Below are 1,137,411 nucleotides of genomic sequence, written 5' to 3' on the forward strand. Positions count from 1 at the left end.
ATGGGGCCATTAAGATCCACCTTAAGATCCGTCGTGTGTATCTTAGTTGACCTCTGGGGTTCCAAGTCTCAGAGGCACTGAATTTTAAACACTCACCCCTGACTCCCCGGGGTGTTATCTAGGGTGCTGCACAATAGGTTCAGCCCTCTCCTGAAGAGCTTTGCCACGTCACAAGGGTTGTAGACAAGCCTACGCATCTCAGCCCCCAAAGCAGGCCCCAGCCTAACCTTAACCCCACCACTGTAAGACACAAATGCAGGCTGGAATTGACCTCAGGATTTGTTTGGCTTGAGGATTTTTTTTCCAAGACCTTAACTAGTGGTTAGAAATTCAAGAGATTCTACACACCAGCCCGACAACTCCTGGACAGCCAGGTGAGCAGAGCTGGTGTTTGTGGAATGCCCTGGGAGCTGTGTGCTAGAAGGGGTCAGGTCCTCTGCTTCTTAACTGGTAGAAAAATGTATGCTTTCCATTAGGAGTTTGCTTGGGTGTGACATTGTGAAACCTATTATTTCTACAGAACCTCTCGCATGAGCTTATAGACTGTAGGTTAGGAGCCGGTGACCCTTTTAGCAATGAAGAAAGTGCACAGAGGTACCTTGCACAATGAGAAGTAGTTCAGACCCTGCCACCAACTCCATCTATAGACTCCAGACAGCATCTCTTCTGGTGCTGTATTTCCTTACTTAAAAAAAAAAAGAAGTAAAATGAAGCCATTACCTTCCCTTCATACCTTCATAGTCTATGAAGGTCTGGGGAGGACACAATAATTAAGTCCAGCACAGTCCAGTTTCAACTCCAGCTCAAGCCCCAAGGGTGTTTGATGACCACACTTGGCTTCCTCAAGGCTCCAGATCTGATGCTGTCAGCCTGCTTGTCTCTATTATTAGGGCTGCTGTCGACCTCACGTGCTGTTCTGTGCATTTGTATCTCTATTTGCCCAGAGCCCCTGCGGTCTCCATAGGTGGAGCCTTAGGGTCCGAGGCCCCTAGCTGGGTTCTCTCATTATTTTGTCTTATATAGATATCCATTTGGTAAAGAACTGTAGGCATCTGGGTTGGGATTGATCATCAACTCTTGCTTGAAGGTGGTTTGTTGTTGTCTGACTCTTTTGGTTTTTTTGAGGGGCCTACCACCCAGCTCCCAAATAAATCACACACAGAGGTTTACTCTTAGTTGGAATGCCTGGGCTTGTTTCTTGCCAGCTTTTCTTAACTTAAGTTGCCAGACTACCTTTTTGCCTCTGGGCTTTCATCTTTCTCTATTTCTGTCTACCTTTCTTTACTTCTTTATGGTTTGCTATGTAGCTGAGTGACTGATCCCTGACGTCCTTCCCTCCTTGCTCTTTTGCTGCTGCTTCTTCTCCCTCCTTTCTCTTATTTATTTTCTCTGCCTGCCAGCCCTGCCTATCCTCGCTCCTGCCTTGCTATTGGCCGTTCATCTCTTTATTCGGACCATCAGGTGTTTTAGACAGGCACAGTAACACAGCTTCACAGAGTTAAATAAATGCAGCGTAAACAAAACTTACATACCTAGGCTCACGCCTTTAATCCCAGCACTCGGGAGGCAGAGGCAGGCGGATCTCTGTGAGTTCGAGACCAGCCTGATCTACAAGAGCTAGTTCCAGGACAGGCTCCAAAGCTACAGAGAAACCCTGTCTCGAAAAAAAAAAAAAAAAAAAAAAAAAAAAACCTCACATACCTGAAAACAATATCCCCCAACAGTGTCTTTTGGAAATTGGACCAGTGGCATTAAGGTGTGTGCTGTGGAGATCATTGCTACAAGTGCCAGCTGAGGGTGCCTGCTGCCTGACTGCCACATGCATCTCATTTAGGATACTGCCTCTTTCCTGGCAAGATGCACCATATTATAAGAATCTCATTCCCTTCTCTCCCGTTCTTTATGAAACCTTATTACCCAAAGACCACTTAGGTCATTTCCTTTGTTTCTTTAATTCAGCTCGTTCATCTTTTGGCTTTACTCCTAGAGCTTTGCCCTCTCCTGTTGGCATTAGAGTATCCAAGGAGGACATTTGAGACATGTATTTCATAGCTTCAGTGTCCCCTGGAGTTATTGTCCCTTTCTTTACCTACCCAAAATCCATCCTGAGTTGTGGTATGTCCTGGCTTTGAGGACAGGGACCAAACAGCCACACCCAGAGTGATGTTGACCAGATGGAATGGTGCTGTTGATAGTTGTTCCAAGGGCTCAGCTGCTGGCTGATGTGAATGCCAGGTGATGCTCATGAACATGACTTGTCTGGGCTCTGGGGCCACATCCAGCCTCCCAACTCTTCCTGTGACTCACTCACTGGAGTCTGTTGAATCACCACAATCAGAAAAAGGTACTAATACTTGGCACTGAAATTTAATAACCCTGCTAGCCTTGGGACTTCATTAGCTGGAGGGAGAATGATGACAGGCTCTTTATGACCCTGGGCTTCCTATGCACAGCTCCCTAGACCCCATCAGCTGAGATGAGTGGTCATCGCATGTTCGGATGGACATCGGGGGAGAAAACTTTCCTTTTGTGGTTATACATCCCTAAATGTCATTGTTCTTTTCCGTAACCCAAACCCACACCTTCTCTGCAAAGGTGATTAGAATTTAGCCTTTGGGAGATGGGAAAGGAATCAATTATAGATATTTGGTAAAATCTGATCCAAGAAAGCTAATAGCCACAGCAGTGGAATCCTCTGTCTTTCTCTGTGTCCCATCCTGTGTTTCTTTGCTAAGCTGCACCCCGGAGCCAAGCAGTGTGAGTAGAAAGTACGCCTTTGTTTTCTGGGTCAGTTTAATATTTGTCCGGAACTTTTCTCTCTTCTAAACGACTAAAAGAATTCCTGGTTGGAATTTTGTTTGGAAGGGGCTATTTTCTGAGGTAAGAGCTCTTGCCACACATGCAGGAGGACCTGTGCTCAGCCCTAGCACACACATATGCCTGTAACATGAGCATCGCCGAGTATGGCTTGGACTTCACTGGCTGCCAGCTTAGCTGAAATGACTAGCTCTCAGCTCAGTGGGAGGCTCCATCTCAATTCAATAAAGGTGATGGGCAGAACACTGGCATCCTCCACTGGTATCTGCATACATACTTTGAGTGTTCCTTTCATTCCATGCATAAGTATTCCACATGTATAACACACACACACACACACACACACACACACACACACACACAATAATAGTTCTTTTTTATTTTGGAAAATTAAATTGTGATTTTAGATTCAGATCACCTGTGTTCTAAACCTCGCAGGCCAATAACTCACAGTGTGACCTTAACCAAATAAGCTCAAATGGTGGCTCATAATCACCGTGTCTACCTCTCAGCATCAGAATAAAAACTCATCAGAAGTTGCTTTGCTTTGTTGAGTTGGAACTTAAATTTCGGGGGTAGTATAATCTAGGCCCGTGGAAGAGACAACCGTAAGTTCAAATCCCAACAAAACCTCAGGTTAACTATGTGGTCTTAGGCCAGAGTGTGCTCAATTTTCCTTTTCCTGGGAAACATTGGGAGAGTATTAACCCATGGCTTTATGTTGGAGTTCTGAGATGTTATTAAAGTATAATATGCATCATGTCATACGCCCTGCAGCACGGTAGTACATCCTGACCTCTTCTATTGTTTTTGTAGAACTCACTGAATTTGAGATCCCAGATGAGATTCCAGACGATCTCCTGTTTGTTTAACACACTCCCATATACACCATACCCACAAGTTTTGTAAGGATCCAGTTTTGTGTATTTTGTGCACTCTTCTGTCGTTAGTATCTGGCAATAGTTAGCATTCGGTAAATACTTGTAGGCTGAATGTTGTTCCTGTAGACTTGTGGTTAGGAGACTTTTGCTATGAACAGCCAGCTAGTAAATATTTAAGGCTATGCAGGCTGTGAAGTCTGCTACAAGTGTTCAACCTGGCTGTCATAGTGAGAAAGCCCTATGGAGACTCCCTACACAAATGGAGGCGGTAATGTCCATACAAAACAGCGTAAAACAGGCCCTGAGCTAGACCCAGCTTGCAGATGGTAGGTGGCTTCTCCTTGCTGTAGACCTGCAGAATAGAGCTGAATTCTGATGCGTTACTCCTGGTAAGCTATTCTAATTCAACGTCACAGATATTTGGATTTACATAGGATGAAGAAAGGAGAAAAGCAATCTAAGGCACCTCCTCCCCTTTACCCATGCTACTCCTGTTCTGAGAAGCCAGGCAGGGGCTTTCTCCAGGTCCTGTGCCCTTTGCTTGATTTCGATACCTGAGGAATGCCAGCAGGTTCAGAGCTAGAAGCTGAAGCATCAGCTGTTCCTTTAAAGCCCCATCTTTACTGCCCATGATTTTGGGACTGTGTTCTTTATAATCTCAGAATTTTACTGTCTCTAATACCATCATTTTTAGATTCAGGAAGCTTTATTCCTTTTTCGGTGAGTTCTTGTTTTCTAACCTTTTCCATGCCTTTGTGAACAATCTTACCCACTTTAGATGGAGCCATCTGGTTTCTACCAGTTCCTAGTCTCCCGCTCTGCCCAACGGTCGGATATGATGGAGGAGAGTTATCTGTCTATGTTTCTTTCATTGGTTAATTAATAAAGAAAACTGCCTTGGCCCTTTAAGAACAGAAAATTAGGTAGGTGGAGTAGACAGAACAGAATTGTGGGAACAAGGAAGTAGAGTTGGAGAGACGCTTCAGGCAGTCGCCATAGGGGTCTCCATGCTTCTCCTCTCCAAGATGGACGCTGGTTAAGATCTCTCCTGGTAAGCCACACCTCGTGGTGCTACCCAGATTACTAAATATGGGTTAAAGGAAGATGTGAGAATTAACCAATAAGAGGCTGAAACTATGGGCCAGGCAGTGTTTTAAAAGAATACAGTTTCCGTGTAATTATTTCGGGTGTAAAGCTAGCCGGCAGCCGGGTGGCGGGACACAGCCCCGCCTCTTCACACTACACGGATAGGTCCTGGGAAGACAGTGGTGGCTCTCCTCACTGGCCAACACACAGCGGCCACTGATTGCAACCTCCCAGCCTCAGCCTTGGTGGTCCATTCTGTAGATTTCTCTCCCCCCCTCAGAAAAAGCCGAGGAAGAAGCACAAAGCTTCCTGCAATGGCAGGGCTGCTCAGCATTGAGGTTCGTCCGTGTTTTTAAACTCATTTACGTGGATAAGAGTGTCAGTCTGGTGATTCCAGATCCAGCTTTCCCACTCGATATTTCTGTGACACTGGACACGTTCCTTTACTCCCTGGAGCCTCCCATTACTTGTCTATAAATAGACATGACAAACTCTGCTGTACAAATCTATATATTCAGGATAATTAGGTCCCAGTAAGGAAAACCAGCAAAATGAGTTGGTAGATCGTGAACCACTACCAAACATGTGAAGTGTGATCATTTAGAGGGGGCTTTTCCCCTTCTCCTACTTCCTAAATTTCACAAATGCTAGTTGTTTAATTAGCCTCTGCCAATTTTATAAAGAGGCTCAAGAAATATAGCAAAATACTATATCTGAGTGTGTTTGAGAACCAGAAGGAGCCCCAAGGATGAGTTTTGGCATTGCTAACTAACTCACCTTGTGCTTAAGGAGATCCCTCCTTGCTTCTCTGGAGGTGACTCTTTCTGTCACTCTTTGATGCCGTGAGATGACTTCAGATGGCTGGCAGAGGCCCTGATGTGCCCTACAATGCTTCAGTAGCACCCACCCCTAGTGCTGATCCCATACCAGCTACTCCACAGAAGTTAGGGGTTTCCAGAAGCACCTTCTACAGTGGCAGCCCTGATCTTCTAGAGTGTTGCTTGGGCTCTTCCCCTCCTGGTTGGACACAGTGGATCCCAGACCTCCACTCACTGCATTCCTTTCTCTGAGCAGCTCTGGTTCTGTGGCCATGTTACCAGGCCCAAGCTCTCCTCTCTGAGAGGACAGCGAGAGAAGTGAGTATAGAAGTTATTTTCTTATTTGTGTGTGTGTGTGTGTGTGTGTGTGTGTGTGTGAGAGAGAGAGAGAGAGAGAGACAGAGAGACAGAGAGACAGAGACAGAGACAGAGAATTGAAGTTCCATTTTTTCCTCTTTTAGAGTCGGCTCCTGTCATGCAATGAATTGGGGTTGATCTTTTATATTAATATTTTCTGATTTAGGAATGATATACTGTGTTCCTTTAATTGCTGCCATTAAAACGTAAAGAGAACACTTTAAAGACAGTGTAGCAGAAACTGTAAAGCCCTGCATGTGCAGTTTGCTGTGTTGTCTTAGGGGGTTAAGGACAGTTCACCCCAGCTTCAAGCAGCAAGGGGATTCACCACAGAGAAGGTTCCCATGGAGGAAGGTGTCAGTCAGTTTTCCATCAGCATAGTGCCCTGGGCATGTTAAATATCAGTGATAAAGCACAAACTCACTGCCCACCATTTCCCACCCTCGAGAATAATGTGAATTTCTTCCTTGGTAATTTCATGCATGTATACAATGTATCTTGATCATATCCACTCACAGCCCACCCCCCTCCCCACTCCTTCTGGACACTTTCAGACACAGCCCCTCCCTTTGTTAATACCTTCCTCTATGACTCGTTGGGGCTCCCACTTTTGTATTCTGCTCTAGCTTAACCAATACCACTGCAAATGCTTCTGTGTGACCACTATGGACCTCTGCAAACGGAAGAGGAGGAGCACGCTGGGAGATTCCCTTGCAAAGCCGAAGATTCGTCTTGCCAGTATTTGAGTGTGGCGCGCCATGAGTCACGTAGTCTGCACCCTTCCAAGTCTAGCTTTTCTTGCTGAGTGTCGTTTTGTGAGACACGTCCATTTAGTCACAGGTAGCCATGGTTTCTCACTTCGGTCGTTTTGCCGTGTTAGAGCGAAAGTGCCAGTTTGTATATTCTTTGGTGGATGATTATCTGGGCTAAGTGTATTGGGCCTATTAGGAGCAGCACTGCGAGGACAGTCTTTGTTCTTGGGGTGTATCAGTCAGGGTTCTCTAGAGGAAGAGAACCGGTACAATGCATATATAGTAAAAAGGGATTTATCAGGTTGGCTTCCATGATACAATCTAGGGGAATCTAACAACAGATGCTGATGTCCTGGAAGATTCCTTACAAGGCCACCGCTCCTCAGTCCATGTTGGCTTGAAGTCACTGGCTTCTGATGTCAGCAAAGCCATGCAGCAGCAGAGGCAGCAGCTGTGGTGGTATCAACAGGGTTGGTGAACTCACAAGCAGGACAGTTAATCACTAGTGAGGCACAAAGCAGAGCCAGCGAGCAGCAAATGTGCATAGACTTTCTGGGTCTGAGTTATTTCACGTAACACAATGACCTTCAGGTCAATTTTCTGCAGATGCATGTTTTTACTCTTTACAGCTGAATAAAGATTCCATCGTGTATATAGACACCACACTTGCATCTGTTGATGGATGTATAGGTGGCTCTTTATCTTGGCCATGATGAAAACCCCTGCAATAAACATGGATGTGCAAGTATCTCTGCTTACTTAGACCCCTTTGGGTGTGTACCAAGGAGCAGCCTAGCTAAATCATTTGGTAGTCCTAGTTCTAGTTTTGGGGGAATCTTGTACTGATTTACAAAGTGGCTATAGTAGTTAACATTCCTACCTTCAGTGTTCTAAGGAAACAATGTATACTTGCTTCCTCCAGTCCTAAGGACTTTCTTTATGATAGCTCTCCTGACTAGGGTGAGACAGAACCCCAAAGCCATTTTAATTCTCATTTCCCCTATGTCCATGCATGTTGAGAACTTCAGAAGGGTATTTGTTAGGTGAATGGAGCAAAGCAGTGGTTAGGAACACTGGCTGCTCTTGCAGAGGACCCGGATTTGATCTCCAGTACTCAGAGCAGCTCACAACAGTCTGTCACTCCAGCCTCATGGGATCTGCTGCCCTCTTCTGCCCTCTGGGGGCACTGAATTGATGTGGTACACAGACGTGTGTGTACCACAAATATAATAACATAAAATAGTTAAAAATATTTGTTGGCCTTTTCTATTTCTTCCTTTAAAGTATCTGCTCACTTTATTAGGCCTTTTATTGACTGGGTGTTTGGTTAATGCTTTAATTTTTGCAGTTCTTTCTAGATTTTAGACGTCAGTCTGCTGTCAGAGATGTAGCTGGCAAAGTTTTCCCCCACATTCTGTAGACTGTCTCTCCGCTGAGTAATTGCTTCCTTCGCTGTACACAATCATTTTGGTTTCATGGAATCTCATTTTTTAGTTCTTTGTATTATTTTCAGTGCTTTGGGGGAAAATTCAGAAAGTCTTTGCTTATGCCTCTCTTTTGAAACTGAAAAAAAATGCACTTTTTATGAGAACAGAATGTTGTTTCTTTCCATATGAGTCACAGAGAACACCACTTGTGAGAAACCCTTTGGTGAGGGCAGCTCCCGTGCCTTGGCTGATGGTGTTCACTGTGTGCATGAGGTAATATTCCTCCAGTGCTTTGCCTTTGGTGTTGTCTAGAACGTCCAGTTCCAGGTCTTACATAAAGGTTTTGATCGAGTTCAAATTGATTTTTTGGGCAGGATGAGAGATATGGATTTCCTTTGTACTCTTTCATATGGGAAAATCTAGTTTTCTTAGCACCATTTGTAGAAGAGACTATTATTTGTAGTGATGGGAGTGTTCCTCCATCAATTATTTTTATATTTTTTTCCTCCAGCATATTCTTTCTTATCTTATTGCTAAAGATTAGGTGGCTACAGCTGTATGGGTTCCTATTCTACTCACTGGTCTGTGTATCTGACTGTGTGTGTGTGTGTGTGTGTGTGTGTGTGTGTGTGTAATGTCTTTCTGGTTTTGTCACTATGGCTCTGTAAGTACAGTTGGAGATATAGTATTCTGATATTTTTATTAATCATCTCTCTACCTAATTGTTTTAGTAATTCAAGATCTTTGGTGCTTCCATGTGAATTTTGGGATTTTTTTCCCTGACTCTGTGAACTGTGTCAATGAGATTTTGATGTTTTTGCCTTGAATATGTGGGCATTTTTGTAATAGTCATTTTTTTTTTTACAATCCACAAGAATGGAAAATCTTTCCATCTTAGGTATTTTCTTCAATTTTTTTGATATCTTATATTCTGTCTATAGAGGTCTTTCATCTTCTTGGTTAGTTTGTTTTTTTAATTTTTTAGTTTATTCTTTCTTAGCTTTACTTATATTTAGATTTTTAATTTAAATTTTGACACTGTCATGAATGGTATATTTTTCTTTCTTGGAAAGTCTGATATTTTTACACAGAAAAGTTACAGATTTTTGTATGTTGACTTATGTTGATATTTTGTTGAAATGGGTTATTATCATATCTCAGAATTTTCTGATGGAGTTTTTAGGCTTTCGCAAGTATGGTATTATTTTGTCTGTAATCATTGACTTCGTTTCCTTTTTATATGTTTTGGTTTTTCTAGTTTTGCTTTTCTACCTAAGACTTTGAGCATTATTTTGTACAACAGAAAAGAGACCCTCATTCCTGGTTTTTCAGAAAATGTTTTCATTTCCTTTAATGATATCTACCGTTGTGTTGTGTATAGCCTGTTTTATGTTGAGGCATGTTCCTTTTATTAACGGTTTCTTTGGGGCTTTTATCATGAAAGACAGTTGAAATTTGTTACAAGATTTTCGGCATTGATTGAGATGATCATGTGGCTTCTGTCTTTAAGTCTATTAATATACTGTATTGGACAAATCCTTGGAATGAAACCAACTCGTTCATGATGCATGATCTTCTAAATGTATTCTTGGATTATGTTTACAAGTGTTTTATTGGGGAATTTTGTCACTGTTGTAGATGGAGTGGCGGGCTGTATCCCACCGCCTGACTAGCTTACACCCGGGCTGGCGAGCTGTTTGTCATCTAGGCCACGGGGCTAGCTTATGCCCAAAATAATCACACGGAGATCTGTATTTATTAAATTGCTACCTGGCCCATTAGCTCTAGCCTCTTATTAGCTAACTCTTACATCTTGATTCAATCCATTTCTAATAATCTGTAGGTCACCCTGAGGCAGTGGCTTACTGGGAAAGATTCAGCATGTTTGACCTGGCAGCTTAATGGCAGGCAGCTCTCTCCCTGCCTTCTTCCTCCCAGAATTCTGTTCTGTCTACTCCACCCACCTAAGGGCTGCCCTATCAAAAAGCCAAGGCAGCTTCTTTATTCAACCAATGAAATCAACACAAATGCAAAAGGACCTCCTACACCATGTCACTGTGTTTATCAGAGAAGTTTTTAGGTAGTATTATTGTTGTGTCTTGGTCTGACTTTGATATCAGGGCAATTCTGACTTAGTAAAATGAGCTGCAAAACATTCCTTCACTTTCTGTTATACTGGTCAGTTGGAAGAGCTCCTGCATAAGTTTCTCTTTAAACGTCTGATGCAGTTTGACAATTACTTGGTCAGGTTTTTGTCTTTTATTGGTTGGATTTTCACTTTTATTACTGCTTCAGTTTCATTGTTGATTCCAATCTGTTAATATTCTATTGATTTAAATTTGGTCACTCATTTGTATGTATGAAAAATTTGAGAATTTTTTTTCAAATTTCCCAGTTTTCTCAGAGTACTATTTTTTAAACAACAAACTTGGTGTGTTGTTCTTTTGAGTTTTGGGATTTCTTGTCATCAAGTCGTTTTGAGTTTGTCTTGTTTTTGTTCTTGCTTTTCTAAGACCTGAGGTGTACTGTTACGTTGGTTACTTGAGATCTCTACGGCTTTTTTGTTTTTATGAATTTTTCTCTGCCTTTGAACCATCATAGCTGTGTCCTAAAGATTCTGGTAAGCTGTTGTGATGGTTAATTTTAATCGTCAACTTGAAACACTCTAGAATCACTTGTGAAGTAAGTGTGGGTGAGGAATTGTGTAGTGGGTGTTATGGGTGTGTCCATGAGGGATTATCTTAGTTGGGGAAAAGCCTGTCCTCTGTGGGTGGCACCTTTCCCTACTCAGAGAACCATGAACTATGGAAGAGTAGATAAAGACTGCTGAGCACAGCGTGCATTTATTCTCTCTGCTCCTGACTAAGGGCATGACTAACTGATTTAAGATCAAGCTGTCATGACTTTACTACGATAATGTACTGTAACATGTAATTGTGAACCAAATAAACACCTTCTCCTTTAAGTTGCTTTTCTGAGGATATTTTGTGACGCAATAGCAAATGAAACTAAGACGCCATGTTTTCATTTCCATTTGACTTTCAAAAGTTTTGTAGCCCCCTCCCCCAATTTCTTCATAATCTAGTAGTCATTCCGTAGTTTATTGTTCAGTTTCCAAGATCTGTGTAATTTCTATAGTTCTTCTTGCTATTGGTTTTAAATTTTATTCCATTCTTATTCGATAAGATATAAGACATTTCATTTCTTTTTTTTTATTTGTGAATGCTTACTTTATGGCCGAGAATATGGTCTATTTTAGACAAGTTTTATGTGCTGCCAAGAAGAATTTGTGTTCTAATCTTTTGGGTAGAATAATCTATAGATATTTGTTAAGTCCATTTGATGTAAAAGATATTTTTATTTTGGAAGTTTCTTTTTTTCTTTTCTTCCTTTTTTTTAAGGGGGAGGGTCTCTGAAATTTCTCTGCTACTTTTTATTTTGGATGACATATCCAGAAATGAGAATGGGATACTGAAATTCCTCACATTTATTGTATCAGCACCTATTTGACCTTTTAGGTCCAGCTCGTTTGTTTTACAAAACTGGGAGCTCCATCATTCAGCACATACATATTTATAATTAGTAATCTTCTTGATGAATTGTTTCCTCAGTAATATATAATGATTTTCACTGTCTCTTCTGATTAATTTGTTTGAAGTCTTCTTCATCATATATCAGTAATAGTGACACCAACTTGATTCAGCTTCTATTTGCCTGATACTTTGGCTTTCGTATTTTGACCCATAGTCTGTGACTTTGTCAGTGAGATTTGTTTCATGGAGATATTAGATTGTTGGGTCTTATGTTTTAATTCAGTTAGTGAGTCTGCATCCTTATTGGTAAGTTGACACGATTTATATTTAAAGTTATTGCTGAGAGATGTTGACTAATTACTTTGATTTTGTTTTTTATTTGGTTGGATTATTGTTTTCTTTTATTTATATTTTTTAATGTTCTAGTCTTTGTTCATTTATTTGTATTGATGATTTCCTAGTTTGCTATATTATACATGATAGAGTCTTCACTCTATTTTGTTAATCTGGTCTTCTCTTAGAATTTATTCATGGTTGAGACATTTGACGATCCAATATATATATTCCTTTAAGTATCTTTTATAGCTCTGACTTGGTAGTTGTGGTAGTTTGAATGTGATTGGCCCCCAAAACTCAGAGAGTGGCGTTATTAGGAGGTGTGACTTTGTTGGAGTATGTACGGCCTGGTTGAAGGGAAGTGTGTCACTGTGGAGGCGGGCTTTGAGGTTTCTTATTCTCAAGATATTGCCAGTATTACAGTCCACTTCCTATTGCCTTCTCCTTAAGATGTAGCCAGCACCATTCATCCTGCCATGCTTCCTGTCATAATGATAACATATGGAATCTCCGAAACTGTAAGCAAGCCACCCCAATTAAATGTTTCCTTTATAAGGGTTGCCATGATCATGGTGTCTCTTCACAGTAATAGAAACCCTAAGACAGAAGTCATGATCTTCCTGATTTTGTTCTTGTTCTGAAATATCCTGCTTTCTGTTTCAATTGTAAACAATAGCTTCACGAGACATAGCACTCCTGATGAGCAGGTATTTTTACAGTTTAAAAATGTCATTCTATGCTTATCTGAATTTTAGGGTTGTTGATGAAAGATCTGATGTTATGCTGATGTATTTGCCTTTATAAGAGAGTTGGCCATTTTTCTTAAGTTTTGATATTTTTTTGACTTGTGTTTTTAATGTCTTGATTATAATGTTTCATGAGAATTTCTTCTTTGGTCATGACTGTTTAGGGTTCTAAATGTCTCATATGCTTATATGTCCAACTCTCTTCCTTGATTTGAAAACAAATTATGTTACAGTTTTGTAAAATAAATTATATAAACTTTGCTTTGTCTATCAGCTCCTGTTTATATCCCATAGCCTTTTAAAGTTTGGTTTCATGACAATAACCCTTCTTTCTCCTAAGTTTTTAAAAATATGATAAAGTAAAAATACTACTAAAATATAAAGAAAAAAGAAACACAAGAGCCAAGAACAGATAAGAAGAAGAAGAAGAAGAAAGTGTAGAACAGCTCCCTCCTTTGCCAGGAATTTGAAAATTGAAATGGGCCCATGCAGGTAATAGGGTTCGTGGAACTTGTGGACTCTTGTCTTTCCTAAGGTTTATGCTGGTGTGGCGCCTGCACAGGACAGGAGTTCAGTGCTCTCCAGACTTCGTTCACTTCAGTACTTCCTCCCTTTGCACACCCAGGGGTTGGTTCTACTGGACACACGTAGGTTGCGGTCTGTGCTGGGCAGTTTTCTCACTTTCTCAAGAGTCCCCAGATCATAACTCCCAGCATGGCTAATGGGCTGTGTGTGTGTGTGTGTGTGTGTGTGTGTGTGTGTGTGATGTCTCCTAAGTACACTGAAATTAGAGAAAGCAACTACAGCACTCAGGTCTGTCTTTGTGCCATTAAAAGCCCTTAACTACCCTGCTAGAGATGTGCAGTTGTGAACGGCCTTCTGAAACCCAGTGAACTTCATGGCAGATGCGACAGCTACAGAGGTTGATCACTCACCAATATCAGGATCAGGGCTTTTAGACACTAGCCTTCTCCTCAGTTGATGAGATCTGCTCTTGGACATCAAGGGCAGACCTACATTTTCCTAGACCCTTCAGTCTGAACTAAGCCTTCTGCCACTCTTACATTTTTTTCTTTTGAGTCCTACTGTCTGCAAGAGTTTTCTGGAAAATTCAGGAAATGTGGCAGATTGACGTCAGACTCATTAAGTTGTGACTGTCCCTTGTTCTCAGGCGTCTGAGCCGGGCATTTCTCACCACCGTTGACCTTACCAGCCAGAGAAGTCACTATCTCAAAAAATCTGTGGCTGGATTTAAGTCTTGGGCGGACTGTGAGATTGTCCCATTGTAAGGCAGTCTCTCTACACCAGGACAACCAAGCTTTCCTTTCCGATGAGTCTTCTGCCTTTCCTCCCCTCCCCTTTGCTTAGCAGCAGTCATGTGACTAGAGATGTTTTGGGCTCGGCTTTCTTCTTTCCTTCGTTGCTATTCTGTTTCTGTGCACTTTTCAGCTGTTCTGTTGCTCATTTTGTGCATTCCCCAAGCTGATTTTTAATTTCTTTCTCTGGATAGAGTTTAGCCTTTCCATATCCTCTAGGTCACAGAGTGTCAGCATCGTGTGTGTGTGTGTGTGTGTGTGTGTGTGTGCGCGCGCGCGCGCATGTGTGTGTGCAGGCGTGTGTACAGGTGCATGTGTGTTTCCATGTATATAGAGGCTGAATATTGACATCCTCCTCAGTTGCCTTCTCTCTTGTGTTTTGACACAGACTTCTTCACTGAGCCTGAAACTCACTGATTATACTGGGGTGCTTAGCCAGTCCAAGGGGTCCTGCTCTCTCTCCCTCCCCAGAGCTGGGTTGAAAGCTTGCACTGCCATGCCTGGTTTTCTGTGTGTTGTTGGGGATCCTATCTCAGGTCTTCACGCCTGTGCAGTAGACAGTTTACCAACTGAGGCCATCACACCAGCTCTCAATCTGGCATCTTACCCAGAAGTCTTTGTTCTTGTGTGTGTCTTTTGGTATACACACACCTGTATTTTTATTGGTCTTGTGCCTAGAAAAAGAATCACTGGTTCGCGAATCTGTGTCTGCTTATCTTGAGTGGGTGTTTCCACTTTCTTAAAACGAATATCCTGGTTGGCACCTTTGCCAGCAATTCAAGAGAGATCCAGATGGTCCACATGTGCACCAGTATTTGGGAGAATCAACTCCAGACTTAAGGAGGAAATATGGCTCGAATGTGCATTTCCTTGAGTTTTACTGAATTTAAGAAAATTTTATATGTTTGTTGACCATTTGGGTATTTCTTTTGTAAGATGATCATTTGTTGTGGAACTCTGTCCTCTGGGTATGACGTGTCCTTTGCTTCAGTGTAACCGTGATTTACTTCAGGAGACCCTGGTAATGCTGGGATCGCCATCATTCCCTCATGGAGAGTAGAAAGGGATCATGAGACAGCTCATTCAGTAGCCAACCAGGTGGCCCGTGTAGTACACGAGGCTCCTCCCCTCCACAAGGATACATAGTAGTTATCACCTGGTATAGGAAAGAGCCCCTGCTTCAGTGTGTTGCTGCTCATGGTCCTGTAAGCACACCCTTTCTCCTTGTTTCTGTAATGACTCCATTTAAACTCACTGCTTCTCAGAGGTAGACTTGGGTGAATTCCTTACTCTGATATGTCACCACTGGGGTCTTCTCTGGATAATAATTGTTCATCCCTTCCTTAGAAAAGTCCTATAACGCCGTTCAAATCTTTTGCTTTTTATGTTGAGTTGTCTATGTAACCGACTTGCAAAGGTTGTTTATATAGCTTGGATAAGCTTTTTTTTTTTCCTGGTCATATATGATGTCTTTGCCTCTAACAATGTTGTGTTTGGGCACACAGCAGCTTCTGAAGCAGATCAGTTTACCCTTTTCTGTCCATCATGGACAGGGCTGTTTTCCTCTTGGAACCATTAGGGTTAATTCTCAGGGTTGCTTAGAAGCTTTCTTGTCTCACTTTTCATATGCAGACCCATGATGCACCTGGCCTTGACTTTGTCGTTAGTGAGAGTTAGAGGTTGTTTTTTTTCCCTTTCCAATACCATTTTCCAGTCTCCTCAGAAGACAGAAAGGGCGGATGGTGTTCCCTTTGGCTTTGCTTGCAGTCTCGGAAGGAAATGCCTTCATCCGTTCACCCCTCACAGGGTGTGTGGGGTTCTAAGTCTCCACCTTTCATTGGCTCCATTCCTAGTTTACTACTTTCCGGTAAAAATGTTATTTTTTTTTCCTTTTCGGTTATGAATTGGCATTGGGTTTTAGCAGTTGGTCCTTCCTTCAGTTAGTAAACCAACTATACTTGTTTTGTTTTTGCTTTTGTTATTTTAAATTGGCAAACTATACAGATGTTTGTTTTTTTTTTGTTTTTTTTTTTTGGTTTTTTGAGACAGGGTTTCTCTGCAGCTTTTTTAGAGCCTGTCCTGGAACTAGCTCTTGTAGACCAGGCTGGCCTCGAACTCACAGAGATCCATCTGCCTCTGCCTCCCGAGTGCTGGGATTAAAGGCGTGCGCCACCACCGCCCGGCTCTATACAGATGTTTTTAAATGTTAAAACAGCCTTCTTTGGCTGAGTGACCTTAACTTGGTTGTGATGACTTCTAACATTCTTACATCTTTTTATTTTTTTTTTATTTTCTCGATTGATCGAATAAGCCAATTTAAAATATTTATTTTATTTTGTATCTTTCTGTCAAATATTCTATGAGATATTTTAATTTTTTGTTCTTTGACAATTTTTAAATGCATAAAGTGTATTTTGATCATTTCACCCCTCATTTCCTCCTTTTATTCCCTTCTCACTCATGCTGAGCCCTTCTCAAAAGTCCCCTCCTGTTTTCATGTCTTTGTTTTCTGTTGTTGTTTTGCTTCGTTTTATGGACACACTGAGTTTCATTAGGGTTGTTTGCGTGAACATGAGTGGCATTATTTATTGGTAAATGAACAACTTAACAATGGCTACACCACTGAAGAAAATGATTGTTCTTTCCACTTGCATAATGAATTTCGTTCCACGCTGTGGGTCTTGCTCCCATCCCCTTCAGGCTAGGAGTCTGCCCTACATGGATTGATGCCCTCTTGCCGAAGTGCTGAGCTGCTCGCTGGAGGTTAAGTGCTGTTAATCAAAGCGTCGTCCTTTTTCCATTGTGCAGGAGGGTGGGTTTGACAGTCCAGGTGGGGTGATTCTCCCCCTGACTAATAAGCAGCTGAGGAATGCTAATGAAGGACTTCCTTTGGCTGTCTCTTGTGAGTCAGCAAATGAGCTCTGTAACTCTCGGAGAGCCAGAAGTTAATTAGCGACCTGTTAGAGACGGACCCTGATGGAAACAGGAGAATTTAGGTCTGTCAGAGCAGAGAGCTCTGAGACGCTTTGAAGGGGAGGCCATGATTTAGGACCCGAGGTTGCAGAGCAAAGGGAAAGAGAAGCCCGGGTTTGTGAATGAATGGTAAACCGGGAGAGATGCATGCGGCCTGCCTGGGTAGAGGGGCCGCCCAACATCTGACAGTGGCCTGCACCATGGTAGCTGTCAACTCAGAACTTTCCCTTGTCGCAGAATAAAGGAGAGGAATGGAGAGCTGTGTACCGTGTGAACTGTGTAACTCAGATCACCTGCCAGCTGAGGATGATGGAGGAGATGCGTAGGTGTCTTGTATCCCTTGTTCATTTTTCTTTGAGACAGGAGAGAAATCTAAAATCCCATCTGCTTACAAGTTTCCTACAATAACCCAATGGATAAGTAATTTGCCAGGCAATACCGTGGATAATGTCCTGCAAAGGAAATCCAATAGGCTATAGCTATCAGGCCAGGATGAAAGATTGGCGCCGTCCTTGTCACGCTGCATAAATGATGTCCACCATATGCACTGCACTGGCTCAGATGTGCTGGACAGGCTTGCGGTCCTGGGAAGCCAACTTGGGCCAGGAAAAAAAAAAGAGTGTCACTCCCTTGGCTTAGGCAGGTACCTAATTAGGTTAGGAGAACTGCCAAAAAGCAACCTATTGAAAGCTAAATGGCTGCAAGGAATTGTGGGTAAAATATGCAAAATGTCACCGAGGCAGAAGTAAGGAAGCCTTTAGAACAGGTGTGACATAAAACTACCCTGCCAGGGAAATTGTTAGTTCTGATGCCTCCTGAACCCCTTTTATTGTTTTATTTCTCCACTATGGAAGCTCTGCCCTTCTTTACCATTGGAGACACATGCTCCTGTCATCCCTCCTTCCGAATTTTAATAGACTGAGAATGGAAATCGGCTCCTGAGTCTACCGTACGTGGGGCCAGAGGCTTAGCCATTCTGTGCTCATCGGGAAACTGTGCAGAATGAGATGCTGTATCAAGATGCCTCTGCCTGTTGGAGCCTGTCCTTTGGAAGGTTAACTGTTTGAGTGTGACAGTTCCTAATTTGTCATGCTTTCCTCTTTATCCCAACACTCATGTCACTGTTGGTGCCACCGAGGGCCTCTGCGGCTCAGGGAGGCCGTCTGTCTCCATGGTTTCTGTAGGCTCCTGTTGGCTCACCCTCTTCATCTTCTAAAATAGTGTTGGAATGGCCAGGTGGCATGCAGCCTCAGCACACACCCCCAGGTAAAGCCACCCAGGTGCGTTTCAGTTTCATTGACTTTCCTAGTGAGGAGACTGGGCAGTGGGGAGAGGGCGTCCTGTTCATGCCAGCTTCTCACCTGCCCCCCCCTCTTTTGTCCCTCATGATTTCCTTCAGAGAAGTTAGATTTATTTCCCTGAGCCTGCAGTACCTTCCCTACAGACTATACATAATTTAGGTAAGTTTCTACATTAGGTAAGTCTCCTACAAAGGACACTGTCCCTAACAGGAGATTTGGGACCCAACCCTTTTAAACTCTTGGAACGAGGCACCATGACCTCTACCTCACACTGTAGGAGACTGAGGCTTAAGATATACAACAGGGCCAGGACCCCAGAGGAGATTGGTGCTCCCAAATGCCACGCTGTCTCTATTGTTTAGTCTGCTGTTTTTATGGATCTCTTGTGAGGATTTCAAAGCCCTTTGCTGACACAATTTCTCTCGTGGTCAAGTGTGTCCATTTTATCTGTTTTCAAAGCATGCTGCATGCCAAATCCATATGCTTTATTTAATGTTCCCAACAAGACTTGAAGTGATAGTGGTGTGTGTATGTGTGTGCCCATGGATGCACACACATATGTATGGAGGCCAGAAGTGGGTAGGTGTCTCCCTCAATCATGCTTTACTATATTCTTTTGAGATAGGGTCTCTCACTGATCATGGATGAAGCTTGGTGATTTTGCTAGGGTGGCTGGCCAGCGAGCCCAGGGAATCTTCCTGTCTCTGTCTCCTCAGAACTTAGATTGCAAGTACACACTGCTATGCTTGCATTTTACGTGGGGACTGGGGATCTGAACTCAGGTCCTTAGGTTTGTTTGGAAAGTGCTTCATTGACTGAGCCATATTCCCTGTTACATGAAGCCAATTTTAAGGACGAGAAGGTTGGAGTTCAGAAGGAGAAGTGCCTTGGCTAACACTGTACGTCCAGGAGAGATTAGATTCCCACCTCAATCCCAAACTCCTACTCCTACAGACATCAGTGTTCTCTGTACACCAAATGGCCTGCTCAAGGGGAGAGCAATCAGGGTTCTGGAGGATCTTGGTGAGTTTGACTTGGCTTCTCAAGACAGTGTTTGGCTGGGGCTGGAAAGGATAATTAGCTCAGCCATGGATTTGGACTTATCCTGCGCCTGCCTATGGCATCCAGCGCTGGGCTGACGCCAGTTCCCATCCAGGAGCAGCCAGTGAGCCAGGAGAGAGCTGAAATGCTTGGGCCCTCACACTTATTCCCCCACTTCCCTCGGCTTTATGTGGAGCTGAGCCTATCATTAATCAGGCTGGGAGGCAAAGAAAATAAAAAGCTGCCTTGGAAAGAGGTCTTATTTATTTAAAATTGAAAAAAAAAAAAACCCAACCCAGAATAGACTGAAACAATGTTTCCAATATACTGAATTTGATTACCTGGCTGTGAACAGCGGCACCTAGTCATTTAAAATTAAAGTGGAGATATCTAGCAAGTTTGTTTGATGAATCAATCTCTGAGAGAGAAGCCCCCCCCACCCCCCCAGCCATGACGAGGTTTCCTTCATCTCTCTCCACAGACTCAGGGCACTCTGCTAATTGCTCTAATTGTTTAGTACCATTGTTGTACAAGCCCCTCGCTGGGGAGGTGGGGAGTCTGAGAAGTCCAAAATGGCCCCACTGTGAAGGCTCCAAAGAGAGAGTCTCCAGTCTCTGTAGTGGTGCCTGTTAAACCACCCAGCTCTCCAGAACAGCTGCTTTGAACTTTGACGGTGAGTCTTGGTCAGAAATATGAGTTTTATCCTTCAAGGGCCAAAGCCACATCACTCAGATACAGAACTGAATGGAGGCCAGTGGGAAGCAGAGGGCAATATTGTCCTCCAGGGCTGTTCATTGCGTAGAAACTGGCAGCGAGTGTGCAGGAAGCCATAACTGGCGGATATAATCTTGGTAATGAGAACACTGGGGCATATTGTTGACTTCTTTAGGTCTTAATTACAAAGTACAGACTCAGTGGCTAGGAGACCCTCGTCCCTTGGACACATGTTTTTTTCTTTCTCGTATGGCAAACTTCTAATAGGTTTCTTTTGTTTGTTTGTTTTTGTTCTTTTAGATTTAGTTATTTTATATGTGTATATGCCTATTGGATACATGTATATATATATATATGTCTATTGTCTATATGTATATGTATACCTGTTGGATACATGTGTATATATTTCTGTTGGATACATGTGTATATATTTCTGTTGGATACATGTGTATATATTTCTGTTGGATATATGTGTATATATGCCTGTTGGATCAGATCCAGGGTTATGGATAGTTGTGAAACACCATGTGGGAATTCAGAATTGAACGTAGGTTCTCTAGAAGAGAAAAAAGTGTTCTTAGCCACTGAGCCATCTCACCAGCCCCGACAATGGAACGTTCTGATTGTGCTCTGTCTTGCTTGTAGTTTCTGGGGTTCCTTCTATGTATAGAAAGACTTAAGTTTCCATTTGAATTCATCTTACCACTCTACTCCTCAGTTTTGTCTGCTTGCCTTTTCTTCTGTTGCTGGCAAGTCCCTTCTTGTACCTGCATTTTAGCCAGATAGATGGTCCTATGTTCCCAAATCTATTTCTGTCTTACTTCCTTCATGCCTTCTCCTGCATCAAATGCGTGAAATTCCATCCCTGCATCTTCCATGATTTCAGAACCCCAGTGAGATGATGTCACCCTCCTTGGTCCCTTTCTTCTTCTAACATTAGTGTCACAGTGTGGCAGCACCATAGCCATCACCCACTGCCATCCTAGGTATGGTAATGCCTTAGTAGGGCTTCTTTTCTGCAGGACCTTACTCTGTGTGCTCTTTGAAAGCAAGAGTAAGTGATTCCTTGTTGGGTAGAATTTGGGGGTGTGCAGGATACTGTGGGTAGAAAAGGTACCCACCGTGTGTGATGAGTGTGGTATGAGCAAGGCTGAGTCCTTTGGCTCAGACTGGCTTCATTGGTTTTTATCTCTTCATTTCCCCTTCTCTCACACGCCCCCTTTCTTTTATATTTTATCATTTCCTTCTTCATAGTTTACTCACTTCCAAGACTTGATATTTTAAAAGCTCTTCCATGGATGCCCTGATTCTCCTGACCTACTCCAGGTGGATCTTGATCTTGTCTCTTGCCATAAACTCACACAAATTGCACGTGTGTGCGTGCGGGGTGTGTGTGTGTGTGTGTGTGTGTGTGTGTGTGTAGGTCAGAGGTCAACACAGGTTCTTTTTTTCAGTCTCTCTCTGCCTCACTGTTGGAAGTAGCATCTCTCACTGAACCAGCAGCCCATTCCTTCCACTCTACTTGCTGACCATCGAGCCTTGGAGAGCCTGTGGTCTCCACCTCCTTATTACAGGCTAGCACCATTGGACCCGTCAGACTCAGGCTTTTCATCTTCCATTATTTAGAGAATACTCTATTAGTTTCTGTAATCAAACACACATAGATAAGACCTTACATGTTTAATGTTTAATGTTGTGCCTTACCCCTGTACTACAAATGGAAAAAAAATAAGTTTAATGTTTCCAGACCAACAAGGCTGTTATTTTATTTCTGTACAATGCCAACTCAACACAGCAAGCCGGAATAGTTTTTCCCAAAGTTGACTGCACAGCTAACATGTAAAAACATCTTTTTAAAATATGGGTGCTGCAGATCAATCTCGGGTACCCATGTTTGCGTGGCAAGCACTTTACTTAATGGCCAGCAAGTCTGCTATTAGGGAAGCAGAAGCTGTTTTCTGTTTGATGCTTGTTTGCTTTGGATATCTCTGGTTGGAAATATTTCTCTAGGACATGTTTGTTTTCTCCTCTGAGAGATGACAAGTCCTCTTTCCTGGCTGCGCCTTTGTGGCCTTCAAAAGAGGGCTAAGCCTTGAGGAAGTCAAGCTGGCCCAGTCCTGAACGGCACCCAAGGCTCTCGACTCACAGAGATCCTGTTACAGACCCCATTTCTCCTTTGCCCGGCCAAGATGATTGGATCAGAGCAGTTTGGTTGGAAGAAATAGGAAGCCAGCAAGGTACTAGAGAAAGAGCCCTGGGACGAACATGATCCGGCTCCACTGTGTGTCTGAGATGTGGGTGCAGTGATTAAGTTTTAATTGTGAATTCAACACAATCTAGAATGGCCTGGGAAGAGAATCCCAATGAGGGATTCTAGATCAGGTTGAACTGTGGGCATGTCTGTGGAAAATTGTCTTTATCACATTAGCTGATGTGCAATGACATAGCCTATGTGTGGGTGGCACCTTCCCCTGGGTTTAAGTATTGAAAAGGAGACGGTGGGCTGAGCACAGACATGCATGTGACCATTGCTCTGTTCCTGGTTGTGGTTGTGATATGACCAGTTCTCTCAAGCTCCTCCCACTGTGACATCATTGTTATACCGACTATGACATGATAAGCCAAAACAAACGCTCTTTCTACTAAATCATGTTTGCCAGTTTTCTTTTCTCACAGCAATGGAAAATAGACTATGGAGCTTAGTTTCCTCTCCGCACAGTGGATTGGCACCCAGCTTCACTCTAGAGCCTTCCTGCTTCTCAGCTCGGCCCTCCTGCACTTTCTACCTTTATCCACACTTCTCAGTATGTGCAACTAAGGCCAAGACAATCTCTGTGGGTTCATTGTTATTATTAATATTTTAGGGGAGGTGGGGATAGACCTTCCAGAATTTCTACTTTGAGATTGCAGGCCATCCAAATAGATGTGGCTTAAACCAGCTGGAGCCAGGAGATGGCAGCACACGCTCCACTCTGAGCGCAGCCTGGGTTTGGGCTGTCACTCCAGTGGGGCTGAGCATCCATCACTGCCTTCCAGGCATCCTCTTCCATTATGCTCCCAGGTCAGGAGACGGGCCTCAGACAACTGCTAAGCCTGAACATGGGAGACACTTACACTTCCTTGCTGTCTTCTTCTGACTTTATTTGACATGACGCAATCAGGTTAGGTCACACCCATCCCCAGTGAGGCTCTAGTGACTGGCTCATATCCTGGCTGCTTGCTGGCCCTCCTTGACACAGGCTGGGTTCTCACCTAAGGTGGAAGATGGCTGCATCTATGAGTAACTGAATGTTTGTCTGTTTCGAATGCGCCCTTCTGTCTTCATGCCTCCTGTGCTGTCTCTAACAGCTGCTTTTGCTCAGGGCAAAAATGGAAATGTCTAATGGGTGACAACTGAGTCCAGCACAGAGAAAATGACGTGGAGGTTGTCCATTAAACTTTCAGGAAACTCTGCCTGAGGAGAGACGGACATGGATATTTCATACGCAATAAAATGTTGGAAGAGCAAGAACCTTTGGCATAATCCGGCTCTGTGGTTCTCAGCCCCTCAGGACATCCCCTTAGAAGTGTATAAATAGCATAACGCTCCCAAGCCCTGCTGCAGCCCGGCTGAATAAGAATTTCTAATGCTGAAACCCAGGCATCTGCGTTTTGAATGATCTTCTCAGATGCATTAAATGTCTGTAGAAGGTGTGCACTCCTGACCTGTGCTGTTGAGTCTACACCTGTGCACACACTCTTGGATCCCATTCTGTGGACTTCAAGAGTGCACCTTAGGGTGGGAGCGGCACTCTGTTTGATCTGACCCTCCAGAAGTTTGCTTGGCATCGTTGACTCCAACATCCCAGGAGCTGCCTTCATTCTGAGATTACTGGGTTGGGTGGTCACCTTCTGGCTTTGTGCATGTTGAAGTTTAAGAAGCACTAGAAGTGGTTCATTTTATTGTTGAGGCAATGGGGCCAGTGGTGTGCAGAGAGTTAACGACAGGCAGGAGGAGGCTCCATCCCTACGTTCTTGTTGCCCCTGGAAGCATTTTGCTCTGTGAGGTTGCCTCCTTTCTCCCGTTCTCCATTAGGAGCCGGTCCTGGAGGAGCTCATTAAGGAGTGGCCATATTTGAGACAGATAATCTGTATGCAGTGGCCTCTCTGCAGTGAGGTGTGCAACATTGGCAGGTGCCATTATACTTTAATGAATCCTTCCAGGGCTTCTTTCGGCTCACATGGGAGAGGTGATTTGCAATTTAATGTATTTCCAGTTGGCCATAATCCCTGGATAGCAGAATCACTGAGATGGAGAATCTTCAAGAAGTGATTATAGCCTAGGAGCTGTGGGTACAAGTGAGTCTGTGGTGGTTCTGCTGCTTCCAGCATCATCTTCCCCGGGCCCTGGGAGAGATCCTAGCATATCTCTGTTCTCTCACCATTGGCCACCCCAAATTTCCAGGTTATGATGGATCATCCGCTCAAAGTTTGGTTTGTTTATCCCAGGGCGTCGTTGCTTTATCCAAGAAAGGCATTAGGGATCAGAAGACTCCTGTAACACAGAGCTTTGCAAACTAGAGCCTGCACAAGAATCGCTGGAGAGCTTGTTAAAGTACCCAGTTTGGGGCCCATTCCCAGAGCAACCATAGACTATTACTTGGTGAGCTTCTGCACTCCAAGTACGAGACTCATATTGATGCCACCAGGCTGGACACTCGATGATTTGTAAGGGTTCTCCTAGCAGCCAACTTCTTTCTGTTTGGATTTAAGCCCTCTATATAAGATGGGCTCCATGTCTGTCACCATTAACTGGGCGCCAAATCCATGGCTGGCTAGGCCATAGTCCCTAGGGGAGAACCTAGTACTAGTATTCTATTAACTACTGCACATAAACTGCTCTCATAGTCCATATGCTTATACCCACAGATTAGTGAATATCTCAACTCTCATCAGATAAACTTCTATTGCAGTAGATGGTAGTTAATACTGAGACCAGCAAACAGCTAATGTACAAAGAATGAGAGACTGTGAAGGGTTCATCTCTAAATGGGACATTTGTAAAATTCCTCCCACCCAAGGGTTAAGGCTCTTGGGAGAAGAGAGGGCAGAAAGAGTGTAAATGCCAAAAGGGGTGAGTGTTTGTAGTGAGACGGTTTTTGCTGACCATGGCAATCCTGTTGCACGTATGCACTCATTGTGGCTAGAACTGCATGCATGTGCAAGACTTGCACAAGATTAAGCTAGTCAGAATCTCAGCATGGAGTCTCCCTGTGTCCTCCACATCTCCCCTGGCCATCCTTCTTATCCCTGCTTCTCTAGCTCCTTGTCTATCTGCCACACTTGATATCGGTGCGGTGAGGTCTTGGTTCTGGGCTTGTATTTCTTTCCCGGAACTACAGCATTGCTGCTCTTAGTTCAAAACCTCATTGGTATGCTTATGACTCTGAACTTCCACCTCCTGTGTGGTTTCTCCACGGTCCAGCTACCTGGCAGCTTCATTTCAGCATCCACAGAAATGTCTCAAACATGTCTAGAGCCGTGCTATCCACAAAATCGAGGCAAAAGAGTAGGGTAGAGAATGAGATCTAGAAGTCCTTACAAAATCAGCATTATGAAAAAAAAAACAAATAGGCAAAAAGGAAATCCTGAAACCCTCAACCCCAGTGGCACAAGAGCAGAGGCACCCCACATTGTTTGAAAGGGACCTCTGTCTCTTTATACTAAAGTCCACACTCCTGGATGGAGATTTAGTATCCAGAGGCATGTAATGCATGGTTATTACATGTGACATGCAGAACATGTTTAGAAAAACCCACTATGAAAATGATCTAAGACACCCATGCTAGGGTGACCGGGATGCTCCTGCTTTTGGGCAGTAGAGGCTTTCTCTGCTCTAACTTTCTTTCTTCCTTGGAGCTATTTCCCCTCTTAATATACCATCCCTGCTTGAAAATGCATCCCCTTTTAATAAATAAATCCTTTGCTTTGTTTCCTAGTATTTATACGTCTGCATTCAGTTCTTTGTTCTGGCGAAGCTAGAAGCTAGATAAATTTTGTAAATTTATATTTACCCTGTCCCATGTCTAATCTAGGTCACAGAAATTATCAGGGTGACACTCTGATCTCTTATTCCTTTATTCCGCACAGTGGTCAGAATAATATCCCTGAGTAGACTATCTCTTGCCTTCTGGAGACCTTCCAGAGGTATCCCATCAAATTCCCATCATGACTTACACGACACTGCGAAGGCTGCTCTACCCATGTCCCTTGTCCCATCAGGTTACATTTTCCCAAGGCCTTCATTCTCCATCCATGCGCTTTCTTTTGATTCCTGGGGTACAGAAAGCATTGTTCCCCCTCTGCACCTGCTGCTCCCTTTTACTGCCATCTATGCTTTTCCATCATCTCAGCTTGGCTGGTTCCTTGGCATCCTCCAGGCTTCAGTCCAAACATTACACCTCAAGACACCTTGCTCTGACCAACCTTGCCACTCTTTTCTATATACATTTATTTTTGATCATAGACTCTGAGATTGTTTTCTGCGTCTAGTCTGACTCCTCCTCTCATTCTCCCATTGGGTTACGAGCTTTGAAAGGGTATTGATGCCTTGCTAGGCTCTGCTCTGCTGTTCACCGATGGTACAGAAGATGCCGACTATCTCGGTGTACACAGCAGTTCCTGGTGAATGTATGTATTTCCCTTTGGAGGATTAATAACCTTGCACAGGTGTATCACCAGAGCCAGAAAGGAAGGAGAGAGGTGGAGAAAGAAAAAGAAAGTTTAGACTTGAGAAACCGTGAAGACTGATGGCAGACAGTGCTGGGGGAGGATTCTGCTTCAGTCTGGCCTGACCTGCCTATCACATGGAGAACACCCAAGACGTGATAGCTCTCATCACTACCATTGTAGTAGATTTTATAATTGGCTTCAATTAGTTTCATCTCCCTTCCCAGCATGCTAATTAAGCATCCTCTGTCATTGCCATGTAACACAGTGACATCAGAGATGAAGAAATAAACATCACACCATCATTCCAACAATATCAGGGCTGGCCCTGTGATGTACTTTGGTTAGCAGAGGGGGAGAGGGTGTGATATGTGTCTGGTCCAAACAGAAGCTTTAAGGGCATCCCATATTTCTGCCGTGAGAATGCCGTGTCACAGACTAGAGATGCTCTATCAGCCTGCATCCTAAAAGGAGAAGGGACGCGGATCAGAGCTGGCCTGTAGCTGCTGACATGTAACATGGAGAAAAGTAGGGGCTCACACACCACAGAGACTTGGGGATTATTTGCTATGACAGCAGAGGTGACTAGCAATATCTTCGTTATTTCACAGGAGGAGAGAGTCTGGAATTTTTGTTGTTGTTGTTGTTATTGGAGGGAAATCTTCTAAGTTGACCCCTGATGATCATATAACTATTTGATGATAAATATTGATAAGATAATGTAGATTTGGGTGGGTGATATTCCAGGTAAAGGAGAAAAATTATGCATTCAAGAGAAAATGTTGCTTGTTAGAAGGATCAAAAATAAGTCTGGAGGGACTGACAGAGGTTGAAGGGAGAATGATCCCGGGCACAGCTGGAGAGATGCTTAGGGCAGACCATGAAGGGTCTTGCAAAGCAGGCGGAGAACATTTCACTTCATCCAAGAAACAGTGTGAAGCCATCTTAGGGTCTGGTTTTGTCTGTTAAAAGGATCACGGCTGGCTGGCTGCAGACTAGGTCAGAGGGGCAAGAAGCCCCCTAGAGAACGCAGGTTAGAGTTCAGGTAAAGACAGAAAGTGGACATGTGTAGGAAGGTGTTGGGGAAATCTTGACAGCCCCCTTCATGAGGTTTGAGGACAAGAAATCAGTGCAAAAAGCTGACCTGAGACTCAGGTGGGTGTGTTGATGGAGGGCATAGGAGGGCACAGCTCAGGGGATGTAGATGAAGAGCATGTTTTGGCCATTTGTGCCTTCAGTGCCTGAGAATGTTGTGACATTTCTTCTAATGACAGCATGCCCAGCTAACATTGCCCAGCTTCCTTTGTAGCTCAGGGAAACTGCTGTGGAATGTTTGTTTAACTAGGCAAAGCTGCGCTAAGTTTGTTTATACTGCATTTGTTTAACTATATAAAAACATGTTGCCTTTGCATTAATTAAATAAAATTAACCTGGGCTCAGAGAGGCGGGGTTAGCAACTAGTTGACAGGAAGTCGCCGGTGGAAGGAGAAAGGCTTCAGAGGAGGCCAGCAAAGAAAGCTAGTTGCTTCTCTAACTCTCTCAGTTTAAGGGTTTCACCCCAACCTTTGCATTAGAATGATAGTGATTTAGTGGAAGCTGCCTTAGCAGCAACAGAGCCCTTGTCTGGGGGACAGAAAACCCCCCAGGCTGTGGCCTTTGTAGCCCTTAGGAGTTTAAAGCCACCACCTTGAGGGAGGTAAAACAGCAGGAAACCACCAGAATCTTGCGACCAATAAGAGAATCAGGATTTCCGGGGCCTTGAGGAAAACATTTATTCTTGTCATAGGACCCACCACCATTTCTTCTTCCGCTTCCTGTTTCCTGGAAAACTATTGAACAAAGACAACAGGAAAAACGCCAAGAGCATTTCAGAAACCTGGGCCTGCCATCTTAGAGTTACTCAAACATAAACTGAATTGGAAATACAGAGTTTAGATTCATCAGCCTATCGGTGATCTGTAATTTTAGAAGAGCGGGCACGGGGGAGGGCAGAACCCCGACAGTCGTCATCATAGAACATAGGAATAACATAAGAATATGCTTTTTGTTTATTTTATTCTTACAAAATAAAGTACTATAAAAACAAAGCTGGGGCCGGGGAGACGGTCAGTAGGTTAAGTGAGTTCCCGCCAAGCACCTCTGAGGACCTGAATAGCTCCTGGATTAGAAGCTGGCTAACCTCAGAGCTGGAGAACGGGAAGCTGGTGGATCCTGAGAGCTCACTAAGCAGCCAGCCTCACCTAAGAGATTATCTCTGGTTCAGCGAGAGATCTTGTCTTAAATAAGGTAAAGCATGGTGGAGGAAGACATTATATCATTGGCCTCCAGCCTCCCCACATATGTACACATGCATGTATGTGTATTCACACATATGCGCGCATGCGCGCGCGCGCGCGCGCGCACACACACACACACACACACACACACACATAAAGGGCTTTCAATTACCACCCCAGATCTTAATCATCTAACTTGATCCTTAGTTTTAGTTAAAATATGTTTTAAAAATGTTTTATTTTTATTTTATGTATTTGAGTGTTTGCCCATATGTATGTCTGCAGTACATGTATGCAGCACCCGAGGAGGCCAGGAAAGGTAGGCTCGGGAACTGGGGATACTGACTGTTGTGAGCTGCCATGTGGGTGCTGGCCATTGAATCCTTGGTCTCTGGAGCCAGCGCTCTTAACCACTGAGCCATCTCTCCAGCCTGGGGTTTGTATTTTGTGATGACGATGAGAAGCGGGGTTGTGATTTTAGCTCAAATGGTATACTGTTTGTGTTAGGAAACATGTCCTTAGACTCTATCTATGCTGTCACACACAGACTAGATCATTTCTTTAAGTTGCTTCCTAATCCTCTAGCATGGCATGTATCCATCCATCCCCTTCCATGGCATGCCCCAGGGATCCAGTTCTTCCAACTAGGCCAAACTTCCTAAAGTTTTTCCATCTCCCAGTACCACCACCACTGGGGTACCAAGCCTCTATCACACACATCTTGGGGAGACAAGATCTTTCAGGTCCATTGTCTGTCCCTTTTCTTCCTGCCGATGGTCGTGCTGTTTGGACTATGAAAAATGCACTGAGACACACTCCAGCACTTGGGCTTCTCAATGAGGGCTTGAGAATGGGGGTACTGAGATGTTTGCATTCCTGACTCTGCCTGCAGAGTCACTTTGGGTGGGCTGTGTTCCTCTGCTGAAGGTACATGTCTTTATAACATCTCTCGACTTCCCAGTATGGCATAAGAAGAAACGTACTAACCTCCTTGAATCTTCCTCATCCCAGCATGCTGTTAGTTTCCCACTGGGAGACCAACCGATAACACATTGAGATTTTGATTGAAATTGTATAGAATAGATTGTTTGGGGGGAAAATGAATACAGCATTGAATATCTCCCCTTATGGTTTGTTCATGTCTTCTTAAGAAATCCTTTCAGGTAGTACATGGTGGCACACACCTGTAGTCCCAGCTGAGGCAAGTGGGGTTTTTGAGGCTAGCCTGGGCCACATAGCCAGTTCCAGGAGAGCCAGGATGGTAAGGATGGTAACCTTTATTCCCGGAAGCAAAACAAAACCAGACAGGAAGCACAGTGACGTTTGATGCATTTTTATAGTTATTGTGTTTTTTGCATCTTTGCTAGATTTAGTTATCGATTTTGTTTTTATAATATATAAAAACTGTCTCTTCTGTGTTTTTTGTAGGTAATGCTAGTTGGTGGGAAAGTCATGATTTGGGGAGATGTGTGACTTTGCCTCTGCCTGCTTCGCAGAGTGCTAGGCGTTTCCAGAGGATGTCCTCCAGGCTTTTGGGTGGGCAGTCTCATCTGTGGGTGACGACAGTGTCACTTCCTTTCTAGTAGCTCTCCTAACTCATATTGTCAATATCTTGTATGTATATTCTTTCTCTCATTGCTCAGGCTATGCTAAATAATTCTGGTGAATGTGAATTTGTTTTGTTTTATTTTTTTGCTTTCCCTGATACTGATAGGTGTCTGGACCACATTAAATACTTTAGCTTCTTATATCCAATTTGCTAAAAGTTTTAAGAATAACAAATAGCTGTTGGAATTTTATCAAATGCCTTTTCAGCAGTTTTGGGGCATAATCATATGTTTTAATTTTAATTCTTATCGAGGTTTTGCACACACATTTGTTAAAAAGAAAAATGGTCCATAAAGCTTTTAATAGAAACTGGTCTAACTTCTCTCTCTCTCCTTACTCTCCTGACTCAGCCACTTTCAATCACTTTCTCTTTTACTTTCTAGATTTATTTATCCATGAGTGTTTTGCCTGCACGTGTTTTGTGCACCCCATGTGTGTCTGGTGCTCTCACAGGTCAGAGGAAGGCATGTGGTACTCTAGGACTGGGGTAGCTGATGACTGTGTGCCACCGTGTGTGCTGGGGGATAAACCTGCATCTTCTCTAAGAGCGGCAAATGCTCTTAACCTCTGAGCCATCTAATCTGAGCAGCTCCAATTTTATTTATTTATCGGATATTTGCCTTCGAAATTTTAATTTTGCACACAAATGGTTGCTTTCAGTTTCTTCTACCTATTAGAGACTAATGCATTTTATTTTGATTTTTCTAGACTCTTCTCCCAACTGTGGCATGATACATAAGGAAATGTTTTTCTAATGAAGTTTGGGAATAATTAGTATTTATATTATCTATCTATGTAGAACAGAAACCGCGTGGCCTTATTCGTCTTTCTATTATCTGAGCCCCATGTCGCTATTGACTCAAACTTCATATTCAGGTTTTATTAAAGACTTTCTTTATTTTTTAAAATCAATACATATTGAGGTCTAATGCTAAACTTTTTTTGATTTGTTTCCTTGCTCTTTTTACTTTTTAAAACATTATTTAAAGTTTTTATTAAATATTAAATATTAAGTATATACTCAATAATACTTATAAAATATGTATAAGGTACAAAAGAAAAAGCCAATGAAAGTCTAAGTGTCCCGGATCTAGCGTGGGGAAAGGAACATTACGTTACGTTTGAAGTCTCCTTCGGAACTTCCCTTGTTCTTTCTCTTTTCTGATGCACGTTCTTTAATTAGTACATTCAGCTTTTCCCCTCTCAGCTGCACTGCCTTATTCAAGCCAGTGTTAAGTGACTGCTACTTTTATTTTACTTTTAAAACCTGACACATAATATTGGCACATACATACAGGGCAGAGTATGCCTTGAACTCAGTATTCAGTATGCCATGATCAAAGCTGGGTAGCTAGCAGTTCCAGATCGAGCATTTATTATTATTATTGTGTATAGGGAGCTTTCGGAGTCCTCTCCTCCTTGTCTTGAAATACATACACTGACATCCAAAGGGGCTGTAACAAGTTGACTCCCACCAGCAATGGAGGAGCATTCCCTTTAACTCACATCCTCTCCAACATAAGTTGTCATCAGAGTTTTTTTTTTTATCTTGGCCATTATTACAGTTATGCCAGCACCATTTATTAAGTTGCTTTCTTTTTACATTTTATACTTTCTGCTTCCTTGTCAAAAATCAGGTGTTTGTAGGCGTGTGGCTTAATATTTGGGTTTTCAATTTGGTTCCATTGGCCCTCCTGTCTGTTTTTATGCCAATACCAGGTTGTTTTTAGTACTGTGACTCTGTAGTAGTGTTTGAAGTCAGGGATTGTGATGCCTTCAGAAGTTCCTTTATTGTACAGAATTGTTTTGGCTATCCTGGGTTTTTTTTGCTTTTCCATTTGAAGTTGAATACTGTTCTTTTGATGTCTGTGAAGAATTTTTCTGGAGTTTTGATGGGAGTTGTATTGAATATGTATATTGCTTTTGGTAAGATTGCCATTTTTACTTTATTACTTCTACCTACCCAAGAACACAGGAGATCTTTTCCATTTTCTGGTGTTTTCTTCAATTTCTTTCTTCAAAGATTTAAAGTTCTTGTTATACAGGTCTTCCACTTGTTTGGTGAGAGTTACTCTGAGATATTTTATGCTATTTTTGGCTATTGTGAAGGATGTTGATTCTCTTATTTCTTCCCCAGCCCGTTTATCATCTGTGTAAAGGAGGGCTACTGAATATTTTTTTTTTAGCTAATCTTGTACCCTGATACATTACTGAAAGTGTTTATGAGTTGTAGAAGTTTCTTGGTAGAATTTTTGGGGTCGCTTATGTAAACTATCATATCATCAGCAAACAGTGAGAGTTTGACTTCTTCTTTTCTGATTTGTAACCCCTTGATCTCCTTTTGTTTTCTTATTGCTCTAGCTAGAACCTCAAGAACTATATTGAATAGATATGGAGAGAGTAGACAATCTTGTCTTGTTCCTGATTTCAGTGGAATCGCTGGGAGTTTCTCTCCATTTAGTTTGATGTTGGCTGTTGGCTTGCTGTATATTGACTTTATTATGTTTAGTTATGTTCCTTGTGTCCCTGCTCTCTCCAAGACCTTTATCATGAAGGGATGTTGTATTTTGTCGAAGGCTTTTTCAGCATCTAATGAGATGATCATGTGGTTTTTATTTTTCAGTTTGTTTAGATGGTGGATTACATTGACAGATTTTCAGATGTTGAACCATCCCTGCATCTCTTGAATGAAGCCAACTTGATCATGGTGGATGATGGTTCTGATGTTTTCTTGGATTCAATTTGCCAGTAATTTATTATTTTAAAGTCAATGTTCATGAGTGAGATTGGTCTGTAATTCTCTCTTAGTAATGTCTTTCTGTGGTTTTCATATCAGGATACTTATAACCTCATAAAAAGAGTTTGGCAATGTTCCCTCTGTTTCTATTGTATGGAACAATTTGAGGAGTATTGGAATTAGTTCTTCTTTGAAAATCTTGTAGAATTCTGAGCTGAAACTATCTAGTCCTGGGCTTTTTTTTTTTTTTGGTTGGGAGACTTTGGATAACTGTTTCTATTTCTTTAGCAGTTATAGGTCTATTTAATTTTCTCATCTTGTCTTGATTTAATTTTGGTAAGTGATATCCAGAAAGTTGTCCATTTCCTTTAACTTTTCCAATTTTGTGGAGTACAGGTTTTTGAAATATGACCTGATGATTCTCTGTATTTCCTCCAGGTCTGTTGTTATGTCCCCCTTTTCATTTCTGATTTTGTTAATTTGGATATTCTCTCTCTGCCTTTTGGTTAGTTTGGATAAAGGCTTTGTCTATTTTGTTGATTTTCTCAAAGAACCAACTCTTTGTCTCATTGATTCTATTGTTTTCTTTGTTTCTATTTTGTTGATTTCAGCTCTCAATTAGATTATTTCCTGATGTAGGTGGGTCTTCTATCTATCTGTTTTTTCATTGGTTAATTAATAAAGAAAACTGCTTGGCCTGATAGGTCAGAACATAGGTGGGTGGAGTAGACAGAACAGAATGCTGGGAAGAAGGGAAGTGAGTCAGATGCTATGATTCTTTGACCCGAGATGGATGTAGGCTAGGATCTTTCCTGGTAAGCCACCACCTCGTGGTGCTACACAGATTATTAGAAATGGGTTAATCATGATGTGAGAGTTAGCCAATAAGAGGCTAGATATAATGGGCCAGGCAGTGTTTAAAAGAATACAATTTGTGTGTTGTTATTTTGGGTGTAAAGCTAGCTGTGTGGGAGCTGGGTGGGTCAAAAAGCAGGCCTGCTCGCCTCTTCTCTACAATTTCCTGCTTGTCTAGTCCCGCTGAGTGACTTTGCTTCTTTTTGTGCTAGAGTTTTCAAATTATCTGTTAATTCACTAGTGTGGGATTTTTCCAGCTTCTTTATGTAGGCATTTAGTGCTATGAACTTTCTTCTTAACACTGCTTTAAAAGCATTGTTAAGGCTAGCTGTGGTGTTGCCACCTGTAATCTCTGCACTCAGCTGGAAGACTAGGAATTCAAGGTCATCCTTGGCTACAGAGAAAGTTTGAGGCTAATCTGGGCTGTATGAGACCTTGCCTCAGCAACATCAAAAACATTCCATGGATTTTAAGTTTGTCTAGTAAGAACAAAATATAATATGCTTTTGCCTGACTGACTTTCTGCTTACTCTTTGTATACTTAATTATAGTGATTTATTATAGATATATAATTTCAGAGTTGTTTTATTCAACATCTGACATAGGAAAATTAATTTTCAACTATTAATTCATGCTCACATGATAAAAAGATTAAACTTTTTCCGAGAAGGATGTCTCAGTTAGGGTTTCTATTACTTTGAAGAGACACCATGACCATGGCAACTCTTATACAGGAAAACATTTCATTGGAGTTGGCTTACAGTTCAGAGGTTTCATCTATTATCATCAGGGCAGAAAGCATGGTGGCATGCAGGAAGACTAGTGCAGGAGAGGTAGCTGGGAGTTCTACATATGTACCAGCAGGCAGTAGCCCTGCTAAGCCATTAAGCCTGGCTTGAGCTTCTGAAACCTCAAAGCCCATGCCTGAGTGACACCCTTCCTCCAACAGGGCCACACCTCTTTATGGTGCCACTTCTAATGAGTCTATGGAGCCGGTTTTATTCAAGCTACCACAGTGTTTCCCTGTAGAGTTCTAGTTAGCCTGGAACTGTGTACACCAGGCCAGAATTCAACTCACAGAGGTATATACTTGCCTCTTTGTCTCAAGCACTGCGATTAAAGGAATGTGCCACCATATCCCTGGCCTTTTCATTTTTTAAAGGTTTTTCTTCATGTTTATGTGTTTGAGTGTTTTGTTTACATGTATGTCTGTGTACCACTTTTGCATACAATACCCACAGCGGCCAGAAGAGGGCATCTGATTCCCTTGGACTAGTGTAATGGAAGAACAGCCAGTTCTGAGCCATCTCTCCATTCCCTAAACATTCATTCATTCATTCATTCATTCACTGTGTTGAGGGGTAGGGGTGGCAAGCATGGCATGGCACATGTGTGGGGGCAGTAGACACTTAGCAGAAGTTGATTCTTTTCTACTATGTGGGTCCCAGAGATTGAATTTAAGTCATCAGGTTGGCTGGTGAGTGCTTTTACCCCAAACCATCCCAAGAAGATTAAATCTTATTATAGGCATTGGTACAATTTGGCTCATGCATTAAAGGCTTGCTCCCTGGAGGGTCACGCTTGACTACAGAAATTTAGGAACCGGAAAGTCCTTAGGCTATTGGGAGCAGTCCTTGCAGGAGACTGTGGGGTGTCAGGTACCCTCTTTTGGCTTTCTGGCCATGGACTAAGCACTTTTTGCTCTTCTGTGTATTCTGTTGTGATATGCCACCTCACCACCCAAAGCGGCAGGACCAAGTAATCACAGATGGGAACATATAGATCTGTGATGCAAATTTACCTTTTCTCTTTGTGTGTTAATTATCTCGAGTATTTCATCACAGTGTTAGCTGACTAATAGTATGTATATATAGGGGAAATAATAGTGTCATAGCATTGGGTACTACCTGCAGCTCTTGGTGTTAACTGAAGGTCTTAGAACACATATGTCATAAATAAAGAGGATTAGAGTTTGTTGTAAGCGTTGCATAAATATAGATGTTTTTTGTACAAGTAAACCACTTGTTTATCCATTGAACAGTTGATAAATACTTTTTATTATCTCAGTGCTCTTCTGAATGTCCCTGAAAACGTCCCATGGTCTACATACATGTACTGAATCATAGGACCGAATATTTTCAACTCTTTTAAGTTATCTTTTATGCCAGTCTTTTATTTAAATTTTTTCATCTTTTTTAAACTATGTGTCACAACCTCATAAAACTGAATGTGGGCATCAGAAATAACTTGGCATCGGTAAGTTTCTGAGCTTGCTGTGTCTAAAGTTAATTTCCTACAGGTGTGTGATGACTCCGAAGCATCTCTGGGTGTGCTCGTCTGTGCGGCACCATGTGGCTTTATTGTGGCTTCGGTATTGAATGGACATGTGCACTTTGTATGACATTGTGCCACAACAAATGCTTCCAGCATCTTAGTCCAGATGACTGATTGACTGTTTTTGTTTGTTGTTTTGAGACAGGGTCTCACTATGTAGCTCTAGCTGGCCTAGAAATCACAGAGATCTGCCTGCCTCTGCCTCTCAAGCACCTTAATTAGAAGTCTGCTTCTCCACGCCTGGCTACCTCATTCAAGAATATCATGTGCTATGAATTCCAGTGTTTTTAGTGTATGTGTAAATTTTTTGCTCTTATATACACATAATAGTTTAACCATGGAAAACAAAGACTTTTTAATACGTTTCCCTCAGCATGTACTTATCAAATTAGTGTATCGTTGAATTGTATTATGTTAGAATGTTTGAATTTAAAATTTGCTGTTTAAATTGCTGCCTTGAATCTCATAAAAAATCTATTAAATGAATCTTGGCTTGGGATTAGCATAGACTTTCCAACAATTTCTGGAATGGCCCTAACCACACCTGTCATTTGTGCTGTGTATTTATGTAAAGCAGCATTCTCAGCTTTGATGATTATAAAACGAAAATACCCACCAAACTCTGACAAACATCCAAGATGTCCTGCATCCAGTGGAACCAAATATTCAACCAAGATTTAATAATTCCTTTTTAATAACTTAACAAAAATATAATCACATCATCTCCCCATCTTCACCCCTCCCTCCGGCCACTCCCATGTCCCTTCCTCCCAAACCACAGCTTCCCCTTCTTCAACCATTGTTGTTACATATACATATACACAACAAATATATAAATACAACCTGCTGAGCCTGTTCTGTGTTGCCTGCACGTATCTGTTTCTAGGGTCAGCCTCTTGGTAGTGGATAACCAATCAGCTGGCTGGCTCATCCCTGGGGCAGACTAGTTCTCCTCTCTCAGTAGTTGTTAATTGTGTGTAGCTTTTCCACTAGGTGTGGGGCCTTGTTGAGATCTCCTCCTTCTATGCTGGAATGCTTTAACGAGGGTGAAACCTGTAGTCACCTGTGGGTGTGAGTATTCAGAATGTAGTTGGGAGTCATATTGACTTAGGAAGTGGCAGTAGTAGGCTCTTCTCTTAGGCCTGTGACCTCTCCAGCCACAGATAGTTGGCTAGGTTCACAGTACAAGACGTGATTTCCTTTCTGTTGAACGGGCCTTAAATTTCCCAGATGCTGGTTAAGCCCCTGATCAAAGAATCGCTATTTCATCCTTGTGGGTATATTTCCAGCCCAGTTGTTGCTGTGGTCCATAGCCTTTGCAGCTGTGTGGAACTACCGAATGCTCCTCTACCTTGTCAACTTGCACAGTACCTTTGGAAACTTCGAGAGCCACTTGCTTCTCAGAGATGAGGCTTCCAGGTTCGATTGCTCCAAGTCCTGTGTCCAAAGTGCATCGTGTCTTCAGCAATAGGGCTTACCTTTACATTGACAGAGGCGGTAATGGGCAATGGAAATAGCCTATATTGTTTTGGGGTCTTTTAAATTCCCCAGCCAACAACTCGAAATGAGGTTTCTTAAGCATGGTACTGGTAGTTAATAATAACAGTATTGTTAGATAGTTCATGGCTTTTGTGGGGAGCGTTATCCTCCCAAGTGTCCTAAAAATGTATGTATGCACATACACTTATGTATAATTATATGTAATTTTAGGTAAATATAAAATGGGATTCCTTTATCCTCTTCAAGCATTCTTAGTGTTATTTTTCCTCCCTCCTTTCTTTCTATATTTATGTCTCTCCTCCCTCCCCAGCTAAAAGCCTCACATTTCTCTCTTCTTAGCGCTTCTGTCCTATGCCCTACCATTCTCTGGAGTCCACACCCCACCCGTATCTTGATTTCTTTCTTTGTAATGTACTGGGCATTATTCTAAGAGCACGTAATTTTAGGTATCCAGAAAAGTTTCAATCTAGTCTATTTTAAATCATAGTTTCTCTAAGTGTTAACATTGGCATAACCATAGTGCAATTGTCAAAACATCAAAGTAAGGGCCAGAAAGTAAAATCAACAGGTAAAGTGCTTGCTGGATAAGCCTGATGACCTGAGTTCCGTCCCAATTGCGCATATAAAGAAAGAAGGGGGCAACTGTCTCCACCAAACGCAACACTGCCTCCCACTGTCTACTATGCAGTACTACTGGCTAACACAGTGCACTGCTAACACGGCCAACCAGGCTGTAGACCTTGCTTTAACTTCAGCATTCTCATTGCTGCTATCTTTTCTCCAGCCTAGGATCCAGGATTTCTTGTTTTTCATGGCTTTCATACTTTTTGGGAAAAAAAAAACAATAAGCCAAATATTTTGTAGAGTGTTACTTAATTTAAATGTATCTGATTTTTTTTTTTCCTGACTGGATTGAGTTTAGGCATCCCTGTGAACAACAGCACAGAAGACATGTGCTTTCCTTAGTGCACCATGAGGGGTGGGAATGGGGATGTAGTACTGATTTTATCCTATAACCAGTAATACTAACTTTGACTGTGTAATTAGTGCCATCTCTCGGGCTTTTCTTTGGTCAACTCATTATTTCTGCCCTTGTAATGAAAATAACTGTATTTATCAGTTAATTAATAATGAATAGACAATTTTAGTTGTCAAATACTTTCTTTCTCATTATAATTAACCTGTCATACTCTTAAATTTCTGTTTTCTCTAATCTCTCCTGGCTTAATTTTGAGTAAAATTTACTGTTTTCCCATTCATTTCTCTAATTCTCTCTTTAGTTCTGTCTATTCTACTAAGAATACCAATTCTAATTTGAATTGTGTAAACCTCTAATTCATTCACGAAATTATCTGGTTAAATATTTCACTTATATAACTTTTTATTTAAGAGGATTTTAAATGCATATGTTAGATTTATTCATTTTATTTTGTGCCTGACTCTTTTGCCTGCATGTGTATATGTGTATCACGCGTATGCTGATTTTAGCTATACCTTTAAAAAGACATTTAAACATTTTCCCGAAAATATTTCCGTCATGGAAGGTCTTTGATTGGGGAGATACCGTGTATCCTTGTGCTCCCTGACATTTAGCAGCTCTTGGCCAATATTCATTTGCTGTTTCAGGGTCCTCCCTGAAACGCTGGGACGTGCTAGTTTGTCCTCCAGGGGGTTGGTGCTGTCAGCTGTTTGCTGGTGCCTTAGATGAGAAAGTTGCCCTGGCACAGTGCCGCCTGCAGCAGTTCCTTTGGTTTGGGGGCAAGGATGAGCCATCTGCTTTTCGTGTAGCTCTTACATTGTCTTCCCAGAAGGTGCTGGATATTCTGGAATCCTAAAGAATGTCAAGCTTTCTTCTTAACGTCTTCCCCTCCCAAATACGATTCATGGCTTCAGATCCACAAAGATTTTATTTATTTGTATTTATTAAAAAAAATAACATAGGCATTTGGCATAATATTTGAGAGAGTCAACATCAAAAAGAACTTTGGCATGTGCCAGGCATAATTCTAAGGGCTTTACATACATGAACTTACCTGTTCCTCGAGGACTCCTATGAGGTAGGTAACTACCACCGTTGTCACTGTATTGTGCAGCAGAACGAGGCCCAGAGCTAGGCAGCCGGGTCCTGTTTTCCATTCTTTGGCTGTGATGAAACACCCTGGCAGACAGCAGCTTCAGGAGAGTAAGGGTTTGTCCAGCTCACAATTCCAGACTAAAGTCCATCATTGCAGGGAAGTCAAGGCAGAAACTTGAAGCCCCTTGCCCATGATCAGGAACACACACACACACACACACACACACACACACAAAATGAACATATGTCTGCGTACTACTTAGATTGCCTGGTCTACTCAAACCTGGGGAATAATACCATACTATAATGTGCTGGGTCTTCCCATCTTAGTTAAGCCAAATTGAGAAAAAAAAAACACCCTCCTGGGTATGCCCACCATGTATCCTAAGCTATGAACCCTTCACCATGACTCTCTTCCCAAGTGAGTCTAACTTGTATCAAGTTGTCAGTTAGAATTAAACCCTGAGAGCTGCCTCCTCAAGATCCCAGCACCAGGGCACCTCTGAAGGAAAGCCCCAGCTTTTGTCCGTATACAAAACGACCCCAGCATGTCTCTCCTCATCAGTAGGCCTGGGTTCAGCAAACACGACTCCCTGGAGCACCATCCCACCACTCAGTGGGGAGCCTGTACTATGGAGACAGCCGCTGCAGAAGTAGCCATTAGTTCCTCTAACAAGACCCTTGTGGCCCTCAGCACACAATGAGAGAGAGAGAGAGAGAGAGAGAGAGAGGATTCTTTTCCCAGATCGACATCGGTGTCAACCATCACTACAGGACTCTGCTGTTGACAATTCTGAGCAACAGTCCTCGGGAATATGTAGGGCCAGCAGTTTCTCCTCCCCGACATGCGTCCCCCACATGTAAATACATAAAGGCCTGCGGGTGAGCTAGAGAAGAGACCAGCTAGATTCTTTTCTAATTCTAGGGAGTCTCTCAATCTCTAATTCATGGGCAAGTGGAGTTTCAACTTCTTTTTAATCACTCTTACTTACTTTTCTTCTTGTTTGACTCCACCTGAAGAAATAAATCAGTGCACACGGTCAACAAATTGAATAATACACAAGTATTCAGAACAAAAGAGAGAGTGCCCTGTGGTCCAGCTCCTGTCCTGTGTAGTGTTCCCTGAAGGCAAGCACTCACGCTGTCTCTGGCTTTCGTTCGCCGTTCACCTGGAGTTTTTTGCATGCCTTTAAATAATGCCTGGGTTACTGCTCCCTGATTTATGTGCATCAGACGCCATCCATTGACTCCTGCACTGAACAATGAACAGAGATCTCACCTATTATGTTCTGCGGCGAGAACCCTTGCACCCGCTCTGTGACCTCAGTTCAATCCCATGACCACAGGGCATCTCCGTAAGGGAGGAAGTCAACTCAGGATGGCTGCTCTTCATTACAGTGACTTTATTCATGTCTGTGGAATTGAAATTGGAGCTCAGAGGGCTGCTGGCAATGGTTCATGATTTACTTCAAGACGGGGCCTTGCTACTCCTGGGGACAGTGGCTTGGGTTTTAAGGAGGTTAAGCAGGAGGGAGTGAGGTGATTGTCTTAGATGAACACACAGTTTACTGCTCCCGAGAGGGTCTTGTGGCTCTGGGGAGCCAAGAAATTGGAGCTATTTTGCTATAATTGATGCATTCTATTGTTCCAAGCAGTGGGAAATAGCAAGGTCACTTGAGACAGGAAGAGTCGTGTGCCTAGAAGACCTGTGGCCATGTCCAGTAATTGGAAAGGAAAAAATTGGGAAATGGCCTATATTGTTACATCATGGAAATTTCTCTTTCTGGGGATCAGGGGAGACTCATCTGAAATCCTTGGGGACAGGGCAGTGGATGAGAGGCGAGGAGCAGGTGGCTTCTCCCCAATAACTTGTGCCATGGGAGAGGCCTTCAGGGAGCCAGGAGCGGGAAGGGAAGGCCACACAGCTCTCATCTGTCTTTCCGGGTGGCTTTGGAGTTCACAGAGAATGCTGTCATGTGTGTTCACCTTTAAGAGCACACACAGAGGGGCAGGGGAGCTTAGAGGGATAAAGACAACGTGGGGTAGGCATTCCAAGATATGACGTCACTGGGGATCTTTCCATCAATGTGAAAACAGGTTCTCTCTCTCTCTCTCCTCTGTGTGTATGTGTGTATGTGTGTGTGTGTGTGTGTGTGTGTGTGAGAGAGAGAGAGAGAGAGAGAGAGAGAGAGAGAGAAAGAGAGAGAGGAGAGAGAGAGATTGAGAGAGAGAGAGAGAGAGCTATGCGTATGTGTGCAGGTGCCTACACGTGTGTGTATGTTTGTGCAGGTCAGAGGACATCATTAGATGTCACTCCTTAGAAACAATCCATGTGATTTTGATTTCTAAAACTTTATTTACTTATTTTCAGGGTGTGTGCATGTACATGTGTACATGTGTGTTTGTGTGTTGTAGACACCTGTATGCATGTGCACATCACAGCCCTCAGAAGACAACTTGCAGGACCTGACTCTTTCCTTATACCACAAGGGTCCCAGGGATCAAAATCAGGTTGTCTGGCTAAGTGGTAAGTGCCTGTACCCGCTGGGCCATCTTGCTAGCCTAACTTGGTTTTCTGAAATCCAGGATCCTGCATAGCCCTGCAGCTTGTCAATCAGGCTAGGCTGATTGGCCAGTGAGCCCTAGGGATCCACTTTGCTCCATCTCCTCTGTGCTGGGATTACAAGAGCAGATTAGCAAACTGAACTTTTCCCTGGGGCTGAGTTCAAGTCCTCATCCTTGTGTAGCAAACGCTTTACTGACTTAACGACCTCTCCAGCCCCAGCCCCCCTTCTCTGTTTCTCCAGTTTTTTAGATTATATAATCATATAACTTCTCCTTTCCATTCCTTCCTCCCTACCCTTCCATATACCCCTCCTTGCTCTTTTAAACTCAGGTCCTCTTTTTACACACATATATATATATGTGCATATACATGTATTCCTGAATTTAACCTGCTCCGTCTGTATAATGTTACCTGTATGCATGTTTTCAGAGCTGACCATTGGGTACTGGGTAGCCAGTTGGTGGGCTCTTCCCTGGAGAGGACTATTTTCTCATTCTCAGTGTTCCTTAGCCGTCCAGGCCTCTCCTTTATTCCCGACTCTCAGACACACACACAGTTGAGGAGAGCATACAGTGCTAAACGTTCTTTACCGTTTTCCGTGTCTCCCAGACTCATCTGTGTGTGTGAGTGTGCATAATCATGGGGGCGGGAAGGGGAGTGGGCACATGAATAACACCACAGTTACGCGGAGGTCCTAGAACAACTTTTGGGCATCAGACCATTCCTTTCCACCTTGCTTTGAGACAGTCCCTTTGCCAACACATGAACCAGGCTGGCTGGCCTGTGAGCTTCTGGGGGCCCTCTTGCCTCTGCCTCCTGTCTTCCTAGAGGGGTATGTGCTGTGAACTCTTTGTGTTCCTGCTTTTATGTGGCTTGTATGTAGGCTCCAGGGACCTGAACACAGGCTGTCAGACTTTCTTGACAGACAACTTCAATGCATGGAGTCACCTTCCAGCTCCAGGCTCAAGATGGTCAAAGAGCCTGAGACATTAGAAATATCACCTTTTCTGCTTTTTGTCCATACAGAGACAAAGCTCCTCTTCTTTGATCTATGGTGATCTTCCACGTGACAGAGGTGCTAAGGGCAGTTCCCATGTATACAGAGGACAGCGCTGGTCACCACAGTGGGCCTGCGAGGGTGAACCCATTACCCACATTTTCGATACCAGAATAGGGTTTAAAAGGCCTTTGGGAGTTCCCAAGTCAAGCATGGCTGAGCTAGAATGTAACCTAGATGTCACAAGTCTAGGCTTATAACTCTTTCTTTCACATTAGCATAGCAAAGAACACGGCGAGGAGAGGGTTCAGTCGACAATGTCCCTGTCCTGCAAACACAAGAACCTGAGTTACACCTCCAAAACCCATGTAAAAATACCCCAGATACAGTGGTGCATACTTATAACCCCAGTGTTGGGGAGGCAGACAGGCAGGTGCTCAGGGCTCACTGGTCAGTTAGCCCAGCCTGGTCGGTGAGTTTCAGATCACTGGGAGATCCTGTCTTAATGGCACCCAAGGAACAATGGGTGAAGATGTCCTCTGGCCTACATATGCACACACAGTAAGTATCCAAGGGAGCCTGAGGAAGAAGGGTCCTTTCTCTAGTCTCAGAAGTCTTATTTTTATACTTTCGTAAAACTTTCAATCAAAAACTTCAAGAGGATCCTAGGTTTTTCATCTGAAGATTAGAAAGGTTGGCTGCTGCTTGTCCTTCCCGACTTGAGCCTCCGGTATAGAAAAGGTCCATGGGACATGTGGTGTGAAATGAGGTGGATGGCTTCCTTTGTCACACGTCAACTTGGAATTGGCCTCAGCAGAACCTCACAATCAAGCTTCTGACCACACCGCCAGGCCATCGAGTTACCCTGCCTCTCCAGCTGGAGTAAGGCATGCTGGAGTCTGCCACGGTGGGGGGATGATTGGCCATTATCAGGAGCAAAGAACTCATATCAGATTCTCTGTGAGGTTAAACACATATTCAAACAAGACACTTAGCATGTAAAAGAAGGCCTAAGTGGGTAAAAAAAAAAAAAAAAAAAAAAAAAACTGGTGTCAGCTGATACCAGAGAACTCAAGGGGGTCAGACAGCTGTGTGGAGAGGGGCTCACCATCAGCAGGACGGATGGAAATTTGAAAAGGTCAGAAATTGGGTTTGTACAAATGGGCAATTATCTGTGAGGGCGATGACTGGGGACTGAAACTGAGATGAAAGAACAGACTCATTTTGAGAGCGGAGGGAAGTTTCTGTGGCAGTCGTGCTGTGCATTTGATGAGTGATCAGACAGAACCACTCGGAAATTTAGGGACATCTTGAGCTACTTTGAACGCTGGCCTTCCCTGTCTTGCATATCCTTATAGTGGCTGCTGCTTTGCCAGTGCAATAGTGTGTTTTGAAAAGTTATGTATCCAAGGGTGTTCTCTGCTATGGGGTGTGTGTATGTGTGTGTGTGTGTGTGTGTGTGTGTGTGTGTGTGTAACCAATGTTCGAGTGGAAACCACAGGGCAGCTTGTGGGAGCTGGTTCTCTCTGACAGTGTGGATTCTAGGAACCCATCTAAGGTCACCAGTCTTGTTGGCAAGGACCTTTTCCTGCTGAGCCATCTGTGGGCCCCACAATTTTTGATTTGGAAGTGCTTTTCAGAAAAGTGTTAAATCTCATAGGCCATTGCTGAGAAGAGGTGATGCCCATAAAGATGTTGGCAGCTTGAAAATTTCTCAACTCAGGTTATACACGTATTTTAGAAGTGAAAGGAGTTGAGCAGCAGAGTGGCATCCTGGGCAGAGCTGTGTAACTGGAACTCAGCTGGTCTGTGGGTGTGGTTCAGGCCTAGCATGCTTATCCAGCATGTACCAGCATGTATCCCACTCTGGGCTAAGTCCCTATTATCACAAGTGAATAAAACAAAACAAAACAAACAAACAAAAAACCACAAACCCTCTCTCCTTTAATGAGACTGTATGGGATCTAAGTCCTTCTTTGCTACCCGAAGATGAATTATGTTATTCCCAGAGTCTCGGTTTTCTCATCTATAAAATGGGAACTCCAGTGCTCACCTCATACATGTGTGTGATATAAAGCCAAAATTAATAATGAGTGGTAAGACCTTGTGACTGCTCCCGCTGCAGCCTTAGAGCGTGAGGAGACATGAAGGAGCTTGTTACTGCTTGGGTCTCCAGCTACGGGGCTGAAATGCAGCTGCGCCTCTATGACAGCTGCGTGGGAACACATGAATAATTACCTCCAAAGTATACTTTCTTCCTTGTCACCTTTCACCAATAAATATTTAATTTACATTTGAAATCTGGCAGCTCTGAAAGCCATTAATCCAAATAAACACCGGGTGTTCTGCAGAGTGGCGTGTCTCCCAGCCACAGCCCCCACCTGCTCTGGGATGCAGAGAGACCCGCTCACCAGGCTGACTGGCAGTGGGCACTCCCTGTACTTGCACGACTCGCACGGTGGCCACCGTGCAGGGGCAGGCCTCAGCGGTCTGTGTCATCTCGCAAGGGAACAGAGAGAAGGACACGCTAAAGGCACAGCAACACAAGAAAGCTGTAGTGGACGGTGCTCGGCTCTGCCTGTGCAGCCTTCGTCTGTCGTCTTCTGGCGAAAACGAAACAGCGATTATAGGAGACAGCAGAGCCTTCTGTTTTTCTGATGTTACTCTCTTTCCCCATCGCTGCCTGCATGGTGTTTTGGTGGGACTGGCATTAGCTCCCTGCTCCAGGAGTAGGCACACAACCCGGGGCCTCCTAATTAAAACCATAACATCTGGTTCTGAGAAAGGCATGTCATTTGGACCAGGTCTGGAGATCTTGCTTATGTATTAAGGAAAAGATCTCCTTAAGCTTCAAGATGACGATCAGTAGCTTCCCCAGGATACTTCTGAGATCTCCCATCTAGATGCATGGAAGCTTATTTGGATTTCTCTATAGCTCAACTGATGCATTTCTTTCTTTCTTTAGTCTATTCAAGGACTAACTAGTGCTGGTTACAGCCGTGTTTATTCATTCCAGCTGAGCAGGGCTATGGGCACCCTCTTGAGTTAGGACCTGAGCTGGTGAGGAAGACACAGCTTTTTCTTGCCCTGAGCTCGGAAGCTAGTAGGAGACACAGATTATTAAAACACAGAGATGGGGTCTAAGGAATATGTGTAAGGTTTTAAGGAGAATGAAGTGGAACTTCTGTGAGTGGATCAAACATGGGGGATCCAGGAAGAAAACATATAAAGCCTTCCACTTCAAAAGAGATTATACACAAGCAATACACACACTAATCTTAAAGCATACTTTTTGTGTATAGTAGAAAAGAAAGGAAAGTGGACTAGAAAGGGAAAGATATAAAAGCAAAGCAAAAGTAAAGAGGCTTTGGGACAAAAAAAGAGATGGAGAGCAAAATCTCACGAAGATCTCTGTCTTAAGAGGAGGCAAGAGTCATCTGTCTGCAGACAAAAGGAGCAACTTACGGTAGAGAGGAGCAGGAGGCAAATGAGCTGAGTAATACACCTTAAGCGAGATGCCAGGCAAACAGTCAGCTGACCAGAGGTGTGAGCAAGGGATGGTCTCACCGTTGCAATGGCAGGCCACTTACCAAACCAAGGCACAAAAATAATGGCATCTCTTGCTGTTTTCCCAGAGGCTGGTAACCAAATAACACTCAGAGAGCCTGCAGTCAGCCAAGGAGGACTGACCTTGTGTGTTTGAGCAAAATCCTAGTTCCTCTGGTCTTCTTTGCATAGCTCAATGGAGAGGTAAATCTATTTTCTGGATTCCTGGTCATATGTCATGAGTTGGGCTCAGGAATTCTTAATGGGTCTCCACCAAATCCCCTAATCCATTAACTCTAAGACTTGAATCACAATACTCAGTTGTCACTTCATAGATGAGGAAATACGTACAGTTGTCCAGTTATAATAAAGATGACAGCAGGTTTGTAAACCGAGGGCTGGTATACATAAGGCTTGCTCGTGTTCCCCATTTTGACTTCTATTTCTGCTGTATATTGAGAAACTAACCCTACATCAGAGATGGGACACAAAGGATGGAAAGCAAAATAAGGTGAATAAGCCCCGGACCAGCTGTGACAGTCAGCAGCTACCATGTTCAGAGGGATGGATATCTCTAGGATGGAGTCCAGGCCCAGCCCTTGGTTCTTTGCCTCACAGTTGGGGTTCAAGGGTGGTGCTACAACAAGGATGAAAAATGTGGCTTGTGAGGGGAAAATCCTCTATTGTCAAATGGCATCAGTAGAATCTGTTTCCCAGTGTGAATGCAAGCTAGGATCCCAGTGATCAACGTACCAGTGTGGTTTTGTTACTGTTGTTCTAAGATATGTTCTCACTGTCCCAGGCTGGCCTAGAACTCGCTCTTTTTCTGCATCAGCCTCTTGAATACTGGGATTGCAACCACTATGTCCAACGTGGCTGTGTGGCTTTGATGTACCTACTCCCCTCTCCTGCCCTTGAGAGGCAGAAGCACCCTTTGTGTGTGTGTGTGTGTGTGTGTGTGTGTGTGTCTGTGTGTGTGGTGGGGGGGCAGGATAAGGGAAAAGCCAGAGCATCTGGGGCTTGGTTTCTTTTTCTTCTCCCAGATGATTGACACACAGGACTGCAGAGCTGGGGACAGTTTCTTTGCTTCAGGGAGGAGCTGGCGAATTTAAACATAGAGAAAGGGGGAATAATTAAGACATTCAAACCGCCAGAGCCATGGAGGGAAAAAAAGTGGGCAGAAACATCTGGAACTGTCATTTCTGTGTAGGCTGAGGGGACAGAGCCATCACAGGGTCACTCACTTAAAGGTCCTTAGGGCAGGTCACGGTGAGAAAGGCAGGCAAGCTAGAGAGAGCATGTTGTAAACTCTGTCTCACTTGTTTCCTTCCCTACTTTCCCCATACATAGACTGGCAAAGAAGTTCCTGCCTTTCTTCTCTTCAAATAAATAAATGAATAAATAACGGAGTGAGTGTGCCGATGTGTGGAAAACCAGTGGGGTGCTGCGGGCTGGAAGATCTGGGTTTGGGAGAGAGCAGGTGTTTGGCTTGCAAGGGAGGAAAGGCCTGTGCGTGGCAGGTGCGCTGGTTTTGGCAGCATGCTGACTTGCAGAAACTCGGGCCCAGTTTTTCCCAAAATCTGATACTTCAGGAGAAGCTGAAAACCCAGATTTTAATGTAAAAAAAAAAATCACTCGATTTTTATGCGTAGGTGCCCAGTTAAAGTTTTAAAGATGAGGTATTGGTCTGCAGGCCAAATAAGGTAAGTCAATAAGCCAGGAGATACAATCCTTGCCAAATCATTTTGAGGCCAAGTCCTAGCTACATTCTGTCTTTGGGGACCAAAGTCTGCTGGTAGAAAAAAGCCTTAGAGACCTGTGTTCCTTTGGGGTGTGAGAACCCTGTGCTGGGATTGGAGGGGTTCTTTGTAGTAGGTATGGTCTCATTTGCTCTTCCTAACTCCTGCGGGCCCCACATGATTTATGGTTCTTGTTTCTTCAGAGAGCCTTTCCTTCACTTGCTCATAGACCTGAGGTAGGAAGCTCAAGAATAGCTAGATTCGTCCAGAGCCAGGCCATCCTTTAATGCTGGCCATTGCATACATGTGGCTTAATATCACACAAGCACAATGAAGTTCCATGACAAGTGAGTTGACATGCAGCATGAGTGTAAATATAGACAGGATTGGCCCTTTCTAGGAAAAAAAACCTCAAGATATTTCAATTTCTGTGTTGTTTATGTGTTGAAACCATGATATCTTGTTATCAAGTTAAGTAAAATACCTTGCTATGATTAATTTTTCTGAAACAAAGTTGGGATTTATTAAGGAAAAAGACAGTAGTAAATGCCCAAGGGTAGGCATGGGCTTCTTAGGAAAGAGTTTTGCAGATTAACTTTATATATTTATATTTTTTAACATAGCTGTTGTAAACTTTTAAATTGCATTTGGGACTCAGCTTCTGTTTCTGCTGGATATTGCTTCCCTCGCTCCTGCCATCCCCAGGGCAAGGTGGGTAAAGACATCTACTACTGCTCCTACCAGCAGCCTATTCTAGGGAGGGTGGCGGGGATGAGTAAAGAGGCCTGTAAACCCTGAGCATCGGCTCAGGGAGCTGCCCTTTAAAACAGGTGAGTGTGTACTCATAGACAGGCCATTGAACTCCCAGAAGACTCCACGGAAACCAGAGCAGGCACTTGGCTTGTCATTTCCTGTAAATCTTACCCCGGCTTGAGATTCTGCTCGGTGCACTTTCCTTACGATGAGCGTCAGTCTCGGGCACATGTGTGTGGACTGATGTATGTGGCCGGGGTCATTTCACTGTGCAGAACCAGATTCAATGCGGTCCTTCAAGCAGCTCTTTCACTGTGGTTCGGACCCCAGTACTGGATGGAGTCTCCTGTCCTGGCTGGTGTCGGAGGCTGGGTAGTAACCTCTAGCCCTCACGGCTCCGATGTGAGAATAGTATTCCCTTGCAAACCTGATGGAAGCCAGGGGTCTGTGTAGAAGAGGCCCTACTTGCTCTCATCATCAGGGACAAGGTGTGACCTGCAGCGAGTCTGTCTCATGGCTAATGGGTCGTACCCGCTGCGCATGATGGCTGGGCGTAGGATTGTGCCAGCAGAGAAGCCAAGTCGGTAAGGATGAGGTGCGGGCGTTGGGTGAAAACAGCAGAATTCACTCAAAGGAGCAATGTGTCACATGTTATAAGCGGTGGTACCACAGAAAGCTCTTCTGTTCCCTCTGTCCCCTTCTTTCCTTTTTCTTCCCCTTCCCTTCCTCCTTGCTTACCCCCTACCCTTATCCCTCCTTCCTCTTTTTTTCCTCCCTGCTCTGCCTTTTAACTTTCTTTACACTGGGGCATGAACCTGCCAACCTGTCTTTGTATCTATCAGCACCCTGATTTATACCACTTTGAAGTTTTGCATGGCTGTCACTTCATTAAGGTATTTATGTCCTGGCAGCACCTGAACTTGACTCTACCTTGAGGGTGTAATTGTGTGTTGCTAATGTAATGGCTGGAGTTGCCCATGCAAAGAGCAACATGAGAAAGGTCACCAGGAGGAACGCAAGGTCACAGAGCCACCTGAAGCGTGCTCAGGGTTGATTTGCCCATTTCCTCCAATCCTACGGAGGGAAGCCTCCACCCAGCAGGTGAGGCCTGGGGAGGAATGCCTCCAGCGTGGGCTGGTGCAGATGGCAAGGGAGAGTTTATTGTGCTTTCCAAATGGCTAAAAGCCTCGCTGACAATCTGAGCGCCTGCGCTGCAGCAGTTCTGGCCCAGATGCCCGTAAACGTGAATGGACCAATGAGAGAGCTGGCTGCCCCTCCTTTACAAACAGCTTGCTGTTTCTCCCACACTATCAAATTTACCTGCTGCAAACCAATGTAAGTAGAAGATTTCCTTTGCAGGAGCAGAAAACCACATTTTCTCTCTAACATTTAATTCACTTCCAGATTCTGAGGGCATGAGAATCCTAGCTGGATCAACTACTGCAATGTTTCTCTGCTCCCATTGTGTGGGGGAAGGATGGCTGGCTGTACCCAGGCGCTTTTGACCCTAGAATTAAATCACATTTGTAAATTCAACCCATTTTTAAGAAGTAAGCTCAGGTTCTGGGGTTACAGCCAAGGAACAAAATAACATGACTTTACCCTAGTGGAACCAGCAGATTGGGTGACGAAGACAATGCAATGTGACAAGCACCATAGGGGTCATGCAAAGAAGGAATAACTCACCCAGATCTAGTGGGACAAGGAAAACTCCCCAGAGGCTAAGGATCCCCCAAATCCCAGGCCTTAGGTTCTTGGGATTTACCTGGATCAGTATTTGTAGCAATAAAGACAGAGCTGCGAAGCAAGATGCCTAGTTCACACAGTGAGCAAATGGAAAACAGCACAGAACTCAGGCCTCTTTGCTTTCTAAATTCCTTTGAAGTGAGGGGGGCTTCTGGGGATGATGTTTGCCTTACAAGCACAAGGACCTATGTTTAAGTCCCAGAACCCATGTACACATACCTGTAATCCCAGTACTAGGGAATGGAGACAGGAGGATCCCTACAGGCTGCTGGTTAGCCAGCCCAGACTACTTGGTGAGTTCCAGAATAATGAGAGATCCTGTTTAAAAAAATATAAAAAGGTGGACAGCAACCAAGGAACTATAGAGCAGGGTATAGGCGGTTTTCCCTCTAGACTACCAGTCATGTCTGTGCAGCCTTACCCAATAACCACACAGAGGCTTCTTATTAATTATAAATGCTTGCCTGATAGCTTAGGCTTATTTTTTTTAGCTAGCTCTAATAACTTAAATGAACCCGTTTCTATTAATCTATGTGGTTCCCAGAGGCTTGTTTACCTCACCTATGCATTTCCCAAGCTGCTTCTTTTGCTTCTGGCTGGAATCTCCTCTTGACCTTGAGTCTTTGTCCTTCTTCTTCCAAGCATTCCCTCTGTCCTGAAAATTCTGCTTAGACATCAGCCAATCAGCTTTTTGTTAACGACGAGAGCAACACATCTTCACAGTGTGCAGGATTATTCCACAGCGTCTCTGGCTTCTGCTTGCATATACATACATACATGTTCACGTGCACATGAACAGGCACATACATGCTATGTCATTGGTTTTTTATAGTGGAGGAGGGTAATCTCATTTAAGACATAGAAAAGTAATCCTTCTCTTGTGAGGGACAAATGTCAGTGGATAAAAGCTTGGTTTGCTTCTCCTCAAGTTTAATTCTGGCACGTGTTGTACAAGGGCTGTCTCAGAGGGTCCCAGAGGGATAGAGCCCAATGCCCAAAGCAAGTCACTGGCTTATTAGCTTTCCACTGGGTGACTTGGCTCTTCTTGTGGCTCCCTTTCCACTTTCCTTTTGGTGCATACTGGAATTACCACTCAAATAAACTACTTGCATCTATTATTATTATTATTATTGCTATTATTTGATGGTACATAGTGGGTTTTGGTCATTTCCTCCCATTACTGTCTCTTCTGCCCCTCTTCTTCCCAGAGTAAAGCTGTTCTTCTTCCCCACAGCTCTCTCTGACTTTCATGTCCTCCCTAAATTTAGTGCTAGGTTTCAGGAATACCAATACACACTAAGGCTAATACTCAGTTATTCAGAGTCCCTTCCAACCTCAGAGACCTGTGATATCAGTCAAATACGTTTTGAGAAAGAGCCTTGGGGTTTGGGACGCGATAAGGAAAAGCCTGGTGGCCTTTATTGGGAAAGATGAAGAACAGACGCTGCGTACCACAGTTGGAACAGGAGGGACACAGGACGTGGCTGTGTAAGGGGACTACCTAGCAACCATAAAGATGAGAGAAACAACTAATTGTTCCCTTCTCTCCAACAAAGACGACTCAGTTCCTTCTCAGCACCCCAGGGTGGTGATTAGGACTGTGCCCGACTGGGGGACAGGCACGGTTAGAGCAAAGTGATGTCACCTATGGGTTTTCTTCACCAGACTCGAAGGACAGGAAGAGGCACTTTGTAGATGGACGGATGCTCTTGCTTCGGATCTGTGTGAAATCACGGAAATCATGCCTCCTCTCGTAACGGTAAGCTCAGGAAGCTGTAACTACGTTCACTACCGAGGGGATGATTTCTGTGAGAACCAAAGCCCCATCTTCATTCATTTGTGAATCACCTAACATGGGGTAGAGGGGTTCAGCACTGTGCTTGATGAGCAAATAGGTGTGCAGCATGTATGTGTATGCTGGGGGCTACCCCTCCCCTGCTGGTTCTCTCTTGTGGCTCCGTTGCAGCCTCTTCTCTCTGCTCCTTCACTGTACCCAGGGGAAGGCGTGGCCCACCTGAGTGATTTGTTTGAAAGAACTTGGGTCAGGCAGACTAGTTCTATCCTCTACCCATAGTGCACTTGTGCACCCAGCACCTCTGGGAGAGGGCAGGCAAGTCTGCTGAACTCGGAGGCTCAGCTTCCAACTACTACCACAGTTACATTCTCCACTACTAGTTTTATTATGAAGATTAGCAATGTCTTCCTTCCTATCAACTTTCCTGACTCCAGGCCGCTTCCAGAGTGGAGGCCAGAAAATGTCTCAAATCAATCCCAAAAGCCCTCTTCTGTTGGTGGAAAGAGCTGAGGAGGTCGGGAGGACCCCTTTCATCATGTCTCTGAGTTTCTAATGTCACTCTTAAAAAGATTACTATATTAAACCTTTCAATTTTACATTAGTTTATATGCCTGATATCTATCTCATTATATCTAGTTCTATATCTGTCTGTCTGTCTATAGCTTGATATGCCTTGATCCTAGGAAAGGCTTAGTAATAATTTTTATGCCTATGACCCAAAGCTTGGGTGAGAAATTCTGCATCCCAGAAGCATCTTCCCACTCCTGGAGCATGTCTGGGGCTACTTCTCAGGCTTCACTTGTTAGAAGGAGGGGAGGAGCAAGACTGGGTTCTAGGTGGTTCTGTCCCTGAGAAATCTCTATAGGAACCAGACATGGCTGGTGCTTGATCACAGCGCTCTCTTAAAAAGTTTGGCAATGGCTCGCTTGCCTATTTGACAACTATCAAGTGCCCATGTGGCCATCACACAATATTAATAAAAGTGTACAAGATAAAACCTTGCTTGAACAGAGTTTACAGTCCAGGTCCAGGCTCAAAATAACCCATGCTAGTTGCAAAAAAGCCTATAATCAAGCAGTAGAGTGGGTATCTCACACCGCATGTTTGTAGGGGTCAGAATGCTGAGCCATTCGTGGTGGCAAAGGGAGGCGAGGAGCAGGCTGTGGACTTGCAGTGAAATGTTGCCTTGTGCAAGGCCCCTTTTGTCGTGTTCGGACTGAGAGACTCACAGGGCAGAGCTGTTTTAGGAGGAGGCAAGGACTTCACAGTATCCAGAGCCCATACAGGCTACGGGAAGCTTGGACAGAATCAATACCCACAGCCTCAGGCCTGGTTGGGTTTGGCCAGTGAAGAGTCTAGTGGGAGAGTGACATTTCACTGACCCTGCCCCGCCCTGCCCCGCCCCTCAGATCATGCTAGCTTGGTGTTCGTCTCTTTGCCAATCATTCCTTCTGGGTGCTATTACCCTGACCCTTTGCTTCTTCCGTCTCTGCTAGCTCTGGATGCTCACGCTCTCCCCTGCCTCCTTCCTACACCTTTGTCCTTGTAATAGCCCCTCTGCCAACAACGAGTTTACATTACCTGATTTCATTAACCCGTCTGTCTCCTGTTGGGACCTGACTTCTACAGATAAACTCAGACCCTGCGCTTAAGAAATCCACAGTCTAGTAAGAGAGCAAGGCCCAAATGAACCCACTCCTAACAAGAGGAAGAATGAAGGTTTGTGGGTAGAAGGGCTGAGATGGCTAAGATCTCGGGCCACCAGAGGGCCTTTCCAGTCATCCTGTGGGAGAAAGGGTGATGGGAATACTTAAAGCAGAACTTCCCTCCTGCCGCTCTAGTAGTTTGGCCGTGGCAGTATGAGTTACTGAAATAGCGTAGCAATGGCGTGTGCACCAAACCCATGCAGTTAGTGCTTTCCTCCCCCTTACCCCGGGGCCTCTGTTCCCTCACCCCGGAGCTTTTGCAGGAAGCAGCAGTCTCGGGCCCCCAGGAGACAATGGTTCTCTCCGTTTTTGCTTTGCTAGAGGGTGATTGCTGAGCTGCCTGGGAAAAAACGTAAGTGCTCGGCATCCAACAGACTCGAGATATTGCAGCTGGTACAGGACAAAGAACATCTTCAAGGACAGAAACTGGGTTTAATGGATGGCAGACAGAAGAGCCTCATCCCTGAGGGTTCTGTAAGAAGGTGTCAGGACCTCAGCGGAGAGCGACTGATGATGTATCGAAGGGACTGGACCTGGTCTCTAGTCACGTAGCCTTGACCATGAGCAGGTCTGAGTTGGTGCCCACCTATTCGGTCTGAACAGTCTTGTTAGTGATGGCCCACGGATGTGAAAGCCATCCCCAATGATGCATAGTGTGTCATATCCTGGGGAACTAAGTCAACCCCTGCTTGAAAACAGGATGCCTCATTAGTGACTAAACTTAAATTTGCCAGTAACACAGTGAGGTGGGGACTGAGCAAAGATTAGGATTCCCAGTGGAGCACATGTTGGTAACACAGATTGATAACTGTGCTAGCAGTGGGGCCAATTGGTTCTGACTCAATAATTCTTTCTCTTTTGGAACACTGGTGGGCTGAGATTAGCGTGAATGGCCTGAAGTCATAGCTGATAGGGGACCATCGTGTTCTAGTGATGAAATCAGTTTTGAAAGAGTTCTGAAGAATGCTTTTAAACCTCTGGCTTGATACCAGAAGACGTAGGCAGTGTTTGGAAAGAGAACACAAGTATGGCCTATTTATATCACCAACAATGATAATTTCTCTGAAAATCTAATAAATATGAAGAAAATGGGTTTATAAAAGAGGCCTTCAAGACAGGCATGGTGGTGCATGCCATCAATCCCAGCAATCTGGAGCAGAGGCAGGTGGATCTATAAGTTCGAGGGCAGCCACGTCTGCAGAATAAGTTCCAGGATAGCCAGGACTAGACAGAGAAACCCTGTCTCAAAAACCAAAAAGGAAAAAAGAAAGAAAGAAAGAAATGAAGGAAGAAAGAAAGAAAGAAAGAAAGAAAGAAAGAAAGAAAAGAAGACTTCAAAGCCTCAAAGCCTGTGTTCAGTTTTATTTCTAAACATAAACAGATGAACAAACAAAGCTGAAGAGAGAAAGAGCAGAGCCCAGGAGTTCCACAGTCCCCACTGAGAATGCTCTATTACTCAGAGGTCATGGTGGTTCTTTACAGTTGGGGTGCAGGGAGCATTAAATCTGAACACACTGCTGGAGAGAAGAGGGCTATACCTGCTTGATGAGGCCACTGAGAGAAGAACAGAATGGTTATGCCTATGTGGGAGTGAGTGTGGCAGAGGTCATTAAAACAGAGAGGGGACCGTGAAAGAATGAAAAGCAGGTTTTAAAAGAATGAGGTGTGTGTGTGTGTGTGTGTGTGTGTGTGTGTGTGTTGGGGCAGGGGCAGGGTGGAAAGATGGCTTAGCAGTTAGAAGCACTGTCTGCCCTTCCAGAGGACCTGGTTTCATTTCTAGCATACACACTGTGACTCACAACCATGTCTATCTCTATCCTCAAGGGACCCAACAGTCTCTTCTGACTTCTGTGGGCACCAAATACATGTGATACAAATACATACATACAATTAAAACACCCACATACATAAACAAAGGAACTTTAAAAACCAAATAAATTAAGAAGCAAAGCCTAAAGAAACAGGAGATTTGGAGAGAATTAGAATACATGGGATATGAAAATGGAAAGCAGCATCTGGGGGTAGAGGGTATAAGCAGATGGTGGGGGAAAATGGGGATTGATGGGGGGAATCAACCAAAACAAAGTTCCTATGAAAGTACGTAAGGAAATTTGTTATTTTGTATCTGAACTGAAAAGAAGTCTTCTATGTTTCTTGTAGACTGCAACAAATTATGGAGGCTTAAACCGTCACTAATTATTTCTTTGGCTCTGAAGGTCACTGCTGTGGGTCAATGGTCTTTTATCCTGTTCCTTGTATTATTTTTAATAAAACACTGATTGGCCAGTAGCCAGGCAGAAAATAGAGGTGGGGCGACAAGAACAGGAGGATGCTGGGAAGAGGAAAGGTCAGTCTGTAGACATCACCCAGACACAGAGGAAGCAAGATGAGAATGCCTCTCTGATGAAAGATACCAAGCCACATGGCTAACACAGACAAGAATTATGGGCTAATATAAGTTATAAGAGTTAATAAGAAGCCTAAGCTAATAGACTAATCAATTTATAATTAATGTAGACCTCTGTGTGTTTATTTGGTACTAAACGGATGTGGGACCTTGTAAACCTCAGTCAACAAATGGTGCCCAACATGTGGACAACTGCATCCACAGAAAATCTGAATGGCTATGGGACCGGGCGGGACAGAAACATCAGTCAACAGGTCACATATCCCAGAAGGGTTGAACTGGACTTAAAATAAAGGTGTCAGCAGTTTTACCCCCTCTAGAGACTCTAAAAAGAATCTATTTTTCTTGACATTTTTGTGCTTTTTTTATAATTGTATATGCTTGGCTGATAGCTTAGGCTTGTTGCTAACTAGATATTATAACTTAAATTAACCCATATTTCTTATCTATGCTCAGCCACATGGTGGTACCTTTTTTCAGCACAGCATGCTCATCTTGTTTCTCTCTGTGTCTCCTGGCAACTTCCACTCTCTGCCCTTCTTCTTCTCAGGGTCCTCTTGGTCTGGTTCTCTCTCCTAAACTTATCCAGTCAGCTCTTTATTAAACCAATACGAGCAACAAATATTCAGTGTTCCAAAACAATGTTCCAAAAACATTGTTCCACAGATTTCCCCCTTTTTATCTAATTAAAAAGGAATGTTTCAACTTTAACATAGTAAAACTATATATAACAAAAACAGTTATCAAGTAAGAATTTCAGCTATAATATCCAGTTTATTTGTACTTGGCAAAATTAGAGAAATTAGAGAAAATATTATTTATCTCGTCTTTGTGAGTCTAAAGTTTTATACTTAATTTATCATAACTAAGGAAAATTTTAAGTTGAATTATGTAGTCTTTAACTTTATCAAAGACCCCAGAAGGGTGTAATGTTACCTAATGAGAGGAACCTGAAGAGTCACCCAAAGTTCATCTGTAACATTGGGACATCCAACTTTGGGTTACAGGCCTAGTATACCTTACAGATATTTCTGAGAAGCAGGAAATGTTGAAGGACTGTCCTACTTTGTCTTGGCAAAAAAAAAATATTTTTCTTGTAATATGCTTATCCAGTTTTGACAGTAACTTTCAGTAATTGAAGCAAGGGCAGTTTCTTGCCCAGATAGCTGAATTTTGCCATAAAGAACGCAAACTCCATATGTAGGTTCTTTGATGTCCATCATCTTCTTTTCTTTCTTTCTTTTAAAATGATTTTATTTATTTATTATGTATACAACAGTCTGCCTCCATGTATGCCTGCGGGCCAGAAGAGGGTGCCAGATCTCATTACAGATGGTTGTGAGCCACTATGTGGTTGCTGGGAATTGAACTCAGGTCCTCTGGAAGAACAGTCAGTGCTCTTAACCATTGAGCCATATCTCCAGCCCCCATCTTCTTCTTTTGGAGTAAATTGGTGTTGTCAAGAACAAATGTGTTTCACTGTCATGAAAAGCCTTAGGTTATTAAATGTTTTAAATACTATATTCTGCAGGTCTTTGGAGTATTTGAAGACCATCTGCTTCTTAAGGCTGCCCAATTCTCTGGCTCAAGACCATCTTTCCTGCCATCTTCAAAACCAACGATACTGGGGCCTCATATTTCTTACATAGTCATTTCTCTGGTGACTCCTTCCACACATCAGGATCTTGAGATCCTATTGGGCCACTTATTATCTGTTTGTCTGTCCATCCATCCATTCATCTATCCATCCATCCATTCATCCATCCATCCATCCATCCATCCATCCATCCATTTATCCATCCATCCATCCATCCATCCATCCATTTATCCATCCATCCATCCATCCATCCACAGGCAACAGGATCCTTTCCATCTTCTCCCATCTCAGGGCATCTTGTTAGCAGACTTCATTTTGTCTGAAAACTCAATGCTTCTTTTCTGTAGAGATGTCTCTCTTCACAGGTTCTGAGGACTAGGATGCAGAGGCTTGGGTAGATTCTTCTGCCTGCTAAACTCTCAAAGTAGCTTTACTGTCAAGGACAGGATGAGAGTGGAGTTATGATGTATTTTCATTTCATTTTTCACAGTGGTTGAGAATGTCTTATAATTTTGTACTTTTTGTCTAGTAGAATCTCAAGAAACTTCTGTTACTTGCTCCTTACCTTTAGGATAGTCCATTCATAGAAGAAAGCAGTGTTACACACCAATTGTATTGTTCTCCACCCAGTGAGAAAGACAAATTAAATTGGCAGGCAGAGCAATCTTAATTTCGCTAGTGAAGTAATCACCTGTCCTTCCTATTCTGGTTTACCTCACTGAACTCTTAGGCAGCACTGTGAAGGAGTTGGAATGAAGTCTGTGTAGTGAGAAGCGGCGGGGCTGCGTCCCGCCACCTGGCCACCGCCTAGCTTTACACCCGAAATAATTACACGGAAACTGTATTCTTTTAAAACACTGCCTGGCCCATAGTTTCAGCCTCTTATTGGTTAATTCTCACATCTTCCTTTAACCCATATTTAGTAATCTGGGTAGCACCACGAGGTGTGGCTTACCAGGAGAGATCTTAACCTGCGTCCATCTCGGAGAGGAGAAGCATGGAGACTCACTATGGTGACTGCCTCAAGTGTCTCCCCCACTCTACTTCCTTGTTCCCACAATTCTGTTCTGTCTACTCCACCTACCTAATTTTCTGTCTCTTAAAGGGCCAAGGCAGTTTTCTTTATTAATTAACCAATGAAAGAAACATAGACAGATAACTCTCCTCCATCATTTCCCCTTTTTCTGTTTAAACAAAAAAGAAAGGCTTCAACTTTAACATAGCAAAATTACATATAACAAAACAGTTATCAAGCAAGTATTACAGTTACAATATTTAAATCTATTTTATCTTTTATCATAACTAAGGAAAGCTATAACTATCTATTTATTCTTCAACTCCATCAAAGACTCCAGAAGGATATAATGCTACCTAAGTAAACAAGAAATAAGTAACTTATAAAACTCTAGAAATGACAGAGACAACTCGCTGCCTGGACAGTCACCCAAAGTTCCTCTGTACCGTTGGGGCATCCATCTTCGGGCTTCAGGCCCACAGTATCCAGCAGACATTTCCATGAAGCAGAAAAATTCCAAAGACAGTTCAGTCATTTTCTGCTGTGTCCTGCAGAACGTCTCGCAGACTCTTTCACGAATCAGGAACCCTGAGAGACCATCTCACCTTTAGGCAAGTTCAGCAGTCCTCTCTCTGCAGGTTCTTTGTGTCCAGTTTATGCAACAGTCCAGCCAAGAGCAGTTTCTTGCCCAAATGGCTAACAAACTCCATAAGTAGCCTCTTTGATGCCCATCTTCCTAGCTCAGTCGGTAGAGCATGAGACTCTTAATCTCAGGGTCGTGGGTTCGAGCCCCACGTTGGGCGCCAGATGTACCGGCAAAGGTACCAGCGGTTATAGGGGTTAGGGAAATAACCACGATAGTCCTTTATAATAAATCAGTTTTAATACAAGGGAAAATAAGGAAACTTACAGAATCAAGGGTCCAGCGGAGCAGAAGGTACGCAGGGGAGAATCAAACGGGGCTCCTTCCGGCGCCCCGATCCTATTTAAGGGGTATGCTACTCCGCTGGGGCAGCCACGCCCCTGAACGCAGGGATTGGGCCAGCTGCCCCAACAGTCTGTTGTCTGTGTTTTGTACAGAGAAAAAGAATGTGCTCTCTTGTGTCACCCACAGGTCACTAGAGACTCAGCCATGGGCACATTGACCCAGGTTGCCAACCCAGTACCCTTCTACTCCGTGCTGACTATATTTCATTTCTTATTAGGCAGGTGAGGTTCCTGAATGTGAAGAAACCTTCTTTCTCCATCCCTCCCTTTCTCCCTCCTTCACTCCCTTTATTCTTCACTTACTTTTCTGGTCTAGGAGGTTCTTTTGGTACCTATTTTATCCTGTGATTTCATTTCTAGCTGATTCTGAGAAAGAAGATTAATTCTTTAGGTTTCACTCTGGCACCAGCCAGGGACAGTCCTCCCAGAGCCGAATAGTCCTCTGAGCTTTGACTCTCCTGCAGGCAGGTATTCTAAACTCTGGGCTTTTTAGTGTTAGTAACTGGGCTAGTCAGTTAAGACCTTCATTAAAGTCCAAGTACCTTTAAGATTATCAGATGCAAAGAGAACCAAGTAATCAACAGGGTCCTCCACTGAGTGTGCAATTATCTATCCACCCATCAACTTAAGACTCTCGTGAGTGTGCTCTGAGAAGTGGGGTTGTTCAAGGTCACTTGGCCAGATAGTGACAGCTGGTGCACCAAAAGCACTCATTTCCCAAGCTGCATCTGCCACAACCATCAAGTCTTTAACAGAGGACACCCCAAGAAGACAGGACAGCCAGGCCACAAGGGATGCTGAGCTGCAGCTTTTCCAAGATGTGGTTTCCTAAGCACTCAAGTCCCTGGAACTGTTGACACTAAGAGATTCAATGGCAGGAAGGCTGGGGCAGAGTTAGGGTTGAGGATAATGTTTAACTCTCAGTTTTGCTGTTATTATCCCAGGGCAAGTTAGATATATACTTTCAATTGTACATTCTTCTCTTTTTTTTCTTATTTCCTTTTTCTGGCAGGGGGCGGCAGTAACTGGGGATAAAACCCAGGGTTTTGTATATGCTAGGCAAAGGTTCTACCACTAAGCTATATCCTAAACCTTCTATTTAAAAAAAAATATTCTGCTCTTTCATAATTTTATAAACACACATGCATGTACACACAACACTTGGTTAATATTGTCACAATTACCCTCTCTTATTATTATCCCTTTCTCCTTTCCATTGAGTCCTCCCCACAATAGGTACCCCCTTCCTGTTTTCTGTTGTTGTTTCCCATTGCATTTAATTAGAATTGCCTGCATGAGCATGGCTGGGGGTTTATTTACTAGAACAAGGGCCACTTACTAGTGACTGTACCACGGATGAATATTATTCCTTGGCCCTAGCAACCACTAAATGAATAATATAGCTCCCCAGGGAGGGGTGGGGCCACATGAGTCCCCCTCCCACTCATGATAGGACATTGATGAACCCTGTCTTGTGCAGGTCTTGTGCTGTGAGTTCATGGGGGCAAGAGCCTATCATCCCTAGAACACAGCATCCCACTACACTTCTTCCAATTTCCTGGCTCTGACATTTGTTCTACCCCCTCTACTGTGATGCTCCCTGAGTCTCGGAGGGGTTGATATAAATGTCCTCTTTAGGCCAGCTCCCTATTTTCATTAATGCATTTTTTTTTAACTTTTTAAGACAGGATCTCACACAGTTGCCTGGGATGGCCTAGAACTCACTCTGGCACCCTAGTAAGCTTTAGGGTTATCATCCTCTTGTCTCAATCTCCCCTGTAGCTGGGATTATAGGCCTATATCACCAGACCAGACTCTTTTGTCTTTTTCTATTTCTGTATAAGGAGAATAATGATAACTGTCTAAGACAAGAATTAACAGTTTAGTTCTCAAGAAAACCTGTGACCACACACATGGCGTAGCAAAGGCTCAGCAAATCTCCCCTCCCACCCCTCTTCTTGCCTGCTGTGCACACAGATCCTCCTCACCTCTCCCTTCAGGAAGACACTGATGATAGAAGGAAACCCAGGAGCGCAGGCAAAGGTCACTGAGAAACTGAAATGCAGGTTTTGTTCTGCTCTTGCTGCCCTAGATAATGTATTTTGTATATTGTATTTTTCCATCCATTAAAAGGTGGGTAGCAAAACCAACTCCCTCCTAACCTCATGAGGCTTAGGAAACATCTAAACTTCTAAGACTAAGAAAAATCTATAGAACAAGGAGAAGCCCAGTTGCTCCTCTTACTGTACAAACAAGCGGAAAATGAGCAGCTAAGCAACTTGCCTCTGATTGAGCACTATAAATATTTCAGGATGAAATGAATTTAGAAGTAGTCAAAAAGCACTTGATTAACAACTCCAGGGATTGGAACCCTTCCTCAATGTAGCTACTATTGTTAATAGATATTATTGAACAAAAGCTATGCTGTAGACTGACTATAAATAAGAATATTTAAAGACAGCCCCTCCCTAGTGTCTACCACGGAAGCCAGTTGAGAGCAAGCTGAGCATGAATAAATGAAAGATGTGCCAAGGAGAGAAGAAGTTGAATTGGGAACCTTTAGAGCACCACAGATGTCAAAGGGTTCAAAGTCTGAGAAAAAGAACAGAGAAGAAGGTTCTGATCCAAAGGGATTGGGAAGAAAATAAAACAACTTTTCAAGGAGCAGCCAGAAGTTGGGGCTGGAGATCTACTGGAGACGACATAGTGGAAGAGCCTGTTTCTGGCTTCTGAGACCATGTATGACTGCTGCACACATTGCATCCCATTTTCTCTGAGCAAGTGCCTCCTCCTTCCTGACACAGTCGTCATGGTCATTTGCCAGCTCCACCACTGCAAGTCTTCTGGAGACCAGAATGGCATTGTATTTGCTTTGGAATGTCAATCCAGTGGAGCTCACGTGTGGTAGGAATTTTGTTTGTTTGCTTGTTTTTTCAGTGTCTGTTGGATGGCTGTGTGATTGGAGAGAAGGAAGGAAGGATGCTGACTTGTCAGGCCATGGCTGGTTCAGAGGAAGGAGCAAACGAGGCTGTTGGCTGCTACTCAAGAGAGCCCTGGCACTTTTGTGGTGTTGGTGGGGATATAGTGGTTCGGACGTCCTAGTGTTGGTTACACACCTAGGATCGCTCCATTCTTCTCTCAAACAACACCACATTCTCTGCGTGTGGTGCAGCTGAGGTGCAGACAACCAGTGTAATCAATTTCCTCTTCTTTGCCTGGGTGTTGTATAGGGCCGGGAAATGACCCTAGCCTACAGTAACCAATGTGTGACCAAATCTTGACCTCCTCTTGGGTTGGTCTGATTGAGAACGGATGGAATTTCCTAGTGTGCCCTAGGTTCCGGAGGAGATTTATCTCCCCCTTTCCTCTGTAGGAGCTTGGATATGAACATTCTGTCAGATTCTTTAGCATTATTTTTTCTCCATGAGGGAAGCCAGACTGAGATGCAACCGACTCATGAATAAGAACAGATCTAGAGAAATGGAACAGAAATATGAGCCCAAATCATTGAAGACGCTTTGACAGAAGCTCTTCTGTCTCGGATCAGTTCATGCCATCACGTCTGAGTCTACTTGGCTTGGCTTGTATTAAGATTCCATGGTAAACTATGTAGCTACTGCTCTTCCACCAGAGAAACAAGTGGGAGATGGTGGTGCAGTGGTGAAAAATTAAGTCTGGCTACACCATTCCATCACCAACTCTGTGTCAGCAGGTAAGTTATTTGAATTCCCTAAGACCTGGTGTTTCCAAGGCGAGGCTAGGGCAGAGAACAGATAACAATAGGCTTGGGAGGATTAAGTGGGATCACGCATGCGCACTGCTGAGCACAGAATGAGGGCTCGGAGGAGAGCTGAGCAACTGCTGAGCTAAACCGCACAGCCCTGAGGGATCCTGCTTGGCAGTCAAGTGTGAAGCCACATGCGGAACTTCTCCTTACATTTGTCCCACTTTCCCTCAGTTTTAAGTTCTGTATTGTTATTCTTTAATCTCATTGTATTGTGTTTATTGTGAGAAATAGGATAGGATCAGCAGATGGATGATCTATCTGTCTGTCTGTCTGCCTGCCTGTCTCTATCTATCTATCTATCTATCTATCTATCTATCTATCTATCTATCTATCTATCTATCATCTATCTATCTATCTATCTATCATCTATCTATCTATCTATCTATCTACCTACCTACCTATCATCTATCATCTATCTATCATCTATCATCTGCCTATCTATCTTTTAGTATAAAGAATTGGCTCACATATTATACAGCTTGAGAACGCTGAGAAATTGTCCAAATCCAAAGGCTTGAGACTTAGGAGAACGGATGGACAAAGTTCCAGTCTAAGGGCAGAGGGTGACGTCCCAGCTCAATTAGTCAGATAGGTCAAGTTTCTTCTTACTCAGTTACGCTCTGTTCAGGTCCTCAACTGATTGGATGGTGGCCTCACTCTCTGGGAGAGCAAACCACTTTACTCTGCTAGTCAAATACTAAGATCACCCAGTATCACCCCCTCAGGCATACTCAGAATAATATTTGATTGGATATTTGGGCATCCTATGACCTAGTAAAGTTGATGCATAAGACTGACTATAGAGTTTCACAATAAAAAGCAACAATACCGGCTCGTTTTTGTTCTGCACACAGGTGATATGCAAATGAAGAAGAGAGAAAGATTGAAAGAAAGCAAGAAAGGGAGAGAAGGGAAAAGAAAGGAAGGTTAAGGGAGGGAAGAGGGAAGAAGGAATCCTGCTGTTTATGACAGTGCCTTTGTGTTTATGGTTTAACACATTCTTTCTTTCCATTGTCTCATCTAATCCCCATGGTAATCCCAGGATGTTATTTTGACACATGTACCATATTAATCACAGCACAGAACCAGTGTCATTGTATTGTGTATTGTCAAGGTCATGTGGCTCAGAAGCAATAGTAAGAAGACCAGAACTGAAATCACCCAAATCCAGTGTCCTGTTTCTTTGCTGCACTGGATTTTTAGGTACCTGTTTACCTGCAGACAGCTACAAAGTTGGGAAGAGTCCAGTTACAGGTTTATCCTCCCTACACTGTAATGTGTCCTGGATGGGGGGGGGACACAGTTTAGTACAAAAATCATCACATGTTCTAACTATATTACTCATTTGCCAACACACATAACAGCTTTTCCTTCTTTTTTATTTTTTATTTTTATTTTTATTTATTTTTTGCCTTGGATCAATGGGGAGTACTTTTTGGAAACACTGCCCAGCTTGGCATAGGTTGATCACTTAATTCTCAACCAGAGAGGACTCGTGCTTTGTTTAATGGCTCCTGAAATGTTGACATCCAAGAGAGCTTGTTTGTTCGCCTCCTTCTAAAGCCACCAGAAATTATTTAAGGAAGTTGTAACGAAATGTGACTGTCACTTATTAAGATGGATAGCTGGAGTGTAGTTTCCCATTACTGGAAATGGCAGAATCAAATTAGGAAATAACAGTCCTCAGCATCTTCTCCAACTTGTTTTTGCATAATGTTTTGGGGAAAATGCCACTTCAACAGAAAACTGCCATTGTTGAGGGCCAGGGAGCTTTCCCCAAAGGAGCTGTGTTTACCAGCCAGCTTTCTCAGCCCTTTTGCAGGTGAAGTGACTGGCTTGGGAGTGGAGCCTCCTTGTGTGGGCTCTTTCCTGGAGTTTGGAGGATAGAGGCATGGGTTTTATATTTCATGGAGTTCAGACACCTGTTCTTGTGCTATAGACATTTCTAAGTCAGATTTTCTGCTTTGGAGTTAGTTCTGTGAGGTTCACATTTCTTACTTTATATTGGGCCAAACTGGATCCATTCTATAAGCAGTGACTTCAGTGAGCCCAGACTCTTGCTAGGGTGGCTAGCCAGAATGAAGAATTATGTCTGCTTCATCTTGTTACAGTGTTAGATGGGGACACAGAAAATAAATCTCAGGAAGTATTTCACACCATCAGGATAATAAGAGAATCAACAAAGTAAGGAGTGGATGGGGGAAGGGTTTATTTGAAAAGATAAAATACCTTTCACAAGCCATGAAGCATGGGCCATCATTTCCAGATTATCATTGTGTTTTTATATCTCCAGGGAGGAAACTGCATAGACAGAAAGAAAAAAATTGTTCCCATTAAAAAGGACATTTGACTCACTTAGTTTGTCTTCCATCTAAACAGAGGAATCTGATTCTCAACATCCTGGTAGTGGGCTAGACTTCTTTTCCTAATAACACCGAGGGTCAGCTTCGGTTGTCCTCAGTAAGAAATCAGATCAACTCACCGTTCTTGTGTGTTAGTGATTTTGACTTTGCTATAAGCTTACAAGCAGCTTAAGGGAGGAGAGAGATTCATTTTGGTCCATGGCTTCAGTCCATTGTGGTGAAGGTGTGATGAAGTTCATGGCACTGGGAGTGTCTTACATCTTGGTGGCCAGGAAGCACAGAGCCTCACCAGAGACCAGAAACAGGTATCACCTTCAGAGTTCTTTCCAGCAATCCCCTTCTGCCACTGTCACAAGGGCTCCCAACCACCCCAAACTGTGCTACTAACTGGAAACCAAGGATCCAAACACATGATCTTATGGAGGATATTTGACAGCCAAATTGTAAGAGCTTGTTAAGCTGCATATTCTTTCTGCAAACATTTACAAAGCCTCTCATTATACTAACTGTTGAAAGATGAGGCATTCCCCACATCAAACACACTGCGTACAGGGAACTGGGTGCTATCTGAGGGGGGTAAGCAATCAACACATCCTCACTAGGACCACCATGCCACTCCCCACCCTGCCAGAGTGCTAGGACTCTCTTGAGTCACCAGTAGCCTTTGTTTGTCCTTTCCTCTGAGCTAGATGTAGCTACCCAGTCAACAGCATGGAACTAGGTCCCCAGAGATCTGTGAATGAGATGCAAGAGGCCATTGGCGCCCATTCATTTTATTGCTTATGAATCTCTTCATGCAACCAGTGGTATTCTCTTGCAACGTAGGCAGGGCACACATTGTCAGAAGGATGAGGTGGGTGGTTGTCATTATGTTCTGTTCTGATTATGTGTGGTGTTTTGCTTGAGTACCATTGTTTTAAACACTGTTCCTATGAGAGGTGCCCCGGCCATTGCCACGTATGGTGGAGGGATCACTTTTCTTGGAAATAGAAGCTTCAAGAGGGCCTCCTCAGTGGAGGGCATAGATGTTCATGTCTCCACCACTGTCACGCTGCTAAGCACAGGGATCAAAGGCTGCCATTGCCCCACCTTCAATATACAGTGTGAGTGGCTCACACTCCTCTATGTTAAGCTATTGACATTCTACGCTCTTCCATTTTTACCCCAAGTAATGGAAGTTTCCCATGAGTTGTTTGTTCTTTCTTATTGGCACCTGCTACCGTGTGGGGAAGCTGGGCGGGCGGGGAGCCTTCACTGCGGAAAGGGTTTTGTTAGGAAGTTCTCTCTTCTAAACTGAAATAAAAATCTGCATTTCTGCCACCTCCCCAAATTATTCATTTCCCCCTCTGGAAAATCAGGGGCTAAGACAACACCTCCTCTACATGTCACATGCCGTGACAGCTGTCATGGGTCCCCTCTGAACGCTCTTCTCCAGGCAAAATGTGACTGGTACCCTCAGATGGGTTCTTGGATGACACGGTTCCCAGATGCCTCATTATTCTTCTTCCTAGTCTCCAGATCCACTCTGACTTGCCAGTGTAACCTAAATGGGGCATCAGTGCTTCCCTGCTGTATCTACTACAATGCTATAATGAAGCCTTTGCCGTTTTATGCTCAGGAACTAAACTGGAAACTATGTAAAACGATTTAGTAATCTTTCAAGGCAAAAATCAATCATCGGCTTCCATCTTGAAACATTTCAATGGATCCCAATTAGGCTAAGATGAAGAACCTAGAAGGCCTTGGCTGACCTGGTTGAGGATCCTTTTTCTGGTGTTACCTTCCCTGAGGACTCCTGTGCAGTTTGCCCATTTGCTCCCCCATGTTTTCCTTCTCTGACTTTGCTTGGTCGCAATCAGCATCATCCCGAAAGACGCATTGCCAGACTCCCACATCAGTCAGGCTCCAGTAGGGTTGGCTCACCAAAGTCACTGATGAGACTGCAGAGTAGGAGGGTATTACCACGCACGTTCCCTACCCCGCCTCAGACAGTGCCTTTTCCTGTTCCTTCTGTGGTTTCACCTCCCATCCCACCAGGAAGTCATTGCGGCAATGTGGCCCTAGTCATATGAGTTCAGCGTGGACTCTGATTCTTCTCCTCTGGCTTCCTGCAATCCTGATGGCTGAGTGAAACACATTGTCCCCTGGTTGTCTTAACTTTTCCACTGTAGCTGTTAAAAATTACATCCATTAAGCCTCCTTGATTTGAGATGCCTTGAGAGGTTTCTGTTTTCCTGATTCTATCAGCCATCAAGGTGAGAAGCTTTCAGTTCTTGGAATGAACCAGGTTTTCTCCTGCATGTCTAGTATAGTTTCCTCTTCTCTAAACATTGTCTTCTGTTCACATTTCGCTCCTCAGTGGAGAGGTGTCTCTTGTTCACCTTTGCAGTACCATTTATTATGCCCCCTGCCCCTTGTTGTTGTAATTACCCGGCCTTGTGCCTGGCTTGTAGAAAGTGCTCAATGAATAACTTTAATAACATTAATCAGCTGTATATGGGAACTGTATATGGTGAGGGTCCCAGTATTATACACTTGGAGAAGTCAGACAAGTGCCTTGGTTGCCATTGGCAATGTGTCGAACTCTGGGATAAGAAGGAGTATTTTGCTGAGGCTTAGCTTGTGACTGTAGTGGATGCAGTGGTCTGTGTTTTCTTGGTTTATCGATTGCATGTCTGCGAGCTCCTTGAAATCAAGTGATCAGAAAAAGAAGTCTTCCTGGGGTTTCCACCCACAAAGTATGAAAACGTTGATTGTATCAGGAACCCACACACTGGGTAATGGCCCAGTGTTCTTTAAAAATTGATGGAGGACTCTCATTGGTTAATAAAGAAACTGCCTTGGCTTTTTGATAGGGCAGGATTTAGATAGGTGGAGTAGACAGAACAGAATGCTGGGAAGAAGGGAAGTTAGTCAATCACCATGCCTCTCCTCTCTGAGTCAGTAGCCATGAAGCCAGCCACCAGGTCAGACATGCTGAATCTTTCCTGGTAAGCCACCACCCTGTGGTGCTATACAGATTATTAAATATGGGTTAAAGCAAGATATGAGAATTAGCCAATAAGAGGCTAGAGCTAATGGGCCAGGCAGTGTTTAAATGAATATAATTTGTGTGTTGTTATTTCGGGTGTAAAGCTAGCCGTGCGGGATCCGGGCGGGATGAAAAGCAGACCTGCTCACCTCATCGCTACAAAAAATATTGATGAGACAGGTTGTCAGTCAGAGCATTCTCTGGTATTGAAATAACCCTGGAGGTTTGGCCACTTTCACTGGCTTGATCCTCCCCACTTCCCCGGATGTCAGGTACTCCCCGTAAGGAAATGGAGACAAACAGCTTTGCAGTAGGTTCTGTCACATTTACTATCTGTAAAGTATATAAGAACTTGTTTTTGTTTCCTTCTCGATAACTTAGTTAATTCCAGTGAAAAGTTGGTCTTTAAGAACAGGTGAAGTTTCCTGAAACCAATGCTTCCGTCAAAGGGTTGAGGATAAGGGAAATCATTTTTCCTTGCATACAGGATGTACCAGGGTTCCTAAGTTGTGTTTTATCAATTATGTGCCCTTTCCCCTTCCAATAAGGAGGCCTCCTGTGACTATTCTGGCCCTGTGTTGCTGCCCCCAAACTCTAAGGCATAATGGCATCTGGGTAAATGCTGAGCTGATAAATCTGGATCAAGTCTGAGCTTAGGAAAATTTGAAAATTCCCATCCATCTCAGAAGATTCCAGCAAGCAGCAAGAAATTCTGAGTCTAAATGTGTGTAGTAGGAAACTCTGTATCTTTGGGCCCTGGAAAACGCACAGAAGTCCTTGTCATCAACAGTGGTTCTGAGCTTCAGGAGGCATGAAAGGAGGTTGCTAATGCCTCTACAGAGAAGGGATCCCTGGTGAGCATTAATGAAATAACCACTTTTATTTGGAAAGATGTTATGGTCCTTTACAAAGAGGAGTCCCATCCAAAGTAATGTAGCTGGTGATGAGAATCTATTGCTACCAAAATCTGAATAGGAGTAGTGAATGTTAGCTCTACCTCAAAGCAGATGGGGCTGACAATATGAGGAATTTGATTCCATCCCTTTTCAGGTCAAATAAATCCCAGACATTTTGCTGAAGTGGTAGAATCTTGAATCTTTTGAGATGAGATGGCTCAGTCACTATTGGAAATAGGTGTGCATATGTCCTTTAAATGTCCTTAGAGGATGTAGTCATTGTAATGTCTCACCTATGTTCCTGGAGGAAGTTGAGGATGGTTAAGAGCTTGCCTGAAAAGACAGAGTGTTCTGGAAGGAATTCTGAAACACTGCACAGGGAGTCAGGTAAAGATGCACTGTGCTCCTTGGAAGGTGAAGGAAAATTGTGGCTGAGAGGCCATCAAAATAGGTACCAAAGGTAATATATTAGTCAGAAGTATAAGAGAGCAAAATGCTTTGCAGGTGCTATTCCATAGAGGCAATGATGTCCATGGTATTAGATATGGGGACCTTATTGAAGGTATCAAAGCAGTAAGACTGAGGTACAATTTTTAGGCAAACTGTCTACTGGTTTGTACAATGACCAAACTGGACTACTGTAAAAGGTTATAATTGGATTTAGCACCCTTTCCTTCAGTAAATTTTGAATAATGATGCTTAACTCTTGTTTGCTTTATTTCAAAGTGTATCAGACTATAGCTATTTTAAATGCTGGAAGGGTGTACATGCATGTATGTGTGTGGGAAGGGTCCATAGGATACTATTTTGAGGAATGAATTAGGGTGACAAAGGCCAGCTTTATTTTAATTTATTATTCATTGGATCAGGTCCTCTTGACTATCCAACTATGGGAAATTTTGTGACAGTGAATTCTGTAATCAAGGAGAGTTTAATGTAAGCTAACCATTCTGATAGCAAAGATAATTTGCTGTTTTATTTCTGTTAATTTTTCTAAAAGTTCAGGGGTGCCGTAGTTAATGTTTCTAGGATCCTGTGTATAAGTTGGGGTTACCTGAAGACCATGAATACTTACCAGTTTTAAGGAGACATGTGAGTATAATGAGGGAGATAACACCTCCTCTAGGCATCTTATACAATAAAGTCAAACTTCTAGTGCCAAGAATGGGTTACATCTTGATGAGTCACTGGCGAAAGGGGTCATGAGTATTGCCAAGGCTATTGGTTTCTTTTTACAGTGTGATGGTAAGCCACTATTACTAATGATACAACTCACTTATATCATTGAGCATAGAAAAAAAATTGAGCTTTTTCCCAATTGGAAAGCTTCACGACTACTAACTAGTTTCATGGTGTTGAAAAGTACTGTATGTGCGTGCACCGGAGTCTGATCAGCAATGCTTCCCAGCTGCAAGCTTGTGCCCTACAACAGCAACTTGCCAATATGATGCTGGTGCAATAGTGGTGTAAACTTTATGGGAATAAGCAACACCTTAATTTTGGGGTGTGGGGGTTCAGTGCCAACTCTGTGAGATTGAAACCGTGTCTCACATAGCACAAGTGCCAGAATAATTCAAGAGGAGACAAGTCATGGGCCCGGTGTGGAAACCTGCTGTTATTATTCTGCTAAAGGAAGACAGCAATAAAATGGTTTTTTTGTGTTGTGGTTTAAACGAGAATGGCTCTCACAGCTTCATATGTTTGAAGAGTTGGTAGTCAGTTTGTGGAACTGTTTGGGAAGGATTAGGAGGCATGGCCTTGTTGGAGGAGGTATGTCACTGGAGGTAGGCTTTTGGGTTTAAAAAATTCATATTAACCCGGGGCAGTGGTGGTGCACACCTTTAATCCTAGCACTTGGGAGGCGGAGGCATGGTGCAGGAGGGTCTTCTTTCTGTGTGTTGCTTTCATTGGTTGAATAAAGAAAACTGCCTTGGCCTTTTGATAGGACAGCCCTTAGATGGGTGTGGTAGACAGAACAGAATTCTGGGAGGAAGAAGACAGTATGGCAGACACCATGGCTCTCCTCTCTGAGATGGATGCTGGTTAGATCCATCCTGGTAAGCCACAGTCTGATGGAGGAGAGTTATCTGTCTATGTTACTTTCATTGGTTAATTAATAAAGAAAACTGCCTTGGCCCTTTAAGAGACAGAAAATTAGGTAGGCGGAGTAGACAGAACAGAATTGTAGGAAAAGGGGTAGCAGGAAGTGGGGAGACGCTTCAGGCAGTCGCCATAGTGAGTCTCCATGCTTCTCCTCTCCGAGATGGACGCAGGTTAAGATCTCTCCTGGTAAGCCACACCTCGTGGTGCTACACAGATTACTGAATATGGGTTAAAGGAAGATGTGAGAATTAGCCAATAAGAGGCTGAAACTATGGGCCAGGCAGTATTTAAAAGAATACAGTTTCCGTGTAATTATTTGGGGTAAAGTTAGCCGGGTGGCGGGACACAGCCCCCCGGCTTCCTTCTACAACAGTCAAGTAGCAATACAGATTATTAGAAATGGATTAGATCAATATGTGAGAGTTATCCATTAAAAGGTTAGAACTAATGGGCCCGGCATTGTTTAAATTAATACAGTTTCCATGTGATTATTTTGGGGGTTAAGCTTGCTGGGTGGCGGGACACAGCCCACTGCTCCTTTTACAACAGAGGCAGGCAGATCTCTGGGAGTTTGAGGCCAGCCTGGTCTACAAGAGCTAGTTCCAGGATAGGCTCCAAAGTTACAGAGAAACCCTGTCTTGAAAAACCAAAAAAAATCCATATTATTCCCAAAGTAGCTTGTTCTCTGCCTCATGCTTGTGGATTGAGTTGTGAGCTCTCAAATACTACTTCAAAACCATTCATGCCTGTCTTCTGCCATGGTCCCTTTCATGATGGTCAAGGATTCTAACCATCTAGAACTGTGAGTCCCAATAAATGCCTTGGTTATAGTATTATGTCATGGCAATTGAAAAGTAATTAAGTAATAAGATATCATTCCTAATGACATATTGCTGTACCCTTAAATTAGAGCATTAGTCAACCTTCTTCAGAGAAGCTGCTCTTTGAAATAGATGGGAATTAATGCAGAGACCTAAAACTGAACAATGTGCAGAAAGTGAGAGACTTTAGAACATTCTGCACTAAATAAGATGTATTTTTAAAATTTTTATCTATCTATCTATCTATCTATCTATCATCTATCTATCTATCTATCTATCTATCTATCTATCTATCTATTTTTTTTGGTTTGTTGAGACAGGGTTTTTCTGTGTAACTTTGGAGCCTGTCCTGTAACTTGCTCTGTGTACCAGGCTGACCTTGAACTCACAGAGATCCACCTGCATCTGCCTCCCACATGCTGGATTAATGGCATGAACCACCACCACCCTTTGGTAACACATTACTAAATAAGATATCTTTATCAAACATCTCTCTTCAGGGCTCAGGGATCTATGTGACAGGGGAAGTATAAAGATTGTAAGACCTCGAGAGAATGATACCTCCAAGGAAGCAGCATCTTCCAGATACAACAAGACTGAAGCACACGAACTCACAGAGACTGTGGCAGCACACACATGACCTGTACATGTTCAAACCAGACAAAAGTCTCAGCACTGAGAAAGGGAAGTTGACACAAAGTCCCACCATTTGCAATTGAGGCATGCAGGTAGTGGGCTGACAACAACCAGTTTTCTCCAATAAGATGTTCCTGGGTTTATCAACTCTACTCCAGGGCAGCAGTGGTACAAATGTTATGGGAGTAATCAATCCCTTAGTAGCATAAGATGGACTTCATGCTTTTTGTGAGTTTTGTTTAATTGTTTTTTGTTTGTTTTGATTTTTCTTCTTTCTTTCTTGAGAGAGAAAGAACATAAAATTTGATGGATATTGAGGTGGGGAAGATCATGGAGGAGTTGGGGAGGGGAGAGCATATGATCAAAATATATTGTATGAAGCAATTTTTAAATAAAAATTAAACAACAAAGGGAGATCCCTGAACCAACAGAGAGGTAAAGAGGAAGAGGTAAAGAGGAAATTGTCCCTAGTTGGTGGCCATTGTCCCTGGAAGTCCTTAGCAGACTTGTGTTGGTTATGATCCCCTCCCATCAGAATACTGGGTGACAAGCTTTGGCATAGTGAGCTTGGGAGTCATGTAGCCTGGACCCATCTTGTCTACATTTCATGTGATCTGGTTCTGGGGTCCCTAGCTTTCCCCATAGTCTGCTGAAATAAAAAGTATTACTCTTCAAGTGTTGTTCCCAAAATCAAATGATTTGGGAAATTCAGATTTTGGAGTCTCTAGTATCAAGTCTTTCATCCAGGCATGGTGAGCCATGCCTATAATTCCAGAACTTTGGAGGTAGAGGTAGATAGATCAACAACTTTTCACGGTCAGTCTCAGCTACATAGCAAGTTCAGGTCTATCCCGGCACAAGGCTCTGTCTCAAAGAGCCACCACCACTAAAATATACAGTATCAGGTTTTGTGGTTGGATCTTGCTTTTGGAAGGCTGGCTGCTGAATGATCTCTTGTGAGGACCTTTATCTCCTTTATAACTCTTATCCCGTGGATTATTTCACTGATTGGTGAACAGCTGAGTTTCATCTCATCCTTCATGAGAAACTAATAACTCTTCTTAAAAATAATTGCCTTATGTTATCATCAAAGTTCCTCCTTGAGGATGGTAAGGGTTTCTGGTCTATTGACATGTTCAACATAATATCAATAAACCCACCACACAGGGACAGCTCTCCTGAATAGCTGTCATCCTTCCTCAAGGTTTTGCAGCTAGGAAAGGCACAGACATTTCTGTTGCCCTGGTGGGGTAAGGTGTTTCCATGTCACCAACACTGACTAGATGAGGCAAAAGATAACATGAGCTTGAGAATGCTGCAGAGTACATGTTTAATGGGCCCATTTTAATAAATTAAATGGGTTTCTTAATAAATTATTAATATTGGGATCACAAGATATGCCTACCAATTGGTCCCTCTCAACGGAAGCTGAGCTAGAGTTATAGAGGCACAAAAGCCAAGTGACTCCCTCTTCATCTTTCTGTTGAATAAATTCTTTTAGTCAATTTTCAATCAGTTCATACCACACACCTCTGCTTCCATTGCTGCTCTTTTTTCTGAAGGGAAGTTTGGTGAGCAGTTATGAGAAATGTTTCAGAAAAGTTTTTTTCTCATCTCACTTTTAGACGTCTCAATCTAAGGAATCCCAGTGAGTTTTATAAGGGTTAAGCATTTTACCTCCCACCCTCTATATAGCCACACTATGATACTACCTGTGCTGATATGCTAGAGACCTTGGATTCCAGAGTAGCTGGGATGGTCACCTAGATGTTCTTATAAGATGTCCCCAGAATTTTTGGTGACTTCCTTTCAGCCTTTCAATAAATGTATAGTTTCTTCTGTCCCCTTTGGGAAGACAGGGTAAAATATTCTGGGCTAAAGTTCATTAGGGTCTATGCCTCGGGGCATTGAGTTCCCCACACCATAATGCTGGGATCGGGATCTATTTCTGTAGCAGTCACAAAGAAGTGGCAAAAAGATTGCCCCTTTGTCTTACAGAGGCCCAGTAAGCTGACTGTACTTGGACCTTGAGTTTCAGCTCATCTCAAGTCTTTATATGAGCAAAGCCCCAATGGGCCCATATATTACATGTGGTGCTGGCTTTTCTCTTGGAGTTCTATAGGACAAAGGTCAACTGGTGGTTGATGGACATAAACTACAATCAGAGTGTAGGAGTCATTCCCTGAGCCTGGCATCTACTAGCCTTTGTAATTGTCAGAATAAAAACATATAGTTTAATCCATGACATTTAGGTAGATCTAGACCACAACATACTTACATCAAAGGTAGTAACCTCATTTGGGGGCCCCCTGTTTCTAAAGGACAATTATCTAGGCCATTTAAATCTCCAGTGGAGTTTCTGGGAGATGGAGCACAGATCAGCACAGCTCCAAGGAGAAATCGGTCCACAGGCAGTAACCTAGCTTGAAGATAGATGGCCAGCAGGCAGCAGCTTCAAGAGCAGTGGCAGAAGGCAACAGAGCTGTTGGCAAGCCAAAGGCCAGAGAAGAAAGACCTCTGACTTGTGCTCACTACCTAGAGCATCCTACCCATGGGGCCTTGTCTATGGTTGCTCTCAGAAGGCAGGACCAGCCCCTCATGGATGTCAAAAAGATGGCACAGCGCATGCAGTAAGGAAAAAGCAGGTATGAAATTCCTTGAATGAAATAAAGGGAGGGTAACTTTGATTTTTATTGTGGGTAGGAGCAGGAGAGGATATGTGTTTGTGTGTGGCTAAGCTTTGTGCGGTTTCAACTTCTGTTGGCACCAGGGAGAGAGTACATGGATTTCCTTGGCTTGCTTACCAGTTTTAACAATGTAGCACAAGAGAAGAAAGACAGGTGGGGCTTGTCAAACATCAAAAGAAGTCTGTGTCTTCAGTACACTGACTGATAAAACATGTTTAACAAAATTCTAATTTGGACTTGAAAGCTCAAAGCATATCATTAGCTACAAGGATTGTCAGGTGTTTCCCTATGTGTGACAGTCTCTGCTTGGTTTTGACAAAGTGTCTGCCAAATACAGAAATCTGAATACCATAGTTTGTTAGTGATTCTTTCAAGTAAAGAGGATACTCTCTGACTGGCATAGCTGGTTCAGCTTACAGGTCCACCTCACAAGAACCTTTCCTTGAGACAGCCCCAGTATTTGGGGGTGTGGCAGAAAGAACTGGAGTTTTACTTCCTGTTTCCTTACATGGAGTATTGAACAGCTGTTTTCCCAAGATCCAAGACCTTTAGTTCCACCTACTACCTCACCAGGAAAATTTCTAGAGACAGACATTCTCCTTTACTATAAGTGGAGTAAATATTCCATGGTTCACCTGTGTCATTGGGTAGTCTGGCCTTGATTCATGCTAAGATGCTAGCAATTTTCACAATACTTGGTGACAAAGTCAACTTAGTGGAAAGCATACACAGTTTTTTTAAATATTATTATGAAAATAATTTTGATCTCACAGTCTTCCTCAAAATGTCTCTGGGACTCTTCCATTAGACGTTTGCATCATATACTTTGAAATCAAGCCATGGACAAGACAGTTTCTTTTCTCTCATGCCATAATAAAACACGGGGTACTGCTGAAGAATTAGGACCAGTCTTACTTACAATCCACCACACTGAATGCCTTACCAATCTTTGTTTTTCTCTAACTAAACCTATTCTGTTAATTGACAGTATGTTCCACGCAGTAGTGATAGACACAGCAATAAATAACCAAAAATCACTCACTGAAAGCTTCTATAGTAGAAATATATACCGTGGTCTGTATGTGACACCGCAGCAAGGGGAAAGTGGCCGAAGTGGAGAAAAGGGAGAGGAGCTGTATGCTGAGGCCATGACATGTGTGTTGACATGGTGTCCCTAAAGATTGACGGCTGCTATTTGTTCAAAACCAGTTGCATCTCCATACTACAAGGTGCGATTTACTCCCGAAAATTCCTTAAATTGCCCGTAAGGTACAACCTACAGTTTTGTGAAAGGACAAGAACAATGTGGAGACCCGTGTTGCGTATGAGAAAGGACCCTTACGCATTAGATTTCCATAGCCCTGCTGAGTGTTCACATCTGAGCTCCCAGCTTCCTATTGACTGGGTCCTAGGGGAGCAGCAGATGAAGCTGGGCACGCTTACCCCCCTCCACATCATTGTCCCTCTTTGCTCCCACTTCCGTGTTTAGATCTGAGAGAATATGACATGTGCATAATCAGATAGGCTCCAATTTTATCACTGTTCAGTGGGCACGCATTGATTCATCACTCCTCTCTGTCACATCTGTTACCTCTTCACCCCAGACTCCGGGCACAATCCTAGTGAACCGGCCCATCCCTGTGCCGTATGCATATTCCCTTCTACTATTGGCATAGAGGTAGAGGGAGCCCCTAAACACCCCTTGATTAAAGACTCCAATACGGTCTCCCATTGCCAACTGATGACTCGGAAAAGAGGACTCCACACTGTGCAGTTGGTAAGGTATCTCTTTGATTTCTTCCCCTAGATAGAATGTCATGTCTTTGGAGGTAATTATCTCCTCCATAGTCTCAGGCTCACCTTGTAGTGGGTTCCCTAGGAATTCTGTTCCTCTTTAATGATGCTGAAGAAGACACTAAAATGTCTATGTTGCCCACTGCATGCAATTTGATGTGCACTTGCGTGTGTTTTCCTTTTCTCCTGTGTCTACTTGGTTCCCCCTTTCCCCTGCTTTAAGATATTCAGTTTGCGAGCTTTCCATCTAAGAAAACTAAAGCTGTCAGTCATTTCATCTTTTGCAGATCCCCGCCCCCACCTGATGCTGTAAAGTCCCCACAATGAGCACAACCAACTTCTAAGCACTTACAGGCTGTTCTCCCTTCTGGGTACAATTGCTCCCTGCTGAGTGAAATTCTTACCTCTGCTGGGAGGCAGGTCTCAAGCTAGATGTGGAATAGAACACCTAAGGCCTTGGGAGAGCTTTGAAACTGCCTTGTATGGGTGTATGAAAGCATCCAGGGGGCCCCATACCCATACTGCCCTGCAAAATGTGGGTTTAACAAATGTTTCCCATGGTTTTTGCCCAGCTTCCTTTTAAAAGAATTTCAAGTAGTTTACAAAGAAAAATAAGTTAACCATAGGGGATGGGAGAGGAAGCAAGGAGAACGAAGTTCCTGTCTAGGAGGTGGAAAAGGTTAATAGCAAATGCACATTCAAAGGTCCGTACGTAGGCCATTCGATCGCCTCCTGCCTTTCTTGCAAGTGCCTGCAATGACTACTGGGGTGGGGCACACCTTTAATCCCAGCACTCAGGAGGCAGAGGCAGGCGGATCTCTGTGAGTTCAGGACCAGCCTGGTCTGCAGAGCGAGTTCCAGTTTAATCTGCATTGCATAGTGAGATCCTGTCTCAACAAACAAACGATGAAACTACCAATCACAGCGGCCATATTTAGAAATAATCCTGCTGGCTGAAGGAGGTGTGAACTGTGATACCTACTACCAAGTTCAGAGAGGTTCTTCTCCTGGGGCCTTTCATCAAGAATCACATATAGTGAGCATGTTCTAAGAGATCATAAGACAGTGTCTTAAAGTATCTAGTGGAGATTTGTCGTAAGAGCTCACGTGGTGACCATGTCTTAAGGGATTATGTAGTAACAGTGTCCTGTGAAGTTCTCATAGGAACAATATACTAGGAGATCAAGTGATAGCATAAGGGGACCCTGTCGTTTTATTTTCCCTGAGACAGGGTTTCTTTTGTGTAGCCTGGCTGTCCTGGAACCAGCTCTGTAGATTAGGATGACCTTGAATTCAGAGATCTGCCTGCCTCTGCCTCCAGAGTTCTGGGATTAAAGGCGTGCGCCACCACCTCCTCCTCACTGTTACCCCACTTAAGAGATCATAAGATAACAAAGACCTAAGAATACATAGTAAGTGTCCTAAGAAAATTACATGGTGACCCTGTACTAAGGACCATATGATGGCTGTGTCCTAAAAGGTTCTATGGTGATTATCCTGAGAGAACATATAGTGTCCACATGCTAAGAGACAATGGGTTGACCATGTCCTAAGAGATTATTATATAGTAACTGTGTTCTAAGGGATCATATGGTGACCTCTCCTTAGAAGCTTACATAGTGGCCTGTCCGAACAGACCTTACAGTTGCTTCCACAGAGTGTTTTCCTATAGTGTCCCCCCAAGTACAGCCTTAGAGAGGGAAAAGGCATCTTTGTTAAAGAAGGCTTCCATTAAGGAAAGATTCCTGCCCCAGACACAGGCAGGACATCATGGAGCAGAAAACCAGGCAGAACGAGACAGACAGGACAGGGCAGCATGAGGCCAAGCAGGAATGGACAGGACGAGCTGATGAGAGACTGAACCTGCCAGGTAGGATGAAACAGGACAAGAATTGGTCATTCAGGGCTTAGCCAGTAAACAGAGTTTAGCAGGAAGGGAGGAAGTGGGCAGTACAAGGCATGGCTCTGCTGTGCTGACAGGACGGGGCAGAAGGCAGAAGAACTGGGCAGAGCCTGGCAAGACTGGGCAGAATTGAGCGGGGCTTCTAGAGTGGGATAGAACAGGCAAGGCTTGGCAGGACTGGGCGTGGCTGGGCAGATTTGGGCAGAGAACAGAGCATAGCAGGACAGCATTACAGGGTCTCAGTTTCTTCCTTCCTTTCTTTTTACATTTTTTCTTATATTGAAAATAATTTTTTAAAAAATATGATATATTCTAATTATGTCTTCCTCAATTCCTTCCAGTTCCTCCCCAGATCCCTTCCATCCATAGCCACACCATTTCTGTCTCTCATTAGAAAACAGACATTTAAGGATTAATAATAAAACACCATAAAATAAGAGAAAAAAATCAGAATATAACAAAACAACCAACAAGAAAAAGCCTAAGGAAGGCATATAGATGCAGAGACATACACATTTGCATACTTGAGAACCCATAAAAACTCCAAACCAGAAGCTGTAGTATACATTCTAAGCACCTGTAAGGTTTCAAAAACAAAGAAATGCCCCTACTTAACATTATGGGACAAAGAATCTCCAAAGATGCTGTTAAGTTAATTTTGTGTTTGTCATCTACCATTGGACATGAGGATACCTGTAAGAGTGGCTTGTTTTCCCAGTGAGACGCTCTTGGAGAAAACTGTGTTTATTTGTAAGCATCTATCAGTCGGAGGTAGCTTCTGGGTTAGGGTTGGGTGTCTGTGTCCGTTTCTCCTTTCAGCCCTAGGATCCCATCTGGTGCAGACCTGTACAGGCCTGTGTGTGCTGCCTTGGTCTCTGTGAGTTCCCACATACACCAGCCCTGCTGTGTCTAGAAGGCTTTAGTTCCTTGGTGCCGTCCATCCCCATTGGATCTCTTGACACTCTCTCCACCTTCTCTTTCACAGAGTTTCCTGAGCCTAGGGCCTAGAGTCTTGAGTTCTCTCTCTCTCTCCCTCCCCTTCCTTCCCTTCCAGTCCCTCTCCCTCTCCCCACGTCCCCTTTGCCTCCCTCTCTCCCAACCCCTTTCTCCTCTGTTTCTGTTCAGAAAATGGCAAGCTTCCCAACAAAACATATGAAGTTGTACTAAGACTAAGGACCTCACCCACAGTTGAACACTGGGCCAAACTCGGGGAACCCTGCTGAAGAGAGGGAGGAAGGATGGTAGGAGCCAGAGGGGTCAAGGACATCCAAGAAAACCCAGAGAATCAACTAACCTTGTCTCATGGGAGCTCAGAGAGGCTGAACTGACATCGAGGGAGCCTGCATGAGACTGACCTAGGCCCTCTGCATATGATATTTGCGTCGCTTGGTCTCCTTGTGGGACTCCGAATAGTGGGAGCAGGGGCTGTCTCTGACTCTTTTGCTGGCTTTTTGAACCCTTGGGTTCCTCAAGGAGTTACTGAAGGAAGGAGAATATCCCCTGCTCCCAGCAGTTCCTAGAAATATCTACCTTAGAACCTGTCCTTCCTGGGTATTACAAAGCTGCCTGCCTGGGTTCATTGTGCGTTGGGAACCCTGGCAAGGTTAACCAACCTTCAGACCTCCCTCGAAGGTGCTGGAGGTGTGGCTAGGTTGACTTGTATTGTCATGGTTGGCAAAGACGTTTTGTCTAGACTGTGTCCTGTCCGGTAGTCTTTCTCCTCCTTGTCTTTCAAGATTGAACACAAATGGCACTTCTATGCCATCTGCCTACCATCTTGTAACTGTCTGTCCCTTTACCTACTCTTACCTGGGATCACCAATAATTGGTATTTGTGCCAGCACTAGCTTTAGTTGGCATTTCTTCCTTCTTCCTTTCTCATTTTGAGTGAGGGATGTTACTTAAATGGTGTTGCCTTAGGTATATCTAATATTAATAACAAACTATTTGCAGTGTGCTATCCAATCAGTGCATCAGGACACTTTCCTGGGAGTCACAACCCAAAGGCAGCTTTGATACGGAACCAGAAGAACGTGGTGATGGGGGCTTTCAGCAGACTTCAGGAAGTGGAGACCCTAAGTCATTCAGCCTTAGAGGAATGATGTGGGAAAGTCTTCTGTTTGAGTTGATTTCATTGGTTAATGAAGAAACTGCCTGGCCCATTTGATTGGCCAGCCCTTAGGTGGGCAGAGTAGACAGAACAGAATGCTGGGAAGGGAAGTTAATAAATCGCCATGCCTCTGCTCTCTGAGCCAGACTGCCGTGCCTCTCCTCAGGGAGACAGTCGCCATGAAGCCAGCCACCAGGACAGATGTGCTGAATCTTTCCTGGTAAGGCACCACTTTGTGGTGCTACACAGATTATTAGATATGGGTTAGTCAAGATGTCAGTAAGAGGCTGAAACTAATGGGCCAGGCAGTGTTTAAATGAATACAGTTTGTGTGTTGTTATTTCTGGTGTAAAGCTAAGCATGCGGGAGCTGGGAGGGACAAAAAGCCGGCCTGCTTGCCTCCCCACTACAGAGGAGGAATATAAGTGAAATTTCTGACTCTTCATTTGTCCCTCTTAAAACCCATGTGACTTCAGGTCTCCGGGCTAATGGCCCTGAAAGAGATTCTCAGATGTGGGTCAGCAGCGCCCAGGATTTGGAGGCTTTGCGGAGACTTTTCTGGAATGTAACTGCCTAGTTGGGGCTGATTTTGTATCTCTTTAATCTCGTGGCATTCTCAGGGCTGACCCTCCTTCTAGCAGACTCTAGAAACAGAGCGAGAACCCCCAACTCTCAGGTATCAGCCTAGAGGGGAGAATGCAGCGCCAACCCAGCAGATGCGGGTTCAGATCCCAGGTTGATGCCCCTCAGCTCATTTATGGTCTCTGAGTCTCAGTGTTCTAGTCTGTAAGCAGGAAGGGGAGTGCCTGACCGAGTAGGAGATAACAGATCCTGAGCACACAGTAGATCCTCAGGAGAGCCTGTGTCTGGGAGAGTGCCTGACCGAGTAGGAGATAACAGATCCCGAGCACAGAGTAGATCTTCAGGAGAGCCTGTGTCTGTGGCCGTCCTCCTAGAGGGCCTCCAGACTGCAGTTAGCCAAACCTGCCTGTGTGAGGAGGCTGGGAGCGCAGATTCTGGAGCCACACCCCAGACCCGCGACAACTGTGTTCTACTCACAGGCTGTGTTCCGGTGAGCCTGTCTCCTTATCCTCTCCCACGATGTCACAGGATACCTGGGAGGGCTAGATGAAATGCATGTAAATAGGCTATCACCTCAGGGTCTAGTGCTAGTCGGTGCCAGCCCCACCAGACCATTTCAGACAGTTGACACAGAGACATGTTCCTGGGCCCGGGTTCCTTGCAGCTGCCTTGTGGCGCTGACTTGGAGCTGACTCTCAGGACAGGAAGAGATGCAGAGACCTGCAACTCCAGCTTCTTCTAGGACGTATTATGAAAACAAAAGGGGCCTCCAGGTAGCTGTCATCCTCACCCTGTGTGTCTTGTGATCTCAGACACTCAGGGAACTGTCAAGGGCTCAGAGGCACATCTGAACCTGTGCAGGGTTCCCCTTTCTACCCTTGCCTCAACTCAAGACCCCACCCACCCACCCATTTCCCCTTTCCTTGCAACGGTTTAGGATCTCAGATTTGTCGGATTCCATTAACTCTGCAGATTTCTAAGACTAGGACTGCTCTCTGTGTTTGAAGCTTTAACCTGATAAACAGTTAATGAATTAGGAGCAATGCTAAGGGCTCCGTCCTGAGGATGTGTGCAGGAAGGGGAGCAGGCCCAGGGATCTGATATGGAGAAGAGCAGCAGCTTGGAGATGCCTCTTCCAGATGCCACCCATCCACCAGGCACACTTAGGAGTAGTCACTACTGAGCATGCTCCAGGGCTGACTCATTGAAAACCAGCTCTCACACACAGGAGCTATGGCCACAACTTTCTCAGGTTGTTGATGGTCCCTTGCTGAGACAGAACAAAGAAGAGACCTGACCTGTGACCTAACTGGGGAACCTCTGGCAGGGCTGGGCTGACAGGCAGGAAGCTGTCTCTGGGGAGCAGCCTCCTTGGCGGATCCCCAGGATGAGGTCAGGGAACCAGGTCCAGCGCCAGATGGTCCCGCTCTGAAGGATGCTATTCCCCAAGACAAGGCATCAGGGGAGGGCAGTTATAGGGACACGAATGGGATGTCAGCTTAGAAACCACCTTTGTGGGCATAGGCGGTCCTGTTGTATTACCTGTGTGCCTAGGAATGGGCACATTAATACCCCAGGTGTGGGCAAAGGTGGAGCCCAAGGCAACCTGAGCAAAATGTCTGGGGTTGCTCTGTGAGTCAGGCAGAGCCAAGAACAGAACCAGAATATCGGTCTCCAGAATGCCATCAGGACGTTCCTGAGGCGCCCTTGGTACTAGAAAGGTCCTCAGAGATCCTTTATGAGGCAGCTGTGTGGCTGGAGAGTAAGGCACAAGGAGATGCATCCAGATTAAAACACTAATGAAACACAAAGAGACAGACAGAGAGAAAGACCTAAAACCTTCCACTAGGGGCCTCCATGCAAAGGACAGACAGTTTACAGATGCCCCAAGGGGATGCTCTGTTAATGTCTAACAGGGTCACAACTCTCATGACCCTGGCCATCGAGTTTAACCTCCCCAGCTCTCCGGCTCACTTCTTCCTCTCTGTCGCTGCTCTTATCTCTTTCCACTTCCTGCTCCAGGACAGACTGCTCCGTGCCCTCTGGACCTTGGTCTCCACCTGTACCTAACAAGGATGTTAGCAATTATGAGATCAGTGCAGAGCAGACTGACTAGGGGAACAAAGGCCTCTGGCTTCCCTCTCTGGCCAGGCAGCAGGAGTAGCCACTCATTCCACGGATCCTCTTTCCTCCTCAGAAGAAATGGATATAAAGAAGGCTGTTCCCTGTAGGTTGGGCGATTATTGTGAGGGTAAAATAAAATGAGACAGGCATGAAAGGGATGTGTACACAGCAGTCAGAAAAGCACCTGGCATAGTTAACACAGAGTCAAGCTGACAGGGACCAGATAAGGAGAAAGGGAAAGTTTATTGTCGTTTACGCCTCGTCTTCTGTATACATTCTCTCTCCTGTCTCCCTTCTCACCATGGAATTGCTAACTCACCACCCCCCCAATCTAGAAGTTTCAAAATGAGTTTTAAGATGAAAATGAGTTCATGAGCCTAACTTTCCCTCAATCTCAGATTTTAAGCCTGTTATAATATTGATATTTTTAATACCACTTTCTCCAGCCCCAAGAATTCAGATTGGATTTTTATCTGTTTGACACTACGCATTAAGGTAAAAACAATTTAATTTGGATGCACTAAAGTCATTTGCACACAGCTACCACTTACAAGTCATGTCCTAAAAATGTCTGCCTTACCTTGAGTAAGTTTTAGTGGGGATAGATTCCAAAGCAGATGCAATAAATGCATCATAAAAAAAGGTATAAAATTCAAAGACCTTAATCAATTGCAAGTACAGGTTTAGACATAAAGGAATGAATAATTTCTTTAAATAGAGTTGTAGCTGAGATTGCATTTTGGCTCACAGAAAACATTGTCAGGCACACACACACACACACACACATACACACACACACACACACACACATATATATATATATATATATATATATATATATATATATATATGAGACCCCATTGTGATAGAATGTTACAGAAGGAAGGAAGATGCCTGCTACTGACTGCATGGGAAGACCTCAGGGGATGGGCCAATAGCATTAACCAGGCCTCAACCAGAAACCAAAGCCTGGAGAATCCCTGTAATCCTCAAGGTCATGCTGTGGTTGAAGGAAGGGCAAGGGAGGATGGTGAGCCTTCAGTTTCACGACTTCATTGCTTTCTGAAGTTTTAATGTGTCTCTTTGTTGGGTTAGGAGTGTCCTCTAGTGTTACAGCCTCATGGTTTTCTTTTGAAACCTCATTTACAGATCCAAATAGGTTTTTTTTCTTTCCTGTGTTAATTTTCAGGTTATGTAGCAAAGAGCCTCAGGGTTCTATGGCTGTTGATCCCACTGTCTGAGTGCTTGGGGGATGGGTTAGGAGGTGTAGACCCGCCACCACACCACCATATCTTGAATGTGCTTGTTGCTGTTTGTCTTTAAGTCCTGGATTCAGAAGAAAACCTAATTTAAGATGATTCCATAGCCAAAAAGGTAACATGAAAGCTACATCCAGAGGAAATCTGGGTCACCAGATTTGTGCAGCTCTGGGTGAGTGCAGAGTGGGTGCATGGGGAAGCTGTTGTTTTTCCAGTTGTGAGCTTGGAAGCCTCAGGCCAGTGAAGAACAAGCCCTGGAATGGGCTCTGTTCTTGCCCCAGGTATGAACCTGCCCCAGGTGTGAACCTGGAGTTGCTGGAAGCACCTGCATGCCCAGCTGCTCCGGGAAGTTTTGTTTGGCTCAGAGAATCTGGAGCAACACCAAGGGCTGCCTCGGCAGCGCCCAGGCTCTTTTCTGAAAAGAAGACATTAGGAGTCTTGAAAGGCAGCATGTCCCAAGCTCCTTACATGGTACATGTACTTTTAAAGGGAGGATTTGCAACATTGCTCAGTGCTGAATGAAGGCTCAGAGATGTGCACCCTCCCACCACCCAAAGTCCACATGGAAGGATCCGAATCCTCTAGTCTTAGGGTTTCAAAGCACCTCGCCTGGCATTACAGATGATTCCTTCAGAAAATCGAGCCGGAAGAACAGAGCTTGCTGCACTGAGATAGCGAGGAGCCTGTGAGTCGTGAACGAATTCCCAGGCTGCAGGAGACCTTGAAACGCTGTTAGAAATTTGATGGGATTTCTTCCCAGTTCCACCTCAGGGAGCCTGGAAAGAGAGGGCAGGTTTTGTACTTTTTGAATCAAATTTTCATCGCAAATAGACTAATCCTAAAGTGGGGGTTAAGTAATTACTAGAGAACCCAAAGAGCAATCACGCTTCACGTATGTGAATGTTTCCTATATTAAGAGAATAAATAATACAGTTTCGTTGTGTACCCACAAGTCCCCCTGCAGTCTACCAGTAAGGTTTCACCAAGAGATCCCAGGCAGGGCTGCAAGACGGAAACAGACGTGCAGTTCTTAACAGTAAACACTCGGAGTCCGGTAACCAGCGACCACACCATGAAAGAATAGTGGCGACAATTTTAAGTGGGGTCATTTTACTTTATTATCTTCTGGAACTCGACCGCAGTTACTTTATTTGTAACTGCAGGATGACGATCATTTTCAGACACTGCGAGCATGTAAAACAGATCCACAGAATTTTAAAAGCCAAAGAGATCATAAAGATCACTTCGTTTGACCTTCCTGACAAAAATGGGGAAACTGAGTCTTGGCAGTTAAGGCACATGTTACTCTTCCAGAGTGCCTGTGTCGGTTCTTAGCATCATGCGGGGAGGCTCACAAACATTTCAAACTCCAAAAACTTTTTTAAAATGAGGAAACTTAAGCTTAATCACTTTATATGGTACAATCTAATTTGTGTTATCAATTAAATACAGCATCAAGCAGCGCTCCAGAGCCTGCCTGGATTCCCATTCTCTCTGTATAGACTGAGGAATGCTTTTGTTCAGTTAAACGATGATAAACTTTGTTAACTAAGAGTCCTAAACTTCCTTTCCCCTGATTAGGCAAATGTCTGGTGATTCTGTCTGACACAACATAAAGCCGCCATGCACTGATTAAGAATTTTCTCTCTCTTGCTTTCTTCTGGCTTTCCCATGCCTTCTGTTCCATTCTCACAGTGGTAAGGACACAGACGTAGAGCTGTGTACACAGCATGGACTCAGCGTTAAGCACCCGGTAAGCGTTTTAAAAGTTGCATCGATGTATCTGTGTGCTGGGGAGATGGTATGCACATGTCATAATGCACGTGTGGACATCAGAGGACAACATATGGGAGTCAGTTCCCTTCGTCCACCCGTGGGTCCTGGGGATGGAACTCAGGTGGTCAGGCTTGGTGGCCAGCACCGCCACTCACTGAACCATCTTGCCAGCCCTAAGATGTAGTGTGGAGCTGCGGGCAGGCCTGCTTTTCGTCCCGCCCGGCTCCCGGCCGCCTAGCTAGCTTATGCCCCGAAATAACAACACACAAACTGTATTCATTTAAACACTGCCTGGCCCATTAGTTTCAGCCTCTTACTCACATCTTGACTAACCCATATCCAATAATCTGTGTAACACCATAAGTGGTGTCTTACCGGGAAGATTCTAGCCTACGTCCATCTTGGGTCGGAGCTTCATTGCATCTGACTCACTTCCCTTCTTCCCAGCATTCTGTTCTGTCTACTCCACCCACCTATGTTCTAACCTATCAAGCCAAGCAGTTTTCTTTATTAATTAACCAATGAAATCAACAGATTGGTAGAAGACCCTTCTCCATCACTAAGAGAGCTTTTAATCTGATCCTCCCAGCACTGCTATTCTAGAGATTTCTACTGATAGCTTTAAATCTTCTCTTTACCTACCCATTATCATGACGTCACTTAAATGTTCACATCATAGGGATCCTTCCCTTTCCTAACAATCGTACAATGCTGTGAACATGACAACCCTTGTAGACTTGTGCAGGGAAAGGATAATACAGTGCATTAGGGGTGTGGGGGCCATTTCATGAGTCCCTCTTACTCAGCTCATCCTTACAGTGCCCTTCAGGGCCGTACAATATGCTCTCCCATTTTTCAGGAGAAGACACTGGGACTCAGAGAGGTTAAGGTTATAATGTATTGAAGGTCAGATGCTAAACAAGAGGCAAGGCTGGGGCTTGAACCTAGTGAGTGTAATAGATTCTGACAGCTGTGCTCTTTCAGTCTTGCCAGACCTGACTTGAAGCCAAGGGTTGCTAGCATTGTAAGTATATTTAAATGAATAACAATAACAAAGATATGTTAGGATAAATAGTAAGAAACATGGGAATCCCGTCTGAATGAAGCCATGAAACACACCTGGGAGATACAGGCTTGAACAAATAAACAGGCATCCCTTGGCCTTAGAAGATTTCAATGTCGTCAGTTTGCTGGTTCTGCTTAAGTTCATCTAGAAATTGAATGCAATCCCAGTGGAACCAATGCTATGCCTTTCATTCTGAAGCAAACCAAAAGGATGCTAAAAGTTCATGTGGAAAATAGTCATGGAACGGTAGAAAAGTATCTATCTGCGAGTAGGGCCAGGAGATGTTAAAGCACACCGAAAACTCCTGGCACTTGAAATAGTGCCGCACTCAGTCACAATAGACAGACTGCAAATAGAAGTTCAGAAAGCAAATCCACATGTTTAGCGTATGTCAAAGGAAACATCTTTCATCATCAAGGAAAAGATAGATATTTGAATGATGTGAGAGCAACTGGACAGCTACATAAAGTGATAGAATTTGGTCTGTATCAGTGGTTCTTAAACTGAGGTCTCTTCATCCCTGGTGGGCAGGGGGAGGGTCAAATGACTCTTTCAGAGGGGTCGCCTAGAGACCATCGAAAAACACGGAGAGTTATGTTAGGATTCATAGCAGTAGCAAAATTGCAGTCATGAAGCAGCAATGGAACTAATTTTATGGTTGGGGTCACCACAACATGAGGAACTGTACTAAAGGGTTGCGGCTTAGGGAGTTTGAGAACCACTGCTCTCTGTGATCTTCAGAATAAACTCCAAGTCCATCAGAGAGGGTTGAATTTCTGGCTTCAGGTTTTAAGAAGTTAAGATTTACTCTTTCCCCAGTCTAAATCTGCACAACAGTCCTCTCAGGGCTCTGGAGATCAACCAGAAATGGATGAAAAGGGAGGTCCTGGAAGGTAAAGTTGAGCAAGCTTTGAGTGCTCATACACAGACAAGTCAGGAGAGGAGAGGTGGGAGCCCAGGGGCTATGGTGCTGGAGACTGAGCTCAGCACAAGTCATTGACTGACCACACTAAGTGGTGCAATTCCTAGAAAGCCAGATTATTTTTTAAGTGAAGGTAAGGATAAAACAGCCAAGCAGAAAAACCAGTAGCCACTCACCACAGTGTATGCCAGCGGTGGTATCTGAAGTTTAAGGTTGGTTAACTTGCCCCCTTCCACTCCTAGGAAATGCCAGGGGCAGGGAAGGGGAATTTGAATCCATGTCATAGTGTGTTGCCTGTGGTGTCCATTTCTAACCCAAAGCACAAGCCATTGGGAGAAAAGAAAACCCAAACTCAGTGAACAACAGCTGGAAAGGGCGAGCCCCAGGGTGAGGGTAGCAAAGACGGCAAACAGCACCTAGTACAAACGTGTTCCAAGACGTGCAAGAATGCCCAGAGAGTCAGCGGATAATGTTGTGGACAAACAGGGATTTGCCACAAGAGAAAGGGGAGCAGAATGAGGGAACTGGGTTTCTAGTATTGAAAATCTAGTGTCATCTCAGATGATTACCAGTTGGTTCAATAGAATAAAGACAGCAGAAAATGTCAGCAGGTTCAGAGAGTTCCATAAACATATAGCAAAGCTACCTCCGACACTGCAGTCATAAGTAAACCTCAAACAAACCCAAATGGAAAGGGGGAACAATGGGGAGAGCGGGAGACAGGAGGGAGAAGAAACTGGGATTGGTATATAAAATAATATTGTTTAAAAAAAAAGAATCAAAACCCACTATTCCAATAAAAATCGTGTGAGATATATGCCCCGTGTTCTTCCAAAATATCAATTTCCTGAGTGACAAAGATTGAAAAATGCTTTCAATTAAACGAGACCAAAGAAAAAACAATGTAACGTTATGTTGTCTCAGACTGGATGGATCCCTTTGTAAAGAAAAAGCAATTCCTATAAAAGACATCGGGACTGGGAGATAACCTATCACCATCATCATTTATGGCCTGGCAATGATTAAGCATGATTGGGCTGCCCGTTTATGGCGGTTCTCCAGTTGTCTCTATCCTGGGCAGTCCTAGATGCTTGTGTTACTGTCATACCCAAGGTTCCAGTCTTCCTTTATGCTGTATGTCCAGTGTTTTGGGGACCTTCCTTTTTGCCTTATCCTGTGCACTCCTCCAACCAGTGCTATCTTCAGGTATCTGCTATCATTCATTCTCATAACATGGCCAAAGTATCTCAAGCGCCGTTGCTGTATCCTGTAGTTTGCTTCCTTCTGTAGATGGAGATGTTTCTGAGTGTCATTGTTGCAAAGGCTATCTCTTTGTGTATTGCCTTGAACCCTCCTGAGACACGCCATCTCAGACACATTCAGCCGCTGTTCTGAGGAGCGTCTCATTGTCCAGGTTTGGGAGTTGTAAAGAAGGCAGCTCAAGACAAGGGTTTTTTGTTTGTTTGTTTGGTTGGTTGGTTGGTTTTGTTTGGTTTTTCGAGACAGCATTTCTCAGTAGCTTAGGCAGGGCAATAGTGCAAACACAAGCAAGCACATGCAAACACACAATGAATAAGCAAAATTGGCCAAGACAATCTGTCAGCAGACCAAAAGCACGGTAGCTAATGATGCGGGCTCCTAGCCAATCACAGCACACCAGCAGTGACCGCCAGTTTCAAAAGGACCAACCAGAAAAGTTTCTGCAGCAGCTTTATTTCCTTAATCTTATAAAACCCCCAACCTGTTTACAATAAAGAGCTTCTGTATTGGAATCTTCCGGAGTCTGGGCCGTTCCCTCCATGTCTTCTCATCCCCTGACCCCCCAGGAAACGGGACTGCACAACAGGCTGTGGCAACAAGCCCACAAAAACTACAACTGGTGCCCAATGTGGATAGACCTTTTCGTTCACTGTTTTGGTCTTCCTTAGCCTCTTGCTTGCTGCCCTGGTTGCCACCCCTATCCCGACTCTCTGCCAGCATCTTGAGTTCATCCTCTTTGGCTGTTCGGTGAGTTGACACCTATTTTTGTTTTCTAAGTTCTTGGTGAGTTGGAACTTTCTTTCCTATCCTTACATTTTCTTTTCTTTCCCCTGTTTGTCTTCCTGGTTAGGAACTCTCCATTGTGACTCGGTTCATCCTGGTACCTCCACATAAGGGCTGATCACTTAGGGGGTGGAACCAATAAAACACCCTCTGACCCGTCGTTTTCTCTCAGAGACGCTGTGTGAGTATATGGCCTAACAATACAAACCATTCAAACCACGGAAGTCCCTTACTATAAGTAGCACACTTGGTCCATGAACACTACTTTCCCTTCTCTACTTGTCCTGGCATGGACTACCTCAAGGCCTGAGAGCAACTGATGCCTTTTGCCTGGGGCCACTCCCTGGGATTATCTGAAGGCTCTCTTGCTTTATGGGGAGTCCTGACCTGTCTTGGACTATGGACTGCTGGACTTCCTTTCCTAGTTTTTCTTCTCAACTAATCCGATTGCATGACCACCTATTAAAGAGCCATCAGGGCGGTGGCTGGTGTCTTAATTCACAGAAGGCTTTGGCCACTTGGCTGTGGTTGAATCCCCTTTCCCTCTCGGGATTGGAACATTCTCCTCAGAGGGCAGCTACTTCCACTAACTTGACCCTGGAGCTGAGCATGGGGACCGAGATGCAGTTGTTGCCACTCTCCCCTTGTCTTTTGGTAGCGTTCTTCTTTGCTGCCCCCCATAGGCTCCTCCTGGGGCTCATCATGGGGTGCTCCTTCCCCAGAGGGGATGCTTTGACCTGATTTACCCTTGCCCCACTGTAAGCATTTAACTAGAACTTGCGCCACATGGGCCCCATGGTCCCCACTGGGACCTCTGAATAAGGCAGGAGTAACCACAGAGGATTAGTTCCCAGTGTACTTTGGTAGACGGATGTCACTCATTATGCACTCTTTGTCAAGCTTAAATATATACATGTAATTATTGACACCCATTCTTCCTTTGTGTATGCTTTGGCTTGAAGACCACACAAGTTATCAAGGTATTAAAGACAGCTATATTGGCTATGGGGGTAACCTGGGCAATAAAAGCTGACAGTGGTCCAACTTACACTTCTCAAACCTTTAAGAGTTGGAAAAATCAAACACCCAATAGGGATTTCCTATAATCCCCAAGGCCAGGCTATTATAGAAAGAATAAACCATTCCCTAAAAGGAGAGCTGGCCAAGGTCTCCTCAGAAAATAAAAAGGATCCTCACCAAGCCTTGGTGGAAGTATTCTTTAAAAAAGTAATTTCTTGGCCTTTGATGAGGAAGGCCTTAGCCCTGCTTATAAACACTGGGCTTCCCTCCACAGGGAAGCTCCGGTCCCACTAGTAAAATAGAGGGACCCCCCCAACTAAAGTCTGACAACCACCTACCCCCTGTTAACATGAGGGTGAGCTTATACTTGTGTGTTTCCATAGAACCAAACCAAACCAATATGGGTGCCGAATTGAGATATTCAGCCAGCCATAGACCAGGAAAACATCCCAGATGACTCCTTACTATGCTAATGCTACTACCCTACAAAAATTGAACTGCCCATATTCTGAGATCACTGTATGTCCCATATAGTGTCGTTTGTTGTTAGGGGAAAAAGGAATTTATTCATTTGGATGAGAGCATCCTGGGCTAATAAACCCTAACAAATTTTCCTAGAAAATCCCACTCAGGTCAATAGACCCGTGTTTGGCAATTGCCCCCTCTGTGGAAATCATGCTTGCATAGACTTTGGACCCCTCCTATTCTTACGAGGAGGCAATTACCATAATGGAGGAACCTTTAAGGGTAATAAATCATTTGAGGAATCTGTCCAAATAACACCAAACACAAATTTTGCTTTCAAAGGCACGCCCGTCTGTGTCAAGCCCTCCTCTTCCTTTCACTAACCCATGCTAGTACAGCAGATGTAAACTGCACAGCAAGCCTCTGCATGCTGGGTGCCTGCTGGAATCCTAAGGAAGCTTCTTTTGCAGTCCTGGTGTGTATTCCCGCATTTCTATGGGTGCCTGTTGCCAATGCTACCCATTACTACAAGGTAGAGCTTATGAGTCCCACTAGAATAAAGAGAGACCTTGGTCACTGCAGCCACCTTGATTGCAGTAGCAGGAGGAGCAGTTGCTACAGCCTGTCTTATTCAAACAGGAGCCATGGCCAATGCCTTAACCACAGCCATAGAACAATCAGCTGCAGCCCTCAGCACACAACAGTTAATTAATGCTCATACTCATATGGCTATTATAAATTTACAGCAACAAATTGATTTATTAGATGAAAAAATACAAACCTTTCACTATTTGGTAAGGACCAATTGTGATCCTCAATTTCAGTCCCTTTGCTTAACTCCATATCGAGTTTCTAATTTGTCCTTGGCCAGATGGCAACTAAGAGATAGCTTATTGGGACCATGGAATCAAAAGTTTGTTAATTCTATACAACTTATCCTACATTTTTTGGCCAGTATGAGAGGACATGAAATCCCTGCTAGACCCCTCTAATGTTGCATGGTGTCTTATGGAAGGAGTGGTGGTGGCTCTAATATTTCTGCTTAAGTGTCTCCTACAGCTGTTTCTCTGGCCATGCTTAATTTCCAAGGCAGCTGCAATCCTGCCAGACAAGCTAGGCACCTAACAAAGACTCAGGATGTATGGCTCCTTCTCTTTTGTTAATATGTAGATGGCCTGGTCCCCTGGAAAAAGAATATTAATGAGTTTCCACCTTGGTTTACCTGGGGGATAAAAGGTGTTTGAATAATAAATGCAGGTAAATCTTCAGGAATGGATGAAGCCTGAGATACAGTGTGAACTGTGTCTCATTATTTCCCTGCACCTCTGTACCAGTCCAGTGAGGGAAAAATAGTTTTTATGTTGGGGCCACGGACCCTGACATACAGCTAAGATCCTGACAACAGTGGGTGAATAAGGCAACACTCCAGTTGCTAATGGCTATGGAGCATGCTGAACCAAAACCTCAAAGGGAGGTAGTCCATGCTTGGCTAATGCAAATACAGGAGACCATTTAAAGTCATAGTTTTCCTAAAAGTTTCCCCTTGCTTCTGACTTCTTGGGACCTTTTAGGGAACCAACCCTTCAAGGATTGGTAGTCAAAGATGGGTAAGAGCCTATCTGGCATGCCAACCTAAGACAGGCACAGCCCAAAATGTGGGGGGAGGGGTGTCTGTGAGGTGGTGAGATGAAAATCCATAACTCCCACTAGGTTGCTCAATAAAAAAATAAAAATAAAAAGGGTGAGATGAGGCAGAGCAATAACACAAGCACAAGCAAGCACATGCAAACTCACAATGAATAAACAAACCTGGCCAAGACAACCTGTCAGCAGACCCAAAGCATGGTAGCTAATAATGCGGCTCCTAGCCAATCACAACACACCAGCAGTGAGTGCCAGTTTCAAAAGGACCAACCAGAAACGTTTCTGCAGCAACTTAATTTCCCTAACCCCACAAAAACCCCCAACCTGTTTACAATAAAGAGCTTCTGTATTGGAATCTCCCAGAGTCTGTGCCATTGCCCATATCTTCTAACCCCCTCCCCCCCCCCCCGGGGGGGAAATGGGGACTGCACAACAGGCAGCAGCAACAAGCCTACAAAAACTACAAGTAGCTATGGAATCAGTCCTGTAACTCTCTCTTTGTAGACCAGGCAGGCCTCAAACTCAGAGATCTGCCTGCCTCTTCCTCCCGAATACTGGGATTAAAGGCGTGCACCACCACTGCCTGGCAAGACAGGGTCTCATATACTTGTAATTTTGTTGTTGTCGTTATGTCTCTTACTGACCAAACCTTTCCTAGTGCCTGGAATGCAGGCCTTGCTATCCCTATTTGTTTTTTGACATCTTAAATAATTCCCTACTTTGAACTGAGGTTTTCTCCCAGATAGACAAAGTTGACTGTTTGCTGGAGGTTCTGCTTCTTTATTACAATGTTAAAATCTTTGTGTGTCCTCCCCATGTGTTGTATCTCAGTCTTCTTGAAGTTTTCTTTCATACCAAAATTCTCACTGACTTCCACCACTCTGTTTACCATGGCCTGCAGCTCTTTCAGTAAGTAGTGTTGTATTGTTGGCAAAATGCAAGTTGTTGATCGCATACCACCTATCTGCACACCTGTCTCCTCATCCTCCAGGGCTGTTGCTATTATTAATGCAAAGGTATCTCTATAGGCATTTTCTAGTATTCTTATGATTTTCTCTGGGTACTTGTAGAAAACCTCATTGTTTCCCAAAGTCCTTTTTTCCAAATGCTATCCAATACCTTCCTGAAGTCAATGTAACGAATATAAGTCTTTCCCAAATTCTTTGTATTATTCTGCCAGTTGCCTCAAAGTGAAGATCTGATCAATTGTGCTCCTGTTGGCTCTGAATCTGCACTAGGATTTTCTCTATTCTGCCCTTGATCCCTTGCAGGACAATGGAGGAGAATATCTTGCTGCTATGGCACAACAAACTAATGCCCCTGTAATCTGAGCAGTCAGTTTGTCCTTCTTGTGTATGGGAGTTATGACTGAGTGCTTCCATTCCGTGGGAATCACTTCATGTTCCCACATCTCTCTGAAGAGTCTGAGAAGCGCCTCAGCCCCTGAGTCTATTGTAGCCACCTACAACTCCTCCACCGTGATGTCATCCACTCCTGGGGCCTTCCTGTGTTTGTTCTCTTGATAGATTCCTCTATCTCACTCCTGTCAGTATTTAATATTTCCTCATTGTCTCTGGTGTTTGAGTGGCTGCTGATGTGTTTCTCATTGTAGTCTACATTGACAGCATTAGGGCCATTGTGTAGGGTGTCAAAGTATTGTCTCCATCTTTGCTTTACTTCCTCTGGTTCTGTTAATAAATGACCTTGCCCATCTTTAATCACCAAAATCTGAGGAAAATATCTGGCAGTTATCCATCTGATGGCTTCAGAGACAAGATGTGTTTTATTATGGCATCTAGCCTCTTTAATTTCTTTGCATATACCTTGTATGTACAGCTCTCTATCCTTTTTTACTGTTCTTTTGACATCCTGCACAGATAGTTGTGGTGTTTTGCTGCCCGCAGATTGCCTTTTCACTTGCTCTTTAGCTTCCTTCTTCCTTCCGCCAAGTTGATCATCTCTGCAGTAAGCTGTTCTACTGGTGTTGCCCTTTTTGCATAGCCTCCTGTGCAGCTCTTTTGATTTTCTCCCATTCACTTTTTCTGTATTTGTAAAGAGTTGTTTAGTGATTTGCCTCATCTTTTTTCATCTCAGTACAGCTGGGTTCATCAGTTGTTTATAAATGATCTTCCCGTTCATCTTGCCTGGCATGCATCTCTAAGTTTCAGCTGAATGTTGGCCATAATAAGTTGGTGATGTGTCCCTAAGTCAGCCCTAGGAAATGATCGGCTGTTTTGGATGCTACTAGGATGTAGTTTGTCTGTATGTGCGTTTGTCAGGGGATTCCCACATCAAGAATCTTGATGTTTGTCCTGCTTGAATTTTGTTTGGATATTTATAAATCATTTGCATAGGAGAGGTCAAGCAATTGTTCCCCTTCATTGTTCCTTTGTCCAAATCTACATGTTCCCATGACACTATAGTCCGTTCTTTCTCTGGATCCTACTCTTGCGTTGAAGCCACCCATAATGATTAGTATGTCATTCTTTCTTTTTTTTCTTTTTTTTTTTTTTTTTTTTTTTTTTTGGTTTTTCGAGACAGGGTTTCTCTGTGGCTTTGGAGCCTGTCCTGGAACTAGCTCTTGTAGACCAGGCTGGTCTCGAACTCCCAGAGATCCGCCTGCCTCTGCCTCCCGAGTGCTGGGATTAAAGGCATGCGCCACCATCGCCCAGCTAGTATGTCATTCTTTTGCACCCTACTGACCTCGTTCTGTAGATCTGTGTAGAAACTGTTGATGCTGTCCTCTTCTGCCTCTGCTGTTGGCGCATATACCTATGTGATAGTTATTGGATGTGTCATTGTCTGAACTCTGACTGATATAACTTGGTCATTTACAAGATAACTTATAGTTAGACAAAAATATATTACTGCTGAATTTCTTGAATTTAATCCTACTAGTTTTTTTTTAATGAAAGGTCATCTCTGTTTTTAGGAAGGATATGTTGACAGATTAGAGGTAAAAGGACAGTGTGTGTGTGTGTGTGTGTGTGTGTATGCATGTGTGTGCATTTGTGTCTATGTGTGTGTATGTTTGCATATGGGTGTGCATCTTGTGTGAGTACGTGTGCATATTGTGTGTATGTGTTTGTGTGTACCAGTGATTTGGGGGCTAGAGAGTGGGCTCAGTGGTTCAGAACACAGGCTGCTCTTTCAGAAGACTCTCACCACCTACAAGGTGGTGCACAACCATCCATTAACTCCAGTCCCAGGAGCTTTGATGCCCTCTTCTGGCCTCTGCAGGCACTGCTTTCACGTGCTACACAATCATGCACACGCATAAATTAAAAAAAATTAAAATGCTGTTAAGGCCTCTGCTATATTGTCTATGAATTAGATTGTTTCTTAGTAAGAACTAAGACATATTGCACTTTCATGGATTCTGTATTTTAAGATTTTTAAAATGGTTTTAAAAATAATATTTTAACACAATATAATATATATACATATATGGTTTATAACCGACTCTAGCACCTCATTCCTACTGCCCCAATCTCACTTGAGCCCTCCTCCCCAGAAGCAATTGCTTCAGACTTTTCCTGCCCCTTGCTTGCTGCCAAGCACGTGCTATGTGCTACACCGTTACCATGTTACCATTCTTAGCTGGGACGCAATCATCTGACTTCCACTGATCACAGCTCCCTTCCTGTCCTCTCTTTTTCTTTCTTCTAAAGAATGACATCACCACTTCCGAGCTCCTGGAGCTTTGAGGTTTTACTTAGCATTTGTGTCTCGGGACATCATGAAACGGCACTCAAACTTCTGTCTTAAAGCGGCAAAGACAAACCTCTTGACTCTCGAGTTGAGAAATGAGAGCATCAAACTGGTCCCTCCCCTCCCCTCCTCTCCTCTCCTTTCCTTCCTTCCCCCCTCCTCTCCTTTCCTCAACTTCTTAGTTTCCATGAGCTGAACATTTGTACTTCTGAGGCTGGGGGATTTTACCTTCTGTTTTGGATGGCAGTTAAGTTTTTTGTTTGTTTGCTTGCTTGTTTTGATTCTAAAGTTGTTCTAAGTGTGGAACCAGCACAAAGATTTCATGTGATCGAGAGGAGGTGCTGTTTATTTTGCAGTCAGTTAATAACGATGCTACAATTATATCCCCCTCATGGTTGCAAAGTCTTTGTTTGTGTGTGTGTGTGTGTGTGTGTGTGTGTGCGTGTGCGTGTGCGTGTGCGTGTGTGTGTGTAACTCTTAAGATAAACACCCAAGCTGGAGCTATGGTTCAGAGGAAAGGAGTGTTTGCTGTTTAAGTGTGAGGACCTAAGTTTGGATCCCAACAGTAGTGTCAAAAAAAAAACCAAACCCACAAACAAGCAAACAAAAAAATTCCAACAACAACAAAAAACCTAGTTGGGAGTGACTGGTCATGTCCCTAACCCCAGCACTGTTGGGAGAGGTGGTAGGATGGTCACAGGCTGCCAGTCTAGCTCCAGACTCAAGAGACTAGGGAAGAGTGATAGGATCGAACACCTGATGTCCCTCTTTGGTCTCTGCATGTGTGTGTAGGTGAACATACCTGCACACACATGTGCATATATACCACACAGACTATGTACACACATGATCATACCCATATTCATACACAAAGAAAAATCTTTAAATAGACAATTCTTTCTTAAACTTCATCAATTGTTCAAAAATAAGCCTCTTTTTTTTTTTTTTTTGCAAATTTCACATTTTGAGGTCACCTTTCTTGTACCTGCCTTCTCCCTCAGCACCATCTATGATCCAATTATGAATAGCTTCGCATTTTTCTTGTTAATTGAAGAACTTGTTATCTTTTCACTTCATTCCCTTTACCACTCAATCTCTTTATTGTTCAGAATCCATTTCGTTTCTTCCTCAAGGACGATGATCTCCTGTTCTTTTGTTGAGCCAGCTGTTTCATACTTGAGAGTTTTTCTTTCTCCCTTGGGGTGCCCAAGCACCTTTTTTTATTCACCCCCACGCTTACCAAGCTTTTAGCATTCTTCAAGTGTTCTCAACCCTGAGCCTCACCCTGTCCCTTCTTCAGTCCTTCCTCCCACTCCTGGGCTCCGCTTAGAGCCTTCTGAGCTGCTCTCCACTGCTTGCGAGGTCTGCTTTGTGCTAGCATGCCAGGACTTTTTGATATCATTTCCTGCATCTTATACTTCCCTCTGTTTCCAGCTCCCATTTTACAGAAATATATCCTAAAATAAGTTTCCAAGACAGATACATGGAACCCAATTGGCTTTATCTGTATGAGAATCTTTCGTTCTTTCTCATTTGGTTAATCAGTTGCTTGGTTTTAGTTTGCTAATAGGCTTTCCTCGGCTGATCATAGTCTAGCCAACAGTTGTGATGATGAGAAGGAATGGGGTCAACCTAAATTATATTTCTTGTGTAGGTGGTTCACACATACCCATACCTGCCTAGTAATTTTGTTAGTTTCTATTTAGGTGTTATGACTCTAGATATGGGGATGTTTCTTCGTTCTGTTTAGCACTATGTTTCTCACTTAGGAACTCTTGCCATTGAATATATACTTTGTTTAGCATCAGGGATCAAATCAGGATGATCAAATCCCTGTGCATGCTAGGTAAGGGCTTTACCATTGAGTTGTATACCCAGCCTGAATCTAGACTTTCTGGGTCACCTATTCTGTCTTTCTCTCACAGTGTGTATCTCCTTTCTTCTGAACAAGTCCTTGTATTATTTTTATTTTTATTTATTCATTAATTTTTGCCTTAGAGAAACTTCATTTTTGATGTTGAGAAATCTATATTGTTGTCTGGTATTTAAAAAGTGGCAGCCTGTGTAAACTATTATACCATCAGCAAACAGTGAGAGTTTGACTTCTTTTTCAATTTGTATCCCCTTGATCTCCTTTTGTTGTCTTATTGCTCTGGCTAGGACCTCAAGAACTATATTGAATAAATATGGAGAGAGTTGACAACCTTGTCTTGTTCCTGATTTCAGTGGGATCGCTGGGGGTTTCTCTCCATTTAGTTTGATGTTGGCTGTTGGCTTGCTGTATATTGCCTTTATTATGTTTAGGTATGTTTCTTGTATCCCTGCTCTCTCCCAGACCTTTATCATTGAAGGGATGTTGTATTTTCTCAAAAGCATTTTCGGCATCTAATGAGATGATCATGTGGTTTTTATTTTTCAGTTTGTTTATATGGTGGATTACGTTGACAGATTTTCATATGTTGAACCATCCCTGCATCTGTGGGATGAAGCTGACTTGACCATGGTGGATGATGGTCTGATGTGTTTGACTGAAGAATGGATAAGGAAAATGTGGTACATTTACACAATGTAGTACTACACAGCAGAAAAAAATAACAACATCTTGAATTTTGGAGGCAAATGGATGGAGTTAGAAAACATCATTTTGAGTGAGGTAACCCAGACACAGAAAGACAATTATCACATGTACTCATAAGTGGTTTTTAAACATAAAGCAAAGAAAAGCAGCCCACAAATCACAATCCCAGAGAACCTGGACAACAATGAGGACCCTAAGAGAGCATACCTAGATCTAATCTACATAGGAAGTAGAAAAAGACAAGATCTCCTGAGTAAATTGGGAGCATGGGGACTTTGGGAGAGGGCTGAAGGGAGGAGGGGGAGAGACAGGGAGGGGATCAGAGGAAAATGTAGAGCTCAATAAAAATCGATTTTAAAAAAGTGGCAGTCTGAGCCAGATGTGATGTATTTGCTTATAATCTCAGCACTGTGGAGACTGGGGCAGGAGGGTTATGAGTTAGAACCCTCTATGAGCTATATATTGGAAACCCTATCTCAAAAGCCAAACCAGCTCCAGTCATACCAAAACAATACAAAATGAGCATATGATACTGTTTAACTGGTGTTTTCTCTTTCTTTCTTTCTTTCTTTCTTTCTTTCTTTCTTTCTTTCTTTCTTTCCTTCCTTCCTTCCTTATTCCTTCCATTCCTCCTTCCTTCCTTTCCTTTCTTCCTTCCTTCCTTCCTTCTTTCATTCATTCTTTCTTTCTTTCTAATTCTGATGGAGGTATGTTTGTTTTGCCTTTTTTTGTTTTAAACCCTGTGTTGTTGCTGTTTTTTTGATTGTTTTGTTTTGTTTTGCTATGCTGTACTTAGTTTGTTCTTTTCCTTTGTTTGTTTGATTTGTTTTGGTTCAGGTTGGGCAAAGACTGGTTAGAAGCTCTACATTTGGCTGAGATTCTTGACTGTCTACTTTTCTTCAGACTTGAAGACCAGGAGTCCTTGTCCCAAGGGCTCCTCTAATGCCCTCATATAGAAGATTTTGCCTGGGGAAACAAGTCATCACAATAAGGGGAGTAAGGGGAACACTCATCCATTGCTGGTGGGAATGCAAACTTGTGCAACCACTTTGGAAATCAGTGTGGTGGTTTCTCAGGAAACTGGGAGTCAACCTACCTCAGGATCCAGCAGTTCCACTCTTGGGAATATATCCAAAACATGCCCAATCATACTACAAAAGCATTTGTTCAACTATGTTCATAGCAGCACTATCTGTAATAGCCAGAACCTGGAAACTACATAGGCGCCCCTCAATAGAATAGATAAAGAAGGTGTGGCACATATACACATTAGAGTTCAACTCACTGGTAAAAAACAATGACATCTTGAATTTTGCATGCAAGTGGATGAAAATAGTAAACACTTTACTGAGTGAGATAACCCAGACCCAAAAAGAAGAATATGGTATGTACTCACTCATAAGTGGATTCTAGCCATAAACAAAGGACATTGAACCTATAGTTCGTGATCATAGAGAAGCTAAATAAGAAGGTGAACCCAAAGGAAAACATATATTTATCCTCCTGGATATTGGAAGTAGACAAGATCACTGGGCAAATGTTGGGAGCACAGGGGTGGGGGGTTGAGGAAAAGGGGATATGGGGAGAGAAATGGGAGAGGAGGAGGATTGGGGAGAGCTTGGGGGAGTAGGATGTTTGAGATGGAGGAAGGGTGGATATGGGAGCAGGGAAGAAGATATCTTAACTAAGGGAGCCATTTTAGGGTTGGTAAGAGACTTGGCTCTAGAGGTGTTCCCAGGTGTCCAAGGGGATTTCCCCAGCTAGGTCCTTGGGCAGCAGAGGAGAGGGTGCCTGAACTGGCCTTGTCCCATAGCCACACTGATGAATATCTTGCATATCACCATAGAACCTTCATCTGGCAATGGATGGAGATAGAGACAGAGACCCACATTGGAGCACTGAACTGAGCTCCCAAGGCCCAGATGAAGAGCAGAAGGAGGGAGAACATGAGCAAGAAAGTCAGGACCGCGAGGGGTGCATCCACCCACAGAGACAGTGGGACTGATCTAATGGGAGCTCACCAAGGCCAGCTGGACTGGGACTGATGGAGCATGTGATCAAACCGGACTCTCTGAATGTGACTGACAATGAGGGCTGACTGAGAAGCCAATGATAATGACACAGGGTTTTAATTCTACTGCATGTACTGGCTTTTTGGGAGCCTAGTCTGTTTGGATGCTCACCTTCCTAGTCTTGGATGGAGTGGGGTGGCTTGAACTTCCCACAGGGCAGGGCACCCTGACTTCTTTTAGGACTGGGGAGGGAGGGGGAGGGGGCGTGGAGGCAATGGGAAGGTAATGGGGGGATGGGAGGAGGCAGAAATTTTTAATAAAAAAAATTTAAAAAATAATGCCCTCATATATAGAAGATTTTACTTGGGGAAACAAGTTATCACAATAAAGACCCACATTGTGCCTAGATATTTTTTATGCACACATGTATGTATTAATGTGCATGTAGTACAGGTACACATGTGTGTTGCATGCTCATATAAATGTGTGTGCATGTGTGTGTGTGTGGAGGCTAGAGGCCAACCTTGGATAGAAATAATTCCTCAGGATTCATATGACTTGTTTATTGTGACAGGGTCTCTCTCAATGACTTGGAACTCAGAAAATATATTATGAGGCTTCTCAGTGAGCCCCAGGGACCCACCTGGCTCCTACTTGGCAGTACTGGGACTACATGCAGACACCATATCTGATGATTTTTAACTCAGTTTCTCTTGCTTGCAAAGCAGGCGTTTTACCAGCTATAAAGTCACACAGATTGGCAGTTTGTTTTAATTCATTAGAAAAAGACCCCTTTTTCCCTGCCTGGGGCAAATGGCTAGGAACTGGCTAGTACCTATGACTGTGGAGGTGCCTAGGCACATCTTTATTCCTTTTAATGACTCTAGCTTCTGTTGTACTTGCCCCACTCCCCAGCTCTGCCCGAGGACATGACTCTCTTCCAGCAACCCAGCTGTTTTACCTGTTGTCTCTCAGTTCTTCCCCAACAACTTCCTTTTCTCTTTGTTGAGCTCTCAGATCTGCTAATGGCCGCCTCTGATTCTGTTTGATGTCTAATGAGGCCTTTTGAGGAATAAGACATGCACCAGTCCACTGTCTTTGGGAACTAATTACAGCTGTCTTGAGAACAGGTGTGTGAGGTTATGCTCTCTGCCTCCAGGCCTTGCTCTCCTGTGTGCTCCTGGAGAGAGCTCACTCATTCTTGGTTTAAATATAGAGGTGGCAGTTCTGCAAAGGCCCTTCAACACTCCATTGAAATATTCTGTTTTCCTGCTTTCCAAGGAAGAAACATACTTGTTCCTGAATGGGGATTCTCCTTTCACCAAAGTCAATATTTGTCATTTGATAGTCTTGGTTCCCTTGATCCTTTTCAACCCTGCCAAACCGAGATTCCATCATGTAGAGCAGTGATTCTCAACTTGTGCATTGTGACCCCTTTGGCAAACCTCTAGCTCCAATATTATTTATATTACAATTTATATTTATATTATAGTTATATTACAATTCATAGCAGTAGCAGAATTATGAAGTAGCGTTGAAAATAATTTTATGGGTGGGGGCCACTACAACGTGATTAAAGGGTTGCAGCATTACGAAGGTTGAGAACCACTGATGTAAATAATTTTGTTCTGACCATTGCTGTCACCAACACTTGGCCTATCCTGCCGCCCCCCCCCCGCCACACACACACATTGGAATTCTTGCCTTCCCCTCTTTTTCTCCCATTCCCCACATATTATCTCTTTCAATAAGAACCAACCAAAGCTGTAGAAGGAACGGCGGGCTATGTCCCGCCACCCGGCTAGCTTTACCCAAAATAATTACAAGGAAACTGTATTCTTTTAAACACTGCCTGGCCCATTAGTTTTAGCCTCTTATTGGCTAATTCTCACATCTTGCTTTAACCCATATTTAGTAATCTGTGTAGCACCACGAGGTGGTGTCTTACCAGGAGAGATCTTAACCTGTGTCTGTCTCAGAGAGGAGAGGTAAGGCATCTGCCTGAGGTGTCTGCCTGACTCTGCTTTCTTTCTCCCACAGTTCTGTTCTGTCTACTCTGCCTACCTAATTTTCTGTCCTATTAAAGGGCCAGGACAGTTTCTTTATTAACCAATGAAAGTAACACATAGACAGAAGACCCTCCTCCGTCACAAAGCTCTAAAGTCCCATTTGGACAGGCCATTGAAGTTCAGATCTCATCAGTGTTCTCCTATAGGTTCTCCCCAGAACCTTGCCTAGGGAGGGGTCCTCGACAGTGCTGTAAATAACATATACCATATGGTACCTTGTGACTCCCTCCCCTTTCCCATCATATCTGACTGGATGAGGGTTGGACACAAACCAATAACATGGCAACAGCCTGTAAAGACCCTATGCCTTGTTTTACCTATTTATTAATATATTACTTTCAGTTGGACAATGATCTGGGAGTTGAGAGGATGGGAAAATCAGGAATATACAGAGGAGAGCAAACACAGGGTCAGGCTGCATCACATGCTTGGAAATAGAGTGGGTAGATTTTAGACTCAGGGTAGTGTAATCCTGTTCCAAGGTCATGTGCTCTGTGAGGACGCATGAGGATGCTGATGCAAGCATCCCTTTGAACCCATAGAGTCCTTTGAACACTACAGGCACACCTTACAGTACGCAGTCCATATTGCCTGCAGACCTATTCCAGTACTCATATGGGACTAGAGGGTGATGGGGACCTCCTGTATCACATGTCCTCCACAGTGCCTGGAGGGGGATGACACTTGTGAACTATTCAACCAACATTTGCTGAATCGGTGAAGGAAAATGATGGTGGACCAGTGGAGGAAAAGATAAATTAATTAAATGCATGTTAAGATTTCTAGATTCCACCAATCACATGGATCTACGAGTTCATTTAACAGGTGTGTTTGCTGTGCATTAGGTTTTAGATATACAAAGAGAGATGAGAAAGAAACTGCCTTGCTGCTTAAGAGATTCTAAATCAAACAGACAAAAAGGGACTCATGATTTCAGTTTCTGTTCTATGTTCATTGGTTCACTGCACCATGATCATAGTTACGTGATCATAGTTACGTGCAAAGGTTCACTGAGCCATGATCATAGTTGCTGTTGTGTTCACTGGTTCACTGAGCCATGATCGCAGTTGCTGTTATGATCTAAGATTCACTGAGCCATGATCGCATTTATTGAGACCTCAGCCAGTTGGAGATTTTCTTCACCGCCACTAGGGGAAAACAAGAGGTGAACTACCCTACAAGAACTCTCCCTTAGGGAATCCTCTTTTAGTGTTTTCTTCCCATCCCACAACATAATATTTTTATTAATTATTTGGAACAGGATAGCAAATGCCAGTGGTATTATTCCTTTCAACTCCTGTGTCTTTAAACTTTCTGGATCTCTCCAGTGCTGGGCACTTGACCAAGGTAACTGTCTTCCAGAATTGTACCCTGCTCAGACCTAAGACTAAAAAGGAGAAAACACAGAAATTGACCTAAGAAGATTATCCTGACTGTAACTGACACCCTAGGGTCTTTAGGAGAAAACACACTGCTTAATGGCCTTACAGGACTTGGCCCCAGCAGCTGGCTTTCATGCCAAGAAGACGTGGTTTTCCCATCTTGCACCTGGCCCTCAGACTGACTCCTTTGGGCCCCAGTTGCTGGGCCCAAAGGGAGGTGCAGACACAGGCTTCAACTTGCAGTTCCCCTGCCTTGCATTGAACCTGGGCTTTGCATCAGTTCTGACTTTAGGACCAAATAGTTACCATCCCCTCCCCTCCCAAAAAACTCTGTTCTTTCTGTTTTTGTTTTATTTTATACTTTAAAGTTCTGACTACTCAGGATCTTTAAAAAGCCTAGGTAACACAAAGCATTTGTCCACCATTATCTAAGCAGCTAGCCGGGTCTGGACAGAGAAGAATGGAGACAGATACAGGCGTACTGGGATCTCTGAGTGATTGCAGAGGCCTCTGGTCCTAGCAGCCATCAGGCATGTAAACACAGCAGCCAGCCTTACGAGACAAGGAGTGGGAACCTCCCAAAGCAGGAAGAGACTTGCCTGTCCCATGTGCCAGCCTTGAGGGTCCTGGTGGAGGAGCAGGGGAGAAGCCAGCCTTTACAGAGCAGGGCAGGAAGGGCAGAGCATAAATAAGCTCCCACATAGATAAGAGTACCTGGAATGGCACGTGCCTTTTTAGTAGCACCCCTGGGCAGAGAGAGCACCTTGCTCCTGAGAGACACAAATTGTTCATGCTCTTTCAGCTCAGGGCTCATATGACCCTCTCTGTGGAGATGACATTGTGGTCAGCTCCAACTTTTATGAGTACTTTGAGCTAAAGGAGGCTTTTAGTGTCTGGGTAGGGACAGGCTCACACTGGCCAGGAGCTCATTCCTCTCGTTCTAATAGGTTAGGGACAAGAGGATCCACAGTGGGGAAGAAGTCTGAGGAGCTGTGTCTGGGCTATGTCCCTGCTCAGGACCTATATGTGTTCATCCTTTGGACCCTGCATCTGGGGCCTGGAACGGTCAGCCTGAGAACCAGTAGAATAGGAATGCAGGTGAAAATTCAGAGTACAGGCATGGAAACCGGGACTAGTACTTCCAATCCCTCTATTACTTCTGTCTGCATGAAGTTGGACAAGGAACTCTTTCTCTAAGCATCTATGATCTGTGCAGTGGGACTATGCTGCCTATCTGCTAGTCTGTGGATACTGAGATAATTGTTCAAAGACCCAAGATGCTGAAGAAGCAAGAGCTCCCTGCACGGTGGGTGCTATATGAGTTGAGGACTCTTGCAACAGGAGTAGGTTCAAGTAATTTCTCTGTCCTCAGTGGGTATAGACTTCTCTCCCACCTCTTTTTAAATGGGTCTTACTGATCCTAAAATACTCAGCTCAAATATTTTTCTTTCTGGAACATTCCCTGACCTCACTAGGTTGACCAGTGCCCCAGTCCCAGGCTTCCTAGTGTGCTTTAGGTTTCACATTATATTTCAAATTACTTGTTAATACATTTTTCTTTCTACAAGGTCATAAACCCCAAAGAGGGCAGGAGCTATATTTTTTCTTTGTGTTCCCACATCATTCGTACTGCGCTACAGAAAAAGTCCAGTGTTAGTGGAGCTGAATTCAGGGTCCAAGCTGGTTTCTTTCTACAAGTTGGGGCAAATGCCCATGGAAGGGGACAGAAGTGGTGGCATCAACTGTACCTTCAACACAATGGGAATCTGAAGGGGGCAAGCTGTTCCTGTATGGCCAGCCTGAGCTGTCCAGACCTTTGAGTATTTGTAGGTCTAAGCCACTTAAAGGAAGAGAACAAAAGAGCACAAAGGATACCAGAATAGTAATGGATCCATTATCAACCTTTGCTGATTGAGCAGAAAGCCATTGCTTGATTGAGCAAGAAAGCAGACATATATCTGATAGAGAAAGAATGGACTCCGCAATGCTGTAGACCAGTTGAGCGCAGCATCTATTAGTGAGAGGCTGAAGGAGCATGAGGTAAGAGATTCCAGTTTTGGTTTGTGATCCCATTTCTACCAAATGGACACTCTAAACTTTAAAGTTTAAAGTTTTAAAGGACACTTTAAAACCCCAGTTCCTCATTTATGCAATGGAAATAGTTAATTGTCTCAGCTGTGCTGGAGTTGTGAGAGGTGAACTCACAATCGGTGTAGAAGCCGTTCTTGGCGTGCTTGGACATAGCTGAGTGCTCAGTCAATTGTAGTAAGTGTGTCCATTCTACTGGTTATTTTCCCCATTGTTTGTGACAAGGCACAAGACAAAAGTAGCTGGAGGGAGGAAGAATTGTTGGGCTCACGGTTTAAGGAGGATGTCAGTCCATCATATTGGGGAAGGTATGTCAAAGATCATGGCGGAGCCGGTCTGTGGCCAAGGTTCTTCACTTGGCAGTAGACCAGGAAGAGAACCTAGTGACCTATGTCTGTTAGCCAGGCCCCACCTCTTAAAGGCTCTACAGACTTAGAAATACCAGCAATAAGCTGGGAAACAAGCATCAAAGCATGTATTTTAGGGAAAATATTTGCATTAAAACACAGCACACACCTTAGTCCCTTTTTTTCTGAGCATGCAGGGCCTAAATCTGGGATCTCAGAGAACGAGGAAGGGAGTTGGAGGAAGGGGATTCATGAAATATCAGATGGCTGTGGGCTAGAAAAATGTCCACTTCATTACCTTACGATTTTAAGGCTCTCAATGCTTGTCATCTGTGGTTCTAAAGGAGTTAGTCACAAGGAAAGAAAACAACAGCGGAAAACGGGATCCCAAAGTCAGGACTCCTGCTTTCTGATTTAAATCCCACCAGTTCCGGTTTTTCTTTTTTCTTTCTCTGACCCTAGGCAAGTTCCACAAGCTCTTTGGGACTCTGCTCGCTCATCTGTCAAATAAAGGAATTGCTCTGCAGCTCCTTTTTAGCTACAACAATCATCGATTCTAATACTGGCCAAATTGAGTTGAAACTATTTCCCTCCTCGTCTGCATTTGCTTGCTGCCCTGCCCAGTTGGCTGGGGGCGATACATTGATTAATAGGGCCAAGCAAACCTCACTAGATAGGCTTTTCCTAAAGAAAACTGATGGTTGAATAAGTACAAGTTACATGGAAGTTTAAATCGAGTTTAAGAACCCAGGGATTTCTGTAGTGACGACAAGCTGAGGGTGGCCGTAAGAAATCTATAGCTCCCCCCCCCCCCCCCCCCCCCCCCGCCAACCCTGCCAGAAGACAGAGAGCATCACTGAGCCTGTGTGGCTATTGTCCTCTTCCAAATGTAAACATGTAAATAGAGGTGGAGTAAAGACGGGGTCTCCATTTTGGCCAATAGAAAGCCCAAAATAAATCACTGCTCTTGGGTACAAACAACCAGGAACTGTCTGCTGGAGGTGGGGGCTGTCTTCTGGAGGTGGGGGCTGTCTTTTGGAGGAGGGAGGGACTGTCTTTTGGAGGAGGTGGGGGCTGCCTGTTGGAGGAGGGTGGGGCTGCCTTTTGGAGGAGGGTGGGGCTGCCTGTTGGAGGAGGGTGGGGCTGTCTGCTGGAGGAGGGTATACTTAGCTTTGTATGGCATTCAGAGGGAATTAGGACCACCATGGCAGATCAGATTCCAGTGCAATGGAAGGAAAGCTGTCAGTAGCAGAGGCTGGACGCTGTCTTTGAAGGAGAAGCCGGAGAGTCTCCACTTTGTTCTGCATCTAGTCCTGTAAATGACCTCTGACATTGTAGCATGAAAGTGTCCATAGATCGTCTTCTAATTTGCATAGCCATGCACAGTAGGACATTTCCAAATGCAGGAGACTGGGCCACCATTTGTAGATATAAGAACTCTGTAAATTGATGTCTTTCATCACCATCATAGGAAAGACAGTATCTGGATAGAGGATCAAAATCTCTCTCTATATATCTTTATCTACCTATCTACATCTACCTATAGATAAATAGAGATATATTTTCCCCCTTTGAGGAATATAATTTTATTATATTCACCCCTCCCTCATCCATCCCTATTCCATATCCATCCAACTTTATGTCCTCATTAAAAAGCAAAAACTAAACAAAACAAAAAACCAAAGCAAAACATCTGGGCAATGGTGGCTAATGCCTTTAATCCCAGGACCAGGGCCAGAGGCAGGCAAATCTCTGAGTTTAAGGCCATCCGCGTCTCTAGAATGAGTTCTGGACAGTCTGAGAACTCTGTCCTGAAAAACAAAAACAAACAAACAAAACAAAAACCCATGTTGAAAGATCTCCTAAGAAAATTGGGAGCGGGAGCGAAGATGGAAGGGGAGGAGGAGAGGAAAAGGGGAGGGGGAAGGAGAACCAGAGGGAACAGGATAGTCGAGATGGGGGAAGGACAGAGACAGAGAACAAGGAAAGAGATATCTTGATTGAGGGAGCCATTATGGGGCTAGTAAGAAACCTGGCACTAGAGAAATTCTCAGGAATCCACAGGATGACACCAGGAAGACCCTAAGCAATAGTGGAGAGGGTGCCTGAACTGGACTTGCCCTGTAGTCAGATTGATGACTAACTTAAATGTCACCATAGAACCTATATTCAGCAACTGATGAAAGCAGATGCAAAGAATCACAGCAGAGCTGAGTTCCCAAAGTCCAGTTTAAGAGAGGGAGGAGTGAGAATGTGAGCAAAGAGGTCATGACCATGGTTGGGACACCCACTAAAACAGCTTATCTGGGCTAATGGAAGCCTTCCACCTCTGGCCTGACAGCGAAGGGACCAGCATAGGACCAAACTAGGCCCTCTGAATGTGGGTGACAGTTGTATGGCTGGGGCAGACTGTGGGGCCACTGGCAGCGAGACCAGGATTTATCCCAACTGCATGTTCTGACATTTTGGAATCCATTCTCTTTGGAGGGATACTTTCTCAGCCTAGATATAGTAGGGAGGGCCTTGGTCCTGCCTCAAATCAATGTGCTAGATTTTGTAGACACCCCATGGGAAGCCTTACCCTCTCTGAGGAATGGATGGGGGTTGGATGGGGAGGTGGGAAGGGGAAGGTGGAAGGAGCAGGAGGAAGGGAAGGAGTGGGAAATGGATTTGGCATGTTAAATAAGAAAATATAGGTTTTTTAAAAAAAGAATAAATAATAAATTTAAAAAACATGTTGAATTACTCTTGGGTGTGTTGCTATGCACCATTACAGGTTCAACCCATGAGGAACTGCACCCCTGGTAAAACCAACTCCCAGCAGCTATTAATTACCAATAGCTTTTCAGCTAGGGGTAGGGTTTCTCTTAGTGGTGCTAGATTCTGTATCTCTACTCTGAGTAGGATCTCTTGTTAGCTGGTCCGGTGGGGCCCTTCAAATAGTGAATGCCATAATACTACTAAACAGTAAATCTAGGGATAGGCCATGGGGCCCCTACCTGTCTACAGAGAACAAAAGTCTCAGTAGGAGAAGCTGGAGCTCACAAAGCTTTTCAGTTAGCCTGGGCATGCTGCTGCCTCTTTTAACACCCTTCTACTTGGTGTCCCTCTTTCTGTGAGGGACATAGTTTTGGAGGATTTTCTGTTCTTGCAGTTTGAAATATCTCAAAGTGGATCTCATAGAGATAGTTTAGCAGTGTAAGGTAGGGAGAGGGTCTTTTCTTATTTCTTTCAATGCTTTGGTTCCTTCTTAACCCTGTTTGTCCAACATGTGCACTTACACATATGTGAACATGTGCACGCTCACGCACACACACACACAGAGAGAGAGAGAGGTTATATACATACAAATAAATACACATGTAAGTATGTATGCACACACATAATACAGATACAGGGATACACATTTTCATGTGGATGTGTTGAATGCTGAACAGACATCTAATAATCCAAAAATATCATTCAGTAGAATACAATGTGGTCCATCAGTTTGCCCATCTATCCGTCTGTCTGTCCTTCTATCCCTCCCTCTGTCTCTCCCTCCCAGGGTTTCCTGTTTGGTTCTCCAGAATACCATTGCTTTCTATTTGGTTTCTCCATTAATCTGTTCAGTCTTTATAGACAACTCAGCAAGGCTGGGAAAGCGGAGGAGAGGTCTGGGGCTGCTGGAGGGAATGTCAGACGTGCACAAACTCAGCTGCTTTCAAGCAGCTCTAGGCTTCCAGGCACTGCTGCCTCTGGAATTTTAAGATGCTGGACTCCTCCTGGGGCTGCCACCATCTCAATTCAGATCCTGCTGTGGGCCCTGGATAAAGTTCTCATAAAGCCAAGTTCCAGAGGATCCAGGCAAGATCTGGGTCCTTCTCTGGCCATTCATTCTCTATGGTCAGGAGCCCAGAGAGGCATCCTCGTTGACTTGTGCTGAGTTCTCTTTTACTCTGTGCCATAGCCGGCTGTAGGTCTCAGAGGCCTGGCCTGAGGCCCATTAATAGTTTTGCTACATTAGCATCTGCTGTGTTTCAGGGAAGAAATATGAGGGGAGTGAGAGTCAGAACATTTGTGTTCAAGTCGTGGCCCTGACACTTAGGAAGTATGGTGCCTTGGGTAAGTCTCGGTCTTAGGAGAACCAGGCTCCCTCTTTGTGACGTGTACATTTTAAAGTAAAATAAAATGATGCTGTTTCAAGTACAGTTAGTTCTCATTCCTCATGGTAGCTGTGTTCTGTGCAGTTGTGAGAGCTCTGTTAGTAAATATTGAGACGCTGCTCCCCAGGGGAGCACAGGGTTCGGTTCCTGCAAGCCTTAGGCCACAGCAGTTTCTCCATTCTGTCAGTATATGCTGTGTATGTGTGTTTGTTTAGACCTGGTGTTTAGCACAGGTTGTTGATTCATTAACATCAAACTCACAGCTAACGGCGTGTAAGTCATGCTTGAATGGCACCTCTCTGGCCCACAGTTTCTCTGTAAGGCAGGCCACGCCTTCTTGACTCACAGCTCAACACGGTGCAGGAGCTATTTTGAACAGTGGAATCACCAGCAAAGACACAGAAATGTGAGAACCACGGCCTTAAGTTGACTGTCAAGAGGCCCTGGTGTGGGAGCTGAAACAGAGGCAGAACACACGCATGCACAGAGACTCTATTTCTCCTGTGTCTGTGAAGGACCCCAAAGCATTCATTGCAAGTTTGGATTTGGAGCTTAAATTTCAGCAAATAGCAGAATAGGCCAATACCAAACCTGTGAATGACAGGACAAGCTGTACTTCAGAGACCTCTTGAGAAGCTGTGGCAAACAAAGCTCTAATTCCTCCATCTTTTGTGCACCTCTAAACCTGCCCCTAGCTGAACATTATGACACAGGCCTGTAATTGCTGCTACCTGGGAGACTGAGGCAGGAGCATAAGGCCTGCTTATGCTTACAAAATATATCCAAGGCAGACATGGGCGACTTAGTGACACCCTGTCTCAAAATAAAAAGTAATAGAAGTTCTGAGGATTTAACTTTGTGGTAGATCGCTTGCCTAGCGAGAGTGAGACCCACATTCAGTCCCAGGCATGGGTGGAGTGTGAGTAGATACCTGCTTCCCATCCGTTCTTGTTACAGTTCTGGACACACGCCCATTCCCTAGCTGATTCTGCTGCCTTTGGATAACAGATGCTGCTCTTGCCTCCACTCAATGCAGATGCCGAGCCTGCTGCTGAGCTGCCCTTGTCACCCTCACAGAGACAACCTGTCATTTTTCTCAAGAGATGCCGAGAAGCAGGTGTTATAGTCCATGCGTGTTGCAAACTGGGACAGTGGAGGCTGGGCAGCTTCTCAGCAACAGGAATTTGCTTCTCTCAAGCGTTAGAGGCTGGGGTAGCTGAAGTCATCACGGGGGTGTGGGGATGTGATGTTGCTGTATCATGGTCTGCTTTCCACTGTCATCTGATCCAGTGAGAGGTAGAGGAGCCCACCCCCCAGCTGGTGTCACAGAGATGCTATTCTATCAGTGTGTGGTGGGGGTGTCTGCATTCCCATTCGGTCACCCTTCCAGAGTCTCCTTTCAGAATACCCATTGTGGGTGTCACAGCACAGGTGCGTGGGTTCATGTGGATCTGTGAAGACTCAGAGACACTTTGAGAATGAACTTAGCCTTACCAGCTGCAGGGGTCCTCAGCCTCAGTGGACTGAAGCACTTTTGCTTCGCTCATGGTATTTTTTATTTTTCCCTATATTTACACTCTAGCCAGTAGATTTCCATATTTCAAAACAATGTGAATGAAGCTCCCAAAATGTAATGCCAAGTGCAAATACCCAATTCATGACATACTATGGTTTTCTGGGGTGCCCCAACCAAGTTTTGCATAGATTTTGTATCCACGGGAAACTCTCAGATAAGATTCACATAGGGCAACAAAAGGTATCTGTAACAGAAATTATGGATAAGGGCTGGGAGCTAATTCCAGAGCTAGGCCAGGTATGGCTCAGTGGGGGTTTATGGCTAGCTGCAAGAAGAGGTTGCTTGTTAATCCTCTGGCTCTAGGTTGGCAGGAATTTGCTGTGGGACAATGATCTTGTGCTCTGTAAAGTTTTGCCACTTGTGGTTTAATAAAATGATGATTTTGGCCAGTAGCCAGGCAGGAAGTATAGACGGGCTGACCAGAATATGAGAATTCTGGGAAGAGGAAAGGTTCAGTCTGTAGTCATCTCCCAGACACAGAGGAAGCAAGATGAGAATGCCTCACTGATAAAAGATACCAAGCCACGTGGCTAACATAGACAAGAATTATGGGGTACTGTAAGATGTATGAATTAGTTAATAAGAAGGCCTGAGCTAACAGGCCAACCAGTTTATAATTAATGTAGGCCTCTGTGTGTTTCTTTGGGACTGAACAGCTGAGCTGCCGGACTGGGTGGGACAGAAACACCTGTCAACAGGAATTTCTGCCACAAATACCATTATTTTAGGGGTCAGGATTTCAATATAGAAGCTTAGTGGGGTACAGAGATCAGCATCCATGAGAAATGTTTCTGACAATGTATGTCTTTGCCTCAGAAGGAAAGGATTTGCTTTATAAAAAAAATCATTTGCAACAGTTTTTGTGTATGTTCATGTATGTGTGTCTGCGGGGTCATACACATGAGTGCGTGTGCATGTGGGGGCCAGAGGCCAACAATAGTACTTTTTCTCTATCACTCTCCATCTTGGCTGGGCATATATATATATTTGTGTGTGTGTGTGTGTGTGTGTGTGTGTGTGTGTGTGTGTGTGTACTGATTGGCTAGATTAGTTGGCTAGTGAGTTTCGGGGATACATCTGTTTGCCTCCCCCATTATAGAGACAATATATGTGGGTACTAGGAATCTAAACTCAAGTCTTCATGCTTTCACACCAAATACCCAAGAATCATTTTTAAAAGTGAACCTAAGTCATGGGACAAACTGAAGAAATAGTTGTTTTTGTTTTTTGCTTTTTCCTATTTAAAATCTGCTTCTTTTGTTTTTCTTAATAACCCCCAGTCCCTGAGTGAATGCTGTCAGTTATTAGAGTTTAAGAGAAGTTTTACATTTTTTTCCAATTTAAAAAGATTCAACATTTTGGGAATATTCATTCCTAGGGTATGGTTTCTAGTCTGGATCTATCCTTTGATTGAATTCAACCCTTTAAAATGTTGAGATTGGGGCATCCACCATCAAAATGACACTTGAAATCTGAGCCAACTTTGCTATGTTTGAGAATGTAGGCCCAGTGTTCAACCCTGGTCACCCCAGGTCGAGACTGAATTTCTTGGACACAGAGGAAGCAGTGTTGCAAGGAGAGCGAGCCCTTTGTTTGTCCTAGCTGCCCAACTAGCTTACACCAGAAACAATCACACAGAAACTGTGTTCATTTAAACACTGCCTGGCCCATTAGCTCTAACTTCTTATTGCCTAACTCTTACATATTAGTTTAACTCATCTCCATTAATGTGTATTGCCAAGTGACTGTGGCTTACTGGCAAGATTCTAACCAGCGTCCATCTCAGGCAAGAGAACCATGGTGTCTGCCACTCTGCCCTTCTTTCCAGCGTGCAGTTCTGTCTACTATGCCTACCTAAGTTCTGCCCTATCAAAAGGCCAAGGCAGTTTCTTTATTCAACCAATGAAAGCAACACATAAACAGAAGGACCTTCTACACCAAACCAGTAAGTACCATGAGGTTGTCTTCTGAGGAATTGCTGGGTTATCTAGATGTCCCTGATGGGTGTCAGGACCCATCTGTTTGATCACATCTTGATCATGCTTGCTCCCTTTCTGGCCCGGGTCGTCCCAGCCTCTCTGTGGTTCTGGGGCTCATGTCCATGTTTGTCTCGTCTTCACCCCAGCTGTTCCTGGCTTCTTTTACTACACACACTGCCTTTCCTCCGCCACAAGCTGTCCCCAGAGGTGCCATCTAACTCCAGAAGAGAGAAGTGGGAATGCTACTCATTGCCACATACACCCCGCATTTTTCTGTGCTCCGATCTCCCCATCTTCAGGAGGAAAGCTCTGGCTCAATTGCTTCAGGCTTTCCCAGTGCTCTAGTTCTGTGGTGCCATCACTCTTTGGACGGTGACTTGGTGCACCTCATTTCTTTTCAGATGGATAAACTGCCTCTGCCTGGCTCGAGGCTCATGGAAAAGCTGCTCTATACCTGCTCTGTTGAGAAAAGTTTAAGATGTACACTTCCCAAGGCTTGATGAGAAAACACCCAGGCAAAAGCTGTCAACAAAAATGAAAGGCCAAAGCAAGGATCACACACAAGAGCTAGGATCCACTTAAAAGCAATCTCGGATTCATTTGTGACTCACCTTTGGAGAAGAGCCTCTCAGAGTATCAGGGAAAGCTTCGCTATGTTGTTGTTGATGTTGATTGTTGGCTTAAAGACTCAGAAAGGCAAAAGAAACGGCCAAATATCCACGGACCACAGAAGAGAACGGTTTTTGGTGTGGATTCATTTATCATTTGAAACAAACTGGAAACTGCAGAGATGGCACAGCATTTAAGAGTGCTTACTGCTCTTCCAAAGGACCAGAGTTCAATTCCCAACACCCATGTCAGGTAGCTCATAACTGCCTGTCACTCTAGTCCCAAGAAATATGATACCCTGTTCTGGCCTTTGACACATCTCCATGTTAAATATAATAAATGAACCTCATAAGGTGATAATATTGTGGTGCTGATGACAATGTTTAAAGTGATGCTAACTGTGATAGCGATGGTGATGGTGATGATTGTAATTATGATGCTACTGATAATCGTGATGGTGGTGATTATAATGGTGATAGTGGTGATGGTAAAGGGTGGGATAACAGTAGTCGTTATACACGGAGAATATATTGTGAACAAAGTTTATGGACAGTAATAACATATACTATATGTACGATATTATTTATACAAATCACTTTATGTTATCCAAAGTTATGCCAATAAATAAAAACCATGCTATATAAGCCAAAAGAAATCAAACATGCTAAGGGACAATGGTAATGTATTTAATAATCACAGTTTTACTTGCATCTCCAGCTCGCATACTGCTCCTCATTTATGACAGTTTTTTACTGTGACTTGGGCAACAACCCACAGGTATTGAAAAGGTAGATGTATCTCATGCTATAATGAAATTGGGACTTGTAAGGGTGAAGGCACAGATCATCAAATAACCAAGAAATAAACAACAAAATTAACTCTGGAGGGATTGCACCTGGGCTTCTAGAGCGACAATCTCATTATTGCAATGTGTAGAACACAAGGAAAACAGGTTGCTTTCTCTTACATAGAAATGCATTTGTTTACTTTCGTGACCTTTGGCTATGTTAAAACTTAATTTGGAAATATTTAAGACTGTAAAACTTACCCCAAATACTTTGAATCAAAAGCTTTCTCAATTTCTCCTCCATGCCCCTGGACTCACCATTTCCCCGTTTCAGTCAGACTCTGCCCTGCCTCTCCAAAGCTCAGTCCCTGGGTCAGCTGGGGCAGGGCTGCTGCTCTCTGGCCCTCAGTGATGGCTGTGTTTGCCCTTGAGTTGCGCTTTGAAACCAGTGACCTTTGAAATTCTAGGCTCGCCAGGCAAAAATTGGAAACTGGGGGGTGGGGATGGGATGGGGGTAAGGGAAAATGGGGAGAAAAAAAGTGAGAAGGGGAGGATGGGGAGAGCTTGGAGGAATGGGACGGTTGAGATGGAGAAAGGGTGGATATGGGAGCAGGGAAGTATATATCTTAAGTAAGGGAGCCATTTTAGGGTTGGTAAGAGTCTTGACTCTAGAGGTGTTCCCAGGTGTCCATGGAGATGTCCCCAGCTAGATCCTTGGGCAGCTGAGGAGAGGGAGCCTGAAATGGCCCTATTCTATAATCATACTGATGAATATCTTACATATCACCATAGAACTGTCATCTGGTGATGGATGAAGCTAGAGACAGAGACCAACATTGGAGCACTGAACTAAACTCTCAAGGTCCGAATGAGGAGCAGAAGGAGGGAGAACATGAACAAGGAAGTCAGGACCGGGAGGGGTGCGCCCACCCACTGTGACAGTGGGGCCAATCTAATGGAAACTCACCAAGGCCAGCTGGACTGGTCTGATGGAGCATGTGATCAAACCGGACTCTCTGAACATGGCTGACAAGGAGGGCTGACTAAGAAGCCAAGGACAATGGCACTGGGTTTTGATCCTACTGCATGTACTGGCTTTGTGTGAGCCTAGTCTGTTTGGATGCTTACCTTCCTAGACCTGGATGGAGGGGGGAGGACTTCTCACAGGGCAGGGAACCTTGACTGCTCTTTGGACTGGAGAGGGAGGGGGAGGAGGATAGGAGGAGGAGGGAAATGAGAGGAGGTGGAAATTTTTAATTAAAAATTAATTACTTAATTAAACCTAAAAAAAAAAAGAAATTCTAGGCTTGCTTAGTCTCCAGTCTGTGTTGCTGTGGCTATAGCTACCCCTGTGCAGAGCAGAGACATGGGCAGTTGCTCATGAAGAGGAGTCCCAAGTCTTGGGTCCTTCCTCTCCCCTCTCTACATTATTTTCACCACCCCCCAAGGTCAGCCAAGGGCTTGGAGGAGAATAAAGGTGAATCTCAATGTTCTTTTCTTCCTTCAGGTTTCCACACTTAGGGACTTTATGAACTCTCTCTTTTAATCTTCCTTTCCATTTCTGCCTGTCTCAGCTTGCTACCACATGCCCATCTGAGGAGCTCCCTGCCTATTTCATCTTCTAGGTCATTCAGAAGGTTGTTAATCATTTAGAAGGATGGGAGCTTTCTCTACCTGGAGAATGCTTTTTCCCGAACTCATTGAAAGTCTCTTTGATTTTCCCAAGAACTAAAAAAATAATATCTAGACTAAGTGGGAGAATACTCTGTGTGAGTAACATATTTATAAGCTCTGGGTGTTGTGTCAAAATCCCCACATTGTGGGGAGGCCCGCAGGCTGCTCTCTGTTGACAGAGTGGGAGTCTGCCTGGATAGTGTTTTCAGATTTGCTGGGGTGGGGAGAAGCCTCCCATCTCTTAAGAGAATGCCTTGCAGTTTTTGGCTGCAGACATGCAGGTTAGTGTCAAGTAACTCCCTGCTAATGTGATGAAGTGAGAACCTCTCTTACAATGGGCTCTTTCCAGGGTGGAGTTCAGCTGGGATTGTATTTGCCTAGGGTAACAGTCTGGGATGAGATTTCCCAGATGTTGCAGATGTTGTTGCTATTGCAGCCCTGCTGTTTTGCCTACTTCTTCATGCTAGCGCAGGTCCTCCTAGTCTCAACCTAAGGTTTTCTGTGTGTAGAGGAGGCAAGCCAAAAATGCTGAATAATTAGCATGCCCCAGAGGCTGAGCTCCCCCAGGATGGCTGGGATTTGGTGGCCACATCCCCACGCTGTACCTGCCTCCCCCATCAGCGTTCTGGTTCTGATGCACTGTCTGCTTCCCAGACTTGCTCAGAGATTAAACCACAGTTTCCCACGGTGGTAATTGACTTGATGACACACAGTCACTGCTTCCTTTCCTTTCCTGTGTCACTTCCCATCCTCCCACTGATGCTACCTAGAGATATCTCCCAAGCAACCTATTTGCAGTTTAATTCTTGTCTTGGGGCTGTTTGTGGGAGAAACTCAAATGGAAATACCAGACAACAGCAAAAAGAGAAGGGTCAGTACAGTCCTGTGGGCCTGAGAGGACACAGGTTCATCCCTCCAGCTCCAGGAGGTGGAGACCTGTTTTCAGAACCGTGGCAAGGACTTAGAGGCAGTCAGTGGTTTACTAGGTAGAAGCGGGACTCGTGGGGTCTCTATTCCTCCTGAGAGGGCAGTTAACGGTTGCTGGGGGAAAGGAGAGACATTTTTCAGTGGCCAGCTAAAAATATCCCCCTGGTCTTATTCTTGTAAGCATTCCTAATTAAACTAATTGACTCCTCATAAAACAAACGAACAAACAAAAGGCATGAAAATGGAATCGGGGCTCGTGGAGATGAAGAAGGGGTGAGTGGGAGTAAGAAGGGGACCAAAGAGATGCTGAGGTTGACTATGATCAAAACACATTCTATCCATGTGTGAACATACAATGAGACCTATTATTTATTATATAATTAATATATGCTAATTGCCTTAGTTTGGTTTTCTTTGCTGTGACAAAAGTCCCCTGATAAAAGCAGTGTAGAGCAGAGAGTATTTATCTGGCTCACACTTCCCAGACTCCACCCTCGATTGTAGGAAAGGAAAAGCCATCAGAACTGGAAGCAGCGAGCCACATGGTATCCTTAGTCAAGAGAAAAAAGCAGTGAATGAAGGCATGCATGCTTCCTGGTGCTCAGCTCACTTTCTCTAATCTTCAACCATCAAAGATGCTTTGCCCAGGGAATGGTTACACCCACAGGGGGTTCATCTTCCTACTTCAATTAATGTCATCCAAATAATGTTCATAGGACAACCTAGTGAGATTCCTCATAGAGACTCTTTTTTCCAGATGATTGTAGATGGTGTCAAGTTGAAAATTAGAACTATCACAATGATTAAAATAAAACTAAAAAAGTAAAGTACTTTAAAAGATCATTGCAATGTTGTAGCACCTAAGAGATGAGGTCAGACTTTAGGTGGGAAAGAGGGGAAAACCTCAAAAGCCAAGATGAAGGCCAGACCTTCCACCACAGATATCTCTTTTGCTAGAATTAATGGTATGCCTACCCCTGTCCCAGCTCTAATGAGGAATTAAATGGTTCTAGCTGAGATACCTCCTTTGCCAAACAAACTAGCTCCTAATAGCAAAATAAAAAAGGAATACATATTAGGTAGGCAAATCTCAGTATTAGTCACTGCCTCCAAATGTGTTATTACACTTGGCTGTTCATGGGTTTATTTGGTACGTGATGCTCAACATCTATCTGGCAGGCAGCCAAGCATCACCTGGGAACTTGCTAGAAATGGAGAATGTCAAGCTAACCCCAGATTCTGCTGAGTTAGAATCTGCTTTCCAGCAAGAGCCCCTTGCCAGGTGGTCTGGACAGACAATTCAGTTTGAGAAGCACTGCCTTCCACCACTGTCCATAATGTCAATGTGAACAAGGGAAACCCCCAATTCTCAGGATCCTTCCCATGGTCTTCGAGAGCTATGTCGGTGGTAAACTTCTGCTGAGTGACTAAATAGGTCATATCAGCTCAGGGTTCCTCTCTAGTCTCTAAGATCAAAGTGACACCCATCCTCTCAACTAATGTCATTCGCATCTCTCTTTTATGTACCCCAGCCAGCTTTGAATGCAATTTTTCTCTTGAAGCAAAGAGGACTCATTCTTATTCCATCCTGCCCCCTGTGCTTTGTGTCGTTGAGCTAAGTTAAACTTCCCTGCTCGTCTCTACCCACTTTTGACTTTCTTCCTCCTTGACTATCCACAATCAAGGCAGTGCCACAGCCTATGGGATCGCATTTCTGGAGTTTTCTAACATCACTTTACTTATTTATTTTACATTTTTTTTATTTTTTTTTCTAGCATTGTTTGAAATGGTTATCACCATTTGAAAAGGTAGGAAAGGGTAATGCTGACATCTAAATGTTTTCAGACAGCAGGTTTCCTTCTGAAAATAGAGAAGTGCACCGAGTACCCAGGAAAAAAAAAGGGCATGCTGCAATGTCTAAGTGAAGTGCTGGGGGTCTGGACCCTTGGCTACTTGTCCTCCTCTCCAGTCCCCCTCTCAGCTCTTACAGCCCTTCAATGTGTTTTTACTGCAGTCCTCGCGATGAGAGAGAAGTTCCCTGAGCTGCCACTGACTCCTGTCAGTAGCTGATAGGAGTCAGAGGAGTTTAAAAAATAAACCGGAGAAGAACAAAGCCAGTACAAAGCAATAAACTTGTATTTTTTTGATCTGTTAAAGAAGAAAGCAAGCCCATCTGAGAGCCTATATATGCAAAAACAATGCTGAGAGATCTTAAAATAACCCACTGATTTTATTATGCTCTCTTTGACAAGAAGGTTCAAAGTGTTCAAGTAGTACAAATTCCGAAGCAACACATAACAAATTAAATGGTCTTAGAACGGCATAATAGCACAAGGATATTAAGAATTAATATTGAATTTCAATCAGAAAATTATAGGTTCAAAATTACAGGCCACTGGTAGTCACAACACACTTCAGGGTTAACCAAATAATTGATAACAATAAAGCTAAATAAGCTGCAGTTTGCATTTTAGGAAGGCAAAAGCCACAACTCCTAAGATCCTCACCAATTCATAGTAACTGCAATAATCTTGTTTTAATCAGCAATCTTTTGAAAGGCTAGAAAGATGTCTCAGTGGTTAAGAACACTGGGTGCTCTTACAGAGGACCCAGGTTCGATTCCCAGCACTCACTCGTTGATTCACAACTGCCTGTAACTCCAGCCCTAGGGGATCTGACAACCTCCTCTGGCTTCCATGGACACCAGGCATTTATGTGACACACAAACATACATGCAGGCAAAACACCCATACACATATAATAATGGTGACGGTTATGCTGCTAGTGCGGATGGTGCTGATGAAAGAATCCTGTGGAGGGCTGTGTGCATTCAAGAGCATCGCTCATCATATCGCTGAAGACCCAGTGACAAGGATGCTTCTTTGTCCACGTTGCCAGAGTACGGATGTGTCAAGTTACGCATGCACAGTAGGACTGCAGCAGGCACAGAAGATAACCCAACGTTCCTGTCACTAAATGAGGCTCCTCTTCCAATGCTCACCACGGGTTATTTTTAGTGTAAGAATACCACACTGTAAGGAGGTGAGTAGCTCACATTTGAGTTGTTCCTGTTACCGGGGAAACTACAGTTCCCTTTTCGAGTTCTTAGTCTCATTAATAAAAGAATTTAGAAAGGGACCCAGAAGGAAGTTTATTAGAGTCTTTGAGAAAAATGTAGGCTAGGTAAAACTGGCAGCTGCCACGAGGAGTCGTGTTTCTTTAGGGAAAGAGTCATTTTTTTTTTTTTAAAGCTAGGCATGAGATGGAAAGACAGCTTATTAAGAAAGGAAAAAGTACTCTCAAGTATGGAAGTGGGCTAGTGAGCTAGGAAGACGCCCCCAGAGCATTGTGCTGTGCTGGTCATGTGTGATATTTTTATAGCCCCCATCCTCCCTCCCGTTTGTGTTTCTCAGGCTTTGTGTCACCCAGTGCTTTGTTAGATGATGCCAGGAGCTTCCTGGCCACCCTGGCATAGTAATCACCCTGCAGCCCGATTTAGGTCCCACCTTCCTATCAACTGGATCCGGAATTACACCTCTCTTCAAACACTAATCCTATGTTTTAAGTTTGCCATTAGATAGTAGGGGGGGCTAACTCAGGTCTGAGGTGTTGCTAAGTAGCCAAAAAGCACAACTTCAGGAAGGAAATCTAGTGCCCCTGTAAGACAGAAAGGCAGATCTTTTGATTTTTGCCAGGCTTTGGAAATCGTAACTGTAGGGGCCACAGAGGCAGGCTGGAAAAACGCTCTGCCTTCCTGAGAGGAGCTTCCTTCATTATGTCAGGCTGCTGGAGCCAGACACAGAACTCACCAGGTGAGATCCCTCTGTGTGCCCGTGCTGCCAGTGTGCTTGCTTCTCTGCAAACTTGCCTTGAGGTGATGTGACTTTAAGGCAAGAAACTGCAGTGATGCCCAAGGTTCATTAGCTGAGTCTCTGCAGGCCCCAGGGTGGTAGTGGGGGTGGCAGTGGAACAGGTTCCTAGAGAATGTTCCTTAATGGGCTGGGCTGCTTCACTCTTTGTCCTAAGGGCCACTTTAAAAGCAGTTCAGTGTTTCTGCCTCTTCACACCGTCCTTGGCTTCCCTACAGGAGGCTGCCTGCAGATCTTCAGTGTTCCTGGACCGCCGTTCTAAGTGTCTTGCTTTGAGCAGTGAACAATGAGCCGTTTGTAACGAGGGGCATTGGTCTGCGACCATACTCTGGGCTCTTGGGGAAGGTCTGCTCACATGGTTAAGTGTATGGGTCAGTGGAGAGGAGCTGGAAGCAGGGCAACTCTCTCTCACCAGAGTAGGAACTAGTGAGCAGATGTAGCCTCTACCCGTTGGCCATTGTGCTAGGCAGCTCAAGTGTAGTCATGGCTTCCCAAGGTCTGTGGGCCTTGAGGCAGACTTGCCGCCTGTAAGGGATTCCAGTGTTGTCCTAGCACGGGCCTTCGTAGGTAGAAAGAGCTTGTCATTACAGTCTCATGTCTTTTCCTTAGCAGACTCATCAGTCTGTGGAAGTTTCCAAAGTTCTCCTTCTAATTCCAGGCTTAACATGTACATAGTATCTACTTCCTTCAGAATATCTTCTATAATCTACTCAGAGATAGTCATTCTAGCCCCACTGTCAAAAATGCATTGGTACCTTGAAGATTCCAGATAGACACAGTTTAGTACGGTCTGTTCTCCTAGGCTCTTTGTACACGCACATTTAAGTAGTCATAGGGCCAGCCTGGTGACTGATCAGTTGTTCAAGCCAACCCTGACCACCGGATTCTAAGCAATAAACTTCTGTCTTCCATTTGAGATGTCTGCATGGCCCGGAAAGTGCATGGTGTGTCATGAGAACTGATTGGGAGACCTGACCCAGCGTGGAAATATGAATCTTAGCAATGTAAGTGTTGTAGTTCAATTAAAAGACGTATTTCTCAAGGGAAGTTCTAGCGTCAGGCTCTAGTGTCAATGATAAGTGTCTTGGTGATTTTCTTACTATTAAAATAAAATACTCGGGAAAAAAAGCAACTTAAGGAAGACAGAGTTTATTTTGGTTCATAGTTTAAAGATAAAGTCCAGCATAGTGGATGAGCTGAGCCGGTAGGAGCTTGAAGCGGCTGCTCATGATGTATCCACGGTCAAGAGGTAGAGAACAAGGAAAGCGTGCTAGTCCCCATGTCACAAAGTTCAGGGTCTACTGCTCAGTGTGGTCCATACTTTGTATGGATCTTCCTGTACTGATCACTGTAGTGTGAGCTGCGGGCTGCGTTCCCGCCGCCCTGGTCCCAGCTGCCTGGCTAGCTTATGCCCCAAAATAACAACACACAAACTGTATTCATTTAAACACTGCCTGGCCCATTAGTTTTAGCCTCTTACTCACATCTTGATTAACCCATATCTAATAATCTATGTAGCACCATGAAGTGGTGCCTTACCGGGAAGATTCTAGCGTATGTCCATCTTGGGCCAGAGCTTCATTGCATCTGGCTCAGAGAGGAGAGGCATGGCATCTGTCTCACTTAGGAGAGGCGTGGCATCTGACTATCTTCCCAGCATTCTGTTCTGTCTACTCCACCCACCTAAGGGCCGGCCTATCAAATGGGCCAAGGCAGTTTATTAACCAATGAAATCAACAGATAGATAGAAGACACACCTACATCATTCATTATCAAGCTAGTCTTCTCACTAGCCCCTTTCTCACGAGACTAGAGATTCCGTCAGGTTGGCAACGCTGATCATCACAATGAGGTATTAGGACCAATCTCATAAAGTCAGAATCAACACAGGATTTTACAATGTCCTTTCTACGATGCCACTGTTTTGGAGATGCAAGCCAGTGACGAGCTGAGGAAGAAAGTCTGGGGATTCTTGGTCGACCAGCAGCCCCTTCAGCAGAGTGCTCTTCCCAGACACTGCCCCCCAGCATGAGCAACTTTGGGTCTCTGGTGCCAGCTCTTCTAAAGCTCTAAGCCAGCATCACGACTGTTCTTACGCTCTCTGGGAAACCCTACTGTGAACTCTGGTTTTTACTGCCTTTGAGGTCAGTGGAGATGCTGTGTGTCAGGATGGAATGTCCAAAGGGATGCTGAGCTCGGGCTCAGCTGTGCTCTGTGAATCAGAGAGTCAGAGACAGGCATGGACTTAGGGGGCTCAGGGGAGAAACTACTCAGACACAGAAGCAGTAAGCTTCTGAAGGTGTTTGTAGATATTCCCTCCTCTCCCAAAATGGTTTTTGAAAACTAGTCAGACCCTGTAGCCTTCTGTTGAAATTTATGTCCTTAAAAAAAAAACCTCCTTTAAAGAAAAATGTTTTTAAAAACCTAATGTTGCCGTGCCACCCGGGGCTGACAACCCTATTCTGAGCAGCGAACTCATGTCTTCAATTTGAAGTGTCCATATATTATTGCCTGACAAGGGCAGGGCAAGGCATAAATATTGGTTGGGAGATCTGACCTCTTGATGGAAGCATGGAGCTGAGAAATGCAAAGTGTGGTTCAATTAAAAGGTTTATTTCCCAAGGCAAATTCCACTGCTGGCTTCAATGATAGGGTTTTCGGACCCCTCCCATGAAATTGGAACGACACAAGTCTTTGCAATCCTGATCCCCTCGCTATGATCGTTTTGGGAGAAGCTGGCAAATACATGTAATAAGAGATGATAATAAGGAGGCACAGAAATCAGAGAGAAGAATGGTTATTTATTTATTTATTTATTACTGGTGATATAGTTATGGACTCGGGAAATCCAAGGCGAACCACGGTAAAATAGTTACAGCAATGAGAGTTTCCAAAAGTGAAGGCTGGATACGAAATTAATACAGGAAAAATCAATAGCACTCTGATATATAATATGAATAACCCCTTATAAAATAAAATGTATTTGACAGGAAAAATCTCATTTACAGTAGCAAAAGAAATAATATAAGCTTTATAAGAAGTACTCAAGGTCTATATGAATAAATTATTAAATGTTACTTGAGAACATTGTTTTAAAAAAGGCTTCCTGTGTTCTTAGGTAGAAAGACTTGGTGCTGTGAAGCGGGCCAAGCTCTATGTTATGCGTTTTATTCCCTACACAGGATAGCTCCTGTTTAGAAGACTTACTCCAATGGGCAGATGGCCTCAGCACTGGCCACAGGTATTACAGTATTATAGCCCTGCATCCTGGATGCCTTGAGTCAGCCATGCTCTGTCTTCATCACCTACATAGCATAGCAATAGCTACACAGCACAAACACCGCAGCATCTGAACTAATTCTCCCAAATAGCTTCCTGTGTGCTTCTTTACACACCGAAATCCTACCTGTATGTTCTCATTGGTGGCTCTGTAAAGATGTCACTGTGGACATAGGTTTCCCCAGGGCTAGGGAAGTCCCCATGAACTGAGAGGAGGGGACACTGAAGTTCTGCCATTGCAGGGTGAACAGGACCAGCCCCAGATGCCAGTGTGGATGGGTGCAGACGCTCACAAAACAATGTCGGTGAAGCCTACATTGGGAGTAAGTCAGGAAGTAGCAGTGAGAGGGATAGGGCAAGGTTAGCTTGTTTTGGTTTGATTTGCTGAGAGGAAGGCCCATCCCAAGTTTGCTCAGAAAGTGAGGTGTTGGTTAAGAGCTCAGAGGTCTGGTAGAAAGTATCAGTCCTCAGGAGAGAGGGCACACGCGGGCACTCTGCTCTCACAGTCTGTGCGCTTCACAACTCAAAGATGGGAAAGATAATCTAGTTGATTCCCTCTGGACTGGGATCAGGTCCTGTCTTGAATTTGCTCAGACCCGTCATGATGGTGACCTGGGCCTCCCACAGTAACTACCGATTACCACCATCAGCTATGAACACAGTCAGAAAGGGAAAGGGAGGAAAGGATGAACCCTGATTCCATATTCCTAAGAGTGAAGACCAGGATTCTGTGTGTTCAGAGCATGGGGTCAAGGAAAGTGGTCAACGCACAATAGGTCTCAGGGGAAGAATTACGCCTGGGGCAGGAGTCTCATAAGAGCAAAGGTAGGATATTTCCTTTTGAGAAATTTAGGAGCGAGAACTGAGATTTGTTTGCTGCACAAGGGTGAAGACCAGAGTTTGGAAGACCTAGAAACTGGTCATAACATGCACTGGTGGTGTAGGTAGATTTCTGATGCTAGAAATCCAGCTGGATCAAAGAGCTGCAGGCTCAATGAGAGACCCTGTCTAAAAATATTAAGTGTAGAATGTGCAAGAAAAAAAACTCAACATCAACCCATGGACTCCATACACACGCACATTTGGCTCTATGCACATGCATGCACGCACGCACGCATGCACGCACGCACATACACACGTACGCACACACACGAACACATAGGTACACCTTCTACTCCACCCTGACACAAAGAAATTTAGAATCAAGTTATGTCACTGCCACAGAGGCAAGACAAAATAGGATCCGTCACATTAAAAGTAGGATTCAGAGTGAGAAGGGGTTAGTAAGACAACTGAGTTGATGCTGAATATCTGATTTCAATTTTCCAAAGTAGAACTAAGATTGGATTCCAAACCTGCTTTGGGACTAGTCAAAGACTGTCAATCATCCCGGGTCTGGATAAGAAAGCAAGGTAGGCATAGAACAGATGTGAAATGATGGATCAGATCAGACTAGCTAGCGGGAACTTTATTTGATCGCTAGGATGGCTAGAACAGGTCAATTGGATTTAGTTCATTGCTCAGAGATTGACTTGCTTACTGTCTGTCTGATCCATCATGTAGACACAGAAAGCTCCAGGGCTCTAAAGCCTTCTTGATGCCACTGAAAGTCACAGGCTGGGGCCCTCACCTTTCTTGTCTGGAAATCAGAGAGAAGTAAATAGAAGGGATTCTGTGTGCTGATTTGGGGGGCCCTTTGAAAGACTCTCAAGGAGGTTATGTTGATAACCAAATTACCCCCAAAGGTTTCTCTTTCATCTTTCTCAACCAAAACAGACATTTTGAGAAGGTGAGAACACATTAGGATAGGAGAAAGTGATAAGACCAGCACTCAGGAATTACAATAATAGCGTGCTCCCTTCTTCCCTAATGTATTGGTCTTCTAAGAATCAGGGATTACTGAGAGAGGCACAGTGAATGCTGTTTGCTTTTATCTCGTTGTTTCCCTTCTCTTCTGTAGATGTGAGGCTGTTTGTAGTTTCCAAGGGAGTGCTATTGTTCTGGTGTTTGGAAAAGGCTTTCTCTGCCTGTGTCATCTCTGGGTGCTATCTTGGGAGAGATGACACCACGGTGACGTGTGTAAGATGGCAAGCATGCTTGAGAGGCTGCACTTTGCCATAGTGGCTGTGCTCTTCAGATTGGCCGTGGATTCACAGTGAATCAATTAAGGGCATTTTTCTTCTCTGGATAGTTTGCCTTATGGACCCTTCCTAGTGTATATTAGCCTCTTTCATACAATCATCATATTTTACCATTCTCAGGGGCCAGTAAAGTTATTTGCTAGCTATTTCTGACTCTTCAATAGCACTGGCCACCTTAAATAGGTTAGGATTGTGTGTGTGTGTGTGTGTGTGTGTGTGTGTGTGTGTGCGTTTCATTTAGAGTTTATGAGTGGATAGGACATTTGCTATTTATGGGCTGTTGTATCTGCTTGTTGGTGCATAGCCCTTCACAGCTTTGCGGTCGTAGTTGCTCCATCAGCCTGGATCCCTAAGTGACTGGTGATTGGAGCCCAGAAGTGGAGGGCAGGGACTATGAGATGAACATATTCCATTGCTTTTTTAGCTACTGAAATTTGGGTGTTTTGTAGGGGACGGTCAAAGCCTATAAAATTATTAAAAGTCATCTCTGAATGAATGAAAAATAAGTCTATCTTTTAGTATTTTCCGCCAATGCTTTTGGATTATTTGTAATTTTTGCTTAGTTGCAGCATAGGCACAGGTCATTGAAATTTAATATTTGAATGGTCCCACAGTAGCAGGAATCTAGACTTGTGTGTGTTCATTTGTGCATCTGTATACAGAGGCTAGACGTCAACATGGTGTCACTTGAAGGCCCCCTCACAGGCTTCTCAACTGCTCTATTAAAGACTATGCCATCTTCTTTTCCTAATTTGCCAGTAGCCCGGCTAAATCAAGGCTTCTCAAGGTCCTTCAGCCTCTAAAAAGCAAAGCTGTGTTTCCAGTCTGGTTTCTTGCACACAAATTGTTGCTTTGTTTGGACATATCCTCAGGGTCCCGAGTCCTCGTTTTGAAAGTTTATTCTTTGACAATTTCAAATATGTATATAATAAATTTTGATCATATCCACTGAAGTTGCCCTTGCTTACCTCATCCCGTTCTCTCTGGACTCCTTCTTCCCAAGTCTCCCTCCAACTTTCATATCTTTCTTTAACGACTCCCCAATTCAACCACCTAGTGTCCCCTTGCAGCAATCAGACGTCAGCGTTCTTTATTGCCATGTTCTCTGAAACCCTCAAGGAAGTGGACCCTGGTTCACCCTTTCAGCTTTTATGTCTTTTATTTATTATATCCCAACCCTACTGGTCTTGTACTGCCTTTTGAATGTGCAAACACGTTATAATTTCATAGACTTGCAGTGATATTGCTGAGACCATTCTTTTTTAGCATATTTGCAAGATCACTCCTCCCAACAAATGAGGACTTCCGGGCCATTTAGCTTTTTCAAAGACCACTCCTCTAGCTAGTTACCTAGATCTCTTGCCGTATCCCAACCCACACCCCATTGCAAGGCTTTATTATATTCTCTTTCTGTCTCTCATTATCTTTGCCTCATGGGAATGTGAGCATCTGGAGATGAAGGACTCAGTGTGTCTTCTTCAAGGCGATACCCCGCGATACGGGCAGCATCCTGTATACATTAGGTCCTCAAGAAATGTTTGTTGAGTACATGAATGTCCAAGGTCTGTAGATCCCAATCAGATTTTATGGTTGTGAGATGTGCTTACTTTAAGTATACCGCCTGTATTTAAAATGCTGCTGTGATTATCGCCTTCCTTATAGAGAATTCGAAGCCCACCTTGACTGAATTGCCCATTTCTTTGTATAGAAAAATTGGAAATTCCATGAAAAGGATGCTGTCTCTCCTTTAGTCACCAAAGCTGTCTGCAAGGTGACCACAGCAGCGCTCCTTCCTCGATCGTCTCCTCAGATCCTCTACACCGGTGTCCGCCCTCTCTGTCATCCTCACCTCCCTGTGTCACTCCTGCTTTGTCTTTGGGCTTCTTTATTTCCTCTGTCCGCATAAGTCCATTAGCGCATTCTGCCACATTTACCTTCTGTGGTAAACTAAGACGCTGGACTGCCTGTCGGATATCTAGGTCAACTCAGAGGATAAATCTTGACACCTAAAGAGACTCAATGAAGAGTCGCCCTAACTCAGCTGCCATTTGCCCTCTATAAATAGGGACCTATAACACCTGCTCCCCATAGAATAGAGTTACTGGGAATGTCTTTTGAGCTTTGAGAATTGAACGTAGGTCTTGTGAAAGCTAAGTACGGTTTATACCACTGAGCTGCACTCCCTACCCCATTAAATGAGGATTATTTGGAAAAGTACTGGGGTCACACTATGTGCACAAGATACATTGGCTTTCAATGCTCGTGCATTTCGGCTTTTTGTCTCTACTTCTCCCACTTGTTTTAAATCCCTCTTCCCTGTAAGCTTACTTTTCAGTGGTAATGAACAGAATAACGATGTCAAAATTATAGTTGTAGTCCTGATGAGAAGGCCTAATTTGTCTCAGTGGGATGTGTGATTTTTTTTGGAGCAGAAAAACCACTTATTTAAATTCTAACTCTGTTACTTACCTGCTGTTTGACCTTGGACAATTTATTTTGCCTCTCTGGGCCTTCAATGGAAATAATAGTAATAATAGCTATCTCCCCCTAAAAGGCTACTTGTGTGATGTGAGACACACAGGCACATGCATACACACCTGTAAATGCAGATGCTCAGTGCCTGGTAGATTATCAATAGCCTTTCCGGACTCATTTACAAAATTACCTAGCAAATAGGGAACATTTTTGAGTTAGTCTAATTTAACCTACAGGGAAAGGCACTTGTCTCTCCTTGGGATACATGAGCGAATGTAATAAGGCTAAGAGTTAATTGAGACCCTAGTGTCCATGGGATACAAAAGCAATGTTCGGAGCCATTGTCAGGGAGTTCAGAAAACCTTGATGGCTCATCCTCATTGAGTTTCAAGTCTCTGCAGCCCCCTAGTGGCCACTGATATCATAGGCCTGTTCATAATCATTGACAAACGAGGGAATCAATTTGCCTTTGAACAAGAGTTATATAGACAGGAAGGAGGTGGAGTAGGGTGTGAAGGGGCTGGTGTTTTGCCCCTTTTCAGGTTTCAGATAGAAAGATATTCTTCTGAGGGTTTACACACCAGGAAAATTGATCTGAATCTGAACATACTAGGGGAATATTTAACTTCACACTCCTTCCTTTTTCTCCCTTTCCTCCCTTCTCTTCCTCCCTCCCCAAGATAGGAACATCCTTTCTTCTCCTGGTGTCAAATAATTTTTGTCACTCAAACAATTAAGTCAGTACAGTTAAGAATTTCAAATGTACATAGAAGCTGAAAGTCCCTGAGACGTAGTGGTGTTTTTTGTTTTGTTTCTTTTCTTAGGGTTTTCACTGGCCAATATGATAGCATAGTGCTAGAAAAGACCCTGGCCATGGAAGAGCAGAAGCTCCACTCGGCAATTGTCTTATGTGGGGCTGTAAGATATTGTGTCTCTCAGAGATGGGCGAGGGAGGGTCCACGAGACAATGTACTCAGATATTGGGAGAGCTCGCCCAAGGAATGCCAGTCAACCTTGGAGAGAAGGAACTGAAAAAATTTGTGTGAACTGAAGATTTGTCTTATGTGGCATTTGATGAACCTTCTCTTGAAACACAGCCATTGTCTGAAAGGAGAGGAGACTGGAGGGAGAACCCAAGCATTTTACGTGAGTAAATGAAAGGCCCGGAGTCTGTGCACAGCTGTCCCACACTTGCGTCTTTCACTGGGCGACACCCACATCCTCTGGCCTGCTATTCATGGAAGCGTAGCAGGCAAGAGGGCATGAGGATAGGCTTGGGAGTCTCTTGTCATCTATGACCCAGAATTGAAATTAAAAATATTTGTCTTAGGTATGATGGCTTACACTTGTAATCTCAGCACTTGGGAGACTGAGACAGGAGGATTGCCAAGAGTTTTCTGTCAGTCTAGGCAACGTAGTGAGTTCAAGTCCAGTCTGAGCTATAGAACAATCTCTTATTTCAAAAAGCTAAAATAATGAATAAACAAAGGATCGCACGCTAGCGTGTTTGGCTCCACAGTAAGAACGTTTGCCTGTCTTGCAGAAAGCTCTAGGTTCCATCTCTGGCACCGCAAATTTACCCTGAAAACCTGTTCAGACACCTTTCTGAGAAAACGAAGTAGCTGACAGGTCTGAATGGCATTTGGTATGGCTGAAGAACAGCTCGGCGATTCCGGAGTACCGGACTCTCAGGAATGCTTTTAAACAACTTAAGTGTCGAGGCAGAAGGTTCCCCTTCACGGCCCCAAGAAAAGCTGTTCTTGGATATTGCAGGGTGACGCTATCCCTGCCTCCTCCTTTGCCTCCAGTTTTATTCCGGAATCTGCTCTTCTGAAGTCGGACACGTTTAATCTGTTAAATACATAATTAGAGAGAGAGCTTGGTTGCAAAAATCACTTTCAGTCTTCCCATTTGTCCAAAATACTCCCTTGCTCGCACAGCGGAGAAATAGGGCAGACAATCCGGAGGAAGGACTTAGAACCAACAGCGGGAGGCGGGGCGGGTTTGGTGCTTTTCTCAATGAATACTGAGGCCTCTGCAGATTTGCATAGGAGCGGATCTCTTAGCACCATTGGTTGGTAGACCAGGGAGGAGGCGGGGCCGGCCTTGTGGGCTGGGCTGCTGCGCGGAGTTCACTCAGGAGTCCCGCCCTCGCCGAGGCCCCGCCCCCTGTCGGCGCGCGCTCACGGCTCTGCCAGCTGCTAGTGGCGGGCGCCCAGGCAGATGCGATCCAGCGGCTCTCGGGGGCGGCAGCGGCAGCGGCAGCGGCAGCTGGCACCTCCCGCTACTTCTGTCCAAGGGGTCTCAGGGCAGCGAGACTCCTTCCGGCCGCCCCCTGGCCAATTAACAAAACCGCGGGCGCTGCTGGTAGTTGAGCAGGGGGCTAGATTGTGGGCTCCCCTGCCCGAAAGGCTTTCACTCCTTGGCTGTTGCCGGGGCTGCTCTGGTGCTTGGGAAGTGAACTCCTAGGAGCCAAGACGTTGGTGACAGCAAGGACGCTGTAAACTTACGCGGAGGCAGCAGGAGCCTCCTCTCCGCAACGCAGAGCTTGCGTTCACGCCCAGAAGTTCAGCTTGCAGGGTGATCCAAAGACTTCCTGCAGCGGAGGTCACTTGAGGGGGCGCTAGAAAGCAGCCCCCTCCGGTGGTCCTTCCCTAGACCTTCCTAGGGAAGGAGCGCGGAGGAGGTGACAGGAGCGGAGGACGTGGGCAAGACATTGACCAGCCCTGAGCCAGGGTTCTCAGCCTGGAAAGTTGCGGAAGATTGGAGGCTGCGAGGAGAGCTCCGGTCGCCCAGGGTTCCTAGAACGGTAACTAATTGCCTTCTCCCTTCAATGGTAGTAGTTTCTCTGGTCCCTAAGTGAAGGCCACTACAAACAGGGGCACAGCACTCAGAGCAGCTGCGAGAGGCTCAGGGTCCAGCTATTGAGCCCAGGGTGTCTCACGGTCTCTGGACTCGCCCCTGACTTCCAGATCGGTTGTGCTGAGAACCCTTCTTGTCTGCTTGCGGCTTGGAAAAGCAGAAGAATCGAGCTTACTCACAATCCCTGAGATCAAGAAGAAGGAACCTTTCAGGACTAAGGACTGTTTGGAACCCCTTCCTGTCTTGGAGAGAGTGAAGGGCGAGCGAGGCTGGACCAGCGAGGAAAAGGAGACTAATATAAACTCTAGCCCTCCAGCGGGATGGGAGCCCTTGGGCTTCTGTGGCTCTTGCTGCTTTCGGCAGCAGCCTTGGACTTGGGAGCTGCAACAGATCAGCAGGCGAGTTCCCCGGCCCTAGGGCCGCCTCTGCAGCCCAGGGAGCCACTCAGCTACTCCCGTCTGCAGAGGAAGAGTCTAGCCGTGGACTTCGTGGTGCCCTCTCTCTTCCGTGTCTATGCCCGAGACCTACTGCTGCCGCAGCCGCCGTCCACCTCGGAACCCGGGGCTGGTGGGCTGGAGGCGCGGGGATCACTAGCTCTGGACTGTGCCCCTCTACTCAGGCTGCTGGGGCCGCCATCTGGGGTCTCCTGGGCAGAAGGAATCAGTTCGCCCAGTCCCGAGGTGGGTTCGACGCTGTCCAGGGTGCTGAAGGGAGGCTCTGTGCGCAAGCTCAGGCGAGCCAAACAGCTGGTGCTGGAGCTGGGCGAAGAGGCAATACTTGAAGGCTGCATCGGACCGCCAGAGGAGGCCACGGCTGTGGGGATACTCCAGTTCAACCTCAGCGAACTGTTCAGCTGGTGGATTCGCCACGGAGAGGGGCGTCTGAGGATCCGCCTAATGCCCGAAAAGAAGGCATCGGAAGTGGGCAGGGAGGGAAGGCTATCCACCGCGATCCGAGCCTCCCAGCCCCGCCTTCTCTTCCAGATCTTCGGGACCGGTGAGCAGCTCCCACTAGAGTGTGGTGGGATTTGCATTTTTAGTTACACCAACTTGTAGCCACTATTAACGAACTCTTGTGCTTCGTAGGCTTTTCTCATCATTCTTGAAATTATGACCACAGTTTCTCACTGTGTGTTTGAACATAGTCACTTCCCAATAGAGCCGTCTTCCCTCTTTAGTAACTAAGTTGGGAGAAAAGTTTCTCAGTGTTGGCAGAATGCCTTCCCTCGACTTACACATGATTTAGTTGTATCATAATTGAATGCCCTCTGTCCTGGGCTCTGAGAATGGCTGAAATGCCTCCCCCCATAACTCCTAAGCTCCTAGTTAGTGTGGGACTTCAAATTATCTCCCTTTCTTTCAGACTCTTATTCCTTTCATAGGCCACGGCCTATTTGGAGAATGCGCTAGAGTTTCCCAGAGAATATAGAATTCCTCTTTATATTGAGTCTCAGCCAACCACCCGGCCCTGGCCCTCGTCCCCAGTCCTGGCTAGCCCAGAGGTTCCCTCTTCCTTAATTATTCATTCTGGACTCCTGTCCCCACTCTGTTCTGCCATCTCAGACTCTCACTCTTCCCAGATGTCCTGGAAAAGTCCCAGGGGAACCTAGGAACAAGGGGCGCGAGAGTTGTGGAGAAAGGGATGAAAACCGATAAGGTTGCCTTGATTTGGGGAAGAAGCAATAAATGTCGTCCCTGCTGTCCTCCCCCACTCCCTCCGTCTTCCCTGGGAGTCTCAGCCTGCATGGATGTAGCAGCTGCTCCTGATGATAGTCTCTGGTGGGCCAGTTTCCCTGCAGACCAGACTGCCGGAGGCTCCTGGAATGAGGTTTCTGTTTCATTTACTCCCTCATTTCTTCCCACATTTATCAAGTTAGGGCTGTGTGTGCAAGCACTTACTTCTAACTCTTCCACTAGTATTTTTTGAATGGCAAACCAGCGGTTTTGAATGAATGTTTCTCTCTTGAGACCATGGGGGAAGGACTTGTGAATGAATCGAATATACAATGTAAATGAATGAGAAAATCACAGAAAGAGAAATCATGTTTTTTTAAAAGAAGCCCACACTGATTCTATTGGGCAAAACTAGCTTCCTTTCTATCATTCTCATTCTCAGAAATGAATGAAGTTCTTATGCTCCATTGGTTACTAATGTTTAGTATTAATTGAATGGAAAGCATTGAATGGGGTTCATTGTAGATGTACAACTTCTCCCATGCTAATACATACGCACACCACGCCCACTTACACTCAGTACTCTCCTGAAGCAGAGCTCCCGAGAAGCTGAGGGTCCCCAGTCACTGCACAGAAACTGTGCTGGCATGTGGTTCTCAAGGAAAACAGAGGGCGGATCTGCATTTCAGTGCTGGCATTAGTGACTTCGGCACTACTTAAAACAACCCCTTATGATCAGTGCTGGGATTTGTATTGTGCCTGGTGAAAGGCAGGGTCTGATGAGCTTGGCAGTGCCTTCAGTGAAATGAGAGGAGAGAATGAAACTGTTGTCCCACTAAGGACACTTTTGTGAAGAACAGCTGGGCTTTAATGGCATTGTGGCTTCTGTGGTTTATGCAGGCAGCATCCTCTTTTAGTGCCCAACGCTTCTGTAATGGATGTAAAAATGACTCTCTGGGAAGACAGTTTTCTTCCCCTTTCCTGTCTAAGCATTGCTGGAGCTTCCTCATCGCCTCTTGTGACATGATCATATGCCCCAGCAGTCTCTATCAACTGTTGTCATATGTTGACGGCAGGCAAAAGGGGGTCGTTTTCCAGCCCTGAACCTGCCAACTACAGACAGGCTGCAAAGAAACTATCAGTGGATGGCTTGAGTCACATAATGCATTCAAAGAGCATACTACTGTAGTCGAGCCCTATGTGAAATCAAACCATGCTCGGGGGAAGCTTCATGTAGAAGGAGTGTCTCTCAAGAGCTGCTCTGCTACTGGCTGCAGGGAAGCAGTGAGCATCCCAAGCCCTCCCTCTGGAGTGCAGTCCATTTGGCAGCGGGGCCAACACTTATGCATCATTTGACACATATAGAAGTGCTGGCTTCAGAAAGAGCCAGGATTCTGCCATTAAAAGACTAGAACTTTTGGCCAAGCATTTTTTTCGGAAGGATTGAGATCAAATGGTTATTGATGGGATCAAATAAGACACTAAGTGTAACTGGATGAGCTCCCTGTGACCTCCAGAGAGACAGACAGCTTATTCAAAAGCACTTCAGGCCTTGTGCTCACACTTGAACAGGATAGCCTCTCTCTTGTCTCTGAGGACATATACAATCCACAGTTAGGCAGCTAGCCACGCAGGACTTGCCTCACCTCACTGCCTGCCCACGCCCCCCCCCCCCGACACAGACTCCACTACAGACCTTTCCGTGGAGTGGGCACATCCTCTTGCAACACACCACATTCTGTGTTGGAGGCAGCACTCATTTTATGTGGAAATTCTGGTTTACATTCTGCTACTGGGGTTGATCTTTCTACTTCTCTTGTTGGGTGAAATAGATGAGTTTATTATTTTTATACGGGTTCTTATTTATAGAATGGGGCATTTACTCTTTTGTGACATAGGATCTTCAATTAAATGCAAGGAATATGGACAATTCACTTTCTTGTTTCCTGACCGAGGGGCTGTGGTCCTGCCTAGAGGGGAGCATTGGTGCTGATGGGTCTATGTGTGTGGGGATATTGTTCTGCCACCCCTTGTTGTCAGTGTTCTGCAGGAACCCACTTGTCATAGACTGAAGATAATTTCCTAAACTTAAGCAGGACCATGTCTAGGGAGGTGAGAAAATGGAAAAGAACCCAGTAAGAACAAAGCTAAACCATGCATTGTATTGCTTGTGGTTTGGGCTGCCTGAAAGGACAAAAGGATATCTGAGAGTCTTTGTAGTGAATGACATGGTTGTGGTTTTTCTTTGTGGATTACTGTGAATTCATAAGCGGGATCAATGCCTGCAGCAGTTCCTGGGAGAACCCATTCAGAGAGGCAGTTGCTGGGATTCCGTGAATGGTGATGTACTATCCAGAACAGTCCAAAGCTCCCAAAGAGGTCTGCTTGGATGTTACCCACACAGCTCTGGCTTCCATCCTGGCTTGCAGGTACTTTGAGATCAGCTTCTGTGATCTCACAAACAGAGCTGTAGGGAGCATTATGGGATGGAAGGGTCTGTTTCCCAGACCCTTCCCATACTCACTTCAGGAAAGGAGAGACACAGCCTGGGACATTATATGTACCACAGAGGAATGTGGGCGATTTAGAGTAGATGCATGCAGTGCAGTACACCTGACCCTTGATCTGACATATTGTATATCCATTCTCGTTTCACTTCTGAAAGGGGCAGAGAGAGTAAAGGAAGATCGAGAGGAAATTGGAGCTCCCAGGAGGGATATCAGTTATTTGAGGTGAATTGGGAGAATTGGAACCAGTCCAGAGAAAAGCAGAACACTGATTTAAGAGCCAAAAGGAGTGATTTATGATGAAAGATGAAAAGAATTAAATATATATGGCTGGGTTAAATGGCGATGAAGGGAAAGCCATGGTAACAATCTACAAATCTCTGAAGAGAGCGACTGTCAGTGAGGATCCGGAGTTATTTAGTGTAGCCTTTAGAAGTAATAGGATGGGCCTTCCAGAAGGCAACTCTAGGCTACACATCCAGAAATCTTATTTTCTGAAATAGAGAGTCCTCTGACTGTGGAATGGAATCTGAAGGGAGCAAGTGGGGAGTCAGGTGAGATGTGGGCCAGACAAGCCACCGCATTTGTAATTAATAAGTTCTGATCTTTCCAGATCTCATTCCTGGGAACTTCTTGAGTACTGGTGTTTCTGGGGGATGGGGGGAAGAATCACTAGAGTGATCTTTAAAATTGGGAAACTTTTACAAGATTGTGAGTAAATAAAATTGAAATCACTAGGTTTGTTTGTTATTTTCCTCAGTCCCCCACACTAAAGCTTTTCTCTGGGGGATAGTCTGGTGGTGCACTGGGGGAAGGCTCATTCACCAGAGGACTGGGTGTCCAAGCCATAGGTGTGTGTCAGCACGGGGCTGAGTCATTGGAAAAGGTAGAAGGTGACCAGGGTTTTAAAAAGATGAGATCAGTTCTAGGTTGAGTAAGCCTCTACTGGCTACTTCAAATTCTTTAAAATGTTTCCATTGGATTAAAAACTATTATTTTTTTGTGTGTGGATGTTTTACCTGCCCGTGTTGTCTGTTTACCATGTACACACAGAGGCAAGGAAAGGAAGTCAGATTTCCTGAGGCTGGAGTTACAGACTGTTGTGAACTTGGTGCTGGGAATTGAACCCTGGTCCTCTGGAAGAGCTGCTGGTCTTGCAACCACTGAGCCAAGTCTTCAAAATCAAGTAGATTTTTGAACAGTCTTCAAATTACAATGAGAGAGGGGTGGAGGGAGGGGAGAGAATACTTAGGAGAGGTTCATATGCAGGAATCAGAGAGAATGCTATCTTTGATAGTGGACATGTTTAGGAGAATGTTGGTATGTTGAAGGGCAAGAGCGACTGGCCTACACGTATAGGGAGAGAGTAAGAAAAACATTGGCAGAAATTTCCAATGCTCTCCCACCTTTAAAGGTTGCTGACTGGTGACCTCATTTTATGGGAATTTGCCCAGTCTGGTAAAGGACAGTTCTCCTTCCATTATAACTGCTGTTAATATTCTCGTCTAGTTGTTTGAGACTTTACGACTCATAAATCACTTTCACAGTTATTATTATTTTTATTAATTGCACAGTAGGCAGGAAAAGTAACTGCTCTATTTTGTGAACGGACTGACTGGAATCCAGACACTTGATGACACACTTTCAAGGTCATGTAAGTACAAAGCCGTAGGCCTGGAGACTTGAGTCTACATGGTGATAGGCTATGGGATCTTAAATACTGTACTAGGTGCTGACTAGAGCCACACTTTCCCTTGTCTTCAAATCAAGACATCATCTCAAGGTGCATGTTATAAACTAGGAAGACACGTAGAACAGTGAACTGTGCTTGTCCAAAGGCAATATTTGTGGCCAATAGCCATTACTTGGAGACATACCTGAAAATCTGAAACTCATTGTGGAAGTGGGGAAAGTGGCGATCGTTTCTATGTGATTCTAAAGGTAGGAGGTGACAATTCAGGGTATTAGTCTAGAGATTAAATTGGATGGTGCATGTGAAACCTTAGGTTCATGGCAAATGAGTTATAGAGTATTCCATCAATATGAGTCACAGGTTTTCCTCACAGCGGCATCACTCCAGCATCTGGTGATCTACACTGAAGATCCACATGCATTGGTGCTTGTCTGAATGGTGCCACTTGGAGCCATGTGATCCCCATGTGTGGCCATATGTGATGACGCTGATGACACTGTAGGTTCTCCTGCGATGAACTTCTGACTTCCCAGAGAGGCAAGGGACCAGAAAAGAGTGACCATCATGGTAGCTTCTGTTGCCCCAATCAAACTCTGCCCTTTAGAAGAGAAGGAAGATCAGGTTGTGGGGTGCATCAACATGTGTCCCCTCATCTGCATCAACATGTGTCCTGTAAGAGGTCTTTGGACCTTGGATTCAGTCCAAGCACATTCACAGCCTGATTATTTGTTCTACAGAAACATCTTGGTCTTAATTTTAAGGAAGCATGAGAGCAGTCCTAGGGATGAACAAGACGGCGATCACACAGGACAGCAGTTTCCTAGTGAAGATATCCCTAACAGAGTCCCCTGTCCAGCTGGTTCTCTGTCATGTCCAGAGGGGCGAAGGACCCCTGGTCTCAGGCGTCTCTCTTATTCTGGTTAGCTGGAGCTGTGCTCTTCTCTTCCATTGTCTGCCTCAGCTTTTGCACTGATGACTGGGGAGGATGGGAAGAGAACCAATTGGTTACTAGACCTGAGCACATCAAGAGCAGCTAAACCTTTGGGGTCCCATGGGCACCTATAACCCAGGGTCTCGGGTAGGCTTCCTCAGGAAAATAGCACAGCCTTTAAAAGTCTATTCAGTGACATCTGGTAGGTGATGGTTTTCATGGACCACGACTGAGCCATCACTTTGGAAGATGCTCATGCTTATGATCTTTACTTCCTGGCTGTGGCTAGAATATAACCAGCTGCCAAAAGCTTCTGTTGCCATGACTTTCCTGCTCCAATAGACCACACCCTCAAACTGTGAGCTCCAAGCTGCACTGAACCCCTCCCCTCCCTAAGTTATTTCTGTCATGATGAGGAAGGATCACCGACACAGATGAGGAACTGAAGTCCATTGCTGGCCTCGTGCTGAGACAATGAGGGGTGGGCAGAATCCCTCAGGAACTTTTTTGGTGAGCTGGATTTCTCAAAATCATTTCCCCCCCCCCTTCAGAAAAATTTTGATGACTTTCCAGATGGCTGTTCTGAGCGTGAGTCCACACCCAGGGAAATTCTATCAGATTCACTGGGAGATATCATGTACATATTTTACAAAGCCTGAGACTGGAGAATGGGCTAGGAGAGCTCCCTTAGGACAGATCGACCCAAACACTTGGCTAATTAAGTCTTTGCCTTTGCTCCCTGCCTTCCTGGCTAAGCAGCAGCAGGTATGTGGAGGTCGGTGGCTAGAACCCTTTAGAGAAAAGGAAAGGCTAAAGGGTACAAGTGAAAATGGTATGAGCACAGAGGACACAGAACCTGCCAGCAAGCCTAGGGGATTCAGGCAGTTAGCCAGGGGAGACCTGAGGGTGATTTAAGACACCAACTCTTCTTTTCCTTTTTTTTTTTAAAACTGAGTTTTTCTTGGAACATGGGTTCATGAAGGTAGGCATAGACAAGGCTCTTTTGTAGACTTTTCCACATTATCAGCCTACATAATTAAAGTTAGTGTTCTGTGATGGAGAGAACTCTCCAGCAGAAGCCGGAGGACCTAGAGCCTGTTATGGTAGTCATGAGTAATTGAATTTGAAGTCCTGAGCAATTTATTTTAGATGGCTGGTCCTTTGGGTCTTTAGGGAAGGCATCATGAGGTCTTCACTACCTCATGGGGTCATTATAAACAACAAATGTGATGAGCTGGATGAAACACTCCAGACTGGATCAAGCAATGAGAAGATGTGACTATCAGATTTTTTTTTTTTGGATTTGTTTATTATGTATACAGTACTCTGCCTGCATGTATGGCTGTGTGCCAGAAGAGGGCACCAGATCTCAGTACAGATGGTTGTGTGCCACCATGTGGTTGCTGGGAATTGAACTTAGCACCTCTGGAAGAGCAGCCAGTGCACTTAACCTCTGAGCCATCTCTCCAGCCCCAGATGTTTTTAAATGCTAAGTTCCTACTTCCCCAACCTTTGTTTCAACCAAGCCCCGACACTAGGAGCAGCAATACAGGGTCTGAGATTTTGAGTCTGGTTTGGGTTCAGTCATCAGCATGCCATCCTTACATCCTTGCAGAGGTTCTGTGTCCCCTGCCCAGAGTTTCTCAAAACAGTGGCCCTGCACTGAAGTCCTTCCAAGTTCCAGACTTTATTGTGTGATAAGAGATGTAAGAGTCTTCCTTTGAATAATAGGGATTTTTTTAAAGCACAGGGATGAGAAAAATATCTCTTGAGAGTATAAACCTTGTGTAGTGATTGATAACTGACATATGAATGAATCACTGCTCCTGATAAAGACAGAAAATCCCTGGCGTCAAGAAAGTTCTTTTGGATCCTGTTTCAACCATACCCACTCTCCATCCAAAGTAATGATTTTTTTCCTGATTCATGTCTTCAAATGGCTGTGAAGATTCTTGAACATCTTTACACAGATGGTCTCATGCCACATGTGATGGTTAGTGTTTACTGGCTACTTCCCGACTCTAGAATCACCTAGAGAGATGGTCCTCTTGGCATCCATGTGGGGGATTTTCTAGATTATATTAATTGAAGTGAGAGTCCCATCTTAACTGTGGGTGGAACCAATGCCTGGGCAGGGGATCTTGGATTGCACAAAACAGAGACAGTGAACTGAGCATGCCTTTGTCCATCTCTGCCTCTGCATTGTGGGTGTGATGTGAACAGCTGCTTCAAACGCCTACCACCCTGACTTCCTCATGATGGATGCACCCCAAGTATGGGTAAAAACAAGCCATTCCTCAGCTACATTGCTGTTGTCAGGGCATTTTATCATGAGAGGCAAAGAATCTGAGATGCCTTTTGTCCTTTCTGTATCTGCCTTCTTTTACTGATTTTTGTACGATTTTTGTAAGATTCACCCACATTGTTAAAACTGTTCTCCTCTGCTTTTCTTGGTTTGTGTTTTGAGATAGAGTCTCACTGTATGTCAAGCTGGCCACAACTCACTGTGTAGTCCAGGCTGACTTTTAACTTGTGATTTTCCTGCTTCAGCCTCCTGAGTGCTGCTGTCATGGAGATATGTTTCCACATCTGCTCACAATGTTCTTTCTTTCTTTCTTTCTTTCTTTCTTTCTTTCTTTCTTTCTTTCTTTCTTTCTCTCTCTCTCTCTCTCTCTCTCTCTCTCTCTCTCTCTCTCTCTCTCTCTCTCTCTCTTTCTTTCTCTTTTTGATGGCTATGTTATATTCCTATGAATGAACATATTATTTATTTTTTCCCTTCGACGGTGTTGTCTCTGCAGGAGTCTCAGGTATCAAATAATCTATCACAAATAAAATGTAGAATATATCACAGGTCTGGGGTGGGAGATCTGCTTTATCATTTATCGGACCAAAGCTATTTATTTTCCTCTCTGTATACTTTAGCCTTTTCTCTGTAAAGTGATAAAAATAAAAGCTACTTCCAGGATTATTGTGAGAATTTTATAATGTACAGCCTGTAGAAAGGGTCCCCATGAAGAGTTATATCTCACAAATGCTAATCCTTTCTCCAGCTCTTGATTGTGCTTCTTCCCTTCATGGCCATGCATGTTTCAAAGATGCTTCCTGAAGTAGGGAAGCGACATCTTTAATGGGGAGACTGTTAGCTCATGGAGGCGACACAACAGCCGAAGATATGCAAGCTCTGTAGCCATTTCAATAAATAATTCCACTTATAAATAAAACCGCTTCCAATAAGATTCTTATGCCTTATTCCACAAATGGCGCTGGCATAACTGGATATCAACGTGTAGAAGAGTGAAAATAGATCCATATCTATCACCATGCACAAAACTCAAGTCCAAATGGATCAAAGACCTCGACATAAAGCCAGCCACACTGAACCTCTTAGAAGAAAAAGTGGGAAGTACACTTGAACGCATTGACACAGGAGACCACTTACTAAATGTAACCCCAGTAGCACAGACACTGAGAGAAACAATTAATAAACAATTAATAAACAATTAACCCCTGAAACTGAAAAGCTTCTGTAAATCAAAGGACATGGTCAACAAGACAAAACGGCAGCCTACAAAACAGGAAAAGATCTTCACCAACCCCACATTGGAATGAGGGCTGATCTCCAGAATATACAAAGAACTCAAGAAATTGGTAATCAAAAGAACAAATAATCCAATAAAAAAATGGGGTACAGACCTAAACAGAGTACTTCAAAAGATGAATTTAAAATGGCTGAAAGACACTTAAGGAAATGGTCAACTTCCTTAGCCATAAGAGAAATTCAAATCAAAACAACTCTTAGATTCCATCTTATACCTGTAAGAATGGCCAAGATAAAAAACATTGATGACAACTTGTGCTGGAGAGGATATAAGGTAAAAGGAACACTTCTGCATTGCTGGTGGGAGTGCAAGTATGGTTATTTCTCAGAAAATTAGGAAGCAATCTACCTCATGACTGAGCAATACCACTTTTGAGTATATAAAAGGAGGCTCAATCATACCACAAGACCATGTGCTCAACTATGGTCATAGCAACATTGTTTGTCATAGCCAGAACCTAGAAACAACCTAATGCCTCTCAACAAAGAATGGATAAAGAAGATGTGGTACATTTATACAATGGAGTACTACAGAGCAGAAAAAATTAATGACATCTTGAAATTTGCAGGCAAATAGATGGCGCTAGAAAACATCATATTGAGTGAGGTAACACAGACCCCAAAAGACAAATATAATACTCACTCATAAGTGACTTTTAGACATAAAACAAAGAAAAACCAGCCTACAGTCCACAATCTCAGAGAACCTAGACAACAAAGAGGACCCTAAGAGAGACTTACATGGATCTAATCTACATGGGAAGTAGAAAAAGATAAGATCTGATTAAACTGGAGGAGTGGGGATCATGGGAAAGGGTAGAAGGGAAGTGGGGAGAAAAGGAGGGGAGTGGAGAAAAATGTATAGCTCAAAAGATTTTTATTCTTAATTAGAACATTAACAAATAAAACAAACCATTTAGTCAGTGTGTGATTTTGCAAATTCTTTGGTTTTATAGTTGATGAGACAGAAAACATTGGGTACAAATATGATTATATTTACAAGAGAAGACAAAGACCAAAATGGCTGAGAATGAGAGAAACATGAGTAAAAAAATTGAGAGAGGGGGGTGCAAGAGGCAAATCAGGAAAACAGCGGTCAGGAATCACTTTCTGGACACAGGGATGCTTGGACACAGGGATGCCTGGATACAAGAAAAGACCCAAACGACGATTGGTGTAGAGTGGTGAGCAGAGCGGGTGAAGGAACAGAGAATTGTTTCCGTCCTGGAAGGATTCTGACCACATGTCACGATCTGCACTCCAAATCGAGGGTGTAGAACATACAATGATGATCATCTCTACCTGTATTGAGGTGTAAGTCACAAATACAAATGCGCCTTTGTATTTATTCAAAGTGCAGTTGAATTTGTTTGAGAAACACACACGTGCAATTACCATCCTAATTAGGATCTATAGCATTTTGATCCTATTCACCCTCAACTCCTTCCCTTAACTCCTTCCAGATCTACCCTACCCCCACCTCTGCATCTGTACATGGCCTTGCATTCTTTCTGCTCCAAGAAATTTCTGAACTGATTTCTGTCCTCAGCAGTTTAGTGTATCCTAGAAGTTCCCACGGATGGGGCACACAGCCTATATCTGTGGAGTTCATCATCTTTCACTTCAAAGATTTAGCTTATCATATGCCTTCTTATGTGTTAGTGGCTTGTTTCTTTTCATTACTGAGTAGTATTCCATTGTAAGAGCATACAGTGGTGGGTTTATCCCAGGCATCACTTGATGGACGTCTCCTGTCTGGCGCTCTCATGAATACAATTGTCAGGAATATTTTACGTACAAGTGATTTTGTGGCCATCACTTCTTTCCCATTCATTGCAGAGTTGCTGGAGCACATGGTAAATTTATGTTCATCAAAACACATCTGCCAACTTGTTCTCAAAGTGGTTATATCACCATAGCGTCTCACCAGTATTGAATGTATTCCTGAGATTCAGAATGCTGTATGGTTTGTTCTGAGACAGATGTGGAACCTCAGTCCTTTTCTAAGGGTCTTTACTTTGAGTTTGTCTGTAGAGTTGCCACTTGGAGGGACTGGACGCAGAGGCCAGTCTATTCAGAATGACCATGTTTACCATCATTCTCAAGATTTCTCCTTAAAGCCAGAGCCTTGCTTGTGTTGTGCTATAGTAAAGGTTGCCTTTGGCCTTTGAAGAGAGGCAACAGTGATTTTCTATGTTCTGCTTGGCGTGGAGGAGCCCATGACTTGTTGCTATTGGAGTCTTAGCTTTTGACATCCCTGTGAGGCTGATCCTGCTAGAGGCTTATTATCATGAAATTAGAAGAAAAAGAGGAGAAGAGAGAGAGTGGGGGGAAGAGAAGAGAAGAGAAGAGAAGAGAAGAGAAGAGAAGAGAGGAGAGGAGAAGGGAAGAGAAGGGAAGGGGGGGGGAGAAAGGGAAGAGGGGAGGGAGGGAGAGAGAGAAGAGAGAGGAAGGAGAGGAGAGAGAAGGGAGGGAGGGATAGAGGAGGAAGGAAGGAGGGAGGAAGGAGGGAAGGAAGAAGGAATGAAGGAAGTAAGGAAGGAAGGAGTGAAGGAAGGAAGGAAGGAAGGAAAGAAGGAAGGACATGGAGGTTTCTCTTCACACTTTTGGATGACAAGTCCCATTTCTCTGATCTCCTGGACAGGAGAGAGGATCTCTGAGTGTTTTAGCCCCCTGATGTCACCACCACAGCTCTTCAGGGACTTGCTTTGGATCACAGAGACAAGAGAAGAGAGATAAAAAGAACACTTACCTCCAAGTATGTTGCCTGTCCAGAGCTCGGCTTTCTTCTTTAGTATTCTTTGTTTTATTTACTTTTCAGAGCTCTGAACAGTTGCTTTTTATATGCTGTCCTGCAGTTTTAGGTTGTAAAAACCAGGATAAATACAGTTTAGTGGGTTTGTGCCACTTTGGCTGTGTATTGTTTTGTTGAGAACTTCTATCTGTGATTTTTTTTTAATATTTAATGCATGTTAGTCCCTGTTTAAATCTTCATGCTTTTGTTTTCTGAAAGTGTCTTTGATGTCCTTTCATTTCTGATGACCGTCTTCACTGCGTACGTTCGGACTGGGCACACGCCAATGTTGCTCTTCTATTGTTATTCTTTGTACATAGCTTCTAAGGAAAAGTCAGACCCTAGCCCAAGTTTCCTGTGATGTCTCCTCTACCCTTCGGTTCCCTTAGGATTTGTTTTTCATGACAGTATGTCCACCATTTGCTTAATAAGGTGGCTTGGTGATTTTTGGGGATTTATTGAGAGACTGAATTTGGAGGTTTATATTTTTCATTACATTGGGAAATCTTTTTGTAAGTGCAGTGGAACATTCCAGCACTGCACTGTTTCCCCAATCCCCTATTTATTATTGATTTTTAGTTTGAGATACGGTCTATAACTTATTAAGTTACCTTGAACTTTCTCTGTGTTCCAAGCAGTCTTTGGATTTGTGATCCGCCTGCCTTGGCCTCCTGAGTAGCTGGGATTATAAATGTGAAACACAGTTTCCAAGCTCATATTTGAAACTTTTTCTAATATTTTTCCTGCTTCTACCTTTTAGAAATCCATTGATAATCCTACTGCACAATATATGTTGCTACATTATATAAAGGATCTAAGTAACTTTTTGATGTTTTCTTTTGTTTGGTTTGGTTTTTCAAGACAGGGTTTTTCTCTGTGTAACATTCCTGGCTGTCCTAGAACTTGCTTTGTAGACCAGGCTGGCCTCAAACTCACTGAGATCCGCCTGCCTCTGCCTTCCAAGTGCTGGGGTTAAAGGCGTGCGCCACCATCACATGGTTTATTTCCCCAGTTTTGTTCTTCCCGTGTCTGGTTATTTTTTTTTTTTTTTGCATGTCTTAGGATTTATCCTCTGATGTTCAGGGCTGTTTGATCAGCTGATGGAGTCAGTCCACTCAGTGCTTGAGACACTTACTCATTCCCAGTTCTAGATCTTACTTTAATTTTCATTCCTTCCCCCTGTGCTTATGTTTTGCTATATTCTTGAGCATATTTATTATAGTGATTTTGGAGTTCCTTCTCTTAATTATTTCAACTCTACATCTCTACGTCAGTTCATATTGATTCTCTTTCCTTTGGTTGTATGTCACATTTCTTGTCTTTATAGCAGACAATTTTGTACTGGGTTTTATTCACTGTGAATATTACATTGTTGAGTATGGAGAGTTTTCTGTTTTCATTTAAAGACCATTGAAGTGTTTATGACAGTTTATTTTTTGCCCGTCAATCTGATTCTAGCAAAGATGATCAATCTCTTACAAGGTAAATACTTAAGCCTTTGTTTTATGGTTAATTTAGACCTAAAATTGATGCTTTGGAAGTCTTTAACAAATGTTCCAGGTGTGGTGAGGTCTGTGTGCTGGATATTGGGAACTCGAGCCTTTACCAAGTGTTTTAATTAAGGTTGCTATGCTGTGAAGAGACACCATGATCTGGCAACTCTTATGAAGGTAAAGATTTAATTGGGTCTGACTTACAGGTTCAGCATGGCAGGTAGCGTGGTAGCGAGCAGGCAGACATGGTGCTGGAGAAGGAGCTAAGAGTCCTACATCCGGATCAGCAGGCAACAGGGAGAGAGAGACACTGCGCCTGGCCTGAACTTCTGAAACCTCAAAACCCACTTGTAGGGTCACACTTTCTCCAACAAGGCCACCCCTCTTAATCCTTTCAAATAGTGCCACTCCCTGTGAGCTTATGTGGGCTATTTTGATTTAAACTACCACAGCAACTTTGTGTGAGCTGTGGTAGAAAGTGTTCTGCCTACAGTTCCCTGGAAGTAGGTTTACACCCCGTCCATCCCTCCTTCCCCCTCCCCCCCTTCTTCCCTCCCGCTCTCTTTTCCTTCCTTCCTCCCATCTTTCCTTCCTCTCACCCTCCTTCCTCTCTTCTCACCCATCCCATTCTCCATCAGTTGTTTTTAGCTCACACTGTGGTAGCGCACCCGTAAACACATGGCTTCCTATTCAGCCAAAGACTCGTGGGAACTCTTCTTATACAATTTTATGGAAGAATCGCTTTCTCTCTCCTTTATCCTTCTTCAGATTTTATGAATGCCTATAGCTTTTGGAATATTTCCTGAGAAAATACTTATTCATTAGTTATTCTGTTTAACTGAGCGATTACCAAGTTGCATGAAGAAAAATCTCTTCCTCCCTGGGGGATTTCACAAATGAACTGAGGAGAAGAGCAGACAAAGCATGCTCCTAAATGCCCCTAACTAAAGGCATCTGCCTCTCGAAGGCCAAAGGAATGGTGAAGCTGGCTATCGTGGTTCAGTGGGGACCTGAAGGTTGGTTATTACTGGGGTGAAGGTCAGGACTGTTCTGTACCTTCAGATACCAGAAAGCCCACTCTGCTAAAGGCAGATACACTCTGCTTCCTCAGTGTGTGCTGAGAGAAGTTCTGTTCCTCTGAGACAGGAAATTATAGCCTTGTAATTTAATAAACAATAAGCTGGTTGCCTTGGGGCAGGGAATCAGGTCAAAGGGTATCTGTCGAAAATGATGGATTTCTTTGGGGACTGAGACCGAAGTTGAATTTAAAAAATACCCCTAGGAGTAGGTGATCTGAGAACAGTCTTGGAAGGAATGCAGCATTTTACTTAAGAAAAGCTAATCACTGGGCCTTGCAATATGGGGTAATAGCAGAATATGCTGTCTAGAAGAGGAATGGTTGGCTGGACAGAGAAGAGAGGAGAAGGGAGAAAGAGACATCCAGACAGCAGAGTCAGACAAACTCTGTGTGTGTGTGTGTGTGTGTGTGTGTGTGTGTGTGTGTGTGTCTAAGAAAATAGAACTATTCAGGGGCTGAGAAGTCTAAGGAATGTTGGGGGGTTCTGAGAAACTGCTGTGCCATTTTTATGAATTATATGTGGGGATGGCTCGTTTAGTCTATAATTTAGATTTGTTGTGGAAGAAATAAAAAAGTATTTAGGTCTGGAGTTGGGGAAGTTCATATTGATTGCAAGCTGAAGATCCCTCAGGCAACATATTTTCAGACTGAGTCTCCTAATCACAGGGAGGCCTGGTGCTAGATTGGAACCCTGAGAAGCTGTCGTACTATCTCAGAAGTGAAAAAAAAAATCACAGATGGGTCCGGATATACTAACTACAGGAGAAACAGGAGGAAGGAATTCAAGCCTAAGATTTTCATATGGTTTCCCTGAAGTCTGCGACATTGGTGATGAAGACAATTGGAAAGAGGATGTGTCTCGGGGGTACAGTGGTTGGCATGATTGCAATTTAGTGGGGCATCTGTCAAAGACGAGGTTTTCTGGTATGCACAAGACTGTATGGGCCCGAAGTTGAGACAGGGGAGAATTCAAGTAGCTATAGTAGCTATTTACCTGAACTTGGTCGTTGAATTATTGAAAGCAGATGGGTTTTCCAGAAGGAAGAGGAGGAGAAGGAGGAGGAGGAGGAGGAGGAGGAGGAGGAGGAGGAGGAGGAGGAGGAGGAGGAGGAGGAGGAGGAGGAGGAAAAAGGGAAGCAACAATTTGAGTTTTAGCAAAGTTCATAATTACGAAGTGGAGCAGAATTAGTGCTGCCTCCTGCAAGAATGTTCTTAAGAAAGGAAAAGAGGCTCCCTTGGTCGGGTACAATGGAAAGGCCATTTTCTTGTATTGGTAGAGCTGTCTTTGCACACTAGGGTAGAGAGACATTTAGTCTTTGACATTTAGTCCTGAAGGCCGAGAAGAGAAAGATGCTGAAACAAATCGTTCATGGAGCCTAACTGTGAAAGGAAGGAAAAGGAAAGGGAAGAGAATGAAAGACCAGGTTGAAGTCTGTCGGAGTGAAGCAAAGATGTATTGCAGGCAGACCAAACTCATGCTGAAATCAGGGGGACAATGACTAAAAGGAAGGACTTCGGGAGTGGAAAAGTAAAAGGAAACTTATGTAGCAAAATCACTTAGCATGGCTATTATAGAATTTTGTTGTTTGTTTTTGTTCAGTTAATATATAAAGTAATAGGCTTCATCATGGCACTCCATAATGCTACACATTTGTGTCATTATACTTTGTTCTTCTTTTCTGTTCTTTTTTGGGGGGGTGCATTGTCTTGCCAGGCAGCTCAAGTTAGCTTCAAGCTTGAGTTCGCTCTGCTTCATCCTCCTGAGTACTGGCTTTTCAGATATGTGGCACCATGCTTGGCTCATTGAAAAATCTCACTGAGTTCTTGGGTACCATTCCACCTAGATCCCTGTCTGTTTCTGGAGTCTTCCATCAAGATGAAATTCATGCATCCCATTTGCTCTGTTTCATGAGGTCGTGACTGCTGCACGGAGTAGCTGGGATGAAGTTTAGCAGCAGAATCCTACTCCTTTGTCATTTTCCTATTAAGCACAGCAGCCAACAGATTTCTTAGTGTAATCCTTCCTGTCACATAGTAAGGTTGGCTTTAGTTTCTTGTCACTTTTATTTCCTTACTTAAAGAAGCTAAGGCTCAGAGAAGTTGAGCAGCATGCCCCAGATTACAGTGAGTGTAGAATGGAGTGTTTGACCTCAGCCTGTTTAACACATGTAATAAATAAACATATTATATAATAGCTACATATATAAACTCAACATCATTGCTCTCACTTGTGGCTATAGGTCTACCCACAAGTACTGTCTTCTCTCCAATATAGGGCCCTTAGAATGTCTCAAGTTAGTTATTCTACATAATCCTGTTTTGACCTTGAGGGTAGGGATGTGTCTAACCATGGGCAGGAAAACTGCAGATAAAAAAGCACAACAGCCTTCTCTGAGATGAAGCTGAGTGTGCAAAGAGCCATGTAGAAAGGCAGGGTGGGGACCAGATGGTTTTAGTCTGTTCCATGAGGTATGACGACCGTAGGTCATGCTAAGTAGATCACGAACCCATGCATATTCTTCCTTTCCATGGCTTCTGCCTTCCCTTCATGCTCCAACCTTCTGGTGCCCACACATCTGCTAGACACACACAGCCATTGGGAACAGTTCAGAAGTTTACTAAATGTGCCTGTGTCATGGTGGGCGGGCAAGGTGAGCAATGCTTTGAAGAAAGATTTCCCTCCCCATTCTCCCCTTCTTCTTCCCCCCTCGTCTTCCTTCTCCCCTACCCCTCTCATAGTATTAGCCCCAATGCTATAATTTGGGAAAGTATGAAAAGAAAAAAATGGCATGAAGCAGAAATGCAGATTTGCTACATCTGACCTTTCTTTTCCTCAGAACAATAAATGTCAAATAGCTAAAAATGACAGCTAGCGTGCTCAGACATTATTTATGTTCTTAAATATTTAGGCAAGAAACATCATTTTGACTTAAGCTTCATTTGCATGAGGATTCCGACCTCTGAGAGCCATGAGCCTTTTTAAGGATCTATCACAAGCACTGATGTTTACATTGCAGAGAAACAGAAAATGGGAACTAGAAAACATGAAAAATCAGGGCAGAACAGGAGTGGTAAATGATTCCTGGTAGGTAATGAGAACATTTGATAACATCAAGCAAGCATTTTGCAGCCCAAAATTGTGTTTGCATTTTTCATATCTGAGTAATGTGGTGTGGTGGCATCCAGAGACAGGCTCACAATCAGTATGTCTTCTCTTATGATTAAATACAAAGAATTTTAAGGTGTGTGTTTACTGTGTTTACTTGTATTATCTATCCTCATTTCACTAAAGATGTCTTATTGTTAAAAAGAGAGGGAGAATTATTTTTGCTCCGGCTGCCTAAATCCTGATAGAAGTCTAATCCTTGAGTGTAATGCTCTACTCAACCTCGTATTTAATTATCATCAAAAGCAGCAGCAGCCTCTCCAGTCTGCGAGGTGAAGTTTTGTGGGTTTTTAGAACTGTGAGCAAGAGTTAACTCACATACTTCTGAAAGGAGACAGTATTGCTTTGTGTTTTAAAAGAACCTAGATTTCTGGGCTGGGAAACTAGCTGCACTCTACTGTGGGGGAAGTTCTTACTCTAGAAAGACAAGAGCCTAGATAAGAATGAGGGAAACTTAATAGTTTTGTTCCACACTTGGTGTATGGTCAAAACACTGAACATGCCACTCTGGGCTTTGTAAGCCCTAGTTGTTAATAGATACATTTTCTTGCTTTGTGGATTCCTTTCCATATAATCTCCTAGGATCTCACCATCTTTACAATTAGAGTTTATCTCATAGAAAAGAAATAAGAGACCCCTCCGGGACATATTTTTCCATCAATAGCTTTTTGTTTTGCCAAAGAGTTAAAAGTTGTTTTAAAAAAATCATCTCTGGGGGGCTGGAGAGATGGCTCAGAGGTTAAGAGCACTGACTGCTCTTCCAGAGGTCCTAAGTTCAATTCCCAGCAACCACATGGTGGCTCACAGCCATCTATAATGAGATCTGGTGCCCTGTTCTGGCATGCAAATATACATGGAAGGAATGTTATATACATAATAAATAAATAAACCTTTAAAAAATCAGCTCTGTCCCATTGTCCATCCCCTCAGGATTCCACAGGGAAGCAGCAGGTCCAGCTTTATTCACATCAAACGAGCTGAAATTGTGAAGATAGTTTTTACCTCTGAATGTAGTCCACCTTCATAGCAGAAAATGCTGCTTATTTCAATAATTAATTGTGAAGTCCGAGGCTCTGTAATTTGATTGACAGCAGTAGAAGGAAAGGGGCGTTTTGTGCTGGGAATGTCGGGATCTGGTTTCCTTCTGAAGATGTGTACACTGTCCTGTTTGCACCTTGGCAAATCACCTAAACGTCCCGAGTCTCCGTTTGTGTCTTATCAAGTAACTGAGTTCTAATCTCTTCTCATTTCATATCAATATTGTGCATCAGTATTCTGTGATTCTAACCTATTTCCTGGACAGATGCAATAGCATCCCCTGGAAGATACTGTCCCCCAAATCAGGTGTAGAATCAATTAGAATTTCACAGATAGTGGTGAGAGATGAGATAGATCCTCCTCTGACTGTCATGTAATTGGTAACTAATAAGTAATGATAAGCACTCCTTACTTCTAATACGCTTCACAGACTACAGCAAGAGGAAAGATATTTAAGACCGTACCTACCCCACAGGAGGTGCTTTTCTGGTTATATAGTAAACTAGTTCAAGCGTCTGTGTTCTGATTTTCTATTCTAATATTTACAGCTTGTCAGATACTAAATATGTGAACAGTGATGATTGATAGACGAGTTATTGGTTAGTCAATAAGTAGCTATATACTTATGTATATACATACAATTGTAAGTCTTCTTTATGGGGATGAGGTTTCTTTCTACCTGTGTCAGGAATGCGGGCTGGAAACGTCTGATTCATCCATCTCTGTGATGGATTCTAGAGGCACTCGCGATTTGTTGACTCGATGAGAGAAAGGATAATGAATGAAAGAGGGGTGTAAACATCGTGTGTGCATGAGGCTACTTGAACAACCCATGCCCCGGCGAACCCAGCATGTGTCTGACAAACTCCCTCACTAACATCTTAATGGCTCATTGACTCCTTCCTTAGCTCCGCTTCTCCATTCGGCAAATAGCCATCAAGACTTTCGGATGTTCAGAACTTTGTCATCTTTCATAAAAATTGTATTTATTTTTATTTTATGTATGTGTTTTGCCTGCTTATAGGTCTGTGCCTCACATGTGTGCAGTGCCCATGGAGGCCCAAAGAGGGAGTGGGAAACTTGGGAACTGAAGTCACAGAGAGTCGTAAGCCACCATGTGCATGCTGGGAACAGAACACGAGTCCTCTGCAAGGGAACTTAACTCTGCAAGTGCTTCTAACTGCTGAGATGGCCCTCCAGCCTGATGTTGAGAACTTTGAAAAGTTCTGTGTTAGTCAGTTTCATTGTAACAAGAACAGACACCAGAGAAAATCAACCTAAAGGAGGGAAGGTTTAAGTTCATGTTTGTAGAAGTTTCCATCCCCAGCCCTTGGCTCTGTTCATTCTGAGTGGATGGTGTGACAGGTCATTATGGTGATGGAAGTGGCTCACATTATGATTGGTGGGAAGCAGAGAGAGACAGAGAAATGACAGAGACAGAGAGACAGAGATGGGGAGAAATATATAGAGAGAGAAACAAAAGAAGAAGATGGAGAGAGAGAGATACACACACAGAGAGATAAAAAGAAAGAAAAAGACAGAAAGGGGGAGGCCAGAGCAAGAAGAGGAGGAAGAGGAGTAAACTCAATTGGAGCAGAAGACAGATCAGAAGCTAGTACGAAGGTTAATCTTAATTGGCAATTTGATTGCACCTGGAATCAGCTAAGAGCCACGACTGCGGGCAGGCCTATGAGTGAGGGCATTTCCAGGTAAGATTAGCTGAGGGAGTTGGGTAACCTAGTTTCCAGGAACAGTTGTGCGTGCCTGCCTGCTTTTGCTTCTTGTTCATACGTGTGTCTGTCCCATTGCCACTGCCACTGCCACCTGTTGCTGATCATAAGAACTCAGCTCCAGCTTTCCAGCAAGGTCTTAAGAGTGACATCTCTCTAGGAATTGCCCAGGCTTTCAGGGCATCAAGATTTGAAGGCCGAACAGTTAGAGAGTGCTCAGTCTCTGCGTGCGGATAGGCACTATGGGATTACCTAGCCCCTATTATGCCAGCCACACTCATAAATTCCCCTTTGTAACATATAGTCATTCTCCTGCTTGGACCAACACAACCAGTGTTGTATCGCATCACCTTCAACAGTATGGGTTCAGTGGCTTATTTCCTACAGCCAGACCCCATCCCCTAAAGTGTTCGCCTCTCCCACAAACAGCACCAGAAGCTGGAGGACAAGTGTTCAATACACAAGCCCGTGAGAGAGACTTTGCACTCAGATCGTGAGAAGTCTGAAAGAGTAATAAACAACAGACTGTGCTCCCTGACTTTAAAGAGCTCAGGGTCTAATAAAAACCATGGGAGTTGGAGTCAGAAGTTGGAGGTTCAATACTTGACACTACTATTGGTTTTGCAATCTTAATTTCAGTTCTCTGAGTCCTCAGGAAGTGTAGGGATGTGGTAAGGTCTATTGGGAAGATCAGATAAAACCATGCTGAGAAATCAAAAGGTCACAAGCATTGCATAACTGTTTAATTAAAACTCATTCAATGTAGTGTAGACTTGGGGCTAAGTGTCTTGGGGGCAAAGACTAGTATCTGGGGGAGAAGAGATTCCTGGAGGGAGTTGAGTCTGGTTCCGGGAAGATGGGTAGGATTTGAACGGTTGATGTGCAAGAATAGGGTTCCTTCTTGGGGAGTATGGAGTGCAGAACAATGTGTATAGATAGGGAGCAGGCAGGGTTGTCAGTTCGAGATGAGTGAATCACAGTCTTGTTAGAGTAACCACAATGAGCTCCTGAACCCTCTGAGTGGGTGGAGATACTTCAGATGGACAGGATGAGGTCAGGACCTTGAAGAGCAAGCAGGGGGCACTTAATCTCCTCAGAACAGGAAATAGGCAGCCTTTGGTGACCCGATGTGAGCAGCGTGTTAGGAAGATGGAACTGTAATGGTATGTGGTTTGGATTAGTGTGGACCTACTAAGGTTGGGATGCTGTGTTTGAAGTGGGAAGACTTTTAAGGGAGTAGATTCAATGGGCTGGGAGGGAAAGGGGGCTTCTAGGAACCCTTCGTAGACCATGGTATCAGAGGCAGAAGAGGAAGAATCCAAGTGTTTCTAGAATTTTCTGCCATCAAGATTAGAATAGCAATGGGAAGGAGAGTCTTAGGAGGAGGAAGGATTTAGGAGATGAATTGAGCTCCCTTCCCAGCTGAGGAGTGAGATGGTAGCCCTGCTCCAGGCACCAGGTCTTGCTTAGAGACTGACTCTGGGAAGCGGGAGAAGTTGGTGAGGCCTGGGGACTCGGGAGCCAACACAGACTTCTCACAAATCACGCTCTTTACTTAGAACTTGATTTTGTGCTTGTTAGAAGATGAGAGAAAATGAAAAGCTTGCTGAATTATGGATTATGCAACTGCTTTAAAAGTAATTCTCTCTTCCCCTCCTCCACGTCTCCCTGGCGAGTTCTCCGTTCCTCCTTCTGATCTACTTCTTTCCCTCTTTGTAAACGGAGGGACACAATAACCTCTCTTTCTGTCAGATCAGAAGATTGGCAGCGAAGGGATCAGCAATGTTCACCAGAAGACGTGACAATCCCCTCTGCGTCCTCACCAGTGCAGTGTAGATCAGAGGGCTGGGGCTTCCTCTGGAGAAAAGCAACCATTTATATTTATAGGAGGAAATGTTTAAAGAGCTAAATCCTCAGTTCCCTGGACAGCCCTGTTGTTTGATTTGCAGCTTTTCTTAAGCAAAGAACCGATTCCCAACAAGAGACGAGCTGCTTGGGAGATAATGTGATTAAATGAAGTAGGCCTTCCAAACCTGGTAGACGTGGGCTGGAGGCCAGGTCTCCTTCCCCTTCCGTGGTTCCAAACTTAGCCCGTGGCTTGATGAAAGTTCTCAAAAATGGTGAATGAAGTGCTCAGAAGTTGAGTTTTCTTTGCTCCCCTTCTTTCCCTCCTCCCCTTCCAAAAGAATCATTTTGTTTTTGCCTAGATTTCCTTAAACATTCATCAGTGCCGAGAGCATCGGTCTTACTTTAGATAAGACGATGTTGGGAGAAGAGGAAGGGCACGAGACGCTGATATTACCTCACCAACTGTCTCATACCAGGCCCTCGAACAGGCGTTCTTGTTTAACTTCATAGCTGCAGTAGGTAGGCCTTTTCATCTCTGTCACATATACGAGGCTCTGAGGGGTGGAGAGGCTTGCCGAGGTTGTGGGACCAGCAATTGGCTAAACCAGGATGTGGTTCCAGGTTTCTCTGTCCGAGGATGCCTTTCTTGTTCCAAACTTGTGAGGCCTTCTCATTCCCATTAGAAGGGATTTTTTTCTTTTCTAAAAAGACACCCCATCACCACCACCTCCAAGTTGGGGTTGGGTGAGGATCTAGTCATTTTCTATCCGCTGTCGCCCATTCCCTTTGCCCCTCTGCCCTTTGCGGTGATCTCTCTTACTTCTTGCCATCCTTTCCACACAAAATGATCTGTCTTTTCTAATGCCTCTCTGTCCTAAGGGGGGCAGAGGAGCACGAAGCAGTGAGCATTAAGTCTTTTCTCTATGTTCTGTGACCTTTCCATTGGCCTTCTGTGAGTCCCTGTTGAGGGCAGGAGAACATACACTCCATTTTCACTGCATGCACTTCCGGTTTTCATTTTGGTTGTAGAAAGACAGTGGATGAAATTACTACTGTATGCAAGTCTTCACAGTGGGTGTTAGCGTCAGGCATCCGTACTGGCCTGCCCTTGGGGTTCTGACAGGATGCATCCCCAGCTGTAGTCACTAGGAGTGCCTCCTGTGACTACATAGTAAATATACATTTACTATGTTCCCTGCCCACATCCCATCTCTCTCTTTTGTCTGTCTGTGTCTCTCTCTCTTTTCTCTGTCTGTCTCTCTGTCTCTCTCTCTGCCTCTCGCTTCTCTTCTGCTGCCCTTGTCTCCAGAGGCCTGTCTCCTCCCTCCCCTTTCTCTCTTTTTATGTTCCCTTTCCCTGAATAAAACTCCCTCCACATGAACTCTGTTGCGTGGAACTTTTCTCTCATGTGCCGCTTTTTCTAAATTACAGCAGTAGGTCCTAGGGAAAAAATTATTTTTGGTGGCTACTTTGAAAGCTCCTTCAAGTGAAAATAAAAGTGTTTCAGTTTTGCCTATTTAGATGCCATGGCCAAGAAGAAAGAAATCAGTAAGAAAAAGAACAGGGAGCGACCTTGCTCAGAGGTTAGCAGGTTCTTGGTATAAAAGGCAGGTAAGTGTGTCTTGCTGTGTGGACCTTGGTCCACAATGTGTTTATTGCCTCTCCTGTAGCTTTTATATGTCCAGGATTCCCTCATATGTGGCCATTTTCACTGACTTCCCTCAGGTGGCTCTTCATGAAGACTTTGCTCCCTTGACATTCATCTCTTTATCCCCTCTAGAATATGAATGAAAAGGTGAGTTGGCTTCCCACAGGGAAGATGTATCTATAATTTTCAAGGCTTGCTACTCTGGACAAGTCAGGGAATTTGCATGGCCATGGGTCCTTCAACATCCTTCAGTCGGTTCAGCCTTTCAGAGGGATGTCGCTAATAGTGGTGATTTAGACTAAAGAGAAGCCAGCTGTGAAGATAAACTGAACTGGTACACACGGAACAGCCACTAGCACTTGGCACATGGCTAAGCGCATCATAGATGTTATTGGATTTATGGTAGCTGTACCCAGCTCACTGCCTATCACAGAGCATTAGGCTGCACGTAACAGACCCAGTTGAAAGTGGGTATTCAGTAAGCAGTGTGCTGTTTCACCTCTGAGGTTGGAGGTCATGTAATTTTGTTCAGTAGCACATGACAAGTCTAAATACCCAGAGCCGTGTGTTTTCCCACTCCCTCGGGGGTGCTGGCTCCCCCAGGGCTACAGATAACTAACGGCAGAAACTTCAGTCACCTTTGCTTTCGGCCACTAACAGAGTCTAAAAAGGAGCAATTGTTTGTCCCCTGTCCCCTTTTTAAGAAAAAGGAAAACACCCCCCTCCCAGTGTATTTTCGCTCATGGCCCCTTTGTTCAGTCTGCCTCACAGAAGGGTGACAAAATCGGTTCCTAGGAGAAATAATAGAATTTGCTCAGATTCAAATGTGAGCATGCAACAGAATTGCCAAGAGGACTTGTTAAAACAAGACATGGCTGGGCTCCATCCCAGAGATCCTGATTCAGTAGGCCTGGGGTGGGGGCTAGGTATTTGCAATTCTAACAAACTCCCTTCTGGTTTCAGGACAACACTTGAAAATATATTGGCTTAAACCTGTCAGTCGTAGGGCAGCTCAGGGATGCTCCAAGGCAGAACAGAGCAGAAGGTATACTGGCATAAAGGGGGGGGGGGATGAAGACAAAAGGTTCTATGCAGGGACTCTGGTCCCCCCTGGCTCTTACCTTCTTGCAGCTCTCTCTTCATTGAAAAGGATCCTAGTAAGAGTCTGGATTACAAATTTGTCAGAACTGGAAATAGCAGGAATTTCTTTATCCTTCTGGTACACACATTATGGACATCAAACATTTTGAGTAACTGACCATGAGGCGGTGGAGGTGGCTTCTCCCTGCCTTTATATCTCATTCTTCTCTTTTCTTTACCAGAAATGTCAGTGCCATCTGTAACATCTTGTCTTTGTGTGTGTGTGTGTATGTGTGTGTGTGTGTGTGTGTAGGTCAGAGGGCAACTTTGTGGAGTTGGTGTTTTCCTTTCTTCCTGGGTTCTGAGGATTGAACTCAGGTCATCAGTCTTATATCACTGGGTAGCAAGCGCCTTTACCTGCTGAGCCATTTCACCAGCCCCTGCAACATCTTACCCTCGGAAGATCAAATCTTTCATACTCCTGCAATGGGAATGCTCAGAGCTTCCCATCTGGAAGACATTCAGTATCTTGGGCAGAAGGTCCCCATGGCCTTTCTTCTGGAAGCTGAGCAGCCACAGCCTCAGCCATCAGAGAGCTTGGGGCTGTGGTTACTTCTAAATGAGCGCTCATTATTGATGCTAATTGAACTTGAAGTTAATGAAAAAGGATTATTTTACAGGGCTTAAGTCGAGGCCAAAATTGTTATTACAGGTTAATTATTCTCCTTAAAAGGGACCATTACAGCCGTGATTGTTTTTATCAGCATTTTCGCTGGTGCAGAGAGAGATTTCTTCGAAAGCAGATTCTTGATATAATTAGTCACCTCATCTAATTCTTAATCACCAATCATTTCTCTTCAGATTAAGGTTAATCAAAGGTGTATGGGTTGGATACTCTGCCTTAATTGCATTTGATCAGTTTCAAAGAAACTCTTCTCCTTTGGTCAGATGTGTGGTCTATCCCTGTTTCTAAATCTAAGATCTGGCAGAGACAGCCTAATAGAGAAAATCGCCTTGTGTTCTTACCCAGTCCTCCAGGCAGCGGGAAATGAGAACCTCTGGGGAGTCCCTGAGACTGTGTGGTGGAAACCCGCAATGCAGAAAATGGGTCCTCTGTTCTCCTTCTTTCTCAGTCCATTCTCTTTTTCCTTTTCTTCCTCTCCCTTTTCTCCTTTCCTAGCCTGTCTCCTTCTTTCCCATTCTTCAGTCTTATTATCTCTTAAGTTCTTAATTCTGTCTTTAGGTCAATCTTGGTTCATCTTCTTTCCCCCTTTCTTCCTCCATTTCTCTTGAGTACAAATTTGCCCTCCTGACTAGATGGAAGTGTGTATGTGGGGGGGGGGGTTGCTCCCAGATGCTGCTCTGGTAAGTCAACACAGACTGAGAGATATGCACTCACTGCACGGGGGAAGGGAAGCAGGAGGGAAGAAGAGCCCTTGATTCCTGAGGAGAACCTACGGAAGGACAAGCTTCTTGCTGACTGAAAGAGAAGGCTGTGGGATAGAACTGGGCTACCATACATATAAAATGAGGAGGGATTTAATCAGCAAATCCCAGGATGTTCCGGAGGACAAGTCTCTAAGCTTGAGTAATACACGCCTAACATGGTGGTGCTCCTGACTGGTACAGGAATCACCAAAGCAACATGCTAGAAAGCCTCAGGAAGAAGCGTGATTTTAGAGGCCCTCAACCTTTCTTGCTACCTGTGTGGCCTGCAGTGATGGTCCCCATAGTTAAGAAGGACAGAACAAATACACAGCTTACTTCCTTTTTCCAAACACTTTAAAAGTAAGTAAGCTTCATTGGTAAGTGAATGTTTATCCTTTCTTTGTTTTGCATGCAGTGTGTGTGTGTGTGTGTGTGTGTGTGTGCACATAGTGAGAGGACAACCTTGAATATTCTTCCTCATGCATTGTCTACCTTCTTATACCTTATTTTATATTACTTTTATAATAAAGTTTCAGTGGGCTAAAACTCAGCCGGTAGTCTAGACTGACCGATGTTGAACCCCAAGCATTCACCTGTCTCTGCCTTCTCAGTGCTGGGATTGCAGCTCATACCATCATGTAAAGCTTCCCAGGGATTCTGGGTACTGGGCTTGTATCCACATGCCCAGAGAGCTCTTTCCCCAGCCCTCCTAACTTTGTAAAGGTCACTAGTTCTCTGCCTGTGCTTATTTATGCTTGTTTCCCTTTGTCCAGAACATTCTCTAGGCTCCTCCCCCTTCTTTAGAGGTAGTTGCTATTGTTTATGGGTGTTCTTCCAAATATTTTCCATGATTTGATGTAGGACTTGTAGAAAACTCTTTATATGATACAACAATGACCGCACATTGAATACCCACAGCTGTTTTTTATTCTTTGCAGGATAGGTTGGGGGTAAGCAAGTGTGTTCCCGAGAGATCATGCATATTAGCTTGGCAGGGCTAGTGTAATCAAATGCGACAGAATGCGTGGTGTAAGCACCAGATTCTTATTTTCTTATAACTCCCAATGCTAAGAAGCCAAGATCAACATGCCAGCAAGGTTTATTTCTTCTTAGACCTCTCTCCTTGTCTCACAGATGCCCCCCTTACCACAACATCCTCACATGGCCTTTGCTCCTCCCACGAGTATCGCCGGCATGTCTTATGAAGGCATGAATGCTACTGGGCCACTCATTTCACCTTAATTATGACTCTGACATTCTTATCTCCACATATGCTTCTGTAGAGGATTAGGGCTTACACTGATGTATTGGGACAACACAATTCAGTCCATAACAACACCCAGTCTGTCCCCCTTCTGAGGTGTATGAAGGCATTTCCTCTTTTCTACTTGGGGGGTAAAGTTTCCTCTTGTTCCTTCTCTAACTTGAGAAAAGCTCTCTATACCTCATATTTATGTGAAGTTCTAAACTCTCCTATGCTGCGTTTCCTATACCATGCCATAACTCCTTTACAGACACCCATTTCCTCTTTCATGCTTCCCAAGGACTGTAAGCTCCTGCCTGGGAGGAGCTTATGACCTCATGCTTCATAAAAGCTTATGAAGACAGGTCTAGTGGACCAAAAATGTAATCCCAGCTACTCAGATTGCAAGTTTGAGGTCTGTCTGGGCTAAAGAGTTTGAGGCCAGCCTGGACATTTTAGCACAACCCTGTCTCAAAATACAACATAAAAAGACAGCTGGAGTATAGATCCATAGCAGAAAGCTTGCCCCCCCACACTTCCTTGTACGGAAAGAAGAGCCGGTGAGCCCAGCGTGCCTTGTCTGAACTCTCTGTGTCTACCTGTATTTCCACTGCCACTCCCACTTTGCAGCTGCACAGAACTGTTTATGAACCCTGTAGGAACATTTAGTCAGTATCCCTTACTTCAGGATACAGATACCCATGCTAGAACATTCTGGCACCAAAACAGATTGTTCCAGATATTTATATAAATCCAGAAAAAGATGCAAAGCCCTAACCAGTACCAGCGTCATTTTTTCTGGTCCCCCGAGAACGTGGGTCACCATGGCATCACTCCGGTGGTCTTCCTTTTCCAGAGCCCTGTTGGCCAAAAGAAAGCTGGCTTAGGAGAACTGATGGCTAGCTGATAAGCTGGTAATTGACCAGACTGAAGTTCACAATTAATTGGTGAATTCAGATGGTTAGGGCTGCCCTGAATTAAGCTACTAAAAAGACTATTAAAATGCAAATATTATGGAGAAAGAATAAAATAAGAAACTATAGTTAGTGAAGCAGTGTTCATTTACAAAGCCCATGGATTCTTTTCTACATTATTTAATCAGTTGTGCACTCTGTCTCTGAAGACATCAGTTTAGAGCACAGCCAGGCTGTGGTGTAGCTAGCTCAAAGCCGTACAAAGATCCTGGAAGCTCCCCGCTCCTGCTTCCATTTTCCATTCCTGTCTCCTTGCCAAGCCATTCGGTCTTAATAACTTCCAATTCACAGCCCATTCCCTTTTAAAGGAACGCATTGTCTCTTAACCCTTGTTCACTTCTGGAACCTTCCACCATGAAAAAAGATTTTCTAATGGAATCCCCATTCCCTCCAGAGTGGGCTGCCTTCTGATGTCACCCGTCCTCAGTGCAAAATGCCAACGAGGGGGCCATCCCAAGAAATAATGTCTAGAGCCAATTAAGGCTTTAAATCACGTAGGAGAATTAGAATCAACCAGTGGCCCTGGTGTGTACTGCAGTAGCTTTCATACTGAAGTCTTGCCCATCCCCAGGCGTAAGTGCTACATTAAGTTTTAAGACCTGATCAAAAATGCTTTGTGAGTAATGATGGCACCTGCTATTGAGACTAAACATAGGACAGGACATATCAAGATCTCACCATAGATGCAAATGGTAGGGTTTGTGTAGTTCCCCTAGCTAAATAAATATATATTCTCTGTAGAGAAACATTTAACACCCCACAGTGCATTTGATGAAGACTGAAGAAGTATAAGTAAATGGATCGTGTGTGTGTGTGTGTGTGTGTGTGTGCGTGTGAGGCATCACTATTCCTCACAGATATTGGCATTTTCTCCATAATGTAAAATCAAGATGTTTGACAATTGAAAGGAAGCCTGAAGTCAAATAAAATACTGCGTTTCAAAAAGTGCTTAGAAATAAGAATACAACATTAATACCACCCTTTCACCATGATTTGTAAATCTTATTTTTTTCTGGAATAGAAGGAAAAAGCCCTGGCTCAGAAGTCATGTCCCTTGGCTTCTTGATGGTCTCTTAGCTGTGTTATTGATACTTTAAAGAGAGAAACACTATCAGCAAGCTGAACTTTCATTTAGCATATATATATATATATATATATATATATATATATATTCCTACCAACGACCCTTTGAAGGGAGCAGAGTCGCTAGTTTATCATTTCACAGAGGTTTGCAGAGGTTATCACATGCCTAGGATCTTACTGCTCCGGATGGAGTTGGAACCTGTGCTCCAGACACAGAGACTCCTGGCCTCCGCTGATGGCCAGCATGCTGGTCAACAACAGCCACCAGCACAGCCACAGAAACTCTGCTGTGAGTCCCAGAGTGTGCACACCAGGCCATCCGCATGGCTTTCCTAGATGCCCTGATCTTCTGTACTGTGAGAAAGGCATTCGGATCCTTGACATCACTTCCAGTCTGAATATTTGTGATCATCTGAACTGTTTGCATCACCTTCTCCCCTCCATTTTTTTTAAAAACCATTATTAGTCACATCCTTTTATTAGAGAACCGCAATGAGCCAGGCATTCTGCTTAGGGCTTTTATGGGATATTTGAATTTAAAATCCAGTTCAAGAGAGACTAGAAGATGGAATGGAGGGGCAGTAGTTACTTTGGCTGCGTTTATTCATCTTGTAAATGTTGGACTGGGATTTGAATCCAGCTTTGCCAGCCTTGTGCTGTTTCTCATGTTAGACAACTCCTTCAGGTTCTGCTTGTGACATTTCAAAACTTCTGGTCATTTAAATCAGATACCTTCTTATCATTACAGATGTCATGGAAAGAAACCTATGTTACCCGCTATGCTGAAGCGCATATAATCCTCTGTTTATAATGATCATGACTGCATGCAAGAGTATTTAGACCTGTAGAGATCATAAGCCCTGGTGCTTGGTGTCTTTGAAGCAGAGGATGCGTATTGGAATCTTCCTAGCATTGAGAGTTAGTGTTTTGCCACGGTGAAGTCATAGTGAATCTAACTCAGGAAGATGTTAGTGACAATAGCAAGCTCAAAAAGAGCTAATATTGAACTCTTTATGGTTTCCCAGGACGGTCTGCATCCCCTATCTTCATTTGATAAGAAGGGAAGCATAACAGAGTGAGTTGGAAGCCTGAAAATATACAAAACGATACTGAGCCTGCGAGGAGATACTCGGAGCTGCAGGAACAAGGAGCAGGGTCACTGGTTCAGAAGCAGACAGGCTTATCTTTAAAGACGTGATCAGGAAGGCAGCTGAGCAGTAGATGAATGTAAAAAGGCCCATGAAGCTGGGGATAAATGGAGCAGTATTTCTCTGAATGAAAAGTAGCTCCAATTCTGGGGCTAGGGGAGGAGGGTAAGGGCAGAAATATTCAGATGTGATGGCCTGAGAAAAGTCCCCAAAGCTGTCAGTAGCAGGGACAACAGTGGCACATTAGGAGTGTCCCAGAATAGATGAGGCAGTAAATCAAGGAGGGGGGGTGTTATGGTCACTGGAAGGCACTGCTGTGCCCTAAAGGAAAATGGGCCAGAGGAGGTTGTGAAGCTTGGTCAGCTGGGCTCTGGGCACAATGAATCTGACTGTGTTACCTGTAGAATGGCTCAAAAATTCAACATATTCTTCAAAATGGGCTTGTGGTCGCTTACATCATTCTGAAGATTCACAAGTCATTCTCTCCACCCCCAAAAGCTCATTTACCTATTTTCTGAGAGGTAAGAATGCGTGTGAAGGAAGGCAGAGGCTATCTCTGATTTCGTCAGTGTACACAGAGGCCGCCCGGACGCAAGCGAGCCTGGATGCTGGCTGGCAGAGATGGGCTGGTTCTCACTCTCACTTCTGTCACCTGTCAATCATGTCGTGAACCTGCAGTTCTTAGCTTCCAGGTTGGCTCAGGCTCAGTTCTGTCATCTGCAAGGTGGAGACAACAGTAGCCCAATAATTGCCTGTTGTCTAGATCAAGCGATCCGCAACAGTCAAGCTCTTAGCACAGTCTGTGTAGGGCCAACAATGGTCAGGGCTGGTCATCCAGGAACCACAGTCCGACAGAACGAGCGTGGCCCTCAGTTTTCTCATGGGTGTCGTTGCTCAGACAGTCAAGTTCTTGGTCTTTAGCACTAGTTTCTTGTATTAGCTTTCATTTGTTTATATTGCTGGTCGACGCTGTGGGGAGTTGCTGTCTCATTCTGTGAGTCAGAAGAAGAGTAACACCTTTTTATTTTAATTGATGGATTGATTGATTTATATTGAGTTTTCTGTGTGCACAGATACGTGTGAGTGCTAGCACACCTGTCCTTGCATGCATGTGGAATTCAGAAGGTAACCTCTGCTGTTGGCCCTCACCTCCTACCTTATTTTGAGACAGGTCTCCATTGTTTTTCTATTGCATGTGCTATGCTAGCTGGATTGTGGGGTTCTGGAGATTCCACTGTCTCTACCTCGCATTTATCGTAGACATGTTGGACTTGCAAATGTGTGTACGATTTGTCCAACTTTATGTATGTTCTGGAGATGGGAATTTAGGTGCTCAGGCTTACATGGCAAGGACTTTTCTCCACTGAGCATCTCCACAGTCTTCCTAAGACTCAACATTGTCATGGCAAAAGGAAGCAATGCAAGGAAACCCAGAGGGTCTCTGCATGGACCTGGTACATTGTCTCCTGTGCACACAGTCCAGCGGGAAAAAGTGGAGAGGCCAAGGCCACCATCAGAAAGACAGTGAATAGCATCCTCCTATGGGAGATGTTTGGGGAAGAGACTGATTGTTTTCGGGGCAGTGAGAAAACCTACGTTAAGAGTTCCGTGTATGAACATGACTGTATGTAGACCATCAGGTAACAGGAACAGGTTAACTCTGACCAAACTGCTGTTTTCTGAAGCAATGAATGGGATCAGAGAACAAGCTGTTGATAAATCTTCTTGACCTTATCATGAAGAGAAGAGCAGGCTGTCAGGATGCTCTCTACCCCTATGCTCTCAGGTTTAGTTCCACTTGAGCCTTTACCTATTGCTTGGTACCAGCCTCGGGTAACTTGGAGTCTGAACTGATGGCAAGCCGGTGTCTCCCAAAGCGGTTGGATGTAACTGCTAACACTTGTTTCTCCAGCAGCACCAGCATTCAGTACTTTCTTATAGTCCTTACGGTTCTCCACAGAACCATAAGATGTTCTTTATGGGCCTTAGATTTGTCCATTTAAAAGTGAGATATGGTAGAGGGCTCTCTAAGGCTATTTCTAGTTCCTATGGTCTATGGCCATAATGATGGGACTAGTGGATGATAGGAGGTGTGCCTGAAATACTCGGTCTGAAACTCACTAATGTACTGAAGTGTTAATCCCAACATTATATTCACTTAGGACATTACTCCTATTATTACAAATGGACAATTGCCATTCAACATCTTCTCCTTGTCTTCTCTTATCCCAGGGTACTCATTTCTCCTACCCTAATCCATTTAAAATGTCTAATGCAAGGACTACAAGGCATGCTTAGAGTTTGCCTGGCTGGTTCTTCACGTTCTTGAAGTAGATGAATCTTTACCCACCACAGACAGATAAACAGTATGATGTGACAGGTGCATGGAAGAAGATGTTGAAGGGTAAGAAGTCCTGTCTTCTAGTGCACCAGGATCTGGGAAGGTAGCTCGGTCTGTAAAGTGCTTGCTACTTAAGCTTGAGGACCCAAGTTCAGGTCCTGAGAGAGGCCGGTGTTGCAGTTTATGCTTCCCATGCCAGCACTGGGAAGGCAGGAAGATCTATGGCACTCGCTGGCCAGTGAGGCTGGCCTCCTGGGTGAGCTCTAGGCCAGCGAGAGAGCCTCTCAAAAATGAAGGTACAGGGGGTCTGAGGAATGACACTTGAGTTTGAGAGCCAGCTCCTACACATACATGCATACATGTGTACCTATATAAGAACACATATATACATACATATGTATACATACATATATACAAGGAAAGAAAGAAGGAAGAAAAGAAGGTAGGAAGGAAGAAAAGGATGGGAAAAAGAAGAAAAAAGGAAGAAAAGGAGGAAGGAAGGAGAAAAGGAAGGAAGGAAGGAAGGAAGGAAGGACGGACGGATGGATGAACCTAGCTAGCTTGTAGAAATGCATGTTTCTACCAGAGCATTTAGGAATCTAAGTGTTCATGCTTGTTTGCCTAGGTTAAACCCAATTGTAAGACACAGTCCTCTTCTAACAGCATAAGAGCCTGACTACGTGGGACAGAAATAAACAGCTAGACCGGAATGCAATGGGGCAGAGGGCATAGCTCATGGAGTCTGAAGACGGGGAGCAGCTTGTCTTTTCTCCTCAGTGTAGATAATCGGTGCTCAGCTGCGAGTATGAATGGCCTGGAATTCCTTGTTTGGGAGACCAGAAGTTTCTGGCCGTACATTTTCCCCCCTAGCCTTTCTCTGTAACATATTGTAAGCATCCCGCTGCCTTGTTTTATCAGATGGTTTTCACAACACAGTCCGCAGGAGCCATTTGTTCTTTTCTTTTAACAAGCTGGGGCATGAAGGAGGAGAAAGGAAAGAACTCCTCGGTCTTCCAGGACTAGGCATGCTAGAGTCTGTCCTCTGCAGGGGTCCCTCCCCACCTCCCCCACTGTCTCGGCCCTGCTTTTATTCTTTCTCTCTATTATCTCCTTCCAGATTTTTCTCTCTTCCCTCTGCAAAGAAGCCATTGTAAGGCTCTGGAAACATTTTGTTCCTTTCAGGGCTTTAAAATGTTAATGAAGCAAAAAAGACAGAACTTTCAGGAAGGAGGCCACCAGACTCATTTTCTATTCAAAGTTATCTTTCGGTTCGAATTAGCCCCTGCCCATGGGTCTTCAGACTGTGCAGAGATGTGGATGTCCCCACCTTTGATTCCACTGCAACTGCTCACTTTTATTGGCTTGATGTATTGAGACTCTCCTTAGGGATTCCCTTGGCAGAGCATCTCAATCAAAACAGCTAGCATGGAAATCTACTTTCATAGCAACAATGAGTTCGCAGAAGTCTGAAGTCAGATGCCCTGAATGACGCAGCCATGGCTGCCTCCTTCCTTTCTTCCCTACCCTTCCCTCCCTCTTTCACCCTTCCCCTTTCTTCTCTTTGGTTTGTTTTAAGGTAGGGTCTCATGCCATTCAGGTTGGCCTCAAGCTTGCTAAGTGGCCAAGGATGGCTTTGAACTCCTGATGCTCTAGCCTCTGCTTCCTGAGTTCTGACGTTCCAGGTCATGCTGTCATGCTTAGCAGAACGATTTTCTGATCATGAAAAAGCCGTCTTAGGAACTTGCTTTTAACACAGTATTTTTTTAAAAGTGGTTTTTGAATGGAAGGTAAAAGACTTTAAAATTGTGGGTAAGAGGGACCTCTTTGGGGGAAATTAATAGGAATTCACAGCCACCTTAGGTTTGACTTCCATGAAATTAGAGTGCACGCGAGCTAATTAGGCACACTGAAAGGAAGGCTTAATGATTTAGCTCAGGCAAATTGCCATATAGATTTCAAGACCACTGCTACCCATGAGCCTCTGCGTTGGGAGGGTGGTTCAGAAACTGAGTGGCAGTCTTTGAAGTTGGACACAGGGGGAAGCCTGCTCTCATTTTGTGTCTTATGAGGATAGTTGTCTATGACACGTGATCAGAATTCTGGAACTGCCATGTTGCACCTAGGGACTTGTATCTCCTCAGCCCCTGTTCTGGTTTGCACAGCTCCTCAGATCAGCAAGTAAGATTTCATAAGTAAAGTTGCATTAACACTGGTGGTTAGTTAAAACAAAAGACACCTTTTTTTTGTTTTGTTTTGCTTGGTTTGGTTGGTTTTTTTTTTTTTTTTTTTTTGTTACTAAATTGGACCATGTGCTCCATGTCCCCAGGTCTCGCTTCATATGTAGGAACAACGATGATGGCTTACCTTGTTTCACCAGAAACCTGGCCCATAGTTACTGGCCAGTCACTAGGTGAGTCACAGAGCCTGTCTATAGCCCTTCTCACAACCGTCTGCTTTGCACTCAGTGTCTACCTAAAGCAGATATTATGGTGGAACGTACCCGGAAGACATTCCGATTGCCTGACCTGATGTCCTCATTTGCCAACGGTTTCCCCCTTGGAGCCATTTTGGAACTCCCTTGTGACATCTAAACACAGAGAGTTGGCTTTCTTGAAATGAAGGTCTTTGAACACAGCAGCCCTTCCTGGAAGGATGAGAAAAGATGGGCTGGCTCAACTTTAAATGAAAAGGCTTCTAGAGAATAAGATAACCAACAGAAACAGAGAGACGGGTTATTTATTTATTTGTTATTTGATACAATGGAAGATACAGTATGATGGCTTGGCCAAAACAAACCCTTCCTTATTCAAAATGTAAGTGATAAGATGGTGATGTTAATATCAGCATTATTGGGGAGCTGGCTGAGATGTAGAAACCCAGGCTCAACCTCGGACCTATGGAACCAGGTCCTGTAGAGGGTCCCATGGTCGCTCTTTAGTAATATAGCCTCTACTTTATTTTGCTAGTCCTCTCATTGAGAGGCAGTGAGCTCTCCATTATTTCTCTCCTGGAATCTATCTGAATAGACTTGTGACTATCTGACCCATGGTGTGTGTGACAAAAGAGAGCCTGAGTGACCTTGGACCCAGGTCAGAAAAGGCCGTGCAGCTTTCTCTCGGCTGCTTAAGATAATTGCCTCAGCAGAATTCAGCAGTCACGTGAGACATCTGAGTAGTCCCACTTGGGAAGATGGTTTCGGTTCGTAGTCCCAGCTAAAGTCCCGACTTCTAGACATCTTGGTAAGATGAGCAATCCGATGAGTGAAGCTGCCTCGTGACCCTGGTGGACGCCACATGAAACAGAAGATCAGCATCACCAAGCCCTGCCTGGATTTTAGAACCACAAAAATGCATGAGAGAGAATTAAGCAGAGAAACGTTGATCAGGAAGCAATATACCAGGTGAAGCTAAATGTCCAGGGAAAGCCCTGGATGAACTAACAGTAGCATCCATGGAGGGAGGCAGAGGGCAGGCTGAGATGAGGACGCTGTCCTCTTTCAAATGTGGGTGCCCCACCGCAGTCCCCCTCCTGTCATCATGACTGTCACCACAGGATGACTTCCGATGAGAATTTTGAAACTCCATTAAGCCCCGCCACATTCTGAACTCAGTGCCTCCTTGCGCTCTATCGGCTAATCGTCATCTTCGTGTGTTGTAAATGTGGCACTGAGATCAAGGGCTATAGAACACGTCTAAGAGGGACCAGGTGGGAGCAAACGTGAGTCTTCTTTTGGTGGCAGGAGGCTGAGGTGTTTGTGTCCTTAGACCTGACAAAGGGCTGTTAGCTGAACACACTCTCTTCCTCCCTTCCCTCTGGGAGGAAATGGGCATGGCTAGTGCAACCAGCCCGAGTTTCCCCCCATGTTTACTTATTGATCAAAGGGATGACGAAGACTAATTTACAGATGACTAGAGATGCTCTAGGTTTTCAGGCAAAGGACTCAAGATAATTTTGGCCTAAATTGAAAATTCCATGCTGTTCTGGAAGGAGTGGGTGGGTGGTCTGGACGTTACCCCTCTGAGCTTTAATTACTCAGCTTCTCTGTTTTTGGGTTTTGGAAGAGAGGTGGACTTCAGCTAAGCCCCCGTGAGTCTGGCTCATGCTGGACATTTTCCTGGGGGGAATGCAGGGCAGACATATTGTAGTTCCCTCTCTTAGGAGCTCGCTTTGATGTGTTTGTGAACATCACAAGGCAAGGGCCAGGACTGCATGTGGGAGAAGTTCAGGGGACTTCTCAGGAGGTGACTTAATGTGGTCGTTGAACAGTCCAATAGGACTGAAGGCTCAGTAGTTAAGATCACTTGGTCCTGTAGCAGAAGAAATGGGTTTGTGTCCTGGTACCCACATGCTGGCTCACAACTGTTTGCAACTCCAGTTCCAGAGGCTCCACACACCCTCTTCTGATGTCAGTGGGCACCAAGTATGTGCATGGAACACATACAGACATGCAGGCAAACACCCCTGCAGATGAAATAAAAATAAATGAATATAAGAAGAAAGTAAAAGAAGAGAAAGAAGGCATTCGACAAGACAGGCGAGGTGAAGACATTTAAAGGGAAAGCCCAGAGAGAGACCAGGCTGCGGGTGATTTCTAATTGGATGCTTGATTTCTTTTTTTGACCTGCTTCTACCTCTTTCTCCCATCCATTTCTTCCTCTCCTTCATCTTTATCCCTAGAGTCCTTCTTTTTCCCTTTTCTTTCCTGTCTCCTCTCCTTTTGTAGCACCAGGAATCAGGGCTTCTACCTGCTGTTCAAGTTCTGTACCACTGAGCTGTATCTCCTTGGTCTTTTGAGATAGACTCTTACTGTACAGCTCAGGCTGCTGTGGGACCTTCTTGCCTTATGCCCTGTATTACTAAGATCCAATGGTTTTACTTATGCCCAGCGTTAGTCTTCTTATTGCCATACTTTTGTGTCTGACTCCCGCAGTTCCGGAAGGTGTTTTCCCTCAAGCCAAGATTTGTATAAAACTTATAATCTTTCACAGGCCTCTTCTGCTTCATGCAAACTAAGACATGCTTATGCTGTAGCTTCACGAAGAATCCCATTTCATGCACAAATCGGGTAGCGCTGTGGTAGCATGAACACGAGTCTCCACCCAGCGGCAAAAGGACTGGGGATCAGGATGAGTGGGTGTAGCAAAACATGGTGTTCCTGTCTCCTAGGACTCCTGTGACATCTGGGTTAAGGAAGAGAATCTCCATTGTTTGTCCAAATTGGTGGGAGTGAAAATGACAGGAGTTAGAGAGTTAAGAGGAGGGGAAGTGAAATGCTGAGAGGGTGATAACTCATTGGGACCTGGAGAAGGTGAAGGAGCTAGGGCTAGGGAATGGGGAAAGTTTCACAGAGACTTAAACAAAAGGTAGGACTCCCCGCTCCCGCCCCCAACTTTGCCTTTGTGATCTCATCTGCTCTTCCAGTCCCAGCCTGCTCTTTTGTAAACCACAGATCAGCCTGTGGCGAAGGAAGGAGGTGGTGAGAGCCTGTTGTATCTGGATGAGCAGAGAGGACAGACCTGCCTGTGGACCCCAAAGTGTGATGAGTCCCTCAGTGTGCGCCATGCCTGTTGCTCCAAAGTCAGAACCATTCACCCTCTCTATCTTTCCTATTTCTTATATGACATAGGACTCCTGCTCTTTGAAACCTGGTGAAAGCACCAACCCACCATTCCGAAGAAGGAAGAGCATAATTAATGATAATAGCCCGGTTTTAATTATAACAATTTAGCAAGTTAGCAGAACAATTCCAGTAACACAGTGTGGCACTGAATGGGTTGGGAGCAGCCTGCTGTTTCCTGGAGAATTCGCAGTGTGTCCCTGGAACTTTGCAAGACTCAGCTCCCTGAACTGGAAGCTTTGCAAGCAAGTGAGGGCTAAGAAGGCTACACCCCCCTTTCCAACAAGGGCTTTCTTCTTTGCTTTGCTCTGCATCATTTGCACGTACTTCTCCCAGGAACCAGTAGATCCCGAGGCTACACTCTTAACTTTGGCCGTTTATTCTCATAGGATGCCGGCAAGATCCAAGGCATGCTTGCATAATGGCTTTAATGTGAAATGACCACCTGGAGATGCATGTGTTCAATACCTGGTTTCTAGCTGGTGGCTCTGGTTTGGAAGGCTGTGGGACCTTTAGCAGGCAGAGTCTTGATGAAGAAGTGGATCATTGACAGTGGGTTTCATAGCACAGCCCTGCTTCCTCTCTGTTCCCCGACTTCACAATGACCCAATGTAACCGACCAACCCAAAGATCTTCTCTGCCTTCCTTGCTATGTTAGACTATAACACCTTGAACTGTACACCCAAATAATCCCTTTCTTTTTTAACTTGTTTTGTTTCGTGTACAGCAACAAGAAAAAGAAACTAAAATAGCTTGTGACAGGCCCCTTCGTGGAGCTGCCCACCTGTCTTTGGCTCATCTCTCTGTTCAGGCCCTATCTGGAGTACTGGTAAATTAGCGGTGGAAGGGACCTTGTGAACTGAAAATTCAAACAATTTTCCAAACATTTTGAAGTCAGAAGAACTGTTTTCACTGCCAGGGAAGAGTGAAAGAACAGTCACAAAGCCCTGTTTCCTCGTTTGTCCCAAATCATTGTTCCAGAGAACCTTTAGGCCCCTTTAAAAGGTTGTTCATTACTCATTTTTGCTTTATGAGACAAGGGTCTCTGTGGCCTAAGCTGTCCTCAGAGTCATTTGTAGCCAGGATGACCTTGATTTGTTTAAAGTCCTGTCTCTCTCTCCCAAGGGCTAGGGTTATAAGCATGTGCCACCATGACCGGTTTGTGTGGCTTCAGGGAATCAAACTCAGAACCTTGTGCGTGCTAGGAGAACATCCTATCAATCGAGCTCTAGCCCCAATCATCTGAAGTTTTTATTGGGTGGAACACAGGGAAAATGCGGCCAATTAGATGTTATGGGAATTGAACTACTGTTCTTCCTTCCCACGCATGTGAACTCATAAGCCCACTTAGGCCATTCTTTAAACACTGAAACTCGAAATCTATCTGTAGACGTCTGGAGATCCACAAAGTAGGTGTTAGGCATGTCTTGGGATTGGGAAGAGCCAAGAATTTACAGGCTTTACGTTCTGGTCTACAAGTAGAGTCTTGCTGCCTGGGGACCAGCCTCCAGCAGCACAGGGCTGGAAGGGAATCCACAGAGTATGCATCCAATGACCTTTTCATCTGAGGGGTAAGGAAAAGACACCCCCACACTCTCTCGATGGTTTCCTTTCTCTGTATTTCTGGATAGAGATAAGAAAAGAGAATATAGAACACAGAATAAAGATGTTTTCCTCCTATCTCTATCTTTATTCTTCCTTATTCTCCCTCTTTATTTTTCCTCTACAGCTTATATGCTCCAACAAAATCTTTTCGGCAATATAGAAATTACAATGTGGTTACATTCTATTTTCCAAGTAAATGATTACAGTGAATACAAGAAAAAAAAAAACAAAAAAAAAAACAAAAAAAAAAACCAAAAAAAAAAAAAACCAGGTATTTCATTTCCCTTCCACGATTTAACATTTTACATATTACAGGTGAAAAACAAATTATCCCCAAGAACCCACATATATTCATACCCAAGCAACTTGTTATGGATTAACAGAGTGGAAACAGTCAAGTTATTGTTCTCAGACATTTCTTTTACTGTCAGGCTGCATGGTGCGCTTACAAAGAAAGGACCAATCACTTTATTACTTATCTTGGGAGGTAATCGTATAAGATATCTTAAAGGAATCACGGACCTGAATCACTCAGCTCTACTTTAAATCTTTCAGGTACACACCACTCATCAATATATATATATATATATATATATATATATATATATATATATATATATATATAAATCAGGAGATTGAGGGCAGAAATGGATATAAGGAATGGATCATCTTTGATCACTAACCAGTCTTCACATGAAAAATATTAGCTAGTAATAACTGGGCTGCTTTGTTTTCTGATCCCTAACCTCAAAGTAATTATCAAAATATCTTAATCTAACCTGAGGTCACTTTAAGGCTTTGCTTGAACTATGATGCACTCCAAAACCTGTGAATACATCTCCCAACATTAAGATGAAAAGAATTTGAGCCCACCTGGCTCCTTGAGCTCAACTTTTTTCTTAGTTATTAACCCAAACCTATATGACTTAGTCTATGCGGCTGGCTCCTCAATAGAAACTCATGTGTTCTAGCTGTGTGACACTTCCTTGCTTTATTTTTTATCTCCTGCAGCTTCTGCTTTATCAGGTGCAGGGGTAACATTTTATCCTACCTTTACCTATGTTAATTTCTTCACTAAACTAACCTCTATCATAATTCCTTAGTATATTTATTGAAAACCCTCAATCAACAAAATTCTACTTAAACTAACACTATTATTGTATAAAACATTGCTTTAGCTAAGCAGTCCAGCTTAGCAGGAAATCATCTTCATAAGAATTCATAGGTTAAAAATGCCCACTAGGACGGGATATTCCCATGAGATAAGCACACTACATTATAGGCAGTGGGGAATCTCCCCACACCCATCCACACCATGCCAGATATCAGAGAAAGATGGCAGCAGCAGACATGAAGGCACAGAAGACACAAAAGACACTTAGGGGTCTGTGGTCTCAGGGCCTTGTCTACCCGAGTTTCACCCACCAGGGTTTTGTTTGCTAGTGGGGCCGATCCCCTAAAGTCGATTGCCATCTGCTGCTTCTCTGACATGGCCACAGGCAGTAGAGAGTCTAGAGCTTTCATCGACTTCCTAGCAGAGTCTGTGACCCATAGTATTTAGGAATCACTGCCATGATTACTCATGGCAATGACTCAGCAAGTCAGTGAGGGACTCTGGCTCCTCCTACCCCAGGCTAGCAGATTGACACCATCCTCTTGACTTCCCCTAAGCTTTTCCAATGATTTCTACATCACAGCTCATTCTGAAATGGGCACAGACAGGTTCAATATAGAAGCTGGCCGGAAGCAAGAGCACAGAGCAGACAGGAGAGGAGTAGGTGGGTCCTTTTGCCATAGCCAGAAGATTTTCTCTGAGCAATGACTAAGTGGCCTTGTCATTAATGAGGCAGACTTCTCCCTAAGGATGGGCTGGCAGAGAAGATGGCATTTTCCTGTCCTCTCTCTGACAAGACAGCAGCCCTGAGTAGATGTAGAAGAAATTTGCAAGATAGAGTTCTCAGATGTGCCTTAAACCCACCCTGGGACACTGGCTGTAAGAGAAAACCATTTTGGGTGAAAGAGTTGGATTAGCATCCAATGACAATGGAGTGATAACTCATCCCTTTGAACTACCTCAGATGGCCTTTCTTCTCTGTGACAGATCATTCCACGTAGCTTCAGTCTGACATCCTAATGGGTTTTTACAGGGAACTGGTTGCTTCTTGACACAATAGAGAAAGTTTTCCCTAGAAGAATAATAACTCAGGGTGTGGCAACCATCCTTCTTCTGACTCATAAGTAGGCTTGTTGTCTTTGTTTCAAAGAATGGTAACTCTGTGCTTTGTAGGCAGTGGGGTGAAACAAGTACCCCATCCTTTGAGACAAGTCGGATGGACCGTTCTCTGGAAGACGTCCCTTTGAGGGTGGCCAGGATGCAAGTAGAAGTGTGGGACTGGTTTGGGAGGGAGGAGGTGTTAGAATAAGGACTTGAAGCAATAGTTTAGAGCAGACTGCAAACTCATAGAGTGTCTTGGAGTCAAGGGTGAGAGGAGGATTCCTCACAGAGCTAAAGTCCTATCCCAGCCACGTTTTCAGGTAGTTGAGTGACACCCTGGGGCCAGCCCCACCTCAGTGGAGGAGCTGTGTGTTAGGACATGATCGTTGTAAATGCCATACCTTGTCAGCGACAGGAATATTCCCTTAAACCGTCTTGTCTAAAGAGGGGAAGTTTTCCCTGTCAGATTATATACAACCCAGGCTTGTGGATCAGAGGAGGGATTCTGTTCTCTGGATCAGGTCTGCATCTTTTAGCAACCTTAGATTGTTTGTGGTTGGGTCACCTATATGCTCCCAGCAAGAGAGAGCTCAATGTCCTGGTTCTGAGTTCATAGTGTCTGTGATTCTAGAGTTCAGGGATGCTGGGTGGAGTAGTGCCTGTGATTCTAGAGTTCAGGGATGCTGGGTGGAGTAGTGCCTGTGATTCTAGAGTTCAAGGATGCTGGGTGGAGTTGCCTTTCCTGAGGGCCTGCTTCCTGCCCAGTGGTGCTTCCTACCATCAACCTTGCTTCCTTTCTACTAGGTTTTGGCCTGGCCTCTCCCCAGCCAGTCTGCTGTTCCTGTGTGGCCTTTAGCTCTGGCCCATCTTCCTGACCTGCTCTTCAGCCTCCTCACTACATTCTTGACCACTGGCCAGGGGTATTGCCTGATGTCACCTTCCACTTAGACCTGGTAGTCCTATATCTCACATCAACCTGCCATAGGGCTCCATAGTCACCTAGCTATATATTCTGCTCTGCCTGTGGTCGCTAAGCCAACCAAACTTCATCCTTTGAGGGCTTTTCTCTTTAATACCATGAAAATTGTGCTCCTTCATCACTATGACTGGAAACTCATTCAACTCATTGGAACTTTCCAGGCCTTGATAATGATCTGATCCCAATGTATTTTATCCAGTTTGTCTCCTACAGCTGGGGCATAGTTAGGAGAATGGTAGTAAACCACTGGGTCCACCATTTTCTGATCTGGTGCCTGTATCTCTCTTCTGAGTCTGGGAAGGAACCCAGAACCCCACTGATACTATCAAAAGCAAAGCCAACTGCGGTTGTATTAGAAAAATGCCTAGAAGGACAGTCCAACATGTTTGCCTAGGAACAATGGTTAGTAAACAGAACTAGGCTTGACGTTTATAGTTTGTAGACTATTGAAGCTCAGACGAGCCATATGACAGCAGAGCCTCTCCTCTGTGCCTTAATATATAAAGTAGAACAATTGCAGTTTTCTAAGGTTAACCCATACAGTTGACACTGTACTTCCTGCAAGGCCTGGCTTGTCAGAGTTTCCATTGTTTTCATGAGTCTCCGGGAGACCTAATTCCCAAAGCCTCTGACTTCCTCCTTTGTCTTTTCTCCGATTTCTGTGCCTCGCCCTTCTCCATCCTGTATAGAATGCTGCAGCTCCACACTGATATTTCTCAGAGGCAATCAAGTCCCTTTACAAATGGTAAACAGGTGGTTTCTTGGTAAACAGAAAGCTGTGGGCTTGATTTATCCTGCAATCTAACAAAATCAAAGAGACAGCTTTTGATTCCGTACAATAGCAGCCGAGCCTTTCTTGCTGAACAATGTTCTTCTCAGCGTGTGTCCCAAGTTGGGATGGTTGGGATAATGGGCCTACAGATTCTAGTAAACAGGTGGGCCCCCTAGCATTCTGTTCTAGTGGTCAGGTCTTTTTTGGATCAGGAAGGATCCAGAAGCCCAGGGGCTAGGCAGAAGGAAGAGGACCTTCCTTTCCAGTGCTCCTCTGGGGGCCACGTGTCAGCCAGTCATTCTATTGGGGAGACTATCCCCTGGATTCTTCTCTAAAAGTCACAAGCAGCCCTATGGGACTCAAGGCCTTGTTTATAAGCCAATGACAGTTAAAATAAAGTCAATATATACCTGGGAGTGGGAATCTACCTAATTTGCTCTTCATTCTGTGAAGCTGTGTACCTTGTGAGGCCTTGTGAATTCATCCCATAAACAATGGACTTGCTTCCCCGCTGAACGATCAGATGAGCGGTTATTTATTCAATAGCTACTGTGTGCCAGGCATCGTTTGAGGCGAAAGGGAGAGAGCAGTGAACAAAACAGAAAAAAAAATTTCCTGCTGTCGTGGCATTAACGTTCCTTAGGGAGTGCCAGCAATAAGCCAAGAGATTCATAGCAGGTGGTGATAAGCATAGAGGGGCACAAAGCCTGGTGGAGGACAGCAGGTGATAAGGGGTACTCGCTTACAGAGGCTGAGTAGGGCAGGCTGTTGTGACAAGCTGACTTCTGTGCAGGTAACAGGAATGGTGTAAGTGACAGAGCCTTGTAGATATGTAGAGGAAGCGAGCTTTAGAGTAAGGGGTAGCAAGTACAAGGGAATCGATGCAGGAATCTATTTGGCCCACATCAACATTCAGCTTCACCTTATGGTCAGGATAAGAACACTGGGTATTTATTTCTGATCCATAAATGTGATTGATGCTAGGGGAGCCAAAGGAGGCAGTGATCCTAAATAAAAGATTTCTCTGAGCTTCATCTTGCTTACTTAAGAGATAAAGGTGCTGGGTTAGATTAGTGCTAAGCTTTCTAACCTCAAGACCCCGAGTTTTACTAGGAGTGCCGGGAAGGTAGGTGGTGCAGAAGGTGGAATCAAGGGTCTGGGGAAGCTGGAAGCACAGATGAGAAAATCTTATCCAAGAGGTGCAGCCTGAGAGCCAGTTCAAAGCAAGGTGAGGTGTACTTCCGTTGAGTGCTCTGAAGGAAGACCTGGCCACTTTGTCACCATCACTATCATGTGTGTCATCATTAGGTTAGTTACTTGTCTTGTTGCTGTGACCAAGTCCTGGACAAGCAACCACTTAAGGGAAAATGGTTTATTTTGGTTCACAGTTTGAAGGTATATAGTCCATCATGGTTTGAAGGTATATAGTCTATCATGGTGGCGAAGGCTTAGCAGTATGGTTCCACAGTGGCAAGAGCCTGAAGTGACTTTTATATCTTCAAAGACAAGGAATCCGAGAGACTCAGGCTGGGCTATAACCTATAAACTCTGCCTCTATGCCCCTGCTTCCTACCCTATTCCTGCCAGATAGATCCCATTTAAAAATTTCTATAACCTTTCAAAAGAGTGGTACCAGTTAGGAATCATGTGTTAGACATGAAACTGAGGGGTACATTTTACATTCAGTCATCATCTCTGTCATCACCATGGTCACCATCATCCTCTTCACGTCCATCATGAGCACCACGGCAGCCAGCACCATCATCACCATTATCCTCATATCCTTCACCACCACCACCATCATCAAATTCACCACCGCCATCGCCTTCATGTCCATCAGCATCACCATTACATTTATTCCCCACCACTGTTAGCACCAACATCATCACCTTTACTATCGTCACCATCTTGCCCGTCATCGTGGCCTTCATCACCATTGCTAGCATGTAATAGAAGTTTATCATGCTCTAGATGTTATTCTAAGCAACATCTGTATTTATCTTCTTTAATACTGACTACAGTGTCAGAGTTCAGACCATTTTAAAGATTAGAAAACGAAGAATTAGGAAGGTTAAGCAACCCCAAAGGCCATCTAGTGTATAAAGTCAAGGGAAAGGTGTTGGAAAATATTATATCCGGGCATGTTACTTTTGTCTATGCTGCATTTGATTAACTGTGAAGCTGTGATTCTTTGCCTGTCTAAAACACCTGATGGTCTTAATAAAGAGGTGAATGGCCAATAGCGAGGCAGGATAGGCAGGGCTAGCAGGAAAAGAATAAAAAGAGAGTATGAAAAGCAACAAGGGAGCAAGAAGAGGAGGATGTCAGGGGCCAACCAGCTACACAGCAGGCCCAGAGAAAGAAGCAAAGAAAGGTATACAGAAATAGAGAAAGATAAAAGCCCAGAGGCAAAAAGTAGTTGAGTTAATTTAGGTTAAGAAAAACTGGCAAAAAACAAGCCAAGCTAAGGCTGAACATTCATAACTAAGAATAAGCCTCTGTCTATAATTTATTTGCGAGCTGAGTGGAGAGCCCTTCAAAAAGAGCCAAAAGAGTAAAAAAGTTCACACAATAGAAGGGAAAAAAAGAAAACAGTCTCAATAAGAAAACACTGTAGAGTGATCCAGAAGTCTGGAACGAGATCTTCATGAGTGTGTGGGGCAAGCAGAGCCCTGAAGAGGACAATCGGTGTGGTATCAAGCACAAAACTGCCTTGCTCTTGAGCTGGGGTCAGCTATGCAGAGGGAAGCAAGCTGGTGTGAAGTATGAAAAATAATGAGTTCTTGGTCCTCAGCCACCCGTGACAGGGCTGAGTGGAGACACCCTGTGGTTCCCATATTGGATGTAGCACCATACTGTGATAGGTCAGGAGCTGAGCCTGCAAGATGCTGGTAACCACCCTGGCAGCTGGCCAGGAGAGAGGATTGACAAGATTATCTTCAGTGTGTGCTACTTCCAACATGTCATTAACCTGTAGATTGGAAAGCCCCCCCACCCACGCAGAAGGAGCTGGGGAAGGCAGGTGAGCTATACATAGGCAGTCAGGCATCACTCACGATTTGTGATCCCACTTTGTGGCTTCCTTTCATACCACACACTAGTTTGCTCTTCCAAGTCAGGAACCCAGGAATTGTCTAACCTCTTCTACCTTACCCTAAATATTCTATTTAAATATTCTTTTCTTCACTTCATCTCCTTCTTTTCATTCATTCCATCTCTGTGAAGCTTGCCTCTTTCTTCCTGTGTGCCTGGACCAAGACCAGGAAATGGTAGAATCTTATTTGTTCTTCTGTGGCATCCTCATTTCACGTGTGTGTGTGTGTGTGTGTGTGTGTGTGTGTTTGTGTGTGTGCGTAGGTGCATATGGCATAAAGTGTGTGTAGAAGTCAGAGGACAACATAGATGTCAGTCCTCATCCCTTACCTCGTGTTTTGAGGAAGTGTCATGTTTATTGAAATACATACCAGGCTAGCTGAGCAATAAGCTTTGTCATGTGGCAAGGGCAGGGGAGCTCTTGTCTCTGCTTCCCATTTTGCAGTAGGAGCATCAGGATTGTAGATCTATCAAGCTTTATATATGTCTTGGGGACCTGAACTTAGGTCCTCACAGTATAGTCAAAGCATTTAACACACATCTCTCCAGCACACTGAACATGCTTTAAAGTTTACCAGTGTTGTAGATGTACCAATATTTCATTCTTCTACATCCAAATGACATCCTTGATCTATGTCTATATCTCATTTTGTTTGTCCATTCATTAGGTGATGGACATCTAGGCTGTTTCCATCTTTTGTTTACTGAAAATAATTCTGCTCTAAACATTTGCACACATGTCCCTGAGTCATTTTTTCCAATTCTTTATCTATATAGTTATTATTTTAGTTTCACTTTGTGTCTGTGATAAATACCCTGACATAAAGCAATTTAAGGAGAATGAGTTTATTCTGCTTCTAATTCTGACTAACTGACAACAAGCAAGGGCTTCTAAAGAGGTCCACTTCTCGGAGAGGGATGTTAAGCTGAGTCCACAGGTGTTTGCTTCTGCAAATGCTCCTCCAGTGTCATTCACAGAGACTCATATGACGTGGGAATTGTGTACATTTGAATGCAGAGTCTACACTTTGTTTCTCTTAGGCTTTTTTTTTTTTAAAAAAAATGATCTCGTCTGCATCTCTCAGTTCACTCGTGGGAGAACATGCATCATGCATGCCTCTCTTTCTTCTCAGCAGGTTGAGGAATAACATTGGATGCACAAAGTATTGGGAGAGTGTTTGCACAATATCAACAGCACGTCCTCTGAAAGCAAGCTGGTGGTGAGGCTCTTCTGTCCATGGCCTGGCAACTGCCTTAGGCAAGGGCTCTAGCAATGTCCCAGACTTAAAACGTCTGACTTTTTGTTGATTTTGGAATTGCTCTCAAGGGGGAGAGAAATGTCTGATCTGATGTGTCTGATATTTCACTTAGTCCCTTTGGGTTCAGTCTGTCATTGGTGAGGTTTATTTCAAGCGTGTCAGCCTTTGTCAAAGGAGCAGAGGATTTTCCGTACTGAGCTTAAGCTGACAGTTGTCAAGTGTTGCTTGGTTCTAGGTGATGGGGGAACAGTGGGGGCCAGTGAAGGAAACCACAGAGAAAGAAATAATTTTACGAGCATCCAAAGTTAAAATGAGAATCATGCAAGGTATTTTTGTGTGCTCAGATCCCTGTGCCGTGGGGACTCATGTCTGCTCACACCCTCTTTGGCTGGGATCAGTAGATGCAAGGTTTTGTGCTGGGCAATGTCTTAGAGACATTATTAGTATTACAGTAGAAATGATTGGTATTAGAGGACTCCTTGCAAGACTGACCCTTTATGGAACTGGTACTTTTCCTTCTGTTCAGTGTGGGTCACACCCAAAGGATGTATTCCACTGCAAACCAGACTCCCAGGATGCACAGGGAACCTGCTTTGCTACCCAGTGGCTGTTATTTCTGGGAGACACTGCAGGACCTAAAGATACGTTGAGGCTTAGAGGGGAGGTGACTGTTAGGGAGAGCCACTACTCTCTGTGTATTGAGGAAGCAATGGGTGCTTTTGTTGTGTTGGTGATGGATCTGTATCATGGAGCACAGGAAGAAACGTTGGCTCCTTGCACCCCTTTCTTAGTTCATCTGGAGTTCCCTGGGGCTCACCTGATTCATCCATCTGGCTTCCTTTAAGACTGCGTTGAAACAGAGTTCTCTCCCTAAACCTCAACTTTAGGTTCCTTCTGGATTTTTTTCTGGACTGATCTCTGCCACCTTGATCTGCATCACTGACTTTTGCTTCCCCTGTACCTTTTGCCTCTGACTTGCAATAAACATCCAAGCCCAGTGCTCATTTGGTGTCTTCATTACCACTGAGGGTTTAACATTCCCTACTTCTACAGCTGCCAAGTGCTGGGGGCTAGTTCCGCCTCAGCGTCTGCTGCTCCCAGGGCATGGGCTGACCTAGCATCAGACATTGTCAGGATCCCAGCACCCATCTTCCCTCCTGTCACTCCCTCTACCCGCTCCACATGTCATCCTGGCTCCAGGTACAATTTTTGAAGTGCGGCAGGGAAGAGGCAGCTGAAATCATGTCATCAGATTCTGGGCTTCTTATCATTAATCATGACAAATGATCCTTGGATCTCTAGCCTGTTTGAAATGGGAGCTCATAGCGCCAAACTGTCACTTTGATGAACCGTCAGTATCAGTGGCCAGAGCCGCAGTGCTGACTGGCCAGCGTGAGGGCCCTGATTTTTGAAGAGCGTGTGGATTCAACAAGCGAAAGAGTCCATGTAGTCTGAGCCACCGTCAAAGAGGTCCTTGGGAATTCCCTGGGGCCCTTCCAATGAGAGATGCTCTACACCTCTTAAACTGCTTACTGAAGTGGGAACAAACCTATGTCAGAAAGGAAGAAGAACCATAAAGCAATGTGTGGCCATCAAAATCCTCAGTAACTGGCTGGTCTGCCACCTTTCCACCTGCACCTGAGGTCTGGAAAGACTACAGGGTGGACTAGACGTCACTTTTCTCCACTGTGTCCTCGGCCCAGAACTACACTTGACAAACAAAAACGAAAAAGGCATCCGCTCCTCTGAATTGAGGTGCGCTACGACCACGTTAGTTAGTCCCTTGTCATTGCTCCGAGGTTTCTTTTCTGAAAAGAGCTTTGTCAAGAAGTGAGTAGGTGGCGGAGAGTGAGATTTTCATGTGTAGGTGGGCAAGTGCATCCAGCAAATCACACACAGCTTTCCTGCGATGTAATTAATGATGCTCAGTGTAGGAAGGAGGACAGGCTCAGGGCTTCTTTGACAGGAGGGCAAATCAGAAGGTACAACTCTGCTGGGTGTGTTTACTGCTCTTCAGCTCATTAAAGTTAGTACTCGACTGCATGTCGATCCCTTTAAAGGTTTTTTTTTTTAATTTACTTTATTGATTCATCTGTGTGTGTATGTGTATTGTATATGTTATGTGTGTGTTGTGTATATACCTACCGTAGTACGTCTGTATACGTATAGATATCAGAAGACAACCTTCAGAAGTTGCTTGTCTTCTACCGCTTAGGTTCTGGGGAAGCGAACCTTGGTCATTTGGTTTCGCAACAAATGTCTTTACCCACTAAGCTCTGGTTTCTTCTTTTGTTTTCACAAGAGCCAAACAACAACAACAACAACAGCAACAACGACAAAACCCTAAGAAATGTATAAAGTAGAAATTCACCAGTAATTCCTAGAGATGTTTATGGGTGCATTTGTCTCGGATGTTTTTCTTTAAAGAAACATAAATATATTTGCATACATTTATTTACTTAAAATTTGACTACATTTTCCACATCATTAAGAACTCTTTGTAAACAAGACTTAAATAGATACATAATGTGTCTAAAATGAAGATAACATGATTTGTTCGAGTATTCCTCTAATGGTATGAATTTGCTGTAAATGGTTTTCAAATACTTTTGCTTTTCATGTTGCCAACTTACTTCATCAAAGGTTTGCAAAAGTAAATACTGCCAGCAGTGCGTGAGGCTGCTTTGGCCAGCGCACGCCTTCATTATCATTTTGGCTATTATTACAGATGGAGATCATTATTACCTCATTAGTATTGTAATTTGAATTTCTCTGATAACTCACCGGCTCAATATTTACCATTCGGATTTTTCTCATTTAGAATTTTTCTGCTTGTGTCCGTTGCCCATTAGTCAATTGGGATCCTATTGTTTTTGTGTTGTGTGTTTGCTTTTTGCTATTTGCTCTTTGGTTATAATCTCTGCGGCAGATATTACTCTTCATTCATTGTCTTTTAATATTGCTTATGATTTTTGTCACATAACCCAATCTATTAATATTTCCTTTTGTAATCTTTTGCTTCTGAATATGCAAAATCTTTCCCTGCAAGAAACAAAATCTACTTTGAGCCCTGGTTCCCGCACTGCTTTGCTTCTCACATTTAGCTCTTTGGATCACACTGAACTTACTTAAGTGCTGAATCGAAATTCTCTTCGGAATAGTTAGCAGTTGTTACAATATCCACTTTAGGTAACTATGCCCTTCCTTACTACCATGTGAGACTTAAATATTACCTAGGTTTTCTTCTGTCTGTTTCATTTTGATGAGCTCTTTTGAGACTATTGGAGAGATAATAGTTAGGAACCCTATAGGTACCTATGGAAGATGGACCGTGAGACACATGGAAATCAAAATAGCCCTTGATTATTAGCTGGGGCAATGACTACTCATAGTCATTGCTTACAAAGTGGTTGCATAATAAACCACTTGAACTTAGAAGCACCAGTAAACATTCTGTTATACCTATGGACTATGTATATCAGAAATTTGTTAAGTGCACAGTGAGCATGTTTTGTTTCTGTTCCATAACGTTTGGGACTTGGGTTGGGAAGACCCAATAGCTGAGGCGATTGATGGCTGAAAGCTGAACCACCTTCAGGTTAGCTGACTCTTGTTGGTTGATGACAGTTGTCTGCCAGGACCTCAGCTGGAGCCAAAGAACAGAGTTCTTCTCTGTATTCCTTTGCCTGGGTTTCTTCACAATGAAATGTCCAGATGTCAAGAATAAATGTCTAAGGATCACCAGGGAGATGTTTTCTGTCTCAGCCTCAGCAGTTATGCAGGACCACTTTAGTCATAGGGACAAGTCTGACTAGAATTCAGCGTGAGGAAACGCTGAACTCTCTGTTTGATAGAAGGAACATCAAGGTAGCATTGGAGGGAGAAGGCATGGGATAGGAGATACTGTCATGGCTGTCTTTAGATCCGAGGTCCTCAGCCTGTGGGTCACAACCCCTTCAGGGATCAGATGGTCCTTTCACAGGGGTCAGATACCAGACACCCCACAGATCAGATATTTATCTTACAATTCATAACAGTAGCAAGACTAGGCTTAGACTCCTTCTGCTTAGTATTTTATTCTTGCAGATAGTCACATGGCTAACTGTCTCAGTAACTTCAAATCTTTGCTTAACATTACTTTCTCAGTAAGCTCTCATTCTTCTCCACTATTCAGATTTGATCTTGTTTACATTCTGAAGCTCTATGAGCCTTTCTTTGCCTTTTTTCAATAACCTTTATGCGACATGCAGTGTATATCTGACACGTCATATAGCTTACTATGTGTGCATTGTATGTTATTAATAACATGTATCTGTTTCTCCTCTATAATCTTTACAAGGGAAGAGTCTTGGGAGACTAGATCATTAGAACATCCCTAGGGACATGAAAATCAGGTTTAGGGCCTCTTGTTTTACGTATGCGATGCTTGAGGGGCCCATAATAAAACATATCATCCAAAGTCATATATCACTATGACTGCATCCAAGATACCCTAACTTGGAATCCAGGAAGCTGCATTTACAGACCTCCATTCCCTTCCCATGTAGCAGTCATGTTATTTTGTGGCTCTGGGCCACTTTCAGACTCTTTTGTCTTTCCATTTTCCCCAGATGAATAAATAAAAATCCCAAGTTGTGAGACACCCGAGAGCCCTCAAGCTGTCAAGGACAAAGCGACCTTATTGCAATTCATGAATCAGTTAAATAGCAGGAATGTCGACAAAATGGTCGAAGATCTCTTTGGGACAAGTGAACCTTGTAATTTGATCAAATTCTTGCCCAGAAACACCATTTCGACTATTTCCAATGTAGAAGTTACACAGTGAGCAAAAGACTGTTTGATATGGTTCTTCCACTCCACCTCCCTCAGCTCCTGAGGAAGACATTTTGAGAGTCTCAAACTCTTCCTTTAAGGACCAAACTTCCTTGAAGGGACATGCAGGCAGAGAAAAGAACTTTATTTTACCATGTTTGAGATGCTCATTTGCACTCTGAGCCTAGACAAAATGGGGATTAGCTTTCTAGAAGATTCCCCTCAAATAGTGGTATGCTGTTGTGGAACAGGGAGTCTCGCAGAAGGTGGAGTGGGCCGGAGGCTTTCTTTATGGAAACCTATTAATCCTTCCACCACCCTGGAAGCTACTATCCAGTGCCAACCGGATCATGAATTTTATCCTTCAAATATTAAATATATTCTATGCATTTCAGCCAAAAGGTAGAGATAGGCTTGCCTATAGGTTCCTGAAAGGAGTAGCTGTGCATAATTTGGATAGACATTTTTGGGTTCTGTGCACACTGCTGTCTGTCAACCACTGATTAGTTTAGCAGGGTACCCTGAGGAGTCTTCAGGGGATACTTGCCTTGTCCCCTTGGCTCAAATAAGACTTTTGGAGTTTCCAGTGGTTGAATTGGACTCCACCTGGCTCCTTTTCAACAGGCCTTTAAGGCCTTTCCCTTCAGTCCTGTTCCTGTTTCAGTATCTTTCAATGCCTTTAATCACCGAGTTCTTTTTATCTCCTAACTGTAATTCCTCCTCATGTAGCTTCTCTTCAGTCACAGCCAGGCCCCGGGAAATCTGCATATCATAGCGATCAGCCTGGGGCACAGGGATAGAGCGCAAAAGTTTAGCCTGTAAATAGAAATGGAGTTTAAGCTCCTTATTACCATAGAAATTAAAAATTCTTCCACTCACAAGCAGGTTCGGTCCTTAGACAGGGTCCACTAAACCTGCTGGCTCCTAGTAGGCTGTGAGAGCTTTGTGCCTGCCACACACTGAGTTGGCACCGTGCTCCGAGAAACTGTGGATGCTGCCAGCTCCTCCTGCTCCAGCCCCCAGTGTGTTGTGTATTGTGCTCTCCAGTATTGCTGTGCAAACGCTCACAAGGCTCACTGCCCATCCTTTCCCTCCGGTTTCCAGAGCCAATGGGAGTGAGTTTGGTGTCTGAAGCTATACTAGAGATGAGAGATGATGATGATGATGATGATGAGGAGGAGGAGGAGGAGGAGGAGGAGGAGGAAGATCTTCTCTAGGGTTGGGGGAAAGATAAAAAGCCTCATCTTTCTTGAGAGGAATCTTTTCCTGAACCAGACAGTCTCTCCATGTCTGTCTGTCTCTCTCTTTCTCTGTGTGTATGTGTATGTGTTTACACGCCCATGTGGAGTCCAGAGGTCAACAGCCTTGGCTGTCATCCCATCTTGGATTTTGAGACAGGGTTTCTCATTGCCCTGAGTCTTGCTTACTAGGCTGAGCTGACTGCCTGGCTAGTCAGTGCCTGGGATTCACCTGTTTCTGCACTGGGACTATAAGTGCCTCGTCCACGCTGGGCTCATTTACCTGGGTCCTGGGGATGGCATTCGGGTCCTCATTCTTGCATGGCAAACAGTGTATCCACGGAGTCATCTTCCCAGTCCATGTTTTTGTCTTTCTTTGTCCTGGAAGCAAAGATACTAATGTTCTGTCATTCCAGACATTAGAGACAACCACTGACTTAAACCACCAAACTGCCAAGTCCTTGCCATGCATAAGGATAAATGCCGGAGACAAACCTTAATAGGCAGAATACAGGCTTTGTCCAGGGACCCTAGGGCCCTATGAGAAACACTTTGAGCATCTGGGAAATGGGTTTCAGGTTCTGACTCTTGCCTGCAAAATAGTCTCAGGCAATAGCAACAACATCAACAGTGCTACTAAGCCTATGAAGTAGTATATGCCACATAGAATCTTAGATGAAGTCCCACATCATCCAAATAAATTTGTCATTGCAGTTTTTAAATTGTCAGACTAGATGGACTTTTTGTCAGCTTAGTTTTTCCTATACCACAAACCCAAGCCCTATCTTTACTTAGGTAGCAGGTAGAGGGAACCTAAGAGCGGATCTCTGAGCAAATATGAGCCAATGGTTCTCTGCGATCTTGAGACAGGAGAAAGTAGTGGGAGGGTAGGAGAGGGCGAATATAAAAAGAGAGGGTGAATCCGTGAGTGTCTGGACATGCAGGTTTACATGGCACTCAGGAACAGCTGAGTGTCAGAGGAAGCCAATCAAATAATGAGAAATTGACAAAGGCAGCCTGCAAACATAGGAAGGCGATGGGGTCTCCGGGGCTGCCAAGGCCCGGATCCTGTATGCTGTGGATGCCTGGCTCATTGCCTGTTCTTATGTTCTGTTAGACAATGTGGATCCTAGCCAGTCTTTCCTTTCGGCTGGAACTGGTGTGAAATGGATTCTAAACCAGTGTGACCAAACTCTCAGTAATACATTTGTTTTGTTCAGAGTGGGGCAGTAGACATCAGAATTAAATGATCCTGGTCTTCAAAGGTGCTTAGTGAGCTGTTAAAGTTTTATTTAAAACCTAGGACAATGATAATGATGACAATGACCATGGTGATTTTAATTAATATAATCACACACCAGTAAGAAATCTATATCATCTAGAAAATATACGATGAGAATTTCCCAGTAGAGGCCAAATGATACTGAGCTTAGCTGGTGTCAGATGGAGTCCTGGGTTTGGTGTTGATTTACATCACTTTAAGATGACCTTAGCGCTAGCCTAGAAACCTGAGCTCAGGGAAGATTGAACCTGAGCAAAAGGATGTGCTGGGTTCCCCGTTTCCTCTTAACAGAACCCCACAAAGTATTTCCCTAGGTTTTACAGAATGGCTCTCTCCTTGGTCTTTGTCTCCTTTCTGTTCCTGGCAACCTCACCCTAATGCTGACACCGCTCCCCGAACCAGCTCTGGCCGCCTGCTCAGAGAGAACAGGGTGCTAAAATAGAAAGTATATATGCCTGGAGCAGGTTGCCTTAGAGTGGCAAGGAGGTCCCGGCAATGGTGGAAAGATTCCATTGAACATGACCTCTCCACCTCCCCAGCCACCAGCTCTGTGGACTTAATCGTCGGCTGTAGAGTTCTGCCTTGGGCTGACAGGGACAAAGCCATTGAACTCTAGCGATTGGTCAGATACGGCTGAGACAACTTGGCTGGCATCTCTGACACCTTTGATGGATGTCATCCCTGCCTGATCTCTAGTGTCCTTCAGGGGAGAGCCTGAAGGTGTTTGTCATCGCCGAGTGACTGGCATGGTGAACTGCTATTTCTACACACATCTCTTATAGGAAAAACACTGCTCTGTCTTTAAGAGGATATGACCACACAGGCTGTACACCCTCTTGTCATTAGATACCCATCAATGGGGCCCTTTCAGTAATGCGAGGAGTGATCACTTTTTCCCATCTTGTAGATGTAACCTTTCTTCCCTTTTCTTTGCGTTCGTTGCCTTCATCATTAAATGAGATTATACAGTGGAGAAACACAAGGTGATTGCATGCACTTACCCATTTATTCAACAAATGTGTACTGACCATATGATAGAAACTGTAGCAGGATTTATCAACAAAATGGTAAAAGAGTGTATGGTTCGCGCTACTACATGTACTACAGTCCAGTAACACCTTACTCTTGTGTACTATGGTACTACACCTGTAGGTACAGCCTGCAATATGGGGACCTTTGTGAGCCAGGCAAGGGCCTGGAGATTTACACACCCACACAAACACACAGAGACATGGGTTATCCTTGAATACCCCAAGAATGCCCCCTTTATTGTGTTTCAGGGCAGCTTATATAGGGATCCTTAACTGATAGCTATGCCCCAGCCAATCCCACCAGAAACCACTCCCCTGCCATCAGGAACTCCTGAAGGTCTCCTGCTCAGAGCAGCTGCAAACACAGAAAAACAAGTTGTTTTGCCCAGAGCAACTGCAAGCATAACACGTTGTTTACAGGAAATCCAGGGTCTGGGGCTCCACTGTCCCCAAAAGAGAAAGTTATGATGTCAGGTATCATGATGGTATGTATCAATGGGTAGGAAGAGACAGACACACTTGCTGCAGAAAAGGACATAACTATGTACTGAAGTGAATGCTGTAGAGGAAACAGACCAAGACAGAGGAAGGGAACAAACAGGAAGTTCTCACTTAGAAAAAGCAAAGGGTACTCTCTCACCAAGGCCCCACACAGGGGGATCTGGGCCTTTCAGAGACAAATAGCCTAGGGCAAGGATATGGGAGCAGGTTAGACACTCACTGTCAGTTACCATGATTGTAGTGCAGTAGACATGGGAATAGATATGATGCCTGTGTGGGTAGCCAGGGATAGAAGAGACAAGTTGGACAGGCATGGGTTCGAATCCCAGCTCTTCTGTATGATCATGGACAAGCACTTCATTTCCTTTGTCTGTAAATCTGGAAGTGGAACTGTGGGGTCATCCATGCACCAAGCTTTAGTATTTTGAGGAACTTCTCCGTCTACTTGGTGTAGTTGCTGAACTAGTTTACATCCCATCCTACAGTGCATATAGCCTCTCCCCGCTCCTCACTGACATCCTGTCTTTTCTCATTTCTGGAAGAGCATTACGCGTCATTAAGTTTGCTGCTTCAGAATATACTGAAGTTGACCTAGCTGTTTCTCCATACATAATGAACTGTACTTAACTTGATATGTAGGCTGCTGCCTAGTTCTGTAATAGGTAGTCCTGCTTCAGCCATCCACAGAAAGCCATCCATTCAATCCCTGTTCAAATAAGACAAACTCAGTTGTTACCCATCAGCTACCTTTGTAGCTCACTTCCAGTTTCTGTCCATACACATGATTCACCCATATGGACGCCTCTGAATTGCTCTGTGTCTCTTATTGGTTTGTAGACTCTCCAACTCTCAAAACTGTTCCTTGTCCAGTTCAATTATATTCAGTGCAATAGGTCTAAAGTTTTTCTCTTAACAGTAGCTAATCCTAAAAGGCAGGAGGTGATATTTCATTGTGACTTTCATGTGCATTCTTTGGCGGTTAGTGATGTTGAGTGCTTTTTCTTATCCCAATGGCCATTTGCATGCTGTCTTTTGAGAAATGTCTCTTCAGGTCCTTTGCCCATTTTTAAATTGGGCCATCTATTTTCTTGCTATTAAGTTGGTCGACATCCTTAGATATTTGCATATTAACCCATTATGGGACACATGGTTTATAACTATTTTCACAACTCTTCATTATGTTTATGGTTTCCTTTGCTGTCTGTCAATTTTTATTCTGGTACAATCTAATTTATTTTTATTTTTTGCTTTTGTTGCCTGTACTTTTGGGATCACATCCAAATACTCCTTCCTTAGACAAATGTCACAAAGCTTTTTCCTTGGTGTTTTCTTCCATGAGTTTTATAGTTTTGGGTCTTGGATTTAAGTCTTCAATTCTATTTGAGTTGCTTTTGAAATGAAAGAGGTATTTTTCCCTAACCCTGTGGTTGTGATTGTACTTTTTCCCACCGTAGATTCTCAGCTACAAGTGTAGTTTTATTTCTGAGCTTTATCTCTGCAGAGCTGGTCTGTGTGGTTTTGGGCCGTATCATGCTCTTCAGCCACTTGGAAGCTCATGAGAGTGTGGAACAACTCAAAATGATTGTTTTCTTGGTTCCGACTCCTGTATCAACCCATACCCCTCCTTTCATCCGTGCATACATTCTTTCTAACGCCTTCTTCGCTCTTCATGTGGAACTGTAAGCCCTTAGCCTTTTCCTCTCAGAAATCCCCTCAGACACCAACTAGGAGTGAGACTGCCAAATCGCTGCCTAGTGCTTACCTTTCCCAGGCTGCACACTACATCTCTCAAATCTATGTTCACGTCATGGTTTGAATATGAAATATCTCCCGGAATTCCTCTGCTAAACACCTGGTCCCTGGCAAGTGGCAGTATTTTGGCAGGTGGAAATTTTGGGCCGTGTGTCATGTATGAAAGAAGCAGGTCACTAGGTTCGTGACCTTGAATGGCATCACTGGCCGTTCCATAGTCCCCGCTTTTGCCCCGCCCTCTTTTGCTGCCACGTTTCTGTTGCTCTAATAACAAGTGATAGGTAGGCCATGCAGTGGTCGAGAATCTCTGAAGCTGCGAGCCGAAAGGAACCTTCCCTTCATTAAGCTGATCTCGCGCTATTTTGGTCACAGTTGTGGCCAATCAATTGTCCGTTCCTACTTGAGAAAGTACTCTGGGAACTCCCACCCCGTCCACGTGACAAACCACCTTCTCCTGGCTCTAGGCTTCCTTTTCACTCAGGCTAGAAATCTGGGGTGCAGGATAACGTCTCTCACGTTCTCTCGCACATGCAGAAACTCCTGCTTTGGATTTGAATAGAAATCGTATGTGTGCGTGTGTATGTTGTGGTGTGTGTGTGTGGGGGGGGGGAATGCATGCATCTGCGTGACAGTGCAGCTGTGTTCCTGCTGAAGCACATGTGTGGGGATCAGAGGGCAAGCTCTGGGTCAGTCCTCATTTTCCACCCTGTGGAGTAGGGTCTCTTGTTTGTCACTGTCTGTGTGGGGCTAACTGGCCCACAAAAGTCTATGGATTCTCTGGTCTTTACCTCCCGTCTCCTGGTAGGAACACTGGGTTTGCAGAAGCCTGCTCCTGTGGCCAGTTTTACATGAGGTTTGAACTCACTGCTCCTGATAGTTGTATGTCCAGCGGTTTTTCCCCTGAGCCAACTTCCAAGGTTCTATTTCTGTTTTGCAAATCCCTTTCTCTGAAATGAACCTGTCTCGGGTCCTTTCCTCCAGCCTGTGGTTTTGAGGCAATCTCATCATTGGACTTTCATGTCTGCCCTGATATGAAATCATATGAACTACACTCGGACGGTGACATTAAGGTATTTTTAGTGTTACCTGAGAATGATTTGTTTTCCATTTCAGCCTCTAGTGAAGTCTTTATAGACATCACTTAAGTCTGGTTCTCACCTGCAAGCACGGGTTCATCTCCTGAGTCTTTCATTCTTTTTTTTAATTTCAATATATTTTTTTAAAAAATTAATTAATTTTACATCTTGGCTGCAGTTTCCCCTTCCTCCCCTGCTCTCAGTCCCTCCCTACCACCCCTTCTGTTCCTATCCCCAGTCCACTTCTCCTCCTCTGTTTAGGAAAGGGCGGGTCTACTATGAGTATCAACAAAACATGACGTGTAAGTTGCAGTAAGATTAAGCACCTCTCCATGTAATGAGGCTGGGCAAGGTGACCCTCTATGAGGAGAAGGGTTCCAAACTCCAGTAGAAGAGTCAGAGAAAGCCCCTGCTCCCACAGTTAGGAGTTCCCACATGAGGACCAAGCTACACAATTGTAACATATATGCAGAGTGTCTAGGTCAGTTGCATGCGTCTTTTATTCTTCCATCTGTTCTGGTTTGGGTGGTTGTTGCTTTGTTTTGAGACAGTCCTCCACAGACACTGACTAAGTCCGTGCTGGTCTTGAACTGATTGTATAAATGAAGATGGCTGTGAGCTTCTGCTTTCTCGTATCTACGTCCTGTGTGCAGAGACCACAGGTGAGTACTACCATACTGGTTCCCTAGGTTCTTTCAGGTCCATGCCAGATCTGATCACTCGCTGAACAAACAGTGTCTGAACCTGACTTTCCACACGGTGTCTTCCTGCCATACCTGCCATCTACATTGGATGCTGTCCCCAGTACATTCCCCTTCCAGTGGAACAAATCCAATTTCTAACTGACTCCCCTCCTCACATCCTTCCTCATTATCCATACTCAGATTTTAAATGAGACGAAGTAGCCATTTTCTGAGACTGTCAGAAAGTTCAACTGCATGGGGCCCATCCTCCCTTCAGCCTCCTGTTAGAGCATGAGATGTGCTTTGGGGTCTCAATTATCACCTCAAGGGATGCTCCTCATCCATAATTGCGTGCTGTTATCCATGAAACGCTACAGCACCTATGATTCCATTTATATAACATGAAAGATGACAAAATTATAGAGCTGAGAATAGATTAGTGGTTACTGGGTGTTACAGATGGGGGTGGGAAGGAGGCAAGTGTCTTTGTTAAAGGGCAGCGTGTAGGTTCTTAGGGTGGCAGAAATGTGTGTCTTGGCTGTGGTGGAGGGTACAGAAAGTGATTCACAGGATAAAATTGTACCGAACTAAACACAAACACGCATGGACATATAAGAACAACTAAAAGTAGGGGATTCTCAATAAGGTGGTTGGATTGTCTGTGCCAGTGGCCTGGCTGTGCTATTTTAGTATAGTTATCTAAGATGTCACTGTTGGAAGGAAATGGGTAAGGGGGGGGCATCATAGGATCTCTGGATTATTTCTTAAAGCTGCATAGGAAGCTACATTTGCTCAAGACAAAAGTTTAATTAGGAAAACGGTAACGCTGTCGTTCTAACATTTAGTGGTGGTTGTTGAGCTGAACCATTTCATCTTTCAGCCAATTAGTATCAAGTATCATCAGTTAGTAGCAGTTATTAGACACTTATTATCCACGCAGTAGATTTCATGGGAGTCCTGTTCACTTTAATGACAGCATGTTCCCACTTAATTTCCAGAATGTACCCACGGCCTCCGCTTCTCCCATATTCCTCTCTCATGGTGTGGGCATGGGTCTGTGGGCATCAATTATATGCCCAGGGTGCTCTAGTCTGTGGATTGAAGAGTCTCAATCATTTTGATGGAGTTACGGGGTCCTATGACTGTGTTAAGGGCTCTTCCTGGTCCCTCGCCATGAACTTTTGCTTTCTTTTTTTTTTTTTTTTTTTTCGAGACAAGGTTTCTCTGCAGCTTTTCTCTGCAGCTTTTTTAGAGCCTGTCCTGGAACTAGCTCTTGTAGACCAGGCTGGCCTCGAACTCACAGAGATCCGCCTGCCTCTGCCTCCCGAGTGCTGGGATTAAAGGCGTGTGCCACCACCGCCCGGCGAACTTTTGCTTTCTAAAGCTCATGGGATAGAAGCATACTCATCCACAGCCATCAAACATCAGCACAATCAGAATGGGATCATTTGTTTGGTTTGTATTCCCGTATTCTTTCCTTTGAAATTTTCTCCCCCAAGTTTTTAATGCGGAAGCACATGATATAGGAGTCTTCCAGATCTGGGCTGAGAAAAAGTCCCAGGTGACTTCTTTGGCTCTTGAATGATAGCTCATCCCTGGATTCTGTAATCGAGGGGCATAATGGTCATATCCTCACGGCATCAGCCACCTCCCCTTTTGAAGACCAGACACCGGTCAGCCATTGCTCAGGGCCACATAGCTGGCAAGTCATGGAGCCAGAATTCAACCCCCAGATATTTCTGAGCTTGGTGGCATAAGTCTTAAGCATGACTCAGTTCCCCATTTTTCTCCTTCCTCATTTGAAGAACTTCAACACATTAATCATGCAGTCACCTCACACCTCAGTTAAGAAGAGACGTCGTAGCAGGAAAGAGAATATGCATATTTCAATTGGAAGGATCTACAGTACTGCTTACTCAATGTTTATGTAATTATCATGAATTTAAAATTAATGTCATTGGAATAAATGGGGTCATATATTAAAGAAACAAAACATGATCACTAGGGTACTTTGGGGTTTAAAAAATTGATGATTCTATATACATAGTCAATCACAGGGAAATAAACAACTGAATAATTGAAGAAGACTAGATTCGATCAGGAATGTTCTCAGCACCCAAAAGCCAGACCTTCGTTAAGACAACACAGGCCGTATGTATCTCTATCTGTCCCATCTTCTCTGACCTTGTGGCTCTAATGCAAGAACCACATCCCTCCTTGTACACACGGCATGAAGGGAGATGTGGAGACAGCTGTCAGTACGTTGACTCCTACTCCTTAATTTTTAGGAGCTCTTCTGTTAATTTTTCCTAAAGTTCAAGGGTGTAATCCTTGGGTGCTGACCAATTAATTAAAGGTTATATATAGACCTGTTAATCAAAGTTCTCATCATTTCCATATCCCTAGGGGTGTTAGGCAGCCATCTTTTGATAGAAGGAAGAGAAGGATGCTCTGCCCCTGTCATCCTCCACAAACGATCGCAGTGCTGCATAGACAGGAACACCCGTGCCTCGGGGTGGTGGCGCTGAAAAACAGGACCAGCATAGCCCAGGGTTTTTGTAGGTTCGAAGTCCACTCTCGTGACATGTTCTTTACCTATGGGTCTCTGTGTGTTCAGTTAAAAAAAGAAGAGAGTGTTTTCTTCAGGGTGTTTGAGAGATTAAATTAAGAGACCATGGAAGCAAGAGACCAAGGTGCTTGCCCATTGCCTGATTAATTACTGAGTTCCTTTAAATGCCAGACTCAGACCCACACACCAGGAACACAATGGACTGTGTTGTTTACAGTGGAAACAAGAAATACATCATTCCTGCTTTCACAGAGTTCATGTTTAGTGGAGAAGGTAGATACTATATTATACATTTGTCAAGAGGATGGACCTTAAGGGGGGAAGAGGAGGATCGTTCTCACATTGAGTGCTTTTACCATAATAAAATGGACACACAGTACATTTAACCACAAGACCTGTATTCGATATTGATGTAGATATTAGAGAAGCATTTAGAATACCTTGTGGCATAGAGGTACTATGTAAATAATACGTATATAAATAAAAAATGAATTCAAATGTTATTGGTTTATTTTAAGGGAATATCTGCAAGATGCTGGAAGATTCAGTTGAGACATTTAACTTTAGGATTACTATACTAAAGTTGGAAACTGCCGAAGATGTCTCACAGTATGTGAGCAGGAAAACAAATTATATTAATCCCCAAATGACGATGTGCACAGAAAATATTGTACAAGTAGCATGCACAGTGAAGGCCTCTTTGGAGAGGCAATTAAATTGACCAGTGAAGAGGAAGAGAGACCAGTTCTGCACTGGGTGGAGAAGGGTAGGGTGTGGGCAGAAGAGGGTACGGGCCATGCAGAGGGGCTCAGCAATCTGAACAGTGAGCTTCAAGTGAGAAGAGACTGAGGGAAAAAAGAGGAGTAGGAGTCAGGCCCCTCACTTCATCTTGGTCCCTAGGGCCATGGGAAGGGGCACGATTTTATTCAGAGTTCAAGGGAAGACTTTAGGGAAGATGAAGTGGGTAGGTGACATACGGAGACAGCGGGAGGACCTATAGAGGAATGGAGTGCAGGTGGGGTGGAGAGCAGAGGTGGGAAGGAGGGTTCTGGCGAAGAATGATGGGGCTGCATGGCTGGCAGAAGTGAAGAGGACGTGGTGAGTGGTTGAGACGGGGCTGGCACGTATCCTTACAACCAGTATCACTTGCTTCCAGATTAGTAGCCAGTGGAGAAAAAAAGCATTAAGGATGAAGCCTAGGTTTTTGGTTTGAGTAACAGGAAGGATCGAAGTGTCATTTGCTAGGCTAGTTGGTGGAGCCAGGGTGCTTGGTGTGGATGGAGGGAGCCAGGGAGAATGAATGGATGTGAGTGGGAGAGGAGGGGCCCAGTAAGCCAGTGTCGCTGCAAGTGCTGTGGCCTTTTTCCTTTTGTGGAGGCATGTCCCTGTTGACGAGGACCCCACCCTCATGACCTACCTCTCGAGGTTTTAGCTTCAGCAGATAACCTTCTCAGGGGCATGGTCCATTCCTAACAGCAGTCAGAAACATCCATTGGGCCGGGCACCCCCAGGAGCCGTAAGCAGGTGACTTGAGTGAAGGGAACATTTGTCAGGGAGGGTCTCAGAGATACTAGACTCCCTGCTGCCCGGGCTGCTCATCCGATGCCAATCCCTGCCCCTGGGGTTGACAGTTCTGTGTCGGGACCTTCTCCACACTCCTGAACAGAGCAAGGGCAGCTGCCATTGTCTGATAGCTGCCTGGTAGGGCCCGTCTTGGGTGATGATGATTTTCAAACCTTCCCTCTGTCTTTGGAGCTGGTGAAGCTAAAGGTCCTGGTGGATTCCAGCTGAGAGAGAGAGAAGCTCCGGTCATGTTTCTACACAGCCCACTCATACCTGCCAGATTAGGGTCACCTGGGGAAGGCTGAGAACTGCAGACAGTTAAGCTTTTATGTGCTTTTATCAATCCTTGATAAACTAGCTACCTTAGCATACCTTCTCCAAGGAACCTGGAGTTGGGCCTGCTGCCATAGGCCATGGGGTAAATGCTGCAGAGAGGCTACATTTCTCAGTCCTGGATGGTCTCCTAGGGGAACAGGAATGAAAAAAAATCAATGAGAGTTTCATTCTGTTCTCTCTCTTCCCCTGCGGGCAGATATGGCCAGGACACAGTAATAATAAAGTTCTCTTGTGTTGAAACACGCGAAGATGCAGGTCTCCCTTTCATAACCCTGCTTACTGCCCATCTGAGCTTACTCTACACGTTCCTGACCCAGTCGAATCCAGATGGACTGATGGCAGAACAGAAGCCTCTGTGCCTGTTCCACCCCCACTCCTAGAGGTGTCTTAAAGTTCAAACAAGACAGGGGCAAAAGTACTTTGGTGACACTAAGTGGCAGGGCATGAATAGAAGACATTTCTTTCACGCATTTGGCCGCGTCCTTGCCCTCAGGAAGTTAGTATGGTGAGGCTGATAATAGGGGCCCCATGGTCTAAGTCATGGTTTTCAGCATGGTCCCTATGCCAGGAGCAACCAGTCAGGAACAAGATGGAAGCAAAGCCTTTCACACTCTGTCCTAGACCGGCTGAAGCCGAGAGCCCTAGTGTTTTTGACACACACCCAAGTTTGAGAACCACTGGACTTGGCATTTGGAAAGATGCTTCTTAAAGAGATGCGTTGAATGGCCCCTGAGAAGTCACCAGAATCAAGGCAGACAAAGCAGGGAGGAGTGTGGGGTTTGGAGTACTATTCCAAAGGAAGATTCCGCCACCGCCACCGGTGTGGGCTTCTGGGAAACTAAAACTGCCGCAGTGGCAGAGTGCTCTGCATGCACAAGGCTCCATCTCCACCGCCCACGGAAACAGTGGCTCAGCTGTGGTCAGAGCGAAGGGAGAGCAGGTGTAGGAATGAATGCCGGAACACAGCTAGGTGCTGTACCTTGTAAACCTGGAAAAGACTTGGGAGTTTATATTCAAGTCAATTGGAAACCATTAAAGGGTTTTGATCATGGAAGGCCCTTTTCTGGTCAATAACATGCCATTGTAATTTTAAAATGTTCCCTTACAACCCAATAAAGGCAGTTAATTGTCTTAATTAGAGCTTACACTCTAATAAGGGGAGGAAAAGTCAGGCTATAAGTGCCGGGCTAATCCAGGAATGCATGTTAAACACTCATTATGCGTTTGCCTCTCTGCTAGGCACAAAAGGATGGGAGGAGGGAGTCTCCTTCTTCTGAGGGGCTGAGCGATAAGACCAGCGGAAGGCACGTGCAGGAGCACCTGGGAGGGACGGCAGATGTTTTCACGGTACACATCCAGTTGGAGGAGGATGTAGTGAGGAAGAAGGCAGAAGCAGGGAATAGCCTGGAACTTTTCTGTATCCTAGGAGAATTAGAAAAGCAACCTTGCTGGGAACCGCAGTTCATTCTGGAAAGGACTGGAGTTACACCAGGCAGGTGGGTCAAGAGGAATTTGTCCAGAAGGCCTCAGAAGAGGAGACCCCTAACCTGGATCCATAGGCTGCAGTTTATTTTGACTTAAATGAAGCCATCCTGGAGGTTCTGGCCAATGGCATTGCTAGAAGGGCACAAGCAGGGTACGGGTTGATGCCAACTTTCTGCAGTTATTACCGATGATTGTCCACTCTCCTGCTTAGACTCAGGTTTATCGCTAGAGGCAAGTTTGCTCTTGGTCTTCAAGGCTTCTTGAATCATAATAATCATAGAAAAGAGTTCTCACAGCTTGAACGTACAGTGCAAGCTTTCCCCAAAACGAATGTCACTGTGCCACTCTGATGATGGTGAAGACCGAGGATTTATCTGGCACCCAGTTCTCTACTGGTCTCAGTCCTTCTGCCAAGAGAATCACCATGTGGCTCTGATTCCATCGTTTTTGCGGTTTCTAGCTTGCCAACACTGTGTGTGTGAGGTTGATCATGTCCATGCCCTCGGTTGGCACTTCTCCATTCTCACTGGTGTTAGTATCCCCTCCGTGAATGCATTGCGGTTCTTATCTGTCCGAGAGTCACCAGACAGGTTTGGGTAGCTTCTAGTCTGGGGCTATAATTTCGTTCTGTTTTGACCTTTAACTCGGGGCTTCCTTTTCAGTTTGCTCATACTCCCCTTACTGTTGCTAAATTCACCCCTAAAATTAACTGCTCGATTGCATGTACATTTGGCAAGAGAAACAAGTAGATAGCAATGTTGAATTAAAGCAGTTAGAGGAAGCGGAGATGAATCAGTGAGAAAAGCACCTTGTGTGCATGAAGAGCGCCTGAGTTTGAATCTCCAGTACCTCCATTAAAAAATAGTCCATGGCAGTGCAGGCCTGCAACCCCAGGATTGGGAGGCAGAGCAGGTGGATCTGGAGAGGTCACTGGACAGCCCTCCTACCAGAAACAGTGAACTTCAGGTTGAGTGAAACTGTCTCAGATCAATAATGGGGAGAGAAACAGGAAGACAATGAACAATTTCCTCTGACCTCTTCATGTGTACATTGACATGGGTACATACACACACACATACACACACACACACACACACACACACACACACACACACACACACACACACCTTCTCGTACACTGGAAATCCAAACAGATAAGATGGTAGGGCAATGCCTATACCAGAAAGGCCCCTTTCTCCTCCTTCTCCTGCCTTTTCTCCCTGTTATCAATCCTGCCCCACCTCCTTGCTGAGAACGCAGACTAAGGGAGTCTACTGCAACCAGGTTCAGTTGCTGACAGCTAGGTACCAGCAAAACTCAGCAAAGTGGATTGCTCTCAACAGCCCACGGAGGGTGGAAATGAATCTTACTCATTTTAATAAATGACTTGGTGTAGGCACTTGGTAAATGTTTCTTGAATGAATGAGTTTCAAATAAAATAAAGCTTACATGCTGCCTCTGAATCTATGACACGTCAGGCAGGCCCTGAAAGCAACGTGTTATGAAGTCTGTCTGTGGAGGAGCTTTTGGAAAATGTTTGGTGGAGCGCTTTGGCAGGAGCCTAGCATCTCGGTGATTTTCATATAACCTTGTTAGGTAACATGCCCAGCTGGACTGAGTGAGCATCTCAGGAAATCATGAGTCCTAGGATAATAGGGGACATCCAAATCGAGAAGCCAAGCTCTATTCCATGCTTCTAACAACCACAGGACTGGTGTCAAATGGGCGTGGTCACTAGGAAGTGCTGTAGAGAAGCAGGCAGCTGTCTTCCTGATGGGGCCTGGTGAGAGAGCAGAGGTGTCAGAGCTGAGGAAGGTGGGGCTTAGGCAGGTGGAGAATGTAGGGTGGTCCTGCATGGTGAGGTACAGTGGAATCCCCTCCTCTCACCATCCTGGTAAAGAGAATGCAATAGGGAGGCCTGTAGGCTTTCTGAGGAGAGGAAGGTGGGAGGCCTGGTTATACAAGCTTCAAGGATCCTCCTGTGGCAGAGAAATCCACTCAGGGCTTCCGAAAGCAATGCTACACACTCCAGGATCTCGGCCAGCTGAGCTGCTGCTGAACTTTCCAGCAGCCTTAACCTAGACATTCATGTGAACTCAGCGTCCCTCCCGAGATAGCGTCGTAATTTGGGCTACCGACAATGGTCCCTCAGGATAGAGGAATTTCACCTAGACCCTTGGGGCAAGGCTGGCCCTTTCTCATTCTCTCAGCACCTATTGCAAGTGGAGCCCTAAGCAGCACATTCTTGAAAGTGTCCTTTCACAAACTGGAGAGCTTAAGCCGTGCTCCCCAACCTGGGTATCCCCAACAACATGTCCATTAACATTTATTGCGATTTTTAGCAGCTAGATATGAAAACACCGCACAGAAATCACTGCAGGCTGGCAACCAGGCTTTGGCATTCTGCCGCAGCCTGGTGATTATCTTGAAGACATTACAGTTTGAAAGCCCACATCTGCACGTATGTGTTTTATGTCTTCTGTTAAGCTTAGCCCAGTGGTTTCAAGCTTGCTGTGAAAAGCCTTTCCGAGGAAGATGTTGACAGGAAGCAAGCGGGCTGTACTAGGCAGTCAGGTTCAGGGGTTGGGTTATGGGGTGGGGATTAGAGATGGTTTAGAATCTCTGTGGTTTCTGCTCTCACACCTCTCAGATAATCAGAAAGATGTGCCTGACTCCTATCCCTCATCCCTGCCACCCTAGGGACCCAGTAGCACTGCACATTGTGTAGGCTCAGCAGGAGCTTAGAGGGTGGGCTAGCTTGGTGCTTTTAAACTTCTCAACTGATGAGCTGATCCTTTCTGTGGGAGCCGGGAGTCTGTCTCCCCAATAGGCAAGACAGCCCCCTTCCTTGGTCCTCTTACTTTCCTCCCCCCCTCCTCCTCCTCCTCCTCCTCCATCCCTCTTCCCTCATTCTTTTTCATCTCCATCTGCCTCGTTGTCCCCTTTCCCCACACCCCAGTCTCTGTAACTCATCTTTTCTCAACCTCATCCAACCCCTGCCTTACTTGTTCCCCACTCCATGTCGGTCAGTCTATCCATTGAGGTTTGAAGTCTTGGTTCCCCCCGCTGGTAGTGCTGTTTGGGAGGGTCCTGACACATTTTTGGAGAGGATCTTTGGTGGAGGAAGTACATCGCTCCAGGGGGACTCGATGTATTTATAGGCTGGCCCATTTCCTGTCCCTTGTCCGCTCCATGACTGCAGACACAATGTGAGCAGCTGCCTCCAGCTCCCTCTGGCTTTCTTCCCTCCCAGGATGAACTATAGCTATAGACTTTTTAAAATTAAGCCCTGATAAACCCTTTCTCCCTCAAGTTGCTTATTGTCAGGTGTTTGGTCACAACAATGAGAAACAACAGTGGTCACCACATAACAAATGTGGCATGTTTGAGCCCAATTCCGGGCACAGGACACTAGGTAGAAGGTTCATTATAAATGGATGGATACTATTCTTTGGCTGCACAGAAACATTTGCCTGCTTTTCTTTCTCCCCCTTTTTTTTCAATTGGAGGCACTTGGAAATAGATTGTCATGTTCACCTTTCTGTCTTTTTCATTATTCCCTGAAAGTACAAACTCAATTTAGGCTTTTGTGAAAAATGAAGAGCATTAGCCCAACCTTTGAAAATTGCTTGGTCAGTACTTCCTGCTTGCCTGTACTTCACGGTGCTGTCATCAGTGGGTAATTATAACATTAAGTATGTACCTGATCAGCAACTTGCTTTTAATTAAAACCCTCTGTTGGTTTCCTAGCACCTCATGACTTCTGGAACATTTGTTCATCTCTTTGGGCTGCTGGAAAACATTCCAGAGTCAGTGGGGAGCAGCCACCCAGGGGCCCAGTCTCAGCGTATCCCTGCCCACCATCTCCCCTAACCTTCTCAGCCGCATCTTGCCAACAGTGTCCTGAGCCCTTGTCACATTACCTCTAAAGGGAGGGGGCTGCCTGTCCATAGGTGACAAGGCATCCCATGCCCAAGTCTGAGACTGGAGCGCTTGGAGTCATGGGCTGAGTGTGTGGTCCAGGCCATAAGCACTATATATAAAGCCCCAGAGAAGTCTTCTTTCATGAGGCAGATTTTGCATGAGCCTGGAATGAGAAACTAGGTTTTGTCTTGTGCTAAGGGAGCTCTGGCATGAACCAGGTGGCAGATGCTCTATCAGAGCTCTTAGGAGAGTCATGTGCCCCCAAATCTGCTCTGACGCTTTGTTACTGGGAAGTTCCCCTCGGCCAAAGACTTCTGAAAACCTTTGAAAAGTCTGAAAGAAGTTTAAACTATGTTTAATTCTCCAAGGTTAAAAAAAATGCCACGAAGGACTGGCAAACTCTAACAACAGAAGCAATTTCAATGATGTTCCAAGTTCATTTAGCACTGAAACTTTGTCTTCAGAACTCTGGTCAGCATGCTCCGGAATCAACATGATAAGGAACGCTCTTTGGGAGTCCCCAGAGAAGAGCAAGCAGGGGCTTGGACACATGAAGGGCTCAGTTGCTTTAGGCTTGGATTTCCGCTGAGGTGATAGACCACTCGTGTCCTCTGTATTCATGCTGATGATCCCCTCCCATGACTCAGGCCACACTGAGTGTCAACTAGCTGTATCTTTGTTGACTCTGATCCACTTTGCTTTGTCTTCCCCTTTCCTAGCAGGGCAAGTGAGCACCTGGAGAGAGGAGGCACATAGACATGATTCATAACCCCAGATGTGGCTAGGATGAGCTGCTTACAGGGCAGCACAGTGTGGGCCCCCAGTGTGGATCTTTTGAAAGGATCAACAGCCTACATGGGGGCCTTCCTAGGGGATATAGTGTGTATGCATAAAGGCAAGGGCAGGCTTTCCTTAGGAGAGCGCTCTCTCTCTCTCTCTCTCTCTCTCTCTCTCTCTCTCTCTCTCTCTCTCTCTGTGTGTGTGTGTGTGTGTGTGTGTGTGTGTGTGTGTGTAAGGGAGAACGAGAGAGTATCAGGGCAAGAGTGATGGGATTTTCAGCTCTAGTCTGCTGCTAGCAACATAAAGACATATTTTCTAACTTTGGGTTCTAATTTCTATGCTGATGACAGTGAACTTAATTGTCAATCACTTCAATGGTTCTAAATTTGTCTTAGACTCATGGTTCGTAGAGACAAAGGACCTTGGTGAGAAATCATCTTTCCCACTAAGGACCAGGACAATATTTCTTCTACTGGAAGATCTTGATTCCTTTGGGAATCTAGTGACCACTAGGGGCCTACCTCAGGGGAAAAAGCAGAGATGGGTATTCAAGTAACATTCCACTCCTGACATCAATGATTTCCAGGCCTTTTAGTCCCTGGTCTCTTTTAGACATAATATATTCAGTAACATTTCTCTGGATCTTACTTAACCCCCCTTCATTTCTCCCATTGCTCTTAGGATAAGGTATAAGCATTCCTCAAAATGGCATGCCCAGCCTGGAATGACCAGCTCCCAGGTCCCTCCCTCTAGCCTGCCTGTCATTCCTCAGTCTTTCTGCCCCTGATTGCTGCCAATCAAGCTGGGCTGTGTTTCCCTAGAACATTCTTATATCTTCACCACACTCTGGCTTCCCTTGGGGCCTCTTTCTGTGCCATTCCCTTTGGCGTCCTCCCCTACATAGTATGCTTCATGAGGGCGTGGAATTGATCACTGGTACCAACAGATGTGCTTGGCACTCTGTAGGTGACCAGTGGTAACCATGCGTGGTTTGAGTGGTGATATTTGGTCATGAGTACTCTCATATTTCTCACAACTACCCCTTATGGTCCCATGGCTTCTGTTGGCTTTTGGTTTTGATTGGTGACAATTTACTGTTCCTGTCTATTATACTGGCAAATTATGTCTGTTATATTGGCTTTATCCTTCTGTGAGTAAATCAGTGGCAACTTCAGTCTTCATGAAGCTGTTGGCCAGGCCTCTCCAATGTAAATTCCTGTACTGAATCCATCCACTGTAGACTGGGACTGCATTTGGCCACCCTCAGCTTGTAGCGCTACATGATAGCTATATCCATCAGCAACCATACTCATAATTTCATTTCCATTTCCTTATGCCAACTTTTAGGCCCCTCAGAAGTTAAGATGTTGAAGATATGAATACACTTAGACACATACCACTCTTATTTAAACTTATGATTAAAATTTCATTGCAATGAAATTTTACAAATTAGATACAGCTAAAGGAAAAGATAATGTGGCAACTGGGAGTGGGCCAAGCATGCAGCGTTTGAGTATTATAATACTAATGTGTATTAAATGTACATATTAGGATGTTAAAATGTGATATTTCCATATATGTACATAACATGCCTTTGCCATATCTACATGCCATTCACCCAATTTTACTTCCCACTGGTACCCTAGTCTGTTGTCTTTTGCCAGTGGTCTGTCTTCTAGGCAAGGCTGTCTTCCCCCTCCTTTCAATTTTAGTTTCTTCACATGCAAGAAAGTATTCAATAATTATCATTCTGAGTCTGGTTTATTTTGCTCAAAATGGTGACCTCTAGCTCCATCTATTTTCCCGCAGCTGCCATGATCTCATTCTTTTTCATGGCTGGAGAATATTCCGTTGGCACAGATCCATTTTCAGGTGAATGTAGATATTATTTTATTTTGTGTATGTGTGGATGCCTACGTGAGTTTGCGTTCCACATACAGGCAGGTACTGGCATAGGCCTGAAGAGGACATCAGATTTCCCGAAGCTAGAGTTAAAGGTGGTTGTGAGCCACCATGCAAGCAGCAGGAGATGAACCCAGGGCCTTTGAAAAGCAATGAACTTAATCACCATCCCTTTTTCTAGTCCCCCACACTACTTTTGAAATGAAGTGTGTGTGTGTGTGTGTGTGTGTGCATGTGTGTGTGTGTGTATGTGTTTACTTGGTTGAGTATAAGCAGGATAAATTGATACTAATTTCATTTTACTCTATCTGGTAAGGAGGGGCACAAGGACCCCAACTGTGAGCTCCTTTTCCACCCTGCTCCACTTCCATTTGCCTCCTATTGAAGAACACCACCTCACAATATCATCATTATTTGAGTGTTAAGCCCAAACATCTTTCTCACAGTTTCCCCATACCTCTTCACCCAGTGCTTGCCATGTGAGCACACAGCAGTGAGAATCCAGGAGCCCTCCCTCCGTTGCTGTACCCTTAGTGCTGGAGCGTTAGTCCATTCTTCCGAGTCCCCCCAGCATCCTGTGACTCAAACACCATTGAGCTCCTAATTCCCAAGAAGCAACTCACTTTGCACCTGCAACAGAAATATCTGAGTAGAAGGTGGCCTGAGAAGGGAAGTTCCTGCATCCCCAGAAGCTCAGAGGATACCACCCTGTAGTTGAGATCAGCATGAACTCTGGGCAAGACTGCTTTGGCAAAGATGAACTCTGGTTGTCCATGGCTTCCTTGGTGATGTGGTAATCTCCGGTGTGTGTTCCTTATTGTGGGGAACACTATAGAGGATGATATAATTAGTTGTTGCTTTGTTGCCATGGACAGTGTTCTGAGTTTCCCTCCTCCCTATAATCACAACTAATGCAGGAGACTCCTCCCATCAGCCTGTCTGTTACTATACATTCTCTCTGTCCCTACTGCCTGCCAGTCTAGTGGGCTGTGCTTCCCTAAAACATCCCTATGCTCACCATGCTCTTGTACTTTTCAGGACCTCTTTCTACTGTTTCCTTTACTTAGAGAATGGAAATTTGTATGGTGGTGGTGGTGGTGGGGGGAATCCATCATCATGTGAGACAAGGACAAAGAAAATGGATGTGATTGGGTGGCTTGGAGCCCCAGAATCCATAGGATCTATAGATCATAACCGTGCTTAGATGCACTGCCCAGCTTCTGACTTCCTGCGATGTAATGCAACTTCCTGAGGAATCCTTCCAATAAGCCTCTCCTACTCAATACAAGTGAATCTCTGTATATCATACCCGTAATAACTTAGCTATGTTGCCTGTAGCATTTCAGATGCCTAACATCAGATACAAGTATTTGTCTGCTAACATCTGATGAAAATTCACTGGAACAAAGAGAGGAGGAACGAGGGAAAGGAAGGAGGAGGAGGGATTTGAAAAAAGAGGGATGGGTTGGGGAAGACACGACCTCTATGATTATGATTGACATCCTCTGTTCACCGTGCCTAGGGTTAGAGTAAGGGACAAGGTGAGTCAGTACCTGCATAGAAACAGTTACTGGCTGAGGTTTTCATGAAGAAAGACCAGACAAGCCTTTGATTCTGAGCAGAGTTTTGTTTGGGGATTAACTAGCGTTGATGTGTATTTTTGGAAGCTAAGAAAATGGAAGTATATTTCCCCCGCCAGCTCTGCCTGTTTGAATTTGGCAAACACAGACTTCTTCCCTCCCCTTTTGTGCTTCAGATGGCACTTGAAATGAACAGCCTGTGTTGTTCAGTACAGCTCCCCAGGACTCCCTGAGCACAGACCCCAGCAGAGGCAAGCAGCCTGTTATTACCCAGAAGGCCAAGAGAGGGCTCCCAAGAACATTGAGCAAAATTAGGTGGAAGTCACCCCCCCAGGAGGTTCTGATGGAATGGTAGTCTCTCATATGGTTATTTCATATGCTGAAGGGTGGGGCTGGACTCAAAAGGAAAGGCACACAGAGGAGACCTGCCTTCTCCATGGGAGGAGACTTGGATTAGAATGTCTTTAAGATTCCTGCTGCACCCAAGCCAGTATATGGATCATTCTTCTGGAGTTAGCTGACAGGGCTTTCTAAAACACATGCGTGGTGGATATGCTAGAGTCCTGACTGTGTTCTCGATGGCATCTTAGAAAAACAGTTACCTAATGTTTCTAGCAATCATTTTGCCTAGTTTCAAAAGTTCTAGAATGAAGCTGGGTGGTGGTGGTGCATGCCTTTAACCCCAGCACTTGGGAGGCAGGTGGATCTCAGTGAGTTTGAGGCCAGCCTGATCTACAAAGCGAGATCCAGGACAGCTAGGGCTGTTACACAAAGAAACCCTGTCTTGGAAAACAAACAAACAAACAAACATCTAGAGTGAGGCTGGAGTCGTGAGTCTGGCTTTCTGCTTTGCTTTGTGAAAATGCCGTCTTATTATTTGTGTGTGTGTGTGCATGTGTCAAGGTCAAAGGACAACTTTGTAGAGTTAACGTCTATCCTTTTGCATTAGTGTGGGTTTCAGAGATCAGATTTAGGTCATCAGGCTTGCATAGCAAGTGCCTTGATCATTGTGCCTTCTTGCCAGCCCCTCTAAGAGCTTTTAAGTCATAACCTTTGGTTACTACAATTTATTGTGATTAGATTCAGGAAAATGCATCTCGATTATCACTAAAGGAGTTAATCCCTATCCTACGATACCAGCCTAACAAAATTATTCTGTTATTCTAGCAATGGTGGGAAGGAGCATGAGCTTTGATGACCAGTGAGTTAAGACAGAATGGAGGAGGTGAAAGGCAATGGTAGTCTGGCTGGCAGGCATATTAAAAGCTTACTCTCACCCTCTACACACCTACACTGCTCCAAGTCTCTGTTTCTATATAATGCCAGGATAACCCACATGGCCTTGCCTGCTCGGCTTCATTCAGATCAGCTAAGAGAATGCAATAGAAATGCTTTGCATACTCTGAGGTGTCCACCAATGTCTATCTGTTAATAGATGCAGTAACATAGTGACCCACGCTCATTGGCATGATGCGTGTGGATGTCTTAATTTCCTTCTTTCCTGTACTTAAGATTCTACATAAACCACGTTGTTGGCCACCATTTCTCTTGAAATTCTTCAAGAGCAAACAAGTTAGCAAAGAGATATAGAAATGTTTCTGAGGCTTGGGTTTAGAATAGAGGGCTGTCCAGGAGTCTGAGCAGGGTCAGGTGATGTGTCAGCAACCCTGCAATGATGTTTGCAGGAAGAACAAAGACTTCACATGATTCATTCTGCCTGTGACTTGTTGCTGGAAGGTTTAGGAATACAAATTTCAGAACTGAGAGAAGAACCAGAGTCATGCAATCGGGTTAGGTAGTCATGTCTTCAAGCATACGCTGACACGTACCTATTTGCCAAATGCGGTGTCAACTGCGAGGAGGCAATAAAAGATGTCTAAGACATTATTCCTCTCTTCAAGGAACACTAAATATCCTGCCTGTTGTTTAGCAAACAATTTAAAAGACAGGGACAGATAGATGCTGGTTCTGTTTGTTACATGTGATGTGTGTTGAGGAGACTGTGTAACACAGTGGTTATAATAAAAGCCATGCAGTCAGACAGCCCACCAGTCAAGCCCAAGATTGGCATTATCTTGAGCAAGGTTTCTTGTTTTGGTTTTTTTGCTTGTTTGCTTTTGTTTACTGAACCTTGGTTTCTTCTATCAAATTTGCCTACATTGAAGAGTGCTCTAAGAATTAAATGAGCTCTTGGTGCCAGGTGTGTGTGTTCTGAGCAGCATGAAGGAAAACTCAGAATTATCTTTACCATCATCATGGCCGAAGCACAGCACCAAGTCATGTTGTGTTTCACAGGGGAGGTGCCAGGAAGCTGGCAGTTCAGAAGGAGCATCCCCAAAAGGCTTGCGGGAAAGGGTCCTTCAATCTCTTAAAGGCTAAGAGGATTTGCCATTGGCAGAGAAAATGAAAAAGGTCATTCAAGAGGGACACGCACAGCAGAGAGAAGGGGCAGAGAATGTGGGAATGTTGGGAATGGCAAGACAGCCATTTTTGCTGTGAACAAAAAGCTCACGTTATGATCTACTTAATGTATTCATCTTGACTTGGAAATTTCCATAAAGATATCTTGCCATGTCTCTCTGTGTAGGAAAGTGACTCAATTATCCTAATGCATTTGCTGGGCTGAATTGGAAGGCAGTTATGTGGAATCTTGACGGTGGTAAAATTTGTTTTCTAGAGTTCTCAGCCACTTCTAACTGGTTTTCCATCTCACTGAGGTCTCCTACCCAACCCATACCCCAGGCACCCAGGATCTCTATATATGTAAAAAAGACTTGTTCATTTTTTTAAAAAAACTTTATAGCTAATGTTTTGATTAAAGAGAATTTAGGACACATGAGAAAAATCTAGCTTCCATAAACTGCCAACCCCCCATCATGGTATTTGAGCCAGCCATCTCTCAAAAAAACAGTCTTAGAAAATGAATTTGTGCTGCAGTGGGGGGAGTTTTCAATGTGACGTCATTCAAAACCCTCTCCAGTATTTCCGGTACAGGACTTCAAGATAACTGAATGGAGAACTATAAGGAGAATTGTAGGCATCATCAAGCACAGATGGAAGTCATTTTGCGAGACAAGAGTGATGCCAGTATGCCCTTAAGACACCGAAGTCTGTCACACACAAGGTGCTGGGTTCTGGGTTTTTAAAATATTACGTAAAACTAATTTTAATGAAAAATAGTTTTTAGTCCATGAAAAGCACTTTTATTGGTGACTTAAACCTTGCGGTACCTGTATGACTCTCCTAGAGACAATATTTCTGATAGCACAGAAAAGTTCCTTGTCTATCATCCATCCGCTCTATGCAGGCAACTGTAGGTTCCACACACCTGTTCTAGAACTTTATTTAGTAGGGTACGTAGCAGGGGCGGTCCCTGTGTGGCTTCCCTCACTCACTGTGACACCTGGAAGGTTATGTGTTGTTCTATCAGTAGGTTTCTCTTGACTGCCGAGTAGTATGTCACCGTGTGACTGACTAGTCCACATGTTGACACACTTATGCTACTTCTGCCTTGTGTATATTAGGAATAGCACGGTTCTGAGTGTTCATGTCTGTTCTCTTGTCTCTATGGTTTCTAGTGCCTGTATTCTGATCTGTCCTGGTAGAGTTGTTGTTGTATTTATCATGCTTAGTTCACGTTGAGTTCCCTAGATCGGCACATTTGTATTTCTCATCACATCTGGAGAAAGACCTCAATATTACATCTTTACATATTCTTTGACTCAACTTTGCCTTTCTGTGGTTTGTGTGTGGTGCAGGAGAGTGAGCTCAGTGCTTTCCATGGGCTAGGCAAACACGCTCCTAATGACCACATCCCTAGCCTGGTTGACTTTTTTCTCTCTTTCTGTTAGTGTTCTTGTGCATGATCCACTATTGAGTAGTCCGTTGCTATGAACCACCATAGCTCTGCACATGTTTAAGTCCCACACCTTCCAGCTCTAGCCTCGCTACTTCCCATCACCATTTCTGTGCTCATGGAACAATTTCCTCTGCAAGCCTGCCCATTGTTAAGTCTGTTCAGGATGCTCTTATTCTAGGTACTGGGTTTTTCTCCTGTGGAATTGCAGTTTTCTTCCTTTTTCTATGCTCAGTCTTTATCTATCACGATTCCTCTTTTCTTTCCCATTAAGTTCATATTTTTCTTCAATATTTGAATATATTGTAATACTACCTAAAGTCGTTGGCTATTAGCTCTTTCTTTTTCATCATTTCTGGCTTGGTTCTGTTAGCTGACGTCCTCTGGTGATGGACCACATTTTCTTACTTTGCCTATCTGACAATCTTAAAATTATGTGCTGGATATCACTGATGCTGCATTATTGCATGTCTGCTTTGTTATCTTTCTTGGTAGATAGATGGATTTTGTTCTGAGAAGCAGTTCATATATTTGTGAATCAGTCTGACCCTTTGAGACTTATCTTTGAACTTTGTTAGATATGGCCTAAGAAAGAGTAATTGAGGCTTTCTCCTACTATGGACTTCCCGGGATTTGTACTACATCTATTGAGGACTCTCCACTGTGGTGTGGCAACACTGTTTCCCAGTCCCATGTAGTCAGCTGTAAGAGATACAAGCTATAACATGTAGGTGAAGTTTTCTGTCCCACCAGCCAATTCCCAAATAACCAAACTGAGACTTATTATTAATCATAAATGCTTGGCTGATCGCTTAGGCTTATTACTAACTAGCTCTTACATCTTAGTTTAATCCATATTTCTTATCTATGTTCTACCATGTGGCAGTAACTTTTTCAACTCAACATGTTCATCTCCTGTTTCCTCTGCATTTTACGGGTGACTCCCCACGACTCCGCCTCTTAGTTTGACTTTCCCACCTCATCTCCTCCTGCCTAGCTAGCTATTGGCCAATAATCTCTTTATTAACAAGGAGAGTAACACATCTTCACAGCGTGTAAAAGGATTATTCCACAGCAATAATAGATATAGAAACTGTTACCTTTCACGTATATTTTCCCCACTACAAATGTTCATATTAAGGCAGAGATCTCCCCATGTTGCAGCTGTTTTTGCATCTTGGCCAAATAAAGTAAGCTGTAGATTCCTTTGGTGAATAGAGAAACCAAAGCATTGACTACAGGTTGCCCAGACTCTCTCTATTACAAACCCATGGTAAAACTGGCATAACAGCTATGATCATCAGTTCCTGGTTTCCAGACAACAGCATAGTCTCTAACAGAAAGCACCTGTGATCAGATTAGAGAAATAGGTTGAGGGACTGGAGAGATTGCTAAGTGGTTAAGAGCATTGATCTTGCAGAGGATCTGTGTTTGGTTCCCAGAATCCACATGGCAGCTAACAATGGTCTGTAACTCCAGTTCTAGAAGACCTAATGCCCTCTTTTGACTTCCTTTACTGGACACATGTACTGCACTTATAGGCAAAACATTGATATAATAAACATAAATATCAAAAAACAGATAACTTGATGGTCAAGGAAACCAGAGACAAGAGAGGAATTCCAGGGATTTAGGCTTTGGTTCGTCTCAGTTGTCACTAGTGGATTCTGTCCCTACCCAGGGATTAAGACAGGATCACAGTGCTTTCCATGGCTGGATGGGCCCCCTACTAGTTGACAGCAGATGGAAGCCATTTCTAACTGTTGAGTTATGAACAGGAGAGCTGTGTGCCAATTCTGGATATATACCCATTACTTGCAGGAACATTCCAGAGGCTTTATTTCGCCTTGGCAACCATCAGTGTTGAAGATGGTGACTCTCAACCTGAGAGTCTGGGTGTCTAGGATGAGAAGAGACCTCTATTCTTTTCTTTTCTTTTCTTTTCTTTTCTTTTCTCTCCTTCCTTTCCTTCCTTCCTTCCTTCTTTCTTTCTTTCTTTCTTTCTTTCAAAAGAAAACAAACTATCTTTTTTTTATTTTACCAACCCCAGTTCCCACTCCCTCCCCTCCTCTCAACTCTTCCACCTCCCCCCTCCTCCCATCCACTCTTCACAGAAAATAAGGCACATTGCTTTGAGGAAGAACCAAGGTCTTCCCTACTATATCTGGGTTGAACAAGGTATCCATCCAAAGGGAGTAGGTTCCCCAAAAGCTAGTACAAGCAGTGGGGATAAATCCTGGTTCCACTGCCAGTGGCCCTGCAGTCTGCCCTACCCATGCAAACTGTCAGCCACATTCAGAGGGTCTAGTCTGATCCTATGCTGGCTGGAGTTGGTAAGCTTCCATTAGCCCAGGTAAACTGTTTCAGTGGGTATCCCCATCATGGTCTTGACCTCTTTGCTCACATTCTCACTCCTCCCACTCTTCAGCTGGACTTCACTGTGGGTCTCTGTCTCTGTTTCCATCAGTTGCTGGATGAAGGCTCCATGGTGACATGTAAGATATTCATCAATCTGACCCAGGGCCAGTTCTGGCACGCTCTCCTCTATTGCTTAGGGTCTTAGCTGGGGTCATCCTTGTGGATTCTTGGGAATTTCTCTAGTGTCAGGTTTCTTGCTAGTTCCTTAATGGTTCCCCCAATCAAAATGTCTCTTTCCTTGCTCTCATCTCTGTCTTTCCTCCATCTCGACTATCCCATTACTTCAAGTTATCCTCCCTCCTCTCCTTCTCCCTTCCTCTTTCCCTTCTGCCTTCACTTCTCCCCCAACCCCCATGCTCCCAATTTTCTCAAGAGATCATGACTATTTCCCATTTCCAGGTGGATCTATACATGTTTTTCTTTGGGTTCACCTTGTCACTTAGCTTCTCTGGGGTCATGGACTATCGGTTCGCTATCCTTTGTTTTATAGCTAGTATCCACTTATGGGTGAGTACATACCATGTTCACCTTTCTGGGTGTGGGTTAACTCACTCAGGATGTTTTTTTTCTAGTTCCATCCATTTGCATGCAAATTTCTAGATGTCATTTTTTTTTTCTGCTGACTAGTCCTCCATTGTGTAAATGTACCACATTTTCTTTATTCGTTCTTTGGTTGAGGGGCATCCAGATTGTTTCAGCATTCTGTTTATTACAAAGATTGCTGCTATGAACATAGTTGAACAAATGTCCTTGTAGTATGATTGAGCATCCTTTGGGTATATGTCCAAGAATGGTATTGCTGGGTCCTGAGGTAGGTTGATTTCTAATTTTCTGAGAAACCGCCATACTGATTTCCAGAGTGGTTGTACAAGTTTGCATTCCCACAAGCAATAGGGGAGTGTTCCCCTTCCCTACATCCTCTCCAGCATAAGCTATCATTGGTGCTTTTGATCTTAGCTATTCTGACTGGTGTCAGGTGGTATCTCAGAGTCGTTTTGATTTGCATTTCCCTGATGGCTAAGCATGTTGAACATTTCCTTCAGTATCTTTTGACCATTTGGGCGTCTACTGTTGAAAATTCTCTGTTTAGTTCTGTACCCCATTTTTTAATTGGACTATTTGGAATTTTGATGGAGAGACCTCTTTTCAAGCAATGGACGGGTAATAAGGAATAGCAAGAAATCACCACTGTCTTTTAGTCCCGCAGGGATTTGGAAGGAAGTTGTGTATATTCACAGCTTTGACTTAGTCTATCCCCAATGTGATACAGGTAATTATGATGAACCTTTTCTATCTTCAGTTGGTTCCTCAGAAGCTGAGCCCGAGATGAGAATCAACGGATGTGTGAATTTGTTACAGAAATGTTCCCAGGGGAAATAGCTAACAGAGTGAAGAAGCAGAAGAAGAAAGGGAAGAAGTTGAATGAACACAGAATCTTAAGAAGACAGGATCTTAAGGAACTCCGGCTGCAGCTTGCATTCCTTACACAGCAAGGGAACCCTTGGAGATGAGTTGTCCTTGGTGTGAACTCAATGCTGCAATGGCTCACAGCAAGATCAGTGCAGGGGTGGTGCTGGGGAGAGGGCTCAGTATGTAAAGCACCAGCTGCACAAACAACGATTGGAGTTCAGGTCCCCAGCACCTGTGTAAGGGTGGCAGCATGCACGTGATCTCAGGCTTGGGAGGAAGATACAGGGGACCCACAGATAGTGAAATCCATAGATCGAGCAAGCTAGCCAACTGGACTTGCCAAATCAGCAGCTCCTAGCTCAAGAGAGAAAACCTGGATATATAGGGTGCAGATCGATCAAAGAAGACACCCAGCATAAATCTTTGGCTTCCCCACACAAACACACATGTGCATATACTTAGACCTGTGTGCCCTCACACAGGCAAGTATGCATACACCCACACCCCCCCACACACACACGAGAGGTGTAGTTATTCTCTTCATCAGCCAAGGTTAAGGAGGGAGGGTGTTGCACACAGAACGGAAAGGGTTAACCCTCCTCAGAGAAGCATTTGCTTGGTCTACACTAGTAGAGGAGAAGAAACAAAGTCTGCACTTTCTGTGTACTGGGGAGAGACACACAGCTTCTCATCTCGTGTAAAGATACCATAGAGTGGATGTATGGCAATGTTGAGGATTCAAATACTAGTGGTTGTGTGAGTCTACACGCAGCGTCGTGTCTCCCTGTACCGTTCTATCTTAACTGTCCATACAAGCTCTACAGACTGAGTTTTACCCCCAAACGTTTCCATTTTCTCCCACATGATTGGCCTCTGAATCAACTCAGAGCCAAAGAAAGCTTTAAAATTTATCTTTGGCTCTTGCTATTTATGATTTTGCTGGCAGCCAACAAGGTACTTAGACCTGTTTGCTATCCTTTTGTATAGACATGGGTCAAAATTGCTGGTTTCCTTGTCACCGCTTGATTTACCCACTCACCAGCCAGCCTGAGTGATGGCTGCCTCTTGATTTGGTGAGATTGCCAGGCTTTGGGGAGCCGGTCTAATGGGGCTGAATGGTAACTGAGTAACTCACGCTGTCTTTGTGTTCTTTTGAAAAGTGAGGCAAATGGAATTCCACTTGCCACGGTGTGGAGGGAACTGGTGGCTCTCTTTGCTGCAGCCGATGGTCACGTTTGTGCTGAGAGAAGACAGGAAAGCTCTGAGCTTTGTGTGTCTTGCTGTGAATATTGCTACAGGCCTTCAAAATGAGCGGCACTAAAGTGGTTTGGAAGGAGTCGCCAGCGAGAAGCAGAGAGTCATGCCGGTTCTCTTCCTCTGCTCCTCCTGTGCCCCGACTCCCCAGGCTTACACACACCTTTGCTTTGTTGACATCTCTGGATGAAGTATGTCCCGTGGCAGTCTTATTCCTTCCTTGGGACTTTTAACTGATAGGACGTCTATTATATTGGCATTGTAGTTGATGCCTAAACAGACTTCCCCGCTAGCTTTGGAAAATCTTTACTGTGCCCGCCCACCCTGTCTAGTTACCCCATTTTAGCAGGGCCCTCATTCTGCACAACCACTTCCTCTAGAACATTCTGCCTCCAGCTCTGTCAACCCATTTCCGAAGATAACTTGTACAATCTGGTGAAAGAAATGGAGAAGTTTAGATACTCTGGCACTGTGTCAAGCTCACAAAACATGGCGAATTACTTGCCTCTCTTTTCTTTTCTGAGAGAGTAAGCCCCATGCAGGCAACAGAGCTGATGTGTGCTTGACTCTTCCAGGCAGGAGGCAGCATTTTCAGATTGGTTCCGAGCAACACTGAATCAGAAAACAGGGGTTTTGTCCTCAGAGAGGTGAACTGGCTGGGTAGAGGACCTAATGGCCCTGGCTTCTGGATGGAACACTCCAGGTTTATATCTTAGGATGACTTTGATAATGCCCCCAACTTCTGTTTGACCCTGTACAGTTTGCAAAGTGTTTTGACATCTCTGTCCTGATTTTCTCTTCCTACCTACATGTCCTACTGACATTTCAAGATTAAAGTGGGCTCTCTAACTTTCGAGAGTGAGGGCTGGGTTGGACTGAGAAGGTGAGGAAATCTATGGGGTCTCTGGGGACAAAGGCCTCAAAATACCTCCAGCTGGAACTGTGAAATGGGTTTGTAATTTTTCTGGAAAGCCAAGGTGCTGCAAGGAAGTGCTTGTTTTTCCCGGCCACCCAGAACCGAAATAATCACACAGAAACTGTATTATTTAAATCATTGCTGCTTGTCCCATTAGTTCTAGCTTCTTATTGGCTAACTCTTACATCTTAATTTAACCCATTTCTATTAATCTGTGTATCACCACGAGGTCGTGCCTACCAGCAAAGTTTCAGCACATCTACCTCCAGCGATGGTGGCTCCATGGCGTTCCCCTGACTTGGCCCTTCTTTCTCCCAGCATTGAGTCCAGTCCTCCCTGCCTACCTAAATTCTGCCCTATCAATAGGCCAAGGCAGTTTCTTTATTCATTAATGGTAATTACAGCACACAGAGGGGACTCCCACATCACCAAGGCCGTGTACTGTTTTTTCTGCTTGGAGGATGCATTGCAAACCTGGATTGTGGACCCAAGACTCTGGTTTACTAACCCTCTCATCCTGGCTGCATTCTGCATCATTATCAGGTTCTTCATTTATAAAATGGGGTTTACACATCAAGAACAGCAGGCTGGGAGGAGAAAATGGCACAGTCAGCTCAGCCTGACCTGAGTTCAGATCCCTAGCATGCACATAAAAAGCTAGGCATGGTGATGTGGATCTGTAAACTTCCCAAAGAGGAGGCAGAGACAGGAAGATACCTGTGGCTTGCTGCCACTGAGTCCCACAGACTGGCAAACTCTAGGCTTAGTGGGAGTCCCTGTCTCAAAAAGTTAAGGTGGAGAGCAATGGAAGATTATCCCGGACATTGCCCTTTGCCCTCCATGTGCACCTATGCACGTAGGAAGACACACACATAAAAATCACCCCAATACATGCAAGATGGCTGTAGCGGTTAGATGAAGCAGTCATGTGAAGTGCATGCACAATTCCTGGCCCACAGTAAGTGCTTGATAGAAAGCAGCTGCTATTCTGTGGATGGCAAGATTGTTGAGAGTAGGGTACCTTTCCTATGTCCAATGTCGGGATCCTTTAGACAGTTCCGGATGCAGAATTATCAGTGACACTGGCTTCTCCACCCGAACCAGCGCAGAGCCACACTGGAAAGCTTGGAAGCCCATTCCGTCTGGGGGCTGAGCGTGTGGAGGCAGCCAGACTTCTTTTCTCTTCTAGATCCAGGGCCAAGTGTCCATCCAGTCTGCTACCTTATTCAGGTAGAGCTGTTTCTTACACAGTTTCTTACATGGAGGGTGATGGAGGGAGACATGGGCATCAGGGATACAGGGTAGCACTGTCTTTCCATCCTTCCTGGGGAGTCCGTGTCCCCCAGTCAACCTCCCCTCCCCCGCCAACACACACCACCTACACACCGATTTTCTCCCGGCCCTCTTTCTTCCTCTGTTCCCTGCCTCTGTTGAGCATGTTCTTCTGAGTGTCTCATGGCCAAATCAATTCTGGAATGTCTTCCAGACCTGAGCTCAACTGCTCCTGTCTCAGAAGAGAAAGCCTCCCTAGTCCCCACAGATTCTCACACATGCTCTCGGAGTAAAGCCACAAGTGTGCATTTATTTCTGTGTGTATTTGATTCAGCTTCTAGGCTTTGAGGTCCGTGGGAGTGGGCACTGCCTCACTCAGAGCCAAACGTTTGTCAGATGCTCTCCAGGTGTTGGCAGGGTGAATGGATAGACAAGGGCGTGCGTGAATATTGTGAAGCAGGCATGGTGGTCTCGGGGATGGCAAGGTGCTAGAGAAAGAAGAATTAGCTTCTTCCCGGCTCCAGGTCGCTGTACACAGAAACTCTTGATCTCTAGGCAAAACACCCCCAGAGTGTGATGATGTAAACGGGAAAAGGTTAGGTAGAGTAAGCGTGTGTGTCCTTGTTTGCACACGTGAAAGCGACATATCCCACGCCGCCCCCAAATACAACCCAGCTCGCACTTCTCGGCTGCTGTTGTTTGGTTTGCCCTTGTGAGAGACTTGATCCTCTCTTCTCCGTTTACTTTGGTTCCATGGACACACAGGCTCTGTGTGCCTCTTGTACAGCTGTGTAAGAGACTTCCTGTCAGGGGCCAATGTTACAGGACTCCCGCTCCCAGCTTTCTGGAGATATCACCCGCTAGCTCTATATTTTTGCTTTCTGGACCGCCCACCCATTCCTTTTCTGCCTCTAGTCCTATGGAGCTGATGTCTAAGCATCCTGGTTTCCAACCCAGGCTCCTTACCACGCTGAACAAGATGAGCTACAGAACCATCTCTTGCTTGTCTGTCCCCACTGAGATGGCAATGCAGAGAAGAAGGCCTCCCTCGCAGTGTGACGGTGAGTGCCGTCTGCTCTCCTCCATGCAGGATGTCTTCCCTGTTGTTGGGGGTACATGGTAAACTTGCTAAGCACACCGAGATCTTGGAATGATGAGGTGCCCAGACAGAGTATGTAAAGTCCAACTTTGCTAACATTGCCAGAATTAAGCGTGTAATGAAAATGGTTAGCCTACTCAGGAGATATTGGCCATTAACTCAGACAGATGCTCACAAATAATGCCTTTGCACTCACTGTATAATAATGAGTGCTATTAAATATGAATGACCTCATTTGTCCTCCTGGCATGTATGTCCCATAGAGAGTGACACATATGTATATCACCATTTAGCATCTGGGGAAACGATAACCCAGACAGGTGAAGTGATTTTCATCCACTCCCAAGGTTAACTATTAAATAGTGAACCTTGAGAAGGCATTGTCTTCAGAGAACTTGTGCTATAAAAGTTGTAAGTTAGTTTGAGGGTAGGACTAAAAGCCAAAATTCCAGGACTGATCAGCGTCAGCAGTGCTGGTGTTGGGTCAGGATGGCCCACAGCAACACACTGAAAGGGAGAGAAGCTGCGGAGCAACTAGATGCTTGACCCGTGGTCATTCCCCAGCAGGGAAGAAAACAGCTCTCAGTTTGATGTAGGAATCTCCTGGGGGTCTGGTCCATATGCAGATCCAGTTTCAGAGGCTGGTTTGAGGCCTGAAACTCTGAATCTCTATGGTGATGCTAATGCCACTGAGCACTAAGTCAGGCAAGGCTTCAGGGGCCTTGGGATAAGACTGGAGAAGGCCTTGAGCCAGCATGGCTTTTCTGCCTGGAGTCTCCGCTGACAGCCCCAGATCTTCTTCAGCGAGTTCTTCCTCCACACGGCGCTGGCAAGAAATTCTCTGCTATGCCTAGGTTCTGGAAACTGACTAATGATTTTCTTTCTTTTTTTTTTTTTTTTTTTTTTTGGTCTTAGTTCTTGTTAGGTACATTTTTTTGAAGATTAGGAAATTTTCTTTCCTCCAATGATTAATTCCATCGAAAGGGAAGAGAACTCTTTGCTGCGGGTGTCTTTGTGAAGGATAAAGCATGTGTTTGTTCACAGTGTTGAAAGAAATGATTGAAAATAAGCTTTCCTGGAGGTGTTTACAGCCAAGAGCTTCGCTAAAACATCCACTTCACAGTGAATACAGGGGGCGATAGGCCACACAAACACTCTGTCTTCAGCGTGCCAGGGCCAGATCTACATTGAGCTTCTCGGCAGCTCGTGGCTCCATGCCACTTCAGTTTGCCAAGGGAGTGATGAAGGATGCCCAGCCTGGAGAGCAGAACCTTGGGAGAGACAGAAAATTATGGCATTGACTTAATGGAAATCTCATCTCTTCACGCAGAGCCTGACAGCTCCGCTACTCCCATCATCCCAGAGCACTGGCTGAGATAGTAGGCCCTGAAAGGAAACCAGAAGTCAAGCAGAAAGAGGCAGCCTCAGAGACGAGGACCACATCATCCATGTACCGTCCTTGGGACAATAGTCTTCAGTGAATCTGGCACAGTATTGCCGGGTACTTGAAGATTTTGGTAACACTATAACTGAGTATTGTTAAAATGGATCCACTGTTTGCTGAGAATTATGTATTAGCTGTCATAGGGAAGAATTATTTTGGCTCTAGGGCTACTGCATTGATAGAAATGCGTGCCTATATTCTGACCCTCTAGAAACCTGGGACAACTCTGAAGTATATAAACTTGTTTGTTCATAGTCTGAGACTTCATGGAGTAAGACGCAGAGTAAGGCATGTTCTTGTTCTCTTTACAACCACCTGGAATGCTCCCCACAGAGCTTCCTGTTTTGGGAAGGGACATTAGCATATATAAACTCAGGTTCGAGTCCCTGTGAATACAGCTACATTAATCCAACCTCTTCCATCTTTCATCATGCAAAGTGGAGGGAAGTTGTCTTGGGTTATGAAACCAGCTTCTTAGAAGAAATATTAAATTATCTTATGTAGGGCTTGAGCCCACCAATTAAATCCCTGACTTTGCCTTGAGCCCACAGGGCTCACTAAACAGATTGGATTGTGGAGGGGAAATAATAATCTGAAAATATCTTGTATATGTAGGCTTGACAAAGAACTCATCACTCCAGAACAGCGTCTAAGATGAACATTTAGAGAGCAACGTGTCACCACCGTGAACTACAGAAAGCAAGTGTGTTTCTTGTTGGCAGTGTTGGTCTGACCTTCTTTGAAGGTCAGTGAGATTCTGCATCAGACAAGGGACCACCATCAAAGAATCATGAATAATTCTATAGCCCCTCTGCGCCTTAATTGCTGGCATATAAAATAGCCTTACAGGCCTTCCCATCCAGCCCTGATAGTTCAATTTTTCTGGGCTTGGCAAGCCATGCATGCAGTGCTGCCCCTGAGCTGTGTGCTGTTCTGAGACCATTACTTGATGTCTCTAAGCTGCTCTAGTTTCCCTCCAGCAATATTTACTCCATAGAACATCTTAAAATCATTACTGGATTGAGTCTGATTTTCTTTCTCAGTCCTCTACACTTGGATTTAGATTACTGTGTTTAGAAACCAATCTCTTGAAAGCAAATCTCCCCTAATGTTGCACCATTAACATATTGGTTAAATAGCTTCACAGTTTGACATCTGACTAATACTAGAATGGCAGGTATGCTGTGGAATTGTAGCCCTATACTTAGGTCAAAGCATTCCAAGTGCCAGTCCACTGTTCTGTTCCTCAAGGCAAAGAAAACACGTGCCACTCACTGCTTAGTAGACATTGCATGGGGTTCTTAAAGAGTGGAGGGAAAAGCTGAGGCGAGTGAGGTCTGAGTGATTGCTCTAATTAATCATGGAGGGCAAGACAGACATTGCTCTAGCACTGGACTCTCTCTGGGGGAAGTGTAAGAACATTATTCTCTTCATTGCTTGCACACCAGGAGCATTGGCTGCTGCTTCAAGCACAGGAAGAGTTGCATAAACATTTTAATATTGCATGAAGCTTGTATAAGACTGACTGAGTGTGTGAATGCTAAGCCCTGACATATAAGGAGACAAAGTGAGAGAGGCGCGCGAAGACCCTTTCTTGCTTATCAATCGGAGAGGCTGTCTGGAGAAAATCAGAGTATCTTGGTTACCCTCATTGTAGAATTTGTGTGTGTGTGTGTGTCATGGTGATATATCAAAGCCCATCATATATCAAGCCTAAACACCAAAAAACTGCAGGCATATATCCTGTTTTTAACTTGATCCCCTACAAACACACACACACACACACACACACACACACACACACACATGCTCAAGTCCTAAAACCATAGCTACTCCATTTTTATTTGCCTCTAAAAGTCTGAGGTTTCTCTGTTGGATTTCTCTTACACAGCAGGAAAGACTGACTTTGTGGCAGTTTCATAGTTACGGTCCCGATGTTCTTCCTGCAGAGCTCTCAGTCTCCCTGGAGCCACTGGGAAGATGACAGTAGGACAGGGTAGTCACAGGTGAGCACTTCTCACCTGGAAGGGCCCCTGGGCACAGTTATATAGAGGAAACATACCTTGTTTAGCATGCAGTGAGCCTCAAGACCTAGCCAGCAGTCCCCGGCCAGCCTTAGTGGTAATTCTACACACAGCCTCTGGAGCATCTTTTGCTCAACTTCTCTCGTCTAACTCCCATTTTCCAGGAAAAACCAATGCTTTTTTGTTCTAATTCTGACCTCTCAATATTTCCCAGATGCTTCTCATTTCTTCATCTCCATCCTGATCAGGTTCATATCATGTCCTGTCTAGACAGCCACACAGACCTTCTATCTAGTTACCTATATTTTCATCAGTCAGATACTTGGTATATAACAGTGATTAGATCAAATAAAAATATAATTATATCACAACAATGCTTAAAGTTATTAAGGTGAATTCTTTTTTTTGTTGTTTTGTTTTGTTTTTTCGAGACAGGGTTTCCCTGTAGTTTCTAGAGCCTGTCTTGGAAGGTGAATTCTTTAAGAACTTCTTTATATAGAAAACATTGTCCTTAACCTGGAGTCCCAAGTCCTCCTGATCGGCTTTCTGTCTTCTCTTTGACTTCAGCTGGAATGTTACCAACTCTCTTACCGTTCTTTGAGTGTAGCAAGACCTCTCATCCCTCTGGATCTTCACGCACCCTTTATGATATTAATTACTTTTTTGTTTCTCTTCCTTGAATGGAATTTCATTAGGGCAGGGTCTGAACCAAGTCCCTCTTGCTTTTTGTTTTGGCTCTGCTCCTAACAGAAAACCTGGGCAAATAAGAGATGATTCATATGTGGTAACTGAATGGCTGGACAGATAAAGATGTCAAAAGCCTCTTTCTATTATACATCAATCCATGTGGAATTATTGATCTAAGGATAGAGACCACATTTAGGAGAGACCTCAGAATCATACAGCAAACAGCTTTCTTTTGGAGATGAAGAAACCTAAAGTCTGATACTTCTCTTCAGGTCATCCAGCATCATAGGCATTCTCTAGACTAGAACTGGAAGCCACTCCTCTCAAGCATCTATTCCAATAATTTTGTTTCACTCACTAGGTCCCTGCAGCCTATATTTATTGGATTTTAATCTGTAAAGACGAGAGAGACCCTTTTAACATTTTCTAAGCAATTAACACGTCAGAGACAAAAGGGTTTGCTTCAGGTTGGATTTTCCAAACAGAGCAGAGTGTGGAGAGCAGGAATGTGCACTGCCTGGCTGGTGACACCACGGCCAAGCTCTGATAAGGTGACCCTTTGCCTTTTGATTGCACAGGAGTCGAGATGACACTCCCAGCAGGGCAGACGGCAACAGGCCATGCCACATTTATGCTTCTGTCACTTTCCCCAGCCCAATGCTGCTTCTCCTCTCTCTGCCCTTAGTCTAATTACCCCACGGGTTTAGTGCTCTAGGTTAGTTCTGAAAACTGCCAGGAGACGATAGGTAGCTTTGGGATCCATGACCTCAGGATTCTAGACTTCCTTTGGTAGGGGAGACTTTGAATCATCCGCCATTCTGTGCTCTTGCTTCTCCCTCTGCTGAAACAGGAGACCTCCCGAGTCTGGGAGCTGACTTGACTGGATTATTAGGGGAATGCGCATAAAATCCTTTGGGCTCCGTCAGGAAAGGACCATGAAAATTCCAGATATCATTGCTTTCTTTTCCTCGGCAGAAGGCCTGATTTCAGCTTTAGAAGCCGAGAAATGGGGCCCAGCAAAGCTTCCTGAGATCTTCTTAACTTCCAACAGACCCCATGGGCTATGAGGATGGCATGTGAGATGGCCACTTTGGAGTGCTCACTGCTCCCCAAGCCCCCTCTCTTTTCTCATCATCTGGGGGCATGACTGTGGGAAGGGCAGCTCAGACAAGACAGATTTCCCACGTAATTGTGGATGACAGGCAGGAGATCAAGTTTCCCCTCCCTCCTCCCCAGGCCTGAGGACTGGGGACAGCAAAGGAAGGTCTGGGACAATTCAATTTATGAAATGCATTCCAGAGGTCTTCCAGTGAGTGCCAGGAAGATGTCAGGAGCCAAGCGGTCTGGAGTGACTGAGTATACCCCTGAACCCTACAGATGCACTTCATCAGGACAGATGGCTAAGGGCTGGGGTAGGTAGGGCCACCTCCCTTCTCACACTCATTTGCAGGGTTGATGAGCCCTCCCAGGACAGGAGAATTGAGCCTCATGGATCTGAACTCACAGGGGAGCTGAGAACCTCCTGGTCTTAGGTTCAGACTCTCTTCTGTAAGTTTGACCTCCTTCCTTAAAGAAATTTGCTAAGTTTATTGTCTCCAGAGTCAAACTAAGAGGTCGCTCCTAAGGAGAGAGGCAGAGCAGGGCAAACCAAGCTAGATCCTGGGTTAGGAAAGGCCTGTTCCTTGAGGCTCAGTGGGCAATCTCCATACCAACCTTTCCCCTGAGAATAGGAGGGTGGTGAGATTCGAGCCCCATTCACCGTTTTCTTCCTCCACCAACGAGTGCAAGAACACAATCTATGCTTGGGCCTTTCCCCAGAGTTCCCACTGTGGCTCGGTTTGATAGCATTCTTTACTCACTTCTCTGCTGGCGCACAATCCCCCTGCCCCAGCACACCCCATATAGCACTGGTATGCCACCTCTTTCTCCTCCACCACACATCCTCACTCCCTCAATGCTCCTGTTCCGTGAGGCAATGTCTGCCTTGAAGGTAAGCATGCTGCAGTTGAAGGCTGTGTGGTGGTCCAGAGAGTAGAACAGAGAGAAGGAGAGGAGGAGAGTATTGTAGGAACAGCTCTAACTTTTGATTCCCCTTGGAAGTGCTGGTCAGGTCTTTCACATCATACCAATCTCTGTTATTCTAAAAGGAAGGTCTATTAAAGGACCCATCCATCCAAGGTCACAGAACCAGTTAGTGACAAAGCTAGGATCAAACGCAGCATTTTCGGGCTTTAAAGTCTGTGAAGATTTCATAGGTCCTTGTCATCTCTCATGGTCCAGGCCTTGCTTCTTTCTCAGCTCAGTCCCCACAGTTGGGCGTCTCAGAAGAGAGGAAGTGAGGATTTCAAGGCTAATATGTGAGTTCTCTGCCGCTGCCAAACAGAATGCCTCAAATTTATGTGGTTTAAAACTTAGAACTTTCCTCACCTCCCAGAGTGTTGGTGGGTAAGGTACCTGGGGACAGTTTAGCGGGACAGCTTTCATAAGGTCGTAGGCTTGCCCTTGGTCAGAATTACAGTCATTAGGATCTGGTTAGAGAGGGAGAAAACACTTCCACCGTGACTCCTGCACATGGCGTCAGTTCTGCAGCGTGCGCTGAGTTCAGGGCAGAGCAACTGTTCCTAGCCTCAAGCCTTCTATTACCCAGTTCTGCAAGTGACACCCTGTCACAACCACTATATTCTAGTCATTAGGGGCCAGTCACAAAATATTGATGACTTTCACGGAGAGAGGAATAAGTGCCTCCTTTTGGAGAGAGAGCTATGAAATTATTTGTAGACATTTAAAGAACCCCGCGTGTGCCAATATCTGAGATAGTCTACTCTTAAGGAGAGAGGTTCTCCACTTCCATGTTTGGCCAGTGTGGGCTTTAGAATTGTCTATTGTCCACCTATGTCAGGGAATAAGTCCAAGGAAGACACTTTTATCTGGGCACTTTATTGGCTGTGAATGGAAGCAGGCAAACAGTCTCTTCTGGAAATTTCTTCAGTGGATGACTGAGTGTGAGAAGTCTAGTTGCAGGAGCTAACATTCTTAGAAGTGAGCCCTTTTATCCATCAAAACCATCAGTGACAAAAAAATACTCAAATGTTTTAAGTGTTTTGTTTTAACCATTTTAGCTGTCTTGACATACACGTATTTCCAGTCCATTGGTAAGGTGCATTTGGTAGGTAGCTTTTCATAGCCATGGCCTTTTCCCTCGGCCCTATATGGAGATACAGTTAGGACTAAAATCCCCAGATAAAAGAGTCATCTCATCGGGCCCTGTGTCAGGCAGTAGGGATGATTTTTATTCACAGAAAGTCCTATGGAGGAAGTGGTGGTTCCTGGTCCAGATGAGGAGACTGAGTCAGGAAGAAGTTAGAGATGGATTCAACTTCAAACACGCAGCCAGATGCCGGTGACTGTCTTGCTCGTGCATAAGTCTTAATGACTTCACGCGTTGCTCTGAATGGAAATAAGCAACCTTTCTTGATTTGGGGGCATGAATAAGAATCTTCTGGAATCTCAAGAACTTGTTAAGATGCCAGTTCTGAGTCAGAGGTACTGGGGTCTGAGAGTCTGTCCATCTTTCACACGGCTCCTAGGTGCTGCTAATGGAGGATGCTACACTCAGAGAAAATGCCCTTCACGCCCCCCCCCCAATTTCTCTTCCTGAAGGGGAGAACTTTCCACTCCTACAGGACTTTAGAATCATGCAGGGCTGACCACACCTCACACTCAGAGCTTTTCCCATTGCCTTTGCGGGGGTTCAATGGTTTGCAAAACATCCCAGGTCCAATTCTCTGCAGGTAGGGTATAAGAATAATAAAGCCCAAGGGCATGACTCTGCATAGCAGTAAGGCCTTCCCTGCAGTTCACCCTCTCTAGAACACCACAAGCTCCAGCGCCCACTCTAGATACCAGGATACCCCTCTGCCCAGACTTACCAAACCCCGAATCTGCAGCTGGGCTGCTGACAGCATGGGGGACAGAAACATTGCTTAAGCGACAGCATATTCTTCGGGTGCTAATGGACTGCCTTGCTTTGGGGGAACAGCAGGTGCTGAGGATTCAGGCTCCCAAGCTGGGCCCCTGTGGGAAACATAAACTGATCTTGGCCAGTGTGCATTGAACATGCAGTGCACGCGCAGCCCGGGCTTCCTCTAACGTCTCATTTCGCATAACACTTTTTGTTTTCATTTTGCCTAAATTTGGTCTGCCCAGAGAGTGTGATTAAAATGAAAACCTTGTTCTAATAGAGCTGGGTGCATGGAAGAGGAAATCTAAAAATAGGCTAAGGAAAAAAAACCTCAAGTAATATAATGACCAAGTTGGTTCAAACACATTCTTGCAGTCATTTCTCTCCGAGAGACAAAACAGCAGAAGCATCCACGCAGGTGTTTGTATAATCCAGGTCACACCACAACTCCTCGTCTATTTTACAAATTCAAAAACCCTGAGGAAAAAAATGGAAGCAAACAGTAATAGGAGATAATAAAGGGAATAATAAGGCTGCCTCCCTGCCTCGCACAGAGGTGTCTGGTGAGCCAAGAAGGCATGTGCAGTGTGCTTTGTTCTCTGTAGAGAAATGCTGAAGGACAAGAGATGAAATACCGCCGTTGTATCACAAAAGCCCAACAAGGGCGGGCCGTCCACAATGTGGAATTTACTCTTTGCTTTCTCTGTAATCAGATAACCCCATCTGAAGGGCTCATCTCAAACTTAGAAGGTGTCCCTGTTCTAATCCCTCAACCCAACTGAAGTTCTCCAGATGAAAATTCGAGAATTCCCTTCAGTACCCATCAAGACACCCCTTTCTCCGTATTATTTTAAGTTTTATTGGTTTTGTTTAGTATGACATCTTCCCTGGCTTTGGGCAATGCCTAGGAGATGCAATGAATGAATGAATGAATGAATGAATGAATGAATGAGAGTACCTCAGGAAGTCACAAATTCCTTGAGCTTCTGTTTCTAAACCAGTGAATCGTAGGGAAGAATTTGGGCAGATGGTCTCATTTCATTGATTGATTGATTGACTTATTGATTTATTGCGACAGAATAGCCAATAGAAATCTGGTTTGAGAAGATTTAGTCTATCATAGTAGCTAGGGGCAGCATGGCAGAAGAGATGGCTACCAAGAATGTGTATCTGGGACAGGTACACATTCAGCAGATTGGGCAGCAGAGAGCTTATCCAGTAGGGGAGCCAACCTCAAGCAGCACCCTGCGTTTTGCATCAGTCAGCTAGGCACCATGTGAAAAAGGGCACACAACTGTGCAAGACAACGCCACCAGCTGAGCGCTGTATGTAAAGATTCTAGTCCCTGGGGGACATTTCACAAGCAAATTCTAGTGGTCTCTAACTGCCCTTCCTGTTTGTCCTCTCCACCAAGGCAGTGTGTCTGTCTAGGCAGACAGCGGTAAAAGACATGGCCTTGCTTTGATGCCCAGAGTTCCAGAGAGGAAGAAGCCCCCGGAAAATACATCCTCTTGCAGTTGTGTTGTTTGTTCTGCCCTGGCCTTGTCCCCTAATCACACCCACGCAATGGGATTTATAATTTGTCCTAGTTAAAAGTGAGACCCGGAAAAGCTGAGCTGTCCAGTTGAAGCAGGGAAACTACTGAAGTTATTAAGATTAGAATGTGGGTCATCCCCTCCACCAAGGGTGACATACCTCCTTTTTTAGAGGAGTCTTGAACTCCCATGGGAATGGAGTAGAGCAATGAGTGGCAGTGTCATAATGTGATTGGATGGGCATGTGTTAGACCAACGACCTTTACCAAACTCTGTGACCTTGGGCAAGCTACTAAGTAACCTTCCTTTGCTCCCATCTTGTCCCCTATAAAAAAGGGCTGATCATTTCTCCACTTCCTAAGATGTGAGAGTGTAATGAGTTAATACACATCAAGTCCTTAAAACAGGGCCCAAAGCTTACGCTCAATAAATGTCAGCTCCTTATTACTCCCTCGCCTTCTTCCTCTTGCGTATTCCTGTCTCTAAGTCTGTGCCTTTATTCATGAGCTTCCCCTTCTCTATTGAAATCGGATTCAGCTTTCAAGGTTCAGCCCCTCGTAGACCATAGATCACAGCCTGTCAGGCAGGGAGGAGCCATATGGATAATTGAATCCAAGACCCTAATTTTACAGATGAAAAATCGGAGGCACAGAGAGGTACATCCAGTTACTCAAGGTCACAGCGCTAGTTTGAGGCAGACCTGACCACAAACCCAAGAGGCTCCACCCTGCCGCCTGGACTGTTCCTTCCCGCGCTGGGCAGCTCCATGTGAGGAGCCCCAACCGTCAGCTGTGCTATCATCACCCTAGTACTTGATCTCTAGGCAAAGCTTTTTATTAGGGTGTAGCTACTGATTCTTTTAGGATATTTTTTTCACGAATAAACTGAATATAAAATAAAAATAAAGGCTTTCCATTCCCCTTGCTGGCTACATTGCGTTGTACAAAGTAGGCATTCACTGATGGCAATAATATGAATAGTTGTGGTAATTATATGAATAAAATCATTTCATTGACTCATGAAGCAGGGGTTGCTTCATCGCTTAAACAAGAGACCATGGTTTTAAAGAAGAGTTTCCCAGAGTTACTCAGCCAACAGAAGAGGCGTCTCTGCAAATGCTCCAGCTCGTCCCCCTTGCTTGAATGAATGCACCTGTTAGGGACTGGTTCCAGAGGCTTTGTCTTATTTACAGAACCAGAAGCCTTGGGCCATGTGTTATGAGTTATTTTGGTTGTTGTTGGAATTTGGTTTTTGTAGTCCAGGCAAGCCCGAACTTTGTGATCCTCCTGCCTCAGCCTCCCGAGTGCTGGGATTATAGGCATGTACCGGCACACACCGCTATAGTCTCAGGGTCTACAGCAATGACAGCAGATTCACAATATTTATTTGTCGGAGAAGTTATTCCCAGTTTTCCCTGACGGCCTCCACCCACCCCTGAAGTGTTGATTCTGTCCCCACACACAGATGCCATTGGCCGTGTGCCCTCACACACTTGCTTTTCAGGCTGCTTCTCTTTCTTCCTTGTAGAATGCAGCTAGAGCTATATTTGCCTCCTTTGAAATGCCTGATGATGCTTTGAGAACAGCCTGGGAAAGTCTGCACTGTGGATGCTTTAAACTGGGCTGTCACAGTCGAGAGAAAGTGTGGATGGGAGCTGTCTTGGGGCAGATGTTTCAGGATTACATCAGGAAGCAGAGGTTGGACGGGAAGTGGACAGGAAGTGGAAGGAGGCAACAGACTAACCTATTCCTGTTCCCTGTTTTCTTGATCTTTAATTACATCCTATTTCATGAATTAATGATGTCATTGCCGCCTTAATAAAATTCATTAAAGCAGTCAATTTCAGGCAGTCCTACGTGGCCTCTTTGGTGAAACTCACAAGAGGGATCTTTGTAACAGCAGAAAGCTTCCAAGGAGAGACCTTTTCCCTTTTGAGAGCTGGGGAGACTCAGAGCCCCACCCTCCCCTTCTAGGCAGTGATCAACCAGACTTTCAATAGAACCATTCCAATTATGCACATTTGCCTTTAAATAAGCCAGGAAGCTTAGTGACTGTAAAGAAATGCCAGCTACAGGTTAAATCTTACCCAGCCCTTAACTCCTATCCTCACTACCCTGCCATTTGGCTACTATCATTCCAGTTGCATGGGGAAGACAATTCAGGCTAGGAAAGTCTACCCTAACGAATATCTCCGTTATTTAACTGCGGAAGCAGCGTTGAAACTTAAATCTGAAGTATGAATGTCTGAGGTCCTAGACTCGGCTTATGGACCATTCTAGATTTTTGTGATTCTCTGCTAGCAGCTCTCAACAGCACAGGAACTGGACCAGGTCCGTTCATTCATTTTGGATTAGAACAGGATGTCCCTCAACTTCGGACATTCTGTAATTCTGCGGCTTAGCTCCCACTCTCCCGTCACTAATGTCTCCAGATTGGTGGGCTAACCAGTTCCTAGGTACCTTTAAGGGCATTTAATTGACTGTGATTTTTACAGTCATCGTACAGGATAGGAATCAGGTTCTTTCCAAATAGGGAAACTGAGGCTCAGAGAACTTCAGTAGCTTGCTAAAGTTCGCAAAGCTAATAATAGACTAGACCGAGGATTTGGGCACAAACATGTCTGACTGTTCCTCCTAAGGTGTGTGTGGGGGTACCCCCTCAAGGGTGCTACTAGACCAGCCTGAAATCATAGCTCCTCCATCTACAGTGCAGTGAGACCTGGGAAAGCCACTTAACCTCACTGAGCCTCAGAGCCTCATCCATGAAATGGGCAGCAGTAATAGTCTCTCTTGCTCATTCTATGTAACTGTCTTACTGTGGCCCTGGAGTTAGCATACATAGATCGCTTAGAACATTGCCTAGCACTCACTGATGTGTTAGCTGTTGTCATTTTCTTTTCTCAGAGCCCTTGGCCCAGTGGCTCATAACCTGTGGGTCATGACCCCTGGGGGGGTTCAAATAGCCCTTTCATAGGGGTTGTATATCAGATATTCTGCATAACAGAAGTTTACATTACAATTCATAACAGTAGTAAAATTACAGTTATAAAGTAACTACGAAAATAATTTTATGGTTGAAGGGTCACAACAACACAAGGAGCTATATTAAAAGGTTGCCGCGGTAGGAAAGTTGCGAACCACTGCTTTAGCCCATATTCTTGCTCCTGGGGAGCTCGGTCACACACGTCTGTGTTCTTTGTAGCATTGTGGGGGAATGTGCCCTGCACTCTGGACAGAGGTGGAGAAGGAGCATTTCTGCTGTTACTAAGCTGTCATCAGCCTTCTCAAAGGTTCTTTCAGCCATGGGCTTAGTAGACTTTAACTCACTACATTTCTATTAGTTGCGGCTGTGAACAGAAGCGTCCCTGGGAAGCTGCCTGCAGGATCGGCAGTGTGGAGGGATATTAGCTATGCAATTATAGAGTAAAGGGCTCCACAAGGAGGAAATAGTAGTTTGCATGAGAGACTTGGAGCAGGCAGGTGTGTCGGCATTGGGTCTAGGCTAGGAAGCACAATTGCTATAGAGGGACACAGAGGCAGGAGCCCCCTCATTATTTAGGGAACATATATGCATAATCCTGTAGGTTCTAGGAGATTCATTTTCTGCTTTTTCCCATCTTGATAATGAATGCAGTAGACTCTCTTGGGGGGGCATTGTCTCCTTGTTGTGGGTATGCTAAGAATATGTATTCAGCCTTACGCCTGACTGACAGGGTTATTTCCTTAGCCCTCACTTCTTCTGCCACCTCCACCCACTTCCTAATCCCTTTTAAGATTCGGTCTTTAAAGCAGAGGGATTAGAGTCTGTCACTTCTGCTGCACCATTTGTGAGAACTCCATGGTCATATGGAAACGGGTGAATGGTGTCTTCACCTAAATATAAGAAAGAACACATTGACGAGAGGAGACAGGGAGGTCAGAAGAGATACTGAGGTATTTCTTTTGATTTCTGGCATAGGATAGCCCTTAGCCCATTAAACACTGTCTGGTTTCTTGCCTGGCAGTGGAGATACCATGATGGAGAGGGTAGTTTTCCAAGGGCAAGGCTCATGCATCGCACTCCGGGTGTGCAGACCCCTTTCAATTTTTCTCCGCTAGGAGTTCCCTGCAAAATAGAAGCAATTAAAAATGTTTTAAACCCTGAATGAAGGTATAGGTGCAGTGCCTGATCGAAATCACTGTGTTTAGCAGGTTACTTCTTCTGTGGAGTTGCCATGATACCAGCTTTATTGATCAGTGTTACCCGTGGTGTTTCAGTGCAGACCATCCTCGTAGAGAAAATGCTCTACTACACTGTACACATGTGTTTCACCGAAGGGTTTCATTCTAGGCACTGCTTAGAGAAGAAAGACCAGGCCAAACAGCTATCTGCTTACGGACATTTGCAGTCCTGTCAAGGAACAGAGACTTGCATGCGAACAACGTGAAGGGGGACACCCTGCACTGTATCTCCAGGTTTGTCTCTCCCAGCTGACTGTGGCCTCCCTCGGGCCACAGATGTGTCTCACTCACCTTTGCCTCCCTTGCCGACAGGAGGACAGCATCCTCTTCAAATAACCCTCGTGTTCAGTCCTCAGCCCCATCCCATATAAAGGCACTCATCAGGCTTTTGCTGGGATAACTCACCTTGTCAGCAAAGTCCTGCTGACCTTTCAAGCCAGGATTTGTTGACCTGCTGCCCTAGAAATCAGTCCTGATCCCGAAAGAGTTCTTTCCTCCTGCCTTCATGCCATCACTTTTTGTGGCAAAGGCTTTGGCTTACAGTGGAAGTGGAACAAGGAGATTGTTGAATAAACAGGACTGGTGTTTTATCAGCGTTTGCTAGATAACAGGTCCCAGGAAGAAGGCATGGGTCTGTTGTGCACTTTTTTACTATAAGATTTTAGGTCATCGCCTCGCTGAAAGCGTATGTGTGTGCACATAAAATTGTGATTACAGATACAACGTGGAGCTCAGTCTTCCACGTGCTGTGTTACATGTATGGGATCAAGGCAGGAGATGCCGTGACAGGAAGACCAGCTTAAGATGGAGGTGTCCGTGAAATAGCCAAGGGGTAGAGGTCTCCCAACTGGTGACATTTTCCTACTCACGTGGCACCATCAGCCAACCTATGACAGAAACAAGTCAGGGGTTCTTCATGGTCCCCAGGGCTGCTGGTTTCTGGAGCCAAGCACTGTTGTGGCGTTGCTAATGCATTCATGTGTGCTTGGGAAGGCAGATGGAGTATAATCTGAAGATCCATCATTTACTTACAGGAATATATATAGAAGGAATATGCAAAACACCTAGGGTAAGTGGTGCATCCGAGCTACTCAGCGGTCGTTAGTAGCCTCATGCTTTGCCCCCAGATTGGTGTGAGGGTTCGGCTTGAGAAACAGCTGTGCACACCTCTTGGCAACTCGATTAAAAGTTCTGTGGCTTTTTATTAGCTGCTAGAAATTGCGATGGGACAAGGGTGACAGATTGGAGCCGGCCCGCCCTGGCTTTGCCCCGCCCTCCACACATGGTTCTTGAGGGTTTGTCATCACACATCTATCCTCGCCTCCTGCCCCTGTGGGCTGACGCTGTATATACTTCTCTTTGTTATGTGTCGTGGCGACAGGCCCAGCATAGGGACCTGCTTGAAGGAGATCCCGGGGAGGGTGGCCTGGGTTGAAGGACTGCATGTGGGCTCCAACAGCCTTCCAAGTCTCATGCCCTCTCTGTGCAGCACTTGCTTCTCTCCCCGTAAGTACCAAGAAGCATGAAGGAACTGATTTACTGCCTTCTAGAAACAGGGATTTACTGTGTCATCTTTCATATTTGCCTGTGTATTTTAGCCCTGCAGCCTTCCTTAGCTTCTTATTTTCTTCATTTTCCCTAGGCTTTTACTCCATTTATAGTGTAAAATTACTCCATTAGCATCACAGATCTGGGGACATTTGAATAGGGAGGGACTTAGACATCATCTAGTACCCTGGAAGGGATATTGATTTTTTTCTCTCTTGTGCCAGGGTGAGCCCACCGAAAGAGGCTGTCCTGTGTTATGAATCTGCATCTCCATTTGAGCTTTGTGGGAATAAGAGAGGGGTTTTGTTTTTATGACATCTGCCAAGGGCATAGACTTCAGGAGTGGGGACTGACTTTGTATATTCTGTGTATTTTCCATGACCTGGAATTCAGTCTACCTTATCGTGTAGGTAAGAATACCGAGTGTTGTGGAAATTACTTTGCCTATGTAAAGATGTGTTACGTTTGTTTATGTTGCGGAATGTTACTTTATGTGTAGGTGTGTTGTATTTGTTTCTGCTGCCTTTATTAACAATGTAAATGATGGAGGATTCTCATTGGCTAATAAACAAACTGCCTTGGCCACCCCTTAGGTGGGTGGAGTAGACAGAACAGGAAAAAGGAAGTGAGGTAGATGGCTCATACAATTGCCACACCTCTTCTAAGTGAGAGAGATGCGATGAAGCCAGCCACCAGGTCAGACGTGCTGAATCTTTCCCGGTAAGACACCATTCGTGGTGTTACACAGATTATTAGATATGGGTTAGTCAAGATGTGAGTAAGAGGCTGAAATTAATGGGTTAGGCAGTGTTTAAAAGAATACAGTTTCCGTGTAATTATTTCGGGTAAAGCTAGCCGGTGGCCAGAGGCCTGGAGGCAGGTGGGAATGCAGCCCGCCACTCCTCACTACACGTAAAGACGTGTTGCATGTATTTATGCTGCATTTGTTTAATTGTGCATAGATTTGATGCATTTGTTTCACGTTGCCTGCTTAAAGCCCCTTATTAGTCTAATAAAAATCTGAACTGCAAATAGCTAGGCAGGAGAGGGATAGGTGGGGTTGGTGAGCAGAGATAATAAGTAGGGGGAGAAATCTAAGCTCAAGAAAGAAGAGAAGGAAGAAAATGAGGGAAAAAGAAGAAAATACACCTGGGTTCAGAAGCCAGGCAGCTACCAGACAGACATGGAATAAATATACAGAAAGAAAGAAAGAAAGAAAGAAAGAAAGAAAGAAAGAAAGAAAGAAAGAAAGAAGAGTAAACAGTCCCAAGGCAAAGTTTAGATAAAGAGAAATAGATTAAAAGAAGAGATAAGCTAGGCTGAGCATTCATAACTAATAATAAGTTTCTGTGTCCCGATTTGGAACCTGCTTGGGGTACGAAAGAAAAAGCCCGGGACAACTGAGAATCTAAAGAACTCTACATCTTCTCAAGAGTCATACAATTTGTAAGTCACTAAACTGGAATCTGAACCCAATCTGACCACAATGCCTTACCCTAGACTTTATCTCTACGATGTGTTGTGCTGCCCTGAAGGAAAAAGAGGCACCAACGCTGTGGACCTTTACATATGCCAGAGCCAGGAACAGAGAAGCAGGGAGAACAGAGATGCTTTGGCTCAAGCTACTCTCGGCTTGGTCAGATGTGCTTGATGCATGATGCTTTTGTACCTTGGATTCCCCTCCTTGGTATGGACTCAGTGTGTGCTAGGTGAACAGGGCACTTCTGATATGAACAAACAGTTCTCACATCACATCCTGCCAGAGAATCACATGCCCCCCCTGGGGAAGGAACTATTAAATTGGAACTAATTCTTTTCTTCCAAGTAACATATCAATTTCATGTGACCCCAATGTCTATGCCATTTTAAACTATGTCCCCAGTTGGTAATTTTGCTGTTTGTGGGAGGGATTTACCCCTTCCCACTAAGCTCCAAAGGAGGAATCCAAGTGTGCCTTTTCCCTTTCCCCTGTCCCCAATAACAGCCATGCCTTCCCATTAATTCAGGCATGAGTGTCCCCTTGGAATGTGCCAGACAGGCACAGGAGATATGAAGGATCTGGATTGTTGTGTGCATGGGATAAGTCTTCTCATGCTTCTTCACTCTAGACCATGTGGTAGTCACCTTGAACAGGAAATACTACAGATAAAGTGTCTTACAAAAGAGAAAGTTTCTTGTGATTGTGGAAACTCAGGATTCATGGCCCATAAACCATCAGAGTGGTTTCTGGTGTGGTCTTCCTGCTTGTAGATGGCCATTTTCATGGTGTCCTCATGTGCCATTTCTCTGGGAGATAGCACTTGGGTAGGAAAGAGAGAGGGAGAGGAAAAGGAAGAGAGAAAAAGAGAGAGAGAGAGAGAGAGAGAGAGAGAGAGAGAGAGAGAGAGAGAGAGAGAGAGAGAGAGAGAGAAAGAGAGATGTAGTTGGTTGTTTTACTTTTTGCTCTTTTTGGGGAGCCCACCACCCAGCAAATAAGTACACGGAAACTTATTCTTTCTTATGAATGCCTGGTCTTCTTAGCATGGCTTATTCTTGCCAGCTTTTCTTAAATTATCCCATCTATCTTTTGCCTATGGGCTTTTACCTTTCTTTTATGTCTTACTCTGTGGCTTGCTGTGTAGCTGGGTGGCTAGCTCCTGGAGTCCTCCTCTCCTCCTTTCATTCCCTGATCTCTCTTTCCAGATTTCTCCTCCTATTCTCTCGGCCTGTTAGCCCCATCCATCCTCTCCTGCCTAGCTTTTGGCCGTTCAACTCTTTATTAGACCAATCAGGCATCTTAGACAGGCAAAGTAACACAGCTTCACAGAGTTAAACAAATGCAACATTAAAGAATGCAACACATTTTTGCATCATTAACCAAATGTTTCAAAGCATAAATAAATGTAACATGTCTTCAAGTAATATCCAACAACAGAGAGATCTTTCTCCTCTTACAGTGTTCAAAGTCATAACTTCACTTTATCTTTTCATCTCCAAATATAGATGGTATATATTATGGTGGAGAACCATAATCTGTAATGTAAGCCTCAGAAGGTGGTCAGGGTGGGCATTGTGATTGCAGTAGCATTAACATGGGATCTGGGCCTCAGATAGCTCAGGAATTTACCCACCGTTACCATGGCGGTGAGTGCTGAAGATGGAGGAAAACAGAGGTTTTAGCTTCTGCCTCTTCTCATTGTTCTCCATGGTTCCCAGCTCAAATCTAACCAAGACAAAACAAAACAATGCCCCCCCCCCCCCCCCGCGAGTCGTTTCTCTGCCTTATATCCTTGATAGCATTGGCAAAATGACTTTATGCCCAATGTTTCTTAATGGTACTTCAAAAGTGGAAAAACATCACAATGCAAGTTACTTCTGTACTAATACTCAACGGTACAGGTTTGGTCACCAAGAAGTATTTGGAGGTGCCTTTCAACCAACGTATGATCAATTCTTCAATAGATAGCAGCCATGTGCCCTTAAATTCAGTTCAGTTCTGACACTATCTGCTCAGAGACTGTAGGTAGTGTGCTTAAACCCACAGGGTCGCCCCAAGGCATACAGCAATACAAATAGTAGATTGACAAACAGCAGTGTTATTTATAGCCACTTCTGACCAACTGGCTGTAAGTCAGGGTTCCCACTACCCTCTCCTTGGGTTTGACTCCTACACTTGTGTGGCTCACAGGATTCAGAGAAACACATTACTTATATCGGCTGCTTATGATAAGGATATTACAAAAGACACTGCTGAAGAAATGGGAGGATGGGGTGTAGATTTCACGCTCGACTGGGCTACTTTCTAGAAACCTCCCAGGAGCTCTCGGAGCCTTTTAGATATTTTTATAGTGGCTTTATCACACCGATGTGACTGATTAAATCATTGGCCATTGATGTCTGATTCAACACCAGTCCCTGAAGAGCTTAACAAGGCTATGGATTTTCTACTCCTGACTTACTCATTACAGCTGAATGCAATGAGCTGAAGGTCCCAGCCCTCTAATCATGCCTTGGTCTTTCCTGTGACGAGACTCATCCCAAAGTTATCTAGGAGTTGCCAGCTCAAAGAACTCATTAATATCCAAAATATACTTACCACCTCGAAGATTCCAAAGATTTAGGAGTTTACTCCAAGAAACAGAATAAAGAGCAAGCATATATTTCACAGTATTAAAGCCATCTCAACTATCCCCCTACAAAGAATAGTTTTGTTATCAATAATAGCATGATTCTTCTTGTTAAATGTTATAATGTTCTTGGTATGTGTCTTGAACAGACATCTATAGATATAGTAGAGTGTCATTTATATTTTTGACAAACTGGCTATAAATTGGAGTTCCCTCTACTATCCGTAGATTTAACTCGAATACTTGAATGCCTCATAGAATCAACTTTTTTTTTTTTTTCGAGACAGGGTTTCCCTGTAGTTTCTAGAGCCTGTCCTGGAACTAGCTCTTGTAGACCAGGCTGGCCTCAAACTCAGAGATCCTCCTGCCTCTGCCTCCCGAGTGCTGGGATTAAAGGCATGCACCACCACCGCCCGGCTTAGAATCAACTTTTTTACTTGGCATATAAAATAATAGGTTTCATTATGGGATTTTCAAGCATAGATACCATTGTTCTTTGCTCATATTTATCCCCAGCCTCCTCCCCATCACTCTCCTTCTGGTCCTGCTAGCTTTCTTCTTCTATGTCCCCAAGTAGATCTCTTTCTGCCTGGATGTATGAATAGATCTATGTATATATAAATTAAGTTTTTTTCTAATACTGTGTATGGGTGTGTATCTCTTTGAGCATGTGTGCATGAGTAAGGGAACCTATAGAGGCCAAAAGAAGATACCAGATCTTCTGGTGGTTGTGAGCTGCCTGGAATGGGTGCTGGGAGCTAGATTTAAAGCATCTTCAATAATGTATATGTTCTTAACCACTGAACCATCTCTCTAGTCCCATGTATTTGTATGCATTTATAAAGTTGGATCTGTAGGAGAAAAAAAAATGATGTTTTTAATTTCTTGCCCCTTTGTTTTTTCTGATGTATCCCTTTAAACTCTTACCCTTCGTCCCCTACAGAAAAATTTACCCCAAATACCACCATATTGATAATACTACTCTTCTTTGTGTTTTTAAAAATCGGTATATATTCAGTAGATTCCTTTGTGATAAATAGTTTGGGTTGGGAAATTCATAGACGTGTTGAGTTCTTTATCTCTATGACCTAGGGAGAGTCCAAAGCCATGGACAAGTACAAGACCATGAAACCTAAATTGGTTATACACTGGACTGATCCTTTTCCTATGAGTGGGGCCTGTCTAGCAGGTGCGGTGGTATTCTCTTCCCAAACCAGCTGGCCAAGGTTATTTGCTGTGTGCAATCTCCTGGCTTTACATATGTCTGTGGGAATTCACCATTGTTTGAATTCTGGGCAGAGCAGAAGGCACCACAAGGTCCTTACCAAGCCTCTCCATCTCTGTCTCTGTCTCTCTCTGTCTCTCTGTCTGTCTCTGTCTCTCTGTCTCTGTCTGTTTCTCTATCTCTACACACACACACACACACACACACACACACACACACACACACACACATGTATTACCTGAAGATAGGAGGAGGGACTCACTGGGGACTTTTGATACTCTCCCAAAAGTTCTGAACCTGAGCACCAGTGGAAGAGGCTGTTAGAAACCAACCCAACAGTCAAGTACATCACGAAGAAGCCACACCCTCTGTTAAACCAAGTCCTCACCAAGATAAGCGGGCTATAAACAGAGTCAGGCCAAGTTCAAGTTCACATCTAGCCCTGCTGTCTAGTCCTTCATTCTTTCCCGTTCTCCTTTGTCCTAAAGAATTTTTAAATGACTTGCAGCATTGCCACTTGGTATTTGGGTGGCATTCCAGAAACCTTTTATCTGATTTCTAACTCAGTATAATGGTCTCTTAATAGTCCTTGTCAAAAACCACAACTCTCTCCTTAAAGGGAATAAAATAGTTTATTCTGAAACCAAATATAAGTGACCTTGGTCTGAAAACAGATTCAGATAACCCGAACTACTCTGTTCTAACGTAGTGATATTTTAATAAAGCTATAAATCAAGACATTAAACTAGAGCTATTGATAGAAACACGGCAGCTAGGTTGGAGAAAAGCAGGGAATAACTAGCTTAGGCCTCAGATGTCATCTGACGACATTCTCAGCTTTTGGGTGAGTGGAAGCTTGGGGTCTGTGTGTATCCCAAGATGATTTAGCTAACGTCACAAGAGCGTTAGGTCACACATAGAGGTAGGTAACAAATGGCTATTTATAGAGCCATAAATTTGGCTTCCAACCTGTAACATTTCACATCCCTACAATTAGTCAGCCTGCCTACCTTGCCGAATATTTGACACAGGTGTGCCTGTTTTTATTTTTTATTTTCTCTGGACAATGCATTTCCCACAGCCAATATGCAAGTCGATTGAAAAAAATCTAGCAAAACAATACATGGAAAATCTAAAGCCAGCATTTGCCACCTAGTAACATCCCAATACTCAATATGCATAATTTTAAGATGGAAATGTAACTGTAATCACAGACCTGTGTGAAAGAAATGGCTCTCACTCACATTCCTGCTCAAAATGGATGTGTTCTTGGCTAAAGTTGAGCTTCTGCATCAAGTTTACAGTTCCCTGATGTCATCAAGAAAGGATTCATTATTTCATTGGTTTGGCAAAGCAATCCCTGGAAAGGCATTAGGATCTGGGAACAGCAGGTGATTATGGATGGGGCTAAATTATTTACTTCATCAAAGTGTCTCTGGGCTTTATCATGCAGACCTGTCACAGGAAGCTGTACATAAAGATGAGTAATGGTCCCTTTAACTCAGGGATCTGAAAGGTCACTGGGGCCTTGGCAGACACATGAAGTTGTGTTTGCTACATCCATCAAGAAGCAATTGGGTGTGGACGTGATGCATGGCGGACAGCTGAGGGTGGACTTTCACTGTGTGGTTTGTATTCTGGTCAGGCTGGGTGTTCAGTGGTGGGGCTGTGACCAACCTCCTGGCAGCCAGGATCTTGTACTTACTTTGTAACTACTTACTCCTACGAAGGAGCGTTCAGACAGTGGCGCTGTGGAGAATGGAGTAGGCAGAGTGCTCAGTGGATGCACAGGTACCTGGTTCTTGGGTTAAGAAGGAGAGACCTGGAGCTGGGGAGATAGGTCAGTAAATAACGCGTTTGCCACACAAGTGTGCAGACATAACTGGCAAGTGGACACGGTTCCTAATCACACTAGGGGGCAGAGATAGGGGATCCCCAGAGCAAGTTGAAGAACTGGCCTACCCAAATCAGGGAACTCTGCGTTCCAATGAGAGCACCCTGCCTCAGAAAATAAGGTGGACGGTGACAAACTGGCTTATCAACCTGGTGTCTCCACACAAACACCCACAATTGTTCATCTGCACACACACGCACACACACACACACACACACACACTAAATGAGGAGAGACAGACTTTTCCTGAGACCCCTAACAGTCAAAGCTTTAAAAAAAAAAAAGCATGCGGCTGAGCCCAGCTTCAGAGCACAGGTCTGTAATCCCAGCTTTTTAGGGGGAAAGACAGTAGGACCCCCTGCCTGGACTGCAGATTGAGGCAAGACCAGACTGCGAGAGACCCTATGTCAAAATAAAGCTATATTTTACAAGGGCTGTGGTGTGCAGCTCACTGGAAGAATGCTTGCCTAAAATGCATGAGTTTTTGGCGAGGTTCTAAGTTCAGTCCCAATACCATGGATAGAAGCGTGGGTGAATGGGTGGATACATGGATGGACTGGTGGGTGGTTAGTGGGATAGATGAATGGGTGACGGGGTGGGTGAATGAATGAATGAATGAGTGGGTGGGTGGGTAAATGGATGGGTGGATGGATAGGTTGATGGGTAAATAGATAGATGGGGTGTTAGGTGGAGGGATGGATGAGTGGATGAGTGGATGGATGTGTGGGTGGGTGGATAGATGGGTGGGTGGATGGGTGAATGGATGGGTGGATGGGTGGGAGGTGGAGGTATGGATGAGTTGGTGAGGGGATGGATGTGTGGGTGGGTGGATAGATGGGTGGGTGGATGGGTGAAGGGTGGGTGGATGGATGGGTGGGTGAATGGGTGGATGGATGCGTGATAAATAGAAAAGAAGAAAAAAGGAAGTGATGTAACTTCAAGTGCCAGTATTTTTTTGCCTAGATTATCATCCTCCAAAGGAAGATAATGGGCCACTGCTGGCAGCCGATTTCCTGCTCTGGGCTGAACACCTGTTTTCCAAACTCCAGTCGTATTTGTGGACACCTGCACCTATGTGCTAGCCATGTCGGATACACTAAATGTTTTCTCTTTTCAAATGGTCCAATTTCGGATTTCTGTAAATGTGTAGACAAGAAGCCTTATTCTATTATTGTTAATGAATATAGAACATTCCTGAAAGAACTGGTAACATGAACACCAGGCAATGCAATTAGGTTCTTGCCAGAGACTTTGGTATGAATTTTGGCAAGTTCCAAGAGGCACTGAAGATGTGCTGGCACTTAGGTGCAGCTTTCCGCCTACTAGAATACAAAAGAGCTAAAAGATGGTTGAGAGAGGGTAGCTTCCTAATGCTGTGGTTTAATGGGATCCAAGAATTTGTTCTCGTGTGGCACAGAGGATGTTCTTGGCCATCTAAAATGAGATGTCCCACCATCATATAGGGTTCTATATTTGAGGAGAAACGTCACTAGGGACTTTTTACTTCCCGTTCAACTTCCAACGTTTTATTCCCTCCATTCATTAATCACCCAATTGATGACTTCTGTCCCCTCCCACAAAGCTGGGTGGAACTCAGAGCCTCAGGCGTGCTAGGCAAACTCTCCCCCACTGAGCTGAACTCTCCGTCTTCCACTTCTACTTTTTGCTTACTGGCCTGAGAGAAATGGGCGGCCATCGGACCTGCCCGTTCAGTTCTTTACACTTCACAGAGCCTTCAGGTGCTACGTCAAAGCCATTGACATTTTCTCTCAGAAAATGACTGGAGCCTGGGAGTCGGCTAAGGAAGTAATCCCCGGGACTCCCTCTGCTCAACCCCGCTGGTTGGCATGGCTGGGGCCCTGGAGCTCCTAGCCCTCCCCAGCGAAAGGCAACGTTTCCCTCCCTTTCTTCCTGAGGCTGACTCCATTCAGATGAGAAATGCTTTTGAGACAGATGCGAAATCAATGGCACGAGGCTCACGCTCCTCTGGTTATCTTCCATTCTTTATCAGTGGAGCTCCCCCAGCTTCCCCAGATGAGAGTCTGGGGAGAGATTCATCTTCTCCCTTGTTTCTTATTAGAACACTGTTGTAGCCACAGGGGCAAGAATGACAGATATTTGTAGACTGTCATGGGGGAGATAGAAAAAAAAAAACGAGCTCGTTTGAAGTATCTGACAACTTTCTGGAAAGACCCAAAGCACTGTTTGTGAGTTGAAAAAAAAAAATAAAGTTTTAATTGTTATCTTCAATCTGCCTAGATTGTAATCCTTGCTGAAGATTGTTCCCAAGTGTAGTTTAAACGTACTTTTAATGCTCGATGCCGGAGATCTCTAATGAAAGAGGAAGTGTGTGCATGCGTGTGCATTTGTCCCCGGTAACCCTGTAACACAGACTTCTCCAGGATTCCTGTCTATTCTTCTCCCCAGAACCTAATGTTAGACCATCTTCTGACACTCCAGGTTTTCCAGGATGCCCCAGAACTTGTGCCTCAGCCTCCTACATGCTGAGATTATTGATGTGTCCCATAGTGCCCGTGTATCTCCTTTCATGTTTCCTGTATTTTGGTGACTCGGAGACAGACCTATCAACCTTCAGATGTTCTTTATGCAGTGAGGACAGCCACCATGAATCAGCCACGTCCCCATCTGACATTCTTTGGAAAAATGTGTTACCTTTGGGGTGGTATATGCATGCATGCTTGTTAATGTATGTGCAGTTTTGTAAGAGATGCTTCTGCATGTGTGCAGTGTACATGCTTGTGGAGACAGAGGTGGATGCTGGGTATTTCCCTCTGTGTCTCCCCCTTGTGACATAAAGCCTTTGTATTGAATCTGGGGCTCACCCATATGACTAACCTGGCTAGCTGACCAGCAAAGCATAGGGTTTCACCTATCTCCCAAGACTGGAATTGGAGGTATGAACTATTATCTCTTGGTTTTGTGGAGCTGCTGGTGTTGAATTCCTAGCCTCAGACTTGCCTGGGAAGCACTTCCTCAGCTGAGCCTTACCCTCTACACCTTTACTGTGTCACGAGTTCTTCAGCGCCCTCCTGGGTGGCTTCAAGTCCCTATTTCCTGTTTTGTTGCCTGGCAAATCTGGCACTCAAGAGGCATCTGGAAATACCCCAGTGTGCAGGTAGAGAATCTGCCCAGGAGAGGCCCTGCAAAGGAGAGTTTCAGTTGGACCTCAGTAAATGAGTGCTCCAAATTGCCATCCACCACTTCATCTCTGATAAAATTGTATTTGCCTACATAGCCTTACAGCTCCCCACCCCGTATATTCCAAGAGTAGGTTTTTATTACTAGTGCCCATTTTGTTGGAGGTTTCCCCAATTTTCCACTGCATCTCTTTCCAAAGCTAGCCTTTCTCATTTGTCCTTTGTTCTGTCATATAAAACACTGCTAGTCCTTTTTCCCCAAAATGCTGTTAAGAAAGTGATCCCCCTGACTTTAAATCACAGCACCTATGTTATAGAGAGGGGGGATGTGGGGAGTGCAGTAGCAGGCACTGTAACCCTAACACTGAGGCGTAGAGACAGGTGGATTCCTGGAGCTTGCTGGTCAGTGTAGCCAAATTGGCAAAGTCCAGGTTCAACCCTCTCCAGCCCTTTCTGTACTTACCAGAGCATCCAGGCCTTCCCATATGGTATTGCAGCTAGCAGATTAAAAAACAAAGTTCACTAACGTGGTGGAAGTTTTATTTAAACGTCTGGACACAATATAGGGCCCTTTGCTCATGCTTTCACTTCCTGTGGCTTTGGCTACGCACAGTCATGATTTGAAAATACAGTCCAGTGTACAAGATGGCCAGCAAAGGTAGAGGAGTGAGCGAGCATACTCATGCGATTTTAACTCTGGTATATTGTTGTGGCTGTTCGATTCAATTATTAGTGACTGACAGCTTCTTATTTGTGCCTAATTTATAAACTAAACTTTATCCTGGGTTTCTACGCATGATGGAAATGTGGTCTATTCATACTGTTGGTGGCTTTGGTTATTCATTTCCTGGGTGTCTTGAACCAACCATATCCCTCTCGGATAAGAGGAGGCGTGCGTTTGAACACTGTGGTAGTCACTCACCTATTGAAGCCTGGGTCCTCATCTTTACTTTTCTGGAACTGTTAGTGTGTGTTATGAGGATGGTTGTACTCACACAGGCACACGTGGACACCCGTCTGCTTCACATTCACCCTGACCCACATTTTGTTCCACGTGCTGAGTTCCTTGCAGGTGTGGCTCTGCTATCTCCAGCTGGTATGTCTGTCTATGAAACCCAGAAATGGATGCTTAGATTAGGGCATGGCACAGATGAATAGGTGGACAGACATGGGAGACACTGGCATTCTGATATGTACAAACACTGGGGATAGCAATACTGGTAAACAATAAACCCGGGGCCTTTGCCTTTTTATAAAGTGTTCCTGTCTGTAGCCCTGGATGAATGTGAAGGCTTTCTCACCTATTATTTCAGTGATCCCACAGTGTCTCGGTGAATCTGGGGTGATGGAAACTGCTATCATTCTGATTTTGTAGGTGATAAATCTAAAAACAGACAAGGTAAGCAGGTACCCCTGCCTAAAAGGTCAGAGGCTGGACTGCTGGGCCAGCACTGTACCCCTGGTAGCCACTTAAGCCTAACACCAGTATTCCTTGGGAAAACAGGAGGCAGGAGAGATGCAGGCCTCTAGGTAAGAAAGCTACTTTTAGTAATAGGTACACTGGCTCTCTGAAGTCCAGTGCCATTCCTGCTGAGTGTGGCTGAGCTTTCTGGCTTTGCTCACTCTCCATGGTCATGGACATAGCTGCACATGGAGGCAGGGTATGAAAGTTCTTTTTGACTGCACCAGTGCAAGACTATATAAGGTTTCCAAGCTAACTCAAGCCCCTCGTCCAGATCCAACCATTTCTTGGAGATCCTTAGTCTCAAGGACAAGCAGGATGAGGACCATGAGAACAGCCCTGATTTCTAGCTGCCTTGACTGGCGCTTGTGTGTGGCCGGCTACAGCAGGCAGCCACTTTCCACTTTCTCGTGGAAATGGATCTTTAAATTGAGTAGTTAGTGCCCAGAGGATGAGGTTACTGTTAGGAAAAAAATGTTCTCACTGCTGCCTCGCAGATAGACGGGCGTTTATATTCAGCAGTGCAATAATGAGGAGGAAAATAGAGATTTCGCTCTTCCTGGCTTGCCTCTTAGTATTGCCTAATTGTCTTGCAAAACACTTGACTTGGTGATTCTCCCTCAACTCGCCGTCTAAGTGTGCACATTATGATGGCTCTCAGCTTACTATCTACCACAGCTGTTTGGGGAAAGGTGATTTGCTTTCTCAGTCTAAGTTGCTTTCTTCCTCCAAAACACCTCCTCCAAGGGATGCTCAAGCTTGGGGAACTGGAGAACTGTGAGGTTTGCTGGGCACAGACTTATCTTCTCCTCTTCCTCTGCCCTCCCTGACCCCCAAGCTTGGGATCTCATCATCTACCTGCATGACTCCCTTTAATCTATGTTTCACCTGTAGATAACCGAGACGGTGTTTATTCTACATGGATGAACACACCCGGTGCAGTCAATTTATTTCCGTTAGTGGAATAAGAAGACACTTTCCGCATGATGGATCTGATCAAACATCAACAGTCTGAATGGATGGTGGAGAAGGTGAGGGCCAGTGCCTTGACAGCACGATGTTAGTCTTCTCCTGAGACAGAGGTAGGCACAGTAAAGAGTCTACATTCACTTTTCCACACATTGACTGTGAAGAATAGCCCAAATACAAGTCCAGAATTGTGCAAACAGACAGTTGCTTTTTTAATGTTGGTCATTTAATTATTATAACCACCAGTTGAATTCTGGCAAACAAAGGCTGGCTTGACTATATTCAGCTTTTCAATAATGGCTCGTGGGAACTCATTTCTGGCTCATTCCCTGCCCAAAATTCTGATGCCTAATGAGCTAAGTTGTTCAGAATCTCTTGTTAATGGAGTCCTGGCGATGGCAGGTTTCTTTGGTCTGAATTACGTGGACAATTGCCCAAATTGCCACTTTGTTTTGCTGGCATGGTCGCAGCTTACTGAGACTGTGTCTCTCTGAGGTTGCTTTAAAAAAAGATTTGGCATTTAATAAAAGCTCTTACTTACTGGTGTAGCAGTTCGAGCCATTTAGATAATTAAGACAGAGTTCCTTTGAATGTATTTTAAGTTCTAAATGTTTAATGTTTTAAAAGTTCTTTACAGTTCTAAAATCCCATTTAGGTTATTCACACATGTACAGGAAAGAAAGAGATTGGATTTAAGTTGGAATGCATTGGGTTTAACAAGGAAGGATGGCTGTAACTGTCTAAAATGTGTTGGACATGTGTTCTTTGCTTTTTGTCTCGGCGATTTCAACTTTTCAACATCCGCCCCCTTCTCAGCGTGGTTACCACTGTAATTGCAAATTAAACCACATTAGGCCCCAGTTTGTTTGACTTCTGGTTCCCAGTATAGACACTGGGGAATCGAGTAGCGATCCAAAAATACTGCCAAAGGATGATGGACAAATGAAAGTTTTCAATTAGCTGTCAGTTTGATCATTAGCTTCTGACATCAGCCCCTCTGTGTCTGTTCCCCCCCACGACATACATCATGCAGGGACTTACTGTCTATAATCAACTCCCATGATGATTTCTACTCCTCTCATTTCAACTTGTACTTCATTCATCTTAAGTGGGTTACTATTTTTGGAGAGATGTGTGGGATTCTTGTGTGACTGAGCAAAACATATTTAATCTTAATTAAGTTTGGTAGATTTTATTTTGTTTTGACATTTAAAGCAAGTCAACATTTGAACAGAACTATTTTCTTTGACAGAACAGTTTATCACCCCAAACTAAAGGTAGGCTTCATTTAGAGTCCATTTTCCTCCTCCTCCTCCTCCTCCTCCTCCTCCTCCTCCTCCTCCTCCTCCTCCTCCTCCTCCTCCTCCTCCTCCTCCCTATCATCATCATCTATACCCTTCCAAAAACCCAATGGATTAAGAAAGCGTTGATGCCATCATTTATTTCCTGAATTAATTTCTCCTGCATTTGCTCTGCCCTGCTTCTGCTGAAGAATACTGACAGAGGAGACAAGTGACCTGGGATCCCGTGGCTGACGCTTCAATAAATAATTGTGGTTTCTCAGCCTCAATTTCCTCAATATGCTATGATGGGTCACAGAAGGATTTCTAGGGACTGTTTTCACCTTCCTTGGTTTGTGTAATTTTACCAAATAGAGAGAGGTATTTCTTTCCTCTTTAAGAAAGGAGAAGAAAGGGAAAAGTATATCAGGCAGGAAGGCGAGAAGGGAGAAGAAAGCAAACACAGAGAGCAGAAGCCAGTTTCTGTTGAAGTGCTTGTAATCTTCTTGGATTCTTGGAGGCTGAGGGTCACATGACAGCAGCACACAACACATACAGTGCCTAGCGCTCACAACATCTGTTGTCTTCAAGCTGGATTTATAATCATTAAAAGTCAAGGGAAAAACTGAAGCATTGCTCAGTGTAGGTATCTGCTAGAATTCTCTCTCTCTCTCTCTCTCTCTCTCTCTCTCTCTCTCTCTCTCTCTCTCTCTCTCTCTCTCTCTCTGTGTGTGTGTGTGTGTGTGTGTGTGTGTGTGTGTGTGAACAAAACAGTCTCTGGGTCTGAGCAATAGATGACTGGTCATTGGGCTTCAAAAATTCTATGCATTTTTTTCAAATTAGGTGCAGTGAAGAGGAGCCGCACACTAGGAAAGCAAATGGGTTATTGTTTCCCATGTTTTTTGACTTCTTTGCTTACTCTCGGGGGAAGGCGTTTCTCACACCACCTGCTCCAGCTATTAAATACAGCTGGGGGTGTCCCCCTCCCTCTGCCAGTCAAGTGGGCGAGGAGTGTCCTTAGTCTCCTCTGGGTTGAAGGTTGCACTACCTATATTTAATAGGCATATTTGAGGGATGCTTCAATTCCTGTTCCTTCCGAGAGAGGTGAAAGGTATGTGTGCCTTGAGGGTGACTTTTCCCACCCCCTCCGTTGGTGGGCCCTGCATCATGTACGTGGAGTGAACAGTGCACAGAGATGCTGCCCCGCATCATGTACGTGGAGTGAACAGTGCACATAGATGCTGCCCCGCATCATGTATGTGGAGTGAACAGTGCACATAGATGCTGCCCGCATCATGTACGTGGAGTGAACAGTGCACAGAGATGCTGCCCCGCATCATGTATGTGGAGTGAACAGTGCACATAGATGCTGCCCGCATCATGTACGTGGACTGAATAGTGCACATAGATGCTATTCAGGAGATGGAGCAGGACATGACCTGCCTGGTGGCAAGGTTCTGATTTGTCACCACACCTTGGGGATGTAAATTGAGTAAGCCCAGACTTTTTCTAGCTCCCAGAATAAATTATCTTGCTTAGGACCTGGGGTTTGGTGTCCAGGAATTTGTGGCTACACCTTTCTGCTCATGGTTCTTTTGAGGGTACACATCTGGGCAAAGTATTTCTTTGGCCTAGAGCAAACAAGCCTGCTCGTATGTCAGGTGTGGGAAACTCTGAAAGCCTTTGGGAGACCCAATTATTCTGGAGAAACTCCTTGTTGCCATCACCTCCACTGGGAGCTCACATGTGAGCCTTTATCCCAGTGATTTGGGGGAAGAGGGTGTTGAAAGCAAGGAGTGTCTGTGGCTGCTGGCCAGTTGGTCCTAGCCAGACACTTGTTCCATAGCAACCTACTCTGTAGACAGCCAAAGTTCTCTTCCAAGCTCACTTTAATGTAACCACTCTAGATTTCTTTTAAATATACAAAAATGGTGGGTGTTTTAGGTCCCTTGATGAAGAAGATGCAGGCAAAGGGCTACTAAATGAGGGGTCTTTCCTTGATCCGGGGTGTTGGCAGCTCAGCCTATCTAAGATCCTCCCAGCCCTGAGTATCCCACCCTTCCTGTCACTCCCTTGGCTAAGTTCAGGATCTCTGCAATTGGACCTACAGTCATTCTGAGATGAAGGGGTGCACACACTGTATCACGCTCATGGCTTTGCCTGTTTGCCTCTCCTATTTGGAGGCAGGAGAGTCACCTGTTCATGGGGCATGGCACAGAGAAAATTCTGAGTTTTGTGATCAGGTAGGTGTGTGTTTCATACTGGCCCCAGCCGTGATTGATGGCACCATGCTGCGTATGGGTTTATTTTTTGCATTTTTGATCAGCCAAATATGATTCATCGATGGAAGGATAATAGTGTATCTCTTTTTCATTTTGAATTCTTTCTGTGTTAGGACTTTTAAATCAATTTCTCTATTACTTTTGCTTCTCTAATCAATTATTCCTTTTCTTAAAAGAAAAAGAAACAGTAAGACTTTTAAAGGAGTACAAGGTTATTCTTCTAAACCCATCTCTGCTCCAGTCCTTTTCTGAATCACCTCTATGACAAAGTTGGTTTCTGACAGAATCAGTTTTGGGCTTTTAAAAGTTCAACTAGACATTTATAAAGATATTTCCCATAGTCAAAAAAGTAGAAGTATTTTGAACCTACTCTGGGAAGTTTTTATTTGTTTGTTTTTTATTGACATGGTTTCAGACCTTGGACATCATTGGACCTTCTCATACTGATGTCTTACAACATTTCTATAAAGTAGGTGGAGTTCCTGTTGGTTTTTCATCTTGCCATTCCCATTGCTAGCATGTTAAATAGGAATGCAGGAAGGGCCAATGAGTTACTCAAGGTCTCATGGTGGTGAACGCAGAGGAAAGTGATGGCGCCGTCTGCTTAATTCCTGCATTCAGCTGGCACAAGGGGTGGCCTCCTCACTCTCCACCTTTTTAAAAATTTCAGGAAAATTCCCCAGAAAGGCGAGACTTCTTCCTGCTCTCACACACCTGTCTGCACAACAGGGGCAGAGGCTTTCCTGCTTGAGTCTGGTCTGCAGGATGGAAGGAATTAATATTAGTTACTTTTTCTATTGCTGTGATAATGTGCCTTGGTAAAAGCAACTTAAAGGAGAATGTATGTATGTATCTTGGCTCATGGTTTGAGGTCATAGTTCATGGTGGTGGGGACATCACAGGTAGGCTGATGCAGCTGGTCACACTACATCTGCAGAAGGTAATGAACATTTGTGTTCATCTGTCTTTTCCTGTTTGGTTACAATCTGGTACCCAAACTCAGTAATTGGTATTTAGGGTGGGTCTTTACTCCTTAGTGTTCCTAATCAAGATGACTCCTCACAGACCTGGTCAGAGGCTGACCTGATTAACACTAACTATCACACCGCCATTTAATGCCACAAAGCACAGTGGATTCTAGATATGTAGCTATGATCGCAGCTTATCAAACAGTCATCAATCTTACTTCTGGAGAGTTTCACCATTCTTTATTTGCATATGGATTTATTACATTTATTTATTATACTTATTAGCGACAGCAGGACACCAGGAATAAGTGCTTTTGTAGATTTTTTTGGATCTGTATATAGTCATGCCCCACGGAATGGTAGAGGCATAATTATAATTATGTCCACCATTTTACCAATAACTTCTGAGAAGGTAACTATCATAGCATATACTTACACAAACTAAGATGGCAGCAATGCCACTAGTAAATACTGTCTCAAGACATCATTCTCGTAACACATGTGGTTTGTTACTGAGCAAAGTGTTATACAGTAGATGGCTGTATTTTCTGTCTAGCACATGATCTTTCCTTGCCATGCATGGTCTTGAAATCCTAGCCAATGACTGACATTTCAGCCCTCTTTGAAACCACATATTTCCTACTCCAATAGAAAAGAAATCTCTCCCTTCAGTTTCCTTTTAATGGAACTTTGTGAATCATCTTGTCCCGGTGAGTGACTCTGTGGCCGGTATACTTAGCTGTGCCCCAAGCAAAAGGAGTTGGTGATGGTACCCATCTGACTGGAGCACCCTAACACCTCCACACAAAAGGGTGGTTGTGGCCATGTAACTAACACCATGATGGCAGTTGTATCCCTTTAGGACTTGGGTTTCTGAGCCTATTTCCTGATTGGCTAATATGATACAGTCATCTGTGAGGAACCTGATGTGACCTTATGATGCCACCAATGACCTGCTCTCCTGAAGGTACTTGGCTGTAGCACAACTCCTGCTCTACATTGTATGTGGTACCATTTGCCAGTCAGGCGAGGGGCTGGAGATTGAAACACACACATGCACACACACACACACACACACACACACACACACACACACACACACGACATGGGTGTCAAGAATGCTCTCTTCATTGTATTTTGGGGCAGCTTATATAGGCTCTCCTTGACTAACGGCCATGCCCTAACTCTCAGCTCCAAGCCCACCAAAAACCACTCCCCTGCCATCAGAAACTCCTGAGGGTTTCATGCTCAGAGCAGCTGCAAAACAAGATATTTGCTCAGAGCAGCTGCAAGCACAGGAAAACAAGTTGTTTACTCCAGCAGGCAGGAGTCATGGGAAATTCAGGGTCTGGGGATCCACAGTCCCCAATGCTTGGCCATCAGCCCTTCCACAACTCTGCTGAGCTTTAAGTCAGACTTACTCAATGACTGGGACGGCCAGAAGCTCACCACAAGGGCTTTCTGTTCTGACCGCTCCAGTTTACCCCTGGTCCCTTTCATGGACAGGGCAAAACTTCATTTGGCCTGGATTCTTGAGCCCATAATGAATAACATAGTGAATTAAACAAATGGTTGTGGCGATTTGAAAGAAAATGATCCCTATAAGATTACATATTTGAATATTTGGACTGCACTTCATAGTACTGTTTGGGAAGGATTAGGAAATGTGGCCTTGGAGGAAAAGTGTCATGCGGTGAGGGTGGCAGGCTCTGAGGTTTCAAAAGTTCATGCCAGGGCTCAGTGGTTCCCTTCTTCCTCGTGCCTATAGATCAGGATGTATGCCCTCAGCTACTGCTCCAACACCATGCGTGCCTGCCTACTCACACTCCCCACATGACGACCGTGGACTAACACTCTGAAACTGCAAATGAGCCCCCGGTTAAGTGCTTTCTTATAACTTGCCCTTGTCGTGACTCTTCTCCACAGTTCTCCACAGTCACTCAAGCGTTGATGAAAGGGAAAAGATACTCTTAGTTTTCTGTACTTAAAAAAATTCAATCAACAAATATTTGTTGAGGGCCTACCTTGTGCATGGATATGAAAGTGAGTACAACAGAGCCTCTGACTTAGGAGGACAGGAAGTCTAGTAGCATTGCTTTACAAATATTTGGTGAACACAGGCACGCTAGGCACTGTTTGTGGCCTTGGAACTTTCTCGGCATCTTTCCCTCACTTTGGAGAATTTACAGACTCTAAGAGAGAGATGACTGAGCAAGTAATAATACCGAAGATGTGATCTGATGGGGAACTTCACAGCCAGTGTGACTGTTCTTCTAAACAAGAGTGTAAGAGAAATCAAAGGCAAGAACTCGGGGGTAAAGATTAGAGGAGTGTTGGGAGTCTGAGGAAAAACTTAGAAGATATCTATGATCAGGAGTTTGGAGAAACATTTTTAGTAGAGAAAATAGCAGGGACAAGGACAAAGAAGTGGGGGACAAAGAATCCTCAAGAGCTACAGCTACCTGATTTGGTTAGAAATGCCTGGGAGTGAGGTTATTCCAGGTAACAACAAACAAGCAGCTTACGGATGTATTTTTCAAGATCTTTCCCAGAGTGATTCATTCTGAGGTTGTTAAGTTAGCATTACAGACTTCTATATGCATATTCTTTTGTGAGATTTTCTTTTTCCTTTTAAAAATTATGTGTGCATGTTTTCCTGGGTGTGGGAACGTGCATGGAAGTTCAGGTGCCCTTCGAGCCTGATGAGGGCCCCTGATGCTGCAGAGCTGGAGTTACAGGCGGTCATGAGCGGCTGGAAGTCAGTGATGGAAGCAAACTCTTCAAGAACAGTATTCTTTGTGACTGTGCCATCTATCTAGCCCTTCTGTTTGACTTTGTAATTTTCTTCCTCTTTTTCTTCTTCCTCTTCCTCCTCCCCTCTCTCTTTCTCTGTCTGTCTCTCTGTCTCTCTGTCTCTCTCTCTCTCTCTCTCTCTCTCTCTCTCTCTCTGTCTGCCCTCTCATAGATTTGTGTACATCTTTTTATGTGTATGCGTATTTTGCTATATTGTCAACAAGCCATTTGACCTACGGTGTGGAGTGTATATCCTAAAACAAAATAGGGTTTTATTCATGTATGATCCCCTACATTAAAATAACATGCCAAGGTGGCTCATCCTCCACTCTGTTATGAAGCATTCTGCCCCACCCACAGAGTTTCCTTTAAGGAATGTCCTCCCCTACTGTCTAGTCTCCCATCTATCCCTGAATCTTCCTGAGCCTTAAAGGGAGCAGCTGCTGAATAGTCAGGCTGCTTGGAGAAAAGAAACAAGTTTAAACAACTCCAAAGTCATTCGCAGTCTCTGCTGGGTTGAGGCAGAAACGGGGCCATCTGTGCTTTCTGCTCATACATAGCTCTGGACCTGAAAGAAAATATTCTTCCAGGCTCCGGGGAAAATGACATAAAATGAATCCATTCTCCTGTCAGAGATCATAATGAAACTAGAGAGGAGGTACAAAATCAATTCATTCTTATTATAATTTTCAGATTGCCATCTTCCCGTTTGTTCGGATGCAGGTCTGATGGCTCAAATTGGTCTTTGGAATTTTTAAGGAGCTTTTTTAGCCCCTTAATATTGGCTTATCAGTTCCAGTAATTTCACCTCCCAGAGTGAAATTGGCCACTAGCGCTCAGAGGAAACCCGTGCTGTATTCTCCGGTAAGTTCTGCTGCTCGTCGCCCACTAGACTACAGTAAATGTGCTTCTGTCATTAGGGAGACAGCTGCCAGACTAGATGTTTCCCACAGAAGCACTGGCCCTTCCTGGGGCTCTTCCCCAGCAGAGTCTTTGTAAAGCATTTACCTATTTTCTCCTTGCATAATATACCTCAGATCTCCTGTTTTGAGAATGTCTTTCCAGTTGGCTGTTAGGGTAAAAGAGAAAATGCAGGCTTATAAGCGGTTCTTTCATTTCCCCTACAAGGCCCCATAAAGATTAAGAAAGAACAGGAAGAAAGAAGGAGAGTGGAGTTTGACAACCATTGTCAACTTCCTTGCATTTTTTCCCTCAGGTTAACAAAGCAGCCTTTGGAATGTACATCTCTACACTTTGTATAAAGGGTAGCTGTGTTAGGGGCTAGGAAGATGGCCCACTGGGTAAAAGCATGGGACCAGGCAGGACTGATAACTGGAGTTCAGACCTGGATCACATGTACAGAAAAAGATAAATCTAATCCTGTCTCTCTTATAGAGAAACAAGACAACTGTCTCCTACCCCTGGACCCTCCCATGCCCTGACATTCCTTCTAGGCCAGTTAGCCTGAAGCATACAGCACAGAGGCAAGCAGCAAGAGAAACCGTGCCTCACGAAGGGTAAAAGGCACCCCCTGAACATTGTCCTTTGATGTCCACACGTGAGCACATCCGTACTCTCATGTCTGGCATGTCCACATCACGCACACACATGAAACACAGACACAGGTCTCGCATGTCCACATCACGCACACACATGAAACACAAACACAGATCTCGCATGTTCACATCATGCATACACATGAAACACAGACACAGATCTCGCATGTTCACATCATGCATACACATGAAACACAGACACAGATCTCGCATGTTCACATCATGCATACACATGAAACACAGACACAGATCTCACATGTTCACATCATGCATACACATGAAACACAGGCACAGGCCAACAACAGTTTGCTCTTCTAACTGTTAAGATGAGGCCAATTAAAAAAAAAAACACTTAAAGAAAAATTATCCACAATTTTACCAACCGAAGGTAAGAACTAATGATTTAGTGGTTTTGAAAAACCACTCTTTAACTTTGTGAGTTTAAAATATAGTGTTAAGAATATATTATACTCTGAAATTTTTTAAATGACCTTTTGATTTAATGCTGCATAAACTTGAATAACCATCTTTGAAGGTTGTCAAACCGCCCCTAGATGTGCCATAGCTTATCATTTCTTGCCCAGGAATCAGTCTTTTGTTTGTCTGTTTTTGTTTTCTCTCCTTTTAAGGATTGTCAGAGAGAAAAAAAAAACCTTACACATATATAGCAGGTCATTTTCCTAGTATGGACTTCAGTAAGTTAAATTACTAGGTCAAAAGGTAGGGACATTTTAAAGGCTACCTGTATTTTCCTTCAGAGATTTGAAAAACGAAAGGCTCTCTCAGAACAATTTATATTCCCACTAGCTGTGAAGCAAAATGCTTATCTCACTGAACACTTGCCAGAACTGTGTGTGTGTGTGTGTGTGTGTGTGTGTGTGTATGTTTGATAGGTAAAGAGAAATATGCTAGCTTATTTGAAATGGTTACTCTTTGCTTGGTAGTGAGGCTGAATAATTTTCCATGTTTGATAGTGCATGTTGTGTGTGTATGAGTGTGTGTGTGTGTGCGCGCGCGCATATGTAAAATTTCAATTTATGTCCACAGAAATTTTTGACTACTACTCTTAGTCTCTCCCTAAATTATGTGGATTATATCAGAAGTAACAATTATCCTATTTATACTCTTCATTATGTTTGCAATCTGAAAAAAATATACTTTCTGCTATTTTTACATTTTACATGGGCAATTTTTCTTCCCATTTCCCATTCGTATTGACTTTAATCTTCTAAAATTCTGTCTTTCCTAGAAACATCTCTTACATTTCTACTGACATTGATTATGAATTTTTTTCTCTTACGAATTTTATTCCACTTGATTTCCTCATGGACTATAAGGATCCAGATGATTTTTTCCACAAATAGTTAACCATTTATTCCAGCAATGATAACTGACTAGTTCTGTCTTCCCAATGAAACTGAGAGACTCTATGTGTTCAATCCTAAATCCTTGTGTAGACTTACATAGACTTGTGTATGAGTTTCTAGAGTTCATATTCAGTACAACTGATATGTTTTGTGGTGACACCACTTCTGGGAACTTAGACTTCATTGAGCATATAGTGTATTATAAAGAAAGTGACCCTCTTTCATTTGCTTTGGGCTCAAATTATTTTTAACTATCTGCTGTGGGCGAAAGAATGTGGGGAACAGTTATGGTTTATTTGGGCAGATTTGTTTATATCTACACACAAACGCAACATCCTTCAAAAACTCAACTTTTAAGCCTGTGTCATGGCCAGAATTCTAGCCTTTAGATCACTTGGTGATTTTCAGTCACCCTTGGGTATTTGGTGACAACCCTGAAATATAATGAGTAATAATTTTTAGAATTTCAGTAAATACTGATCATTAATGACAAGGGCTTTTGGGAGACTATGTTTGTTCAACAAAACATTAAAACAGCCATTAGATATAAGTCAATGATGAATGGGCAGGTGGACGGACTGATGGATGGATGGATGGATGGATGGATGGATGGATGGATGGATGGATAAATGGGTGGATGGATAAATGGGTGGATGATTATTGCAGATTGAATACCATTGGAGCAAGAGAGCTGATCTCCCCAAACACAGTGGTGACTGTAGTTAGGAAATATCTTATATCTAGTCTGATAATATGCAAACAATGTACAAAGTAAAGAAACTGAATCCTCACTGGGTAATACAAGGTGGTTTATAAGAACTTTGTACATATTATATAATACAGGATAATGTAAAAGGAAGAAAGAGACTTGCCCAGAGGTCACAAAGGTAAGGGGTAGACCCAGACACCAGTTCATGTATCTGGAGCTCTGGCCTTGGCTATCACTTCAGTTCTTATGCAGGGACAGCTCTAACGTATAGGATTTTAAAGGAAAGAAGATCCTTTCTATTGTTCCAGTGTCAGAAAGCACAGGCAATAACCCACTAATGATTACCCTCGCAAAAGAAGTGTAAGGTCCACTTCCTCTTCTCTATTGCATGGAATGGGGTGGAGGACCCCAAAGTCTTCCTGCCGTAAAGGCTGCTGGTGTGTGTTTCAGGATGACAGGATTCCATTAGGATTAATGTTGCGTTTTTTCCTTTCCCAGTCCATGTACATGATAATCGCACAGACATTCCTCTCCAAGACTTGACCTGGCGTCTAGTCTTAACAAGAGCGACCCTGCTTTAATCTACTCTCCACTCTGCCACTCTCCGTCCCCACAAGGTAGTCTAATTACGGCAGACACGGGGTTGTGAACTACGGTTTACTTTTCTTTACAAAAAAAAAATGACATTAACGTTGCTGTAATCATTCTTAGCTGCGTGGATTAGAGATTCCTTCCCCAGAGCCCCCAAACACTTTGCAAATATGATCTCATTAACCCACACACCAACCCTCTGTGGTAGGTCAGCAGCCTCGGCAGCATTTGGGAATTGAATTATGCAAAGAGAAAGTGGTCTTTTCAGAACAGCCTGCGAGCTGGGGATGGGGTCAGGATTCATATGGAATCTTAGGGCTACGCAGGGCCCTCTATATCACCTGGCCTGACGTTCTTATTAAACAAACAGGAAATTGAGGTGGAGAGGCACACTAAACTCTGAAGTTCTCAGCCATGGATATGGATATATGTTTTTATTACCGGCGAAGCCTTAAAAAATACTATCGTCTAGGTTTTGCCTCAGACTAATTTAATCAGAGTCCCTGGGTCCTATTATATCAATAGTTTTAAAGGCTTCTTAGGTGATTCTAATAAATAGCCAAGGTCAAATTTTGACTAGATCACAGCTGAGCCAGGACAAGCAGCCTATGTATCTGCTTCACTGTAGGGGGCTCTCCGCGGCTTCACGTAGCACTTCTCTACCTCGTAGTGTGGTTTGTGCCTCATGCTCTCTATGTTCTATCCAGGTTGGTGTCTTTCATACAGATACTGATTTGGGATGATTTTTTCTCTTTGTATTTGATTTCACCCACACAGGTATCATAAAAAAGGAGGTCATTTGGCCAGTCACAAGCCAGCTGGCGTCAGTCTAATCAGTTGCTGGGCTAACTTAACCACTCCTGATGGAATGGCCTCCCTGGTTGTATGTGATCATTGCTTTTGTATAGGTTGCCTTCTTTATGTAGATTTGAGACAATATTTATTTTCTATCATAAACCTGTGCTTAGAAGTATTAGCCATGTCAAAAAAATAAGTGAAGTCATTTCCTCTATCATAAACTTGTGCCTAAGTATTAGCCATATCAAAGAATAAGTGAGATCATTTCCTCTGGCATTATAAGGATTACAGAATCAGGAGTTCGCCTTGGCATCCACGGCAGGTACTCCGTAAACGGCTGTACTCATGAAGCTCCTATCACCTTGGGAGAGCACGACATCACAGACAGTGTCAGTGGCCATGAATATGCATAGCCATGGATGAACAAAGCCACTGCGCTTTCTGTAGACTCCTAAATCCTGACTTTAATGAAGGCGGAAGGAAGAAACAATCACCCTGCTAACCCTCTCATCGTTAGATACAAAGAGGCACTAGAGCAAGTAAGATTGGCTGAGGGGAAACATAACACAAGGAACATGTCTAAACTTGGCTGTTTTCCCCTCTGAGAAAGGAAACACTCACGTTTCAAGCTTTCTATCAGGTAGATCTATAATGGACTTAACAGACCCTGTTTCTTAGCCCTCGAGGTCTTAAGCTCTAGACCTCTGCCTCTATAATCTGCGCCGTTCCCATCTCCTAGTGCAATAGGTCTGCTTCCTTTGCTTCTCTTATTTTGTTAGTTAGTCAGCCTTACTGAGGTCCTCTAAGTAACTCAGGTTGACTTTGGATACCCATCCCCATATCTTTTATTTGGGAGTTAGGCTTCCGTCTAATTTCCTCTTTCCCTGCCTCCTGAGTCCCCGGGTTGCTGTTACAACTGAGGCATTCTTCTAGTGTTAGGAGTCCTGTTTCTGTATCACACGAACCAGAAAACTGGTGAGAGGAAATGAAGAGACTGTCACTCCCAGTCCCCCCAGGGTTAGCTGTTGGGAGTCTTTCCAGGCTGCACTAGGTAGACAGTAAGCCAGATTCCATCCATTGACGTGAGTTGATTTGTGGGATGGACAAATCAACCCCTACCTCCTGCCTCCAATGGTAGGTATCCCTTCTTGTGGAGAAACCTATTACAGTAGGTGTTGCTTCCAGATAGCCAGACCAGGACTCACCTTAAATGCACTCAGAGTCACTTGAATCACATCCATGTGGATGCATGAGTTAAGACATCTCTGTTATCTGTCCCTAAATATAGAACTCAGGTTAAAGACCAGAGAACACAATCAGGCAGATCCCTATCACTGGGAATCGCTCCTCACTTTCAAGGGACCTTGTTGTCTTATTAGAAGTCTGTGATGTCTGCAGCAAATAATGGTGTGTTTTCATTCCCACAGCTATTCTTGCATGCCTCACCTAACCAGTATTTTCATACAGTGCACCTTCCCATGTATGTTGTGAGTATATGAATGTTTTTCGATGCATGTAGGTACACATGTGTGGATGCCTATGCACCTGTGTGTGCATGTGCACACAGAGGTACAGAGTTGATGTTGGGAATCTTCCTGGATGGCTTTTCTGCCTTATTTGTTGAGGTGTGATCCCTCAGTCAAACTCAGAGCTCCCTTGTATGGCCAGTCTTGTTTGCCAGCTTGTTCTGGGGATCTGCCGTCTCTATCTTCCAAGGTTGGACTTACGGGCAGGCCAGCAGCCCATCTGGCATTCAGGTGGCTTTCTGGTGATTAGAATTCTGTCCTTCTGCTTGCACGGCAAGTGTTTGACTGTGAGTCATTTCCCCAGCCTCTTATACCACCCTTTTGATAGAGGCAGAAATTGTATATAGCTTTAATGAGGTGTAGAATACGGAGGAGTGCCAGAGCTTCATTCGCGACTACGTCTCCATTCCTAGGGCTTAGACATGGTGTGTCATCAAGTTCCATCCACTTATCATCATTCCTTCCTTGCTCCTTGCTCCAAACACTATTTAAACACCCTCTGTAACACAGAGAGAACAGGTCCTACTATCCCTGACCTGTAGAACGTCCCTTTCCCATTACCTTACTGGCCAGCTCTTACTCGTCTCTCAAAACCCCGACCGCACATTAGCTCTTGTCTTGCTCTCTATCCTTAGTACTCTCTGTGAGCACTTCTTCCACAGACCACCATTGAGCAAGCCTGTGCACCCTTTCCTTTTACACGCTTACTGCTTATGAGTACAGAAGGTCTGCAGAAGATGTTCTGGCTCGAGGATACAAAGTTCAGTGCAGATAAGGGTAGTCCTGAACAAGTAAGTAGTCTGAGGCCGGAGTCCTGAGTAGTTAGCTCGTCTTTGTGTCTCCTGACTTTGTGTTTCACACGATAACTAGAACATGCACGTGATGCAAGCCATGTATTTTAAACGAATGAGCCATCATGAGGTGGATTCTTAGGATGCCAACTTATCTAAAATTCTTATTTGCCTGAGTTGGATCGAGCCCGATACAGAGCACGGAGAAGAATTGGGAGTTATGAGACTTTCTTCGCATTTTAAAAGCTCCTAGGGAATCCGTAGGCTATTTGTCTGTGTAGAGTCAAGATGCATTTAATTGTTACCTGGGTTATGGACTCCTAACATGGAGACTGACCCATCTCTTCTGGGACTGTAGGTTTCTGCACTGTGTACTCCGGTTTCCCGGCTCAGGGTGCACACACTATGCTTTTCTAAGTGTTTATAGAATGTATGACCCCAACGCAGTCTCTGCATCACTCAGGGACGTCCTCTCACACCGTGTCTTTCAACATATTTTGGTCTAGGAGAAGTCATTTGTTCAAGTGTCACTGTCCTGCCTTTGGCCTGCCCTCTAGAAAAGAATCCGATTTCTGTGTGGACGCTTTAGTTAAATGGAACAAGGTGGTTTCCATTGTTGGAAATGGCCATTTGTGTTGGCCGTGAGTATGTTTAGGGTTAGGGAGGAATGCTTGTCCTTTCGGGGCTCTGTATGCGGCACAGATAATGTCAGGGAAAGAAATGAAAGATTGAATGAGAGATGGGGGGCGGGGAACTAACCTACCTAAAGAAAACGAATATGAAAAGGGAGTTCTCCAAGGGAAATACAAATCAGTGGCATTTATCATTTGAAAAAGTAGCATCAATCTTCCCCAGTCTCATTTCATTTCCATTGTGTGTGAGGGAAGGCACAAGCTAGAGGGGCAATGGAGAACAACTTCGCGAAGCTGCTTCATACGTGAACAGTGGATAAGAAAGACCTTTAATTTCAGCCTCGTGGATGGGGGAAGAAAATCTCTCAAGTCTGAACCATTTGCTTGGGAATGGATGAAATTCTTTTGCATCTTCCCCCTGCTTTATCCTATCGAGGGACTAGGAGAATGTGCTGAGGAGCAGGCAAGGTGGGGCCCTGGGTGGCAGGCTGTGCTGCCGGCTTCAGCTCTCAGAGAACTCATCTTCCCATGGCAGAATTGATTTCCAGCCAGGTCTGCTTTCTCTCTGGGTCACAGCCTTGAAGCCTGTCCAAATCTGGATGTTTTACTTCTTGTTTTACACATTTTCTGAAGTCACATGGGCCCCTACCTGTGCAACGCTCCTCTTCTAATGCAAGGCGGTGTGAAAGGTCGCACACAAATGGAACTTTGTAAATCTAATCACCTCTCACCTGTACTCCGGAGCTTTCTATTTAACAGAAGCCGGCCGAGGCGGGGACGGAATGAAACCGACTCTGGCCGTCGTCTCACTTACATTCTAGTTTTCTCCTCTGAAAGGGAATTTTTCTTTTAACCACCCATTTCCTTAAAGCTGGCTTTTCTAAACAAAGTCCAGGTGCCTGCAATTTGCCAGACAGCCGCACCCTGTATCAGAATGGTGTCCCCTCTTCCCCCTCAGATCAGGAAGCACCTGGGAACGAAAGTCCCCTGCCTGTTATCTAACCCCTTGAACCTATGTCAGACACAACTAGTCTGCTTGCAGAGCTAGGAGGGAGGCAGAGCAGGCAGCATTGAGCTATGGGATTAATTCCTGGCCAAAGTCCACACCTAGGTCTCCTGGAACCTAAAAGTCTCTCCTGCCCCACCCCTGTAGGATCCATTCTATAGCATACTGCTTCTTGGCAGTGATTTAGGGCCGTTCAGCTTGTGTGCCTGTGTCGGGAGCATGCTCATTCCTGTGGATGGTTGGAGATGATGTGCTTCTGGCTCTCGCACAGCTCCTCTGAATGAATGCATTATACAAAGCTCTGGATCTGTCACCATTGGGAGAAGGACTTAGGAGACTGAGTAACATGGCGGAAAGGCTGGCTTGAGGTCTAATTAGCTGATGGTCTGAGCTTCTCTTCCCTAGCTGTAAAACAGATGTATTAAGAATGACCTCAGAAAGCTGTGAGTATTAAGAGAAGACATATACACAGCATGATAGATGCTGAATAAATAGAAATTATAGGTGTTATTCATTATAGTAGCCATGCAATTGCTTTCATCTCCACTATTTTCCCTGCCCAACTTTTTCTGTTTGTGTGTGTGTGTGTGTTTATTTAAACACACCACACACACACACACACACACACACACACACACACACACACACACACACACTCTTTCTCTCTCTCTCTCTGTGAGTATGTGTGTGTGTGTATGTGTATCTGTATCTGTCTGTCTGTATCACTCTGTCTCTCTCTCCATCAGTCCACCCCAATACACAATTCAGGGCTAAAGTAGTTCTTGGAGCATCCCCTATATAGACTCTGTGTTGGAGACGACACTGTCCCGAGCCCAAGGATACTGACATCTAACACAGGCAGAACTAGAATGAAGGAATCCTGGGAGACCCTGATAGATGCTCTGTCTACCTTCTAGAATATGACTCTCTGCCCCTGGTTGTGACCACATGAGAGACATCTATCCCCAGGGAGCCTGCTTAGGACGGAGTGCTGCAGTTCTCAGCCTCCCTAAAGGATTTTACTCTTCTTAAACCTCAACAGCACTTTACCCTTCAAAGCTCCGAGGAAATGTCTAAACCAGCTCCTCTCCAGGGGCAGCACAGCTAAGATTTCCAATGGCATTCTCTTATTTTTCTGTAATAGTTTGATTTTTTTTCCACTTTAAAAAAATCCTATAGTTGCTCAGCACAGCCAGGATGGCATGAATGGACACGAGTGGGCTTTGATCTCATTTGTGTGTGTGTGTGTGTGTGTGTGTGTGTGTGTGTGTGTGTGTGTGTGATTTCTCGGTAACAAATGGGCTTTTGTTGGGAGACAGGTTGACATCAGGCTTGCTTTTGGATGCTCTGTGGTGAGTTGGGAGCCAGCTGCAGCTATGTTCTCTTTTCTTAGCCCTATAGTAAAACTGTGACTTGACACATAATTGAGCATTGTTATGTAGGCCCTTTCAATATTCCAGGCATTGAAGAGAGAGAGAAAATTGTGTTCCATCCAGAAGAATAGCATCCAAACGAATGTCAGGTGACAAGTTAGCAGCGTCGTGACTGATGTGATCCATCACAAAGGAGAGAAGAACTATTGATTATGATGCTCATAAAAGAAAAGCACACCCTCCAGAAGAATGGCAGGAAAAAATAGGAAGCCTGCAATGGCGCCGGCTGCCTTTCAGTCAGTGCTCTTGCGCCATCCGCAGTGCCCGGCTCCGGCTCTGATTCCTTTGAATCAGCCTGGAAATGGAGTCCAGTACCTTGACCATCAAAAGCAGAAGGGATGTTATTTTGAGTCCACCATTTTGAGTAATGTTAATGAACGCCAGAGTGGCTCACTCGACAGGAAATGGCCCGAGGCTGTGGTTGGAAGGCGGAGGCTGGAATGAGGACCAGGGGAGAGGAGCTCTCTTGTCTGTGACATTGAAAGGGGGAGGTAATAGACAAAGTGCACAGGGGCTGACTCTGGGGTGTCATCACATCGGAGCTCTTCAAGTCAGTGGGGTCACCAGTTCAGTTCTAAGCCAAACAGCTAGAAACTCCCCTTGCCTGATGACTGATGGGAAATGACTTCCTGCCCATCAGTCGGCTCTTTGTCAGTAGTGGTGATAATGAGATGTGTTTCCCTTCCTAGAAGATGGGCACATATTAGGAATGGAGACAGGTGAGGTGTGAAGCATGATTAATAGACACTCAGAGAGAGAGAAAATGGGGATTCAACCTGGAGATCTGAAAAACAAAGCAGCCAGCCCCTGCTGGTTCTTACCTCAACCTCAGTCTGACATGGTGATCTTGTCTCCAGGAATCTCAGAAGGAGACGGAAAACTGTTTCCTTTTGTTTCATAATCCTCTCTAGGGCTGAGATTAAAGGCATGCACCACCCGGTTTCTATGACAAACTAGTGTGGCTACTGGGATTAAAGGTGTGGGTTGTTGTGGCCTGATCTGTAAGGCTGGATATAGTGGCTGTTTTACTCTCTGAACTTCATGGAAGCTTTATTTATTAAAATACAAATGAAATGCCACCGCACAGGTGCATATGTAAGAGAGGATTCTGCCGGAATTGGGCTGGGACAATATGTCCTAAAAGACACACAGAGAAAAGGTATGCGGGTCATGGGGACCATGAGGGCCAAAGGAAGGGAACAGAGAAGAAAATGCTTTATTCCTCCAGTGCCCGGGAATCCCTGCCAGGGCTCCAGGGATCCTGGTGTTATCCAGGAGGCAGACAAGCTTTTGGGAACCTTGGAGATGAAGTTGGGCTGAGTTTCATGAAGAAACTTCTCCCTGGTTCTTGAGGGCACAGTGCCCCTTTCTCTGATCCTCTTACTGCTCCCTGACTTGAGTCCTCGCCTAATCTCAGAACAAGATGAGCTAGCTTGTGAGCTGACTTCCAAATCATGTTTGAAGCTTTAGCTCTTTGTGGTTTAGGCTATTGCACACCCTAACACCCCGAAAAGGCTGGCATTGCACTTGGAATTCAATGGCTTTGTTTTTTTCTACTGTGACCACTCATCCTCTGAGGCAAAGAAATAGAGAAGGATGTTGTCTCTAGGGTAAGAGGAAAGCTACAGGAGATGCAGAACATCTACTAACATCTGTCAATCCTACCATACTTCTGACTTTCTTTGTTGTTGACATTCGCTCTTAGTTGAGCCTTAGAAGCCTCTAACCAGGTCATCTGATCAACCACCCGTAGACCCAAGGCTTCTTGGTAAGAAGAAAACTCACTGAAGGCAACTTCAAGGAACCAAACTCCCTAGGGATATATAGTCTGTGGAGTAGCATGGGAATAAGGACCAGAAACAGGAAAGAGCTCATGAGAAATGTGGCTAGAGAAATTTTCTTCCTTTGGTCCCACCAGTTACATCATTTGAAGACCAGAAGACATGGGAGTGTTGGACTTAATGGTGACCTGAGATTTTATGATTCACAATCTTTGGGTTGTCGATTGGGGGGATGAGAGAGAAAAGGGGCTCAGTGTAGCTCATCATCCATTGTAGTAGATACACAGCAACTTTCTATGTAGATGATATAACTTAATTTGCTTTGCATAATGTAATGATCAGATATTGCTCTTCAGGTTGTCTACTTTTAATCCAGTGTGTCTAGAGGGTCAGTCAAATGATTGCTGACATGGCTCTTCTCCCTAGTGTTGGGAGCCTTGTATCTGGCATGGAAAAGTCTGCAGACAAGCAGCCTGCCGAAGCTATGAAGAATCCTGGGGAAAGACCTGGGAGTGGCTTCTATTTGTCTCAGGAATATACCCTCTGTACAGAAGTTTAGAAACTGAGGTACAGTGCATAGGGGGAGGTAATACTGGTAGGGAAGAGGATGGGATGGAAAATGAACCAATGTGTGCTGCTGCTGCCCAGCCAGATGCTACATGTCACTCAGACTCAGAGTAAGTGAGTGTGTTTTAGTGTGTGTGATCTCTATACCCACTTTCTGAAATCCTTGGGATGAGTAACTGAACCATCATTGGTCCTTCATCTCTAGTTGCCAAGGAATGTAGGTACACAAGAAAGGCTTGCTCTAAGGATGAGTGAGAGGCAAGAGTGGAGCTCAGGGTTGTCGCTCCTTCTTTGATTAGGATATTTTGTTTCCTGGGAATATTTTAGGTCAGTTCCTACATAATGTCTTCTTCAAGCTATACTTAAACAACCAGGAAGTTATCTAAGAATGTTTTACTGAGTAAGGGAGGAACACATCTTAAAGTTGAGAACTCACACATCCATGTGATGAAAAGATCAGAGCTCAGTCAACTGAGAGGATGCTGGGTATATTTGGAGACACATTGCCCGCATCACCTTTAACTAACATAGACACTTCACTGTGCCATTGGCTACCTAGCACCCCCTGTACTATCTGCTCAGTGGAGGGCACTGCTCAGATCTCCCTCCCTCAGGAGTTTAGAGATTGCCTTTCCTGACCTAGCTTCGTTTTGCACATTCCTGAGTTCATCTGGCCCCTGTCAGGTTGCAGTTAGGCCCGATCAATAGTCTTTTTAAAGAAGCTTTGCCCTTTGAACATCAGCCCTAAGCATTTTGCATTGCTTGCCTGCTTGAAAAGTTCAGTTTTGTTCTGTGTTCAGTTCTAAAAATACCTCAGTGAGTGGGAAGCCATTGTAGTCTAAAGCCATTCTTCTCGGCGAGGGTCCCCCTGCTCGACAGGAAGCTCTTCGGGGTGAATTTTTTACACCTTCACACTTTCAGGAAACGGACTAAGTTGAGGGTAGTGGGGGAAATGAGCATTCTGTCACCAGATGCTCTCAGCTCCACAGAAGACAGGAAGCATTGGCACTTGAGGCAGCAACCAAGATCCTTAGTGTTGCTGAATGCTCAAGTCGAAATGGTCTTGACGTGTTTTAAAATTTTTTTTTGTCTTTTCGAGACAAGTATGTGTAGACAGTATTGACTGCAAGTCAATTGATAATCTTTGGTCTGTGTTTTTGAGGGTGCACAAAGTCGATAACCATTGTCTTCAGGGCTGTGGTACTTGATCCACAATGGATGCTGCTTATGTGGTTGTCAGCATTCCTAAGATCAAAGCCCCCATAAATTCAAGATGTCCCAAAGTCCCATAAACTCAATATGACTTCTGGACATGAGTGAAATAATATGCTTGTTCCCTTACTTAGAATTGTCCCAAAGTGCCTAGCAATGGTCTGTTCTGTTTCACGATGTCCTTGGAGAGCGAGCACACAATAAGATACAGGTTGTTCAGGCACAAAGCTTTTTACACTCTGTTTATCAGATTCTTCTGTCTAATTAAAACTACCTTCTACACTTGATTGGTTTTTAAAGCCTAATATTTGGCAATTAAACCTTCTTTATTCTAACAATCAGGTAGCACTTCCCTGAATGCTTTAGTACATGGTATGTTACCCACCCATAGAACCAAAAAAACAAGCTTCCTTAGGGAGCTGCTCTGTGACTGGGATCTCTCAAAATCACCACCCAGCCTAGAAGTGGGCACCTGTCATGTCAAAGCAAGGGAAATATTTGTACTCAGAAATATTCTTCGTACTCTCTCTTACCAACTGTTTATTCTTTGACAAGTTGCTAGGTACCTTCTGTTCCTAGATTCTAGAGTCAACAGCCTAGATGACCAATTCCTAATGGCCATCTTTCTTTTTCACTTTCCCAAGAAAAGGTGGTTAAGTCTTTCAAATGCCCTAAAAAAAAGAGGATGCTAAGCACATGGTGGCCACTTTTTCTAAGACAGGATCAGCATGCTTGCCTCTTCCTTATCATCTGTTCCTACTTCAGCACACCTGTGCATACACATGCTCACGAGTATGCAGGCATGTGAGTCTTAGCATCTCAGGAAACACACCGTACCACCCCACTCTGCTGTCCTGTCCAATCTGCAGTGAGAAAGCCTCTGTCTCCAATGCTAGTGTCTGGGCTGAAGTTTACTCCACACCAACTGGCCCTTCCCAGAAGAACAGTCTACCACACAGGCCATTCTTCCTTGCTTTATGGGTGATTTTAGTCTGCTATCCTCACACCCGAGTCCAGTGCCATCAACCACATTTGCTTCACCCTGAGGTGACTAGCTCTGCCACTAAGAACCGCAGCACACATCCTAATGTGTTCATTCGTTTTTTTTTTCCTGTGCGAAGAATGCAAATGATAAGGGGTTTCTTCTAGACTTTAACTCCTTTGCTGAAGACATCCTCCGGAAGATGACCAGAACTGTTGAAGGTCTGCTATAGTTGTCATGATAGGTTTGTAAGCCTCTTCCGTGACACCTCTTCCTGGGCCCAAGGTGTCCTCCTGACACTTGGAGTATTTTTACACCAGTGTTTCACCAGGTGGAAGACTGAGTTGGTGGGTGGCGATGGTATAGAAGGCAAGGAGCCTCTAGGAATGATCTTGGAGGTGACTGTTCTGGAAACTTCTGGCCAAGCTGTTTCTAAGATGGGTGAGATCATAAGGGTGGGATGTTGGCTGAATGGATGTCTGCTTTCTCCCTAGTGGCAGTATTGCTCAAGGGTCAGAGACCTGCATCATGCAGGAATTCATCTCAGATCTTAGCCTCCTCAAATGCTGAGTCAGAATCAGCATTTTAACCATAACCTATTTGAGCTATAGATGTGTTAAAGAAAAGACAGGCCATAAGTCTATTCTTTTGGTAATTATTCCTTGCGTTTCTATTGTTGTGGCAAGATACCATGACCAAGACAATTTACAGAACAAAGTGTTTAATGGGGCTTATGGTATAAGAGGGTTATAGTCCATTATGACTGAGCAAAGGCATGGTGTAGAAACAGCTGAGTGCTCACATCTTTTATTAAGATTTATTTATTTATTATATATACAACATTCTGCCTTGATGTATGCCTGCAAGCCAGAGGAGGGTGCCAGATTTTAGTACAGATGGTTATGAGCCACCATGTGGTTGCTGGGAATTGAACTCAGGACCTCTGGAAGAGCAGTCAGTGCTCTTAACCTCTGAGCCATCTCTCCAGCCCCGAGTGCTTACATCTTGATCCATAATCAGGATCCTGAAAGAACTAACTGTAAATGAAGCAGACCTTTTGAATCCTCAAATCCCACCCCCAATGACATACCTCCTCTAACAAGGCCACACCTCCTAATCCTTCCCAAAGAGCTCCACCACTGGGGACTAACTGTTCAAACATATGAGCCTTTGGGAGCCATTCTCATTCAAATCACTACATATAGGGAACTGAGAGAATGACCACTTAGCGAAGGTAAAGGAATCCAGTTGGCAGGAATTGGCACATGGGTTCCTGGCTGGAGTCTTTGGATAGTGGAAAGACGGAAATACCCAATAAGTGGAAAAACAATAGCCAGTTAGCAAGAGAGGGCACAGAGAGGAAGTCTCAAATGGACAAAGATTCCACCTGCCTTGACAGGCACTAATTTTCTACACCACTGAACTCTGCCCATGAACTCTTGTGAGCTACCCACCACTAGGCTGGATGATGATTGTGGTCACTAAGAAGTTAATTCTGTGGTCATTTCTATATGCTTGGCATAATTAAACATTTAAAGAGTAAACTATAAAACAAGTACAAGAGTCTATTGACATTTGAATTCTCCCCCTGATGAATACTCTGACCTTGTTATGCTACAGCAAAGACAAGTATTGAATGGGAGATGTCCTGTGCTGGGGCTTTCCTTGGACATTAAGGAGACACATTTTTGAGAGCAGATAAAGGTAACCAAGGTTCTCTCCCTCTTGCAAAGGTACCATGGCCATCTCCCAGTTACAAGAAAGTTATGGGCAGATTGGGACCCTCTCTTTTTGAATCCTATTCAAGAAATACCACTCATATCAATGCAGGGTTCCTATGTGTAGCTGATGTTCATGAAGATATTCCTTGCTTTCAGATCTTGACCTAAACGAAGGTCCCATTTTTAAAAAATAATATTTTAAACTAGGTTTTAAAAATTTCAGTCATGTATGTAATGTATCTTGATCATGTCTTTCCCCCATCAAATTCTCTCCAAGATCTCCCAACACATCCCCTTCCAAATTCATGTTCTCTTGTTAAAATTTAAATTATTATCATCATTTAAAACCCACTGAGTCTAATTAGCTCTGTGCATACGCTTTTGGGTACAGGAACATTCAGTGGGGTGTGGGCAACCTACAAAAGAGAACCCTACCTGAGAAAAACAACTCTTCCTCATCCGCTTCAAAAAGCTCCTCAGCCAGGGCTGGAATCTTGATAGCCCCTCATTATTTTTTGTTTGTTTATTTTGTTCTGTGACAGGCTCTTACTATGTAACTCTGGCTGCCCTCAAACTCCTGTATAGACCAGGCTGGCCTTGAACTCACAGACATCCACTTGCCTCTGCCTCCCAAGTGCTGCACCACTGCGCTCGGCTTCAAAATGGAACTTTTAATGGCTTGGCCTTGCAAATTCACGAGTGCAATAGTCATGCCATGTCCAGCAGATAGCACCACACAGCACCCCTTCTTCTAGCTCGGTGGTTCTCAACCTGTGGGTTGTAAGCAAGGTTGAATGACCCTTTCACAGGGGTCACATACCAAATATCCTGCATATCAGCTCATAACAGTAGCAAATTACAGTTATGAAGAGCAAGTGAATAATTTTATGGTGGGGGTCATCACAACACGAGGATCTGTACTAAAGGGTCACAGCATTGGGAAGGTTGAGAACCTCTGCTCTAGCTCTTATATCCTTTCTTTCCTTTCTTTCACAATGTCTCCTGAGCCTTGGGGGAGAAGGTCGATAGAGATGTCCTATTTAGGTTGAGCCCCCTCAGTTCTGATCACTTGGGACAGTTATGAGTCTGTGTGGTCTATACCTATTGCAGTAGGAAGTATCCCTGACCACGGTTGGAGGCAGCACAAATCTATGCTATAGATATTTAGAAAACAGTTTGACAACATGACTATTTAGCAAACGAAAACAGTAGGTTCCCCCTAGGACCTTCTTTGAGTCTGACTACAGTTTGGTCTCTAGGAACTGGTGACAAACAGACCTGACTCCAGTCTGATGAGGTCAGCCCACCACCTTGCTTGTTAAAGAGTCAGAGAGGCCAACTGGCTCTCTGGCAGCATCCAGAAGGTCAGAATGACTAAGAGAGGAAAGGAGAAATAATCTTCCCATAGGCCATTCTCAACCTGCCACCTCCTGCTGTGTCCTGTGTAGCAGTAGGTCAGGACTGGGAATGTAAGAAATGAGCAAAGGGCTTAAGAAGCGTAGCTGGTTTTGACTTTCAAATCAATTTTTAATGAACATCTTTCTCATCCATGTTTAAAGAACTGGCTTAGTCATAACCAAGTGTGGCTGGCAGCGAGCCCTCTTTCCAGAAGCAGTCTATCTTAAAATTCTATTGCCTTTTAAAGGCTTAGGTCCATCTTTATGCTAGAGTTACAGCTTTCGTGTTCTTTGAGGAGGGTCTTAACGGCGCAGGTGATCAACACATCCGATTTAGTGAAGGACTTCCAATACCATCAATACTGTGATGGCTGTTACAAAAGTGGAAAATAGAGAATGTCCCTTCAGCACTGCTTTGCCAGTCTAGGAGACCCGAGAGTCCCCTGAGTGCCACAGATGAGTTTCAAGATGACCAAGAATTTGTAACATCCTATGATTCCAAGGCCCTGCCCCCTTGGCTGCAATTTTTTATGGTTCTCTTAAATGCAACATTTCTTTTGTTTGTGTATTTTTCTTTTCTGTGTGTCTGTGCATGCATGTTTGTGCCAGTATATTGTGTGTGCATGCAGGTGTATGCGAATGTGTATGTGTGCACGTGTGTGTAAGAAATCAACCTCAAGTGTTATTCTTCGGGCTCTATCTGCCTCGGTATTTTTGATACACAGTATTTTTATCAACGGCTCTCAATCTTCCTAATGCTGTGGCCCTTTAATACAGTTCCTCATGCGGTGAATCCCAACCATAAAGTTATTTCATTGCTACACTATAGTTCTAATTTGCCACTGTTATGAGCTTTAATGTAAATATCTGATATGCAGGATATCTGATATGTGACCTCCAAAGGAGTCATGACCCACAGTGAGAACTGCAGATTTGTATTTTTATGTGGGTGTTTAGCCTGCTTGTATGTATATGAACCATGTAGTGCACTTCATGCCTACAGAGGCCAGAAAAGGGTACCAGATAATCTGGAAGTAGAGTTGATAAAGACGATTGTTAGTTACCATGTGGGTTCTGGGAAAAGAGCCCAGGTCTTCTGTGTGAGTAACCTTAATTGCAGAACCATCCCTGTACTTCTCTCTCATTCCTTGTTCTTTTAGACAAGCTTTCACAGTGGCATAGGTCTTGCCCAAGAGTCTTGGCTAGTTGGGTCCCTGTGTCTGTTTCCCCAGCACTGAGAGGAGCTCATTGCTGGGCTTGACTTTTATACACGGGTTCCAGGAGTTGAACTCAGGTCCTCATGCTTGCGTAGCAAGCACTTTGCTAACAGAACTCTCTCTCTCCAGCTCATCTCATTAAAAAGGCGGACTACAACATTTGCTGCTTTTACTATGCGTTGAGTGGTTCCTGCCCACCCTCAGTCTCCCTAAAGCAAGCACTTTACTCAATTTGTAGCATGCTTGCTGTGGACTCTGAAGAGCTGCTATTACTGTCAGATCTTGCAGATTAAGAAACCTTACCCAGCTGGTTAGTGGAGAATCAGAAAGCCAAACCAGCAATTAAGCATGGTTTTGAAGGGGAACAGTTTTCTGTCTCTGAGGAGAAAGTCTGAAATGTGGCATCTCAGTCTTCCGCGACATGGAGTCGCTTAGCATGTGGTGGTTCTCCTTCTGGTGGTATGGCTCTCTCCAATGCTTTTGCTCAGCAAACTTGTTTTCCTTCAGGCCAAGTGTTTAGGTCAGAGGTTAACTGTTACCAAGACTTGCAAGTTAGTTCGTGGTTTACTGCATGGTTTACTAAGAGTTAATAAAGCCTTGTAATTTCAAAGAATATTCAGTCCCTTGAAGAGTACCCAAATTCAGTTTCTGGCACCTACATTGGGCACCTCACAACTGCTTGTCATTCTAGCTCCAGGGCACCCAACAGTTTCCCCAGGACCCTTCACTGAAGTGAAGGTTGGGCACCTTCACTCACGTGCCTACCCTCACACATTCTCATAATCTAAAAATAATAAGAACTAACAAAGGAGAAGATTCCTAAGTCTACAAAGTCCTGAGAGTTGGGACTTTAAAAGCCTTCTTATCCAAATTCCCATCTAACTAGGCTTTCCTTTTTATCACCGTCTACAGAATACCATTTCTTTTGGATTTTCCTCTCATCAGCCAAGCTTGTCTTGCCTACTTCGAATGATGAAATCAGAAAGGTTGAAAACAACAACAGAGAAACAAAAGGGGGTTGTCAGAGGAAGGGAAGAGGATCGGGGAAGGGGGAGGGAAGGACAATATGGCCAGAATGTGTTTTATCCACGTGTGAAATGGTCACAGGGAAGCGCATAACACTGTATAACTAACGTTTCCTTAAATCTTTTTTCATTTCTGCTTTCTTCCAAATCTGGTTTTCTTGTCTCCATCTTTTCTCTTTTTAGAATCTATTTGTCTGGTAGACAGGAGTTCTCAGGTTAATTACATCTAGAAATCTTTATTTCCCGGCTATAAAATGATTAGCCATATCATTCTAAATCAAATCATCCCCAAACTAGAAGTTCACCCTCACCTTTTCAGCACATCTTTTGCTGAAGTTTGCTTCGGCTACCAGTTTTTCTAGGGAGTACAGTAATGCCATCCATTTTCCAAAAGAGACCATATGCACATAACAGACCTCATTTAATTATGGGCTTCGGTTTCCATTCTTGTCTGGTTCATGGAGCAGCATCTTCTGCATTCTCTTGGAAGGAATTTTTCAGAGTCATGGCATATTATATTTTTACGTCTTAGACCCACTCCGGAGTCCAAATGTCAGCACTTTGCGGGAAGAGTGTTAGGCTAGAAGCCGAAACAATGGAGGGCTTCCTGATTTTGGTTCTTTCCTTGGTCAGACATTAACCTTTGGGAATCCTGGTTTCAGCCCCAAGAAATTGAGCATCCTTTCATCTCTGCCCTTGGCTCAAACAGGCACCATGTGGCAGAACATTTAGTGCACAGTGAGATAGTATAAGGATATACATATTACTAGAAAGAATGGTTATCAAACCTCAGACCTCCAAAACCTCAACCACACGGTTGATTTTTGTTTATCTCCCCATACAGATGGTCTGGGAGGAGTTGAAATAAAGTTGCCTCAGAGCCGAGCATTCCTGTCAGTCAGAAATGTGTCAGTCAGAGAGTTTCAAAGCAACAGGGGGTGGAGAGTGAGCTGACAGTCATTTATACATGTTTAATGAACATTAATGAAGCATCCTGTTTGTAAATAGCATCAAAGATAATACAATGTAAATCTTCCTGCTATTTCTGGATGCAGTTGGCAGCATCCAGAGGTGAACTATTCAGCCACCACTGTTCCTGCCTCCAGTGGTTCTGAGCACTGACAGATGTCTTATTTTGATCTTTCAAACATGATATTCTCATTTGGAATAGCTCTTGATTGTATATTATCCAATCAAGTTACATTTTCAAGGTGTGTGTGTGTGTGTGTGTGTGTGTGTGTGTGTGTGTGTGTATGCTTGCTAGCAAGTGCACATGTGGAGGCCAGAGATTGATGTTGGGTGTTGATCACTCTTTACCTTAATTCTTGAGTCAGAGCCTCTCACTGAGCTGGGAGCTCACTGATTTGGGTAAACTCACTGGCTAGCCAGCTTGCCTCTGGGGTATGTGCTGTGGGATAATGATCTTGTACAATGTAAATATTTGTCACTTGTATTGGTTTGATAAAATGCTGATTGGCCAGTAGCCAGGCAGAAAGTAAAGGTGGGATGACCAGACTAGGAGAATTCTGGGGAGAGGAAAGGCAGAGACACAGTTTCCAGCCAGATGCAGAGGAAACAAGATGAGAATGCCTTACTGAGAAAAGGTACCAAGCTATGTGGCTAAACATAGATAAGCATTATGGGTTGATTTAAGTTGTAAGAGCTAGTTAGTAATAAGCCTGAGCAGTAGGCCAAACAGTTTATAATTTATATAAGCCTCTGTGTGTTTATTTGAGACTGAATGACTGTGGGACCAGGTAGGACAGAAACTTATGTCCGCAAGTATGTCTCTCTTTACCCCCAAGTGCAAGGGTTATGATTGCAGGCACACCAGTGCACCTGGCTGTCCCGTGGGTGCTGGGGAATCTGAATTCAGTCCTCATGCTTATGGAGCAAGTGCTTTACTCACTGAGCCTTCTCCCCAGTTCCACCCTCAAGTTTCTATAAAGCTGGTGCCAGCTCAGTTCTAAGATGTCTTCAAGTAGTCCTCATGTGAAAGATGGTGCCAGTGGTCCATCCCTTCTCTGTGCTCCCTTTATGATTCCAAATCAGTCTCCTCTCTCATTTCCATGATGTTTTTGAAATGAACAGAATTTCATGAGAAAATTCATCTAAAAATTCTGATTGTGCTTACTGAAATAAAAAAATAATCCTGGCTGTCATTTCTATCATCCATCTCAGAGGATGGATGCATCCCCTGTATTTCTCTGAAAAACAGTCAGTTTCTCAGTTAATAATTCCTAATTTTATACTAAAGAAGGCTGTCATGATGGGAGTTCATGAATGTGTGTTGTCCTCTGTGCTCAGCAGTCCATTTGTTTCTATGGGAAACTTATCAAAGATGCTAAATGTGATCTAAGAACTGAGGTTATCCTGAATGGGACATACTTTCTAGCAGAGAATAAAGAGGGGTACATAGGAGTCACACCCCAGAACATGGGCCCATGGGATAAGATAATAAAGAAGGGTGGTTAGGAGTCACAGCCCAGAACATGGGCCCCTGGGATGTTGTTTTGGCCAATTTTGTTTGTAGTTGATACTTTTTCATTCCTCACTTTGAGCAATAGCTGTAGGTACCTTGCTGTGTTGATAAATGTCTAGCCTTGGTCTCTGAAAAGAAAAATGTAGCTATGTATTTACCACACATTATGAAAGACATATGCTATGCCATTCATAAGTCTGCAAAATACTCCTGCCTTGAAATTTCGAATAGGTTCATACAGAATGCTCTTGTTGATTCTTAGCAACTTTTATTTTTATTCATTGCTAACATATGGTTATAATTAGCAAATGAGTCTAGAACTAACATCAGGGTTGGCTGATAGTTTTGTTTATATCCATGAAGAAGACAAAAGTGAAGCAGCACGGGTACACGCAGCAATTCCAGTGCACCATGAGCCCCGTTCCCCTGGAGTCTGAGAAAGCAACGTTTCCCTTGAATCTTACAAGCCCTCACCTTGTATATTCCCAGCCCTCTGCCTTAGCATGAGAAGAGGGGAGAAGCATGAGTGTCCCCTGTGAGAGGAAAGGACAGAAAACTGACACTCACTCCTTTCTTACCTGACTATTCCATCTCAATAGATAGCTGCCCATAGTTGGTTTTTTGTTTTGTTTGTTTTTGGAGACAGAATTTCTCTTCCTAACTGCCCTGGCTGTCCTGGAACTCACTTTGTAGACCAAGCTGGCCTTGAACTCACAGAAATCCACCTGTCTCTGCCTCCCAAGTGCTGGGATTCAAAGGTATGTGCCACCACACCCAGTTCATAGTTTTAAAAGGACCATAGGTGCAAGAATTGTCACAAAAAAAAAACCCAGTAGTTCACTGCCATTGTTCTCCATTGCCTCTTACATTGAATACAGAGTCTACTTCTAATTCTTATAGTTAACTATGGAGGTGCAGGTCTCCAGTTCTGTTGCTATCTCTTGATATAGGGCTTTAAACACCATCTGTGACTTCTATGGGTAGTAAAGAGTAATTTCTCTCATGCTCCACCGCCCGCAACCTCACACACTTGCTAAGCCGCGCATTTCTCTGCCCTCCTCTCTTTTAATAGAATTACAGTCTAATTTTGTTTAAATCAATATTCAGGGTTTATATTATACGGCAATGCAAATGAGATTCCTGGCTAAGCCTTCACAGTTTTCCTCCATGCAAAATCTTTTATTTTCCCCAGAGATTTGGTTTGGTTTTAGTTTTGTTGTTATTGTTGTTGTTTTATATTTACCTTTAGATTACATTACATCCTTTTATTTTAGCTTAGTTTCCTCTGAACTTATCATTTCTGCCCCCAGCTCCCTGCCAGTGTTTTGGATCTTCTCTCTGTCTATCAGAGGTCTCTGCTCTTTCCCTTTAGTCTCATGTTCAAACTCTCTCCTGGGCCAGCTGCTTGCTCTAGACTGACCAGTTACACCAGGCCTTCAGCATCCGTCCAGGAAACCCATGGCTCTCCTTGGTGCCCTTTAGACAGTGGAAAGCATATTCTCAGCTTTCCTAGAAAGAAGACAGGAAAGAAAACATCGGATGCCTTGCGTAGCAGCTCACTTCATTATTTGGTCTTCCTGATAACACCATTAGCATCTTTGAATATAGAACTCTAGGCTGGAGGTCATTTCTTTTCAAGTTTTTGAGGGGTTTCCTCTGTGGTATTCTGGCTTCTGGCATTGCTATTGAGAAGGTCAGTCCAGTTTCACAGTCCTTGGAATTGGGTCTGTTTGTTTATTTGCTTGTTTATCTTTTGCACTGAGGCTTGAACCCATAGGCTTGTACTTGCTAAACACACTCTCTACCTGAGAGAGTCATACCCCAAGTGCTGGAAGCTTGTCTGTGCCTTTGTTCTCTGTGTTTTAAAATTTCATCACACTGTACCTTCATTTCATTTATGTTGCTGTGTTGGATCTGCTTTTTCTGGAGAGGGATATGGGATTCACTATGTAGCTTTGGCTGGCCTATATCTTATTATGTAGACTAGGCCAACCTTAAACTCTCAGCAACCCTTCTTCCCGTCTCTCCCTCCAAAGTGCTAGGATTACAAGCCTGATACAATAAGCCTGGATGTATGGACCCTTGAATCTTGGGATTCTGGTCTTGTAGTTTAGAGATGTTTCCTGGAGTTATTTTGCTTCTTTCTCTGTGTGTGTGAGAGGGGGAGCGATGGAGGGAGGGAGGGACAGGGGGAGGCTGAGTGATGAAGGGGAGGAGGGAAAATTGAAGGGGGGAGAAGAGGAATAAGAAGGGAGGGGAGAGGGAGGGAGGGAGAGAAAGAGATGTTCAGTTTCTGAAATTCCTAGTTTTTTGTGCCATGCATCCCGAATCAGCTGTATGTTTTTCTTATCTTCTCTGGCCTGCTTTCTGTCTCTTTTTCTTATACCCTCTGTTGACTTTCCCCATTTCTACTATAATATTCTTAATTTCACCAGCCCCGTTTTGCTAACTTAATGTTCTTCTTCCTATTATCCAGGTCTTGTTTTCGTAAATGCAATGTATCTTCTTTTATGTCTCTCAGGATATTAAATATATTCTGAATATAAAATATTTCCCTCACATAATTCCTGTTAGGTTGCTTCTATCCTGTTAGTATGATTTGATTTTCATCTTTTCTGTTAGATGTTTTCCTTGAATATCAGTGAACTATAGTCATTGCTGTTAGTTAGATCATAAAGCTATTTGCAAGTTCTGAGTTTACCAATGGGGACTGCCATATATGGGCTTTACTGTAGGGTATGGTTGGACTATTTTAGTGGAAAGCCTTAATAGTAGTATATTTTCCCCCCTCTGGAATGGACCAAATGCCCTTGACAATTTTCCCAGCTTCCTACTTTTGGGGTGCAGGAATGGTGGCTACATTTCAGAAATGCTATAGGGAAGGATGCCAGGTATGCTGGCATCGGGGATATAAATGTTCCCTCCTTCTCCCCATTTGTGGTACATGTCCACATCTTTTGACTGTGCCTGGCATCCAGACCAAGACATCTCAACTTCTCCTGTTCCAGCAAGAAGACAAGCCTCTTCTCTCCTGAAAGGGGAGAAGAGAAGGTGCTTGGAGCCAGTACGAGTTGTATGAGTTATGAACTGGCTTAAGCCTTCTTTCTTGTCCTGGTTCAGCACAGTCAATTTCTGGTCCATGCCAAGGGATCTTGGAAAATGGGGCTGCTTCTATTGATGGGGTGTGTAGCTTTCCAAGATCAGTTAAATCAGTTGTTATTAATCTAGTCATTCATGGCTGCCTAGTTTCCCAAGTGTGGCTGCTGCTGTCTGCTTCCTTATTCTCTTTGTCCTTGGGTCCTTATCACCCCAACTCCTCCCACAGCATCTCAGTACACACTTGTTACATGGCAGCTCTTTTATGTGTTACAGTTCATTGTAAATCTGTCTGATCTCTCTCTGGAGAGTGAGCTTCTCAGAAGAAAGGCTTGCATCCCACAGAGTCAAGTGCCCCCAGTGTATCTCTGGGAGAGATTGCTGAAGTCTATACTCTGAAGTTAGTCTGGTGGCCTGAATGCCCACAGCTTGGCAGGAGCTTGCCTGGAGGTTTCTAGTTTGTGCCATCTCATGGGTCCATGCCCTCCGCATGCCAGGGAAAAGACTGCCAAAGTCCAGTTCAGTGGCCTGGCAAGGTATGGATTTGTACCAAGGAACATTGACTGACTGACTGATAGTTTTCAGATGTAAAACTGTAGGGCATCTAGTGCTGCTTATTTTGTTGTTGACTGCCTTGGGTAGGTTCTCCATTTTTTTTTTTTTTTTTTTTTTTTTTTTTTTTTTTTTTTGTGGTAAAGCATCATGACCCAAAGTACCTTGGGGTGGGAAGGGTTTATTTTGCTTACATTTCCACCTCACTGTTCATCATCGTAGGAAGTCCAGGCAGGAACTCAAAAGAGCTAGAACCCAGAGGCAGGAGCTGATGCAGAGGCCATGGAGTGGTGCGGGAGAATTGTCTCTATTCTGTCAATCATGTTTTAAATAAAACGCTGATTGGCCAGGCAGGAGGTAAAGGTGGGAAAACCAGACAGGAAGGAGAAATGATGTAATGAGAACAGAAGAACTCTAGGAGGGAGGAAGTTGATTCCTTCTACTCCTGCCCAGACCACCGAAGCAGCAGGATATGATCTGCACCACTGAAAAAAGGTACTGAGCCACATGACTAACATAGATCAGAAAAATGGGTTAATCAAGATGTTAGAGTTAGCCAGTGAGAGGCTAGAGCTAATGGGCCAATCAGCTTTATAACTTAAAAAGATCTCTGTGTTATTTCTTTGGTGCTTGCCGGCTGTGGTACTGGGCAGAACAGACACCAATCAACAAACAGGCCTAGGCCCCTTCTTGTTACAATGGAGGAGTGCTGCTTACTGCCTTGATCCACATGGCTTGCTCACACTGCTTTCTTATAGAACACAGGATCATCAACCCAGGGATGGCACCACCCACAATGGGTTGGACTCTCACCCACCAAATCACTCGTTATGAAAATTTCCATAGGCTTATTTACAGCCCAATCTCATGGAAACATTTCTTCAACTGAGATTCCCTCCTCTCAGATGACTCTAGCTTGTGTCCAGTTGACATAAAACTAGCCAGCTCATTGGCCTTTTTCTTCTCTTTTTCTTTTTTGTGTGATCTTGACCTCTTAAGTGTCAAACCTACACTTCCCAAGTTGGGGTTGGGTTGTGCACCACCATGCTCAGTTAGTTAGGACTTTTGATGCCTCGGTGGTTGAAAAAGAAGTGATAGCTTCTATGGCAAGTTTTCTTTACTCTTCTCTTATTAGCAGAATAACATGGGAGGAGAGGGAAGAAAGCCTAGAAGCACACATCCCTCCTTTCTGGAGCCTGGTTGGAAGAGGGAGGACTGGGGTGAGGACAAAGGGCAAGAGACTCCAGCTTTCTTCTGTTCTGCCTTGTACCTCTTCATATAAAATGCTGTTTTCCGATTATAGAAGTCATACATGTTCTTGGGAAACTGAGAAATAAACAAACATATAAAGAAAGACAAAGTTGCTGATAATCCCACCTTTAACTCGCTTGTTATTATATATTTGTACCTATCCACACAGAACTAAAGAATGACATTTGGATATGGTTGGTCTATCCCTTCATATTCCTTAGATACTGGGTGACTTTACTGCTATTTTGTTAGGTCTTGCACATTTAAATTTTTAATTGATATTGAAGAACATCTCTATGTATCCATTTGATTGACCTTTTATCGTATCTTTCCCATCAGCTAATTGTGTTTCTTTGTTACTTTCATTTGGAAATTTCTGGCACCCAGACGTTAGTAAGTGTCTGTATAGTCTAGGTCTCCATCTTCCTCTATAACGTCTTCTTGCTTCATAATAAGGAAATCTGAGTGGAGACAGAACATGAGCACAGCTACTTCTGGAAAGGCCTCAGCTCTTCTTGAAGTTGGCCAAAGTCTAATCCTATGGCACATGTGCTTAGATTCTGAAGGACAGCTAGGACATGGAGTGAAGATAAGGTTCTTTAGAGCTCCCTGTTCCCCCGACTCCCTTAGCTAAATGGGTACATTCTTCTCTTTGCAAACTCTTGGGAAGGATGGCTGACTTCACAGAAGGGAATCCCCATGGATCTGCCAAAATCTGTGGTTATCAGATTTTTAATCTATGAGAATTCTCTTCCATCCTCTTGGAATACTCCAGCTTCATCCACTTTATTTAAAGTCCTAGGATCGTTCCAAATCACTTGGCAAGACAAGAAATGGCGAAAAGCGCTCCAGACACCAGCTGACAACCGGACAGTAACAAGTCGTTTCTCTCCCCTTGTAGCTACTTAATGAGTAATCATCATGGCTTCCCTCAGACTGGGGCAAGAAGATGAGCCGCGTTTCTCAGAGTTATGACCTTTCATCTCGCCTGTTTGACATCCCTGTTGACAGGACATGAGATGCAGGGCCAGATGGCGCTGAACACACTCTACAGATGAATGGCAGGAGTCCAGGTGTGCTGAGGGGTGGGGGAGGCTGGCCATTCTGTCACTGCAGTATACCAGAAAGAACAGTTCCAGCTGGGGTCTGTCACTTCCTGAGAACTGGAGTGACTGATGCTCTGGACCGCTTCTGCAATGCCTGCTGCATGAAGGGCCCAGGAAGAAATGAACGCGTGCGTCCTTGATGACACCATTTTTAATTTGTTTATTTAGGAGCTTGCGAAGAGAGAAAAGGTATGGTTTGTGTTGGAAAGAACACTGTGCTACAAGTCAGAGGACCTATATTCTCTTCTATATTTAATGTTTGGCTAGTTTTAAAATTTGTATATAAAGCAATGGGTTTTGTTATGATATTTTCATATAGGCTTTGATCTTCCTGGCTCACTTCTACTTCCCTCTTCTGACCTTCAGTCCCAATCCTGCAGTCTCTCCCCTACCCTGCCATAGCTCCCCTGCCACTGCCATGTCACAGGTATTCTTTCATCGTCTTATAAATTCTCATCCCTTAAGATCTCTCTCCCTCCACTATCCTCTGTCTTGTTTCATGACTCATACTCCCTCCGCACACGTATACACATTAAAATCTAGGTTCTGCACATGAGAAAAAAAAAAACATGAGTTATTTGCTATTATGGGTCTGGCTTATTTCACTTAATATAATAATTTCCAGTTCAGGCAATTTCCTGCAAATGTCATGATTTCAATTTTCCTTATGACTGAACAAAATTCCACTGTGTATATGTACCACATTTTCATTCTCCATTCTTCTGCTCATGGACATCTAGGCTGGCTCCATCTTAGCAGTGGCAAATAGTACAAAAATAAACATGGCTGTGCAAGCATCTCTTAAGAGACTTATCTCTTAAGACTTAAGATGTTTTGGGTATATACTGGAGTATAGTATAGTTAGACCACACACTATTGCTATGTTTAGCCTTTTGAAAAGCATTCATACTGATTTCCATCATGGCTGCACTAGTTTACCATGTTTCCCTTCCCCTTCATGATCTTCAGCATTCGTTGTGTTGATGGCAGTCATTCTAACTAGGGTGAGACAGAATCTCAAAGTCGTTTTAATTTGTATCTGTCAGATAGACAAAGATTGAAAACACTATTACAATATATTGGGAGCCCAGGATTTGACTTGCCCATAAGGTGACCAATCTTTTTGGTTTCTCTGTGACTGATGAGTTTCCTCTTATGTTGGTGATGTCACTTGAAATCACCCCAGCTCTGGACAAACTGAATGCTTTCTTTGTCTAGCTTTGTGACCTTAACCTTGCCGTTTATCACATTGGACACTCCCCACATGACTCTCACGAGTTGAAGTCAGAATCACCAATGTATTGGAAGGCAGAACAAATTATAAGGTACACACCTTATCAAACAGATCAAATTACTTGATCATCACCTTTACGCCTGATCTTATTTCCTGATTCCTATAACAGGAATATAAGTGAATTCTGCATCAGCCTCATGTGAGATTAACGTGGAACATCAACATTTAATGTCAACTCCTGTACCGTGCCTAGGATGTCATGAGCTTTATTAAATGCCAGTTGTAATTCTCATGGTCACACTTGTAGAGAGAATACTGTCTGACCAGACACCACTGATGTCGTCACTACCTGAAGTATCACTGAATTTGGGGAGGTTAATTTTTCCCTCTTTGTGTTGAATTGCCTTTATGGAGAGGGCCAAGTGTTGTATCTAAAAGGCAAGGCATTCCACAGAGCTTCTACAAGAGCCCCCAGAAGGCTTCTAAATCCTCTTCCAAGGTAGGAACCACACATAGATGCAACAAAATCTCTCCTTTCTTATAGAAATGGTTTCTGTTAGGAAAAGTTCTGTGAGCCATATTATATTAGAGTATAGCTATTGTAGAGGAGGACAGATAAGGAAGAATATAACATATTCTATCCCATAGTTCTTCATGAAGTACCAGCCTTGCTCCAGAATGTATACTAGTTTCTCTGGACAGAAAAGGGAGGCAGACTCAATTCCTGATTGGAGGGTCAATATCCTGTTGATATTAGGTCACATATATTTGAGGTTTTGTGTGTGTGTGTGTGTGTGTGTGTGTGTGTGTGTGTTCAATGCTGTAAGGCTCCAGCAATCACTAAATCACTATTCACCCTATGTCTTGAGGAATAAGAAGGGACAAGGGAGAGATCAAGAGATCAGAGACAACATTCAGAGGCACAACGTACAATCTGTATGGAGTCTATGAAATGATTCATGGTAGCTAAGGGAGAAGATGAATTTGTGTTGTGAAATCTTAAAAGCTATCTTTCAGGTCTGAAAGATTCTCAGCAGCCTGTGAGGTGCTAAGAATTCTGGGAAAGAGGTTGGGCTTTGTGGGTGGTCCAAGGGGATTCACTCCAGGTGCTTCAGTTTCAATTACCAATTTTTCTCAAAAGATTTCTCTGCAATTATGTACATCATAGCATTGTTTATGCTAGAAAAAATTAGAGGTAGCTGATAGGTTTGTATTGAGTCAATTATGCATTGATAGAGTGGAATGCTATCCAGCTATTTAATGTTATATTTTTTGACATATATTCAGTGGCATGAAAAGATTTTGAAGAGTGGGTTATAAAGCAAGATGTAGCATTTCCACATTTCACTTAAAATTATATGTTGATTTCACGGTGGCGTGCTGAGCCAGCTTGCATGCTCTCACAAGAGTTTATTCATTAGTTTCTTTCCTAGTCCATGTTTAGTGTTAGCGCGTTGGTAGCTTGAAATCAGCCAAGTGGAAGTGTTTATCATGAAAATTGGCAAAACTATGAATCAAGACTTTTTAAGAAACATAGAACCTCTTATTAAATATCTACCAGAATACCACTGAGTATAAACAAATATATAGAGAGAAGCTTGGGCATCGTTGAGTGGTGAGATTAGATTGGGTTTCTCTGTGGTTTCATACTTTTGAATCTTTGTAATTGGCTTGCATTGCTAAGGTAATTTTCGCTTTAAGTTAAAAAAGAATATTACACTCTGATGATAAGCGCACACCAAGGTTCACGAGCAGCAAGATCACGTGGGAACTTAGTCAGCAGCTCTGGGTGCAACATAGAAGAACACGAGATAGGGCACTGTTGAGGTAAGGGAGGGCTGGCAATTGCCATAGATTTCTATAAGGGGCTTCCTTATACACTTCAGACACGGCCAGCCAAATCCAGCTGAGAATTCCATAGAGATGAACACCTAAACAACACTTTTACAAATAGCCCAAAGACAAGCAGAGATGGTTCATAAAACACGAGCGTCTGTGGGTTTGAACGCCACCTCTATTCTAGCCTGACATTTCAAACCCTATAGCAACTTCACTGATGAAACAGATAACCCAAAGCAGAATAAGTCAACTTGAATTCATTTTCTTTGGAGGAATCTCTGCCCAAGCTACTGGGATAGATTAAGCCAATGACTGTACAAAATATATGAGGGGCACAAGCTTATTATTTTAATATCTGCAGTACCTTGCCCAGGACCTTGTCTAGAGCAAAAACTCCCTAGATGTTTGATGAGTGGATAAGTCAAGATTCTGAATAATTGGTAAATGTTTAAAAGAATATTCCTGACTTGAGATGGTCCTTGATGTTTGGGGTGAATTGTACTCACTATGGCTGCTCCAAAGCTGCAAGTGTGGTCTCTGAACTTGGGGCTGGGAAGGGATGGACCCAGCGGCTTCTTAGGAGACATGAGTTAAAGTGTCAGAGATCTCAGGGAGCTGAGACAAGTCCAGAGTAATGAAGCATTGCATTCACAGAAACAGCAGGCCAGCATTCTTAGACTGGCCTCCCAGCTTGCCACCTGTCAGGCCGGGCCAACTAGCCTGTGTCACATGGATGCTCCTCAGCTCTCTAGAGGTGGCCAAGCCTCCAATAGCCTATAAACATGGAGGCTGGTTTAATGGGGGGAATATTCAATTTCCTGATTCATGAGGTACTTGGTACTTTATTAACTGTTCTATTTTATTAGGTCCTTATTCAAAGCCTGAGAAAGGCCCTACCTTTGTGGCTCTCAACACTTGGCTCTCCGTCCAATCAGAAAGATGCCCAGGGGCCACACAGTTGATGGAAAAGCTAATTCTCAAAGTGGGCAGGAGGAGAACGTTGTTATTGACGACTGTAAAATTAGTATGTGGGTAACGTCTATGGGGTTCATTCTTTACCCAGACCCTGTGTATTATCCAATCCTCAAAGCGGTCCTGTAAAAGAGGATGCAGACGAAGAGGTCAAGGTTTAGTAAGGGCATGAAGTACTGTCACACAGCTCGGAGTAGGGAAACTGGACCCACAGCCAGGTCATTTTCTTCAGAGGAATCCCATTCATTCACCACTACAAGTTCTCACAGCTAGAGAGAGACTGGGAACCCTTCAGCCTCCCCCCACTCCTCCTCCACTTTCTCCTCGGTTTTGCAGTTCAGAGTCACAGTGGGATATGTTTACGCTTCTGGGAGCTGATATATTTTAAGGGCTGACATCATCTCAGCCCTAACTGAGTTTCAGCCAGTCCTTTATGATGGTTTCTTTTTTCTCCCCTGAAACAAAGGCCTGGCACAATGCTCTTCTCTGTCAGATAGACTGAGGGTTACAAGTTGTCTTACAGTCTCTGCTCACAGGGGCGACGGCAGCAAGCAAGACACTGCTCAGCTATTAAAATAACCTTCCCTCCATAATGGATTGGTTATTTCAGCAATGAGGCCCATTTGAAGGGAGATCATGAGATAATTGACTGTCAAACAGTTGAGCAATGTTAAGGTCAATTGTAGTGGAGGTCAATTCATTTGAACAATGGGCTTGCGTCTGACAGGCCTCATAATGTTGATAATAATAACTTGGGTTTAATGGAAGTGTTCAATGGTATTTGAGAAGAATGAACTATTAGACATTCAGATTAAGTATTGTCTAAACTCTGAAGGTTTTGGAGACAGTTTGGTCAAATACAAAATTCTCAGCTAGGGAAAACTGGCTTCAAAGAACAGCTGGATCTAATGTCAAAGGCAAATGATTTTCTTTCCCCTTTACCGATTGGCTTGGATTTACACTGTGCAAACCATGATTATTCCCCCACTCTGTATTTATAGCTTCTCATTTGCATTTTCCAGAATAATTAAGAATTTAACCTAGAATGGGCCATTTTTGAGTAGAGGTGAATGCTTTCTGATTTTTAAATGAACCATCTAAATTAGCTACTAAATATACTTTGTATTCTCCTTCCCTCCTGGGTAAAGTCCTTTGAAACTTCTGGACTCGTTGCTGCAACCCAAAGGGAAAGATTCGCTCACCCCATCCTGAAATCTGCCTTTGTCTAGGAAGGTGACTCTCATCTCCAGGGGATCGCTCAGTTCACAGGATGACTGTGATCATCTACCTAAAGTTTAGTGGAGCCACAGGATGGTTTCTTTAAGGGGTAGGCACCAAAAGACTCCCCAGTGCTTTCCCAGTAAAGAGCAGGAGGCGGCAAAAAGCTCTCTAATTTTCCTTTAAACATCACCGAGAATCTTTTCCAATCTACTTTGCTTTGTTAGTAGTGCTGGCTTTTCCTGTGTGCTTTTTCAAGAATTTTGCTCCAGGAAGACAGTGCCTCTGTGTACCCGGAGGTACTGATGCCTCCGAGTCCTGCTGAGAAGGAGAACAGTGAATCTTCAAGGGTGCCTGCTTCCCCCAGACATAGCCACTAACTTTCCAGTTGCCTCCATTTATTATATGATGGCTGAAGCTTCCAAAGGCCAAGGAAGACGGTTCCTCATCACCAAGTGGCTTCTGAAACCAAACCCTTGACTTGCATCCCTCAGTCTGGCCTGCACCATCTCTTTCCCTCTGCACATTGCCTCCTCCTGAATTTATAAGTGACTTCAGTGAGAAAACCCCATGTCTTCTCCTTTCTATTAGTGAGTAGGGGTTCCCCAAGGTCATGCTGGCCTTGCATTTACTCACTGGATCCTACAACATTAGTACAACAAGGCTCTTATGGGAGGGGCCCATTGCAGCCTGCATAGGCAGAACTGCAGAGGCAGAGCATCCATCAGAGCTTTCTGGAAAGCATGCAGTCACAGGCAGTTGTTTATTTCCTTGAGGACATCACTGGGCTCTGGATAACGTGCGGAGGCAAACTGCCAGAAGTCCCTGCAGAATTCTGGTACAGAGGCCCCAGCAAGATGGCTCGGTTGGTGAAGTACTTGCTGTGCAAGCATGAGGACCTGAGTTTGACACCTGCCCCCAGAGCCTGGGTAAAGAAGCTGGTCACAGCCACATTCCCTGTTAATCCCAGGGCCAGGGAGGAAGGATCCCTGGGTTTGTTGACTTGCCATTCTAGCCAAGTAGTTAAGCGCTACCTTCAGTAAGAGATGCACTCTTAAAAAATATTATGATCAGCCATTGAAGAGGACATCTGATGTCACTCACTGGCCTCTACACCCTTCATGCATGCATACCCATGCCCCCTCTCTCTCCCTTCCTCTCTCTCCCCCTCTCTCTCTCCCTTCCTCTCTCTCCCTCTCCCCCCCTCTCTCTCTCTCCCACTCTCTCTCTCTTTCTCTCTCAACAAGAAAGTTCTAGGATGCAGGCAGAGCTCATGGAAGTGTGTTGTGTTGAGGACAGCTCACCTGCCTTTCTGTAAGTTAATGATCTCAACTGTCCAGAGCAAAATCATTAGTGACCCCAACAGTAATGGCTGTTGTAGGAATGCCAACTGCCAGTCAAACAAGGCAGGATATGCATCCATCAACATTGCACTGGTTAGGTTTTGCCAACTGGACACAAACCTAGATGTGTCTGGGAAGAAGGAATTTCAAATGAACAATTTCCTCCATGAGATTGTCCTGTGTGCATGATTATTGGGATATTTTCTTTATTAATGATTAGTGTAGGAAGGCCCAGGCCACTGTGGGTGGTGCCAGCCCAGGACAGATGTGGTAGCTATCAGAAAGCAAACTTTATTAAGCCATACAGAGCAAGCCAGGAACCGGCTTTTCTTCTTGGTTCCTGCCTCTCCTCCTACTTGACTTTTGCCCCTAGCTTCCCTCCACGGTAGACTGTGATGGAGACAAATAAGTCCTTTGCTTCTCAAGCTGCTTTTCAGTCTCGATTTATCACAGCGGCAGAGAACCAAAGTGGAGCAGTCACCCATTTGCATCAGCTCCTCAGTCAGTCCTAGGGAGCAGAGATTAGGGTTTTGTGGACTACGATTTATCCGTTGTAATGCACCAGCGATCCCTGGGAAAGGGTGGGACTTGGTGAGCCTCTGCTGGAAGAGCCTAACTAAACAACACTTCATTAAGCACTTACTGAGCACAAGGTATGAGAGCCAGGCCTTCCATATGCATCTTCTCACTCCATTCTTACCCAATAAGAATGTAAGCGCAGTGATTGTTCTCCTTATCACACAGAACAAAGCTGAAGCTCAAAGGGACCAAATGTCTTGTCTGAGGCACCCACATGATCAACGTTGGTACCAGGAGTGCTACCCAGATCAGTGTCTAGAGACAGGCTGGACATAGGGGAAGGGGCCTGGTGTGTGTGGGGTATGTGTGTGTGTGTGTGTGTGTGTGTGTGTGTGTGTGTGTGTAGTGGCTGAGGATGCTGAAAAGCAAAGGGGTTTGTTTGTCTAGTTCACCCTTTTACTTGAACTGTGCAGCGTATGTACTCTTGTGGCTATCTAGCAGTCCACTTGGGGGAAATCCCCATGTATGCTGTGTTTGCCATCACCTTCACCTCTGCGATCAGTGGCATTAGACAAGTTCTCAGTACGTATGGTAGCCGGCCATTCCTATGTGGCTTCTGAGTACCTAGAAGCTGATGGGAGTGAACATTATAGCTGGAGTAAAATGAGATCAAAACTAGCTCCCCAGTCTCAGAAGAGGAAAGAAACCCCCACAATGCCTAGTGAACGTCGTCAGCAGACATGTCCTGAAGACTCGAAGTGGTTCTCCTTTAGAGCTCCCGCTCTGAGGCCAGACAGAATGAGGCCAGCACCTCACCTGGCCTGAAAGCCAGAGCAGCATGGGAGTGAAGGAAAATGCTTGTGCCTGGTTGTAAGTGTTGAGACAGGAGCAAACAAGCAAACAAACAAAAATATAACTTCACCTCCATGAGAATGATAGGCAGGGAGGATTTTAAAAAATGCCTGTAATACTTCCTTTGTTTTGGCTTCAAACATGCTGTTGATAGCAGCTGTTACCAGTGTACAGTGTGTTTATTGTTGAGTAATTATGTTTTGCTTTCATATTGGCAAAGCTATTATTTGCACCCTTAGGAGCAGCGGACATCTTGTGTGCACAAGTGAATTAATGTGACAATGGCTTTCGACTCTGGAAGCAGTGACTTATTAATCTGCGGTGTTGTTAAATAAATATTCAGATGTGTGTTCCTCGTGGTGCCAATCACTAATGGGGTTTCTCCAGCTATAAACTCTACAGCACTGTGTAACCCAAAGGCAGGGGTAGGAGAAGGAGGGAGGGAGGGAAGGAAGGAGAGAGGGAGAAAGAGAGGACATCTCTCTTATGATTTTGAAACCTGTCCAAAAGCAGAAGAGTGTTTCTGATTTAAAACAGCCAGACACTGGAAAGGCCCCAGAGAGCATGTCAAGGGGAAGATGCCTGCACTGCATCCTGTCCCTAGAAGACTACAGAAAAATGACATTCCTGTCTCTGGACCCCAGGCTGCACGCGTGTGCATGCGCACGCACGCACACCCACGCATGCACACCCTTACGTACCCCGGGGACCTTTCATTTCTCTAGAATTTCCTAAGCCCGAGTGATGTCGCAGCTAATAGTACAGCTTGGCTGTTTGATTATTACTCACCATTTTCTGCACACCAGGCACCGTACCGTTAGCTAAATCACCCACCAAATTGGCTAAATGGAAAGGCAGACAGAAAACCCAAGTTAGGTGAAGGATGATGAATATTCTACAGGAAAAGGAAGGCACAATAATGAAGAAAGAGGATCTAAGAGACTTGCACTCAAATGGGATAACTTCAGAAAAGAAGTGGGCTGCTACTAAGAAGGAGGAGCCAGCTTAGGCAGAGAGAAAGGGGATGGGAAATGAAAGAATTCCACTTTCTTGGCAGAGTTTTTTTTAAAGCCAATTATTCTTGTGCCTTCGTTACTTCTGTACGTGTAAGGTAAAGTACAGGGGGAGAAGGAGGGAAAGGAAGAGTGAGAGGGTTGTGGGAGAGAGAGAGAAGGGGAAGGAAGAGAGAGGAGAGAGAGATTCGGTTTTAATCCCTGAAGAAGTCGAAGTGTGGAGCCAATCATGTTAAACTGGTGGTGAGAGGCTTGCCTGTGAGAATCCTGGTGGGCAATGAGAGAACAAGTGGAGAAAGTATTTTGCCTTAAATACTCGGAAAGGCATGTCTGCAATGCCCAGAGAACAGGGAAGTTGAAGGCCTGGCTGAGGTGGGTATTTAATTTGGCCGAAGCCTTTCATTAAGAAGAGAAAATGGAGAAAGAAGCAGTAAGGGGCTAGAAAGCTTGTCACTCACTCAGGGAGGTAGGTGATGAATAAGGCCAGAAGTTGGGCTGAGGGGTGGGCAAGGGAAGGAGCCCAGGAGAGCACTTTGGGTTTCGATTCAAACACACAGAAGAGGAGGGAGCAGAAAGAAACACAGGGGGACTTGGTCTAGAAGGTTCAAATCCTGTTCATCTCTGGTGCATTCTGTGAACACGGAAACCCAGTGACTGATTCACTATCCCAGCTACAAGGCCAGCTCAGATCCATAGAAAAGACTTGAAGAGTGTCAGTCAGGAACCACAGCGGAGAGTTATGTAAATTATGTGAAGAGATTCTGAAGCTAATGCATGACAGTTCCTCTAGTCACTGTAGACCTTAACAGCACAGGCAGCCCCTGCAGGCTTCTATATGACAGCATCCTGGTTCATAGGAATTTCCCTGACTACACACACACATACAACTAAAGCACAAACTGAGCACACACACACACACACACATACAATACAGACACAATACACACACTGCACAATACACACTATACATATATACACAGATACTACTCATGCACAGCACACACACACACACACACACACACACACACACACACACCCCAGTAACACAGGATGCCCACATAACATTTTGGATATACCCTGTATCTCTGGTAACCTATGTATAGGACATAAGGGCCAGGTCAGCAAGGGTGTGAGCTCTGGAATCTGACCCCAGGCCTTCAGTCACATAGCTGAGTGGACAGCTAACTTTTCCATGCCTCAGCTTTGTCTGCTACAGGGCCAGCATGATGGTGTCTCCAGGAGCACGAGGAACCGTATCCAGCATCCAGTAAGAGTGTGAGGAGTGGATGCTGTGTTTGCGTGTAACCCCGCTTGGCAGGTCAGCTATTCAGGGTCCTCTGAAGGGGCGCTACCTGAAAGGCATGGGCTGGAGAGAGAAAGGAGACCAAGCAAGATTCCATTTGTCAAGGTCTCGTTTATTAGGATGATGGTTATAGCTTATATAGCCCTTGAATGAGGAACTCGGATTGGGGTGGGGGATGGGGGTAGCAAAGGTCACCAGCTAGCAAACCTGGTGTTCCTTGTGCAAGCAGAAACATTCTTTTTGTGGTTCCCTTAACAAACAGTTCTCAAGATAGTTAGGATGTGGGGCTCTCTGCAAACATCCTTAGGACAATGGTCCCTGCTATCATCTTTAGGACAATGGTTCCTGCTATCATCTTTTAGGACTATGGTCCCTAACATTTGCGTGTTGGCATCTTCTGTCTCTGGGCTAAGCCTTGGATTTTTACCTCATTTTACCTCGTGTTGTGTTGCTACTGTCCACCTCTCCTGTTTCACTCCAGCCACAGAACCCTGCCTTAAGGGTTTACCAACAGTTTATCCTTGTACCGTATCTTCTGCCTAGAAGCACTCTTCTTCTCGGGGTCCTGTGGGGTTTACTTCCCTTATGCAGACAAAGCTTGGCTCCATTGCTGTCTTCTGAAGAACCTCCTGGCCTGTTTTTTGTTGTTGCTTGTTTGTTTGTTGTTTGTTTGTTTGTAAATCTTCTTCTTATGTTTCCCTTTGTCATAGAGCTTTCTCCTCTCAGTAATGTATGCTATGTGTCTCGCTCATGGTTTCCTTTCAAGCCATGGAATGTCACTTTTCTAGGTGCCAATTATATTCTTAGTCATAAGAGTAACGGCTAACATTAACCTAATAAAAAATGGATGGATGGATGGATGGATGGATGGATGGATGGATGGATGGATAGATGGATGATTGGAGTACTTCCCAAAAGCACATACTTCACAGTCAAGGAGGCTGTTGCATATGTTCCAATCATATGTGATTGGAAGAGTTGCAGAGACAGTGGCTCACAACAGATAGGACTTTTGCTGCCTTCTGAGTGTCCAGCTGATCTGGAAGGACAGGTAGAACACAGACACTTAGGAATGGATTTTTAAGTACAGAACCTGAAAAGGAAAGTTAGTATGAGATCCCAGGAGCCTTGAAAGCATTTAGCAGGAAGGTCAAGGAAGGCCGAGGATAGTCAAGCCATGAGGCAAGACCAACATTTAGTCAAATAGAATGGAGCAGAAGAACATTGGAGTTGGGGTGAATGGCGTGCACCAAGCATGGAAGCAGCGTCAGTCCAGAGTGCTCTAGAAGCAGAGAGGAAGGAGTCTAGGAATCCTCATCTTAGGACCGGGGAATGATTTATTTTATAGTTTGACATGCCTGCTAGCACAACTAATGCAGATTGGAATAACAGTCTTCTTGCATAAACTTGTATGTATTGTTCTCAAGTACTGTAAGCATTGGTGGGAAGGGGTGAACTGAAAAATCCATGGGTTAATCAGGATCAATGATGCTATGGGAGCGGCACCACCTCCCTTCATTGCCCCCTGTTCCTAATGGTTATAGCCCAGTTGGAGAACACAGAAGGAATCAGCTATGGGAACACCTTCATTTGCATGTATCTGAACTCTGACAAGTTGGCTACTACCTCTGCCCCTCTGTATCCCCTCACACAGATTGGGGAAGAAGAACCTCATAAAAATAAAACTAAATGAGAGAGAACATGGACTCTTATTTTTCCCTTGGCACATACGGAGATATCAGAAACCATCTTCTTCTTTCTCCTTTCTCTAACCCAGCCTTCGTTTACTTGGCAGGATCTGTCCTGAGAAGGAAGATTCAGTGCTGGTATTTCCCATTATGTCATTATGTGCCCATTAGGAATCCCACTTTTACTGAGAGTCTACAGCAACAGGTACTATGGTAGAATAGGTTCCTTCTCAAAGTATGTCTCAGGATGTAATTTTATTTTATTTACCACAAGGCTAAGGCCATATGGTGTAGGATCCTCCTCTGTGTGCTGTGATTACCATGAATGAATAAAGAAGCTGCTTTGGACCTGTTGATAAGGCAGAACTTTAGGTAGGTGGGGGAAACTAAACAAAATTCTGCTAGAAAGAATTCAGGGAGAAGCCATGTAGCCCCACAAAAGTCAGATGGAACTTTTACCAAATCCACAGCCTTGTGGTATTACACAGTTAATAGAAATGGGTTAAATTAATATGTAAGAGTTAGCCAATAAGAAGTTAGAGCTAATGGACCAAGTATTGATTTAAATAATACAGTTTCTGTGTGGTTATTTTGGGGCTAAGTGGCTGGGACAAATTGGTAGCCTCTATACTATAGCCATATACATGTACATATACGAGTTTGACAGTGGAGCTTTTCGACAAAGTTATTTTATGTTGTTATTTAGTTCTTGATATAGGACAACTCACCTGCTGGTACTCAACTCCCATGAGTTCAGGATAGAGGGCACACGGCATGAAGAGGGCTGGGTCCCTGGGGGAGCCAGGTACAGGTAACAAACAGCATACAGCTTGTGGTGTTCGCCATAAGCTTCTGGGGCAAAAGTCACCTCATTGTGGGAAGCTTCTAGACGCTGGATCTTCCCTGCTCTGCATCATAAAATTGCCCTTCCCATATGCCTCTGGGGCTGGGTTCTTACAGAGAGGGGCTTCCTGTCCACACATGCATGCCAAACCCCCACATCTCCAGGGAGTATGTATTTCTATGCTACCTTTTAAATTGTGTGTTTAAAAGTAATTATGTTTGAAGTTTGCACCCTCACTGAAAAAAATTTCTTGGTGAGAAATATTAATACTAATAAGACAGAGCTGCCAACATGCATGGGTTCCCAAAAGCGTTTAGCCTAAAAAAATCTTCCTGCCCAGACAGATTTGAAGCACTGCTTTAGAAAATTTGGTATTTACTCCTCACGAAGGAAGAAACTGAGCCACAGAATTAGATGATATTGCACCTAAAGTTAGTGCAAACGGAGAGAGGTGGCGACACAGGCGTTCATTTATATGCAGCAGAGCTACTGCCACTGCCACCGCCACCGTGGGATCTACCCTGGCCCTCCCCTCGCTCACCTGAGTGAAGATGCAGGCAGAGAAGAAGGGATGCTGCTTCCCACGTGCTGCTCAACTAGTTCGTGCTCACCCCTGCATGACCTGGATTTGAGGACCTGGTTGTCTTATTCGATAAATCCATGCCTATGGTCTGGCTGGCCACAGTCCATCCCAGTTCAAGGTACAAGAAAAGCACATTAGGAATCAACCCAGACATTTATTATCCCATGTGGTCTTTGGCATTGTTTATTATTGTTAATTATTGAAACAACTGCTGTGAATGATAGAGAATCACCCAAAGAGCTCTGCGGGCCACCTTCGCTATGATGTGATTCACAGGTACAAGGCCGGCAGATCTTCAAAATCAGTTCTTTGGTGCTAAGCATCCCCTTTGACTGCTGTGGTCACTTATTACGTTTGAGCATCATTTTTGTTTGTTTTGGTTCCAACACCAAGTTCTATATGATGGATTGTAAATGGCCTTGCCTTCCTTACAGATATGATATGGAAAGACATGCTGTAAAACACTTTGAGAACACAGAAGCGATTTGGCCAGGTTCAGGCTGTTTCCACGTTCGTGCCAAAGGGGACATTTCCGCCTCTATCAGCATGTATAGTAGCATCAGCGATATGACAGGAATTGTCAGAAACCCACCAGAAGAACTTCCCTGAAGTCCGTCAAGGGCACCCAGTTATGGTTCTGTCGAGTTTAAACCTTGGGAAGTTACAGGAAGAAATTGGAAATCGCCCTGGGTAATGGAGAGCCAAATTGGGCCTTAGAGTACGTAGCTGGGTGACTTATTTTTTAATGTTTCCAACATGAAAGAACACAATTGATTTTTTTTCCTCCTTAATCCCTCCAACTCCCTGGCTTTTATTGTTTCTAAAATAAGATAAACCAAGCAGGTGTTATTTCAGCTCTGTAAACAATCTTTATTTTTCTGGCCGATAGGAATAGAAGTGGAGACGGAGACCAGGCTTAGGAGAGGGAAAAGCCAGGCAATCAAGGAAATCATCGATCTTAACTTAGCTGGCTCCTTCTACCTCTGCAAATGCTCACAGTGGTCGCAGGCCCCCTCCCCCATAACTCAGCCGCGGGTCTCTGTCAATGCCTCATGAAAGTGCAGAGCCTTGGGCCAAGAAACCTTCAAGTGCTCTGCTTCCTCTCTGGGATCAAATCACACTTGTTATTTTTTAAGATTAGCGACATCTCTGAAAGGACTTCACTTTCTCAGTCCAGGCAAATAATTGTTAAACGACTTTATTTTAATGCCTCGGTGCTGGGAATGTTGGAGGGGTTTTTGTTTTCCCGGACATGCCGACATTCCCAACCTGTTTTCTCTCTCCTTTGTGCGTGTCTGCTGTGGGCACAATAATCGTGTTAGTGGGCATCAAAGGCCTTTTCTGAGTTGGCAGACAATCAGCAGTATGTGGGCAGGAGAAATGGCCTTCCCACCCCCAGCCCACCCCCTTTATCTGCATACTTTTACATGCAGGCGTTTATGGAAAAGAATCATCAGTCTGGTTCTAGGGTCCCTGGTCTCAGGTAGACTATGGACACTGGACCCTCACTGGGACTCTTCCTGAGCATCTCGTTGTGTCCTGTGTCAAGGAGATCCTGCAGCCCTGGGTCCACAGGAATGATCACCCCACCCCCTGCCATGCTCCAGCAGATCAAAGATGGGGTGGATGTTGGGGTGAGCCAACATATAAGCCTGGTTCTGGGCCTGGGTAGTTGCAGGGTTGTTCAGACCACCAGCTCTCTCCTGTCTGCACCATCAGGGTGAGCTGTCCAGCATTGCCCTGGCTAGTTCATTCCTTGCTGTGATGAGCAAAGGGCAGGGTCAGTTCTCTGGCTTTCACGTCCTCGGGGTCAGTTCTCCCACATCTATACCTTCAGGGCCAGCTCTGCTATGTTGCCCAGGAGAGGGGCAGGGTCCACCCTCCTGAGTCCTGCAGCTGATGAGAGGCAGGGACAGCGCTCCTGCCCTCATGACCTCAGGGCCAGATCTTCCGCCTGCCTCAGGCATTGACAGAGGGGGGGGTGACCCCACTCCTGCCCATGCCACCTCATGACACATGAGTCATGAGGACAGTTCCTACTATGCTGCCCAGGCAAGGTCTGGTCTCCCAAGTGTTGCAGGTGTGTGTGTGGGGGGGGGGGGGCAGGGACAGCTCTCCCACCTGCCTCAGGTGTTGATGGGTGAGGGATGGGGGTGGGGGATGGGGAATGGGGGAGCACATCTCTCCCCTATCCATGCCACCACTAGACGGATAGGTAGGAGAAATGGTCTTAACAAAGGGGACAGGCACTTAGTTTGGGGCTGAAGAAGAACAAGGGAGGTGAGATATTACCGTCCTAGTCCATTTGGCCTCAAGGGTTGGTGGCAGGGGTTGGTGTGTGACCCAGACAGTAGCCTTCTGACTCCTCTGTCAGGCCCTGGCAGACACTCAGCTAGATGCGGCTGGAAGGTAGTCACCAACCCGGCAAAGCTCCTGTCCCTTCTGCTTGTCCTGGGTTAAGGACAAACTTGGGTGTGTCTCGCAGCTCTCGGGGAGGTTGGCTCTAGAAGGCTTTTCTTTCTCCATCCTGCTTTCAGGGATATCCCTGAGGACTGGTGCAGGGGTAAAGGCAGAAGTGACTGGGCACAGAGAATAAATGTCCTCAGTGACATCCTCCCAGATTAACAGTGGCTGCCCTTAGGTCCAAAGGAAACTCCATTTCTAAGAATTCCAAGAAGCAGAAGGGACAAGTGGCCACCTGTGGTGCCCATCAGCATATCAAAGCCCATGCTGACTTCCAGGTTCCCGCAGTTTCACAAGTAGCTCTTCTACCTGTTCTTACCTCCCCTACTCTCCTCCCCTACCCCGAACTCCTTTCTGCTCACTGACTCCCCCACCCCATCCCTGCTCGTCTAGCTTCTCACTCTCCTTATAACCCTACTCTATTGGCTGTGATCTTTTTCTTAGTCTCTCTCTCTCTCTCTCTCTCTCTCTCTCTCTCTCGAGAGTATTCTCGCTATCTCTTCTCTATCTAGCCGACTCTCGATCGTCTATCGCTATATCTATCTCTTATCCTCGCTTCTCTCTCTCTCTCTCTCTCTCTCTCTCTCTCTCTCTCTCTCTCTCTCTTTCTCCTACTGCTAACTGGCCGTGGTCAGGCTACTTCCTCTCCCTGCTCTGGACTTTTCCAGATGCCCCTAGCTATTCTCTTTCTCATAGCTGTAGTAAAAACCTTTAGTTCCAGGACAGGCTCCAAAGCCACAGAGAAACCCTGTCTCGAAAAACCAAAAAAAAAAAAAACCTTTCCCTTAATTGTACCACGGAGTACTCGTGTTACCAGTTTATTCTGTGGCTTCTGTTACCTTAGCTTTCAGAGCCCCTTAAAGCAGAGCTAACTATCTATACCACTCCAGTCTAATAAAAATGTTAACGAGTATCCCATGGTTATTAAAATAAAACTACTGGTAAAAATAAACAAACTAGGGCTTATGTCCATTTTGGCCACCAAAGATTAGACCTGATAGTTGAACGATAGAACTTCATATTTGAGCAGCAAAGTGTTTCAAATAAGCAAAACAGGAAGACACGGGACACCCTCTCTGCCCCTGCCTTGTCCCCAAAAGCAATTATAGTTTCAGAATTGACCATAACAATTGGTGTAAAAACTTTGAATAGGTAGGAGCCTGGCGATTCTAAGCTGTCCAGGGACTGGACACCTGGTGTAATCCAGTGACTCAGATGGCCAGAAGGTCAAAGGGACAGAATGTACAGTCCTTATCAGGAATAAAGACAGTTGAGATGTACACACCTAGCTCTTCTCACCTCCTTCCCTCAATGCCCTCCTGACCACTGAGACCAAGGGTAGGGTGAGCCTCGGTGAAGCTACTCCTGGACCTCAGTGTCACAGCCTTCAGTCTACTATTAGCATTCTGCGGAGCCCTCCGTAGGTTCCCTGCTGTCTCCTTCCCCAGAAGCCCCTGAAGGCTATTTCTTACTTCCTTGCCCTGGCTAAGGGCCGATTGAGCTCAGCTGGTTGGGATGCTGCTGGACCATGGAAGAGGCCAGGACCTTCTTTTCTTTGGGACTGAGAATGCGGGTGAAATCCTACCAAGTGTGCTAGCCAGTTTTTGTCAGCTGGACACAAACTAGTCCCCTGGAAAAGAAACCTCAACCGAGGAATTGCTTCCATCAGATTGACCTGTGGGGTCTCTGTGAGGCATTTTATTAATACCAAACTGATGTAGGTGGGCCCAGCCCACTATGAGCAGTACTATCCCTAGGCTAAGTAAGAAAGATAGCTGAGCAAGCCAGGAGAAACAAGTCAGTAAGTAGCGTTCCTCCACGATCTCTGCTTCAGTTCCTGCCTCCAGGTTCCTGTCTTGACTTTCCATTGTGGATGATCTGGAACCTGTAAGCCCTGTAAGCCAAACAAGCCCTTTCCTCCCCAGATAGCTTTTGATCAGTGTTTTATCACAACAGAAAGCAAACTATCACTCAGAACTTCCCACCCAGCTCAGCTCTCCAGCAAAGTCTTTTATTGAATTAGAGGCGGAGGATTCCAGCAAGAATGCACAGCCTGTTGCCTCCCCTCCGGCAAGGCCTGTTCTGTTAGCAATCTCAGGAGACTTTCAGGATCCGGGGGCTGTATTTACTTAACTCTATTATTTATTCTGCATCAAGGGGTCATTTTCATCGGTGTGTTTGTTCTCCGAAGGGAATGCTTAGCACTAGGAGCTGATTTAAAAGAACTGCCAGCCCTGGACCCCTAAGGCACTTGAAAATGAAGGTGGGCAGGATAACTCCTCCTGCAATTCAACAATTCAAAGTGATTACCTATCCTCAAGAAGGTGTCCTCAAAGTGTTTCCTTAAGAGCAAGGTCAGCATCACTGGAAAACTTGGTAGTAAAACAGAAACATTGGTCCTGCACCACCCACTAAATCCAACCCCGCCCACTCAATCCCACACTATCCACTGGATTCCATCCCTCCCCCTGGATCCTACCCCAATCACTGCATCTTACCCTTCCCACTGGATCCCACCCTATCCACTGAATTCCATCCTTCCCCCTGGATTCTACCCCAATCACTGGTCCCATCCCTCCTACTAAATCACACATCCTGAGCATAGTACTACCACTTTATGCTTTAACATTTGGATGTGCCTCAAAGGCTGAGTTAGGGTCCTGGGTAGTCTGGAGGAAGGGATGCCAGGTGAGTTATTTCTGCCATATAGTATTATGGGAAGTCCATCAGAGATGACCACTAAGGTACAGCTTATAGTCAAGTGGAAGTCTTTATTTCAGCTGCTGGGACCACACACAGGTATTCAGCCAGATATTTGAGGACCTGGGTGTGGCTCCACATATCTAGAACACGGGGAGGGGGGTTGGAGGCAAAAAACACATCCTGGCAACTTGGTCAGCAGCTGCAGGAGGCCTCACACAAACAACAGTTTAACAGAAGCCAAGGCAAGTTATCTAGGACATCCTGACCTTGGGTTCCTAGGATAGAGTTGGTTAATTTTCCATGGGATTCTCTATCAAGGAGATCAAATTCTAGTTAAACCTGATATGACTTCGGCAAGAACACAAGACAGAGGACCCTCTGTACTGTCTTGCCCTGCCACATATCCCGCTGGTTCTCTGGGTGTGAGTCAAGTCATTGGCTCATTCTGTTCTCTGGGACATAGTTAATCCTAGGGACCAGTGGCTTAACTGAGCTTATTCTCCATTTGATGCAGATGGCCATGAGGTTGAAGATGCAGGGTCCTATCATTAGCCCAGCTAGGGTAAGAATCAAGGATCAGTTTAGTGCTGACATGCGTTCAGCCATAGGATCCAGGTGAACAAAGCAGGATACCAATTTCCCGATCTGCATCTTCTTCCCTTTTTTCTTTCTTTGAGGTTTCCTTTTTCCCTTTCCTGCTTTCTCTTATCTCTTTCTCCCCACCTCCCTTTACCCATCATTTCTCACTACTTCCCTCATTTCCTTCCTCAAAGTAGTTGTCCAGGCATGCACTGCAGGGCAGTGGCAGCCAGCTCTCCACCAGCTCCCCTCCTACCTTAGAGCAACAGGGCAGGACCCCCATCAGGGCAGGACAGACCTCCAGGAAGCCCGCTGAAAGCCAGACTTGGCTGAGGCACTGGCCTACCACCTCTAAGCAGCCTCATTTCCTGTGCATAGGAAATAAGAGGCCCCTGTGGGATGATACAGAGCCCTGCACAGCCACCCAGCAGGGCCCTGCCTCTTGCAGCAGCTCTCTTGTTGATAAAACTGGACAGAGCCACACCAAAACAATAAACAGGGATGTGTAATGGCTTTTGGCTCCTTCAACTCAGGTCATAAGCCTGGGATCATCCCAACAATCAAGGCTGAGATGCCTATGGCACTTGCTCCAGTTCTTCCTGCCACTCTTGCTATGACCAGGGCCCAAATTGGGACCCTTTTGATAGACTTTTGTTGAGTCAAGGCCAATACATGTTTTCCTCTCTTCTCTATTATAGGCATATATGTGGATGATAGATAACATGTGCACTGTATGTTATCATGTATGTTATCATATAGAATGGTCGTGTCACTTTCCAGCGAGTTGGAGGAGGCACATTTAGTCAAACTGTTAGTTCAATCAAGCCAGGTCATTTGAGGACGCGATGCAGGCACCTCATCCTAGGCAGAGCATGCATAAAATTGTAATCCCTGAAGGCCAGTCTTTTCCACAGCTCACTTTACTGACCCCCCCACCTCCCAGTCTATCCTCTAACCATATTGTTCTATCCCTGGAAGGAACAGAAGAGAGCAAAAGTCCACCCAACAGAGAGGGTTTCCCGTTCCTCGTTTTCCTGAATTCCCACATCCAGGTTTGCATCTGATGGGAACTGTGTATCTTGGCTTAGTGGACTCTGCTCAGTCTCATTTTTAAGGAGCCTGAGGTCCAAGTGACAGTCCACCTGTCGTCATCCTCTGAGGTTAAGTGGCCCACGTATGTGCCTGTTCATCACACTTACAAGCAGGTCCTTACACCTAATGCGTTTGGAGATATAGTTCATTAGCCCAGCTCTTCCGTCACCCAGATGCTTGTTATAAAGGCAGACTACCATCCCCTCCCCTAGACTTGATAAGAGTCTGCATTTCCGGCATAGTCCCAGGTGATTCATATACACAGTCACTTTGGGGAAGCATGGCTTTGGACCATATGCCTGATGCATCTGCTATGTGGGAGCAGTTGATTCATTGTTTAGACAACACAGTCTTAAGTGGAAAATGTCATTTTAGGATAGACCAAGAGCCCTGCAAAAGGTATTGGTGTCTCCTGGGTCCTGACTCAGATACCCTGAAGCTCTCATGGGACATAGTTAGCGTGTAATGAATGTCACCGCAAAACTAATGAGAGCTTGGTCCCCCGTGTAAGTGTTGATTGAAGGGTACCATGTGGATCTTCATTGTGGGTTTTATGGAACCTTTAGAAAGAGAAGTCCAGGGAAAGAAGAAATGTCTCAGTCAGTAAGATGTTTTATGTGCAAGCATGGAGATTCTTATTAGCCATGTACGAAACTGTGTTCAGTTGTGCACAGCTGTAATTCCAATCCCTGGAGGTCCACATGTACATGTGCATACATGAACACATGTATATCACACACACACACACACACACACACACACACTTGCAAGTGGAGGGATGTCCTTGGACATTCTCATCCGTATTTCCTTTATTTTCCCAAAGGAGACAGGCAGGCAGTCTAAGCAATGTACAGATCTCACCTACCCCAGTTAGGATTCCCATTATCCATTCCTGTGTTGTTGGTTCAGCGTGGCTTTCCAGAGGGTCTGTTGAGAGTCCTTTACACTTTATCATGAGCGGATGGCGGCTAACCTTTTCTTTGGGTCTTGCCCCTTTAGGATGAAAAGTTTACCATTATGTTCTATGACAGGCTCTCGAATCTTCCATCAAAGGAACTCCCGGCAAAACTCGATGAAAAGACACAGTGATGGGCCTGGGGTTTACGTAAAGAACTTCTGAATACCCTGCTTTGCTTCTGTTTTGTCTTCTGAGAAGAAAGCAATTGAGCTGAGGGGTCTCTGGGGGTGCTTCCCATTGGTGGAAATTCTTTGCATTATTTGTTGAATGTCTGCTTTGTCCTAGGTTCCATGTAGGACATCGAGGGGGTAAGAAGTGTAAAGCAATATCTCTTCTGGACTCCCAGGAGAGAGAAGCAGGGACTTCAGCTCTCTCCTAGTTCCTTAAGATGGTCTTCTTTCCTGAAGTGTATAGCACCCTGATTTATCTGATAGCATCAGCAATATACTGAACACTTTCATTTTGATTGGTGTGTGTGGAAACTCATTCATTCAAGCATTTTTGGTTCGCCTTTTGAGACTGGATCTCTTGAAACCCAGGCTGGTCCCTATCTCCCTATGTAGTCTAGGGCTTTGAACTGCTGATCCTCCTGCCTCCAGCTCCCTCATGCTAGGACCACACTAACACATGCAGTTGCATTCATTCACACTTTGCTTGATTTATTCAACAAGTGATTTTAATGGCTCGTACCTATAGATAACTGTTCATTTGATTTTTTGGTTCAAATATGGTAGCAATCTTTCTTAAGAGCACCTGTTTCAAAGATAAGTTTTAAAAAAATTCCAACTAGTCAGAACATGTTGTGAATAGAGCACTGATTACAGGGAGGGAGGAGCTCTTTTCCTTCAAGGTCCCCACAAGAAGGTAGGAAGGAGGTCAGATTCATTCTAAACAACGACAACTTTTGTATCAGCCATCACTGGGCACTCATGGACTAGAGCTACCTCTCCAGCAGCCACGGTGTTGTGGGAATTCATTCTGGCAATAGCTTTGGGGTACCAGCCTTAGGGTGTGGCCTTGTGTGCTCCATCAGGACTGAGAAGCTGGAGAAGCAAGTGTGCTCAGTGTCTTGCTTGGGTGGCTGGAGACCGAGCAGTGGAGAAGCCATGAGGGATCAGCAGCGGCTCCAGCCACACTCTGCATCTGTGAGTTTGTCTTTTCATCGCACGCTCTTAATAAATTATATATGCAGATATATATGTATATGTAATTTATTAAGAGGGTGCGATGAAAAGATACACACACACACACATTTGTATATGTGCACCTCTGTGAGTTCATGCACCACCACAGTATGTGGGAGTGGAATAGGAAAGATCAACAGAGTATCGTTTAAAGGCTTTGTGAAGAGCTGTGGACTTGGTGCCTTCCCCTGTTTTTTTCCAACCTTGGGATACTGTAAGCAGGATAGGGCCATGAGAGATTCACCACAGGACCTGTGGTTTCTTCTGGTGCAAGGTTCACTTGGGGTTTATTCCCTCGTGTTTCTGCATAGACATCGGTGATAGAGAGGTTTGCACATGCAAGTTAGATTCTCGTTTTCTCTCCAGGAAAGAAGAACCCTGGGATGTAATTCTAACACAAGTGGCTGATAAAAAAAAAAATGACAGCCCCAGAGAATACTAAATATCTCAGAGCTAGCAATTGAAAAACTTGCAAGGACTTTCCCTCCTAAGCTGGCTTAAAGAACCTACAGTGTGCAGGAGACAAATCCAGGGCTTCCCAGGACCCGCTCTCTAGGTTGTGCACATAGATCACAACAGGTAGCAATGGTTGATGCTGGGAGACACGGGAGCCAAGTACCACATTGGTGTATTCCTGGAATCTGTTAGCCCAGAAAAAATATCAGATCAAATCATTTTATTTTAAGAGGGTCAAACGATGCTGGATCTCGATGCGCCACCCCTCGTCATAGTCTGATGATTTAAGAGTCAAGGGGCTCATAAATGCACACCTGCAACTTGGGTATCTGTCACCAGCAGACAGAGACCTGGTCTCTAACTTTATGCCAGGAAATTGTTGTTCGAGACTTGAGTATGCACTCTTTATTTTCAGTAAGAATTCTTTAAACTTGATTTCCCTCTGTACTTTTCAATAAAAATTTCAAAGAAGCCTGTAGTTGGAAGTGTTGTCTATTGGCTAAGAGCGTGTGCTGGGGAGTCAAAGAGATCTCAGAGAGTCTTAACTCAGCATTTTGCTCTAGTTTCACTCTGTGGCTGGGATAAACGCCATGACCAAAACGACTTAGTGAAGGGAAGGGTTGATTTCATCTTACACGGTCCAGTCCATCACTGAGCAAAGCTGAGGCAGACCCTTGAAGCAGAAACCGCAGAGGAACCGTGCTTGCTGGCTTACTTGGTGGCCATACATAGCTAATTTTCTTATTCAGCCCAGGGCCACCTGCCTAGGGAATGGTGCCAGCACATAGTGGCCTGGGCCCTCCTACATCAATTAATAATATTAACACTCCCCCACAGACATGCTCCTACGCCACTCTGATCTGGGCAGTTCCTCAGTAGCGTCACCTCTTCGGGCGACTCTAGGCTGTGTCAGTTGACAGAGCTAACTAGGGCACATACCTTTTGACATGTTCTTAGCTTAGTCAGAGTATGTATCTTATCAGAATTTCTGTTTCCACGTCTATAACTGACTGGGAAGCCACCAAGCCCACAGTCAGAACTTCACGGTGCTTACTGGAATTGTTTTATGTGGGGCCTGTGTCTTGGTTGGGACTTTTTTTTGCTGTGAAGAGACACCATGACCACAGCAACTCTTATAAGAGGAAACATTTAACTGAGAGTGGCTGGCTTATGGCTTCAGAGGTTCAGTCAGTTATTTTCATAGCAGGGTAGCATGGTAGTGTGCAGGCAGAGGTGGTGCTGGAGCTGAGAGCCCGACATCTTATAGGTGACATGAAAGCAACCGACTGTCACACTGAGTGAAGCTTGAGGAAAAAGACCTCACCGCTCGTGCTCACAGTGTCACGCTTCCTCAGAAGGTGTGGCCCAGATCAAAGGGGTGCCCTCCAGCCTTGAGGTCTGGGATTAAAGGCATGGGTCTCCAGCCTCCTCCAAGAAGTCCACACTTCCTCCAATAAGGCCACACCTCCAAATAGTGGCACTCCTTGTGATCTTATGGGGACCAGATCCATTCAAATTGCCACAGCCTGTGAGTGTGAACCCATGATTCTAGAACCCTGAGGTCAAAAGTAAAAACTCTAACTAGCCCACAGCCTCGGACCATTTCCACTTTTATGTGCTGTGGGCTTTAATTCAAACCATGAATACTTATATAGTACCTATTTTCTGTCAGACATTACAGCAGGGGTCAGAGAGTTGAGCAAAAGCCTAAACTCACACAACACGATAGAGGCAAACCCCAGGCAGGGACGGGAAACCTACTGCCATAGGATGTGTAAGGACCTTTTCAGGGGTGATGCTTCAGCCTTGCCTAGACCATGGAAAAGACCCTGCGGGTCCTTCCTTTCACAGAAGGAGGCACGGCTTCAGAATGAATGGTCTTCCTCAGATGAGAGGCTCCCACTTCTTCTCATCTAAGAAGCAGAACTTAGCAGCTGAAGAGAAAGTGTTCCTAAGGGAGAGGGTCCAGGCATCTCAGACTACTAAAGAGATCAGCATTTTTGGCATGACGTAGTTCTTGCCTATCACGGAGAACAGAACTTTGTCACCAGAAAACGGTCTGAGAGCCACACCTGGGGTAGAAGGTATTATTTTGTTACTTCCGAGTTGAGTGTGGTTAGTGAGGCATACTAGCTATTTTCCTGGGCTTTGGTTTCATGGTAAAATGTGAACGTGGCTTGTGTAGTCAAGATTGAGCTCAAAATGAGACAGTGCATAGAAGCATCAAGTGTATGCCTGTCAGGCACGAAGGGACAAGAAATGATGGAAACCTAGCCCCTATTTTCTACCTCATGCTGAGTAAAAGAAATTCGTGCCATATGTGATGTTTTTGTTAATCATGCCTGAAAGCTCTTTAGTATGTCCTCCAACATAAAATTCAGTTTTTCTCTGCTGGATTATGGGCTCGCCTGTGTGACTCCCTTCCAAGCACCCGGTCACAATGGACATGATATGGAGTGGCTTCTGAGGCTATGTTGGAAATGGGGAAGCCTTTCTTGTCTCCCTTTTTGTATGCCCATTCTGGGAACCCAACCACCATGCTGTGACAGAGCCACCAGCAGGGTGAAAACACCACATACAGGCGTTCCAACCACAGCCTCACCAGCCATAAGCTGGCATCAACCGTCAGGCAGACTGCAGCAAGTACATTCAGTTGCCCACCAACCGTAGCCTGTGCAGCAGACCCCACATGGAGCAGGATGAGCTGTTCTTACCACGCTTTGCCAAAGGTGCTGAGTTGTGAGCCCAAAAGATGTGGTTATTGTCTTAAGCCCTAAATATTGGGGTGATTGGCTGATTAGCAACAGATAACCAGAATGCGTCCTATCTTGGTTTCACCCCGCCCCCCACCGAAGTGTGTCTTCTGCCACCCTGGACCCAGAGCAGCAGAGGTGTAAGGAAGGGCGCTGTAATGTGGTGGCATTTTCTTGCAATGTGTTGGACCTCAGCTACTAGATGTCCAGATACCTGCTTGTTCCAAGACCATACAGGAGATGGATGTGCACACAGGGAGAATATTTCAGGAGTTTAGATTGTAAGTCTAATTTTTGCATACAACAGTATAGAAATCCAGTGTTCTCTGAAAGCCACCTTTGTGAATTTTTGATTAAAAAAGATTTGGCAGACAAGCTTTTGATTGGAGAGGGAGATATTTTTTTATTGCCTCAAGCCTTCCCTGTGAAGTATGAAATAGGCTTGGTTGGAGCCTCATGAGCCCGTCGTGATCTGTTTGTCTGGCAATTTTCATGGAGTCACCATTAGACCCTGTGCCCTTTAGAGGCCTGAAGTCCTTGGGGTCCGTTTAACACCTGCAGTTTTCTCCGTGTTTAAACAAAGGCCCTGTGCCGCAGGCTAGCTGAGCTGTAAGCCCCCATCTGTTGGACGGTTTCTGGCGCAGTCTCTAAAGGGTTATAGGTGTTTTATCATTTAAGTTTCTTCTGAAGAGGGATTTAAAATCAATTTAGAGGTCATGTTCAGGGACTTTGTCAAAACTGCAGGTTCCAACTCAAACAGGAATTGGTCCTCAGGGGCTTGCTAATGACAAGTAGAAAGAGAAGCAGGCTGTCCCACAAATCCATGGTCTCAACCCTCCCCCTCCACCGAGGCATCGGCTTTTCTTTTGAAGTCTATGGCCTCCTTCATTTGTTCTTTAATTGCATATCACCAAGGTGAATCTCACTCTGTCTTGTGTGCGGCATAGGCTATCCTGGGGTGCACTTCTCTGATGAACAAAAGCCAGCCCAAGAAAGACTGTCCCCCCAAAACCCTCATTTCCAAGTTCAACATCACACATTTAAATGAGACAAGACATTCTTCTCATTAAAGGAACCTTCTAGGCAAGCTACAGACTTTAGAGATCTCAGCTGGCTTATGGAATATCAATATGGAAAAATAGATTGTTTATTTCCCCACTCCCAGCCCTACCCATGGATAGGCAAATTATGAAAACCCGTGTCAGGAAAAGTTAATGCCAAGAGCCCAGCAAGAACACAGCCTGTTTTTCTTGGTCTGTTTAAAGCACCGAGATTGGATTAGATTGCTAAGATATTGGGTTTTCTCTCTTTCGACTGCCTGGAGCTCGGGCATTATTGTAACATTTGGCTGAGATGGTGCCAAAGTGCAGGGGACATTTGTGGTGATGAGTCATTAGCTGAAGGGCAGCCGGCTCATCCAGGACCCTTTTCATCCACGGTCTTTGCAGCTGTTTCCTTCGTGAACCTCTGCAATGGCGTGGGGAGACCTCGCTAAAGACTAATGTAGGTGTCTTAGAACAAAGGAAAGGATGGGCTAAGGTCTCTGGGGAGGGACTCTCCATTAAGATTGCAAAACAAACCATCCCTGATCACCCCCTGAAATGGGGGAATGGTGAGGTTTGACATGTCTGTAGCCTCCTTCTTGGAAGACCCCGGTCCCAGACTGTAGTTGCTGACCTCTGCTGGCTGGAGTACCAGACTACTAGATCAGTATGTAGTATTGGGTCCTTAGGACCTAACATTTGGAACTAGGATATGGGTAAAACCAAGAAGGGCTTTGATGATCAGGTTGTCTATCCCTTTCTATGATAAATGTGGAAACTTGAGCTAGCAGCCATGAGTGGTGTGCTTACATAGCGTGTCATAGAGCTGGGGATGTCTGCCTCTACTCCTAATTCTATCTAGTTCAGGGCTCGGCTGAAATCAAAAAGCCTGGAAACTCAGGCTCCTGGTCACAGTGGTGGCCAGAGGAGAGCTTCTCACCCCCGGCTCCTATCTTCCCCAGGAAAGCAAACAGAATGCTTGCCCTGTGGATATTTGTCAGTAATGCCACCTTCAAATTAAAGATGGCACCTGACATAACGATCCTGGGCCCTGCGTTCTCCCTTCAGCCATGGGCAAAACAAACCACCCTCTTTAGTTCACCCATTGTCACTCAGGCCCTGCCTGAGGTGAGGTGCAATGAAACTGAAGACCCTAGTATACGCTGGACGTTGTTGCTGAGTCCCAAGGGAGAGCCCTGTTCACCATTGCTGCTGTGAGTGGCCGATGTGCTCAGTGATATGGGAGGCAGACTTCAGGTCGTGTTGCTGAAAAGATTCCATGACAGAACCTCTAGCTGCCCCAGAACTTGGCGTGAGTAGTTCTCCCTCCCCACTGTCCCCCACACGCGTCCTACTCCAAGTCTCATCGAGACCCCAGTCCTGTGGCTGCAGGCTTTGCCCGCTGTTCCTGCAGCTTGACTCCTATGTCATAGACTATCAGAACGACTCCTCCCACTTGTCCCAGAGATGAAGAGACCTGTCTTGGCAGAGCCACCATGAGTGATTCTCCAAGCCTCAGAGGGGGCTGAGTTGCTCACTTTCGGCTTTTTGTTGCCAGCTGCACGTCGCAAGAAGCCCTGAGATTAGCTTTAACAAACAGCTCCACTTAAAAACGTGGTGATGTAGCCCAGACCCAGAAAGACAACTATCACATGTACTCACTCTTAAGTGGTTTTTAAACATAAAGGAAAGAAAACCAGCCTACATACAATTCACAATCCCAGAGAACCTGGACAACAATGAGGACCCTAAGAGAGACATAATCTACATGGAAAGTAAAACAAGACAAGATATCCTGAGTAAATTGGGAACACGGAGACCATGGGAGGGGGTAGAAGGGGAGGTGAGAGGAAGGGGAGCGAGTAAAAGTATAGCTCAATAAAATTAATAAATAAAAGAAAAATTCTAATTAAAATAAAAAACTTGCAACAAAAGGTTGATAGTTTAAAAAAAAACATACATAGTAATCTTAATTTGCTACAACATGGTTGTTTGTAACTTGGATTCAACTCTTGTTTTAAAAATATATTTCCTACAGCATAAAAAAAAACCCAAAACCAAAAACAAAGTGGATCTGACCTTTCGGAGACGTTTTGGTGAACACTGATTAGTTTCAGTGTACAGTTTATAGGAATTTAAAATTTTAATTATTAAACAGTAGACTTGAATTTTTAAGAGCAGTTTTGGTCCTTAGCAAAATTGAGCAGTTGGTTTGAGGGTTTCCCATATATCCTCTTCCCTCAGACAAGCACAGCCCCTCCTGATGCAGCAACTCACACCAAGTGGTGTGTTTGTTATAACTGATGAACAACGTGGACAAATCATTGTCACACAAAGTCATTGATTTTTATGTTACTTCCCCTTTAGTATACATTCTGTAGACTTGGGGAAATTTATGATGACATCTACACTCTATTAGAGTAGCAAGCAGATTATCTCTTTGCTAGAACTTCCCTGTCCTCCCCATCCATCCATCCCCAGTCCCACTCCAGATCTTGGCAACTAGTGGTCTTTGCGGGACCTTCAGAGTGTTTTCTGTCCTAGATTCCTATGGTTGGAGTCATGTACACTGTGGTCTTTTCAGCATAGCGCGTCTCACTTAGCATTGTGCACTGCAAGTTTTCTCCATGTCTTTTTCATGACTTGATGTTGTATTTCAGTGCTGAACAATATTCCATTCTCAAACTGAACCCAGATTCTGGGAATTTTTAATAAGCAAATGGACTTCTGATAATAGAACTTGTCTGTTTTATTAGCACTTAATATTGGCACCATTTGTTATCATTTAAATCTAATATTTCCTCTCATTTTTAATTTGCTCACTTCAGTAGCCCCATGAAGCAGGTAAGAATTTCACGACTAAAAGATGAGAGAACAAGAAGATAAAAAAGACGTTGTCTTCCTGTCTATTCGCCTCTGTGTCTCTAAACCATATGTCCCCTTGTGGATCTGGTAGTGCTTTTGTCTGCCTTTCTGACTCATCCCCTCTTCCTCTTTCAGGCCTCCTGTCTTCTATCTTTTTCTTTCTTTTGTTTTTTTTTCTCATTGAATGCATATTTGCTCTCTGAACTAGTTGAAAAGAATTACCTTTTGTTAATTCATGAAGCCACTAGCAGTCCTTTGTATCAGCGTGGCAGTACACGCTCAAGCAAACTGACCGTGCGTACTTGGAGAAAGACAATTTCTCAATGTTAAAATCAGAGACCCAAAATGAGAGGCCAGCCTCTGACCTCCCATCAAAATGCAATAGTGCTTTGAAATTCTACTGAAATAGAGATGAATATGTATGGCATAGGCATTCAATAAATGTTTGTTGAGTTGAATGCGGTAAAAATGATAAAGGTGACATTACCGAATACATTTTTTTTAAAAAAAAAAAAAAAAAAAAAAACTTCATTGCATTTGCTGGAAAGTGTTTTTGACATTTTGCCTACATCTTTAGCTGCAGCCCAGTGCCTGGCACCTCTGATAGAGTTCCTTATGCTACCGTGTTATGAATCACCAGCTGCAGTGCTAGGATCCAGGTTTGTCTTGATTATTTGATTCTAATTGGGGCGGGGGAGTGAACTCACTTTAGAACAGCCATTGGAATGCCTCTATTAGTTGTGATACACAGCTCGTGAAATTTTGAACAATCATATAAGGCGAAATCTTTCTCATTACATTTTGTAACAGCTGAGAAAAGTGAGGCTCAAATATATAACCTACCCCAATTTTATACCTAGTTAGAAGTAGGATACACATTGAAATTCAAATTTATCAAAACTTATAAACCATGTAGGCACAACTTTCTACTCTTTTCTACATACATGTGAAATTGTATTTTACAAGAATTGGTGGTTTACTGTGTGTGTGTGAGAGAGAGTTCCTGTGTGCACAAGTGCACACTCATATGTGTGCATGTGCATGTGGAGGTCAGGTGACAACTGTGGGTGCCATCCACTTTTATTGGGTAAGCGTGAGATGAGGTATGTCATTGGTCAAGAGCTTACGGAGTAGCCCAGGCTGTCTGACCAGTGAGCACTAGGGAGCTGCTTGTCTCTTTCTCCTCCATACAGGGCTTACCAATGTAGGTACTACAACCATCTCTTCTGCATCATTTTTGGTGATTGAACACAGGTTCTCCTGTTTGGAAGGTGAATATTTTTTTTTTTTTTTTTACCAACTAAGCCATATTCCCAGTCCTGATTTTTTTAAATTTAGTTATCAGTACTAAATATCCTTGAATGTTTTGCTTTAGGCTCCATTTTGAATCTTAAAACATTAGCTAGATTTTAGCATCTTGAGTAGTCCTAGAATAAGTGACAGTTTAGGGATTGGTTCTAAATAGATGTTTGCACCACCTCCTCTAAGGCTTGGGAAACACTGCTGCCGAACTGGGGGTATGTAAGACTAAGGCAATTAGAGGAAGTGTTGTAAAATGCCGTCCTGTAGACTCAGCATAACCTTCATAATCAGCAGCTCACAGCAATTGCAGTTCCCTATCCTGGGCTTTCACAAGACTGGCCTGGTCAACAGTCAGATTCAGAAGGAACTCATAGCCCAGACCTTACCACTAAGCTATTGGCCATTGGTGGATTCTTGCAGAGGAGAGTCATAATCTTCAGTTAGGTATCCACTGCTGAGCTCAGCTGATAGCTCCAAACCTATGGTCACACAGATAGTCCTGGTTAAATAAGTTGGACAGACAAGAAGCGTGAGAAAGAGATTTGTATGGCCTAGGGGAGGGGTAGACAAGGATAGCAGGGGGATGAGAAAGAGTTGGGGTAAGAGCAGTCAGTATAGATTACACAGATTACATATATGTGTGAAACTGTGAGCAAGCAAATTTAATTAATAAAAGCCCAACACGCTAAGCATGAAGTTTTAAGTTGCAGATGAGACAAATGGCTCATGGCACCTCTATCATGGTTTGGTTTTAAGTTGAAGTCACTCAGATAGATCTGGTCTCTACAGAAGGTCCCAGAATCCACCTTCCATTCTCCCTATTTGCAGTTTCAGTTCTTCACTGGACAGTGTTTCCCTACATCAGAAACCCCTGAGGTCTGTGTAATCATAAGGTGCCCAGTGGCTCTCTGGCGCTTCAAAGCCTGACAGCCTCGTGTAAATATGAACAGATAATTCTTCGCAGGTTGTGCCGTCAACACCCCGTAGTTCGGAAGTGACAACAGCGTGAGAAAGAGACGGCTGTTCACGTTCCAGCATTCGCCCAGTGGGCTCACAAGATAATTATGCCATCAAGACCTCAATGTGGAAGATGATTTCAGGATGAAAAGTAATGATACATCCAATATGAGTGTGTTTCTTCTGAGGGGAAAAAACCATGCAGATTTGTAATGTTTCATTTGCTTCTCAACAGAATCCATTTGACTGTTCTATCCTTTGACAACAGTGAGCTCTTGGTGGCTGGGCCACTTTGGTGAGACACTAAGCTTGTTGCGGGTAGGAGGAGCACCAAGTTCCAGCATAGATACAGAACGAGTGTGTGCTTGAGTTTGGGTTTGCTGAATATATGGATGAGGACAATATGACAGGCTCTTCTTCCTGACTGGGGCATATTAAATGTGTCAGCCAAAGGTGTCTTTGTGCCTGTCTGTTGTGGGTGTTCTCTCCCTTTCTACATGCCTCCTGCCAGGACCTGATTTTCAGGCTCTCGTATACACACGCATCAGGTTTACACTTTTGCCCTTTGTGCCCGAGTGAGCCTATCTTTCTCCCTTATGTTACTTAGTTCAGGTACTTTCGTTATGACCTTTCTCCTTAGGGTGTAACTCTGACTCACGCCTCCAGTCTTGAGTCCCCAGTCTTTCTGCAGTGGGAACTGCCTAATTCTGGGGAACCATGCCAGATTTCCTAGCGGGAGATACTTATAGAGAACGGTGGAACAGAAAGCAGACACCGGGATGGGAGAGATGGTGGAGGTAATGGCTCCCAGTGGACTCTCTGTTTCTTGACAAACTGTGCTCAAGGCCTCTTCCACCTGACAGCTATTCTCCTGGGTTCCTGGCTTGTCGATTCTTTTCCTGAACCAATATAAGAATGAAGAACAATATTATCAATGTGCTTTGCTGAGTGTGGCACTCGTGGGGGTTCCTGCTGTCTACTGTCTGGAGCTGTTGCTTCTAGCTCTGTCGTGAAAGCTTGCCATGATCACCTGCTTAGGGCCCTTGCTGTATCCCTAGCTATACAGCGCTTGGGGGCAACCACAAACTCAGACTCTGGTTGTTTGTCTTATAGAGAAAATGTAAAGCCAGACCCACCTGCAGTATCCCCCCCCCCCCATACAGTCTATGACGGCTGCATAGAAACCATTTGTTTTTCAAGAGTAGTTTTTCTTTATCAGTACATCAGGAAAATTACAAATACACTCAGCCACCCATAATTACTCCATGAGAAGATACGTAGCTCTTGCCTTTTGATATATAGCCTTCTAGTGTATATGCCATACATTTATCTCTAGCTAACAACCAGCATATTCTGACTACCTTGGGTGGCACTGTATGTTGTTTTATTTCCTACCTTTCTTCCTTTGTTTCTTTCTTTGTTTCTTTCTTTGTTTCTTTATTGCTTCTTTCTTTCTTTCTTTCTTTCTTTCTTTCTTCCTTCCTTCCTTCCTTCCTTCCTTCCTTCCTTCCTTCCTTCCTTCCTTCCTTCCTTTCTTTCTTCTTAACATATTAAAACACATTTCTGCACCAGTAAAATTTTATAAGATTGTCTTAAAGGATAATATTTATATTTGAAGGATACTCACATTCCATTCAATCTACCGAGTACTTTCACACACACACACACACACACACACACACACACACACACACACACACACCTAGCTCTTTTTAATCATTGGTGTTACTGAGGTAGACATCAAGGCGAATCTTTATGCTCATTCATGCATATTCCCTGAGATGTTTCTAGACTCTAAATCGGTAACTCAATTGATTAAAAAGACTTGAGACTTGTGAAATATAACATATTGACACTTTAGGAATGCTAGTAAGAATGAAATTTCATACTCTATATTGCTTGGATAATAACAAACTTTGACTCTTCTCTTTGGAGTATTATTCCCACAATTTCAGCATTTCTTCCATGTCTTGTCAGTTTGGAAAAGAAGCTATCAAGCATGATAAGCTCAATCATTGTACAGTGTCTGCCAAAAGTTAACATGATGTAAGGCACTGTACTAGTTGCTGGGTGGTAGGAGGAGAAATTCAAGAGTGTACAAGCCATCAATTGTCTTCAGGTCATGACTTCGTCTTCTTCTACTTATCCAACACAGGAAGCACGATCCCATTAACAAACAGTTCAAGAGTTTTTGCTAAACTTCTTCCTTTGTTTTTACTCTTTATGCTCTAAGTGGTAGTGACGTTGTCAAATTTTAAAATACACTGTCAAGATGAAAATAAAGCTAATTTAGCATGGACATGACTTACACTTTCCCCCCTAGGTCTTATTTTTTCAAAAAATGACACATGCTTATTTTAGTAAATTAGAAAAATCAGAAAAGTATAAAGAAGAAAATAAATGACTCATACCCAGACCATTCAAAGACAATTATTGTTAATTGGTGTGTTTCCTTCCAGGCATTTTCCTTGTATATTTTTCACAAAACTGAGATCAGAGTATAGATGCGGTTTCCCAAGCAGATAATGCAAACATTTCTCTATGTTATCAAAATGTCTTTGGAAACATTATCTCTAATGGCTCTATAATATGCCATTATGGAAATGAATTAAATATATAAAATATGATGATTAATACTGAAAGCTCCATAGTAAAGCCTTATGGACGCTAATTCTGATGCTGCTGTTGGCTGGCGTCTGTCTCGGACAAGGTACTCAACTTTTCCGTGACTCAGTTTTCTTACAGGCAAATAGGGATAAATATAGTTTTAGCCCATATAGGTTCTACAAGCATTGCATGAGATAATCCAAGTAAAGCTTCACTGTGAGCATAGTTTATAATGGGTGCTTAATAACTACTTCTACTATTGTTTCTTAAACACTCTACTTACAGTTGGGTTTTGTTTCCAACCAAGAAGCATTATTTAAAACCACTGAAAACCGTAATTGTCCACAAACACAAGTCCATCTTTAGAATGTTTTCTTAAGAGAGAATCAGAGTCATAGATGTGAGAACCCTCAAGGCTCTACCTATTGCCAGAAAATGCATTTGTCTGAATCTCCAGAACAGTGCAATGCTGTTATTCTAAACAGACAGCTCAGGATCACCTCTGAGGCTTTCTTGCCTCTTTCTACCTTCTCTTTGGCCATGCTCATTTGTCTATCCAAAAGACACATGAACATCATAATTTTGGAGTTATTTCTACCTCTTTAACCATCTTAATTTTTTTTCAGACGCAAAATGAAGTTCCCAACAGATTATTGTGAAAATTAAGTAAAATGATCTACAGATATGCAAATTTGTATATGGCAAGCCTTTGCTGTTAACTATTAATAGTAAAATAATAATTATGTTCCTCTAGGAAATGTAGGAAATGATCAGTCTCCCTGCTCCTCATTATTGTCAAGCATAATTATTAAAAATATGTTTCAAATTTACATTTATTTAAAGTAAATTTCTTTTTATAATCTCATAAGTGGGAAGTAGTATCTTGGTGTTTTCATTTATGGTCTGGGGACTGTTTTTAGAGTCAAACTTTTGCCCAACATTTCTGTTTGTTTGTAGGTCTGTGTGTGAGAGAGACATGGGGGCAGTGCAGGGGGAGAAAATAAGAAATAAGAGAGATGAGGAGTTGTTATTGGTCTTGTTCTATTGAACTTGTTTTTTTCTCCCTGTGGCCTCTGTATGTTTCTCAAGCTTCCATGCTATCTGGTTAATTATCCATTTAAGAATTTTGCTGGAAAGCATTGTTAAACTAAGAGTCTGTCATTCCTGAAACTCTTTCTCTTTTTCAATTATGAAATTCTAAAAACATTAGCCATTCTTATACCTCTGGTACAGCGAGCCGTCTCCAGGACTGCCCGAGATATCAGTGAGTGGTGGAGTCATCTGCAGAATCTCCTATCTAGGCTGAGGCACTGAATCAGAGAATCTTGGGCTTGTGTAGAAAGAGGCTGACATGGGCCTGGTTGGTTCTATGTCCTTATTCCCTTGCTTGCTCTCTTGTCCCCTAACAAGGTCCCTGACTTGTTTTTCCTTGCCCCAGTTTTCCCTTTGGCAATCTGCTCATGCCTTGTGGGCTCTTGGATGGCATGACAGTCTACCTGCCATTCTCCTTCCTTTGTGAACATCACAACTCCAGTTGAGAATGTCTGCTTCTGGCCCCTCTGATACCAGCCGATGGTGTGCCATGACCTGAAGGCCACAGACTAATAGGCCCAAGCTTCCATTGCATCCTTTTCTGAAATAGTCTGCCAACCTTTCCAGTGATTGCTTAACATAGCCCAAGAGACCCATGCATCTCCACGTGTTTCTGGATACCAGATTTCCATATACTACCTGTAGGATAAACATTTCCCTCCTAGAAATCACATCATTCTTGGCATTTGAGAACTCAGACTACTTAACAACCAGGCCCTGATTATGTCCAAAGTTTCCTTCACTTGCCATAGTAATAACGAGAAGTCGTGAAAATACGGACTGCACTACTGAATATCTACTCTATAGAAGGCATTGCGCTAAGTCGTTCTTAATCATTTTCTAATGACATCATCAAGATGAGCAGAGCAGATTGGCTGTATTACTGTTTCTACATTAGCAAGGCTAGCAAAGCTCAGGGAAGTTGGGTAGATGACCTGGGGTCACAGAGATAACTGGTAGGGCTCTGGATTGAGTTGAGATCAGCCTGGTTTCTGAGATCATGAACTCAACCATAAGTTTAGATAGGGATTAATCTGGGATCCCTCATGTGGTTGCCCCTAATAGATGTCCTCTCTGATTCTGTCTCTAATTCCTGTGTGGCTTATCAGGAAAGTGGTGCCCTCTTCTTCAGGGCTGTCTTTGAAGAGTGAGACCTCACTAGACCATTGTGTGACTTTCTCTAGTGTCTGGCCTGCCTGCCTGCTCCGTAAGCACATTCCCTTTTCCTCACCTCTTAGCTTCCTTCTGTCCTTCCTGGAAGGCACTGCATGTAGGAGGAAGGGCCACTTGTTCGTCCTGGGCACCCAGAACTGAAATAACTACACAGAAACTGTATTAGTTAAAATACTACTTGGCCCATTCACTTCACTTCTTATTGGCTAACTCTTACATCTTAATTTAACCCATCTCTAATAATCTGTGTATTGCCACATGACAGTGGCTTACTGGCTAAAGTTTCATCATGTCTGTCTCCAGCAGCTCCATGATGTCTATAGCACCCTGCCCTTCTTTCTCCCAGCATTCAGCCCATCTTCTCTGCCTACCTAAGTTCTGCCCTATCAACAGGCCAAGGCAGTTTCTTTATTCATTAACCAGAAAAAGCAACACACACAGGCAGAAGGACCTCCTACAACTGCACATTCTAGTGGTTTTTCTGCTCTATACCCACTGTGCTTGCATTTATTCTTGAAGATCAAGAATTCAATGTCTTCATCTTTAGGGTTCCCATAGATTAGTTGTATTGGCTGCTATAAAATACCAGAGGCCAGACATTTTAGGAACAACTCAAATTTCTTTCTAATAATTCTGGATGGTGAGAAATCTAGGATCTAGGCATTGGCAGATTTGGTGAGAGCCCATTTCCTAGTTTGCTGGTAGGACCTTCTCGTTATGCTCTTATCTGATAGAGCGTATGAGAGAGCTCTACTTGTACATGACATCTGCACATATATTATTAGATAGGTCTACTTGTACATATTGCTTGTACACAAATTATTTAATAGATCTCCACTAAGTGCCCCATCTCCTAAAGTCCCCCCTCTTAATAGAACCATATTGTAGGAATTAATTTCAACCTATGACTTTAGATGGGGAAACACAAATATTAAGTCCTTAGCATTCCAGCAATGAGCAATACATGAGTATGCCTTTCTCAATTTTTTTCACTTCAAAGGAGTTGAAGTTAATATAGATGTGATTGTCACTGACCTCCAGCCATAATAGTGCACAGAGCTCCCTATGTGGACAGTAAGGGAGCCAGGGATGAAAGTCTGAAGTGCACAGCGGTTCTTGCCTTCCACTGTCTGTTTCAGAGTGTGTGACCTCAACAGAGGTGGAAAAGCAGAGTCTGTGTCTGGCTTTAGTCCTTCTGAATAGTCTAACTACAGCAGGTTCTCAGCAGTGGCAGCCTTTACAGTTGCAGTTTGACTACTTGCGAGCAAACGAAATTACACGAAATGTAATAAATTGTCATTTTATTGAGATAAGACTTGGGAAAGGCCACACTATTAGGTGGGGTGTGGCTGTGAGCCATGTAGATGCTTCCGTGATTTGTTGTTTCTGCCTAATTGTGATAATGTATTTTAGGCAGGTGAGGATATGCTATGTCAGGACTGGGAAGGTGGGGATTCCAGAAGTCTCTGGATGCATCCTGCACAGATACCCAGGGTTACCCTGTGTGCATGGCGACCAACCAAGTGAGGCCCCTCCTCTGATCCTGCTGCAGAGTATAAGCAATGAGTATGGAAGTGATTTAACTTTCCTATAGTATCTCTGCAGGACAATGGCAGCAACCCCCCTAGGAATCCTAAAGACATCTTGTGCACAGAAAAACCAGCAGAACCAGTATTGTCCAATTAGCCCCTGTTTCAGTCATCAGCTCCAAATACTTTTACTGCATGGTCCTTGCTGCTTCTCTTGGACTAGACTGCTATTATCCTGAAAAAAAAAAACACATGGAAATCTTGGGTTTGCATCTAGAGTTATTAAGGGGATTTCAGGAAATATTTTCATTTTCCATGCAGACTTTTAATATCACATATACCTTCTGCGACTGTGACCTACCTAGATCTAATATAATCATTTATTCAGCAGTCTCAAGGGTTAGCTTCTTTTATACCTGGTCTCAGCAGCCATGGTGCCTGCTGCTGCCAAGACTCTTCAGTGACAGCAAGACCTGAGAAGTCTCAGAGCGATAGAGTGCCACTTGCAGACAAAGAGTCCATTATCTCGGAAGCGACTCCCGGAGTCACTACCGAAAGCAATTTCTCAAAGTGTATTGTCTTAGTTAGGGTTTCTAGTGCTGTGAAGGGGCACCATGACCACAGCAACTCTTATAAAGGAAATCATTTAATTGGAGTGGCTTACAGATCGGGGGGTTTAGTTCATTAGCCTCATGGTGGGAAGCATGGTGGCATGCAGGCAAACATGGTACTGGAGAAGGAGCCGAGAGTTCTAATTCAGACCTGCAAGCAGCAAAAAGAGAGAATGACCCTGGGCTTTGCTTGAGCTTCTGAAACCCCAAAGCCTACCTCTAGTGACACTTCCTTCAACAAGGCCATACCTCCTAACAGTGCCACTCCCTCCCTATGAGTCTGTGGAGGCCATTTTCATTCAAACCACCAAATTTATGCTCTAATCTTAGAAGGCTCACCCTGCTACCATAATGGGAGGGGGAAGGAAGGGAGCTCAGGCATCTCAGTCAGCACAGGTCATTAGTCATAAGGAAGTCCTCATCCTGATGGGACATCAGATAAGACAATCATGGGATGAAAGAAGAAGCTATGTACAGAAGCTCACACAGTTATTTGTAATCATTACTTTGGTCCATTTAGCAACCATCCCATGGAATTCTTTTCTGAACTTCTCAGCATAGACAAGGAACCTCCTTTTAGCTACTTTCTTTGAGGAAGCTTCTCAGAAATTACAAATGCATGACTGGAACCTTCTAAGGCCCCATCAGATCCCACTTCAAGAACCCTACCCACTGTGTCACCAATTTGGTGTCCAACGAGCAATGTGGGACACCTCTACTCTTTCCCTGTTTATGACCGTCCATGGGATAAGCCCTAAGAGGGCTCTGTGACCAGCATCCTTATTCTCGTTTGCAGACGTCCTTGGAAAGGATGAAGAGGGGTGGCAGACCATCAGCTCTCTCTGTTTACTGGTGGCTATGTCACTTGGTCTAGGGTGCCTTGTCCCTCACAGTGTTCCATACCTGAGCTTCAGCTGATATCAGGTGTACAAGCACTCTGACGTATTAAGTCCCTAGTACTCAAGGAGACTAGGCCGGCCAGACCAAGAGTGTTGAAATCCTTGGGTCAGTTGCTTTCCTTATGGGTATCCTCTTCTGTCTACCTCAGTGAGAAACATTTTTGTTTTCGTGAGTGTATCTATAAAAGGCTGGAAAGTACTGACTTAACTTCTGTGATATTTTTCTTCTACTTCTTTGGTTTGGAATGCATTGTCTTATCTTGTAAACTTCCTATGAAGAACAGAGGCTTGAGTGAAGGGTTTTTGAGAATTCTGTATGTTTGTGGAGTTTGAAACTGGCCATTGACCTAAGACTCCATCTCCAGTTCTCCCTCACTGGTTGTTCTCTTGGAGAGAGAGAGAGAGATGGAGTTCCATTTTTTTGTTTGTTTTTTGCATCTCTTCCAAGTCATGAAGTCAATGTGCTGTGCCTACCATTTAGGCTCAAGAACCAGCACGACACATTTCCTAGCCTTTTTCTTATGAAACCTGTGCCCATCAGAGCAGAGGTGCTGACTCCTCGGCCCACTCATCCTGGAGCGGCACACTGTACCACCAGGCGGGCATCTGCTTCCTCCTGCATACACATCCAAAGGCCCTTCCTGCTGTCTTCAAACCTTTAAAGTCAGGCTCTTGCCTGAGGCTGAGGAGACTTCAGATTTTCATGGCTTCAGCATTTGAACCGGGGTGTAAGCTGGCTGCTGCTGGCCCCTAGGTGGTCATAGAGGGTGACTTCTTCTCTCAGCCTTGCAGTCAGGCCTAACAGTTGGAGAGGAACTTCTCTCCACGCTCCTCAGCCAGACGCTGCATTGTTAGCAAGTGAAAAACCAAGTTGAGAAAAATACATTGTAAAATATTAACGCCAAGCTCACCGGATGTCGGAGATGGGATGATATTTATTTTCTTCTTTGGACCTTCCTGGTTTTTTTTAACTTTCTATAGCAAATCTGAAAGTGTATTTTAAATTACATTTCTAAAAGATGCACTCAAGAAGTACTGCATGAAGGCAAATAACTGTTCCGACATTCCTTCACACTTGCTGGCTTCAAATTACTGCCTCCACTTTCAGAGCCAGGCGGTTTGGACTGGGGTGGGAGCCAGGAGGGAAAAGGGAGGAGGCCGCAATGTGGGCCATTGAATTTCCTCTCTTCAGACATTGCTCTGGCAGCTAATTCCAGGGTGCTCATCTGTATGGTGGCAGTGTGACTTTCATGTTTTCCCCAAGGTATTTTATGGCTTTTTTTTTTAACAGTAGGGCTGTGAAAAACTTTCTCTCTGTAAGTTCCAAACAGTGAAAAATCTCGGATCGTTTCTCTTGCCTCTTCACGTGGCTTTCTTTCTCTGTGAGAGCCCCATTCCCTAATGCTAGTCTGCTCACCCACTGTCGTACCCTTCACCTTCTCCGCTCCCCTTCTCATCCTCTTGTGACTCCCTCCTTGCCTAGCTTCCCACTCCTCAAAGGGAAATAGACTAGCCAGGCTCTGACAACCTCAGCCCACACTGTGTTGAGGACAGACTGCAGATCCATGCTCATGGTTTGTTTGATGCTACGTGCCTGCAGGTTCCAGGGATCCTTTCAACCCTTTGCTTTTCTAAAGGGAAATTCAGGTTTCAAAGCGAAGTGCAAGATGGCGGTCTGGCCCATGAGTTCCAGGTGTCCTCCCTGTAAGAAACTTGGTGATAGCACCAAACAGAACACTCAGAAGGGTGCCTGAAAAGACACATGAGTCTTGCCAAGTGCCGCCTTCCCTGACTGGCCTGTCATTCTCAAGAGGATGGTACAGGCATCCATGTCCTGGTCAATATCTTTCTGCTATGTTTAATTCAGGGCAGTTAACATGATCCCCAAAGAGCTTTGGGCTGGGCAGTGTTATGACACCATAAGGAATAGAATAAAAGTTATGGACTGAGAGAGATGTGGGTTTGAATACACCCCAGCCTTCTGCAGCCTCCAGCAGGAACCTCCTCTGTTGAACTAGTTCCCTCTGGTCATCCACATTAGGCCTCATCTCAGGCATCAGCTTCTCAGGTGTCTTCTCTTAGCCTTCTTAATCATGTTGAACCTCCCCTTCCTACACTAAAGAGCTGAGCATTCTCTCCTTCGGAACACACAGGGCAGGGCTATGCGGAAGTATGGGTGGCTATCTTTCTTCTTACACTGAAGAGCTGAGCAGTCTCTCCTTCGGAACACACAGGGCAGGGCTATGCGGAAGTATGGGTGGCTATCTTTCTTCTTACACTGAAGAGCTGAGCAGTCTCTCCTTCGGAACACACAGGGCAGGGCTATGCGGAAGTATGGGTGGCTATCTATCTTTCTTCTAATGCTTCTACGCTTCACTGTCGCTGTCCACATTCTGGGCTCCTTATCCTGAAGCTCCAAAAGGCTTGTGGTGATTTCTGTTATCAACTCGACTGTCAACTCAAAAGGCCCCATAATCATCTAGGAAAGGATCCTCAGGGGGATCAGGGGGATATTTAACTTAGGTTGATGGAGGTAGGGAGCTCTACCGTAACTGTGGGTGGAGCCATTTCATAGACTGAGATCCTAGACTGAATAAGAAGGAGAGAGGAAGTCAGCATCAGCATTCACCAGTCTCTACTCCCTGACTGTGGGTACAGTGCAGCCGCCATACCCCCAGATTCCTACTATCTGTGACTTCCACAGCATGACCGACTGACTGACCGTCCCCTGGAACTGTGAGACAAACTAAACCCATTCTCCCTTATGTTGTCTTTGTCAGGACGTTTTCTCACAACAAAGAAGATCAGCTGAGACAAGGGCGCTCTTTACTTCTGCTCGCGGAGGTAGCTTAGCTTCCAAGAACAGAGCTAGATACCCGGAAGATGTTCGGGATCAGTAATTGAATGAATAAATCTTAGCTTGTGTGTGTTTGCTTTCCAGGCCTTAGGCACGTTAGTCTCTTTGAGTCTCAGTTCCCTCTTTGGAAGATGGGAAAAATAAGATTCCATTCATTGCAAGACTCTTCACAGGGGCCTGGTATGGGCACAGCATGTGCCAACTACACACACACATGCACACACAAACACACACACACACACACACACAAACACACACACAGTATTGACATTTTTTCTGTTAAGTTTTGGTGTTTTGTTTGTTTGTTTTGTTTTTTAATTTTTCACTCCAGAGCATTGTGGAACACGTTGAATCTATGGTTTTAAAGCTTCAAACCACACTGGTTCCTTTCCCTGCCTGTTTCCTTCACTACTTCCATGGTTAGGGAGGCACAAAATGGAGAAGCAGAGGAGAGAGGGCACGGCTTTCTGATGCTTCGCTGGTGAGGTGACCTTGGGTAAAGCATGTCCCTCCCCGTGTTCCAGCTTCCTTGTCCACGTTATAGGAAGACATAGACAAATCACTGTTAAGATCCCTCCCAGCTCTCACTCAAAAGCTCTGCAATGGAGGTCAAGGGGACCAGTGGCCACGGCTGTTCCCAGGACAAGATGAATGGAGACAGAAGGGTGATGTAGTATCAGAGAAGGGCAAAGCAAATTAGGCTGTTGGCCTATCTGTTTTAATCCAAGCCAAGTTTATTTTGTCGATAACAGGTGAAGAGTGCTTTAAAATGTATCATCCTGACAATGCCCCTTAGTACCAGCACAAGGATTTCTGGTGTACTTTTGTTCAAAAGAGCCCGAGGGCTTTGTGTGTACTGTCTCATTAATTCTCAGAGCATCTGTAAAGTTGCATGGGAAATCACAGTGAGTTCTGTATAAATGTAGAGAAAGAAAGCTTCAGAAAAGTTAAGCCGCTTTCACAAGGTCGTGTGGGAGTAGCCTTGCTCCCAGAAATCTGGGTTCTACCTAGCCTACTCATCCTTGAGAGCTCTTCTTCCGATCTCTGGGCCGTGGGTGTGAGAGAGTCTAGATTGTGGCCTCTCCAGCAGTCTTTTTCCTGAACTGAGATAAGTGCTAAGTTCCTGAAGAGGTACAGAAAGGACTTGAAGTTCTTAGACATTTTTCTGTGCCCATTTCCCACCTAGACCAGTTAATGCTCCATCTGAAGGGCCCAGGGGCATAGACCTTATGGTAGTTACCATGGAAACAGTGTTGTGTGAGCCTAAGGCTATGGAGAGCCAGCTGTCATGACTGAAGGTGTGTATTTCTGGGTCACCTTCCTGGCTTCCCCAAAGGACTCTGTCTTCATTTACGAGAATGCTGGAGGCCTCTGTGATCTGATCCACCTCCTCCGGTGGTATTGAATTCAATCTCCCAGTTCTCCAAGGACATCGGCGTCTCAAGGGGTTTGTGTTGCCGAGTGGTATTCCTGGCTGGCCTACAAATCCAAGGATGGCAGTTAGGTGTTCTACCCAAATGTTATAAGACTGTGATGATGAGTCTTCACCATTAACTGGACTGGACTTGGCTACTATGACCAGTCCCCTCATGTGCCCACTACTGTGCCTTCCTTCCAGAATGGCCCCTTAGGAGCCAAACTAAACCCTTTTCCCTGAAGTTGGTCCTGTCAGTCACTGTTTCTCTTCACAGCAGTCAGAGCAGTCATATACTGACCTTGTGTAGGATCCTTGTGTTCTCTGAGCCTTAATCCCTACAGCTCTACAAAAGAGGTTAACCAACAGGGTCGTTGTGAGGATCATATTGGCTCTGGAGGGCATGTCATTGCAAATTCACAAGTGGTTACTCTCCACTGTTCCATGCTGGAGATCCCTTCCCAAACGTGGTTGATGCCCTCCCCCAGAGTTTGCTACATAATCTCAGTGGTCGCCCTGGTTACTGTCACTTCCGAGCTCAAAACAGGCCAAGAGAAGAGCCGATTGTTCCTGAGTGGCCTCTTGTCCAACATCTGTGTACACTGCTGGATTCGCAGTGGGTGATTATCCCCATACCTACTCCCTTGCTCCAAACGCGAAAGGCCTTTTGTTGACAGACTTGATTTGGCAGGCTACCTCATCTTTGTGTCACTTTGGGCACATTAATTATTTAGTGCCTTGGTGAAGCTCTCTGAGATCACAAGATGAAAGGCCTCGTGGCAGTTCAAAGTCTTTCTTTTGATTATTATTCTAGCCAACATATTTTGGGGGGGAGAAAATAGGTTTGAGATCGCAGTGGAGCGAATTTCATAGAGAGCAGTGCATAAGAAAGCAGTGGAAGCAGACCCAGAATGGGCAGTCATGGTGCCCTGCTAATGGAGGCTCTTGGAATGTGGGTATAAGTAGGAGCAGGAGGCATATGTTATGAATCAGGTCACCTAGAGAGTGACACACTCTCCATTGCTCTCTTGGATTAGTGAACTGCAAGTGAGTCTTCAACAGCTTCTGAAATCCAGATTATGGAACATTGGTACGGTGACCAAGCATATCAAGAGCAAGAGAAGGCAGCTCACAGGCAGGTCAGGGGCAGCTTCCTTGGGACAATGAGGTTGTCTCTAGGAAGACAAAATGACATGGATAGGATTGTTCGAAGAGAGAGAGAGGGATTTTGAAAGAGAGGGCATCAAGTGTAATAGTCTTCATTATTTGACTTTGGCCATGAATTGTGAATCGCCAGAAGCCTACCTAGATGTGGTATTTCAGCTGACAAAATAGGGCTATGCCCCCATCTGGCCTTGCCTCTGCCATGGAGCAGCCTAGTTTACATGAAACAAGACATTTTTTCCTAATCTTTTCCTCTAGCTTTTAAGACAGAAGTAAAAAGGAAGGAAGGAAGAGAAAGAGAGAGAAAGAGATAAAGAAAGAAAGAAAGGAAGAAAGAAAGAAAGAAAGAAAGGAAGGAAGGAAGAAAGAAAGACAGAAAGAAAGAAAATGAAAAATGAAATTCAGCATGAACAGCAGCTCTGAAAGTTGGGATTTGAGAATGAAGTAAGCACACTGTTGTAATGCACACTCATAGGCATCCAAGGTGGCTGACACAGCACCACTGGAGAGTAGCCTAAATGCCTGTATTCGGGGGCCTTGATGGTCAGGCATGCACAAGATAAATTCTAGAACTACTGATTTGATGGGGTCCAGCTGAGGGACGATGGGGACTTTTGGGGACATGGATTTGGTTGGACATTTAGAAGAGGATTTCCCAGGTGGTGAGACATACAGATAGTCCCCGGAAGTCAGCCAATGTAACAAGATTCTGTTTCAGAAAAGAAAAAAGAAAAAAGAAAAAGCAGCAGATTTTTTTAAAAGACTATAGGAAGTCAGAGTTGGGTAAAGATATTTTATACATGTATTAGATTGGGGAAAAGCTTAGAGACTAATAACAGTGTCACAGAACATGTGAACAATGAAAAGGTTGTCTATTGCTATAACAAGACACCAGGACCAAGGCAATTTATAAAGAAATACCTTTACTGGGGCTCATTGTTCAAGAGGGTGACAGTCCACGACCATCATGCCGAGGAGCCTGGTAGCAGGCAAGCAGGCAGGTCTCTGGAGCAGAATCTGAGAGCTTACATCTGATCCACAAGCAGTGATGCACCTGCTCCAGGGTCACACCTCCTAATCCTTCCCAAACAGTTCCACCAATTGGGAAGGGACCAAACATTCAAATCCATGAGCTGAGGAGCTGTCATTCTCATCCAAGCCACCATGAAGGTCAAACATGGTGTCAGGTTTCGGATTTTCAGGCTTCGGCCGTGTGTGTATAAAGACTTCGCTGTGCCTTTATAGTCTAATATGCTATGTACAGGATTTCTTTCCTGGTATATCACCAGTTATCATTCGGCAGTAGTTAATTTTGACAATTAACTCTCTGAGAGCAGGAGCTGCAGTTGTGATTTTCTTTGTGTTTGTGGTGTTTTTTAATGCTAAGCCTTTTCGAGGAGTGTCTATTTTCCCAGGGCAGACGGATATGTTTCACCACTGAGTGAACTCCACAGTTATAAACAGGATCTCTGGGGACAGGGGAAAAAGCAAGAAACATGTGTTGGAGCTGACTTTCAATGGTCCGAGAGAAAATTATGAGACTCATTTCTGCTTCAGGACTTGAGCTCCGAAGAAAGAGCATCCATGTTTCTGGCAGGATGGGAGTGGAACCCAGAGAAAGGTGAACTGGAGTGGGGGCTGCTTCTTTCCATTCAGATTCCTCCCCTGACTTTAATCTCTCCTCTCTGAATGAGCCAGCTGGAAGAAAATGTGAAAGCAGAGTATAGAAAGCCAGATATGCATGCACCAGAGGGGTCTTTAGCAAGCAGCCAGTCCAACCCTCTCATTTCCAGCCCAGAAAAGGTGTAGGGAAGTCTGAGTCTTCAGGATAAAGAGTACATCTGCTAACTCCTTATTTTCCTTCCTCTGAAAATCACATCTTTGCATTTTAGATTGAATTCACTGCCTTCACAAAACCCCATCATCACTGGTGACACTTACAGTCAGGTGACTTCACCAACAATGTTCTTTCGGGTGAACAGGTGTGGGCTGAGCCCCATGAATACCGGGACCATTTCCCCTAGCTGCCAGTGCCCACACGAGGCCTTCCCTCTGCTTTCTTTCCCTGCAGAACTCTGCCTGCTTACTACTGTTTGACATCTGGATGGCTATTTATTTGGCCACATTAGGCTTTGCCTTGTGTGACACAAAATCATTGTAAAATAATGCATTATTAAGTGTGTTTTCAAATAAGGGGGAATAACCAGCAAGCTGTCAGTGATTGTTTTGTTGTTGGAAGGAAAATAAATAAGTAAAACATGTACGAGGATGGCAGGAGAACTCCAAGGAGGGCTTCAAACACAGGCGCTTGTTACAGTTTATTGATGGAAATTTGTAAAACATGGTTCAGAGTGAACCTAGGGCAATCACATAAATAACTAGCACACATGCATAGCTTGTTATTTCTTCTATTGACACAAAGATGATAAATCCACTAGATTATGTACATTGGCTTAGATTAGTGTACACACCGCATGAAAATGAAGATCTGAAATACAGACATCACCTACTGGCTCAAATTTGGGTATTCAAGGCAGTTGACAGTTGGCCAAGTCCACAGTTAGCTAGTGAATAACAGAAGAGTGCCCTGGGCAAGCACTTTGATGTTTAGACATCATGTGTATCAACACAAGATCTTCTTGGAATTGGGAAGGGACCAGGATTCACATTCATCTCTATGTCTCCAATGGAGATAGAAGCCTAATACATGAAGATGGAGAGAACTGGGGAGATGGTTTGTAGATGGAGGCTGCTTGTTCGTTCTCAGCTACCCAGACCTGAAATAATCACACAGAAACTGTATTAATTAAAACACTGTTTGGCCAATCACTTAGGGGTATTGCTAGCTAGCTCTTATATCTTAAATTAGTCCATTCCTATTATTTTGTATTTTACCACGAGGCTCTTGGTTTATTGGTAAGCTTCCCAGGCATCTGTCCCCTTCAGCAGCTACATGGTATCTCTCTGACTCAACCTACTCTCTCTATATATCTTTTCCAGCCTTACTATATTCTGTTAAGCCATTGACCGAAAGCAGCTTCTTTATTAACCAATGGCAATAAAACATATTAACAGCATACAAAGGGAAATCCCACATCAATGGTTCAGTTGAAACAAGGGCTACCTGAGCTCAGACACTTGCTTTAACCCATGTGAAAGTCAGGTATGGTGGTATATCCCTGTAACGCCAGCTTTGTGGGCACAGAAACCCGCAGTTCCTGTGGTCTTGCTAGCCAAATAGCCCAGCAAATTAGTGAACTTACGGTTCAATGAAGAGGCTCCGTCTCACACAATAATGTGGAGAACAACAGAAGATGCCTGAAGTATCGCTGGCCTCCAGACACACAAGTAAATGTGATGGAGCACATGTGGGCATGAACACGTACTCTCAGAATGGTATGGCTGGCATTTAAACGGTACAGCACACTCATGTATTGGCTCATTTGGCTTACAAAGCCCCAGGAGATCTTAGAGCATGATTTATTCTTATTCTTATCATCGTTTTCAGAAAGTTGATACTCCTCCAAGTATGTCCCAGCCTGAAATTAAATAGCTAATAAGTTCCAAAATTTCTAATATTCTCCAGGGACTTTCTTTCATTCATTTGACAAGTATTTGTTGAGTGTCTATTATGTTCCATGTCTGGTAATAATAGTGTGTAGTTCCAGAAGTATGCAATAAACAAATCAATATATATGACGTATGTATGGAAGAAATAATAGAAGACGGGGGGAATAGAAAGGGTGCTGTATACTGAGTGCTGTCTAAGGAGATACATGAGTAGATGCCTGGACAGAGGGAAAGGGAAGGATTGGCCACAGATCTCTGAGGTGAGGTGAGATATGACCCATGCGGAGCTCTGGGATAAGAGTACCATTGATGAGTTTGAGGAACAGCAAGGACTCCTCTAAGACTGAGCTCGCGGGGAAGGGAAAATGGTTCAAAATGAAATCAGAGCATAAAGGAGGGGTCAGATCAGATAGAGTCCTTTGAAGCAAGGCTGTAGAAGGAAACTTCCAGGGGTGATTTGTCAATCTAACTGATGTGTGAAGGATGGATTGCAGGGAGACCAGCTGGGTTTCTACAGACAGCAATAGTCAGGCTGAGAGGTGATGGGGAGAAAGACAAGCAAGCATACAGTTCCAGGAGAGCCATCACAGTTTGGAGGTGAACTGACAGGAGGTGTGAGGCTGCTTCTCACCTCTTGCCCTAAGCAGCAGAGAGAGCATGAGTATTAACTTCTGAAATCAGTTTTAGGTAAAAGGTGTAAAGATTTTGGGTTAGCCCATGTTATGTCCAAAATGCTTATCAGGTAAAAAAGTGCAGAACTGGCGTGGACGGGTGAATATATTCTATTTTTAGATGAGTGTTTGGGCCTGGAGATATAAATCCCAAAAGGGAACACAAATATCCTACAGATTTTTCTTCTTTAAAGTTGAGCGAGCATATTTACACACCAGGCAAAGAGAAATTCTATAAGTGGTTATCTAAGGAAAAAAAATACCCGAGTGTTTAATTAATATAAACATGAATGAATGTGGGTTTCTTTAAAATCAGTCTGTTTATTGGTCAGCAAAGACTCCTCAGTAGGTCGTGGATTCCTTGAACTTCTTTGTCGTTGGTCATTGTCAGTTGGCTGGGACCACTTACCGGGGCACAGTACAACGTTTAGCTACAGAATTTCCCAGGCAACGGCTGTCAGGACCTGGAGACTTTTCTTCCTGTTCAGTCTGGGACATTTGGCAAACAGGATGAGTGGCCCCTGCCACCAGTGTAGGAGGCACCCAAGGGCTCTGTGGCTACCATGATGTGAGAAGTCCAAGAAGCAGGGAGGCATCAGTTGGGTCAGACATTGCACAGAGGATCTGTAAGACCAAGACTGGGGTTGACAGTGACCTTGACTTGGAGAAGCAACACAATTGTGCTTTTTACTACATTTTAGGGAAGGTGGAAGGAAGACTGTGAAGACCAACTTCTCAAGAGATTTAGCTGCAGAGTCGTGATGGTAGTGACTGAAGCGGAGTGTGGGGGGTCAAGGGAGTTGTTTTGTTTCCTAAAGACGGTTCGTACTTTCTGTGGCTGAGATCAGCTTGGTATTTTATAAAGGGGGTAAGTCACAGATGCAGGAGCCAGGGGTTTCCATTGCAACAGCAGACTTCTTGGGGATAAGGTGAGCACCTCCAAGAAGGGGCCAAAACTACTGAAGAGGATAAACAGTGGATCCTTCAAATGGGAGCAATGGAAGTACACCCAGGTTCTGGTTCCTGGGCATGAGTACCTAGACTTCTGCTTTCTCAGTGAGCTACTCCAGAACAAGGCTGTTAGCTGAAGACAGGAGGGAAAGGGGGGCTCTGAAAAGCTAACGTGGAAATAACTATGCTAGAGTGGTTTGGGTTGGTCAGGGAATATAGTGGGGTTTCTGAGCGGTCCTGGGCATTCCTGGCGGTGCACTTAAGTGAGATTTATCAACTTCATTGTGTATTCCTCTTTCCCTCCTCAGTACCACATGCAGCTACTTCAGAACAGCTGTGAAGAAGCAAGAGGCAAACTCATTTAGACAGTGGGCACAGGAATGCTACAAAGAGATGGACCGTGAGTCTGAGCGGAAGATGGCAGGGGGTGATACAACGGCAAAAGAGAGCAGTGTCGAGAGCTTGGGGCCTTCACTCCATCTCAGTTCCCTATAGAGCCGAAAGAAGGCTTGGGAAATCATTAGAGAGGAGGAAAACCTTACAGTATTCAATCTATAATCCCCCAGTTCAGGGGTGTTCCTTTACCTTTGTCTCCTTAGGCCATCAGAGGCTCACTTGGACACCTGGAAGCGTGTCTCCTGCCCACTTTTCTCTCTCTTTCTTTTTCCACTCATCCCCCAGAGTCCAAGACTCTTCCTGTTTTAACCAGTAGCTTAAATCACATCTTCACAACAAGACAAACCAGGTTCATTCCTGTTTATGATTAAACCTCTCTTTCTCAAGGATTGGGCAATGCCCCCCTGGAACCTTAACTACAAATGGTTCCATACTGCCTGTTCCAGGGAACAGCAACCTTGCCTTGGATTCAAAAGTTTTTATAACTATCTTGAAACTCTGCCTTTGTTTCAAAAGGTTATGACTACCTTGTTCTGCTGCTCCTGTAGCTACCCCCCAATTTGCCTGCCAAATCCCCCATTTGAAAACCCCCTACACCTGATCTATAAAAACTTGTATCTTGTACATGTTGAATGCTGACCTCTTGAATCCTGTCTTAGGGGGAGGCAGCCTGTGTACTTTGATTAATTGCTGGCTTAAATTCATTTGGGTCGGTGGTCCTTCTCCTTGCATTTTTGGGATTAACATCCTCTCCTCTTAATTACATGGCTTGCTTCTCACGGCCTCATGGCACCGTTTTTTCTTTATGCTCAAGAGCTCTCTTCTCACAAGGAGTGAAGACAGGGAGAGGGGTAGGAACTCTGAAGGAAGCCTTCAGGCCCTTAGCCCCCTGCACTGTTCAGTGGGGGTTCTTTAGTCTATGTATTCTAAAGTGATGCATATTCGATGAACTAGGATTAACAATGCGCCTGTCCCAATGCATGCAATCAACTTTGGTAGGCAACTTCATTGGTGTAGGCTGTGTTCTCGGCATTCACATTCTCAAGCATCAGATGGGTGGGGCATTGTCTTTTTGCCTCTTCTCTCATTAGCTGTTCCACCAGCTTCACCTGGCTAACCATTATGCTCACCTCCACTAGGGACCTTCTAGAGGCTTCTGTGAGCCCTCAGATCTAGGAGTTCCTGTAAAGTTGGTATAAAACATCCTGCTTTCTTTCCAGTCCCCAACTCAGAGGATGCCAATTTGTTGGCATTCTTGGTGGACTCTAACAGTGAGTAAAGTGCTATCTGAGGAGACAAGCCACAGTGATCTCCTTGTCTCCTTGTTGGGTCATGACTCAGCCCTCAGAGACTTTCCTTTTCAATGCTTTCAGATACAGTTTTTTTTTTTTTTTAAAAAAAAAAAAACCTGAATATATTAACTGGACCTCTTCCAGGTAAAAAGTCATTTGCCATTCTGTGCCCTCTCAGAGAGTCCTAAGTGCTTCCTAAACTCTATCCCACCCCCTTGACTCTTCTCATCCAGGAAGAAGTAAATACCATTCCCAAACAGAAAGGTTATGAAAAAATGACATCATTGGCGAACATTCCTGAGGCTTAGTCTTGGTGTTGCTTCAAGATTGCTTCAAGTTTGAGCGAAGCTGATGACTCAGTATGGAGTTGCCAATTTTTGTCTACACTTATTCACGGCAGAGACTTGGTCGTCATCCTCTTCCCGGGCCCATCACACTGTGGCCATGCTTGGTAGTAACCCCTGACCTTGAACAGTACTTATGGGGCCCTGGCAGGCATCGTAGGGAACATGTATGTGTGTCTCCATGCATACATATGTGTGTGTGTGCTCCTATGTGTGAAGATGCATGTGTGTATGGGTACACATGTAAGAGTTGTAATTGCATGTAGAGGCCAGAGACAAGCTGTCTCCTCAGTATTCCTCAGTAGCTGTCCACCTTGTCTTCTAAAACGGATCTCTCTCACTAGTCTGTGACTTGCTGAGTAGGTGAAGCCCCTGGTAGTCATCTGTCTCTATCTCTCTGGGGACAGGTCTATAAGCATGTGCCACTGTCCAGGTGTGGTAGTTTATGCCTTAAATCCCAGCACATAGGAGGGAGAGGCAGATAGATTTCTATAAGTATGAAGTTAGTCTGGTCTACATGGAAAGTTCCAGTCTACCCAGGGCTGCATAGTGAAATCCTGTCTCAAAACAAAACAAAACCCAACCAAACAAAAAGAAAAACACACATATGTCACCATATTTGGCTGCTTTATGGGAACGGTAGGATCTGAACTCAGGCCCTTATGCTTGCCTATCAAGTACTTTATTGAATGAGCTATATTATAGCTTGATTTATTAATGTTAATATTGGAGACAGTCTTCCTATATACCTATTGTCGATTCAAGTTCATAATCTTCCTGCCTCGGCATCCCAAGTGCTGGCATTATAGAGTGTGATATCACTTATAGTCATATTATGGATTTTTTAAGCTGTCTAACCCTAAGAGAACTCATGTAGCCTTGAGTTCCCTTGGATGAGATAACTTCTCCCTATAGCTCACTTGCATAACTCAGGTGCCCTTACCATGCACTTCCCCTGGGCCATTTTACAGAAATGCTGGAGGAAGAAGTAGCTCCCAATTCATTTCTGTCGACCAGATGTGAGAGGAGAGGAAAAAATCTCTTCCCTGGGCACTCAGGAGTTGGTGTTTCCATGTCAGCTCTGTGGGACAAGGACAGAGGTCATTTTTTCTTAGAAGGTACCAGTTAGAGTTTGAGGAGTATGTGGCCCCGTGGTCAGCTTTTCTGAAGCGCCCAGAGAAAGAATGGCGACTGTAACAACAGAAGACAGCTATGGGAATCCGGGCCAGAGATTTTCAAAGTGTGTGACATGGGGTCGATTCTGAAAGGAAAGGAGAGGAGGGACGGCGTTTTCAAGTCATTACACATGGCCAGCACGCTATTGACTGAGCAATCTTCCCAGCCTGAGTTTTTGTTCGCGCTGCCTTGTTTTGGAGACAGTCTGCAGTCCTGAATTGCCACTGCTCCAGAAGGTGCCTAAGAGGCAGCAAGGCAGAAACTGAGGAAGGGCCTTGGTTACTCCTCCCATTGCTGACTCCTCCCCTTTACCAGGCCCTGCGGGTGGCTTCCATTACAGCTGGCTGGAGCAGGGGCAGGTCAGCTAACTCAGGGCAGAGCCTGGTCTGTGCTCTGATCTGGATTCCCTCACTTGCTCCTTTTGTTCTCAGTTGTTTGCCTAAAAAAATGGATAGGGTGATGCCCAGCTCGAAACGTCACTGTGCTGTGACTGTCATATCACAGGACTAAAGGACAGAGCAGGATTCGGAAACCGCAGAAGCCCCAGCTCCCACCTTCCCCTCTCCCCTCCCCCAGCCTCACCACACTTCTATCCACTGAACAACTAATTCTCCAACCCTTCCTCCTTTAACAGGGAAAGCTTTGCCCACCATAAAACATTAGCAAATAGTGATGGATTTGGGGATTTTCAGGGAAGAACGGTGTATGAGCATGCAGAGTCTGCTCATTTGCTTTGTAGATAGATTGTAATGACTTTTCGCCACAAAACCCACTTGAGGTTCTGTTAAATAAAGAACTAATGCCACTTTGCTCTTTTCTCTCAACCCCTTTTTTCACTCATGCAAATCCGAAACATTCGTCCGCTGTGGCTCCCTGGCCTGTTGGATATGGGAAACCCATCACGCAGCTTTTTTTTCTCCCCTCCCTGAAAATAGCATAATTGTCAAGTACTCGTAACTTCTGAGTGCAATTTCAACCCTCTCATTGATAAGGCAATAACCCGAGCAAACAACATCAGATGAAGTTGCAAGCCTGAGGGTGGGGATGGAAGCAGTATTTGAAAGAGATGAATCAAAGTTCCCTATAAAGTTGCACAAATTCTTACCAGCAGAACAGACTTCAGATAGAGCTATTAGACTGAGCCATTAAGCTGCCTGGCTTCTAGCTCATCTTCCAGAGAGCCTTAGCATGGACTTCCCACAGTATTCAGGCTCCTCAGATATGGCTCCCCTTGACAGAAAATGCACATCACAGTGCTGCAGTCAGCTCAGTCTGCTTGTGCCCTACTTGGTCTCTTTCATGCATCTTTCTGCGGAGTGTCATGAAAGCCTATGATGGACTCTTGTTTGAATCGATAGCGAACGACAACTCGAAGACCCGTCCTAAACACAAGGGTCAGTGTTCTCTCCTCTGTTCTTGTGTCCAGGTCACAGTTCCGTGGAGTCACCCTCAGGAATGCCTTCTCCTCCTGATAACTTTGTGTGGAATCTGACTTGGACAATGAAAGACTCCTTTCCTTTTCTGTCCCATCGCAGTCGATACGGTAAGTGTATGTTTGACAGTTGCCTGTGATACGCTATCACTATCGTTTGGTTACACAAACTCTGAGATTCCATTTGTAATCATTAGTGATTCAGGAGTCCCTCAGCCTCCTATAGCAGATCACATACCACTGTACCACTCTGTCCTGCAAGGATGCTCAAGAATACCACAGACCATTCAACTAAGATGTTTATATTGCATGTGAGTCCTGGAGGAAGCCAAGGGCTTTGTGGTTCCCACATTCCATCTTCCAAGCTTTCCTGGTACATGGACTCCTGATATCCCTTCACCATTCCTTTGATGGAACATTTATTTGTATCTGATTGTAGCTTTTGGATTTAAAATTCTGACTTTAGCATCTCTATAGACCATGGTCTCCTAAGAGGGGATTGTGATTAAGAAGGGCACAGGTCTTTCAGGGTCCCTTAAGTGACTCCATCATATTTGGCTAACTTCTGTTCTCAGACAGGTTATTTGACATTATCTCTGCTCATTTGATTATGCAACAGCCTCAGAGGTCAAGAGAACTGGTCCAGTTCCAGTGTTGACAGATGCAGGAACTAATCTTCACAGTGGGCGCTCTAGCCACAAAGCTGGGATTCCTTGCTTATAGTCTTTTTTCCCCCAAGAGGCCACCAACTCCTCCTGTGAGCTGCTGTACTGTGAGCCCTCAGGAAGTTGACTCATTCTCAGAGCTCCAACCTGAAAGCCTGCCCGAGTGGTGGCTCTGTCATTGGAACATCAGGGTTAGAGGAGAATTGTGACTTTTCCAGGGCGCACCTTCATTTCTTCAGCTCTCTTGGTATAAGCTCCTTAAGGACAGGTAATATGCTATGTTTATGCCCCCATTTTCTTCCTTCTCTGGAAGATACTGCTAAAGGCTTATTTATGTATGGTGAATGGATGCAGAAGGCTTCCTGATACAGAATTCTCTCATCAGACCTAATTCAATTAAGTATTTATGAACCCAGTACAGCGCTGAGTTCTAGATGCCCTTCTGGGCATACTTACCTATTCCTGCTTTTTAGTCTCTGCCCTTAGGCCTAACCTATTTAAAGCACACCTAACAGAGATGTTCCACCCCCTGTAGAAACCCTCCAGTCAGAAGCCTGCCATCCCCCCCCCCCCCCACCTATTACACAGTTAGTCTTGGCTTCTATTAATGGCACCTTTCATTTCAAATTGAAAGAAAGAAATGCATAAAACACCCGTGGGCAGTTTGGGATTCTACTCTGAGCTGAGATGCTGCTTGCCACTCCTAAGTATCCCTAGGGGGAGGGAAGACTCAGTGGTTCTTTGGGAGATTCCACATACGGTTGCATCTTTATTTTCTTTAAACCAGACACACACACACACACACACACGAATGCCATCCTATGATAAAACCAAGTATCTGTAAATAATCCAAAGCTGGTCCTTTGTGTGGTTGGTGTTGTCACCAAGCTCACCAGATATATAGTATAACTGGTCTTCAGATAACACTCAGAGTTCCCGCTCAGATTCATTCATTGTCTCTATGGGAAAACTTTAATGAAGTTTAGAATGTCTAAAAGTCTAGCTCATGCGTGTCATAGACAGCAACTATTGGTTCCCTATGGAGGCCACTGGAATAGGGAGAAAGTCATGGAGGCTTATGAGGACCCAATTACCTACCACTTGCACTTAGTAAACACCTTCTAATCCCTGAGCCCCGCCTTCTTTGTCAGTACATTGAAAGGCTGAGATAACTGGCAAAATATAGATCAAGGTGTTTCTTAAGATCTCTTTCAAACTGTCCTCATGGCCCAGAACTTTATGATTTCCCTTCTTTGTTGAGCAGATTCAAACCATAGGTCAGTTAGTGTCCAAATGCTGGACCAAGATGTCACCATCAGTGTCATTGTTAGTGTTGACTCATGGGAGAAGGATTGGTGGCTCCTTGATGAACTATAGCGATGCTTTCCCATCCTTGGACTCAGGGAGAGCGCATCCATGCCGGATGCTGGAGCTGATGCAAACTCCAAAGTCCGGAAGACTGGTCCCTGACCTCTCAGAGTTAATAGGCCAGAGTTAATAGTTGTAGGCAGGTAATCTCTTTGCCAGTGAGTGACATTGAAGATTCACCCTGAGACCTATCACAGAGAAAGCTATTGGCAGACCCATGGCCAGACTCCTAGCTCCCAGCGGTGTTTTGTGGGGGTTTAGCCTACATGTCTATGAATCAAAAAGGCCAGCAGACTCGTGGGTGATAAATCCATACCTTTCATCTGCCAGGAAAGACATTTTAAGAAATGTTAACAACTTCATTAATTTTAAGTCCTCAAACACGGGCAGAGAAATTTGACTGGAAAATTGCTGCCTGAAGGGGTAGTTCTTCAGATTGAGAGAGAGACCATGGATTCTTGGTCAGTGTACTGTGGAACTTCACGTTCCGTTGTCTGGATTAAGCTGCATCCTGGTGGACAGGTGGGGGCAGCGAGAGCAGCATCAACAAGCCACCCGCAGGTGACGTGGTTGACAGCGACAAGCCAGTCCTCTCTCAGGCAAGCTGTCCACCCTGAGTGGAGAGTGGCTTTCTTCTTGCTGGTGTTTTATGGGAAGAGACGAGGTAGAAAGAGGCTAATAAGATTTACTCACCCCCAGCCTGTAATTATCTGCTTGAGGAAAAAGTTTGACCTACCTTTTTGAAGGCCTCCAATATTTCTTCTAATTTACGTCGGCGCCTTTTATGTTGTATAAAATATATTCTCTTCAGCGGCATCCAGTATCAGATTCCAGCTCTCTCTGGCCTCTGTCTTGAATGACGATAGGCCGCTAATTTTATCATGGGGAGCTGAGAGCTGCACATTCCTCTCCAAAGGCTTGGAAACAGGGAGGACATATGAAGACAGATTTTTCCTCCCCGTATTTCCTTTTATCCTTGGCTCTTATGTCTGTGGACTTAGTTATGGGCTTGGCTGAGGGATTAGCCTCTGAGTTGGAACTCAGCTACAAATGTCCTTCATCGAGGCCCACAGGACGCTTTAAGAATACAGTTGGGCTTGCAAAAGGAAGCCTGATCACCTTGGGCTCTAGAGTCACAGAGACAGATGGCGCTCTTCCTAATTTTAGCCCTCATGTTTGCCCACTCTGGAGATAAGGAATCAACTAGGTATTTTATTTTATTACCATCTGTATGCATGTTTGTATGCATCAATGTTCATGTGTGTGAGAGTGCATGTGTGTGAATGTCGGAGGCCAACCTTGGTCGTCTTACTTATGAACACTGTCTACTTCTTTTGAGACAGGCTCTCTCATTGGTCTGGAGCTCCCCAGTTAGACTAGACTGGCTAACCACTGGGTCCCAGTAATCGTCCTGTCGCCGCCTCCCCAGCGCTGGGATTATATGCATGGGCTATCATGTTGGCATTTTGCTTAGGTTCTCATACTTGCGGGACAAAGCACCCTACTGACTGAGTTATACCCCAGCCTCCTGATCAATATTTTAAACAGAACGCCTTAAGATTCTTCCCCAGGTGACCAAGACAAAGGGTATTTTCATTTGTTGTTTTTCAAAACTGTGGTACTTTACAAAATCCTCTCCCATGCATTTTTCTCATTTAAATGTCATTACGAAATTACAGCGGTAGGAAATTATTCTATTTTCCAGGTTTACAGAAATGTCAATGGAAAGCGGAAGGAGTTTATTCGTAGGGCTCTTAAGCTACAGAGAGGTGAAACTCAAAAACCTCAGATTCTCTCATCCCATGCTGTGTGTTCTGTCACATCACAAAGTTATTTCAAATTAGGCCATAGAGAGCTCTTCGGGAATGACCTAGTGTTGGAGCTGAATGATCAGGATGATGTCTAAAATCTCGGCTATCTGTAGAACAAACATTTGATGCTTCGGAATTGAAACCATTCCTGGCATGCTAGGCAAGTCACCTCCTAGGAAGCATGTTGGGTTGTGTCACTTGGCGCTGTAAACAATCTCATATACTTAAGTACTTTTCCATTTCAGACCGTGGTCCTTATTATGGGTTGCATTGTGTTACCCCAAAAGATATGTTCAAGTCCTAAGGCCCCAGTACCTGTGAATGAGACTTTACTTAGCACAGTATCTTTGCAGCTGTAATCAAGTTAAAATGATGACACAGGGATTCGCTGGGCCCAGATGTCATGGGTCTTCTGGACTTATAAGAAGAGAAACCGCAGACACAGATATCCACCAGGCAAACATCCTGTGACTAAGAATTCAGACACTGCGGCCATGCTTTGGATGCCAATGAAGACCAAGGATGCTGGCAGGAATACAAGCTAAAAGAAAGGTGTAGATTGGCGCCTCCTCCAGAACTTTAAAGGCAGCATGGACCTGACGGGTGCTTGATTTCAAAAATCTGGCCCCAGAACCATGGGAAAATAACATTTTCTTATTTTAAGGAGTCCAGTTGGTCTTTGTTAAGTCATCCCTAAGAATGAAGTTCAACCCATCATATGTCCTGCACCCCCATTAAACTCACAACAATCTCACTAAGTGAAATATTCCTCCCGACACCCAAGCAGAAGAAGACATTGTTGACCTTTGAATAAATTTCTATTGAAACTTTGTCTTCTTTTGGGACCAGGGGGACGGATCTAATTTAGGGACTGGTGCTTTTGGAGAGAAAAATTAGACTTTTTAATTACTTTCCCTGCTACCACCACCATCTGACTTGTTAATGTATCAATTTCTTCGATTGAAAAGACTGGGTCAATTAAATCTATCTCTCAAAAAAAAATTAACCTAATACAGAATCAGAAGTGGGAAACAGAAGGACCCTCCAGCTCCCCTGTGGGAATGACTTCAGCGCTCTAGCAGGAAGTCAGTTTGATCACATTTCTGGAATTACATATTTAATATGACTGCCCACAATCAGCCATTCCGGCCTTCAGGAGCCTGGCGTCACTGAAAAGCAGCTCCCAGCCTCCCCATGAGCCATTGCCATGGCTGAAAGTTTCCTTAGTGACTCTTCTGCCCTGTCCAGGAGATCCTTTTGTGTTCCTCTCCCAGCCCTGTTCCACTGAGCTGAGAAATCAAGTTATTTCCTAGCTCATACATCTGTATTCTTATCTGCAAGATAGCAAGAAAAAGACCTCTGGATGCATTCACCAAAAACGCCGAGTCCCAGAGGGAACAATAATGCCAGCAGTCATACAAGACCCAAGAATACGGACCATCTGTCACCTCAAGGCCATGACCTGCTGGGAGCCAATGAAATCAACCCACAAAAATTCAATAGAAAGCAGCTGGCTGAGAAGAAGTATGTTTAAAATGCTCCTCTTAGTCATGTGCCTTTAAAATGAAGATGCACGGAGCCAGTGAATAAATATGAATGAACATTTTATGTAAAGGCGCTTTGAGCAAAGGAGAGGCAAGAAGGGAAAACTGTCTGAATAAAAGAGCAGAGAATGATTGACCAACTAGCATACATATGAGAAAAGCAGGCCCCGAGAAACCCACGGAAAATACTTGTCACAGACAGAGAAGAGAAAAGAGACGGGGAGAGGGAGGGAATGAGGATGAATCTCCATGGCTAACTGATCTCCTATTGTCATGTATTCCGTGACCTGTAGCATGGTTTCCAGCTGTCACCCTTGGACAGGTAGCCCCCCAATCTTGCACTTTCCCTTGGTTATTGTTGCATCTTCATATGGCCTAGGTCATTCCCCACCACTTACTGTGTTTCCAGCAACACAGGGAATAAGTGGGAGCGTTTGTCATTGAACACCCACTGCGCATCAGGTTCTGTTCTAAATGTCACTGATAAGGTCAAATGGGATCCTTTCCCTTCCTTCAAGGGACTCTGGAGGAAGAGGTAGCCTGCCTGTTCTATGATAAGTGCAGCTGTGGAGGCGTGTCTCAAACCACCCTGGGACACAGAGGTAGAAGAACCAGTTCTGAGAGGACTCTGGGAGGGAGACTTTGTAGAGATAGGGACAACTAAGCTCTAGGCCTTAGACTTCATGAACTCTGAAGGCACCACTGGTAAGGGCATTCTGGGTAAGGAGAACACAGACATAAAGACAAAGGCAAGACCAGGTTCAGCTTTGTGATGCAGAGTACAGATGAACTGGGAGGGGCCAGCAAGGTCAGAAGAACGTGGTTGCTTCTGCCCAGGGCTTAGACATGAGCCTCCCGGTGAAAGCTCGGCTTTGGAGGGTGTGGTGGTTTGAATAAGAATGGTTCCCAGAGACTCATATATTTGAATACTTAGTCACCAGGGAATGGCACTATTTGATAGGATTAAGAAGATTAAGAAGACTTCTTAGAGAAAGTGTGTCACTGAGGGTGGGCTTTGAAGTTTCAAAAGCCCATGCCAAGCCCAGCGTCTCTCTGCCTCCAGATCATGATACAGCTCTCAGTTACTGTTCCAGTACCTATTGGCATGCTGTCATGCTTCCCACCATGATGATAATGAACTAAACCTCTGAAACTATAATCAAGTCCCAATTAAATGCTTTGGTCATGGTGTCTCTTCACAGCAGTAGAGCAGAGACTAAGACAGAGGGACATTGGGCTCCTAACATAGATCCCTTTTCTGGACCATCCACTTGAAAGACTGAGTAGATGGAGATACCACTAACTAAAAAGAGAAACATTTAGCAATAAGAGGGGCAACCAAGGCATCAAGAGAGAGGGGCAGGTGTCTAGGTCCATGTCAGAGAAGCTGCATTTGGAATAACTTCAGGATATCTAGGAGGAAATGGCCAGTGGAGAGTTGGGAAGTCTTTTCCCTTTTCTCAACCTGCAAGAATTACATTCAGCAGCCATGAGCGAGGTGCAGAGTTTTGTTTTGACAGCTTTGGGACACCTGAACTATTGTATAGAGAAAATTTCTAACCAACCTAGAAAGGGAAGTGCCCAAGGCATATGCAGAAAAGTGACTGACGGACATGAGAGGCAGCCCTCTTAAAATGAAATATTTTGTCAGGAATGACCTCAGATGCAAACACACACATCAGAAGAGACCTCTCCTGTGTAGGACTTTAGCCAGCCCATTTAGAAAGATGACTAGAATAATTTCATTGGTGAGATATTCATAGGAATTGCGAGCTATCAGGGGCCACAGCTGTCTGGTCAAATAGCTTCATCTTTCAGATGAGGAGGGGAAGACCCAGTGGTGCCTGGATTATCTCAGGTCAGTGGCGAAGTGCAGAGTGAAACCCAGGCAGCTTCTTGGCCACCCTGTATCTTACCTCTCTGTGGTAGAGGCATGGTCATGGCTCATTCTGTGCCTGCATTCACATGGAATTCCTCATACATTAGCCTGAGCTATTGCTTTACCAATCTCGTTATTGGACATCATAAGTCTCTGTCAGCCGAGCAGGGTTGTGTTGCTCCAAGAATTGCTTCAATGTGCAGCAGTAAACCTCCTTGTAGAGATGAACTTCTTGCCAGGCTTAGTGGAGGTGCCTCATAACTACCTAGGGAACGTTAAAATCTAGATTCCTGCGGTCACAGCACTGATAATTAAGCTTGAGCGTCATGGGCTTTTGCTTTGCCTCCTCGTTGCCAACTTTAACACTTTAACCTCTTCCATAATCACTGCACTGATGGTCTCCCAGAATCTGCCCAAAGACGAAATATGGACAGCGAGGGAAAGGAATCCTGTCTGGATCCTGACTCCTGTTCTCAGGAGTTTTCTTACTTTCTGTTACAGCCCTACTTTCTTTGGTTCTGTTCCCACCCCCTCCCCCCCGATAAAGAGTTACAGATGATCAATGTCCTTGAGAGAGAAAGAATCAGATGACATCCTGCATAGGTCCCAATCCCAAGAAGTCAGCCGTGGGCTGATGCACATATGAGGAAATCCAAATGTACTCAATAGGTTATACTTACATATTTGCACACACACACACATATGCACATGTATATACTTGTAACAATAATAACCAAATAAGAGAGCATTAATTTGAGAGGCACGGGAAGAGAGGAAGGGGGAGCAAGGGGTGATGTAGATGCAGTGTTCATGTATAAAGTGCTCAAAAATATAAAGTTATGAGGGAAGATATGAATGTGTTCAGAGCACAGGTGTTTCATTAATGCTTTCTGAACTCCATCCAGTGGGAGCAGTATCCTGTGTTTTGGTGTCATTCATATACATATGTATGTATGTATATATGTATATATGTGTGTGTATGCCTAAAGTTTTGTGCTTAAAACTTATGAATGTCTAGTTTCCCCTCTCACAGCCTGAAAACATTTTTTATCTTTAATCACGATGCCATAAACTATAGTATGGTTTTAAAACTCACAAAATCGTACTGTTGGGCAACGTTAGTTCCATGTCCAGCTCAAATCTTTTTCTATCCTTTGTTCTCAGCAAACTCCCTGGTAATTCCTTTACTATCTGTTGAAATATTATCAGTCTTCAAGATGCTATGCACATATTGCCTGGCTTCTTTGTGTGTCCTCCTGGCTGGTGTGAGTCTGCATACTTTAAGAGTTAGATATGGGCTAGCCCATCTTACCAGCGGGGCTGCAAGTATATGACGGGTAGGGTAGATGCTAGGGCAGCCTGGTGTTCATCTCTTTCACTATTGTCTTCGGCTGGGAACCCTCAGGCTCACAAGTAGTAGTGAGCAGATTCTGCTCTCCAGAGACATGGTAGTAAGTGAGAGAAGCACTTGCATCTTCTCAGGTCTTCCTTGTCCACCAGCTTCCTTCCGTTGCAGTGGATGCCACATGGTTCAGAGCTTTTCTCCTGGGTTCTCATCTCAAGAATCTTAGTCACAAAAATCCATTTAGAGAGGTGTCATATTGACTGGTGGTACAAGCTGCTAAAGTTTTGCCATGTCCTCTGAGCTCTTGTTTGTTCTGTCTGAGACCTCCCACTTCACGCACATCCAAACTCAATGAGAGCAAGAGCACACATAAGTGTTTCCTACAAACTAAGATCATGAACTGAAGGACCAATATGAACTGAAAGACCCTCTTACTTTTCTAGACTGAAGTCCATACCACCTTGGCCAAGCCACCTGACTGGCTTATGCCTCAGTTTTCCCTTCCTAAAATAAGGAGGATGGGCTTGTTAATCTCAGTATACCTGTCATTTTTAATTACTTACAGCAATTTTTTCCTGAGATAAAGAACAGAGTCTCATTCTTTTTCTGTCTACAGATTGTGTAGATGGAAACATGGTGACGACCATGGATGAGAGAAATGAGAATTAAGCTTTCTGTGCCATCTACCACCCCTCTGTGAACTCATGCTCACGCGCCTCTCCCTCCAAGGCAGTGTTTATGTAATGGATTGATTAAAGGAGACTTGGCCCATCTTCTCTGCAGCTTGACTGTGAGCAAAACGGATGTCTTGAGTTGAGTGATTGGTTCCTAGATGCATCCCAGGACAGAGGATGATGGGAAGGGAGTGAATGATTTCAAGTCCCAGACCCCATGACAAATGAATAGTAGGTGTGAGTGAGGGGCGGAGAGGGGCCAGGTTGGGTATTTAGTGTTATGAAGTGAGTGGCCAGATGTTGATGGCAGCTGGTGGATTAATACCAAAGGTGACTGGTGGGCCAAGTGTCCCTTTAGGAAATTATCCAGGAAGAGGAAGTAGCCATCCTTAATCATCTAAGCTTGGGGTGGAAGGAAGAACTCCCAGCTTCCTGCTGCCCAGCTGGTGAGAGCCGTGTTAGAGAACTTGCTTTGGCTACCTTCCCAAAGGGGGTGATTAGTCTTAGCATGATAGTTATAGAAGAAAATTGAAATTGCTTTATCTCACCACTTCATTTCCTGATTAGGAAACAGAGCTCTATGCAGATTAAATGCCATGCATGAAGTTGCATGATCTCAGTTGATGTCTTCCGGAGGAAGCGTTGAATGATGAACACTCATCCATCCCTTTGCCTTCACACCTTTAAATGAAATAACATTTGACACAGTCTTGCCCTCAGCACTATGCATCCAATGCTACCATTGACTACTTTACCCACCTAAAGTTAGCCATGACAGCAATCTCTTGGTTTGATTGAGAGACCATTTCTTAATGTGTAAAAAAGGAGACTGTTTGTACATTTCCAGCTGCCCAGACCTGAATAACCACACAGAAACTATATTAATTATAACACTGTTTGGGCAATAGTTCAAGCATATTCCTAGCTAGCTCTTATATCTAAATTAACCCATTTCTATTAATCTGTGTATTGCCATGAGGCTATAGCCTATGGGTCAGTTTCTGGCATATAGCTCCTTTGGCAGCTGCATGGCATCAATATGACTCTGCCTACTCTCTCTATATATCTCTGTTAGGATTTATATCCTGGTTTTATTCTGTCCTGACATAGGCCAAAGAAGCTTCTTTATTAACCACTGCTAATAAAACATATTCACAGCATATAGAGGGGAATCCCACATCATCGCTGCTTTTCTGTCTAAACAGAAAGGACGGTTTTTTAACATTAACATAGTAAAATTAAATATAACAAAACAGGTATCAAGCAATAATTATAGTTGTAATATTTATATATAATTTATCTTTTATCATAACTAAGGAAAACTATAACTGTCTGTCTTCAGCTCCATCTACAACCCAAGAAGTATATAATATTACCTATCTAAACAGGAAGTGCATTGCAAGCAACTTCCAAAACTCTAGAATTAACAGAGACATATTGCTGCCTAGACAGTCATCCAAAGTTCTTCTGTAATGTTGGAGCATCCATCTTCAGCCTATAGGCCCATAGTATCTGGCAGAATCTTCCATGGAATAAGAAATTTAAAAGGCTGTTTCACCTATATTGGCAGTTTGTCGGTCACTTTCTTCTGTGTCCTGCAGAATTTCTGACAGACTCTTCTGTGAAGCAGAAGCCCTGAAGAACTATTTCATCTTTTTGGAAAGTTTTAGCAGTCACTTTTCTGGGTCCTTCATGTCCTTCTCATATAGCATACCATCAAGCAGTCCAGGCAAGAACAACATCAGTTTCTTGTCTAAATGACTAGCCTTGTCACATTGAAGACAAATTCCATAACGAGTTTCTTCAATGCTCATTAACCTCTCTGAAGTATTGGTGCTGCCAGAAGCAGACATGTTGAGAAAAGTCTAAGTTTTTAAAACATTTTAAATGCCATATTCTGTAGGTCTTTGAAAGGTTTGAAGAATACCTGCCCATCTGAAATATATCTCTGTACATCTGGAGAACATAACATGACTAAAAGTATGATTATTATAGATGACTATCTATTAATCTGTATTTCTTAATTGTAAACAAAATGGAAATATACATATAACAAAATCTACCTTCCTAATGTATTTATCTATATATAATATCCCCCTTATTTGTGACCATTAACCATTTATTACTACCCCTTTAAAATGAAAATAAACATTTATAAACAATCATTTTGGGAATTTTGGCATAGTTTTCTCCAAATTGTTTCCTGTTGTTTGCTGGGAGAAGTATTTTTAAGTTTCACAGAGTCCTTGCAGTGGGCTCTTGTTCCATCAAACCACATTAGACTAGAAGGAATCCACAAGTTTCCATCCTCTGTGGAAACAAAAGCAGAACCTCTTTTCCAAAGTAACATATCCTTAGACTCAAGTTTCGAAGATACCTTTAAAATATATATGTTGGTTTAGCATAGCAGCCCATACAATGAATGTCTCTCTGTACTTAGCTCATTCACAGTCAAAAAATTTAAAGAAAATACAATAATATACATAATCCAAACACTTTGTTTATTTTCCATCTGTATGTTGCTTTTTTTACTCCATTACTTTTTAATATTTATTTTATTATTTTTATTTTTTCTACTCTCTTAAGCCCATGTACATTTATCCAACACTGTGACCTATTCAGAGGTCTTTTTTATGAATTTACATATCTGTAATTATCTTCTGACCAGGTGCATTTCTTAAAATGCTAAGCAGTGGCATGGCTAGGACTTAGGCTTGTGGCTTTGCCTGTTGGTTCTGCCCAGTCCAACATGGTGAATGTATGTTCACTGCCAGCTTTGTGAGCCACACTTGCCTCTCCAGCTCCAGGGAGACAGTGAGTCTCTGTTGCCACTGTTAAGCAACTTGCTGCACACTGCTCACAAACCCCATAAGTACTCTATAACAGGACCTCCTGAAAGAATCAAAGCCATTCATGCCACCAGCACAAACCAGGAAGCCAGCTCTAAAAGGATTTGTGCCTCTGCTCACCACCAGCAAACAGAGCCTTTCTGAAAAAATAATGCAGCTTCTGATAAGTTCCATTTGACTCCCATTTTTGTGGGTCTGGAAGCCTATTTTTTGGTTTTTTAAAAGCTTTTTTAGGCTTTATGTAGATGTATGTTGCTTCATGTTGGGCATTATTTTGTAAAGGAGACTTCTTGTATGTTTCCGGCCACCCAGACCTGAATGATCACACAGAAACTATATTAATTTCATCACTGTTTGACCAATAGCTCAAGCATATTCCTAGCTAGCTCTTATATCTTAAATTAACCCATTTCTATTAATCTGTGCATTGCCGTGAGGCTGTGACCTGCCAGTAAGTTTTCAGCATCTGTCTTCTTCAGCAGCTACATGGCATTCCCATGACTTTGCCTACTTTCTCTATATATCTCTGTTCAGATTTTCCTCTGGCTTTATTTTGCCCTGCTATAGGCCAAAGAAGCTTCTTTATTAACCAATGGTAATAAAACATATTCACAACATACAGAGGAGAATCCCACAGCATTAATGAGCAGGTGCAAGAGTGAGGGAGGATGGTTCCCAACACTATCCTCGAGCTTCCACATGCAAGTGTATACACATGTGGTATCCACATGTGGTATCCACTGTACCCACAGCCAAAATGATGCCCATTATTACATAGTCAACCTGTACGTACTCACCATACCAGATATCCAATGTATGCTTATTGCATTTATGCTTCCTTGTGAGAATCCCATGATCTAATCTCTGTTTTATTCCCCATCTTATGGCTGAAAAGAGTGAAGAACAAAGATGGTAAATAGTTTTTTTTCTGAGACACATGGCTAGCAATTGGCAAAGATAAGTTTTAAACATATCTTTTCAAAATATCCTGATGTCAGGTAGAATATATGCCTCTAAGGACCTTTCTACTATCTCTCCTGACTCCCCAGTGTCTCTTACCCATGGGTGTTGATAGAAAACAGGGGAGAAGAAGGGGTTCCAACTGTAGTTAACATCTCCTTGATTCCACAAGTCAAGGCAGCTCAGTTCATCCCCGAGGAACAAAGTAATGTCTGTATAACAGAAGCCAGGGTAGTGGGTGAGCATCTACCCTTACAGCAAAGACAGACTGTCCAGGGGTGAGGAGATAGCTTAGTGATTGGATGTTTGCTACACAATTGTGAGGACCTGAGTTAGGACCCCAGAACCAACAAAAATGTCAGATGACTGTAACAACCTGCCTGGAATTCTAGTCACAGAAGGTAGAGAGAAAGCTGTTTAATTAGATTAGCCTTATCTATGAGTTCTGGGTTTAAGAGATCTTGCTTTGTGACTAAGGTATAAAATCAATTGAGGAAGATTTCCAGCATGAAATCTTGGGCCTTCATATGCACACACACACACACACACACACACACACACACACACACACACACACACGTGTACACACACACATAAACACACACAAATGGAGGAGAAACCATACATTATGGTCACTACCTTGTGTGAGCTCATGGAGTTCATAGGAGATATGATATTTTAATCATTGTCATTCATGCTAACACGCTTCCTTTTGTATATATAAGGAAACCAAGCCTCAAGTGGTTAAATGAATTGCCCCCACAACACAAGACTAATTTGACACGGTACCGGGAGACATTCCAGGAACTTTCTGGTGATCTTTCCCTTTTCTCTCACTCCATTCTCACTGTAGCTTCTGGCCTGTGAACAGACCTTCTCACCAGCAGGGAGCTTCCAGCAACCATCAAAGAGCAGTTTATTGACAGAAGAGAAGATTTAGTTTGAGAGAACCCTAAAAGCCTTCCTGGAGATGAATTGAGCCATCTACTCAGGGGGAGATATTTGAAACCTAGCCATGTGTGGCTTTTCTAGCTCATTCCAGAAAACAACAACAACAGACACCAGTGGATTTTTGAGAATTTTCCTAATTATATAAGTTATTACTTTGTTTATTTGTTACCCAAAGCATTAAGTAATTAGAATACAAATCACAGGGTTTTAGTACCAGTTCTGCAACTCACCCACTGTGCATTTTCTGGCAAGTCCCACAATGCCTCTGGCTTCAGTTTCTGTATTTCAGATGGACTCCAAAGTCCCTCCTGATTCTTATGGTCTACAGTTGAGAAGTTCTGGCAGATCCCTTGAGGAAAGGCGACAGGGGCTTGTACTCCAGGATTGGCAGCTGTTGGGGTGGGGCATTACCTTGAGCTGGTATAGTTCTGAAAGTCTAACTGGTTTGGGATGCTGGTTCTCCTGTTCTGCTTAATGAACGGTGCTTCAAATACAGATGCCTCTGAAGGCCAGTGGCCAGAGCATCACCACAGATCCTGACACTTCATGTAATTCTTTTTATTAAATACACAAAGCAGACTTCTCAGGAACACATTGGGATGTCTGTTCCATGAAGTAAATGAGCCCAACTACATGTGCCAGTGAATGGAACCCTGTGAATGCCCACTGACCGTGACATTCAGGTAGCTCAGATTTGGCACTCTCTAGAGAGGTGACATTCAGGAGGCCCTCACCAAACAGGGGAAATGTCCTTTGTATTGTGTGAAGGACCCTGACAAATGACACACATGACTCAGGGTTAGGTTTTTTCTTGCATGGATCTAAGGGTTTGTCCAATGGAGGAAAAGGTTTTGACCTCAAATGTCATTTACTCCAGGTTCTAATAGCCTCTGGTTCTGGGATTGTTGCCTAAAGGTGATACCACCTGCCATACGGTGTAAAAGAATACTGAAAAGGGTCATCTGCTATCATAAAGGCTATTTCTCATGATCAACTGAAATCCATATTAGGGTGTGTGTTGTAGGGAGGCTGCTTGTTTGTTCCTGGCTGCTCAGCCCTAAAATAATCACACAGAAACTATATTATTTGCAATACTGTTTGGCCAATAGCTTAAACCATATTTCTGGCTAACTCATATCTTAAATTAACCCATCTCCATCTCTATTAATCTGTGTATCTCCACAAGGCTGTGGCTTACCCGGTAAAGTTCTGGTGTCTGTCTCTAGCAGGGATACATGGCCTCTCTCAGACTCTGCCTTCTTTCTCCCAGCATTCAGTTTAGTTTTCCCTACCTAGCTCTGTTTTGCCCTGCTAAAGGCCTAAATCAGTTTCTTTATTCATTAACCAATAAAGGCAACACATATACAGAAGGACTGCCCCCACCAGGTGTGGACATGGAAATTATAAGTCTGCCAAAGTCTGTTGTCAATTCGTCCCAGAGTCAGTTGTGGGCCCAGCTTCTGAAACACTCTTGACAGAGAGGATGAGTCCACATCATGGGGCCCACAAGCATGGCATCATCTCTTCTGGTGAACTCTACAACATTTGCTTCCTAACCTTGTGGGGCGGCTGCTCTTTATGCCCCTGCTGTGGCTGAGGTCACTTAGATGGTGGCTGGTTTCCAGGGAATGTCCTGGAAACTAAAGGTGGTTGCTGGTTCCCTGCTTTGAAATTGAGCCACGGTGATTAGAAAGCCAGTAGGCAGTCTCTACTTTAACGGGCTGAAGATTTAGGAGACACAGATGGCCATTTGGAGGACCTCAGGGTGATCTGGATACAAAGGCAGATGGATGGATTTTCTAAGCCCAACCAAGAGGAAATTCAGGGTCTGAAGATACCAGGTCTCCCTGTTACCATTCTGTGGTATACAGCACTGGGAACCCCGTCTCTTGAATGTCTTTTCCTGGTACGCGGCCTGGGTCAAGAAGCTCCTACCTCTATCTTAACTGCTTTAGGCCTCAGGCATGGCCGCTTTGTTGTTGGCAGTCTCACCCTTTGCTAGAGACCAGATTTCCACCATTTCCACCTGCAGACTCAGACTGTTCAAGCAGGCGACCTTGCCAACCCCTCTAGGCATCCGTTCTACAGCACGGCTCTGATCGGTTCTGGGACATTTTTCTCAATGACAGCATTTCACACTGAAGCAATGTTTTGAACTTGCTAACTTACTATTGGTATTTTTGCGCTTTGAAATGTGGCCCCTATCCTGGCAAGTTTCAGGGTATAGATATACAACACGTACATGTGTGTACACATACACACACATATACACACACATATACACATGGGAAGGGAGAGAGAGGAACAGAGAGGGGGAGCTCATTCTTGTCTTGACCTATTGTAAAAAAACTGCTTGAGGTTCCTTTAATGAGTTTTTACCAATCTAGAGGAAGAAGCGCCCCCTTTAAGCATCACTTTCCTAGAGTCTCCTTCCAGTGCTAGTGTCGGATGTCTGCTGGTCCACAGGTTTGGCTGTGAGAGCAGGAGGAGCTGCAGCTGTGGTGATGGAGAGTCAGTGAGCCCCAGCAAGGATGAGTGCTTCCGGGGACGGGTACTCATTTTATCCTATTTTAAATGCAGAAATGCAGGTTTAGATAATAGCCCTCCCTGGGGTCCTTCAGTTGCTTTGTGCAGGACCAAGAGCCGTCATGACTGTGCCCTGCCATAGACTTCATGTTCCTTCATGTTCCTCCCAGCACTTCATGTTCCTCCCAGCAGGCTGATCATTTCTAGAAGGTTCCACTATCTTTTTTCCATGAGGGAATTGATAAGAAAGACCAGGATCAGGCATCAGTGATTGATTGTAACTGCACACTCAGCAGTTAGGAATAGTATCTCCCTTTCTTTTATAGTTTTAATTGGCACATGATAATTACTTTTCCACCCTCATTGTTATTTTTCAATGGTCAGCTTCTCATAGAGCAAAAGGATATATGCAGTCAAGGCTGAGATCTCTGCATCCTTGTGAAGGTCATAGTGGCTGTAAAGGGTCTGACACTGAGGAGCAATAGATCTGTCTGTAGTAAGGAGGGGCCGCTTGTTCATCCCGGATGGCCAGAACCAAAATAACCACACAGAAACTATATTAATTAAAACACTGCATGGCCCCTTAGCTCTAGCTTCTTATTGGCTAACTCTTACATATTAATTTAACCCCATTTTATTAATCTGTGCATCACCACGTGGCAGTGGCTTACCAGCAAAGTTTCAGCATGTCTGACTCTGGTGGAGGCTCCATTGCTTCTCCCTGACTCCACCTTCCTCCTCCCATGCTATAGGCCAAGGCAGTTCTTTATTCATTAACCAATAAAAGCAACACACAGACAGAAGGACCTCCCACACCATCTGTCCCCCGAAGGTGGTACAGAAATCTGAAGATGTAAGCAGTGGGCGGAGTTGAAGTCCAAGGACAGCCATCTTCACAGTGTCCTTGGGGTATTAGGTGCTTTCCTCTCTGCTGTCATGAAACTTGATGAGGGGTAATGGGAAGAGGAAAGGTTTGCTTTCATAGTTTGAGGGGGATACAATTCATCATGGAGGCAAAGACATGGCTGCCACTGAAGCTCGAGGTGACATTGTGCTCTTGTCGTGAAGTAGAGAGAGATGAATGCCAATGCTCTACTGACTTTCTCCTTTCTCTTCAGCTGAGAACCCCAGTGCATGGTGCTGCCCTCATTTGGGGTGTCTTCCCTCTCAGCATTCCCCTCTGGGATCACCCCATAGACACACCCAAAGACGTGCCTCATTAATGCCCCAGGTGTTGTTCATTGTAATAACTCAGCAATTGAAATGAGCCGCCACACTCAGACATTACTTAATTTGGTCTTTGTCCCTGGGTTTTGATTCTGGAGCTGTGGTGGAGTGAGCAGAAAACCCTGGATTGACAGTTTGCTCCAGCCTTGGGTCTCTTTCTGGCTCTTCCTGGAAGTGGGTGGGGGCTATCGTCTTCATAAAAGTAACCTTTCAAAGTTCCCGTTTTGTCTACAGAGGAGAAAACAGCACCCACTTCTTAGTGTTGCTCTGTAGACTAAAGATGCTTATGGGAATATGTACTTAGAATGGTCCCCAGCAGATAAGATGAGGGGTGCCCTGGATAAGGTTTCCAATCTCTTCCCTTGGGTGTGGATTTACCTGGGCCTGTGGAAGGCTGAGCACTTTGATGAATCCCTTGATCCCTCTGAGTGCTTTGTGTGAAAGAGAGCTTAGAGCTTCTGCCTCATAGGCCCTGAGTCAGAAGAGAGCAGAAGAGGGGTCTTTAAGAAGCACCCTACAACTGGAACCTTTGACAAGGCCTAAAGAAGAGGAGTCTTTCCTGGTGTTGTTAGAGAAAATGATCCCCAGATATTATTGCCTAAAGATATTAAAGGTGGTTTAGAAGGGAGAAAAAACAACCTGTCTCTCAATGCTTTATAAGAAATTAAATCAGAATGTAGAAAAATCCAATTCAGTTCCATCCAAAACGAGCTGCAATATCAACTCCATTCCTATTTAAAGCCAGGAACTACAGCTGGGAGAGCGAAAGGGAGGCCTGCCTCCAAGCACAGATTTCAAAACAAACTCATTTGGTGGTGGGGCATTTGCATAGCCTGCTTTACGAGGCAGGGTTTGACCCCAACACAGTGGATTATTACACTCCCCAGAGGCCAGGCATCCCAGAATTGATGGTTCTCAGTCTGAGGTCTGTTTGCCTAATATGAACACAGGCACGTTTGCCAGGCGATGTCTGTTTCGGCACAGCACCCCTCTGTCTCAGATGGAAACGGGACATCTTTATTTGGAGAAGAATAGACATGATAGATGATGGCTGCGGAAGCTGAAGTTTTGGGACGGCATCAGTAATTGTCACCATTGGGTGGGAGGCTGCTCTCTTTTTCTCCTATCTTTTCACATTTGCTAATACAAATGGAGATTGGGGGCCCAGCCACGTGTAATGGCCGTGCCGTTCATTTTGAGGCCATTTTGGTATTGCAAGGTACCAAACATAGTACCAGTTTTATCCTGGTATTCTGATACCAAAGCAAGGTGTCTGGCAAGCCAGTGCTGATGGTTAGGGGGGCTGAGGAAGAGGCTCAGTTAGCTTAGAATGCACACGGTCCTGAATTTGTTCAACAGCACCACAGAGACAAGGATTATATACCTAGAATTCTACCACTCAGGAAGTGGAAACAGGAGGGTCAGGGTGATCGTCCTCAGTTACAGAGAGAATTTGAAAGCCCACATGGGATACATGAGTCTCTGGAGGGGGTGGGGCGGGGAGAGATTGATTAACAAACCCGGCAGTTCCTCCACAGATAGATACTCTTAACAGCAGCACCGCCACCGTCAGAGGCAGGCAGACCATCTTCAGCGCTGAGAAGATACAGAGGCAGCCAGTGACGGGGCAATACAAATGAGGTACCATCTCCCCATTATAAAGGGGAATTGTCTGCAGCATGAAAGGGCGAGTGGTATTAACCTTAGGACCACAGGATATAGCTCCTGGAGAGCCGCTGGGAAACATAAAACCAATCTCGATTGCCCAGAAACAGAAAGACACTTAATAGAAGTGTAATTGAGAGTTCCCCCCACTTCTAACTTAGATAGTTTGGCTGTGTTGAAGGGAATCACTTCACTTTCGCTCCCAGGAAGGGCCAGCTGTCCATGGATATGATTACAGGACCATCTAGCGACTGACTGCTGCCAGAATCAGCCGGGTTTCTTCACTGCCTTCTGAGACCCCCTAATCCCGTACCATGCTTCTCTTGGAGATGGAAATAGTGGCCGAAAAAGCAACTGTTTAAAAGCACCAGTGTTAATTGGGAGTTAGCACCCATTAGCAGGACCACAGATTGATTCATCAAATTAGCAATAACCCTTCCAAGAGCAAGGACTTTGGAATCTTACAAAAGTTAAATTGAGAAAGAACTTGGAAAACCATCTGGCCTTGGTCTTCTACTTGAAAACTTACGAGGTCCAGACAGGGTAGAGGACTTACAGAAGGTCTCCAGCAAATCAGTAGCAAAGGAGGGCTAGTTTCACTCGGTGCCTATTTCCAGAGTATCTAGTCTGTAAACTCTTTGTTTTGCTGATAAGGGAAACAAGGTCCACACGTGAGAAGACATCCTCCATGATTCCATCAGTGTGCTCGGAGAGCCCAGCCCTTGCAAAGCACTTCAACCACGTTAGATACTAGACCGTGAATGCGTAAGGACAGCAAAAAGATGCCAAGAGGCTCAGGTGCCTCAAATGTGAGGCAAGCATACAGTGCTTCTCAGAAGGATGTCTCCCACACACAAGCCGACGTGGAGCACCATTGTTCCAGGGCAAGGCTTCTTCCTGCTTCCTTTCCTCCCTAGGTTTCCATAATCAGTGGCTGTCCCTTGTGCTCCTTCAGGAGAGAGTAAGCTAGGACCCACTCATAGTATTGACCCGTTAGTGGCCACAGAGATCAAGGTGGAGATGCCAAGATGGCAAACCAAGGCTGGGAGTACCATGTGTTTGCTTTGATCTGGGACTTCGCAGTCAGTCACTGCAGGACCTGCCTAGGTCTTCTGCGTACACTTCTTTTTTTTTTTTTTTTTGGTTTTTCGAGACAGGGTTTCTCTGTGGCTTTGGAGCCTGTCCTGGAACTAGCTCTTGTAGACCAGGCTGGTCTCGAACTCACAGAGATCCGCCTGCCTCTGCCTCCTGAGTGCTGGGATTAAAGGCGTGCGCCACCACCGCCCGGCTCTGCGTACACTTCTTAAGACTGAAAGGCATCACTTTCAGTGAACAGAGGGGAGGGAATCGAAAGCCAGAGAGTTAGTAAATACTAGAGGCAGACTCAAATTCAGTTGTTACTTGCTCAGACTGAGCTGTGCTCACCCACAGTGGAGCCCTCTTCCTGTTCCCAGAGCCACAGCAAGCACAGCTCCTCAGTGTCCCAGAGTTTGGGGAACGACATCTGTTCTTTAATTTGGCAGCTTGGCCCATGGTCACTGATGGAATTGCACCTTAGCTGTCCTGGGCCATAGAGGCTGTGGAAGAGGCAAAGGCCGGCCTCCTGGAGGCCCAGTCCCACGTTTGGGGACCTGCTTGTTCCACTGACCTCCGTTGTCATTGCAGGTCTGGAGTGCAGCTTTGACTTTCCCTGTGAGCTCGAGTATTCCCCTCCTCTCCACAACCACGGGAACCAGAGCTGGTCCTGGCGACGTGTGCCCTCTGAGGAGGCCTCGCAGATGGACTTGTTGGATGGGCCAGAGGCAGAACGATCTAAGGAGACACCCAGAGGTAAGGGGAGAGGGTCCTGGGTGGGCCCGGATGAGGCTCAGCTGCCTATTTCCTTGAAATGAAAAGGTTTCCCCAACCCTGCTCTGCCTTTGTCTCCTTGGAAATAGACTTTGATATCTGTACTTCTCCATGGCTCCTTGACCCACGTATCAGGGAACACGTGAGTCTAATTTTAAGATGAATCTAGCCCTTTACTCTTCCCTGGTAATAGAGCAGGATTCTAGAACTCTTCAACATAGATTTCCCAAGGTAAGACACTGATAACTTGTTGATCTGTTTGTCCGTCTGGACTAGGGTTGCCAAGGAAAACCCAGTCACTCAGTTGATTTAAATTTCAAAAAATAAATAAATAAATAAGCACTTTTTTTAGTATGTCTCAGGTGATGCTTGGAACATACTTAGACCAAAACCTATTCCAACCGTATGGAAAACTTCAAATGTGTTCTGCATTTTTATTTGCTGAATCTGCCAATCTCAATGGGGAAGGTGCCGTACAACTGGGTTGAATGTGCGTTCCAGAGTCATTCATGAATATTCAGGCTGCATGCTTGTTTTGCGCAGTGCTTTCAGCGGTCCTGAGCTGTTTATGAATATCGCCTGCCAAATTTTCAGTACCTGAAGATTAGACACTGAATAGTGGTGCTGGTTGCATATTTGGAAGAGTTTTTACAGGGAGATGTGAAAGCATTAAGCCCACTTCAGCCTTCTGGTCTCTCTAGCCAAGCTGAACCACAAGACTTCCGATTCTTCAGATACAGAAAACTCTGTTGGCCCTCAACTTGGCAGCATGGGTTTCTGGTCTTTAGGGAGAAGTAAAAACTGGGAGTGGATTTATTGGGCATAAGTAGGACTTGCCATCTTTAACTGTCCTCTGGGATTCAACATCTGTGAGGGGAAAACCAGGACTCTGAGGAGGAGAATGACTGGACCAAGATCACACACTTTTATGGGCAGGTCTTTGTGTCTACCATGATGAATGTCATCAAGTAAGGCTCTCGCCACCATGTCACGTGTCTGTGTCTGTAGTGAAAGCTATGACTGGAGCCTGTCCTGCACCCCAGTTCCTGACGAGGATGATCATGGGCTTATACGTCTGCGGAGTCTATCGGGGCGGGGCTTGTTTGAGCTGAAAGGCATGACACAACCATCATCAGTGCCCTTGGATTTGTCCTATCTGCACCCCAACAGACATACTAGGCATGATCCCTTTCTGTGCACTCTTCCAAACTTCCTTTTCTGCTTTCCTGACTCTCTTGAGTTAGTTTGAGGTTGATTTGTGCTTTAAGCCGCCGTCTCCTGGATGAAGATGTCTCGTCTGTGTGAAAGCATGCGTAGGTAAATCGCTCTTAACCGGGCAGTGCATGGGGGTTTATGAAGAAATTGCGGAAAGCATTGCTTGAAGATGCCAAGTCAAGAGATCTGAACTGAGGCCTAGCAATTTGAATATTTTATATTATGAAATCTGGCAGGTGCAAAAGATAGCTATAACATGTGTGCACAAATTATAGGTGATAGTCCAAGCAACACTCATGCTGTTCCCACCAAGCTAAAGCATCTCAATGCTATCTGCCTTCGCTTGGCCACAAACAAAACTCTAAGCTTGGAGGTAACTGGTTTTTTTTTTTTTTGTATTATATGTTAATCAGTCATTTGTTTGTCTTTATGGCCTTGCCACCTAAGCATGTGGCCCCCACTCAAAGAATTTATTAGGTCTTCCACCTCTTAACATAAATAGAATCATTCTATCATCTTGTAACTTGTTCATTCTGATACATGTAGCTTTGGTCTATTGTCTTTGCGGTCTCTTGAATTCATAGCACGAAGGCAAGTTTCTTTTCTCTCTTCTGTCATTGAATGTTTGGGTTATCTCCAGGTTTTTGCAATTACTGATAACATGACCGTGAGCATTTTTGCAGCTCTCTTGGTGCACTTGTTACAGGCGCCTTGTGTCACACAACAAAGATGAAGTTGCTAGGGTGTACATTAAATGCATCTTCTGTTTGATTCTCATTAACCTGGAGTCAGCAAGCCCCGGGGAGCCTCCTGTTTGCATCTCCAATGCTAGGATTAGAGAGATCTTAATGTACCTGGCTTTTATGTGGGTTCTGGGGATCAAACTGAGGATCTCATGCTTTGCCAACTGAGCTGTCCCTCTCCCTCAGTGGATGTCCTAAAATATCCTGAGTGTATTTTCTTAGGTGGTTCTAAGTCATAACTTCACTTGTGCACTGTTGACATAGGCCATCTTTTCAGATTGACTCTGATGATTCATAGCCACTACTGTGGTTATCTCTGGATTCTAATATCCAACCTGGCTGGCTAGTTTTATGTCAAACTGACACAGACAAAAGTCTCCTGGGAAGAAGGAACCTAACGGAGAAAATGCCCCCAGCAGATTGGCCTGTGTGCAGGCCCGTGGAGCATTTTCTTGATTGGCGCTTGAAGTAGGAGTGCTTAGCTCTCTGTGTGCTGTGCCACCCCCAGGCTGGCGATCCTGGGCACTGGAAGAAAGCAAACTGAGCAAACCATGAAGAGCAAGCCAGTAGGCAGCATAGCCTTTGCTTCAGCTCCTGCCTTGGGAACTTGCCTTGACTTCCTTTAATGATGAACTGTGAAGTGAACAAAAACCCCTTTCCCGTCCAAATTACCCTTGGTTATTAATTCTTAGCATAGCAATAAAAACCCTAACAAAGACTTCATAAAACCTCTAGTTTTTAATCAGCGTGTGTGTGTCTTTTGGTTTTTTGAGGCAGAGTTTCTCTGTGTGGTCCTAGTTGTACTGGCACTGGCTCTGTAGACCAGACTGGCCTCAGACTCACAGAGATCCCCCTGCCTCTGAATCCTGAGTGCTGGGATTAAAGGCATGCACCACCACCGCCTGGCTTGCTGTATATATTTCTTAAATAACTATATTTTAAGGAGTGAGTGGGTCAGCACGATGTAGTGAATTGGAGAACACAACGGCTAGACTCTGCATGAGTCCCAGGGCCTCTGTGATGTCAGGTGGTGTATATCTGGAAGTTGGGATCTTTTGTGTGTTTTAAACAGTAGCAATAAATGGTGCACTGCTGACCTCTAACCTGCTTCTCCTTCTCTGTCTTCCTCCTTGTGATCTCTGGCCTGTGTGAGCCACAAAGAAAGCTAAGAGAAACCAAGACGTGAGAGGAGAGGAGAGAGAGAAATCTCTGTAGCGTGACGCATAACGAGTACCTTTATGTTTTTAGGAAGCTTGGTTCCCAAGGGTCAGCACTTTCAGCCAATGCAAAGCTTCTTGCATTAGGTGACTCAGCCAGGCTGGGAGTACCCATCTTTAAGTACACATTTGTCAACTTCAGTCTCTCTGAAAAGATGTCATTTGAACGATGTGGCGGTATGCAGCCCCCATAAAGACTGTGATATAAGAGACCACAACAAAAGCCATTTTGTGTGTATCTCTCTGCTTTAGCAAACCCTTTGGTAGTGTGGATGTTCCTACTGTAAGAAATGTACACTCCTCTTCCAGACGAAGGAGTCTGTATTAATCAAGGGTCTCTAAAGGAACAGAAATGATGGAGAGAGAGAGAGAGAGAGAGAGAGAGAGAGAGAGAGAGAGAGAGAGAGAGAGAGAGAGTATAAAAAGGGAATTAAAGGGAATTATTAGAGTCGTTTACAGGTCATGGTCTGGGTAGTCTAACAATGGCTGACACACAAAAGAAAGGCTGGAAATTGGCATTTGTTCAACCCACGATCTTGAATGTCTCAGCGCCCCCAATCTGGTGTTGGAATCCAGGAGGATGCCTAGAGAGCTACTGGTTTCTACTCTATCTTGGAATCCTAAAGAAATAAATTCTAATACCAGCTAATGAAGGCCTCAGCAACTAGAAAGATGAATTTACCAGCAAAAGCGAAGGCAAACAGACATATACACAAAAAAGATTTCTTCTTATATGTTCTTTTATTTGGATTGCAACTAGGAGGTGTGGCCCAGTGTAGTGATGAGCTGCGGGCAGGCCTGCTTTTCATCCTGCCTGGCTCCTGGCCACCCGCTAGCTTAAAACCCAAAATAACATCACACAAATTGTATTCTTTTAAATACTGCCTGGCCCATTATTTTCTGCCTCTTACTCAAATCTTGATTAACCCATATCTAATAATCTGAGTAGCACCACAAAGTGGTACCTTACCGGGAAGTTTCTAGGGTACATCCATCTTGGGCTGGAGCTTCATCGCATCTGGCATCTCTCTGAGGAGAGGCACGGCAGTCTGCCTAACTTAGGAGAGGCGTGGCATCTTACTGATCCTTCTACCTCACTTCCTCTTCCTGTTCTGTCTACTCCACCCACCTAAGGGGTGGTCTATCAAATGGGCCAGTTTCTTTATTAGCCAATGAAATCAACTCAAACAGAAGACTCTCCCACATCATTTCCCCTTTTTCTGTTTAAATAAAGGAAAGGCTTTAACTTTAACATAGTAAAATTACATATAACAAAATAGTTATCAAGTAAGAATTAGTTACAATATTATATCCATTTTATCTTTTATCATAACAAAGGAAAACTATAACTATCTATCTATTCTTCAACTCCATCAAAGACTCCAGAAGGATATAATATTACCTAAGTAAACAAGAAATAAGCAACTTCCAAACTCTAGAAATGACAGAGACATCTCGCTGCCTGGACAGTCACCCAAAGTTCTTTTGTACTGTTGGGGCATCCATCTCCGGCCTACAGGCCCATAAATATCCATCAGACATTTCTATGCAGCAGAAAATTTCGAAGGCAGTTCATTCACTATCTGCTGTGTCCTTCAGAATGTCTCGCAGACTCTTTCTTGAATTAGGAACCCCAAAGAATCATCTCACATTTAGGCAAGTTCAGCAGTCCTCTCTCGTTGGGTTCTTTGTGTCCAGTTTCTACAACAGTCCAGGCAAGAGCAGTTTCTTGCCCAAATGGCTATCAAACTCTATAAGGATCCTCTTCGATGCCCATCTTCCTCTTGAAGTAGCTGGTGCTGCCAGGAGCAGATGTGTCTCATTGTCATGAAAAGTCCTAAGTTATTAAGACATTTAAAATGCCATATTCTGTAGTCTTTGGAAGATATGAAGTATGCCTATCTAACTGAAATATATCTCTATATATCTAGAAAATCTAACTAACATGTCTATAAGCTTTACTATTATCGATGATTATCCATTAACAACCTATATTTCTTAATTATACATTACATTCTTAAATGAATTACACAATCACAATACATTAATCAGTATCAGAAATACACATACATATAACAAAATTGACCTTAAAATCCATACCAATGCAAATTATTCATATCTATATCATATCCCCCTTTAAATGTAAAAGAACATTTATAAACAATATTTGGGAAAATGGGCGCAGTTATTTCTCTCCAAACTGCTTCCTGCTGAATGGGGACGCTGTTAATTAGGTCTTTCATGGTGTAACCTGTGTGCCAGGTTCATCTCAGTCATCAGTTGGGTGAAGTAATTTTCTGAAGGTGTTCACAGCAACCTTTCAGGAGGGCGTGGTCTATCATACCATATTGGGATAGAAGCAATCCACACGGTCTCATTTTCTGTAAAAACAAAAGAAACTCCTTTCCAAAGCATCATATCCTTAGATCTAAATTCTGAAGTCAAGGTATTTTCAAAATATCTATCTTGGATTAGTTCAGCAGCATTTGTAAACAAATATCTTTTAGCAGCTATTGCTTCTTCCTCAGCATTCAAACAATTCAAAGAGAGTATAATAGTATACAGTATCAAGATTCTCCGTATATTTTCCATCTTTGTATGGCTTTATTTTAACCTCTATTTCGTTTATTTTTACTTTTATTTTTTTATTTTTTGACAAGTTCTTTGTATATCTTTGTCCTGGAATAACTCTGCAGACCAGGCTGTCCTTGAACTCTCAGAGATCCATCAGCCTCTGCCTTCCAAGTTCTGGGATTAAAGGCGTATGCTACCACACCTAGAACTCACAGAGATCTGTCTGTCTCTGCCTCCCAGGCATTGGGATTAAAGGTGTGTACCACCACAACAAACTACTTCCTTTTTTTTTCTTTTTTATTTTTAAGAACTTTAACCTTTAGCCTGTATATATTTTTAACACATAGTAAACCATTTAGACGTTTTCTTTGACTTTGAATCTTTCTTTTACTGTATATTATCTCTCTTTTTGTGACCACATGAGTCTTTAATTTACCCACCAATATTGGTAGAACTAAAGCCGTAACTTTGGTGGCTGGATCAAGCCCATGCCTTAGCTTTCTAGCCTCGTGGCGGAGGTACCCACAGGAGCCATGTTTATCACCACAACTCTATGGCATTTCAAGGTCCCTGCCAGCAAGCAAGCTGCAACAGTGTTAAACAACACTAAAGCTCCATAGTCAGGACCGCCTGCTTGAAAGAGTCAGAGTTTGCCCTGGCAGGACGGCCCAGAAAGCTGGCATTTTAAAAAAGCACAGCTTTTTTCCTGCTACGGCTGAAAACCAAAAAGCATGCAGTTAATTTTCATTAACAGCATTTAAGTGTTTCGTAGCAGGACCTCTTAAAAGAGCTGCAATGTTTTGCAGCTGAAGCTGAGTCAGGAAGCCTCTCTTAGATGAGAGTGCTTGCTTGCCAGTCCCGAAAAATAGAGCTTTACTCTATTCTTTCCCAAGCTTTCTCAAGCTTTCTGCGGATTCAGTTATCCACGTGGGCGCCATTCTGTAGTGAGTATCTGAGGGCCTGCTTTTCGCCCAGCTCGGCTCCCGCATGGTTACCTTTACACGCGAAATAACAACACACAAATTGTATTCTTTTAAATACTGCCTGGCCCATTATTTTCAGCCTCTTACTCACATCTTGATTAACCCATATCTAATAATCTGTGTAGCACCATGAAGTGGTGCCTTACCGTTTAGTTTCTAGCATACGTCCATCTTGGGCTGGAGCTTCATCGCATCTGGCTTCTCTCTCTGGAGAGGCACGGTGGTCTGTCTAACTTAGGAGAGGCATAGCATCTTACTGATCCTTCTACCTCACTTCCTCTTCCTGTTCTGTCTACTCCACCCACCTAAGGGGTGGTCTATCAAATGGGCCAGGCAGTTTCTTTATTAGCCAATGAAATCAACTCAAACAGAAGACTCTCCCACATCAGCCCAGATTTGGGGTGGCTTTTCCCACCTCAAATGAGTCAGTCGAGAAAATCTCTGCCAGGAGCGCCTTGTCCCTTGTGCTTTAGTTCATTACAGATGTAGTCAAGTTGACCACCAGGATTAGCACAGTCTACTAAACACAGCGTTGACCCATCATGGAAAATGGGGGAATCAGTCCCCATACATGATGTGGGGTTTCTGCTCAGATTTTCAAACCATGGATGCTTATTTACTTTTTAAACCAATTCTCTATATCCTTCCTTACCCCTTGAAGTGAGAGGCTGTTCCTAACGAAGTGGGCTGGTATAATGCTGCCCACGCTCATGCTCGCCAAGGTACAGCAAATGAAAATAGCTTTACCAGTCTGGACCCACAGTGCAGCCCTAATGCTCTGCTCCCCAGATTTTCTGTTTTCCAGCTATTGGGGAGCATACTTACAGTGTTGGTGAGGAGGAGTAGTGGGGTACTCTTTACGGTTTGTTCTGTTTTTTTTTAACTGAACATTTATTAGTTGGATGGTATTTAGATTATGTTGCAATATTTCTTGCCAGGGATAAAGATGGGCCAGCAAAAGGCAGAAAAGTAATAACAATCATAGGTAATGAACTCTAAGATTATAAATTTTGAATGATTTTAATTTATGATCCCTATAACTGAGAATGATATAGGTAAGACATACAATTTAGACCAGCAAGATAATAAAAGGGATCATTTTGATAGGATCCAATATTTATAAATTAATAAACTCTTGAGGAATCATCAGGTTGGGGCATTCTGTGACTTTTCAAATGCCTGGGGGTATGTTTTAATGCATACTCCTTCCAGTGTTGCAGAATACATTCAAGGGGCAGATTTTCCTCTCCAGCAAGACTCCACTTCGGTCTCTTATAAATTCCAACTTAAAAACCAAAGACCCCTTATCACAAATGTTCCCTCCCTCAGTCCATGCCTTCTCACGTATAAATGAAGATTGAACTTCAGCACAAGTCTCTTCTGGAGTTCTGCCCCTCGAGTTCTCCCTTTGGTGGACACTCAGTTGGGAAGCTGCTACTGAAATTCTCCTATTCCTCATAAAGGCGACATAGTTTTCAAATGGTTGAAACACATTGTCTTGAGGCCTGGAGCATCTCCGGATGCTTCTTAACATGACCAGAGTTCTGAAAGACCTCAGTGGGAGCCGCTCAGTCTTTCACTCCAGTGTTTAGCTCTTGACTCCCCATGACTGCTCTAATAGATTCATAAAAGCTGGGTGGTTTACAGAACCAGCCCAGACATGGATCCTTTCCTGAATATAGAAGCCAAGAACCAACAGGGTTGGTTCCTTCTGGAGTCTCTGAACTCTTTCCTCTCACGGCTCTGCCCTGGTTCCTGGTGCTGACTGGGAGCCATGAATGTTCTTTAGCTTATAGATGGACCGTGACAGTTTCTGCCCATGCCCTTCTCTCCGTCTCAGTCAGGGAGAAGAAGTATCCTAGACTTAGGACCTGCCTTAAATCCAACATGGTTTCATCTCAGGGTCCTTAATTAAATCCGCAAAAAAACAAAACAAACAAAAAAAACATTCTTAAATGCCTTCTCCGACATAGGTATTGGAGCTTTGGGTTCTCATCTCCTGTAGAAGTGGGTACTTAATGGGTTTTCCTCCCCTATCTCAGTTGGGACGCAGACCCCATTTCTTTCTCTCTGCACTCATGGGTTGAGCTCTCAAACCTTCAGGGGGTCCAGTGAAGCAGATTCAGGAGACACCAATTAGTGCCAGAATTGCTAATCCTTCCTCTTGTTTCAAAGGGTTTAAATGTCCTCAAAGAAACCCCAGAAGGCTATGGTGGTAAATATTTATGCTCTAAGATACTTGGGATCCTGAGACAGGAGAACTCCTGGCTGGCCTGAGCTGCCTAGGGAAACCCTGTCTCTGGTGATACAGCCCCATACACACTCCTCCCTCTCCAGTCACTGTTGCGGGCTAGGCGGCAGAACTGCCCTGCTGCGCATGTCCTGACTCTTGATGCTTTGGTCTGGGTAAATGCCAAGAGTGATGAAATCTGCCAGGTCTCCTTTTACACAGTGAAGTCCCTCATTTCTGTCTTCAGCCCCCATCTGCTGATTGCCTGACATCTCCTCAATTAACCCCTCAGCCGCTGAGTCGTGCATGGGTTCATGTTGGCTCTTTCTGGAAGGCAAGTTCCACATGCGAACGAGCCAAAGGAGGGTGTGTCTTCAGCGGACTAGGGCAGGCTGCCAGCCAGACGGAGAGGAGACGAGCTCAGAGTTGACAAATCTCTGTGCTGTGTCCCAAGAGCGCTGCCCTCGTTCCTGCCCTGATGGTGGCATGCCCTAGTGCCGGCTGCAAGTCGAGTAGTTACAACCCACAGGGCCCAGTGGTTGCCCCTGAGGTCACTTGGTTAATGAGAGTCAATAATTGCATGTTTCACTTTCTCTATATGAGCAACCTTTACCGAAGACCTCTGGTTTTAGAAGGATGTTGAAGCAGTTGGAGCAGGCAAGAGTGATAAGCCACCTGGAATAAAAGAAACACACAATCGAGATAATGGGTGATTGGCAGAGCAGGAATCTGGACAGAAAAAGAAATGTTCTTTCTTTTCACTTATTTCGGACTGGTACTGGGGCATCTGTGCAAGAGTTGCCAAGTTCCAGTTCCCTCAAGCTGCCATCCGGGGATGCTGTCTCAGCCTCCTGTTGTTTCACCTTTACGGCAGCTTCTCCGGGCTTTGTTGTATTTGTTTCATGGTCCTTCACGATATAAAATAGTTTTGAGCACGTGCCTGTGTATCATTTATCATTTATATACACATAGCAGGATACTACTACTGGCGAAGTTTAATTTGTTTCTTTCTAAGATGAAAAGAAATATACTATTGGCCACACTGAGCCCACACACCTGTATTAATGGGGAAAGACTTCCTGGTTCCCCAAGTCATTTCAGCCTGGTGCCATGGTTACTCATGCCTCTGCCTTCCTTGGTTCTAAAACAGGTTTCCCTCTGTTCTCCTACTTCCCATAACCTACTGCCGCTGACCAGGGGCTTCTTCCCCCAGAATGTCTCCAGACAGGTCTAGATTTACAAGAGTTGTTTGAGTTTCAGGAACCTTTAATCTTTTTTCTTAACATCTGCGTCTCTCTCTTTTTTTCATCTTCAAGGGGATGGAGTGAAGTAGGGTGGGAATAACTTTTAGGCTGAGAGTGTTAACATAATGATTCTCCCAAGCCATGAGACATTCTTCCTCTATGTAGTTCTTAGACCTATTGGCTCATCTAGATACTACTTGTGAGGGCAAAAAGGAGAAACATTTTAAGGACCCAACAATAAGCACTTAATTAAATAAGATGTAGCATGCCCAAGCTATTATGTTGTTACATTTCTGCTATAGAAATATATTTAGTGGGAGTTGAGATATGGCCCAGCAGTTAAGAGCATATACTGAGAACCCAAGTCTAGTTCCCAGCACCTGCATTAAGACAAAACCACTTGAGACTCAGATCCAGAGGCACCTAATGCCTCTGGCCTTTGAGGGCACCTGCACACACACACACACACACACACACACACACACACACACACACACGCACGCACGCACGCACGCACGCACGCACGCACCACACCACCACCACCACCAGCAACAACAACAAATATATATATATATATATATATATATATATATATATATATATATATATATATATAAAATAGGGAAGTATTTAAGGCACATATTTATTTTTTATTGTTTTTATTGAGCTATATTTTTTTCCCACTCTCTTCCTTTGCTCTTCCCTCCCCTTCTACCCTCTCCCATGATCTCCATGCTTCCAATTTACTCAGGAGATCTTGTCTTTTTCTACTTCCCATTTAGATTAGATTCATGTATGTCTCTCTTGGGGTTCTCTTTATTGTTTAGGTTCTCTGGGATTGTGAATTGTAGGCTGATTTTTCTTTGCTTTAAGTCTAAAAGCCACTTATGAGTGAGTACATGTTATATTTGCCTTTCTGTGTCTGGGTTTCCTCACTCAATATAATGTTTTTTATATCCATCCATTTGCCTGTAAATTTCAAAATGTCATTTTTTTCCTCTGTGTATTTCCATTGTGTAAATGTACCACATCTTCTGTATGCATTCTTTGGTTGAGGAACCTTTAGGTTATTTCCAGGTTCTGGTTATGATAAACAATGCTGCTATGAACATAGTTGAGCACTTGTCCTTGTGATACGATTGAACATCCTTTGGGTATGTACCCAAAAGTGGTATTGCTGGGTTTTGAGGAAGGTTGTTTCCTAATTTTTTGAGAAATCGTCATACTGATATCTAAAGTGGTTGTACCAGTTTGCACTCCCACCAGCAATGCAGAAGTGTTCCCTTTACCCCACATCCTCTCCAGTATAAGCTGTGATCAGTGTTTTTGATCTTGGCCATTCTTACAGGTGTAAGATGGAATCTCAGAATTGTTTTGATTTGCATTTCTCTGATGGCTAAGAATGTTGCATATTTCCTTAAGTATCTTTCAGCCATTTTAGATTCATCTGTTGGGTTCTCTGTTCAAGTCTGCACCCCATTTTTATTGGATTATTTGTTTTTTTTTTGATGCCCAATTTCTTGAGTTCTTTATATATTTTGAAGATCAGCCCTCTGTCTGATGTGGGGTTAGTGAAGATCTTTTCCCAATTCTGTAGGCTGTCATTTTGTCTTGTTGGCATTGTCCTTTGCTTTGCAGAAGCTTTTCAGTTTCAGGAGGTTCCATTTATTAATTGTTTCTCTCAGTGTCTGTGCTACTGGGGTTATATTTAGGAAGTGGTCTCCTATGCCAATCATTCAAGTGTACTTCCCACTTTCTTTTCTATGAAGTTCAGTGTGGCTGGCTTTATGTTGAGGTCTTTGATCCATTTGGAATTTAATTTGTGCATGGTGATAGATATGGATCTATTTTCATTATTCTACATGTTGATATCCAGTTATGCCAGCACCACTTGTTAATTATGCTTTCTTTTTTCCATTTGATATTTTTGCTTCCTTGTCAAAAATCAGGTGTTCGAAGGTGTGTGGATTAATATCTAGGTCTTCAATTCAGTTCCGTTGACCCTCCTGTCTGTTTTTATGCCAGTACCAGGCTGTTTTCAGTACTCCCACTTTGTAGTAGAGTTTCAAGTCAGGGATTGTGATACCTCCAGAAGTTCCTTTTATTGAACAAGATTATTTTGGCTAACCTGGGTTTTTGTTTTTTTATATGAATTTGAATATTGTTCCTTTGAGGTCTGTGAAAAATTTTGCTGAGATTTTGATGGGTGTTTCATTGAATCTGTAGATTGCTTTTGGTAAGATTGCCATTTTTACTATGTTAATTCTACCTACCCATGAGCATGGGAGAGCTTTCCATTTTCTGGTGTCTTCTTCAATTTCTTTCTTCGGAGATTTAAAGCCCTTATATAAGTCTTCCACTTGTTTGATTAGAGTTACTTCAAGATATTTTATACTATTTGTTGCTTTTGTGAAGGGTGATGTTTCTCTGATTTCTTTCTCAGTCAAGGCCCATTATTAAGTAAAAAAAAAAATTAAAACAGAAATGGTTCAACATTACATATAAGAGATTTTTTTTTTTTTGTAAAAGCAAAAGAAACTAGACTTGTTCACAAAGGGAATAGACCAGCCTAGTAGTAGACATTACTTTTAGATGACTCAGTTGCCAGTGGTTTTCCTTTCCTCTGTGTGTTTAGATAGTATTCAGATTTGAGCCCAGGTACTACATTCCTTTCATAAAAATATTAACACATTGTTCCTTTCTAATCCAAGTCAATGGGTATTTGTGGTGGTTTGAATAAAAATGGCCCCTATAGGCCTGTAGGGAGTAGCACTATCAGGAAGTGTGGCCTTGTTGGAATAGGTACGGCCTTGTTAGAGGAAGTGTGTCAGAGGGGGTGGGCTTTGAGGTTTCAAAAGCTCAACCTAGGCTCTTGGCTCAGTCTTCTTCCCTGCTGCCTGAGGATCCAGATGTAGAACTCTCAGCCCCTGTCCAACACTAGTCTGCCTGTACTTCACTCTGCTTCCCAACATGATGATAATGGACTGAATTTCTAACTGTAAGCCAGTCACCCTAATCAAATGTTTTCCTTTATAAAGAGCTGACATGGCTCTTCACAGCAATAGAAAATCTAACTAAGACAGTGTTCTATTGAGTTGGCTTTGGCTTTTGAGGAGGTGGTGTTAATTGTTTTATTTCACATCAGCCCTAATTGACAGTCATGCTAGCTGGGGAAGGTAGACAAGCAGATGGATAAACACGTTGTTTTCTCCCCCCCCCCTACCCATGGAGGACACAGTGTAATGCCAGTTGGCATCAGCTAGATGGCATCATTGCCAGATGGCATCAGCTAGAACATTCCGGCATCTAACAGATATCTGCTCAGTTCATCTTTGATGGGGGCATAAATAATTGTAAAAATAAATGAGCAGTGGGATCAAGAATAACCCAGAGACTAAGGCCAGCATCTAAGCAGGAGAGGCACAGACATCTCCACTTCATTTCCATCCCTGTCCTTACGGACTTACCAGAAGGCTTCTAGGTGACAATCTGTCCATTTTGTAAAACTGCCCATCAAGCTAAGTTTGCTGAGTAGATGTGCATGCTTATTTTCTTGGCTCTGTTCTAGAACTTACCATGAAAGGCCACTTTTTTTCCCAGCAATTTGCCCCTCATCTCTTGAACCATGATGACCTTGAGTCTTAGGCAATCATATCAATGGGTTGTAATTGGTGATTCAACGTAGTATGAGTCTGGTACCAATCTAGCAGCCGGAGCTGGAGGGGGAGCTTCAAAGACCACCATGTCTGAGTGAGCCAGCACGCTTACCTCAGAAGTGGTGGTTCCTGGTACAGAATGCCTGTCCTTGTCAGAACACTCCCCGCCCCCCCCGAACTGCTGCCATCTTTGCTGTCTGAAAGGCTCTTCATGGGAAGGCATGGACTATAAACCTTTCCTAATGATGCAATATAGTTCTGTCCAGAGGGACGGGGAGTGTGTCTATTACTTTTCATTTTAACAGAATGTCTGAGAAGAAGCAAGAATTCATTTTGACTCAGTTTCCTCATGAAGGAGGCAAGCCAGAAGGCCCAGATTTCTAGCCATGGCTGTTGGAGTTTGCCATGAGTTTTACATCTTGGTGGACTTTGGAGAGAGGAAGAGGCAGGAAGATGGAGGGAAGGAGAAAGGGAATGGGAACAGGAGTGAGTGTGCTAGAGGGAGAGTGGGGAGACAATTGGAGGGAGAGCACCAGAAACAGTGCCAGCCTGTGTAATACTTTTACTATTTGAATGAGATATGCCCCCAACAGTTATGCACTTTTAAGATGCCGAGAAGCCTGGCTAGAGGAAGTATATCACCAGGGCGTGGCCTTTGAGAGTTTCTAGCCTCATCCCTCTTCCAGCTCTGCTTCCTGTGTGTGGCTGAGATGTGATCAGCCAGTCAACCAGCTTCCTGTTCAGGTCACTTGCCACCATCACTTCCTTGCCACTCTAGACTCCTGCTCTGGAACTATAAACCCAAATAAACTCTTTCTTCTGCAAGTTGCCTTTTGACGATGGCGTTTTAACACAGCAACAGAAAAGAAACTGATCTCACCCTTCAAGCACCTCCCCCTAGAGACCCACTTTCTCTCCCTCAGTCCCCACATCCAGCTTGAAGGTTGCATAGTTTCTCAAAACAGCATGACCAGCTGGGGACCAGGTGTTCAAATGCATAAGCCTGTAGGGTACACTTTGTATTCAAGCCACAGCAGGAAGGTAGTCATAAGAAGTAAGGAAAGAAGGGCAGGATCCCAGGTCTGCCATTAAGGTTATTGCTTTCCTCTGTGAGTCTTGATGGGATGTGTGTGTGTGTGTGTGTGTGTGTGTGTGTGTGTGTCTGTGTGTGTGTGTGTACATGGAGGTCAGAGGACAACCACGGGTATTGTTCCCAGGTACCATGGTCTACTTTTTTTTGTTACAAAGTATCTCACAGCTCTTGGCTCACCTATTAGGCTGGCCTAGCTGGTCTGCAAGCCCCAGGAATCTTCCTGCCTCTGCTGTTGTGGCGCTAAGGCTCTAAGTGTACCCTATCATGCCTAGATTTTTTTTCATGTGGCTTCCAGCTGTGCAACTCAGGCCCTCATGACTGCAAGGCAAGTACTTTCCTGACAGCCATCTCCCCAGACCCAGGGTCTTCATCTACAAGGTAAAGGTACCAGATTTGATGATCGAAGCTACCTTTCCCCTTTAAGACAGGGACTATGCATTTCTAATATAGTGACAACTAAATACCCGGCCCCAAACCCTGTGAGGCACAGAGATGCCACCATCTGGGGACAGATACCTTAGCCTATATGTTGGCCACGGTATCTAGACTCTGAACACCCCTGTGCCGCTGGCTTCTCTTTGGACTGCAGCCCGGATATATTTCTTTTCAAAATCAATGCATCACCCTAAAGGGGGAAAAAAAAAGAGAAAGTCTTCCAAAGCAGCTGAGCTTGCCAGGTGGGCTCCTTGTAGCTGGGGAACCTAGGAAGGTATGGCAACATAGTTTTAATACTGGACTGGTGGGGAAATACAGGCAGGCACACACACACACACACACACACACACACACACACACTGCTAATTGGCCTCTGGAGCTAGTCCCGCGCCCCATGTCAAATGAAAGCAGCAAGAGCTACAGGCTGCAGCATGCTTTTCTCTCTACCATCAACTTGGATTCTCACAGCACGGCGCAATAGGCATGACCCTAACCTACAGGTTGACAAACCGAGGTAGGTAGATGGCAAGCTTCCAAGAGAGAAAACAGTTTTCTCTTGTTCATTGTATCTCAAGAGGCTTAACCCAAGACCCAGTATGACACAGACATTCGATATCTTTTGGCCCACAGTTGGAAACAGAGAGGTAGTTAATAACGGAAACTTCGGAAGCTGGCGGATGGCCATCGGATCTTAAACTCCAGTGTGATGGGGAGTTTGTCTGTTTCCTTGCTTGGTTTTAGTTGTTGCATGCATGTGCACACAGGCATCCCCACTTGAACATCTGGCCACCAGGCAGTGGAATCCCTTTGGGAAACATAAAGGTCCCCCTGACTAGTTAGGCTGTGCACAGCCCTCCTGCCTTTACTGAAGGAACACTATCGACAGCCAGGAGTGGTTGACCGGCTCAGCTCCGCCGTGGCTGAATTTTGTGGGTGCGCCCAGATAATCTCTAAAGGTCTATGATACTGTCGCCTTTATTTCCCCGTTTACTCTTACAACAAACCTTTTTATTAATGTTATCTGGATTTTTTAGCCTCACTGGCTTCTATATATCAAGTGGTTCAGGTAAGACACAGCTTAAAGAAATATGAACTCTGTTTAAGAAAAGCCATGAACTACTCCAAATTTATGTCTGGAGAGATGTGAAGGGAAGCCAAGACCTTGCGAAAAAGAGTAAAGTAAGAATCCTCGTGAATGGGGCGACTTCGGTGTAATTCTACCCGGAGCAGCGCTATAGTCTTTACTTAAGACAGAGAAAGGCTGGTCTCATGCTCGCCGAAGAGAGATCAGGGTCATTTTATCTCTTTGGCTCTCTTTTGTGACTTGTTAGAAAAATCGATCAAAATAATGTGCAAGAGAGCATTCTGTAAACAGGGAAATGGCTCAGGAGAGGAGCACGTGGCCTGACCTGATAAGAGTTATTCCTACCCTGGCAGCTAGACTCTCTCCGGTACTGTCCTACCCTAGGTTAAGAATCATAACTCTATAATACAGGAGGCCGGACTAGCCCAGGTGCCCATATGTCACATAATCTACGGGTGTCATTACACTCAGGGCTTTAGGGATGTGGCAAAGCATTTGCTAAGGATGAGCCTGCACCTGCAATAGTAGCTGTTCATGAGTCCTGGCGCTGGGTGGCATTTGTCCAGAGGAGTTGGCATTTCCTAATTTCTCCAACTAGAGCAAGCCAAGTTCTTTTTAGAAGTGGAGCTGCAGCAGGTTCTAAAGACGGCACAGGTATCAGAAGGTGGCTTGGTCAGCAAAGTGGGGGTCTCATGCAAGTGTGAGGACCCGGGTTTGATCCCCAGCACCCATGGAAAAATGTTATGAGGGGTGATCCATTCCTTTAATCCTACCACCGTGGAGGTAGAGGCAGGAGAATTCCTGGAGTTCACTGGCCAGGCAACCAACTGAGCTTTAGAGAGACCTTGTCTTTAAAAAAAAGTATATAGCTATGGAGAAAGATACTTGAAAAATACTTGATGTGGATTTCTGGTCTCTACACACAAATTTGCACATGTGCGTGTGTGTGTGCATTCACATGTGCACAGACATACAAACACAGGCTCACAAACAGACAGATCACAGTATCCAGCACTGCTAACAAAGACGCTAAGGAACTGATCTAATTGTGGCCTAGATTGGTCCTGTCCAGATGATGCCAGTCTGTTTTGATCCTCTCTGCTTCCTTCTCTTAAGATTCCTAACACTGACTTGGATTCCTGCTTTATCAAAATGCATTTGCTGGGTGGCATTCCTTTGCTTGGTAATGAAACTGTTGGTGTATGTAGTGGGGCGACATTCCGTGTCTCGGTTCTCAAGGACCTTGACCTGTCCTTGTGTCTTCCTCTCTGTTGTGGTCAGCACTCTCTTTCTCTCTCTCTTTTTATATATGTGTATATATACCTTGAAGCAGCAGGAGAGGTAATAAAAATGTTATTTTGGGAATAAGGAACTATTACAAGGTACTCATAGTGATAATGGTGTATGTTGTCACGACAATATAGCAGACAAACTTTAAATTCCCTTCTATAACAACAATTTTGTGTGCCCCCATTGGATCCCCTGGTTTCCAGTATTGCTACATTAATGTAAAGTGTTATTAACATACAATTCCTTAGATTAGATATGTCTTTCCTATATTTTTTCTTTGTATTTTTTTCATTTGTTAACATGAGTTGTTTCTGTCCTATGACGACTTTCCATTCTTTAACGGTGTGTACTTGGGGAGTGGGGCAGTGACCACCACTGTCTCTCCCACATCTAAGTGCATATCACAGATTGTGCCATACTGGGAACCTTTAAGTACAAATTAGATAAAGAATTAGTAAAAAAAAAAATAGAACCATGAGAGTAATTAATACTTACAAAATGAGGATCTTGGGGAGGCTGCAGTTTCAATAGATAGAGGTCAAGAAAGTCATTTGGCCTTCACGTGAGTGCTTCATTCTTTTCTCTTTGCTATCTGTTGATAGTCTCCCTGCCCCACCCGCAGGAGCTTAAAGAACCTTTGTAGGGCTATGTCGGAATGCTCTAGGTAAGCTGCCTGGCAGGAACCCCAAGAGACCTTTGAAGAGAGTGGAGGGAATAAGAACCCAGGCTCAGGCAGACAGCTTGGCTATGTGACACCTTTGTGTGAATTGGGAAGACAAACAAACAAAATTGTGCTTTCTTTAATTTGGGAAATTGGACAAAGATATCTCCCCTGGGTGAATGCCACTTAGTGTCTGGACCCTTAAGGTGTGTCTACTTTTTCTTTACCTTCTTCTTTGTCAGAAACCTAAAGAATACTTCCCATGTACAAATCCGGGAGTAGACTAGGCAAGGCAAGCAGGATTGGCTGGCACACAGTCTAATGGCACACAGTCATGGCTGGCATGTGAGTTTACCTAGATACTAATGGCAAATTTAGACCCTTGTTTGCCTTTTGTATGGCACACAAATAAAGGTATAGTACAGAAACTTTGCTCATAAAAAAAAAACAGGCTTAGTTGACTAAATCGATAAGAGGGTATAGCTAATTCTGGAAACCCACGAAAATGAAAAAAAATAAATGATTCAAATAAAACCTCATGCATTTATTTAAAGGATAAAGCTGGATAAAACTTACAGCTATGGCCAAATGATGAGACTGGAAAATTCTTTCTCCCCAAATCAACTATAAGTCTGGACAAAAATCAATAGAAATGGCTATTTCAGTGCTCTAACAATTGATCAGATGTAAAGTGCTCTGAGCTGCATGCATGCTTAGAAATTGTTGAACTTCAGGTAAGAGTACCAGGAGCCTTTGGGGTCCTCACCTGGTGCCGCTCTTGTCCACTCATCTCTGTCAACACAGAAGGCCACCAGAGATGACACAGAGGAGGAGCAGTCTCTCTGCCATCATCCATGGGCGTTCATTTGATTTGAGTGGGTGGAGAGCTCTGGGAGTGTCCATGCTCCGCAATGGCAGAGGTGAAAAGGACCCATAGTATTCTGGTAAAGTGTACAGAGGAGGGAAAGACATTTACCCATCTCAAGTTCTGGTCATGGACCTGGCAGAGAAGTTGTATATATTCTCAGTGGGGATGGGACACAGGCCACGTCAAACACAGCTTCCAAGCTACCGCCAAGGCTTCCAGTATGGGCAGAAGACATGGGAGCTCTTCCCAGCCTCTGAACTGAATGCCCTCACTTCCTACACACAGTTGGACTGATGCTTCTAGAAGTCTTGTTGTCTCAAGGTGTTTAAGATCATCTCTGGCTCAGTTATAGACCATTAACTGCGCAAGGAGATGCTGCAAGAAGCCAGCCCTAGAAAGAAGACAAGCACATGGCAAAGAATCCACAAAAGATGCAATTCAAGAAGGGAGCTCATAGATAGGGCTCATCTGAGTTGCTAAGCAACACTAATAAAGAAAATGATAACACAAGACAACCTACAACAGTCTTTAAGAAGAAAAGCAACCTCTGAAGTTCCTGCACTATAGTGTCTAAAATACTAGATTTCTCCCCAATGTAGAATGCATTAAATGAAACAAAAAGGAGTTATTAAAGAAACCAATAGAGATAGCTCTGAGCATTCTTGTTTACTGAGTTAAAAATACAAAGGCTTAAAGTCAGGTATTGTAAATACATTAAAAAGAACAGCTAAAATGTTTAGGGATTAAAGTAAATTATATGGCAATTATCTACAATGACCAAGAACTAAGAAATTGACTGAATAAATGTTATTACAAGAAGAGGGATGGATAAGAAGTCAATTAGATACATAGGTTCATAAAACACACATGTGAGCAAAACACCCATACATGTAAATTAAAATGATTTTTAAGAATTAAGAACTGGAAAAGTCAATAGTTTCAATGTCTCTTCTCTCTAAACTGATTCATAAATTCAATGCGATCCCTATCCAAACTCCATCAATGCTTTTTATTCTTTTTGTGGCTTAAATGTATGTAGAAATGCATAGTATGTATAATAGATATGACATTGAAAAAGGAAAAAAAACTTGGAGGAATTAATAGTAAAACAATACACACATACAGTTGTGTATGTATGGTAAAACTAATGTGTGTGTGTGTGCGCTATCATCCACATACATACTTATATGTGCACATACCTATGAATGTATGTTTGTATGCACACACACACAACACAAAACACAAAACACAATAAAGACAACAGGTGGGCAATAGTAACAGTATCTATCAATGGAATGGAATTGAGAATGAGAAAAAATATCCTTAACTTGTGTCCAGTAGATTTGTAGCCGAGTTACCATGATAATTCAGTAGGGGAAAACATATTCTTTGTAGAAATGATAGTGGGTTTGGAAATCTACATATCAACACAAAGCCCTAACCGTTATCTCACATTATACACATAAATTAACGTGGATTCCAGAATTTAAACCGTAAGCTTTCTAGGTTAATAACATATCTTTGTGACTTTGAGTTAGTGAAAGTTACGAGACACAGAGCTAAAGCTAGCATCATTAAAGGAATTAATAAATTATATTTGATCAAAGTCAAATTTTCCATGCTTCAAAGGACACTATTAAGAACATGAAAACAACTGGGAGAAAATATTTGCAAATCATGTATCACAATAAAGGAACTGTATGCAGATCATAAATAACCCTTACAATTCAATAATAAGACTAAAACCCCAATTTAAAAATGAGATTTATACCACTTACTTCAAAAGGATTTAATCAGAATTAAGATAATGTTCCAGAGCTTGCTTTGGCCCCATGTCTGCTGCGCAGTAAGTACTTGATAAACGACAGCGAGATTTGCGCTCAGATGTGTTGCCTGCATTGTGCGGATAAACAACCGGAGCTGCACAGCAGGTGGAGAAGTGGCTAAGGACATTCGGGGCATAAGCAGCCTTGTCAATAGCCTTATCGTGAAGTGACCAAGAAGGATTAGAGAATTTCCCCGGTGGGCTTCACATGGATTATATGAGAGAGGCCTCCACATCTTCAAAGTGAGGAGAGGTGGAGCTCCCCTCAGCATCCCTCTCCCATGGGGCTCTGCTGGTAAGGGGTGTTAGTTTGGAGGAAGCATGGGAGCATCTCAACTCAGCAGGCGACCCTCTCAGTCTCCAAATTCCCACTCTCCCTTACTGGATTTTCCCTAACCACTTAAACACTATTATATTAATAGCTCATTATCAGTGTTATTTGAAATTCAGACAAACATGAGACTTCTTTAAATATGTATCAACAGGGAACTGGCCAAATTAACTAGGATTTATCTATGCCACATTTGATTAAAAAAATAATATATTGCACCAAATAGGATAATTAAAAAAAATGAGAGCTGGGGGGATGGTTCAGTAGTATAGCGGTTGCTGTTCAAGCCTGAGGACCTGAGTTCATATCCCAGAGCCCACATCAAGCCAGGAGGTGCACATCTGTAATTCAAGATGTGCAATGGAAACAGGAGAAACTGGAAACCCACTGTCTAGCTAGTTGACCTTACATGGATGCAAACAAGAGCCTGTGTCTCCAAACATAAAAGGCGAAGACAAGACAGACACCCAAGGCTGTTCTCTGACTTCCAAATGTAGGTTGTGTCATATAATTCACATGTGGATTGTGCTGTTACGTTTCTACACACAGATGCCATACACTTTGACCACATTCACATTCGCCTCACCCCCACTCCCTCTCCCATCCTCCTTCCTCTCTCCCTCTGGCTCTCGCCTTCTGCACAGACACTAATGTAAACATATATGTGCTTTTCCGAGTGAAAAATATAAATCGTGACCCAGCATGTGTATTATAGCCCATTTTGGTTTATGTATGTTATATAGGTTGATAAAATACCCTGGGTACATATATCAAATTGTTTGCCTCTTACTTCTGAGAGTAGAATTTGGGTTGAAGAGCCTAGTGGGAAGTATATATTTTTGCACAGTTAAGAGGGTTTTTTTTCCACATTTTTCTTTTGTGATTAAGGAAAAAAATAAATATGCCATTTAAAATACTTTTATTTAAAATATCTTATTTATTCTCCATTAAAACAAAACAACATACTTAAAGTCACAGAAGTAGCAAATGCCCAGTATTTGAACTCAGCTCTGTGCCTTCCCCAGTATATTATTTTTCCCCTAGAATGACCTGATCGTAAGGTCACAAATCACGGATACAGTTAGCCACGAAGATCTTAGAACCTTCCACGTGGGAAACAGCAACTATTGGGCAGTGATCCAGAGCAGCTCAGAAAGGTCACCTGTGCCTTGGGAAGAAACACGAATTGACCGATAGAGACCTGGAAGCTTCTGTCTTAGTCTTCTGCAATTCAGCAGAGTAAGGAAATATCATTTTGTTGATAGTTTCCAATTAGGTAGCAAATTTGCAAAGCAGTGTGGGGCAAAAAAAAAAAAAAAAAAAAGAAAGAAAGAAAAAAAAGAAAAAGAAAAAAGAAATCCTAGAAGTCATCTAGTAATTCAATCCCTGCTAATATAGTGGAACAAATATTAAGAGGAAAAAAAATACTATCTAGGATAATGGAATTATGAGCAATAAGCATTATGGGTTTTAAAAGAACAAATCATGCCAGACAAAGTTGATTGCTTTTTTGATTAGTAGACTGAGGGAATAGAGTAGATGTAATATATCTTGATTTTAGCAAAAGGTTTGATAGTGTCTCGTGAAATTTTACTCAGGAAATTAATTGAAAATGGTCCATCGATGAGCGCTGTTGCATGAACTTCACATGGTGGCAGAGCTGCAGAAGAGGAGGAGCCGCGGCGAGACATTGGGGTCGGGGAGATGCGGGACCGCGAGTCTCGGGTCAGGGGTCATTTCTATTTAATTATTTCATTACTTTTCAGGAAGAGAAAGAGGCTGCTCTTACGTGAGTGAAATTCATAGTGTATCTTATCTGTGTGCTTTATTGAAAAGAAAAAGCCGCTGAAAGCCAGCAGCCCACGTGGTTTTCCGTCCCAGGTGGAGAGGCATTCTGGGCCAGGAGGAGCCCTGTTGTGCAGGCTGCACCGAATGGCTCAGCCTTAACTTCAGCTCGAATTCTCAGTGATGGAAGAGAGATATATTTTTTGAGCCCTGAAGCTGCTTCTTATCATCACACTCTTACCCTGTACAGGTTCCCTTGCATGCCCAATATATAGGAATCACCTGGCCCCTCAGAGACCAACTCTTAAAGCTGCCTGCGCTCCATTATTGATTATGCACCATGTCCCTGGCCCATGGCATATGTGATGGATGTCATAAATAGGTAAACCATCAAAGGTAGCTTGTGGTTTAGGGTAGCAAGTATGTTAAGTTGGCAGTGGTCATTGCTGTGGTCACATTTGGATGAATGCTCTCTGGAAAAGCAGGGACGATTCAGAGGAACAAGTGAAAGGAAGGACAGTTTGGGAGAGTCAGGGCTTCCCGAGGCTGCAAAGAGGAAATGGTATTTGATCAGGGACGTAAAAGATAGGTGGAACATTTTTATAGAATGGATAAGAGGATGGGCGCTCAAATAGAGAACAGAAACTAGTGGACATCCGTGAATGAGTTCTAATCTGTGTTAATGATCTGGAAGATGTAACTGCTTAAATTAGTTCCAGATGATAGGAGGACAAAGTAGAGGTTGTCTCTAGACCACAGGTCCGTATTGAGCACAGAGAAGGGTTGCTATACACATGGCTGCCAGTATTCTGCCATTGCTGATGGCGGAGGACCAGCTGCCATGAGAGAAAGGCAGGGTTGGGAAGGACCCTAAAGGTCCATATACGGAATTCAACTTCATTGGCCAGAGGATAGGAGGACATCTTAGGTGGATCTGTGTTTCACTGGGGTCACTCTTATTGTGATGGAGGAAGAGTACAAAAGAAAGGGACCAAAAGAATGCTGGGTAAGAGGCTACTCAACTGAAAGATGGGGACAAAAACCCAGTCTCAAAGAGAAACAGGAACAGACAGCAGCTGGTTTGTTTTACAGCTGAAGAGAATCAATATGAGCCAAACTGTACAATATGGGCAAGTGGGGATTCAGTAACATCATCATCTAAAGAGAGGAACCCAACAACAGCAAGCAGCAGATTGAGAAGCTGGACCAATTCTATAACCAACATAGACGAGCAAATTGAACCACTGAAGGATGGCTATAATGCCACCATTGCTACCCATACTTCCAGATGTGAGATATCAACAGACTACAAACCAAGCTACTTCTCTTGACTCTCAGAGAAACTAGCAACAAGAGCAGGGGACTGTGGGGGAAGCGTCTTGAGAGTTTGGCCTGGGGAAGGATTTGGGAAAGAAGATCCATCAGGAGGCAATGAATCAGAGGCTAAGAAATGAGTGTAGGGGTTCCCCACAAACAGCACCATCTTGCCTTCCCCTTCCTCCTTTTCCTCTTCTCTATGTTTCAACAGAACAAAGAAGGCTTTCCATGCTCCCTCTCAGGATGGTTTCAGCATGAAGCCAAATGCACCTTCACTTTTCTCCATGACGTAAGCAGACACTAGCGAGAGGCATTCCGTATTATCCTGACCTTAACCTACCAACTGTTTGCTGTGTTGAAGTGCAGAGCAAAGTTGAAGCTTTCACCACATCCAATTCCCAAAGTGAGATCTTTTTCCTATGTTTTCTTTTAAACATTGAACAAAGGAGAGTGAAAAACTAGTTGGAGCCTCTGCCTGATTCATTGCCTGTTGCGAGAGATAGTCATTGTGTCTTAGATACATAACAAACTGTGAGTCACCCAAAATGCAATCTGGTCCTCTTGAAATAATGCCCAGGAGGTTAAGCTCAGCCGAAGGAAATTGCATGTGTCTCATGCATGTGTCGTTGTTATCCTTTCTTGGGTAAAGGTTGGTGAGAAAATGGGGGGTACGAGGGAGGATAATGGAGGGAGAACAATTGTCTTTGAACCAAGGATTTCCTTCCCGACTCTTCCTTCAGAGTTTTGATTGACTGTGTTTGCTTTGACTCACCTGAAGTGATGAATAAGAGTGTGGATTCATGAAAGATTTTGTGTCCGCATAATCAAGATATTTTTACTTAAAACTTTTTTCCAAGGGCCCTCAAGACATAATCACTAGGTCATTTTGGAGTCGTGTTTTATAGCTGTTCAGGAAGACGAATATGTGGGGTTTCAATCGGGAAATTAAGGCCGCAGTTTAGTCTGTTCTGATTTATGAATTGCCCTTTCAGGAAGTACAGTGGCAGATGACTGTAGGTTGACGAGGAGCTGGTGCTGTGTGGAGTGTGCTCAGTGCAGTGTGACTAGTTCAGTAGTCAGACTTGGTGATGCCACTGCACCTCTGGCTTCTTGTCAACCAGCAAACAGCTTTGGAGCACCTGCCGGTTCCTGGACACCTCTTCGCCTGGAGTGATGTACACAACATTGAAAGCCATGGTACTTCCTCCAGATAGCTTATGTGTTTGTCTTTCAAAGCACATACATGTAGTTTGCGTGTCAAGTGTGCCTCAGAGCTCATGTGTTTGAACAATCGCTCCTTACCTCATGGTGCTATTTTGGAAAGTTAGGGAATCTTTTGTGTATGAGGGAAGCCTAGTTGACAGACCTGAGGCATGGGATGGAGACTATGGTTATAGCTTCACCCAGATTCCAGCCCCAGCTCTCTGATTCCCAACCATTGCTGTGATGTAATCTACTGTCTTATGCTCTTGCTGCCCCAACCAAATGCACCTGATTTCTCTACCACGATGGACTGAACTCCCTCAATCTGGGAGCCAGAATATATCCTCCTTAAGCTGTGTTCCTCAGGTACTCTGTGACAGCAACAAGAAGTGTAACTAATGCATAGAGCAAAGGGTAAAATCAATCAGAAAGGTGGTCACACAACTTCCTCTCTGAAGGGTAGCATCTTTATTTGGAAAGATAAGCTTATATGAGTTGTTTGGAGTGCACAGCAGAGCTGAAATCGTGAGTGTCCACATAAATACACATGGAAATGAAGAGCAGTAGAGGGGAGAGGACCAGTGTGGCCATCTTTGATTTTGCCACCTGGAGAGATAGTTGTAAGTGCAGGCAAAGACACACTGAATGCTCATGTTGAGGTTGTTAGTATTCCTCTTATCTAAGTTCCTCTATTCTTTCCCCCAGTTCCCACGAGTCTTGTATGAAACACACAGATTGCCTTGCATCAGTAGGCTTGTTGGTGGACTTCAAAGAGATGGTCAAGTTCCACTTCTGTTTCATTGCATGAAACATACAGGAAACGGGCACAAATGAGGCGGTCTAGGGTCTGAGGAACACATAGACGCTGTAGAGATCTAAATGGGGATTTTAGATTTCCTTAAGGTACAGAACTAGAAGTTTGGACTTACCTTTTAGAAGTTGAAAGGACACCGAGGCAGCCATGGGTTGACTCTGGAGTTACATTTATATTGAAAATCTATCAAAGGGGGATGCAGCATGTGGTAGTTTGAATAAAAATGGCCCCCACAGGCCCATAGTGCATGGCACTATTAGGAGATATGGCCTTTTTGGAGTAGTTGTGGCTTTGTTGGAAGAAGTGTGTCATTAGGGAGTCCTCAGAAGCTCAAGCCCGGGCTCAGTGACTCTCTGTCATCTCCTGGTGCCTGCCAATCACATATAAAACTCTCAGCTCCTTCTCCAGCACCATGTCTGCCTGCATGCCGCCATGATTTCCACCATGTCAATAATGGACTAAACCCTGGAACTCCAAGCCAGCCCCAATTCAAAGTTTCCTTCATAAAAGTCGCGGTGCCCATGGTGTCTCTTCACAGCAATAGAAACTCTAACTCAGCACAGTGCCTCCTACTTATGGAAGACTCCAGCAGATAGGAGCATTCCTTGTGCTGACCTCTGCTGAATCTCATGCTTTCTGCTATATAGATTCTAAATGCCCAGGCCACACAAATCAATGAGTGTATGAGTGGAAAAAAAAAAAACAGGTTAGAAAGATTCGTGTAGTCAGACTGCTTGAGCAGTCTGTATTTACTCATTGTAAAATGAGACTTTTGGAAAATGCTCTTTTATCTGTGTGATACAAACAGAGCCCTCCCTTATAAAATTGTGAAGGATTAAATAATTAATCCTGTGAGGATTAAGTGATTAATATCTGGCAACTGAAAGACGAGCACCTACAAGACCCAAACAATCATTGTTCATCTTCTTGTTAGAATCCAAAGTAATTTAACACTCATGTGTCCTTACCACACTGCCATAAACTATTCTTCTTCCAATCATAGTGGTGGAAACATTTATTTATTCATTCAGTGAAAAGGTAATGAACCAAACGTGGTGGATGCTGGGGATATGCCAATCACAGAATCAGCACAAAATTGCATTGCCTCTCTTATCTTATCCTCTGCTTATTAACCAGCCTCTAGCTGGGTAAAAAGAATAAGCAGGAGGGTTAGCTTGATGCGTTGAGGAATAAAGTCAGATGCTTCTCACAATGCTCCCTGAAGATGAATGATTTTGTCAAGGTATTTCTCAGGATCTTAGATCTCTTCTCTGTGAAACAGAAATAATAATAACAGCTTGAGAGAGAGAGAGAGAGAGAGAGAGAGAGAGAGAGACCGAGAGAGAGAGAGGGAGAGAGAAATTGTGTGACTCGTGTGTGTGTGTGTGTGTGTATGTGTGTTTGTACCTGCACACATATGAAGACCAGAGACCAGTGTTGGATATTTTCTCAGTCTTTCTCTACCTTGGTTTTTGAGGCAGGGTTTCTCAATGAATCTATAGCTTACCAACCAGTTCAGTGGAGTGTCTAGCCAGCAAACCCTAGAGACCCTCCTGACTCCACCTTCCCAGGGCTGGACACTTGCTCAGCAAGCATTTTACTGGCTGAACTAACTACCTAGCCTTCCTATAGGATGTTGATGGGGTTTAAAGTAGTCAATGTATATAAAATTCCTAGAAAAATATTTAACACCCAATAAACATCAGTTCCTTTAATCATATTACATAACTATGTTGCAAGGAGCCAGAGAAGGCTAGAGAGCAGTAAGTGCTTCTGAGTACCCAGGAAGTCATCGGACATGAATATTTCATGGGAGAAATCAACAAAAGGAGAAATGGGGTGAGCACCAGTTTCCATGAGACCAGTATATGGTCCATTTATCTACCTTGAAGATGAAAGAACTACAGGATAAAGCTTGGCGAGGGGCTGTGCATGGCCATTCAGAATAGACGTGAACTATAGAAAGCAATGGAATCCCAGAAGACTCCAAAGGAGAAGCAGAAGAGTTCTTCAGTACTCTCCCTGAGCACCCTTTCCAAGAAGGAAAGTTCCAGTAGTCTCTGGCCTCCTATCTTCCCATCCTTGTTTACTCCTCTTGCTGTTCTCTCTTCGCCTTCTCCTGCATCTTTGTCTTTCTCACCCCACCTCCACGGTGCCTCTTCCTTGGAAAGAAAAGGGGGAGCTGAGTTAAGTTCCAGTCTGAGAGCTGATGGCTGGGTGACTGACATCAAAGTTGATCCACATCGCCAAGGATCTCTCAAGATGAGAGCAGCTTCTGGAAGAGAAGTTCAGCCTTCTCAAGAGTCGTCTGCTTTTCTTAATTCCTCTTCTTGGAATACTTTTTCCCAGCTCTTCAGAAGAAACCGCATACAGGTTACACTGGCTTCAAAGTCTTTCTTTCTGTTCTAGGTTAACATACAAACTCATCTAATTCAGCTGGCACTGTATCTTCTAGACAGAACCCGTGTATAATCACTCAGTCTACAACTATGTTTGGGAATCTGTGGGAGGAGCCATGGTTGGGTCCCAGGTTCCAATGGGGAGCATTTTGGGCAAATTCTCCATATTATCATTTTTCAAAGGCATGTGAAGTGTTCACTTGATAAATAGGCTGAAGGCTTTTCCAATATTTTAAGAGACAGAGTCTTTCTACAATAGCAAGAATAGAAGGAAGATATGTTAGAAAAAGGTCCCACTGGGGGAAAAGTGGAACAAAGGCTACAGTAAGAAGAGACCAAGAGGAAAGGTAGAAAGGACCACACATACAAAACGAATAAGGGAAGAGAAATTGGGAGCAGGAAGTGTCTATGAGGCACTGGTTATGCTGTTACATTAGCATTTTACTTCATGGAACCAAAGCTCCCAAATAAATTTACATACATCTATCTCTATATGCATGCTTTGAAACTAGTACATTTCCCAAGCAAGTGTTCTGGAGTTGATCCTCAGAAATCCCTCCAGATACTACATACTGCAAATGTAAAACCAGGATCTTCAGTTCCATATACGTTGCTGTCTGACAACACCTGACAGATGCAACTTGGGGGGTGTTAATTGGGTGCAAAGTTTCAGGAGGATTTCAGCTCATCTCTGTGGGGCGGCTATGCCAACAAGGATGGTCAGTGCACAGTAGCAGGTGTGTGTAGTACTGAGTCTTCTTCAAACGGAAAGAGCTAGATGGTATATGGGTACCACTCTCAAACTTGCTTCCCTCGTAACCTGCTCCAACTAACCAGACCCCACCTTCAAAAGGCTCAGCAGCCATAGCACTGGAAGCTGGAAACCGAGCATTCAAAAAGACACTGACGAAAGATTCATATTCAAGGCATAACAGATGGACCGGTTTACAGGAGTGACAGGTAGAATCCTTTATTGATTTGTTTAATATCTTGGGTCTGGTCTCATCCATAAGAAACTAGCTGGTTCCCTTCCTCTCTATGAATGTCACCTCTTGATCTGTAACATGGTGGCTCACGTTTCTCTCTGCTCCACTAACCCCTTGAAGGGTTACTCATAAACAGTGTGTCCAGGTCAGAGGCAGTGCTGAGGCACAGTGGAAGGTTCATCACAGAAGGTCACCATGGGGACCCCTACCCATCTCTTCAGCCACTTTCCCTAGGCAGAGCAGACCACTCCACCTGAGATCAGTGATATCAATTGTTGATTCTTGCTTGCTGGGCACCTCGCCTCCTGATTTGCCACAAGATCTGAAACGCTGTGTATAAATGCCACAGTTATTCCATCAAGCAGCATTGTTCCCATCCGCAAGTCTCCTATCAGCCACTAATTCTTTTGTGTGAGAGCATTTTGAGCATCCTAATCACTCTTGTTAACTACTAGCACAGTGAACATGAACACCAGGGGAAGAGGAATAGAGGAAACACACAGTCGTGAACTGTGGCTAGGCATTCAAACTCAGATTTCAACTTCACTCTTTCTTGTTCAAGTACAGAAAAGGGAGGAGGGCTATTCTAAAGAACCAGAGAAGTCTGTATGTGACCTGAGATGATGAACTTTTCCTTCTTTTAATTTTTTTCTAAAACCTCTCTCATTCTGAATAAAGTACCAAAAATATTAACAAACTATAACAGCCAAACATCACCATACAATTGGGCCCAGAAGGGAATTAAACTACACTTCGTGCTTCAGTGTAGTTTGTGAGCTTCTTTATCTTGGTCTATTCCAGGGACAACTATGTAATGAATATTGCATATGTGAATTATGTACCCCAGGTAATTTGGAAAATTTGCTTCTCTATCTGTCCTAGAAAGTAAATATGCCATCACTAATCTGTATGCTAACAAATGAGCCTCATTGAACTTGTGTATAACAGTTGTCTTTTTTTTTAAAAAAAAAGGGGGGGGGAGGGTATGATTCTTTAAGACCAGTCAACTTCGTGTGTGTTTCATCAACCACCTTTTTAGACTTAGCTCTCTCATCTTTCAACAAGGACGGTACCAGCCCACTGTAGTCTTTCTGAGAGAATTATTCAGCAGTATCTGGCAAATGTTTGTGTTTCTCCGGGAAAGCCATGTATTAGCTTCTTGTCACTGTTTTAAATACTTGAGGCACATCAGTTTACAGAGACAAGAAAGTTTACTAGTGCTCACACTTTTGGGAGTTTCAGTCCTTGATTGCTTGACCCCTCCCCATTGCTTTGAGCCTGGGGTGGGGTAGGATATCTTGCTGACAAGGAGTAGTGGAACAAAACTGTTCTCTTTATGGTTTGTGTGTGTGTGTGTGTGTATGTGTGTGTGTGTGTGTGTTGAGGAGCTTCCTATAATTCCCTTGAGGTAACCAAAGCATTTCCCATTACCCCTGCTTGTTAAAGTTCCTACACTATTCAATAGTGCCGAGCTAGGACTCTTGTAAGCATTGGCCTTTGAGAACATTCCAGATCCAGACTGGAATACAGCAGGACATAATGGGTAACTGAAATTTCCCAATAGTGCAAAGAATCCCAAATGGGCACATTTTCTTTGCAGCGACAGACAAGGGAAGTGATCCCAGAGAGGTCAAGCAAACCATTCAAGAGCACCAAGCTGGTCAATGAAGTCGATAGCTCTAAGAGCCTAGGCTAGGACCTGACTTCTGCTGAAGCACGGTGCTCATGATGCCCACTCCAGCTGCTCCTTGGGCACAGAGGCAGAGGCGTGTGCCTTTGAAACAATTGCATATTTTTGTTGTTGTCCTCGTGAAATTTCTGTCTTTTATTCTGGTTTGCACAGTAGGCAAGAAAAGAGCAGAAAGCTCTGGAAACTCATTATGGATTTTTTTTTTCCTCTTCAACTTTGGAGTTGGCCTCCCTAGCTATTCCCAGAATAAGACATGCACATGGCCTACAGAGACGCTGGTCATCCCTCCAGCTGTTCAGTTGGCTGAGACAGATGCTTGGCCCAGCCACTGACCTGAAGTGACTGGCAAAAATTAATTAACTTGCTGTGGAACTAATAATGAGCTGCTGGTTTGTGTTTTCTTTCCCTAACACCAGTTGCCAAAGAGTTTTTCATTAGCGGGCTGAATGCTTCCTTTGTAACCAGAGCAGCCTCGTTAGTTACAGCCCTATCGTGGCCAGGGAGTCAGACAACAAATCACTGTCTCCTTTTCAGCCACCGTGACCTAACTTGTCATCTGTCATTGTCTCCCAGGGAAGAGTTTCTCTCTTCTGCTGACATCCCTCATCTTTCCTGTAATGTCTCTTTCAGAAATGCCTTTCAAATAGAGCTCCTCACACACCCACCGCTTTGTCTTATTTTGGTTGGCAGAAGGAACGATTTTGTGTCCGTGGCCCGGGCATTTGTGGGAAAGAAAACCATCATGCCCACCCCAGGTCTCTCCTCCCAACATCCCTGGCTTGCTCATCTCCATGCCTGTGGATGGTGTTCTTCTGTTTTAGTCCTAGCCCGAGCTTCCTTCACGTGTGCACGTCTGTTCCAAAACGTGGCTCTGGGCTTCTCAATGGCCCTAATGTTTCCCAGATAAGGTCTAAGAAGCTGGTGGAAGTAACATACCTAGAAGCATGCATGTATTCAAGGTTACAACTGAGACCAAGGAGAGGGCATGCTGCTCAAGCATGGAGAACCCGTGTGAAAAGCTGCGCATGGTCACACATGTCAGTGAACCCAGCACTCGAGAGGCCTCGTGGCAGAAGAGATTGCTGGTTAGCCAATCTATGCATATCACTGAATGCCGGTTCAGAGATAGATCCCATCTCAGAAAATAATGCGGGGAGAGGTTGAGGAAGATGTCTTCCACACACGCTAGCACATGTATATGCGAGCACATGACATGTACACACACACACACACACACACACACACACACACACACACACTGTGACCCAGACTTCCGGTTCTAAATGAGCTGCCTTCCCTGATATAACCCCCTTAGTCCCTTGCTCTGCCATGTTATCCTCCAGTCCGTGTGTACATTTTTTCCATTTTCTTTTATCTCAGCTCTGTTGCTTCTTTATCATTTTTGACCAAGCTGATTTTCTGAAATCCACCAAAAAGTGGATGGAGCGGCCAGGACACTAGCTTTTAAAATGCCCATACATTGGCTCACCGTCCTGAGAATGTCACAGCGCTTCCTTTCGGCTAGCAGCAGCCTATCCGATGTTCTTCTAGTTTTTTGTCAATATTTTGTGGGGGTGCTTAATGAGGAAGGGAAGGTGAATGGGACACCATGCTCCTACATATAGGTGTGTGTGTGTGTGTGTGTGTGTGTGTGTGTGTGTGTGAATGTTTCTATGATTTACTCTCTAAATGGTTTTAGCTCGTAGGATGGTAGATGAGGAGTAAGAATAACAGAGTTGGTGATGGAGTCATAGCATTCAGAGCTGCAGATCCACCTTTGCATGGAGTACGATCTGAGCCCTCAGCACTCTCTAGAGCAGTGCTTCTCAACCTTCCCAATGCTGTGATATTTAACACAGTTCCTCACGTTGTGGTGACCCCCAGCCATAAAATTATTTTCATTGCTACTTCATAACTGCGATTTTGCTGCTGTAATGAACCGTAATGTAAGCATCTGATATGCAGGATATCTGATATGCACCCCCTGTGAAAGGGTCCTTCGGCTCACAAAGGGGTTGTGGCCCACAGGTGGGCAACCACTGCCCTAGATTCTGAGGCTCCCCATAGTATGCAGGCACTCACGGTGCGTCTGTCTGGCCTTATACACGGCATTCTATCCTGCAGACCATGGGCCATGTGTGTTCCTAAATAGCTATAAATATTGCCCGACATATTTGTCTATTTCAGCAACATATCACAGCATCATAGGTTGGAGAATTTAAATCCTCACTTCTCTCCATACACAGCCCAGCTATGAACAAGTCACTTCGTCTCTCTATTTCAGAGTCTTCACTGATAAGAGACAATATAAGCTTCATTTTGTAGAACTGCTTCAATAAACAAATTAATATATGTATGTTGAATAGCCTGGTACATTGTAATTATTTAATAAATATCATCTAGTATTATATTAAATCCAATATGATTTATCAGTATTTTCTTATGAATGATATGTTCCTCTGTATATGGGCATATGTTAGGCAGGTTTAAATACAGGCTCATGCTATTACTGTTTTTCAAGATCGATATTTAAAGTGCTTTGGCTGGGTTAGTTTGGAAGTATCCATGTACTTTTAGACATGGAATGGATGTCACATACCAGTCAGTCATGTCCTTTATCATAAGCTTTACGAAATCAAGCACTAGAGAAATTCCCAGGAATCCACAGGAATGGCCGCATCTAAGATTCTAATAGTGGAGAGGGTACCTAAAATGCCCTTCACCTGTAATCAGATTGACTCCCTCAACTGTCATGATAAAACCTTCATCCAGTAACTGATGGAAGAAGATGCAGAGATCCATAGGTAAGCACCTGGCCAAACTCCTGGAGTTCATCCATAGAGAGGGAGGGGCAATATTACAAACAAAAGGGCCAAGACTATGATGGGAAAACTCACAGAAACAGCTGACCTGAGCTAGTGGGAGCTCACTGACTCCAGACTGACAGCTGGGGAAACTATGTAAGACCAAACAAGGTTCTCTGAATGCAGGTGACATTTGTGTGGCTTGGGCAGTTTGTAGGGTCACTAGCACTGGGACCAGTTTTATCCCCAGTGCATGAACTTGCTCTTTGGAGCCCATTTCCCATGGAGGGATACCTTACTCAACCTAGAAACAGTAGAGAGGGCCTTAGTCCTGCCTCAAGTGATGTGACAGACTTTGTTGACTACCCATAGGAGGCATCACCCTCTCTAAGGAATGGATGAGGGGCAGGGTGAAGAGAAGATGGGGAAGCAGGGTGGGGGGATAGGAGGGAGAGGGAACTGGGATTGGTATGTAAAATACTATTTTTTTACATATAGCTAGATGTATGAGTGTGGGCACATGTGTGCCATGCATGCGTGTGAAGGTCAGAGGACAGTTTTCAGGAGTCTCTACCTTCCACCTCATTTTGAGGCAGGGCCTTGATATTTTTGTCACTGTTGTGTATGGGAGCTTCATTTGATTTCTTTGTCTTTTGCTTCCCATCTTCACTGTCGGGTGCTGGGGCTGGAATTAAAGATGGGTGCCACTGCATCTAGCTGTTTGGCACGAGTTCCATGGACCAAACTCATGTCCTGGTTGTGCCACAAACACTTTTTTTCCCATCCTCTGCTCTGCAATGTTCCCTGAGTCTTCAGTGAAGGAGTTGTGTTGTAGATGAATTCCTTAGGGCTGGACTCCCCACGGACAGTTGACCTCTGCATTATGACCGGTTGTTTTCTTTTCCTTCGAAGAGAAGACTCTTCTGACAGGGGTGAAAGCTACACTTACATGTGCATATAAAGATAAGTTTTCAAATATAGTTAGGAATTATGCTGGTGCCATAAGGTAAGAGTAGGGTCTCCTCTGAGATCCATGACCTCAATAGTTCCAGGTAGTTAGCAATATTGCTGATGCCAGATATTATTTCCCACTTGTTGAATAGGCCTTGTATCCAATTAGATTCTGTTGGTTACCGCCAAATTAGGAATGCCACTATTGTACCCTTAGAGATATCTTGCCAAGGGGGCTATAACTGTGGTTCATTGGTATCACAGCTGGGAAGGGAGCTGGCATAGAACCTTCTGGTACTGTGAAAACTAGACCGAAGGAAGGAGGCTTTCAGGTTAGATCCAAGTTGGCTCTTCCATGTTCTCTGTCTGAAGTATATGGTGTCTTCAATGATAGGGAGTTACCTTTAACTTCTCTGAGAGGCAACTAAGGGCAATTGCAGGTGACTATGTTGTTTTGTAGTTTTGTAGGTCACTAGGAAAACCATGACCAACAATTTTTATAGAGGTTTCTCATGCCTGTTACTTGGATTTTTGTTAGTCTGTGCCTCTTGTGGAGAGTATTGTCATCCCAAGTAGCATAACATCATTTAAAACATGTGTATGTGTGTATGCATGTTTTAAAACATATGTAGTACATGTAGGCATTGTGCAACTATATGATATATATATATATATATATGTTTGTGTATCACATAAAATTTTGGGTAAATATAAAATAATGTGATTCCTTGATGTTTTATGAGACATCCTTAGAGTTATTTGTCCTTTCTCCATCATCCCTGAAACAAGTGTGACATTGAAGCTCCTCCATGAGAGTGACAGGGTGCATAAGCTATGAGCTTGAGGACCAGAACATGGCTCCTCTCGCCTTGTGTGCTCACCAAGAAGCCTTCCTAGCATTCCCTGGACTCAGCTTGGGATAATCAGAGGCCTCATGCACATGAGTCTCTGTGGAATCTTCTTAGTGAGGTTCAGCGATAACGTGTGAGCGCCTAAGAAACTACCATCAGTATCAGTGCCCATGTAAATGGCCTGGAGAAGCTGCCCTGGGAAGCTGGCCTAGCGTCACCCTATTGCACTGCCTATTTTAATCGTGCTAAGATCTATGCCTTGAGATCAAGTCTTCAAAATGTGGAGCTACAAGTTTCTCCAAAGCCCCAGTTTTTTGTTGTTGTTGCTTTTGTTGTTTGGTGTAGCCATTTATGATCCACGGGCATTTCTATTACAGCTCAACACCGCCAAGTTTCCAGCAACAGGGAACTGCGGGATCCTGGGATCATCATTCTCTGTGTCTAGCACAGAGAATCATGTAGACCTTGAAGGTGTATAAACCATGCTTTCTGTCAGTGGCGTTTGCACTCGCCTCGTAGTATTTTTGTGAATTTCTATGATTTCTCTTCCTGGAAGCCAATAGCTGGTCTTCAGCAGCTCAGATCCATCCAGCTTGTTGAAAAGCTCTGTTGTACTTGGAACAAAAGGACTTGTTTTCTTGGCCTACAGAGAGCTGGTGATGACAGAGCAGCCAGTTCATCATCTTTTCTTTATTAACAGATGTCAGAGTAATTGATGAAGCCTTTTGGTTTTTTTTTTTCAACCTCCAGTATATTTTTTTTAAATGGATTGATTCTGGGGCATTTCAGTTCATTTACTGACAATGTCTTAGGGATAGAATGTGACTGTAATCAATTTTCATTATCATTGTGTAGCTAATAGGGCTAAAAATAAGAACTCTTAATCTGCTATGGTATGATTGATTACTCAAGAAGGATATGGAAATAGTGTCTTTTAATATGCCTGGGGTGTTACATCAGACCTTTGAAATTTTCATCTTCAAAACGTATCACTTCCAGTAGTGTTCTATTCACTATTAAACAACATGGGACTCAAACATTACCTTTTTCCAGTTCCTAGCGTCACAGAGTAATGCCTAGTTTTAGTACTTGTGTTTATTTTCCCAGCAAGCTCATGTCCCAGGCTTTCTTTTCATGGTTTCCTCCCATTCTTGTCTCACTTGAAAATGATGTTCTGCAGGCCTTGCTAGCTGCGGAGATCCAAAGCATCTTCCCAGAGCTCTGATGACTCATCTCATTCCTCTGTGTGTTAAAAGATGGCTTATGAAATGTAGGATCCTGTTCATAAGGTGGTCAAGACAGAGCCAAGGATTCTGTGTCTCACTCATATGGCACTGGATGAGAAGACAGATATCTTGTGTCTAGGCCTGATTCTGCCCTATCATCTAAGCCAAGTCCTAATTTGTAAGCCTCAGTTTCCCCCCTCTTGAAAATGAGTACTGCCACCCAGTGTATTTCCCAAAGTTTTGGGGAGAGACTAGTGACGCCCTAAGTACAGATTCACGTCGTCTGTAAAGTCTTTTCCATTGTAGTCACTGCCTTTCCTGTACATATTTCTTTTTCTACTCATTTTGTGACATTTCTTTCTCAACTTTATATTGTTCCCATGTATTTTATGTTCTGATAAAACTTTAGGTGCTCTTTGTATTTGCTAACCATTTAATCAAGAACTCATCCTTGTCTTGCCCTTGGAGAGAACCTGGGACACTGAATCCTTATAATAATTCTGTGGGTTGCTTATGACCAGAGCCCCTTTATAGAGAAAGACCGACTACCTCTCCACCTGATGTTTAAATTAGGTAAGATAGAGGCGCCCTCACGATTTAAGTTAAAAACTGATTCAGGATCACAGCTCTTCAAAGAAGTCTCAAAGTTTACTACTAGGTCAAGTTAAAAGACAAGATGTGATGGACTCAGGTGACCGCCAAAGGAGTAAGAACTAAAAAATAAAAAGTCCAAATTGGTTGAAGGTGATGGCCTTCTTTAATTTCTTGTGGCTTTCAAGCTGTCCCAAGAGCTTTCCTTAGGGGAAAGTGTGGCTCTCAGGGGACACTTTCATCTTATCCCCCCTTTGGTCTTTAAATTGTCATATGAAAGGAACTGCTTACCACTTTCTTAGCAAACCTTGGTTGTCATTTTATTTTATTATAGGCCTAAAATCCTAAGATAAGAATTTCCAACCTGGCCCTGTATGATGTATGGGGGAACTATAATAAGGAAATTCAAAATGAATCTGTGGATGAAAAAGATCTGTGATTCCTCTAGGTGATAATATTTTTTAGGCATACATACAATAGTGAATTAAAAAACAAATTCATTTAAGAACATCACTAAATTTATAGGACACTGGATGCTCTCTTAATTAACCTTTGCTTTACCAAGTCACTGTATGAGCTGTTCCTCTGTAAAGCATCTTGATTGATGTCTACAGCAACCTGTACTCTCGAGGTCAACAGACACACTCGAGCACACTGTACACGGCTCCCGCCACCTCTTAAGGCGTTAGCTTCCCCAGCGTCCGTGGTATTTATTCTAGAAGTTATTTATGGTAACTGCAAAATTCAATTGCAAAGCAAGATGAGAGCTATGATTTCTCTGAGAATCCAGTCGACTGCTTCAGGAAGATTCGAGAAAGGTAAACCATTAAAAGAGAAGTTGGTGCTCAATGAGGCAAGGTCACCGAGAACAGTTCTGTGGGCTGTCACTGCAAAATGCCCAGGAGCCCTCATGGATGACATGTCCTCAAGTTATACAGGTGTGACTGCAAAGCAGCGTGTGTGCACGCAAGCCCTTGAGCAGGACAGGAGACGGCTGTGAAGGTCGGAGCCAGGGAAGGACAGCACCAATCCCTCCGAGAAGACTCCACTGAAAACGATCCAAAAATTATTATCTTGAGGGTTCAAGTTCCCTTTACATAAGCTCAAACTGGAAATCATAAGCAATGCATTAATAGCCTGGTAAATATAAGCGACACACATACAGGGGACGTAAGCCTTGAATCAGAACATTGTTGTGTAATACCCATGTTGGAGATTTCTAGTTTTAAAAAAAATCGTTAAAGTCTACTGTTTTGTGAGTCTCTTGGTCTCCAAATAGTCTTAGGGACTTTATTTTATGCATGTGTTCAATGCTATCATGGTGTTGAGCAAGCAACATTCAAGGAACAACTGCCTTAGAGGAAGACTGATTTAGGCGGGTAAAGCTTTGAAGTTATAAGGGAATTTTCTCACTGTTCTTGTCTTACATGACATTGTTACCTTTTAACTGAGTACGGGGCTGGGTTATGTTGTCTTTGGTGGTACAGGGCTAGGTTATGTCATCTTTGGTGGTTTGAATGTGAAATGTCCACCAAGGGCTCAGGTATTTGAACACTTGATCTCTAGTTGGTGGAGCTATTTGGGGTTTGTGGGTGATATGAGGGGAGTGCAGCATTGCTGGAGGAAACCAATTATGGTGGGAGGGGCAGGCTTTGAGGGTCTATTGACTCTCCCTACTTCCAGTTCACTCTCTCCGCTAGATGCTTGGGGTTATAGATGTGATCTCTCAGCTTCCTGCCCTGGATGCCTGTCACTATGCCTCCCCAGACAGGATGGACTCTGATCCCTCTGGCACTGTACCAGGAGAATAAACCCTTTCTTCCACAAGTTGTTTTTGATCATAGTGTTTCATCGCAGCTACACAAAGTAACAAATATGTCACCATTGTCAGAAAGGAGACAGAGATTCCTGCAAACACCCAAATCTGTTCTAGAGTTTGCCCCAAACTCTCAGAGAAGCCCACACAAGTGTTGTTTGAGAACTCCAAGTCACCATGAGGCGGCTAGCAGATTCTGCATTCTCCATAATTGCACCCAATTTTCCAATTGAATTATCACATGATTTAATTCGTTTGCTGCATCTGGAGAGCATCAGCATTGTGCAGCTGTTGCGGCTTCAAGAGCTAATTGTTGCTAAGCACATTAAAAGTAGCCCCATTGCAATGCGCTGGAGTCAGAGGGGGGGGGCACAAAGTTTCACTTCCCACTTTCGCTTTGGTTGACTCATCACCCTAAGAGCCTGAGGGGCTAGCAAACATTTGAGCTCTGTTAGCTTGGAGACCTCATCGTGTATGGTTACTGTCACTAGATGAAAGCCTTTAAGTGAGCCAGACATGTCTAGATACCAGAATATAAAGAAATCTGAAAGCCCTATTTGGGGGTGGGTAAGAGAATGATGCCCAATAAGATTAAGTCTGATTGGAAGGGAGGCAACATGTCACCAAAAAGTCCGAGGAAGTCCATTGTTGATGAAACACCCATATACCCATAAAGCCCCTGCCCTCATCTTGCACTTATAAGTAGCCACATACTTGCTACCCTACCAAATACTCAGTTCGCCTTGCTGTGTTTCAATGAAGTGGGTCTGATCACTTCAAGGCCTGCCTCAACTTAAACTAGTCCAATAATCATCTTATATTTTTGGTTGTGAGTCTAGCCTTTAATGGCTGAGCCATCTCTCCAGCCCCCAAATACTCATCTTATATTGTCTTATGATTTGGTATCTTCAAGTCAGGGTTCTCAAAGCCTAGAAAGCACGAGTTGAACATTAGCCTTCTTCACTGTTAGGGTTTGAATCGTTAATGTCTCCTCAGGTTCATGTGTTGAAAATCAGCTCCCTGGGCTCCAGCACTATTGGGAAGTCATAGACATTCTGTGAGGGCATGTCTAGCTGGAAGAAGTTGGAAGCTGTAGAGGGAAGAGTGTGCGCCTTTTCGGATATACAATCTTGCTCCCTCCCTCCCTCACTTCTCCCCCTCTCCCTTCCTCCTTTTTTCTCTATCCTGTTCACACAAGCTAAGCTTCTTTGTACCACTTCATTCTCCCTTCGTGACCAGGTGTTCAGAAGCAACAGAAGCAGGTGACCAAAGACTGAAACGTCAGGACCATAAGCCAAGCAGAATCCTTTCCTCTTTGTATAGTTTCTCTCATTTGTCTTACCACCACAGTAAAAGCTCACTAACACATCTCCCTTCCTTGTGGTTGTGAGAAAGCGTTGTTTGATTTCTAAAATGTCTCAGTCCTCTGCACAGATGAGAGATAAGAATGATGATTTCATAAACAAAACAAAACAAAACAAAACAACAACAACAACAAAAATCCAGGATGCTTTATATACAATGAGGGCTTACAAGGAAGAACTGCAAGCCGTGAGCATGGAGCCATGGGTAGAAGTGGATCTAATGAGAAGAGTAGAGGGACTCAGAAAAAATATGAGGATTCAGTCCAAAGGAAAGGTAGAGGAGAGGGCATCAGCATAAAGAGCACTGAGCACCAGGAAGTCAAGAAAGACCAACGGTATTCCCAAGCTTCCTTCCTGCCCAAGCCACAGAAAAGTGAGAATTAGGTTAATGTCTCCAACCTATGACAGAAATAAGATTATTCCATAAAGAAACCAGAAAGCTTAGAGAAAGATCTATTAATTGTCCTTCCCCAAACACCCTCCTATGCAGTTTACAAGACAACGATCTCCATCCACAAACAGGTTTCAACCAGCATTTAATATATTTCAATTTTTTATAATCTAGGATAACCCCCCAAAATTACTAGACATTTAACAATAGCCATTGTTGTCTACAGAGAAGTAGACTTTGCACACACATACATATACAGGGTGAACTCAGAAAGTGTCAAGCAAAATTTAATTATAAAATAAGAAAGGTATAAGTAAAAACACATAACTGCAAAATTGTGGAACACTGGAGACTAAGAAAGGATTTTACACCTTACAGAGAAAAATATATAGCTCACAAGCAAATGTTGGGAAGGATCACCTGAATTAACAAGTCTAGAAGTTGGTTGATGAATGCATTCTTGATTTACAACCTAAGATTCTATACTCAGTCAAACTACTATTAAACATGAAGCAAAATGCCTTCCATACATGCATAGCCTCAACATTGTCTTTATTTATGTAATTTTTCATGCAGCATATTTTTAGCATATTCTTCTTCCTCTCCCAACTTCTTCAAGACCACCCAACTTCATTTTCTTTCATTCTCAAACAAAACAAAAACAAAAGTCAAAACAAGCAAACAAAAAACTAATAAGACAAACAAAAAAACCCAAAAAGCGTGCATTTAAAAGCAAAACAAAACAAAATATGGTGTCCATTTTGTGTTGGTCAACTTCTCCTGGGTGCGGGGTCTGTTTTAAGGTGTTGTTGATATAGTCAATGGCATCCCATTTAAAAAAAACTGATTTTCTCTTTCCCAGAAAGTATCAGTTACAAATAACTTCTTAGTTAGGAGTGGGACTTTGTGTCCACTTCTCCTTTCTGTGCTGGAGTGTGTCTGGAATGAACTTGGGCCTGTCTTGTGTGTGCTGTCGCAGGATCTGTGAGTTCGTATTTCTATCAGCTTTGTAGTGTCTGGAAAATATCGCTTCCTTGGACTTACCTACACCTCTCTTTCTGCTTCCTCTCCCTCATAAATCCCTGAGCCTTGAAGGGAGAGGTTTAACAAAGACATCCCATTTAGGACTGAATCTCTCACTCCAAAGTCTCTTACTCTCTGCACATTGTCCAGCTATGGGTCTCTGTGTTAATCACCATCTACTGCAAGAAGAAGCTTCTCTCATGAGGGGAGAGTGATGCGCTGATTAATGAGGAATGTTTTATTCCTTCAAAAGATATTGAAGAAGCTAGGAAAGTGGCTTGGTAGATAATGTGATTTCCACACAAATATGAGGACCAGAGTTTAGATCCACGAACCCACGTAAAAGGAAAAGCCAGTTGGCTGTGGTGGCCCTTCTGCAAGCCCAGCCTCCAGAGAAGGAGACAGGGAATCCCTGGAGCAGGCTAGCTGGCCAGACTAGTTGAATACAGAGCCCTGGGTTCAGTGAAGAGACCCTGCCTCAGTATATAAGCTGAAGAATATTCAAGACATCAGACATCACCCTCAGCCCTGCACAAGGCACATATGTGCAAATATGCACACATACCAGATACACACAAAGACACCAGAAAGCATGCTACATGTCACATCCAGATAAGGAAATAGAATAGAATAGGGAAAGATAGGACCCAGAATCAAAGGGTCTGTATCAGAAGAAAGTAGAAGTTGGCATTCAGCACAATGGTGAGTGGATGTCCTGGATGGGATTGGAAGCATGGCATACTACAACATAGCTGAAATGTGAAATCCCAAATGAAATAGCTAACTAGTAAAGTACAAGACTATGATTTATATGTGGTACCTACCATCATCAAAGCCCTTATAGACAGAAACAGAAGAGTGGTACCAGGGTTGAGAGAGTGGATACTTAGTGTGCTTAGTTTCCATATGGGCAGTTGAAATGGATGGTAGTGATGGCTCCTCAGTAGTGTGGGTACCCTTAGTGGCATAGAGCTGTGGACTTAACTGTGGAATGATAAAAACTGGTGCATATCACCACTGACAAAATGAAAGTGTCTGCTCAGGAGGGTGGAGATCAGAAGGGAGGGGTGGCCATTTGCTGTTATAATCTGGCAAGCCTACTGACTCTTAAACATTACTTGTGAGGACACTATATCCTGTCTCCCTCTCTTTAAAATGCTCAGCCCTAAACGGGATTTCTGTGTCGAACTCCTCTCCTCGGGACTCAGGATTCTTACAGAAGAGGAGGTGGGAAGATTGTGAGAACCACGTTTTCTAGACCCAGTAAGGCAGGTGGGCCTATGAATTCACAGAGATTGAGAAAAAAATTAAATGCTCAGTAACAGAGTAATATAAATATGGCAAAAAATATTGTGGAATTAAAAAACTGAACCTGGTTTTGGCTTTGAGTACACACCTGAGGAATCTAAGCCAGTATGTCATAGAGATGCTTGCACATACAAGTGTATGACAGTGCTAGTCACAATAGCTGAGTTATTGAGTCGCTAGATACTCATCCTCAGATGAATGGATGAATAAGATGTGGGGCATGTACAAACTGAATTTTATGTAGTCACAAGGAAAAAAGGAAATTATGTCATTTGCAGGAAAGTGGATGGAACCAGCGATCATTGTGTCTAGCAAAATAAGTCAGACTCAAGAAGATTATATGTATTCTCTCATGTGTAAGATGTTTACTTAAAGAAAAATATAAGCTAGGAAAGTAGAAAGGGATTGTTTAGGAAGAAGAAGGAGACCCGTGAGAGCAGGACAAGAGAGGGTAACAGGAGGCAACTATGATCCAAGCACACATGTAAGTGTGTGCAAATATGTCATGGAATCCATTGTCTTATGCAGTGATCACACAATAGCTAAAAACAGTCCTTTATGGAGAAAAATGCATGTTTTTGGGGGGTTTTATTTGTTTGTTTTTAATTCATGAAAGAAGTTCATAGATGACCAAAGTAGAGGAAGCCCTTCTTCAGACAAATAGTAGCCCTTGGAAGTGTGCTGGGGGAGAAAGCAACAAGTTAGAGTACTTGCCTTATCAGGAGGTCATGAGCTGTGTTCGGTAGCTTTTTGAGTTCTAGAAGCTATGGAGGGGAATAAGAGAAAAACATAATAGAAGGAGGAGAGAGAGGCAGAAAGAGAGAGATAGATCATACTATACAAGCAGAGATGCCATGTTCTATATGAGCCTGCCCATGGTTAAAACATAGCCACTGAAAATAAAAGATTGCAGGCCACTGAGGAAGATAATTCAGGCTGGAAGAGAAGTAGGAGCAAGAAGACTGAGGGGAGCAAGCCTCTGAGATGATGCCACAAGTTGTCGAAGAGGTGAGGTGGTCCAGGCCTGGCAATAAATATGGAGTGAAGGGCCATTGGAAACAGAGCCTCTAAGTGAAGGCCCAACATTCTACTTGAAGTATCTCCTTGGGCTGCAAGTATAGCTTTTATGAAGAAACAGTCAGCTCTGCGAGACCTGGTTCCACACTCAGATAGAGAAGCGATGGTAGAGGTCTGTTGCCAGATTGAATTGTTAACATTTGGTGTGTGTGTGTGTGTGTGTGTGTGTATGTGTGTGTGTGTGTGTGTGTATGTGTGTGTGTGTGTGTGTGTGTGTGTGTGCAGTGATTATAGAGACTGTTTTTCCCAAGTGTGATATAGCAGAGAACATAGGACTTCCGGCCATCCATCTAGCCATCAATCCGTTCATCCAAAAGCTACCAGTTCAACAAGTGTCTGTCCAGCACAGCTGTTTGAGGACTGCCTTTTACACAGGAGACATATCAGTGAACAGAACAAGCATCAATCCCTGTGTTCCTAGGATTTCTATAAACACTTACATGTTTGTAGAAAGATAAAAAAAAATATAAAAAATATACACTCTTTTAGGAAAAAGGAAATGTTAGGAAGAACCAGAAAGCAAGGCAGGAGTGGTGGATGTGTTTTTTGTTTTGTTTTGTATTGTTGTTGCTGTTGTTTGTTTGTTTTTGTTTTTGTTTCTCGAGACAGGATTTATCTGTAGCTTTGTCACCTGTCCTGGAGCTAGCTCTTGTTGACCAGGCTGACCTCAAACTCACAGAGATCCGCCTGCCTCTGCCCGAGTGCTGGGATTAAAGGTGTGCGCCACCACACCCAGCAGGGATGTGGTTTTTATGGGCTTGTCAGTTAAAGCCTGTGTGAGAGTGATATTTGAGCAGATGTTCTTGGAAAAGAATATCCAGGCAGAGAGCATGGTAAGTACAAAGACAGAATGACTAGAATACTCCAGAAACAGCCAGGAGAGTAATGGGAATGGCTAGAGCAGACTAACAGTCTAGGATAGTGGCACAATATAAAGCCAGAAGACTTTGGGGTGGGCCCGACGGCCTTGTCACTCACCGTGAGGACTTTTGCTTGTGCTGTTAGGGAAGTGGAAGCAAAGGGCTGATGTGTTCTGATTCAAACTTTTCGAAAGATCCTTTTAGCTGTTAGATGACAGAGTGATGCAGCCTGAGACACTTAGATATTTAGGAGGCATTTTCGAGATTGTAAGCGAGCGAAAAAGGCAATGAGTCAGGTGCTAGATGAGAAGAAGTGGTTAGATTTGAGACCGAGCTGGTGATTTGGATGTGCAGTGCAGGAGAGAGGAAGGCAGAGAGACAGAGCGGCTAAGAAGAGGGGGAGAGTACACAGCCATTCCACAGCTCAGACCTGGAAGGATGAGATTGTGACTGATTGAAGATTGGAGTAACCGCATGGAGATGAGGTTTCTTTGAGTAGAACACAAGTTTAGATGTTTTTTTCTGACTTGGAAAATTTGAGGCACACAATCCATAACAGCATCCAAGTAAAGGTCTTCAGGAAGCTCCAGGAGTCTGGAGTGAGTGGTCTGGGCTTAAGGCTAGGCAGTGAGCTGCTGCTGGGCAGATACTGCTTCAATCAAAACAACCAGATGTGATTTCCAAGGAAAAGAACACAGTTGGCAGAAGAGTGGGGTTCAAAAGGCTGAACCCCACAAATAGACCAGTCCTCTGGTGTATGGACTGGCTTTTTGGAGCCCATTCTTTCTGGTGGGATACCTGGCTCTGCCTTGATGCAGGGGAGAGAGGCTTGGTCCTGCCTCAACTTGAGGTGCCAGGCTTTGTTGACTCCCAGTGGGAGGCCTTACTTTCTCTGAGGAGTGAATTGGGGTGAGGGGGACATGGGAGGGTGGGAAACAGGAGGAGAAGAGGGAGGGAGAACTGTGATTGGTATATAAAATTGGTAGAAAAAAAAGGAGTTCTGCATTTGTAGAAGGAGCAGTGGGCTGTTTCCTGCCACTGGGCTAGCTTTACACCCGAAATAATTACATGGAAACTGTATTCATTTAAACACTGCTTGGCCCATTAGTTCCAGCCTCTTATTGCCTAACTCTCACATCTTGATTAACCCATTTCTAATAATCTGTGTAGCGCCATGAGGTGGTGTCTTACCAGGAAAGATCTTAACCTGCTTCCATCTCAGAGAGGAGAGCCATGGCGGCTGCCTGGGGCATCTGCCTGACTCTGCTTTCTTTCTCCCACAATTATGTTCTGTCTACTCTGCCTACCTAAGGGCTGGCCTATCAAAGGCCAAGGCAGTTTCTTTATTAACCAATGAAAGTAATACATAAACAGATGACCCTCCTCCATCATGCATTATTAAAATTGATGTTATTTAAATACCAAAAAAATGGCTGGGCCCCTATAAACTTCAACATTAAATGGGAGGATTAACAGAAGAGAGCAAAGAGAGAGGGTAGTAAGGTTGGAGAAAAGCAAAACAAAACAAAACAGGAGTTCTGTGCTCTGAAAATTGTGTCAGAGGAGTGACAGGTTGTAGATAAATGCTAAAGATGGTACAAAAAAAAGCAGCCACAGCCTGGATAGCAGGATCCCCTGGGTAGAAGGTAAGTGAAATAAGTAAGCCTGAATTGCTGGGCTCTGATCCTTTCACTGGCCTGCTAGGGGACCCTGGCCAAACCACAGGGCTCCTCTCACACCAGTGTCCTTTGCAAAGTGGAAGGACTTGAACTCAAACCTGCCCCCTAATGCTACCATGTGGCTTTGAACTTTTGCAGTTTCATTATGATTGTAATGGGGCAGATTTTATTCTTTCTACGGAACGGATACCACATAGGTAGGTATTTAGAATCTGAAATTTGCTGGAGGGTCTTCTCTTTTGAGAAAGGTGAGTAAATGAGTATGCGGGCTATTCAGCAAGCAGACCCTTCTAAAGCCACACTAGCCTGTAGATCACACACACACACACACACACACACACACACACACATGCACGCACGCACACACGCACGCACACATGCATGTATACACGTGCACACATGCACATACACAGGCACATGCACACACACAGGCACATGCACACACATAGGCACACACACACACACACACACACACACACACACACACACACACACACACACACCCTCTTTTCCCCACAGGAAAAGCATTCAATTTCTATCTGTAGTTTTGTTTTTGTTCCATGTGTAATATTGATCCTATTTAATTAAAGTTCCCAGAGTCTCATTAAATAGAGTTTGCTTTGGTGATTTCCCCAATCTGAGCCTTCATACTCTGATGAGTTCGCCTTCCCCATGACTGCACCTGCTTCCCTACTACCCCCTGGTGGAAGGAAAACTATTACACAAGTTCCCTCTTCCAGTTCTTCTTGCCCAAAGGTTAGGTGGGGATCTTGCTTGTCAGTCTTGGCACTGAGATAGCCCTAAAGCCTCCTAGACTGTGGGACTCAAAGAGCCCCATAGAAAACCAACACCAGGACCTGGTCTGAGCTCTGAAATCTAAAACTGATGGAATCTAAATCAGGACTCACCAAGTACTAATCAAATATTCTTGAGGGAATGACCATGTAGGCCTATGTGGGCAGAATGAATGCTTTTTCTGAACATGCTTTTACTCTTTACTTTAAAAACAATCTTTTCAAGAATTATTAAAATTTTACCTTTTGAGTAAGTACTTTCAGAAAATAGATTCTGAGCTATTTGTTAGTCTTTCCTCCCTGTCAAACTGTGAGCAAATCTGGTTGCTATGGGTGTGAACTTGAATTACCCACAGGCATAATGGCTAGCAATTGGATTCCTATACTAATAGCAAAGGCCCTGCTTTTCCTGGAGAGTAGGGAAAAATACCTTTAATTTGAAAGAAATATATAGCATTTATTCTGTTCTTACAAAGACACACAGCTGTAAACCATATTTCCATGTTTCTGAGATCACAGGAGAAGCTAGATGTAGCTCTGAGAAGTAACCAGAAACCTAGATTTCTGTCCCTGTAGCATCTCCACCTCCTGCCCTCCTGGCCCGAGTTTTCTGAACCACAAATAACATTGGGTAAAAAGGGCATTTCCCTCTAGACGTCTCTACTGTTCTGAATGAACCTAAGATCTCAACAGTAAACCAAATCAGGAGGATAAAGAGTGTGTGCTTTTTCTCAAGAAAAGGAATTGATCAAATATGACAAGAATTTAAGATAACACAGAAGGATAAGTTCTCTGGATATTTATTTTTCAAATCATTCTATATAAATGTTTAAAATTGTAGTACTTAATATTGAAGGTGGCAATTTGCTAACCATGGCAGAAATGAAAGGTCATGACTAGGGCACACTGGTGGTGGAAAGCTATGCTTACTACTATTCAAGTTTATAATTTGATGTGAAAAGAACTGAGAAGGCACCGGGAGCCTGAAATTATCTTCGTCAGAGCAGTGAACAGAATAGGTGCACTTAGTGGCGCAGTCGTGAAATGGCCAGCGTCCATCTGGCCTTGAGATCTTCTGGCATATTTGATGTGAAGAATTCAAACCCCTGTCTTGATAATCTCTCTTTCATGTGAGAATAGGCAGACCCACGGAGTCAGACAGCGGGTCTCCCGATCACTTCCTCTCCACCTTGCATATAGAGTCAGAGAAGTGGCTTTAGCTATCTAGTCTCAGGAGAATTACCACCCAACCCAGAGCAGAGTCTTGCCATCAGGTTGAGCTTTTGCCAGTGTCTCAACGGCATCTGTAAGCCCATTCTGAAGTGTCAAGACTTCAGGGATATGCCAGAATGAGGTAGAAGGAACCCTGTGAAGGATGGATGGGTTAGGATAGAGAAGATAAGAAATCTTCCACTCAGCTGTTTTGATGCCGTAGCACCCAACTGTATACCTTGAATGTCGTCTTCATCCTCCTCCCCCTCTCTCCCCTTTCTGCACCATCCTGTGTTTTGCTTTGTTTATCCTTGTCTCTAGATTGGTCGTCTTTCTCCAAATCAATGCCTCAGCCAGTTTCTATGTATGTAGTTCCAGTGTCTTACTGGGAATTTCCTCCTTAATCCCTACTGACCCCTCAGTCTGAAGATGCCCAAACTAGCTACTGTACCTCTACTGCAAAATGCCTTCCCTGGTTCCCTGACTATTCTTGTCCTCCCAGGCATCCTAACCAAGTGTTGACTATTACTTTTACTTCTTTCCCCTCCATAACAAACATCGACGGCTTGCAATCTCCTTTGTCACCATGACCTCCCTCCTACATAGCCTCTTTCCTTCTACAGCAGTGTTTCTCAAGTTTCCTAATGCTGTGACCCTTTAATATAGTTCCTCATGTTGTGGTGACCCCCCATCCACCCATAACATTATTTTCATTACAACTTCATAACTGTAATTCTGCTGCTGTTATGAGCCACAATATAAATATCTGATATGCAGGATGTATTTTCATTGTTATAAATTGACCGAAAGGGGTGGTGATCCACAGCTGGAGAACCACTGATCTATACCATTTTTGCCCCATGCCCTCACTGCCCTCTCCGAAGCTGTCTGAGATGACCCCTGTAGTGGCTAATCTTCATAGTCGGTTTTCCTGGGCCCAGAATCACCCAGAAAACGCTTTCGGGCATGTCCAGAGAAGAATTACCAGAGAAGGGCACACAGGTTGAGTCATCCTAGAGGCTAGGGTCCCGGATTAAATACAAAAAAGAGCAAACAATGGAAAGATCAGCTAAGGACCAGTATTCCTCTTCCTTGTCTTCCAGACCTGTTCGGATGTGAGGAAGCAGCCTCACATTTCAGCACCATGGATGAGAGCCACACTACTGTCTGCCTTTCTCCTCCATGATGGAATTATGTAGTCATTCTATGAACCCAAACCGACATTTCCTCCATTACCTTGCTTCTTGCCAGGTGTGGTCACAGCAATGAGAAGAGTCACTAATGCGCCCCATGGTTCCTCTGAGTCTCAGCGTCAGCGCTCTGTGGCCAGCAGTTTCATTGACAAGCTCAGGCTCAGATGTGTCAATTCCTCATTGAGGACCTTTTTGGTTGTTCCTACTTATTACTGTGTACAGTTCGGATTCCTTGACCTATAATTTAGGATCCCCATAATCTTCCAATCATATACATACCTTCATGCAAGGGACAATGAAGTACCTTTTGCTCTGTGAAGATGTGAAATCACTCTGTGCACAGTTACCACTTTGTTCGCACACACTGTTTTTTATTGCTACGACATACCAGCCTTGGAAATTTTAACACATAATCATACTATTATTATTATTATTATTATTATTATTATTATTATTATTATTATTATTAATTTTACTTTCCAGTGTCATTCAACCTACTATGACCAAACAGAAACATTCATTAATCTCCCATGATAAAGATGATCTTGAGGCCGGGTTTAGAGCTCGGACTGTAAAGCGTTTGCCACCCAAGCATGATGACCCTGATGACCACAACGCATGTGGACGTGGTGCACACACTCATAACAGCTGCTTCAAAGTAAAACGGGGCATGGCCTGGGTAGTAGAGGCCCTGCCTAGCATGCCCGAAGCCTTGGGTTCAATCCCCAGCACCATGCAGGAATTCTCTTCATGACTTTCTTGCTATGTACCTCTATTTGTCAATCTTCACACCTTCCTTTCAGTTAGTGTTCTTATTCTGGGGGCTTAAATCCAAACTAAGCTGGGAGATCCAAGAGTAAAGACAAAGGGTCTGTTTTACCACTCTTTGAGTGACGCTTAATCTGTCATGCTACCTAATACTCATTCGATATTAGTTGAGTGAATGGCGAAATGAATGTTCCTGGGGAAAAATACGGCAGGGAAAGCGAGCTGAAGTAGGTAGAGGGCAAAGACTGATTCAGGAGTTACCCATGACAATATGTATTTTTGTTGTTGTAACTTTCCCATCTTAGTTTTGTTTTGCTTTTTTAGAGGGGGGCGGTAAAGACAAGACACGGTGTCAGATGGGAGGAAACTGCAGAAGGTGCTCCCAGATGAGAAGGACTTGGGAAGTTAAGGGAGAAGCGTGGGAGCCTGGGCTATAGCTTGCCTTGCATTTGTGACACCTTGGGCTCCGTCCTTAGTAGAATTTAAAAAAAGAAAGAAAGAAAAAAGAAGAAAGCAGGAAGGATATATAATACTCCTAAAATTTTATGCGGATCCAGATGTGGAGTCATTCTATGATTACCTACTGCTTATATATTTTAAAGACATATGAAGAGAGCTCGGTGCCTGCTGTTTTGTTTGACTCCCAATGGATGCAGGAGCCAGCTCAATTCTGGCCTTGATTCACCTTTGCTGAGTTGGCTTCTTCCCCCTGAGCTTGTTTATGGGAGAAGCATTGTGTCACTGCTGATAAAGGACAGCGGGCTTGCATCTTAAACTCAGCCAGCAAGTTCCTGTGAGACTGTAGAAAGTTGGTAACTTCCCCAGATGCTATTATCTCCTGAACCCAGGGGAACCAGAGCCACATGTAAAAGATAGAGTTCCGTACTGGAGCATCTCAGATAGTTGACGGGCATGCAGACCTTCCTGGGAGTCTGGCTGGAAGGGAGACACTGTTTCCGCAGGTCTGGAGTGGGGCCTGAGACTCTGTGTGTCAAACCAGCTCGACAGGGCCTTCTTCATGCATCCCTAGACATCTGGAGACCAAAGAACACGAACATTCACCCAAGCCTGCGGTTCACAGCGTTGGCTGATATTTAGACTCCCTTGGAAACACACCTCAGCTATAGAGTCATGCAGGGTCCCCATTAAGTAGACATTTAAAGATTTCTTTTGACTTGTGTATACATGTCTATGAGTATGTGTGTGAGAGAATGTTTGCAGGCACACATGCACATGGGTACCCGTGAAGACCAGAGAACACGTTGGAGTCTCTAGACCTAGAGTTGTAGTCAATGATGAGGTACCCTACATGGAATCTTGGAAAACCTGAGTCTTCTGCAAGAGTAGCAAGAACTCTTAACCACTGAGCCACCTCTGCAGCACCGTGAGTTTCTAATATGCTCCCTAACTGAATCTGATATATATCTGGGCTTGGTGACCACATCTTTGCTGGATCCCCAAAAAGATGACCCCCAAAGAAACTCCCAGAGGCTACTTAAATACAACAAAGGAGATCCTATTACTTGCCAGTGGTTCTCCTGAAATGATAACTTTTGTGCATTTTGCTAACCGACTCGAAATTCCCCTTTAAAGTCTCAGAAATACCCAGTCCTGTATATAATTTATTTTTAAAAGCTACTAGCACAGAAAACCAATTGTTTCTGCCTCTTTTACAATGATAAATGCTTTGTAGATTATTATCGTTCCCTCCTATGGTAGGGGGTGGTGGTGGTGGTGGTGGTGGTGGTAAGAAATGGCTATTAAGCAATTACATTATTCAAACACATCATTATTATTATTACCAACATGAACGGACTCATTATAATTGAACAATAAAAGCATGAGTGACTTTGCATTGTTATTAGTGTCTGTCTCAGGGCCTCTGCCTTTCCCAAGGGCTAGTGTGCTCTGCAGATATGATTCATAATGTACCAAACTCGCAGTTCTCAACTCATAGGCTATTGGGGTGCTTGACGAATCCAGTGCTTTTTTTTTCCTTTTCTGGTACTGACCTGGGAGTCCTTTGAGTTTGTTCGGATCCCTTGCACCCAAATGACCTTGTCTCCTTTACTCGGCTCTTGTCCTTCCCTTTTTTTGGCTCCTCATGATCCCGAAAACAATTGTCATTGTTTTGCTTATAGCCTGCTAATCACTGCCTTTTTCTCCGAGAATAAAAATGCAATATTTAGCGAGGATTACCTGGCCATTGGGGGACTAGGCCAGGGCTTCCTTCATTCTCAAGCACTTTTCTTTTACTCCCTATACTGTTTTTACTTTCTAGAACGTTTCAACGTCTCCAGTTTCTGGGAAGTTATAACATCCCTCTTACCTAGAAGATCTGAACATGCTTTTCTTCCTGTTTATAAGATTTTTTTCTCTGGTACTTTCCTCCTCCTCCTGTAGACATCAGCTTCAGTCTCAATTTCTCAGGGAGCCTTCCTTGACCTCAAGATAAACTTGAAACTTCCTGGCAATCCCTTTGGTAATGCCTGGCATTTCCTCATGGGTCACAGTGGCTACACCACTAGCAAGTAGTGCTTGCTGAATAGTTCCTTCCTTCCACTAATGATGACATCCCTCCGAAAATAGGACTATTTATGAAGCTAATTGCCCATTGTCTAACACATATGTGGCCCATAGAAGATGCTTAGTAGCTGGACATTGGGAAAATGAATTTAAGATTGCTCGTGGCAACTGGATTTCCAGAAAAGTGGGGGCTCTGAGGGACAACTAAAGGGACTGGGCCTCCGCCTCACTAGTTCCCAGAGCTAAGGGCTAAATGTTCTCTTCCACACACACAACCTCCTCACCCTCCAAAAGTGTTTGAAGTAGCTATGAGGAGTTAACATACCTTCTGTTACCTAATCCAGTGCTAGCATGTTTGATCTTTATTTCCTAGAACAGTTGTGGACTGTTGGTCTCTAAGAAGACATGGGTACCAGCAAGACCCAGCCCTTTAATTTTGTGGAGATTTTTTTAATGATGCTATATACTACATCATGGCCCTTATATAAAAACACCCAAGTAAATGTTCTCTTTAAATGTAGATCCCAGAAGTGCTTTGCCTCTATAGGGCCCTAGTGTTTTCTTATGCCCGTGGAATTCATGTGTGACTTTTTTCTCCCACTTTTGGCTGCCATGCAGTGCAGTGACTCAGTTTCAGCTCCATCTCTGTAACTACAGAAGCCCGTGTCTCACATTCCTGGCAATACTTCTTCTTCCCGGTCTTGATGTTCTATTCTACATATATTATTTTCTCTAGTCTTGATTTATTAAATTATTTACAGCTTTCTATTTGAGAATACCGAGTCTTGTAATGCTTCCTCAGGTCCTTCGTGGAATGTGGCAGGAAGATATATGAAAGGATTAAATTTATGAAGCTCCAAGACACATGCTCTTTAAAGTGTGGAGGTCCCTTCCTGTGGGTAGTACTGGTACAAGCGAGGGAAAAAGGGTGTGGCTGATGAGGGTGTTCCTCCACACACAAGGGCAGGGCAGGCAGTATGCAGAACGGGGACCCTTCTGGCAGAGCATGCGGAAGTGAATCTATTCCTGGTCTCTTGCCGAAGCTATCCCCAAGTGCGCCAGGAGCCCGAGTGGCCATTCTCTATTTACAGTCTCTTTCTGGCAGATGGCTCAATAGAGGAGCTCAGTAATTGGTGCTGGATTCTGTATGAAAGCCACCTATCCCCTGAGATGCGTTTGTCTGTTATGAGGTCAGAATTAGCGTGTTTCTCTCGGCAAAACCATACTTTCAGACATTTTCCAACTCACCTTGGGTGTCCATGGAAACCCTATCTGATTTAAGGAGCTGACATTCATCCCTCAAAGGGATGCAGGAGAAAGCGTGGGCTCCACATGTGCATATGCCAGATGCTGCGTCTATGCCTCACAGAGGCCAAATTCATTTCCATAGCTACCCCATGAAGCGGATTTGTATCTAATATATAGGAAATGCAAGACTCAGGGCGAGACTTGCCTGGGGTCATTTTCTAATGAGAGATAATGCCTGAGGTCGATCCAGATCTCCTGAGAGCACACAGGACTGATGCTGCGCGAGTTCTGTAGCCCACTAGAGACCGGAAGGACATAGGATGTAGGATGCTCCACTGTCAAGACAGAGAAATCAGAGGCAGGCAGAGGACAAAGGACCTCCATTGGAGTGCAACCATCTCCCTCCTCCTGGTTGACATCTGGTTACAGGCACAAAGACATCCTCTGGCACTGAAGCTCTCCTGGACATACATACCCTGTCTCCAAAAACAAAATGGAGATTACTGACCAAGCATCCTTCTGAGTAGGAGGGGAATTCAGTTTTAAGGTAGATATTGTATCAGTAACATTTCTGTCACCATGACCCGGGCAACTTAGAGGACACTTCATTTGAACTTAGAGTTCCAGAGAGGTAGACGAGTCAGGCCATCATGAAAGCAAGTGGCAAACATGGCAGGAAAGGAGCTCACGTATTCAAATGCAAGCACGATGTGGAAGGGGCAAACTGGGAGCAAGCCAGGTTTCCACATCTCAAAGCTTATCCCCAATGAAGGACTTTCTCCAACATGGCAGTACCACCTGAACCTCCCAAAACAGTGCCACCAACTGAGAACCAAGACCATGGGGGACATTCTCATTCAAACCATTGTGGACACTAATCCCTGGATGCTAGTGTGTGTTGGGAGCATGGGCTCATTTAACTTCCTTACAGCTAGCACAGGAAGCATTGCGCTCTCCCCATTGTAGATGAGAAAGCTGGGACTTGGATGTCCCCCACTGTGGGGCTGTCCTCCACGCTGGTTCCCCAGCTCCCTACTTTCTCTCCCCACCATTGCTGAGATGACAGCAGAGCCCTGTGATGGTGAAGTTCCAGGATCCCCTTGAGGAAGGGTGGAGTCAATACAGAATGAATCCCGCAGACCTCCACAGAGCTCAGATAACGCGCAAAGCTCCCTTTCTCTCCTCACTGGCACGCACATCCATTTTCCAAGTTTCTTTCACTATCCCATGTGAGATTTAATTTCCACCTTACGCTTTAATGGCAACAAACAACATATACGTTTAATTCTTTTAATCTTCAGATTACAGATTAACATGCCAAATAACATTGCAGGTATCAGTTTTCTTTCCCTCAGTTTCCACCAATGTTAGTATCTTGAAAATCTTAAGAGTAAAATTACAGTGGCAGATTTCCGTACTATGTTCACACCTACTTCTGTCCACTTCATCCCTTCCTGACCCCTCCACTTGAAACTACTAGTCTGTTCCCTAACTCTCTATGTTTTGTATTTGTTTAAATATAATTTCAAGAGCGGACTCTCCATAAGTAACTTTTGAGGCTAGCCTTCCATTCTTCGCAAGGTTCCTGGAGATTCTCCCAATTTTTCTTCTATACCCATGGTTTACTGCTTTTATTGCTGACTAATCCTTCGTGGTGTGAAGATGCCATCGTCTGTTTAACCATCCACTCACTGCAGAACATCTGGATTCCCAGATTGAGTTTGTTATGAATAGAACTGCTCTGAACACCGATGTACAAGTTTTTGTATGAACTTATCTTAATTTCTCTGGGACAAATTCCCAGAAGGACCATTGCCAAGTCTTCTGGCGAACCACACGTTTAGGTTTAGAATGCCAAACTGTTTACTAGACTGGCTGTGCTATTTCTGCACTCCTGCCAGAGGTGTGGGAGTGAGTTCCTGTCTCTGCATCCTTTCCCTTTGTCTTCCTTAATGACTTCCTAAAAGCCATGTTCCCAACCATGCTTGCATTGAGGTTTAAGAGCTTCCGCAGATGAATCTCAGGGATGGAAAGCCATTCAGTCCATAGAACTACAACACCCACTCCCCTTAGGAAACCTGGCTTTCTCCTCAACTCTCAGATATTCAACCCAGTATCACATCCTTTTGTTGGTTTCATCCCCTGTGCAAAGGTGTATGCAGATAGCTTGGAGGGAGGGAGGGAAGGAGAGGGAGAGAGAGAGAGAGAGAGAGAGAGAGAGAGAGAGAGAGAGAGAGAGAGAGAGAGAGAGAGAGATACTCAGTGTTCTTGGAGTTTCCCACAACGTGCATCCTGGCTTTGCCAGTCCTGTGTGGAGCCTGTGCAGGTCCCTTGTTTCCCATCTCTCAATTAGATGAGGTGGTTGTTCTTCTGACTCCCGCCTCCCAGTGTTGCCATAATCAAATGATGTATTTCCAAGATATGAACCAGAGCTCAGTAATGTGCAATGCTGGGTTCTTGTGGGGGGAGGATGGGGAGTCACTGGGTGGTGCTGGAGGGGAAGGGGTGCAGATGAGACGAGAGGAAACTAAGGTAGAGTGTGAGGTGGGACTAGAGGACAGAACATTGAGAGCTAGAGTCCAAGATTTAATCTCAATTCTCAGGATTGGAAAATAGGTTCCCAATGAAGTTCAATGCATAGCTGCTTTACAAACTTTAGAAAGCGTCAATATAAATTTCGTTTGCTCCCTGGTTCTCTGTTGCAAGGAGCAACTACTGTTTAATGAGTTAAATTTTAAAACAAATAATCTGTTTAGTGTGTACTCGCCTTGTTTTGTCGGTAGATCTGTGAATTGACCTTCTTATTTGAGTGTCTTGCATATGTGCAACTCTAACTGGTTTTCCTTTTGTAAAGAAGCTAAAAAAAAGCCAGATGAGGTTAGCTAATCTGCCAAGGTTTCATGTTTGATCAGATTTGATACCTAACAGATCTGGGGGTCCTAGAACTAATTCTCTATTCCCAGGCCTTCCTACCAGATGCAGGAGAGCACAGTCCAGGAGAATGGCCATAGGACATGTCTCCTTTCTTACTCGTGGATCCTTATAACCCAGCTCTGGGGCACCTCATAGTTGTCAGCATGACCCTGCTTGGTGTGGACTGTCTAGAATTTGGGCAACGCTCCTGCCTACTGTGATGATAAAGACCAAGTTTCCTTTAATTTGTCCACTTTTTACTTGAACAACATTCCTGTCATCATAAATAGAGCCAAAGGCCCCTTGCTGAAGAGCGTGTGCCAATGAGTTTTCTCCAAGGAATCTCGAGGAAGAAAACCTGTGACATCCTGAATGTACAAATTCTTGCTGGATCCCAAACCTCAGTGTTGAGCTGTAAGACTAGTATTTGTTTACATTTTTACTAACGGTGTGCAAATCTGTTTAGTGTGGACTCACCTTGCTTTGTTGTCAGTAGATCTGTGAATTGACCTTCTTATTTGAGTATCTTGCATATGTGCAACTCTAGTTGTTTTTCCTTTTGTAAAGAAGCTAAAAATAACTCATATTTTCTACAGATTATACCTAAACACACCTATGAAAGGATTAGTAGGGATCTTTGGTTTGTGGTGGCCAGAATGACACTAGTATGTGTACTGCTGGCCTTTGGGAAAAGCTGTATATTAGTAGATGATTGAGCCAAGGGTCATGTAGGCTAAAAGCAAAATCTCCTCCAAGACTCAGATAAGCTTAGTTTAATATATAACCTACCATCAATAACACCCATATGTGTTTCCTGTGAAAATATATCTCTTTTAGGGTAACAGCATTAATCTTGGGAGCCTTGTTAATACCTGACGATCCGTGTCGAATTATCTCGAAGGTGTAAATGCCTGGTAGACTCAGCTGCTTAACTGACCTTTACTTCATCTCGCTTTCCTTCTCTAGTTTCAGCGAAAGCAAGTCTGGTGTTTGTGTTGTGAGATCCTTCAGGCAGGCAGGCAGGCACACACATGTGCACTCACACATGTGCGCACATACACACACACACACACACACACACACACTCAAATCTCCATTATCACCAGAGAACCCTGAAAGTTCACTTTTTGGTCATTTCCTTACCCTCTTCTACGGTGGCTTCTGAAGAAGCTGAGAAAGGACAAAAGTTGACAATGCATTTACAAGTTCCTTGGGCATCCACCAGTGTCCTGTCTCACCCAGTTGCTTGTCAGCTCCCAACGCTCTCATGTTGGGGCTGGTGTGCAATCAAGTTCCTGTCAAGACTCTGTACTTGGGGTGCCTCCAGAAGGCAGCAGACAGACATGAAACGGTGTCTTCCTGTTCTCTGCTGAAACCCGAGATGGTAAATGGCAGGGACCAGACTTGTAATTGTTCAATACATACTCGGCTGCTTCTCGGACATGCCTGTCATTTCCTGGGTCTTGGTCTGTAGCCAGCTCCTACAGGGTCAGCGTCTCACCCAGGAGCTTAATGATTACACTGTGGATGTGGAGTCCAACCAACATGCATCGAGTTCTTGCTGTGGTGTGACTGACTGCCTGTGTCTATAAAATGGGGGTAGTAATAATATCCACCAAGGAGAGTTGTCAGGGTTAACCAGGATGGTGTATGTAGAAGGCTGAGCAGCGGGCCTTGCAACTCAGTAATGCTAGATGTTATTATTACTGCCATTGTCACTATTGAAGGACAGATAGCAGTTGCTAAGTGCACCGAAAATGCCTGGGATGATGGCTTCTCAGAAGCTGTACTTAATGTAAGAGAAAAAAATTACGCAAGCAATTGAAGAGTATTCAGTGTGAGATGGTCCCATGATCCTCAGCTTCAGACATCCTCCAGGAAAGTCCAAATACTTTGTGAGGAAATGGTGCACCTGTTTCAAAGGAAAAAAAAGATTCAAGCACCTAAAACCGTGGTAGACCATTGCCTGTCTGTTCGCTCTCACATGAGCTGCCTGAGGAAACACCTGTGCTCAGAAGCAGGTTTCCATTTGTGTCATTTTCCCCACATAGCGTCTGAAGGTATCTAGCATCTATATAGAGAAACGCCTTGTAAGATGCAGAGTTCAGATATTAGTATGATAACTGATTTTAATTGCACTGAGTATGCGGTGTGCTTGCAGGTCATCTTTGCACACAGAGTTTCCTAAGCATGCAGAGACGTGTATGCAGGAGGACACCCTCCCAAGAGTCCATATCTGACTCTGGTGTCATTGCTTTGGTAGACACATAACCAGACAGGGCAATAGATGCCTTCTCCAAATGACACCTTGCAGCTGATCTCACGAAGTGCGTATCTCTCCATCGAAGCACTCGTGTGGCCACCTTGGCTTACCTTTTCACTTTGGTTCCCTCACCGTTTGAACTTGAACGGGACTCCCCACATACTCATGTGCTGAATGCTTAGTTCCCAATGGGTGCCTCTACTTGGGGAGGTCGTAGAGGGCCTAGAAGGAGAACTAGGTCACCTAGGGAATATACCGTTGGAGATTACTCTTGGTCCCCAGTCCTGTCTCCTTTCTTTACTTTGTGTCTTCCATGAGCTGAAATCTCTCCTATAACATGCTTCCACCACCAGGGTGTTCTGCCAGCACACACAGCCAAAACAATATGTCATCTGAATTCTCTGAAACTATGAACAAAACGAATTCTTCCTGGGCCAGAAGGATGGCTCAGTGGATAAAGGCACTTGTCACCAGGCCTGACGCCCAAGTTCCATGCTCCAGACCCGCATGGTGGAAGGAGAGAACTAACTCCAGAAAATGTCCCTCTGACTTCCACATGAGTGCCATGGTGCACACATGCACACACCACACACACACACACACACACACACACACACACACAGAGAGAGAGAGAGAGAGAGAGAGAGAGAGAGAGAGAGAGAGAGAGAGAGAAAGAGACAGACAGACAGACAGACAGAGACAGAATAAATGAATGTAATAAATTTTCACAATAATAGCAACTAAATTTTTCATCTTTTAAATTGTCCTTACAGGCATTTTGGTCGCACTGAGAAGGCTCACACAGGTTTTTATGTCTTCTCTACCTTAGAAAGAATGATTTGTCCCTGTGCTTAGGTAAAAGTCATGGTCTTGAATGTAGAAAACCTGTACTGTATTACTCCTTATAATGCGCTATGCTCTGCAGATTTTTATTTGGTTTTTTTTTTTTTTTTTTGGTAGCTTCCCCTTTAAGAAGATTTACATGGTTTGGGATTCATTTGAATTTAAATGATTGCATTCTATCTGGGCTATTGCAAACAGTTTGTGCAACCGGTCTCTGCCAAAGATTGAGTTTTAATTATTAAGGTACCAAGACGTATTTTCTGACTCAAGCGTTTTAAGCAGAATGGCACTATATTTTAAAATGGAACTAAGCGGTGCCAATGTCTTTAGACTATAGAAGTCATGCAATACTAAATAGATTTCAGTGTATCTGTGAGATGGCACAAGTGAAATTTTCTCCCCTCGACCAAAGCTACCTCTCTTCCATATGGTTCCTCCAACTCCTAAGTTCAGCCGAAACGCTAAAGCGGTCTCCTGGTAATTGTGACTGTTTATACACTAAGTCCCACAGTCCCAAAGACTCAAGAAAAATCACACTAAAATGAAAATTAGCTATATGCCATGCTTTAATGGAAAGTTCGTGCGATTCATTCTGAGTGTGAGAAGATGATGCGAAGAATTTGTAAATTTTACTTGTGGTTGTGTGGGAGGATTTAATGATCATGGATCGCATGTTGACAAAGGCAAAATGCTTGCCGAGAATGATAAGAGGCCTAAATGGTGCTTTTATTGTATTTCGGGGTCTCAGAGAAACATATCTGTGAGATCATAATAGAAGTCAAAGGGAAAGGAATGTAGATTAATATACACGTTTAACGTTATACATAGCTGTTCGGGGACTGCAAGATATACAAGAAATAAGATCAAGCTTTATTGAATTTACCAGTTCTTCATCTGAAGACTTCTTAAAATGAATGTGGTTGATTCCTCTGTTGGATTACAAAAGAGAATCAATGACATTTCCCAGGCCAAATCAAGGTCCAATGCTCCCAAACTCACTTTCCTCCTTCCTTCTTTCCAGCACTTTCTTTCAAGATGGGCCCTTTGCAGTACCATCCAGTGTAGGCCATGCTAAACTTTTCTCTCTTTAGACACACAAGCTCTCTTCTTGCTTAAATGGTAACAAATAAATTACTTTCTGTCGCCTGATGGGAAGATGAATCGTTTTACTTTATTATACCGCCCCAAACTTAGCGCCCAGATGACAGTTCAATTCATATTTGAGACAAAGGACTCAAAGTTTTCATCACCCCACCTCCTTCTGCCCTAGCATGGTCCTGGGACACCTTGTGGGGGGTGGGACTTCCACTTCCCTTCTGTTCCCTGCTGTGCAGGTCTCACCAGTAAAGCAGGCAGAGACGTGTGTGTGCGCGCGCAAAATGAGACTTAAGTGGATAGATCAGCGTGTCTCAATTCCCTGGCCTGTTGCTGTTCACACAACATAAATACAATAATCATCTTCATCTGCTAAATGAGGGAATGTAAATGGGCTAGCAGCTACCTAATGCAGCAATCTGCAGCATCCACGGCTAGTGGTTTGGGGGAAACAGCAGCAGGCAGGCAAAATCTTCCTTGAGAACAGCCGTGCGTTTTGAATGCATGAAACGATTTTGTTGCCATCACTGGGGATAGTGCAGGGGCTGCCAGGGCTAGAGAACAGAGGAGAAACTTCCGTTATAATTGGGCAAGAGAGAAATTTTTCACAAAAGAGAAACTGTGGTGGAGAGCCGTCTTACCCGTGTGACACCCTCCTCAGCTGCAGAGCTGGTGGCGCCTGGCATCAAGCATCATTAGGGAATGCAGGGGTGTCTGGCATTCGAGGAAGAAGGGAGCAGGGCTTTAATTTTGCTGTAACTCTCCCCTTTGGGAGCTGCTCATTGCCTCTCCAGAGATGGAGAAGGCCACATGAAGAGAGAAGAGATCACTGTCTGCTTGAGCTTCTATGATTAAAAAAACATAGACAAATATCTTAAACAACAGCCTTCTTAGGCTTCTGGGGGATGGGAAGCCCAAGCCACAGTTGCTTTGGGTTTTTGTTGAAGGTTTTTCCTGGCTTGCAGATAGATAACCGAGTTCTCCTTGGTCCTTTGTGGGTCAGCTTCTCTCTTTACGAGGATGCTGCTCTATCCTGTAGGATCCACCCTCCCTCCTGACCTCATCGTAAATTCAGCAGCTTCCCAAGGGTCCCATCTCCAAACATCATTACACCGGGGGTTAGGGCTTTAACCTGTGAATGTGGAGTTACCCTGTAGTTCCCAGAGCCCCATGCAGCCTTCTCCTGGCAGGAGATGCCTCCTCCTGTCTTGATGCAGCTATAGGGTTCCTTTAAAATCCTCTTCTGTCATTTTCTCCATCCAATGCCAGGTGAAGGTTCTATAGTGATATGCAAGATATTCATGAGTATGGCAATAGGATCTGTACATTTCTGGCACCCTCTCCTCAGCTGCCCAAGGACCTAGCTGGGGGCGTCTTCCTGGACACCTGGGAACCCCTCTAGAGTCAAGTCTCTGCCAACCCTAACGTAGTGAAGGGAACCCTGATGGCTCTTTGTCTTGGAGAGGGGTGGAGAGGGGGTATGGGTGGAAGGGAGGGGAGAGAAGGGGGAGGAGGAGGGAAGGAGATGGAAATCTTTAATAAAAAAATGAGGAAAAAAAAGTATATTAAAAAAATAATGACAAAAAAAATCCTCTTCTGCCTGGTCCTAGCTCCCTAGTGCTCCCACACCAGAACCCCCTGCATAGCACACAAAAACATCCATGCCTCCTCTTCATGGGGCAGGAGAGGAATCTCAAGCCCTTGTAGGTCTCCAAGAGTCTGCCCCTGGTCTTTCCTGGCAGTTGCAGTCAAGAGAGGTGGCTGGTGTCCTAGGAGGGCAGCCAGCATGGGCTGAAAACTCAGAAAAAAAAGAGCATTTGTGGGTTTTTTTTTAGCCACTTACTAACTTATTTGTCTCTCATAGTCCATGGTTATCAGTTTTCTGATGTGTGAAATTGAAGTAATTATAATTGCTACTTTGCAGGGCTATTGAGAGACTCCAGTGGAACGTGGAGGCAAAGATCTTGGTACATGGTCAAATATTGTTTCAAATTGTTGGAAGGCTTTTCTCCCTTCTTGTACTTTGGAAGACAAGAGGAATTAATTTGGAAGTTCAACTATAGCCCTTCTTTAGTTAGATAATCTTTAATTTTCTTGCTTATAAAATTAAGAAAACAGAGGAAAGTAGTGGGAACTGCTGAATGCAGTACATTCCGTGGCTGCTGCTTTACGTTGCTTGATTTTCTTCATCTGTTGGTTTTGAGACAGGGTCTTCTATAGCTCAGGCTGGCCTCTTTGTCCTGTTGCCTCCCCACCCCAAGTGCTAGGCATACCTGGTTGTCGCAGTGCTGAGAGTCAATGCCAAAGCTTCCTGCATGCTAGGTAAGAGCTCTGATGAGCTATACCTCCATCTATAGCCCAGATGCTCATCCTGTGTCTACTATATCTCCCACAACCACCATGTAGACCCAGAACCTTCCCTGTGCCTCTCACTCTGCATAGCCTTCCTTGTATCTCCACCCTTCCTGCTGGCCAACAGAATAATCTGTCTAGGGATTATGAGTTACCTTTTCCCTGTATATGAATTATGTGACCCCAACTAGTGTGGAGGCTTCTAAGACAGGGCCACAGCTTATCCAGTGCCAGCCAGGCCTGGCCACATAAATGTTTTCCCAGTAAACAGCACTTGGATGACTGTCCTCATTCATACTGCTTTGGGGAAGGGACTGAAAGCAAACAGCAAGAGAGTCTAAATTTTGAGCCAAAGTGATTTCGTCACTCACTGTCCTCTCTGCCTTGGCCCCTCCAGCCATATGCTGCCTTTCTCTCTCAGAGACTGAAGAAGGCTGCAGAGGTGGCCTCTCTGTATCCCTCTTCCATGCAATCATAAGATTTCTCTCATGGCTCTCACATGATAAACCTTCTCTGTGGGCATCGAAACATCTTAGATGAGAGCTCAGGGGATCCAGAACTGGGTTCCGTTTACAGAGACTTCAAATCACATTAACTAAGCACAAGATTAAGGCCACTTCTCCTTGTCCCTGATAAAGACACCACCAGTCTCTGCCTCAACAGCTGCCCAGACATCCCCTTGTTTTATGAAATTTCCCATGAACAAAGGTCTACTTACCCAGGACAAGGCACTGACAGTAGACCAGAGGAATGACTCCACCCGCATCTAGTTTAGCTTATTGGGGTTACTTATAGGATCGAGAGAGGGATTACTGCCAGGAGCTGGGTGACTCAAAGGTGTTCGACCATGCAAAACTCATCCTGCCATTCATTAAAGCTCCTAACATGCAGCTCCCTCCCCAGCTTGCAGGCAGCTCCTCTGAAAAGTCTCCCTTCCCCCATAATTGTTTATTTACTACTTACATATACTCGGGGGAGGGGCACCTAGTCTTGTAATGTTCTGATCTTCCTGAGCCTTAAAAGTTTGCTTAGCTTAACTTCTTGGGTTTTTGTAATCCACCCTCCCCAGTACACACACACACACACACACACACACACACACACACACGCATGGACACACGAGTGTGTACACACACACGCACACACACACACACACACACACTTCTCTTTCAGTAGGGAATGTCTCAGTTGCAAGGATACAGTTACAGAACACCACCCCCCAGCTATGGATGGGGTCCTTCCTACTAGCCATAGTAGTGGGGTGCTCTGAGCAGAGGCAGAGTCTGCACCATATCCACCCTTTCTCTTCACAATATCACCCTCAATTCCCCACCCTGCAACAATCATATTTCATACTGAAAGGCAGCACACATAGCTTAACAAAGGAGTTTTTTCTGACTGGTGGACTGATGTCTCTCTATGAAGAGCCTTATAGAGAATCAACATCAAATCCCATATGCTGCATGTTGCTGTGAAGACACGTTGTTGAAAGGGAGAAAGTATATGAACAGAAATGCAATTTTAGTTCTACGTGTCTATGAGTGCATCAGGCAACTTAGCATTTAAACTCTGCTTTTGAAGACGGTTCCAGGATATGTAAGTCAACAGCTGCAGCAAAAATGCTTCACATAGAAGCAGTTGAAGATGTCTACATTATTAAAGTTTTTCAATTTTTTTATTAAAATGTTTTGTTAGAAAGCTAAAAGGCCGTTTATAGAAAAATCAAAATATATGAGAAAAATTCACCTATACTTTTATAGCCTTAAGAGCAGTAGCATTTGCTTCTGTTTTCTTCCAAATTCTTGAATTTTGCTAACACACTAGCAAGAACTAGGTTGCCTTGGGTTTGGATTTCGCCCTTGTCACTCAACGGCTGTGTGATTTACAGCCCCCCACCGACTCTCTCTGTGCCTCTGTCCCATTGTCTGCCCAATAGAAATACTAGAGTACTTGCTACCAAGGACTGGTGTTTAGGTTTAAACGACTCAAGCCAGCATACAATTGCAATCCCGGGTACCTCTGAGGCTGAGGCAGGAGGATCACTTCAGTCCTTGAGCTTGAAATCATCCTAGAAAATATAATAAGAGTATATTGAAGATACTTTAAGAACTTAGGGGGATGTCTGGAGAGATGGCCTAGTTATGATTCAGAGTGCTTGCTGTTGGTCCCAGCAGTTGAGTTCACTTCCTAGAATCCTCGTCAGGTGCTTTCCAACCAAACTTAAACTCCAGGAGAATCATGAGCCCTTTTCTAGACTCGGTGGGCTACTGCACTCACACATGTCAGTCCCGCACAGATAGACAGACAGACAGACAGACACTCATGTGTATAATTAAAAATATAGAAAACTTAGAACAATTATGGAAATTATCATATGTGCTTTCATATATATATATTTAATGCCTGTTCATTTTTATTTTATGCAATTGTGATTATCCTATATGCATATTTTAAATAATTTTAATTCAATTATGTTACACATAATTCTTTTTCACATTTGCAAGTTTTCATAACTATGATTTTAGCGATTATAAAATGTTGCATCAGATTATAAATTAACTATTCCTCTGTTATTGGGCATGTAAATTAGTTCCGGGAATTTTTATTTTAAACAGCACTCAGTTTATACCATCATGAAGATCAGTTGATCTTGTTTCCTTAAGACAGATTTCTAGAAGACGAGTACTGGGTCAAAGGTTATAAAGTTACTTCTCTTGATGCTCCTAATACATCTTGTCAAATGACTTCTTAAGTACTTTGAATGAGTTTATGTTTTCACCACAGAGCAGAAAGGGTGTGCCCCAGTTTCCTATCAAAAGAACTGAGTTCTGCTGTGGATTTTTTGTAATTATGAGCCTTCAGCAGGTAAAGGAATGGTTCCTTAGCAATAAACTTAGTTCACTACTTCCAATGTGCTGGGAACTAAGTCTCACACTGTGGGTGCTGAGTCAGAACCCCTGGGTCTGCCCGTGCTATAGAGCAAGAGACCAGAAACTAATTATTATAAGCAGTCGTTTAAGTATTGGTAGGCACAGGAGAGAGACCTAACTTGCCATGGGGAACTGTGAATGCTTCCTGGAAGAGGCAAGCTTGAGTGTTGTGTTGGAAGAAATGTAGGTAGATCAGAAGTAGCAGGGGCTAGGAATTGAGGTTTGCACCCCAGTAAGAGAACAGCACATTTGGAAGACCGAGGAAGAGGGTGTCTCTTGGGGGTGGCCCATTAGTAGAAACTTGTACTGGCAAGTTTCAGATCAACTGGATGCAAGCTGGAGTCATTTTGGAAGAGGCACCTCAATTGAGAAAATTTTTTCACCAGATTGGCTGTGGACAAGCCTGTGGGACATTTTCTTGATTGATAATAAATGTGGGAGGGCCCAACTCATTATTGGGAAGTACCACCCTATGCTGGTGATCCTAGATGCTGTAAGCAAGCAGGCTGAGCGGCAAGCCAGTAAGCAGTGCACCGGTTTTGCCTCCAGCTTCTTGCCCTGCTTACACTTCTGCCCATCGTCTCTCGATGATGGACCGTTCCCTGGAAACAGAAGTGAAATAAACCCTTTCTTTCCCAAGTTGCTATTGGCGTTTTATCACAATGGTAGAAGCCTAACTAACTAAGACAGACTATGTTTAGAGAAATTTGAATCAACACTGAGAAGAGAAGTCAGCACAGGTCATATGGTGGGGTTCTTTAAAAGTGAGAATCAATTTTTAAAAATTATGTTTCATGTGTGTGTACACATATGTGTATGAGGAGTATGTGTGGTTGTGTGTTTGTGTGTGTGTGTGCACGCGCGGGCATGCACACTTGCACGTAGGTATTCCTGCACATATGTGTATGTTATATGGAGACCAGAGGACAACCCTCAACCCTCAGGCTTCAGGTGTTGTTCCTTGGGTGCTATGCATGCAGATTTATGAGACAGTGTCTCTGGCTGCTGCAAGGCTCCCCTTTGGGGACTAGACTTGCTGACCATCAAGGTTCGGGGATCTAGCCTTCCCTTTCATGGCTCTTGGACTGCCATCACACCTAGCTTTAAATGGGTGCTGGGAATCGAACTGAGGTCCTCACACTTGGATGACAAACATTTCCCTGAAGGTTCCATCTTCCAAGTCTGAAAGGCAGCATTTGTAAAGGTTGCTATTGGTTGTTTGATTGCTTAACTGATTGGTTGGTGGTTGGTTTATTAAAACAAGGCTCAGTAGAAGGACTGCATGTGGGTACGTTTACCAATTGGGGTGCAGTTTTACATAGCCTGTTAGCTTTGCATGTGTCTAAATGGGGTGAACGTGTTTGTCCAACAACATGATGAGGCAGATGTATAGTCTTTAATGTCTTCCTGCTACTCAACCCTCATCTTTTTGTCCCTCAACTTTTTCCTCTTCACACCAAAGTTTTGAAGCCCCACCCAGTCAAATTGCTTTCTAAGTCACCCCAAGATGCCCAGGAGAAGGATAGTGAAGGACATATATCCACAGTAATGGGGCTGGAGATTAAGGGGTCTGGCTGGCCCTCACTTTGTCAGAGCATGTGAGTTTTAAATGTCACTCGGGATTCATGCCACCTGGATGATCCAGAGGTGGAATTTCAGGCACACAGCTAGCAGAGCAAGGCTGGGTAGGAAATGCCCCATTGGCCTCTCACAGTCTGCTATGGCAAGGCACCTCCATTCAAGGTCACACCTGAATGTTGGCTTCAAACCGGAGATTGGCTCTTGTATTCATCTTGTCTTGTCCATGGCACATAACATGATTAGTGTCCCATGATAGCTCTACATCATCCTCAGCTGTCCATGGATGCTGGCTGGACCGGGCCACTGGCCAGTGATGGGAGGGGGAGGGACCATGTGAAGTGGCCACTTTCATCAAGTCTTATCTACCTCTCTTTGTTGCTGATAAGCAAGAAATTGTGTTATTTCAGCAGCCTAGGTAGAAAAACATTCATCTAGGACAGTGCTTTTTTTTTCTCCCTCCCTCACCTCCGGAAAACATTATAATTCTTTCCCAGCAGATTTCCTAGATCTTAAATATCAACTCAAACATTTATGCATGAAAAATTAGAAGGCATGAATGATGCATGTGTTTCCAGCCAGCCTGCTTGTAAATCTCCCGCCTTCCTTTGAGAAGCCCCGGATGGCAGCCAGAGCCTCATTCTCAACCCCTATTTCAAAGACACCTGAGATAAAGATTTCTATTTGTTTCCACTCTCTCGCCTCTGCTTGTCAGCCCTTCCCTTGTGGCTGATGTGTCTGCTATTATCTCTTCTGAGATATTGTTCTTTTACTTGACCAGATTCTAGCGCAACTGTCAGTTTGCTCTATGACAATGCTTCTTCACTAGGGGTTGTCAAGGGATTAATGAGATAATGTTTGAAGACCACTTTAAATTTATATAAATTCTGTGTCAAGGCTTGGGGATTGTTATCTTATGCTTGCGACACTGTAGTTCTATGAGAGACGTAAAGGCTTTGCAAACATTTAGATCTGGCTCCATTTGATGATGAAGCCATTGGCTCTTAGAGTTTAGGAGACACCGTTAGCACCGAATTGAGTCCTCCCCTCGGAGTGAGAGGCAGAGAGAAGTCTGAGGCCAGAGAACGAAGTGTGTGCACCAGTGTTAACCCACTACTCAGTGAGAGAGCTGCGTCTAGAATTTAGGTGCTCTGATGCCCCATTCAGCTCTCAAGACGCTGCAGGTCGGCTTGTGTCCCTCCATGCTCACCGTGAACTGCTAATCCCCAGGAACTCAGAATGGGCTCTTAGCTGGAAATAGGGAGACTTCAATTATAATGAGTTAAGAGGCAGAGAAGGGTGGGTCCTACCCAGTTGTACTGTAACCTTCTGAAAGGGAGAGCTTTGAACAAGTGTACAAAGATGTCAGGTGAACATGGAAGCAGCCATCCATGATCCCAGGAAGAAGTTGGAGAGGGTCCCTCCCTTGCCAGCCTCTGAAGCAGCCAGTCCTGCTAACACCCAGATGTTGCCTAGGTAGCCTCCAGAGGTGGAAATTGTCTTGTTAATTCCACCCAGCAAAGGGTGCTTCTGGACGGGAAGGCCAGTGACAAATTCAAAGCCAACCCAACTCGTAGTGCTAACTGCCACCAACCCACATGGAAAGAATGAAGAGGGAAGTAAGGGAGTTGGGATTCCAAGGCCACACAGTGGACGAGATGCAGAAGAAGGGCCCCAGGCCAAGCCCAGTGCATACATCACACGAACTTCAGCCTACTGTGTCCAAAGCCACCACTATATGTCAGTTCATTTTTAAAAACATAAACACTTGCCTCTTCTAAGCAATAATATCCACAAAATTTTAGCATTGATTTCTTAATACAGATTCAAACAAATGTGCACCTATTTTTATAGTGTTCTATCACTTCTAATCCTCTTGCTCCTCCCCAGGTAGAAACCACCCACTCCACAGGGTGGGGAACTCACTCAGACAGAGGCAGCTGATGGGGAAAATGGGATCGCAGAGTGTCTACAGACTCTGGGAGCTTAGGACCACGAGTGTAGTGATGCCTACTACCTCATGGGGAGTAGGCTCAAGGAGAAAGGAACACTGGAAGAAGATGAGGGAGGCCGGGGCATGGCTCAGTCAGTCAAGGACTCGGCATGCAAGCGTGAGGACCTGAGTTCCTTCCCCAGAACCCATATTAAAGGGCCAGGGACGGTGCCATGTGCTTATAATTCCTATTCTGAGGAGGCAGAGCCAGGCAGATGCGCAGGACTAAATGGCCAGTCAGTTTCCCTAATTGATGAACCTCAGATCCCAGGGAGAGACCCTGCTTCAACAAAGAAGGTAGGTGGCTCTTGAGGCACAAGAACCAAGGTAGACCTGTGGCCTGCATTTGTGTGTGTGTGTGTGTGTGTGTGAGAGAGAGAGAGAGAGAGAGAGAGAGAGAGAGAGAGAGAGAGAGAGAGAGAGAGAGAGAGAGAGAGAGAGAGAGAGAGAGCGCAGATGACAGAGCTCATGCCTACTGACCTCGACTTTTCAGCAGAGCATACTGTTGGATGACAGATGGATGACAACTTGAGAGGATCACTGAGTTTTAGGTCTGAAATTCAAAGTGAATTACGTTCATCTGAAACTAACCTTGTTTGTCAAAGGGTCGAGGCCAGTTGTTCCAGGGGAGAAAACAAGAAAAGGGAAACGCTGGACTTTGAACCTGAACTGTGCTTCTTAAATCACTACTGTAATGGCTTCCGCATTTGATTTCGAGGTTGACTTTTAACCGGAAGCTTTGGTTTTCCAGAATGAGGGCTCTCCCGCAAGAAAGGCTGATTTGATTGCTCAGAAGTGTGGAATGTTGATTAGAAAGTGTGTGCGTAGCTTCTAAAATTCTGCCTCAGCCCCACCTTTCAGCTCACCCATGTTGACCCCGAGGTAAGGTATTAAGATAAGTGTGGAGGCAGATGCTGGACCCCATTGGACCCCAGAACACCTGCTTGGGTTAGAGTCCCCACATAATGACAGGTCTCTCTGGCCCAACTGTCAACCCAGTAACGAGAACTGTCACACGGCATGAACACTTCTACTTGATGATTCTTAGTAAGAAAGAGATGAAGAGACCTATACACTGCCATGAACCTCATGGAGTCACAGGCTACTGTGTTATGTCACCAGACAGAGTGTGGCCAAAATGAAGGAACATGGGGCTTCTGAGGCACTACATGAATCCTTGAGGTAAAATGCCCAGGAGTTCAAACATGTTCACCTTATTCTTCTCGATATTAATTACCTTAACTTCCTAAGGTGAGGTGCCAAGGGTGTTGTTAACAGTCCAAGTGCTGCTTGGAGACCTATGCGGAAATAAGTTGCCTTGTGAAGCACATCAAACCTTGAGCACCTGCCCGCACCTACTGTGAGTCCTTGATCAGACTCACAGTCATCAGCGCAGAAACTGAGAACCTACTGTGTGCTCTGAAGGAAAAGTGCGTAGGTAAATAAGAGCTAACCCTTGATGTTAAATAGCTTCCTGAGCTGTACTGAGGTAGAATGGGGGTTAGGTACAGAGACAAGACACAGAGAGTTGGTGACAATAATAATGAGATAGAAGAAGAACTCTAATAAAATATTCTCAGCAGTAATATTAATGAACTGGAGAGGGGGAGACTCTCTGTGGTTGGGAAATTGCTAGGAGATATCGTTAGGGGGAAGAAGGGTAGTCTGGATGAATTGACCTCTTTGGAGTCTTGCTAAAGGTAGGGTGGCTAGGGATGGTGAGGCATTTGATCAGATAGTACAAGTAGAATGTTCTAGGTGAATCAAGTTGATAGATTTTTATTGTTGTTGTTTGTTTGTTTGTTTGATAAACCTGAGCTTCTGAGGGACAAACTAGAGGATGGGCTCAGAGGAACCTGGCAAATGACTGACCACAAGAAGAGGATCTTGGTCAGTCTCCAGATAATTTGGAGAAAGTAGAACATGATTTCAAGCCGTGAACAGGAGAACACAAAAGGAAAGAGATGAACTAGGCAAGCCTGTAAGGAAACAGGGAAGTATCAAGATTGAAAAAAATATATGGCCACTAAGCCTTGGCTGATCGCTGCCATTGTACTGGGCACTTGGAATAGGCTAGTAGTTTCTTGTTTAGTTTCAAGGTGGAGTTTCTCCTCTCTGCTGAGCGAGCAGAACTGCTGAGGGGTAAGGTGATGCAGAGCTGAGAAAGGGCAGAACTAGGATTATCAACCAAGCCTCGGTGATGCTGGTCCCCACTGAAACTTGCTGTGAGGGTCATGACCAGGAGAGGCTGAAGGGAGCCAACCATAGTCAGCAGGACCTAGTGGCCCAAAAAAAGCAGAAGCTGGGCATAGGGGACAAAGCGAAGGAAGGGAAGGACAATGGCTCTGCAACTATCCCCTCATGATCAGAGTCTGTTAGTCAGTTGTCATGCTGGCCTTTCTGGACAGGATCAACTGTAGTCAGAAGAAAATGATAAAGTCAGGAGGGAAACAGTGGCTCCTACTGGATTGCCCATTAGTCTTCAAAATGTAGTCCTTGCCATTTCCCAGACTTGCGGGAAGTAGATCTGTCTCTTCTTAGCCAGAAGGAAAAGCAAGTCCGGCCCGTTCTGCAAAGCTAAGTAACCAGGTTACCGCAGGGCAGGAGTAAATCAATCAAGATAATCACATTTGGCAGTATGCGAAAGCCATTGTGCTCAGATACTACAAATGTATTTTGTGATTTAAAAAAATGCTGCTTATTTATTGTGGAAAATCACTGAACTCGTGGGCACACTTACTTAGTGTTCAACATCTCCACTCATGGAAAAAGATATTTTCTTGGTGGTAGCATTATCATAGTGTCAGGTATATGGGCACCAGTGTGACACATGCCGACCTAAAGATCATGTGTCAACTGACACCCACAAAGAAGAGTGCCCAAGCCATCTACACTGGTGTTTTTCAAAGCTTTTTTTTTTTTTTTTTAATGTCAAAGGCAGGGCTTATGCCTTGAAAGGAAGTGTCAGCAACTGAGCATGTTAGCTAATTTGGTTTCTTGAGGAGAAATGCAAAAGGGATTGAGGTGGTTTATTATGTTAAATCTCAAATAAACCTGGACAATTAAAAATGGAAAGGCAGCCAGAACTAATTAAAAGGAGAAGAGAATGAGAAATGCCAGGCATCTGGGATAAATTTATTATTGCATTTGAGCACTGTGTTTAGCTCCAGGCCTCTTTGTGGCTCAGGCATTCAAAACATAATTTGGGTTAATAAAGATTTTTAGGTTCATTTACAGAGAACTACTGATGACTACAGTCGTGAAAGAACACTTTTGACGAAACAGAAGAGGGGTGGAAACGTAAATAGGATGAGAATTCAGTTCTTCGCTCCCAGTCCTGTCCCTGTCTGATACTCCTGTTGATAGAGCATCCTAACTGATGCTCAGGCCACCCACTGTGTGCACCATCACAGAAGGAGGTCTTGTTCTCTAAGTTTTATGTGTATTCTGAGTACAGATAACATAGAACTCGCAACATCCATAAAGCGAGAGGGACGACGGCAAAAAATGCCAGCTAGGAAGTCATTTGCTTTTCTGCTACTCATTTCTCCTTGTTGACAGTCCAGCCTCTTGTTAACTCCCATGTGCTTCTCATTCCCACTTTCATCACCCCAACCATATCCTGAACCACTGGGAGGCATTGCTACCACAGCAGAGCAAGCTTTTAGACAGGTACAAGGAGAGGTTTTGGTCGGGGTTTGGGAACTTTGGAGGTAGTGTTGACAGGAGGACCATCGAAAGTTCACCATCCACTGGCTCCATGATCTCATTATGACTTTGGGAACCAGTGAGAAATCGTCCACGTGTTAAGTTGGGGCTCTACATCTGTCTTTAGCATGGGACCTTGAAATGTGAATACAGCAACCATGCTAAGCACAATCAGGAAACTGGAGAGGAATGAGCCTTACCAAAGATTGTACTAATCACCCAGATATGTATGAAACCAGCCACTCACAGACCCACAATGATAAAGGAAGGGGGAAGGTGTAAGCTATGTTAATAAAAGCTTAACTCTGAAGCTGCCTTCATTTTTAAAGGCAGAGCCATGGTCAGATGTTGTACATCATAGTGTTGTCCTAGTGAGGGAATGATGAGCACAAAGGCATTGAAATAGAGGTGGGAAGAGGAAGTGAGAAGGAGACCAAAGCCAAGAGTCGACTTCGGCTTGTCGTTCTAGAGGTCCAGGTGCCTGTAATGTCAAGAAATGTATGGAGGGAACAGGAAGCTGAGCGATCACATCTTCACCTCACACAGGAAACAGAGACCATGAACTGGAAACTGATCGAGGCTAGAAACTCTCAAAGCTCCAGGGACAGTCTTCTTCCAGCCAGGCTCCCCAAAGAATACCACCAACTGAGGACCATGTGTTGACTGTATAAGCCTATGGGGGTATTTCCCTTTCAAACTACAGCAAGGAGGAAGCATGCTTCCTGGTTTCCACCTTGGTATCAAGTCCTACTCTGCTGCTCCTGGGTCTTGTGGTTTTAAGCAAGTTTTTGTGTGGAGGCCTGCATTGATACTAGAGCTAAAGATTCATTACACATTTATCCAACCTCTGCCTTCTTCAAGATGAGTCTTACAGAGACACACATAGCCATCCATTCAAAGTGCTAACAGCAAACAGATGAACAAACAAGAAAGCAGTAGACTAAACATTCATCTCATGGGGTTATGAGGCAAGGCCTCTCTGTGTAGCCAGGCTGGCCTTACCCTCACTATCCTCCTGCCTCTGCCTCTTCAGTGCTGAGATTAGAGGTGTGTGTCTCTACACCTCTGAAAATGTTTGCTTTCTGGCAGGCACATAAAAGATAAGTAGTAAATATTTGCTAACTATGAAAGTGAGCTTCCACCTGCCTATGGTGAAATATGGTAAGTTCTGTCCATTAGAGAGCTAGGGGACATAGGTGACCTCCTTCTCTGTTACAGTGCCTTTAACCTTCCCTTCCCCCCATTCCTGCCACTCTGAACCTGGGGCTTTTTGTGGCCATCTCTCTGCACCCCCCAAAGGCTTCACCTGAATTGCAGTGAGGTCCGATGGGGAGCCTCCCTGTGTCCCAGCCCCTCTCTCACCTGAAGGTGTCACGTTAAGGAAAGTTGTGTTCTACCTTAGGAGCTACAGCCGGAGAGAATGAGAGAATCAATTAATGATCCCAGACACCTCAGATAAATTTTTCAGCCGAGTCCTGGAGAAAGTACAGCGTCAGCAACTCCCGACTGATTTCAAATACTTGAAATATATTCAAGTAACAAAATCCACAAGCAGAACTACAGTATGATTTTATCCAGAGCCATTTTTTTAATTATTGTTGAGAGTCAGAATCTAGTTACAGAGAGTTGATTTGATGTTGATGCCCAGACTCTGCCTGTACAATGAGATACAGGGCAACATTTGCCCGATGACCTTTTCCTTCTACAGGACAATTAATAGATCTTATTTTTGTAGAGCTACGCTCTTGTCAGCTTCAATACTGCTTGCTGACCAAATGGAAGAGCAAGCTTTCTCTCCAACTGGCCAAGCACTCCCATCCCCCACTGCCTGGAAGCCAGCTGGCTGGCTGGTGTGAGTGAAATTGTAGCTTTATCAGACCAGCAGTGGAGTGGAAATAATAAACACAGGGTTCAAATGAAAATAAAGCAGAAAGTAGAATTCATCTAAGACGAATGAAACCCTTTAAACGAAAATACATCTTTCTCAATAATGGGAATTCTAATGTTGTTGGCGTCGTTAGTGTAATAGCTTTTTTCCAGAGTGCGCAACACATTATTAGAGAAGCCAAGTCAGAGCAAAGGACAAGCAGCCTTCAATCATTTGTCCACTAAGCTATCAGTGAGTCATATGCTACCCATAGGCCTTGGTTTCCCCAGCCATACCCTGGCGACGGCAGTTCTTCAGACTCCTGTTGCAGCCCATGAATAAATAGCAATGGTTTGCTACCCTATGTTTGCTGTAATAGGCACTAAAGTTATGCTGGTTTCTCGGGCAACATGAATACATAGAATCAATTCTGCTTCCTACAGGCACAGGCATATTTGAAAACCCGACAAGTGAGGACAAGATGGGAATCACTCAGGAAATGAGTCCAGGCAAAACCAGGGCTGCTGTGCAGAGTACTGAGGGAGGCCAGTTTGGGTATGATAGTTCTGGTGAGAAAGGGTCACTGGAGGTGACTTCTCAGTCACAGATATTTTAGGAGCTGATGCATTGGTACAAAAATGGTGGGATGAATTGGTATTTGAGATGTCATTATAGTTCAGGATTCTGGATTCTATATTATTCACTTTGATAATAGATGAGGGAGGGAAAAAGCGTCTGAAGAATCTTTGTTATTAATTTGCATTATCCGTGGCCACCATGGTGGGGGAAATGCCCCATAGAGCCTTCACATGCTTTTCTTGCTGCTGTGTGATGAAATCTGTTCAACGTGGAACGTTTAGAGTACTTTGGACTGGGTACCACTAAGCGTGGACAGAAATAGAACCACTCACCCAGATAAAACACAGGCATTAAAAACCAGGAGCGCCACTGACACAGCCAGAAGATACTGGGACACTTCCCAAACTCCCCCAAATGCCCAACTTTAAGCAACTGTAGTTTAGAGAGCTGAAGAAGATGCTTTCCACTTAAGGTATAAGGCCAGTTCCTGAAAGAAAGAAAAAAAAAAAGACCTAAGCTCAGGCCTCAGGAGAAACTGAGCTTAGAGTTCAAATGTCTAAAGGCAAGCTGGTGATGCAACTTTGTAATCACAGCCCTTGGGAGCCTGAGGTGAGAGAATCAGAAGTTCAAGGCCATGCTGAGGGCATGGCGAGACCTCACTTCAAAACTAATATATGCATTTTTTCCCACTTGTAATAGGGTCCTTGTGATATCAATTGAAAGAGGTATTGGGAAGAGCCTGGCCTGAGGCCAAGAAACCAGTGACCATTCTCCACTGAAAGTTAATTGTTAACCACAAAAACTCCACGGGAGCAAAATTTACAGAACCACTGCTCTGTGACACATAAGTTTCTCAACAAGCAATGGAACCTCCCAAGCCGTCACGAAGCATATGCTCCGTAGAGGAGAAGACAAACATCTGAGCATAGCCAAGCAGAGAGCGAGGCTGTTTGATGGTGCTAACTGCCGAGAAGAACCGAGATCTAGGCAGAGAGCCCGGGGTGGCAGGGACTAAGGGTGGGTGTGATTTCTATACACAAGGATAGAGAGTGGTCCAGGTGGGCCCCCCTGATAGTGTCAGCCAAGTGGGTTTAAAAAGAGAATACTCCAGACAAAAGATGGGAGTGGAAATGTGAGCGCCATCAGTATCCACTTGGTGTTTAGAGTGGTGGGGATGAGTGTGATTGTTAACGAGCCTTGGGAGAAGAGCTGGGAGGGAATCACAGGGAGAGGTGAGCCACCGGTGAAGAAGCCCAGCAGGAGGAGGAGCCAGGAGGACATCCAAGAGGCAGGACATCCCAAGAGCCAAGAGAAAGGCATGTGGGGGAAGAAATCATCTATGTAGAGTACTATGTAGAGAGCAGATACTTGGAGTCCAACCTGTTATATCTTTGACTATTGGGTTTAGCACCTGGGGGTCATGATGATATTGCTAGGAGGGGTCTTCAGGAGGGTACTGGAAGAGAAAGCATGGCCAGAGAACTCTCAATGGAGGGTAGGAAATGAGTATAGATAGACAACACTTCAGAGGAATTATAAATGTCATCAGAGAAATGGGCGGAAACTAGATGGAATGGCATTTCCAAAGGAATTGTATCCTGTTGTTTTTTTTAAGGTGGACACCCTTTCTATGCACGTAGAGATGGTCCAATAAAAAGGCGACAGTCAGCTAATGCTAAAGGTGACTTCTCTGCCTACTGAGAATGCTCCCTAATTCCTGCTGTAACTGCCTCCTTAGAGAGGGGGCTGTGTTCCTCTCTACCACTCAGGCCTAAGAGGAAAACCACAACCCTTTCCTCAGATGTCATGAGCAAAGCTGTCACTGGGCTGGAAAATCTAAGCAAGGCCTGTCTACGGGCTTAGAAAAAAAAACAGAAAGAAAATCAATTCAAAGAGCAGTAATAAGCAACGAGATTGGTGTTTCGCCCAGTGTGTTCCTCATGCTTCACGGAATGCTGATAGGGTCAAGCGAGCTGGCGGAATGCTAAGCCAAATGAAGCTGAGCAGATGTAGCGCTGTGGGCCTTGCTGGAAACCGTGGTGCTCAGTGGGTTTCTAACAGGGGAGTCTGATGTGGCCAAATGCTCCCAACATCCTTGAGGGAGTGTCCCAGCCATACACACACAGGAAACAATGAACTAGATGAGGGGTTGGTAGGTTTTTCTGTAAAAGGCCAGATTGCAAATAGGTCCGGCTTGGTGAGTCTCTGTCACAACTACTGAACTATCTCAAGCGATGAGCTCATTCTCCTTTAATGGCACCGAGTTCTACCCACAAGAAATGCTCACCCCAATTCCCAGGCAATTCCGTGGCAGAACCTGGTGCTTTCTTTTCTTTTTGATTAGGAGCACACGCATGCACACTTAGAAACTTTCATATTTATCAAGGAGGCCCAAGACCCAGAGTGATTCACCTAGATTCCCACTTCATCCCATGGTTTCTGCCCTCTTCCTTACTTTACAGCTGACTCCTTAGGCTCCATCCTCTATGTCATTTCTGAGAGACAATTCTTTGGGGCCAAACTGATAAGAACTCTTACGTATCCTCATTGTAGCTTGTCTGGGAGATTTTTACTTCCATCTCTCCAGTTTCCCAGTCTTTTCTCTTTTGTAAGACAGATGAGGGAGGGGAAATGAGATAAGTGTCTACCACTTATTCTCTTTGTCAAAAGTTTTATTGGAAAACTTATGTCATAATTAAAATGGTTGGAAAGTATGAGCTTATTTGGGTCTGGACAAGAAAACCTGGTGAGGGTATTGGAGAGTGGCAAGAGGGTGGGTGGGGACATGCACTGGTTAAGTCGTTTTAGTGAAAAAGAAGATAAACTTCCGCTTTGGGTCCCGAAGAATGAAACCCAAATTATCAAGGCAGACTCACTGGGGGCAAGTTTCGTGTGATGATCAGAAGTCTCTTAATTTTGCCAGTGGGGCAGGGGAGTGGTGTGTTGGAAACACTCAGACAGTGGCTGTGGAAGTAACTTGCAATTCTGCCGTGTGCGTGGGTTTCAGTTATGCCAAAGCACCGCAGCCTAGATAGCTCCAACAGTAGGCACTGACCTCGCGTTCTGACAGCCAGGATGTCTGCAGGCAGCCATCTGTGTGTGTCCTGGTCTCTCTCCTTAGCTTTATAAAGATCCTAATCACCACCTCACAAGACCCCTGTCCTCATGACCTCATCTAAACCTAGCTGTGCCCCTCACATCTCACCCCCACATTCCAGCACATTGTGGTGTCGCTGTGTGGGTTTTGAAGGAACACAGCTAACCCACGTTGCTAACAACTGAAGGCCCTTTGAATGTCAGTAAGATTAAAACCATCACTTCAAGCATACCTTTGGTTTGTTGGTTTGTATTCATATCGGAGACTATTTTCTTATAGCTTCCTACTACAACCCCGCCTGCACTCCCAATTGTTCTTGCATATCACATGTACTTATAGGTCAAAGGGAAGTCCATCAGAACATCCCAACAGCAGTGACAGAAGGGAGGGATTGCTGACTTTCAAGAGGGTTGAATGAGCAAGAACACATCCTAGTGTAGCTCTGATTAGAGCAGATTGAGCCAGGCAAATTGTCCCTCGGACCAGGGACAATTGTCACCATAGGGCCCTGGCTTTGTTCCCATGCCAGAGATGTGAACATAAACAAAAGCGAGGTCTGAAAGCAGAGCCGGACGACACCAGAATTCACAACTCTTGAGGTTGTTGCATTTCGTAACAGAATGGAAACCAAATTCAGCTCAGGAATGGAAAGGGCATATTGGACTCTTTTCAACCAAAATGCTTTCATCCCTCGAAGTGTCTTTTCTCAGAGAGGTGCACAAAGTGGCTTTATACAAAGCACCTTTTATCTTGGGTCCTCAGGATATTTATCTAGCAAGGATATCCAGAAAAAAACAACTGTGGCTGGGTGGGGCGGGGCATCAGGTTCGATTCTGGGTCATGGTTTTTACAGTCAAATATATATTTGCCATTTTGGAGAAATTCAACAAGTAAAAAACCCTGCAGGAGTTTAAAAGATCCAAATTTAATCCTTGATTTGTCTATGAACCTTCAAATGACCCTTCGCTGCCCTTTGCTCAGTCCTAACTGCTTATCTTTGCCATGGCAACGGGAAAGCACCATAGGCAGATGATATATAAATGAACAGCTATGAGCCAATAAAACTTTATTAGTGAAGACTGAAATCTGAATTTCATACAATTTTCACTTGTCATAAAGCAGTTTTTTGATTTATTTTCTCCAGCAGTTCAGAAGTATTGAGAAAGACTGCTCAGGGCTATAGGGAAGCAAACAGGAGACCAGAGTTAGCTAATGGGCTACAAAATTTCCCAAACACTGTGCCTTCCAGATACACAGGGGGCCATGACAGACATGTCCTAGCCATGTGACACTTCAGAAAGAAATGGACATAAATCGTTCACACAGTTTTCGTTTAACCAGGAATTGCATAGAAAGTAGAGTAATGAGAATCGTAGCATAAAAATACTGTTTGAACTGAGCAAGTTGTGAGCCAAGGGGAGAAGGAGCTAAAGGGTTAATCCAGGGGGGTGTTGGCAAACACTGGGAGAGTCCCAGGAAGAGTGGCAATCATAAAAAGAGATTGCTCCACCCACAGTGTGTCCCCCTTGTCCACAGTCCCGTGGGCAGGTGCTCTGGGGTGTTTCCAGGGTCACCGCGGTATCCAGCCTGATGGAGGGAGAGAGAGAACGGCTCCATCTGCAATGTGGCAGGAATGCTGTTCGACTCATGAGCTGACTTTTTTTTCTTCTGTCCTTGGTATCCTCTGGCATTTTCACAGACTGATGGCGCAGCTCTTTAGAGTTGTTCTTTCCCCTAGGAGGAAAGGGACTTTGTGGCAAACTGGGACTTTGTGGGACTTGGCAACGTGTAGCCTGGGTCCCAAATGTGCGTTTGCTGTCACCTCATCTTCTAATTCTGATTGCAGCTCTTACCCTTTCTTCAACTGAAGTTGTTTCACATATCAAGTTTCCAGATAAGTGGTCTGTATGGTCTCATTATATAGCCTAGGCTAGCCTGAAACCATCAATGTATCCCAGGCTAGCCCCAACACGTCAATCCTCCTGTTTCAGCTCCAGAATGCTAGAATCACAGGTTCATACCCTCAGGCTGAACTTCATGTATCTGTTTTAAATATGAGAAATTTATCTGTTTCTTTATTTACTTATAGGCAAAATCTCCCTCTTTCTCTATGTAGCCCAGGATAACCTTAAACTTGTAATGTTTCTGCCTCAGCATCTTTGAGTGCTGGGATTAGAAGGACACAAAAGCTCTTCGGACTAGATGATGTCTGGAAATTCTCCAGGCTGAGCCCCTGGGACTCTGTGAATACAGTTTCTTCTTCAAGTCTGTCTGTTTGGATCCTTAGTCAGGCCTTTGGTCTTGCTGAGGGAAATACACCATGGATATGACCATGACCACCCCAGCCCCCTGAGCAGTGATAGCCAGGGAAACTCAAGCCATTTTCTTAACAACAACAACAATAGCATGCTATCCTGATGGCAAAATAACTGAGAAAAAACTTGTATAGCTCCTGTTAAGGTTGTTGAGTTTCCTGTTGCCTCTGTGGAGCCATGGGCAATTAGTGACGTGAAGGAGATGGCAGCCCTTTGCCTTGCCAGCAACTCAGCATCTTACCCCAGGCATTTCTGTCTTCAGGATGCTGAGCCAAGCTCTTCCCATCCCTCCCCACCTTCATGCATCCCCTGGGGCAGCCCTGCAGTACTCCGCTCCCATCCAGCTTAATAAACTTGCCTCCACCTGCACAGCCAGTTCAATCCTGGTGGACAGAAAGTGAGGCACTTTTGGACCCCCCCCCCTCGAGGCTCTGCCCGGGGTTTCTGAATCACCCCAAACCAACATTCAGCCCTCAAGATGTGCTCCGTGACCAATCCTGTGATTTCTGCCTGCTCTCTGCTACTTAAGGGGCTCTCTTCTCACAACTCACAGCTCTCTTGTTGGACACTCAGAACCTGAATACGTACCGTCAGTCCCTGCCCTATGCCCTCCCGCTGGCCATCACATTGAGAAAGCCCTACTGGGCCTCTTGACACTTCACCAGCAGAAATGGAGTTGTGAGACCCCTGACTGCACAGCGCACCTGCTTCCACTGGCTGTGCCTTTTGTCTCCTGTTACCACACTGCAGTCCAGAGTCTGCCCTTCCCACCCTTGCATTTGGTAGCCATCACCATCCTCATGGGGGGCAGAAGGGGCACTCATGTTTCATGAGAAGCTGAGATGCTGGCACCGAGCTATTAAACAGAGATTGGAGCTGCAACTCGCACCCCATTTCTGAAGAATTCGATCCAGATTTATGAAGTGAAGCCCCAGGCTCCAACTCTGATTCTCCAGGTGTTTGTACTGCTCACAGAAGTCGTCTGCCAATCTCCGGTTTGAAACCACTCTTAGATGGAGTATCCAGAGAGCAAATTCTCTGCATACAGGCAGAGCTTTGTGAAAATACAGTTCTGGTTATTTTGGGCTATTTGGTGGTGAATTTGAGCTCCAGAAAGGAATTACAGAATAAGTCACAAACCCAATTCTGAAACTTTTAACTCAATATAGTTGATGACCCCAGCAGCCATCTTCTCTCCACCTGGGCAGATATCCCACTGGGCCCAGCTCTTACGGAGTTGTCCATTAAAGCCTCGGGAGAGATACTGAGCCCTCAGTCCTGCAGTGTAAGCTGTCCATACCACTTCAGCTCTTTTTATTCCAATTTGTGGTGTGCTTGCTACCCCAGCTCTTGAAGAGCTCTGGTCCCAGCAGTGACATTATCTCACCCTCCCTCCAGCTCCCACAGAGTTCAGCACAGCCGCATCCTCTGAGCTCTTGGGACCATCCCCACTATGCGACCAGCACTGTATGCTAGCAGTCCTTCCGACATGGCCAGCTGCCAGATTCAGAGTCCTGGACTTTCACGTCTGTCTCCCACAGTTCTTTAGTCTTTCTTTTGTTTGTTTCTCTTGCTATGACTTTAGCATCGGGCATTTTTTTTTAAGTCAGTGACTAAATTTCTTCTATCTACAACCTTTGTATTCAAACTTTCTGGATGTTTACCTTTTGGTAACTACCAATGCTTCATCCATAATTATCTATTATTTTCCCTGGGTCAGATTACCTCCTGTATCTCTTCGTGTGTACGTGTGTGTGTACACATTGTGTGTGTGTGTGTGTGTGTGTGTGTGTGTGTGTGTGAGAGAGAGAGAGAGAGAGAGAGAGAGAGAGAGAGAGAGGTCAACCTTAGGGATCGTCTCAGTTATTCTCCACTTGTTTTTTTGAGATGGGCTCTCTCATTTTTACTTTGCTGACTCAACCAGACGTGTTGAGCAGCAAGTTTGGATCCCCCCACTTGTCTCTACCGGCTCAGCACTGAAATTACAAGCGTGTGCTACAATGCCCAGTGGGCCCTGGCATCAAGATCTTTATGCTTATGTGGCAAGAACTTTACTGGTTGGGCTATCTACCCAGCCTCCTTGAGTCACTTTCAGTTCTCAGATAAGAGCTGGCAAGATGGCTTAGTAAGGAAAGATGAAGACCAGAGTTCATATCCCCAGTACCCATCTAAAGCCTGGCAGGCATGTAGCTGCCAGTAATTCTAGCACTAGGGAGACAGAAAATCTGGAGCTAGCTGGAGAACTAGAGAGGCAGAAATGGGGAGCTCTAACTTAGCCAAGAGGCCCTGAAGCCAAAAATAAAGTAGGGTGCAATTAAGGAAGATGCCCCATGTCACAAATACACAGGTTTATACACACACCTATACATGTACAAGTCAACATACATACGCATGCATATATAACACATACACGCACAGAGAGAGAGAGAAACTACTTTTAAACAGTAATTTTGCTTCTGTTACCTGTGTCCCCACGTGAGTTCTGTGTACTCTGCCCCATCCTGTCTCTCCCATACAAGCTTTAAGAATTTGAAAGCTCATCTCATCCCCCACCCCAAGGTTTCTTTTTTTAAAACTGAAAATAGATACTTTTTTCATATAACATATTCAGATTGTGGTTTCCTCTCCCATACCCCTCCCAGGTCCTCCCCCACTTCCTCTTTCTCTCCTTCATCTAAGGAATAAAAGGGAGATAAGATAAAACAGAAAACAAAAGAAATTGGAATAGGACAAAATAACCAAACAGAAAAAAACGTGTCAAAGAACAAAAGCACAAGAAGCACATATGGATGCAGAAACATGCACGTTTGCATACACAGAAAATCCATAAAAACACAAAACTGGAAGCTGTAGTATATACACAAAGGATCTGTAAGATTAAACAAACAAACAGACAAACAGAAACACCCTGAGGAAACTCTGAAACAAAGAACCTCCAAAGATGCCTGCGAGTCTGTTAGCCATCCACTGCTTGGCATGGGGCCTATTCTGAACACTGGTTTGTTTCCCCAGTGAGACTGCTTGGGAGAAAATTAAGTTTTCATTTGCAAATTTCTATAAATTGAAGATAGCTTCTGGCTTAGGGTTATGGGCGTAAGTCCATGTCTCCTTCCAGTGCTAGGACCTTCTCTGGTGCAGACCCCTGCCAGCCATGTGCACGCTGCCACAGTCTCTGGGAGCTTATATGTACTTCAGCTGTGTTGTTTTGAGGCTTCGTTTTCTTGGTGTCCTCCATCCCCCTGGGCCCTAAACTGAGTCTGCTTCCTCTTCCACAGAGTTCCCTAAGCCCTGAGGGAAGGATTTTGATGGGAATATCCTGTTTAGGGCTAAGGATTCCAAGGTCTCTCACTTTCTGCTTCTCTTCCAGTTTGCTTCCAGCCTCTTCTCTGATAATGACTGAGCGAGGCACTTATCTATGAGTAGAGCAGGATGTTGTCAGGACTCATTTGATTGCTGCATTCCTTTAAGAGAACAGTAATATTTGGTTATTTGGTTTTTCCCTAGGTCCCTGGCTTATCAAGTCTCAGGTTCTTTCTTGACCAACCAAGCAGTGTTAGGTATGGGCTCCATCTCATGGAGTGGTCCTTAACTCAAATCAGATATTGGTTGGTTACTCCCATAAACTTCATGCCACTATTGCACCAGTGTGGTCACCATTGCAGATCTAAGAGTTTGTGACTGGGTTGGTTTCTGTCTTTCCCCTTTGGTAGTATGCAGAGTGCCTTCTGGGTGGTAGCCAGGCCTGTGCTGATACTGCCTGGCCCTTGATGGATGGTTTGGTTCCTAGCTTTGTCCTCTAAATGGAATGAACTCTAGGACTTGGTATGTGTCCTTGGTTAGACATATGAGCCTAATATCACCTACAGAACTAGACAGCATGGTGTGCTGGCTAGTTTTATATCAGCTTGACACAAGCTAAAGTCATCTGAGAGGAGAAAACCTCAAATAAGAAAAAATCTTCATGAGACTGGACTGTAGGCAAGCCTGTAAGACATTTTCTCAATTAGTAGTTAATGGGGGAGGGTCCAGGCTACTGTGGGTGGTGCCATCCTGGGTTGGTGGTCCTGGGTTCTATAAGAAAGGAGGCTTAACAAGCCATAGGGAGCAAGCCAGTAAGCAGCTCCCCTCCATGGCCACTGCATTAGTTCCTGCCTGCAGGCTCCTGCTGTTTGAGTTGCTGTCGTGATTTCCGTCCATGACAAACTGTGATATTGGTAGTGTAAGCCAATGGTGTTTCATCACGGCAATGAAAGCCCTCACTAAGATGCACAGTCCCTCAGCTCCCACTTTGGTGAGGTCTGCTTAGCCCACCCAGTGTTTCCAAACAGAAAACATTGCCTCTATTGCCCACTTGGGGGCTCCCTTTAGGGTCATTGTGTTTGGAAATTTTATTTTTTTTTTATTTTTTTTCTCATGGTTTATTTTTTTTTATATTTAAAAATTTCCATCTCCTTCCCTCCTCCTACCCCCTCCCTCCGCTCCTCCTCCCCCTTCCCTCCCCTCCTTCTCTCCCTTCCCTCCCCTCCCCTCCACCCATACCTCCCCTCCCTCCCTCTCAAGGCCAAGGAGCCATCAGGGTTCTCTACTCTATGCTAAGACCAAGGTCCTCCCAACTCCCCCCAGGTCCAGGAAGGTGATCGACCAAGCTGAGAAGGCTCCCACAGAGCCCGTCCATGCAGAAGAATCAGAGCCCAGCGCCATTGTCCTTTGCTTCTCAGTCAGCCCCCGCTGTTGGCCACATTCAGAGAGACGGGTTTGGTCGCATGATCCATCAGTCCCATTCCAACTGGAGTTGGTGATCTCCCTTTAGTTCTGTCCCACCGTCTCCATGAGTGAACGCACCCCTCACGTTCCTGACTTTCTCCCTCATGTTCTCGCTCCTTCTGCTCCTCATCAGGACCTTGGGAGCTCAGTCCAGTGCTCCAATGTGGGGCTCAGTCACCTTCCCCATCTGTCGCCAGCTGGAGGTTCCCTCACGGTCCTGACTTTCTTTCTCATGTTCTCTCTCCTTCTGCTCCTCATCAGGACCTTGGGAGCTCAGTCCAGTGCTCCAATGTGGGGCTCTCTCATTTTCTTCATCTATCGTCAGGTGGAGGTTCTATGGTGATATGCAAGAAATTCATCAGTATGGCTATAGGAACTGGCCTTTTCAGGCTCCCTCTCCTCAGCTGCCCAAGGAACTAACTGGGGGCATCTCCCTGGAAACCTGGGAACCCCTCTAGGGTCAAGTCTCTTGACAACCCTCAGGTAGCTCCTTAAATTAAGATATATGCTTCCCTGCTCCCATATCCACCCTTCCTATATCCCAAGCACCCCATTCCTCCGAGCTCCCCCCATTCTCCCCTTCACACTTTTCTCTCCCCATCTTCCCTTGGCCCAGTCTCGCCCAACCCTCAAGTTCCCAATTTTGCCTGGCGATCGTGTCTACTTCCAATATCCAGGAGGATTACTATATCTTTTTTGGGGAGTTCACCTTCTTATTATCTTCTCAAGGATCCCAAATTTATAGGCTCGATGTCCTTTAATTATGGCTAGAAACCAATTATGAGTGAGTACATCCCATGTTCATCATCTTTTTGGGTCTGGGTTACCTCACTCAGAATAGTGTTTTCTATTTCCATCCATTTGCCTGCAAAATTCAAGATGTCATTGTTTTTTACCGCTGAGTAGTATTCTAGCATGTATATATTCCACAGTTTCTTCATCCATTCTTCCACTGAAGGGCATCTAGGTTGTTTCCAGGATCTGGCTATTACAAATAATGCTGCTATGAACAAAGATGAGCATATGCTTTTGTTGTATGATTGGGCATCTCTTGGGTAGATTCCCAATAGTGGATTTACAGCAAGCCGACAGCTAACATCAAATTAAACGGAGAGAAACTCAAGGCTATCCCACTAAATTCAGGAACACGACAAGGCTGTCCACTCTCTCCTTATCTCTTCAATATAGTGCTTGAGGTTCTAGCAATAGCAATAAGACAACATAAGGGAATCAAGGGGATTCAATTTGGAAAGGAAGAAGTTAAACTTTCATTATTTGCAGATGATATGATAGTATACATAAGCGACCCCAAAAACTCCACCAAAGAACTCCTACAGCTGATAAACTCCTTCAGTAACGTGGCAGGTTACAAGATCAACTCCAAAAAATCAGTCGCCCTCCTATACACAAAGGATAAGGAAGCAGAGAGGGAAATCAGAGAAGTATCACCTTTCACAATAGCCACAAATAGCATAAGATATCTGGGAGTATCTCTAACTAAGGAAGTGAAGGATTTATTTGACAAGAACTTTAAGTCTTTGAAGAAAGAAATTGAAGAGGATACCAGAAAATGGAAGGATCTCCCCTGCTCGTGGATTGGGAGGATCAACATAGTAAAAATGGCAATTCTACCAAAAGCAATCTATAGATTCAATGCAATCCCAATCAAGGTCCCATTAAAATTCTTCACAGAGATTGAGAGGACAATAATCAACTTTATATGGAAAAACAAGAAACCCAGGATAGCCAAAAAAATCTTATACAATAAAGGTACTTCTGGAGGCATTACCATCCCTTGACTTCAAACTCTGTTTGGAAATTTTGAAAATCCCCAGTTCGGTCCTGAGATGCATCTTTCTTACCTTTGAACACGGGTGTGTATTTGTTTGCTTGTACTGCACTTACATCTTTTTGTATCCTTTTCAGTGTTAGGTAGGAAAGAATTGAAGTGTTAGTTTAAGCTCAACTTGTTACATCTTGAACAGAACATTGGAATTCAAGTTCAAATTTGATTTTCCCCATCCCTGCAGGTATGAGAACCCTCACGGCCTGTGGATAAAGCCCTGGTCCCTGGTCACAGCCTTCCATTCAGACTTTCAGCAGCTTTGTTTTAAAGCTCCCTGAATGCCCCCCACCCATCCAGTTGCTAGCTTCCCTAATTACAACTCCACTTCTCCTGCAAGAGTTTGTTTTTCTTTCTTTTTCTTTCAACCTAAAAATGTGTTAACAAGTCAGAGTCACAGTCCCACTCCTGGCAGCCATTGACTTTGTAACATTAAAATGTACTTAAGTGTTCCCAGTCTCATTTTATCACTGTGGGGACTGTCCCTCACGCTGAAGATGTGCTTGTTACGCCAGGGGCTTTTCAATTACATAGCGCTCCTCCAGGACAGGGAAGAATATTTTTTTTTGCAGAGTCAGATATTTAAGGGAATTTTATTGTCAGGCTTTCTTTGAAGTCAGTGTAAAGACAGGCTGAATCTTTGGCTACCTCTGAGGGTAACTTGTCTATTGATGACACAGCTGTATCTTTTTACAGTGTTCCACACCATACAGTTTAAGTGCCGGGACATCGTTACATTAAAGTAGGGACATTTCTTTTTTTCTTGGTCTATGATTTCCTACAGTAATTTTCTGTGTAGTTTGAGGCATTCGTATTATATTGTAATAAAGAATGAAAGAGTTAGCTGAAGGTGCTTTGTAAACTCTTTAGTTTTATAATATAAAGTCTATATTTGTAATGCTTTTTTTCTCAGGTATAGGAGCAATTCATGCCCCTATGCAGAATGCTTATCAGATATACAATCTTATAAACTAAGAAAATAGAATGTCTTCATAATCCCATCCAAAGGCTTACAGTTGCAGTCGATACTTTGGAATATTTTCTTCCGCTCTTTTCTCTGCGTTTATCAGTGTAAAGACATGTAGTATACTACTTATTTGGAATCTGATTGCATATAGTTTTATAGTCTGCTGTCTTTACTGAGGGTCATGCATTTTTAATATAAAAAGATTTATGTGTGTGGGTTTTTAATTTGCATGTTAGGCAGTGCACCATGTGCATGCAGTGCCCATGGTGGCCAGAAGAGGGCATTGGATCCTCTGGAACTGGAGTTATGGTCTACCTTTAGCTGCCACGTGGATGCTGGGAATTGTGCTGGGGTCCTTTGGTAGAGCGGGGTCTTAGCTTTCCTATGGCTGTGCTAAAATATCACAACCAAAAGCAACTTGGGAGGAAAGGAATTATTTCATATTACAGCTTGTAGTCCATCATCCAGGGGAAGAAGGGCAGGAACTCAAAGCAGGAACCTGGAGGCAGGAGCTGATGCAGAGGCCATGGGGGGCACTGTTTACCTGCCTGACCTTTGAACCTTGCTCAGCCTACTTTCTCAAACAACCCAGGACCACCAGCCCAGTGGTGGCACCACCCACAGTAGACGGGGCCTTCTCATTTCAATCACTAATTATGAAAATGCAGTGCAGGCTTGCCTACAGAGCGATCTGGTCAGGGCATTTTCTTAGTTGAGGTTCCCTCTTTCCAGGTGAGTTTAGTTTGTTTCAAGTTGACTGGAACTAGCCAGCACCAGCCACCAGAGTTCTCAACTGAGCCATTGCTCTGATCTCATTGTGTCATGCACTTTAGAACCAGAGCCATCGCCCTTTGCTCTCTGGATTTATTTGTCATCCCCTTCCCTTTATAAGATGAGCAAGCAGTGCATCCTATTAGAAGAATAATGTGAGACAACCATGCTTTCAGTTTCAGATGAATGGATGTATTAAGTATGTAGCAAGCAAAAGTCAGAGCATACTAAGTAGCAGATAGATTGTAATATGTCATCAAGTCAAGTGTTTATTTACACCATCAAACAGAGATGGGGAGTAACATGATTAAGAGAAGACAAAAGCAACATCAAATTGTATGTTTACAGCACCCAGCAGGAAAGATTGGGTGGGAGGGGGCCAGTTTCTAGTGGTTCCCAGATAGAGCAGAATATTCTCTCTCTGTCTAAGCTTCCAGCTTTTGGTTTCTGCTGTGGGCATTCTTCTGTCATGGAGTAAACAATAGTAACCCCTGGAGGAAGCTGGGTTTTTTTTCCTCTCACTGTTCTCAAGGGCACCATGTTTTTAATACCTGAAGCTCTTTACTGTTCTTCTCTTACTACTGCAGGGCCAGGGACATGCCTGCCCCAGGACAGGGTGTCCTGGAAAATGCTCGAAATAAACGTGCTGGAGTCTGGGGTAAGAGAGCCCTCCTTGCTCCCAGAGTTCTCTTCTCAGTGAACTTTGACAGCACATGACGATGCACCAATGTAATTTATATTACACGGCCAGCTTTCCTGGTGTCACTAATAAAAGGTGTTGGGATGAAAACAATCTGCTGTGAGATCATGCCAGGGCCCAGTCTTACCTCTTGTTTTCTAGATTAGATTCTGTTATATTCATCCCCAGCTTCTCAAACTGGCTGGCAGACTCTATAGAAAGTATATTGGTCATCAAAACATTGGAGACAATAAAATGTTTCTGAATACACAATGATCAAAATTCACATGAAGCAAAGTGCTTCCAGCAGTACTCTTCCGAGTTAAATCACGTGACTTCACCGCTGACCTTGGTCCTGAACACACAACAGGCACACTTTGCCCTGGGCATGCCATTACACCACACAGCGCCAGCAAATGTTGCCCGAGACACCCTGGTTTAGACTCACTGTGTGCATAAATTGCAAAGTTTTTATTGTACAAAGCTTGCCGTCCTCAGAGAAACATACTCGTTTAATTACAGAAAACAAGGACTTCCAATATGTTCCTGCCATCCTCTCCCAGTATGTAAATATCAAATTAGTGTATCATTGGATTGCATTGTGTTAGAATGTTTGATTTTTAAAATTGCTGTTTGAGTTGCTGACTTTCATATCATAAAAGCAAAATCCTTCAATGAGTTTTGACTTAGGATTAGGATAAAGTTTCTAACAATTGCTGAAATGGCCCTAAGCAAACTTCTCTCATTTTGTATAACATATTTATGGGAAGCATAATGAAATCAAAAGATCAGTCAACGCTGAAAAACATTGAAGATTCCCCCTACCCACACTATTAAATATTCAGCCAACGTTTAATTCTTTACATACAAATAAATAATCATATCCATCTCATTAGTATGCAAATTTGATTTCATCTTTAATAAATAGTAAACTATATGCATAGCAAATAATTTCTTGTGAAACTTTCCTAGGAGGCAAGGAAAGGGGAGGGGGAAATGACGTCATTATAATTCCAGAAAAGAAAAGGAACAACTTAAAATCTTCCTCCTGCCTTGTCATCAGTAAATGTTGACTTGTAACCCTGTTTCCCGTACCTGGCATCACGTAAATAACTTCTCAGCCGTAAAATCACCACGGGTGCAAAACATCTAAGAAGCTTGCCCTTGTCCACATGCAGAAAGCATCCTTTGTGTTCACATCTTAAAATTACACAGCGGGCCTGTCTTCTCCACAGGATGGGGAGCCAGAGTAGGAGGCAGGACCGAAGCAGAGCCAGGCTCCGTCCCTTGAGAGACATCAGTTCCACAAGCTTCCTCATTACCCTCACGATCTGCTTCCCGTCTCTATGACCTTGGCCTTTTGTCTCCGCCACAGCCTTCCTATACCTCCAACACTAGGGCAGAACAAAGGGCCCTCCATAGGCTTTCTGGTTTTTAATACGGCACCATGCCAGTGAGCAGCAGTAAGTATTCAAACTCGTGTTTAAACAACGAGAGGGATCCGTATCCATCAGGAGGCCATATCTTCCTGCTCTGGACAGAATTACTCATCATCTTTTTAAGACCAGTTGATACATCTTGGCTGCCAGATTTTTTTTTTTCTTAAACCCTAAAGCAAAATCTTTATAAGTCACCTTTCTTGTTGGGAATTAAGGAATTTATTATTCAGTTGGTTATGTGACACAAGAAAAATGACGCTGACCTAGTTGGGGTAATTTCTTAGGACTCGGATGGCAAGACTCCACACCAGCTCGGAGTTGTAGGCCCCTGCTCTTCCTTGAGTTGTCGTCCTGCGCATGCTTTCAAACACAACAGATGTGATAGCTGAAGGAGTGAGCCCTGAAGTTCCTCTCTCTCTTTGTCCTGTTGACAGTGGCAACCTGGTTTGTGATGCTGGCCAGGCTGGCTGTTCACTGCCTCTGTCACTGCCACCAGGGGATTGGAATATTCTACCTCCCTTCCTTTTAGATTGGTCTCACAGGTTCCCAAAAATAAGTTCTCTGATTTTGTCATGTTCCCAGCCTTGGGATGAGTAATATTTTCTATGTCCTTTTTCTCTTAATAGTTCCAGATGCTTAAATTTTTTTTAATAATAATGAACCATTCTAATCCTATTAACAAACTGCATAATTTTTCTATGGGATATTTTAACAAAAAGTATCTTTATGTCAAGCTGAGTTTTACTTCTCAACTTTCATTCTTGATTCTACAACAAGAACATTCATAGTAAATTCACTGGTGAGTGATCTATTTTTTAATTATCTCTAATTTTAGTATATTTAAATTTACAATTCTAAGTGAAAGAGACAAGCTTAAAAGGAAATGGGAGACTTGAAAACCTCATTCTCAGCTTGACACAAATCAAATGAACCAAAAATTTTCAAAGAAGTATATATAAATACATAAAATTATATATTTCCCTTTGATTATTGCTTTAATTAGAGCCACTGGTGTCTGATAGATTGTGCTTGTTGTTTTTTGGAAACTTCACGGTTTTGCTTTCTATTTCCTCTTTCTATGTAGCAACTGGGGCTTTTTAGTCACAGAGGAAAGATGCTTTTGTTTTTATCATTTTGTATTTAGTGTGAAATAGTTATTTTAAAAGAAAATCATTGTGCCCCTATAAGGAAATGTTGTCTGTTGTATTTTCACTTTATAGAAATCTGGGGAGTTTCAGTGAACCAATGTGAATTAGATTTTTGTGGCTCTTTTTGGCACCCTTGAGACTAGGGCACTTCTGCATCATCTATTTGGCTTTATTTAAGTCTTCTTAAAGCTTTCCCTGGGCTACTTCATCTCCACTGCACTCGAATCCTGTGCTCAAGCCTTTTACTTTGAGTGTCTTCCTGTCTCTTTGGTGTAACGTGCAGTTTCTATCATACGAAGCAGATGTTCCGCGAGTCAGTGTGCAGATGTTCATAGCTGCCCCACACGTTTCGGCTTCAGCATCTTGGTGCACCTCTTTCTGAGCCTTCTGAGCGATTCTGTGTTGTCTCTCTCGCTAAATCATTACTTGTTTTAATCAGCCTTGCTCACACAATTGGCTCAAATGATGGTTCCAATCCTTTTGCCAGTAGGATGACTGAAAAGAGTTTTTTTTAAAATATTTTACATAGATTGTATACATTTGACAACTTTTGTTTAGAGTATATTAATTGTACAAATAATAAGTTTTATTATGACAGTCATATATTTACATTATATATGTTGATCATATCCATCTTCCCATGATGTCCTCTTGTCCTGCTCCTTCCTTTCTGAGTGTGTTTTGAAGTTGGACGTGTTGGGAAATATGGGTGATGACCAGCCAATACTTATACAAACGGAAGATACAGAACTCTAGACTGGAATGTCCTCTTTGGAGAGGAATCCAGTGCCAGTCAAGGCTCCTTTGCCTTAGCCCCCTGCACAGAGAGTGATGATGAAGGCCGTTCATAGAGCACTTTATGATCTGTGACCTTATACAGCACATGGCAGCAAGCGTGGAATTCACTGTGAAGGTTCCCATGCGTTCTTGATGCTCCTCAGTAGGAGTCAGGGGCTGCTCTCAGTGGTCGAGGAATTCTCACAGGCAGTATCCTTCCATCAACTACCACTTTGCTAGTCTGCTTTTCAGAGCATCCCAGAGACAACCAGTCCCAGTGAGTTTTAGAATGGAGCCGCATGTCTCTAACCTGACTCTAATCTGGCGCGCTCACCTCCACAGTCTTTCCGTCTTCACTCCTCCAGCCCATCTGGATGTCACTTCTTTGTGTATCCTTGTTCCCTTCTTGTCCCCAAGTCTTCAGGTTCTTTCCACTGCCTGGAACAGTTTCATTGAAAGAAAGATTGCTTGGGGGACAGACAAGCTGATCTGCTTTGGTATGTTGAGTAATATTTAAAATGCATATAGGCTGCTGAAAATATAAGATGTGAAAATTATTACATTAGCACCTAGTCTGTGGACCCCATTCTCATTTTCAGAATCTAACTGAAAATATTGATGGGAATTGAGGAGGAAGTACATAGCGCCCAAAACAGAACTGCTGAGGATTAGGTAAGAACAATGGCGCAGAACATTCCAGTCAGGAGAGCAGCCCAGGGGGAAGTCACAGCATTGCATGATGGGAAACTGGAGTAGGAAATGGCATTTGTCGAGTGTCTAGTAAGTGCCAGCACTGCGTTATGTGACTTAGACCCATGTAGCTGGAATCCCAGCTGAAGCTCAAGTTCTCTCCAGAGCATCCCCCAAGATGCTGCCAGTGGTAGATCAACGGGACGAAGGCCAAGAGGAGAAGTTGAATCCAGCTGAGGGAAATCATTGATGGTTATTGACAGACGAGGCACTATTACAATGCGCTCTAGCACTGCTTTCCTTTTTTAAAAAAATGTTTATTTTGTATTAAATATGTTTTAATTAGAATATAATGAGATTACATCATTTCCCCCTTTTCTCCCCTCAGTCCCTCCCATCTGCCCTCCCTTCAGCCCTTCCCACACCCCTACTCACTCTCAAACTGACAACCTCTTTTTCTTTGGTTATTATTGCTACACACACACACACACACACACACACACACACACACTCACCAATGTATAAACACAACCTGCTGAATTCATTTTTGGTTTTTGTGTGTATAGGTCTAGTGCCTTCTTAAAGGTGTTTATTGTCTTTAGGGGATGTGGAAGATCTGTGCTAGAAATACAGGGATATTGGGTTCTTTCTCCTCATCTTTGCGTTTGTGGTGTGTGTGTGTGTGTGTGTGTGTGTGTGTGTGTGTGCGCGTGTGTGCGTGCGTGCATGAACGCGAATGTGTTGCGGTGCAGGTATGGAAGTCAGAGGATAGCCTTTGGTCTCAGTCCTAGCCTTTTACCTGACTTGACACAGGATCATTTTGTTCTCCACTGCTGCATCTGGCAGACTAGCAGACCCTGGACTTCTGAGTCTTCTTCCATTTTGGAGGGCTGGGATTACTGATCTGCATGTTATCAAGCCCAGGGGTTCTGGAGTCTCAGACTCGGATTCTCATGCTTGCATGGCAAGCACTTTACCCACTGAGAAATCCTCCCAGGCCTGGAAGTTCCAGGCTAATCCCGTAACCAACCAAGTCACTGCTGTATTTGCCTTCAGTGCCCATGAAAACGAGAGTAAGCACGTGATTGAAGGCTTTGGTCAGCTAACTCCAGGAGACGGTATTCTAATACTGAGACTTTTTCTAGAAATGTATGTACCCGGCATAGTGCTTGCTGTTTGTGTAGAATGTTGCCTTTTAAAATGTTTTCTTTATGTTGTATCCACAAAATAGTGTCAGGGATAGTAGACATTAAATATATATCCGTCATATAAATAAATGAAATCATTTGTTCCATTGAGTCAAAAATATAAGCATTGACATTTTGGGAACATGGATAGAATTAGACAGCCAATACTAATATCGAATTTCAAAAGTAACAGAAGTAAAAATAGCATTCTGAAATTCCCAATCCAAAGTGAACAGCCAAACACAGTTTCATTTTGGGTCTAAGCCGTGTCAAGCTGCTGTTGGAGCCGAGAGCTAAGGCAAAGAATACTGAGAATCGTGGCTCTAAATTGCTCTTCTCTGAGGTGGTCCAGTCAAAGAGATGCGAGGCTGAATCGTTGCTAAATATCTGAAACATCGATAGCCAGACAGAGTGTCGATACAGCTGGAAAACAAAACCAAAACAAACAAGCAGAGGCCAATAAGCAGCCCAGACTGCAATAGTGATGGTTCTGTGTTATGTTCCAGATTGGGCATTTCAGATCATGCTACAAGGCAAGATACTATGTGTGTGTGTGTGTGTGTGTGTGTGTGTGTGTGTGTGTGTGTGTGTATGTGTGCATTTGCATGGTGCACAGAAACTCATGCAGGCCACACATAAGGGAAACTGCCCTTTTGTTCTTCTAACGGTAAATTAGCCCCTGTGTGTAGATGGTTTATAAATAGAGGGCAATGCTAAGAGGAAGATGGAAACTCCATCTACTGGCAATGCCACCTTGTGCTGTTTAGATTGTCCTTTCTGGTTTTATTTTGTTATGTTTTTGTTTCCTAAGATACCAGGGTTGAATGCAGCTTTCCAAGTTGAGGCTAATTTGATTATTCATGATTGACCAGCGATGGAGAAGCTCGGGACTAACTCTCCAGTCTCCCTTCTCCGTTATGGGGAGAAAGCAGGGCTCCTTTGTCTGCCCTCTTGCTATCTGAGAAGAAGCTCTCCCTTACCTATGCATCCCAAGACTGGGTCCTAGCCCCATTTCCTCTAGCAAGACAGTTTGTACCTCCTACAATACAAGATGCTATCTCTCTGTCCCCCCTCGTGCTTTTGCCTTCCATTGTCCTGAGTTTTCCATCTTGACCTTCCATTCTCGACTTCAGTGCCCTTCAGAAGTTGCCTTTCCTGAGTTTAACCTCAGCTGCCACTTCGTCTCATCAGATTTCTCCCACCCACGTAGCTGAAGATTTTATAACACTTTTCTTTCAGTTAAGATTGCTTCATTTCCCCCTCTCTGCTTTCCTCTCTCTCCCTTCACCCCACGTGGTGTACCCTTTCCCGAGTCCCAGAGTGATTTCAAGTTCTATATGTGACAAGTAAGCAAATCCACAAATCCATATGGTGACCCGGCGTCCAGCTTAGATGGCTCTAAAACGAAGCGCTACTTTAGCAAACGTGGAATTGTTTTCAAATATCTGAGCCCGAAGTGAAAACTGAAAAATCACTTGATGGCTCCTGATATTGAGCTATTATGCTTCACATAACCTAAATATTCAAATATCCATCTACTCGGCATCACAAAGAACAGACATCTGGATAAAGGCATGATTTTTTTTTCCTTTTCCATCCAGATGTTTGAATAGTCTAAAAGGATAGATTTAGATGCATGGCTTCCTTTCCATTTAAAATTACTTCTTGTAAATACCCGATTCCTTCTCTGCTCTCTCTCTCTCTCTCTCTCTCTCTCTCTGTGTGTGTGTGTGTGTGTGTGTGTGTGTGTGTGTGTGTGTCTGTGTGTGTGTGGGTATCAGGCATTTCATTTTCCAGCCTTTTTTTCGGCTTTATCCCCTGTTTCTGTTAAAGAAAACACAAGGTGTTTTCTTTACTGCATTTTTCAGAGAGAAGTAAAAGAAAATCACACACTCTTGTAGACTCTCTGTCCCAGATCTCCAAAGGGAAAGTTGAACAATTAAATTTGTAACCCACAAAGGGAGCCTTATTTATAGTGTGTGCCCTTTCTCAAAATGTAACTATTCCTCCTCCAGTGACCACCTTTAAGCTATTGACATGGCTTTGCTGATTGTGGAGTAGGGAAGACATATATAACTCACACCATTATATAGCATTTCCCCAAGACTGATGCAATGCATATGTAGCTCGAAGACCAAGTAAAAAACCTCCAAATATACTAATAAATAATTCACCTCTAATCCATGAGTTTGAATCATCTTTAGTGCCTTTGTTTTTGTTTGTTTGTTTTGTTTTGTTTTGTTTTGTTTTCAAGAGAGGGTTTCTCTGTAGCTTTGCAGCCTGTCCTGGAACTAGCTCTTATAGACCAGGCTGGCCTCGAATTCACAGAGATCCGCCTGCCTCTGCCTCACAAGTACTGGGATTAAAGACATGTGCCATCACAGCCCAGCTTAGTGCCTTTGTTTTAATGAATATAACAGATTGAATTCAGCATTCTTCAGCTTTGGAACTGTTGGCACTTTAAACTGGATCGCTCTGTGTTGTAGAAGTATGCTCAGGGATCATGGGATGTTTACCAGAGCCTCTGACTCCACCCAGTATGAACTAACAGCACCCAGCATGACAGCAACAAAGCTGTCCACTGTCTCCAGACATTGCTTCATGTCCCTTGGAATCCAGTCGCTCCCAGTAAGAAACAATGATTTTACTTAAGTATGTATATTTTTAATTTTGATGGAGGCTATACTTAACTCTCTCAAAATTCCAAGTCTGCTTTGAAGGCTGGTTCTGCCTGCCCCACCATGCCTTTCATACCACACCTCAGAATCTTGTTCTGAGAGTAAAATATCTTGCCAAAGTCACATAATGCATGACATGAAATGAAAAGAGGCAAATGCCAATACCCTCTTTGAACTTTCTGGTTCTTGCATCTAGCATTTGTCTGTAGCCTATAACCCAGTGCCATCTTTTTTTTTTCCTTCAAGTGGGTTCTGTTGTTGTTCTCTTTCCATCTGAGAGGATGTTGACTAGTTTTCCATGGTTCTTTCAAAATGCAATCCCTGAGTTTCCTCTCAGACAGATATGATTTTCCACTCCATCCAGGTGAGGAAGCTCATGTCCGTTCTGCAAAGCAAGCTTTGGAACACTGTGACTGGAGGAACAAGGGTGACCGGCCTTCAAGGAAGTGTCAAGAATAGTGTGGGTGGAGAAGAAACATGTCCACCCTTCTTAGAGAAACTGTCCCAGGGCAAGGAGCTCTGGTGAGCTCCGCTGGCTGTTTCTTACCTCAGCTATCACCAGTGACTTAGTCGCAGAAGATGTCTGAAATCCCTTCCACCATCTTTCCTTCTGCGTCTACCCCGATATCCTGGCACCTTCATCATTTATTTCCCCCAAAACCCCTTTACCCTTCACAGACCAGAGCTCCCTTTGTTTCATCCAAAGCCTCCACTCCACATGCAAAACCAGACGCAGAGGGAAAGTAACCTATAAAAAGAAACTGTCCAGGCCTCTGAGGAGCAAATCATAGTCCTCTCTCCTAGATGTACTACAAAAAATAACCTTATCTTAGTCTTTTTTCTAAGGCATTTCTAGTTTCTGAAGGCTGCCACCACTAATTACCACAAACTGACTGCCTTACAGTGGTAGAAAGGATCATCTCGTGGTTCTGGAGGCCGTGACTCCAAAGTCAAGCCGAACGACAGCACACTCTGTCTGGAAGGTCTAACGCAGAGTCCATTTTTTTAGGGGGGATAATTTGTGTATTTATTTGGGGTTTTTAATCTTTAAAGCATTGATAATAAACAGATATATGAGCACAGATCCATAACCTGTTATTTCTATTTCCAAAAATCCTATCCCATTTTCCAGTTATTATTTCCCAGTGTCAGATCCATCAAAGTAAATGCCCGCCATTCACTAACCTGCTCAGTTGATAAATACTCCTGCTTTATTTCAGAGTCTGTTCTTGCCTCCAGTGGTCTTTGGAGCCCTTGGTTTGGGGCCACATTACTCCAACTCCTGCTTTTATCATGTACCTTATTTCTTGTGTTGCTGTGGCTCCAATCTATTCCTCCATTTTTTAAAATAGGGATTCTGGCTTTTATTTATGTCTAGCTAACCCTTATTACATCTGGGAAGACTGTGTTGTCAAAAACAGATCCCTCTAGTGGTACCAGAGTTGAAGATTTTCTTTTTAAAATATAATTTTTTATTTATTTTGTGTATTGATTGGATGGGGGAAAACATCCAATCTCTTACCAGAGTCATTCTCTATTTCCCCCCTCTCATGCTCTCTCTCTCTCTCTCTCTCCTTCCCTCCCTCCCTTCCTCCCTCCCTCCCTCCTTTCTTCTGCCTCCTTCCCTCTCCCTCTCTCCCCTATTCTCTCTCTTCTTTCTCTGGTCCCTAATTCCCTCTTCTCTCTGACCTTTAGTAAGAAATATTTGAGGCGCGGTTCAACACAGTCTTTGTGGTGTTGCCTTGGAGTGCTGGATTTTTTTCTTTCCATCTTTAGCATTCCAGCAGAGCCCAGCCTTCCTTAGGTGCCTCTGGCGGTTTATATTCTTCTCTCTTTCCAGCCATCAACAGTATATAATTTAAATACATGAACTTGCTAGTGTTATAAGAAGATCCAAGGGGCTTGATCAGTGATCTTAGCTTAGATTGCTTTGGAATTGTGTTTATATTTGGGGATTACCATTGGGTAAATTATCTAATGATATCTGCATAGTAGGGCGGATTTTATTAACGACAGATACAAAGACTGTAACCATGGTATTTTGCAGTGAGGGAGAGAAATTGGGCTAACTCAAAATAGAGCATGGCTAAGTGTAATTTAGCTGTTCAAGAAGCAGGTCCATGGGCACAGTGTGATAAATCTCTTCCTGATATTGTTAAACATTAGAGAGTGTGCATAGATTATTTTTGCTAAAACCAGGACAGGGCCATTGGATATCAAGTGGGGGACAATGGATGAGGAGGGGCATGACCAGATCCCAAGGTGACAATATTTGGGGGCAAAGGATTTTTGACAAGTTAGATGATTAGGGTTCTTACTAGAACTCAATTTTCCAAAAAAAAGTTACACAATGAGCTAATAGAAACTTTAGGACTTTACCTAGTTTGGTCAAAGAAAGAATCCTTGGTAATTGAACATGAAAATGAGTTTGGGTATTAAAAAAAACAACTTTGAAAATGTCCAAGTGCAAATAAGCCCTGGAACTATCCACAAGGCAAGTTGAATGTTTTAGATTAATTAGTACAGTTCAACTTAGTGATTGGTGTTTTAGGAATTAACACATAATAAAACTACCAGTAGCATCATGTTCAAGATAATTCAGTTGTTTCCTGATTAAGGATGCATTTGTGCTTCGAGTGCCTCCAGGTCAGAATTCTGTGCACCAAACACTATTGTCCTGTAGATTATGAAATTATTGGGGGATTTGAAAAACTACTCTTGATGATAAACCAAACAAACTAGCTGTCACTCCAGGCAGGTAGCATTCCAGGGGTGACTTTCCTACAATGTGTTCAATTATGTCTTATTCCCGGTACATAGAGCGTTCACCATGCTGACCCCAAAAGCCCTTTCAGACTGGCTTGTTGACAAGCTTACTGACGGGCACTTTGCTATTTGTTTTCTGTTCTTCCATAGTGCTTCCACCTGGCAGGAGGCTGCCTGCTCCATGGTGGTCTGTTTTGATACACGGACATACTTTATGCAGGTTATCTGGATGTTGATAAGACCCCTTTGATCTAAGGGTAGGAATGTATCTTAAATGTATATTCTATCACCCATGAAATGAGAGATGCCACTGCCTGGGTCATGGATAGAGCCATGAATAGCACAGTTAACCATTCCACTGGACTTGTTTACGAGGACAGAGGGCCCTGGGTTTTTGAGACATCTCTGAGGCCTGTATGGTAAAGCTGTGTCTTAATTAGACCTATAGATCTTATTATTGCAACCTGTTTGTTCATGAGATGTATGACTTTGGTGAAACTGCTCTGCCTATCTGCTCTGGGTATTCTCATCATACCGATGAAGGGGCACACCCACCTTTTTTAGGTCTTTCCTTGTAGGTCCACAATGCAGGTGTTTCTTCATTTAGGTTAAAAAAAATAAAAGCGGCTCACGTTCTCCCATCCGGCAGCCCTGGGACATCATGGTGGTCCTGCTTGGAACCTCTACTTGTCAATCATCTTGCAGCAGACTCCTTCTCTGATGTGGAGAAAGTGGATCAAAATGCTGGTGAGAAAGAGCACTGTTACAGTGGGAGCATCCAGTCTTCTGGAGCTCAGAAATGGCGATAGATCCCCGTTCACAATACAGGCAGAGATCCACCGGGCCACTTCTCAGCACCTCAGCACCTCGTGTTATCATGAGGGAGCTGGATCCCTGCAGGGACAGCTATAGCTGGCCGTCTAAGGAGTCCTGGGGGGTTAAGGGTGGTTTTGACACTCTCAATGACTGAAGCAAAATCAAAAGAAGAAAACTGCTCTGTGACAAGAGAAAATTGCAGGGACTCCGATCTCTGTGCCTATGAAAATTCAGCTGGCGTGCAGCCAAGCTCATTGGTTTAATATTATCTGTGGCCACTCCCTGTGACAGCTGAGTTGAGTAGTCACAACAGAGGCCATCTGGTCTGCAAGGCCTGAAATATTTACTCTCTGGTCCTCTCCGCGAGAGGAGTGCCGGTGTCTGTCACTCCTACTTCCATCCTCCTTCGTCTTCAATGTGAATAACTAGGACGACTGTGTCATGTATAGTCCTGGTTGACACATGACTGAAAACCAAAGGGGGCACAGTGCATACACGGCCACTGTCTCGCTATTTAACACCGTTAGGATGAGCAGTTCCTAGGTCAACTGGTCCATCATGGGGTTAGAAGGGTGCGGTGGTCCAAATGCTGCTGGATTCATTCATTACATCTCTTGGGCTAATGATGGAGAAGGGACTGGATGGAGAACAAGCCTTTTTATATACTGTAGAGTTTGTCTCTGCCTTCCTAATCTTTCCTATGTCTCACACCCTTTATCTTATCAATATTTTGATGTTGCTATAAATTCTTGCTTTGGGAGGAATAAACTCTTTAAACCCTTTTATTTTTAGCACATAAAAGACTATTGACTGCAATATAAACAGAATCTTTCAAGTTGACTAAAACTATGCCCATCATTCACAGTTTGGTTATTTGTGTGGAAGATCAGGAATGAGAGATGTCAAAGGAAGAAGTGAAGCCTCTGACAGTTCTGTGTTTTCAGAAAACCAAGTAGGAGATGCTGTTTGTTTGCCCCAGGCCAGAGAATTCATGTCTGAGCACGTGGCTCAACTGGGACCAGAGCCTGCGACCTTTGAACTCTCTAACTTCTTTGTCTTAGGAGGAGGGAAAGGAAGAGATACAACTTGCTAGACACCTGATTCACTCTTGCAGAAGTGATTGTTCAGGAAAGCAGGCCCCATATCATCCCGGCTTTATCCTTCATTGTGAAATCAATGCTTTTAGTTGTGCAGAAAACTAAGCACCGTGCTCAAATCAGTTATGGAAGACAGATACACTATACATCAGGCAAGAGCCAGAACACATTCATCTGCTATCCTGGGAGACCAGAGACTTGGTGCCTGTGTCTGGGGCTGAGCCATAAAACAATTCCAGTCCACCCCCTATAGGAGTGTACGTACTGTGGCTTCCTGAGGTATCATTTAGCCAAGCATCCCTAGCGAAGGACGTCAGATAAGACGTGGCTGCTTGGTGGGAAGAATAGCATTGATGATGGATGTTAGAAAGGAGCGATCCAGGTCTCACCATCCTGGCTGGCCAGGCAAGAGTGTACCTACCTAACTCATTGGTCCAATGCTCTTCACACTCTGTTGAGTCTGGGGCTCACCAGAAGTGTTACAGAACTGTTATTCTAAACTCTGGAAACCACATAAGGATTTTACTTCCCAAGCTCGGCCTTTTTGTTTACTTGTTTGACCATACACATACAGTAGTGAGATTTGTACACTGGCCCTAGATGTTAAACGGCTGGATGTTTTTTGGGAGGTGACACAGGGGAGACAGGTCTTCCAGGTTCACTCAGGTTATTGCCTACCCTCCAGAGAAACCTGTGTAAGAAATGCTGCAAATGGTTCTGTTTCCGGTGCTGTAGCATGTCACACTGGCCCGGAGGATGTCGGGGAAACAAATGTGTTATTGTGAGCCCGTGCCTTGAGCTTTTGACCAAAGCCTAGACCTACCAATATTAATTATGGATTTTAGCTGAATTTACATAGTTAAATCTAAAAGACCAAAGTCGTTTTGAAATGTGTATGTGGATAGTTATCCTCAGATGTAGATAAGAATTAAACTGAGCAAATCTATTGAGATGATTATATAAGGATTAAAATCCTGTGATCCAGAAATTATAACATAATGGAAACACAAATGTATTTCTCAAAACTAATAGAAAAATAATTGATGTCGTTGAATCCACATAAACTGTCTCCCATAAATAAGAAAGAAGCATTAAGACCTCTCCAAGAGAAGCGGACTCGGATAGAAGAGCAGCAATTCAAAGAAGCAAACATCAAAGAGATCGACAAGGAGAGGAAGAGTGACTGAGATAGCTGATCATCAAAACTGCTAATCACAAAACAACCCATTTTCAGCATAAAATGATCAGCCTTTAGTGATAACACAATACATCCACCAAGGATGCAAATCAAACAAGCAAACTGCTTATGCTGCTAGCAGGAACATAGACGGTGTAACACCCACAGAGAGCCCCATTGCTGATGCCAGTTAAACAACCAATTCTCTTAGGAACTTATTCGAAGACAATGATGAGAAACTGAAAGTAAATTCTAGGAATACTTTAATAACAATATTAATAATACCCAACGGAACAGGAAAAAGGAAACCTGAAAACATACTAAAAAACCCAAACTGAAATGCAAATAATATCAGGAAAATGCTCATGGATCTATGAGTGTATAGGGTGGGGTAGGGACATGAAACAGGGGACTGGGGAGATGGCTCTAAGATTAAGAGTGAAGATTATTCTGGCAGAAAACCCAAGTTCAGTTCTTAGGACCCATACAGGGCAGCTCACACCTGCCTGAGCTCCAGCTCAAGAGGGTCTGTTCTTATGTCATCTTCTGGCACCCTCCTTCATATGCACCCCCACACAGACACTTATATGCAATTAAAAATTACAAAACTTTTATAGAAATATGAAGCACACCTTCACATACTGTTTAATTTCGACTTTATAAAAATTATTGCCATAAAATATATCACAATAGTAACAATGCATTCTTCTCCAGATGTTAAGATGACAGCTGAGTCTTTACACCATCATTTACAATGGACATTCAGAAGCTGGAGATGTAGCTGAACTGGTACGGTGCTTGCCTAGCTTACACCAAATCCTAGGTTCCAACCCCAGCTCTGAATACAATGGGCATAGAGATACAGCCTATTATCCTAGGACTTAGGAAGCGTGTAAATGAAGACTTTCTCTATCTCACTGGTCCCCCTGGACTGATTTCTATCTACCCACTGGGTCCTGTTCCAGAGCTGCTTATGAAATAACCACTCTGAGGCTTAATATCAGTTACAATTGTTTGGCCAATGTCTTAGGCTTCTTATTGACTAGCTCTAACTATTAAGTTAACCCATTTGTAATAATCTGTGTATTGCCACGAGGCTGTGGCTTACCAGTGTGGCATGTTACTCCTTTGATAGCTACATGGTGTCTCCTTGATTCCACCTAGTCTCTCTATCTTTGTTTGGCTTTCCCACCTGGCTTTACTCTGCTAACCCATTGGCTGAAAAGGCTTTATTCATCAACCAATAAAACCAATACATCTGCAAAAGGACATCCCACATCAGAAGTGAGGGTAAGAGGAGCAGACAAGGTTATCCTCAGCTATACAGCAAATTTAATCGTGAGCCACAGGAGGCCTTGTTTCATAAATAAATAAAAATATTTAAACATTAAAAATATTATGTTTATTGACTTATGTGTGAGTGTGTGCATATACACACACATACACGTGCACCACTGTGGTGATATTTTGTTTGTGATCTAACAAATAAAGCTTGCCTGAAGATCAGAGTGCAGAGCTAAGCCACTAGTTAGTCATAGAGGCCAGACAGTGGTAGCACACACCTTTAATCCCAGCACTTGGGAGACAGAGGCAGAGTGATCTCTGTGAGTTCAAAGACACCCTGGGCTATACAAAATTGAATCTTCCTAAAAGAGAAACAGAGCTCACACAAAGGTGATCCCAGCACTTGGGACCCCATGCCTTTAATGCCAGCACTAGGGAGGTGGAGACAGGAGTGATATAGCTGGGTGGAGAATGGAATATTAGGCAAAAGGAGACAGGAGCTCAGATGCAGTCTGAGGATTCAGTCTGAGATACAGTCAGAGGTTTCATAGAGACAATAGCAATCTGAGGATTCATAGAGACAGGATTGCCGCTTCGGTCTAAGCACTGGAAGAGGTAAGAACTCTCTAGAAGCTGGTTGCTCTGCTTCTCTGATCTTTCAGCATTAACCCCAATATCTGACTTTTGAGTTTTTATTGTTAAGAACAATTAGAAATCATGCAACACATCATGCATGTAGAGTTCAAAGGACAGCTTTCATGAGTCCATTCCTGGCTTCTACCATTTAAGTCTCAGTGATCAAACTCAGGTTGCCAGACCTGGCAGCAAGCACCTTTAGCTGCTGAACTGGCTCTCCCACCCTGCTTTTAAACATTTTAAATTACATGTTCTTGCATATTCAAAAATAATTTAATGATTAAAATATGAATAATTGAGTAAAATAAAGATACTTAGGAATTATGGAAGCAAAAACATGGATAAAATAGTGGCCATGTAGCTTGGAAGCTCTAAGTACCCCCAAACCATGCCACACATTTTGATGCAGATAAGAGACAATGTCACACACTTGACTCTATGCTCCCTGGTTGCAGACAGAAAACATGGAACACTTTCAGTTGCAAAATCCACAATGTATCTAAAGCAAACTTCTAAGCAGTTGCTTAAGAATACATGTTGTCAGAAACTGTGACCAGCAAGTAGCATTTTGTATCAATGTTTGAAGAGACCTAGGGCTTTGGTGTACAGTGCTATAAGATGGGGTGTGACTTACAGGGGCCCTTAATTGTGGGCTGTTCTCCCCATACTAAGGGACCATCAGAAAAGTGATCAGGTCATCCAGCTACATCAAGGATGGGCTATAGGGCAGGGAAACCAGCCATTTTAGCCAAGAACTCCACCTAGAAGTTGAACCCCCCAGCCCTGAAATCCACTATTTGAGAATAAGTTCTGCGAACCCCTAGTCATCTGCTGTTTTCTGTGTCAATCTGGGAGAACATGCTCCATACCTCTCCAGAAACCAAAGTCGACGTTGCCAACTCTAATGGTCTTTAATCCAGGTTTGCCCAGATTTAAAACACTGAACAATTTCCTTGCAAGACTCTGTTGCCATCAGAGAGCCACCTCCTGGTCTCAGATTTTAACTTCAGTAAAAATTCACAAGGAGATCCATAGTCTTTCAAACCAGTAGGACTAAGGATGTAGTTCAGGGATAAGAGTGCTTGCCTAGCCTGCGCAACACCTTAGGATCAATCCTGATTGCTGGAAAGCAAGCAAAAATAGATAGATAAATGGACTATCACTCAACAAGTAATAAAAAGAAAGCCATCTCATGGAAGGTCTAACTTGAACTTACTGTGGTTTCTGCTTGTTTGTTCTCTCTGTCTCTGTCTCTCTGTATGTCTTTCTCTCTCTCTCTTCTTTCCTTTTCTCTCTCTTTGTTTCTCATCACCATCATTCTTGCCTCCCTCCCCAGTTCTCTCTCCTCTTTATCTCTTTCTCCTCTCCCTTTTATTTTGATAGAGTCTTTCTATATAACCCTAACTGGCCTGGAACTCACTATGTAGGTCATGATTTCTCCCGCTTCCAACAATCCTCTTTGTTTGTTTAGTTTTTTGGTTTTGGTTTTGGTTTTTCGTCTCCTGTGTACTGGAGCTATGAACGTTCCCACCATGTTCAGCCTTGCACTGTGTCTCACTGTTGTTCTCGGATTTAACTCTGCTAGATTTTGCTCAGGGGTGGTTCACAGACACTTATTTTCATGCAGCCCAAGCTTTGACTTGGTGGATTTTTTTTTTCAGAGTTTGGAGAGTTTTGTCTTTTTCTAGAGTTCTCCTTTGAACTTCCACTCCTCTCATCATGGTCCATTTGGTTTTTGCCTTTAGCATTCTGCCCGTTGATGCTCTGAGATCCGGAAAGACAGGAGCTGATTTCTTACTGTGTCATGCTGTAGTTAGAGAGGCCAGCTTGGATACTGAGTTAGAGAAGGTGGTGAGTGTTGATAGACACATAAATAAATCAACGTCTAATTAAATCTCCATAATAAATAAATAGGTTGTCTCATTTATTTAGTAAACAAATTTAGGCAGATAATGAGATTTCGGCTCGAGGCTGCACAGCACCCCAGAGGCATGACTAGTCCTTTGGCCTGATAGCAGCCCACATTTGCTATAGAAAGTTTATCTTGTTTAACAAGTTCAGTGTTTACAAAAGACATTATGCAAAAAAAACAGAGGACTGTTCTTCCATTCATGACCATGGAAGCCAACAGAGAGCAGCACCCAAGAGAGGATTTTTGCAGAGAAAGAAGGCAAGTTCCTTGTGGTGACTGGCCCATAAAAGAACAGAACATAGAGATTCAGGTGTTAAGAAGAAAATTCTAATGGGTTCAAAAAAGGTTGATGATGAATACAAGACTTCTCTGACCTGTGTTCCTTGTAGAGAGGGCTCTGCTTTGACTAGGGTCTATCAGGGAGGCAGAGAGTTCTCTGGAAATTTTCTTGAATTAAAGGAGAGGGTCAAGAGCTCCCATTGACCAGAAGTAGCCTTAGTTAACTTACCCCATGCCTGTCTAGCTTGCTTCCTTTGTCTCTAAACAAGTCAGTGGTGGGGAAAGGAATTCTTTGTAAGCCATCAAACAGCACGAGGCATGCACCACAGAGAGAACTTTGTAAAATGTTTGCCATATGAAGCATGAGGTCCTTAGTCAGACCTGCAGAACCCATGTCGAAAAAAAAAAAAGACACAGTGTGTGCACTTGTCATTCCAGTGCTGAGGAAGCAGAGACAGGAACATCCCTGGGACTCCTTGGCTAATCAGTCTCGCCTATGATGCAATCTCTGGGCCAGTGGGAGAGCCTCTCAAAAGCCAAGATGAATGACACCAGACATTCAAATGTGTGTGAACACAGGCAGAAGAACCTCTCTCTCTCTCTCTCTCTCTCTCTCTCTCTCTCTCTCTCTCTCTCTCCCACACACACACACACACACGTATATACATATATACAAAATAAACACCAAACATCATAATTCCAGTGTTTCTTTCTATTTTAATATACAGATTACAGTTGTAAACTGATAGTTAACACTGATTGTCCACTTGACAGGATTTCAGTCACCTGAGCGTCAAACCAGTGGCCATGCTGGTGAGGAATTATCCTTATTAGGTTGAGTGAAGTGAGGAGATCCATCGTAACTCTGGGTGGCACCCTTCTATGCCAGGTTCCTGAACTATGTAACATGAGAGAATGAACAGAGCTGTCTCGATTAGCTGCCTTTGACTGTAGACTCAGTGTGACCAGCCACTTTGACTTCCCGGGCCCCCTTGAACTAGGAACTAAAATATGCCCTGTCTCCCCCAAAGTTGCCTGTCATGTTTCATCATGGCACCAGGTTAGGAAGCCAGAAGCGAAGGGAGGTGCAAAATGCTTTCTCTGGGCTTGAACTCAGCCTGATTTCTTCATGCAATGACATTGGAAAGAAGTACCAGTCTCCACGAATTCCGTGTCTGTCTCTCTCTATTCGGTGTCTATGTCCTGTTCTCTCCATCTCTGTCTGGGAAACAAGTGTGGCCATGTTTTGGAAGGGATCCCGATGTCAGGTTTGGGAGACTCCTGTTCAGTAGAATTAACTGTTCAGGAAAAAGTTCTCTAGAGCATTGACCTAGACACTAACAACATGAGATGGCACCACAGTGGTCCCTTAATTTGCAAATGCCCTTCAGCCACCTGGCAGGTGCAGGAGAGGTGAGAACAGCCAGGATGGAGGGTCTGAACAGTCTATCACTGCCAGGGAGTCAGTTTTAGCTTCTGGTTACCAGACTCTTGTGCTCCTGCCTCATGTTCTCTCTCCAGGCTCTGCCAGTGGACCACAGGACAGCAACCATTTTGCATTTAGGAAAAGAACGGAAGTAAAATAAACAGCAACAATAAAAACAACCCTGGAAACTGAGGCATTTGTTCTTCCAGGATCTGGGCTAGGGGTCCCAGGGTCTACCCATGCATTCTTTCCTCTATGCTTGCTCCAGCAAGAAGGCCGTCTCCCTCAGCTCTACTGTCATGGTGTTTTGTTTCTAAAGCCGTTGGGCCCCCATCGCCTTCTATCCTCCAGATGCATCTCTGTGTGTGCAGTTATTCTCTTCAAGGAAAGGGGGAACTCTGCAAAGTTAGGGACTAATAGGGCAAGACTTCCATGTCTTTGCAGAACTCTTGCCTTACACATGAAGGACCATGAAAGCTCTGAATGAGTGATGTGAATACCCAGCTTTACTCTGTGCTTGTGAGTGGGGAAGAGCAGAACCCAGCAGTAAGCACCACCCTCCCATCCCCCCTTGGGGCCCACCAGATACTCACCCATAGTCACCCCTCCTTGAGTCTTGGCCCAGCCCCTTGACTCTGCCTAAAGTGTGAGGAAAGAAGGTAGGATGGGCATTTAATCAATTTCTAAAAAAAAAAAAAAAAACAAAATAAATCAAAATTAAAACAAAAATAAGCTTAACCGAGCCAAACATCCAGCCATTTCTTCAGAAATTGTCCCAACTTGGAGAGAGAGAGGAGACAAGAGGTTCTCTCCTGCTCTGGACTCAGAAGGCTAGAGTCTTTCATGTCCCCCTCACGGCCCTGGCAATGTGTGATGATCGTTATTACTTTGGGACTTGGGTCTTGGCACAGTAGTGATCCCCATTTCTTTAATCATGACCCACAACCAAGGCCTCAAGGTACACCAGGCTATCCTTCCCCTTCCTGGATCTGCCTTCTCCAGGCACTGAGAGCAGAGAATGGCAGGCAGAGCCAAGCAGGGAAGCGAGCACAATAGAATGTTCTCTTGGCAGTAGAGCTACACGTTAGACTTTTCTGTTGAAGCATTGTCTCGGGCAGGCTCTGGTTCATGTTATCATTAGTGACAACTTAAGAGACAAATAAAAACCCTTGGCCTTGGCAAAAGAGATATCATGTGTTCACCAATACGGATCCATCCTTGTGTCCTTGACATTCCTTTCTTCCTGTGGAAGACATGAGAATGGCCCATAAATCACCAGTCAGCAAAATGCACCAGAACTGGCCACTACTGAGCCGGGGCAGAGACTCCCTGCTCAGCACCTTTGACTCCTTATGACTGAGCAGCATCAATAGCCCCAGATTTCGTCAGGGCCTGTCTTTGTTCAAGCTGAACTAAACTGTCGTATGGATGGCCACCTTCCCCTGCACATCTGTTTAGTGTCATTTGAAAATCACAGCCCTTGCCCCTACCCGATTGGGACCACATGTTCTTCATCTTCCATATTATCCCAAATTAAAACGTGGGCTGGTGTCTGGATTTGCTGTGCTCCCTGCAATGACGAAACTCGAATCTAACTCCTGACCAAACTTTGGGAGAAGGCGCGGGGTGGGTGTGTCTCTGCAGATTTGATTTTTTTATGCAGTCACAGCGGGGAAGGAAGCCTTTGCTGTGTCTGAGACGGGTGGCCCCAGGCTTTGGTAATGATGACATTCAGATGCCAGCACTGGCCTTGTGGCTTGGCGCCTGTGAGTGACGAAGCACCAGCGAGAGACTGCGTGAGAGAGGACACCGAGGAGGCTGCATCTGGGCTTCATTAGTTGCAATGTAATTTACAAAAGGCAGCTTCTCAGATGTTGGGGTAATCAGCAGGCTGGTATGGAGGTAGCGTTGCGCTAATCACGGCTTGACATGAGCAATCCACCCTCAGTGAGATAAATGGGTTTGACTAGCAGGGCAGCAGTTGGACTTTAATAAAAAAAAAAAAACAAATTGAATTTTTTTCCCATGGCTTAATATAAGAACTCTCTGGACATATGCATAAAACCGACATGGTAGCAAAAGGGGCTGAGGAGAAAGTGCAACCATTCTTGGTCTCAGAGCCAATTTCTCTGGTATATATATACCAGAGTATATAAATATATAAATACTTGTGGTGTTTGGGCCATGGCTGAGGCTGGGGTGGGTGGGCTGAGGAGGAGAAAGCAAGGCAGGGACCTCTCAACCCAATCCTAGCATAAATCACCTCGTAATGGACAAGTAATTTAATACCATTCTGGAGCTTCGGAGTGAATCATGGCTTTCCCCTACAACGAGTCTGGGCTGTTGTGGGTGAAGAACTTGAAGCTGTTGACTCCTAGAATTATGCTCTCCCTGGGAGCAATATATCCACATGCCTAGCTTGGTCACAACCAAAGTCTTTGCTGAGGGGGTCTGTAAACCTTCCCTTTACATAGTCAGCCTCCCAAGCACCAGGAGCTCCCTTCATCAACAACAAAACTGGCTCCGCACTCCCATAGCTCCAGGCTGGACCTCCAGGACCTCAATAAAACCAGCTCCACACTCCCCATAACTCCAGGCTAGCCCTCCAGGACTGCAGAACACTGTTTCTTAGGCTCGCAGATACTTTTATGAACAGTTTTTTCTAGCCTGATGCATGATGGGTACTCTTGGAGAAGAAGCCTGAGGCTAGCTCAGAGACATTGAGTTCATCTGTAGGATGGAGAGAGAAGAGGGAATGCTAGCAAGAGTGCCTGAGAGGGCACCAGGGATGGTATCATAGCAGGCTGTAGGGGTTTTCTTCTCATTTGACAGTACACACGATCATTCATGTCTGGCTGGATGTTTTCTGTTTTCTGTCACTTCCATGTGAACAAACATTTCGCCTTGTTGAAGATCAAAATAAATAAGTCACAGGAACTTTGAAGGCACCAAAGAGTGTTGGAGAGAAAGTGAAGGCAGATTTTCTGATGAAAGTAGTTGGCCTCATTGTTGATGATTATACAATCAAAATAGTGATTGACGCTAAAAAGGTTTGAAGACAAGTTATGTCCTGCGGTACTAAAATGTTCTGCCAAGATGGAATCCTTATGCAAAGCAAGCAAGCATGCTCACCCCATTAGGATGCAAATTTGCTTTCGTGTTAATAAGTGGTGAAATTATATGTACATCAAAGAACTGCTTTAAAGTCAGGCTTGGTGGCACGCGCCTTTAATCCCAGCACTCGGGAGGCAGAGGCAGGTGCATCTCTGTGAGTTCGAGGCCAGCTTGGTCTACAGCATGAGTTCCAGGACAGCCAGGACTGTTACACAGAGAAACACTGTCTCAGAAAAACAAACAAAGCAACATAAAAAAAGAACTGTTTTAAAATAAGAAAGAGAAGGCAGAGACAGATTTTCCATGGCAGGCTAGCATAAAATATAGTCCGTGGTACAGGATGCAGTATTCTTAAAGGTAGGGAGTTCCAAAACAGGTAGAAATGTTTATCAATAGTCTATCCACAGATTGAGCAACTTCAAGGCAAAAGTGCTTGCAAAGATCACGGGGCAAATTGTCCACGATGCTGGGGCTAGAATCTACACTTTGGACTCTTACAGTTTACTTGGTACCATGTGGATTCCTAGACCTATCCAGCAGGCTGTATAATGATTCCAAAAAATGAAGCAGGGAACCAAGAGCTTCTCAAAATATCTCAGAAGTCTGTGACTACAGTTCCTTCACCAATCAGGAAGGCATGGAGACACTCTTGAGACCGTGGGAAGGATAGAAAGATCCAGACAGACGAGGAAGAGCAAGCCTAGTAATATCCTGGACTCTGGTGTCTGGAGACATCATGTATTGCTCTCTACATGACACTTCAGGCTAAAGAATCTTCCTGATCCTCTTCACCCAGGGCAAAGAGCCCAGTGCAGGCAGAGGTGATGCCCTGGTGTGCCATGTGCCACTCTTTCCCAACTGACCTCTGATTCAAGGATGGAAGACCCTGTCCTACCAAAACAGAAGTTTGGGTTGCCTTGAGATTTGGGGCTAGACTGTTTAGACTTTTCGAAAAGACACATCACCTGACAGTTCATTCCACATGAGAAGTTCGTTCAGAGACTCACCGAGCATGTGATCTGCTCCCAGGTGAGTTCCAGGCCCCTGGGAAGCAGGACAGCTGAGGAGCTGTTTCTGCATTTCCAGAGCCATGGGGATTTCACGCAAGAAGGAGGGCCCTGTGGTGCGCTGTGAAACGTGGAACAGCAGTCGCAGCAGCCCTGAGGACCAGGCCTTGTCTCCTTTCTTTCCCTTCACTAATCCTTCACTGCCATGGCCCCAGATATCCACGTGGGTCACATTTTGACTGTTGTCACACTTGAGGAAGGGAAGTGTCATTTGTAAAGTGGCTGCTGTGTGCCGCAACATTCCAGACACCTTCTGAAGTAGGTGGCTTTACTTATTCACAGCTAAACTGATGGAGGATCTGTAGGGTAGAATGACCCAATGAGATCTTACACGAGTCCAGTGCCCAGATACAAGCATCACAGGTACTAAGCACAGACATCTAGGACTTCCTTCTGGAACACAAATAAAACCTTGGGATCCGGGAAGGAGGTAACCCATATGGGCTGACAGGCAGCTAAAAAGTGTCCTCTGCCACCTGTTAGGGGGAGCTGTCTGGTGCATTAGCAACCAACAGGTGGCTCACCGAGGACACTTGGCAGGCAGAGACGCAATCTGAACAGGAGGGACAAATGCCAGCGCAACTTCATCTGAGAGCATGAGCCCTTGGCCTTGCTAAACTGGCAACGGCAACCAATGTGGGGAGCAGCCAGGCTTTCCTGTAGTTGGGAGCTGGGGTGTCGCCTGTGTGTTTGCAGAGGGGAGCAGAGAAAGGGAAATGATGGGATTTGCACCATCAAGGGCTGACTGGCTGGCTGGCTGGCCACATCTAGAGGAGGAAGGAAGAGGGGGCTTGAGACTTGGCTCCTGGTCTTTGGAGAGTCCCATGGGGCTGTCGAGTTTGGGGCAAAACACACATATGGCTTGGGAATGTGTTAGGATTATTTGAATGTGTGAGAACGTGGTTTTCGGCACAGCGTATTTCTCTGTCACTCATCCATAAGTCTCTAAACCTCTTTCAGTTCATGCAGCTCTGAAGAGCAATAAGTCAACCCCAGTCCTGGACTCTCTATCCACCACCATTCCACCCTCTAAGGGTGAGATGGAATCACTTCAGTCTCTCACCCAACCTCCAGATTCATTCTGCTTAGCTCTAGGGCAAGCAGGAGCCCACAGGCAATCAGGCTGGCCAGGTGCACGAAAAGTTCTCAAATACAAAGCCTTCCTCCCTGCATCACTCTGGTCTGCTATGTCTTTCCACAAGACCTCCAATTAGGGGCCTGCTGTGAGGAGTCCTGGACTCCATTGTGTTGTGTATTTGGTGAACCTGGCAGGCTTGGCCAACAGAAGCACCACTCCTGAGCCACGAGACTGCAGAAGCGCAATCATCAGTCCAGAAACTTTCCAGAGGGCTGGGAAGTCACTTATCTCCTGGCAAAAATTACCAACCTGGGGATTCAACGCAGCTTCTCTGCAAAAACAGGCGCTGAATTACCCTGCACTTAACAAATGGTTGCCCTGCTCTCCTAAAGCTGCCAAGACAAATTGAATTGTGTTTTCTCATTGGTGTGTACAGTGGGTGTGCTCTCGGGCCAGCACTAATTTCCCCCAAGCAAGATAAATGCAGAGACCTGGGCCTGCCTGCTTACATCCTGTCTCATTCTAGCAGATGAAAATGTCACAGAACTACAGCCATCCTTCAGGAGATGTGGTCAGGTGGAGAAACGGGGGTGCCATGGGAGATGGGGACCTAGCATGTGCTCTCCTCATACCCTTCAGTCCTACTTAGACGACACTGAAAAAACCCTTTCTTAATATTAATACATACTTTCTATGTATATGTATATATGTGTTCTTGCGTGGAGGATATTCTAGTACATGGCACATTTGCAGAGGTCAAAGGTCGCTTCCGAGTGCCACTCTTCAGGTGCTTTCCAGCTATTACTAAACACAGTCTCTCATTGGCCTGGAACTTCACCAGGTGGGATCAAGAGAGCCAGCCCACGAGTTTCCAGGGATCCACCTAGAAGCTCCGCTTTTTTACCTCCCCATCTCCGGGAGTACACATCCGCTACATCCAGCGGATGTGCCGGCTAGTCTTATGTCAATTTAACACACGAAGTAGAGTTATCTGAAAGAAGGGACCCTCAGTTGGGATGATACCTCCTTATAAGGCCCTTTCTTAATTAGAGATTGATGGAGGAGGGCTCAGCTCATGGTGAGTGGTGCCTTCCCTGGGATGGTGGTCCTGAATTTTATAAGAAAGCAGGCTGAACAAGCCATGAGGAACAAACCAGTAAACAAGCATCCTCCGTGGCTACTGCATCAGCTCCTGCCTCCAAGTTCCTGCCCTGTTTGCATTCCTGTCCTGACTTCCTTCGGTGACGGACAATGAATCAGAAGTGTAAGCCACATAAACCCTTTACTCTCTAACTTGCTTTTTGGCCATGGTGTTTTGTAGCAGCAGCAATAGAAACTGTGACGAAGACAATCAGGACCTCAGACTTGCGAGTGTCTCACTCTCCAGATTGACCCCACTCCCCTGCCATTAAGAATTATCTCCCCAAGACTGGTGTCTTTTCAAGGATACTCATTTCCCTCCCTGTCACTCTTAAACCCAACCACCATCAATTGGCCTCGGGTTCTATGGAAATTTTCACCAGGGTAGCTGCTTCATGAGTCAGAGTTCATTGGCAAACCAAGTTCGGCACATCACAAATGGTTGGACAGGAAGACCCTCAAGGGCATCTACAGGAGGAAACAGATGCCCGTGGAAGGCTGCAACACCACTGGTTGTGCCTGCCTGCACCGTCTGAAGTTGCAGCAGAACAGGCATTAATAATGAAACACCTGGCTCTCACATGTCACTCTCTGGCAGACGGTTCTCAGGCATCAAAGCTTCAGAAATCTCACCTGCGTCTTGAAGGGAATGTGTGAGCGCATGGCCAGCTCATCTCCAGAATAACAAAGACAGGTCTACCACTCCCCTACACAGGACCTGGGCAGCAGTCCATGGCCTCTTGCCCAGCCCACGAACAAACCTCTAGAAAATACTGTCCTGCGGGAAGCCCCGCATCTGAGAAACTCAGACTTTTTACCCATTTCCATTCACATGGCCAGAGGTCAGGCTCTCCTCACCAAATCTTAACAAACAAGGTCCTGATAAGAACGTCTCAGGGAGATGCAGTTGAGATGCGGGAATATGAGACTTCCTGGGACCTTTCAGTGGTTTATCGGGCCAGCAGGACCAAGCACATAAAATCAAAGCTCTCCCAGACAATTCAAGATGCATGGTGGTCTGCCCATGGGGACTTGAAATCAAAAGCAGAGAACAGCAGCACAGGCAGGAAGGGACGAGTCCATTGTAATGATATTCAACCCCTTATGCATGGGTCAGTTTCAAAAGAGCCTCCCCACTGGAGATCTTGCTCATACCCGAAGGCAGTATGGGAAAGGGTGGTAACCCCGATTTACATGTGAGGTGGCCTTGGTAGGTTCAGGAGGCTACTGCAGGAGAGTGGGGCTTTTAGAATAGCTGTCATGAAAACATAGGTCTTGAGGTATCAAAGCCCTGCTCTATCTGCCACATGGTAAGTACCCCCACCCAGTATACCCTGCAGACAGAGGAGCTAGCGGCCCATGCTCCAACAGCGATGCCCACTGTAAGAAAAAATTCAAATGGGAGGTTCCAGCTTAGCCTTGGACTCTCCTTCCTGTGGGTCTCTGTACTTGGTGAAGTACACCTAAAATTCTCCTCTCCATAGAGCCACAGCTTCCTCCTATGAGGTTTCCGAACCCGCTCCAATGTCAGCAGCATCTTTTCTCACTGCCCATTAAGGCCCGTCAGATCCATCTTTTTCATTCCTTTTCCCCATTGTTTACTTTTGATCTGTGTGTCTGTCTCCTGTCACTAAGTCCAGGCACGAAAGCCATGATTCTGTTCTCTGTTTTATTCCTCCACGTCTAGCTCAGAAGTCAGTGTTTCCTTCAGGGCTGGATAGTAAGTGTGTATGAGGTGTTTTCGGCCACGTTCCTCATCACAACTCCTTGTCTTTGCTGTGGAAATGTAAAAGCACCCCTCAGTGATGCGCTCCTTAATGAGCTTGACTGTGTTTTAGTAGAATTTAATTGGCAGGTAGTGGCAATTAGATCCATAGTTTTACATGACTTGAAATGTTTTTTTGGGGGGGATTTCTGGGCACTTAAAATGAGAGGGAGGGGGAGTCAGTCCTGTATGTCGTAAAAATAGGACAGGATGATCCCCCACCACATGGGCTCAGTCTGGTAAGGACAGCTCCGTCTTTGGTGAGACTTGCCTGCAGGGGCAGATGCTTTTGTCTATAAGGCATCTCCGGATGTGGCTGAGCTTCTCTGTGTGGTTCTCGGGGGACTCTGAGTCTTTGTTTCTGGCTCCTTTGTTCCTCCTGAGGAGCTGCACATTTAAATCTTTAACAGAAAAGGAGATAATGTTAAGGGGTGCTGTCACCCCAGTGTTCCCTCCTCCCTCTGAGCCCATGGGCTCTCTCTATGTTCCCTTAGTTCCCCTTGCCATTCCCCCAGTGGCCTCTTTCCCTTCCTTTTTCTTCGCCTCTCCCCGAGTCTCTGTTCTGTGATTATCCATATATTAAACAGAAAATTTTTATTATTTTGTTTTAAACATTTGAAAAGATTTTATCCTTCCTGTCTCTGGCTCAAAGGCTGCTGAGAGAAAAGTATTACATTCCTTTTATTCAGAATCAGGTAAATAAAAGGTTGATTGTTTGTCTTTGTGGCTGAGATCCCTCTGAATAGCATCCAGCAGAACAGACCCTTGGATTACTCAGTATCTGCACTCTGACGAGAAAACCCATCACTAAGAACTCTGTTCCTTCAACATCATCCCTGCACAGCCAGCCTTACTGTTGAATGGGCAGAGTCAGAAGGAGCTTACAAACTCTACGTGACAGAGGCTATGGTGACCCTTTGCCTAGAGCACACTCAGGCTGAGACTCTGGTGTCTCATTGTGTGACACTGTGGTCTACTTAAGTGACGCTTAGGGTCCCTGACATTCCTCACTGCTACATTTTGGAGAGGCTACAAGTGTCACTGCCCAAGAGACAGTGGCTGGGGAAAGGAGAGGGGAAGAGAAAAATCACATTGAGACTTGTGCTGAGTGAGGAATTCCTTGTTGGTAGTGCGCTTTTTGGGGGGCTTACTCCAAGTGTCAGCTGTCAGAGGCATTGCTCAGTGGTCTCTGGACATGCCACAGATGCTCTGGGAGGAACAACCCAGGGCGCACCCTGTCCTGCAGTAGTGTATTACTTTATGCTCGGATTCATCACACAGCATCTGCAGGGAGGACGGACTCCTGTGGGTGGGCGGGACTGCGGGTTAGAAGAGATGGTGACAGGAAAGGAAGCCTCCACTCTGAGGGGTGAACCCCTTCCTACTTTCATTGAAAAGTTGGCTTGTGGGTTATTTTTCTCAGTGGGGGCTGGGTGGGAATGCGGCCATTGGCAGGGGCGTGGCCATGTGCGAGTCTTCAGGATGACCCTCATGTGCCATCTGCATCTCTCAAGCTCACATGCAAAACTCTCAGAATTTCCACATTCTTCAAAACCTGAGCTAACTTCTCTGGAGAAGAGCTTCTAAGTGTGAAACCAACTTCCTAAGCCATGGCGATGCCGTATGTGTGCATCACCTCTGCCTAACACGTCGTCTTCCGGGCTTAGTGTCTGTGTATTATCTTGAGTATCGATCAGTCCTGCTTGTCTGCCTCCTCTTTCTCTGCAGAGTCCTAGCTTTTAATAGTTTTTCCTTTGATATCAGGAGTTTAATTGTGCAGTTCTTAGCATGCCCTTGAGAGTGTAATGAGAAATAAATAATTCTAAGCAGCCTCCTGGAGTAATGAAGGATAAACCCTATCCAGAGGCTCCAGCGTTAAGAAGATTTGCTAATGGTTGCAATAGAGTTTGCTGGGTTACTCCCAATCAGATGGGGAGATTCCTTCAGATCCAGGGTCATTTCTTCCATGTGTGACAATGTTAGGGATCAAACCCAGGGCCTTATATATGAGACTCTACCAACTGCATCTCCTGGGATTGCAATTTATTCTTCTAGAGCATTTCAGAAATCCCAGCAAAGACTGGATGTGGAAAGGCTCCATCCTCATGTGAAGAGTTAATGTTTGGTCCCCTGGAGCCCTTCTGTTCCCCTTAACTAATTGATTGAATGATGGTGAAGGGACTCAGTGAGCATTCTTGGGTCTACCTCCTTATGTATAGCGCTGTCTCTCTCTCTCTCTCTCTCTCTCTCTCTCTCTCTCTCTCTCTCTCTCTCTCTCTCTGCCTTCCTCTGATTCCCTCTTCTTCCCTTTCTCTCCTCTTCTCCTCTTCCTCTCCCAGTCCCTTGTCCCCAGATTTCTCTCTCTTATTTAGGGAAAAATAGAAAGTCATATCGAACACATACACTGAGTGGCATCCTATGTCTGTGTATTATTGTTTGTACCACCAAGATATTTTGGTATTGGTTCCATTTTATAGATAGGAAACTAGACTGAGTAGTTAAGGCCAGGTAATTTACCCAGGTAGTACAGGTGCTCAGCAAGAATGATGGTGCTTCACGACCTAACCATAAGCTAAGGAATGGAAATAACCCTAGAGGGACTCCGTAGGAGACTATCGGTGCTGCTACTGAGCCTATAAAAGAAGAGGTTGTTTGATTCTCAAGCTTCTACTCTAAGGTTGAACAAAAACAAACCAAAACAAACCGTCAAGTATTTAAGCCACATAAAGGTTCAGTTTAACAAGCAGGGATTGACTCTGGTGGCAGCCCTGGGTACTCAGTCTTCCTCAGATGGAAAGGGAGCCGGCAAAGAGCCTGAAAAATGCGAAAATCCCTTTCTCCCCAAGAAACAAACTGGAAGGTTCCAATGTAATTTGGGCAGGTGGGCTGTAGATCCTTGAAGCAGAGGCACACGAGGGTCATTCTGAAGACGCGCCCATGACCACACTCCTGCCAATGGCCGCTTTCCCATCCAGCCCCCACTGAGAAAAATAACCAACAAGCCCCCCGAAAAGCACACTACCCGCAAGGAATTCCTCTCAGCGTAGGTCTCAGTTTGATTTTTCTCTTCCTCTCTCCTTTCCCCAGCCACTGTCTCTTGGGCAGTGACACTTGTAGCCTCTCCAAAATGTAGCAGCGAGGAGAAAAATGTCTCTATGCTGTTGACAAAGGAGAAAAAGCACTCTGTTCAATCAGTTGTGAGGGAGACTGAATTATTTATACTGCCTTTGTCAGTCACCGCGCAAGGTAATTTCATTGCTGAATTTTAAGTTTTTCATTAATTAGCCACTTTTTCAGTTCACTGCTCGGCAGCCAGGCATCAACCCGCTGCAGAGTCATTTCCGAGGCGGGCTGAGGGGTAGGTGTGTGGGCGGGGGGGAGCTTGGCTTTGGCCCTGCTGTTGCAGTGACATATGGATGTTTCTGTGGTTTTGTTTTTTTCGCAGTTACTTTGACTGTGTGCTGGAGCTGATATTGGATGTTTCATTTAAGGCTCCATCTTACCCAAACTGTCTGCGATTTAATATGTCACAATATATATGTTGCTAAATCATCCCGGTGTCATCTTTCTCAGCGTTCTGTTATTAAAGCCCATTTGTCATGGTAAAATATTCCTCCATGAAATGGCGGAAGGTGCGTACACCCCCAAGTCCACTGCCTAACTCTAATCAACTGAACCTCTCTGAAAGCGAACGAGAAGTTGAGAAAATGTGGCAGAATCAGGGAAATGCTTTTCTTAGAAACAGAATGGGATTTAGACCAGAAAGGAGATTTTGCAAGAAAGGTGACATTTTACCTGAACTCTCTAGATAATTGCCTCATCTTTTCCTCTCCTCTCAGAAGGCACAGAGCTGGCCAGACTTGCCCCAGGAATGGTTTATGACGTGGCACGACTGTGAAATGTCTTTCTGAAGGCGCCTTTGGGGATGAGAGTCTTTCGAAGATTATCCTAATAGAAACAGAGCAGACAAAACTGTGAACCCAAGGAGTATACGTGAACATCAACTGCGTGCCAGGCTCAGGCACACACAGAAGGGCCCAAATTCAGTCCTTGGCTGGTTGTGAGGAATCTGAATGAGATACAGTCAGTGGGTCCTGGCTGTTGGGTCTTGGGGGGCTCAGGCTTTCTGGGGCTTGGTCCTTTGAACTCATTGTCAATCAGCCATAGGTGACCTGTCTGCAAGGATGGACAGAGAGTCGGGTTCTTAGTTTTTTGAAGGCAAGTCCTTGTAAGGAAGTTGGTGGGAGGTGTGTTCTGGTTTCTGCTGCTTTTGGTCTTCCAGGATTTTCTTTAGAACTTAAGCATGCATAAGTCACTTAAATGGTCACATAAGCACTTACAGAAGTCAGTCTGATCAAAACAGTTACTGGGGAAAAATCAATAATCAGAAAAGTTGCTCCCAGCGTCTGATGAAGAGCATTCACACCTCACTTTTGGGGACACATTCTCTCACTCTTGCGTTCTTGGCATCTATTCCCATACACCACCTGCATCCCTCTGCAGCAATGCTTTGTGGTTCTCCTCTAAGTAGAAACGCGCCATGATGACCTTCTGAGTCATTTCTTGCTGTCCTCAGCACTTATCCTCATTCTCTACATGAGAATTTAACTAAATTCCTCTCTTTCCATTATTTTTGCCATTAGAATCAATATTTTTATGTTAGAATATTCTGGAGCCTACCTTTTAACTCACTCCCCAAATCGTTTCCATTAGGCAAATTTTGAATTGTTGGCCTAAGATCGGTGCCCAGTGTAAAGACTTTTGGCAAAATTTCCCTTAGAAGTTTACTATTAATTTACGTTTCTACCAACAATGTATGTGGTAACATGTTTCTCTTGGTTTCCTGGTCTCTCAAGAGATCACTTCTTCATTTTATCTAGTTTGTTTTTTGTCCCGAGTTTTGAACCTAGAGCCTTGTACACTTTACCACTGAACAATCTCCCCATTTCATTTGTTTTTATATCTTCTATTTTGATGTAGACTCTCATTAAGTTGCCCAGGCTAGCCTTTGAACTAATCTTGCCTCCACCTCCCAAGTAGCTGGGATTGTATACCTGAGTCACCAGGCCCAGCAAGGGTTTACTGCTTAACATGTTCAATTTATCTGTGAGAAAACCTTTCTCCAAAACTATCAAAGTTCCACAAAGATAAGAGTGAGTTCAGAACATCTTTTTCTTTTATGGCGATACCAGGCGTCGATTCTATTACTCCTGCTGATGTCTTGAACACAGCGAAGCATACTCGTAACTCCTCTTTGAAGCTCTAGAAAGCTCTGTGTAAACATAAGGTGTGCTGTCATGCAGGATGGAGCCAGTCAAGTTAATCAATGACCGATTAAAATTTATCCCCGGTGAATGGCCACCATCAACAGCTTGCAAGGAATTGGATGTGCTAGTGACATGAGCCGGGCAAAGCAGCCATCTAGGATGGGTTTACACAGTGTGACTTTCATCTGGTTTCCAAGCCTGGTTCTTCTCACGGCAACTTTGTAGCTCATCTAGGTGTGACCCGCCATCAGGAGTAATGCCAGTGGATACTCTAACGGACCACCTGGAAGGACCTCCCAAGGTAGCGAGGATGGATTTGGTTCTGCCACACAAAGTGCTGGGTGTTAATTGGAGGTCCATCCCACCTCTCCACTGAGTTTTCTTTCTTTTCTTCTTCTTCAATTTCTCCTTCTTTTTCATAACTGCTTTAATTTAATTTTGCCAATATCGAACTCATTCGCGAGAGGTAATAAACTCCTCTAAGGAATAAAACAGAGTTTATGTTGAGAATAACAATCTATCAATTTTTGCAAAGCCCTATTAAATTGCTGCTGTACAGTAGAAGCTGGGTGAAGCAAGGCTTCCATAGTGATATCACCTAGTCCCTTTGGAATAAGCCCAAACCAGGAGACAGACTATGGCTGCTGGAGAGTAGGAAGGCTGGCAATTGAGGGCCTCAGCTGGGTATTCTGAGAGCTGGATGCAAATGAGATGAACACTGGCATTTCTCCCCTTTTCTCTCATTTCTTGGGTGGTACCATGGGCCAAGCCCTTATGCCTTCTCCACCATGATCAACTGCATCCCTCTAAACTGTGAGTCGAAACAAATTCATCTTCCCATAGCTACTTTTTGGTCACTCACAGCAGCAAGTAGAATAGCTAATGTAAGTGGCAAGATCTGGGTTCAAACCTCAGTTTAGCCCCACTCAGAAAGTTTGTGTTCTGATTTGGGTCTTCCTTCCTTCCTTCCTTCCTTCCTTTCTTCCTTCCTTCTTTCTTTCTTTATCTGAGACAGAATTTCTCTGTGTAACAACCCTGGCTGTCCTGGAACTAGCTCTGTAGACCAGGCTATCCTTGAACTCACAGATCTCCATCCGCCTCTGCCTCCCAAGTGCTGGGATTAAAGGCATGTGCTCCCACCGCCCAGCTCTCTCCTAGAACTTCTGCAAGGGTGCAATGAGAACAAATCAGATTACCTGCCATGGTCAGAGCTGACCTGAAGAACATGTTCTCATTGTCATATAGAGCTGTGTTGTGCAGCAGCCAGGCAGAGGTGATCAACAGTGGAAGCTATGGTGATTGTTGCTGCAGTTAGGATAAATCCCAACTTCTTTCTGAAAAGAGTCCCTAGTTAGTTGCCCTAATTGCCTTCAAGGGGTTTCTGGAAAATGTTCCTACCTGCTGAGGCCTGGCAAAAGGTTGACTTCTACCCATGCAGAAAGATCCACGAAGGGAAGATCTGAAGACCAAGTCCCTTCCTTTAAGGAGAGCACACATTGCCCTAAGGGCCCTTCATGTTGTCATTGTTCAGACAGAATGGTCATGTAGGTAGAAATGCCACCCCTTGAAGCTTAAAAACTCAGGGATAGAAATTGGGGTTCAACTGAAGATCCGAAAAGCAAAGCAGCCAGTCACTGGCTCTTACCTCGACCTCAGTCTGAAATGGCGCTCCTGCCTCCAGGAAATTTGGAATGAGACTGAGACTGAGAGCTGTCTCCTCCCGTTTTATAATCCTCTTTAGGGCCAGATTAAAGGTGTGCACCACTAGGATTAAAGGCATGCACTGTCTGGTCTCTATGGCGACTAGTGTAGCTAATGGGATTAAAGGTATGTGTTACCACTGCCTGGTCTATAAGGCTGACTAGTGTGGTTGTTTCAGTCTCTGATCTTCATGCAAGCTTTATTTATTAAAATAAATGCCACTACAATCCCTGGAATAATGAATGGGTTCCTTTGCTTACAACCGCTGAAGCAGGTAATTTAGCTTCACCCAGAGCCTTTGGTGTGCAGACATTGTTAGAGTCTGGAATGAATCCAACTATCAACCTGTGCGGTTTCTGGATCTCTTCTAAAAAGTGTCCCAGACAGTTCACCTCACTCCACACTCACCCTTACACTAGCATTTCCTAGAGATTTTCTTTCTTTCTCTTTCTTTCTTTCTTTCTTTCTTTCTTTTTTTCTTTCTTTCTTTCTTTCTTTCTTTTAAATTTCCAAGCTCAGGCCCTCATGCCTGTTGCATCATAATATTCTCAAGTGCAAGACACCAGCATTTCATTGTAAACTCCAAGTGGTTCTCATGAAAGACCAGTTTGGAAAGCATTCTATCAGTCTAAGCTGGAAAGCGCCAAAGGACACACAGCCTCACAGATGAGTCTAAGTGGGGCACATGATGCCCACTGCCAACTACGCCGTGGCTCTTCCTTTCATGCCAGGGTGTCGGGAAATTCACTACTGGGAATGTTTTATTTGCTTCATCAGGAGGTAGTTACATCTTTTGGGGGAGTCAGCCTGACCATTACCCTACACTCCCTACCTAAGCTCTCATTGCCCTGAGAACTCGGAAGCTATGTTGCTGATTTCATAGCCAGGGTCTTGAGAGAAAGTAAACAAAGCCAGCTACTTCCCTTCATCTGGCTCTGGTCTCTCTGTAGTCACACAAGAGAACACAAAGGTCCTCTAACTTAAACTCTAGAGAAAGACCCAAGTTGTTACATCCACATAAACAAATTAAGATAAGTAACCCCCAAATGACCCATCGACAGCTTAGCTAATCTCTGCGCCGGACTCCCTTAGACGTTGCCTCTGTTCTCTGGCTCTCTGAGTCCTTACTCATCATAGCTGCAGTGATCCCTTGAGTTTTGCCTTTCCAAGACTTGTAAAATGTGTGTGATTTCTATTACATTCTTTATTGTCTTAAGAGGAATAGAGAAAGAAAAGAGGCAGGACAGGGAACAGACTGACCAACCTAGTGTGAGGCATCTCCTCAAAAGGACCACATTGCAAAAGAAATCTTTGAGGTGGTGGGTACTTTACCACAGTCTTGTAGATCTAGGAAGATTGTTGGAAGGTTTTCTGGATGATAGCTGCTTTTTCATTGTTTTGTGTTTAGATTTTGATAGTTACTATAGATTAAAGAAGTCAAGAAAGTTGTCTATTGTCCATCAGGATGGTTGTTTTGAGGGTTTATCTACCTACAACGTGCAGAAGGGAACTGGGTTGGGGGAGGTCTGTGGGAGTCAACTCCTTGCATCAGAAAACGGCTATTGGTTTGTGTGGCACAAAAGTCAGAGATTGCTCCCCTTCCTCTAAATAATCCTGTTAGCCTCTGCCTTTCCCACCTATAGGGTTATGTTTATGTCCAGTGTAGGCATGACTTACATGATCAATCCTGCCGTGAAAAGGGATGAAATCTTGAAAATGGTTTTCAATGACTATCTCCGGAACCAAGCAGAAGGAATTCTGATCTCTCCTTAGTCCCCTCCCTAGTGCTATATCAACCCTCTATCCCTCTGGAGTCACAAGACCCTTTCTGAATAGCAATCAGAGTTTCTTTTCCATTCTGCAGCCCAAGTTACCCTATTACCACAATACCCTGAACATATTTATGTAATAAACCATATGCAAAGTCACTCCACCTGGGTACCCAGCTCAGATAATGAGTGTTTAATACATGTAAGTTGAATTTGAAATGAATTCTTTTGAGAGAGATGTAGGTAATTGGGCTGACTAAGAAACAAATGTATGCTCTCACGGTCTGGGCACTGTGCCAGCAGAGAGTAGTCCAACATGGCCACTGTGCTGTGGGAGGCCATGTGTTTGTGAACAAAGCCATGTAAGGCCCAGCTTCAATCCACAGCGTGGAATTCAAATGAATTCATCGGATGGCAGCAGGGTCTGGTTTGCTTTTGATCTTAGTTTATCTTTGGGAAGCAAAATCATTTCCCAAATAAAAGATAGCTACTTTAGTTTCAACCCTGTTGCTGCGATAAAACACTCTAAAAAACAGTCTAGGAGAGGAGAGAAAGGGGTTTATTTCAGCTTACAGGTTACAGTCTGTCACTGAGGGAGGCAGGAACCTGAGGAGTGCTGTTTCCTGGCTTGTTTGGCTCATGTTTAGTTAGCTTTCTTAACCAACCCCATGGTGCTACCCTCCCATACCAATCGACAATCTGGCAGACGTGTTCACCGGCCGATTTAAATTGGGCAATCTCTCAACGGAGAATTCCTTCCTAAGTGACCCTGGGTCCTAGGGTCTAGGATGTGTCAGTTGATAGTTAAAGTTAACTAGGGTAATACCCCACCCACGTAAGCTCCGACTCCCACTGTGAAGGCCTTTACTGTGTAGTGGCTTTTTGTCATTGTTCCCAATCTTCAGCCACTGTAACACTTGATGGAAAATTAAGAGTTCATAAATAAGTCAGAGCCACGAGAATTCCATTCTGCTGACAGTGTCTCCATTCTAGCAAGTTGGATCCACGTTTACTTGGATGGATGGCTTGTGAAGTGCCCCCTTCAAATGCTTGGAGTTTATAGATGAGAGGTTTTAGGAATCTAGCGTTTGGATTTTTTCCCCCCATTCTTCCCTCTTCTCTTTCCAATTGTTCCGCTATTGAGCCAATGCAGTGTGGTGGCTACATTACAGGGACTGTAATGGCCTTATCAAGGAATGTAATTGCCCTGCTGTACTGGCCCTGGGCAGACACCATCTGGAGGATGAACATTCAGAGGCTACACAATTCGAAGGGAAAACTGTCAAACTAGTACTGAGAGCAGGTTACAGGCCTAGAAAAAGAGAGCGTTCTATGAACAGATCAAGAAAGTGGTCATGAGGTAAAGGAAGGAGGGAGTTGAGGGGTCCTGGTAACTGTTTTCCAATCAAGACTAATCTCTTGTGTAGAGACATGGTAGGCTTCTTCATTCTTGTCCAGAGAGAAAAATCAAAATTCGTGGGTAGACAACACAAGAGGCAGGGCTGAGCATGAACTGGGAAAGATAAGCCAGCAGTTACAGCAACCTCTCACAGAAGGGAATAGATGGTGCCACCCAGGCAGCATCTACCCTTAGCATCTCACAAAAGGCAGGTGGCTGCACAAGCATGGGAAGGGATCCTGGCCCTGGCTGGGAGGAGCTTTGGAGAGTTGACTTGGCCAGTGTGAGCCTGTGTCTTCTCCTTGTTCCTTTTTTTTTAAGTTCACTATTACATGCTTTAAATCCATCACAAAGCATTGGATGAGCAAGGCCCAGAGTTAGTGATTCCCACTGACATCTGCTCGAAGTCCTCTCTACAGATCACTGCCCAGACCCCACCCCAGACCAGATCAACCACAGTACAGGAGAGCCGAACCCAGGGATCCATGTACTTTAAAAGCTTTCCACACCCCTCCCCCCTGGTGTAATTTCCATGGGGATGCAGGAGTCATAACCTCTGATGCAGTAACAACTGAGATAACGACCTTCTTCTCCGGGAGCTAAGGTTTACTCGCTGAACCTGATGAAGGGGATGACTTTTGAAAATCAAACTTATTTGCCTCAATAAGTCAGCAGCATTTGAGTTAGATTCTTCTGTATGTATTTAAATTAAGTTTGTAAATTACCAGATGACACTGGAACCCACAGATAAAAAGACTGGATTTTTGGATATCGAATATGCTTGATCCATTTTCAGACAGTGAATTTGATCTTCCTAATATTCTTGTGCCTCAGTTGACACAAGGTGGCCCCCTCATCTACACCGAGCCCTGCCCTCCACATCCAGTCACCAGGATACCTCTGTGCAGTCACGACCTAGAGCAGCGGTCGTCTGGGTGACTGTTTCAGAATCTTTTGGAGGATACATTCCTAGGCTGGTTGTAATCCAAGAGGAGGGGAAAGACCGTCACAAAAATCAAGTAGAAGAATGGGGATATGCCAAGCAGCGGTGGTGCACACCTTTAATCCAAACATGTGAGAGGCAGAGACAGGTGGATCTCTGTGAGTTTGAGGCCAGCCTGGTCTACAAAGTGAGTTTCAGGACAGGCTCCAAAGCTACACAGAGAAACCCTGTCTCGAAAAACAAAAAACAAAACAAAACAAACAAACAACAACAACAAAATGGGGATAGTTGAGTTGATATCATGTGGCCTTCTAAGGCTATGTCGTCCATTATAAACTTGATGTAAGCTTAAATGCATAATTTGAAGAGCTTTGGTAGCTTCGTTATAACAGTAAAGGTAAACAGGAGATGTTAATCATAATGCATTTTATTTAACTCAGCATATCTGCAATGGTATCATTTCAACATGTAAAATATTAAAATCAATTCACTAAATTTATTTACGAATTATTATCTATTAATGAGAATATACTTAAAATGACATTTACATTTATTACATACTAATGATTATATTATAAACGATTAAGTGATTTTTTCTTAGTAAAAAAAAATAGTTCCATTATCCCCAAAGGAAGCATCCAGTTCCCTTGCAGTCATTGCTAGTTCCCATTCCCAGACTAAGGCAAACATTAGTGTGTTTTTGCCTATGTAGTTACAAAGTTAACCATAAAATATGTGGTCTTCTATGTTCAGATTCTTTCATTCCACATAATCCTTTTATATTTATTCATGTTGTAGCCAATATCAGTCCTGTGCTCCTTTTTAATTGTTGTAGAATATTCTATCGCATGGATATACCACCATTTGTTTTTAATTGTTTTTAATTGTTGTAGAATATTCTATCGCATGGATATACCACCATTTGTTTGATCCATTCACCAGTTGAGAGACATCTGACTTTGTTTCCACTCTTTGACTGTTATATACATGACACCACTCTCCATCCGTGTACAAATGTTTGTCCATGCGTATGCTATCGTTTCTCTGTCATGGCCACCTAAGAACAAGATTCATAGACACATGCTAACTTTATTCTTAGTAGTTTAATAAATTCCAAAGCTGATTTCCAAATGAAGAAATGTTGCATTGAAATAAAAACTAAGTCTTCTGCACTGATGCGCATATGATATTCCTAGCACAACTGAATTTTGACTAGCCACACTGCAAAAGTTTAATAGCTTCATTGCATCTGCATCTTAGGATGTCTGTGTTAGACAAGGACCATCAATATCTCCCCCCTGTAGCTTATATGGAATCAAAAGACATGTGAGAAGAATGTGTTTTGAGGCCCAACACATACATATATACATACATGCATACACTAATTCCCAACTCTTCCCCCGCATCATAAAAATGTGCATGACTATTTCACCCCATTACTCTTCATTTATGATTTATTCATTCACTTTTACTGAATGATGCGATAATTAGATTGTGCTAAATAAATGTACTTTACAATAATTTATCCACGTCTTGCTGAAACACATTCCTCCTGGGATTGAAGGTGATAAATTAACAGAAATAGACCCCACAAAATGAAGATATAGAACCTCATTAAGGGTTGATCGCAAATATTAAGAATGTGAAGAGACAACCAAGATTACAAAGTGGAACATTTTCAAACTGTGTCCTAATTTTGGATCTCTATTACACGCCCGTGATGTGGCTTCCAGGGCGTGAGTCTCTGCTGGGCAGGGGTCGGGGATCTGTTTTCCCATCCACTTAACTACTTTTATCTAAAGCCTAAAGACCATTGGTTCTTGGTCCTCTCACATTACCTACAGACCGAGGTCACAGATGTCAGAAGGTACCCCGCATTACCCAGATTGCTGGAGAACTTGTTGACATTCTGTTGGGGACTTCAACATCATTTCAAGCAGCTAAGCTGAAGTCTGACCAAGCTTTCGGGAACTTTCTTTGACTCCAGATCTGGGTCACTTTCTCTGAACTCATCAAGATGTGCTAAGTACTAGATACACATGGACTATAAATATTCCCTGCCCACATTGTACATAGAAATGTGACTGCTCATAGACAAAAATTATATACCATCCTTTTAAATATTCAAATTTAAACTATTATATAAATTTATGAGTTCTTTCACATCCCCAAACCTACGTTCCCCTTCAGTTCAGCTGAGAAGTTTTTGGGGGGCATCTGCTCTGTGCTAGGACTGAAATGAGTGATGGGGAAGTCGATATAGAAGGAATTCATTATAGTTCATGACTGGAAATAACAGTAGACGGTGATAATAATTTCATGGATCTTTAGGGAATGCTACACATGAAGTTGTAACTGGCAGAAAGTGGAACAAGACCAACTTAGCTTGAGGGAGTTGGAAGGGTTAGTAGATTTCTGGGTGGAGGGGAAAGAAACTTCAGAGGGGGAAGTGTTTGTAAAAATCTGGTGACCTTGAAGAGAAGGACACATTTGATGGGCCATGGCTGCTCCTTTGGATTGGAGAAGGCTCACAGTGCAAACAAGAAGGTGTGAGGGAAAGGAGGTGTGAAGACAATGTTGGGCAAGGCTGACGACTTCTTGGCTTGATCTTGTAGACACAACTAAGAGCCACAGAAACTTACAGAGGAGGCAAAGGAGTCACTGTGCCAAGGACTAATCAGGAGATGAGCAGATTCATGCCAACATGGAATTAGAAATGGCCAGTGCTGCCAATCTTTCTGAATCTATGAACGATTTTAGGTTCCTTCAACAAACCAATATGCTTGAAGTGATTAAAAGGAAGCCTGTAGATAAAGAAAATCATGCAAGATAGAAGGGCAAACTCTCCAGTAGGGTTTGTCATCCGCCTTTTGCTGCACTCAGAAGACTATTTGAAATAATAGAAATCCATTGAGGAAAGCAACATAAGCATCCCTGGTCAGCAGGGAAGGGGAGAGCCTTTAAACTCTTGAAAAGAGGCCGAAGACTCTTGGCTTGGAAGAATCCTGTGACAGGGATTCAAAAATGAGTAGGTGAATGGTGTCTCCTAAGGTCCAGGTGGATGGCAGTGGGCAGGAGACCAGACATTTGCAAATGCCCAGCCTAAAATCCCGGTCTCAATTACCCTAGAAATACCTGCATCTGTGCCCTTTGTACTGTATTATTCTTACTTGGTTTCCCCTGAGGACAAGGAGGGTATTGCAATCTTTTTCTTGAGTCATTGGTATATGTCCCAAATAAAGAGGGAGGATGCTTTCCTTAGAGTCTTTGATCCCGAGTTTAGTCATGTGCTGTCAAAGGGTGCTCACTGACCTCTGCTATCCACTCCCAAACCAGAAGCATTCATATATCTTTGGCTGAAAGCTCGGGAATGTATCAGCACGCTCTGACCCCTGGGTCTAGAATTTCTAACAAGAAGGATTTCAAGGGAGTTCTCTAAGAGAATGTGACTATCCAGACATGGGAGAAAACACTGTATCCTGGTGGTCATTTGGGTCCTGAGAACCCAGCACCCTCAATATGCCTTCATGCCTCCAAATGTGTTATTTCATGACCTGCTCTAGGCGACTTATGAGTGGGATTTAAAGGATGTGTCCCAATTTCAGGGCAATGCTTAGTTCTTTTATTTTATCTTTTTCTATTAAAAATAAACCCTTGCATTTGCTCTGTTCAGTCATCAGTCAGTCAGTGAACATCTACCTGGTTAGGACCCACACAAAACTTAGGGAAGAAAATACATGATTTTATTACACATTTGTTTGACAAATGTTCCTATCTGTGGATCAGACGCCATGCTTATGAAACATTGGAGAGTAGAAAGGCAGACCATAAAACCGAAGCATTTGTAGAGATAGTTTTGATTTAACTCGTTAGAATGGAGAGAAGAGAGGAATCAAAATATGGAAATGTAATTTACCACGAATTGTCTGGAGGAGGGATATTTACAGCTCAGAAGCAGAGACTAAACAGCAAGAGCTTATAAACTCCAAATGGAGGCTACCGCCTGTCCCTTGAGGCCCAGTTTAACAAGCCTTGCGAAACCCGGGAAATGTCATCAGTATGCCAGTGTAGGTGGAATATTGATCAGGGAACCCTAAGCCAAATGGAACTTCCAGGTTTCAATGAAACCTGGGTAGTTCTCAAAGGCCCCACACATACAAAAAAAAAAAATCACTAGCAATACCTAAGACTTCTTAATAAAAACCCCTGTGATTAAACAAGAGCGAATCCATGAAAACACACTGGCTGCCTTTCTCTTTCCCTTCCCTGCCTGACACAGTCCAAGCCTCTATCCAGTGGCTGTGACCTTGAGAACTGGTTCCTGCTACATTTCCTGTATTCTTCATCATTGCAATTTGTCCTGACATCGCCCAATTACTTAGGACAGCCTGTTTGCAATGGTAATGGTGGAGATAATGACGTGGCTGAGAGTGAACAGTTATAGAGATCTTGCTGAATATTAGATTCTGTGCTGAGCATTGAAAAGTGGGTTTCCACTATGAACATTCTCCAGAAATTTGCTAAGGGGGTCCTGTGGTAGTTTGAAAAAAAAAAATGGTTCCCATAGGCTCACAGGGAGTAGCACTCTTAGGAGGTGTGGCCCTGTTGGAGTAGGTGTAGCATTGTTAGAGGAAGCGTGTCCACTAGGGGCCATCTTTGAGGTCTCAGATGCTGTAGCCAAGCCCAGTGTGGCTTTCTCTTCCTGCTACCTGGCAGTCCAGATGTAGAACTCTCAGCCCTTCGCCAGCACCATGTCTGCCTGCACTCTGCCATGCTCCCCACCATGATGACAGTGGGCAATAACGGACTAAGCGCCTCTGAACTGGAAGCCAACCCCAATTAATTGCTTTCTTCTTTAAGAGCTGCCATGATCATGGTGCTCTTCACAGCAATGGAAACCCTAACTAAGACAGGTCCTGTCCATCTCTATTTTATAGAGGCTGCAGAAACTCTGTGTCTCTTGTTGTAGTGAATTCACACAGCAAATAAAAGCAGGACCAAATCCTGGCTCAGCTGGCAATAGCCACTGTAGGAACTTAGAGAACGTTAGGTTTGCCCCTAAAGATTTAGAACTCAGTCTGCTACACAGGCACCAGGCAGGACAGCAGGGAGAAGAACACACAATAGTGTCACATGCATGAAACCATCACTGGAAAAGATGCGTCCAAAAATCCAATGAAATTAGAAATGTTCATATTTTTCTTCTTAGCCGAGAGCCAAGTGGGCACTATAGGAAATTTAGAGGGAGAACAAATGGTTTTAAGGGAAGATAAAAGGGACCAAAGAATGGAAACAGCTTGGGACTAAGTTTACACGGTTTCTAGGTATGACATCAACTTACGTTGTGTGTGTGTGGGGGGGGGGTGTGCTTGTGCTTGTGCAGACCAGAGGACAACCTCAGGTTTAGTCCTCAGGTGCTATACACCCACTTTTATTTTTTATTTTTTTTTTTAACGACAGTCTCTCCTTGGCCTGGAAGTCTCCAAGTAGCCTAGGCTGGCTGGCCTTCCCCATTACCTCAGAACTGGGATTGAAAGCCCATTGCCAGGCTTATAATTTTCTCCTGGCCAACTATGGGTTCTAAGGAACCCCGGTCCTCTTATCTGCAAGGCATGCACTTTACCAACTGAGTGCTTTTCTCATCCTTCACCTGCTATTTCAAGTGGTTTCTCTCTACACAACATTGCACCTCCAACAGCCCCCAAAGCCATTTCCTTTTCTTTGACAACCATTTTGATTTTGAAAGTATATCTGCAAGTGTTTGAGTTACCTTTTTCTTCAGTCCTAAACTTAAACTGGTATCTTTATTCTTTATCTTTCTTTCCTTTCTGGTTTCTGAACCTCAAAGCATTCCCCCCATCCAAAGAAATAAAGGCCCTATTCCTATCCGGTTTCTTCATAGCTCATGGCTATTAAGATGTAATGGCATGATCAAGATGCTAATGGCATCTTTAGCTTTTCACTGGGGTCAGTTCCCCATCCATTTCTGTATCTGTTAGTTATGGATTTTCAGTACAAATCTTATTCATTAGATCAGGTCCAAGGGAGGAGAGACAGGCAATGAGCAGGCATGGGAAGCACACTTCAATTCCCACCTATAGATGTGTTCTTATCAAATACTTACAGTTGACCAATCCTGGTTCAGAAAAACTGAACTAGGATTTCTCATGGCTCTAAGACTGAGCTGTCACCATGTTGCAAATAGCCTGGCACAATAACCTACACCAACTCCAGTGCCCACAGAAACCTGTTAGATAAAGAAAATCAGTGAAGCCATCAAATGGTCACTGCCCAGCAGCCTTGGGGATTGGGCCACTAGGTATGGAGAGGACTGGGAAACTGTAGAGACATGGCCACTAGAGAAGGGAAGTAGATACCCAGCATGACCAGGAATTCCTCTGGTTCCTCCCAGTGGAGAGCATCAGTTACCTGGTGTTGATGTAATGGATATTTCTAGACATTGATAATCAATCTATGAAAAGTCAGCTCACCAGTGAACCATGTATGCCCAAGGCTGGCACTTAAAGCTGTTTTCTTAACTTCCCTTCTTCTAGTCCTAACTATGATTTTGCAATTTAGATCTCACTTGGAATTTAAGGCTTTATTCTCTCTTTAATAATAACTGAAGAAGTTTTGAATAAATCTGTTAACAATTTCCCTGACTTTTCACCTAGCTTCAGTGTTTTCCTTTCCCCCCACTTACTTAATAGTTTCTATGAAAATAATTGTGCTTAAAGTTTCTAGCCAAAGACTCATAAATTGATAGCCCCTTAATGTGATTATTCTTAGCCAATATTATTGAAAGTAGCTCTATGCAAACTCATTAGGGAATACTCAAGTTCATAAATCTAAGAAGGCAAATTGCGAAACTTAATATATATGTAAGATTTGAGAGCCTAAAACTATTCAAATACTTTACAATAAAAGCAAAAGTAAATAGGAAAGAACAAATAGGCAAAATCATTGGGGCAAGTAGAATAAAGGGTTAATGGTGGCTTAGTTTTAAGCTCTTACAAATCAATGGGGGAAACACCATGTTTCCATCAGATAACTGAACACAATAAATCTCAACAGACAACATTCACAAAAGAAGAGAAACAACCAATTAAAGAGCACATGGGGAAATGAGTCAACATTACTCGTAATTAAAGGCATACAACTCGAGACCACAAATGCTAACACTCGCAGTTCAGACAAGGGTTCAATGAAACCTGTACACTGCTGATAGATAAAAATCCAAAGCATCTCTGTTTAGCAATTTAACAGTTAGTAAAAATCAGGAATTTGTTTCTGGTAAGCAATATTGAGCTCTTTTTGTGTGGTAGACATTGATTGGGTGCAAAAGGGCCATGGTCTACCCCTACTCTCAAGTGTGCACATCCCCTGTGGGAAAGAGACAGAAGTAATCTCATTATTTATACAGAGAAATGACAGCGGCATCTACAGAATACAGTAAATGCGTGACCAAGACCAGGGAGACGTCTGCAGGGGTTACAAGGTGTCTTAATCTATTTGTGCTGCCGGAACTCAACACCTAGGGCTGAGTAATTATAAAGCAATAAAAATTTATAGTTATAGAGGCCGGAAAGTTCGAAATCAAAGTGTCAGTAGAGTCAGTGTCCCATGAGGGTTGTTCTCTGCTTCAAGATGGAACCTCGTTACTGTGTCTCATATGAAAGAAGAAAAAGGACTAAAGGAGGTTTAGCGAGTTCCCCCAGTCACGTAATAATGCACCAATCCATTCATGGGGCAGAGGCTGGATGACTACATCTCCTCCTTAAAGGACTTATTTTATTTTACGTTATTATACCACAGCAGTGAGATTTAGTTCCAGCATAAACTCTGGTTGAAGTAGGTGCGTTCAAATCACAGGGAGTCTGCCTGAAGAATGGTCCTGGTCTGAAAGTAGAGGGGGATTAGAGTTTGTGTGACTGAAGAAGTAGGGGACGAGAAGGTGTTTCAGTGTGAGGCAGAGCACGAACAAAGGCACAATGCCTTCAGAAGGAAGGAAACATCAAATATGGAAGCATCAATAAGAATTGAGGCAGCATCCAGCATGGGGCAAGAGCAGGAGGAGGAGTGTCAGGGGGTCTAGTCTGTGCTCTGCTAGAGGGAACTTCATCCCTGCGGCAGGTTGGGGTAAGGAAGTAGGGAACAGATTCAATCAGGTGTGTACACTGTTAAAAAATGATGCACTACTAAAGTCTTCTATTTTAAAAAAAATTAGAGTATATAAAAGCAAACAATCCAGTTTTTAAGTGGCTGTATTAGCTACTTTGTACCGATACCCCCCAGAACAAGAGAGGAGAGGTTTATTTGGATTTGCTGTTTCCATCCATCTTAGTGGGGAGGATATGGCAAAGTGGCTTCATCCAGGGTAGCAGGAAGCATGTGGGGTAGACGCCTCTTACTATCACAGACCAGGAGTCAGGGCAAGCTAGATGCGGCTGAGGTGGGTACGGCATTCCAAGGCCTCGCCTCCTGAAGGCTCCATAGCCTTCAGAATAGCATCAGAATTCAGGGACCAAGCACTCAAACCACAGAGACATCCCAGATTTCTACTGTAAAGTGGGAAAGGGTTTCTGTGGACATTTCTCCAGTGGGACCGTGAAGAGGCAATAAGCATGGGGAGCGACCCTTGGATTCACTCGTCTTAATCTGAGAACTCACTAAGACTAGAGTTAGGGAAATTAGGGAAATGCAATACAAAACCACCATGAGATACCATGAATTATCACATGACACTCCTGTTCCATTCCTAAGTGATTACCATAAATAGGGAAAGCAAACACCAAACCCACATGACAAGTGGTCATGGCTGCAGTAGTCACCATAGTCAAATGTAGATGCAACCTAGTTGTCATCAATAGATAAGCAAGAAGTGGCATATAAATGCAATAGAATGGTACCTGACCTTAGATGAAGTTTTGATATATGCTGCCAAGTAGATGAGCCTGGAAAAACATTGTGCTGAATGAATGTCAGATATAAAACAATTATTCCGTGACTCCATGTACCCAAGGTAGGCTAGGCAGAGTCATGGAGACAGAACGTAGAACAGCAGCTACGAGGGCTGTACTGAACTACTAGGAGACAGTTGCTGCATAAGGGTTTAATGAAGTGGATTGTTCTTACATTATATGTCTTACTACAAAGCTTTTCAAGTAACAGATGTAGAAAATCATATATATGCACATACACATGTCTGCATACATTTATACATGTTTAAATATTGTATATGTAAATATTCTACCAGGCAGAGTTGCTCATTTGGTGCTTTGGTGAATGCTCTCAAGTGTTTTATTTTGCCATAGGCATATTCATCCACATATTGCGTTTTACAAAATTGGGATCATGGCATCCACAGTGTTTTTGGAACTGACTTTTCTGCCTACTGATAGACTGTTACCTTTGTTTCTTTTCTGCCTAGTGACAGACTGTTGTCTTCATTTCTTTTCTATTACTATGATAAAATACCCTAAGAAAAGCAGTGTAAGGGACAAAGGGTTTATTTAGGCCTACAGTTTCAGAGGGATGCAGTCCACCATGGCAGGGAAGGCACAGCAACAGGCAGGAAAGATGCACTACCTTGTTTCTCTGCTCTGTGATCAAAATCACGAACAAAAGCAACATGGGGAGAAAAGGGGTTATTTCCTCTAACACTTCCAGGCCACCATCCATCCGTGAAGAAGTCAGGGCAAGAGCTCGGGGCAGGAACCATAGAGTGAGGCTGCTTACTGGCTTGCTCTCTGGTTCCTGTTTAGCTTGCTTTCTTATACACAGGCCCACCTGCCTAGGGATGATATCATCCACAATGAGTTTGGCCCCTCCCACATCAATCAGTAGTCAAGACAATTCATCATAAACCTGGCCACAGGCCAGTCTGATCTGGGAGGTCGCCCAGTTCAGACCCCTTCAGCTGTCCCTGGGCTGTGTCTGGTTGGCAGCTGACTGGGACAGAAGGCAGAAAGGCTCCTCACAGCACATCAGTCTCAGAAAGCAGAAAGAGACCAGGAAGTGGGGCTGGACCATGATGCCTCAAGTGTCTTCCTCCCCACCTAGTGATCCACTTGCTCCCATGAGACTCTACTTCCAAAAGGTTCCTGGACCTCCCCCAAAAGGCACCACCAACTGGCAAACAAAATATCTGAGTCTATGAGAGACGTTTCAAATTCAAAGCATAGCGGCGAACATCTTAGTGTTACAGCACCGTCACCAAGAGTGTCTGTCATGGAGACGGGCACCAGAGTTTGAACCTAGATTCCCCTTCACTTATTTTAGTACCAGCTGTTTGGCCCTGAGGAGTCACCTAACCTTAGGCTGGTTTCCTAATCTTTACAAAGAGGATGAGAATAATATCAAGCACATACATTATTAAGACTTAAATTATATCCTAAATAACATGGTGCTCAGTACTCAATAAAAGAAAAGCCATTGATATTAATATTTAATAAGCTTGACCTATGCTTAAAGACAATATTTTAATGGCCTCATGAGTCCTTAATTGCATAGATACACCATACACTTTGTTTAGTGACTGTTCTATTTCTAAGCATTGGTTTACGTAACTAATATTGGAAAATCTTTATGAACAACTCGACACAAAGATACCCTTTGTACTTATTCTCCTCCTACCTTCACTTGCCAAGGTCTGGGGTGTACCCATACCCCCAGCTTATCTGGAGCTGGGTATCAAACTCAGGGATTCATGATATACCCTCACCAACTGAGCAGTTCTCTCAGCTCCCAAAAATGTTTTTTATTAATAACTTATTTATGAACAACTTGTAATAAACAAATTATGCTTATTTCAAGAAAATTCCTGGAAAGGGAATTGCTGGGCCAAACAGGAGGCATAGTTAAAGGCTGTAGATGTGTGTGGGTAGATGCACCCTCCAGAGTGGGATGTTTACAGGCACAGGACATAACTTTAGGCGTAATAGTAAAATAATGGGAAATAGTCTAATGATTTAAACTACACATTCCATATGATGCCTATGCATTGCCATCTATTAGTATTTATAAATATGCTTGCAAAGTCTACTTGAAAACCTAGGAAATGCTCATGACATAATGTTAATTTGCAAGATCATGGGACACATATATTTAGTAGCTAATGTTAATTTTTTAAGTCCAAAGCACATGAAAGAACAATGCCCAAAAGCCATAGGAAGTTTGAGTAGCAGAATGATAGGTAGTTTTATTCCCTTATCATTTTCTTCTAGACTGTATTTAATGAGTAGAAACAATCTCTTCAACACAGTAAGAGTAATTTTCTTGGTAAAGTGTGATTTCTCCCTATATGTAGAGCTGTCACCGACATTTAGTCTTACAAATTATACACGATCGCTAAGTAAGTACCCATAAGAATGAAACCTGCACTCAGTCTTCTGGAGCAACGTTTTTCGGATACAGAGTCACCTTCATGAGCCTTATCTGTACATTCAGAGGCTGTGGACCTGGGAGATTTTTGCTTTGCTATGCTGGCATCGGCAGCAAGATCTGGCAGCCATGATTTCCCAAAGGAAATGAATCTCAGAGGGATCCAGGCTGCACGCTGCCTCCCCATCATAGTGCAGCTACCTGGGCAGGGCTGCAACCCGGGGACAGCCCCTAATCGTCACTCACCTGCAAGGATCTCCTCGGTCCTGGCCTTCATCTGTATTCCCTTGAGCCGACAGAAATTTAATTGATCTCTGAACCTCATTTTTCTTTCATTTGAAGAGCAGGCATAGCAATCACACTACTCAACCTTCCGGGGTTGTTGCCCAATCAACCGCAGTGATTTTGGTAAAATGTTAATGTAGTGGTGATGGCGTGGAAGGCAGTGGATAAACATTAGCGATCGCTGATTCTATTATCATCCCTGCTGCCTTCTGTCTTTTCAGATAAGGTGAGTGGAGGCCTGGGGAAGTGGGAACTGCTTTATGCTTTAGCTCAGCCAGAAGAACCTCTGATTTGGAGTCAAGTGGTCTGGGCTATAAGGGTGATTGAAGCACTCTCTAAGCCAATGCCATAGGGCAAGCAAGACTCTTCATCCCCAGAGCAGGGACGTCCAAGTAAAATCATTTGAAGCAAAAAAAAAAAAAAATGTTATTTTGTATTTTGTAAAAACATTACCCAAAGTAAGGCGAAACAAGTGAACTTAATTTTAACATTTTTACTTAGCCCAAATATATATATGATATTATCGTTTCAACAAGTTAATAAGTCTTAAATTATTAACAAAGTATTTATATTCTTTTTTCAGTGTGCATTTTATACTGGCATCACATTTTAATTTGAAGCGAAACTTGTGACTGAAATATTTCATCTGTATTTCATAAAATATGTATTTCAAAGATTAGTGTCACGTGCCCAGATTGTTCCATAGTTTTATGGTAGCATAATCAAGATATCCATTTTTTAAAGTTTAAATTAATTAAAATCAAATAGAGAGCTCAGTTCCTCAGTTTGTTGTGTGTACGTGTACATGCTCTGGTACACACATACATGAGTACACACGTGTGATTATGTGTACAGAGAGTGACGTCCGTGTCTTCCTCCATTGCCTCCTGCCTTATCTTTTTGATTCAGTCTCTCACAGAACCTAGAGCTCCCCAGTTTCGTTAGACTGGCCGGTGAGTAAATTCCATCGTTCTGCTGTCTCTCTTGCTAGGACTGGAGGTGCCTGTCACCACAGCCTAACTTCTGCAAGAACCCGCATGACAACCGAATCACTGACCTTGCATAAAAAGCAGTTTCCCATCTGACCCCCTCCCCAGCCTCGGTCGTCACCTTCTTCAGCCACCCTTTAGCTACCCAGTTGCCCATTTGGCTAACATCCAAAGAGAACATTTACTTCTCTTTCCTGTGTTAAGTTTGCTTATAGGAGGGAGTTTGCTAAACCTCAGAAGCTACCCAAATTGATGATCTCTCCCAGAGAATGAGGGGTGGCCCAGAGCCCAAAGCTGGACCAATGTCATTTCCACAAATGAACAATACTCATCCTGAGACTGGCTTTTGTTATTTCAAAAGTATAATCCATTTATAAAACAACATGAGACACATGTTGTGTATGTATATGTATGTGTATTTGTGTGTGTGTATATGTATGTGTATTTGTGTGTGTATATGTATATGTATTTGTGTATGTGTGTATATATGTGTGTATTTGTGTATGTGTATATATGTATATGTATTTGTGTGTATATGTATATGTATTTGTGTATGTGTATATATATGTGTATTTGTGTATGTATATGTATATATATGTATGTATATTTGTGTATGTGTGTATATGTATGTGTGTATCTGTGTGTGTTTCCATGTGTATGTGTGTGTACATGTGCGTGTGCATCTACATGCAGATGAATGAGAAGCATGATTTCCCAAAGGAGATTTACAGTAAGACTATTTCTAAATTTCATCTGTTTCCTTCTCTGGCTAGTCTCCTCCTTCCACTTCATATTTAATAATGGCCATGACCCATTAAATTGATTTAATGGCTCACTAATGGGTTACAAACTACAATTTGAAAAACATTAAACTTAAGAGCCCAAACTTCCAGGCATTTCAAAAATTGATTTGTTTTGTGTAATAAATAATATTTCTGTAGCCATCATTCAGTTCAAAGAGGGAAAACATCCTCTCCAACATGAAAAACGAAGTCTGACTCTATTTTAGATAAGATATGGGAAAATAAATGAATTACCATCTTTTTTGCCTTGGTATCATTTCCTTATCTACCCAGTAAACATCTGTGGAAGGAGCCCAATCCTGGCCTTGCCCTGGGTGCTAGTGGCTAGCTTGTGATGGGGATCCTTACACTGAGCATCAACTGTAACACAAAGAGGATTCTTTCATTGGGATTAGTTGGGTCTTTGAGATTCTGTCTCACCCTAGTCAGAGAAGCCATAATCAAGGAAGCAAACAACAAATTCTGGTAAGGATATAGAGAAATTAAATTCTTTAAACACTGCTGATGGCAGTGTAAACTGGTAAAGCTACCATGGAAATTAGAAGTCAAAAACACTAAAGACAAATCTAGCATACACTCCAGCTGTAGCTTTTCTGGGCCTCTGCCTGAGGAACCTAAATCAGCATACCATAGAAATGCTTGCTTTATTCTTACTATCCAAGGGATGAATCTAGATTAGATATTCATTAACAGAAGAACTGATAAGAATGTGATTACATAAATATATATGTGTGTATATTAAATTTATTCAACCATAAAAAAGAATGGAATTATGTTATTTGCAGGAATCTGGATTGAACTGGAGATCATCTTGTTAAATAAAATAAGCATGAGACAGAAAGACAAATATCACATTCTTTCTCATATGTAGAATCTAGTTGATATATATATTATATAAACAGAAAGTAAAGGGAGAAAGGAGAGATTCAGAGAGTAGTGGAGGGCGAGAATAAAAGCAAAGTACAGTCATACATATATATATGGAAATGTCAAATTGAAACCCATTGTTTTGTGTGCTGACTTATAAGAAGAAATAAAATGTTAGAAAGGGAAAAGAAAATTGAACACCTGGCACAGGCAGTTGAGACCCAGTGTGAATATCCAACACCACCGTTGGTGGCATGGCCCTTGTTGCCTTCCTATTATATGTGCTTTTTATTCCATGTCACTTCATGCTTGTAGACAGGAGGCCACCTCCAGGAATTATGTCTGTATTCCAGGGATGAATAAGAAGGAAAATGAGAGAGGGGAGAAGGAGGATGAGGAGGAGGAAGAGGAGAGAGAGGAGGAGGAGGAGGAGGAGGAAGAGGAGGAAGAGGAGGAAGAGGAGGAGGAGGAGGAATCAGAAAAGGAAAGTTTTCTCCCCACCTCTCCATCCAGTATCAGACAAAGCATAAAATACCCAGCAGCATCAGTGTGCCTCCTACAATGCTTGCCTTAAAAATGTTGTTTGTGATTCATCTGACATCACATCTGTGGTGGCTTGTATTGTGTCGTCTTGACACAAGCCAGGGTCATTGGAGAGGAGAGAACCTCAGTAAAGAGCCTCAGCAAAGTCAGGCTGTAGGCAGGCCTGTAGGGCATCTTTTCACTCAATGATTGATGACAGAGGGCTCAGCCCATTGTGGGTGGGGCCATCCCTGAGCTGCTGGTCCTGGGTTAAGAAAGCAAGCTGAGGAAGCCACAAGGAGCAAACAGTAAGCGGCGCCCTTCTGTGGCCTCTGCATCAGCTCCCGTCTCTCTCCAGGTTTCTGCCCTACTTGAGTTCCTACTCTGATAAACTGTTCTATGAAACTGTGGATAAAACAAACCCTTTCCTCCCCGAGTTGCTTTCGGTTATGCTATTTCATTCACCGCAGTAACAGAAACGCTACCAAAGATGGTGTCGAATAGGAATCTTGTATTTTTAGCTGCTGAAACCGGCACAGTGTCAGTCCAGGGCCTTGGCCACTCCCACCTACAAGGAAAGATGACTAAACCAAGTGACTTTTTCAACTACGAATCTCAGCAAATGAGAGAGACAAGGAAGAAGAAAGTTGGCCTGGGTGTTGGGGCATTAAACTGTGTAATTTGCTATTGATTAATTTTGTAGACCATAAATTTCAAGATATTCTGTGTTTTGAAACTGCTTTATAATTCTTCGTTTCCTTTTGTGTGTGTGCTTGCATGCGTGTGAGTGTGGTGTATGAGTGTGGGTACATGTGTGTGAAATGTATGTGTGCACATTTGTGGGGGGGTGCACATGCCTGTGTTCAGCTTAGAAGCCAGAGGAAGGTGTCAGGCACTGTCCCTTTTCACTCTTATTTGGAATAATAGCCACTTATTCTTTTGAGGCAGTGTCTCTCTCTGAAGCTTGTTTCCCGCCCCCCATAAGCTGGCAGTCAGTCAGCCCCCAAACTCTACCAGGCTCCACCTGACATAGTAATGAGGTTACAGCCATGAGCAAGACAAAGATGGCTTGTTACCTGGGTGCTAACCTGAATTCAGGTCCTCATGGTTGTACCGGAGGTTCCATTAGCTGCCAAACCACCTCTCCAGCCCTAGGAAATTCTAATTTCAGACCGTGGTCAGGTGGAAGGCGCCACAGAGTTTAGAACCACCAGAGTGGCCTGTGGTTTCTATTTAATACGATGAACACAGCTATTATTTGCAAACTAGAAGAAGGTGGGTAAGCTTTAAGTGGAAAGACTGGCTAAGTGAAGCCTGGGTAATTCCAGAACCTTCTACCGACCGTATCATGAAGATCTCCCTCCTTGCACACACATTCCTAATTCTGAACAATGAAGAGGAATAGACAGATGGTCTCTAGGCCCCTACCAAGGGATCCAAGAAGGTATACAGATGACAGAGCACACACATCTTCAGTCTTCCCTCATACCGGCACTCCACAGTTTGGTCTGATTATGGCCCAGGTTCCTCCTTCTGCAGCAGAACTGTCAAGAGCCAAAGTGTCTGGAACAGTCAGACACTAGGACGTACTCATCCTGACGATCAGTATTGTCAAGAGGATCTAGATTCACTTAGGAGACAAACCTCTGGACATTGTCTGTCTGTGGGTGAGTTTTTAGATTCTGTTATTAGGGTATGAAGGCATGCCTAAATGTGAGTGACTAGTATTCAAGACTGAAGAAAACAGAGAAAGGGACCTAAGACAGGCACAGACTACTCTCCACTTCTGACTACACATGCAGTGTGAAGTCTGTATGCAAGCCCCTTGCTGCTAGGACTTCCCTGCCATGATGATCTGGAATCTCAAACAGCCAAAAGAAACCCCCCGCCAGGTCTTCAGTTCTTTTCTCAAGTGTGCTGCCACAGAAACTAGAGAGACAACTAACACATCAGTGTAGATCTGGGCTCTTGCTAGGCTCCTGCAAGGAAAAAGAAACCGTAATTTTAAAACTTTAATTATGGTCTGAAGAAGAAAGCTCAGTGGTTAAAAAGAAGTACTGATTTTGCAGAGGACCCGAGTTCAGTTCCCAGCATCCATCAGGCAGCTCACAACTACCTGTAACTTCAGTTCGTGACGATCAGAGGCCCTCTTCTGGCCTCTGTAAGCAACAGTATTCACTTTCATATACTCCCACATAGACACGCACTCACAATTTATAAAGAAAATAAACTCTTTTAAAAGTTCTACTAAAAATAATTAATGGAATGCACAGAAAAAAATGTAGCAAAATCTGCTACCTCTTTGCTAACATTTAACAAGGCACATGGAAGCTTCTTCTACTTTTGACATCTTGGGAGGTAAAGCACAGATTGAACAACCTGGTTCCAGAGCTGTGGATATAGGTGAACAGAAAACCCCTGTGCTCTTCTCTCCAAAGTGGTGAGCCACTTTGTCCTCCTACTCCACCCCCTCCTTTGCATCCCGTGGCGATGTTCTTACCTCCCCTTCCCCCTGCTTTCTCAAGGAATTAAATCAATTGTTTCATTTTCTTTCAGTTCCCTTTTTCCCTCTTGTCAGATCACGTGCTGTTCTCTTTCCTCGAGGATTACCAAAATGAGCTCTTGGGGAGAAAAGGGTTTCTCAGCACTTTAACTTCTGTTTCCTTCTATTTATTTGTTTTGCTTTTATTATCTTTTCTTGCTGACTTCCCAGGACATGTATTTAGTATGCAGAAGTTACTGGCTTTCCCTCCTTTTCCTAAGTGAAAACCTGTGGATTAAAACAAAAACAGCCATGTGCTTCTCTTAAAAAATAGTTTATTCTTTTTAACAGGGTCTGAGATCTGAAGCAAGATATATAAAAACATATTCATATACACACAGATGTATGTCTATAGAGATGTGTGAAAATATAAATACATGTCTTTATATTTGTCTTTATATTTCTGTCTTTATATTTGTCTACATATACCAAAATACAAATATCATTATGCACATGGGCATAAATATGTCTTATGGTTTCTAGGGAAACTTTGCCTCAATTAACTTGGACCTCAGAGGTTGTTTTTCATTTTTAGTTTATAGAGGTTTATTAAATATGCAAATGTGTCAATACTTCTGTGCTACAACCTGACTCATTGTGTTATGACTAATAAGAAAAGTCGCCTCTTTACACCTTCCTTACTTCCCTTAATGAGTCCACTTGGTTTTTTCTAATTGTTTGATTTCAAAGGCTAGTAAACATCATTTCTCTTCAAAGTACTTCTGGCCCAAGTGAAGGTCAAGAACAACAATCCGTACAAGTCCTATTGTAGAAAGGAAACAGAAATAATTCCAAATATTTCACATGGAAACGGTGTGAGACAGCCAAAGTGCACTGGAGCAGGAACCTAACGCTGCCCAGCTGCCTTCCAGAGCATATAGATATGGCCATGAGCTGCACTGAGCTCTTTCCCCCACTGTAAGGAAATGATCCGACCAACTGTTCTCCAGAAGCCTCTAGATCTTTGATGCTTTGTACGTTTGCCCCACCTCTCTTGAGAAAGCATGCCGGTGGAAGATGACATGACCTACTCTTCTAAACTTCAAAATTCTATTCTATATATTAACACACAAGTCAGGCTACATACAGTAGGAGAATTTGGATTGGGAAAATAAACCATAAGGAAATTCTCCCAGGAACTCTATATGCTTTGGCCAATGCAAAGGGTCATATGAACAGACTCTCAGATACTACCTAGCCAGTGTGGAGACATCTTAAATCTTCCAAGAATTATTTCAAATTTGGACCCACGTATCTGGGCCCCATCTGCCTTTGTAACACCAGGGAAAGACAAATGAAGAGTTTGTGATGATTGCTGGTCCTGATCCTCAGTATTTGTGAGGGTTGAGTGCTGAAGAAAAGGATGGTGTGGATTCTGCGGACCAAACCATGGGCTATTTGGCTGAAAACATTCTCATAGGCTCCTATCATGGACAGACTGATTCTGAGTGCTATGGTTTTGCTTGGGTTAGCAATCTGAAAACCTTGTTCCAAGTTCCAGATCCACCACTCATGTGCAGATGTCCTTGGGGACGTCCTGGATTTGTGTTCTTGGGAGTGTTTCTCCAATACAACAAGCAATTAACCTATTGACTGGCTTAGCTTATAGGGCATACCCAAAGTCAGATATGGGATTAAATTAAGAGTCTCCTCAGATAAAACCCAGTACAAAGAAGGCCTCCCACAGGCATGCTTCTGCCTGTGGAGTATGTGTCCCATTTGCCAGATGGTCTGGAATTCAGACAAACATGGAAGACATAAGAAGTGATATATTTAAATGCAGGCTATACTGAAGTAGAGAGAAATGTAGACATTCACCGCTGCCTTGCCTTCTTGTGTGTTGTGATTTCTTTCCTTCTTCCTTTCTGCAAGTGATTTCTGGAGTGAAACTATACTCAAGGAGTGCTGCTTCTATAGCACACATGAGGGGAGGGTTTGGGTAATGCTCTGCTTTGTGGTCCACTCCTGGAGAGTCAGGCGATTACTGACATCTTAGTTCTGAAACATCCTTCAGCAGAAGGGCTTGTTATTTTTGTTGAATCCAAGAATGCTGTGGCTCTTTGGATCACAGAACTTTCTCAAAATGCCTATTAAGACCCCACAGGGCTGCTTTCTTTGAGGACACACTGGGAGCTGGTATAATATCCCCCCCCCCCCGTGCTGTTGTGGGACCATGTGTCAATGTGAGATCTGCATGCACCATATAGCACTTCTGTCTATATCCTAGCCCTTAAAACCTCCACTGCTCCTTAATACCCACATAACATCTTTGTCATCATGATCAGTGAATGAATTATAGCTTACAATGACGAACTGATAGTTTGTTGCACTATGAACGATTAGCCAATGATCCAGAGTCGTGTTTGATTGAATGTGATGGAAACCCATCTACCCATGCATTTGTTTACTCATGTTCTCACCCGAAGAACATGATTAAGAGGCTTCTTCCTCAGCAAGGTAGACCGAACACACATTTTTCTCCTTCCCTCCTGAGGTCTTCCTAACATTGTATAGTAAGAGTTCAACAGAGGAGTAAATACTGAATCATCACAGAACAGGAGAGGAGGCTTCTTATGCACAAATAGAAAGGGTGGATAGAGAAGTAGACTAGTGTGGCTCAGAGTATGTGAAGGAGGCTCCCTACACACCTGAGAGACCAGTATGAAGGGAGGATCCCTGGGAGGAAGGCAAGGGCAAGAAGGATGAATGAGAAGGTCTGTGTTTTTACCATACGGTACCCACTCCTCGTCCATCACACTTTCCAGGAGAAAAGACAGTAGGATGCTTAATTACAAGGGATAGGAAAGTGGAGTTCCTCTTTAAAGATTCCAAGGGGAGTGAGAATGTTGATGCCCAGAGTGGCATATCCTTCATGGTGGCACTAGGGAGAGAGATGCTTGTAAAATGGCTTGCCCCTGATACCACCATCAGGGAACTCCTAACCTGAGGAACAAGACCCACCTCTGAACACGCCTTCCTAGTCTCTGTCTAAATATGAGGAGCTGATCAAGGATCGCCCCACATAGCAATAACAAAGCAGTATGAAAAAGAGGCACGCACAGGAACGACAGACAAGCCAGGTGACACAATTACCTTAAAAGATAAGGATTCAAGACTAAGACTGTGGGACGAATTAATGTGGCAGAAACAATAAAACATTTTCCTGAAATGAAGGAAACACATTATTTATTATTATCGTTATTATTATTGTTATTATGAAAGCCCAGAGAAGCCACCAATAAGTTCTTATAAAAATGTGCCTCTGGATACATTGAACCAAAAAGTCTTAGAGCATAAGGTTAAGAAAGATCCTAAAACATATATCCACCAATGAGTGATCGGTAGTGCCACCCACAATTCATCTAGAACAGGAGGCATGCCGCCTTCCATTTCTGTTCCTAAAGGGCACAATTCCCTGGCACTTGGCTACTTGCTTCACTTTTGCTCTATGAGGTTGGGGTGATACCAATCAGGAAGGGGGAACACCAGGCCATGCTGGGGCCAAGAAAGCAAGGGCACCTGAGAAACTGTGTTAGGGGGACCAGGGGCAGCCTTCTTCTTTCTTTCCTTTCTTTCTTCTTTTCTGTTCTTTTCTTTCTTTTATGTCTTTCTTCTTTCTTTTCTTTCTTCTTATTCTTTCTTCTTTCTTTCTTTCTTTCTTTCTTTCTTTCTTTCTTTCTTTCTTTCTGTCTGTCTCCCTATCTCTCACACACATACACACATACACACACATACACACATACACACACATACACACATACACACACACACATATACATAAACACACATACACACACACAGAGTTATTATTATTAACTCTGAGAAGAAGTTAGAGAGCAGAAGACCAGCAGCAAAAAATTGGAAGGAACTGAATTTGGGGGGATGATGAAAAAGGAACACAGGACACATTAGAGGAAAAGATGAATAAAGGTATTTTTTAAAAACGATACAGGCAGTTGTAAGCTGCCTGGCATGGGTGCTGGTACCCAAACTCTGGTCCTCTGCAAGAACAGGAAGTGCTCTCAACCACGGAATTGTCTCTCTAGCCCCCAAGATATCGGACACCTCACCCAAATGTGTATACTCACTTCTACACATAATTAAATAAAACTTTTTTTGAAAAAAAAGAAAGATCCTAAAATTTCCCAAAGAGCAAAAGAAAGTATAAAGAAATTACAAATAAAGTAGGCATCAGCCTTCTCCTCAGGCACATGGATGCTTGGGAATTCCAAGGTTAGACCTTCAGGTCTCAGAGACGTACTTTCTGACATGAAAACCAGAGCCAGGACATACTGCCAGTTGGTCAAGAATTAAGGTTAAATAAAAATAAGTCAAATACTCAAAGATCCTCAAGGAAATCACTCTCTGAAGAAGTCCCTTGAAGAGAGGGAAGAGGATGTAATATAAGACACATATGCGATATTTAATTTTTAATTTTAATTTTTCTAAAGATAGTGTGACTACCAGAAACCCAGTGAAAAAAGGTTTCAGAACTATGGCTGCACTGCAGGCCCAGGGAGGACGAATTCAGAGAAGTCAAGATCTGCAGGGAGCAAAGGGGAAGTGTGAGTGGCATGGCGAAGCCGAGTCAGGTGTGAGTCAAATTAAAGGGAAAAAAAGCAATTAAATTCCTGGGGCCTGGGAACGTCGTAGGGAAGTCATAATGTCAATGTGACACAATTTTGACAAGTAACTCTGTGTGTGTGTATGTGTGTTTATGTGTATGTGTGTGTGTGTGTATATGTGTGTATGTGTGTGTATGTGTGTATGTGTGTGTATGTGTGTATGTGTGTGAGAGATAGGGAGACAGAAAGAAAGAAAGAAAGAAAGAAAGAAAGAAAGAGAGAGAGAGAGAGAGAGAGAGAGAGAGAGAGAGAGAGAGAGAAAGAAAGAGAGAAAGAGAGAGAGAAAGAAAGAAAGAGAGAAAGAAAGAAAGAAAGAGACAGGGAGACAGACAGAGATTCCAGTTGATCTGGCTGATGCCCAAAGCAGTTCCCTTGCCATACAGTATCTTCTTGAACTTATAGAGAAGATTAGAAATATAACCCTTATTCACTACAGCGAATAAATAAATATTCATCAAGATAAAAGTTCTGTTTATTGGTTTTCGATGTTTGGCATCAGTGTGTAAACAGAACACAAAAGCCTTAATCATTCTTACACAACCTTGACAAGGTGAAGAAAAAATATAGCTGACTCGGAAGTGGGGGTCAGATGAGTTGGGAAGACTTAAGAGCAAGGTGACTAATAGCTCGGCTGGCAGTAAGCAGTAACTCCCGCAGTAGCTGTCCGAAGCTTGCAGAACAAGCAAGAAAAGCCTCTTGTAAAGTTCAAAAGCTAAGCAGTTGCAAACAAGTAGAAGATATTTTAAAAATCAAGACAAGGGCGAGGAGGGTGGATCCAGGGTAGGATGAGCTTCTAACATACTCAAGGCCCTAGGCTTGATCCCCAGCACAGCCTAAGACCTAAAATTAAATTAAAAAGCAAGAAGATTTAAAAGCCAATAACGACACATTGCTATACCTCTAAAGTAATGCGTCTGTCAACCTCATCAGAGAAACTTCTATTTGCAGTAGATGGTGACTAGCACAGAGACCTGAGACTGTACAATGCTCACAGGATAAGAGATGGGGGCGGGGTGCGTCCATACTTCCAAAGGTTCAGGAGTTATGAGGAAGAGCAGGTAGAAAGACTGGAAGAATCAGAGCCCTGAGTGAGGACCACAAGAAACAATGTCCCCCGGGCACAGCAGGGAAGCTGCACAGGTGAACTCCGTGGTTATGACAGCGTGCACAAGTCTTGTGCAAACTCAGGTCAAACCAAATCGTCTCGTGGAGAGGGGAGGTGGGCATAAAGTACCACCCCTAGCTAAGGAGATGTTGCAGCTTCTGGGAAAGGAAGATTCAGTGTTGTTTTTGTGGTAGTGGTGGTTGTTTCTTAAGAATGTGGCTCCTGGTAAGTGAACCAAGCCCTAGTGGAAGGCCACCAGCTGAAGAATATATGCGCAGCACAAATTGGACTTTATTGGAAAGAAAGAAAAAAAAATCGGGAAAACACAGAGGACACAAAGTTTAATGGAGAGAGAAGGGGAGTAGAAAGAGAAGTGAATATAACCCAAACAGACAGTGAAATTCTCAAGGAACTAATAAAATAAAACATGAAAAAATAAAAATCTAAAAGATTTATATAAAAATAAAAAATATAAAAGATTATAAAATGTTATAAAATCATTATAGCATCATTAATGTGGAAAAACTGAAGTTGTGCCCACAAATAACACTAGGATCATATTTTGATTAATATGGGCAGCCATCTAAAAAAATTAGACATCCTTACACCTATGCCTTCCATGGGCTGGGATTGGCTGGAGAAGCAGAATTTGGTGACCATTCCCCACAAATATTATAAGTTGTCCTTCCTTGTTTGTTCCTGTATGTATCACTTTGATACTCTGAGATCACTGAGTCCCCACTGTGGTACTGTGCTAGGTACCAGACAGGTGATGTCAGCCTCAGAGCGGATGCATGGAACATGGGATGCTAGGCCAGGAGGCCTTCCTAAGGATGCCTTTGTGTAATGTGGGATAGAGGAAGGCGGTGCAAGAGTCACGGTTTACTCTCAGCAGAGCGCTCACCGTGTGCTTGAGCAATTGATTGAAACGGTTGGTGTAGAATCCTCAGAGAGATGAGTTAGGAAGAGTGTTTAGGACTGGGGGCTTTGAGACTTGACTTGGCTACTTTAGATCACTAATATTCTAGCCAGGCAGATAGAATTACTGACAGTTTCTAGCTGAAGGGATCCTTAGAGACACGACTCTTTCATTGTATAAACAAAGAAAGCATGGCCCTGACAGAAATAAGGCTCAAACTTAGTCTCTCTGATTGATTCAATTCCAGTTCAGTGCTAGATCAAAAAACATCTGTGGATAGAGAGATGGATCAGTGGCTAAGAGCTCAGCTGCTCTTCCAAAGGACCCAGGTTCAGTTCTCAGTACCCACATGGTGGCTCAGAACTTTCTATAACTCCAGCCCCAGGGGATCTTGATGCCCTTTCTGGCCTCTGTGGGCACTAGACATATTCTGGTGCAGAGAAATAACATGCAGACAAAACACCCATGCACATAAAAATAAATAATACTTTAATTAACAAACAAATAAGGAACAATAAAACACTTCCAAACACAACACAGTAGACACTGTACTCCATCAAGGCCCGGCATTCTCTCACGCCCCACTATGGGTCAGGCGTGGCCCTGGTCTCTTGTGCCTGCCATTTGATTTCATTCTCACAGTAGCCCTGCTTAAGATAGTTTGTATCTCAATGAGGACCCTAAGAGAGACATACATGGATCTAATCTACATAGGAAGTAGAAAAAGACAAGATCTCCTGAGTAAATTGGGAGCATGGGGACCGTGGAAGAGGGTTGAAGGGGAGGGGAAGAGGCAGGGAGGGGAGCAGAGAAAAATGCAGAGCTCAATAAAAAAAATCAATGAAAATGTAATATATATTTATAATATATATGTATATATGATAGATTGTATCCACATTAAACTTGAGCACACTGAAGACCTAGAGACTTTAAATCACTTTTCGAAAGCCTATAAGGATACAGAAGTAGAGCCTGGATTGACAACAGCCCGGCTGACCGCTAATATCATGACCTTCAACCTTTTTGGTTCATGACCTTCGGTTTCTAGCTCGTGTTTTATGTCTTGTTGGTTGAAGGGAGAGGAACAAGGAGAGAACCAAACCATCAACTGTCTACACTAAAGGAAGCGAGGAGGCAGCCACTACGTGGCCAGGCAATTTTATCTGCTTCTCCACTCCCCTGGGGCCATCCTGGGTGAAGGCCTGTGTGTGGCCAGGTTTTCCTTCTTAAGTAGACAGGACCCCAGGAGACTTCTCTTAGCTCCAAGCTATTCTGAATAAAATAAACAGGAACGATACAAAGAGAGAGAAAGGAGAGAGAGAGAGAGAGAGAGAGAGAGAGAGAGAGAGAGAGAGAGAGAGAGAGAGAGAGAGAGAGATCCTTACTGACTTTAAAAGATTTATACCAACAACATCCCAAGGTGCTTAGGAAATGTATTTTTCCTTTTTGGGTAGAGCAAACTGCAGAGGAAAAGACAACACTCAGCTACAGTTTCATTGAGAATGAAAATACTTTGAACCTGCTCTCTTATTGATAGTCCAGTTGCGCAAAATAAATTTCATATAAACATCATCTTTCATATTAGAACTGGAAAAAGAATCCATTCCCCCACTCAGCTTTGAAAAGGCCCGGTTACTGAGGCACTGAGTTACTAATTATAGGGACAGAATCCCCACACCCAGAAAGAGCCGTAGCGCTGCAGGAGAGCTCCCAGATCCAAACCCCAGCAACTCTGCCAGATTCTTCCGGTTCCTTTTTGTCCGCATGTATGCAGTCTTCCCGAGAGAGGGGCACTGCCTTCATTAAGCCCACACTCTTTCTTTTGTAGCTGGTTTGTAGCTCAATTCTCTACCAATGTGAAATCAGAGAAGGGTCTTAGGCCAGCACACAACCATTGCTCCTTTGTTTGGAAGTTAGCGCATGAGACATTCATTGTAACCTCAGACAGTATCCCCAAGAGTCCTGAGCAAAACTATCAAGAGAGATCCTCTCCAAGACTCACACCCAGTCTGGATGGCAACACAGGACCCTAACATGGGAAACCTTAGGCTTCCCGGAGACCAGCAACCTGAATCCTTCCTTACCACAGCAACATAGTGAAGGTCTTGACTTCAGTCGTGACCCCATCCTAGTGTGGACTGGTGGTGGGGGGTGACCTTGGCGGTTGATGCTGGTCTCCTGCACCGTCAGATGAGACCTCTAGACTCACTGATCTCACTGTCACTCTCATGCTCAAAATAGATGGCTCTCTTTGAGCTCCAAAGTAACTGCAGGAATCGTCACCCAGGAATTCAGTGCTCCCTGTGGCACCAGCAGCCACCTTCCATGCCCATCTTTGTTCTTCATCTTCTTGCCATCTTTCCCACACTCAGCCAAACATTTTTCTACATTTATGTTTTTACGTGTGTGCCTGTGTGCGCGCACACACGCATATGTTGATTCTACCAGTTTTTTCCTCCCTCCTTAAGACACAGGGTCAAGGGGCTGGAGAGTTGGCTCAGCATTTGACTGCTTTTACAAAGGATCAGAACTCAGTTCTGAACATCTATTGCACCTATTAGGGCAGCTCACAACTGCTTGTAACTCCAGTTCCAAGTGCCCTGGCACCTTCTAGATTCAATGGGCATTGCACTCACCTGCACAAAAGTGCGTGCTCTCAATCCAGCTCTCTCGCTTTGGTGGTCTCTCTCTGTCTCCCTCCATTCTTTCTTACCATCTCTTCCTCCTCCCCCTTATCTCTCTCTCACACACACATAGTTTAAAAATAAAGTAAAATATATTTTTTAAAAAAGATACAGGGTCAAGATACTTTCTTAATTTTTTTAAAACTATTGATTCATTTTCTGTGTATGGTGTTTTACCTGAATGTGTGTGTGTGTGTGTGTGTGTGTGTGTGTATATATATATATATATATACATACATACATATATATACATACATACATACAAGTGCATGCTTGGTGCCATCAGAGGTCAGAAGAGGGTGTCAGATCCCCTGGTACTGGAGTTACTGACCGTTGCAGAATATTATTTTAAGATGTGTTAATTTTCTTACGCTGTGCAATATTTGTTTAATGATGCAGAGATGTGCTGCATTCTTTGATGTTGCATTTGTTTAACTCCGTGAAGCTGTGTTAGTTTGCCTGCCTAACACACCTGATTGGTCCAATATAGCGCTAAATGGCCAATAACTAGGCAGGAGAAAGGATGGGGTTGGCAGGAAGAGAGAATAAATGGGAGGAGAAATCTGGGAAAGAGAGCAAGGAGTGCGAAAAGGAGGAGAGGACACCAGGGACCAGCCACACAGCCACACAGTCACCATGAGGTAAGATGGAAAGAAAGATATATAGAATAAAGAAAGATTAAAAGCCCAGAGGCAAAATGTAGTTAAAGAGAAACCGAATAATTTAAGTTAGAAAATCTGGTTAGAAACAAGCCAAGCTAAGACCATGCATTCATAAGTAAGAATAAGTCTCTGTGTATTTATTTGGGAGCTGGGTGGTGAGTCCCTAAAGAGTCAAAAACCAACAGTTGACAATCGTGAGCAGTTGTGTGGATGCTGGGAATAGAACCTGGGTCCTATGGGAAAACAGCAAACATTCCTAACTGCTGAGCATCTCTCAGCACAATCGTTTTGTTTATGGGTCTTCTCAGCTGGACCTTCAGGCTCCTTCATGGACTCCCAGAGTGCTTGGTCCATTGTGGTCTGTGTGTGACAGCTTGGTTACCTCTACTCCTAAGGACACTTCTTTCGCAGAGCTCTTTATCTGTGCCGGGATTCGCCTTCCTCAAGATGCTGTCCTGTTCCTGCCGGTGTGTCCAAGGGAGAGCCTGTGATTAGATGGTGACGCAGAGCAATTAGCTAGTGAGAGGAATCTGGAGAACAAAGTGAGTCAGGAAGGGATCTGGCCCAGTGCTCACCTACTCCTCCTTTCCCTAAGTCTCCCTTTGGGTGCCTGACCTATACACCCAGACAAAGCTTCCCTGGCCACATTTTAGGCAGAGGACTCTGCAATGATACAGGAAGATGTCAGGGAGAGAGCACTGCTTGGGATTCTGGAGGCCTGGCAGCTGGTCCTGACTTTCAAACTCTTTGGACCCATTAGTACCCCATCTGGGTCAATAGTCTATTTCTCTTTGGAAGCTGAGGGTTGTACTAGATGGCATGTCCAGCACTGTGTCAGGAGTTCTAACCTCTTCTCTTGTGCTCTATGCTCATGATGAGAACACACCCGCTCTTCTATAAATTGAGGGTTAGATATAGAGTATGTAGCAAGAGTTACGGAGCAGCTTTCCAGATGCCCACGGGCCATGTTGAAAATGGTTTAACACATGTGGAGTGCAGATTCTAGCTCAGACCCCACGTCCTCCAAATGCCCCAGGAGCCTCCTTGCTCTCAACTTCATCCTCACTTGAACCTTAAGTTGCCGCTACCTACTTTTACCATGGTGCAAATTTCCGATTCTTTGAGCAACACCATCTTTCTCTAAATGTTGCTCCTGGTAAGGATTCTACACCATTCCTCACCCCAGACCTTCCGTTCATTTGCCTAGTTGGGAAATTGAATAGAAGCCTTGGCGAGTACCAGAGGCGGTTTGAGAAGGCTGAGTCCTCATTAGCTTATTCCCACAGGGGAAGTCAGGGGTCGAGGCACTAAGTCTCTCTGCTGCGAAAGGAGCAGCATCTGCTGGTGGAAAAGCTCAGTGCAGAAGCACAAGGAGTGAAAACTAACGCGTTGCAGGGAGTGCCTGGAACAATAAGATGCTGCCACGCTTTTTATGCGAGCAGCGATCTCCAGGAATGTCTGTTTCTTATAGGTCATCTGGCTGTACTACTAGGATCCAGCTCATCCCAGAAGGAGGCTCTGCCACATGTATGGCACCAATGGGGATTTCCGGATCTTGCTGAGAACTGGTTGCCAAGTCACATGACTGAGAGACTTGGGATCTGAAATGGAGCTGCCGAGATTACTGAGTTCAAACTAAACCTTCTTAATGCCAAAAGCGAAGAGAGCTATTGTTTAGCCTCAAATCACTTAGCTACTAAGCAAAAAGAGTATTCCTTTGAAATAGAGGCTTTTTTTCCTGTTTTGTTAAAAAAAAAAAAAGCAAACTAACAAAACCACTCCAAGGCTTAAGGGCATAGGAGCATGGAACCAGTTAAGTAGGGGATGCTAAGCTATGTCTTAGTGTTATATTGCTGTGAAGAGACACCATGACCATTGCAACTTTTTAAAAAGAAAGCGTTTCACTGGGCTTCTTTACAGTTTCCGAAGGTTAGTCCATTGTCATCGTGGTGGGGAGCATGGCGACATGCAGGCAGACATGGTGCTGGTTAGAATTCTATATCCACATCCATAGGCAGCAGGAAGAGAGAAGCACTGGACCTGTACTGGCCTTTCAAAAACCTTAAAGCCCATCTCCAGTGACACACATCCTCCAAGACCACATGTCCTAATCCTTTTTAAAACAGTTCCACTCCCTGGTGACCAAACATTCAAATCTATGAGCCTATGGGGGCCGTTCTCATCCAAACCACCAAAGGTTAGAACTTTGTCCTGAATTATTATCAAGGTCATGTCCCTGGTTGCCATTCACCTCCTCTTGGACTGACTGGACTGGGTGTGGATGTGCAAATAAGGCGGTACCCTTCCACGAAACTGCTTCTTGCCCTCCTGTTTGAACATATCTTCAGATCTGCTCTCCTTCCTCTTCCTAGGCTCCTTCCTTCTGCTGAACACCTCTGCAGACTCCAAGCACACCATTCTGAGCCCCTGGATGAGGAGCAGCAGCGAGCACTGCACGCTGGCTGTCTCAGTACACAGACATCTCCAACCCTCTGGGAGATACGTTGCCCAGCTACTGCCGCACAATGAAGCTGGAAGAGAGATTCTCCTGGTGCCTACTCCAGGGAAGCATGGGTAAGTCTTTCCCAAGGTTCCAATTGATTTTTTGAGAAGGTTATTTGGCTTTGGAATGCACATTTGCAGACTCTAACATCTACTTAAAACTCACAATTGTCCTTTAATGGGTAGGTCTGGATTGAACCATTACTGCTAATATCCCCCAGGTGGTGCCTCGGGCCTTGATCTGTGGGTTCCCCAGACTGCCCTGGCTAGTGGTCCTTCCAAAGGCCAGAGGACCAGCTGTCAGACTGGGCACTTAATGTGTGAAAGTTAAAGATATTCATGTCCTGAGGTCCAGATGGAGCCAAGGAGCATACAGCTAAAGAGAATGTTAAACAGCTGCCATGAAACCAATTTCGTATGCCAGAAAAATGGGTTTTTATCAGCAGAACGTGAGCAAGGGAGGGAAAATGACAAAATAGTGTAGCCACCCAAGCAGATCCTGTGAGATTATGCAGCCTGAAAATAGGATTAGCCAAGGACACACCCTAGTGTTAACCCATTAGAGATTAGAAGAGAGCTTTGTTCTAGAACCTTCCAGATGTGGCCTACCTTGAAGTCACCCAAGGCCGACAACACAGAAGGTTGCTAAACTTCCTGGAAGTGTGACTTGCTCGCTCAGTGATCCATCGTGCCTGTACAAGGAATGACATGGGATAGCAACTTGAACCAAGCTGTCTGTCTTTGCATCTCCATTCCTTTGATAATTTTATAAATAGCATGTCAAGGTCTCAGAGTGATCGTGACATGTTTGATGACTTTCCAATGAGCAAGGGTGATGATCCTTCTTTTTAATGATAATAGTTTTTAAAAATACTGATTTAATAACTATGCAGGGATTTGGTTTCCTCCCAAGAAAACCTCTTTTGAGGAGAGTCTCTCTTGACAAATACCTGTCATCCATCCCCTGACCTTGCGGTGTGCAGAGGTGGAATCTTGACTACTGCTTTCCCAATTGGGCTACAAGATTTCCTCGGGGCTTTCTGTGACGGCTCTTCTTCATCCCATCCTAAAGATCTGTCTGTATTCAGTTGTATATAGAAGAACTCCATACCACAGCAACCCTGACAGGAATGAAATTTTTTATTATTTTATTTGTAGTCCTGAGTTTTATTTGTTCTTTCTCTGGACATGACAAGAATGTTGCAGACTTGAACTCACAGGAACAGTGGTCCCCAGCACAAGATCATACCAGTTAAAATTCCAGCATGCGTAGGAGATGGACCCTGAGCCCTGAGCCCTGACCCCTGACCCCTGACCCCTCTGTGAGGAGTTATTGGCAGCTGATGATTATTAGGGGAAGAATTCACTTTCCACTGGGGGTATGGCTGCTGGTGGGTTCCCCATATTGCAGTGGATGGCCCCACGCATATATACAAATAGGCAGTACCAACTGGACTAGACTCACTGGAGAAAGAGGAGGGGTGCTGGGGTAGGGGTCTATGAGGACTTGGATAGAATGTCTGGAAAGGATATATGTTCATGACACATAGTATTCATTGAGGAATGACATCCAGTACCAGTAAGGATATTAACTCCATAGTGAGATTCACATCTGTCCTTTTGGTCTGAAATGCCTCTTTGGGTCTCTTGCTTTACACTGATCGCTAAACATCAGGGGTGTCAGGTGCATGAGCTGCCTGTTGTTTTAGACAAGCACTTCTCAGGAACTAGAATTTTCTTATGGCCTGATGTTCTTTTCCAATGGAAAGCCCAAAGGATAGGGCTTCCCATCCATTGGTAGGCAGGGCCAGTAGTAGCCTCAGAACAAGCCTGCTTCGTGGGTAGATTATTTTGGCTTACCATTTCCAGCCTTCCCTCATCAGGCAGCCTGGTAGAGACTAGAGAGTGCTGCTTGGAGCTGCTGAGCCTTCAAGCGGTGAATCCCTAGGGTTCTGTGGACTGAGGCAGAGAATCACTGATGTCTGGGTGGCTGGAGTTAGAGATCACCCTGAGAAACAAGCCCACAATACCAATGAGTATGAGGAGATGTTAACACCTCCCATGTGGCCATGCCATAATCCTTGTGGCTTAGAGTCAGGAAGGCAATGCGCCTCACTGATGACTACCCCCAAAAAAATCTTTGCTTCAGCCTCCTTCTGTGCTTGCCGCAGCCATGTGAATCTCCATTTAACAGCTAGAAGCATGTATCTGTATCTAAGCATGTGTCTGTATGTGTAGATATGCAGATACATACATAGAAGAAATAGAAAGTGGCAATATCTGAACTGGATACCACACCCACCCCTTGTTTGTGTTCTTTCTAGTAAAACTGAAATGAGAAAGAGAAATGAGGGAGCAGAACCTTTCAAAGCACATGTGTTTTTAAGCCTCTGGCTTAGTGCTTCTCAACCTTGCTAATGCTATAACCCTTTTATACATTTCCTCATATTGTGGTGACACCAACCATAAAGTTATTCCACTGCTACTTTATAACCATAATTTTGCTACTGCTATGAATCATGATGTAAATATCTGATGTGCAGGATATTTGATGTCACGACTCACAGGTTGAGAATCACTGTTCCTCAAGACAAACAAACCTGGAGTCATGTGATGCTAGTACCTTCAGGGGCATCCTTCCCCTCACAGCTGATGAGAGCAAGGAAACCACCACCCCACTGTGTACACAGGCCATGAACTTACTTAAGGCTGCCATAGCCACCAAGTGCAAGATCCACTTCACTTCCAATGTCCTGTCTTCCTGATCCCCAGAGGGACTGAGCTACCTCTGCAGGGTGTGAACTGAGACAGGAGAGGAAACTAAGGATTATGCTGAGACAGATCTGGTGATGTGGACACTCTATAGAGACTTTGTCTCTGTCCTAGGCTCAAGAGTCTTAGGTAGAGGAATGTCCTCCCCACCCTTGGCAGAGCCATTGTGCGCTTCTGTGATGTACAGGAACAATTCCAACTTTAAATTAAAGATGCCTTGGGCCAACTTCTTGCTTCCAACTCGATCAATATGATGAGAGTTGAGAGCATGAGGTGTCAGCACAAGGGACAATCAATAGCCCATTCTACTGCATCGAGGAGTTCTGTTCTCCTGGACATCTTGGCAACTTGGCAAACACAAGGCCATTGTCCAGCAAATCAGAGAGCTCTTGGTATTTGTTAGTTAGATCAAGGTCTCTCAGCTTCATATTACTGACATTCGGGGCAGAAGGATTCTTTTTGTTAGGTGGAGCTGTCCTCTGCATTTTCTATCTGGCCTCTACTAAACTAGGTGTTGACCTGTGTTTCTGTCCTGCCTGTTCTGGCAGCCATTGAGTCCCAAAGAAACACACAGAGGTCTATATTAATAATAAACTGGTTGGCCTATTTGCTCAGCCTTCTTATTAACTCCTACATTAACCCATAATTGTTGCCTGTGTTAGCCACATGGCTTGGTACATTTTATCAGTAAGACATTCTCATCTTGTTTCCTCTATGTCTGGATTACCACTGCAGACTGACCTTTCCTTTTCCCAGAATTCTCCTCTTTTCCTTGTCCTGCGTCTACTTCCTGCCTGGTGGCCCTGCCTATACTTTCTGCCTGGCTACTGGCCAATCAGTGTTTTATTAAAGCAATAAAACTGATAAATCTTTACAGGGTACAAGATCATTGTCCCACAGCAACTAGGTGATATTAAGACATTAGCAGCCCCTCACCAATATGCCAATCCAAAACATTCCCAGATATTTTTCTAAGTGTTTTCTCTAAGCAAGAACCAGTCAGTTTTATGAATCACTGTATAGCTGGGAGAATTGAGATTGGCCTCATTCAAACTTTTCAATTTATAGATGTAGTTACTAAGGCCAGGAAAGGGGAAACTTGCTTCCTGCCACATCACAAGATTTATTTTGTCAAGTTGAGTGTCTGCAATCCTGCACGTATGACAGTGTGTCAGTCACTGTGGTTGATCATGGCTTGCAATGACATAGAAAGCCTAGTTTGTACCCTTGAGTAGTAACACAGCTATGGCTAAAATTTAATACTTCCCAGATATACTGGCCAGTCACTGCTGTGTCCCTTACCTGTGTTTTCTTGCTTAGTACTAATAAAAACACAATGAAATACATTATCGCTCTCATATCCCATATTGCAGATGAAGATATCCAGCGAAGCCAATTAACCTGTCTGAAGTCAAAGGCTGGGCAGTTTGGAGGTGTTCTGAACCCACTCAGCAGCCAAACTTGTGTGCATTTTCATCCATTGCTCTAAGAGCTCAATCAGGTCACAGTAGTTCAGCAGGAAAATCTCAGTTCAGGAGCTGTGTTGAATGAGAAGTCCCCACCAGACCCTGAGTTCTGCTTCCACGGTGGCAGCTCAGGGAACAGTAGCCTGCCTAGAAGCCCTTAGAGGCAGAGGAAGGGCAGCTGGGGCCTCACAGCGACGGCTCACTTCCTAGTCACCTGCACAGTAGAGTGTGTTAGGGCGTGAGCAGCAGAGTCTGCCAAGATTGCCTGGCTTTAGAAGGGGTCTCCCGGGCGACAGAGAGATGTAGGCCCAGTCTGCTCACCACCCAGCCAGAATAACTACAAAAGCGAGGAATCAGAGAACCAGGGCTGTCCAAACAGCTCCAGGTCTGGCTGGCTACCAATATACAGAGTGCATCAAAGCTAGAAATGAGTGATCAGCAAGTCCATGTGAACTGAATAAACATGATAAGACCTAGTTAATGTGGTGAGTTGTGAGCCGACATGAGGCAAACAGCTCACATTATGCCCAATTGTAGGAGATGCTTAATAATGCTAGATCCTTCTCCACACAAGCAGTCATTTTCCAACAGTGGAAGGAGGGCCCTGCCTGTAAGATGTGCCAAAGATGACAGAGCCGAAGAACACATGGCCTTGACTTTCAAGGACCATCCAGCCCATTAATAAGAACAAGTCAAATCATAACAGTTATGTTGTGGAGACAGGAAGAAGTTTAGCCAGATTCTGCCTCTGCACAGTGAGCTGCCCGCTGTACCATGCTGCCCTAGTGATGTGTTTTAACAGGATCAATCCTGCAGCACTTGGCTGTGCATAGCTAGTGCCCTCCTGGGTTCTGGAACATAGGCTTAAGGGCTTGTGGTGTTTGAGGCTGTAGGAGAGAATTTCCTGGGCTCTTTCCCAGGCATCCATCTCAAGTCTCCCTGCCTCTCTAAGCACATAGATTTCTCCTGCAGCCATGACTATCCGGGGATTTTATTATGTGTGACCAGAACTCCACAGTGTGTGAAGGGAACAATTGGTCCCCAAGGGCATAAGAGTTGCCAATTGCTTGAATTGCTAATACTTGAAAGACTTACATCCAAAGGGTGTGTTGATAGTGAGGTCTGAGCCCAGCAAAGCTGTTAGGAACATGTCAGTGCCAACATGCCTATTGCAGAAGGTGGGAGGACACTGAGATGCTCCTCTCTGTAAACCCTCACCTTTCTAGAGACATCAGCCCTAGTCCCAGATGGGACTGAAGCCCAGAGCCCCCATCAGTTTCTGTGTAGGGGAGTTGAAGTCTAGTAGCATGGTGCAATATCAGAGGTCAAACTGCACACTTAGGGCAGAGTCAGGACTCACCATGCATGTCTCAAATAGCTCTCCCATGCCCTTTCCCATCATCCTCCTGTCTGAATAGCTGTGATAGGAAATGCCCAAATCCATTTCCCTCAAATGAAAATCTGCAGAGACCTGCTCAAGTGTATGTCCAGGCTGGGCATACATTTGCACTTTGACATAGGCAAATCGCTTCTGACCCACAATCCCAGTTTCAAAGAGTATTCACGATACTGCCAGGGAGATGGGCCAGAGTAGTGTGACCCAAAGAGATTGGCATTGGAGGCACGGTCTTGGTCCTGATCCTTTCTGGGGTTTTCGATGTGAATAACCACAGCTCTTCCATCTTGGGTGTCTCACCTCCTCTAGAGGACATCACGGGGATACTCAGCTACCAGGCAACATCCATTCTATACCATTGACCCCCTTTCTGCAGATGCTGCCCAGCTCTGGGTCCACAGTTCTCGCCACCTCTCTGCCATTGATCCGTCCTAGTGACTGTCTTCCTACCTTTCTATAGGGACCCTCCCTCCCCCACTCACAGAACCTTGGCTTTTATCAGAAGTTGATAGGACAGGATGGTCTCACAGGACTAAGTGAGGGATGATGGTCCCAGGGAAGCACTAGAGTGGAAAAATGCCACAGGGCTTTTGCTTCCGAAAGGAATTGATTGCTTTTGCAGCGTTGTGCTGGGTCTGACTTTGGCTTCCCAGGGCACTGTGGCAGGCCTGGCCATGGTAGAGAAATCAGAGCCTGTAGCAGTCAGCATCCTGCCAGCGTTCTCCTCAAATCCTGCCTGCATGATAAATGGGATCAGGAATAATAAAAAAAGGTGATCATTTATTGAAATTGATGCCCTGGAGTGGCAGTGTCACAATGATTTAATTTGAGGCCCAGATTTTTCTTACTTTCAAAGTCATTCACAGTGTCAGCTTCCCTCTCTTTCCCCTTGGTCTGAATAACACACTAATAAATATACAATAAGGGCTTTAATGTCTGGGTGATTTACACTAAAAAGGGAGCACCATTCAAAGGCTTTAAAGATAATTTTTAAAAGTCTCAAAACTCACACTCTGGTTCATCAGCGGCATATTTCCTGGATGTTTTAGCCTAGAAACAATCATGACATCTGAGTTCTCTGAGCGAAGGTGGTTATGGGACACAGAACCAAAGGGTTCTTGTGGCTTGCTGTCCACCCCCAACAGAGAGCTTGGGGAAACCTGAGTTCCTTAATAAGATGACAATAATGACCCTACCTCGTGGCTCATTGTAAAGCTCAAACTAGACAAGGTGTAGGAACTACATTAAACTGTTCTCCCACCTCCTCTAAGTGGTTTAGGGTGGTTACTCCTCTAGGTCACCATAGTTATGGGACATAAGCACAATCAGAGCCAAAATAGGAATTCATTTTCCTTAGTGTGACTAACTGGGCTCTTCATGCTGGAGTCCAGCTCACTGTGCCTGGATTGACCATATTTCTCCCAATTTTGGGTAACAATATTGAGGCAACTTTTAAAATGTTGAACTTCTCTTTAAAAACTGGTCTACCCTCCAACACGGTAGATCTGAAAATCTGATGGCAGAGATCAGAGCCACGCCTTTTCCAAACCTCATAGAACATAACTGAGTCCTATCCTCAACCATTCATATGATTATATTCACTTTCGAGGGGGGGGCATGAACATGTGGAATTTTAGAAAACTCACTGGGGACTCCACTGCACATCAAAAATCATAGCTGTCATCCTGGCTTAACTGCTTGTTCACATAAGCTGGTAGCTTTCCATAACCACTTGACTAAGCATTAAGGAGAAAAGAAACAGATGGGAAATGAGTGAGGGACTGATGTAAGGTGGGTAGTCCTTGCTCTTCCACCCAAAGGAAGACCCTCGAAAGATGACACTCTCCAACTGTAGCCCAAGCTAGACCATGCGGTCCTCAAGCTGGGACAGCAGGAATGTACTTGAGTTGTGTATGTGACTTATGTTTACTGGTAGCTATTCACAAATACTTCCAAAGGCTTCTCAAGGACACTAAGAAACTGGGAATACAGTGGAGATCAGAGAGTCTGGAGCTGTTGGAGTCAGAGACCATCTCTTCTCCACCCATGTCTTTGTCCAGCCATCTACTTAGTCATCATGATGAATGCATCTCTACTGAATATCTATAAATCTATTATCTGAGCATATGTGTGTATTATACCATATACCCATATTATACCATATACCCATCTGATGCTTTTCTGTTGGCTTAGTGTCTGCACATGAATCTACTGATATTCCAGTTATCATCTGCCACCCCACAACTCCTCAGTCAGCACCCAGGTGGCCACTCAGGCCTCAGCCTGGCCAGGTGTTGGTCCTGCAGCCCCGCCTCCGCTGTGGCCACCACACATAGATTTAAATTAAGTCTCTATCAGTCTATTTATCAATAAGACTCTGAAGTCAAAGGCTGGGATGAAAACCTGCTAGCTAAGGGAGGCTGAGTAGCAACTAGCTGACCTTGCTTTTGGCCAAAGACACCACAAGAGACACATCTCTTCCCTCATTGCAGAAACCAGAGGAAGCTCAAATTCTAGTCCATGCCTTTCTTTCTTATTCAACTTCTTTATCCAAACTGCTGACTTCTCTATGGTCAACACTGGGAGGCTAGTCCCTGGCTCCGTCCCCTTGATTCAAGGTGTAACTTTATTGGGCAGCATGGGAGTTTCAGAGTGTAATCAAAATATCCCATAATATCCATCTATATGCTTATCCATCCATGCATCCTTTTCATACATCAGAATTTCATGTGTTGACTCTCAGCCGGACCCCGGAAACACAGCCCCCTATTTTCTTCTTTGGAGGCAGCTACTCACCAGTTAATAGCGCTGGTGAGAATCGCCTGTACTGTGCCTATTTAGCTTACCAGGTCTGTCAGCATCCACTCGCCCATTTCATCTTCTCTTGAATCTTTGTCATGCACATATTCTCATTTTATCGATGAGTAAGCTGAACTCAGAGAACTCCGTGATCCGTCTGTAGTCACAGACAGCACCAGGGAACACAGTTTGCTGGGTTCATTTCCTTTTGTCTTGTCATCTCCCCAGAGGACCTTGCAGTTCCGTCCTGGCCTCATGCCTAGCCCTGAGGAAAGGGAGAACTGTTCTCATCCATTAGCAAAATTCTCTTCTCTCAGAAACTCATCTAATGCTGAGCCTCAGCCATGAGCGTGGAAACCTTGGCTTGTCTGTCTTTTACTGCTCAAGGCATTTGGCCGAGTGTGTAGCGCATAGTAGCCATTCGGACTCGTGTATAGCACATAGTAGGCATTCGGACTCATGTATAGCACATAGTAGGCATTCGGACTCATGTATAGCACATAGTAGGCATTCGGACTTATGTATAGCACATAGTAGGCATTCGGACTAATGTGTAGCACACAGTAGGCATTCCATGATAGCTGAGTAGATCGATTTAAACATAGCTCCACAAGGCATCACTTTTCAAATCTGTACTCTGGATCTCAAGTTAATGTGGAGGCTCAGCCGGAGATGGCGGAAGAAGAGTGTTCAGTCAACGGGAAGATGGAAATTCCTGTTTCCCCGCCCCTCTGCCTCCACCTTAGGATAGATATGTATTCCTCACCAGACTCAGGAAGCAGCTGTCAGGGTGCACCTCAACTGTGAAGGTTGCCACTAAGTACAAAGGACAATTCCTTTCCTGGCAGGTAGGACTTTTACTCACGATTGCTTTCATTGACAGGCGTCAAAAAAATAATATAATAAATGAAAAGACCATCAGCTTCTGCCAGCTTTGACCTTCGTGGTTTGACAGCTGGAGGCTTGTAGTGGGGGCCTTTTGAGCTAGCTGCTCTTGTCTTCCTACTCTGCCCTGGATATTTGATGGATTGAACCCCAGAAGGATGAGAGAATCGTGAATACCTGTAACCCTTGGCCTGTCAGAATGGCATCTTGGCAAATCCCATAATGATAAATAGACGTTGTATACAAAGAGAAGCCAAAATGGATTGAAAGAATCACATTTCACCTCAGAAGTGTTTACTGCAGCTCACCAGGTCCCGGCAGGGACAGAGATATTAGAATAAATAGAGGAATTTAAGTGATAGCCCATTGGGGACAAAAAAAATTCTCTCGTTCATTCATCTTCTCTGACAACAATGGTTTATGATTTTCCTCAGCCCCTAGCATCACTGGGACACTGGTGGCTCTTGCAGTTCTTAGGAGTTGGACAGTGGCAGATACCTCAATTCTGTGTGGAGATGATTACAATGATTGCTTCACATAGATCCTGGAGGAGTTCTGGAAGTCACTAGGCAACGTAGCCCAAAGAGCTGTCTCTAAAGGAGAAGGGGGCTGGCCAGATGTCAAAGAGATGAAGGTATCTAGCACAGAGTACAGCTGTGCAAGAGGCCGGGCCCCCTGGGGAAGTCGGTGATGAGCTGGGATTATGACATCCTCCTACCTAGTCCCTGCTCAGTCTCTTGGAGTTCTTATTCTGTCATGGGCTTGTGTGATAACATAGTCATTAGCTGCCCACAAAGGCTACGTCAAGACGCAAAGTCTATTCTCTGGACCCACATCACCCAGCCTGTGCTTGGAGCAAACGGCCTGGGACAGAAGCCGAGAGGACCACCCTTGGTGCTGTCCTCACCACCTCTCTGCTGCTGTCGCCTTTTCCTGTGAGTACTCCAGGATGCACAGATGCAAGAATGTTTCACCATAATGCAGACAGATCTCATGGTAGACGCCGCTCTCTTTGTTGAGGTTGGCTCAGATTCCAGACTTTTTTTTTTGTTTCGTTTTTTTAATATGGTTTTTTTTTATATTTAAAAATTTCCATCTCCTCCCCTCCTCCTCCCCCTTCCCTCCACCCATACCCCCCTCCCTGCCTTTCCAGGCCAAGGAGCCATCGGGGTTCCCTACTCTATGTTAAGACCAAGGTCCTCCCAACTCCCCCCAGGTCCAGGAAAGTGATCAACCAAGCTGAGAAGGCTCCCACAGAGCCCGTCCATGCAGAAGAAGCAAAGCCCAGTGCCATTTGTCCTTCCCTTCCCCTTTTATCAGGAATAGGGAAAGTGAATTATTTTTTGTAGCTTGAAGACCCTCTACCCCATCTCACCAGAGAATCTTATTCATCTTTCAATGCTTAGTGAAATATCTTCTCGCTGAAAAGGCCTTGTAGTGTCCCCCAAATGGCACTGATTAATAGTCATACCATGCAGCCTTGGGATCCTCACATCTAGTTACTGACCTGACCTCAATATGATAACCTGTTGGCATCTAAACTTTTTTTACATATAGAGGATCTGGCAAGGGCAAAGTTACCGACTGGAGGGAGCCAAGACCTGTAGCTGAGGGGACAGCCCTCTTCGATCCTGCTTTCTCCTTAGTTTGCATACAGAAAACCAGTGAGAAGGTGAAGGTACTGGAACTTTCTAACCCTAACTCATTGTCCATTCTCCAGCATCAGACCCTACACCAGCATCACCCAGCAGGTATGCATAACCCTATCTGTCTCCTCCGCCCAACACTGGCCAATAACTAACAATAAGCCATTATCAATCAATTATTTATTGTTAAGAAATCCCAGCTGCATCTTACCTATGGCATACATGCAATCCTTCCTTCCTCTTGAAAACAAAGGGCTAAAGTCAAGAGAGTTGTCTCACAAAAGAGACTGATTTTGGAGAGCCAGCAGATAGAGGAACACAAACTGACAGGCATGATCCCTACTGCATGGTCCATCTAAGGAACCAGGTCCCTGCTCTCTCGCCTCCTGAAGGTCCCACTGGGGTAGTTCCCCTCGCTGTTCAGATGCCAAATCTGCCTGTGGTGAAGATACAGGCTGGGATGGCAGATTTTTTTGATCTGAGACAAACTGTCTAGACACCTGGAAGTGATGGTTCCAGGGTTAAAACCAAAGCTCTGTAGCCCACATGGTAGCCCGGCTGGGCCTACCATTCATTCCTAGCCTCAAAGCAAATCTCTTTGTTTCTTACTGCCTGGCCTGCTCCTGGGCGCTCCTCTTCCCTTTCTGTTTTGTTTATAGCACTGTGCATACACGCCTCACTAAACTCTGGGCTTTGCCAGAAATGCGCTCTCTTATGGTTCAGAGCCTTAGTTAAAAGCTGTAGCCACCGTGGGATTTCAAATTTAAAAGGCTTCACGAAGTCTGCAAACAGATTTGGTGCAGTGTTTACTCCTGAGAGAATTTTACATCCCTAAGCTCGGTGAATGAGCATCCCTACAGCTTTCAAATTATGGATCGTCTCCGTTTGTCAGTGGGTAAGGCTTGTTTTTTTGTTGTTGGTGGTTGGTTGGTTGGTAAGAGAGAGGAAGGCACTTAGGGAAGGTCACAGCTTCCTGAGATTAGGTTGGGGTCCAGGCATGAGAGTCACTACTGTCCCCCGCCCCCCCCCCCAGAGTTAGGATCTGTCAAAGAACTGGTTCTTCCTGCCCCACAGTTCAGATGCCTAGAGCATAATAGGCCTAGGGAAAGTGGAAATGCATTCTTCCCACCCCTCTCCCCACCCCATCCCACATTTGTGTGTGCAAGTAGGTATATATGTGTGCATGCATCTGGAGGCCAGAAGTCAACTCAAATATTTCTCTTCAGGAACTATACACCTTGACTTTTGTTGTTGTCGTTGATGATGATGATAATGATGTTGTTGTTTTTAAAATAGCATCTTCTCACGTTATGGCATATAGCCTACCCATTGGGCCAGGCTTGCCAGTCAATGAACCCTAGGAATCAGACTGTCTCTACTTCCACTGTGCTGGGATGGCAGGCACAGACTCCCATGCCCCGTTATTTGCATGAGCACTGGGGAATCCAAATCAGATCCTCATGCTTCTGGGATAAATTCTTTGCCTAAAAGATACCCAAGGAAGAAGCCACAGCAGCCCGAATTCTCTCCTGCTGTTAATTCTAAAGAACAATCAATAATTGAAGTCCCCAGAGACCCTTCCCGCAGGAAGTTTCCAAACAGACCAGGTGGAGAAGGTGGTAGCAGAGCAGGGGCCTGTTGCAGCCTGTTCACCTGTGCCCAACCACTCAGAGAACGCCTGCCCACCACAGAATCATATCTGAACTTCCCTTCAGCACAGCTCCCAAAGCCTTGGTCTGGCTTCCCAACTCCCCAGCCTCGCTCAGCCTGTTTCTCTGGACTCTGTTCATTCAGCTCAAACCATTCTATGTTGTCCTCATAAAGCAAAAGCTTCAGCCCTCCTTGATGGTCCAGAGCAATCCTGCTAAGAAGACAGTTCAGCCCCTCTCCCACAAAGCCCCTCTAGAGACCTCAGACCCATGCTTGCGGAGTTGATTTTATTTTCTTTTTTTTTTTTTTTTTTTTTTTTTTTTTGGTTTTTCGAGACAGGGTTTCTCTGCAGCTTTAGAGCCTGTCCTGGAGCTAGCTCTTGTAGACCAGGCTGGTCTCGAACTCACAGAGATCCGCCTGCCTCTGCCTCCCGGGTGCTGGGATTAAAGGCGTGCGCCACCGCTGCCCGGCGATTTTATTTTCTTTTATGGGAACGTTTCCCGGCTACTCCACATCTCTATTAGAGTTCTCACAGTGCTGGGCCATGTTTATTGTTATCAATTAGGCTCCTTCAGAAGAGGGTGGTCGTTAGTTCTCTCTATACCTCTAGCGTACTGCTCAGCACAGTGTGTGTTCAAAAAGTGCTTATTAAATCAACAAATTCCTAAGTTAATTGGACCAGAAACTCTTGGAGAATAGAAACATGGTTTTAAGGAAACTAAAATGTACCAAAATCCCATCTCTTCTCAGAAACAAGATACTGTAGTCACCATCATGGATACAGTGACTGCCCTCAGGCATTACCTTTGCCCCTAGCCCTGGCCCTCCCACACTGGTCAGCCAATGCTGGCCTGTGTGAGCTGTGGAAATGGGTCCTTAACATCCCTAGGATGTACTCTGATAGCCTATGCTGTGCTGGCTTCCACCTTCCCTTTCTCTGGGTTATTTCCTGTATATTTCTGACTCTCCCATTCGAGACATATACTTGGTATTTTCCTTCCCCCTCCCTCACCCTGTTTCCCATTCCTGACTTGACTAGTCTTTATACAACCACTTAACCACACCAACTCCTGTTGAGTGTTTTATTTTTTTTTCAGACAAGCTAAACTGAATTCCAATTACCTTCGCTCCAACTGTTCCTTAAATATTCCCTTCATTATTTTGCTTTTCTCTCCCAGGACTAAAATTCCTCCCTGTCTGCATGAAATTGCAATCAGCATTCTATTAAATGTTTACCTACATACCTCACAGTGGGTCCCCTGTATTGAACTGACTTACTCACCTCCCCCGGGGACTCTCTTATCTCCCTCATCATCCTCTTCAGAGACTTGGATTATTTCCATGTCAAAAAGAAAGAAAGAGAAGAAAAGAAAAAAATCCTTACTTCTCTGTCATCTTCCTTGTTCCACTGTCTTTCACCTTGTCCGGTTTAAGGATGCTCTCTGGGGGTTTGGACAGCTTACAGCAACAAGTGCAACTATCTACAGCACATGAGGCAGGAAACTCAGTGATTGGCAAAGCCAGAGTTCGGATGGAAAGAAAGCCCCTGTACTGCATATCCACGACCCCTGGTTCCCAGTCCTGTGGTGGCTTCTCCAATCTCGCAATCCCTTGTGACTCGATCTGAGCTCATGGCACAGTAGAACTTGTGAAGTCGTTCATTTGAGGCATCTTGAGGCATGAAGGAAAGGAATTGAATTCCCCCTCTTTCCACAACCCCACGTCTGTGGTAGAGCCTTCTCCGGAACTCAGCTCTGACTTGCCTGGCTTCAGCCAGTAGTGTGCTCGTCAAAGATCAGCTTTACCTTGCCCTAGTCAGTAGGCTGCCAGTCGTGTTACAAAACAGATTGCTCCTCTGCAGATCAGCTGTGGCTCCTCGGAGGAGCTCGATAGTGGTCCCTTGGCTATGATACTTTAGAAAGTCATTCAAGACCCCTAAAGCTTTCAGCCTCCAGTGTTTCTCCATAAAGCAGGGGTAATACCTTGCAAGATCACCATGAACAATGACAGCCAGCACATACTAGCCATTTACCATATTCACAGTACTAAGGCGTATGGTTGCATTTAATAGTTCAATTTTTTCTATAAATGAGTACTCTAACCATGTATATACAGCTCCCAGGATAATGTCAGTATCTAATTCATTCCCTCTGTTCTTCTACTATTTTATTAATCTTTTGTTTGCTCCACTGAGGTCGCATAGAGCAAGCCCACTTCTACTAAGATACTTCCTTTTCTCTTTGAGGATTGCTTCCATATCTTTCCCCTCCTACCCCCCGCAAAGATCTGAGTTTTTCTATAGCTCATTTTCCCGAACTCTGTTCTTCATTCAGAGGGCATCTTAGCCATGAACCTCATCCAACTGAGGTAGTCTAAGCTCAGCACACTGTGCTATTAGCTGCACCTTGGCCCCAGAGCTATAGCCAACACTACAGTTGACACCATGAGGAGCCATAGAAGCTGCTAAGCATCTCTCAAGGACCATTTCTTAGACAACTGGCATCTTTTCTTCCCAAGGGAGAATCCTCAAGTTTCTCTCTTGGGGTAAGACAAACTTTCTTGTTTGCCATCACCATCCCTCAGACACAACTGATTCAAAGAGAAATTTAATTCCACCCCCAATGTCCAAGTCATCTCGCTTCCTTTGTCATCCCTGTAGTCTGCCAGCTTTGCCCCTTTGTTCCCCTAATTGCCAAAGACATTTTTATACTGAGTCAATTGCATCAGGCTCAATGCAAAATGAATCAATTTGAGAGGAATATAAGCTGCACTCTTGTCTCAAGTGTGTGTTAACATTCAGATGAGCTATTTAAAATGGGTCCAGGTTAGTGCCAGAGAGACAACCTCATCATTATTCTGACTCATTCTTTGCTGCTGGACCCCAGGGAAGGGAGATGGGGAACTCTCTCTTAGTCTCCAGCTCTCTGGGGAGGAATTAAACTAGGTGATATCTTTGAAGAGCCCAGATTTAAGGGTTTGATGGACAAAACTGGATTTGACTTTGAAAGCTCACGGTGAAAGAAAGGTGGATAGAAGAGACAAAAGTGAGAAGAGATCCTACACCCCCTTCACTTGCTCACTCATCATGCCTCACTCACACACACACACACACACACACACACACACACACACACACACACACGAAAACCCAGGTTTAAGTACAGATCTCACAGCCAGACATCTTTGGATGCAAAACAAAGCAAACACAAGAAGTAAAACAGCTCCGGTCAACACTCTGATTGCAAAATTAAACTATGTTCTAGAACTGGTGAGACACCAAAGCTACACTGAGGTGATTCGATGAGCTAATTCTTCTATCAACAGGAGAGTCCGATAATATCTCCATTAGCAGCAAGAGGTTTAAAGATAGGAGCGAGGGGCAGCACCAGAACAATTGCCTGATTTATGCTTTTTCAATCACCTGGGCTCATGGCCTAAACTGGTAATGGACTCTATCCATCAAAAAATTATTCTATCTGGCATGCGGGCTCCTGAAGAAATCTGGATGTCCTCACCGAGAATTGGTTAAATGATTTAATGTATGTGAAAGCTCTTAGCCACAGTGCCTCAGTAAAAGGTGGAGGAATCTATCTGGTCTGCTTTAATTATGTGCTCCAGATATCATGATGCATGATACACACACAAGAGGAATAAAAGAACAGTTGTACAATGGAGATCCCACAACCCTGAAATGTACGGCCCTCCGCAGGGTAAAAATAGCAGTGGCGCCTCTTCAGGAAGATGTCCCAGTCTCTTCTTTCTGACCTCTGAATCACCTGTATAAACTCACCAGTTATGCATATTTCTGTTTTTCCTACTGGTAATTTAGCTTCACCAAGACATATATACCTTATGTTTTCATTTCAGCATCTCCAAGTCCAAAACAGTATCTACAACAGACAGCTATTCAAGAAATGTTGCAAAGTTAAAATGTCACATGGAGTCATGCTTCAGGCTGGAGAAATGGCTCAGTTGGTAAAGCACCTGATAGGCAAGCATGAGGGCCTGAGTTCGAACCCGGACATACATAAAGACCCAGGTGTGAAGAGAGATGTTTGTAATCCCAGTGCTGGAGAGGAAGAGATGGGAAGATCTGTGTAGATTTCTGGCCAGGGCATTCTGCAGTCCTAATGACAGATCCTGTATCAAAATAAGATAGATAGATGATAGATAGATAAATAGATAGATAGATTCATAGATGATAGAGAGATGATAGATAGATAGATAGATAGATAGATAGATTCATAGATGATAGATAGATAGATAGATAGATGATAGATAGATAGATAGATAGATAGATTGATAGATAGATGATTGATAGATGATATATAGATAGATGATAGATAGATAGATGATAGATAGATAGATAGATAGATCGTAGTAGATAGAGATAAGATTGATTGATAGATTGCTGCAGCTCGATGTCGCTCGCTTCGACTGCTGCTCGCTGCTCGCTAGCTCGCTCAGATCGACTGCTAGCTCGCTCGATCGCTCGCTAGCTCGCTCGCTCGCTCGCTCGCTCGCTACTCGCTAGCTCGCTCGCTCGCTCGCTCGCTCGCTCGCTTCGCTCGCTCGCTCGCTCGCTCGATAGCTACGATCGCTCGCTCGCTCGCTAGTGAAGCGAGAGCAGAGAGAGAGTCATTGTTTGCGAGCTGATACTGCTGAAGAGAATGACGTTTTACTTCCTTTTTCCAGGCAAGCCTAAAGCAGCGAGGTCCCTGACCAGCAGCAGGAAACTAGGTTGATTCCCTCTGTATGATGCTTACTCTTCAGCAGGCATAGATTTCAGCCCCTTTACCTGTGTTCGTCCATTTCATCTTCATAATAGTCCTGTGATGTCATACCATGTTAGTCCCACTTAATAGATGATGAATTGAACTTCCTTGGTCACACAGTGATAAATGATCAAAGGTACAATTTGAGCCCATATGGGTCTCACTCCAGAGTTAGGGGTTCGTGCATTTTGTGTGACCTCCCCAGAAAAGAAACCATAGTCTGGGCATGTAGCTCTATTAGTAGAGGGCTTGTCTAGTCTAACAAAAACTCTCGGTTCTGTCCCCAGGGAAAGTGTTCCCTGGCTCCAAGAAAATGATTTACATTGACCTAATCGGAATCAGGTGATATGTCTAGTGGCAGAGACACATTCCACTGAGAAGATCTCTATGTCCCACATCAAATGCCATCTCTGCTCCCTAGCCAGTGGGCCTCCTTCATTTAGCCACCATTAGACTCAGGCGAGACAGTGACACATTATCCATCTGGGGAAAAAAAAGAGCAGAGCTATGGGAGGCTTTCAGTGTGGTCAGGAGAGGTGCATTCTTGCCTGGCCCTACAGCCCCAGGTCATGGATGGACGAAGATCAGGAGTCAGAATCTGGTCTACTCACCAACCATCCCCAGCTGAGCACTTAGTAAAGAGCTTGCTTTATTTTATTCATAGGCAAAATTGAATAACAAGCCACTAAGAGGGGAGCGGCATACATAATGTATTATCAGATAAACCAAGACGAGGCAGAAATGACCAAGTCCGTATGCATCCCTCTGCGGCCTAGCACCAGACCCCAGCGCTCTTTCTGTTTGAGCCCTCACTAAAATCCCTCCAATCTGAGGACAACTGGTCTCTTCCCTCCCCAGTAAACCAAGCCAGAGGTAGCCTTCCACAGCTGCATGCTGGGGGCTTTCCAAGCCCTCCGGAGCAAAAGCAAAAAACAGCTCTTTTCCAATTGGCTCACAAAAATGTTTCCCTCTGATCGAACTTTCTCCACTTGCCTGTGCCTTTTGATGCCTGGACTTAATTGCTTTTAAACAGGGAGCAGCTACGGTCAGAGAATTCAGAGTTACATCTGCATCCTCTGGGCTAAAACTGTTTTACCACGTGCTACTGAAGCTGCTTACAAGCAGGTTGGTTTTGACGAGACTAATGCAAGTCCCACCAGGCTCGCTATAATTAATAGTCTGCTTACATGATGGGAGGGAGAGAAAATTGTGTATTGATTCTCAATTCAGAAAGAAAATCAGCAATTGTTTCCCACAACCCCATGATTTCATTTTGACTCCCCTCTCTTCGCAGATCTTACCCTAAGGTCCGCCTCCACCTCTTTCCCAGGGATGTTCCTCTTTGTCTTTATCCGTTCCTTCGCGTATGGATATACTTTTTCAATAAATTCAATGCCTGTTCCAATAAATATTCCTCCATATATGTAGGGAAATGTGCCAGACGGTGAAGCAGAGGCAGTCCTCAAGAAGCCTGCCTGTGGAGAGGGAAATGAACATTACAGTGTAATTCTATGTCCCGTCCTGTAGCTACTGTATGCATGACACAGGCCAGAGGATCATGGTAGCCTTCCCCCAGGAGGTGACGTGTGAACTGGAGGCCAGTTGGAGGCATAAGTATAAGACTCTTCTGAGGGGAGAGAGGGAACACATGAAGTCACAGAAAGAAAAGGTGTGGGGACATCTTCAAGAAAATCAAGGGAAGCCGACATCTGGGCTCAGATGAACAGAGTACTGTTTGGAAGGGAGCCTGGGGACAAAGAGGACAGGTCACAACTATGTAAGGCCACAGTCACAGCCAGAGTCATGGTCTTTAGAGTCAAGCAAAGCCAATGTAGTTTGGGGTAAGATTGTGAGTTGAATGTAGGACAGCAGTGGGGTGTGAGAACCTCAGATCTTTGAAGAACCTAAGGAGAACGGGGGTTGATTCTGAGTAGAGAGTGGGCGAGAGAAGTAACTACAATGACCAGGGTTGTGGAGGAGGCTTTTCTCATTTTCTCAGCTTGGTAAATGGAGCCATTCACTAAAGCAAGTCAGATAAAGGAGACTCGGGTATGGAATGAAAGTTCAAAGTCTACTTTGGAGAGGCTAAGGTTTCTCAAAATTAGGAGCATCCAAGCAGACGTGAATTTGGACTTCAGAGGCAAGATCTGGATTGGAAGAAGACACTTAAGAGTTGTTGGTGTATGGTCTGGCTTTGAAGTCATGGATGCCTGTGAAGCAAGCTGATGGTGTCAGATCTGAGCATAAACTCCAAAGCTCGAAATTCCAAGAATTTCTTTAGTTTTGAACATTATCTATCTATCTATCTATCTATCTATCTATCTATCTATCTATCTATCCATTTATCCATCCATCCATCCATCCATCCATCCACCCACCCACCCATCTTCCTGTGTGTTTTTCTATTTCTGTCTCTTTCTGTCTCTTTCTGTCTCTGTCTCTCTCTGTGTGTATGTGTAGGTGTGTGTGTGTGTGTGTGTGTGTGTGTGTGTGTGTGTGTAAAGGCTAGAAGAGGATACTAAATACCCTGGAGTTGGGGTAACTACTGGCTATGAGGCACCTGATGTGGGTGCTGGGACCTGACCTGCTGTCTTCTGCAAGAGCAGTAAGCTCCCTTAACCATTGTGCTATATCTTCAACCCTGAAAATTTCTAAAATAAAATCCTTGAAAATTTGTGCAGGCAAAAGTTCCTTGGTGCTATAAAGATATGAACAATAATGCAAATTATTATAGAGCAGCAAGCATTCATCAAAACTTTAAAAATTTATTTCCCACAGCATTCCATTTAAAAATAACAGCATCAGCTGGAGATAAAGCTCAGTTTGTGGAAAGTTTGTCAAGCCCCAACTAAGCTCTGGGTTCAGTCCCAAGTTATGCATCAGACTGAGTGAGCACTCAGGAGGTGAAGATAAGAGGCTCAGAAGTTCAAGGTCATCCTTGGCTAGACAGTGAATTTGGAATAGCCTGGGCTACAACAGTCCTTGTCGCAAACAAACAAACAAACAAATAATAAAATAAAATAAAGTTAAAAATTTTAAAGCATGGAAAACCAAACCTCAAGAGGGAAGAAAGCATTTGCTACAGATGACAGTTTTCTTGTCCCCACTGAATTAAAAAATAGAAAGAAATTTCTTATAGATTCCGTATAAAAGAAGATATTCAGGTGGCCATAATACCCAAAAAGATGCTCAAGACATCACTTAAATTAAGAAGATGGACCATACTGGAGACTGTACCCTGTGCTGGCATGGATATGAAGAGCTGAATCTCTCATTACCACCCTAAGATGGGGTCACCATTTTGGGAAAACCCTTCACATGTTTCTTTTAAAACTACCACTGGGACCAGGAAGCTGACCCACTGCTATGTGTTTCTGTAAGAAAATAAAAATGATTGCCCACACAAACTTGTACCTTAAAATGTAGATCAGCTTTACTCCCAAGAATGAGGAACTGGAAACAGCCCAGTTGCCCCTCTGTAGGCAGGTGGATAAAGGAACTATAGTTTGTCTGATTGCAGAGCACTGTCCAATAATAAAAAGGCCTGGTTTAATGAGCATCCCTCCAAGGCTGATAACCTGAGTTTCATCCTTGGGAGTCATGTGGTGAAGAGAACCATTTACCCTAAGTCTTACGACGTTCACACACAGGCTGTAGCATGCATGTCCCCCCCGCCACACATACCTGAACACATGCACATAAAAGAAATAAAAATACACTGTTTGCTTAAATACACAACATGGATGAATCCCCAGGTCATTAAGGCAAGAGAAAGAAGTCAGAGACAGTGTGCTTCCATTTGTAGAGAATCCAAGAAAATGCAGACGGGTCTACTGAACTGGTAGAAAGCCGGGCAGTGGTTGTCCAGGAAGTAGGGAAGGAAAGTTGACTGATAGCAAAGAGACAATGGAGCTTTTGTATGACATAGCAGGAGGCTGAAGACAATGGAAGCAGTGTATATTTCGGATGCATTTTGTTGTTTCCTACTGTAAAAGACTGCTATAAATCATCAAATTATGCACTTTTTCTTTAAACAAAAAATTATTAGCATGTATTAATTGTACAAAATAATTGGGTTTGTTCTGATATTCTAATATGTGCGTATAATGAGCTTTGATTATAATTATCCTTGCATGGCCTTGTCTTATGCCCTCTCCTGTCTCCTGCTGGCCCTCTTCTTCCCATCAAATTCTGCACTTTAAATGGATGGCACTAGTTGCAGATAAATTATGCACTTTATTAAGGCAATTTAGAAAGTACCCAAAATGCAGCGGGAAGACCTAAGAGGCAAGAGCGAAATCAGAAGATGATAAGGAAGTAGAATATACATGCCCAGACACGGGTGTTTTAAGAGTTTGAGTATGAAGGTCAAGCACAGAATAAGGTGATACTGGAGTAGAAGAACTCAGAGCCCACCCGTCTTTCGGTCTGACTTGTATCAGTCAGGTACAGCTAAACATGATGGAGCCATTTTAGGTCCCTGCTTCACGAGTAACTTCCCTCAGGAAGATTTCCCGGAACATGTCCACTTCCTCTTTAGAACTAAAGGGGCTGGATGGATGGCCGTATTAAGAGTTCCTTCTGTGCTTCCAGAGGACACGAGTTCGGGTCCCAGGACCCAGTCTTAGGTGCTTCACAACTGACTAACTCCAGCTCCGGGATATTGCACACTCATCTATGTCCATAGCGAGATCCCATCCCAAACAAACAAACAAAACAACAAAACAAAACTGCCTCGACGACAAAATAACCCTTCAGTGCCTGGAAGGTGCAAGCCTAGACTCTCGGTTTCTTTGTCAACTTCCAGGAATATCTTTGTTTACAAATTGAGTAAGGAATTCTGGTTTCCCTAGCGCATGTGTTCTTTGCCGCTAACTATCAAGTTTTTACCATGAGTTAAACATGTTACAAACACTGTGCATATTGAAAACCCCACAAAATATTATTAGCTTTTACTTCCAGGGAATGAAACTAAGTCTTGGGGAAATAAAAAATTCTCCAGAGTAGCAGAGTAGGGATTTGAACTTAGATCCTTTGATCCTTAAAGCCTGTCCATGAGTATTACAGAAACGGCCTCTTCCTGGCTGCAGCCCATGTGTTATAATGACTGTGCACTGTTGCAAACTGTTTTAGAGTGAAGTGCATCGCAGATGCTAAACAAATATTGATTCGCTCATTGATTGATTCCCTTAACTAAAATTTTATGCTTTAAAATAGCAACTACCTGCCACCAGGGACTCTTAAGCGGCTTTAAAAATATCAGTTACTTAGGACATTTCATCCTTGCCAGATCAGAAGGAATTAGCAGGAGCCTTAAGCTTTTGCCAGTGCCTATATGGGAAAAGAAAGAGGTCTTGGCTTCTTAGTTTCTTACTCTCCACTCGCCTACCTGCCCTTCCTTATCTTCTGGGACCACGTCCCTGCTCCTGTAGGAGGAGCCATGAGAATGTTGGGACATTGGTCACCTTGCTCCAGACTCAGTATGTGACCTTCCATTCAGTCATGACCCAAGAGGGACCCTTGGGGTGGGGAATAGAGCCTGCAACCGCTGTTTGGTCTTTCTTCTCATTGTGACATAGCAGGTTTCAAACCTGGCCCATACATTGATGGCAATTGCTACCCAGAAATACCACCACCACGCCACCATCTTGCTAGTAAGGCTCCCTGTCTAATGCTGTCTCTAAAATATGTCTGCGTGACTCAACCTTTGTTCTACTGGCTCTTTGAGGTCTCGAAGTCTCAGTTCTAAGTGTTTGCCGAAAAGCCTTTTTGAGTTGTTATAAAATAACATTCTGCCAGGCATAAATGGGAACAAAAGAAGAGAAACATGCACTAAGAAATCTAACTTCCAGTTTACATGTTCTTGGTCTTTTTTTTTTTAATTTGGGATGAATCACTGCCTTGCAACAAACAGGAGGAGAGAGAAATTAGGATTCATTCATGAATCAAGGCCTTCAAGGGTTTCCAAGAAACCGAGACTGAAATACTTATGTGGAGGGGAGAAAAGCTCCTTCCTCCCAGATTTTAGACTTATTCATTGAAAAGCACAGGAGAAGGAGAGGCGGAACGCAATTGTACCAGTGAGTAAAAGAGCTTTGACGGATCTAATTTAGTCTTAAAACAGCCTCTTCCATGCTTGAGGGAACCTTGTTCTCCTTAAGCCTTTCTACCTTTACTGGATTAGTTTTTTTTTTCTTTCAAATAAGCTGCTTTTAATGTAAAAAAGAAAAAGCAGGACTGTGTTAGACATGCTCCCAGGAGAGATGGAGTCAATGATGCTCAAAGGTCAAAGCTAAACTCAAATACTGAGTATGCCCACAATCTACTACAACTTACCTGTAAACATTCAAAACAATCAGTGCTCTTCATGTCCAGTAGTTTCCATTCTAGGGAGGTCTTTCATATGTGACCATGGGCACTGTGGTCATGCTTGTGTGTGTGTGCATGAGTGTGTGTTTGTGTGCGCCCAAGTGCCCTCATGTGTGCACACATATACGTGCATGCATGCATGCATGTGTGCATTTGTGTATGTGCATGCATGTGTATGTGCATACATGTGTGTGTATCCGTGTATCTTAGAAACTTGAGTCTCTCTCTTCCCTGCCTGTCCACAGGTGGGGTGGTGTCTATGCATGACTCCTGTCTCATTTCTGATTGTTTCTCCTTTCACTGTTATCGAAAGGGTTCTCTCAAATCAGACTCACACAGGAAGCAGCTGGACCATTGGCTCTGACAATGCACTGCACATGATGCCCAGGAACAGGTATGCTCAGGTAGTGCTGAGCAGAGTTGCTCCATGTCTGCTGTATTTATGAATCACAGGGGAAGTCAGTCAGAATGCAGATTCTGACTGAGGAGGTCAGGGATGTGGCTGGCAATTTAGATTTCTTTCTTTTTATTGTTTGTTTTTTGTTTTGAGCTCTCCCATAACTCCCATGCTACTAATTTACTCAGGAGATCTTGTCTTTTTCTCCTTCCTATGCATATCCATGTATGTCTCTCTTAGGGTTCTCTTTGTTGTCTAGGTTCTCTGGGATTATAGGTTGTAGGCTGGTTTTTCTTTGCTTTATTTCTAGAAGCCCCAATCATACCACAAGGGCATGTGCTCAACTATGTTCGTAGCAGTTTAGATTTCTAACCAGTTCCTAGTTCAAGCTGATGCTGTTCTGGCCAGGCCATCTTGGAGGAAGTGGTAGTATACAGTAAAATTCTATCTCAGTGCTCACACATAGCTGTTAGCTGAGGCTAGACACCAGAACAACTAAACAGTTGAGTGTGATTTCCTAAACTCTTGCCATTGATGATGGTAAGAAATTCTCTCAAAAAAAATGCAGAAAGAACCAGCAACAGTGGTCATTTCTCAGAGGGCTCACTTCGCCGATTGCTAGCTCAGACTTCGTTTCTGCCGGCCCAGGCATGCTCAGGACCCATGCTAAGCACACTCACAAAAGACAGAGAAGCTTTTGAATGTCATTTTCAAATGTCCAGTAGAACACAAACAATCGTTGGAAATTCTCTCCATGGTTGCATAGCAGAGCCACGGGGCAGCCAAAATGGGTCACAATCAGCAGTAGCCAGCAGGGTCCCAGAAGCCTGGCCAGAGTGGCCTTTGGTGAAGTGAGGACTTGTAAGGTAGGTCATTCCTGCTGTAATCCTAAGAGGTTTTGCTTTTCTAGATGTTTGGGGTCAAGTCATTACCAGATCTTTTAAACCTTGAACCCTCTAATGTCCTGGCTCCTCTTCACAAAAAGGACCGTAAAAGCCTGGCCTGCTCCCCAGTGGGTGTGGAAAGTGTTCTTTCTCCACCTCTTTTTATTATCTTTGGTGTGTTTTCATCTTTTGTTGTTGCTCTGAGATTCAAAGCTCACCATGAAGCTGATCCCGATCCCCCGGCCTCTCTTTCCTGAGTGTTGAAATTATAGCCATGCGCCGCCATGCCCAGTTTACACAGTGCTGGGGATTGAACCTAGGGCTTGTGCAAGCAAGGCCACCATCAGTCTACCAACTCAGGCACCTCTCTAGCTTATTAAATGACACAATATACCTAATAGAGTTACTACCAACCGTTTTTAAATATACAGTTCAGGGGTTTTGAGGACATCCAGGTTGCTATGTAACCATCAGCACTAGATCCAGAACTTTTCCAACATCCCAAACTGAAACTACCATACCTATTGCACAGTAGTTCCCACGCCCCCTTCCCCTAGCCCTTGGCAGCCACTCTCCTTTCTGTCCATACCAATGAGACTAGTCTAGGTCCTTCACATCAGTGGGATCATGTGCCCTTCGTGTTGTAGCATAAACCCTTATGTTCAATAATGTTGCAGGGTGTGCCATAGTTTCCTTCCCTTCATGACTGAGTAATATTTCATGTAATGATATGCTGCATTTGCTTTATCCACTCATATATTGACTATTTGGTAGCTCTGTCCTTTCCCTGGCTTGAATAATATGTGACTATGAACGTGGCTATATGATTGTCTCTTTAGAAGCCTATTTTCCATTCTCTTGAATTTATACCCAGAAGAGAACATTTTAGGTCAAAGGATGATTCTATTTTGCACACTGTAGGAGTCATCATATTGTTTCCATGGCTGTTACGTCATCTACAGTTCATCTGGTAATAATATACACGGGTTTCAATTTCTCCCCGTCCTCACTTACATTCTGTTTCTAACTATAAGCAGCTTTCTCATCTGTAACCAAGGTCATTGCCCCAATGTCTTCCTAGAAACACTATTCTAGCTTTCTTTAGCCCCTCCAAATCTCAACTTGTAAATCAAAGAACCACCATTTCTAAAAAAAAAAAAAAAAAAAAAAAAAGCTAGATGCATCAGCCACTGACAAGCTCATTGTATATCTGGCCCTAGGAACCACTGGTACTTCTCCAGCAGTAAAAGCCATTGGCATTTGCTGTGACTTGTTTGATAGAATCAAATAAAGAAGAGCAAGAAGCATGCAGAATCGTGCATAAATGGATTCAATCACCAAAGCCTGGTCCCAGATTTGAAAACAGCGTGTGTGGGGAAAAGATGGAATCCTGTTGTCCCTGAAACATTACCTCTACCTTCTTAGACATCCTCATGGCTGCAGTCACCTTGGAAAGCCCTGACCCTGAAGATTATCTGGAGAGGAAAAATCCCCCCGAAGGAGGGCATGCTCTGGGAGAGTGGGCCGCAGCCTGCATCCAGCCAGAATCCATTAGTTCAGGGGATCGCTATAGGAGCCTTAGTGGATTCTATTCTAACTCTGCAGCCACTTACATTACACGAGACTGAGTTTTCTTTCACGCCCATTCAGCCCGTGGATCATTAGAGGAGGTCAGTCTAATGCCATAAACTGACTACAGGGAAAGGCTAGTTCGGGCACCCTCTCCTCTATTGCTTAGCTGGGGTCATCCTTGTGGATTCCTGGGAGTTTTTCCTAAAACCAGGTTTCTTGCTAACCCCATAATAGCTCCCTCAATCAAGATATCTCTTTCCTTGCTCTCATATCCATCCTTCTGCCATCTTGACAACCCTCTCTCAACCCTCCCCTTCCCCCCTCCTCTTCCACTTTTCCCCTTCCTTCAACCCCCTGCCCCCATGCTCCCAATTTTTTCAGGAGATCTTATCAGTTTCCAATTTCTAGGTGGGTCTATATATTTTTTCTTTGGGTTCACCTTATTACTTAGCTTCTCTAGGATCATGAACTATAGGCTTTGTTCTTTGTTTATAGCTAGTATATACTTATGAGTGAGTACATACCATATTCATTTTTTTTTGGATCTGGGTTACCTCACTAAGGATAGTATTTTTTAACTCCATCCATTTGCATACAAAATTCAAGATGTCATTGTTTTTTTTTTTACCACTGAGTAGTACTCTAATGTGTAGATTTGCCACACTTTCTCTATCCATTCTTCTGTTGAGGGACATCTAGGTTGATTCCAGGTTCTGGCTAGTACAAATAATGCTGCTATGAACATAGTTGAACAGATGCTTTTGTAGTATGATTGATCACACCCACAGGATTGTCAGCATCCAACGTAGTGATGGCATTAGACTGAACTCCTCTAATGACCCAACTTAGTTTATGACTATGTCTTGGAACTTTGTTTTTGATACAGGGTCTCTCTACGTAGACATAGCTATCCTGAAACTCACTATGTAGACCAGGCTAGCCTCAGTCTCATAAAGATCTCCCTGCCTCTGCCTCTCAAGTTCTGGGATTAAAGATGTGTGCCACTATAACCAGCTTGGAACATTTTCTTAAGCTACTGTTCTTGGCTAGAAAAAAAAAAACCCTAGTGGAAGTGTCACCTCTTTCTACTCTTTCCAAAGCTTTCTCTAAGTAACATTAGTCTGAAGGCCATCATGTGCCATTGTCTAATAGGCAGGCTCTTATTCCCTTCTTGGGAAATTGTTTGCAAAGATTGTTACCATATTTATATCATCTGTGAACTATGAGATAAAAAGGCCACGCCTCCCCTTTCTTCCCGAGCCACCAGTCACAATCAAACGCACAGCCTGGAACACAGCAGCCCCACAGACTCCATGCCTGAGGCAGGTGGAAGGACTGGAAAAAAATTAGGGAGTGTCCAGGGAGTTCCAAGCCCTCCCGTGCTATAGACTAGATCCCTGTCCCCGCCAAACAAAAAGAAGGAAGAAGAAGAGGCATTGGCAAGTAGTAAATAATCCCTAGGGTATATATTCCATAAACTAGTATACAAGGCCCCTAACTCATGTCATTTGTGTCTCGGTTTCTTTCTCTTCAAAATGGGAATAATAGTCACTGTATATCTATTCCATAAGGTTAGCTTGATAATAAAATGATATGTGCAAAACACAGTCTGAAAAATGTGAAGGTAGTCACTTGAAAGATGCCTTGGGTCATTATTAAGTAACAAGGGAGGCAGGTTACACATCTGAAGACAGAATTCCCTGGGGGTTCTACTTCCATTCCTCCTTATTGCTAATCAGTTGCCCACGGTGTGCACACATCTGCCTCTCACTGCTGTGCCCTTGACGGACACCGTCTGTGCAGCTCCAGATAAATCCATTCCATTGGATCCACTTCCTACTACGGCATTCCGGTTTTGCTGGAGTGCACTGTTTGTTTCCCAGCTGGAACCATGGCTGAGTGGTTCCCTCAGCAGTTCTGCCTCTACTTGAAGAAAACTGTCAGCAGTATACACGACACCCAGCCATCCATCTGTGTAAGAGATAATGTAATTCTAAGACAATATTTAACATTGTAGGACGAGGCATAAACTCAATATGTTTTCAGGCAGAGTTGGAAAAAAATGGGCTCCATCTCATTAATCACAATAAGAATGAGGGATGGGGCAGATACCCAGGCTGGTGTCGTTCCCTCTGAGTTAATCTGTCTTAATACCAGGCCTTTGATAAAAAGAATGCCTATGTCATTGTTCTGCTTGCTCAATGGCAATTTACACTGGAGGAGCTCACGATTTATGGAGTAACAGGAACCTCTCAGTAACAAAAACTTGAGTGATCCACCCTGTGTCTGGGGGCAGCTTCTACATAAACACTCTCTGGGGACAAATCTCCAACAGTGGTATTTCCAGTTATGTCTTTATAAAACTGATCTCTCTGTGAGTGTTTACTGAGTTCTCTCACTTGCTCATTTATGGACTGGGCACTGGCTGTGTTTCAAAAGTTTGACTTGGGTTTTGGAAGCTACCAAAAGATGCAAGCATGGTCTGTACCCTCAAATGACTCACATTAGGGAAGTTGTGACAAGTGTCTTAAGTACTGAAAGGAAATTGCAAATTATATCATATCATATTGTATTGATTATTGTATTAATGATGCACCTATACTAATCATAAGTCCTAGAAAAGAAGCCATTAAAAATCATTCAGTTGTATTTATTGACAGATGAATGGATAGACAGAAATTTGATACAAGTGAACAAATATTATTGAACCTTTAGAAGGGAAAAACATGTGATGGGAGTTGTAACATGGATTAACATTGAAGACATAAAGAAATAGGGCACACACACAAACACACACATAGTTTATTATTTCACTTCTGAGACATACTTGTTCTCAGAGTCCTAGACACAAATAGAATGGTGGCTGCCTAGACTTGGAAGAGGAAGAAGGGAGGGGCATTTTTTAAGTGGATGATGGTGATGGTTGCACAGCAATGTGGATGTACTTACTGACCCTGAATTGCAGACTCAACTGTATTCTATGTGATGTGTAGAATTTACAGTAACAAGTAACTGTAAGAAAAGAAGCTAGCAATAAATCCAGAGAGCACTTGGAGTAAGAGATGCACGTTAGCTTTCAAGAGAAGGACACTGAAAGAATTTGCCCCTGCCTTGGGAAGGAGGAAGAAGGCATGGGGAAAAAGCTATGGACACACTCTGGGGTGTCCTCCAAGCAAAGGAGGAGGAAGGAAACATGGTTAAGTCTCTTAGAAGCAACAGAACAGTTGCGGGCATAGAAGTGAAGAGTCAGAGCAATGCTGGGAAGGCCTTGGAAGGATGGTAGCCATGTACCAAAGATCTTTGTCAACTAAGAAGCAACAAGCAACCCTTGATAGAACATTTTTCAGAAAATTGTGGACATGAAGGTAATCTGTATAAAGCAAATGTCCAGTGAATGATGAATAAGGCTTTGAACTCTAGTAGCAAAAGAAGGGAAATGAGCACGGGAACTTGAATGACTCAGAGAAATCCATTGAGGAACAGAAGGAAGACTTCAAAGGACTGGGGACTTACAGAAAGGGGGTGCTCTGGAAGATCAAGAATGACTAAAAAGTGTGAGGTATGGAAGTCTGTGTCCCTTTGAATCAGGAGGAGAATGTTCCAAGAAAAGTCAAGTAGGACTCCTGATGGGTAGACAATGGGAGATGAGAATCAGGGTTAATCCTGGTGCTAAGGAGAACAGTCTAAAGAGAAGTTGGAGACCCTGGAGGTAGAGATGAATGGGATGCAGTGGACAGAAATCGGAGTTGAATGGAATCCTGGCTCCTTTGAGGTTAGAACCCCTATGTGTGTAAGGAGACCAGTAGGCTCTGAGACAAGCAATGCTTGGCTTCTGGTGCCCAGGAGAAAGAGAAGAGATGAATTATCACCAAATAATATCTTCAGGGTGAGAAAGGTAAGCAGCAGGCCAGAGGAATAAGCTTCCATGTACAAACATGAACGCAGACAGCACCAATATCCACGAAGTCCTGGATGGATGACAAGGAAGTTTGCAGTATACGAAGCAACCAGACTCAAGTCATGATGAGGGTAGAGGGCTGGATCCGGAAGAAAGGGAGCTAGGAGGAAAGGAGCACTAGACATGGAGAAACTTTGGGTTCTGAAAGCTTGAAAAACAGCCAAAGGGGAGGGAAAGGTCCAAGAGACATGATGGAAGATGGGAGCACCATCCAAGTTTAAGTCAAAGAACTGTTAGGACCCCAGTATTGGAGGGAGGTGAAGATGCTTCTGGCAATGGCAGGAGCTGATGAGGTAGAAATAGATATTAGATGAATAAGAAGAACCACTGTGGAGACTGTAAGAGGAATATTTACTTGACTGGATAGAAAGAGGAAAAAGCTTACAGTGAGCTAGCGTGTAGGTAGGTATGGTTGACAAGACAGGAAGAGACACCAGGACAAGGAAGGACGGACGGAGGGAGGGAGGGAGGGAGGGAAGGAGGAAGGGAGGGAGGGAGGGAGGGAGGCAGGGAGGGAGGCAGGGAGGGAGGGAGGGAGGGAGGCAGGGAGGGAGGCAGGGAGGGAGGGAGGGAGGGAGGGAGGGAAGGAGGCAGCCTGGGTGAGAATGGACTTCTCCAGAAGAGGATTCACTGTGGATAAGAGCAAGGACGCCCATGGAGGAATGTGGGGTGGAAAGGGAACACTGAAGTTGGGATTTCGTATCTGAGCAACAATGAGGAGCAGCTGGGTAGCAGAGCTGCTTGGAGACATGGGCCAGGATCTAGAGTGGGGACAAAATGATGTGAACTCGGGGTTTGTGAGGCAAGATGGCCTTCTTGGCCTCTCAGAAGACATTCAAGGATGCTAGGGAGGTATTTGGGTGTCAAATACTTGAATACCACAGGACCGGGGTCACTAGCTCATGACTCAGAGGGAGAGCTCCTGCTTCCAATGTGCAGATCTGTCAATCAGAACCCTGGGTCCTCCTTTGACAGCCAGCCTCGTGGAGCTGGTTAATCAGCAGTAAGCCTTTTATTTACTCAGAGGAGGAAAACCGTGCCCTGCAGCAGGGACTCATTTGCTACAACATAGGAGTTGTTGGAACAAGGAATGGCCCCAGTTCTGTGCACTCCCGCGAATCTGTGTCTGCAGCCTTGTCCAGCCACTGCTTTCTGCCTGGGCTCAATTAGAATGATGATCCAACTCTGCATTCTCTCTGTTGGTGGGAGGAAAGACACTCATTAGGAAAAAGCAAAAGCCCTTAGCTGAATAATAATGTCTCTATGTACTTATCTCAATCAGGGCGGCTGGGAGCACAAAAAGCTCCTTCTTGCAAATTAGAAAAAAAAAAATCCTCTAGCTTTTAGCAGTCAAGAGCAAAGACAAATGATCAAGAGTCCCTGACTTGGCGAGTTTAACTGGCTTGATTGGGGCCCTTCTCCTTCCTCCTGCAGTAAGACCTTTGTGCAGGAGCCAAGCTGCACAAGGGGGCCCATGCCTCTGATTTCAACCTTTTGTACAGAGAGGTGATTGACACACAGCAGCACACTGTGCCCATTTTACAGATGTGAAAACCAGAAGCACTAAAGCTGCAGTAAGCTCCCTGTATGCAAAGACTGTCCTCCCCCCCCCCCCCCCCACATACCCAACATGCTCCGATTCCTGGAAAAGGCCACATTTCAAAAACTATTCTCTCTTCATTTCTGCCTATTTACATCACTAAATGTGCTTCCTTGCCCCAAAAGCATAACACTTAATGAAGGATGTCTTTTCCCCCGCCTCAGCTCCATCACACTGCCTCTTCCTGCTTCTCAAACCATATTTGGACATTAATCTTATCACCCACAGCCAAAATCCCATCCCATGTGGAAAGAATATAGCTGTAATATTAGGAAGGCAAGGAATAAATACCGAAACCCATAATTCTTTATCATCGTCTCCGCTCCCATCTGCACTTACTGAAATGCACTTGGCCGAAGCAGGAGGTGGGTGGGTAGGAAATGAATCCTAAAGAAGTTAATAGTAATAGCATAAGAAATTGAGTTTTGACTCATAATATTACTTATTATAAGTGATAGTATTATAAAGATTTAAGAAGCTCTCAATTAGTTTTGTGTTTTTGGACTTAGGAAGAAAGGGGGGGAATAAATTTACTTTCTGGACCAAGAGAGCAATAATCATTTTATGACTCTATTCATTTTCTTAGCCTCTGATGAAAACGGTGACCGGGGACTAGTTATAACAGATGATCATGCCTTATTTTTCAAGGCCCCCTACATGACCAAAACAATATGGTTTGTGGATTTCCCACATGAACAGAATATTGAACCTAAAATGAAGAGAAAGTTTTTTGTTTTCAAGGGATTTTCTCCCTTGATAGGAGTTCGGGGCCTTGACACACAAAAGAATTAAAATGAGTTTTACAGATTTACAAATTGCCGTCCAGCGCCAATTTGTGGAAAGTGTCAGAGCTTGGGTCTGCAGAGCTGATAGCGGAGAGAAGCAAGACCAGTGAGCCGCGGGCTGTGGAGCTGCGAGCTGAATTGCTGTAACCACAAGCGCTGTGCTCGGCACAGACCAGGGCTCTGCCCATGCTTGGTCAATGAATCAAGACAGTTGATGGAGAGGAGGAATCTAGGCATAGCCCATGAGGCGGGTGGGACATGGTGGCATGGAATGTGCTGGGGAGCTCTTGTGCAAGTTTCAGGTCCTCACAGTCTGACCGTCACCGTCCTTTGCCCTGTCTGGTAGATTCATCTTATAACAAAACGCTGAAGTCCTGTGACGTCCCTCCTTGGCAGAGGCAGTGGGTGGGGGTTGCCATATCTTGTCCATTCCCTTGACAGTGGTTTTCTGAAAGCAGGAAAGAAAGGCATGCTGGTTATTGAAGTCTTCCATGATCAGAAAGTGTTGCTGGACCTCATTTACCATCTCTACCTTTAAGGATGCCTATAGATGGAACCAGAAAGCTAGAGTCGAATAAAGAATTTTCATAAACCACACACTTGCTTCTGATAAACCAAATACTTGTTTTTAATATGTGAGGTGGAGAGAAGGCCTACAATATTAGGAAAGGTATTCCTTCTCTAAGACATGAAATGTTGTGAACTTATTCTTAGCATATTTTAATAGGACAAGTCGCCCCCCCGCCCCAGCATCTCCTGGAAAACAGCCACAAAATCACAAAACCTGCAGCAACTAAGATGAAAATCCCTTAAATGTGGCGTCGTTGCACAGGCTCCAGCTATACGGTAGACTCGAGTTGGTCTTGAATTCATGTTGTATTGTTGTATGTGTTTGTCACGTGCAGTAGATTCTTAGTGAAAAAGCAAGTTGCAGAGAAAAGTGAACAAGTTTTCACTTAGGATGTATATAGTAAGTAATGGTCAGAAAGGCTGTTAATGAGCACCCGCTGTCCTTAAATCAGAGGCGCGCTCTGCACTGAGCCACTATGATGCTTTCTGTTGTATAAAGTATGTTACAGTATGTTACACTCTTTAAACACTTCACATATATTATTCATTTAACTCCTACATGCAGAGCCACGGCAGACTCCTAAGCAAGGAACCGACACGAGGAAGAAGAGTTGGGCAGGGAGAAGAAGCCCCAGTGTGGGAATTAAACGATGCTCCCATCTTAAAAAAAAAAAAAATAATAATGTGAGACGTTTACCCAACGAGGCTTAGAATAACTGAACCTGAAATGTGCATTTCATTATTTAATTTATCAGCCTCTCCAGCAGACATCCTAAATCATAGCTCCATTCATTGGATGTGCCCGCATAATTAATTATATCACGAAACCCCCTGACAGCATTTTCCAGGGACTGCACGGGGTAGGGGAGGGGAGACTAAACACAAGAAAACAGAAATATCTGGGTCAATTTCCCATACAGTCATCATAGGCTCCTTTGATTAGAGCCCTGATTTCTCTCTGGCTGAGTCACTTCTTAAAATTCTCTACTGTCAAAAGGAGGTTAGACTAGATGATCTTTGTCATTTAAGGACCCAAGAGAAGAGCAATAACACATTCAAATGGGGTAATTTGAAGAGTCTTTATAAAGGTGTGGGCCAGGTAAGCAAACTACCAGCAGAGAGGAGTTGCCCAGGACTGGTAGCCTCAAACTGGCCATCACTAGGTCAGGCCTGAAGGGATGAGCATGTTTCTTAGAACCCAAAGGAAAATGTGTTTAGAAGAGGCTAGCTGAAGAGGGGCGGGGATCTCTGGTCAGGGACTCACCGTGAAATGCCACAGTAAAGAGCCTGGGGAAAATAATGCCCCAACGCCACACTTTAGTCTTCTGCTATTACCAGCTAGAAACCAGAAACTAAGAAAGCCATGGTGTATTCTTTCTAGGCAATTCGGCCTCCTACATGGAGGGGAAGAACAGTGAGGAGAAGCAGGAAGCATTGCGCATCCCCATTCCATCCCAGACTATGAATTTAATTAAGGTGCACTAAACTTCTCATGGGGCCATTGCAATGTTAAATGCAATAGAGGACTTTCTGTTTAGTTTTTTGTTTGTTGCTGTTGTCTGTTTTGTTTTGTTTTTGCATACCCATAACTTGGAAGAATACAGCATATAGAACAGTCCTCCATAGCAAGAGGGCAAGTTATACTTATGGGATGAACAAATGCATGAAGGAAAATGTTCCAGCTGACACCTAAGTTCTGAGATTATAGACAACATGTGCTCGCATTGGTTTTTTCTCACGACATTTGGCGTCAACCCTAGGACTTCAGCCATAGACAAAAGCCATTGAGTCTCCCACAGTGACCCATTCTAATGCCATCTTGAAGGCCAAACAGACCTGAAATCCAGAGATTTGAGGTCTGGTTGGCCTGAAAGGAGAAGCTAATCCAATTCACTTTTGATGGTCCAGACTGGCTTTCATGAAACTGCAGAGGGGCCCGATGGACCATGATGACAGAGCAGAGCCTATGTTGGAGCATGTCTAGGCTGACCTTCCCTCATGACCCCTGCCTCCCCTCCAGCACTGTCTTGCCCCTTGGATCACCTCATGGTGTTAAAACCCTCAGCAAGCGTAGTACTATTCAAGACTTTTGGATTTGTCATTATGGATTTCACCTGGAGTTTCTGTCAAAGAGCTTTTGGTAATCTCCCCTCCCTCGACCCCCAATCCCCAGCAGCAGAAACCCTGGAGTAGTCTCATTCTGGCTCCGGAGACCTTGGGGCTGTGCCTTTGATTCTGTCCTGGCTACAGATAATGACCAAGATGAATGTTCTCTTAAAGCAACACCTTCTGGGTACAAGCTCTGACCCCGGAAACCTTGAATACCACATTCCAATTTCCCCCAGTTCACCAAGATGGGAAACCTGCTTGTGGTCCATGTAAGGACACTCCCTGAGGTGGTTCTCTCAGGCACTGGGTAACTTGCCTAAGTGTCCAGGGCAAGGCAACTGGAGGCCCAGTATATCCTGCCTCTCCTCTGATCTGTAAGAACAAGGAGAGTCAAAGGCACGTGCGTGCGCGCGCGTGCGCGCGCGTGCGCGCGCGCGCACACACACACACACACACACACACATACACACACACCCTTTACTGTGTTTGATGCTATTTTATCTTGGCAGTGATGACTTTGCCAAGAGATCCTCGATGGACAGCATCTAACCACATCCCAGAGTCTCCACATGGTGCCTCCCAAAGTGCCTCCTGCCTGTCTGCAAAGCGCCCCTCCGGATCTAGGTGCCAGAGTCCGGAGGGGAATGAACATCACTTGTTCATCCCACCACGTTGATAAGTAGAAATTATTCCTGTTATACAGATAAGAAAACTGAGCCTGATCCGGGGAGTAAGAATGAAGCTGGTCCTGTTTTGGAAGCTTCTGTGTCTTCATTACATGTGTCTCTCTGAAAATCAGAGAATGCAAGGGAACATTGAAGTTCACCACTCCCAATCTCCCCCTGAAGCAGAGCACGAGAAACATCCTGACAAGGACCTGGACTTGGGATACAATCCCAAAACAGCTCATTCTGTTATGAGACAGTCCCCTGTGGTCTGATGTATATGCCTTCACTGGGGCTGTATTGGGAAAGAGTCAGAGGATGAAGGGAGACCAAGGCTTGGAACAAAAGAGTTGTCAAGGCAACTGGAGATGCCAGAATCTCCAAATTAAGCTCTAAGAGGGAGCCATGTGAAAATTTGATGGGTCAGGCTGACTGTCCTTGTCTCTGTGTTAGATACGTGTGTATGACAAGACAGGGACAGGGGACACGGAGACATTAATCCACACTCCTCGCTGTTAATGATTAGTAACTACAAATCCACTCAATAATGTTATCAACTAATCCACATCTATCTTATTACTCAGAGGGAGAGCGAAAGAGATTTCATCGAAAGCTGAAATGAGATGCATGCTCTCAACGGCATCCCCCCCCCCCCACCTGCCATGGACCAGGCCTATCAGAATAGAGAACGAGATAGGATCGCAGGCACGCACAGTTCTGCATTTACTGACATTGGCTTTCCAGGGATTCCTGCACGCTTTGCAAAAACATTCTCCAACCATCTGGCTAGAAATCTGTACTTAAATTTGGTCAACGATCTATGCCAATGTTCCCACTGTGAAGTTGATGTGTTAAACCAGGAACCTGCCAACCGCAGCCAACACGTCCATTGCCAGGCAGCTTCCGGTTACCTCCCTGGCTTAGACAAGCACACTTTTGTGGGACACCGATTCTCAGATGCCATATATCAGAACATTCACTGACAGTATTTTGCTACCTGTGTTCTTGGGTTCATTCTTAGGCAGAATATTCGACCAAATGAGGTCATTAAACTTGGATTAAGTGCCTACTGTGTGGTAGGTCCTGGAAATGCCCAGGACTAGATAAATTCCCATGTAGGTCCATGTAGAGTCTTGCCTTCAGGCACTATTTCTTTCTTTTCAGTCATAATGCCCTTCTCTCTTCCTTTTTAAGCAGTCCTGGCCCAAACATGCCCTCTCTTCTCTCCACAAAGGCAAAGACTGTGTATGTTTGTTTCTCAGAGTGTTCCTACTTGTCGGCCCCAAGTCTTCCACAGAAAACACTCTCAAACACATATGTTTTACAATGATAACAATGTTGATCACAGGTTGCTGCCAAAAGAAACAGCCCAGAGCTAAACAATTTCAGATTCAGAAAGAAGAAATTATGGAAACGCATTAAATATAGGACTGCTGATTAATATGATTAAGTATTTAAGCAGGCCCTGCAAGACTGTAATTTGAAATGGCGACAATAGCATATTCTTCTGCTTAGACCAAGGGTGATACTTCACATGATTAGCTTTTGATTAATCCTACTGGTTATATATTTCATTTACAGCCTATACATTTCTTCTTAAGGGTTTAATTGATGGTACATTTTATAAGCATTAGCATTGCTGTTATGTAAATTAATTTTCAGCATTCAATTCACCTTTAAGATAATTAAATTAAGGGTGGTTAGTGAAGGACATTAGACACCTCTGGAAAACTCCAGAGACACATTTGGATGGTTCGGAAGCGGAGGAGGCTTTCTCTGCCTCTCCTTCTCCTAGGTTATCTGCGGCTGCCCTGTTAGTCGCTGTCTTCGTTCCTCCCCTGCTGGCACTAACTAATTTGTCAGTTAAAGAAGGACTCATGTTGAGTGAAGTAGCAACCTGTTTCATAAACAAGCCCAGCTGCTTCCGAGGGAAGCCAGAGGGACCTGCACTCCTTGCTGAGATGTTCCACTCCTCAATTTGCTGAATTGTGTTCTGATTCAGGCAGAATAATGTTGTGCGTGATATGTATATTCAACATAAATTTAAAATCGAAACTCAGCTGTCAGGCCTGGCAGACCAAGGTGATGAAGCTTCCTTTCCCTGTCTGCAGAATGAATAAGGAAAATGTCTACTTTTCATAGCAGTATGTGGGCTGGGAAAATGGCACAGTGGGTAAAAGCACTTGCTGTACAAGCAAAAGGACCCGAGTTCAAATCCCGAGAACCAGGAAGTCTGACAGTATAAGCGTGGGTCTCTGTAACCCCAGTGCTTTGACAGCATTATGGGAGGCAGAGATAGGAGAATCATCTAATGCTCGAGGGCCAGGGAACCTGGTGAATTAAGTGGAAAAACAACGAAGAGGTCGCCTCAAACTTGGTGGTGAGTGTAGATTGGTACCTGAAGTTGTCCTCTCAACACACACCGTGGCTTCTGTCTCCCCCCCACACACACACATACCAGCACACATACAGCACGCAGGAGGGATGACAGGCATGGCTTTTGTGGTGATCTGAATGTGAAATGTCCCCTTTGGGCTCATGTCTACAGTGGCTCTCCAGCTGGTTTGTGCTATTCCAGATTGTGGCACCTTTTGAAGAAGCAGTCTCCCCTGAAGGAAGAAGGTCACTGGGGCGGGACTGGAGGTGTTGTGGCCAGGTACAACTTCGCGTTCACTCTCTGATGCCTTACCTACCCCACAAGCTGCTTCATGCCATGTTATCATGTCTTCCCTGCCATGAAAAACTAAACACTTCTTACACTGGGCTGCAAAGCAAACCCGTCTCCTAGGTGGCTTCTTGGATCTTTGATCACAGCGATAAGAAACTCATATAGCTTCCATCCAATTTGATCCATTCATTCATTTATTCAACAAATACTCGAACAAATATTGTGGCCCACGCTGTGTTCTAGGCACTAAGGGAACACCAATGGATCAGACCAAAAAAAAAAAAAAATCCTGATTCCACATATGATCTGAACCTTCAGGCTAGCTGCGTAAGATGCTGGATATGAATTTTCAATTCACTGACCCTTAACTTCCTCACCCCTACAGTGGACATTTGAAAAATCACATTATTAAAGAACAAAGTAATAACATTATTAAACAAACAAAGTATGTTTGTCAAATGCTTATAACAACAAAAAAAAATCTTAATCCCACATCTGTGGGTCCTCAAAGAAACACGAATAGAATTGAAGGATCCTTTAACTTCAGTGACAACAATACGTCATTGTTTTGTCACTAATTCAAAGGTGGCATCGCTCCAGCTGCGAATGTAGACAGCAAACCTGCTACTCAGCAACAGTGGCTGTGGTTTTTGTCACTGATGGAAATTACGCGGCAGGTGTGGCAGGCATCTTGAAATACTGCTAACTCTATTGCTACCTCAAAATTACAAATGTTATTAGATCTGCCGCGAGATGGTGTTACTTAATGCATTAATAAAGAGTCATATATATTACGGTATCGTAACGTTTTATAGCTGTACTTCAGTATCATTTCAGATAAGTGTATTTCAGTGTGATTGGTTTTCTTTGTGGCTCTCTATATTTGAAAACTATTCCTCTAAGAAAGAGCCTACAGGTCTCATTAGACTGCCCGACAGGTTTATGGCTTCTCCAACAAGGAAGAACTGACTGACTCAGTGTCTCCCTCAGTGGTGTCCACACTTGAGCATGTTTGGGGATCCCTTGAAGGGTTTGTGGGAACAAATTGCTGGCTCCCCAGCCCCTCCCTGATCTCCCAAGCTTCTGATTCAGCAGGTCTCTGTCAAGGCCTGATAACTTGCCCCTCTGCCAAATTCCTAAATGAGCCAAATGCTACTGATTCAGAATGCTCAGAGCCACTGACACATAAACTTAATAGTAAGTCTTTAAAGGCCCTCCCCTTTGTGGGCTAGACATATGAGCACTGCACACTATGAGGGTGCTACCAGGTGACCTGGAATGACGTTAACATGCGATTTGTGCCTGCTACTGTGTATGCTGAGTTTTTGCCCCTTTTCTACACTGACCAAGATCATGTGACCCTACTGCTTGCAGACTTGAGTATCCACTCTCCATACATAGCTCCAGTGACTGGCAGTGGCAACTCTGTGATTTAACATCAAGGCACACTTGAGGCCTACCGATTCTAACCCCTCTCCTGGGTTCCCATAGATCAGTGGTTCTCAACTTTTTTTTATTGCTGTGACTCTTTAATACAGTTCTTTGTGTTGTGGTGACCCCAACCACAGAATTATTTTTGTTGTTACCTCATAATTTTACTGCTGTTATTAATCATAATGTAATATTTGTGTTTTCCAATGGCCTTAGGTGACCCCTGTGAAAGGGTCATTTGGCTCTCAAAGAAGTCATGACCTTCAAAGAAGTCAACCCCCAAAAAAGTCAGGTCAAGAATCATTGCCATAGAGAATACCTGTTTTTGTATGGTAGACAAGCCTTTAACCTCCCAAGTCTCTACTAGAAATCAGTCTACCCCCTGAGGGTGTAGGATGATAACCATATCCTAGTACTTCCAGAATTGCCACCTTTGTATGTTTATGAGAATGACTTGCTACTGTCTTCTTGTTGGAGCTACTTCTCCTCTTTAGGGACCACTTTCCATTCAGAATAACTTGAAATCCAGCTACATATTGCATGTCCCTGAGATACCATATCTTAGTCATTTCACATGTTTTGGTACCAGAGACAGCCTATCTATTAGAGTAAGTACCTGGGTCCAGTTTCAGCTCATCTTGGTTAGCCTGCCTGCTCATGGTTAACTGTGGCATGACCTATTACATTCAAGACAGAATATTTGTCATGCTGGCTATTTGGGGGTAAGAGCAAGCATCAGATTAATACACCATCCTTGGAAAAACCTTATAACTTGAAGGCTATTGAACTCAATTAATCATTCATTGCATATCTACTAAGAATACGGCATCATGCCAAGCTTTAAGAATAGAACAAAGGCCAACTAAATTACAGACCTTGTTTGAAAAATGCTTAGGCTAATATGAGATATAAACATATAATAAATAATCTCAGTCTCCATTTCTCTCCTTTGCATATCCATTCACATAGTTCTGCTCCGATTAATAGAGCATCTTGAATTCTGTTTCCAATGGAGCTTGCACAAAGCCCTTGCTCACTGTGGGGGTCTCCTTTAGCAGCCTTAGCCCTTTCGCTATTTTCTGTTGTGGCCCTGTTTTCTGTCCTAGAGTTCACTAGTGCTGGGTCAGCTGAAGGGACACACTCTACTCTGCACTGTGAAACCAAACTGTTGAGTTTGCATAGACAACAACCTTCTACTAATGAGCTTGCATAGACAACAGCCTTCTCACATGGAGGGAGACCAGGCTGTGATCAAAGTGTGCCACTAACTCCATCTTCTGCAGGATCTGTTTCTTCTTCCTACTTCCAACATCTCCATCTGCCTTTGAAGCTTATAAAGTTCTACTGTGACAGGGCACTTTAATATACTCCCTACAGACCACTGTTACCGAAGGGAAGGTAGAGATCATGAGGAAATTGTGGATGGTTAGATTACTAGACAGCATTGTTCTTCCACTCTTGACTTTTTCAACCAACCTTGGCAAAATGTGTGAAATATATCATGAAGGCTATCTGGAATCTTCCCAATACTATCTTGCCCAAGCCAACCCCATTGCTTCAAAGTCATCAGTCATATCAGGGAAACGGCTTGACATTCCCTGAGCTAAGGCTGTTCTGCTCCAGCGCTGCTGTGATTAATTAGACTTTTAGGAGAGCTGGTGAGTCATCTGTGTTCCGGCCTCAGTTTGGGGGGTTAGGGAATGACCCCAGCATCCTGCTGAATGCAGTAGTGGGATGAAACGCTGCTTATAGAAGAGGAGCCAGGCACCCAGTGGAGCAAGCGACAGACTATTGAAGAGCGAGTAGCAGGAACTTTGCAGTTGCCTGGAAGCAGCTTAAGAGACCGCAGAACTGTTCATATGGCACACATTCCTGTCACCTTCTTTGTCCCCAGAACCTGTCCTGGAGTTATCCAGAACTGTATGTGGGGTTACAGCTGCCATTATGAAGATGATACCCATAAGACAGACAGAATGTGAAGGGAAATTTGTCGTAGTTTTTCTTTTACCAACCAGCTCTCAAATCATGATACGGAGACTTATTATTAGTTATGAATGCTTGGACTTATCTTCGGCTCCTTTCTTGCTAGCTCTTATGACTTAAATTAGTCTGTCTCTCTTCATCTATGTTTTGCCTCAAGACTTTTTACCTTTCTTTCATTCATTATACTCTACTCTGTGTCTGGCTGCCTGGTGGCTGCCTGGTTGCCTGGCCCTGAGTGTCTCCCTCTCTTTCTCCCTCATTCTCTCTTCTCATCCTTTCCTGCCTAGATTCCTCCTCCAACTTATTTTTTCGGCCTGCCAGCACTGCCTATCCCTCTACTGCCTAGCTCTTGGCTGTTCAGCTTTTTATTAGGTGGCTTAGGCGGGCAAGGCAACATATCTTTACATAGTTAAACAAATGCAACATAGACAAATACAACACAACTTTGCATAATTAAAGTAATATTCCACGACAGATGTTAATGTGTGTCTCTGTGTGTGCAGGTGGTGCATGACTTTTACAGGGACCAATAAGAAAAAAAAGCAAAGGAGCTGAACAATGAAGATGAAATACTCCCAACCACACAGAGCCCCACTTTTGCGAAGGGATGAGCTAACATGACCAAAACACAGGTGGCAGAGGGTGGGGTGACACACGGATTGTGAGCTCTGGGTCTGGCCCTGCATTTCTGGCCCTGATTATGTCCCATACGTTCTGTCAGGCTGTGGATTTACCAGTTTATAGCCCTTTTGCCCGTCAAAGTATGAGGTCCCAAGTGGAGTGGCATTTCATTTGTATTTTAATAAAGACTACCTGAAGATCTGAGAGTAAAACCGTCCCACTGGTTAGTCTTACCAGATAATGGAAACACACACCTTTAGTCCCAGGAGCATAATGACACACACCTTTAATCCCAGTAGCCACATGTAGTTGCCATAGAAACTGGGTAGTGCATTTAATGATGGTGGTAGATGCCTTTAATCCCAGTCCTAGAGAGGAATATAAGATGAGGGAAGACAGCTCACAGATACAGCCTCCTTCTGAGATTCCAGGAAGAAGGATCGCCATTTCAGACTGAGGTCGAGGTAAGAGCCAGTTGCTGGCTGTTTTGCTTTTCAGATCTTCAGATTGAACCCATTTCTGATCCTGGGGTTTTATTAATCATGCTTCACCCAAGTAGTTCAATCTTTTCAAAAATTAATTTATTTATTCACCTCTCATATATTACATCTTGATTGAAGTTTCTCCTTCCTCCTCTCCTCACCTTTCTCTCCCCGTGATCTATTCCTCCTCTAGAAAGAGCAGGCCTTTCAGGGATATCAACCAAGTATGGCATAACAAGAAACAATAGGACTAGACACATACCCTCATATCAAGGCTGGATGAGACAACCCATAGTAGAAAGGGGGTCCCAAAAGCATGTGAAAGAGTCAGAGACAGTCCCTACTCCTAATGTTAGGAGTTCCAAAAGAACACTAACATACACAACCATTGCATATATGCAGCGGACCTAGGTCAGACCCATATAGGCTCCTTAGCTCTTGCTTCGGCCTCTGTGAGCTCCTATAAGCCCTGGTTAGTTGATTCTGTGGGCCATGTTTTCCTGGTATCCTCAACCCCTCTGACTCCTACAATCCTTCCCCCCTCTTCCAAGAGATTCCCTGAGCTCTGTCTAATGTTTAACTGTGGTCTGTACCTGCTCCTATCAGTTGCTGGATGAAGCCTCTCTGATGACAGTTATGCTAAGCTCTGGTCTAAAAGTATAGCAGGACCAGGAACCAAATAATTCAATCTTAACAAATACATAGTATTCTCTTTTCACAGATCTGGGCCTTGGAGTCAGGGTGGGAGATAGCTCAATTAGTAAAGGGCTTGCCACACTAGCCTGATTTGATTCTCAGAACCCACATAAAAATCCAGACATGGTAGCACATGCTCACAATCCTATCCTGGAGTAGGAGAAATGACTGTGGGGCTAACTGGCCTGGCAACCTAGCCTCATCTCCAAGCCTCAAACTGCAGTTAGAGATCCTGTCTCAAAGGGCAAGGTGAAAGGCTCCTAAGGAATTACGTTTGTGGCTGAACCTCTGTCCTCCATGTGCAAAATGTGAACATCATGCCTGCGTGTCCACATACATGTGCACACACCGTAGCAACAAAACTATAAATAAAAATTATGTTTTAAGAGTGAAGCATTGGAAAACCAGCCTCACATCCCTGTCTAAACCAAAACCTGTGCAAAGCCACACAGCCATGGGTCACTTACCTGGGGTGTCCTGGAGGACCCTCCCATACCATGCCCACACCTTTAGCTCAACTGCTGCACTCCAAGAAGTCAGGATCCCCTGGGAAGTAGCCGCCCAAATTCCCGATGTGAATATCTGTTGTTTTTTTTTTTAATGTTCTTTTTGAGCCATGACCCTAGAGTAACAATTCTTAGAAATTCAATCTTTTTCATTTTCTTACTTTTTTTGGATGACTCTAAAGTTCATGAAGTTTGAGTATTGCTTTTTAATTAATTCAGCCTTCCATAAGCTGCATGCGCAGTCCTGCTTCCTGTGGGGAGTTCTTCCCTCTACTGCACCTGGAAAGTAAATACACATCTGTGGGGTAAACACCTGGAAAGTAAATACACATCTGTGGGGTAAACACTGGTTTTGTCGTTGTTATTCTTTTAGGACTCCACTTTGGAGAAACTTACATTTTAAAAATTGCTGTCTTTTAATTCCATAGGCAGTTGATTAAAGCTTCACTTTTTCCATTAAGTGAAAATTAAATTAAGCTCGTTATTGTATTAGACAGTCATTGATTGGGCCCACTTTGGTTTTAATTAAATGCTACTATTCATTCTTTCCTCCTCTGTAGAGCTTTTTAATTTTCGTTGGTATATAATTTGGGGAGGGATAAGAACAATATCAGTAAATTAGCCCTCATAAATAATATGAAAAGAGGAAGATGTACAAACACCGCGGAGACAATTTGAAGGTACTTGTTTATTGTCTTTAGCGGTTGGCGGGTTCATCAGTGAATGGTTTCTCCATGTTGCTGCTTTGTTATGAAGCAGGACGTGCTCGTATCTCACCTCAGCAGCTCAGACTTATGCTGACTTCGAGCCATCACTGATCCTAAAAATGCGCTGACTGTATTGCAACATTGATGTTATGATCCAGGAGTAGGTGGTTGAATTGGAGTCTAAGAACATAATCAGAAACGCTTTTGAAATGCTAAGGCATTCATTTCATTTTCTCTGTACTGATTTCATGCCAAACAGTCTTCTGGGTTTTGAAAAGGCACAGGGTGATAGAGAACCACAGGTCTGTCCTTCTGATACGGGTGTTCTAGAAAGGTGAGAGGTGACATAATATGCACCATCCTCAACTTCTGAGGAAATAGCATTCTCCGTTATTCCCTGGCACTGGGCTTGGGCCATTCTCTGAGACTCTACACTACTATCCAGCTCTGCGTTCATCACAGCGATAGCACATGCAGAATGACACCACCTGAGCTCAGCCATGCGGGCACATCCTGTCTGCATCTCTCAAACCAGACCGGAAGTGGAAGGGGCAGAGTGGATCAGGCTGAGCTGTAGACACACTGGAGGCCACACATGTGTTAAAGTGTTCTAAGGAGCACCCATGAAGATGAAAGGCTGAAGCTTGTGCTTGTAGCCAACTCATGGGATGTAATCACTGTAAATGGGGCTTAAAAACTGTCAGTGAGGCTACCATTCTATAAGAAGTCCTAGAGACAATGGTTTGTGACCTGGAACTGAACCCAAATGCTCAAGGATTGGATCGGGTTATGGTCTAAAGAGAGGAACAAGTAGAAAAAAAAATGCATGCAACTGGGCAGGACCCCCAATGGGAACAGAAAGGAAACATAAACAGCTACCTGTCACTCAGAGGGAGCCTAGCCTTCATGCACAAAATTTGAAAGTATAAAAACAGGCCAAGACAGAAAGCTGGAGAACCAAATCATCAATATATCAAGCCCTTTCAGATTAAAAAGAGATTTTTCTAGCAGTCTGATAGACCTTTTTATAGGTACATTGGGTTAGGCAGGGTGACTCATGCGTGTAACACCAGCACCAGACACTTAATAGGTAAGGTGGGAAATGCAGAAGTTCAAGGTCATATTTGGATACATATTGACCTTTTAGGCCCACCTTAGACTCATTCCCTGTCTGTTAATAAAGTGTATTGATGCCGATAATATGTCTAGTGTCAGAGTGGCTGCTCAGCGCTCATAGGCCACAATTCCATCCCCAGCAATGCCACCACCAGCAAATCAGAAACAAAAAGATGCTCTCCCCAACAAAACAGAGTTATAGATTTTAGCATTAAAAGATGATAATGAAGAAAGAGATATAACAAAATGGCAAGAAATAAAGGAGAAAGAAAGTCTAGCAAAAAGTCTAGCAGCAACAAACTTTCATAGACTCAATGATATGAACTCATGATGTATAACATAAAAGCTGATGGAAAACACAATTACTGTTAAAGCAACCCTATCAAAAATGTAAAGATTAAACAGAAAATTGGTTAGTAAGGCTATAGAAAATATAAACAAAGTCAGCATGCAGCATTTTACTATGCACCCAGTAAATTCATAATCACAGGAAGCAATTACAAAGTGTGGTCACATTCTATATTCCAGGGAAGTCCTACTTCACAGGGCCAATGCCTAGAAATAGTTTTCTCTGACCACAGTGCACTTAAATCAAAAGTACTAATAGCTTTTTAAATAACTAAAAATAATGAAAGCATATGTTTGAAAACTTTAAAAAAATGCCCTTTTAAATTACTAATGCATCAAAGAGACAGTTGCAATGGAAATTGTGAGATATTTAGAACTAAAAGATACAATAAAAGTACTAATCAAAATTTGTGCCATGTAACTAAATATACTTAGAGGTCAAATTTATTGTCTTATTTTAACTTTGAACAACTTTTTTAGTTGTTTAGTAAGATTAAACATAAGCTACAAAAAAACTTGGAAAAAGTTGGAGAAAAATGACTGTGCATACCCATAATCTGGGTACTGGGGAGTCTGGGGTAGAAAGAGCATGAGGTCCAGGATAACTCAGTCTACATAATGTGATCTTTTCAAAAAAAGATGAAGAGAGAAGAGGAGAAAGAAGACAAGATGAGAAGAGAGGAGCTGAGACAAGACGAAACACAATGAAATAAGACTAGAAATGAAATGATTTATAATTCAATTTCTTTGGGGGAAAGCTGATAATGAGACAAAAGAGAAAAGTAGAAGACAGGCAGTAAGTACAGATACATTTGTAAATGAATGAATTAAATGATTTTCTATCAATACATTTGGAAACTAGATTGAACACATACTTTCCTAGACACAAATAATTTTCCAACATTGACCCAAGAAGAAAGAAAGACTGGATGAACCAATATCCATTAGTGACAAGGAATCACTCCTTAACCCCTTGAATACCCTTCAAAAATACAGAACCTCAAATACAATCAGGAAGCAGTTGGTGACCCTCATAACATTCATGCCACTATTGCACTAGAGGAAACATCTTTTGAAAGACTGTTTTAGTTTGTTTAAGACAGGGTTTCTTTGTGTAGCTCTAGCTGTCCAGGAACTCACTCTGTAGACCAGGCTGACCTCGAACTCAAAGATCCACCTGTTGGTTCTGGCTCTGTAGAACTGGGATTGAAAGCATGCGCCACCACACCCTGCTCTCAAAATTATTCTTTACAGCTAAAATCCAGAAGGAGCAGATACTTTTCCAGGTCACTCAACTTCAGGCTGAGGATCTTCTCTTATAATTCCTATCAGTTTCTACCCCCAACAATGCAACTGCCTGATCCATATACAAATTCTTACTACCATCTTTCCCAAGCCTCTATTGGGGTGGTTTAAAGAAGAATGGCCCCCATAGCTTCATACATTTGAATGTTTGTTCATCACCGAGTGGCACTACTTGAGAGGGATCAGGAAATGTGGCCTTGTTGGAGTAGATGTGACCTTGTTAAAGGAAGTGTCTAACTGTGGTTTCAAAAGCTCAAGCCAGGCTCCCTGTCTTTCTCTTCCTACTTCCTGCAGATCCAGAGGTAGAATTCTCAGCTATTTCTCCAGTACCATGTCTGCCTGCATGCTACCATGCTCCCCACCATGATAACAATGAACTAAACCTCTGAACCTGTAAGCGAGCCCCAACTAAATACTTTCCTTTATAAGAGTCACGATGATCATAGTGTCTCTTCATAGCAATAGGACAGTGCTAAGAAGCCTATCTCTGGGTTTCCTATCCCAGAGCAGAAGTTGCTCATTCTTGCATTTTAACAACTGTATAGATGTAATCTGGAGAAAGAGACTAGATAGATCCTCAGCTGGATTGAGTATTGCCATTCCTTCCATTGCACCAATACTATGCTGTGCAAAGACCCCATGAGCTACATAGCGCTGTTGATGGAGGAAATTCTTCAGACCACATTCTCAGATCTCATCGTTAGCCTCATATCAACAGAAAGCATTATATAATCTGTCTGACTGTTACTAATGCATGCTTCTCTTCAAGCCTTGAACTCTGCCTTCTGTGAGTTTAACACCCTCTCCCTCAGATGTAGGTGTAGATAGGTCACCTTCTCTTTGAAGAGTAGAATGTATATATGAGTGTTACAACTTTACTTTCCCAAACAGAACCCTAGAACTTGAGATGATGAGAGTTCATGAAACTACAAAATCTTATAGATAAATATCTGCTTTATTAAACCATGAACCTGAGAGGCAGAAACAATTTCATTAGCTCAAGACATGTCACCCAGTGGCATATCCCACTCTACCTACCCCTAGCCAATATTCTTATAAACCAAGACAGTTTTTATGAGCCAAGGGCTACCAAGGTTCTATTCCTGGTACTGGTCTCCAACCAGGCCTATCTCTAGGGAAGGAGGAAGTTCCCAGACAGAAACGACCCTTCAGAATAAAATTAGAGGACTCTGCTTTGTCCATTTGAAGTCTGTGATCATGGGCAGAGGGGAGAAAAAATAAAACCGCGATTGACTTGATTCAGTTTTCTGATGGACCCCTCCACTTGACCGTGTTCTTTCTTTTTAAGGCAGGCAAGACACGGGACCATTAATTACTTTCTTTCTTTGTGCATATAATTGAGGCTTCAGAGTCTTGGAGAATCAAACTGAAAGCCATTCTGTTGCTGGGTTTTAAATAGTACCTTGACCCTCTTTGCTGAATATAAAGTGACTACTATATCAATAGTCCTTCTGTTCGCTTATCACTTTCCTGGGCAGGAAAGCTGTGAACCATGTAAAGAGAAAATGACAGCTGAAGAGAAGAGCCCCAGAAAATCATATTTAAGGTCTACAAAGACGAAAACTTTGGACTTGAAAACTATTAAAACTGAAAGGACCTTACAGACAGTGGGACCGACACCATTTCTAGGTGGCAAAAATTGAATCCTAGAGAAGAGACTCTGTCAAAGTCAGACATTACAGGAAGCTCAATAAAGAGAATGGGAGTCTGGCAGGCACATAGTAATCAGGCAAGGTGAGCCTTTATTTGGGCAACATGTGATAATGGAATATGCAGGTAAAAATCAGATTATACATAAAGCGTGATGAAGGAGCAACTCGAAGATTTAACAATGAAAAAAGAATTTTCTTCCCTTCACCGTTGCTTTTCTGACTTAAGTCTGCATTTGTCTCTAGCAAGTTGCTTTAAGTTACATAGGCTGGCTATTTAGTAAATCCTTTCTATTGCATTTATTTTCACTTAAACCATTGAACTATATGTAGACCAGGAATCCAAATGCTGGTCTGGATCTGCCACAGATCAGCTTCATGGCTTGGGAGAGTAGCTGGAACCCTGGGAAAATGTACTGGACTTGCTGCTCACCACGACCTCCCCTTCTTTATATTGACTTGGTCCTCAGACGTAGGAGAATGGACCCTTGTGAGAGAAATATACCATGAGATATGCACTGTGATGCAAACAGGCAGAAGCCATCTCTGTTTCTTCAATAGGACCTTGCTGCTCAAGGAACGGTCCCAGGGCCAGCAACAGTGACAGCACCCGACAGCTCAGTAGAAACACACAATCTAGGCCTCACCCTTCTTGGCCAGAATCTGTACAATATCTCCATCAGTGTTCTATTGCTGTGAAGAGAGGCCATGAGCACAGACACTCTTATCAAAGAAAGCATTTAATTAGGGCTTGCTTATAGTTTTAGAGATTTAGTCCATTTTCATCATGAAAGGGAGCATGGTGGCGCATGAGTAGATATGGTACTAGAAAAATTGAGAGTTCTAAATCTGGATCTTCAAGACAGCAGGAAGAGAGAAGACACTGGGCTTGGCTTGGCCCCTGAAACCTCAAAGCCCACCCCTAGTAACACACTTCCTCCAACAAAGCCACACCTACTCTAACAAGGCCACACCTCCTAATCCTTTCAAATAGTGCCACTCCTTGATGACCAAGCATTCAAATCTATGGGCTCAGGGGGACCATTCTTATTCAAACCACCACACAAAGTATCCAGAGACCTCACATTAAAGTTAGAGATGGCTGACTTGAGACACCCCTTCGAGTTTCCCTAATGCTAAATGGCTAAATGCTAAACAGGGTTTTCCCAATTTCCACTTTTGCAGCTGCCTGTGTACTGCTAGAAATGCCTAGTAGGCTCTGGTCTGAGTCAGCCAGCCCCAGATCTTCCTTCCTGTGTCTTTCTCTTCTTTTAGACTGCTGTGTAGAGTGACAAAGTTGAGTGGTACAGGAAGAAAACATCAACATGTCTTTAGGTTAAGGGGACATAATACACATAATCAGACAATCACCTCAGACTTTCTAGCCTGAGTAAATGTAAATGTCCCAGTTCATACAAACCTGAAAGAAGCCCTTTAACACCTTTTCAAGGGAGTCAGTATAATGTTAATTCTTTAAAGTTAACTTCATTTTTATTTATGAAATATTATATTACATGTAAATTAATGTGCTATGACAAGCACCCATATACTCACAGTTAGAATTAGTAAACAGTATTTTACACTAAATATTCTGGGCTTTCTCTCCTCTTAATACACTGGGATAAGATGTGTGGGATCACACATCTTTCATCTTCCACTGCCCCCCTCTGGAGTTTCTGGCTTTTGTTCTACATTGGATATCATATCTTTCCTGTCTATGTATGTGCCGCTGGACAGTGCACACACTTGTTTTTGTGTTACACATAGTTTTGAGAACTTGTATTCTCACTCTTTGTTTTGTTTTCCTATTCAGGCATCTAAAAGTTTATCCATTCACTTTTTCAAAACTGCTCTTTAATATTTAACTGAACAAATAAAACACTAAAAGACAGATTTAACAGAACAAAAAGAACTGGTAGGAAAAAATACAAACCAATTGTTGTGGTCTGGGGAGGTGGCTCGGTGGATGAGACGCACGGTGAACAAGCTCGAGGGCCTGAGTTCAGACCCTCAGCACCCATATCAAGGGCCTGACATGATACTCACACCTATAATTCCAGGCATTTTGGGGAGGCAGAAGTGGGAGGATACTTGGTGCTTGCTGGCCAGTCAATCTAGCCAAATGGGTGAGTTCCAGGTTCATTGTGAGACCCTACCTTATACACTAGAGTGAAGGATGAATCTCTACCTCTGTATGTACACACACACATATAATATATAAGCATATAGAAATATATAAAAATATATGTTGTATGTATGTGTATATATCTATATATAGAGTGTGTACACACATGTATACACACTCATATATGCACACAAGTAAAGTTTAGCTATAGATTTAAAAAAAAACAGTTTATATCAAAGGTCCTTATCAGGTTCCTAGAACATGGTACCTCTTTCCTGTTTAAACCTATCTCTTCCTCCTGATAAAAACCTCCCCTCCAGATTTTCCTAACTTTTCCCAAGGTCACTGCCAAAGCTGAGCATCTGTATTTTTGGAATGGTACAAGAGAGCAGAGGATGGACACCCTCAGGGCCCACAGGCTAGCTGCCCCGTGTTCCCTCGTGCAGCCTCATGATCTTCAATCAAAGTGCCCGTGGCTAGGGAAGGCTCAACTCCCTGTGCCCAGCAACTACAAGGAGAAAATGCAAACATTTTATTGCTACCGTTTATCCTACGGGAGATCTGCAAAGGCCTGCGCCCGAGATTTATGGTGTGACACACAGAGATTTCATGCGCTGTATTTCCCATTTATGGGCCTCAATTTAGTTAAGAGAAAAGATGCTTTCTAGAGCAAAAATACCCTGAAGCTTGGGTAAAATGGGATATTTAATTAATTCCAAAAATCACTGAGTGGGTAAGGAATGAATTTGGGTCCCACATGTTTAGCATCCCTGAGCCAGTTGTTAGCCTCTTTCCTCCTAGGTCTTAGCCATGGAGCTGGGTTCCAAGGACTAAGCTAGGGTTAAGAGCTCAGAACCTGTGAATCCCTCCCCCCTTCCCCCCCACCCCCCGCAAACCTTGGAAGCTCAGGGTGGGACCTTTCTCCAGAGCAGTATAGATATGCCTGCAATAAAATGAGCCTCCATTCAGAGTACACTGCAGGAGACAGTCTTAGTGCCCTTTGTAACATATCCCCTTCTCCAGCATGATGTCATTTGCTGTAGGAAATCCTACAGCCAATAGCCTTTAAATTAACCACCCTCTTGGGCGTGGCCTCTTGTACTATTTATGCCTATGTGTAGCATGCATCTGGCTTCTTTTCTGGCTGGGGGATTCAGTTTCTGTTCTTCATTCCAGCAGAGGATTCTGATTTGTGAGTCTACCGCTAAATTAATAACCGTCTATTATTCTGAATTCTGAGCTAGTGTGGGATTTCTTTTAAGTGTCCTTCTTCAGTCATTAGTGTAATGTGGCCAGGTAAACTCAGAGCTAAGCATCTTATAGACCAGTCTATGACGTTAACACTCAGTTAAAGAAGCAGGATGTCATGGTCAGAACTTCACTAGATGGCATCACCTATGCAAACACCTTGGTCTCAGGTCCTATGTGTTGCAGGGCCAGAAACTAAAATTCTCTTGAGTGTTGTAAAAGCAACCTGTCTCTGAGCAATAATCAAGTACATGAACCAGGTACACTTGCTTGTGTCTTTCCAGCAAGCCGGGTCCCCTCCGTTGCCTTTCCAGACCCCACCATCCCTTCCACAGCCATCTTAAATCCTTAGATCCTCCTTGAAGCCTCTTCCTGTACTGCCTCACCTTGAATGGCCCCTTTCTTTGAGCTTGTCCAATACTCCTCATAAATACACATTGAACATCTGTCCCAGAGAACATCACCTGCCAATGTACAGGACTTGTGTATGCAAATGGCCCATTCCTAATCAGTCTGCAAGAGCCCCAGAACAAGGGTAATCCTTTACTTCAACGTTCTCCTAAAGGTCAGCTCAGGGAGGGGCCCGGGTAGAAGACAGCAGCCACCAAGAGGAGCAGCTCTGTCACACACACACACTGATGGCAGCAGATACCCTGCCTTTCAGGTAGCTTGTGGCAGATGATGGCCAAGAAAGCTGTTTTGGACCACACCCAAGATGATGTGTTGATTGTCTCCAAATGGAACATGCAATGAATTGACATCTCCCTGAGACAGGAGGAGGGAGACCCGGACTGTATGCATATGTATATTTATAATCACATGCATAACCTTGTATTCATATTCTATTTGTGATTCAATTAATATTCATATTTCTTTCTTTTGGGTTTGGAGCCCAAAGAGCAAACCTGGGGAGCTCTAAGAAGCTGAAAGAGTGAGTTTCTTCTTTATCTTTGTGAATACAGAAACATTCATCAAGAGGGGCAGTACTTTGCACAGGTTATCGATATGGAACTAAGATTTGGAAGAAGCCTTTTTTCTTTTTCTTTTTTTTTGGGGGGGGGGGTTGTTCATTGGGTTTTGTTGTTGTTGCTGCTGCTAGTTTAAAGTCAGAATTCTGTCTGCTAGTCAAATATCTTACCTTGCCTTTTCAATGTGTTTCCACACAACAGTTCCAGCTAGGACCCAGGTTTTGAGGTTAAGTCTTAATCAAAGCCAGCCCACATTTTCTGACTGCTAGCCATATTGCTTGCCAGGTTATCACTCTGACCGAGGTCATCTAGCCAGGACCAGAGTGCCCATATGTCCTACTGTCTCTGACTCCACTGAGGCCCTTTGCCTGCCATCACTGCCCCTCTGAAACTGGCAGCAAGTTAAGGATCCATCACACTCAGCACAGATATATTCCAGAGCAAGCAGAGCTGCGACTTGGGGAAGCCATCATCACTTTAGTCTATGACCTTCAAAATCCTGGAGCTCTCTAACCTACAAAAGAATCATATGCTACAGGCAAGCGTTTGCTCAAGGGCTGAAGCTTGCAGGTGGGGACTTACTGGCTTGCTTTGCTGGGAAAGAAAGTCAATATCAGGGTGCTGAGCACTTGACTAGGCAACCCCAAAGTTTCAATCTCACTAAGTCCCAGCCAGAGAGCCGGGCATTGCCGTGTATTGTATATCATGGAATCTCAGAAAGGCTGAGTGAATGTGCCCTAGACTTCACAGCTGGTGATAAAGCCACTTTCTCTCTTGCATGATGCTGCTTCAGAGGACGTGGGAGAGGGACTCTCATCCTGTTAACAGTGGGATATCCTCTCCAGACTGACTGGCCAATTCCAGCATCCGTGACCCTCTCACACCTCTGTACCAGGAATCATCTCCCTGTATCTCATACCCAAGGCAGTCTGCACTGCTCAGCTCAATCCCCCTTCTCCAGTCCATGCATCATCTCTTCCCATGGCCGCCACAGCCTTGGGAGTCTTTGTAGTTCTTTGTAGTGCCCAGTCTCTAATAGTCAACCTAGGCTCCCTTATATTCTGTCCCACTGATTCAGAACCCATCTCCCTAGCATATAGCTAAGTGCCTTTAGACACCAGAAACTTTACTCATGGAATCCGATTATAGACCCAGGCCCTCCTACTGACTGATGCCCCATCATTCCACTTATTTGACCTAACTATTTCTCTTTGCTAGTAGAGGAACTAGCAATGGCACTGTGCTTCATCAAATGTTACATTGCCCTTTGATTTCACTTTATGAAAAAAAAAACTTTGATTTAAAAAGGAGAATCGGTGTAAGGCCCTTGAGAGTTGTTTGGGGACAATTAAAAGACCAGCCATTGGAGGTGAAGAGAAGGTACTGTTGATGGGTGTTTGTTGCTTAAGCTTGAGGGGGTAAGTTCAATCCCTAGAACCCACCTAGAAAGAATAACTGGCAAATTGCCACGTGCTTATCATGTTTCTAATCATGGTGGTGGAAAAGCAGAGACAGGTCATCTCTGGGGCTCATTGGCCAAACCAGCCTAGCCTTTGTAGTGAGCTCCAGATCAGGGAGAGATCCTGTCTGAAAAACAAAGTAGCAGTACCTGTGGTGTAATAGCTGAGGTTGTTCTCCATATGCACAAAGTGGCTCAGTAGTGACTGTCTGCTTTTGCCTGAGGACCAGGTAGATGTTTGGACAAGAATTCCAAGTGGGATAATTGGAGAGTTCTCATGAATCACTTAGACCTGTTCCTGGGAACTAAAGAAAGGACCTCGAAAGACCCCAAGTGGCAGTCACTATATTCTCAGAACACAGATATGTTCATGACACTCATCTCTAAAGTCATCACTGTTGGCCACACTAGCCAGGCTTCTATCCCAGCAAGTGGCAGCCTCACCTAGGACACACGTCCAAGGGGGTGTAAGCACATGTGACTTCCAGTCAGTGATGATCTGGTGTCTGATGCACTCCAGCTCCTCTGGGGAAAGGAAGGGAACTTGATCCTTAGGGATTTCTTCCCAGCTTGAGGTCTCATTAGTCATCCTCACAGCAGGACCTCTGCACTGTCTCTCCTTGCTTGTCCCCCTTTGTCACGAAGCATTTGTTGGTGTGTCTTATTTTTCAAAAGCTGCCCCTCTCGCTTGAGTGCTATAGCAGTACTGTGAGGACAGGAAAGTGTGCTCACCACAGTCTAAGACATGGTTCTATGAATCCACAAACCATGTGTGCTAATCGCTTGAGATATGGCAGGCATCAAGACCTGGATGGACTGTCTTCATGGCGCTTGTTATTAATCAGGCCAGGAAAGGGGAAGGCAGTGGACACAGGCACGGCGGGCATTCTCCTCGGTGTGGGATTCTCCCCGATCTTGCTCACATTGCTTCGCCCCTTCCCTCCTCCCTGTGACGCCTGAACTGAGACTAAAGTACGGAGCGGCAGTCACAGAATCTGCTCTGATGTGGTGCACAGTAAAAACAATTCAGTCATACTTGAAAAGTCATTAGTAACACATATTGCTGGCACACCTCAGTTCATTTCTGGGGAGAAATGCTGCTCGGTGGAATCCGCGCTCTCGGCCAGCTGGAAACTCTGTGACAATCTTCTCCTCCCCTGCTCTTTCCCTTCTCCCAAGGTGATTTTCTGCCCCCTGAGCCTCTCTGCCTTTATGGCCGGTGGTTCTCAACCTTCCTAAGGCTGCAACCCTTTGATACAGCTCCTCCCGCTGTGTTGATCCCAACCATAAAATTATTTCATTACTGCTTCATAGCTGTAATTTTGCCTCTGTTATGAATCATAATGTAAATGTCTGATATGTGACCCCCAAAGAGGTCGCGACCCACAGGTTGAGAACCACTGATCCAGGCTTCCCTGCTCCTTTCTGCCCCCTCTCCTAGGGAGTCCCACCTTATTCTCCACGTAGAGCCTCTTTATCTCGGGGCAAACTGATTCATCGTCCATGCTCCTGGTAGTTGCAGACAGTTTCAGCACTGGGGATGTGGGCACACAGAACTCTACCCGTGGTGTTATAAGTAAGCACAGTGGCTGTCTATGGGAAGTGAGTTCTTATGTAGTTTTTAAGTCCCCTTCTTGATGTTTTCATGTGTTTCCTATGATATAACTTTTCTAAAATTACTTTTACAAATGAATAAAAAAAAAAAAAACCTGGTGTTTTAAAATGACAGTAGATCTTTTAGGACCAAGCCAGAAAATAGGTCTGGTTCTGTGTCGTGCTCAGAATCTTGAATGCATTCACTGTACATCAAATGAATGACTGAGTGAAGGAACAAGGATGTGTGCCTGGTCCTCCCTCTGCACATCTGTAAGGTAGGTGGCAAACTGTTGTTGCGGTGAGTGGCTTGTGACCACGCCCATCCAGTGTAACAAGCCCTGCTGGGGCGAGCATGCTGCTCCCTTCCACAGGTCTCTCATCCCTGTCCACCTGTTTCTCTGAAGCATCCCACACAGGATGACTGAGCCTCATTTCATAGCGGCTGTGGGACTTGATGTCACTGGTTGCCTTGCCACCTGACTGGGGTTTTATAGGCACGCTTCTCCTGTTTATTGTGATGTCAGTTTGCACGACTTCTCTTCAGGCACTCAGCGCCTTTCAAGCATGAAGCTCCTTGAGATGAATGAGCCTTTATCGGGAGCTCCGTGTTCCTTACTCTGTGGAAGCCTGCTGTGCCCTCGGCATTCTTAAATTTCCGGCCACAACTTTTTTCAGACTTTGTACTGAAAGCCCGGGCCAGACAAACACTGGCTTTGCAGGGAGGGGGCAGGGGAGGCTCTTGATACCTGCAAGGAGAAAGCAAGATTTAACCAGTCTACAGGAGAAGAAAAGCAGCATTGGCAGCTGCTGCCTCCCTATAGCAGGTGTGTCCCCACTTGTGACAACTGGATGTGACACTGTCATCTCCAAAGTTCACAGTGGAGAATTGCACAGATAACAAAAGACAGAAAAGAGAGAGAGGGAGGAGAGTCTTTCTCCCCCTCCCCCCCACACCTCATAATGGGAGTTAAGGAAATGGAGCAGTAGTTAAAGTACTTGCCACAAAAGCATTAGAATGTTCATTCAGTTCCTCAGCACCTACATAGAAAGGGAAGGGGAGGGTAGACACCACACTCTGTGCCAGTAAGCCCAATACTAGTTTGGAACAGAAACAGGTAAATCCCTGGAGCTATGTTTGCTGCGTTGACTGGTTTTTGTGTCAACTTGACACAGGCCAGAATCATTTGGGAAGAGAGAACCTCAACTGAGAAAATGTCCCTGCCATACTGGCCTGCGGGAAAACCTGTGGTGAATGTTTTTGACTGATGACTGATGTGTGAGGGTCCACTCTGCAGAGGTGGTGCCACTCCTTGGTGGGTGGACCTTATGAAATAAGAAATAAAATGAGCCAGTCAGTAAGCAGCATCTTTTCATGGCCTGTGCATCAGTTCCTGCCTCCAGGTTCCTGCCTTGACTTCCTGCCCTAACTTCCCTGGGTGATGGACCACAAGCTGCAAGATGAATAAAGTCTTTCATCCTTCATCCCCAAGTTACTTTTGACTGTGGTGCTTCATCACAGCAATAGAAACCCTAACTTAGCCTGTCAGTCAGAAAGCTATGCGCACTATGTTAATTGATAGAGATAGAGAGCAATCATGGAAGATACTTAATGTTGACCTTTGGCCTACATACACACGTACACACATATTTATACACTCACACAAACATTTACACACACATATACACACAATATCATACTATTTTAAGTAAGTTTGGGCTACATTTACAGCTGTCTTAGAAAGCATGTAGTCTGCAGGCCACACATGGGCCATGCCTTCTAGCATCATTTGGGAGAAACTGCAGACACACCTAGCTTCGCTCTGCTATCGGCAGGGCTAGGCATGTCTCTGTGTGTTTGCCCAAATAGTCTCTGGCACCCCCTTTGAAAACGATTATCAAATATAAGAAGAGGAAGCTCTGCCCCCAACGCACTGTGTGAGCTTGAGCAACAGTCTCTCTCTAGGCTCACTGCTTGTCACTCTTATGAGACTGTTACTATGACAGTTCCATGAAGAAACGGTATCTCCATGCCTGTCTCCTTTACGTTCCAGAGGCCCAGGGAATCACAGACATATGACCTTGGTTCTGCACGGACACTTGCTGTTGACCTTTGACCATCCTGCCCTCTGGCCTCCTCGTTCCTGTCCACCCCTTCTTTCTCATGTCTACTCTGGCTGGCACCAAGTCATGCTTGTCCAGGAAGCAAGTTAGGAGACCAGGCACTCAAGAAGAGCTGGTGGCAAGTGTGGGGGATGAGAAGAAGTAGCAGAGGAGCAGACTTCAGATTAAGCATCTGTGAGAACTTCAAGGGGTCCCCCACAGTGTCCCTTCAAAGGGACGTGAGGGCTGGTCCTGACAAAGGCAGGCATGATGGACAGGACCAAGTGGCAAAGCACTTTGAGTAGATAATCAGCTCAGGCTCTTGTGCCTTCAGTCTTTGCCTTGATCAGATGAATCATACTCCTGACATTTCCTGCCCACTCTACTCCTCTAGAGACCCACCTAGAACTAAACTCTCCCAGCTTCAACAGAATCAGAAATGAACTCCAAAGTGAGTTTCTACATTGCAGCTCTCTCTTGTGAAGAGATAGTTGTTTCTTAAATCGGCAGGTTTCTTTGAAGAGGCAAAAACGTTATGTATAGAGTTGGTCACAGTAAGGAAGCTAAATGTCTCTCCTTGATTCGTTTCTTTCTCTTTTTTTCTGCTGTCCTCCGGGTGCAGCATGGCAGGCACGCTCATCCACATCTGGCTCATGTTTGGCTCTTGCATAGAACCTGCCATTTAGGCTTTTGATAAACTTCAGAGGCACGAGGCAGCCTTGAGCCAGAATCATTGCTGTCCCCAGAAGCCCCCAAGCCTCCCTGATGTTTCCATTTTTCATAAATTTTATAAATACAAACACATATAATAATAGTCACATGTCAGTGGGTAAATTACTCCAAAATCACTCATCTAACTCCTTCCAAGATCCAAATATGGAACATTGTCCTGTGACCCTCCCCATAATTACAGCCCTTAAAGAGAATCATTATTTGACTATTCCCACTATTAAGTTGTCCTAGTTTTAAATTTTCATATAAATCTATATGAATAAGCCTATGATTATTAATCATTTTGTCAATTACTTGTATTTTTTTGTGTGTGTATGTATGCTTGTGAATGCCACATGTGTGCAAGTGCCCACAAAGGCCAGAAGAGGAGGAACTGGATCCCCTGGAGCTGAAGTTGCAGGTGGTTGTGACCCACCCTATGTGGGTGCTGGGAACTGAACTTGGGTCCTCTGGAAGAGCAGCAAGTTCTATAAGCCACCAAGCCATCTCTTACCCCTTAACATTTTTCTGTGAGATATTTTCCCTTCAAGTGTATGTAATGTTTATATTTTTATTGTTGCATGATATCCAAATTGTATAAGACACCACAATTTATCCAGTAAATTGGGCTATTTTGTGCATGTTTGGTGTATTTATTTGGGATATTTGCATTTAAGAGGAAACAGGGAAATATATGCCTAGTCACTTTCGGAAACTATTTCTAAGAAGTCTGCCAAAGCTATTGTGTCAGCTGGTACACCCTGTGGCATCATCCTGAGAATGTGTCTCTTCTGGCACTAAAGTTCAGTGGAAGAGCACTTGCCTAACGTATATAGAGTCCTAGGGTCAATCCTTAACGTGACAAGAAAGAGAAAGAGAGGAGGAGGGGGAGGTGGAGAAGAAAGAGAGAGAGAGAGAGAGAGAGAGAGAGAGAGAGAGATACAGAAACAGACAGACAGACACACACACACGGTGGGGGGGGTGAAAATTAAACTTTCTAGGCCTAGATGTGGAGAAGTCTTTCCTCGCAGTTTTGATCTGCATTTCACAGATGGATAATGGTCCTGGGCATATTTTCATATGCACCACAATTCTTTTGTGAGGCTTGTATAAACCTTTTGCCATTTATTAAAGAGATTTTTATATCTCTTCTATTGATTTTAGGAGTTCTTTATACATTCTGGACAAAAGTCCAATTTCAGATGCATTCACTGTAAATATCGCAAATATTTTCTCTGTAGTTGTAGCTTGCCATTCTATTTTTTTTACCTCCAAATGGAAAATTTTTTCCAACTTTCCAATGTGTAATTGATGGTGAGTAGCCCCTCTACGAAGCTCTCATTGCCATATGCGGATTCTCCCGTGTTGGCTTCTGTTAGGATTATGGCTGTTCCTTTCACACTTAGGCCTTCAATTTGCTTGGTCTGGGTCATTGTGTGTGACATGGAATAGATGCCCCAGTGACACAGCACTGTGTTGAAAAGATTAGACTGCCACCATTTCTTTACATTGGTGTAAAGGAGTTATGAATGCAAGTTTCTTTATGGCTCCATTCAGCTGGTAACTCTTGTCTATATTTATACCAATCCCTCTGTTTTAATTAATGCAACTTTACAATATGTCTTGACATCTAGTTCTGTCACCTCACCAAATTCATTCATCTCCAAGGTTGCCTTTGCCATGCATATCCTTTGCATTTATGTATATATTTTGTAATTACAATATAAGTTATGTAAAAGGTATGCTGGGCTTTTCTTTGGACTGTATTATACACACATTAATTCAGGAGAAGTGACATTCTTCAGCATTGAGTCTCCAGGTTGCTCAGCACACTGTATACAGCTTTCCATATATTTAGCTCTTCTAACTTCTCTCCCTGATATTTTATAGTTTTCCTTGGGTTCTTGCTCATATTTTCTGTAGACTTATTTATGTATGTTATTAGTTATTTTCTAAAAGTTATTTATTTTTTTCGCAGTATACTGCTTTTTTATTTCAGAAGTTAAAGGGACATACGAATGCATACTTTTCAACTCTTCCATCGATTCAATAGATGTATCATATTGAAGTTTTCAAAGAGCAAATGCAAATATTGTTTTGAAATGTAATCCCACTTGATCATCTAAAAATCATCATGGGTTTCCGATGAAGTTCCACATGAGAAAGTTGTACAAATTACTTGTGAGATGTGCTTTTACTTCGTGACTCATACTGAAAAGCCCATTTTTGGTATGTATTTACTGTATCTCAAAGATCATACTAAATTGTTAATGATTGATTTCACTGATTCCAAAAATTAATAGATTCCTTTGGATTTTCTATTCTGTCAGTTAGATGTTTCTTTCCAGTCATCCCTCCTTTACTTTCTTTCCTTGGGTTACTACTGGCTGAGCAGTAAGTCAGGTATACATAACTGCTGATTTAGCACTCCTATCTCGCGTCTTAAACTATCTCCTCATGAATGGAATGCTGCCTGTAGGACACGTGAAGACAGCGTTTACCAGACTGAGGAAGTCTCCTTATGGTCCAGTGCCTTCCAGTTAATAATAAACTGAGTGACAATTAAATATATAAATACACATGTGCACACATGTATGTGTGTGCTCATAGATTCTGTGGGTTGAGAATCCGGACAGAGTGTAGTAGGGAAAGCTTGTTCAGGCTCACAATGCCTTGGCCTCCACTGTACAACCTGAAGTAGAAGAGAGGGATCATTTGGAAATACGGTTTCACACAGCAGGTGCTTGATCACAGCTATCTGCTAGTGGTCCCCCACCTTGGACCTCTCCATAGTCCATCTAGCCCAGTTAATTCAGGCATTTTCATCCATGATCTTTATTTAATAGATTTTGGGGGGGGGGGGGTCTATTCTCTTGAACATATGCTTCCTGTAATTATTTTATTCTGCATATGATATACCTAAAACTCACAGTGTTCCTTCTTGCCTGCCTTATTAACCCTTGTTATTGAAGTCATGCTACACAAATCAACATGGGGCATCTGCCTTATTTCCTGTTTTCTCTTAAGAGTGTGTGGATCAGTTTTCACTGAATTTTTAAATACGTGGCCTTCAAGGTCTAGATTATTTTCCTGTTATTTTTTTAATCTTGGTTTTTAGCCACATGGGTCTGTTTCCAGGCAGGATTACATTATATTCTATAAGCTATGGATGGCAGTGTTCTTCAGAGAAGTTATATTTTGTTCTGACAAATAGAGAACATCAGTCCAGTTGTAACTAAGTGGCACATGACTGTGGAGCCTCGATGAAAGATTTGTGGAAAACAAAAACTTATGGACAGCATGTGGAGTCTAGAAAATTCCTGTGGTAGTTTACAAGACAGAAGCCAAACACTCGAAGTCCAGGGGCACTCAGAGATGCCTATAACAGAGCGGCAAAGAGGACCAGCATGGGCAAAGAGTAAGGAGGAGTTTGGTTACCATAGAGATGGAGCCTGTCTGTAAAGGGATGCTAGGACTGGGTGAGCACAAGCAGTTTTCTGTTTCTGAGAGACAGCATATGGAGTACAGGTCTAAATGTTAAAGTAAGAAAACGCCATCAGAAGAATAGGCTAATATGAATTGTAATCTCTGAAAAAAAAAAAACACCTGCTGCTTTATTATTGAATCCCAGGAGCTGTCAAATCTGGAGCTCGAGGTGCTGAGAAATCTATCTGGTGTTTCACGGAGAGGAGCAGGCCGCTTGGCTGCTTGTTCATTTCCTGGCTGCCCAGACCCCTAAAATAATCACATAGGAGCTGTATTAATTAAATCACTGCTTGGCCCATTAGTTCTACCTTCTTATTGGCTAACTCCTACATCTTAATTTAACTCATCTCCATTAATCTGTGCATCACCACAAGGCCATGGCCTACCAGCAAAGTTTCTGCATGTCTATCTCTGGTGGTAGATCCATGGCATCCCCTGACTCTGCCCTTCTTTCTCTCAGCATTCAGTCCAGTCCTCCCCTTTTGCCTAAGTTCTGCCTATTAACATGCCAAGGCAGTTTCTTTATTCACTAATGGTAATCACAGCACAGAGAGGAGACTCCCACATTACCTTCCCTTTTCTGTTTAAATAAAAAGGAAGGTTTTAACTTTAACATACTAAAATTACATATAACAAAACAGGTATCAAACAAGAATTACAGTTACAATATTTATATCTACTTTATCTTTTATTATAACTAAGGAAAACTATAACTATCTATCTATTTCTCAACTCCATCAAAGACTCCAGAAGGATACAATATTACCTAAGTTAACAGGAAGTGCATTGTAAGCAACATCCAAAACTCTAGAAATGACAGTGGAATCTCACTGACTGGATAGTCACCCAAAGTTCTTCTGTACCGTTGGGACATCCATCTTCAGCCTACAGGCCCACAGTATCCAGCAGACTTTTCATGATGTAGGAAATCTCAAAGACAGTTCCACCTATATTGGCAGTATTCAGTCATTTTTTTCTGTGTCCTGAAGAATGTCAGGCAGACTCTTTCATGAAGCAGAAGCCCTGAAGGAGCATCTCACCTGATTAACATATACATATAACATATGTGTATATATATATATATATATAAACAAAATTGACCTTAAGTCTGTGTCAATAAACAAAGATCCATACCAATGCAAATTATTCATATCTATATCATATCCCCTTTTAAATGTGAACAAACATTTATAGACAATATTTGGGAAGATAGGCATAATTTTATCCAAATTTCCTTCTGCTATTTGGGAGTACTGTTAATCAGGTCTTTCATTTTGGGGGGAGTGTTCATGCTGACCTTTCAGGGGGTCTTATTCCATCAAATCACACCAGTCTGGAAGCAATCCACAGGTTCTCATCTTCTGTGAAAACAAAAGAAGAACCTCTTTTTCAAAGCAACATATCCTTAGACTCAAATTTTGAGTCAAGATACACACACGTATATATAAATATATATAAGCACACACACACACACATATATATATATATTTAGCTTAGCAGCCCATACAATGAAATTTCTCTCTGTACTTAGCTTCTTCACAGTCAAAAAGTTCAAAGAAGAAACAATAATATACCTAATTCAGACTCTCTGTGTATATTCCATATTCACATAGATTATTTATTTTTTATTCCTTTTAATCTACGACTATCTGTACTCTGTCTCTTTAAAGACTTTTATTTTACTTCTTTTTCAATTCTCTATACTCTTTTTCTTCTCTCTCCCAAACCCATGTACATTTATCCAACACTATTACTTATCTGGATTTGTCTGTATTGCATATCTGTAATTACTTTTTGTCACTCCACACAGTCCAGCATGGTGGAGCCACTTGTGCCTCTGAGCTACACACATCACCCCAATTTCAGGCACACAGCCAGTCCATGTCACCATTAAGCGAGCTGCGGCAGTCTGCTCACAAACCCCACTCAAATGTTCTGTAGCCTGACCTCCTGCCTGAAAGAGTCACAGTTTGTGCTGGCAGGGCCCAGAAAGCCAGCATTTTAAAATGGCCACATTTTTTTTTCTGCTACCTACCGCTGAATCAGGAAAAACCTCTCAAGGGAGCTGTGGCAAGCCACCAGTAAACAGCAAAAAGCTGTGTTAAACTCTGTAGTTTTGTGTCTAGAATTAAGCTTTCTCAGGTTTTTAAGTGGATTTTAGTTTGCCACATTGGTGCCAATCTGTTGCAAGGAAATGCTTGTTCATCCCAGCTGCTCAGAACCGAAATAATCACACAAAAACTGTATTAATTAAATCACTGCTTGGCCCATTAATCTGGTACATGATAACAGTCAGTGATCACTGAGTTGGCCTGATGTGTATACAGATATAAAGTGAGTGTGACCATCCACCTTTTCATTACCTTGTTGACTAATCATCTGCCCCTTCACTCAGATTGGCAGCATGAGTGGCTTCCTTAGGAGAACTCCACAGCCTCACTTCTACCCTCTCTGGCCTCATTAGGACAGGCAACCTCTAAGACAGAGGGGTGTGTGGCAGCAGCCATAACAGGATTACTGCTTCATTTTGTGCCAATACTGTTAGAAGCAGGGACTTCTTCTTTAGAAGAATAGAATATGAGCATTTTCTCTTCCTGAATTTTTATTGTGTGTGTTTCTTCTGTAAGACAGTGTCCTACTCTGCATCTCTGTGACCCTGCTGACCCCCAGCTGGTCTCGAGCAGCTGTTCTCACAAGTTTTCATCTCCTTTCCACTCCTAAGAAGAAATATTGAGAATCCCAGAGAGTTTTGCCTATGTGAGTTATAGCTATTGATTTTGTTATATTGGATATTAAATTGAGAAAGTTTGAAGTGTACCTATTTATTTACAAATAATAACAAATCCTTTATATAATGTGTTTTAATGAAAATCAGTCATGTGTACCAAAACTGAAACAAATTTATTACAAAGAGAGTCAATGTTGTATTTTTTTTTTTTAGAAATTCCCTAATGTCTGGCTTAATAGAAGTTACAGAGCCTCTGAAATTTCTACTGTATATTTTTGCAAAACTGTGTATAAAAGCACAGTTGATGTCTGAATGATATAATGAAAATAGTTTTTACCTTGAGGAAGCCCTGACAGGCTCCCTAGTCTCCCACCACATCTCTGAGACATACTTTGGGAAGCGTTGGTTTAGCCAGACTTGCAAGCTTTACTCCAGCAGGAACCAATAGATAGTGAGGCTCGTCTTTTTCAATTGTTCTTCCATCTTTGCATCCAAAATCATCAGTCTCTATACAATGACACCAATCTAAAATAAACTAGGTTAAGTTTGAGAAGGAAGGGTAGCTGGGTTAGGTAACTGAAAACCCTATGTGTTTTACATCCCATGGTCAAAACATCTCATAGAAACTGCTTAAGGGAGGACAATTTGTTTTGACTCTTGATTTCAAGGGCATTTCAATCCATCATGGTGGGGGGCACATATCAGAGTTCATGACACAGGCTCCTCTATGATGGAGAACAGAAAGTAGGGAGTATGGGTTGGGTGTGAGATTCGAGCTACCTCTGCCAGCTATGCCTTGCCTCTTAGGGGTTCCACAGTTTCCTAACATAGTGCTACCAGCCAGGGAACAAACACTGCCCTATGTGAGATGTTTCAGAGTCAAAGCATATAATCTAAATTTGTGGATTGAAGATTTGTGGTCTTCTGTATCACAGGGTTCAAGAATTCCCTAAGTTATAAGTTATAGAACATGTTCACTGCCCTAGGCCCAAGGCTTCAACAGTACTAATTACATAGTAAGTATATGATACATTTTAAATTAACTAAATGATGTTAATTATTATTAACAGGCCTCTGTCATCATTCTTCTCCTCCATTGGCCTCTTTCTTTAGGTAAGAACCTTTTTATACAAGGGTGGCTCCTAGAAGCTCATTAAATGTGGTTCTTGATGTGTACAACCCAAGAGAGGAAAAAATCAGCCAGCATCCATGTTAACCTCTAGAAGAAAGTTGACTGTCCCATCTTGGTTACAGGTCCAGTTGAATCGACTATTGTATGAGAGGGCAGTGAGTATCACCAGGCTTAGAAGGGAGAGGGAAAGGGTGAATCTGTCCACATCTCTACAAGGGTCTGTTTAAATGGAGATGGGAAAAATCCCCCCAAAATAAGGAGTCCTGATCACACAAAATTACAAATGTTCACTAAAGCGGTCACAATAACATACCAACAAATGACTAGCCAATCAAATGGAAACTCTCATTAACAAACATGTTGGAACGTGGTTCCTAATATAGAGCAAATAGATGGCCTGAAGCAAAGTTGTATTAAAGAAAGAGAATGGTACCCTAAGGGTAACTAGAATCTGTAGTACAAATAAAGAAAAATAATTGAGAATCCCTTTAATGATTTTCCACATCGGAGAAGGCAAGTGTCCATCACAAACGCTAGGTGGATTTTTTAAACGAGTCTTTAAAATAGATTTATATCATGATGGTATCAACACTTATTTGAAAATTACACAAATACATGTAAGATGTATTAGGAACTCATCATCCATATACACTGTGTGTGTCTGAGTGTGTACGTGTGTGAATGTGTGTGTGTGTGTGTGTGTGTGTGTGTTTGTGAGTCTGTGTATGGGGGGTGTGTGACTGTAGGCATGTGACTGTGTGTGAGTGTGTATTGTGTGTGTGTCATTGTGAGTGTGTTTGCTGTAAACTGTGAGAGACAACAGAACTATGTTGTCAACATATGATACACTATGATGTCAACACATACACACTTTGAGGAGATAATGTTCCCCAAGTCTGTCATAGTGCTTGCTTGGATTCCTAAAGAAGAAAGGACAATGACCACATGATGTCCAGGAGGACAAGCACCACGGAGTTTCTCATGACTAGAACATTGTTTTGTAACTTCAGTCTAAATCCACTTGTAATTCATCAGCTCTCTCTTTCACTTCTTACTGGATATTTTAAGGTGTTAGTATTCATCTCCCATGTCTTACAATCTACATTTAACTAATATTACTTCATGCATAAGCAGATTCTTGCATTAGTATATTTCCAATCTCTTCCCAGCCTTAGTTCTACTGCTATCATATATTTTAATTTTACATGAGACCCATAATATACTACGCTGCCATTATTTTTGCTTTAAGCAGTCAAGCCCTTTAAATGGATTTTTAAATGAGACAAAATTATATTTTTAATATTTACTTAGGTATTTTCCATTTGTAGCATATTCCGCTTCTTTGTGTAGATCCCATTATCCATCTGCTATATTTTCCTTCTGCCTGGGGAACTTCCTTCTTTATTTCTTAGCACAAAAGTTTCTGTGAGTTTTTGTTTCTCAAAAAAACCCTCTTTTTTTCATTTTAAAAAGATATATCGATGCATATAGAATTCTAACTTGCTATTTTTCCTCAGTGCTCCATCTCTATTGTCTTCCTGCCTATATGGCTTCTGACAGCTTCCTGCTGTGCCTACGTTTGTTCTTATTTATCTCGTTGCTCTGAATGCCTTAAATATCCTTTCCGCTATTTTAAATCAATTTTATAGTATTCAATCTGCTTTTTTTTCAAGTTGTTTTCAGATTTATAGTTTTCAGCAAATCTGTACATTTCTCTGTCATTTCTGCAAACAGTTATCCATTTCTGGGATGGCACATGTATACAATAGCTATACATATTGTAGACCACACTGTTCAGTGTGAATAGTGAGTTGCTATTGGGTTTTCGGTCCTTTACCCCTCCAGCTTCATGTTGAGTGGTTTTCATAATCTGTCTTCAGATCTGATCATTTCCCCTGCAGCACAATTTCTCAGCAATAATGCCGTGAGAGTTCAGGGTTAGATGACGTTTTGCCAGGGGAACTATTCTGTCAATGTGCAGATATTTAGACTCTTCCCTCATCCCCGCCTGCTGGAGGCTAATAGTAACTTTTTTTCCACTTCTGACAACAATCACAAACAGTACCAAATGTCTATTGGATCTTTTTCAGTCTTTCATGTCTTCCTTGATGTGTTTGTACCTTCCTGTCTACACAGATCAGCAAAGTACAATACGCAGGCTCTTAGTCTAAGACTTTTTCATATGAATAAAGTTTTGTTTCAAGTATGTCATTAGCCAGTATGTTATTGTGGCTCTTCCATACTATATAACAGAAGAATTAAGTTGCTAATAATACAAAATCCCTAAAGTATTCATATCATTTCCTCAATCTTTGTCTGTAACTTTGCTGACAATATTTAGAGGCTTTCTAGTAGCCATTTTAAGATAGCTTTCTGATAATTCTCATATACATGTCACTGTGGTTCTGTTTCCAGACAGATTTTTTTTTTCTTTGATCTGATGTCACACCGCCGAATGCCTGGTAACTTTTGGTTAGATATAGACACCGTGATTTGATATTGTGGGAACTGGATTTTGCTACATTCTCATAAAGAATATTGGACTTTGTTCTGACATGCTGAGCAACTTGCTGACCGTTGGGAGCCTTTCACGGATTGCTTTTCAGTGCGCTGTGTCACTTCCACTGTAGCCTCGAAGCTGGACTAATTTGCCCTACTGCTGCTCAAGTGTCACTCCCATGATGGCTGTACTGAATGGCTCACCAATGGTCTGTATACTCGCTGACTAGCTGGGATACAGATTACTTAGAACCTTGACCACAATGACTTGTACTCAGGAAAGCGCTCCAGGCAAATGCTCTGCAGATCTGCCTTTCTCTTCCACACCCTCTAAGATTGGCCTGCCCACTACGCTCATCCTTCTATTTTCTCGATAATGTATCCTAGAAATTGCTCCCAGAAACTAACCCAGGAAAATCTTAAGGGTCATGTCTTTTACTTTCTTTCTCTTAAGTCACCCAATGGCTTAAACTTTATGATTTATATGAATGTCCACCCCTCTAGTTATTTTTTTTAATCAGGAGATCAATCCCTTTTGGATTTAATCACCATGGGGCAATCTAGAAACCTCCATGAGGATCTTCTAGCAAATTAAGTAGCAATTGGCTTTCACGTGCACTAAGAACTGAAGAAAAAAGAAATCATGAATTTGAAGGAGAACAGGGAATGATATATTGGGTAGGAAGGTTGGAGGGAGGAAAGGGAAAGGGGGGAACTGTTGTGATTAAATTATAATCTCAAAAATTAACAAAAGATACCATGCCTTCTACTGTGGCTCTTTGAACAACAGTCACCACTTTGACTAGTATTTTGAGTAATGGGGCATTTGGAATACTTCTGCCTACTGCAGAAATCACTCCACAATAATGGAATAAATAAATACTAGTTCCTTGGATATTTCATGTGGATAAGTGGGTATCTAAATTATCCTGTGAAAAAAATCAACCTAAAGTCTGGAGCAAATAGAATTATCATTCATTACATGTTTTGGGTTTCTTATTGCTAGCATGTTAGTTTTAGGTCAGATTTATGGTAGAGGATTTTATGCTTATAATGTTATATGACTACTTTGATTCTATGCTAAGCCCAAATGTGCTATAATATGTTCAGTATATTTATTCCCATTTTATAGGGCTTGGTTCATAATTTTACTATTTCAAATGATGTTATATTTTGCTTTTGTGCCTTGTTACTAGCTATATTTATAATTAATTGGATCCTAAGTTTTGGGCTTAGAGCACAACCCTTTTATGAAATAATCCCACAGGGAAATAGGAATCATTTCATAATGATTCGCTTTTATTGCACTGTTTTCAGGGACATGTTGGAGCATACAATAGCCATTACTTTTAAAAGGCTCTAGATCACCCTCATATTTCCTCTCAATATGCTTTGTGATAGGTCTTGTCTCCTGATGTAGGAGATCTGCTGAGACCAGTGATCAAGAATTGCATCTTTGGCATTGGCTCTGCCTTACACATAGGAAGAGAGCAGTATGGCATGATGCTATTTACTTCTTTTTTTTTTTGTTTTTCGAGACAGGTTTTCCCTGTAGTTTCTAGAGCCTGTCCTGGCTGGCCTCAAACTCAGAGATCCGCCTGCCTCTGCCTCCTGAGTGCTGGGATTAAAGGCGTGCGCTACCACCACCTGGCCTGCTATTTACTTCTTTAGCCATTAAAGGTGTCTTTAAATTAGAGAAAGCCCAGTTCGAAAAGTAGATTCACAAGAGTTCTTCTAGTTAAGATAAGAAAAGAAGGTCGGACCCCTCCTCATAGGCTCCACCCAATTCTAATGCCTGGCAGCCACTACAGCCCTTCTCTGTAGATGGGGCTCAGTTTGTGAAGTCACACAAACTTAGTTCAAATCCAGGGCCATTCATTTACTTGCTGAAAGATTTTTGAGCATGTCCCTTAACTTTTTGAGGCTATCTTCTACAAAACGAAGAGGAATTTTAAGAGCTATACTTCAATATCAGTTATGAGTGTTGTTAGCTAAAAGTAATAGAGAAAATCTAAATAATAGTGATTGAGACAAACATTTATTTTTTCCTGGATTAAAAATAAGGGACTGGAGGTGGCTCCATGATAGAGTACTGGGTGCACTTCTTGAAAACTCGGGGTTCATCCTAACCACATAGTGGGTCACAATCATCTGTAACTCCAGTTCCAGGGATTAGGACACCCTCTTCTGGACAAAGCACCCATACACATAAAAATAAAGGTTACATTTCTTTTAAAGTTCAAGTATGTGGATGTAATCCAATGGCAGAACACATACAGCACTCTGGGTTCAATCTCTAGCAAAGCAAAGAAAAGAAAATAGTTTTTAAAGTTCAAATGTATACAGTTGTTATTTTTCCCAAAGTTTATTATTTGGTAAAATGTCTGCTCTTTTCATGTACTTTGATTGTACACTGTCCTAGTTAGGTTTCTACTGATGGGATAAAGACCATGACCAAAACCAAGATTAGAAGAAAACGGTTTATTTTATCCTATAGCTTACAGTCTGTTCTGATGGAAGTCAGAGCAAGAACTCAAACGGTAGGAACCTGGAGGCAGGAACTCAAGCAGAGACCATGGAGGAAGACTTCTTACTGGCTTGTCCTCATGGTTTGTTCAGATTGCTTTCTTATACAACTCAGGACCAACTGCCCAAGGATGACACCACCCACAGTGGGCTGGACCCATTCACTTTAATCATTTGTAAAGAGTTGCCTACAGGCAATCTGATGGAGGCAATCTCTCAGATGTGGAGATGTGGCTCCTCTTCTTAGTCTGGTGTCAAGTTTTAAAAAACACAAAGCAAAACATGAGGAAATACAGCATACACTAGCTCAAACATGCTATAACGTGTCCAATATATTTATTCTTTCTTCCTTCCATATTTACCACTTAAGATTTTTCTCCATTTTATGTGCTGCTGCAAAGTTACAAGATAGCAATTCCAGAAAAAAGAATGAATAAAGGTTCTTGTCTCCAAAAATTACTTTTAAACTTCTGGAAATTTAAAGGAGACTCTCTGTCAACACAATTTGTTTTGAATCATATTAGTTAGAAATGGCAAGTGTTAGCCAACCAGTTGTTAAAGAAATTATCTTGGACCAGTTAACATTTTTTTTCCTCCTCGGGATGAGGCATGAATTTATGATTTTAAGAGTCACGGAATCTCTAGCACAACCCCCAAATGTATCAGAATCACATGGTTGGAAGATGGGCAGCAGGAGAGGAGCGTCAGCTGGTTCTGCTACATCTCCTCACATACCTACTGATGGATGACTGTCCTCTGCTTCAGATATGAGTGTTTGTGAAAGGGGTCAGAGTCTTCATTGTGAAAGCTTATTGGGAAATAGTCAGGAGTAAGCAAAAAGGAAAGTTCTGATGGAGAATTACAATGGCCTTCATGGGACTGGAGAGATGGCTCAGTGGTTAAGGGCACATATTGCTCTTCCAGAGAATGAGAATTTAACCTCCAGCATTCTTTCTCATCAGGCAGCTCATGACCACCTATAACTCCAGCTCCCGGGGCTTTGACACCTCTGGCCTCTGAGAGCACCTGCACTTCTGTGTACATATCTCTCCTATATAGACACATACACATAATTAAAAATAAGAAAATCATTTTTCAAAAATAAAGGCATTCCATGTTCTATATCCACAGTGATTAAACTAACCTCACAATGCATCCCTTCAGAGGCTTCAGAAATGCTCATGATTTTAGACATGAGTTCACGCGTACCAAAAGTAAAATTATGGTGAGTTCTGGGAACTTAGGTTTTGAGACATTTTCCAAGTGACTCCTTTAACCATCACAATGGAAAACCATAGTCTTGCATGAGTGGGGATAATTCAGCGAGCTAGAGCCAGGTATTCTGGGGTGATGGGCATCTACAGCAGATACTTTCTTTCTTGAAGGGGGGATACTAATAAAGAGAGATGACTAAGTAGAAACTGTACCCTCAGTTTAGCACAGTGGAAGCAGTCAGTACTGTTGGCAACTTTTATTATTATTGACAATTTTCTCCAGCACCAGGAGACCCAGACCTTAATGGATGCTTCAGCTATGGTTCAGTTGTTTGGTCACCGTCTGTGAAATGAAGTCACTATCACCCATGTCTGCTTGCAATAGACACCACTGAAGTCTCCCAGTTCAATCCATGGGGAACAGTAGGCTATTTCCAATGCATTCTGTAGGTCAAGGAAAATTTCATGCCTCAAGATTGTTTCAAAGGCATTTGCAAGATTGATGCAGTATCTATAAAGGATATAGAGTTCCTCAGAAGAAAAACAGCAAATGCAAGGAGTGATGATTAGTGGTTCTCCTCATCCCAGCATGTTGGGAAGGACAGATGATAAATGACTCCAGCCCTTAAAAGAATACTTAAAATTTCTGTGTAACATAGCAGCGGAGCATGTGTGAAGCTAAGTACTGGGAGTGATGGAGCAGATGTTTTCCTGCTCTGTCTTAAACCAAATTAATCAAGTTATTGATGATCTTATAAGGCTGCTTCCTAAGTTATATGACTGGACCTCAAGTGATTATAAAATGCAAATATATACATAAGTATTCAAACATAATCCACACTGGGTGTGCATGTGCGTGCATATTGTGTATGTAGGTGCATGTGTGTTTGTGTGTGTGTGTCTGTGTAAATATTATGGGAACCAATGGTCAATGTGGGTTAAAATAAATTTCCTATAAGCTAAGCATACTGCTGTGTTTGTACACAGGCTTTTGGTCACAGCAGTATATGAAAAGTCTTTTCTAAAGTTCTTAACATGTTAAAAATACCTTAGAGGTGTTGGGAGGTTCTGGGAGAAAGTATATGAAAATTTTTTTTAAAAAAATCTTGGTCAAGCCCTCATTAGTCTTAGATTCTGTGTCCTATCTGTGAGATTGGAATTCTAAAGCCAACTTCAAAGAATTACCACGGAGAATGAATGAAATAGTGTGTCCGAGGCGCTCCATATCTGACACCCAGCAGGCCACCAATAACTCACTTACTTTTTTACTCTTATTTCCTTCTATACTCAGACATAGTAGGTTCAAGGCAGCTATGTAAGCTTAACCTTCCTACTTTAATGTGTTTAAAAGATTTTCCATCAGCAAAAAGAACATGGGAAAGTGATGTGGCCCCAGCTGGACTAGACAGGGGTGAGTGGAGATATGATATGGCCTCAGCCTGACTAGACAGGGGTGAGTAGGGATGTGATGTGGCCCCAGCCTGACTAGGCAGGGGTAAGTAGGGATGTGATGTGATCCAGCCTGACTAGACAGGGGTGAGTAGGGATAAGGGTTTGACCTTGCCTTCTATTCCTGTAGAAAACACCATGGCCAAAAGCAACTTGGGCAGGACAGGGTTTCTTTGATCTTATATGTCTTCCACAGCCCATCATTGAGAGAAGACAGAGTAGGGACCCAAGGTAAGATTCTAAAGGCAGAAACTGAAGCAGAGACTATGGAGGAATGCTGCTTACTGGCTTACTCTCAATGGCTTTCTTAGCCTGCCTTATACAACCATGGACGGCTTGCTCAACCCCATGGGTGGCAATACCCGTGTTGGCCTAGGCTTTCTCACATCAATCATTAATCGATGAAATGACTCATGGATTTGCCTACAGGCCAATGTGATGGAGGCATTTTCTTGACCGAGACTCCCTCTTTCTAGATGACCCTAGCTTATGTCAAGTTGACGAGAATAGAGGCAGCAAGTTGGGCTCTTTGGAAGAGTTCGCACTGATATTTGCAGGCTGTCCTATGCAGAGGCCACTAATATATGGAAAATGGTATTTGAAAAAGCATTCTGTGACTCTTCTGTGGAAGCCCATTTCCCGTCATCCACAGAACTCCTCCCTGGTCCTCTGGCACACCCTTCTGCCTTGCTTCCGAAGGGAAACTGGGCATAGGTAGCCAGATGCGGCAGAAGCAGCATTCAGCCAGATGACTAAGCCCTGTAGCCTCAACACTCCAATCAAGCTCCATGTCTACATGTCTGCTGTCTTAAAGACCATGTGGGTATGTGGTACTCATGCTATGAAATAATGCCTAGAGAAATAGCAGATGAAAGACTTATTTTGCCTCATAGTTTTGAAGGATTTATTCAAACTCACATCCTCACAGGTCAGGAAACAGAGAAAGAATACGTGGAGTCAAAGTAAAATATAACCCCAAAGAACCAACCTTACATACTTACCCTATGCAGCCCATATTTCACCACCACCTGCCCACTGTCTACTCCAGGAGGCCTCATTGTTCATCTCTAAACCTTCACGAATGGAGCCTCAACCATGCACGTTTCTCTCCGCCTTCTTATCTTCCGAGCCCCCACTAAAACAGCCCATTAGCTCCACTTCCCACGGTTCAGTGGCTTTTCCAAGCCAGCCTTCCAAAGGATTCCAGAAAACAGCCTGGAGGCATAAAAGCCACACTGTGAAGCTTATCACAACAAGAACCACACTTCCTCCACACCAGTTTCTGGAATAGTTTCCTGTGTGCCACTGTGATAAAATATCCTGGAATCCAGCAACCGAGAGCTTACCGTTCCAGGTTCCAGTCCATCACTGTATGGAAGTCAAGACAGGAACTTCAAACAGCTCGTTACATCCCAGCCATTGTCAAGATCAGAAAGACATTAATGCATGAGTCTTCACTTCCTTGCTTATGTTCTCCACTCTTACACAGGCAAGAAACACCACCTAGGGAACTGTGTTGCCGGCAGAGGGTTAGGTCTTTCCGCGTCACGTGATTTAAGACAGTCTTCCACAAATATGCCCGCAGGCCAATATGATATGGGTAATTCCTCACCAAGGTGCTCTCTCCAGGTAATTCTGGATCATGTCAAGCTGATAAAGCTAAGCACCACCCCACTCCACTATGAGTCCACCAAGAGATGAATCTCCTAAGTCAGAGCCCCCATGAGCTAATTGTCTCTGAATTTGTCTGGTATGGACTCACCACAAAGGCTATGATGCATGCAGTATTCCTTAATGTAATCAAGTTGGCCCCCAAAACTTATCTTAAGTTTGCAAACCAGAAACTCATGTTTTCAGCTATGGCGATTTTTTATTGGACCCCTCTGTTTTTAGTTTGCTTCAAAAAGTTGACGGTTCTTAAGGAAAATGATGGAGGAAAGAAGGGTCTCCGGGATTACCTGAAATTAGCATCCTCCATTCGTCAATGAGGCCATCTTTTTGGAGAACGGTTATTCTTTATGGTTCCATGTGTGTGTGGCCTCTGTTGAGTTCTAATCTCTTAAAAAGGCAAAGAGAAGATGGTGAGTTATCTGTTTTGAAGAGTAGGAAGGCAATCTGTATAAGAGCAAGTACTATCTGATGGGCATTCTTCCAAATACCTTCAATGTGACATCTAACTTAATCTCGTAATAACCCCATTTGTATTGTGGTTGAGATTTCATTGTTTAGTCATTGGAAATGCACAATTTGGTGGAATGAAGTGCATTTGGCTAATTGTGCAACTGTGGCTATCATCTCTTCCTAGACTCTTTTCATCTCGTGAAAGCTGAATTCTGCTCTGGGCAAACACCAGCTCCTTATGCTCCTCCAGCCCTTGCTATTCTTGCTCCCCTTTGTGTCTCCGTCACTTTCCATCACTCGGGTGTCACATGGAAGAAGAACTTACAGTTCAGTAGCACCAGTCTTTCTGCAACTGGCTTCTTTCACTTCGTGGCATCTTTTCATTGTTCATCAGTGTTGGGTTACGAGTCAGAATTTCTGTTTCAAAATCAAATGGCATACTGTTTGAAGATGTATCACATTTCATTTGTCTGTTCAACTGTCAGCAGGCATGAGTTGCTTTGGTGACTTGTAGTAACGCCGATATGAACAGAAATGTGCAAAAATCTGTTTGGATCCTTATTCTCAGTTCCTTTGACTATATCCCTAGTCATGAAATTGTTGGGTTATATGGCAATTATACCTTCAAAATTTTGTAAAATTTCCCGAATTATCTACAGCTACTATACCACTTGTATTCATTTCAGTATATACATGAAGGTTCCAAGTTTTCTACAACCTACCAACATTTACCATGTTCTTGACGCTGCTGCTGGAGAATATCGTTCTTAATAGGTGTATAGTGGTATCCCCCTTATAAGTGAGGAAGCTGGGGTTTGAAAATATGATGGGTTCTAGTTGGCTTCTCTAGTTACATAACAGAGCCCTGGCCAAACAACATGGGGGAAAAGTATCCTAGTCTCACACTTCTGCACCACAGTCTATCACTGGAGAGAAAACCCAGGGGCTCAAGGAAGGAACTTGGAAGCAGAAACTGAAGCACAGAATGTGGAATGAATTTTGTTTAGTGGCTTGATTTCTGGGTCTTGTTCAGCTACATTTTACATAAATCCCAGGCCCACATGCCTAGGGGTGGTACTATTCACGGTGGCCTGAGCTTCTCGAGATCAATTAGCAGTTGCAGAGACATGCCCATAGGCCAGACCCGTAAAAGTCATTCCTCAGTTGAGATCTCCTCTTCCCAGGTGTATTATGTTGACATTCCACCCTTTGTCAACTTTGACAATACGTTAAAACATAACATTTCCTTTCTTGGTTTTCCTTAAGGTCTTATATTTATATCATAATATAAAATACTATAATATAATTTAATATAGATGTAATTTAACTTTAAAAGCCCCAAAGTTTTTAAAGTTTTTAAAAGTGCCAATGGCATAAATTTTCAATCTCTCTTTTAAAAAATTAAAGTCTTTTAACTGTAAGCGCCTATAAAATTATTTTTTTTAAGTTGAATGCTTTATTACTCCAAGAAGGAAGAACCAGGGCATAAAAACAACAACATTTAAGGAAAAACAAAGTCTAGCATTGTAACTAAAATCTTGTCGCTCAATATCTGACTTCAGGGACTCAGTCACAATTTTCTGGCCCTCAAACATCTTGGGTAGCTCCACTTCTTCAGCTCTGCTCTCTACAGCACACACTGCTGTCTCGAAGGCTCAGGCTGCCTCTGTTTCATAGATCCCTTTGTCCTTGACAGTCATCCTACCATGCTGGCATCTCCAATATGCTGGGGTCTCACTGCAAGTGGGATTGCATCTTAACCAACGGCAATCCCGACCTCTCACTGTGCCAATACTCAACTGCTATTCATGAGCCTATTATGCGTTCAGAACTAGTACCACATGAGAAATCCTTATACATGACCGAGTCTTGCTATCATCATGATGTTCAGCTTTAACCCCCTCTAGACCACATGTTCTGTGTGCTGACCTTTGAGGAAATACTTCCTGTAAGAGTTCACTTCAATGATGCTGAGCTCCTGTTAGCCAAAGCTGATTTTTTTTCCCCACCCAGATAACCAGCATTGGTTGTCCCAGTAAAGAAAGCACTAGAGTGGTGCTGGTCTCTTGTTAATCATGGCTGATTTTTCAGCCTCAGTTAACCAGAAATCATAGATTCTTGATTCAAAATACACAGTCCTGATTGTGCCTTTGAGGGACTCTCAAACTCAGTCTGAAATTTCATAAGCCAGGCTTCCATTGTCTACATTCTCTCAGCATTATCTTCTGAGTTCCCACAGCATTGTACAAAGTTCCAAATCCTTCCACAGTCTTCCCTAAAACATGATCAAGCTTATCAGAACAATACCTCACTCCTGGGGCCAACTCCTATTCTCGTTTGCTTCTATATTGCTTGATAGGACACTGAACAAAAGCGACATGAAGAAAGAAAGGGTTTATCTTACACTTCCGTGTCACAGGTCATCACTGAAGGGAAGCAGGGCAGAAGCTCAAGGCAGGAACCTGGACGCAGGAAATAAAGCAGAGGAATACTGCTTCGTGGCTTGCTTTCCTATGCCAATCAAGAAACTGCCCCACAGACATGCCCACACAGGCCAATCCCATGAAGGCAAAGTCTTGGTTGTCACTCTTCTGTCAAGTAACTATGACAACAGGTAACATTCAACACCAGTCTGTGGACAATCAGGAGAGGTTCAGTTCTAATCAAGAGCTCTTGGTCCTACGTGATTGGGACAAGATCCCACAACCAAAATCTTATGTGAGACAAGATAGGATTCTGGTCTGATGACAATGCCTCTTGAGCATTTTGAACTGCTCTAGCCAGTCACCTGCTTGAGCCCCTTTCAGGCAATATCATGACCGTGACTAGCAGCAAGTCTAGCCAATGTCACTTGCAGATGTCTGTCTGTAATGTGCAAGATGTGTTGAAGACGTGTCGAGTTAGATCAGTTACTATGGCAGCCCCCGTCACCCGCTTCGGATGATTGACAGCACAGTTTGAGTTTCTTACCTCATATCTTTAGCGCTGCATAAACGGGTACCAATGTTTTGATTTCCCTGAGCCTTAGTTTTCTCATCTATAAAGTGTGCGTTAACCTAACCTTCCAGAGTTTTTATTATAAGTAACTAAAGAAGTATATAATCAGAAAATGGGCACAGACTGAGCGCTTGATATATGACATTAAAATAGAGTTTACACAATGATATTTCCTGTTCCACACTGGAGACCCTTCTAAAGTTTGAGGCTTTCTGGAATCCTAGTATTCAGAGGACACAACAGCACATAATTTTGTAGATTTTGTGGTTGAAAACAACTCACTTCCGTCGGTCACCCAGGGTGAACTATGCTGCTGTGACCTAAACTTATTCCAGTTTCTCCAGTCTTGAACCCACTTCAGCAAGACCTTACATTGTTGCCAGTTCTGGTCAGCAGCCAGTGTCGGGAACCTGCCTACCAAGGGTTGGATAATCTCTTTGGAGGGGCACATGTGTTAATACAGCCATTGGGTTTAATTCAAGTTAGAAGCTACTTTAATTATATTAACCTCAATCAAAGATTTAGAATACATCATGAGTGCTAGATTTTAGAAATAAAAAAAACAAATAATCTCAGTCCTTGCTGGGGTCAGAGCTGCCATGTCTTTGTGGTCTAATTTGAGTTTATCTAAAATGTTCTGCTTATTAGACTGAGATCTAATGCCACTGGTATAAGACCACAGAAGGAATATTGTCTTAGTGCGGCAGATCAAGATGATGCCTGGTGTCAAGGTGTGTGAATACCGAGGATGTTACCAACCCAAGACTGTGTTTGCTAAAGCTAACATCTGACAAAGCAGTGGTTTGATAGATTTCCCTTCTGTGGCAAAGTTACTGTGTTCCTTTTGATAATTAGCCTGTTTTATGAGGGGGAGGTGTTTGAAGACTCCACAGTTCTCTGGTTCTTGTGCTTATCTCCTTGTTTAATTACAAGATGGTTTTTGCATATCTCCTCACTTGTGAAGTTTACTTTTAATTAGAAAGAGTCAGACAATAAAGCGATAAGATAAAAACAGATGATTTTAGTTAATGAGCCTGTTGCACAAATGGTATAAGAAGTCCGGTGGGAGAAGAGAGAGGTGTCCCTCAGAAGGCACCTCAAGAAAGCTTCCTCCAAGAGGTGACATTTGAGGTGAGACCTGAATGACAAAAGAAAGAAAAGGCGGAGTGATAGCTGAGAGAAAAGACCTCCAGGTGAAGCGTACTGCAAGAGCAAAAGCCGCTAAGCCGGGACTAGCAAGGCCCACTTGAGGAAGGAAATCAGTCAGGCATGGCTGACGTGAAGTGAATAAGGGCAAACTGGTAGCAGATAAAGGTGCAAACAAGGAGGGGCCCAGGCAGGTGAACTCCTCAGGGAGGGTAGGCGCTGCAGTCTTCCCTGCAAGTTCTCCCTCTAGCCGTGTCTTCTCTCTGCCCTGCCTAGCAGGCTCGTCACAGCTGTGTCTGCTACTTTAGGATTAATTTGGATTAAGATCAAGTTATCTTTTAAAATTCAGTTCCCTAAGTCACAATTTTAAGTGCCTGGAAGTCACTCTGTGGCTAATGGCTACCCAATGGACCCTCACGACTACAAAACGTGTCTGTCATGGCAGTGGGTGGGTCTCTTAGTCATTGTTGCTGGATTTGTCTTCTGCCGGTCACATAAGCCCTTCTTCATGTTAGTTTCTATGAAAGACACGGCTAAGTGAGTAACTTCAAGGTTAGCAAACCAATGTGTGAGTAAATGTAACTCTAGGCAGCAAATATTATGAGTTATGGCCACAAGTAGAAAAGAAAAGAAAAGCAAAGAAAAGAAAAGAAAAGAAAAGAAAAGCAAAGAAAAGAAAGGCATAGAAATAAACCCACACAGCTACAATTAACTAGATTTTACAAGGGTGTCAGAAATATTGAGGAGATGATGATCTTTTTCACAAAAAAGGAGTGGGCAGGGGAAGAAGGTTTCCACAAGTAAAAGAATGAAAATGGATCTGTGTCACTCAGTGCAAAAATAATCAATCAAAGTAAACCAAAGGCCGAATGTAAGACTTGAAACTTTGAAACCACTGGAAAAAAACATGAGAAAAAAATACTTCAAGATATAGGCATGGGCAAGGAGCTCTGAAAGAGACATGGGGTATATCCCAAGAATCGACTAGATGGGATATTGTGGAAGTAGGCAACCTTGCACAGCAAAGGTGACAGTCACCAAGGAAAGGTGACAGAAGGGTGTTGTGAGATAATACTCTTGTACACTGTAAGAAATTGTCACTCATATTAGTTTAATAAAATGCCAGTTGGCCAGTAGCCAGGCAGGAAGTACAGGTGGGGCAACCAGACTAAGAGAATTCTGGGAGGAGCAAAGACAGAGACACAGACGTCATTCAGAAGCAGAGGAAGCAAGATGAGAATGCCTTACAGATAAGGCACCAAGTCACATGGCTAACCATAGACAAAAATTATGGGTTAATTTAAATTGTAAGAGGTAGTTAATAATAAGCCTGAGCTAATAGGCCAAAGAGTTTATAAACAAATCTCAAGAAAGAAAAAAAAAAAGAAAAGGAAATCCAAATGACCAATAAATACTTTAGAAAATGCTCAATATTCTTAGCCATTGAGGAAATGCAAAGTAAAACCACTTTGAGATTTAATCTCATCCAAGTTAGAGTGACTACTGACATCACCTAGAAAAGAAATAACAACAAATGCTGGCAAAGATTCGGGGAAATAGGAACCCTTATTTATTTGTGGGAATGCAACCTGGCCTGGCACTACAGAAATCAGTATGGAGGGTCCTCAAACGTCTAAAAACACAAACCCATAATACTCAGCAATATCACCCTGGGGTATATATTTTAAGGATTCTGGGTCAGCATTTTGAAGAAATATTTGCACATCCAATTTTATAGCTTATTTTACAGCCTGGAAATAGAACCAACCTAGATGTCCACCAACAGATGAGTGGATAAAGAAAATCCCCAGTGGAATTTTGCGCAACCTTGAAGAGGAATGAAATATAGCATTTTCTGGGAAATGAGTGGTGCTAGAAATCATTATATTAAACAGCAGACGCCAGACTCAGAAAGACAAATGCTACCTGGTTTTTCTTACTGCAGAGCTTATGTTTAAGATCATTATCTATGTAGAGGTCGCAAAACTAGAAAGGGGATCATGGACGATAGGCGCTAGAGCGGGTAACGGAGGATGCCCTGGGAGCAGGAGCTACCAGGAAGAGCATTGGGGACGGAACAATGACACACATATGAAGACGCTATGGTGAAACCCATTTCTCTGTACGTCAACCCAAAAGTTTCACTTTTTAAAATTATAAATGAAGAAAAGGAAAAACGAACCCTCATCAGGCCCCAGAAAGAAACAAAATAAGTGCTGTAGGCATCAGATGAGTCAGCTGACAATTAGATCACAAGAAAAGGCGCCATGGGAAAGTCGGCTTCGCTGCCGAGAGCAGGCCGGAACAATTTTCTGAATTGGGAAGAAGTTATGCCTGATGAAAGCTTAGTCTGCGCTAAGACTTTGGAGGCGGCAAGTACACGAGGAAACTAGCAAACAGTCTGGATTGCCTGGAATCTGGTCGTGTGTGTGCCGGGGAACGTGAGAGCGATGCTAGCGGATGCAGGCTAAGGGCCTTGGAGCCAAGCTAAAGACGCTTTATCTTTATCCTGGAGATGGATGTCATAGGTGCTTACCAAAGGCATCACATTATCAGGGCTGTGTTGCAGAAAGGTTGATGAGTCTGTAGTGTGTGGGGAGCGCAGTATGAGGGGGCAGGGCGGGGCGGGGACACAGATACTGTGGGTGGGGTGAGAGGCTGCAGGTAGAGAAAGGGTAAAAAACGCCAGTATGCTGGGAAGGGAGACTGGAGGTCTATTTGCAATGGAGCAGGTGTTTTGAGGTCATTCTTGTTCCTGTATATATTTTTTTTCTCAAATCCAAAACCATTTTCAGACACTTGAAAACAAGCTGTTTGGGATATAGCATTCCAAGATAAGCCCAGAGAGGCTGAAGTGTGATTCCGTGGGTGGAGTCCTTACCTGGCACACATGAGCTTCTGGTTCAGTCCCCCGGTGGTAGCCAGGACTTGTAATTCCAGCTTTTGGGAGGTCAAGTTCATCCTTGGCTACACAGTGAGTACAAAACCAGATTGGGCTAAAGACCATCTTTTTAAAAAAGGGGGGGGGGGAACCTTGAGGTTTAAAAATACACTGTTTACTCCTTATAGTGAGCATACATTAGTCCCACAGGATTGAATTAAGCTATTTGATTATTTTAAATGTTCTTTAGGGATGTTAATTCTCCCTTGTGGCAGGTTTCTAAACCCTCTTGGAGAGCTTGTTCCAATGATGAGTCCTGGGTCCTAGCCCCAAACCTTTCAATTGAATCCATCAGGTGTGAGGACTAAGATTTATTCTAACCAGAAAGTGCTGTGACGAGGGTGGTCTATAAGAGACGGTGCCTGGGGACCCCTCGTGGTCACAGACTCTTCTTCCCATTATCTGTCAGCTATAGCCCTACGAAGAGAGAAAGAAAGATTCCTCTCCGTTCTGTCTCCTCCTCCTGCGGGTAGACTCAGGGGACTCTCACACATTCTTTTCTATCCGCAAACTTCTTTTTCTCTTATCAACTTAAGATAGGCTTGGTGAATTATTCCTTCATTCTCGTTTCTGCTGATTTGCTGAACTTAATATGCCTACCCTTTGCCCTTATCCCTCATCTTGACCTATCTGGAAGCGACTTCCACAGACCCTGGGGGTCACAGCCAAGCATTCCGGAATTACCACAGTTAACTGGTCTGACCCTCCTACCGCTTAGGTCCCATGGGGACCACAAATGTTCTTATAACCCTCTGAATTGAAGCCATTACCAAAGTCATTTCACAGACGAAGTTATGAAGTCTCAGAGGGTGTGAATAGTATTCTCAAGGACACGGGGAAAATACCTAAGGACTTTAAACCAAGGCCCTGAACCCAGCATCCCATAGACTTATCCCTTAACCAATGTGGCCTCAAAGACGAGTAGATGAAGGGATGAAGTATATTCCTCCTTTGAGGTCACACTGGAGCAGGCAGGCAGGTGACAGTGTTCTCCCATTTGTCCTTGGGTTTTGTTTGCTGTCATCTGCTTCCAATTCTAGCATCTTCTGTTTCTGTTTCTCCAATAATAGGCCCAGGCAGGATCAGGATTCACAAGCAGACATTCCATTAGCCCCTCTGAAAGACCAGCATTCCCAATTCACAGGTACATGGGGAGTCCAGAGTGTGATAATTGTGGGCTTTTCTTCCAAGTCCACACAAGTGAGGAGCTTTCACAATTTAACACAGTCCCTTTCTTCCAAATATGTCACGCTGCAGACAAAATGCCTTTTAAAATTAAGTCCTGAGGATTTCTGTTGGCTACCTGTGTCTCTATATAGCAGCAGCTGGGAGTTTTGAGACTGAAACCTCTGAACACAGTTTCTGTAAGGTGAGCAGAGAAGGACCTGAGCCATCCGCAGCTAGGCTTTTGGGGCCTAACTCCCACGTGGAGCAAGATGGGTCTGGATTGGAAGTCAAAATGGCCTGAACAGTTGTATCCATCAAAAACCGACATTTAAAGAGACACAGTGGCTAGACCGACACCACCATGCCAATCTCCCCAAAACATTATATAATGAGTCAGCTTGAAGGTGAGGTCCAAGATCATACACATGGCGTTGGAAGGACCTCTCTGCTTCTACCCACGTTCCCACTAGGCAGTTAATATGCTGTCAGGTAAGGCCTCAAGGGCCCTGCTTTAAGCCTTCAGTCAGCCGAGGAAATCCAAATTAGTTGCTTAGGAGTCTGGCTCTTTACTAATTCTGAGGGCGGACGCCATGTCTTATGTATCTCATATCCCTAGCCCCTGACTTCTGGATAGTAGGTGTGTCGTATGTGCTTTCATAATGTACAGACATTAATTATACGGCATGACATTGGCATGGTCTGGTACAACAGCTTTCTGGAGTTGCTGGGCTGGTTGCGAACAGAGATTGGTTTTGCCCTTTGTGCAATAGCGGATAGGATAGGAAGGCATACACTTCCCATGTGTCTGTCTAATGAACAGACACATGCAGTGATCATACAACATGACATGATATAATGGCTTTCTGCAACAATTGGGGAGATGGTCATGCAAGGAAACAATGGTTTTGTCCTTATAAACAGTGGATAGAACTGAGCCCAAGCACTAGGTGCTATGGTTTTTGCAACGAAAAGTAAACATTTGATTAAATTTGGTTTTAAGGTTTTTTTATTTATTATAGCATGTGTGTACCTATGTATGGTGTGTGTGAGCGTGTGTGTGTGTGTGTGTGTGTGTGTGTGTGTGTGTGTGTGTGTGTGCAGATGTGCATGGCATGGCATGCATGTGGATAGCAAATGAAAACTTTCGGGAATCAGCTCTGTCCTAATGTAGGCTCTGGGAAGGAAACTCGGGTTTTCAGGCTATTGTGGCAAAAGCGTTTACACTGAACCATGTCACTGGTCCTGGTTTTGTCCTAACAGTCTGAACACTGAGAAGTTGGGACAGATGAAGTGCTTTGGGGAAGGCAGAGAGGACCAGCTCACAAAGTATGCAAGGATACCCCGACACGTGGAAGCCAGGAGATGTGGCTGCTCTCTACACCTCTGGGTTTCTTCCAACCTTGAGACTCTGATTTCAGAATTTGCTTTTATTCACCTGCACGGCTCCTTTATTGGTCTGAATATATATGGGGATATTTTTCATCTTCCAAAGTGATCCAAAGGCAGCCTCCCCACTTACCTATGGAGCTTTCCGTGGGCACCGTTGATTGACTTATAGAGCGGCTGACTCGCAGACTGCGTGATTCACTGTGCTCTATAGATGCCCCCCAAACACGTATATCATTGTGTCTGCCGTTCCAAGATGACACTGTTATTTCCCCACCTGTGCAAATACAGCTGTAAAAAATGATGCACGACCAGCGGGTCTTCTCCCAGAGTGGAGACAAGACAGCACACACCCTCTGGCTTAGCATACCTCCACACACCCTTCACAGAATTTCAACACCCGATTTCAAGCCTCTTAAAAGGAGAAGGAAATTGCAAATGAACTCACATTACCAACAAAAACCAAATCAGCTTGCCTGGGAAGTCACCGCCTGTGCCTGCGGTCTGCAGACGCTCTAGCACCCTCTGTGGCTACCCCAAATCAAAAGGGTTTCCAGCAGTTTCTGCAAATAAGCAGGCTCCAAGTCTCCTCTCTTTGTTAGGGACTTGATTCAAACTGTGTCTGCTAGCTGAAAGATACAAAAGGAAAAAAAATCAGTATGGTAGAGCTTTGAAATTTTTCTCTTTCTTCCTTCCTTTTTTTTATTAAACCAACACCACAGGAAAGAATAAGACATGATAAATTGCTACACCTATCCTTAAATTTATGAAGAAACAATAATGTAAGATTCCAAATTTGTTTCTCTCCTTTGTCATTTAAGAGAGTTTGGACTCCTCTTTATTTTTTGTTTGTTTGCCCTTTTAGCTAATCAATTACAAAACTGTATCAAAAAAGTACCATCCTGCTCCCCCACAGCATCTTTCTCACAATAACGTCCTTGTACCCATAGCATTTCTCTCCGCTACAGCATCCCTTTCCCCACAGCATGCTTATACCCACAGCATCCCGTTCCCCACAGCATCCTTGTATCCACAGCATTGCTCTCCCCACAGCATCTTTGTACCTACAGCATCCCTTTCCCCAAGACATGCCTCTCCCCATAGCATCCCTCTCCCCTCAGCAAGCTTCTCCCAATGTCCTTTTCCCAACAGCATCTTTCTACCTACAGTATCCTCCTCCACACAGCACCCCTCTCCCCACAGCATCCTCCTCCACACAGCACCCCTGTTCCCATAGCATGCTTCTCCCAATGTCCTTCTCCCAACAACATCCTTGTATCCACAACATCCTCCACACAGCATCCCTCTCCCCACAGCATCCTCTTCCACATAGCATCCCTCTCCCCCACAGCATCCTACTCCATACATCATCTCTCTCCCCACAGCATTCTCTTCACAACTTTTCCATAAAGCAATATACTCTTGTCCACAAATTCACACACATTTAAACAAATAAGAAGAATTGGGGGGGAAATAGTAAGAATGCTACTCTGAAGATAGGTGTGTGAGTGGGTTTTGGGGCAGAAAGCAGAACCAAGAGCTTACCCAAGACCCTGCCATTGAACCTGAGATTTGAAGTGGCTTTCTGGGGTCAAGGTGAGGTCCTTTCATATCTTCCCCAGCCAATTTCTTCATCCCAAGAGTACCACCGAATCATGTCCTATGCTAATAGAAATGGACTCTGGAGAGAAGGGGGCTGGGTTCCACATCTTTCCCTTATTTGTGTTCAGCAAGCCAAAACTGATTCTTTTATAGTTCTTTTATCTGGGCATTCTTCTTTGACTGCATTGTAATAAACACATAGAGGATTTATTTTTCTCTCCTCCTACAGTCACTGCTATGCTGCTCAAAATAATTCCCCATCCTGACAAAGGCTCCACATGTCACTAGATGTGTTCTGTGTAGATGCTCTATTCTCATCCTACATGGGTACCATGGCGACTCAGTTTGAATGATACCCACCTAGGTGTTGTTGAATCTGTCAAAGAATTCAAGAAATCACTATGTCCCCTATTAATGGTTTGGGGTTTCTTTGAGGCAGGGTCTTCCCGTGTAACCCAAGGCTCCTCTAGAACTTTCTTTGTGACTTTGAATGACCTCAAACTCTACAGCCTCCAGCCTCCATTTGCCAAGGGCTAGGATTATAGGCTAGAGGTGAACATCGCCACATCTGGTATATGAGTGACAAGAAGCATTCTGGTGCATAGCAGAGATAAGAGAAGATCTGAGTCTCTTTGCTTGCTCAGCTCTGGAAGTGGTGCTTCCAGGTCTCAGCTGTGCTAGCACCCCTGGACTGAACCAAACGGAGTGTGTTTTGATGTTTTGGTGTTTTGGTGACTGAGTCAGAGGACCCAGAAGAGATCTGCATACAGAGAAGGCCTTGCCTTACCTAGCCTTAGCCCTCTGCAGCCTGACTCTACCTGATTCATTCACAGTATTGCTGCCCACACTGAGCTTCTCCAAGCTGGGAAAGTGATCAGAATGGAGTCTGAATTTGAATATGATTCAAGTCACTCTGAAAGTTTTAGGGTACGGGATTAAGAACGACTCCCCTGGACTCTGGATGAATGTAAGAGGGGTTATTCAGGGCCCTACCCAGGGTCAGGTTATCTATGTGTCATTATTGTTCATCCAAAGATGCCTACGCACTCCAGTAATATGTTCTCTGTAATGTTCATTTCCCTGGAGGGAAGAGTCTTGACCTAGAAATTTGGTACCCCCCTCTACAGTGTCTACGTAAGGCAGTGCTAATAAAACCCCACCTGTAAGGAAATGGATCACCCATGGTTATGACCCATGTCCGTGATCTGCTGTCCTAGAGTCCCAGAATTGAATTAGAATGCTTAGACTCTTGTTCCCATTCTACCACTTCGATCAAATTCCCATCCCTTCCCTAAGCCTCATTTTATCCTGCTAGAATGTGGGTTTGGATATGTGATGGATCACTGAAGGTCCCTGCTTTAAGTTTCAATGTCTTTAGAGACTAAGTCAATAAAACACTCTTTGCTGTCGGGAAACTTGGACTAAGAGCTATGATACGACGTTCTTTGGAATTTGAAAGATAAGCAGCAAAGGTTCAAAGAAGAGTGAGGGATGATATTGTTGGGTGTGTTTAGAATGCTAAATGCTGCAGAACACAGCCCTGGGAAGATAGAGGGAGCATGAGGAGGGCAAGATGTGGGATGTGATGGTCGGTTGTAAGTGCCTCACTTGGACCAGGTATTGTGACTTCATTCAAATGGCATCAGGCCCTGCCCATGCATGTTGGTAAGGACACTGAAGCCATAGCTGCCAGGGAGGTCTGTAAAGAAGTCTCAGACCCTCCCCCTCTTACACGAAGAAGTGCCAGTGCCAAGATTGTTGAGTGATTAAGGGGTGGTAGGTTTTGCTTAACTGATCTCAGATATCCTGGTGAAAAGAAAAAAAATTGTATAATAATGTACAGTTGGTAAACTCTGGGAGTAAGCCCTCAGTCCCTCAACATCTGTGCTTTTTCAAACTGGAAGAGTAACTGAAGTTTAAAATATTTTCTTTTTCTTCCTGATTCTTAAGACGATATAAACAATCTTTGGCCACCAGATTTTTCTAAGCTAACACAGGCACACTATGAGCACATTATTTTGCATGAAATGGAATCATTTACATACATTTGCATAGTGCTTTCAAAAAGCCTTAATTCTAACTGCATCAAATAAAAACAAATTAGTGTAATCTACTGCCATTGTAAGGCAGCCCAGCTTGGGGATTTTGCTGGTGACAGGCCAGTGGCCAGAAGGGCCAAAAGCAAGCTTTTGAGAAGACCCTTCTTCCTTGTGTCCGAAGATGCACAGACACAAAGGGTTTGAGAATGGGGAGCTGTGGGAAATGTAAGGTCTCCGGCATCTAAAGGGTGTTCCCTTGCCAATTCATAAACTCAGCCTATTTGCATCCCTAGGCCATTCAGTTAAACTAGGAAACCCTGTGTGTTTACAATGACTAGGGACTTATGAGGGGAATTATGGAGGTTAAGTGACATGCTGGCTTTCACATAGTAAATAGTCAAGGCTAGCTGCAAACCCAAGAATATTCCAGGCCCCTCGGACCCTGGAGACTTGAGGTTCTTTGAATGGATCCAGAGTTCCCTGGAAAAGAGGCAACATGTTCCCACTGACTGTTAATCCAGCCTTTGTAGGCACCACACTGACTTGGGGAAGTGGTATGAAGGAACCCCCTGATGGCACCGGAACAGCGTCACCCAGCCTGCAACGCTTCTGGCCTTAAGTAATTGCCTTTTTATCACTTGAGGCAGTTATTTGAAAATTATGGTAATGGGCCGAGAATATAAGCAGCTTACAGTTCCCTAGAACATTAATCCTCTGAGGATGAGTTTTGTAAATTTTTTTTGTATTTTTTTCCTCGCCTCTCTTCATCTCTGTGGGACCTTTTCCACTGCAGGAAGTAAATGTTATTTTTAGGTTTCACTCCCTGTGATCTGCCATCACAGAGCCACCCTTGCCTAATTATGAATGCCCACATTTGCTAAGATCCACATAAAGGTTGCGAGTGCAGATTGCCTCTGGCCGGAGGGGGGGGGGGGGACTGCTGCTTAGCAAGTGCTGGGAAGCATGCATGGGCTGCGGAGCAGAGCTGAGCCACACTTGCTTTCTGCTTCTTCCATCTCTGAGGCCTTACCCTGTTTCTTCGTGAAGTAGTTATTATACACCTCTATGCTTTCTAGTTGTCCAAACCAATGCATTGAGAATAATCCTGTAATTTTGGAGTGAGTCTGGCCTGGAAACTTGGGGCTAAAGGGTGTGCTGCTGCCGCCAGCAACATTCAAATAACAGAATGTGTTCTCAGAACCCATTTTATCCATAAGGAAGAAGGTCCAGTGCCTTGTGCCCACTGTTACACTTTCAGAACTCCCAATAAACTGTAATTTCTTACAAGATCACACACACACACACAAAAGTGTGAAGTCTTAGGCTAAATAAAAATGCCTAATATATATTTCTAGTGTATTTATCTTTCTACAAATGCAGTGGTCAATATAATGGTTCAGGATGAAGGGCCCCATCAAAACTAAAGTACTTGGTTACTCACCTGTAATTTACAAGATTAGCCTAAAATCACTGGTTTGGTCATTGTGATGGCTATTCTTGGTTGTCAACTTGACTATATCTGGAATGAACTACAATTCAGAGATGGAGGACACACCTGTGAGGGATTTTCTACTTGGTCTGAAGTGAGTGAATCCACTCCTTGTCCAGAACTTGGAGGCAAGAAGACACAGCTTTCATCTCAACTACACTGTCTACGGAAAGCCTATATAAGGACATGGAAGAAGGAAAGTTTGGTCCTCTGCCTGCTTCTCCTGGCCTTGATAGCATATCCATTGCTTTACTGGCATTGAAGCCCACGTCCTCAGGATTCCAGCACATACAGAAGCCCAGCTGAGACACCAGCCTCATGGGACCGAGCAGCTACTAGATTCTTGGACTTTGCATTCACAGCTAGCTGTTGTTGGATTAGCTGGACTGCATGCCTGTAATGCATTCCAATAAATTCCCTTTATATATACATAGAGAGAGATTCCTTCCATAAGTTCTGTGATTCTAGAGAGCTCTGACTGATACAGTTATCTACATGAAAGCCGTGAGGCAGCCCTGGCTCGTCTCACCAAATCCTTTGCCATCTCCTGGACATAAAGTCTCCATCTGCTCATTGACAAACACCCAAGTCAGATAATCACCGGCGGATGCAGCCACAGCGTCCGAGATTCCCAGGAAAATACACACTTTCTTGAGAAAGTCAAGAGTACCAAGATGGCGTTTGGGTTGTCCAGTTGCACTCATTTGCCTGTCTTGCAATTTCTCTCCAGGATCCTCCCACATTTCTCAAGTTCCTGCAGGAGCCTGCCCTCAACCCCTCAACTATCTGAAGCCACGCAATAGGAGAAAGAAGGGGACTGTGTCAAACTTGCTCATCTGTCACAGCTGCTCTGCCCATCCAGTCCTTCTCCACTCCAGAGCTGCTCTAGAGAGTGAGAAGGGATAGCAATGGCAAGCTTACTGGTCTTTACTGCGATGTGTTTGTCATAAGCTGTTGAGGAAGTGATAAGAAACTCCAGCTCATTATGTGACTTTCTGTGCCTTGGTTTCCCCATCTACAAATTAGGCCTGAATGAGCAGCCTCTTTTGAGAGATGAGAAGAAAAATGGAATCACATCCAGGATAGCGCGGAGCGCCCTTTGGAAGAACAGCTTGACTGCACGGAGTTATCATCAGCTTGATTATCCCTGAGCTCAAGCATCTCAGGGTGCCCAGAGCGTAAGGGCTTCCGGTGCTTATAGAGCTGAGCATCCACCTCCTCTTCCTGAGTCACCATCAATTAACTTCGTCACCACTAACAGGGCCTCCCTGATTTTCTGTTGTTCTCCTTTCCCGCAGAGGTCGTGAACGACCAAGTGAGTCAGTGGAGTGCTTCACTTGGGACACTGGCCTGTTTCTGCAGGCAAAGAAGCAAACATCTAAGTCAGCGAGCCAAGCAAGGCAGAGGCAAGAGAGGAAGGAGGGAAATGTAAGAAGAGAAAAGATGATGGAAAGCCACAGGCATGCGGAAGCACAGTGGTGGCTCTCTAGTGCCACTCATGACTATGTCTTCACTGTCCTCATATTTCCCAGCGTTCTTTCGGCAAACATCTGCATCACCCACACCCTTGCCATTCTGTGGTCTCCATGCGATAAACAACCAATCCAGCAGTAAGGTCCTTCGTCATCCATTTCATTTTTGAACTAGACTCAGAGAAGTTTTGGACCTCGAAGAAACACTCCAAATCACTTGGCCAGCATTGCCCTTTTATAAACAAACAGATTGAAACCCAGCAGCTTAAGGCCTTTGTGACTGCAAGTTTAGACAAGCAATGGAGTCAGGACTGAAACCCGGGAATTCTGGGGTCAAGTCCAGCATTGATTTCATCGCACCAGTACATATGATATGCACACTGTTTGCATATGCTCGGGATCTGGGTTTGGTTTCAATTTTAACATTTCGTTCATCTTTATACCAACCTGACCTGGAAAACAAATACTGTGGCCATTTTTCCCTAGATTAAAATAGTTAGCAGGTATAAAACCTAGACCCGTGACTCCCAGGATACACTACACCACCTCAGAGCCAATGGTCTGGAGAGTTAACTATTATGGAAAAGCCAGGATTCCCATCAATATTTTCAGGAAAACTTTTTATCCAAATGTATGCATGCTTAGTCTCAACATATTTTTAAATTTTATCAGAGGAATGAAAGGAACAATGGCGTTGATGGGTAATTTGAGTAATTAACACCCCAAAGCTCTTAGAGTATAAGGTTTTGGATTCAGTGCATTCTTCCGACAGATGCTCTATTTACTGGTCAAGTAGCATTATCACGAGGATTATAATGGAGGAGGGAAAAGATGCCTGCCAAAGAAGAGGAAAGGCAGGCAGTTAAGGTTTGTCATTAGTAATCTTAGGTATGCTTCAGTGTACCTAGGAGACTTCTGGCTGCAAAGATTTGAATGATGAGCCAGTGAGTTCCAGAGACGGAGTTGGACATCTGCTTCTCAATTAGTGTAAGTTTAGCTTGTTTACCCATGATTTGTGCCTCTGCAAGGCAGCATAGCTGAAAGTTAGTTTCTTTCCTATGACCGTAAGTTTGTACTGGCCTCACACCAGGCCAGATGGATGCATCCGAGGGGCATGACTGACCTGCGGGAGAACTAGGGATAGTCCTGCTTCTGCCAATGTTTGGAAAGATGCTGTGGCCCCTGAAGCGCAGTGCACCAATAATACTCCTATCAAGGTCTTCAAAACACCTAGCCAGCACACATCTTGGAAAAATGGGCCTTTGTATGGTGGCTGCTTTGGAGCTGCTGTTTAGGTGTTTTACACAACTGTGGTTTTCCCGGTTATTAAAACACTGACATATTTTCAGTCAGCTGGAAAACTGCCCAACCCCCAAGCCCTAGAAGTCCATTATCACTTTCCTGGCTGCACCAGGCAGAGAAGGCCCTGATTAAAATTGATATGAAGTTGACCTGGCAGCCGTGTCCCCACCTCCCTCCGTCCATCCCTCCGTCCATCCGTCCCTCCCTCCCTCGCTCCCTCCCTGTCAAGTTCCCAGGGCTGATACCTGCCTACCTGGTTCCTGGAAATTTCTTGTCCTAATGAGAAAGCAGAATTCCTTCTAGTTATGTTGGCTCCTATAGGAAGACAACTTTGTTGCTCCTCCAGAGAAACCAGAAAGAGGTTGGTTACCAAGCAGTTTTAAAGGACAAGGTGGGTCAAACCTGGCAGAAAGAAAGTAGCAGGGCATAGCTGACTAATAGAGTCATAGGCTGTTAACCCATTAGTTACCACCTAGGAGCCAGAAAGAAGCAGAAGCCAGGGGATCAGGAAAGGCAAAAGAGAGAATTAACATCCCAAATCTCCTAGTACATAAGGTTTTGGGGTTCGGTGCAGTCTTCCAACAAGGAGTACAGTCTATATTGCTTTGGTCACCAATCATAACCCATGGATATAGAAGCCTAGAGTTCTCCATGATAAATGACATTTTGGATTCGAGGCTAATCAGAAGGAAAGCATCTTTACCTTCACCTTTGAGACCTGTTTCCTATTGCTTAGATATGAAAGATGATTCTTTGTGTGTCATAAACATGAAAATAAATGAAGCAACAAGTAAGATTGACTTGGCAAGGGTTGTAACACTCAAAGGCCAATTGAATGCAGGAGACCTGGTAAATAAGAATTAGCAGTGGTTAGTCTACCAAAAACCCTCTGGAAATTGTAATTCATCACATAACCCAGTGGCATGGGCATTTCAACAGGTAAAGACCCACATTCACTTTCCAAAGCTGCTGTGACAATGGGCCACAAACATGATGGTTCGTTCTCTTGTAGTCCTGAAGGGTAGAGCCTCAAAATCAAGGCCTTGCTGTTGCGGAGACTTTCAATCAAATCCTTCTTCACCACATCCTGGCTTCTTGTGGTAGCCATTACTCTAAGGCATTCCTTGTCTTGCAAAGCACCCCCTTTTCCCTCCCCCCATCACATAGCCTCTGTTTATGTCCCTCCCAACTTTTCCTTACAAGAAGAGCTGTCATGCCAAGTTGGCCCCACCTAGATCAACCTCATTTAACTTGATTACATCTGCAAAGACTCCATATATGGTCCTATTCATAGGCAAAAGGGCATAGTGTTTCAGTACATCGGTTTGGAAGACAATTTAGCCCATAAACAAAACCTGGGTAAGATGGGTTTATGAGCTGTTTTCCCTGTGAGCAGCAACATTGTTCCAGCACACAGCACTTGCCATGGCATTGAATTGATCTGCTAATTTGAACTGTATGGTTTGGTACTATTATATTGACTTTATATTAAGTAGTTATTGAATTGTTGTTTGGTTTTAATAGCAAGCAAGAGCTATATGCATAAGGAGTTTATACCCATGCTGCACATATTAAAATAACATAAGAATAAGTAATTTGTCAACTCAGGTAATCCTTGAACCTTTCCCCCTAATTTATTTGCAGTAGTTGCATGTGGCATCACTACTAGAGTCTCTGGGGTCTATAAGGATGCCAGATATGAGAGAAGGTGGTGCCTTTCTGAAGCCTAAACATGTGAGCAGATCTGTTAAAAGGCGGTCAGGTACACTAAGGGTCAGCTTTCAAAGCTGCATAGCCCTTATGGCCAGCAGATGTGCCAAAGCGAAGGTTGAGTTTCTGAATTCCCTGGAGTAAACCTCTGATTCTGAGACTGGCAGAGGCCCCTACTCTGTTTCTCTCTGTGGTATTTTCTGGGTCAGAGGGAATTCTGAGTCTGGCTGAGACTACAGGTAGACCTCATCTAGACAGAGCCAAGCTCCAAGAAGGTAGCTCACCCCTGGAATCGCAGGAAAAAAATTGATATCTAGGAGTAGTCCAGAATGATATTCTACTAGGATCAGTGGAAGCCCCAAGGAATATTGCAACCTATCTCTTTGACCCTGACAACCCCAAGGGCAAATTTGTGCCCCCAAAATATGGCTGTCATGATAACCCAAAATACTTACCTTTAATTTTTTGATTCCGAATAGATGGCCATTAGCAGGGCTTCTTAGATCTACTTCAGTATATCCAAATTCAGACTTTAGATTGGAATTCTGAAATTCAAATTCAAATTCAGATGGAAGTGCTGGAAGAATACTCTCAATGCAAACTCAGACTTCTGGAGGGAAGGGCTTAAAGTCTACCCTTCATGCACACCCAGACTCCTGGAGGGAAGGGCTGGAAGACTCCCCTTCATGCACACTCAGACTTCTAGAGGGAAAGGCTGAAAGACTATCCTTAAGGCACACTCAACAAAGGGCTGCAAATTCCTTTTCTTTCCATTAGAAATTCAATGTTCATTTGAATTCTCTTTCAAGAATGAACTGTGTAAGCTCTATTCTTTTAGAAAAATGTCAGGTTTGTTTCTTCAACTGTTTGTAAGCTATTCAGATTTTCCTGCATAATGGCGCCTCTTCATCTCCAGTTTTATCCCCTGCTCACCAGCAATCCCTTAATTGGTGACACACTAAACAACAAATAGGTAAGGGACTTCTTTATCCTCTGGCCAAACAACAAGGGACGGACACTGAATATGTAACAAGTATACCCAACTTGAAACCTGACTCTAAGGTGTAGTAGATGTTTGAAGTTGCACAACCCATACCTCTGTACTTAGTCTTGGTTACTGTGGTAGTCAGTGGTCTAATTTTATAAGAAAATATCTGAACAGAATAACTGAAGGGAAGAAAAATATTTCTTGGCTTCTGCTTGCAGTCCACCAAGATAGGGAGGGAGTGGTAGAGCAGGGTAGTTCTTCTCTTGGCAGCCAAGAAGCAGAGAGAAGCAGATGCCTTTGTGGTCAGTAATCCTCTTCCTTCCTGTCTTAGTCTACCTGAACCAGTATCCTATTGGGTGGTGTTGCTGACAGTCAGAACAGGTACTCCTCCCCTTGGTTAATGCTCTCTGGACAGTCCTTCCCAGATACACCCCAAAGTGGGCTTTGCTAACTTCTTTGTATTTTTCAAGATCAATCTTCCTATTACCTGACTAGAAAAAAAAGGTACAATATTGAATGTTCATCTTCCTCATTCATGTCATCATTATGATCAAATAAGATAATGCCTGGGAAAGCTGTTCAACATGTAAATTGCTGCTTTAATTATGATAGTTTCCCCACTTGCCAAGTATCTTCAGCCAAATACCACAGAAATCCACCGGCAGTTAAACTAGTTATAGCATTGGGGAATAAAAATGACTAGTGCTTCTTAAGAGACTATTAAGAAAAAATTTTAAGCCGGGCGGTGGTGGCACATGCCTTTAATCCCAGCACTCGGGAGGCAGAGGCAGGCGGATCTCTGAGTTCGAGGCCAGCCTGGTCTACAAGAGCTAGCTCCAGGACAGGCTCTAGAAACTACAGGGAAACCCTGTCTCGAAAAACCATAAAAAGAAAAAAGAAGAAAAAAAAAAAGAAAAAATTTTAAAACGTTCTTACAACCTTTGGGCTTGCGTTGGATATTTGAGAGAGGGCCCAGAGAACTGGTACTTGTTCTAAATGCGTGGTGTCATAAAAGGAAAAATTCTCAGGATTGGGCATTTTGAGCGTCATTGGACATCATCTCGACTGGGAGGAAAGACCCAGAATGAAAATCAAACTATAATTTATAAAGAAGCAGGAATACTTCTGTGGACAAGAGAAAACAGTGTTATGGTGGTTTTATCCTTTATTGAGTCACTGTCTAACTAGGTAGCCTTGTTAGCCTAAAACTCATTATGTAGACCACGGCAGACTCAGACTAGCAGAGATCCACCTGCCTCTGCATCCTGAGTGCTGGAATTAAAGGTGTACACCACCTTGTACAGTGTGTTTGGTGTTTCATATATAGCACATGATCTTATTTTTATTTACATCCAGAAGTGCTCTTGATCTGTCTCATTTTGTCATGAGCTCGTGTAGTGGTGTGAAAAAGATGCTTAATCTGAACAATTAATTTGACTCAACTGAGAAGGACCTGCAAGGTTAGGAATACACCCTCTGGAGATGTCTGTGAAGGATTCCTAAAGAGGAGGGATAAAGGGGAGGACCCACCAAGACTGTGGTCAGCACCTTCCAGTGGGCTGGAAACTCGGATAGAATGCAAGGTGAAAAGAAAGCCATAGGATCCAGGCATTTTCTCTCTTTGGTTTGTTTGCCATGAGATGAGCTGCACAGTCTATACCCCCTCCTGGCTATGACACACTGAAACCTCTAAAAGTCTAAGCCAAAATCTCTTCATTACTTTCTTTTTCCCCTCGGAGACCATCACAGCAAAGTCTAACATGTCCGAGCTTCACTTCCTGTGTTCACATCTAAGGAAGGAATAAGATGCCCTAGCTGTGTGTGCCAGGACAGTCTCCAAATGCCAATGATTTCTTTCTCTCCCATACTAACACATCCTCCAAGAAACCATAGCCTGCCAATGGTTTCAAAATTAGATATAATCATAGTAGGTGAAACAAAAAATGAAAGAAGGGAGAGAGGGAAAAGAAACATGAAGAATTAAGGAAAAACCAGACCCCCATTATGGTGCCTGTGCGCCCACTGAGATTTGTCACAAGGAGGAACAAATACACGCTGAATTGTTTCACTTGACAGCGGATCCCACACACACACTGGGGATAGTAGAAATAGCAAGCCACAGAATCCCAACCCCATTTGATTTCCTCAAAAGACACCACTTTAATCAAACCCTGGGAGTGATCACGGTTTTGATCTTTTTTGCATGCCTAACTACATCCCCCACTCCTGCAGAATTCCATGTCACCCGGATATTAAAGTCTGTTCTGAATGGTTTGAGGAAGGTTCCAGAGCCATTTTCTCCTCGGGCTGGTCTGTGATCAAAGTGCACAGATGTTTCATAAAACGTAAAATGACGGAGCCATTTGCCTCAGGTGGCTAATCAAGCAGGTTTAAAGAATTCCAAGGTACCAAGGAACCACAAGTGTGGAGTGGAAATTGGATTGCGGTCACAGATATGGTTTGGCCATTAAAAGCCAGACTTGATGGGCTAATAGAGGGCTATCCGCTGATGAGCGCACATCAGTGTGATAGCAACAAAATTGGCCTCTGTTGAAAGGGGTTTTTCTCAAAGACCTCATGATACCCAGTAGATGAACTCTTGATGCCTGCCGTATCTCAGTTAATAGCTTTAGCTGAATCAGATTAATTTAGAGGGGCTAATGAAAATGATGTAGAAGAGTTTGGAGATAATAGTTTGATACTGGCATATCACCTGAAAAATGATGACATTAGGAAACCAGTCCCCTGAGCAGTGGGCAAAGAGAACTGGGAAGTGACATCACAGCAGAAGGCCCCTGGCCTCCTGCCAGTCTGCTTCACCACACACAGACAGGGAGCTGTCTATGCACACATAGTGCAGCAGAACTGGCTGGTGTTTATCATGCAGTCCGTATTTTCTTACTGTAACAAACTACCTGAACCTGTGTAACTTTATAAATGAAAGAGATTGATTTGGCTCCGTTTGGGAGGCTAAAAATCCAAGACTGCTTGGTTTGGCGCCATGGACGGTGTGATGAAGAAGTGAGAAGTCATGTCACCAGGCTCAGAGGTCAGGCTCTTGTGGGAGCTCAGTCAGGGATCCTGTGAGATTTGCTTTAAAGTTCCCATCATGATTCACACTGCTGGAGAAGACCAGTTCTCCAGCAAATGAACCTCTAGGGAATAAGCCACACCCAAATCATAGCAACGTGGGAGGAAATTGTAACACACGGCCAAGGTGGTCAAGCCTTCCTGAGGGTTCTGTGATACACTGATCCTGAGCTGTCATTGTCACTTTACTGATTATTCTGTGATACATTGATCCTGAGCTACATGTCGTCACATTACCACAAAAAAGCCACCTGCCTTCCGTGTTTCTACTAGTTGCTTCTTCCTGTCAGTTTTTGGTATCAAAGTTATACTCAAGACAAAACTTAGCATTACCGGGGGTGTATTATATAGAAAACTAAAATTAACAAAGACGGAAGTAGATAAGTGACACGGGTGGCCAGTAAAAAGAAAGGCCCTCAGAGGCCCAATGAAACCCCACCTCTGTGACATTGTGGGTCAAACCGCCCAGATCTGTTTGGCTGTCAGCTTACAGCACCATTGTCAGAGACAGCGATGCAATCAAATTTACCCATTTTCAAATCTGAGCGCCTCTCATTGGATGGACATCATGAAACGTTTTCACCTTTCTGTATCATGTCTTCAAAAGAACAGTTGAAAGAGGAAGAAGTACCTCACTGCCAGTCAAACTGCCTGGAACTGAACTTGGTGGTTAAGCCAGGGCATTTCCCAGAATGCACTTGGCCCTCCGAAACTGATGCTGTACTGTCTGTTATTCATTTGCTGAGGACATCTTCCAGGACTACCCCTCACAGATGCATAGAAACATTGTTATCCGATGAGGAAAGTGGTCCTCCTTGGTGGTACTGAAAGCCTCTCTGAATTGTTGATAAGTGGAGGGAAGGGTAAATGACTCCTCGAGGATTTAATTATTGGAATCCTTGTACAGGGTAAGCTAAATAAGGGTTATTGTTGTTGTTGTTGTTGTTGTTGTTGTTGTTGTGTGTGTATGTGTATGTGTGTATATGTTATGAATAAGTGTTCAGTGATAGAAACCTCTTTTATTCCTTTTAATTAACTAGCTATTTTCGTTTTGTTTTAACCCAGAGATATAAATAAAATCTATTGGTAGAAATGGTTAAAAAATGTTCTAAATTGGGAGCTCCCAGTGGCTCTGCTCAGTGCAGCTCAGATGCGTCTTTGGAATTCACTGGCTTAACCACCTAGGAAGACTGAATGCTTTAGCTAATGGTGTTATCTTGTGTAAATCAATTCAATTCACTAGATCTGTGTCCATGCCTAAGAAATGGCAGTTTGGGGCTAGAGGATTTCTCTGACTCCTTCCAGTTCTAATGATCTGTGATTCAAAATTGACTATTCCCTCATAAACGGGTTCCCCACTGACCTAATGGGAAGAGACACAATTGCTTCATCACACAGCATCAGCCCGACCATGCCCATCAGAACTGGAAGGCAAGTCTCTGTGGCAAAGGGGCTATTATATAAGTTTGGGACATATCAGTGTCCTTGCTTTGTCAGGTAAGTGCTACTGTGACAAATGCCTGGCTTATGAATTTTAATCATGTGGATTATCGGCACTCCCATATGTTCAGGACCAAGCCATTGTTATCACTTATTGACTGATTTAGAGCTGTGTCAAAGAAACAAGTCCTGAACATTGAGATATTTACGATGCAACTAGCCGTGCATCCAAGGAATGCACACCACAGTCAGGAAGAAACGCGTCACGACAAGCCGGAGCTCAAATTGATAAACATGTTTCCATTTGAGCCATGCAAATCACCCACAACAGAACAATCAATATGAACCTGATATTCTTAGGAGACAAAACAGGGGTGGGATGGGCCTCAAGACTAATTCTACTTTCTCAACTTTCAGAAAAGGAACAGACCGTTCTCAGTGGCCTTGCTTAAATCCCATGATAACTAGGCTCCTTTATCTTCTTTTTAAAGGACAATATACTTCCTTGAAGTGCGTTGTATAGGAGCATAAGATGGCAATTAGTCATGTATTGTTCCTGCAAGAGCGCTGTGCCTTTCTGTCTAACCCGGTAGGATAAGAGCAGTCTCATCCAGGGGTAAGCGATGAAAAGATAGGAACAGCATTCTTTCTCAAACTCCCGGCCAAATGATGTATCCTCAGCCCCACCCTCTATCACACTTTGTTCTCTTAGAACATGCGGGCTGACTCCAGATATTGGAAGGCCAGGCTCAGAGAAGTTCTCAATTTTGAAGTATCTTGTAGGCATTCCATTAAAACTGGTCTCTAAAGAAGTCTAGCATGGGCCAAATGGAATGTCATACTACAGATGGAGAAGCCATTTGGGCTGTATTCCCATTGGTGACTAAAATCAAAACCAAAGACATTTCTTAACCATCATAAAGAAGAAAGTACATCGATTAGTAGTTGAGCACTTCTAGACTCCTGGTTTGACCTCACACTCGGCGGGAACCCAAATCGGCTGACACTATTGTCTCGGATGTGATATGTAGCCTTCTACTGCACGTCTTCTGTTTCCTCATCAAAACCCCTCTGGATTCTTGCTACTCAGTGTGTGGTCAGTATCCATGTTATCAAGGACCTTGTTAGTAATATTGAATATCCCGCATAACCTCAACCTACTGAATCAGAATCGTTTTTAACAAAATCTTCCTGTCTTGCTCATGCATGTGAAAGATGAGAAACACTGCTGTGAACCATACGAGTCTAAGAAGCAGCCACTTAACCAAGTCAGAGCGCTAATGGGGGGGGTTCCTAAAGTCCCTTCTATGCACCCAACATAGACTTTGGGTCAACAGTGTTTATAGTTTTTTCAGAAAATGTTTTAATAATATTTCTGTTAAAAATATCTGGTATAAATCAGCTTACAGAGTCGAGGTAAATTTTACTTTGGCTCAGAGTTTTGGTGGTTTCCTTCCATGGTCACTCGGACCCATTGTTTTTGAGACTGTAGCAAGGTCACTGGTCCTGGACATTGCCCGGTCACTAGGTTCTCCCTACGGGTCCTATCAGAGAGGGCATCTTGTTGATTATGTGAAATTATAGGTGACACAGTGTGGAAGGATCTTATTAACTTCCTATTTCCCCTCGATGTAGAGAAGGAAGCTCAGAGCAGAAAAATGACGGGTAGCTCATACACAGCTGGTGTGAGCAGGGGAGCTGGGACTAGGACTGAGCTTTCTATGCTTACTGTCCGGAGCATATTCAGCTCCACCTGAGTGAGAAGTGAAGACAGAGGCTGAAGGGTGTGCCTGGATGAATCATTTGCAAATCAGTTGGCAAACAAAGCATCGAGCTACTCACCAAAAATGACTGTGCCTACTTTGACTCTGGAGCAACCCATTCCATTCTGTCAGATTTTCAAGGGGAGAGAACACAATTATAGAAACATAGCCAGAGTGGCAGTTGATCATATTTAATATTACAGAAATGTGCTAGTTATGCAAATCCAAGGTCACCTGTCCCTTGGTGACCCTGAGAAATAGGTATCAGAGAGAGGTCTGCCTATAAGGCCTCAGGGGTTGAGGGGCTCCCCTCAGGGTTCTCTTTCTGCTGGAATCCACCCACCCACATTAGGAGTGGGAGCAAATACAGACAGTAGATTAGAACAGAATGAAAAATGCTCTTCCCCGCTGACCTGCGAGTACCTGAAGCTAGAAGCAGACTCACAACTGAGTCCACAAAGGGCCTTGTATCTAGGAGAATTCAGTCCTGTGTTTGGTGGGATTCTTGCCAATTAGCAATCCTCAAATTGCCTCAGCTTCTATCTAAAGAGCGATAGCAAAGAATTTCAGGGAACCCCAAATCCACTGGCAACCATCACCAGGGGTACAGTCCTACTAAATGCACCCTATGTCACCATTGTTGTTCTTGCCTACAGACTATACTACCACAGACACCTTGCCCTGGCCACACTGAGTTTAAAAAAAGCAGTCAGTTTAAACAGCATCCTGAGCAGGAAGTTTAAACAAATTGATTTGTCATCCTTATGTGCCTAGAATAAGCCACTAAAAGTGGAAAAATAAATCACTTCAGTGGTTTTTATTTGTAATCTAGTTTTGGCTAAAATTCAGAAGCAGTCAGCTATTGGGGTCAAGTGGATTGACTTCAATCTCCTTCTGAGTCCATTAGCCTTGCTCGCTGTGGTCTTGTGTCTCATAGACATCATCTTACATACCCATTAATGACTCTAAGGGAATACAACCTGAAAGCCTGGTGTCTCCCCATATCTGTCATTTGGTTTGCTTCTGCGGCATCCCCTGCCCCCCATGTCATGTATCAGAAATCATTTGATTGAATCACCTAAATCAATTTTCCTTTACTTTCAGCTAGCTTACCGTCGTCATTTCTGGCTTCCAGCCTGCACCAATTCTCATGTGTCCAGCATCTCCAGATCTCTCTCCCCATTTCTGTCCCCCCCCCCTCTGCAGAAATAGTTATTATGAGAATCCCTCTTGAAAAGTCTTTGCAGTACAAACAACCATCTCATCTTCTTCACCGTGCACTTGAGCCATCTGTGCTCTGTCTGCGAGGCTGAGAAACTACACCAGAAATACTTTCTGTCTGAAGTTCTCAGTCAAGATGCCCAGAAACAGGACTTCAGGAGACTTGGGGAGAGAGAGAGAGAGAGAGAGAGAGAGAGAGAGAGAGAGAGAGGCAGATAGACAGAGACAGACAGAGAGAGAGGGAGGGAGAGGCAGAGAGACAGAGAGACAAAGAGACAGAGAGATTCAGAGAAACATAAACAGCTGGGGACCTCTGGCTCCTCCCATCTGTTTCCTTGTTTGTCTGTTAAGCAGTTTTCATTAGCTGATCTCTTTGTGCCCATCAGTAAGCACCAACCACAGTCTAAGTAGATCCTCATAGCCCACTTCATTTCTGGAGTTGACAAATGACCTGCAGCTTGCTTCATTTCTTAAGAGTTGCTCTAGGGCAAAGGGGTGACAGACTGTGACTCACATACACCAGCCACCTGTTTTATAAATACAGATTTACTGGGACACAGTCATGCTTCTCTGATACATATTTCCTATGGTTATTTTCATTTCCTATGTAACAACCAGAGTGTTTGTGCTAGAGACAAGCCTAAAATATTGACTGTATGACCGTTTACAAAGTTTCCTTGCTGTAAGCTTGTAGACTACTTTGCACATTTTAAAACTTGAATGTTTGTCTTTTTGGTATTGAGTGTGATTCTTTATTTGTTATAGATACAAGTTCCTTATCTCCTAGTCTGTGTGATGATTTTCACTTTCTTTTTTTTTTCCTCATGGTTTATTTTTTTTATTTTTAAAAATTTCCATCTCCTTCCCTCCTCCTCCCCCCTCCCTCCCCTCCTCCTCCCCCTACCCTTCCCTCCTTCTCCCCCTTCCCTCCCCTTCCCTCCACCCATACCTCCCCTCCCTCCCTCTCAAGGCCAAGGAGCCATCAGGGTTCCCCACTCTATGCTAAGTCCAAGGTCCTCCCAACTCCCCCCAGGTCCAGGTAGGTGATCGACCAAGCTGAGAAGGCTCCCACAGAGCCCGTCCATGCAGAAGAATCAGAGCCCAGCGCCAATGTCCTTTGCTTCTCAGTCAGCCCCCGCTGTTGGCCACACTCAGAGAGACGGGTTTGGTCGCATGATCCATCAGTTCCCTTCCAACTGGAGTTGGTGATCTCCCATTAGTTCTGTCCCACCGTCTCCATGAGTGAACGCACCCCTCACGTTCCTGACTTTCTCCCTCATGTTCTCGCTCCTTCTGCTCCTCATCAGGACCTTGGGAGCTCAGTCCGGTGCTCCAATGTGGGGCTCTGTCATTTTCTTCATCTATCGTCAGGTGGAGGTTCTATGGTGATATGCAAGAAATTCATCAGTATGGCTATCGGAACTGGCTTTTTCAGGCTCCCTCTCCTCAGCTGCCCAAGGAACTAACTGGGGGCATCTCCCTGGAAACCTGGGAACCCCTCTAGGGTCAAGTCTCTTGACAACCCTCAGGTAGCTCCTTAAATTAAGATATATGCTTCCCTGCTCCCATATCCACCCTTCCTATATCCCAAGCACCCCATTCCTCCGAGCTCCCCCCATTCTCCCCTTCACACTTTTCTTGATAGAACCGTTTGAAGCACTCAGGATCTCTGTCTTCATGAATTCGCTGCTTTTGTTTTTTATTCTTGATTTCCATGTCGCCTTTAAGACTTGCCATTGCCAGATCAAAGAATGTAAGGATTTACCCTTATGTTTCTGTGCAGGAGTTTATGGTTCTGCCTTCACGTTTAAGTCTCTAACCCTGATACAAAGCAAGAATCCAACTTCATTGTGTTTTGTTGTCTATCCAGTTAACCTAAGAAGCATTTTTAAAAGATTATATTTTCTTCCCATTGCACTGTTTAAATAACTTCTCAAAACAGAAAGCTGTAGAGGCTAGAAGGGACTCGCAGGGTTCTACAACATTCTGCTGATCTATTGGCAGCCAGAAGATTCTAGATAAAAAGGAGGCATAGTATCTATTTGTGCATCCACTGGTGAGCCCATCAAGCTGTGGTTTAGTTCCAAACTCAGGCTCACATAGATGGTCCTGATTGAACTCTTATAATACATGCACAAAATTATGAAAGAACATTTACTAGTAAAAATTAAATTAAAAAAATCTCAACATACGCCAAATTTAACAGGCCATAAATTTGGGATTTTGTTTCAATTTTATTCCACTAATTTGTCGTATGTACCTATTAAGACATTGGCTTCAATATGGTTACATGATACCAAGCTTTGAAAATAAGAACACAAATCCTCTAACTTTATTCTTCTTATTAAAGGTTATTTTGTTTTTGGGGATCCCTTGAAATTCCACATGAATTTTAGAATCAGCTTTTCAGTTTTTATTCTGTCTACCTAAGATTCTAACAGAAATTTCAGTAATCAATAAGTTACTTAGGGGTTGTTGCTTTTCTAACAATATTGCATCTTGTGATCCATGGACATGGAATGTCTTTCTTGTTAGTTTACTTGGGTCTTTGATTCTTTGCATCAACAGTGTTTATAGTTTTTCCAGAAAATGTATTAATAATATTTCTGTTAAAACTATCTGGTATAAATCAGCTTACAGAGTCAAGGTAAATTTTACTTTGGCTCAGAGTTTTGGTGGTTTCCTTCCATGGTCACTCGGACCCCACTGCTTTTGAGACTGTAGCAAGGTATTACCATGACAGAGACTATATCATGAAAACATGATGGGTCTAATGTCTAGAATGTGAAAGAGAGGAAGAGAAAGGATCTGTGTGGGCAGATCATCAGAGAAATCTCAGTAAGGCCCACCTGTCAGATAACACTAACCTGAAGATAATCTTTAAAAAGTGGCTCTTCAGAGGACACACCAAAGGTCCAAACTGTAGCAATAAGTTTTGTATATATTCTATAAAGCATATTTCTGGTAAGAATTGTTTTCTGAATTTTCTTTTTAACTTCAATGCTTTTTTTATTCTTTTTCTCACTTAATTTCCCTGGCTGAAACCTCTAAGCCAGTCCTGAAGAGAAATGGCATGAGTTAATATTCTTGTCTTTCTCCTGAACGTTCAGGAATGTGTTCAGTCTTTCGTAATTAGCTGTAGTGTCAATTGTGGGGTTTTGTATGGATTTTCTATTGAGCTTAAGAAAGCCCCCTTCTACTATTTCCTTGTGATACAGGCTGGCACAAAAGAACAATAGATTTTATCAGGTGCACAATTTATTCCAATTGTGATATTATTTTATTCTTACTCTACTGACATTATGTATTGCATTAATTGGCTTTTGGATATTTAACCAAATCTTGCAACAAACACCAACTAACTCAAGCAAGAAATAGAAAATATGATAGGTAAAGAAGAAATATATTGGGGCTTTTCTAGAGTAGCCTGTACTGGAGAATATTTCATGTGCACTTGGCAGGAACTTGTATCCATGACTGCTGTAGAGTTTTATTCTCCCAGGAGACATGCAGTCAGAGACTCTCACATTTTAACCATTTATAATAACGGTATTACTAACATATTGAATTTATAGCTTCTATCTTATATTGTTCCAATAAGCCTAAAATCCCTTTTGTTCTTTTGATTCAATACTGTCTTTTCTTATCAAGTTAACATTTTTTTCAGAGTAACTTTTTAATATTTTGATGATTTTTCTTCAAATTCTTTGGGATTCTTTGTAAGTTTTTTAAATTAATGGGATCTATTTTAGATTTATAGTAACTTAGTTTCAGGGAGATATAGAAACATTACTCTCATATAGCTCTGCTTCTCTGTGCTTTTAAATTCTATTATTGTTGTATATATTACAACTATATATATTACAATCCCTACAATGAATACATAGTTATAATTACTACTTTATATAATTTTATGTTCTTTAAATAAGCTGGGAGGGAAAAAGGAAGAATAGGTATATATTTATAGTGTTAGTTATATTAACATTTTTATTTACCATTTCTCTTAATTTGTTCCTGTGAATTAAAATTCATTTCCTTAGTCCAGTATAACTTTACTGCATACTCTTCATGCTATTATTACCAAATATATTTTATATATTCTGCATGTTCTTTTATACAGCAGTTTCTAAAAACCACTGAGAGATGGAGAAAATGTACATTTAAAGGGTCTCCTATAAATATGCAATTACAGGCTGTAGAGGTAGCTCATTGGTTAAGATCAAGAAGGACTCTTGCAGAAGACCTGAGCTTGATATCCAGCATCCACACAGGGTGGCCACTCACTGCCTTGTAACTCCAGAGTGAGCACATCCAGTGCCCTCTCATGCCCTCTGTGGGCTCTTACACACACACACACACACACACACACACACACACACACACACACACCCAGAGAGAAAGAGAGAGAGAGAGGAGAATTTAAAAATAAATCTTTAAATGGAATAAATATAGTTAGTTTCAATAGTGGTGTGTGTATGTATGTATGTGTGTGTGTGTGTGTGTGTGTGTGTGTGTGTGTGTTTGTATAAATGTGGGATTAATCTGTGGTTACATGCTTTAAAAAATCCTTTAATATTTCTTGTAAAGCAAGTTTGCAAGCCACAGATCTGCAATTTTGTTAATCTGGGAATGCCGTTACTTAATCTTTATTTTCTCCAAAGATAGTTTCACTAGATAGCAGGTTCTTGGTTGAGGGAGATGCTCTCAACACTCTGGCATCATCTGTTGCCTGATACCCTCCGGCACTTCTGTTGAGAAGGTCTCTGCTAATCTTACTGCAGTTACTTTGTAACTAACAAGCCAGTTTGCTCTCTCTGCTTTCCAGGTTTTCTCTTTGTCTTTGGTGTTTCTTTGGGATGCGTTTGTAAGCAGATATGAATTGCTTCAAAGATAGACATGTTGGTGTCCTGGTCCCCTGCCCCTGGAAGCCCTGTTTCCCTACAATGTGGCTCTCCTCACACTGCATTTCAGCGGACTCAGCCTTGAGTAAACTGAGTCACCCTCGGAAGTCAGTGGTTTGAACAGATACTCCTTATTTATTTTATGATTGGTGAAACTAACACCTTCGTTGGGACCAGAGTCATAATTGTCTGCTGATTGTCTCTTTGTTTTTGGCAGCACTCTGAAGTAGATAGTATACCACAGTTGGTTCAGTTAAACGAGAATCCCTTTGCAGTTTAGACAAGGCCAAGATTTAGACAGGTTTTTTATTTCCTCACCTCAAACAACCTCTTCTTGGCTGTCCCTTTCTATGATTGTCTTTGTTTTTGTTGTTGCTTGTTTAATTTTTTTTTTTTTTTTTTTTTTTTTTTTTTTTGGTTTTTCGAGACAGGGTTTCCCTGTAGTTTTGGAGCCTGTCCTGGAACTAGCTCTTGTAGACCAGGCTGGCCTCGAACTCAGAGATCCGCCTGCCTCTGCCTCCCGAGTGCTGGGATTAAAGGCGTGCGCCACCACAGCCATGGTCTAACATTTAGCTTGTTGCTCCCACAAACTGCCTGTTTCTTCTCAACTGTTTTCTACCAACGTCACCCTTTGCCCTTGAGAGCACAGTGAGGCTTGAACACCCTCCCCCAAGCACACACACTCACACCCGACACACAGACACACACACTCAGTTTTCAATGAGGTCAGTTCCTTTGCGGGGAAGCTTTAAAGACCTCCTTCTGTTTCTGTGCCAGATATCTGAGTTACAACCCTGGAATTGAAGGCAAAAGTTTATATCCCATGCCTGTTGGGATGGCGCTTTGCTTGTGGGCAAGGTGCTAAGCAGGGCTCCTCAGTTCTCTTCTCGGCTGGCATCTCTCAGCTTGTTACCTTTGTCCTACGTTGAGCTATGTTGAGAGGAATGAAGACTCCAGCATGCCAGGACTCTGGCAGTGCTCTTCTGGGATTTAGCCTGTATCATGTGTAGCTAGGCAAGATGCTGTGATGTGTCTCTCCTGGGAGCTACCAGACCCTATGGAAGGATACTAGAAAACATCGAACTGAAAGAGGGGAATGAGAGAGCAGATCGTAGTTCAAATATGGTAGATCCTACCATTCTTAAAGAATTTTAGCAGATCTTCTTAAATTATTTTCTACTTCTATATTTCCTTAGAACAGCTAACAAAGATTTTAAGTGATGATGTTTTTGAATCAATGCCCGCCAGTCATTCCTTTTTTGCTATGAAGTAGATACGCAGAACCCTTTGAGAGGCCCTTCTAAAAGGGGATCTGTCTGCCATTCTTGCCTCTTTTTCCCTGTGATGTTTGAATAAGAAGCCCCACAAACTCATATATTCTTATGCTTAGTGGAGAATGAGTGGCACTATTTGAAAGGATTAGAAGGATTAGGAGGTGTGGCCTTGTTGGAAGAAGTGTGTCACTGGGGGTGGGCTTTGCAATCATGCCAAGCCTAGTGTCTCTCTCTCAGCCTGCAGATCAGAATGTAACTCTCAGCTAATGCTCCAGTACCATGCATGCCACCACGCTTTCTACCGTGATAATAATGAACTAAACCTCTGAGACTGTAAGCAAGCTCCCAAGTAAATGTTTTCTTTTTTAAGAGTTTCCTTGGCCATGGTGTGTCTTCACAGCAACAGAACGGTGACTAGGAAATTCTCATACCATTTGGTAAGCTCCCTTAGGGTCAGTGCTCTGTCTAAAGAATTTGAACCTATGTCCACTCTGTGCCAGGAATTATGCTGGGTCTTTGGTGAACTATTACTTCTAATCTTCTTGAATAGCAAGCTCGTTATTACCATAACTCTACAGTGGAAGAAAATGAGGCCAATAGTGTAGACGACTTGACTGAAGTCTTGCTGTTAACAAATGTTGTAGTCAAAAGCCCGGACAACTCTCCACACCTCCCTCCCTCAACCATGGGCTTCCTGTTCCTGATACATTGCCATTGTATCTTACCACCTATCTGCTTGGGATACAGATGCCAGCTGAGTGAATGAAAGGAAAAATGTATAAGTAACAGGGACACAGGAAGTTAACAGATATCAGCACATAGCTGTTCTTACCTCTTTCATATATTTCATTCAGGCTGGTGGATATACCTTCGTGGTGACCTCCTTGACTTTGCTAATGAATTCTCTTGCCTTGATGATAATCATGACATGTGAGGGTATTCCTAGTGCTAAATTTGTTCAACTGAGTCAGCGGGTATTATATGTCTGCAAAGTTCAGAAAGCAGAGTGGGGGATATTTTCTGAAACTCATGAAAACACTTCCCTTGGGGTTTGTTTCGGAGCCAGATCGCAGCAGTAGCTTTTTGTGTGCGCTACTTTATTTCTGCATACTTTGCCTGTTTCACTGTTTTTAGGTCAGCCATTTTTAATGTTATATTATCAAGAAGCTCGGGTCAGATATACATTAAACAGTGTGACTCTACCTAGGGCTACCTCTAGTAAATATAATCAATCTATTCCGTAGTCTAGAAGTTGAATGAGTACTTTCTTTCTGAAAGTAAACTTTAGTTTTTTTTAAGTTTCCCTTTATCTGTCTTCCTCTCTCTTGTTTGGAATTAAATTTTCATTACCCCAGTAACATGCATTTATTCTACTTGTGAAAAGTTTCAGGAATACATATGTATGTGTCTGTGCCACATGAAGAAAAGGAGGCCTGAAAAATTATATTCTGAACTTAATATTGTAATTACCTCTAGAGATGGAAATGGGAAGAGAGAGCCTGCTGGTCAAAGAGAATGTTAGTCTTTCCTGTAATGTTTACATAATTTATAGTGTGAATCACCCTATTCCCCTTTGTGGTCTCTCTGTTCACTGTCATTCTTAATGTCAATACATGGCAATGTACAGATACCCATATATATATATATATATATATATATATATATATATATATATATACTTGAAGATCATCAATCCCACCCCCGTTTCCCTGAGGAGTCCCTCTCCACTTCTTAATTTTTCCAAGTTGGGTAAGAGAGGTGGGGGGTTATTATTCTTGCATGTGTATTTTTTCTCCCCTCTCCACAGTGTATAATTTACATCGGCTTGGTCTGTTGCTGTTTATGGCATTTTTATTGCTCAGATTGTCAGCCCAGTTAATAATGGCTTGATCACGAAGAAGCCAAGAAAACTGAAGGGGAGCTTCCAAAGCCACATTCTGTCACCTGTAGTGGGCTGTTTTTCCTTGCTTGAAGATGGGAGCAGAGAGACTGGGGACAACAGGTCAGGTGTGGCTCAATCCGGTCAGTAGCCATCCATGCTGATCGCTGCAGCGTGTGCAGACACGAGGCTCTCACTATTGTCGTGGTCATTCCTGTGGTGAGAAGAGCAAGGCCCTGGTGGCTTCCATGCTGCTATGCTTCCTAGTGTCATTATTTGTAGTTCAAGGGCTGACAGGCAAATGATGGTTTCCTTCAAGTAAATCTCAGTTTCTGCCTCCTTCCTCCACCCCTTCTTTCCCCCGCTTTTCTTTTAGAAGTCAATGAAAATGACACGTGAAATACAAGAAAGCATCAAGTTCAGTGATCGCTGGGGCACATGAATGGTATTTCGTGATTGACTACAACGTTCCCTCTACTAAGAAAAAAATCCTTTCTTTTTATGACATTAATATACTCTCTTTTCTACAAACTCCAGGGGACATCTCTCCCATCCCCACCACCTTTGGCATTACTGGTGAAGCTCAGAGGTAAAACCCCTCCAGCTAAACAGAGATTTGACACAGGAACAAAGTACTGACTGATGCCCCAGTTATGGTGTAGAGTTTTCATAAGCCCAGGCAGTACTTCCTGAGAAGGCTTTTAAGATGAAAGCATCCCAACAAGTACAAGATGAGTAAGACTTGGGCCCATGGAGGACCAGAAACCCTAGGCCATGCCCGCTGCATCCTTTCTTTAGAGAGAGACTGTCAGAAAAAAACGGCAGCTGGCAGGAGATGTCTTAGCACTTTTCTGTGACAAGCTTGATGTAAAAAGCATCAGTAAGTTTCAGGAATTTAAAGAGGAACTCTAAACAAAACACTTTTTTGAGTTTCTGGTACTTTCCTCAAGACTTTCCCAGAAAAGAAGTCCTGGAGAAACAGAAAGGAGACAGGGATATAGGAGCCTGGACTGGACCTAACTTAGCAATGCTAAGAGCATCTTCAACATTTAGGGTAAGAAATCTGGGATATAGAGTACCCCTCTCCCACATAATCAGGAATGGGCCCTTTTCTAAGTGAATAAATCCCACGACTTTATGACCTGTGGACCATCAGCATGAAGGCTGTGCCTCCAGCAAGGACGGTTTTCTGTTGGAGAGTTAGAATCACATAGTTAGGCTAGATCCTGAGCAATTTGTCAGGTTCCTTTAGGTTCCTCTGTAAAGGACTTGATAACTTATATTAATTATAACTAATGTTCTTTCCAACTTTAGAACACTCTTATTTTGGCTTCAAGGGGGCTAACCCACATCCCCTTCCCTATGGGTTCGCAAAGAGCATCATTGGTTTCTGGACTGTCCTTGACCTCTCCTAAAGCATAATGCCTGAGGAATCTCAGTATGGAGGCCTTAAAAATGATGTTGCTTGGTAAATTCTAGTATGTTCCTTAAAGCTAATCCTGATGTGGGAGGGTCTTCTGTTTGAGCTGATTTCATTGGTTAATAAAGAAACTGCCTGGCTCATTTGATTGGCCAGCCCTTAGGTGGGTGGAGTAGACAGAACAGAATGCTGGGAAGGGAAATTAATAAATTGCCATGCCTCTGCTCTCTGAGACAGATGTGATGAAGCTCTGGCCCAAGATGGACGTACACTAGAATCTTCCCGGTAAGGCACCACTTCGTGGTGCTACACAGATTATTAGATATGGGTTAATCAAGATGTGAGTTAGAGGATGAAACTAATGGGCCAGGCAGTGTTTAAATGAATACAGTTTGTGTGTTGTTATTTCGGGGCATAAGCTAGCAGGCAGTCGGGAGCAGGGCGGCTGGGAGCTGGGAGGGAATGCAGCCTGCAGCTCCTCACTACAGAATCCTAAGTACCCAAAGAGATTAATAAAAGAGAAGCTGAGAGCAAAATGAATTGCTGTTTTCAAATTTCTGGAATACGAAGGCTTTCTCTCTCTCTCTGTCTCACTGTCTCTCTGTGTCTCTGTCTCTGTCTGTCTGTCTCTCTCTCTTTCTCTCTCTCTGAAGACATCTCCCCATCTATAGCACAGGGATGCAGAGAGAACTTCAGACACAAAAAGCTCTCTGTGACCCCATTGTGTCTCAGATATGTGCAGAGACACTCAGAATGTTTGACCCAGGCCAGTCACATGAGGCTCTTAGCCCTGACTCGGATGCTTTGGTCCCTCTAAGATGTAGAAAACAGCCAGGCTGAACATGAACCAGTGAACCGAGAGTTACATCCTTAATCTGCTATTCATCTCTGGTAGGGGCTGAGGTCGGACAGTGTCAGACTGCTAGAGTAGGAAAGTGCCTTCGAATTCAAGACCAGGCCTGAACTTTTGAAGGAGACAGTGCCAGGGAAACAGGATGGCTTTCCAGATCCCTTCTCTGTAAGTGTATCCCTCCAGGGCTCCATTCCTCTTAATGTTCCCAGCTACCAGCATGTTTCGTGACACATGACGCATGCTCAACAACCTGTGGAACAAATGAATACACATGGAGCTGGTGGCCCCATGATAAAAGCGAAATTAGTGTATGAGGCTCACGTTTCAGTCCCATTGCTTAGCACAGTGTTCAGCACAGCTTTGCACATTCAAGTACACACACTTGAAGGTGAGCACAGGCTTGCAAAACTGGCGTCCTGCCTACTCTCATTCTGGACATCTTTGCTTCCTCTGGTGGCTGTGCCGACCTTCAGGTTGATGGGGTTGCAAAGACTCTCCTTTGTCCAGTGGATTGGAGCCAGTTTTTCCACTTTGGGAAGCCAGGACAGATGGAGCCAACAGTGTGGCCTGGCCAGAGCTCTCTTGGATGAACAGATACTAGCAGTGTGCAGCCAAGGGGGTCATGGGCCACAATCGACCCCTTTGCTTTTCGGGCCAAGTTGTGTAACATGGAAGAGGTATATGGCCTCCATGGCTGGTTCTGGAGTATGTGCGGCTGGTCTGCCATTGACCAGCAGAGTGCACAAAGTGCAGCCTGCTCGGCATTCCACTTCACCACACTTTTGTAAGTAACAGGCTGCAGGGCTGGCATTTCTCCTCTCTCTGGTTATTATCTGTTTCTTTTTGCAAAGCAAGACATTCCTGTGAAGGGCGCTGGGACCGTAAGGCAGGTCATAAAGGGTGACAAAGCAGAAAGAGTTGCCTGCAGTCTCCTCTGCCAGCAATTCACTCGGCCTGGTTATTCATCCGCGCAGAGACGTCGCGGGCCTCACTCTTAAATGGCTTCATTCATGATGATTGACTTCGGAGATCTGCCCGAGCTTTTTGCAGAATGTTAAGCAGGAGAGAATTTTTCCCTCCTCTGAACCAGCTCTGCTAGAAGGTCCCAGCTTTGCAGGGTTGAAGTGAGGGAAGCTGAAGGAAAATGCAGCCCTTGACTGGAATGGCTTCCTCAAATGAGAATAACCACAGAATAAAGACGGTAATGACCGGGAGATGCTCCGTCAGGGTGAAATTGATGCCCTTGGAAATGCAGTCATATTTCTGACCAATTCTAGGCAGCATGTAAATCCTTCAAGTACGAGGATAAGTTTGGCTGTGAAGGATAGCTTTCACTTTCATCTGTGGATCCCGAGATGACAGAAGTTGGAGGAAATTTGATATTAGCTGATGTTTGTTAGAAATTCAATTCAAGGTGTGTTTCTATGACACTGTGGAGACTATTGTGTGTGGCCCTGACTTCCTAGTAAAAATTTCTCAAAACCTTGGCTCAACCCTTCTCCCTTTAAAGTGGATCCCTATGGGGACCCACTGCCTTGTGTCACAAGGCTCTCCTCACATAGCTTTCTTACTATTGATACCAAAACCTTTTTGTCCTGGGGACTTTATGTATGTACATTTCTTAAGCTTCCCATTAGCTCTCCAACGAGAACCAAATTCTAAACCTGGGAGAAGACTCAGAGAGGGAGAGTTTCTGATGCACAATCATGAGAGACCTGAATTTGAATCCCCAGCCCCCATGTGAAAAGCCAGGTGGCCATATGTGCCCATAACCTCAGTGCTGTGGGACAGACACCGGAGTAGCACTGAGGCTTGCTGGCCGCCAAGCTAGCTCATTTCACTCAGAGACCCGGTCCCAAGGAAATAAGATGGAGCGTGATTGAACAGGACACCCATGCCCTTTCTGATCGCCGCATGTCTTCCCAGGAAGACCCTACACACACGTGTATACACCACATGCATAGATACCATGCGTGTATACCTATGTATATGAAAGAGAGAGAGAGAACCAAATTTCTCCATATGCAGTTCTTATCCTTGACACCAACCAGCCATTCTGTTCGTGCCATGTTAATCTTCTCTACGATCTCCCACTCCGGCTAAACAGGTTTATTCCACCTTTGTAAACAGTGCTCACCCTTTCCCAGCTCAGGAGCCCTTCCTAAGCCATGTCCTTATTCTTGAGATGCCTTCCCTTCCATCGCTGCTTGTGACATCCCAACTCTCGCTGCAAGCAGCATTGATAACTGCTGCTTGGGAACTCCTTGTATTATATGAATAAATATCTCAGTTCCTCCCACTACAATACACAGCTTGAAGAGAAGGGAATGTGTATATATTTCTGCTATTCCCCCTCATCTCTAAAGCCTACTGCTTTGCATATTCATTCGTTTTTTAAATAGCTTTTAGATGATGAATAAATATGTAAGAGATCAACAAGTCAGTTTATTGATTCTGGTCATACTTCCCCTCAGCCAGCAACCCTTATTTTCCTAAGCTATTCAAGGCAAAGAGAGTCACCTCTTAGTTGTATAATGAAAAGGAAAGATTATACACTGTGTTACTAAGGTTTTCCCATATGGAAGTATTTTAAGAGAGTGGAGCACTAAAAACTTATACCAAAGGTCTGCATTTTCTAAGCCCAGGAATTCCCAAGGAGTACTAGGGTGAGGTGACTGGAAAATCAGAAACCAGAGCAGCCAAAACATACAAGAGGTTAGCGGCTGTTTGGTTCAGGTGGACATTTTTTTATTTAACTTTTTCCCCTCCTCCCATTTCCCTCCCACTTCCCCCACTCCCCCTCTCCCTCCCTCTCCAGTCCTAAGAGCAGTCAGGGTTCCATGCCCTGTGGGAAGTCCAAGGTCCTCCCCACTCCATCCAGGTCTAAGAAGGAGAGCGTCCAAACAGACTAGGCTCCCACATAGACAGTCCATGCAATAGAATCCATACCCTGTGCCATTGTCCTTGGCTTCTCAGTCAGCCCTCATTGTCAGCAGGTGGATATTTTTTAATTGCACAGCCAATTCAGTGCTTTAAGGTCATAGACTGTGAAACTTAGCTCTATGCTTCACACCAATCAGAATATGAAAGGACTAATAAAATCCAGCTAGCTTGTAAATACAGTATATTCTTTCAGTCTTAGTCACCTAAGCGTACTTTTTATGTTTCTTGATGCCATTCCCAAAGGCTGGTGGTCGCTGGAAATCTTTGCCTCCTTGACTACTTTTACAAAAATGCCTTCTGTTAATCATGCTAGGTCCTTGGAAAAATGCTTCTGGAAAACTCAAAGCTAGATCCTGAAACGAGGTTCATATCTGCTATTTCTATGAGTTGAAAAGGAATTTAATTATGTTTCAAATTGTAACCCACGCTATTCAAGAAATAGCTTTAAAAATGGCTTCCCTATAAATCTGTTTTATCCCTAATCCCATTCCTGTTGGATTTCCACACAAGCATTCTGAGACCTGGCAGTGGCTGGGAATATGACTTTGTGCCCATCCCATGTCCCAGGCTCTCTTCCTTTGCCATTCTTAGTCCTCTGTCCTTCTGTCAATAGGTTCTACATGAGAACTGTACCAGGAAGATGGATTGATGAATAGATATAGGTATATAGACATATGAGAGATGGGTGGGTGGATGGATGATAGATAGATAGATAGATAGATAGATAGATAGATAGATAGATAGATAGATAGATAGAAAAATATTATGTGTTCACAATACTATGGAGTCCAACAAGTCCTACAATATATTGTCAGCAATCTAGAGAGTGAGGTAAAATCAGGGTGTAATACTATTGGGGAACAATGATCTGAAAAACAAGAACCTCTAAAGTCAGAAAAAGGAGTAGGTATCTCAAGGAAAAAGAGACCTTCTACCTTCTTGTTCTTTTTGGTCCTTCAAACCCAAATAAACCCAAATGTAGTAGATGCCCACATCAGGGTGGACAGAACTTTCCTCAGTCTGCTGAGTAAATTAGGCACCAGTACTGCTCTCAGCCAGACATCCTCACAGATCTCAGAGGACAGAGACATCCTCACAGATCTCAGAGGACAGAGACATCCTCACAATCGCAGATAGAGATGCCCTCACAGATCTCAGAGGACGGAGACATCCTCACATATCTCGGATGGAGACATCCTTACAGATCTCGGATGGAGACATCCTCACAGATCTTAGATGGAGACATCCTCACAGATCTCAGATGGAGACATCCTCACAGATCTCAGAGGACAGAGACATCCTCACAGATCTCAGATGGAGACATCCTCACAGATCTCGGATGGAGACATCCTCACAGATCTCGGATGGAGACATCCTCACAGATCTCGGATGGAGACATCCTCACAGATCTCAGAGGACGAGACATCCTCACAGATCTTGGACAGAGACATCCTCACAGATCTCAGACGGAGACATCCTCACGGTCACAGCAGCAATAATATTTTACCAGCTCTCTAGCATCCCCAGCACCAGTTAAACTGACACATAAAACCAACAATACATTCCTTGAGAGAACGGTTCTGATGGTGAGCCTGCCCATTTTAAAGTGACCCTTTGCCCACTCCTGTAGGGCAATGATCTATCAATCAAGTAAGACAGGTTGGAGATGAGGGGAAGGCCAGCCACTAGTGACAAGGACATCTTAAAAAGGAAAAAGAAGATACTAGGTGACTTTAACTAGCTAGTAATGCTTTAACTAAAGAAATTGGAATTAAAGGAAATACTTTGCATTTGGGTCATAATGGGTTTGAATGGCAAGTGAGTTGACTAACCATGTATTTTGCTTGCTCAGCTTCTGCTTCCCTCTCTTAAGAGGGAGCAGAAATACTGCCCAGATCAGTTACTTTTCTTACTATTGTGACCAAACTCCTGACAAGAAACAGTTCAAGGGAGGAACAGTTTGGTCGGGCTTACAGTCTAAGAAAATGCAGTCTGTCATGGTGTGGAAGACACGGAGCAGGGATATGAGCCAGTTAGTCATGTTACATCTGCAGCCACAAAGCAGGGATACAAGCAGGAAATGGGGTTGGATATAAAATCTCAAGGCATGCCCCCAGTGGCCCCCTCCTCTCAGTGAGGTTCTACCTTGTAAGGGTTCCACAACAGCCTTCAAAAATGGCGCACCACTTAGGCACCAGGTATTCAAACACAAGAGCCTAAAGGAGATGTTTCATGTTCAAACCAAAGCATCTCTCTTGGATGGCTCTGTGATTTAAGCACTAGCCTATGGCAAAAGACTGGCCTATAATATGGATGTTTGCTATTATTTTTGTTTTATCTGTACTATCACTCACAAATCAATTGGATTTGGAACTGTGGCATTCAGGGTGGTCACCTGTTAGAAACAGGAAATATTAACTGGGAACAGAAGAATATGATATCAGTCGGCGTGTGTTTGTATAAACGTGTGGGAGAGAAACATGGGTTTTATGTATGTGTATGTATATGTATATATAGGTATATGTATGTGTCTGGTGTTTATATATGTGTACATCTGGGAGATACATGTGTGCTTGCATATGTGCATATATACCCTGTCTATCTATATATGCACACATATGTTTTGGAGCCTGGAGCCCCACCTCCATGTAGCACTTTCTGAAATGACTAGCAGTTTTATGGCCCCCTTCTTATACAGACTTTCTGGAATATGGCAGTTTGAGGATCCCAATTACAGACTCTTGTCTCCAAACAGACTGGAGAACATAAAGACAAGTCTCCCAAACACTGTCTCATTAGTTCAGTAAAACCTTGCTAATTTACCCTAATTGTGGGGAAGGATCATTTGCATGCGGGAAGTGTCTGGAAGGGCCCCCACTTTAATAAATAGATAGGACTTACTTGTAATTAGTGGTGTCACCAGCACACAATCAATGTGCTTGTGTCCTTAACAACAGTTTGTTCTCATAAGTGGCTTGCACGTTCCCAATGTCATTTTGAAGGTACAAATGTAAAGAATGACCTGGGAACAAGGGTCTTTTATTTTCTTGTTTTCAAATAAACAACAATATAAAAAAAAACCGTCAGAGATTTGAGCTTAGATCTATTTACGGAAGAAGGGAGAAGATGAAAGCAAGACAGTGGGTTTGAACAGAGGATTCAAGGAACCTGCATTCTAATCCTGGCCCAGTCCCCAGCCTATAAAGCCACTCACTCTGTCTTCCCAAGTCTCTTCCTCATCTTTTCAAAGAAGGCGAGCTAAACGATCTCCCTGTATTTATAAGTTCTAGCAGCTCAGAGCCCTTAGGAGCTAATCCAGTTCAATCTCCTCTTCAGATGTGCAGCCAACAGCAAACATGGAGGGAAGGCCATGAGGGAGGCAGATGCATTCGTGGCTTCAGTGACAGAAGCCTGTGAGAAGCCCTGAAGGGACAGAAGATTTATTTTAGCTCGTGGTTTGAGGAGGGACAATCTCTCATGGCAGAGAAGGCAAGGTGAAGTTCAGGATGGCAGGCTTGTATAGTCTGGACGCTTCCATCTCAGTGAACCAGAAAGCAGAAACTCCAGGATGGAATCAGGACTAGACTAAAACCCTCAAGGCCTGCCCCCTGTAGCCTTTTCACCAGTCACTTCATCTCTCGAAGGTTCCATAGCCTCCCCAAACAGCATCATCAGCTAGGGAGCAATGGTTCAAACATATCTGTAGGGGACACTGTATACCCAAACCAGGCCCCAGACTTATATGATAGGGTAGAGAGCTGGGCTGGAGAAACCCAGGTTCAAAGGTCAAAGCACGTCAGTGGTCACCCATGACAGGAAGAAACACACCAAGAATCAAGGACACAGATAAACTGTTTTGGCAAAGAAAATCAAACCACAGCCAAAATAGGCTTCATCACCAAAGAAGACAAAGGTTGGTGGGAGCCACAGGTGCTGCTCCTGGTGGTGAAATTAGCAGGGTGGGGTCTAAAGGCATCTGCTCTGGTTGGGGGAGATCGAGGAGACCCTGAATCTGTGAAGATTTCCTGGCCTCTAAAAGGAGAAAGGCAGAGTAATGGAGACTAGCTGACTGAGTGGAGTGCCGCATGACAGGGGTATCCAGGCAGGAATGAGTCCACGTGGCAGGTGCGTGCTCTGTTGTAGTTTTGTAGTCCAGAGACAGTGCTGAGGCCACAGCAGTGAACAGCAACGTAAGGAGACACACACCCCAGAACCCAGAAAGACCACATTAATTCATTTTTAAACCTTTTTCTGGGTTTATTTATTTGTTTATTGGTTTTTGGTTTTTGAGACAGGTATGTATCTATGTAGCAGGGGCTCAAAGATCATAGGACCTTCAACAAAACTACACATGCTGAACACCCCCAGTCTGTCTAATCCCTATTACACTTGAGCTTCCAGAGCCTAGGAAAAGTCAAACATGTAGTACTTGAAGTGGCATCTGTAACCCTTGATTTCAAAATGAAAGGAAGTGGTTCTTGCTGTCCTGGAACTCGCTCTGTAGACCAGGCTGGCCTCGAACTCACAGAGATCCTCCTGCCTCTGCCTCCTGAGTGCTGGGATTAAAGGCGTGCGCCACCACCACTCAGCCCCATCCATATTCATTCTCACCTCCTCTAAATACCACTTGCTCTGCTCCTTCCTGTCCTTAATGTTTTGTCTAAAATGGCAAGGGGGTGGCTCACTTTTGAGCCTGGTTTCCAGTCCTAACGGATGCCCCCTCAGCCCGTCATTTGCTCTTGCTTCCCCTCCTCTAGCGTCTTGGTAGAGAACTTATACCCTCTCACAGACTCGGTGCCGGTTTCTTTGGGGATGGCTCTCAAAACCTGAGCTCTTCATAAGAGCCATCAGCCATGGCAGCAATCTCAGAGAGGACTGTCTGCCTCCACAGTGCCCCTCTCTTCTTAGTACACAGTTCACAGAGGGAGATGTGCTCATCAACCTACCCTTCCCCCTTAAAAACAGCGTGAAGAACCAGAAAGATGGAGCATGACGTCCCAAACCACAATGCCGGCATTTCTGCTTCCCGAAGGGTATTTGATGGGAGCCTGTATTTTGCTTATTCCTTCAGAGTTCTCTAACCTCAGACTTTGGGGAAGAAAATGCCTCTTAGCTGAAGGAGGATGGTAAGAAAAAAGTCGTATCCTTAAAAATGAGGAGAGAGAGAGAGAGAGAGAGAGAGAGAGAGAGAGAGAGAGACATAAAGAGACATAGACAGACAAGATAGACAGAGAGAGACAGAGGGGTGTTATATATTCCTCATTCACTGGCACATCTTGACTGGCAAATGGCTCTCATTGCCCTTCCTGACTCACTTCCATCCTAATCTGTCAAGTTCTGGGAGGGGGGAGACTTTCCTGGTTACTATTTGTCTTTGGGGAGCTTCCCAAGAGCCATCCTAGATCCCACTCTCTCTTCTCCTCTGACCTTGGTTAAGAATCGTTTTATGCCTGAGGGCTCTAGAATTCCTTGATATTTTCGTTTTAAACCGTCACCCTTGGGAACGACTCCTGTTGGGTTCCAGATGGCGAACGGAAAGCACATAGTTTGCCAGGTGAAACGCTGAAGATGAAACTCAGAGGCAACACTGTGATCCAGCAGGAAGAGGGCTGAGCCCTGGGCCTGTGGAGCGGGAGATGCTACTGGAATAGATAAAAAGTGAGCTGGGTTACTGACCTAAAGCATACGAGAACTGAGCCTCAAAGGAAGCCCCAGACCCCCTCCCTCATTTCATACATAAGGACAGTCCCAGAGACTCCAGGGGCTTGTCTGGTTCTGTGTGGGATATAACACAAAGCAGGGGTTTGAAGTCAGGCATGTCCGAGTCCTAAGTTCAGACTGTCACTAGCAATGTGGCCTTAAGCCAGACCCCAAGCTTTCTTGTCTCTGTTTTCTCATCATAGTCAATCTACGCAATATGGTTCTGGTAGAAGTCACATGAAGTGGCTATAAAGTACTCAATGCCATGTTTGCCACTTCATATGACCTCAGTTAAAGTCTCTGGAAAGAGCAACGAAGTTGGGATTACAAATCCAGGTCTCAGACTTTCTGAAGGAAACAAATTCCATGCATAGGTTTGTTAATGGTTAAACTGGCTTGGTGCTGGTTAAACTGGCAGGAAACAAGCTCTACTAAGAAGATGCAGGGCTGGGGCTGGAAAGATGGCTCAGTGGTTAAGAGCATTGCCTGTTCTTCCAAAGGTCCTGAGTTCAATTCCTGGCAACGACATGGTGGCTCACAACCATCTGTAATGAGGTCTGGTGTCCTCTTTTGGCCTGCAGACATACACACAGACAGAATATTGTATACATAATAAATAAATAGGTAAATAAATTTAAAAAAAAAAAGAAAGAAAAAGAAGATGCAGGGCTGCCTCACGTCAGAAAGTTGCAGCTTCTAGGAAGTTCAGCATATTCGCCAGCAAGCTGAGGGACATTTATAGCCACCCAGGAATCCACCCACTCCAAGTAACGTGCATAGCTGTCACACAAAACAAGATGTGCTGCCGTGGGTACAGCCAATAAACAAAAAAATCCAGTCGCAAGCCATGGAATGAAAGTGGGAAGCGCTACCTCCAAATCACCACTCAGGCCAGCTCTTTCCAGACAGTTCTCCCTGTTTTAACTTCCTAGTAGAGGAGTTAGGTGAACCGGAGTCCTCTCTGTTTCATGTGGGTTTCTGCAATGAAACAAGTACAGGCATTGATTTCCATGCTTCTATTCAGAGTCATGAAGCCTCCTAGCCCAAGAAAGCAGGTTCATGATAGTTATCCCAGAGCCTTATGAATTCCCATCCCCTCTCAAGTTCTATGGAGCCCCTCTGTAGAGAGGTTCCCTAGAAGAAGTGTAAATGGAAAGCTAACCAGAGGGGTTTTAAGAGGCCGGGGTTGGGGAAGCACAGGGCAGAAGGCATGGTGGAATGATGTGTTCCTCTGGCCTTTGCTGTGGGAGGATGCCCCAGCCTTCCCAGTCTCGAATCTTGTGGCCAACTTGTCCCAAGGTCATGCTCATCAGTGACAGGGATGGAGAAGTGTCACTCTGGGCTTTGTTGGTTCTGCAATTATTCAAATGCTTTGCTTATCATCCAATCATAGCTCCTAGCTCTGATTATTGCCATCACCAGCATAAACTATTAATGGGCTCTGAGCTCCTCTGAGTACACGGTATTGTACAAGACCCTAAAAGGTACCAAATGCAGGCTCAAAAGGGGGGGAGGGGCAGAAAGTGGACCAAACCAGGCATCATTCTGAGAGGCAAGATATAAATCGGCCTGAATCTATTGGTGTGAACTAATCTTAAAGGGCCAGTGCCTCCTAAATTCTACAGGACATTAATTATTCCAGGTCTCTTTTATCCCTCTTGTCTACATTACTCCAACTCCGCTATTTTTAACCCAAAGCATTTGAACCTCTATTAGTTTTCCTTTTATCTCCTTTGTTAAATAAACTTTCTCCCCAGTGTGGCTGTCTGCAGGGTGGGAAAAATTTAACAGTTAGAGCAAGATAAATTGGCAAGAAAGGGCCTGCCTCCAAATTGGCCAGACCTTGCTGTGTTTGCACACTGGCACCTGCATACCTGATGTTCCTTCTCAACACAGAGTGGGGAGACACGCTCCGCTGAAACTGTCCATCACCACAGCATGAAATGTGCTCAGCCTGATGCAGGGCTCCTAACAGCTGTTCTCGCTCCTCTCACGCATGTGCAGTTGAGCTGAAGGTGGGCGACAGCACGCCAGAAACATCTTGGTTTCCACCAAAGACATATTGTAGGTGAGAAGGCAGACGGCTGCTGTTCTACTGGAAAGCTGCTCATCAGTCTCGAAGAGGAAAAGCTATGAAAGGTTCACGTGACCCCTTCAGGGTTCCTCCATCGAACTAGACCTGAAGCTCTGCTTCTCATTAATCTTTAATGAACAACAAAGAAAATGTGTCGCTGGCTAATTAATGTGTACGGTGGCAGATGCTTTTCAAGGAAGAGTCCTGGATCCTTTAAAGGGACGCTGTCAGAAAGGAAAGTCTTATTACGAAACTTTGTCCCAGATTTGTAACATTGTCTCTTTCTTTTTAAACATGAACTAACTCCTCTTCAAACGTATCTGCCATTTTCTCTGTCTGCAACATTTAAACTTTGGAAGTTGCAAATAGCCTAGACTCAATTGCTTTTTACTTCATACTGCCTTGCGGTGGGCAATGTCAGTGGTCAGCTTGACTGCCTTAACAAGAGGCCAAGGGAAAAGTATTTCCGATCAGTTTTACCTGAAGAGAAAAGACTGGTTTGAATGTGGGTTATATTCTCCACACAGATGTCAATTATCATGCCTTCTCTCCCATGATGGACAGGATACCCGTAAGCAGTCAGAACAGAAATGTCTTTTCTCCTTCCGGTTTCTTTCTGTGAGATATTTAGTCAAAGCCATCACAAAGGTAACGGATAAGCTGCTCACTTATCCTCACACCAGCTCCCCCTCGAGGGTAGAACCCTCGGCGTATTCTTTTTGTTCTGCTCCTAGGCACCTTGCTGTAGGAGGGTTGTCCCTTCTTCTTTCCACATTGGATGACTATGTCCATTATTCTCTAAAGCCACCATTAGCATAAGCCTAGCCTGTGCTGTTCTATTTTGAGAAGGATTTAAAAGCTCTCTGTTTAAGGGAGATTGGGAAATAGGATTAGAAGACCCCCCCCCCCCTCTTAGAAGCAAATGCACTGTGTGTTTAATACAAAGATCTCCACATTCAGAGGGTTTTGTTGACTGTGGGATTCAATCAGTTGATTCTAAAGTAGAAGTATAATTCCAATAAAAACCCCATACAAGCTGCTGAAGAACAGTGTGAACTGTAGCTGGCCTAGAACAAGTCATGCTAGAGCATCTTCAGAAGCTGGACTTCAGCTGATGGCACAGTTCTATAATAGAGGCCATTGCTACCAACACATGACCCGAGTCCTGTTCCTGGAATCCACATGGTAGAAGAAGAAAACCAACTCCCGCAAACTGTCCTCTGACCTCTATATATGTATTGTGGGTGCACGCGTGTGCATGTGTGAACACACACACACAAATAGATAAGCCAACAAATAACTAATTGTACAAAATTTTAAAAGTTAAAGAAAAAGAAGTTGGACTTGGTGACTCACAACTCATCCCAGCACTAGAAATCTGAAGCAGGAGAATTGCTATGAATTTTGAAGGCACAAAATGAATTCCTGGTTAGTCTAGACAACGAGTGATACCCTGTTTCAGAGAAAAAGCCAAAGCCACGAGCTGATCGGGGTAGGGGAATGAGATAGGCACAGAATATTGATTGAGGCATTATTGGACAGTCTTTCCCTCAATACTCTGATGGACGTGCCCTTGACAAATTGAACACTTTTATGCAAAGAGACAGAGTGACTGCATCTATCCATTTGGAAGGGATCTCTAACAGAAACGTGAAAGAACGCTTGATGTTAGGCTCTTTGTGGATTCCGGGGACTGGCTGAGATGGGAGCAGAAGCAGCTCTAATGGCTGGTCAGTAGCTTCTGCATCGCAGGCTCAGAGTCGGAAGCTGTCTGCATCTGCACACACAGCATCGCGTTTCGCTGGAGGCACAGTCGGCTGGGATCTCACAGCTGTCAGGAGAGGTATTCTGCAGTGACAGAATTGTATTGTAGAAACCACAGCAGTTAAATGTTTCTACAGGAAGCGTCATAGTCCTGCACTCGGGGTCAGAATTACCAGCTGCTGTGAACCGTACGCCACAGGAACTCTCACATCCAGTTTGGTAGCTGTTGATGTGACCTAGAGAGGGGCAGAGAGGAGGGAGATTCTAAACGCTCCCATGTGAAATAAAGCAATGGTGGACTGAAGCTGCCGAGCCAGATAATGCTTTAAGAGCCTGTAGGCACGGAATCCAAATCCCAGTGAGAAACGGCCTGAGCATTTTCTGCCCTGGTCAGACCATTATCCTAGTACCCAGGGGCTGCAAGAATTCATCTAGCTAGATTTTGCCATGAAAGTTTGAGGGTAAAGAGGTAAAAACATACCCAGGGGAGAATGGCCATACCTAAATAAGCACTCAAAAAGAGATGTTAAAACAATACAAACGTGTTATCATTCATGCTTTCAATGCATTCTTCTGGTCAGTCTCCCCCAGGTATGCATCGTGGTTACAATAGTGGTACCAGGAGTGAAGAGGTGGAGGTGACTTGTTCCAAGCCACCTACCCAATGAAGGAGCTGGTTTTTAAGCTCAGATTTTCCCCCAGGCCACACTGCTTCTCCACACGTAAGTGTCGGTTCACAGCAAGACATGTACTCAGAGGGATCAAGTCTCTAACAAGGCTGGCCTCCAGAAGTACAAAAGATGCCAAGGGCCAAGAGAATCGATAGCGACAGACTGTGAGTCCCTCACCCGGGACCCTGCTCCTTATAGACTGTCCACATACCGGGCACAGACTCTGCCTCTGGATTTTGCTAGACCTTGGGCTAGAATTCACTGGGGAATAATCCAGCCAGCTCATCATTCTGTCTCCACCTGCCATGTCTGCCTTTCCTTCAGTCACTGGTCTCTTGTGAAGCCAAGGATGTCACAACACAATCTGATACTGACCCGTGCTGCCCCGTCACCCTGTCCCTCACAGCTGCTCCTGCACTCAGAAACAACGCTCTGATTATCATTCATTATTTCTACTTCTTAGCATTAAAACCCTTTTAATACGGCATTGAAGACCATTGGGGAGTTTTAAATTTCACGTCAAACCAGGATTTATGGGCCAGTTCTGAAATTTTACCTCTGGGCTCAATAATTGCAATTCCCTTTTAATCGCTCTCTTAGACACCTCAGTTAAAAGACTTCAATTATTTCTACACAGAGGCCTCCCGGGACATGACCAATCTGAATACTCAACTTGTGTCACCTCTGCTTGGAGACCAGATGGAAGCTGTAGTCGTGTAGGTAAAGGGCACCAGGTCTACCCTGCAGTCCTACCAAGAAGTGCTGGATTCTCAGAAAAAGTCTTCCTTCTCCAGCAGGTGTATTTGGAGAACAGGCTCCCATCCACTTCCACTTTCTCAGTCCCTTGTAGGACTTGTAGATGGGTTAGGGTGTGCATGCTCACCCATATTTATTTTGTAAAACTGTGCCGTGCTGTGCACATGCAAATGCATACTGGAAATCCTTCCATGGAGAACAATAGAGGAGCGTGATGCCAGGGGCTGGGGTGAGAGGAAATCAGGTACTTTCTGAGGGAGCCATGGGATGTTGGAAAGGGATTCACGCCAACACAAGTACCAAGGGCAGAGAGAGGCCACAGACATAGCCACAGCCTGCTAATGGCCTACTTGCCATGGAAGAGCCAAAACAAGCTGTTGCCTTGCTCCCCAAAGAGCAGCTGATGCTATTGCATCAAAAGTGGCTCAGGCAAGATGCTGGGGATGGGAGTAGCTAACAGTACCACCACGGAGATATGCTGAGTGCTTTGTATCTGGTGGCAGCAGTTTGTACAACAGAAGTGTGTAGTTCTGCATCCACTCACTAATTATGGGGAAGGTTTTGTCGTAGGCCCCAAACATCTGCTTCTGTTGGGAGACAGTGGGCTGGGTGAGGGACAAAGATCAGGATGAAGAAAAGAGGACCCTCACTAAAGAGACTAAGGGGCAAAAGGGAAAACACGAGTCTCAGAGGGTGCATCTGCCAATGATCCAGAACCACCATCGGGTAGAGACAGCCAAGAGAAATGACAGCTTTGGGTAGTAAGTGCTTTCAGTCGTCAGTCAGAGTCCCCACAATGACATGAGAGACCTCCTGCTTTGCAGACACTGCCTACTGAAAGTCTGAACTTCTTAGTGGACTGAACCAAAACAAAGAATGTGGATCTTCTGGCAATGGGCTAGGCTAGGGCATCTTCACAGTTGTCCCAGTGCATGCAAGATCAGTTACTGGGGCACTGCTAATACGGCTTCTTATATTTCTTGTTATATTATATTTTGCTATGCACCACTATACTGACAGGCTCATGGGCACACTTATTCAAGCTCCACCCTGCTCCTCACACCCCATCTACAACTCTCTAATTTCCCTAGTAAGGATCAGCTCTGGACACAGGAAACACCTAGGCTGTACTTTTGCATTTTGGGTTGAGAGCCAAGCCTTTAACAGCCGAGCCATCTCTCCACCCCCACCCCCCGCATGCTGTACTTTTACAAACACAGACATCGTGGTACCCTCATCCTCAGGGACCAATTATTATTGACTCTTTGGTGGTTTCTGCTTAGATTGCTATTCACCGCACTGCATTGCAGGCCCAGTGGGGTCAGGGTGACATTTATAAACAGTGAGTGTACAGGCAGCTCATCCTCAGACAGTTTACAAGCATCTCGTGGGAAGCAAGCAGAGGGAGGTGGGGCGCTCCATTTCATGGTGGCTCCATTTCCCAAGCTGAAGGACTGACCCAGTCAAAACCCAGAAGCCAGAACCTTCTGGAAAATCGCTTCTGGCTTCCAAGGCCAGGTCCAGTGTCAAAGGATTCTGAATGTTCCGGGATTTCTTACTGTAAATACTCAAAGTCCTCTTGAACTCAGAAGAGAGAAGGCAGAACTGGCCCTATGCCTGGACATTCCCGCCCAACCTGATCTTCCCCCATGCGCCTCTGCTTCTAGTACATGTCCTCCCATGGAGCCTGTACTAGTTCCAGGTCATGTTTTGAGTTGGTTTAAATTCAGGTAAAAATTGGTAAAATAAGTTCCAGCCCGGAATTTAACTCCCAGGTAAGATGCAGGCTCAGGGCTTTTCAAGCTGTTGTCATATGTTCCATGCTATAGAAAGCTCCCGCTTTCTAAGCACCTGAAGGCCAAACTCCACATGTTGCTTCAAGCAGAGCTTAAAGGTGTGAGTTCCTATGCAAGTCAAAGGGGCCTGTGATGCCAAGTGTGGTGGCTAAGTTTGATTGTCACCTTGACAGGTCTAAAATCAGTAGGTGACAAGACTCCGGACATGGTTGTGAGAGATTATTGGGATGAGGTTAATTGAGGTGGGGAAACCCATCCAACATGCAGACAGGGTCATTCTATAGGCTGGGGTCTTGGACTGAGAGCAAAAGAAAAAGCTGGTAGCTAAGCACTCCCATTCTGTAGGATCTGCTTCCTGCCTGTGGCCACCGTGTGACCAGATGACTCATTCACTTCCCTTGACTTTTCAACCGTGGTGGACCGTAGCCTGGATCTGAGAGCCAAAATAATCCTTTTTTTCTTCAGTTGTTTCCATCACAGCAAAGGGAGGGGTAACTAATCCCCTGGGTCATCAGCAAGCACCTCCTGGTGTCACTGCACAGAGGAGCCTCCCTGCAGGTGCTGGTGGTATATACTACTCCTCTGAGAGGCAGCTGCAGATACATGGGGAAGCACAGAGTGCTTAGTCTGTGTCAGTGGCTTTTCTGTTCCTGCCATGCAGCACCATCACCAAAAGCAACTTCTAGAAGGCTTTGCTTTTGGCTTGTGGTTCCAGGCCAGGAGTCCACAGCAATATGGTAGAGTGGCAGGCCCACCTGCCCTGTAAAGGTGACTTTATGGCTTCAATCAGTATTGGAGGCACAGGGGCACAATCCAACCAATGACAGCACCTTTCCTGCCCTCTCTAATGAGAGCAAGAGAAGTCTAGCAGTTATTACAAATGTCACCACCTTCAAGAAGCATTTCCAAGAGTTCCGGGCAGAACTGGGCACCTCTTGCCACTGCTCCTTCTAACAGTTGCCTGGTCCAGCTCAGCAACTTTGTTCCTACGGTGACATCAAGGCAAGCCTTGGCAAGTAAAGATCAGTTCAGTAGGTTAAGATGTAGAAAGGGAGCTTTGGATACAGAGAACAACTCTGGCAACAAGGACAGTGGCATAAAGTACTTTATCATGTACAGGATACAGTGGGCAGGACTAAGGGCTGGAGAGCCCTGGTTATGCCTGAACTTCAAGATCATTTCAGACCTTAGTTGTAAAATGGCTACAGAGTAGAGCTTCATGCAGCCCTGGGACTCGGTCTTAGAGAAACAGCTCAATGTCATAGTAGCTGGGCTATTACTAAGAGAATTAGATATGGTGACAGACGAAACTCAGGCCAGGGTTTTCACCTCTCTGCCCTTCTATGACATCATTGTCCATGGTGCTTAACACCTGTCCTGGGCAGCCGAGCTTGTGAGATCCTCTGTACCAAGAAACTCCAGTCCCCTTCGCTCATCACAACGGCCACCCCACCAAAGGTGCAGAATGGATACAGCCTGCAAAAGCAAAATTAATTCAGATAGCTCGAAGTCTTCAGGCTTTTCTTAGCCTATGTCTCCCAGGTCCCACTGGCCTTCCATGGCTGCCCACTGATTCCAGCCCCAGATTTTGCCTGTAGGAACCACAGTTTACAGCCAGGCCCACCTGCCATGTAAAGTTTCAGTACACTGGTTTGACTCCGTTAGAGATTTATGACTGACAGGGAGCCTCTGAGCAAAGCCATCGGCATTTTGTTTGACTTAGAGGCTCGAATTCTTCTTCAGCCCAATCAATCTGTTAGCATGTCAGATGACATTTAGGTGCCTCTCTAGGGAGCAGGCTGGGCTTTGGAGCATTTAGAGAGTGTACAGCAATACAAGGCTGAGGCTGGTGACCCCGGGGAAAGAGCTGGGAGGTGGTGGCCCAGAATGGTTGCTTCTGCCCTGACCGCACTTAGGACTCAGGGTTCAAGGAGGCAGAGTGGACTGATGGAAGGAAACTCCGGAAATGGCACTTCATATTTCAACTCTGTCTTCATCCTTCTCCATGCGTGGATGTGTATGAAAGCAAACTGTAATAACCGGAACTGATCGGGCTTGAAACAAAAGGTTGGATTCAAAAAAAAAACAAAGAATGTTAAACAACAATTGTCAGGAAGAGAGAGAATAAGGAACCACATTAATGTCCCTACTGGCCACAGCTGGGTGACATGTCCACACCACCTTGGAGAAGGAATTCGAAAAGCAAGCGGAAGGTCAAACCCGACTCTATTCAGAGAAAATCTACCATCCACCCTGCCAGGAAGACTGCCTTTTACGTCTGTAGAGTGGGAAGCCTTGGTGAGCCCCTCTGACAGTGCTCACCTAGAAATCTCTGTCCTTTCTCAGACACCAGGGCAGAAAGTCCCATTCTCCTCTCATGCCCACTGCCTCGAATCCAGCTGCGTCCCACCCAGCCCTGCAACCCCAATGGGCGTGTCAACAGATGTTGAAGGACATGAAGGATATGGGCTTGCCTGAGTTTTAAATCAAAATGCAGAGGGAGAAGGGCTTCAGGGATCTCAGGCTCACTACTCTCCGTTTGAAATTTTCTGTCACGTTCTCTTTGTCTGAGTGCTCATAGTCCCTTCAATGAAGGGAAAGCATTTTTTGAATCTTCTGTGTAGTCCTTTTTACAAATTAAGGTATAGGAAAAGCCCTCCTAGACCATGAGATTGGGATCCATAGCTGTTGATCCATATTGGGAATCAGCTTTCATCCTGAAAAGTCTTACTTTAGCTTACGGGGAACAAATGTGGATTCATCGCCCACTGCTACATAAGAGGCCACCACCTTTGCTTCCAGGGTCATCTGTGACCAGAGCTCCACAGTGTCTCTCCCACCAGCCACACTCGGACCACCTTCCTTCATCTGGGATGCTCAGTATCAGTTTATCAAAAGGAGAAAAAATTTAAAAATGGTTTTTAAGATCTCTGGGTTTTAAGCATTTTCCCCTGGTCTTTTCTGTTGCCCTATTTAGACCTATTTTGGCAGCAGTACTGGTAATAACTTAGTCGGTCTTTCCAAAGCTTTCTACTGTCTGTTACATCAGTTTAATGAGTTGACCTTCATGAAGAAGTTCTAACAGGTCTGGACGGAAATAACTGATGCTCAGAGGGTGTATAACTCAAGTGATGGGAGTAGAGGGGAGAGCTAGGTACCGAGAATAACTTGAGCATTAGTGACTGCATACAGCATTCCGAGGGCATACAGTGTTTTACTGAATACAGAAGTAGTGTATGCTAATCCGGCAGGCAAATTGGTCACATGGAGACCAGTTAAGAACACTTCTATTACAAGTTTCCCTTACAATATCAACTAGGAAATTCAGGCACAGAGAGGTTGGGTTGCTGGCCTGAGGTCAAATGGCCAGTAAGAGGCAGAAATGAGATTACAAATCAGAAAATCTGGCTTCAAAGTTTCTGTTCTTAAGCCATACATTTTTCTTAAATGGAGGTAGGAAATGGGAAGAGTGGGAAGGAAGAAAAATGGGAGATAAGGAAGTAGGAGAGAAGAAAAGGGGGAGGAAAGGGAAGAGGGAAGAAAAAGAGAAGGAGGGAGAAGGAGAGAGAAGGGGAGAGGGAAAAGGGCATGGAGGGGAGGGTAGAGAAAGATAACCAAAAGAGGCTAAAAATAAGCCAAACGAAGAATCTCAAAGCAGCTGGGCATGTAGCTTGGTGGTAGAACCTGGGTTCACTCCATCATGTATTCAGCATCTCTGATAATATTAAGCTTCTTGCCAGTGCTAAGTCACAGACAAGACAACCTGGCGCCAGAGCAAACCCATCCTGCTTTGGCACCCTTTCTGTTGATAGCCCTCTTCTGTAGAGCCTGGCGCCACTGTTAGCTGTAGGCAGACTTTCCCTACCTGGATCCGCCTGAACCAGAAATCTCATTCTTAGTCCCTATCCAGTACCAACTCCCAGTCCTCTCCAGAGCAAACTTAAGTCTGCATGTGAGTATGTGTGCAGTGTGCTATGAATGTGTACATGTGTGCACATATTTCAGGTGCATGTATACGTGTTCTTACGTGTATGGAGGCCAGAAGTCAATTTCATGGATCTTCCTCAGTTGCTCTCTGCTTTTTCTGAGACAGGGTCTCTTGATTACTATTTTGGTTAGGCCACTTAGCAGTGAGCTTCAGAGATCCATCGTCTCAGATGCCCCTAGCCCTGACACTGGACACCACTGCACCTTGATTCTACATGGGTGCTGGAGACTCCAACTCAGGTCCTTAGATAAGTACTTTGTAAGCTAAGCCATTGTCTTGACTCCCTCCTCTAACTTCTAGGACATTGCAAAGGGCAAGCAAATAGCAAAGCCATGGCTGCTGGAATGAAAGACCACAGGCCATACACACGGTATTACCACAGAAAGTGAATACGCAACAAAGGACTGTCCAGTGGAATTTACTCTGATTGGGCATGTTCCTCCGCACATCTCCCACAGGAAGGGGGGGAGGGATACTGAGTCATGCTGAATAGTTTTTACTGGCTACAGAGTATATTTGAAGGGAAATTTGAGATGTGTGTGTGTGTATTTCCTGAGGCGTGAGATGAAGAACTTCAGCTGGTGTTCATTCCTCTCATATTGATCTAGGCAAGCTCCCACTGGCTGGGCTCCTCGTTTCTAACATATCTTCACACCTTCACACCTGAGTTGAACCCTTGTCAGAGAGAGAGTCTGAGCAAAGAGACAGTAGAAGAATGTCCGGTGAGCAGCCCGAACTGTGACAGGGTCACACTTCCTAATCATGACCACCAGCAGCACACCAGGGAGTTCTGTATGATTTGGTAACTTCTGCCACCCCCAACTCATCTCGTGACTTTGTCTGTCCCAGCTAGAAGGCTCATTACCAGCTAACAGCGTGGCTGTCAGGGCCAATACAGAGCACGAAGATGGACATATCGCCAAGCTTGACTACCTCCCCAGCCATGTTTTCCAAGGCTAGAAATTGAAATAAAGATCTGGCTAGACTGCTCTAACCTCAAGGAGTTTAGAAGGGCAGAATAAGATGACGGTCTTAAAGACTTCCTATGTGTCAAACTCCAGCCCTACGCAGAGCCTGGATCGACTTTCAGTGAATGTTAATGGCGTTGTTTGTCTTCGGATCAGAGTTGCTATTGTGGCAAGGGCCGCTGTGGCAGGTAATGCTGATATTGACTTGACCTGTGAGGTGGAGAATATCAGTGTACCGGATGGGATTATTTTTTTTCCTCTTTGAGAACCCAAACACCCCCAGGTCTTGACTGTATAATTCACTGATTGCTTCTTATTGGCTCTCGGCAAATGCAGCTACCATGAGTTACTTGGTGAACCATGTGGTTTTATGTACCATCCCCTCCCTGCATCACCCTACTCCCCCAGCCTCCATCTTTTGGTGCCTCCTCATAGGAAGGGCATCATTATTATTGGGTAGAGATGATGGTTATCATTAGTGAGCGATCATGAATTTTTAGATTCACTCAGCTCTACTACCACATAAATTTTTGCCCGAAAATGTCAGAATATTGTCAGACTTAATAGAAATACGTCCCCTTGTTTCTCCTCTCCTTCAGCAAATATTGGCTGAGCGTCTGCATTGCATGAGACACGATGGTGAAGGATCCATCATCTTGCCATTAATAAAGTAGGGAAGTGAGACACATGGATCATCCTCCCTGTGGAGTTCAAGAAAAAATAAATATTCCCTGTCACCAGACTGGACCACTGTGTATACAGAGCATAAATCTCTGCTCAGCTTCTGCCCAGGTCCTCATGCCAGTTGTGTCACCCTTTCCCCCAATTCCTGTGCACTCTTACACCCCAACCTCAAGGGGTACCTGTTCTGATCAGGAAGTCTGAGCTATCCCTTTGCCTGCCAGGCAACACCTAGCACCTCTGTACCACTCACTTAGCTCTGATGCCCTGCCACTCATTATAAACTTTGGGATATATAGTTTTCTCTCACTAGTCTATGAGTTACTCATCTGCAGTATACATCTTAAACGCTCAGTGGTCCCACAATATCAAAACACTTCAGTAATAATTGCACCAGTAACACCTGAAGGTGCCACCCTAACAAATTCTAACGTGAAGTAGGCAGCAAGCATCCTTTTCCAGGCTGCAGGAAGCTGCAAAGATGAAACAGAGGTTTATCTGAAATGTGAGGGTTTTTTTTCCCAGCTCTGAGAAAATGATTGGTCAGCTACTGTACTCTAAGGCTAATAAATCTTCTTGTAGGGATGGATGTTCCAACATAATTTCTTAGAGTTGTGTTAGTGTTATGAAGACCCAATTATGTTTTTCTTGATTTAAATAAATACATGGGTCAGGTGTGGTGGTGCTCACCTTTGATCCCAGCAGGCAGATCTCTGCTAGTTCAAGGCCAGCCTGGTCTACAGAATGAGTTTTGGCACAGCCACGGCTGTTGCACAGAGAAATGCTGTCTTGAAAAACAAAAGGGAAAAAACAGAAAAGAAAAACAAATACAGTGGCTGTTAATTCAGAAATCCTAAGTGCTCTTCTCTATTTCTTTTATCCACCATCCTTTCAACCTTGTGTCTCATAAAGAAATTGGGCTGCAGATGTTTACCTGGACCAGTATGACTCAGAAAAGAAAGTTGTGCTCTTATTTAAGAATAAATCCCTTGGGGGCTGGAGAGATGGCTCAAGGGTTAAGAGCATTGGCTGCTCTTCCAGCGGTTCTGAGTTCAAATCCCAACAACCACATGGTGGTTCACAACCATTTGTAGTGGGATCTGATGCCCTCTTTGGCAAAAAGTCAATAGAGCACTCATGTACACAAAATAAATAATTTTTTAAAAAAGAATAAGTCCCTTGTTGAGGACTTCCTGTGTGGCAAGAACTCATCTTGTTACTTTGCCTGAGTCTTTCAGATGCTCAACATAATCTCACAGGCCAGGCATTATGGCTTATACCTTATGCTGGGCATTTCAGGTAGATGGGTTGGTTAGTTGGTTGGTTGGCTGGCTGGCTGACTAGATGGTTGGTTGGTTGGTTGGTTGGTTGGTTGGTTGGTTGAGATGAAGTCTTGCCGCATATCCCAGGATGACCCAAAATTTGTTGTATGACCTCTATCTTAAAAATTAGGGAAGCGAAACCCACAGAAGTTAAATCACTAAGGTGGCTGGCATAACTCATAGGCTATGAAGCTGAGACCTGAGTCTGGGCCCCACCTACCACATTGCATCAGTGAAAACCTTCTCAGAAAAGCATTCCCTGTGAACAGTTTGCTTGAGAACTTGAGAGCTCCCTCTTACGAGGAAGCCTGATGTTGGTATGCATGCCAGGACACTGCATGAACACAAAGAAAGATACATTCTGTCTTGTCAACGCCATCCATGGCCCTCACGTGCTGCCATAAAACGTCCCTCCATTCAGAGATTAAAGTAAGTTGGTGCCTCCATGCTCTTGAATGAGGGCGGCCAACCCTTCAGTCTCATCAGCAAATTGCTCAACAGCCAATGTTGCCAGGCAGCTTCCTTTAAGTATGCAGGGACTACCCTGGTTGAGAAACTCCTTTCATTTCTCTATCAGATCTCCTTAGTATTTTTCTATGGAGTTCTCACCCCACTCCCAGTGGCTAGTCTTAAAAAGTCATGCCAGCGGCCCCTCGAGCAATGCCAGTATCTATACCCTTCTCTGTCTCTGATTTTAGTGATAGGAATGCAATTGACTGGGCATACCGATCCATAGGCCATGTTGTCTCTGAGCCTCAGGACCCAGGAGCAGTACTGGATCTCATTTATTATTGGTTACCTCAGTGTGTGACCTTGAACAGGTCTCCATTTCTCTACAAGAGCAAGACAGAGCCTCTTTGCATAAATAGATCTGTAACCGAAGACCGATCGCTGGTCTCCAAAGTAACTCTGAATGAGATATTATTTGTTAAGTGCAGCTTCCAAGGTTTTCATAAAATGCTGTGTCACCAGGCATCTTGTGAAATGCTAGAGATAGGGAAAACAGCAGTCAATTAAGACCCCGAGGGAACTTTCATCTCGATGGCTACATTTTGCTAATGAAGAAACTCACACCCGAGGAGGTGTGGAAAGCTGTCCAAGGCCAAACAAGCCCCAAACCAGAATCAAAGACTTCTTTATTCCTAAAAGGTTAGAAATAGACCTTGGTATTCATAAGCCAACCCTCTTGGCTTTCATGTTTGTTTATTTGTTTGGTTGATTTAGAGGGTCTTTGATAGCCTCTAATTTATTCATCATGTTGCAATCACTAAGCAAAAGTGAATGGTCAGGGTTTTTCCTCAAAAAAAAAAAAAAAAAGTCATGCAAATTGGAGACATTTTCTCTGCTTGAGAATAAAACTGGTTGAAAAACATGCAAAATTTTAGACATTTTCAGCAAAGTGTCTCATTCAAAGTCATCAGGCAAATGAGAGGCAGAGGCAGAACCAGGGAACTGGAGAGTTCCAGAGAGACATGTGGAAGATAATGGGTTGTGACAGGCTGTCCATGCAATCCTTCTGGCTTCCTAAAGTCCAGGTGGACGCCCACACTGTCAGATTGATTGATTGTAGCTCCCGTCCTAGAGTGTCGCCAATCCCCAGCACATGGATATGGTTGCACATCTGCTTCCAGAAGATTCTAGGTCAGAATAAAACCTTTCCCCTTTCAGCATCAATCGAGTTGCCAACACTCAAACCATGGGAATCAGGGTCCTAATGAGCCTGTTTTGTGACCACTGGGAGGAAAGCCAAGAAGATGGAAGCCGAGAGAGAAGAGAGCTCAGATCCGATTCTCGCTAGGCTTTGGGGCCGTCTCTTGAACAAATCTGACCCTGGGTATGAGCTTTGCCCTTTCCTAGTCCCAACTTCCCTGGATATAAAAATACATGTTTGGCAACTGCTCTGAAAGTTATTGGAGTCGTGGCAGTAAACTATGAAAGGCCAGAGAATTTCAAGCAAAAGTTATTGCATCAGTAACTCAGAAACTAATCCCTAAAACTCCTGACACGTTTATCCCGAGGGCGAGCGCCAATACACAAATGGAAATCATGATCAAGGGCCACTGTGTACCTGGAATTAGAATCCATCATTCTTGGAGCGCAGAGCTGAGATTTGGGCAGAAGAGAAGAGGACTCACGCCTTTCAAGACCGTCTTTCCTCTAACCCAGAGGCCTTTATGCTTCAGAAGAACACAGCAGATTCTGAGTTCTCTGCTTATTTGTTTTTCTTCTCCTTAAGAACCCCTCGTTACATTTTTCCTTTCAAATATTTCTTTCTGTGACAGTTCCACATTTAAACTGAAAAGCTCCCTTTTCCTTATTCAATTGCACCAGTTTTATTTGGGATGGAAACCCTGCTGGGTACCGTAACAGAGAAGAAGCTTTACAGCGGCAATAATCCCTTCTACAGCATCTATTGTGGGGAAACTTAATCCACTTTTATTAAATGGCTGAAGACTTGACTCTAGCGATCTGAATTAACTACAGAAAAGCACAGAGACAGAACAAAAGTCCCCACTTCCTTCAACAGACATTCACTTCATGCCTCACAACCCTTCCTTGCAGAGACCCAAGACAGAACACTGCCTCTTGGGAAACACCTTTAAGAAGGATCAATGTTGCCTTAAGCAATACCGTTATCACCAACAGTGAATGTAAACAGGCTGGGGAAGTGGCTCAGTTGGAACAATGCCTTCCAAGCAACCACAAGGGCCTAACTTTGGATAAGAGCTGAGTGTGGCATCTGTGTGCCATTGCATTGCTGTGGAGCAGGGACAGGCAGATTCCCAGAGCAGGACATGGATGTTCTGCCAGTCTAGTCAAAATGTCCAACTCTAGGGTCAGCGATAGGCCTTGTCTTAAAAACTGAGAAAGAACATGATTAAGGAAGATGTCTAGTGTCAACCTCGGACCTACACACACACCTACATGCCCCTACATGCACCTACATGCATCCACACAGACACACATGTCAAAGACAGGAAAGAAGGAACAGGTAGGACATTAGTAAGAAAATGCAGAAATGGACCTTCAGCCTCATTGGAGCGAGTGAGAGCACACTTCAGAGTTTAAATGGACTCACACTTGGGCCTTGATTGTAGTAATTTAGGTAACTACACAGGTAGCTTCAACACAACCATATGCCCAAGTTGTTAAAAACACAACCAGTGAGCAATAACATCATCCGTGTCCATGGCCTCCAGACACACACTGGGTGGCAATGTGCAGTCACAGACAGGCACATGGAGGGTGGGGCCGCTTGGGTAAACCACAGCCGAGGCTGTACACCGAGGTGGTGCCTATAGCTGGCTCCAGACAGCGGGTGCCTTGAGTTACCTGAATTTTCAGAATTGCTGGAGACTTAGTTTGATTTCATTTTGCTATTTTTGCAGTGACCATCACTTTATAGTTTGGTGTAAGGGATTAAAGATTTCCAAACAAAAATTTAGTCCCTCTCCTCCCACAAAACCCTGAATCTTGCCGTATTTCAGCCCAACCTGGTAGTGAGAAAATATAGAATACTGTCGTGATCTTTTGGTATATACCCAAGTCAGAAACCTCTAATTTATATGCTTTAATTTATCAAATTACGTATCAGTGCAAGCAATTTATAATGTGCAATTATACCCCAATAAAATTGTCTCTAAAGGCTGGAGAGATGGCTCAGCGGTTAAGAGCATTGTCTGCTCTTCCAAAGGTCCTGAGTTCAATTCTCAGCAACCACGTGGTGGCTCACAACCATCTGTGATGAGGTCTGGTGCCCTCCTCTGGCCTGCAGGCATACACGCAGACAGAATATTGTATACATAATAAAAATAAATAAATATTTAAAAACAAGAAAAATTGTCTCTAAAGAAAGAAAAATAATAATTCAGGTAATTTCTATTCCTCACAGAAATTTGTTTAAATATGCAACTATAATGAACACAAGCTCCTTTCCTCATTCTCTGTCTCTTTCAGTCATATATATAGTATATATAGCTATAGATATATAGTGATACATATTGTGTTATGTATATAGTAGTATATATTGTGATATATAGTGTGATATATACATTGATGTTTATATATATCAGAGTCATTAGTGAAAAGGAAACCGGGTGTTCCAATAAGTGACAGGAGGTTAATGGCCTGAGCACGGTGTAAGAACGCTTCTTCGACTAATCCTCTGCTCTCTGGTGGTGTCAGTGTCTGCGATCACAGATGGATGCAGAGCTCACCATCGCGCCTGCTTCTGTCTTCTGTTTGCACTGTTTCTTGAAGTCCATGTCAATCTTTGGAGCCTTTTACCCCAAAGTACATGCTTCGGTGCACTTTAATTTTGCAGCCGTAAATAAGTAATTCTCACTAGCTTCCCATAAGTAACTACATAGTAAACCTGGGGAGGATGAGACTTTGGGCAGGCCAAAACCAAGTGTTGCTTGATAATTATGAATAAGCTAATAAACTCTGGGAAACTGTTCTTTGACTCTGCTGCTGGGTTATCTCATGGATGGATGTCCTTCCTCTATGAGTTTAGCTACAGAACGGTGTCAAAGATTTGCAACTGTCTGAAAATGCCATTCTCTACAGTGAGTTTGAGAATGGGATTTCTGAGTTCACCGGACAGACATGAGACAGATGTTCCTCTCCGGGTCACTGTCCTCAATACCGTTTGGGGTTCCATCTCTTGGTGCCCATGAAGAATGGGATACCTGAACTCACTGCAGAGGAGTGACTGTCTCTGCAGGCTGGGCTGGCTTCTCATCACTATTTTCCTATGCTTCCCTCCTCTGCCTTCCAATGCATCCAGCTGGACCGTGCTGCATGGGAGAATCGGGCGCCCAGAGAACCCGTTCCGAGTGGCCCTGGAATACATCTCCAGTGGTAATCGAAGCCTGTCTGCAGTGGACTTCTTTGCCCTAAAGAACTGCAGTGAAGGTACGTGGATCTGTCTTTGTCTCTCTCTCTCCTCTCCGGCCTGTCTTGAATACATCAATGATTGTATTTAGCTTGAATGCAAAGTCTGCAGTGATTAGGAACTGATTCTGAACATTGGCAAGTGCCCCCACAGCCCAGGAAAGCAATTTTTAAAAAATTCCAGAATAAGGTTTTATCTACTTATCTTAAAACTTTATTAAGTGGAATACAGCCTTTCTTAGATAACATGCTAACTTGACTTCTGTGGTGACAAATACTTCCTGCCACTTAAGAATATTTTATCATGAAAAATGTAAATGAACACCAAGGAAATAGAATAGTATATGAATCCCCACCTCCCAGCCGCAGCCCAGCCTAGCAGTTATCCACATTCTGTCATTCTGTTCCACCTACGTCCCCATCCACCTCTTGCCCTCCCCGTAACTTAATGATAATCACTATTTGGCTTTTTCTGGAGGCAAAACTCATAAGGAATTTTATTGGTTTTATCTGGGCTCTTTAACAGACAACACTGAAAGTGGTTAGATGTGGAAATTTAGCTTACTTTAGTGCAAGCCTAATGGGCGTGGCCCACTGTGTCATTGAATCTCTTTTGCACAGACGCCACATTGTGACTTTACCTCAAGGTAAGCTTTTATTCTTTCTTTCCTTTTTACCTTTGCTTCCAGAAAACCGAGCCAAATGCAGTACTCATCAAGGTATTCAGGCCTTCCTAGGCCTCTGATGAGCTTGTCTTCTTCCCTCGGTAGGTTTGAGTCTCCTATCCTGGTTTTCAGCATCCTATTTTGTATGCATGTTTCATTAAACATTGCTTCAAGTCTGAATGGAGAAGAGACTAAGACAAACCAGCGGTAGCTATGTGAGGCTGAGCCCCCCTTGCTCATCAGAAGGCTCCCTGTGTACCAGAAGCATCCTTTATTCCTTCCCAGATGTAGAGAGTAAAGAAAGGCTTCAGGAAGGCATCACTTTCGTTGCTGCTTCTGTCCCTGCTTCTGCTCAAAGCTCCACCGAAGGGCACTCTCGTGTAAGGAGCCTGTGACTTGAGCATCCTAAGAATGAAATGTGGAAATAAGCCAGTGGTAATTATAGACCTTAATTCTCCATTTAAGATATTTTTTTTTTCTTTTTTGGTTTTTCAAGAAGGGTTTCTCTGAAGCTTTGGAGCATGTCCTGGAACTAGCTCTTGTAGACCAGGCTGCCCCAAACTCACAGAAATCCATCTGCCTCCCGAGTGCTGCGATTAAAGGCGTGTGCCACCACCACCGGGCTTCCATTTAGAATGTTTGTGAGCAAGCATGAAGGCCCGTTCACAGAGAGTCATCTGTTGCGTATAGAGGCCTGGATTTGAAACTAATGCTCTTAGTTGTGAGGTGGAGCAATTACTCTGCTATTTCTGCTGCTGTGACTGTCCATTCATTGATGACCTTCCAAGAATTTCCACAAGTGATTTTTTTTAATGTTCTTGTTTCCGTCATAACTGATTTCTATGTGGGGGGGGGGGGGGGAAGAAAACTCCTCATCATGTGACAGAGTGAACTGGTTACAGCGGAAACAGTGGTGAACGTGTGCTGTGAGGCAATGCTTGAGCAAATGTGGTTTGGGATTGAGCCATGAGTGTGTGCGAATGTTTCCGCATTTGTGAATGTGAGGCTCTGTGAAGGTCTCCGGACGCCGTCAAACTTCACAAATGTTAAGGATCTGTTTCATCCAAAAGGCACCCTCAGTTGAAATGTTACCAGTTAATAAAACTGTCTGTCACATGGAAAAAACGTCAGTTTACACAAATGGCATAATCCCATTTGAAAAAAATCAGGAAAAAAAAACCCAATTGAGTACAAAGACCCAGCTATCAGGTCCCACACAAAATACCACCAGCATGCCTGGCTCTGCAAAAACTCTTTGCCTTCGCAAATTAAGAATTTCAGGCAGGTACACAGATGTTTCATCCCTTGTTTTGCAAGCCCCCCTCACCTAGAGAATTCTCCCCCTGGGGTTTGTGTTGTACGGCAGTGAATCTGTTATAGAACTTAAGCTTGTAATTTAGCTGTTTCTCCATTCTTGCAAAACAAGGACTTCACCTCCTTCAGTGATCTTCCATGAGTCAGAAAATAACCTCTACAGGGCACCCTCTTTTGCCTCTTTCTGTTCAAGAAACCTGGGGAAGTCCTTACAGTCTAGCCACCTTCCTGTCTCTAGGTCTGGAGGCCCCAAGTCCAAGGACAAGATGGTCTTCTTGGAGAAACAGTCGATCTCTGCATCCCTCCTTTTACCCAGAACACATTAACTACCAATGCACATGGAGGATCTGTTGTGAGCCAATGTAGTGATGAGACGAGCAGGCCTGCTTTTCATCCTGCCCAGATCCCACACGGCGAGCTTTACACCCGAAATAACAACACACAAATTGTAGTCATTTAAACACTGCCTGGCCCATTAGCTCTAGCCTCTTACTGGCTAACTTTCACATCTTGCTTAACCCATTTCTAATAATCTGTGTAGCACCACAAGGTGGTGGCTTACCGGGAAAGATTCAGTATGTCTGACCTGGTAGCTGGCTTCATGGCAACTGCCTCAGAGAGGAGAGGCATGGCGTCTGACTAACTTCCCTTCTTCCCAGCATTCTGTTCTATTTACTCCACCTATATAAATCCTGCCCTATCAAAAAGCCAAGGTAGTTTCTTTATTAACCAATGAGAGTCCTTCATCATTTCCCCCTTTTCTGTTTAAACAAAAAAGAAAGGCTTTAACTTTAACATAGTAAAATTTTATGTAAGAAAATAGTTATCAAGTAAGAATTACAGTTACAATATTTATATCTATTTTATCTTTTATCATAACAAAGGAAAACAACTATAACTATCTATCTATTCTTCAGTTCCATCAAAGACTCCAGAAGGATATAATATTACTTAAGTAAATGAGAAGTAAGCAACTTATAAAACTCTAGAAATCACAGAGATATCTTGATGCCTGGACAGTCACCCAAAGTTTCTCTGTACCATTGGGGCACCCATCTTCAGCCTACAGGTCCATAGTTCCCAGCAGACATTTCCACGAAGCAGGAAATTTCAAAGGCAGTTCATCACTACAAGCCAGTGAGAAAATAAAGCAGAGATCAGTGAAGTCAGAATGTCCTGAGCACTTGGCATCCCTCTTCCCACAATGGAGCAAATTCAGAGGATGTAGGCAAGATATGAACATAAGAATCACCCTAAAACTACACTCACATGTTTAAAATTCAAGGGGATTCAGGGTGATGCTATGGTACATGCTTGAGGCCCATGTGTTACAGACAAGTGCCTGTGGTTTCTGGGGTCATGGCTTTGGTTAGGTCATGAAGGAAAGAGGAGGAGAAATAGCATCTTTGAGGTGTGGAGTGAGCTGATGACATACTAGCCAGGGGTGTAGATGGGCCTGCAAGGTATCTAGTCTTCTACCCTATTGTAACTCGATTCCCCCTCAAAATGAGGAACAGATAAATCTAAAGGGGAACACAGCTAATAACTCTACACCTCTTTCTTGACCCCAGTGAGAAAGAACACTGTTTCAGCTCATCTCAAGAGGGATAACAGGAAATATTGGGCACAGTTAACACCGCAAAGGACACAACATCTATCTGTGGTGTCTTCAGGATAACTGAAGATGTACCTATTTCCTCTTTCAATACTGACATCTGTCACAGTGTGCACACTTAATCTAACGGGTGCTCAGTTGAAGTACCCCAATGTTGAAGGGGCATTTGCAGATGCTGAGGCTAAGAGTCCACCCCCCCTTCCTGTGTACTGTTTGCCACAGCTTTACAATAATGGTAGAGATCGGGGCATTTCTCATCCCACAAGCAGGAAAAGTGAAAGTCACGGGTGTTTCAAAACTTGCCAAGATCTCTAAAACATGGAGCAAAACCGGATCCAAAGTTGATCTGATCATAAAGCCACCGATTCATCCTTGACACTCTCTTGCCTTTGCAGAAGGTACAGATGCTGAAGTTTGATCTGTTACTGGATGCCGTAGAATTCTCTCTACTCCTTCCTGCTCCTCTGATCCCTACACTAAATGGACCAGAACACTGAGCTTACGGCCGCTTTGTATTCTATTTGTGCTTGTATTCTATCATAGGTGCTACATTGCTGACTCTTCATTGTTGTTGGTTGTTGGTTTGCTTGTTTGCTTCGAGACAGAGTTTCTCTGTGTTGCTTTGCTATCCTGGAAGACAAGTCTGGCCTCAAACTCAGAGATCCACCTGCCTCTGTCTCGCTAGTGCTGGGATTAAAGGTGTGTGCCAGTCCCACCTGGCTGGCTACTTTGCCGACTCTTGAATTTATCCTTCAGACTTCATTTTCTTAGCCACATGCCTTATTCTTCTTATATCCTTTTTGTATACTAATATGGACTTTGGCATCAGTTAGGTGGTCTCCCTAAGACTATTGTTCATCTTTCTCACACTGCAAATTGCAGTGTTCCCTTTCCTTGCAGTCTGTTCAATGGGGCACAGTTAGTCCCTTATCCCCTCCCATGTCAGAAAATATTGTGGGGACTGTGCTGTGCCTCCTTGCTCAGGATGTGTCACTGGAAGCCACTGAAATCCTGCTTGGAAGACTTTGACATCGTCTGCATCCAAATCCCGCAGTCGTTTGCCGAGTAGTCATTGGGGGACTCTAACTTGAGGTTCAATACATTGTCCTTTATTTCTTTGCGTGCTCAAGGGAGCAGTTATCACCGTGCCAAGCATGTGGGAAACAACACACAAATGCTTGTTGACAGATTGGTTAATCAATTGATTAATAAATACTGATCCTGTTTCATAGCTCCAGGCTAGTGCAGTGAACCTACTTCCAAATGAAGGTCGCTGTGAGTAGAAATTGCCTGAAATTGGGTGTTCTCCCAGAAAAGCTAGTGAAAGAACAGTCTATTCCCTGAGTATGGCTGAGCAGGACATCAACCTCCAGAGACATGCGGATATGGGTTCCCTTATCCTGTTCACAAAAAGCCTTTTATTGCCGAACAACCCAGAGGTCACTCCCCAAGGCCCCCAACTTCAGAGAGATTCCTACATAAACCACATGGCCCAGAGTGAACAGGACCAGATCCTTGAAATGGTGTGAACAGCATCCACAAGGCTCTGAGCAACTCGCAAAATACACATTGTAAATGCTCTTTTAGTACTTCCTCACGCCAGGCCCCCTGCTCTGTGTGTGTTTCTGTTAGTTTCCTGTATCCTCACTTCAGTGCTAAAAGCTGTGTACCGTTGTTATTACATCTGTTACTTGGATGGGGACATTGAGGCCCAGCGAATGAAGTCATCACCCCCGAGTCACAGCTGATAATTGGATTGGAAGCCATCTGACTCTCAGCTGCTTCCTAAGGAAGGTCACCACCAGAAGAGTGACTGCATCGAAGTGTAGTGACCGAAAACCTAAAGCTTTCCCTTGGAATGTATATTACATTCTGACTAGCCTACTGTGCTTCATCCTTCCGTCTCCTTCGACCTCAGTGTTTCTGAGAAATCAATTCCGCATTCCTCTCACCCTTCCACGATTGTCAAAGACCTTTGGGATACACCACTGCCTGCTGGTCCAAAGGAAAGCAAAGAACTTCAAAGGACCAACATGTGTAAAATGAGAAGAAAGCTGCGAACGACTCCAGCGGGAGCCTAAATACACTTTCTTCCCTACCCCCAGAATTCCTCTTCTCTTTCACAAACCTGCAAGAAACACAACTGAGCTTTCCAAGACTGGAGTCATGTTCAACTTGCTCACAGATTTCTCACCCAAAAGCTGTCTAGGTCCCTTGCATTCTTGATACCTCTAGGGAGGGCATCATGAGGACATTCACTGTCTTCACTGGCCAGAAGGGAGAAAGGACCTGAGAGAACAAACTCAGGGTTGCGGCCACAGTTACCCTGTCCTCAGGGTTGGGGATGCACTAATATCTTACCTTCTCTGGGACTGCCTTGAAGGTCCTTAAACCACACTCTTCTTTTAAAAGCTGAACCATGCTTAAAAGTTTTACATTGAAGTCTAGTATATAAAGTTACCCTTGCAGAACTGGTAAAAAAAAAAAAAAATAGGGGCCAGAACCACTTCTTCTACAGGTTGGCATGCCCCATGATGAGACTTCTAAAATACAATTTGAGAACCACTAGACAGCTTGGCTTTCAGCTCTCTGTGGTCTAGATTTCTGATCCTATAATTCTGTTCTCACATAAAATATGAAAGCCAAAACCAGTTATACTGCATACCTTTTTTGAAAGATCAGGATTAAATAGAGATTAAAATACTTTCAATATCAGACAACATTTTATAAGATGAGTTCTTACCCACGTGGGGCCTTGCTTCCGTGTGCTGGCCATAAAGTTAGTGTGAGCATTCTCAGGCAAAGGTTGATGGTTTATGCCAGCCGGTCCAGCAAAGACGATGGTGGGCAATGAAGGACACCCTCCTTAGCCCAAGAGGGGATACGAAGAAATGAGAGAGGCCAAAAAGACAAGCTCAATTCTTTGATCAGGCATGTGAAGCCAACCAGAGCCTGAGGTAGGCTCCAAAATCCTGCTGGGCAAAATGAGGGATGACGCCATGAGCTCCTGGCAGACTGGTCCAAAGTGGGCATTATGTGTTCCAGCAGCAAACCGTGCCCCAGCAGGGTCCTCGAACTGTGCTTATAAATGGAGATTGCAGTAGTGTTCTGTCTTGGGGTTACCAGAATAAAACCTCCCCCTTCCTGCAGCAGACCCATCTCTGCATCTACCAGTACATCTGCCCGTTCATCCACTGGAGCATCTGCCTGTTCATTAAACAGACATTTACCCAGGATATAGAAATCTCAGAACCTACTGACCCTAATAGACAGATGTTTTTCCTATCTAGGGTTGAGTGTGGCATGGTGGCTGTAAGATCTTCATTCTATCTGATACAGAAACTGCTCCCCAAAGGGCATCCCAGATTACACTTAATTCACACGAGCGATATCAAGCAGCTGCTCCATTTGCAGGGATGTCTTCCTACAAACTAGCTCCACTGTTGCTTTCTCCGAAGACCATGGACTAATACTGAAGCAGCAATCAGAAAACCTGAACTTCAGTCCCCTCTCTCACCTCTTCATTTCCGGAGACAAGTCTACCCTTCAGATCTGAAAGGACATTAAAGGTCTCCTCCAGAATTGGCACATTGATTGTTTTTTAATTGAAAGTGGGAATAGCAATATGTCAATAGTTTTCCTTGCATTGACCCCATCCTGAGGGTCAATAAGAAACTGACTCAGAGATGCAGCATAAAGGATGCCAGGGCTGCCAAACTTCTCTGGGCCCTCCTTGCCAGAAGCTAGTTAAAATAAGCCGCTCTCTCCTTGCTTCTCGGTTCCCCATGGAGAAGCCACCATTCACAGGAAGAAATTGGCCCCCTGCACAGCTTGGTGATGGGGACTAATGGCCAATCGCACAGTAGGTGATGAAAACCACATAAGATTGGTCTGAGAGGTTGCCACTCAGCCCAGCTTGTCACTTCAAGGGACTGAGTCAACTCTGCAAAGATGGGGCCTGTTCCTTGGAATTGCACAACAGAAGGAAACCACAGTCACAACCTCCAGAGAAACCCGATTTGTACTGGATGAACCTTATTTTCAAAACACCCCTTCTTAACTCTCTTTCCCCAAAATCTCTTACCTCGACTTTATTAAGTAGGCTAAGTCACTTAAAAGTAAGCATTATAATTATGTCAAGCTAGGGAGACGGCTTGGTCAGTAAAGCATTGGGACCTAAGTTCAATCCTCAGAACCAATGTTAAAAATAAATGACTATGATAAGAAATAAAGAGCATGGCAGTACAATCTTATCATCTCACCATTGAGAAGCAGAAACAGGAAGGTCCTGGGGGCTCATTGGCAAGCCAGGCTAGCCAACCCAATGAGCAATGGGGTCAATGAGAGACTCTGTCTACAACACAGAAAAAAAGTTAGAAAAATAGACAAAGATTAAGGACAAGACCTATCACTGACCTCTGGCCTCCATGCACAAACTTCTCGTGTGCACATGCACTCACACACACACACGTGCAAACATACACCACCCACACAGGAATGTATGCACCTATGCGTACACAACACGAGTCATGGTTTCATCCAGCTATTGAAATTGACTAGCGTTTCCCAACACCTCCTCGGCTCGAAGCTCCTTCCAGGCCTGCTCTGCAGCACGGGCTGTCTCCCCGCAGCCCCACGCTTCTTTCAGATCTCAGCTGAGATACTATTTTCTGTCTCACTTCAGAATCATGTTTCCATGCTTTTCTATTTTAGAACAATCCACTTCTCTCAGAGTTATTTCTGTGTCTCACTCAATAGATGCTAACTTCCTAGAATCAAAGTCTTTTTTTTTTCATTCCTGTGTCTCAATTAGCAACTAAGAGCGCTGTTTTCATGGTGAGTGCTCAATAAAGGTTTGCTTATCCTAATGTAGGAGGGAGATTATGGGCTTTTAAATCAGACCAAATGAGTGTGGAGGCTCAGCTCTGTCGCTTACCACCTTTGTGAGCTTGGAAGAGTTTTTTAAATCTGTGGGCTTTGTTTTTTTTTTTCATCATTAAATGGGCTAATAATACATAATTATAGCTTTGTTGGGAGATTAAAACAGATATTGTGTGCAGAGCTCCTAGCCAGTGCCTGGCATGATAAATACCCCTGCCTCCTCTCTCCAGCGTCCCTTGACTAAGCTGAGTCTCCTCATTCTGCAACCAGAGCAGAATGATTCTGCACAGCTATCCCAGGCGGCGTTTGCAGAGTCCCACATACCTCTGCCTTCCATCTGCGCCTTGTCCAAGCCATGGGGTGGAGTGGACACTCTCTTGCTTCCAGCAGACTCTAATAGCCTAGATCTGCTTTGTGGTTTTAAAGGCAGCTGTTCCTCTTTCCCCCACAACTGGCACCTTCACCTCCAATAATGCCATTTCTTTTGTCACTTTGTGACCTCGTGCCTAGAGTTCTTTATGCCTTGCAAAGAACTAATATTGTTTAATCCTGTGGGGAAGACAGAAAACTTGGGGAGTCCTTAGACATGCTGCTCACACTGCCTCTTTCCAGCAGACTAAAATCCAAAGCAGCGAGACAGAGCCAGGCCATAGGACCAAGGTCTTTTGCTGGCTTCCCTTTTCCTACCAGTGAACAGCTACTGTTGGCAATGACTTCCTTACTTTGAACGACTGACTCATGCTCACTAATAAAGCCAATTACAAATGCCTATAGAGTGCTTAGGAACAATAACGATTGCTTGGGTTATTGTTTTAAATATCGAACCATTGAAACTCACCCTAAAATGGAGGCTAGATCCAAGAAGAGTTTTTAAATATAAATAAATAAAGAATGGATGTGCTGAGGTCATGGTACTCCCAGAAGAAAATTACTTTCAAATTACAACTACATAAAAGAAATAATTGAAAAGATTAATCACACTAAAATAATTGGTCTATTTTACAAGTAATTTGGAGCACTATTCTGTCATTGACATCGATGTCTCGTAGTAAAATAGTAATGAATTTCATTCTCTGACTAATGTATTTATTTTATTAATGGTACTAAATGGTGTTGTTACTGCTTATAAATATTTCATAACTTTTAATTCATTAAAATGTTCAAAGAATTTTCAAAAAGTATTTATTACTTTTAAATTGACCTTAGTATTCAATATGCAATTGCCACGCCATCTTGGTAATTAAAAAAAATTATTGTTTGGGGTAATGAAAGCCTCTTTGAAGGTAGAGGATTAAGCCCTAGTTATTAATGAGACTAATGCACCAGCTGGTGATGAATAAGGGGTTTGGATATCTATTTCCTATTTAGGTCACTAAGGACCCTGTGCAGTCATTTCTTAAAATCTGTGGCTGTGATGTGAATGGGGACCAGAAAGGATAAGAAAATGTCATTTCAACATTGCTTCCAACCAACGCTTCTCCCACAGTCTCTATCTCCCTCAAATAGCAGATAATAGCAGAATCAAGTATTTCAACCCCACCTCCTTGTTTCTTTCATTGTCTAAAAGAAATCATAACTACAAAGTGAGAAGAGAGGGAGGGAAGGAGGGGGAGGGAGGGAGGGAGGGAGGAAGGGAGGGAGGGAGGGAGGAAGAAAGAGAGGATGAGAGGGAAGGAGGGAAGAAAGAAACCATGGCTAGCAGGCAAAAAGAAAGGCAAGAGATACAGTAACATGGACAGAGCAAAGGAGATAGCATCTGGGTATTGAAAACTTGGGTCTGTTTCCCGAGTCATGTGGGTGTTACCTAAGCTATCAATATGTCGTGTATCTGTTTTCCTATTGGCAGTGTGTGAGAAATGAAGATGGCAATGTGTACTTGAGTGTCCGTGTGAAGAGCAACTGTGATCGCCTGTGTCCCACCTGACCTGGGTTCTAGAATTCGTGGGCTAGGTCTGTTCCTTCCAATCTCCAAATGACATGTCAGAATATAGAAGTCTTGGTGGCTTTGGCAATTCTTAGCTCGTAGATAAGAGACATCAAGAAAAAAATGAGCCATTGAGACACGAATGAAGCCCAATGGAAACCCCATGAAGAAAGGCTGGATGAATGAACACTTATAGGCCTGAGAACAAACCCTTTATAGATAGTCTCTAGAGGTTCAGCATGGGAAAATGATTAGAGGAGGCGGCCACATAGGGAGGTTACGCTTCCCACATTGGATGTTGTACCTGTCCGAGCATGCTTCTTCTCTGACCTTGGACTTTACATAAGCAATCACAATGGAAAGATATTTTAATATTAAGATCACCTCAGCTCTATAGAAAATTCCATTGCCAGCTACAGACAACATTTGAGGTAAAGGGTGAGCTTCTGACCCTTCCTGTATATAGCTGACTTTCCCCATCTTCTGGCCTGTGAAGTCCACTAGATGAGATATTTGGGAGGAAGGGATGCAGGAAGATGAGAAAGCAAAGGAGACACATTGGGCTTCCATTCCTGTGTGCAGAGCTTGGGCTAGAAGGGAAGTGCAAGCTGGAGTAGGACAGACAGTGGTTAGTGCTTCAAGGTGACCCTGGAGACTAGGTAGAAGAGAGATCAATTCCTAAACTTGGCATAAAGTTCAAAGCCATACCCACAGAATACTAGATTTTTGAAACCCCGTGTGTGTTAGGCTGCAGCGTTTGATGTGTATACTTGGGTATGTTCGTGACACGTGCACAGCCTGAGGTCTCATCCCTCGGGAGCACCTGCTACCTTAAACAATGTCTCCCACTGGCTTGGCAGGTCGCCCAGCAGGCTAGGCTGGTGGACCAGTAAGTTCCAGGGATCCACCTAGCTACCAGTGCTGGGATTACAATGCTACCATACCTGGCTATTTTCACATGGTTTCTTGGGTTCACATTCTCATCCTCAAACTGGAAAGGCAATGCCTTACCAATAGAGCTAGCTCCCAGAACTCCTAAAGTATTCTAAATCTTCTGGAGGATGGAATTGGTTTAACTGTTCAGGCTGTTGGTTTTTTGGGTTTGTGGGTTTGGTGAAGGTGAAAGAAATGGATATTGCACCTTTGCCTGACCATCCTAGAGATACTTACTCCAGGCCCAGGGCCCAGCAGTACTCTCTACAGCCCTGGAGCTAAGGGAACCAAATGTCAAAAGGCCCCTCGGGCATAAGAGAGGAAGCTTTTTGCTAGCTGACTGCCATAGTTAGAACAGGATGCTAGGATTTGATGGTTTTTTTTCTTTGTGTTCATGGACATTTTAAAGGTTGGCACTCTCTGCTGTCAAACCACTCTGAAAGCATGAGTTTGGAAATTTTACCATTGTTTTCTTCTTGCGATTTGTTTGTATATGTGTGTGTGTGGGGGGGTGTTCCTGGGAGGTGGTTGCTGGATGACTGCCCAGATAGTCCCTCCAAGTACAGTGTACAAGCCACCAAGGAAACGGTCTCTAAGATCCGTCCCTCAGCACCAACCTTCTGGCTTCCAGGATCAGCATTTGGGGGGATGTAAAGTCTTTGGGCTTTTGCTGCTCCTATGCCGTCATTTAGCTCTTAGCCAGCATTTTGTGTCTATAAAACAATTAACAAACAGTGACTAATTACCCCCTCATTAATCATTCATGCATCTGGTAAAGAAGGGTTGTTTCTTTTCCTCCAAGAACACTGTAATATCCTGTCTGCACCCCATATACCCAACACAGGGCTGTGATGGGGTTCACGGCAGATCAGGAACTGCCTGGGTCCTCTAGGGAGAGTAGGCCTGAGCTCTGTGAGGCTCCATCCCACCAGGATACTCTTTCTGCTCTAATTAACAGGAAGGACAAGACACATGGCTGGCCAGTGGCACCTGAGAGGCAATAAGCTTTCATTACAGGCTTCTTCCTGGAATTTCTCATGAACATATTAAATCTATTGTCTTGAGAAACCCATAGAGGTTGAATACATAGCTTTATTTTATAAGCTGGTCCTTCCCATCATTTGTGGAATTGAAATATAATGAAAATGCTACCTCTGGGCGAGAGTTCTGACCAGTTTCTGTGCTACAGGGCCAACTGAACCAAGATGTGGGGTAGGAAGACGCCCATCTGTTCCCATTGCCGGATGACTGGCAGTGTGTGGTTCAAAAACAAACACCCGGTGGGGCAGGTGAATGAATGGCAGAGAAGACGCCCAGAATTGTCCCTTGGATGGGTCGGGCCTGTCTGTGAGAGGGCTGGGCAACAAACACCACACTCCCCAGAAGCCAAAGAGAACCTAGGAGTGTCCCAAGACTTCTGTCTTGCAGACTCGAACCTGTGAGTACGTAAAGCCAGGGTGAGAAATTTCCAGAATTACATTTGTATGGATTCGAACAGAAACAAGAAATGTCTCATGAGAGCTGGTCTCTGCCTCCCTTCCTGTCTAGGCATCTCGGGATCAATATCTTCCTTGTTGTGCACAGACACAGGTATCTCCCTCTGCCACCTTGCATGTGTGATGCGTTAGGGCACATGGTTCCCCTGGTAGGGTCCTTCTCTCTGTTCCTTTCTCTCCGTTCCTAATAGCAGATGTGTGGAATGCCAAACCAGCCACGCCCTCTGCCTCATTTCTCTTTTTACACTGATAAACAAATGCAGGCCTATCTTCTGTCCCAGCCATTTATTTTGGCATCTCTCTTGGGGACAGCCTTTTCCTGCCTCTCCTTGTCTTAAGCTTTAGCCTGTCTTCCACATGTTTCTCCAGACCCTGGATGTTGTAGGGTTTTTTTTTGTTGTTGTTGTTGTTTTGTTTTGTTTTGTTTTCTATGTCTTCTATCATCCATCCTTCATCTTCTGTGAGGGGAAGAAAGCTGGGTTGTAGACTTGACCGGCTGATCTCCACAGCCCCGACAATTATCAGCGAAGCCTGACTCTCTTCCTTGCTTCAGGTTCAGGCTGAAAACTCTGCACTTGTGGACAAGGTGACTGAAATGATTAGGTGAGGCGCTGGAGCCTGGCTCTGGCATGGACTCAGATGGAGCCTCCTCTTTCGGCCTAGAACCTTTGCCGCTCCTCTCTCCTTCCTTTTGCTACTCCTTCCCTTCAGGTGCCTGCCGTCCCTTCATTTAAAAAGCAGCATGCATGCACACATGCATACTTGGTATCTGCACACATGCATAGACAGTATCCACACACATATTCAAAGGAATTTGTAGCTCATCTGGACACAATAATCTTTCAGAAGATCACAGTCTTTTATTTGGAGAGTAAGACCTTTGCAGATAATTTTTTTATTACCTTTTAATTGCCACATAGTAATTACACAGTGGAATACAGTATGACTTTACGGAGTACGGTGCATATTATGAGGTATACTGTGGCGTTTTAATATATGTATTCAATGTGTGATGAGCCACCAGTTACCACAATAACTGATGCATCTAAAACCTCACAGGTTTCTCATTTTCTTTGTGTTAGGAACACGCAAAGGCCTCTTTTGTGCATACGGTTGTGTGTATGTGTGTGTGTGTGTGTGTGTGTGTGTGTGTGTGTGTGTGTGTGTGTGTGTGAGGGGGGGGAGGGAATAATGTGCATGCATATGGAGGTCAGAAGACAACCTTGGGTGTCAGTCCTTGCTTTCCACTCCATTTGAGACAAGGTCTCTCTCATTATTGCTGTCATTCGCCACTGCATGGACCAATCCAGCGGTGTGCAAGCTTCTGGAGATGCTCCTGTCTCTGCCTCCCATCTCACTGTAGGATCACTGAGATTACCAATGTACGCTAGCATGCCAGGCTTTTCACGGATTCTAGGGGTTTGAACTCAGGTCTTTAAACCCGCTCAGCATAGGCTTTATTCACACAGTTATCTTCCTAGCCTCCTCTCTAGCTACTTGAATATATTCAATTAATTGTTGTCAACTATCGTTGTTCAACTCTACAGTAGAATGTTGTCCCTTCTGTCCAGCTGCACCCCTGTAGCTATTATCCATTTCTCTCCATCTTTCCCTCCCCCAACTTTTTTCAGGGTCTAACAATGGCTATTCTAATCGCTGATTCACTGAGGTCGACTTTTAAGTGTAAGTGAGAATGTGCTATATTGTTCTGTGCCTGGCTTGTTTCAAATGAGATCTTAACCAAGGCTGAGGTCTTTGCTATTCTGGGTCACTCGATAAAGGCAAGGATTATGGTAAATAGTATGGTGCTCATTTTCCTCTAAGGGTCATGAAGGTAAATTATAGCAGCAGTTGTCACCTGTGGGTCGTGACCCCACAAGAGGCATATATCCAATATCCTGAAATCAGATATTTACATTGTAATTCATTACAGTAGCAAAATCACAGCTATGAAATAGCAAGGGAAGGAACTTTTTAAAATAGTTACAGCATTAGGGAGTTTGAGAACCACTAAATTAGAGGTACCTCCTGAGTCATGTGAGCTGAGATTGTGTTAGTACATAAGAGAAGACACTAGGACCTAGGAAGCAAGATCTTGAGGACACTGTTTTCTCTTCCAGGGTCAACAGGACAGAACTGAAACTTGGAGCTACTGCTGGGGACTTTTTCCTGTCTCTCCCCCCCCCCCCCCCCAGTTTTTAGTAAAGTTGTGCTGAACATCCCATCTGATATTGGTTACACTCCCAGAATTTTGTCTGGGATTTTGCCAAGGCTTTAAAGGGTTTAAATATCACCCCTGGGACCAGATTTATGATGGCAGTAGTGATACACAGGACTCTCCAAGGAAGCAGCAAATCTCAGAAAGAAAAAATAAAAAGAGAGAGAAAGGGGGAAAGGAAGGGAGGACAGACAAAAAAAGGCTGTGAGGTCAAACCACTTCTTTCTAAAAAGGTTCACCTTAGTGACAGACTTGGAGGCTTGAAGCTTGCAGTGATGAAGTGTGGTATAATCATTTGACTTGGCACACACTTGGATGCATACACTAGGTTCTCCCTACCAACTAGTACTTTTCAGCTTTTAAAGTAAGAAGCCCTTCATGCATGCCCATATTGTCATTTCAGCTGGTGTGTGAGGTCCTACAGCCTCTCACAGCTGTCTGATCCTAGAGCTAAGAGGTAAAATGGTAGCTGCCCAAGTCCCCGTTTGGTGGACTTCTTTGGATGTTGATTTTCTTCTACTGTATCTCTGTTTTAATGGCTCACAGACAACCCTGTTTGGTGTGTTCTGCGGCCAACCCAATCTTCCACCTACAGCGTCCTCCCAAGCTGAGGCTTCCTGTTCCCCAGGGATGTCATCTGAATGTATACCCTCTTTAAGTGTTTTAAGTGGTAAGTCTTTCACTTTAGCTCCAAATCCCTGACATTCACCACGATGCCCGGCACACAATAACAATTAGATTGCAATGAATCTGTATGGTTCTAAGTGAGCGGGCCCACAAATGACCCCAAACGACATGGCACGGGGAACTATGAGTACAAAGCTCAACAGGAAATTGAGACAATTGGTAAGTCGGCCAAAATAGTCTTTTAGATAATTTTCGAGAGGCACATAATCATAGGGACTTAAAACTTTACAGCTGGGAACAAAGACAGATATGCTTAGAAACATAAGCTTAAGTTCTGGATTCTCCTTTGGAGTATAGTAACTTAATTCCAAGAATGGGTCTTTTAGTGTGCCCCACCTAGAAACTCCACCTTTAAGTAGCACTAGATACCACCAGGACACCATAGGAAATGATCAAGAACACACTCCACCACATGGTTGGCTTATGCTAGGACTTTCCCAAAGCTCTAAGAATGCTCCAATATAACTGAACACGAATGTGCTCAATTCACTGTCTTCTGCCTACTCTTTGACTGCTCAATTCACTGTCTTCTGCCTACTCTTTGACTGTCTGGGGCTTATGCTGATTATATGATTCTTCACTACTGAAAACAACAAGGTTAAAGGCTGGGGATGTAGCTCAGTCAGTAGACAGCTTGCTGGGAGAGTGCTTGAGGCCTTGGCTTGGATCGCCAGCACCGCTTAACCATGGTGCCTGAATGTACCTGTGATCCTAGTGTTATGGAGTAGAGACCAGAGTATCAGAAATTCAAGGTTGTCCTAGATTATATAGAACTCTGAGACCAGCCTGAGACACAAGAGACTGCCTCAGAAAAGACTGTAAGAGTCACATAGTTTAGAACCTGAAAGGGCCTTAAGGTTTTAGTGGGGAGGGGAGGCAGAATGAAGCCAAGGATGTTGGTGCTTTATAGATACCAAATGGCAAAGTTAGATTTTGCCTCTAATTCCATCGTTTTCAACTTCTCCTAAATATTACTCACCCTGGGATGAAATAGAAGATGTGAAGGTGCGTGGTTGATCGGCAGTTATGATTCACCAGACAAGCTTTAATATATATATAAGTCAGTTTTAATAAAGGAAAGGAAAGGGAACTTACAAATCCAAGGTTCCAGCGAGGAGGGCAGGAAAACAAAGAGCAGGCAGGCAGCAGGCCCGCAAGATTTTATAAGTCAATATTAGCCTAAGGGGGACACGCCTAAGAGGGACACGCCTAAGAGGGACACGCCTTTAGACCAAGGGGGACACGCCTTTAGACCAAGGGGGACACGCCTTTAAACCAAGGGGGACACGCCTTACAAAACAAGGTTTTGGGCTAGGCTTCCCCTTCATCTCCCCCTTTTGTCTAAATAAGACAGAACCAAACCAAATACAACTATATTCAATAGGAACAAATAATAAATATAAAATTACAAACAATATTAAGAAGAAACATATAACAAAAGTTTTACTAAGCATTCTATTTCAAGGAGTCTAAATAATGTAGAGGGTAACTACAATTATCTAATCTTCAACCCCATCAAAGATCTGAGAAGGGAAGTAATATTACTTAAGCAACCAGGAAGTACAAACAAGAAACTTCCAAAATGTGCAACAAATGACAGAGACAACTAACTACCTGGGCAGTCACCCAAAGTTTCGTTTTGCAATGTTGAGGCAACCAACTTTGGCTAAGGCCTAACACAACTGACATAACATTTTTCAAAGGCAAGGAACTTTTTGTAGAACTGTCCAACCCTGTCTTGGCAAGATAAGACAATCCTGTTTTTATCCATTTACGGATACTCTGAAACTCTGTCAGTGGTCGAGGTATGGGCTTTTTCTTTGCCTAAAGGCCACTTCTGCCAAGAAGAAGACAAGCTCCCAGTGGAGTGTCTTTGGTGCTCAACATTCTCTCGGGAGTAGAGTGGTGTTGCCAGGAGTGATTGTGTCTCATAAGTACCAAACTCTAGGTTAGATTAAAGGCCATGTTCTACAGCTCTTCAAAGAGGTCGAAGATTATACTATCTATACTAAATATAATTTCTATGTATCTAAAAAACCTGAAAAACAACTGTGCAATAAATGAGGACAATATCCCCAAACGTAAACAATGTCATTATACAAATAATATCAGAGGTAGAAATGTACATTGCAATATGATAAATATCTCAATATAACAATTGTTTTAAACAGAGGTAGAAACATACTCTCATACAATAGAGGTAGAAGCATACTCACATACAATGTTCAATATACAAGAATCAACACCAATGCAATTTTCTAGTAACAATAATTCACAAATACTAATCATCCCATCAAACCAGGTAATCCCCCCCCTTTTTTTTTTCATAATCACCCCTGAGTCCATATAATACCTCCCCCATCCCCTCAACCCTATACCATCTACTAAATGATGTCCCTAAACCAGAGGGCAAACTCTGTTGGGAGAGGGGGCGTCGTCCTCTAAGATTGCTTCTAGCTGACATGGGGGCGACGTTCTTCTCAGGGGGTTCCATGAAAGCAAATGATGGTAAAATTCCCAGAATAACATTTGGTCGAGGAAATTGTAACTAGCCTCTGAGTGTTTTGAGGAGGTCCGGCCAGACTGTTGTCAAAATTGTACACCATTTGAAACTGTCTTGTGTAGTTGGTACCAAAAAAAAAAAACCAAAAAAAGGTCTAATTTTAGCGCTATTAAAAACATGACGTCATAGTAACCAGGTGAAATTGATGTTGTGGGGCCCCATCTTCATCCTGGAAACTTCAAAAATTACTGAAGGAAAATTTGTTGTTTGTTACAGGAAAGGTAAACATTATCTACAAAGACATATACAGACATATATATTCGATGAAAGGTATAATAAAGACAGACAGATATGAGGAAAGGCAAAGAAAGTTTATCAAGTATCATCATCATCATCATCATCATCATTATCATTATTATTATTATTATTATTATTATTATTATTATTATTATTATTCTGTCCCATTTCATGGCTCCTGACCTGAGACAGAAACTCTGAGATATCTCTTATAAACAGGCTTGGAATTGAAGAAGGACTGAGCCATAGTCCAACTCCAAAACCAGCTCTATATACATATAAATAAAGGCACAGTATATATGTAAAAAAAATGTTTTATACTTACTAAACATATTCGGGTTCTGTGTTGATCCATATTAGGTTGTAACTAGTGTCCATGCATCAGTATTTAAATATCCAGGGTCCCTTAAGTTCTTTGAAGATGAGTGGTTTCCTGTGGAGATAAGAAAAGAACCCTGCCCCCAACCTATATGCTTTTCTTACCATCAGTATGATCATCATCCTTGTGAATGAATTATTTTTCTTTTCCAAGGGGCTTCTTCTCTTCAAACCGAACCTTTATTAATTTTGACGGTATCCACAATTTTTCCTCTCCTGTGGAGACAAGAGCAAAACCACTTCCCCAACGCAGCACATCTCCTGGCTTCCACTGCGAGGTCAGCACATCCTTGAAATAAACTGGTTGATTTAATTCAGCAGACTTTTCCATTATCCAATGTCTTTCTGCAGCCGTTGTCCCCTTCTCATTAGCGTTGAGAAAATTCAAGGTTAATAAAGCACTATGTAACCTATTTCTAGGGGTATTTTCCACCCCTTTCTGTTTGTTTAACATATCCTTTATAGTTCTATTTGATCTTTCTATGACTGCTTGACCTGTAGGATTGTATGGTATACCTGTAACATGCTTAATATTGTAATAAGCAAAAAACTGTTTCATTTTCCTAGAGACATAAGCTGGACCATTATCTGTCTTTATTTGTGTAGGTATACCCATGATGGCCATAACTTCTAATAAATGAGTGATTACTGAATCAGCTTTTTCTGAGCTTAAAGCGGTTGCCCATTGAAAACCTGAATAAGTGTCAATGGTGTGGTGTACATATTTTAATTTGCCAAATTCTGCAAAGTGAAACACATCCATCTGCCAGATTTCATTCCTTTGAGTGCCCTTTGGATTAGCCCCTGCAGGCAGTGGTGTTTGGTTATAAAAAGAGCAAGTAGGGCATTTCTTTACAATTTCCTTAGCTTGTTGCCATGTAATAGAAAATTCTTTCTTCAAGCCTTTGCTATTGACATGATGTTTTTTATGAAATTCAGAGGCCTGCAGCACACTACCAATCAACAATTGATCAATTTCTGCATTACCTTTTGCTAGAGGACCTGGCAGACCCGTATGAGATCGGATGTGTGTTATATACATAGGGCAAAGCCTGTTCCTGATCATGTCTTGTACCTGGATAAACAATGAGGTTAGTTCTGTATCATCAGGTATAAATTCAGCAGTTTCAATATGTAAGATTACTCTTTCTGCATATTATGAATCAGTAACTATATTAAGCGGTTCTTTAAAATCCCTTACCACCATAAGAATGGCATATAATTCTGCCTTCTGGACAGAATCATAAGGGCTTTGTTCCACCTTACTCAAATCTTCTGATTTGTAACCTGCTTTCCCTGATTTATTAGCATCAGTATAAAATGTACGTGCTCCAGTTATTGGAGCATCACGGATGATTCGGGGGAGAATCCAAGAAGTTCTCTTTATAAAGTTAAGCCTCTTGCTTTTCGGATAGTTGTTATTGATTTCTCCCAAAAAATTAGCGCAAGCTCTTTGCCATGGTTCGTTATCTTCCCACAATTTTTTTAGTTCATCAGCAGTGAAAGGAACTATAATTTCTGCTGGGTCTATGCCTGCTAGTTGACGAAGTCTCAATTTGCCTTTTATAATTAATTCAGAGACTTTTTCCACATAAGTTTTTATTTTCTTACTTGGTTTATGTGGTAAAAAGATCCATTCTAAGATAATATCATCTCTCTGCATTAAAATTCCTGTAGGAGAAATTTTGGAAGGCAATATGACGAGAATACAACTGAGCTCTGGATTCACCCTGTCCACATGTGTCTCTTGTAATTTCTCTTCAATCATTCTCAGCTCCTTTTCTGCTTCAGCTGTTAATTCTCTGGGACTGTTTAAGTCTTTTTCACCATCCAAGGTTTTATTTAAATGAATTATCATATCAGGTGTTATGCCAACAGCTGGTCGTAAGCTGGAAATGTCTCCTAACAACCTTTGAAAGTCATTGAGAGTCCGTAACCGATCTCTCCTAATTTGTGCTTTTTGTGTCTTAATTTTTTGTAAACCTATTTTATAACCTAGATAATTAACAGAATCTCCTCTCTGAATTTTTTCAGGAGCAATCTGCAATCCCCATTTAGGTAAAAGTATTTTTACTTCTTCAAACAGTCTTTCTAAAGTAGCCATGTTTGAATCAGATAACAGAATATCATCCATGTAATGATAAATTATAGAGTTGGGAAATTGCTTGCGTATTATTTGCAATGGTTGATTTACAAAATATTGGCACAGGGTGGGAGAGTTCAACATGCCCTGTGGGAGGACGGTCCACTGGTATCTCCTTGTAGGTTGAGAGTTATTATAAGTAGGCACTGTGAAGGCAAACTTTTCTCTGTCTTTTTCTTGTAAAGGTATAGTGAAGAAACAATCCTTTAAATCAATTACTATGAGAGGCCATCCTTTTGGTAATAAAGATGGCAGAGGAATTCCAGATTGCAGAGAGCCCATAGGTTGAATAACCTTATTGATAGCCCTGAGATCTGTCACCATTCTCCACTTACCAGATTTTTTCTTAACAACAAATACAGGAGAATTCCAAGGGCTGGTAGATTCTTCTATATGTTGAGCATCTAATTGCTCTTGTACCAGCTGTTCTAAAGCCTGCAACTTTTCCTCAGCTAATGGCCATTGCTTTGTCCATATTGGTTTCTCAGTCAACCATTTTAGAGGCAGTGCTGTTCATATCTCTGAAGGGCCATCAATTGCTTTGCATTCTTGTACAGCCCGAACAGCCGGTTTCCGCCTTCTGTAATATCTTTTAATATTTCCCTCGGTGATAGAGGCTCTAGAAGCAGCAGGAATGTTAATTTGGGTATTCCATTGCTGCAACAGGTCACGGCCCCATAAATTCACTGCAATATTGGCTACATATGGCCTTAATTTTCCTATTTGTCCTTCTGGCCCTATGCATTCAACCCATCTCGTGCTCTGTCTTACTTGAGATAGGGTTCCAATTCCCAGGAACTGAACATTTACATCCTGAAGAGGCCAATACGGATGCCAAGATTCTGGAGTAATGATACTTACATCCGCACCTGTGTCCAGTAGGCCAGTAATAAAAATGCCATTTACACACACTCTTAACTTTGGTCTTTGTTCATTTATAAAAGTCTGCCAAAATACACGTAACTCATCTTTCAGGCCATTTTTGCTTTTAACAGCAGGCATGGGGCTTTCTAATTTTCTTGACGAGGCATGTTCTCGGCAGTAACTGGAAATGACTGGACCACATTCGCCATGGGGGCCTGCGAGAGGCCCCCCATTGAGTTTCCCAGTGGCAACAGGTTGCCTTGTCTATCTCTTGTTGACCTGCACTCATTTGTCCAGTGTCTGCCTTTTCCACATCTCCTACATATACCTGAAGGCTGAGTCCTCCTACGTCTGTTATTTCTAGAAGAGGCATTATTATTATTATTGTTATTATTATTATTATTATTGTTGTTATTATTATTATTATTATTTCTGAAAATCCGTTGTCTGCAATTCCTTTTAATATGTCCCATCTTGCCACAATTAAAACATTTGGTAACTTGATGCCTCCTTTTTGCATTAGAAATTGCTTCTTCGACCCATGCTTCAGTGCCATAGTCAAATGATTCAACATTCATTGTATGTAAGACCCATTCGTCCAAGGGCGCTGATCTCATCTTTAAAGGCCCCAGGATCCTTTTACACTCCACATTGGCATTCTCATAAGCCAAAGATTCAATTATTATACGTCTTGCTTCTGGGTCAGATATCCCTATCTGTACAGCTTTAGTTAGCCTTTGTAAAAAATCACTAAAGGGTTCTCTCTGACCCTGTTTAACTCTGATATATGATTCCAGTCTCTGTCCTGGGTCTTGAACCCTGTCCCAAGCCTTTAAAGCTGCTGTAGTACATATGGATAAGGTGTGTTCATCATAATTCGCTTGTTCCAGAGGATCGGAGAAAAGTCCTTCACCTAGAATTTGATCTAGGGAGATCTCAATTCCCTTTGCTCTTTCCTGCTGTTCTAAAAGTTTAGCCTCTTGTCTGAACATGCATTTCCAATTTAATTGTGACCCACTCTCTAGAACAGCTGATACTAATTGTACCCAATCATGGGGCGTTGCCTTATTGCTTATAGACCAAGTTTTGAGCATCTCTCTAACAAAGGACGAATGTAGCCCAAAGTTCATAATAGCTTGTTTAATTTCTTTGAGATCATTCATACGGACGGGTTCCCATGTATATTCCTTGATGACTTTAGGGTTTTTGGAACCAGTCACCTTTTCTGACGTTACTATTGGAAAGGCAGGTAGAACTTTATGGAAATTATCCCGGAGAGTTTTACTCATTGACGGAGTTAAATTTCGCCTTTGTACCGTTTGCTCCTGTTCTATAATTTCCTCAATCTTTTCTAATCTGCTTACTATTGCCTTCTGTAAGGCCTGGATCTCCTGTCCAGAATTATGCTCCAAGGCCTTCATGGAGGATTCCAAAACATGAAGTTTGTCCAGTAGAGTTAGTATCTCATCCTTGGATAGAATTTTCATGGCATGAATTGTGCCTTCTTGTATTGACAATCTGTCAGCCAATCTGTCATATCCTTTAGACAAAATCCGATTTTCACATTCAGCAGTTTTAATTCTCTCTGATAATGTTTCAGACAGGGACTGAAGTTTACGATCCAAATCAGCTGTTCTCTCCTCCGCAGCAATGAGTCTCTCCTTAATATCAGACTGTAGTTTTTCTAAATTTTGCTCATTTGACCGAGTCATATCAGACAAAGCCCTATTCCCTTCCTTGAGACCTTCAAACTCTTTCTTGGTGTCAGTCTGAATTGTTTTTGCAAATACCTCGACCGACTTAAAGTTGTCACTCAAAACAGTTGTGCCCTTTCTTAAGCATTCAACCTCTGTCCTAAGAATCCTGGTTTCATTCTGTAAGGACTTTATCATTTTTCTATTTTCAAACCATGTAAGGGAGAAACCAAATACGAGAAAAATTGCAAGCCCTATAAACATCCAAGTTATGGGAATATCATATGTATCCTGTAATATTTCTACCATAGTATAATTAAATAGATTGCAGAAGCTTTCAACGGTGATATGGTCAGACATTTTTTTTTTTTTAATCAAAAGAAATTTTACCTGAAATGACCGTTCCCTGCCAGTAGGTCGCTAGGGCAATAACCGCTCGGCCAAACCGAGTCTGCAGTACCAGCGGAGCTCGAATGTTGGGACTCCGGCAGTAACCGCTAGTCTCCGGCAGGTCAGGGCCCAGGCCGAACTCAGCCGGGACTGGTGCTGCCTGAGGGGTTAGTGAGCTCGGACTGAGTCACCCGCGCGCGCGCACACACACACACGTCCTTTGCTCTGTACAAGCGGGGCTGGGACAGGCTAGTCTGGGAAACTGCTCTGAAGCAATCAAGAGCCCAAGGCCGAATCCCTGCCACGCAGTGTGGGAACTGGAGCTGAAGGCTCCCAAATGCCCTAGTTGGACGCCAAATGAAGGTGCGTGGTTGATCGGCAGTTATGATTCACCAGACAAGCTTTAATATATATATAAGTCAGTTTTAATAAAGGAAAGGAAAGGGAACTTACAAATCCAAGGTTCCAGCGAGGAGGGTAGGAAAACAAAGAGCAGGCAGGCAGCAGGCCCGCAAGATTTTATAAGTCAATATTAGCCTAAGGGGGACACGCCTAAGAGGGACACGCCTAAGAGGGACACGCCTTTAGACCAAGGGGGACACGCCTTTAAACCAAGGGGGACACGCCTTACAAAACAAGGTTTTGGGCTAGGCTTCCCCTTCAAAGATGGATTTAAAAATCTTTGAAAGTCTCCTGCTTTCTGCTACCCTACCTAGGAGCTTGGCTCCAGAGCCTAACAATCTAATTCTGAGCCAGGTACCAGTAGATGCTCAGTCGAAGTCTCCAACTGAAAAGAGAAAATGGAGTGCTGACGTCCCGATAAAGTATCCGTTGAGTGATGAGCATATTGGAACCTTGGATCTCAGCTGATACTTTTGAAACAAGCCAAGCCTCTCAGTCAGACAGGGCAAGCTTATGATGAAAGGAGATCTATTGCCCAAAACAATTAGCATTTCCTTTGAGAGCTTGCACTGTGCCATGTTAGCTATGCGACGCACTACCGTTAACTCTAGCAAGGTGTATCCTGCAGCATAAATGCTAATCATCCTGAGCTGATCCCATGCACATGCATCCACACATTGTATGGTCCTCCACAATGATGTCCGGGTAGTATATTATCAATGAAGTTTTATCATTTACGACTTATTTTTTTCCTTTTCATACTTTAACAATTAAAATACAGTTACACTGATTTCTCCCTTCCCTTTCCATCCTGCAGTGTCTCCCATGACCCCTTCCTCCAGTTCTGCTGTGCCCAGATTCATTTTCTGAAAACACAGCTTACACCTGCCGTCTATCAAAGACCTGGAAGCCAGGCTGCTTTCCCTGGCTCAGGCTAACCTACTCAACTTTCTCCATCCAGGCCTCTCACTCAATCCATACCTGGGCCTAACCACATCAACGAGCTATCATCTGGATGAGCCAAACACAGTCATCCCCACTGTCCCAATCCCACGTAACTGTCCACATCTCATTTACCGCCACCACCCTCAGCAGCGTCCTTTGACATCTCTACCGCATTGCCATTTAAACTGCTCATTTGGCTCTAACTAGCCCTAAATTATCTCCTTCTCCTCGACAGTGATTTTGTTTCTTAGCATAATTCTATGCTCCGGGCACAGTCTTAACAGCTTTTGGTTCACTCGGCATCCAAGCGAATGTGTTTCTGCCCATCTAGCTGATAAAACTTTGGGGACATGCTACAGTAGAAAGAATTTGAAGCCCCAAACAACCCTCATCTGGTAAAATCTTCCTAGGTGTTGGCCTTACCCATCATAAAATTGTCATGGCCAACGTGTGGGGATGGGATTAGACTCAGTAAGGTAACCTGTGTTAGAACAGCTGCATAGGGAATTTTTCGGCAAAGGTGTGGTCCTACAGCTCTCCTGATGGTGCAATGCCGAAAGCAGAAGTACCCCGTAAAGATGAGCTTGGTGGGTGGGAGCTGATGCATGAACAAACTGATGCAGATAAGCAGAAGGTTCAGAGTACACCTTTATCCATGCTGGCTCCCAGCCTCCTATTCGGTCTCCCACAGTGGCTCCAGTTAGTCTTAAGAGGCCTCCTGACTGCTGTCCTCTGCCACAGCATCCATGACCATCTTGCTAAGGAAAAGCTTGACAGGAACCCTGGAACGGGGCTTCAGCATCCTTGATAGGGAAATCGGAAGCTCGTGTGAGGCTTTTCCCTCAAAGATGCTGTACTCCTATGATGTAACTGGCAGGAGGTCTGATGCCCCATCCACTCCTGATGGCCATGGGCAGGGATATTCAGTTCTTCTAAGGTGGCATGAACACCAAGGTGAGACAACCTAGTTATCCAACCGCTCTGCCTCTGACCTGGGCCTCCGCGAAGTCACCATGGCAACTCACAGTGCTCTGTTTCTTTCTTCACAAAGGAAATGGGGGGAAACAGCAGAGATCACAGTCTCTTACCTACACCAGAACTGATCATTACCAAAAATGAACTCTCATTCCCTGTCTTTTTAAACACAGGTGTCTGATATTAAGCTCAGGTATCTATTTTAGACACATGTATCTGAATACCCTCCCTTTAATTAATCCCTAGACATGAAAGATTCTTATTCAGTGGAGAACATTGGTTCAGTAATATTTAGATGATTCTCATTTTGAATCTGTGTTTATAGCCCATAATAATGAGGGACTGTGAGGTTGGGTGACGCCTTTAAGGGCTTAGATTTATTTCAGTGAGACCACTAGAGGGTTTCGTAATCTCACTGCCAACGAGAGAGGATGGAGTGGGTCAGCCAGTGGTGGGGGTGCCACTTTTACCAGCAGTACCCCAGCATCCAGCTAAGGTATTATATTTTCCAGGGCTTTTCAAGAGCAGATTGCAATCCGGGTTCCTCAATGCACTTCTTAATAACTTTTTGAAGAGACGAGAGTCTCTGAATTGTTGACTCGAATTGTACCAGCTTCCCAAGAATCCTGCTTTCAGAGGTAGGGATGATGAATTGAAGAGTTATTTATTTGGATTTTTAAAATGTGTGTATTATTGAGGCCCCTGGGCTTGTGTACAAAAGACTCAAGACACAATTCCCTGAGAAAATAGACTAAGTAACCTGTATGCAGGCCAAACCAGCTATAGTCTAGGCAGCCATTTAATTCTGCATTTAAGCCTGGGGAAGGTCCTCATGATCCAGCAGGCTTATAAGGTGTGTGTGTGTGTGTGTGTGTGTGTGTGTGTGTGTGTGTGTGTGTGTGTATGTTGGTAGAAATTAATTTGCTAGGATGTGAAAGGTGAGGGCAGGCCATTTCCACCTACACTTTCAAGTCAAAAGACAGCCCTTGGACTGAGATGCATGTAGCTCAGTGGAAGAGCATTTTCCTAACATATACAAGGTCATGGGTTCAATTCCCCCACCTCTACTCTCCTCAAAAGACAGATGTTTTTATACTAAGTGATGACCAGTCCACAGAAATTCCATAGAAAAGGTTATGCTCCCTAGATAAGCTAAAATCCCAAACAAGGCCCAGTGGTATTAGAGATAGGCCTGAAGTATCACCAAGAGCCCTGAACATGTGGCATTAGTGCACACCCATGACCTAGCCTGACTAGCCACCATGAGAGAGAAACTAAAGGGAACTCATTTTCATTTGTGACTCATGGAGAAGGAAAGGGCAGAACAAAAAGAAAGAAAAGAGGGAACAACAAAAGGGAAAGGAGGCCAGGCCAGGCAAGCTGTGGATGCTGATGAAAACATCCAGAGAAATAGCTTTCCTTCTCCCTCCCCAACCCTCCAGAAGAGTGGCAGTGTGGTGGGAATGCTGGGTGAGGAGTTATTTGGTGTGCAAACCCATATATTTATGTCTCACTCTGTGTTTGATAGACTTGGGGTTCGTATTGGAAAGGAAAGGATTCCTACTCGCTCCTGGCTGGCACCATACTGGGTGTCCTGGGCAATTTAAATGGGAAGGTCATTCAACCATGTTTCCTGACCTTAAAGAGGTGCAGTCCCTGGGAAAGAAAGATGTGTGAGGAAGTGATCCCTGTACAGTGAGGTGACTGGATAAAGCCCGTCACAGAGCCAAGGCAATGTGGGAAATGTTAGGATTGCATGGAGCAAGAGGCCACAGCAAAGCTGCGGGAAGCAGGGTGGAGCAGCGCAGAGCAGCCTGGGAATGCTGCTCCCCTCTTCAGAGCAGCTGGTTCTACAAAACTTGCCCCTCCTGTCACCATCTCCCCCACCCTCAACCCCCAACATATCCCCAGCAGGATCGATCCCTTCCCGGTTGTACACACCCCTCTTAGAATATAGTCTTTCACACCTTGCCACACATTAAACACTCTGCCTCCCTCTAATAAACTGTCAACCCCTGGCATTCAAGAAGCATGTTTTATTCATGTTTGCCTCTTGAGAAACTGTAGTACTGTGTCAGATTGTGAGGTGATAATATGTCTTTGTTGGGAGGAAGGAGAGAGAGAAAGAAGTGGAGAGAGGAAGGAGAGGAGGTTCTTGGGCTTCCAGCATCCTTGCTGTAGCTGGCTGGGTTTGTTTGTATTTGTCTCCAAGTGCTCCTCCCAAAGACTTCCTCTGTAAGCCTAGCCCCCACCTCCCACCTCTCCCACTGTCCTCGTCCACTCTTGTTCTTCCCATCCATGGTCCCTTCTCCCCTCCGTCTCCTTTCTTTTTCTCCTCTATTTCCTCCTCTTTCACCACTAGCTTTGCGCCCTGACTGCAAGCCTCCTTCCATACTGTCCTATCACTGTTGATAGTGGAGACCTGATGTGTCTCATGAAGAGCAATCAGAGGAACGTTCTGATGAGTGGACATCATGTGTTTCAAAGGAGGCCAAGCTTAGGCCTTAGCTCAGTGATGAACAAAGAAAGACCGAGATGTTAAGGACTCCATGGTGGCAAGGGATGGTTCATGACACACGAGAATCATGTTGTGGAGGAGCTTGAAGGGTTTTCAGCCCAGAGATGAAGTCATAGAGAGTCCAGTTTGACCAAAAAAACAGAACCTACATGGTGTCTCCAAAGTGTCAAGTCCCAAGGTTTTCCTTTCCCAGCCTCCCTCACTTCACGACTTAAGAACCAAAGAACCAGCGGTGACCCAATGAGTCGTGGCCACTCAGCTCTCAACCAGGGTCTCCACACTCGAACGCGTGGATGGCTTCCAGGTCAGTGAGCTGTTGCCTACACCCGAGCTCAGTGCAGCTGACACATAGACAGCCATTCTTCCTGCCGAGAAACACACGCAGAAGGGGAGAGCAAGGCGACAGCTGTTTAATGGCAGCTCTATGGGATGGTGCTGGACACGGGATGAGGGACATTATCTCCTGCTAATGCCTTTGAAGAGACAAGGGGAAAGAGAATGTAATTATCCAAACGACTGTTTTTCCCGGATACCAAAACAAATTCTCCTACCCTGGTGAGTAACGCCAAGGGGTCTTTAACAATTGGTTTATGCCCCCATCTGAAAGCTGTCATCACTCTGAATAGCATGGGACCTGTTTTGCTGGCTGATTTGTACCGATCTGAGACAGCTTCTGTGATCTGCCTTTAGAGTCAATCGTTTCCGGAGGGTTCCGGGCTCTGCAACAAGAAGGATCAAGACTGTCTCTGCCTCCCCGCTCCCAACAGTGTGGTCTCGGGAACCTCCCTGGCATGGGGGCCTTTCTTCTCTGCATTAGTCATGGGCCATTAGTGGCCTATTTGTCTCGAGGCGCCAGTGACTGAGGGTGGGGAAGAGAGACTAAAATGGAAAAGGGAGGAGCTGGAGAAACAGCCCGTTCTTACAGGACCACCATTTTATAAACAAACCTCATACAAACACCACTATAAAACAGATAAATTAAACATAATTAATTCATCTTGTCAACCCAGAGAGAGCTTCCTCTCCTGTAAACGTCTGGAGGCTTTTATTTTTACCACTGTGATAGTATTTATGTTTGATCACAAGTTCTGATTATTTGTGCTCCTGTCACATCCACCCTGAGATCGCAACTCTGAGCTTATGAGTTAATGAATCATACTGTATTCCGCCATACCCAGCACCCACCACAGGAAGAGCCACACCCATGGAGATTGCCCAGTGAATAAATCCTTAATATGAAACAACAGGAAAACTGTGTTCAATGCCGAGCATTAGGGGAAGTCGCCCCTTGTGTCGGAGGTAGAGCCTTGAGTAGGAGATATTGGGTCCTCCATGGCCTCCCTGTTCTCCTGGTGTCAGGTGGCTAGAAAATATGATGGGCAAGAGCTGTGGCAGCCAAAGAATTTGTCCAGGTAGGATTAGGGTAGAAAAAGACATCTTTGTTGAATACATTGCAAGGGAAGAGGTGAGCAGGGGAGAAAGAACTGCTTATGACAACGGTAGACTATGTGTCATGGAACTGAGCACAAGCAGTGTGTGCGTGTGGTTGTGTGTGTGTGTGTGTGTGTGTGTGTGTGTGTGTGTGTGTGGTGCCTACACCTGTGCATATATGTGTTCGTTTGTGTGTGAGTTCACTTGCATGTGCACATGAAGGCCCAAAATTGCCATCAGATTTTTTTCCCTCAATTGCTCAAAATCTCTTTCTACTTTATTTACTAAGGTGAGGTATCCCATTGAATCCAGAGTGCTTCTATTCTGGCTAAGCTAGCCAGCCGCCTAAGCCCAGAAATCCCCCAACTCCGTCTCCCATGTTCTGGGACAGCAAGCAGCCACCATATTTGCCTGGATTTTCTATGGGTTCTAGGGATCCCACCTCTATCATCACACTTGCCTGGCAGCTGCCTTTATCCACCAAGCCAGCGCTCCAGCCAAGGAGAGCTGTTCTGATTGGTTGACCTCTAAAACTAAGTGGGGTAGGGGGTGGGAGTCAGGGTTGGCTTTACAGGATGGCAGCCCTGTGGTCTGGACTGTGGTCAATTTTGATTGGTCATTCTCAGTCATACCATTCCTAAAGTAGCCCTCGGGTGTGTTAATGCCCCACCCCCAGACTTGTGAGTGGAGAAGCTGATTGGCCACGATAGCAATAGCCCACGAATACACAGCACTGCGTTATGAACAAGGAAACCAAAGTCACCCATGCTTAATTGTGCTCAGGACCCAGAGCCATGGTCTTAGCACTGAGGGCTCTTTATAGGGGCAGAAAAGCCAAGGCTGTTGACTGTAAGTACAGAAAAGCTACGCACTGTGGCTTGTAAATCTAATAAGGGCTTTCAGACATTGGGCTTCTCACTGCCTGGATACAAGAAAGGTGAAAAAAAAAAGCCCACATGACTCACTTTAAAAATGGGCAGACGATATGATAAACTCACACTTCTCAAAGAAGAAATGCAAATGACCCACAAATATATGGGAAAAAAACGCTCAATGGCGCTGGTCACCAGAGAAATGCAAATCCAAGGTACAATGAAATAACATTTCATCCCTGTTGGAATGGCTATTATCAGTAAAACAAAAAGTGAATGCTAGTAAAGAAGTAGAAGAGAATGGGGCTTTTACACACTGATGGTTGCCATCTAGATTGATGTAGCCACTATGGAGGTATCTCAAAAAAAAAATACTGAAAATAGATCTCACCGTAGAACACAGCTATTCACATCTGGTGTATGCACAGAGATGAAATCAGCATATTAAAGAGATACCTGCCCGCCCATGATTACTGCAGCACCGCTCACAATAGCCAAGATATGGAATCGGCCTAGTTGCCCATCAACAGATGAATGGACGGAGAAAAATGTACTATATATGCATGTAGAGTTTTATTCAGCCGTAAATAAAAATGAAATCCTGTCATTTGCACGAAAATAAATTGAACCGAAGGACATTGTGTTAACAAAACAAGCCCAGACGCAGAAAGCCAGATGCTGCAATCCTCTCTTAGATGTGCTGGGTAAAAGTCCCTGTGAGAAGAGAGTGGTGATTGCTAGGGGTTGAGGAGGAAGTGAAAAACGGGGAAGGGTGTGAAAGGGGAAAATGGGGAAGTGGAGTTTGGATGGAAGCAGTGTGCTTCATGCTCATGTGGAAGGACCTCCCTGAACTCCACTGACAAATCCAATTAATGTGTGTTGACGAAAAACACATAAACCTTTAGAAGAGGAGGTGTGTTAAAGATAGGCCTTCCTCCTTGCAATAATGAAGAGGCGTTTGGAGGAAAACTGTGTGATCTCAGGCATACCACAGGGCTGTGCGTGCTGCTGGCTCTGGGTGAGGCAGAACTGTCCTCAAGTCACAGCGTGGAGGATCAGAGCAGAAAAACACAATTTTGTCTAATACACTGTGAGGGATGAGGTGGGAGGGACAAGAGAGCCGCCCGTGACAATGGTGGACTGTGTGCCACATAAATGAGGGTGTGTGTGTGTGTGTGTGTGTGTGTGTGTGTGTGTGTGTTGTGCCTGCATGTGTGTGTGTATATGTGTTTGCTTGTGTGTCAGTGCACATGAAGGCCTAGTGAGACTCCCAAACCAGACTCTGTACTCTTGGGATGTTACATCTGTAAGGGAGACCGGGAGGGAGCTAGTCACCTTTGGAAGGTGGGCTGTTGAAGCAACCTGCTATTGCCATAGCAAAAGCCTGCAGGAATCAACTGTCTGGAAGTCTTACTGGAGCATGTATTGATCCTAAAGTCACCCTTAGATGGACTAGCCATAAATTACCAGTCAGATTTCATTATGAGAGAGATTTTCAAATTCTAGGAGTCTGCCTTTCTCCCTTTTATTACCCTAATGAAATCTCAGGACTTGGCCTCATCTCAAGAAAGCACCCCCAGGAGAAGGAACGCGCTTTCTCAGACCATTAGTCAAGCTCCCTACTAAGAAAGCTTGATGCCAACCTTGCTAGGAATCCTCCTCTGTGTGAGGACAATGTGAAAGCCAAATCCTACCACCTCAGAGGAGGCCGGAGAAGACAGGGCCAGCCTGCCCGACCCACACTTCAGGAAGTAGAGACTCGACAACAACACTAACTTTGCAGGGATGACACACAAGTGCCACTGTGCCTGCTGAAACCTTCGGGTCGCCCTTCCAGAGACTCGCAGATTTTTCTTTGAGATTTTCTTTTCTACTAGCGTTGCTGTAGGAAGGCCATACAACATAAGATCCAGCCTCTCAAGGAATGTCTTTACAGTCCCAATACAGTATTGCTAAATATATGCACAACACCGCGCAACACCTCTTTCTATAGATCTAAAAACATTTTAATGTTATTAATTTGTAATTGACATGTAATAATTATACATCTCTCTAGGGTATAGTGTTATGTTTCCAAATATGTACACCCTGTGTAATGATCAGTTGGGGCAATTAGCATATCCATCAACTCACACGAGGATGAGCTCTTTGTAGTGAGAACATTAAAAGTCTACTCTTGCAGCAGTATTGAAATATGCATGACATCATTGTTAACTAGAGTTGCTTTCAAGTAAAATAGAATGCTGACCTACTTCCTAGCCCACTGGAGCTCTGTATGCATTGATTGTCCACACCGCCCTCTGAGCATCCTTGTTCTGTTCTCTTCTCTACTTCTAAAGATTCAGCCTTTTAGATTCTATGTGATCATGTGTAGATTATCCTCAACTGTGCATCTCTTAGTTAAAAAGAGTTCTATGCTGTCACCGTTCATTTAGTAATCCCCCATACATTTATTATTCATCTACAAATGGGCATAGTGGGGAACTGTGGGTCTTCACAGAGTTTGTGAGGTAGTGAAAGCAGAGCATATATAACAACTCATTAGAAGGAAATGAGCACCAATATGGGCAGGAGGCTGTGAAACAGACACGGGACCAGGCGACGCCAAGTGAAAAGAACTGTGTTGCATTTGCCTGTCTATGGGCCCACAGTTTATTTTGTAGAAATTCTATGAGAAGCTGTAAAGAAAGGCACCCATGGGCAGTCAACCCAGCCTGTAGTTCAACTAATGAGCAGACAAACTTAAGATGAAAAAGTTTCCTGTAGTGCTCTTGGGAGAATCTGCTGTCAACCAGAAGGCTTCTGGGATCTGGGTGCCAAGAGATTTCAGCTCTTATTTGGAGACAAACAAGCTGGAGAGCCCTAAATAGAAGTAGGCTGCCTCCCTAACGTGGGGTTCAAATATTGACCTGGTATTTTCTGCACTTCTGCTTTTCTCTGACATTTTCTCTATGTTCACATTCGACTTAAGACCAGAACATTTGTTAAAAATGATAGAATGTTATTAATCCTACCAACCACCATTGAGAGATTAAAATTTCCAAATTAGTGAATATCTTAGGAAGACATCATTGCTGATTTCAAGAAACATGCCTACTGCCCATGCAGTTATTGAGATTTTTAAACTATTTTCTAGTTCTCCTTATAGGAATAATTTATGACACACAAAGCTTCAGAGATGCCCCCGACAGACATGGTATTAAACTGGTGAAGAACCCCAGCTCTTGCCTGCTGTCCACAACTATAGTCTTCTCTCTGCTGTTCACTGGCTCTGGAATTTGAGCGATGTTCAACTTCTTATTAGTCTCAGTCTAAATAGCATACTGTGTCCCTGTCATATACTAGGGAGATTTTACCTGTGGCTTGTGCAACATGCAAGTCAATGAAACACCACTAGGCACCTCAGAAACTGGGAGGATTATTTCTGAAAACCACACTTGATCATCAGCGGCAAGAGAATGCTATCTTCCCATGCTCCAAGAAGTCCATGGCTTACATCAGACTTCCAGGCTCCTGCTAAGTCACCTTCAGATCTAGAAGGGAACTGACATAGGAGAGCATGCGAGGTCTCCTCCCAACCCTGGTACTTGGAATGATGGATCATGACTACTCCCACGGAAGGATAGACAAGGAGAGACCACTCTTCAGAAGGTGTATGGCACTGTGGCTTGTCCCAGGGCTCACCTATGCACAGAAGGATAAAATAGGAACTGACTCTGGTCATATGTGATCCTCACCAGAATAGGCATCTGCTGTGCCAAGGCTGCCGAGGTTTCAGAAGTGACACAACAGGATGACAGTGCCACATGAATGAGGAAAGAGCCACGTTCTCCCTGGGAGAATCATGGAACCTGAGCGTTGTGGTTTGAATGTATTTGGGTGTTGCCAATGTGGTAGTATTGGGGCAGGGGTAATGCCTATCAGAGTCACAAGGCCATGAACACTCCATCCCGGTGAGTGGGGCAAGGCACCCTTAGGAAGGAAGCTTGTCTTTCTGTTTCCTGCCACTCAGGAACACAGCAGCAAGGCCCTGACATCTTACTCTTGGATGGTGATCTTGGACAAAGAAAGGATAAAGATAATTGGCCTTGCTGGGGGTAAAATCAGGGCAGAAAGCTGTGGGGAACATTCCCAAAGCAAGGGAGAGTGGAAAAAGTCACAAGAGAGCGTGAAGGCTAAGAGCAAACTAACATCACATCGTCGCCATTACTCATTGCTGATGAGGTCAGCTACCCGACCTCATGCTCAGCACATGCGGTATCTCAGCACGTCCCCTTGCCACAACCCATGTGGCAGTTAGATGGCCTGGTGTTAGAGATCGGAACAGCTCATGTTTAGAATCTTCACTTGTAACTCATGCGTGAAGGCAGAAGTGCAGGGTCTTCCTTCTCAGAAGTTTGGTGGGACCAGAGTTCCAGGGAGTAAGATGGGATCCTGTGGGGAGGATTCGTGTGTAAACAGTCCTGGAATAACTCCTCTGCTGTCAGGTTCTAGTTCACACCCAGGAACCTGGAGGCCTCATTTACCTCGGCTGAACTCAGGTCTCTCTCTGTCCGAGACAGCCCAGAATAAGCAGCAGTCAGCAGCTGTGCAGGGCCCCTGCTGTGCACAGGGCCCAGATGGCACACTTGATTTTCTTTATTTATTTAAACGTCATTTTCAATGTGATTGAGTGATTTCATCACCCCAGTGGGTCTGCTTAGTCTCCTACCCCAGAGTCAAGTAGGAGAAAGGTAAGTCTGTAACGTTTAAAGGGTACTTGTCACTTACCAACTGAGTTATCTCCAAGTGAGTCCAACTGTCAGAGGCAGGGGCAACAAGAGGGCAGGAGCCCTCTGGTCCCTCCCTTTAGTGACAGTGCTACTTTTCTGAAGTCCTTGTTGGGGAAGTGTGTGTGTGTGTGTGTGTGTGTGTGCACAAGGGTGTAAGAGGAGACTAGAGGACAACACTATATGTCTTCCTCGATTGCTCTCTACCTTACCTTCTATGACAGAGCTTTTCACTGAACCCAGAGCTCAGCAGTTCAGCTAGGCCTGCTGTCCCTGCCTGGAATCACAGACCCATGCCACCACAGCTGGATTTTTTCATGAGTGCCAAAGATCCAAGCTCAAGACCACATGCTTGCCTGGAAAGACATTGCTAAGCCTGCTCCAGAGATGCGGGAATTTCCTTTTATTTTGTGAAGTAAAACCAATGTGAAGAGCAGGGCAGTGTGGAGATCAGGAGTGCGGGTTAAGTGTCAGACTACTTGAATTCAAATCCTGATAGCATCCTCACCAACTGTGGGATGTGGGATGAGTTACGTGACCTCTAGGAGTTTCATTTCCCTTCTCTGTGAAGAGACAGTCGGTGGAACTCTGTTCCTGTGGCTCTAAGGACCTGAAAGGAATTAATACTCAAAGCCCCAGCAAGGGACCAGTTTGTGTTTCATGCTCAATAAGCTGCTGTAGTTCTATGAGACAAGCGCAGGCTGCCCAGGTAGCCCCAGGATGGGGAGGGAGGTAGACTGTGGTCCTTGCCCTTCAGCCTCCACCAGCAAGCAGCATGGAGGCCTTTCTGGCTCCTGCAGAGGCCTTGGCCGTGGTGTGCTGGCAAATGGTTAACAAGTGGCTCTTCAGGATGGCAGGAGGGTGAAAGCCTTGATTTTACCATTTGCCAATTTGAATTATATAAATGCTCCCATGGTGACCAATTATGAGATGGCACCATGAGGTCACTGAGCATGCAATTGGGAAGAGACGAACACAGTTGGTTCCAGGACTTCATTGACCTTAAGGCCCTGAAGAGCCTGGTATGGATGCCAAAGGATCTTGGAGACCTTCCCAGGTCTAGATGTGTTGATCTTCCTCAGGACACATCAGATCTGAGAGTTATGCAATGTCAGGCACACGTAAGGGAATGAACAGAATAGAGAAAACAGGAAAAGACTTCGGGAAGCTCAGAGTCATAGGTTTTAATGGCTAATCCAAATGGCCCGGCATCTAACAGTTCAGTGACTCTTAATTAGCTGAGATTGAATCAGCAGAAGGGCCTCCTGGCATCAGGAGGCCCTCCCTTCCAGTGCAACCACTCAATTGCTGCTAGGGCCCATTGGGCAGCACGCCTCTGCTGAGCAATGGGATAGTGGCATAAGGCTGTGCATAGCAGAAACTTATCAAGGATAAGTGGTGTGTACCTGTATATTGGGGTGGGAGGGGTGTTGTGGGGAGCCTGAGCCAGGATGAGCTAAGTGCCTTGTGCTTCAAGAGCTCAGCAGTTACTGCAGGAGGAAGTACCCAGAGATCCCAGGAGATCTCTGAATAGGAACAGCATTGATAGAGGAATCCAAGGGCCAGCTCTGGGCCAGTATTGTATGACTTGGTTTCTCCTTCTAAACAGTTGGGCACTGGGCTGTTTTTATTCTCAGGGGTGCCCTGGGATCAGGGAGACTGCTCTCTGTGACAGTTCCATACATAGAAGAGACTGAGTTCTAGTCCTCTAAGAAATGGCACAACACCCAAAAGCTGGCCAGAGGCCTAAGAAACCAGTCCATTGATAGGACAAGTGCTCTAATCATCATGAAGAAAAAAATGGATGTATCGTGATATATTCAGAGCCTGAAATGGGAACCAGAAAATGGGTTCGCACTTCTGGTGGGGAAGGTGACTGATGGGTAAGGTGTGATCAAATCTTCTGGGGTTCAGCTTCTGTCTCCAAACTGAGACACAGAGGAGCAAGGCTGGAGAACAAACCCCGTCTCCCATGCACTTTATCCCAGCTTCGGTTTGGGTGTTGCTCTACTCCGCCGCCCCACTCCAGTGAACATCTAGACTCAGCTGGTTTCTGGCCCAGAAGAGCCCCCAAATTTACCCAACCTTTCATTTCAGCCCTCACACTGGGCCAGCCCTGTCTTGGTTTCAAATACTAAGGAAAAGACCCAGACTGGACCAAATCGGGACTTATGCCACAGAAATCACAGGTCATTGTTGACCAGCCTACAAAAGAGCTACCCTGTGACTCCAGCCCAAAGGGGGCATGAACTACAGAAGGGCTACTGAGACAGGCCCTTTAGGATCCAGAATGGGAAGCACACTAGTGTAGGCTGCTCTGCACCATCTACCTTCCCTAGGATATCACTCCAAGTCAACCCGTTGCAGCAAAATCGTCTAAAGGAATACTATGCTCAACTCTGACCATGGACGCCTGTTGAATACAGTCAGTACATGTCCAGGCTGTGGAAAGATGCTGTTGCCTACCTGTCATCTCCAAGCCCTGTCAGCTAGAGGCCCAAGTTCATGATGTTTATTAGAGCTTCAAACTTCATGGCCCCTGATAACGCTCAGAGGTCAAATTGAAAACACCCTATTAGCCAGCATAGGAGACCATTGTTAGGGTCACATGTGGCAGGCACACAGGGGCAGGAAAAAGAAAAGGCTCAGTGTTAGAGCTGAGGTTCTCCTCTATGCAGGGGTCAAATGGCCTTCCTTTATTGGAAACATCAGCCTCCATCCATGTGGGTTTCAATATCCTAAACAGGCAAGAAGTACCACCAAGGTTTCCCTTCAGAATGCCTGCAAAGAATTCAGCGCAGAGTGGGAATGCGTTAGGTTGACTCACATGAAATTGCTTTTTTATGGGCCCAAAATGGTCCAGTGTCGACAATTTCATCTGGCTTCTCCTAATAGGAAGCCCTCAATACGTACGTTTTTCTTTACACCCTCACTCTTCCACGACCTTCTCCACCAGAAAATATTGAAACCCCAACACACTGCCTCTGGGTCATTTACAGCTCAGCACAGAAACGTAATAGACAAAACACCTCTCCCAGTGGACAGGTGAGTAGCAGCAGGCTGGAGCTCTGCCATCACCTGGTAAATGCTCTGCTCTTTGCTCTCAAGACATAAGAGACTTGCTGTACATGCGTGGACCAGGATCGGACCTAGCAAAACTGACAGAGCTCTGTGTCCTTTGGGCTGAAAAATTCCAGAGAGGGGTTTTCTATGCAATCCTGTTGTTTTCTCTCTCTCCCTTCAAAATTGGAGTTGATGACTCGTAAGTAACACACACACACACACGTACACAATGAGAAGTCAATGGTTGACGGATGAGAGAGAAAAGCCATCATCCATTCCCCTGGAATGACTCTCAGCTGGCCCTGCAGTTCCTCTTAGCCTAGGCAAGCCAGGCTTGGTGAAAGAGTTAAGGACAGAGGGGTGGGGGAGGTGAGGTAAAAGCCTGACAACATTGACCTAGGCTCGAGTCAACTGCGAGCATCTCTTGTTGTCGCTAAACCTCAGATGTCTTGTCAGCAAAACGAAGATGTGGTCAGATAAACTCTCACTTGCCTTTGGTACTGATGAGAACAGAGGCGGTGTGTACACAGTACATATTACCTCGGGTGAGATGGAGCCAGGGATAACCTTGAGTCAGCTGTGATGGTGAATAAGGTCACTACCAATGGCCTCATGCCCTGGTCCCTGCTTTCTTTGCCACCAGACACCTCCTTTTTTTCATGTGCTATCAGATTCTTGCTACTTCTTCCACAGCCTCCTACTCCTAACTATCCCCAATCCTTGCCTCCCTCTCTTATCACAGCTGAGGAGTCCCGGGTCCATCACTTTATGTAGAGGGATCTGATTTTCTGGCTATCGACAAATCAACATCCCATCATTCCTCTCTGAACCTTATTTTTCCTATCTACAGAGTGAGGAAATTGGCTGCTGGATCTTTAAAAGTCTCCAGGACTATGAGATTCCATCCTCCGTGCTTTGTCTGGGGGTATTGGGCATTACCACAGGCAAGCGGTACTGTGGGTGTGATGTAGGAGCGTTAGGCTGGAGATAGACGGGATCAGAGGCCCCACAGCACATGTTCTTTGTGGCTACATGGTCCTCATCAGCTGGACACCGACTCATTTATTGTCCCCAAGCACACCTGACCCCCCTCCCAGCTTTTAAGTACATCTCTGTCTCCCCTCTTTGTTGTAATTTTATGACTAGTAACTTGACCTTCCCCGCAGTCATTACTTTTCCAGTTGTGCTGCGAGGGTGAGGATGCAGAACCCACAGGAAGGGGCTCACCCAGAACGAGAACCGAGATGTCTGACTCTGTAGCAGACCCTGTAGCTTGTCTTAACATCACACTTCCTGCATTCAGGACAGCCAGACAAAGAGGGCAGGATGCCGACAGGGCAGCAGCCTTCCTCTGGGTTAATTCTTGAATTCGAAGACACAACAGAAAATTTTGCCTCCTCAAGCCCACACTTTGCTCTTCTTTTAGCTCATCCCCCAATGAAGTGGCGCTCTTTACTTTGGCCCTTTATCCAGCTAGAATCCTCTGCTTTCAGCGTAAGTAGCTGCCTCCCTATCCCAAGCCAAACCCCACTGAACTATCCAAAATACATCTGCCCCCTGAACTTCCCCAGCCTGAGTGACTTCTCAGTGCAACTGTCTCCATAAACCCAGTCTCTCCATTGATTTGATCAGATTTCTCCTGTTGAGAAGCTGATTGTTTCGTTAGCCCCTCAGGCTGGGCCACCCCAGGCTCAGGTTGTGGCCAGCCTAGGATTGGGCTGTCTGTGACTCTGTTAGTGGTAGGAGGAGCCCGGAAGACCGGCTGCACAGGTGACCCTGGAGAGGCAACGATACCCAGAGCCACTGCAGGTGCTGGGACAGGGGTGCTGGCATTGTCTCTGCCATTCGAAAGTGATCCCGGCTGACTCGTTCACTGACAGTGAGAGCGGGTCTCTCCTCTAAGTTCCCATGCAGCTCTCCTTGGGTGTCGTAGCTGTTAGCTCCCCAAAAATATAGGAGCCCCAAGGAGAAAGTGTGATTTTTTTACCTGCCTTTAATCATTCCATGTTAAAATGTATATGATATAACTCAGTATTTCCCAACACTGTTGGGATTTTAAAAAAAAAAATCATGTTTAAATGTGTATAGGAACTACTGTGGTGTTTGGGGGGGGGGATATGTTTGTTTGTTTGCTAACCAAATATCTCTAGGGCAGGCCTTCTTAGAAGCTTTAGTTTTCGCACCAGTGAGTTGAACTTTCAAGATAAAGATAGACTCCATAGACTTCCTGTACTTCCTGCTGCAAAATCACATCTCCCGGGAGCCCCAGAAACAGTGCCAGAGGCAATGCTTTGCCACAGGATAGACCAACACAGCAATGTCACTTCGAGTCAGGTGTGAAGAAGCCTCTCTGGGAGTGTCTTTCCGTAAACAACAGCAGCATTTACTCAGAGACAGGAGGACAGTGTCCAAGTGACCTGCACCAGGGCTGGCACTGGGCAGGTGGCCTATGAACACGCACTCCTGGATTCTTGGTACTTTATTCTGGAACAGTGACCATGGACGTTCCAGAAGTACAGTACCATAAAGAATCTGGAAGAGTTCCTGATCGGTAAGCAAAGGCCATCGAGACCAGAGCCACAAGCAGCCCCCTCTGTAGGACCAGCTGACTCAGGCATTAAGTTCTGTGGATGGAGCTACTTCCCAGGGTTTCTACATCTGCCCATCTCTTATCCAGAACCAATGGTCCATTCAAACCACCAAGGGATCACTAGACTCTCTCTGGCTACAGCACCCTGCTGCCCTGAGGCCATTCTCTGCTGTGCAGCACTAAGCAGTGCAGCCACGCACATTTTCACAGTTCCTTCATGCTCATAGCGAGTTTCCATGTATGACTTCTATGTCATCAGCATCACCCAGGTCTTGTAGACCACACATGGAATTCCCTGGTGTTACATAGCAGGATAGGCCTGATCTCAGCAACGCTACAGGGCTGTCAGAATGAGGACCACTCATGCCCAGTTCTCAAACAGGAACAAGTTAGACACGGAAACACCAAGCCAGTTGCCCAAGCCTTTGCTTGAAGATCAGATCATCAGCCATGCCAACCAGGAGTATTCTTAAGGATTGCTCTCCAGGGTTCTACACAACCCCCTCAATTCTAAGCAGGCAATGCTCCTAGATCATCTCACCAAACATCTCAGTCCGGGGGCCCCCATGCTTCTTTGAAGCCATATTGGCAGGGAGCCTACTGATGTTCAGTCTCCTTAGGCAGCTTGGAGCCTCCATGTATGTCCCAATGAGTACTCCACACAGTGTTCTCTTGGTAGAGCTCATCCTCTGTGCTGAGCCTGGAAACCAGTATCTTAGACATCTCCGTGACGGCATGCATCCTCTCAGGCACTCCCCCTGTCTTCTACATACCAGATGCTTCCCAAGAGTTGAAAGGATAATGAAAGAGATCACCCACCGAGGACAAGGCTGTCCTTTTTGATTTTTATTTATTTATTTGTTTTTTGAGAATCTGAAACAACCAAGGTGCAGAATAGTTCTGCTTTCTGGGTGTGAAATTGATTTGTGTCTAAACAAACTCCTCCCCTCCACCACTGCCCCCTACCCTAAAAGATGCTGTGCCAATTGCCTTAGTATAATATACTCCGATGTCCCCACTGTGATTTGTAATGGACTATTAAGCCCATGTGGCCCCATGAAGCTCAACCCAGACAACATCAATCCCAAACAAGAAGTTTGAAACGGCATTCTCTGGATGAGGCCACAAATGGAGGCCAAAACCCAGGCTGAGGCCCATTGTCAAGAACTTAAGCCAGAGCAGGGTCAAGAACAAAGAGGAAAGTGGCCTGGTGGGCCAAGAACACCACTGCTTCTAGGTAATTAGAGCCCAGCAAGGCCCCTAGAAGAAAGGATGGCTCGGCCGTCCATCCATGCTGTGGAGATGGCAGCCCCGTGGCCCATTTCACCAGGGGCTGTAAAACAGTCAGTGTGCAGAAAACCTCTCTCTGTCAGGCACAAAGAGCTTGGCAGACGCAGGTCCATTTGGCTCTTCTGAAGGACCGCTGAATAAGGGTCTCTTATTAGCCCATTATACATGTGAGTCACTGAAACTGAGGCTATAAATAAATAAATAAACAAATAAACAAACAACCTGCCAGAGCCTACGCCGATACTGCTATGGAACCCAGAGCTGGATTCAGGAAGGCCTGTACTGAGTGCCACTGAGAAGTCCTGGTTGCATTCTTGCCCCATTCATGGGGAATCCTCAGGAAACTTTGCTGACATAGGAAATTGTAAACAATAGAAGGGGGGGGTCCAGTTCTGCCTCCTGCTGTCTACACGGTCAGGAAAAGAACCCGCACTCTCACTGGGTTGCTAGTCTCAGTTTTACAGAACTCTTGCAAGTGTGGAATTTCCTGTGTGTCGGAGTACTTCAGAAGCTACGACACGTACCACAGAAGCCTTCAGTGACTCTCCTACAAAGTGCCACTGTCCTGTCATGGCTATGTGACTCGTCGAGTAACTGAGATGGCCCAGACGACTTTGGAAACTGTTGTCCCCAAGCTTCCAGTTTTAAAATAGAAACTGTATTATTGACATATGGCCACCTTGTAACCTTGCTTTCAACTGACCTGTTTGTCCAATTTGGGGCAGAGCCACCATGAGCTAAGGTCCATGGGTGCCAAGAGGACGCAGAGCACAGCATATGAACAGAGTGCATTTATTATTACAGTAATTGTGGGAAGATGCCCTCTCTAGAGAGACGCCAGCATTTTACAGACACAGTTCATTCATTTTCATAAGCAGACCCAGATGGACCACCCTGGGGGACCATCTGGCCTGGTAGAGTGTGCCAAGTCAGCTTCTGAGAAATGGAAACACTTGGACTCGCTGGCATGGGAGCAGAATCATGTAACTCTTACTCTAACGCCCACCCAGCCTGGCACACAGACCGTGTCTCCTCTGAAAAGGGAAGCGGCTCCCTCACCCCCACGTTTTCCTTTATCCTTGGCAACCCGTTCATAAATCCACTTCAGGTTCAAGGCAAAGGCTTCGAGGAGACACGACATCCCTCGGAGGCCATCCGTTAGAGCAAAGTCCATGCAGTGAAGTCCTCAAGGGGCAAGGTCTGCAGAGCCAGCACGTGTGTAGTTAGGAATGCAAATGATCAGACTCGGCCCCAAATCTACTGGGTTAGGCATTGTGGGTGTGACTTTGATGTATCTTGAAGTGCGGAAACCCAAGTGCAAGAGCAAAGTTTCCGGGGCTCATGGAAGGCAGAGGTGGAAGGTTAGCCCTGCGGCCGCGCACTGACTGGAACCTGAGAGGTTGCACAGATTAAAATCCCTTGCCAGTTACCTCCCCCATCCGCCCACCTCTCAGGTCAAGTAGCCCATGCATCTTAGGAGTAGATGGGACCACATACCGAGTTCTCAAAATCAATAAGCAGTAAAAGAATGGGTTTCCCAAATGCTCTGTTTGAAGGCCTCAGGTTTGGCCCTAAATCTCCACCCTTCCCTCTAAGGATAGTATGCAGGTTTCAGCTTCAGGCTGAGCCCCCAGCAGCTCAGAACACCAGCCCCAGCACTGCCTCCCCATTCACATCCTACCCTAGGCAAACCAAGTGATTGCCTTAGGTGGTCTCCCAAAATGCTCCTAGAAATGCCCCGCCTCCTCACTGCTGAGCAAGGAGATCCACTCTTGGTGACTAGCTCCAGGCTAGTTGACAATTCCAATATGATTAGAGGCAAGTAGCTGAGTTGAATCTAGTCTGGCACCCCTTGGCATCATGATATACCTGATTTGAGAACCTTGGAATCATTTTTCTCTGTACGCAGCATGGAGTACTCTGTTATTTTGAATTGGGTCTTTCTCAGAGTGGCATCAGTAGAGCCTGGATGAAGGAGTACAGTTGTTACCAAGCTGCAGCCCTGTGGGTGGCAAGGATGTGGAGTGATTCACAGTTCTGGTCAAAGTGAACAGGGATCAATCAAATCCAGATAGGAGCTTGAAGTAGTGGGGGATTAACAGGAATTACCATGGAAGTAACAGGACTGGTGGGACAGGTTCGGAGTGGGGTGAAAGGAATGGGTAATCAGAACCCTGAAGTCTAGTGGTCCATGGGGTCTGGATTTTACTATTACCCATGCTCTGGAAAGTAGCAAGGATTTGTGTCATCATGCTAATTTTCACTGTACGTGAGAGTCCAGAGACTTCCACCCAAAGAATTCTGGACATTTTGGTGGGATTCTTCAAAACTCAGTGAGCTATGGGGGATGCCATCCATGTCCCTGATGACAAGTCTAGTGAAAACTACTTTCAAGTGGAGTATGGAGAGTGTGTGTGTGCCTGCACTTGTGTATACATGCAATGTATAGATGTATGCAGTACATGCATCCACACTGTGTACGTGTGTATGAACCTGTAACTTTGCTGCGAGTATCACCAGCCCGACTATCCTCCTCCTTTCCCAGAGGTATTAACCCGTCAGAAGGCAGAAGACTTGTGAGTATCCGTCACACTAAAGAAGTAAGCAAATCAAAGAGAAAACTTATGTGGAGCTGTAGAATTTTAAGGATTCAGAGGGTAAGGGGTGGGCCCAGCTGTCTGGGAATTCCATGGCTGGTCTGAATCTCTTCCACCCAGGGATAAATTCAAAGCACAGAGAGACTACAAGAAATTAAGGATGTGGGTGTGGTCACTCATCTCAAACATGGTCAAGGACTCCACCCTTAGAATGTTCTAGAACGAGCATTGGACTGGCGGTTCACTAGTTCACGCTGCCCTTCATCATGAATCTGACCTTGAGTCGGCTTTCTCCTCTACAAAATGACCTTGGCCGTCCCATGCTTCTGGGTTGTTGTCAGGATTAAATGAAACCATTTACGTTGTTGAACCTCAAATTCTGGAGTGCACTGCACAAATAAAGACCTTCATTATCCCGAGGCGCTGCTCCTCAAGGAAGACAAGTGAGGTCAGGGAAGCAGATGAAGACCAGCAGGGCAAGAAATTAGGGGTGAAATGGTCCCGCTGATTGGAACGAAGAGCCAGGAGTCATATTGCTGAGTTAGTGGCCAGCTCTTGGCCACCGCCCGTGGAGGTCAGTCATCCTATGGTCTCTTCCCAGTTTAGAGCTCTGACAGACAGGTACTGAAATTATTTTCTGGTTCGCCCAGGGAAAGGAATGCCGTGGACAGTTTACAGTTTACCCCCGAGCCTGTAATTTAAAACTTGCCGGCCCTGCATTGTGCCTGGAACACATTAAATCTGGCATAAGTCAGGGTATAAAACATCCTGGTGTTTAGTTGATTTGTTAATTTAGCTGTCAATGGGAATCAGATGTTGAGATCCACTGTGGTATAAAGTAGCGATTTGTGGCTGTCAGACATACCCATCTACACTGTGGTTTAGAGGACTCGCCCCCCCCACGTTGGGCTTGTTCAGAGATGTACACTGGTTCAAATAAGTGCCAACAGCACAGTGAACCATCCCCAGGTGAGATCCACCATCTGGGTGACCTCGCTTACACCAGCCTTGATTCTGCAGGATGCTCTCAGGAGCAGGTCAGAGGTATAACTAGGATGTCAGTTCCCAGAAGACTCCACTCAAATGATGGCTTTCTTTATCACTTTTTAAAAGATGGATCCAGTCCTCATCCTGTTGGCAGACTGGGTAAATAGTGACGAACTAGACACAAAAGTTCTATGAAGACTTTTGTAAATAGCAACACAGGGTGAACCTGATGTCTTTAGAATATAAACTTCTAAGAAAAGAGGCAGAAGACAAATCAGGTTTCTCCTGCCTTTTGAGTAGCCTACTTCACTCTTTCAGGTTACAGAAGTTGTAATTCTCATTACAGAGCATATGAATCTTGAAAGGATAAGAAGGAAAATTCGACACATTCATCAGCCCCTAGCTTAGCAGTCACTAGGTTTAACAATTTAATACAATCGCTTTGATTTCTTCAGTGTATATAAAAGTGGGTTTTAGTGTGCTTTTCTGATAGTCTTGCATGTAAGAATTTTGGCTTTTCATTTAGGGTCAGTTGTGCTGTGGATTTTGTTTCGTGGATTTTTCCCATGTGTTTGACACAGATGCGCCAGCTCTTATGACCATCTCACTGCCATAGGACTTCTGGAGACCTTATTTTTGTTGCCATGGTACTCTGATCCATGATGAGTAATTCTGGGTCGCGACATCTGTATACTTCTGTTTGCTCGAAGGTCACTTCCTAGCTGCTGAACTCTGGCCCCTAAGAGTCTGAATAAGTTTGTAAAGTCCTTTAAATGTGTCAGCAGCCTCTGCTAGAAATGCTATGAGGCTTCACGTTCTCACCAGCAGCACAGATGGTCCCCAGCTGATGACACTTCAACTTCATGATTTTCCAGCCTTACATATGTGCAGAAATGAGATGGAAATCCATAGGAACTATCCTTTGAATTTGGGGTTTTGTCCTTCCTGTGGGCAACTGGTACATGGTGCTTGACAGTAAGCCATAGCTCTCACTCAGCCACACCAACCATGGCGAATACCCAGTACCCAGAGTGCACCGCACTAGAAGCTGTAGTGTTCTGGAGGTTAGGTACATTTGATGCAATGATCACCTATGACATTGTCATAGTCACTGTCCCATTGCTGTAAAGAGATGCTGTGACCAAGGCAGTTCTTACAAAAGAGACCATTTAATTATTGACTTCCTTACAATTTCAGAAGTTTAGTCCATTATCATCATAGTAGGAAGCTTGGCAGCAGGCAGGCATAGGGCTGGAAAAGGAGCTGAAAACTACATCTTGATCCACAAGCAGAGAGAAACACTGGGCCTAGTGTGAGCTTTTGAAACCTCAAAGCCCCCCCCCCAGGTCACATAATTCCTCCAACAAAGCCATACCTCATAATCTTTCTCATATAGTGTCATTCCCTGATGCCTAAGTATTCAAATATATGGGCCTATGGGTTCCATTCTTATTCAAACCACCACAAACATGTTTAATTTCTGGTGGCTTTATCAGGTCATACCCCCATCATAAACTGCATTATATCTGTATATCTATAAATACATGCATACATACAAACATATATACATGCAGGCATACTTCACACATGTATCTGTGTATGCATGCCTGCATACACACATGCACTCATTCATGCATACATGCAGTCATACATGCATATACATGGCTAGACATGTTATTATGTTGATTTTACAGAGGTAGGAGAACTGTTGTCAATTGTATATGTGTGAACACTCAAAATGCTTCCTGTCAGTGTTCAGTGTTAGAAATAGCATTTATTAGGAGCACTTTGAATCTTTTAATTGGTATTTTTTCTTTTTTGTTCTGGAAACTAGAAAACATGAAACATACAACAGTCAAATTTTAGCTATTATATAGAAATTTTAGGACTGGAAATATTATTCTAATTTCACCCTAATTTACTTATTCTTAGGGTTATACTCTAAGTAGTGATTGAAAGTCACTTGAAGATCTTAGGAGATTTTCTTCCCTTTGGGGTTGCCTCTTTGAGGTTTTGGTTTTTGGTTTTAGACAGAGTTTCACTATGAAACTCAGGCTGGCCTTGAACTTACTTACTGTGTAGTTCAGATTGACCTGAAATTCACAACGATCCAAGTTCTTCAGCCTTCTGAGTGATTGGACTGTAGGTACACACCAGTGCACTCAACTCCTTAAATCTTTTATGAAATGCAGAAATAATTAAGTTTATTACCTCTGAAAGCTTGAGCTTTCATATCATATCATTGAAGAGAAGTAGCCTTGTCAGCATGACCAAAGAAATTTACAACATCTGGAGGAGCCGTCCTCACTGTAAGGGTACAGCGATGCCCACGTCCCCTGACCTCCCTGGTTATTCTGACAGGTGACTTGCATATCCAATTCCTTTCCATATGACAGTTCACAGAGGTCTCCAATCCCAGACTCTGCCCTGAACTAGTTCACTACCCAACCAGCCTGCCCTCCCATCCCTACCCTCTTCAGGTGGCAGGAGGCCTTTGGGCTTCAACATGACCAAGGCAAGGAACAGGATGCTTGGCTCTAAGATGTCCTGAGTCCAGCCCTGTGCCCAAGCATCTGCTCAGTTTTTAAATAAATGGTTTGATTTAGCCCAGGGTAGCCTCAAATCCACTATGTATCTGGCCACAACATTTAACTCCTGGTCATCCTGCCTATGGCTTTTGCGAGCTAAGACTATAGGCATGAGCTACCATGCCTAGCTGATCCAGTACTGGAGATCTAACCTCAGACTCTGTACACGCTGGGCAAGCACTAGACCTGCTGCACTACATCCCCAGCCCAGAGCAATCTACTTTTGGCCTAAGACATTCCAGGATAGTAGATGATGCCTTGGGAATATCTTGGATGCTTCCCTGGTAGAACTAACTGGGTCACCAGCCCTAGTAGTACTGATCCTTCACCTAAGATCCTACCAAAGGCAAGGAGGCTGCTTCAGGCGGCACTCGGCAATGGCTGGGGGAGGCTCTGCTGCTGCCTGTTCAGAATCAGAATACAAAATTGCCTAACACCTGTGATCTGAGCCAGTCTTCTCTGGCACCTGCCGGCTCCCCGCTGGTGTCCCAAGTGAAATGATAGAGAGCCGCAAGGGACAAAGCAGCATAGATGCAGCCTTCTCAGAAGCTCGGGCCCACTGTGACCAACAAGATGCAGCTGTGCGCTGCAGGGTGTCCAGCGAGGTGTCTGTCTGCTGCAGGTTAGGTCAGGAAGTAATTCTGGCTTTAAGTTTTGTTAGAGGACTCTCTATACTATTTTCCACAGCACTTGGATTTTACAATCCTATCAATAATATATGTAGGTTCCATTCGTTCACTAACACAAGCCATCTCTTTGACAGTTGCCATCCTACATCGGAGACCTCGTGTGTTTCTTCTGTGTCCCTCAAGGAATCAAGGGAAAGGCGGTATAAGAATAAGTGACCAGTGCAGAGTAGGCGCTCACGAATACTTCTTCATCACCACCACCATCATTATCCCAAATCCCTGTCCATCATCCCTTATCCCCAATCCCTGTCCGTCAACCCTTATCCCCAATCCCTGTCTATCATCCCTCTTCTTCTTCATAACGTTTCTCCCTGTTTTGTACTCCTAGGGTTCAACTCTAACCTGTGAATCTTTTTTTTTTAATTTTTTTGTTAAAAATTTCCATCTCCTCCTCTCCTTCTCCCCCTTCCCTCTCCTCCCCTCCACCCATACCCCCACTCTCTCCCTCTCCAGGCCAAAGAGCCATCAGGGTTCCCCACACTATGTTAAGTCCAAGGTCCTCCCAACTCCCCCCAGGTCCAGGAAGGTGAGCGACCAAACTGACAAGGCTCACACAGAGCCCGTCCTTGTCGCAGAGACCAAGCCCATCACCATTGTCCCTGGCTTCTCGGTCAGTCTTCACCATCAGCCATCCTCAGAGAGTCCGGTTTGGTCGGATGTTCCATCAGTCCCATTCCAACTGGACTTGGCGATCTCCCATTAGCTCTGTCCCGCCATCTCAGTGGGTGAATGCACCCCTCACGGTTCTGACTTTCTTTCTCATGTTCTCTCTCCTTCTGCTCCTCATCAGGACCTTGGGAGCTCAGTCCGGTGCTCCAATGTGGGGCTCTGTCTCTATCTCCATCCATTGCCAGGTGAAGGTTCTATGGTGATATGCAAGATATTCATGAGTATGGATATAGGATCTGGCCTTCACCGGCTCCCTCTCCTCAGCTGCCCAAGGAACTAGCTGGGAGCATCTCCCTGGACACCTGGAAACCCCTCTAGAGTCAAGTCTCTTGACAACCTTAAGATGGCTCCCTTAACTAAGACATATGCTTCCCTGCTCACACATCCACCCTTCCCACATCCCAAGCATCCCATTCCCCCAAGCTCTCCCCATCCTCCCCTTCACACTTTTCTCTCCCCATCCCACCCCACCCCCAAGTTCCCAATTTATGCCCGGCAATATTATCTACTTCCAATATCCAGGAGGATAACTGTATGTTTTTTCTTTGGGTTCATATTCTTATTGTCTTCTCAAGGATCACGAATTATAGGCTCCATGTCCTTTATTTATGGCTAGAAACCAATTATGAGTGAGTACATCCCATGTTCATCTTTTTGGGTCTGGGTTACCTCACTTAGAATAGTGTTTTCTATTTCCATCCATTTGCCTGCAAAATTCAAGATGTCGTTGTTTTTTTATCGCTGAGTAGTATTCTAATATGTATATATTACAAAGTTTCTTCATCCATTCTTCCACTGAAGGGCATCTAGGTTGTTTCCAGGTTCTGGCTATTACAAATAATGCTGCTATGAACATAGTTGAACAAATGCTTTTGTAGTATGATTTCTCTTGGGTAAATTCCCAAGAGTGGAATTGCTGGGTCCTGGGGTAGGTTGATCCCGAATTTCCTGAGAAATCGCCACACTGTTTTCCAAAGTGGTTGCACAAGTGTGCATTCCCACCAGCAATGGATGAGTGTACCCCTTACCCCACAACCTCTCCAGCAAAGGTGATCATTGGTATTTTTGATCTTAGCCAATCTGACAGGTGTAAGATGGTATCTCAAAGTTGTTTTGATTTGCATTTCCCTGATAGCTAAGGAGGTTGAGCATGACCTTAAGTGTCTTTTGGCCATTTGAACTTCTTCTGTTGAGAATTCTCTGTTCAGTTCAGAGCCCCATTTTTTAAATGGGTTAATTAGCATTTTAAAGTCTAGTCGCTTGAGTTCCTTATATATTTTAGAGATCAGACCTTTGTCAGTTGCAGGGTTGGTGAAGATCTTTTCCCAGTCAGTAGGCTGCCTTTGTATCTTAGTGACAGTGTCCTTTGCTTTACAGAAGCTGCTTAGCTTCAGGAGGTTCCATTTATTTAACGTTGCCCTTAATGTCTGTGCTGCTGGGGTTATACGTAGGAAATGGTCTCCTGTACCCATATGTTGTAGAGTACTTCCCACTTTCTCCGCTATCAGGCTCAGTGTGTGCAAATTAATATTGAGGTCTTTAATCCATTTGGACTTGAGTTTTGTGCATGGTGATAGATATGGATCTACTTTCATTCTTCTACAGGTTGACATCCAGTTATGCCAGCACCATTTGTTGAAGATGCCCTCTTTCTTCCATTGTGCACTTTTGGCTCCTTTATCAAAAATCAGGTGTTCATAGATTTGTGGGTTAAGATCTGGGTCTTCTATTCGATTCCATTGGTCAACTTCTCTGTTTTTATGCCAGTACCAAGCTGTTTTCAATACTGTAACTCTGTAATAGAGTTTGAAGTCAGGGATGGTAATGCCTCCAGAAGTTCGTTTATTGTATAAGATTGTTTTGGCTATCCGGGTTTCTTGTTTTTCCATATAAAGTTGATTATTGTCCTCTCAAGATCTGTGAAGAATTTTGTTGGGACCTTGATGGGGATTGCATTGAATCTATAGATTTCTTTTGGTAGAATTGCCATTTTTACTATGTTGATCCTCCCAATCCATGAGCAAGGGAGATCTTTCCATTTTCTGGTATCTTTTTCAATTTCTTTCTTCAAAGACTTAAAATTCTTGTCAAATAAGTCCTTCACTTCCTTGGTTAGAGTTACCCCAAGATATTTTATGCTATTTGTGGCTATAGTGAAAGGTGATACTTCTCTGATTTTCCCTCTCTGTTTCCTTATCCTTTGTGTATAGGAGGGCAACTGATTTTTTGGAGTTGATCTTGTATCCTGCCACGTTACTGAAGGAGTTTATCAGCTGTAGGAGTTCTTTGGTAGAGTTTTGGGGGTCGCTTATGTACACTATCATATCATCTGCAAATAACGAAAGTTTAACTTCTTCCTTCCCAATTTGAATCCCCTTGATCCCCTTATGTTGTCTTATTGCTATTGCTAGGACTTCAAGCACTATATTGAAGAGATAAGGAGAGAGTGGACAGCCTTGTCGCGTTCCTGAATTTAGTGGGATGGCCTTGAGTTTCTCTCCGTTTAATTTGATGTTAGCTGTCTGCTTGCTGTAAATAGCCTTTATTATATTTAGGAATGACCCTTGTATCCCTATTCTCTCCAAGACCTTTATCATAAAGGGGTGTTGAATTTGGTCAAATGCTTTTTCTGCATCTAATGAGATGACCATATGTTTTTATCCTTCAGTTTATTTATATGATGGATTACATTGGTAGATTTTCGTATGTTGAACTAGCCCTGCATCTCTGGGATGAAGCCTACTTGATCGTAGTGGATAATTTTTCTAATGTGTTCTTGGATTCAGTTTGCCAGTATTTTATTGAGAATTTTTGCGTCAATGTTCATGAGTGAGATTGGCCTGTAATTCTCTTTTTTGGTAGACTCTTTGTGTGGTTTAGGTATCAGGGTAACTGTAGCTTCATAAAAGGAATTTGGCAATGACTCTTCTGTTTCTATATTATGAAATACCTTAAGGAGTATAGGTATTAGGTCTTCTTGGAAGTTCTGGTATAATTCTGCATTGAAACCATCTGGTCCTGGGCTCTTTTTGGTAGGGAGGTTTTTGATCACAGTTTCTAATTCTTCGTGACTAACAGGACTATTTAGAATGTTCACCTGGTCCTGGTTTAACTTTGGTATATGGTACTTATCTAAAAAAAATGTCCATTTCTTTTACATTTTCCAATTTTGTGGCATACAGGCTGTTGTAGTAAGATCTAATGATTCTCTGAATTTCCTCTGTGTCTGTGGTTATGTCCCCTTTTTCATTTCTGATCTTATTAATTTGTGTGTTCTCTCTCTGCCATTTGATTAGTTTGGCTAGGGGTTTGTCAATCTTGTTGATTTTCTCCAAGAACCAGCTTTTTGTTTCATTGATTCCTTGGATTGTTTTCTGTGTTTCTATTTTGTTGATTTCAGCCCTCAGTTTGATTATTTCCAGTCTTCTACTCCTCCTAGGTGAATCTGCTTCTTTTTTTTCTAGAGCTTTCAGGTGTGCTGTTAAGTCTCCAATGAATGTTTTCTCCGTTTTCTTTAAGTGGGCACTTAGTGCTTTGAACTTTCCTCTTAGCACTGCTTTTATTGTGTCCCATAGGTTTGAGTATGTTGTGTCTTTGTTTTCATTAAATTCAAGAAAGACTTTAATTTCTTTCTTTATTTCTTCCTTAACCCAGGTGTGGTTCAGTAGTTGACTGTTCAGTTTCCATGAGTTTGTAGACCTTCTGGGGGTAGCATTGTTGTTAAATTCTAATTTTAATCCATGGTGATCTGACGGGACACAGGTGGTTACTAATATTCTTTTGTAACTGTGGAAGTTTGCTTTGTTACCGAGTATGTGGTCAATTTTCGAAAAGGTTCCATGAGCTGCAGAGAAGAAGGTATATTCTTTCCTATTTGGGTGGAATGTTCTATAGATGTCTGTTAAGTCCATTTGGTTCATTACCTCCATTAAGTCTTTTAATTCTCTGTTAGGTTTCTGTCTGATTGACCTGTCCATTGGTGAGAGATGAGTGTTGAAGTCTCCAACTATTAATGTGTGTGGTTTGATGGCTGCCTTGAGTTCTAGTAATGTTTCTTTTACATAAGTGGGTGCTTTTATGTTAGGGGCATAGATATTTAGGATTGAGACTTCATTTTGAATGATTTTTCCTGTTATGAGTATAAAATGACCCTTTCCATCTCTTCTGATTGATTTTAGTTTGAAGTCAACTTTGTTAGAAATTAATATGGCCACACCCACTTGTTTCTTAGGTCCATTTGCTTGATAAACCTTTTCCCAACCCTTTACTCTGAGTAGGTGTCTGTCTTTGTGGTTGAGGTGTGTTTCTTGTAAACAGCAGAATGTTGGATCCTGTTTTCGTATCCAATCTCTTAGCCTGTGCCTTTTTATAGGTGAATTGAGTCCATTGATATTAAGTGATATTAATGACCAGTGGTTGTTGACTCCGGACATTTTTTTTGTAGTAGAGTTTGTGTGTTTCCCTTCTTCTAGTTGTGCTGGTGAAGGGTTGCTAGATGTCTGAGTTATTGTGAGCATTGTTGGACTCCTTGGATTGTGATTTTCCTTCTATTACTTTCTGCAAGGCTGGATTTGTGGCTATATATTCTTTAAATCTGTTTTTGTCCTGGAATATCTTGTTTTCTCCATCGATGGTGAATGCAAGCTTTGCTGGGTATAGTAGTCTGGGCTTGCATCCATGTTCCCTTAGTGTCTGTAGCACATCTCTCCAAGACCTTCTGGATTTCATGGTTTTCAGTGAGAAGTCAGGTGTAATTCTGATAGGTTTCCCTTTATATGTTACTTGACCTTTTTCCTTTGCAGCTCTTAATATCTGTTCTTTATTCTGTATGTTTTGTGTTTTGATTATTATATGACGTGGGGATGCTTTCTTTTGATCCAGTCTATTTGGTGTTCTGTAGGCTTCTTGTAGCTTCATAGGAATATCCTTCTTTAGGTTGGGGAAATTTTCTTCTATAATTTTGTTGAATATATTTTCTGGGCCTTTGAGTTGTAATTCTTCTCCTTCTTCTACACCAATTATTCTTAGGTTTGGTTTTTTTCATGGTGTCCCAGATTTCCTGGATGTTTTGTGTTAAGAATTTGTTGGATTTGTTTTGTTCTTTAATCTGTGAGTTTATTTCCTCTATAGTATCTTCAGAGTCCGAGATTCTTTCTTCCAACTCTTGTATTCTGTTGGTAATACTTGTCTCTGTAGTTTCTGTTCGTTTACTCAGAATTTCCATTTCCAGTCTTCCCTCGGATTGTGTTTTCTTCATTACCTCCATTTCATTTTTCAGGTCTTGTACTGTTTTCCTTACCTGTTTGATTGCTTTTTCTTATTTTTCTTGGGTATCTTTGAGAGATTTATTTATTTCATCTACCTTTTTGTTAGTCATCTCCATTTCTTTTTTTTTTTTTTTTTTTTTTTTTTTTTTTTGGTTTTTCGAGACAGGGTTTCCCTGTAGTTTCTAGAGCCTGTCCTGGAACTAGCTCTTGTAGACCAGGCTGGCCTTGAACTCAGAGATCCACCTGCCTCTGCCTCCCGAGTGCTGGGATTAAAGGCATGCGCCACCACCACCCGGCTCATCTCCATTTCTTTATGGCAGTATTTTACCTCCTGTTTAAGGTCCTCTATTATTTTCATAAAGTACTGTTTAAGGTACATTTCTTCTATTTCCTCTGGAGTAGGGTGTACAATTCTTGTTGTTTTGGGATGCCTGGATTCTGGTGATGTCATGTTGCCTTTCGGGTTGTTGGAGGAGTTCTTGCATTGGCGCCTGCCCATCTCTTTCTTCAAATGGAGCTAGGAGAGACTTGGTGTCTTGGTCCAATCTTTGCTGTGACTGAATCTGGGTTGCTCTCCTCAGTGCCAGAGCAGGAGCTATTCCTTGCAGCACAATCTGAAGGAGCCAGCACTCCCTTGCCAGAATCCTCAGAACTGCCTGGAGGGCAGCCTCTCTCACCTCTGGGTGGGTGGCCTTGGTTCTGGAGCAGGACACTTGAATACACTAGGGAAGGCTTGGGAGAGGCAGGGACTGGGAGAGGGGGGATGTGCTCTCTTCCACTGCAGGCCACCCCAGGATAACACACACTCACGTATCCAGATGGAACTCCACAGCGCTGTCTCTGGGATTCCTGATAGCCAAGGGACACCACAGGGACAAAAGGGCAAGGGTGGGGGCAGGGTGGGGTGGAGTATCACACAGCGAACCTTGCAGCACAATCTGAAGGAGGCGGAACTCCCTTGCCAGAATCCTCAGACCTGCCTGGAGGGTAGCTGGATATGGGCCAAGCAGGGCGGTTTTGTGGCCCCTAAGGAGTGGAGTGGTGCTTTAGGGATGCTGGGATGGGATAGGAAGAGAAGGGCAGAAGGCGCGGGGAGAGACCCCTGCAGAATGACCAGAAAGAGCTAACCTGTGAATCTTATAAAACAACTAAAGACTGAAACATGCCAGGAAATTCTGGACATCTTGCCGATGCAGACAACCTTGTCTTTTCACGGGAGGCTCAACCCCTTCCCCACACTCTGGGCTGTACAAATCAAACTAAACAACCCTGGAGTTCGTCTCCTGCCTGTCCTCTAAGAAGCCCTTGTGGCACTGGTTGGAGGGATGACCTATCTACTCCCCACTGCTAGACTGGGGCCACCGGCTTGTTTCTCGTCTAGAAGGAGCTCTTTCTGGCTGTCTCCCAGACTCTTGGTGCTTTACCATAAATTAGTCATCTGCTCTGCTCTCTGTGTGTGACACAGCTCACAACAGCTTGCCTGCTGCAGCTTTATCAGTCCCCAGATCTACCAAGGCATAAGAGTGCAGCTGTCTTCCTGCGGGAAGTTAATAGTTCCAAGCACGGTCTTTTCAAAGGTAGCTAGCATCACAAGGCACCTCTGCTTGGTTTACTTTCCATATACAGCTTTCCCACACATAGGCTTGGGTATTGGGGTCCCATTGATGTCTTCATCAGCAAAACACCTTTCCCCTGAACTATCTGCTCTAAATTGTGAACGAAGCACAAATCCCTTATGAGCGTATTGCACAAAGTATTTCTTAAACAGCGATGTCCACTTACGCTTTCAACAAACACTGGCCAGGCTCCCACAGTATATCAGACAGTATTCTAGGCTCCGGGTATTCCATACTGACAATCCAGTAAGGACTCTCCCCATCCCTTGAATGCTAACCCAACCAAACCAATAAAGAAAATGAATATTGCCTGAAGCCAGCAGCAAGGGCGAACAGCATAGAAAGGAGGGAGAAGTGAGTTTGGGATAGGGTGAGGGTTTGAGTTAAAAATCTCAAGGAAAGCTTTTCTGGAAGGTAGCAGGTCAGTAAGATGAAGGAGCGAAGATCTCTAGCCTTGGTGGATTTGTTGTGTGGCTATCGGGTGGCTTGCGCTAAAATAAAATATAGCCTTTCACTACCATGAGGTGGTTCACAAAGCACTTGTTCTTATCGTCTCATTTGACCCTCTTACTGCTTGTTCTGGAATGTTCCCCACAGACTCAGGCTTCGGGCACTTACCTGATAGCCCCTTGGGGAAATTATAGAACATGTGGCTTAGCTAGCAGAGGAGGCTGAGTCGGGGGCAGCCCTTGAAGGCCATCTCGAGAGTGCCCTGATCCCTGACCCAAACAGTATGAAGAACCATTGCCTCAGTCTCCCGGTGCTCCACACACGGCCCCCAGCTTGTGGGCTTTCCCTTTATGAGGGATTGTACCCTCAGAATCTGTGGGCCAAAATCAGTGCCTCCTCCCTGAGGCTGATAGGTGTTCGGTCACAATGACGAGAAAAGAAACTAGTACATCCCATCCCCCAACAACCACTGGTAGGCATAAAATTTTTGTGTGGCTGGTGGGGGCAGGGGAGAGGACCAACATCTATGAAATCTGGTATTCCAGTTCCTCTTTTATTCATTGTGCCTGGGCTTTATCTTAGTAGCTATTCTCTAAAAACATTCTTGTTGGCATTTTAAGAGACCAGAATCCTGTTCGAGAATACCATAGCTGCCCACTCTGGCCTTCCACTTCCATATATATATATATATAAAATTTTCCATTCAAAAATTTCCACTTCCTCCCCTCCTCCCATTCCTCTCCCGCTCCCCTCCTCCCCCCTCCTCCCTCCCCCTCCAGTCTTAAGAGATAGCAGGGTACCCTACCCTGTGGGAAGTCCAAGGCCCTCCCCCCCTCCATCCAGGCCTAGGAAGGTGTGCATCCAAATAGTGGGGGCTAACTGAGAAGCCATTGATAGTGGCACCGGGACTTGTTTCTACTGCATATACCGGCTTTTTGGAGCCTTCCACTTTCAATGGCTCACTAAAACAGCCACCTTCCTTGCCTGGGTTTCTCTTTTTTTCTCTGGCCTGGTTAGCTTTTTAATCATTTGGGAGTGTTTGTGTGTTTGTGTGTGTGTGTGTGTGTGTTGTTGTTGTTGTTGTTGGTTTGTTATTGTTGTTTTGTTGTGACTGGTTGTTTTGAGACTGTCTTGTTAGGTAGCTCAAGCTGCCTCAAACTCATGGTCCCCCTGCCTCTGACTCCCAAGCCCTGGGGTTACAACGAACGCCATGTTGAGGGTTTTCATTTCTAACGTGCCATGCATATGCTCTGTGACCATCTACTGCTTGAAGTCCACAGCCCACTCTGTTTTTCCCTGTGCCTTCCACAGTGACCTCTCCTACTCTGGTTCATCTAAAAAGTTGGTTAAAAATGAGCTTCCCGGTGAGCCAGACATAAAATTCTAGTGCTGCCCATTTGCCGTGACCCTGAAAATGACCTCACAAATCCTTCTTTGTATCCCAATTGTCACCTCAGGAAAAGTAGATAATAACCAGGAACAGTAGAGTACATCTGTAATCCTAGACCTCTAGAGTTGGGGACAGTGGGATTGTGGGCTTTATAATAAGACCTTGTCAAAATATTAATAAAAATAAAAAGACAGGAGATAAATATTTCATATATTTTCTATAAGGACTAAATAAAATTAGATAGGTATAGATATGGAAGATATAGATAGCCAGAAATAGAGAGGGCACTTTCTATATGGATCTAGAACATTATGTACACTTGGTGAGGGTGTGGCTACTGTTAGCATGCCTGGAGTCTGCATCAACATCCTATGGCTTTCCTGTCCTTTCAGCCAGCAGCCATCCCTTCCACCATGGCTGACATAGATGGAGCCAGTGGAGGCATGATGACCTTCCTTCTAGCTTCAAGAGGGCTGAGTCCATTCATTTCCGAACTGGGGGTGCCCAGGGGCCGCCACGCACAGCCAGGTGGTACTGTCTTTAGTCCCAAGCAGGCTTCTCCACCACATAGTCTGAAGCCCGATCCCTGCGGTCATCTCACTTGTAGCTATAATTTATTTGTGATTAGTATTACTTCTCCAAAGTACAACTGGAATTGTTCATTGTTTACTGAACAAACAAGAGAAGAAAATGACATGTTTTTATGGGGAGCTGTGGTGTAGAATACTTAAATATCACCACGTTTCAGGGAGATTAATGGTAAAGTGTTCACAGAGGTCATTTATAATATTAAAAATAAAATTATTGGTGCGTCTTTTCAGAAAAAGCAATGAAGATAAATGTCAAATAGGGAAACCTTAGGGGAAAAAAAGACCATGTAACAAAATGAAGGGACTATCGGAGGCTGCAAAGGAATAAGACATTTTTAATTTCTTCAGAGAGCTTGACCGTGAAAATGAGGCACACTCTGTCTTCTTCTGATGGCCTTCAGCAAGCTGTTTGGTTCTTAGGAATGTCACGGGGAGGAGGGATTTGAAACAAGGCCTCGGGGTCTTTCCATAATAACCAGCGCTGCTGTTTTCTTCCTCATGCCATCTCTCTCATCCTCACCTGCAAGCCACCCATCCTGACAGGGGCACCGCCAGCATGTCACTCACATCCACTCATGTCTCTTCAGCTCTCTGATGCTCAGCGTCTCCCGAGCCATCTCCATGACTTGCGTGGTCAGTCACAGAGGCAGCTAGCCAGCTGGCTTTGCACACTTCCGTTCCCACAGCTCAATCTCTCCGCATCACTCGGGGTGAACTTCATTGAGACTCGCCAGCTGGTCTGGAGAGATGGCTCAGCAGCTAAGAACACTTGCTCCACTTGCAGAGGACACAGGTCTGCTTCCCAAACCCAACGATCTCTGGTTGCAGGGGATCCAACGCCCCCTTCTGGCTTCTACAAGCCTGCATGCACATGGTGCACATACATACAAGCAGACACACACAACTAAAAATTAATTACATTTTTTAAATAGAAAAAAGATTTCCCAGGGTTCTTGATTTTGAAGTCTGCTGTTTAAATTCCTTATATAAACTCACATGCCCTAGCCCCAGTTTTCAGGTTCCTGAATGATTATGTCTCTCCCTTCTCCTACAGACAGCTCTGGTGACCTTTGTGGCCATTCTGGGCCATAATGGCATTTGCTCTGTTTCTAGATCATGACATCCTTACCACCCTGGCTCCTCTACAGTCTTTTCCTTGGCTGGTCCTCACTCATGGTTCAATACTGGCTCCCATGTCCCTGTGCCCACTATATCAAACTAGGTAGGCCTCTAAACGGCTCTCTCTTCATTGCTCTCAGCCAGTTCCAGGCTTAAGGAGAAATTATAAAAACATGCCTCTAGTAAACCAAGCATTGAACTGGATGGTAAAGAGGGAGACGAATGAGGGCAGAACTTTTCCTTTGGTATAACTCAAAAAAAAAAAAATGAGAAATTCCCGACAGGATTCAAGGAAATCCCTCCTGATAGCATTCTTCTGCTTGAACTTGGTGAAGTAGTTTGCCTTTTCTTGGTATCAAATCATTAGCACTTATGACATGCCAGGCACTCTCCAGGAGGTGGCATGAGTAAGCCAAACCCTCCTACCTAGAAGGAGACACATACCTTCCTTCAGGGAAAAGAACTAGCGAGGGGATGGATGAGGTTGCATCTGCGGTGAAAGGGATTGTTCAAGCTGAGCAACTCTAGACTGCCAAAACAGGGTGCACAATCACTATACGAAGCTGCTAATCTTGATACCTAATCAGATTCAGAGAGCCATGGGAAAGTGGAATGTGGAGTTCAGGGTGCATGCAGCAGAGATTGTAGTGAGATTAGGCCTTGAAGAAGCTGGGTGCAGAAAGCTAAATCTGACTCCAGAGGCAAACAGAGCTGAGAATTCATCATTACAAGTGTGATTTGTTTCATAACTATTATTTGTACTGGAAATTACCTTGGTTTGCTCCCGTCATTACTTTTGCTCTAAGGACCCGGTTCTGTGGAGCCTCAACTCTACCACGTGATGTGAAGGATATTCAAAGCTTCTTTGGGTCCCTAAGAACTGGTCCTGCCCAACCAACCTCTAGCTGAGGTTCCCTGTGCATGCTTCATGACAAATTCTCTAACCTCCATGCCTCTATAGTTAGCTCAGAATAAGAACCCTCATTGTTTTATTTATTGTTCTATAGACATATGACCTTCACAGAAACCTGTCCATTAGACTGCATTCCTGAGGGAAACCCATAAGTTGAGTCAGTTTTCACTCCATTAACTACAAGAAGAAGCCTGGAACATGGAATCGTTTTCTCTATACCTTAAGGGATCTTACCAACACAAACTGATTAGGTCTTAGGTCTGATAGAGTCATTAGAGAAATGTAGTCTGAGTTCTAAGGGAACTCCTGGACATGGAGAAACTCAACAATGAGAGAATAGGTCAGGAAGTGGTAGTCAGGGCTTTGGATTGCCCCAAGGAGAGGAGAACCTAGAGGGCCATTACTCCAATGTGAAAGGGTTTCTGATTTGGGTGCACCTAGTTATTATCCCAAAAACTTATGGAATATGCTAGTCTCTAGCCTCTCCTAGACATCCTTCTTCTGGCTGCCTTCAGTGGACCCCAAAGCCACTCCATCACTGTGTGAGTCTGAGGTCTGCTGGAACAATAGCCCTAGCCCATGGGGATACCTGGCTTTAGAGAATGCTGAATCTAGGAAGCTACAGCCAAGATCAAAAGGACTTATCTGTGGTCTCAGAGACCTCAAGGCGAGGTGAGACTTTTATATAGCTCTTCTACTTTGTAGGAAAGTGCTTCCCAGCCCACAGGCAGCCACCTGGGCTTGGGCCTCTCCTTTAGTGTAGGAACCAAGATGCCAAGTCTTTAATGAGTTTCCACACTATAATTTTTGAGGCCCAAAGCCTTCAGAAGGACTAGCTTCTGCCAGCCTTAATTTACACAGTTCACAAGCTTTCCAACGCCCCCATTAAAGTGGACAAGGAAGCTGTGGCTGTTGGCCTGAACACACTATTTGACCCCATCCCCATCATGTTGCCATTCATTTTCACGTCTCCTGGCTTGTTTAGCCCTAAGCACCTGACTCTCCTATCCCTGGGAAACATTCAGTTCCTAGCAGGCAGGTGGGAGCCAAGTCCAGCCCTCGACTCCAGCTCTGGCCCAGGTCTGCCCACAAATCCTCTATATTAAAAGTCCTTCCGCACATCATCTCCAATTTGATTGAAGAGCAAGAACTCCTTCTCACCCAAGCGGCTCTCAGTCCCCACCTTCGTAATGAAGGCCATCAGTTAGGCAAGAGCGAGCAGGTGGGAGGTGGCCAGGAAACTGAGACAAATGTGCCTTTTTGAAATGCCACATAAATCCCCTTAATTAAAAATTAATTAAGTGCCCTAAAATTTGACATTCATTTAAGAAAGAAATCTCAGTTTGAGTTGTGTAGGTTTCATAGCATCTAGTCTCTAAGACACAAATGAAGGAGGGGGAGTATGTGTGTGTTTCTGTTTCAAATGCAGTCGGAAAGGGGTTCATTGCCAGCGAGTGAACTCAATAAGTCACCCACGGTGTAGAACAGCGATTCACGGGACTTGACCTGGACCACACGTGTTGCTGATGCAAATCTAAACTAATTTCTGCAGCGTTCGCTGAAAAGATAAATAGACAAACAAATGTGGCATGCTGTTTCAGAAGAGATGTTCCAAGACACAAATGACGGATGACTGGGACAGGAAATGCCAATGTGAGGCCAGCTTGCTGGGTGAGCAGCTTAGCAGAAGGCTTCACGGGAGAGCCATCCACGACGGTGGGCATTAATCAAGTTGGCACTAATGATAGCAAATCTGTCTCATCAACATGTAGCCATCAGCACCATTGCTTAGAACCCAATCAGGAGATCACGGACAGAAAGAGACTTTGAGATAAGATTTGAGGTCAACAGTCCAGTGTGCCAGAAGACGGTGGAGGAGCAGAGACAAAGGTCCCATCCAAGAGCCATCTGACTTTCAGATTTTTCCAGTCTTCCAAGGTCATGCCACTCAACTCTGTGCCCCCAGAAACACCCAGGAGTCTAGGGACACCGCCAGTGCCAAGGACATCTCCTCCAAAGATGGTGATGGCAATGGCCCTGGTGACGCACAAACACCAACGCTCTTTCTCACTTGCCTGCCAAGTGACTCTCGTGGACCTCTGGGCATTGCTTCTAGCAGATGATCTGTCATGAGTCATGGGACAAGATGTTACTGGGGGACCATCTGGCCAAGTTCTTGGCCCTTGTCTTTGGTTTACTAGCTGCGAATCTCAGACAAAAAAACCCAGTAAGCAACTGGTCACACGTTTTACTGTTTAAAAAGCAACAAGCATCACTTGGGCTCTTAAATCCCCGGGTCTTCTGATTAATCAAGTGGGAATAATAACTGTTTGACTAAGGTTTTATGAGCTTCAGACAAAGAAGGCTCAAGGAAACACATTGCAGGCTATTAAAATGCTACACAAACCTGAGTGACAGGGATTTAATACATTCAGTGACTCACATTGTTGGTCTGGGAGGAAGTGCTATTTCAAGGGCTAATAAGGAAATTTCCATAGTGATGACCATTATTAATGAACAATCCCTGAGCACTAGCCCTCCCACAAGTGATCTGGGGAACCTGGGGTGTTGCAATGATACTTGGAAATTACCAGCCCCCATGATATACCTGCAAAATATAAACCACTTTCTCATGCCCAAACCCTTCCCCATCTCTCTAGAAACAGGCTACAACCACCCAGCATCTCAGGGCAGACTTCTCCTCAGGGGAGAACAATGCTTGTACAACCACAGAGAAGATGCTGTTTAGGGTTCGTGGGTTCTTGTTTAAAACCGTTCACCAAGGGTATTTTCCTCCTAGGGATTTATGGGCCCTATAAAAAAAAAAGAACTTGAGGGGACAGAGCACTTGTTTGTGGTTGTGCCTCATTAGTTCTGAGTTTGAGCTCGTAGTAGAGATCAGAGTACCAGGAGTCCATCTAATCGAGTCTCCGGGAAACATAAAACTTGCTCCATCCAGAGGAGACTCAACAAGGAGCTTGGGTATCTCCAGGAGAGAAAGAGAGTTACCAGAGAAAATGGAGATTTTAAAAAAAAGCCAGTTCTTGAAGTTACTGCTGAGCCTGAACCCCAAAAGAGGTTCCAGGAATAAAAACCCACAAACCCCAGGCATTCAGAGAGTGAAAACAGCACTCTCCTCCACTCTTGCACCCCTCTTTGTCAAGGTTTGTGAGCGAAGGGCAAGCGTGCTGACTTCCTGTGCTTCTATCCCCACTATCAGCATTGGGTACATCCATCACTTGGATGACCTCTTAGACAAACACAGCACAAAAGAGACAGAACGCAATGTTGAAAGGCAAAGGTTTCTGCCAATCCCTCAGCAAACTAGTAACCAACTCTGGGACTTTGTATTCACAACGATAAAATAATAGTAGCACCTTCCTCTACTGATGCACAGGACCATTTCAGTTCCCAGTCATGGTGTGGATGGAGAGGCCTGTATTACCAGGCACTGCTGCAGATGCCTTAGACTCCATACCTCCCTTCAAGTCGGTAGCGATTTTCTGGAAAAGACAAACAGCTAATAATACTATAAGACAGAACCTATACTATGCTCCATGCAAGAAGCAATGCATGCAGAAGCCCAAGCAAAAGAAATATTCGTTGGAAGGAAAGGGGGAATCCATGAAAATGGGTGAGGCAAAAAGTCAAGTACCCAGCCATTGAAAGGTAAGGGCTGGTGAACGATATCCCCAACATCAGGTCAACCCCAAAACAACAAAAGGTGACCCACAAGTGCCTATCAACCCCACAGGAAACAAGTTCTCTAAGCATCAGAGAAAGAGGGTAGAAGGGAGGGAGGGGAAGAAGAAAAAGAGGAGGGGTAAGAAAGGGGGGATTTGTTGCAAGGGAAGGAGCTGCTTGTGTGTCCCAGCCGTCTGGCTATCTTACACCGAAAATAACCACACAGAAACTATATTAATTAAAATACTGCTTGGCCCATTAGCTCTAACTTCTTATTGCTACCTCTTATATTAATTTAACCCATTTCTATTAATCTGTATAGCGCCATGTGGCAGTGGCTTACCGGGAAAGATTTGGCATGTCTGTCTCTGGCAGCTCCATGGCGTTCCTCTCCTACTCTGCCTCACTTCCTCCCAGCATTCAGTTCTGTCTTCTCCACCTACCTAAGTTCTGCCCTATCAACCAGGCCAAGGCAGTTTCTTTATTCATAAACCAATGAAAGCAACTCACAAACAGAAGGACCTCCTACACCAGAGAATCATGAGGGAGGTATAGACACATTCTCATTACACAGCAGCTCTAGATAGCTGTATATCAAAATACACTATGGAAATACACACTACATGTGTAAAAAAGGCATTCAGGCCCTAATCTTTGATGAGCAAATAAGGTGGGTTGAGTCCTTGCCTAACATGTCTGACCCCATGAGTTTGATACCCAGCCCTGAAAAGAATAAAAAGAATTTAAAAGCTGAGAACACATGAAAACCTCCTTCTCAGAAAAACTCCAAATAAACAAGCTTTTGGTTTAAAATAAAACTTCTGGTAATACTCGGAGAGGACGAGGATGTGGAATGAAGGACTTGCATGTTTGAACGCAGCTGGTGAAGAGTGTAAATTGGATTCACGTCTAGAAAGCAATTTGGCAATGTGTATCAAGAGCTTTTAAAATGTTTATACCTTTTGATTCAGTAATTCCACTTCTGGGAATCTATCCTATGAAAATAATCGGAAATGCAGGCAAAGGTTTACGCACAAGGATATTCTTCAAAGTGTTATTATAAACAGACTAGCAGCCCAATCGTTGAATAATGTTTAAATAAATGATGGCTAGTATCACACTGGATTGTAGCTATTAAAAGAATTCATGGGAGAAATGTTTAAAGCCCTTGGAAAAGTTTAGGATGGCATCATCATTATTTTAAGACCTGTACGTGTGTGACAGGGCTATGAGCACTTTCTAAATCACAGACAAAGAACTCAAGATAAATTAGCCAAGATGTTTTACAAACGGGAGAGAGAGCACCTCTGGGTGGGGGCATTCTGTGGGTGCTCTTCTCGTTTGCTTTTACCTTGCTTTCAACATTAGACAACAGTCTTGTATTTTAAGTAAACGAAAGGTGAAAGAAGCAAATAAGATATCTGATGTGAGAAACGCTCGTGGTCCCTTAAAGGTGCACAATACGCATAAAACACCGAGTAGCTTTGGATGCCCCGTAAGTGGACAGAGGCTTTAAAATGTCCTTCAGTATTCAGTGTTGGTCGTGGCAGCCTAGAGTGAGAGCAACCTGTCCTCTGATTAAGCATCTACCATGATTTTAAAAACTGGAAAATGCTTTGGAAATGAAGTCCCAAGCACATGAAGAGCCTTTCTCCTCATTCTCAACACCCATCTTCTATGCAGCTCACAGCCAGAAATCCGAACAGCAGCGTGCTGGCTCCAGCCCCTCTTCAACTGTACTGTATCATGGCCAGCATATAAATGTATTTCTCTCTGGTCTCTTTGCCTTTTGTTTTAAAAACAAAGCCAGTAGGATCCAATCACTGGGGGCTCCACCATAATGTCCTGATCTAGGCCATTCTCAAATGCCTCATATCTAAATGTCTAAACATAGTGGGGTGAAATTCCCAGCCTCCTAACACCATTAACCCATAGTTTTGAGGGCTAAACACTTGCCAGAGTTTGATAACAGGATAGAAACCATATTTAGAGCTCTGTCTGAAAGAGGGGAGGGAGGTCAGGCAGTGTCACCAGGCTCCCCATACCCTCCACACAATATCAACAATGAAGGAGTCACATCCTGTTCATCACAGGGTCAGAGAGCAGATGAGTATTGGCCCCATGCACCCTGGATCCCTGGGCCACAGTTCTCAGCACCCTTGCTTAGCCTCCACGGTCAGAGCCTCAGGAAAGACGTCTCTGCTTCATGGCATTGGGAAGAGAGACTGGAAGTTCCCTGAGAACAGCATTGAGAAAACATTTCTCTCCTAGCTTCTCCTAAAACACTGCCAACATGCAAAAATTACATGATCCTCACATCAAAACAATAAGAGAGTTTGTTCTGGAGCCAAATAGAGTGACCATAACCTGAGAACACAGATATAGTTACCCCCAGATTCCACGTGCTAACGCAGGAGTGGTTTCTTTTTTTATATAATGATAAAACAAATAAACTCATAAATCAAGAGATTTCAAGTCCGTTAGTAGAAACATCAGGCAGGTAGTTCACAACAAAAAGAGACAATCTCCCTGCTATTGACCTCGGATGTTATGTGACAGCATTCTTAGCATGTGGATCAACGGAGATAGGGGTTGGTTTGCTTATTCCAAAAGGACTGACTTAATAGTCACATAGATGTTAGATGTTAGATCACACACAAGGGTAGGCAATACACTGGGCTGTGGTAGGCCAAGAAAAATTGGTTCTGGACCAAACATTCCACCTCTCTGAATCATTGAGTGGCTTGTCAAAATGAATGCTCACATCGGTGTGGCTTTTTAAATTTTTTTAAAAACCTGGAATTTAAGTTAAAAGCACAGTTGATACATGGAAAATTGGTGCACAAGATTAAACCCATGAGATGAACTCAACGCCTTACCTTTTCACAAGAGCATTGACTCTCTGGTGTGCTTTTGATGGTTTTGATCCTAGTTTTTTTTTTTTATCTGAGCGTGTTTGGAACTAGCAGGGTGTGGGAAGAAGGGCAAGCAAGCCTTTATGGCTTGTTAAAATGCACGCTGTATGCTGCGCTTACAACCCAAGAGCCACTGGAAGAAACATTAGCCTATGCTGTCCCAGGGCACAGGGAAAGGTGGATGGCATCCTTGTCTCTGAGTGAGGAAGAGAGGGGGAAAGATGACCTGACCTGTGACCTACCGGGCACTCGTCCCAGAAGCAATTAAAGCGCTGTGACGTCCACCCAAAGCTGCGCTGGGCTTCAGCTCTGACCCCTGCTAGAGCTGCTTTTCGCTGTGTATCAATTTCTCTTCCCTGCTGTAATGAACTACCAGAAGCTTAATGGCTTCAAACAACACAAATTTATTTTCTCATTGCTCCAGAGGGCTGAGGTCTGAAATCGCTTTCACTGCGCTTGTGCAAAGCAGTCTGAAACGGAGACTTCCCTGGGAAGTTTCTAGAACCATGCTGTAAAGCACAGCTGTTTCCTCTCAAGAACCTGTTTCCCTGCCTCTTCAAGCTCCGTGGGGCTTTGTGGTCATTGATAATAATCTCCCCCAAATCTGAAATCTTTAGTAGGAGGTTGCTGGCCCTGTCCTGCCACCAGGCCTGCTTAATCCCTGAAATAACCACACAGAAATTGTATTAATTGAATTACTGCCTGGCCCATTATATCTACCCTCTTCTTGGCCAACTCTCACATCCTGATCTAACCCATTTCCATTAATGTGTATTGCCTTGACTGTGGCTTACCCACATGAGTCTAACCAGCGTTCATTTCAAGCAGGAGAATCATGGCATCTGCTCGTCTCTACTTTCTTCCTCCCAGAATTCTGTTCTGTTTTCCCCGCCTACCTGTGTTCTGCCCTATCAACTAGGCCAAGGCAGTTTCTTTAATAACCAATGAAAGCAAACAAATACAGAAGGGACTCTTATACCAGAAATCCATGCTTCTCTTGATACTTTTGGGGGAGGGGCAACCAAGGAAAATGGGGGAGGGAGAGAGAGAAGTTAGTTTCCATGCCATGGGGAGTACTCCAGTCCGAAAAAAGGCATAGAATTCTTGATATTGAAGATTATCTGTTTGAGGGGACCCCGCATCCCAGTCAACTAAATCTAACTTCTTAGACAAAATTGGAGAAACTGGATGTGAGGCTCAAAGAAGAGGGAACTAGGGCTGCCAGAAGCATAGATGGCAGGATCGGGTGGGAAGCCTTTTAAGGCACAGCTGCTGTGGCAAGGAGTAGAAGCTAATGTAACCACAGGTAAGTTGTAGGAAAAGGACTCAGGTTTTACGTGGCTATAGTCGAACACACTGGAGCGCCAATTGTTGCAAGGAGACCACTTGTTCATCCAGGGCACCTGGCTAGTTTAGTCCCGAAATAATCACACAGAAACTGTATTAATTAAATCACTGCTTGGCCCATTAGCAATAGCTTCTCATAGGCTAACTCTTATATTAATTTAACCCATTTCTATTAATCTGTGTATCACCACGTGGCAGTGGCTTATTGGGAAAGATTCGGCATGGCAGCTCCATGACGTCTCTCTGACTCTGCTTTCTTCCTCCCAGAATTCAGTTCTGTCTTCTCCATCTACCTAAGTTCTGCCCTATTAGGCCAAGGCAGTTTCTTTATTCCCTAACCAATATAGTCGACACAGAGAGGGAACTCCAGCATCAGTGAGGGTCACCCCAAGTGGGCCCTGCAGCTCATCTCCCTTGTGACCAGATCTGGTCACCCTACACTGAGAGCTGAGCATTGAGAAGCACAAGTCAGACTTTTCCTCTCCCTCCATTCAGAAGGGAGATGATGCCAAGTCAGCCCGCTCCATCTCCTCACTTGATCTCTCAGGCTTGCAATGGGCTGGTTAGTTATCACGATGTATCACCATTAATTCAGAAACCTACAAATGCTAACATGGTCATTATAAGACACAGTCCTCCCTTTTCTTCCCTGAAAATGTGGTTCCTCTAAGGATTTGGGAACTGAAGTGCATCTTAGTAATATAGGTAAAATCCATCCTTTAATAGAAGAGGCAGTGGAAGAGTAGAGAAGGGACATCGCCAACAAAGCCAGTCCCAGAGGTATCAGGTCCATCTCCCATAATGATGTAGCAGAAAGTGCATATACTCTCTAAATCTGCTCTTTAAGTGACTCTGATGTTAGGATCTGATGTCAGAGCCTAACGAGATTATACTGGATCAGGTATACCTGTTGGAAACCCAAATTCTACTTTGAGGATAAAGCTGTGTAGAGCAGGGCCTCTACCAGGAGGTTCTGCTATGTGAAAATCATGGATTCTAGGATCCCAGATGCTCAGAGAATATGGACCAACCCTCAACCCATCTGTAGAGTGTGAGATCCTAAGTAGATTATGAATGTGTGTGAGGTGCTTCCCATTGGCCTAGAGTGTGGCCAGATGGAGATGCAGTCATCTCTGTCAATCTGTGGGATGTAATTAGTGGAGCAATCTTCCCACAAGACCAGCCAATGTCTGAAGCCACCCAGACTAACAAGGAACATGTTTCTGTCCGTGTGCTCTCTAGGAACATCCCCAGGCTCCAAGATGGCCTTGCAGAGTTCCTTCACTTGTTGGAATGGGACAGTCCTCCAGCTCGGACAAGCCTGTGACTTCCACCAGGACTGTGCCCAAGGAGAAGATGAGGGCCAGCTATGCAGTAAGTTGAGGGGGTGTGGTTCTGATCCTGCTCAATCTTAGCCATCCATGCCTATAACCCCTTCACATCCCCATTCCACCATGTTTGCAAGCCTAGGTGACCTTCCCGACACTCCATGACCCCTTGTGACTACTCTCTTAGTAGAATGTGGAGCTAAGATATGAGGTCTAGAAACAACACAGTCCTCCACGGTCAGTTGTCACACCTGTTCAAAACCAAATAAGGGGCTGCAAAGATGGCTCGGCGGTTAAGAGTGCTTGCTGCACACGCAGAAGACTAGGGTTCAGCTACCACCACCCACACTGAATAACTTACAACTGCCTGTAACTCCAGCTCTGTGCAATCTGATGCCCTCTTCCAGCCTCTTGCAGGCACCTACAATGCATGCCATATACATACAACAAGCACACACACATATACATGTTAAATATAAATAAAAGATCACATCTTCTAAGTTTTGCTCTGGTATCATCAAGCCCAGAGGCGATGGGCAAGATGAAGTCTATCCCTGTGGTGTGACATTAGACATCTTTATGCCTAGACCGCCCTCCTTACTCTTTCTCCCCCATCTCCTGTCCACCCCAGCTGCAGCCTTATCAAACAAACCACTGTGAGGCTCCCTGGTGCCTGCCTGGCTTTGCTCGAGTGGTTTCCCCTGCTTAGAGCACATTTTCTTTCTTGAGTCACACCTACAAGACTCTCCTCAACAGTCCATGCTCCCAGGAACCCTCTCCTTGCCCTCTCCAAAGAGTGCAATTGGTTTTCTTTATCTTCCATACCCTTTCCGCTCAACTGGGTGTATCCAGTCACAATCATTTCTGAAACTTGTTGTTAGTGTTTCTTTGTGATGTAGACGATACACCATATAACTAATTCATTTAAGCACACCCCTCAGGTCTGGAGAATAGTTACAGGGTTGTACAACCAATACCATGGTTGAGTATTATAACATTTTACCACCCAAAAAAGAAATGCCTTGCAATCTCTGCATTCTCCTCCAGCTCGTTTGCCACTGTCTCTAACCACTAATCTTTCTGTTTCTGCAGCTCCACCTCCATGAGCCTTGCATATAATACATAGTTTTTAAAGTTAATTTCTTCAGTTAGCTTAGTATTTTTGAGTTTCATCCATACCATGACATATACCAACCCTGCATTCTTTTATCGCAGAATATTTGTTTCATTGTATGGCTATCCCCCAATTTTCCTATCTACTCATTGATTCATGTCCATTTGTATCATTTCCAATTTAGCCCTATTATAAATAATACTGTTATGACTATTTCCATATCAGTTTGAGCACAGATAAGTGTTCAGTTGTCTCTGTATTCACCTAGGATAGAATTCCTGTTGACCACCTGTATAATATATAAAGGTTCTGTTTTCTCTTCTCTTTGCTAACACTTGTTATTATCTGTCCTTTTTTTCTAATCATCCTAATAGGCATGAATCAATTATTCATTATGGGGATATTTTCCAGGTCTCACTTCCCATCTGTGGGCAGACGGGTCTGGGTCTGGTTATCTTTTCAGTGCCGGTATCTCTCCAGATTCCTGGCACAGGGTAAGTGCTCACTGAGTAGTGACCGAAATGAATGGCTGATTCGGGAAACTTGAGCACCATAAAGAAAAACCAACTGTTGCGGCCATGCTGATATCTGGGAGCAGTGTAGACTCCCCACCAGTGATTGCCCCACTTGAATAGTGTCCTCCCAATAGCTGAGCTCTCAGTCTTTGCCAGGGAAACCGCACACTTACGAACCACCTGAACTGAGCCAGAGAACATGCTAACGCCTAGGACACAGGCACATACAAGGATCTAATCTGCAAAGCTGGGAAAGTCCAAAGCAGGTGCAGAGAATGAAGCAGTGAGAAGCCCTGGATTAGATTGGGAAGATGGGAGGCAGTCATGCCTGGGATGTGGTGGGGCCCGGACCAGAGACTCCGATTCACGGTGTCGATATCACTGACTTCCGAGGAATTTTTCAGATAGCTTTAAAAGCTCAGCAGTGTTCCCCAAGTCGTCTGGACTCCAGGGAAATTTTTGAAAGGGGCTACATACATTCACTGAAGTAAAGCAATAGACATTCGTTTCTCAATTTCAAAATTTCATGGGTTTTTTTTTTTATGGAAAGACTTCAAGTGAAGTGTCCCAATGATAATGTAATTGTGGTAAGTTTTTAATGTTTGAAACAGAGTCGTGTGTATCTGAGGCTGGTCTCCAACTTGCTATGCACCCAAGGCCTGAACAACTATGCTGGGTTTTATGGGGTCCTGGGACTTCATGCGTGTTAAACAAGCATTCTGCCAAGGGAACTGCATCCCCAGCCCCTGTAGTCTGTTTTCATATCAAACGCCATGAAGAGCTGTAGGGTGGTATTTTGCTTGTCTCCACATTCTCTGTTCCCAGTCTTTCTCTGAATTCTCACAGCAAAATGCAGCCAGGCTTGCCCACAGTGCCCTGGGCAGCAGTCTATATGCATACATCTAGTTATTTGTGCCCAGGGCATTTCCAGCAGTGTTTCTGAGCTCTGTAATTTTGCAAATGCCTTTTAAAAGTTTTTGATACACACTTGCCAGCTGGGACATAGGTTAGGCAGGCCGTGCCCTGATTTACAATTGGGAAAATGAAGGCAGGGAGAAGGTAATTGATTTGTTCAGGGTCACACAGCATGTCGAGAACAAAGCTGTGATCAGAGCTTGAAGACCTCAGGATCTAGCCCAGCCCTGTGGCGTGGGGCATCTCCCACTACTCCGTAGCTTGTCATCGTGGATTTCCGGAAGCAGCTCTCAGCTTCAGAACAGCCAGGCTTGGGTACCAAGGTCAGGAGCATGGGGCCCAGTGGCCTTTTCAGCCCTGTTTGAAAAGCTGCTCTGACCAGCTGTCAGAAGGACAGCTCCACCCTGGAGAATGCCAACGTGTGGTGCAGACTCCAGCAGCCAGTTGCTAGGAAGGAAGGCTTAACTCAAAAAGAGAGTCCCGTATTTCCATCGGTTCCTGGCATAGGTCTGAACAGATACCCTTTTCCTTGCTCATGGCCCTATTCTTTCTGGCATTTGTGCTGTTTTCTCCGTAACCCTGCTGATGCTGGAAGCCAGCACCATGATGGGAACAACAGCCAACAGGGGCATCTGCTCCATGCCAGGTACTTCCTCCCAGGATGAACCTATTTCATGGTCCCCAAGAGCAGGAAGCTAAAGCAATCATCCGCGCTTGAATGGTGCTGTGGGCTCAGTCTGACTTCAGAGCCCACACCTCGTGTTCTGGAACACTGCAGGCCACACCCACCTGTTGCATGAGTTTCAGCTTTGGCTGCACACTAAATCTTGTCATGGACTCTCCTTGAACACAGGGACTAGGAAAAACCAAAGACGTTCAGGACACTGCCACCACCTTACCGTGATGCAAGAGAGTTCTCCACTTTCTTATTTGTGACGTAGTCCCCGTCTGCATCTGTGCTTTTCAGATTAAAAACATACCGAAGTCGAGGGAGGCATCCCAGGTGTGTAGCCAGTGGAGAGCATCTGCTATGGTCCCCGTGTGTCCTGACCAAGGGCCTCCATGACACATGGCTCCCTGAAAGGAGCCAAGGAGTGCCTCCATCCTTCCTTCCCCAGTTCACTGGCTATGCAGGTAGACTAGATTACTTCCCCTCCCCCTCTGGGCACCCTACAGGACGATCTCATCTGTTTTGTGGGTATGTGCTTCCTTCCAGGCAAAAACCAGGTTTTTTTTTTTTTTAAAGTTTATTTCTTTATTATAAAATAAAACATCTTTGGTTGTAAAAATACTTGGAAGATCCAGAAAAATGCACAGGAGAAAATACTATTGCCCATAATCCTCCCTCTCAGACATTCCAAGATAACCATAATATTTTGATGCATTTCTTCTAGCATTTTCCCCATGACTCCATATTTTCAAGGAAATGTATAACACATATTTATCAAGAATGTTAACAGAGCTGTCACAAGGGGAAGAGAAAGAAGTAGTGTCATTTGGCCTGCCGTTTACACTTGGCAGCCTCTGCAGCTGTGGCTGGGGTCACGTCCCTGTGACTCTACCCATTTGTCTCCCTTAGAGTGGAATCAGGTGTCATAATTGCCAAATGTGGTGGAATTGATTGGACCCCCCCCCCAACTGCATTTGCCATCCAGCCGATGAGAGAAGCCTGGCTACAGCCCAAGACAGGGGCCCCTGTATGAGCAACAATGTGACGTAGCCAGGTATTCCCTGGAGAGCTTGCTAAAAGACAGGTTCTAACCAGCAGGCTGGGTGGAGCCTTGAGCATCCCTGCTTCTAAATTCTCAAGCCACTAGTGACAAGAAGTTAAGGATTAAACCTGTTTTCTTTCCTTCCACAAATGGACATTAAAGTCCTGCAGGGGGCCGTGGACTCAGTAGGTGCTGGGGTTGAGTGAAAAGAGGTGACAATCAAAGGTGGAGACCATGCTAGTAGCCTTGGCCCTATGGGCCAGCCTCATGTTCAGCAACTGGTCTCAGCGATGATTTCCTGGCTTGAGCCTAACCCATCAGGGGGTGTCTATTTTGACCCACACCTACACTAGCTCCCCCAAGAGAGCCTTTCTTACAGAGCACATTGCCCCATGTGCTTAAAATGATGGACTTCCTCTGGGTTCCCCTCTTCCCTTCAAGGCCATTGGCCTGCCTTGTCTTGCCTGAATACTCTGCATTTATTTCGACAAAAAGAAATAGGACCCCACCCCTAGCAGCTCTAGTAGGCCCTTCCTTACAGATAGGGAGGACCTGTCCCTGCCCCTACCCCAAGGGTAGTGCCTGCTGCTTGCTCCCCTCCCCCAGTGACTCCCTCTGGTGCGGGTGTAAATGGTGATGAGTAAACCCTCAGCCACACTGTTTATCTGCACAATTTTGCTTATAGGTGTTTCTACTCCCTTCCTTTATCTTACCCTAAAAACAACCCTATCAAATGGGAACTAATGCGTGCCCCCCCACCCACACACACACACTTTGCAGAAAGGAAACGTGGGAGGGGGCAGTCTAAGAAAGGAACGACTGTCCTAGGAGAACCCAGAAGGAAGGAAAGCTTGGGTCTAGAGCCCCTAGGTTTGTGCACTATTGTGATGCCGGTACCTGAAAGGGCTAGGGGCGGGGCATTCCAAGCCCCTGCTCTCCCCTGACTCCTCCCACCAGCCTACCCCCTTCCGTGGTGGTCCTAGGCTCTCAAAGCTAGGCCTGGGAAGGTCTCTCCTAGGTCACTGCTTGGCGCCAGTCAGTTTCTGTGCCAAGAAGTGGATATGGGATCCCTTGAGGGTGGGAGTAAAAAATAAAACAGAAAGATCTCCTTAGCTTTTGGATTTTTAATCAGAAGAACACGCAGGGCTTAGGGGGAAATGATTTCTTCAGGGGGGTATAAATGGGAAGAGAGTCTTAGAGTCAGTGACAGCCTGTTTTAATTTATAATTCTGCCTCTGTGTGAAACGCACAGAGAATCGAGGGGGAAATGAGTAATAATTCACTAAGGTGCTGTCACAGCCAGGAAGCAGGAGGGCCCTCATCCACTGCGCTGCCAAGAAGGCCGAGTTAGAGGAAGGACACAGAGAGCAGAGAGACTCTCAGAGAGCTTCTCTCCCACGTGGAGACAGAAACCCGCGGCCTCCTCAGAGCATGGCCTGGAGCTGCGGGGTTATGTCGGAATAGCCTAGCCTAGAACAGCCCCGCTGCTCTCCTAGCTGAGAACATACCCGGAGCCATTCTCTAGGGAAGCTGGAGAAAGCGAAGTCTCTTTCCTCCCGTTTCTGGGGCACCTTGGGAAATATATGGCATAGAAAGCTAATGCAATGGGAAGGACCATAGGCCCCCTGCTGCTGAACCTTTAGGAGATATAGAGGCCACTTTAACTGGATTATTTAAGCAGGATTGCCTAGGTAATGTCACTGGAATGAAGTTTCCCCAAACATCAACTGCTTAAACCAACATTAACAGTGCCTGTCCCATGAGCACTGAGGTGGGCGGGACCTCAGGGACCCAGGCTGACTGAGGCTCACTCAGGAACAAAAGCCACTGACAGCAAAGGAAGGGAGATGGAGAACCAAGGTTAACTCCAGGGCTTTTCCCGGATTAGAGCCATGAGAGACACCCCAACTTCCACCCATCTAACCAATGGCGCAGAACTCGGCCCATGGCTTTACTTCACTGCCAGCAAAATGGGGCCAGTGGAAAATTTTGAACACTATATGTCTGTGCAGACAGGGGTAATTTAAGAGATTCAAGCCAACCATCCCTCTCCCAGTTAGTACTCCCTCGGCCACCACCACAGTCTTGTCATTGTGTCCACCATTACAGATGAGTGTCATCTGTCTATACATTGTCCTCTCTTGGGCCATGTTCTTAGTGGGTCAGCATTAAGAGTGCAGAATTGACAAGCAGACAACATGGGTTCTAGTCCCAGTGGGGTGACTCGTGACTGAATTTGTTTAGCATTTCCCAGGCTCTGCCTTGTCATATACAAGACCAAGCTGTGGAGTTATTACCACCATTCCACCATTTCACTTTCAATGAGGGATCAGAGAATCACTAACCAACACACACACACACACACACACACACACGAGGGGGGAGGGAGGTGGGAATCGCTCTTCTCATTGAGTGGCCACCATTGATGAGGATAACTTGGTCATCCCTGGCTAATTTGCTTTGTGTTAGCATGGTTTGCCATTAGTGTACTGGTAATGATGGTGTTCCACAATCTCTCCACAGGTAAACTTCCTGCTGGTTTTTACTGTAACTTTGAGGATGGCTTCTGTGGCTGGACCCAAGGTCCACTTTCACCCCACATACCTCGGTGGCAAGTGAGGACCCTAAAGGATACCCATTCCCAGGACCACCAAGGTACCACTCTTTCTTTCCTTCTTCATGGTGTCCACCCCAGTGTCGAAGTAGATAGATAAGAGACGTAGGATCCTGACCTAGCACCCTGAGGCATCTCCTCACGTGCAGAATTCTACTCGAAGCTGACCTGGGATGCTCACACTCAAAACTGACCTGGGATGCTCACATTCAAAACTGACCAGGGATGCTCACACTCAAAGCTGATCTTGGATGCTCACACCCAAAGCTGACCTGGGATGCTCACACTCAAAGCTGACCTGGGATGCTCACACTCAAAACTGACCTGGGATGCTCACACTCAAAGCAGACCTGGGATGCTCACACCCAAAGCTGATCTAGGATGCTCACACTCAAAGCTGATCTGGGATGCTTACACACAAAGCTGACCTGGGATGCTCACACTCAAAGCAGACCTGGGATGCTCACACTCAAAGCAGACCTGGGATGCTCACACCCGATCGCCTCTTCATCCTTTCCTGAGCTCTAGAATTATTGAACATGTCCAAACTCAATGTCACCTTTTATTACTTAGATGTAGAGCTTTGATGAGGGATTATCTGAAAACCAGCAGTAATAATCCCAGTAAAAACCAATCTTTTATTTAATGCTGAACTCCTACCAAGGGTCAGACACATAATGCATTGGGAAATAGAGAAAGCCACAGGCCCCCTTTATGCCTGGAAAGACTGGGAGACCTTGTATCACTTGCCTGGGCTGTGCCCTGAGAACCTCACTCCAAAGCTGGGTTATTTCTTGTGGCCCAGGCTCCTCAGCCATCTCCCACCAACTTCAGCTGGTAATAACTGCCTTCCCCTCCTTGGAGTCTCTCTCACCATTATCCCTGCTCAGTGCTAGAAAGGCATGGCCACCTTCATCAGAGATGGCTGACACCAACCCAGAGACACCAGCTGGAGGGGTTGGAAACAGAGGATCAGCAAGACTAGTATAGTAGGGCTGAAGAGAACCTGGCTCTACCACTCAGCCACACTTCAGTCTTGATCCATTCCCAGGGACTATGCAGAGACAGACTCAGATGGCCCCCTCTAGGAAGGATGGGGCTGGGAAAGAGGCTCTGTCTATGCCCTTCCTACTTTGCATATGCCCTCTCTAGGTGGAGACACCCTCTCCAAAACCCCTCCCTTCCCAAGCAAACATTGCACACCTTGAGGGTTATTTAAGAAACGCTACCAGGAATGTGTGAGAGGATGGTGTTCAGGTCCACCATAATGGACCCCAGAGACTGTGTGTCTCTGTTTGCCCTCTTCTGACCTAGCTACAGCAGAGAGTTAGCTTTGGGCCGGGATGCTTGCACAGTGGCCCTGTTACACAGAAGCCAGAGTGGAGTTCCACAGAGGTCACTTACTTGATGAGAAGGGCCCAGGAGCTCCTCATTCTTCTACCCTCCTTACTTCGTGTTACTGCCACCTTAGTTCCTTATCTGCAGAACTGGCTGAGATGAATGGGACCCACAGCCAGACATGTCCCTCATATCTACTCCCACTTTGATTTCTCCACCTGTAGCATGATAGCGAAGATTACCCAGTCATGGTGGATATGTCCAATGGTAGGGCTCTCTCCACCTCTCCAGTAGTGGACCTCATTGTCTCAACAGTTCTGAATCTCAGGCCATTTGTTCTCGGATCCAGGACATATCTGCCTTTCCATAAATCTTATCCATGGTCATGATGTTGTGTACACTTGTAAGTTCCCTCCAAGTGCAATACATATGACTGATTGATCCTTGTCCATCTGTCCAACTTCAGCTCTTCTGTCATGAGCTTTTTGGTATCTTCGGTCTGTACAGACAACTCTGCTCTGGACCCACCCACATTCATTACTAGGCAGCAATTCTATATCAAACTTTACTAAGAGATGAAAGAAGGTAGAAACGAAGGACTAGAGACATGCTTGGGTCTTTGTAGACCGCTGAAAAGATGGGAGCTCCCATCTCCATAGCACTGAGCGTCTTCAGAATGCTCTGTAGTTCCTAGAGAGCTGAAGAGTTTTCTTCCTCCCACCAAGATGACTGGCAGTTTGTCATCTCCCAGATTTTCAGGCCAAATGATACCGAGGAAAGGCAAAAAAATTAGCCTCCCTGGGAAGGGCATGGGCCACAGGATGACCTGGGCTCTGGAGCAGGTGAGGAAAATGAAGGTCATGAGCCTACTGGAAGGCAAGGACTGCGGAAACTACACATGAGGGGGTCCAGCGAGTCCAGCCTGAGTCCAACTGCTCCTGACTGATGGCCTTGAGAATGTAGAGATGTGGCAGACAAGTGCACGGTGTGGGGACCTCCTAAGCAGTTTGGAATGAAGGACTTAGCTGGGGTGCTTATCCTCTGTAGGCAAGAAACCAGCATCATCGAAGACAGGCTAACTCAGAACCCTGTATGGTCCACTAACCGCACCCCTCAGTGCAGAGAGCTAATACGCATGTAACTCTTTTCCTCCCTCCCAGGCCACGCCCTATCGCTCAGCACCACTGACACCCTCACTTCTGAAAGCGCAACTGTGACCAGTGCTGCATTCCCTGCACCAATGAAGAACTCTCCTTGTGAGGCAAGTGTCTGGAGTCCTCTAGGTCCCCGACTTCTATGCCTGTCCCTTGGTCGCTTCCAAGTGATTCAAAACAGATTAAGAAAGGAGCCTGGATATCTGGACTTCCCATGCTCCTGCGGGAAGACAGGAGAACTGTTTCTGCCATGTGATATGCACATTGCATCCGCACACATGGTGAAACCCGTCAGCACAGTCTTAATGTCTGTCTCCACCCAGCGGCACCACACTTTTTGCAGTAGGACCTTGATTTAAGCAAACCCAGAAAAATACGTCTTATAATAGGCCCAATAGAAAAGAGTAATAGGATTCACAGATCTTTCTTTAAATTCTGTTTTCAAAATATCAGGCTCTTATAAGGCATTTTGAATACAGCACATTATTTTCCTAAGACATCAGTGGGATTTTGTCAGGTACAACAAATGATTCCTGCAGCTCTTGTCTCTTGAGTGTGAGGCCTTGAGGTCTGGTGACATGTACTTTAACATATGAGTCATAGTGTCCACGAGGCCAAGAAATGCATGTAAGACTCCCCCATACACACACTAGCACAATGTGCTCTCCATCAGGGACCTGAATCTGAGACAGCTTCCACTCTGACTTCCTGTACCATTTGTCTGGGCAGGTAACTGACCTTTGGGGCATCAGTTTCCCTACCTGGAAAGTGGAGATGCTATTATCTGTATCTAGGCTAGCCCATGTAGATGAGGATTGACCAAGTTAAGACAGGTAAGGGGCTTAGGAGGCCAGGGAAGCAAAGAAAGTACTATAATCATACTGCTATTACAGTATGTCAACCTGTGTAAACACAAGGAGCCTGGTTTCTGCTGGACGTGAGACACAGAAGACAGACCATACCTGGGGACGTTTGCACACCCTATACTTTCATCTTGCACACCACAGAAAACCTTATTCAGCCAATCATCTTCTTGGGGAAATCGGCAGAAGAAACTCCTGTCCGACTTAGTTTTAGCTAAGCACCCTCTAGGTGGCTTGTTTCCTCTCAGATTGTAGCTATTCTAAAGCTAAGCAGGCTTGCATCCTCTTCTGGCTGGTAAAAATCCCAGGAAGGAAGACTTCAGCCCGCAGAAGTACACAAGACTTCCCTTGCTAAGGGCCCAGATTCAAACCCTTCAGGATTCTTGTCAAACAAAAACTCAACCATAAGACAAAGAACAGATGCATACAGGTGATCTTTTAATCAAATGAATAGTTAAAGCCGAGACTTAGCAAGCAAACACATGTGTTCGTAGCTGCCTAACCTTACAACTATGCAAGCGACCCCTCTTGCTTCCCTTCTTCTGTCCATGTGCTCTTGCAGGCTGTGTATCTCTGAGCCACCTTAACTTCTTTTTGGGAAGGAGTCTGGGCAGAAATAAATAGAATCATTAAAACAAATTGTATTGGAGAAACCCTGGTATCGGGGGCAGATGGTGGGATTACACAGCCTCTGTTGGTATGTCTCAGAGCAGGCAGGTAGAGGGGAAGGCTGCTTGCGGGGGAACCTGAATGAAGACAGATGGCGGGCCCACCTGAGAGGACAGGAGGCTCCTTAGGAACATTTGGTCTTTAAATTTATTCTTTGATGGGTTTAATATGCGTCTGATTTCAGAGGGAGAAATGTTAAAGCGAAGCGATATTTTCCTAATACTCTGTCACTTCTATGATAACCTTTGAGTTGATCAATAGCTGTGACAGGTTTCCTTGACTTTCTTTTTCCTTCAGTTGGATTTGTTCTAGGCTGTTTCTGTTGTTTCCTGCCCTTTTCCAGAACTTGGCTGGAAAGGTGCAGAGGAAGGAAAGGAGTGTGTCCCCATGTCCACGTTCACATCATTCATGTATGTGTATGTTTATGCTACCATGACTTCACAGCTAGCTTTTCAGACCATCGATCATCTGGGGATGCTGGACTCACAGCGTTAAGAGCAATGTGTTGTTGTTGTTGTTGTTGTTGTTGGGAGGCAGGGCAAAGAACCCAAACAGAAATGTGTGTGTCCAGGTTTATAACCTCTGTCATTCACTACACCCAAATCCTTAGTGCAGAAGGTAGGAAGTGGATTTCTTTCTCCCGGGGTAACTGGGCTCAAATAGCTGGGACACCAATGAATGTCACATTGATGTGCAAGGTCATGAGGTTGACTCAGGTCTGTAACCTCATAACTCCTGAAAAGGCTTCCCTAGATTAAGAGGGCTACTAAATGTGGGCTGGAAAGATGGCTCAGTGGTTAAGAGCACTGACTGCTCTTCCAGAGGACCCAGGGGTTCAATTCCCAGAACCCACATGGCAGCTCACAACTGTTTCTAACTCCAGTTCCAGGATCTGATATCCTCACACAACTTACATGCAGGAAAGATACCAAAGCACACAAAATAAAAATATAGAAAAGGGTTAAATGCTAGATAGGGTTATGGGGGATGTTCCCAATGAGGACAGATCCACAGGACTGATAGCCTAGTTGACCTGGACTTCAGGACTGATGCCTAGTGTAGCGTACCTTCTCTCCAGACACTCCATACCCATCAGTGGATTCCCACAGAGAACTGACATCCTCTGACAAATTTCCCTCAAAACCTAGGACTAGCCGGCTACTAAGTCTGTGTTTCTCCTCTTGTATTCACTTGGAAAATGGGCAAATAAGGTTTCTTGGGATCCACTTTTGACTTCCTAAAAGATGTCACTGAGGCTGGGTCTCTGCATCTTTAATCTCCATCCTTGATAATGTAGTTGATGGCGCTGGATCTTGAGATTTTGGGGGTGGGGTACTGGGGGCTGAGGGCTGTTGATGTGCCTGCCAATGGTGAGCAAAGTCTATCCTGAATGCACGCAGAGCGTCCCCCAACACCTTCCACCACAACAGGGTAGTGCATCTTAGCAGTTAGAAACATGAGTCAGGAAAGAAGACAGAAATGATGGAGCAGAAACAGAGATGGGGGAAACAGAGGGGCTGGAAACGTATATAAAACCAGGTCAGATGTCCCACCAACAATGAAGACATGACCAACAAAATCAGCATGGGCTTGTGCCAACCCAACTTCTAGAGCTTTCCAGATGCCTTCCATGTCCTCCCTCTGGCTACCTACAGCCACTACTGCTACCTCTCTTGCCCAGCCACTACCATAGGAACCACCTCCTCCTGCTCTTTGCACAGTTGCACATACAGCATGAATATTTAAAGACCCCTGCCTAGCCCAGCCACAAACAGAGAGAGCAGTGTGGCCCTTTCCCGCCACAAGCAATTCTCTGCAGGAGACTGGGGAGCCACTTACAATATATTCTGATTTTTATTTTATTTTTATTTTTATTCCACTGAGCTCCGATTCAAATAATTAAAGTTGCCAAGGGGGAGGGAAGCCTTGCCGTGGCTTTCATGTGCTTGCATGCCATCAGGCCTGCTCCAGACTGACTTGGCTTTGAGACATTCTGATGTGTCTAGCGTTGCAGCTGCTGCTAATATAGAGCAGGACAGGAGAGGGGTAGGGGCTGTCCCACCCCTCCCCCAGCCTTTCACACATCCTGGAAGGCTGACTCTCTCAACAAGCCCTGTGTGGTTTCAAATTCTGTTTTATTTGAATAGCCTGCCTGTGACTAGAATATTTTAAGCCATGTTCTCTGGCCAGAAGAAGGCCTGGGGTGGGAGAGAGTAGGTTTCTCTCATTCCTTTCCGCCTTCAAACATAGGAGCGGTTTTTCCTTTATGGGCTGCAGGAGTATGAAGGAAGATGAATGTGATGCACCAGCTATTGTGAGGGTCAGTTCCCAACTGCTGGTTTGCTGACCTCGCCAGAACTGCAGCTCTGTCCTTATATCCAAGTGCATGTGAACACATGCACATACACATATGCACTCGTGTTCATGCGCACGTGTGCACGTGCACGCACATACACACTCATGCGTGCATACCCGTGCATGCATGCATATTCCCAATGGTATCCTGGATCACATCCTTTCCATCCTGAGGTCAGCCCAGGGGATGAAAATAATAATGATGATAAGAACTTTAATTCGCTGCTGTGGCAGCTGAGCCCAAACAGAAGGTCTTCTGTAGGTTCTGCCATGTCTATGTGGGCTCTTTACCCTAAAGGGAAAGAGACCCACACTCTGTGTCTTTAAGACTGGCAAATGTGACCTGGACAAATGTAGGAAAGAAGACCGGCATGCAAATTCCCTTCTGCCGTCCTTCAAGCGCTGCCCACACCCTGCTAAGAAAAGATTCCCTACAGTGACAGTCCCATAGAAACGGTGGACATTGCTATTCCCTCGTGGGGTTCATATGTTATTTGTTCCTTGTCTGTGCCCTGGTCTTAGCCTTACGTGCCTAGCCACTGTCAGCTGATGGGAAAGAGAAGAGCAGCTGCAAGGGACCATCAATTGTTTAGATTTTTAAAGTCTTTTTTGGTGACCATGCATGGAGCCCTTCCTTCAACAGTGTCTCAGCATGAGACTCAGCAGTGTTGACCAGACTCAAGCAAAGCTGCCCCCATGTCCTTCTGAGCAGACAGGAAAGGAAAAACAGGGGGACTCTCCAATTGCCTGGGCTTTCAGTTTCTCAAACTTCATGGCAGAACCTCCTATGGAAAGGCAGCAAAAGAAAAATGGATACCAAGAATAAAGAGACTTGAAGGCTTGATGCAGAAGGAGAAACTAAAACAGCAGGGGCTCTACTTCCGCAGCCTCTGCACAAACAGGGTACAGCCAGGGCAATGTACAGGAAGAGCAGAGAGCTGATAAAGCCCATTCCAGAGAGCAGATTCTATACACGTCCATGTCAGAGCCTTCTCCACCCATGATCTAGTTTAGGGTACATACCAGGTTGCCCCAGTGAGGGAAAAACCCATCTTAGCAAGACAGAAAAGAAATATACCACAGCCCCAAATCAACACGATAAGTCAAGACCAAAGCCAGACCTCCTGACCGTGAGCGTCATGCTGCCCTGCGGAACAGATGACAGCTTCTTAGCTTAGAGGGGGCTGATATGAGCCACCATATGCCTGGCATCCCACTTGCCTATCCGGAACTCCACCACCCACCAGAGAGGGATTCTCACTCGTAGAGGCAGAAGGAACAGCACTCCGTTTGTAGCAGGGGCATCGCTGTTCCCTCATGGGGTTCCTATGCTATTTGTTCCCTGTCTGTGCCCTGGTCTTAGCCTATGTGTCTAGCCACTGTCAGCTGATGGGAAGGAAAACAGCAACCGCAGGGCCTCCTGGACTTGGTCCTAAATTTCCATTTCCAGAACCCACACAGCTCCCACAAAGAGGAAAGCTCTGCCCTTCTCCCGTCTCTGCTCACACAGTTCCTACTTAAGAGCTGATCCCTAGCAGGGTCTACCCGAGCCCCACCTCTGTTCTTGTGTGGCCAAGCAGTGCGGCACAAAGACTTTATGGTCGAGGGAGACCTCCTCTTGTAAGCCATTAGGTACTAGCACTATCTAGAAGGGACTGGATGGTAATATCATCTCCTTCCCTCCCACCAAGCACGGTTCCTTCCAGTCTGGTATCAGAGGACCGAGATACCCATCAGGCAGAGCTCCTGTGAGTATCCAGCCACATCTTATCTGATGCTCAGAGGTCTCTACAGATGAAGTTCCTCATCTCAGGAAGAAGTCATCTCAGTGCCAGGCTTCAATCTTTGCCTCAGTTAGAAGCAAACACACTGGTTCAGCTAGGGGCTGTTCGCACACTCACGTTGATGCTTTCTGCATATACAGTATCTTTGGGGAAAGCCATTTGGAAAACACCTTCTTCCTGACCTGGGACTAGGGTCAGGAGCTCAAGCTGGATATATGGCATCCATCTGGATTGTGCATTCTCTGTCCAGGAGAGCATGATTTGGAGCTCAGCAGGAAGTATGAGGCCTCTCTGGCTCCTACAGGATGGTGCAGTCATCTGAAGTAAGTCAGAGGAGGATGGGAGGAGCCTCAGGTAGCTGCCTCCCCTTTCCCCCGTAGCTCACAGCCATACTATCTCCTGTACCTGGACGGATCCAGCTGGCTATGTATGGAGCACACCCCCAGGGATAGAGACACTAATCTCAGAAAGCCTTCAATGGGCAAATGCTTCTTTGCTTTGGGGAGGTGGGAGAGGGGACTGGAGTTGTTCTGGAGGCACGTGCCAAATGGCTTTTCTGCAGGCCCATGGCATGTGCCTAGGATACAGAGCCCTCCTTTAGGTTCTCAGTCACAGCTATCCCATAAAGGCATCACTATAGTGAGAATCCACTGTACATCAGGGAAGGCAGAGCTGCTCCTTCTGCCTTACACTGGCCCTGGGAGTGAACGGATCTGCTCTCTTCTACAGATGAGGAAGAAGGATGGGTCTGTGGGCTTGACTGCTTAGACTAATTTAACTCACAGACATCTAGTGGGAATGTGGAGCCGATGGCTAGCTGAACAGGGATGCTGTGGTTTGGAGGGTCAACAGGGTTGAGCCAGCAAGCACTGATCCTAACCCTACTTGGGGTGGGGTGGGAGGCAACGTTGCAGAAGATCCCAAGACTCTTTCTGGAGGGCTTACTTCATAGGAAAGATAAGAGAAGTTTGCTTTCAGTAAGCAGGGTTCCAGTCTTTGTGTTTCTGTGTGTCACTCATCTGTGTTACCCTAAAAAGCAAGTCAAACATCTTAGAGCCTTCAGAGACACTCATCCTTGGCACCTATGAGACAGAAACCCTCCGTCAGCCAGGCTAGGGGGAGGGACTCTTAATGTATGTAAAGTTAGCTCGGAATGTGTTTCTAAAACCCTGGTCTCCTAGTACCCAGCTGGCTCCTGTGCTCAACATTTTACTTCCATCACCTCATTATCAGGACCGACTGCTAAGAGGTGTGACCATTTCCTGATGGAGAAACTGGGGCTCAGAGAGTTGAATGCCTTACCCAAGGTCAGTCTGCTGCCGAGTGCCCTAAATCAGGTCAGTCCAAAGCCAAATCTCCAAACACTCCAAGGTTGTCAAATTCAGTGTTGGCCATGAGAGCTTAAATCCTGTCGCTGCCTCACCAAGGACCCATCTGACCTCTACCAAGTCATGCCTCCAAATTAGGGGAAAAAAACCTGCTGTGTGAGACTGTTGCTACCATCAGAGGAGAGCATGCAAATGCTGTAGTCCTCACAATGCTTAATGAATGGCAGCAATTATGGCTCTTACCCCTCTTCCTACCATGTTCAGATACAAGAAAAATCCCTGCTAAAGCCCACTGTGTGCTCTTCTCCCCTCAGGCCATCAGCAATGTGTGGGCAGGTTGTGAGACTTGTTCTACTAGCAATAGTGCCAGAACATGCTGAGTGAACCCACTTTATCAATAATTAATTAAGTAAGTAAGTACACAGCCCCTCAAGGAGAGGGGCTACATAAAGCCTCTTCCTTTTGTCTCAGAGACCTAACAAATAAAGGCCTACGGAGACTTGTGAGGCGAAGTAACTCTTACTTCAGCACATGGAGCTAAGAAACTGGAGACTGGCATTCTGTCACCCCCTCGCCGTGATGTGCTGAGCTCTGCCAGGATACATGCTAATTGGCTGAAGTAATCAACAGCCATTACAAGTACATTCGGTCATAATTAATCTAAATCTTTGAGCCATGCGAACTCTGGGTCTAGAGACACGCACGCACTTCCTTGAGGTCACAATCTTCCCAACGGCTGTCCATGAAGGTTGGAGAAACATTACCTACACTCAACCCTGCTCCCCGAAGGAGGATTACAGGTCTGTCTCCCAGCATTGTCTCTAAAACTCATGGAGAAACTGTGGCTCAGAGGAAGCTCTTTGTCAGAAATCACACCAGTATATTCTTGAAGAAAAGATCATCCTCTTTCTATAAAATAGAAAGAGAAGAATGGAAAAAGAATTCCCTAAAGAATCTGGGAGGGGAAAAACCCTAAAACCCTCAACAGAGACTCTTTCTTTCCACCCTGTTCTGTGCCTTTGCTTGCTATACCTCCAGCTTGGGTTTCCTACCTGCCCTTTCTAACACAGGAGAATGAACCCAACATTTACCAAATGTCTTTGCTAAGCTGAGCAAGGAACTCACAGAATCTGACTAAATCCCTGCGAGGACAGTACCACTGACTGACCCCACTCTTAAAGACCCTGAAGCTCTGAGATATTCTATAATAAGTAAAGCAAAGCATGATTAACAAAAACTCAGAGGCAGAAATTGAGGTTGAACCCGGAGACCAGAAAAGCAAAGCAGGAAGCCACTGGCTCTTACATCAGTCCGAAATGGCGACCCTGCCTCCAGGAATCTCAGAATGAGACTGAGACTGAGAGCTGTCTCCTCCCGTTTTATAATCCTCTCTAGTTCTGGGATTAAGGGCGTGAACCCCTACCACCTGGTTTCTATGACAAACTAGCATGGCTCCTGGGATTAAAGGTGTGTGTCATTGTCGCCTGGTCTGTCAGGCTGGCCAGTGTGGCTGTTTTCCTTTTCTGATCTTCAGGCAAGCTTTATTTATTAAAATACAATGAAATGCCACGGCAGTAAAAGACATGCCACTGTCTCTGAACCAGCATCCCTGCTCTGCCACCTCCTCCCTCACAGCTCCTCGCTCTCAGGGGCCCCTCACAAAGCCCACAGCTCAGCTGAGAACACTGACCCTTTTCTGAGGTGGGCAAAGAGGCCCTTTTGTTCCTACTTTGCCAGCAGAGTTCTCCCTATGCCTTCCTAAATATAGCATTTGTTTTTCTGATTATAAAGGTATGTGATGCTCATTTTAGAGCATTAGGGAAATACAATGAAGCATGAATAAGGTGGATGAAATTGCTCACAACTGATGCACTTCCAAATGGAGAAAGAAAGACCTGGATACAGAGACAATTAAAGACCTATATAAATTCGGGGTCTTCTCTCTTTGCTTGTTCTTGTTGCTCATATATCAGTATTCCTCCTCATAAGCTTGATTTTAATAATTATATATCCTAAGTTAATTTTAAAGTTTTTGTCCCACTTACCAAACTTTGTAGATGTTCACTCTAAAAAGGGGAGAATAAAAATCCAATAATTTTTATTGGTGGTGGAACACGCCTTTAATCCCAACACTAGGGAGACAGAGGCAGATGGATCTCGCTGAGTTCAAGACAAGCGTGGTCTACAAGAACTAGTTCCAGGACAGGCTCCGAAGCTACAGAGAAACCTTATCAAAAAATACAATAAGAAAAGCAAATATATATGACTTCATAGCCTTACCATTCAGGGATCCCAGGTTGTTGGTTTTTTTGTTTTGTTTTGTTTTGTTTTTTTATGAGCAATATACATGAAAAACAATATAAAAAGTCCCTGTCTGGGGTGGTCCCTAACAATGTTTTCAAGAAGAATTCTAATCTTTAAACCTTTTAAGTAGCCAGGAATCCAGCATTTCTTAAACGTCTATAAAAGCAAGTACTTGCTAACATCATATTTTATTTGTGTGCTATCAGAAGAAGTCTGCATCCGGCCAGCCTCTTGCTGTCTTGGGTTGATTTTTCCATTAGGCTATTTATAGCTAGAGCATTGGTGTTTATTTTCTCCAGGTGAGTTAGAAGATGGAGAACAGAAAACATTGGATTTTTGCCGTGAGTCAATATTCTCAGTTCAAGTTAATGAGATGCCACACTGAAATCAAGGAATTCTTAAAATTATTAGTTCATACCTGGAATTTCTTCTGCTATCTTAGGTTGGAGAAGAGCCCTGAGCACTGTGTTAGCTGTTTTTTTCACTGTTGTGACAGAATATAGGACAGGAAAACGTTAAGGGAGAGAGACTTTCTTGTAGCCTGCAGTGTCAGCGTGAGAAAGGTACAGTGACATCCATGATGGTAGGAGGGGCTTTTGTCATCAGCCTCGGCCGCCGCGGGAGCGTGAGGCGGCTTGCTCATATCTCTGTGGATCAGGAAGAGCTCAAGCCAGAAGCAAAGCCAAACTGGAACCCTCAAGGCCAGCCTCTACTGTCGTACCTCTGCTAGCTACACCCTATGTCTGGAAGGTTCTCCTAGCTTCCCAAACAGCACGCCATCTGGAGACCCAGAGCTCAAATACACGAGTCTAGGGGAGACAGTTCACATTCAAACCTGACAGCCTGCACCCGGTGCCCCCGATAGCAACTCCGGTCTTGGGCATCTATTCTTGGTCACATGACCCCTGATGCAGGGAACATTTGGAATACGTGATCACACTCCAGTCAAGTTCATCTTTGCCCATCTTTGTCCAGTAGAGTGCGTCTCCCTCTACTTCCGTGAAATGCACAGTGGAGCATCCTTTCTTGATTCGGGGCTCTAATAGTGGGAACTCCCACAGCCCTTTGGTAATTTGAAAAGCTATAAAAATCCCCTCCCCACACATTTTCTCCATTTGCGGGGGAGGAGTGTGAACGCTGCAGGCAGCATGAACAATATTTGCTGCCATTGAATCTTTCAGCCTAAATTCTACTACGATTTTTTTTTCCTTATGAGTTCAAGGGATTGTTCTGAAACAGACATGGGGTATGCCTAGCAAACGCGGAACACATTCTAGACATAAAATTGTGGTAATTACCTCTGGAGGAGGAAAGGGCCATAGAGAAATAATAGCATTAGGCCTAGCCACAATGCTGGGCCTGCTTTACATACAGAACTTTAATTAATAAAATGACAAACACTGGTACCACATAATTGGAAAGTCTATATCAGGCCCCACCGAGAGGCAGGGAAAAAACGGCCCTGGTGCAAGGGCCGGCTGGAGCCAGGAGATATAATTGCTGGTGGCATGCTCCTGGTGGCGTGCTCCTCTGTTCACTTGTCTCCCTCGCTGTCTGCATGCAAAAGAGTTTATTAGTCAGAAGCTGCCGTTTATGACATGTATCTATTAGAAAACATCCAGAAGGATTCAAAAGAATATATTGTTACAGCCTTAAACAAGTGTTATTTTTTTTATAAATTTATATGTATGCAAGATTCTGCATACTTGTGTAAATACGCATATGCCACTAATTGGCCGACAGGGACAATGGTGAGTCATGGCTTAAAATTCACTGTCTCCCTAATGCCTCCTATCTCAGAGTCTTCAGATAAGATCTTGTTAAAATATGGATTCCAATTCAGCTGAGCGGGGTTGGGATGGAGACCCCGTATTTGTAGGAAGTTCCCAGGGAATGCCAACATTGTTGATCCGAGGACCATGATTCACGAAAGAAGAATTTAAGCCCCTAAAGCTTTAAGGATTGCCCCCAACATACTACATATATGTGCAGCATTGTGTGGTAGAAAGAATGCACACAGGCAGGGTGGAATGTTCCTAGCCACAGCATTTGTGTTTAGTGTCCATGGGTGACTGACTTCACCTCCCTCTACCCCAGATTCATTTTGTGAAAAATGGGTACCTAGTAGCCAAACTTCAGCAGCTGTGGAAAATAACCTGCGAAAATTAACGTCAAGGACAGAGGGTTCTTTTTGGCTCGGGATGTCAACGGTCTTAGTCTATGAGCTGACACTATTTCATGGTGACCCATGGCCAGATGAAAACAGTACAGAGGAAGGGCATGGCAAGAGATAGCTGTCCTCTCTGTGGCATCCAGGAAGCAAAGAGGGGATATAGAGAGGGTCCAGGACACAATGCGCCCTTCAAGGCACACCCCCAGTGACATGGTTTCTCTAACCAGGCACCACCTCCTACTTTCTGTCTTCTCTCAATGATGTCATTACACACAAATAATCCATTCATGAAGTCAATGTTCCTGCTACATTTCCCCCAGTGATTATGTCCACTGACTGAGAACCAAACATTCAATACATGAGTTTTTTTTTGTGGTGGGGGGAGGCATTTTATATTCAAACCACAACAGGCTGGGATAATACCTCCACGAGTTGGGGGATGCAGGTATAAAAATAAGACAGCTTGTGGGAAAATGCAGGATGCAACTTTCAGGCATTCAAAGTCAACTAGAAAACGACTCCATTCTTCACTCCTCACATCCACTTATGAGTGAGTACATACCATGTTTGTCCTTCTGGGTATGGGTTACCTCACTCAAAATCATTTTTTTCCTGTTCCATCCATTTGTCTGCAAATTTCATAAGGCCATTGTTTTTTATAGCTGAATAATACTCCATTGTGTAACTGTACCACATTTTCCTTACCTCTCCAGTTGAGGGGCATCTAGGTTCTGGCTAGTATGAATAATACTGCTATGAAGATAGTTGAGCAAGTGTCTTTGTGATATGATTGAGTACCCTTTGGGTATATGTCCAGGATTAGTATAGTTGGGTCTTGAAATAGATTGATTCCCAATTTTCTGAAAACTCACCATATAGATTTCCAAGGTAGCTGTACAAGTTTTCCCTCCCACCAGCAGTAGAGAAGTATTCCCCTTACTTCACATCCTCTCCAACATAAGTTGTCATCAGTGTTTTTGATCTTAGTCATCATTCTGACAGGTGTAAAATGGTGTACCAAAGTTGTCTTGATTTGCATTTCCCTGATGACTAAGGATGTTGAGCAATTCCTTAAATGTCTTTCAGCCATTTGAGAGTCTTCTCTTGTAAATTCTCTACTTAGGTCTGTACCCCATTTTTAATTATATTATTTGGTATTTTGATGTCTAGTAAATTCTTTATGTATTTTGGAGATCAGCCCTCTGCCAGATGTAGTGTTGGTGAAGATCTCTTCCTATTCTGTAGGCTGCCATTTTGTCTTATTAACTGTGTCCTTTGCCTTATAGAAGCTTCTCAGTTTCAGGAGGTCCCATTTAGTAATTGTTGATTGCAGTTTCTGTGCTACTGGTATTATTTCAGGAAATAGTCTCCTATGCCAGTGCATTCAAAAAAATTTCCCACTTACTCTTCTATCAGGTTAAATGTAACTGGATTTATGTTGAGGTCTTTGATTCACTTGGGCTTGAGTTTTGTGCCGAGCAATAGATATGGCTATAATTTCATTCTTCTACACGCTGACATTCAGTTATGTCAGCACCATTTATTGAGGATGTTTTCTTTTTTCCATTGTATAATTTTGGCTTCATTTTTGTCAAAAATCAGTTGTGCGGTTACTTATCCATTTGGTGTGTAGATTTATGTTGGGGTCTTCTGTTCAATTCCATTGATCTACAAGTCTTTTTATGCCAATACCAAGCTGTTTTTATTGCCATAGCTCTGTAGTAGAGCTAGTATAGGATAACCAACCTACGAGTCACAACCTCAGAGAAGCTACATAACAAGGAGGACCCAAAGGGGTATGCATGGATTTCCCTGGGAAGGGGAAATAAGAGATCTCCCAGGTCTCTTAATGGGATCAAGGGGAGGGGAATGGAGGAATGGGAACTTGAGGGAGCTGGTTGGGCTGGCTGGGTGTGAGAGGTAAGTTAGAAGCAGAATGGAGAGGGAAAGTAACCAAAGAGACATCTTGATGGGGAAGATTTAGGAGTTAGATAGAAACCAGGGAAGCCCCCAGGTACTCACAAAGATAACCCTAGCTAAGATTCCTAGCAATAGTAGAGAGGGTGCCTGAACTGGCCATCTACTGTAATCAAATTGGTGACTACCTTAATTGCCATCAGAGATACTCTATCCAGTAACTGACACAAGCAGATGCCGAGATCCACAGTCAAGCACTGGACTGAGTTCTGGGGGTCTTCCTGAAGAAAGGGAGGAGGGATTGTATGAACCAGGGGAATCAAGGTCATGATGGTGAACCCACAGAGACAGCAGGCCTGAGCTCATGGGAGCTCATGGACTCTGAGCAAACAGTTAGGGAGCCTCCATGGGACCAACTTATGCCCTCTGCATATATGCAACAATTGTGTAGCTTGGTCTGTTTGTAAGGCTCCCAGCAGAGAGATCAGGACATGTCCATGACATTTGGCTGGCTTTGGGGTACTTGCTCCCCATGCTGAACTACCTTGCCCAACCTTGATGTAAGGGGAGGAGCTGGGTCCTGCCTCAACTTGATGTGTCATGCTTTGTTCCAATGGGAGGCCCATCCCTCGTTGAATGGAGTAGAAGGGGAGGTGGAGTTGGGATAGGTGGAAAACAAGGGGAGAGGGGCGGGGGGAGCTGAGGTTGGTGTATAAGTTATTTAAATTAAATTAAATTTAAAAAATAAAGAAAATGACCCCATACACTATAAGCCACCCAGACAGAAAGGAATATTAAGATTAAATTCCAAGAGTGTTTTGTGCCTGCCATGGGCACTGGGAACTTGCTGTCAAGTTGCACTGCGTACAGTTGGCTTGAAGAATCTACGTCAAGTGACATCCAATGGGCTCTTTATAGGTGGATAAGAGAATTGTAAATCATTAGGAAGAACTACAGCCTACAGTCTGCTTTGGTGGTTTATCTAAAATCACCATTTAGTGCTTTTATGATACAGCAACTAAATGGGATGCTCAGTAGTCTTGACATAAGTCCTTCAGTTCTTGGCATTGAGAAGTTGGTGAGCCGAGGAGATGACTCAGCTGGTAAAATATTCCTCCTACATACCTGAGGACCTGAGTTTGATCCTCAGCACCCTCTGTTGTGGCCTGCCATTGTAATCCCCTCCATGAGATGTGGAGACAGGCAGAGATTCCTGTGGGTCACTGGCTGGCCAGTTAGGCCTACTTTGTGAGTTCCAGAGCAGGGAGATACTCTGTCTCAAAACAAAACAAAGAGAAAAAAAAAAGACCAAACCTAGCAAACAACACTCCAGCTGTCCTCTAGCCCTGCATGCACCCGTGCCTGTGCATACAAGTGCACCTGTGCATGCACAAACACACATACATACATGCACAAAAATGAAGGTGATAAGGACCTTGGTATGCAGGTTGAAGAGGAGAGAATTCTGACCCAGGCTAGTCTGGCTCAGCCTTAGTCCTGGGACCTGGCACTGCCTGAATTATCCTCAGTCTCACCTGGGAATACCATGTGACATCCCGTGAACGCGAACGCCTCTGCTAAGAGCTGTGTCCTCCCCCTATTGGAGTGTCACCTCATTCTGTTTTGGTAACTGTGGACACATATAAAGCCATTTCTCGGTGATAGAGAATGGCTTCTAACTCCAAGTCTAAGATGAAAATGAACCCCTTCCCTGGGAGAGCCAAGGAAGGCTCCTTCATTAAGTAGTCCCTTCTCCACAGTGGTCTCACTTCAGAATTGCCTGGAGGGGCTTTAAAGCTACCATTATCCATAACCTTCTAAGACTTCTTAACTGAGAATCTCTGCAGTGGAGCCCAGACACCGGCAGTTTGGAAAACTCCATAGGTGTTTCTAGTTTACAGCCCTGGTTGAAAACCACTGATTTCACGTTCAGTTCATGGCATCACATTTGCTGTCTCACTCAGTCTCCATAACAACCTTTGAAACTAGGCAAGGGAGGTACAGCTCTGATCACAAGGGAGTGGGGGCTCGGAGGAGGTGAGGTGAGAAGCTTGAGGTGGCACAGTTAACACGCCTCGGTCTCGGAGCACAGACTCTCAGTTCACCCCTAGTCCTCAAGCCAGGAAACTAGAGTGGTTTGAAGAGCCCTGAAAGAGCCAGTACTGACACAAAGGGCAGTTGCTTCCAGTGTGTTCGGGAAAGGTGGTAAAGGAGTCGTAGAAACACCAGGGAAGAGCCCCAGAGGCTGCCCTCTCGCTCCGCGCCTCTCTGCAGACTCTGATTCAGTAGGTTTGCAGACAGCCCACAGAGTCTGCCTTTCTAACAAGTTCCCAGGTTAACACTGCAGGTCCTAGGGTAAGGATCGGGCTCAGGAAGGAAAAACAGCAAAGACTGGCTCAGAGGCAGAAGCTAGAGGTCACAGGGGGGTAGCTGCGGATTAGCAGACCTAGGGAGAGAAGGTAGGTTCTGGAACGCTGCGTCTTGAGAAAGCACACGTGTGTAGACGCATCTCCCTGCAGACTCAAGGATCAAGGAGTATTGAATGGTGCCGAACACGGTTACTAATGGTTTTCTGACTGCCAGTTCTCAGTCTTAGTTTAAGCTTTCTTTATCTGTTTCTGAAAAGCAGCCACTACTGCAGCACGCCTTAGATTTCATGTTGACTCTAGGTGTGCTTTCGGTTATAAATATAAGCAGTACCATATCAAGATGAAAGGGAAGTTTACTTGGCTGTTTTAATTCTATTTATGCATCACTCTTCATAGTCTGGAGGAATGGCTTTGGTGGCTGAAGTCTCAGGAATGTCAAGGGTCTTACATTGTCTTGTATCTCTTGAGTGGACTACCGAGTGGCTCTACAGCACACTCAGACAACGATGTTTTCAGTCTAACAAGTTATATCCCAATAGGAGAGTAGGGAAGTGTTGCATGGAATGAACCACAATAAATATTTTAAATATTTGTGAATATGTAGATGATCATCTCAGAGGCTGATGACATGAAGGAGCCTTACACACTTCCTCGGGGGTCTAAGAATGCTTTATGCCAGTCCCCCCACCTCTCTCTATCTCTATCTCTCTCTTCACACACACACACGCCTCCTGTCTCCTCTCTCTCCTTTATCCCCTCTAGTGTCTCTCTCTTCCGCCCTCCAACCCTGATTGAACTAAAGCGTGTGGCTGGAAGATGGAGAAAGCTCTGTGCGTCCGGCTCTGTCGCATACACGTGAAGCAGCCTGGGGGCTCCATTAGTATTCACTGAAGAGCTAGCACGTTGATTTCCTCAGATCATAAAGGACCATGAATGACTGCCTTGATTTTTTTTTCCAATGGAGAATAAGAAACCATTGAAAGCTGTCGAGCTGAGTCACAGATGACAGGCAGCAAAAAAATACGACAAAGGTCCACGTGAGGTTTCAGAGGGGAGAGGGCAAGGAAGGGGTCCTTTAGGAGCCGTGGCTGGATTCAGAGGGTAGGTTCTAAAGGAAGAGCGAGTCTTCTGTTGTTGGGATAATGAAGAACTGAAGCGAGAAGCCAGTCGGGGAAAGATGAAGAATGAACGGGGATGAAGCTCGGTGGTACTGTGCTTGCCTGGGATGCACAAGGCTTCAGATTCCCTTCCTAACATAAAAGAAAATTAAAAAAAAAAAGATCGTTTACTCCCTGTGACTAGATGTGTGAACATCTAAGCAGAGGTACAGGAATGGGTTGCAAGCCCAAAGAGCCACAAGAATCAAATAGAAGGTAGAAGGTATTTTTTTTTGAATGGGTGAGATCTGATCCTTTATGGAAGCAGTGAGATTGGAGATGGTAGAAAAAGAAGGAGATCAATTGAAAGTGGGGGCCTAGAAGGAGGTGGAACAGGAAACCTCACAATGGAGAAAATGAAGAATTCCTCTCCCTCTAGGACAGAAGCAAACCGATAAGTAAGCAGACACTTAGGCTGGGCAGGGGAGGCAAGAGTGAACTTTCTCATGGAAGTGGAAATCACATCAGGGCATCAGGAGCTGGGGCCCAGGACTGTGCAAGGGAGAGTTTGAGCTACCCAACGTGTTAGATGTGCCCAAAAGTCAAATGTGGAGATGTACAGAGGACAAGTAGGTAGCGACAGCCACCAAGGGCACCGAGGCACAGCAGTCTGACCTTACAAGTCCAGATCCACTGTGTTCTTGGGCCAGATGAGGGACATGTGACTGACATGTCCCAGCCAGGACACCGCATGCCATAGACGATAGGAAAGAGCATTTAGTATTAGCAAAGGTAGACATAAATTCTCCAATCAATGGCAAGACATACAAGAAAACTGGGTAGGGATAGAAACTTGGCAGATTCATTCAGTTACCTTGGGAGGTTTCATTGGAAGCAAGTATTTGTCCTCTTGGAAATGTACCTGTGAGAAGGCTATCTATGACTAACTATAAGTCAGACTCACCAGACTGGGAGCCGGGATCCAAGCAGGGCTTGGTTAGAGACAGGTTTTGTAGGTAGGACACTGTGAGTTGTCAGACTGCTGTAGCCAGAGGCACAGTCCTCTTCAGTCACACTGCCAGGCAGCCGCCAGGGAGGGCTTAGGAGACGAAGGCTGGGAGTTACAGAGAAGAGTCTCTTCACACCAGGGGAACCCAAGAGCCATAGCTAATGAGAACTCAGCGTGCTTTGCCCTTCTTTCTCCAGACACCTTTTTCATTCAGAACCTGAGCAGGGGGAGAGTTCTTTTACAGTTCAGCCGTTGTTTGTAGATTATCGCGATCAGACACAACCTCTATTATCTCAAACCTCAGTCTGTGGCGTGCACTGCCTCTGAACATGACTACATTTAAACTTTCTAAGAAAGATGATTAGTGACAATTCCCTTCTAAACGTCTAGGGAAGGGTGCCATAGAAACCTTTCATAATAACACAACAAAAACATAGGCTTGCAGCTTCCTCTTGGCAAAGAAGCATCCTCATTTGGGAAGATAACTACATTAAGAGATCGTGATATATAGGGGTGTGTGTGTGTGTGTGTGTGTGTGTGTGTGTGTGTGTGATTTTTGCCTACCAACATGTGATCTGACACTGTTCAAATAAGACTTGCAATTATTAGAAGGAATACAAAAAATCTATTATACCTAAATTGAAAGAAATTGAATGAAAAAAAGTTCCCCACATGAAATCACATAGTGAGTTGAGTCCACGGGCAGAATCTTTGGTTGTGCTTAAGGAAGCTCATTGAATAGCCCCACTGCTCCACAGCGGAGGTAGAACCTTGTGGAATTTGGGGTGATAGCATCAACCTCAGTAAGGCCTCAGAATTGCTCACTGGTGGTCCTGGCTCAGATCCTTGAACTTCAGCAGTGAACAAGAACAGGCAGTGGGCACCCTGCTGCCCTCACTGGATCAAGTCTGGTGAGCCTCCAACAACGTTCTTTAAGCCTCAGCCGAGAGCTCCATGAAGGGTACTTGAGGGTTTCATTCAACACTAACATTTTAACTGATGCTTTCCTCCCCCACAGCTCCGCATGTCCTGGCTTATCCATGGAGTTTTAAGAGGAAATGTATCCCTGGTGCTGGTGGAGAACAAAACTGGGAAGGAACAAAGCCGAACAGTCTGGCATGTCGCCGCCGATGAGGGCTTGAGCCTGTGGCAGTGGACAGTACTGTCGCTCCTGGATGTGACTGACAGGTGAGTTCCTATCTGCCCCGCCTCCTCCGCTTTACTCTACAGGTGCCGAACTAGGCTGGTCTCACCCTTCCCATACCCTTTATCTAAGACATTTTCTTAGCTATTTTACTCATGGCTCTGACAAAGCACCTGACGAAGGCAACCTGAAGAAGGGAGGGTTTATTTGGGATCAGAGTTTGGGGGTTTAATCCACCGTAGTGGCCATAACTTGATGATAAGAGCATGCGGCAGCTGCTTACCTTGTATCCACAGTGAGGAAGCAGACAGCGATAAATCCTGGTTGGTGCTCAACTGACTTTCTCCTTGTACTTCAGTCCAAGTAAATGGTCTGCCTGAATGGTACCATCCGCATTTAGATTGGATCTTCCAACCTCAGTTAACCCCATCTAACGTCCTTTTCACCGACATGCCCAGAGGTCTGTCTCCTAGGCGATGCTAGATCCTGTCAAGTCGGCAATCAATATTAACCATCACAAGCGTGTACACACACAGGCTTGCACAATCCCCTGCCCATTACTGGGAGTGCGAGATTCTTCAAGAGATGTTGTGCTAATGAACACTCGTCTCCTGTGGCTCTCACCTGGCCTGATTAGCTTCCTCCAGGATCTGTCTGCGGAAAGAGCAGAAAATGAGGCACTCGAGCTCCTACCGAATAACACTCGGGTTTCACATCTCCATGGCATTTCCCCTCGCTTGGTGGCTGTTGCCTTCCTTTCCCATTTGCCAGTTTCTTTCCCCTGATTAACAACAAAACCTTGGTAGGTGAGAAAGGGTTACCACTGTCCCCTACTACTCTCTGAAAGAGGAGAAGCTGGAAAATCAAAGGAGCAAAATACCCACAAGTTGTATAACCCAAAAGCTCTATTGATTCCACTCCAGAAGAGGGTTGACTAAGGGAGATGCCAGAGTCTTCACTAAACAAAAATGAGCTTCTACCAGGGACCCTGGTCCTCATCAGATTCAATTACTAACGACCTCTGTGACCTTGGACAAGATCCTGTGGTCCTTCGCACCCCAGTTTTCCCCGCTTCTGAATGGATAGGGTTGGGTGACAAGATCTTCACCTCCACACCGCACTGGATTGGAGCAGATGCCCGTGGAGTTCAGCTGCCACTTGTCTTCCTAAGATGGCACTACCCTGCCACCTGCAGTCAGCCTGAAGCAAGCCGTGCTGGAGTAAAAATGACCTGGCACCACAGCATCCCTGTGACGCTCTACGGTGCTATGATGAATGTTCCATAGGTAGCGCAGCCGTGGTCTGCGACAAAAAGCAGGGTGGGGTCATTTCTGCAGAGAGGACTTGAAGGGAAAACCATTTGATATTGGCTAAACATCCTACTCTACCGTTAGGCTAAGACTTCAGAACAGACTTACCGAGGATTCTTAAACTGCTGTTCTGGTGACCCCACCTCTGAGATATGAGAACCAAAGGCTCAAGGCAGGGTAGGGAGTGATGTGTGTTGTCAGTAGACTTCCTAAGTGTGGGTCTGGGCTTTGAGTTCTTCTCCCAAACCTCAAAATGTGCTGCTCCCTACAATTTCTAATGGGAGCTCTCTTGTCACAGGGAGAAGCCTCCTCCCAACCCTGATCAGCAGCCACCCATTCCTTCAGATGCACGTGGCTTGATGATCGAAACCCATGGATGTCCCCAGGCTCAATGACCATGACCCTGGGACAAACATATTTAATTAAAGTGGAGGAAGGAAGACATGTGGGTGCTGCCTCTCTCTGTAGGCTGGTCTTTTATTCTTTGGGATTGTGGATGGCGGGGGTCACACATGGAGATTGGAAACTCTCTGGAGATGCTGGAGCCCTCTCTCCTGGGAGATGTAGAAGTAATTCCAACCAATCAAAGTGTTGTTTCTCCCCTCTTTCCTCAACCCAGCAAGCTTTCTCTTTCGTAGCCGCCCCAGGAATTTAAAGCAAGTGAAACGTTGACTCTGCTCACTCCCTTCTTCTGGAGGTTCGTTTGAAAGAGACTTTGTTCCCAGCCTTCTTCTCCTGCCCCACTCCACTCCCAGCTGAAGGCTGTTTAGCACGCTGAAATTTCCATGTTATTTCCAATATTCATACCAAGACCAAAGTGTCCAGTGAGGGTTCAGACAGAAGCCAGCTTGGTTCTAAATGCATTGTGACCTAATTCCTGCATAATTACAGGGGGAGGGGTCTCCATTCACAAAGAACCTGCCAGCCATCAAGATGTTCACAAAGCCAGAGGCATGCAGCCTGGAGGCTTACAATGAGGAACCATGGGTAAACCGACTGACAGTGTCACTTTCTAGAACCTAACAAGACTGTAGCAGTGACTGGAGGATAAAGCTGGAAGGGAGCTCTGACGAGTGAGCATGCGTGGGCTTTCGAAGCAGGCAGTCCCTAGTTTAGCTGGTTGCATGACCTCGTCCCATTGATTGAACCTCCCAGAGCCTCGCCATCCCTTTCTGCAATTAGTACATCCTCACCAGATTGTTATGGGAATAAGCGATATAATTATCTAAAGAATCTATGCATAATAGGGTGTCAGAGCTTTCATCTCAGCATCATTCATTCTAGCCTTTAAGTGGCCTCGTACGTAATTTATTGAACAAACAGTGCAAACCCAGCCCCTGATCTTCCAGCATAAGGCACGTTGTGTAAAATAGAGACTTACAGTCGCCTCTCAGGTTTGGAGAAGAAAAGTGTTTGATGAGCTTCTTGGTCCACAGTAAAATGCTTAATCAGTAAAAACTGCTAATAAGGAATATAATTAAAAATGACAACAGCTCCCCCTCACCCACACGGTGCCTCAGAAGAGGCTGGCATAGTCAGATCAGAAGTGATATCCAGTCGTATGAACCATAAAGGTGAGGTTCTTGCGAGTATGTAAGCTGTCAATGTCTTGTTGGTGCTAGTCTCTAATGGAGGGGCAGAAAGCACTGTCTTCTGCCTTCCTCCCAGGAGAAAGAACTGTGGCTGCCTGGGTTGCCATAGAGTGAAAAGGGAGAGGGGGGAGGACGGGAAGAATAATTAGGGAAAGAGAAATAGAGAGTGAGCGAAGGACAATGGCAAACCAGCTCCCTTCACTAACTTGGGAGGCAGACCTTAATACTGTATATATCCGCAGCCTTCATCCCACGAGGCTCCCTTAGGCAGACACTCACTCCCGCTGTCCAGCACCTTCCTCTTCAACAACACCCCAATCCCAGACCTTGAAATCATTAGGAACTTTATCCCCTATGCTTCCTCAGATCACCGCCACTCCCAGCTTCTCCACCCTCTATGTGTTAGGAAGTATTCTATCAGCCGTTTGAGAGATAAGAGCCCATAGTCCCTGGATGGCCATTGAGCAATCTTTCTAAGCACAAATCCATTCATTTCCCTGGCTCCCTTCTACCTTCTTTAACAAGGCCTTTATTTATGTGTGTGTGCATGTGTCCAGCCCCAACTTCAGCATCTCCTACTGTGCATTCCCTCTCTCTGCCCAAAACTCCTCTGCACTCAGTGGTACCATGCTATAAAACCCCTTACATCCAGGCTTCCCATCCTCCATTCCCCCCACATTAACATTCTTCCCTTGCCATCTATGCCTTCCACAAACCACCCCACATTCACTTTTTAAAGACGCCTTCCCTGACTCCTGGGCTACCGTGTGTCCTTGTGGCTCGTGAGACATCCCTGTGCTTTCTTGTCACTTTATTATTTTTTAAAAATATTTGACTGGGCTCACAAGGCAGAGATCATGCCCCTGTCTTACATGTCACTGATTTCTGATAATACCGTGCCTAGCATCTTGGACACTCCATAAATCCATGTTGGCAGAATATGTATTGAGAAGAATCGAATATAGTGCCCAAGACCAGCCAAATGAGCTGTGAATTCACCAACTCGGCCCTGGACTCCATCCAGCACACCTCCTCTATTCAACCCATGTCTAGCAAAACAGACAAAACCACTTTATGATAAATACGACCACAGCAGCCGGGCGGTGGTGGCGCACGCCTTTAATCCCAGCACTCGGGAGGCAGAGGCAGGCGGATCTCTGTGAGTTCGAGACCAGCCTGGTCTACAAGAGCTAGTTCCAGGACAGGCTCCAAAGCTACAGAGAAACCCTGTCTCGAAAAAACCAAAAAAAAAAAAAATACGACCACAAAGTGTCCCATATATCAGAGCAGCGGCTGCATCCCGTCAGAAGAACCAAAACAGCATTTGTTACTCTTGTGACAGGGAACCCTCTTTAGAGACTCGCCCGGTGCCTGCACTCTCTTTGTCTGTGGTCACTGTCCTGTCAGAATCTTTTTATAAGAAAGACTTTGATCTTAATTGTGTGCCCTGGTGCCTGTGAGTGGGGAGTGAAAGCTGAGCACGGAGACTAAAGACTTGTGGTCAGATGGTTCCCACGCCAGAGCAGGCCTGCAATAGCTCGTGACTGGGCCATGGGTGTAAAAGGCTGGCGGCTGGGAGCTGCGCATCCTTGAGCGGTGTTCCTTCTGCCCATTCACAACTATGAAAAATGATAGAAGTAACATAACCACCTGTTATCATTATGAAATTACCATAATTCTACAACCAGACTGCAAAGAGTAACAAGGGCAGCTCCAAGGATGTTTAGAACAGTGGCAACATCCCTAGACTAGAGATATGTCCTCTCAAGGTGACTTTGAAGGACAGCACCAATTCAAATGTGAGTTCGGTAAGTGTCGAAGGGCCATGTCATGGTTGGACATCTACCTTGAGTAACTAGAGTTCCTCCCTTCATCCTCTCCCCGACTCTTCCCCCTCCTCAAATGCGGATGCCATTATTTCTGCTGAAATTAATTTTGTCTTTCTTCGAAATGGAAGAAAAGCAAGTTCTCTCCCCTTGTTGTAACCCCTAGTCTTTTCCAGGGTTTTCCTCTTCGCAATCACCTATCTTCCTAAACCCAGTGTTCCCCAGCGCCCTACGCTTTGACACGCTTCCAGAGCGGAGGCTGCTGCGCAGAGCTCATTACGAGATGGATCTGGAGACACCGTGGATCAAATCATGCCCCACAAATCACTGCAATCGTACAGTCAAATAGAAAGTGTGTAACTTATCACACCTGTGCAAGCTCCATTTCCCCAACACTGCCATTAGGAAGGCTTTTAGCTGTACGCTGTATACATAGTCTAACAAGAAGAAACGTTCCCTCTGGAGGTATTGAGGCTTCCTGTTCCCTTTTGCACCCTTTGTCCTAAACGACAAGCGGGTTGTTTCGCAAATGCATCTTGTAAACGAGCTCAGTTAAACCGAGAGTTATGTCCCCGCGCCTCATGCCAGAAATGCCGTAAAGACTCTCTCTCCCGAACCAACGTTTGGCGCTAGTCCACAGCATTCCTATTTTACCCAGAAGCACCGTGGATACCAATGGTCTCCCTCTGTGTACCATCTTTCTGCCCTCAGAAAAGCATTAGTGGGGCACTTTCTTATTCTTGTCTATGTAAGGAAGTAGAGATGCCGGACACTGCTGATGATGCTGGGTTCACGGGTCTAGACATGACCTCGGAAATGTGTTTAGCTCATATTTTTTAGAAAGTGCATCACGGCTTCCTGGTACAGCCATGGATGAATTTCAAACGCTGGTTAGAGCTAGGTTGGGTTGAGTGCTTACTGCTGGCCAATCACTGTAACAAGTACTTAGCAAGCATTCTCTCCTTTCATCCTTCAGAGAGCCCCTTGGGGTAGAAACTATAATTAACTCCCTTTATGTATGAGAAATTGGAGTGCTAAAGAGGTGAAATGATTTTCCCTTAACCCTTAGGCCAGTCTGCTCCCTAGACCCGGCCTGAGGAAATACAGCATGGAGTTTGGAGAGAGGTGGGAAACTGGGGACACATAGGCCTTGTGGCTGACAAAATATCTGGGTTATTTTTAGACCGTATCTCTTACACATTTTAAGCTTGTTGTTCGTTTTTCCTTTGCTTCACCACCCCTTGAAGCTCCCACTACATTTTATTCTTAAAATCTTTACACAAGTTTGCTCCTTGTGTAAAGTACTCACATGCATGCATAAGTTTGATTCCCCGGAACCTATGTTTAAAAACAAAAACAAAGCCAAGCAAGGCTTGGTCGCACCTACTTTTGATCCCAGCACTCAGGAGGCAGAGGCAGGTGGATCTCTATGAGTTCAAGGCCAACCTGGTCTATGTAGAGAGTTTCAGACCAGCCAGCATTACACAATGAGACCCTATCTTTAAACAAAACAAAACAAACAACAACAGCCAGGCATTGCTGTGATCACAGCCCTGGAGGCAAAAATAGGAAGACTCCTGGTCCATGCTGGCTAGCCATTATAGCGGAATCAGAGGATGCAGGTTTGTTCCAAAATCTTATCTCATAGTGCGGAAAATGACTGAGAAGGACAGCAACTTCTAGTTTCCACTCATGCACACACACGTGCATCGCAATCATAGCTACATGTACACACGTGTGCACAAGTACACACACAAACCTTAGATGAGATATGTTATAGAATGTCATAACCATTTGTGCAACAGAAACCAAAGCCGACTCTTCTTCTCCACGTTGCTCCTTGTCTGCCATCTTGATCCTCATCACTACCTTCTGATGAAGGCATTTCCCACCTAGAATATTCTGTTTTCTTTACCTCTCGCCTCCAATGGGGACAGCATCACCCAAAGAGGATGGCTCCTGCTTCCTTTCCTGGCCATTGTGCCCCCCCCACACCCCATGCCTTTTCTTTTTTTTTTTTTTTTTTTTTTTTTGGTTTTTCGAGACAGGATTTCCCTGTAGTTCCTAGAGCCTGTCCTGGAACTAGCTCTTGTAGACCAGGCTGGCCTTGAACTCAGAGATCCGCCTGCCTCTGCCTCCCGAGTGCTGGGATTAAAGGCATGCGCCACCACCGCCTGGCTACCCCATGCCTTTTCAAGTCATCATTCTAGATGCCTTTGTCCTCACACCACCTGCTCCCACTCCAAAACCAAGCATAGGTTCTGATAAGAATTTCTAATTGCAAATATTTTAATGTACCATATCTAACAAAGTCATAAAAATTAAAGACATTTAGCTATACATTCCATGAATCCCTCTCCCTATAGTTAGGAATAAGCTTCAATGCCAGGAGGACACTGAGGAAACCCAGCCCTAAAACTGTACACCAGTTTGGACAGAAACCTCTTTAGTCACCAGGGGGACACAACAGAGGGGACTGGCTCTATGTCCCTCCTCACCTGCCTGCCCCCTCCTTCAAATTCCAGATTATTACTATTTTGCCTCTAGTGTAGACCCTCACCAGTAGAGAGGCATGCAGAATAGGGGAAAAGCATGTCTCCAAGCAAAGCCCCACAAGCCAGCACTGGCTGTCCTCTATTGGGAAGGCTGCTGTGACCAAGGCTCTTGTATCCCCTTATCGTTTACCCACAACCACCCTGCCCCTCCATCCAGGGGGCTATACCCTCTCCCAACACAGGATGCTCGCTCAGGTCCACAACACTGGGAGGCTAGGATACACTTTCAGATGAGAAGATTGGGATCCAAGGTTCCACAGGTCCCCAAACACAGCAGCTTCTCAGAAGAAGTCCTACTTCCATCTCCTACTTTGCCAGACATAATCCTATGAATCTTCTCGGGATGAAACGGTACCAACCTTCATCTTTACCCAAGCTTTGTGTATTTATTATTCAACCAGTATTTGCTGCCTATCTAGTGTTGGCTGATGGGCTCCCATAGATGTTCCGGAACAGCTTAGCTTTTAAGGAAGGCTATCTCATAGGGCCTGGATAGGAAAGCAGTTGCTGCCTGGCGGAGCCTGGGTGCCCGGAGGAGGGAGATTGTGAATCCAGAGCAGCATGGACGCTAATAAAACTGTTGGGGTACCTTTCTTCCCAACAGGCACCTCTCTAAGTGCTAGGCAGGGGCCTCTCTCTGCCAGCCATGGCACAGTGAGGACTTCTCAGAAACTGTGGTCCAGTGAGATTAAATAATGATTCAGAGGCACACATTAAGGAAGAACAAAAACCAGGGGTTCTCTTTCGGTCAGCAGTCACATGTGGGGACAGCCTAGAGAATCCCACAGACTCCAGAGAAGAAGTGAGGAAGGGCTACTCACATGTTCTTCCTGAGGTGAGCCCACATATGCAAGAAACACCAGGGAAAACAGAAAGGACTCAGTTCTCCCACTAGGTGGACCAGGGCTACATCTGGAGCTTCAAACATGATGTTGACAACATCAGCCTGAGTCAGGACCCTAAGCCTGAAGAAAACCGGGGATAAATTATGTCACTAAGCCTAACAAGTCTTCACCCAAAGGGGCTCAAATCCTTCACACACACACACACACACACACACACACACACACACACACACACACACACATCTTCATTCCCAAAGCCCACAAAGAATGCGGGATAAATCCTTTGGCTCCATTGACAGTCTTCAAAGCGAGGGCTCTTGGCAAGGAAGAGTCCCGCTCCTTCTGCCTTTGTCTTGTGCTTCTTGGAGGGCTGAAGAGAACCTCACTAGGCCATGTACATGTGGGCCTTCAAGCTCTTGTTTTCTCCAAGAGAAGTCGCCGAACAGTACGTACAGAGACACACAGGAAGCGAAGGAGTCTTGTGCTTCAGAATCCAGCTTCTCTCAAATGTCTGCTACCAGAGTCAGGAACTGAATTCTGGGATCTTGAGGATCACAGGCAGCAGTGTTGTCTTACAGAAAAAGCTGCAGTTACAGAACCAGGTTACGGAGTCCATACTGAGCTACCTGGAGGCCCTGTAGAGAGCTTGTCAGCCATGAGGAGGTCAGCCAGCGATGACACAACCCAGTCATTCAGGAGAATTCAAGAAAAAGACTGGCCTGGTGGAGCAAACCAAATGTGGCCAGGGTGGAAGCAGGCAGCCACACAGGTAATCCAGACCAGGATATAGTCCTATGATCAACACACAGGGAAAAAGTTAAGGACAAGAGGAAGGCCCAAGCTTCCATGATGAGTCCAGAACCTCGTGTACAGCACACAGGTATAGAAATTGTACTCGAATATTTTCCCTCAATGCACCCTGCCTGGCTGACCAGGATGCCTCTGGTCCTACAATGGTGCCAGAGTGTGTTGTGAGGGAAAGGCTTTGGCTAAAAGAGAAAGGTCATGTGGTCTCCTGCAGCCAGCAAAGGAAAGAGTCTACCCATCACCACAAGGAGCAGGCTAGACATCTACCCACCTGTGACAGGTGTACAGAACAAATCCTGAGTGCCTACGCAGTAATCCAGTTGCGTGGATTGAAATAACAGTACATCTTCCGTTAAGTAGAGTGCTATGCCAATGAAATGCATTTCTTTCTCATGTAAAATCAAACATGGGTGTGCTTGATGAGTTCGGGAACCCACACCCTTCTACTTTGTGGTCCTGGCCTGTTCTTCAGCCTTGGAATCCTTTACATTCAACTAAGCAGTAGGGAAGAGAGCATGGAAAGAGACCCTTGAAGGGTTTTATGTGTTATTACTTCTTACTTTCCGTTGACTAGAATTCAGACCTCAAGGATGCAGGGAACTGTAGTCTATCTGTATGCCTACATAAAAGAGAAGTTCAAGCAGGAGGAGGTGGTGGAGGAAGAGGAGGAGAGGAAGAAGAAGAAGAAAGAAAAGGAGGAGGAGAAATACCGCTCCCGTCTGGGGGCCTCTGTCAGAGTGTCGCTTGAGAGTACAGTGTCCTCGTTAGCTGCTCTGAGTGCTGCTCAGCCAGCATCTCCACAAGCTTCATAATTCAAAGCTGAAATCAATTCCAGGATATGTTCTGAGGGGTGGATGTCTCATTCCCAAAATTTTATGATGCAGGAAATCCTTAATTTCTGGCAGAAATCATCCCGGAATTTCTCTCGCCAAACTTCCTCTTTTCTAAAAATAAATAAATAAAACATAAAAAAATAAGAAAAGAAGAAAAGAAGAAAGGAGAAAGAGAATAAGCAGGAAGAGCGTACTTTGAAATGGCTCAAGGCTGCCAGGAAAGCTTCAGACACACGTCTAACTGAGAGTTACTATGTGCCAGAACACTCTCTTCCCGGCTGCCGCCGAGAAAATCCCTGTGCCCCACACACAGAGAGATTGATTAGAAGACCACCTCCTAGGCTTGGAATCCCTACCTTCAAGAGGTTCCCCCAAATGACTCTGCTGTGTAACTGTATTTGGAAGACAACCTGACAGTAAAATGACAGCCCCAAGTCTCTTGTGGGCCAGATGGGGAACCCGGAAGTATCTGGAGACGTATCACTGACTGTCAAAGTGTCAACAATCATATACCAAGTTCCCGCCATGCATATGGCCAGCCTTTTGCTAAGTCAGAATCTGAACGGTCTTGAGAACACAGCAGAGGCAGCCTAGCCCACTAGCATTGTGCAGGCTCCCAAACTCCCAGAATTCCAGTAGTCAGAGCCACTTGAATGGGAGAGATGTACTAACTGGCCAGTCCCCAAAGGAAAAAAAAAACAAACCTTAGAGAAATGAAAGTCAAGGTCACTCATTCCAGAGGGCAAGCAGAGGTCTAAAGACAGGGATGTTGTTTCCCTGTTGTTTCTAGGATGTGTCGGGATTGTGGGTAGCCAGCTTGAGGGAGAAGGGATGGTTTGAGGCCATGCGCTTTGAACTGTGAATGTAGATAACAGCACCACAAAGCCCAGTGGGGCTCACTTGAATCCGGTGGGGACTCCCGAGTGAAAACCAACTGTGAAAAGAAATGATCAGAGCTTCAAAGTGGAACTCAGAGAGGAGAAGTCGGAGAGCCATTAAAGCAGAGGCCCTAGCTTCTGCTGCCTTCCGAAGGTTGCTCAGAAACAGGTTTGGTGCTCCTCTCTGAGAAGAAGGGAGATGTGGCTGATGGCTCAGCCTGCCTCCTGCACCAAACCAAACACTCATAACTCTGGAAGATCTGGCCCTGTTTCCTGTCTCAGAAAATATCTCAGATCACTGGAGCAAGGAGTAGATTAGTAATTCTGAGCTCTAAATCCCATTCCTAATGGTGATTTACTGTGACATTTGGGACAAGCTGTTGCATTTGATTGCTCAGTTTCCACAACCAGGAGTGCAGAGCTGAGGCAGATCAGGCCCGTGAGCCTAGCTCAAGAGGCGGTTGTTCAAAATGGCATGACGTGACCTCCCTTTCCAATAACTGACTTTCAGATCTGCTCAACATTTTCTTGGAAACACTCACAGCTCAGTTTGCAAGGCAACAGATGTGTGTGTGTGTGTGTGTGTGTGTGTGTGTGTGTGTGTGTTTCGTGAGTCTTAATGCTTACAAAAATGTTCTCAGCCCTTCTCCCCCTAGGCATAAAGTCTGGAATCTAGGGAATAATTGAGCTTCTAATACTTGGAGCAAAGCAGAATCCAACTAAACATATTTTGACCACAGGAGGAGCCCCACGGACATCACTTCTACTCCCACTTTCAAGCAAATGATTTACACATCTTCATTGCCACATGAGTCCCGGACCCACATTGCCAGCTGCCTGATTGGCATCTCGTGACGTCACAGTGATGACTCCCCCATGCACCTCTGTCCATGGCTCTGCCACTCTCGTAGACATTCGTTCCTCCAAAGTCTCCCTATTTTCTCTCTCACCAGTCACAACGGACATGCTCCCTGGCTTGAGCAGGCGTTAGTTCTGGAGGGGTCAAAGCTAAAAGGAAGTTCAGAAGTCCCATGGTCATTGAATAATATAAATTACACAGTGTTCAAACTCTTTATGACAAGGTCGATGCTCTATGCTCCTGGCTGCAGACACGGGCATCTGACTCACAACATGGGCTCAGAGGATCTTTGCTCCAAGGCAAAGGATGATGTGTAGAATTTGTCATGCTGTCCAAGGAAGCACAGATTCATCATTAAAACAGAATATGAAACAGAGACAATGAAGCACCATCTCGCATCCTAGAGAAAGGCAGGGTGAAAATGCTACTATAAAATAGACTTCTAAAGTCCTCGTGATTTGACCGGGGTCCCACCAAGTTGGAAGCCCTGCCCTACCAACTTTACAATGTTTTAGAATTCACTTCCCCTGAGGCAAAGAAGACTACCAATCCACCTCCATCAAGATGTTCTCAGAGATGAAGAAAATTAAAATCATCCTTTTCCTAGGTCCTTTCATTGTTGGAAGGCTGCCATATTTGGTTATCATCTCAGCCCTCAAAGTCACAAACCAACAGACAGAAATAGAGCGGTCACCATGGGGACTCTCTGCGTGTCCTAAGGCATAGGACGGTTCAGGCGCTGAGAAGGGTGGGTTTGGTACCTTCTAACCCAGATAGTCTTCCACGGCCTCAGTTGCCGCTAAGGGCTCATTGGACAGTGGAATTGTGCATGATCCTAGCTAAGATTCAATGAGTTAGATGGTTCTGCCACAGATGACAGAAAATGTGACCTGGAAATGAGAGGCCTGCTCTTTCCTAGTACGTAACTAACTGTCCAAGGCAAATGATGCCCCCCAAGCGATCCCTAACCTTCTTCGTAGCCTTTGGTCAATTCTTACATGCATGTCTCTGCATGTGAGTGAGTGCGCAAGATGGGGTGGGGTGGATGTTCTCATGTTCTCTCTGTGTCTGTTTCCTCCTCCTCTCTTTTCTCCTCCTTCTCCTCTTTCGCCTCTTCTTCTCTTCCTCACTCTCTCCCCCCCTTAATCCCTTTTCTCATTCTGTTCCCACCCAGGGCTTAGCACAGTAAAGCCTGCAAGTCAGGCATTTTTGTCTGTAGTCACCTCCCCTGCTGGGCCAAAGTTCCATAAAGCAAGACTCCCCCCCCCCATCCTTTGCTTTCTCCTTTCATTTTATTCCCACACACCAGAATGCCACAGCTATGACACAGATTGAGGGAATGAGATAGCAAAGAAGGAACTTACAGAAGATTGTCTTCTACCTGGTTTCTCCCTTTCAAGAATCCTTCAGTGCCAGTCCCTAAGAAGTGAGCACAGAAAGCTTATGCTTAAGGGTGGGGAGAAGGCTCGCTGGGTAAGAATCCTTGCTGTACACTTGCTGAGGACCCAATCCTGAGTCTCTCGTGCTCATGTAAAGAACATGGCAACATCCTCTGTAGCCCCAGCACTAGGGAGGGCAGATGAGACCAGAGAATCTCTGGAGCTTGCTGGTTACCAGCCTAACTCCAGGTTCAGCAGGAAACCCTTTCTCATGGGAGAATGGCAGAACATGGTGTCTGATGTCTTCCTCTGGCCTCCATAAGCGCACACATACATGCATACACCATACAAACAAAATTAAAAATAAGCAAGGGAAAGTCAGTGATCGGAAACCTTGACCTGCTGGCATGGAAGGGTTCCTATAATTCTCCATGCCATTATCTGAAGATTTATAGTCTCTGCTCTTTCCCCAAGGTTCCCCCACCACAACCAGCCTCATTGTTAAAGAAAGAGCTATCTGGCCCTTGGCAGCCCTGGAAACTCTGTATTGACTTTTCTCCTGTTCTTGGTGTTATGCCGAGGGGAAACCAAGTCTCCATGTGGTAAATTACCCTGGAGAATCAGGCCGCATGGGATGGGGAAATACTCCCCACTTAGCCTGACCTTCAACATGGCCCCTTCCCAGGCACAAACTCTTACAGCATCTGTACACATGTCCAGCCCCTGACTGCTCCGATCCAGCCAGGGCTGGTCCTGAGAACCCAAAGCTGCCCCTTCAGCCCAGCCCCTCCTCTGCAGCCGGTAACTGAAGTCAATTATGCAGATAATAGGATGCATGTGGCAGGGTTTTCCATCGCAGACATTGTTCTAATAGACATGCACACCACAACCCCAGCCTTGCGACAGTCCATTTCAGAAGATTTTTACTGCTCAAATCAACTGAGCAGTAAGAAATGGGAGAAAGTGGTTTTCTCTCAGCAGCATCTGCCAGTCCTATCCTAAGCAGCCAGATCCCAGACAAGCCCCAGCTGTGAAAATGGACCCCTCCCCCCTTTTTTCAGACCCGACTAAATGGCCAGGGAAGGAGTCTGAGCTCTGGTGCCCATCCATCACACGCCTCTTACACCATCCGGTTTTCTTTGCCTCTCTCACCAAAGCCTTGTTATTCCCTCGGTCTACATTCAGGCACACACCTTTTTGTCAGCTACTTAGAATCATTAAGTGAACTTAATTAGGTTTGTCAATCCCTGAGGCTGGGAGGATGGCGAGTAAGGCCTCATATTCACTGCCCATTAACAGTCTGTTGCCTGAATGAGACGTGCATTTTCTGGGCTGTGCGTGAGCAGCATCCACACATCCTCGGCAAGGATCTGCCCTGTGAGTTCAGAAAGCACCCACTTCCAGAGCTGCCTCCTGGAAACCTGGCCAGGGGCCCAAAGTATCACCTCCCAGAATCCCCCTGGGTTAGTTTTCAACAGGCTGTCTGTAAAGCTTGCACAGGAAGGAAAGGTGGGTGCATTCTTATGCAAAAACAGGCTTGAGCCAAGATCTCTAGCCAAAGCTGGTTTAGACAGGGAGAAGAAAGAAAGAAAGAAAAAAGAAAGAAAGAAAGAAAGAAGGAAGGAAGGAAGGAAGGAAGGAAGGAAGGAAGAAAGAAAGAAAGAAAGAAAGAAAGAAAGAAAGAAAGAAAGAAAGAAAGAAAAGGAAAACCAGCACCAACTCCAGCATTCACAAATCTATTTTGGAGAAACAGAAAGAACCAAGCAGATCAGTAGTTACAGTTATGGGGATGGCAGCCAACTCTACACAGCCAAAGAAAGGGGAGTCCCACCTGCCAGGCTCCCAGATAGCAGGAGGAGCCCCAAATGTTTACTCTACCTTTTCCTTAACCAGATGCCCTATTTGGGAGGGGGAAGGGTCTTCTAGCTGTGGAGATAACACTTCCCTCGCTATCAAGAGCAAAAGTGTTGGGGCAGGGGCAGGGGTAACCGGCATGATTGTTTGTCTGTTGTGGTCTTAGCAATAATACGCCATGGACCTTGCTTCCTATTGGTCCTAGAATGTTCTACCTGTACGCAAGAGTAAGTGCTAGAACCTAAGGCCCAAGGCCACGGCTCACTCTGAGGAATGACCTGGTGTCTGTATCTTTGGGAAGCTGGCCATAAAAGAGTAATTGGACTGGATAAACTCAGAACCCCCAAGGGTAATCTTGCCCATGTCCAACCGGGAGAGGCTGTGAGAGCCTCTTCTTCTGTGGTTCTGCTGAAGGCACTCAATCAGACAGCATCCAAAGTAGAGAACCCTAAATCACAGCTGGCCTCATGCCCACATTCTTTGCTCACCACCTGCTACTCCAGACCCAGTCTCACGTTGGGTCCGCTTCACCTGCGTCCTGCCATACCTGTTTATCTCCATCTGACCTTCATCTACCCTGGTCCCACCTGTCCTTCCTGAGTCTCTAGAGTGGAAAGAAGCAGTGTCACACGTGCTCATGAGGTCATCTGACTGGGTCTTCCCTGCCTGTCCTGAGTGCCCGTGACACAAAATATGGGCAATTCCCACCGTCAACTGAATGCTTTAATACAGCAACTTCTACGGCCAACATCTTGCGGAATGCTTTAGAGACTCGTGTATAAAAGCCCTGCAGCCCCAGCTTGCATCTCCCATCCATGCAAAGAGGCCTGGTGGCCGCGAGGGAACTTTGCAGCAGCTTTCATCTCTCAGTCATGGAGAATGAAAGCAGGAAAAACAGAGCAAGCGAGGAGACTGGCGGTTTCCACTAGGGTCCATGGCGAGAGCAGTGGAGATCTTGTCTCTCCCCTCCTGCTCTGCAGTCACATGAGTCATTTATTTCTTTGCAAAGTCCTTTTAGGCAATGTTCTGATGATGCAGCTTAGCACAAAATCAACATGTGACCTGGCCCCCCAGCCTACTGGTAATGGATAAAGAGAGGAGGACCCAGAGAGGAGAATGAGAATGTAGGTTGTTATGGGATCAACGCCCACTACAGTGCAGGGTATCTTACATTCCCAACCAAAGAACATGATTCTCTATAGTCACATTTTAGTAATTTATAATAATAATTTTTGCTTCATTTGTGATGTTTTGTTTTGTTTGAGACAGGAACTCAGATAGCCTAGGCTGGCCTCAGACTCGCTGTGTAGTTAGTGAGAAGGGCCTTGAACAACAGACAGTTCTTCTTTAGAAACAAAGCACTTGGCTTTCTAATTGTGACCTTTAGACCGAAAAGGCTGTATCTGACAAGATCCCACAAGATAGATGAAGGCACAGGCGGATGTGGGGTAGAGCAGTTGAGAATAATTGGCCACAAACACGTTGTTTAGATAAAAGTTCACATCTGATTTGGAGAGTGGAGCAATAACTGTCCTCTGGCCAGAAAGATCTGAGCCACTGTCTATTCCTTCTAAGTGCTGACCGGGGTTACATGCTCAGTTATGATGGGAGCCTCCACCTGGATGCAATTCACCATCCAGGCATGTCCAGCCTTGTCACATCAGAACAGGACACTGCCATCTACAACGTTCACACTCAAGAAAAGCTCGATCAAGTTACAAAAAAAAATAAATAAAAAGGATAATTGCCTGAAAAGAGCCTCATAATGTTGTCAGTAAGCTTGTGGTTCTGTGTTGGGTCATGACTGCATGTGACCCAGGTGGAACATGCAGGGACACTTCACTCCCTTCTTGAGCTGAGGTCTAGAAGAAGCAAAGACCTTCTCCTGACACTTCTTCTTGTATGCCTCTTCCACCTCCACAAAGAGTATTCTTTCTTTGTTCACTTCCTATTCTGACCCACATTATCAGAGAGCCTGCACTCTCTTCATATAAGATAGATAGATGAGATAGATAGATAGATAGATAGATAGATAGATAGATAGATAGATAGATAGATGATAGATAGATAGATAGATAGATAGATAGATAGATAGATGATAGATAAATGATAGACAGACAGATAGATGATTATGATGATGATGGTGAAGATAGATAGATGATAGATAGATAGATAGATAGATAGATAGATAGATAGATAGATAGATAAACAGATGATAGACAGACAGACAGATGATTATGATGATGATGAAGATTGACAGACAGACAGACAGACAGACAGACAGACAGACAGATAGATAGATGATAGATACATAGATAGATACATAGATAGGTAGATAGATCTTTCTCCTGTCTGTCTGCTTCTCATCCTCCTCTTTCTTTCTCTCTCCCATTTTCCCTCCTTGTTTCCCAACAGTTTTGGCAAGCTATAATTTACATGCTATAACATTTACCCATTTTTAAGTGTGCAAGTCAATGACTCTCAGCAAGTTTCTAGAATTCTACAAAGAATACTACAACCCAGTTTTAGAACAATTTCATCGCCCCAAAATGAGGCTTTGTGCTAGTTAGCAGTCACTATTGCTCCCCTGCTAGCCCCAGGCAACCACTAATCTGCTCTCTGTCTCTACAGATTTGCCTCTTCTACATGATTCCTATCTAGAGAATCGCTCAATATGAGGTCTTTAGCTTACTGTCTGCCTTCTTTAACTTTGCATAATGCTTTTGAGAGGCATCTATTTTACAGCGTGTCTCCTGGTCCATTCTTTTTTATTGTAGATTAGCATCCCGATGTGTGGCTATATAACCACATGTGCTGTATCCCGTCAATGATTGACAGCCATGGCTTCACTCTCTTACCATTTCAACACCCACAGCAGAGACTGTGCTCTATTCATCAGGTTATTCTGGAATCTGGGGAAAGAGTGCTTAGGGTTCTCAGGACACGGCCACTTTATCGCAGAAGGGGTGGTTGACTGATGGCAGTAGCCTTCCAGGAAGGAGATTTCCCAAGAAAACAAACCAGGAAACAAATGAGTCCATGACATCTTTCTGTTTATCTCAGCCTCGTGCTTTCTCTGACCGTAGTCAGAGGACCTGCACTCTACGCCATGAAATGGCTGGGAAGAAACATGATCTCAGTGAGTTACTGTCCAGACTTCATGACCCACTGTGTCTTGATTACAAACACTCCCAGGGGAAACAGTCGATCATCTAATATTTAACCACCAGTCAGAAAGCAGTAGCCGACACTGGAGAAGACCCAGAAAGCCTCTGTTGTGCAAGAAGTTAGCCCTTTAGTTGCTGGTTGATGGGGGTCATAGCAGGGGGAAAGCCCCTTTGCTTGAAGCAACAGAGACACTGAGGAGTTCTCCATCAGTTACTATCATATAAAAGCACTTTAATGTTTAAACAGTGACTTCAGCCTGCCCATGGGTGAGCATGAGCACAATACCCAGCCACCATGCATTTCTACCCAACACGCATGCATGCCCAGAAAGCAAACGTCTCCCAAACTCAGAACTCCAAACTGGCTCTAAACGTCTCATAACAGCCATACTCGGGATGGAGCACCCCTTCGGAAAGGGATATGCTCCATGGTGGAGAGGTGGAAGTCGGGGAAGGTTGAGCCCTGTCCTCTTACCCCTGCTTTGGGAAGAGAGGTAAGGCTGATCAAGCTAAATTTCTGCCCAGCAGAACACGTGTACTGCCAATGACGCCTAGGACTTAACCTATGCTAGTGGTTCCTAACACAAGTTCTTCTTAACACCATACAGGTTCTGGCTGCAGATAGTCACGTGGTGGGGGCCAGGATCCGGAGCAACAGTGGCATTTGACAACATTTCCATCAGCCTCGACTGCTACCTCACTAGTGAGTTTACTCTTTGCTTTGTTCCCTTAACCCAGTGACCCATGGTCTCTTCTCTAGACCACCAATCTTAGCCATCTTGCCTCTTCTGCTTTCTCTACTTCAACCTGTTTTCTCTCCCTGAAACTGACTCTGCCTGACTCCACCCACTGGCTCTTCTCTATTCCAGTCAGTGGGGAGGATAAAATGCCCTCGAACGCAGTACCCAAATCCAGAAATCTGTTTGAGAAAAATCCAAACAAGGAGCCAAAATCCTGGGCAAACATATCAGGACCGACTCCCATCTTCGACCCTACAGGTAAGGGTTATTCTGGCACAGCCAGCACATTTGAACAACAGTATTTCTTGCTGCTGAAGGCAGAAGAATGGCCTGTGTTGTGACTGGGGCGGGTACTGTGGTTAAAAGGAAATGGTTGGTCTCCAGGAGACACATCACCACTGTTGCTATGGGACCCCAAGAAGAAGCTGTGTGGCTCTCTCATCACCTGAGCGATGGCAATGAGACCTAACTACTGGAAATACACAAAAGAGGAACTTTTCACCTGGGAACCCCAACACACAGTGGCAGGGAGGGTCAAGCTACGGCCAATTGTTATGACACACACCAGTAGGCAAATGCTATAGAGGTAAAAACAGGGAGATCGTGAACTTGAGGCCAACTTGGGCTTCACCTTTAGGGACCTAAGGAGATGGTCAGTCTGTAAAGTGCTTGACAAACAAGTTCCAGTACCCAGGGCCCAGTTCAGATCCCTAGTACCCATGCAAAGAGCCAGTCATAACGACATAATCCCAGCACTGGGGAGATGGAGACAGGAGGGTCACCATAGCTTCATGGGCAACCAGTCTTGTTGAATGGTGAGCTCTAGATTAAGGAGGAGACCTTGTATCAATAAGATTATCTGAAATAAATCTCTGGACTCTGCATGCATGTGCACACACACACACACACACACACACACACACATACACCATGGGTCTTGGTTTCTAAGCCCCACCCAAGTGTGTCCAAGAGCCCCTGAGGGCTTTGGTGCATTGTTACTGACACTTCTCACATGAGAAGCAGGTACAGTACACCGTCCACCACATCCTGTTGTATGCATTTTCTTTAGAATAGCATCATATAGATGACAAATCTCTAATTTCTACTTACAAGATAGAATCCTGGTTCTGTTCAAAGTAGAAAATAATTAGAAGCTTGTGTCTTTGACACCAAATTGCTTAGCTCTCTGCTCATTAGCTAAGTTTTAGTTTTGCTTCATTTTTGAAATAAAAGACAAACGCTCCTTGAAACTGGCTATAACTGCTTGACAGTTCCTTCCTGATCTGGCTAGCTACCAAGCAGAAAAAAAGGGGGTTGTGTCTCTTTTTACCCTAAAGCTCCCCCCAGAATCTTTCAACCTTCTTACAGTCTACCTGGGAACCTAACCTAGAGAACACTATACCCTGCTGAGCGAGGACCCTTTCCATTTATCTGTTCAGTGTCCCTTCCTGTCACCCACACCTGGGGCCTCACCTCTGTGTACTGCCTTGTTAGAAGCTTGTGCACCTTGCAAATCCATCAGTTCAGGAAGGGGAGCACCATTCCCTTTCCATTCCCTGCGCTAAGTACACATGGTGGCAACCCCCACCCTGGCCTCGTCACCAACCAGGACTCCAGAAAGATCTACTGATTGGCTGGTGGGAGTCTGGAAGCTTGAGCCAGGTGTCTGATGGCAACAGTCACAACACTACAACCAGCGCTTAGGGAGCTGTGGTCCACCCGGCCCTGAGTCTGGGCTCCTTAGCACGTAACTCCCACTGTCCCAAAAAGAATAATCAATAAGGGCCCTTTGGCTACTCAGACAAATGAAATCACGTGGGAGCTGGGAAAGGGCTATGAGTCTCCACCCTCTCCAAACAGAATTAGAAGCAGACAGCTCCCAGAGGGCTACCCTAGTGAGTAGCATTATCTCAGAACAACTGGCTCCTGGTCAAAGGGAAGAAGAGGGTATTGAACCAAAGATGCCTTGATGTTCCCTGGAAATGCTCTAGGACACTGAATAAGGGGCCATTATTTTCCCAAGAACCCAGTGTCATGTCAAGAGCTGCTTAAGGCAAGAGAAAGGGGGCTCAGATCACATAACCCTTCCCTCATGTGCTCTATTGCAGGATGTATTTGTCTCCATTACGATTGGGGTTCCCTAGTCCCATCTCAGTGTAGATCCCTTTAATGTGTATTGGGGTGCAAAGGGGGTCTGTTTTGGGGGGACAAGTTTTCTGGAAAGAAAGCCACTTCCCACTAGACTTAGGCTTATAGCCGGGGTGGCAGGGGGGTGGGGGGGGGAGTCCTACCTAGTCCAGGACTCGCCTGACTTTCATCCAGACCCAACTGCTGTTCTTACGCATTTCTTCTGCAACCCATTCTGCGCTCAGAGTCACTGAACAGCACAACTCCAGGAATGCAGCACAAAGAACTCATAGTCTGGAAAAAGGAAAAGGCAGGTAGACAATGTAACCAGAGCAGGAGGGCGGGGAGGGGCTCCTGGAAAGGCAGGGATGGGCACATCCCCTCGGTGGTAACCACTCAGCGTGCACAGTCCTGGTACTTCCCTGTAGCCATCACTGCATGTACCATAGCAGGGAGGGGGTCAGCAGTACTGGACGCTCTGAAGCTTCAATCCAGGGTAGGAAAGTAGCTAGCGGGCCAGCAAGATATGTCTGCAGTGTTTGGTTTGATCAAAGCTGAGAGCATTGCCCTGGGAGGAGAAAGATAGAAGAGGGAGAGAGAAAGGAGGGAAAGTGGGGAAGGGAAGAAAAGAGAAGCAATAACAAAGGGAGGAGAGGGGGGAGTGGAGAGGAAATCAATCAGACAATGCCTGCCCCTGAGCTCGGTTTTTCCGCCAGGCAGTTTGATGTCACACTGGCCTGAGGGTAGTCACTTTTACTCTGATTGAAGGGAGAAAAAAGATGGATTAAAAGATGGTGAGTACATAGCTGTTAGGAAGGGGACCCAGGATGTGAACCCATAGTCTATAATCTTTGCACCAGCACTGCTACTGCTGGTAGAGAGATCTCCAACCAGAGAGAAGGGCTGTGTGGGAAGGAGGTGGGGGGACGGTCCCAGAGAAGAGCCCCTGCGAGGGCTGTAAACAGCTCCCGACCCTCTGACAAAGAATCGAGGTGACAAGATAATAAGATTTTCTCTCCAAAGTTCAGCGCTGTCAGTTTGCGCTGAGTTGGAACAGGGGTGGTGGGTGGCATTTCTGCTCTCCTCCAGGCAGTCAGCACAGAAGCGACTGAACGCACAAAAGCCAAATGAAACCCGGCCTTGAGAAAGCTGTTACTCCCAATGCTCCCCAAACTCCTTGTGTACCACCCTCCCAAGCCATCCAGGCCCACTCCAGGGGAGTGGGTGGCCAGGGCAGTCTCCAGCCCAGGCGCAGGGGAAAAGCCTGACCAGGTGACCAAGTGGTTGGCACACATGGCCTTCTCGGAAGCCTCTGAGTCACTTTAGTTAATCAGATGAAGAAGCTGGAGGAGAAAATGGGGCGAGTATTAAGTCCTGGAAAATTACGTTTCTCAGCTTTGCACATGCAATTACACTAACCAAATGGCCGGGCTAATACAATTAAGGCTACTGAGTCGGGCTCTTTTCTCTCTCCCTCTCCCTCCAGCCCTGACTCTCTCTACGGCCCTGCCCCTGTCCCCACCTCAGTCTCTGTCTCTGTCCTGGGTGGTAACAGATGTTGTTGCCACTGAGCGGGTACAGTCAAGCTCTGCCACCCTCCCTCCCTGAAATGTTCAACTGAGGATTTGAAAGCTTCAGGGCCCTGTACCCTCCTCCCTTCTACTATGGGCTCAAGTGCAGTATAGGTAAAGCCAGAATTTTGGAATTTTGGCAAAATAAAAAAATCACAACCTTGCCTCTTCCAAATCTAGCCTTGGGTTTGTTTACCATTTCCAAGTATACAAACATGAACAAAGAGGGAGAAAAACAAACCCGTGTGGAATCCTGGGTCAGTGAGGTGATTCAGCTGGTAAGAGGCACTTCCTGTGCAAGCCTGTGACCTAGGCTTGATCCCTGGAACCTGGCATAAAAGAAGAGAACCAACGCCTAAAGGTTAACCTCTGACCTGCACACAAACACCATGACCTTGGCATGCGTGCTCACGCTAGTGGTGGTGGTGGGGGGTGTGATGATGATGATGATTTTATATATACATAATTACATCTTTCTTGATATAGGATATATATTTATTTAGTCCTGAAAGGAAAAGAAGCCTGGCCTAGGAGTCAGAACCTCCATGCTATGGCCTGGTTCATTCACACTAGCCATGATCCAAGAGTGGTTCAGCCTCATATACATGCCAGCAAACACGCAGGGATGGCTCATATGGGAGAGGCTCATGTGAACACAGTGCCCACTCTTTCTACGCAGTCCAGGTTTGAGACTGAGGCGATGACTCAGTAAAGTGCTTACCACAGAAGCAATGGGTTCAATCTCCAGAACCCATATTCTAACCCATATTGTAACCCCAGAACTGGCGAGGTACTGGAGCTAGCTAACTAGCCAGCCAATCAAACTAGTGAGCTCCAGACAAATCAGAGACCTTGTCTCAAGAAACAAGACAAAAGGCACCTGAAAAACAGTTGACCTCTGACTTCCACACTCTTACACACACAGGTACACATGTGTATATACACACATGCTCACATGTGCACACAGGTGTACATGCATCTGCATACACACACGCAAGCACACATGCACACGTGTGGGCATGCACCTGTGCAAACACACATGCAAACACACATGAACACATGTGCATGTTCATCAGCACACATACATGTACATAGAGAGAGAGAGTTAAGGTTTAAAGCATTCCAGTCCTTTCTCATTCCCAGCTCCATGATTCCAGGGTCTGAGGCAATCTGAAGTAAAGGAACCATAGCTTTCCTTGGTCCTTCTCTCCAATTAACCCATGGCTCAGCTAATGTGCCCAGAAGTCATGGTGACAGACTGCCCATTTCCACACATGCTCCTATGATTCAAGAACAGATGCCAATTCCAATGAGAAAGTTCTATGTGTTTCATATAAATTGATTGGGTCTATTTCTGCTAAATGCATTATCCATTCACTCAGAACAACTATCAGAGTTAATAGAATTTGTAGCTAGAGCCATTATGCTCCAAGCACGCCCTTCTGGGGATGACGACATTGTTGGAAGGAAGTCTTTCCAGGTCCCAGCCCCTCTTTCAGAAACCATCTTTTCATTTGGCATCTTTGTGTGCGTCCGAGCCTTCTGTACTCAGACCCTATAGGCTCGGCCAGGTTCACTAGCGGTGCACACAGTGGGGTGAAGTAGTTTTGCCTTCTGATTAGCCCCATCCCTAAAGTGAGACTACTTCGTGGAGCTCCAGCACATTCTGTCCCCTTCTCTCTTGATGGTATAGTAGACAATCCTGTGGCAGGCTAAGGATGGGGAGGAAGCCAAGTTCCCATCTTTAGCCATAGCTCTTCACTGGGTACTAGTCTGGGAGGCAGGGAGTTCCAGGGTATGAGAATGGTGTGAGACAAAGGCAGGAGATCAAGAAGACCCACTCACACCCCTTTGGGACACCCATATTAGAGTCTTGGGTAACCTGTCAGTAGCATCTTCCCCATAAAAGCCTGATCATGGACATTCTGTGGGACTTCCCTACTCCAGGGGCATCCTCACCTAATCTTCATAGGGTGCCCTGTCTGGAGGTGCTACCCGTATGTGCTGCCCATTGAACACACAGGTGCCTGGGCTCTTGCATGCCTGTGGGATATCTGACATGGGACATTAACCATCCACTTTTCACCAGGCGGTGGTGGCACACGCCTTTAGTCCCAGCACTTGGGAAGCAGAGGCAGGTGGATTTCTCTGGTTCAAGACCAGCCTAGTCTATGCCTGGAAAAAAATGAATGAATAAATAAATAAATAAAGATCCACACTTCTCACAAACCCCTCAGGAATGTCTTCTTAACAGCAATGGTTAGAAGAAACCCAGGACTGCAGAGGAAGAGCCCTAACCTGGAGAAGGTGGTGAGGTGGCATAGGGCATCTTTCACCCACAAAGGCCCTGACACCATGCAGTAATAATAATTGTTCTCCAGAGGTGCCAGGAGCCGGGCTGAGCTGCGTGGCTGGTTATCTCACTTGCTGTTGTGACACTAACCCCTTACAGACTGGGGTCCCCAGAGATTACGTGACTATCCCTAAATTACAGTTGTAAATGGCTTAAAGATCTATTTCTTAAGCAACACATAAAAAGTAACATTTTCTAAGCCATGTACCATCTAGAAGAACAAAGTTATGACAAAGTAACCTTAGAAGGACCCCGTTGTTGGAAAGGTCTTCTAGAGGGATCTTATTACTGTGAAAACCCCCAGTTTGTTATGTTACTTTGCTGTGTTAGTCTGTTTCCTCAAACAGACTATACCTGCCTCTTCGCTAAAACATAAGACAGCATGCTAGACAAACAGTACACACACACACACACACACACACACACACATACACACACACAAACACACTCACGTACACACACACACATGCATACACATGAAAGCTGATCATTGAAGCTCACTGGTGTATCCCATGCACTCCAGCCTTCACTGGTATACCCCCACTCAATTGGGAGAATAACCTTTTAAGGTATGGAAGCCATGGTGTCGTAGATATAGCCCTTGTGCCTCGTTCAAAGACTGGCCATTCCCCTGGTCTACTTCCCTGCTGTTGAACCCTGTGCTGTGTGCACTGTCTTTCTCTGGCTTTAGATTATCACCTATTTAGAATAATTATAGTAGTGGTTATGCATAAAGCACCTGCTTTAATAAGGCTCAGGGGTTCCTAGTCATTGCACAGGCTTAGGCGCCCTCTGAATTAACATGTCACTCCTCATTAGGGTATGTCTCCCTTCCCCAGGAGCTAGTGTGGCCGGGCTCCAGGAAGAGAGGTGATGTGGAAATAATGTGTGACTCATAATTCTCATCACTGAAATCAACACATTTCCTATAGTGAAAGTGGTTTTGTATGCTAGGGAGTCAGTCAACACCCCCTGCTGGTGGCCAACTCTAATGATCTCAGTCTTCTTGGTAACCAAGAAAGGGAACCTATGGACAGTAATTGCATAAAACTGGAGATGGGTTGAAGGCATTCTGCTTTCCAGAAAGAGCTTCTTGGTGTATTCTGGGGATGTGAACTCTGGCCCTCATGTTTGTACAGCAAGTGCCCACCGTTGTAGACCACCGTGCACACAGGTTTCCTTTATACACAAGAGTAAACACTAAGGTCATGCAATGTCTCTCTCATGTTATGCTGAAGAACTCTGAAAATGAATATTGGTTGAGGAAGAAATATAGCATAGTTGTAGTGTGGGGTATGTGTGTGTGTGTGTGTGTGTGTGTGTGTGTGTGCATATGAGTATAAGCATTTGGTTCACATAGGTACGGGTTCATAACTACACAATGGACATATTGGGAAGTCACAAGACAACCTCAGGTGTCAGTCCTCAGAGACCTTCCACAGTTTTTTGAGAGAAGGTCTCTCATTGGGCTGGAACCTCACCACATAGGCCAAGTTGTTAGCTGGCCCATACAGAGATTCCCCATGTCTCTACCTCCTGTCTCTGGGTCACTGGTATTGCAGGCTTGTGCCACCACATCCGGCTTTTGTGAGTGTACATTCTAAAGGTCTGAACTCGCAGCCTCAGCATTCCTAGGCAAGTGCTTTACCAACTGAACCACTTCTCCAGACTCCAGACCCCAGACACTTAGACCTGAATCCCAGCAATGCTGATCACTATAGACAACTTTCTTCTCCTGTCTGTCTCTGTTTTTCCAAATCAAAAGCATTGCTTTATAGATCCACAGCTGAAGAAAGAACTTGCTGCACAGGTTCAGGTCCCCAGACTCCGCATTAAAACTAGGAGGTGTGGCAGCCCACCTGCAATCCCATTGTGTAGGAGGGAGAGGCGGGATCCAAGAGCAAGCTCGCCAGCCATATTGCCAAAATAGTGAGCTTCAAATTCACCCTACCTTGGTATACAAAGTCAAGAGAGACTGAAGAAGACATACCATGCCAGCCTCAGGCCTCCACACTCATGTGGACAAATGTGAAGGTGCACCCACATAGACACACATGTACCCACACACATGCAAACATGAACATACACATATGCCAAATATACTTGAAAAAATTGTTTTTTATATTATTAGCAGTGATATCACATAGGTCTTCTATAAGGACCACATAAGTTAATGCAGGCCAAGGGTTCAGAAGGATGTCTAACATAGTATACCGGTGAGCCTTTCTTACTTTTCCTATTCTAGGATTGAGAAAACCAAGGGTCAGAAGGCAAACAACTCACTCTGCCATCTCTACAAAGTCAGGGTTCAGCATCAAGGCTCCTTACTTCAAAGCCTTCCCCACACTGCACCATACCTGTCAGGGCAGTATCGACTGCTACCCACTTGCTGACAAACATCAAGGCAGAAGGCTGGTTTCATTGGCTGGTTTCTTTTTCTATCCATGGGGTTCAGTGCGGCATCCAGCACACAAGACGGCACCGCTTCTCCTGGTACCCAATCCTGGGAAGCCTGTGTTTTCATTTGAACAAACCTGCATTGGGAACCTATGCCGTGCTAAGGCCTGTGGCTGGGAACAAACCAAGCACTGCTCTTGCGAACTGTCCCACTCAGATCTGGCCCACACAGACCCCCACAGCAAGCCATTGTTCCCATGGAGAATTAGGACAAGTGCCCAAGCACCCAAAGCGCTGACATCATCCTGCCCAGATGGTGCACTGCAAGTTATCCTGAACCAATCATTCCTACAAAGCAGGTCCTCAGCTCAGGTAGAGGGGCACTTACCTATGATCTCAGCCCTTAGGAGGCAGGAGACGATGAGTAGATAATTAAAGGTCATCCTCAGTTAGAGAGTGAGTTTGAGGTCAGCCTGCGCTACAGGAGGCCTTGTGTTTAAAAGAAGAGAAGGAAGAGGAGGAAGCAAATGAACGGAACTTCCACGCTATCACTTTAGAACCCCCACACCACCCTGACATCAAAGGGGAATTATGATCTCCTAGCAAACACCTAAGGTTTACCTGGGCCATCGCCGCCACCCCAAGCGGCAGGCAGGAGCCACCACAGTCCTCTCTCCCTGCTGGCCCTGAGAAAACTCGTTGTTTCTTCCCCCCATTTGTTTTGATGACAGGTTACCTAAGTGGGAGACAATAAATGATCCAGGAGCTTTGGGCTCAGCACGCCTTGATTAAGATCATTTAGCTCGCGGCTGGCAGAACACAAAGGCCCTCCATCAGTGCACACAGTAAGCACTTGTTTAGGAAGTCCGCTTTAATCATCATTTTCCTCCCAGATGCCTTGCCTCAGCCCGCAGCCCAGCCCTGTGTCTCCCCTGGCCGCTGTCTACCTCTCTTGTCACACTTAAGCTTTGTTACACTAAACCTTTACCAGGAAGTCTTCTATTTGTAATTAATCGGAGTCAGGAGATAGACCAGGCTCTAGGAGAAGCACCAAGATGTCTCCTCTGCTTGCCCCTCCCCGGCCCAGAGAAAAAGACACCCCAGGTAGAACTGCCTGGTGAGAAAACTGGGGAGAAGGAAGAACCCCACCAAGTCAGGGGCTCCCCATAGGGAACAGACAGAAACAAAATCTTCGATATGGGCAGGGACTGTGTAGGGAGGAGCGAGTCCTTTGAAGGAAGCGGCCTTAAGTCTGTGAACCTCAAACAGCACTTATTTGTTTCTCAATGCCTGTGAGTAGGAAGCCAGGTCCAGCTCAGATCCTCTACCACCAGCCTTGAGATCTCAGATGAAACTTGACCGGGGAAGGAGTCACACCCAAGCCCAGCAGATTATTGGTAGTTTCTGGAGGGTGTGGGGTTGAACACACCAGTTCCTAACTGGCGAGAAGCCACCATTATCAGTTTCTGCTGGCCTTGGCAGCCTACTTCCTTCCAGGTGTGTTATGGGCAGGGAAGGACAGACGGAGAGAGAAAGATTCTGCTAGCAAGGCAGAAGTTGTGATCTTGAAAACAGCATCCTATCACCTTGGTGAGTTCTGTCAGTAGAAGCAGCTCACAGGTCTCACCTCAGATGGAGACCCGCTCAAGACCACATACAATGGCTTCATGCGTACGAGCAGCCACACCGAGAGACCCTCAGAGACCACTGAACTCTCAGGCCCAGTTCAAAAAGTGTCTATTAGCATTCCATGCGCATTCATCTTTTCACAAAGCACCTATTGAATGCTACGTAACACCAAGACAGTGGACACAAAGCACCTACTGAGTGCTACGTAACACCAAGACAGTGGGCTGGCAAAGAGGCCTAGAGACCAAGGTTCTTTCTTAGAGTTGACTGTTGTAGTAAGAAAATAAGATCATTTCTAACAGGTGATCAAGGATACAAAACCAAACATTCATATAAAATGTTGTGTTACTGTCAATTCTGTTATCAAAATATATAACCAAAAAATTGGGCAAATTCACTTCCATGAGCTGTATAGTGTGTGTGTGTGTGTGTGTGTGTGTGTGTGTGTGTGTATTATGTGCATGTATTTTTCTTTTTTTTTTACCAAATTCCAAGAAAATTCTAGTTTCTCGCCTTTAAAATCTAACCAATTTTTTAAGTGGAGAGACGGGACAATGGTGCATTTAGAGTCCACAAAATCAGTTCACCAACCCAACCAATTGTCTATTTGCAAGTAAAAGCGGTCCACTTCCTTGTGTGGGGGAGGGGTAGATGGCTGGCGAGGGGTTCTGAAGGACTGCCCCCTACGAACCTTCTCATCCACAGTAATGAACAGAGTAAGGTCTGTTGTCTTCCGAAACGTGTCTGGGTCTTAGAAATCATGGAAACTCCTGGACCTTCTGTTTTCCAAATAAATCCCAGGTGACTGCTCCAGAAAGGCCTGGTTTGTTTTTAAGAGTGAATATTGACTATGAGTTCATGAGAAGGGGAAAGCAAATCTGTTCTTCTGATTACTATTGTTTGAGTAGGTGACTGGCAGCTTTAATGATCGCACTCCAGGATTAATGTTCGCGTGTAATGAAAACAAGGCAGCGCTCTGGGCTGTGTACCAGCCTGTCTGAGGATCGATAGCAAAGCCTCCACGTTATTTCGCATCCTGGGAAAGAGGACTATTTCTCCTCAACCAGCCGTGTGACTCTGACCTTTCTAACTAGTCGGCTCAGTCTATTAACTGATCTGTTCCACCGGCTCTTGGGTGAGGAGAATGTCGCCACGGATTAAGGGGTAGTACTTTAGAGTTTTCTCAAAGACGGCGTTTTAGTTATATATGTGCTTGGGTATGTCTGAGTGTATGTACCCTTGGCATGAGTGTGTACTGGGCAGTCCTAGGGAGACATACCCCACCCCTTCCAGTCAAGGGCAATAAACAAAGTAGCTTCTAGAAAGCATATAGCTATGCTATTAGAAATTGTCCAGTTTAACCGCCTTTACCGTTCTTCTTACACAGACTCTTACCCGGCAAAGTCTAGGAGCGCTCAGTGTTCATGACATCTCCTTTGTAGGTGTGCACGTGGGCCTGGTAGCACACATGCAAGCTGGTCTTCTTCTTTCTGTTGTGGTTTGTTTGGGTTTTAGTTTCCATCTAACAAAGATCCACGTACCACTTTCTGTGCGTCTAGCACTAGTTTAGGCTCTGGACATACGGCAGTAAACAGAATAGACTAGCCCAACTCTTGCGAGACTACACTAGTGTACAGATTTCGTCTTTTCCTACACTGACACGATAAGGAGAAAAGGAAGCTAGCTAGGGGACAGAAGCAAGAGTGGCAGGGGACTGTAGCAACACATGGGTTGTGACAATGAAACGCTGAGTAAGGAAACTTCGGGGCATGTTAAACGCAGCGGGTAAACACTTGTGTTTACTGGTATTGGGAGCCTAGGTTTTACAGCTGAGTTAGGTTAGCGTCTGCTTTAGCTTAGAACAGTAGAGGCAGATTAGCTGGCCAAGTTCTGATAGTGTAGCTTGTGCTTCTCAGAAACTACTTTATTTCTATGACTAAAAGAGGGCTTGGTCTTCCTAGGGTCCCACCTCCACCCCAGTACATGCTCATGCCAAGTATACATACACATGTACATACCTACCCCAGTATACACACATGCCAAGTGTACATACACTCTCACAAACCAAAACATATCAAGGTTCTCCATGACCAAGCCACAACCCTCATAAATTCTAAAGGCCTTGAGCATGACACGGGCCAAAACACCGCAGATGGTAGAATAAAGCAAGAACTGTCTAGCAATCTAGGGTAGTGGTGTGTCTCTGATGTCTGTCTCTCCACCAAGGAAGCCACAGGCCAGTGTCTAAGGAAGACTTAGGAGCCCTCTTTCCTCCACTGATGTCACTATTTAAGGTCTTGTAGCCATATCCTTGGGTCACCGGTGTTTCCATTGCAAGTGAGTGGAAGGCCTTGATCTAGCATGCTCTGTTCAAGTTAAACCAGGACCCAGGACCCATTAAAAATTTAAAATAAAGCCAGGAGGTGGTGGCGCATGCTTTTAATCCCAGCACTCAAAGCAAGTTCCAGAACAGATCTACACAGAGGGACCCCGTCTTGAATAAAAATTAAGGTAAAAAGAAAATACAATAAAAATACCATAGACAACCGTTGATGTCTATTCAGTGGCCCTATTAGTGACTACTGTTCTTAGTTCAGTACCTGGTGCTATAAAGACCCACATCTCTGTCCCTCTTGGCCTTTTCCTCATGATCTTAAAATGGCCATTGCAGCTCCGGCCATCACACCTGCACTACAGGCAGGAATGAGAAAAAAGCCATCTCTTCTTTTTTGCCTCTTGCCTCCTAGTCTTGCAGGTATCTTTCTCTGGGTTGACCATTTGTTCCTAATGTTTTTCCACTGTTTTCCTTTCTGTCTTTTGCTTTGGGATGCCTCACCCTCTCATGGGTCTCTAGTTGTCTCCGAGGTTCTGACACCCAGATCTGGCAATCAGAACTGTCTGTTCTTTGGATTTTTTTTTTCTGCCTTATAATCTCCTGACTAGTTGGGCTGCCCATCCTCCAGTGGGGTCATAATCCCACCAGCCTGGAAGGGCTGTAGCGAACTGTGTCAGGGGCACACAACCAGCAAAGCACAGGAGCACAAAGTAGTTAAGGTGTGGCTACCAACACTGTGCGCTCTCTCTCCAGACAGCGAATCCCAATGAAAACCCTTTTGGTGGCGCAGGTAGAAGTCTCTGATTCTTCTGGCCTGTGTGGGGGCAGAGCCAGTGTTTGAGCTACCATCACTTCCCACTTAAGCCTTGCCACCGAATCCATTATGTATAACCTGCAGATGGCTGAGTCCACAGTACCCATGTCAACATCAAATACTTTATTAGCCCAGCTCTGGTCTGAAGCCAATTTGGGAATAACTGAATTAGCCCCCAAAGCCTCCCTTAACTTAATTTTTACAGCTCTGCTTTCAAGAGAGTGAGTTGGTTTTTTGTTGGTTTTTTTTTTCCCAGTGACCTTTTTCTTCTCCTGTGTGTGACTGCGTTTCCCTCGGGGAACAGGGGGTAGCTGAGAACACAAAACAGCAGCCATCACAGGCGCCATTAAAAGCTCCTGCAGATTGCTGGGTGTCAGAGCTGTTTAAGGGTAATTCAGTCCTAAAAGCAGCTTTTATCTCAACAGCCCTGACTTGGGGCCTGCTGGTAGGGCGGTCTCACTCTAAGGAGTTGGCCTCCCAGCAGCAGGACAGTCGGGCCTCTGTCCCAGGATGCTCCACTGCTTATGAGGCCTCCCACCGGACTAGAGAAACTTCCTATGGAGCCAAGGAGGGCAAAGTCCAGTGAGATCTTCTGGGACAGCACATAGCTAACCAGGGTTGGTGTCGCCATTGGCAGGGAGGTGTCAGGGGCAGCTGCACACAAGTACATGCGTAGCATAGGTGAACATTCGAGCACTGTGCATGTACGAGCAAATAATTCCCATTGAAGCAAACTGGAAAGACAGCAGTTGAAGACACATGCAGAGACTGGGAGTGTGTTGTGGGACGGCAGCGCCATGCTTCCTCACCCAGCCTCAGCTCCCTCTCACGCCCCAGGCTTATGGTTTAACTCTTCACCCAGCCACTATCTTAGGGAATAAAAGCAGCACCCTTTTCCTTCCTTTTCTATTGAACTAACACGGTTGTAAAACCGAAGCTCACTGAAGGATGGAGATGCTACTCACATGCACTCTAATTAAATATGCTGCCCTCCCGAAGGCCTAAGGGCAACCCAAGCAGGGTAGGTCAGAACCTTGGTGACACCCTCTGATCTGGAGTGACACTGAGTGCTTCCTGACAGGCACCAGCTAGGATGTGTAAACACATCCCAGAACCCTAAGATAAAAGTTAGGGGCCTACAGTCTGAACCATGGAAAGTGGAGGTCCCCTCTCATGCCCTTGATATTGGATACAAAATAAAACAAACCACAGTAGAACGGAGTGAGCTTCTGAGAGAGAAGAAAAACAACTTCGTAGAAAGTATTGGTACCCGGGACCATTTAGTGCAAGTTCAGATGGCCCTGAACGACTCGTTAAACCTAGGTGGCACTGCCAAGCCAAGGCTCAGCTGTACTCGGCGGGGAGTATCCCACGAAAGAGAAGTGTGACCGGACATAGCAGCAGGTTCGAGACCCTGAAGCAAATTAGGACAGCAGCTGCCAGAGGGCAGAGATGGACGCAAGGGGTCTGACCGGAAGGGGCACTGAAGGGTGAGCCTAGCAAACGGACTAAATGTTGCCCAAAGGCTTTGGGTTTGATTTAAGTTCTGTGATTATGTAAGATTTAGAGGGGTTGAAAACAAAGCAAAACACCAGACAAATTATGCTGTTGCCACCATCGCTGCCTTTCTCCCGGAATCTTTGGAAAAAAAAAAAAACAAAACACCTCACTAAATCTTACATGAACACAGAACTTAAATCAAACCCCAAAGCCTTTGGGCAACATTTACAACCAAATGATGATAAATTAATTACCTTTCAAGATCCTCAGACTAGTAGGGAATGAAGACGAAATGTGACCTCGTATTCTCACCCCCACATCTGTGTGGTGGCGCGCGTGCCTGGTGTGCTGACTTACATGTGAGTTTATCCCCAAGAAGGGCAGGGCTAAGTCTTACGGCAGATCTCTTTTGAGTTCTTGGAGGAGCCTCGGTGCTGATTTCCACTGCGGCTGACCCTATCTGCAGTCCCACCAGGAGGGTATGAGGCTTCCCTTGTCCTCACATTCTCCCCACCATTTGCTTTGATTTCTTTGTTTTCTGCCTAGAGCGAGGTGGCATGTCAGAGGCGTTTTTTTCATTTGTATTTCCCTGAGGGCTGAGGATGATAGATAGTTTTCGTGTCTCTTGGCCATTTACACTTAATCTTTTAAGAAATATCTGTTCATTTCATTTGCTCTTGTATTGGTGGTTGTTTAGGTTGTTGTGGGATATTTTTGTGTTTAGGTATTTTAGTTCTTTATATACTTTAGATAAGACTCCTCTGTCAAATATATAGGTAGCAAACATGTTTCTCTCATGGTATAGGTTCTTTGCTGAGCAGACAGGTTTTCATTTCATACAGTCCCATTTGCCAGTCCTTGGCATTATTTCCTGAGATGTTAGAGTCCCGAGAAAGTTTTGCCTATGCCTATGTCTTGATGAGTTGCCCATGCATATGTCTAAGCCAAGGAAGCTTGAGGTGTCTTATAGAGTAATAAAGACGCCAGTCGCTCCCACTGACCAAGCATACTGATTATGATTAATTAAAACTCAAAATATACATTTAAATTCATAGATTTATAATGATATGCAAATATTTAATTGGACAACCTCAGATAATGTGAAGCGAATTCCATATCTTGAAAGTCAGAAATAGGAGGTGGAATTGAATGGTAATAGTGCCTTTATTACTCCTGCCCTGCCACTGAGTGACCACATTGCACAAGGACAGCACCTTGTCATAGGTATACTCCAAACAGTCAGTGAGAAAAGGGTATAATTATAGCAACATTGGTTTGTAGTTTCTAGTAAATGCTTCTATACAGCGAACTTCAAGAAGAGCCAATATTAAAAGAGACAGAGCAATGATCAGGCATTTGGTACCTTATGAAAAAGCACCGCCCACCATCAAGCAAAGAGGTGTAGCTGGCACACTTTCAGGATAGAGCAGCGTGCCAATCTGAAATGTGGGGATGCAAAACACAAAATCCAAACTCTGCGAAAAAGCCACAAATAAAATGGTCCCTATTCCTCAAAAGTTAAAATCAATAAAAAAGAAAATACAGAGGAGAATTCTGTTGATTTAAAGAAACAAAAATTATGTATAATATATATAAATGTATATATCTTTATTGTGTTATATTATATACATACGTGTGTGTGTGTGTGTGTGTGTGTGTGTGTGTGTGTGTAAAATGTGTGTGTAAAATCTCCTGGCCTACAATCTCAGCAGCTTAGGAATCATAGTCAGGAGTAACTGCAGATTCAGGGTAAAACTGGGCAATTTTGTAAAGCCTTGCCCCAAATAAAAAGGAGAATGGAGTAGGGAGATAGGGCTGTAACTCACTGGTGAGTGTTGCCTAACATTTGCAAATCTTGGGGTTCAGTCTTCAGCACCACAAAATCAAAATTAATGGACAAGGCTAGATAATGCTACTTAGAGATAATGCACACTTGGGTGGGGGGCGGGGGGTAAAACTACTGAGAAATTCAAAGAAGTGATTAGAATGTAATCCAGGATATGGTCCCTTTGGAGAGCAAGGAAGTAGAGATTGGAGAGAACACAAAGCCACCAGCCAAGTTCTATTTCTTGACCTGGGTAGTAGTATTTGCTTTATAATAATAGCTCATTGAGTATATAATATACACTTGATTTGTGTTTTCCTCTGTGATTCACTTTAAAATTAAAAGGCTTAAGTATTTTTTTAGCATTGTCAAAGGAACTCCTGTTGCGCCACTAAACAGAGAGAATGATTTAATTCTCAAGAGGCCACTTCACAGACTGGAGTCTTCTTTTTTGCTCTTGCAGCTGAACATAGGAACAAGCCAGGACTTTAAAATAAAAATAAAAATAAAAAACAAAGCTATCTGTTGTAATACTATATAGTAAAATACCAGGGGTCTAGTTGCCATGGTCACACCGTCTGACTGATCACAGAGTTGATGGTGGCAGAGTTGCTTTAACCCAGGAATGATTAAAAGTATATACATTATTTTTATTTTTGTCCTAGCTAGGGAACAAGCTGACTTCATGAATACCAAAGGTCATTCTTCCTGCTTTCAATGAGGAATGGTTGCCATATACATTTGTAGATGGATGACTAACCAGATTTGGGCCTGATATTTGTTTAATGGGATGTAGGGGGCCATGAAAATAGACCACGATGCACAGCTTCAGTGAAGTTGAGCTCAGTCAATGGTTATGGCTTAAATTCAATTCCAACGGAGCCCAATCAAAATAGCACAAACGGTCCACGTGACCCGCTGAGCGCTGCTCTTCGGCAGGACACACAAGGCCTTGAACCTGAGGCAGAGCCTCATTGCCATGATTAATAGAGATAGCTGAGAACTGATTTTCCTTTGTATTGCACTTTATTTCTTTGGACTGAGTTGAGCAGATGAGATGCCTCAGCCATAGCCATAAACGGGTGCAATCACTGTCTGGCCTATTTTTTAAACATTGTGCTGCATATTACTAATTGATTTGTTTCTTCTTGAAGGGCTCTGCAATAGACTTAAAATGAAATCCAGTGTGTAATGGATTTTTCTTTACTCAGCTGTCTATAACCAATCAGTATCTTCATGTGTGTGGGTTCTTTGTACAATTTAAATGTGAATGAGTATTCAACTATGTTTCCAGTGTGTGGTGTGTGTAACAAGATAAATATGGGCTCTCTTCTCCCATAAAAGACTTTTAATAAAATAGGGATTTTTTTATTTTCTTAAGAGAAGGGAGAAGTGAGCTTCCTACCTCCCTTGACCTCATCTTGTGTCTTCCCCGGGGGGCCATTTCATCCCCTTAAGGCTTCACAGAGCTTTGGGAACCAATAAGGAAATTCAGCAGAGGAGCTAGGGGAGCCTCAGATTGGCCTCTCGGCTTTAGTCTGCCTCTCTCGTGACCTTGCTGTGACCTTCATCATCTCTCCTGACACTGACGTGGTGACTGGTTGCCAGTGGTGCTAGCCTTCCCGTTGGCACTTCTGATCTATAACTTACCAAGCCAACGACTGGACTTCCTCTTGGATACCATCTAAATCCCTGGGGCACCCCTGGGACTAGACCCCCTAGTCTTGGCTTCTGCTTTCCTTGCCTGGTTCCCATGACTCTATGAAGTCCACGCTCTGCTAGGCTAAGGTGTGCTCACTGTGGGACTTTCTGGAACTTAGAGTCCAATGACAGTGGTACCTTGACTAGATTCTCACCTGCCCCTTCATGGGTCTGAGCAACTTTGATGTAGCCATTCCGGCCTGAACTGCAGCCCAGCCTGAGAGACTGAAAAGGCAACATTCGATGGCTTGGAAATGTTCCAGCTGCAGGGGTTGAGAGAGGGACAGGCATTCCTGGTGATCCTAGTATTTTTTTTAATGTGTGTGTGTGTGTGTGTGTGTGTCTGTGTGTCTGTGTGTGTCTGTTTGTACGTGCGCGCGCGCTTTTGTATGTATATGCACATTTGTGTTGTTTCTTCAGGGGCCATCTATTTTTTTTTTTGAGGCAAAGTCTCTCACTAGGTCATGTGGCTCAACAATTTTAAGCTCAGCTGGCTGGCCTGTGACAACCCAAGGCATCCCCAACCCCAGCACTGGAGTTACAAGAACATGCTACCATGCCCATTGAACCTGGAACTCATTGATATGGCTATGTGCCTGGCCGATGAGCCCAAAATATCTACCTGTCTCCCACCCCGAGCCCCACCAGTGCTGGGATAGTCTGGATTGGTACATAGGTACTGAGATCAAACTCATACCTTCCTGCTTGTGTGGCAAACACTTTCCTGGTCGAACTGTAGCCCCAATCCGCCCACACACACACAGCTCCTTTGTAATCCTCCAAGTTGGCATAGGAGAACTGCCCTGAATTCCCGACTTGACCAATTACCCACTTACTTGGCTCCTCTGAACTTGAATTTCCTGATTTTTGTTTGTTTGTTTGTTTTGTTTTCCTTTGCTTTGCTTTGTTTTTCAAGACAGGGTTTCTCTTTGTAGCCCTGGCTATCCTGAAACTCATTCTAGAGACCAGGCTAGCCTCAAACTCAGAGATCCACCTGCCTGTGCCTCCTGAGTACTGGGTTTAAAGTACTGGGTGCGCCGCCACCATCCAGCAAGGCCAATTTCTTGATTCTTAATGGGGATACTACAGCTCTACCTTCAGCACACGGAGTTTCCACAAGTCCAAAGGCATTGAGTTTGTGTATGAAAGCGCAGTGCCTGGCCTGCTGAGAGAGTGTGCGCCGCATTGCATGCGCAATAGACACTGAAGGATTTTTGTTCCTTATGTGGATGGACCTGCCTCTCAGGTAGCTAAGGTTCAGATCTCACATACACACATTCTCCAAAGAAAACAAATAGCTTCTATCTAAGTTTCAAAGCTCACCTTGATTTCTGCTCCTTGGAGCTACTACAGCTAGTTTCCTCACCCCTCGGTTCTTAGACCAGTCTCTTTCCATTACAAGACCACGCCATGACCAATGCCTTCAACTCCAGGCACACTGCCGGATTGGTCCTGCTATCTGCCTGCCCTTTTGTGCCTCTAACCTATCTTGGCCTAGAAGTCATGGCTGCCTTGCTTCCACAAACATTCCTTGTTCCAGAAGACTACCTAAAGTCACAGCAATCAAAATCACCAGGATTGTGCAATAGTACACACCTTGGGCAAGGTTCTGGAAATAGAGCCTGTTCCAAGTGAGCTTGAAATAAGGAATAACGATTGTCCTCTTAGATGAAGTCACGGGGACACACAGTTCCATTCAGGGGACCCACCTCAATGAGCAAATTATTCTCTTTAGAAAGACAGAGGGCAGCAGAGACTCGTGTGTAAACAATCTTGAAAGGCTGAAGTCTCCAAGGCAGAAAGTTGATCGCCATTAGGGGGCCCTAGACAGAGACGGAGTAATTCTTAACTTGGATCCCTTCTCCAGTGCTGACAAGATCCCAAGAGTCACTAACGTTCTTCATCAAGACGATGAGATGGATAGGACTAGTGGACAAATCTAGTTGGGTATCAGAGTCCATTAAAAGAGCTTTATATAAAGATTCCCTCCTGACTCCAAACAAGATCTATTGAATCTAAATCCCCAAAGCCTTGGTCACCAGGTGGTTTGGGAACAACTGTATGTCCCGTGTTAATGAGACGTCTGGGCATGTCTATAAGATGTCCAGAAAGAATAAAGAGAATCAATGGCATGAAGCTGGGACAGGACAAACCCAGTAGAGAAGCAAGATAGGCCTTGCACAAGAGGCAATAAACTCAGAAAGACCATATCCCCAAGAGGTGGTGGAAGTAAGAAACATAAATTGATTCCAAGCAAAGTTAGGCAGATTTACAGTGGTCAGAGCTATTCACAAGAACAGGAACTACTATCGTGCTCCAAAGGCTGCTGGGAGCAGCAAAATTCAGCCTGGAAGAATCATGAGTCTGACCTGGGATGGCAAATCCTCTATTCCCAGGGAATCCACTTTCAAAAAAGTTTCCTCTCTGGACCTTTCCATCAGAAATTGCTGAAAGTAAAACCAAAATTTTTGTGTATGGAAACCACCTGAGACCAATATATGTCCGTTGAGTTTGGGAAAATACCGGCGCCTCCGTTGAGAAATGACCCTAGAGTCTCTCCTTCATGGAATGGGGCCATAAATCTCGAGGGTGGGTGTCTGATCCCCACAGTGAGGAACTGGATGCGAAAGGACCACATGGTTTTTAACTGTCTTGACTGTCTCTCTCTGGTGTTATGTGCTATGCGAAGCACTTGGTTTAGGTTCCTCTTTTAATTTTTATCAGAAGTGTAAGCAATAAACAGTAGAACCCCATCTGCTCAGGTTAGAAAAAGCAAGGCTCAAACAGGTCATGTAATCTGACCCAGGTCTTCTTAAACCTTGCCTATTTGCAACCCTTTTTAGCCTGAGAAATTGTAACATGACCTTGGGAACATAGATAGAAAATGGGTATAAACTATCAAGCATTTATTGATAATAAGTCACAAAGAAGGTTGTTTCAAAACAATTCTTTAGTATACATATAATTTTACCAATTATAAAAGAGGGTAAAAAAATAAAAGAGGGAAGCAAATTTGCATACTAATGAGAGATATGCTTGTTTATCTAATACAATGCAATCCTAAGATATATCAGTTTCAAGCCTACATGCTGAAGAAGTCGGCAGGAAAGCTGTTCAAGGTCCATTTATGATGATTAAACTATTCTGTTTGGTGAGAGGGAATTTTGTATGTGTAGTAAGGATGCTGCAACTCACAGCATGCAATAGTTCTCACATATGAGCTTTGGTATTTATTTTTTTTAATATTTATATATTTATTATGTATGCAATATTTTGTCTACATGTATTCCTGCAGGCCAGAAGAGGGCACCAGACCTCATTACAGATGGTTGTGAGCCACCATGTGGTTGCTGGGAATTGAACTCAAGACCTTTGGAAGAGCAGGCAATGCTCTTAACCGCTGAGCCATCTCTCCAGTCCCAGCTTTGGTATTTCAAGGCAGAATTTATTGGCATTGTGTGATGTGATGGCACACAAAGTTTGTGTGTGTGTGTGTGTGTGTGTGTGTGTGTGTGTGTGTGTGTGTGTGTGTTTAAAACAACAGTAAAGTCACAGAATACAACATTGGTGATCACTGCCAGAAACATCTCAGATTCAATATGTGTTTGAGTTTGAATGCATTTTTGGTCATCATACCATCATAAAACTTCTACTGTTGCCAAATTTCTCTCTACCCACAAGTTCTGTTATATGACCTCATATGGTCATGGTCTTCCAACTAAAAAGCTTTAATCTGATTCAGGTCTCTCAGTTAGCCAGGGGCAAAGTTCAGAATGAGAAACTTTGATTCATTTGAATCCGAAGCCCATAATCCTCTCCCTACCTCATCAGACATAGCAGCTGGCCAAGAAGTAGATGACCAACTTCCCTTGGACTATCCCAGAACCTCCAAATCCTATAATGAACAAAGGCTGAAGTTAAAGAGGGTTCTACTCATGGTGAGGTGCTCAGGCAAGGTGCAGATGTTATGTCCAGAACTGAATTAACTAAAGGAAACACCATTCATCTAAAGCCAGGTTGAGAAGATTTCTCCACATCCAGGATGTTAGCTGTAGATAAGGGCTGTCTGCAGGATGGGCTTCCAGCTAGACATAACAAAAAGGTGGGACTTGCAACTTCATTTCTTAGTTTTGCATTTATTCTCTGCCCCAGCCTCATGCTCAGCTCACTAAGTTTAAGTTCCGGGCACTGTGGGCATGGGATTTATAGTCACAAAAACTCCCGTGGATACATTCGTTGCCCATTGCCAGTGACAGGATCAACCTTAGACTCAGGCAGTACCTGTTGATATAGCTCCTATTTGTAGAGTTTGGGACTCTACAATGACCTGCCCTACCCCCTGTTAATTTTATCATGCCAGCCAGCCCCTTTCACGGATGATGGAACTAGATCAAAGTCTCACGATACATCACTGGTGAAGGAACATTCTCCCCAATCCAGGTGTTCTTGAAGATGTCAGAGCCCATGGTCTTTTCACCTCACTCCCCCACATATGTCATTTTGGCTTTGGAACAGGTAAAGGGACAATTGGGTAAAAGAATTCTGCCAAAATACCTTTTGTAAGCAGGACATGGTGAAACAAGCTCATTCTCTTAGCACCGAGGCAGAATAATTGCTCTGAATGTGAGCCAGTCTGAGTTATTCAATGAGACCCTGCCAGGAGAGCAGGCAAACAAAAATCCAGAACCTTCCATAAATAGTTCTTTGCATTAATAGATTTGACCAGAAAGCTGACCATCAGCCAATATGCTCCTTAATTCCTAAACCTTGAAGTGACCTTCAGAAACCCTGTGGAAGTTAACCATTCCATCTAGAAGTATGCATCAGAATGCCACTGGGACTTCAGACCCCAAGGCCAGGATCCTATCACAAAAGTAAACCAAGGCTAGTTGAGGCTTCTGTTGCTCAGCCCTGCCAAGGTGACCTCCCTCTGACTGTCAAATCAGCTTCTTACATCTTCATCATCAAATTAGTTCAAAGCCTTCACGATATTTTCTTTTGAATGTTTTAGTGATGGTGCTACATACACTCAAATTAATTTTCCATCATTTTCTGTGCACAGAATTTGACTCAATCTCTCTTTAAAAGGGGAAATAATTTAGGCCATCTAAAAATGAGATTTATTTTAAGTAGCTTATTTATCAAGAATACAGTTCTGAAAGATTTTATGAGTTGTAAAAGTGTTAGATTTGAGGCCAAGAGATCTGACAGATCCCCAAGGTCCACCCTGGCTGAAGGAGAGGACGCTTGAAAGAAAATATCCCAGTGGTAGAAGATGAGGTGGCAGGTAGGGCTTGAGTTGTGTTCCAGTGATGTCCCTAGAAAGCTAGGTAAGGACACTGGGCAAGGACAGACAGACCACAGGAGGGAGTCGATGGGGACCTGGGGAAAAGAAGAAAGTTTGACCAGTCTGTGACTACGGAGATGGTTCAGTCAGAAAACTGCTTGTTGTATAAGCATAGGGACCTGAATTCAACCTCCAGGACCTACATGAAGAAGCCAGGCACACCCTTGTAATTCCAGCATGGGATAGGCAGAGATAACATCTTAGACTAAGGCAAGCCAGTCTAGCCTAAATGGTAAGCTCCAGGCGAATGAGAGACCCTGTGTAAAAGGTGATGAAGGATGCTCCTGAGGATGTCACTCAAGCTTTCCACTGGTCCACTACATATACTCTCACACATACGTACACGCAGAGGCATTCAAAGGTTGAAAAGTTCAGCTTCTCTCCGTTTTTGACACTGTCTGTTGTAGAATGTAAAGGCCACTCATTGCAAACCAGGCTTAGCTGGCCTAAACAGGTCTTGGGTTGTCCCATTGAGAGCCTGTTGCCAAGAAAGTATCTCTGGACATAAAGCCTTATCTGGAGAGCTTGAGGCTTCCTCTTCCTACCTGCAGGGTCCCTGAGCCGAGTGTGGGATGGTAGGGCTGAGACTGTGTCCAGTTGGCTCTTTCTAACCACTCAAGGCCTAGATGGGGACGCCACTCCCTCTCAGGGACGGAATGAGTCTGTGGTGCCAGATGTATCTTCCTGTGCCCCGCCCCCTGCTGTCCCGCCTTGTGGTTGGCTACATTCCTCGTGATCTAAGTCTTTTCCATCTTCATGTCTTCCCGGGCACATGAGCCAGGTTCTGGCCCATAGCAGCCTCTTTACAGAACTATCCAGTTTGAATGACTGATCGCCTTTTCTTCCCACAATCTCGGGACCTTCTCTGAATTTATGCCTCAAGCCATGGATCCCACACCTTGAAGAGAGCCCAGGGAGGCCTGTGGAGGAGGTAAGCAACTGACTGTCTCTCCTTTTATGTCACAGTTCACTGGCTGTTCACCACGTGTGGGGCCAGCGGGCCCCACGGCCCCACACAGGCCCAGTGCAACAACGCCTACCAGAACTCCAACTTGAGCGTGGTGGTGGGGAGCGAAGGGCCCTTGAGGGGCATCCAGATTTGGAAAGTGCCAGCTACTGACACCTACAGGTATGTATAGTGATAGACTGGCTCCCCTGAAGAAGACTGAAGTCCTATCTGGGGGTTGCATGTCCCTGGGTGCCCAAGCATGCCAAGGGCCACAGAGTCTGGTCCTTTAGTGGAATACAATGGCTGAAGACGGACTGTAGCAGCAAAGATGTCGTTTGCCTTCGAAGAAGCTCACAGACTGTTAGTGGAGCTGATAAACATACGAGCTGTCTTCAGAATTATTACTAATTATAATTAGGGTAGACACAGGAAGCTAAGTGTCCAGCTTGACTGGTTTGGGTTTCACATGTATGGGGGGCTGGGGCCGTGGCGGTTACATGTTCATGTGTGTCTGGAGTTTTCTGGCCCCGTGATGATCCCAAGAATGAGCTCCACTTTACATTTGAGGCAGGGTTTCTCACAGAGCCTCGCGCTCACTGATTGGCTAGGTTGGCTGGCTCGTTAGTGAGTTCGGGGTCTCCTCCTGCAATTTCAGGGCTCCAGGGGTCTGCCTGTTTCTACTCCCACAAGTGCCACCAAGAACGCCTAGTTTTTCATGTGGGTGATGGGAATCCAAATTAGTCTCTGGACTGGATTGAGCCATCTCCCCAGCCTAAAAGCTAATGTTCTTTTTTCTTCCGTGGCCCTTCCGTTTTTGTGGGAATCACGACACTCTCAAAGTTTGTCGTCGGCCCATCACAGCCTCACAATTTTCCAGCAGACCAGGCAAGAGTAGACCAATCCCAATGTGCCACCTTGAGTCTATGGTACCAAGCAAAGCTAATGGTGAGATAGTAGGGCTGGTTAAGAGCCAGGCTTCAAGGGTCTATCTCTGTAGGCAGGCTCTTGATTGGTGTGAATTCTATAAAGTTCCCAGCTAAGCTGATAGGTCCTGTGAGGATCACTGAGTTGTACCAAATCCCGGACATGTCTGTGTGTCCTCAGGAGGGCTCCGTGATGGAGGTAAGACCAGTTGCTGGAGGCTCAGAGAAATCCAGAAACAGCCCCAAACCTCAGACACCTGAGAGTGAGCATGGCCTGGCTGCAGCTCCTTCTGCCCAGCGCTGTCAACTGCGCTAAGAACATCACCGTTATGTGGTGCTGATGTTGATGCTCCCCGTGGCTCTCAGAGCATCCCTCTCCCACCCAAAACTCTTCTCAGGTTGCCCTCTTGTTTTCCCTTAATGGATCTTGCGGTAGGCCTACCTGGGGGGGGGGGTCTTCCAGAGAAAGTTCTGGGTGCCTTGTAAGTGTTATTCTGGACGAGGATATGAGAAAGTTCCATCCCTCCCCACCACCCTTAAACATCCCAGAGATTCCAGTCGTCCTTCTGTGCCACACCAAGCAAGCCAGACCTCCCAGCAGAACCTCCATGCACGACAGGGCAAGGAGAAAAGGAATCCTGGGGAGAAAGGGACAGAGCAGGCTGAGGACCTACCAGGTGTGTCTGTGCCTTGGCATTGCTATGGTTATTACCAAGATGCTTCATAGGGAACAGTGAATCAGAGGTGCTCCCAGCCCAGAGCAAATCCAAAGCCACATTGAGAATCACTTGTCTCTACCGTAAAGGTCACCTTCAGGGCACCTTTAGGAAGATAGTGTGAGTCGTGCCCGTTTCCAGATGTACCCAGATTGTGGGCTTTCTTTCCCCATATTCCATTTCCTCTCCATCTGAGACAACATGCAGATTCCCATCACAGGGTGTGTGTGTGTGTGTGTGTGTGTGTGTGTGTTAGGGGTTTCCTGGCCTTTGGGTAGAGAAATCACCTGGAGAAACAGGAGGAGCTAAGGGCAGAATTTCTAAGAATAAATGTTTCTCACACTCTTCTGGTTCTCACACTCATATGGGTCTCACACTCACCTGGGTCTCACACTCCTCTGGTTCTCACACTTACCTGGGTCTCACACTCACCTGGGTCTCACACTCACCTGGGTCTCACACTCACCTGGGTCTCACACTCCTCTGGTCCCCTCTCTTCAGCTGAGGACTTTGCTGTGACTTTTCCAGGCCTGCCCTACGTTTTGGAAGAGGCCAACCAGACCAACTATACTTACTAAATAATAATAATAAATTCATTTCCTATTTATTATTAATCACAGCCTGTCTAATTCTAGTGGGGTTCTGGTCGGTATGAAACACACAGTCTTAGCACACTGTTGACGGAACAGCTGCCAAGATCAGACAGCTGTTAGCATTTGCCTTGGGAGAGGATCCCCAGCCCCAGCCTTGTCCGGCCGTTGCCTTCCTGGACACATATGCACTACACTTTGAAGTGGTCAGGTTAGTAAAGAGAGAGTTACGATCTGGCCACGTTAAAACGGGAAAATCAAAACAGAAAGGGAGGTTGAGTTTTTGCCTTAGTTGCTGTTGGATACTAGAGCTCAGCTCTAACACATGTCCCTGCCCCTCACCTCATTCCTGACCCCAGATGATACTCAGGGCTTTGATGACAATGGCTACCATGGTTATACTAACTTAGTAATCTAAATAGATAGTTTAGTGCTTTGCGTTTTAGGTCATATAAAAGTGTCCTCAAGTCTAGCATGGGTGAGGTCCTGGGCTCAATCCCCAGGATGAAAAGACAGGAAGGGAGGGAGAGAAGAGGGTGAGAAGGGAGAAAAAAGGAAGGGAAGGCAGGTGGAGGGGAGTGTAGGGGAGGACAAGGATGGCAAGTGTGTCCTTTAAACTCTATATGGAAGGCCCAGTGATGAAAACACATACACACACACACATACACACACACACACATATATATACACACATATACATACAAATACATACATACACACATATATACATACACAAACATATACATATAAATATACACATACATACACATATACACATACACTTACACTTGATATATGGCAGTGTTCCACATAGGGAACTTCTGGTCCTCACTTTTTCTCCTGAGTAATTATTATTTAATAAATACAACTCCTCTGAGAGGGAAACATAGGCTATTCCAGAGGACTTGAGTTGGAAAGACAAAGGGTGAAATTCTTTGCCTTGCAAAATCCATCTCTCCTGGAGTGTGGCGTTCACTTAGTACTGTCTGGCTGCTACCTGATGCCTGACACCATGATGGCTCCACTGGTCAGGGAGTTGGAAATGGGGGCTGACACTGGCCACTGCTGTGTGCCAAGGTGAGACCTCCTTTCCTGGGGCCTCCTCGAAGAGGTACACAGTTGAAAGGACCTCAACTCTCTTTTTTGCTTTGTTCTGTTCTGCTTTGTGCCTGAGAGTGAACCTAGAGCCTTGTGTGTGCTAAGTAAGCTAAATTTTTCACTCTTTCTTTTGAGTCTCGGTTCACTCAGTTTCCCAGGCTGGTCTTGAACCTGCCAACCTCGTCAGTCTGATCTTCCCAAGAAGCTGGAATTGCAGGCTCCCACTGTCACGCCGCCTGGCTTTCGCCGACTCTAAATTGTATCCTGGGCCTATCTGCGTTGTGGAAGATAGCTGCAAAGAGGGAAAGAAAGGGAAATTGGGAAGAGGTGAGGGCCAGGCTCCTATAACAGGTTCCTAGCTTCTCCGTTACACTGGGGCAAAACAAAACAAGCTGCAGGTCCCAGAGCTGGAATCTCTCCTGCCAGGCGCCTTGTGTATCCCCCTTGACAGCAGAGGGTGGAAGTGAGAGGCAGGTAGAAAGTGGTGACTGTCATCCAGAAAAGTATCAAAGGCTACAAACTAGGGCAGGAGAACCAGGCATGGCAAGGAAAGACTAGGCCAGGAAGGGTTTGGAAGGTGGGGTGGGAAGGATGTTGGCAATGAAGCCCGATGGGGAGGGGTTAAAGAATCAAGGACCTTGAGCGGCCTCTACTCTCCTAGGGAGCTTAACTGAGAAAGAGAGGTGAGGGCTGGGGACAGTAGGAAGTCTCTGCTTTGTGGATGTGATTGCTCAACAATGCCTTCTGGAATGTCCCCAGTCGGGGGCTGCAGTGGCTGAAAGTGGAAAGGGGGCACAGAAGGAACATGAATTTGTGCTAGGCAGAGGACAAGAGCCTTAGCCTAATCATACATGGAGACAGACAGAGTGCAATTCTGAGGCCTGGACAAGGTGGGGCAGGATGGGAAGAATGTGGGGGGGGGGGGTGAGGGAAGGATTGGAGCCAGATGGGGAGGGGTTAGCGAATCCAGCACAGGGAATCAGCACTCCACAGAAGCCAGGCAAGGCTCTGCTCACTCCCTCTCCCTACTCCAGCCTCCTTCCTTCCAGCCTTCCTCCCTCTCTGGGGGCCTGGCATCCTTCTCCACACTCAGTCCCCTCACATATACTCAAAGATCATGTATATAAAAACATTTGTCAAACACAGACCGTGGCTCCTGATATCAGTCTCCCCCCCCCACTCCCCCCTCCGTTCCAGTTCACACGGTCTTCAGGAGGTACCAGATCTCAGGTGGAGTTGGCTGACCTGGCCACAGCTGTTCATGGTGTTCTCCATCAATGACCCTCATTTTCTCACCTGGCTCCAGGGACCAGTGTGCACAGCTGGATAGCATAATTCAACTGAATCACAGATGGCCAGGAGACCTTTCGGGGGGAGGGGGAGCCTCGTTGAGCTATGGGACCACTCCTACATACCTGGCACTAAGCCATTGGGAGCGCACTGTGAGTGCAACACTAAGCTACAGTCCCTACTGTGTGTCGAACGCTGAACCACGTGCTCAGCAGTGACCTATGAGGCCCTTACTATGCGCCCAGCACAGAGTATGTCTTTCAGGACTCAGTGAAGACTGAGACTGGAGAGCCTCACAGCCTCTGGAAAGAGCAGCTACAGGGCAGGAATTCAATAACCGTCTACGATGCCAATCAAGTTCTAGACAATAGTAGGAGAGATGTCACAGGCATGATGAATTGCCAGAGTAATTGCAGATAGTCATCACACAGAGCCCGGAAAGTCGGAGGTGGGGGATCAGGTGAGGATCAATGAGCTGCAAGAAGAATGGAGTTTGGGTCCAACTTCCACCACCCACCAGCCAATGTGACCTTGAACGTTGTCTTCCTTCCCCTCAAAGGACAAATCCATCTGCAGCATTAAGGGTTTCAGAGAAAGTCATTTTTGTCAGTGCATAGAGTTGTGCAGGCCAGGTTGTGAAGGAAGAAATGGACAGCTCCCCACCAAGATGCCCACACTCCCAGGTGTAATTTGCTCCTTCATTACTGCCCCCGGGGGGGGGGGGGGACGACCCTGATGCTTCCATTGAATTGACTGATGCCCATAACAAGCATCATCAGAAAGTTCCTGCTGGCCATGCCCTCACAGGATCTTCCAGTAATCCTGTAGACTGTGTGGGCTGGATCTGACCATCCCCATTTCATAGAGGAGGAAGCCAGTGGGGGAGGGGCTTGCCGAAGGTCCCACCCCAAGCTAGAGGTAGAGCCCAGAATGAAGTGTGGGTCTGCTGCACAACTGGGAGGGCTACAGATGAGGAGTGTGTTTCTCTGAGTGTGTACGGTGGGGGGAGGGGTGGAGTCCTTGCCTCCTCTTCCCCATCGCCCCTCCTAGGTGGGCACCATCCCTGCCAACACGCTAAAACCCAACTGTGCTGTTGTTTCAGAATCCAGCAGGCAGCCACTTTGATCCACTACTAATTCTTTATTTAAGAAAGATTCACAACTCAATTACACCAGGTAACAATAGCTCACAGTCAATAACACAAAACACAAGCCCAGCCAACATCCCGTCTGACCAGGGGACACGGATTGAGATGAGGAAAAACAAAGAAATTACAGCATCAATGCGTTCAGAGCGCTAGCTTGCAATTTCCAGTAAATTGGAATCACTGCGAGTCATTTTCCCCACTTGACTGGCAGGTATATTAATTTCTCGTCATTTGTCAACCGTCGAAAGTAAATTGTTTACCGGGTTTAGGGAGAGCATGTCAGAGGCGGGGCTGTGGTGGTTATTCTGGCGTGGTTTGGCATGGGATGATTCCCTGAATCCAGGCTACGGCAACACTGAGCCAATGGGTGCTTTATCAGAGGACAGTCCCAGGTAAAACTGGACAGGACTGGACCCAGGACCTCTGGCTGTGCCCTGATCTACCCAGCTCTCCACTCTCACTTGCTCATCCCTTCTGCCTCCCAGGAGTGACCCCCAAGAAAAGCACAGGCTGGCAGGGGTGCTCTCTAACAGCCTCTACAGGGGCCCCTCACTGACTGTCCGCCCGCCCTCAGTAGGTCCCATGTAGAATTCTCACCATCACCAATATTATTATTCTCATCCCCTTTTAAACTACCAAAGGGTCCAGAGAAGGAAGGTAATCTGCCCAAAGTCACACAGCTATTGAGTCAAGAAAGTCAAAAGCAAGACGTCTCCGCCATGACCTTGAAGGAGGCAGTGGTTTGGTCTCTGTCCAGTGCAGGGTCAGCACCTAGAAAGAGGAGCTGCACCATCTAGGTGCTCCCTGCCCTGAGTGTTAGGAAAAAAATCCCAAGATGAGCAGCTCCTCCGGCACAAAGAAATCCAATTAGGTCAGATTAAACCATGTTTATTTAAGTGCAGTGCTTTCCAGTGGCCAAGATCATGGCAAGGGAGACAGAAAAGGGGCGAACACATGCAAGCCCAGGACCACATGTTCCTTCTCTGGGTGCCCACTTAAATACCTTCTGGTAGTGCAAATCCTGGCATGCTGGGATTTAGAGTCCAGACCAATGCAACTCCCAGGCCAGGGGGCTGGGATGGATGCCAGGGGCTAGGGTGATGCTCCCAACTTAACAATGAGGAGCAAGGCTGGGATTTGGCTCCAGGTTTAAGTGAAGGCAAGCCCTGGTTTTTTTTCTTACTGTCGTAGGTCACTCTGAGGCAGAACCAAACTTATAGTATTAAGGAAGCTAAGCTCCTAACTCAGAAATGTGTGTCTGAGGCCACCACCGGGAGTAAGTGCCACTCACTGACATCTGGTGGTCAAGCTTTGCTATTGACTCTGGAGACCCTGCCTTGGCCTTGCCGAACTCTCATAGCTTTGCCTTCAGTAGTGGGAGGGGAGGCTCCTACAGGTCAGCTGGGTTTGCTCTGGCCACACTGCCAGGACGATAGCTCATAGCTCAGGGCTCTTGGCAGCCCACCTCACTACCAAGAACTGAGCTGAGATCTGAAGGGAGGTGGTGGAGTTGGATCACTGGACGAACAGGAGAAATGCGAAGGCAGGCCCAGGGCCGGGGGGCGGGGGGTGAAGTCAGGAACAAACAACTTCCGAAATATAATAATTTAGCTAAATTTAAACCTGTGAAAGAGTTCAGAATAATTCATAATGCATGCAGATTGATGCAAATGAGTATGCAAATGATGCAGACAGGAATGAGCTGCCTACCTCTCTGCAGTGAGCAGGATGGAGCAGGACAAGGACTTAGGTAGAAGTTTTCTAGGCAAACTTCATCTCTGGGTGGAAATGAGACCTTTTCATGCAACCTGACCAAGCCCCAGAAATCATCTTTCAAAGCCAATATTATCATTATCTCCCTTTTATATTGCTAAGTAACTCGGGCTCAGAGAGGGAAGGTGATCTGCCCAAGGTCACACAGCTATTGGGCAAGCAGGACAGAGCTGAGGCCTCCCGCACATTTCCATCCTGAGACTGTCCTTCTCTGGAAGCCACGCTGGCCGTTCCACAGTCCTCTGCTCATGTTTCTCTTAGCTGAATAATTCTGCTCCTTCTCCCCTTCCACCAACGAGCCTCTCCCCGCCCCACCTCTGCTTTTTGCCATCCTCAGGCCTTTGTCTCTGTCACTTTTAAAGACAGGAGCTCATGTAGCCTAGGCCGGCCTGAAACTATGTAGCTGAGAATGGTCTTGAACTTCCCATCCTCCTGTCTCCACCTCTCAGGTGCTGGAATTACAGATACATGCCCCTACGTCTGGCTTCAGGCAGTGCTAGGGATCGAACCCAGGGCACGTGTGTGCTAGACAAGCCTAAGTACATCCCCAGCCCACTCCTCTTGTCCACCCCCCATCTCCCCAATCCAGGGCGTGTGTGTGCACGTGCATGTGCATTCCCATGTTTGTGTGCACAAGACTCCCGCAGAGATCAGAGGAGAACACGTATTCTCTTGAGACAGGATCCCTTACTGAGCCTAGAACTATGGGGGCAGCCCCAAAGCCCCAGCGATCCTCCTCTGTCCACCCCCCACCCCACAGTGCTGGAGTTACAGGTGCGAATTTGAACTCATATCCCTAGGTGTGCACAGTGAGCTCTTTCTCATCAGCTAAGCCTTCTTCTCGGCTCTCTCTTGTCCATTTGCAAGGTATCAAGAGTGTTTGTAGAAGGTCTACATGTTCAGAAGGAACTGGTGTGTGTCTTCTTGGGCCCCTCTTCGTTAGCACTCGTATGTCTCCCAGCTGCACACACGGGAGAGGAAGAAGTGGACCTCAGTCCACCACTGGCCAGCTGTGCGGCCTCAGCTGGCTTCATCTCCCTGAGCCTCAGTGTCCTCGTCTTTCAAATGAGATTAGCCACCTTTACCATGCACCGGCATACATCACAACAGGCACATCAGAGCATGCGCCCTTCCTTCTCCAAACCTACAACTTCGCCTTCCCCAACACTAGCCATCAGCTGCCGCTGGACATCAGAAAGGCTCCCTGCCTCTTCACCTTCGATCACACAAGCCCTGACTCATATTGTCTACCCTTTGGTCTTGTCTGAGAGTCCTCCCATCTGTCACCCCCAGCACAAAGTCACCTTCCGACCTCCAGTTCACCCCCGTGCCTCCACCTCTGGCGCCTGTCAGTCCTCTGGGCCTCCTGGCTCTGAGAATCTGATGGTCCCTATTCTCTGTGGGCATTTGCAGAACCCGTCATCACCATTACATCATCTCTCTCTGTTTTGAACGGCCATGTGGGTTTGAAAAGGAGTATGACATTGTTCCTCTATTGGAGAAGAGGCTGGGTCCCCAAAGGGGGCAGCAAAGCTCTAGTCTCAGAGCCCGGCAGCTGCCTCCACAAGAGAGAGCCACCCGTTTGGTGAGGTCTCTTTGCATTTCCCAGTTTCTTCAGAAGCTCCTGCAGAACCTGGAATCCATCTCAGGTCTCAGCCTGATGCCCATCCCAGCATCTAATAAATGCAAGCAGGTGCCTGAGCGGCCAGCTCAGTCACGAACGCCAGATTCGACTCGCATTGCATGGAGAACCCAGGCTCTTATCTGTTGTTTTAGAAAGCAGCCGTCTCCGTTGCATTAGAAAACAGCTGTCCCCAGGACTGTCCCTGCCGAAAGGACCTGGACTTGAGAGAGACTTGAGGGCGGGTCTCTACATGTTCAGAACATGGGGTGTTTACAGAGCCATTGGAATGTGGACAAAACTGTCTTCCATCTCTTGCTGGTTTTTCATTAACAAACCTTGCAACTGAACACACAGGGACGTGAGAACCCTCCCTGGGCCCCTGGCAAGCATCTTCAGGGAGGCATTTGTTAGTGTTTGTCAGTCGATATGCTGACTGTCTTCAAGCCATTCCATTCCTCTGCCACGGTTCACAAATTGAGGTTCCCCCCATCCTTGCTTGGCTTCATCACAGCTATCTCAGCGGCAGCAGATCTCATCCCACCTCCCCACGCTCTGTTTTTATTTTCATCGTGATCAGTTGTTCGTTGTCTGCACAGATTGCTCCAGGAGGAGGTACTGCTGGGATGGGATAAACAGTCTGGGCTGATAAGTAGCTCTCCTCGGATGATGCTCCCTGTTTCTGGGCCCCGAGGAGAGACTTTCAAACTTCGTAACAAGCCAGTTTCTGCTAGCTGCTACAGCCCTTCACACCCATTAACAACAAACACTTACTGAGCGCCTATTGTGTAGCAGCCCTGGGGACTTCAAGGCTGAATTCCTTTATCAACCACAACACTTGTGGGAGAAGAGAGCGGGTCTTTTCTTTTTCCAATTATGTATTAGAAACAGGAAGGCGGTTTGTCTGGGGTCTCATGGTCTTTTGATTCTGGGCTATGAAATCCCATCCCGAATAGGGTCTAGGTGCTCAACCCCTTCCCAAACCTGCTCTTTCCCTATCTCACTCTCTGGAACATCTGGCTAACCCCTCATCTTTCTACCTTCCTAACCCTGTGACTCAGTAACTCCACCACCCCCACCCCGGACTTCGACTGCTTTCTCCCAACAATGCGGAGTGATCTCCCTCCTGGAGAGGTGCTTGGGCCCCTGAAAACCCGTGGGTTGGCAGGTGGCAGGGGACCGGTCCCCAGCCACAGTGGGAGTCATCATGTTTTGATCTGTTGCAGCATCTCAGGCTACGGAGCAGCTGGTGGGAAAGGCGGGAAGAACACCATGATGCGGTCTCATGGCGTGTCCGTCCTGGGCATCTTCAACCTGGAGAAGGATGACACGCTGTACATCCTTGTTGGCCAGCAAGGGGAGGATGCCTGTCCCAGGGTAAGCAACTGGAGCAGGGGCTTGTCCCAGCACCAGGGGAGGTGTGGGTGACCTCTTGGGAGGACAGTAACCTCCCATGATCCTTCTGGGGGACTCACATTCAAAGTCTTGCACCAGCTCCTCCTGTGAATCCCCCTCCTTTCCTAGGGCCATTTGATGCATGAAGACACAGGGAATGTAGGCCAATGGGAGTTTTATAGCCCTATAGGAGCCACGGCTGAAGCTTAGGTCTCATAATTGACTTAAAGCCAAAGGTCTGAATCCTAAATTGACCAAGGGAAGATGTTCTCCACGGAAGTAGAAGAGGGAGCCCCCTTCTGAATGCCTTAGCTGATACTCTGTTGTGCTGTATTTAGTCATATTATTATGAATAGTGAGAAAAATTAAAAGACTTTACAGTCACTCAGAATTAGACGTATGACCACATGTCGCTGTACATACAAGGAGCAAAAAGTGTCCTGAAAGACATAGCTTCAGTAGCTGTGCTTCTTAGTATGACACTGGATTGGGGTGGCCACAAATAGTGTCCAGAATGGTCACATAAAGAATATTCTCGGGCCTGGGATGCAGCTCAGTTGGTGGAGTGTTCACCTAGCTTGCACAAATTTTTGTTTTTCTTTTTTTTTGGGGGGGGTGGGTGGGTTGTTTGTTTCCCTGAGCCTGTAATCCCAGCATTTGGGGGATGGAAGAAGGAGAATCAGAAGTTCAAGGTCATCTTTGGCTTTGGAATTTGAAGTCAGCCTGAGATACACAGGAACCCCTAACTCTCTCTCTCTCTCTCTCTCTCTCTCTCTCTCTCTCTCTCTCTATATATATATATATATATATATATATATATATATATATATGGCCTTCAAGGCCCATCCCTAATGTCCTGCTTCCCCCAGCTAGGCCCCACCCCCAAGCACCCCACCACTTCCAAAACAGCATCTTCAACAGGAAAACAAACATTCAGACTATAAGCCCGTAGGGGATGTTTCAGAATTAAACTTTATAGTCCCATTTTATAAATGAGGAAGGGGGGGAACCATGGAGGTGAAGGAACTTGCCCAATGCCATTCACAAAGTGGCCCAGAACTCTAGAGCGTTTGTTTTGGCTGCATCCTACACTTGTCTGAGCCTTGCTTTCTGTGACCTTCTTCCCATTTCCACTTATACAGCCCATTGCTGGACAAGCCTCTGTGATCGCAAAGACAGCCTGGCATTGTGTCTCTAACCCCGCTGGGGTGTCTACCAGTCAAAGACAAGTCCAACAGCAGGATCTGAGAATGCCCAGAGCAGTTGAAAGTCAGTGAGGGCTCACTAGAGAGCAGATATGGAAGCCCCAGACACCCCCAGCTGTCTGGCTCTTGCTTCGCCAGTGTTAGCAAGGTGGCAAGACCCTGGCAATGCTGGATATGGCAGGAACTCAGGCCCCAGGATGGCAGATTATCCTGCTTGAGTCAGGCTAATGCCTCCCTGAAGCATAGCTTTGCTGGATCTTCTCCGAGAGTTGTCCCAGCAGCCTTGGAGGACAGACAGGGAGCAGGGACTACCAAGAAAGCAGTTCAGTTCCACAAAGAAACTCAGCTCCAAATAGTCAAGTGATGGTTGTGAGTTCAGGGGGCAGCAAGTTCTCACTTCCTGGTACCCCACTCCTCCCAGAGTTAGCACAACATTGGAGGATCTAGCCTGGTGTGTACAACCTCCCGTCTGAGAAATGCCTCCACTCCAACTTTTATTTAGGAACTATAATCAGGATTTTGCAGGCTGTTATAATATATTAAGTCATTAAATTACAGACTGCTGTAATTTTCACAGGAATTTATTGAGTGCTAATGTAATTCCTTCATCTAAGTAGAAAGATTGCATTGACTTCTGCAAGGGACTTTTACTTGATTGGATTGTAATCAGTTATGGCTTTTCACAGGACTGTGTCCTTTTTTTTTAAATTCAATTGTAATCTACTTGCTCCTCTAGGTTGCTGCACTTTATCATTCTTATTAATCAACCTACTTGTTCCCAAACTTCGTGGACACATAGGGAGCGTTCCCGAGGGGACAGGAGGAGGCCATCTCAGTCCTGAGCAGAGGGAAGCGCCCAATGCTGGTCAGCCAGGCATGCCATGCACACTTGGACATGGGAAGGTTCCTCTACATGCTCCCTGTGGGTCATTAGGCAAGAAGGACATGCTGTCTTCAGACATTGTCTCCACCTCCAATTTCCACTAGGAAAAAAAAATGAGAATGAAGTAAACTCTAAGAACTAAGCTACTACAGTTTAGCTGGCCAAACTGCCCTCTACCTGGTGCCTGGCCATGCCAAGCTCCTGGAACAGGAAGTCGGCTCCCGCTGCTCCTGGAAAACACCTCTGCACAGAGAGAGAGAGAGAGAGAGAGAGAGAGAGAGAGAGAGAGAGAGAGAGAGAGAGAGAGAGAGAGAGAGAGAGAGAGAGAGAGAGAGAGAGAGAGAGAGAGAGGGAGGGAGGAAGGGAGGCAGAGACAGAGAGACAGAGAGACAGAGAGACAGAGACAGAGAAACAGAGAGACAAGCAGAGACAGACAACAGAGAGATTGAGAGATAGGGACAGAGAGAGGCACACAGGGAGCCAGGCAGAAACAGAGAGATCCTATTTCCTACAAGGTCTTGCCTCCTAGCATGGGGTTCTAAATCAGGCTTCTTCTACAAAAGCACTACTGGCATCTTAGAGTAGAGTTTCTATATGGCAGAGAGGTGCCTGCCCCTTGTTGTGTGTGGTGTTTAAGAGCAACTGCCTCCTCCTCCACCAGCAACAACAAGCAAATGCGCCTCCTGGAAATCCCCACTGCCCCCTGGATGGCAGAGTCACTAACCTAACTGTCAGGCCCCATACTCTCACCCATCAAATACCAAGAAAGCCAGCGCCTGAGCCAGACAGTCCTCAGTTCATTCAAAATGATTCCACAAACATATACTGAGTCACTATGTGTGCCATCCATCATTCTAGAAAATTGAACAAGGGAGATCCTTACACATAACTTACACACAAAACACTTCTAGCAAAGAAAGAAGGAGTTGGCCATGGCCCAGTCCCTGAGGTGAGGGTGTGCCTGTGCACCTGAGGGGAGGAGGAGAGGAGCAAGCAGGTAGATAAGAGATGAGGGCCAAGGAAATAGACTGGGCCAGGCCACTGTAATGGCACATTCCACATCCTCAAAGCCAAATGATGATACAATAGTATGTGCCGGCAAGGTCTCACCGTGGCTGCACCGTGAAGCTTGGATCTCACAAGGACAAGGAGTCAAGCACCAGAGTCAAAGGCTACTTCATCCAGCAAGAGATGCTGGTGGCTTAGACCAGAGTGGCCAAAGCGGAGGTGGTGGGAAGTGATTGTTTTGATCCTGGGAATGTTTGGAATGTGGAATTACAAGGGGCTTCCTGCCTGATTATATGAAGAACTGAGAGAAAGAAAGGTCAAGAGGCACTCCAAGGACTAGGACTGAGTAGCTTCTGTCACATGCCAGAGAATGCTGCAGAAGGGACAGCTTGGGCTGGGCTCACTCCTGATATCCCAACAAGTCTGAGGTCCATAGCCTGAGCTACATCATGAGTTCTAGCATAGCCTCAATTACAAGTGAGACTGTCAAAAAAAAAAAAAAAAAAACTCAACATATTTTGTGGCAAGGTCACGAGGTTAAGGTCAAATACACTGACTATGGTGATCTAGTAGACAATAGATGGCAGGTAAACAACAGCAATAGACCTCTGGGGTTTAAAAGAGAAGTCCAGGGAGGAAGAGATCAGCCAGCATCGAGTTCAGACAAGGGCTGAGATTGCCTATGGCGTGATACAGAGGTGAGGAGGGACCGAGGATGAACCCTGGTTCCCCAGCATTTAGAGATTAGAAGGAAAAAGAAGAGAAGATAACAAGGAGCCAGGGAAGGAAGAGGGACTTGGGGCAGGGGACATCCTAGGAATCAGGGGACGTGCACTTTCTCTGCCAGAGGCTGCTGCTAAGTCAGAGGGATGCTAGCTGAGAATGGATCATTCCTTGGGCGCCCTTTGCCCTGGTTTCAAGGGCTACATGGAGCAGGCACATGGAAGACTGGCCATCGTCAAACTCCATTGTTCTTGCCCAACACTGTATCCAAAGTCCCCAAAATCAGTTCTCTCAGAAAAAGCATCCCCAGGATATGGAGGTCACACTGCGGGCTGCCAGAGCAGAGACAGAGAGAAAGACAGGTGTGGAAGTCAGTCTTCTGAGCTCTGCTGGTTCACACCAGACAACCCTTTGGCTTATAGGTGGAGGAGAGTCCAGGTCCCTGAGAGCCTCATGAAAGTACTGCTCACCGGGCAGCCCCCATGCTCTCCCCCTCCTCTTGCACGCAGCCTTGGGGCAGGCACGCTGCCACTCATTGCTGTCCCAGAATTCTTGCTACAGCTCTGAGCATCGCTACATATACACACGAGGAAAGTGTTTAGCTCTACCCCAGCAGTCCAGGACTTTCCATGAACACTAAATCCACCCTAAGAAATGTCAAATTATTTCCATCATTAAATCCAAAATGCCATAAAACAAATTGCATCTCGGCTGTTTATCTGGAAATTTCTCAAGTACGCACTGCTGGCACTCCTGAATTCTTTAGCATAAGGAATGGCTCAAGATGGATTGCCGTGTCCACTGGCTGGTTATGCAGCGGCGTTTGATGAAAATTTGATGTTTTATTGGCTTTTATTCCATTAAGTGAAAGGAAAGTAATTTTCTTCTGAGGTCAGTCTGGTGTTTAAAGAATTCATCTGAGCTGCAGCAGCCAAACCAGGTGTGACTGTTCTTCAGCGGGTAGACTCTTCCTCCCAGTATCCCAAGGTTTTGTGTTACAGACATCCCAGCATGGTCACTCCCACATTCCACCAGGAGCCTGTGGGGTCCAGAGGTGAAGCTAATGAAATGCTAACTCAAACACCTCCCCACCAATGTCAGTGGCTCGCCTCCAAGTCACCACACGGTTGTTGCTGTGATGTCGCTGTTTCCATCCCGCACCGCAACTAAAGACCACTGGGTCACCCAAAGTGGTGCTAAGTGTAGCTGCTGGATCCCAAGGTCCGCTCCCTCTTCCACATGGCAGCCAGGAGACTCTACCCTCTTCCTGGCCTTCCATGTTGGAGATTTCTAGAAACAAGAAATGGGACATTAGGTAGGAGGAATGAAAATTCCTCTATTGGGTTTTGTTTATTTGTTCTGTATTTATTTTTAATTCCCTGCATAGTACTGCAAAACTGAAACTGAGAGAGACAGAGACAGAGACAGAGAGAGAGAGATCCTTGACTCCTCACTCCCAGATCTAATTCTGATCACGACCAGGCTGCTCGTCTAATCCCCGCAGTTACCCCAATTCATATACCCTAAACCCTGTCTCACAGCCCAGGGTCTTGTCTTCTTCAGCAGCATCAGGATCCTCAATGGTCCCTCTCGACTAATAGACTTGGTTTATCATGAGAGCCTTAAGCCTTTCCCCACACACCCACTTACCTCCTTTCCTGTGGGTCATGCTACTCTTTCCTCTTAGGATGACCCTTCTCTGTCCTGAATCCTTTCCTGCACTCCAGAGCCCACCTAGAAGCCCCCTCCTGCAGGCAGTCCTCAAGCTGCAATCTATCTTCCTAGCTTCTCATAACATTTGTATGCACGCTGGCCTTGTGGCCTTTCTTAACACTGCACAAAGCGATTGTCGTTTGTTTGGATTTGTCTTCTCAATTCAACTATAAGCTGTTTGACATGTGATCAGAACACACCTTCAGCATACAAGGTCCCGGCCTTGGGCACAAACCCAACCAAGTGGTTTGTTTTGTTGGCACAGGCGAACCAACTAATCCAGAAAGTCTGTGTTGGCGAGAACAACGTGATAGAAGAAGAGATCCGAGTCAACAGAAGCGTGCACGAGTGGGCAGGAGGAGGTGGAGGTGGGGGTGGAGCCACCTACGTGTTTAAGGTAAGGTCTCCTCTGAAAGATGAAGCAGTGACTTCTGCCCACCATGATGTTATGATCCCAGAACAAACCTAAATAGAAATCCCCCGGGATGTTCTAGGTCAAGTTAACGACAAGAAACCACGCCCAGAGGGAGTTCAGGTTTGCCTACCCAAGAAAGGCTATCCAGGCACGCTACACCTAGTCTTTGCCTTCAGGGCTCCTTGTCCACCCAGGCCAGGCTGACTTTTCTAACACTTCCAAAGCCAGGCTATAGGCTAAACGCGGAGTTTCTTGCTGGGCGCTCCCCTTGGAGACAGTGTTGCTAAGGGCTTATTCCTCAGTTTGTGGGGGTCCAAGAGATGACTGAAAGTACAGGAAAGGGCAAAGCAAGACCTGCTTCTTTCTAATCACCAGCAACAGGACCTTCAAGAACTTCAGAGAAGGGGTTGGGGAAACAACTCTCCAAGATCCATCCATTTGTAACCCAAGAGGTGGGTAGCCTAGCCTAGTGGGCTTGCATCACGGATTGGACTCGAACTGATAGAGAAACTGATCAGAGAAGGTTACTATCACATCAATTTGGGGCTCTCAAACCCCCACAAATGGAGAAGTCACCCCACTGGCCTGCACACTGATAAATTTAAACATTGAAATGGGGGCATAGTGTCTCCCTAACGGATGCCTAGCTCAGTCTCTCCATCTCTGAATGTCTCCCCTGGGCAGATGAAAGATGGAGTGCCTGTACCCCTGATCATTGCAGCCGGTGGTGGTGGCAGGGCCTATGGGGCCAAGACAGACACGTTCCACCCAGAGAGACTGGAGAATAACTCCTCCGTTCTAGGGCTGAACGGCAATTCCGGAGCCGCAGGTAAAGCCTCACCCTCTCCCAGAGATCTCTCAGGGACCCTGAAGGCATGGTTGTCACTGTTCCCACTGATGCCAATATCAAGGGAAGGGGGCAGGCATCATCCTGCTGCCTCTGAAGCTATCTCGCTAGCTTGAAGCTTGCTGACTAACCCTAGGAAGATCCAGCACCCCAACCCTTCAGTTTCTAGAGCTGACCACCCCCCCATACACACACACATTGCCAGGGGCCTCAACCCAGATTTGCTTGCCATTGTCATGAATTGGAGGGTGTTACCCATCTGGGCTCCGTTTTGGAAGCCTGGCTCCTTAGCACTAGCCTCCGGGCATCTCTACAAGAAACCCTGACTCCTTGTGCCCTTCTATTGCGCTGCTCTCTCTGGGCCAGGGGGACCTCAGCCAGTTCTTCCAGAAGACTCCACCTTGTAGGTTAACTCCTACAGTTCCAGGGTGTACACTCATGAAGTGACTCTATTCCTTCTGCCTGGGTTTCCAGATCCCACTGAGATCATCTACTGGAGTCATTGGGTTAAGTGTCGATGGGAATGTCATATGGAACAATAAGAGGGAGAGGGCACTGGACTCTCTAGGGCCAACAGGAGATGAGGTCAAGTGCTAGGGGGCCATATACAGCCTCAATTCTATTAGTTCTCTTTCCAAGAGCACAAAGCAGCCCCTGGGGTTCTCAAAACATATTTCAAGTGATTACCACTATCACAGGGCATCACCCACCCCCGCTGAGCTTCCCTATAGCACTGAAGCAGGCTGAGCCAGGCACAGGGCAGCTGGCAAACAAGAGCTCTTCCTGTCACACCTAACTGGCTCCACACTTGGCACTTGGGGGGATGTTTCAAGCACTCACTCTGGAGGCTTTAACATCAGTGCTCAATGTGATTTGAGTCTCATTATCTCTAAGTTACAGGTGGAGCAACTGAGGCTCAGAATAGGGAGGTTCACACCCTGGATTTTTACATCCAGCAAACAGTGAAACCCATGGAACTAGTTAGACCCTGAGCCTGCAAGAAATCATTGCAGTGACCCAGTAGAGCAGGGTCCCAGAAATCTCTTGGGAACCCTGAAGGCATCATCGTCACTGGGCACTGAGTGATAGGAACTGTTCGCAGTGATGCCAATATCAAGGGAAAGGGGCAGGCATCACCCTCCTGCATCTGGAGCTATCTTGCTTGCTTGAGGCTTGCTGACTGACCCTATGAAGGACCCCAAACCTGTAGGTACTCACCAGTTGGCCACTGAGACAGTGGGCCACATGTCTCATTAAGACGGAAACAGTTACATGAAAGTACACCTTCAAGAGGTGGCAGCCAAGCAGTAAGAAGTTCCACCATCATTCTGCTTGTCCCCAATGTTCTCCAAATACCTACTGGAGTACATTGCCTACTCCTGAGCTAGAGAGACCTGCCAGGAAGCAGGGCACCAAGCCCCACAGCTGTATAGGTACATGGTGTGTCCTAAGCAGTATCCCTAGTGCCAACAGTATGCTACTCCTAGCTTCCACAATGAACTAGGCCCCAGAACAGAGCCAATGGGAGTACCCCCCCACCAACCAGCGCCCACCACATCCTCTTTCCACTGTCCCCAGCTCTATTGCCCCTCCAATCCCGCCAGCTCCTCAGAGAGGCCTCTCATCTCTCCTGCAGGTGGTGGAGGCGGCTGGAATGATAACACTTCCTTACTCTGGGCCGGAAAGTCTTTGCTGGAGGGTGCCGCTGGAGGACATTCCTGCCCCCAGGCCATGAAGAAGTGGGGGTGGGAGACAAGAGGGGGTTTCGGAGGGGGTGGAGGGGGGTGCTCCTCAGGTGGAGGAGGCGGAGGATATATAGGTAAAGATGATTCGTGTTCTAGGTGTCACTCGTTCCCCCTCTTAGTCCTAGGCTCCTCCCTCCCTGTCACCTCCCTGCCAGCCCCCATCCCCCAGTGTGGACTGTGATGTGACTGCACGCTCCCCTCCCCTCTGCCTGGCTTGGGCCCGCCAGAGGTAGGGTGTTGGCTTCTGAGCCAGCATTCTGCCTCCAGGCTTGTGTAGAAACAGCATCAAGATCCTATGTGATCCTTGGTCCCTCGCCCCTTCAAAGCTGAACATGAAAATTGTTTGGCTTTTCAGATGGCTGCATAAGTCACCACAAGGACCAGGCAGCCCTGAAGACCAGACTCTTCTAGCCCCTACAACTCCTTTTGGGGTTCCTGGCCAAGCCAGCATTGAAGGGAACTGGTCTGCAGTTTCATGGGCTTCCCGCTCTCAGTTTTCTGCCCAGCCCGCTAGCTGCTACAGAGCCGGGCTATCCACTATTGGGTGGGAACCACTCCCAGAAGCCACCTCTGGCATCTTCATCCCAAACCTGCAGCAAACAGCCTGTTGTTGATCTCCCCCACTGCCTTGGGAAGAGCTTGCAACTAAGAACCTGGCAGATGATCCCCCCCACCCTCCCCCAGACTAGGATACACTGCATGCCCGCACTGTGACGTTCGTGTCTGTGTTTTGCTTTGTCGCTGTGTGAAAAATGCTTGTGCTAACCACACAAGCTTCCTTTCCAAGCTTTGGGAGGATGGGAGGACCCCGGGGGGAGGAGCCCCGAGATCACCCAGTCCCAGATGAAAGGAGGGACAGGAGCCTGAAGGCACAGCAGCTAATCTCCCCCTCCCCCGGGCCCATCTTGACCCCTAAGTATCTAGAGAGCAACTTCTCCAAGCCACAAGGATGCACCCCAACTTCAAGAGACTAGAACCTTCTAGGCTCTTGTTCACTCGTGCCAGTTAGTACTAGGGCCCCAGCAGTGTGGTAGAGACTCCCCTGGATGATCTGGCCCCAACCTGGAAGGGAAACTGACCCACACACCCAATATCTGCAGAGCTAAACCAAGTGCAATCTCTGTGCCTGGAAACTCCCTTCCCTCTCCACCTCCCCACCCCACAGGTACCCAGTGACCCACAGCTTTGGCAAGAAATGCATGCTTGTTGATGTGCATGTGTGTTGAGACTTGGGCACCCACCTTTTGGGGTTCAACTCTTCTCTGGTTTGCCACAGGTGGCAACGCAGCATCAAACAATGACCCCGAAATGGATGGGGAAGATGGGGTTTCCTTCATCAGTCCATTGGGTATTCTGTACACCCCGGCCTTAAAAGGTACCCCCTCTACCAGATGACAGTACAAACTTAAGCCACTTCTTCCACCAAGTCAACACCTGGACTTTATTGGCATGGGTCAGGACACCAAGGCGTGGGCTACAGGCTGCTTTATGATACAAGTCTTCCTATAGCTCATCTTAGCATATTTTCTGGAAGTTGGGGTGTGTGGTTGAATGTAGGGAGAGGAAGAATATGGATCACCAGGCAGGCGGGTCCTGGAAAATGACCTAAGAGTAGCTAGAACACCTGTACCAATGTCAGGGTCCTGAATTGGCGTCTCTCACTTACACAGAGACAAACGTACATTCTCACTCTCAGATCTGCTCACCAGGGGCTTAAAAATGCTTCACCAAATAGAGATGTTCTTGGATTGGCAGAGGGGCCTGGGGCAGGGAGAATAAGAACCCTCGGCAAGTAACCAGAGATAAAGTTCAAAGTCAGGGAGCTGAGGGTACAGGGTGACCAATCTTCCTATTAATCCTGAGACTGCTCCTCCCCTCCCTGCTTGTCACCAGTGATGGAGGGCCATGGGGAAGTGAATATCAAGCATTATCTAAACTGCAGTCACTGTGAGGTAGACGAATGTCACATGGACCCCGAGAGCCACAAAGTCATCTGTTTCTGTGACCATGGGACCGTGCTGGCTGATGATGGTGTCTCCTGCATTGGTAAGGAACAGCAATGGGAGATGGGAAGAGGGCCAAGGCTTGAGCCAACTGAACAAGCCCAGCTGATTTCTAAGTGTCTTGCCCCTCTCTTGCTCATGTCCTACACAAAGAGACCTTGTACAAAAGGTGGGTCATCACACCTTAAGGGGTCTCAGAATTGCCTATGCCCTTCTCTCAGCTAAGAAACAAAACCTCAGACATCTTCACCAAGGGGCTAGACATTCCTTCTCCACCCAAGTACCCAGCAACAGGGATCCCGAAGCTCTCCTAAGATACCCTTGGTTTAAGGAGTTTCAGAGCCAGGCCCGTGCCTTTGAGCCTCCGGCATATGGTTCCTGACTGGACCCAGTCTTTAGCACACACATTCCATAAGGATGATACTGTCTTTGAGTCTTCTCCAGATTCAAGAGCTAGTTGTTCTGATCACACAGATAGAGCCCTAAGCCTGCTTCCCACGCTGGGATCCCTCTTCTACACATGCTCCAAGTCTCCCCTGAGACATGTCCAGGTCAGGTGAGGGCTTACAGCCCTGTAATCCCAGTGGAAACAGAAGAATGGAAAGTTCAAAGCCTGTCTGCCACAGAGGGAGTTCAAAGTTAGCCTGAGTAACTTAATCAAAGCCTATCTCGAAATAAAAAAATAGGGAAAGATCTGGGGATGTAACTCAGTGGTAGAGTACCTGCCAGGTGTACACTAGACCCTGAGTTCAATCCAAAGGGAGATTGTGGGTGGAAGAAGGAAAAAAGGAAAAGAGAAAAATAAATACAAAAAAAATGGAGAGGAGTCGGGAAAGGATAGGGAAGAGGATGAGAGGAAGAAGGAGAAAGGAAGGGGAAAGAAGAAAGAGAAAAGGAAAGAAGAGAGGACAGGAGGGGTGAGGAGAGGAAGGGAGAGGAGAAGGAAAGGGGGTAGAGGTAGGGGCAAGGAAGGGAAGGGAGGTGAGGGGAGGAGAAGATAGGGATGGGGAGGGAAGGAGAGGGGTAGCTTTTTGAACCAGATTATAGCCTGGCTAGGAGGGGGCTTCCAGAACCTTCCCCTGTTCTGGGACCATAAAATCCCACGTCTGGGGATGTCACCAAGGGACTCTACAGCTGGGTCCTACTGAGTGTGGAGTCCCCTAAGGTCCCCAAGTCTCTTCCATATCCACTTCTGTTTCTCCTTCTGTCCCCATCCCATCCTTGTGCAGCTGACATTTGGGACCAACACCCAAGATTGATATTCATCCCTGTTGAATTTTCCCTCTACCCCAAAGCTACTTCTGGGAGCCTGTGAAACCAGGATGAGCCTGCTTAGGGCCCATGGTCCCCTGAAAAGGGAGGTGTGACAAGATCTCCAGAGACGGGAAACAGCAGGTGGCTTTTCCAGCTGGGGAGGGTATTTCTGACTTGGGACCTGCTCAGAGGAGAATCAGCATGGTGGTCAGTGCCCCATCGGGACCTGTCTTCCAGTGTCACCCACCCCGGAACCCCACCTGCCGCTCTCACTGATCCTCTCCGTCGTGACCTCCGCCCTGGTGGCCGCCCTTGTCCTGGCGTTCTCCGGCATCATGATCGGTGAGTGTGCCAGAGCCCTGGGGTTTCCAAACCAGGGCCCACAAGAATAGAGTCTTGGGATGTACAAGGGACACCGAGGCATCACCCTGCCCCACTGGGTCCCAGCTAGGTGAACTACTAGACCAAGTAAGAATAGAAACATCAACCCTTTACCCACCATAGATTCTGCAGTTTTAGAGAGAAGTCTCTGATGCGGATCTTTGACCCTGCATGGCCTCCTGACTGCCCACAGGGATGGACACCCTTCAGTGGCCAACATGATGGAGAAGGCTCTTTCTGTACCCTCACCTTCACTGCAGCTCTTCTTTGCTTGAGGGAACCCTGGCCATGACTGGGGCCGCTCCCTGTGTAACAACTCAAGTTGAACTAGCCAGGTCTTCCCACCCAACCAGAGAGTGAAAGCTGGTTTCTGAGCCTTTTCCATCCAACCAAGGTGAACTAATCTCAGGTCACAGAGGTTCAAAATGGACCATCGGGCTGTATGATGCCCTGACAGGCAGAGACAAGAAGCTAGGCGGAGGGAATGTTCTAGAAGCATGCAGGCAGAATCATTCATAGGAGACCTGAGATACCTCTGATGGTCATTGTGGGTCTCAAAATGCACCCCAAGAACCTCACTAAAACATCCTTCCATTGTGTGGTCTCCCTCATGCCCTAACTAACCCTTCCCTGTATCATTCCTTCTTGTCTAATGGATCTCAGCCTTCTCCCTAATCTAGCAAGTCCACCTGTGAGGACTTCATTTTCAACTTGACACTGTTTAGAATCACCTGAGATCATCTCAATGACAGATTGTCTAATTTAGGTTGACTCGTAGGCATGTCTGTGAGCAATTTTCTGAAATGGATTAATTGACATGAGATGACCAAGCCTAAAGCTTGGCGGCACTATTCCCCCCAGGTTCGGGTACTGGACCTGTATTTAAAAAGAGAGAACGGGAGATAAGTGCAGTCGTACGTGCATTCCTCCTCTGACCTTGATGGTGGATGTGACCAAACCACTTCAAGTTCCCACCTGCCACCGTGGCTCCCCCAAAAGATGAGCTGTCTCCTGGGACTGGGAGCTAAATAAACCCTTTCTCCCCAACATTGCTTCTTTGGGGCTATTTTGTCACCAAAACAGAAACAGAACACCATCCCCATGTGACACGGTCAAATCTCCTCCAGTGAGGCGTTTGTAAGCTTCAGGCTTCCTTTCCATGATGAAGGGATACCTTGATGTACATCATCACTTGATTAGCATCGCTAACAGTGACAGGAAATTTGGCCCCGGCCCCCTCATGACAGATCCCATCTGTCTACAGTGTACCGCCGGAAGCACCAGGAGCTACAAGCTATGCAGATGGAGCTGCAGAGCCCCGAGTATAAGCTGAGCAAGCTCCGGACCTCGACCATCATGACCGACTACAACCCCAACTACTGCTTTGCTGGCAAGACCTCATCCATCAGTGACTTGAAGGAAGTGCCACGGAAAAACATCACCCTCATCCGGTGAGCTTCCTGTCACTGCCCCAGGGCTGGACAGTTTCTCTGGGCCTTTGACTCACTCCTCTAGCCACAAGGAGCATGAACAGCCTACCTGGGGTACACCTGCAACCTCAGGGAGACAAGGCTCATGGGGACCTTTGGTTATTTCTACCCTTTGTGTGTTCATACAGTTTATGCAATAATGAGGATAAATTGATGGGAAGAACAAAGGTTCTCAAAACCCATTATGCACCCTGTCCTGAGGATTTCCCTCTATTCTCCGAGTGCCCAAAATACCTATCATTTTCTCTGTCGTTCACTACAACCTGTGAGTGAACAACGCTTCACAGCAGGGAATTGTCAATCGTCCGTCCCTATTCCCAGGAGGTGTCACCCTCTTCCAGACCAGAATCATCTCTTGCCTTTGTCCCGGGCAGTACCGGAGACTCACTAAATAGTTACTGGATGGGTAAACATTTGACCATCTTCATGAATCCCTAGTTAGATAGAACCTTCTGGTCTGTTTTCTGTTTGCAGGGTAGGTACGTTATAAAGGAAAGGGGTTTGTTAGGGCTCAGAGTTCAGATCCAAGGTCTCCAACTCTAGCCAGTGATGACCTTGCTGCCAAAGCCTGAGCTGGGCTTGTGAACCCGCGGATCCACCCTTGGGAGGCTCCACCCTAATGCCCTTGTCTCCTCTAATCACAACACTACTTTTCCATGTTTGTTTGTTTGTTTGTTTGTTTGTTCAAGACAGGGTTACTCTGTAGCTTTGGAGCCTGTCCTGGCACTCACTCTGTAGACCAGAGATATGCCTGCCTCTGCCTCTACCTCCCAAGTGCTGAAATTAAAGGTTTGCACCACATTCTTGACACCTCACAGTCAGGATCCCTTCTCGGCCTGTGAATATCAAACCACCTCCAAATCTCAGCAGACCTGTTCTCACCAGAGTTCAGATAAAGAAACGGAGGCTTCGCTAGCAGAGAAAAAAATGAGTTTTCTCTAACAGAGTCTCAGGGGTTGTACAAACCACACCTCAGGGCAGGTCCAAGGCCAGAAGTCGATGGCCAACACAAAACAAACTGATATTTAGGGAGGGTTTTCTTTTTAAACCTTACAGGTCTTTTGCTTATGTATTATGGTTTCCAGTTTTGTGTTTATAGGGGATTTCTCTGAGTCTATTTGCATTTCTTATGCTTTTTCTTTGACTCTTCTTTTTTCTGTTTGCTGTTTTGTTTTGCCCTATTCTAGTTTGTTGATTTGTTTTCTTTTTTCTTTCTTTTTTTAGATGCTCGCTTATTTTTTAATGAGAGTAAGAAAGGAAGGATGTGCATTTGGGTGGATGGGGAGGTGGCAAGGATCTGGGAAGAGTTGGGGGAGGGAAACCAATAATCAGAATATGTTGTATGAAAAGCTATCCATTTTCAATTTAAATAAAAGTAAAATAAGATAATTTTAAAAGAAGAAAGTAAATAAATGGAGGCCCAGAGTGACACAGCAAAGCCAAACTGAAGGTGTAACTCCTGAGCGTACCAGCCTTGCCTCTTGTCTGTGACACCGAACGTGACACTTATCTCAAGGACCCCAGCTCCTGTGGCTCACTTAACTATCTATGCCTTATCTTGTCTTCTCGGTACAGGGGCCTAGGCCATGGCGCATTTGGGGAGGTGTATGAAGGCCAGGTATCTGGAATGCCCAATGACCCAAGCCCTCTACAAGTGGCTGTAAAGGTGAGGGGTGGTTCCACCTTTCGCCTAGCCTTAGCCTGAGGTCCCAATAGGCTACAACCCACAGCTCACAGCTGTTGTCTCCTCCCGCCCTTCCTTTCAGACACTGCCAGAAGTGTGTTCGGAACAAGATGAGCTGGATTTCCTCATGGAAGCTCTGATCATCAGGTAAAGTCACAGAGACCCCAGCCACTCTCCCCATCCCTTGAGGCATATGAAGGTCTTCCTAATTGATAGGTATCTCCAGGGGAAATAGGGTATGTTGGTCCCAGCGTGACCCCCTCCCCACCATCCAACAAGCAGAAGGATCCCTGAAGTGGAAGGACCCCCAGAGATTATCTCAGAAATCATCTGAGTGGCCTAACCACTGATAGCCCTCTGCCTACAACCAGCATCCCAGGGTCGAGCACTGATTCTTGTTCCTCTCTTAAGAAAGCAAATACCTTTCTGACATTAGATGGTATAACCCACCCTTCTCCACCCCCTCCCCACCCAAATTGACTCTTCCATACCTGAGGTCCCTTGTCCATCCCAGCTCATAGGTTCAGTATACAGGAAGGGACCCCATAACGTAATGAAAGATAGCAGACTATCTTACCCCACATCTACAAGGAAGAGACTAACTTCACCCTGAAACTTGTGAGCCTGCACTGAAACTGAGGACAACTACTCTTGACATCAGGTCTCCAAGAGGGAGGAGGCAGACTGTTGCCCTTGATACCTGAAGGAAGCTCACAGCCTCTGCTGGCACTATGCCGCCTCCAGACATCCTGACCTAGGGAGGTGGCCCGGGTCGGTAAAGGTTGAAGTAGCAAGAGATTACAGCCAAGGCTGTATGAGTGATATATGTTATATATGATACATGATATATGTTATACATGGGCTCTGGGACACCAGAAAGATACACACTTGGGATAGCACTTGCTTCAAAAACAATATTTATTTTCCGGATACACACACACACACACACACACACACACATAGTGAGAGTATTCAATGAAACCTAAAAAGTGTAAAATTACATAAGAGAGCTTAATTATGTAACATTCCTACTAGGTAATAATAAATAATAATTATATTTCTGCATATAATCACTAGTCTCTCAGCTCACTGTGTGTGTGTGTGTGTGTGCGTGTGTGTGTGTGTTCATGTGGGGTTTCCCAGTCCCACCGGTCTACATATCCTAAAATGACAAGGTAGCCCAAATCTCGGAACCTCGTGTTCCAATCAGTCCCTACCTATGTGGAATCCACAGGTGACTGCAGAGACCAGTGGGGCCATCTTCCTGTCTCTTTCAAAGACTGTCTGCCCTGCTGCAAGTCACAAGCTCTCCCTGTCAGAAACCAGTCCTTCAAATTCTACCTGAGACTTTCCTTAGAAAACTCAAGTATATATTCATGCAGCAATACCCACACACACACATGCGTGCGCGCGCGCGCACACACACACACACACACCACGTACATATACTTTGTCACTTTAAGGTCCTCCTCACTCCAGTGGAATTCACCACCCACCAGGCCTGCCCCATCTGCCCAGCTCCCCAGGGAGGTTCCCATCAGGCTCAGCCAGGGACCCCACAGCCCATACATGTATGTAGAATGAAGCTTTACAACGTGGTTGCTGAAACTGTGACTCTTAATGTATCACATTAATGTGTCCAGCTTCTCTTAATGGTCCCAGACCCAGCTTGGTTAAATTTGGTTGTACCCTCTGCTCTGCAGCAAATTCAACCACCAGAACATTGTTCGCTGCATCGGGGTGAGTCTGCAAGCCCTACCCCGCTTCATCCTGCTGGAGCTCATGGCTGGTGGGGACCTCAAGTCCTTCCTCAGGGAGACGCGCCCTCGCCCAGTGAGTGAGACCCGGTCTTCCCTTCGGTGTTCATGTCAGTAAAAGAGCAAGGGGTGGGGGAGTGGGTTGCCGAGGAAGTTGCAGGGTAGATGGGATCCTGGAAGTCATCAGAGGGTCTTGTGTGCCAGCCATGTCAAAAACTCGCTTCCCATCCACTGATTCGGAACCCACTGACCTCTTCTCCAAAAAAATATAATGCACAGCATCCTAACTTTGTAGTTTTCTGTAAAATAATGATGATAGTAATAATAATAACAACATGCTGGAATATGTATAAGGGTAGCGTATGTGTCTGTGGCGTCATGGATGAGGAACAAACTCTAAGGTGGGCCCATGAAGCCCAGCCCCCAGCCCCTGCACTGCTGTCAGGCACCATATACTCAGGGCAAACCCACCTTCATTTACCTTAACATTTGTGCAGGTGGAGCCTGAGGGTTGGAGTCAAGTATCCTGGGAATGACTTGGATGACAAAGCACTGCATCTCCAGCCACCAAGAGTTTAGTAAATCCTTTCCCTGAGGGGCTTCAGGAGGCCCCAGTCACTAGGAACTGGAGCAGAGCAGGCCAGGGTCAGGACCTTGACTTCCTCTAGGAATTGCCACAAAGAAGACTAGGTCAAGAAGAGCAGTGGCCGCCAGCCCTGCCAGAGAAAAGCAAAGTGAGCCTGACACCCTAGTGACGGAAGGTCGAGAGCTGACCACACTGTTCACAGGGACTAGAAGAAGAGGCAGGGACTGTAGTGCTGAGCTGCGGGCCAGCTTCCCACTGCTAGGCTTCCAGCTACCGGCTAGCTTATACCCCGAAATAATTACACGGAAACTGTATTCTTTTAAAATACTGCCTGGCCCATTATTTTCAGCCTCTTGCTCACATCTTGACTAACCCATATCTAATAATCTATGTAACACCATTAGTGGTGTCTTACCGGGGAAGATTCAGCATGTCTGACCTGGTGGCTGTCCCCATTGCATCTGGCTTTCTGAGGAGAGGCACAGAGGTCTGCTTAGGTTAGGAGAGGCGTGGCATCTGACTGAGCCATCTACCTCACTTCCTTCTTCCTGTTCTGTCTACTCCACCCACCTAAGGGCTGGCCAAGGCAGTTTCTTTATTAAAACAGAAGGCCCTCCCACATCAAGGGACCCTGGGATATCTGCTCTAATCTCCATCTCCAATCAGGCTGCTTAAAACACCCCCTCAGGACGTAGCTCAGCTGTCTAAGATCTTGCCTCACATCCACAATGCTTGCGTGAATCAGGGCTCGTGGGAACATAGCTGAGAAACGGATGAAGGAGAATCACGAGATCATGGCCACCCTCAGCTGCATAGTGAGTTTGGAGCTAGCCTGGGATAACTGAGCCCCTATTTCAAAAGGAAATAAGTAAATAAAAGCAAAATAATCCCATTTTAGGATCCTCCACAGTGTTTCCATGAACAGCTGGATAACACATCTGGACACCTAAAATGTCCCATCTCACCCCCTTGAAAAAGAATGGCAGGATGCTGGGAGACAGGAGGGAAAGACTAACCCCACTGGTAAACTATTCTCATCAACATCATTGTCCTCTGCGCGTCCACACGTAACACTGCCCTGTGAAGCAAACAGTGCAGAGCTCATGCCATTTTACAGATGTGAAAACTGTGACCCTTAAAGGTTATTGGCATGCCAGGGCCACAGGAAATAGAAAACCAGGACTAAAACCCAGATCTCCTGGTTGAATGTGGGTGCCGAGAATTGAACCCAGGTCCTCTAGAAGAGGAGCCAGTGCTCTAATCACTGAACCATCTCTCCAGCCCCATGATTAAAAACATTTTAAGCGCTAGAGAGATGGTTCAGTAGTGAAGACACTTGTGGTTAAAGTGTTTGCCCTACAAGGACTGGAGCTTGCATCCCCACATCATCTCATGGAAATGTCTTGTGGGCATGGTAACCTGCCTGCAGTCCAGTCCCAGAAGGTTGAGACAGGGCATCTCTAGAGCAAGTGGCTAACAGGACCAGCCATGTTGCCGTGTCAAGGCACTCTGGGTGCGACTGAGAAGCCCTGCCTTAATGACTAAGATGAAAGTGAGTGATTCCTGACATCAGCCTGGCACCTGTAAACATGCATGACCACCTACACACACACACACACACACACACACACGCACACACACACACACACGGAAAAGTACAATAAAGAACACAGACCATTTAAAGACATTGCAATAGAAGATTTCAAAAACATTATTCTCCATTGGCTTTCTCCCAGGCTTGTTTATCAGGTTGTAGCATGCCCAGGAAGTCTGGAGTAGAATTGTAGAATACATAAGAGCAAGAATGTCTGTCCTCTTGTATTCCTGTGGCCTAGGCAACCCTAGCCCTCGCTGTACATTAGACTCACCTGGGGTGCTTTTAAATATACAAAGCCATGCCTATCCAAAAAGACGGATTTCTTGACATCGTTGGGGTAAAGCAACTGGTTTGTAAAGGGGTGAGAGCCCTGGGAGAGCAGCGTGAATGGGCTCAGCTTCCTCACAGAGAGAAGCCCATATCCCAGCTTTCTCTCTTCCACAAAAGCCTCATTAGCACACTCCTCTTCTCTGCCCACAGAACCAGCCCTCCTCCCTGGCCATGCTGGATCTACTGCATGTGGCTCGGGACATTGCCTGTGGCTGTCAGTACCTGGAGGAAAACCACTTCATCCACCGGTGAGCCAATGACTTTCATATCCTCGTAACCCAAATGAGTCCCCGTTGGTCCCAAGAGCACCTCTTGGTTGTCTAGGCTCTCTGGGACTGTGAATTGTAGGCTGATTTTTCTTTGCTTTATGTCTAAAAGCCACTTATGAGCACATATTATATTTGTCTTTCTGTATTTTTGGTTACCTCACTCAATATGATGTTTTCCAGATCCATCCATTTGCCTGCAAATTTCAAGATGTCATTATTTTTTTCTGCTGTGTAGTACTCCATTGTGTAAAAGTACCACATTTTCCTTATCCATTCTTCAGTCTAGGGGCATCTAGGTTGTTTCCATGAACCTTGTGTTTAAACACTATGTGGACTGCGGTATCCTCACGCTCAGTGCTCATGAGCATCATAGATTGCCTGTTCCCTCCCTCATGGAAGTTGATGAGAGCTGGATCTGAGATCTGAAAAGTCATATATATTACTCTTCTTAATGATTTGCTTCCATCTCGGTAAATGGTAGTCACAATGATTTATTAGCCCATGCCTTCAAACCATTTAAGTGGTGCTCCTCACCGTTAGCACACATAGCCACAGAGCTGAAAACAAGAGTCCTGTGTGTATTTAGAAGAGAAGTGTGGAGGTGTATACTAGCCAGGCTTTCTCCTGCTAGAGTGAGGAAGCTGGAAGTCAGGAAGTGGACTTCACCCAGGTTCTCGAAGTCTTAACCACTTCCTCCCTTCCCTGCCCATTCATTGCTTTGGTCCTCGGTCTTGCCCCTTGTTTTTAACCTTTTCCCACTTGCAGATCTTTCTGATTGATAGAAATAACAGGAGCAAGAGGGCAGCTGAGACCACTCCTCTGTGTCTCCATCCAAAGCCACATGGTCTGCTGCCCTTTTTATTGTGCCCCAAACTTTCCGTAAACCCCCAACTCCAGGCTCTTCTGTTTCTCAGTTGAGGCAAGTTTGTGCTCCTTTGGGAATGAGCCTCCATTAAAGTCACTTCTCCATCTTTTGCCCATAATCTTTAAGACTGGACTCATCTGCCAGCATCTGTGTATCGCTTGGCTGACTTCGGGGTCTGCCTTTGATTCCTATGGAGATGGCTTCAGTTCTGGCTTTCCACACACGTTGAGCACCATAGCGACAGAGTATCTGACTGAGGGAATCGTTTCCTTTACTGACAGGCTGAAATCACTTCCTTATGATGCTCTCCCACGTTCTATAAGAGATACCAGGATCACATTCTTCCAAGACTCTTACCACCTCTAGGTCTAGAAATGATTCGTGAAGATCGGAATTAGGTCTCTGAGTAATCATTTGCTACTCTTTTGATCTCTCTCTCTCTCTCTCTCTCTCTCTCTCTCTCTCTCTCTCTCCCTCTCTCTTTCTCTCTCTCTCTTTATGTGTGTGTGCATATGTGTGTGCATATGTGTGTGGCGGAGCACATATGTGTGTGTGGATGTGTGCACATATGACTGCAGGTCCAAGTGTGTACACATGCATGTGGAAGCCAGAGCTTGGTACCAAGTGTCTTCCTCAGTCAACCTCCATTTTATAGCTAAGACAGAGTCCTTCTCTTCACCTGGAGCTCATCACCTCAGCTAGGCTGGTCAGTCAAGGAACTTCAGGGATCTATCTGCCCGTGTCTGCCTCCCCTGTGCTAGGTTACAAACACATGCCACCACCCCTGGCTGCTTATGTGAATGGTGGGAGATCCAAACTCGGTTTCTCATGCCTCCATGGCAAGCTCTTTCCCAACTGGGTCATCTCCCCAGCTTCTCATTTTGTCTTCTTCAAGAAATTGAATTGTCAAAGGTCAAGCGAAGATTGTATTGGATGACCTGTTGGAAGCAAAAGGGACCATCTGGAAATTGCTCACCTCCATCAGAGCCTTTCTCCTGGGCTCCTGTGGTGGTCTGTATCAGGGAAGGGTCTTTTGCAGCTCCCCACTGGCTGAGAAGCGCGTGGGATGCTCCACACCGTTGGCTCTCCCTCCCACCGTTCAGAGTCCCCGGCTGCCACTCAGCAGACTCGTTCAACTGGAGCATATGCCCCCACCTTCTCTCTTCACCAAAATTTGTTGCTTTTGGACGTGGTTTGCTGAGATTTCAAGATATATGTGCCGTTCTACCAACTCCTTGTGTGCTTGATGCTGTTATTTTATATCCTCATCATCATATCCAAAGTCGCTTTTTAAGCAGTGGTCTCATATGCTGCAGTGTAAAGACCTATTGGGAGAAATAAGCATTTTTCCCAATCGACTTAATATTTCTCTTTAGAATTAATGGCTGTTTCCCTTTGTCTTGATGCCGTACATCTTAGTTCTCTTTGGACATTTTGTGGAGCAATGCTCCTCAAAAATTGAACTTCAACCTTATGAACTGGGTTTGTGGCATTCATAAGCATCTACTTCTCATTCCAGACCATTTTTCTGAATCTTAAGTCTTGATCCCCAGGTTAAAATTTTAAAAATATTTAAATTTAACCTTTCATTTTCTTAGGTTTTTTGTAAGTACTAGTGTTTTGCCTGCATGTATGTATTGCACAATGTATGTCTGATATCTGTGGGAGTCAGAAGAGGGAGTTAGATCCACTGGAACTGGAGTTACAAATGGCTGTGAGTCACCACATGGGTGCTGGGAACTGAACCAGGTTCTCTGCAAGAGCACCAAGTGTTCTTAACTGCTGATCCAACTCTCCAGCCCCCTCTTATCTTACTTTTTAAGATAGGGTTTCACTAGGGAGCCCAGGCTAGCCTAGAACTTGCTAGATACCCCAGAATAACCTGAAATTCAAGTCCTCCGATCTCAGCCTTCCAAATGCTAAGAATGGAGACATAGACTACCTTCCCAAGCTTTCTACTTTTTCAGTGTGTGTGTGTGTGTGTGTGTGTGTGTGTGTGTGTGTGTGTGTGTCTGTGTGTGTGTGTGTGTGTGTGAGAGAGAGAGAGAGAGAGAGAGAGAGAGAGAGAGAGATGTTGGTGTATATATGTGCATGTTTTCCATAAACAAGGGCACATTTGTGTAACTGCATGTGCACCACATGTGTGCTCATACATGTGGAGGCCCAAAGAGTGATGTCAGGAATTCTTATCTTTCACTTTTCCACCTTATTCGCTGAGGCAGGGTCTCTCAGTGAAACCCAGAGCACATCAATACAGTTAGTCTTGCTAGCCAGCCTGCCCTGCAGATCTCCTGTATCCACCTTCCAAAGCTAAAGCTGCAGGCAGGTCACCAACCATCCCTGGCATTTATATGGGTTCCAGAGATCTAAACCCAGTCCTCCTGTCACAGAACAGCACAACAGGTTCCATAACCACTGAGAAATCTACCCCCACCACCCATTCTCATTTTTAAAAGGCATCTTAGCCAGTTGCTTATCCTCCAACTCCTCCCTCAGCCAAGGATAAGAACCTCCACGAAGCCTTTTAAAAGTATAAAACACCATCTGTGGCCGTAAGGTGCTTGTTTTTGTTTGTTGCGTTTGGTTTTAATTTTTCTGCTTAGGGCTTTAACAGGATTAGCACTGTTTTCCAGACTTCTGGCTGGGGTCTGGTTCCCACATGGATGTCAAGGCAGAAAGCAGTCTGGGGTCAAGGGGGACAAGTCTGGGAAGTTCCGCAGTGGGGCCTCAGAGGCGTACTGCAGGAAAGTGAGCCACCTGGAGCCCGGGAACAGAGTGCCAGCTTCTCCACTCAGAAGTGTCTCTTCAGCTGCCTAGCTGCATAGCTTAGCAAAGGCAGTAGATACAGTCACCGGCATAGCTTAGCAAAGGCAGTAGATACAGTCACCGGCATAGCTTAGCAAAGGCAGTAGATACAGTCACCGGCATAGCTTAGCAAAGGCAGTAGATACAGTCACCGGTGGAGGAATCACATCCGTTGTTACAAAACAAAACAACAGCCTGGCAAGGGTGGTGACACACGCCTTTAATCCCAGCACTTGGGAGGCAGAGGCAACTGGATCTCTGTGAGTTTGAGGCCAGCCTGGTCTACAAAGTGAGTTCCAGGACAGCTAGGACTACACAGAGAAATCCTGTCTTGAAAAAACAGGAACAAAAACACAACACAACTAGAAATCCTTGGAAATATGGTAACCTATTTGAATTTGAAGTCCTACTGTTCTGGAACATTTCTTCAAACTACTGGCAAAACACTAACTTTATATATAACACTATACACTATACTCTATGTATAACAATATACCAAAGCCAGGCAGCATTTCTTATGCCCGTGTGTTGTCTGCCTTTAGCTTAGATTTTTCATAAAATGAGGATGATTATAATACACTGTGTACTGTAATGAGAATTAGCCTTTAACAATGTCTGGCACATAATAAAAGACCCACAAGTTCTACTTTACATTATAGTTGACTTCATGACTCATATCTCACTAAGCATTGTTATATGTGTAAGGGGCCTCAGAGTCAGCATAGAACACATCCAGACACCAAATTCTCGCCACAAAGAAGATTTATAAACTGCAGGGGCCAGTGAGGCAGGCGCCTCTGGATCTGCAGAGGCAGACAGTAGGTGTTTCTGCAGAAGTGGTTTTAAGGAGAAAGGGGGAAGCCTGTTAGGGTGAATTAGTAAGTCCTGGTTGGACAGGTTAGCAGTGTAGTCCAACAATGAATTTTAATTGCTGGACCATGGTGTTTTGATACTTGGACCTTGGAGTTCAGTCTCAGGCATGAGTCAGTAGTCAAATACGGGAATGGACCCTGGGAGCTAGCTTTAGGAATGTAACCTAATGGTTGAGCAAGGAAGGGGGAAGGGGCAAACCTGTTGGCACCATGAATGCCATGTTTGGGCCTGTTAGAGAGCCCTTCAATATTAGTTGTTTTTTTGTTGCTGAGATAAAACACCATGATCAAATGAGAGTTTATTTGGGCTCACGGTTCTAGAGGGAGAGTCCACAATGGTGAAAGAAACACAGTAAGCTAAGAGATCGCATCTTCACCCACAAACACAGAGAGTGAACTGGAAGTGGGGTGAGGCTGTAAGCACTTAAAGGTCACCCCTAGTGATGTACTTCCTCCAGCCTCCACCTCCCAACGATTCTACAACCTCCCCACAAAACACCACCAGCCAGATACCAGGAAGTGTTCAAATCCGTGAACCTAGGAGGGACATTTCTCATTAAAGCCATCACAGTTTGCAAGAGATCCCCTAATCTTGGCCTGGAATTGGCGTTGCTATTTCTTCCACTATGCAGTATAATACAACAGCATAAACACAGTGAGAAGAAAAGAGCACTTTGTACTTCATTAGAGGTGAAGGTGCTAGGATGTTTTATGAATAAAATTCGAAAACCTCTTTTCTCATCCAATCCTCTTGCCAGGGATATTGCTGCTAGAAACTGCCTTCTAACCTGTCCGGGAGCTGGAAGAGTAGCAAAGATTGGAGACTTTGGGATGGCCCGAGACATCTACAGGTGAGAGAATTGCCTCGGTCCACCACGGGCTGCCCCCGCCATCCAGTCTCCTCAAATAGATGCCTATGCCGGCCTGCACCTTACATCATCTGGTACCTTGTCAACTCCCCACGAGGACTCTCAGTGAGTGCCTTCCAAGATATAAGAACCTCTGATTAAGCCGGGCGGTGGTGACGCATGCCCTAATCCCAGCACTCGGGAGGCAGAGGCAAGCGGATCTCTGTGAGTTCGAGACCAGCCTGGTCTACAAGAGCTAGCTCCAGGACAGGCTCTAAAGCTGCAGAGAAACCCTGTCTCAAAAAACCAAAAAAAAAAAAAAGAACCTCTGATTAGTGCCCAGTCTAATTCTCGGCAGCTCTTAATAACGTGTTTCATTTGGCTTATCTCTCTTGCTCCAACCCTCTCATCCTGCCGTGTTCTAACAGAATAACATGGACACTTGATGTGTGACAAGCTTTGAAGTGGCCTTTACATCTTACTCAACCCCTGCCCTCAACACTCAAAAATTCTAAATAATTGCAGTGGTGTTCATCATCAGAGACACAAGCTCCCTGGGATGAACAGGGTCCTGGGCCTTGCCAAAACTCAGAGATATAGAAATAAAGTTGAAAAACGCAAAAGTCGCTCGTTCAACATCATTGGGTTTTTTTTCCCCTCTATTACATTCTCAAGACTACATAAAAATTACCAATGAAAGAACGATGATGTAGCATAGTGGTAGAGTACTTGTCATGAACACATGAGGGCTCATCTTGGTCCTCAACACTATAAATAATGATAATGATAGTATTAAAATAAAGGGTTTTTGTTATAGAATGTAGTGGTTTTGTTGCACTTTATTTCCCAACATGTAGTTTCTTATTTTTCTAATTATTTGCAACTCTGCCTTGCTAGACAAGATGAGCAAACTGTTGCTTTACATGGTCACTCATTGGTCCCTTCCCTAATGCTCAGAAGTGGGAACATGGTTCCATAGCGCTTTCGTTAGCTGAGGAATGAGGACAAACATCTGGAAGCTCCAGAGGACTTGGGTGAGAATCAATAGGCATCTCCAGGGGCCAGGAGCATCAGTTCTGTGCTGAGACCTTAAGGCCACAGAGTATGGAGGTCGGAATCAGTGAAGGGTCTTTGGAGTCATGTACTGCTGCCGTCTTCGCATGCTTTCCCATCTCAGCTATTTTCTCATCTCTGTGTCAAATACCCCGACAAAAGCAACTTAGGGATGAAAGGGTTTATTCAGTTCTCAGCTCAAGGGTACAGTCCATCATGGTGGGGAAATCAAGGCAGAAGGGGCTTGGAGCAGCTGGCCACACCACACCCAGAATCAGGAAGCAGAGAGAGATGAATGCATGCTCAACTTGCTTTCTCCTTTTTTTTTTTTCAATGCAGAGCCCAAGTCCAGGGAATGATGCCATCCTCCTCTAGGGATGGCCTTCCCACCTCACTTAACCTACTCAAGATGATCCCTCACAGGCTTACCCAGAGAGGCTCATCATCCGGGTGACTCTGGAGTCTAGGAAGCTGAGAATCAGCATTAATGATCACAGCCTCCCCCCACCCCCAAGTCTCTGCACACCTTCCTTTACTGTCTCAGAACATTGGGGACTGCTTCCAGTTTCAAATAGAGCAGTGCAGCATGTTGTCCAGCTTGTCATCCCTTATTGGGACCTCCTCTCTGACAGCTTCCTGTGACAAATGTGTGAGCTGAATGAACTTATAGGGATGAAAATAATGACTTTGGACCACAGTTACAATGACCTCAGTCCATGGCCGTATGTTTGACTCTGTTGCTTCTGGATTATGGTATTACGGTGTGTGGGGACAGGAACACATGACATCATGTTACCTCATGGTAGACAGAAAACAAAGATAGAAAAGGGGATGAGTGGACTGTAGTCCACACATCTTCAAGAGCCTGCTCCCAATGACCTCACTGCCTTCTGGTAAGCCCCACCTTTTTAAAAGTTCCACTGCATCCCGGAAGTGCACCAGGCTGGTGACCAAGGCTTTAGCATGTGGCTTCTAGGGACCCTTAAGATCCAAACCAAAGCAGTTCCTATCTCCAGACTTCAGTCATCCTTGCTGACCACGATGTTCTGAACCAGGAATGGTCTCTGGAGAGAACTCCTTGGCCAGCTCTCTGTAATGCCACCCCTGTATGTGCCCTTATTTTATATACAGAAAATTAATCTTTCTTCTGTATCACTGAACTCCATACCCGCACCATTATCATACGCGGTGTCAGTACCACGATTTCAGGGGCATGTGTGTGTATCTTCCACTGAACTGTATCCTTGGGAGGAAGAGAAATTATGATTTATTTATGTCCTCAGTACAAGGCAGAGCACTTGATACATCCTAATACTCAGAACATGTTTATTGAAGTCATTAATTAGTGTAGACAGCTGCTGGAAAGCCGCCTCCCAGAACACGCACAGGCACAGAACATCAGGCTAGGTGTGGAATTGGCTTAACGGAGAAATGAGTTAATTTATTAGTTCTTATTAGCTAGTTGCATCAATGGCATTACTGATGAAACTAATAAATTAATTCATCTATGTGTTAAGCCAACTCCATGCTCAGACAGCCCTGTGCCCTGTCTGGATGTGTTGTGGGAAGCGGCCTCTGACCAGCTGGCTGAATTATTTGTTGAGTGCCAACAGTGAATGAAGTGCCACTGTCTCAATGTCATGGAGGATCAGAAATGAATAGGGCACGAGCCCTGTTCTCAGCCCTCCCATTCTGGAAGTCAAATTACTGTAGGTCATCACAAACATGCTGTACTTATAAGGCTGGAGTAATGTTATTCATTGTGAGTTATACTAAAACCCAACAGGGAAATCTAAACAGCCACTAGCAGGGATCTTAGTCACTGCATAGATCTTTTCCTCTGTGCCTCCAGTGGGCCATTAAGTGACACCAAGATTCTTAACTAAATGATCTGTGCTCCCCTACTCTCCTCCCCAGACACCCAGGACCGGTCTTTAATTTCAGTGTTTTTTTTCCCCCAAAGACAGGCAGTGTTGCAATGTCTTTCTCAAGCTTCCAGGCAGAGCTTCTGTTCATTGACCCCTTCCAATCCAAGCTTGGTCTCCTCTTCTTCCCCTACAGGGCCAGCTACTATAGAAAGGGTGGGTGCGCCATGCTGCCAGTGAAGTGGATGCCCCCAGAGGCCTTCATGGAAGGAATATTTACTTCTAAAACAGATACGTGGTGAGTCTTCCCTCTGCCCTCCTCCAAGTATCACTGTGACTTAGTGAGGATCTTGGACCAACTGGACCATGCTCCTCTGAGAGCTCCTTTTGCCAGGGAGAAGCTGTAAGATACAGAACAGGAGAGAACTTGGTGGGTCCCATGGCAGGTGAGGAATGTGGGCATGAAACAGAATACACCATGCAAAGAGAGCTTGGGTATAGAGTTTATTTAGAGGGTATTGGGAGTAGAGGGGGGAGAGAAAGAAAGACAGACAGACAGACAGACAGACAGACAGACAGACAGACAGAAAAAAAGAGGAAAGAGGAGGGGAGGGGAGGGGAGGGGAGGGAAGAGGAGAGGAGAAGAATGGAGAGCAGAGGAGAGGAGAGGAGAGGAGAGGAGAGGAGAGGAGAGGAGAGGAGAGGAGAGGAGAGGAGAGGAGAGGAGAGGAGAGGAGAGGGGACTGAGATGAGCTTGCCTTGGTAGGAAGAGAGAGATGGGCAGAACTTGTCTCTTAAAGGGACAAGATACTGCCTGGGTTCACCCTTCCTGGTGACAGGCCAGGCCAGCAGAATCCTAACATTCCCATGTATCTTTCATTATAAAAATGTGGGGGAAATTAAAGAGGATAGCAAGTGGAACAGGCACGGGACACCGGGTTCTCAAGACTGCTTCCTGCTGATTTGTGGCCGTTGAATTCTTGGGGGATCTGAGAAAGCCGGGATGCTGGTCATGTCCTGGGGTATCTGGTTGTTTCACTGCTGTCTAGGCTCTGTGGAACTGTCCAGTGTCTCTTGGGCCTGGCAAGGTGCTGGCAGAACAGAGGTTAAATATAGGGAGAAAAAATGTTTCTTTTAGTCCTGGTGACTGAGGGGGAAGGTGTCAGGACCAGGGAAAGGTGGGAAGATTTGGGCTCTGAGGGCCTGGTAATTGAGGGAGGGGTGCATATGACCTGTTTAAGGTGAATCCTCCAAGTCGGCTAGCTCCTTGGAATTTACAAGAGTTCTTTGAGCTTGTGAAAACATAAGTTTTAGACACGTACATTGTATAAACGGCAGTATAGTTATGCCAGAAATAACTGTGACAGATGTTTTTGCACAATGAAAAGTATCTTTGAGGTTTAGAGCTAGAAAATGACCACTGAGAATTTAAAATCTTGATCTTGCAGAACAGTCGTGATGGTACTCTGCCAGAACAAGATTAATAACTTATCAGAATTGTATTGATTAATGTTAAGACTATGAAGGGCAGCGTAATGAGAGAGAAATCGGATTGCTTGCATCTGTACACCTTATAACACTTTTTAGACCCTAAAACTTTCTTTGACCCTCACATCTTAAGCTTTGCATCATAAAACACCTTTTATTGAAACATAGTAAGACGTTATGCCGAAATCTGTTTTGTGAGATTGTCCCTTTTAAACTGGTAAATCTTCCAGCTATCAAACAGCATCAGAGTTCTTGAGAAGGATAAAATCTTACCTGAGTTATTGATTTAAAAATGACCCAAAACTTACTTGATTGGCTACTTAGACAGCCACTCACCAGGGTTCTCCATGGTTATTGAGGGCAGGGGCATTAGGGCAGCATTTGCCTTCTGCTGTTAGCACAGGGCCTGCCAGACTTAGGCTAACTCCTGTGGTTTAGGAGTCTGTAGGAAAACCAGCCTACCTTGCCTTGGGCAGTTGATTCCAGTGTCCTGTTGTCCACTGTCTGGAAATTTTCAGCAGTTTAGATGAAAGACAGTTTTGCCCAGTGGCTAGCGCTTTCACTTGATGAAGTGGGTTGCAGATAGACGTTCCTCTGTGCCCATTTATCTTCTGTGGAGGAAATGGGGTGACTACCAGGAGTCAACCTGGCTTTCTGTTACAAAAAGCTTTTTAATAATTAAACATTTAAATGCTGTATTCTCCAGCTCTCTGAGCATTTGAGGGCTGTCTATTGGGTGTATATGAGTAGTTACTTGTCTTAAGCACACAGGTGGCTAGTTAAGGCTTTACCCCTCTGATTAATTGCATCAGTACCCAGCATGGCCATAGTTAAAAAGCTTAGTCATTTATAAGATGACTCTTGACTTGCATTCCTCAACAGTCTACAACAGTTGGCAGAGTCTGTAAGATTAGAACTTTATGTTACATTCCTGTCAGGTTTAGCCTTAAAAGCAATGATTTTGAATTGAAGCTCCTTTATTGTCAAAATAAAACCTTTTAATGAGCCCAGAAAAGAAGTCAAGATAGCCATTTTGTGGGTATCAAACACATGCTGTTACTTATTTAAATTCTCTAGAAGCTTGGTGTTGAACCCTTGGCAAAGATATAAGTACTTAGCTTTTGTTAATTTGAAATATATCTTTATAACCTTAAATTTTATCACCATGTAGAATATGTTTTAAAAACAGAGTTGAATCATATATATACTGTATGTTGTAATAGATCTAACCATATTTTGTCATCATTTAAGAAGTACATAACAATTTAAAATACTTGAGACTTATTGCTTTCTTAGTCTAGAAGGAGATGCAATGAACAGAGTTCATTAGGACTGCTTAAAACATTTTTTAACAGTAAGTACATGTACAAATATACATAGTTGAATTCAGATTGCATACACATATACACATACAGAGTTAAACCTAGCTTATATTTGCACATAAAGTTAAGAAAGGGAGAGAGAAAGGAAGTAGAGAATCAAAGTCGAAGATTCCTAGCTAACAGATCTGCCTCAGGTGGGTGGGGTCCCTGCCATCTAGGAGAGCTAACAGGCAGCAGGCAACGGTTACATGGTTGCCCATAGCAAAGATGGTGGTGAGGTGCCTCCTTGCCCTTAGACAAGATGGCAGTGGTCACATGGTCGCCCATAGCAAAGATGGCGATGAAGTCCTCTGACCTATCCTTCTTGCCCTTAGTCAAGATGGTGGCAATCAAAGGGCACAAGGCATGGAAAAAACACATGATTTTTAGAGCAACCACAGGAATTCCGTGTGAATTTTAAATGGCTCCAAATAACAAGAGATACATATGGGATGCGTAAAACATACATTTAAAACAGAATCACATCCATGTGGTCACACACCATTCACACATTATTTCATACATGAAGTAGATAGGAAACTTCCCCAGCATAAGTTGCCAGTCAAAAGGCGGGCAAGAAAGAGGAACCCGCAGCGGCAGTGGTGGCAGAGACAGGGCTCCATGAAGAGTGGACATAGAACATAGAAGAGAGACATTTTTAACAGGAGAACAAAATAGAATGTTCCCAGGTGGAGAGAGGATTGCACTAAGAAAGGGAGGTGGCAGGAATCTGTCTGGGGGACAGAGTTTAGCATGGCTGGGTTACACGCTGGGAAGGAAAGGCAGACAGACAAGCAGAGAGAAGGGACAAAGAGCAGAGACTGCATTTCTAGCTACCAATCACTGCAGAATGTTATAAGGGATGGGAGTGGCACTATTTCCATGAGTAAGATAGGAAAGAGAAAGTCCAAGAGACCGAACTCCAGCATCCCATTAATTCAACAAGAACCATGGCTCAAGCTGGCCTTGGGTAATCACCTACAGGGTCCAGGGGTCATGGGACTGGGTGGGCACAAGCCATACCTGTACATGGTCATGTGAGGTGGGGGCGGGGGGGGGGGGGTGGAAGGTCGCGTGATTGCCCAGTACTGGGGCTTTTCACGCTGGGAACCACAGCCAGGACAAATCCGCACTCCTGGAAGCATAGCCAGAGGTGGGGGAGGGACCTACTGTTAGTGCTGATGGTGTGTGAATCCAGCAGATGGACAGGGAATTGGAAAGTGAGCTGTCGGTCCACGTCCAGACCTCCACGCCTCGGCCGTCTGCCTGCAGGCGGAGAGAGCCTGGCCGAGTCACACATGAACCAACGTAAGATGATATGGCAAGGAAGAGACCTTGGTGGGCCCCATGGCGGGTGAGGAACGTGGGCGGGAAACAGAATAGACCATGCAGAGTGAGTTTGGGTATAGAGTTTATCTAAAGGGTATTGGGAGGGTAGGCAGAAAGTGAGAGAAAGACAAGCATAAAGACAGAGAGTCAACCAAAGTCTCTCTGATCTTGCTTGGCAGCAGCAGCGACATCAACAAGACTGAGCTACTCAGTCCTATCAAGGACAGCTTTCAAAGGCTACCTAGTCTAGGTGTGTCCTCCCTGCACCAAGAACACTGGCAGCCAGGCCAACAATGCAAGAACTCCTGGGCAAAGTGAGCACCGAGGCATAGGCTCCCAAGTGAGGTTGCCCATGAAGAGTTAGACTAAAAAAAGGTCTCCAGATCCCGAGGTTCTAATCCCAGAAGTCCACAATTGGTAGCTGATTCAATGATAATGTCTTAGATGACTGTCTTAGGGTTCCATTGCTGTGAAGAGACACCATGACCATGGCAACTCTCATAAAGGAAAGCGTTTAACTGGGGCTGCCTGATAGCTCAGAGGTTTAGTCCATTATCATCCTGGCGGAAGCGCAGCAGAATGCAGGGCAGACATGGTGCTGGAGAGGTGGCTAAGAGTCTTACATTTGGATCCACAGGTGTCAGGGAGTGAGCCACTAGACCTGGCTTGAGCTTCTGAGACCTCAAAGCCCACCCCTTAGTGATACAATTCCTCCCACCAAAGCAATCCTTACTCCAACAAGGCCATACCTCCTAATAGTGCCACTCCCTAGAAGCCTATGGAGGGAGATCCACTTCCATTCAAACCACCACAGCGGCAGAACCTCCTTCTGACCTAGGAGCAAGAGAGCCTTGCTGGTGACATTCGCCTGATCCTAATTCAGTGGTCAGCAAGAACAGATTCCCAGGCACTCAGGAGCAATGCAAATATGCAAATCTTCAGGCCCCACCTCAACTTTCCTGAAGAGGTATGCTTAAGCTGAAGGATCTTGAGGCAGAGTAGTTTTTTGGGTTTTTGATGTTTGCTTGTTTTTGTTTCTGTTTTGTTTTGTTTTGTGGATAATTTCCTGGGAGGAAGCAAATGGCATGCCCAGTGTTCCTATTAGAGTTGGGGAGTGGGGAAATTCTTTATATACAGAGGAATGAACAGTGTGACCCAGAGGAGAAGGCCTCCAGCTGCCATCAGGAGCTGAAAGAAGCAAGCAGAGAAACAGGCTTTGCCCTAGGGCAGTGACTCTCAAGTTTCCTAAGGCTGTGTGACCCTTTAATACAGTCCCTCATCTGTGTTGGACCCCCACAATTTACAAATTACTTCATAGCTGTAATTTTGCTACTGTTATGAATCATAATGTAAATAAATGATATGCAACCTCCAAAGAGGTCACAAGTTGAGAAAGAACCACTGCCCGAGAGCCTCAGAGGGAGCCACACCACACACACATTGTGACCTAAGCCCAGCTGCAGAAGCCACACCACACTCACATTGTGACCTAAGGCCACCTGCAGGAGCCACACCACACTCACAGTATGACATAAGCCCAGCTACAGCCAGTCTTTCTCTGTCCCACCAGCCAGCCCCCCAAATAACCACAGGAAGACTTCTTATTTATTAATATGAAAGCTTGGCCAATAGCTTAGATTTGTTTTTAGCTAGCTCTTATTTTACCCCATTGCTATTCATCTATGTGCTACCCCGAGGCTCATTTACCTCATCTATGGACTGTCCATCCTGCTTTCCTTCTTCCTCTCTTTCTGGCTTGTGACTCCACCCTTCTTCTTCCCAGCATCCTCTGTGCCTGGAAACCCCGCCTAGCTATTGGCCCTTCAGCTTTATATTAAAGCAATCAGAGTGACACAATTCACAGCGTACAAAAAGATTATTCCACAGCAACCAGCCATATTGGAGAGCACTGAGTCTTACTGAACACCGGAGAAGAGTGATGGAGGATGAGTCTCATCATTCACCTCAGACCTCCACAACACGGACCTGCACCCCCCCTGTATGCACACCATTGCGTGTCAACATGTGCACACCATTCAGACACATAAAAATGGAAAATAAAATGGTCCTTTGGAGGGGAATATTCTCAGGAATAAAAATGTGATCCACACCCTCAAGGAGGCCTCTGAAGACCACGCGGCCATATATAACAGCATCCTTCCAAGGACATGGGAGAGGTCGGAGAGAGACTCACAGTTGAGAAAGCATGACAAACACAGCTTCAGTCAGATGCTCAAGGCCAACTTCACCATCATGTCACCATGGTAACACATACTCCTAAGATGAAGGGGTGCAAATGTAGTCCTCCCCACACTCCTTAGCCCCAGCTGAGAGGTATCCCACTGAACCCCTGTCCAGGACTGCTCAAACCTGCCCAGTGAGAAAGAATAAGGACATCCAGAGAAGCCTAAGGGATCGTGACAGCTCAGTGTAATATGACGTCCTAATGGGATCTAGGAAGAGAAGAGGGAAATTCAGTGAAAACTAAGAAAATCTGAATAAACTATGGGTTTTAGTTAATAATGCCTTAATGCTAATCCATTGATTGTAATCAATGTACCATGTTAATGTGTTGTTAAAAATAGTGAGAACTGGGTATAGAGTGCATGAAAACACAATATTGACAATATAATCCTTTCACAATGTGAAGCATTCTATTTAAAAAATGTTTCTTTTTTTCATCTGATAACTGAGATGTAAAAGTCGTGGCTAGATTGGACTACAGAATTAAGTTAAATGTAACGAGCATGGAAACAGATAAACTTCAGGGAAGTGAAGCAATTCTAAAGAGATGGGAGGTGTAGGAAAGAAAAGAGAACACTGAGAGGATTAAGTCAATTGATCTGATAAGCTAGAAAAATAAGAGTCCCCGGAAGAAGGGCACAGAAAATACAAAAGATAAAAATGCCAAAGCCAATAAAGGAACATTGTCCAGAACAGGATGTACACTACACGGGTGTAAAGGTATCCACTAAGTGTCAAGCCGCACAGCTCGGGAACCACGCAAGCGTGTGGCTGTAAAGTTCCAGGCCAGAGCTGATAATGACTCTGCATTATTCAAGCAGAAAAATAAATAGAGAAACTGGCCAGAGGTTAAAAAGTCAGGGAATCAAAGTGGCGTGGAAATGGTTCCTAGCACAGAAAACACAAGACAATGGAGACGCCCTTGAGTTCTGAAAGCCACATATTGAGATAATGTCCCAAGATGGAAGACTGCTTTCCTGACCCGTGTTGGCTCTTTTGAGCAAGTGGCTGTGTTAAGAAAAAAATCTTAAGAAGGGCAGCCTCGCCGGTGCAAAGAAATCCAATTAGGTCAGATCAAACCAAATCAAAATGCCCATCGTTTTATTACATACAGTGCTCGGCCGGCATGGCAGAGAGACAGGACAGCGGGGAGTCCCTGCAAACCTGGAACCACGTGTTTCTCCTCTGGGAGCCCACTTAAATACCCTGTGGGAGTGGTCCTGACCCTCCTCCAGGGAGGGGTCAGGACCTGGCATGCTGGGATTTGGAGTCCAGACCAATAGAACTCCCAGGTCAGGGGAGCTGGGACGGATGCCAGGGGTTGGGGTTACGCTCCCAACTTAACAGCTTGGTTATTTCTAGGCCCGTGAGATTTGCCTTGTCCTAACTAATCCACTGAGTCTCAAAGTGGGTCGACAGGCCAGAGATAGTGGATAACCTGGAACCCATCATTAGCAGCCCGGAAATCAGCTCCCCTCCCACCCACCTCAAGCCTCAGCAGCAGGAACTGCAGGGGTGGAGCCTACCCACTGCAGGGGTGGAGCCTACCTATCTGTCTTAACAAGCCTTCCAGAGGAATCACGTGGGCACCAAAGAGAGTGACAGCCACCTAACCTACCCAGAGGCAGAATAGTATCAGCAAATTAGTAATTGTTCCGAATACATGAGTGCCCTTCGCCAATCAGTTCTGCCCTTGAGAGTGTCACGTCAGAGAACCGTTGACACAGGTATGCTTGAGCAAAGATCCCCACTGGCTTACAAAACAGAAAAGGCAACAACAGCCTAACTTCCCCTCAATCGGGGATGGAAAGCTAAGGGGCCAGAAACTGCTGAGTAATATAAAAAAGAACACACTAAGCCTACAGCGTCAACATGGGAAAATATTCAGCCATACTACAAGAACCAGTGTGGTTGGGGGGAGGGAAATCAAGCCACAAAAAGGACCGTGGGAATATTTAAAAACAATGTTACAATGGAAAAACAAACCAAAGTTAACTTTGTTAATACGGAGTCTTAGTTGCAGATGTCTTCCCATGTTAAAGAATATGAAAAATAATTAGAGAAACAAACTCTGAACTTCAGTGGAGGGGACAGAGGAAGAAGAAACAGAGAGGGCATATGTCTATATCTGTTTATTCAAGAAGAAAAGCAAACACTGACATCAGGAAGGCAAAATAACACCTGGGTTCTCTCAAACGATGTGGTGGCCCACACCTGTAACCCTGACACTCAGGAGTCATAAGTAGGAAGATTGGGAGTTTGAGGCCAACCTGGGTTAAACAGTTTCGGGCCAGCCTGAGCTACATCCAGACTTCGTCTTTAAAATAACAAAAAGATGACTGCAATCAGCAGCTAGTACCTATCTAGATGTACCTGTCTACAGACAAGCAGAGAATGTATAGCTGGGGCTCTTCAGACGGCTTCCTTGTTGGCTTTTGGTTTTTGTTTGTTATGTCGTTGTTTGTTGTATTGGGAGGAAGGTCTCCTTTTCCCCTAAGAGGTCAGAAGGACCACATGAGGGGGATAATTCATGTCCCCAGCAGTTTGCAGGCAGCTAATTTCACCAGCACAGTAACAAGAAAAGAAGCCATTCCCGCTCCACAGAAGTGTGCTTTCTCCAGCACTTTAGGGCAGTATTTACAAAGAGCAGAAAACTGCATGGAGATACTAGAGCAAACACAGACTTTCTTTCTCCAAAAGCTGATCATTAAACTAAGAGTTGGAAATAAAAATGTCATCAAAGTAGAAAAATATTATTTCTGGAATCTAATAAACTGCATCTCCAAAGTCTTTTAAAACAAGTAACAGGAAATCAAATACCTTTTTAAAAAGAGGAAAATGTCTTATTTGATGTCAAAACACAGATTAAAACAAAAGCAAAACAGGATATTGTCAATGCAGAAAGCAAACAGATGAAAGAGGTAGGTAGGTGTGCCCACTAAAAACAGCCCTTTCTTTAATCAAAAGCCAACAGGGAAGGGGGAATCATTTTATAAAGTGTTGGAAGAATCGTTCAGAGAAACAAACCAATTTTGACCCTTCCCTCCCACCATACATAAATTCTAACTAGATTTAGGTAAGAGAAAACAAACATACAGATAAAACAGTTAACACTTATTTAATCCTTGGTGAAGAGAAGATTGCATAACTATAAAACAAATAAAAAAATTACAAAAATTCAATAAATATATTTAACTACCTGAAAACTCAAGCCTTTGATACACTATACAGTTACATCATAAAGAAAGTAATAAATGTATTCTGGCTAAGCCTGGTGGTTTATTCTTGTAATTGTAATTCTTTAAGGATCTGAGGCAGGAGGATTGCAATATCAAAGCCTGCCTGGTCACAGAGTGAGTTCAGGGACAAAATGATACTACCCAGAATTAAATTTTTAAAAAAGGAAGTAGGGAGACTCAACTCAGTGGTAAAATGCTTGCCTAGCATATACAAGACCGTGGATTCAGTCCCTAGTTCTACCTTCAACTCCACCAAAAACTAAGCATTTTTTGTTTTTGATAAAGGGCTAACATCTTTTCTTTAACTTGTTACTGATTCTTTGTGGATTTCACACCATTCACCCCATCCTATTTATCTCTCTGACCCCCCCAAAAAAAATCTTAAAAAAAAATCTCATCATGGTTCTGGACCTGGTTCTTGATTGGTCAACCCACCAGCTCTCCCTCATCTCCCCTCCAGGCAAGCTCTCTATCACTGCCCCAGCTAGCTAACCCAACAGGCAGCAAGGGATTGGGAGTGAGGCATTCTGCTCTCACACCCTCAGGGCCAGCTTACCAGCACCCACACCACCAAAGTCATCTCTGCTGTGCTGAAGGGCTAACGATTTAATACATACAAAAAAGTCTACAACTCAAAGGCCAAATACTAAAATATTATGCCCTGACAGATAAAACCATGCAAAAGATGTGAACAGACAATGTATAGAAGAAAAATAGGGGATAGCTTAGCAAATTTTAGTAAAACACTCCACCACGTGAAGTCAAGAGTTACCATATTCCAGCAGACCTGGAGAGGTTGCTCGGTAAGAAAATGCACTCCCCACCATACCCCAGTTCAGTCCTCAGAACACACACACTCCTGAAAAGTTGTTTGATTTCCACATGTGCACTATGCCTTGCCCTCCCATGACACTAACTTAATTAACTATGAACTAATTTAAAATGAACACAAAATATTAGGTTGGAAACACTTCTGCCCTGAGGTCTTTGCGTGGGTTTTTTGTTTTGTTTTTCTTGCTTTGTTTTGTTTGAGGGGGGAGGGGAAAGGAGTCTGCTGTTGGGGAGATGCTCAGTGGTTAAGAGCACTGGCTCTTCTTCCAGAGGACCTGGGTTCAGTATCCAGCACCCACATGGCAGCTGACAGCCATCTGTAACTGTAGTCAGACTTTTTTCTGTCCTGCCAGCCAGCTCCCAATAACCACATAGATACTTCATATTAATCATGAACGTTGGGCTGATAGCTTAGGTTTGTTTCCAACTAGCTCTTTTTTATTGATTTTTATTGAGCTCTACATTTTTCTCTGCTCCCCTCCCTGCCTCTCCCCTCCCCACTTCAACCCTCCCCCAAGGTTCCCATGCTCCCAATTTACTCAGGAGATCTTGTCTTTTTCTACTTTCTACTTCCCACGTAGATTAGATCTATGTAAGTCTCTCTTAGTGTCCGCATTGTTGTCTAAGTTCTCTGGGATTATGGTTCGTAGGCTGGCTGTCTTTGCTTTATGTTTAAAAACCACCTATGAGTGAGTACATGTGATAATTGTCTTTCTGTGTCTGGGTTACCTCACTCAAAATGATGTTTTCTAGCTCCATCCATTTTCCTGCAAAATTCAAGATGTTGGTTTTTTTTTATGCTGTGTAGTACTCCATTGTGTAAATGTACCACATTTTCCTTATCTATTCTTCAGTCAAGGGGCATTTAGATTGTTTCCAGGTTCTGGCTATGACAAACAATGCTGCTATGAACATAGCTGAACACATATCATTGTGGCACGATTGAGCATCCTTTGGATATAAACCCAAAAGTGGTATTACTGGATCTTGAGGAAGGTTATTTCCTAATTTTCTGAGAAATCACCACACTGACATCCAAAGGGGTTGTACCAGCTTGCACTCCCACCAGCAATGCAGAAGTGTTCCCTTTTCCCCACAACCTCTCCAGCATAAGTTATCATCAGTGTTTCTGATCTTGGCCTTTCTTACAGGTGTAAGATGGAATCTCAGAGTTGTTTTGATTTGCATTCTTCTGATGACTAAGGATGTTGAACATTTCCTTAAGTGTCTTTCATCCATTTTAGATTCCTCTGTTGAGAGTTCTCTGTTTAGGTCTGTCCTCCATTTTTTTATTGGATTATGTGTTCTTTTGGTGTCCAATTTCTTGAGTTCTTTGTATATTTTGGAGATCAGACCTCTGTCTGATGTGGGGTAAGTAAAGATCTTTTCCCATTCTGTAGGCTGCCGTTTTGTCTTGTTGACCGTGTCCTTTGCTTTACAGAAGCTTTTCAGTTTCAGGAGGTCCCATTTATTAATTGTTTCTCTCAGTGTCTGTGCTGCTGGGGTTATATTTAGGAAGTGGTGGTTCCCTGTGCCAATGTGTTGAAGTGTACTTCCCACTAAATCTTCTATAGATTCAGTGTGGCTGGCTTTATGTTGAGGTCTTTGATCCATTTGGATTGAGTTTTGTGCATGGTGATAGATATGGGTCTGTTTTCATTCTTCTACATGTTGATATCCAGTTATGCCAGCACCACTTGTTAAATATGCTTTTTTTTCCATTTGATATTTTTTACTTCTTTGTCAAAAATCAGGTGTTCAAAGATGTGTGGGTTGATATCCAGGTCTTCTATTCAGTTCCATTGGTCCTCCTGTCTGTTCTTATGCCAATACCAGGCTGTTTTCAGTACTGTAGCTCTGTAGCAGAGTTTGAAGTCAGAGGTTGTGGTGCCTCCATATGTTCTTTTATTGTACAGCCAACTAGCTCCTATAAGTAAAAAAATATCCCTTATTTTTATTAATCTACATTCTACCACGTGACTTTTAGCTCTATCCCATTTTATGTGTCCAATTTGTCCTGCATCTAACTGGCTTCTTGGCCCTTCTTTTTCCCAGACTCTTCTGTACCTGGAAATTCTGCCTAATTATTGGCTGTTTAGCTTTTTATTAAACTAGTCACAGTGACATATCTTCACACGGTGTAAAGGAATAGTCTGCAACATGTAACTCCAGTTCCAGGAGTCTGACACCCTCTTCTGGACTTTATGGACACTGGAGGCATGTAGTGTACTGACACACATGCAGATAAGATATCCATCCACTTTAAATGGGTCAACATTATTATTAATGTATATATTGAGAGCTGGTGAGAGTAACACTACCGGGTAGATAGAACTGAGTGCCCAAAATCAACAATGTGTACCAAGAAAGTTTCAGGGTTGGTGTCTTTAAATCTAGTTATTATCCTAGAAGTATTGCTTTTTACTATTCTATTAGTTTCAGATGGTTTATCCTAAGGAAATCTTCAAAAATGGACAAAAGCCAGGTGTAGTAGCCCGTCCTGTGGTCCCAGTACTCAAGATTTTGAGTTTGAAGTCAGCTGGATTATGTAGCAAATTTAAGGTCAGGTTAAAATACGAAATGAGACTCGCTCACAAAATTAAATAAAAGCAAAGTGCAAAAAGCGTTCATGCCATGTTTAAAATACTTTGCAAACTGAAAGCGGTGTGATCAGGCCAACCACATTACATCTCAATGGAATATTTCCCAGGCATTTCAGACTCCATTTATAAAATGTTTAGTATGGAAATGGTGCTACAATGAAATGAGCAAAATCATCAAGGTTCTGTAGCTATGACTATCCAAAAGAAATCTAGGCTCAGGGCTTGACTGGGATGAAAAGTGTGCTAACGGGTTATCCTTTAATAGGGATTCCTATGGGTGCTTGGCATTCTTTTTTGTTTTTTGTTTGTTTGTGGGTTTTTTTGGGGGGAGGGTTTCTCTGTAGCTTAGAAAGCTGTCCTGGAACTAGCTCTTGTAGACCAGGCTGGCCTCGAACTCACAGAGATCTGCCCACCTCTGCCTCCCGAGTGCTGGGGTTAAAGGCATGCACCACCACTGCTTGACCCATTCCTTCCAGGTTTCTGGATCTAGGAAGTCCTCTGGGACTGGAGAGATAGCTCAGTCCATGAAGTGCTTGTAGATTACAAGCCAAAGGACCTGGTTCAATCACCAGAACTCATGAGAAGGAAAAGAAGAAAACAAAGTTGAGGGATAGTGTAGCTTACAATGCACAAGATTGGGGGATAGAAGCGGACGGACCCTGGGGTTCATTGTCTAGCCAGCCTAGCCTCGTGAACCCTGAGTCACCGAGAGACCATATCTAAAGATATATTTTTTAATCTTTAATTAAAAAAACAAGTTAGGGACAAGAAAAAAGACTTCATGGTTAAGAGAGCTTGCTTGTCTTCCAGAGGACCTGGGTTCAATTCTCAGCTCCCACACTGAATGGCTCACAACCACTTGTAACTCCAGCTCCAGGGGATCTAGTGCCCTCTTCTGGCCTCTATGGAAATCTTTATACACACGAGTGGGGACACACACACACACACACACACACACAAATACAAAATAAATAATTATTTAAAACAAAAAACAAAGTAGACGGCTCCCGAGAAACAATACTCACGGTTGTTGTCATTTGAGCTCATGTGTGTGTGCACAAGTGTTTGTACATGCAAGTGCATGCAAACACAAAGCGCCCTTTGTTACAGAAAATGGCAGAATCAAAAGCATACTAAAAACTTAAGTGTCTGTGTGTATGCATGCATGCACATCCATATCTGTGTCTTCTGTTCCATGCCCAGGTCTTTCGGAGTGTTGCTGTGGGAAATATTTTCTCTTGGGTATATGCCATACCCCAGCAAGAGCAACCAGGAAGTTCTGGAGTTTGTCACCAGTGGAGGACGGATGGACCCACCTAAGAACTGCCCCGGGCCTGTGTATGACCTTTGGGAACTTCCTACTAGAAACCGAGCATGGTCTTGTTTTTAAGTATTTGGATCCACATATGCTCTTTTAATATTACAGCGGAAGTGGCAGCCTTCTTTTAAGAAATCCCCAAACACAGGGTGCCACAGACTTCTTGGTTTTCCAGCCCTTCAAACACAATAATGTCACCCCAGAAAGGTGTCTGTTGCCAGGCTGGAGGCTGTGGACTCGCTAGTCCTCCCCTTCGGAATCACCCCTCGAAATGTGCGTCCCAGACACACTCGGTCAGCCCAGCACTCTAATGGCTCTTAAATTGTTCTCCCCTTATGTGTGTGTATGGTTTGTTTTTGTTGTTGTTGATGCTTTGCTTGTTTTTTTTCTGACCCCTGTGGTATCCCCTCGCCTCTTTTCCAAAAACAAGACGGGGAATAAAAATACCCCATCTAAACATGGCTTCAGGAAAGTAGGATTTGATGTAAACAACTGGGTATCTTTCACGAGACTTATGTTTAGGCGTGATTCCCTCTCCCACCAGCCGGGGGCAGAATAGGTCAACCATGTGGACCTTGATGGTTTCTCATCCTTAAAGCTTTGGCTAAAATTGAGAAAAGAGCTGGGTGCGACAAAGCCTTCCCCCAGATGCTTCTTCTGATCAATCAATGTGCTTCTTCTTTCAGCTACCGGATAATGACTCAGTGCTGGCAGCATCAACCTGAAGACAGACCCAACTTTGCCATCATTTTGGAGAGGATTGAGTACTGCACCCAGGTAAAATGTTTCCTCCCCTTGTCCAGACTTTAATCTCCATTGGAACGTTTTCTATGATTCGATATTTTATATTTATAATCTTCTAAGATTGGTGATCGTGAGTTTCTATACTAATGATCTCTGACATGGTATGATTGGCATCTCACTTTGCCCATGCCCTACAATAGACACTGGAAACCTCCACGATCTCCACTACCACGTGGTAGTTACAGCACCAGACAGACTCTGGTCACTTCAAAAGCATTAGCTAATCCTCTAGATAGTGAATGGGCTTTCCTTGTCATCTTCTAACAATTAAAGTATAATTACACCATTTTTCTTTCCTCAACCTCCCCCCAACCTGCTTCTTTACTGCCTCTCAAATTCATGACCTCTTTTTCTTTGTTATTGTTACATATATATATATATATATATATATATATATATACACTATAAATATAGTCTCTTGAGTCCATTTTGTGTTCCTTGTATATATGTGGTATCAGGGTCAACCGCTTGATATTGAGCAACCAATTAGAGGACTCCATCCTGGGGAGCCATCATTAGTTGCCCACAGTTCTTTGTCCAGGCTTGGGGCCCCTGAGATTTCCCCTTTCCACCTGAGGTGTCTGTTGATATCCGGGTCTTGTTTAGGCAGCCATCTTGTTATAGCATCATGGACAGCTAAATAGCTAATGATCTGTAGCTGAAGCTGGGTTTTCAAAGGAGAATGAAAGCTCTCAAGACTTCCAACCTGGCTAGACAAATAATCACATTAAGTCGATAGATAGTAACTCGATAATTGCTAAAGCAACCAGGAGAAACATTCAAACCACCCATCAGTGGCACTTGCATGGGATTATACTACACAAGCCGCTTTCCCAGATCTTTTTATGTTGTTCTCATGGACGGTTCATTTTACCCCATTATCCAGAAGAAGGGACTGGGCTTGGAGAAACTGTCTAAGCCACAAGGATGCCTAGCAGTCCTGGGTACTCTGTAGATCCCTCTCCCACTTCCTCCCGTCTTGACTGAAGTGTGAGTGTTCACCTTCATCTTCAGTAGGTACCTCCCCACTTATCACGTGGGGATAGCGGTGGTGGTGGTGGTGGGAGAGCTCTCTCCTCCCTCTCTCCGGCACAGACTTGCCAGCAGCGACCCCGCTCCCCAGTCCATTTCCCTATCAGGATGTCACCAGCTGCCCCTCAGGACTTCGACTTGCCAGCAGCGACCCCGCTCCCCAGTCCATTTCCCTATCAGGATGTCACCAGCTGCCCCTCAGGACTTCATGTCCGTTTCTGCTTTTCTCTCTATGTCCAATCTTCCCCTCCCTCCGGACTCTGATCTTTATCAGGGTTCAAAATTAAATCAGCATATTTTCCCTATACCCTCGCCCTTTGACTTCCACTTACGTTCTCCCTCCTCCCCACCCCCTACCACGTGCACTGTACCCCGTCTGTCTCCTTGGCATCTCCCAAACATGGCCCCTTCCCAACTTCGAGTCTTCTTTTTGTTGTTGCTCATCTTTGTTGCGTGCCCGTTGGATAACCCATTAAGTCCAGAGAGTGCCACCCATATGTGTCAGTCAGGGTTGCTATAGCTAGGATAAAACACTGACCAAAAGCAATCCGGGGAGGAAAGGACTTACTGCCTTACACTTCCATACCACTGATGCAGAGGCCACGGAGGGGTGCTGCTTACTGGCTTACTTCCAATGGCTTTCTCAGCCTGCTTTCTTATAGAACCCAGGACCACCAGCCCAGGGATGGCACCACCCACAATGGGCTGGGCCCTCCCCCATCAATCACTAATTAAGAAAAAGCCCTACTGGCTTGCCTATGGCCCAATGTTATGGAAACTTTGCTCAATTGAGTTTCCCTGCTCTCGGATGACTCTAACTTGCGTTGATTGACATAAAACCAGTCCACACACCGTATTTACATGGGGATGGGCTCATCTGCTGGAGCGTGGAAAACCTACGGGTGGCCAGGTCACGGAGATGTTTTAGAAAAGTCAGTGAGCCACCATGTCTCTAAATTCTCTCGACTGGGACCAGGGACTGCAGCTTCCCCAGACTTCAGCAGCTGTCTACCTAGCCGTACTATCTCAACCCGCTCAGGGCTTTTGCTGTAGAGGTGAGTTGCCTCCTTCATCAAGATGGGCTTCAGTGACTATGTTATCTCGGGGTTGTTTCAGGGAACCTTGCTCAATAACATTTAATTTATTATGTTGTAACAAGAATAGGATGCACTCATAAAAACATATATACATTATACCTTTCTTTGGGGTGTTTCCTCCAAGATACACTTGCAAAAGAAGGTGATTCTACAGCTGCGTATTTTAATGACTGTGAGAGTCAGAAACAGGCAAGAAATGAAATGGCTTTTTTGTTTGTTTGTTTGTTTGTTTGTTTGTTTGTTTGTTGTTTTGGTTTTTCAAGATACAATTTCTCTGTATAACAGCCCTAGCAGTCCTGGAACTAGCTCTTGTAGACCAGGCTGGTCTCAAACTCTGCTTGCCTCTACCTCCCGAGTGCAGGGGTTAAAGGAGTGTGCCGCCACCGCCCAGCTATGAAATGGCTTTTTAAAAGATACCTGATGCTGTTTTCTCAAACCCTTTGCTCACAGATACCAAACCTGTGTGCTCTTCTGTAAAACTTAAGTAATGGAGGTTTTCCCTCCATTTTCATACACTATTACTGAACTAAATTCCCCCCGAGTTTTCGCCCACAAATTTTCCTTAAACCCTTGGCAACTGTGTCCACTTTCCTATTACAGTCTATGACGACGGCGGTAGTCTAGCACCAAGCTGCTTTTGTGAATGGCTTTTCTTCATCATGGTTGAGACTTTGCTCGACTCCACAAAAGCCCCGTCACGTCTGAATGGGCAAATGAGTCTCTACAGCGGGACAGCAGCACATGCAATGACACACAACCCAAAGTCGCCACCAGGGGCCGATCACCCAAATATAAGGGAAACTACAGGTGCTTGGGGAGAGAGCAAAGGACACCCTTTGGAAGCCAAGCGTGGCATCCTTCTCCTCTGCCACCCTCCCTACAGCAAAACAGAAGCCACACACACACTACCTTTTGTCTTTTAAGTTGCGAGACTATTATTGGAAATAGACTATAATACTGTTAAAACAACGTTGTTGGTTAAAACCAACAAACAAAATGCAGGGGCCTCAACTAGTTAAGGTTTTTGCTTGCCAGAACCAAATAACGTAAGTTTGATCCCCAGGACCCGCATAGTGGAAGACAGAGAACGCACTCCATAGGGCTGTCCTCAATTTCCATACACACATTAGGCACATGAATGTCCAAGGCATCTACATACACACAATAAATTAAAACCTAATAAAGTTTTTAAAATCTGTAAAAAAAAATTGCCCAGGGCTTCTGCTGCACAGCTCCTAGTCCACTGTCCCAGGGGTGGGTGCTTACCACCACCCCATCAGCACCTGGCACCCTCTCCTCCTACAATGGTTTCTTCCAAGGCTTTCAAAGAACAGTGTGTTCAGCCATTGCTTGGGCCTACCCGTTAATGTATTAACATTACACCACGAGCAAATGTATCTTGGAAAGGAGAGGTTCACTTTATCTTAACACTTGAGGGTCCATGGTCGTGGATAGCCCAGGGCAGGAGATCAAGGCAGGAACCTGGAGGTAGGAACTAAAGGCGAGACCATGGTGGAAGGCTGCTCATTGGCTCGCTTATTTTAAGACGACCCTGCTGCCAGGGGTGACACTGCCCACAGTGGACTTGGCCTTCCCACAATCGGTCATTAAGAAAATAACCCACAGACATGGCCACAGGCCTATCTGATGGAAGCAATAACCCAGGATACTACCTCCCAGGCGACCCTAGTTTGTGTCAAGTTGCCCAAAATGGCCCTTCTGTAAACAGATGTTACTCTCTCTGAGATCTCTGAGACCCGACATCTCCGTGATTCCATTTTCATCCGCCCTCTCTCGCTCTCCTTCCTTCCCACAGGATCCGGATGTCATCAACACAGCTCTGCCCATAGAATATGGCCCAGTGGTGGAGGAGGAGGAGAAAGTGCCCATGAGGCCCAAAGACCCTGAGGGGATGCCTCCTCTGCTGGTGTCCACCCAGCCCGCGAAGCACGAGGAGGCGCCCGCCGTCCCCCAGCCCGCAGCCCTGGCGGCACCAGGTCCCTTGGTGAAGAAGCCCCCGGGGGCAGCCGTGGGAGCAGGAGCGGGTGCGGGTACGGGTGCGGGTGCCGGCCGGGTGCCCCGAGGGGCGGCCGATCGGGGCCATGTGAACATGGCGTTCTCTCAGTCCAACCCTCCCCCGGAGCTGCACAAGAGCACGGGCTCCAGAAACAAGCCCACCAGCCTGTGGAACCCCACCTACGGCTCGTGGTTCACGGAGAAGCCAGCCAAAAAGACCCATCCCCCACCGGGCGCCGAGCCGCAGGCACGGGCAGGAGCGGCAGAGGGTGGCTGGACCGGACCGGGCGCTGGACCAAGCAGACCCGGGGCTGCGTTGCTGCTGGAGCCGTCCGCGCTGAGCGCCACCATGAAGGAGGTGCCGCTGTTTAGGCTACGCCACTTCCCCTGCGGGAATGTCAACTACGGCTATCAGCAGCAGGGTCTCCCCTTGGAAGCCACCGCTGTCCCCGGGGACACCGTGCTGAAAAGCAAGAATAAGGTCACCCAGCCAGGGCCCTGAGCCCTGCGCCACACTAGTTTCTCCCCCTGGAGGAGCCGGAGCCCTCCCGGAGAGAGATGGACTGAATGGCTCCACCACAAACCAGAGACCAAATATCACTTTCATTTTGTGCCAACTTGTTTTGAAGTGCCACATTTAAAAAATAATAATAATAAGGAAAACTTGTATTTTCAAGATGAGTTAGAAAGGTTTTTGAGCATGGGTTCATCTATCCTTTCAAAAGAAGAAAATGCCATTTTTAAAAAAGCGATCAGTACAAGGCCCGGATTGGTTGCGTCAAGTTTCCGTGCATGGTCCACTGTACAGTCTCCTAAGGCTTCTTTCCGAATTTGTGTGCTCTCTGCTTCCGTGTAGTCAGGACTGTCTGCTTCCGTGTCTCATAGGGGGAGTCGTAGATGTTTCCTTGCCTGGTGGACATGAGCCATTTAAGGGGTGAAGGGACAGAAATGAAGGAATTAATTACAATGACTTAGCATGGGGAGAGACGTTATTTACTTGGAAAAGAAAAACTCATAAGCTGACATCGCTGTGGGTGGTTTTTAGAGGCTTTTAATTGTTCTCATTGCCTTGTAAAAAAAATAGTCGTAAATAGTTCGTAGTATAGTAAAAACGTGTATATATATTCATCGAAGCGAAATGCATACATCTCAAGTGCTTTGCGGAGAATGAAACACCAGTAGATTCAAACCAGCGCTTCAAACGCCCTGTTAACATACCTCATGCCTTAAGAAAATCTTCCTACTAAAAGTTAAACACCGAGTGTGAGGTTTCCTACTGGATTTAAAACTCAAGATTGAAATTCTTATATTTCAGACTTTCCATTAATTCAGATCTGATCACCTTTAAAAGAAATAAGTAGCAGTGATACACAGACACATAGAAAGATACCCAATTGTGGACATGTATGTCGATACATGGGAGGCCCAAACCTTCCCATCCCAGAGTTCCTCCCCTTGGTGACTGACTCATTGGGCCATTCCAGGGGCTTAGACCCTGGCCCATCCTTCCCCAGTTCCCCCGAGCTTTCTCTCCCTTAGCCATGAGATCCTGGTGTGCTGGGAACACAGATGTGATCATATATTCATAGCATAATGTATACAGATCTCAGATGCAGATTACAGCAAAGCATTTTTCCTCCAGGTGGCAGTGAGGAAGGGAATTACGTGTTGCTTGGACAGTTGAGGTCGCTGAGGTTGATGCTGTGTTTCGTGGACGTTCTGAACCTGGTTTTCACAGATGAAATTTATTTCTATGAAATGGAATCGGGAACCCATTAAATTTTATACACATGCTTATGCAATACCGAGTTTACCTGTATGTTTTTATTCCCGTTTCCTTGGCTTCTGTTTTCTCATGTCCAGTTCACTGTGAAGCATCTCTTTGGGGGAAAATGGTTTTGTGACTTGCTAGGCACAAAGCATTCCCAAGCATAGGGACTGGGAGTGTGTATGCGTATGTGTGTGCGCGCACACGTGTGTGTCTGTGTGTCTGTGCACACGTGCACAACTTTCTTCCCACCCCCATTTCATCTACTTCAAAAGTGCCACTTCTAAGTGTAGGAGATCCATTGCGTTCTATGCCAATTCCAGACAACTTTTCCATTCCCTTAAGGCAGTTGCCTGGCCCTCAAATTGGTTATGAAATCTAAGGAGTCACTGGTAACTCCAGAGACTACTTTTCTATGACTGTCCCAAGCATTTCCCATTCGATGTCCCTGAGGCTGGAAGACTTGTGCAACCGTATGGGTAACAGTTCTGAAAACACTATCGGTAAAGTTTCGGGCTGTGCCAGCCTTGGCTCAATTTTTGATGCAAAAAATAGCCACACAATCAAAAAGCCTTGTTTCAACTCACAAAGCACTCCAAGAGGTTCCAGAATCTCACTTGGAGAAACATTGTCCTGAAGGTTGATGCCAGGGGAGCTGTCAGTCGCTGAGAAAACAGCTTCGGTTTCTGACTGTAAAGTCACTAAACAACTGAGCAGGCAGTGTGCCCCTGTGGCTAAAGAGCTAACTCTGTTATTATTGGGGGGCGGGGACTCTCCCCCCTTTCCTCTCTACAAACCTTCAGATTCAGGTTGTGCCTTACTACCACTGATTCGGATTTGTTGCTTCCCTCTAATCGTCTTTATTGGTATCGATGTTCATGTAAATGCCGGTCAAATCTTCAAGCCTGTGTCCATGATAAGTCAATAAACCACTCCACTCTGAGCAGCTGCCATGACATTAAGATGTTTCATTGAAGTTGGTGTAAACCCTAGGTGCCATGAATCTGGATTAGTGTCCGATAAATATTGTGCCAGCCATATGGTTATGGCAATTTATACAGATACTGGACATTAATAGTCATTAACCATGATAGCAAGTTCCTGGTAGAAAGTGAACAGGTCCAATTAAGGTTTGCAGGAGCCATGATAATTAAACCATAAGCTAGTATAATTATTTGTATCCCATGTCTGTAAAGAAGGAATCAAAAAGGTCATGGCTGTTCCACTGTGGAACAGGCGATTTGTAAGGAATATCCAGTTTGCTAATATGTGACGTCTCTAAATTATAGCCAATCAGAAGAGCTGGGACAACCTTCCTCTGTGACACCTCTAAATTATAGCCAATCAGAAGAGCTGGGACAACCTTCTCTAACGTACATTGTTTCACAGACAGGACCATTGCCTACAGTGGTGTCTGAGTCCTGGCCAGCTGGAGTTAAATCCACCTGTGGCACCTCCATGCACAGAGATAACACTGCCCCTGCCCTGCCACCCCTGGGGGAGAACATAAACAGTGAAGTCACAAGCAACCCTCCTGCCTGTAGAGGCTCTGGGGTTGGTTGCACTACCCATACCCAGGGCTCTTGGCTCTCCCATTGGTGGCATGGTTTCCCTTTATCTGCCCCTTGTCTAACGACAGTCATGAGAACACCATCCTGACCAGTTCCTTTTTGGCTCAAAAGAAGACTGTAGAGACCCTAAACTCCCAAATATTAAAGCTAAGCACCACAGAGAAGAAGCCATTTCATCAATTTAAGGCAATCTTTGGAAACAGTCATTTCCATATATTTCGTGAACCCTAAGACAGTAAAGTACCATATAATTGCAGAACAATTTTATTATTTTAAAATGTGGGGCTTTTCCATCCAGATCCACAGGGTGCACCTGTAAGCAATTCTAACAGCTGGGCTATTTTGATAGATTTTCTCCAGTAATATAGCAGGATTAAAAACCTTCCTGAGCGCCACAGTCCGAAAACAACACGAGTGTAAATCCAGGCTGCTCCACATCCACGCTTTCCAAGACAAGATTCCCGAAGCTGTGTGAAGCGCTGTCAATCTGTCTTTAGCTACCGACTTTTTTTTTAATGAGTCCCTAGAGAACCCACAATTTGACTTAAGTACATCACAGCAGCAGATGGTTGCCAAGTTGTGCACACACAGACACATGCCAGTGTTCCTGAATCCCTTGACATGATGCCCTGAAATCAAACAGGATGCCTGAGAAACGACAGGAAGGTTGTTATTAAGATTCTATTTTCACTCGGTACCCTGAAGCAGGTAAATTTAATTTCTACTGCATCCTTGAATACACACTCGTGCTAAGCCGGAAACACTCGGAAAGTCAGACAGGAACAGAGTGACTACGTAAATTAGTAGGGCAGGATGGAAAGTCCCGTGAAATAGGACAGAGGACTAAAGCCACCCTGCCCTCTCATACACGTGAAACACTGCCTCACCGGGCCACAGCGGTGCTGCCACGCTAGGCTCAGAAAACCACAGCCAAAGCCTGTTCTCAGCTCCTTCCCAAATCTACTTCTTGCAGCCCTTATCGGACACTCCTGTATGTTTCCCCTCACTCCACCAATCTTCAGAGACCTAAGGCACCCTGCAAACACTCACCCCCAGGGGCCTCTCGTGCAGCGCTCCTCTGCCAGCTGGGGCCAGATAAAAGCGGATTCTTATTAAACTCACTTCATTCTGAGCAACTACACTGTCAGGTCTCCCTAGATTATTTACAACATAAGGAAGCCATTTGCCAACAGAGCTGAACATCAAGCCGATGGAATTCAGATGATTATGGCATGCGGGATGGTTTAGCACGCATCCATTGCTTTGCCAACAGTGAGCAATCTGGGCAGGAGTTTGGGGGCTGTGTTAGATGGCAATCACCCACCGGGGAGACTCAGGCAAGGGACTGGAATTTTCTTTTAAAAATTAAGGAGTCCAGACATGGTGACACAAACCTGTAATCCCAGCTCTCAGAAGCCTGAGACAGAAGATCATGAGTTCAAAGCTAGCCTGAACTACACAGAAAGACCATCTCAAAGAAGGAGGAGGGGGAGCCCGTGAAAAAAAAAACCGAAGAGTTCAGTCTCAAGGGATCCTTTCAATTCTGAATTGTGTGATCCATGAGACTTCAGCTTGGTCAGGTAAACCCTAACGGTCATCCCATAATCTGCAGAGCATAGCCGTGTATCCTTTACCCTAATAACTCACTTAGTGCCAAAGATAATGAATTCAGGACTCAATCCCAGTGAGACAAATTAATTAAATGTAACCTTCACAGGGAAGCAGACCAGAAGGGTCAGCATCCATTCACGTTTCCCCTTCCTAGTCAAAATCATAAAACCATTAGCAAAATGAAGTAGGTCCGATGGCCTCCTGCAAGCCACTGTCAAAGGACTATCAGCTGTGTCTGATGGCCACCATGCCTTCAGCATCATGTGACTCGTAGCCGGCCATGTGTGCAGCCACAGCCTGCCGTCTGAAAGGAAACTCCTGAGACATCTCTCTCGAAGCTGGAATGGTGATGAGATGCCTGGAGCATGGGCAGTGGTCAATCTGCTTTTCTCAGGGCCCATTCTCAAGGAGAGGTGTCAAAGCCCAGAATGGACAGACGTTTCAATGGGGAGGAGTCTGAATTCCTTCATTCCTCAAGTGTTGTCCTAGTGCCCTGATGACAGGGAATTCCTTGAGGAGTCGCTCTTCCTAATTACCATAGGACGGGAGAGCCCCTCCTCTCAGATTTATAGCTTGCCTTTGGGTAGCAAATGCTAAAAGCCTGTTTACAATGACGTCCCTTTATGGCATATCTGGAAATAGAAACTCCAAAGGACAGTCAACTCAACATCACACAAAAGTAGAATGATGAAGACTGGAGGGAGTTTTCCTACAGTTTAGTATACCTGCTACTTGGTTCTTTAAAAAAAAAGAATCAAAATCCATTTCACTTTATTTTCGAAGTATTATTTATGTAGTTAGTATTCCAAAGACCTCAAAAGAAGCCATTTGACACGCGGAAATTCTTTTCCCTCGTTGTGCATGCCGATAAGCAACTGGCGATGGCGCTAAAAGAAATGAAGCTGAACATGACAAGGGATTTTCCCCTCACAACATGGGACACGAAGTGAGATCACAAGACTCTCAGGCAAGCTCTTAATTCCCTAACCTCCATTCCCTTCGAAAAAGAGGGAAGAGCGGGGGTGGGGGTGGACTCCAGCGTTTTTACCACCCTCAATCTGAGACTGGCAATGACTATGAGAGCTCTCTCTAAAGTCTCACGGGGTGTTTTCCCCAGAGAAGAGGACAGCAACACTGTCCGTCACCATCTCCACCTGTACCATCAGAAACAGCCAAGGTCACCGACGATGTTGACCTGGTTTTAAGATGGACCTCTGCGGTGACAGTGACAAGCAGATAAGAACGGCTTGGAGCCGCGCGTATAATTTTAACATGATTCAGTCTGGTTTGATTTGTTATGTGAAAAATAATAATTAGTTCAGTCATCAGTGAGGCAAATGCATCTGGGCAGAGCTTCGAAGAGTCCTGTGAAGCTGGACAGACAGGGCTTGACTTCTGTCAGACTGACACAGAGGGAACAAACCCCTAAGGTTGAGAAATAACTGAAGTTCAAATTCAGAGAGTCTCTATTTGATCTCATTGATCTAGTTGAGACAACTGATAACTCACCCAATCTTGAAATCAAACTTGTCCTGACAAGTCCATCAGGACACATGTATGTGTGTAATTATCTACACTGTGAGATATTAACATGCGGGACTGCTCTACAGCTGTCCTTAAGTCAGATTCGTGAGCATGTCTTCAATACTGGTGATGGCTAAGAACAGATTATAAATAATAGCCCCAAACACTCAGAATATCAAACACACTTCCAGACCATCCACGGTGCACCGTGACCACACACTTTCTTTCTTTTTTTTTCTTTTTTTTTTTTTTTTTTTTTTTTTTTTTGGTTTTTCGAGACAGGGTTTCTCTGTAGCTTTGGAGCCTGTCCTGGAACTAGCTCTTGTAGACCAGGCTGGTCTCGAACTCACAGAGATCCGCCTGCCTCTGCCTCCCGAGTGCTGGGATTAAAGGCGTGCGCCACCACCGCCCGGCTACCACACACTTTCTTATTGGAAAAGTACGGTGAGTAGGTGATGGGACTCACTGTTGATTTATCACTACGAAAATTCAACTCATAAAAGATAGTGGAAAAGGGGAAAGGGGAAAAACCTCCACCCCTTGGTGCTTCCCCTGAGGGAGAGCTATAAAACAGAAAGTTTCATTCCCATCAAACATAATGAAACCACATTAATAGCAGAAACACAAGCCCATCTTCTTTAATCTCCCTAGATGCACTTTTCTCCCTCTGGTATAAAGCATGCACAAAAATTTGAATAGAAAACCTTTTTTTTTTTTTTTTTTGCCTAGGTAAAGGCATCATGTCATACCGTAATGGAATCTTAGCACACCCTATAAGCATAGTTTGGCCAACCCAATCATGAGCCTCATTAGAAATGAGCTTCTTACACTGTAAATGAGGACTGGCATACCAAAGGGCCTTAATTAAAAACAGGTGGCAATAGGAGCCTTTATTAACAGTATACTTGTATTACAAGTGAATCAAAGGGCATAATTTTTAAAAAGCTTTCCTACTGGCTTGCAATGTTACAATATACATTGTATGTCTCTGTGTCAAGGATTTAGGTAACAAATATCCATCCAATAGTTAAAAATAACTCGATAACATTCCTCACTTAAAATGAGTCTGTTACATTTCTAGCCATTGGTCAATGAAATTTAAGCACTATTAGCTCAAATTCTAAACAGCCTCAAGCTGGAGCTCTAAGAGGAAACTATTTAACAAGAGACACCAACGCTGTGCACACTTTCAAGCGGTACAGTTAGCTCTCTCTCCATTAGAACCAGAGTACCATGGTCCAAAGCATGGTCACGCCAGAGAGGGAGCTATCTCAGCATCCCCATCTGTCTTCTTCCCTCCCTTCTGCCACTCAGCATCTTTCCATCTCTCCCTTCTCACTCCTCCAGGGCGTGGTGGTCCGGATGAGAATGCCACCCTTGGAGTCACACATTTGAACACTCGGCCCCCAGATGGTGGCATGGTCTGGGAGGTTGAGGAAGTCCCACCTACTTAGAAGTGTCACTGGAGGTGGGCTTTGAGAGCTTAAGGTCTCACCTGCTGCCAGTCTGCTCTCTGCACTTCAAGCTTGCTGCTGAAGATGGGGCTTCTCCTTTCCTGTTCCTGACTGCATGCCTCCCACCACCACGATGGTGACTGACTCCTGTCCTTCTGTCAGCTGCCTTGGTCATGGTGTGTTACCATAGTAACAGAAGAGTAACTCAGACCTGGGGCAGAGCTGGGATGCTGCAAACGAACCTTTCTTGTCCTCTTCCCTCGTGTATCCAGTAAAATAAACCCGTCCATGACCTAATCTCTCAGTGTCCCCTCTCTGACACAGGTATCTAAGCCATCGGTGCCTTCAGTGCCTCTGTCTGTTCACTGGGCATTGCTGAGTGGCGGGCAGGTGCCGAGGAATGGCCTAGGCTTGAGGATAAAGTGATGAGCAGAGCAACCAAACGCCAGCCCTCCACCTAGTGCAGGAGATGAGACGCAGCAGATTGTTGGTCATGGCTTTTGGAGAGAAGTGAACCAACACGGGGCATGAGATATGTAGGGAATGTGACAGGTGTGAGTGTGAGAAGTGGGGAAACATGAGAAGTGAGGGGCGAGGGGGCATGGCGGCACGCGGAACTCTGGGGAGGGGGACGGAGAATTCCCACCAGATTCTACCGTCTTAATCCAGATTCACTTTTAAAGGAATCACTTGAATTAGAAAATCTGAACGCTTAAAATCACACCTCCCCAAATTACTCTGAAATATAACCCAGCGTTCTGGGGGAAGGGGATAGTGCTTTTTAACCAGAGCTCAAATTGCTCTCCCTCTTGACCTGGACAAACAAATGAGCTGCAGCCCACATGCAGGAGAGGAGAGGAGCCTTACCAGACTGTAGAATCACACTCTTAGGAGCTTCTCGCATACGCCCAGGAAGGGTGACTAAAAGCCCACTTTGTCTTGGAGAGTAAAAAGTATGAAACCTCTGGATATGGCAGAACAAAAGCACCCAGCACCCACACCAGCTGCCACTGCCTGTACAAGATCAAGCCAGCATAAGCGAGCAAGGGGCTCAAGACGCCTCCCCCACCCCAGCTGAGGAGATATTGGCCACTGACTGCGGCGGGGAAGGAAAGGTCAGTTCTCTTCAAGAGGGCGTCTCTTAGGGGGTTGTCCATGTTCTAGTAAATGGCCCTATACCCATGCACACATGGACAGAGCTAATTAGAATTAGTGAGTTTTTCAAAATAACAAATAGATTAATAAATCAATAAATAGAGCATGTGGTGTGGTCAGGGGGACACAGTGAGGGGCATCCGAGAGGAACTGCAAGTAGGGAGTGGATAGATATGATCAAAATGGATCACATACGTGCATGAAAAACTCAAAGAAAAAAATAAAGTCCTAGATTAAAGACCTTTAAGACTCTTCATTATGAGGATAGGGCAAACCTTAGCCATTATGACGGGGTGGAGCTCAGCGCACGTGGACCCCAAGACACTGAGGAGAGTTGCAGATAGGATAAATGACACAACACCGTTCCAGCATCTTCCCTTTTTATTAGCATTCAAGAAGTGAATCTGAATGACATTTAATAAGTAAAACACACACAGACAAAAACACCTAACCTGTGCATGTAGCATACATAAGCATATACATTATGTGGATTTATTAATCCCCATCTAAATATGAAGAGAACAACTGGTTTTTGACCTGAAAAATAAGTTCGGTGTTGGCATTGCTGTCTTTAACATACAGTGGTTAGTATTTAACAGGAAGAACTACAGATCCCAGGCTCGCTACAGTCGTGAATTTTTTTATTATGGTATAAATAGATTCTAGGAAATCATTTATATAATAAAATAAGTTCACTTTTGAATTGCAGCAGTCATTTTCTTCAATCAATAAAAATATTCCTTGATTATAAAGCAGCTTGAGTTTGCAAATATATTTCAGGAAAATAACTCTATTTGAAATACCACACTTAAAAAAAAGGCAACCAAGTGACCGGATTTAGATTTTTAAGATAGCATATTGCAAAACAGTTCAGCAGAGTATATTTCTAAGCACAAAGCCAAGTTCCGTCCTGAAGGATACTTTTAATTTCATAAAGCAAACTGATCCAATATTTGTGTGGTAGTTTCAAGTCTAAATATTTACAATAGTGGATGAGTTTTTACACGGAACAGGACAGAAACATCAGAACATATCCACAAGACCAATGTGTAACATTATTGCATGGCTATCATAAAGCTTAACTGAGCATGTGCCCAAGACAGTGAATGCATCAGAGCAGTCCTGCAGCAATGCAGCAGGCACAACTCCTCAGCTACAGCTAACCCCACCCCACCCGAGCCCAGACGCCACGAACATCCGAATGGACAACACACCCCGCCTAACACATTTTCATTTGCTTTCTTTTGTGAAATACTTTTTTAAAAAGTCTTTCATATCCCAGGAGGAAATGATGGCAAAATCTCAAAAACAATAAAATAAAAAGAAGAAAAGTGCATCATGTTTCAAAAGTGCTGTGCGTGTGTCAGGAACAATGTTAAATAAGTGTGCAAAAAAACTCTGCCTTAAGTTCATAAACTTAACTTTTTGCGGTGCGCACCGATGGGGCAGTCCAGCAGCAGAGGTGACCTGAGAGCACGCTGGGTGCAAAGGCGTGCGGCGTGCGCCGATTCAGGAGACCCGCGTTCACTGTCAGCTCTGGTTCTGGTAGAAGGAATTCCAGCTCTGTGGTTGGCAATGGGTGCAAGGTGGAGCCAGATGCCACCAGAGCCACCTTCCTCCCACATCCTAACTACTCAGAGGAGCCTTTCTACTGAAAGGGCAAGCAAACACGTGAGACACACCCGTTATCTGGCGTCTGCTCTCTAGGCACCTTTTAGTAACAAACTGCAGACAGATAGGAAGGTTCCAGAACACTTGGACAGGAAACAGATCGCGTGAGCATCATGAAGCTTGTGAATCCACCTCTGTGAAGACTGTAACACCATGTGCAAAAATGAAGCCAAATGGCAAAGTTGCCATCACACATTGCTTAATAGTGCATTCCTTTTTTTTTTTTTTTTTTTTTTTTTGAGTCCCAGAAATGTCTAGGGACCTAGTTTTTAAAAGAACTTATTTTGAAATTTTCAAAAGTACCATGACCCTCAAAGTTCTTATGTGTGTTCCTTTGGGTTTTTTTATGAAGATTACTGTATTTTCAGCTTTTGCATAATATATAAAGTAAACCCTTTGTCATAGACTCTATATTACATCTAGCACATACACATATTCAGAGGATTTCACTGAATACCTTAGACATTTAACTTAGCAACTCTCGTCGACAAGCTTTGACCCATTGATTCCGCGGTAGGTCACTCTGCTTGGCCTAACCAGCACGCCATAGTTTGGCTTGCAGGTAAAATAGCGCTTGTCACCCACGGCGCCGTCATTTTTTCCCTTGGCACTGCGGAGCTCCAGTCCAAGCCAGATGCCTGAGGCAAAGTCCGTGGGACCCACATACCTAACGGTAGCCATTTCGTTGGAGCTTGTGAGCAGGACCTGAGACCCCTCATGCAGCTTCGTGGTCCCCTCAAGGCCACCTGCCGTGGTGGTGCTGCTCCAGCTGCGGCGCAGAGTGGACTTGGACCTGCCCAGAAGGGAAAGGAAGAACTGGCCTTAGACATCAGAGCCACTGGACGCAATTTCCACATCCACAGTGGGGACGCCCACTGTTACCTCCGCATCCAAAGTGGGGACGCCCACTGCTACCTCCCCATCCACAGTGGGGACGCCCACTGCTACCTCCCCATCCACAGTGGGGACGCCCACTGCTACCTCCCCATCCACAGTGGGGACGCCCACTGCTATCTCCACATCCACAGCGGGAATGCTTACTGCTACCTCCACGTTCATTTAATTTACAAAAAGAGAAAAGTTTATGATGACAACGTTATTTTTATTTTTGAGCAATACAGCATTAGATATTTTTATTTAGGTTGACTTTTCTATTCCTCCAAAGAATCTAAATTATAGGTGAAAATCTTGTTCTTTTTTTTCTATTGTCACAAGGACATTTTTTAATATCACCATTTCTCTTTAATTAAATGTAAAAGGCAATTTCCATTCATACAGCTAAAAGACATTTGAATCTTTTTCCTTTGTTTTTATTTTTGAAATTATAATTTTTAAGATTTATTTATTTATTATATACACAGTGTTTTGCTAAAGTGGGCACCAGATCTCATTACAGATGATTGTGAACTACCATGCAGTTGCTGGGAATTGAACTCAGGACCTTTGGAAGAGCAGTCAGTGCTATTGACCGCTGAACCATCTCTCCAGCCCCAAAATTATAATTTTTAAAATTGGAAATAGCAGTATTAGGAACATACTTCTAATTTCTAAATTTTTTTATTTTGGCTCTTTTAATACTGCAATTTATAAAAAATATATATTCACACCAGGCGGTGGTGGTGCAAGCCTTTAATCCCAGCACTCGGTAGGCAGAGGCAGGCCGATCTCTGTGAGTCTGATGCCAGCCTGGTCTACAAGAGCTAGTTCCAGGACAGGCTCCAAAGCGAAAAAATACACATATCAGGTTTTTCACATACATACACAGTGAAAGAGAATTTCAATAATTAGGAAAGATACACATAACTTTAAATATCAATATTTTAAAGTAAAGGAAACTGGCGTTCTGAATGTGGTAAATTAAAATTTCCTCTTATACTCTTTAAACTTTAAAATATTTCTTTATATGAAAACAAATCTTAAAACCTTTAACTTTGGGAAATAAATTTTAAATGAAGACACAGGTCTCTCTCATGGACTCATCTACCCCTCCCTCCCACTAGCACAGCAGGGCCTGGGCTGTGCTGAATAGCATTCCTGTCCTACAACGCATCTGCTAAGATGCTCTGAGGTACCCTTAGCACCTGCCACCTACCTGACTGGAACAAAACAGGCCTAAGACCCTACTGCCTTCCAGAGCTCTCTCCCCTACCCATACTGCCTCCCAGGGCTCCATCCACTGCCCACAACCCCCACCTCTGTGTTCACAGGAGGCTGCAGACCCGGATATTCACAACAGAGACTGTACCTGGACCTTGCTGCCCTCTCACTCTGGACCACCAGCATCATGTTTTAGGGCCTGCCAAGGTTACCTGGAGTCTTCTGCCTTAGGGCCCTGGTCCCTCCCTTCCCCTGCCCACTGCAGGCTCAAGGCAAAGTCTTGGTGCCCAAACTGCCTAACACCTTCCTGTAAAGAGGACTGGGTCCTACTTCCTTTACATTTGTTTCATTTTCTACATTGTTAAAAGATTAATTCATCGTGTGTCTGAGTGTACCATACATGTGTGTGTTGGCTTGCGCATGTCTGCGCCTCAGGTGTCCTCCACGCTGTCCACTTAGTTTTTGAAGGCCATTCTCAGCCCTGAATCTAAAGCTCAAGCTGTTGGAAGTCAGCAAGTTCCAGCCATCCTCCTGTCTCTACTCACCTTAGAGCGGGGGTCAGAGAGTTCCCTGGTACACCTGACTTATGTGAGTGTGAGCGCTGAACTGTGGCCTTCACGACCATGAAGCAAGGTTAGGAGGGCTCTTAACCACTGAGCCACCTCTCCAGCTCCCACTCTACAGGTCTGAATATGACGCTACCACACATAATTTCTCATTCATTTCTATTAGTTACCTAGTAAGAAAGGAGAGGATTCAAAATTCATAGCCAGGACGCCAGAGCTCAGAAACTTCCCTAAGATACATCTTCCAAACAGTGAAGGAATTGTAACCTGAAGATACTTTTTAGATCCCAGCGTGATAATACACATGTGTAATTCCAACACTCAGGAGGCTGAGGCAAAATGATCATGAGTTCAAGGACAACCTCAGCTACACAGTGATATCTGGGCTAGCCAGGGCTATATGGTGAAACCCTGACTTAAAACAGAAAATAAGGAGCCAGGAATGGTGGCTTATGTCTGTAATATAAGTAATCAGGAGGCTGGGGCAGGAGGTCACAAGTTCAAGGCCAACCTGAGCAACATGAAAAACTACTTCAAAAAGGAAAGAGGAGTCAAAGAAAGGGGGACGTGAGTAAAGCAAAATGAAAATGCAATTATTGATCACATCAAATACATAATGTAGTAACACAGAAACTAATTTTTACTGAATACAGAAAAGAAAACATTGAGTTCTATTCCTATACAAAAGCACCTGTTCATTCATTCTTCAAATTCATGCCAAATGGATGCTTTTTTGGCAACCTGGTGATGAGTTTATCTGAATTTTTCTATTATTAATAAAAACTCTGAGTCAAATATCAGGATAAACACCTGACTGATGAGAGACGTGCCACCAGTTACCTCCCCTCTCTCTCCTTCCCCACGGCCCTGGAGAGTCTAAGTCCCTTTTCTACTACTTCCTGTATCTCTCTATATGTATCCTGGGTCATCCAAAAACTCTATGGCTAATTCTGGTCAGCTAGTTGCTAATAACTCCACCCCGATTCAAGGTTAAACTTTATTAGCAGTCTCTGAGTGTCAGTGTGAACAAATATCCCCCAACATGACAAGCTGGTGCAAATTTTTAGAAAAACAACGGCCGCAAACTGTATTTCGTGAACACTCGCCATGTGCCGCTGCATACAATCTCACTTAGCCTCACACGAGCTAGGAATTTCACTCTGTTTTCCACATTCGCTCTGAAGGGATTATTTATTTCCAGACAAATAGAAACACATAGCACCACATTGGTCAGTCATCAACAACTCACTTCTGGACACAGATTCCTCCAGCACGATAGCAAGCTTTCCTGCATACTGCCCAGTCCTGCCAGACTTCCTGCTCACAGTCAGCGGCCAAGTCTTATGCTCCCAAGATCAGTAATCAGGAAACACTGGGGTCACATGTTCTATGTAATGAAAGCATACTTCTAGCTAGGCCTTGAAGCTCTACACTGAGCAGGAGAGGGGCAGTGGGCACCCTTGTCTTCTCGTGTTAGTGGGAATACTTCTCATTTTTTTCCACTTAACAGGATGGAGGCCGTCGGTTTGCCATACATAGTTTTTATTATCTGAGATATGTTCCTTCCATGCCCTGCTTCTCCAGAGTTTGTTATCACAAATGGTAGTGGATTTTTAACTGAAGTGATCAAGTGTCCCTTTCTGCAGATGACATGACCCTGGAAAACCCCTAGAGTTGACCAACATGTGAAGCCAAATGGCAGGTTACAACATTAGCATGCCACGACCAATATCCTTCCTCTACACCAAAGACAGCCTGAGAAAGAAACCATGGTAAGAGTCACAATCACAACAGACAGCAAACAAACCTGGAATAAACCTAACCGAGAAAGCCACAGGCACGTACATTGAAAACACTAAAGAAATAGATTGAAAATGGAGAGACCACTCATGCTCATGGACTGGCAGCATTAATATTGTGAAAACAGCTGTCCTACTAAATGTAAACTACAGCTTCAATGCAATCCACATCAAAACTCCAATGCAATTCTTCCCAGAAACTAAAAAAAAAAAAAAAACAACAATCTTAAAGTTCATATGGAAATACAAAAGACCCCAGATACCCAAAACAACCATGAACAATAAAAACTCAGCTGGAGGTATCACCATTCCTGACTTCAAATTACCCTAGAAAGCCACAGTAAAAACACACATCACTAGCACACAGCCAGACACACCCAACAGGTGCAGTAAAACCAGTAACCAAAATATAACCAAGGTCCTGTGCCTGCAGCCACCTGATTGTTTACAAAGATGCCAAAACACACATTGTCGAAAAGACTGCGTCTTCCACAAACAGCGCTGAGAAAACTGGATGTTCACACAAAGATTGAAACTTGATCCTTCTCTCATCCCCTGCACACAGATCAATTCCAAACGGATCAAAGATCTTAGCGTTAAATCTGAAACACTGAGACTGCTAGAGAAAAGAGTACAGAGGACACTTCAGGACACAGGCTGAGGGGAGGTCTTGCTGAGCAGGACCACAACTGTCCAGGAAACAGAACCAACAATCAACAAGGGCGACTTCACAAGATAAGTTTCTGTATCACAAAATAAACAGTTAATTCAGTGAAGAGGCAGTCCATTGACAGGGAAAGAGAGATGAGAGACAGACTAGATAGATAGATAGATAGATAGATAGATAGATAGATAGATAGATAGATAGATAGATAGATGATAGATAGATGATAGATAGATAGATAGATAGATAGATAGATAGATAGATAGATAGATAGATAGATAGATAGATAGATGAATTAGTAGGTAGGTGGATGATAGCTAGATAGGCAGCTTAAGTATGAAGGTAGGAAGATAAGTGACGATATAGGGACATATATGTGTATATGTGTGTGTATATACATATATATATACTAAAATATCCTAAAATATCTTTTCCAATTAATTGTACATCTGACAGAAGACTGACCAGTGTCTAGAATATACAAAACCTCAGAAACTAAATATCAAGAAAAAACAGCTCTATTAAAAAGTGGGGAATGGAAATGAACCAAGATTTCTCAAAAGAAACACAAATGCCTAAGAAATATTGTTTAAAGTACTCACCATCCATCTTTTGTCGTTAGGGAAATGCAAATTAAGGCTACTTTGAGGGCCTGAAGAGATGTGTCAGCAGTTAAGAGCACTGGCTACTCTTCCAGAGGGCCCAAGTTCAACTCTAGCACCGACATGGTGGCTCACAACAGTCTAACTCCAGTTCCAGGTGATCCAATGCCTTTTTCTACCTCCACTGGTACTAAGTGTGCAAACTATGCAGATATTCATGCAAGCAAAACACTCATAAAATAAATGTTTAAAATAACTACTTTGTGTCTCATCATTCATATATATATATGAATATATATATAAAACATATATATGTATATATATGTTTTGGTTTTTTAAGAGAAAGCTTCTTGGTGTAGCTTTGGAGCCTGTCCTGGAACTCGCTCTGTAGACCAGGAGGCTTTGAACTCACAGAGATCCATCTGCTTCTGCCTCCCAAGTGCTGAGGTTAAAGGTGTGAGCCTACTGCGAGGCAATATTTTTATTTTTTAATCTTTGTTTTACCTTACAAGAATGGGTATCTTGCCTAAAGGTCTGTCTATGTGCACGTGTACATGTGTACAGCGCCTGCAGAGGCCAGAAGAAAACATGAGATCCCCTAGGACTGCAGCCACAGTTCGATGAGAACCGGCACTCTTAGCCACTGGCGCTACCTCTTCAGCCCTGATTTCATCTTTCTTAAGTGGTAAGATTTGGGGGAAAGGAAACATTCGTTACACACTGTTGGTGAGAGTACAAACTGGTACAGTCACCAAGGAAATCAGTGTGACAATTCCTCAGAAAACTGCATCTATCATGTGACCCAGCCATAACTCCTCGGTATATATGCAAAGAACTCGTTTCCTACTACAAAGCCAGATGCTCATCCATATTTGTTGTTGATGTATTCGCAATGGGGAGGATATGAACAGTCAAGATTTCAATCAACTAATGAACAGATAAGAGAATGTGGTACCACACACAATGGAATCTTATTTATCTATAAAGAAAATTGAAATTATGAAATTTGCAGGTAAATTGATGGAAGTGGAAAACATTACACTGTGGTAACCCAGACCCACAAAAGCAAATATCACTCGTGCTCCCTTATATGTAGATACTAGCATCGGATCTTTAAATTTGTTAGCCAGAAAACTAAAGGAGCCATGGGTGCAGTGAGAGAGAATTTTAAGAGGTGAGTAGTAGAACACAGGTGATAAGAGGGGTAAAGGGGGATAATGGGAATTGGATGTTTAAGTGGGGAGAAGGATGGGGGCAAAAGATAAGTAATTGTAGGGATGCTTGGAAGAGCCATATAGAAATCTACCATTTCATAAGTGTCATATAAATGAGGCTGGAGAGATAGCTTGGTGCTCAATGTTCTATCAGGAGGACTAGAGTTTGGATCCTAACACCCATGTCTGGCAGCTCACAAATGCCTGCAATTCCAGCTCCCAAGGATCTGACATCTTCTGGCCCCCACTGATGTGTGTGCACCTGCACATACGTATATGTGCATACACATAATAATAATAAAAACAAATCTTAAAAATTAAGGCAGTGTATTTAGAGTTGCCCCATACATGGGATTATTCTCCTACAAGAAGTAGAGGTTGACAAATAAAAGGTCCCGTGCCAGGTATAAGATACTTCCCCTCAAGTTGCTAGCAAGGGTATTTTAGAAACCCCCCAAACAATACCAGCTATTGCCACTGCTCTTAGCTGACATCTGGAAACTGACGGTAAGACCCTGCTGCTGAAGACACCACAAAATTTAGTCACAAGACATGGAGAAATGAAAGTTGGTTCTGAGTGGAAACTTTCTCCCTATGCAGAAAGGTACTATGTAGGTTTCTGGTAAGAAAAGTCCAGAGAGTCTTTGCTATCTGTGTACCCCATGGGTCACAGTAAGGACCAGTGTGGCAAACTACCCTCAAGGGAGCAATAGTGGCATGAATGTTATGAGGGTAACCAATTGCTTTCTGATTGAATTAAGGGCCCATTCCATGCCTGGTACTGTAAATCTGGCCAAGAACCCATGTATGGGAAACCCACAGGTCACAGGGGTGGATCAACTACTATTATTTTGCTAAATGGACAAAGAACCTAAATATGCCCCGTAAGTTCACATTTCTATATTCATAGATTAGTGCAGCTCTCAGACTACATCAAGTTTCCTTGTGTGGCAGACACATTTGGCACAGACACAACTGGTCCAGGTTCAGAGAAAAAGTGTTTGTGAAATGCTCAGCCACAGGTGCAACACCTACATCACACCCCTTACCCCAAGGCTCAGGGACCACTGTGGAAAAGGGGCCAGAGGTTAGGGAGGACCAGGGTAAGACAGTAACTACTGGGCATGACAGGACAGATGCAGCATGACCTCATGGCAGCTGTGGCTGCCTGCACTAGACCCACACAAGATCAAGCCATCCAACATGTCTAGTATAGAGGGGTAAGGGAATCACCAGCCACCGTCTTCACCACCAGCTGAGGAACTACTGGCAGCTAAGGGCTTCTTGAGGGAGAGTGAGTTTTCTCTAAGAGTGTGGCCATTGGGAGGTCCATCATATTCCAGAGAATGTCCCCACACTTAGAGTTTATGAGAGTTTATACTGGACTCAGTGGACATAAAAAAAAGACATGGAGTTGGAGGGAGTATGGGATGAATATGGAAGGAGTAAGGGGTGAATATGACCAAAAGAAATTGTGTGCATGTGGCGTTCTCAAAGGATTAATAAAAATACTGTATTTTTTTTTAAAAAAAAGTGTTTCTATAAACAGGTACTGGCATCAATCTGTTTACATATCCGTGAAGTTCAATTTCTTGCTATTTCCACAGGAAATAGGTGAGCACCAGTCCCTGCTCCATGTACCCACTCTGTGTATATGGGACCTGCTGCTGTGCCCACAGGGATCAGTGCCTCCCCCATTCTCTGTACCATCCTCCTGCTCAACAACCTCCACACTGGCTCTGCTGCCTCTTCAGACTCCTTTCTGCCCAGGGTGTGTCTTCCTAGCACTACCCCCCTCTGCCTGAGAATGCTGGACTGTCTTCAGTGAATGGGAGCATAAAGTTGCTGTCCTTAATCTCTCAGCTATTTGATCGGGGAGACCAATTTCAAACTCCAAATCAGTGATGGATTTGAGCAGGATACACTACTAGGGGAAGCAAAAACATTTTTTAAAAAAATCTAAGCGATTACCTTAAGCAGACAGGCCTTACATTTCTCTCATGCATGGCTAAACATAGTAAATCAGATCTGATTAATGCAGTAAACAGGATTCAAAATCAACTCACCTTAGTCAGTGAAAACACAATGTAAATATGCCTGGCTCCTATGAGCAACCATACTAACCTCTTAGAAGAGAAAACACACACGTTGCACTGCTTTTAGCCACTTGCGGCCTTTTTAATTGAGCTTTTAAGGGTGGGAGGGAGGACTCAACACACCGGTCACACTTTCTCTCTTGTGTGATAACATTCTATTAAGCAGGTGTAAGATACAAAACTCCATTTTTCTTCCTTCACAGAATCCTGGCATGCTTATCTTGAAAGGCAGTTTTCTAAGTCTTCTCAATACTCACTTGGCAAAAGCATTTCTCCTATTAATCTCCTTTTGGGAAGAAGCAGAGGTTGTGCTGAAACTTCTCCTAAAACCTAAAAGGGAGAGCGAAGGTCAGAAGAGGAAAATACATCACTTGTTTTCAGCCTCTACAGAGAGTTATTTTTAATCACTTCTACAGATGTTCTATGACACCAAGAGGTTTTATTTTGTTTTCTTTTTCTGGAGAAACCTGCTATGCAGCAGTTCCTCCAGGATAAAACCCTCCATCGCGCAGAGAAGTGCCTTAAACTCAGGAAGTAAACAATTCAAAAGCCTCAGGAAGTCCCTAAAACTTACCAGATACAGCAGGTCCCTCCCTCCCTCCTGAGCATGCATAGGCAGAAGACACAAGAGACCAGACCCTCTACCTAAAAGCAAATCTGCCTGAAAGATACTCAGAACATCTGAACTGCCCAAAAGAGACAACCTCCAGCCCCCTGAGCTGCTGGTGGGCTGTGCACTGTATGCCAGGTTTTTAGCTTTCATAAGCTGGTCGCCACCTGTGATGGGGTGGGCTTTTGGTGGCACAGCTGTCTTTGAGTCACGTCTGCTCCTGTCAATAAACTCTCCCCCATATTCCTCAATAAAACCCACTGGTTGACTAAGTTGGACTTTGGTGACATCCTTACTTTGGCCTGTTGTTGGCTGGTTCCTACATGGGTGAGCAAACACTTGTTCACATTTCTACAGGAATAAAAGCACACAACAAAAATAAAACAGGTGCCTACTCAGAACATAACTAGTTTAGATTTCTAGATAATTTCTCATCTTTTCTCTATTTACCAAGCTCTGCTCACACAAGGATAAGGGATAAGCACAACGTGACTTACAATGCTTTCTCCTGTAAGATTTCTCAAAAACTAAATAACACCAAGTCACACATATAAAGTGGACTCAGTATATGATGAAATATTACAATCTTAATAATCATATGGAAAGGATGTTTTTAAAAAACTATCATTAAAAATATTCCAGTAACAGAACACTGGACAACAAACTTCAGAGCTCCTCAGTGTCTACTCCTACAAAAGAATTCAAAGAGTAAAAGACTTTACAAAAGGTAGAGTTAAAAACAGAAAATGGATTTCCAATTCAGGCAAACCAGATGTGCTAAAGAAATCTCTTGATCAAAATAACTCCCACTTGGGCTGGAGAGATAGCCTAGCAGTTAAGAGTATTGATTGCATTTCCAGAGGACCAGGGCTCAATTCCCAACAACCACATGGTGGCACACAACCACCTGTAATGAGATCTAGTACCCTCTTCTGACCTGTAAGGTCACACTGCAGGCAGAACACTGTATACATAATAAATAATAAATCATTAAAAAATCCCAATTTAGAACTATAATTTTAGAGAATGTACTGTTGAGTATATAATGTTGAGAGAATATTTTCTCTCTTTCTCCCTGTCTCTGTCTGAAGTGGGCTGCCCCTCTGTATGCTGTGGATATGGTTTATTACCATTGGTTAATAAAGAAGTTGATTTGGCAAATAGCCAGGCAGAATAGAGCCAGGAGGGAAATCCAAACAGATATACAGGAGAAAAGGGGAAGAATAATCAGGGAGACACCAGCAGCCACTAGAGAAGAAAGATGTGAGATAGCAAGCCATAAGCCTCATGGTAAAATATAGGATAACATAAATGGGTTAATTTAAGTTATAAGAGCTAGATAATAATAAGCCTGAGCTAACAGTCCAAAAAGTTTGTAATTAATATTAAGCCTCAGAATGGTTATTTGGGAACTGGTGGGAGGGAGAGAAACCTCCAGTTACATTTGTCTCTGTCTCTCTCTGTCTCTGTCTCTCTCTGCATGTGTGTGTGTGTGTGTGTGTGTGTGTGTGTGTGTGTGTGTGTGTATAATTATAGATGTTGGTGGCACACCCAGGTCCCCAGAGTACAATTTCAGAGAGGACAAACCATAAAAAAGAAAGAAGCCAGAAGAGGCAGCTAGGTGTCCAGTGTATAATCTTGTATCACAGGGTTGCCGCTCAACCCCTGGGTACTGCACGGAACATGGAGAAGGAAGGAACAAAGACCTCATAGCAGATCCCACCCAAGACTCCTGGTAAAGGAGTTCATGCTCAATGTAACTTAGGGTAAGAAACTTAAGCTTTCTTATGAAACAATGGCTTTCCTTTCGGTGTGAGACCAGAATTACTGCTCTGAGATTTGGTAGACATGAACAAATTCACATTCTCTTTGTAGTAAAAAAGGAAAGAAAGAAAAGGAAAAGAAAACAGAAAGCCACGCAGAGAATGTAAGTTAAAGCAGATCTAGGATAGCAATGCTTCCAGGCAAATAGCAGAAGACAATACAGATGAAGGCATCAAAGAACTACCATCTCTTGCCATCTATAACCTCCAGTTAGACAGACACTCCCCAGCAATAAATTATCATAAATAAGTCAGGTTCAACAGACACAAGCTGCAGAAATAGACTCAGCAAAACTTTAGATATTGAATAAGCTAACATAAAGTGATCAATAATACATAAGATTTTAATGAAAGAAAAGCTTGGGAATACAGGGAAAAGTAATAGTAAGATGTACAAAAATAAAAGCAGACATTTTGATTATTATTGATGTGTGGGCTGGATTAAGCAGCAGAATAGACACAGTTGAAGAGAAAAACAGGAAATGGATAACACTACAGGTTCCCAGAATGTGGTCAGAAAGACAGGTCGTGACGGATACAAAGGCAGCATGGGCAGCATAGCAGAGAAGAACTTTAGAAGCTTGTAGGTGCCAACTTTCAGATCTAGGGAGACCCAGAATGTCAAACAGGATAAACTAAAAGAAATTTCCACCTGCACACATCCTCATAAAACTGTGCAACAAGAAATGAAAGAGACCCTTCAAAGAGTCCAAAACAAACAAGACAAGATAAATCACCTGCGACAACAAGGATTGGTCAAATGCCCAGCTCACGTCAATGACAGAAGCCGGAGCAACACGTGCGGGGGAAAAATCTAAAATTCTACACCTAGCCAAAATGTCACTGGAAAAGACAAAGACTGAGTGTACACTAGAGGAAGTTGTGAAGATTAATGAGCAAATATGGAAGGGAAATAAACTATTACAGAAAACTGTTATGACAATGCCCAATTTATAAAATAAAAACAATATAGCACAGCTTCTAAGGATTCAAATGACGTAGGAAGGGGTAAGAATGACTGAGGAAGGTGCGTGAAGTGCGTACATTAGATGATGTATTCACAGTGTACACAGCAGGAGAGCAAACAGAATGCAGAGGGGGGAGGGTAGGAATACAGTCAGGACAAAGTGAAGAAAGAAGCACCAACTAGACATGGTGGCACATAACTTTAATCCCAGTACTAAGAGGCAGAGGCGGTGGGGGGCAGGGGATTCCTGTGATTTAAAGGTCAGCCTGGCCTACACAGGAATTCTAAGTCAGTCAGGGCTACATAAAGACCCTGAATCAAAATACAAAACAAAACAGAAGAGAAGCACCATTTATGACTTAATTTAAAACTCACCATTTACAATATACTAAAACCAAAATGGACTGGGGGCTGTAGGGATAGCTCAGGGGTAAAGAGCGCTTGCTGGGGCTTGCTGTGCAATTGGGAGGACTGGAGTTCAGATCCCAGCCTCCATATAGCAAGCCATGCATACAGCAAAGACCTGGAACTGCACTCTGAGGGATCCAACATCATCTTCTGACCCCCACGGCACATAGACCCCCCCACACACACATGCTCAGCCACTCTCAAAGACACAAGCATACAAATAAATATTTTAAGTGGAATAGGAAGCAAATAAAACAGCACAAAAAACATTGCTAATATATCAGTAATTAAAATAAAATCAAAAACGAGTAGAATTCTCTTAGAGTAGATAAAGACGATCAGATTTTTTTCTCTAAGTAAAACCCTAGTATATTCTATTTAGAAAGGTACTGTATTATAGCAGAAGGTAAATGGACAGAAAAAGGTCACTGGAGAAATACGTAACCAAAAGAAGTCTTGTATAAAGATACAAGAATGATTATAATAGCAGTAGCAAGAAGACCCTGATGGTACCTCTCTGCAACCCCAGCACTCAGGTGGCTGACAGAAAAAATTGAGTTGAGGCTAGCCTGTGCTACATGGTGATACTCTGTAGGGAGAGGAGAGTAAAATCAGGAAGGGAGAGAGAAGACAGAATGGGAAAGGGAAAAAAGAAGGAAAAGTTATTACATTAGATACACCAAAAATATTAAATTAAATAAATAAAAATCTAAGAAAACATGCACAAAAGCTGTAGGAGGAAAGCTACAATATCCCGATGAGGCTGGAGAAGGCCCACAGCCCGCCACAGTCTTCTCAGCCAAAGAGAGCACGTTCACGGGACTTCCATGGACCCTCAGACGTCCAGTCCGAGACCCAGTGTGATTTTCCCTACAAGCACATTCTGGTGGGAAACCTCTCTTCTCACTTAAGAGGACACACTGGCGGTTTCTCTCTGTGATGCTCAAATCGCCATTAACACTACTTGTAGCACCCATTACTAATAAGCTGGTGTCAGCTGAACACAAACAGGACCTGGACAGTCAATCTGTAAGAGAAGGACTGTTGGCTGACCAATAGGAAGGTAACGGGCCAATGGATAAGCTGAACAAAGGATAATGTGTGTCCTGAGTAGGACAGTGTGGCATTTTATCATGACATTCAGGTTTCTGGGGTTTTCCATTAATATTCTTAGATGATGACTGAACGCACAGTCAGTTCCACAGAAAACAAGGGGGAGGTTACATAAGTGAGTGGAGAGAGTCCACATTCACAGACAAATCAGTACTAAGATCAGATCTTGTCAACTTCATCAAAATCCCAGCATGTTACTATGCAGATTTCAACAAAATGGTCATAAGGTTTATGTGAGACGGCAAAGAACCCAGAACAGCCATCACTATGCCAATGGAGAATCAAGTCGGAGGACTGGCACCATTTACTGTGAAGAATGACTGCAAAATTACAGGAATCAGAACAGCGTGGGATTGGTGAAGATGATTACTAAGGAACACACAAGGTTGACCTCTGATTCACACACACATGCACTTACACACACACACACACACACACATGCACACACACACACACATGCACACACACATGCACACACATGCACACACACATGCACACACACACACACATACACACAGCGGAGGAGGAGGACACAGAGGACCACTGCAAAGATGGGAGGGGGCCAGAGAAACACATCATCCGCCTACACGTCAAAGCAACCCAGCAAACTCACACAGCACCACACACCACCAACAATGTCACATCAAAACAACATGTCCACTAGAACGGTGACAATCCCTGGTCATGGGGTCAACCACAACAAATATCCAAGGATCGTCGCTGTATGAATAGCTCATTCATAAACAGTTATCCACAAATGGAAAAGAAAATCAAACTCACTCCTTATCACATACAAAATCAATTCTGGGTAAACTGAAAAATGTGAAACACAAAGCCAAAACCTTAAAAAAAATGTTCAGAAAAGAGCATTATGGTTTCTGTCTCATGGGAAAAAACTTAATATAAAAAATGCAAAGCATGAAAATTTTTTTTAGTCTTTGACTACATAAAAGTTAAAGACTTTTAACCAGAGAATGTCAGAAAAGTGAGTACATGACATCAGCTGGTACATATTCATAATACACAAAACCAACAAGAGATTCATTCCCAAAATATACAAAGAAACCTTCAGTTGAGAGGCAAATTGCCCCCAAAGAAGAAGGTGCGAGAGGCCTAAACAGAAGAAAGGAAATATGTATGTCCCACGTGAAAACTGAAAGGACCAACTGCTTCCATGTCAACTAATTAAAATCTGGAAAATGCAAATTAAAGCCATAACAAAATACTGTTTAAATCTAGCAGCGTAGCAACTATTTCCACACCGAACAAGATGGCAGTTGCTGAGGTTAGGCAGAACAAGGCCTTGCCAGCAGCTAGGGAAATGCAGATACCTGGCGTCCCCCGGGGAGGGCATGGGGATGGTAGCCATGCTTACCAACCCGGGGCAACTTCTACACGTGTGCAGAGCAGCACAGCGTGTAGTAATAAAGAACAGGACACAGCAAAGTGACCAAAAGCTAAGAGCAGTCACGCATTGCCCTGAAATGCTAAAAACAAAACATCGTTTACTGATACAGCTGCATACGGTAGGGAAGAGCAAGAAAAATAAAAGGAATTAGGAATACAAAATTCAAGGCTCATAACCTTAGGATGGGACATACAAAAGGAGGGCAGCGGAGAGGGAGCTGGGATCTTGGGGTTTACACAACACAGCTGGGAGGCAGGAAACAGATACGTTCTGGGTTACATGCACTATGCAGATGCATTTCAGACAGCCATTCAGAGAAAGATACTGATGCAGATACTGAACAATAAAAACACATTTCAATGAGTGAAAGTGAAGAAATACTCTAAGCTGAATTTAAAAACCACCATCTTACCAGGATAAGAATGATTCTGTTTATTTGAAGATATTTCTGAAAGCGTATCCAGGGAATCTGAAAGTCTGTGAAGAAAACAAGCAGAGCATGCCTCGTTAGATGTAGCTGGTCTTCTGGTCAGGGTGGACGCGCAAAAGATGCTTTCATGTCAACTGGTATTTGTTATCCCATTCATTCAACAACTGGGCAGTCACGTGAGTCAGGAGAGTATTTTGCCCTAGCATGGAAGGCAGGCAATACGCAGGTGGGGGATCCTCACTACCAAGGATAGGCAGCGTGGAAATTCAGTCATCTGAAACTTGACTTCTGACATTTATTTGCCTGGTGACTTTTATGGGTCTGGGAGCTGAACCCTGGGCCTTGGCACAAGACAGTCCTGCCATTGTGCTTTATCTGTGGCCCTGTTATTATTCTGTTATTGTTGTTGCTGCTGTTTTCCAGGGCTAGGAACTGTGCCCGCCATGATTCCTGATTTCCTTTGGAATTTTATCTTCAAAGGTAAAACTAAAAAATGTGGAGATAAGCTTGTCTTATACCAAGTTTAACAGATAAGGTTAAAATTATAAAAATATCACCAATTCTGATACTGGGAAAAAAAGAGACTGCCTGAATCTGATAAGCCTGGACAGCAATATAATCCAAGGCCCTCTGTGCTTGACTCTGCCCTGCACTGTAAGGGTTGCCTCCCAGGGAGTTTCTCTCTGTGTTTCTGTCTCCGTCTCTGTCTCTCTCCCTCTCTATCTCTATCTCCACCTCTCTCTCTGTCTCTTTCTCCCTCTCTCTCTCTTTCTCTTCAGTCAAATCAATATTTTTAAAAAGCCAGGTCCTGAAAACCTCATTTTCTTTCACCCGTTTACTGACCTAAATCTGCAAGGCCTTCATCTGTCAATCGCTTCCCCCAACACACTTTATCTACATCAAAAAGTCCTGCAGCCCCTGCAGTGTATTCAACTGCGTCCCACAATTCCTATGCATCATTTTTACAGGACACACAACGCAGCACAATTGAGTAGGGGCTGATGGACACAGAGCCTACCACCAGGTAAGCAGCGGGTTCTGGAAGGAAGTGGTGATGGGCAGCGGAGAGGAGACTACTTCTGGAAGTGATCAGTTCATTAGAAATAAGTCCCAACAGCGACGACAGAAAACATGAATACTGTGTTCATGGGGACCCTTTAGGCCGTCGGGGGAGGGGTCAAATTTGATCTAGTAAGTGAGTGTCTTTAGGTTGTCTTTAAAGAACATTCACTGTGTTATTAACCAAGACAATTTACTAAATGAAAATTGTGTAGTGATAGATAGATCGGGAAAGCTATTCAAACAGAGGAAGTCATGTGATGGATCCCGGGACAAGCACCCATTTTAAAACTGCGAAATAAAAAGCCGGCTTTGATCCTGAGCTGAGCACTGGAGGTCAGAGTGTGACTAGTCACTCAGTCCCAGCCGCCCCTAGTTTAAACTTGTCCCATCTCGAAGACCAGTGGAGCCTTTAAAGAGCTCCACACTGGCTTGCATTAGAAATGCCTCAAAATCAGAGACCACGTCTGTTGTTTGCTCTTAGAATGCCTAGCACAGCACAAAGTGCTAAAAGACACTTAATAGTATTTGATGATGATGAATGAGACAATCAGAAGATGACAGGAAGACAGCTGGATAGAGACAGCGGTTCATTTCAACAGAAACCGTTTCTTTTAAGAAGCGGGGGTTGCTTTCAAATGCACTACCTTGGAGAAGACTACACAGAAGGCAACTGAAACAGAGTGAAGCCAACGTGTGCTCCGTAAACAAAACGATGAAAACTGCGGGGAGGGTGCAGCTTGATAAATGGAGGCGGAGCAGAGGCTGCTTTAGGCACAGAAAGCACAGGACTAGGAATCCACTGGCCGGTACCTACTGTACCTGACGTCCATAGAATTTTGCACTCTGCGTAACTGAGTGTATAACAAATCCCAGTCCTCATGACTGAGAGACAAATCAAACTAGTGCGAAGTAATGTGTCCATTATCTGCCAGACAGGGGTCCAGAGGGGAGTCCCAGAAGCCCTGGTAACATCAACAGGGTGATGGGGAAGAGCTCACTTCTGACTCCAGACATCTGGGAGTTCAAGTTGCCACTGCAGAGCACAGCTGGCATTAGCTCTCTTCCTCTGTGAAACAGGGACAACTGCAGGGCAAGGCCCATGGGTTGCTTTAAGTCACTGATACGGGGACAGCCCTGCAGAAGGTGCCCAGTGCTGGGAAGTGCTATTAGTTAAGAGCATAGGCATGGGGAAAGCAGTAAAATAACAAGCTGGGCTATGTGCAGCTCTCCCATTACCCAGGGATGTGACTTCGGCTCTGCTACTTTTTCTCTGGGAAACTGTTTTCCCACCTGTAAGATCGGAATAAGCGTAGCAGTTCATGGCTCCCTGGGTCTGCAGAGGACAATGGCATACACCACTTGGGTGTTCAGTATGGAGTCTACCATTAATGTTCAATAAAAGTTGATAATACTTAGGGTTGTGTTCCAAACTCACCTGGCCAGGTGTTTATTAGGATTAAGCAAAACAACACTTAAGGGAAGATACCTTAAGATCCACAAAGCACTGTCTGCTGAAGGCTTTGTTGCTCTTAAGAATAATGTATCGAGTACACTGAAAATGAAGAAACCTAACATCAAAAGCATATGATGTCATTCAGTAAGAAAATGATACTGAGGAAGAAATATGATTTTTAACAAAATTGAGTTTGCCCAGAAACCATCAGTATCCACGTAAAAGAGAACCAACAGAGACTCCAGATAGCTGATACAGTTCCAGTCTCGTGAGTCTGGTTACATCACGCATGTAACCATCTTGCTCAGAAATTACAATCCCTTTTCCCAGTCTGAAAAACAGAGCCAGCTTCCCCCAGCTCCATAGCGCAATGGAATTTCACGAGGGCCTGTGTTTTGAATCAGCCTGTTTTATAAAACCCGAGCAAGGTGGGGCACGAGGAACAGACTCTGGAGGTTTGTTACATATAAATCCCTGAGACGCTGCTTCCCCCAGAGAGCTACTGCCTATCTATTTTTGAAAACTAAGGAAATCAGAGGAAAAAGCCATTTTGGTTCCATTAGGTTTGTAGGAGAATGAATGGGTGCCTGCTGGCAGGAAATTTAATGTAGTTAGGATGTGACTGAAGCAATCAGAGAGCATTTTTACTTTTGTTTGCATGACAGATTAAGCTTGCTCCTCGCACTGTTCTTAGCAGTAAACGCCACTTCTAATAGCCTACACACACTCATAGGGTTTGCAAATGAAGGAGAAAGGAGGTTTTTAAAATTGCAAATCCTCAGCAAGGCAAATTTAGCTCCCCTTGAGCCTTCCCTCCAAAGAAGATGGCCTGTTAACCCATTGAAGGAATGCGTGTGCTTGTCTCACAGATGAAACAAGGGTCCCTGTGCACCGTGAGGAATGGCTGAGCTTGTGTAAACACAAACACCCCAGTTTCTACTCACCTCTGTACCCTGGATGGGGGGGCAAATATTCCATATCGCGGAGAACAACTAAAATACTGCACACCTCCAACCGAACCATCGTTCTTCCCGTGCGGCTTCTCCAGCTCTATGCCGTACCAATACCCTAGAACATGAATATTGCATTTTAAAAGCCTCGGCACTTCATTCACAACCGTTATGTGGTAATATGAACTCAAAGTCTAGATGGCTTAGTGTTTGCACAAATGACCGAGATGATGGAAGATCATCATGATCACTGAGCTTTCAAATGATAAAATTATAAAATAAAACTTGGAAATTTGAAAAGTGGGAGAAACGTTTTAGCGGCATAATTGCACAGCAGCACATTAAGGGAGACAAATAAAACACACAGATTTGCAGAGAGCTAGCCATTACGCAAGGGGAGCCCCACCAAGATATATCTTGAGACTATAATGCCAAAGAAGCTGTCCTTGACTCAAATATAGCAAGCTCCAGCGAGAGCAGCACAGATGATATTGAGACGCATAAATCCTAGCATGGACTGCCGTCTTTGCTCCACCCTCCCAAGAGTGGAACACCACAAACAGACATTAAATAATTAAACAAGGGCAGAGATAACATGGAAAACACAGGGCAGCACAGTGACGATCTACGGGCCTCACTCTGAGGAAGGCACGTCTCTGGAGAGACAAAAGTCAAAGCAGCATTGCCGCACTCCCGGTAGCATGAGCTAAATGGGCATGTTTCTACAGCCGGGATTCCTGAGGGTGCCCAGAATGAGCACACGCCTCACACTTTACACACTCGTGGTCTGATAAGGCAGCACAGAGGTGACCATAACTGGTCTTTTACAACCAGTAGCAAATAAAGAATAAGCAAGTAAGTACCAACCAACTTACTACATGGAAACTAGGAAATATAAAATATCCCTTCTTTCAGATTACTAGCCCAGAGTCATTTTGCTTTTTTGTTGTTTTGTTTGTTTGACAGTGGTCCTACTAGGACACACAAGCAGTGTCCACAAACCTCCTGTCCAACCACACTAATTCTTTGAAAACAGGCCATCAGTTTTCTGACTCACCTAACTGGGTAGTCTAGTTAGAATTATTTCTGAGTGCCAGTCTCCCGTCCTTCTGCCTTTAAGGTGCCATTGCATGTAATGGTTTCCTTTAATTGGAAGTCCCATTCTCATTGGCTACATTTCTGCTACATAATTACTACATAGCTCTGACAGCACATGGCATACAGCGGAAATAGATAAATTCTGGCACAGCGGCTGTGAAAATAGCCTAGCGGAGAGCTAGATGAAGTACGCGCCATCTAGTGTGAGACCTAAGGGAGGCCTGGACTCTAAAATTGCTCAGATAAGGCACTGACTTAAGCTGAAAGTGGTGTTCATTCCACAGATGTGCTGGGAGAGGCCTGTTCTTATGATCCTCTCTCCTACACATCAGGGGACGTTCCTGGTGAACAGCTGGGGTCTGGGCAGCCATGCTGAACAGCAAACTCAGCGCAGAGGACCCTAAACTTCTAAAGGTCCCTGTTCATCTTCTAGAACATAGGCTTCTGGGTGTGCAGGTGTCACTTGGCCCTCTCTGCCCCAGCCGGTGGGAACTGGGGCTTGAGGATCAGGGCAGGGAGAAGCTGATATTCTGTTCCTGCTATCACTGTGAGTACTACCGTCCTGCCTCTAGACTAGGACTGTACGATTTTAGCCAGTATCTATGACACTGTGGCAGGCTAATCTGCTAGTCTGCAAATAGAATACGATCTCAACTCCTTCGTGGGTCTTGACAGACGCTACATTACAAACTTTTCTTTTTCAATAGATATTGTCGGTAACCTTTTCCCAAAATGCTACAATGCCACCATGTGTTAATATGGCATATTGCTACTTAAAACACAGATGTGGCTCCATGCAACTGGCTTCTAGTTAAAATTATCATCTTTGAAAATACAAAGGAAGATCGTCTTTACCTTTTAAAAATATTTATTTCTGTTCATGTGTGTGTACATGAAACTGAGTTTTTATGTACCATGTGTGCAGGAGCCCAGAGAGGCCAGAGGGCAACAGGTCCCCTGGAATTACAGTTACAGGTAGTTCTGAGTCACCTGATGTGGGTGCTGGGAGCCTTTGCAAGAGCAGTAAGTGCTCATAAGCACGGAGCCATCTCTCAAGCACCAATCTTTACTTTAGGAAACACAGTATTAGGGAGTCTGGGCTCGACATTTAAGTTCACAGACATGCATTTTTAGGACCTAGGGTACACAACAACTTTTATATTTTCTTTGCTTTTCTTTTCAGGGCATTCTGATAAAAGCTCAGCGGTCCATCTACCTGTTCAACTCCAGGATTATCCCGAGGGGTGGAGGGGGGCTGACCCTGGAGTGCCTTCCAGCCACTTAGCACACTCGGCAGTCAGTGAGAATAAAATAAGAAAGTCAAAACAAATTTTAACATTAGGCAAATGTTAAACACAAAAGACTTCCGTGGATGCCAGTCAGTCCCAGTACGAACACCTGTGATGTGGGAAGGTCTTCTGTTTGAGTTGATTTCAGTGGTTAATAAAAAAAACTGCCTGGCCCATTTGATTGGCCAGCCCTTAGGTAGGCAGAGTAGACAGAACAGAATGCTGGGAAGAAGGAAGTGAGGTAGATGGCTCAGACAATTGCCCCGCCTCTCCTCTCTGAGCTAGACGCGATGAAGCTCCGGCCCAAGTGGTGCTACACAGATTATTAGATATGGGTTAGTCAAGAAGTGAGTAAGAGGCTGAAACTAATGGGCCAGGCAGTGTTTAAATGAATACAGTTTGTGTGTTGTTATTTCGGGGCATAAGCTAGCCAGGCAGCCAGGAGCAGGGCGGCAGGAATGCGGCCCGCAGCTCTTACTACACAGCTGGATCTGTATCATTGCCCATGCCCTCCTCCTGGCTGTCATCTACAAGAAGCGGGGAGTGACCACTCCCTGTGACTAACCACATCTGCTGCTGAAATTTTAAATCTTTGGCACAGAACTCGTGTTGAGCCAAGGCCATTCAGGTCGTTACCTGGAGCGAAGTTTGTTGTCCCGAAGAACTTAATGGTGCCCACTCTCTGGCCCACCACCAGCACTCTCTCTCCAAGGCGGAACTCTCCATCGCGGCGGGCGTTACTCGCCGCAGATGGTGCTGAAGAACTCAAACCTGTTCAAGTGGTGGGTTGGAGATTTGGGCAGGATGGGAAAGAGGAAAGAAAACAAAGGGGAAAAAAACTCAAAAAGCACATTAGTTTAAAAATATCACTCATCTGGCTAGTTGGGCATTTCATTATGCATTCGACACAGCAGTGACCCTCGCTCAGGAGATCAAGGCCCTCAGAGCAAGTATGGGTTCCCTGAGAAAACCACTAGGAAAGAATCGATTCCACTACCACAGCCAGGTGTACTCTCTGCTCCAACAGAGCATTGCATGTGAAGAACCGGAGCTGTGCAAGACGTTCCTCCGGGCACGGTGACCTGCCTTCGATGCTACGGCATGGAAGCAGATACAGACAACACAGGAAGAACATGTGAAACCGAGTGGTAGGACAGGTGTGACCAGCGGGCCAATCCCGAGTCATATGAAGCAGAGTTGTTGTATTTACCAGACCCAGTATAAGTGGTGCACAGAAATGTAGCTGCAGCTAAAACTACCATACACTGAGCAGACCAATCTGAACAACCCAAAACATTGTGTCCCAAAGTCTGAACATCCTCAAGTTCACATTCAGATCAGAGAGCCACCTCTCAGAGCTTCGGATTTTGAAGGATTTAAGATTTCAGAGCTTTTGGTCAAACAGTAGGTTGCATAAATATTCCAATACCCCAAATAGGAATTCCCAACGTACGACTGGTCCTGATTGCCTAGCTTGCTTCCTTTGGCTCAATCCAAAACTACCCCTAAAATGCTCACTGTCTAGTATCTTTGAGAAATACTGTCTCAAAGCTGTTCAAATCCAGAAGGTGGAATCCTGGGCCCTGTCCTACTGGTAACAAGTACAGTGTAACAGCCCCCATCCGAGAAGGCCTTGAGAACACTAGGTGAAGGCCTGGGAGGGTCAACCACGGAGCGGGACTGAAAACACAGGAAAAAACACGAGCCTGTGAAGATGGAGCCAAGGACGCCTGGGCCCCATGAAGCCCAGACCTCATCACCAAACTCTACAGCTCACTCTACAGTTTACACAGTACTCCTCATAAAAGGTACGAGGAGGAGTAAAGCTTCACCAACCAAGACAGGTGCACAGCTCACAGGTGCCACAGTCAGACTGACACCCAGTCCCAGGGCCAGGACACCTCAGGCCTGCCCACTGCCTCTGCAGAGTCAAGGTCCAGTATGAAGCCCTCTTCCCACCCTTCCACCCTCCTGGCCCTTCCTTTCTGTTCCCATTTACTGTCCCTCCAGCCTAATCTGAGCTCTGCCATCTACCCTCCTCTCAGTGCAAAAATCCACAGATTCTAAAAAAGTTTATGGAACTGTCTTTGAGGTTCTAAAAAAGGACACCCACTTCTCACCCCAGCAGCCACAGACACCTCCCATTCTTTGCTCTTTCCCCGTGAAAGGTGGTTTTTTCATTCTGAGCATACCTTCATCCTCACTATTATTAGGACAACATAATCCTCAGATGTATGAAAAAGAAAAATAGTAAGTACATAGGCACACTAGAACCGCTTGTTGGGGGCAGGGCATAAATCTACACTCATATAAATTCTAAAATCCAGTAAAGGTCAAAAGTCCAAATTCCAAATACAAGAGTATTTTAAATGCAAATAAAATAAGACCATGAGGGTCCTCAAGACTAAGAAGAGAAAGTGGCCAAAGTGGCCAGGGAGTTGGAGAGGGAGGGCAACTGCACCCCATAACAACTCCAAGCCCAACTTCCAGGCTTTCCATGTTTCAGACCCCGGCTTCTAGGGTTACTGTATTAGGGTCACTGCTGAGGGTTTGAGGACCCCCTACCACCCACAGGCAGCTTGGGGTTTTGCTTTTCTGGGGTGAGGATTGAACCCACACCCTTACTGTGTTAGGCAAGCACCTGAAAACTGAACCAAACCTCCAGCCTTCCCAAAATGTATTTTTAAACAGAAAACAAAGAAAAGCCAAAACCAAAACCACCATCTTGAACACATTCTATGATAAAACACTGGTTCTGTGCAGGTATTAAGTGGTGGCCATCGTGAGAATCATTTAGAACAACCTACACCAAAAAATGGCTCCATTCTCCTCCAGGGCAAGGTAAACAGGGTTTGACCATATATGTGGACTTCAGTTGGAAGCCTGCCATGGCGTTTTCCTCGTCCTCACACATCCTGAGGAGCAGTGGTCCCCTCCACATCACTGTCGACATGGATAACCCCTGAGCCTCTCCTGAACACATCAGAAACGACCTTGGCAAAAGCAGAGTGAAGACACCTTTCTAAAGAGGAAGCTGATACTAAGGCACGTGAGAGAGCTGGATTAGATGCCAGAATGCAGCTTCTCAAACCCAACTGCAGAGTCCTGACTGGAGGCTGGGGGTGGGGGCGGGGCACAGCAAGAAACTCGGTGTGACTGAAGCCAAGGGGTACAGTGGTGAAGAGGTCCTGCATGGTGTTACCCCAAAAGCACAGCTCAGTCTACCTGGGAGGAAGGGAGAAGTGGGAGAGGGGAGACGGAAGCAGGGAAGGAGAAATGAGGAAGCGGAATTGGGAGAGGGACTGGGGGAAAGGTGAAGGGTGAAAGGTGGAGGGTGAAGGGCTCCTTCTACACATTAAAAAGAGCAAATCCACTTACAAACAAACCAAGATAAAAAACACCAAGAAAGCCTGGTTGAAAAAGCCATAGATACCAGCACTGGCTCTGGATGGGAGAGAGGAGCTTTTGCTGAGGGTCTTCTTGCCATTGCTGCTGCTTGTAGTCAGCTGCTTCTTGGGGTGGCTCTGCTTGCGGTCCAGCGAGGATGTGGAGGAGGAGCTGCTGATGGACCCAGGCTGGGGAGCTGACAGGGGAACAGGAAAGAATCATACTTTAAAGGTGGTCTTAAAAATCAAAAACAAACAAGCAAATAAAAGAAAAGAAAGGGACTACTAAGATGTTTTCTGGGCAAGCCCTTCTAAGACGCTTCAATCTCCTCTACTGTGGATTAGCTAGTGTCAAACTAAATGCCTGATTTCATCCAAATGCACAGCTGTTTACACACCAAGCAGATCGCTGTTTATACAAGCAGGAAAGTTTAAGGACTCACAGTGAACTATCTTATGTAGGGGGTGTCACTCTGTCAACTAATGTAAACTAACCTAACCCCCAAACACTCTCTACTCTCCTTAGGGGAAACAGTGATAGAGCCCCTTCAGAGACACAAACAAGCACACACACACACACACACACACACACACACACACACACACAACAGTGATAGAGCCCCTTCAGAGACACAAACAAGCACACACACACACACACACACATATGTGTGCACACCACCACGTCTTAAGGTGACAACATTTTTAATCCTGAAGCATCTGTATTCAACCTGAATGTAAATAAGACTGCAGAGGGTCTTCCCTGCAGACCCTGGACGGCTGGCCACGTCTCCTGCTAAGCTGATAGTTCTTTACACATGTTAAGAAACTGGTTATGGTAGTCTGTATTTTTAAAGGGTTTTTTCCGAGGGTAGTTTTTACTACAGTGATTTTTCCTTCCCAGCTTTAACACAGTCTGTAAGCTGTTTGCAGTGACGGCACAGGGAGCGAGGGGTTACAGTACCATCATTTTCTGCTACAGTCTCCAGCTCTTCACTGGGAGGCACAGAGAGTGTGGACTCTGAAACATTCTCCTTTTTTGATGGCATCAACCCTGGTGATTAAACACAGAAATGATTTCAGCAAAAGACAATTTTGCTAACATTAAGCAAGAAAAATGTATTTTCTGTAAAGTATATGCATCTCTCAATATCTATATCTTTTCCACTTCTTTTGTGATTTGTTTTGTTTTGGGACAGGGTTTGTCTATGTAGCTCTGGTTATCCAGGATCTCACTCTGTAGACCAGGCGACCCAGTCTCCCAGAACTCACAGAGGTCTGTCTACCGCTGCCTCCCAAGTACTGGGATTAAAGGTGTGCACGACCTCTTATTCACTTCTAAAAACACGGTGAATACACTTTCACAGACAGGAGGAACCAGCACCTCAATGTTTAAGGGAGTGAAAGGGGCTGGACACACTGCTCAGTGCACAGCATCTACCGAGTTCTAGACTCCAGCACTGCAAAACTAAGAAAAAAGAAAAGGATGTATTTGTGGTACATCTAAGAACTTTCCCAAGCTTTACCCTGCTAATCATCTCTAAAATAGCTGAAGCATCATATCTGATGGTCAATAGGCTTGCTCAGAACTTCTCTGTCGCACCAGAGGGCACGGCAAACCTGTCACTGCTGAGATACTGCTGAGTAGGACTTGAAAACAGATTATAGAACATTGTTTCCTACCACACTCAATTCCCACAACAATCCCATCTGGGCAGGAGGGGCAGGGATAGAAAAGCTCTTAATAATGAATAATGGTTGTTGGATAAGACTTTCTTATCAACTGTACCAACTTATTTAAAGAGACCAAATGGATCTCCCCACTTGCATTTCCAGTCAACTAAGAAGTATTCGGAGTGACGAACTCTCCAGAGGACTCAGATGCAAACTGAAACCATACACAGTCCTCTCCCTGAAAGGTCTCAGTTTAACACGGCCAAAGACCTGACTGTGTGACTGTGTGTGAGGACACTGTTCTTCCCAAGGTCTAGCGAGGGAGGAAGCAGTGAAAGCTCTGCAAAAAGAAACCAGGGGTTTATAAAGATCTCACTGGACTGGGGCTGCAGTGAGTCAAACTTCACCCAGAGTAGAGGTCTGGTAGGAAGAAGTGAGAGTGGGAATTTCTGGAAAGTCAGAGAGAAAAATCTCACAGAATGGTGCGGCATATGGGAAGCTTGTCTGGAAAGGAGTCCTCTAGGGATTCAGATGAGGGAAACTGAACAAGCAGGTAACAGTAAACCTCAGAGGGGGCAGTGCCTAGCTAAGGGTGCAGCCCAACTGGACAGTGCTTGCCTGGAACTGCAAGGCCCTGAGTTCAATTCCTAGGTCTGCAAAAGAAGGGGGAGAAGGGGATAGAGGATTGGATGGGGAAGGGGTGAAGACTGGAGAGAGGAGAGGAGAGGATTGAAGGGGTGGAAGGATTAGCAGGAAGGTGGGTGCTGCAACTCTCCTGTAGAGAGGACAGGTGGGAATAGCCTGTCCAGAATGAGTCTTGTCCTGGACTTGAAAGGGAAGAATGGTCTGGACAGACAGTCCAGTTATGTGACATTTCTTCAGTGGCCACAGCGAGAAGGAAGGGGAAGGAAAGCTAGAAGCAGGGACCAGGGGCAATTGCTCCAGTGGCCCAAGGAGGGCATGAGGCGCCACAGCAGCTGCAAAGAGGAAAAACAACCTGTGGGGTACAAGTCCCAGTGATTTCATTTTCCAGCCCTAGAGTTCCATTTGGTCCTTTCATCTGAACTATCATCAAGATGACTGAATATGAAGTTTTAAATATGATATAAAGATATTTTTGTGTATCTGCCCAGCTTCCCCTTAAAACAGCATTTCACAAAACTATAGGACAATGTCCCAACCAGGACATGTGCATTGCTCTCAGCCACTGATGCATACTTGCCATCAGTGTGTGTGTGTGTGTGTGTGTGTGTGTGTGTGTGTGTGTGCACATTCACGCACACATGCACAGCATTTCAATCTTCTTTTTGTTTCTCCTGAAGCTTGTTTTAAGAGAGCTCACCTTAATTTTCTTACTTTTTTTTTTGTTCCCTAAGTCCATTTATCATACCGTAATTTTCATCCCGAGAGTATGACTGTGATATACTCTCTAAAGTATTATGGTTTGGATATTTTGAGGGTAAGATCTCATTATGTAGTCCCAGATACGAAGTATCAAGAATATCTATAGATAAAAATTTTAAGATCATATTAAGATATTTTAAATTATCCTTGCTAAACAGAAATATATTCCAAGCATATAAAGAAAGATAGCTGTAACAATGTCAGCTCTTTTAAATTGGTAGAAAGATTACATGTGATATCAGCTTAAACTTTAGTAGATTTGTTTTTTAAAGAAACTTAAGAACATATTCTAGACTATGTAACAAGTATGACTTACAGGGGTCCCCAAAGAAGGAAGACAACAATCTTTAAAAATAGGAGGCTTTTCTCACTGTTGGTAGCAAGATTCTTTCTTCACATCACAATAATTATGAAGAACAACCAAGGGCACTTGAGCAAACAAGTGGAACAGAAGAGAAAGACAAACTGCACATCTGGACCACATCCTTTTAGATGGTGGAAAGCCTTCTTGCTCCAGTTACCAATGGGCTAACAGATATTTACTGAACACCTATCTTGTGCTCTGTGCTCTTATGAATACTAAATCATGAATCATTCTCACGGTCTACTTGACTGAGAACACAAAAGATTTACACAAACAGAGCAATCGGTGCGCAAAATAACAACCAGACTGCACAGATTAAAAGAATACACATACACGGTTGGAGAACAAAAAGGTTAAACAAGTTGGATTCCTCAGCAAGGAGCAAGGTCTGGATGGAGTGAGGAACAGAAAGGACCTCTGAGGGACACCCACAGGTGAGGAGAGGCAGAGGGAGAGTGAGCTCGTGCGTGCCTGGAGCAGGGCAGAGGGTCAGCAAAGCACAGCCAACCAGAGGAGCAGAAAAGAGGCCCCACCAAGCAACAAAAGGACATCCCAGAAGAGGCGAGGAGTAGGAACTCGCTGGAGACATAAAACCCAGCACTGAGGCTGACCACGGAGTGTTAGAAGCACACAGAAAGTAGGAAAGGATGAAGCTGAACCACCACTGCCGGGACTTACGTCCTAATTCACAACTGAGACTGAAAACACAGAGCCTCGGTTTTGAGAGGTTCAGCTTGTGCGGTGGACTAACAAAAAGAGTAGAGCAGTTTGAACACCATGAATCCCACAAGTACAATCTGAATTATGGTCTAGGCGGTCATGATTGTCCCAGCTTCACCTACCAGAATTCACTTTGGATGTGACGTGAGCTACATCAACCTTCTGGGATCGGACATGAGGTGCCGCTCTCGTGGAAGGAGTTTGTGTGGTATTTTTCTTCCCCTCTTTTACTTTACTTATCTTTGAAAGGGGCGCAAAAATACCTGAGGGCAAAGACAGAATTGTAGTTAGTGCGGAGCGACTGAACGTATTTCAAACACAGGGCAAATGCTAACTGCTCTAACTCAGGCTGTTTAGTACCTACCACACATCTTGTAAGGAGACACGGCACTCGCCCTAAGAGACTGCACAATCTAGTGCCAAGACTACATACATAAGAACTTAGGAACCACACAAGAGATACATAATCTACTGTGGAGTGAAATTCGGGGGAACAAGAAATGTGTAGAAGTTACCATCTTCTCTAAGTGATGAGAATAAACAATTACACAGCGTAAGCTATGCCACTTCTTGTCATCCTCCCACATTGTAGCTCGCCATACCCTGTCTCCTCTTCCTTCTGTATGGCACACCTTTTAAAGACAAATTCAAATGCTGGTCTTGCCTGTATTCTCTCATTCTGACTAATTACAGTCTCTTACACATGGTACAGACACAATAAATCTGTTTGACTGTATAACATAATCTTCCCCAAAGGCCTAGCCCTCAATTCCTGCCAATCAGAAGCAACACAGTGTGTGCTGAGGAAGGGAGGTAAACAGAGACAGGGGACTGACGACCTATAGCGTTGGGAGTATAAAATCCCACTAAAGAGTTTATGGAGGCAATAAAATATCCAGTTTGAGTAAGTACACACAGACATTGAGGAAAGTGGATACGAACTCTATATACCAAGACTGTCTCCCTAACACACTTAAAAAGAAAACAAAGTCATAATGTGTACATTGCACTCTGAGTGTTTACAATCTAACAAACACATTATATAGAACGTGATCTGTTAAAGCAGGGTGTGAGCACTCTGCCCATGGCTGAGAAGTGCCAGCTGCCCTGTTTCCCTGAAAACCTTTGACGTTCCTTTCTCCTTTGGACTCTGCATGACCTTCTCTTGATTTTCCTGATCTTTAGAATTTATTTGTAATTATCTTTCATGTCACTGACCTGAGGTTGTCCTTGACTTTCTATTCAAGTTTCTTTTCGTTGCAAATTGTGCTCCAAGAGGGAAAGGAGGGGGGAGGGAAGGAGGGAGGGAGAGGGAAAGGGAGAGGGAGGAGATGGAGAGGGAGGGGGGAGAGAGAGAGGGGGGAGAGGGAGAGGGAGAGAGAGGGAGGTGAGGGGAGAGGGAGGGAGGGGAGGGAGGGAGGGAGGGAGGGAGGGAGGGAACGAAACTTGACAAGGATGAAGACGGCAATGTTACAATAAATCTGACAAGGTTTGAAGAAGGAAATATTCTACTTTGAATATACGCATTTCTACACTTTCTGGAACTCGGGAATTCTTACCTAATCCTCCTCATGGAATTAATTTTAAGGAAATAAACTTAGAGGTGTGCACACGGGCTGTGAGGCTATGCTTGTATAAAAAGGACGGACTGCAAGAAGCACACTTTCTAGCTTATCAAAACATACTGACCTCTAACTTATTACCATGTTCCAGGGATACTTTGTGGAGAAAATAAAATCTAGGAAAAAAGTAATTGTCTGGCAACAAGACAAATGAAATTGATCCCATCTGTGAGCTATAGCAGCCCCTCTATCTGCCCAGATACATTCCAGAGTGTTCTGCATAAACTATGTTTTTCCTACCAAGACATTAAAATGTAATTTTTAAATCAAGTACAGTAGAAAATCAACACTGGCCAATCATAACATAGACCAGCTAACAAGGTGCTATCAGCAATGACTGTTAAGAGGACGTGGTGGTCCCTGACCCTGGGATATCTTATGGCACTGTACTATAATGTGGCTGACCATGGGGAACTGAAAACACACATTAATAAAGCCTACGGTGCTACATCACCACCAACAAGCCAGACAGTGAAGACAGAGTCATTCATGAAATACAGTCAAGAAATTTAAAAACCAGGTCAGTAAGAAGGCTCATTCATAGAAGGCCACCAAGCCTGATGACCTGAGTTCAATCCCTGGGAACCACATAGTAGAAGAGAATCAACTCCTACAAACTGTCCTCTGACCTCCACACACCATGGTACACTAAAATGTGTGCGTGCAGGCATGCACACACACACACACACACACACACACACAATACATAAATGTAAAAAAGAAAAAATATTATTATTACAGTATAAAATTACATCCATGGGAAACTTTGTGTGGATACAGGCAAACCAAAGAACTGAAAATTAGAACATATATATGAGAATAGAGTACAAACTTTACTTCTAATTTGATCAGTGTCAGTAACATCATACATGATGCTCAATAAGTGATCTGCTTTCTTTTGTTTTTATTATGAGATAAAGTTTCATGTAACCCATGATGACCTGAAACTGGCTATGTATCCATGGATGGACTTAAATTTCTGATCCTCCTGCTTCCCAAGCGATTACAGGTGTGCACTACCTGCATTTATGTGGTACCGGGATGAAACCCAAGCCGTGAGCAGTTCAGCAAGCACTCCATTAACTAAGGCTGCACCCAGCCAAGGTTCCTTCTTGTCTTAATTTGAGGGAAAATGTGGTTTTTCTTTGGTAACCTCTGAAGGAAATTTCCATATAGAAATACATTTGTTTCAGAGGCTAATCAAATATTTAATTCTAATGACTTAAAAAAATTATATTGCACACAATTCCTCATTTGCATTGATCTTGTTTGTCTTCATATATCATTATTGTTACTAATTAAGTAACTTGGGCAAACCACGACTACATTTGAAGCTGTGGCTCCAAGCACAATGAGCAGCCTCCCTCGCTGCCTGGTAACTCAGCGTGCTCACTGGCTTTCCCCAGAAGCTGACAAGCAACTGTAAGGTTGACCAAAAAGAAGCACATGGCCATTCCGTTTGAAAGAAGAGCAGTGAGTTCTCAGATGCACACAGCTCATCTAATGTGTTCAACCCTATTAAAAATGTCAGCAATGAATAAAAATGGCATAAATTCTAAGAGGAATTTACTTTTTAATGGAGAAAATAGAAGCTTCTGAGCGGAGGGAAGAAGACAGCCTGAAACTCCTAAGCGGCCACCTGAGACGCTCCGGAAAGCAGCTGGCAAACTATGGTGGGTGAGAGACGCATCCTGGCCACCGCTAGGCTCTGGCGTTGTCCCGGTACAGACCCATGTCAGTCAGTCTGCTCACACTGTGTGCGGCTGCTCACTCACTGCAACAGCGGAGCTGAGCATCACAACAGAGACCATGAGGCCCACTAAGCAGTCACTATCTGGCCGCTCCAGCTTGCCAAGTTCTACACCAGATAATACTGTCTTAAATCCTAAGGGGACACGTTTTGCAATCAGTCTGCAGCTCCTCCTCCCTAACTACCTCAGGAAACAGTAGAAATAAATGTTGTCAGAATGGAGGGCTCTCATTTTACGCCTGAGTCTTCTTTCAGGAAGCTACTGAAGGATGTGCTCCACCAAAAACTAGGGCATAAACTAAGAAAGAAACTGGCTGGACAAAGCAATAGCACCAAATATTTCCCTTTACAGAACAAAGTGGAGAGATATCTAAAAGAATGCACCATTTATACGGATTATTTACAAACACAAGCATTGATCTGACATCAGAAGATTCAGCTTGGGGACATCTACAGAGGTTCTTGCCTCCAAAGAGCAAGTGTCCAGGAAGGAAGGCTTGTTTCTTTCCAATAAGCCTGACAGTCTATCAAGTTAGTCAGAGTGTTTACTCTGGTAATTACTGGAAAGCATAATAATAGTATCCACAGTATTAAATCAATTGCTAAGTGGCTAACTTAACAAACTAGTATGCGCTAGAGCAAACAAACTGAACACAGTGATCCTGGGATGAACCACAGCACTGACTCTAACTCAGTGTATAAACACAGCACAAAACCAGAGGCAGGAATGAAAGGAGAGAATCCCCAACTGCGCTGCCCTCCAGCTCAGGAACCTTAGCAATGACCTCACTCAGCACACCAAGATTCCTCAGCAGGAGGGCGACCTTAACTTTTAAACAAAGGCCCCCACATCCCAACCTGCCTCTGATTATTTAAGGGTCCAGAAACAGAAGCCCAAGGCACCCAGCTCTGCTTTACCAAGCTTGCCTGTCCTTCCAGTGAGCCCATGAGCCCATGCCAACAACCTCACCACAAATCTGACTGACACCGTCCCAATGTGTGACTAAACGTCCGTGATCCTGCTCTGAGCTTGGCTGCCAAAAGTAGTCATCAGAGGAAAATTCAGACTAAACCCCTGACCCTGTTCCAGCAAAGCTCCTAATGGGATTCATAATTATGTACAGAAAAATATAAACATTTCCACATGAATAAAATATGTAATTTATAACTAGCTCTTGAATTATATATCATCAAGAACAATTATATATTACATTTATTAAGGAATGAAAATAAAATATAATCATCATAAAGGAAAAATATTTTAGCTGCATATTAATGTCATAAAAGATTGTGAGTAAAGTTCAAACACAAATACCAAATTGGAAAAAATGAATTTTTTAAAAACTCTTAGCAGTTCCTAAACACTAATATTTCAGTTTAAATAGACAACCATGAATATACAGGAGCCAAATAATTCTGTCTCTTTCTCTCCTGTCTCTGTCACTGTCTCTATCTATGTGTGTCTCTCTCTCTCTCTCCTCTCTCTCTCTCTCTCTCTCTCTCTCTGTGTGTGTGTGTGTGTGTGTGTGTGTGTGTGTGTGTGTATGTGTCTCTCTCTTACACAAGGCACAACAAAGCATTTAGGATCTTCTAGCACAAGGCCGGGAAGATAGCTTAGTGGGTAAGGTGCTTGCTATACAAATATAACTTTGACATGGCATGTCTGAAAGCACATGCCTGCAACCCCAGCAGACAGGCAGATCTCTGGGGATTGCTGGTCAGCAGCGTCAACAAATCAGTGAGTTCCAGCCAGAGAGAGACCCTGCTTCAAAAAACAAGATGGTTCCTGAGGAACAATACCCAAAGTTAACCTTTGTCCTACACACACACACACACACACACACACACACACACACACACACACAATGAATATATACACAAAACTAAAATAAAAAATTTTCTGTCTCATCATGATCAGAGAAATAGGAATGAAAAACAAGTTTTTAACCCATCAAATTGGAAAACTTAAAGGAAAAGAAGCCGTTTTTTAAAAAATCACATTTTTGAGCAATATTTAAAAACCTACACAAATTATAAGATATCCAGTTAAAATGTAGAATATATAACAAATATATATGTATACACACATATATAAAATCTATGAGAGCCAGAGAGAGGAATAGTGGGCTGAGATGATCAAAATACATTGATTAATAAATATGTAAAATTTTCAAAGAAAATCATTTAAAAAGTTTAAAACATATCAAAAATATGCAAGTGATTTCTATTTTCTTCCTTCTCCTGTTTTATGACTTTTATGTCTTACACACTGAGCATTTTTATAAGCAAAAAGTATAAACAGACAAAGACAAGGGCCTACCCTAAGTGTGTGACAGAGAGACCAGTACTAATTATGGTAACCTGACAGGCGCCAGCTAAGGGCCGGCAGCTCTGTGCCAACAGCCCCCACCCAGGGAGTTTAGAGAACCCAGTATACTCCATCCCCACCTAAGCCTCGGGCCCTCTCCCATTTTATAGGAGCCAGAGGAAAGAACAGAACAGACCGAGGATCACACAGCCCCAACCTGAGGAAGAGACGCTGATCACGAGTCAGCAGCCAAAGCCCACAGTTCTCATCAGAATGCTGCCCCCTCCAGCTGAGCTGGGCAAGCATGGAGATAATGTCAGAGAGGAGGAAAAACAACAACAACATAGTGAGAACAGCAGACTGACCTTAGCGCCTCTGAGCTCTGAGCGTGTGAAGGAAAGAGGAAGCAGAAAGCAGGGATGTGAGGAGGGAAGAGGGCAGAGGGAAGGCATTCAGACAAACGTTTGTCGGGAAGAGAAAGGACTGTCCCAGCCCAGGGACAATGTCAAAGCCGTTCTCATTGCTTTTCCATCTTCTCACGTCCCTCACGGCTCGCTAGCTCCAGAGCGCCAAGTCCCTCTCTGTGGCCTGATACCACCACATGCAGATCTACAGAACCCGGCTGCTAACCGGGCTACAGAACCTGCTGCCTGACTGTGCTCACAGACACGCTAAGCGGCAGGCCCGTCCTCCTCAGCGGCTTCCTTTCACAGCTCCCCATCTACTCAACCGTCTGCCCCTCAAAACCACCCCAGAGAAGGTGAAAAGACAGCTCAATTGGGAACTGTAAGCATTAGGATGTGATTTTAACACTCAGCACCAATACAACGTGTGAGCATGTGACTGTAATCCCAGCACCTTGGGGCAGAAAACAGGGGGATCCCAGGGCTCAGAGTAGCTGAGTCCCAAGATCCAGCCGAACACCACCTCTGGCCTCCACATGCATACTAGTGTGTGCACACAATCAGTCCCAGTGAGTCCCAGGGTAAAGAGGCAGAAATTCCCTCCCTGAAAGGACAAGCCAGTCCCAGCATACTCTCCATTCACCAGTCGGTACCAGATGCCTGTGACTCCCATTAACTGGTTCTCTAAACCACTACAGCATCTCTCAGTGCTTCAACCTGGAATCAAGCCCTGGATCGGGAACCACAGATCCCAGCATGTGGGCTCTCCTCCCTGACCACCCTGGATTCTAAATTCCATCCCTCTACTCAGTCTGCTTGTCTGTCCTCAGCTCTCTTGCAGACTTCTTTGAGTAGAACATTCTAAAAGAAACAACTGGGTAAACCAGACTCTGTTCTTCATCAGCACCCATTCCCAAACAGTTTGACAAGTTTCACGAGAAGAGGACCTAGCCTTGCAGCCTGCTAACTACATTTGTGTCCTCAACTCTACAGTCGGTCCTTGGCATCACATGGCTGCCCCCTGCACCGCCCTGACCTGGTCAAGTGCCTCTCCTCTCTCCCACCTCCATCCTCCTCTCTCCCACCTCCGTCCACCCCCATGTCCTCTCCTTACATCAGCAAATGACCTCACTTCTCATTTTCTGAGAAAACAGAAACATCTTCCCAGAATCTCTCCCCTTAGGGAGAGTGAGCCATGCCTGGAATGATGCCAGGCTAACCCTGGCACAACCCTTTCAACTTCTCAAGGACCTTCCTCCTCCAGCCGTCTCCTCCTTTAAATCATTCCCATCAGTGGAAACAAGATACACCAGCTCCTGCATAGAAAAATATCCTCAGTCCACACCCTCCTATATAAACTACAGGGGAGCAGAACTGATCGGGGCAGAACGTGGTCAGTATTTGTGGGGCCCTGGGTTCAACCTTACCGTATTTGGGAGCACACTTGAAGTACTGGACTCTCCCAACACTTCCATTGTTTTTTCCTTCTGGCTCATCCAGCTCAACGCCAGCCCACTGCCCACTTGCAAACTCAGTTGTTCCACAAAATCTTAATGTCCCAACCTAGAGAAAACATAAAACAGGTTTTCGGTCTTATTAGTAATTCTAACTGCCCATTTCTTAGCAATAGTACTTTGTAAGTCTTTCAAAGTAGACTTTTGAATAAAAAAACAAATTTGCCAAGACTTTTTTAATGGCAAAGGAGTTTACCAGGAAGACATGGAATACTTCCTAGGTGATGTTCTTTCCCAGTAGAACTGAAAAGTCCATGTTGCAGTGGGATTCAGCTCACCTCTCTCAGTTACCAAGAGATTGAGCAGGCCAGAAATCAGTGACAATATATAGAGAAAAAGGAAGCCAACTATAAACCAAACTCAACTAAGCTGCTATCTATAGAGTGCCCCACCCAAAACAGAGCACATAAGTGCCAAAGAACAGAGCTGGAGAGATGGCTCAACAGTTAAGAGCACTGACTGCTCTTCCAGAGAACTGGGGCTCAACTCCCACCACCCACAAGACAGCTGACAACTGTCTGTTACTTCAGTTCCAGGAAATCCGTTGTATGTTTCTGACCTCCATGGGTACCAGGTACAAAGTGGTGCACATACATTCATGCAGGCAAAACACCCAAACACATGCAATAAAAAAAGAAATTTTAAATTTTATTTTTGTTTGTTTTGTTTTGAGACAGGGTTTCTCTGTGTAGTCCTGGCTGTCGTGGAACTCGTTTTGTTGACCAGGCTGGCCTCGAACTCACAGAGATCTGCCTGCCTCTGCTTCCCAAGTGCCGGGATTAAAGATGTGTGCTACCACTGCCTGGTTAAATTTTAAGAAAGAATAGAAATCACATATAATATGTTTTTGAACCATAGTAGAGTTAAACTAGAAACCATTAGCAGGGAGATACATGATACTGTCCAGATACATGTAATTGTACCAAGTACCTATAAATAACCCATGGTGAAGGAGAGGAAAATCAGAAGGAAAATTAAAAAAAAATATTTGAATGAAAATTAGTCTGTCAGAATATGAGCGTGCACCTTAGAAACAGCCAAAAACAAGTGTCTAAATTCCCACCTCAGCAAACCAAGATTAAGACCCAAAGCCAGAGAGAGAAACTGATAAATATTCAAGTAAACTGAGAACATAAAAATAATACCGAAAATCAATAAAACCAATAACACATTTTTTGAAGATTAAAATTATTAAACCTCTATACAGAAGCCATTTTTAAAAAGAGAGATGATGTGGGAGGGTCTTCTGTTTGAGTTGATTTCATTGGTTAATAAAGAAACTGCCTGGCTCATTTGATAGGCCGGCCCTTAGGTGGGTGGAGTAGGCAGAACAGAATGCTGGGAAGGAAAGTTAATAAATAAACGTGCCTCTCCTCAGGGAGACAGATGCGATGAAGCTCCAGCCCAAGATGGACGTAAGCTAGAATCTTCCCGGTAAGCTACCACCTCGTGGTGCTACATAGATTGTTAGATATGGGTTAAAGCAAGAGATGTGAGAATTAGCTAGTAGGAGGATGAAACTAATGGGCCAGGCAGTGTTTAAATGAATACAGTTTGTGTGTTGTTATTTCGGGGCATAAGCTAGCAGGTGGCTGGCCCGGGTGGGACGAAAAGCAGGCCCGCAGCTCCTCACTGCAGAGAGAGCTAAAAGACACAAATTGCCAACATCACCAACGAAAGAGGGGCATAGTGGCCAATATTTAAGAAAATGAGTGGATATTACGAACAGCGCTGCCTGCCCACTCATCTCACAGGTGCTATAAAACATTTCAGTTCCTTGGAAGATACAGACTCAAAAAGCAGCTAATGCCTGAATTTGTGATTTAAAACTGAAAAAAGAAAAAAGCTCCCAAGAATAGATAGCTCCAATGACAAATTTTACCAAAAATGTCTTAACAAAATACAAATTTTATACAAGCTCTTCCAGAATTTAAATAAAGGGACTGATTCCCAAGGCAGTTCAGGAAACCAGCATAAGCTTGACATTAAAAATGGCCAAAGACACGAGCATTACATCTATATCCCTCTAGAGCACAAACACGGGCATCTTCAACAACTTTAGAGTCGATCCGACAGCAATAAGCAGACTACTACATGGTGACAAAGGGTTGCAACGATGTCATGGAGGGAATTACCCAACACAATCCACCTGTCCACAAACTGGAGGAAAGATAGAAAAGATGCCTGCAACCAACTGCACCATCCTTCCATGATGACAGCTTAAAGAGAAGGCACAACTTGGCAGCTGAGGACCTCTTCAACTTGACAAAAGACATCTACATACACTAAAACCACAGTTAGCAATATAATGAGAAAGGGGGAGAGAGAAGGGGAAAGACAAGAAGAAGGATGAGGAGACAAGATGACTCTGTACAGAGAATCCACAGAGTAAAAAAATTAAGGACAGGTGGTCAATATTTAAAAATCAACTATTTCCATATACTAGAAATGAACAACCAGAAAAGGAAATTTCAGCAATAGCACACAAAAAATTGGAAAAAATTAAGCCTAAATCTAGCAAATTTAATACTTAAATGGTTAAAATCATGGAAGTTGATTAAATAATTCAAAACTCATATGAATATAGGAAGATATTGTGCTTAAGATGTAAAATATACTTGACCAAATCTAGACTCAATAACACTCAATTCAAAATCTCATAAGGGTTTTTTTTTTAATAGAAATGAACAAATTCTAAAACTTACATGCTAAAAGGAAAGGAACTAGAATTATCAAAACAGTTTGGCAGGGAAATTGAAGTCCTAACACCTGCTGGATGTTTGCCAATGCAAGCAATGATGGCATTGAAGACAGGGGAGTCATCAGAACAGGGCAGGACCAACACAGAAACAACCCCCAACACACATGGTCACGGGCTGTTTGAAGAGCCCAAGGCATGGGATAGCAGCAAAGAAGCAACCACGTGGTTAAAAACAGAGGAAACAAACCCAAGCAATAGTTCGTCCTCTCAAAAATTAACTCAAGGGGGTCGAGGAGATCTAAGTTCACCACCCAAACTGAAAAGCCCAGCACTGTGGTACATGCCTGTAACTTCAGCTCTGGAAAGATGCAGACAGAGGGATCCCTGGGGCTGCTGGATGGACAGTCAATTTAGCAGAATCAGCAAGCTACAGGCTCAGCAGAGACTGGGTCTCAAGAAGTACACTAGAGCTCAACTGAGGGAGACACCTAAAGTCATTCTCTGGGATTCCACGTTTATGCACGTACACATATACACAGAAATTCTCTCCCCCCCCCCCCTCTCTCTCTCTCTCTCTCTCTCTCTCTCTCTCTCTCTCTCTCTCTCTCTCTCTCTCTCTCACACACACACACACACACACACACACACATGCGCGCGCACACACACAAAACTAGCTGAATGTAGTGGAAACACTACAATCTCAGCTTTAGGGAAGAGACGATCTGAAGTTCAAAATCATTCTCAGTACATAATGAACACTTCTACTTGGATGTAAAATTATCCAACCAAAAAGTAAATAACTTTTTTCTTTTATTTCTGAGATAATAAAATTGCATCATTTTCCATTTCTTTCCGCCCTCCAAACTCTCCCATATACTTCTCCTGGCTCTCTTTCAAGTTCATGGCCTCTTCTTCCATTAACTGTTGTTACACAGCAATTAAAAGTCTATACAAATATATTCCAAAATATAAACTGATCTATCTGTTCAATGTTACTCATATGTAAACTAGCATAACCGGATTAACAATCTAAAAATTGTCCTTATACCCTCAAGTGTAGTCCTCAGTCCTCATCAAAGAAAACCCATCTCTGAAACACTGCAGCTCTTCAAAGCCCCTCTAAGACACAATTACAGGAATGCTACAAAGACTTGATGTTCAGTAACAACTTCTTAAAAGCTATATATTCTATGTATTTTATATATTCAATTTCCTGGCATTTTAATTGAACCTGTGAAAAGCTAGCTAATGTTCGATTGCTTTGTAAGCGGGTGAATTTCATTTATCCGGATCTGTGGTTGTTTCTTTGCAACCCAGTTTCCCATACTAGATCAAGCTTCAGCTTCATGGTTCTCTGAGAAACCCTCATCATCCATCCGAATACTGAGATGTAAGCAGTTTTTGGAAGGTTAACATCCAGGCACATGTTCCCTGTTCCATCCACGCTTGGAGCTTCTTATTACCTCAGATCTAAAAATAAACACTGCTGAAGAGTGGAGTGTGACTCAGTGGTCCAGCACTTCCCACGCTTCACAAGACCGTGCTCAAGTCCAGCACTGGAGAGAGGAGGAATCCCCCAAAAGAGGTGTCAAAGAAGAGAGAGAAAAGGTCACAGTGAAGGTCACACAGGAACCACAGCTCTACCTATCTATCAAGGCTTTATGTAAAGAGGCACGGGCTGACCTCCCATCTGCAAGTTTTGTGGTATCTGAATGTTCCCTATTTGTGAGATTTCAAAGCCAAACACAGAACAATAATGAAGGTCTCCTTTGCTCAGTTGGCAGAAGTGCCACTGGCAGGGATGATCCAGAGCAGACAGAGCGAGGCCATTTCTCAGCTCCCGCCTCTAAATTCAGTCAACTGTTCTCCTCTATGCCACTTTTCCCATGCAAATAGAGAACTTTACTATCAAGTTCAAACACCTCATATTCTTAAACTGCTTCCTACAAGCAAACTTACATTTAAATTCATATTTTTACTGGGCAGTGATGGTGCATAGCTTTAAATCTAGCACTTGGGAGCCAAAGACAGGTGAATCCCTTTGAGTTTGAGGTCAGCCTGGTCTACAAAGGGAGTTCCAAGACACCCAGGGCTACACAGAGAAACTTTCTCAAAAAAAAAAAAAAAAAAGACCACACATTTTCAGGCAAGTATTTTTCTGTCCATGTGCGTTGAAGTTTTTCCAAAAAAAAAAAAAAAAAAAAACCCTCAAAATTGTAACCATGTGGCACACAACCCCTAGATACAGACCAGAGGAGACAACAGTAAGAACAACTTCGGGGACTGCAATGACTTATTATACCTTCTGTCCTGCAATGACAACACGGTCTCCCAACTTCAGGCCAAGAGATGTCAGCATAGCCTTGCTGGTAACATGATCACTGCTTGGAAGCACGGCCTTAGAGATGGAACAGGACAGAGGCGCCGCATCCAAGAGCATCTGCTTGATTTCCTTAGCAGTTGCTGCAGCATCGGCCATCTCCAGAGGCATGTCCACTGGGTCTGGAACAACATCCACGGGGATCTGTCCTTTATCATTCTACCACAGAGACAAGGAAAAAAATCTTTAGCTCTTACGTGCTCAGAGCACTACAGAACCACCTACGACTCTTAATGCAGGGTTTTAAAGTCAGACGCAGCCATTTATTTACTCAAATCTTCTTGATGAACTCTTCTGCAGTACCAGGAACCATTCTAGGTGCTAAAAATACCAGTGATGGAATAAAAACACTCTGCCTGCCTCAAAGAGTGCACACCCTTGTAGGACAGCCAGAGCACCAACAGATTATGTGGTGTGCTAACCAGGAGCTGAGTGGTAGGAAGACACCAAGGCACAGAGAAAATGGGCACCGAGGTGGCCGTAGGGGAGCTGGTGACATAAAGATGGTGCGGGAACCCTCGCTGACAAGATGCATTTACCCAGAGGCACAAAGGAGATGAGAGGAGGGAGTCTGGTAGGGAAATCATTCTGTACACTGAGAAGGGCCAGTACCAGGGCACAGAGAGATGCCTAGCTGCCCAATCCAAGACCCAGTTACATCCAAGAACACTCCTTACAGACATTTCATCAGCCAGGGACCCACTGCACAGCCACCTGAGTTTCATAAGTTCCCTCAATCAGGTTTGCACAGAGGAAAAGACATCTCCCTCCCCCATGATGTCTCTCGGAACCTGTCCTGTCATTAAGGGCCACATGACTACATTCTGCTATCCCGCAGTTGCCAAACTGGCTCTATGACCTTAGCCATCTGCCTGTCATGCGGCAACTCAGACTTCAGAAATAGAGACAACGGTCTATCTAATATTGATTGCATCCTAAGCTGCAATCAAGAAACTTGCCCCATTCTCCCTAAGGAGAGACTGTATTCAGAAGTAGTTTATCTGTGACAAGATAAAATAGCCAGTTATAAGCCCAGTTTGTTACATGGTATTTATATAATTCAAAACCTGTCATCTAAAAAATAATCTCACTTAGGTCTCTCAAGGAAGATCTTGCAAACAGGATCTCCAGAAGAATTTTAATCATCTGCTTAAGGGGAGTTTATATTATATTATATTATATTATATTATATTATATTATATTATATATATGATTAATGAGGAGTTCATATTATATTAAAGCAGGAGAGGCAGTAACCAATTAAAAACATTCTGTGATGTCCAGTAGGCCAGTTAGAAAACAGGATGTGGGGAGATAAATAACAATATCCAAATTCAACTCTTTGTTGGAGATACTATGAGATGTTTCATTCTCTTGCTTCAACTTCTTACCCTAAATGCGGGGTTTGCTCCATGCTCCAGTAAGGTTTTCACAGCTCCTGCACACAAGTTATACGCTGCAATATGCAGGGCTGTCCCAAAATTAAAGTCACTGCAAGTGGCATCCACATCTACAATTAAACATCACAAATATATTAACTCAAACTTTAAATTCAGCTGTCACAATTTACAAGATGACGGTGGGGGGTTGAGGAGGGGATTTTAGTGTTTTGGAGACTTTGCCCCCCATATGCAGTGTTCTACAGTGGGACAAATCTCCATAATTATAACTTGTCTAAAATAGCCAAATGAATATCCTCCTACTTCAGGGTAATTCCTTGTAAATGGAGTGATAAGCCACAAGTTTTCCAGCTCTCCTAAATGACCCGCAGCAGAGGCAGTGAACGGCAGTAACTCGTGTCTGTGAAATAACAAGCTTTCCATGCCTGCTCACTACACGCTTACGCATTTCCTTGTAATGCGACACAGTAAGGAAGTCAGCTTTAGGACAGGAGTCAGCAAATGAACCCTAGCTCCTGCTTCTCAAACTTCAATGGGAATGCAGGCACACTTATCCACAGACGCGATCTCCGAGCCTGCGCCCATGCTCCACCTGCAGAGATGAGTGGCTGTGGCAGACACCAGATTTCTGGAAAGCTAAACCAGTTATTTACTAGTCAGCCTTTTGTAGAGAAAGACAGATATCTGTGCAGAATCCTCAGTACAATAACGAGTCCCTGCAGATAGGAGTGCTTACATACTGACTCACGACACTACTCGACAGATGAATTTGGACCCCACAGTAAGAAAAGGAACCTTGCAATTGAAGTATATTCTAATCACAGTAAATCACATTGCATTACACGTGAGCAGGAAATCATCTGGAATGGAAAGTCCTATTTTGTTATGTTTCCTACAAGGGTTTAATAGTCTCTGGCTCCACAGCTGTGCATTAATCTGCAGGGGACCACACTGCATGACTATACACCTGTGACAACACAGGCCTGAACTACTGAACACAGGACCATGGGCAGAGACTCTCCCCAACATCACTCGCAAGATGGAAGGAAAGAATTTTAAAAGAGACTGGATGATTGTGCAAAGCAGACGCTAGAAACTAGCCTCCTGAGAGGACTGGCTCTCGAGTCTCTAAGACATCTTTGAAACGGGATGGCACTGGGCACTCTTCTAAGCTAAAAGACTCCTTCTATTGCTCTTATTCCTCTTAATAGAGGAGAACCAGGGAAAATATCAACTTTAGAGCCGGGCGGTGGTGGCGCACGCCTTTAATCCCAGCACTCGGGAGGCAGAGGCAGGCGGATCTCTGTGAGTTCGAGACCAGCCTGGTCTACAAGAGCTAGTTCCAGGACAGGCTCCAAAGCCACAGAGAAACCCTGTCTCGAAAAACAAAAAAAAAAAAAAATCAACTTTAGGATATCACCATCGGCATGTAGGGGCACCCTAAAATTTATCAAAAAAAATCTGGGAGGAATGACATATAAAAGAGTCCCACAAAAAAAATAGAGAACTCTCAACAGAGGAATCTAAAATGGCTGAAAGACGCTTAAGGAAATGTTCAACATCCTTAGTCATCAGAAGAATGCAAATCAAAACAACTCTGAGATTCCATCTTACACCTGTAAGAATGGCCAAGATCAGAAACACTGATGACAACTTATGCTGGAAAGGTTGTGGGAGAAAGGGAACACTTCTGCATTGCTGGTGGGAGTGCAAACTGGTACAACCCCTTTGGATGTCAGTGTGGTGATTTCTCAGAAAATTAGAAAACAACCTTCCTCAAGACCCAACAATACCACATTTGGGTATACATCCAAAGGATGCTCAATTGTACTACAAGGACATGTGCTCAACTATGTTTAGAGCAGCACTGTTTGTCATAGCCAGAACCTGAAAACAACCTAAATGCCTGTCGACTGAAGAATGGGTAAGGAAAATGTGGTATAATTACACAATGGAGTACTACACAGCAGAAAAAAAACAAAGACATCTCGAAATTTGCAGGCAAATGGATGGAGCTAGAAAACATCATTTTGAGTGAGGTAACCCAGACCCAGAAAGACAGTTATCATATGTACTCACTCATAAGTGGTTTTTAAACATAAAACAAGGAAAACTAGTCCACAAATCACAATCCCAGAGAATCCTAGACAACAATGAGGACCCTAAGAGAGACATACATGGATCTAATCTACATGGGAAGTAGAAAAAGACAAGATCGTCTGAGAAAATTTGGAGCATGGGAACCTTAGGAGAGGGTTGAAGGGGAGGGGAGAAACAGGGAGGGAAATAGAGAAAAATGTATAGCTCAATAAAATCAACAAAAAAAGAGTCGTCGTAGCCGGGCGGTGGTGGTGCACGCCTTTAATCCCAGCACTCGGGAGGCAGAGGCAGGCGGATCTCTGTGAGTTCGAGGCCAGCCTGGTCTACAAGAGCTAGTTCCAGAACAGGCTCTAAAAAAAAGCTGCAGAGAAACCCTGTCTCGAAAAACCAAAAAAAAAAAAAAAAAAAAAAAAAAAGAGTCGTCCCCCCCCCCCCCCCCCCCCAATATTTCAATGCCAGTCCAAACACTCTGTTGCTCTATCCCTGGCTTCCCAAGCAAGACAAAAGAATTATAAAGCACACCACAGGGTTCCACAATACATCCTCACTACACTGGGGATCTGCAGAGACAGGAAGGCCCAGAAAACACTTGTTTTTTTCCTTTGGACCAAGCCTTTGTGAAAAGATAGTAAAGGAAATTTTAACTACTTCAGAAGTAAAACAAAGGGCACTAGGAGAAAGCCCTCCGCCCTCAACAGTGACTCGTATGCCATTATGGAACACCCGTTAGTAACAGGCATCTGCCAGCACTTGCCTTTTGGTTTCGATGTCTTCAAAATCACTCTTATAAGCTCTGGGACATCAAAGTATGCAGCATAATGCAAGGCGTTCATGTTTGTCCAGCGACTCCGCAAGCTCGCATCTGCTCCCAGATCAATAAGTTGAGCTGCAAATTTTACAGCTGTCTCGACATCACCTGAAAAGAAAAACCAAATTATTTTTCTTCTGTACATATTTAATTCCCAGCACATATCTCTCTAATGTCTTTCTTTAAAAGCCATAGCAAACCTCACACTGGACCTACATTTATACTGCAAAAATCTTACCTTTTAAGAGTTAATCCCAAGCAAACGCTCCCATTCGGGAGTGAATTAACACAGTGAAGATGCTCCCAGTGCCATTACTATGAGTAAGATTCTGACAGCCTAAGAGCATGGTAAGAAATTATTTAAATGAACTAAGACCTCCATACTATGGACTACAATGAAGATATTAAAAGAACAATGTCAGTTCAGTGCAAAAATATTTGGGCTACTATTTTGTCTTGTTATCATTTTCAGACTATAAATTCATTTTGATTTGATGGAAGTATAGTCACATTGTGGATTACAAGAAGAAAAGGCACTAACAGTCTAAGTTCTGTATCAGATTACTGAAACAAGAACAGAAAACCACAACATAGTCTAGTAAGAGAGGCAGGTTACTCCCTGGTAAAGCACCGAAGAACAGCAATTTGGGGCATATGCTGCACACGTTTCATAAGTAGGAACGGAACTCAGAGACAAGCCTATACCCTAAAGTCTTGAAGGACTGCTATGCTAGAGAGCTGACCTTGACCCAGCCTTCGTGAAAGCATCTGGAAGATTCTTGGGTGGGATCTCAACTACTGGGCAGTTAGGCACAAAGCCTACCGCAGAAAATGTTGAGACGTAATCACGGGTATCAAGACTTCCCCGGGAGGTGGGGGGAGAGGGGGAATCCACATACACTCAACAGATGGTCAGCTGCATGCCCTGCCTAGGTCACTGGCTGGCAGCAGACATCACACAGGCACAGATGCAGAGAGAGGAGGGGCCAGCCACATACTCACCGATGCCATGAGCCCCAGACTTGCAAGTGTAATGTAACAGAGTCATGTCCGTCAGTCCGTCTCTATCATTCACATTGCAGCCTCTCTTGAGAATCTGAGGAAAGAGGTGAAATAAGAGTAAGTATGTCTGAATCAGTCATAAGGAATCATATACCTATTTACCTAATTTACATATAATACATGTAAAAACCATATATATCTATAATTCAAATAAAATTTCCCCATCTGGGATGACAACATTCCTCTACCCCAAAAGTCAAAGATGAACAAAAATCCCAAGACCAGCCATAAAAACTCTCCTTTTGACTTGTTGGTCAGGTGTCCAAGAGACGCTCAAAACATCATAGGCTGTGGCTGCTACCCTTGGTGACCTCCTAGAAGTGGAAGTTAAGTCCCTATTGCTGAAGCCATCATGCTTAAGACACAAGACCCAGAGAACTTGAGCTGGATCTGACTTGGCAGCCTCCTCCCCAAGAACTAGCTTCCATAGCACTAGAAGGCACTACACAAGACTCAAAGGAAGGAAATAACCAACAGTCCTACCCAGGTAAGATAGTATGAACCAGAGTGGCCCCCGTGGCATGATATCCCTAAGGGTGCAGCAGTGGCAGCCGTATCTTGGCAGTAACCAGTAGTTCAGCAAGAGGAAGAGTGTGCCTGATACAGGAAACCCAGCCAACTACCCAGGCATAGCGGCATCATGGACCATGGAGAACCTACCATCGCCACTTTGCTGAACCAGAATAATTCTTAATTATACTCTAAATAGTTATCCATATGCCCACATTTAAGTGTGTCTCACCCCTCGTCAAAGAAATGTCTCTTTGCAAGAGAGACAGATCGTCACGGAAAAACCACAACTGATGACAATAGAGAGAAGGCGTGTGGAACCGAGCCCCGGTTGACCTACAGCTCAGAGACCACAGCGTAAGAGAGGACAGACAGACTGTAAAAGCCAGAGGAACAGGAAATTTGCTGTGAACTGTGTCTCCTAGAAACAGCAAAGAAACTATACCCGTGAAGTCTCATCAACAGGACTGCTTGAGCAAGACCTGAACAAGTCATCCACAGACATGCTAGCACAGAAAGGGGCTATCTCATGGGGCCCCAACCTGACAAAGAATTCCAGGCAACTAAGAAATGCTGAGATCAGGAGAAATGGTCTTCCTCGGTGAGGAGTTCCCTATTGGCTATCCAATAACAAATGGTCAGCTCTGAAATCATACATACATTATACAGACTGCGCAGGTTGTAGGTATACTCAGTAATAGATATATACACATATACCTGTACTAACAAAGAAAAAGAGATTATGAATTTGGGGGAACAGTGGGGGTACCTGGGTGGGGTTAAAGGAAAAGAGGAAAATTATGTAATTATGTTTTAATTACAAAAAATAAAAAGAAATCAAAGTGAAAACGTCATCTGAGAAAGCCCACAATCACAGTGTGACGACCACGGCATCTAAGCCTTCAGACTAACTCGGCCCATCCAGTCACACTGCACTCAACACTGCACTCTGCAGTAATGAAATCTAAGCCTATCTATGGGCAGGAGGCCGTCCTTTTTTAACTTTATTATTTATTCTTCGTGTCTTTCATATCATGCATCCTGATCCCACACATCTCCCATTCCCTTGCATCTGCCCTCTGTCCCTGCAACCTCTACCACCAGCCCAAAATAAAACAAAATTAAATTTAAGATTTACAAAAAAGAAAGGGAAAAATCTCATCATAGAAGCTACAGTGTGACACAGAGAGCCACACAGCAAACCCCTTTGTCCATATATTTTTACATGCAGGCGTTCACTGCAGAGAATCATTGGTCTGGTTTGAGGCCCCTGGTCTCTGCTACACTGCTAACACTGGGGCCTCACCAAGACTCTTCCTGGACATCCCATTGCTGAGGAGACCATTCTTAAAGATGACTCCAACATGATGTTACTCCAAATACATTCTTTCAAAAATGAGCAAAACTTTTTTCCAATGGCTACAATAATACTGAAAAAAATGTGTTTTTCCTACAGCATCACAACATGTGTCAAACTTTCCCTCAAAAAGCTGAACATTTTAAAATTATATTTAAGCCTAGATCGTTACCAGACCATCCCAAAGTGCAGAAAGAATGTGACGGCATTCAAAACCTTCATGAAATGGAAGCAAGTCTGCAGAACTACTTTGTACAAAGAAGGGGTGTGCAAAACGCCTCTCCCTGCTCCCACCAGAAGTCTGCGATGACAGAGGGCAGGCATCAGAGGACAGGTGGGACGTACAGGCAGCATGCCTACTGCTCCGTGAAAACTGGAACGCAGGCAGATTGGAGACTGTGACAGGCTTGTCCCCACAGGGATCTCTCCTCTCAGAAGGAGACAATAATCTAATCAACAGCTGCAGGAATGCAAAGCTTACCATGCCAGATATGCTTACCTCATTTCCAATAATGTCAATGTTTTGCTGGACCTGAGGAACCCATTGTCTTAAAATAGCAAATAATTCTGAGACTGATGTTTTGGGATCAAAGAGAATTTCCTGACATGATGCATCGTTGGGATCAAAGAAAGAAAACTCTGAAATACAAAAGAGTGCAAGTTGAGTTTATTATTGGTTTCAAGCATTTTGGCTTTTTATCCCCCGAGACAGGGTTTTTCTATGTAGTCCTGGCTGGCCTCGAACTCACTGAGATCCACCTGCCTCTGCCTCCCAAGTGCTGGGTTTAAAAGGCGTGTGCCACCACCGCTCAGCTTGGTTTCAAGCATTTTGGAGGTAAGTAATGGGGTAAACACTCAACTGATACAAGCATTTTCAGAGGCGAGAAAAAAGCCTGGTAGCATCAAGCAAGTCTCAAAACCAAGAATGAGTCATGCTTAAAGCGTCCTGAGAGTGAGGTGCCCAAGTACCATGCATTTAAAATCACACGTGAGAGCCCAGGTCGCAAAGCCTGGCTTGTGCAAATGTGATTTCTGAGGCCCAGAGACATTATCAAATTTCATCAATATTTCTCTCTCAAAACACAAATTGCAGACAGCACTTTCGTATCGACTGTATAACACAGGTAAAAATAAACACACCAAGTGGGAGGTCCCCATGTCCTCTTTACTCTTCTGCATTTCCTGATGTCCTTTAGTAAACAAGCACCTCTTTCTTTCCCAAGATGCTTTGCTCATGGTGTTTCCTCACAGCAATTAATAACCCTAACTAAGATGACTAGGAAGCCTTTTACTGTTTTTCGACTGGCACACTGCTAAAGTATTTCTGTTCCGATCTGTTTGTGTGTATTTGTGTTGTTAAATAGATGTAAATAAAAGATATTCCTAAAACATCTAAAAAAATTAAGAATTAACTCAAATGCTTCTCAGGACATGATTTGAGTAAGTGAAAATCTTATTCATTTACTTTTTTTTAATAAAAAGATATGGCTCCAGAGTTGTCAGCAAGAAATATATGCAGCGTTTAACCCAAATTCTACTTGGCTTCCTACTCAAAAAAGCTTATTATAGAGTTACTAGTTAGCTTATGCTATCTTTACATTAAAAAAAAATCCTGAGTAAGAAAAATAAGATCGTTAGCTATATAAAGTCTCGTAACATTTTTGAGAGTCATCTAATACAAATTTAAGTCTATTAAAATGATATAAGTCAACATGACAAAATAAAAATCAACTGCTAAACCTAATACTATCCACCTTCAGTCAGAGGAGTAAACCATTATCTGGGTTTAATATGTCCTGTGCTTCCCTGAAAAAACTGTATGTTGAGGAAATGTGTGCCTAAAAATTGTGAAATGATAGATCCAACAACCTAAAAACAGCAAGCACAACAGCCAAGAAAAGGTATTAGGTATGAATACAGACGCTTTCCGTGGAAGAGGACAGAGCCAAATGGCCAAATGGCCATAGGGGTTTGGACAGAAAAAGGGGCTTGGATAGAGCACAGTGGTAAAAATCTTGAGTTGTCTGTTGCCGTTAGTTTCATAGCAATGAGGTTTTCCCTTAGTCCTGGTCTGTTCTTGATGGTAGAGTATGAAGGGTTTTTAATTTTGGAGAAATCCTCCTAGGAATGGAGATTCTGCATCTGTCAAGGTAATTTTCTGTGCCTTGTGCAATCTTGGAATGCTCCAGCTTTCTAATTAAAACAACTAAGAGGTTTTGCTCATCTTCAATGAAACTATATGGCCTTTTCTATTTGTGTTTGAAATTTCTGTCACTTCGGCTGAATGGAAAACTGGACTGTGGCCTTTTCTGTTGCTGTTGTTTTGTTTTGTTTTTTTTACAAACTTCCCAAAGCTCAAATTCTGAAGCCATTCTGACTTCATGTTACCTTTCAGGCTTCTCAGAGGAACCCAAAATTTTCTAATGAAAATGATTTTGTTCCCTTTCCTTATATAACGGGGTAAGGGGGGAGAGAGAGAGAGAGAGAAAGACTCTACTAATTAGACTTATTTGCTTGGGAAGAATTATCAAGTAAAAGTGGAACTAATGAGAGGCCAACATGGTGTATTAAACGGAGCGGCTTACACTGCTGACAAAAGGCAAGAGTTGCTTGACTCTCTTTATGATGTGACACTTCTGTTACAGACAGACAGATGACTGACAGGTAAGTATCAGTGAGTTGTCCAGAAGCCGTAGGAAATTCTTAGAAATCTGGTAGGCCCTGTTCCAATTTATCAGTTACAGTTCAAACAATCTGCAACGTTATGGGAATAACCCTTTTTCTACAGCAGTCCCATCATAATGAACTCCTGAATGACCTGCAGCTTTTTTCTTTAATTTACTCCAATGCCTTTCTGAAAATGTTATAAGCACTATTCTAAGAAACTGCCAGAGGGTTTATGGGGGAGTCTGTACACTACGGGTTTCTGGTAACTTAAAGATCACACTACTGGCTGGGTGAGAGCCTCCAGCACCCTGTGTGAGTGACCAGGAGGCAGCAGGCCTGGGCTCAGCAGGGCAAGACTCACAGAACTCACATAGGGTAACTATGACCTTGTTTGACATATTTCTGGCACTTCGTTTTGTTGCCCAGATTTAAAGTGCCCTTTTCTCTTAAGCCCTGAAGAAACCTGGCTGACTCTTCAGCGCCAATGAAGCCTGTTGGACATCGGCAGAGCTCTGGCTGGAATGTCCTATTTGAGAATAAGCACAGAGTTGGTTTTTCTGACGTGCTTCTGTGAATACCCAGGCCAAGTTTAAACAGACTAAACTTACAAGCAAGTTAGCTTCACTGTGATTGTCTCCAGTAAGAAATGTGGATGGTAGGAGGAAATAAATTATACTTCTATAAGCATATATTACATATGATGTAGCCATTGTCAGCAGCCTCTCACCCTGCCCATTCTCTCCGAGGTTCCAGCCATCTGTAAGCCTGATTGGAGCCTATGTTTCTCTAGTTTTTCCCCAATACCTGGCCAGCACTTTCCAAAATGACATTTCCAACTTTCTGAATGTGCCTTTCCCCTAATTTCTCTAAGCTGAAGCCAAAATATCCATGTGAACCTCAGGGAGAGAACCACCAGTCACACATGAACAATGCCCATGCCTGCTGCGACACGGGTTTCTCAAAAGTCTGCTGGAACATCAGGTGGTTTCGTCAAACTTTCAGACTGGAAGCCCGGGCAAACCATCCACTGAGAGCACCTGTCCTCACCTCATCTGGACATTCAAGCACGAATCCAGGAACCCAAGTGACTGGAAGTAGTTTATAGCATGCCTTCCAAACATCTTGAACTGTCCCTTAAACACCTTGACAGCTAATGTCACAAACTGGGCAGTGCAGTGGTTCTCAACTTGTGAGTCACAGCCCCTTTAGGATCGAACAATCCTTCAACGGTGGTCACCTAAGGCTGTCAGAAATCATAGCTATTTCTATTAAGATTCATGATGGCAGCAAAATTACAGTTATGAATTAATAATGAAAATAACTACGATTGGGGGTCACCACAACATGAGGAACTCAGCACCAGGAAGGATGAGAAGCTCTGGGGTAGAGGCTTAAGAGTCTTGATACGTCTGAAAGGAGATGTTCTCACGGTCATCTCATGTGGCCATGCCAAGTTCCGGTGTGAAAAGCACTACTGCACGAAATGACCATGAGTTTCCACCAGGTCTCAGAACCGTCCCTGAGCTGCTGCCAAAGACAAAAGCCTAGACATCAGAACCTGGATTCCTAGAAAAGACAACGACAAACACTGTACTTGAACTTCACTGCAAGGAGGCTTACCTATTACAAGAACCTTTAGACTGTTCAGTCAGAATTGCATGAGGCACCACATGGCCTTGGACAACTCACCAGCTTATTTAGGAAGAGTCTACACACCTATCTCAATCACTCGGGGAAACTGAAGCCCTATTGCACAGTGTCTGGAAAAATGCAAACTGGACCGGAAAGGGGAAGCCTGGACCTGACTGTAGCCCACTTGACCTTTTCGGCTGGTTCAAGCTGGATAAGCTAATGCCTGACTTCACTGCACTCCTGGATGCTGCTTAATTCCCTCCTGACAGGGACACTCACAGTCTCTCCTGAGTTTCACCCTCCTAAGTCTTAAAGCCTTTTAAATATCCACTAACTTGGCAAACAGTCTCCATGGGAGTCAAACAACAAAACCTGCATGAACAAGAATCATCAGGAGAGCCTGCTGAAGTGCCCCTGTGCATCCTGCAGATGCAGAGAAAGAAGAGAAGAAGAAGGAGGAGAAGGAGAAGGAGAAGGAGAAGGAGGAGGAGGAGAAGGAGAAGGAGAAGAAGAAGAAGAAGAAGAAGAAGAAGAAGAAGAAGAAGAAGAAGAAGAAGAAGAAGAAGAAGAAGAAGAAGAAGAAGAAGAAGAAGAAGGAGAAAGCAGGCCTGGGAGAATGCCTCAGAGCTGTCACACCGTCAACAGAGAAGAATCTGGAAGAACAGGTTAGCAAACAACCTGGAGAAATGCCTCGCATGGTTTCTCAATCATAAACTTAGGTGTGTTTCTTGCAATAGCAGTTAATGGATTTGTTTTTCTGGTTCAATTCACTTGCTCATACCCTAGCCACTTTCATAGGCACTGGCCATTTCTAGGAGAGACATTTCTAAATATATATGAGTACACAACTGAGGAGTCTCTTCTGCATGCCCTGTAAGAATTCTCATTCTTTGCTGAGAGAATTAGACATCCCCCAGGATGAGCTGCCTAGTCGGTTATCCAATACCAAGTTGTCAGTCCTGAAATCATATGCATGCAAGCAGGACTCAGCAGGTGTGTGTTTGTGTGTGTGTGTGAGAGAGACAATAACATTTATAGGAAAAGAGGACATGAATTTGAGAGGGATGTGGGTACTTGGAGGGATCAGAGAGAGAAAAGGGAAAGGTAAAATGGTATAATTACATTTTAATTTTAAATATTTTTAAAAAGTGAATGCCTAGTCTAGCACTGACGGTACTAGGGGGAAATGATGAAATGTCTCTTTAGAGGAATTGACGGAATATGTTAACAAGCAAATAAATGCATTAAAAGATAACACATATGTTGATAAGAACAGATCTCAAAATGTGTATTAGTGAATCAATTAAGTTATAGAATTATACAGACATTTACATAAAACTGTCAATATACAAAATGATACTAACTGTTGCTGCAGGTCTTCACATAGGTTAACAAAATATAAATTATCTGATTATTCACACTAAATATAAGTATAAATAATCAGATCATTTATTTTATCCTCTTACCTATATGACAGTGGTTAACTCTGGGAACAAGAGAAACAGTGTCAGAGGAGAAATAGAGAAGATTTGAACTGGATCTATGTGAAATTTTTTAGCTAAATCAAACAATAATATCTTAGTTAGGGTTTCTATTGCTGTGAAGAGATACCATGACCATAGCAACTCTTATAAAGGAAAAACATTTAATTGGGATGCTTACATATCCAGAGGTTCCGTTCATTATCATCATGGTGTGATATGGTGGTGTGCAGGCAGACATGGTGCTGGAGAAGTAGCTGAGTGTCCTACAACTTGACTTGCAGGCAACAGGAAATGAACTGAGCATCTATGAGACCTCAAAGCCCACCCCACAGTGACACACTTCCTCCAACAAGGCCACACCTACTCCAACAAGGCCACGTGTGCTAACAGTATCCCTCCCTTTAGGGTCCATTTTCTTTCAAACCATCACAAATAACTATGTCATAAGTTCATCATACCAACTGTGGCTTTGTATTGATACAAAAGTGCGTAAGTCAAATGGATTATTTTCTCCAGAAAAATTATTCCTACAGAAAAAGGGGAAATATAATGAGAAAAACATCCCATATCAAAAACACATAAAAATAACAGGCATACCAATAAATATAAGTCTTATTTAGAGAAAAATTTAAAAGTACAGGACTTGATCAGAAAAAAAAAAATCATACTCCTGGCTTGTAAGAGAAACAATTTAAAGCTGTCAATTCTCTACAGAGCGGTTAAGTAATTTTAGTTCTAATCAAACCTTCCCTAGGATTTACTGGAGAGGGGCAGAGATACTTATGTTCTTGTTCTGTGTCAGAGCTGCTCCAAAACTGATGGAGACAAGCCCTCAGGATCTTGTTACAATGTAGACTCTAACCTAGTAATTCTCTGCTGAGCCCGAGACTGCCTTTCTAATGAGCGCCAAGATACCACGCTCACAGCCTAAGAGACAGACAGTAGCAAAGATCTGGAAAGCAAATGTAGGAGAAATGAGCAGGAAGTGTTGAGTGAAGAACACCGGCCCTGGAGGTAGGGAAAGCCTGCAACCATGCTTCAGTAACTAAAACAATCAAATAGGGCTGGCGAGATGACTCAGTGAGAAAGAACACCAGTTGCTCTTCCAGAGGACCTGGGTTCAATTCCCAGCACCCACATGGCAGCTCACAAGTGTCTGTACCTCCAAGGGGATCCAATGCCCTCTTCTGGCTTCTGAGGGCACTAGGCACAAACATGGCGCATAGATACACATGCAGACAAAACATACACACATATAAATATGCTTTAGTTTTTAAAACACTCAAATGATAAGGAAGTAGTCAGCTCATTTAAATAATAATAGCAATGGGTTATACTTATTAAATGTTTGACTAGCAGCTAGGATGGGATTACTACTCTTTTTATTTTTAGGTTTTGTTTTGTTTTTTGGTTGTATTTTTTTTGTTGTTGTTGTTTTGTTTTGTTTGAGACATAGTCTCACTATGTAGTTCTGCCTGTCCTGGAGCTCACTCTATAGACCAGGCTGGCATCAAACTCACAGAGATCAACCTGCCTCTGTCTCCCGAGTGCTGGGATTAAAGGTGTGCACCACCACGCCCAGCATTCTGCACACTACTTTTTAAGGCAACACTGGTAAAGCTTAGTAAGGAAACACCTGGGATGAAAGTCTAGAAATTCTGAGTACCAGAAACTGGTGAGGAGACAAGAAAAGTGTAATCAAAGGAAGTAAAGACTAAGATAGTGTTCTCGCTATCCCCAAATCCCTGAAGGCGCTATCATATTTAGTGTAATCAAAGGAAGTAAAGACTAAGATAGTGTTCTCGCTATCCCCAAATCCCTGAAGGCGCTATCATATTTAGTGTAATCAAAGGAAGTAAAGACTAAGATAGTGTTCTCACTGTCCCCAAATCCCTGAAGGCGCTATCATATTTAGCACTGTGAGTTCCACATATCAAACAAGTGCCAGAGTTCAGGGAGACACTGTTTGAGTCCACAGGCAAAAAAACTATAACTGAAGCTTCTTAACAATGAAATATTACCCAATAGTTTCTCGGTGTGGTGTTCTGAATGAGCTGTCTCCCATGAAGCTCAGGCATTTGAATACTTGTTCCCTAGCCGGTAGCTGTTTAGGAAGGATTAGAGGTGGCCTTACTGGGGGAAATGTGTCACTGCAGATGGCTTTGCGGTTTGAAAAGACTCCCACCATTTCACGTTAGCGCTCTCTGCTTCCTGTTTGTGGGTTGAAGTGTGAGCTCTCAGCTGTTCCTGCTGGCATGCCTGGTGCTTGCTACCCTGTTCCCCATGGTGGTGATGGACTCTCACTCCTCTGAAACCGTGAGCCCAAAATAAAACTTTCCTTCCCTAAGTTGTCTTAGTCATGGTTTTCTATCACAGCAATAGCAGAATAACTAAAACACCCACAAGTGAGGCTCTGCAAGAGACTGACTGGCTATGTCAGAGGTCTCACCCGTGAAATGTCTCTACGGGAATGTCTACACGGATGCCAAGTGTCTGTCATCCTAATAGCAGCAATGTTTACTTCCAGTTAGGCAGAGGAGCCAGTACTCATTATCATCTCCCTACGGATGTATTCAGCCAACACTGAGCAACTAACATCAAATGGCTGCCTTACCCTTTATTAGGTAAGCCAAATAAATAAATAATATGCCTGTTATTCCATGCTAAGCCTGACAGTCTAGTTAAGGAACTAAGGTAACTAATTCAAGATAGAGTAAGTAGAGTGAGCAAGCGCAATGTGCTTTTTGCTCAAGGCTTCCCCCATAACTAATTTGCTAGAACTGAAATAAATGCAGCCAACATGAGTAAATGCTGCACACGAATCCAGGTATGTTTCAGGTAAGTCCTTGGAGGGCTGTGACCAGAATCTAGACACAGAAAGAACACACTTGGAAATGAGGAAGTACTAGAATAGATATCAGGGTTTCTTAAGGCAAATTCCTAGTGTAGTAACTTTAATCTACTAATATATTAATAATTCCTAGTGTAGTAACTTTAATCTACTAATATATTAATAATCCCTAGTGTAGTAACTTTAATCTACTAATATATTAATATCCCAAAGTTAACTTATCCCTCTAGAGACAAACTGAAATGCTGAAAACTCAGCTGCAGTGGAGATGTGACAGTTCTATATTGTACAACTCTATATTCTATATTGTTATTTCTATCAAAATTACTTTATCCATTTATCAACTATCTCATAAAATATATCCTTGGGGGAAATAAATCAAAAAGTACAAAAACTAGACCCCTTCCAAGTTTACATGTTACAGAGAAGACTTAAATGGATCAGCTTCAGTAGAAGCTGATTTCATTCCGGCCTCCATGAAGATCTCACACTAGCCCTGCATAAGCACATGATGCTTTTGCAAGTCAGTCTGTTTAACCAAAATTAATACACCAGTAGCAGAATGGTACATGTTTGAGCACCATTACATTCTAAAAATAAAATCCTCCAAATCCATAAAAGTGTTTAAAATCAACGTTTTTACATAATAAAAATGCTGACAGCAGAAATAAAGCATTGAGCTTAAGAGGCAGAAACTGTGATAAGCAATTGTGGTTTTGAAAAAGGAAAAGCTTGAAATCACAGCAAATGGTTTCAAAAGAGTTTGAGTGCAGAAAGAACCTGAGACAGGAATCTCGCTACCAGTTCATGACAATAGACAGACCGTGACATACCACAGTCTGAAGGCATTGGTACAATAGACAGACCGTGACATACCACAGTCCGAAGGCATTGGTACAATAGACACACCGTGACATACCACAGTCTGAAGGCATTGGTACAATAGACAGACCGTGACATACCACAGTCTGAAGGCATTGGTACAATAGACAGACCGTGACATACCACAGTCCGAAGGCATTGGTACAATAGACACACCGTGACATACCACAGTCTGAAGGCATTGGTACAATAGACAGACCGTGACATACCACAGTCCGAAGGCATTGGTACAATAGACACACCGTGACATACCACAGTGCGAAGGCATTGCTACAATAGACAGACCGTGACATACCACAGTCCGAAGGCATTGGTACAATAGACAGACCGTGACATATCACAGTCCAAAGGCATTGCTACAATAGACAGACCGTGACATACCACAGTCCGAAGGCATTGGTACAATAGACAGACCTATGACATACCACAGTCTGAAGGCATTGCTACAATAGACAGACCGTGACATACCACAGTCCGAAGGCATTGGTACAATAGACAGACCGTGACATATCACAGTCCAAAGGCATTGCTACAATAGACAGACCATGACATACCACAGTCCGAAGGCATTGGTACAATAGACAGACCTATGACATACCACAGTCTGAAGGCATTGGTACAATAGACAGACCGTGACATACCACAGTCCGAAGGCATTGGTACAATAGACACACCGTGACATACCACAGTGCGAAGGCATTGCTACAATAGACAGACCGTGACATACCACAGTCCGAAGGCATTGGTACAATAGACAGACCGTGACATATCACAGTCCAAAGGCATTGCTACAATAGACAGACCGTGACATACCACAGTCCGAAGGCATTGGTACAATAGACAGACCGTGACATACCACAGTCCGAAGGCATTGCTACAATAGACAGACCGTGACATATCACAGTCCAAAGGCATTGCTACAATAGACAGACCGTGACATACCACAGTCCGAAGGCATTGGTACAATAGACAGACCGTGACATACCACAGTCCGAAGGCATTGCTACAATAGACAGACCGTGACATACCACAGTGCGAAGGCATTGCTACAATAGACAGACCGTGACATACCACAGTGCGAAGGCATTGCTACAATAGACACACCGTGACATACCACAGTGCGAAGGCATTGCTACAATAGACAGACCGTGACATACCACAGTCCGAAGGCATTGGTGCTGCGGAAATGGAAAAGATAACCGGCGTGTCCGAGCCTGCGAATAAAAACGGGTATCTTCCGATCAGCGAACTTCCTTCCAAAGGAAAATCCGGGAGGTCCTCTATGGTCATCTTCTAGAAAACCACCTATAATGGGAAAGGAAAACTCAGAATGCATTTCACTGACACACAACTTAGGATGACTGCCTTCGGTCAACAAAAACCCCGAGAGTTTCATATAGTTAACCTGACATCGTCAATGGCTGAGCAAACAGTTATTTAAGAACTATGCGCTACTTCCCACAGCCTCGCACCATCAGCATCCCGTGTACTGTTGCAATACAAAGCTCATGGGAGAGAAACTGTAATAGACTTATTTTTTAAAAAATTAACTTACCACTAAGAGAGAACCTGTTTACAAGGCTGAGCTAACCCAAATGGGCGGAATTAAGCCAGGTCCCCAGTAAAGCGACCTTGGATCTCAAAATGCGACATCGTCTGCCACTGGAGCCATGTCACATGCTCATCCTCTGGGAAGGCTTTAGCTCAGCAGATTGCCATTACTTTCTAATACCTCAGAAAACACCACTGGAAATTATTCCATTTTTACCCATGGAAGCAATGGCTAAGACTGTCCCACTTAGCAGTGTGGACTCTGTCTACTCCATCGAGACAGGAGGAGGGCTGTGACTCCTCATAGCCCTTCTCCCAGAAAACATCAGTATGAAGAAGGAATTAGCTCTAAACTAGACCTGTGTTATACACAGCCTACATCTCAGGAATACCACAGAAAGCAGAGAAATGCTAAGTGAAGTTTAACTGTACAACTAAAAGTTAGGGGTTTTTTTTCTTTCCGTTCTGAAATATTTTGAATTCCTTGTGTTTATTTTTAGATATAAACAAGACCAAATGACTTTATGTTATATTAAACACAAAGAATATAACTAAGCAAAAAAGTTAACTAACAGCTTATTCTAGTAGGAGATATACCACATATATGATTCTGTGTATGCTTTTAACATTGGGGTAGCATACATCTGCTAGGTAGGTTTATGTCACCTTAGAAGGCCAGAGTCATTTGGGAAGGACTCTCAGTTGAGAAAATGCCCCCACAAGACTGGCCTGTGGGCAAACCTATTGTGCATTTTCTTGATTGATGAACGACGGGGGAGGGCCCAGCTCACGGTGGGCAGTGCTCTTCCTGGGCTAGTGGTCCTGGGTACCAAAAGAACGCCGGTTGAGCAAGCCATGAGGAGCAAGCCAGTAAAGAACATTCCTCCATGTGTCCGCTCCTGCCTCCAGGTCCCTGCCCTGGCTTCCCTGGACAATGGACTTACAAACTGTAAAATGAAATAAAATTTTCCTCCCCAGGTTGTTTTTGATCGTGATGTTTTATCACTGCTAGAGAAGCCCTAAGACAGCATCTTAAACTGAATCAGCTTACCAGCTCGCTCAGCTCCAAGGAAACAGTCGCTTGGAACTAACAGGTTTCCTCCCCACTTAATTCGGACCTTTTCTCTCTCTGAGCAGAACTAGTAGGAACAGTGTGCTCTCTTCTGGCTTAGAAAGTATATACTTACGTGCACAGGAATGTTACAGATTAAACAAACTAGACTCGTTCTTATTACATTAAAGGACTCTCGAACTTTTGTAGGGGGAACTGGTGCAGAAATTACTTGCCACCCGATTCGTGGACTCTTTTGACATTAGCCTTGCTGCATACACAGGAACAACACAAAAGCAAGGGATCAGTGTTAAACAGCAGTGATCTCCATCAGTCATTCCAAAGAGTAAGGAACGCCATTAACACAGCCCCTTCCTTCTCATCACACATGCCCCATCTACAAGTTTCTACTTGCAGGCCCCTGCTTGCTTGGTAACAAGTCTGGGCAAATATTCCCCACAGTAGGTAGGAAGCGTCCTTTGGAACCAAAAAAACAAACAGTAAACATCCATGGCAGTCACCACACACAAGGCCCCGTTTTAGATGTTTCAGAGATTACAAAAAAAAAACAAAAAACAAAAAAAAACAAAAAAAGGTGGCTGGGGAACCATGCATGGCAGATAGCTTATAATCCATTTTCAAAATGAAGTATCATTGATGACACACAAGGGGATGTGCTCCCACCAGTGAGTACAAGGAAACTGCTCTGGGAATGTCAAAGGAATGTCAAAGGATCAGAGCATATCCTGAGCTGAGCCTGGGAAGAAACTGAAAAGGACCACATGCCATAGGGTACATGCAGCTGGGAGAGCCGGCAGATGTAAAGCTAACTCCATTTTGGGTTTGGAGTGGGGTTTTCTTTAGTGGGGAAGTAGCTGCAATAGTTGTTAACTGGTTAAAAAAAAAAAACAAACCACTCAACTCCATAAGCACTGGGGTACTGGCATACCAAGAGAGACTGGCACACTTAAAGCCGTGTTTTAGGACTAGTAATCTGACTGTAATCACACTTTGGGGATTCAGACATGTTTCCTGTACTCTTAATTTGTCAGCAAAGTGATGAAAAATGTCTTGCTGTAATCCCAGGAGTACTTTCATTTCTTGCAGATTGTCAAGACCCTTAAAGAGTAACCTACATCTGGGGAGACAGCTCCGAGGGTAAAGCATCTGCTGCCCAGGTGTAAGGTCTGGATTCCGGATCATCAAGACTCACATTAGAGCAGGGTGGGAAAAGTGACCCACCTGCAATAACAACACTCAAGGGATAGAGACGGGGACCCCAGGACAGGCTTGTTTCCTAGATAAGACAAACCAAAATCTCAGGGTTAAGCTACAGAGGAAGGCAGGTGCATCAACCTCTGGTCAGAAGCATGCACACATATATGCACACACATAACCAAAAAAAAACCTACATTTTACACAACTGACAGCTACCACAAGAACAAAACTAGCATTTTGTACAACGCAATAAACATTAAAATTCCAGATCCAAGGTGGAAAGGTAATTTACACAAGACAAGGAATCCATCTAATTGTTTTACTTGACACTTCAATGATGTGGGATTCCCCTCTGTATACTGTAAATATGTTTTACTACCACTGGTTAATAAAAATTTGCTTCAGCCTACAGCAGAACAGAATATAGCCAGGCTAGAAGAGCTATATATAGAGAGAGTAGGCAGAGTCAGAGAGAAGCCATGTAGATGCCACAGGACGCCGGACAGAACCTTACCATGGAAATTTACCAGTATGGCACATCCACATGATGATACACAGATTAATAAAAAATGGGTTAACTTAAGATATAAGAGCTAGCTAGAAATACACTTAAGCTATTGGCCAAACAGTATTGCAATTAATACAGTTTCTGTGTGATTATTTCAGGTCTGGGTGGCCGGGAATGAATAAGCAGCCTCCATCTACACTTCAAGACCAAGGAAGTCACAGTGTTACCTAACCCACATGAAAAACATTCTTTGTATTTTTGCACCTTAATAACAAAAAAAAAATTCTTTGCCTTCTTGGAAAAAAAAATCCTATCTTTCATTTCACCACAAACTACGCAGCACACAAGTTTCACATATTCCTGAATCCTTCCCTAGAAACAATTTCTAGATCTGAAAGGCCATGGTACCTGGAACCTTGATCAAGTATAGAGGTGTACTGATCTGAGTTGAGTAGCTATTGTTTCCAAAATCTCCTTTGGTTAACTGGTAAGGGCTAGTTTGAGAATTTGAGAATACCCTCCCTGATTAACTGAACACATCCATGTCTTAGAGTTTTAATAACTGGAACTACGCTCTCCAAACTTTCAGGCCCATGGCAATCTCATCTTATTCCACTAACTCAAACTACTTCTGAGTAAAAGCATATTGTCGCAGGGCTTTAACAGTTCATGGTTTTCCAAGCAGCCTGATCCTGTCTTTGCACATCAATAATGAGAAACATCAAGCAACGTCTTCAGAGAGGTTGGGCCGTTGGGTCTCTGAAAAGAACTGACCATGCCATGAAATTCTTTCAGAATTGTTAATGTCTGTGATGCTGGGGATTGAACCTGTGATCTCACATATGCCAGGCAAATGCTCTACCACTGAGCTACACCTCAGCCTTTTCCCCAGTGCTTGAGATACAGCTGAAGGGCAGCATACTGGAGCTTCTCGACTAATGAGGAGACTCAAGCTGTCCACGTTAGACTCACAGCTATTTTCCCATCACAGTCAGTCGTGGGGGTTTATTTTCAAGAAATCTCAAAAAAAAGACTATTTACATTTTATAAGCACAACTCCAAAGGTCCTTTTATTTGCTACTTACAAAACATCTGCTCACCCACCACACACATATTGCAAGTACGTGAGCCTTTATTCTCACGAGATCCGAAAACAAACCGTGTAAAAGCACGGCTCCAGTGACCCTTTCACTTGCCACAGACAGAACACTGGAAAAGCAGCCCCAGGCCCTAGACAGCACATCAGACACCTGCCCTGAAGTTCCGTCACAGGTACCAATGTCACACATCCAATAACATTGCTTCTCATGAAGTCCTAAGCTGTGCATTCCAAAGATAAGGAAAGGAGTTCTGTCCTCCTGCAGATTCCAGCCTGGGGCGAGGCTTCTACAAGGAAGCACAAGTACTGTAGAGTAAGGACTGTAACTGAGGAGAGCTGGGTACTATGTGGACATAGATATAAGACAGACAGCATAGGATTTCTGGGCCCTAATATTTAAAGGCTCGGATGGCCAACACAGTAGCTACAACCTAAATGGGGCTTTTAAAATTAAATTAAAATTTCCATTGGTCTAGCTCAGAGTTTCTTAAACTGCAGGCTTGGGTTTGGGGATGGGTTCAGGCAACTAAGTTATTGTCTCTCTCTCTCACACACACATACATACACACACACACACACACACACACACACACACACACACGGCTATCTGAAATAGTTCAGGTTTCTAAATGTACAATCACCTAAAACAAATACAAAATCAAATACATAATGTATCGGAGGTGTTTGAGACAGTGCTTATAGTATTACCATGTGACCTCCCTCCAATCTTGGTTCTGAAGACACCATGTGTGCACTTAGCACTGCACACGTGGCCATGCCATGCAATGACACCTGACACTGCCTGAAACAGCTCCACCCAGACGCAAGACCAGGTGTCCGTCACAGAGTTCTGCTCTTACAGAAACACGGTGGCTAATTACAGAAAACAAAGGCTTTTAATAAGTGCCCATTGTCCTTCCTCAGCACGTAAGCATCAAATTAGCAAATTAGAATTAGATTTTATTAGAATGTTGATTCTGTTAATTGCTGTTTGTATTCTAAATTTAAAAAAAAATCACTAGCTGGGCATGGTAGCACATGTGTTTAGACTTGGATCTCTATGAGTTCCAGGGTAGCCTGATCTACATAGAGAATTCCAGGACAACAAGAGCTACATAGTGAGACCCTCTCTCAAAATATTAAGATTTTTTAAAACATTGATACTAAAGAGATGACGCGGCAGTTATGAGCCCTGGCTACTCTGGTACCCAGGCTGGGTCCCACCACCCACATGACAGCACCAGTTCCTGTAACTCCAGTTCCAGGGGGCCCAACACGCTCTTCTGGCCTCCACAGACACCAGACACAAACATACATGAAAGCAGAATACTCATGCATGTAAAATAAAAATAAATCTTCTTTTAAAAAAATCATAAATCAATTCTGATTTTGGATTAGGACAGAATTTTCAGAAACTTCTGAAAGGGTCTTAAACACACATATGTTTGCTATGTATATGATATTTATATTTATATTCATACAAAGCAGCTTTGTCAGCACTATATATCAATTCTGCAAAATGTTGAGGAATGTCTGTATCTTGTAGCATCAAATGTTCATCCAACTTAAATGTAAAAATAAACAGTTACCTCTTTATCATGCAAATTTGTTTTCATCTTTAATAAATAGTAAAATCACATGTATACCAAAGAGTTGTTCTAAAATAAATATATTATTTATTGTCAACTACTGTTTGATTTATATGCCTATTTTATATACCTGGGGTTGTTTAATATACCCTGTTTTAATCAGTTTGCATGTGGCTGATGCCACCATAGCCAGAAGGACAGTTCAGCCATGGGCACCCTCCTACCCAGCACGGAAGGACAGTTCAGCCATGGGCACCCTCCTACCCAGCACGGAAGGAAAACAGTTCAGCCATGGGCACCCTCCTACCCAGCACGGAAGGAAAACAGTTCAGCTCGCGCTTCAGAACACAAACAGCCTGGAATGAGAAATGAAGGCTGAAGTGCCAAGCAAGGCTGCAGCGCTGTAATTATAAATAATTAAGAGAACAGTAAGGCTAAAAGCAACCAGAGGCTCTAAAAGGGTTTTAACAGATCGAAAGAAAGAGTGAAGGTGATTGTCAACACAAGCACACAAGTATATATTCCAAACTGGGATTGTTATAAGCAAAATGGCAACAATATAATCATCGCTTTTTTTTTTTTTAAGGCCTTGCTATTGGGGTTGTATCTGGGAAGCCGGATCTGGAACTAAATCTAACGAACAGTGCACCGTGTACTAAATCTACAAAAGAGATACAAACACCTCCGTTGTGTGTCAGGATCTTTGAGTGCAAGCAGTCCCTAGTCCCTAACAAATGAAAGCATTACCAAAAGCGGCATCTTGTTTATGTTAAAATTAAACCTGGATGGTTTTGCATCGTCAGAATGTAGAAAGCTGGAATCCTGCCGTTTCCAAGTCTCCTCCGCTTTCCTTCCAGACGCTGTGTGCTACACCACCTGCTCTCCTGCCACGTTGTCAACTTAAACTAGGCAGGAGACTCATGACTGACAAACGTCAAAGCAAGACTCAACTGCAGCTCAAGTATCTGATGGCTCAGGAACACACTTCAGAAGAAAATGCACTCTTAACGCTACGCTGGTGCTATAATATACCAAACAGTGTAGCCCGGAACCCGAGCCAAGTTACAAACTCTCCAAAATAGCATTTTGATACATGTGTAAACATTGTCACAAAACAGGCTCCGAATCCCATGGGCCTACCCAGCGTCTGACTGAGTGAACCACGTCCTGTCTATAGGTGTGAACCGGTTCGTTTAATTCCTGCGATTCTGCAGGGGACAGGTCTCTGCTCACACCCTTCTGCAACTTCCCAAATGCAAATCAGAATGAAGGAATCTCCCAGCAGCGACGTGAGGTAGAGGCAATTTAGTTTTGAACACGCGTGCCCAAGGGTTTCTTAAAGATCTAAGTCAGAAGGGGAGGCAAGGGGGAACCTGAAGAGACCCGCGCGCGTGGAGAAACCCACCAGGGTGCGCAGCCCCGCGCGTGGGAAATACTCCAGGCGTCCACGGAGCACGAGCCCCAGCAGAGCACGCATCTCAGCCGGAGAGGAACTGACTTGAGCACCCACCTCCCTGCCCTGGGAACGGGGAGGCCTCTGGACGCCCCAATGCGGCCCTCACCGCCAACCGCCCCTCGGCCCGGCCTCCCGGGCCCCGCCGCCCCCCAGAGTCCCGCCACCTGCCAGCTCCGGGTCCCCGCGGAGCGCCGGCTGCGGACGCGGGGCCCAGAGGCGAGGCGCAGGGGCGCGCTCCAGCCCTCCCGCAGGGGTCCCGTGGCTTCTGCGGAGCCTCCAGCCGGGCCGCTGCAACCCGCCGCCTTCCACGCCGCGCGCGCCGGAACCGGGCCCCACGCGCGGCTCGGCGCGCGCGCAGTGCAGCCGCCTGGGCTGCGCGCAGGCCTCGGCCCTCGGTCCCGCGCACGCGCCTGCGGTCGCTCGGCTCCTGCCTGCACCCCTGAGCCCCTCAACAGGCGGAAGGTCTGCGGCTGCTGCACCTGCTGTCTCCACGCTCAAGGGTGTCTGGAGGGCTTTCCCGGGAGTCCTTGGCTTGCCCTACACACGTGGGGATCTGTCCAGCGCGGCAGAATCGGGTTCTAAAGAAACCTTGACTGACCTAGGCGGTGATCTGGGACTGCAGCAGGCGTCCCCTCCTCTGGAAAACTTTTAGTTAGTTGGCCCAATTTGGCCTCCCTTGCTCCCTAGCATCCTGGGCTGGAAGACACCACCCCCTCATCCCACCCCATCTGGTAACCAGAGACCACATCTTCCCCTTTTTAGATAATGTGGCCAGGCATGGCCTAGAGTAGACCCCTCAGTCAACTGTTTCCAGGTCCTGCTGTGAAAACTCTTCTCAGTAGTGCCCCCCCACACACACACCCACGCCTGTTCAGAAATTACGAAGAAAGTGTGTCAGCCAAGGGAAGAAATGAATAGTCACAGCGAGCACTTATATTTCCACTTTCTCCTCCCTCCTCACCTCCCTTTTATTCCCATCTCATCCATCTTCACATAATGGAAAAGAAGTGAAACTGACCCCTAACAGATGTGGGCACTGACATTCTATGTCCTTGCCATGCTATAGGACGGCTTTGGCCTCTAATAGGGAGATCTAATATGATCGCGACATTTGTAACCTTGAGCTAAGAGGGTCAAACCACTGCTATGCTGTGGTGATGTAGCTCTCACAGGCTATGATACTGTTAACGCTTCTTCTCTATCACGCCTTAACATGTTGAGAGAATATGCGAATGGATGCCCATCGGTGCCACTGCAAGATCAGAGCTGAGTGCACAGCACACATCCGAGCGCCTTCTTCAGTTACAACTCTTGGCTCGAGGGATGAGAAAAACAAACACAAATACTTTCTAGTTACTTGAATCCTTACAGTCTCCCAGCAAGTGGCTCTGGCTGGGCACTTCTAGGAAGAAGGGACTCACTCCCTCTTAAGTGACTAGCCTTTTGAAAAACATTCTTCTGTGGGAGCTAAAAATCCAAGGTTGTTTCTGCCCTGGAACTCATAGATCATACAACTCCATCTCAAGGTATAACAAGCATTCTCTGTCTCTCAGGCTGCGCGCCTATGGCATGGTTGCAAGCCCACTCACCGGCGTGTTGAAGGACTCTTTCGGGTGCATCCTGGCTTGTCTTGAGTCCTCTTTAATGTGATACTCGGGAATGAGCCCATGTAATGAGTGCCGGGAGGAGAGAGCCTGCCACCTCCTTCTACCTCTTGAGCTTCTACTAAAGCAGCCCAAGATATCAAAACAGTTGTGTGAGGCAGTTACACCACAATGGAGAACTGGGTGGGGCACAGGGCCAACTAAAACTCAGGGTGCTTATGCAGTATTCAATTCCACCACCATCCCACGCCCCTGGGCGCCTGCCAGTTTCTCTTTCCCTGCAGACTCTGAGCCTTCATGCACTCTCCAAGGGTAATGTAAGACAGATGCTTCCTCCACACCAGGACTCCGACTCCCTTTCCCTGTTTTTATCACACCCAATTCTTGCCTAACCCACCCACCTTCTCAGCTGGTGAGAAGGGAAAGCAATTTGCCTGAAGTTGGCTCTAAGTGCCTTTAAATGAGTCCTGTTGCCACAGAAACACATGAAGATCTGTTGTAATAGGAGCGACTGGTGGCATTGCCAAGCTATACAGTTTGCTTTTATTGCTTTTTTTTTTTTTACAATTATCCACCAAGATGGCCACTATTAGTAGGTGATGGGGTGTGGCTAGGTGAGTGGTTCTAAACTGTAATAAAGATCTCTGTTAGAACCAGACAGACTAGTGTCTCTTTCAGCTACACCCAACATACACAGTACACAGACTGATTCCCAGGACACCAAGTCACCAGGTAGAATCTTCCACTCCTTAGTGCCTTGGTCCCAAAAACTGAAACTACTCCCTACCCTGCCCTGAGGAACACAAGCCCTTATTGGAATCCTGTGCCCTGGAACACACACACACACACACACACACACACACACACACGCACATTGCACAAGCTTTGCAGCTAGGTCTTGCCAATGAAATGGGACAATAAGAGGCCAGAATTGGGAGCTGGAACTAGCCACTGGAACAGCCAGGCACTGGGATATGATCCATTACAGGTGCTGAGATTGAATTACATCATAAGGCATGAGGTTCCTGAATAATGTCACAATAAATCAGAGTGCCAGGAGTGGAAGGCATCCATTAGTGGTCAGTACCACAGAGAGAAGAAAAGGTGTGGCCAACTGTCCGCACTGCAGAACTCTGCCTGTAATTTCTTGTCTTTGTCTCACCAACGAAGTGGGACAGAAGATCTGAAAGTCTCTCAAGTCACCATATGGTGTCACCTACATAGAATGTCCTGGTAGGCAGAAGGACCCAGAGATGTCTGGAGAGATGAGCAGGGATCACTCAGAAATTCAGACACTGGGAAGCTCTGTAACCGGCTGCTGAACCCTACACCATAAGGAAGGAATTAGAGGGAGTAAGCAAAGAAGGCAGAGTCACTGTCCTTCCTCTGTGCACTGGGCTGGATAAAATTCATAGAAAAGGGAGAGAGACTCACTTTCCCAAAGTGAGTACATCTCTCAAGACCACACGAGACAGTCTTCTGGCAGAGCCAGGTAGCTAGGAACTCCACCAACAGGATTGGTTACAGCACAGAGCCAAACTCATAAATTATGTCTTCCTCTCTATTGCATGCACAGGTGCTTTGACTCTCCATGTGCAACGCCCAGAAGAAATCAGCAACTTGTTAGAATCAATTAGTTCAGCAATGCTGCCAAATCCAAGATCAATTTATAAAATCCAGTTCTCAAAATAGAAACAAAACAATACAAAGAATCAATGAGGCAAAGAGCTGGTTCTTCGAGAAAATCAACAAAATAGACAAACCTTTAGCCAGACTAACCAAAAGGTAGAGAGAGAATATTCAAATTAACAAAATCAGAAATGAAAAGGGGCACATAACAACAGATGTGGAGGAAATACACTCATCAAGTCATATTTCAAAAACGTGTATTCCACAAAAATGGAAAACTTAAAGGAAATGGACAACTTCCTGGATAAATATCACTTACCAAAGTAAAATCAAGGCCAGATAAGCAAATTAAACAGACATATAACTGCTGAAGAAATAGAAACAGTCATTAAAAGTCTCCCAACCAAAAAAAGCCCAGGACCAGATGGTTTCAGCCCAGAATTCTACAAGATTTTCAAAGAACTAATACTAATACTCCTCAAATTGTTCAACACAATAGAAACAGAAAGAACATTGCCAAACTCTTTTTATGAGGCTACAGTTACCATGATACCCAAACCACATAAAGACATTATTAAGAAAGAGAATTACAGAACAATCTCACTCATGAACATTGATGCAAAAATACTAAATAAAATACTGGCAAATCAAATCCAAGAACACATCAGAAACATCATCCACCATGATTAAGTTGGCTTCATCCCAGAGATGCAGGGATGGTTCAACATACGAAAATCTGTTAACATAATATGCATACAAGGAACATACCTAAACATAATAAAGGCAATATACAGCAAGCTAACAGCCAACATCAAACTAAATGGAGAGAAACTCCCAGCGATCCCACTGAAATCAGGAACAAAACAAGGTTGTCCACTCTCTCCATATCTATTCAATATAGTTCTTGAGGTCCTAGCTAGAACAATAAGACAGCAAAAGGAGATCAAAGGGATATAAATCGGAAAAGAAGTCAAACTCTCATTGTTTGCTGATGATATGATAGTTTACATAAACAACCCCAAAAATTCTACCAAGGAACTTCTACAACTCATAAACACTTTCAATAAAGTAGCAGGATACAAGATTAACTTAAAAAATCAGTAGCCCTCCTGTACACTGATGATAAATGGGCTGAGAAAGAAATCAGAGAAACACCACCCTTCACAATAACCACACATAGCATAAAATATCTTGTAGTAACTCTAACCAAACAATTGAAAGACCTGTATGACAAGATCTTTAAATCTTTGAAGAAAGAAATTGAAGAAGACACCAGAAAGTGGAAAGATCTCTCATGCTCTTGGGTAGGTAGACTTAACATAGTAAAAATGACAATCTTACCAAAATCAATATATTGATTCAATGCAATGCCCATCAAAATCCCAAAAAAAATTTTCAAAGACCTAGAAAGAATGGTACTCAACTTCATATGGAAAAGCAAAAAAACCCAGGATAGACAAGACTATCCTGTACAATAAAAGAACTTCTGAAGGCATCACAATCCCTGACTTCAAACTCTACTACAGAGCCACAGTACTAAAAAACAGCCTGGTATTGGCATAAAAACAGACAGGAGGACCAATGGAACTAAATCGAAGACCCAGCTATTAATCCACACACCTTCGAACACCTGATTTTTGACAAAGAAGCAAAAAATATCAAATGGAAAAAAGAAAGAACATTTAACAAATGGTACTGGCATAACTGGATATCAACATGTAGAAGAATGAAAATAGATCCATATCTATCACCATGCACAAAACTCAAGTCCACATGGATCAATGACCTCAACATAAAGCCAGACCTCATAGAAGAGAAAGTAGGAAGTACACACAAACGCATTGGCACAGGAGACCACTTCCTGAAGATAACCCCAGCAGCACAGACACTGAGAGAAACAATTAATAAATGGGACCTCCTGAAACTGAAAAGCTTCTGTAAAGCAAAGAACACGGTCAACAAGACAAAACGGCAACTTACAGAATGGGAAAAGAGCTTCACTAACCCCACATCAGACAGAGGTCTGATCTCCAAAATATCAAAAGAACAAATAATCCAATAAAAAAAATGGAGTACAGATCTAAACAGAGAACTCTCAGCAGAAGAATCTGAAATGGCTGAAAGACACTTCGGGAAATACTCAATATCCTTAGTCATCAAAGAAATGCAAATCAAAACAACTCTGAGATTCCATCTTATACCTGTAAGAACGGCCAAGATCAAAAACACTGATAATTTATGCTGGAGAGGTTGTGGGGGAAAGGGAACATTCCTGCTTTGCTGTTGGGAATGCAAGCTGGTACAACCCCTTTGGATGTCAGTGTGGCGATTTCTCAGATAATTAGGAAACAACCTTCCTCAAGACACAGTAATACCACTTTTGGGTATATATTCAAAGGATGCTCAATTGTGCCACAAGGACATGTGCACAACTATGTTCATAGCAGCATTGTTTGTCATAGCCAGAACCTGGAAACAACCTAAATGCCCCTCACCTGAAGAATGGATAAGGAAAATGTGGTACATTTTCACAATAGAGTACTACACAGCAGAAAAAAAAACAAAGACATCTCGAATTTTGCAGGAAAATGGATGGAGCTAGAAAACATCATTTTGAGTAAGGTAACCCAGACCCAGAAAGACAATTATCACATGTACTCACTCATAGGTGGCTTTTAAACATAAAGCAAAGAAAAACCAGCCTACAAATCACAATCCCAGAGAACCTAGACAACAATGAGGACCCTAAGAGAGACATACATGGATCTAATCTACATGAGAAGTAGAAAAAGAAAAGATCCCCTGAGTAAATTGGGAGCATGAGGACCATGGAAGATGGTTGAAGGGAAGAGGAGAGGCAGGGAGGGGAGCAGAGAAAAATGTAGCACTCAATAAAAGCATTAAAATTAAAAAAAAATCTAGTTGTCGATGTCAGCAGTAAACAAGTAGGAAAGAGACACTGAGACACCTCTCATGCTCCTGGCAAACCCTGACCATGCAATATCCAGGGATGAACTCAGCAGCTTTTCAGAACGTTATGGAGACGATCTTAAGAGGCTATTGAAGAATATATAATAAGACGGAGTGGATGAAGAAATACGCCATGGATAGCATGGTTTGGTCCTGTAAAAATGTCAAGTTGATCACTAGATTCAATGTTTTGTTATAACCAAAACTCAATAAACATACATGAGAACGAACAGAACATTAAGTAGGGCAAATTCCTAAAGCAAGAACAAAGGGGGGAGTCCTGCTCTGATGTGGGAGAGTCTTCTGTTTGAGTTGATTTCATTGGCTAATAAAGAAACTGCCTGGCCTATTTGATAGACCGCCCCTTAGGTGGGTGGAGTAGACAGAACAGGAAGAAGGAAGTGAGGTAGATGGCTCAGTCAGATGCCACGCCTCTCCTAAGTTAGTCAGACCGCCGTGCCTCTGCTCAGAGCCAGATGCGATGAAGCTCCAGCCCAAGTTGGACGTATGCTAGAAACTAAACGGTAAGGCACCACTTCATGGTGCTACACAGATTATTAGATATGGGTTAATCAAGATGCGAATAAGAGGCTGAAAATAATGGGCCAGGCAGTGTTTAAAAGAATACAGTTTCTGTGTAATTATTTTGGGGCATAAGCTAGTCAGGAGGCCGAAAGCAGGGCGGCGGGAAGCCGGCCCACAGCTCCACACTACACTGCTCAGATATTATGACTTTACTATATCATAATAAAAATAATCAGATGCTACTCTGGGAAGAAACATGACAGTGACCTAGAATGCAGACCCCTGGTTTAGCAAGTCCTTGATATACACAAAAGTGCTTGTTTTTATGTTTATCACATACCAATGTTTAAATATATGAATTATAGGATGGTGTTGGGGAAACAGGTTTAGTCAATAATGGAAACAAAGAGTCATGTGTCCTATAGAAAGGGTAACTCTGGGTAGAGATACGTGAGGGAGAAAAGAAAATGTGAAAGACAGCGTGAATGCGCAGTAAGAATTGATTTCACAATGTACAGCTAAAGCACTGGGGATGGATCCCCGTGGCAAAGAGGGTGCCTAATGTCCTGGAGTGGCTGGGTTCAATGCCGAAGATGGTGGAGGAACTGCCGTAGAAAAGCTTCATCTGTTCTTATTGGAACCAGAACTAACAAAGAACCAATGTTGTTTAAATCCTTACAAAACTCTTCCACCAAGTGACTGTAGCTGAACACCTCCAGTAAGAAGGAAGGAGAGAGACAGCTCAGCAGTTAAGAGTGTGTCATGCTCTTGCAGAGGACCTGAAGGTGATTCCTGCACCCAGTTAGGATCAGCTTACGACTGCCTATAGCTCCAGCTCCAGCTCCAGCAGACCCAACGCCCTCTTCTGGCCTTTACAGGCACTGCACTCATTGCACATTACCAAATGGAGATACACATGTAAACATCTGATTTTTTAAAAGCCATAATGAACTGGGAAAAGATATGTGAAATGTTTAAACCTAGCTAGGAATTAGTATCTGAAACACATCATCAAAAGGCAGCCAAGAAATAATATAAACTATGTAGTGTGAAGTGGCGGGGCTGCGTCGCGCCACCCGGCCGCCGGCTAACTTTACACCCGAAATAATTACACGGAAACTGTATTCTTTTAAAACACTGCCTGGCCCATAGTTTCAGCCTCTTATTGGTTAATTCTCACATCTTCCTTTAACCCATATTTAGTAATCTGGGTAGCACCATGAGGTGTGGCTTACCAGGAGAGATTTTAACCTGCGTCCATCTCGGAGAGGAGCAGCATGGAGACTCACTACTGGCGACTGCCTGAAGCGTCTCCCCAACTCTACTTCCTTGTTCCCACAATTCTGTTCTGTCTATTCCACCTACCTAATTTTTTGTCTCTTAAAGGGCCAAGGCAGTTTTCTTTATTAATTAACCAATGAAAGAAACATAGACAGATAACTCTCCTCCATCATTTCCCCTTTTTCTGTTTAAACAAAAAAGAAAGGCTTCAATTTTAACATAGCAAAATTACATATAACAAAACAGTTATCAAGCAAGTATTACAGTTACAATATTTAAATCTATTTTATCTTTTATCATAACTAAGGAAAGCTATAACTATCTATTTATTCTTCAACTCCATCAAAGACTCCAGAAGGATACAATATTACCTAAGTAAACAAGTCATTTGTAACTTTCAAACTCTAGAAATGACAGAGACAACTTGCTGCCTAGACAGTCACCCAAAGTTCCTCTGTACCGTTGGGGCATCCATCTTCAGCCTTCAGGCCCATAGTGTCCAGCAGACTTTTTCATGAAACAGGAAATTCCAAAGACAGTTCAGTCACTTTCTGCTGTGTCCTGCAGAACGTCTCGCAGACTCTTTCATGAATCAGGAACCCCAAAAGACCATCTCACCTTTAGGCAAGTTCAGCAGTCCTCTCTCTGCGGGTTTTTTGTGTCCAGTTTATGGAACAGTCCAGCCAAGAGCAGTTTCTTGCCCAAATGGCTAACAAACTCCATAAGTAGCCTCTTCGATGCCCATCCTCCTCTCAAAGTAGATTGGTGCTGCCAGGAGCAGACGTGTCTCATTGTCATGAAAAACCCTAAGTTATTAAAACATTAAATGCCATATTCTGCAGTCTTTGAAAGATATGAAGAATGTCTATCTAACTGAAATATATCTCTACATATCTAGAAAATCTAATAACATGACTACAAGTTTGACTATTGAAAGATATGAAGAATGCCTATTTAACTAAAGTATATCTCTATATATCTAGAAAATCTAACTAACATGACTATAAGCTTGACTATTATCGATGATTATCCATTAACAACCTATATTTCTTAATTATACATTACAGTTTTTAAAATGAACTACACAATCAAAATAGCTTAATCAAGATCAGAAATACATATACATATAACAAATTGACCTTAAAATCCATACCATTGCAAATTATTTATCTCTATATCATATCCCCCTTTAAATGTAAAAGAACATTTATAAACAATATTTGGGAAAATGGGTGCAGTTATTTCTCTCCAAACTGCTTCCTGCTGAATGGGGGCGTTGTTATTTAGGTCTTTCATGGTGTAACCTGTGTGCTAGGTTCATCTCAGTCGGCAGTTGAGCGAAGTAATTTTTTGAGGGTGTTCACAGCAACCTTTCAGGAGGGCGTGGTCTATCATACCGTATTGGGATAGAAGCAATCCACAGAGTATCATCCTCTGTGAAAACAAAAGAAGACCCTCTTTTCCAAAGCATCATGTTCTTAGATCCAAATTCTGAAATCATACCATTAAGATGTCCATTCTGGTCTAGCCTGGCAGCCCATATAATGAAATGTCTCTCTGTATTTAGCTCCTTTACAGTCAAAAATTTCAAAGAAAACACAATAAAATACATAATCCAGACTCTGTGAATTTTCCATTTTTACGTGGCTTATTTTTACTCTCTCACTTTACTTCTTTTAATCTATAACTATCTGTACTCTGTCTCTTTAAAGACTTTACCCTTTTTTTTTAAAGGCATTACTTTATTCTCTATATATTTTTTTTCTCTCTCAAGCCTACATACGTTCATCCAACACTGTGACTCATTTAAATCTCTTTTATGTCTGAATCCATCCTATTGTGAACCTGTAATTCTTTACTATCCAGGAGCCCTTCTTAAAAGGTTAAGCACTTAAAAACTTAAGTTGCGCCATGTAGAGGTAATACGGTACTGCCTGTTTCCAGCCAACTCTAAACCTTAACTGCGCTGTTATCATGGTAATTACAATAGACCTGCCTGAGGTCAGCACAGTTTAGCATGGCGGAGCAGAGCCAGAGTTGCTACTGCCTCAGTCATGGCAGCAGAGCACCAGGAAGCCGCGTTTTAAAATGACTCAGCTTTTTCTCTGCCGCTATTGCCAAAACAGGAAATCTCTCTACGGCACATCCAGGCAAACAGCAAAAAGCTGTGTTAAACTCTCTCTCTCCTTTATTTAAAGCCCTCTCAGGTTTTTAAGTGGATTTAGTCACCACGTTGGAGCGCCAATCTGTAGAAGGAAGCGGCGGGGCCATGTCCCGCCACCCGGCTAGCTTTACCCAAAATAATTACATGGAAACTGTATTCTTTTAAAACACTGCCTGGCCCATAGTTTCAGCCTCTTATTGGTTAATTCTCACATCTTCCTTTAACCCATATTTAGTAATCTGGGTAGCACCACGAGGTGTGGCTTACCAGGAGAGATCTTAACCTGCGTCCATCTCGGAGAGGAGCAGCATGGAGACTCACTACTGGCGACTGCCTGAAGCGTCTCCCCAACTCTACTTCCTTGTTCCCACAATTCTGTTCTGTCTACTCCACCTACCTAATTTTTTGTCTCTTAAAGGGCCAAGGCAGTTTTCTTTATTAATTAACCAATGAAAGAAACATAGACAGATAACTCTCCTCCATCAAAACTAAGGGAAGGATAGCAGTAGGCAGTTCATGAGGGGTGAGGGGGTTTGGTTTCTTTCCCTGCCTCGGTGATAAAATACTTTGGCAAAGGCTATAAAGAGGAAAGGAGCTATTTTAGTTCATATTTCAAAGATACAGCCCATAACCAAGGGAAGTCAAGGCAGCAGGGCCTTGAAGCAGCTGATCACGTGACATCCACAGTCAGGAAGCAGAGAGAGATGAACGCTGGTGCTCAGCTCCCTTTCTCTCTTTAAGGATTCACTGCCTGGAGAATGGCTCTGCCCACAGTTAGCTGGGTCCTCCCACATCAATCATCATAATCAAGATAATCTCCTGTAGGCATGCCCAGAGGCCTAGCCAAGCAGTTCTAGGTGCTGTCAGGTTGACCATTGACATGATACCATGTTAATTTGACGTCAACTTGGCACAAGCTCATGTCACCAAAGAGGAGGAAGCCTCCATTGAGAAAATGCCTCCATAAGATTAGCTGTGAGCAAGACTATACTATAGGCCATTTTCTTAATAAGTGATTGATGGGGGAGGGCCCAGTCCATAGTGGGTAGTAACATCCTTGGGCTGGTGGTCCTGGGTTCTGTAAGGAAGTGGGCTGAGCAAACCATTGAAAGAGCAAGCCAATAAGCAGAACCCCTCCGTGGCCTCTGCCTCAGCTCCTGTTCCTGCCCTCACTGCTTTTGGTGATGAACTATTCTGTGGAAGTGGGAGTGAAATCAGCCCTTTCCTCCCCAAGTTGTTCTTGGTCATGGTGTTTCATCATAGCAATAATCACCCTAACTAAGACACGCAGACTGGCCAGACTGTCGGTCAGAAAGGAAAGCCCAGAATGATGGACAAGCAGAGAAGAAATGGGCAAGAAATAAAAACAATTACAAAATTGTCTAGGGAAATGGACGGATTTAGAATGTACAATATTAAGTAAGATTACCTAGTCTCAGGAAAAAAAAACCTGCATGTTCTCTATGATGTATTATTAGGCTAGAATCCACGAGGCCATGGCCTACCAGCAAAGTTTCGGTGGGCTCCAGCAGGGGTGTCCTCCTTCGAGGGCTACATGGCTTCTCACTAACTCCACCTTCTTTCCTCTTCTATCTGCTTGGAATTCTTACCTTACTCTATTCTGCTAAGTCACTGTCCGAAACAGATTTATTCATTAACCAATAAAAACAACAGAAGGACTTCCCACACCAAGGGAAGACAGATGAACAATAATGATACAATAGTAACAATTACTGTCAAGTGAGTCGTCCTCTCTTATTTTGTATGAACTCTTCTATACTCAAACTGTTTTCATTTTGTTTCAAAGGAGCTCCAGGAGGGCAAGAATTCAATTGGACCGCTGTCACTGCCATATCCTAAGTCCCCCACATAGTCTCTGGCATAGAACAAATTCAGGAACTGTGGGCTGATGGGAGGAAGCAGTCTTCAATCCCAGCCAAGACAGACTATTCCATCCGAGAGCTCCAGAAGCCACAGTGCTTGCCTCCCTTCTCTGGGCATGTACACATGCTTGATAGTGCAAGGGCTTTGTGTGTCACCAAAGTGCCTTTTTATTGGCTGTTTACAAAGCAGTGAAGCTTCACCCCGGGGCATAATAAACCATCAGTGGCTTCAATAACGTTGTGATTAGGAGCTGAGAGACGATCAGACCCTCCTGGAGCTGCACTGAGTTTGTACCTGTCAACAGCCACTCAATGAGTCACCTAACCAAAGAACACCATTGACAGACCAATTAGCTGGTTCTGAGTCACAAGAAAAGCCTCCTTTGTGACAGAAACAGCACTGATAATGAGAGTGACTCTGGCATACCTGAGGCTGCAAGGAACAGTCGGGGAGAAAGCAATGGGAACTGCTTTTGTCAAATCACGTGGAGGTCAGCACAAGAGTGCGGAGTTCTCGTGTTCTGTTTTTAAAGGTCACCAAAGTACAGCATGCACTCTTTTTCATAAAGACAATCAGGGCCTTGAGGCCCTGCACAGCACATAGAAAAGCAACCAAACTGCACCTGGTCCAGTAAATTATCAGAAATACATGGTGTGCCTTCTACTCCAAGCGTGGAAGCCGTGACCAGGTATAACTTAGTTCACTCTAGTTTCCCATTTACGGAGGGAGCCCACAATGACCACAGAGCGCCACGGGCAGCCTGAACGGGAGCCCCGGGATCATCTCTCCCTAGTTCTGCAATCCTTGTCAGGCCTCTTAATGTCCCTGACCCTCAATCCGTCCTTTGTAAAAATAGATGAGGGTTTCTTGCATCTCCTGACGGGGTTCACCATGCACAGGCTCATTTCAGGGTGATACTCATTAGCGGGTGTGATCGTCCAATGACACAGTGCCCACCAAAGAAGCCAGACGCCTGCTGAAGAAATGGGCTAGCCTCACGATTTTCCTAAAAGAGACTTTCCACACTGTAGACTGATGTGCTCAGGAAAAGTTTCATACAGAGGCATCCTGAGCTCATGGGGACCATGAAGAGACCAAGTGCAGTCAGGCAACTGGGAGCTAACTATACCAGAAGCTTTGTATATGCTCTGGGTTGAATTTCCATCCCTCTAGACCATTATGAATTAAATACCATTCAGGTTTCATTCCTGCAGTTGGAGAAATCAAGGCATAAAATGGCACTGCCTATATTTTCCCACTCAACCATCTCTTTAACCCCCTGCATTCTGTCAGACAATCCATGGGGAGTCATAGGCCCCGCTTAAGAACTGGGCAGGGAGAAAGACTGGCACTTAGCCAAGCGCATGCGCTAGGAAGCAGAACCAGGATTTGAAACCCAGACCACCTTGATCCAGAGGCTAAACTTTTCTTTAAGGTGTATTTATTTTTGTTTTATGTATATGAGTGTTTTGCCTGCATGTATGTATATGAGCTATGTGTGTGCCTAGTGCCAGCAGAGGTCAGGAGAGGCATTAAACCCCCTGGGACTGACCTTGCGGATGATTGTGAGCCACAGTGTGAGGACTAGGAACCAAACTCTGGCCCTCTGAAAGGACTGAGTGTGCTCTTAACCTCTAGGGTGTCTCTCAAGGCCCCGGAGATTAAACTCTTGACTGTGATTCTTGGCCAGAGAGAACACTTGAAGACAACAGAAAATCCCAAAGGAGCTTCCAGAAGAGTTCTTGTCCATTCTGGCAGCTGGTGGAGACAGGCGCGGACTGTGGGCTTCTGCACTAGAGACTTGTCTCAGGCCTGGAGGCTGGCCAGCCTGAGGTAGGGCACCAACAGATTCTGAATCTGGTGAGGATCTCCATCTAGTTTATAGATGATGAATACAGTTTGAAAGAAATTGGCCCCCATAATCTCAAAGGGAGTGGCACTGTTAGAGCGTGTGGCTTTGTTGCAGTGGGTCAGGGCTTGTTGGAGGAAGTGAGTCACTGTGGGGGTGGGCTTTGAGGTTTCCTATGCTCAGGATACCACTGAGTGTGTCAGGTGACTTTCTGTTGCCTGTAAGTCAAGATGTAGCCAGTACCACTTCTGACTGCTCACCACCAAACTCCCTGCCATGATGATAATGGACAGAATCTCTAAAACTGGGGGGGAAAAGCCACCATCAATTAAAAGTTTTCTTTATAAGAGTTGCCGTGGTCATGGTGTCTCTTCCTAGCAATAGAAAACCCTAACTAGACAACCATCTTTCTCACCGTACCCTCACCTGGGGGAAAGAAAAATGAGCTTTCCTACAAATGTTCCAAATGCTAAAAGTATCACCCCAATAGCTCTCTTTAGGGGACCAGAGGGGGATACCAACATTCAATCCAGAACAGTCCAGCCAGAGCAGAGCTAACTATGTAAGATAGGCTAGGGCTAGAATGGCCTCAAATGTCGGCTTAACAGCCAGAGTCAAGGAAAACCACCATGAGTTTCAAATGAGGGAACAGGTGGGCACTTTGTCAACTCTGTCCCTTCTCTGTGCCCCAGTACCTGTTACACAGTGTAAGGGGAAGACGACCATCATTCCAAACACACAAAAGAACACAAACATTTGGAAGTAAAATTTAGCAACTGAAAATAAAGTTGTCTCAAGATCCCAGGACTTTAGTGGCTCAGATTTTTCAGAATAACAAATGGATTTTACAAATGTATTCTCCCCAGTTAGCTGAGTTATTGTATTTAATTTATCCTCAGTGATAACCTGCATTCAAAATGAAGTCGAGAGAAGAAGCCCCCAATGTCGCCGGGATGGAACTCTGTTGCTCTGCCTTCCCTACACCACCATCCTAACCACGACCGCTGTATAGTGATACACTAGTCCATAATCTTTGAGATAGGCATCCATTGGCTCAAAGTGTAGCCCTAGTAAAGAAAGAGCAGCTGTGCCACTTGCCAGAGTGATGCTCCATCCATCAACATGCTCAGGCTTTGCTGCCCACCATAGGTACCCTGCTCCATGTGGTACCCAACTTACGTTTCTCCAGCTTCAACCATGCCCCAACCTGGACATTCCAGCAGGGAACCGCTCAAGTTCAGCTGAACGAGGACATGCCACTTAGCTACTTGGAAGCTATATTTTCACCAGTTCAGAGATGGTGTTGTTAGCAGGGATGGCGGAGCATCTTTGCAGGCCATATTCAGTGAGTTCACACAATTGTGTGACTCTACTCTCAGGTCACCAGGCAGGTTCAGGTCTTAGCTGCAGAGGCAAATGGCCACCGCTAAACACACTGATGTACCGAGCCTTCAGCCCAGAAACCCCAAGGCGCCCAAAATAAAGGACAGAAGGCCCAGGAAAGCCGACACACTCTTTAGGGAAAAAAATAAACTGGGAGAATTGACACAGACCAGCTAAAAGTTTTCTATAAATTTACAGTAATTAAGATAGTATGGAACCGGAAAAACTGACAGGTCAAGAACTATCTCAGAAGCCCATCCACACCAGGATCGTCCCTGAATCTTTGACAAAGGAGGAAAGGCAACTTAGTGGGGGAGAAAACAATAGTTTTACCTTACACTGCTCACAAAACTTAACTAAAATTTGAGCATAGAAATAAATTAGAATTCAAAACTATGCACCTTCCAGGGACAACAAAGGAAAAAAAAATCTAGGTAACCTTGCATTCAATGATGATTTCCTAGATGAAATAACAAAGGCACAATCCATGGAAGCCAGAGCTGGGCTGGACTTCACTGGAATTAATAATTTCTGCTCTATAAAAGTCCATCTTCAGGGCTTTGGAGAGATGGCTCAGTGGTTAGAAGCACTTGCCCTTGCTGTGGACTAGGGCTTAGCTCCCAACATCCACATGGTCACTCACCACCACCTGTACCTCCATCTACAAGGGAGCCAACACCTTCTGCTGACCTCTAGAGGTATCAGGCATGCGTGTGGTATTCAGACATACATGCAGGCAAAGCACTCATACACATCAAATTAAATAACTCTAAAATTATACCTTAAGTGCCCATAGTGAGAGGAGCTACAAATATGACTCACCCGGCAAGAGCAACTTACTGGAGTTTGGTTCCCAGTAGCTGTGTCAGGAGACTCAGAACCTCCTGGAACTTGAGCTCCAGGCTCTCCAATACCCTCTTCTGGCCTTCACCAACACGTACATGCATGCACACAAAGAATAAAATAAATTTTATAGCCATGTTAAGACAATGAAAACACAAGCCAAAAATTTTGCAAAGCTAAAAATTTTACAAAAGTTCCTATCTGATGTTATTCCAAAGAACTTTTTAGACTCTATAATAAGAAAATTCAAATTCTTTTTTTTAATTCAAATTCTTTGAACGAGCAAGAGATCTAAACAGACACATCACAGAAAAACATGTGTGGCCAGTCAGTCTATGAAGTCATTAGGGGACTTCAAACTGGAGTGAAATACCACTGTGCAACTATTAGAAGAGCTAACTAAGGCTGATGGGTGTGGACCACGGAGAGCTCCCAGTCATTACTTCAGGAGGCTGGAAACTGGTTCTGACACTTTAGAATACAGTCTGAGAGCCGGGCGGTGGTGGCGCACGCCTTTAATCCCAGCACTCGGGAGGCAGAGGCAGGCGGATCTCTGTGAGTTCGAGGCCAGCCTGGTCTACAAGAGCTAGTTCCAGGACAGGCTCTAAAAAAGCTGCAGAGAAACCCTGTCTCAAAAAAAAAAAAAAAAAAAAAAAAAAAAAAAAAAAAGAATACAGTCTGAGCCTATGAGCCAGCAGCCAGACTCTTAGGCATTTTCGGGGTCATGCGCGCGCACGCGCGCACACACACACACACACACACACACACACACAAACCCAAATATTGAAGCAACTCAGGCAGCCTCTGCCTTTAATAGATGAGTGGATAAACTGTGAGCGAACACAGTATTTAGCAACAGTACGTAACGGTCTATTGAGCCACCAAGAGACAAGGGTGAGCTTTAGTTAATATTGTTCAAAGAGAAAAGTCAGCCTGACTGTATATTGCATGTCTTCAGCTAAATGGCATCCCAGTTGGCATGGGCAGTAGTGAATGGAACTCTCTTTTGACTGGAGAAGACAAAACTATGGCAAAAGTAAATGCTCTGTGGTCTTGGCATGGTGGCGTAAGCCTTTAATCTTGAGAGGCAGAGGCAGGCGGATCTCTGTGAGTTCAAGGCCAACCTGGTCTATAAAGAGAGTTCCAGGACAGCCCGAGCTGCTACAAAAAGAAACCCTATCTTGGAAAACCAAAATATAAATAAATAAATAAATAAATAAATAAATAAATAAATAAATAAATAAATGCTCAGTGGTTACCAGAATTAAAGAAGAGTAGGGAGGATGGGTACAATGGTGGAACACAGGGGATTTGGGAGACAAGAACACTATTCTGATACTGCAGTGGTGAAGACATTATACATAATTTACAACTGTGGGCCTTCTTTATTATCCAAAGAAAGAATGGAGTGTGGAGGAATTTCAATACTCTGTTCAGATTTGGAGCACTGTCCTGACTTCCTGATGATTGATTATATGTATATTAAATATATATTTATAAAATCATTTCTTTGACATATGCTACATGTACATGACTGAGCAGTGTATGCATCCAGTGACTAAAGCCCACATTCAATTGTCTGAGGCTGTTCTGTGTGCGTTGTTCAGGTTATCCACTTAGGCCTTAGCAGAAATGAGTTTCCCTGGAGGTCTGAGTAGACAGATGCATTTTATAAAATGACTTACCCAAATCATGTGACTGTCTCCTCAATGTCACCCAGAAAAAAACGAATCAGTCCCTCATGGACCTTCCTCGGCAGAGTCCAGTGCTTAACGTGCCAGTGCCTAGCGTGTTAGTTGGGAGCGCACGGAAATGGGTGTTTTCATAATGGGCTCCCTCCGGCTCTAGGAAGATTCCAGTTACAGAAAGCCACGGTGGTAATGGCAGGCTTTAACTTGCCTCCATTTGGTGGAGTCCCCTTTGAGAGTCCCAGCTAGCCAGCGTCCCCATGGGCAACAAACGCATAACAGTGATATAGTTATGATGCTGTGGGTGTGAGATTTAAAGGGCCAGGCACTACTAATTATGACCCTTAACCTACTGTTAGTCAAGCAGGATTAAGAGGGGACAACCCTAGTTACCCCTACAAGCCCTTTGCTTCACAGCGGGGGGGGGGGGAGCCAGATGCTTAGAGAGAGAATCTTACAGTGACTGACAAGTTACTAAAGAGAGCCATCACCCTGAATTCCTACTCGGGCATCCCTCCACATCAGCTTTTCTGAAGCTGGGTCCAATTTCTTTGGGTATATGCATGAGAGGAAGCTTCATTGACGTCATGGGATTGGTCATGGTAAGGAAAATGGGGCTTCAGGAATTTAACTGAAGTAACCGAAGACCTTTGCCTATGTGCGGTTGCTACCAGGACCCACCTTGGGAGGGCAAAACCATCCTCTTTGCCTAAATTCTCACATCACCCAAGACAAGGCTGGAGGACTTCCTTTGATTAGTAAGAGACAAAGGGCACCCCAACATTTTGAAGCTGCCCCCTTCTGGTGTGCTCTTGGGGACAGGGCCAGGAGATGGATGTTGTTGAGTCTTTGTTGGGCTTCTTTCCAGAAAACAGATCAGCTTCACGCTCAGAATGACATCATTCCCACCCCAACCAGGCTCAGAGTTCGCAAGTTATGGCAAGTCTCTGGAGAGATAAAGTCTGCCTTTCAGATGAAAATTGCCTGGAGTGGCTTTCCCAGGATGGGTACTGTGGACGTAAACCCGACACACAGCACAGGCACACGCCCGGCACACTTAACCCTCAGCCTTTCCCACCCAGTTGTTGCTGTGTGGTATCTAGAAGGAGGCTACTTACCAAGTGCCCCCCACCAAAGCCTCTTCCAGTTAGCAGGATGGTATGTTTGTTATTTTCAGACCAAAGTGTTCAGCTAATGAAAAGTAGAATGTTGGAAAATTAAGGGAATGTCCCTCTATCTTGTATAGCAAGGTCGTGGAGGCTTTCAGGCTTCTGGAATTTTTCGGCAAACGGATACCATTGCCTGGGAACTGGAGGGATCACAGTTTCTATTGAAATAGTACCACTGGCTACAACAGAACAGAGGCTCAACACGGCAAGCTGCCCCCACCTTCCCTCTTCCTATCCAAAGGTGAATTCTCATCTCTTGTCAACCCAACATAAGCACTCAGCTTAGGAGTCATTGCTGACCAATGTGAACTTTTGATTGATTTTCATTTTTCCGCATCTGTAGGAATTACTGTTTATAATGAAGGATCTGAGAGTTGATAGACTTTGAACCACAACCAGAACTTTTACTAGAGCAGGCTCGTCAAGACTTGACAGCCCTTCTCACGTGGGGCTTCAGATTTGTCTGCATAAGAGAATCTTCCATTTCATCAGTATTGTACACCACCCCTCACCCATGCAGACAGCGTGGGGTGTCCTATTACGGTCCCCAGAACATCAGCCAGGACACCACAGTAGACAACAGTGAATTGAGGAGAATTTACAAAAGGCAGGGTTTTCAGGATGGTGGACAAAGCTTTTGGAGACTCCCCATGGGGAAGGAGAATTTAATAGTGAGTTTCCTTTTTGCTGTTGTTTTTGATTTTTGATTTTTGTTTGTTTTGTTTTTTGAGACAGGGTTTCTCTCTGAAACTGGAACTCTCTCTGTAGACCAGGCTGGCCTCTAACTCAAAGATCTGCCTGCCTCTGCCTCCCAAGTGCTGGGATTAAAGGCGTGCGCCACCACTGCCTGACTAATAGTGCATTTTCACCCCAAACTAAAAGCATACAGAGCAAGAGTCCAGGAGAGAGACCAAATGATACTTGAATGTGTGGAGAAGGAAGGCCGCCTTGCAGGAGCTATGATCTCCCAAGGGGGTCTGCGGCAAAACCACAGAGACCAGGACTGAAAGATGAGAGAATTTATATCTACGCTCTCTCTCCTCCACGGTCCTCTGGGTCTTGGTGGTGTTGGGAAGAGGTGTGGAGTTTACAGGATTCTAACACCACCCACAGCTTCCTGTTTTCTTCTTGCTAGTCATAGGCTGTAATCTGGACCAGGGTCTGAAAACTCTGGAAGAATAAGCCTTCTCTGCCTCTTGAGACCTGACTGCTCTCTGAGGTATAGGGAAGATTTGCAACAGGAGTCCGAATTCGCTTCGCCATGAGGTCTAGTGATGACAGCACACTGACCTCCTCAGTTACTGCGCAGGTCGGGTGATAACTTTGACAAAACCGCCCACAGTGATCTTTCGGTCGGTTCTTGAGATTTGACTGGCACCTGGCTGCATGTAATTATTGGAGCCAACACAAATTTCACAGCTACCGACTTGAGTGTGCAAAAGTGTAATTTTCTCTATTTTCCTGTAATTGACGGTAATTTCTTCTCTGAGCCTCTGTTCTGCCTCAAAGCAGAGAAAATTTAACCTAGCTACTTTCAGATAAACTCATTCAAATACAGTCATGTCTTAGCCAATTCAAGTTTATACTTCACTCACAATTAGATTGGAAATTCTCTCTTTTTTCCCCCCTCTTCTCTGGAATTCACTCTAAGCTCCAGAGGTCTTGTATAATGGGTTCCCTTCTTTGTGTGAATTTTTGCTGTCTGCATCTGGGGATATCACAGTCGTCAGGTGTTTTGCTTAGAAGGAAGAGGCAGGAGGATCACTGCTAGTTTCAGGTCAGCCTGGGCTTTGATGAACTTGAAATACAAATGCATTGTCCTCACGAGACCCAGCACATGTATAATGAATACACAGAGACAATGGAAAGACGCAAGGGTGATAAGAAGTTTTTGAAGTCAATACACGTGCTGAGGGTTTATATTACACTTCAGGACTTGATAGAAACGTTATCTGCTACTAAACCTGCCAAATCTGAGGAGGATCAAAACTAAAGTCTTAAGAGATAACAGAAAGAGTCAGCTATAAGTATACTTTTTGTAAAAAAAAAAAATAATTTTTAGAAAAATGAGATACCTGGACCTAGGTGACTCATGTACCATGACTTCTCTGTCCTGAGTGCCCTTATGTCCTCCTGGTCCCCATACCTCATTCTAGACTGACTACTGACTTATTCGCTCTATTTATTGCTCTAAAGTAATTATTTTGCATGGAAGTCTTTAGAAAAGTGGTTCCCAACCATCCTAATTCTTTGACCCTTTAGTACAGTTTCTCATGTTGTGGTGACCTCCAACCATAAAATTATTTCGTTGCTACTTCATAACTGTAATTTTGCCACTGTTATGAATCTATTGTGTTATCTGATAAGCAATCCCCAAAGGAGTGTGACCTACAGGTTGAGGACCACTGCTTTAGAACATCACAGTGCCCTCCTATGCTGCTTGTACTTGTGGGAGGTAGAGGCAGCAGGGGCTGGAGGTCTTTCCATTATTTCACACACAGGCACCATTCCTACTCTGCCTTGTCTACACAACAAAGGACGGTTCTGTCCAACGCTTGATAGCCTGTTTCCTCCCAAGCTTCACACTCTCTGCTCTCAGGTGAGATCAGACATGGGACATGAAGAAGCCCTGTTCACATGGGGCCCTGTGGCCTCCTTCCAACACTTCCCCAGTCTCTGATGTTCTGTAGAATACTGGCTCCTTTCAGATATCCCCACCTTACTCCAGAGTACAGCCTATTGGGTTAGAAGTTAAGGCTTCCAGAAGCAAGTCCTCAGAAATGGTGGCTATCATGGCTGTGTATAAAGGTGCCCAAGGTGCTCTAAGGAAGTCTGGAGAGTATAAATACAGAGAATATAAAAACATCAGAATGCTGTAATGAGGCCGTTTGTTTCCCGGCCGCCCAGCAGCTAAGACCCAAAATAATCACACAGAAACTATATTAGTTAAATCACTGTTTGGCCCATTAGCTCTAGCTTTTTATTGGCTAACTCTTACATATTAATTTAACCTATCTCCATTAATCTGTATATCACCATGTGTCTGTGGCTTACCTGGTAAAATTCTGGCGTCTGTCTCCAGTGGGGCTACGTGACTTCTCTCTGACTTGCCTCCTTTCTCCTAGCATTCAGTTTAGTTTTCCCCACCTATCTACTCTATCAGGCCAAACTAGTTTCTTTACTAACCAATGGTATTCACAGCATACAGAGGGGAATCCCACATCATTTCCCCTTTTCTGTTTAAGTAAAAAGGAAGGTTTTAACTTTAACATAGTAAAATCACATACAAATGACCAAGCAGCCCTCTCCCACAACAAATTGGCACCAACTGACCAACTAAAATCCACTTAAAACCTGAGAGAGCTTGAAAAGGAATTCTATACACACAAAAGAACAGTTAAGCATGGTTTGGTAGCAGCACTTTCTTGGGTGGGCTGTTTGCTAGAAGCAAGCAAAAGCATGGCTCTTTTAAGAGAGGTTTTCCTGCCTCAGTGGTAGCAGAAAAAAAGCCACGTAGCTTTGAAATGCCAGCTTTCTGGGCCGTGCTTCCAGCACGACCTCTGGCTCTCTCAGGAGGCTGAGCATTTAAGTGAGGTTTGTAAGCAGTATGTTACAAACTGCTTAATGGCAACATAGACCCACTGTGTGCCTAAAAATGGGGCTGTGGGCATGGCTTTCAGAGGCAGCAAACAGCTCTGCCATGCTGAGCTGGGCAGAGCAAGCAAGTAGGGCTGAATATACCCTAGTAATGCTGCAGCTTAGGTTTTAAAAAGCGCTTAGCATTTTAATAAGCATTCCTGGTCAGAAAATAATTGTAACTACACAATAAAGACAAATTCAGATGGAAAAGACCTCTAAATGGGTAACAGTGTTGGATAAATGTGTGTAGGCTTGGAAGAGAGAAGAAAAAGACTATAGATAGTTATAAAAAGAAATAAATGGTATTTTTAAAAGGTAAAGCTTTAAAGAGACAGTACAGACAGTCATAGATTAAATGAGTAAAAAAATAATTAGCAACATGAAAATAAAATATACACAGAAAGTCTGGATTATGTATATTATTATGTTTAGTTTGAATTTTTTGACTGTGAAGGAGCTAAGTACAGAGAGACATTTCATTGTATGGGCTGCTAAGCTAAACCAGCATAGATATTTTAAATATTTCTTGACTTCAAAATTTGAGTCTAAGAATAAGTTGCTTTGTAAAAGAGGTTCTTCTTTTGTTCCCACAGAAGATGAGAACCTGTAGATTATTTTCAGACTAATATGGCTTAATGCACCAAGACCCCCCCCAGAAAGGTCACCATGAACATCCCCAAAATTTTCTTCACCCAACAAAAAACAGAAAGCAGTTTGGAGAGAACTACACCCATATTACCAAATATTGTTTATAAATGTTTGTTTATATTTAAAGAGGGATATGCTATACAGATTTGCATTTGTATGGAATTTGGTTTGATACAAATTTAAGGTCAGTTTTGTTATATGTATATTTCTGCTCTTGATTAAGGCATTGTGATTGTGCAGCTCATTTAAAAATGTAATGTATAATCAAGAAATATAGGTTAATAGAGTCATCTATAACAGTCAAGCTTGTAGTCATGTTAGATAGATTTTCTAGATGGACAGATAAGTATTTCAGATGGATAGGCATTCTTCAAACCTTTCAAAGGCTACAGAATGTGGCATTTAAAATGTTTAAGAACTTAGGACCTTTCATGACAATGAGACACAGTTGTTCCTGGCAGCACCAATCTATTTTAAGAGGAAAATGGGCATCAAAGAGGCTTCTTGTAGAGTTTGTTAACCATTTGGGCAAGAAGCTGCTCTTGCCTGGACTGCTTGATGAACTGGACATGTAGACCCACAGAGAAATGACTGCTGAACTGGCCTAAACAGTCCTTTAGGTTCCTGCTTCATGAAAGAGTCTGCAAGACATTCTGGAGAACACAGAAGAAAGTGACTGACAAACTGCCAATATAGGCAGAACTGTCTTTGAAATCTCCTGCTTCATGGAAAAGTCTGCTGGGTACTATGGGCCTGTAGGCTGAAGATGGGTCCTCCAACATTACAGAAGAACTTTGGGTGACTGTCCAAGCAGTGAGATGCCTCTGTCAATTCTAGAGTTTTGGAAGTTGCTTACAATGCACTTCTTGTTTACTTAGGTAATATATCCTTCTGGAGTCTTTGATGGAGTTAAAGAATTTATAGTGGGCATGGTGGCTCACCCGTATAAGATCAGCACTGGAGATGAAGGGCTCATCATAAATTCCCAGACAACCTACACAATCTGCATAGGAAGATCCAGGCAGCATAGGACTACATAGGAAACCCTGTCACATACACATATATATACATACATACATACATACATACATACATACATACATACTCACATACACACACATACACACACACACAAATACAGAAACAAAACAAAAGCCAAAAAATGTGTTAAAGAACACCAAAAAGACAACCGTTGTAGTGCATACCTTTAATCCCAACACTCAGGAGGCAGAGGCAGGTGTATCCCTGTGAGTTATGGGTCAGACTGAGCTACATAGCCAGTTCCAGGTCAACAGGGCTATGAAGTGAAGTCCTTTTTTTGTTTGTTTGTTGTTTTAAAAATAACACCAAAAAGATATATCACTAAATTCAATGTTTGTACTGAAGCTGATTTTTTTTTCCTGCAAAATTCAGAGATTTTCAAATATTGAAGCAAAATGATTTAAGATAAAAAAACAAACTAACACATCGGAAATAGACACAAAAAGAGAGAGAAGTAAAAGAGCCCAAGAGAAGACACAAGAAAACAGAGATCCACTTGTTTACACACTCAGAAATCCCACAATAACACTAAGCTGGAAGCCTTGACATACACGCAAAGGACCTGGTGCAGACCGGTGCAGGCCTTGTGCACGCTGCCCCAGTCTCTGTGAGCTCCTACGTGTGGCGCCCTCCATCCCTCTGGCTCTTATACTCTCTCTGCCTACTCTTCCACAGTGTTCCCTGAGCTCTGAAGGGAGGGATTTAATGGAGACATCACATTTGGGGCTGAGTGTCCCAAGGTCTCTCACTGTCTGCTTACTGTCTGACTGTGGGTCTCTGTATTTGTCCCATCTACTACAGGAGGAAGCTTCTCTGATAAGGACTGAGCAAGGCACTGGTCTATGAGTACAGCAGTATGTCATTGGAAGGCATTTTATTGCTGTTTTTTTTTTCCAGAACAGTAGTATTTGGTTTTATCAGATGACAATGTACAGGAGTCGACTCCACCACGTGAGTCCTGGGATTAAACTCGAGTCATCAGGCTTGGCAGTGAGGCTCTTTACCTGCTGAGCCACCTTTACCTACCTCCCCAGCACAATAGCGTGAAGATTCATGACCATGAACACATCGTTCTCTTAGTGAACGAAGTAAATGTACAGGTGATTTCTGAAAGCAAGTAAGTAAATGGTGAACAAAACACATTTTTAAATATAAGCTAGAATGAGATGCAATTCCTCTCTGCAATCCATGGAGACTTTAGATGAAGATGAATAGCAAAAGCAAGCAAGCTTGCAGAAATGCAGATAATTTCACACTGGTGCCAGGATTCAAAACTGGCGTCATCTTTCTGGAAAGTCACGTCACAAACTACAGCAACCTCTTTAAAAGTGTTTACCCCAGGAGGAGTGTAACTCCCCACTTCTTCCAGGTGGCTGTACATAGTGACTTATCCCCAAGCTAGGGAAGCATCCTCTAGAAACAGCACCACTGCAACCAGGTGAACAAGTTCATCATCCAGGGTCACAAATCATGTTGACAGACTGCATGGTGGAATGAACCTGGCACATTATCTCTCCAGGCATCCTCTCCAAACCCGTGACCCCATCTATTCATGGAAGAAGACAGCAGATAAAGGACAGCATCACTTGCAATAAGTCTGACTGGTACTGTGTGACATTGTCAAGGTCACCAAAACCAAAGGACCTCTGAGAAACTTTACCTCTAAGAGGAATCTAAAGAGACATGACTACCAAATGTAAGGTGCCCTGAGATGGGAACTCAGGACAAAAGGAGACCATGGTAAACTCAAAGTCTGAGCAATAAAGTATGGCTTTATTTAACAAGTATGTATTGTTAGTGATTCCTTAATTGTAACAAAAGTACCATAGTAAAGTGAGACATTCACAGTAGGAGAAATGGAGCATAGAAGTGGGGGTTTACAGGAATTCTGCTCTTTTGTTCTATAAATCTAAAACTGTCCTAAAAAAAAAGAGTTTCTTCAAACGTTTATTTGATTTGGTATTTACATGAACTTTAGCACGCTCATGGCCTAATTTTTTTCTGAGAAAATGGTTACAGATGCAGGCAAAGATTTACACCCAAGGATGTGTCAGCATTATTCACCATAGATCTAACCTGACTGTTCAATACTAGTCTGGACAGAGAAATTAGTCTTCAATTCAATGAATATTTAACAGTTAAATATGCTGTAGCCAGCATATGACAGACACTTGTACGCCCAGCTACCTGGGTGACCAAGGCAGAAATAAAATACAAGCCTGACTCATGTAGCAAGACTCTGCCTCAAAAAGAAAAAAAAAATGCCAGGGATGTGGTGTGGTGTACAGTGCTTGTTGATGCCAGGGATGTGGTGTGGCGTTTGCCTAATGCCTGCAAGGAGGACTTAGATATGGCCCTTGGTGCTAAAAAAAAAGTCAAGTATATTGAACGATATGAATATAAACCAATAACATAATAGAAGAAAAACTAGGTTGTGAAATATATGCAGAGAAAATTCTGTACACATTGAGTCAGAAATAGGATGGCTAGATAGACAGAGACAAACATAGATGGTAGAGTTTGATTTCCCTTTTTTAAGCTTATCTGTTTTTTAAAACTTATACGGCATACGTTCCTTTTTTACGGAAAAGAACACATAACACAAAATTGACCATTTTAACTCATTTGTTTTCTTTTCAGCGGCATTTAGTGCATTAGCAGTGTGTTCAACTTCCACTGTCTAGTTCAGAATATTTTATTGCCACAAAAGGAAATCCTACACCCAACGCACATTCACTCTCCTCCCCTAGGCTCCCAAGCAGTTGAAGACACCCATCGTCTTCCTCTCTGTACAGATTTGCCAGTTCTGTGTGTTTCCTATGAATGGAACCACACAGTACACAAACCCTTATGTACAGCTTTTTCCACTTAACACAACACCTTCAAGGTTGATGCAGGGTATAGAATGCAAACTGTTTTATCCTCTTTTATGGCTGAGCAGGATGTCACTATATGTCCACACCAAATCTGACTTATCCATTGGTCTGCTGACGAACACTGTGCTTGTTTCCATCTTCATCTTGAATAGTGTTCGATGTATATCATATGCAAGTTTTTATTGGAAAATATTGTCTACAGTTTTCAAATGTTTTTATTAAACTATATCCAGCTAAGTTTTGCTAAGTCCTCCAGTCCATACCAACACTGAATCTCACAGAAACTCCCTAAATTTGTTTTCTTGTGTTGGGTAACACAGTCTTCCATTCATTGCCTACGTGAAACCTCTAGCCTCAAATTGCACTTGCAATTGAACAGTATTTTTATTAAGAGAAACAACGCGGGTGATTGTGCTTCTTTGTCTCACATCAGAGGGGCCTTTCCCAAGAATTGATAGAGGAGTTTCTGAGACCAGATCATTTCCCATGCCCCTTTGGCGAGTTTGAAAGGGTGAGCTTTATGACTCTATCCAACATCACTGAAGTTCCTCACATGAGCCTGCACCATATGGACAATCACAAAGAAAACAAAGACTTTTCCACTTTTACTGGGAGAGGGGACAGTGTGTGGGTGGGTGAAAGTGGACACTAAGACAGAGTCAGAACACCTGGAACTGGAGTTACCAGCAGTTGTGGAGTAACCAACGGTGAGTGCTAGGAATCGAACTCAGTCAGATCCTCTGAACGAGCAGCAAACACTCTTAACCGGTTAGATTAGCCGGTTAATCTTCTAGCCCCAGCCTTTAACCCCTGTGTCAACAAGGCAGAATTTCAAAGTTGGAAATCAGTAATATGTGTAGTTCACCATCTATTTAAATTACCTGAAAGTTGGGTAAATTCTGTTAGGAGAACTATTAAGATATTCATCAAAACCTTCTTGTGTGGGAATACTATTTAAATTATATAGATATAGATGTACGGGCAATAACAGTGATCTGCAGTGGTAACTTCATTGAGGGAAAGGAGATAACCAAAAAACTCAATTCAACCAGCCTGTCTATATAAAATTCTAGATTATGCTTAAATTACACTCAATTTCAGGTGAAAACCCATTCCACATTGAAACTGTCTCTTGCTAGCTCTGTTAGTTGAGGTTTCTATTGCTACAATGAGACACCATAACCAAAAGCAAATTGGGGAGGAGAGGGTTTATTTGGCTCGGTCCTCCTCATCGCTCTTCACCACTGAGGAAGCCAGGAGCTCAAGCCATGGAGAGGAGCTGCTCACTGGCTTCATCGTGGCTTGCTCAGCCTACTTTCTTATAGAACCCAGGACAGGGGTGGCCTCATCTGCAATGGAATACCCCCCCACCGTTGACCACTAATTAATAAAATGAAATGCCCTACAGCCAGATCTTATGAAGGAAGGAACTAGCTTGTGTGAAGTTGACATAAAATTAGCCAGCACACTATCTAATTATATCTGGGTCTTATGAACCAAAATGGGGGGGAGCAACTTATTTAACTCATTACAGGGCAGGGAGTAAGCACATTACAAAACGATAATTACACTTTTTTTTGGTTTTTCAAGACAGGGTTTCTCTGTAGCTTTAGAGCCTGTCCTGGAACTAGCTCTTGTAGACCAGGCTGGCCTCGAACTCACAGAGATCCGCTGCCTCTGCCTCCCAAGTGCTGGGATTAAAGGCGTGCGCCACGACTGCCCGGCAATATTTACATTTATATGAGTCTGTTTGGGATTTCATAGTTTGACCTATGACTTCATTTTTAGCGACTCCTTGAAGGTAGAGCTTACCTTCCTCTTGAGTGTGACTGTCCCTAATGTCTTGTTAAGAGTACAATATGAAGAAAGTAAAATGACCTCATGAAGGTTGGCATGGTGCTCTCTTCTTTGCTCTTTGGGAAAGCCGACCGCCGTATTGTAAGAACATTCAAGCAGCTCTATGGAGAGACCTACACAATAAAGACAGAACATGAGATAGTATTTGTTGTTTTAAAGTGCTCATATAACAACAGCCAATGAAAACAGGGACCCTTACCCAAATCAGCAGCGCCTTAGTTAGAACTCTCTCTGACACAAAGCAGAGTATACAAGGCTGTGCTGTAACTACACATAATGGATGTGTAGTGTTGGTGAAGTGGACAACAGCTATATAACTCGCGGATACATATCCCTAGAAAACCGCTACGCAGATCAAGACATAAACTGTTTCCGCTATCCCAGGAAGTTCTCCGTGTCCACAGTCAGCCCATAGTTCGGACTAGAGAAACCGTTCTTCTGCTCAATAATCGTAGGTTGGTGTTTTCCGCTCTTGACCATATACACGAATTCTTTCCATGTGTACCCTTCCACACCTGGCATCTTTCACTCATTCATTTTTACGTTTTGTTTTGCTCTGTTTTGAGACAAGATGTCAGCATGCATCCCAGGCTGGTCTTGAACTCACTCTGCAGCCCAGCTCACCAGGAACTCAGTAATTCTCCTGACTCAGCAGCCCAAGTCGTGGTATTAGAGACCTGCAACACCATACCTGGCTAAGGATTTGGAGGGGAGCTGGTTTTTGTTTTGTTTTTGGAGACAGGGACCCACTATGTAGCCTTGACTAACCTGGAACTCGCTCTGTAGACCAGGCTGGCCTTGAATTCACGGAGATCCACTTACCTCTGCCTCCCGAGTGCTGGGATCAAAACTGTGTGACAGCACAATTGGCATGTTTTTCTTTTGAGGCAGGTGAGAATTGAATAAGATTTTCTGCATTGGCCTCCTGAGTATCCAGGACTACAAGTGTGACCCACCACATCATCACGATCATTTTTAAATGTATCCATGTAACGTATATTTTGTTTATTTTCTCCTTTTATTGATGAGTGGTGTTCCATTTTGCACAAATATCAAACTTCTCCTTCCCTGTTGACAATTATATATCCTTGTTGACAGACAATTATATGGTCTCCAATTTCAGAATATTACAGATATGATTACTATGAATATGAATATTCTCATACTGATTCATCTGTGGACACATGCATTCAATACTCCTGAAATTTTTTTTCTTAGAACTGATGAACCAAAGGGTATGTGTTAAAATGTGAGTTTTATCCAAAGTAGCAGTATTTCCCTTTCTCACTCCTAAGAGGTTTGTGTTGTTTTGTTTTAAGCATGTGAAACAACCCCTTTAAGAAGGAAGAAAAGTAAAAGTTGGTCTTAATACAAAATGAATGGCAACATATACGCAGTTTTCTGAACTATTTGTATGTGGCAAGAAACCCAGCCTGGAAGGTCTGCAGTGCTGACAACTGAACCTTAGGCAAATACTGTGATTCCAGTCATTGGTTTAGAAACACTTTCCGTCATTTAGATCAAAGGCTCGTACACAGCTAATTCGTGTGGGACACTCCAATCCCAAAAGGAACACAATTTGCATGAAGCATTCTCCGGATGAGCTTTCTGCTCTATTCGTTGTGAGATCCAGCGTGTAAAGGATGCCTCCACGCAGAGTCCATGTTTACCCACCAGCGCAGGAAAGTGACAAATAAAACATCTCATCACCTAACACAGCTCACTCCCAGGCGCCGCTTCAGCCGGGCTTCCCTTGAGCTCTGCTTCAAATCAACAGACCTGGGAACTTGGCTAATGATGCGCTCTGGGGCACCAGCTGTGACGGGCATGAGGCTCTGCACAGAGCCCCAGCAGCCAGGCTCTCGCTTGTTCCAAGCAAGGGAGGTGGCTTCACCGTCCATTCTGTTCCAAAGGTTTCCTGGCTGCACAGAGCTCAGTGAAGCAAAAATGATGGAGGTGGGAACGCCAACTGCAGTCTCAGCACCTTCAGGGGATGCCCAACGTGAATGTTCTTGTTCTATTATAAAAATTTAAAACTGACAACAAACTAGTCATCCAAAAATGAGAAATGGTTAAATATTAGCCCTCTGCAAAAAGATGGAACCATTATGTGTAAGAGGAGAGAAACGCCAGTGTGAAGCCTCAGAGAACCAGCCAGGTACCCAGCATAGGACCTTTTCCTGTAGATGGGGATGTGGGAGGACAAAAAAAAAAAACCAAGACAGATGTGTATTCAGAGGGCTCAGAACACACTGTTGGCAGCTATTCCAGAAAATTTCAGAAAAGATTAGGCCTTGATAAACCATTAGTTTCCAGGTGACTTTTCCTATTATAAGTGGTTTAGCACGGGCTTAGGGAGAGTAATAAAGTGAGTTAAGTGGTTACTAGACCATTGATTGATTACACCCCATAAGAACCCAGCAGATCAAGTACCATTGTCTCCATTTTAAAGATGGCCTCTGCCAAGCATGGTGATGCACACCTATAATCCCAGCACTCAGGAGGCTGGGGCAGGAGGGTGGTGTGTTTCAACCTAGCCCTAGCCACATAGCATGACCCTATCTTTATTAAGACAAAACGAAACAAAAATCCTCTTCCTCAGTAGAGTTAGTTTTCTGACGTTCCCCCAACTCAACCTGCAAAGTTGTACACTGTAATTCTCATCTATCCAGAAGACTAAGACAGGACTATGGAAAGCCCAAAGCCAGCCTGAGCAACACAGTAAGGCCTGTCTCCAAAAATAAAACATTAATAATAATAATAATAATTTCCCACAAGTCAACCCATATCTCCCTTTGCCAAGCCTTTATTTTCTAGAATATTTTGACATTGCAACATGATGGTGTCATCCACAAAGTTCACACTTGAGAACTGTGCAGTCAAGCTAATAGTAACAACAACAATAATAATAATAAAATGTTTTAAGTAAACTTCCTATTTCATGTTAGACTGCAGATTGGACATGTCTGCTCTAGACTTCCCCAACAGCAATGTTTTAAAGGAATTTGAGCCAAATGTAGCGATACAAACTTTTAATCCCAGTACTCAGGAGGCAGAGGCAGGAATCTCTGTGAGTTCACCGCCAGCCTGATCTACATAGCAAGATCCAAGCCAGCCAGGGCTACGTAGTGGGAAGGGGTGGGAAAAGACTATATTATGTGTTAGAATTATGTTCTTAGGAACAAATAACTCCACTGCCTAGGATCTGCTTGTTTTCCTATAAGGCAATTCAGCAGAAAGTCTCTTCTCAGAGGAGCACGGCCCTGAGCCTCTGCAGGTTCTGATGACAGGCATGAGCTTGTATGACGTTGACTTTCCCCGCCTTCCTCCTCCAGGCCAGGAAGCACACGCTTCCTCCTGCCTGACTCCATTTTCTTTCTTTCTTTCTTTCTTTCTTTCTTTCTTTCTTTCTTTCTTCCTTCCTTCCTTCCTTCCTCCTTCCCTCCTCCTTCCTTACTTCCTTCCTTCCTTTCTCTTTTTCTTTCTTTTTCTGTTTTTGTTTTGTTTTGTTTTCAAGACTTGGTTTCTCTGTGAAGCCCTGGATGTCCTGGAACTCACTCTGTAGACACTCAAGAGATCCGCCTGCCTCTGCCTCCCAGATCCTGGGATCAAAGGTGTGTGCCACCATCACCCAGCTTCTAACTCCATTTTCTATTGTCACTTTTCTTGCTTATCCTGGTATTTTTGTTCTGTTTTGTTTTGTTCGCTTTGCTTTGCTTTTGTTTCTTAAGGCAGCATTTCACTCTGTAGCCCAGACTAGCAATCCTCCTGCCTCAGCCTCCTGAATGGCAGAATTTCAGGCATGCGCCACTGTGCCCAGCATTTGGGTCTTCCCGATAAAAGCAGATGGAACCCTTAGCTGCTTTGCCCTTATTAAACCATGAAGGGCACTGCTTTTCCAGGGTTTGTAATCAGCAAGCCCTCATTTCCCTCCCACAACATCTTGCCGAGCCTTTCGCAATTATGGCTCATTTCTCTAGGTTTCCTATGGCAGGCATCTGAACAGAATTAAAGTATGAGCACGTGCAAAAATAATCTGCTACCCAAGATAGTAAATGCTGAGAAGTTCTATATTAGAACACTCCCAGTGCTGACTGGCTGGGGCATGATTACCCTAATAAGCTTAAAGCTCACTCACCATCCACATCTGTTAGGGTAAGAGCAAAGCACAGGTCCATAATCTGTGAGCCCGGGGCCCGTCAGAACTGTCCCGCTGCTCACTAACAGCAGAGGCTGCAAAACTTAGGACTACAGGCATGTCTTCCTCTTCATCGTGGCATGGGCTCCAAGTCTAGGAGTGTGGACCATGGACTCAGTTTGGACTGGCATTGTCTGGATAGACTAGCCAGGGAGACTTCTGTCCCCAGTCCCGAGGATTCTCCAAAGACTGCGAAGGGAGAAGATGGTGAGAAGCTGAAACCATGGGGTGCACGCCATCACACAGTGTCCTTGCCAACAGCGTGGCCAAGAGCGGCATTCAGTTTTTTAAGAAGCCCAAAGCAATTTTGCCAGAATGTCAGAGGGGCAGGCAAAAATGCCCCATCCCTTTGCTGGTTCAAAGTTCCTCCTTCTGTGACCCTGGGTGGGAACTGCACCTGGGACAGAGGCCAGCAGAGGAGTCAGCGAGTTCCAAGAAGCCCCAAACCATGGCTGAAGATCTTTGTCAGCTCACGGAAGATATGAAAGGCCTGATTCCAGAAAGTCAAAGATTCCAGCTGAACAATCCACAAAGCCACACAGCTACAAACATGTCATTCGGGATAGATGGCTCCCTCGGGATACAAGGAGCAGATGCTGCTGGGCGAGAGAGTGAGGAAAACATACCCCAGGAGACCTCAAAATGGGACAACAAACCGAGGTGCCATCAGTCAGACAGCCAGGGCCATTGCTACCAAACTACTCCTGAGTCAAAAGGCAAAGTGGACTTCCCTGAGCCCTTGGTAAAGGCCCACCAGCGCACGTATGCTTATCTGCACGCTAGCCTCTCCAGATACGAGGCGATTCTGCACCTCGTCCAGCAGGCCAGCCACACCCGGGAGCTGTTACAACCCATGCTCAGCTTCCTGCTGCTGTGTTTCCAGGAGGTCAGCCAGCTCCTAGGAGAAATCTCCAAAGATGGAGAAGTGCTCCTCCAGGAAGTTAGAGGGGATCTGGCCTGGCCGTCCAGGACAGGTGAGCCCTGGGAACAGCCAGACCTCCTGCAACAGCTGCTGCAGTACACGGTCAGCAAGCTGCAGGTGGTCCAGGGCACAGTGGCTGACCTCACTGGGAGCTTGCTGGAGAGCTCCAGCAGCTGTCTCGGCACCGCGGCTAGCCACCTGAAGGGTAAGCTGAGCACCCAGAGAGATATAGACGAAGGCCTCCTAAGGGCCCTGGGACAACTAGAGAGCCTGGCCACTGGCCACAGTGACCCTGGGCTGCCGGGTCCACCCTTGTGCTCGGAGGACAGTGGCATCGGTGCCGACAATGAGTCTCTGCAATCCATGGAGAAGCTGGGCAAGCAAACCAGCTGGGACTCTACAGCAGAGCCCGGCGAATGGAAGCCAGGAACTGAACCCCAAGTGGAAGTCAGGGTGGCAGGGCATGCCTGGCAGAAAGGTCCATGTTGGACAAGTTCAGACAGACACCAAGACTGTCCCCTGTCGAGGCCTAGGATAGCGAAGGTTCAGCCTGCCACACAGGATAAAGCCAGGCACGCTAGTGCCTCCAGCATGGGCTCAGAAGCAGTCATCTCCAGGCCTCCAGAGGCTGCCAAAAGCATTTTGCAGAATTCCCTCGGGTTTGAGACCCCTGTGCAAACACATTTTTCTCAGCGTTCTGGGTTGGTGGATGCTCCATCCCTGAGCGAAGATGAGGACAGCAGCCCGGAGGAGGAAGATGAAGTTAGCAGCACGGATCTGCATGCTGAGCAACAGAAAGCATCACCTCCAAGACCACAGTCCTCACCTCCCACCCGGGATAGCCTGTTTCAGCCATACTCCAGGAAGCTGAGGAGCAACCAGGCCCAGGAAATGATTCTGAAGATGAAAGAAGCCATCAGTGAAAGGATCAAGTTTGTCCCTGTGCCTTCCAGACCCCAGGACTGGGCTGAGGAGGAGGAGGGGACAACAATGGTCCCTCCAAGACCTAACACAGCCTGTGGCAGCAGGAGGGCCCCCGAGAGACAAAGGAGGTCACAATCAGAGGGATGTCTTAAGAGCCACATGGAAGACCCCACCCTCCAGGAGCTGAAGAGGGTTCAGACAGACCTCAGCCGGAGGCTGGAGGTATTCTATGCCCTGGGTGACACACGGCAGGGGCAGAACAGGGAACAACTTCTACAATCCAGGACGTCAGTGCTGTGGCCCCCTTCCAACTGCAGGGTAAGTCCCGGTAGTACCATCAGCAAGTTCAAGGCCTCCCTCACCAAAAACTTCAGCATTCTGCCCAATCAAGGCAAGAGCATGTTGCAAAGAGGTGGTCACCTCTCTGACCGTGAGCAGCCCTGCCAGAAGAAGGCTGAGAAGCTGCCAAATGCCATCTTTTGTGGTGAGAGGAACAGTGGGCTTCCCAGGGACACTGAATGGGGCATCAGGGACTGTCCCACCAGAACATCAGTGAAGAAGCTCATTGAGGCCTTCAGTCCCAGTGAAAGTCTGAGGATGCCAAGGGACTCCAGGAACGTGGGGTCAAGCCCCTCCCTCAGAAAGTGGGGGGTCCCTGCCATCCCTCCCAGATTTCCTATATACAGGGGGCTAGCCCCTCTGTATGCTAAGCCCCAAATTTCTCCAGCAGCAGGCAGAGACCCTCTCAGGGTGGGCATGGGCTGGAGGCCTTCTGCACCCTTTCCCTCCCTTCCTACAGCAGAGGCATCCAATAGTGAGGACATCATCTGGGAAGCGGAGGGAGACCTAGAGAACCTCCCCCCACCTCCTCTGGAAATCCTAATGGACAAGTCATTCACTGCTCTGGAACACCCCGAGAGCAGTCAGCCAGCATGGAGCCCAGTGGACGAGACCCTGGTACCAGAGCTGCAAGAAGCTGGCCCACCAAGGAAAACATGGGCTTCCCCCAAGCTGAGAGCCTCCATGAGCCCCATGGACTTGCTCCCTAGCAAAAGCACTGGCAGCTCCCTGAGGCTGCACAGCACCCGGCCAGGGATCATCAGGAATAAGGGCAATCCCAGAAAGCTGACCTTGGACCTGAACTCCCAGCAAGCAATGAACCCAAGCCCAGAGGCAGAGTGTGGACCTCAGATTCAGGTTCCAGTGGAAGATGCTGCAAGGCTCTCTGAACATGGCCAGAAGGCAAACCCTTGGCATCACCCTAACCCCACATCTGGGCAAAGCAGGACCTGGGAATCAAGCCTGGCCCGCTCTTCACAAGGTCCACACTCTCCAGAAGCATTTAGGAAGGGTCCAGAGAGAAGCCCTCCAAGGATCAGGAAGACCTCTCCCCCAAGAGCACAGTGGGCATCCCCAGGGGACAGGAGGCTGCAGAGCCTCCCCTCCTCTCGTGGATTGTCCCAGCCAGGCCTCCCTGCAGTTCTCAGCTCCCCTAGCCCACCTCTGAGCCCCAGGACACTGAGCCCACCAGCCACAAAGAAGTCAACTTCCCCACCATGTGGGTACCTGCAGCTTAACCAAGCCCAGGAGAGCCCACCCGTCCATTGGACAGAAAGAAACACCCCTTCCTCTGCCTCCTTGTCATCCCGCCCAGCATCTCCCTCTCAGGGCTCCAAGGAGAAGAGTCACTTTGAGGATGGTGAAGCCACTATGACTAAAACACCCAGGAACAAGTGTTCCATATTCTGCCCAGCTGCCTCCTCTCAGTTTGAAGCTAAATCGTCATTCTCAGTATCCCTTCCAAAGACGCTACCAGAACCTGGAGGCCCCAACAGGGCCCCAACAGAAGGCTGGAGGGGCAGCTCAGGGTCACGACTGAGGGCAGATCCGCAGAGGAGAACAACTCGGAGCACCCTCAACCCCCTGCCTTTCGTCAGAAGGACAGCTTCAGAACGCCAGCACCAGCAGGCTCACCCACTTCAGCTGCCCGGCTGCTCTTGGGAATCCCATCCCTGCCAAAGCAGGTAAGAGATGCCTGGCCACCGCCCAAGCAGCTGGGGTGGGCTCTTTGTACTGTCTAAGGTAGTATTTTTCAAACTGTTCCAAAGGCAGACACAGTGGGGAAAAAGAGATGAGATGCATTGGCCAGGTCTCCCCTTGACCATGAACAACTGGGTTTTCAGCCCTCCCCAGTGGCTAGCTCACTGCCTGTCTGAGCCCAGAAGCCAGAGTCTGTTCTGTCTTCCCACAGAAGGTCTCTAACCATCAGGTACCAGGCCCCTTTAAACTCTCAAAAATTTTGAGAACCCAGTAGTTTTTACATATGTGAGTTACAGCTACTATTCTTTATTGTAAGTTTAAACTGAGAAATATTTAAATATTTACAAAGAATAAGCCTGTTCTATATTCACACACAAAAAAGTATGTTGTTGTTGTTGTTGTTGTTGTTTTGAGATGGGGCTGGCATCAAATGCACAATACTTTTGCCTCAGCCACCTGAGTTTGGGGATTACGGGAGGGATAGAGAGAGAGAGGGAGGGAGGGAGGAAGGGAGGGAGGGAGGGAGGGAGGGAGATTTGATGAGAATATTACCATCTTGCATTTTGCAGACTTGTTGGTATCAACTGGTTTATTCTAACAGCTGGACTCTCAGCTCTGCTGCTATAGGCCATACTGTGCATCCATGGATTCAAAACTGTCCCCACATTGCTAAGAGTGTGAACCAATAACACCTTTGAATTACAATGAAAATTGGTTGAACCTTGAGCTCTCCACCCTAGAAACGTCACTGAGATACCTAGGGGGTCCATAGACCACATCTTTAAACCAGGTGTTCCTGAAAACAGGCAGAGAAATAGTGGAGTGGACTTCCCAGAGCCCTGAGAGCCTGGCTCCACTTCTCCACCAGTTTCCAACATCTGTAGGATGAGGGTGCTCATGAGCGTTAGCATCCAGAGGAGGAGCTGCCCTTCCTGCCCATGGGAAGACTGAAAGCCTAGCATGCCTTTCTCAGCGGAGACAAGTTGATCCATGCTATGGGCTCAGCGTGCAGGCAGTTTGAGCACACAGCCGCAGGCCCGGGAGCCAGCAGGACCATCCCATGGGCACAGAAAGGGCTCCTCTTCTTGATTGCTTGTTTAACAGAATACCCAGGGGTGGGTGTGGGGGATGTGTCAACCCAAGGTCTAGAAAAAGTCAAGAAAAACACTCTACCAGGACGACTGATATAAGATAAGACAATGCTCCGACAGCAGCGCTGGCTCTGTCTGAATTACACAGTCCTGTCAACCCGCAGTTAATTTCTGCAGGGGTGATATGCATCACGGGCCTCACGATGTGTCCAAGCAAAAATGGTAATTTTTTTTACAAAGTATTCAGCAGTCAATTTTAAGTAAAGATAGTATCTCGGGAAAGTTGTGCATTGTAATAGTTCTTTAACCTTCCCCAGCCACTTGAAAGAAATGAAATATTGATTACTTTTGCGAGAATCTTAACGTCACACTGCCCTTTTCTTAAATCTAAAATGCACTTTCTACATGGCAAGCACACTGGCTTTCAGCTAAGAACCTCGATAAACACTACCTACTCCGTTATCAGATTTCTAAAATCGTGCCCTTCAGGAGAAGAGCTTGAGAGGAGAGGGAAAATAAAGAGGCATTAATTAAAAACACTAACATTTTAAAGCAGCCGGGGCATAAAACTGCTCAAGAAGAAAATAATGCCCAGTCTTCTCCAAATAGGGCAGCCTAGAAGACTGTTTTATGTTCTGAATCTCAAGTGTGTGTGTGTGTGTGTGTGTGTGTGAGAGAGAGAGAGAGAGAGAGAGAGAGAGAGAGAGAGAGAGAGAGATTTGTGTACGGCAAGGAGGCATACTTGTGACTTGAAAGCAGAGTCTGCTCAAGGTCAAGTTGAAGTCACTTACCACGTGCCCCCATTCCCCTTCCTTTGGGTGTGGATATATCCTGATGCCATTCCAAAGTCTGAACCCACGAAGGGGAAATGCCTGTCTCCCACCAACCACCCTACACCAAGGTGTGCATTTAGCATGTGGAAGCCGAAGCCCATCCGCAGTAATAGCTCTGAACCTTTGCCTCTGTACAGCAGGCAGACTGGAGCGACCTGGAGTTGTCTCTGACTCCATTTCCGTCGCTCCACGCTAAGCCCAAGCTGTTTTGTGGGAAAAGGATGATGTCTGTATCCTCCCGTTCCGGGGTACCTGGGGATCAGGAGCAGGCCTTGGCAGCATCCCCAGGAAACCCACTGAACTTTGATTCTTTGTGTGTATGCAGAATCCCCAGGTGAAAATACATCTCTAGCATTAGATATTGGAGTCCTTTAAACACTCCAGAAGCCTCTATCCCAGCGCTTCTCAACCTCCCTGATGCTGCGACTCTTTAACACAGTTCATGCTGTGGTGACCCTCAATCATAAAATTATTTTCACTGCTACTTCATAACTGTATCTTTGCTACTGTTATGAACCATATGGAAATACTTTTGGAGATAGAGGCTTGCCCAAAGGGGTCATGGCCCACAGGTTGAGAACCACTGGTCTAGACTTTCTTCCCTACATGTAATTCTTTTCATCACTGTCTGGTCCCAACTGGTAAGACAGAAGCACTGTGCAAGTCCCATGGGGTGCTTGGCTCAGGCTGCCCAGAGGCCAGCAGGGCAGCAGGTGGACAGTCTGTCTCCCTAACAGTTCCAGGAAGGGAGAGAACCTCAACCACAGAGCGACAGCCTGTAAAACTAGCAGGCTCCTGGCCTCAGCTTTTTGCAAATAATGGAACTCTGGTGGGGCTGAGAAAGAATTTAGATCCAATTTTCATGCCACCGGATCAACCTTCACAGAGCAGCTCGTCTCCTTTCCCTCCTGCCAGCCAGGCGGAAAGGAAAAAAGACTAGGGCATGGATAAAACACAACCTGTGTGTGCTTCCTAGTCCCTCAGGGTCTCTGGGGAAATGAAGAAAGGAGGCAGCTGTGAGCTGTGGACCCTGAACACATTAAGGTAGCGCCCTGTAGCAGCCTAAGGCCATCACTGGCTCTAAGGCACAGTGGGCTCCTTGATTCAAATATATGCATGTGTGCCACTCTGTGCATCCTCTTCTCTTCCCACCTTGGCCTTGCTCATATCCAAACACAGGCTTATTCACTGGTTTGACATCCCACGTGCAGAGTAAGCGTGTTGTCATGGGCAGAATGAAGGGCCACATAGGCTATGCAGGTGGGAGGCAGGGCTCTTGTCCTGCTTTTGAAGTGACCAAGAGCTCTAACTGAGGCCCAGTTCTCTGAGCCTCAGGTACCCAACTACTGTACAATAGTTGGTCCCTAGAGTCCCTTCTGGGTACAGCGTCCTATAACACAGCACCATAGAGACAGATTCCCATTATCCTCTGAGCATCTACATGGGAATTGTGCACACAGTTTTCCATTTCACCCAGTACTGGTACCTGTGAGTCCTGGCGATCTAGGTATTATTCTGATTTCCAGTTTACAAAGGAAAAAAAAATCAGACTCAGTGGGATCGGTTGACATGCAGCAAGGCACACAGATGGCAAGGGCGAGAGCCAAGATTTCAGCTCAGGCAGCCAGACACCAGCCTTCCCTAAGCAATCCTGCGGCCAGCCTGCCAGCAGCCGGCCCTGGGTGGCTTTCAGAGTTCATCCTGTCTACCTAGGCTTGTCCCACCCTTTGTCACAGCCTCGTCCCATTCTCTCAAGGCATAGCCAGTTAGAGTTGGCAGTCTGCGAAGGCTCCTCCTCCTTTCGCGGACCTTAGGCATAGCACTCAGCACTGAGGAGCTCTAGTCTAAGCAAACACTGGGCGAGACTGGGCCAAGCGGTTCCTCTTTGATTCTATTCAGGGAAAGAATGCCAATTGTACAAGGACGGGATGATAGTTTTCCCCTTGCTGTTATTGTTGTTTTTAATTCAAGCAACTAAGCCCAGCTCTTTATTAAACAAGAAATGCATTAGAAAAACACACTAAAACTAAATAAGGGCCCAGTTCCCCCAGGCCTGTTCAGAGAGCTGCAGGATTCTAGGCATAGAGGAAAGAGCGTGAAAGAACCTGCTGGGGAAGTGCTGGGAGCTGGTTCCCAGCACATCTGGCTAGACCAGGAACACACAAAGGATAATCTAGCCCGGCAAGTGTGAAATGGAAAGGTAGGGGGAGGAGAGGGGAGGGAGAGGTAGAGGAGAGTGGGGGACAGGGAAGGAGTGAGAAGGAATAGCAGAGGAGTGTCTGATCTGTCACTGTACTTTCTCCTGGCAGTGGCAGCAGCAGCAGTGAGGAGAGCCCCAAGCAAGAGCCCCCACCTTGGAATAACTCCTGTGCCCCAGAATTGCAGGGCAGCGGCACCAAGTGGGCATCTCCTTTGGAGCTCTGTGTGCTGGGCCATGGGCTGCAGCCAGAAGCTCGCATCAGCCGCAACCAGGACAGAGCCCAGCCAGAGTCACAACACTAGCAGAAAGAAGTGGCCTGGCATGTGACACACTGATGCCGGTGACGCTAGGACACGTGAAGCAGTCGTGAGGTGTTTGCACTGCTCCATGGATGGCGGGCAAACCAACTGGAACCGCAGTGTCTTGGGAAGACCTAAAGGGCTGCAAAGTCTCCAGCAACAGTTGGATTCACTTCGCAGCAAAAAATCCTGCATTGCCTGAGGTTTAAATGTTAATGAAAACCTTAGAGCCTACAATAATACCCTTTATCTTTTCAAGAGCTGGCCTTAATTAGAGGGAAAATACATTCGTTTTTAGAGGGCCATGTGATAACCAGAGGTGATGACAGCATTTGAACCACAACCATGAGTGAAATAGTATCCCCTGGATAAGAAAACCAATGTTGTGGGGAAGCGTCCCCAGGAGGGCACTGCCCCCCCCCCGCCCCAACCCTCCCCCTCAACCCTCCCCTCCAACCCAAGGCTCTTGCTGGAGTTCAGACAAATTAGAACAAAGCACAAACAGGTACAACGTGGGTGGCCTTGAACTCTGCATTCTTTATTAAATTCCATTGCCTTTGGTTATTCTGTCACTGTACCTGCCTACAGCATAAGAAGTCATAGAAACAGTAGAACAAGCTAAATTTTTTTTTTATTTGTCTTAAGGTTAAATGGCATGATGGTTAACGTTGTCAACTTGACAGAACCCAGAACCACTGAAGAGACAAGCCTTTGGTCACGTCTGTGAGGGATTTTCTAGGTTGAGTTCGATGAGGTAGGAAGCCCCACCCTACTATGATTGGCACCTTTCCATGGGGGCTGGGGGGTTCAGATCCTGAACCTCAGAAAAGAGGAAGAAAACTAACGACCAACATTTAATTCTTCCTGCTTCCTGACTGTGGAAGCAATGTGACCAGTGACCTCCAGTTCCCACCACCCCATGATAGACTGCACCCCTCAACCTATGAAGCCAGGATAAACTCTCCTCCATTAAGATGCTTTTGCCAGGCTATTGTGTCCCATATGTTAGCAGGGAAACTAATTACACGTGGTTAGTTTCAACAACACAGCATTGAAGTCTCCACTAAAAGCTTCGTTTAGAAGCAAATTGCTCCTGACACTGGAAAATGAGGCAGATTAGAACATCCATCCCCTCCCACCCACACCTTGCTTCTCCTGTTCGTGCCCACTTGTGGCCATGCCGCCCTTGGCCTCAGTGTGTATCAAATTCTCTGGCTGAGCTAAACACCCACACACTCTGGGTCTGAGCAAACACAACTGAGCCTCCCAAACAAGAGGCTTGTTCTTTGCACCGGGTAGGGGCCCAAGCCCAGAGATAGGGAGGGTACGGCGCATTCTCACGGGCCTCCCCACCCCCAAGCTTCTTGCCAAGTTTATTCCTAGGTCATCTGCAGAGAAGTTCTGTTGGTGCTGGAAGTAAAGCCAAGGAGCACCACTCCTGCCAAAAACCCTGCTTCTTCCAATGAGCCAGATACTTGCTGCAAACCCTGGAATTTTTCCATCCGGAGCTGTGGAGTACTTTCTATTTAGAAAAGAATTTGCAGTGATTGGGTGATTCAATGCCTGCTCAGTGGGTTGTCAAAAGACAAGAATTCTCACCCACGGGTACAGCTAAGCAGGCTCAACTTGCCAGATCTGCCTCCAAGCTGAGGTTTTTCACTTTGAGAAAATTACAGACCTCAAATCCTTTTTCGTTAAAATAGATCGTGGGCTCAAGCATGTGTTATACCGGGTCCTGGAGCCTCTGCCTCCCTCCTTCTTCTCCCTCCCCAGGGTCAGGCTTGTGAGTCTGACTATGTGAATCTCACCTGGCCTGTCACGTGTTTTAGAACAAGAGTGGCAGGGCTTCAGGGACACCCCTGAAGCACCGTTGATGAAATGATCCGGAGGCACCGTGCTCACCCCTGTTATGCACCGTGCTCACCCCTGTTATGCAGGGCTGCTGCTGACTCGTGTTTGCTCGTGGGGCTGTGTTGACATCAGGGCAGTACCTGAGCCACAGGTGTAGTTTGGGATGAGCCTAGAACGTGCTGTCTTCCATTTGGGTACCACCCTAAGTGGTTGGGCGGGCAGCTTGGGAAACACAAAGGCAGGGCTGAGCAGGCCTAACACCTCTGAGCAAGCAGAAGCAAACGATGTCGGTAGCCTCTGAAAGTCTACCCATAGGTGAGTCGCATTAGGCACCATGGTTCTAGGACCTAAAGCAGTGTTTCTCAACCTGTGGGTTGCAACCCCTTTCGAGGTCATATATCAGATACCCTGCATTTCTGATATTTACACTATGATTACTAACAGTAACAGAATTACGCTTATGAGGTAGCAATGAAATAATGTGGCTGGGGGATCACCACATCATGAGATATGAAAGGGTAGCAGCCTTAGGAAGGTCGAGAAACACTGGTTTAAAGGAAGATTTTTGGGGATCTTATGAAACAAGGCAGAGCTCAGACTACTGGGATTACATAGACACATTCTGAATGAAACTGGGGTGAGGTGACCCCTGTAAGCATCACGAATGGCAAGAAAATGATCCGGGTGGTGTAAAAAGAAATCTGGTTCCGCTCAACCAGCTGGTTAGTCAACCAGCACTTGGTTAAATTTCTGAAGTCTGATGCCAAGTGAATTATTTTTTTACGGTAAAACTTTGAACAAACTTTTCCTCATGACAATTATCACAACAAAGCTTTAGGTGTGGCTACATCAAAACTCCTTTGCAAAATACGTTTCTTTAGCAAAGCCCCTTGTGAACTTCTCCACTAGAATGGGTTCTGTTTACTGAGAAACATTGCTCAGGAGTCTGGACCTAGAGAGGAAAGGTTCACAATAAGCATCAGAATGGGTCCTTTTGACCGAGAAATGGTGCTCAGGATTTTGGGAGACTTGGGAGAAGGCTGGCTCCATAGACTAGCCCAAGATCACCAGGTCAGCAAACAACACTGACTCAACCCCCCAGCATTTTTAATGGATTTCTTCCATTGAAGAAAAAGTCCTGAGTGTTTAACAATTCTGCTTTCTCTAGTGCTGATCTGTGAGCACATGGAGCTCTTGCTCTTGTGCACTGGGGTACATGTGGGTATAACACAAGAGGATGTTTAAAGATCATAGCTTCGGAAGCCCAGATGTAAAAATGAACCTGATCATCCTGGGGAAGGCAGAGCATCAGCCCAGGCCTCGCTCATAGAACAGCCCAAATGTAGAAGTTCATTAGTCTAGGTTAAGTTCATTAGTCGCTGAACGTCCCATGGCAGTGATGAGAGCTAGAAGTGACCAGCCTGAAACCAGGCGGCATGCTGTATCATAGAGGGTCAGCACCCCAGACAACTTTCTGGAAGAGCCAGGTAGGAACTCCTGCTGTGCCCATGAAAGGACATGCTAGGGGCCTTCCAGAGAGTAAGGCTGCCTCCCCCAACCACACACGCGTGTGCACACACACACATGCACATGCACACATGCACACATACACACACACACACACACACACACACACACATGCACGCACACGCACACCATGCTGCACTACAGGTAGCAGAGCCAGGGGACAGCAGCTTCTGTTCCTGCCATCAGTCATGGATGGCACTTTCTTACCCCTCTAGAGGACATCCTTGTGCCCTGAGAGCCTTAATGACTTGCCATATGTCCCTACATGAGAGGCTCCAACTGCCACTAGAACCAGGAAGCAATGACAATATGTTGATGTGGCTCAGTGACCCACAGGCTATGGGACTTCTAAGCCACCTTCTACCAGAGCATGTCAGGAGAGTATAGCATGAGGGCCTTGCTTGTCTGGGTTTCTGTCCTGCCCAGTTCCCACAGCCGGTAAGCCCCCAAAGAAAAATCACACATAGAGTCTATATTAGTGATCAACTGATTGGCCCATTAGCTCAGGCTTTGTATTAGCTCTTATAACGTATATTAACCCATTATCCTGATCAATGTTAACCACATGGCTTGGTACCTTTTTCAGCAGGGTAGACGGCAGTTTTTGTTTACTTACTCAGTAATTACACCAATGGGCCCAAACCACCAAGCAAGCGCTCAAAAGTGTACTTTTCCATGGTAGAATTAGAAACCAACAAGGAACATGGTTTTATCTGTCATTCTTACACCAGACAAGAGGGTGTCTCCATGGGGTACATCTCACCCTGTTCTTCTTTGGACCAACTCTCCTCAGTGGGTGCACATACAGCATTCCTCCTCCATCCCTCAGTACAACTTTCACCAACACATTTAGTAGCATAGCAAACAGATCTTCCCCGGGGGAAAACCACAGTCTTTTATTTCCATCAAAGCATTCATGAAGGTGGGAAAAATGGTGCAAATATTATTCTAGCAGAGCAGTAATAGCTTTTTTGCAAGTATAAATACAATCCTCACAATGAAATATAACATCTCTACAGGCTGTGCTGTTGTTTACTAGAAGCTGTATCTATTTTCCTTCCGTATGTCACGTGCCCAGTCCAGATCCTCAACTATTCCAAACTGATAGAAATGCATGGCAGACAGACCAAAGTGATTTGCCCCTTCATTGCAAAGAGCTTATGCTCCACAAGGCTCAATTCATAAATCCTACAGTGTGAAAGAAAGGAGTTTTGAGAATGTATTCTTTTTCTAAAATAAACCAGTGTTTTGCATGTACCAGGGGAGCTGGTACAGTGAATTATGCATGTTGACATGCTTGTCAATTGATCATCTGGTCGACCGCTTACAGGCTGCCAAGCACCCACTCCGTCTTCCAAAGGAAATCTTTTCAAAGGTAATATATTTTTAAGTAGCCCCACATCAAAGATTTTGTTGAACCACCATAAAGTAAATGAGTTCTGAACCTGTAGTAACAGAACATGGTATATTGCGCTATCGTTTTCTTCCGGTGCTTGCCTAAAGTTTAAATAAAGGCCCATCAATCCATCCAGACATTTTTATGAAATGTAATTAAAGATGCCTTGCACAAGAGGAGGCACAAACAGTTAAGTCACTCCGCTCTCTAATTCAATTTTATGGAGGAGCTCGGATTCTACAGGCTTGGTTACACTCGTGGACTTCAGAAAGTCAGTTCGAGGACCATGGGTGGGCCTGACATCAGGGGACAGTGACATTTTACTGATCCAACAGCCAGGGTTCTAAACACTTATGTCCCAGACACCTCAGCAGTCTTGGTATTTCAACCAGCATCCGACCTCGGTTGTAATGGTCCTGACAGGACTTCATTCATAGCCAACGGGGGTAAAAAGGAACCAAGAACAGAGGAGACATGGGGAGCAGGAGGTAGATGTGGCTCACTCTGAAAGCCAAGATGGCGGGGGGGCACAGCTGTCTAATCCATCTTATAAAGACATCTTAGAGAACTCAGAATACAATTGATTCTCCTCTCTCTCTCTCTCTCTCTCTCTCTCTCTCTCTCTCTCTCTCTCTCTCTCTCTCTCGTGTGTGTGTGTGTGTGTGTGTGTGTGTGTGTGTGTGTGTGTGTGATGTTCACAGATGCCTGTCTTTACTTCACAATTCTGGTTAAGAATTCATTCTCATGTTCCCCTCTTTCCAGGGCTGCACCCTGACCCATAAAGAAAGGGAAGAATGACTTTCAGAAAGCTGGGCCCAATAGCCCAGTCGGTCCCAGCAGCAGAGAGGTAGAAAGAGAAAGATGTGAATATCAGACCAGCCTGAGCAACATTGGCAGGTTCAAGTCGCCCTAGGCTATATAACAAAACTTTGTCAAAAGAAAGAGGGAGGGAGAGAGGAAGGGAAGGAAGAGGGGAGAAGAAAATAGGAATGGGGGTGGGGAAGAAAATCAGTTGTCAAACCCACTAAGAATTGACTGGATTCTTTGAAAAGTGTCCTTGACATTCTGTGTGAAAATAATAAAAGATTAAAACATTTTGTTTAGAGATACAAGTCTTCGTGTCAAATATACCAAATGGGGAAATTAAGTTCCTAAATCCCATTTATCTGAGGCAGAATCTTGGGGTGATCTATCCATCACAGAGATGGTCAGCAATTACTTTGGCCCCTAAATGTCCTCCCAGAGGGACGATGAAAGACCTGACAAGATCTACACCTTTTCTTTGTATGCAAGGCTCTCGCTTTCCAAAATACAATCACCTAAACTTAGGTCCTACCAGAGTATGAACAAAGTATTTCTTCAGCACCTCTTTTACAAAAATAAACAAAAAGTACGGTTGAGAGCTCACCAATGTGTTACTCCAAAGATGTGTCGCCAGCTAGTGGCAGAAGACACACATATGCCCAGTTCCAAAACAGCTTCCTTCCCAACACCTGCAACAAACAGCTTCCGGATTGTTCCAGGGTGGGGCAAGGCAGCTCTGAGAGACAGCACAGCCTTCTTGGGGAATTCTATTTACAAACAGGAAACTAATTTTCATACCCAACCACAGCCCCACCATAATTTCATCCATGCCTCCTAAACTGGCTTGGACAGAATTTTAAACAATAATCCTTTGTGGACCCAACCAGTCCTCCTCATCTCTCCCCAAACACACATATCAAACTGCCTCTGGCATTAAGGGAGTAGGAGTCGTTTTCCAAAAGCTCTTAGCTCCTCACTGCCATGAACCCATGAAGTGGCTACCAGGTGACAATATGGCATTCCTCAGCATTTGCGGCTGCACCTCCCTGCTGGGAGCAGCCCTAGCTTTACTTCAGTGCCCCAAAATGATTCAAGATGGCAGATTCAACAGGAAAAAAAAAATGTAGGCCTGTCATGAAAATTATTTATCTAGTGGTCCCTTCCTTTGAACGGGATAGGATCGACTGTGTTTACAAAACCTGGGGCCTTTTTAAAGCTATTGTTTAGTTAACGTTTCTGACACCAGCCCTGGAGGTGCTGGTTCACTTTCTGCATGCAAAACTTCTCAAGGAGAGCCCAAGGTGACGCTAATAACAGCTGTCAACCCGCAGAGAGGTAATTATAAAGCCATGATTAAAACAAAACAAAGCCTCAAATGTCACAGCCTTCTTCAACGGAACACGGGTTTGACAGGAAATCGGACACCAGACTGCCTCCTGAATAAGCCCCAGGAATAATGACCCAGAATATCCTCCTCAGGGCCCTGACTCAGAAACACCACCCCCCCCCCGCAGGGGGCAGCAAGCATCCTATGCCCTGATGCTGCCAGCAGCCTAAAGCCCAGCTAGTGGCAACAAGCCCTCTAACCTGCCACCTCTTGGGACTCACCAGCCTGGCTGCCTGATCCTCTGTAGATTCCTGGGCCCTTTCCCCTAGAGCCAGATCTACAGTGAGGCCTACCCAGCAACCACCCCTGCCTCCTCTTTCCCTTCCCCTCCCCCTCCCCTGAGCAGTTTTCATCAACCATGTTTGGGAAATTCTAGTTTAGAAAATTCTGACCACTTGGCTGTGGGGTATGCTTGGAAATTTAACCATCAGAGTATTAAGGCCACGGCAGAGGTCCTGAACCCTAGGCTTGTGTGGCCCGGTTCTGGACTGGGAGTATAACTCAGTTGGAAAAGTGTTTGCTGTGCAATGTGCCCACATAATGAAGTTGGGCACAATTATTTGTACCTGCAATCCCCAGAACCAGGGAGGTCAATATGGCTAGGTCCTAAGAGTTCCCTGGCCACCTAGCCTCATGACCAGCAAGCCCGGATCAGGGAGAGACCCTGCCTCAAATACCTAAGGCTCTCTCTGCCCTGAAGTTTTGACAGAAAACCTCTGCGGTGAGAGTAGCTGCAGGAACCCATGGTATTTCAATGGGCTGTGACTGACCTGGGGCAAGAACTGTCTTAAAAGTATAGAAGACCCTGATAGGTCAAGATCCATAGAGAATGACAGGCCTGGGCACATACCCAAGCTCCTGCTACATTCTAGGGCCCGATCCTAAAGCAGACCCCCCAGTCAGACCCATAGTACCCATGTCTTATTGGAAAGGCCAAAACTCAAGCCCTGGTCAGATCTGTCATTCAGTCTGTCTGCACTTGACCCGACTTCCTGAGAACTCTACACTGGCTGAGGACACTTGCTCTGCACCCCTGGGTCCCAGCTACCTCCAGCAAAAGAGAGAGGTGACCTCCTTCTTCAAGGACATCAAGAAGAGTGACAGAACCCAGTATGTTGCAGGCATTTGATTAGCAGGCTGCCTTGTTCTCCTGCCTCCCTTCTCCCACTCCACAAGGAGAATGAAAAGAGTACCACCCTCCCCTTCTCCTCCTCTCCAACCTGGGGATGTAGCTGAATTACAATGAAAAGGAAAACACTTTGATCTAGAAAGCTCAAACCCTCCTGCTTCCAGCCATGAGCCTCCAAGGAGATAGGAGGGGCCACCAGGGAGGGAGGGGCATCCAGATCTCCTTATCCACCCTCCAGTGAAAGGCCTGAGAGTGAAAAAGGCCAAGGGTGGCTGCAAGGGCCTGTCAAGCAAGGACAAAGGAACAGAAATGACAGACCCCTAAAAGTGAGAAGGCCCCTGCCTCCTAGTATAGAGGACAGAACACTTTGTTTGCCCTAAGCTCGCATAGACTCGGTGGGTCTCAGGCTCCACCAAGCCCCAGCACTGCAAGGAAAACAGAGATCCACATCACTAATTTCTCCAAAACACTGACCCCCCCCCCCCAGAATGTCACAGCACAGCCATTGTCAAGGGCTCCCCATGTTTTATGCTAAACAGTTTATAAGAATTACCTCAATAATCTTCACAGCAGCTGGGTTAAGGTGGATATTATTGTCATATACACCTCACCACCACTACTACCACACATACACACACACACAACACATACACACATACACACACATACACACACATACATACACAGAGAGAGAGAGAGGTTGACAAAAAGTCACACACCAGCAAGTCAAATGCCTAGCCTTCTTAAGCTCAGCCCCTGGGCCTCTGTACCTGACCTCAGTCTCTATTGCCAATGGCTGGACACCCAGAGGTGAGAGGAGAGCAGACCTGACAGGCCTGGAGCACCGTAGAGCCAAGGATATTGTGCTGTTTCTGAATTTGACCACAGATTAGAATCTCTTGAAGAAGGAAGGTGGGAGGAGGAAGAGGAGAAGAGGAGGAAGAGGAGGAAAGGAAGGAGAGGAAGAAGAGGAGGAGGAATAGGAGGAAGAGGAAAGAAGGAACAAATGGAGAAATACGGGAGAAAGGAGAGAACGAAGGGAAGGAGAGAAGGAGAGGGGGAACCTGAGCCTCCCCTCAGACCAACTGAGTCAAAACCCTGAGGGAGGAGTCTGAAGCATAAGGTGGACTTGTGTCTTCCTCACACCTCCCTTTCTAGGCTCCATTTTCTTTCCTCCACCAAGGATAACAGGAGACCCGATCTTTAACTAGAAGGTAGGAGATGAATAAAGGAAAAGAAAACAAGATAAAAAAAAAAAAGCCAGGTTTGGTGTGAAGCTTCCTAAAATCTCAAGCATCCCACTTGATCTAAAAGGAAGTTGTAATGGCTAACACAGACAAGAATTATGGGTTAAGATGTAAGATATGAGTTAATAAGAAGCCTGAGTGACCAGGCTGGAAGTAGAGATGGAGCAATGAGAACAGAACTCTGGAAAGAGGAAAGATTCAGTCTGCAATCGTCACCCAGACAGAGAAGATACAAGATCAGAATGCCTAACTGAAAAAGGTACCAAGCCACGTGGCTAACACAGACAAGAATTATGGGCTAATATAAGATGTATGAATTAGTTAATAAGAAACCTGAGCTACTTACTAGGCCAACCAGTTTATAATTAATGTAGACCGCTGTGTGTTTCTTTGGGATTGAATGGCTGTGGGACCAGGAGGGACAGAAACCTCTGTCAACAGCAGCAGGCACGCAGGCAGACAGGCAGACAGGCATGGTGTTGGAGCGATGGCTAAGAGCATCTGTCTTGAGATAGAACCACAATGCAGAGGGGGACATGCTGGGAATGGCATGACCTTTGAAACTTTATAGCCCATGTCAGTGACACACCTCCTCCAACAAGACCACACCTCCCAATCCTTCCCAAAGAGTTCCATCAACTGGAGACCAAGTATTCAAATATATGAGCCTGTGGGGTCCATTCTCTTTCAAACCACCACAGTACTATCCCATGAGCCGGGTCTCCAAAAAGAATTAAAAAGGGAAGAGCAAGCTGAGCATCAGAGTTTTCTTTCTCTGCTTCCCTATCAGGATAAAATGTGACCAACAGCCTCATTCTCCTGCCCCCCATGCCTTCCTCACCATGATGTATCAAACCCTCAAACTGTGATCCAAATGAATCCTTCCTTCTGTCATTTTTGTCAAATACTCCATTGCAGAAATGGGAGAAAGGAAATGGAATTCCTGTTGTAATTTGAAAAAAAATGTGGCATGTGAGAGAAAGACGCCATGCAACAGAGCTCAGGTGAAGACGCCATGCAACAGAGCTCAGGTGGAGGAGTGTTTTTATTGAGGGAAAGTGAATAGGAAAAAGGGAAGGGAGAGGGGAGATTGGCTCTGGGGACAGGAATGGCAGAAGAGAGAGAAAGACAGACAGACAGAGAGAAAGAAAAAGAGATGGGAGGTCGGCAGGGCCCTTTTAAAGAGGAAGGTGGTAAATGTGCACAGGAAATGTTTTTAATGGCTACAGCTGAGGACATATGCCCAAGGTCAGTCAGTACAGATGCCTGAAGACTCACAAGTCCTGGTGGTTACAGTCTACAGATGTCTCAATAGTGTGTTATTCTCATGCTGGGAGTGGAGGGGGAGAAGAGGACTTGCCATAACCAAAACTTACATGCCCACACCCAGAAGCATCTCCTGTGCCCTAGTAAGGGTGATTATTGCTGTGATGAAACACCATAACCAAAAGCAACTTGGGAGGAAAGGGTTTGTTTCAGCTTACACTTCCATCACTGAAGGAAGTCAGGACAGGAACTCAAGCAGGGAAGGAATCTAGAGGTAGGAACTGTTGTAGAGGCCATAGAAGGGTGCTACTTACTGGCTTGCTCCTCATGGCTTTGTTCAACCTGCTTTCTTATAGAGCCCAGGACCGCCAGCCAGGGATGACATCAACCACCATTGGCTGAGCACTCCCCCATCAATCACTAATTAAGAAAATAATTACAGGCTTGCCCACAGTCCAGTCTTATAGAGGCATTTTCTTAATTGAGGTTCCTTCCTCTCAGATGACTCTAGATTGTGTCAAGTTGTTACAACAAGCCAACAAATCCTAGAAGTAGAGTTTCTGGCTCACACACAATAAATCAAAGAATAGGCCGAGCCCAGCCCCCAGCAACCATCTCTGAGGTCTAGCAGGACAATGTTTATGGCCCATGAATGGCCTTCATATGAGGCTCTTGGAGGATGTCCCAGGAGGCTGGGGCCCTGGTTGTTATTGTGCTATCCTCTCTGTGGTTTGCAAACAACAACCTGCAGCCCAGGTTCATCTGAAACTTCAATCCACCACACTTGATTGGGCTTCCCAAAGTCTGCCAGAACCACCCAGTTCTTTCTCTGTAACAATGTACCAGGGACGTGGGCTGGAGACCTTGACTGCCCAGCAAATATAAACCCTGAGATCATGAAGGAAAACAGAAGAGAGCAAAGATTTGCCCTTCCCTTCTCTACAGTTGGTGGTTATTTTCAACACATCCACCCATGAGAACCCTAGGAACAGGAAGCTTAGGCTTGAGGTGGGTACAGAATTATTTCTTCTCTCTCTCTGTCTCTGTCTCTCTGTCTCTGTCTCTCTGTCTCTGTCTCTGTCTCTCTCTGTCTCTGTCTCTGTCTCTCTCTCTCTCTCTCTCTCTCTCTCTCTCTCTCTCTCTCTCTCTCTCTCTCTCTCATGTGTGTATGTATGTGTGCATTGTGAAAGTATGTGGGGGTGTAAGCAAAAGACCCTCCATCTTACTCAATGAGGCAAGGTTTTTCAGTCAAACCCAGAGCTTTCCAGTTTGACTATTCTGCTAGCTGGCTTGCTTTGGGGATCCTGCCCTTGCCTTCTGATCCTGGAATGACATAGGAGCTCTTGTGCCCACCTCGTATTGACTTAGCCTCTGGGGCCCTGAATGCCAGCTCTCATGCGTGCATAGCAAGTTCTTTAACCACTGAGCCATCATCCTCCAAACTCAGCTTCATTTCTGTCTTCAAAAGTCTCTGCCAGCCTCCAAGTCCCTCGGCCCTTACAATTCCAAAGAATCTTGAAATACTCTTGTCTCTCCTTGGATCTTGACAAGCAGAAAATATGGGTCTTCCCCACATACACACCCAAAAAAAAGCTTGCTCAGACAATAAGCAAACACAGTTAATTAAATAGCATAAAGCCTTAGGAAGATTTACAAATCAGTCTCTTTGAGTGTTTCTGAACAACTTCTTTTGTAAGCATTTCTCCTGGCCCAGACTGAGTCGGCTTCCGGAAAGCCCTGCTGGGGTCACCATAAGGTGAACAACAGCTCACAGTGGCTCTGGAATGACCCGCAGTCACACTTAAGCTGGCTATTAAAAGCCAAGCCCTAACCTGACTTGCAATCTCCCACTCGGCGTAGGGAGGGGCTGGCCAAGCTCTGGCTTGGCCCAGAGCTTCCCTGGCTTAAGGCCAGGCTCCCCTGGAGAGGCTCAGAACAACACAGAGCCCATATCAAACCTGGAGATCAGATGATGGGTGACACAGGGGGCTTCCACTGGGTGGTGGGCTGGCACTGCCAGAAAACCTGCTGGCATGAGGCTGGGCCTCAGGACTTCACCATCTGCAACTGGCCCTATATGGTGCTGTCTGAGTCCTTGGCCAACCGTGAAATGTCACCCCTTCAGCCTTCTCCACATCAGAGCTGCCTGGCCACGTGTTCAAGAGAGTGACCTGAGCTCTTAAATCCCGGGCATCTCACCGTTGACCTGTAACTAGTCAAGGCAAACCAAGGCTACTACAGGGATGCCCAGACCATGCCTACATGGTCAGGACCCCTCAGTGGTTTATCCCTAGGGACTAATACTATTCTCTGTTTTCTCACAACCTGGCCCACACTGAGATAAACATTCCCAGGATTCGGCCCATCTATAGCAGCCGATGCCATTTCACCTAGTCCATGAGACTAGTAAAGTACAACATGCAGACTCCACCCCCACGGTCCTATCCATGCTGCTTTAAACGTGAAGCGTCATCCAGTCCTTGTCAGAATGAGCCAGATGGCCAACTTCCTGCTCTGTGACAAGCTGGGCAGATCCCCACAGAAAGTCCCACGGGATACACAGAGACTTAACTCAAGGCTCCGCAGGACTGAAGCAGGATGGGCTGGAAGATGCATGGTGTGCAATGACTTCCAATCAAGTCAAAGATAAGCAGAGCGTATCTGAGTGGGCAGCGAAGGGGCTCTTCGATGCAGGGGTCTTCCAGATGCGCACAGATGTGGGGGCTGGGCTGTATTCCTGCAGTAGGTTGGCCTATGTGTCCCTTTCTTTCCTAGCTACTTGTCACTGTCTTATCTAAAACTAGGGTTGCTGTTGTCATGTTTCGTAAACCTGTCTGCTGGGAAATTCTCTATGGTTAAAAAAAGGTAAGATAAAAAAAAAAAACCTTAGAAAAATAAGCAATTCTTTTATTACTACTTCAAAATATACTGTATACATCGGGGACCCTAATGAGGAGAGTAGGACAGGAGGTGACTCGATCATAAAAATAAAATAAGGTAAAAAATGATAACTTCCCACTTCAGACCCATCTTTAACCCGGCTGGTGGGGGCAGGTGGTTCTAGTCATCTGCTGTCAGGGGGCGCTCCCCCACCGGCGACCTTGTCATTGCCACCCAGAGAGTTAGAGTCTATAAGTCCCTGGAGCGTCTTGAGGACATGCTGGGGCTGACTGGCAGCGAAGTCCTGCAGGCGGGACCCCATTTGCTCCTGGAGGCTTCCAGCCAGCCTGCACACCACCATGAGGACGTTCCCACCACGTCCCGGCAGTACACCGTTGCCATTCATCTTGTTCAGGAAGTACCAGAGGACTGGAAGGATATGCCGCTCCACGGCCTGAGGCTTTCGGGGGTACACTGAGGCCACCAGCACTGTCAGAAAGGAAAGAGGGAGGGTCATTTGAGCTTTGCACTCTCTCTTCCCAGTTCATCACCAGTTCTGTGCTCAGATCAGAGGGCAGGCACCCCTGCCAGGCTGACTTCCCACCTAGGCCCCATGTTCAAGCCTTACCACATTCAGGGACCCATTAAAATGTTTCAATTTATTTTACCATCAGAAGAGAAATATTGGTTTGTATTCACAACAGTCATAAAATACAATTTTATTTTCTATGAAAGAAAGGACCACAAAGCCAATGCAAATGAGGTGGTCCATGGTGATGGAAATGTGTTCCCTCAGCCCCAGTGAGGGAGATGAGGTAGGTTGCAATCCCACCTCTGTAGGCAGAGACTGTTCTTATGTTTCCAGGCCGCCCAGACCCGAATAATCACAGAAAACTATAAGAATTGCAACACTGTTTGGCCAATGGCTCTAGTGTATTCCTAGTTAGCTCTTACATCTTAAATTAACCCCTTCCTATTAATCTATGTATCACCATGAGGCTGTGGCCTACCAGGAAGGTTCTGGCATCTTTCTCCTTCAGCAGCTACATGGCATCTCTTTGACTACTATCTCCCTATATCTCTTTGATCCTGGCTATATTCTGCCCTGCCCATAGGCCAAAGCAGCTTCTTTATTAACCAATGGTAATAACATACTCACAGCATAGAGAGGGGAATCCCACATCACTCCTATACTGTTTACCAGCTTTGTGAACTCAAGAAAACTACCACCTCTCTGAGCCTTTTTACATTTGTAAAGTAAAAGTTGCCGGCCTAAGCCAGGCTCTCAAGATTGTTAGAGATTCCATCATAAATAAATGTCAAGTAAGCAGGTGACAAATAGCAGCCAATATTAGCATTGGAGAAACCCTTATTGCCACCTAGGAAAGTCATACCAACACAGAGAAATGCCACAGTAGCAGTGTAGCTAGAATGAAGTCATTCTGGAGACATACCTGCCACCCTCTCTTTGACTAGCCACATATAGAGACAACGGTCCCTAGGAAATAAGAATATCCCCAGGAACCTTGTGCTGATAGAAGGAAAGGCCTTGTCAGACCACCTTGCAGTGAGATTGGAGACAACGAAGATGGACATTCCTATGCCTGGGCCGGGACAAGGTGACTACGTCTGCCTCTATTCCAACCTAAACCTCAGATCTGGACCCCAAAGATGAGCTGAAGGAGGCCATTGGACCTCTTTGCTGCTCTTCCCAGTGTGGCCATATTGACTAAGTCTCCTTTATCTATTTTCACCTATTACTTGTTCTTTAATTGGCTTGCTAAGGATGGTTTGCTAAAACTAGCTTGTTAGGGCTGCCAGGATCCAGACTCCTACTTAGTGACTCCAGCAACAGGGAGAAAAGTAAAGCATCTCTGAAGAAGAAGTCTGGCACAGCTAGCAAGGAGCAAAAACCACAGCACCTGGGCATTTAATGCTACAATCAAGCCACTGTCCATGAGGATGGATGCGTGTGCAAGCTCTCAGGCTCCAAATAGACCCTCCGCCCCAGTGAAGAAGCCCCCGAACTGTTTTCTCAGAACCCAACCCTCTAAATTTAAGAACCCACATGAACCTGCAGAAGCTCTCTATCACCAAAGGAAGTACCAGGGCTACAGCCAATGTCAAAAGCCTCCCCAGGCCTTCATGGAGAGGTTGCCCTGGCCTGAGGTTATAACTATTATCCTAAGTACAATAGTGCTAACCAACACTGCCAGATAGATAGATAGATAGATAGATAGATAGATAGATAGATAGATAGATGATAGATAGATAGATAGATGATAGATAGATAGATAGATAAATAGATGATAGATAGATACACAGATAGATAGATAGATAGATAGATAGATAGATAGATGATAGATAGATAGATAGATAGATAGATAGATAGATAGATAGATAGATATAGAGAAATATACAGTCTAGTCTGTAGTCTGCCTGGCATCCTAGCCAAGTGCTGGTATGGGACAAGAAACAAGAAGGTTCTGGAAGACTATGAGGGTCTAGCCATATATGAAAAACTACTCCAATCTAAGACTTGGAACTTCAAGGCTTCATCTCAGGCCAAAAAGATGAATATGAGTCCATTGTTCAGAGAAGAAAAGCAAGACTCAGACTAAGGACTTCTCTTCATGAAGACCTTGCTGAAGACAGAGGCCGCTTTGCCTTGACTCCAAAGCTTATACCCATATTGTCCTCCAAACTTCAAGGAGTCCCGTGTCTCAGAGGCCAGTCTAGAGTTTTAAATGCCCAATTTGTCCTTCTCTTGCCAGCTTTACATCTTCCAAACCCATTGATGTTCCTTTGACTTCTGAGACAGTGGAGAAACAGATGACCTGGATGTCCCCTCAAGGGAACCAGATGACCTGAGTGTACCCCCAGGTCAGACTGATACTCTCCACAGCATTTCCAGGAAGTGTAAATGTCGGCTGTGACTACCCCAAGGTGCCTGCGTCCCATGGGAGGGTCCCCTGGGAACACCTACAGTCACAGTTCTCTTAGGTGTCAGTGTGGTGACTGGGAAAGCAGGTTTGCACCCTGAAGCCATGTAAGCAGCACTGGGAAAGGCTCCAATACAACGAGCCTTGGAGGGGTTCCCTGAAGAGGGGCACTGGCTGGAACAAACTAAATGCTGTGCTCTCTGGGCTTGGAGAAGGCTATGTTGGGGAAGCAGTCACCCGAAGGCAGAAGAGTGGTCAGGTAGCCCTGAGGAAGAGAGGCAGGGGAGGCAGGAGAGAAATGGCTACATGTATTCAACAGCCAAAATGTTTCTGTCTCTGTGGGATCTCACCCACACAGCCAAAGTGAGGCCATGAAAAATTTACTTGTGCACTCTGTCTTTGTGGTGACATTACTCTCATGAGGACCCAAAGGTAGGTGGATGGTGAACACAGTCTGGGATGTGCATATCACAGTCTGTCTTTAAGGTAGGAGTAGCCCTGTATCCATCACCAGGTGGAAGATGAACAGTCTGGGATGTGCATATAACAGTCTGTCTTTAAGGTAGGAGTAGCCCTGTATCCATCACCAGGTGGAGGGTGAACATAGTCTGGGATCTGTATATCGCCTTTCTTCCTTCAAAAGAAAATACTAGGGCTAAGAACATGGTAGTCAGTAAAGTGTTTGCTGAAAGCATAGGGGCTGGGTTCAGTCCCTCAAAATTTACATAATTTTTTAAAAAGCAAGATATGTTTACATATGTTTTTTTAAAAAGCCAAGCATCACAGTATACACTTACCATCCCAGCAATGGGGAAATAAAGACAATAGAATCTCCGGGCTGTCTGCTCTGCTAGTTTAGCCAAATTAATGAGCTCCAAGTTCACTGAGAGTTTCTGCCTCATAAATAAATAAATAAAATAAGGTAGAGGAGACTGGAAAGCTAGCTCTGCTGTTTAGAGCACTTGCTGCTCTTACAGAGGACACAGGTTCAGTTCTCTAACCCCCACATGGCAACTTACAACCTCATGTAACTCCAGTTCCAGGGATCCCGTGCCTCTACTGATCTCCCAGTCATGCCTACATATGGTGCACAGACGTACACTCAGGAACACACACACACACACACACAGAATAAGTAAATATTTTTTAAAAAATAATAACGTGTAGAGCAACTGAGGAAGATACCATAGGTCAACCTCTGGCCTTCACATGTACACATGTGCACACCCACCCGTGCAACACACACACACACACACACACAGACACACATGCAAATTCTAATGCCTGCTACAACGTAGGTGAACCGTGAAGACATTATGTTAAGTGGAACAAGCCAGTCTCCCAGAAGATAAACTATGTCGCAGTCCACTGACATCAAGTGCCCACCGCAGTCAGTCTCACAGAGACAGAAAGCAGAATGATAGTTGCAGGTGCTGAGGGGAGCAGGGAGTTACTGTTTGACAGGGTGAGAGTTTTCAGTTTCACAAGATAAAAAGAGGTGGCTGGTAGTAATGGTTGGCCAACACTATGAATGCATTCAATACCAAAGAACCTCATATGGAGATGGTGGTAAAGTTAAAATAATAAAAAAGAGCCAGGCAGTGGTGGCGCATACACTCGGGAGGCAGCAGCAAGCGGATCTCTGTGAGTTCGAGGCCAGCCTGGTCTGCAAGAGCTATTTGCTATTTCCAGGACAACTAGAGCTGTTACACAGAGAAACCCTGTCTCTAAACTAATAATAATAATAATAATAATAATAGATTTAGGGAAACAAAAAGGAAAATTAAAGAAATCCCAAGAACCATCCCTAACCTTGACCTTAACTCTAACCCAGCCCAGCAACAAGACACTGGACTCCGCCACAGCATCACGAGTCCTCATCAGACCCCTTTTCCGTCCTGCCACGTCTTGCCTCCAGACTCTCCTGGAGCCTGGCTCTCTAGGCAATGATGGGCACTCACTCTCTTGACCTCCAAAGACTAAGAACAACAACCTGCCCACCTCAGCTGCCCAGCCCACACTTTCTTTCCTGCCCACATCTCAGCCACTGCAGGCTTACTGTCCCCAGGGACAAGGACATGGTAGTCACTCAACTGGCCAGGTCAGTCTCTCAGGATGGCAGAGGGACAGAAACCCTCTGTGAGTTATTGGGAAGGAGTAACCCCATTAGACATGAGCTTAAAAGACAACAAAAGTTATTACAGAAGATTGTCTACTAGTGTGCTGTGTTGTTCAGGTTCATGCCTGTGTCAGAGACATTTCTCAAAAACATCGAGTTTGCAAAAGAGCTTGGAAGACACTTGCTTCTAAGGTCTCTTGAAAAGAAAAAGGGAATATTAATTAATGGTAAGTGGATAATCTACGGTGAGACTCCTCGCCCACCTCAACCCTCTATGTTACCTGCAGGTGTTTGGTTTGGGGGAGGGGGTGGTTGTTTTGTTTTTGTTTTGGCAAGATCTCCTATATCCCAGATGGGTCTCAAACTCCCTGTGTGATCAAGGATGCTTTGAATTTTTGCCTCCTGCTTCCACCTCCCAAGCTTGGGGATTATAGGTTGTGTCATCATGTCCAGTTTACTCAGAACTGCCAATCAAACCCAGGGTTTCATACATGCTCAGTAGGTATTCTAACACTGAGCTATGTCCCTGGCACTGCCAATCAAACACAGGGTTTCACACATGCTCAGTAGATACTCTGACACTGAGCTATGCTCCCGGAACTGCCAAGCAACTTACCCAGGGTTTTACGCATGATCAGTCGGTACTCTAACACTGAGCTATATCCCCGGCACTTCTTTTTTCTGATGCAACGGATGGAATCTGGGACCTTGGGCATCTTAGTCAAGCCCTTTACTATTGAGCTGGATCTCTAGTCTGCAGCACATGATCGTGGACAACAGAGAAGGGTTGCCTCTGGTCTCCTGGGTGATTGTTGTTCCGTGTCCCCCATCCTCACCCCCAAGGCATCCAAACCCTATACTGAGGCCACCAATGATGTCCCCAGCCCTCATGCCACATCCTTAGAGAAGTCTGGCACTTGAATGGGTGATAGTGAGTCACTCTGGGGACATAGGGAAACCCAACCAGGACACAGAGATAACACGGGAAAGTCAGAATTCAGAGGTAGTATTGAGATCCTCACTGGTGCTGCCTGTGACAACCAGGCACCTCTTGAGCACCCAAGACTAGGGGACATTGTGGGAGGCAGCACACTGCTGACTTACTATGGGGCACACTCTCAAAAGCATGGGAGAGAGCAACAGAGGAGGTGATAGGAAGTGCCAAGATGGTATGGGCATCACCCAGGTGGAGGAAGAGGATGGCACCAGCCGGTGTCTGCCCGGCTGACAATGTTGTCAGCTACTGAGTCAGGCGAGGCAGTGCCTACCTGAAAGGGCCAGGCCTTCCTGACTTATCAGTGGAAGCCACATGTGGGGAAACACGTCTGTGATCCCAACAGTAAGGAGGCTAAAGCAGGAGAACTTCATGTATGAGGCCAGCCTGGGCTACATAGGGAGAGCCTGTTTCCAAAACAAACAAACAAAAAGGTATTAATGTCTGGTGATAGTTCAGTCAGTCAAGTACTTGCCTTACAACCTGAACCACATCCCCAGAACCACATGTGGATGTGGTGGTTTCCACGAGAAAGCCCTCTCCTAGGCTCAGACACTGAACTCTCGGTCCCCAGTTGGTGATGCTGTTTGGAGATACGGTGCAACCTTCCTAGAGGAAGCACATCACTGGGATCCAGGCTTTGAAAGTTCCTAGCCTCACCTCAGTCCATTCTCTCTGCCTCATGTTTGGTCTGAATATATGATCCCTCAGCTCCCTGTTCCAGCCGTCTTCTCTGCTGTGATGGACTCTTAGTCCTATGGCACTCTAAAACAAAATAAACTCTGTCTTCCTTGCACCTGCTTTTAATCACAGTGTTTTACCACACTAACAGAAAAGTAGCTAAGGAGAGAGAGAGAGAGAGCTTGCATGTAATTTACCCCCATAATCTCATTGGGAGTGGCACTACTAGGAAGTATGGCTTTGTTGGAGTGGATATGGCCTTGTTAAAGGAAGTGTGTTACTGCTGGGGCAGGTTTTGAGGTTTCCAAGGCTCAGGATACTGCAGAGTGTCAGTCAACTTCCTGTTGCCTGCAAGCCAAGATGTAGCCAATACCATGTCTGCCTGCATGCCACCATGGTTGAACCTCTAAAACTGTAAGAGAACCACCCCAATTAAATGTTTCTTTTAAAGAGTGACTGTGGTCATGGTGTCTCTTCATGGCAATAGAGAAAGAACCCTAACAAAGACAGACGGACACAGACAGACTGGCAGATGGATAACTAAACAAACAGGTGTGGTTGGCGTGGCGGCTTGTGTTTTTGTGCTTTGTAACCCCGTCACTGAAGAGTAAACTCCAACCACCCTAACCTACTTAAGCTCCAGGCCAATAAGGGGCCCTGTCCAAAAAAAAAAAAAAACACTAAGTGGATACTAGCCAAGAAGTCCTTTGGCTCCTATATGTATGTACACCTCCACCTCCACACAGACACACACAGACACACACACACATTTTCTAAAAAGGTATTCAGTGGGATACAGAAATCTCGGTCTGTAAAAAGAAAGAAATACATTCTTAGGAACTATTTGGTTGTATACATATTTGCCTCCCTTCCACCAAAAACAAAGATTGCCTTCTGGTAACGCGGAGAGTGTCATAGAAAAAGCAGACTATGAAAATTCTTAAATGGTCTCTGAGATCTTATAAAAAAAACTGCATTCCAGGAGAGAATAGTCATGAACGGGCTGTCTGGGCTGGGTGGGATCATGGGTGCTCACCTGAGAGGCGTTCTGTGACCTCCAACACTGCAGGACCACTCAGGAAACGCACACGACCGGCGAAGGCTTGCAGGAGGCAAAGGTGATCTGAAAGAGATGGAGATGCCAGTGACCGAGACGCTGCCAGGCATACAGACACACCAGGCACTCACGGTGCTAGGTGTCCACACACCCTCATGAGGAAAGGGCCCTGTGGGGAGCCGAATTAATCCTTCCAGATCGCAGTGGGCCGTGTGCGCCGTGTGCGCAGTGATTGGAGACTAAGCTCAGGTGCCGGCCCTCACTTTTCACCTTGAGGCAAGGTCTCTCACTCACCGCTGCTGCTCATGAAGCTAGCAGCTTCCAGGACCTGTGAAAAGTCTGGCTGGGATAACAGACTTGTGCAGCTTGTTCTGTGCACTAAATCAGGTACATGACAAGGATTTACCCACTGAGCTGTCATCTCAACCTGAGCCAGTTCGTGAAAAAGAGAATGAACAGGGTATTATGGGAAAAGCGAGAGGTCCAACGCAGTGAGATTGGCTCCAAACAGGCTACCACTTCTCCCATAGGTCTGGTACATGGTATCTGTGATTTTCCACATTGTCCTGCAGTGAGGTTTTGGATAAAATAAGGCAGATGAATGACTGGTAGACAGAAGACAGACTCACAACTAGTGGTGCTAGCCATAGATGAAGGGGGATGGACACAAGGATATTTGAGTGTTTCTAGAGCTTCAGAGTAAACTGAGGCACTAAGCGCTGGTCACATGAAGGTCATTAAAAGGCTGGGGACAGCATTCAGAACACACAATCTGGTCATTAGGATATTCCATGCCAGGTCATCACTTATTCCCATAGTGAGCACTTCCTGGTGCCCTTTATGTAATGGATATGGAGCCCGGAACCAATAAAAAGGAGTCCCCCTACCCTCTAGGAAGTTTCTTAGATTTGAACATAAACCTCACCCAGGGAGGGAAAGTGTACCCATGTAACAAGAGCCTGTGTAAGGGTTGATCAACACCTCTAGGTCTGGCCATGTTGGCCATGGAAGGCATGAGAGCAGAACCTTCTCCTGCTGTCCCCAACTGCCCTGCCGTGAGTCTGGAAGCACTGGTGAGCTCGGTTTCCAGCATTATCAGCTCCCAGGATTTTGCAACCACAACAGTCATGGAACAACTTAATGGAACGCAGGGCAGGTAGTGAAATCGCCCTTCTCAGAGCGGTGGCTAGGGCTGGCCCACACCTGTCAGTAGGGCGGGGCAGGCACAGCCACCCAGCAAGTGTGTCCTGGTGTCTTTGTTGATTTTCTGCTTCCATAATTAAAAAAAAAAAAAAAAAAAAAAAACAGAATAAGCAATTTACAAACAATGGAGCTTTATTTGGCTTGGGGTTTGGAGGCTGGAAAGTCCAAGAGTATGTACCAGACTCCAGTGAAGACATGAGTTATACATGAGTCCCTGGCAGAAGGCAGAAGTAGACACCTGGGTGTGACGAAGACAGAAAGGAGTCCAGAGCCACCCTTTACATCAAGATCCCAACCTGTGACAGCCGAGCCACCCCTGCAACAATGCGCCCATCTGCCCACCACTGCAGAACCCCTGACCTAAGATGCTCTCAAAAGTCCTGCCACTCATCACTACCGTAGAAGGATTTCACTTTTAGTATGGTTGGCAGGGGACCTCAGAGCACAGCACCTGAGGTCAGGAGCCGAGATTTAATAAGTGCTTGATCCAATGTGGCACAGCGAGAGCAAAGCGTTTCTCCCACAGGGCTCAGTTCAGCTCGTGGCCCTTGGCACAGACCTCCAGAGCCTGAAAACGGCACCCGGGGAGTCCTTGAAAATGAACCACCAGCCGATCAACCAGGCAATGCTCCTACGGCAGCCAGTAAGCAGCAGGGGCTTCATAAATGCTTGCAGAGTACAGGTGCTTGGCAAAGGCTATGCAGCTATTCCAGGTCACAGCGAGAGGTCCTACCTCCAAAGCTAAGGTAGACGGCTCCCAAAGAAATACTTCTGAGGGTTGTCCCTGGCGCCCACACGGACACATACATGCACTTTTATGAGTTGATACTTGTCATAAATGGGTTATATTTCTTTCAAATGTTTTAGGTTTTTCCATTACCCAATAATTAACAAGCATTTTTTTATTTTTGGTTTATTTTTTTTCTTTGAGACAGGGTTTCTTATTTAGTCCTGGCTGTCCTAGAACTCACTCTATAGACCAGGCTGACCCTCAAAATCAGAGATCTGCCTGCCTCTGCCTCCCAAGTGCTAGGATTAAAGGCATGGGCCACCACCACCTGGCCCAACAAGCATGATTTTTATAGAAAAGAGTGAGTTTTTTATGTTTAAGCAACGAGTAGGACTATAAAGTAGCATTGGAAACTGGATGCTATTCACTTGTTTTCTCTTTGAACTTTTAGACGGGGCTCACGTGTAGCTCAGATTGGCCCCATCTTATGTTAATCTTCCTGCCTCCGCCTCCCAAATTACAGGTATGTACCATTAATATCTGTATTAAATGAAAGAGCCCACATGAGAATTGTATTCACTTGTGATTTCCCACTGGGTAAATTTGAACAAATATGGGCTTTTTTTTTTTTTTTTTGAGCGTTTAGTGTGTTGGAGAGGTATCTTGACTCAGAGTCTAATCCTGTTGACAATATAATGTCAGTCACATGATTTACAGACATTTAGAGTCCGAGAGCAAACAGCAAAGCTAGATCCACAGCCACCCCAACCCAAGCTTATCTGGCCCCTCCAGCCCTGGCCAGAGGCTGAGCTAAATTGAGAGCTCCTCTGACTGTGAGAAACTCTGACTGTGAGAAACGGGAACACCAAGGTCATCTGGGGAAAGCAGAGCTGTCTGCAGCCTGAGGTTTTCATCAGGCCGGTATCTTCTCCAACTAACGCAAGGGTAACAGAGCCCAAACACATCCTTACTACTCAGAAAAAGTCCCCAGAATTCGGGTCTCAGTGTCTAGTAGGAAAAACAGCACTGAGCCTCAAATTCAGAGAAAACCCAAAACAGGAAGTGGGTGATGAATGGCAGAGGCCAGGGAGCAAGCTGCCCAGTCTCCTTCCTGTCCACCCAAAGGGAACGCCACAGAAACCCACACCTGTTATGTCAACCGAGGGACATCCAAGTCACCAACCCTCAGGAGAACCAAGCCAGAAGACATGATTGGGGCTGACGAGACCATGCTCTCAATGAATTTCACAATCAAGCAGCGTCTTGAGACTCGTCCTAGGAAAGCCAGCCTCCCCAATTAACTGTGCCATCTGGACTTCATGCCAGGGGACAGCAGCCGGACTTGGCGTTGTCGTTCTCGATCCTCCTGCCCTGCAATTAGCAGGAAACAGACTGGGGGCAGGCTGCGCTGTCACTCCGGCCCTTCCACATGTGAGTACTGCCCAGCATTTGACAGCCCACCTCCAGCCTGGAGCCCACCCACTAGAGGGGGCAACTGAAGAAGCAGACTGTGGAGAAAGTACCTCTGTAAGAGAAACCCAAAGGCCCGCTAGAAATATCAGGTTTAGCAGAGTAGTTTGGGAAGACTATCTTCATTTTCTATCCCCACTGTCTGGGCTCTGCAGCCACCACAGAAAGCTCTGGGCAGTGGGAAGCTTAGTCACTCGTGTCTCTTCTGAGCTCCGTTCAGCTCGTTCCAGGCAGACGAAAGCCCTTCCTGGGGATGACATGAATTCTATCCTTGGTAATCCACGTCACTAACCTAAATCCTTAAGCTTGCCACTCCATTGTCATAAACACCTTCAGAATCAGGGTTGCTGCCGGGACGGAGAAGGTGTGTGGCACCGCAAACCCAGCTGGCCCAGACAACTCCTTCCCACACCCTACTCCAACAGCACCACACGTGGGGCCAAGAGAGCACGCTACATCACGTAGGCTCCACAGGAGCCTTTGCCTGGGATTTACTGGGTTCCCTTGGACCTTTGAGGCCACACCATTCCATCTCAAACCTCAGCGCTGATGTAGGAGTTAGAAGACAGCCCCCCTCACATCGGCCACCACTCTCCATGCACCACAGTCTGCCTGGTGAGCCCAAAGGACTGTTTCCAGCTGTATCCAAAAGGACTTTGTCCCAACAGGGGGAACCACGTGGCTGAAACCCTGCTTGTCGCATGCTGGTCTCCAGAGGTTTCTGTGCTGGGAGCATGGTCCCCAGCGTGGAAATGTTGAAAGGTGATGAGGTTTTCAGGAAGCAGACGTTGACAGAACGTAATGAGGTCATTAGGAGCCTTGCCCTTGGAGGGGACTAATAAAGGCCTTGAGAATGAGTTCCCACATACACCCTCCCTCCCTCCCAGAGTGTGTGTGTGTGTGTGTGTGTGTGTGTGTGTGTGTGTGTGTGTGTGTAGAGCAGAGGCAACCCCAGCTGTCGGTCCTTGCCTGCTATTTTGTTTAAGACATTTGTTGAATCGCTGCATTCACCAGGCTAACTGAGCTTCCCGAGATTCTCCCATTTCACCACAAGGCACTGGGATTACAGAGGTGCTTAGGTTTCCATGACCCACTTGAAGTGGGTTCTGGGATCTGAAATTGTGGACTCACACAGAAAATTCTCTACTTACTGAGCACTGCCACCTTCTTTCCTGGTGTCTGTCTTCCTGCCTCACCATGTAATCTCTTTCACAGGAACTCCTACCATTGTGAGACCATCAACTATTGTGACATCATCCACCACTGTGACATCATCCACCATTGTGATGTCATCCACCAATGTGATGCCATCTGCCACTGTGACATCATCCACCATTGTGATGTCATCCACCAATGTGATGCCATCCACCATTGTGACATCATCCACTCAATATTATGACACCATTCACCATTGTGATACATTCATCACTGTGACATCATCTACTACTGTGACATCATCCACCAATGTGATGCCATCTGCCATTGTGATATCATCCACCCAATATTATGACACCATTCACCTTTGTGATACATCCATCACTGTGACATCATCTACCACTGTGACATCATCTACCACTGTGACACCATCCACCATTGTGACACCATCCACCATTGTGATGCTATTCTCTGTGAGGTCTAGCAAAGCTGATCAGAAACCAGCACCATGCTCTGGGACTTCCAGAACCATGAATTAAATTTCTTTTTTTTATATAAACTTCCCAGGCTTGGTGTTTTTTGCTATAGCAGCAGAAAGCAGACTAATGCACAGGCCACTCCCAGGCCTATTGCTTTCCAGGGTACTCGTCCTGAGTGGCTACAGTAGACCCTCAGATAGAGTGTGCCTAACTCGTATAGCTGTGGGAAACACCAAATTCTGTTGTCCAAAGTGCTAGGCGCTTCTGTGCTAGGGAAGGTTGGCCCAGTGGCAAAGAGTAGGCTGAAGTCCTTGGCGCAGGAAGAGTTGAGTCCACTCCTAGACATGAGCGCTCATCCCCCTCCGATACTTAATGCCCTTTCTGCTTTGTATAGGTTCCCCCAATAAATCTAGAGCCTGGGGTGATTTACCAAGAGCCTTGATTATTGGCAACAGCAATCTCACACACCCAGAGCAGCTCAGGGAACAAGCTGTAATTTAGGGCTCAATTTGTATTGTTTGTGCCACAGCCACAAACTCAGCAAATCATAAATTCCCTCCGAGTTGAAATGTGGAAATTGACAATATTTATGAACTCGGGAGACAGAGAAAGGCTTGACCCAGCCTTTGATTTGTAACTGAAACTCCTCCTGGTGGTTCTAGCCAAGGACACAGCTTGCTGTCCCAGACCCAGGAACTGGACTCTGGCCAAGGCATGGGGGAAGGAAGAGAGAAGGTGAGTCTGCCAGGGACGTCTCACCCAAAATGTTCTGTGAATGCCAGAGCCAGGTGCCACCCTGTAGCCATCAGATCTGCAGCAAAGGCAATCTTCAAATACCAGCTCCTTCACACTAGCCCAGACATAAGCCTACGTGGGTACTTCTTTCTCAGTGCACCTCAAGTTTTAAACTTGCCCTTCCCTCTAGGGAGCTACTAAATATCACCTTCCATCGAGGAAGGGAAAGGCAGATGCATCGAAAAGGCCACCTAGCAGTGGGGACCTGGGTTGTTAGACTGCAGGGTGCATGGGATCCGACACTCTTGCCTCTCCTGATTACCGCCCACTGTGCCTTCCTTTCTTTCTCCATGCTGTGTTCCCCTCTGACAGTTCCTCACCAACCGCTGCCTCTGCTAGACCTTACTAGCACCCCTCACTCACTCCTGTACTGCCCTGTGAGGCCCTGAAAAGCCACTTTCCTCATGTGACTGACTATGGGGAGGCTACACCAAATCCTCTCTCGTTACTGATCATGCAGGGCCTAGTAGACTACAGTGGTTTGAAGAAGAATGGCTCCATAGGCTCATATATTTGAAGGCCTGGTCTTTAGGGAGTAGTGCTACTTGAGAGAGATTAGGAGGTGTGGCCTTTTTGGAATAGGTGTGGCCTTGTTGGAGGAAGTATGTGGCTGGGGGTGGGCTTTGGAGTTTCAAAAGTTCAGATCAGTCCCAGTGTCTCTCTTTAGCTGCCCGAGGACCCAGTTGTAGAACCCTTAGCAACCTTTCCAGAACCATGTTTGCCTGTGTGCCACCATGCTTCCCACCACGGTAATAATGGATGAAACCTCTGAAGCTATAAGCCAGCCCCAAATAAATGCTTTCCTTTATGAGCTGCTGTGGTCTTGGCGTCTGTTCACAACAATAGCCAGTGACTAAGACATAGACAGGATGTGGGAAAGCCTCCAGCCAAGACCTTGGGGGCCCTACAGTGTTAAAACCTGTTCTACACAGCGTCAGACAAGCCAACCAGAGCTGATTACCACACAGTTGATCCCCAACACAAGAAGATTGGTGTGGTGGCTCCGGTGCCTCCCGCAGCCCCACAGGGACCACAGTGGGATGCTCACCCAAGCTGTCCATCATGGCATCCAGCACAGTGGAGGCAGCCACGGAAATCCCAGAGTTCTTAGCGTTGAGGTTGTCTGTGACCGCAGTGATGAGGGAGAGCAGCATGGGATGTATGCTGTCTTTCAGGAGCGGAACCATCTGCGCAAGGGACTCCAGGGCCCACTGGCCCACTTTCTTGTTGGGATCCTGAAGTCTTGGGGTAAAAGCATCAAAGACCTATTGAGGGGAGAAAAAAATCAAGAGTTCATGGGAACTCAGGCTTGGCAGGAGTTGGCTGGGACCCCTTCTGCATCCCTGAAAGGGGTCCCCAGACCTGTACTAGCACATTCGCAAGGAAGAAGAGCTCAGCTCCTCAAAGGGGGAACAGGCAAAAAGGGACAGACGTGTGCTGAGCGTTCTCCATGTGTTAATCATCCAGAGCACTAGGGTAGGCCCTCTTCGCTGTCTCACACTGAAGACCTTAGCCACCGTGTTGCTGCTGTGATGACCCTTTCCCATTAACAGTGAAGGCTCATGGAGTCTCTTCAGATCACGTAGCAAGGAGGGAACCTGACTCAGCCTGGGTTTCCACCTGCCTGTCAACATCACTCCAAATGTGTTCATCCTATTACCCAGTCTGTCCATCATTTCTGTTCCAGCCACTGTCCAGCCACGGGCTCTGATGCCAGATATTATGCAGATAACTAACTGAATGTAACACAAGATCTTGACCACAGCGCCCTCTCTGGCAGAGGGGCTGAAGTCAAGCAGGAAATCTCCAAGCATTCTAACTGTGCTCAACATCCAGCCACAGCCAACTTGTCATTTGACATTACAAAGACCACAGGAAAAGTGAGTGCACATCCCCTCCAAACTAGTTCAGAGCTCTCCAGGTTGAACTGGCACTCACAGGGAGAGATCAGGGAGGATGGGGGGTGGGGTGCTCACCTGGACGAGGTTGGCAGCAATGAGCTCTGGCTTGGCCTTGCAGTATTCAAGGAGCTTCCCAATGCCTTCCATCCGAGCCAGGAACTCCTTGGCCTCCAGCAGCCTGGTCAGCTCCCGTAGCTGCTCTGCCATCTCCACACCACCACGCATGGAGGAGCGTAGCCCCATCAGCCGTGGGCCATTGGGGCCAAGCCTAGGTGGAAGCAGGACCTGAGCCCTGGGGAAGAGCCCAGGGGATGAACACAGCTCTCATCTCAAGCTACATCCCCCCGCCAGGTAAGGCAGAAACAGTGGTGTCTCTACAGCTTCGTCCAAACCCTGCCTCTCTTCTGAACGCTGCTTGGGGACACTGTACTTGGGAACTGTGGGCATCTCTTTTCCTCAAAGAGCAACAAGCAAAGCTCTCTCCAATTTTCCCCTCTCTTTTCTGAGGACATGTAAAGAATTGGAGGTGGGGAAGATAAGTGAGCATGTGCTGTGGAAAGACGACCATTGCAAGTGTTGGGAGAGAGGGGATCCTGAGGACAGAACCCTGGGTCTCGTGCACACCAGACAACTATTCTACCACAGAGAAGCACAGCCTGGCTACCAGCCCCACTACTGTATATTTAACCTAAGACTAAGGAAAGATTCAAGATTCTGGAGGCCATCACATTCTACCCTGCTAGGTTTGCATTTCATGCCTCTGGTTAGCTAGGCTCTCATACTCCTCCAGGAACAGAAAGCATTTGGATCGCATGTCCATCAGAACCTAGACTGTTCAGCCATCGTGAGAGAAGCTCCACATACGATTCCTACCTCCCACACTTAGTTCAAAACCAGGGTCTCTGAGTTCCTGTCCCATAACCAGGTCCCGCCCATCATTTGTCTGCTCCTGCATCTCACATTCTTGCCTACTGAAAACCAAGAGCTGTGTTTGGGTCCTGAGAACAAAGAGATGAGAGACACAGTCTTTGCCTTAAATATCTCACAGTGGATGGGATACAGAGGTATGAAGAACAAGGACAGCTGCCTACTCTGGAGAGATTGGGGCACAGTGCCAGAGAATGTCAGAGGGGAAGGTAACAGGCAAGCTGTGTCTTGTAGAATCAACAGGCAAGTTCTAGGTGTTTGGGATAAGCAAAAACAGAATGTGGCAGAGAAAGAAAATATGAGTGTGGGAAGGGTGGGGGCTAATTCAGTCTACAAAGGAAGAGGAGGAGAGTACAGGATATCACGGAAGAGCTGGGCAGGACCTTCCCAGACATCCCACTATGGTCAGCTGGGATCCTCACAGGACCCAACAGAAGGGTTTATAAAGTAGAGAACTCCTGCCTCATTTTTAAATGTTCCCAGTACACATCCTCCAGCCCTCAAGCCAGGTCTTCTTGTTTGCCCGTGTCCAGCTCTGCCTAAGGACTAGTCCCAGGCTGACCAATCTAGTTGCTAATGAACATGTTGATCTAAGTGAACAAAGAGATGCTGAGCCTATACAGAGAGCCTGGCCAATACAGAAGTGCATTCCCTCAGTCAAGACTACCCGACTCAGCATCTCTGGCAGATGCTGACAAGCCAGGATTTGGTCTGTCTAAGATGTGAGAAAGGAAATGTATCCTACAAATCCACTATTATACATGCAAACCCAGCTAGGTTTCAGATATGTCCCAGACCACAATCAATCCCATGGGTCATAAAACACCCTTGGCAGCTTTAGCCATGGGGCCCCAGAGACACAAGAACAACCATACCCCTCCTGAGTAGGCAATCCGTTCTCACACACCACCAAACTCTTCAACACTTTGCGGCCTTTGGCAGATGGAAGTTCACGATTGTCTTGTATTCCCTTGAGAAACAGACACAGAACGTAAGCCAAAGGGGGGTAGTTTGACATTCCAGCATAAAGCATAACAAGATGGAAAATCCTTCCACCTGGGAGCACCCCCAAGTCTGGAGCCCTGGAAGTAGCTGGGCAGAGACCAAGATCTCCACTCAAGACAAAAGGGAAGAGGGACCCAAGGAGCTTGAGACACATAGGGGCAGAGAGAAGGCACAACCGTAACCCTGAGTGATGGTGGAATGGAAGGTTCTGGAACCCCGACTCATCCTCCGACCTACATGAGGGCTTCAGCCACTTGAGCTCCACTAGCTCACCCGCTGTCTGATGGCCGCCATGACTTTCCGGAGGTCATGAGACGGGAGAGACTGCTTCAGAAATGCATCAAACTTTGCATTTGCCATCAAGATATTCACCATCTTCCGGCCATAAAACCTGCCACCGGGGAAAGAACAAATGAAGAAACGGCCATGGAGAGGCCCAATAAATTCTCTCTACAGCTTTACACAACTTTCCCAATTATAGCAGGAGACGTTTGCTTCTTCTAATTAGGAAAGCAATCCCTACCCAGTTAAAAATTAGATTCATAAAAGAATAAACATCATCCATAATGCCATTACCAAGAGGAAATCACTATTAAATTTTTATATATTTTCTTAGTCTTTTTTTCTAGGCATTTACATTTTAATAGATAGTATAATACATGAGCAACTCACAAGCTTTTTTGCTTTCTTATTAATCATCTTCCCAGGCTATGTAATATTCTTCATATACACATTTTTTTCAAGATTTTCTAGAATTTATGAATATATGTATATGTCTAGGTGTATTGTGTACAGGTACCCACAGGGTCCAAAACAGGATGTCAGAGCTCCCGGAATTATGGGTGGTTATAAGTTGTACAATGCAGGTACAGGGAATCATATCTGAGTTCTCTGGAAGACCTCACAGACATACCTAGCCACAACCTACCCGAGTCACAAGCCAGACAATATTGGCGACTCTGGCCATGGACATTAAGAGCAGCTATACCCTCCCTCACTGGAAAAGTGGCCTTAACCACTAAGCCATCTCTCCAGCCCCATTATCTTTTAATAGCTATCCATTATAGCTATTTATCCAATATAGCCAATATCTATATAGTTATCTATCCAATAGCAGAATACTTAATATCCTTCCGCATGCCTATCAGAAGTGTTGGTAAGTGTCATGGCATTTCATTTGTATTTTAATAAATAAAGCTTGCCTGAAGATCGGAAAAGTAAAACAGCCCCACTGGCCAGCCTTACAGACCAGACAGCAATGACACACACCTTTAATCCCAGTAGCCACAATGACACACACCTTTAATGCCACTTGCCACACTAGCTTGCCATAGAAACCAGGTGGTAGTAGTGAACACCCTTAATCCCAACCCTAGAGAGAATTATAAGAAGGGAGGAGACAGCTCTCAGACACAGTCTTATTCTAAGATTACTGGGAGCAGGGTCACCATTTTCGCACTGAGGTCAAGGTAAGAGCCAGTGACTGGCTGCTTTGCTTTTCTGGTCTTCAGGTTGAACCCCAATATCTCTCACTGAGTATTTATTAATTGTTCTTCAGGTAAGTTTTTTCACCTGGTTTGGGACACTTAAAAATCTGGGGAAGGGTATAGGAGGGAGCAGTCAGCTCTCTACCAGGTGAAAAGCGCTGGCCGGGTAAGAAAATCTCAGCTTGGGTTTGGGATTCAACAGAGGAGTGTGAGTTCACTCATAGGACAGGACTAGGAGAAAGGGGAGGGGCATTCTAAAGTCTACAACACGGTCTAACACACAGCCGGATATGGTTGAAGACTATGAGGCTGAAAGAATGCAGAGAATGGGGTAAGCTGTGTTTAGGGCGATGTGAAGGAATTGGGCTTTGGCCAAGAGGCCACAGGAAGCTGAGGAATGGCCAAATGGTCATGTTAGTCAAAGCCTCTCCAGGCAATAAAGGTATCTATTGCCTATAACTCCAGCTTCAAGGGATTCAACATTTCTTTTAAATCTCATGGTCATCCCATCACAGACACACACAAAAATAAATAAATAAATAAATAAATAAATAAATAAATAAATAAATAATCTTTTAACTCTAGGCAGGAAATGAGTGGCAGCAGGGCAAGATCAGGAGCTTAGGGACCTGTTAGGAGGCCACTGTCCAAGACCAGGCAAGAGATGAAGTCCAAATGAGCGACCAAATGAGGATAAGATGAGGGCAGTCAAGTTCAAGACATGATGAAGGGGCTGAAACTGCAGGATTACAGAGCTGGCTGGAGATGGAGTAGAAAGCACCTAGAATGATCATAGCCACCCGACCTGAGACTCTACTCATAAAACCCACACTTTTTGATTTTCCACTAAGGAAAACAGGGGCGAGAAAATGCTAGCAGCTTCCCTGTGTTTGCTGCCACTGCCCCATGTGTGAAGGCTACCAGAGGAGCAAAGGTCACATCATTGTGGTCTTCTCCCTCCTCTGGGTGACACTCTTGCTTTGCAGGAAAACATGGCCTCATTCTTTCAACATGATGTCTTGCTTCCCTGATGTCTCCTGGCTGTCCTGTTGCTCTATGTAACTTTGGTTTCAGTGCCAAGTGACAGTATGGCCCCGCTAAGGGAAACAGGAACTAACTCAACATTCTCCGAACAGTACCCGAAGGGACTTCTGGAAACAAATCCCACAGTCAACAAGCAAGGGAAAGTTCCTTGCATCATTCCTACAGGCCAAACTCTAATCCCCAGTTTATGCAATGAAACTCTAAGAGGCAAGGAGAAGCAGGAAGTCCAGTGACTCCAGAAACCCGGGTACTTTAAGGGAAAAAGAAATGTAGTTGGTGCCATCTGATGAGGGATTCGGAAGGTATTAGGTCTTGATTTCCAACCCTCTCAACAACCACAGACAACCCCAAGCCTTCTACTGCAATACACTTCATTTCAATAAATGGTGCCCCCAATGACCCCAACGTTCAGTGTAAAAACTAAAAGTAACCCTTGATGTGTCTTTGAAACCCTCCCTGTCCATATCCTGAAGGTTCTGCCTTCAAAACAGACCTAATGCCCAACCCACCTCCTGGGCCCAGCCTCCAGTACCTCCTGCCAGGATTCTGGACTAGCCATCTGTCTGTGGCCATATGGAAAACAAAACCATTAAGAAGAAAGAAACTCTGAAACAATGGTGAGGTGTCACCTTCTCCCATTAGAGCCATTAAAGGGGAAGGAGGGAGGGAGGAAAAGGTGAATATTGCCAGTCATTGGCCAGACCAAGAGGGAGGCAGCACCTCAGGCATCGGGAAGGTCCTCAGGGGAGGCACTCTGGGTTACCCAGCATCACCCCTGGAGAGTGGATGTCAGTGCTGTACTGGGTTTATTCCAGAAGATTCCCACTCAGCAAACAAAGAAGCCACAGGCGACACCCTGCACAGTGGGAGTACGGGAGAAGGGTGGGTACTTCAGCTTTCCAGGGAACGGGGAGGTGTGGACAGTTCATATGACCAACACACCACCTCAGCTCCACTGACTCAGGGGAATGGGACATCTAGAGCCTGGTGACCTAAGTCCCCTGATCATGCTCCCCATCCTCTGAGATAAAGGCATTAGACTTCACATCCAAACACACAGTGTCAACATCCAAGAAAGCAGTCAACGGCTCCCCAACTCTGCCTGTGGGAGACAATCAGCCCCCAACACACTTTAAAACTCTCTAGAACTCTCCCATTACACAGCCTAAAATCCCAGCTTTTGACCTTGGCCTCCAAGGTCCTTCACGATCTGAGCCTGTCTACCATGCGCTAGTGTCTCACTCAGCCTGGCCATTGTTTTCCTTGTCCAAGATGTTTCCCTGGGGTCTCTATTCTGCTTCCTTTGCCTGGATTGCATGCTCAGAGCCTCGGAGAGTGGACTCCATCAACTTATCCCTGCCAGCTATCCCGGGCCTCAGCCTCAAGTCTCTCCCCTGCATTCTCCACTCCATTGTGTTGGCTTTTTAAAAACTTTTGTGTCCTTTACCTATAATCTAAAATGCTCATATATATACACATATATATATACATATATATACATATATGTATATATATGTGTGTATATATATATACATACATATATGTGTGTATATATATATATATTGCTTGTTGTGTGTCTTCCTCAACAAGAAGGCAAGCTTCAACGCAACAGAAGCTTAATTTTCTCTATTCATTTTCACATCCATACTCAACAAAGCTCTCAATAAACACTCTTGCAAAAAAAAATGGCTGAACAGTCTGAGGTTGGCAATGGGCACAAAGAATAGAGGAAATAGAAGGTAAGAAAGAGCAGTCTCTGACCACTGCCTAGACAAGCTGGCCATTATTCCCGGAGGGAAGAGAGAACACAACTAGAAACAGAGGATGCAGCCTCCAGTCACCTGATCATCCCTCTGCTAAACCCCGAGGACTCTGAGCTATGGGGCCAGGACCTGACCAGTGGCTTGTTACCTTGGCCACAGCTGGTCCTGAATCCTGTCCTACCTGGTGTCTTGGTTAGAGTCTTGTGCCAACCTCACCAGGTTGTGCACCAGCATGTCTGTGTTGTCTCTGGAGCCTGAGAGCAGCTTCTCGGCGCCGATCTGCTCCAGGACGGCAGAGAGATGCTTGGCAGTACATTTCCGGACTAAGGGGTTCCGATGGCTGAAAGGAAACACAATCGTGGCCAAGAGGTTGGTCACAGCCCCAGACTAACACACACGCAGGTCTGTAATTGCAGACTGTAAACCCATGTTCATGGCAGCCATGACTTTAAACCAGTCCTGTGGTGACAGGGGTGGTCTTTAAGTGGCAGCTCCCAGCGACAGGGCTAAAGTTGACCACAGCATTAATGGAAGTAAGAAGAGCAGCTGCACAGAGTCACATGACAGAAACACCATTTTCAGGGCATCCATGAGCCCAAGCATTTCTTCTGTCGCACACACGCATGTTACCACCGTTCTTCCACCTAGGGAAGCCCTTCCCAATCAATGTCTCCTCTTCCTTCCCTCGTCCCACAGGCAGAATTAGATGCTCACCCTGAGCTGGCACCTGTTTGATCCCTGGTAAGTACAGCAGTGCTCTTGTATTCCCCCACCCAGCCAACTCAGGCTGCCAGCTCCCTGGAATTGGGTACCATGCCATCTTGGTTGTGTCTCCCAGACTCCTGCGGATGCTAAGCACTTGCATGATGCTTAGTGACAGTGGGATACACTTGGTCATTTAACAGGTGCAACCCGACCTCTGGTGGAAGAAAGCCATCCAAGTGTTGCCTCTTTCAAGTAAGGCTCATGTGTCCACAGACTACCAGGCTGTACCGCCATGCTCCGCACAGAAGCGCACAGTGCCCCACTGCTGTGGACATAAAGGGGAACATCCGGGTTCTTCCTACTCAGTGTGACCTGTGAGTCTATACCTTGGCATCACATAAGCAAGGTCCCCCGGAGACTTAAACATATAAGGCCTGTTCTTGGCGTCTTGAGGACAGGCCTCCCTGGTACAGTGATCAATGGTCACACCCCCTATGTCAGGCACCAGACTGGGCTCATCTTATCCACCATCTCCCAACAACCCCAAGTTGCCAATGTCATCATACTGCAGCAAGGGAAGTTGAGGCAAAGAGGAAAACCTAGAAAAGGCACCATTTCCCCAAGTTCATTCAGCCACAGCCAGTGTTTGGTAATGCTGGGGAAAGCAGGCACTATCCTGCATGCTTATTATGAAGCTATTCATTGATTCCTCACAACCACTTCCGGGGAGAGACGCCATTATTCTCTTCATCAGCTGAAGTAGCAAATGCCCAGAGAGGTAATGTGGTGATGTAAGGAGCGAATCTAAGTGATCTGGCCCAGAAGCAGGTCGTGCTTTGCAGCAGTTGCTGACTGGTACAACAGCCAGGGTGTGCTGGCAGGTGCAGCCAGCCCTGGGAAGACTGAGAAGCTCCTGTCTCCATGTGATGATTGACTTACAGGAGCAGGGAGGTGTTTTGCCCTATGGGAGGAAGGGCTTGGGAAATGCCTTTGGTTTTGCTTTAGATTTGGTTTAGACTTAAGGGGAGGTAAGTCTGGCTCTAACAGTAGCCCATTGCCTCCCTCCTGAGAGATGCCAGTTTGGGCCCTGGCTCTTCTTGCTTGTCCATGTTTCCGCAGAAAGAAACACTGCTCCCCTGAGAGGGACAGGAGCCCCCAGGGAACCGCTGAGGCTGCTTCTACAGCCCTGTCTCCCAAGCGTTGCCATGACCACCAAGCAGAACAACATCACCCTTCTCCTTCCACCCACACTTATCCGTTTTCCCCAGCCTAGCCTACGAAAGAAAGCAGGAGCCCATGGGATACAGGGTTTTGCTCCCTCTGCTAAATGTGTGAGGTGCTTTCTGTGAAGCCTTAACATGGATGCCTTAGCAAGCTGACCCGGGCAACCCAAGAGAACCTCTACAAACACAGTTTCTGCTTCCTCTTTCCCCATCCCTTCCTCCCCTTCTTCTCTGCTCACTCCATATGCCTAGGCCTCTACCCTGACACACACAAACACACACACACACACAGAGAGAGAGAAAGAGAGAGAGAGAGAGAGAGAGAGAGTGAGAGAGAGAGAGAGAGAGAGAGAACACATACTAGACACCCGCAGATGTGAGAGCCACCAGTGCACGGGCAGGGGTCACATTTTCCACCATGGCACCCAAAGCCCTGTTGGCTGCCCGCTGGATGAACTCGCTGGTGTTTCCCATCTTCTGCAGAAGGCACCGGGCAATCTCCTCAGCCTCCTGGTCCATGCTCTTCTTCATAGACCGGAAGAGGTCTCCCAGGGTGCTGATGGCGAGGCGAGATACCTTGGAGCGGAGGTTGGTGACCTTGGAGAGAAAGGAGAAGGGGGCTTCCAGGACAAATGTACCTTCCCAAGGGCTCTGAGCACACTATGTGGCCTCTCTGCTGGCCTCTTCACTTATGCCAAGGCCCTGTCATCCTTTGTCACAGTAGAAAAGGAAACCTTTTCAGTATCTTTGGGCAGAATGGTCTTATTTTGTTATGATAATAATACCCCCCACTTTATCATCATCCCAACCAGTATTTCCATTTTTAATATTATCTGAAATTTGTACATTTGCTTTAAGTTTGAAATTTTCCCCCTACATCCATATTGTGAACACTTTCTCCCCAGTTGTTAGGGCTATTTTAGGACAATGGGAACTTTCAGGAGGTAGAGCCTAGGGGCACTAGAGACAGTCCTTTGACTGTTCTAGCCCCGGCCCCTATTCCCACTGGGCATTCTGTTAGTTGTCCTTGCCATTGTGTGAACAAGCTGTGCCATCCACTCCCAACCCCATGCCTAGAAATATTCTCACTTGCCATCCCTTCCCTGCCATGACAGGCTGAAATCCCCCTGAAACCAGAAACCAAAATCTTTCCTCCCTTAGGTTGCTCCTCTCAAGTGATTTACAGAAATGACCTTGCCCCTCACACTCACTCTGCAGAGGAAGAAACCAACCCTCCATCACATGATACAGTCCCTCCAAGAGTCAACACAGCGTCCTCTGTATTCATAACCGTCCCACCCTTGCTAGAGCAGTCGGTTCCCAAGGGTGTAGACTAGCCTCTACAGGCAGGGATCGAGCTCACATTACTGGCTCTCAGGGTAGGACCTCGGCTGAGATCCAGGCCTTGGGAAACACTACAGCAGCCCTGAGAGTGAGGATAAACCCAGAGTAAACACTCCATCCCTCTTTAGACATCGCAAGTACAGAAGACGTTGGACAGAGACAAATGGGAACACAGGACTCCAAACACTTCGACCTCCAAAGATTACACGATTGCAGATAAAGAAAGCCTGGGTCTCAGGGCTGGTTAGGGACCTCCTTCCTCAGTGGCTGGAGGCTGATGGATAAGCAGAGATGACCATACTCCAGAGAGCCACCGTCTCTCATGGCTGGGCTGTGACTCACCTGAACCATTGTGCTGGGAAGCGGGTATGACTAGGGGACGTGGCAAAGTACAGAAACTGTGGGGAGGCCTCACCTCCGCCGTCACTGCCAAGGACACATCATGCAGCCGGGTACCGAGGACCTCCGAGTGACAAGCTGCCAGGCGCTGGATGCTCGCCAGGCCCTTCTCCTTCATTTGCCTGAGAAGCAAGGCCAGGCCTGTCACAGGAGGGGAGGAGGGAGGAGTCCTGTTTCTCTGCAGACAACCCCCAGCAGGGTGTGATTTCACAGCCTCAGAAGCAGGGTTTCTAAGGGTGACAACCCCCAGGTTTGAGAGCCCAGCAGGTCAATACAAGCTGGCTTATGGGCTCTAGGCTGACCCTCCACTCTGGCCACCCAGGACCTGTTAGGGTCTTTGACATAAGACAGACAATGCCAGGAAGTTGCTTAAAATGAGGCCTGCAGATCGGAAGGCTCCTGCAAGTGTCCTGGGCCACTGCTTCACTAGTGACTAAGAGCACAGTCTCATTTGCATAGTGGGAGGACACTCAGATTAAACTTGATTTAGATGGGGATATATCTTTGTTAGGAGGATGCTTTCCTAGCATGTGTAAGGCCCAACACCACATAGACTGCACACGGTGGCACATGCCTGTCACCCCTGCACTCAGAAGGCAGAGGCAGAAGGATCAGAAGTTCAAGGTTATTCTCAGAGAGTTCAAGGACAGTCTGGATTACATGAGACCCTGTTTTAAAACATAAATTAATAAACTTGATGTAGAGGAATAAAGTTGTGACTTTTCTTGGTCTCTTTGTTCTGTAGTCAAAGTCCTACTGGTCATGCCTGGCTCTCACATGTCACAGAACAATACACGGGCTCATTTGGAAGGGCCAGGGCATGTACAAGAAGTTAGCGACGTCACACATATGAACCTACATATGTGCATACACACACCTGCACGTCTGCATGCGTACACACACACACACACACACACACACACACCTTCCATAGCAGCAGACCCTAGGGGTAAAGCAGAGTGAAGTGGGGGGCCAGGAGCTCTTCTGTAGCCCTCCTAACCACCCCCCCAGTCCAAGCCACAGGGCATACAATGAAGGTATCTCCTCACCAGTCATTGCTGTTGAGGCACTGGAGAGCGTCTGTCAGCCCCAGCTCCGGGTTCGAGAAGGGCCTCAACTCCCTGAAGGCTCGAAGGTCCACCTCCTCCTCCTCTTCCTCCCATTCAGGAGAGCCCAGGGTAAGGACAGCGGGTAGCGAGTTAGCTGCATTGGAGGAAGAGAGACAGCAAGCTTCACCCGGGAGGACAGAGAAGATGGAGGAGAGAGACTCCTAATTCTCAGACACAGCCTGACATTCAGTGCAGCCCCACACACAAAGGGGGAGGAGCCTAGAGGTGGTGAAGTCAACATCTGTGCCTCAGTTGCCCTAACTTTACACCTACTGCTCACATCAGTGCCAACTGTGTTACCTTAGGGACACACTGGCTGCTGGGCGTCCTGTGGAAGGCCTCTGAGCCTGTGCCTCTCCTCCAGCTCTTCCCGACCTTGGCTGGGATATGGCACAATGAGCTGTTGAAAGGCTCCCTGCCCACTTGATAGCATTTTAAGCTCACGCTCATCCCTGAACCGCTATTCCGTTCCTCCAAGCATCCCTCCTCTCGTGAGAGCGCCTGAGCATGGAAGTACTCCCACAGACTGCTGAAGGAAGGCAGGCGGCAGTGAAAAGATGAGGGAGAATATCACCTGCGGGGTCAGGATGTGGTCGCACTTTCAAAGGCTGAGAGAAAACGGGGACAAAAATGGCTGGCATGTAGATGTTTGCCTAGCATTTGTGGGGCTCTTGGCCCACTCAACACACGCATATACAGAGAGACAGAGAGACAGACAGACAGACAGACAGACAGACAGACGACAGACAGACACAGAGAAACACAGACAAAGAACAGAACATGTTTTCTTTCTTGGGAATAGATAGATGCTAGAATCACACATAAAGCTCCTCCATCACACAGCCGACACTGAGCTCTCTCCACCGTGTCTCCCATCTTGGATAGTTCTGCTGCGAGGGTTACCTGGTTCCCCTCCCACAGAATGACTTTCACTATAGTACACTCTCCTGCATGTGTGTATGTAAGAGTGTGTATGTGAGTGAGCGTGTGTGTGTGTGTGTGTGTGTGAGAGAGAGAGAGAGAGAGAGAGAGAGAGAGAGAGAGAGAGAGAGAGTTTTACTGGAGATTGAACCTTCCAACACGCCAGTCAAGAACTATAACACTGAGCTATATTACCAGTCCCCTCTTTACTTTTTATCTCTAGACAAGGTCTCATTAAATCACCCAGGCTGGCCTTGAACTCATTCTGCAGCCCAGCCTGGCCTTGCGCATTCAATCTTCTTACCTCAGCCTTCCGGGTATCTGTTGATATAGTCCTGCACCACCAATAGTACAAATAGCCAGCCTTCTACTACCCGCCCAGCCTCCACACCATTCTCCAACATCATTTAACGCCCACCTAGATTTTAAAACACATACTTGCACATAGAAAACACATTCAGACCCTCAAGGTCCTGCAGAGGTCACTTCAGCTTCTAGCCTACAGGGTTTGTCTTGATTTTGTCTAGGCTGTCTCTCTCCTACCAACTTCTCTACAATACTCTTGAGTATGCCTTCCCACTAGTGGCCCAGGAATTTCCATTCACTGCGTGCCCGCACCACACACATGCACGCACGCCACACACTGAGGGGGGGAAAAGCGAGAGAGAGAGAGACGAGAGGAAGAGAGAGAGAGGAGAGAGAGAGGATGAGAGAGATAGATGAGAAGGAGAGAGGAGATGAAGAGAGAGGAGAGGGAGAGAGAGAGATGGAGAGAGAGAGAGAGGAGAGAGGAAGAGAGAAGAGAGAGAGAGAAGAATTGAAGGAAATGCAGGTGAGGCTGATCCTCCAGGCACCTGGTCTCCGTGAGACAAGGCTGGAATCTCACAAAGTTTACCAGCTGTGAAGACAACCAAGTTTCCAGTCCTGAGATTCCATCATTTTCAGACCGGCCCAAAAACAAGGCTCAGCTGTAACTGATAAAGCAGCTTAAGTGACTCTCCCATGACTGTCAGGGAGGGAAGAGTAAGAGGATTCAGACTCAGCTTCCAGGGAGGTCAAAGACGTTGCCGTTTCCTAATCATCTGCTCACAAGCCTGAGTAGCTTCAACAACGAGACAGTAGCAGACCCTACTGTCTCAGCAAGACTCAGCAGCCCAAGGCTCAGGCTGGTGGCCGCCATCGCTGTGGGTGGCTTTGAGGCTTGGGCTCTCCAGTCTGCTTATCTACAAAGTGAGTGGGGAGGGCGAGACAGATCACGTTCGCGATTCATTCTCTCTTCACACACAACCCAGGCCACGGGGCACACAGGGGATGTACTTGAGGAGGGCATCTGCTAACCCCAGTGCATCCTCTCCCTCATGAGAGACAGACAGACAGACAGAACAGACAGACAGGACAGACAGACAGACAGCACAGAGATAGAGACAGAAAGATAAAGCTGGGCCTTGCGCATCTAATCAAACACGGTACCACTAAGCTAAAGCCTGACTAGCCAAGCGCATCTCCTAATACCTAAAATTTTAGTCTCGTTTGAACTCTCCTTCGAATCAAGCCTCTTTCTCAATCCTAAACCGAGTTTACTTTAAAGGAAATTTTCGGTCACAGTAAACTAGTACTCGCTTGTGACTGACCACTGTGTTTTATAATAAAACTGGAATCATCTTTAAAGGCCCCAACTATGAAATTTCAGCTTCTGGAGCCTCGAACCTCGGTGTGGATCTCTTTGTTAAAACAAAAGCCAAGAACTAAAACAAAGGCCAGCAACGCTACACACACCTGTGACCCTAGCACCTGAGAGAGCAGGGTACAAAGATCAAAGGTGAAATGGCAAGACCCATCACACAGTGATAACAATAAAGGCTTTCTATTCGACACAAGTGAAAAGATACAGAGAAGGAGAAGAGAAGTCAAAAGTGTTATAATACCAGAGCTCTCGCTTGAGCCGCCCATCATTACGTGACAGAAAACGGAAATCTGAATCAGAATTATTAATGTCAACCTTTACTTTAAAAAAAAAAAAGCAAGAGCCGGGCGGTGGTGGCGCACGCCTTTAATCCCAGCACTCGGGAGACAGAGGCAGGCGGATCTCTGAGTTCGAGGCCAGCCTGGTCTACAAGAGCTAGCTCCAGGACAGGCTCTAGAAACTTCAGGGAAACCCTGTCTCGAAAAAACAAAAAAAAAAAAAAAAAAAAAAAAAAAAAAAAAAAAAAAAAGCAAGGCTCCTTTGAAAGTGGGACACAGCTCCCCCTGGTTCCTTGGCACCTTCCCTGAGATGTCCTTGCAACATCTACAGATTCCTTGGTCCTAGCCAGCCCCATAAAGTCCCAAACCGTATGAAGTCACAGGCAGGCCTCCAAGATCTTCCCTGGGAAGTCGTTCCTTGCCGCATCTTTGGTTCTCATATAGTGATGACTTCTCTCAGACTCAACACTAGGCTGGTAGAACTGCCTAGTCATCTTCTTGCTGGATGAGCCATCATGGGCCCCCCTAGCCTGGCCCATGGATAATTATGAGCCCCAGAACACTGTCTCTCTTAGTAAGACGAACAAGACAAAGGTAGCCAAGGTCTCCCTGGCCACACCTCAGAGCGCCCAGAGACTGCCCAAATAGAGGTTAAGTCCACCTGATGCATGGCGGGCAAAGCTAGGCTCCTGCTTGCTGACAGGGATGCTGGGCAGGGAGGGCTCGGTTGGCCCGCTTCCTCAAGAGGACTCCGACATTATTTCTGCGTGGGCTGCTCAGCCCAGTGGGCACAGACATGGTTCCACTGCCCCGTAAAGGAAGGAGGCCTGTGAGGGAAAAAAATCCTACACTAAGGAGGTCCTCCACCTCCCTGGCATCAAGTTTCTGTGATCAGCAGGTGACAAGGGAGGAGACATGATTCCCTATCCGTCTCAGGATGGGGACGGGAGGAGATAAAGGTAGCCCCTCTTTGGAAGGTTGAGAACCCAGGAGGCTTTCCCAGTGGAGACATCCACCTAGTGCCACCGTACTCACTCACACCCATGGCACCGGTACTACACCCAGGGTATGGGTACTCCAACCAAGGCACCAGTACAACCCACCCAGGGCACTGGTACACCCACCCAGAGCATGGGTACTCACACCAGGGCATGGGTACTCACACCCAGGGCATGGGTACTCATACCCAGGGCACCGGTACACACAGCCGGGGCACGGGGTACTCCACCCAGGGCACCGGTACTTACCCCACTCAGGGCACCAGTACTCACACCCAGAACATTAGTACCTTCCTTTGCTGAAGTTCTCAATGTGCCTAAGCCCTGGGAAGCCAGTTCCTGCTCCCGTTCTGGCTCCTTTGTCCTCCGAAGCAGCTCCATCTCCTTCATCTGCTTCAGCAGCGCATCTTTTCCTGGGCCGACTAGAAATGGTGAATTGGACCTTGGAACAAGGTCAAGGAGATGTCTATTAACCTTGGGAACACAACCTGTCTTTCTATACCTTCATCCATCCAGGGAACGGGACACAGTTAGATCCTAGTCCCCTGGGAGTTTCACGGCAGGGGTGGGATGCAGATAAACAGTCGACTTGTCTGTAAAGTCCAATGAGATTGGCTAGGAGAAAGTACAGCAACAGAGATGGCTTTGACATCAGCGAAGGAAAACAAAAGTCGTAGCTATGAGACCCCCCTGCAGGATGAAATTTAAGTGGAAACAAAAGGAAGAGAGACAGCAGAGCAGAGTTTGGAGGAGAAAAAGGGTTTTTAGCAGAATAATAGGAAGTCCCTGAGTCTGGGGTTGTGCCTGGCACAGCGGGAGCTCAAGACTTTAAGTGACCTCTATGCCCTTCCAAGGAAAAGCCATAAACTTTGTCGTGAGCCCTAAAATCCAGTTGTGAGATGTAGCCTGCCACCTCTTGAGCAGAAAGTATGGCAGGATCCAACTTTCAGGAAAGGAGTTTCTCCAAAAGCTGGATGTCAGAAACATTTTATCTTTTTTTTTTTTTTTTTTTTTTTTTGGTTTTTCGAGACAGGGTTTCTTCTGTAGGTTTTGGAGACCGTCCAGAACTAGCTCTTGTAGCCAGTTGGCCTCGAACTCACAGAGATCTGCCTGCCTCTGCCTCCCGAGTGCTGGGATTAAAGGAGTGCCACCACCGCCCGGCAGAAACACTTTATCTTTTTAAATAGCTGAATTCTTAAGAAGTTGTAAAAATGGAGCCAGGTTTGGCGCACACGCCTTTAATCCCAGCAGCACTCGGGAGGCCGAGGCAGGTGGATCTCTGAGTTCAAGGCCAGCCTGGTCTACAAAGAGAGTTACAGAAACACACCCCAAAGCTACAGAGAAACCACTGTCTCAAAAAAATAAATAAGATGGGCTGGAGAGATGGCTCAGAGGTTAAGAGCACTGAACTGCTCTTCAGAGGTCCTGAGGTTCAATTCCCAGCAACCACATGGTGACTCACAGGACCATCTGGTAATGAGATCTACTGCCCTCTTCTGGCATGCAAGCGTACATGGAAGGAATATTGTATACATAATAAATAAATAAATCTTAAAAAATAAATAAATAAAATAAAATAGGGAGAAAGAGGAGAGGAAGAGAAGTTAAAAATGGACCTGGAATTTGGGGCCTAGGCAGCTAGGAATTGTCATTTGCTGGGTTGGCACCCTGTGGGGTCTAGTATTCAGAAGTAGGCACCGTAAGCTCTGAACCTAATTAGATATTTAAGTAGCAATGCTGGAGGTAGGCAGAGGTGTGGTTAAACTTTGAGAGTCTTTAGCCTGCTGTGCTTTGACACAGCTTTGGGCGCCATGGACTGCAGCGCATACTCTGGATAATTAAGTAGCCCAGAGCCCGAAGGACTGAACCCTGGTCCTCGGTGTCTACAGGTCAGGAAAATGGGGAGTGTGTACAAAGGAGGAGCTGAGCTGTCCATCATTTTCCTACACCTTCTTTCTCAGGTGGGAATTTTCTAGGTGGAAAATTGAAGAGGGACATGTCACAACGGAGTCAAAAGATGGCGCAAGGCAGAAGAGGATTGAGATAGGGCATTTGGGACCTCAGTGGGGCGATGGGTAGGGAGGCTACCAGACTGGAGTGTGCTCAGGAGAAAACAGGTGTGTTGGGGGGGCAGGGGTTGTGGTGCTAAGATGAAAAGGCTAAGGGAGAGCCATTGGGATGCCGGGTGATCTGGACTCGGGGAGAATGCTACTGATACAAGGAAGTGGCCAAGGGCTAATGCTTGGGTGTTGGTGGAAAAGAGCCGGAACAGGAGATGGTTGGTGAGCCAGCGGGACCTTGGAGCTGGGATAATATGATGGGGACAGAACAACTGATCATGCCCAGGCCTGTGGAATGACTACGGAGTGAGTGGCTGCATTAGGCTGAAGAATAAGTCATGTCACATAGACTTTTCAATAGCCACCCCTGTTAGAGCCTGGCCCATCGTGTTTGCCAGCGAGGTATCTCAGGCTGTAAGACAGCACCTGCTCAGGGCAGGCCTTTCATGTCCGGTATTCAGAGCTGAGCTGCCGTACGCTGTTTCAAAGGACAAACAGGAGGATCCCACAACAACGACTCTGTAAATTCGACTAAATTCATCTCAGTCAGGGAAGAGAAGCCACCTCCTCCTGAAGGTCACCTTCCAAGTGTGAGGTATTTGTCAGCCTGTCAAGTGCAGCTTGGGCCCTTGAGCCTCTGAGTCAGCTGCCTCGGGGCTGCTATCTTGGGGGTCAGTTCAAATTACTCAGCCTGGGTTCACCTAAGCTTTCCTGTGCTCTTCCCCACATCCCGCTCCCTCCCAGCCCACATGCGACCTTCTTCCTGCTCTCCCTTCCATCCGCATTCTCCCCTGTTCCCAATCCCAACCTCATTCCTCAGCTCCCCCTCCCCCCACCCCACTCCACTTCTACATCCCCACCAGCTTAGCCCCGCACAGCAGATTTTAGAAGGATGCTTGCATCCAGCCATTTGACCTCGGCTTCATTCTCCTGTCACTTCTCTGGTACCTTGGCGCCAGACTCCTGGTCTTCTCTGCTCACCAGGGAGTGGGCTTCTTTGGCAATCGCTGGAGGAGAGCCATTGTTGGAGTAGAGGCAGACTGTGATGAAGCCAGAGACTTAGGGGGGTCTTCAGTAGACTTGGCTTTGACCCCTAGGACCAAAGGCTTTGGCTCTGAGAAGCAAGAGCGGAGATAGAGCTGAGGACCGTAGTGTGGGTTGTCCATGGGTCCCTGACCCTTGACTGTACAAGGCCTCATTCCTCGGTTCTTCTGGCCCACACTTCCCTAATGGGGAAGTCAGGTAGCATTGCCTGGGATGTCAAGGATCACATCATTTCCCATTCACTCATTCCCCTCCCTCCTTCATTCATTCAAAAAGCAAGCCATGAATATTTTATTCTAAGTGGAGAGAGCGGGAAAACAGAGTCAAATAAAACAACGCCTGTCAAACCTTTATGCCACTCCGCAGAGTCAGAGGGGTCAGAGAATTTTTTGAAAACTAGACCAACACTCTCACTTCACAGATGGAAAAAATGAGGCCAGGCAAACTTCATTTCCAAATGCCAGTTCCATAGAGTCTCACAGTCACTCTATATTTTCCCAACCAATTGATTTAAAGGTACATTTTTTTTCTTAAATAGAGCAGAATAGGGATGGAATCCTTCACTTTCTCCTGCCCTCTAAAATGTGGTCATTGTCACCTTGAGAGCGCAGCTAACCAGGGTTCATTGGTACTGAGACTGCCATCTGGGGGTGCTCAGGACTGGAAAGACACAGCATTTTGTGTCTGTGTTTCTCCACATCTCTTTGGTCACCAGTTCCTCTGCCTTACCCATGTCTTCATGAAGACATACGGGGTGTCATGTGCACCACTCAGGTACCCCAGGAGCATCCACACACTGAGCCAGGGAGACAGGAGACATTGAGGTGTCCCTGCCAGGCCCGCTTCACAGGCCTAGGTCAGTGTCCTCTCCCAGAGTGCCCTGGACAACAACAGCCTGTCCTTGCTGAGCTGATTAGTCAGGGACCTGCCATGAAGTCAGTCACCCTCCTGCCCATTAGCCCAGCAGCCTGAGCTCAGAGTGCCCCTCCTAGGCTGTGGCCTCTTTTCCTGGCCCTAATCACTCTCCAGCCATGGTGGCAGCTCCTCTTCACCCCCATACCCTCTCCAAGGCGGTTCAGCAGCCCTGAAGGGATGGCCTTTTCCTCCCCCTCCCTCTCTCCCTACTCCCAAAAAGCTGCCCTTACCCCACTTCCACCCTGGGGTTGGCCCTGCTCCCCTGACCCTTAAATCTACTGAGCACACTGCATGAGGTTTGCGAGAGATGGTTTAATGTCTCCCTCTGCCCCGTGAGGATATCAGTATATGTTTGATACAGTATCAGTTCCACTCTGCCTCTGTACAATCCCCAATGCAGTTCTGCTTTGCAGGTTGCATTTCAGGCTCTGAGAGCAGTACTGTGAGCTCAGTGAGCCTCAAAGTGGCCTGGACCAAACTACTCAGCCAGTTCACCTGATTTATCAAAAAGCAACAGCACATCCCTTGTCTGGACTGTCATGAGCTATATGAACTCGTGTGTGTCTGGTGCTTGGTAGACCAGAGTCCCTGATACAGGCTGTCACTATTGCCACACTGTCACCAGTGTGGTGGCATAGTCCCCATCTGTCTGTGAAATGAGGGGTCCTCAGATCTCCGCTGGTCTAATCCCATAACCCAGCCCATGGAGGCAAAGACGTGGAAACAAGATGAGAGCTCATGGGAACACGTACCCAGAGAGGAAGGGGTCTTCCTCCAGAGGCCCATTCTCGCCAGTCAACCTTAAAGTGAGAGAGGAAAAGAACCATATGAGACCAGAGACACTGGGGGCAAGAAGGTGGGGAGACAGTTGAGATGGGACAGAGATGGGGCTGGTTCCCCTGCCACAATGGCAGGGGCTGTGGGAGAGTCTCATTTTATGGTGTACGACTTTGGTCTCTGCTGCCTTCGTTTAACTCTGTGACGCTGTGTTACTGTGCCTGACTAAAACACTGGATCATCTAATAAAGAGATGAATGGTCAATAGCGAGGCAGGAGAAAGGATGGGAGGGACAGACAGGGAATATAAATAGGAGAAAGCAGAAAGGAGAGAGGAGCAGGAGAAGGAAAGGACATCAGGGCCAGTCACCCAGCAAGCCACGGAGAAAGAAGTAAAGTAAGGTATACAGAAATAGAGAGAGAGTAAAAGCCCAGAGGAAAAAGGTAGATGGAATAATTTAAGATAAGACAAGCTGGCCAGAAACAAGCCAGCTAAAACTGGTCATTCATAACTAAGAATAAGCCTCCGTGTGTGATTGTAAGTTGGGTGGCAGACCCCCCAAAAAGCCAAAAGAGTAAAACACTGCACAACAAGGAGATAGAGCTCCTTACACAAAGACTGGACTGGCTGATTATCCACCGGGCCAGGCTGGAGTCCAGGTACAGTGCTAGGCCGTTCCCTGGCTGTGCAATCATCTGTTTCCTAGGTAACAGCATCCCACACGAAAACTGCTGTCTTAAACTAGACCCACGTCTTTGACTCTAACCTGGGACAGAGGACCTAGGACATCCCCCCCTCTCAGCTCCTGCCACAGCCCCTGCCTTGGCCTAGGCCTCATGGCAAGTGTTGTAGCTGCTAAGTCATCTCTCCTCCTCCCCACTGCTCATGACACTTTTTCAAAAATGTACGTATATGTTGTACATGCCTGTTTGTATCAGTGTTTCGCTGTGGGGGTGCATACATGGGATGTGCAAGTGTGTGCAGGTGCATACATGGAAGGTGCACGTACAAGGTGTATGCATGTGTGTGCATGTGCCTGGAGGCTCAAGGCTGATGCTGAGTGTCTCCCTCCATCGCTCCCTACCTTACATTTAGAGGCAGGGTCTCTCACTGAACCAGGACTCACCACTTCAGCTAGTGTGGCTGCCCAGCTTGCTCTGAGGGTTCCCTCTCCACCTCTCACACCCTGCGGTCATAGCATGGGCCACGATGCCACAGATTTCATGTGGTTCTAAGGACCCAGCTCTCACGACTACACCACAAATGTTTATCTGCTAAGTTATCTCCCCAGCCTCACAGTGGCCTCCTAAAGTCAGAGCTTATCTGATCCCCACACCTAAGAGCTTTTGATGACAGCCTACGTGTTCAAGACAGGGGTTGCAACCCTCGGAGGGCACTCCCAGGCCTATCTCATGCACAGTGTCTTCGTAGCTTCCCAAACACCACAGTCATTCCTCCCTGTGTATCTTTTCTCCTCATCTCGTGCTGGCCTCAAAATTCCTCCAAGAAATGACCCCAGCTTGACTGAGATGCTTTTCTAGTTGGGGCTTCCCAACACGGCGGGCAGCCCTTCTGCTTCACCTCCAGTCTCGATGGACTTGGACTCAATGATGTGCACACAAATCTCTCTCATCCCAAAGACTTAGTCACCCTGGTTTCCAAAGCACCTAGCAGATTGTAGGCACTTAATAGTTTTTAAGTAGATAAATGATCAGGTGGGTAAATGGATGAAAGAATTAATGAAGTGGCAATAGAATGATTTTCCCATCCATTTGCTAGACAAGCCCTTACAGAAAGGACAGCGTAAGGCAGGTGTTTTTATTTTATTCATTCATCCATTCATTCATTCATTCATTTGGGTTTTAGAGACAGGGTTTCTCTGTGTAGCTTTGGAGCCTGTCCTGGAACTCACTCTGTAGTCCAGGCTGGCCTTGAACTCACTGAGATCCACCTACAGCAGGTGTTTTCTATGTGACTAATTTGTGCCAGGCACCAAGCTTAACATCACAGGCTTTGGAGATATGCCCTTGTCCTATAAAGTGCCAAGTTAAGAATAGGATGAGGTTTAAACAAGACAAAATAAATAAAACGAATAACAATAAAAAGAAACAAAATCAATTTAAATAGCCAAGATGTGTTAGTCAATCCAATGAAACAATGGAAAGGAGGTGGGGGTGGATACGCACTCTGTGTCATATGGACAAAGCAGAGGTGCCCACTTCCTGTCCTGGCCAACCGTGAAAGCCAGCTGAGGCCGGGCCCTAAGGACAGTGCTATCATGAAGGACAAAAGAGTGCCACGTAGGAGTGAGTCTCGGGGCCGGGAATCAGCACACCCCACCACAGCGTGAGAGGACCCTGTATGGAGAACAGGAGGGGGGTGAGGGGCTCCCCGAGGTCAAACCAAGCAGGCTCCTCTCAGAGCTAGCAAAGGGTGCAGGAAGGAGAAGGTTGTACAAGGATTGGCTGCATGGGGGGGGGGGGGGGGAAAACAGGTGAGGCTGGACAAGCAAGGGCTGGGAGATGGCAGGTCAGGACCTTTGGGGTGTCACTATGAAGCAGCTGTAAGTGCAATGTGTGTGGGGGGGAATGACAGGGACAAGAACCAGGTGGGAGCTTCTGTGCATCCTCTTGTTGTAAGAGAGGTATGGGGAGGGCACTCAGTGAGGGACCAGGGCACAGGAAGCCACAGTCCAGACTGCTGAAGGTGCCAGCAAAGGGCAGCTTCTCCACGAAAGGGCAATCTGGGGAAGCACAAGGTGCCTCGTGTTGCCATGGTAATATGCAATCTCCCTTTTCCCCCTACTTCCTCTAATGATGACCAGCATCTGCCAAAGGAACCAAAGGTTCTCAGGGAGAGTGTGGGTCTCCAGGGTGAGGCCATCTCCCAGGGCCCTTGTTCCTGGAGGCATGGGCTCCAGAAAAAAATCAGGAATTCTGAGGATGAGTAATTTAAGTGACAGATGAAAGGGAACATGTAAAAGAAGACATAAATGTAAAACCAGAGGGAAGAGGAAGGAGAGAAAGTCGAGGGTTGGCCACAGTTCAAAAGATATGACAGAGTTAAGTCATGACACGGGAGAAGGACTTGGGCAGAGCAAGGACTCCACCATTATCGCTGCAGAGAGGAGGGGAGTCTGACGAAGGGGAATGTCCCACAGTAAGGAAGGCTCATCCGGAGGAGCAGGTGAGCAGCCGGTGAAAGTGGAAATGGAGGAGTGCTCCCACCCAAGAGCGCGTGCACAAACACGTTCTCTCATCTCAGAGAGGCTGGAGAGAGATGGGGCTGTGGGTGTACAGGGGAGAAAGTAGCGCAGGAGACAGGAGATCAAGGAAGGCAGAGAGAAGTGGGAGATCCTGGCCATCATCCAAAGATGTGGAAGGAAGATACGACCAACTCTATGGAGTGGTTTAAGTGAGAAAATGTCCCCCGTAGTCTCGGCATTTGAACACTTGGTCCAGAGTGGGTGGCCATATTTGGATTGGTTTAGAAGGTGCGGCCTTGCTGGAGGAACTATGCCATTTGAGGGCAGACTTTGGGGTTTCAAAAGCTTCAAGCTATTCCCAGGGCTCATGCTCTGCTTCCTGCTCAAGAATCAAGATGTGAGCGCTCAGCATCCTGTGCCACCATGTCCCATGCTTCCCCGCCACAGCAGACTCTTCCTCACTGGAACTATAATTCCAAATAAACTCTTCCTTCTAGAACTTGCCCTGGTCCTGTGGTGTTTTATCATAGCAGTAGAAAAGTAAACTAATACACCATACTAGGAGAGCCAGGCTCATGGCCAGCGAGCATACACACGTATGTTCAGACACATACACTCACATGTGTGTGTACCTACTCACACACACACACACAACATGATCACAGACATACACTCAAAGACATGTGGTATGTGAATTCCTGCCCACTCGCTCTGACTGTCTGGGATGGCCACTGCATGCTGAGAGTCATTTAGAAGGCTCTGCCTGGTTTTGGTTTGCTTTTTTACAAGAAGATTCATAGTAACTCAGAGCCTCTGTCCCAACTGTTTCTTGGTACGAAGAGACCCTCTTTAAGTCCAAAAGTTTCATGGAAAACCCATATGCTCACACATAAGCACACACAAACATGCACACCTTCATATACATGATAATGGTGTTGGTTTCAGTATCTACCAGTTAAAAAAAATACATAGTAATAAAGATCCACCATGAACTTGATCATGCCCTGAAACAATTTGCATTTTATTCATCACTATGGCAACTGTAGACACTAAGAAACTAGAAAACAGCTGCTCACATCACTGTCATCTATACCTTCATGAGCCAGAGAAGCCCCAACCATCGATGGGTCTGGGGTATATGGGTGGGGCATTTTACCTGTTCCAAGCCTGACACCTCAAAGCTGTGCCTGTCATGCTTATTTAGCAATGAGGAGCTCAAGGGAATTTGGGGGTTGGGGGTGCACAAATTACAGGAGAGATGACTATAAACAGAACTGAGATTTGAGATTGACCCCTTACCGAGTATGTGGGGCCCTTGGTCCTGAAAGCACATCCTGGCCTGGACCCAGGGGGCTGGGGCAGGGAGCCGGGCGTGCAGGAAGAGGTCCCTGTGGGTGGCCGGGCCTTCGGAATAGGCGGGATCACGATGCCTCTAGAGACTTGTGCATCTTCTCGTCATGGCAATGCAGGTATTGCCTGGAAATCTGTACCTGGGAGGGAAAGGAAGCCTGGTCCTTGGAAGCATGACTCACTGTAAGTTCAGCTCCTAGTAACCTCACACTGTGTCTCCTGCCAGAAGCCAGCTGGGGAAAGGATGCCAGTCCATCCTCTTAGCCCCACCCTAGCCCCTCGGGAGAGGTCATTCCTTCCCGGCCACTCCAGTGGGAAGGCTGGCAAGCTCTTCTGTTGTTTTATTTCCTTTCACATTCTCATCGCAGAAGAATCTTTGACTATAAGAGCTAGAAGGGGCTCTCTAAAACACCGATCCAAAGCTCTGCTTTTACAGACATACAAAATAGGGCCTGGGGTGGGGTTGGTCCCCATGCCAACTCATTGCATTAAACAAGAGGTTGTCCAGAAAACCAGACAAATCCTGAGACATGAATACCAGGGAAATCCCTGGAGCTACCAACTATAGGACAGACAGTCTTGTAGTCCCTGTATCTCTCAGGTAGTACCTCTCACCCTGAAATCCCAGGCCAGCTGTGGGAGAGCTTTGGGGAGAAGTGTAATGGCAGCCTTGAGTCTCTCTCGATGCTTTCCTGATCTCAATCTCACAGAGATGCACAGAGCCCGGGACAAGGGTTGGTAATGGAAAGAAAAGCAGATAGAATAACTTCAGTAAAAACCCGGAGCTGTGGAACCTTCGTACCTCCCGGCCATTGGCTCCTGAGTCCTGGAGATGCTGTCTGCCCCCAGGAGGTTCCAGGTCCTTCTCCTTGGCACTGTTGGCCTCAGGGGTGGTGGGGATGCTCTGGATGGAGGCATTGGCCTGGCCACCCTCAGCAGCCTCTGTGAGGCAGTACGGGGGATGGTACTCCTCAGAGGAACTCCCTGGGGCCTCCCCAGGATCCAGAGAAGCTGAGCAAGGGTAGATGGGGAATGAGTTAGGACCTGGAGCATGGAGAGCAGAAGGGTTTTTCCATACTAACCTACACCTTGAGTCCTGGAGAAACAGGGATGCTGAGGGGAGACAGCAGGGCTCCCTCTAGTCCGACACCCTACACCCTCCAGAACAGCAGACAAGCAGAGGGTTTTGAGGGTCCCTTTTCATTTCTATAGAATTCAGGCATGTGTGGAAAGACAAGTGCAGTGTCGGGCTTAGAAAGGGGACAGCTGGCCCTGGCTAGAAGCTCTGTGACCCTCCATGTTCCTCACTTCAGATCTGAAATGTCCCTCCTCAGACTCAATTTGGGGCACTCTGCCCATCTGGCTGTGCTATTTGGAGCAACTGTGGAGGCTTTAGAAGATGAGGCCCAGCTGGAGGAGGGTGGAAGCAGGTCACTCGGGAGAGGCCTTTGAAGGTTACAGCTTGGCCCTGGGTCCAGCCTTGTGCTCGGGCATCCTGGTTTGTGAACTGCCTCAGACATAGGCACCCATTGCCGTGAACCGAGATGCCCCACCCCTGCCTTCCCTACCATGGCTAAAACTTTGAGCCAAAGTAAACCTTTCCCTCCCTTTAGTTGTTTGTGGTCTATGTCCTGGTCAGAGATGTGAACATAATAAAACATCCACTAAGACCCGAGGAATAGACTCCATAGGCTGTCAACCAGGTGCCTAGTGAATCCCAGCCATTCTGTACGCTTCCACAAAATGCCAGTCTGGCACCAAGCAGACACAGGGGCTGAGGGTGCACAGCCACTGACACGGGGCAGAGCCACCTTGACACTCCTAAAGTGGCCTAAAAGATGCGCTGCTCTCTCCCAGCATCTGTTACTCTTAATCCTCACTGTCCCCCACATATCTCACAAAGCAGCACCCCATCAGTAGAAGCCCACTGACCAGCCCCAGTGGATCCCTAAGAGACTGAACACCAGCTGGTCCCCATAGCCTGGGTTCTGGAGTCCCAGACCTCAGAGCAGGTAGTGGCAGAGTCACTCCTCACCTTGAGAAGATGCTGTCATGCCTTCTGAAAGCCGCCTCTTCTTGAGCTTGTCCTTAATCTGGATAGTATCCCGGGCCACACTGCTGGCCTCTGATTCCAAAGAGAGGATAGCTGCCACAGGGTGGGGCCCCAAGGGCAGAGCGCCAAGGTTCCTGGAGTAGCCGTTCCTAGCCTGCCAGCCTTTCAAAGGAGCATCCAATGTGCGGCTGCCCTGGCCCTTGTGTCCACTCAAGAGCTGTGATGGCTTCTCACCACTTAGCAGGACACTTGACACTGGCTGCAGAGAGGCTGGGAGAAACAGAAATACAGTGGCTTCTCAGTCAAGACCCAAGGTGGCAGCAGGCATGAGCTTGTTTGTGTTGTTTTCATAGAAAGGTCAGCCATATGCCTGGTGAATCCCAGTCATTCTGTGTGTTTCAGACCTTCCTGGGGACCATTTACCGATTAGTGGAGCCCCAAGACACATAACCCTGAATGAGACCCATATCATGAAGTCTTCAGAGGTTAAAAGGGGATCTATAGGCAGCCTTGGTGCAGAATGGGCAAGGAATGCTAAATACGTAGGGAAAAGGCTGTCTGCCCTGGGAATGCATCCACCAGGCTCCAGGAGCCAACCTCTGAGCACCGACACATCAAACGTGGATCCAGAGAACAAGCCGGGCCTTCAGAACAAGTCACGTTCTGTAGACTTCAAGCCATGCACTCAGTAGGCACTGCCAGTGTACTGAGCACAGCCCAAACAGCAGAGGGACAGGGATGAGTGGAACACAGACTTTGTGACTAAGGGGCTTTCAATCAGAGGAATGTGATATGCTGTGCATAGGTTCAAGGGAAATATGAGATGTGCCCTAAGTCACAGAGAGGAAAGTTCGATGCACTCGCTGCTGTGAGTAATGAGATAGAAGGAAGGCAACAGCAGACTACAAGACCCAGAGGAGTCCGAAAACCTGGAAGGGCAACGGGAAGTGTGGGCGGGGGCTTGCAGAGGCTCTTCCGTGTTGTTTCACGTCGTGGAATCCCTGGACCTGAGTCCTAAGACCTGAAGCTCAGTCTGCAGAGATTGAGCTGGAGCTTGTGTACGACCCAAGGATGGCCAAACTCCCTGACCAGCCACAACCCGAGCGAACATAAGTACCCAGAGCGGTAGAAGCCTCCACTCAGAGCAGAGGGACTGAGCCCTTCCCTAGGCGGTCCATAGCTGGACACCCGAGTGGAGAGTCCAGGAGCAGGTGACAGAGGGGCTGAGTGCAGACAAGGCAAGCATCAGAGCAGGCAGCCATGTTTGTGGGTCTACTCAAGCCCGGCACATTCCTCAGCCCAAGATGCAGCCTCGTCTTGCTGGAGTTTGAGGAACCCCAGGTTCCCAGAAGAGCTAATTCATACCAATAGCACCACGTTCCCATCCCTGGAGACCCTCATCCCCTAAGGAGACATTTTTTTGCTCATTTGTACTTTTTGTTTAAGTTTTCTGCGGGGTAGTTCTCTGTTTTTGTTTTGGTTTTTTTCTCTGCTCCCTAAAATGATTTTTAAAACTAGGCATCACTCCACACACATAAAAGTTGGTATATAAATGTTTTGTCAGATTTAAATGGTCACAAGTTTGAATAATTGTAAGTTTTTAACTTCTTTTTCTTTTAGACAAGGGTCTATGTACCCAGGTTAGTTTCAAACTCATTGTAGTTGGGAATGATTTTCAACTCTGATCCTCTACTTCCTCCACTGTGCTAAAATTAGTTTCTAGGAGCATTTTAAACAAGGGCCACGATACAAAAACACCTGCTATAATTGGAGAATATCCAAACATCCAGATGTTATCATAGCCTCCTCCTGGCTCTGTGGTTCCAGCTCCGGTCAGTGGTCTTAACTAGGTAGTTTCTAGAGAATCATCTCCAATCCCATGCCAAAGACCCCAGAGAGGCCACCAGGGCCATTTGGTGTGACCCAGTCACCAGAGCAGACTCTCACCTTCACCATAAGCAAGAAGACTAGAGTCGATGCTTCCAGGTGGGGGCACTCGGAGCCCAGCGCTAGTCCGAGGAACATTCCCACAGTTCACAGCCACTGGAGCCAGAACTTTGGCTAGGGATAAAAATCACAGGACAATGGTACATTAGAGTCCTCTGGGACCAAAACTATGGTATAAAGGAAGAATAGGAGTACCCATGCTCACTATCTTTCTCCCCACTGGGGTCTCTGCTAGAAGAACAAAAGGCAGGTCCTAGACCTCAACCCAGAGCCTGGCCCACTGATTGGGGTACCAGCCAGGCAGTGACTTGAAACAAATCCCACAAATACTGCCAGCCCCAGCCTCACTAGGATCCCTCTCCCATCAAATTCTTCCTGCTTCATGTCTGCTTCCTCCCTCATGGCTGCTTTCTCCCTCATGTCTGCTTTCTCCTTCATGGCTGTTTTCTCCATCTCTGTCTGTTTTCCATCTCCCTCCGGCTTTGGGTCTAAGCCCTTTAGCTACGTTTTCTTCAGTCTCCTCAGTCCCCGGCCTCCATCAGCCAGTGAAACAATCCCTGCTGACCACAGCCCTGGCTTCTGTCACCGTGCATCTTGGTGGTCTCCCTGGACCATCCTCTGGTACCCACGACAGATAACTCCCTTAGCAGAAAAGCCTTGGCCTTGGCAAAGCCCTGTCTCAGAGCGTCCATTACCTGCCTCACCCTTATATATGTCTGTGTGTGTGTGTGTGTTTGTGTGTGTGTGTGTGTGTGTGTGTGTGTGTTTGTGTGTGTGTGTGTTTGTGTGTGTGTGTTTGTGTGTGTGTGTGTATGAGTGTGTGTGTGTGTGTGTGTGCATCCAAGGTTGATAGTAACTCCACATTTGAGAGTCATCTAGTTCATCTGGGGCAGAGAGAAATCCCTCAGTGTCCACCAGAAATCAGTGTCTGGGCTGTCTCCTGACCTGGCTGTCCACAGACTCACAACCACAAGATGGAATTAACCCTTCGAGGAACCAAACCACCACATCAAAGCAGATACAAAGCCAGATGGAGACCCCAGGGCACTCCAAACCCCTGCAGGCCTTGGAGCTTTGCAGATAGACAAGGCAATTGAAGTCAGCACAGCCATTACCACCATGTGGCCAAATACCACCTGGATACATCTCCCCAGGAGTGGGTGACCCTTAAACTATCCAAGGAATGTACCCAGCCCATCAAGTTTCCCTACCTGGAGGGACATCATCACGGGTGTCCATGCCCTAGGTGGGGAAGGTGCCCACCAGGCTGTCTGGAGGTGGCAGTTGTCACTGGACCCTGAGTACAGGTCTCAGGGGTCCAAAGAGTGCTGGTCTGTGACATCCAGGGCCCTGTGAGCAAGGAAAGGAGAGAGAGAGAGAGAGAGAGAGAGAGAGAGAGAGAGAGAGAGAGAGAGAGAGAGAGAGAGAGGAGGGAGGGAGGGAGGGGAGGGAGGAAGGAGGGGAGGAAGGAAGGAAGAAGGAAGAAAGAAAGGAAAGAGAAAGAAGGAAAAAAGAAAAAAAGAAAAAGAAAAGAAAGAAAGAAAGAAAGAAAAGAAAGAAAGAAAGAAAGAAAGAAAGAAAGAAAGAAAGAAAGAAAGAAAGAAAGAAAGAAAGAAAGAAAGAAAATAGTTTTAAACCCTCTGCCGAAATTTACCAGAACTAAAGACTGGCAGAGGTGAAAAGATCAATGCCAGACCCATGGTGCCCTTTGTCCTCTCTCAGAAATGCCATAGTTCCCAGAGCCCTGGAGTCATGTGACCCTGGAGAGGAATTCATTATGAGGAATCCCGATGGAGCCCAATCAACCTGTCACTCCTTGTCACTTGCACAGGATGCCTTCAAGCCTCAGGGAAGGTGTCTTTCTGTCGTTCTTTCCTAGTACTTTCTGTTTTCTTCCAAAGTCCTTGCTTCAGGAGCTGCCTGGGAGCCTTTGACAGATGCTTATCCTCAGCTCAAGATTGGGGCATTGGTGGGGTCTCCCCAACATTGGTCCTCCAGTTTTTTTTGGGTTTTGTTTGTTTCTCAGGTTAGGCCTGTTTACTCTGATAAGAAGAGCATGGCGCTTGCTCTCACGTCACTGAAGAAGTTACACCTCTAACACTTTCAGACTCTGAGCCACCTTGGCCACTCTGAGCCTCTTCACCTCTCTCAAGCCTTCAGGGTCAGCCATCAGCTCTAGCCCCTGACTGGGCTTCACACAGCTGAAACTCCACACAGCTTTATCCAGTCCTTCTTGAAACAGGGTAACAGGTGGATGCGGGACACGGTCAGACCTGATTCGTGACAGAATTGGGCCTCCCAGTGTCAACTCCTGAGAGTGTTTCTCTCCATACACCGTCTGGGGTCAGGCAAGAACACGGCGCCAGCTTCCTCTTGTTGAACAATAGACCCCCAGCTCAGAACCTGAGAAAGCCAGCCTGGAAGTCAGCCTGTCACAAGCCCTGACCCAGCCTCAGAAGGTAAGGGAATTCCTGGCAATGTCTGGTTCGACAGGTTGAATGAGGCTCAGGCAGTTGTCCTGACCCAACCCTGTCCCCTTGCCTGGCAGTTGGGTCCTCTCTCCCAGAATTTTCCTTAGTAACTACCACGATAAGAAAGATTTAACCACATTTTGTAACCGCAACCAGGAAGACCCACAAGACAGTGCTTCTTCCAAGCTAAAGAGAAAATTCTAGCCCACAGAGACAGTCCTCACCCTTCAGTCAGAGGGGTGAGAAAGAGGTTCAATGTGGGCTTTGGAGGCCAGAGGTGTTGACTCTCGTCGGAGAATCACAGTATCTGTAGACAACCTAGGTAAATTAGCCACATTTATCTACATTCCTGTTCGAAAGCCTGACAGAAATTCTCTGTCACCTGGAGTCTGGTTAAAATTACAGAGAGACACCACCACAAGGGCCCACCCATCTGTCCGTCCATCCCCCCTCCCACTAAACTACTCTAGTAAGCAGGCTACAAGGGTGTGTCTGTGGGGGCTGGAAAGATGGCTCAGAGGTTAAGAGCATTGCCTGCTCTTCCAAAGGTCCTGAGTTCGATTCCCAGCAACTACATGGTGGCTCACAACCATCTCTAATGGGGTCTGGTGCCCTCTTCTGGCGTGCAGGCATACACACAGACAGAATATTGTATACATAATAAATAAATAAATAAATAAATAAATAAATAAATAAATAAATAAAAGGGTGTGTCTGTCGTTTCAACTCCAAAGTGACTTTTGATGTCCAAACATGACTGAGCCACTGGCCTATAGTTCCGGTTCATCCCACAGTTAAAAATTTAGCTCCCCCTCTCTCCCCTTAGGTTGTCAAGGTAGTCATTGGTGCCTCAGTTTACTCAAAGTGCTCCTTTCTAAACAGACCATTTGGCGTTGCCCAAGAGCACAGAATGAGTCCGTTGTTATAACCCTGCTACTGCAATGCCTTGTGAATAGGACTGTCCTCGCTGGCTGCCCCCGGAAGTCAGAATGTCCACAGACTGAGTCAGCCCCATTCCTCCATGCCTGGGAACTCACAGGAAGGAACCGATGGGCCATCACCTAGCTTCCCACAATACAACCATCGAGCAAACCCCGCAAGTTTGCATCTTCAATCCCTTAGTCCCCAGAGATCCACAGAGCAGGGTCTCCAGGCACCTGCCCAAGAGGAGGTTGGTCATGCTGGCTAATGGACAAGCAGTCATGCCCCAAGTGACAGCCAGGAGTGGCACCCCACCCCTAACCCCGGAAGATCACTCAGGCCCAGGGTGTGGTGGGCCTACAAAGATCCCTGTCCCTCAGACAAAAGTCAGAGTGAGGAACTCCAGTGCGCACGCACGAGCTTGGGATTTAGCTCAGACATTCAGCCACTGTCCCCTAGGCAGAATTCCCTGAGGCCCCATTTGTACAAGACACTCTTCTGGCTACGAAGGCCTACGTCCTCTACTTGCTGAATAATCTAAACTCAACCCAAAGGGCTCAATGAGGCAGCAGATTCTAATAACCAGGTTTTTATTCTCACCTCTCCATGTTCCACGTTGCCTTAGGTGGCCGATTCCTTCTCTCTCAGCCTCAGTTTCCCTCAAATAAACATTTTCTGCTCCTTCCAGAAAGCTGTGGTGACAGAGGCTCCGTGGTGGCCCTTACTGCAGGAATGAAGGTACGGGGCGGAAGGGACTCAGATTTCAAGTAGAAAGGAAACTAAGCTAACATTGGCTCTAGAGTGTGTCAGCCTCAAGAACAAACTCCAGCCGCCCCTGGGCCTCTCACAGACCACAGAGCCAGGGCCCGTCCGTGCTCACCTTGTTTCCCAGGGAACTACTGTCCCAAAGAGAACAGCAAACAGCTCGGGCAGCAAGGCAGGGCAAAACAAAACACAAAGGCCCCCTCACGCCATCCTTAGAGTGATGGAGATGACCTTCCCACCCTTCACAGAGACTGACGACATAGGTGTCCACATGCAGGAGACGGAGATGCAGAAGTTCAAACTAGATTCTACACACACACACACACACACACACACACACACACACACCCTTTTGTTTTCCTTTTCTGAAGTAGGATCTCAGTATGTAGCCCAGGCAGGTCTGGAACTCGAGGTCTTCCCATCTCAGCCTCTGGAGTGTTGAGCTCCCAGGCGTGTGCCATTGTACCTAGCTCAGAGGTCCCTTTGGCCTCTTCCAGGGCTCACTGTGAGTCCTTGTTTCTACATGAGTCCTTACTGTCACCCAGGCAGGAAGAACAAAGTGGGTGCTCACAACCACCCATGTGGGGCAAGTACTTACACACTGACACACCAGTCAGGCCAGGGGAACAAAGGGACACTTGCGGTATCTGGGTAGGTAGGCACCTAGGGGGACCACACCATTGTCTGAGATGTCAACAGCGGGAAAACAGCCTTGCTGGACCTGATTCAGGATGTCAGTGATCAAAACAGAGAAAGGCATTCCAAATCCAGAGGTAGAAGGACAAACACATCCGTGGGTCTGGAGACCCAGAGGCCCAGCCTGGGAAGGCTATGGTGGCCGTGGTGCAAACCCTGGAGTGGGCCCCTGGAAGGGCATGCTTGGGAAGCAACGGTTTTGACAGAATCAAGAAACAAGTTTACAGACTCTGGCTCCAGTGCAGAAAGTAAATGGAAGGAAGGAAGGAAGGAAGGAAGGAAGGAAGGAAGGAAGGAAGGAAGGAAGGAAGGAAGGAAGGAAGAAGAAAGAATCAAAACTTGCCTGCTAGTATAGACAAGGTACGGACTGAACTGAAGACTTTTCCTTACATGGTGCCTTCTCTCTGGGGTGAGAACAGCCACCCTCTGATGATACCTCAAGCCTTCCACCCACCTCTGCTTCCCAGAGGCAGCCCAGCCACAGCCATCCAGAGAAAACCCTAACGTCCTTAGGAGGTCTGCTGACCCTAATCTCCTAGCTGTTGCTGGAGGCCCGAGGGTCCACTCCAGCTCACCATGGCCCAAAGACCACGATACAAAGAGGAGTGAGGTCACACCCCACCCCTGAGCACTGCGTGACCGAAGCACATTGCTGAAGGCCTCAGAACCCCTGGCAAGCCTCAGCAATGCTTCAGTACACGGAGATGGGCCCTTCGTTAACGTGGGGTCTGGGCCCTACTTAGTGATCAGCATGGCTGGGCACGAGTGCAGCCGCAGTTAACAAAGGCACAGCAGCTGGATGGGGAGATGGCTCCGTTGGCACAAAGCTTGCTACGGAAGCATGAGGACCTGAGTTCCAATCCCCCGGAACCTGGGCAGGGCAGCACACACCTGCCATCCCAGAACTGAGGGAGGCAGGGAGAGAAGGAGGCCTGAGGCTTGCTGGCCACCTGTCTAGACAAACAAAGTCACAGCCAGTGAGAGACCCTGTCAGAAGATGACATGGCGAGTGACTGAGGAAGACGTCCAGTGTCAACTGTGCCTGTGGGGACAGGGAGTGACGAGCAGGTGGGAGAAGGAAGCTGATGCAGCAAGCAGACGGTTTATTGACGTTGGCATGAAAAGGTCAGGGGGTGGAGAAGCTGGAGACAAGGGGAGGGTGGCCACTGGGAGGGAGAGGATTTTTTAAGGAGTCAGCCGTAGGCAGTAAGAGATCATTGAGGGCATGACCTTGAACGGGACATTGGGAGCTCAGCTCCTTTCTCACTGTGTCTTCTTGTCCCCATCTACCATAAGACAAGCAGCTTTGCCTACTCCATACATCCTGTCATGAAGTTCCCCTCACCACAGGCCCAGGAACGACAAAGCCAGTTACCATAGACCTCAGAAACCATGAGGCAAAAGCCAACCTGTCCTTCAAGTCAGTTTCCTATTTTGTCAGTCACAGAGATGGAATGCTGACTAACACAGGTCCCAAGTCACCTCCGCTCTCACCAGGGAGACTAATGCCCACACCCACCACACCCTGTGTGGAGGCATCCCAAACTCACCCTTCCGCTCAGGGCTCTGGGATCCCCACTAAGACTGGCTTGCAGACCAGAAAGATGGTTCAGAGAAAGGCCCTGCACAACTGGGACCCCTCCACCATCTCAGTAGCCACCCCACTGCCGGCTGGGACCATCATCCCTCAGTCATGAGATAAGATGGAACTGATACTCCTGTAAGCCCTCTGCCATTTAGATAACGTGAAACTCAGGTCAGCTAGCAGCCTGCAGGGTCTGAAGAAAGCCCGGGAAGATGGCCTGGTCAGTAAAATGCTAGTAACAAGCCTGAGCTATCTATCAACCATGCATTTGTAATTAGCAACAAGTCTCTGAATGATTATTTGGGAGGCACTGTTGAGACACAGAGCAACTCTGGGGGGTGGGGTAGGGCAGGCACAGTGGCCTTGTAATCCCAGCATTGGAAAAGCAGAGACCTGTGGATCCCTGGGGCCACCAGCTGTCCAGTGTAGCCTACTCAGTGACCTTCAGGCCATCAAGACCCTGATGCAAAAACACGAGGTGGACAGCACCTACAATGAAACCTGGGGTTGGTCTCTGGCCTCCACATGTACCCCACACACACAAACAAGCATCTATACACACTTTCATGCACACACATGCACGCTCACAAGGGAATGCAAAGGGCCAAACACAACTACTGGTGCACAGCAATAAATAAGTCGATAAAGGTTGGTAGTGTGGATAAATGAATGAATTCAGGGTGGACACGTGGCATCACTGATGGTCTTGTCCAGGAAAGCTTAAAGGAAGGAACGTGATGTCCAGCAGCCCTGTGCTGCTGTGCATCAGGCCTTGTACTACACGCTTCGAAGAATGCCATTTACCCCGGAAATAGAACAAGAAAGCAGATGTTATGTCCCTCATTTTATAGGTAAAACGACCGAGACTCAGCGAGGGTAGGTGACGAATCAAGGCCACAGCGCTGCATCAGAAGACTCAAAGCCAATGGCTTCTGTGGACGCTGACACACACTGGATTCAGATTGTTCCCTCAGGAGCCAACAGACATGCCACCTGCTGACCACGTGGCCTCGGGCACATTTAGTAAAGTTCTATGAACTTCTGTCTTAACAGCAAAATAGAATTAAAAACATCTCTTTCACATGGTTATCAAGAATATTCAAGGGACTGGAGAGTGCTTGCTGATCTTACAGAGGATCTGAAGTCAACTCCCAGAACCTAGAGCTGGCAGCTCACAAGAGCCTGTAACTCCGGCTCCACAGGATCTGACACTCCCTATTGGCCTCCGCAGGCACCCACATGCATGCACACAGAGACAGACAGACAAATAGACAGACAGACAGACACATACACACACATATACATACATACATATAAATAATAAATCTTCAGAAAACGGATAAGTACCCAGAAAATATAACCAATGTTGAGTGCTTAATCCTAAATGAGACACCAATCTCTCTCACTTTCCCCAAGATGAGACACATCAAAGGAGCAGTACTGTAGGGGCTGGAAGATGGAAGGAGCACTGTAGGAGATGGAGGATGGGGAGGAGCACTGCTGTAGGGGCTGGAGGATGGGGAGGAGTGCTGTAGGAGATGGAGGATGAGGAGGAGCAGTGCTGTAGGAGATGGAGGATGGGGAGGAGTGCTGTAGGAGATGGAGGATGGGGAGGAGTGCTGTAGGAGATGGAGGATGGGGAGGAGCAGTGCTGTAGGAGATGGAGGATGGGGAGGAGTGCTGTAAGAGATGGAGGATGGGGAGGAGTGCTGTAGGAGATGGAGGATGGGGAGGAGTGCTGTAGGAGATGGAGGATGAGGAGGAGCAGTGCTGTAGGAGATGGAGGATGGGGAGGAGCAGTGCTGTAGGAGATGGAGGATGGGGAGGAGCAGTGCTGTAGGAGATGGAAGATGGGGAGGAGCACTGTGACACAGTCTTCTGCAGCTGCCACACTCACAAACTCACTACAGCTATGGCTACCTGAACAAGACCAAGTTGGTGACAGTAATTAGCATCTCGTCACAAAGCAGACTCAGTGGGTCATTACAAAGGATGGAAAGACAGGTGGTGGCGTATGCCTTTAATCCCAACACTCAGGAAACAGAGGCACGTGGATCTCTGAGTTCAAGGTCTACAAAATGAGTTCCAGGGCAGCCAGGACTACACAAAGAAATACTGTCTCAAAAAAAGAAAGAAAATAAAAAGACATGAAGCAGGGAAGGGAGATGTGTTGGAGAATCTAGGGGAAGAAGATGATGGTTGGGATGAATAGACTCACTATACATTGTATGTATGCATGAAACTGTCAAAGAATATAAGTAAATAAATTTTACATATATATGTAAATTATGTATAATACATATATTATACAAATTATATGCATATATTATATGTGTTACATTACTATATTAAAATATATATTATCTGATACATGATATTTCATATATTATATATTATATTTATATATTGCATATATTATGTATAATATTGCATATGTTGCATATTATATTTATATGATATTGCATATTTTGTATGTTATATAATATATGCAATATCATGTATCAGATAATATATATTTTTTAAAGATGGCTGATGGTAAACTAAGACAGGAAAAGAGGGAAATTTCAAGGCCAGCCTGGGCAACTTAGGGAGCCACTGTCTTAAAATAAAAAGTAGAAAACAAAACCTCACTGTATGCTAAGCATTTTGCCTAACATGTTTGCGGCCCTAAGTATAATCCAGAGAGCTGAAAACCAAAGGCAATCATGGAATGCTGTGTCTAGCCCTCTCCGTCAACAGTGGGCACTGTTGAGTAACAGCAGGTCCTGAAGGGACACTCTAGACCCACTGAAAGCTTCTGGGGCAGGACATTGCCAAGGCCTGGCTGAGGTACGAGGCAAAGTGAAGATGCTCCCTCCAGAGGACAGTAGGCACATTTCCTGGATTTTCTGGGATGAGCAGAAGATGGCTGGCAGGCTGGTTAGGGCACTTAGAATAGCAGATCTGGTGCCACTTTGAGAAAAGCTCCGGCCGGGTGGTGGTGGCACATACCTTTAATCCCAGCACTCAGGAGGCAGAAGCAGGCGGATCTCTGTGAGTTCGAGGCCAGACTGGTCTACAGAGTGAGTTCCAGGACAGGCTCCAAAGCAACACAGAGAAACTCTGCCTCCAAAAACCAAATAAATAAATAAATATAATATAATATAATATAAAAAAGAGAAAAGCTCCAAGAGACTCATTCAAAGAGAACAGTCTGTAGAGATCATGACTTTGCAGTGACCTCCTCAGACAGGATCGAGCATGCCACCAAGAATCCACACACCTCACACCCTACACACAGCGCCTTACCTACCTTTCTTATACCCTACAGAGCCAAGGAATGTGACTTCCCATGTGTGTGTGTGGTGTGTGTGTGCTTGCGTGTGTGTGCTCGGGAGAACGGAGACCTCTGCACACGTGCCGGGGCACATCGGTACTCACACATATATATCATACACATGCACACGTAATATCAGTCATCAATGAAAACTTGAAAGGGGAATGTCAACTGTCCCGGCAGCGGCTCACTTGTCAGAGGCTGGAGTTCAGCTGGAACGCTGAGAGCGCTCATGGAAGGCCGTTGCTTTCTAACCTTGGGTTGAAGAGAAATCCCAGGGTGATGAGGAGGGTAAGTGGAGCCAAGAAGCAAAGGGTTAGAACCAGACCAAGTGGAAATTGCAGCTTCCAGACAGTTACCCTGTAGCCCGAGTCTGTGACAGCAGAGGAATAAGAACCCTGGCTGGTGGCCGGCCCTCCAGGAACGGAAGAGCGGCTGGGGAGGACAACAGCAGCCTGCAGCCTGCTCACAGGACCTTTAGGCAAAGGAAAATGGGAAAGACTCAAGCTAGGTGCACATCCCTGGTGACCAGGGAAACACTAGAAACATAGTGTGGCCACTGCTCTACCAAGGTTGGCATGCAATGAGATGGGAAGTGGTACCCAGCTGGCATGAGTGGAGAGGGACAGAAACCCGTGCCGGCTGCAAGCAGGTTGCACACTGGGGCTTCACCTGGACTCGGGCTGGCTTTCTCTAGCAAAGCGCAAGACGAGTGCACCTGTGCCCGCAACTCCGGTCCTGGCTGTCTACCCGCAATCTTGTGCACATGACCCAGGGGAGGAGAGGGGAATGTTCCCAGCAGCCATGAGGTGACCCACCACCAAATCCGGAAGTGTTCCAAATGTTCACCGTTCACACGACACAGCAGGGAAAACAAGGATTGCCATGGTCAGTACCAAGGATGACCACAGCAGTGAGTTTAGTGGAGGAAGCCAGGCTCCGAAAGATGACGGACCACGCCACTGGAAGGAAGGCAAGCGTGACCCGGGTCCTTGGCAGTGCATACGTGGATGGTAGGGCTTTGCAGTAAAACAAGGAGAGACGAGGAGAGTGATGAGCCCCGGCAGGGAAGTGGCTGTGATAAAGACAAGGGTGAGTCCGTGGTTCTGGGATCTGCCATGTCTGTGCGGGGAGTAGCCCCAGCAGCACTGATTTGCCACCTTGTTACTGCTCGTGGATCATAAATAGTAGACCTTTGTGTCTGCAAGGATGGTGACCCTGGGGAATGACCAGAGGCTATCACTGCCTTCAGAGGCAGGTGTGTCTTCAGAGCCCAGGTTGATGTACCCTGCCCTTTATCCTCTACCACATTCTCCCTGCTTCAAACATGCTGCTCCCTGGACGGAACTTAGGCCAGTTGTACCAAACTCAAGAAGTCCCAACTATGGGCCTGTCGCTTCCCCACTGGGGGCCAGGTGCCAGGATGGACTGTGGCTACCTCACTGATGCGGGGACAGAAGGAAGCCCCATTAACCCTCACACTTCTGAAAAAGATCCAGCCTTCTGAGAGTCAGGCAGAGTGGCACATTCCTGTGTCCACAGCACTCTGGAGATAGATACAGAGACACCAGAAGTTCAAGGTCATCCTCAGTTACATACCAAGTTTGAGGCCAGCCTGGACTATATGAGACCTTGTCTCAAAAGAAGACAAAGAAAAATGAACAAAAATCACCCTTGTAGATCCCCTACCACTGTGAGCCCCGCTCTGGAGGGTGGCCGGCAGAACCATAGTGTTGAAAGACTAAGATCAGACTAGCATGAAAAGAGCCGAGCACCACTCTCACGATGAAATCAAAATCGGAAGTTCCATTCTGCCCGTGGGCTAGCCACATGCCCTCCTGTCTCCACTCCCAAAATCAGGGTCAGGAGAGGCTTAACATACAAGGAAACTGAGGCTCAGAATGGCCAAGCCAAAGCTCCATATGGTGCGCGCGCGTGTGTGTGTGCGTGCGTGTGTGTGTGTGTGTGTGTGTGTGTGTGTGTGTGTGTGTGTGTGTGTGGTGTTAGACCTCAAACCCAGAACAGAATCGTTCCAAAATCCTCATGGTAACCTGGTGCTCTGGTCCCCGAGCTCAGCGCTGTCCCCATCCCTGCTGGCAGCATCTGTCTCAGCACCCCCAGGGAATCTAGCCCAGAGGAGAACCACCCACCGCCTAAGGTCACGAACCTGAGGAGCAGACAGGAACAAGCCCAGCAGCCCTGTTTCCTTGCCGGTATCAGTCAGGCAGCGGCAAGTCTGGCCTCTTTTAGAGAAACCCAGAGAGGGGCAGGGACCTCCTCCAGTCTCACGGCTTCTTTTTCCCCTCACAGCACGTTTTGTGCTTGCTCCAAGTTAGCATTTTATTTGTCCCTCCTTCCAAAGACTTCAGAAGCTCAGCACCCCGGTCCAAACCGCTCAGTGAACGCCATTATCTCTCACCTCTCGGTCCAGAGGCCAAACCCCTGTCAGTGGAGGAATCCAGGGTCCTTAGTCTCCCTGGAGACAATGCTGTACCTGCATCTAGGGAGGCCGCAGGGTCAGGGTAGCACCCACCTGGCCTGCCTTGGACCGGGGCCCAGCTTAGGAGCCCTAGGCCACGGCCTCCCGTCCAAGCAGGCTCAAGGCTGCCACAGCCGCGACCGGCACACTCTTGCTCTGTGCCAGGCTCCTCTTGAATAAACACCGCTGCATGGCAACCGCTCTCTGAAGGAGTACAAGTCCCTGTGTGGGGGAGAAGACGAAGCTGAGACTTTTCCCCTCGGTCTCCTTTCTCCCGTGGCTTCCCCAGGTGCTGGGCATGCCCCAGCGGCCAACCTATCTTCTAGGCCCATGGGGAATGGGGGAGGGAGTAGCGCACAAGCAAGCTAGAGACAGCTAGGCTCCTCTGTGAGGTGGCTGCATCAAGAAGGGTACAGCAGATCGAGGCAGGAGTCATAGGTAGGTGAGCCTGCGCAGGAGGCCCCAGGTGCCTCTGATCCCTAGCCTGCTTCCAAAGACCGAGGCCAAGAAGGGTGGGCAGCAAGCAGAGCACCAAGAAGGGTGGGCAGCAATCAGGTCTGATTCTGCTCTTGCTGTCTTGTGCCCTCTGACCAGGACTTAACCTTGACCTGCCTCAGTTCTCCTATCTATAAAATGGGTATAAAATAGTACACGCTCAGTAGAGCTGATGTCAGGATTAAATAGCTGCCAGAAGGGAGCATGGGGTTTGTCTAAAACAAAGTAGGCCTTCTGCTCCCCTCGCCAGAAATACTGACTTAGCAGAAAGCCATGGTCTCCTCCCCAGCCACATTCCCTTGCCCAGCGTTTAGGAAACATGGAGTCGGTCATCCTGTGTGTGTGTTTCCTCACGGAGCCCTGCAGTAGTGTGTCAGCACAGGCAGGGTGTGCCTAACTGCTCCTGCCCCTTGCCTTGCCCACTTCTGACCCTCAACAGCCCACTGGCCATGGCACACAGGGGAGGAGCAGAGGTCTCTCGCAGCCTTTTGAAGAACCGCTCGCCCAAATGGCCCCTCCGAGTTCTCAGAAAGGAGTCAGCTTGGCAGATACAAGAATGCAGAGCAGGGAAGTCTAGAGTAGGCTGCCTCGCTCCGGGAAGCGTAACTGCTGAATAGCTTCACCCTGGAGCCTCTCTAAGGAGCAGCTTCCTGAAGCAAAGGGAGGATCATTGGAGAAATGGGTCCACCTGCAGAGAGCGCTGGTTCCTCCAGATGGCGCCAGCGGGCCTCCTATAAGGGAGCTGCTTACTGCAGCCTGGTTCCCAAGTTTCACCTGCAGATCCCCCCACAAATGAGGGGCCTCCTCTAGACCCGGCCTGGACTTGGGTTCTCCGTAGGATGTAAAAATGAAGAAACCCAATGTTACATATGGGGAAACAGAGGCCTGGTAAGTTATGCTTTGTGAGTGGAAGAGCCATGAGCATCCGAGAAAGGATGGGCACAGAACAGGCAGGACTTTGCATGAAGCCAGATACACACCTCCCCAAATTCACCCCACAGGCCAGCCTACACGGGAGTTTCTAGATCTGATCAGATGGTCGCCGCCCCAACCCCTCCGCCTCAGCTGCAGGATCCTTCACAGCCCCAGGCCTTGAAGAAAGGCCACGCAGCACCCTCTGGCTCTACTCCCTTCCCCTCTGTCCCTCTGCTCCCTTTGCTTTCTGGGAGCACTCACCTCTGAGGACTGGAGCATCAAGTTTTCCTAGAGCGACCGGAGTCACTCAGGGTCGGAAAGACACAGGGGACTTGGAGAGAGCACAGGCTGCCCTTGGAGTTGAGCAACCCAGAGAGACCCGGAAAGGTTTACTACCCGCACAGACCAGCGTCACCTCCCCAGTAGTTCCTTCCTTACATCCTCCCCGCCCCCCAGACAGGATCTTTCTATGTAGCCCTAGCTGGCCTGGAGTTCTCTATGTGGATCATGCTGTCCTAGTACTCTCTAGGTAGATCATGCTATCCTGGGTCTCTCTGTGTAGCCCTGGCTGTTCTGGAACTTCCTTTGTTTACAGACTGGCCTGGAACACTCTATACAGCCCTAGCTGGCTTGGAACTCTATATAGCCCTGACTGGCCTTGAACCCACAGACAGACACACATAGTCCTTCCTCCCAAATGTTTGGATTAAAGGTGTGTGCCACCGTGCCGGGCTCACAGTAGCTTCTGTTTGACGATTTGAAATGAATTAATTAGACAGTTTAAAGGTAAGGATTTACAAGCCCACGGCCACATTCAGGAAGAACTCCATCTGCCTTGGAAGCCTCTCAGGACCGTCTCAGTAATCAATACAATGTCACTTCTCAGTCTGGCCACTTTAGTTGGCGGCAGACAATTCAGTTCTGACCCTAACCCAGTGGCTCTCAGCCTTCCTAATGCCACAACCCTTTAATACAGTTCCTCATGTTGAGCTGGCCCCAACCATAACGTCATTTCATTGCTACTTCATGACTGTAATGTTGCTACCATTATGAATCATAATGTAAATATCTGATCTGCAGAAACACCCGAAGGGGTCCTGATCCGCAGGTTGAGAACCAGTGGTAGGGCCTAGTCCTTCAACAAACACATCACCATGGATCCTCTTAGCCTTCGCCTTTCTGTAAAGTGGGTCAGCATCCATGTCTAGCAACAGGAAGATGTAGGTGTCCTGAATACATGCCCTACTGCATGGTAAGCACGCCACACCATGGTGTAAGACAACCTTTGAACCACACAGCCAGGCCCAGCCGGTTTGGCTCTGGGTACCACTGCTCAGCCTCCTCTTGTTCTTCCTACCCCCTTCACACAAGGAACCTCCCCTCCTCCTCTAGCTCCAGCACAGCCCAGCAGCCATTCACGCTATCCTGTGAAACATGGGTCACTCCCGTGTCACGTCTCTCCAAGCCATCGCTCACCATCCAGGCTCTCCTAAGGTTAGAGAGGGACACAGATGTGACTCCAGTGGGGGCAGGGACAGTGAGACCCTGAGAAGTCTTCTCTGAGACTGACTGCTACCCCAAGACCAGACCATGCCTCCAATCTGCAGTCCTTAGGCTCTGATTGCGGATTGTGGAGTTTGACGCTCTTGACTTTCCCACTATAAACCAGGATGGGCTCGGCCACATGGAGACTACATGAAGCATATGGGGAGGGGGATAGAAAGTGTGGGCTACAACTCCCCACGCCTTTGTCCCATGAGGTACAGATCCGCAGTCACTGAGTAGAGGAAGACTCAACAGGTGGCAGGGCCATGTGACTCGACAGGTGACAGGTGACACGGCAACAGGAGGGGCTCTGCTCCTAACTCTGCCAATGATCTTACTCTGTGGCTTCTGATGAAGCCCTGGGCCTTCCTTAGGCTTCCAAACTGTCAGTCATAACTAAGAGCCTCAGACACCAGGTGACCTCCATGGTCAGAGGGGATGGCTGGCCTTCCTCACTTCCACGGGCAGAGACAGACAGAGACAAGTGGCATGATCTCCGAACTGACCTTGCTGCTCATGGTCCCCAAAATCTCACTCTTGCCCCCTAACCACAAGCCCTGCCCTCAGAGCCTGGTCTATTCCACACACCCCAGGTCTCCTTTCTCCCCCCCAAATGGGGTGTCAGAGAGGAGCAACTTCTGTCTCACAGTCACAGGAAGGAGTTTGAAGGAGGATGCTTTCCTCAGCTGCACACTGAGTGGGGGTAGGAATGAGCAGATGGGATGGGGTCAGTGGAACAGGCTAGGAGAGGATGGGATGGACAGATGGACAGGATGGTGTAGACAGATATGACAGAATCAATAGATGGGGTGGGATAGGAAGGGAAAAGACGGAAGGATCCAGAAAATTACAGGTGGGAAGCAGAAATGAGAAGGAGAGGGGATGCTACTGTGAATATATAATTAATGAAGATATATAAATGAAAGTAAAGAATGAGGTGGCAGCCGAGAGAGGAGGTCATTCTGAGCCGCTGGATCAAGCATGACCAGTGAAGGCCTTCATTACCGTGGTGAGGGAGGCAGGCTTGAGTTGAAGCTGACAGACTTCCAAGTGGAGCAATGGACGACGTCAGCGCAACTTCGACAGCCTCTGGTGCTGAGAGGGACATGTGGTGACTGGCAGGGAGCCTGGCACATCCTGCTCACTGACCCACGTGAACCCAGATTACATCTCTGGTGTGGACTTCAGCGAGCCTTTCCCAACGCAAAAGAGAGCCCCTCCCTGGGTAAGAAGGCTAGCAAGCGAGTCAGACGTGACCCACAGGGACCAGAGCCTGGGGCCAGGTGCAAAGGGAAATGCCACACCTACTTAAGATCCACTTCTCCTCAACACACTAGAGAAGGATGTCAGCCAGCCAGGGTCATCCAAAGGGCATGCCATAATCAGGGCTCAGAAAGGTAAAGACAAAAGAAAGAATCCTGAGAGCAACTGGAGAGAGAAGGCCGTTGTCTATAAAGGACCGTGGTAGGAAGGATAATGGGTTTCCAATCAGAAATGATGCAGGCCCAAAGAGGGGCCGCCAGGACACAGTGCATAAGCCGTGGTGAAAAGAGAGAATGAGGACCAGAGGATGTTAGAGCCCCACTCGGCCATCAGCAGAATAGCAAGCCACAATGGCCAAAGGCTCCGGGAGCTTGGAGTAGAAGAGGGTCAACTCCCTAACACACAGATCTAAGTCAGCATTCAAAGAAAGATCCAGTCCCCCCCATACATTCTCTCTCTCTCTCTCTCTCTCTCTCTCTCTCTCTCTCTCTCTCTCTCTCTCTCTCTCTCTCTCTCTCTGAGATGCTCAAGAAGCCAGATAACCTTCTAGAATATTCACTGTAGATCTGGGCTCAGCATCAACCCTCACCCATCTACCAACCCTACCAAGAGCCTTTACATCTCAGAGATTCTGGAATGGGGAGGAAATGGAAGACACAGTCCCCTGAACTCCAGATAAGTCATATACTCTCTTCCAACTTGAAGCATGCCCTTGGCCAGGCCCACCCAGGGCCAGTGCTCCATCCCACCCAGCAGTTCCCCAACTGAGCTTTGTAGAATAAATGTAAAAGCAAAAATAGAAGTTTGTATGGAGAAGGAAGACTAGACACAACGGGCATAAATGCCACCTCTTAGCGCTTTTAGCATGCTCTAGGTGCTGGGGCAGCTGAGCTCCAGTGGAGTTGAAGCAACTCCCAAATCCATACAATTATGGAGACCAGCTTATGCGTGAAAGGCTTCTGAATACCAGAGTTTTGAAGAATCCTTGTGAATCTCGTCTCTCATACATTTCAAGCTTTTCAAGGCAACAGACCAGTCCTTGATGTCCAAAGTCAAATAACAAATTTATTCTTCAGTTCAGATACAAATATTGTACTACTCACGATCATAGAAAAAAAATCAGATCCCCAGGAAAATGTCCTCCTTAGTCCGGCTCTCTCTCTCTCTCTCTCTCTCTCTCTCTCTCTCTCTCTCTCTCTCTCTCTCTCTCTCTCTCTCTCTCTCTCTCTCTCTCCAACAGAAACATCCTCATTGCTCCCCTTAAGTCACCACCAGAAGAAAAAGAAGTTCTCACCACAAGGAAGTTTGTTAAAGACGTCCCCACCGCCACCAATGCAGTTTTAAAACCATAAACAGCCACCAGCACAAATCTACTGCAGTGCCTCCCCCGAGTGACTGACAAACACTCCCAGGTTCCCCAAGTTGCTACCTTCAGGCTTCTTTCCAAGATGCTGGTCCCCAGTGGTTCAAGCCCTCAGCACAGGTTCCCTAGGAAAGGGACAGTGAGTGGGGATGACGATCGCAGACATCTTGCAGGAGAGGACAAGCCAGGGCTGGCCGGAGGGACAGCAGCCCCATGGCTCTGATGTGAAAGGGAAGAGAAGACGCTTGTTTCTCACTGTTCGCCAGGGTGACAGTAACCATGGATATAAATCAATTTTTGAAACCTGTCCATCGCCTGCTGAACACAAAGAGCATTCTCTGTTGGAGCCATGGGCAGGCAGAGATAAACACGGCAGTGCCGGTGAAGGGACAATCAGGCATGGAGGCAAAACAAACCTGGTGCCTTCACAACTTCTCCATCCTGGGGGATTGTGTTACCAGTAAACAGATGACAGCAGCGACCCAGTCTAGAATTTGTTACAAAAAAAATTATAGAGAGAGAGAGGGGAGAGGGAGAAACCCAGATGATGGGGGAAATAAATATTTGATAGAATTAGAAAGGCATGACTGGATATGTCTGTAGGACAAGGACCTGAGAGGCTGAGGCAGGAGAATAGCTTAGGTGCAGAGCAGTTTGAGCAACAGAGAGAGACTCTATCTCAAAAAAAAAAAAACAAAAATCAATAATATTAATAATAGCCAAGTGGTGATGGCACTGCCTCTCAGCACCAGGGAGCCAGAGGCAGGCGGATCTCTATGAGTCGGTGGCCAACCTGATCTACAGAACAAAATAACCAATATTACACAGAGAAATTCTGTCTCGTAAAATAATAATAATAATAATCTACATACAAAAGCAAGTAAACAAACCTTTTAAACATACAAGGTTCAGGTAAGGGCTGAGAAGATGGCTCAGCAGTTGAGAACACACACTGCTCTTGCAGAGGACCTCAGTTTGGTCCCCAACATCCACAGTGAGTGATTCATACAGACCTGCTGCTCCAGCTCCAGGGGATCCTACAGATCTGGCCTCGCTGGGCACATGTCCTCATATGCTGATAGCCACACACAGGTAAACACACATATCCTCATATGCTGACAGCCACACACAGATACACAATTTTTTAAAAAGTAAAAATAAATATTTTCTAAATAGATTAAATTAAATGTCCTTGGGAGGAGGAGGAGGAGGAGGAGGAGGAGGAGGAGGAGGAGGAGGAGGAGGAGGAGGAGAAGAAGAAGAAGAAGAAGAAGAAGAAGAAGAAGAAGAAGAAGAAGAAGAAGAAGAAGAAGAAGAAGAAGAAGAAGAAGAAGAAGAAGGGTTGTGGACCTTGTGCCTACTCTGCTCGGTGGCCTTGGTCTAGCCTCGGCCCTGTGCAGTGCTGGTTCCTGGACACCTCACAAACTGCTCTAGCTCCTCCCCAGAGCCTCCATCTGAGGTGCCCCATCCAGTCTCCATGTGTAGAAGATAAGTTGACATTCATAGAAGGTAAGAGGCTTGCCAAAGGCCACCAAGGGGGTCATGAGCTGGATTAGCTTTCAAAGTGCTCAGTTTCTTCATGGGAAAAGGCAAGGCAGGTCAGCCCAGGGCCAGCTGTGCTGGGGCCAGCGGAGGACAATTCCAGGTAGGAGTCAGCAAGCTTTAATTTGTACCTTCTCTTTCTTTCTTTCTTTCTTTCTTTCTTTCTTTCTTTCTTTCTTTCTTTCTTTCTTCCTATTTATTTATTTTAGCAGAATGGTGTGTTTGTGTTGTTTAAATAAATTAAAGCTCGCTTTTGTCTGCGGGGTCCTTGGACTACCAGGCATCCCTGTTTCTGTGCTGAGGAGTTCCATCCAGATGGAACCTTCATCCCGGCGATGGATGGAGATAGAGACAGAGACCCACATTGGAGCACTGGACTGAGCTCCCAAAGTCCAAATGAGGAGCAGAAGGAGAGAGAACATGAGCAAGGAAGTCAGGACCGCGAGGGGATGCGTCCACCCACGGAGACAGTGGAACTGATCTAATGGGAGCTCACCAAGGCCAGCTGGACTGGGATTGAACTAGCATGTGAACAAACCGGACTCTCTGAATGTGGCTGACAATGAGGGCGGACTGAGAAGCCAAGGACAATGGCACTGGGTTTTGATTTTACTGCATGGACTGGCTTTGTGGGAGTCTAGTCTGTTTGGATGCTCACCTTCTTAGACCTGGATGGAGGGGGGAAGACCTTGGACTTCCCACAGGGCAGGGAACCCTGACTGCTCTTAGGACTGGAGAGGTAGGGGGACGAGGAGGGGGGAAGTGGGAGGGAAATGGAAGGAGGGGAGGGGGTGGAAATTTTTAGTAAATAAATATAAATAAATAAATAAACAAATAAAGCTCTACATTAATAAATAAAGCACAAAACCTTTTGAAATCTGATAATTTCTTTTTAAAAAGTTATCTGGTTTTGCCCATTTACTTAAGCAATGCTTTTTTTTTTTTAAAGAACAAGTCCTCAAGATGCAGAGGCAGGTAGATCTCTGTGTTTGAAGCCAGCCTGGTCCACACAGCACATTCCAGGCTAGACAAGGTTACATAGTGAGACCTTGTCTGATGCTAATTAATTAATTTGTAAATAGAGGTTTATCTGTCTTGTCCTGCCCATAGTTGCTTCCAAATAACAACTTGGAGACTTATATTAATTATTAATGCTCAACCAATAGGTCAGGCTTATTACTTGCTAACTCTTACACTTAAATTAACCCATATTTCTATCTATGTTTTATCAATGGCTCAAGCCTTGTTACCTCATTTTCCACATGTCCTGTTTGTTCAGTGGCTGGTTGGTATATCTCTGAACTCTGCCCCTCCTCATCTGAGTTCTCAGTTTGATTGTCCCATCTAACCTTATCCTGCCTGGCTACTGGTCAAACAGCTTATACTATACTATCCAATGAGAGGAATACATATTTACAACATACAGAAAGATCATTCCACAGCATTAATTAACTAATTAAAAATACACAAATAAGACAGCTCTGGAGTTAGAGAGACAGCTCAGCAGTTAAGAGCACTTCCTGCTCTTCCATGGGACTGGAGCACTGTTCCCAGCACCCATTTTGAGCAGCCCACAATTGCCTGTAAGTCCAGCTCCAGAGGAGCCAACTCCCTCTTCTGGCCACTGCAGGCACTGCATACACATGGCATATACACTTTCAGAGATGCACATGCACACACACACACACACACACACACACACACACACATAAATAAAAATGAGTCTAAAAAAGAAACAAAGCAAGTGTACTCAATCCCAGCACTGAGAGGCAGACAGAGGCAGGAGGATCAGGAGTGAGGTTATCAGAGTTTGAGACTAGATTGGGCTATGTGACAAAAAAGAAGATAAAATTAAGGCCCTTCTGAACCTGAAAATGTATTGTGAATTTCTAAAAATGAATGCTTTTTTTAATATATAAACTTGTACATTTTCAGATCTGGAGACAGGGTTTTTGGAGACAGGGCTTCTCTGTAGCTTTGGAGCCTGTCCTGGAACTAGCTCTTGTAGACCAGGCTGGCCTCGAACTCACAGAGATCCGCCTGCCTCTGCCTCCCGAGTGCTGGGATTAAAGGCATGCACCACCACTGCCTAATTTAAGACTTTTTAACCTAATTTGTCATTACTAGGGACTAAACCCAGGGCCTTGAACTAGCTAGGTCCTCTACCAGTGATCTATCTTTCATAGCCTCTTATTTTTATTTTGGGATGAGGTTTTCTAAGTTACCGAGCCTGACCTTGAACTTACTATGTAGTTCATCATGCCTCAAACTCTGATCTTTTTCCCCAGCTTCCACTAGCTGGAGTTACAGGCCTCAGCTAAGGTTTCCTACTTAACAACCAGATCCAGTAAGTAAACCTTGACTGATCCTAGTTAGAGAAATAAAACCAGGTTAACAAGGACATCACAGCGATGATTAAGGAGTATCAAATACAACCTGGAGTGGCTACACACACACGCACCTTTAATCCCAGCACTCAGGAGACAGAGGCATACGGATCTCTGTGAGTTGAGGCCGGTCTGGTCTACATAGTACCAGGATATCCAGGCCTATATAGAGAGACCTTATGTTAAAACAACTAAATAAACCAGGCAGTGGTAGTGCATGCCCTTAATCCCAGCACTAGGGAGGCAGAGGCAGACGGATCTCTGTGAGTTAAAGGTCAGCCTGGTCTACAAAGCAAGTTCCAGGACAGCCATGACTGTTATACAGAGAAATCCTGTCTCAAAAACAAAACAAAATAAACAGCAAAAACAAAACGAACAAACAAAAAAAAAACTAAATAAAGCAGCCAGTTGTGGTGGATCTACAGATAGATCTCTATAGTTTCCAGGCCAGCCTGGTCTACATAGAGAATTCCAGGACAACCAAGAAAATATAGTGAGACCCTGTCTCAAAAAGCAAGGGGCGGGGTGGGGCATGAAAGAGACATTAAATATGAACTGGAAATTCATACTAAGAAATGTTGAGGTTGGAGAGGTGGTTCAGAGGCTAAGAGCACTGGCTGCTCTTGCAGAAGACCTGGGTTTATTGGGCTCATCACCATGGGTGACTCCTGTCCTAGGTGATCTGATGCCCTCTTCTGGTCTCCACGGGTACTGCATGCACATGTTGCACAGACACACGCGCAGACAAAACACCCAAACAAAATATAAAATAAAAAAGAAATATGCCTTCTGCCTTTGGGGGAGGAGGTGGTTATGTAAGAAGTCATAACGTTTAGGAAAGATATATCTAGTACAGTATCATGACATCTCTAACATGCCTTCTAATACAGCAGCAAAAATAAACACAGGCACACAGACAAAATATTGACAATGTTAACTGTATGTATGCAGATGACTAAAATGATTAATTCGCATCTTTTTGTTTGCTTGCTTGCTTGCTTGGTTCCCCTCCCCTATTCAGGGTTTCTCTGTGTAATGGCCCTGGCTGTCCTGGGACTCACTTTGTAGACTGGACTAGCCTTGAACTCACAGAGAACTCCGCTTCCAAGTGCTGGGATTAAAGCCATGCGCCACCACACCTGGCTATTTGTTTGGTTTGGTTTGGTTTTTCTTTTTTAAGACGGTCTCTCTGTATAACCTTGGCTGTCCTGGAGCTTGCTATGTAAATTAAGATGGCCTCCAACTCTGCTTCTGTCTTCTGAGTGCTGGGATTAAAAGCAGGCACCATCACGACTAGATAATTCTTCTCGCTTCTCTGTATAACTGAATTTTTCAAAAGCTTAGAAAAGAAAGGGAGTGAAAAACAAAACTTGCCCCTCACGCTACCATTGAGCAAATGTGAAATCTAGATCTCCCGAACAAAGTCCACGCGGGAAAACGTGTCTGTCGTCGCACAGCGCAGATGGTCCCTTTTAAGGAAACAAGGGGAAACGTGAAGGCTCCGCAGCTAAGAGCTGCCCGTGCTGATGCTGCCAGCGGGGTATTGCTCAGGTTAGTCCCGTGGAGTGTGCCCAGGTCCAGGAGGAGGGAATATCTGCTTCCGCCGGGGCACTGTCCACCTCAGGGGTGCATTCCTGAAAGAAAAAACAAAAAGCTGGAAGCACCTCAGGGGTTTGTTTCTTTTGGATTTTTGGCCAAATCCAAAAGGCTGGTACCCAGAACAGGGACTTTCTTGGATGACAAAGTTGCCCGAAGCAAGCCTGACACCTAGTGGCTCGTTTGGATTTTGACGATTTACACTTGGACCTCCCCGCAAAGCAACACAGGAGTACCCTGTAAAATTCACAGCCAAGATGTCTGCTGGAAGAAGGAAACCTGAGTACTAGATCCTCCCACCACACACACTCATTTGGTTTCTTGCAAGCAGGAATCTCAGAAAACTGAATGAAAGGCCGCGCGATTCTAAGGAGTTGTTGTTGCAGGGTTCTAGAAGGCATCCATCAAGCAGCTATTTGACCTTGGCTTTCCTTTGAACACCCCTACTTCTCCCTCGAATCCTAGAGCAGCATTGGCCGCTGATTGAGATCAGTCCTCTTCTGCGGCTCCCGTGGCCCTCTACTGGGAAGGTTGGTTGCATTTCCTTCACCGTCTCTTGTAGCATAATCAAGTGTTCCGCTGTGTCTCCCTACCCATCCTCATGCCTAAGTTACAAGCACCTTAGTCCCTCCGAGATACACCCTGTCCTCAGGTATCCGGTAACTCGAAGTTTGAAATAAGCAGTCGCTCATTCATGAGGTAGAGTTCACAAATATCACAGGTTCTGCTCATTGCTTCCATGGTAATTACCCCAGGCTCCAGGGTGGAAGTAAGAGACATGATTTTTCAAAGATTAAAAAAAAAAAAAGTGGGCTGGAGATATGGCTCAGCAGTTAAGAGTAGTTAATGGTTGCTCTTCTTAGAGGACCCAGGTTCAATTCCCAGCACCCACGGGGCAGCTCACAAAGGTCTATAACTCCAGTTCCCAGGGGATTTGACGCCCTCATTCGGACATACGTGCAGGCAAAACACTATATTGTATATAAAGAAATAAATCATTAATAAAATAAATAAATCATTTAAAAAAACTATAATCTCTTCCAAAGAAAAAGAAACATAAATCAATTCTAACAAACCTATTGGCTGGTCAAAAAGCAAATCAAAATTCCCATAGGATTTATAGGATTTATGTTTAACTTGGTCAAAGGAGAGTTTCCCACATCAAATTCCACCTGAAATCTGTTCAAGCCAAACTAGGAGGCAACCCGACAGTCTATGGGAATCTGAAGTACCAGAACCTGTATCCAGAATACTATCCATTGGCCATTGTTATCTTCATTGTCAAATCGGCTGCATTAGAGCCATCCAGGAGACACTCTGGACATGCCTGTGAGGATGTTTCCTAAGAGGTTCTACCTGAGGAAGCAAACACCTCCTTGGGTGTGGGTAGCACCATCCTGTGAGCGGGGACCCCAGAACTAATGTAAAGAGAAAAGGATACAGAAAGCAAATAAACACTTGCTTCCTGTCTGCGGACAGTGTGACCTCGGCTGCCTCGGCTCTGCTGCCTTCATGGACACTCAAACCACATGTCAAAACAGAACGTCTTTCCTTCACTCAAGTATCCAGCTCAGCATCCTAGAGAATCCAATCCAGCATCCTAGAAGGATGCTGGCACAGCACCTACACAAGGAGCGTGAGCAGCCCCTGGAACCTTCCTTAGGACACTAAAAACAACCTGTCATCATTGATCAGGAAATAGCCCAACAATCTGAAGCTGGTGGGCCGACAAAATAATCTGTATGGGAGTCCTCCTCCGCCAAGCTGGTCTTCACACAGTGAAGCAGTTTTGTGGCTACATACAGTATTACCATCCACGTCAGTGGTCCTCAGCCGAACTCTGCGAGCCTTTCATACAGTTCCTCATGTTGTGGTGACCCCCACATGATAATCATTAGATTATCCTGTTGTTACTCCATAACTGCTGATCTATATGGAAAAAGAGAAACCATCCATTTCTCATCAGCACGTCTGTCTACACACAGATCCACAGTGGAAATATGGAGGGACCAACTACAGAAGAACCAGTTACCTCTGCATGCAGCTGTTCCCAGGTGGGATTCTGGAAGAGGATCAGAGGCTGTGGGCCTTCATCTTCTCTAGAGCAGTGGTTCTCAAACTTCTAATTCTGTGACCCTTTAATACAGTCCCTCATGTTGTGCTGATCCCCAACTATAAAATTGGTTTTGTTACTGCTTAACTGTAATTTTGCTACTGCTATGGATCATAATGTAAATACTTGTGTTTTCCGGTGGTCTTAAGCGACCCCTGTGAAAAGGCTGTTCAACCTGTGCCCCACAGGTTGAGAAAACTGCTTTAGAGGCATGCCTTCTACATCACTTGCCTACTTTATGTCTATTTTAGCGCTAGGCTGGTAAAGCTCAGCAGGTAAAGGCTCTTGACTCCACGCTTGACAGCTTAGTCTGATCCCTGGGATCTGCCCACAAGCTGTTTGTCCTTTGGCCTCCACACACAAGTCGTGAGATGCTGGTGTGGTGAGCCCCGCCCCGACACCTAACCATAACCTGTCCGGTCAATATGTTACTTGTATGTTTTCAGGGCTGTTAGGTGCTGGACAACAAACTGGTGTGCTCTTCCCTGGGGAAGACCACCTCTCTTGCTCCCAGCTTTCCTCAGCTATGTGTAGGTTTTTTGGTAGAGCTGAGGCCTTGTGGGCTTTTTCCTGTCCACTTGGGCATGTCCCTTGGTTTCACGCTTGTTCAGCTCCTGTTTGGGCAGTCATGGCAGTGAGATTTTGTGGAGATTTTACTAGGAGACACAGCCTCACAGCAAACTCCCTGGTCCTCCAGCTCTCTCTCACAATTTTTTCAGTTTTGTGTCCATTGCGATCAGGCTCCTCCGTTCTGTTTATTGATTGGTTATGGTTTTCTGCATTGGTCTCCATCCGTTGCAAAGAGAAATGTTCTTGACGAGGGGTGAAGATTAGACTTATCTGTCTATAAGGGTGTTTATAGATTGTTGTTAAGGACTATGTTGGTTTAATAACTTAAATGAGACGATGGAGTCTCCTCCTCCAACAGCCATGGCTTCATTAGCACTGAGCTAGGTTTCCAGTACCAGGCATGGTTTCCCTCTTTTTGAGTGGGTCTGAAGACCAATTAGAGAGCTGTTGGTTACCATAAAGGTGTGGCTACCACTACAGTACCTTTAGGGTTATCAAGTCATTCTGGTTACTGGAGTCATTCGTGGCTGGGTAGGATGATGGAGTAAGATTTTTGGGTGTAAGCCAAGGTAGAGCTGGATCATATGGTAAATTTACGTTTAGCTTTCTGAGAATTTTCCACACTGATGTCCATAGCGGTTACACCAGTTTGCAACCCCACCAACAGTGACACCCTCCGGCACTTGTTGTTGGTTAAAACAGTGTGCTTTTAAAAAGAAAGTTCACTTTTGGAAAAGATGGGTTTTTGTCTACTCAAAGGGTTAAATTTCTTTAAAGTGTCAGATTTAAACAGAAATTTTCTCTAGGACTTACCCCTTACCCTTTCCTTCCCATACTGGAAAAATGTCTAACAATAAATCTAAAAACAATCGCTTGATCAGGTCCACACTTGATCCAAGGTCCCCTCAGTTACTGTCCCGTTGGGTTCTTGCTGTGTCCTTGAGGCAGATGGCACGATGGTTACTCTCCTGTCTCACAACAAAATGGCACTGATGGTCATCACACTGTGGTGTGAACCCAGAATTTGCTCTCCTGGTTATCACACTGTGGTGTGAACCCAGAATTTGTGCTCCAGCTTCTGTCCGTTGGTTTACTCTTTCATGATGAACTTAATTGTATTCTGCTAATCTGCCTTTCTCATACCCAAATCTATCACAAGGCACCAATTAAACAGGCTGCCAGGTGTACAAATGACTTCCTGATACACAGAATTTTACCCCTGAAGTTAGAATGTTCATCTTTGTCATGTGTTTTTAACTACAATCAAAGAAAGGGTTCTGCCTAACGGAGAATAATAAAAAGATCAAAGTCTAGCTGAATCTATTGTCTGTTCCTTGGGGGCAGCTATGTGTACTGTTGAAGTACTGACAGTCACAAGCTTAATCAACAGCTATAAACGGTACCGAAGGAGACCCAGCACACCCAAATCTCAGTAACACTGTCCTGTGAGGAGAAAAAACGGGTGGAAGGACAGGAACTAGCACAGTCCTCAATGAAGCCAGGACATCAAAGCCTGCCACTAGGGAAGGATCGCAGCTGTCCCTGGCACCAGATGTGAAGACACCACCCGCCCATTTCTCTACTACAATGCCACACTTGGTTAAAAATCAATCATCTAACGATAAAACTGGGTTACTGTGTGACATTCCTGTGTAGAAAGAGGAGTGTCAGCACTCAGCATGCAATCTTCTGAGAGGTCTTTTTCCTCAGTGAACTTGAAGCTTGTTAATCCATTAACACCCCTTGTGGCTCTGTGAACTGGTGTCAAGTTTTGTCAGCGTAAGCAATACTGCTGAAGTACCACAAAGTCAAGACTTATAGAGGAAAAGAAAACTGAATTATATGCCTGAGATGCCTTCAAAGAGGGGAACAACAAATGGTCACTCAAAAGGCAACATGAAAATCGTTGCTGCCTGGGAGGGATCCGTAGACCCGTCATTCACAGCTCGGAGAACCTAGAGCTAAGACACTGTCAATTCCAATCTGCAGAATTCTAGAACTGCTGAGTTGTGTGCCCTTGTGCTCTCCTCTTGATGTCCCATTTCTCTCTTCCTGAAATGCTGGAGCACACCGTGTCTTGTGCTTCTCCCATTCCTATTACTACTCTCCAGGGAAACCTGGAGCAATGCCATGACACCCATGTCGAAGCCAAATTGCTACCTCCATCCCAATCTCTCAAGATAACTAGTAGAGGTAGCATCACCTTCGAAGTACTTCGAGTTATCAGAAAATGTCAAATAACCAGCAGCGTCAGTGATGCCTGGGAGGATATTAAACAGTCAAGTCCTACCAAAACAACAGCGCGAGCAGTGGTGGTGGACCCGCTACCCGATGCTGGTCACACCTTGCAGCAAAAGCTAACTCTAGCTTCAAAACAACCTGACAACCAGTTCTCTCCAACTCCGTTACTACCGCTCCAGGTCACCAACATGGATCACTTCAAACACAAGGGCTTTTTCTATTGCAGTCCTGAAAAACTGAATCCTTAAATGGAAATGCTGAGTATTCTGCTCCAATATAACAAGGCTCTCCCTCTCAGTTCAGAGCATAACTTCTGTAATGTTCTTCAGGCCTGTCCTCAGCACCTTTCTTGTGTTGACTTCCAACACGAACTGCCCTTGGGCTTTGCTCAGACTCCATCCACTTACTTGACTCAGCTCCTCCAATGTCCAGATCTCAATAACCAGATTCAGATTGAACCTCATGTAATCTACGCCTAAACCCCTCCAATGCCCATCCTCCCCCCCCCCCCCCCCCACTACCTCCCTGGCCAACTCTGAGCTCTCCATTATTGTAACAAGGACCTGAAGTGACTGCTTTGGCTTGGCTTAGAAACTGGGGTTGCTAGTCTGTCCCTGAGGACATTTTGTCAGGGTATGCACAAAAAGACCAGAGCCTGGGGCAGAGCAAAACCTTTACCACTTCAATCAGGAAACAAAGCTAAAGAGGAAGAGTCGACAGAACCTCTTGAGAACATAGTAGAAACCTTCAACTAATTATTAAGAAAAAGTGTTGAGGGGTGGGGCTGGGGGGAGAGAACACCTGGGCTTTAAGGCTTCAACCATTAGGGATATTGATCCAAACCATGGCAACCAGACGCTCCGCACAGCATTTGCCTTTATCCAACAATATACACATTAAGCGCCTAAATAACCCCCAGCATAGTGGACACGAGTCAATGTATCATGTTGGGAACTGTCCTTCACAGGGATTATGTTCACTTCACATGTCAATCTAATATCCAAACCTCAGACCTCTTTTGAATTAAGGATTCAAAAACCCCAAATCAACATACTCAAAAGTTGTCTATACCTAAGGCAACAAATACACAAACCCAGAACTTACAGTACTGTACAACACAACTTAAGTGAACTCACCGAATGTCAAAATAACACAGGATGAGAGAGAATACTCTAGATTTAGAGTAAACATGACAACCAACTAGGACATGTGATCACTGGTGTGACAATGGTAGCTTCAAAGTCCTCAATAAAAAAGCAGAAAGACCCAAGAAGTAACACATGCACAAATTTCATTGTCTCAACTGATAGAACACCACAGTGAAATTCTCTAACACTAGAAAAAGTTACAAAGGCCTTAATGAACGGTGAAAACTTCCCTTGTTGCTGCTGTTTCGTGATACCTAACTAAACATAACCACCTATTGTTTATGTCTAGAACCTTGGAATATGCAGTTGCAGGTGGCCCCAGAAATAATCAACCATCACTGGCAGATTTAAAACAAGACGCCTGTTCCTTGTACTGCTGCAAACTTGAATATACAACAGGCCTTGAGAGTTATGTACCTATGACAGCTAGGAGGGAAGCCACCATCACACCATATAAGCCCAAACACCCGCTACAGTCTACACATACCACGAGACACGTGCTGGGTAAAGATGAGTATTTATTCACTTTACAAAGAGAATGGTATTAAATTGCCATAAACAACTCCATGTATAGACAAATAACTGTACATCGCACCAGCAGCTTGCCCAAGATGCTCTTCCTGCTCCGGCTGTGCAGCCTGCTCTGCCTCTGATGGAGTCCTCCCAGACATCGGTGATCTTACACATTCACAGGTGGGAAAGAAAGTCAACGCGTCTGCTCAGCCCTTCTGCAGAAGTGAGCTCTCCATCTGCCCCTTAGTGAGCACTAAGTCAGTACTAGCTCACTCTTTTAAAAACAAGACAAATTACTGGTAATTTGAAAAAGCTGTGTAGCACACCAAAATACTTATTTATACATACATAAAAAAATCTTGAATAAGATTTATCATTTTTAAAGATAAACAGATACCCTAGCCCTGCCAAGAGTGGGTAATGAAAAGGAAAGAAAACGTTAAATTACTGAATTATAAAAATAGTTTCTTTGGAAAAAAACTCCAGCAAGGTTATCATTAATATCTAAAACCAAAGAGAAAAAAATAAACAATTGTTCTCTGATCCATTAGTAATTTAAATAAAAATGGAAACCTCTTCAAAAGCAGCGGTGACTGAAGTTTTAAAAAGTCGCAGGTTAGAGCATAAGTCATCTATACACAGATGATTCTCTACAGTCTGCAGACAAGAACACCCTTAATATGGCTAAATCTTTGCTTCTTTAATTACCATTATTTTGTTTTGTTTAAAAAAATATCTCAGACGACACTTTAAAAAATAAGTGTTATTTTTGGGGAAGCACTCCCAATATCCAATCTGACCCAAGCCAGATGACCTGTTAGTAGACAAAACTAGGGACACGGTGATTCTATTTCTGCAAATCACAACCGTTTTAAGTTTTAGTTATTCCTTCATGTTTTATGAAAATGTATCAAATTAGGTAAGCCAGATTAAAAACAATTCATTAGTGCTGCTTTGGCATCTGGACTGGATGAAGATACCAACCTGAGATGAGCCGACTCCTTCACAAGCGTCCAGTTTCTGACCCCTATGGCATGTCTGTCTTCACCTAAGTCAGTTTGCGATAGAACCACTCATACTACAGTATTATATTATAAAAATATACCATATATTGGACACTCATGTCAGTACATGGCAGAAAGTGTGTCTATTTACTGTGTAAAGTTTATTAACATTTGAATGAAACACTCTTATTTACACAGTTAAAGTCTGGGGCACTCAGGACAGGAAGGTGGTGTGGCCTCTGTGAACTTGGAAGCATATGGCGGCCTCTTGTCTCCCGGCACGGGGCAAGCCTCCCTGGGAGGATGCGGCAGCGTTGGGCAAGATGAGCCAGGGTTCACAGTGTGAACGGCTGCTGTCTTCACTCTTCTTCACTTTCATTTTCAGGATCTAGATCAGAATCTCCATTTAATTCTTTATCACTCGACACATCTCTGTCCTCGCCATTCTCTTCTACATCTTCAGCGTCCTCATCTTCCTCTCCATTGTCTTCATCAACACCTTCCTCTTTTTCACTGTCTTTCTCTTCGTCTTCATCCCAGTCATCCTAGTGGAAACAGCAAAGGAAAGCATTGGTGAAGAGCTTCCTTAGGGTGAAGATAAAAAGCAGCTGATCAGAAAACACCACTCACATCAGAATCCTTTTCTGCAATTTCATCATCGGACTCCTCTTCTGAAGACTCTGTAAGAGAGCAGCGGGGCACAGTGCTGAAACACAGTACAGCTAGCACCGTGACTAAACCACCAACCATCGAAAATCAATGAATGTTTTTCTTTGTTGCTTCCATGGTTTGGGTTGGGATTTTGTGTGTCTCAGGCAGGCCCAGAACTTGACGTCTCCCTAACTCAGTCACCAAGTACTAAGATTACAGGTGAAGGCATATACCTTCTAAATCCAGCTTCTTCTGGTTTACTAGTCATTTCATAACATTTATTTTAAATTGTGTGCATGCATCTGTATGTGTATGACCCTAAGTGTTCCTGTCAGCAGAAACAACACAAGGGCACCAGGGAGCTAAAGCTATACACAGTTGTAAGCAATCTAATGTAGATACTGAGAACCAAACATGGCTTATCTCTAAGAGCAAGACATGATCTTAACCTGAGCAATCTCTAGCCCTAAATTTAACACTTATATTCATACAATAAAAATATTATGTTTATTATTTCAAGGTAAGTATCAAACCCCTATAAATCCCATCTTAAAATATTCAGACATTTCTAAACCGCCAAACAGACACAGTGAGTGTGTAAAAATCCTACACAAGAAATTATGGTTCATGTATCTACCTGAAATAATGCATTTGCAGGGTTTGTGACCCACAGCAAAAGCACTAGTTTCAGGAAAAAACTGCTATGGTAAATGTGCGGAACAACAGAGCTAGATTATTATCGAATACTAGGGAAAATAAATGGGAAAACCACCAGAATGGGGCTCTCATACTGGGCAGTATAAAAAGCAACCTGCATTAATGGACCCCACACAAAGGTGATTTGAAACCCAACTCAGCCGCACACGTCACATCCATTTAAAAAGTATCGGCTTTTACAGGCTACACTAAGTGCCCAAGAGAAACGTGCCCACAATCACACACGGGCACACTCTACAACATCAAATGGCCTGTCTTCAGCAAGCCTCCAACCATATTTGATGTTGGGGTGAATCTGGAGACTAGTCTGAGTAAGCAGAGACATTTTACAGAGTTGGCTTAAAAAAAAAAAAGTAAGATGACACAGGATAAGATTGAAGAATCGGGTTGGACAGTAGGTTTGATGATTAAGAATGCTGTCTGTTCTTGCAGAGGACCCAGGTTCCATTCCCAGCACCTACGTGGCAGTTTACACATACAGACATTCAGGCAAAATACTCATACATGTAAAATAATATAAAAACCAATTAAGGCATTAGCCATGCGTGGTGGCACACACCTTTAATCCCAGCACGCAGGGAGGCAGACGCAGGTGGATCTCTGTGAGGGCAGCCTGGGCTACAAAGAGTTCCAGGGCAGCCAGGACTACACAGATAATCCCTGTCTCGGGGAAAAGAGAAAAAGAAAGGCGTCACTGCATGTGTCACCTCGCTGGTGTTTCTCTTTGCACTTCTTTAAAGTCAAAACACTTAGTAATTACTTTCCTCCAGGAAGGTAGTCCACACATGCATTGTGCATTTCAAAGAGCAAAGAGGTACGGCACAGTCTTTGCGGCATTTCCTGAAAAGGCAGTCACTATACTCTAAGCCTGTCATGGATAGTGCTGATACAAAACCAGAGTTCTACAGATCTTCCAGGGCTGACCCGGCATGCAAGGTAATTCTTCGGATCTTGTTCATCTAAATCAGTTACTCTAATTTTCTTGTTTCACTTAAGCAAAATATTAAATAATTGTAATATTTTTAAAATTTATTTTATAATAAATTTTATAATTTAACTCACTTAAATATGCAAAATATTAAATAATTTGGACGTTACTAGAACTTTAAGGATTTTCTCTTTGAAAATTACTTAATTTGTTACTGCTGCTGGCTCCTTTCTGCTGCTTTTGGTGTCCAGGACTTGCTGATCTGCATTATCACCTATTAAAAACAGCTGACTACAGATTCTATTGCATTTACTGTGTGCCAAAGGATAATATGTGTGAAGTCAAAAGTCTTAGACTTCTTTAGGAAGAACATCTGGAAGTAATAAGAAGTATATTACTATCTTGTTCTTGGCTTCACTAGTGTATATCTATTGTTTTATATGGGTTTACGGTGAGGAAATTACTTTCAATTCCTCGGTTGCTCCAATTGTTAGAGATGTGTTGATGGTAAAACTTCCGAATTCATTTCTATGCCAGTGTTCTCCAGCGACATCTGTTATACCAGTCACTGCATTAGAAGATTTTCTGATGCTACGTTACCTTGTAATATGTTTTTTAAAAGATTAATTTATTTATTATGTATTCAGTGTTCTGCCTGCATATATGCCTGCAGGCCAGAAGAGGGCACCAGATGGTTGTGAGCCACCCTATGATTGCTGGGAATTGAGCTCAGGGCCTTTTGGAAGAGCAGCCATGTCTTCAGCTCACCTTGCAATATTTAAATAAAATACTTAGCAAAAAGTTCTATAATCGATAAACTACTTGGGATGTCTAAGCATTAAGTCTCAGGCTTATTTTAATTATAATTACTAACACATATTACCTATGCAAATTCACCTAAAATATTCTGGACTGGCTAAAACTGCTAACAAGGCTTTACCAAATTCATAATACACCTAAACTGTATATGGAAGAGGGAATATCTATTATTAATAAGGCTTAATAGAAAATCAGCTACCAAACTTCAACTTGGTATCTGTCGGGTTGACTAAGCCTATTTTATTACAGTTATCTTGTGTCTGTGTGCCTGCAACAAAACACATGTGCAAGTCAGGATACATCTTTGGGGAGTCAATTCTCTCCTACCACCATGTGGATCCTAAGGATTGAATTCAAGTCCTCCCTCAGGCTTAGTGGCAAGTACCATTATCTGCTGAGCCATCTCTCTGGTCTCTAACATGTACATTTTAGAGCAAAAGGCTTTGAAGTTTTGGTCACTGACATTCCTAATCACTAACAATGTCATGGTCTCCCAGTTTCAGGTTCTTCTAAGACTACAGCACTTGTCAGCAGATCACAGGTTCACCTTACTTCCCTCAGGTTGATCAGGGTGATAGAGGGGAGTGAAGGAACAAGACTTCCATGCTCTCTCACTTATATGCAGAAACTAGGTTTAAAAGCATGTGTACACATGCAAACTTAAATGCATTACGTAAGTCACCAAAACAGAAAGAGGATCACACGAACAGAGGTGGGAACTAGAAACAAGGGATCGGGCAGTGACAAAGCAGAAGAGAGGACCAACCAGCTTGAGGGAGGGCGCATGGAGCAAGGCAGAAGGGATGCAATCAAGGGAAAACTATGAAGACACATATATTTAAAGATTCCATGAGAAAACCCACCACTCTGTATGCTAACCTAAAATATTAATTTAAAAGCTTATGTAGACATTTCCACAAAGGTAACGGAACCGAATTACTGTGAAAAAAAAAAAAAACTAGACTATCTATATGCAGCCTCTACCCCAACTTTTACCTTCTTCATACACCAATTTTGCCTTCTGTTGAGGGGAAGGCATCTTTTTCATCTTTTCTGATGCTGTAACCTGGAAGGCAGAATTATGAAGCAATTATAAGCTTATCTCAAGTATAACCAACATCATACCTAGTTCCCCAACATTTAGCTAGTTCACCCTCTCCGCTAGACTTCCCCCAAAGGAATGAACAGCCAAATACAACTTAGAATAAACACAGGAAAAATTTAAAAAGGGGAAATTATTGTGATTAGAAAACCACATGCAGTTATTAGAGCATTACTGCACCAAAATGTTAACTCTACAAGCCCAGTAACTAACTCACTGCTCATGGTCACAGGCTGAGTGCAGTATAGACGCCCTGTAGCTCACTGGGCTAAAAACACAATGGTGAGGAGGCTGGCGGTGTAGCTTTGTGCTGACCTGTAACTTCAGCACTCCTGAAGGCAGAGACAGCAGTAAAATACCCTTAGCTACAGAGTATGTTCTAGGCTAGCCTTGGGGAGGAGTAAGAGAATAAATACAAATGGGGAGGGGCACAGTTAAGATTTTCCCACTGTCACTCAAGAAACACTTCCAGGTTAAAGCCTGCATTTGTCAATTTCTTACTCAACTTGAGCCTGTTACTACACGAATAAATTTTCATTCCTATCTTGACTCTATCACAGCCAAGTCTGAGCTGGAAATTTTGATTTGCTTACTTGTGTGATGAGAAGAATGAGTTTCCCGTGCAGGTGTGAGAGTTTCTGGAAAGATTTGACTCTGCTTTCCATTAGCTGGTAGAGGGTCCCCAGCTGGTGCACCAGGTCAGGCAACTAGAAGAAGCAGACAAACAATGGCCCCACTTCCCAGCATCACCACACAGTCATGCTCAGCCCAGCGCAGGGGTGGGCCCTACGCAAGCATCTGTCAGGAGCACTTCCAGGACAGCGGAGCTTAGGACACAGCAACACCACAAATTTTCAAAAAAGACCCTTGATATCCTGGCAGGAAAAAATAACTTCAAAACAGCACAAATCACCACTGCTGGCCAGTGGTGGCACACACCTTTAATTAATCTCAGCTTGGGAGGCAGAGGCAGGCAGATCTCCATGATTTCAATGCCAGACTGGTCTACAGAGCAAGTTCCAGGACAGCAGGAGCTACACAAAGAAACCATCTCAGGGAGGAAAAAAAGGACAACTCAGCTAGGGCAAAGGCAGGACGAACTCCTGCAAACTGATAAACTATTGCACATAAAAACAACACAGGGCAAGCCGGGCAGTGGTGGCACACGCCTTTAATCCCAGCACTCGGGAGGCAGAGGCAGGCGGATCTCTGAGTTCGAGGCCAGCCTGGTCTACAAGAGCTAGTTCCAGGACAGGCTCTAGAAACTACAGGGAAGCCCTGTCTCGAAAAACCAAAAAAAAAAAACAAAAAACAACCAAAAAAAAAAAACAAAAAACAAAAAACAAAAAAAAACAAACAAAAAAAAAACCCACCACAACAACAACAAAAAAACACCAAAAACAACACAGGGCAGATAATGGAAACTCTCCACCACACATCTCTGAGTTGAAGGAATTCCCTCTGAATCTTAGCAAGGACTTTGAATCAATCCAGCACATTACCTACACTTGTCTCTGGAACACCAGAGGCTTCTCCCACACATGTATGATTCCACACGTGAATGCATACTATTTATCTACCACTAAGAGGAGGGGACCTATAAATTAACGGTGGGTGTTTCTTTTAAGTCATTTGCTAAAACCTTCTGGGAAAATATACCATAAATTAAACAAAAGAACAAATAAAATTTTATTTTTAGTTTAAAATATAACTGATAGCCAGGCATGAAGGCTCGTGCTTGTAATGCAGCACTTAGGTAACTGAGGCAGGACTGGCAGAAGTACAAAGCCAGACTAAGCATCAAAGTGGTTCCAGACTAGTCCAAGCTACAAAGCACTGCCTCCAAAAAAGCCTCATAATTGGGGCTGCGGAGCTGAGTCAGCAATTAGAGAACTCAGGTTTGGTTTCCAGTACCCACATGGTGGCTCGCAACCATTGGTAACTCCAGTTCCAGGAGATCCAATGTCCTCTTCTGACCTTCATGAGCATCTGGTATGTACATATACATATATGTATATATGTATATGTATGTATATGTATACAGACAAAATACTCATACACATAAAAGAAAAAACATCAGAACATCAGCACAGGTCAATGAAATGCTGCTAAGCCTGATAACCTGAGTTTGATCCCCAAAACCCACATTAAGGCAGAGTCAAGCTGTCCTCCAGTCTCCACACATCATGGTATAGGCAACCCCCAAAACATACATACAAATTAACATGATTTTCTTTAAAAACTTGAACTGAGTGGTGGTGAGATACAACCTATAATCCCAGTTCAAGGAGAAACCCTATCTTGAGGGAAAATAAAAAAGGGGAGTAAAAATTATGTTCCTTATTAGGCATGGTAGAACAACAACTTTATTCCCAGCAGTCAAGAAGCAGAAGCAAGCAGACCTCTGTGAGTTCAAGGTCAGCGTGGTCTATCCACATAGCATGCTCTATGCTATATGGTCAGACCCTGTCTCAAAAACATATAATGGTGATAAAATAAACTCTCTAAAGGAAGAAGGGTCATTTTAGTTTCTACCCCTTACCAAAGCCCAACCAATCACCCTCAGAAGACTCACCGTGGACAGGTATGATGCATGAATCGTCAGCACACACTTCAGCCACTGAACCATTAACACAGCACTAGCAAAGAAGAGAAACCCACGTGAAGAACAGTTCACTAACTCAAAAGTAGACACAGCTAGACAGGAAGTCTGTGAAGGTAACCATCAAGTACATTTTCCAGGCCTTGCATTGTACTATAGAACCTACAGTGATTTCTGTAAAGTAGTTAGCTTTTGCGAGCTGGCCTAGTAAGTAGGACAACACCCCCCCACACACACACCCCAAAACAAGACGAAAGGCCAGGTTTTACTTCGTATAATTAATTTATACCAGGACAGTAACAATGATCCAAACAGGATGATTTTCTACGTTGTAATCACATTTGAGTCCAATCATCTTGTTCACTATTGGGAAGCCTTCCACACTAACATTAACAGGCAAATAGGACCAAATCTTGTAATGTGACCCTAACGACCTTTTTAGATTTCTTCTTTTGTGAGCTCATAAGGCTAAGGGAGTCTATATAAAAGACAAGCAAGAAAAATCCTGGACGGGGCTAGAGTAAAGTACAACAGTACCTTGTACTTATAACCTCAGCCTAGCAGGGTGGAGGCACGGGTATCCCTGGGGCTTGCTAACAAGCCAGGCTAGCCAGATCTGCAAGTACTACATCACAAAAAAATAAAGACGCCCTGTGCCAGGTTCTGGTTTCTACAAACACGTAGTGGTGCACTAATACATACATGTACACACACTGCTAATTTTAGAAATTAGAAATGAGGACTGAAGAGACTCAGCGGTTAAGAGCACTGACTGCTTGTTCTTCTAGAGGTAATGGCACACTTGGCTGAGGTAGGACCCTGTGTCCACCTACAATTATGTCTGGCTTGAACCAATGCAGGTTTGAATCTTGGAGGTTGAGTAGAAGGGTTTGTTAGAATTTAGGCAACCTCTACATCTGTTACTGAAATCCTGGTACTAGCATACTGTCAATCAAAGCAATTCTTAAGTCCTATATTCTAAAACGAACTCATACTGGAATAGTAGCTACCGATGTGCTTATAACAGAAATACATATTTGCATAATATCTGTGGTGATCTGAATGAGAATGACTCCAGAGGCTCACTCACAGGTTTGAATACTTGGTCCCCAGTTGGTAGAATGGTTTGGGAAGGATCAGGAGGTGTGGCCTTGGAGGAGGAGGTGTGTCCCTGGGGTGGGCTTTCAGGTTTCAAAACCCAATGCCATTCCCAGTTAGTGCTCTCTGCCTCATGCTACTGGACTAAGGTATGAGCTCTGAGCTCCTACACATTTCCTGTTTGTTGTCATGATGTATCAACTCTGTCCCTCTGGCACTATGAGCCTCAAAAGGAACAACTTCTAAGTTGTCTCGGTCATGGTGTTTTAACAAAATGATAGAAAAGGAACTCAGAAGTATTCTAACTCAATATGCACTGTTTCATCCTCACAAATACACCTGTGGATGAGGGTGTTTATCCTTTATGACTGATGAAAAGGAGGACCCAAGGACGTTGGGATCTACTCAAGCACATACACTAGGCAGCAGACCCAAAACGTGACTAGCTGAATGTGTAACGACTTCCCACTCTTGTTTTCTCCATGGCATCTAGCGGCCATATAAACACAATGGTAATTTAGAAAATTCATCTGTATCTTATTATCTTGGGAACTAAGAAGTATAACTATTTTTTTCACTTCTCAGATTAAAAAGTGTGGTTATGACCTACCTGTCTTTGTTACTACTGTTAAAAAAAACATGCTCTGTTAAAGAACATGTGCTCCCCTTTTAGCTAATTCAGAGTTACATAATTTGTCTTGTTGCACAATAAAATCCCAGAGACAGATATTGGGGTTCAACCTGATGAAATACCTGAAGGTCAGAAAAACAAAACAGTCAGTCACTGGCTCTTACCACAACCTCAGTCCAAAAATGGTGACCCTGCCTCCAGGAATCCCAGAATGAGAAGGTGTCTGAAAGCTGTCTCCTTCTATTTTTATAATCCTCTCTAGTTCTGGGATTAAGGGTGTACACCACTGCCACCTGGTTTCTATGACAAGCTAGTATGGCTACTAGGATCAAAAGTGTGTCGTTGCTGCAAGTTCCATAAGGCTGGCCAGTGTGACTGTACTAGTTTTCTGATCATCAGACAAGTTTTATTAAAATACAAATAAAATGCCACTACAGTCTGTTTTCCTATTCTCTTTAAAAGCACATTTGCAAAGTTATTCCTTATAACCATATAAACTGCATTGCATTTTATTACTGTGTCTGCTTTTTACACTTTAGCTCGGTTTTTCTTTGGGTTTGTTTTAGTTAATTCCTTTTTTTTGTTTTTCATATTTTAGACTCATTTGGGTGTATCTGCATGTATCTATGTGCACCACGTGTGTGCCAGCTGTGCACTGTAAGAAGAAAGCATTGGATCCTCTGTAACCAGAGATACAGATGGTTGTGAGCAACCACATTTATGCTAGGAACCCATCCCAGGTCCTCTGCAAAAGCAATAAGTGCTCTTAACAGCTGAGCCATCTCTCCAGCTCCACCACCCCGTTTTATGCTTGTTTTCAGTTCCCTTAAATACCTGTTTGAAGAAAAAGGGACACAATTATGCACAGATAAAAAAAAAAAAACAAAAAAACAAAACAAAAAAAAAAAAAAAAAAACACTATCAGGCACCCGCCTTTAATCCTAGCACTTGGGAGGCAGAGTTAGGCACATCTGTGTGAGTTTGAAGCCAGCCTGCTTTACAAAGCAAGTTCCAGGACAGCCAGGGCTGTTAAACAGAGAAACCCAGTCTAATGCATATACAGACATACACACAGACAGACAGACAGACAGACAGACAGACAGACAGACAGACAGACAGACAGATAGATATGAAAACTCCATTTGGTCTTTAGGCTACAAAAAGGAAGCAGAAAACTACCTAAAGGCAATGAGCTGTTAAAAGCTAAAACAGTGAAATTTTTTGTTTATTGTTTGTTTTTTTTTTTCTCATGGTTTATTTTTTTTTATATTTAAAAATTTCCATCTCCTTCCCTCCTCCTCCCCCCTCCCTCCCCTCCTTCTCCCCTTTCTCTCCCCTCCTTCTCCCCCTTCCCTCCCCTCCCCTCCACCCATACCTCCCCTCCCTCCCTCTCAAGGCCAAGGAGCCATCAGGGTTCCCCACTCTATGCTAAGACCAAGGTCCTCCCAACTCCCCCCAGGTCCAGGAAGGTGATCGACCAAGCTGAGAAGGCTCCCACAGAGCCCGTCCATGAAGAACAATCAGAGCCCAGAGCCATTGTCCTTTGCTTCTCAGTCAGCCCCCGCTGTTGGCCACACTCAGAGAGACGGGTTTGGTCGCATGATCCATCAGTCCCATTCCAACTGGAGTTGGTGATCTCCCATTAGTTCTGTCCCACCGTCTCCATGAGTGAACGCACCCCTCTCGTTCCTGACTTTCTCCCTCATGTTCTCGCTCCTTCTGCTCCTCATCGGGACCTTGGGAGCTCAGTCCAGCTTGTTTTTAAAGAAATGAATAAAATTTATGCCCTGGCAATGCTGAAGCATGCATAGGCAGTCAGTATACGACAGTTCTGTTGAACTTGTCCATTTTGGGTTTCCTGGACTAAGTTGACGAAGATGACTGACCAGGTCAGGAGGGTACCAGATCTCATTACAGATGGTTGTGAGCCACCATGTAGTAGATGGGAATTGAACTCAGGACCTTTGGGAAAGCATCTCTTCAGCCACAATAAAATCACTTAGGAATAAAAATTAGTCAAATTAAATGTTGGAGGGAGGTAATACTTTGACACAATTCTTCTGGAATTTGAGGCTAAGGATAGAATCCAGGGCTTTGACACTGTTAGACAAATACTCAACCACTAAGCAACATCTCCATTCTGGACACTGCTATTTTTAATTTATCTATAAAACAGCAATTCAGCTCGCAGTGATAGCTCACATCTATATTGAGGCAGGAAAATGCTGAGTTCTAGGCCATCTAAAGTTACATAGTAAGGCTGTCTCAAACAAGAAGAAACTTAAGTCACAGAAACAGCTTACCTATTGGGATGTCCTTGCAATCTCTTCGTAAGCTAAGGGAAAGAAAATACTGTTAACATCAGCCGAGGCAACCTTTCTCCATCAATCCCCTAGATGCAATAATGGTTGTACAAGCTATTCCACCTAGCAATCTCTAGTTTTACTCAACACAACATGTCTGAAATCATTCTCATAAGAGCAATGATAAGACAGAAATAAAGGCTAGGGCCGTATAGGCCAGTACATGGAAACCAAATATAGACTGGTGATTTCCTACAAATGGGAGGTATAGGAAGAGCACACAGAATCACTGCTAATGAGGACAAGACTCTTTGGAATGACAACTGGACAATCTATGAATGTATGAGAAACAACTAACTGCATGGTACACTAGAAAAGAGTTAACTTCAAAATGTGTAAACAGAATTTCCACTTAAAAACACATAAAATGTATGAAGAAGATGCAGGGAAGGAAGCTTTCAATTTTAAGTGGACAATAACCTAATGAGTTTTCTACTATTTTCTAAAATTTTCCTACCAATGATATAAAAAAAGCATACACTGCTACCAAAACCCCTCTCATAAAACACTTCATCATGTTAAACAAATGTAACTCTGTAGATGGAACAGCCGACTGTCAAATCTTGCCAAGACAGGGTAAGACAGTTTTGAAATATTTCTTGCCTTTAAAAATAATCTGTCGGTTATTGTAGGCCTTAGCCAAAGTTGGTTGTTTCAACACTGCAAACGTGACATTGGGTGACTGCCCAGTAGCCAGTTGTCTCTATGATTTGTTGCATATTTTGGAAGTTGTTTGATTGCACTTCCTAATTACTCAGGTAACATTATTTCCCTTCCCAGATCTTCGATGGGGTTGAAGACTAGATAAATGTAGCTACGTTCCTCTCATGACTTGGCCAAGTTATTTATTATACAAGACTTAGGATAGTTAGAATAGGATATTTGTTCTTATTGTACATAATTTTGTAGTAGGTTTAGAACTCTCTTACTTATACAAAAGGGGGATGTGCTGCGGGAGCTACTTTTGCTCCTTCAGCCAATAGCCTTTGAGATACCAGCCCACTGGGGTGTGGTATCTTTCGCTTTAAAAATAAGCTGCGGCAGCCCTCACACACTCTTGCTTGCTTGCTTCAGATTCCACTTCTGGCTATCAGATGCTTTTCCTGGTCGTGCAGGAGGCTGCTGTCTAGGACAGTGATCTGTAAGTTTTTTTCCTTTAAATAAATAACCCTTTTATTAATCATAATTCCTAATTGGTGTGGGATTGTTTTGTTTTGTGACTTACTCCTTTATAACTCAAGTACAACTTCTACATACCAAATATTCATTCTGTCTTTATGAGTAAATATTTGATAACTGGTACCTACTCTTTTAATGTTTCAGTGCAATTATACTTTTGTATAGTAAAAGTACACAGCAAAATGTACTTTTGAAGGAAAAAGATTTTTCCCTACTGTAACTAATGACTTAAAAAAAAAAAAAAACAACTTAATTCAGCATATGTAAAGTCTCAGGAATCTACTTTCCCTGATACACAGAATGAATGCAGATCCTGAGTCTTACCTGAGTTGTATTCATTTCAAAATCTGGTACCACTTAATGTCTGGGTCCCACCATTCCACAGCCCTTGCTTATAGCCTTGCTGCTTGCCCTTTCTGAATAAAGCTAAACAGTTATGCAAGCAAAGGCAAAACTAGCTCTTGCAGGAACTATGCAAGTTCTGGGGTCAGAGGCTAGACCACTACTGGGTAATCTTAATTTTCCCTCCAATGCCACATTCCAATCAAGAGAAAATACAACATGCAATACTTTCAATATTATGATAAGAGTACCTTACAAGAAATAAAGGTGGAAAACAACAACAAAAAGCTCTCAGGGTTCTCTGTTGAGGTATTCCACTACAACCCCCAAACAACAGCATCTATACCCAGTATTCTGTGGTTCACATTAAACCACAGCAGTTACCTCTTGTAACAATGGGATAACAGCATGCAAGGGCATCCTTAGCACAGTCTTCTTTATGAGGTTTATATTTCTAGTTTGAAGCACTTTCTGTGAGAAAATAAAATGGCAATTAGGGCAAGCATATTTCCAATAAGAATATTACTGAAAAATCTTTTCTAACTGAAAATAGCCCAAGGCAATAAAGTACTGATTGAACTGGGGAAATCAGGTTGGAAATCAAGATAAGCTGCCTTCAGATAGCAATCCAAAGAACATCTCAAGACATCTAAATTCAAGTATGTGTCATGTTAGGGATGTTCTCCAACTTCCATCTTAAAATAGAGCTGTCTCTATACAGAATGAGTTTAATAAGTTTCTGTTTCAAAGAAGACTCTTTTAAATTGTCACCAACTGATAAAAATTTAAACCAATCAAATGATCACATAATAGATGCTTCAACCAAACCACTTTAAGACTCTAAGAAAAAGCCAGATTCCACCCTGGATTGTAGAAAAAGCAACTGAGCAGATCAGTACTGAGCCCACATCCTCTGGGCAGCTTCCATGCCAGAGTCAGGCATGTTTCACAGTAGCAGGAAAGAAGGGGATGAGAGAAGAGTCCATTCAGGTCTCTGATACATCCTTTCTCATAAATACTTTAAATCTAAGCAGCAGGAAGAGACCAAAGAAACACAGAAACATAGTTAGCAGCCAATTTTCTCCAGTTTTTTTCTTCTCCAGAATCCTTTCAGAATTCTCATCGGATTTTACTTTTCTTGTAAAAAATTACCTTCACACCAACCTGATTACAATTTTAAACTATCATAGAATTACAAGATTTCACAGGCTATAATATGTATAATATTCTTATTTTATATACAATCACTGGGAAATTAAGATACAGAATGCCCTGAGCTAATATAATATAGTTCTTGATTAAGCTATATTTTTATCTTCAAACAATATGTAAGATTCAAAGCAAACGATGAAGTTAAGCACAGTGGCATGCACCTGCAATCCCAGCTACTGGGGACTGGGATAGGGAGATCAAATCCAGGCCAGCCTGACCAAGACAAGACAAGATTCTGTCTCAGAATTTTTGAAGTTCTAGGTATGTCGGTAGACCACCTGCCTAGCACATATAAGGCAGTTATTTTGCATATAACTCCCAGCCCTCAGGAGGCTGAGGCAGGAATATCAGGATTTTAGGGCCAGCCTGGACTGTACTGTTGTATCTTGACTCAAGGAAACAACAACAAAAACACCAAAGATCTACCTCAGTGAGAGTACTTGCCTAGCACACACAAGCCCTGAGTTTGACCCCTATCAGTACAAAACCAAACAAGAAAAACCTATTCTATTAAAAGTATAATGTGCTGATTATACTGGAGGTACTTGCTGAATTTAAGTATTCCTAAAATAATTGCCTTACTATAAATCTGTGATCATAAACTTCTAATCATCTAGAAGGCACCAGAAACATATGTACTTGGGAACAGTGTCGCATTTTTGGTCCACTCACACCAGCATCTACTGTCTTACCATGCAAGGAGCATGGTGGAGGTTCTGGAAATACTTGAGTCGGGGTGGTGCACTCGGGAGACAGAGGCAGGTGGATCTCTGTGAGTTTGAGGCCAGCCTGGTCTACAAAAGCTAGTTCCAGGACAGCCAGGAGAAACCCTATCTCAAAAACCCAATAATAATAAAAACAATAATAATAATAATAATAATCTGGCCTGTCACACCATGATTTACACCAAGTCTCATCACATTCTGCCACTGTCATATCTGTTTTCTTTGAGGTTTGCAAAATAAATCTATTTTTCTACTGGGGAGATGGGAAGGGGCAGGAAATCCGAGACAGACAAACAGACACAGAAACATAAACAAGCCAGACATGACGACACTTGCCTAAAATCCCAACACGCAAGGGACAGAAACTGTATTTATGTATTTAAGAATATATAAAACAATTAAGAAACTGAGGCCTCATTCCTGAGACAGAGAGGGTGGGAGATGAGGCATGGAAAAGGCTAGTGGAAAGGGAAAGGGAAGCACTTAAAGAAAGAAAGGCGGAGGCCAACTGTAGGTTAAAGGCCAACCTGCTCTATAAAATGAGACCTGTCTAAAGGAAAACAAAAGCTAAAAGAAAAGAAGGCTGGGTATGTGGTTCAGTGGTTGAGTGCTTGCTTAGCATGAAGTAGGTCACAGGTTCAGCCCCTAGAACCACATAAAAACAAGTAGTGGCACAGCGCAGATCGGGACCTCAAGGTCATTGCGTACTACACGGGGCCAGTCTGATATTAAAAAAAAAAAAAAGGAGGGAGGGAGGGAAAAGATAGGAGACAGAGTGGAGAAACAGAAGGATGAATCCCATCATGATCTAAGGAGAATGATAGTGTATTCGTTCAATCTGGAAAGCGTGGGGGAACTGAAGCTGCTATGATGGACCACCAGAACTATAAGATGCCAATAGAGTGAGGCCTAGCAATTTACAACTAATCTGAAACTTCAAGACAGGAGAATAAACTGCCAATGCTTCTTATACTGACTAAAGACAGGCAATAAAACTAAGAAATTAAATTTAAATATACAAATAAATTGTCCCAAACTAAGCTGTATGAAAAGCAATCAGCAGTGGCAAATGTCTTTAATTACAGCACTCAGGAGGCAGAGAGACAGGTAGATCTCTGAGTTCCAGGCCAGTTTGGCCTATAGAGAAACTCTGCCATTTGGGTTTTTTTTTTTTTTGAGGCGGTAAACACGGACACCAGACACAAAACAAGGAACTACAGAAAGTTGTCTCAAGACCATACTTAAAGAAACAGCCCTATAAACCAGCTTTAACTACCAAGAAGATGGCATTAGCTAATTTTTAACATTAGATTTTCTTACATTTCCTTTAAATACAACTAAGCATAAATAAAACCATATAAAGGTATATTTCATCAATATGACAAACACTTTCCCAGGAAACAATTAAATTCTATCATCCTCAAGAGTCTCTCTCTCTCTCTCTCTCTCTCTCTCTCTCTCTCTCTCTCAAGACAGGGTTTCTCTGTAGCTTTGGAGCCTGTCCTGGAACTAGCTTTTATACACCAGGCTGGCCCCGAACTCACCGCGATCCACCTGCCTCTACCTCCTGAGTGTTGGGCTTAAAAGCGTACGCCACCACTGCCCAGGCATGACTTGTTAGTCCCTTGATAAATAGGAGGGAGCAGAGCTGTGGGATTGCATAGTAGGTGTGTTCTTCATTTGTAACAAACTCAAACTGTTTTTCCAAAGTAGCTGTTTCATTACACACTGCCAGCAGCAAGGCATGGTTTTCAGCTGCTAAATACCCTGACAACACAACGTCACCTTTTTCATTTTAAACAACCTATAACAGACATGCAGTATCATCTCACTGAGATTTTACTCTGCCTTTCTGTGATGACTGCCATACTGAAAAAAAATTTTTTACATGTGTGATGTAGGAGTGTCATATCTATCTGCTGTTTCATTGGTTAATTAATAAAGAAACTGCTTGGCCTGATGGGTCAGAACATAGGTGGGTGGAGTAGACAGAACAGAATGCTGGGAAGAAGGGAAGTGGGTCAGTCTCCATGATGCTCCGACCCGGGACAGACGCCATGGAGCCAGCCGCCAAGTCAGACATGCTGAATCTTTCCCGGTAAGCCACCACCTCGTGGTGCTACACAAATTATTAGAAATGGGTTAAGCAAGATATGAGAGTTAGCCAATAAGAGGCTAGAACTAATAGGCCAAACAGTGTTTAAATGAATACAGTTTCTGTGTAATTATTTTGCAGGCGGCGGAACCTGGGCTGGTGAGGTGGCTCAGAGGGCAAAGGAGCTTTCTGCCAGGTCTGACAACCTAAATTCAATCCCTAGGGTTCACATGGTGGAAAGAACCAACTCCCAAAAGTTGTCCTCAACCTCCACATGTCCCCTGTGGCACACCCTGGCATATAAGATAAACAAACGTAAAAAAACAACAATAAACATTTTCTATACATTCTTATTGTCCATCTGACTTCTATATGCTGTCTGTTCATTTCTCTACTAGACTTTTGAATGGCATCTTGTTAAGAGCTCTTTATATATACTAAGTAAAAACTGTGGTATAAAAGTGAACATTTTTCAGCCTACAGCATGGTATTTCATTATGCTGTTTTATTTCAGGGTCCTAACACTGTCATTTAGTTCATTTATTGAGAGAGGCTCTTGCTATGTCACAAACAGGATAGCTTGAATGAAGCATACAATCCTCCTGTCTCATCCTCATCTGTGCACTACTACACCTGACTACCACTGTCCTTTTTTATGAGACAGAGTCTCTCTAGGCTGTCCTGGGCTGTGCAGACCAGGCTGACCTTGACCTATGCCTCGGTCACCTGAACTGCTGAGATTAACAGAGTGCCCCCAACAACCCTGGCATCCAGCATGTCTTCTCAAGTGGAGGAGTTTCTGGTTTTAAAGGTCCACCAAATGACCATGTATTCCTTTACCCTCGTGATTTCTATACACGTATCTGTACTCACACATAATAATAATAAATAATTTTTAAAGTACTATTTACTTTTGTTAGGTATGATAATAGATGGTGGTCCATTTCTTAAAGGCGTTTTTAAGTTAGGTAGGTTTGTCTATGGATAAAAGAATATCTCATCATTTCTAAACTTATTCCATCTATGTTAGCATGTGAACAGATGAATGAACAGATATGGCCTGGCAGGCATTTGTGGGGAGCTTATGAAACAGAGGGAGGCTCCTGATGATCTACAGCACAGTTCTAGAACCATATTCACATAAGCAAGGATGTTTCAAAAATAATGTCAAATAAGTATTTTGTACAAATTATTTTTCATCAAATTCTTCTAGGTTTCCAAGTCACTTAAAACAAATTACATCATAATACTTGGAAAGTAAATTTATGTTTTTATACTTATTTGCCTCCTCTTTTTATACAAGACTACTTTAGACAGAAATATTAAATAATCACATTGAAATCAAGTGAAAAATCGTAAGTTTAAGGTCGTCTATACTGATTGAACTAATACTGCTAAGGTATAAAGACAGCATTTAACAAATGAAAACTGCACTAATAAATAGACCAGGCAATACTCAGGTCCCACTGCTCGTCAATTTTCCTGTGAAGACACTGTCAAACTGTGGTGTAAGAGAGCCAAACTGAGTAGCTTCCTGCAAACAGTCACCAACTTACAGACATTTCTAATGTTTCCTTAAATTTCTAGAACTACATAATAACATAGCCCCCAACCCTCTTGAATCTTCCCCCGAACTCCTACCCATTGCCAAGGTTCCACCTCATTGCCCCCTCTCACGGCCAGGGGTAATAAGTTTCTGGAATCCAGAGTAAAAACTCAGGAACGCATTTTCCTACAGAAAAAGATATAAATTGTGATCTAGAATGCTAAGTGAAGAGTTCAGCTGCATTTTATATGGGCTTTTGTAAACTAAAGCCTAAGGAATCCAACAATTCAAAATACCATTTCTATGAGAAAATGCATTCCAGGTTCAAGACAAATAACACACTCCCATGGCAGGTTGATGAATATCTGTATATTGCTACCAAGCATAACATTTGACTAAATGCACACACACACACAAACTAAGTTGCATGTTTCCATATGCTGTGACTACTCATTCTGTGAGTTGACTCCAGGCTCCACTTCTCAGCCCACTGAAATCTGCTGCAGTACTTACGTTTAGCATCTCTAAATCATTGCTTTCCAAGCCCTGGGTGAGAAGGACTGGAAAGCTAGTTGTCTGCAGAAGGTCATCCTTCCTTCCTTTTCTATCTAGATCCATGGCTTCAAGGCGCTCCTCGATGCTAGCCTACAGAATGGAAACATCTAAGTTAACCAAACTTAACCAAAAGGGATTCAGAGGCTGCAAACAATGCAGAGTCACACCTCAGTCACAGAAACACAAAGACTCTCACACCACAGTAGTGTTGTGGGTAAAACGTGAACAGAGCTGCAATCTGAATTCCCAGTCTAGTAAAAACAGAAGCCTAAATAAAGAGGCACACTGGGGACTTGAAGAAATGGCTCGGAAGTTAAGAACACTGGCTGCTCTCACAGAGGACCCCCAGTTTGGGTCCCTGCGCCTACATGGCTGCCCACAAGTATCACTGGAACACCAGTTCCAAGGGATTCAATGTCCTCCGCCGGCCTCTACAGGCATTGCACGCACACAATAGAGACATACATGTAAGCAAAATAGCCATAAACCTATTTTTTTTTACTTTTTTTAAAAAAAAAAAAAAAGAAGAAGAGGCACAATTTCTCTTTGGGTAGATTAAAAAACTAAAAAGACCTGGCATCTCACCATCAATGCACCAAGAAAACAGCTATCACCATATGTTTCCCTAATACTTGTCAAGAATACAAAGTTGGGGTGGCAAGATGGCTCAAGACACCAGCCTGACTTTAATACCTGGAACCCAAAAGATAGAAGAGAACTAATTATGCCAAGTTGTCCTCAACCTCCACACAAGTGACAGGCAGGGCACAAATGTGATCTTCATGCCCAATCCTCCCACACAGATGCACTCATGCACACACATATAAACAAATAAATGTAATAAACTTTAAAATACCAAAGCTTTAACTCCTGTAAGTGACTAGGACCATCATTTTTAAGACACATAACCAGCCAGGATTGCTCAGACAGCCAAGAGAAAGGAGGCATCATGGGAACTCAGCAGTATGCGAAACCCAGTGAAAGTCATCACAGCAATTCCTGACATAACCTACTCAACTTTTATCTCTCCAGCTACTGAGAAATGACAAAAATCAGATTTCAGGTAAAGACTGGAAAACAGCAATAACTGCTGAGAAATTCTGAAAAACTGCTCTAGCTCTACCCGATATGCTCCTACTAATGCTATTAATTCCTCAAATTCAAAACCAAGTAAGCAGTTATTACCTCATTGCTGCCTAATTTCCTCTTGTTCTCCACCTCCTTAGGCTGTGAGAGTGGAGGCTTGATTGGCGCGTGATGTCCGGGAATCCCAGGCACCAGAACTTTTGCTTCAGAATTCATCACTGGTGTTCTCACCTGTCACACAGATTCAACGTGTGGAGAGATGTGACTTAGTTCTTGTGCTTCCTACTAAAGAAAGCAAGCAGCTCTCCAAAGACTTCTCCATTCAACAACACAATGCAATGTACTCACCATAACAGGAATTCAAGACAAAATGTGAATTAAATGTTGGCAAATAAACTTAAAATACTGGCTAAAAGCTCATGGTTTTAAAGTTCACAATATCTCATTAAGAAAAATAAAACCTACCAAAAAGCCATGTGATGCAAAAACTGCTCAAGTTACATACCTAACAATCTCCAAAACCAAATCTTTGCCAGCCATGCTCAGACAGCCAAGAGAAAGGTATCATCTCTGAAACTCAGTCGGATGCGAAACCATGTGGGTATCATCACAGCATGGCTTGGCTTTCCTTCCTAGTTCATCACCAAACAAGGCATTATATAGCAACAGCAAGTTATACTGAAAACAGAATGCTGCAATGATGGATGGGCGGCAATGAACTCCAGACCTACTGTGGTTTGAATTTACCCTGAAATACAACATACATTTAAACAACAATGTGCTCTTTCAAGTGCGGAGACTAATGAGCAACACTGAACTCTTATGAGCACACACTCCTCCAGAGTTCCCTGTCCAGCTCATCCGCACATCATCAGCAGAGAGATGTCTTACACCCTTTATGTCTGAAAGCACAGTCTCACGCTATGCTATAAGAAAAGAGCATAAGGAGCATAAGGTGCAGTAGTGCAAACACCTGTTACCCCGGCACTGAGGCTGAAGAATCGTGAGTTTCAATCTAGGCTAAATAGCAAAACTGTATCTCAGGAGACAGGACTTAAAAAAATAAATCAGTCTAATATGGCACTATATTCAACTCAATGTAGCCAAATCTATTATTCTTAATATCAAGCCTGTAATGTGCTCACCTTGGTTATTGCCGTTTCTACTGTTGGAGCCCAGCAATTGGAAATGTCTCTTTCCAAACATATATGAGTATCTTTGGCATTCAAAGCCTGGAAATGGTTTTTCAAAGGGAGGGAGAGAAGAAATGTCAAGCAAAGCAAACACCAATGATGTGACGAACAACTTCACCTCCATAAGAATAAAAGGGAGACCTCCAGGCCACCTGTTAGCCACAATCTCCACTCAGACCAATGGCAGCTGAGTAGAAAAATAAACTGAAGGCACTGGTGCAGTGTGTGCGTCCCTTGTTTATGGACCATCAGAACTTTTCACTTATAAAAGGCCAACGGATAGTTCTTATTTACAGGAAAGGGTATACAGTCCAACACTTTTATAAAATAAAGTCCCACACACACAAATAATGAGCCCTACCCTAAACTTCCCCAAGCAAGTTCTTCCTACAAACAGATTGAGGACAGCTCTGCTTACTAACAGACTGATCTCAGAGGGACCTGGATGTTCAAGAACAATGCCCAAAGAGGGGACAGAAGTCACATGCAACAAGTTACTTATGTCCCCAGAAAAGCTTCTATGTAGTTTTTATGCCTAACATCCGCAAAACCTAAAGAGATAGTAAAGGCTGTTATTCAAAAAGGGGCATCCCATGCAGTCAGCAACTGCATCTTTTTCTCCTCGTTTAATCAAACTCTATGTACACAACCAGTTTTTCAGAGTACTTCTTGGAATTGAGGACACCTGAAGTCCCAGCACCAGGAGGCAGAAGCAGTAGAACCCCTTACGAGTTCAGTCAGTTACGCCTACCAGGCAAGAGCCTGTATCAGTGGTACAATGTTTGTCTAGCATGAATGAGGCTGAGTTTAATCCTTAGCATTACAAGGAAGAAAAAAAAAAAAAGATTTTCTTTAATAAACTCGAGAAAGCAAGCTTACTTGGTTCCCTGGAGTCTTATTAAGTAAAAGCACATCAAACCAAGCTTAACCACAATAGACATGACTAAGAACTCACACGTCTTTAGAAAAAAAAAGCCCTGTAGTAAAAAAATGTCAGGGCACTACCCTTCCATTTTCATTTAGAAAATACAATAGGTACCACCACTAAAGGCTATTAGTAAGTAGTGTATTTTATGTAATAGGGCAAAATTCAAAACTCAAATCATACTCATGCTGACCAGAAACATGTATCCAGTAGGAACATGATACCAGGACTAGTTCAAAGTGAGATACACACACAGGAAACATCAGATTCCTAAGACAAGACATCAAGAGGAAAGAAGAGGTGACATTCTACAACCTCTTGGGTTTAGGAAAAGAATTCTCACAAACCACCCACTGAAGGTTTTTTTTTTAATTAAAGAATTCTGTTTATATTTTCTAAGTATTCCAAAATGCCCCTTTTAAAATCTGAATTATCTCCAAAGTGGCATCTACTTACCACTCGCTCAATGGTAGGCTGAAACCAGTTGCCATACACAAGCAATAAGGACGTTTTATCTAAGCAAAATCCAGCTGCTAGAATAGGGATGGGTTTTGGTGTTGATTTCTTGCCTTTCCCAGGTGTTGCTATTTGAATTGTGCAATTTGAAGTCAAAGGCTTTTTGCAGTGTCTAGGAATAAAGAGAAAGTAAGATTGGAGAATCTCAAATTGCTATCAAGTTAGAAAACATGACCCTGCCCTTTGTCGCTCTTTAATCTATTTTCAACAGTTTTGCCAAAACAACTATCATGAGCCTTAGGTCATGAATCAAACCTCTGTTTAAAACTCTTCCACAGGGGCTGGAGTGCAGTGGTTCTCAACCTTCCTAATGCCGTGACTCTTTACCTTTTTTTTTTTTTTTTTTTTTTTTTGGTTTTTCGAGACAGGGTTTCTCTGCAGCTTTTTTAGAGCCTGTCCTGGAACTAGCTCTTGTAGACCAGGCTGGCCTCGAACTCACGGAGATCCGCCTGCCTCTGCCTCCCGAGTGCTGGGATTAAAGGCGTGCGCCACCACCGCCCGGCGCCATGACTCTTTAATACAATTAGTTTCTCATGCTGAGGTGACCCCAACCATAAAATTATTTTCATTGTTACTTCGGTAACTGTAATTTTGCTGCTGCTGTGAATTGTAATGTAAATATCTGATAAGCAGCATATCTGATATGATCTGATCCCTGTGAAAGGGTCATTCCACCCCCAAAGGAGTGGTGGAAAATTGTTGACACAGCACAGGTTAAGTACACTGGTTTCTCTTCCAGGACCCAGGTTTGATTCCCAGCAACCACATGGCAACTCACAACCATTTTCAACTCCAGTTCCAGGGAACCCAATACCTCCTTCTGGCCTCTGTGTGCACCAGGCATGAAACTGATATACATATGGGCATGGAGGCAATACCCACACAAATAAAATAACTAAAACAAAACAAACAAACCAAAAACTGTCAATGGCCTACCTGTGCCAAGGAGAAATGTGAAAACCCTCATCAGGCCTAATCACAACTGGGAAAACACACACTACTACATAAATGAAGTCCTTAAGTGCTACACTTGGAAATGTTAATATTCTCTAAGAGTGCTAAAAGGTAGGGGACTCAAAATTTCTGCAATTTTTTCTTCTTAGTATGCTAGAGATGAAGCCTTAGCACCATGCAATCTAGCCCAGCACATGACATAGCTGCATCCCCCACCCTCTAGAATGTTCTATAGCAAATGTGCACTACTCTCCTAACTCTACCCGCTCCATGGTATAAGGAAACAGCATAGGGACACTTCACTGAGTTACACACACACAGGAAAGGCAAATAAACCATGACGGAAGACAAACCAAGGCACCATCCAAATCCATAAGCAAGTCTCCCCAACTGAGCAACTTTTGTTACCATTATCAATAGTCACGATAAACACTTCATAAAAACCCATTCTCCTAACCAGAGAAATAACATGGCATATGACTTCAAAAACTTGAGCTCATGACATACTCATGTAAACAAGCAATCAAGAGTACTTTCAGATGGCTCAGTGGTTAAGAGCACTGACTGTTCTTCCAGAGGTGCTGAATTCAATTCCCAGCAACCACATGGTGGCTCACAACCACCTATAATGAGATCTGGTGTCCTCTTCTGGCGTGCAGGCACACATGCAGACAGAACACTGTATGTGTAATAAATAAACACTGTATGTATAATAGATAAATAAATACGCTTTTTAAAAAAATCATATAAACTGCTGGGCGGTGGTGGCACATGCCTTTAATCCATGCACTTGGGAGGCAGAGGTTGGCGGATCTCTGTGAATTCAAGGCCAGCCTGGTCTACAAGAGCTAGTTCCAGGACAGAGAAAGCTACAGAGAAACCCTGTCTTGAAAAACCAAAGAGTACTTTCACAATAACCTATCAGAATGAGCAGGAATATAAAGCAAAGAACGAGGTGGAACACAGAAACAAGCATTTCTTGCTTAAAACTTCTTACTTACCCATTTAGTATGTGTTCAAAAAGATGGACTTGACCATCTCTGCAAACAACAGCTAATTTGACAGGCTAAAAGAAAGATGTGGAAGATTAATTAGTCAATTATATATCCTGCCTTGAATTAAACTCATGAAAACTGAGCTCTTGTCCCACCTCCTTAGTAACTAGAATTAGAAAAAAAAAAAAAGCAAACAGAAGCACATTTAAAAATCATTATCTAGGAGACAGCTAGATGGCTCAATCAACAGGTGAAGACACTTATGCAAAACTACCAACTTCAAGCTAACACCCAAAATCTATATAAAGATGGAGAGAACTGACATTACAAAATCGTACTCTGGCGAGACTCATGCAAATACACTTATTTTAGGGATCAGGGGGTTAAGGCAGGATTTCAGCTGGGCAGTGGCGGCACATGCCTCTAATTTCAACACTTGAGAGGCGGAGACATGAGGCCAGCCAGGTCTACAGAACATGTTCCAGGACAGCCAGGGCTACACAGAGAAACCTCATATGTGTTTGGGGAGGGATAGGGTTTCTCTACATAGCCCTGGCCTGGCCAACCTAGAATTATGTAGACGACACTACCCTTGAACTCACTGAGATTCACCTGTCTCTGCCACTTGAGTGCTGGGATTAAAAGTGTGCGTCAGGAAGCCCAGCTTGACACACAATTATTTAAATCAGTATCTCTGACAAAATGTTGTTCTTGTCAAGATTGTAAATAAAGCAGCACAAGGCAGCCTCCAAGGTCAGAGTGTTCTTTCTAAAAAGAGCATGGATATGTGGTCCTGGGATGTCGCACAGCAGCCAGAACTTATGTGAAAGAACGGGAGGGGCCATGTCTCCTCAGTCTGTCAGCTCCAGGGCCTCATCGTCTAGAGGCGCCCACCCATCATGTTCTTGCTGTCATCTTCCTGTGCTGAGGACTAAACTTAAGTTCTGAAGCTTCTTGAGCATTTAGCACTTCATAAGCCTTACCATTTATATTTTTATGTCTAGTTCAAGAATTCAAAGGCTGCTAACACGCTAGGAAACACTGAAATACAGTTAGTGTGGCATCATGAGAGCATGGAAAGCGTTCAGGATCAGACCTCGGGAAGGAAGCAGTCAGATTCATCGGTTCCCAGAGGAGGAGCCATCCACACAGCACCACTTTTCCACGAGCCCAACAGATACTCTCATCTTATAATCTTATATAAACTATTGGTAACAGAAACAGACGCAGAGTGTTATCTAAGATCAGAATCAAGGGGCTAAAGAGATGGCTCAGTGGTTAGAGCACTGGCTGTTCTTCCAGAGAATTCAAATTCAATTCCCAGCACCCACACGGCAGGTCACAACTGTCTTTAACTCCATTTTTAGGAGATCTGACATAATCATACAGGTAATACACTAATGCATATAGAATAAAGATAAACAAATTTTTAAAAAAGATCAGAATCAAGGCTATGTCTGGGGTTGTATAATTAATAATTACTACCTAAATTTTTTTAAGAAATAAGACTTTGGCTTCTTGACTCACTTTAATATGTAAATGCCTTTAATGAGTCAGGGAGCTGGGGAGAAGACTCAGTTAAATGCCTGCCATAATCCTCCCATAAACCAGATATATGGCATACACCTGTAATCCTGGCACTAAGTAGAGGCAGCAGGACGGAATGTTCAAGATCATCACTGCTGACTACACAATGAGTTGAAAGACAACCTGGGATATAAGACCATACCTCAAGAAAAACAAAATACCAAAAGTGATGATGGTGATGATGATGACAATGACAATTAATTGGCCAGGCTGGCACATGCCTATAATCACAGAGCTTGGGAGACAGGGTCAAAAAACTGTCAAGAGTTCAAGGCCAGTCTGAGATACCCAGCAACTATGAGACTAAAAGAGCAAGACTGTGTCTCAGGGCTGGAGCAATGGCTCAGAGGATAAGAACAGGAAGACTTGAGATCAAATTCCCAAAATCTACATAAAAAGTCAGGCATGATCACATGCACACATGCAACCCCAGCACGGGGAGTGGGAAGGAAGAGCACACAAGGATCCCAGCACCTTGCTCACCACCACTCTAGCTCCAAGCTTAGTGAGACTCTGCCTCTGAAGATTAGGAGTGACAAAGCAGGATACCTAAGGTCCTCATAAGGTTTCCACAGGTACATGGGCATGTATATTCTCATAGACACACAAGCACTTATCCACAGTCAGACATACATACACAAACATACTGTCTCAAAAAAGTTCAGTAGTATAAATAGAAACACTATGTATGCTGTGCATGCGTGTATATGCATGTAGGGGCCAAAGCTGTTATCTTCTTCAATCACTCTCATTCATTTATTAGAGCATAATCTCTTGTTAAATCTCTACCTCCTAAATGATTACAGGCAGCTACCACACTGCACAGCTTTGACATGGGTTCTGGGGATTGTCCATAGCCAACACTGAGTCTCCCATATCCACTTCAGTCTCCCATAACTTTTGTTGACCCTGAAATCACTTGTCACACATCAAGCCACTTACCTCTTCCTTGTTCTCTGACAAAGTCAAATCAATATAGACAGGTTCATCTGTGACTGTGAAAGACATAACCGCACTTCTCTCTTTGTTTTCTGAGCGGACCTGCCTAGATAACAAACCAGCCATCAGGTAAGACTTGCCAAGAACTATGCAACTAGTCCGTGCCTGATACCCACGCCAACCAGAAGAAAGAGGGTGCTAGGTTCTCTGGAACTGAAGCTACAAACCTGGTAGCTCTGCAAGAGGAGCAAGCAGTAGTAATTGTTGAACTGTCTCTTCAGTCCCCAAAGATTTTTTTATTATTCTATGTATCAAAATGTCTTCATATGAGTGTGCGTGCATCACACTCAACATTTTTCAAGTGTTCATTTATATTTTTTTAAGACAGTTTCTTTGAGTAGCCCTGACTATTCTTCAACTCGCTCTGTAGACCATGCCTGCCTCTGCCTCCAGAGTGCTGGGATTAAAGACTTGCACCACTGCTGCTCAGCTATACTCAACTCTTTTTAAAGTAGTTTCTGGAGACCAAACTCCGGTCCAGAAGCCCCAGACTCAAACTGTATACTTTAAGTTCTGCATCAACAAAGACAGGTACAAGTTAAATGATAAAGAATTAACATGTGATTTAAAAGTATGCTTTGGGGCTGAAGTGATGGCTCAGTGGTTAACAGTACTTGCTGCTCTTCCAGAGAACCTCAGCTTGAACTGAAGCATCCAAAAACAGTGGCTCATGGTTAACCGTCTAGACGTAGAATGCAAAATCTGACACCCTCTCCTGGTTTCTGAGGGCACTAGGTACACAGGTGGTGCACAGACTTACGTGCAGACAAATACCCATACACATAAAATACAAAACTTAAAAAGAAAAATGTTTTAAATTTAGTTGCAACTATTGACAATTTATTTCCTATTAAACAAGTTTATATTTTCTTGAGTCTAGAAGATAAGCTTAAGCTAACTTAATATGCAGTAAATGCAAAGACTTCTTAAAAATGTACTCTTTGGGGCTGGAGAGATGGCTCAGCGGTTAAGAGCATTGCCTGCTCTTCCAAAGGTCCTGAGTTCAGTTCCCAGCAACCACATGGGGGCTCACAACCATCTGAACTGAGATCTGATGCCCTCTTCTGGCCTGCAGGCAGACACACAGAATATTGTATACATGATAAATAAATAAATATGTTTTTTAAAAAATGTACTCTTTGGAGCAAAGAAATGGTGAAAAATATGTAATTATTTTCAAATAATGTTGAAATTATATACATCCATACCGATCCCATAAACTCTGAGATTCTTACAAAGCAAAGCTGTCTTCCCAATCCCAAACAGCTACGTACCAGACATTAAGTAACCGGTCATGTACTGCTCCAGATAAGAAATAGAGACCTGTAATCCCGTCAAAAGGCTGGCTTTCATTAGGTCTGATGGTAGTGAACCTAAGTGATGAAACAGGTGTCGAGTGGCCTGTGAAGTGCTAGAGAAAGTTAAATCTCATTTAGGCAAGGTGGACTCAAGACAGTGCAAAAATAAAAGTCTTTATGCATCCTGAGTAAACTATATCATAACATCCTACAGCAGCACCTACAGCACACCAACAGGTAAAATTCATGCTAAGCAAAAATTATTTGTGCTATAATCCTTTCCATTAAAAAAAAAATACCAGTTTGGGGGGTGGAGAGGCTGCAGCAGTGGCACACACCTTTAATCCCAGCACTCACAAAACAGAGACAGATGGATATCTGAGTTTAATACCAGCCTGGTGAGTTGCAGAACAGCCAGAGCTACACAGTGAAACCCTGTCTCAAAACAAACAAACAAACCCACCAAATAGTAAGACGAAATTAAGATGCCTCTTCTATTACCCTACCCCACAACCAGTTTCTCTCACTTCTGTATCTTCCTTCTTCCTCTCACTGGCTCACCTTCCCACTACCTACCCACCCCAGCAAGCTGCTGCCTTTTTTTGTTTTTGTTTTAAGAGACGGTATCTAGCTCTTTTAATCCATGTTGTCCTAGAGAGAACTATGCTGCGAAAGCTGACCTCAACCTTGAAATCCTGCCTGAGATGTATGGGATCACAAGCATGCACAACCACTTGAACTTAACTCTTTATCATTTTTAAAGGGTGCTCAGACACAGCCAAGGAATTGCAGGTCCTCATGGTACTCTCAGAGAGTCGAAACCACAATTTTAAGGCATCATCACAGCACCGTAAGTTCAATACCCCAGAGTGAAACTTATTTGTAAGTCCTGATAGCAAACCCCCACCTTATATACTGTAAAAAGATAAAACACTAGTTGTACACTAAAACACAACTGTAATCACTGCATAATGAAGTTTTAATTCAAATTCCACTTATTTTACTCGTTTTCAAATGTATGTGAGCATGACTGAACTATTTAATATCAAAACCTTAGACTTGAAAAATACTTTAATATTATTTCTTTAAGAATCATTTTGTGTGCTTTGCCTGCAAGTATGTCTGTGCACTAGGTGCACAAAGAGGCCAGAAAAGGATGCTGATCCCCTGGACCCCCACATGGGTTCCAAGAATTGAACCTAGGTCCTCTGGAAGAGCAGCAATGCTCTCAATCTCTAAGCCAACAACTCTCCAGTCCTAATTCTATTATTTAAACAAATTACTTGACAACTGGTAACGTTTTTTTTCTCAGAAAAGATCTCTTGTAGCCCAAGCTGGCCTTGTTATACAGCCAAGGAAGACCTGAGACTTTGATCCTCATGTCTTTGCTATCATTATGTGCATTCATTACCATGTACAGTTTACTCGGGTCTAGGGACTGAACCCAGGGCTTCATGAATGACAGGCAAGAACTCTACCAACTGAGCTGACACCTAGCCCTGTCAATTTTTGTTTAAAATATTTACAAATAAAAGAACTTGGATTTTTTTTGTTAGTTTGTTGAGACTGAACCTTATTTTGTCATCTAAGCCTCTAGGGCCTCATTTTATGCACTCCTCTACTACCACAATACTATGATTGTGGGGGAGGTGCTGCCTGAGCCCAAGCTTTAGGTGAGGCAAGCCTTCTACTAACTGAGATAGGATCCATACTCTTAAAACAATATTCTATGACTCCAACTTGTACATACTTGCTCTAGAATTGCCATTCTTAGAAACAATGTGATTAACTCACTCTGTAAACTTCTTTGGTCTCCAAAGCCCACAGTTTGATTGTTCGACCAGCCGAAAGTAACATCTTTCCATCTGGACTGATACACAGGGAACTGACGCTGCTGTTGTCTCCTTTCCATTTGCTGAATAGTGAAGAAAACCAAAACATGATGAACAAGAGAAACTTTATTCAGAGCAGAAAATGACCAAATAAATAGATCAGATATTAAAAAAATACTAAGTAAGATCCTTTGCCAAATGCCTTCACTAAAATCTTACACCGGTTACTAAGCAGAGACACAGCACTTAAAGCATCCTGAAAGACAGACCTCCCTTTCGTAAACACAGGTTAAAAAACACCCTGACATGTCAGGAAATGGGTGGATAAATGATGTAAGAACATTCTATAGGGAGCTGTGTATCCCTATAATCTACCATGAGGTAGATTGTCATTGCCCAGGACACTACTCTGCTAGCTGGACTTCCACAAGTTGATCCTAGTCCCATGAAAATTCCTGTTCTCTCTGACAAGCTAGTCTTTAATTTCCTTGGCAACACATGGTCTCTCTGCAGCCCCCAAAAGTTACTTCTATCCTAGATTTTTAAGGATGAAGTCCCAGAAGAATGAGTCTAATTTTCTGTACATAATGTGATAAGCAACAGGGAACCTAGCTGTTCACATATCAAAATTATATATTATGAACAAGGGATAATACTTAGAATGTAGTAATAGCTCCTTTGTATTGGTAAGAACTCAAAATTAAAACAAAGGCTATAAACTGGTAATTTGTAAGACAAATATTGTTGATAAACAGAAAATACTTGAATTCACTAGTAACCAAGTACAAAAACCCTTCCTTACTGGCTTCTAAATGCTTTCCAATTTCTTATCAGTATCCAGCATTTTAAGGTTTTTTTTTACAAACATTATTCATTATGTATGCACCAAGCTGATACATATTAAAAAGGCATGTTGCTAAGAATGAAGAAATGGCTCAGTAAAATACTTGCCCCTTGAGCATCAAGCCCTGATTTCAATCCTCAGTACCCACATTAAAAATTATCATAATAAAAACTAATTAAAATAACACTGTATAGGGTGAGGCAAGAGGTCCCTTGGGGCTTGCTGATCAGCCAGTCTAGCCAAACTGACAGGTTCCTGGTTCAATTAGAGACCCTGTCTCAAAGAAAAGCAAAACAAAAAACAAAAAACAAAAAAAAAAAGAAAAAAGAAAAAGAAAAAAGAAAAAAATAGAGTACCTGAAGAAGACATTCTGAAATCATCCTCTAGCCTCTTTGGACATGCACATGCGTACACGCAAGGACACATACATACATACATGCACGCACACTCCTCACACTGCCCTGAGAAACCCGAGGTGCTTCCTGAATCTACCCTCACCTGTGAAGGGTAATACCAATGCCCCCCACCCTCCTGCTGTCAGTCACACCCAAAGGAATCCTAACTCTAATTCTGAGAACTTTGCAGTATTACAGATGGCCAAGGCTCAACCCACCAGACATAATACAGGAGATTTGTCTACACAAATTAGCTTAAAAAAGTGGTGGCACACACCTTTAATCCTAGCACTCAGAAGGCAGAAGCAGGAAGATCTCTGAGTTCAAGGCCAGTCTAGTTTATAGAGTTCCAAGACAGACAGGGCAGTCAGAGAGAAACCAGAGAGGAGGGGGAGAGGGAGAGGGAGAGGGGGAGAGAGAGAGAGAGAGAGAGAGAGAGAGAGGGAGGGAGGGAGGGAGGGAGGGAGGGGGGGAGGGGACTCTTCTGTGGTACACAGAGATATACATGCAGGTAAAACTCCCTTGCACATAAAATTAACAAAGAATGTTTTTCTTAAAAAGGAATGCACTAAAGTAGAGCTTTCTCTGAGGAGTATGGCAGGTTGCAGAATAACAATCCATAAAAACAGAAACCTTCCAAGGCCTTCAGACTTCTACAGAATCCCAACAGCTGAAGAACCAAGCACAAGCACAGCCCCAGTTTGCTTTTAAACAATTTCATTTCTAATACCAACTAGCCAAGAATCTTCAGCAATTTGAAGAATGTCTTCAACATGTAAACAGGGACTGTATCCAACCATTCAAAACATGCCACCCGCAAAGAGATAATAAAATGAAACAAAAAGAAATGCTGAGATTCCACAATATCATCTTCACAATAAAAAGACAATATAAAGAACAAAAACATAAAATAGAAAATCAGGGAAAAGGCCAGAATATAAGACCTGGATGTTCCAAGCACCAATGTATTTCCTTTACACAGGCAAGTAGGCATTCGGTGCACACCTGTAGTTCACCAGCAGGTAACCGCAAGACCTTTATGATTTATGAGTTCAGGTTTCTGAAAACTTCATGTCAGCATTGGCTGCAGAAGACCATGTCCCCAGCTGTCCCTATTCTCTCCAGCTTGGTCTACAGAGCAAGCTCCAGGATAAGCTCCAAAGCCACACAGAGAAACCAAAAAACAGAAACAAAAAACAAAAAAAGACAACAATCTTGGGATTTGAACAGAAGGCTCCGCTCTGAGTTAAAAATGTGTACTATGCTTGCAGAAGGCCTGATTTCAGGTCTTGGTTGGTACTCAGCTCTTGAGCCTGCAAAAGCTCAAAACTATAGCTCCACACGCATATATTTTTTTCTCAGGAAGCTACACATTAACATGTCCACCAAAAAGGAGAGAGAAATGGGATTAGGGAAGCAGGCTTATCCGTCTAAGGAGAGAAAACTTTCTGTAGGCTGATGAACAGAACCCATGTTGTAGCTGCTCAGCAAACTAAAGAGGCTGGAAGTCCCCCGAGACATACATAAAGCTGATTAAAGGACACGTCTAACCGTAACTGAGCCAAATTACACTACTGTAAAAAATAGGGACACGCAAGACCAAGCAAAACTTTCAGCAAAGAAATATAAATCTAAAACTCTGCAAGCCTCACAGTTACAGGTAAGTCATGCTGCATAAATAAATAAATAAATAGATAAATAAATAAATAAATAAATAAGCAAGCTGAAGTAAGCTGACAAACTAATGGAGGAAATGGGACAGGGAAAAATAAACCTAGTATTCTGGAGCACAAAGTTAGTACATAGTATTTATAATGGGATGAAGATACCAATTAACAGTGGTGTAAGAACACTGTGGATAAAGCTGGAAACTCAATTATCTTATGAGACAGCACAATTTAGCAGGAAAAGAGGCCAAACCTTAACCTATTTCTTATGTACAGCAGGGACACATCCAGGCTCATGAAACTATGATTAAATACAATGCATTGTCTAACATGCTAAGCAGTTTCTCTTTGAATGATCACGAACATTCAGAACATCCAGAGTACATGTACACTGCAAGCCCCACCCCAGACCACTGTCAAGACTCTCCCCAGGTGTTTCTGGTCCTTGTAAGTGTGACCTCCAGTAAGTTCAGTGCAAACACTGGTCCTCAGACCTGGACCTCCAGCCCCACACCTTCCTGATTTTAAGCCATCCTTGTGACCATGTAAGCTGGGTCTTTCACTCTTTCACTCCCTAATCATTTTTCTCTTCACATCACAATTCTCTAACTAAAGGATATTTTTATCCTCTACCATCTATTATCCCCTAGTACACCCACCTCTAAATTAATTTACCATCCCCAAGTTAATCGTTCACTTTCCTGTGCTCTGCTCTGGCCATATCTCTACCTTTCTTGGCCTATTCCTAAAAGGGCTACCTGACCTTTCCCTAGCCAAACCTATCTATCTACTCTAGAAGGTCCAACCTTAACCACAAAAGTTCCACCAGGGGGGGAGGAGGAGGGAAGGAGATGGAAATTTTTAAATATAAAAAAAAAACCATGAGAAAAAAAAAAAAAAAAGTTCCACCAGCCCTTCCCATCTCTACCTTGCTGATCTGGTAAGTAATCTCATACCACTTACATTATTTCTTTATTCTAAATCATTTGGTTGTTTCCCCTCCACCCCTCTTCAAACTCCTCTATTTCACTCTTATGTAATAAAACTTTGCATGTCCGATTTGCCTGGAAGTTCCTCAAGAACCATCTACACAGTCTTATGAATGTGTATATTCCCTACTGGATCCCAAAAGATGCTGGGTCACCTCCACCTCCAGGCATCGGTGGTACTCACCACTTTACTTTGCATGTCTGTATACTCCACTCCACAATATACTTATCATCTGAACAACTATATATGCAGTCATTTTCTGGATGCCACTGTATGCAATTGACTCTGTTTTCATGCCCACCACTCTACAGATTAAAAAAAAAAAAGAAACAAAGTCTTACATAATAGTATGAATCCTGGAATTACCAAATATTTACCTCAAAACCTTAGTGTTTATGCTAACTAAAGTCTTAACTTGTATCTTACCCATTTTAGTATTCTAACATCAGAAAAGAGGTAAACCAGCTAGAGCTTAATTCTCTGCAGGCAAAACGTACTTCTACATCCTCAAAGGGCACTATAACATATGTCACTGTTTTGGACAGAAACGTCAGTACAAGGAATGAGCAGTACTGGAAAGAACAAGTGAACTCAAATTATGGAGTCCAAAAATCAACTTCTCTTTAAGACAGGGACTTGTTACAAGGACAAGGATAACCTTGAACTTGCAGTGAACCTCTTGCCTCTGCCTCCCAAATACTTGAATCAAAGACATATGCACCAATGTCTAGCTGAAATCAACTTAAGGTATTTAGTTGAAAATATTACACACACACACACAAAAAAAAAAAAAAAAAAAAAAAACCAGGGTCGTGTTGGCCTCTAACCATAGCACTGGAAGCTGAGAGAGTCTGAGGCCAGCCTGAGCTACACAACAATGTGGGGGGTGGGGGAGTCTTCAGGTAAATCCTGTCGTGTGACCTAGATGACACCATATTGTGTGAACAAGTACTTTTATCTTTGTTGTTGTCCAGCAACAGAAGTGGAACTAAAAGCCACCTTCCACTTGGAGAGGAATAAATACATTCTTGGTATCTGTCAACATTTTATATCTTTAATGAAGACAATTTTGAGGGTATGTATGTATGTTCATGCAGGGACAGTGTAGGTGCATGTGCATCTAAGTCCTAGTAAAGGGCAACTTCAGGTCATTTTCCATAACTATTACTTTTTTAAAATTTGAGACAAAGTCTTTCCCTAGTCTAGAGCTTGCCAAGTCAGCTAAGCTCACTGGCCATTCAGCCCCAGAGCACTGTCTGCCTCTTCCCAGTATTGGGATAAAAAGCTTGCTCCACTATACCCAGCTAGACTTTTTAAATTTAATGTGGGTTCTGGAGGCTGAATACAGGTCCTAGTGTAGCAAGGCAAGCATCTTAACCAGCTAAGCTATCTCCCAGCCCAATGTTAACAATTCTAAAGACAGATTTAAAGCACATCAATTTTTAGGCTGCCCTTTTTGTCTGTTTTGGAGAAAAGTTTTCTCTGTATAACAGCCCTGGCTGTCCTGAACTTTCTTTTTAGACCAGGCTGGCCTTGAACTCACAGAGATCTGCCTGCCTCTCAGTTTCCCAAATGCTGCAATTAAAGGTATGCACTTCTGTTACTGGCTTGATTGTACTTTTTTCTTTTTAAAATCATGTGTATGCATGTCTGCCTATCTGCCTGCATGTGCATGGAGAGGCCCAGTGAGGCTACAAGAAAACCAGACATTTCTCATCCACCAAACACTGGGGATTTTCTTGTTGCTATTTGAATGAGCTACTCAGGGTGGCAACAATGCTGCTGAAACATAGTTTTTTTCCTTCCACTAGTGGTAACAACAAATGAGGCTAAAACTGACTCCTTAACTACATTTATAAATTCAAAGGATGATAGGAAGGGCGGGTGTCATTCTTTTGTAATAGAAAAACTGGAAACCTCCAAATGGTTAACAACAATTATGTACTAAAGGGACTATCCAATTTAATGTAGGCTTAAGACCATCATTAGAAAGATTAAAGTTAGCTTTAGACAAGATAAAAAACTGCTTATATTATAACTTAAAGAAAACAAAACGAAAATCAGGATACAATAAAAATTAAATTACCACATAGAAGCCATCTATTTTTAAGTCTATGAACTAAACATAGAAATACACAATAAATGGAGATCTTTCTTGGTGACAGATTTATATGTAAACTTTTTCCATTTTCAACTTTGTCATTCCAAATTTTCTCTGGCAGACGCTGTTTAAAATGGAGAACCACTGTCCTGTTCTTCCACAGTGAGCACTCCTCTACACAGAAAACCACTCCGTGAACCTCAAAGCACGGGCACAGCCTGAAGCCAATTGCGCCAGCGAAGTGACTGTCTTCCAGAGCCTAACCCACACTTCTATAGCTTGAGGTACTGGGTTGGGATTCTGCAACACATAATTCTGCTTTGCCAGCTTGATTCACTGCCAATGTATTTTGTGAGAAGACATGGCTGAAGAGAGAGACCTATCTCTTCCGTCCTCATTCGCATCACTCCAAGACTTGACTTGTCTTCACCCTTGGTGGTACAAACTAAAGCCAACAGGCAGTCTGAAGGAGCCAGCATCACCCTTCCCTTCAGACATCAAGGAGCAAGAGCAATCTCCTCTAAAATATGCACCCCAAGCCACAGCGCTAGCAAGGTCACCTCTTAAGGTCTCAGCTTTAGCAAGAACTCCAAATGCTTCCTTTGTTCCCTCTAAGGGTAGATGTGTCTTCCAGAAGCTGCTACCTATACTGACTTGAAAATCCCTCTGATCCCTTCTTTCTTTACCTTTAGTCATAGCTCTCTGTACTAACTCATACAAGTAAACATTATCTACTACAGCTCTTAAATGTTCTGTAGTTGTTTTAATGCAATGGGATGGGAAACTGTTTCTACAGACAGAAAGCTCATCGAGATCTTGAAGTATATTTAATAATCTCTAATAATTAGTCACATTTTTTACATAAAACGTGTAAATATACTTACTATTAATTTACTGTGCAGTTCTCCTTTTACCGTACTATACAATAAAATGCTACCAACTGCTGTACCAAGGGCCAATAAGTCAACCTGGTCACTCGTTCCTATAACTTCCGATTTCCTTTTTTTCCTTTGATGACTTTCCTGTAAAAAAAAAAAAAAAAAGGTAAAAATAAGATTTTTAACTTAATATTTCACACACGCACGCAAAATATCACTAATACATAAACACCAAAAAGACACATCTTAAGTTTTCTGGCCCACCCCACACCTGTAGAAAGGTCAGACAGCAGACTGTACCTCTTCCGTACTCTTAGCATTCTCCCAGCACACCCAACAGCCTCACCACTCCTACGTCTCAAACCTCAACAAATCTTCCTAGCAGGTCCCAAAAAAGCCTCCCTTCCCCAAGCTGAGCTCTACAAGGGCTTATGAATTTACAAATCCAGGTCCAACTCTCTCACTGGAATAGCCAACTCTTCCATTTGTCTCCCAATTGTTCTTTAAGTTCTAGCTTTATCTTCTTTTTCTTTTTCTTTTTTTTTTTTTGGTTTTTCGAGGCAGGGTTTCTCTGTAGCTTTGGAGCCTGTCCTGGAACTAGCTCTTGTAGAACAGGCTGGTCTTGAACTCACAGAGATCCACCTGCCTCTACCTCCCGGGATTAAAGGCATGCACCACCACCACCTGGCCTAGCTTTATTTTCAAGAAGAAACAGACACTTTTATATTGATATACATTCACTTCAATCTGAATCAACATATAGTTTTGACTAGTACTGGGATCCAATGGCTGATTGAGGGTTGATCTAGTGCTTTCATGCTGCTTTGCTGCTTCTGCTGACTTTGAAGGCACATGCATCCATCTAGGGTGAAGGAACTGACAGGCCATTTCAGATTAGGAATGCTCAGACGGTATTCTCCAACACCTCTACTGCCTTAGAAAAACTCTAGAGGCCTCTATGTGGACACACCTCTAGTCTCCATTATGAAAGAGCTTGGAGAAGGGAGCAGGCAGGTAGTGGTGGCACACACCTTTAATTCCAAAACTTGGGAGGCAGAGGCAGGCGGATCTCTATGAGTTCAAGAGCTAGTTCCAGGACAGTCACCAAAGCTACAGAGAAACCCTGTCTCAAAAACCACACACACACACACACACACACACACACACACACACGCAACACACACGCGCGCGCGCGCACACACACACACACACACACACACACACACACAGGCTTAAAAAATATTAGTGTGTGTCTAAATGTGTATGAATAACCAGAGAAGCAGGGTATTAGATTAGATCCCTTGACGCTCTAGTTTTATAGGTATTTGTAAGCCACCCTATGCGGGCAATAAATTCCAAACTCAGGTCCTCTGACTGGGATATAAGTGTTTATTCACCGCCCCCAAACCTAGTGCTTTAAGTACAACTCCACACAAACAGTCCTGAATTCAAGAACTCATGTTACTGACTCTAGTTCCACACCATATTCTCTAAACTTTACACACACTTTTCCTCTAGAAACCTCTTGCTTCTCTTAAGAATTCATACTCTGTGTCACAGACCAGTAAATCCTGAGTTGTCCTTTTCTGTGAGTCATAGCTCTTTCCTCTAAAGAGCTAAGAATAATGTCACAAGAAAACCGACTACATATATAAAGCCTAAAGAATGAGAAAATTTGGTCAAGTACATGTAACTAGAAAACCTGCCAGAAGGCATTAGGAAAAAACTAATAAAAAGACTGACTTCTTAGAGTAAAGAGATTTCCAACATGAGCTGCACACCAGAAGCCTGTCTGATGGAAGCTTATAACACATCTGATCAAGGGCATCAGAATGCTGAGGTAGTCGCACATGTGTGACTTCTAAAAGCAGCAAGTTATAGATGAGATGAAGACAGGGGTTTAAAAAGCATAACCAGACAGCAGAAGTCTGACTGAACTGGTCAGCAATGAAGCAATGGCTTTTCAGACTGAGATTGCGGAATTAGAGTTGGCATACACACAGAGATTTAGCCTTACGGCTTCCTTCCTTACCTTGCAATTCATCTCGCTTAATGCTGTTATAACCCACTAAATCTACTTCAAATTCACAATCAAATCTGTCTTAAAAACTCACCTCTATACACTGAAAATTATGCTTAGTTTTTAGTAAGTAGCTTAAATCCATTTCTCGGCCTGTTTTAATGGCACTTACTCTGGCATATGTGTTTCACAGGAAAAAAAATATTGTTATTTCATGAAATCACAAATACATCAAAACAATGTTCTTCTGTTCCTGCCATTGAGATCTAATCCTAGAATCTAACCTTTACCTTCTTTTGAAATCAAAAAGCTTGAGACCTGTTGACAGAACACAGATGAACTGTGCTGTAGCTCCAAAGATGGCAGTGAAGAGATCCAATTCTCCCTAGAGGCATGCCAGTGTTTCAGTCCCATCCCATTTAATGCCTGGAATGCCATGTCCTTCAGTCAGGTTCTGAGCTAGACATGTTCATGTTTTCACAAAGCAGCATTTACTGTGGTAGCCAACATCAGACATGACCTGCCTGACTTCCAGGAATCTACAACCAGAGGATGAAGAAACATCTGAGAAGGGTGGGGGAGGAATCAGATCAGTTCCTAGGTGGTAATGATCAATTGTGCAGCTCTAGCCTACCATTAACATGACAGCTTCACAAATATGAGGAATGCTAAAACTATCATTTCATAAACTTAAAGACTTGATCATTCTGGAAACGGGAAAGCAATCTAGCTTGTTTAAACATTTATGAACCGTTACTAGCATGAATTTATCTTTCTCTACTGCTATCTCTACTGAGGATCACCATACACTGGCCTTGTGGCAAACTGCCAATTACTAAACCGAGGGCAGGACTCTTATGAACTTGTTTACATTGGAGAATACAACACTAAATGAGTCCAGACAGAATATTCACTGGTTCATATGACCACTTACTATGGGTCAGGGCTTACTACATATACTACAACCATATATATAATATAATAGCATTAATGCCTCACTTAATGCTTAGGGCTCTGGAAGTAGGATAGTGTTATCTGTATTTCCACATTGGAGAGTCAAAGTCCCATGCCAGACCTTACCAAGATGATGGGAACATGGGGGCTTCATAACATATTTTTTACATCTCTTAAAGGCTCAAGAATGTCAAATGAAATGGGTTTGGTACAATGAGATTATCATAGTACTTAAAATAGAAGGGCACACAATCAAAGGAGCCCAAAGCAAGAGGTTGAGCAGTTGCCACAAACTTTGATCCATATCCTACCAAAAACCCCAACCCCATTAAAGTCAGACCCGTTTGAAATATGTACAAACTCAATATAAAGGATCTGCCTCTAATTTTTCAAGCAAAACTGATGATGCTTTACCAAGTAAATCAGCAGGTAGCATACCCAGGATGGGAACTGCTATCTATGTAGTCACCTTGGCTCTCGATTCCATGACTCAAGTGCAAGGGAATAGTGTAAGGGCATTGGACTGGGAGTCAGAGGCAGGAGCCTAGTGTACTACATACTAGTGCTCAAAGCTTTTCTTAAAGCCGTTTAGCTTCCCGGGCCCTGACTCTCATCAAGTGCTATCAGCTTTTCTGCTTAATTTTTATTTTTTGGTGCCTGAGATTAACCCCAGGGCTTTTTATGTTCTTGGCAAGTTTCTTTGAGCTACATCTCAACCCTAATCATTTTTTTTAAATGCAGTAATTTTGGACATTTTATAGTTACATAGCAAAAAAGACAACATACAGATAAAAGGAAAGTGAAACTTACAAACATTTAGGGGCAGGACTCTGGTATGCTAATCACATGTTCCACTGCACTACATACACACCCAGCACACCACTTTGGCTTCATAACCAGGACTCAACTAAGATGTTCTGTAATAGAAAGTTGCTTTAATTTGAGGAGCTTCGTTGAAAAGTTAAAATTGGGCTCCTTTAAAAAACACTTTTTTCCCTACCATAACACAGTGGATGGATATATAAAAAACCAACCCATGATTTTTGAAACTTGGGTTTCGTTCTGAGGCATCAAAGATTGGAAGCCATCAGTAAAGCAAAGTGAACTAAGTTTCAGCCAATCTAGCATTAACTATCCGTCGCAGACAACCAAGAACTGGGTTTTTGAAGACCTGAGTTCAGGGGCTAGTTCCTTTTGGGCTTCATTGAAGTTGCTTGCTTTTACGCCCCTTGGAGGACTAACTATACAAACCTAAGATACTAATATTGGCCGGGCGGTGGTGGTGCACGCCTGTAATCCCAGCACTCGGGAGGCAGAGGCAGGCGGATGTCTGTGAGTTCGAGGCCAGCCTGGTCTACAAGAGCTAGCTCCAGGACAGGCTCTAAAGCTGCAGAGAAACCCTGTCTGAAGATATTAATACTGATGATAATTAGCACCGCACTTGAAACAACGTCCACTAAGTGATTCTGCACTTTAAATACACTGCCTTTCACAACTGCTCTATGAAGTGGGTCTGACTGATGGAGGGAACAAACAGCACAATTAGTACAGAGGCTGGGCTCGGGCTTCACAGCCTGGTCTATGCGCTTTGCTAACCACTGCTCTGTCGGTGTTTCTGTGTTAGTACTCAACCATTTATAGCACTGTTAAAATTACAAAGTAAACCTTATAAAGAAAAGCACTGCAATCCTGATAATGACAGTCATATAGCTTTTCCACAAGTCTGATTATGTTTGACTTATAGGGCCTGATAAGTGCTCTTTGTCACCAAGAGAAACTGGAAATGTAGCTTAAAACCTGACAAATAGCTAAATCTACTCAACCAAATTACCACAAGTGAGATACAAGCCCAACAACCGTTCAAGCCGAAGATCGAAAGGTACGTTCTCTCTGGTGAGCTATCCCAAATACTAACTTTGTAACTTTTACACCTGTGACAGCAAAGCGCCACAGGATATTTTCCAGTTCAGAGCACACTCAAGTCTACCTACTGCCTAACTGCAGGAACACGTGCGCGTTCATCTGACAGTGAACAGCATTTACCTGACAGCGAAAAGGACTCCCTACTTGGCGGATTCCCAACTACGGGGAAAATCACTGGGACGTGCATCATACACATGGAAAACCAAGCGGTTCTACTACTTCATTACTTCACTTTGCCTCTCCATCCTATGAAGGCCTCGGGATGATAGGGGAGTGTTAGAAAGGTGGAACCGAGCACAAGTTTGAAGCAGCTGAGAGTGGAAGGAAGCTAGGAAAGTGACGAGTATGCGGGAGAAGCCCACAACCTAGAGGCAGAAGAGAGCACGTGTTGAACACGCATCCGAGTAAAGGGGCTCCCGGAAGGGAAACGCGACTTGTACATTCCAACTGCACAAAGCAAGAACCAATACCCCAGGTCTGGGAAGCGGAAGAACGAAGACTGCCCCGAGGTACTCAGAGAGTCTATCTGATGAGGACACGCCGGGGAGCCAGGCCTGGTAGTGAGAAGCCGCCCCTGGAGGAGTTGGGGGGGGGGGGTAAGGACTTCGCTGAATATGGCGGCCCGGCTAAAGCCGGGCGCAGACCTCATGGAGAACGCGGGATCGGGCCGCACCCTCTGACCGCCCCCTCGGGACAGGCCGCACTCACGGCTGCGGAGCGGAGCTAAGGGGCGCCGCCGTCAGCTCCGCGCTTCCTCGCCCCGGGCGGCCCGGACCACGCGCGAAGTGCTGCCACGCGCCGCCCAGCCCGGGACGCCGCAGCCCGGCCGGGAGGGCGCCCTCCCCGCCGCCGACCCGCTCGCTCTACCTTGGCCTGCAGCCGCGCTGGCGCCCAGGCCAGGCAGGTGCAGGTACCGCTGAGGTGCGCGGAAGGCACGTACTCCTGGTGCAGCCGGTTGTTGGCTGTCTCCCACACTCGCAAGTGGCCGTCACTAGACGCTAAAGCGAAGTAGGCCTGCCCGTCCGGCGAGAAGGCGCAGGGGACCCCCGCCGGGGCCAAGGGGTCGCAGCTACCGCCGCCACCGGCCGCCATTGCTGCTCTGGCTCCGAGGCAGCCACGTGTTCGCCCATGCGCAGGCGCACCGGCACGGGGCGGGGCCTGAAAGGAGGAAGTAGGGCGGAGGGAACGCTGGGAGCCTGGGGAGTGGCTGTTCGTGACGCATTAGAGCTTTGAGCGGGGCCCACCCTGTGGACGGTGGCTCGGAGGGGCCCACTTAAATTACTGTGAGAAGGACGCGAGACTGGAGAATTTATTACATACTGCAGAACAAGGCCCTTCATTTAAAGATATGTTATGTAAATGACTAGACGAAATGTTTAAAGGAAATATTAACTTACATCTCCAAGATTGTAACAACTGTTTCCATCTTCCTTTAATCCCTTCAAGGATTTAGTCATGTGCTTACAGTAATTATCCAATCATAGTACTATCAAAGTAAAAGTCGGGGCTTGGAGAAGAAAGACGCCTGTTTTGGCTATGTTAACATACACATGCTATAGGAAACGAAGGGAAGTCGAGTTGAGCTTGAATAAAGAAGCAGTGCATAGCGGCACGTGCCTTTAATCCCAGAGTTTGGGATGCAGAGGCAGTCAGATCTCCGAGTTTGAAACTACCCTGGTCTACAAGTCAAGCTCCAGGACAGCCAGAGATACACAGAGAAAGCCTGTTTTGAAACCATACCCCCTCCCCAAAAAGGGCCTAAAGAAAAAAATTTAGAGCCAAGCTAAGAGATCAATAAGAGAATACGGATCCTACAAAGTAGAATGAGAAGAGATAACAGTGAAATGGGATAAAAGCCAAAGAGTGAGATCCCCTGAAAACCTGGGCATTTCAGAAACAAGGCATGATAAAGCCATGTTAGAGGCTGATAGATAATACCTGAGAACTGTTATGCCCAGATCACAGACTACCCACAAAAACAACCAGGAGATCAAGTCCTGTATGTAAAAGCAAAGAGCCTTTATTCTTACACAAGTTTGCAAACTCAGACTTTCCATGTGTCCTACGTATTGGAATGATTGGAGAGCCCCGAGCTCAATTAGAGTTGGGTTTTTATAGTAGCAAAGGTGGGGGTGATGAATTTCTAAGGTTTAGGACCTCTGATTGGCTAACATTTGTCTAGGGATGTCCTGATGAAAAGAGATGGGTGTGTGCTGGCAGGTGATCCTATCTACAGCGTGATGGAGGAGTGTCTATATGTTACTTTCATTGGTTAATAAAGAAACTGCCTTGGCCCTTTAATAGGACAGAAAATTAGGTAGGCGGAGTAGACAGAACAGAATTGTGGGACAAAGAAAGCTGAGTCAGGCAGACGCTTCAGGCAGTCTCCATATGCAGTTGCCATGCTTCTCCTCTCCAAGAGAGACGTAGGTTAAGATCTCTCCTGGTAAGCAATCACCTCGTGGTGCTACACAGATTACTAAATATGGGTTAAAGGAAGATGTGAGAATTAACCAATAAGAGGTTGAAACTAATGGGCCAGGCAGTGTTTAAAAGAATACAGTTTCCGTGTAATTGTTTCGGGTGTAAAGCTAGCCGGGTGGCGGGATGCAGCCCCCCCCACCCCCCCCACCCCCCGCCGCTCCATCTACAACAGCGGTTGAAGCATTAAGGATTTCTTTTGGTTGGTCTGTTCCTGGTTGGTGCCAGGGTAGTCTCAGTTTGAGGTCTTTATCAGAATCAGGTATTGCCTCGGGATAAACTACTGAGACCCCAGGCCTCTATTGAGCTTGTCATGGCTGAGTCCTACAAGAACCAGTGGGCTTTGCTGTGGAATAATCTTCTTCTGCACTGGAAAGATTTGTCACTTGAATTAGTTTAATAAAATGCTGATTGGCCAGTAGTCAGGTAGGAGGTATAGGCGGGTGACCAGACTAAGGATGATGTGAAAGAGAAGGGTGGGGTCAGGAGTCACAGCCAGATGCAGAAGGAGCAAGAGATGAACGTGCCATGCTAATAAAGGTACCGCTTCATGGCTAAACATAGATAAGAATTATGAGTTAATTTAAGTGTAAGAGTTAGCTAGTAATAAACCTGAGCTACTGACCAAACATTTGTAATTAATGTAAGCTTCTGTGTGGTTATCTAGAACTGACAGGTGGGAGAGAACCATCCATTTACAGGACTTTGCAAGACCCAAGGTTGTCTGTTATAAAAGAGCAGATAGGAGTCTGCATTGAAAGACCTAAGACAGTTACCAGCAAACGCTATTGTATGTGGTAAGGTAGAAACTATCGGTATTATCAATTTCTTAAATAGGAAAACTGGAATACTATAAGAGATCCTGGCAGTTAGGAGCCAAGGAATACCTCAAAATCACTGTAAGCATAGCAGTTTACAGCCATGCTCCAGGGAAAGGTTTCCCTAATGTAACAATAGGGGAGGGTTTCCCCAGCCAAGTTGTTACAGTTCTGCTCAGGTGCCCTGGAATGTAACAACTCTGCTCCACTATGGGAAGGTTTCACTGCGAAAGTGTTACAGTTCTGCTCCATTCCATTCTAGAAGACCTCACTCAAAACTCATTCACAAGGTTTATTGGGAGGGAAGAACCCAGTGGGTAAGATTTTCCACCACCTCAGAAAGCTAAGGAATGGGCTGGATCCAGCAGTCAAAGTTACAGTTTTAATTCTAGCCATGTTGTTTAGCAAATCAAAGACCGGTGTGGTGAGAAAAAGAGAGATACGGTAGCAATAGTTTCAGATGAAAAAGCCTCTAAACAGTTTGCAGTGTGTTTAAAGATATATGTAGGCTTGAGAAAAGAAAAAGAAGTCCTTAAAAGAAAAAAAGAGAGTAGTTGGGTGTAGTGACACACACCTTTAATCCCAACACTTGACAGGCAGACAGATCTCTGTGAGCTCAAGGTGTGGTGGCACACAACTTTAATCCTAGCACTTAGGAGGCTGAGGCAGGCAGATCTCTGTGAGTTCAAGAACAGCCTGGTCTACAGAAGGAGTTCCAGGACAGCCAAAGATACACAGAGAAAACCTGTCTCAAAAAGCCAAAAATTCAAAATAAAAATAAAAGAAATAGAGTTTAAAATAAAGCCACATAAAGATGAAAAACACACAGAGAGTCTGGATACTGTATATTATTGTGTTGTCTTTGAATTGCATGACTACTGAGGAAGGAGCAACAGCTATTAGGAGACATTTGATTATAAATGCTGCTGAATTAATTCAACATATATATTTTGAAAATGCCTTGACTTTAAAATATAAGTCAAAGGTATGTTAGTTTGAAGAAGAGGTTTTGCTTTTATTCCCACAGAAAATGAGAGGCTGTGGATTCATTCTGGGTTTAAAAAAAATCAGATTTGATCAAGGAAGACCCCCTAAAAAAATCTCTGATAGGAGTGAATGGCCCAGATGTCTGAATTCTACATTTAGAACAGATTCAAGACTGCTGCCTGAGATAATCAAGTCTCCCAGGATACTCCAGTCAGGACTTGGTCATAATTTTAAATTTTCTTTAGGTCCCCATAAGATTAACTGCACCGCCAATCAGCAGGAAGTAGCCTGGAAAATTATGCCCACGTTCCCAAAAAATGGACTATGGATATTTTCCTTTGTTTAGAATGTTGGTTACAAGTTCCTATGAATAACAATCAGACATAAAGCTAAACAGTGATATTAGATTCAGAGTTATTGTTTAAAAAGTAGGGGGGAAGTGCTGTAGAACAATGGTCTTTTATCCTGTCACTTGTATTATATTTAATAAGATGCTGATTGGCCCGTAGCCAGGCAAGAAGTATAGGTGGGGCAACCAGGCAGGAAGTAGAGGCAGGGAAATGAGAACAGGAGAATTCTGGGAAGAGAAAAGCTCATTCTTCAATCAATTGTGACCCAGACACAGAGGAAGCAAGATGTGACCCAGACACAGAGGAAGCAAGACGTGACTGCCTCGCCAAATAAGGTATCGAGCTATGTGGCTAAAATAAACAAAAATTATGTGCTGTGGGAGCACATTCTGTTCCTTCTGCCAATAGCTTTTAAGATACCAGCCCACTTGGGCGTGGTCTCTTATACTGTAAAAGCAGTGGGAACCATGTGCCGGTTCTCTTGCTTAAGCTCTCACTTCCGGCTGCTAGACTCTTTTCCTACTCGCACAGAGGATTGTTGTCTAGGTGAGTGATCTGTAAGTTTTCCCCTTAAATAAATAACCCTTTTATTAGTCATAATTCTGAGCTGGTGTAGGATTGTTTTGTAACTTACATCATCAATTATGGGCTAATATAAGTTATAAGAGTTAATAAGAAGCCTGAGTTAATAGGTCAATTGGTTTATAATTTTAAAAAAAGATTTTCCACCATCTGCGCCATGGTGGAAAAGGGCAAGGAGCAAACTGAACAGGCACAGGTCTTCTCTAGGGCTTCTTAGGGGAGCGGTTTTTCCAGGCTGGAGATTTACAGGGAGGGAATGGTAGGATTTCACTTCCTGAGCTTGGACAAGCTCAGAGATTGGTTGGATTTCATGCTCTGGGATTTGCTTGTTTTGTACTGCCTTGGTCAGGGGCTATGTTTCTTTGGCTCAAATTTCAGGGCCTGAGTGTGTTTCTTTGATGGGCCTTTTTACCCTACAGTATGTGACAAGGAAGCAGCAGACAGCTGTACTTCTTCTCACTTTACACCCAGATGGCCCTTCTGTCCCCAAACATACTAACCCTTAGACCCATTTCCCTTCCTCCGCTCTTCTTCATTCTTTCTTTCTTTTTTTGTTTGTTTGTTTTTCTGGTTTTTTTCAAGACAGGGTTTCTCTGTAGCTTTGGAGCCTTCCCTGGAACTAGCTCTGTAGCCCACACTGGCCTTGTACTCACAGAGATCTGCCTGCCTCTGCCTCCTGAGTGCTGGGATTAAAGGTATGCACCGCCACCTCCTGGCTTTTTTAAAAAATTTGTTTATTTGCATTGGTGTTTTGCCTGCATGTGTGTCTGTATGAGGGTGTCAGATCTTGGAGTTAGGGACAGTTGTGAGCTGCCATGTGGGTGCTGCTGGGAGTTGAACCTGGAAGAGCAGTCAGTGCTCTTACCCACTGAGCCATCTCTCCAGCCCCTCTTCATTCGTCATTTAACTCTATCTTTGTAATCCTTACTCCCTCTCACCTTCTCATCATACACCTCTGGCAGAACTGCAACTGGTCAAAGTCTAGCTCTCCACCCACAAACACCTGAAAGGAGCTAGGGAGAAGCCACACACTACTGGGACTTCTGCTCACTTTCAGTTCACAGTTCCTAACTTTACTTGAGAGGTCAATATTTCCAAGTTAGGAAATAGTTGTTCCCTTGGCCAGGCAGTGGTGGCACACGCCTTTAATCCTAACACTCAGGAGGCAGAGACAGGTGGATCTCTGTGAGTTGGAGGCCAGCCTTGTTCCCTAGTACAACTGTTGCCATAATTGTGAGATACTAACTCACAACTTTCCTTACCTCACACCTCCTTCCACATCCTTGTTCTTGCCATCCATCTTTTCTGCAGGTGACCCTGCTTCCTATTTCCTAAGGAAACAGAAGCAGTCAGCAAAGAATTGTCACGGGCTCCCAGAAACACCAAACTGCCCCAGTTCCAAAGGCCAGCCTCCCCTTCAGTTCTAGGTTATATCTCCTCCTACCTGCTTAGCTCCAGGATGTCACTTAATTGAGAAAGTCTCCCCTTTCCTTGCTAGCATCAATTTTTACCTCTTAACTTCCTCACTATCAACATAAACATTCTATTATTTCTCCCTTAAAAAAATATTCACTGCTAGATGTGGCGCACACCTTTAATCCCACCACTTGGGAGGCAGAGACAGGTGGATCTCTGAGTTTAAGGCCAGCCTGTTCTACAGAGTGAGTTCCAGAACAGTGAGGGAAACATGGGGAAACCCTGTCTTGAAAAGAAAATAGGTAGATGGATGATGGATAGATGGATGGATGGATAGATAGATAGATAGATAGATAGATGATAGATAGATAGATAGATGATAGATAGATAGATAGATAGATGATAGATAGATAGATAGATATTAGACAGATAGTTTCTAATTTTTCTTTAAAAACAAAAGTATTTTTTAGAAACTAGCCATTGTTACTCTCTTTCCAGGCAAAGGAGTTTTCACACATACCCCTCTGAAATTAGAGAGGACACCAGAACCTCCATACAATGTAAATGTGCATCATCATTACCATCCTTTATAGTCTCACATGCCCCCCGCGTTCTGATTTCATGTCTTTTGTCTTTAGTCTTCCTCATTTTCCCCACTCTCTGACATGGTTCCTTGGGGCACTTCTTTCTCTATAAATCTTAGCCACCATCCGTGTGCTGATGGTCACAAATGTAGACCTCCAACCTTCGTCCTTCCCCTGAACTTAAAACTTGTATATTCGATTCCCTATTCACCATCTTCATGTGGATATGGTGGTGAATTTAGTTTCACCAAAAAGGCTGTGTCTGAGTTGCAATTCTGTTCACTGTAGATGTTGCCTTATTTGGAAATAAGACCTTGACTATGTAACCTGGTTAAGGATCTCAAGATGACAGTATCCTGAAGTAGACTCTAAATCCAGTGATTGGCACCCTTCTAAGGAAAACCTGGAAGATAGAGATACACATAACAAGGATGGCCACAAAAAGACAAGCAAAACCAGGTATGAAGGTACATATCTTTAATTCCAGCAGAGATGGGTGGATCTCTGTGAATTTGAGGCCTGCCTGGTCCACATAGAGAATTTCAGGACAGCTACACAGAGAGATACTGTCAAAAAAGAAGAAGGAGAGGAGATGGAAAGAAGAAGAAGAAGAAGAAGAAGAAGAAGAAGAGGAGGAGGAGGAGGAGGAGGAGGAGGAGGAGGAGGAGGAGGAGGAGGAGGAGAAGGAGGAACGGAAGGAAGGGGGAGATGGGGGAAGGCCTGGCAGTGTGTGGAGGCCCAAAAATGTGAGTCTATTTTTTTAACCTTCTCTGAAGGTCAGAGCTTGTTTAATGTTGTTGACAACAAGTGTGGCCTAGGGTGTGGTTATTTGGTCTTTTTTGACATTAAGATGACCCATACAGGTAGATCCACTCCATCCTGACCAACGGTCAGAATATTTAAGTATATTTTTGCTTGTTTTTTTTGAAATAGGAGGTTTGACCTTGGGAGTGGCTTAATTAAGACACCCTAACTTTACTTTTATGTATAATTTTTAATGTGTCTGAATATTATACTTGCATGTATGTGTGTATACCATGTGTGCACGATGCCAATGGAGGCCTGAAGCGGGTGTCAGACCCCCTGGAACTGGAGTTACAGATGGTTGTCAGCCATCATGTGGGTGACAGGAACTGAACTTGGGTTTTCTGGAAAAGCAGTCAAGGCTCTTAACTACTGAGTCATCTCTCCAGGCCCCTTTCCTTCCTTCATTTCTTTTTCTTCTTTGGACTGGTTCTGAAGTTTCGATAGGCAAGCACAGGGCTATAACCTCAGTCCTTTTTCTCTTTAGCTCACTCTGTATATCAGGCTGACCTCAAATTCACAAAGATCCACCTGTCTCTGAATCCCAAGGGCTGGGATTAAAGGCATACCACCACTGCTCAGCACCTCAATTATTTTTAAAGTTATGTGTGTGTGTTGCTTTTTGTTTTTGTTTTTGAAACAGACTCTGTGGGTAAAGGCACTTGCCAACAAGCCTAAAAACATGAGTTTGGACCTCAGGACCCACATGGTAGAAAGTGAGGTTAAACTTCTGTGAGTTGTCCTCTGACCTCAACACACAAGTCTCTCCTCCATCTCCTTCTCCCTTGCCCCATTTCTCTCCCATCTCTCACTGTAATTTAAGTAATTTTTAAGAAAAGATTTTTCCAGAAGCAAAGGACGTGAAGTTCTACACTGGAAGCACTTGGAAAACAAAGCCCATCTCATTTTAAAATGGTCCAAAATCTTGAATCAACATTTTTCTAAATCACGTGGTCATTAAGCACATGAAAAGATGTGCATCACTATTATGGGAATGTAAATTAAAACCACAGTGTCACAGAATGTGCGGAATAGGGAAACATTGCACACCACTGGTAGGAATGTGAATTTGTAAACCCTCTGTGGAAAACAGTATGGAAAGAAGAAGAAAGAACAATATAGAGGTTCCTTAAAAAAAAAAGTTAAAAATAGAACTATCATGTGATCCATCAATCCCATCTGGGCAGATAGGAGAAGGAACTGAATTCAGTATATCAAAGAGGTTGTCAGCAGTCCTGCATTCCAAAAAGATTATCCACAATAGGCAAACTACACAAATAATCTAAATTCTCACTGGTGAATGAGTGATTACAGGAAATGTATGCATACATTGAGAATGATATTTAACCTTTAACAAGAAAAAGTGTGTGTTGTCTGCCACAACATGGATAAACCTGGAGGGCATTATATCAAGTGTGATTTCAATCACAGGACAAGCACTGCTTGGTTTTAGTTTTATGACATTTAAAATGACATCTAAAATAATCTGTTGTGTAGAAACTGAGTCATATGGTGGTTAGAGAGGCAAGGGGAGGGAAACTGAATAAAAGAAAATCGGAGGGGTCAGAAGACTCAACAACTTCAAAAACTGGAAGGACAATGGCCGCTCTTCCAGAGTACCCAGGTGCGATTTCTAGCATCCACGTGGTAGCTCACAACTATCTGCAACTCCATCTCCAGAGATCAGATCCCCTTTTCCAGCCTCCATGGGTGCCAGGCACACAAGTGGTGCATAGACACACATGCAGTCAAAATCACCTAGGCACATAGAAAAAAATAAAATTAGAAAAAAACACCTAAATAAAAACATAAAAATAGGAAATAAAAAAGAAAAAAAAGCCTCACAAATGATGGCTACTGTGGATGAAATCACACTTAAAATTACATCACTGTGAGTAATTCATGAGGAGATTCAAAGAGTGAGAGAACATAACAGTTATCAGGAATCAGATGGAAACGTCTTCTCAAAAAGTAAAAGCAAGAAGATATTAAAGTATGTCAAAACTCTAAGGAAAAATAAAATTTGAACCCAGAAAACATAGCTATCAAGAGTGAGAGTAGAAGCTAGGAGGTGGTGGTGCACGCCTTTAATCCCAGCACTTGGGAGGCAGAGGCAGGAAAATCTCTGTGAGTTTGAGGCCAGCCTGGTCTACAGAGTGAGTTCCAGGACAGCCAGGACTGTTACACAGAGAAACCCTGTCTCCAAACAAAACAAGAAGAGTCAAATCAAGATGCTTTATGACATAAAAGATGTATAGGGCTTTACCTCCTGAGTTCTTTTTTGGGAGTGAGTGAAGGATGATTTCTCTACAGTGAGTGAATCAGGAAAAAGGAAGATGGGATATAGGAAGCACAGAAGAGTGGACGGAGAGGCTGAGGCAACCTCCAGTTGATGGTGACTCTGGAGGACAACGGGCCAGCTGATGGAAATGAGATGATCCAAAGTCTGAGAAATGTAAGCAAATGAAAATGACAGAATAACCAATATGAATGCAGATATGGCATGGAGTTTCATACAGCTGGAAGAGGGTAAGTTGAGTCAATGACAAATGAATGTTTAAAAATTATCCTTTAACTATAAAAACTAAAACAAACTTTATGCAGAAAAGGAATAAACAACTATAGTGTATATAATTGGGTTGACTCTTATGACATTGCCAGTGATTAAACCATTGGTTCTAACCTTTCTAGTGCTTCAACCCTTAATACAGTTCCTCGTGTGGTGAGCCCCTACCATAAAATTATTTTTATTGCTACTTCATAACTGTAATTTTGCTACTCTTATGAAATGTTATATAAATATCATTGAAAATCAAAAATTTATCTAAAAAATGTAATATTATTGGAAAGGGTATCATTAATTTGACAAGACAAAATTGAATCCATGTCAAATGGTACTGAGAAATTAATTGAAAGAATTCATACTGTTAAATTTGACAATCAAAATTTGTTAAAAAGTTATGATGGTTTAGCAGAGAAAGTATCTCCAGGAAGGCAATCTGCATGCTATCCAAACAATGTCCAAGGATGAGATGTTATCTTTAAAGAAAAAACATCAAACCTTGGAATCACTTGTGCAGAATGAGGACCAGAGGCTAGGTGCCTCAATGAACTCACTAGAAATATATACAGGCCATGAGATTAAGGCTTTACAAAAGACAGTAGTAAAAAAATTGAAACGATTGAGGAAATTATTGGAGCTGATGATCAGGGAAAGAAGGTACAAGGACAGGATTTAACATTGCCGGTAGCTATCAGAGATTACTTACCCAGGGTTTTAGCTTTTACCCTGTAATCTACTCTGACAAAGTATCAGATTCTGAAGGCTCAAAAGGATCCAAAGAAAGTAGATGGATACCTATAGGAATGAATGATCTAAAAGAAATTAAGCATGCAGTAGTAACTTATGGCTTGCATTCCACATTTGTTAGGGAGATGGTAAAGACATGAATTTCTAGCATTAGAGCCATGCCACATGACTGGTTTCAGTTAGTTTCAGCAGTCCTGGATGATGGGCCTCATTTGATGCGGAAATGTTATTTCAGGGAAAAGCCAAAAGTTTTAGAACAACGGGGAAAAGTAAAAGGGCTTGAGACCTCCCAAGATCAAATTCTTGCTGAGGGCACTTATGTTGACCCACAGGCTCAAGCTCTTCATGCTGAACAAATCTTGTCCCTATGCCACAAAACAGTCTTAAATGCTTGGGACAGGATTCAAGAACTAGAAAGACAAATTGAATCTTAAACAGGGCCAGAGAGAACTTTAGTGACTTTTTACAAAGATTAACTAAGGCTGTACAAATAGGAGTAACAGCCTCAGATGCTAGATGAGTACTTATTGAATCTCTAGCTTTTGAAAATGCCAACTTAGAATGCAAAAAGATATTTGGATCTTTAAAGGTTAGAGCAGCACCAATAGATGAATGGATCCTGCATACAATGAACATTGAGACATTTGAATATAATACTGAGTCTCGGATAGGAGAAGCAATTTCCAAAGGTATGAGGAGACATCAAAATGCCAAATGTTTTAATTGTGGTAGAATAGGACATCTGAGAAAGTATTATAGACAAGGAATTCCAAGAAATAATGTCTACTCTGGGAATGGCAAAAACAAAAATATAAACCTTCTGGATTATGTAGAAGGTGTGGCAAAGGCCAACATTAGACCAATGCATGCAGATCAAAAAAAGACAGACAATGCAACCAGATACCATTAGGAAACTCCTTGGGGGGCCTCTCGCAGGCCCCCAAGTCAAATGTGGTTCAGTCATTCCCAGTCTCTGTGGAGGACATGTCTCACCAGGAAAATTAAAATATCCAGAGCCTTTTGAAAAAAAAAAGCTATACTGTTCTGGATGATGGAACAAACATGGAGGATGAATCAAAAATTCCAATAGGAGTTAGGAAACATATATTCTGGCATACTTCTATAAGTGATCAAAGACCAAAATTAAGAGTGCGTATAAATGACATTGGAATTGTGATGAGTATCATTACTCCATAATCTTGGCATCCAAATTGGCCTCTTCAAAAAGCAGATGTTCAATTCCTAGGAATTGAAACTGTATCTCAAGTGAAACAAAGCATGAGATGGGTTGAATGCATAGGGATAAAAGGACAGAAAGGAAGGCTGCGGCCATATGTGACCAATATTGCAGTGTATTTATGGGGTCTTGGCCTGCTGCAGCAATGGAATACCCAGATTAACATTTCTACAGTCCTAGAAACTCATAATTCTGGGAAGGATATTTTAAGGTACTATACACAAAAGTCACTAGCCATTCAGGCTGTACAAGAACACAAAGCAACTTAACAAACCTTTAGAGGTACCAATGCCCCTACTTTTAAAATGGCTAACTGAGAAACCAATATGGGGTAAATAGTGGCTATTAACAGAAGACAAACTGCAGGCTTTAGAATAGCTGGTACAGGAGCAACTAGATGCTCACCATATTGAAGAATCAACCAGTCCTTGGAATTCTCCTGTATTTTTTGTTAAAAAGAAATCTGGTAAATGGAGAACAGTGACAGATCTAAGAGCTGTCAACAAGGTAATTCAACCTATGGGCCCCCTACAATCTGGAATTCCTCCTCCTTCTCTGTTACCAAAAGGATGGTCTCTTATAGTTATTGATTTAAAAAATTGTTTCTTTACTATACCTTTACAAGAAAAGGACAGAGAAAAATTTGCCTTAACAGGGCCAGTTTATAATTCTCAGCCTCCTAGGAGATACCAGTGTATCATCCTTCCACAGGGAATTCTCAATAGTCCCACCCTATGCCAATACTTTGTAAATCAGCCATTGGAAATAATATGTAAAAAATTTCCTAAATCTATAATTTACCATTACATGGATGACATTTTGCTATCTAATTCAAACATAGATACTTTATAAAAAATGTTTTAAAAAGTAAAAAAAAAGTTTTGTCAAACTGGGGATTACAAATTGCTCTTGATAAAATATAGAGAGGAGATCCTGTCACTTACCTAGGTTATAAAATAGGTTTACAAAAATTAGAACACAAAAGGCACAAATTAGGAGAGACCAATTGCAGACTCTTATGACTTTCAAAGATTGTTAGGAGACATTTCCTGTCTACGACCAGCTGTTGGGATAACACTTGATCTAATAGTTCATTTAAACAAAACCTTAGTTGGTGGCAAAGACTTAAATAGTCCCAGAGAATTAACAGCTGAAGCAGAAAAGCAATTGATTGTTGGTGAAGAGAAATTATAGGAGGCACATGTGGATAGGGTGAATCTAAATCTTAATTGCATTCTAGTCATACAGCCTTCCAGAATTTCTCCTACAGGAATTTTAGTGTAAAGGGAAGATACTATCTTAGAATAAATCTTTTTACCACATAAACCGAGTAAAAAATGAAAACTTATGTGGAAAAAGTCTCTGAATTAGTTATAAAAAGAAAATTAAGACCTTGTCAACTAGCAGGTATAGACCCAGCAGAGATTATAGTGCCTTTTACTACTAATGAAATTAAAAATTTATGAGAAGACAATGAACCTTGGCAAAGGGCTTGTGCTAATTTTTAAGGAGATATTAATAGCAATTATCCCAAAAGCAATAGAATTTATCTTATAAAGAGAACTACTTGGATCCTTCCCCACATTGATCAGGACACACCAATAACTGGAGCCCGTACATTCTATACTGATGCAAATAAATCAGGAAAGTCAGGTTAAAAATCAGAAGATTTAATAAGGTGGAACAAAGCCCTTATAATTCTGTCCAAAAGGCAGAATTATATGCTATTTTCATGGTACTAAGAGATTTTAAAGAATCTCTTAATATAGTTACTAATTCACAATATGCAGAAAGAGTTGTCTTGCATATTGAAACCACTGAATATATACTAGATGATACAGAATTGACTTCATTATTCAGGTACAAGATATAATCAGGAATAGGCTTTGTCCCATATACATAACACACATCTGATCCCATACAGGTCTTCCAGGTCCTCTAGCACAAGGTAATGCAGAAATTGACTGATTATTGATTGGAAGTGTGCTGATGGCCTCAGAATTTTATAAGAAACATCATGTCAATAGCAAAGGTTTAAAGAAAGAGTTTCTATTACATGGCAACAAGCTAAGGAGATTATAAAAAGATGTCCTACTTGCTCTTTCTATGACCAAACACCACTACCTGCAGGGAGTAACCCAACGGATACTTAAAGGAATGAAATCTGGCAAATTTATGTGTTCCAATTTGCATATTTTGGAAAATTAAAATATGTACACCATACCATTGACACTTATTCAGGTTTTCAATGGGCAACTGCTTTGAGCGCAGAAAAGGTTGATTCAGTAATCACACGTTTATTAGAAGTTAGGGCTATCATGGGCATACTACACAAATAAAGACAGATAATGATCCAGCATATGTCTCTAAGAAAATAAAAGTATTTTGCTTATTATAATATAAAGCATATTACAGGTATACCAAATAATTCTACAGGTCAGGCAGTTATAGAAAGATCAAATCAAACTATAAAGGCTATGTTAAACAAACAGAAAGGGATGGAAAATACCCCCAGAAATAGGTTACATAATGCTTTATTAACCCTGAATTTTAACACTAATGAGAAAGGGACAACAGCAGTGGAGAGACATTGAATAATAGAAAAGTCTTCTTAAATATATATATATATTCTTAAATATATACATATATATATGTATGTATATATATATGTATATATATATATATATCAATGATGTGTTGACCTCACAATGGAAGCCAGGAGATGTACTATGTTGGGAAAGGAGTTTTGCTCTTGTTTCAACAGGCAAAGAAAAGTTATGGATACCATCAAAATTAATAAAGATTTGGCTTGAAAAAGAGAAATCTCTTGAGAAAGAGAAATGATGGCTCATCCACAGAGGTGACAACCAATCAGGTGATAAGGAAACCTCATAAGGGTTGAGGCAGGGTTCTATTCTTGTCTTTCCAGAAAAATACTCATCTTCAAAAACTCAAGAGATCCTGGACATCTAGATGCTTAAAGATGATAGGTCATCCTTTAAATAAGGTGCAATAAGAATCTCTAAACATGAACTCAAATAATAGTCATGACTCACTTAAAAATCAAAGCTGGCTTTTGAAATGGCTCTGTCCTTCTCTAAATCAAATCATGTTGTTAAAATAAAAATTCAGAGTTTCTGTCTCATGTCAGGAGCCATGGTATGGGACAGAAAGAAGAAAGAATTTAGAAAAAAATTTACTTCATACCTATTTTTGTCTCTATTGTACCTTTCATTGAATATATGTCTGTATAAATAATGTTTAAGTTTTCCACAATGAACAATGAATTTCCTGCAGTAATCTTTGACGTTTCCAGGAAGAAGATGGGGCCCCACAACAACAACTCTACCTGCTTGATATGACATCATGATGCTGATAGTGCTACTATAAAACCTGTTTTGGGTACCAGCTGCTCAAGATGGTTCCAAATTGGTTAGCTGAACTGGTGCACTTTTTTACAATGTTCTGGCCTGAACTCCAAATAGGGACCTCAGAAAAACCCTACTGAATACTCAGACTATTTGCAATTATGCCAGACATAATTGGAATTAATCATCATTTTACTTTCACAGAATCTCATAGAAAGAACATCGTGCCCATGACAGCTGGAAGTAATTCTAGAAGATGGCATCCCCTCTCCCAACAAAGTTTGTCCTCAGGGTTAGGGACATCATTTAGGGGTTGATTATAATTGGTATAGGGTTGGGGGTTGGGGGAGGAAATATGTAAGCTCAGGGATCTCTTCGAAAAAAAGAAGGGGAATTGGATTGGATAATAGATTAGTGTGAGCTTACTCACACTAATAATAGTGAGTAATAGAGTGAAATCTTGTGAGCTATTATTTATAGGCAATTTACATTGGTATAGATTCTTGTATATTGATACGAACTTAAATTATATTGAATATGTTCCTATTTTCATCTACAATATTTGTATACCTAGGAAAAGTTATTTTGTCATATTGTAGGCATGCTTCTACCTTTGCTTAAGACATTTTTTATATTGATACAATTTTAGGATATATTTATCATATTGCAATATACATTTCTACCTCTGATAAAGATACTTATACATTGTTTACATTTTGAGGTTATTGTCCTCATTTGTTGCAGTTGTTTAAAGACTGTTTAATATTCTAATATGAAGTCTTAGTCTTTAAGTATACAGATTTTAAGAATTATAGGTCAGTAGTCATCCATGTTTGTAATACTTATAGTTAGACTAATCAGGTTCTTTAGATACATAGAGATTGTATTCTGCATAGATAGGTAATCTTCAACCACTTCAAAGAGCTGTAGATTTAAATAACTTAGGGTTCTGTTGACTTTTACTCTAGGCCTTAGCCAAAGTTGGTTGCTCCAGTGTTGCTAATGATACTTTGGGTGATTGCACAGGTAGCCAGTTGTGTCTGTCATTTGTCGCACATTTTCGAAGTTGCTTGATTGCACTTCCTGCTTACTCAAGTAATATTATTTCCCTTCTCAGGTCTTCAATGGGATTGGAGACTAGATAGTTGTAGTTACTTTCCTCTCATGACTTGGCCAAGTTATTTATAATACAACTTAGACTCCTTAGGATACAATAATCATTGAAACATTTATCACATGTTTCTTGCTTGATATTGTTTGTGCTGGTTGTAATTCTAATTTTTATACCCAATATTTGTTCTTATTGTATATAATTTTGTGTTATAGAACTTTCTTATTTAAACAAAAGGGGGAGGTGATGTAGGAATTCCTATCGCCAGCAGCCTTTAAGTTACCTGCCCACTTAGGCATGGCCTCTTATATTATAAATGCCAATATAAAGCGTGTAGCATTCGCTCTCTCTTCCAGCTGTGGGAGTCTGTTGCTGTTCCCCATTTGAGCAGAGGACTGTGATCTGTAAGTCTACCCCCCCCCAATAAATAGCCCTTTATTATACTCAATTCTGAGCAAGTATGGTGTTCCTTTTTAGCGTCCGTCTTCAACCGGGCCTGGTTTCATTTCAAATACTAAAAGCGGTATAGTAGAGCTGGGGAGAATGCTTACCTTGCAGTCATGAGCAACCTCGTTCAGTCCCTAGAATCCATATTAAAAGACTACGCATGGTGGTATGATGTAGGAGGATCTTCTACCTATCTGTTGCTTTTATTGGTTAATTAATAAAGAAAACTGCTTGGTCTGATAGGTCAGAACATAGGTAGGCATGGAAGACAGAACAGAATTGCGTGAGGAAGAAAGCAGAAACAGGAAGATGACATGGCTCTCCGACCCGAGATGGACATAGGTTAGAATCTTCCTGGTAAGCCATGATATTGTGGTAAACACAGACTAATAGAAATGGGTTAATCAAGATGTGAGAGGTAGCCAGTAAGAGGCTAGAACTAATGGGCCAGGCAGTGTTTAAATGAATACAGTTTCTGTGTTATTATTTCCGGGGCTAAGCTAGCCATGCGGGAGCCTGCTCGCCTCATCACTACAGTGGCAGGCTTATAGCTCCAGTCCTGAGAGGGCAGAGACACAAGAGTTCCTGAGGCTCACTAGACTATCCTAATTAGTGAGCTCCAGGCCAATGAGAGGCCTGACCTCAAATGAGGTTTATGGTATTCCTGAGTGACAGCACCCAAGGCTGTTCTCTGACTTCCACGTGGGGACAAACATGTGCATGCACATCCCTGAACACACATACATAAAAAATAAAACATCTTTTAAAAATAGCCTTTGGAAGTCTCTCTCTCTCTC

At 44.5% G+C, this 1,137,411-nt stretch overlaps 5 protein-coding genes, 4 non-coding genes and 1 pseudogene across 9 annotated transcripts; 4 read left to right on the top strand and 6 right to left on the bottom strand.

The window, feature by feature from the left end:
- Positions 1-60,783: 60,783 nt before the first annotated feature.
- Trnak-cuu lies at positions 60,784-60,860 on the top strand. Its single transcript has one exon. It is a non-coding gene; the product is annotated as a tRNA-Lys (tRNA).
- A 76,046-nt stretch (positions 60,861-136,906) lies between these two features.
- Positions 136,907-870,310, top strand: Alk (ALK receptor tyrosine kinase). The gene is made up of 29 exons (XM_038319976.1): positions 136,907-137,582; positions 344,649-344,765; positions 365,784-365,948; positions 526,161-526,362; positions 669,016-669,143; positions 740,043-740,174; positions 746,908-747,039; positions 749,497-749,597; positions 768,377-768,546; positions 787,016-787,110; positions 787,277-787,405; positions 811,713-811,875; positions 822,080-822,230; positions 828,046-828,177; positions 828,880-829,024; positions 830,679-830,861; positions 832,064-832,162; positions 832,681-832,833; positions 834,282-834,386; positions 835,690-835,876; positions 837,491-837,581; positions 837,682-837,746; positions 839,303-839,432; positions 842,020-842,117; positions 847,439-847,531; positions 850,643-850,744; positions 864,745-864,879; positions 865,546-865,636; positions 869,609-870,310. The coding sequence occupies exons 1-29, from the start codon at positions 136,907-136,909 to the stop codon at positions 870,308-870,310; spliced, it is 4,872 nt and encodes a 1,623-aa protein (XP_038175904.1).
- On the top strand, positions 238,999-239,129 carry LOC119808608 (annotated as a pseudogene).
- A 10,723-nt stretch (positions 870,311-881,033) lies between the features above and the next one.
- Clip4 (CAP-Gly domain containing linker protein family member 4) lies at positions 881,034-949,358 on the bottom strand. Its single transcript, XM_038320117.1, has 16 exons — positions 949,250-949,358; positions 940,346-940,493; positions 930,172-930,311; positions 927,746-927,839; positions 926,690-926,851; positions 923,827-923,945; positions 922,358-922,594; positions 917,268-917,403; positions 909,879-910,019; positions 906,559-906,648; positions 905,645-905,794; positions 902,848-902,982; positions 899,819-899,942; positions 896,342-896,406; positions 889,858-889,930; positions 881,034-881,355 (listed from the first exon to the last, which is right to left on the bottom strand). Exons 2-16 carry the CDS (start codon positions 940,476-940,478, stop codon positions 881,034-881,036), a joined length of 2,121 nt encoding a protein of 706 aa, XP_038176045.1. The 5' UTR covers positions 940,479-940,493; positions 949,250-949,358.
- Positions 949,359-981,131: 31,773 nt separating this feature from the next.
- On the top strand, positions 981,132-989,220 carry Pcare (photoreceptor cilium actin regulator). Its single transcript, XM_038319359.1, has 2 exons — positions 981,132-984,778; positions 989,028-989,220. The coding sequence occupies exons 1-2, from the start codon at positions 981,132-981,134 to the stop codon at positions 989,218-989,220; spliced, it is 3,840 nt and encodes a 1,279-aa protein (XP_038175287.1).
- A 13,636-nt stretch (positions 989,221-1,002,856) lies between these two features.
- Togaram2 (TOG array regulator of axonemal microtubules 2) lies at positions 1,002,857-1,047,708 on the bottom strand. The gene is given in 27 exon segments (XM_038319361.1): positions 1,002,857-1,002,897; positions 1,002,900-1,003,193; positions 1,010,477-1,010,563; positions 1,017,378-1,017,594; positions 1,018,306-1,018,450; positions 1,020,039-1,020,127; positions 1,020,436-1,020,553; positions 1,024,638-1,024,796; positions 1,026,746-1,026,981; positions 1,028,144-1,028,249; positions 1,029,177-1,029,330; positions 1,032,781-1,032,838; positions 1,032,840-1,032,946; positions 1,033,408-1,033,516; positions 1,033,519-1,033,539; positions 1,036,093-1,036,194; positions 1,036,197-1,036,289; positions 1,037,885-1,037,936; positions 1,042,419-1,042,477; positions 1,042,479-1,042,552; positions 1,042,555-1,042,609; positions 1,043,272-1,043,378; positions 1,043,381-1,043,466; positions 1,043,468-1,043,480; positions 1,044,505-1,044,792; positions 1,046,470-1,046,583; positions 1,047,681-1,047,708. Coding segments are annotated over 27 exon segments (3,012 nt in total).
- Positions 1,047,709-1,076,380: 28,672 nt separating this feature from the next.
- Wdr43 (WD repeat domain 43) lies at positions 1,076,381-1,120,249 on the bottom strand. The gene is made up of 18 exons (XM_038319838.1): positions 1,119,987-1,120,249; positions 1,114,229-1,114,366; positions 1,111,427-1,111,548; positions 1,107,310-1,107,430; positions 1,105,492-1,105,628; positions 1,104,161-1,104,263; positions 1,101,638-1,101,702; positions 1,099,623-1,099,794; positions 1,098,194-1,098,280; positions 1,097,148-1,097,279; positions 1,095,921-1,096,052; positions 1,090,214-1,090,300; positions 1,088,249-1,088,280; positions 1,084,190-1,084,253; positions 1,082,208-1,082,321; positions 1,081,509-1,081,578; positions 1,078,028-1,078,077; positions 1,076,381-1,077,942 (listed from the first exon to the last, which is right to left on the bottom strand). Exons 1-18 carry the CDS (start codon positions 1,120,209-1,120,211, stop codon positions 1,077,757-1,077,759), a joined length of 2,037 nt encoding a protein of 678 aa, XP_038175766.1. The 5' UTR covers positions 1,120,212-1,120,249; the 3' UTR covers positions 1,076,381-1,077,756.
- On the bottom strand, positions 1,096,881-1,096,958 carry LOC119808567. Its single transcript, XR_005284491.1, has one exon. It is a non-coding gene; the product is annotated as a small nucleolar RNA SNORD53/SNORD92 (small nucleolar RNA).
- On the bottom strand, positions 1,097,587-1,097,664 carry LOC119808566. Its single transcript, XR_005284490.1, has one exon. It is a non-coding gene; the product is annotated as a small nucleolar RNA SNORD53/SNORD92 (small nucleolar RNA).
- LOC119808568 lies at positions 1,106,280-1,106,364 on the bottom strand. Its single transcript, XR_005284492.1, has one exon. It is a non-coding gene; the product is annotated as a small nucleolar RNA SNORD53/SNORD92 (small nucleolar RNA).
- Positions 1,120,250-1,137,411: the final 17,162 nt, after the last annotated feature.

Source organism: Arvicola amphibius, chromosome 2 (assembly GCF_903992535.2).
Source record: "Arvicola amphibius chromosome 2, mArvAmp1.2, whole genome shotgun sequence".
NCBI classification, from domain to species: domain Eukaryota; kingdom Metazoa; phylum Chordata; class Mammalia; order Rodentia; family Cricetidae; genus Arvicola; species Arvicola amphibius.

What these genes read in the sequence shown, in the direction of transcription:
- Alk (XM_038319976.1), top strand. Translation starts at nt 136,907, where the DNA reads ATGGGAGCCCTTGGGCTTCTGTGGCTCTTGCTGCTTTCGGCAGCAGCC. An exon ending in CCTAAAGAACTGCAGTGAAG is followed by an intron (nt 669,144 to 740,042) that starts GTACGTGGATCT and finishes TGTGCTCTCTAG; the next exon opens with GAACATCCCCAGGCTCCAAG. An exon ending in CGGCAATTCCGGAGCCGCAG is followed by an intron (nt 829,025 to 830,678) that starts GTAAAGCCTCAC and finishes TCTCTCCTGCAG; the next exon opens with GTGGTGGAGGCGGCTGGAAT.
- Clip4 (XM_038320117.1), bottom strand. Translation starts at nt 940,478, where the DNA reads ATGACCATAGAGGACCTCCCGGATTTTCCTTTGGAAGGAAGTTCGCTG. An exon ending in GAGCAAACCCCGCATTTAGG is followed by an intron (nt 922,595 to 923,826) that starts GTAAGAAGTTGA and finishes TCTCTGTGGTAG; the next exon opens with AATGATAAAGGACAGATCCC. An exon ending in AGGAGAAATGCTTTTGCCAA is followed by an intron (nt 881,356 to 889,857) that starts GTGAGTATTGAG and finishes CCTTCTGGGCAG; the next exon opens with GTCCAAGTCCACTCTGCGCC.
- Pcare (XM_038319359.1), top strand. Translation starts at nt 981,132, where the DNA reads ATGGGGTGCACGCCATCACACAGTGTCCTTGCCAACAGCGTGGCCAAG. An exon ending in TCCCATCCCTGCCAAAGCAG is followed by an intron (nt 984,779 to 989,027) that starts GTAAGAGATGCC and finishes TTCTCCTGGCAG; the next exon opens with TGGCAGCAGCAGCAGTGAGG.
- Wdr43 (XM_038319838.1), bottom strand. Translation starts at nt 1,120,211, where the DNA reads ATGGCGGCCGGTGGCGGCGGTAGCTGCGACCCCTTGGCCCCGGCGGGG. An exon ending in AACTGCACAGTAAATTAATA is followed by an intron (nt 1,111,549 to 1,114,228) that starts GTAAGTATATTT and finishes TTTAATCTGTAG; the next exon opens with AGTGGTGGGCATGAAAACAG. An exon ending in TAGAAACGGCAATAACCAAG is followed by an intron (nt 1,097,280 to 1,098,193) that starts GTGAGCACATTA and finishes TCTGTGTGACAG; the next exon opens with GTGAGAACACCAGTGATGAA.